Raw genomic sequence first — 1,153,433 nt, 5'->3', positions numbered from 1 at the left:
AAAATCTATATTTTGGTTTGAACACATGCTCCATCAGTCCCAGTCCAGCTTGCTTTGGTGAGCTCCCATTAGATCAGCCCCACTGTCTCAGTGGGTGGGTGCACCCCTGGCAGTCCTGACTTCCTTGCTCATGTCCTCCCTCCTTCTGCTCCTCATTTGGACCTTGGGAGCTCAGTCCAGTGCTCCAATGTGGGTCTCTGTCTCTAGCTTCATCCATCACCAGATGAAGGTTCTATGGTGATATGCAAGATATTCATTAGTATGGCTATAGGACAGGGCCATTTCAGGCTCCCTCTCCTCAGCTGCCCAAGAATCTAGCTGGGGCCATCTCCATGGACACCTGGGTACACCTCAAGAGTCAAGTCTCTTGCCAACCCTAAAATGGCTCCCTTAATTAAGATATATACTTCCCTGCTCCCATGTCCACCCTTCCTCCATCCCAACCGTCCCATTCCCCCAAGCTCTCCCCATCCCCCCATTTTCACTTTTCTCTCCCCATCACCCCTTACCCCCACCCCACCCCCACCTCCAAGTTTCCAAGTTTTGCCTGGCAATCTTGTCTCCTTCCAATATCCAGGAGGATAACTATATGTTTTTCTTTGGGTTTACCTTCTTATTTAGCTTCTCTAGGATCACAGATTATAGGCTCAATGTCCTTTGGACAAGGAGGGCTGACTGAGAAGCCAAGGACAATGGCACTGGGTTTTGATCCTACTGCATGAACTGGCTTTGTGGGAGCCTAGTCTGTTTGGATGCACACCTTCCTAGACCTAGATGGAAGGGGGAGGACCTTGGACTTCCCACAGGGCAGGGACCCTGACTGCTCTTTGAACTGGAAAGGGAGAGGGAGAGGGAGGGAGGAGGTGGAGAGGAGGGAAATGGGAGGAGGTGGAAATTTTTAAGTAAAAATAAATGAAAAATGTGAAAAAAAGAAAAAAAAGGAAAAAATCTATATTTGTGTTGCATAATTTAATTATGTATCACATAAATGTCAGTGACTTAAAAGTGGTATATAGATATATACATCAATTTAGAGATTAATAGTATATTTCCTAAATGCTATATAGAAATTGAGAAAAAATTAAATCTAACAATTTGAGTTTTTTAAAATATCCAAATATTCCTCATCTGATGTCTCCAATTGTTGTGAATTCTGAATCAATTCATAACATCTAATATAACCACAGATAGGAACATTAAACAAGGAAATGACCACTTGGCATTTGCTACTGTAAAATCTACTAGATTTTTAATAAATCTTTTTCATCTTCTTTTTAAATTAAAAAATGAAACAAACACATATACAATTGAATCAACAAAACACAGCTTTACATACTATTTAATAAACATAAATGTATTACTTGTATAACAACCAAGCAAAGTGTGATATAGACATTGATAGCAACTGATCAGCATGTAGTATGACTTTTCAAGCTTACAATTCCATTTTGATGTGCTGTAAAATATGAAATTAGAGAGTAGAAACATATATCCATTACATTTTTGTGTACTATTTATAGATTTAAGTTAATTCTAGTAATCATGAATGTATGATTTCAACAGTTACATCTCTTTTCATAGAAACTGGTAAACAGTTGAACATTTGATTTGATTAGGTTTATTGTTGTTACAAGTGTCTCATGAACAAAGAGAAAACCAAAGTCATTGAGAATGTATGCAAAGAAGAGACTTGAATATTTGACCCTGAAATCTGAACCGATGAAAGACAAAAAGACATGCAGGTTGAAGGTAGTAACAAGGATTGTAAAATAGGTGGGTTAGATGCCCACACCTTATTAAATAGAAAGAATCACTTTAACTGATGTAATAGAAGGAATTATCTGGATAACAGGACACAATGAGCAGAGAAGAAAAATTGAAGGTATGGTTATGGCCATGAGAAAGATAAGACTCTGTGAATGATCACTTTAGAAAGGATACTGGAATGTTGATGCATCACCTATGTCAGCTATAAAATTGCTAGGACAGAAGCAATAATGTAGAGTATTCCAAAGCTCCAAGGAAAATAATATTTTAAAAAATACAGTAAAATGACCTAGGAGCAATGTGCTATCTAGTTTTATATCAACTTGATACAAGCTAGAGTCATCAGAGTGGAGGGAGCCTCAATTGAGAAAATGCCGCCATAAGATCAAGCTATAGGCAAGCCTGTAAAGCATTTTCTTAATTGGTGATTGATGGAGGAGATCCCAGCCTTTTGAGGGTGGGGCAACTCCTGGACTGGTAATTCTGGGTTGCCTAAGAAAGTAGGCTGAGCAAGCCATGAGGAGCAAGTCAGTAAGCAGTATGGCATCTGTTTAAGCACATGCCTCCAGGCTACTGCCATGTTTTTAGTTCCAGTCCTAATTTCCTTCTGTAATGAACAATGTTGTAGAAGTGTAAATCAATAAGTCAAATGAACCCTTCCTCCCCAACTTGCTTTTTGGCCATGGTGCTTTATTACAGAGTAGTAAACTTAACTAGGAGAAAGCTATTTATAAATCACTACAGCATGTATGCATACATTCATGTGTGTGTGTGTTTAAAGAACCCATGAGTTTGGTAAGGAAACATGGGGGAATGGGAGAGATGGGGGGAATAATGTAAATACATGTATGAAATTATTTAAAAAGCTGAAGAAAAAATAAAAATAAATTTAAAAATACTTCAATAAAATAGAATAAGATCTAACCTGTTTAGTCTGTATGATATTATCTATATGTATGTTTTCAGGGCTGACTATTTAGTATTGAATAACCAGTTGGTGTGTTCTTTCCTGAAGATTATTTTTCTCACACTCAACATTTTTTAATTGCCTTTAGTCTTTGTGCAGTGTTGAAGTCTGTGGCCTTTTCCCTCTCTATCACTGTTGTCCTTGTTCAAATTATGTGTAGGCAGTCACGTTGGTGACAGGTTATGAATATAATTTCTCATATTACTAGAAGACACAATCACACAGCAAGCTCCCTAATCCTCTGGCTCTTACAATCTTTCTGTTCCCTCTTTCACGATGTTCCCTGAGACTTAGGTGTGTATTTTGTAGTTGTATAGCAGGGTATAAGAGATCTGATCAATGAAATGAGGAAGGGGGGGCTCTTGAGGGAGTGGGGATGAATGTAAATGCAAAATAAAGAAGAAAGAAGATAAAATAACAATAATGATAGCTGAAAAAGTCATAAGGAATCCTACTATTAAAGATTTAACAAGGCTATAATACATATAAATTTTATATAAATGTACATATATAGCCATTTTTTGTTTTCTTGTTTTTGAGACAGGGTACCTTTGTTGAACATCCCTGACTATCCTGGAACTCACTCTGTAGACCAGGCTAGCCTCAACCTAACAGAGATCTGCTTGTATCTGCCTCCTGAGTACTGAGATTAAAGGCATGTGTCACCACTGCCCAACTACATATATAGTTTTAATCAACTTTTAACATTTGGTCTGACAGGGCTCCTTCAAACAGACAAATACCACCTAACAGAAACCCAATACCAGACTAGAGAATCCTCTTTTGAGATATTGGTTAAGGTTGTCCAATGGACTCCTAAAACATACAGCCATTGCTATTGTTCTTGGGTGTCCCTCCAGAAGTGGAAGATGAGTCCCCATTGATGAAGACACCATGTACTTCAGAAACAAGACGTAAAGAACACTGAGCTAGAATGGAAGACAATGCCTCCTCCCTGAGACTAGCTTTCATGGTACCAGAAGGCACTTTGCAATCATCTGACAAATGGAGGTAACCAATGGTTTTATGGAACTATGGTGCCTATGAACTTCGACAACAACCAACATGGCATGATAACCCTAAGGGCACAATAGTGTTACAAAAAGTCCTGGAAGTAACAAAAATCTCTCTTTTAGGCTTAAGACCCACTCAACAAGAAGGAATCCAGCCTGATACTGGAAACCTAGCCAATTATTCAGAGCAAGTGAAGTCATGAATCTTGGAGAAGTTAAAACATGACTGTACTGAACCAGCAACAGTCTAAGCATTTGTCCTCATACCCACAGATAAGTATAGTCCTCATCTCTCATCAAAGAAACTTTTCTTTGCAACAGATAGAGACCATTATCCACTTTAATTCAGATCTCTAATATATTGTATTTCTTAGTACCAGCTACACAAGAAAGTTCATAGGTATACCTGGAATGATATTTTCAAATAAAGACAGGTATTTTTAACACTAGTAGAACAGCAAAACTGTAACTATTGTTACAAAAATGGAATCATGCATACCTAAGAAAGTTCATAGTACGTAAGTAAAGATAGTTATATCTCTTGTCACCGATGTGGGATTCCCCTCTGTATGCTATAAATATGTTTTATTACCATTAGTTAATAAAGAAGCTGCTTGGCCTATGGCAGGGCATAATAGAACTAGACAAGAAAACTAAACTGAATGCTGAGAGAAAGAAGGCAGAGTCAGGCAGACACCATATAGCTGCCCAAGGAGAAAGATGCCAGAAGCTTTCCAGTAAGCCACAGCATGGTGGTGATACATAGATTACTAGAAATGGGTTAATTTAAGATGTAAGAGCTAGATAGCAATAGGCCTGAGCCATTGGCCAAATAGTGTTGTAATTAATACAATTTCTATGAGATTATTTGGGTCTGGGCAGCTGGGAAATGAATGAGTAGTCTCTGTTTACAGCTATCCCCCCCCAAAGGACCAGATAATATTTCAGCGTGAAGGGAATGATGACATCTGCTGAGACTAAAGTTAAAATTTTCATAGTTGACAACAATTTACTTTCAGAATTTATAGGTCTTTGGGGACAGGAATCTTGGATATTTTAGTTTCAGTCTTTCTGGGAGAAGGTTGTCAGTGCTCACTGGTTTTGTCTTATATCCAGGGAGACAACATAAAGAGAAGGAAAAGCAGGCAAGAAGTTATCCTAATCTTCAAGAAAAATGGCAATGACAACATTAACAGTACACTGGGTAGGCAAAACCCATGAATTGCAAGAACCTCTGGGTCACAGATTTATCCACATGTTTGGCAGAGTACACTAAATATGCTCTGTTGGAAGGCTCTATATGCAATGGATACAAGAGTTGAGGAAGCAATTATAAGTAAGCATCAGCACATAAGAGTTTGCAAACAACTATTGAAGACTAGAAAACAGGTAATTATAACATGGTTCAATAAGAGCTCTGATAGAGTAATCATGTCTATTTGTGGAAATATTTTGGAGGAGCATTCAGCTAAAATTTATCTGGCTGTAACGGAGTATAGAGAAGAGTTCCCCATGTTTAAAGCCTCTAATTTGTATTCCAATATTCTGTATTTTCCTAGTGACAAGGGACATCAATTATTTAAATAATACTTTTAGTAAATATTAATTAGGTAGTGCTATCTCTGAGGTATTGTTGTAGGCAGTAGAATCATGACTAGAAAAGAAAAAAAACATGTAGAGTCATGACCAAGAGAGTCATATAAATTAAAATATAGGAGTTTAGAATGCTCAAAAGTATTACAGAAGAAAAAAATCAAGAAAGGGTAATAGGAAGTCTCAGACAGGCAGCATCATATGGAGCAGAGAAGGATGCTAATACTAAACACTTCTACTCTATGAGACATATAAATTCAAGGGTATATTTTAGTAAAAGAAAGAGAAAATTTGGCTTCTGTTTCAACCGTGACTGTGGGTAATGTGCCAAGAATAGGCCTGGAATTTCAATTTGGAAACAGGCATACTTTTAGCTTAATATACATGGTAGAAGAAGTTTCTGGGTCGGTTTTTTTAGAAAAGGGAGAAATAAGAAGTGTGTTCATTTTGCATATACACTAAGAATATTACTCAGAGAGTTGTTGGGTTTACTCAAAGGAAAAACAATAGAGAACATTAATAAGGTCCTTAAAAAATGAGGAATCTATGAAAATTAGGAGGATAAAGCAAAGATATGCAAAGGAAAAAGAAAAAAATTGTGAAAGCAAATTAAGAATTAATTTTAAAAAGGAGTTTTCTGGAAGAAAAAGCTAGAAGAAAAGGCAAATATGTAAGTAATAAAAATGCTTGGATGAAGTAAGAATTTAACTAGTAATAGAAAAGAATGCAGTGATTAGAATGATTTGTGGGAAAGACTGGCTTTAAAAATGAAACATTCTAGGTATACAAAATGTATAAAATAAACTGTATCACAGTTTTAACAAAAATTACATAGGAGAAATTATCTTCTGTGTACATGGAAGAATTTTTTTATTTAATATACACTTTATAACTTCATATTAGGAACTGAAATAAAACCCACAGACAAATGAGTAGCATTCATGTATAATTCCTCTGTCTTTGTAAGACTCAGATGAGTATAGTGGCAGCAATTTTAAATTATGGATCCAGATACATTTTTACCCATCTATGATGGCAACCCAACCCTACCACTTAGCACTTCTAAAATACCAATCCTTACCTAATACATGAATCACAGCACACTTAATTCATACATGAACTACCAATAATGTTATTCCAGCCATCAATGAATGACTTTTTGTTACCATACCATACAATATCCATAACCACAACCTTATATCTACTGTGTGCCTGTAAATTCTAGAGAGACTTGTCTTCTTTGCTATATTGACATTTCAAAATAGTGGTCAATTTCTTTTAGCAATCTTGTAATATTGATCCCTACTTTCCAGCATGTGAAGTCTCTACCAATTGATACTGGATGTCCTGTTCACCAGTGTCCTTGGACTGTATATTATTCCAACTGCACTGTAAATTCTTCTATGAAAATTACTAGATCTTTGACTTCTGTTTTCCATCTAATATTTAATGTTGTTTAGCAGAATTTTCTCCACACACCAAGAACTGCATATTTCCATGTTTACTGCCAAGCACATGTGCAAAATGGAACCATTTATTGTCAAGGAATAAAAGACTACAGACAGATTCATTCTAAAATGAGTTTCTCTTTTAGTACTGTAAATGCTAAATACAATGGGACTTTGGGCCTAATTAATTTTTGACTGTAACCAGAAAAGGTATATTTTCTGGATGAGATTTTCATTACAATTCCTATGTTATAGGAAACTGGAGTGTGAACTAAGCTCTAGAATGTGTGTAAATAAAGGAAAACTAACATCTTCATTATTTCTTAAAGCTACTGGCTTGCTTATTACTATCCAGGTATAGAGGATAAGGATATTAGGGATGACATCACCGCGGACATCTAAAATATTTCAAATCCTCATTTGAAACGCAGTGCCATTCTTAGTGTCATGAAAGTATTAGAGTTCTGAATAATTAATCAAGAAATTATAAAAACATAATGGAGAATAAAAGAAAACTGCATAAGCATCTATCACAACAAAACAATTGTCTTTCTTTTTTACTTGATTATGCTTATTTTTTGTGACTGAAGAATGAAATATCAATTACAGGCAGATGGCCATTAGCATAATCCATAATGCCAGAAGACAAAACAATGCTTTGTTTCTATCACCTTTGATTAGTAGCATAATGTTTTATTAGACTCTGTATAAATAACGCCAAGTAACAGGCTATGGGCTTTGTCAAAGCAACAGTTTGTTTTCAATAACAACATCTCTGTTAGGAAGTAAAGAAAGGAAAAAATATTGTGCTATGTTCTCAAACATATGTCAAAATGATAGATGTTTCTGATTTGTTCAAACCAAGGACACATAGCCACATATAGAAATCCATTTGTATGAGGAATTAACATTTCATGAAAATCTCTTAACGATTAAAGCAATTTTGGTTCATTATCATACAATCAAGTAACTTGAGAGATATATCCTTGTACAATGTGTTTGAAGGATAGTAATTTTAACCCTAAATTCTACTTAATGGACTTTTGATAAACCACCCAACTTTGTTTCCTTAACCTTCATTTATCCCATTCTATTCCAACCAGAATGGAAAGAAATCATCAGTCCCAGTTAACAAAACCTTAAGGAAAATCCATCTATGGAGTTAAGATGCTCCTGTGCCTTAGATTGACCAAGGCACAGAAAATAACAAATACGGGCAAACATTCTCTAAAGACAACCACTGCAGAAAGAATAGGCAAAAGCTATAAAACATGAGATGCAAAGTTCTTTAATTCCACCAGAGAACAAGAGTTGTAACCACCTTTATACCTGTATGAAACAGTAAGTTAAGCACCAGAAAACCTGCAAAGAAAGGTTCATAAGCTTTAGCTGCAACTACATCAGCAGCTGACTGATGGTTGGGAACTTGAACAATGATGTATAGGAGAAGGAAAAGGTTCTTAGGAAGCACTGCACACATTCTCCTTTCCCTACATATCTAACAAGGTAGCCAATTTGCAAATACAGTTTGTATCAAATGTATTCTGTGGGTAGCACTGGCAGGGTCAGTTTGCAGTGAAGACAGCTGCACTGCCAGCATTCCACAGATAAGCAAAGATAGCAAACAGAAACTTAGAACATAAGGACAGGATGCCAGACAGCTGCCATTATGTTAAAAAAAAAACACTACAGTTAACATTTTGCAAATTAGTAGCCAGGCCTTGGAAGCAAACTAAGGACCCTCCCTTCCTCTCAGTGTCTGAAAGCACTTTCCCTTAAATTCTCTGTCCTGGACTTAATGCCATTTATGCTCTTGCTCTTTTGGTCATGGAATTTATATGTATATATCACAGAAATTTTAAAACTACCGAAAGTACAAAGACACAAAAAATTTTATAGTCCATTGGTAACACAAATTCTCCACTAGCATGTAAAATCACCATCTCTCTCAGTCTTCTCTCTCTCTCTCTCTCTCTCTCTCTCTCTCTCTCTCTCTCTCTCTCTCTCTCTCTCTGTGTGTGTGTGTGTCTTTTTATTTGCATTTTAATAAATAAAGTTGCCTGAAAATTAGAAAAGTAAAACAGCTACATACCAGGCAGCAGTGACATACACCTTTAATCCCAATAGCCACACTAGCTTCACATAGATACCAGGAGGTAGTGGTGCATGCCCTTAATCCCAGAACTAGAGAAGACTACAAAATGGGAGGAAACAACTCTCAGTTTCAGTCTTGAAGTGGAATGTCTTTCTGTATATGTATTGCTTTTATTGGTTAATGAATAAAGCTTCCTCGGTATGTAGCAGGGCAAACTATAGCCAGGCTGGAATATATATATATAGTAGGTGGATTCAAGGAGACGCCATGCAGCTGCTGAAAGAGGACATGCTGGAACCTTACCTATAGGCCAAGGCCTTTTGGCAATACACAGATTAATAGAAATGGGTTACTTTAAGATGTAAGCACTAGCTAGAAATATGCCTGAGACATTGGTCAAACAGTGTTGTAATTAATATAGTTTCTGTGGGATTATTCAGGTCTGGGTTGCCAGGAAATGAACAAACAGTCTCTATTTACATTGTATCATTCTGGCATTTCTGGAGGCAAAATCACCATTTTTGGACTGAGATCAAGGTAACAGCCACTAGTTGGATGCCTTGGTTTTCTGGTGTTCAGGTTGAAACCCAGTATCTGTCTGAGTTTTTATTAATCATCTTTCGTATGTGTGTGTGTGTGTGAGAGAGAGAGAGAGAGAGAGAGAGAGAGAGAGAGAGTGTGTGTGTGTGTGTGTGTGTGTGTGTGTGTGTGTGTATGCGTGTGGGTGTTTTTCATGTTGTAACACTGATTGGTGTTTGAAGTCATGGCTTCTTTATGGATATTATCCCCAGCCAGTATTTTTCTTTTATTTTGAGGCAGTATCTCATAAAACTTCCTGGGATAGTACGGATTTCTTACTCTGTTGGGACATGTTTGAACTTGTCTGCCCATATACTTGCATAATATTACATTCACCAGGCCTGTCCATATACTTGTATGATGCTATATCCATTTGTCTGCCCATATTCTTGCATGATACTACATTCACAAGATCTGCCCATATACTTGTATGATACTACATACACAAATAGTTGTAGGTTCACCCCTATGACTTGTGACTGTCGTAGGAGGAAGGCATCTTTTTCATTCCCAGCTGATCAGCCTGGAAATAATCACACAGAAATTGTATTAATTAAATCACTGCTTGGCCCATTAGCTCTATCTTCTTATTGGCTAACTCTTACATATTAATTTAACCAATTTCTATTAATCTGTATATTACCACAAGATTGTGGCCTACCAGGAAAATTTCAGCATGTCTGTCTCCGGTGGTGGCAGCCCCATGGTGTCTTCTGACTCCACCCTTCTTTCTCCCAGCATTCAGTTCCATCTTCCCCACCTACCTAACTTCTGCCCTACCAATAGACCAAGGCAGTTTCTTTATTCATTAGCCAATAAAAGCAACACATAGACAGAAGGACCTCTCACATCATGTGAGCTCCCCAAATATGAGTTATTGGTTAGGTTTACAGTATTCTGTATGTATTTCCTCATAGTTCCTTCTGTGGAACAGGCCTTAAATCAAATCAAAAGGTGGTTTATTACCCCCATACCATTTGCACTGCAAAGCACCCGTGTGTATATTTTGCAACGTGATCATTATTACGGTCGACAGTGGTCAGAGCTGAGCAAACCTCCTGATGACTTTCTCCTCCAAAATCTTACACAATCCCTTCTGGTACAATACATGTCAACCATCAGGAAAGAAACTTTGGGTCGGTGCCAAGTTGATTTCTCCATATCCTTTGACCAAAGTACATGTAGCCTTCAACAAAAAGTTCTAACCATCAAGTTCTGGTGGGTGACTTATGACTTCTGGGGAAAAGCATCATCATTTGTATGGGGTAATTCCAATTAAAGTATTTTAAAACTTAAAAATATATTCCCATATGGTTTCTTCAAATAACTTTAGTGTTAGTTATTCCCCCATCCCCTCCTATGCCTTACCCACTCAACCCTCTTTCTACTTAAACCTGCTACTTCATTATTTTTGGTTATCTCTATGTGTGTGTGTATCAGTGTGTTTTAGAATGAGTACAGTGCCCATGGAAAAGAACATCAACACCCCTGAAACTGGAGTTGCAGTGGTGTGAGCAAACAAAACTGGGTGATGGGCACTGAACTGAGTCCTCTGCAAGAGTATTAAGAAGACCATTATTAAAGCCCTAAGGTGTAATGTATTTGTAAATAGAAACAGTATCCATTGTTTGGGTTCTGTTTTGAGAGATATTATGAACAATATGGGATTAGATAGGGTATAGGAAAAACATTTTGGAGTGCTCTGTGGCTACCTCCAGCAATAAAGCATAACCCTCCAGAAAATTTAACATTGAGGCACAATACATCCATATAGCTGTTCATTTCTAAAGACAGAGAGAGCTAAAGAAATCACATGTGCATAGATTAATAAAATTACACTAAAACTGCATAGTTTCATTTGTAATCAAGATACAAACTTATGCAACCACTTTGGAAATCAATATGGCAGTTTCTCAGAAAACTGGGCATCAATCTACCACACGACCTAGCTATACCACTCTTGGTAATATACGCAAAGGATGCTCAATCATACTACAACAATCTAATTGTCTATCTCTGTCACAATAGCTAACCTTTAAATTTCTACCCCAAAAGCAGGCATACAAATGATATCATTACATTTGAAAAAAAAAAAGAAAATTGCACTGTTGCAAGGAGAGCCAGGCTGCTTGTTCATCCCAGCCGCCTGGCTAGCTTAGCTTCAAAATAACCACGCAGAAAACTGTATTAATTAAATCACTGCTTGGCCCATTAACTCTAGTTTCTTATTGGATAATTCTGACATCTGTATTTAACCCATTTCTATTAATCTGTGTAACACCACGTGGCAGTGGCTTCCCAGGTAAAATTCTCAGCATCTGTTTCTGGTGGATCCATGGCATCTCTCTCTGACTCTGCCTTACTTCATCCCACCATTCAGTTCTGTCTTTCCCGCTTACCTAAGTTTTGCCCTATCAAAAGACCAAGGCAGTTTCTTTATTCATTAACCAATGAAAGCAACACATAAACAGAAGGACATCCTACACCATTACACATTTAACCAAGGCAGGTAATAGTTTTGTGAACTTCACATACACACTTCTTTAAGTCCCAGCAGTAGATCATGGAATTCAGAGTAGACAAAAATTGTTCAGTCTATGCCATTATTAGATCTTTTGTCCAATTCATTCTTTTATTTCTCTCCCTATGTATAAATCTTTAGATGTGGAGTAAAAAATCTATGACATGCCACATTGTAGTATGATTTTGATCTTCTACCAATTTTCTCACTGCCCAACTTACAAAGTATAAGATGAACTCAACTGCTAAACAAGTTGTATCCAAACAATATCTTCAATAAGTTATTTTGAGTCAGATATATCAGTTATATTACAATGCCACTGGTGTAAATTAAACATCAATAGATAGTGACTGAATGAACAAATATTCTATGTTAATAGAGAAAACCACAAGATGTAAAAAAATTCACCTAGGTGTCTGTGATACATCTTAGCATCTTAGTTTGTCTTCAAATAGTTTCAAGTAAGACTTTATATCACTCACTATTTATTTAGTCAACAAATCTAAGAATAAAAAACAGTGAATAATGTAAATAAGAGAACTTGCATTATGTGAATAATTTCCTACAATACCCTAAAAGATTTTTCCATCATATTTCAGAAAAAATATTCATGATTCCAGTTTTTTAGGTTTTATTCATATAATTCATATATTTACATAGTACCTTCTACTGTGAACCAGATGTTGATATAATCATTAGAGAAACATGAGTGAATAAGAAATAAAACTTTTTTGCATCAAAGTAGGTATGCTATAGGAGAAACAAACAAGATGATTTCAACTATTTAAAAGTAGCATGAATGAAATGAAGTGAGCTGTATAAACATAATAGAAGAGCAAAACGTCAAAGTGCTCAAGTAGGACTACTTGGGAACCGCAACAAATAAATCAACACTTGCATGACAAGACGTTATCCCCTTGAGTGTGGTTAATACATCAAGTGAGATTACATTGGGGAAAACTAACTTCTTCTTTGGAAGTGAATGTCAATTGGAGATGTTAGAAATGGGAGCTCATATCCACTTCTCCCTTTCAGTTCTTGCTTGAAACTGTGCATGCTGTCACAGTTTCCATGAGTTCATATTTGTATCAGTCCTGCTATGTCTGGAAGATATTGCTTCCTTGGTGTCATCCCTTCTCTCTATCTGAGCACTGAGAAGAGTTTGAGAAAAAGGAAATAAAACATATAGTTAAAGTTGGGTGAGAGGATGGGGGTACTGGAATAGAAGGACGAAATGGAAAGGAAAAAAAAAGAGGGTGAGAAAGGAGAGAATATGGGGAGAGATACCTAACCTAAGGGCCATTTGAGGAGTTTATGGAAACATAATACAGTAGAAGCTCATATATATATATATATATATATATATATATATATATATACACACACATACATATATACACACATACACACACACATATATATATGTGCATTTATTTCATGAACATATACATTCACAAAACTGTGAGAACATACACAGGGCCTGCACAGGTCTAAGTTAGATATTGTATATATCACAGTGTGTGTTTGTGTGTGTGTGTGTGTGTGTGTGTGTGTGTGTGTGTGTGTGAATGTGATCTAAATAAAAATTGCCAAATAACAGGGGAGAGAGATCGACTGAAAAATTTTGATCAACAAATTAAGACTCCTGTCCTAGGAATGGGTTATATTTTATACAATTATCGATCAAATGGGCCACACGGGATTCCCTAAATAACCCAGGCTATTGCTTTATCTCCATAAAATGATGCAAAGGCCCTATAGATGAAGAAACTACCTACACAACTCATGGAACATAGAGGCCCTTTAGATCCAACAGGACTGTCATACATATGAACTCACAGAGACTGTGGCAGCATGCACAAGGCCTACACAGGTTTATGTCAGATGGGGTTCCAGCACTTAGAGGAGACATGGACACAAGCCCTGTCCCCAGTTATCACCAATTGACAACTGTTCACAAAGGAAATTGAATTTTCTCCAACAGAGTCTCAGGGAGTATTTGAAATAGACTTAAGGTCAGGCACCGTGGCCAACTCATAACGAACTCTGGTATTTTGGGAGGTTATTTGTCTCAAAATGCTTTGTCTGGGCATTTTTTTCCCTTATTGGTCTTTTGCTAATGTATTATAGCTTCCAGTTTTGTGGTTTTATGGGATTTCTGTGTATGCAAATGTGTGTTCCTCTGCACCTGTGATTCTTCTTTGGTTCTTTTGTCCTGTTTGTTTGTTTTGTTCTACTCTGTTCTGTTTGCTTATTTGTTTATTTGTTTTTAAGTTACCAGCTTGTTTTCTAATGAGATAGAAGGGTGGTTTGGTGGGTGAGGAGGTGGGGAGGGTCTATAAAGTGTTGGGTGAGGGGAAACTGTGATCAGAATGTACTGCATGAAAAATATATTTTTAATAAGGTAAGGGAAAAATCAAGTTTTTTCTCACATTACTGAAGGCTAAAAGTCTATGATCAAGGTGCTGGTGAAGTAGAGGCTTCTGAGAGCCTATTTCTTGGCCCCTAAATGGTTTCTTTTCACTGTGTCCTTACACGTCAGAAGGCATAAACAAGTTTTTCTATTTTATAAGTACTTAAGCAGAACCCATTGGCGTTTCTTTCATACCTAGTTGTATACAAGGAGACAGTCTTGCTATTAGCAGTATTTTTTGTAAATAGCTAAATAACCTTGAAGATGTTTTTCTGCAACATCTGTTTTATCAGCAACTTAAGAGACTTCTATTCTATCAGTAACTTACACATACTCATTATGTATAATTAAAGACTATTTATATTAACTGTGGACAGCTGGAAAAGATATTCATCAAAATGTCAACAATGTTGAGTAACAGGTCTGTGGTCAATTTTACATTCCCAGAGCTTTTTTAATATTTTGAATCCAGCTTATGTTTTAACTGCCCTAAAATGAATGTTATTTTACCTACAAAGAAGCATGGAAAAAGGCATAAGATGAAGAGAAGAAAAAGGAGAGGAGGAAGAAGAAGCCACCTATAAAAAAATCTAGATGAAGAGATTTCTAGACTAGAAAAAAGCTCCTGCCAAAACGAGAGAATTTGAGATGTTCCATGAGCAAAATGATGGAAGTCATGATCGGTGGCAGAGATCAGAAAGTATTTGACCTCCTACATTAAGGATTGTGAAGGATTTTCGTCATATAAATTGAGAGTATTATTAGAGAGATATAATAGGGGTGATCTTTCATTTACAAATTTAAAAGTTCACATGCCTATTTATATTTGGCTAGTTTCATTGAGATGTAATTGGCAAAATTCATGTATGTATTTCTGAGAATGATTTTATAATCCTAGATACTCAAGAGCATGAAACAAGGGGATCACAAAGTCAAAACTAGCAAAAATAACTGAACAAAAGTTTGCTTAAAAATGAACTGAAAATGGAGTACTTGCAGACAGTTAGGTGGCTCAATGGTAGAGTCTTTGCCATATGCACTAGACCCTAGAATTAATTACCAGTATCATAGATATTTAGTATGCAATATATTTGGATATATATTCTACAGTCAACATCATGAATTCACTTCCTAACATAGTTATGTTTTTGATAGCTGTCAGTCCTCTAAAATTTATTAATACTTAGTAGTTGAAATGTTATACCTTTTGGTAAATATTTCCATATTTTCTTCTACATTCTACTTCCCGGGAACCACCACTATTCTCTCTCCTTTGAGTTAATTATTTTTAGGGATCTACCTACAAGAGAGATCAAGTGTTATTTATTTTGTGCTTAGAACATTTTGTACCATATATTGTCCTATCTTTCAAAGTAAAATAATATGTCGTTTTATGTATTGAACACAATGGTCTTGAACACAAATGTCATCTGCAGGCTTATGTGTTCAGTGTGTTGATGTCATTGATATGTTTTAAGATGATTGGATCTGGAAGCCTTTGGCCCTCAGGAAGTGTAGAAAATCCTTGATGGATTAAAAATATAAATCAATTACTGGTAATAGTGATTTGAAAGTCATCCCTTGAAAAGAAAGTTTGTTAGGGTCAGTTTGCACGAAAGGGTAACCTAGGAAAGCATTTTTCTGGGATATATTTTATTTTACCATGCTCAGATTTTCAGGCTATTTAGAGGCAACTACAGTCATGATCCAAGTGGGTCTTGTTACTGCTTGGACTGGCATTACACCCTGCAGATGCTCAATAATTTTCAAGAGTTGTTTCTTCTGTAATATCATCTACATACAACATTTACTATCCTTCATCTTCCTGATAATAGCCATTTTGGGTACCTATTTACAAATTGCATGATCTTACATAAAACAAACACCAAAGATATCATATATAAAAATTAAAACTAATAAATGAATTCAATGAAATTCCATAATAAACACACACAATACCAACTAAATGTATTTCTATACATAGTGAATGAACTACCCAGATACTTAAGAAATTTATCCCACTTTCAATACTATAATACATAAAATAAGTAGGAATAAATTTAGCCAAGAAAATAACTAATCCATATATTGAAAACTACAAAACATAGATGAAGGAAATTGAAAAAGACACTAATAAATGGAAATGCATGCATATCCTTGATAAGGAAAAAAGTAAATGAGATACAGAACCCAAGTGGGTTTTCAATTAGGAACTATGTGTTCAAACATGGGTGGATTTGATGGTGAAGTAATACAAAGTTTCATTTAATTCTTCCTCTTTCATTTCCAGTAAAGACAAGACATTATCTGTTGAGAGTGAGAGACAGAAATAATCTACATTAATTTAATAAGGTAAGAAAGAATATATAATCATGAAAGCTTATCTAATTGCTAGACAATATGGAAAATGTTAGGGAGTTCTCATGTGATTGCTGTAAACATGGTGCAGGCAATGCATAGGTAGATAGGAGGCTTAAATTGCAAGTGATGGCAGACAGTTTGTATATGCACATATTATTAATACTTAGTATTTCTGGGATGCATCTTTCTTACCCATGGTGACAGGGCTATTTTGAAGCATAGATGATATTAAGAAAAACTTTTTTTCTTGAATGCCAAGTACCTTATGAGAATTAAATAGAAGTTCATTCATTATTTTATTGTATAATAATTATTTATTGTGTGAATGGACTAATTGAATTCCTATTAAGGAGGAAATGTTCTTATAGTCAGAAGTTGGGTTTAGTGAAGCACAAGTGAGCATTTGATGAACTAACTAGAGTTTCTAAGATGCAAGCATATGAGATGTCCTAATATCCTAAGCCAGAACTGCTATGGAAGAAAAACTAAATCCAAGGAATACCTCTGAATTTTCTTGATTGACCCGCTGCATCTTCTTCAGATAGTAGTAGTTTTTCAGAAGTTTAAGCAACATTTCCTCATGTCATATCTACTAATAAATACACCAAGCAAAGCTAATATCAAAGATTATATTAAGGACAGATGCTTTGTGGAGTTAGTATGTTAGAACTGCAGCAAAAATGATAAATATTTCAAGCGTTGGACAGGGCCTCAAAGCCAGACATGATGAGAGAGGTCTTTCTTAGCAAACCTCTTAAGATAGGAGGATTGCACAAGTTCGCATCTAGTCTGGGCAATGTAGCAAGTGTCAAAACAACCAGAGTAGAGAGCAAGATACTGTCTCATAAAACCAAAAAGGAAAGAAAGGCCCCTCAGAGTTCATTTACGTTCTCTAATCCACACAGAGTTCAAATCAATCTGCCATTTAGGCTTCTATGGAAAAAGTCTTAAGTCTCATGTTCATGTGTTCTCATGTTCCACCAGCCACAAAAGTTTCCTGGTTGTACTCTTTCCTGTGTCAAAATACTGCCTTTGGGCATTTCAAAGCAACTTACAGACCACAGGTGTAATGGAATTTCATCTAAAGGTTAAATGCAACATATGCATTCCCACCTTCCAACACATTTATTCATAGCAAATTATTTCACATGCTTTCTAACATGAAACCTCTCATATCACATTCACACACACCACACACACACAGAGAGAGAGAGAGAGAGAGAGAGAGAGAGAGAGAGAGAGAGAGAGAGAGAGAGAGAAGGAGAAAGGGAAGGGAGGGTAAGTGGGAGGGAGGGAGGAAAGAAGGAAGTTTTTCATGCATTCTTACCTATACAATTTCAGACACATTCACTCACAGTTTCCCAAGGATGCTCTCGCACGTTCACAGAGATACACACTTACCAACACAAACGGCATTGATTATCACTACTGACATATACTATCCAGGCATGAACGATATTTACAGAAGAATAAAAGGAGTATTATGAGCTTATAGTCTACTAAGTAGCAAAAGATAACAAAACAAATGTTCTAAGTTAAGTAGTTATATATATTGTGAAGATAAAAATGTATAGGGCACAGGCATAAAATATGGGAGTAATAGTTTAGTAGAAAAAAATCTGAAAGGTTTTAAAACACTTGAATAGAGACAAAATTTATTAGTGATTTTAAAAGCATAATTAGTGGAAAATGGCAGAAAGTGATGCCATGGAGGGGGCATGGCAACAGATTTAATTCTGGGTCAAAAGCAACTAGAGCTCTAGAAATAAATCCTTCTTAGTAGATGGATGTTCACTATAGAGCCTGCAAAATATGGATCATTCTGGTACTGTTATTTTTGATACTGAAGAGAGGGATGACCTTCCCAAATTTCTCCTGAAGTGCTGCTTCTTTACGAACATGTCTCTAGTGCATTGATCACAGCAAGAGTTTCCAGGGAGCTTGCTCTCCATAGCATTTCTATGCTCTCCATAGAAATGGCAGTGGAATCCATTGGAACTGGTCATTGTAAGTAATTGAAGAAATATTCAATGCAAGATTGTCAGATCAGAGTCATGCTTAGTTGGACATTTGAAGTGACTGGTAGTTTAAGAGCCTGTAAAACAGGGCTGGAGAAATGGCTCAGAGGTTAAGAGCACTGACTGCTCTTCCAGAGGTCCTGAGTTCAAGTCCCAGCAACCACATGATGGCTCACAACCATCTATGAGATCTGGTTCCCCCTTCTGGCCTGCAGGTGTATATGCAGGCAGAACACTGTATACATAATAAATAATTTTTTTTAAAAACAATAAAAAGAGCCTGTAAAACAGGGAGTATACTTTTTTATATACTTTTTTTTTATTTTTGAAATCATAATATAATTGCATTATTGGTTAACATATATATTAAAATAACCTTCTCAGTCTATAAAAAGTGACCTGTATGTATTTGATCTCATATCTCAGGGATGGATACTTGGTATTGGATAGCCAACTAGGGGGCTCTTCTATGGAAAAGGCCATTTCTCCCTCTCTCGGCATTCTATTATTGCCTATAATTGTTTGTCTAGGGTTGAGGTCCACAAGCTTTCCCCTTCCGTGTTAACATGGTCATTGGTATAGAAGTCATTACAGAAAACCACAGCTCATCAAACTACAGATAACAGTTCCAGTCTCAATGAATGAATCTACAACATAACGCCTGTCCCTAAGGTTCGGGGATCATTGCAGACGAGGGGCCAGAGAGATTTGAAGAGGCCAAGAAATAAGAAGTTTTCTGTGAGATTGTATCTCCTAGAAATCTCAGAAAGGCTACATCCTTGAAATCTTATCAACATGGATACCTAAGAAGAACTGAACATATATTTTTATAACCTTGTGGTTTATCAGAGAGATATTTGTATATGATTGCAAAAGTCTTTGAATATGAATATCAAACTTAAAGGGGTTTTGAAAATTTCCCCTTTGTTGTTTTAATTCCCAAGAGGATATGATATTTTGATAACAATTTTCTATGGACTGGCTACATTTTGTTCTCAAGACAGAAAAGAAGGGTGAATTGGCATGGGAGCATGGGAGCAAAATAAAATGATCCACACCAGTACATATTCACTGAGATAAGCCTTGGATTCTCAGTCTGTACAGTCAAAGCTGAGTTCCTTAAAAAAATGACTCTTGAATGAAGATCCCAGAACTTAGTTAAACAGAGGTTGTAAAGTGAGGGAAAGAGTATATCTGAGACAAGGTTGAAAGTATAGACAAAGGCCTGGGGGTGGTAGGGAATGTGTGTGTTCCAAAGTTTGGACTCCCTTTCATGTTAATTCTCTCAACAATTCTCCCTACAGGTACCTAAAGCTCCCATTTTACAGATTTAACAAAAGTGAAAAAGAATCACCCATTGCAGAGCTTTTGGTAATTAACGAAATTTAAAGACAAAGATTAGTACCTCTGATTCCAATTTTCAAAGGTCATTCTTAACCCCATCTCCCCAAAGCACTTTTGGCAGTACCTGGAGGCATGTGCAGTTGTCTTTACCTCGAGGGTGCACTACTGCCATCTAGTGGGTTGAGTCCGAGGCTGCTGCTAAGCATCCTACAAAACAGAACAGCTACCCCTAAAAATTACCTGGTCCAAATTTTTAACAGTTCTAAGATGAAAAGTACTGTGCTAAACCCACGATCTTTGTCCTTGTACAAGTCCAGTTCCTTCCCTGGAAGCTTCTCAGTCATTGTGCATGTGGATTTCTAGCCTGGCAGGTCCAATTAGCTATATATGCCTCTTGTAGGGCATAGATTAGACTTACACAGGGACCTTGGCTATTTTGCAATCATCCCAAAAATCTTTAACAGTTTTATATTCTCACTTTAATCTCACAGATATAGAATCCAAGGCTAAATTACATGCCTCAGGTTGCAGAACCCAAAGTGACACAGCAGTTGAGTCGAGCTCTTTTTAAATTTGATCTTATGATATTTTCCTTTCCTACGATGGCTCTTCAAAGGATAAATGCCTCCTCACAGCTCACTTAAATAGAGACGGCTAAAGCGGGTGGTTCAGGTCTGCAACAGAGCTGCAGGGGTGCTAGGGAGGGTTTGTCAAGTTCAGTGCCCGCATTATCTTTTTTCAGAAGCTTGAAAATCAGCCCAGTGTTATTCAGCTTGAATTCTTCTCTTGCTAAGCTCAAAACACATCAGACACACAATCTGCTGTTTGCGTAGAAGATGTGTCAGGAGAGAAAAGGATAGCACCCACATGCGAGCATCTGCTCCCAAAATCCATTTCACTGTTAACCATACAATTGAGTGAGAGAAACATCTGTGCCTGCTATTGCAGATGTAATCATAAAACCCAAATGCAGCAAGGAAACAAAGTGGAAGAAGGGCAGAGGACGGGGAAGCTGAGAGATTCATTGCTTTCGTGACAGAAAGGGATGAATCTGGAGCTCTGTTCCTGCGCTGAATAGTCTCTGCTTCACCTTTCAAACATGACACCATCCAGGGAGAATAGCAACATTGTAAACAGGGAAATTATGCAGGAGGTATAGCATTTTAAACTTACAGCAGCAAGGCAGCTCTGAACAGGAAATAAACAAGGCAAAGGAGTTCCAGAGACTGCAAATCAACATTAAACACACACACACACACACACACACACACACACACACACACACACACAGAGAGAGAGAGAATCTATGTCAGCAGCATTTCAATGGTAAGGCAGAGTTAGAATGACAGAACTTGAGAATATAAAAAAATGTCAAATAAAAATAATAAACATGTCAAAGCTGAAGAACCCTCAGAGATCAGCTAGTTCATTCCCTGGTTTTTACTCTAGAGGAGACAGTCTTCCGGAGAAGGATGCTGACTGCCTAAGTCTGCACAGTCAGTTAGTGGCATGGGAATGATTCTGTACAGTGCCTAGGTGACTCTCTCAAGTCAAGCTAGCAAGAAGAGGAGCAGTATCCAGCTTTTTCGTTCCTGTGAGCATGAGCTATGTGACTGTGGAACTTGACTCTGGAGGCTGCAAGTCAGTGTTGATCACCCCATTTCCACAGGGTCTCTGCTGGCTCTCAAATAAAACAGCTCCCAATTGCCCCTTTCCTCCCAGCTGCTGCAGACACCCAATTCAAAATAGTTAATGTTTTCAGTAACCAACTGGCTCATACTCTACACATACCCCTCTCTATCTTTAAAGAAGATGAAAAGTTCACAACAAGCTACATACTATCACCACACAGTTAAGAGATACAGAAAGCCAGACTTGGATTGTTTAAGTAACTCTGGATCTCACAGCAGAACCAGGATCTAGAATTAGGTTTTCCTGAAAATCCTACCAGATCACAATGAAATCTTATGGATTTTCAAGCTTCTTGTCTCTCTACTGTTGTCAAGGCTAACATCAAGACACCAGTTACTAAGATGTTGTTACACTCCACAACATATTGACAAAAAGACAGCTAGCTTTGTTCTGTCACCATGTCTTCCCAGTTTTTCCCTGTGTGAATTTCTATGTCTTGTCACCTAAAGTCATAGGGTTCAAGGGTCTGAAAATTTCAGAGGTTTCCAGATGAGACTCAGCATTTCCACGGGACTGCTTATCTTCAGAAGACTAAAGCCTTCCACATTGTAAAGTGTATTCTACCTTGACCTTCAAAAATAGAAATGTACACAAAACCATTTATTTTATAAGATGCTATGTCATAACTCAATAACAAAGATGTTATTCTGAATTTTCCTAATAATTCACTTATTTTTTATCTTCACAATCTTTCAACAGTGCTTTCATTTGGTTTTTACAACCTTGCAAAGTAAAGGGATGCTATTATCCCACTTTAAAGATGACGAAATTGAGTACCACATACAGCTTAGTGACTTGTCCAAGTTTATAGAGCTAGTGTTCAATGGAGCTAAAACTGAATTTCAAGTTCCCTGGGAACTTATATCTAATTGGCAAATCAAATGCCATTAATATAATTTTTCTTTAATATTATGTCTCAAGATGTTCAGAAGGGAACTATAATGCTATCACCAAAGTCTCTAGGTATTTCATTCACTGCTTCTTTTTCTAAATTAGGAGCATTCGAACATAATTCCCTGGACCCCTGGAACAAAAGTAGCTGTGTCTGTGACCTTTCCAGGGATACCACTTTATCAGGCTTTTAAAACAGACTGGAGGTGGAAAAGAGATTCTTACAATGAAGAAAAGAACATGACATCTTGAAGAATAATCAATTATGCGAACAGTTTCACTGCCTGCTATACCATGGATTAGGCTTTCATTTTTCATATTAATGTTCTTTATGTTTTTCAATTAGTCACAGCAAATTACCTGTCCTTCGCCTTGGCAAGGACAGCTCAATGGGTCTCCATGGAGTATTTCCCAAAAATCTGTCTGGCAAATTCTTTCTTGAATTCTCCTTCAGGCATTAACAAGTAATTCTTTTGAATGAACAAATGTTTTCCATTTGACACCATCTTATTCATGTAGGAAATTACCTACTGAAAAAGAAGTGTGAAGAATTTGCCTTTTGTGGCAATGGTGCAAAGCAAACTATAATTTTAGATTAAACAGAAAGAACTGAACATTCAAAAAAATTTAAATGCCTTCAGTATGTCTTACTTATTCTAACACAGGCAGATTGTGTCATGGAGCATAGCAAAGAGCAACTATTTAGATTTCTATTTCTTTTTGTTTTGCTCTGCCTAGTCTTGGAGAATACCTAATTAGTCACCATAACCAGCAAGTCCCTACCCCATCTCCTAGGATGTGAGATTTTTCTAGGAGAGGAATGTTATCTTCATCATAACTGAATCTCTAGTTCTTAAGTAGCATTCTGCATGGCAAAAGTGGGTACTTATTGGTTAACGAATGAATGAAGTCATTGCCTCTGAAAAACAGATAAATCCTTGTTTTATATATACCCTAATCCTACAAATTATGCTTTGTTTGTGATCCAATAAAAACATTGTGCATTTTACTTTCTCAAAATTCTGTGTAAAGAAACCACACTAATACTCCACGCTGGAACCAAGCCATGCTAAGCATTATCTTTCCAAAGGCCTTCTAGGCACTTGCTTTGAGACTATTTTGCTAGGAGCTATCACTTCCATCTTCTTTGATGTGTACCAAGGACCATACCATAAATAAGCTCCCACAACTGAGATGGAATCTCAAGTAGTCATCTCTTGTGACCAAACAACACTTCCAGTGCTGGTACTGGGTTACATCCCATTGAGCTGTGGGCCAAAGGGGGTCCTATGGAAATTCCCAAATAACCAAGACTTTCGGTAGCTCTCCAGAGACTGAGAGCAAGGGCCCATTGCTGAACTCTATACCCACACAGCTCATTGGATATAGGGAGGTTGAGCTGGTGCTTATATAGACTCTTAACCCTTAGTTCTATGGTCTTTGGTGTAGGAAGGTACCCTGCAGGTTTCCAAAAGAGAATCATAAATACCAACTCAGCCACAAAATCTTTGACCAACAATTCTGCTCTGCCTGAAAATTATGCTAGGGTAATGGTGGCACAACGCTTGTGAGAGTAATTAACCATTGTCTGATTTGACTTAAGGCCCACTCCATGAGATGGAATGCGCACTTGACACTGTTTGGGTGGCCAAGAACCAGAGACTAGATGACTCAGAAACCTAAGATAAAATCAAATACTACCAGTCTTTAAGAAAGTATTGATAAAATGACTCCCAATGAGACTCTGCTCTGCTCATAGATCAGGGCTTTATTCAGCATCATCAGAGAAGCTTCCTCCTGCAGCAGATGGAAACAAATACAGAGAACCACAGCCAGACATTACACATAGAGAGAGAGACAATGTAACACACAACTCTAAATGACATGTCTCCATCAAATCCCTCCGCTAAGAGTTCAAGGGACACATAGAAAAAAGAGGCAGAAAAAGTGTAAGAACTAGAGGGGATAAAGGACACCAGCAAAACCAGGTTATCTAAGTCAACTGAGCAAAGGTCACATGAACTCACAGAGACTGAAGAGGCAAGCACAGGACCTGCAGAGGTCTGCACTGGGTCCTATGACTATGTATTATAATTTTCAAATTAGTCTTTTTACAGGGACTCCCGAGTGTGAGAACAAGTGGGTCTCTGATTCTTGGGCCTCACCTTGGGACTTCTTTCCTTCTCTTGGTTTGCCTTGCTTGTCCAACTTCGATGTGATCTTTTTATTGTTGTTTATTGTTTGTTATATTTTATTTTGTTCTATTTTGTTGACATCTCATTTAAGCCTGTTCTTTTCTAATGAGAGACAGAAAGGGAGTGGATCCAGTGGCTGGGGAGGTGTGACTGGGAGTAATCCCAGTATGTTATATGAGAAAAAAATTGATTTTCAATAAAAGGGGGAAACATCTCTCTCAAACACTATCAAAATAGTGTCTCGGAGTCCAAGTGAATTGTTTCCAGATGTTGATAAAATCTTTTAAAAGATTTAATTTCTTCCTCAATAATTTGGTCCTGATTTATTTTGCATTTGATTGATTGGTTGGTTGGTTTGGGTGAGTTGCAATAAAACTAAAACCCAAGTCTTGTATACAGTTATATTTCTGTTATCCAGCAAAGGGTAATGTGAATTTCATTACATTCAGACTTTCTTTTTTATAACTGTGGGGAGGTAGAGCGAGGGCTTTTGTGGACTCTTTGAGTTTCTTTGAATAACTCCAATTTATTATGAAATCAGTATCTCAATTTTGTAATTTCTCTTTGCTATTAATAATTATTGCCACCACTAACATAGAAACCTATAAAAATGTTTTGATTAGTTCAAACTTCAAAGTAGTAAAGCCGAACCAATGACATTAAAAACAGATTTGGAAAACACTCCTATTTTTATGGATTATACAAATAAAGGAATGTAAGCATTATTTATTGAATTTATAATCATTTGACTACAGATACATATAAGGTACAAAATGGAAAAATAGCCTAAAAGGTTTTGAATTCCAGAAAAGGCTTTTTTCTGGTACTTCTGATGGAGAGAGAGCACTATTGAATAGATAGAAATAGTTGGACAGGTCACCTGGTCCTCTGTTTGAATTCAGTGTACCATCAACCAAACATTCTTTTTTCTTTTCTTTTCCTGTAGCATTCCATAAGAATCCAAAGAGCTACTTATCTCTCAGTTCCTATTCTGGGTAATTATCACAAGAAGCAAAATGTTCTTTCATGACTAAACAATCTCTTTCTTATGTTTTTCCTTTTCTTGAAAATAGATTCTTTTCTAATACAATATATGCTGCTTAGTTTCCTCTCACTCCTGTTTTCATGTAAATGTGGTTCCTTATATTGTAATAAAAAGGACATATATTTTCCATGTTCCTTTTTGAAAAGTAATTCTTATGCCTATAAAACTAATAAATGGCTTCAATCTTTCACAATTTACAGATTAAACAAAATCTAATTCATATAATTCTAGGTTGCTTTAATTTTTCTTCCTTTTTTTCCTTTGCTTCTTTACTTTTTAAATTGGAATATGAAGTATTAGACTCATTTATGGCATTTCAAACAAAATTTATTTTTGTTGATTCTCCTCTCTCCCCATCTTCACTATCTCCTTCTACCCTGGTGCCTGAGCCAAGTCTCCTTTTAGATTTATGTCATCTCTTTTGTCCTTCACACTCTTCCTCCAACCACTTCCCCCTTTCTAGGTAGCCTTTCTAGTTTCATACCCTATATCCACACTCAAACTAATTTATATGAATACATGCATATATTAAAAGCTAAGATCTGTATATGTGGGTCACCTGGCAATACTTGCCATATCCATCAACATTTCTGTAAATGGCTTTTCTTTTTTTTCTAAAGATTTATTTATTATGTATACAATGCTCCTCCTGCATGTACACCTCTATGCCAGAAGAGGGCACCAGACCTCATTACAGATGGTTATGAGCCATTATGTGGTTGCTAGGAATTGAACTCAGGACCTCTGAAAGAACAGTCAGTGTTCTTAACCTCTGAGCCATCTCTCCATCCCATGGCTTTTCTTTACAGTTAAGGAAAATTCCATTGTGTGTGAACTACACTTTTATTCTCCATTCGTCTATCGATGGGCATTTAGGTTGGTTCTAAGTCATAGTTATTGTGAATAGAGCAATAAACACAGGTGTTCAAGTATCACTGGGTTCGGCTACAAAGTCCTTTTGACATTTGTTCAAAGGTGGCCTAGCCAGGTCAAATGGTAGCTTTTGTTTTATTTTTTTTTTTTGTGAAACTTCATACTCACTTCCATAATAGTGGTACTAGTTTATATTACTACCAGCATTAAATAAGGATTTCTTCTCACATACCCTAATCTGCATCTGTTATCATCAGTTTTCTTCACTATAGCCATTCTGAGTGGGATGAGATAATATATAAAAGTAGCTTTAATTTGAACTATTTTCAAAATACTGCCATTTGTGGTTATTCTTTTCAAAACTGCTAGAAGCAAACACAAAAAATATACTTTGAGAAATATGTGTAGATAAGAACTTCCTGAATAGAACTTTAATAGCACAGGAAATATCTCTAAGAATTTACAAATAGGACTCCATGAAATTAAAAGGTTTATGCACAGAAAAGCAAACTACAAACAGAATGGATATACAGCATACAGAATGGAAGAATACCTTTACCGGATATACTTCAAACATGGTGTAAGAGATCCTTCTGTTTATGTGTTGCTTTCATTGGTTAATGAATAAAGAAACTGCCTTCACATTTTGATAGGGCAGAACTTAGGTAGGTGGGGAAAACAGAACTGAATTCTGGGAGGAAGAAGGACAGAGTTAGAGAAGGATGCCGGTTAGAATCTCTGGTAAGCCACTGCCACATGGCGATACACAGATTAATGGAGATGGGTTAAATATGTAAGAGTTATCCAACAAGAAGTTAGAATTAATGGCCAAGCAGTATTTTAATAAATACAGTTATTATGTGGTTATTTTGGATGTAAGCTAGCTGGGCAGCTGGGATGAACTAGCAGGCCCTCCTTGCAACACAGACAAGGTACTAATTTATAGAATTTATAAAGAACTGCAAAAATTAAACACTCAAAAATGAAATCAAAATCAATAAATGGGCTGTTGAAAAGGTTTATCTTTCTTAATTTGCCTTAGCAATCAAAATATAACATCGTAGATAGACTTTACAATCTCTGTTATTGGTCCACAGATCTAGTGTAAATTTTTTAAAAAAGGTATTCCACCCACAGAATCATATAATATCCCCAGTTTTTCCAAAGTGATTGCTGAGAAAATTATCCAAACAAACAAATATACAATTGAAATGTGAAAAGAGAGTGATTGGGCTTATATATGTGCATTTCATCAAAGGTTACAGCTAGGTATCCACAAATTTTGTAGTATTAACACTGAAGAAGGCAACTAAAATGTGAATGGTAAGAACTTAAGGGCTGGTAATACAGAAATATCAATTTGGTGGCAAAAATACATTGAGTTTCTAAATCCCTAGACAATAAAAATGACTTTCTGACAAAATTCTTACCAGACAAAATTCTTATTTGACAGATTGAGACATAAGATGAAGTTATGAAGTAGAAAATAGACATTTTTTTAATTGTTAATATTTCCTGTTGGAGAAATCTTTCTTATTTATTCACTCATTCATTCATTGCAACTCCGTTTTGAGATTGTGTTTCATGAAGTTCAGGCCAGCCTTGAACTCCTTAGGTATCCAATGTTGGACTTTGACTCTTCATCCTTCTGCTTCTGCTTGCCAAGTGCTGACTGACTAGTCTCTTAACCACTTGTATTCCATAGTAAACACTTCTTGCTTAGAGTGGAACCCCAGTATAAAATTCTTCTTTCTCAGAGGATGGTCTCGGCATGTAGAAGTTATTAGGTTCCAGTGGTCATGTTCATATTGTGGGATCATAGTTCCTTAGTCATACATATTAACCTAGGGGTGAGCCCAGGAATCAAAAAGTGAACCATTTTTTATACCTGGAATTTAAAATATGGAATGGAAAGCAAAACATAGTGGTACATGCCTTTAATCCCAGCACTTGGAAGGCAGAGGCCAGTCTGATCTACACTGGGAGTTCCAGGGTAGCCAGAGGTACATAGTGAGACCCTATCTCTAAAATACCATAACAACAACAACAACAACAATAATAAAATATGGAAATGGAAAGGCTATGAGAATTGACTATGAATCCTGAGTTTTGTGTCAATCTGGAGTTGAGTGATAATAAAACTACATTCTATATTCCTTTGTTTCCATTTTTAATTTCCAAACTGAAAATGCATGTGCTAGCTGTACTGTCTTTACAATTAGGAAGACAAAACCTCACAACCTATGTTGTTGTGTTACAAAGAAGCTAGTTCAATGACTTTCCTTTCACTCCAAAGCACTTCTGGTTAGGCAAGTTATTAACATAAACTATGTTAATCATATGGGATTTAAAGGCCACATGCCATATTGGATTTAAGGGACACAAATATGTGTTAAGAGAAATCATTTTTCAAATCCGACAGAATATTTATACCCCTTCACTGTTGGTTGGTATACCATGAGAATCATCCAATATTAAAATAATAGAATTCTTTAAACCATTTGAACAAATACTGACAGGAAAAAAAACAATGTATTTTGAAATCAGGGTCATGTGCTGTTTCCAACCTTTATAGTATAAAAGAAACTAGTTTTTCTTTTGGTTTTGATGGAATAAATTTGCAAGAGTATTGCAAAACATATTGTGCTTGTACCTATATCCAAATATTAGCTCAAGAAACAACTGCTGAGTATCTACTATGTGACAGCAACTATTATAGGTAGAGACTGGAACATGTGTTGTTGGGTGAAATTACAAGTCCCTGGTTAATTACAATAGTACTCAGAGAATGGCCATCACAATAGATGTACAAAGAGAGAAACTGTTTAATATGTGACTTGAAAAATGATTCTTTCTGTGTAAATAAATTTTATGATGATAAAGAAGTATGCATGGGAATCAGGAAACAAGACAAGGAAGGATTGTTAGTAAATGAGCGCATAGAAGAATTTGGATTGAATTTAGAGAGTTTAACACGTTCAACTGAGTACTGATCAATGTTCATAAAGGACCTATTGGGTGTGGAACACTTTGAGTACAAAGATTGAGAACCATGATAGTGGTGAATATTTTTAAATCATGATTATTAAGAGTCATTGTTTCCCAAGAACTCATAAGCTAGTAGATGGGAAGTGACTGGAAAGACCCAAGTAACAGAAACATAGAACTTTAGATAAATGCAATAACGAAAATCAGATACAGAAAAAGGAGAGAGGAGAGAGAGAGAGAGAGAGAGAGAGAGAGAGAGAGAGAGAGAGAGAGAGAGAGAGAGATTAACTCTGGGGACTGTGTGAATGTGTATTGGTGAGGATGTACAGTAAGAAAGGCCCAATAGGCTTATCATGGGCCATTTGAGCAGCATTTGGATTGTAGGCATTCATCAAACTTGAATGTGCATAAGTATAAAGCTTTGTAGCAGTACAGTTGGTCCAGAAAACTTCCTGCAATTGAGCATTACTGGACCAAGAGGAAACAGTAATAAAAGAAAGCACACAAGCTGACAGGAGCCAGGTTCCAGAAAACCAAAGAAGCTGCCGTTAAGGAATTTGGATTTAAATGTAAGAGTAATTTAAAATTTTCAAGTAGAGGTAGATTCAGTGATGACAGTTGGAGTGTGTCTGGGTTAATTTTAGACTTGGGAAGACTGGATCATATGTGATTGTTGCTTGTAGAATTATCATATTTTAGATGGGACATTCAACACTATTGATTGAACAAGGATCTCTGAGAGTGTTAGAATATTTGATTCATGATTAATATATTGTTCTCATTACAAATAAACAAAGAGGTAATTATGAGAGTGGGCTGTGACACCAACTTAGATGTAGAATCATAATGATCTAGTTTGCCTAAGTATCCCAGTGCTATTTACCTTTCTCTGATTAAAGTCAGATTTGGTTTGAAATGGCTGAATCTACAGGTAGAGAAAATGGAGACTTCAGATGCTGGAAAACAAAGTTTAGAGAATTAGAGAGCCAGGCATGGGGCTCCTAGGATGGATGAAAGTATTCCACAGCCGGGACAGGGGCCCAGCTGTGGAGCTGTGATGGCACAGTATGAATTTTCAACTGTTTCCAGCTTTGAAAGATTCATTCTCCAGGAAAAAAAAAGCTATTAAGCACAAAATCCCCAGTTAATTCGCCATGTTTTTTTTTTAATATAATTCAATAGATCAGCACTAACAACTAGCTACATTAGTAATGACAACAAATATACCAGGTATAAAGCTGTTAAACTTATGCAAGGCAGGGGAGAAAGGAACATTTACTGAAATTTGTAGTTTTCTGTGACCAGATCTGTTTGTCATATGTATTTCAGTAATAAAACCCAAGACACAGATTTTTCTCTTTGATTTAGAGAGCTAGTTAAGTAATACTCATGCCCTCACTGAAATGGCATTTCAACACAGCTTACATTGATGATGGGTTTTCTATCAGCTAAGTTTTTAGCTGTCACAGGATTTCAGACAATAAAGGAACCAACCTTATCGCTTTAAAATACATTTTTCTTTTTGCTTTTACACATTGTCTGTTTTATCCCTGAGCCATGTTTGTGAATATGTTCGATGACTACATAATGCTCTTCCTACAACAGTGCTCTCACCACGTGAGCCATGTTTGTGAATATGTTCTATGACTACATAATGCTCTTCCTACAACAGTGCTCTCACCACCTGAACTTGGCCTTTAGTTGTTTGCTGGGGCTCCTATAACAAAAGAGCACATGTTAGACTGCTTAACGAGTGAAGCTGTATTTTCTCATGGCTCTGAAGGTTGCAATTCTGAGCTAAAGATGTTGGCAGTGATGGTTCCTTTCAATGTCACTTTTCTTGGTTTGTAAATGGCTGTGTCATTGCGGTTTCCCTTGGGTGCTGAAATGTTATTTCAGTGCAGAGCAACTCTTTTTCTTTTCCCTTCTTCACTGTTTCTTGAAGTATACGAGACATCCCCTACACTTTTATGGCCAACTGGTTTTGTAGAAACTGTGTTTTGATAGGAAGCCAATGGTTCTATTAGGTTGATGCACTAGAATGTACTTAACCTGTTCACAAGGGCTGGGTATTCTCCATTATTGTCAGCATAGCTGCTGTTATAGATAATGCTTCAGTGAACATCTTTGTGGATATGGCTTTCCTTTATCTTCAATTATTTCCTTAGGATAAATCCACAAGAGTGGGACTGCTGGTTCATTTTTATAACTCTTGGTACATTTTGCTATATTGCTTTCTAAATGGGCTATGCCAATTTGTACAACCACCAGCAGTATATGAGTATGTAGCCTTTTAAAAATACTTGTATTTGGTGTTATGGTTTAAATTTGTTAATTTAATAAGTGTAAAATGTTATCCCATTGTTTTTTTTTAAATTTGTATGGCTAATGAGGTTACAAAGTGTTGGGATTTTGCCACAATTTAGAGTAGTTCACATAAAATATCATCAAATCATTACTAGAGTTTTAATTTCACAGGTCACATTAATATAAACTAATGTATTCATCAAAAAATATTTTATTACATTTGGGGGACAGTCTGCTCTTTGCCAAGTTTTGTACCATGGAGGAAGACACAAAAACAGTTTTTACTCTTATGTCTAGAATAAGAGTTACTTGTTATTTTTATTGTCTCTTAGGAGTTTTAAGAAAAAGAGAGGTTAAAAAGACATCTAATACCAGCATAATTAGGTTAAAGCTGATCTTATTTCTGTATCAGGATCTGAGGAGGGTTTTGTCCAGTAATATTACAGGTATTATGGTCCAAATACAAAGAAAAAGATCTCAGTCATCTAGGTCACAGAAAGTGAACTTTATCCTTCTGACATCAGGGAAGAGTTTTCTTAAGAGTACAATCTGGAGGAGAGGAAAGAGATGGCATGGCAAATGACCATGGAGACCAAACGTAACAGAAAGATTGCAAAGCTCCATTAAAGTAGAAAGTAGCACAAGTGTTGTAGGAACTGAAAGACGATAAATGGCAGATGAAGTCAGATATTGAACTAGTGTTTGTATTCTTTAGTCTCTGCACTGTTAAATGTTCCTCAGGCAGCCGTGAGACCTTCCACTGAAGGGGATGAATATGCATGCCAACCACCAGTTCAGAGAGAACAGAGATAGTTGGTGATATGAACAGCAGAGAAGGCACATGCCACAATCTAGTTACGTAGGAAAACCACCCAACACTGCAAAGAATGGTTCTTTCATCTGAGTTATCAAAACCACGCTAGGTACTGGGTGCTCCAACCTTATATATGATGTGTGTGTTCAACCTTATACACAATGAGTTTCAGGACATCCAGGGCTATATAATGAAACATTTATTTAAAACAACAATAAAAAAATAAGTGAATCCATGCATACCACTCTCAAGTGAACATAAAGCATTCTTCCAAAATTTTCGGATGAGATCTGCCCAACTTCATTCCTTTCTTCTATTTCAGTAAATATATGCTTTTCTATACTCTATTTTAGTATTCCATCCTTATATGTATCTATTTTAATGAAATTCATTCAATTATTACTATGTCTATATGCAAGTACCAATCACTTAACTCAGCCTTAAAGAGCTATTGCATAGTTCCTAGGTGAATAAATTTCTCTGGAAGTTACACACTCAGTCATTAATTGAGTAAATCACTCTCTTAAAACCATATTTTTTTATTTAAAAATAGAACAATTTGAATGACTATGTTGCCTAATTATAGGGCAAGCAATGCAATGCAGGATCAATAGCATTACAATACAAATGGAAATTAATCAAATCCACGGACATCAAGAATAAATGCATTCTTTAAGTTAAAATTCTAAGTAAATGACCAGTAGTAAAATAAGCTATAAAGGCTTTGGGGCTAATTCTCAATTTTTCTTCTTTAAAAAAAAATACAGTAAAAATGGTAATTAAAAATGAAAAACCTAACATGAGTGATCATTTTTCTTAAAATACAAGATGAAAATTAATTCAAATATCCCCTTACTTGAAGTGCACAATTAGCAAAGTTTGGAATGGTCCCAAGTGACAGTTTCAATCTTGGCTCTTCAAATAAAAGCAGACATATTTTTAGACTGTAGAAGTGACTAAGATGTAAGCGGCTTGCAGTTAAAGTAATTGCATATCGGGTGGTGGTAAGTGAATTACAGGAGTGACAAATGCTGGTACTTAAATAATTTGAAGCAAACAACATCTCCCTTCTGCACGGAGCAGATCTGAAGTCAGTAAAACATCTGTTTCATTTATTCTGCTCTTGCCTTCATGGCTGAGGCCTGGCTCCCAGTTTGAGCTGATGCCATCCAATCACACACTGCAGGCAGCAGTGCCCTCTCAAACACCATCCAGCAAACAGAATGTCAAATTTAATTTTTGAAAGCAGACAGTTTAGTTTTATAAAAAGTACCAGAAAAGAAATAAAAGTGCCCCTCAATATACAATACTTAGCCTTGATAAAAGTTTATATTCTTATTTCAGTAGGTATGATAGTTTTTTTTTTTTCTAAAAATAGGAAGACACCTAACTGCAATGGTACACCCTATCCTGTCTACATAGAATGCTTTTTATCAACAGCTCTCCACTTCCAGCTTCCAAGGTTCACTCAAATTCTACATTTTTTCCATCCTTTTGAAGTGCATTTCCTTTCCCCTTCCCTTCCTATACTCATAGGGTACTGTATTGCTTATCTTTGCACATTATAACTGCTACTCAGTGAACTTTCAGCATTATTTAGTAAATAATAAAGCTATAGAAGACAGGGAGGATACTCAGTTCCAATAAATAAAATGGTTCATGACACATAAAAGTATTTACTAAATCTGTTGAATTATATATCAGAACTAAAAGGTAGGTTTCTTTAAGGCAATCAACTTCAGATATTTTAGGTAATACTATGAATATTCATTTAACCAACATATATAGTGAAAACAATATTTGGAAATCATCCAAATGACCCTATTGGTAAGAAATCAATGAACCATGGTCGGTCTATGCAACAGTATAAATCTAAAAGTCTATTTCCTTGACTCCTTGTCAATCATGTTCTTCTAGAAGGCCTCCAGATGCTATGCTTGTCAAATTCATGACTAGATAGATTTAGGGAATGTTCTACAGCCCATCTGGTAAATAAATTTTCAATTTTAAAATAAGAAAGTCTTTAATATTTGGAAACCATTCTAGTAGGGGGTTGGGGAAATAACAAAAACTGTAAAGCATTCTGATAATTATCTCTTTTAAAGTTCAAGAATATCTATTTTTCAAAACTTGCTGCTTAGATAGTACAAACCTGACCTTTAGAATAAATTGGGAACATAAATTTGATGAATTCGTTTAATATGTATCTTTAATTATCACAGTCATTGAGCCTGTTCTATTAAAATATGCAACCTGTTCATTGATTAAATACCTGTTTATGCATTCACCTAAGCTAATGAGTTATGTAGATTCACCACCAACTCTACAGCTAGATCTCTCAAATATGAAATTGGATAAGAATTGTGTATTTTTTATTAATAAGATCTATAGAAAATATGACACATGCACATTCTGAGTATTAAACTTGGAGATTCAGTCATCAAAAAAGGGTTACTATGTTAAGTACAGGGTAGAATCAGTAAAATATGAAACATGAGCTGCATTTGTCTGACACTTTAAAAATCATACCCCTTTCTCAGCAAAATCGTTTTGTACAAAATGGAATCAAATGTAGGGACGTGTCTGACATGATGTCAGATACATGTAGATTCGGTACTTTGGAGGCACAGGCAGAAAAAAGATAAGTCCAAGGCTAATAGCAGCTACAGAATTATCATTGAGCTCAAAAATGTAGAAACAGATACAGTCTATGTAGCATTTGTGGGTTCCATTATTCCTGAGATATTATTTGACAAAATATTGATATTTAGTGCATTTGAATATCTGTGTGTGCACAGCTTAGCTAGAATAATATCTCACTTAAAATGTTTTCTGAAACTAGAGAGATGGAACAACAGTTCAGAGCATATATTTCTTTTGTAGAGAACCTGCGTTTGGTTCCTAGAACCTAAGATGCTACCAACTCTAACTACAGCTCCAGGGGACTGATGCTCACTGTCTTCCATAGGCTTTTATGTTCATATGCATATATCCCCACATACACACACACACACACACAAGCACACATATACATACATTTACATTTAATCTTTTAAAACATAAAATATTTTCTAAAACATTTTAACTTTGTTTTTGATCCAAAGATATAGAAATTTTCCACCTTCTAACCTATATAATACATTTTCAAGTTACTTTCTGATAGCTATTCAAAAGCTTCTGCTCTAAAAAATACTAAGTACACAGTAATTAAGCAATTTTCCTTGAGTTTAAGTACAGAAGGACTGTATATTACTCTTGAAACAGTCTGGGAAACAAAGAAAACCGACTTCTTTGCATTTCCTATCATAGATATCACTTTGTCATTACCACTCTCTCTTTGAACTCCACCTTGGAAATGACAGGGATAAAGACAAAAAAAAAGAACTAAGCTTTATGACAGGCTGGGGAAATTTAAAAGTAAAATGAATTCTAAATAGCTAATGTTTTTTCCACAATGGACCACCAAATTAAAATGTCCCTGTGCTAGAATTCACAGCTTCTTTTACAAAGTAATTCTCAGATAGTGGATATATTACATTGGCAGAGTACCATTTCATCATGCACAATGTCCTGAGTTTAGTCATCAGTACTACAAAAATACAAAAGAAAAAAATCCTTTTTAAATTAAGATCACATACCATTCTAATACCAGTATATTTTCTTTTTATACTTCCTATGTGTAAATTGCTTTTCTCCCAAAACTGATAATAAGCATTATATATAGAAGTAGCTTCATTCCCAGCTAAAATGGAGTCCAAAATATAGACCACTACAACTGTTAAATTAATATCATTTGAAATGGTTTCATAAGGAATACATGAATGATCATGTGATTATAGCTCAATACAGACAAGAATATGGATTCATATTTTAATATTTCTGCAACATTATAGGGGCACATATAAATAAACTTTATATTGATTCTTTATCTCTGTTATGATACAGTTTGGATTTTTAGTTATTTTTATACTTTCTCTTCCATTGAGATCTAAGTACATGATTTCTGCTGATATTTGAAATGTAGCTTTCTGATAAAATGTTGTATAAAGTACATTTGAAAGACAGAAGTATAAATGAAGTTTGGGTTGTTTGGACATGCTCAGGAACATGGGAAGCATACAGAGCATTCCAAACATTAACCTATCAAAATTATTGTGATCTGATGTCAGTGTAAAAGAACAAAGGGTAATTATTTTCCCACTGCAAGTTCCCTGGGCATCTTTGAAAGTAGTAATGATAAGAATAGTACACAGACACTCTACAGGACAAGCAGCTCACAGAAATAGGTCTGGGAAGCAATAGTTCTAAATATGTCCTTAGTTCTCCAGTCAGGAATGCCCGAAAGGGGCTCTGGCTAGTTAATTCCTCTTAAAGAGCATGCTTGTCTGAAGATGGTATGTGACTGAAACTCCAGTTCAGACACCAGTCCCTTTAGTCTTCAGCTTTGGAACTGGATGTCTAGAGTTTCTCACTGGGAGTAAGTTATATCCATAGCCCAATTTTAGCCCATTTTCTAAATGATGTTAGTGTTACCTCTTTAGAAATGGGAATTTTGAGTAGCCCTGAAGATCCAGTAAGGGAGACTCACTTTTTCCTAGCCAAGAGAATGGATTCTACCTTTGAATGGAGAGATAATATTCTTTTGGGCCAGACATATATCTGGCCAAGAAATGTGGAGTCACTTTAAGGCATGTTAAAAAGATGTAAAGAATAATTCTCCCTTTAAGGACGTAAATGTACTTTTGTTTCCTGGGCTAGCTGTTTTCTGTGAGTCCCTTATGAAACTTTACTCATAAAGATGGGTTAAGCTTATCAGTTTTCCTGAGTTACTTAGAAAAGCTTATTTTTCCCCTTTCCTTACTTTTAATTTACCCCTCTTTCCTTTGGATACCTACAAACTCTCAGCATGCTTTCCACCACTATCCTGGATCTCTCAGTCCTTTTCTCTGACGTAATCCCCCTCCCATCTGGCCCACCATGTGGCTGCTCACAAGTAGCACAGCTTTCGTTCTTGCTCAGCTCCATCTCTTACCTCCAAGTAGCTGCCAAGGTTTACAGCTTGCTTGCTCTATGGTTTGTCTTTTAAACTCTAAAATGTATTATTCTCAAAATACCTTCTGAGTACATTATTGGACTGTTTTCCTGGAGAGACTGAGTAGCCCCAAGTTGAACTCCAATTTCTGGGTAACAATGCACACTCCAGATGGTCTCCCCAAAATTTTCAGTAACAATAATCCCAAAGTAGATCAGTGATAAATATGCATTTACAAATGCCTGATATTACATAAAACCAATTCCACAAATATGAGAACAGAAAAAGAATATCAATAACAACAAGCAACCAGTAAGTGTCTTGAAGCCTTCTCAGTAGTTTGGGCTAAATTTAACTCTCATGCCCTTCAAGACAGTATTTTCTTCTTTGTCCCATGTTCAAGTCTCCAACTCCTTTCCAGAAATTCCTTCAAGCAGAAATTCAGCAGAATACCTGTCACTCTAACCTCAATTAAGGTTTACACTAATTGCACATAGTTTTCTTGTTTTAGTTCTATGAAAACTTGTTTTAGTTCACAGAGAAACCGACTGAGAATGCGTGAGGGATAGTCAGGGGCTAACAAAGATCTTGAAGATCAGTTGTTCAAGATTTTCATTCTGTGTTGGGACATCACCACTTCTAATTAAATATCTCCTGTTTTTTTTTGTTAGCTAATTCAAATGACTTTCCTTTTCCTAGTCAAAAAATATTCTCTTAGCTAAATAAGGAGAACCCAAAGAAAAACATATAGGCATCCTCCTGAATATTAACCTTCAGCAAGCGATGAAAGGAGACAGAGACAGAGACCCAAATTGGAGCACAGGACTGAAATCTCAAGGTCCAAATCAGGAGCAGAAGGAGAGAGAGCACGAGCATGGAACTCAGGACCGCGAGGGGTGCACCCACACACTGAAACAATGGGGATGTTCTATTGGGAACTCACCAAGGCCAGCTGGCCTGGGTCTGGAAAAGTCTGGGATAAAACCGGACTCTCTGAACATAGCGGACAATGAGGACTACTGAGAACTCAAGAACAATGGCAATGGGTTTCTGATCCTACTGCACGCACTGGCTTTGTGGGAGCCTAGGCAGGTTGGATGCTCAACTTACTAGACCTGGATGGAGGTGGGGGTTCCCTGGACTTTCCACAGGACAGGGAACCCTGATTGCTTTTCGGGCTGGGGGAGACTTAATTGGGGGAGGGGGAGGGAAATGGGAGGCGGTGGCGGGGAAGAGACAGAAATCTTTAATAAATAAATAAATTTAAAAAAAAAGAAAAAAAATATTCTCTTTGTTCTAAATTTCCACTTAATAGTGAACTTTTGAATTGAATAAAGTATTACGTTTACCTTGTGCATTTATTTGAGATTTTTACTAAACACAGTTGCAAAATAACAAGACTGAACAGTTATGACTATATGAGATTTTTCAAAACAACACTTTTGGAAGGCAGAAAACATCAGAGACAGAAAGATAACGACTGATTCCTTTAAGGAGCAACACTCAGTATTCCTTGGAAACTATTAGAATGATAATGAATCACTTAAAAGCAACTGAAAAGATTAAAAAGCACACTTAAGGAGTCCTTTTGTTTTATCTGAAAATCGTTTTATAATATCTGTTAATTATTCTTAAATATATACACAAGAACAAAAGCAAAATCACTGAGTTCTAAAATAAGTAAAAGTAGAAATGTTATAAAACCATATTTGCAAATTCCATGAAATAAAGAGGGAGTAAATTTTTGAAAAATCAAATTTCTTTGAAGTAGTGAATGACATTTCTAAAAATGTTTGGGCAAAGGAAACCAAATTGTCAAATATAAACTACTGATAAAAAAAATGAAAAAATGGTGCCGGGCGGTGGTGGCGCATGCCTTTAATCCCAGCACTCGGGAGGCAGAGGCAGGCGGATCTCTGTGAGTTCGAGACCAGCCTGATCTACAAGAGCTAGTTCCAGGACAGGCTCCAAAGCCACAGAGAAACCCTGTCTCGGAAAAACTAAAAAAAAAGAAAAAAAAAGAAAAAGAAAAAATGGTAACTTTTCAAGTTGTAATCAAAAGCTATTCTTAGAGGAAAATTCAGAGTTTCAAATAACTTTATTATAGCATTTAAAACATAAACATGCTCAAGTAGGGCAGCTCAAAATGTTGTCCTATACTAATTTTGTATTTCTCTCTGCTTACTGCAGCCACACCCAAACATCCTTTCACTCGTGGTCCCAGTTTCATTCACCTGGGCCAACATAGTACAGGGTAATTTTAATGTACTTTAAAAGGTTCTAAAAGTCACATTTGTGAAATAAAATAGACATAATTCAGTTAAATAGTATAGTTTAAGTTAATGCCACCCAAATACCAACATCTTAACATATTACAAATGTAAAAACATTTTCAGTATTCAAAATGCACTGTATTTTATATCGATGACTCCTTCACTTTCCATATTACACATTTTAAATGTTCAATAGCAACATGTAGCTAGTAATTACCATAGTAGAAAATATGGTTCAAGTGCACTACACGGTACCTGTGCTTGAAGTGGACCACACTGATCATGGAAATTCTAAATCAGAGTATCATCTATCTTATACACATTTATCTATTCACTAAAAATTTCATAGAAGTATACAATAATCATTTTTCACTCTTACTAACTTCAACTTTCTAGAACAGTTAAATTTAGCATTTTATACCTCAGAATTCCCTGCTGTCAGATTCTGACCAATACTTCCCTTTCACTGCCCTTATTATTTCTTTTCTACTTCTTGGTGTCTTTTTAAAATCTTCTCTCAACATTTTTAACTTAGACTCCCTTGCAGTTCTCACTTTATTCAGAGTTTGACTACTTGATGGTATCAGGTTGAAACCTGGTGAGAACTTTTCAGTTCTACCTTTCTGTTTGCACTTGACAATTTCAGAAGGGTGCATCACAGAAGAGAGCATCATCATCACCTGGCACTTGCTTAAAGTCTATAATTCCAGGTCCAAAACCAAATCCACAAATGAAGAACCAGCTTTTTTGTTTGTTTGCTTGATTGCATTTGTTTTTCGAGACAGGATTTCTTTGTAGCTTTGAAGTCTGTTCTGAAACTCACTCTGTAGACCAGGCTGGCCTCAGACATACAGAGATCCCCTTGTCCCTGCAAGGGACTAAAGGTTTGCACCACCATCACCCAGTGTTTTTTTTTAAAGACTTTGGGTGATTCATATTCACATTGAAATTTGAGGAACATTGGAGTTTAGATGTAATTCAATAATAAGTTGCTTTCCTACATATGTGGAAGCCTGACTTTGATTACCAACAGCACCAAGTAATATTGGATAAACATCTTGAGCTTAGATCTCGGGGGATATTATATTTATAATGCCTTTCCCTAGTGTTTTTTTGTAAAGGTTACCTTGTTAAATCCCTAAAAAGATGTACATATATAATTTCTTCTATGGAAACTCAATTGTGTCCCTGTTTTTCCCCAAAATAATGATACATAATTGTTTCCAGTTCCTCTTTACTCTTTATGTGTTATGGCATGCTTATAGCAACCATTGTACCAAAAATCAGTAAATGAAAAAAATTAAAGTCAATGTAGATAAATATGTGAAAATGCTTACATATTAATTGGTTTTCTTAAGTCTATTGACACCCCAAACTCTTTTTGGGATAAATGGTTATTAAATCAAAATGCAACTCTTTTGAAATTCTCCTGTGTTCTTACTTCCACACACAGTACTATTCCGCCCAACCCTGAATTTCTTCACTTGAAAATCAGCATGTTTTGATTTATTAAATGCTTCCATTATGAAAGTATCTGGTGATAAAGAGCATAATCATGACTAACAATTTGGAGTGAGTCTGTTTCCTTAGCTACTCTGCTAAATCTGTCCCATACTTTAAAATGTCATCTTCAACATAACATTTTATAAGGATTTTAGAACAAGCTGTGACATATTTTTAATCATCAATTACTGCTGGAACATTAAAAGAAAGGGTAGCAGAGAGCTTTCCTCTGATTTTCTCGCATATTAACTGTACTCAGAAATGATCAGTTATCTCTCATAATCCTGTTTTGATCATGGTTTATTATCTATTTTCTCCTAAATTTAGATGCTAAAATTATTATTTGCAAAGTTATAACATTATTCCATTCATTTTAACATAATATTTTATTAATTATTTAATAATTTCACACAATATATTTTGATTGCATCACCATCCTTCCTATGTCCTTACTCCTCTTATGTCCACCCCCACTTCCATACCGACTCACAACTTCATGTCCTCTTAGTTTTGTTGTTAATTTCTTTTATTTTTTAAGATTATAATGCAATTATATCATTTCTCCTTCCCTTTTGCCCCTCCAAACCCTCTCATATCCCCATCCTCACTCTCTTTCAAATTTGAGGCCTATTTTTCATTGTTTCTGCATATATATCGATACACACATACAACATGCACACACACACATATGTGTATACAACCTGTTCATTATGTCATCTGAATGTATGAATGTATATTCTCAGGGCTGACCATTTAGTATTGGAAATTGGTGTGCTCTTCCTTGGGGAAGACTACTTCTGCTCTTGGCATTCATTATTTGCCTATAGTTCTTTGTGTAGGATTGAGACATCATTTTAATGGGGTAATGACAACTTCATTCACCTGTTTATTTGTCTTTGATTAGTATCAATAAGCTTTTTTGTCACAGTGACAAATACCCAATAAATAAAGGGAAAAGGATTTAGTTTGGCCTAGTTTCAGTCCAGGCAAACTTGTTTCATGTTCCCAGGCCTGTAATATATAGTAGTACATCATGGCAGAAGAATGTGATAGAGTAGAAATGATCAAGTCGTGGACAATGGAAACAGAGACACAGAAAGAGTATTTGTCTATAGGGATTTTCCCCTTCCATTCCATCGTGGCTTCTAAGCTATTGCATAGTGTCAACCATATTTGGTACAGGTGTTTCTGATTTTCTCTTTAGTTAACCCTCTCAAAAATCACCTTTGTAGACACACCCACGGGAATCCTTTATTATCCCCCAGGTGTTTCCCAATCTGTAGAGATAAAGATTAAGCATGCAAATGAGTTTTATATGCCTTGCTTGTTTTGTCTGTTGTGAGAGCAAAAGAAAACTATTGGTCAGACTGAAAAGCTACCTTCAGTAGAATGGGTTATATATGCTGGAAGAAAACATTGCTCCCTTAATTAGGATTTTATTGCTGCGAAGAGACACCATGATCAAGGCAACTCTTATAAAGGAAAACACTTGTGGCTGGCTTACCATTCAGAAATTTAGTCCATTATCATCATCATGGTAAAAGATATGGCAGTGAGCAAGCAGACAGCTTGCTTGAGAGACAGCTGAGAGTTCAACATCTGGATCCACAGGCAGCACTAACAGTGACACATTGGCCAGGTTTGAGTATTTGAGACTTCAAGGCCCAGGTCCAGTGACACATTTCCTCCAACAATACCACACCTACTCCAATAAGTCCACACTTCCTAGTAGTGCCACTCCCTTTGGGCCTATGGGAGTCATTTTTTTCAAAACACAACTATCGCCAAAACTGAATTCCCCCCACCTCATTCTTTTGATCCTGTATAGAAAAATTGAAGCCTTTTTTAATGAGACTATGGAAAAGAAAACTTCTTTCCTGAAATTTTAAATTTTGATTCAATAACATCAGCAGCTAAAATACAGCATTGTTCTCTAAATTCTGAGAGGAAAAATGAGCAGATGAAAGGCCGTGAACTTTAATTCTCTACTCAGCAGTGTCTCAGCCCATTTTTTGTTGCTCTAATTGCATATCAAAGATTAGGTAATTGATAAATAAAATAAATAGATTTGACCTCACAGTTACAGGCTTGGAAAGTTCAAGATTCAGAAGATTCATCTGCAAAAGTCCTAATTTCTGTTAGGTCCTCCTATGGCAAAACAGTACATCTTAAGGTGAGAGAGCAAGTAACGTAGAGAGCTTATTTTTATAACAAAGCCACTTTCTCAGTATTTGTGAACCCCCAATCTATGAATTCAATTTGCAACACATGAAATTTGTGGGATATACAATTTTAGGAGAAAAGTAAAGCTTATTTTACTTCACCACTAACAAAAAAGAAAGTATCCCCTGATAATGTTAAAATACAAATTTCTAACAATCTCTAACAATTCCATTTTAATAATTTTTGGTAAGTCTTCATGAAGATGGTCAATGGGACTGAGTTTCTGGGAACCTAACAGAAGCCCTTTGAGGAAACATTTTTGGTCAAACTACTAAATTAATAAAAAAATGAAAAGGGGAGTAAAAAAATAAAACAAAAATGCTAAGAGAGTATCAGGCATTGAAGACATGATAGAAGAGAGAAACATTACTAACAGGTTACAACTAAAAAGATTCTGCTACAAAACATCCAGGAATTCTGGGACATTGTGAGATGAACAAATCTATGTATAATTGGAATAGAGGAAGGAGAAGAAACTCGGGTCCAAGGCAGAGAAATTATTTTCAACAAAATCATAGAAAAAAATTTCCCTAACCTAAAAATGGATATACCTATCAGTGTGCAAGAAGTATAAGAAAACCAAATAGATTGAACAAGTAAAGAAATTCTCCTCAGTACACAGTAAACAAAACACTAAGTATACAGAACAAACAAAGAATGTTTAAAAAGCTGCAAGGGGAAATGACCAAGTAACATACAAAGGCAAGTAAAATAGAAGAATAATACTTGATTTTCAGTGGAGACTCTGAAAGCCAGAAGGACCTGAACAGACATACTAAAACTCTAAGAACATAGATGTCAGCCCAGATGAAAATACCTAATAAAACTTTCAATCACAAGAGATGGAGAAAATAAGATTTTCCATTATAAAATCAAATTTATACAATATCTGTCTACATATCCAGCCCTAAAAGATGCTAGAAAGAAAGCTCCAACCTAAAGAGAGTAAGCACACCCAAGAAAACACAGACTAAATATTCCCAGACCAGCAAATCAAAAGAGGTATACACACATACACCACCACCACAACAACCATACCACCACCAATAACAACAGCAACAACAACAACAAAATCGCAGGAGTCAACAAACACTGCTCATTGATGACTCAACATCAATGGTCTCAAAACTTCAATAAAAAGACACAGACTTACAGAAAGAATGTGAAACAGGGACAGATAAGCAATTTAAACAGTCCTATAGCCCCTAGTGAAATAGAAGCAGTCATTAGAAGTTTCCCAAACAAAATAAAGGGGAAAAACTTTTACCAACTACATAGCCTATAGAGGAATAAGGACCAAAATACATAAATGACACAAAATACACTGAGAAAACAAGATATCAAGAAAACAAATTGCCCAATTTAAAAACATGGCAATGATCTAAATAGAGAATTCTCGATAGAAGAAACTTGAATGGTTGAGAAACACTTAAATGTTTAATATCCTTAGCCATCACGGAAATGCACATCAAAACTACTTTGAAATTTTCATCTTAGACTGGCCAAGGTGGCTAAGATCAAGATGATAATCTGCTAGCAAGGATGTGCAGCATGGGAAATACCCACCCATTGCTGGTGGAAGGGCAATCTTCTACAGGCACTATGGAAATTAGTGTGACAGATCCTCAGGATGAGAGGACTCAATCTATCTGAAGACTCAGTTATACCGCTCTTGGTCAAATATCCAAAGGTCACTTCATACTACACAGAGACACTTGCTCAAACATTTTCCTCGATGCTCTATTTATAATAGCTTCAAATGGGAAACAATCTAGATGTCTCTCAATAGAAGAATGGATAAATAGACTTAGATATGTTTACAAAATAAAGTATTGCTCAGCCTTCTAAAAATGAAATCATGAAATTATCACATAAGTAGATGGAACAAGAAAAAATCATCCTGAGTGAGGTATTGCAGACCCAGAAAGACAATATGGTATATTTTTGTTTATATGTGAATATTGGCTATTAAATCAATCAACCTATAGTCCATAGAACCACAGAGATCATGCATAAAGTAAGGGACTAAAGTGGAAGAGATAGAACTCTCTAGGAAAGGGAACTAGAATAGATAGTTAAGAATGAATTTGTGGGGAGGGTGGAATGGAAGTATCAGGAGGGGAGGAGGAAGAAAGAAGGGGAGGAGGGAGAGATAGATAAAATTAAGGACCATTTGACAGGTCCTGTGGAAACCTGACACTGTAGAATCTAATTCAGAAGCTAGTTCTAAAGAGCATTCACTTGCAAATGAAAATTTAGTTTCCTCCATGGAGTCTCACTGAGGGAACATATTACACCTAAGGATAAGCTGCATACCCAATAGTATATGGCCAGCATCAAATGAGCTCAACAGCATCTTTGGCGGTACATTGTCTCATAATGTAGAGTCAGGGTTTATTAAATTTTTATTGCAGCTTTTACTTTTACTTTATATTTTCCTCTTTTACCCTTCAGATCATTTGGGTTTATATTATGGCTTTTAGTTTAGTGTTTTATTTGTTTTTAATGGGATTTCTAAGTGTATGAATGGATGGATCTCTGCATTTATGCTTCTTGTGTCTTTTCTTCTGCTCTTTTCCTTCTGTTTGTTTTCTTTGCCTGATCCCTATATTTTAGTTTTTGTTTTATGTTATACCATACTATATTATATTGTATTGTATTATTATCCCTTAAAAGCCTGTTTGTTTTCTAATGATAGACAGAAATGGAGTGGATTGAGATGAGAGGGAATGGGAGAAGAAACTTAGCTATGTAGAGAGAGCGGAAACTGTAATTAGGATATATTATATGAGAAAAATCCAATAAAATAAAAAAAGACAAATTTAAAAAAAGAGAAAGCACGGAACACTCAGGGAACATTCACACAATGCCTAACCTGTTGTAAGTACTATACCATACGTTTTCTCACTTTACTTTTTGAAATATGGTGAGGGTAAATATGGAAACAGGAACTTAAAAAGTGTCACTGAGTGAAGGAGATTTATGAAATGAGGTTAGAAAAATAAGTTAGAGGGACCTCTCAGTGTCACAAATACTAAACTCACGGCTTTTTCATTGTCCCGTCAAGCAACAAGAGCCATGCATGTGCCATAATACAACCTACCAGTAAGTAATGATAACAAAAGTAGTGATGGCTAAGTTGTTTGGTAGAGAATGAGAAGAAAAAAGAGTAAGCAATGACCTATGTAGGATGTTCTTACTCTACCACAGACTTGAATGAACCTGACATCCTTAAAAATTAAAAGAAACTCTAAGAGTAAGTGTGAGATAATATGTGATGATTGTTCAGACTAGCAAACACTCAGCACCAACGCCAAGAAGATCCAGGCATCACCTCTCCCTCAACATGTCCATATTACTCATCTTTTTATGTCTGGGTCCCTTATCTACCATTCAGCAGTAAGCAAATCGAATATTCTGGGAACATTTGGGCAAAAGAGCGAGAGACGATCCTAAATCTACATGGAGAAATATAATCTAGTTTTTAGTCATCCCACATAACCCTGTTCATGGGGTTGAAACTTGTCCAAATTGTAAGGAGTCTGTATTTGCAAAGCTCTAAAAGGAATCTACACACTCAGTATAGTCCTCAAATGGGTATCCTGACAGATGAAAGATTTTATCAGAAAGAGTCACACCTCAGCAGTCAACATGGCCCAGGATAACAGAATCCCTTAGACACAGTCCAATAGCAGAAACACAGCACTCCAACCAGCAAGATGATCAGCTGCCTCTTCACATTGTATCAAAAAAAAAAAAAACCCTAGCAGATAGCTGGTTGCCGTAAATAGACTAGCTCACCTGCTTTCATAAGCCATATATAAGAATGTGAGGAACTAAAATGCACAAGCTTACAAAAGCTTCAGAGTTCAGCAGCTGCTTACAATATACTAATGTAAACGGGAGTTTCTAAGGAAGAAATCTTGAATTCTATAAGTACTGACAAAGATTTCCCCTACTGTTTCTCCTTATCAGTACTGTACTCCCAGATCCTTACTCAAATATAAATACTGCTGTGGAAAGTTGAAAAGACTTAGAGCATAATATACCATTTGCTGGCCTGATACCTTTCCAGAAACTTCTTTGCTTTGTCCTTAGGAAAGCGGAATTGATTATGTCGTGTCGTGCCTTGTTTTTTTGTTTTTGTTTTTTTTTTCTATATGAAGATTGTGTGTATTTTTTGCCAAGGCTCTTCATGATGAGCCTTCAGACTTTTCTTTTTGGGAAGGTCCTTGTGTAGTATATATCATCACTTATATTTCCATAATTTGACAGAGAATTTCATCAATGTGCTTCCCCATTCAGTCACTCTAAGCATCAAGATATAGATGTAAGAACAGGGGAATATATTAAACTCACCTGTATGCCATCAGCCAGTGAAATTCACAGAGAAAGTCTAAGTTTGTCCATTTAAATCCAATGGCATGGGGTTTTGAGTCTACTTCATGTTCTGGCTTTGTGGGAGCCTAGCCAGTTTGGATGTTCACCTTCCTAGACATGGACGGAGGGGGGAGGACCTTGGACTTTCCACAGGGCAGGGAACCCTGACTGCTTTTTGGACTGGAGAGGGTGGGGAAGAGGAGTGGGGGGAGGGGAAGAAGGGTGGAAGGAGGGGGAGGGAAATGGGAGGCTGGGAGGAGGCGGAAACTTTTTTCCTTTTCTCAATAAAAAAAAATCTATATCAAAATAAATAAATAAATCCAAACCTCACAGAAGTAAAAGTTTTTGCTGACTTTCAGAATATAAAACCAGTGAGAAATTGAACCCAACAAAACAGAAGGATACAAATAATAGGGAGAATCATTCATAATGTTAGAATGGTAAATGTCTGTTTGAACAAGACCTAATAGCACAGAGATAGGAAAGCAAAATTCAAATATTGTATCTGATTTTAAAGTATCTGCACAGGAGAAGAAAGGACAAAGCAACAACCTAGAGTGGTAGCATTTGTAAATCACACATCTGACAAGGTCTTAGCTAGAATATATAAGGAATATTTAAAAAGAAAATAATTTATTTAAATATTGACAGTATATACCCTGGCTATTCTTTAGTGAAATGTTATTCAATGCAGTTAAATTTTACCTTTTATTAAAGATGGGAAAATCTAAATAAACACCTCTTTTTACCCAAAAGCCTAAATGTGGCACTAGGGACTCAGTTTTGTTCCCAACACACACGTGGCAGCTTACAACCATCTATAGCTCTACTTTCAGAGGATCGGACAGTCTCTTCTGGCCTCCACAAGCACCAGACATGCATGTAGTGCACTTGACTGCTGCAGGTATTTATAGACAAATAAAAAATAAAAATAAATAAGTTGTTTTTAAAATTGCAAAGATAACAAGTGCTGTTGAGGATACAAAGAACAGGAAAAACTTATATACTCTTGAAGGTAATGCACAGTCATTGTGGAACACAGTACAGGGATTCCTGAGAATTAAAAAGTACTATAACATGATCTAGCAATCTCACTCTTCGAAACATAGTGGAAGGAAATAAAGTCAGTATGTTGAAAAGGCAACCACTTCCAGGCTCTTAGTGTCACAATATTTACAACACGCAAAAATAAAATTAGCCTAAGCATCCATCAACTAGTGAAAGATATAGACAACATAGTATGCAGAACTAGTGGATTACTATTCAGTCTTAAAACTTGACATCTTGGTTGGAGATGTACCTCAATGGTAGATTGCTTACCAGCCAAGAAAGGCCCTGGGCTCAATGCGTATCACCACAAGAAAAATAAATACAGGAATAGGGAGAAGGAAAAAAGATGTCTATAAAATTCATAAGAAATCATATAATTATTTACCTAAATTTATATACATTTAAGTCTATGTTTATACACATACATACATAGTTTAAATGAAATTATTCAACTCGCACTGACAATGCTCCCCTCAAGAGCCACAGACTATCTGACAAAATCCCCAATACCAGGCATGAGAAATCCCCTTCAACTTGTTGGTCAAGAGTTGTTTAAGAGACTCCCAAAATAATAGAGGCATTGCTATTGTACTTCGTTGCCCCTCAGAGGCTGAAGGTAAGTCTGTGTTGTTGAAGACACCATGCCGATTAGAAAGAAAAGAATCACAGAACCCAACCTGGATCTGACCTAAAAGCCTCCTTCATTAAGACCATAAGGTTCTATGTAAGGGAAACAACTAATAATCCTACACAGATGTAATACCTATAGGCTAAACGGCTGACCAGCATGGCACTACAACCCTAAGGGTACAATGTTGGCAATAACCAACAGCATGGAAGTGACATCGAGGTCCACCCAACAAGAAACTAATGCCTGGTACTGGAAACCTGCTCAAGATCTCAGGGCTAGTGAAGCGTGTATCTGAGACTCTATCACCACCACTTTATTAAAACAGAATAAATCCTAACTGCATTCTAAAGATTTATACTTATATCCACAGATAATTATTGATTTTGAAATAATTTATTTCAATAAAATTCAAAATTATATATTTTGAAATAATGTATTTCAAAAAATATAACTGCTCAAGATGTAGGGAACAACTAATTGTGGGGTATACAGACTCAAGTGGTACATCTACAACACAAGTGCCCATCTAAAACTCAGGAACATTACAGAAGATACATCAAAACATTTTAAGAGCCAGAAGACAAGAAAATTGGCTATGAGAATATATAACCTAGAAATGACAAAGAAGCTTCACAAATGATACCTCAACCACTATAGCTACCTGAATAAGACCTAAACAAGAACAGCACAAATACACACACACACACACACACACACACACACACACACACACACACACACACATAAAACAAGGAAAAAGAGACCACAGTTTTGAGGAAATCAAGGAGGGTTACATGGAAAGGATTAGTGGGGGGAAAAACAAATGATATTGTTACATTTTAATTTTTAAAAAGTTTTGAAAATAGTATTAATATTTGTGACAACATGAGATCCTTAAGGGAAAGAAAGTAAGTCAAGCACAAAACAAAAAGTTTTTCACATGATCTACCTTATATGAGAAATTATCTAATGAATGTTGAGAGAAGAATAGTATTACCAAAGACTAGAGATTCAATCCTTCCTGTTTTCACTAATTGTTATTTCATGTTCTTAAATATAACCCGTTCAGTCTTGTATGTGTGTTTTCCAGGGTGGCCTTTGGCACTGGGCAAACAATTGGTGTGCTCTTCCCTGGGGAAGACCACTTCTACACTTCTGATTTTCCTAAGTTGCCTATAGTTCTTTTGATATTGGCATAAAAACAAATACATGGACCAATGGAATCAAATTAAAGACCCTGACATCATTAATACACACCTACGATAAATAATATGTATATATATATATATGCATGTGTGTGTGTAATTTTACTGGTTTTGTTCCTTTAGAGAACCCAGACTAATAAATTACCCAAACAATGATGGGCAAAGGAGACTTCTGATACTGAAGAGACAATCGTTAACTCTGGGCAATGCAGACCCACACTCTCCAGAATGTAAAAAAATGGAAGTTCAGACCTTATTGCAAAGCTAGCAACGCAAAACCTATGAAGACCAAAATAAACAACAAAACAAAGCCTGTCCTGGTCCTAGAAGATACCTCTCATGTGTTAGCACATGAGTCTGTGACAATCTGTAACAACAGAAAAATGGACTTAGAAAAGTACAATATACTTAAGACTAATGGAGCATCTACCACACATCTAGAAAAGTTGCATAAGTGTTAGTGGAGAAGTTTCTAAAGTATGTGCTTTAAGTATTCATCCATTGAATGAGAGGCTATGCTTTTGTGATGAGTGCACGCTGTGTCAGCCTTTAGCAAACATGTACCTTCCTTGCTCCATTTTCATCATACTTCTAGCTTTAGTTAATGCCACAAAAGCTAAAAATAAAACTTTCATGTAATGCAGATATATCACCTTTTGGCTTATATGCTTGAGAATCTACATGGTCCTGCAGAGATACCTGCACTTTCATGTTCACCGAGGTTCCAGTCTTAATAGTTTCCCATAATGATCCTTCTGAAAAATTTCCTTCTAATTACCACAGTTTATATCGGTATATTATTGCTGCACCTGATTTTCATCACAGAAGCATCTCACTGTAGTGGATAGTAGTTAATGGAAAAAACAATGCATAACTGGCCAAAGTGCTGAGTAAGAGTTGGTGGAGCCAATGGAATAGCTATATTAGCCCGCATAAGGCTTAGAGAATATCTTAGCAGTAGGGCCAGAAAGAATGTTAGAATCAGGGGATCTGGCGATCTGCAGTAAAAAGACATATCCTAGACATGGTATTGTTGGTGCACTCTTGAACTCACTGCAGCTGTGATTATCTGCACATGTGCTGCATATGCCTGGACCATTCAACATTTCATCCTGAAGCCCCACCCACTGTATTGGTAGTTAACAGTTGTCAGAAAAGTGCGTGTGTAATACTCTCAGTGGTATAGCCACTGATAATCTGCTACTGTTCCAATAATGTTCTTCCAGCTACACTTATATCAACAAATTTTAAGTAAGTTCAGTGGGTCACACTTGCATTTCTCATATTGATAACTGTCATTTCTGTAGACCATTTATGAATCAGATTTTTGTTTTCTTGATGCAATTTGAGTTGTTTTATTATTATCCTGTGTATGTCTATTTTGTCTACATGCACGTGTGTGTATGATTTGTGTTCTTTGTGTCTATGGAGATCCAAAGAGAGCATCAGAACCCATAGAACTGGAGTTACAGATGGCAGATGGTAATGAATCACCATGTGGTTGTTTGGATCCTCTGAAGGGCAACAAATGTGACAACAAACGTGATTCTACTGAGCCATCTCTCCCATTGATGTTTTTAAAGCTCTTTGTATATTGTAGAAACTGATCTGCCAGATCTGACAAAAGTTTTATCCCATTTTATAGACTGTCTCTCTACAGAATGGTCTCCTTTACAGTGCCCAAGTCTTTAGCTTCATGATATTCCACTTGTTGATGGTTGGCACTATTTCCTAAGCAACTAGAGTCCGTTGAATAGTTCCAAGGCAATGGCCATGGAGATGGCCTTGGCTGAACCAAATGGATAACAAAACCCTCTTAATTCGAACAGTGAAACTGATATAGTTAAGGAAGAGTTGTTGCAAGTGAAAGGGAAGTAGAAAAGGAGGAAGGGAAGAGAATTTGAAATTATTTAATAGCAACATCAATAAATAAAAATTTCAGGGGCTAGTGAGAAAGATAGCTCAGGGGCAGATAAGTGTTTTATAGAGGACCTGAGCTTGTTTCCTAGAACCCATGTCAGAGAGATCACAATTGATCTCTTCTGGACTCCCCAGTGCATACATATACAAAAAAATTAATAAAAATAAAACTAAAAATCAATCATCATTGCATAGCCAAAAATCCTTTTAACTACTTTGCATCTTGTTTTTTTTAAAAATCAGCATTAAATCACATGGAAACACACATATACACACACAAATGTAAATTTTCTCTTATGAATGGGTTATCTACCACTATGACTCCTAAAGAGACTTTTCCTCCAAGAAATCAGGAGAAAAAGTTAGATTAAGAGATATTAGATAATAGTAGAGGATAGCTAAAGGATAGATGACAGAAATCTAGAAGAAAGAGATAGGATAGCTAGCAGATAGATGATAGATGAGCTAAATACAGGACAACTGACAGAGAGATTCGATAGAGACACAGGATAGCGAGAGGATAGGTCATAGGAAAATATAAGATAGACATTGATATTGAGAACAGGTGATAGAGAGCTAAAGGAAAAATGATGCATGGATGGTTGGCAGAGAAAAACTAGAGGGTAGAAGACAGATAGATGGAAGACAGACAAAGGAAAGATGAAAAGAGATCACAGAAACAGGAAAGCTAGAACTTAGCTTAACCACAAATGGAAGATAAATAAACGGTAGCTAAAGGTAAATGCTACATGGATAGTAGACACAACAGCTAAAGGATAGGTGGGAGAGGGATATCAGACAGGCACAAGTTAGCTGGAGGATAAGGGACAGACAGAGGAAAAAGAGACACAGTATAACTAGTTATAGATAAGAGAGAGATAAAAGTTAGCTAGAGGATAATAATACATGGATAGTACAGGAACAGGATAGCTAAAGAAGAGATGATCTAGATGGAAGAAAGACAGCACAACTGTGGATAGATAATATATAAGTTGAGAACAGAAACAAAAATAGCTAAAGAATTAAAAACAGATAGATGGAAGATGACAAAGAAAAGATGTAAATAGATGAAAAATTGACATTCAGTAGTTAGAAGTTTGATGAGAGATAGAAGATAGGTAGTTAAAGGATAACAATACATAGATAGTTAACAGAATAACTAGAGGATAGAAGACAGAAGATAAATGTAGGATAGGTAAAGAAAATATGATAAGAATTAGATGTAATATAGACACAGGATTGCTAGGTGTTAGATGATAAATTGAAGAGAGATAAAGTGTAGCCAAATGATAAATAGTACATGGATGGTTGGCAGACATAGGAAAGATAGTTGACAGATGATAGAGACACACAAGATAGAGAGAGGATGGATGATAAATGGAAAACAGACATTAGATAGATAGAGGATTGATGATAGGCAAGTAACAGAGACATATAGGGTAGACAGAGGATAAATGATACATAAATGGTATAGGGATACAGGAAAGCTAATGGATAGGTGGTAGATGGATGGCAGACAGGTACAGGAGAGCTAGAAGATAGATGATAGACAAAAAACAGACATGGAATAGCTAGAGGATTAGTGATAGAGCAATAATTGAGAGATCCAGGAGAGTTGGAGGATGAGCAATACATGGATGATACAAAGAAACAAAAATAGCTAGAGTATAAATAATGATAGATGCAAGACCAGAGTAGGATAGCTGGAGGTCAGAAGACAGATAAGTGGAAGCTGATATATGATAACTACAAGATTGCTGGCAGATAACATACATCATCTACCCTCTAACTCTCTGGTGGTTACTGTCTATGTTTCATCTATCTTCTAGCAATGTTGTGTATCTTCCTTCCATCTATCATTCTTACACCTTCTAGCCATCCTGTCCAACATACATCTGTTTCTTGTGTATCATGTAGTTCTACTGTATTTGCCTTGCATCTAGATACCCTGTGTTTTTCATTGATCTATATCACTTATTTTTACCAGTCTATCTTTAATCTATACTGTAGTTATCATTACCTATCTACCACCTAAAATCTATTCTCCACTTCCAGTTTATTATCTTCAAACTATCCATCATATATCCTCTAAACATTTTATGTCTATCTTCCATCTATTATCTATCTTCTAGATACCTTGTGTCTATTCCCCATCTATATCTTTCTTCTACCTATCATGTGTCTAACTTCCAAGCACCAATTATCCCAAAGTTCTCCTATTATCTTCCACCTATCAGTCATTTCTTCTTTAGACAGTCCATGTCTGTCTTCAATATATCTGCTGTCTATCCTCTAGAAATATGGTGGCTGCCTTCTATTCAACTTCTAAAATGTTTAAGTATTTCAAAATTTCTGTTTCTTCAAATCATTTTAAAAATGCTGCTATAGAACTGTCTCCTCTAATTACAGAGTGATATATTGAGCACCTATATTGTGTATTCAAGGTCAATCCAGTACACCTTATAAGTATGTAAAATTATATCAGATGCTAAATGCCTGAAGCCTGAGGTTCTTTGGGTTCTTATTCCTAATTATTGTGCTGAATTTTATATTTGGGTCTGGATTTCTTATGAATAAATTATTTGGCAAATACATAATTAAAGAACATTAATATTCGGTCTTACTTTGACGTAGACTAGAATCTAAGCGAAATTTGTCTATGAACAAGAATGTTCAATGGAAATGCCAGCACTCCAAAAGCTGTAGTTGACCAATATGCAAGAAATTCTGCAATGGACAGATATTTGGAACTAATTTCCGTAAAAAATCAGTGGCTAGATTTTTTGACACCATGACTTTTGGCACTCAGTTGATTATTTCCTTAGGTTTACAAAAGGTGTTTAGTTTTATGAGGTCCTTCTTGTCAGTTGTTGTTCTTAATTCCTGGGCAAACAGAATCTTATTTACAAAGTCCTTTCCTATACCTATATCCTGTTTTGTAATGCCTAGTTTTCTTCCAGAAGTTTCATCATTTCAGGATTCACATTAAGGTATTTGATCAATTTGGAGTTGATTTTTGTGCAAGGTGCTAGATACAGGTCTACTTTCATTCTTCTACTTGTTGACAATCAGTCTTTGCTGCACCATTTGTTGAAAATGTTGTTTTGTCTACAGTATGATATTATTGTATCCCTGCAATATGTTTTGCAATCTGGGATGATAGTCCCTCTAGCATTGTTCATTTTGCTCAGGATTACTACCTGGGGGGCTTTTTTGATTCCAGGTGAATTTTACGGAATTTTAACTGAGGAGATGCAGAAGAAAATACAGAAAGAGAGAGACTGCCCAAAACAATGTAAGTATTGCTTTTGCCATTGCTTGTCTCCTAAACATAAAATTAAGACTTGTGTTGATGAAGACACAACATGCTTTGAACACAGGACCTGGAGGAATCAAGCTGAATCAGACCTAAATATCTTCTACCTTTCATAGTACCAGAAGAGTGTAATCTGCCAAGGAAAGAAAACAACCAACAGTCTTACTTAGTTACACAGTCTAAGAACCAGGACAAAATATCCACTATGGTTCAATAGTGGCACTTTTTTCATGATGATAGATAGTAGTTGAACTCAAGGCATGTATGATACCTGGTTCTGCAAACCTAGCCAACCACATATGACTAGTTTGGCCATGGATCCTAAAGAAGAACACATTAAATTAGTAGAATTTCTAACTGTATTCTAAATATTTATCATTATTCTCAAAGAGTAGTATAGTGCTTACCTTTCATCAAAGACTCTTCTTTTTGCCACACACTTTTGGAGACTATTACAGAAAGCTGTACTGAGAAAAATGCAGAGAAAAAGTGACCATGCAGTGTCTGTCCCATTTGATAAACTACAACATAACTCCAAATCTAGACCAAGAAATCTGCAGTAAAAACGTGTCTTATAGATATGGCAGGGAATGTACATCCATGATATCTCAACAATATGGCTACTTACCCCAAGATGTGAGCAATGACCCATCAACTGATATGCCAGGCTAGCATAATCCTTTTAGAAAGTGTTTCAGGAACAATTGAATATAAATTTGGAAAATAGAAATGTCATCATTTCTACTGTTTACACATAAAATTAACACAAAATCACGCATAGACCTAACTATAAAAGTTAAAAGTATAAATTCTTTAAAGAAAATGTTGCATTTTGTGATCTAGGGTTAAATAATTATTGTTTTAGAAACCATAGCAAAACACAATTATTGAAAAGAAAACTGATAGATTTGACTTCAAATTTAAGACTTCTATTCTTGAAAAGATAATAAAAAAATTAAAAGATAATTTATAAAGTAATATTGTATGACCCAGATTTTAAAATAAAATAGATTATCCTGGGATGTTATTAAGAATATCTGAAGGACTTTAACCATTCAATAACAAGGAAATACAATTTAATATGGAAAATGCTGGAACAAACACTTCCACAAAAAAAAGATGGCCAACAGAAATAACACTGAAAGATGCTTAATATTATTATTTTTAGGGAAAAGAAATATAAAACTATAAGATAACAGTGCATCCCTGCCAGAAAAATAAGAAAACGCTAAAGAGAATATGAAAATGTCAAGTGCCAACAAAGACGTGGAGTATCTCACAATCTCACACTGCTGTTGGAATGGAAAATGGTAGCAGACACGCTTTGAAAACAGCTTCTCAATTCCTTAAAACCTTAGGCACTTACCATATTACTTAGAACACCACTTCAAAGTAACTTAAGAATCCAACTTCAAAGTATTTACTAGCATAAAATGAAAACTATATTCACTAAAAGGCTCAATGCACTATTTTAACATGACTTGACTTCTAAACAACAAAAAATGGAAAGAAAGTCAATGTCTGTCCTTCATCTAGTAAAGGGACTATATATATTTGAGTAGAGAAGGGAAATTATGGGGAAATAAAATAATGACAATGATTTACAAATTATATAAAGTGGAAAGATCCAGAAAAATACTAAGATATTGTATATTTCTATTTTTAAAAATAGTTTTGCTAATCATTTGAATTTAGATAAGTTGATCATATTCACCACTGTCTCTTGCAAATCCTTCCAGACCCATGTCCCTTTCTTTACCCATTCATCTTTTCTTATTTTTCTTTTTTCTTTTTAACTTATCCTGTCTGATTTGCACTGTTCTTATACTTTTGAGTATATGGTCATTCCCTAGAATGTAGTGGATATACCATGGACCAAACCCTTAAACAAAAGTGACTCTCCCTTTAATAAAAGGTACCAATTAGCCATACATCCTTAATTAGGTGTGGGAATCCTGCCCACCTCTTCCCTCCATGGTGGAATTCTAATGGACTTGATTTTGTACAGGTGTTGTGCATGCAGTGACCATGGATTTCTATATGAAACAACCCTGTTGTGATGTGGGATTTCCCTCTATATGCTGTGATTACCATTGATAAATAAAGGAACTGCTTTGGGCCCAGAGCAGAATTATAGGGGAACAGAGCTAGGCAGGGAAATCTATGTTGAATGCTGGGAGAGAGAAGGCCGTGTTAGAAAGAAGCCATGTAGCCCTTGCTGGAGACAGACACCAAACTTTAGCCAGTAAGCCACAGCCATTTAATAGAAATGAGTTAAATTAAGATATAAAGTTAGCCAGAAGACATGGTTTCCTTGAACCCATCCACCTCCTCAAGCTCTATCACTCTTTCACTCTTTCTTTTGCAATGATCCCTGAGCCTTGGGAGGAGAGGTATGATACAGATGTTCTACTTGAGGCTCAGCATTCTGCAGTCTCTTAGTCTCTGCACCTTGATTGATGGTGGGTCTTGATGTGGGAGTGTCATATATCAATCTGTTGATTTGGTTGGTTAAGCAATAAAAAAGCTGCTTGGCACTGATAGATTAAAACATAGGTGGGAGGAGTAAACAGAACGGAATGCTGGGAGGAAGAGGAAGTGAGCTCAGAGACACCATGCTCCCCTCTCCCGGGTAGACATGATAGCTCTGCTCTCTGAGGCACATGTGATGAAGCTCTGACCCAGGATGGACGTAGGCTAGAATCTTCCTGGTAAGCGCAAGTAGCTGTGCTACACAGATGATTAGAAATGGGCTAAATTAATATGTGAGAATTAGACTAGAAGAGGCTAGATAGAAATGGGCCAAGCAGTGTTTAAAAGAATACATTGTCCGTGTAATTATTTTGGGGCATAAGCTAGCAGGTGGCCGGGGTGCTGGGGATGCAGCCCCCACCACTCATATTACTACAGGGTCTCTGTATTTGTCGCCATCCTTTTTAAAATAGAAGCTTCTCTGATGAGGTTAATAAGGGTTGAAACACACACAAATCTACTGGCATATTGATAAGGCATTAAGAGTGTGTTAATACTGTGAACATATAGCAGATTAATAGTAGTAGGTACTCCTCTGGGGACTTGAGCTATCTAACAAGAGGTTCTTCGCCCCAATAATGGTGATAGGTATAAGTTCTATCTTGTGGAACTGGCCTTAAATTAAAAGAAAGTTGTTGATTACATTCATAACAGCTATTCTACTAATGCACAACTAAATTAGATTACTGATGACTTTTCCATTCTGTTGGTATACATAGCACCTTCCCGAAATATGGAATCTGTAGAATAAGGTTGAAGCTTCCTTGTTGGTATCAGCTTGATTTCTTTATGTTCTATGGCTCGAGCAGGTAATGTCTTCAGCAATAAGCTCTTACTGTCAAATTCTGGAGGATAACTGGAGGCAATGACAATGACATTTAATATTTAGAGATCTATGAAGCTCCACTAGTCAATAGCTCCAAAGATGTAACCATTTCCTGACACTGGGCATACTGTTTGTTAGCCTGTGGTGTTGAATATGTGCATTATTGACCCGCTTAGAATAGAATTCCATATCACTTTAAAAAATATTTTTAGTTATCCTTCCCTGAATATGCTCCTCTCATATGCCTTCCCATCTGCCATCTGCATCAATCTTTTATGGCCCACTAATCCCCTTTCTACCTTTATATCACTGCATCATTTCATTGAACCTTTAAAGGCCTTTCATGCCCCACTACAGGCCATTAACTACTTTCCTTACCTCTGTGGGTATTTCAAAACACACACACACACACACACACACACACACACACACACACACACACAAACTTATTTGAAGATTCGAAGCCAGCATCTGCAAATGAATGAAAATCTGCAATGTTTGTATTTTGGGCGGGTCTGTGTTATATCATTCTGAATGACAGTTTTTAAATCTATGCATGTACTTGACAAATTCATATTTAAGTTTTTAATTGATAAACAATATTCCATACTATAAATATATTCCATTTTTATTATCCATTCATTGGTTGGTGAACATCTAAGCTGTTTTCATTCTCTGCCTATTGTAGAGCAACCCTGAACATGAAAGAAATATAATTATTTTGGCATATGCCCAAGAGTGGTATAGATAGATCAAACAGAAGATTAATTTCCAGTTTTTTTGAGGACCTCTATACTAACTCCCTCTGGCCACAGCCACATTAATTTGTATTCCAATCAATAGTGAAAGGTATTTTCTTTCCCCATATTCACACAAGTACTCGCCATCATTTGTTCTTTGTAAATTAGTCATTCTGCTTGGAGCAAGAAGAAACCTCAAAGTAGTTTGCTTTTTCCTTAAGCATATTTTTTAATTCATTTTACATTCCAACCACAGTTCTCTCTCCCACCCCTCCTTTGCCCTGCCTCCCCCCAGTCCACTCCCTATCCATTCCTCTAAAAGGGTAAGGCCTACCCTGGGGAGTCAACAAAGCCAGGCATATTAAGTTGAGGCAGGAAAAGGCCCCTTCTCCTGCATCAAGGCTTAGCAATGCATCCCACCATAGGAATTGGGATCTCAAAAGCTTTTTAATTTGTATTTACCTAATGGCAAATGATGTTGACCATTAAAAAATATTTCATATGCATTCACATTTCATCTTTTGAGAACTGTTTGTTTACTTTCATGTCCCACTTTTTAAAGCTTGGGTTGTTTGTTTTCTTGATGTGTAGTTTCTTATATAGTTCTTTGTATTGTCTATATATTAACCCTCTGTCAGATATACAAGTGACAAAGATTTCTTCCCCATTTTGTAGGCTGCGTCTTCATTTAAACAATAGTGTCCTTTGCTGTACAGAAGCTGTTTAGTTCATGAAGTCCTATGTATTAATGTCTGAATTATTGGGGAAATCACTTTCCTGTGTGAATAAGTTTGGCTATATTCCCTACGTTCTTCTTTATTAGATGCAGGGTGCAAGGTATCTTCTTTATTAGATGCAGGGTATAAGGTTTTATGTTGAGGTCCTTTATCCACTTGTAGCTGAGTTTTGTATAGGTTAAGACATAAGGATACAGTTTCATCTGTCTTCATGGATCAAGGAAAACTAGAAGGGATAGTCATCAGCTCAGTGACCTGCTATAACAAAGGATAATGCATGAAATTACAACCAAAGGGTACAATGATTCTTTAGAAGTGAGAGTGCTGAAAAGTTCAATTTTCCTTTTCATTGTACAATTTTGTAATTTGCTGGAAATGTTAATTATATGCTTACTCTGGTAAATTTTCTGATTTATATCACAATAAAACTGCTTTACTATCAAGCTATATAATTATATTATGTGTTCTTTTCTGTATTTGTGTGATTTTTTCAATTAACCAATTTCACTTTTAAAAGGATGTTCTTCATATGCATAACTGAGCCAAAATATATGTATACATGTAAATAAATATAAATGTTAGCACTGCATAACATGAAGAAAAGAGAACAAACAAAAGTTAAAACTTAAGAGATGAGGAAGGATTGAATACAGGTAAAAATGGATTCTATGGTGAAGTTTTAAATCTGATGTAAAGCCCAACAACTTCTATTCCAAATGTTTACTTTAGCTGTAAAGGGGTTCACTGAGTTGTATAATCTTTGGATCTTATTAATTTCAGCATATGATGTTTTTATTTTTAACATTTTTACAATGAAATACAAAATGTTTAAAAGAATAATAGTTCAACAACTAAAACATTGTTTGCACTATCTCCTCACCATCAAATATGCTTAATATATTTATAGTAATTGGCCATAAATATCCCAAGTATCTTTCCAGTGTTTAGGGAAGTAATTTATGGAGGCTTTGCAGCATCAAACTGCAAGATTACCACAAATTGTCCTATCCCTTTCCATTGTTAAATAGATTGGTCTTTCAATTTGAGAAGCATTATTTCAACAAAACAAACTTGAAAGTCATCAACAGTTTGTCTCTGACCCTTCCATTTGCTACAGTACAATAGCATCTCAAGTTCTGTGACTAATCATAGAGAAATTCTTAGAACTGGCAGCAGTAACACTTGGCCTGAAGTACCGTTTGTAATTTTGGAATGCTTTCTCAGATGTCCTCCAACTCGCTTGTCCTGTATTTGACAAGAAAAAGAAACAACAAAACAAAAAGACCAAACTACAGAGCACAGACCATATTGTGCTTTACTCTTAGATGAGAAAACTCTCCTAGATTTCCAGCTCATGCTCACCTGAGAATCCTTTTTATCTTTAAATGCCCTGTGCATGCTCAGCATCCTGGTTGCTCTGACAAGATTTTCCTTACCATATTCTCTTATTCACCTAAGAAGACAGATTCAGAAAGGCAGAGAACATGAGAACTCTTGAGGGATTTCTCTTTGTGCTTCATCTACCTCCAAAAGTATAAGTCATTCCTAATGAATATCAATTAAAATAGAATTATATCACTTCCTGTTGCAGGAGGTCCTCCCACTCCTCCAGCATATAGCCACTGAGATACCAGCCCATTGGAGCGTGGTCTCTCTCCCTTTAAAAAAAGCGGCCACTTCCCTCTCCTCTCTCTCTTTACTTCCTGCTCCACCGGTGACTAGACTCCCTTCCTGGTTGCATAGAGGGCTGTTGTCTGGGATGGTGATCTGTAAGTTTTTTCCCCTTTAAATAAATACCACCCTATTAATCATAATTCCAAACTGGTGTGGCATTGTTTGTGACTTACGCCTTCAACTTCCTGCTTCTCTTTCTTCCTTCCACCCTCCCTCCACAGCTGGCCTCTCTCAAATGTCTCCCATGCCCCCCCCAACTCTCAAAGGAGAAAGAGACGAGAGGGGGGGAGAGGGACAGAGAGGGGAGGAGAGAAGAGGAGAGGAGAGGAGAGAGAACAACTGTCTGTCTTAAAGGACATTTGTGTTGTCTTAAATCATTTGGGTTGACAATGCTCCCCACAAGAATGATACACTAACAAAAATTCCTACACCAGACACAGCCTTTCCAAGTTTGCTCAGGTCAGTTCACATGACTCCCAAAATAGTACAGATGATCAGTGCAGCCCTTGGTTGCCTCTCATGTACTGAATGTAGTTTACTTTTCCTGAAGGTATCACGTACTTGGTAGTCACAATTTGGATGACAGGAGCTGGGTATCACTTGAAGCTCTTTTTGTGTGGTCTAGCTTCCATGGTACTAGAAAATTCTGTGCAAGCTGCTGAAGGAGGGAAACAGACTGTGACACCTACTAAACATGACAATTGCTAGCATGGAGCACAAGAAGTGGCATTCACATGTAGGTAGCAACCAAGATCTATTTAACTGGACACTCAACAGTAATAAAATAGTGCCTAGTACTAGAGACCTGGCTGACTTCTGGGAATTAGTGAGGTCATGGATCTTAGAAGAGAATCTACTACTGCCACTTTGCTAGGCCAGCATAATTTCTTACTGTTCCTAATCTTATCCTTAGACCCACATATAAGTATAGCCATGACATCTCATCAAAGAAGGCTCTCTTTACAACAAATGGTGATAACCACAGAAAACCACAACTAGACACAATGCAGAGATCAATGGATCCCATCCCTAAGAGATACATTGTTTTGATTTTTAAATAATTGCTGAGTAATTATATGACCCCAACAGTAGCCAGTCAACAGTAGCACATAAAATATCTCAAAAACTTTCCTTGAACCTCAATAGCTGACAATTGGCAAATAAGTGACCTTTGGGATCAGAAGAGTTACGAGGTCAAAGTTGCAAAGACAGTTTGAATACATGACTGGCAAGTTAAAAAAATCTCAGCTGATTACTACTTTCTTCCATCTGTGATATTACATGATACTTCGTTGGCCAAGGGTTCACTTACCCTTCCTTGACCAAGGATTAAAATATAGTATCTGTATAATAGAATTATAGTAATCACTGGTATTGTCCTCATTTATTGCACAGTTGTTCATTGTCTTAGTCTTTTTTTTAAATCTTTTTTTTATTGAGAAAATGAGAAAAAAAACAAGTTTCCACCTCCTCCCAGCCTCCCATTTCCCTCCCCCTCCTCCCACCCTTCTCCCTCTCCTATTGAGAATTATATAGATCAATAGTCATCTAAGTTTGTCATTTATAATTAGACTAATCAGGTTCTTAGATACATAGAGATTATATTCAGTATAGATAGATAATCTTCAACCTCTTCAAAGAGCTGCAGAAAATGGGACACAATTGCTTCTGGCAACACTGATCTATTCCCGAGAGAATGTTGAGCACCAAAGACACTCCACCTGGAGCCTTTTTTTTTTTTGGCAGAACTGGATTTTCGGCAAAGAAATGCCCATACCTCAACCACTGACAGAGAAACAGAGTATCCATACATGGATAAAACAGGACTGTCATATCCTTCCAAGACAGGGTAAGATAGTTTTGAAAAGTTTCTTGCCTTTGAAAATGGTATGTCAGTTATGTTAGGCCTTAGCCAAAGTTGGTTGCTTCAACGCTGCAAACGTGACCTTGAGTGATTGCCCAGGTATCTAGTTGTCTCTGTGATTTGTTGAATAACATTATTTCCCTTCTCAGATCTTTGATGGGGTTGATGACTTGGCCAAGTTACTTATTATACAAGACTTAAGCTAGTTAGAATAGGATAATTTCATAGTAGGTTCAGAACTCTCTTACTTAAACAAAAGGGGGAGGTGTTGCGGGAGCTCCTTCTGCTCCTTCAGCCAATAGCTGCTGAGATACCAGCCCACTGGGACATGGTCTCTCTCCCTTTAAAATAGCGGCCACTTCCCTCTGCTCACTCTCTGGCTTCCAGCTCCTCTTCTGGCGACTAGGCTCCCTTTCTGATTGAGGAGAGGGCTGTTGTCTGGGACGGTGATCTGTAAGTTTTTTCCCCTTTAAATAAATAGCTTCTCTATTGGTCATAATTCCAAACTGGTGTGGGATTGTTTGTGACTTACGCCTTCAAGGTCCGAGATGTAGTCGACCCAAGTAATAGACAAAGCTGCATGCCACCACAAGTCACTGAGATGTTTAATTGTGACTAAAATTGGAAATCATGTGATATTATAATAATTTATTATATATTTTGAACTATTGGATAAAATCCCTTAAGTGTAATATATTAATAGTCACAATAAGGGAAATTTTGACCTACTTTTGGTTGATTGGCATCCCTCACTGACACATTTCATTACAAAATGTGTATTGTTCATCCTTCACACTGCAACTTCATTGATGTCTGAAAAACACTGAGCATATTCAGAGCAAAAATTTAGATGCAGCTACCAAACATGCATGCCCAAATCTTATCTTTTCAAATGAAACAGTACAAATGGAATTATAAAAGGCAAGTGTCCCATTTTCCTTTCTGTTGCTTTGATAAAATATCCTGACACAATGTAACTTAGGGGAGAATGTGTTTGTTTTGCTTCATAGTTTTAGATTACTGTTCATCATTAGAGGAAAATCTAATGAAGCAGCAACTCAAGACAGAAATGAATTGTGAATATATGCTGGGTACTCAGCTAGTTTTCTCTATGCTTATACAATCCAGGGCCCCAAACCAAGGAACGGTGCCACCCATTTTCATGCTATATCTTCCCACATCAATGAAGGCAATTAAGACATTTCCCACCAGACAGTTACAGGCAGACCTGATTTAGACAATCAACCCCTCATTCTCAAGTCATTATAGAGTACCTAAAGTTGACAACTATGACTAATCATTGCAGTAAAGGAGTCTCAAAGGAGCTACAGGAGAAAGACAAATGGGCACTGATGAAAGTTTTTGTAATGAAAATAAAATAGATTCTAGCTCAGTAGCTCTTCACATACAACCAGGCTTAAATCTGTCTATATTATGTATCTACAATTAACTGTTACTTCTGCATAATCACAGTCAAGTATTCCAAGCAAGAGATAAGAAAAAATTATACCACACAATGATAAATGCAACTGTGACAGAAGGGTCAGAAGGTGCGAAACATCTTAGTAGCCATAGTGATCACAGGCAACATTGTTATAAGAAATAGTTATACAGTAAAACAGTATGGTTATAATTATTATATTCAGTGGGTAATATGAGTGTATTTCTGTTTCTATATTTAAATTCATGAATGCTGATAAAAAGGAGCACTAATAAATTCATGGAACTAGGAAAATTATTATTTGTTTCAAAAAACATGAATAAGTAAGTATATAAGTTTCAGACTATGGTGGCAATCTGTTTGTACTTAAATGATTACTGCTCTTTCTCATTTTTCAGTCAAGTTCAGAGTCAAGAGGATGATTTTACCTATTCATTATTTTTCTCAAAGAAACCTAGAAGGGAAAAAAATGGCCAATGAAGAGACTCATCAGGGACTGCACTCCTGTACTTACTAAGAAGGTAACAGTTTTACAATTGCTGAAGTGATGAAATTATTCATTATCATAGGAGTCCTTTCATACTTAAGTGTCTTATTCAAATTAATGTTTGTATGACACTCCTGAATATTCTTCAAGATACAGAAAGTGTCTATACAATAACTTCTCAAACCTTTAAAGTGCACTTCATAGCTTCTTCATTATTATAGGGCTTTTGAAAACCCTTATAGCTCTCACACTGTCGTCTCCAGAGGCCCTATAATCTAAATTAGAGAAAACATCACTAACTTCACTGAAGAAAAATGCTGAATACTAGAATGTCCCCAAGTTCTAGTTACTTTGCTCACATTGTGTGTCTTAATGTCTCTGAGTAAAACTCGAGTTTAGATTTGAAGAGAGAGTAAGAGGAACAGCATTTGTTTCAAGAAAGAGGAAAAATGACAGTGGACTCAGTAGAATCCATTATCACAAGGACTCAACACACAGTGACAAGAACAAGTAGGCAGAATTCTACATAGTCTGTAGAAGAGACAAGATACAAAATGTGTGACACAGAGATTTAAGAGGTAAAGCAGGACTCTCACTCATACATTCAAAATGTCAAGATAGAAAATTGTCTAGCAACTGTGAGAACTTAAGATCAATACAGTGTAACAAATATACACATGCACACACATGCACACACACATACACACACATGCATGCACACACACGTACACACACACATACACACACATGCATGCACATGCAAAATTATAATAATGGGAACATTAACATATTAAAGCAAGTATCAAGCCTTTACAAGTTTAGTATTCCAAGAAACCACATAAGGTTAGATATGCACAGTTCTTTATCTTTTAAATATTTTCATTAATACTGTAAAATTTTATTTAAAGCGCTTTATCATATACACTCTGAACTCCATCCCTTAATACCCACCAGATGCAGTCCCACCTCCCCATACTTCATTCTTCCTGTCTTCTTCTTTATTTAAGTCCATTAACTCCAATCAAGTGACATTCTCCATGTCTACATATTTGAAAATATTGATATATATTCATTGACTAAAGTGATTAGTTTCATAGATAATTTTCATGCAAACACGTAGATTTTTACTATATTCATGCTTGATTATCTTCTGTCATTTGTTAACCCTTCCAATAAATTATTACATGTATGTGTGTATGTATGTATGTATGTATGTATGTATGTATGTATACACACATATATATGTATAAAGTTTAGGTTCTACAAATGAGAGAAAACATGTGGTATTTGCTTATCTAAGGGTTCTTTCATTTAATATGGTGATCTTCAGTTTTATCCATCTTACTGAAATAATTTTATTTGCTAATGTTGAATAAAATTCTATTCTTTGTATGTGTCATATTGTCTGTCTCTGCTAAAGAGAATCTATGTTGATTCTTTTATGAACTGTTCATAACATGCTTATATACCTTAGATGAAATTAGATTTTGCCTCAGAGCAAGTGTCTCCTCTTGCAAACCATCCTTCCATTTCCGCCTCCAATACTAATTTTCACCAATCCTGAAAAGAACACTTTATAAAAATCAAATGTACTTTCTTTTTTACCTATTAACATAAATGTGATTCTTATTAAGCTCAAATATTGAGAATCCAAATTATTAAATTATTGTTATCACACAATTTCTGATAATCTAGTTAATTATAATTCATGTTGACTTAGGCTTTCTGTTTTAACTGAAAGCTTTTTGTTAGCTATACTTCATGCAGAGACATTTTAAAATTAATTAATTGATTAATTAATTTTACATCTAGACAGCAGCATCCCCTCCTTCCTCTCCTCATACTCCCTCTCCCTACCTCTTCTCTGCCACCCCCTCAGCCCACCTTTCCTCTGTATTTGCTCAGCGGGGGGCAGGCCTCCCATGAGCGTCAGCAAAGCATGGCATATCAAGCTACCATAAGATCATGTACCTCCTCCTATAGTAAGGCTGGGCAAAGATATCCAGCAAGAGTAATAGGTTCCCAAGAGCCAGTCAAAGCACTAGAGACAGTCCCATTGCCTGGAATCCCACAAACAGACCAAGCTACACAACTGTCACATATACATAGAAGGCCTAAGTAGAGTCCATGATGGCTCTCTGGTTGTTTGTTCATTTGTTATCACATCACAGAATAACCTACAAATACCTCAGACACTACTGAGGGAAGTAAGTGAAAATTCACCTGTGCAGTCTTCATCAGCCCCACTTGAATCTTATCTGTTTCGGGGGTTTCTATGAAAGCATTCTTCTAGAATAAAATAAATAGTACCACTTTATAAGAATATTAACAGAACAAGACTTATTTACCTTGATTATACCATTAGCCAGGAAGCAGAGGTACAGGATAGAAGAGAGTCCCTTTCTGTGTCACAATTTTAATAGGCCTTATGTATTCAAAGTTCCACCACCTCTCAATAGTTACTACCACAGGGACCATTTCTTCAACATGCAGAACTTTTAAGGATGTTCAGCTTCAAAACTAAAGCAATAGACAAGGTGCTATTAAGATTCTATAGCATTTTAGACACAATTTTAGACACATTTTAGACATAAACCTCACATGTTATAGTGTTTAATTTTCACAAAAGACTCCTGAATAATATTTTCATTTCATACATTAAAACAAAAAGAGAGTACATAAGTACACAGGAAAGTCCATCCAAAAAGTAGCAGAACAGCAACTTGAACCCTTGCCAGTGTGTAATGACACATCATTTCTACCCATGTTAAACTATGTCTACAATGTTTTGCCCCATAATTCACTAGGTATTTAGGGCTGTATCCTTGACCACAAATTCATCTATTTGCCTTATGAGACAACAGAATTTTAGGGAATATGTGGACTAAAATAAGCAGAATCAGGGTTTACAATCACTCAGGCAAGAATTAAGCCATGCATGATCAGAGAGGCCTGAGTAATGAACCTGAAAACATTGGACCTCTTTATCCTGTGACAAGTGAATAGTTGTTGGTCTCACATTTGCAGAACTAAAATCACATCTGCAGTTTTCAGGATCAAAGGTTCTTCACATGTTTTAGACAGAAAAAGCTAAAATTAATTCCACATAATGGACTCCATCAGTTCCAGCTGATGTCTATGACGTGAATGAATCCCAAGGAGTCTCTTATCACGTATAACATTTTTGCATCTATAATGGTACCTAGCACTTCTATACTGGATGGAGAGTTTGTAACAAAAATACAAAGCTCTTTAGCACCTTCAGAAAACAGTATGCAAACAGAAAGGCACTGAGTTACAAATCAGATATTGCAATAAATGACTGTGGATTTATGTGATTAAAAGATAAATTTTGTGTGTTGACAAGAATGAAGCAAGAATAAAGAAACTGATTCCAACACCAACAGAGGCTGTGCTAAAGCTTGTGGATTTAAATTAAAAAAAATATGTCTAACCTCCCACTGGTAATATGCACATTTTCCCACAAATAATGGAAATAATCTGCTTTTCTAACAGGCTTTTAAATTAAATAGTCAAGATTAAATTCACAGTAATGTGGTCTTACCTCAAGTAGAAGAATAAGTATTTTCGACATATTCACATAGATCTGAGGCATTATGCCATAAAGCTGCTTCAAAGTCCAATAATCATAGTTCACATGACTTCTAATTCCATTAAAACAAAATGTATTGTACCTTTCCTAAACTCTCATCTTTTTATTTCCAAATGAAAAGACTGTCAATAAGACATAGCCTCTTTTTCAGTCACTTATGAAAATATTCAACATACTTACTATCAGAGAAATGTAAATGAAAACAACTCTGAGATTTCATCTTACACCTGTCAGAATGGTGAAGATCAAAAGCACTGATATGATAGCTTATGTTGAAGAAGATTTGGAGTAATGGGAATGGTCCTTCATTGCTGGTGGGAGTGCAAACTTGTACAGTCACTTTAAAAATCAGTACGGCAATTTTTCAGAAAATTAGGAAATAATCTACATCACAACCCAGTAATACTGCTGTTGGATATATACACAAAGGATGCTCAATCACACCATAAGAACCTGGAGGATGATGAGACACAATGTCTTTAAAAATGCATGTAGGATTGGGAGAGAGAGGAAAAAGTAGAGACAATTTTTAAAAGGAAGTAAAGTCTTAAAGAGACATTAAAAGTAATATGAAAGAGTACAAAGATAAAAGGAGTAAAGAAAAATAAGCCACATAAAGATGCAAAATCCACAGAAAGTCTGGGTTATGCATATCATGGTGTTTTCTTTGAGTTTTTCGACTGTAGAAAGATATTTGATTTCTGAAGACTGCTAAGCTAAACCAACACATATGTTTTAAAGGTTTCTTGACTTCAAAATTTGAGTCTAAGTATATGTTACGTTGGAAAAGAGACTCTGCTTTTGTTTCCACAGAAGATGAGAACCTGTGTATTCCTTCCAGGCTAATGTGGTTTGATGGAACAAGACCTCTTGAAAGTTTTCTGTGAACCTTAAAAGTACTTCACCCAAGAAAAAGTAGAAAGCAGTTTGGAGAAAACTATGCTCAAATTTCCAAAATGGTTGTTTATAAATGTTTATTTTCATTTTTAAAAGTTGTTTAAAAATGTTTAATGGTCACAGTGAATCTCTAAAAAATAAGGGGGATATGATATAGAAATAAATGTTTTACATTGGTATTTTCATTTATTGTTACAAATTTAAGGTCAATTGCATTATATGTATATTTCTACTCTTGTTTAAGGTATTAATATTTATGCAGCTCATTGAAAAATGTAATGTACAATTTAAAATTGCAGATTAATAGGTAGTTATTTATAACAGTCAAACTTGTAGTCATGTTAGTTAGGTTTTCTAGATATTTAGAAATATATTTCAATTATATGAATAATCTTCAATACTTCAAAGACCTACAGAATATGGTATTTAAAATGTTTTAAGAACTTAGACTTTTTTAAACAATGAGATATGTCTGCTTCTGGCAGCAATAATTACCTCAGAGAGGTTGACGGGCATTGAAGAAAGTTGTTATGAAATTTGCCTTCAATGTGACTAGGCTAGTCATTTGGGCAAGAAAATATTCTTGTCTGGACTGCTTGATGGTATGCTATATGAAATGGACATGCCGGACCCACAGAAAAGTGACTGCTGAACATTCCAAAAGACAGGATGGCCCTTCAGCATTCCTGCTTCACAGAAGAAATTGCCAGACTTTCTGCAGGATACAGAAAAAAAGTTAGGGACAAACTGCCAAGATAGGTGAAACAGTCTCTCAAATTTCCTGCTTCATGGAAAAATCGGCTGGATACTATGGGCCTGTAGGCTGAAGATGGATGCCCCAATGGTACAGAAGAACTGGATGACTGTCCAGGCAGCAAGATGTCTCTGTCAATTCTAGAGTTTTGGAAGTTGTTTACAACGCACTTCTTGCTTACTTAGGTAATATTATATCCTTCTGGAGTCTTTGATGGAGTTGAAGACAGATAATTATAGTTTTCTTTAGTTTTGATAAAGCTAAATTAGATATGAAACTTTCCAGATACAAATAAACTAAATATTGTAAGTATATTTTTTGCTTAGCAACGTTTTATATGTAATTTTACTATGTTAAAGTTAAAACTGTACTTTAATTTAGACAGAAATGGGGAGATGATGAGGGATGTCCTTCTGTATATGTGTTGCTGTTATTGGTTGATTAGTAAAGCTGTTTTGGCCAATGGCTTAGCGGAGTAAAGCCAGGTAGGAAATAAAGAACAGAGAAATATAGAGAGAGTAGGTAGATTCAAAGAGATACCATGTAGCTGCTGAAGGAGAAGGACCTGAAACCTTTATGGTGAGCCAAAGTTTTATGGCAATGCACAGATTAATAAAAATGGGTTAATTCAAGATGTAAAAGCTATCTAGAACTATTCCTGAGTTATTGGTCAAACAGTGCTGTAATTAACATAGTTTCTGTGTGATTATTCGGCTATGAGAGGCTGAGAAAATAAGAGCAGTCTCTGCTTACACCTAGAAACAACCTAGATGTCCCTCATCCAGAGTGGATGAAGAAAATGTGATACAATTACACAATGGAGTACTACACAGTGTTAAAAAATAATGACATCTTGAAATTTGCATACAAATGCATAGATCTAGGAAAAAAACATATTGAATGACATAACCCAGACAGAAAAAGAAAAATATAATATGTACTTACTCAAAAGTGGCTTTTAGACCTAAAATGAAGAAAAAGACCAACCTACAGTCCACAACCCCAGACAATCTAGACAACAAAAAGGACCCTAAGAGAGACATACATGGATCTACATAGGAAGGAAAAAAAGACAAGTTCTCCTGAGTAAATTGGGTATGTGGGACTCACGTGAGAGAGTAGAAGGGGAGAAAAAGAGGTAGGACTAGACAAAAATGTATAGCTCAGTAAAAACAACAATAGATAAATAAATAAAAATATGCAAGACCCCATAGCCTCATCTTTATTAAAGGCAACAACTGTTCTCTTTTCAAATTTTCCCCATAGTAATTCTGGTTATGTTAAGTGTTATTAAACCAGATATTGTTACTATAGGAAAAGCTATTTGTTTTTACGCAAAGCGTACTTTTTTTCTATAAAACAAGGGGTTTTATTGCCCCAAAGATATTCTTGATGGCAATATTTTTCATACTTCATCTAAAAACAGCAGAGTTCCACAAAGACCAAAGGATTACACACTACTTCAAATGAGCAAAACAAAATAGTACAAAATACATTTAACAGAACAGGGCAGAACTTTTTTTAAAAAAATATATACATTCTGTTGAAATACTGATATGCAAAGAAATAACTTTTGGCCCTTGTCCAAACTTTAAATTCCCAATTAATTATAATCTGAAGTACTGACTTTATTAACTCTTGATTTCAGGACTGCTTACATAAAGTATCAAAGATAAGCAGCAGTATAGCAAGAAAATAATTGTCAGAAAGAATTATTCAACCAGTACTAACAGTTAAACCCTCCAAAGACTGTCTATGACAACAAGAGAGGAAAGAGTACAAGAGTTTCACTTCTAAATGGTACTGTTATACTTATTTCTTTTTTTTATTGAGAAAAGGAAAAAAAAAGTTTCCCCCTGCTCCCATTCCGCTCCCCCTCCTCCCACCCTTCTCCGCCTCCCCCCACTCCTCTTCCCCTCCCTCTCCAGTCCAAAGAGCAGTCAGGGATCCCTGCCCTGTGGAAAGTCCAAGGTCCTCCCCCCTCCGTCTATGTCTAGGAAAATGAACATCCAAACTGGCTAGGCTCCCACAAAGCCAGAACATGAAGTAGGATCAAAACTCCGTGCCATTGTCCTTGGATTCTCATCAGCCCTCATTGTTCGCCATGTTCAGAGAGTCCGTTTTTATCCCATGCTTTTTCAGTCATAGTCCAGCTGGCCTTGGTGAGCTCCCAATAGATCAGCCCCACTGTCTCAGTGGGTGGGTGCACCCCTCGTGGTCCTGACTTCCTTGCTCATCTTCTCCCTCCTTCTGTTCCTCATTGGGACCTTGGGAGCTCAGTCCAGTGCTCCAGTGTGGGTCTCTGTCTCTATCTCCATCCATAACCAGATGAAGGTTCTATGATGATATGCAAGATATTCGTCCATATTGCTATAGGATAGGGTCGTTTCAGGTTCCCTATCCTCATCTGCCCAAGGAACTAACTGGGGACATCGCCTTGGGCTCCTGGGAGCCACTCTAGGTTCAAGTCTCTTGCCAGCCCTAAGGTGGCTCCCTTAACTAAGAATTGTGCTTCCCTGCTCCCCTATCCAGTCTTCCTTTATCCCAATCATCTTGTTTTCCCAAGTTCCCCCCATCCTCCCCTTCTCATTTTTCTCTCCCCATCTCCCCTTACCCCCAACCCACCCCACCCCCAAGATCCCAATTTTCTCCCCGGCAATTTTGTCTACTTCCCATAGGCAAGAGGAAAACTCTATGTTTTTCCTTGGGTTCACCTTCTTATTTAGCTTCTTTAGGTTCACCAATTGTAGACTCCGTGACCCTTATTTATGGCTAGAAACCAATTATGAGTGAGTACATCCCGTGTTCATCTTTTTGGGTCTGGGTTACCTCACTCAGAATAGTGTTTTCTATATCCATCCATTTGCATGCAAAATTCGAGAAGTCATTGTTTTTTACCGCAGCGTAGTACTCTACTGTGTATATATTCCACGCTTTCTTCATCCATTCTTCTATTGAAAAACATCTAGGTTGTTTCCAGGATCTGGCTATTACAAATAATACTGCTATGAACATAGTTGAACAAATGCTTTTGTCATATGATCGGGCATCTCTTGGGTATATTCCCAAGAGTGGTATGGCTGGGTCCAGGGGTAGGTTGATCCCGAATTTCCTGAGAAACCGAAACACTGATTTCCAAAGTGGTTGCACAAGATTGCATTCCCACCAGCAATGGATGAGGGTACCCCTTCCTCCACAGCCTCTCCAGCAAAGGCTATCATTGGAGTTTTTTAGTTTAGCCATTCTGACAGGTGTAAGATGATATCTCAAAGTTGTTTTGATTTGCATTTCCCTGATTGCTAAGGAGGTTGAGCATGACCTTAAGTGTCTTTTAGTCATTTGAACTTCTTCTGTTGAGAATTCTCTGTTCAGTTCAGTGCCCCATTTTTAATTGGGTTAATTAGCATTTTAAAGTCTAGTTTCTTGAGTTCTCTATATATTTTGGAGATCAGACCTTTGTCTGTTGCGGGTTTGGTAAAGATCTTCTCCCAGTCAGTAGGTTGCCTTTTTGTCTTAGTGACAGTGTCCTTTGCTTTACAGAAGCTTCTCAGTTTTAGTAGGTCCCATTTTTTCAATGTTGCCCTTAATGTCTGTGCTGCTGGGGTTACACATAGGAAGCAATCTCCTGTGCCCATCTGTTGTAGGGTACTTCCCACTTTCTCTTCTATCAGGTTCAATATGTTATGACTGATATTGAGGTCTTTAATCCATTTGGACTTGAGTTTTGTGCATGGTGATAGATATGGGTCTATTTTCATTCTTCTACAGGTTGACATCCAGTTGTGCCAGCACCATTTGTTAAAGATGCTTTCTTTCTTCCATTGTATACTTTTAGCTCCTTTATCGAAAATGAGGTGTTCATAGGTTTGTGGGTTAAAATTCGGGTCTTCTATACGATTCCATTGGTCGACTTCTCTGTTTTTATGCCAGTACCACATTGTTTTCATTACTGTAGCACTGTGATAGAGTTTGAAGTCAGGGATGGTAATGCCTCCAGAAGAACCTCTATTGTATAGGATTGTTTGGGCTATCCTGGGTTTTTTGTTTTTCCACATAAAGCTGACTATTGTCCTCTCCAGATCTGTGAAGAATTTTGATGGGACCTTGATGGGGATTGCATTGAATCTATAAATTGCCTTTGGTAGAATTGCCATTTTTACTATGTTGATCGTCCCAATCCAAGAGCAGGGGAGGTCCTTCCATTTTCTAGTATCCTCTTCAATTTCTTTCTTCAATGACTTAAAGTTCTTGTCAAATAGATCTTTTACTTCATTGGTTAGAGTTACCCCAAGATATTTTATGCTCTTTGTGGCTATCGTGAAAGGTGAAGCTTCTCTGATTTCCCTCTCTGCTTCCATATCCTTTGTGTATAAGAGGGCGACTGATTTTTTAGAGTTGATCTTGTATCCTGCCACATTACTAAAGCTGTTTATCAGCTGTAAAATTTCTTTGGTGGCAGGCTCCAAAACCACAGAGAAACCCTGTCTCAAAAAAAAGCAAAAAAAAAAAAAAGTTCTTTGGTGGAGTTTTGGGGGTCGCTTATGTACACTACCATATCATCTGCAAATAACGAAAGTTTAACTTCTTCCTTTCCAATTCGAATCGCCTTGAGATTGGCGTATAATTCTCTTTTTTGGTTGAGTCTTTGTGCGGTTTCGGTATCAGAGTGACTGTAGCTTCATAAAAGGAATTTGGCAATGACTCTTCTGTTTCTATATTGTGAAATACATTAAGGAGTATAGGTATTAGGTCTTCTTGGAAGTTCTGGTAGAATTCCGCATTGAAACCATCTGGTCCTGGGCTTTTTTTGGTAGGGAGGTTTTTGATAACCGCTTCTAATTCTTCACGACTAACAGGTCTATTTAGGTCGTTCACCTGGTCCTGGTTTAATTTTGGTATATGGTATTTATCTAAAAAAGCGTCCATTTCTTTTACATTTTCCAGTTTTGTGGCATATAGGCTTTTGTAGTAAGATCTAACGATTCTCTGAATTTCCTCTGCGTCTGTGGTTATGTCCCCCTTTTCATTTCTGATCCTATTAATTTGCATATTCTCTCTCTGCCGTTTGATTAGTTTGGATAGGGGTTTATCCATCTTGTTAATTTTCTCCAGGAACCAGCTTTTTGTTTCATTGATTCTTTGGATTGTTTTCTGTGTTTCTATTTTGTTGATTTCAGCCCTCAGTTTGATTATTTCCAGTCTTCTACTCCTCCTAGGTGAGTCTGCTTCTTTTTTTTCTAGAGCTTTCAGGTGGGCTGTTAAGTCTCCAATGTGTGCTTTTTCTGTTTTCTTTAAGTGGGCACTTAGTGCTATGAACTTTCCTCTCAGGACTGCTTTCATTGTGTCCCATAAGTTTGAGTAGGTTGTTTCTTTATTTTCATTGAATTCGAGGAAGACTTTAATTTCTTTCTTTCTTTCTTCCTTGATCCAGCTGTGGTTCAGTAGTTGACTATTCAGTTTCCATGAGTTTGTAGGCTTTCTGTGGGTAGCATTGTTGTTGAATTCTAACTTTAATCCATGGTGATCTGATAAGACACAGGAGGTTACGGATATTTTTTTGTAACTGTGGAAATTTGCTTTGTTACCCAGTATGTGGTCAATTTTCGAGAAGGTTCCATGAACTGCAGAGAAGAAGGTATATTCTTTCCTATTTGGGTGGAATGTTCTATAGATGTCTGTTAAGTCCATTTGATTCATTACCTCCATTACCTCTCTTATTTCTCTGTTAGGTTTCTGTCTGATTGACCTGTTCATTGGTGAGAGAGGAGTGTTGAAGTCTCCTACTATTAGTGTGTGCGGTTTGATGGCTGCCTTGAGTTTTAGTAATGTTTCTTTTACGTACGTGGCTTTTATATTAGGGACATAGATATTCAGGATTGAGACTTCATCCTGATGAATTGTTCCTGTTATGAGTATAAAATGTCCCTCTCCCATCTCTTCTGAGTGATTTGAGTTTGAAGTCAACTTTGTTAGAAATTAGTATGGCCACACCTGCTTGTTTCTTAGGTCCATTTGCTTGATAAGCCTTTTCCCAGCCCTTTACTCTGAGTAGGTGCCTGTCTTTGTGGTTGAGGTGTGTTTCTTGTAAACAGCAGGATGTTGGATCCTGTTTTCGTATCCAATCTCTTAGCCTGTGCCTTTTTATAGGTGAGTTGAGCCCATTGACATTAAGTGATATTAATGACCAGTGGTTGTTAATTCCGGTCACTTTTTTAGTAGTAGAGTTTGCGTGTTTCCTTTCTTTGAGTTGTGCTGGTGAAGGGTCTCTAGTTGTTTGAGTTATTGTTTTTATTGTTGGACTCCTTGGTTTGTGATTTTCTTTCTATTACTTTCTGTAAGGCTGGATTTGTGGCTACGTATTGTTTAAATTTGTTTTTATCCTGGAAAATTTTGTTTTCTCCATTTATGGTGAATGAAAGCTTGGCTGGGTATAGTAGTCTGGGCTTGCATCCATGGTCTCTTAGTTTCTGCAGTACATCTATCCAGGACCTTCTGGCTTTCATTGTTTCCATAGAGAAATCAGGTGTAAATCTAATAGGTTTACCTTTATAAGTGACTCGGCCTTTTTCCTTTGCAGCTCTTAATATTCTTTCTTTATTCTGTATGTTTTGTGTTTTGATTATTATATGGCAAGGAGATTTTTTTTGGTCCAGTCTATTAGGTGTTCTGTATGCTTCTTGAACCTTCAAAGGAATATCCTTCTTTACGTTGGGAAAGTTTTCTTCTATAATTTTATTAAATGTATTTTCTGGACCGTTGAGCTGTACTTCTTCTCCTTCTTCTATCCCAATTATTCTTAGGTTTGGTGTTTTTATTGTGTCCCAGATATCCTGAATGTTTTGTGATGAAAATTTGTTGGCTTTGCTGTTTTCTTTGATCAGTGTGTTTATTTTCTCTATGGTATCTTCAGTGTCTGAAATTCTTTCTTCTATCTCTTGTAATCTGTTGGTAGTACTTGTCTCTGTATTTCCTGTTCTTTTACCCAGATTTTCCATCTCCATCCTTCCCTCGGTTTGTGTTTTCTTCATTACTTCCATTTCATTCTTCATGTCTTGAACCACTTCCCTTACCTGTTTGATTGCTTTTTCTTGTTTCTCTTGGTTTTCTTGGGTATCTTTGAGCGCTTTATTTATTTCCTCTACCTTTTTGCTTGTGATCTCTAATTGTTTATGGCAGTTTTTCACCTCCTGTTTAAGGTCTTCTATTATTTTCATATAATTCACTTTTGAGTCGATTTCTTCTAATTCTTCTAGAGTAGGGTGTACAATTCTTATTTCGGGATCTTTGGATTCTGGTGATATCATGTTGCCTTTCAGGTTGTTGGAGCAATTCTTGCCTTGGCGCCTTCCCATCTCTTCCTTCAAATGGAGCCAGGAGAGGCCTGGTGTCTTGGTCCAGTCTTTGCTGTGACTGACTCTCTGAGTGTATCTCTTCAGTGTAGAAGCAGGAACCGTTCCCGTCCAGATGGAACTCCTCAGCACCAAAACATGGACGCCAGTCCAAAAGGAACTCCTCAGTACCTAAACAGGCCGCCTGGTAGCCCGATGATCCCGGGACGAAAAGCTATACTTCTTTCTTCTTCAGTATGAGCGGACCCACGTTATCGCCCGTCAATTCGCTATGCTTATTATAGGACCCATCGCAGGCAGGAAACGTCTTGGAACGCCAACACCTACAGTCCGCTGCTTTAGTAAGACTCAGATCATCAATGTTTATTTCATTCACTACTTTAGGATTTTCTTTTTGTATTTTAAGATTAATCAAGCTATCCTTCTGTTGTTTCTTCTTTGGGAAGAATGGACGCACGGCAAGGTAGCCAAGAAGTGCAAGTCCACCAAGGAAGGACAGCAGGCGGAGCCATTCTGAAACTGTGAGGCAGGGAAGCCAGTAATGCTGTCGGGGACAGGCAGCTGCTTGAGGTAGGCAGGCAGCTGCACCTTCATGATGAGGGCCATGCTGTCCAGGACCATTCTGCCGCCGGCGTCCGCTGCCCGGCTGCTGCCCCAAAAGTGTACTCTTTACATTGATTTTAATATAGTTGAGAAGAAGCAACAGTGAAGAGCTTAATACACTAAATGATCTTGTGTGAATCGTCACGGTTGGGCAAGAATTTAGTAATAGATACCTTTTCTTCATAGGGAAATGGCCATATTATGGACAATGTGAAAGTGAGAAGAGTCCATTCTTTGTTTAGATGAACGGTCTGTGGCAAGATATATGAGGACCAGAAGGTATAAAGGGTCATACTTTATATGACACGAAGAACTCTATTTTCTGTTTAATATTAGCAAAGCATCTATTGAAGTTTCTAAAATGTTTCCTTCTATCCAACTCTTTGGTACTTGAAGCTGAGGAGAAAGTGCTGTGTTAGAGGCCCTACCATCTTCTTTTCCAAACAATATATTTTTTTATCATCTTTTCCCCTGCCTCAACTCATGCCACCCCCATTCACCCAACTTTGTGTTCTTTCACTCGTTTGAAACAAAAATCCCACAAAAACCAAATAAGCAGAACACCAATAAGACAAAAAATGACAAAAGAAAAGACACACACATGAACACAAACACAGCAAACAAATTATAGATAGGTAGATGATAGATAGACAGATGATAGATAGATAGATAGATAGATAGATAGATAGATAGATAGATAGATAGATAGATAGATAGATAGAGACAGATATACAGTACTGAATTTTTTTGTGTTGGTCAACTATTCCTATGCATCGGGCCTGCCCTGTATTCCGGTTGATATACTCAGTAACACTCCCTTGGAGAAAGCTGATTTACCCTTTGCCAGTAAGCATAATTTGCAAGTATCTTATTGGATAGTGGTGGGCCCCATGTGCACTTACCTCTCTCACTACTGGGACCCCATCTGGCTGGAATCTAAGCAGGTCTTGTACATATTGACAGTCTGTTAGTTCATACATAAACCAGTTGTTTTGTATTTGGAAGACAGTGTCCTTGGGATCATCAATCACTTTGGCTGCTATTAACTTGCAGTCTCCTTTCCACATAGATCCCTAATCCCTGAGAGGAAGAGTTTGACATACCATTTATGACTTAGTGCTCCAAAGTCTCTCACTCTCTTTACATTGTCCCATGGTGATATTTTGTTTGTCATCCAACAAATAAGGTTTGCCTGAAGATCAGAATACAGAGCTAAACCACTAGCTAGTCATAGAGGCCAAGCAGTTGTGGCACAAACCTTTAATCCCAGTGCTCAGGAGGCAGAGGCAGACAGATTTCTGTGAGTTCAAGGCCACCCTGGACTATACAAGATTGATCCAGTCTAAAAGAGAAACAGAGCCAAGCAATGATGACTCACACCTTTAATCCCAGTACTTGGGAGTCACGTGCCTTTAATCCCAGCACTAAGAAGTTTGAGAAAGGAAGGGATATGACTGGCTGGAGAGAGGAATATAAGGTGGGAGGAGACAGGAGTTCAAGGCATTCAGTCTGAAGATTTATAGAGACAAGATCTTGCCTCATTGATTCTGATGATGATGTGGGATTCCCCTCTGTATGCTATGAATATGTTTTATTTATCATTGAATCCCACATCATGAAGATGTTGTAGAGGTAAGAACTAGTGGCTGGCTGTTCTACTTCTCTGATCTTTCAGCTTTCATCTCCTAATACCTGACTCTGGGATTTTATTATTAAGGCCAATTAGAATTCACACTACACTGCCCAGTTGTGGGTTTCTGTGTTAACTGCTGTCTACTGCAAAAAGAAGTTTCTCTGATGTGGACTGAGTGAAATACTTATCTATGAGTATAACAATATATCTTTAGGAGTCATTTGTTGCTATGTTCCTTTGGCAGAATAATAGTAGTAGGTTTTCCCCCTAAGCCCATGACTGTTTATTTAATCTCAGGTTCTTGAACACTTTGGCACTGTCTGGTATAGGTTCTATATCATGGAGTAACTTTTAAATCCACCTAAAAAGTAACTGGTTATTTCCTTAACATCCGTGCCATTATTTCACCAGTATATCTGGCAGGCAGAGCACTGTTGTAGGTTTCAGAGTTTGTAGCTTGATGTTATTGATGATTACTTTTCTCTTCTAGTAGCACGCAGAGAGGCCGCATCTTCTGACCACTCACTGAATAGTGTCCTACTGTTAGAGCAAGGGAGTTTATTAGTTTTCCTCACTGGTGGGGAATAGTTTCCCACTCTTTTCTCTTTAAAACTTTAGATAAGACTACAATGCAAAATTCTTAGCACTTTATACATAATAGCTGCTTTCATTATTATGTCTATTATTATCATCAGTGGCATTATTGTCACTATTGAAGGAGAGAGTATAAAGGTCACAGTACACTCAGCAACAGTGCTTGTCTCACAGACACTTCCATAAGAGCAAAAGAGAAAGCATATAAAGTCAGAACTACAAAGAAGACAGGAGATTAAAGACCAGTTCTCAGCATACTGATTGAGCAGCTGTAGGACTCTGACCTTCTGAAAGCAGCACCCTCTGGCACTACTCCCCTGTGACAGTACAGGCTCAGAAATGTTCCTCCATCACTTGAAAATCACCACATTAGAAGTGTAAGTTGATAGACATGTTCATATCAGCTTCTCTTTTATTTTTTACAGTATACATTAGCAGGTCTCTACCCAATTTCTCTTTCTTTAATGGGGGATTTCACCTTCTTTCATGACATTGTTGTTTTGCTACTTGACACATAAAGGCTTTTACTGAAAGCAAAGTACAATTTACAACATAGAACATTTCTAAATTACAGGTTGTGTGAAACTCCGGTCGCCGCTTTGGAAAGACAAATTTCCGAACCAAAGAGGGATAACAGCAAATAATAGTAGTTGGTGACACAGATGCCAAACAAACTGGAGGTAGCATCAGGATCTTTATTTTCATTTCCTTTTCCTGAATAAATGATCACTTCCAAGTCTCTGAAACTTAGTCGGTAGCCTTCATGCTGTGTATCTGCTTAGCATTCTTCAGCGTACACCTCTATATATTAAAGCGAAGACTGATCTGCCTCCCTGTAGAAAAGTATGCCATTATCCTGGAGGCATGTATCAAAGATGAAGGGCAGAATATTTTAACAAACACCTTTCCCAGTATTCTCCTCTGTTTATCCACATGGTGTTTCATGATTTTCAGCAGGGGCTAAAGAAGCATTGCACTTAGAAAAGAAACAAAAGGACTTGGTCACACAAAGAGCATTTTTTTCCCCTCTCTTCCTCAGCAGGCTGGATCCTGAAGAGAGACTGCCCTTACTGGGAAGGGGCTCCCAGGGGAGACAAGCTTTGTAAATGCTTAATTGAAGATTTTTCCCTAGCTTAGACTTGTCCAGATGATTCTCATGAATCAGGGCTAACTCCACACTCTTGCTGAGGACGGCTGCTGCCACATTATGACCTAGGTTGCTGCTGCCTTTTGGAAACTTATCTTCTTTCAATCTCCTCCTGAATTATTCTTTGGTTGTTGTTGTTTCTCAAACTCATGTGCATTATTCCAGTCAGGGCATTTTAATCACCTGGGCGCTCTCTCACGTGACTGCTCTCTCATCATTCAAGCCAGCTCTGGTGCACCACCTGAACAATGCCTTTCCTTACAAGAAATGAGTTACCCTAACAGACGACGCTATCATGCCCATGTTTTTTACTTACTCATAAGTCACTATTTTATGATTTTTACTTGTTTTCATGTTAGCTCCTGCCTTTAGAGGAGTGGTTCTCAACCTGTGGGTCACGAACTCTTTGAGGGTCTCATATCAGAGATCCTGCATATCAGATATTTCCATTATGAGTAGCAATGAAATAATTTTCTGATTGGGGGTTACCACAACATGAGGAACCTTATTAAAAGGCTGCAGCATAAGAAGGTTAAGAATGACTGCTTTAAAACATAAACTTTCTTTTGTCTTTTGTCCCACTGTAACTTCAATACCTAGAAGTATTTAGCAGTCCTAATGGGTACAGGAACTACATAGCTTTACGTATCATATACATCGAATACTTCTTACAAGTAGAATGCATTTGAGATACATAAGGATGAATTTGGATGTATAAATTGAATAGCAGGCAAAGTTGAAAAATCTTATGTTGAAAAATAACTGCTCAAAATAAAAAGGAAAGTAAAATAATTACTCCTTGTCATGGGACTTACTCGGGTCTTCTTGGATTGTTGTTTGTTTTGAAAGTTGTTGTGGGAAACAATTATGACCACCTCTGTACATATGTTAAATACATTTCCTTTAAAAATAAATTTTAAAGAGGAAGGGAATAAAGAAAATTGCTACAAAATGCAATATGTATAGACAATAGATAATGGAAAGATAATAAGTATGATTGAGAGAATATTTTTAAAACCCTGCTCTTTTCCCTCCTCACTGAAGTATATTTTTTTCCTTAAGTGGTCTGCTACTTGCCTGAAAGGAAATGAAGATTTGTGATACAGAGAGTGAACTAAGAGTGTGTCATATAGCCTCCCACACAGTGAGTCAGTATCTTTATGAGCCAAACTGTTATTTTAAATCACTATTTCTACATTGCTTACTCTGCTCTATTAACCTTCAGCACTTGGTTTATAGAAATTTTTGTAGTGTATTACATTTCATGGATCAGCTGGTGTCAAAGAGGTAGGCATGTTATGGAAAAAGTAATAGATAAGGCAGAAAGAAGAAGGAACAGGATAGAGCAATGTGTCCTGATGATCGACAGTATCACTGAGCTTTGAGATGTTTTCATAACCTCGCTTCCTGTGTGACAAGCTACAGTTAGCCATCCTCAGATCAATGTACACCAAAATATACTGGGTCACTCAAAGTACTGGTCTGAAAAGAGAGTTCTCATTTATGAGTCTCCCAACATTTCCTTGATTCATACATAACATGAGCCCCAGGGTTGAAGCAAAGAAGGCAGCGAGTGATATACAGAGGAAATAGTAGTGCTCTCAGGTTTCTGTACCTAAGGGGAACTTAACAATATCTAGTCAACTGAATAAGCCAAAGAGAATTCTCAGCCCTTCCACAAGCCAAGAAAGAACAGAATGAAGGCTGCAGACTTTGGCAAAGATGCCAGCTGAGCAAGCAGCTACAAGAGATATCACCAAGTGACAAGAACACCAAGGGATTGTAATGTTCTCTCTCCCACGTAAGTCACATGAAATCATAGCATATTCACACATCATAGTCATCATTATAATTATAATCCCTGGAGAGAAAATGAAGGTTGCACATTTTCTCTGCATGTGACATTTGTCACAAAAGATTCTTGAGATTCTTCTGTACAAATTGTTAACTGGAATTTAGGGAAAATGCTGGGATAGGGGTGGGTAAAAATCCAGCTGGCAGGCGAACATTATGGCTTACTGATACAGATCCTCAAACTCACCCAAAGACTATCTATAGTTCAGATAGAAGCTTTCTTTTACTGGAAGTACAATTCAGCAAAAGTCAGACTATCTGACAAAACTTGAACTTGTTATGCTGAGATCTGTTCACCTTTAAGACATACCTAGTTGCAGTTAAAATATTTTCTACGATTCTGTGTCTACTGTGAAATAAAATTCAGGACATAGTGAAGTTCATAAACTATAAGAGAAACCTCCAGCTTCTCCCAAAGTTCATTACAGGCAAGACAAAAACATCAATACTAAAATTTCATATACCCATCCAGCATTTTCCAAAGAAAGGCCTGTGAAATATAAGTCCTATGAGATTTTCTTTGGTAAAAAAACCACAGGGGCTATGGGCAAATGTTAAAGCAAAAGTATTTTATTAGTTTCTCCTGTTGAAGAGTTAAATGCATACCAGAGGCTCTAAGAATATTAATTTTATTTTGCATGACTTTCCTAACTTATTTGTCTCCAGAACATTCTTTAATGTACAACTAGTCATCAGCATGTAATATAATTAACATTTCACAAAATACACTTTGGAGATCTAAGCAAATTGCAGCATACCTCAAGTCCAAGCACCCAAGAGATAGAGGCAAGAAAGGGAGAAAGAAGGGATAAGGAACACTGATGATGCTTCAGAAAGCCATAGAAAACATTATTTTGTAAGCTTGCTCTCTCTCTCCTTCTCTCTCTCTCTCTCTCTCTCTCTCTCTCTCTCTCTCTCTCTCTCTCTCTGTCACTATCTCTCTCTCTCACACACACACAATGGGAAATAATGTATGTGTGTAGTGGAGTTAACCCTATGTATGATAATTCACCTCTATATCCATAAACTTTCTAACAAATACCTCTGTTAGGGCTATAGAAATGGTTTAGTATAAAGAGCAGTTATTACTGTTGAAAAGGGCCCTATTTGATTCCCAGAACCTGCATGGTAGCTCACAAGTGCCTGTAACTCCATTAATGGGGATCTGATGACATTTTCTGGCCTCCTCAGCCACTTGTGTGCACTTGGTGCACATAAACTCACACATGCTCATGTGCAAACAAATAAATTAAAGTAAATAAAGAAAACAAATCTTTAAAAAGAATAATTCAAAATCCAATCCCTAGGCAAAGGAAATTTCCTTTTGAGCTCTTGATCAGAGCAGGGGTGGGTACGGTATCCAAGAGATTTCCTAAACAATGCAGACTAATGCCATTGCCCTTGATTTCCTCCCACAACCTGAAGAGAAGACACTATTGCCAAAAACACTTGTGGTGGTTTGAATGCGAATGACTTCTTCATAGACCTATGCATAAATACTTGGTCTCCAGTTGAATGATTAAGAGGTATGGCCAGGTTAGATAAGGTGTGTCATTGGGGTGGGCTTTGAGGGTTTTTTATTTTGTTTTGGTTGGCCATTTGTACTGCTGTTCTTTCTTTTTTTTTCTTTTTAGAGAGAGAATTTTTTAATGCAATCTTTTCTCATTTTACATAGCTATCCCCATTCCCACTCCCCTTCTCGCTCTTCCTCCACCTTCTCCCCACCCCACCTCCCCATCCACACCTCAGAGAGGGTAAGGCTTCCCATGGGGAGTCAACCAAGTTTGGCACTTCACTTTGAGGCAAGACCAAGGCTTTCCCCCTGTATCTAGGCTGAACAAGGTATCCCTCCAAAAAGAATGTGCTCCTAGATGCCAGTTCAAGCACTAGGGATAAATCCTGGTCCCACTACCGGTGTCCCTCCACATCTACATGAGCAACATCAAGTAGAAAAAGATATCATAAATAAAGATGGAGTGGGTAGATACATGGGAGAAAATAGAACATAAAGAGGGAGGAGTAGAAAAGATCTAAATATAGTACTGACTCATGTAAATTTCAAAAAATAAAAAAATAAAAAGCAAATAAATAAAACCACGAAATAACTTGAATTCTAGATGTTTACAAGTTTGTTTGCTCTAAGAATGTAATGTAGTCATGTACCTATAAACAGACAGGGGACACCTTCATGGATGTACTTAGCCTTACACAAAACAGTTTTATATCTAATTTTAGAAATTTTCTTTTAAATATGTGAAACTTGCCAATAAAGAAATTATTCATGAGAAATTCTTTCTGAAAGAAATTACCTCACTGTACATATGGACACATTATACTCTCAATTATATTACTATATTGAGTAATAATTTCTCTTTATTAAAAAGAGTATAACAATAAAAAATATGGAAGTGATCATAACCTTGCAAGGGGAAGATGTGAGAGGTGCTGGAAAGATATAATGCAAATACAATGTGCACATGTATGAAAATTTCAAATAAAATTTTAACTAGATGTTCAAGTCCAATCTTGGTTACATTGTACATCTGAGACCAGGCTGGTTTGCAGAGATCCCACTGCACTAAAATAAGATTTAAAATATAGAACCTGGAAAATATCACACTGTTTCACATTCTATTTAACAAAGAAAACATGAGCATAATTTCATGATTTTAGAATCAAAGTGACTGAAGAGCTCAAGAAATAATGGGAACAATAAGAGCTAGCTGACGGATGAACTTTACCTTTCTGCCTTCCTCTGTCAGCCACATCCCAACCCACCCTAAACAAATCTACAATGCAAACAAAATCACTGATCTTGCTATATGCTTATGTAGTTGGAGACAAACCCACACAGACAAGTTTCCTCAGCTTAACACCCTGTGATAGAAATTCTACAGCTTCTGCTGAATATATAAATAGTGAAATCATAAGTAAACACATGAAGGAGAAAGCAGAGATATTGAAGGAGCCTGTGTAATTACCAAAGGATTTCTGAGATCATCCAAAGCCAGCCAAGAGTCTGCTTAGCAAACATGAGGGCAAGTATCTCCTAACACAATATATATATAGTAAACATTCTAGAAATATGGAGTAAATGGACTGGAGTGTAAGAACAAATGCATTTGTTATAATAATGACACTTGTTCTTCAAAGATCTAGGGCCCATTTAGTGCTATTAATAATTCCATGTGATATCATTTTCTACTCCTTCTTCCCCTTTCTTCACCAAGTGATAGCAGACAGATATAACTTACTAAATGACTAGGAAGATAGCATGGATGTCTCAGGCTTGAAGAAGAGAAAGATGAGCTGAAAAGGTATTGAGACTAGTTCCCAAGTCCCATGAAGCATCCTAATGATGGAAGTATCTTAAAATTAGAATAACTGAATTGATGCCCCAAGATATCAGATAACAAGTATCTTATCTTATTTTACTAGAGGAAGTGAAGCACATATAATTAGATAACAAACCTAGTCCCCACCAATTATAATGGAGTGTTGCGTGGAGGTATTCAATCTGTTACCCTGTTATTCAATACTGGTACAACCAATGGGGTAAACATCATCAGAATTTAATTGGACTGGTGTGCGTGTGTGTGTGTGTGTGTGTGTGTGTGTGTGTGTGTGTGTGTGTGTGTGTTATAGAGAGACTAAGCATCAAACTTGGGTCTTCACCATTTTAGGCAAGTTCTGCATCACTAAGCCACATTCCCAGCTCTCATTTTACTCTAAGAAATAAAAAAAGGTTACTTTACCTCAATTATTATGAGAAAATCAATCTTTTTCTTTAATATCTCTTCATAATGAATTCCAGAAATGCTACTTAGGTGTCATATGTATGTATGTATATATGTATGTATGTATACATATACCTAAGTATAGATATATACATACCTATATATGCATACCTTCAGTTATCACATTCTTCACTGGTAAATTTAAAAACTTCTTCCAAGGCCTTCTGAGGTATAGGTTCAGTTTATGTCATTTCCCCTGTTTAAAGAATAAATACTATCACCACCATCATTCAGTTTTTTATCTTTCACTGCAAAAATTATGTTAAATATGTTCTTGATCTCTAATTCTTACAATTAAATTCAACTGAGTATAATCTGACTTGTAAAATGTACATAAGGGGGGAAGTTAATTTCTGATTTGGCATCACGCAGCCAGGAGGGGGATGGGAAGCAGAATCAGTCTCCTTAGAGTCACCCTCACAGACATTTAGGGACAAAGAACTCACATAAATTATCTAGAAAGACTTGACAGTTTTTCTCTTTCATGAGGTCTAAGACATTGGCTGTGTGTGTGTGTGTGTGTGTGTGTGTCTATACATGTGTGTCTAAATACAAGGAACAGACAAGCATTTAAAAGACACTGAAAGAGTAAGACAGGTTGCCTATGACAACAGTGACCTATGACAATCTGTCTCTCATATCTTATTCTTAAAATGTCCACAGACAAGCACTTGCTTTAGAAAGCTTTCTTCATTTTTATATAAAGTGTTTATCGCAAGTAGACAGCTGGGTAGCTGATTGTGACTATCAGTAACACTAAATATCAGTGCTCTGATAGAGATATGAATTAAACAAGGATTAAATTATACTATAATTATATATGAATGATGAGACGAAAGGCAATTTTAATTTCTTCTGTCACCCTACCTGTACTTTTCTTTTATAAAAATATTTATTTGCTAAATCAGAAAAAAAAGAATACAGGAAATTAGAAAATTGCTCATACACTTAGCATTGGAGTACAGCTTTCAGCATGGCGAAGCAGCAGAAAAAATGCCTTGTCACTCTGCCATAAACAACTAAAAAATTAAAAAATATACATAAATGAACTATCAGAAAGCTGTTTTAGGCACATGACATTACAGAAGGAACTGTACATAGAAGCACTTTTTCAGGTGGTTACACAGCACGGAAGACAGCAATGCCAGCACAACATTTCAATGTTGAAAATAAACATATACAATTCTTGAGAAAGTGAGGCATGTGGAGTTTGCAGGCTATGAAGAAAACGAGCTTTAGATATCTTCACAGTCTTTCTTAAAAATGCATTAGAAAGAAAAATGTTTATGTGTAAGCTAAACCTCTATGGTGGATGCTGTAAACAAAAGTACAACAGGGCTGGAAGCACATCAGATTTTGATCATAGCAAGTATGGATATCATGTTGAAATATGAAGCACACAGTATTAACTTTTGCAAAATTTCATCATAATATAGGTGAAACTAATTTCAGGGTAAAGATTACTTTAGATTGCCCTTGACCAAATTGTCCTACAAGTTAACTGTCTCACACAATTAGGCTGATTTTCTAAAAGCTACCGCTGAGAGTTAGGTAGTTTATACTCCTCAGTCAAGCCTTACTTGACATAAAAAGCACTTGGAGAATATGAAACATAATCAGGAGAAAAATCATCCAATTGAAATAACAAAGAAAGGACAAAATTGTAGGAGGTAGAAATAAAGACTTTGTAACAGTTGTGTGTAACATGAAGAGACAAATGAATGGCTTAAATTGGAAGCAACAATGTGAAATTCAAAATAAAGTATTTACAAGATGAATTTAAAAGCAGAGAAATCACTGAAGAATGAAGATGAAATAGTAATTGACAAGTCTAAACAGTATTTGGGAAAGAAAAGAGACGTATGCAGAACTACAACAATCTGTTGAATAGTGTAATGTACCCTTACTATGCATATGGTGAACAGAACTGAAAAGAATAATTTTTAAAGAAATAAAGTGTAGGGGCTGGAGAGATGGCTCAGAGGTTAAGAACATTGCCTGCTCTTCCAAAGGTATTGAGTTCAATTCCCAGCAACCACGTGGTGGCTCACAACCATCTGTAATGGGGTCTGGTGCCCTCTTCTGGCCTATAGGCATACACACAGAAAGAATATTGTATACATAATAAATAAATATTTTTTAAAAAATAAAAAAGGAATAAAGTGTGATTTATTTTTAAAGTATTTTTTCTAAATTATAAACACATAGAATAATGAAATTTAATAAACCTGAAAGAATATAAAGAACAACAACAAATTACATCAAGACTCCTAGGAGTAAGGTAGTTAGAAACCAAAGATAGGAAGAGAATCCATGAGGTTTTACTATGGGAGAAGAGAGAGTTTACAAAGAGAATAAAGCTTAAAATGGGCATGATGTGGGAGTCTTCTGTTTTGTGTTGATTTCATTGGTTAAATAAAGAAACTGCCTTGGCCCTTTAATAGGCAGAAAATTAGGTAGCGGAGTAGACAGAACTGAATGCTGGGAGAAAGAAGCCGAGTCAGTCAGTCGCCATGATTCTCCCACACAGACGCAGGTTAAGAATCTCCCTGGTTAATCCCAGCACTCGGGAGGTAGAGGCAGGTGGATCTCTGGGAGTTCGAGGCCTGCCTTGTCTACAAGAGCTAGTTCCAGGACAGGCACCAAACCTACAGAGAAACCCTGTCTAGAAAAAAAAGAAAAAAAAAAGAATCTCCCTGGTAAGCCACCAGCTCGCGGTGCTACACAGATTATTAGAAATGGGCTAATCAAGATGTGAGAATTAGCCAATAAGAGGCTGGAATTAATGGGCCAGGCAGTGTTTAAAAGACTACAGTTTCCATGTAATTATTTCGGGTATAAAGCTAGCCGTGCGGGTGGCTGGGTGCCAGGAACGTAGCCCGTTGCAGCTCCTACTACATGGGCAGACTACATATCACTTCTACATAACCCAAATGATAGTATAGATTAACAACGGGAAAACAGCAACTTAGAGTTCTATACACAGGAAGAGTATTCCCCAAAAACAAACAAAATGGACATTTTCAGACAAACAGACTGAGATATTCTGTCCAGCAAAATTTTAATACTAGAAATATGAAAATACCCTCTTCAGATACCAGGGTCAGTGATCCCAGAGAAAACCTTACACTAAAATAGAAGAAGGAAAGCAACAGAAATGCTAAGTATTTATACAAATATCCACAGCTGTTTCTCACTTAAAAATTTTTTCAGTTAAATTTATTTGAAAATAATTGTACAAATATATCTTAGGTATTAACTAATATAAATACAAAATAAATACACCAAATATTTTTAAATGGAAAAGATAACCAGAGTAGAGGTTCTCAAGCATATACACACACACAAACACACCCAAACACACACATACACACACACAAACACACACACACATTTTGGGATAGATTGGCATAAATTTAAGGGACCATGTTTTAAATGCAAGTACAAATACTTGGGGGAAACAGAATGTATTGCTATAGATACATGGGGATGGTAAATGGCTTTTTTGAATAGGATCTCAGCCACTCAGGAAATAAGGCCAGCATTTGATAAATGAGACCTCATGCAATAGGTTAAAACGTTTCTCTTCAACAAAGGAAATAGTCAAGTGAAAAGACAGTCTACAGAATGAAACAAAAATCTTTGCCAGTTTTGTATCTAACCAAGGATTAATTTGTATAGTATACAAAGAACTAAAAAGAAAACTGAACAAGAAGTAAATGATACTCTAGTCGATAAATAGCCTAATGAATGAACTGATATTGTAAAAAGGAACAGATATCAATGCATAGTAAATATGATAAAATACCAGTCGGAATGCCAGATGGACGTGGATGTGTGTGACAGGGAACCTTTCTGAAGAACTACACTTCTAAAGGCAAAGTAAACTAGTCTAAGCTCTATGGAATCAGCATGAAGGTCGAGAAAAAAACGAAGGGTCTGATAGATAGATTTAATCTAATTGTCACAGTGATGACCAAATAAAACCAAAAGTCATTAATCTGGGCAAAAGATTGGTAGAAATGTGGGTGTTAACAGGTGTGGAAAGGAGAAAAGAAGAAAATAATCACAACATATTATATACCTGTATGAAATTACAAAACAAGAAAATAACACTAGAAATAGAGTTACCATATGGCCCAGCTATAGCATCCCTGACTGTTTACTTAAAGGACTGATTCAAACCTGGTTGGAGGTGGGTGGTCCTTGGACTTCCCACAGGGCAAGGAACCCTGATTGCTCTTTGGGCTGATGAGGGAGGGGGACTTGATCGGGGGAGGGGGAGGGAAATGGGAGGCGGTGGAGGGGAGGAGGCAGAAATCTTAAATAAATAAATAACAAAGTCCACAAATAACAGAGACACTTGCACAGCAATGTATACTAAAGAGCTTTTTTTCAGTAACTATGCGTGAAATTAACCTAGATAGGCATGAAAATTTATCTCTCAAATCTCTACAGCACACGTGATTGAAGAATACTCCTAGCTCCTGTCCTATGACATGTATCATATTTGTGCAATGCTTCCTAGAGGGTGCTCCAAGATTATGACTCAATGCAAGAACATTACAAAATTATCCTCCTTCTTGGCAGAAACATGAATCTTGGCTCAAGAACTGCCCATTGGCGGCATGAGAACTTTCTTAGAACTGCACTCCATTGTAAGCCTCTTCCATATAACACCTCTTATTTCTTTATTCTCAAGAGCCAAATTTCCATTATGCACTTAACATTTTCTCATTCTGATGCCCTGCCTAGTACATCTACTGAACATCTAGTCCTATCCTTGCATGTGCTTCTCCAAGGACATGTACTAATTCATAGACATTAAATCCAAAAATATGCATACACCAAACCTTCAAAGATAGAAAAATATGCCATACCAATACAAGTCATTAAACAAATATATGAGATAATGAATGGTAGCACAAAAAGGAGTATTTGTGTTTCAAGAAGTATGTAGGAGGGAGTGAGTCTCTTGTTCTTCCGGCTGCCCAGATAGCTCAGTAGGTAGAGCATGAGACTCTTAATCTCAGGGTTGTGGGTTTGAGCTCTACATTGGATGCCAGTTTGTTGGAGGAGGCCCTGCCTGTTTGTCCCAGCCACACAGATCCGAAATAATCACACAGAAATTGTATTAATTAAATCACTGCTTGGCCCATTAGCTCTAACTTCATATTGACTAACTTTTAGATCTTAATTTAACCCATTTCTATTAATCTGTGTATCACAACAAGGTTGTGGCCTACCAGCAAAGTAGCAGTATGCCTATCTCTGGTGGTGAATCCATGGCATCTCCCTGGCTCTGCCTGTCTTTCTCCCAGCATTCAGTTCTGTCTTCTCTGCCTACCTAAGTTCTGCCCTATCAACAGTTTCTTTATTCATTAATGGTAATTACAGCATATAAAGGGGACTCCCACAAAAGAAGTACATGTCTTGTTGAGCAGTAACCCAGTTCTTACACATATGAGGAAAATACACTAACACTGACCTACATTCCCAGTGCTTCTCAAACATTTTTAAAATTTATTCACTGAAAATTTCATACATGTATGCAATTAATCTTGATAATTTTCACCCCCACTCTCCACCTAGATCTGTCAAACATATCTCCTTTCCATTTCAATGTCTTCTTTCAATGTTTTTATTTAATAATTGAAATTTTCATGTATAAAACATAGTTTGATTATATCTACCTACCCTTACCTCCATCTACCTCCCACTAGTGTTCCCACCATGTCTTCCTATTAACTTTCTGTTTCCTGTTTTTCTTATCAATAATCCCCTGATTACAATAGTACTACCTAATTGTAAGTGGTTGCAATAACCTCTAGGAATCAACCTAGATGTCAATCAACAGAGGAGTAGATCAGAAAATTGTAACATGGATATTAATTAGCTTTAAAAAATAAAACCACAAAATTTTCAGATAAGTGCATAGATATTTTCAGCATATAATAATCTATTTAGCCTAATTAGTGCTTCACTATGTACATGGGTACAACAACTAGTTCATGGACGTGCAAATAGAACATACATTCTTAAGGGAAATGACTATCTACTCATTTCTAACCATCAACTCTAGTTAGAGATAGGTACTCAGAATCCTCTCCCCCATTCTTTTGATATTTCAACTGATATATAGTATATAAGTTCTATGTAGTTAAAAATATAAGTATAATGGTATATAGCATATAGGTAGAGTGTATAAGACTTGTGCAGTTAAAAATAGAGGCTATACATTGGTGTATGCAATAAACACACCATGCCCCAAAGATAGCAACTCACAGCACTTCTTTCCTCCAAATCCTCTGCCTCTCACATTCTTTCCAGCCCTCCTATCAACAGTAAAAAGAAAGAAAGAAAGAAAGAAAGAAAGAAAGAAAGAAAGAAAGAAAGAAAGAAAGAAAGACCTAGACTATGAATTCTAGGAAAACACCAAAAAATAATTCAAAGACACTTCCCTCACTAACTTCTGTCATGATGTAGTATAACATGGAAATACACCAAATAAACCTTTTCTTCCCCAAGTTGATTTTGGTCATGGTAATTTATTACAGAAACAGAAAAGCAAACCACAACATGGAATATCTGTGATTTCATGTATTTCTAATGAGAATACAAAATGCACAGCCACTTTAAAACAGTTTGGCATTTCTTCAATATCCTAAACAGTTATCAAATGAGTCAGAAATTCTACCTGGCAGTATCTACCAAAGATAAACGAAAGCTTAAGTCTACGAGAATCTGATGTGTTAACACTTATGGCAGCACCATGGGAAACAGGCAGAAGGTGGAAACTACATAATAATCATCAGTTGATGAGCAGACAAACTTAAGGATTCACAGTACTCTTCACTACTCAGTAATACAAACATGGGAGCCACTGCCACACAGAGCGACAGGATAAAAATCCCAGCTATATCCTTCATGAGTCTAATTAAAAGACATTCTGCAAAAAGCAAACAAGACTCATCTGTGGTTCTGGGACAAGTTTTCTCTACAAGATATTTTTAAGTGACACAAATGTCCCATATTTTAATTATAGTCATCTTTACTATTAATTTGTCAGCAATTCTTAGAAATGTATACTGGGCAAAGTAAATTGCACTGAATATGTACATACACACAAATGTATATCTGCATACACATAACTTATCTTTCCAAACTGAGCGATGCTTCACAGTTAAGCCCAATATTATATGAGTAAAGAAAAAATCCTAATATAAAGTTGTTAAAAATGTCAATAATTTAAAGAGAAAATGGGTTTTCTAAGAAGTCTTCCATTTAATGTAATTTAAATTCCTATTCCTGAAGTAGGCAGAATAACCAGGAGTTGGACAGCAGGTGGTCTCATCAAGAAGTCATCAAACTAACAAGCCCATCAGAATGACTGATGGCACTGCTGGGCCTTCAGATAGTAGGCCTGCTGGGAGCCAACTGCTTTTGTTACAAAAGCAGTACATTCCAAAGATGGGTTCTTTCTTGTAGAAATTTTTCAAGCTAGCAGTGGGCACACCATCTCTTTGAGGCCTGATAGTTAAAATCAGTCTTCTTTAAAAAATAAAATAAATATATTCAAAGTACTACTAATAATGCAGAAACATCAAAGAAAAGTATTAAAACATATTTCTTAGACCTACAATTGGCATGACAAATAAAAACACAAATCATGATTATCAGCATAGGTTCGTGTTCATTTCATTAAAACATTTGCAAAAAAGGGATAGGTTGGAGTGATAGTAAAAGTGGGTTGTTTATAGAAGGACTCGGGTGAGAGGGTATCAGTTATGATTGTACTATTCTGGATAAAGTGTGAGGGAAGAAAATAAATCCTTTTTCAACTACTGAAATTGGTACCCCATATTCATTTTCTCATTCACCCTGCACAGAACTTCTGGTCTTATCATTACTTTTCACTGATGAGAAAAGAGGAGTACTAAGAAGTTGAGAAAATTATCTGATATCACCAAAATAGAACTTGGCCCTAGATTTGGTTCTGATAGCACACTGCCACTTTAAGAATGCATCATAAATATAATAGGAAAGAGAACTCCAGAGAAAAAAGGCACTCTTACTGGTGTTACTCTAATGAAATTTTTGGATGCAATCAGTAGGCCTGGGGACTCAGAACGAACAATATATAACAAATAAAAGAAAATGGCAATACATTTAAAATATTTAATTACAATCATTCATTATTTTTTGGTGCTCATAGGCCCCTGCTTTTCTCCTATGTGATTTAATAAGATTTCAAACTTTTTCTTGCCCAAATAAACACATAACCTAGAAAAAATATAAACATAAAAATCATTGACATTGTAGATTTACTTATGCTCATAACATGTTTGAGTGTGATACTTCATGGCATAGTTTTCTTTAAGTTCGCGCTGTATTTGACTTTTTTCATTCCGTTTTTGTTCTTGCCACACTAGGTTCACTTAATAAGTGCTTCTCACAAGAGCTGTTTGCAGGGAATGGTGGGTAGCTTCCTGAGATTGTTTATCCCTTACAAATCAAGGTATGTTCCAGATTGTTTATTGGTCTTGGTCTTGTTTTTTTTTTCTGTTACTTGTTGTTTTTGTTATTTCAATAGTAAGGCAGACTAAACTATTGGGCATGACAAGATCCCGACAAGCTTATGCACTAATCCTGCTGATAATTATTAGAAAAAGTCTGTTCAGAAGATTTCAGGTTAAACTCAAAAGTCAGAAACAGGGTTCTAAAAGTTTATCTTTCTGAGCACATTTATCTTCCCATACACAGGAGTTTCAGGACGTCTGCTATAGATGTCTCCATGGGGGCTAGTCATCCCATGGTCAGCGATTGGTTTGTTGGTTTGGTGTAGTTTGTTTTATTTTTTTTTTCTAATGGTCTCTGTCTCTTGCAAAGAAAATCTTGGTGAAGACTGAGAAAACCACTTCTCTTGTATATAAAAGTGTTTAGAATGCAGGTTGGACATTATACTGGGTTACAAAGTGGTGCTTGTAGGTTCTCCTCTAAAATCCATGACCTCACCAGCCCTGGTAGTTGGCTAGGTTACCAGTCCTAGGCTTGATTTCCCTTCTATTCAAAGGGTTTTACTTCCAACTCCAGCACTTGAAGCTCAAGAAGTATTGTGGACGAGGGGAAAGAAAGGTTGCAAGACAAAGTACCCAGGAATCTGCTGTGAGAATGTGTCTCCTAGAAATGACAGGGAAGCTTCTCCCATTGTACTTTGCCAGGTTTTCTGGCAGAAAGTGCAGGGAGCAGAACTAGACCCACCTGACATGCCCTGGGGCTCAGATTTCCCCCCTAGCCACGGTAGGGGGGGGGACGACACACACAAACACACTGAGTTGGGAGTCTGTTGAAGCAGGATCTCATTTAATTGTATTAGGCAGGAACTTACATAGGCTAAGATAGTGGGTGGGAAGCCTGGGATAGGCCGAGATGGAGCAAGGAACAAGGTTAATAATATTCTGCCATGTTAGTGGTGGCTGGGCAGAGTAAGGCCTAGGCTGGGTTGTGCTGAGTCACTTTCTGTGGGAAAATTAGAGCCTGAGACTGGTCTAAAAACTCAAGCTAGGCTCAGGAAGTTACACTAGGCCTAACCAAACTCAAGTTAGGCTTAAGAAGGTACACTGGACCTCATGCCCAGGCCTCATAAGGCCCAAAATTACTTCAGCAATGTGTCTACCTGAACAAGGCCTGAACAAAGACAACAACAACAACAACAACAGATACGCTAATGTGGATGACAGTGTGGCAGGAGGGATATCACAAGGCCTCAACTCTACACAAAGAACTACAAGCAACTAAGGAATGCTGAAAGTGTAATGACCTTATGAGATAGTCTTTTCCCGTGAAGATCACACCATTTGGTTATCTAATACTAAATGGTTAATCCTGACACCATATAAATGTAAGTTACATGACACAGACTGAACATGTTATATTTGTATATTGATGCAAATATGTTTGTATAGATGTAGCAAATGCAATGAAAAAAGAGGAGACTAGGAATTTGTGAGGGATCATGGTAGAACAACATGGGAGGAGTTGGAGAAAGGAAAACGAATGGGGAAATGATGTAATTACATATTTATTTTATGAAAATTGAAACATTATTTAAGGTTTAATGTTCACACCATTGTATGTACAAAATGTGACTTTCAACAGTATATAAGATGCAAAATTGCTACCATAATGTATCTTGTGACTATAAGAGGAAAAGAGAAATGCCAAGAGATTGACCTGTATCTTTCAGTGGAAATGGTGCAAGGTCCCTGTGATTCATGTCCATTCTTATGGAATCATACAACAGTTTATTAAAATGATTTAAAAAGCAGTTTCATTTTATGGTAATTTTAATCATGGAGGGGTAACAAATGTTTTTTCTTATTATGTGAACTTAATTTTTAAAAACGAAGAGGTCTATAAATGCCCTGGAAAATTTCCCTCCCATGTAAAAATTATAGTATATTCCAAATAAATAAACTTACTTTACAAGTCTTGAGTTCTTTCTAAACAAAAATTAGATTATATGACCATATAATGTTTGAGTCAACCTTCATTCATAATTCTAAATATACTCCCTCATTGTTTCTCTGACAAAAGCATATTTTAAGATGTTTGACTTTTTGCATATTGTAGCAGCATAATGCTAAAGAATCTAATCTTTACTGATATTGTTGCTTTCTTAAAGAATATTTAAAATCATTTCAGTCTTAACGTATACTTTAAATCCAACTTTGGTTTTTAAATTCAGGCATTGTTCAAGGTAGAAGAATGACAAAAGGTCACTGGATGCATTGATTGTGGGAGTCCCAATTTAGTCAGCCAGACAGGCTCATTTCTTGGCTAATAGTGTCATCCCAAATGAACAGTGTGATTCAATCAATTCTGATAGCAAAACTAGGGCGGTATTCTTCATAAGAAGATTTGAAGCAATCAAATCAGGTTTCGCGTCCAGCAATTCCAATTTAAGTATGTTTTGGTTGAAATCTTTGTAAAGTGAAAATTTCTCCAAATTAAGGAAATATGAATTCCTTACTCTATTTTTGTTATCTAATGTATTATTTACACCTTAACTTGAGAAAAAGAAAGATAATACAAAAGTAGCAATTATATTACAGTATTAATACTGAATAAATACCCACTTGTCATAATAGCAAGGAAATTATTTTTATAAATATTGTGATATTTTACCATGTTTGAAGTACAGTACACAATTCTTTAAAATAATTATGTGGTAGATAACCAATAAGAACTTAAAATTCATGAAGCTTCTCCTAAATAAAAGACATTTTGGGGGTTATCCAACTGAATTTTCAGCTATTGCAAATTTTCCTTACATGTCTTAGTATGTATGTACTTCTTTTTTTAATTGGAGCTACAACATCTATAGTCTGATTTCATATACTCTTACAAGGTAACAAATATAGACCAGATAGATGGCTCAGCAGATAGTCACCAAGGCTGTCCCCAATACCCATATAGTGGCAGGAAAGAACCAACTCCTGAATGTTGGACTCTGTCCTTCATTTGTTTGTTGTGACATGCACATGCTCACACACATAGTGTATACAAATAATTTAAAATAAACAAGGGAATGAGACATCCAGAAGCCAGGAGAAATTAAAAGTGTTTTAAGAAGGATGGAGTGATGCTAAATGAGAATCAATGGGTCTGAGAAAGAAAACTGTTCTAAATATTATTACATTTTCGTGGAAAAGAAGCTGAAAATGTGACTATATCTACAAAACAACATAATGTATGGTTATTTTTCATTTGTGTTTCTAACAAAAAAATCAATATTTGAAGTGTAAAGTGTGTATGTGGGGTGAGTGGCTGTGTGGTGTGGTGTGGTGTGTGTGTGTGTGTGTGTGTGTGTGTGTGTGTGTGTGTGATATTCATTGTGTGCAGTGTGTGTGTGATATGTGTATCTCTGTACATGTATTTTGAATTTGTTGTCTGGTGGAAATGATGCAGTAGAAGAGGGAGAGTTACTTGCTATAGGAGAGAGAATGGAACATATTTTGTTGGACTCACTTCCTTGAGGGGATAGGGTATGATGAGGGCTGAACCCCAGCTGAGGAATTGACTATGATGGTGATAAAGATTCTGCTTCCACACTACCATAAAAAATGTAAAAGGATATTTATGCAGATGAGTCTTTTTGTTTGGGACGATGTCAAATGTTCTAACCAAAAGAATAAGAACTCAGAACATATAAAATATTATTGCAATCAGTTCTACAAACTCCCAAATGGAGCTTAGCCTGTTCTCACACTCCATAAGAGACCAATGTTGCACATACTACTACACAGGCTATTGTGCATGCCTCAAAATTATGGGTTAATCAAGCCAGCTATTAGGGAATTTGAGTCAATAAGATGGTTTATTTTAATTTTAAAAAAGCAATTCTAAATTCTCTGGACATTGTTCTTGTGGTGGTGGCTAAAGAACTGTTTGCTTTAGGGACAGAGTTCTCTTAATCCTCAGGGAAGTTGAAGGTATAATCAATGGTGTTTGGGTCTGACCAATCTAGTGCTTAGTGGACCATTTAGTGAAGCATCCTGAAAGCTTTATTCAGTTCATCACTCACCTTGTGTGAGAATTCTCCCTAGGGGCTTCCTCCAATCTTGTTTTATCCCTTTTCATCACATCCTAGGCAATCTGCCAGTGCTGCATTCTGGAAGCACATACAGTTTATTCAAAATTCATCAGTGAGCAGACACTATATTCAGGCACACCAGAAAGCTATTTCAGCAAGTAATGCATCAAGTCTGTATTTTCAGGCATTGATTAGAGACCTCAGGGATAAAACCATAATGCCATATTCCTAAAAAAAATTAAAATAAAATAAAAAGTCAAATAGCTAATATAGTTCAAGGGTTCAATCACCAGTTTCTCTCATACTATTCTGGTATTCCTCCCCCCCAAAATGATTGTTACTCATTTACATGACATTCTAGAATCTAACCCATTAAAACACCTAGATGTTATCCTAGATTAAAAACCAAGTCTGTTTGAGATTAAGGTTATCAAAGTTTACATGGAATCTCAGAGGTTGACTCAGAATTTACTGATTAAGTTATGTATCACTTTTTAATTTATATATCATGATTTTCAGTTCCTGTCTCAATGAATCACTGTACTGATTTCAAGATTCAAGAGAAACCAGAAAATAATAAAATAAAAGAAACATGAAGGTGACGTAAGATAAGAAGCAAAGAGACAGTAAGCCTTGAGCAAAGAGAAGGAAATAGCTAGATTAGGAAGGAACTATGAAGTAAATAGTGGGCATAATGAAAATGAAGAATTTTATACAAATCATTTGAAGAGAAAGGGCAGAGAGGAAGGTGAGTTCTCCAGCACTTCCGCAGGACTGATGGGAAGAACCCAGCCCAGGTGCCCCCGCTCTTCCAAAGGTCACTCTACTTCCTGCTGGTGATTCATCTTTTCCCTGACAGAGCTAGGCCTCCTACCTAGCTGCTCTTTTCTCTTTTCATTGCTTTTTGCTCTCTTTGGTATTGTAAAATGACATTACTATTGCTGTAATCTTTTTGTTTAAGAACTCATGGCCTTAGGACTAAAGATTTCATTACAAGTATAAAACATTTCAAAGTTTATAAATTTCTTACTTTGTACATTATCTACTCCAGACCTGACAATAAATCCATGAAACATATATTGTCTAGGCCTCTCCAGCAAGGGATATGAGTGTTCCAAGAGGCACTGGAGATCAAGGAGTGTCATTAAATCATATACCTACTAAAAGTCAATGTCAAAGAGGACATTACACATGAAGCTAAAGGAAAGTCAAGGCCACAGCCAACATTAACCCATGTGTCTAAATATCAAAGTGGCTGTAGGAGGAAAGAAGGGACACAGATCAAGTACACCAATATATTAAGTCAAAAGTGAAATGTGAAAAGTGCATGGAAATTATTGGTTCTGAAATATTGGCATCTCTAAACATTAATAATGCTAAAATTTGTTCCTTTATATAAATCTATTAGCCTGGACAGCTAATAGCAAATGCAAAATTGTTTAGAAAATGACAAAGGATAATAAGCAGCAGTAACTAGGTAGCAGGCAAAAAGACCCCAAGTATCTATATGTGGTCTCAGGTGATTACCTGAAAAGTTGTCACTTGTAATGTGCAATCCTCAAGCTCCAGAGTCCTTCAATATAATACCAAAGAAAGCACAATTACACATATACTCCCTAGGATACTGCTGTTTACTCTTTAGAATTCTAATACTGTCAATATTATTTATTACCTTTGTGTTGTACCAAAAACAACAATTTTTGCTCTCTTTGCTTGTTTCCATCTTTTTGAACATTTTAGGACATCTCTTGCCAATGGGAGGCATTGGGAATGCTAAAATAATGACACATGGACCAAGCCTAGAATTATTTTCTCATCCATTCCTTTCATGAATTTTCTTTATCACTTACCTCAGCCTCACTACTCCTTGTAATACCTACAGCAAACAAAATTCCCATGTTTTTTTAACACTAAATGTTTTATGCACTTTGATTGAAATGTTATCCTGCCTCACATGTCTTTTTACATGCCTTACTCCTTCCTATCATTAAGTACATGAAACAAATATTGACACATCTAGCCCATCTACTCTATCTTCTTACTCTTCTGTGCTTTATGCTTCCCCATGGCATCTCCAACCATCTGATCCAAATATATATTCTGAGGGTATCAATTCTCCTCACATGATCACATTTAGCAAATTAATTCAGAATTACTGTGGCTTTATTTTCTGAGGATTCTTTGCCCAGAGACTGTTTTATCTTTCTTTTTTTTCTCTTTCTTTTCTCACATCCCCCCCCTTTGCATCTCATGAGATGCTTGTTGATTACCTTACCTTACAAACTACTATAGTATGCAAAAATGCTATTTGGGTAGCACAATGTTTACCAAGTGAGATTCCTAATCTGGACTTCACAAGTAATTAATACCGTACCATATATATTCATTTGTCAAAAAGTCTACCCCAAGTGAAATGTCATGTAGAGAGAACATATTGCATTATGCTCAATCTCCTTGACTATAGAAACACTTTCTAGGCTGAAGAGAGCATGTAGAGAGAACATATTGCATTATGCTCAATCTCCTTGACTATAGAAACACTTTCTAGGCTGAAGAGAGCACTATAAATATTTGTTGAACAAAATATAATTACACTTCTGGGATGTCTGTGCAGATATACTGTGAATATCTCAAGAGACAATCATCTCTACTATCACCATCTCATTCCTGGTATTTTGCAAATGATCTAAGACACTATTGACTGTCAAGTGAAAATGACTGAGGGAAATGTGTATTCTTTCACATTCCTATGGAGAAATTTTACACTGTTCTTTGAACTCCTTGCCAAGCAACTGACTTGCTGTTCTGAGGGTATCAATTCTCCTCACATGATCACATTTAGCAAATTAATTCAGAATTACTGTGGCTTTATTTTCTGAGGATTCTTTGCCCAGAGACTATTTTATCTTTCTTTTTTTTTCTCTTTCTTTTCTCACATCCCCCCTCTCTCTTTGCATCTCATGAGATGCTTGTTGATTACCTTACCTTACAAACTACTACAGTATGCGAAAATGCTATTTGGGTAGCACAATGTTTACCAAGTGAGATTCCTAATCCGGACTTCACAAGTAATTTAAAGAACTGAGCACACTGTGAATTTTAGTTACCATGCTTCGTTTTTGGTGTATAAAATATAATGTCTAAAATTCTATCTAGATCATGTTTTCTGTGGTCTTTATGCACTTTAAAGTATTTTTGCCTTCCAATAAATAACAACCAAATTAAAACTATGTCAACTCTAACATTAAAAGTGAAACTTGTGGAACTGGACAGATGGCTCAGTGAATAAGAGCACTGTCTGCTTTACCAGAGGACTGTGGTTTAATTCCCAGCACCTACATGGCGGCTCACATAAAGGCAAAACATCAATGCACATGAACTAAAAGTAAATAAGTCATTAAAAAATTGTAGCCGAGCATCGGTGTGGCAGGCCTTTAATCCCAGCACTGAGAAGGAAGAGGCAGGCAGATGTTTGTGATTTTGAAGTCAGCCAGGACAACCCGGGCTACACAGAGAAATCCTGTGCCAAGGGGAAAACAACACAAAACTCAAACTTATGCTTTCTCCTCTGCAGCTAATTGCCTCCTGAAAGTTTTTCCTAAAAACAAAAATCACAATATAACTTCAATCACTAGTATTTTGTACTTTCCCTTCAAAAAAACTATTTAGAATTAAAAACTATAAGAGTGGATGGAAAGAAATACATAAAACAATATCAAATGGTGCTAGGGTTCAGCTCAAAATGACAAAACAATAAATAAGATTTATAATAAGCAACTGAACTTTCAATATCCTGGGGACCAAGATGCAGAGAAAATTCTGACTTGAGTAAAGACAGAGAAGGACAACAGCAAACGGCTCCTCGCTGTGAGGTCACCCTTCTTAACTGCTCCTGTCACAGTAGCTGTGTAATGGAAGAGTGATGTTTCCAGAGCCATGTACTATTCTTCTATAAATGTCCTCTGTTTCCTACTGTGTAGTGATTATTAGCAGACAAAGAAGGAGGGGTATTCTAGATATGACTTTCAGTTCTTCAGCTTGCCATACACCAAACTACAATTGTACACATACCCTAGCAACACAGATAAATTCGTTAATTTGTCATGTCACAGTCTATTTTAAAAGCACAGAGCAGAGCTATTGTAACGGGTTGAGAAAAATGATGCGCTTCTGTAATCATACGTTCCACAATTTGCTCAACAACAAGTACTAAAATTATTTTAGTCCTCACAATAATACTTTGAAGTAATAATTAAAATGAGTAAAATAACTTTTAGGAAGGGTAAATCACTGTACAGTATGATACAATCACCATTTGTTAGGATCATGACTGAAAACGAATCTGTCTCCAAGGTCTGTTCTTCCAAAAATAACATAGAGTTTTTAAGTAATATAGAAAATACTTGAACGGAAAATGTAGTAAAGGTTACAGTCATGATCTTGCTCTTCATTTGGGGCAAAAAAGAATATATCTGTTTATGTGGAAGACTCCATATACTCTCATATATGTCATTCCATATAACCCTCATGGTACCATTGTGTTATTGTTAGATAAGGGAATTATTAAAGACAAGAAAGAAAGAAACACATGACAAGGTGAAGGAACTTAGTCACACACCAAAAGACAGACTCAACTAACTGAATTTTGGGCTGCAAAGTGCAAACTCAGTGTTTTGCTGTTGCCTATCTTCCTTTACGTTATGGTTTAACTCCATATATGGAAATATCTCATTAGAAGTTTTAATATTTTTACTTTATGCATGACAGTCAAGATATATAATAGTACTCTGTGAAAATTATCCAATAGAAAATTCTAATAAGAGTTTTTCTCAAATCTTATATTTTGAGAATGATAATCCACTAAAAACTGCAGTGTAGCAAAAAATGGAAAATGCTTCATTACATTCTAGATGATATTTAAGAATATGAGCATTAGTCAAAGAAGACTGTGACAAAAAGAGATGTCCTTGACCTTTGTGATATGTATAAGGTTAACAGCATATCTGTAATTAAAAGTAAATCAACAAATAAAGCAGACACTATAAAGGCAATGGGGTAATATATAGCTGATTTAAAAGAGGTTTATGACCTTAAATCAAAAATAGTTTATATGAAATTGATAAAACACGAAGGCACAAACATTATACAGAAAATGAAAGCATTTATTTATAGCTCGATTCATCTGAAGCTCATTATGTGAGAAAGCAATAAGTAACCAAAGAAATGGCTAGGTGGGTAATATTAGTTTAATAGCTAGAAAAGATCAAAAATATGTGTGAGATGACCTTTTCAATATTGTGGCATTCTATACAAATATTCCATATTATTATAAAGAATAAAGCCTTCATGGAATCTACCAACAATTTATCATAATCTTTGAGTTTCTGAAATTTCATGCAAACTGCTTCAAAATAATGTGAAACTGGCTCTATGTTAGAGGTAAGGGCATGATTCTGAAATGAAATGCTCGAAGAATTAGGAAGAGGTATGTGGGGACAATGTTTGGATGAGAAAATATTAAGGCAGGGGTCCATAAAGAGCTGCATGATGATTCTCTTGACTCTTAAAAGGTAGGAGAAAAAGGCACTTTAATTTCCTTCTATGTACTTTTATTAGTCAACAAAACCAAACCAAACCCGGATAGCCTGATGTCCTTAGGAAGTTATCATGCTTACCATAGGCCAAATCATCAATATTTTAATATTCAGGTTGCTCTATTACAAGCATGAGCTTTCAGTGCCTAGAGAAACTCAGCAGGATAGGAAAGAACACTAATTTGATACCAAGTAGTGTTATAGTTGCCAGAGACAAGTTTTGTATCAGTACTCTTCACCATTGAGCTCATGACTATAGACAACACAAGACATTGAAATCTCAGCACTTTGTGTCTTCTGCCATTCAGACCCAGATATTCCAAGTTGCTCTCATTTAAACTAGCGGCACCATTACAGTCACACACATGTATTGTGTTTCATTATCTCCACTTCTTTGTACATATGTATGCTAACAAAATCTTTCTACTCAGATGTGTTCAAGTTCACACGAGGTAGAATGTAGTTACTTTGGTATACTATAAATTTTATGCATATATGTATTTATGCAACAAGATCATCAATTTTATATCAGAGTCATGCTGCTCACCTCCAAGTACCAGAAAACCACTGAAGTCAATTGCTCAGTTGTAACTCATCGTATGGTTATGCCAAAACTTATTCAAATACCCACTGAAACATATTAAGTTATTTCTTCTTTGAACTATTATGGATAAAACTTTAAGTTGTTTCCTCTTTGAACTCTCATGATAAAACTCTCATGACTTTCATAGTTAAGTGTCTATCTAAACATAAGTATAGCATACCCAAACAGCCACTGAAATATTATATTTTTATATAATGATATATATATATGTGTATATATATTCTACCTATAGTATTGTATTTTACCAATAAATCAAGATTTCCTGAAGATCTGAGAGTAAAACAGTCTTATGTTGGATACCAAATGATGCACAATTAATAAAATCTCAGGGTCAGACATTGTGCTTTAACCTGAAGATCCAAAAAGCAAAACAAGCAGACACTGGCAGTTACATCGACCTGCTGTAGGAAGATTTACAGCCTGTAATTACCCGCCTCCTGGGGCATGGCCTCTTATACTATATACGCCGACACCGAACCTGTGTTCACTCCTTTTTCTCCTTCCCCTTGCTCCTTTTCGCCGATTGCTTGTTTGGATTGTTTGGATTCGATCTCCATCCACTGTTCAAGCAGAAAATCCTGATTTGTGAGTTTACCCCTAAATAAATATCTATCTCTCCGTTCTGAGCTAGTGTGGGATTTCTTTTAAGTGCCCCTTGACCACTTCACCTGGCAGATTCACCGAGACATCGACCTCAGTCTGAAATGGCAATCCAATTTCCCAGAATGTCAAATGAGACTGTGTCTGAGAACTGTCTCCCCCGTCTTATATTCCTCTCTAGGGCTGGGATTAAAGGCATGCGCCACAGGGATTAAACACGCGCACCACTCAATTTCTATGGCAGCTAGTGTTGCTACTAGGATTAAAGGTGTGTATTATCATAACCTGGTCTGTAAGGCTGACCAGGGGAACTGTTTTACTCCCAGATCTGTGGGCAGTGTTTATTCATTAAAATACAATTGAAATGCCACTAAAACTACCTAGCAAAATACACTTAGCTGATGCAATTAAGTTGAAAATCTTCAGATTGATTATTTTGATTAATATAATGTATCATAAATATAATCAGAAGCTGGGCAGCTGTCCCAGCACTAGAGAGGAAGAAGCAGGCAGATCTCTGTGAATTCAATGCCAGCCTGGTGTAGAAGAGTGAGTTCCAGGACAGGCACAAAGCTACAGAAACCGTAAAGCCAAGAAAGAAAGAAAGAAAGAAAGAAAGAAAAAAAGAAAGAAAGAAAGAAAGGAAGGAAGGAAGGAAGGAAGGAAGGAAGGAAGGAAGGAAGGAAGGAAGGAAGGAAGGAAGGAAAAGTAAAATAATAATCACAAGTGTCCTTAAAGGAGGAAGTAGAAAGCAAGTTGCTCCAGAGAGAAGAAGAGAAGGCAAAGTAACCATGAAAGAGATGTAGGAATGGTGGGGCAACAAGCCTCAGAATGACAACAGCCACCAGGAGCTCTGCACTAGAGACGTGAGGGAACACAGCCCTGTTAACATCTTCATTCCTACCCAGGGATGCCGATTGCCCATTTTTCTCCAGAATTCTGTTATTCCAAGCTACTACCTGTGTGGCAATATGTTACAGTAGCTAAAAGAAATACTACAATGTGTCCCTTAGTGCTTCAGGTTAAACTGAGAATATAATTGATATGTTTGATGGGATGTATATATTTGAAAGAAAATGCAAAAGTTGGTAGCACAGTGCTATAACTGATGACTGAGAGCTCTAGTTGTGCTCCATCACTAAGCACTTCCGTGCACTGCTACATTTAATTCAGAAATGGTGAGTACTCATATTCTGTGATAGAGTGGATTCATAGGGACAAATTTACAAGGGAAAAATGCTTCTGATTTTCATGGGCTGATTTTTCCCTCCATGTCTTATTCCATGAAGCTTAAGTTCTAGTCTTCTGCTGTATTTAAATTGGTTTTCCTGTAACTACTGAGTTTGGAGAGTTGGTTATATACATCTCAACCCTTTGTTGGATTATAGTGCATGCCTTTCTTTTCATAGGTGTAAACAGGATATTTCACAGAAGCATTTTTTATTATGATGGTCAAATAATCGATTGTTTTTTTTATGTATTTCACTTTTATCATTTCTAAGTTCTTAATGAAACTTGGTTTTTTATTTCTTATGTTAAAGAGTTATTTTTAATTTATGTATATGAGTGTTTTGCCTGCATGTATAGCTATGCATCATGTGTATGTAGTGTGCTCCAGAGGCCAAAAGAGGGTGTCTGATCCATGGACCTGGAGTTACAGATGTGTATATATACATATAAATGAATATGACCCGCTCAGTCTGTATACTATTACCTATATGTATATCATGTATCATTATTTAAAGGTGAACCATTTCTTCAGGTTACCTGTATAAATTTTATTTGTATGTAAGCTGTGTATTCTGTTTCATTGGCCTGCATGCCTACCCCTCTAATTCTACAGACAAGACAATAATTACTGAAAGTATACTAAAAACTGAAACTCATTATTATTCCTCCAGTTTTATCCTTCCTTTTCAAAATTGTCTCAGCTAATCTAGTGTTCCCTTTTGTATTAAAAACAAATAATCCTTCTGGAATCTAGATAAGGAATCACATTAATATTATAAATCAATTTTTAAAAAATGACAGATGATCCGTGTTCAAAAATAATGAGTGCCTTTAGTTCTTTGATTTCTCTCCTCTACATTTAGTAGTTTAAAGTATACAGGGAACTAAGGACTACTAAGAGAGGGTGAAATCACTCTCTCTCATGTGTGACTCCCCATTGTTTATTCATTACAAACTGGACAGTCCTGAAATTATAGATATACAAGTCACACTAAACATATTCAGTAGGATCTATTTACATATTTATGTACATGTATAACAGCAATAATAAAAATGAAGCCATCGGTTTGAGAGGGGGTGAGGGGAGAAACATGGAGATGGTTGGAGGGAGGTGATATGGTGATAGAGGAAGGCCATTGGTTAATTAATAAAGAAACTGCTTGGCCTCATAGGTTAGAACATAGGTGGGTGGAGTAAACAGAACAGAATGCTGGGAGGAAGAGGAAGTAAGGCAGACGCACTCTTCTCTCCAAAGCAGATGTGATGAAGCAAGCCGCCAGGTCAGAAATGCTGAATCTTTCCCAGTAAGACTGATGCTACACAGTTTATTAGAGATGGGTTGATTGGGATATCAGAATTAGCCAGTAAGGGCTAGAGCTAATGGGCCAAGCAGTGTTTATATGAATACAGTTTGTGTGTCGTTATTTTGGGTAAAGCTAGCCAGGAGGCCAGGAGCTGGGCTGTGGGAAGAGGCCTGCAGCTCTTACTATAATATGGGAAATGCTGGAGGGAGGAAAACAAGGAAAGAAATGACTATATTTTAATTTAATTTTTTAAAATGAAGAGTGATTTTAAAAGAATACAGTTCACGTTTATGCCCTAATATCAAAGCAAAGTATACCACATGGAAAGAAATCCACACAGCAATCTCTCATGAACATATGTAAAAATATTTGGCAAAATACTAACAAATCAAATTCAACATTGTAATAAAAATGTATATATACTATGACCACATTGTTTGAGGTATGAAAGCTTACATCAAAACTCAAAAATAAATTAATGAAAATCCATCACATTGATGAGTTAAGAATAGTACTCAAGGCCAGGTGGTGGTGACGCATGCCTTTAATCCCAGTACTCAGAAGGCAGAGGCAGGCAGGTCTCTGTGAGTTATAGGCCAGCCTGGTCTACAAGAGCTAATTCCAGGACAGGTTCTAAAGCTACAGAGAAACCTGTCTTGAAAAACCAATAAACAAACAAAAACGAACAAACAAACAAATAAATAAAAGAGAGATAATAATCATATGATCATATGAATTAGTATATGGAAATGTTTGACAAAATTCAACAAACTTTCATGATAAAAGCAAACTCTGAGCAAACTAAGAATAAATAACAACTTCTTCAACCAGATAAAGATTTATCAAAAGTGTACATCCCATTTGTGAGGAAATGGATGCTTTCCTATAGAAGAAAAAGAACAAGGTCAGATCACTAGCAAGGAATATTCTTCCTCTAAAGGAATTAGCAAACATAAAATACATGAGTGTACCAATTTATTTGCAGTGAATATTTGGAATTTGGAATTCAGAACAATTCCATTTAATTACAATTCAAATTTAAGTACTTAAGTGTATACATAATGAAAAATGTATAATCTCCATATGAGGAACTACAGGCTCATTTTGTTAAGTGAATTCAAACTTCTAAACAAATGAGAAAGGGGTACATTTGCACATACAGAAAAGGTTGATAACATTAGGGCTTCAGATTTTCCAAAATTGACGTACAGATTCATTGCAATCACTGTTGAAATCTCAGAAAATCATAATGTGTATAGCTGAAACGCATTTTAAAATTAAATGAAGTGACACAATATCCATAATGATCCATAAAATAATGAAAGAGAACTAACTAGGAAAACTGAAACCACTATAGAAGCTATAAAAATAAAAATAATGTGAGATTAGCAGCAAAAGGGGTGGGGACTATGGGATGTAGAAAAATGCATTCAGATAAATGAGCTGATCTTTAACAAGGGAGCAAAGATAAGAAAATTTAATGAAATAATTACAAACTTTTAAGAACCTGCTGTGGAACAACATACTTGGATATCTCCACCAAATAGAAGAACATGGACACTGATTTTTCTCTATTCACAAAAATAAATATAAATGGAACCAGAACTGTCAATGTAAAACATGAAAGTGTAAAAGTGGATGAGAATAACAAGAAAATTTAGGTAACTTTGGATTTGGAAATTACATTTTTGTTTCATCATCAGAAGCACAATTATGAAAGGAAAATAATGTTAAATTGAACTTTATTAAAATAAAAATGGCTCTACAAAAGATACTAATAACAGTATGAAAACATAAACCACAGAAGAGAGTATTTGTAAAACATTTATCTTGTAAATACCATATTTGTAAATATATTTTTAAGACTTGACAATAATAACCTAAAAGACAAACAATCCAAATATCTGAACAGATAACTAACCAAACAGATACAAATAAAAGAAAAACATCAAAGATAGTCCACCTTATTATATAATTATTAATACAAATTAAAACAGCAGTGAAATATCACTACACACCTATGGTAAGAATCCAAATCACTGACAACAAGTACTGGAGAGATATGGCTAAGCAAAACTGGTAGTGGAAATGCAAAACTGTATAAAAATTTGGACAACTATCTGACAAAGGTAAACAAAGCATTAGCAAACAAGGTAGCAATTTAACAACTTTAGAAACATGAATGCAGAGGTTCACAGAATCTTTATTCATATTGGGAAAACATGAAAGCATCCAGCATGTGTTCTAATTACTACTAAATTGTATAAATAATGTAAATTAATAGGCTGCAGTGACTATGTACAACAAAGCAGTAGTATTCTGACATAAAAATGAATGAGTTACCAGGAAAGAAATGGAACTGAAATAGTCATTTTAAGCAAAATACTTTCATATACAGAATTAAAATTTAAAAATAAAAATCTTTGGCATACTCTGATAAGATGAAAACTTTATGTGGTCCAGTAAAGAAGATATTCCAAAAGATAGGACCCAAATGAACAGAATTAGAAATGAACAGGGAAATAAATAATTCCACACAAAATCTGAAGTCCTAAGGAAAAACTATTTAAATAATACAAGCATAGTACTGCTGGGATAAATTTAAATAATTTGCTATTTAACATTTAATATAATGCAAATAACAGAATATTTTTTAGTTTTTTAATTTATAAGGAAAATGCATGTATGTGTTATGTACAACCTGATTTTTAATATATACATTGTGGGATGTCCAAATGATTCTATTTAACATTGAGTTTTCTTTATGTTTTCCTTAATTTAAATTTAATTTACATTGTACCTCCATAAAACCATATTGATAGAGAAACATGAATATTTCAACACATACATGCATTATATATAGTTTAGATCAAGACAAACATACTTATCTTCTTAAACATTTGTCCTTTATGTTAAAACACAAAATAACTTCTATCAACAAAATCATATATAAAATATGCATAAACTTCTGTATGTGTATATTTTATATACACATACAGATATCAAATGGAAAGCCAATTACGAGACAGAAAATAACTAAGTAACCAATATGTTAATGAATTAATATTGTTTGGAAATAATATTACAAATGCATAATTTTATATGGCTTTATAGGTGAATTTGTCATGTGTGGTAAAATTTTCAGTCATTCCAATAAGTGAGTAATACAACATATTCACTGCCTTATATTAATACTCCCGTACATTTAATTACAATCTCTCTTACCCATCACTACCACCCCAGAAAACACTCAATCTACTTTCAATTTTAATATTTGGTTGTTTTGGGCATTTCCCGTAAGTGGAAGAAGAAAGCATATGGTCTCTTATGTATGTCCTTTTTTGGAGGACAGGCCAGGATTTGACTATGTAGCCTTTGTTGACCTGGAACTATATGAACTAGGCTGGCCTCAAACTCATAGAGATTCACCTGATTCTGGTTTCCAAATGCTGGGGATTAAAGGTGTTCACTATGCTTCCCAACTTAAAACTCTTCTTAGATAGAATATCTATTGATTATTATTTTTATATTTGTTAACAAGGCATAAGGGTTTTGAGCATTCTGGATGAAAGTCTATTATCAGATAAATGGTTTGCAACGTTTTTTCCTTTTTTATTTCTTATCACTTCAAACTATATTTTCTTATTGTGTAATGACTGTACATTTGCATGCCAATTGTGTGTGTGTTCATATGTGTGCAGTTGCACTGTGAGATGGCCAATGGTATTTGTATTTTGAAACTGATAGATATGTAAAGGAAAAGTAATATATCAAGAATAATTTACATTGTCCTTTTACAACCACAGCTATTTCCCTTCTATTGTTTCTACTTGACATCTTTTAAATAATAATTTGGAAATTTGTTAAATATTTCATATTTCTTATCTTGAATGCTCATAGAAAAATAGAAAGAGAAAGAAAAATAAAACATGTTTGCAAATTAATATTTCCAAGATGTCTATAGCAACAGAGTTCCCCTTTAGATATTAATTTTTAGATAAGGTTTTTTAATACCTTAAATTTATGCCAAAAATTATTGAATATACTTTGCCTTTTAATCTTTTTTTGTTTTTTGTTGGTTTTTTTTTGTCTTCAAAGTATAGATGCCACTATATGGTTTCTAGTTTGCTCCACTTCATTAACACAGACAAAATGAAATAGCTATTGGGTTTCCCTAGAGTACTTAGATCATAAAGAATAAAGCTTTTGGAGCCAAGAGACTCAGGCTTATGATAGACACTCCAAGGTTATTGAAAATGGTATTTTAAGACACTCAACTAAAATAAAAGTACATAAGATAAAGTGTGCACATGAGGGCAGCAATACCACCCAAAGACCTCCCCAAGTAGCAAACTGGTGGTGTCCAAAGCTGTTTGTAAAATTGCTACAGATGTGACTTTCCATTAGTCAAAGAAGTTTATTAATAATTATATTACATTTTTATGTATGAGAATTAGTGGTAAAATTGGCTGTGATACATAACCACAAATATCACTTGTGAAGATGCAGCCAATCACAGCCTGAAATTTGTTATATGTGGTTTTCTAGTCTTTCAAATACATTTTCTTAAGAAAATGAGAGTGACTATAATTCTCAGTATATTTCTCAATATTTCATATTTCAGTATGAAGTCACTTTTGTTGTAACAAATAGTCTCCAAAGTTTAGAAGCTTAATCACAAAGGTTCATACTCCACTCATACTAATAACACTTACAATAATAACAATTAATATTGTGTGTATTATGCAATAATATAATATGAAGTTATATTATATTATATATTCACATGTGTATTACTGCTGAAGAACAGTTGTTATAATAAATTTCTGTGGTGATAAGTTCATGTATTAAAAACATTTTAGAAATCAGATCATATTGGTGCAGTTCTGTGAAAATAACATTTAGGAGGATAAAACAGAGGAATTTCTCTGAGTTTCAGATCAGTTTGAATTACAATAGTGATTTCTAGGCCAACATGAGTGTCATCAAAAGATCAAGTCACTAAAACAAACAACAACAAATATACATTTTTAAAGGCAAACTTTTAGGTGGAGCAATGATAACTACGATTAGTTTATAGTCCTTAAGTAACAATAAGATGTCAACCATAGATGTCCCTATTATAATGGTTTTTGTAAATATAATGCTGTTGACACAATCATTTCTGATGACACAAAGTGGAGTGTTGGTAAACTTTCTGTATTTGATTCAAATTTACATTGACTATCAGCATTAATAAAATCAAATTACAATACTTACTACTGAAAAGTTTTCTTGCACAACTGGGGAAAAAACATGGTTGCTCCCTACTCCTAGGGAACGAGCTATTGGCAGTTAATAAGGGAGGGAAACTCATTTTTCTTCAGTGATAGAATCACTGCTAAGTTGCCCACTGTCCTATAAACAAAGCCCACACCCTTGCTCATGCATGTGCCCCCAATTAGACTCAGTAAATCATTAAACATACATTAAAGTAGAAGAGAAACTTGAGAAACAGAAAGGTTTGAGAGGGAGTTGGAGGGATGCAAGGGAGGGGATTGGGAGTGAATGTGGTTGAAATGCACTGACAACATGGCTGGAATTGTATAAGAATAAATATATAAATAACCAATACATAAATTATTGAAAATAATCTAAAGTAAATTATTTCTTAACTTGTAGATCAGCACAATGGTCTCTCTGGCCATTGTCCACTCTCATACTATGAGAATGTCTTACTTTGGCATTGTACCGTTGATCATGTTTATTCTTCACAGACACTCCACTTTACCTTGTCATAAGTTCTGTTAACACTCTACCCTAGAAAACAATGTTGTTGCTTTGATTCATGAATGTTACAGAACTGCTTGACCAAAGGAAATCATGAAGAATTCCAGAGACAAACATAAATTCTGCACTTCTTTTCATCCCCACACTAGTTTAACGTATATAAAAATTCATGATATACATCCAAGGCAATATCATTGTTCTATTGTATAAGTTTTCCAACTTAGCAATATCCTCTTGAAGGCCTACCTCCAAAAGAACAGAAATATTTTCTTGTACTATTTTAGACTTCCAACTTCATGAGGTCAAAGGCCTACATTCTTTTAACACAGGCTGACAAGGTGAAGTACACAATTCATTCTCTGCAAAGAATTTGGAAAAACAGTACATTGATGAAAGGTTACTTTGACTCAGATCTGGAGCAGTCCATGGCAGAACTTTGTGGAGGAACAAAAGCCCAACCTCCTGACAAAAAATGAAATAGAAAAAGAAGAGACAGGGATCTTGGAAAACACTTCATGTCCTCGAGGATGCAAGGATCTACAGGCTCATCATTTTTTAAAAATATCTAAAATGAACAACTAGTACTACACCAGGAACCAATCCTTCACTGTATCAGCCTTTAAGCAATATTTAAGCACCAAACTATAGAAATGTCTCAGAGTTATACATCAATGCAGATAAAAGTTATTTTAAAATTTATTTTCATGTATGTATTGAGTGTGTGCATACTACTGTGTGTATGTGTATTGTTGTGGCTACACACCCTGACCAAGGGCATGGTTACCTGGTCCTTTTGACATCAACATGAGGCATACAGGTAGATCCACTCCACCCTGCAGTCATCACCCAGGCACAGAGGAAGCAAAATGAGATTGCCTCGCTGGTAAAAGTTAACGAGCCACGTGACTAACACAGACAATAATTATGTGCTAATGTAAGTTAGAAGAATTAATAAGAATCCTGAGCTAATAGATCAACCAGTTTATAATTGATGTAAGCCTCTGTGTTTTCATTGGGATTGAACAGAAGCTGGACCTGGCGAGACAGAAACCTCCACCAACAAATGGCACCAGCGTGGACAACAAAATCCACCTGAGAGAGTTTGGAAAGGAATTCTAGACATGAAAAGAACAGAGTTAAGCACAGCTTCTTGGTAGCAGCATTTTCTCAGGTGGTCTCTGTTTGCTAGAGACAAGCATGTTTCATTTAAGAAAGGCTTCCTTTTTTTTTTTTAATTGAAAAATAAAAAAAAAATTCTGCCTCCTCCCAGCCTCCCATTTCCCTCCCCTTCCTCCCACACCACTCAAAAAAAAAAAAAAAAAAAAAGAAAGGCTTCCTTATTCAGCTTTAGTTGCAAATATCTTACAGCTCTTTTAAGAGGCTCTACCACAAAGCACTTAAATGGTGTTTATGAATAATGGATAGCATGCTTTTTGGTGGTGACAGGGACCCTGAAACTCCATAGAGTTTCATGTGGCAATAAACATGGCTCCTGCCAGTGCCTCCACCATGAGGCTAGACTCTCAGAAAGCTAAGAAATGGGGTGGAGCCAGACATCAAAGCCACGTCTTTAATCCTAGCCCTATCGCGTAGCAAATTAAAGACTCATGTGGTCAGAAAAAGAGAGAAATACAGTAAAGAGAGATTTAGATGAAGCAAACCTCTAACTGGTTTACAATGTAGGCTTGGGAGAGAAAAGAAAAAAGATAAAGTCCTTAAAATAAAAAAGAAAGAAAGAGAGAAGTTGGGCGTGGTGGCACACACCTTTTATCCCAACACTTGCAAGGCGAAGGCAGGTAGATCTCTATGAGTTCAAGGACAGCCTGGGCTACAGAGTGAGTGCCAGGACAGCCAAGCATACACAGAGAAACCTTGTCTCAAAAAATAAAAAATAAAAATAAAATAAATAGAGTTTAAAATAAAGCCACATAAAGATGGAAAATACACAGAAAGTCTGGATGCCGTATGTTATTATGTTGTTTTTGAATGGTTTGATGGCTGAGGAAGGAACAACAGCTGCTAAAAACATTTATTATAAATGTTGCTGGATTAATCAAACCGAGGCCCTCCCTACTATATCTAGGCTGAGCAAGGTATCCCTGCAAACAGAATGGGTTCCCAAAAAGCCAGTACAAGCAGTAGGGATAAATCCTGGTGGCACTGTCAGTGACCCCGCAGCCTGCCCTAGCCATACAACTGTCACCCACATTCGGAAGACCTAGTTTGGTCCTATGCTGGATTCTTCCCAATCGGGTTGGATTTGGCAAACTCCAATTAGTTTAGGTAAGCTATTTCAGTGGGTGAACCCATCATGGTCTTGACTTCTTTGCTCATATTCTCACTCCTCCCCACTCTTTGACTGAACTTTGGTCAGACTAGACTCTAATAACAAATATCACCTCATGCTATGAGGTGAGGCCTTTGGGGAAGTCATTTAACCGTGGATTCGTCAATTAGTGGGATTACTGTTCCTATAAAAAAAGTTGAAGACAGAACCTTGTTTTCTGGTTTTGCTCTTTCCTCCTTTCTACTACATAAGGTACAGAGCCTTCCACCTGCAGAAGATATACCAAAAAGCACTCCCTTAGAATGACTGACTCTCACTAGACACCAAATCATCTAGATCCTTCACTCACCACTCTTCAGAGCTGTAGGAGATAAGTTTGAATTATTTACAAATTAGACATTCTAAGGAATTTTGTTTTAGCAACAATACTGGAGTAAGATACCTTTAAAGGAAATTATTATGAACAATAGCAACACCAAAAAGTAGAGTGGAAAAAACCATAATAAAGTAGATAATAATATCTATTATTAATTATTAAAAGATAAAAAAATTATATGGCTCAGTGAATAAAGGTGCTTATTGTCAAACTAAAAATGTGCATTCTATTTTTGGGACACACATAGGGGAAGAAAGAATTGACTCCTATAATTTTCTCTTTGATTTCCACACATGATTCACAGCACCTGTACAAACACACTTATGGAGCACACATACACACAGGAACTAATAAATATAATATAAAAATGTTGCAATTCTTGTATTCTTCCAAAGCAGCATGTGTTGCTTCTCATTGAACTACTTTAATATATACTTACTTGTACCATCCTTGTGTTTCCCGTGGGGCACTAAAGTGCCCATAAATTAAGGTGGGGAGAGAGCAGGAGAGAAGCCACTAGTCAAAAGCACAAAGCTAGTAAATACCAGAACCAGGATTTCAAAGGTAATATTCTTTCTACTTTATCAAAATAAACTCAATAAAATGTAGGGATTACTAATACCAAATGTAGTTCCTGTACTTTCAGGACTGTGGTTCAGCCGAAGTTATCAGTAATTAAAATAATAATAATAATAAATATACATGAAAATAATCCATGTTGTGCCAAACCATTTAAAGATGTCATATTCATTTAATACTCAGAACAAGCTTACAAAATAAGAAATTTGAAAACTCTTGTTTAAGAGATTAAGAAAATAAGAAAGTATTGCCTAAAAGCAAACAATTTATAATGGATCAAAGACAAAGACTAGGTCATAAAAGAAACAAAAATGTGAATATTAACGTGAAGAGGTTATAGGTGTCATACCTCTAACAATTAATCCTTTAAAGCTTCCATTTTCTTTCCGATAGAAAGCAAAATACACTACAAGATGTTGCCTGGGTGAGTCCATTTCTGTTTGATCCCTTATTTATTTGCTCCACATCTAACACCTTTCCACCACTTCATCTTCGACTGTCTTACTTGAGTTATTCACAATATTTTCTAAGTACAGCACTCTGACATTTGTGCAGCAGCAACCTCAAAGAGCAAGAGACTACATCAGCATCTGCCTTCTCTCTCCTCTCCTCCTCTTCCTCCTCTTCTTCCCACTTCCTGAACCACATGTCAATGCTTTAAACCACTTTTTTCCTGTAGTTTAATTTATGCTTAATAAGAGTACAGTGCATAGAAAGTAAATAGAAAAATGGATTGATAGACAGACAAGCAGACAAAGACAGTTTAATTCATTTTGAACATGGAGATTAAGCAAACATGGAACTCGTTAATAGCTTAAGATGACTGATTTGCAGGGAAATGCGTGAGTCAAAAAACTCTTTTGATATAAGTAGTTAAATTACCAGGCACCATAATTGTGGTTCTCAGGAACTACACACTCTGTAGAAGTTGGTCCAGGGATGCAACCAAGTGGTAGAGTCCTTACCTACCACGTGTGAGGCCCTACATTTATTCTCTAACACTGGAAAAAATCCTCAAATTATTATACCAAAAGTACTTTTTCATCAGGATTATTCAAGTTAATAAATATGGCCATATCAGGAAAAAATGGGAACACTAAACTGTTTTTAATTACCACTCTATAAAAGCTATTTAGAACAATTCTAGACTCATTTTTTTGAAGAAGACCATAAAAACATTAAAAGCTAAAATGTGTGGGGCAAATAGAAAAAGACAAAAAGAACATCAAAAGGAATAATAAATTGTACTATTAGTCTTAAAATGGAATTTCTTGAAACTTAGTGGCAATCTTAAATATTTTTTTTTTCTGGTAAGATATATGTAGAAACACATTCGAAAGTTCTTCAAAATTCTTAAAAAGAATCATAGGTGAAAGTCACCCTCACCAATAATAAAGAGAGAGACTTGCTTTAGCTAATTAACAAATTTGGTCAGTGTTAGTTAAAATAGGAAAATAATTCCAAATAATACTTGGAACAGTATTAACAGTATTCTAAGCTTCTATGCTTTCCACTGCAAATTGGATATATCTACCTCTCTCTCTCTCTCTCTCTCTCTCTATATATATATATATATATATATATATATATATATGTGTGTGTGTGTGTGTGTGTGTGTGTGTGTGTGTGTGTGTGTGTGTATAATATATATGTGTGTGTGTGTGTGTGTGCGTTATTATGTATGTTTTTTCTATATATGTATATCTATTTCTTTGTAGTAGGAGCTGTGGGCCGCTTCCCGCCGCCCAGCTCCTGCACGGCTAGCTTTACCTGAAATAACTACACGGAAACTATATTCTTTTAAACACTGCTTGGCCCATTAGTTCTAGTCTCTTATTGGCTAATTCTCACATCTTGATTAACCCATTTCTAAATATCTGTGTAGCCCCACAAGCTGGTGGCTTACCAGGGAGATTCGTAACCTGCGTCTGTGTTGGAGAGGAGAATCATGACGACTGCCTGACTCGGCTTCTTTCTCCCAGCATCCTGTTCTGTTTACTCCACCTACCTAATTTTCTGTCCTATTAAAGGGCCAAGGAAGTCTCTTTATTTAACCAATAAAATTAACACAAAACAGAAGACTCTCCCCCATCATTTCTATATATGGATAGGCATGTAGATAGATGAATAGAGAGTGATTACCTAGAGTGATACATAGATTGATACATAGTGATACATAGAAAGATAATAATTGAATGATAAATATAGATTTAAAGGTATAGAACCTTAGAACTTAGAGAACATTGGCTCAAATCTCGACATTTTGCATAGGAAAGTGGAGCATCCTCATAGGAGTTCACTGACTATACTAAGTTTGAGGTTGAATGAACATAACTGAGACCTTAAACTCCAAGCCCAGTGATCTTCCTTATAGTGGCTTTATATTTCAGCTTACTTTGAATTCTATAGAATAAGATCAGAAAGGCATTTTCAAAGTAATATTCTGAAGAAGGCAGAGTTGGACATTGGTCTACCTATCCAATCCCTAACTCCCTTCCTCTGTGCACCTTCCATTCTCATTCAGCTCACAAACACACACTTCTGCACTCCATGCAGTCCAGTCCTTTGTGGCAATATTTTATAGACACAGACCTGTAACTCACTTGTCAGAGTTGCTGCAGTTTTGAATATGAAAAAGAGAGATAATATTTGCCTTCCTTTTATTCTGAAATCACAAAGAACCCCACTTACAAATTTCCCAATCCTGTGATATGTATATATCTTACTGCATTTTGTGTTTTGTTTCAAACGTATTTCTCAGAGACCCCATTAGAAGCTCTGAGTACAGAGCCCAAATGGGCTCAACAGTGAGTATTTGCAACAGGGTTATTTTAGGCAACTTAATGACCCAATGGCTCAGCAATCAAATCAATTGCTCAGCACCTGACCTTTAACTAGACAAAAATCTATATTCCTCACGAATCAGACCTCTTTATAGTTTTCCACACACAAAAAAACCTGAAAGATAAAAGGACTCTAGAGAATGAACCACTGCCAGAAAAAAAATAAAACTGCTTCATAATTTACTAAGATATACAACTTATTTTCCCCACAAATGCATCAGTACACCTACAGATTCAGTTCCAAAGATAACTATTTACATACATCTACAAGCACACAAAGAAGTCTAAGAAATCTCTTTTGTCATTAAGCACCCATTACTGAGGACTTGTTGCAGAACATGGATTTAACACGGTATGCTTCAGCAATAGTGTGTATCTGCATGATGACTTTCCTCAAAAGTCATTTTCTCCAACCCTAAAACTGGAAAGATATAAGTATTCTGTTATCAAAGCATCCTGCCATGAAGTATTTTATATGACTTAATTAAGTGATTACAATACTTCTTGGCCACTGAACATAGTTTTTTAATAGATCACAGTCACACAGATGTTGAGCATAAAGTACACACCTCAGAACTAACATACAGAAATTATCATAAACGTCTTTGATGGGATTAGTGAATCCTGGTCCTGAGACTACATAAACAGATACCTGAAATAGCAAACTATCCATATGGCCCTCAAATATAACCACTTTTCTCTTAGCAAGTCTAGAAACCATTTGTGGATTTCCCTATTGTAACATACAAATAAAATTTCCTTTCAGAATTCTTTATCTGGGGCAGGAAACGATAACTCAGCACTGAAGAGTGCTTGCTGCTCTTGTAGAAGACCCAGGTTCACTTCCTTGCATCCATATTAGGCAGTTTAAAAACTATATTTAACCACAGCTCTAGGATTTCCGATGGCCTCTTCTGGTTTCTGCAAGCACTCAGTCAAACATGACATACAAACAGATATAGACAGATAGGCAAAAGTTTTAAAATTTTTTCTTCAAGTGTCAATCCATTCATTAAGAGTTTCCTACTTGTAAACTGAAAGTACAACTGGCTTTCTAGGAGACTCCTATTTCCATTTAAGGTTTTAAATTGAGACAGAAAGAAAATCATTTTGTATCAGACTTGAATGAGTCATGAGTTCATTGTTCATTAATTAGCATTTAAGATGCTAACACATATATGAATGAAAAACTAACCCTCACAGTTTGTTGTCCTAGTGTTCTCCAGCTGCCAGACACAGCAGTCTCTGGAATATTAAACAAGCTAATGGAGGTGCCACAATGATGCACTGTTGCAGTTAGGAGCAGAACATTAAGCACAGAGTTCTTTAAGCATTTAGTTGTAGACAAATATCCTTAATCCTAATAAAGAAGGGATAAAATGCCTCAACATCTCATTCTAACACTTCATGGCATTAAATGCCCCAAACCAACATTTTAAAGGTGAAAGAATAGTGAATCACATAAAAAACACAAGAGAATGGCTAACATTTTATATTCATAGCCAAACTAATATTCTCCTTTTGTTGCAATTAAACTTCCTGACTTGAATGTGATTTTTGTCTTTTCCGAATAGTTTTTGTGTGCATATTAAAATACATGTATGCACAATTATTATCATATAGTACATATAATGTTCAGTCAATTAGATTATCTCTTAGTCCAAAACTTTGCTGCTATCTTTTTTAACTGTGAGAGAGACAGATACACATAGATAAAGAAACAGACAGACAGACAGAATATGAGAGTAAAAGCTGTTATTTAGGACTATAATTGAAAGCTAACAAGATGTTTCATTGCTATCCTGTTATGATCCAACTGCACTAATGATTTTATACTATGGGGAAAATGTTTTATGTTCTATTAATTCTGAATAATTTTTATTGTTTATAATATTTTTATAATATGCTCTGCAAGGCAAATAAATTGTGTCATTTTCCATTTGGTTTCTATAGTCTGTCTAATCAGCTTGTGAATAACGAGGAGCATTATGAAGTGGCAATGCAATCTTGAATACACATAGAAATAGACAGTACCACAAATCTGCCTGACTATTACTTTCAGTGAAGCTAATAATCAAAAGTGCCTCTTATAAAAAATACTGCATATTATAGCTCAGAGAATGCAGAGTGCATATCAGAGTATTGATATGCATAATTGTTCATGAAGGTCAAAATAACAAATATAGCATAGAATGTGTCTGCCCACAGGAAGGGAAATTTTTCAGATCTTACAGTGCCCATGACTTTATAATTCAGAATTATTGTAAGAGGACAGGACAAACCAAGAGAAATTCATTAAAGAAAGGAAAGGAATGATCCAAGCAAGCATAAGAAGTCTTTTCACATACATTTGTTTTCTACAATTTCCAACTATACTGGGATATTCTTTAGTTATTATAATAACATATATTATATATAATTATCCTGAAAATGTTTTACAGAATGTCACTGATACATACAAGCAAGTTACGGTTTTGAGTTGTTGAGTAATCAAGTCCCATAGACTCACCAACTTTATAGGCTGTTGCAATTTTTCTTAGTTATGCTCCAGAAATTGATGGTAACACCCTATTACTGAAGACACAACAAATATGAGTCACACAACATAGAAAAATCAAATTGTTAATGACCTGGAAGCTTCATCTCTACTGGATAACCTTCACGGCGCTTGCAAGTGCTACACATGCTACCCCAGGAGAAAGGCACTCTTATCCAACTATGAACCCTACGAGCTATAACAATAACCTCCCTGACATGACATGCCCATTGGTGCAAAGGTGACATCAATGCTATGGAAGTATCCAACCAGTTTTTGATTGAATTGAAGGTGTGCTCCATGACATGGAACCCATACTTGACATTGTCAATGAGGACAAGATTCTGTGGCTCTATCAGTCAGGCATCCTAGGACCAAACCTGCTACAATTTATTCCGCTAAATGGACATAGCAATGAAATGACTCTTAATGATTTATTGCTATACTCATTGATGAGTGCATTGCTCAACCCTAATTAGAGAAGCTTCTTCTTGCAGTACATGCCAATTAACACAGAGACCCACAACTAATCTGTGTATATAGAATAAGAGACTTGAGTGCATTCAGCCCTAAATGGTACAGCTATGTCACACCCTTCCCCTCAAGGCTCACGGATCATTTTGTTTGGGTGTGATTATTTTAAGAGCCAGAGGTGGAAGATAACTTCAAGGAAACAGTGTATTCTTGCTATATTTTATTTGTGGAGATCTGAGTATGGAACTAGCCACTAGTAAACCAGGCAGTGGTGGCACACACTTTTAATCCCAGCACCCGGGAGGCAAATGCCTTTAATGCCAGCACTAGGGAGTAGGAAACAGGAAGTGATATGGCTGGTGGAAAAAGGACTTAATAAGGCACGTGTAGACAAGAGCTCGGCCCTTTTGGTTCTGAAGATGTTGTAGAGTGAAGAACTCTGGCGATTGGCTGCTTTACTTCTCTGATCTTTCAGCTTTCACCCCCTAGTATCTGAGTCCAGATTTTTATTATTAAGATCAATTAGATTCATGCTACATATTCTGAACACAATAGGGCACATGCACACATGAATTCACGGTGACTGTGACATTATACACAAAACCTGCACAAGATCAAGCCAGAAAAAAATAATGGAGGATGGAAAGGGAGCAAAAAACAAAAAATCACACCAAGATAAGGAGCTATTAGTATTTGATTGACTCTGGGAGAGGGAAATTCAGTCTATTTTTTAATGGTTTGACACCTGGTATATTGCCACACTGCAGGGCAGTCCTCACACTCAGAAGTAGTCAGGAAACAGAAGCTGGACTTTATGGGTCAAAAGAGAGAAAAAAAAGAACATAAGATTGCTTGGTCAAGGTGGGTGGAGGAAGATTTGGAAAACATTTGGGAGCCAGATGAAACTAACTAAACTACATTGGATGAAATTCACGAATTAATAAAAATATTTTTTTAAAAAAGATTAAGATTCTTGTGCAGACATTCAATATGTTAAATGTACTGAGCAATCTGAAAGCTAAGTTTATTTTTTAAAACATGTGAAGAGAGATGATTGGGGGAGCAAAATAGGAATGCCATCAGTGATCCACTGAAATGTTATTTTGCTTCACCAATAGATGAAAACATTTTGAGAAGCACTATGAGCTACTGAAAACTATTCCCCATGAATTTATGACATAATTAGTATAAAGACAAGAAGAAACAAACAAAACCATCTTGTGGAGTATAAAAAATACTTTCCTTAATTGAGAGGAAATGTGGTTTCTTCTACTCCAAAGCGTATTTAAAGGAATAAATAGAATGACCTTGGCTTAACAATTGATTTCTTTCACTTAAAGAGCCATTTGTGTTGATTTCACTAGTATGAGTACACAGCAAGAGTTAGAGGTTAGAATATCTTATTTGATCTGTCTCAACATGACTTTCCAATTCAATAGCTCAAATAGTGGTGCCCGCTTCAGACAAATGTGCATTCCAGTCAACAGGAAAGGTCCAACGGCACTAAGAATTCTGTGAACTTTTCCAGACGCTCCACAGTTCAATTTCGTTACGTTCCATTGATCATAATTTAATAACACTGCCACTTATACTAGCTTGGGTTGCCACTGAACAAAATCATCAGGGAGCTCTTTGACCAGCATGTAAGCAGATGAGAAAAGAAGCTCAAAGCCAATCAGCAGTCCCTATAAGAGTATCAAGTGGTCAGCAAAGCTTAGCGGTGGCCACACTGTTACACCAAAGAGACCATAATAAACTCATGTGAATATCAAGAGTCTATACAGAACAACATATCTCTAAGACATATGCAAGCATTCATAAGCAAGATACATGTGTTGCATGTAACTAGGTGGCAAAACTGATTTTACATTAACCTTCAAAGTATAGTGCATTTTTAAAAGTCATACAGAATAGAAAAGCAGTGTGTTTTCTGCATCCATGAAGAAGAAAATTACCCTTCATCCTCTACCGTCTACTGCCTCATAACACAGGAATGACTCTTTGTAAAAGAAAGGATTCCCTCTTCATTTTGAAACCCTGGGCAATGAAAATGAGGTATATATAGTCATTAAAATGGGTTTTACATATTTAAAACTAAAGATTGCACTTGACTTATTCATATCTTTGTAGAAGAATTTCCATCAAAAGAATTGCATTCAAAATGGATGGAAATAGAAAACACTATCCTGAGTGAGGTAACCCAGACCCAGAAAGATGAACACGGGATGTACTCACTCGTAATTGGTTTCTAGCCATAATTAAATGACATTGAGCCTATAATTTTTGATCCTAGAGAAGCTAAATAAGAAGGTGAACCCAAAGAAAAACATATAGTCATCCTCCTGGATATGGGAAGTAGACAAGATTGCCGGGCAAAAACTGGGAACTTGGGGGTGGGGTGGGGTGGGATGGGAGTAAGGGGAAATGGGGAGAGAAAAGTGAGAAGGAGGGATGGGGGGAGCTTGGGGGAATGGGATGGTTGGGATAAAGGAAGGGTGGATATGGGAGCAGGGAAGTATATATCCTAATTAAGGGAGCCATCTTAGGGTTGGCAAGAGACTTGACTCTAGAGAGGCTTGCAGGTGTCCAGGGAGATGTCCCCAGTTAGTTCCTTGGACAGCTGAGGAGAGGGAACCTGAAATGGCCCTATCCTATAGCCATACTGATGAATATCTTGCATATCACCATAGAACCTTCATTTGGCGATGGATGGAGATAGAGACAGAGACCCACATTGGAGTACCGGACTGAGCTCCCAAGGTCCAAATGAGGAGCAGAAGGAGGGAGAACATGAGCAAGAAAGTCAGGACCACGAGGGGTGCAACCACCCACTGTGACAGAGGGGCTGATCTATTGGGAGCTCACCAAAGCACTGGATTTTGATCCTACTGCATGAACTGGCTTTGTGGGAGCCTAGCCTGTTTGGATGCTCACCTTCCTGGACCTGGATGGAGCGGGGAGGACTTTGGACTTCCCACAGGGCAGGGAATCCGGACTGCTCTTCAGACTGGAGAGGGAGGGGGAATGGAGTGAAGGGAGGGGCAGAGGAGTGGGAGGAGGGGGAGAGAAATGGGAGGCAGGGAGGAGGCGGGAATTTTTTCAATAAAAAAAAAGAATTGCATTCAAAACAGTTATATGGGAAAAGTAAGAGTTAGAAATTTTATTGTTCCATAAGTACACATAATATAGTGCAGGAATGATACAGAAAAACTTATTGCAAGGGTAGAAGAAGTTAACATGCAATTGAGAGTACATCTCCTAGATACATAATGAAACAGTAGAAAGTAATCATTATTTAAAAGTGCATGGCATAGGCGAAATGAATAAGGTCATTTTCATAATGTCTTTGTGGGTTATGAGCCAAATCTTTTCTGAGACTACAGGGGAAAAAAATGAAAATGAAAAAGCTCCTCAGTTTCTTAAAGCTTCTCTCATATGTAGCTTCACAATTAGCCAGAACAATAGCCAATTGTTTTTAAACTACCTGCATCTTTGCACGCTAAAATATGGCATTTCCCAGAAACATGTGCTGGCAGCATTACAAAGGCAATTCCTTCTGAGTACACCTATTCCCAAATCTATAGGTGAGAAAACTAGGAATTAAAAGCAGGAGGAAACCTGCACAAGGTCACAAGGAATAGAGATTAACCTCAAGTGGAGTGATACTGCTAGCCTCTCATGCAGTCAAACCCTTGTTGACTGTTATTAAATATCAAGTTTCTCAGACTTGATGCATGAAATCTGAAAGGTTAGATTCTGAAATGTGTTCTTCAACAAAAGCCAATCTGTAATTCTATCTAGTAGGCTGTCCACCTATACAGTAAGAAGAATGAGGAAAATTTACTCAATTGAAACAATCAAAAGTTTAAAACTTCAAGTAACCTCGCCAGTGGAGACAGCTGTTCCATCATTTAGTTCATTGTTCTTGGTATAATATAGGGTAATGAACAGAATGTTGCTGTGAGTAACCACAATTGCAGTGCACGAAAGTTAAGAGTTTAGAGACTGTGATGCTAAAAACCCCAATAGTACCTTATTTTTCATGCTCATTTCCCCTTTACAAAAATCTATATAAGTAAGTGTGGTGTTTAAAATTTATCTATGAAATATCTAAAAGAATCAAGATGTGGGAAAGGAGAAAAAAGTATTTTGTGTGGTTTTTGTCTTGTTTTGTTTTTCAAGATCAGATTTCTCTGTGTAGCTCTGGGTGTCCTGGAACTTGTTCTGCCGACCAGGCTGACCTTGAGCTCACAAAGATCCACCTGCCTCTGCCTCCCAAGTGATTGGATTAAAGGTGTGTGCCATCACCTCCTGACTCTAATTTGTGTTTCTAAAACTAGAGTTTAGGGCTAATTACATTGTCTGTTTTCAAAATATAGTATTTAAAATAAATATCATAATGAAATCTCCTCAGAACATGGTTCATGGTATATGCTTGAGGAAAGCAAACCTGTTTTAGTCATATCAGCATTAGTGCATTAGGAACGGTGGGCAGACTGAAAGCACATCAATCACTTGGTCTGGCAGTGCTCCATAATCACTCGGGCTGCTTTTAGCACACACATAAAAATGACCTACCACTTCCAAAGTAGGTAGGTATGACATTGGATATATCTCTTAAGAAAAAGAAAATCAACTCATTTGCTTGTTTTTCACATCCTGAAAGGTGAATGTTCTTCGATAACCTGTGCATTAAGGATGAGGAATTTATTTCCCAAAGAATTTAGAAGTATACACATGCTGAAATTACCATTAAAAATACAGTCCACAAGAGAATTTCAGCTACCTACAAGAAACAATGTGGAGTTAAAGGAATGAAAAAAGAAAAGAACGATAAAGATCTTTTTAAAAGGTCTGCTGAATATCCTAGCAGGAAGAGAGAAAGATGGGAAGTGAGTCCTAAAATTACTCCATGAAATATTTCTAATTTACTTTCTTATAGCACAAAGTGAGGCAGAAATCAACAATTTCCCTGAGTTAAAAATAAAGAACAAGAAATCTCTGACAAAAACCAGCAATTCAAGTTCATACAGCAAAGCTAAATAGGCTAAATTCCTGATGAGTACAGTTTAGAAGTCAGGGTTTCTTTTCTTCCAGTCCCTCTAGTTATGGGCCATAGGCCAAGATTATAAGGATCCCAATAGCTACTGTAGCATTTTGGCTCTATGTTGTGCTTTTAACACATAGAGATAGAAGCCAGGAATCCCAGAGATCACCAACCCACATGACACTAAGTGCAATAGCTCAGAGCATTTTCCATAGAGTGAAGTCATTTATAAAAAGAAAGCTCTGAAGTAACACTCCCCTTCCCCCACCCTCCAAAAAGAAAGAAACAGTTCTTTAAAACCTAAGGCTCTCAAAACCGAGAGAGTGACTCTTCTTAACTAATAATGACAGGTTAAAGCAAATACAAGCTAGTTTACAGGAAAGAATGAGGGAAAGACACATTCCACAGCCAATCCTATTGGGATGTAAACAAGCAGCCAAAAATTACTCCTGCTCCAGCTTCACTGGACCAAGTTGTAAAGCAATTGACGCCTCAGGATATTGTCAGAACAGCAAATGAAGCACTCAAGAGAAGTCAGTAATTAGCACCACATAATAGTAGGGCACAGTGAAAATGAAGCTATCAGGTTTTTAGAGGAACCAGAAAACGACACCATGAAAGAGAAATGGTCTAAAAGCAAGAGTTCATGTCTGGGCTAAGCCTTCTGAGAATCAACACAAAGTATTCCAAATAAAAATATATGGTCTTTATTTAAATTACCTCTCTAAATCACAAATCAAAGAAATAACAGACACCCCCTGGCATGGGAGTGACAAATCACTATCCAGAGTTGCTGCAACAATTTATTTCAAATGGTTCTTTTCCTTTTCTTTCTCTCTTTTTTGGTGATATTCTCCTTTTAAACTTTTAAATTTATATACATTAACCATACAAAGTAATGTGTTCCATTGTGGCTGTTTTTATTCATGGCTATTATATCTCAATAATAACTCTAGATATAATCAGCCCTTGTCTGAATTACTAATTAAAAGACATAGGCTGCCTGACTGGATTAACTGTAAGCCACAAGAAATGTGTTTCACTGGCAAAGATAAAGGCACGAACTAAAAGTGAAAGAACCGAAGAAGATAATATAAGTAAATGAAACATAAAATCTAGAAGATCCTACAATAGTGTCCAAAAAAGAAAATCTTAAACCAATATCAGCTTAGAAAAGAAAAAGAGTACCACATATTAATAAAGAGATCATCTAATATAGAAGATATAGCTATTATAAATACATATGCACAATATCTTGATACATACAATTCCCTAAAACAAATTCAACTTGATATGAAATGTCAGGCAATTCCCAATAAAACAATAGCCCATTCTCTCCAATAAATAGGCCATGTATATAAAACATCAGCAAAAAGATATTAATTTTAAACTAAATTGTAGACAACATAGACCCAACAGATGAAGCATGAAGAGTCTTCTCACAGTTCATGGAACTTTTTCCAAAATCACTTATGTTTTAGGAAATAATGCATGTGATAACAAATATATAACTTTAAATGTTTTCTTATATCTTATTATATCTTAATGGAATAAAACCAGAAATAAAACTCAAGCCAGGTAATGTTGAATGCCTTTATTTCAGCACTTGAGAAGAAATAGACAAATCTCTGAGAGTTCCAGAGCAGTCTGGTCTACATAGCAATTTCCAGGAAAGGTAGAGATACAAAGTTACACCCTACTGTGGGGCAATGGTCTTGTACCCTGAAAGATTTTTCACTTGTATTGGTTTAATAAAACACTAATTGGCCAGTAACCAGGCAAGAAGTATAGGCCGGGTGACCAGAGTAGGAGAATTCTGGGAAAAGGAAAGACTCAGTCTGCAGTAGTCACCCAGGCACAGAGGAAGCAAGATGAGAATGCCTCACTGATAAAAGGTACCAAGACAATGGTTAACACGGACAAGAAATATGGGTTAATTTAAGATGTAAGAGTTGCTTAATAAGAATCCTGAGCTAATAGGACAACCAGTTTATATTTAATGGAGGCCTCTGTGTGTTTCTAGTGATCAGGGAAATGCAAATCAAGACAACTTTAAGATACCATCTTACACCTGTCAGAATGGCTAAAATCAAAAACACCAATGATAGCCTTTGCTGGAGAGGTTGTGGAGAAAGGGGTACACTCACCCATTGCTGGTGGGAATGCAATCTTGTGCAACCACTGTGGAAGTCAGTGTTTCGGTTTCTCAGGAAATTCGGAATCAACCTACCCCTGGATCCAGCAATACCACTCTTGGGAATATACCCAAGAGAGGCCCTATCATACAACAAAAGTATATGCTCAACTATGTTCATGGCCGCATTGTTTGTAATAGCCAGAACCTGGAAACAACCTAGATGCCCTTCAATGGAAGAATGGATGAAGAAAGTATGGAATATATACATATTAGAGTATTACTCAGCAGTAAAAAACAAGGACTTCTTGAATTTTGCATACAAATGGATGGAAATAGAAAACACTATCCTGAGTGAGGTAAGCCAGACCCAAAAAGAGGAACATGGGATGTACTCACTCATATTTGGTTTCTAGCCATAAATAAAGGACATTGAGCTTATAATGCATGTTCCTAGAGAAGCTAAATAAGAAGGTGAACCCGAAGACAAACACATAGGCATCCTCATGAATATTAACCTTCATCAGGCGATGAAAGGAGACAGAGACAGAGGAGCACGGGACAGAAATCTCAAGGTCCAAATCAGGAACAGAAGGAGACGGAGCACGAGCAAGGAACTCAGGACCACGAGGGGTGCACCCACACACTGAGACAATGGGGATGTTCTATTGGGAACTCGCCAAGGCCAGCTGGCCTGGGTCTGAAAAAGCATGGGATAAATCCAGACTAGCTGAACATAGAGGACAATGAGGAATACTGAGAACTCAAGAACAATCGCAGTGGGTTTTTGATCCTACTGCACGTGCTGGCTTTGGGGGAGCCTGGGCAGTTTGGATGCTCACCTTAGGAGACCTGGATAGAGGTGGGCGGTCCTTGGCCTTCCCACAGGTCAGGGAACCCTGATTGCTCTTCGAGCAGATGAGGGAGGGTGACTTGATCGGGGGAGGGGGAGGGAAATGGGAGGCGGTTGCAGGGAGGAGGCAGAAATCCTTAATAAATAAATTTAAAAAAACAAAAAAAAAGAAAAAGAAAAAAAAATTTCCATGTCCAGCCAGCCCTCTGTTTGTGTTTTCTTCTTTGCCTCCATTTCAATTTTCAAGTCTTGAACTGTTTCCATTATCTGTTTGATTGTTTTTCTTTGGTTTTCTAGGGTATCATTCACTGATTTATTCAATTCTTCAAACTTTGTGGTATATTTCTCATCAATTTCTATAAGGGCACTTTTTACATGCTGTTTAAGGGTGTCAATCACTTTCATGAAGTCAATCTTTTCTACTTCTTGATTAAGGCGTTCATGTCCTCCTGTTGTGAGGTCGATGGTTTCTGGTGGCTTCATGTTGCTTTTTAGCTTGTTGGGCGAATTCTTGCATTGGCGTCTGCCCATCTCTTCTTCCAAATGCTCTCTTATGGATCTTCTTTTACAGGATCAGGTCTCCTTCCCTACTGATGTACTGTGCTTGCTCTCCCCAGTGATGGCTCTCCTGGTGCTGAGATCAGATCTCCGTGCCCAATGATGGCTCTCCCCAATGCTGGCTCTCCTGGCACCCAGATCAGGTCTCCATGCTGTTTGGGTAGCTCGCAAACAAAGCACCTACCTTCCTTGGTGCAGGCAGGCTATAGAAACAAAGGAACTCCTGCCCACTTGGGTGCCCCGAGGATTCTGACCCAGTGCTCAGACAGGCTGGGCTGAGTGATGTTATGTGTCGAAAGAGGGCAGTGGGGCCGAAGTGGGGAGGGCTCTGGATGCAAGCTGGGTGGGACAGGAAGAAAGAGGCAGTATGCAGGGAGCAGAGTCCCTGCAGAGAGCCCAAGAAGGACAGAGGGCCGAGGAACCTCTGAGTTCCCCGTCCCGGGCTGGCGCCGCAGGGTCAGAAACTCACCCCAATGTTGGCTCTCCTGGCGCCTAGAGATCAGGTCTCAGTGCTGGATGGGTAGCTTGTAAACAAAGCGCCTACCTTGCTTGGTGCAGGCAGGCTATAGAAACAAAGGAACTCCCGCCTGCTTGGGTGCCTTGAGGATTCTGACCCAGTGCCCAGCTGGGTGATGTTATGTATCGAAAGAGGACAGTCGGGCCGAAGTGGGGAGGGTTCTGGACGCAAGCTGGGTGGGATAGGAAGAAAGAGGCAGTATGCAGGGAGTAGAGGCCCTGCAGAGAGCCCAAGAAGGATAGGGGGCTGAGGAACTTCTGTGTTCCCTGTCCCGGGCTGGCGGCACAGGGTCAGAAACTCACCCCAATGTTGGCTCTCCTGGCGCTGAGAGATCAGGTCTCCCCTTCTTAATTTTTGATGGAGGATTTGTCACATTAAGACACATTCAAAAAGCCCCAACAACCAGTTGTTTCATTAGTATGTAAAAATACTTTCTACTTTGGAGATTATGGGGTTTTATGGATTGTGTATCAGAAGAGAGGGTAAAGAGCAACTGTATATAGTAGCCCCTCATTAATGCAGGTAATACATTTCAGAACCTCTGAATTTCAGAATCCATTTCAAGTGGATGCTTGAAAATACAGATAGTACCAAACCCTGCATATATTGTTTTTCTTGGACATATATGTTGATGACAAGTTATAACATATAAGGGCTAGGATTGTACAATAATGATAGAATGCTTGCTTAGCACACATGACTCTCTGGTTCGAATTCTTAGCACTTCAAAAATGAAAAGAAAATAGAAATCCCAGATGCAGTGACACAGACCTGTAATTCCAGCACATGCAAGTCTTTTTGACCAAGAAATGACAATAGGAAAAGCACATTGAATTATTAACTCAATAACTAATAACAAAATAGAAAATACAATGGTTCACTGCTATCTAAAACATTTGAATATTTTATCTTCTGAAATTATCTCATTGTATTATATATTTCCTTTCTGTAATGCAATAAAATCATGTCCACATAATGTTATGAGGTGAGGAGAATGCTATAGATATTATTATGCAGCATCAGGCTAGTATTAACCTTGAGATAGTACATTATAATAATGCCATTGAGACCTGATGGTATTGATTGGAGGATTATCAACATTTCATCTCTTTACAGGTATTTTGAAGAATAATGTAAGCCATTTTCACTTTCTTTTAAATTATTCAAGTGTTGGTGAAGAAGTAATTTTCTGGTGATTTTAAGGATTTAATGCTGCATTCCAACAGATGATAATCCATAATTTTATCCTTAAAAGTCTACACAATCAAAAACACTTAGACAAATTTTGGTAAAGTACACATTGCAAGTTCTGCTTCAGTTTCTTCTTCAGGTTCTTCTGAGTTTTCTTTACTCACACTTTTTGATGGTCTTTATCAGTATGTTCTTCCATTACTTCATCAAGCACATCAATAAATCCTTCTCCACCTATATGTCTTGTCATATGATTGATTTTCCTGGCCTCTGCACCAGTCTTAGAAAGCCTTTAAAATAATCCATGACTTCATTCTGTAAATTCCTCCAGGAAGAATTCACTCAGCTTCTGGTCTTAAATTCATTGGTTCCAGCTTTGACGAATGTGGCCATTTTAGCAATTAGAAATGATTTCTAGCACTACAGTGTATCCAGGTTGAGTTCTGCATCAATTGTTAATAAATGTGATAAAATACCAAGGGACTGCATGTGACTTTGACAAACTGAATCATGTCCTGGTCAAGGTCCTAAAACAATGAATTTGTGTTTGTAGCTAAAACTCAAACTGCAACATTTTCATTTTCATAGCAAATAGATTCAGGATATTCAATTACGTTTTTTATTAACGGGGTTTTACATTCCAACTGTTGCTTTCCAATTTTTTTTATTCTTGTAGTGAATATTTATCCAAAACTTCCAAAAACAGTAGAACTGTTGCCCACTATTTCTAAATATGTTGCTAAAATACAAACAGATAACTCTTGGTTTTAAGAGTGAATACATTTTTTATTTTTATTTATTTATTTATTAAAGATAAAAAATAAAAAAATAAAATAATAATAATAATGAGATTTAGTCACTAACAGAATCATGGCCACTCTGAGTTGAGTCAATGTCCTTTGGAACTCATGCCCTCCTGGGACCTGAGAATCTACTGATTTGAAAATAAGGTCTTTGAAGACAGACTCAAGATCAGAGCAGAAAGGGGGGTCCTACAGCTACACCGAGGGAACAGCATGAGAAGACAGAGGCAGAGGTGAACACGGGAGCACTAGGGAGGATGTCATGTGATGTGGGAAAGATGTATCACAGAGAGGTAGGACTTCAAGAAACTGCTGTAGCTGGGAGAGACAGGAAGTCTCCCTGGATGGCTGCGACAGGGTCCTGCGGCATGCTGGGCTGTGGTCCTTGCAGAATGGGTGTTTAGTAAAGCCCGGCTCTTCAAGCCAGCTGGTAGTTCTGGGTGCTAGCACGGCGCTAATATTGTCTTGTCATTTTTTAAATAAATGTTCTTGTTAAAAAAAACCTACAGATATGAACTCATAGCTGCATTCTTAAAAATAATAAGGATGAAAACTTGGATTTTAGCATTTAACTTTTAATAGTTGATAGAAATGCCTCTGATACGTTTTAAAAACATTAACTGCACACATAACCATTGGGTCACCTTCAACTATATTATGTAAAAAGAAATATGTGTATATCTGCCTTTTCCTTGAATCATTTTATTCGTGTTAAAATTAATAAATAGTAATAAAAAAGAGTGACTACATTCTTACATAATATTTTATGTTATGCCCTCTAACATTGTCACATAGTACAGAGTTAATCTGTGCTTCCATGTTTGATGCCTTAATGCCTCTGTTGCCCATAGGTCCCATATAGGACCCATATGTCCCATAGGTCACTTTTTTCCACTATCCCAGTGTTAATGCAATTGAAAACTTGCTTTGGATGTGATCTATCCCTCATCAACTTCTTTAACTTTGCCAGAAACATGAAAATGGCTTCTTCATTGGTAGACAAGCTCAGTCCAGTAAATTTTATAATTTTCCATTTTAATCATATGCTCAAACATGTGTAACCATTCTAGAGTTGTATCACACAATTCAGGGCATCCTTGACTGATGTTTCAGCTGTAACGTCTACGGTTTGCAGTATTACATCAAAATTCATACAAATGCTTCCTTTTCCACAATTTTACATGCAGGACATTCATCCCTTCAATGTATTTCATCAAATTCAGCAGAACTTTTTCACCATTTTAGTAAAAGGACACACTTTATAGCCATTGCTTTTAGTTGCTGTGATAAAACACCATGATTATGGAAGGAAGTGTTTATGTAACTAGTGGTTCCAGAGGGACAAGAGTCCTTAATGGCAGGGAGATATGACAGTAACTAGCAGATATGGAGACAGAAGCAGGAAAATGAGATATCATAGTTCAACAACAAGAAGGAAACAGAATGAACTAGAATGAAACAGAAAATGAACAAGGGTATTAACTCTCAAAGTCTGTTCCTGGTCATGTACTTCCTGAGGCAAGTCTCCTCCTGCTAATAGTTCTATAACCTTCCCAAACAGTGTCACTAATGAGAAATCAGGCATCCAAATGAGAGAGCCTATAGAGGACATTTCCCATTCGTACCATCGCATACTACAGAGCTTTTCTTTGGCACATCACAATTGTCATTATCATTCCTCTCACATGTCAGGCTATAATTGGATAAAGTAAGAATTACTTCAATACAAACACTATAGTGTAGGAAGAGCTCACTTGGTAACCAAGAGGTCTGTGGCTACAGAACAAGTAGTGTTACTATAAGGCAGGATTTGTTAAACAGAAGGCTGATTCACGTCCCAAGCAGAGTGTAAAAATACTAATTATGAGATAGGTCATCACACTAATCTGAACAGTATTTATTCTGGAATTCTCTGTTTATTATGTATTAGGACCAAAACCACAGAAAACAAACTCGTATGAAACTATACTTCTTATCTCACAAAGTATCACATTCATATAAATGATGTCAAAATAACATAATGTAAGTTAAAATAGTTTAACTTACATAAACAGCATTACGTTAAAATGAACCTGGGAATACTATTTCTTTGATAGAGGAACTTTCATAAAACAGACTACAAAACTTCAGTTTAAATAAGTTTACTTAAAAAAACTTGAAATTTTTCTAAGTTTGAAATTCCACAAATGGAATAAAGCAGGTATTTTAGTGCCTAAAACAGCCTCTTGGGCTTTCTGTGCCTAGTATGGGAAAATTTCCTCCAGGTCATATTTCAAGACTACTACAATAGGCAATTGCATACGGCCATATTGTAAGCAGTCAATTATTCTGTGTCATTATGAAGTGTCACTAAAACAAAGCTTTACATGATGAAGGCTCAATGCCCAGTTGCTGGATATAAGTATGATAAAAGAATCCCAGCTTAATCAATGTATTCATATCTGAATAGCTTACTGAGACATATGAGTGAATGGTATCTAACATGTCCCTTCTCTTTCCTTCCTAGCTATCATGAAGTAAGAAACCTTGATTCCAATCTTTACAAACTGAAATCTCTGAGACTATGAACCTAAATGTTTCCTCCTTCAAATTGTTTGCTTAGGTATATTTTACCAAATCAAAACATAAATAACACATCTTTTAACATAGGTGTTTTCATTTTAGCATATAGCCTAAAAAAATTATGAGAGACAAAAATAAAACATTTACACATGAAAATGTTACATGAGCCTCACTGATAACAGAAAAATAATTCAATGAACAAATTCATAAACAAAAAATGATTCATTAAATAAAATATTACTATTGAAAAAACAAAATCTAAATAAATGTTAATTTTAATGGGAACTTATGCTAATTCAAAATTAGGTTATAAAACATTTAATAGAATGGGAGAATGATGATGAAATAAAATATAAAGGTAATTATATTAAAGCACAATATTTTTGTATTACATATATTTACAAGAAAAATACTGGCAAATACAAAATTTTCTAAAATAATGTACGTATATTGCTTATTAATTTTCTTTTATTATATTTTGAAAGTTTATGTAGTCAATACTATTATATGTAAATAGCATTAGTGTTCATTTGTCAAAGAATTTTTCCATGTACTGTAGTTCACTGTACTGCTTATATGTACATACATATATATGTTTTAATAAGAATATATTTCAACTGTCTACTTATTGCTTACTTTGAATAACAAACAGGGTAGCATAAATTCATGTTTGAGCCTAGCTCAACTTTTGGCACATCATTAATAATGTCCTTTTTATATTCCTAATGTATCCCAGGTTGCACAATAAAGTATGTGGAAGATCATTTTATATTTATTAACACATCATCATCCACATTTGACATTTCCAGTTCAGTGTTGGTATCATTTTAAATGATACTGTTAGCTGAATAATGAGGTAGTTTACACAATACTGCATTATCACTCAAACTAAGATTTGTTACTTATAAAATATATGATGTACCAGTCCTGCAAGCAACTGTAAACTACTTGTAAAGCCCTACAGGGATATGAATTCCAACAGAAGTCTGTAATATTGTTCAAGAAGAGAACAAGGCAAGGGAGACATTATAAGTTTTCCCAACTATAGTGAAAGATAACTGAATCCAGGATAAAGCAAGAACTGACTTATATAAAAGTAAATGCAATCTCATGGCTATAAATGCTTTTGGAGATCCTGTGGGCTATGTTAACTTGCCTCATTGTCCTCTAAGGTGAACAGAAGTGATAAAGTAAAGATTTCTTTGCAAGGTGGTAATTGTTCTCATTCTCATTTTTTGTAACCACAAAGAAGTCTATTTTTTCAGTTGTATCCTGGTATGTTTTTCCCGTTTCACCTTCACACTAACCTCCTGTACCTGCTGCCTCTATTATATCTTAAATTCAGAAAACTACTATTTTCAGTGGCTCCATCTTTCACTGACACCTCAAAGGCTCGTATACTATTTCTATCCTTGTGAGTTTTCTAATAGAAGTGATGATTTGGGAGAATAGAAGCATTGTAATGAAATTACTCTTTTTCTCAAACCTCTTTTCTTTTCCATGCCTCTTTGCTACATGAGGCAATATTTCTTATCCTGGTGCTAATTTATAAACAGCAAACGCACTATTCAATAAAACTGAATTATAAGACATCTGTCAAAATCAGTACCTGTGATGACTAAGACAGCAGGTTAATAAAATTAATTTTTCCTAAGGGTTTCATACAATTGAGAGTTATTATCTTCTCCCATCATTTTCATTTATCTGGCTAGAAACAACTCAAATTGTTCAAGGTCGGCAGCTAGTGGAGAGCACTGGCTGAATGGCTATGATGTAATTATGAGAGCAGCCTAGAGTAGCCTATTATTTAGCAAACAAAAGTAGAACATGCAGCGCCCCACATAATTACTGCTCCTTCTTCACTAAAGGACCTTAGTCTGGTTCCCATTGCTTCCTGTCACTTCAGAATTACCTTCTGTGAAATTGAAAGTCAGTTGCTGAATTTCAATGCACTGGCTACCTGTTGTTCCCGCTTCATGGTTGATTGCCCTAGGAAAAGGGAAAGTGTACATTGTACTTCTCTGTATTTCTCATTTAAATGTCTTCTTAGAGTTCAGGTACAACCTCTTTCCAAATATCTCTTTTCACCAGTGACTTTTACGTACTACCCAAATTAAGTAAACATACAAACAGTGTTAAATGATGAAGCATCACATCTTCCATGGTGACTCCTCATTATATTCTAAACCGAGTCAGCATGAGCGTGATAGTTGGACTTGCATGGAAAAATTCCACCAACTGTTCCTAGCACGTCACCACTAGTGACTCAAACTTCACTCCATCAAAATAAAACTACCTAGAGAATTTTATCAGCTCCAATAATAGACTAAAGTCTTGAAACAGGTAAGTTCTTATTCAGGAAAGAACTTTAGGGCCTAGACCTAATATAGAAAAGCAACTGTCTGGAAATTTGCAAAGCATTACCTAATGATCCTAGGGATTTCAGTGTATTCTCTTCTAACACTCCCTTTTCATCTCTAATTGCCCTAATTGGGGATTTTTTTTTACCCTTCTTTTGGTGAGTTTCTCTGTAAAATTTGTCAACATTTATCTTTAGAGAAAAATGGTTGTACTGGTCTTTTACTTTCATCTAGTTAATTTATGCTGATATCGTTTTTTGTCTCCTGCCATATGCAAGTTTATATTTATTTTGTTCTAGTTTTTAAGATTCATACTTATTCCTTTTTAATTTTATGTGCATGTGTGTATAGGCATGTGCATGGGAGTGGAAGTGAAATAATAGTGGCCTGATTTGTTCTAAATATGTGTCATTATGAAAGAAGTATGTTCCTTTGAATTTTAGGAAGCTAATACAAACAGCTTATAAGCCTAATTTCAGAATGCCTTATGAATCAATTAAGAATTTTCAATTATTTTTTCATTTGAGGAAATGAAGATAACAATGTTATTTGCGACCACTTCAAATTTTAAATCAATATTCCAAATTAGCATCCCATCTGTTATGATAAATTTTATCCACTATTCATTACTAGAGGTTGATGTAAACCTACTTTTTGTAACATCTAATTCATTCAAATATCGAATTTCTATGATTATATCTTCACAATTTATGCTTCTATCCTGAAAAAATTACTTTCGTAAATTAATTCAAATTTAGATCCACAACAAACTGGTTTACATTCAAATTTAGATTCATCTACAGACTGGTTCAATTTAGTAAAAAATACTCACTCATTCAAAAAAGTTACTAGTTTCTTTTCTTTGTTTTTTTTTTCATTTTGTTGATCTATTCTTTCCCAGTTTCATTCATGAATATAATATATACTGGTCACACACATCCCCCACCCTCTCTTATCCCCTCCTGCCTTCATCACCACCATCTCAGCACCCTTCTTCCTCACAAGTCCCCCTCTCACTATCTGTCTGTTTACTTTTGGTATATGAGTCCCAATGAAGTTAACCAAAGCTGCCCACCTGGGCATATGAGTGGAATTATCCTCTAGAGAATGAAGGATTCACCACTGGTTTATCTTACTGAAGACAGTGACTCTTCTCAACAGCCTTCAACTGAGGAGGGGTGAGCCCATCTGAACTTTACACAATCTACAGGCAATGATGTCAAGAAGAACTTACTAAAATAGTAATTCGGTAGCCTCTGGAAGAAACTGAAATGTATGTAAACTAAATGGCAGAAGATACTTGACCTACTACTATATCTACATCTTATCCCAAACCAAAGAGGGATCTTAAACAACCACTGCTCACAGATGTTATAATGAGGGAAGGAGAAAACCTAAGGATTGGCAGATGGGAAAGATGGGAGGATGAGATGATGATGAGAGCAGGTCAGAGAAATGAAAGGGTGAGGGTCCCCAATCCCAACCAAAGATACATTTACATATGAATTGTATGGCCCTGACATTTGGCTATAAGAATTTCTCCTTTCATTTAAAGCTCTATGGCCTATTAAAAGTCAAATCCTGAAAGAAACCTAGCTTTCAGCTTAATCATCCCAGTGATGTTTATTATATCTTATTCTGAAACAGGACTAGATAAAGCGAAGCGGAATAATTCGAAACACATTGCCTTTGTTCCAAGCAAAGGATACAGATGCACAAAGTGAATATGAGAGCAGATGTGCCAGAAACAAACCTAATAATCGCGTTCCAAACAAGGAAACCCTTCTGGGAAGTAAGACTTTGTACATATCAGCGTGTTGCAGATAGGTCAGAGAAGAAGTTCCCAATGAAGATTGTAACTCACAGAGAAGTAAGACAAATCGAAGACAAGTAATATAGGAAAGTGTACAAAGACACCACCAATCCATACCTCAACATTTTCTGGGAGCTATCATTACTTTCCGGGTGCTAGACATACAGACATTCTTGACTGTTGTACTAGATGGTTTTGTGTGTCAACTTGACACAAACTAGAGTCATCAGGGAGGAAGGAGCTTCAGTTGAGGTAATGTCTTCATGAGATCCAGCTGTAAAGCATTTTCTCAATTAGTAATCAATGGGGGAGGGCCCAGACCATGGTGGGCTGGTCATCCTGGGTTCTATAAGAAGGTGGGTTGAGCAAGCCAAGAGGAAGCAAGCCAGTAAGCAGTACCCCTTCCATGGCCTCGGCATCAGATCCTGCCTCCAGGATCCTGACCTGCTTGGGTTCTTCTCCTAACTTTCTCTGGGGATGTACAACAATGTGGAAGTGTAATCCAAACAAACCCATTCTTCTCCAACTTGCTTTGGTTATGGTGTTTCATCACAGCAATTGAAACCCTAACTAAAACAGTTGCCTTTTAGAATAATCTCTCCTCTTTTAGACAAGGAACTTCTACCACAAGCCAGTTACATCACCACACAGATTTAATACTCTGTGTCTCTGCTTGCCTCGCAGCTGGTCTGATTAAATTCTACAATATAACATTCAAGGGAAAATTATGTAAAAATAAACTCGATGTTTCCTTGAAGACAGTTAATTTAGACAATAGGCTACAACAAAATAGAAATATTGTTATAGCATTTTGGATCATTAGATGACCTTGAGCATGAAAGCATAATGCAAGAGAGTCATAGGTTGTTAATAGAATCAACCTTTCGCCGGGCGGTGGTGGCACACGCCCTTAATCCCAGCACTTGGGAGGCAGAGGCAGGCGGATCTCTGTGAGTTCGAGACCAGCCTGGTCTACAAGAGCTAGTTCCAGGACAGGCTCCAAAGCTACAGAGAAACCCTGTCTCGAAAAACCAAAAAACAAACAAACAAAAAATCAACCTTTCTATTTTTAACCCACACACATATACACCATATATAAATAGGAAAAGCAGTTTTATGTGCCTGTAGTGGTGCAGGCTTATAATCTCAGATAATATGGAAGCTGAAGTAAAAGCACAAGTTTAAGGCCTGCCTCTGCTCTAAATGAGTTCACAGCCAGCTTATCAAGACCTTGTGTCAAAACAAAGACATTTTAATGGCTAATGATCTATATTAATGGCAGAACACTTAATTAGCATATGTGAAGCACTAGGTTCAATTACCAGCACTGTAAAAATTAAAGCTATTGAAAGACTACTTGCCGCAAACAACAAAACATAATAATAGAAGCAAGCACACTAAAAAGCAAAGGGTTTCTATTGTAGCAGTAATATAAAGGACAGATTTCAGTTTGATCTAACATGGCTGCTGGTTGAATATAGAGAGAAGAAAAGGAGGAAGCAAGGATGAGCATGAGGTTCAACTTAAAGAAGTAAGTGAAAGAAGTAACATTAATCCTACACAAACTTTCTAAAAGACATAGCTTGTGTTGTATAGAAGGGAATGAATTCAGCATAGGGCAGCCTAAGTTTCAGTTACTTGTGTGATACCTATGTAGGCAGGGTTTTCTGTCATGTCAGACAGCTCTCAAATAACCATACAGAGACATATTATTAATTATAAATGCTTAGCCGATAGCTTATTCTTGTTACTACCTAGTTCTTCCAACTTAAATTAACCAATATTTCTTATAGGCATAGGCTCTACCACATTGCTGTACCTTTTTTCAGTATGGCATGTTCATCTGCTATTTCCTTTGTGTCTGGCTGGTGACTCCATCTTTCTTCTTCCCAACATTCTTTCAGTTTGGCTCTCCCACCTAACCTCTTCCTGCCTAGCAATTGGCCACTTGGCTCTTTATTAAACCAATGAGAGTAATACTTACTCACAGTAAACAAAAAGAATTATGTCACAGAATATCTACTTGGAGATAGCTGGAGGTTACAAGAGATCTTAAAATGAGACAGATTTTTCAAAGTGTAAAGTAGTTATTGGCAAAGAAATTAGATAAGTTTTGGGAAATGTGGTACAATGAAGAAAAGGAGACAAAGAAGGGAATTTCATGTAAATAATTGAAGAGTATACAATGTTAGAGGAATGCTAGAAGAGAGTAAAGCCACAAAATCCAGAGAGTCTGCCATAAATGGAATGAAGAGCAGTGTTTGAACAAACAATCGAATAGAGAACTGGGGAGTAGTAACTGGAGGGAAGTATTGAAGAAGGACGTGAACTCTTTGGGCAAACTGCTCATGGGCAAGGAATGCACATGAACACCATTTTTTTATTGATTTTTATTGAGCTCTACATTTTTCTCTGCTGCCATTCTTTAAAGTGAGGTTTTGTCTACTGATTTAAATTAGCCTAGAGAGTAGGGTAGACTTAACAGAATTCCAGTTCTAGTCTTGCAGCGTAAGAGCACTCACTTACTTGAGCTTGCCACTTCATGCCACTGCAATGACCATACGTGAACACCCCCTGAAGTAGTTCTTCCACCTTCAACCTGTGCCTCACAAGGAGGCACACAAAGAAGTCTGCCCAGCTTTTAAACCAAGAAAACAGAGATCCTTAGTCAACTTAATCAATGAAGCCCGAGGGAATATTGCACTTCATTATTGTGGCAATGCTAAATTCAGACAAACTGACAAAATCTATAAAGATGTATGTATCTCATAAGTATTTCAGCTGATACTAAAATGATGGGAGATAGAAAGAGGATTGTGGGATAGGCCTTGAGGCTCAAAGACCTTATGGAACTGCCTGAAGTTATCAATAAAGGAATCAGAAAACAGAGACTGGAAATCAGAGTGGTCTGATTCCAAATCTATGTATATTGTTCCAGAAGGTTATGCATCTCAGAGGAACCAACCAATCACATTTATAGAGTTCTGAGAGGAGACAACCTTGTAACCAGTGGAAAGGAAGTCTTCCCACATCAGAAACCAAAATTTATATCGTAAAGAAGGTAGTATCTGCAGAAGTTCAATTTGTTTCATAAGCAGTCTTTCTAAAAGAGCCACAAATTGTTTTCTTAGACTCACAAATATATTTTTGACAGAACTTGAAAATTTAAGAGCTTTTAGGGGCTGGAGAGATGACGCAGCAGTTAAGCGCACCGAGTACTCTTCTAGAGGAACCCTGATTCCATTCACAGCAACCACATGACAGTTCATAATGGCCTGTAACTCCAGCTTCAGGGGATCTGATACCTTCACACACACACACACACACAAGCAGGCAAAATACAAATGCACATGAGATAAAATTTAAAAAATTTTAAATAGAGTTTTTAGAATTATACTGGTTGGAGTATAAAGCCCAGATTGCAATTTGGTTGCTATGGATACATCTGTAGTTGGCTTAAACCTTGAATCTCTAGTTAGACTCTATACTATCCATACTTTGAGTGTTATTTCTATCTATAGTGTTGCATCTATCTATACTTTGAGTGTTATTTCTTCTTGCTTTTCCAGAGCTTTCAAGTGTATAGTTAAGTTGTTAATATGAGATGTTGTGAAATAATATTTTTGTACAATATGAAGAATTGTACACTCTGATTGGTTTGATAAAAAGGATTTCCAGGCACAGAGGACACTGGAAAGAAGTATAGAGTCACCAGCAAGAGGCAGAGGAAGCAACATGGGCATTATAAATGTAACCGAGCCAAGTAAAAGAATGTAGATTAAAATATATATATATGTGTGTGTGTGTGTGTGTGTGTGTGTGTGTGTGTGTGTGTGTGTGTCTGTGTGTTAATTGAAGTTAAAAGAGCTAGTTAATAACAAGCCAATGCTATCAGCTGAGTATCAGTCTTAGTATTGTGATTTGGGAGTGAACTGTTGGGACAGGAAAATCCACCTACAATAAGATACTGCCAAGTTGTTTTGTTTTTGTTTTTTTAATGTAGGCCCTTTGTGCTATGAACCTAACTCTTAGAACTGCCTTCATTGTGTCGCATGGGTTTGAGTATGTTGTATTTTATGCAGCTTTTAAAATTTAATAATTTCCTTCTGTAGTAAGTTGTTTAGCACCAATGAATTTGCATACTGCCTGCTGTTTATTTTGTTGTTATTATCCAACTTAGCTGGTCAGATAAGATGCAGAGTGTTTCTTCAGTTGTCCTGTATCTAATGTTTCATTGATTTTGTAGAAAGTTTCATGACCTGAGAGATGAATGTATAAAACCTGCCTTGTTCTTTGTTTGGGGGATGAATGAACTTGGGTAACTTCTCCATAGTAGTTGCTCAATAAACGTTGCCTCCTCCCTTCTCCTTTGAGAAGAAAGCTGATGGGCTGTTATCTATATTTAACTAGGATTAAGGAACAACAGCAAAGAGCTGAGTCTTGAATTTTTTTGGAGTTTTTCATGTAACACAAATTGGCTTTCTCTCCAAGGAATGAAATGCTGCCTCCTAAACCTTCCTATAAACAAGTGTGCACTGTCTCCTTTATGTTTATTGCACCAAATGTATATTTTTTACTTTCCAAGTGCCTGATAAATTTCTGTGCCACCTTGTCCTTCTGCCATATTTCTACTGACATTAGACGAAGGGAAACCTGAGTGAGGGTGTGGGGAAGGATCCCATTTACTCTGTCCCTTGAGTCCTCAATATAAACAGTCTAAGAGATGAACTAAAACAAAAGGATAAAAATGTGAGGAGGAATAGTTTTCATTGATCTTTGCTCTCAGCAGTTCCCTCTTTCTTTTTAGTTCGTCATGGTGAGGGAAGCCGTGGCAAAATAGATGACCTTACTGTTTTATATAACATCACTATAATCATCTACCACCTTCTCTTCTTACTAGGTACTCGGAAGAAAAAACACAAAGGTAACAGATTAACATAGTTATTTATATGTCAAGCATAAAAATAATAATTGTTCTAGGGAGGCTATAATAATAACAATAGTGCAATAGTAACAACGAAGGCTGGCAGGCTTTGAGCTTTTCCAGAGTGTCAGGTAGTGTTCTAAGGCCATTACATGTGTTAACATAGTGAACCCTAAAGTTCATACTATTGAGTATTCATTAATATTATTCACATTTCACATACACACAAAGAAAAAACTCTTACTGCAACCGTATCCCCATGCAATAGTTCTAGACTAGCCACCAGTTTTTAGCTGCGTATATTTGAGTGCTCTGTTGCTAACCATGTGCAAATTGAAGATAGTGTCTTAGTCTTCTCAGGCTGCTATAACAAAATGCCAGAAACTGGGTTGCTTAGAAACAGCAATTTATTTCTCCAAGCTATGAAAAGAGACTGATAATTCCTGGGTTAGAAAAGAAATGGCAAATCTGTTTTCTCCTAAGTATCTTATATCCTCATTAGCTGACTTCTGTCTTTCAGCTATGTCCTCAAATGGTGGGAAGAGGAAGGCTGTCTATAGGATCTTGATTGTAAGGCCACAGATTCCTTTCATGTGGGTTCAATTCTCCTGATGGAGCCACCATTTTATAGAATCACACCCTTTATTATTATATAATATTCTTTTTATCTTTAAAATCTTCCTTTGCTAAGAACGTTTGTTCTATATAAAACTAAGAGTGACACTCCCACTACCTTGTAATGGGGGATGTCAGGAAGCCTTATTCGCAACATATAAGTCAAAAATTTTCAAGTCATGTCTCACATCTACTGCATCATGATTTACATTTTAATGAGATTTCCAGGTGATTAATTGGCACATTATGATTTGAAAAGCTCTAAAATAACACAAGTTTTAGGAGAAAGGATTTTTATTCAAATTCCTGTGTGTTGGAAGCAAAATTCTGTTAATTACAAATTCTGTGATCTTTGAGCAGATTCCTCAATTGACTGACACTCCTTCCTCAGATATAAATACAACAATAACAACACCTCTCCTAAAAGGCTCTTGAAAAGCCTGACTTTGGGTTGGGTTTTTGGTAAACAAATGATAACTGCTAAACTGTCACCATTCTCAGAGTTTCCTGCAAGGCTGAGCCAGAGAAAGTCAAAGATTCACCATCAAGTCAATATACAAGAATGAATCAAATCTGGATGCTCTCAGCTTAGTCAAGTTATTCAACTATACCTGGAAAGCAAACAAAAAAGGGCAGAATTGAGGAGCAGAGCAAAGGTAGTATGACAAGAACAAATTACAAAAATAAAAGCCAGAAAAAAAATTGAATTGAAATGGGAGTCTGATTTCCTGTGCAAGAGTCTTCAGTTCCAGCCCAGAATGGGGGTGAGGGGGAAGGGCATATGCTATAGGAGTATTCCTATAGTTCTCACAGGGCCAGCTCAGAGGCTGCTCCTTAAAGGCAGAACATGCCAGTCACCAACACCATAACCAAATGCTGTACACTTTCTAAAGAGATATTTCAAAGACATAGACCTATCTCATCTATTGTATACCTATTGTAATGTATATTTTCAATACCAGTGATTAACCAAAAAAAGTAGTGTGGGGGTGCAAAACGAAGAGTTTGTACTAATTTAGGCACATTTACTCTTTCATTTTTACTTAGAATTCATGAGGCTTGGGCATCATTAAACAGAAATCCTTTCCTGGATGTTCAGTCCAAGAAGATAGTGTCCCCCAACCTAGTGGAATCAAAAGGATTTATCCTTCCTAAAGGATAGGAGGGTCGCCTCATTGGTTTGCCTTTTTGCAATAACATTCCCTGTGGGTTAATATGTGCTATCAATGTGACAAAAAAGAAAGAAAAGCCTTTAAATAGCAGCCTGTGCTTCTTTTTGATTTGTCTCCTGCAGAAGCTGATTTACTGTGTGTTTCTTCCATCTGGCAGGAAGCTAATCTGAATATGAATCAACCCTTGCAAAAATAACCCCAGGAAATCTTAGACATTCATAACTTCCCAAAGTTTTTTTTTTTCTTCTTCTTCAACAATAGCATTTTTGTCATTCTTTCGGTTGTGCAAAGTTTTTTCAATTGAAATGAAGTTTGACTATTTAAGGGGTGATGCCACCTCATCCTGAATGCCTCATTTACAGTTAGGAATTTACAGTGCTCATCTTCTACACATTTGCACCTAAATGAGTAAATGCTTTTATCCCCATAAACGTTAATCAGATTAATGGGATTTTCACAACTTGATAAGCAAAGTGACAAGAAAAATCATTCTCAAAGATCTGATTCCTCTATCCTTGAGCATATTTGATGTTTTGCAATAATTCCATTTTTATCTTATTCTAGCTGTACTAACTAATATTTCTGGTGGTGTAGGAAAATGCAAAACCAAACAACTCTATGTTATAAATTGTGATTGGAATTTTCTTCAAGTAGCCCCTGGGTAGTTTCAAATGTACCCAATGTGTTTCTTGCAACAAAGCACACCTAACAAATGATGATGTTTGCTCAGCATATGAGGATAAGTAGACACAGTTTCTTAGATAGGAGGAGGTGGTAGTCTCAGGGACTCCAGCTGACCCAGACTCCATCAATTCACACAAAGACAGAAGGAATATATATGGTTATATCTATGACCTCTGTTCAGCATATACAAGATCTGGAAATTGGGAAATCATGCATGTACCATATAAAAATAAAAGCCATATCACTCAGACTGATACATGAGTACTTTTGGCAAAATTCATAGGTAAGAATATGTGACCAAGTCAATCCATTTTCAACTTTACCTAAGAAGTATGTCTGACTAAACCCATTCTTTCCATACTATATTCCACATAATGACAATATCACTAGCCATGATATTTTCATCCATTGAATTAATAATTTTTAAGCTCTAAGGATTAAATATATTAAATTATAACAGAAATCTCTGAAATCTAATACCTACTAATGTGACTTTAAATATCCAAAAGAGAGCAAGATATAATCAGTAAAATATCATTCTGCAGACTCTCCACTATACAAGTCTAGAAGTAACTATTCATATTCTAGCCAGCTACATAGCATTAACAATCATTAAAGCAGTTTAAAATGTATACATCATGAACTATTATATAATAGAGGATTTCACATATGTATTTGACCAATGTATCTTGTTTCTCCAACATATCTAGTGGAACCGTTGCATGACATTTTGATTTCATTCTGATGATCCTGAGACTGAAAATAAAGTCTTTTTTTGAATCAGAGGGTAGAGAGAACAGCTAGCTGACCAAAATTAACTGTAGAAGATTTGGATGACTGAAGACAGACACAGGAAGTAGTAGGGTAGGGTTGAGAGAGGGTCTCAGTACTTTTGGATGGATAAAAGACAGAGAGAAAATCACTGGTCTCTTCTCTACCACTTTTCTGATCGAGTTCTTACCCTGATATCTAACTCCTGAGTTTTTATTGGTAATGAATAATTAGATAAACACATTACCTGGTGCTCCACATTGGGTGAATTTTCTATCCCACCTGCAAGCTCCCAAATAGTCACACTGAGACTTATTAATCATGAAAGTTCAACCAATAGCTTAGGCTTGATTCTAACTACTTCTTAGAGCTTAAATAAACCCAAATCTTTTCATCTACATCCTTTTAAGTGGTTTGGTTACCTTTATTCTGTACTTCTCAGCCTGCGTCTTCTCCATCTGACTGGTAATTTTATCTTTCATCTTCATAGCATCTTCTGTGTCTGGACTTCATGCCTATATGTCTTGTCTAGCTAATGGCTGTTTAGCTTTTTATTAAATGAATCAGAAGAAGAAGAAGCAGAAAAGGAAGAAGAAAGAGGAGGAGGAGAAGGAGGAGGAAGAGGAGAAGGAGGAGGAGGAAGATAGCAGGTGAGACAGAAAAATTCACCTACATAGAACATGTTTGATTCTGTAAGATCTCCATTGGCCACTCATTTTTACTACATTTTGAAGATCATATATTCTATAAGTCTGCTTCTTATAAACAAACTGTGATTGCTCTTTCTTGACTATGTGAGGAAGAACACAGACTTTGCTGTCAGAATTAATTGGGTTAAGCACCAGCTCCTCTGAGCTTCATTGTGGTTAGAACATGAAAATAGTACCATGAGCATAATAATTTTGCTATGAAGAGTAAGTAAGCAAACAAATATAAAGACCCAATACAAAATATGAGATATATAATATTATACAACAAAACTTGATCTTCTTCCTAAATGTTTTGGCTCATATCAGCACTGATTTAAATATCCTCCTATACTTGGCCTCCCCTTGAGAGTATGCTATTTATAAAACCTTATTAGATAGAAAAGTTTGCCTTCTTCAAACTGAAAATTCCCTCAAGGTTCAGAGGACTTTATTTAGACTTCTATAAAGGGTATATTCTTATATATTATGTCTTAAATTTGAATAATTGCGATCAGTTATCCTCCTTGCTTGACTGTGGAATCTTGAAGGCAGGCAGCATTGTCATGCTTGTCTTTGAATTTTGGCAGAATGAGAATTGCTTTAGGTATGCAATAAATGTTTGTAGATTCTAATAAAATCAAAACAGCAAAGCAGCCAGCAGATACGCATTATGAACCCCTACTCCTCTAGACTAAAGCGCCTCAGAGTTGATTGGATGCATATGGCAATACATGCAATAACCTGTCTATAGGTCTTAGCAAGATCTATAGATATATTTTTCATAGCACAAAGAAAATATTGAAGTTTAGATTATACAAATTGGCTGATCAACGAATGTGTTTTATAAAATGAAGGCCTTTAAGCACTGATTCGGTGGTGGATAGGATAATTAATGGTAAATTGTAAAATAAATCAAGTATCATAGAACAGTCTTACACTCAAATATCAGTATGTGTAAAAACTCCAACTCTTAAGTTTCCGTTGATTTCAAAGCTATACTAAATGTTAAACTAAGGTACTGAAAACTGTCTATCATGAGAATGTATTTGCTAAGTATGTTTACTTATACTTGGATATCTTGACTTCTGTATTAATAAAATATGCATAATCCATACACATTGTTTTCAGATTCTCACACAGAAGTCTTATGAAATCAGATGTATATAAGTCAAATGAAATGATGACCTTTTCAACTGAAAACTTTATTTTTAAAATTCAAGACATATTTAAGCAGCCTTGTAAAATGGGGTGTTATCCATCAGTAGAAATGAGAAACTTGGAGACAATAATACATACACAAAAATAAGCTGTTCAAATAATGTTAAGACAAAAGAATTTTTTTAAAAAAAAGCACCACTTTTTAGTGGATGCTTTGGCCCTTAACATGCTATTCTAAAACTGATTTATAAGTATAAAAACAAAATTGTTATTGTTAAATGTCAATGGGGCCTCATTCCTACACAAAGAACTATAAGCAACAGAGGGAAGCTGGGAGTGGGGGTGGTGGTCTTTCCCAGGGAAGTATTTACCAATTGGTTGTCCTGTGCCAAACAGTCAACCCTGAAAGCATTCATACAGGTAGCATTGCACTAACCGAACAGATTATATTTAGGAATATACATATATGAACGCAGCAATGGTTAGTGAAAATAGAGGCTCCAAATTTGAAGGAAAGCAGAGAGGAATAAATGGGAAGAAATAAATTTAGAAGTAAGAAAATATTGTAATTGTATTATAATCTCAAAAAATTAAACATTCTAGAACATTTAACATGAGTTCATAACAACTGATTACCTTCTATTTACTGACAAATAGGAAAAAAAGGGGGGAGTGTGAAATGTTATTTTAGAACCAGATAATACTCAAGCTAGTTAGTGGGAGTTGGCATTATGGTGCCAATCAAGTGAATATGCTGTAACCCTAGGCTGAACATGCAACTTTGAAAGTCCAGAAACATTTCATAGTAAGCCAAATTCTAATCACAAGGCAATTATAATTACTTGTTAAACTAAGAAATCAAAAAAAAGCAAAACAAACATTTACAAAGCTGCTTCATTCAGGTCATAGAGAGGCACTGAAAAAAGAACAATTAAAATCTTCTATGACATGGTGAGTAGTGTTTACTTTAAGAATGAATAGACACTTCCCTCCACTCATTGAAATAAGCTGAAAACAGAGAGATTAAACAGGTGAAAGGGCACAGAAATGTATAAATACGCAAAAGAAGAAAAATCTTAGAAGAGGCTAAATAACAGTGTCCACTAGGCCAACATAATTCACAAGTTTATATTCCTCTTTCATTGCACAGTAGGAGGAGATTAGGGAATCTCTGGCAAAGCATAAATGAATTTTACAGGAACTCGATGGGCCCCACAGAACAGACAAGTGAGTGTAAATGATTCTCTATGGGAACAAAATGAAGGACAATGAAATGTGATGAAGGATGGTGTAGGTGATTTATCAGTCACAAAGTGTTTCATACTGCGGCATAGATGGGTGTAGATGTCTGCAGTTAGTAAAATTCAGAAAGACTGAAGGCATCTGTGCCTCTTTTTGGTGAAACAAATTATATTTAGCATAAGAGAAAAATTCAGAAGTTCTTGAATAGGAAGGAGGGAGAACTAAAAAAAAGACACAAGGATCTTGATCAAATTGGTCCACAAACCTCAAAAATGCTTTATTTGGAAGATAATGTTTACTGATCTCCATCTACAAAAAGGCAGAGATGTTTTGTTTTGTTTTGTTTTGAAGGGATTGTGGTTTTGAACAGTAAGGACCTGAGACTGGTTAGTGCCAGGGAACTTTAGGCCTCTATATAACCAGACCTATCCCTGCAGGATCAAAATACAAAATGCTCCATACCCAGTTAATGTTAATGAACAATTACTTTTTCTTTCTTCTTAAAGCAGGGGATTGAATCACCATGTTCTGCCAGAGGCTGTTTGGAGGACAGCAATAACGAATGTGAGGAAATTATTATATGTGTTTCAGGTAAAATGTCATACAGATATAAATAATACGATTCAGGATTAAGGCCCTTTTTAGAACACTGTCTTTCTGAGAAAATATGTCCTGAATTGAAAATAACGAATGTAACTAAGCATAATTAGTATTTTATATTCACTATTCAATACACTTAAAAGTTGACTCTTGCACATATTTTCAAACAAATGTAGGACAATTTTTATGACTGTATTAAACCATGTTTAATGCAAGTCAAAGTCAAGACAAAAACAAATTTTAAAATATAAATGACCAAAGTGATTTTATAAACTTTATTTGAAAGCACAGATCATAGTCACTTGATAAAAATGTAAAATGTCTTATGATTTAAAATAGCCAAGAACACCTACTAGACTCCCCCGCATAGTCTCTAATTATCTCACTTCAAGAAGCTCTTTAACTCCTATATTTTTAAAAATCAATTGAAAGGTCACTAATTTTCAATCATTTCCAGAAAATCAGTAAAAATAAATTCCCAATTTTACTTAAACTACTTGGCAGATAAATATAATTGAGTATGTATCATGTTAATCAAAATTTTAAAACCAACATTATCAAATACTTTCTAAAATAAAAATTAAAATGAATACTTTAAGATTTAACCTCAATATTTTGTCTAATGTTATGAACATAATTATTATAAGTATGAAATTAAGAATATAATAGGTGTAAACAACTTTAGATAATAGAAAGGAAATGTCTCTTTTTTGAGAGGCTTTTGCTTAAGATTCCCCCACATATAAAAGCAAAGCAAAAGTATACAAAATGGATTCTAAGCAAGTAAAAAACCTTAATCAAGCAAGACAACTATAGAGTGAAATACACTAACAAACAGATATGAACAGTTCCAAAACTCAATAGCTATAATGTAAATAACCCAATTAAAAGTATTCAATAGATTCCAGCACTAGAGAGAAAGGCAAACAGATCTCCATGAGTCCAAAGCCAACCTGGTATACATAGTAATTTTGAGACCAGCCAGATATATATATATACAGAGAACCCTATCACAACAGGTCTGGGTTTTAATAGACCTAGACATTCCCAAGAGAAAGCATAAAAAGTACTATGAAAAACTGCTCTACAAACTAATCGTCATGGAAATCAATGCTGAACCACAGCAAGAACAGTCATTGTTGTGGAATATTATTTTAAGTTATGTTACATTTGTTTATGCTGCAGAACATTTCTTTTAATGATGCAAAGATGTGTTGCATTATTTTATGTTGCATTTGTTTACTTTTGTGAAGCTGTTATTTTGCCTGTCTAAAAGACCTGATGGTCTAACAAAGAGATGAATTGTCAATAGCGAGGCAGGAGAAAAGATAGGTGGGGCTGGAAGGCAGAAAGAATGAATAGGAGAAAACTGGGGAGAGGAAGATCAAGGAGCAAGAACAAGGAAGAAGGACACTAGAACACAACCAACAATGGAGTAAGAATGAAGATAAGATATATAGAAATAGGCTTTGCAGACACCGCTGTCCCCTCTCACCGCTTGCTGCAGCCATGGTCAACCCCACCGTGTTCTTCGACATCGCGGCCGATGGCGAGCCCTTGCAGACAAAGCTGTTTGCAGACAAAGTTCCAAAGACAGCAGAAAACTTTCGTGCTCTGAGCACTGGAGAGAAAGGATTTGGATATAAGGGTTCTTCCTTTCACAGGATTATTCCAGGATTCATGTGCCAGGGTGGTGACTTCACACGCCATAATGGCACTGGCGGCAGATCCATCTACGGAGAAAAATTTGAGGATGAGAACTTCATCCTGAAGCATACAGGTCCTGGCATCTTGTCCATGGCAAATGCTGGACCAAACACAAACGGCTCCCAGTTTTTTATCTGCACCACCAAGACTGAGTGGCTGGATGGCAAACATGTGGTCTTTGAGAAGGTGAAAGAAGGCATGAACATTGTGGAAGCCATGGAGCGTTTTGGGTCCAGGAATGGCAAGACCAGCAAGAAGATCACCATTTCCGACTGTGGACAACTCTAATTCTTTTGACTTGCGGGCTTCTTACCCACCAGACCATTCCTTCTGTAGCTCAGGAGAGCACCCCAGCCCCATCTGCTCGCAGTACCCTGTAATCTCTGCTCTCACTGAAGTTCTTTGGGTTCCATATTTTCCTCATTCCCCTTCACGTCTAGCTGGATTGCAGAGTTAAGTTTATGATTATGAATAAAAACTAAGAAAAAAAGATATATAGAAATAAGAAAATCAAAAAGTTCAGAAGCAAAAGATAGATGGAATAATTTAAGTTTAGAAAAGCTCACAAGAAATAAGTCAAGCTAAGCCTGCATATTTATAAATAATAATAATAAACCTTCATGTGTGATTTATTTGGGAGCTGCATGGTGGGTCTCAAAAGACTCTAAAGAATAAGAAAGTAAAACAATCATCAACAGCCATTACCAAAAAGATTAAAGATATCATTTGTCGCCAGAGATGTTGAAAGGAGGGAACCTTTAATCATTCTTGGTGGCAATTTTCTATAATTACTCTTCACTGTGTGATTGCAGGTAGAATATCCAGAAATGGCATCTCAAATGTTTTTGTAAGAGCATTTCAAGACAATTAATTAGAAGGGAATATGCCTTCATGAATGCAGACAGCATTATTCCAGTGTCCAGTAGAGTATTCATTCTGTCTTGTTTGCGATCTGCCAGTGTATGAGCTCTTACATTCTATCTCCCTGCAATGGTGGACTGAAACCTCTGAAATTATGAGTAAAATATGTCTTCTCTTTAGATGTTTTTCCATGTATCTGCTCATAGAAATAAGAAAAATAACTAATGCACGATGTAAATTAGCACCATTATTATGAAAGAGTATAGAGATTCATCAAAAACTAAAAACATAACTACCATACAATTGATCAGTCTCAACCTTAGAAACATATCCAAAGGAAAGGGAGTAGGTGTATTGAAAAGACATATATCCTCATGTTTACTATTACATTCTTTACAATAACCAAGAAATTAAAACAACCTTAGTGCCTATTTCTGACAAATGAAGAAAGAAAGCATGGGATATGAATATTATAGTGTAATATCCAGCCAAAAAAAATTTGTCATTTGCAATAATGTGGGTAGAACTGGAGATCACTGGACTATACAAATATATATATGTGTGTGTGTGTGTGTGTGTGTGTGTGTGTGTGTGTGTATACACATATATATATAATGATAGCACTCATATGAAGAATTTAAAATATTGTTTTATATAAGTTGAGGCCAGACTGGTAGCTAATAGAGACTGGGGAGAGTAGAGAGAAGAAACAGAGAAAAATGATAAATGAATATTAAGTTACTGGCAGATAGAAACAACAACATTCTGATATGCTGTTTCATAGTGAGCTACTTATAGATAACAATAACAAATGATACTTCAAATATCTAGAAGAAATATTTTCAAATGCTCTCATCATAAAGAAATCATAAAAGTTTGATATTGGCAGCCTTGCCAATTCCTTGTGGTTTGGGAATGCACTGAAAGCAAGATAAAAGTTGTTCTTGCCAATTTGTTCATTAGCCATATGTGAACTAAATCCAACAAAACAATTGCTTGATCCAGGTCACTAATGGAAAATCTGTAATGTGTGCTTGTCATGCATAAGTGATCACAGAAGGCCAGTAAAGGACAGCTTTAGAACCAAAAATATATTGGTTTCACTTCCAAAGATTTACTAACTTCCAAAAGATTGAGACTTTTGGAAATATATATACATATACATATATGTATGTGTGTGTGTATATATATATATATATATATATATATATATATAACAGAAATTAGTTTAAAAATTTTCCCTACCATGCTGTTGTACATCCCTAGTTGAAAATGAGTAAATTGTAATGTCTACTCACTAGGATAAGACCAAGCTGCTTTTAGTCATTGTAGCATTAGAACCCAAACTAAGACAACACATATGGAAAGAATTTAAAAGGCATCATTATATAATCAGGATGACGATATCCCAGACTAGATATGCTACCAAGTAAAACCCCTAGTATCAGAAATGGGTTACATTTCATTCAATTTTTGGTTAAAAAAAGAGGTTCAATAGACACCCCCAAAGGCTATTGCCAATACGGTTGGTGGTTCCCCTCCACAACCTGACAGTAAAGCCCCATTACTAAAAGAAAAAAAAAACTTATATTATCAAACCTAGAGAAACTAGAGGCCCAACTAGAAGCTTCATTTCTACTATCGTTCATAGTGCTGTAAGGTCTGTGGAAGCTATCAGGAGAAAATCATCAATCTCATCCAACTACAAACTCTGTGACCCACAAGAGCCACTGCAAGATATACTGATGCAATAGTGACACTGTTTTTTTTTTTTGGCTATTCTAACTCTGTGGAGTTCCATTAAAAAAACTAACTTGTGATATAGATATGAATAATTTGCATTGGTATGAAATTTAGGGTCAATTTTGTTATATGTATATGTATTTCTGATCTTGATTAAGGTATTGTGATTGTGTAGTTCATTTAAAAATGTAATGTATAATTAAGAAATATAGGTTGTTAATGGATAATCAATAATAGTCAAGCTTGTAGTCATGTTAGATTCTCTAGATGTGCATAGATATATTTCAGATAGGCATTCTTCATATCTTTCAAAGACTACATAATATGGCATTTAATGTTTTAATAATTTAGGGTTTTTCATGACAATGAGACACGTCTGCTCCTGGCAGCACCAATCTACTTCAAGAGGAAGATGGGCATCAAAGAGGCTCCTTATGGAGTTTGATAGCCATTTGGGCAAGAAACTGCTCTTGCCTGGACTGTTACATAAACTGGACACAGAGAACCTGCAGAGAGAGGACTGCTTAAATTGCCTAAAGGTGAGATGGTCTTTTGGGGTTCCTGATTCATAAAAGAGTCTGCGAGACATTCTGCAGGACAGCAGAAAGTGACTGAACTGGCTTTGAAATTTCTTGCTTCATGGAAATGTCTGCTGGATACTATGAGCCTGTAGGCTGAAGATGGATGCCCCAATGGTACAAAAGAACTTTGGTTGGCTGTCCAGGCAGCGAGATGTCTCTGTCATTTCTAGAGTTTGGAAGTTGCTTATTTCTTGTTTGCTTAGGTAATATTATATTCTTCTGGAGTCTTTGATGGAGTTAAAGAATGGTTAGTTTTAGTTGTAGTTTTCCTTTGTTATTATAAAAGATAAAATAGATCTAAATATTGTAACTATAATTCTTGCTTTATAACTGTTTTTGCTATATGTAATTTTACTATGTTAAAGTTAAAGCCTTCCTTTTTTTAAACATAAAAAGGGGAAATGATGTAGGTGGGTCATCTGTCTATCTGTTGCTTTCTTTGGTTAATTAATAAAAAAAACTGCTTGGTCTTTGATAGGACAGAAAATTAGGTAGGTGGAGTAAACAGAACAGAATGCTGGGAGGAAAAAGGCAGTGAGACAGTCGCCATAGCTCTCCTCTCCAAGATGGATGTAGGTTAAGATCTGTCCCGGTTTTTAATGTTTTTCATATCTAATAAAAAATGCTGCCCTTACTTTCAAAAAAAAAAAAAAAAGATCTGTCCCGGTAACACACCACCTCGTGATGCTACACAGATTATTAGAAATGGGTTAATCAAGATGTGAGAATTAGCCAATAATAAGCTAGAACTAATGGGCCAAGCAATGTTTAAAAGAATACAGTTTCCGTGTAATTATTTCAGGTAAAGCTAGCTGGGAGCCAGGTGGCGGGAAGGGGCCCACTACCACTCCTACTACAAACTTGCAACGTTTTATATAGATATATAGATAGATAAATGGATGGATGGATGGATGGATGGATGGATGGATGGATGGATGGATGGGAGTGTGTATAGGTGGGTGGACAGACAGATGGATGGACAGAAGATGGACGGAAGCACAGGCAGGCAGACAGAAAGACAGATATTAGAGCATGAAGACTTGGAAGGGGAAGGATGTATTAATGGGAGAAAAGACATGAAGTAATTTTCTCAAGATACAGGATGTTTTCTGTTTATACAGCAGTACATTTTTTTTCAAAATTCAGTGAAATAGTAGATTTAGTTATAGACAAACACTATACAAGAATGAAAAAATATAATCGGAAATTCTTATCAATGTTATCTATGCATGTCATGGTATCTTAATTAGAGTTTATATTGTCAGGAAAAAGCATCATGAACATAACATCTTGTAGAGAAAAAGGTTTATTTCAGCTTACAGTTCCACTTTACAGCCTATCACTGAAGGAAAACAGGGCTAGGACTCAAACAGGGCACTACCTAGAGGCAGAAACTAATGCAAATGTCATGAAAGGGTGCTGCTACTGGCTTGCTCCTTATGCTTGCTGAGTCTGCTTTCAAAAAAAGACCATTTGAGCTGGGCGGTGGTGGTTCACGCCTTTAATCCCAGCACTCAGGAGGCAGAGGCAGGTGGATCTCTGTGAGTTCGAGATCAGCCTGGTCTACAGAGCTAGTTCCAGGACAGGCTCCAAAGCCACAGAGAAACCCTGTCTCGAAAAACCAAAAAAAAAAAAAAAAAAAAGACCATTTGAGTTTCCTCTGTTGAAAATTCTCTGTTTGGATCTGTACCCCATTTTTAAACTGGATTATAATGTCTAATTTGTTGAGTTCTTTATATAATTTGGTGACCAGTCCTCTGTCTGATGTGGGGTTAGTGAAGATCTTTTCCCATTCATTAGACTGCCTTTTTGTCTTATTGACTATGTCCTTTGCTTTACAGAAGCTTCTCAGTTTCAGGAGGTCCTATTTATTTATTATTGCTCTCAGTGTCTTTGCTACTGGGGTTTTATTTAGGAAGTGATCTCCTGTTCCCATGCATTGAAGGCCACTTCCCACTTCCTCCCCTATCAGTTTCAGTGTGGCCCGATTTATATTGAGGTCTTTGATCCATTTGGACTTGAGTTTTGTGCATGGGGATAGATGTGGATCTATTTTCATTCTTCTACAGGTTGACATCCAGCTATGCCAGCACCATTTGTTGAATGTGCTTTCTTTTTTCTACTGCATAATTTTAGCTTCTTTGTCAAAAATAAGTTGTTCATAGGTGTGTGGATTAATATCCAGGTCTTCATTTTGATTCTGTTGGTCAACCAGTCTTGTTTTTTTCTGCCAACACCAAGGTATTTTCTTGATGGAGATACCCACTGAAACAGCTTACGTGAGCTAATAGGAGCCCACCAACTCTGGCCTGACAGGGCAGAAACCAGCATAGAACCAAGCTAGGCCCTCTGAGTGTGAGTGATAGTTGGTATGACTGGGGAAGACTGTGGGGCCACAGGCAGTGAGACCAGGATTTATCCCTATTGCTTGTACTGTTATTTTTTTAACCCATTCTCTTTGGAGGGATACTTGCTCAGTCTAGATATAGGGAGAAGGGCCTTGGTACTGCCTCAAAGTGATGTGCTAGACTTTTTGACTTCTCAAGGGAAGCCTTAAACTCTCTGAGGATTAGATGGGGGTGGGATGGGGTGAAGGCAAAGAGAGCAAGCAGAAAGAGAGGATGGAGTGAAAACTTGAATTGGTATGTAAAAATGAGAAAAATATTTTAAATAATGATAATAATAAAGGATAAAATCATGCAAAAGTAAAGAAAAGATAGCAAGACCAACCGTCCAAAGGTGGCAACACCCACAATGAGGTGAACTCTCTTACATCAATCATAAACCCATAAAATACACGACAGGCTTGCCCACAGGTCACTCTTGTGAGGGCATTTGTCTTAGGAGAGGATCCCTCTTCTAAAACGACTCTGGCTTGTGTCAAGGAGACAGCACTTCCTGGGTACAAGAGGTGTTTAGGAGAAGGATGCAGTGCACTGGCCTTGATACTTGGATCAGATGGTGTCCCATCATAGATGTGTGACAATAAAAGTAGAAAAAGATGCTTATGGTACATTTAGAAAAAAGATGTGTTCCAGCAATGTACTGTATTTTTTCATAGCTCTAACCCTATTCACCTTGGACTGTTTTTTATTATGATGAATAAGATAATGGCAGATTATTATTATCCACTAGCAATATTCTTTCTCTGCATTTTGACACCCTGGCTTTTGGTCCTAGGGCATCTTCTTGACCCATAACATTTAATGTTGTCTTGTAATAGTAATCCTTCCTGCCTCTCACAATCACAACTCAAATTCAGTTCTAGTTCTTGATTCACTATTGCTTCAGTATTGAGTAGCAGTCTTATTCTATTAATTACTGCTCCTATAATACTTCAGGTATCATTTTACCCTTGTTAATTCATAAGATTTTACCTTCAGTAATTAATTAAGATATGCTACGATTTAGTCAAATAAAACCAGCTCATAAAACACGGTATAATTTCTGTAACTAAGTGAAATGTACATTTTGTCAGTATCTCTCCACTCAACAAATAACAGACACATTATAATTGGTAACAATGCCCATCACCTCTTTCACAAACCTCCAGTGATCAGTCACTTTTCATGCTACTTCTCATAAACAAATAATCACAGTGTACGAAATATAAAATTTGTGTTTTTCTTTCTCGTAGCCATTTGTAACAGGTAGTAAATTTTAATATGTTGATATAAACTTTAGATGATAGCAAAAAATAATAACTTCCTCCATTTATTAAGACTGTTTTGTTTGTTATTGTTCCAATCTATTAGCATTTTATGCACCTACACTAACATGAAAATGGTCCATGGCTAATAGTCTGTTATTTTATTAACAATCCTTTTGATAAATTTCCTTATTTAAGATTTCTGATGAGCTTTCCCTCTACTTACTAGATGCTTATAATCAAGAGGATAGTAAAATGTTTATTGTTAGGATAGAGAAAGAGTTCAGCTAGTACAGCATTTGCCTGGCATGCACAGGGTTCACATTTCACAAAAGGAAAATGTTCACTGGAAAATTCTTCCAACTTTGCTATACATTTTTTAAAAAAATTAAACAAATCATAGAAAATAGCCATTACTCTACTCAACTTCCAAAAAACTCAGAAGAATAAAAATTAGTTTCCACAATTAAATAATGCAAAAATTTAAAACAATAAAAGAGAGAAGGCTGAACTATTTTCTCTTTTTGAGACAAGATGGAGCTCTGTAACCCAAGCTGTCAGAATCAACTAGAACTCATTATACAGTCCAGGCTGCACCTACTTCATAGAAACACTCCCTCAGTCTCCCAAATACTAGGATTACAGGCATAAGCCCCTAAACCCAGCTAAGGCTGACAATTTCACCAAAAGTAAACTAAGAGATGGATATAACCCCATGCCAACCAGTTCCAAAAATGATGGCTAAAGGAACAAAAAAGGATTCTGATATTCTAGAGATGACTTAGAAAGGAATTTGACCCTCTACAACCTTACAGAAGTGGTACTAAAAGAAACTGCATTATTAGAAGCCTGAACATTCTTTTTACTTTCTGTCATCTGGTAAGAATCAGACAGAGACAATAAATAAATAGCCCAGGGAAAGTCAAGACAAAATTCTTGAGAGTGGATTTATTAACCACTGCTTTCAAGAATTTTTCAGTAATCCAGATAAACAGGAAGACAATTACAAAAGAATATATATAAAAACATAAATTCATATGTATATATGTATGTGTACAAAACTGACCTCAGATTCCTCCATAATATCTTACAACAAGAATTGATCCTTCTTAATAAAGAACATTTATGTAAACAACTTAATGAAATATAGCCAGACAAAAAATGGATAGGGAAGACATGGTAAAAGTAAATGTAACAACATAAGAAGACAGAGCTATGTGTGCAATCCCAGAGCATGAGAGGATAGAATCATGACATACAATTTCATAGAATTTACCCAAGTTGTTCATTACATGCAAAGGAAAACGTCTTCTTCACATACACATGCATTTAAGGGACTCTGTATGTCTCCCTGAGAAAATTACTTAGCAATATCACTAACTAGCTAGGAGAATAATCAAAATATTGAACTTGGAGACAAAGTTTCGGCCAAGTAAACTGGTGGCAAGCCTGGATGCTTTTAGAGAATTTAAACCAAGCAATTATGGGACCAGGACATGCAAAGTCAATTTAAATATTAATAGGTTTGACAAAATCAAAGTCATTAACGAGAACTATCTAAAGTTCCCTATGGTGCTGAAAACAAAGAAAATGATAATTTCCCAAGAGAGGTATAGCTGGATCATGTAGTGGATCTATTTATAGCTTTCTAAAGACCTTCCACACTGATTTCCATGTGGCTATACTAGCTTGCATTCCCAGTATCAGCAAATAAATGTTGACATTCCTCATATCAACAACAGCATTTGTTGCCATTTCTTTTTCATTGTAGCCAATTTGACTGGGTAAGATACTATGGAGGCACTTACTTCCTCATCCATGATAATTGTTGCCTAGTCACTATATTCAGGAAATGAAAATATCCTAGATGTCTATCAACAGATGAATCGATAAGAAGTGTGGTACATTAAGACAATGAAATATTATTCAACTGTCATGAAATTTGAAGATGCACAGGTAAATGGATGGATTTGGAAAGAGCTGAATGAGGTAACAGACCAATAAAAAAAGGCAAATGTCATGTTTTCTCTCGCTTATAGATGTTAACGTTGACTCTTTAGTTATGTATATTCCATTTAAAATACCCACAGAGGTCATGAAAAAAGTAGTAAAAGAACATGTGATGGGGTGCTTTCAAGGGAAGAAAGACTAGATTGGTATGCTAGAAAGAGAGGCTAATATAACAGCAGAAAGTGTGAAATCAAGTGGGTGATGGGAGGAGCTCTAGGGGAATACCAAACACTAAGGGCCTTCTGAAAAAATCCAAAGAGAAATAATTACTACAGAACATTTTAAACTATAAGAATATAATATATAAAAAGAGTTTAACTTGAGTTGTCATATAATGGAACAACCATTTCCCCAGTAGGTAACACAGGCAAACAAATAAGAAGCCCAGTCTCAAGAATTGATAACTTCTTTTGGAGTTCTTGGCCAATGAGGTCCCATAGACTCCCAAATTTTACAGGCCATTACCACTGTTCTTGGTTTAACCCCCCAGAACTTGATGAATAAACTTGATTGCTGAAGACACTGCATAAACCACATACAGAACACAGAAAATTCAAGGTAGTTCTGACTTGCAGTCTTCATCCTTAGTGGCTAGCTTTCATAATGCTTGAAGCAATGGAGCATAATAACAAAAGAGAAAAATCATTCATCAAACTGATTAAGCTATGAATCATGTAAGGTACAATAATTAACAGCCTGGCAAGACACACCCACTGCAGCAAGTAATAGTATAGTACAAATGTCATGGGAGTAACCAACAACTTTCTGATGGGATTTGTAGTTCACAACTCAAGATGGAAACATACCCAGAATTATTGCTAGGACCAAAAACATGTGCTAGATACATCAAAGTCCCTATAAGATAACCTAATTCTATTATTACGCTAAAAGAATACAGCACTGAGAAAAACTTTCAATGGCTTTTTATAATCTAAACTGATGTGTCAGTCAAGCTCCATCAGAGAAATTCTTTGTGCAGTAGATGGTGATTAACATAGAGGCCCTAAAACAATCACAGTGCAAAAAAATAAGAGACCCTGAAGTACTCAGCCCTTAAAGGAACATCAGTGTCACAACCTCTCCTCCCAAGATTCAGGGATCGTTGAGTGTAAGAGCCAGAGGTACAGAGGAGGGAGATAAACATAATGAAACAGATGAAGAATGTTGGTAATTGATATCTGTCAGGAAAAGGTGAATTATTTTTCCTAAAGGATGTGATATCTAGTGCGAGGGAGACTCTCCAGTGGAGCTTCACACACCGAAGAGGATCTAGCTAGCACTAATTGTACTAGAGAGGTTTAAAAAAATGAGGACACAAACTTGAAAGGATTGATATGGACTAGGAGGCTGATCTCAGAGAAGTTGGGGGAGCAAGGCATAAATATGATCAAAATAAAATGTATAAAATTCTCAAAGAATTAATAGAAATATGTATAAAAGTAAATAACTGCATAATTATTTTTGCTGATTTATGACATCTTCATTCTTACTAAATCCAAGTCAAATTGGGGTATCATTTTAAATTTATAATGGTGCAGTATAATCTTATTTTTGTCAAACTACTTAGAGCACCTACCCAGACATCCAGTTACTGGTATGCTTTCAGAAAGGCATACATGAAAAAATATTTGCCAATGTTATTTGTTGTTTCTGGGTAAAGGACATTGAAGTGACTTCCTTAATTTTGCTTCTGTATTGAAAACTACCACTTAGTGCAAAAACTAAAGATATCTCATATACAGGACCATACAGCAGAGGAACAATTTTGCTATAGAAATGACTTATCAGTTTATAAATGCAAAAACCAATGATTGAATTCAAGTGTTAATAAAAAATCATTCTCAATAATCCATAGGAGATGCTAGAGTCTAGAACTAAGGCATTAGGGTCTTTTTGGTCTTTGTGGCCACAATGCATGTGAGGAACAAAAGAAACTTGATTTAATACTCTTTTATAGAATGAACCAATAACAAATTTGAGACAACTTTCCCCCATCCATGTTGTGGGAAAATTGATTTGTTATTGTCATAAATGTTAAATTGAATAAAATAGTTGATCAGCATTTGAAATGTATATCTGTCTTCAGCTATCAGTCAAAATATCAAATGGATTTCAAAGTCCAAGACATCTTCTTTCCCTTTAAAATAGTGTTTTTTTGCATCCCAGCAAGCAAATGGGCTTCAGTCTCCACACTATATATTTCTAGCAACCAAGCAAAGAATTTTGACTATGTATTTTTTATTCATTCATCTGCTAAATAATTTCTGTGGAGTCATCTAACTATAGGCAAATCATGAGAATTCAGCTCAAGGCACAATTATGCCCAATTTCATTAAATTACTTCTGGCAAATGATGCTGGAGTTTTACAATAGTTTTCAAACATCTAATAAGTAATTGCGCGTAATTGTGCCATTGTCTGATAGTGAAATGAAAGAGCAGGCTCTATGGTGCAATGAACCCTCCATTTATGTTGTACTGCAAAGCTTTCTGGCCAAGCAATACCTCCCAACTGTCATGCTGAGGAAATTGCAGGGTTTACTGCAGTGTAGGCTTTTAACTTATGAAGATGGACCAAGAGGCAAAAAGAACAAAATTCTCCAAGTAAGTTCTGGCAGGCAAATTCTATGTCTCTTTTTATGTGACAGAATAATGCTTGGCCGACAGGGAAGGACCTACCATTTTCTTTAGAACCTTAATTACTTAGCAGTCTTAATTTGAATCTCCTAGATTGGTGCACTGCAAGAAGACTTGCTCAGTATTTGATTTGACTGACAGGTCTCGAGAGCACTTTGCCTTCTGAGGAAATGGAACAGAAAAAAACTGTAAGTCAAGCTGCTCCTTTATGTACAAGACCACTTTTTTGACTTCACTATTTATTGGGCACCTTGTTATGTGCCAGGCAATGGTCTCTAGGAAGATCACAACAGATACGGTAGACTGATGCTCCAACATGCGCTAGCTAAGTCCACATAAAACCTGAGAGGGCTTGGAAAGGAGTTTTACACAATACAAAACAAAGTTTAGTCTCACTGTTGCCAATCCCTTTGGCAACCATTTTCTTTCAAACAGTATTGTAAATAATACGGTTTCTGTGTGATTATTTCAGGGATGAACAGCTGGGAACAAACAAGCAGCTTCCTACAACAATATAACAAATAGATTCCTGGAATATAAGCTCTAAAACTCTTGGGATCTCTAAAATGATGAGTGTCTTCTGTATGGTAATGAGATGATTAGGGACCAGAGAGCTCTAGATAGATTCAGGGTTAAGAAAGGCTACAGTACAGTTGGAAGTGTGGGAGTCTCCAAGCAGTGAAGAGTGGCAGAAGGCCTAATTGATCATCAATTAGCCTCATAAATTTCCAAAATATGGTTTGGAGAGATTCTGAATTGTCACATCCATACAGATCCCTGAAGGTGGCAAACTGAGAGGAGGCATAGAGGCTAAATGCACTTCACCTAAATCTTGTCCTATGCATCTCTTCATGTGACTCTTGGTCTATATCCTTCATTAACACAATAAACTAGCAAGCATGTTTCCCTGAGTTCAATAACCCATCTTAACACATTAATCAAACACAGTGAGCAGGTAGTAGAAACTGCCACCTTACAGATTTTTGATCAGACATACAGATAAAAAAAATCTACTATCTGCAATTGGCACAGAGTTATGGGACTAAGCCATGCACAATAGAGATCTAATGCTATTTCATGGTAGACTATATCAAAATTGAATTACCTTATAGAAAACATAGCTTGTGTCCAATGGAGAACTGCTCGGTATATGAGGAAAATTCCTGTATATAAATCAAAGCTCAAAGGTCAAGTGCTTGGTGTTAAGTGCTAACTGGCTCTGTGACAGAGAAGGGAAAAATGCTTTGTCCACAGAAACCTACTTTCATAAAGGTTACACTTTATTACAGGTAAATAAAAAAATGAGTTTTGACATAATGACAAGTTCATTGTAGTAGTATGAAAAACATAGCAGGGTAGGGTGATCCCAGAAGGACTGTGGTTTGAACAAAAGTGCTCAGAGATATAATAGACACAAAAGGTAACTTAGTTCAATCTCCTTAAAAACAAGCAAGTTTACATTAAAATGTATCCTCTATGGTACATATCTGGAGCTTCCAATTATATGCCTTAACACTTCATATTAAAAAAGATCCTGTCTTCAAAATAACATTTTTTTTACTAAATACCTTTTCTGGTACTTCACAGACAAAATGATTTGTGACCAGCCAATCTCTCAAGAATTAGTTTGACAATTATGATTATGTCTTGTTCAACTTGGTATCTGCTATAAACTGAACTGTATATTTCTCAGAAATATAGGGAATTTCAAGTCCCTTACTTCAGAATATGACTTTATTGGGAAAAAGAGTCTTTATGGATGTAATAAAGTTAAAATGAGGTCATTAAAAAGACCCTGTACAATTATGACTTGTATGAACATAGGAAACAAAAATCAGCATACAAAGACCTTCAAATTGGGAGCAGAACCTTTGAAAATAAGATTGGAGTGATCTAGCCACAAGCCAAGTAGTAAGCCATGCAGTCTTTGATACTTCGTTATGGAACTCCTCACAAATTAATATGCCATCATTGTAATTGTTTAGTAAAAAACAGTGATTATTTTCAGAATGAATAAATGATATGCCTTATAAATAAAATTGTCTCTTTTAAAAATAAAAACTCCCTAATAAATATATTATCCTCCATATTTAGTAAGCATCTGGTTGGCCTTAAAAGCTTACATTGTACAATTTCTGTTATATATTTCAACAACCTCCCTTTAGTTGAGCCCATCAGAGGACATATATAAATCTTTTGCCCCATTGGAAAAGACATGAAAATTGAAGAGAAATTCCTAGGTGGCATCACAAGTCAGACAACAAAGGGAACAAAAGTCTCTGATGCTGTGGTGGTTTGAAAGAAAATGGATGCCAAAGGGATTGGCACTATTAGGAGGTTGAGATATGACCTTTTTGGAGTAGGTGTAGCTTTGTTGAAGGAAGTGTGACACTGTGGAGGTGGACTTTGAGGCTTCCTATGCTCAAAATGCTGCCTAGTGTTTCTGTTTATTTCCTGTTGCCTTTAGATCAAGACGTAGGACTCTCAGCTACCTTTCCAGAATCATGTCTGCCTGCACATCGCCATGTCTCACCATGATGACAATGGATTAAACCTCTGAAACTGTAAGCCATCAACTCAATTAAACCTTTATAAGAGGTGCCATGGTCATGATGTCTCTTCACAGCGATCAAAACCCTAAGTAAAACAGATGCTATTTAAAAAATGGAATAAAAATAAACTTATTTTGTAGTTAGGAATTGGTGGTTTTCCATCAGAACAAAATTCTTTGTCAGCCCAGCAACCTTACCAATATATATAAATGACTATAGACATATCTATGTATTGAGATATAGTGCTTCCTAATGGGTTGACTCTACCTTGAACATTAGTGAGTATCAAATGCCTTGGGAAAAGCTTTATTTTTCAGTTGTTCTTGTCAACCTCAAAAAAGGCAAATAATTCATTTTGTCATAGGACCAAGCAGATCTTTGTAAGAATCAAAATTGGTAATCAAACATAAATTGATCAGACTCTCAGGAACCAGTGGAATAAAATATAGAAATCATAGGCTTTTGAGGCAAATAGACCTGAATTTAAATTGAGCGTCTCTCTACAGATAATCAGTTGCATGACTTTAGGCAAGTGCCTAAACTTTCCTATGCCTCTGTTTTATCTTGAATAGTGAAAAAATGTTACAGAGAGTAGCAAAGACTGCAATAACAGTCAGCAGTTGTGAGAAATGCTACCTTAAGAAACTCTTTCTCTAGTACATTATTATAGGTTTTTGAGACAGGGTGTCTGTCACATAGCCCAGACCCTTTTTAAAATCTCTGTGTAGCCAAGAATGTTCTGGAACTCCTGACCCTCCTGCTTGTGACACCCAAGTGCTCAGACTGAAGGTATGTGCAACCATGCACGGCTTACAGTTTTTGGGGGTCACCTGAAGTACCTCTCTGGGAAAGGAAATCTTTATGTTTTGAGTATAAGTCTTAGCCTTCAAATGCTGAGCTATGTCTCCAGTCCTAAAGTACCTCCTCTCTGAAGCTTCTTTACAATCATCGAGGTGATAATTGTTAGCCCTTCTGAAAGCAAAACCTTGAGCTTTCATTAGCATAATGAAATCATTATTTCTTTTTCACTTCATGTTTGGATGTGGGTGAGAGGGTATCCAGAGCTGCTCTCCAACAAATGATGACTCTTAATTCCTTGTGGTGTTATTTTCAATATTGGTCTTTGAAGTCTCAGTGAAAGGAAAAGAAAATAATGCTTTATTACAAAAGAATTTTATTACCAATTCTAGAATTAGTGTGTTAGAATTTTGTACACATTCCATTAGCCAGATCTGGTCACATAATTCCAAAACAATTGTAACTGAGATTGGGACATGTAAGTCTCTTGAGTATAAAAGGAAAATGGAATGGATTGACATATAAATACTCTCTGCAAAAATATTCTTTCACATAAAGGCATAAGGGAATTTTGGAAGCTTAGATCCTATCCATGTCAGTTTTACTTATAATTTCACAAGTATATATGGTTTCAGGAAAATATTTTTAATGTGTGTGCACGCATACATGTGTGCCAATATAAGTGGATTTAAGCGTACATCTGTGCACAGTTTTGTAGAGCATGTGTTTATGTCATTAAGTGAGTATATAGGCATGCAGGTGCATGTTTGCACATGCACATTTGAGTAGAGAAAAAAATGCTCCCCACCTTGACTCTCCACCTTATCTTTTCAGACAGGGTCTGTCACCAAATCCAATACTTGTTGGCTGGCTAGAATGACTGATAAGAATGTTCTGTCACCCACATTCAGAGGACCTACATAATATGGCTAGATAGGGGAGATCTCTAGCAACTGAAAATAAAATATGACTCAAAACATGCCTCAGAGTATTTCCTAGGAAGTGCTAATATAGACAGACTTCTTCATTATCAGCATGTAGCCTAATTAAGAAGAATGCTGCTTTTGTTCAAATGATCTAAAAGTATTTCTCTCTTCATTTTAATATGCCTTAAAATCTAAAGATGGAGATTAGGATATGACAAAACTCAGGATACAGAATTTTCAGTTTTCAATGAGGAACATGAAGAGGTTTGAGCTAACACAAACACCAGAGAGGCCCTTCTTCAGCAAGGAGCATTTACATAAGAGTGTTATGAGGAGGCAAGAGAGTCTCCTTAACAATCAAGGGAAAGACACTCTACATATAAAGAAACCCTTAAGATTTCTTTGCATAATGTTCTGTGGATCCTGAGAGAAAAATTCATCCCAATATACACATATACAAAAATAACTTCAATAAATACGTTTTAATGAATAAATGACTAAAGAATAGGTAAGATGAATGAAGTGCCATCCATATAGAAGACAAAAAGAGCAAAAACAACAAGAGTGAGATAAGAAAGATAAGTAGCATTTATTTTTTAGGTGCTAAGAAATGATTTTTTAATTTACCCATACTGCTTGTGGAACTTGAAAACCTCTTAAAAATTGCTCAGTGATTCTATTATGCAGTTCATATAGTAATGACAATCCACACACCTTTTCCACCTGAGTTCTACAGGAGTATTAAAGTCATGCTTTATCCTCAAGGTCAATTTTATTAGGTTAGTTTAAAAGAAGTTTGAATAAACAAAGTCAGGGAGCAAATCTTCCACACAACATCAGTCAAACTCTACTGACTGTCAAGAAAGACCGATTAATCTGTTTTCCCTGATTTCACTAAGGCCAAGAGTGTAGCTGTTCATCTATTGTAAGAAAGCCTATTTTCAGGATATGGCCAGTTACATAAAAAATAGATCACAATTTACTAGATGGTCTCTTTTTAATATCGCATGTCCCAAATTGTGTGTTAATGTACTCTTAGACCAAGAGATCATCCTACTCGGAAAGCTACATTGGCAAAAGAGAAAAGGCTATGTTCAAGGCTATTCATGAGGCATTATTTATAACAGCAAAAGATTGATCAGACTGAAAGCATTCACAAACAAGCTACTGCTTGAATAAATTAAAACATTTATATAAAGTGAACAAACGTATATAGAATATTAATTTTATCTAAGAAAGGAAACTTTTTGTCATACAAGAAATCAAAGAAGATGTCAAAGATGACAGAAGTTATATCCAAACACTCAGGCACTAACTTAAAGAAGATCCTTTTGAGCAAAGATAGAAAAATTCGGAGACAAGTGAGAATAGGTTAAAATGCGAGAAATATGGTCAGACCCACGAATTCATAGTAAAAATTTAGAAATAGTCACTGTACATTATTGGAAAATTCTAGGAAAGTAACATGAGCTAATTTGTATATATGAAGTAAAACAAAAATTGAGATAAAATAAGGTCTAATCTATCTCAGGACTTTTCTATAACTTCAACAAAACATCACGGCCAAAGCAAATTGTATGTATTTTAATTTGGTGGCTCATGGTTCTAGTGGGTTAGAGTCCATAACTATCATGGCAGGAAGCATACCAACATGGTAAACAGGGATGGTGCTGGAGCAGTACCTGAGAGCTAATTTCTTGAGACAATAACAACTAGGCAGAGAGAGAGAGCTAACTGGGAATGGCATGAGACTTTGAAACCTCAAACCCCACCCTTAGTGATACACAGCCTAATCCTATCCAAACAAATGGTTCTACCAACTGAAAACCAAACATTCACATTATATGAGCCTATGAGAGGCCATTCCAATTCAAACCACAACAAGGGAAGAAAGTAATGAGAAGGATAAAACACAAACAAAAACTGTATGTTACTATACCTTGACTTACAGCTTTTATTTGCATAATGAATGTACATAATTTTAAAATGTTAAATCCAAATAAGCCAACCCCTTACATGTTAAAAGTTGAATGTAAAATGAAGCATTTACTTTGATTCTTATATTTAACATTTTTTTAAGTTTAGGTAAATTATACTTATAAATACAGTATATTGTGACAGTTTTACACATGGATAAAGTCACACTAATGAAATCAGAACAATTATCATTGACCTTTTTTATTCTTAGAACCTTCAGCTTCTTATTTTCATTATATATACAATGAGTTACTGCAGACTCTAGCCACCCTATATGCTGATATTATCATTGAAGTGGTATTCAAAACCCTTAGGCACCTACTTAAAATTTCAATTGCCCAACGATAAAAATACTGGGGTATCAATTAGAATGAATTGAATGACTTAAAATATATGAAATGTGTTAAAAAATGTCTCAATCATGGTGCAAGCTAGAAACATCCAAAAGTTAAGAGAAATGGAGAGTGTTGAAATGAATAAAATATATGTGGATTTATCATAGTCTTTTTACCATTTATTACCATAACATGAATTCAAATATAGCATAAAATTTGAACATTATTAAAATAAACTCACAGAAACAAACAATGGCATACATGATGCCATATATAATTGAAATAAATATAAAAATAAAGACATGCATTAAGTCATAAATTTGTAAATTAGCTATAGTATATAATTTGCTACTGCAATAATTTCATACCCACTTCCAATTCCTATTGAAGTGAATTGACATGTTCTGGTTATCTGCTTAAAATATTCTGTGTCATTCTTTCTTCTGTGTGAGCAGTTCATCTTTCTGAGTATCACAAGAAAAAAGAGAGCTTGCATTATCTTTATTTTTTACCATAAATAATATATATTATAGAAAGTAAAAAAATATGTAAATTGATTGTGCTATTGACAAGGTTTCTAGAAAACAGGAGGCTGCTTTTATGAAACTGAAAGTTGTATGTGGAGATCAATCAGAAGCAGAAAACAATGGACCCCAGAGAACTCTAAACAGTCTTACTGCTCATAACTGAACTACTTGCCATGAGCTCTCCCCAGACACCAGGCACAACCATGAGCATCAAGTAGGACACCTAGCTGCAACTTAGTTCCCTCAGTATTGAAGACACCAATTTAAGTGCCAGTATTGAAAATGCCAAGTTCGGGGCTTACCTTTGTAGTACCTGTTGAAAGGGGCACAATTAACAACAAGAAAGATACTAGGGAAAACAAATTGGTTCACTATGAGAAACAGACATACATTCATCAATACACATGGAACTAAGTAAGATTTATTTATATATTACATTTCCAGAAAAGAAGAATGGCCACAAGAAATACTTTGAAGTATGAGCCAGGACAGTGTAGAGATAAGTACAGAAAAAGATATGGAGGTAGTAAATGTTACAGATCCTGGTGGACTTTCAATTCAAGACTGTAAAATTGCAACAGATAACAACCATTATAAATTCTATCCACCTCTGAGTTGTCCTCCAGGCAATTATCGGCAGAATTACCAGAAGAGTGAGAGTGAAAAGGGGAATATGTACTACATAACATACCAAAGACCAGGCCCAAATTTTCTGCACCTCTCAGAGATTAAGATCCCCCACCTTGCAACATGCTAAGGCCATCTGGCTATCCACCACAGTATCCCAGTGCTTCTGTATAACAAAAAGTGATGAAGGATACTGATATCTGTCATACAAAATATGAAGTAGGTGAGTGAGACAGAATATGCATTGATATTAAAGATAACTGTTCTTCGGGGGCCCTTCTGGCTCATCACGGTCAGCTGAAAAGTGAAGAAATAAAAAATATGAGGAAAATAAGCATGAAAGCCAAGCTTTGCAGCCACCTTGAACACTGGTACTAATGAAATTTCAATTACAAATACAGATACATAGAAATTCTTAAACCATAAAATGATCAAGGGACAAATGCAGCCAAATCAACAGTCCAAAAATTACACACACACACACACACACACACACAGAGAGAGAGAGAGAGAGAGAGAGAGAGAGAGAGAGAGAGAGAGAGAGAGAAGAGAGAGAAGAGAGAGGAGAGAGAGATTGATTGACTGAACAGGGCAAAAGTAAGTAAGCATCATCCATCATCCAGCCCCAACAAGAAAAATATGTCCATAAAATGCATGCTTATAGACAGAAGATAGAAAGAAGGAATTATACAAAATATCTAAAAAATAATAGAAATATAGTAAAAAGTTGAATAAGCAACACATAATTAAATGACTATAAAGTTTCATAGAAAATAAATTTGTTCAATACTGAAGTATTCCAAGAATGAAGCATTAATAAAAAGCCTGTGAATCTTTTGTAACCGGTAATGTGCTGCATGATAGGAAGATAGAAAACACAATCCCCGATGTATGGCATCAGAATAAAACAATGGGCAGGTAAATAACCCGCAAAATGTGAAACTACTCACTGTACAAATTCATGTGTATATCAAACAACGGCCACTCAAGGGGCTCTTGTCTTTCACAGTCCCAGCAGGGATTGTTGTCATGAGCAGACTCACCATTATACAAAACAAGAATCTGAAACATATCTGTGTTGGCAACTAACCAACTCTTGAATAACTCATATGTGGTTCAAGGAGAAATGAAACCCAGGCTACGCGACAGCAGCTCCTATGATAGATTAGGAAGGAAAACACGAAAAATATCAGGGGAATAGTGGAGATTTCAGCATTTCTGCTACGAAAGGCATTTCTGAGCTCCTGACACGTATGCTTAGCAATATGGAGTTAGAGAGACCTAATTCTATTCATGTTTGTGAAAAATGACCTTCCAAAGAGTAGACAAGGTTAGAAAGCATGTAGACAAATAGAGAATAGTAAGGAGGAAGGTTATCTAAGCAATGGGACACATACCAAAAAGATGATTGAAATTCATTTCCAAAGTCAGTTCAGAAAATGCTCACTAATCAGTCTTTCGGGAGGACGGTGCCAATTGGCATGAATGTCAGAAAAGCCTGCCTATATCAATACAATCAGTGTTTGACAAGAGACATCAGATTTTGCCAATGCCTAAGCAAACAAGCTGCAGAATTAATAAACATCAGCTTAAGAAAATGCCAGCTGATTTTCTTAAATGATGATAATTTTTTGAAATCTGGCTTGAAATCACACAGAATTTGTAGAGAATCAATGATGATCTGTTATTATTCTCACAAGAAAATAGGAACTTAAAGTTACTTTGACCTTAGAGGAAAATGCCCTTTTACTTTAAAAATCTCATTCAGAAGTAATATCTTCAAGTGTTTTTGAAGTATGTTTTCCAAAGAATACAAATTCAACTGAAGCTTTCTTCCTGATAAGACTCTAGACACAACCTGAAGAACTAGAGAGATAAGAAAATATATTTGATTAACCTCCGAGCAAACCCTAAACTATCTCTGTAAATACAGAGCATAGAACTTTTAAAGAGAAACTCATAGACCTACAAAGGTAAAAATAAAAGCTGCCAAAGGAGGCTTAAATATGCATATTAATAAGAACTGAAGAAACAACATTCATCGCCAACTCCTCCAGGAAACTGCAACCTGAATTGAGAGCTAGGGTGTGTGGGAACATACATTGAAATATGTAAACATACTCTTTAAAATGCCTAGATTTTTTTCTGTGCCGCTGTTAAATGAATGGTTCCTAAAAATGGTGAAATATCTAAAATTAGCACTATCTATTTTACAACTAACTTTTGGCAAATATATATATTTAAAACGCAGCATAGGCTGGAATTTTGTGGAGGGTCTATTCTTGACCAGATGCTACCCATTGCTCACACCTGAAAAGGGCTTTAATAGCCTTTTCTTTTGCACTATTACTATTCTTAGCATAATTCCCCTGGCCTTGCTGGGAAAAGAATAAAAAGACTGGGTCCTAGAGGCCAGTGATTTCTCACCAGGAATAGACTGCAGGGCTGGAGAGAACAGGGTAATTATCTTTACCAATGAAATTGTTTTGATAAGGCCATGGGGGAAGGGGGCGATGTGACGGGATAAATAGGTCAATTCATTTATTTCAGTTTCCCTTACTCAGCAACCTTTTGGCTCTTCTAACCCAGGAGAATAGAAGCCCCGACAACGCATGGATCAGCAGAGCATATGCTGTTGAAATAGAATCTATCAATGCTTTGCAATATGGCTGGTCTTCGAAAAAAATGTGCCTTTCCTACAAAAGTATCAACAGTCCAGGCCCTGTCCTCAGTTGCTCTGCATCTCAGTGTCTGCCTTTCACCAGCTAACCACTTCAATTTTGGAGCTTCTCTACAGAACCTGTAATCCCTCATAAAATTGCACATTTCCCTGAGCTCCAAATATTTTTCCTAGCACCTGCTGAAGTTAGTGAATGAAGACTTTCAAAATTGCAAGTTTCCTGTCGAGCTACAGCAATTGTCTGCACTATTACAAAGTTTGATAAACTCAGGGAGAGTTGAGTACATCTCCCACAAACTAATTAATGTGTAGAGAAAGGCAGATTGGCAGCAGTTTCCTGCTCATTGAATTGCCTTTTTACCTGTAAACATTTTGATCTTTGTGAAAGTCTCAGCTCATCCATTTTTTGTTACCAATTCCTTGTCTTGTATCAAGGGGTAAGACTGGGTAGTCTGCAACCTGGAATATCAGGAAGACTGTCAGTTCTCAAATCCCCCCTTTGAGAATATACTCATAGCATCTAAACCCCCAAACCAGAAGTAATAAAAACCACCAGTTCTATTATGTTTATGAGCTATTTCAGGGAAAAGCTATGCCTGTAGTACTCATCTATTAAAGTACGGTGGATGAGGGTAAGGACTACTGGAATAAGATGGCAAGTGAGGAAGGAGATAGAATAAAAGTTAATGTTTTTGTAAAGCAGCTTTAGCTTTAGCAGGAGAACATGCTTAAATTGTGTATCAGTTCATTTGAGTTCCTATAACAAAAATACTTTAGACTGTAGTCTATATGCTGTGAAAATTCATTGCTAATAGTCTGAACAGCCAAGATCAAGGTCCCAACACATTTGATAATTGGATAGGGTCTGTTCCTCTTAGAGAACATCTGCTCTCTGTCCTCATTGCAAAGAGGATTAATGAGCTTTCTCATAAAGGCAGTAATCCCATTCACAAAGGTTCTTCCATTATGATCTAGTCATATCTCCAAGTCCATACCTGTGTTCCAGTTTGCTTTCTGTTGCTGTAACAAACACCATGATCAAAAGGAACTTGAAGAATAAAAGATGTTATCTGGTATACTTTCAGGTCATGTTCTATCATTGAAGAGTGTCAGGGCATGAGCTCGGGCAGGAACTGAGGCAGAAACCATGCAAGATGTTTACTGGCTTGTTCCTAGGTTCAAGTTCAGCTACATTTCTCATACAGTCCAGGACCACCAATCACAGTGGGCTGGGCTCTCCTCCATTAATTAACATCACAAAAATATTTCACAGAATTCCCAAGGACGATCTGATTTAGGCAACCCCTCAACTGAGACTCCCTCAAATAACCCTGGGTTGGGTCACCTTGACAGCTGAAGCTAAGTAGAACCCATTAGTACCATCACATTGAAGGCTAGTTTTCAACATAATGAATTTTGGAGGGACACAGTCATTAAGTCACAGTGTACTACCACTGCCTCTCCCACATCCACCTTTTTCTCTCTTCAAATATATGTTTATTCCATTTTGATACCATACAGAGTCTTAACTCATTTCAGCATAAATGTGAGGTAGGAATTCAAACTCTTCTAAATATCATCTAAAATATGATGGAGATTCAAGGTATTATTCATTCATAATGATGACTTACTGTCATATAAATTTTTCTCACTGCAACAAATTACTTGAGGGAAAACTTAAAAAGAAGAAAGATTTTACTTTCTCCAGCTTTTAGCTGTTTCATTCTAGACTGACCTATACGAGGCAGACTATTATAGTGGTAGGCAAACGTAAAGAGGAAGCTTCTCACTCAATAGTAGCTTGAAGGAGAGAAGTAGTGAGGGAGACAGAGAGGAGAGGGAGGATGTGGAGAGTAAGTAGAGACAAAATAAAACTATCATACCTAAGAACATGCCACAAGTGACCTTCTTTCATAAAGTAGACCTCATCTCTAAAATCTCCATGTTCTCCCAATGATGTTATCATATTATGAACCCACTACTGAATCAATCATCTACTCGTCAGGGCCCTAATGACCTCTTTTTCTTTGTTTTCAAAACAGGGTTTCTCAGTGTAGTTTTGGTGCCTGTCCTGGAACTAGCTCTTGTAGACCAGGCTGGTCTCAAACTCACAGAGATCCACCTGCCTCTGTCTCCTGAGTGCTAGGATTGAAGGTCTGCACCACCACCACCTGGCCCCTAATAACCTCTTAATGATTGTGCTCACTAACTGTACTCAAGCCTTTCAGCTCGTGAACCTTTTGTGCTAACTCTAGCAGCTCCCCAGATGGAACCTGTGAACTCAGATAAACTATGTGCTTCCAAAAATACATTAGTCGGATAAGCATAAGATGAACACCAGTTGTGTGAGATGTTCCCTGGGAGACAAGACACAACAGCTATTCAACCCAGATAGGGAATCAACAACAGATCGAAGCAATGTTTATATCAAAGTCTAGCTGGGAAAACCAATGCCTTGTATTGGAGTTACTTACAGGAATGTGGGTGAGGGGTTACTTACGGAATCAGAAATACCTCTACATCATCCAAAGTCCACCCCAGCATAGGCAACAACTCACCAAAGCTGCAAACTTGGAGTCCTGCATAACTTGCCAGCAATTTGACAAGTTGGAGAATCTCTTCTAGGAAGGCCAGATCATTGAAGTCTCCTTCCCGTACAGTGCTTTACTGCTTCTATAACTTTGCACATCATGTTAATTTCAGGAATTTCTTATGTCTTAAGAAACTTCCCTCCAAGATGAAATGTTTCAACTTGTACTTGCTGTATCTTACTCGACCTTTTCCACCAGCTCTTACATTCCTTCAGCCCTCTCTTCCACAAGTGTTCACTGAGTCTTGGAGGTTATTTAGATGTCCATCTATAGCTATAAATTAGGTCATTGCCCACATTAGTTGTCGCTTGTTCTCCAGAGTTTTACCAATGGTTTAAATCTCTTTGGTAAATCATTCATTACAAAATAAAGTTTCCTTCCATGATCATTTGTTGCTGGCAGCAACTGTGAGCTATGGCTGTACATGTAAATATTTAGAAAAAAAAATGTGAGAAAGACATCACATTTGCCTAACAAAACAATAGCAATGGTGCCCCCAATAGGGCCTATAATCTTCTCTGTCATAAATTTTTGTCCTGGCTTGCTTACAGTGCCAGACATGAACTCCCTCCTGTGAAGTAGGCCTTACATTCAATCAGAAAGCTATTGTCTGTATCCATAATAGTTGTGCCACCAGAAGGCACAACTATTAAGTATTTTGATACTGGAGTACAAAGGGTCCATAGCCAAGCAGGAATTGGTGACAATTTTCTTCAGAAAAATGCAGAGTACCATCTGGCACTATGAAAGCAAATCAAGGAATTAGCTGTCTTTGGCAAAGTCTTTTACTCTCTTGTTCTAGACTGCAACTGCCTGCTGTGGAAACCCTATGTTTTGTGGGACCTTAGGGTTTTCCCTGGTCAATACTTTACAATAGTCCACCCCTGGCATTAGGGTTTTCATTCAACTACCTCCTTGCTTCGAGAGTAACGTTTTTCACCCATGTTAGGTGCCTCCTCTACTTAAACCTTTTAGTTCCTGTTTGAATAACCTGTTCTTTCAATTAACCCAGTGGCATAAGGATTATAAGTAAAGCAGCAGTACCATTATACTTGGTTGTCTTCAGCTCAGTTCTACACATCAATGTTTGTGAAATGACTACCCATATCAAAATATAACTCTCTGTGGGTGTCCCTGTCATGGTCTTGATCACTATTCTCACTCCTCCCATTCTTCAACAGGACTTTGGGAGCTCAGTCCAATGCTCCACTGCAGGTCTCTGCCTCTGTTTCTATCTGTTGTTGGATGAAGGTTCTATGGTGATATTTAAGGTATTCATTAGTCTGACTCTAGGGCAAGGGCAGTTAGGGCACCCTGTCCTCTATTGCTTAGGGTCTTAGCTGGGGTCATCCTTGTGGATTCCTGGGAAATTTTCGAGAGTCAGGTTTCTTGCTAAGTCCATAATATAAATCTGACCACACTGAGCCTGATAGAAGAGAAAGTGGAAAGCAGTCTTCAATGCATAGGCGCACAGGAGACCACTTCTTAAATATAACCCCAGTAGCACAGACTCTAATTGCAACAATAAATAAATGGGACCTCCTGAAACTGAGAACCTTCTGTAAAGCAAAGGACACAGTCAATAAGACAAAAAGGTAGCCTACAGAATGGGAAAAGACCTTCACCAACCCCACATCAGTCAGAGGGCTGATCTCAAAAATATATAAAGAACTCAATAAATTAGACATTAAAGTTTAAATAACCCAATTAAAAATGGGGTACTGAACTAAACATTGAATTCTCAGCAGAAGAATTTCAAATGGCCAAAAGATACTTAAGAACGTGTTCAACTTCCTTAGTGATCAGGGAAATGCAAATCAAAACAACTCTGAGATACCATCTTACACTGGTGTGGGACAATGGTCTGTATTCTGTCAATTATATTTTAAATAAATGCTGTTTGGCCAGTAGCCAGGCAGGCAGTACAGGCAAGACAACCAGGCAGGCAGTAGAGGTGGGGCAATGAGAACAGGAGAATTCTGGGAAAAGGAAAGATAATTCAGCAGTACTGTTCCAGCCACAGAAGAAGCAAAATGTGACTGCCCTGCTGAATAAGTTACCGAGCCATGTGGCTGACACAGATAAGAATAATGAGATAATATAAGTTGTAAGAGTTAATAAGAAGCCTGAGATACTAGGCCAATCAGTTTATAACTAATGTAGACTTCTGTGTGATTTCTTTGGGACTTAACGACTGCGGAATCCAGGCAGGACAGAAAACTCAGTCAACATTACACTGGTCAGAATAACTAAAATAAGAAAACACTAATAATAGCTTATGCTGGAGAAGATGTTTCATAAGGGGAACACTCATCCATTGAAGTGTTCTTGGAAGGGGAACTAGTGGGCATACAAACTTGTACAACCACTTTGGAAATCAGTGTGATGGTTTCTCAGAAAATTGGGAATCAACCTACCTCAGGATCCAGCAATATCACTTATGAGAATATACCCAAAAGATACACAATCATACTACAAAAGCATTTGTTCAACTATGTTCATAATAGCATTATTTATAATAGCCAGAACCTGGAAATAACCTAGATGCCCCTCAACTGAAGAATGGATAAAGAAAGTGTGGCACATTTACACATTATAGTACTACTCAGCCATAAGACATAATGACATTTTGAATTTTGCATGCAAATGGATGGAATTAGAAAACATACTGAGTGAGGTAACCCAGACCCAAAAAAATGAATATGGTATCTACTCACACATAAGTGGATACTAGCTATAAATGAAGAACACTGAGCCTATAGTTCATGATCGTAGAGACGCTAAATAATAAGGTGAACCCAAAGAAAAACATGTGTAGACCCACCTGGAAACTGGAAACAGATAAGATTGTCTGACAAAATTGGGAGCATGGGGGCAATGTGTAGAAGGAAGGGGAGAAATGGAAGAGGAGGAGAAAAGGAGGGGGGTTCAGGAGAACTTGAGGGAATGGGATAGTTGAGATGGAGGAAGGACAGATATGAGAGCAAGGAAAGAGATATCTTGATTGAGGGAGCCATTTACTTTTTTTATAACTGTCTATATTCTTTTTCTTCTCACTCTTAAGCTTATGTATATTTATCCAACACTGTGACTCATTTAGAGGTCTTTTATGTCTGAATCTGTCCTATTGTGTATCTGTAATTCTTTACTGTTCAGGATCACTTCTTAAAATGCTAAGCTTTTCTTAAAACTTAAGTTGCATCATTTCACCACTTAAAACTCAAGTGCACCATGGCACTGCCTGCTTGCTCCACCCAGTCCAACATGGCAGAACTTTTGTTCCCTCTGAGAGCCATGCTCACAGCCTTATTTTTAGGCACACAGCCAGTCTATATTGCCATTAAGCAAGTTGTAGCACTCTGGTCACAAACCCCATTTAAAAGCTCCATAGTTGGACCTCCGAAAAGAGCCAGAGCCATTTGTCCGGGTGAACCAGGAAGCTACTGCTTTTTTTTAAGAGTCCACACAGTTTTTACTGCGCCCATGGCACCTTGCTCGCTGAAAACCCATCTAGAAAAAAATTGTGACTACCAAAAAACTGTGCTAAACTCTATTGTTCTGTATCTAGAATTTCTTTTCAAGATTTCTCAGGTTTTAAGTGGATTTTAGTTGGCCACATGGGTGCTAATTTGTAGGAGGAAGGCCGCTTATTTGTCCCTAGCCACTCAGCCCTGAAATAATCACACAGAAACTGTATTACTTAAATCACTACTTGGCCCATTAGCTTTATCTTCTTAGTGGCTAACTCTTACATATTAATTTAAACCATTTCTATTAATTTGCGTATCACCATGTGGCTGTGGCTTGTCAGCTAAAGTTCCATCTGTCTCCAGCAGAGCTACATGGCTTCTCTCTAACTCCTCCTCCTTTCTCTGAGCATTCTTAGTTTTCCCTGCCTAGCTATGTTCCCCTACATCTCTGCTATAGGCCCAAAGCAATTCCTTTATTAATCAATGATATTCATAGCATACTGAGGGGAATCCCATATCACCCACTCTTGTTTGATGATCCTAGCCATACCATCTGTCCATCAGGCATCTACAGGGATGGATTGTGTGCTGTGGGGTAATGTACTTGCACACTGTAAAGATTTGTCCCTCATATTTGTTTAATAAAACACTGATTGGCCAACAGCTAGACAGGAAGTATAGGCTGAGAAACCAGACTAAAAGAATTCTGGCAAGAAGAAAAGCAGAGACATCGTCACCATCCAGACACAGAGAAAACAAGATGTGAAGGTTTCACTGAGAAAAGGTACCAAGCCCAGTGGCTAAACAAGGATTTAAGTTATAATATCTAGTTAATAATAAGCCTAAGTTAATAGGCCAAACAGTTTATAGTTAATGAAATCTTCAGTGTGATTCTTTGGTACTTAATGGCTGAGGGACTGGACAGGAAAGAAACTTAGATCTACAAATGGCACCCAAATGTTTGGCAAGAATTTCCAGATAAAGTCTGAAAAAGCTTAAAAAGGATTCTAGACAGACAAGAACAGAGTCAAGTTCAGTTTCTTGGTAACTATCTTTTTTCTGGTATGGTCTGTTTGCTAGAGGTAAGAATAGGTACTTTTCCTTTAAGAGAGGCTTCCTGACTCAATGTTAGTGGCAAAAACTTGAAGCTCTTTTAAGAATCCATACCACAAAACACTTAAATGGTGTTGATGAGCATGTTTCTTGGTAGTGACAGAAACCTTAACACTCAACAGAGTTGTAGCAATAAGCATAGCTCCTGTCAGTACCTCCACTATGAAGCTAGACTCCCAGAAAGCTAAGAAATGAGATGGAGCCAGCTGCCAAAGCCACAGTTTTAATCTTAGCCATGCTGATTTAAGACTTGTGTGTTAAGAAAAAGATAGAGATGTACAGTAAACACAGATTCAGAACCCCCAAAAAACTCCTATAAACAGTTTACAGGGTATTTAAAAATGTACATTGCCTTGGGAGATAAAAGAAAGAGGATAGAGAAAGTACTTTAAAAAAAATAAATAGAGTAGCTGCGTGTGGTAGTGCATGCCTTTTACCCAAGTACTTGGGAAGCAGAGGCAGATAGATCTCTGTGAGTTCAAGGACAGCCTAGTCTACAGAGTGAGTTCCAGAACAACCAAAGATACACAGAGAAGCCCTGTCTCAAAAAAACAAAAATTAAAAAATAAAAATAAAAGAAATAGAGTAAGAAAAATGTCACATAAAGATGGAAAATACACAGCATATGGATACTGTATGTTATTCTCTTGTTTTTGAAGTGTTCAACTGCTGAGGAAGGAGCAACAGCTGATACAAAACATTTGATTATAAATTCTGCTGGATTAGTCCAATCTATATATTTTGAAAAGGCCTTTATTTCAAATTTAAATCAAAAGATATGTGGCTTTGGAGAAGAGGTTTTGCTTTTGTTTCTACAGCAAATGAGAGGCTGAGGATTCATTCTAGGTTAAGAAAAGTAAGGTATGATCAAGGAAGACCCACTGAAAAATCTCCAATGGAAACAGATAGCCCAGATGATGCAAGGTTTCAGAGTACCTCTGTCGCAACTTCTTCTGAGTTCTACATCGAGAACAGTTTCAAGACTGCTGGCTGAGATGATCCAGCCTCACAGAATATTCCAGTCAGGACTTGAGCATAATCCTAAATTTTCTTTGGGTCCCTATAAGATTACCAGCACACCAAATCAGCAGGAAGTAGTCTAGAAAGCTCTACCCACATTCCCAAAAAATGTATTATGGATATATGTCTTTGTTAATATGCTGGTTACAAGTTGTTATGGACAACAGTCAGGAACAAAAGCTAAACAAAGGAGATTAGATTCAGGATCTTGTTTTGAAAAGAAAAAGGGGGAAATGCTGTGGGAGATTGTACAATGTAAAGATTCTTGTACAATGTAAAGATTTGTCACTCATATTGATTTAATAATACTGATTGGCTAGTTAATAATAAACCTGATCTAATAGGCCAAACAGTTTATAATTAATATAAGTCTTGGTGTCTTTCTTTGGGACTGAATGGCTGCAGGATTTGACAGGACAGAAACTTCCATCAACAATGGTGTTCTTTGTAAAACTTTGTTTTAGTTGTTGGCACACTTATTGGAGTAATTTCAGTGATTTGAAAGAACACTGTCCACAGGACACCTTATACATTATTGACAGGATTTGCTGACACCATATACATTGCTGTAAATATACACGCCAACTTTTAAGGGTTTGATTCTGCACCACCCCAGAAAGAGGCCTTACTAAAAGGCCTTCAATTCAACTCTTAATTAGATAAACTTATTTTACTCTTACTGAGGTGGGGCAAATGACAGATTTAAATTGTTGTAATAATTTATAAACAACTAACAATTGCTATTCTTGGCCTATGTACTGACTTGTCTGGCCCTATCTATGATTGAAACCTAAACTATAGGAACCATTTACATGGGTTATTTTTTCCAGTCTCTAGCCTTCTAAACTTCTAGTGACTTCAGCTTTGCTTTTCCATTGTCTGGGTGAATAACATCATATATAGGCCAATCCACACTAATCTTACTATACACCCTTGGTGTTTTCTACAGGATGGGTTTTTTATATTTTTGTAATACTCTTAAGTTGAGAATTTTTTACATCTTTGAATTATAAATCCCTTTTACTCATAAATTCTACTTTCAATTTATTTCCTTCTTGTAGGCAAAAGAATCCATGTCAAAACTTCACATTTTTCCTAGAGATTTTTTGATCAAATATTCTATTTCATCATTTACAAGATCTAGGCAATATAATTTTCCCAAGTTCAGTATAGTTTTTATTCCTGATTTCAATACTATGGTCCTTACATAGAAGATATCATTACAATGGCCTTTTCCATCCATATTTCTACTGATATGATGATCATGAGCACTTCCGTATCCTCTACAATGACATAGGCTTCCTTTACAACTCTCATCAGAATCATCTTGTACAATCTGCTCATGACAGTATAGTTTTCTTGCCTGGTTTCCTAGTCTACTCTAGTCTGTCGCCTATATCATTTCAAAGCAACTTATCCATATTAGCTATTTATTACAATAGTATCCCATTTCTTGGCATCAGTGACTACCATTAATAGTTCAGATAGTAATAACAAGGTACCATAAGGTGGGTTATTTGTAAGTGACAGAAATTTGCTACACATTATTTTTGGAAGCTGGAAAAATCAGGATCAAAATGGCAGAAGATTTTGGTCATTTCAATGGCTACATGATATAAAAGATGAGAAAGAATCGATTTTCTATTACAAAGCATTTAAAGCTGTATCACAGCAGGGATATGACTGACACAACTCAATAGCTGAGTACTTTTCTATTATGTTCTGAGTCATAGGTTCAATCCCCACTAATGCCAGAAAACATCAGCATAGACCGTATAGAAATGTCACTTACAACGTAAGTTCTGGTAATTGCTAATTGAATTTCTAAAGTCAGAAATTCATTCTGCAGATTTGTGTAAGTTCATCCCAAGGATCCCATTTCAGAATCCCTCAATCCAAAATAATCTGCATGCCTCCAGATTAAGTGGTCTAATTGTAATGTAAATGGGTAGGTATATAGAGAGTCATGATATAAGTCTTAAATATTCCCCCACAGGCTTGTGTTTTGAATGCTTGGTCCCAAGATTATAGCAGTATTTTGAAGGTTGTGAAGCCATTACGAGGTATAAACTGACTAGGAGATCACTGAAGGCCAGCCATTGTTTCTGTCTAGTTCTTTTTCCTGATTGATGACATGTGAATAAGCCAATACGTGTTCCTCCACACAAAGAAGATTTCTGCCATGCCTTCCCCACTCCAATAGATTGGAATCCCTCCAAAATCAAGAGTCAAAATTCTTTTTTTTTCTTTTTATTATTCCCACTCCTCCTGTTTCCCCAAGTCCCCGCCTCCTTCCCTTCTAACTTTTCTCTCCCCATCGCCCCTTACCCCCATCCCACCCCACCCCCAAGATCCCATTTTCTCCCTGGCAATTTTGTCTACTTCCCATAGCCAAGAGGATAACTATATGTTTTTCCTTGGGTTCACCTTCTTATTTAGTTTCTGTAGGTTCACCAATTGTAGTCTCCGTGACCCTTATTTATGGCTAGAAACCAATTATGAGTGAGTACATCCCATGTTCATCTTTTTGGGTCTGGGATACCTCACTCAGGATAGTGTTTTCTATTTCCATCCATTTGCATGCAAAATTCGAGAAGTCATTGCTTTTTACCGCAGCGTAGTACTCTAATGTGTATATATTCCATACTTTCTTCATCCATTCTTCCATTGAAGGGCATCTAGGTTGTTTTCAGGTTCTGGCTATTACAAATAATACTGCTATGAACATAGTTGAACAAATGCTTTTGTCATATGATCGGGCATCTCTTGGGTATATTCCCAAGAGTGGAATGGCTGGGTCCAGGGGTAGGTTGATCCCGAATTTCCTGAGAAACCGAAACACTGATTTCCACAGTGGTTGCACAAGATTGCATTCCCACCAGCAATGGATGAGGGTATCCCTTCCTCCACAGCCTCTCCAGCAAAGGCTATCATTGGTGTTTTTGACTTTAGCCATTCTGACAGGTGTAAGATGATATCTCAAAGTTGTTTTGATTTGCATTTCCCTGATTGCTAAGGAAGTTGAGCATGATGGGACACTATGAAAGCAGTCCTAAGAGGAAAGAGTCAAAATTCTTGACTTACCTTAAGTTCCTTTCATTGGTCTTTCTGTCACAGCGCTGAGAAAAATAACAAACCTTTGTTAATTACAATGTTCTCCTCCAGGCTTTTCTGAAAGATACTGAACAATTTTGCAAGAACTGAAAGCTTTACACATGGTAAACAGCACCTAAATTTCTTGATAAAAAGTACTTCTGAATCCATATGCTATCTCTAAATGAGGAAGTCTGTCACCTGAGCCTATTAACATGATAATTATGCCTTCACAGTATTAAAAGTCTTTGTCTCATAGAAACCCATTCATGTAAAGTGCTTTGTCTAAGTGCACAGAGGATCTAAAGAGATGTAAGACCCACACAAACAAATAGATTGCACAGCTATGTTTCAGCCTGACTGCCAATAGATGTTAGTCCATGTGCCACAATGTGACCTTAAGACTTGCTTTCGCAACACATAGTCAGGGATGTACAGGGGAGACATAGTGCTCTCATGCACCTGTAATTTTCAGAAGCCTCTGATAACTACCCCAAACACCTGACAATTGCTTGACCAATCAATTCGTTCAGATCAGGTTCAAAGATACATTAATTTGTTCATCCAGATCATTTTATGCAAATTTATGTATACAATAGTGGGTACCAAAGACACAGAAGCTATGGAGTCATCCTCCAGGAAATTACAGTTTGCTATCATATGGGAAAAGAAAATATAATGACTGCATTTTAATATTTTCAAAGGCTTGCTATTTTCAAATTGACTCTGCAGTGGCTATTCACCTCTATTTATGAAGCAGCTATGAGCCACATTCATATACATGCATTTCATCAATCTCATTTTACAGCTGAAGAAACCAGAAAATGAAAAGTTATGAACACAGCTCAACAAAAATCTGATATTTCCCTAAAGCCTTCAGGTATTTATTGGGAAAAAAATGATTGAAAGGTAAGTGGGAGGGCACACAGAGTACTGCAAGCAGCCTGCAGTAGTTGAATGGCAGAATTGAGAAGTAATTCAAAGAGCAACATTCTTACCCAAATCAAACTTGAAATCCCTACTACATAACCAATCACAAACAACAGAAGCAACAACAAAAAACTTGTTCAAATGCATTGAGTCAATTCTCTGTCAAGGAAATCCACTCAAATACAGAGTGCAAGCTGTAAACAGTTGAGCTGCCACAATAAATCAGTCTCCCAAGATCTTTGCGTGAGCACGCACATCTGGCTTTCTTGTGGCTCATACTGAAACTCAAAATGGACTAGTGGGTAATTATATTTGTAATTTTGCTCATGAGACTGAATATTGTGATTCAAAGAGGTTTTATTTTTTAATATAGCCATACATTTTCATCTAATCTGTTTAATTCAAAAGGAATACAGTGGCCTTCAATGATGAAAGTCAAAGACATAAATACTGGCGTTTGTAAAATAAATAAGCAATTATATATGGCCTTTATATTTTTCTGTTATACTATCCATGATATAGAGCACATTATCACTAAGAAGTATTCGTGTACCCTTTCTGGTATCATTTAAAATAAGGCTAGGAAAGACAGTGGTATTCTTGATGCAGGGACAGTAATGTTGTAATTCTGCAGATCAATTGGAACTGTAAGGCAGGAGCAGTTGTCTGCCTCTGACATAGCCCTTCCTATCTTAATGAAAATCAGAACTACGCAGCTCTGTCATGGTGGCCTCAATACTCAGAAAAGTCTCAGATAATCTATTCAAACCCTTGCCATGTCTCACAAAAGAAAGTTAGTTCTGCAGCTTCACACACACACACATACACACACACACACACACACACATACACCCCACATCCCACACACACTTTCCAGCTTCTGAGTCATACCTTTTGGTAACAGAACTTCTGGTGCATGCAGTAAATAATTTTACAGAGTACTGACTGGAAGTCAGGGTTTGTGGCTTGAAGGATAGCAGCACATCTTAAAAGCTTCTTGCCTAATTCTCCAAGACAGTGGTTTTCATACTATCCTGATGATCAAAAATCCCTAGCAGTTAGAGAGCAACATTTGCCATATCCTTTCCCTTTACTCCACTCTGCAGAACTGAGAAGGAATACAGCTATATGTTGATAAAGAGTCAGATCCAAATGATAGCAGAGACATCCAGTTTTATTCTGCATTCAGACGTTCCTCTGCCATCTGTAGACGCAAGTAAAGAGCTGGTGATCTTCAGAAAACAGCCTTTAAGCCTCCATTATACACTGACATGTTCATTACATTGTAAAAGATAACTGCCTACTGAAAATCTTCAAGTAGCATAAAATTGAGGTTTTGACATATGACTTATATTAACAGTGAACAGTAAGGCTGGGGTCAAGGGTAAGACAATGGGACTGGCAAGTTATGAAAGCCACATTGACACCCTCTCACTTAAAGAATCAAATTGACTGAAGAAGTCTGAAATAAAACTATAAGACAAAGTCAGAAAAGGTGAGAATCAAAAGTAAAAAGCAGCATGTATTGAACTGGCAGTTTATTCAAGAAGCAGATGGGAAGATCCATTCTCAAATGATGAAATCAGAGATATATATCAGGAAGATAGCCTTCAACCTAATAGTTCTCTCAATTGGAGAAAAGCTTCCAAATGGGACTTCTGTACTCATTGACTGGTGAATTAAATTAATATTTTTCATTCTGAGATTTTGTTTTACAGATAATCAGCATGAAGTAGAATGAATATAGTCTCATAATGAAGGCCCGGTTCCCACAGAGCAGAAATTTTCAGCCTTATTGCACACTCTAGTCAACTAAGAGATTTTAAAGACAGATGTCTGAGCCACACCACTAGCTATTTTGGTTCACCGAGTGGTGGCTAGGCATTTAAGTACTTGCATAAAGTCTCTGAGGGAGGGTGAACATGTCTATAAGAAAGGAAGCAGGATTGTGACCTCCAGGCCAGCCTAGGCTATATGATGATTCCCCAAGAGATTCTAATGATCACTTATTTGAATATTTCCATCCTGGAGTGATTCTTAAAGTGTTGTCTCTGTTCCAATAGTATCAGTACCACCAGGAAATTGATTAAAATTGAAAATTATCCAACACCACTCCAGATTTCCTGATTAAGAAACTGGCAGCGAGCAAACTTTTTGACAGTTTTGATGCAAGCTAAAGCCAGGAAAACACTATGATATAATAATGATTCTCAGGCTTCAGGTTGTACAAAAATAACCTTGAGAGCTTATTAGCATGCAAATACGATCTAGTAATTCTGAGGTGAAACTAAGAGCAAATACAGGTAAATTCTCTAGACAACATACACTGGGAATCAACGGAAAACAAGGCTTGGGACACAGCTACTACAACGGCACAGTACAAGGCTTAGAGTACCCACTTCATTGAGAAACAGTCCTTAGAATGTTAAGTGCAAATCTTCCTTGAATTCCCTTCTGTGACAACTATGCTTAGAGTCCATCATCTCATTCAGAACAAACATCTCAGGAAGCTGGGTCAAATACAAGACTACTGTGGAAATGGAAACAACACAGCATAAAAAGGAAGAACTAGTTGTCTATTTCCCATTCAGTAACAAAGGGAGTATTTTCATGTTTCATATAATTTACATTTAATACTTTAGCAATATATATGTGTATGACTTTCCTTTAATCTATACCCTAAGAAAGAGTTAAAATACAATGTGAACAGGATTAACCAGGACATGTCCATGAGTAGAAAGGCAACAAACTTAGATCCCAATACAACAAACAAATTTGTCTAAAGTCACGAATACAATTACTAATGGAGCCAAGACAAAATGTTTTGTTTGCACACTTTCAGTGCTTTCTGTTGTATTACATAATGCCTGATGAAGTTTCATTTTACCAAATCACATAGGTACCTTGAAGCCTGAAAAAATAGGTAAACCATGTGGAAATGTCATGAGCAGTCAATTTTATCTTATGCTTTTGAACTTAGACACAAACTGGCCTTGGGAGTCAGCTTTCAGAAACTGGCAACACAACCTGTATGTAAGAAGAGCTGGGCTTAGGATTTGGCTCAGAGGTAGAGCATTTTACGATCATACACAAGGCCCAGGGCTCCAGCCACACTACTGTGGGAATAACAAATAAAGATGTTGCTATATATTCTGGGGTGACTACAGCATTTACTCCTGTGTATTGAGCTCCCGTTATCCATGAGTTTAATTAACTACCTGGCATATCAGTGCTACTGCCAAGTATTCATAGTGTAAATCTTGAAAATAATGTTAAAAGTAAGAAAATGGTTACTAAGCAAGTATAGATAATTCAAGAATTTCCTCAAGAACAATGGCAATGGGTTTCTGATCCTACTGCACGCACTGGCTTTGTGGGAGCCTAGGCAGTTTGGATGCTCAACTTACTAGACCTGGATGGAGGTGGGGGTTCCTTGGACTTTCCACAGGACAGGGAACCCTGATTGCTTTTCGGGCTGGGGGGAGACTTAATTGGGGGAGGGGGAGGGAAATGGGAGGCGGTGGCGGGGAAGAGACAGAAATCTTTAATAAATAAATAAAAAAAAGAAAGTTAAAAAAAAAAAAGAATTTCCTGTGTGAAACAGACTGGTTTCTATGCTGCTAATGCCAGAGAACTGGCCTGCAGATTCAGCCCAGCAGAATTCCGTGCTGCCCATTCAGTCTAGCTCTGCTGTTTCCCATTTGCTGTGGTACCTAAATTTACGCCATTTCCCCCGGTTTTAGTAAGGTATTTAATGTTTTTCTGGGGCTGAAGCAGCTTTTGCAAATAAGGTCAGCACATTTAATCATATACTTCCCTAAAAATGCAAATTGAAGTTTTGTCCTGTGCAGTAATCCTCCCTCAACTGCAAATTGTTTGTATTGCTGGCATTGCGGTGTTTTTCAGGGTGAACAGCCTTCATATGGGTCCAACGGGCTTCATTCTCACAAAAGTAACTCAAATTATATCTGAGTAGTTATTACTGGATAAGCAGAAAATGGCTCCCATTCCTCTGTCCACACCATTTCCTTTTTCTCCTTTGGTCTTTGAGTCCTGCCCTTTCTCCTGTAGGAGAACCTGAACCAGACTGGCAAGTAACAGTGGGAACACCTTGCATAGTATGGCAGAGACTGTTAACCCTGCAGACGTTCTAGTTTTAGAATGGTAAGCTATGTAACTGCAGCTAGCAAATCTAAGAATAATCGAGTACCTACAAGTCACCCCTGGATTTCTCCCCTCTAAACTGTTCTCTCGGGCACAAATAAATTAGGAAACTTTCAGTAAGTTGTACCCAAAGTGTTCATCTTTTTACTTTCCATACTTGAAATTGAACCCAGGGCCTTGCACAGTCTGGGGAAGTGCTCTATGACTTAGCTACATGTCTAACCTTTTTGTTTTGACTTTCCATTTTGAAATAAGACTCATTAAGTCACCAGGTCAGACTATCCTTGAAATGGAAACCCCCTGCCTCAACCTCCTGAGACACTATGACACAGGGCAAGGTTACCAGGCCCAGCTGAAATACCCAGTTTATTACTTATCATAAAGCTGTTTTTATTAGAAGTCAAAAGTAATTTCAGATCATGATCTATACACATACCCAGTTGAGGAATTGTGTCTCTGAGGAAATGTAATATATAATCAAAGAGAAAACATTTTCTTAGAAATGCTTGTGTGCAGTGCACAATGTTCTTTCCTCAAACACATGCCTACGCTCTTTTCCCAAGGACATATCTGCTTTGAAAGAAGAAGAAAATATCAACATGTACACTTAGCCAAAACATCCACACAAGCACTGCTGTTTCCAAAATATAAGACAGAATTATTTGGCAAGGTAATAAACTCTGCTTTCTATAACGCTTTAAACTTACATATTTTTCTATTTTTCCCAGAGGACATTACCAACAGATAAAATAATTATTCAGTTTGGTTGGGTCGAGGACACTGCCTACCTGTCTCTAATACACCAACGTCTACAGTGCTTGCATGACAGCACATAAGGAAAAGAGAGTACAAGGCTGAATGCAGGATAGTCAATTGGGGCCGAAGCCCATGAATAAAGAATTATATAATATGCAACTTCAGCCAGATTCCCTCTCATAAAATTTACTTCTTGATAAAATGAAGATTGGAACTCTTTGGGAGTAGAATTACTCAGAGGAGTTCTTCAGGACTGTCTTAACTGAGTGTTCTGAATAAGAGAACCTTTTGACATTGGCACCAGCCAGACATCTCTAAAGTCAGAAATTATCTGGTCCTTGCTGCTTCACTGTAAAATATCCAACTTTTTGGGTGCTATATTAGACATCAAGTATCAGAATCAGGGGGCAGCAGCAGTAAACTGGAGAATCTAAAGATTAGAAGGTACTTCTAAAGAAATAGTGATTCTAGCTCAGAGTCTCACTACTCTCTTGAAGCTTGACCTTCGCCATTTTCAACTGTCAAATTTGGCTTCTGATAGGCCGCAGGGCAACTATGAGCTCAAATGTGTAAAAAGATTCTTCATAAAGTTCTTTGTAAACTTTAAAGGGCCAGGAATACATATTATCATACTGGCTGTATTATACTTACTGCTTTCACTCTTTGTAAGTTGTCTGGAATTCCAATGTAAATGTTAACAATGTTTTACAAAAGCTGGATAACAAGCTTCCAAACGTTGGTCTTAATATATATAATGTATGTGTATATATACGTATATGTGTGTGCATATATATGTCATATAATTTTACACTGGTTATTTAATTTTAATTTAAAAGAGCTACTTTAATAACAGCTTTGACCCTCTGCTACACTTACGGAATGACCTTTTAGGTTGAGATAGAGCTCGGTTAAGAGAGAGTCAGTACTAAAGACATACTGCTTCACAAAAGGCCAAAAGATTCTCAAATGATGGGTCCCACATACAAAGCATATGTGAGCTTGAGGAGTTTGTATATTCAACTTCACATTTAAACCACCATTACGCCACTCAGCTAGAGTCTGTAAAACTTGTAGATGGCAAGAATTCACAATGTGTGCTTAGTAAATTTGAAGATTATCAGTCCCTTTCTTGGAGGTCCTTCTCCAAGAAATTCTGATTCATTCAATTCGAGGGACCGCTCAGGAACTTACACTTTTCACAGGTATCCGAAGTGATGGGAGTTGTAGACACACCCCTTTAGCTCACATTTTAAAAGGCACTGGGATAGGAGCAATTTTCTTTCCAAAAGGAGGGATAATTTAGGACCCTTTTCAATATTATCCCTTATAAAATTGAATTATTACACTGATTTATCATCATTATATATGCATGGTTTAAAAGGAAATCCTTTTCAGTAAAATGTTACCTGACAAAACCAGTCTAATTAGCAGAAGCTAAGAAGACTGCTATTGACTTCAAATACTGTCTTCCTTGGCACAAGTGCATTTGTTGCCGATTCCGGTTTATCTTTATCATGAACAGCTCAGAAAATCTGGCCTGATTAGCAACCATGAGAAAATTCACACTTTAACTCAAATAAGAAAAAAAAAACCAGTTTATTTGAACAGTTCAGATTTGAAAAGGGGTCAAGAGATGAGACTTTCTAAGTGTAGCAAGCTGGGTAATGGAACAATTTATAAAAGAGGTTCAATTGCTTCCTACAGAGGTGAAACTGTTCATGGTAGCTGTAACCCTGAGTCAGAGACTGGCTAAATATAATTTCTGTTCGAGGAAAAGGAAGTGTCTTTCTGAATGGTATGAAAAGACTGTTATTTTAAAAAGGAGTATATGTTGTAGGTGGATGGCGCCAACAGCTATCTGAAGCCAGAAGGGAATAAAAGCATTATAAGGAAGTCTTTAAAGAGCTGTGTTTTACAGATAATCTCTCAAAAGTCTACATCCACTTCCATGTTTATTGCTTTTACTAAACTCTCTCGTACCTGACAAGATCACTGAGCTATCCTTAGCCACACGATTAACGGAGGTTTTCTAAGATAGGTAGATTCTATATTGGGAACACAGCCAAATCAGATAGGAAAAGTCATGGGCCGCAGAAAAATTGTTATGTTTTAGCTAGCACTACAGTCTTATTCTAATCTCTAGAGATAGCACTGTTTTCCAAAGAATTGGAGGTTGTAAATGGGTCATCTGACAGATAATAGCTGATAGGCCAGTAACTGCAGAGCAGCAAATCATGGTACAACCTAACATTTTCACTTGCTGACAACTCCTTATGTCGTGTGTGTGTGTGTGTGTGTGTGCGCGCGCGCGTGTGTGTGTGTGTTACTGTTTTTCCATACTAAAAGTAACACGTTTTTGTAGGAGGCTTTGTGTTGTTTTCCGGCTGCCCAGCAGCTCAGACCCAAAATAATCACCCCGAAACTATATTATTTAAAACACTTCTCTAAGAAAGCTCAAAGTTTTGGCAAACTGGAAATAAATCAAATGTCCATCAGCCACAAAATGCATGAATTATTATACACAAAATAATTTTCTACCACAGTGAAAATGTATTGATACAGCTTAAACAATATAGATGCTTCCTTTGAATATAATATTGAAGGATGTAAAAATATAGTTGTGTAAAAATTGTACACACAGTATGATGCTATTTGAATGATCCTTACAAACAAAAATGGATATTATTTAAACATTATACAGAGATGTAGGATTACTATCAAAAATAAAAAAGGCTAATTAAAAGTCCAGAATTCTCCTATGGAGCAGGGAAATTGAGAGTGGACAAAAGCTGTTTTTGCAGACACTGAACGACTGATTAAAATGACAGTAGTGTGAAGATGTTACAATGATGGAGGTTCAAGGGTTAGTTACCGTCTTTGGACTGGTTCTAATCCTCCAGAACAGACATCACTTCTCTACTCCTGTGGTAGAGCTAACATCATGTGACTAATAGAAAAAAAAGGACGCTATTAACTGAACAGTCCAGTAGCTTTCCCCTATTCAAAAGCTAAGAATGTCATCAGATATCATCCTGGGTTTAGAGAAACCTGCTCCCACATAACTGTAGCTGTCTCTCTGATGTACCCACCAATGTTTTTTTAATTTACCTTGATTATGAGTGCTTTGTTCTGTAGGATTATAAAATTTCATAAAACTGCTTCCACGTTGAGACGTGAAATTTGGGGTAGCCTAAACATATATTTCCAGGTTATAGTCACTCAAAATGGTTCCAGAATAAACCTTTAAGATGAGTGCTGTGGTTTTTGCTTCAACAGGTTATTCTCTAGTTTCTAAATTAGAGACCTGATTCAGATATATTCATTATTTTTCAATTTCCTTTAATTAAAGTTTCACACAATTGTTCATCTAATACAGGAACTAAATTTAAATTGAAAGAAGTGTACTTATGTATCTATTTGGAACATGGCATTTCTCTACTTGAAAGTTTTTGCTCCATTCCTGCTTTTCTCTCTGATTCCTACATGCTCTCACTGTGTGCTGTCTTTTGTCCATGGTAGAATGAAGCCCAGAAGCTCTTTAAGACAGAAGAATGGTTCTGCTCTAATGCTGAATACCATCTGAAATGAGAGGGTACTCCAAGAAACGCTTTCCTCTTGGACAGCCAGCTCCGAGGAAACTTCAACTACAAATATTTTCCAATATTCTTCTTTCAATAAAGTACATAAAAACATAGCCTCAGGAGAAGCAAAAGTATAGAGAAATAGTAAAATGCACAAGTGTAGGGAATGAAAGAACAGCATGTCTTTCAAAGCAAAATCTTCCCAATTTGTGTGTGTGTGTGTCATTGTGTGTGTGCATATGTGTATGTATGTATGTATGTGCACATGTATGTATATATGTGTATTTGACTATGATAGGGTTATGCTATATAAGAAGCTTGTGATCTTCTCACCTCTGCCTCTCAGATTACAGATATGTGCTACCATTCCCAGCTAAGAAAAAGCAAATTTTAAAAGCATTTTTCCAATCTCTAAGGAAGACCACATTCTTCATTTAATGAAGGCAATGGTAAACTCTGTATGCTTGCGCCTGCTACACTGACACAAGAAGTCATTCCCCTCCACACGAAGCAAGCAAATAATCATTAAAGCAGCTTCAAAAAAGCTTAATGAGCTCAACTCCACCACCTATTTTGGGTCAAGGGTTGGTGTGCTACTCCCCAGGCATGGTCATCTTTCATAATTAGCATCCCTTCTGACTCATCTGTCAGGAGCATCACTGTTTACTCCCAAGGCAGCCCTGACCTCAGCAGAAGTTTGCAACTTTTCTATTTTACCTTCTGTTTTCTGTAATTAAGGATTATTATACTATTATGGTACATGACAAATATAACCCAGCAGGTATCATGGCACCACTTGAAGAGGAACATTTTTGAAGGACTTATGTCATAAGAAAATACACTAATAAGCATAGCTGAACAGATGGGTCCCGATCGCAGATTCAGAAAGGTTGAACATAACAAGTAGTGAAGATTGATACGTACATACAAAGCAACAATCTGGGCTCAGAGAACAGCAGGCCACCACAGAGAGCTGGCATATTTATTGAAGCATTAAAAGAGTTTTGCAGTCCTCATAATTATTACAACATCCTCTAGTTACACAGACTAGTCTACAGTGAGTTTTCCAATTCATTTAACTCTTAAATAGTACAAACTTTGAAGCAATACCTATGTTCATGTAGACGCAATAAATTTACTGCCATGCCATTAAACATTGTTTGCACTTTAGAAATGTCAGTGATATTTGCAGTTCTAAGCACAGTGCTTCATGCCATTTCGAAGGTGCACTTGGTAGAGCCAAAAATATTCATGTTTTAAAGCCTCTCTCATAGAAATGGCTCAGGGTCAAAAGGCAGGAACAAAATTTCTGTTTCATCTTTAGTATCGTCAAATGCATCATTTAAAGCAATGTCAGGAAGAAAATAAGTCCAGGAAAACTTGTCTGCCTTGCAAAACAAAGGGAAGCTTTAGATTCATTTCAATTCCCAATTATAGTTTATAAAAGTGTTTATTAACAAATTTGAACACACCAGTAAGAAATACCCTCCATTTGCTGTATTTTGCTAAACACCAAATGTAATATTGATGTATTGATTGATAGCAATAAGAAACTCATATTCCCACTTGGAAATTAAAATGTATGTAGGATGTATCTTTACTTACTTGTGCTTTTTGAATCCTTGTTTTCCTCTTAAATACCTTGAATGTTAAAAAGAAAGAAATCGAAAAAGAACTATGTGAAAACTAAAGTCATTCAACCTCCCAAAATCCTGTTTGGTTACCAAAGTTTATCCAGAGCTCATGGATTTATGATACAGCAACCCACTGGACCCTACCTTCTCATTAGTGCTTCTTGTGTTTCATTAACCAAGACAATTTGAAAACTACTATTCATACATCGAATTTTGAGCAGATAGTGTCAAATGTAGCATGAAGCCAAATTCCCAGCACCTTAAGAACTCAGTCTACCAGCATTATAATATAAGCTGAAATGGTAAATGGAATATTGGCCAAAAGAGAAATAGAGGTTACTTTAAAAGTATATAAAAAAGGAAATTTTGTCTAGCATGAGAAGATCAGGAAAGACTCTCTGTGAAGGAGCATTTCAACAGAGAGCACCATAAGGAAAACATTGCCCTTGGCGCCAATCACTCTGCAAGCTGGTCTCTGTCTACAGCAGTGTTTCTCAACATTCCTCATGCTGAGATCCTTTAATACAGCTCCTCATGTTGTGCTGACCCACAACCATAAAGTTATTCCATTGCGACTTCATAACTGTACTTTTGCTACTGTTATGAATCATAATGTAAATATCTGATACTCAGCATATCTGATATGCAACCCTTGTGAAAGGGTCATAACCCACAAGTGTAGAACCTCTGGTCTATAGTATAAGCTCCCTTTAGATCTGTTCTAGCAGTTAAATCAAGGCCTTTAACTTTAGAAGAGATGGTTCTAGAAATTCATCTTTCCTCAGGTAAGATACTATGATACATATATGGTATTCTTTTATTTCCCATATGCCTTCCTTCCTCCATTTCTTTTGTGAGAATCAAATCAAAAGTTAGTTCTCATATTGGTACAGGGAAAGAAGTCAAAATATCCTGCGTGAGCTGAGGAGATTGCTTAGTAGGCAGACTGCCTGCCTAACATAGAAAAGGCGGTGGGTTTGAAACCCAGGACTGCAGAAACTAAGCACAGTGAACCGTGCATGTAATCTCAGTGGTGAAGTGAGGACAAGAATATTGAGAGTTCAAGTTCATTGTTCCATATGTAAAAAGTTTGAAGACCGTCTTGATTACTTGAGACCCTGTCTCAAAACACATGCACACACACACACACACACACACACACACACACACACACACACACTTTGCAAATAAACTCAAAAGACAGAAGCTCAAGTATAAGAATGCAAGTTTAAGCAGCATACCGAATCAATCTTTTCTTCTTACTCCTCTACCATCAAAGACAAATTCTAAACTCACAAGAATTAAAGGATAGCACAGGGAAGAAAGGCAAAGATTTACCCCTCTTCCTTCTTCAGTGAGTGAGAATTAAGGACAGACGGTAGAGCACATTTTAGAGGGAAATGTCATGCCAGTTAACAGCATACAAATAATAGTCACAGGCAAAGAAAGGATTTTTTTTTCTGCAGTGTCAAGGTTTCCATGGATACCCAACATAACTTAAAAGTTAATAGGTCCTATGGATATTATAAAATGACACGCAATAAAAGACACAGTGACAAGTACAGCACTACCCACCCCACCACCCAAAATTCCCTCTCTGGAATAATGTAGTTTCATAGTGATCAGTTTCCAAAGTACAAATTGTAACTCGTGGTTGTGATCATAGGAAGAGCTTGAAAAGAGGCACATAGAACCCAATCACATGGTATTATTTTATGTTAAGAATGGTAGTTTAGATCAGGAAGCAAAGATTAACCTTCAATTCATTCAGATGATAGAAATCAGTCCAAGGAAGTTAGTTACAATGCTGATGGATGGGGTGGTTTGAAGACCTTCACCTAATTCAATTAGATATCAAAGATGGAAGAATGATATAAGAGTGTAACTTAGAAGAAACCAATCCCAGCTTAAGAATATGAGCCTATTGGTTCTTGTTGCCATAGTGATCCTAAACTCCCAGCTTCAACAGCTGCACAGACAGAATCTCCCTGGATTGCTTTTGCTTCTGTTTCTGCATATTCCCCTCAAATCTCTGGCTCAGAAGTGATTTTAGTTCACCTGTACAAACAGTCATGCCTGAACCAAGACGATACTCTAGTCCCTTTGAAACTAAGTAACTTTAGAACATAGATATAATTGAAATGAATAAGTCCCATGGTTTCGAAACCGATATATGGAGTTGAGAATATGTGTGTGCACTTGGAATTAAATATGCTTGTGAGGTTTAAGGCAGCAATACATATTTTAGAAAGACAGTTAAACACAAGTAACAGGAATTTTGATGTAAAATATTTCATTAATTTGTAATTTTTCATTAAAGATGCAACGTATTTTTGTTTCTGGTGCTGAGGGCTGGGGAGATCTCAAGAAAAAATAAAGAGGCAGATGGCAGTATCTTCCCTTTTCATATTTTAAATTTTATTTTATATTTATTTACCGTGTGTGTTTGTGTGTGTCACTGCATGTACAGAGGTCAGAGGACAACTTGGGGGCCTCCCTTCTCTCCTTCCACTCTGTGGGTTCTAGGGGTTAAATTCAGGCCATCAGGATTGGCCACAAGTACCTTTACCCACTGAGTCATCGCAGTTTCCAGATTTTAGTCCCCAGTAGAAAAAGAATTCAGACAAAGTAGAGATCTGAAAGGAAGCTTTTATCACAAAGCAAATGGGTGCATTCAAAGGTGCATGCCAGAGTCAGTTTGCGGGAATTTGGACAGCACATCTTAATGGCACCCTAATGGATGGAAGAAGGATTGGTGATTCATGTGATAGATCCAAGAATTCCTGGAAGGTGTGGAGTTCTTTCCCCAAATAAAGTATAGTCCTTTTCTATTCTTAGGTGTGATTTGAAAGTATGTCATGACATTGAATACCATAATGTATATAGCCAAAATGCAATGGTAATTATATGGAAATGCCATTACAAAGAAGCAAAGAACAATTAGCAATCCTCTGGTGGTAGTTTTAACCAAGAAAGTTTAGGCAATGGCATGTTTTTTTACTCTGAACTGTAAGGCACCTCTGCTGTAACACTGGTCTTTAGCTGCATATCACCTCTTTCGCTGCGCTGTGTGTCCTGCCTCATTTGACTACATTTCTTCTGGCATGTATCTTAGCTCCTTTTCTATTACTGTGAAGAGACAACACAATAAAGGCAAGAAAGTCATTCTTGGGGAATTGCTGACAGGTTCAGAGAGTGAGTCCACAGCCATCATGGAGGGGGGCGTGGAAGCAGGCAACCCGGGCACTGGAACAGTAGCTGAGGATTCACCAGCACAGGGCAGAGAGAAAAGACTCACTGGGAAAGGTATGGGCTTTCGAAAATTCCAAGTCCACACCAGCAACACCCTGCCTCCAACCAGGTCACATCTCCTAATCCTTCTAAAATGGTTCCGTCAATTGGGGACCAAGTATTCAAATACATGAGCCTAATGGTGGGCGTTCTCATTCATAGTACGACAGCAAGTGTACTGCCATACTTTAAACAACATGGCTTCTTTATATTTACATCTGTAAGTTGTTAAGCTTATAAAGTTGTTCAAGCAATTAATGAGGTTTTGCTAGCTGGTATCCAAGTTTGCCTGGTCAGGTACTTGGAATGCTTAAAGGGAAATCAAATAGATTTGAAAGTGTACTTTGAAAGGCTAAAGAGAATTGAAGAATCTAAGTTTACAAATGGGAATTCACTTAATTAGACAAAATTCAGTCTGTTCAGCTTGATTGATCTAAAATAAATCAAAGGTTACCTTACAAAGGATTGACACAGTATAGTAGATTTATATAATAGACTTAAATTTTTGAATTGAATTTAAACACCAGAAGAAAACTACTTTTAACTTGTAATTAAAGCCAGGTAAATATGAATAGCCTCTCCTACACACAAATGAAACTCTTTAGCCATTAAGTAAGTTTGTGTTCTGAGGGGCCATGCCAGTCTCAATCTCAGGGAATATGGTTCATGTCGTGTTTCCAAGAGCCAGACTGAAAGTGGCAGAAGCTGGAGACTTACTACTCACCATGCTATTCTCAATTCTGTGTCCGCTCCATTCCCCTTAACATTGAGAGTCAGAGATCTGGAACATCACTTCCTCTGCTTTACTGGCAGCTGGGGGCTGGGGGCTGGTGACTGTTCTCGCCAAGGAGACTTAAGCAGAGGTTGTTGAGATCCTACTGCTTTCTTTATTAAATAGCCATATACAAGAGAAGAGCTATAGAGATAGTAAGTCTGTCACCTTGTTTATACCTTAGAGTAGTAGGCATTTGTGATCATGAAGCATAAAATACAAAACCAGACTGGGGGCAGGAGTACAGCAGAAATCAAATGTTTGAGCCATTCAATACTAAGACCATTAAGGTTTAGGTATCCTAATTTTTTAAATTAATTTATATAATTGACATCCCAACCACAGCTTCCCCCTTCCTCCTCCCATTTCACTCCCTCTCCCATCCTCACATCCACCCCGCATCCACCCCTCTTCTGTATTCACCAAGAAAGGGGCAGGACTCCCATGTGCATCAGCAAACCATGCCATATTAAGCTGCCATAGACAAAGAACCTCACTCTGTATTCAGGCTGAGCAAGACCTATGAGGAATAGGTTCCCAAGAGTAAATGAAAGCACCTGGGACAGCCCTGTTCTCATTGCTGGAAGACCCACGAACAGACCAAGGTACACAGCTGTCACATATATGCAGAGGGCCTAGATCCCATGTAGGCTCCCTGGTTATCTGTTCAGTCTCTGGGAATTCCCATGAGTCAGACTAGTGATTTCTGTGAGTTTTCCTGTGATGTTCCTGACCCTCTGTTTCCTAAAACAGAATTCCTCCTTCCTCTCAACAGGACTCCCCAGTCCTGCCAAATTTTTGCCTATGGGTCTCTGTGTCTGCCTCCACTTGTCTGTGGAGAAAGCTCTCTGATGACAACTGGGAAAGTCACCGATCTGATCACAAGGGATGGCCAGTTCAGGCTATATATCCACTACTGTCCTAGAGTCTTAGCTGGGACCATCCATGTAGACTCCTTGGAGCTTCCCTTACATCAAGCTTCTACCCTACTTCATAAAGTCCCCCTTTCCAGTCATCTCTCTAAGCATTGTCCACTCTGGCCACCCACAAACCTGATCCCTCAAGTATGCATGTCCACCATCCCCCAGTCCAACAAGGAGATACACTCTATTCCCCTTTCCAAGGGAGATCCAAGCATTCCCCCTTGAGCCTTCCTTGTTACCTAGCCTCTCAGGGTCTGTGGATTGTAGCATGGTTATCCTTTACTTCACAGTAAATATTCGCTTATGAGTGAGTACATACCATGCTTATCTTTCTGGGCCTGAATTGACTCATTCGGGATGAGTTTTTTTTTTCTAGTTCCATCCATTTGCCTTCAAATTTCCTGGTGTCATTGTTTTTAACAACTGAATAACACTCCATTGTGAAAATGTATGCATTTTCTTTATCCATTCTTTGCTTGAGGTGCATCTAGGTTGTTTCCAGGTTCTGGCAATTACAAACAAAACAGCTATGAACATAATTGAGCAAATTTCCTTGTGTTATGACTGAGTATCTTTTGAGAATGCCCAAGAACAATACCACCGAGTCTTGGAGTAGATTGAGTGCCAGTTTTCTGAGAAACCACAATATTGATTTCCAAAGTGACTGTACAAGTTTGCACTCCCACCAACAGTGGAGGAGTGTTCCCCTTGCTCCGTACCCTCTCCAACATAAGCTGTCATTAGTGTTTTTTATCTTAACCATTCTGACCGATATAAGATGGAATCTCAGAGTTGTTTTGATTTGCATTTCCCTGATGGCTAAGGTTGATAAATATTTCTTTAAGTGTTTCTCTGCCATCTGAGATTCTTCAGTTGTGAACACTCTGTTTAAGTCAATATTCCATTTTTAAATTGGATTATTTGTTTTTTTTTTGGATGTCTAGTTTCTTGAGTTCTTTATATATCTTGAAGATCAGCCTTATTGATGTGGGAGTGTCATATATCAATCTGTTGATTTCATTGGTTAAGTAATAAATAAACTGCTTGGCCCTCATAGGTTAAAACATAGGTGGGAGGAGTAGACAGAACAGAATGCTGGGAGAAAGAAGCTGAGTCAGTGAGTCGCCATGATTCTCCCACTCCAGGCAGACGCAGGTTAAGATTATTCCGGGTAAACCAGCTCGTGGGCTACAGCAGATTATTAGAAATGGGCTAGTCCAGGTGCGAGAGCTAGCCTAGAATAGGCTAGATAGAAATGGGCCAAGTGGTGTTTAAAAGAATACAGTTTCCGTGTAATTATTTCCGGTAAAGCTAGCTGTGGGGGCGGCCGGGTGCGGGGATGCAGCCCGCTGCTCCTATTTCAACAGATGGCACCCAGATGTGATGGACTAAATCCACTTAAAAACCTGAGAAGGCTTAAAAATAAGGAAGAGAGAGTTTAACACAGATTTTTGCTGTTTGTTGGTGGCGTGTTATAGAGAGATTTCCTGATTTGGCAACAGCAGCATAAAAAATGCTGCGTCATTTTAAAGCGCGGCTTCCTGGGGCTGTGCTGCCAGCGTGAACTCTGGCTTTAAAGCATTTCAAAGGCTTTTTAGGGGACTGGATGTTTCTGTTCCCACTTGGGATCGGAAGGAGAGTGCTCTGAGACCCTGCGGATGGATGGCTCAGCGCTCCCCGCCTGCACCTGGGCAGCCGGCCGAATCAGGCTTAGTCAGGCGGAAGAGCATGGCAGATTCCGGCTCTGCATGTCAGATTTGGTTGTAACTTGGATGAAAAGAATTTCTGTGCTGCACGCTCAGTCTCAGAATTAAAGTGCTGAGTGCCGCTCCTACCTGGCGGCCCCAGAACTAGCACAAAATGGTACATCCTCCATTTTGAAATTTTCCTGACTCAGCAGCAGGAAAAAACTGGCTGTTTTAAAATGATGGCTTTCTGGGCTGTGCCACCATTGCAATCCCTATCTGGCTCCTGCGGGAGACAGGGCTTTTGAATGGAGCATTTGGAGTAAAGTGCTACGATTTGTTTGATGGCAACTAGACTGCTGTGTGCCTAAAAGGGGGACATGGCGTGCCGCAGCTCAGAGGCACAAGCAGCTCCGCCATGCTAGTGGTGCAATGTGCAAGGATCAGAGGCACGAGCAGCTCTGCCATGTTGGACTGGGCGGGGCCAGCAGGCAGTACCTGTTTTTGACCTAGGAATGTCACAGCTTAGATTCTTAAGCACCTAGTGATTTAAAGGCGCAAATCAAAAGTGCTCCTGGATAGAAAAAAATTGCAGAATCACAATAGGACAGATTCAGACCACTAAATGAGTCACACTGTTGGATGAATGTACATAGGCTTGGGAGAGAGAAGAAAAAGAATATAGAGAATAAAGTTAATGGTTTAAAAGAAAAGGGTAAAGTCTTTAAAGAGACAGAGTACAGATAGTTAAGAGATTAAAAGAAATAAAAAAAATAAGCCACTTAAAAATGGAAGATTCACAGAGAGTCTGGATTGTGTACATTGTGTTTTCTTTAAAATTTTTGACTGTAAAGGAGCTAAGTACAGACAGACATTTCATTATATGGGCTGCCAAGTGGAACCAAAACGGATATCATGAGGGTATGACTTCAGAATTTGGGTCTAAGGATATGATGCTTTGGAAAGGGTCTTCTTTTGTTTTCACAGAGGACCAGACCCTGTGGATTGCATCTATCCCGATATGGTATGATAGACCATGACCTCCCAAAAAGTTCCTGTGAACACCCTCAAAAAATTACTTCAACTGCCAACTGAGATAAACCTGGCACACAGATTACACCCTAAATTATCTGATTAACAGCGCCCCCATTCAGTAGGAAGCAGTTTGGAGAGAAAAAACTGCACCCATGTTCCCAAAATATTGTTTATAAATGTTCTTTTACATTTAAAGGGGGAAATGATATAGGTATGAATAATTTGCATTGGTGTGGATTTTAAAGTCAATTTTGTTATATGTATATGTATTTCTGATCTAGAATAAGGTGTTGTGATTGTGTAGTTCATTTTTAAAATGTAATGTATAATTAGGAAATATAGGTTGTTGATGGATAATCATAAATAATAGTCAAGTTTGTAGTCATGTTATGTAGATTTTCTAGATATATAGAGATATATTTCAGATAGGCATTCTTCATATCTCTCAAAGGCTACAGAATATGGCATTTAAAATATTTTAATAACTTAGGACTTTTCATGACAATGAGACATGTCTGCTCCTGGCAGCACCAATCTACTTCAAGAGGAAGATGGGCATCGAAGAGGATCCTTATGGAGTTTGATAGCCATTTGGGCAAGAAACTGCTCTTGCCTGAACTATTGCATAAACTGGACACAGAGAACCTGCAGAGAGAGGACTGCTGAACTTGCCTAAAGGTGAGATGATCTTTCGGGGTTCCTGATTCGTGAAGGAGTCTGCAAGACATTCTGCAGGACACAACAGATAGTGACTGAACTGTCTTTGGAATTTCCTCCTTCATGGAAATGTCTGCTGGAAACTATGGGCCTGTAGGCCAAAGATAGATGCCCCAACAGTGCAGAGAAACTTTGGGTGACTGTCCAGGCAGCAAGATGTCTCTGTCATTTCTAGAGTTTGGATTTCTTGTTTGCTTAGGTAATATTATATCCTTCTGGAGTCTTTGATGGACTTGAAGAATGGTTAGTTATAGTTATAGTTATATTTTCCATTGTTATGATAAAAGATAAGGTAGATATAAATATTGTAATTGTAATTTTTACTTGATAACAGTTTTGTTATATGTAATTTTGCTATGTTAAAGTTAAAGCCTTCCTTTTTTTGTTTAAACAGAAAAAGGGGAAGTGATGTGGGAGTGTCATATATCAATCTGTTGATTTCATTGGTTAAGTAATAAATAAACTGCTTGGCCCTCATAGGTTAAAACATAGGTGGGAGGAGTAGACAGAACAGAATGCTGGGAGAAAGAAGCTGAGTCAGTGAGTCACCATTATTCTCCCACTCCAGGCAGATGCAGGTTAAGATCATTCCTGGTAAGCCAGCTCGTGGGCTACAGCAGATTATTAGAAATGGGCTAGTCTAGGTGCGAGAGTTAGCCTAGAATAGGCTAGATAGAAATGGACCAAGCGGTGTTTAAAAGAATACAGTTTCCATGTAATTATTTCAGGTAAAGCTAGCCGTGGGGGCGGCCAGGTGCCGGGGCATCAGCCCGCCGCTCTTATTTCAACACCTTATGTCGAATGTGGGGTTGTTGAAGAAGATCTTTTCCCATTCTTTAGACTGCTGTTTTGTCCTCTTGACAGTGTCTTTTGCCTTATGGAAGATTTTTCAGTTTCAGGAGATCCCATTTATTAATTACAGATCTTAATGTCTGTGCTACTGATGTTCTATTCAAGAAGTTGCCAATGCATTCAATGCTGTTCCCCACTTTTTCTTCTGTCAGGTTCTGTGTATCCAGTTTTATGTTGAGGTCATTGATCCACTTGGACTTGAATTTTGTGCAGGATGATAGACAAGGACTATTTGTACTCTTCCTCATGCTGACATCCAGTTAGACCAGCACAATTTGCTGAAGATGCTTTATTTTCCCATTGTATAATTTTGGCTTTTTTGTTGAAAATCAAGTGTTTATCGGTGTATGAATTTACATCAGGGTCTTAAATTAAATACCAATGATCCACCAGTCTGTTTTTATGTCATTACCATGCTGTTTTTATTACTATAGCTCTGTAGTAGAGTTTGAGATCAGGGCTGGTGATAATCTCAGAGGAAGTTCTTTATTGTATAGAATAATTTTAGCTATCCTAGGGTTTTTGTTTTTTTCATATGAAGTCAAGTATTGTTCTTTTAAGAACTGTAAAATTGTTTTGGAATTTTGATTGGTTTTATTATTACTAAGCAATAAACATCCTTGCATTTTAAGGCACTGGTAATTTGTTTTTTGTTTCTTTCAGGCAAAAGTCCTCCCTACTGGACTTATCAGAGATCAACTGGAATATCAGAATCAAAAAAGATAAGAAACAAGGAAAAGAGTCCTCTAAAACTACAAAAAAAAAAAAAACACGCTCCAAAAGTAGCCCCACCAAAGTTAAAACCTCATTCAGAAGTTTTAAGCAAACTGCATGGAAATGGGTGAGAGTAGAAAAATATAAGTTGTTTTAAATCTGAATGTGGATGTACTGGTAATCTACACTGATGAAGCTATCACAATCATGATCTATGGTCTACCCTAATATGCTTCTTTTCTCTTTTCCTTAGGTTTTGGTGTTTGTTGCTGTTATTTTTCAAGACAGGGTTTTTCTCTGACTGTTCTGGAACTTGTTCTGTAGACCAGACTGGCCTCGAGCGCACAGAGATCTTCCTGCCTCTGCCTCCTGAGTACTGGGATTAAAGGTGTGCGCCACTGTCACCCTGATTCTTTCCCTCTTTATACCATCTGGTTCTGTAATTTATTTAGCATGATGCGGCCCAGGACCAAACCTTTAAGTAAGTCCTATCTGGAAATTGCTCCACAGACACTCCCAGAATTGTGTTTCACTGATGTCAACAGAGCTTCTCAGTTAAATCACACTGGCAGTCAAGATCAGTCATCTAGTGCCTTGAGAGAGGTAGACAAAGTTTTGCCTCCTCTGGCATAATGATATACAAATCATCCAATCAAAACAGGAATTTCAACTAGACAGAGGTCAGCTTTCCAAGACTATCAAAAATCTGAAAACTCCCCCAAAAAACTCAAGTCACGCTCTAAAATTGTAGATCAGGGAGATATTCTTTCCAATCTTTACAACACTCAAATTGTGAAGTCTTTACCTTCTATGTATCAATCTTTGCTTTGATTGTTAGATACCCAAAGAAAAGATTAAGCATGGCCTTTTCTCATGGCAAAACTGAACCCATTTAACTTCCTTGTATATAACTTGTGGTATATTCTTGAGGCAAGAATAAAAAAATAAGGAATGTATGGAAACCCAACCTAACTAAGTTCAGTTTAGCAATATAAAGAAGCTGGATGCCTGTGAATTGAGCCCAGTAAGCCTTTACTGTTTTTAAGTTTGGATAAAGGCAAAGCTCCTGGCTCAGTCATCCTCACTGATACCATCAAAAGAGAAAGTGTATTGATTTTGTTTTGGCTTTATAAGAAAATTGTACAGTCCTTTTATCTAAAACTACTGAGTAAGCATAATGGAATGGAAACTGTTTTACATTTAGATTCTCTTCAGTCATTAGGTTTGATGAGAACATACCCTGCATTTTGGATTCTGCTAGAAACCATTGAAAAATTCTTCAATAATAAAGCTGATGAAGTAATGAATGGATGCATATCATCAAAGGAATGCAGAAATGCTTATTTCCAATTGCTGTCAAGTACTCTGCATAATCTGAGAGGGATTATGTCACATTTTAATTATCATTTTAACACCGACTGAATGTGTGTCTCTATGCAGACATCACTTCTGTCCTCTGCTGCCCGTCCTTTGCAGGGTTTCAATCTAGTTCATCCAGTCCCATCTTGTCAATTAATTGATGATGTGCTTCCTCTTTAACAGGAAAGAGGAGTACTTTGTCTTCAACTACTCAGCCTCATAAGTATGCCATGCTAATTTTCAATTAGGTCAACAACCCTTTGAGGTGGCTGCCAGTATCTGTGTGCTCTCAGAAGGAACATGTGCCCTCTGGGAAAAGAGAAAGCTTTATCATAAACAGCCTCTTTGAACTGTCTTGTAATGATTTTCTTTATAATGTCTTTGTCGTCAAAATCAGTCCTTAACTTTTTAAGTATATATAAAAATACAGAGCAATTTTCTTTTACTTAGTTGATGATAGAAATATACTACTATATCTCATATATATTTTTAAACCCCACACAAAGATAATGAAATATCAACTAAGTTTATATTTATACTACTGGATGTCTTATATCTTTCTTATGCATAACTAATTCATTCATTTGCTCAAAATGTTTGTTAATAACCTACTAGGTTCTTGGAACAGTTGTTAATGAGACAAACAAGTTGCCAACCAAAAATCCAAAATTTCTTAGTTTGTGAAATCTAGCAAGGAAATTTTTAATTTAAAAAATTATCATAATGGTGTACCAGAAACCAGAGGCCTGAAACAAAACCAATGGCTCATTGCAATTAACATTTGCAATTAAAGCTGAGTGGACAAAAGGGTATACTGTGTGACACACCACAGCTCCCTGTGCCACTAAGTTAGAGAGGCCAGAAAGATAGAGGAATAAAGTGTTTTATTTTGTTTTGGATTGGTTTGGTTTCAGTTTTTAAAATTTTCTTATACGGAAGTACTGCAAGACTTAAGGGTGAATATGAAGGGACTGGAAGATCAGCAAAATTGGGGTACATGATATGAAATTCCCAAAGAATCAATAAAGAAATTATTTTGAAAATTATAAACGACTAAGCCCTTTTTGTCTGTATTACCCCGCATAATCTAAAATCACCCATTTCTACTTTGAAAACTGGCCTCGTTGATGGCCCCCCAATAAATAACTAAACCATGGCATGCTGAACAATGATGAGTACTGTGGGAGATAAAGGAAAAGACACACCCAAGTAAGGTGTTCCGAGATGTGGGGGAGCATGGGTCTTACACTAAAGGGAACAGTCCATCAAAAGCTTTACTGAAAAGGTAGCATATGGACAGACACTTGAAGGTAATGTTGGTGTTAGCCACACAGTTCTCTACGTGAAGACTTTTACTGATCGAGGCCAGAGCAAGCAAAAATACCTGAGGAAAGACCTTATCTAGTTTACCAAGGAAGCAGGTAAGGCTGATTCAGGAGAAGTAAGAGGGCTAACAAAGACAGGCATATCATAGGGAAACTTGCAGGCAACATGAAAGAAGACTTTGGAGCAGAGGAGTAAGTTTCACCATGATCTGACCCTTTTCTATCACTGTGGTTTCCCCATTCAGATTGGAGTTCTGGGGCTGCATAGCAAGCATGGGAAAGAGAAAATGGGTAGCAGGGAGGACAGGAAAAAAAAAACAGCTACAATACGGTTATGTTCTGTACAGAAAAAATTTTGATTGGATATTGACAGTGCTAAATACACAGGAAAAGAATTAAAAATTCCTACTTTATAAATTAAGAAACTAGAATTCAGAGAAGTCATGGCTTGCCTGAATTTATGCGACTAACTGAATATGAGAAATAAGATAGAGACTGGCATCCCATTAGCCTAGGACTTTCTGTTACACAATCCTTTGCAAATATACCAGACTACACAATAAGTGAGAGGTGTTCCCATATCATATTTTGAAGAGTCTTTTCTACAAAACAAAGGCCCAAAGGCCTTTAACTTAGCATTTTGGTTCAGGATATACACTCAGGGTTATGCCCCCTCTCAAATGTAACAGTTCTGAGGCCCAGTGAGATGGTACAGCAGGTAGAAGCTCTTTCTGCAGAACTGAAAGCTGCCCTTTGACACCCCTAAGTGCTTCTGGCACTCCCCTGTACCTGGCACAGTCTGGCTCCTACTCTGTCTGGTGAATGGCTACTTCTTTTCCACATCTGAGTCCAAATGATCACTTTCCTAAGAAGCCTTCTGTTCTCAGACTAGGTCAATACTTCCTTGTATAAGCTCTATGAGCAGTGTACTTTTCCATCACAGCTCTTACTGAAATTATTTATTTATTAGGGTTATTAATTATTTAAGCTCTGTCTCCTCTACTGGAATTCAAGCTTTCCGAGTTAACTGCTGTTTATGCATATAACACCAACATGGGGTAAGTACTTAATAAATATTTACTAAATGGATACAAGAAAAATATATGCAAGTTCAGGAGGCTCATAACATAAACAATCTACATGTTTATAAGAACCACAAAATGAGTTTGGACAAAAAGCATCCATTTTCTGGGGGAAAAATCAATGGTGAAAATATGAGTCAGGGATATGGTTCTCAATTCACAATCAGGAAAGACTTACTGACTATAAGGAAAAAGGATTCTAGCTACGTGAGTAAGTTATTTCAAAATATTATTCAATAGACACAAACTAATTTCCTCTGGAATTATTTTCCCATTGTTCTTTTATTCCCTCTGAAAGAATTCACCATGAGGGTTTGTAATCTCTGTGTAACTTCTGGTAAATAAGTATGAGGTTCATTGAGGACAACTCTAAAAACTGTTCCAACTTCATTATGAAGCTGCAGAGTGAATGTACCAACTGATTAGATAGCTCTGCCTGTGGCTGAAGGACAAACTCTCTTAAGAATCAGTCCTTGAGTCATGGACCTTCCGTATGATGCCTTCTATGCTTCAATACAAAAGGACATGAAGAACTACATAGTTCACTTGACATTTATACGTGCAATTGACATTTAAGTATACTTGACATTTGAGATTGGGTTTTAGACCTTGGTAGTAAATTGACTTAAAAATTAGAGAAAGGATGGAGAGAAGCATTTTTTTTCTAAATAAAGAAAGAAAATTGCCACCATTAAACTTGAAAATCTAATGTTTCCTTTCTTTAACAGCAAGAGAACAGAACCTGTTATTTGCTAGAGTCTCTCCTCTACTTCTAGCAGTGACGAAATCAACCCATCCATCTTTTCCTGTTAACATAATTTTGGTTTCTTTTTTAAAGACAAAAAAACATTGTTCAGCTCAATTTGTTCAAAATCATTCTATCTCAACCAAGTTCCCCAAGAGCCCTAATCTATGACAAAAATCAATTTTATTTCTGTCTCACATGGATTCCTATGACATAGAAGCACAATGAAGAACAGCATAGAGAAAAAGACCTTCAGAATATAAGGACTGTTCAAAACCCGGAGGAGAAGATGACTTCGGCAACTGAGTTCCCACTTTACCAGACTGGATGACTGATCTTCTTATTGCTCTAATTTTTACCAGTTGATATCAAAATGGAACAGGCCAAACGAAAATGTTTCTTGCCTGTTAGATGAGGAGTCAACATACTTGCCCACAGGCCAAATCCGGCCCTCTAGCTGCTTTTGTCAATTAAAGTTTTTAGAAAACTGCCAAATGTCTATAGCTCCTTTTGTGGTAAATAGCAAAGATGAATATTATAAAATGGAGACTATCCAACAGTCTAAAAATATTTACTGTATTGCCCTTTACAAAAAAAAATGGTTCATTCACTCTTCCCTTAGAATATGGATGCCTGGCAACTGAAAAAAACATGGACACATTAAAATAATAAACTGTATTCATAAATATGATATAGTAACTTTTCGTGTTAACAGTTCAGGGAAAATGCCTTTGAACTTTGAGAAAAAATATTTATTTTACAAAGAGGGTTTTGCTACTGTTTTTAATAGTTCTTTTAAAATCACATACGTGTATCCAATGTGCGTTATTCATATCCATCCATCACTACCTCCCTCCAACTCTCCCTCACAGCCGCCACATCTGCTTCCAAGACTCTGGTCCTCTTTTTAGTACAGTGTTTGATATTAATAACCTCCAAGTGCCATTAGTGTTGCCCAAGTGCATATGAGTATGTAGCCTCCCACTGGGGCATAAACAGCCTACCAGCAGCCACCACCTCCAAACAGAGTGACTGTCCCTCTGTCCACAGCCATCAGATGTTTATAGAGCCACTGTTAAGTGTGGGCCCTAGGAGCACTCCTAGGAGTCCCATTCTCATTGTGCGCTGAGACCTCAAACTGGTTATCCTCTTGCCTTAGAATCCCGAGGGCTAAGATTACAGGAGAAGCATCATACCAAAATTAAAAGTTGATTTTATTTTTATCTCAAATATTAATAAAAATTCACAAGATTACCCTCATTCCAACCTAAAATGCATTCAACAATAATCAGAAATCACTAAGCATAATTTAATGATGTGGTAAAAACAGAATAAGCCTAGGCTTTAGAGTCCAATCAGACTTAACATTTTTGTGAATTACATTAACAAATGACCCAGTGGGCATTTAAATAAGGAGTTATGAGCTCCAAACCCTGCCACCTATTTCTTTTTCCTATTTCGCTCTTTTGAGCAATTGTTGAGTGCCCACGAACTTCACAGCCCTAGGTCCTCCCTACTAACAGAAAAATTGAGGTCATATCCTCCATTTGGTGGCAATTTGTTCACCTAACCTGCTGACCTTTCTTGTTCTTCAAGCTTACCAGCTCTGTTTTAATCTAGATCAAACTTCCTAGATCCTAATAAAAGCCAATCAACATAGAAACAAGAAGTATTTCCCAAGCCCTGAGCTACAAGAAGCAAGAAACAGAAGTTACAGGAGACATTAAAAAGAACTAAACAGTCATTATACTCTGACAGCAGAATTTTTACCAATTTACTTAACCGTCACTGGTAATGACTCTCTTCACAACCACAAAACATCTAGAGTGCGGCTGCTCGCTGGAGGAATTGGAAGGGCCAAGCGATAGAGCTTTGCCTCATTGAGCTTTTGCAAACAATGATAAATGAGGTTTTTCACATCAGCCACAAAAGAGGGATCCTTTATTCCTACGTTTCCTGAAGTCGTTTGAATTAATAGCAGCCTTACAAAGACTTGGATTTTTCTCACATGCTTAACTTTCTCAGCTTAGTTTGGATGGAAGGGAGTAGAGCAAATTGTGTTACGGGTACATCTCTGCTTATTTCACTATTTAGAAGATGTTTGGGTTTTTGCTGTCTGTAAAATAAAATTTAGGCTATGCAAACAGTTTTCTGTCTTCCTCTTTTAAAAAAGGAAGAAATAAACATGCTTTTCTTCAGAAACTTATAGATTAACTGGTTACATAGCTAGAACAGAGCATTCCCTGCCCCAGCGACTGGACTAGGAACTGATTGTAAACCCCCCAGCATTGTTCCCCAAACCAGAAATGCCACTTTCCTGTTTACATCGATGGAACACCCAAAGATGTTATGTAGAGTAGGCAATGTGGTATGAATTTTGAAATCCTACAAGTAACTGTTTTGCCATGACTCTGAAACATGAAAATGGAAACCTAACAAAGTAACCAATCTGACAGGGATGAAGGTATTCTAAAATGATACCTGTGACCCTCTGTTTGGCTATTAGACTATTGACAAAGTGGAGCTTAAGTAATTGTAATGTTCCCAGAAATCTCATTCTGAGAGAAGAGAAAGTCCAAAGTCTGAGCCAGACTGTTCCAGGTCACTTTATATTGTTGTGATTAACACCATGACCGAAAGCAACTTGGGGAAGAAAGGGTTTCTTTTGCTTACAGAATAAACTGATCACAGTCCATTATGAAGGGAAGTCAGGCTAGAAATTCAAGACAGAGACCCAGAGGCAGAAACTCAAGCAGGAGCCATGGAGGAAGAAAGCTGCTACTGGCTTGTGTATGTGGCGCACTCTGTTTTTAATGGAAGCCAGGATAACCTGCTCAGGGATGGCACTGTCCACAATGGGCTGGGTCTGTCCACATCAATAATTAATCAAGAAAATAGCCCTCGACACTTGCTTACAAGCCAATTTGAGTCAGGCAGTTTCAAAATTGAGGTTCCTTCTTCCCAGATAATTTTAGTTTCTATTAAGTTGAGGAAAACAACAACAACCCCTAGCCAGCACAGGGGCAGATGAGAAACTTTCCTCCTTGAAATAGGTTTACAAGCTGTCAGATTTCTTTTCAGGAATCAATGATGGATCAATGAAGGGCGAGACCATTCCTTTACCTGGACTGTTTAGATATGCATAACTCTGACCCTCCACTTAAACCTTGAACTCACATCAGGACACTGTTGATAGCCTTGTAAGAGAAGGTCACTGAATCTCTTTGTTTGTCTTTCCTATGTGGCTTATGAAATGATCTCTTTTTTTTTCACTATAAATGTGACTGCTTTAACTTGCTTATTGAGAATGAACAAACAGCCTTGGCTTGTGATCCCAAATCTGGTAAGGACTGTGCCCCCAGATGCCAAACAGTGACTCCCACAGATGACTGGCTGCCGCTCACATCCTGGGCACTGATGATTTTTTTACACGGGAGCCATCATCATGATATTGTCCAGAAGATGAGACTGGAAAAGACTGACTATACAGTTTCTTTTATTGACCCCCTGTACAATGGCAGTCTTTAGACAAAAACTGGCTCCTAAAATACTGCGTCCAAATTGTATGACTTGAGGAGGTAATAGTCAAAGTGCCATCTCTATGGACACTGCCCCTTTGGAAGCTGGCTATGCACAGTTTGTACAGCCACACTCTGGCAAGCAAAATAATAACCTCCAAAATGTTCATATTCTCATCTTTGGAAATGAGAATGTGATATTGGCAGGTGCAAATCTGGCTGTTAATACACTGACCTTGAGATGGATAAATTAATTTCAATTAACCATTACGTTTAATTCTATAGATCTCAACCTTGACAATAATGTTCAGATATCAGGACAAGAAAATGTTCTTCATGTATCTGTAAGGGCATTTTTTTAAATGAGTAACATTTAAATTAATGACCTGAGTAAAGTAGTTTGCCTTCCATAATATGAGTGGGCCTCAACAAAACAGTTGAACTCCTCAATATGACAAAGCCTGACTTCTTCCAAGGAATAAGGAATTCTCTAGCAGATGGCTTGTGAACTTGAACCCCAAATCCTAACCTGCACGTGCACCCTTCCAATTCTTATTTTAACTGCTTCCATAAATCCATGTGAGTTAGTTCCATAAATCTCCCACTTTCTCCCCCATCTCTCATTCTCCCCTGTCTCAGCAGCATGGCAGGCACAACATGCACACATACACAGCACACATACACAGCACACACACACACACACACAGAGCACACATACACATATATCACTCACACACACACACCATAACACACACACCACAACACAGATGTACACACACACACTACACACACACATACACACACAGAGCACACATACACATATCACTCACACACACACACACACACAGAGCACACATACACATATATCACTCACACACACACACCATAACACACACACCACAACACAGATGTACACACACACACTACACACACACACACACACACAGAGCACACATACACATATCACTCACACACACACACACACAGAGCACACATACACATATATCACTCACACACACACACCATAACACACACACCACAACACAGATGTACACGCACACACTACACACACACACACAGAGCACACATACACATATCACTCACACACACACACACACACAGAGCACACATACACATATATCACTCACACACACACACCATAACACACACACCACAAAACAGATGTACACACACACTACACACACATATACTCACACCATACACACACACACACACATTTTCTTTCTAGAAACAACCTTAGGAAAATAATGCTACAGCTAGCAGTCCTCCTCTGGTTTGAAACACTTAGTTTTTGCTGGTCTCTACTAACCACCAAAAGGTCTGTGATAATTTGAATTCTAAATACAAAAAAAAAGGCTTTGAAACTTATTTGGCAGGAAAACCTGATTTGACCTGAACAAATATGAAGCTATTTATAGTATTTGTTTATCTCACTAAGTATGAATATTCATATGCTTCAGAGCATAAATATTAATAGATTTGCTTATAAGCTGTTACCACCAACCTTGTTCCCACTGATATTCTATAATATATGATATATTTAGGATATTTCCTTCCAAAAATCATTAATCTGAATTTTGAAATATTCCTCCAAAAAGCTTCTGATAAATTTTTGAGATGATTCCCTGAGTAATTTGCCTCGCTTCTGTAAGTGTGTTTCTTCATGTATATGTACTAGGTATTTGACAATTATAATAAAGGTTAGCTATCAACTGCCTTCCTTTTTCCAGCATTCCTTTTTTCTTTTGCCTATATTGCATCTTCATAGAAGCAATTTATTCTACAGATATTTGACTGAGCACTACACACTTAGGACATAACTCCCTTTCATCTCCGAGGCTTATACTGAAACAGGGCTCTCATATCAATAAAATCCCTGGCCCAGAGTGTCCGCAAAAGACATTCTCTAAAAGCTGAAGACAAACAGAATTGAGGAGTATCACTGGTAAAGGGATCAGATGGAGTAGCAGGGAATTACTCACTGAGAAAAGGCAAGTGATGAGTATATATCAGAAAGCCTGCATATACATAGTTTGGAGCTGAGAACTAATCATCACGAATGCATAGCCCTTGATTGGAGAAGAGTATAAGGTGACTGCTATAAGAAGGCAGAGAAATCACAACATCCTTAAAACATTACTAAGAAGAGAAACGCTTCAAAACAGCAGCAGTCTTGAATCATTCAACGACCATTTGCTAGCCACCGGGTACGTATCAGGACCTTCACAGAGATCATTTCACTTCATCCCCATATCAGTATGACATTGACATGACCTTGTGACTCTGAGATCCAGAAAGGAAACCTACTGGCAGAATAGAGATTTGAATCCTTGTATCCAGCACAGCTCCTGTGTTCTTTACATTGCCTGTAATGCGCCACTGCTTAGTGGTTTTTAAATAGTGCTTATTTGAGTTGGAATTCATCTAGAATGGAACAAAGAATTCACAGGAGAGACCAGGGAAAAATTCAAAACCCTTTCCTGTAGTTTATTTTGCAGAGAGTATTCAATATTGCTAAAGCTATAGATCCCATCTCTCAAACTTAAAAATAAAATGTTTGTCTTTCAATTTCTACAAAAAAACACTCTCCTTGGACCAAAATGTAGGTTTTATAAGTCCTTTTTTTTGTCTTTTTTTTTTTTTAACCTTGAGCACAAACGTAAAGCCTCACAAGCTCCTTTTCTTTGAGGAATTTTTCCCCCTCTTTACACATGCAGATCACACTCCTTTGAGATGCTGATCTTTTCCCATGGTGCACTCTGCTGACAGAAAGACAATCTTAGAGCACTGAAACACCAGTTCAGTTGACAAGCAAACTCCAGCCTTATGCAGTGTTTACACAGTACAGTTTAGAGGCAGCTGCTCACGCGGCTGCTGTCCTAGCTCAGAATTCTAATTAAGCTTTAGAGCTACTCAGTTCAGGTTAATTCTTCTACTGAGGTCCTAGACTCCTTGTTGTAGCAATCTGAAGCTTTGTTTGTCCGGAAAGAAAATAGACTATATTCTACTGCCAGTGAAGCTTGCACTGCCGCTTGTAAACATCCCGGTGCACTGTTTGCAGAGTGACGGTGATTCCATTTGGTACATTTAAAGTCTTCTCAGCACTGAATACTAGATTTAGTCATCACTAAAGAATGTTGAACTTATCCTTCAATGGACACACTAAGTATGTGAGTTTTCTGAACCAAAGCTGCCATTCGTAATTTCAACAAAAAATTAATAATAAGCACCGACTTGAGTACAGTTTGAAGTGCTGAGTAACCGTTGTTTACATTTACAGACCATAACACTTCTGGCGGACTTCCTGTACATGTGACATCATTCCTTCTTTTCCAGTCCTGCACATCAACTAATAGAGCATATATAAACTGCTTTAGGCTTTTATGAGAGTCGGGCTTCTATAAAGGAACAGAAGTGATAGAATGAACACATATTTAAAGGGGGTGTTTGATTTGTTTACAGGATGAAGACTGGGTAGTCCAACAATGGCTCTCACACTGGAGAGGCTGAGAATTCAGTATTGCTCAGTCCAGAAGCCTGGATGTTTCAGCAGTCCCAATGTGGCCCTGAAGGCCTAGAAGATTCCTGGAGAGCTGCTGCACTTAGTCTCCCTTGCAATGCTGAAGAGGTTGGCTGGAATACTGGGAAAGGGATGCCTCAACAACAGGGTTGATAAACTTGGAAGAGAAAGTCAGGAGAAGCAGGAAAAACAATGTTTCCTTCTCTCGGGTCGTTTTTGGAGCTGTCATCAGAAGGCGGCGCTGCTGGCCCTGGAGGTGGGTCTGCCAAGTACCGCAGTGACTTGAATTTCACTTTATCCCACCTGCAGTCAAGTTGACAACTACGACTAGCCATCACAGTTTGACTTGAGCAAAAGCAATGTTAGTGTAAAGAATTAGAAGTTACAATTAATTGCTGTGTTTTGGCCTGAAAAAAAAAATACATACATAAACTCTGGAATATGAAGGCCCAAGTAGGTATGCCATCTTGCTGCCCTATATTCTCTGTACTATTTTTCTCTCTATTAAAGCACTCTGGTGTCACTGAGTCCCCTAAAATGATGCTCTTTGTGTGAAAGAATACCAATTTCCCACATTTTCTCAGGGCGCTGGCGCTTGAATAAACCTGGTTTCCTTCACACCAAATTTTGTCTCCTGAAATGGCTTTTGAACAGTGAGCAGAATTATTTGGCTCTAGTACAGTGATTGCCATTGAGCACAAGTTATAACTATATAACAATCTCTATACCACATAGCAGAGAGAGGGAGAGAGAGAGAGAGAGAGAGAGAGAGAGAGAGAGAGAGAGAGAGAGAGAGAGAGAGAGGAACTTTTAGTAAGTTTAGAGTAAATAGTATTTGAATTCAAATATAGTTTCTCCCTATTAAAACGTCCAAAGAGACAGAATGAAAGCTAAGTGCCAATCCCATTACTTTGAGGTCTTTATCTCTTCAATCAATTTCACCGATTCTGTCACAAAGGCACAAATGAAGCTTATAAAGTACCAATTACTATAAAGTGGCCCCTTTAAAGTCAAAGTTTTCTTCTCCCTCAGTTCAAACTACATATAATCAGCATTATCACCTAGGGTGCTTTATCTCACATTTGAAAATGGTTGCTGAGATTTATTTATATAATTTTGTGCTAAAAGCAATTATTATCCCTTCATGGAAACCTTTCAACTTTCTTTGCATTTGCCCTCCTTCAGTCCTATGTTGGATACACATAGAAAAAGTTAGAATCTAATACCCACATATGGCAGAAAACATATGGCATTCCTGGTTTTGTTCTTGGGTTAACTCAGTATAATTTCTTCCAGTTCCATCAATTTACTTGCAAATTCCATAATTTTATTTTTCTTTACAGTTGAATAAAATTACCTTGTATGTTACAAATATATGTATATTATATATATATATATATATATGTATGTATGTATAAAACACATGTTTATTCTCTGTTAATCACTTGATGGACATCTAAGTTGATTTCATCTTCTGCCTAATGTTCATAGAGCAGCAATAACCATGGATAAGCAAGTAGCTCAGCAGTTGGATATAGAATGAGGAACATTCCCAGGAGTGGTATAGCTGGGTCATTTGGAAGCCTTATTTTTAGCTTATTGAAAAACCTCCACATATGATTTCTCCAGTGGCTACACTAGTTTATGCTCCCACAAGCAGTGAGTATTTCTTTCCCCTCATACTCTCCAATATTTATTGTCATTTGTTTTAAGGATAATAGCCATTCTGATAGAGGTGAGATAGAAACTCTGAGTACTTTACCATTTCCTGGTGTCCAAAAAGATGGAGAATGCTTTTTTGATGGGGGAGTGTCATATATCAATCTGTTGATTTCATTGGTTAAGCAATAAAGAAACTGCTAGGCCCATTTGATAGGCCCACCCTTAGGTGGGTGGAGTAAACAGAATGGAAGGCTGGGAGAAAGAAGCTGAGTCAGAGAGTCGCCATGATTTTCCCATTCCAGGCAGATGCAGGTTAAGATCATTCCTGGTAAGCCAGCTCGTGGGCTACAGCAGATTATTAGAAATGGGCTAGTTCAGGTGCAAGAGCTAGCCTAGAAAAGGCTAGATAGAAATGGGCCAAGCGGTGTTTAAAAGAATACAGTTTCTGTGTAATTATTTCGGATAAAGCTAGCCGTGTGGAGCTGGATGGGAACGCAGCCCACCACAGCTCCTTCAACACTTTTTAATATGTTTGATGATTATTTCCTTTTCTCTTTTGAGAATTTGGTATTCAGCTTTTCAGTTCTTTTATTTTAAAATATTTTTGAGATTATATCATTTACCCCTTCCCTTTCCTACCACCAAACCATCTCATTTCTCCTTCCAAACTGAACATGATAAAGGCCTGGTGGATCTGTGGCTAAGAGCACATGCTCTTGCAGAGGACCTGGGCTGAGTGGTTCACAACCATCATTAACTCCAATTCAAGGGGATCCAATAGATACGAACATGGTGTATGTACATGATTGCAGAAGAACACTCACACAGAGTAATAAAATTATCTAGTAGTTTTTAGTGTTGAGAACTTCTAGAAAACAATTTGAAAGCATTTCTTTCTAAAATAAACATATTTTTCCTCAGAAATTTCACCTTTATAAATAATATCATTTGTGGACAAAGAAGGTGACTGGTAGAATATCTTCTTTAGTAGAATTAAAATATTAGAACTGCAACAAGCAATCTAAATTTAGGCAATCTAAGTGTTAATCAGTAAAAACCACATGAAACAACAGGACATGTAATTGCTTTGTGAGTAATAAACATCAACTTATAAAAATGAAGAAAATTTATATTTGTTGGCATGAAATGATTTCCATAATATGCTAATAATAAGGGAAACAAGATAATAAAAATTTATAATTTTCACATCATTCATGTTAAAACACACACACACACACACCAAACTTGTACAGACAACGTTACGGACCTGAAACTACCACTCAGTGTGCATTGTTTACTAAGCTGTAACTATGTTCATAGCATATGATTGTATAAAACAGCATGCCATACTGAACTATGTATAGTAATGTCCACTGCATATGTTGGAAAGCCTGTGTGTATGTGTGTGTGTGTGTGTGTGTGTGTGTGTGTGTGTGTGTGTGTATGTGTGTGTGTTGTTCTACTTACAGTTAAGTTGAAAGCGGTCTGTGAGGTCGAGCATGGTGCAACAAACCTTTAATCTCAGCACTAGGGAGGTGCATCACTGAGTTCTAGACCAGCCTGGTCTACATAGTGAATTCCAGGACAACCAGAGCTATGTAGAAAGACCCAATCTCAAAAAAAATAGTGGTCTTTGGGGACCTAGCATGATCCTGAGCAGATGCTAGTGATTAGCTCTGCGCAAGATAGTCAATTGTGGGAAAGACAGGTTTCATGGGACTTGATGACAGGACCCCTTAAGAGATTATTTTTGCATTATGGTATTAATGAGTACATACAAATTTGTAAAATAACAAAAAAAAACTCTGCTTATTTTGAAAAACGTGTAGCAAAAAGAATGGTCTACATTTTGGCTTCTACCTGGGGATGCTACCCAGAAATTACAAATCTGTTCAGCTGACATCATTATGTAAAGGAGAAGTTGTTTCACACTCCTCGAGATAAAGTCCATCAAGGTAATCACAGTCTCCCATATATACACACTTCAAAAGAAGGTTCGCTTGGATCCACTGATATTTACATTTTTTCCCATACTTAAAAACATGTGTGCTGCAGTGATTTGCTCAGAGCTCTGGAAATTCCTGTGCAAAATCGCTATGGTATAAGGTGGCTTCCTTAGTCTCCGAATGATCTGGATGACTAGATAAACTGCAAATCGGTGTGTTCTCATTCAAGGACATCCCTAGGCAATGTCTCGCTACAGTTCACACTGTAGATCAAAATGGCCATGGCTTACACAGATAGCAAAGGCACAGAGCTGGGTTTCCTTCCAGCAACTGTTATTTACACCTGTTCTTCCTAAAGAAAGAACCTGCATGTTTCCTATAGGCACACAATTCTTTCAAACAGAGCAGACTTCTTTAGGAGCTGTTCATATTTGGGTCATGCAGTGTCTCCTAGGGATAACTGGAAGGCAGTGCTACGGTCTGTGTGAGGATGCTTTTAGCGGCATTGTTGATTCTGCTTGTTTTATGATATGGCACAGTTTTAAACAATACAATTCTAGGGAATTGCTATAAACAAAGTAAAAGCTACAATAGATAGAGTCTTTACTTTTTACAAAGGATACCTAAGTGGTTTCCATCAGAATTCTTCCTAGAATTTTGCTTTTGTTGTTTGCTTAAATTATCTTAAGTCATAAAATTAAGCTGCTTGTTCCCATTTGATCACACGGCATTTTACTCATTGAATCATTTACTGTATTCTTAATTCACTTAACTCTTATTTTCTGGGTGTCATTTATTTAATCTACTGCAGTCCTTGTAACTGTAGTGGATATAAAAATGCAGGATTTGCTGTGGCTTACATCTCTGATGGTAAATGCTGTGAGAGTGAATAAAACTCATGTGTCTTCGGTGCCACCAGAGATAATGGCATTTGCCTTAGCTTGATTAGCTTTTTATCTTCTCTGTCATACAAGTCTACAACAAAAACACTTGCTGAGATGCAAAAACTGGGTTAAGATTGCAGGATGGAATTGTAACCAAAAATCAAAGTCTTGTAGAGAAGACTATTATGGACTAGGAAATCCCCCAAGTGTCCCAACCTCCTAATTTTTAAATAGCTTAATCAAAGCAGCTGACATTTCAGTATCTTTTACATGTTAAACTTCCAAAGATTAGTTTTAGGGGTGTGGTGTTTTGAATGAATATGGTGCCCATAGGCCCATAGGGAGTGACACTATTAGGACTTGAGGCCTTGTTGGAGGAAATGTGTCATTGTGGAGGTGGCCTTTGAGGTTTCCTATGCTCAAGCCAATCCCAGTGTGTCATTCTCTTCTTACTTCCTGCTGATCCAGGTGCAGAACTCTCAGTTCCATCTCCAGCACCGTGTCTGTCCACATGCTGCGATTTTTCCTGCCATGAAAATAATAGACTAAACCTCAGAAAGTGTAAGCCAGCCTCAATTAAACGTTTTCCTGTATAAGAGGCGCCATGGTCATGGTGCCGTTTCGCAGAAATAAAAGCCTAATTAAGACAGAAGTGAATGGAATTTGACTTTTAAAAATTGAGGGCACTATCCACATAGCACTTTATTTTGTGTTATTACATTAGCTATGAATATTCTACTTAAGCTTTACAACTTATGTCTCAAATCTAAGAAGATGTGTTTTCTTAAAACTTATTTCCCCCAGATCTCAAATTCCCTTGTTTTATAACATAAGCATTTCCTCTGGGCTTTCATCTATCTTTGCATCACAAATGAATTCTCATCAGTTAAAAACATCACCAAGAAATAATTTATCTTGTTGGCTCTGTTTCCTACACAAAGAGACTATTTCTCATGTATTTCATTCCCAGTGATAGAGATAACCTGTTAAACTGATTTAATAGGAAACATGCCATGAACAGAATACCCCAGCTTGTACAAACTGGCTTGGTGTGTTGAATAGAAGTGTCCATCACTTCTACCTGGCAGGATTTTTAAGGATCTACTATTATACCTGTTCCTATCCCCTTTACAAGTATCAATTGTAATTCCTTACAGCAAAATATATAAGGAACTTTAAACACATCGGCCACCCAAACAACTCAGTAACTTCTATGTGGTGTTTGGCAATGGTACCAATCATATGGTCAAGTACATACACAGTGCTCTACTTTTATCTTTTCAGACACCTGGTTTCTAGTGGTATCACCCGTATTGATAAAGTTCTGAATTACTAGGAAACAAAAATAAATCCTTTTTTTTTTCTATTTTGTAAGGTTAAAACTGAGCTGTCACGTTGGGCAGTGGAGGGGCACGCCTTTAATCCCAGCACTCAGGGAGGCACAAACAGATAGATCTCTGTGAGTTCTAGGACAGCCTGATCTACATAGTGAATTCCAGATCAGCCAAGGCTACACAGAGAAACTCTTTCTCAAAAAAAAAGAAAGAAAGAAAGAAAAGAAAGAAAACATAGACAAAACAAGTCATCACATTGAAGTTTCCACTTAGTAGGTCATCAGGACATCAGATTAAGTCAGTTCCAGGCAAGACTTAAAAAGATGTAGTTTGACACTATATTAATTGATTAGTTAAACATTATATTTTGGCCAAACATGCTACAATAACTAGTGGTAGTGTATTTATGCTTTCATGATACACTAAGTTATTGAGATAATCCCAGGGGCTTTCAATTATTTTATTGTTTCTAAAAAGATTCCCAAATTCTACTAAAGAATGATTGGCAACTTTCTCCTTCCTCTAAATGTTTGTATTCATATTCAAATACCTGCTATTTGGAAAAAGGTGTAAGAGCCAAAGTTAACCTATAAGCCCCACCTGCCCAAGGACAGATGACATCCAGGAATGCTGGGTATTATGGTTCTCAGGAATTTACAAGACACTGGTTTTCAAACGAAACAAGTTTGTTTATACTGAAAGTGCTTGATTGGATGTAGGCTGGGGATCCACAGGCAGGATAATACATCAGGATATATACCTGGCCTTGATTAGACCTGATAGAAAAGATGGTGGCCCTGTGGTTTTGCCCTCTATAAGTCTCTGCAAAACGTGACTTATTGCAAGTTCCAGGGAAACCCAGAATGGTCCTGGCCAGGGCCCATCCCCCTGGTCGGTATTTAATTAAAGTTTGCTCCAAACATTGTGGTAGTGGTCTTATTCTCAACCGGTGAGATAAACAAAGGTATCTGAAGATATAATTAAATTCAAGAGGTTAACATGAGATAATACTATATGATTTAAATAGATCAAAACTGGCATCCTATAAGAACACAAAAGGAAAACACAGAAATAGCCAAGAAGGTGATGAGGTTGTAGAAAGCAGAGAAAAAAATGATGTTACCATAGTACCTTGAGCCACAAAGCACAAGTGAAGGCCAAGACCAAACTCTTCTCCGGAGATTACAGAACAAGGATGTCCCTTCGGAAACGGTCATTTCTTTACTGTACTACGCAGACTAGTGAGAGAATAGAATTCCTTTTGCCTGAAGCCAAATGGTTTGTGCTCATTTGTGACAGCAGTCACTGCAAACTAACATGGAAATTTTGTAAACAATTATGTGAGTGTTTGTGCTTATATGTGTGTGTGTGTGTCTGTTCTATAAGCATCCAGAAATGAATAGGTTCAAATATCATCTCATTAAATCTTGATGCAATATGATTTGTATGTGCTTCACGCATAATCTATTTACGCTGACTAGTTATTTAATGTTCTGCTTCAGTTAGCCAGTTAATATTTCATAAGTAGATATTCAGTGTGTGTGTGTGTATGGGTATGTATGTACACATGAGTGCAAATACCCAGTAAGGTTGGAGGCATTGAATCTCCTGGAACTGGAATTACTGGGAATCAGACTCAGACACTCTGGAAAAGCCCTAAGTGTTCTTAACCTCTGAGCCATCTCTCCTACCCTAAGAAACATTAGACTCTTCATCCAAGAACGTGGATATAAACTCATCTGCGCCATATAGCTCAAGTAGTCTCTAAGACTTCTGCATATAGTAATGCCATTCATTCCTTAGTGGAAAGGCAATCACATTTTCCTACGGCATGGTTCTCCTGAGGGCACACTGGAATCCCCTGAGAAACTAGGACCACCTACAGTGAAATGCTTGCTTTAGGTGGGGTGATCTGATGTAGAGTTATTATATCAGTATTATAGCACCACTGCAAAGGCTCCCAATCTACAGGAGCACACTTCACCCCTGCCTTGTTGACAGTCTGTATTTCTTGTTAATTGAGATAGAACTGACAAGAACAAAACTGGAAGCGTGATACTCCCTGATTGCAAGATATCATCCAAAGCTGCAGAATGCCAAATGATACTATAACTGGCATAACAACAAACACACAGAGCAATGTCACCGTACTTAGAACCCCCAAAATACATCTATGTACTGATGCTGAAATGATCCAAGAACACACAACAGGAAAAGGGTAGCATACTGTTCGATGATAGGGATATGGGAAATGAATGTCTGCACACAAAACTATGAATTTAGATCCATATCTCACACCTTACACAAAAAAGAATTCAAAATGCATTTAATAATGAAAGTAAAACCTGAAGTGTAATATTTGAGAGATGAGAGTGGAAAAATGGCAGGAAAGCTTCATAATGTGTTCTGTACCTCAGCTCAGCTCCTCCGCAGGAAATTGCCCAAACAACAGAAGTGCTGAATGGTTTATAGAACATATTGACTAGCCAATAGCTTTCTCTCTGAAAATGACAATGTAAATTATTCTTATCCCAAGCACTTTATACACAAATTCATATAATGCTAACAACAACACGGTTATAAGTCTCCTAACATTTATAAAAAAAAAAAAAACACCAAGGCACCGAAAGGCTAGGCAGACTGCCTACAGTCACACAGCAAAAATGTGGCTAAGTAATCCATTCAGGCCAACTCAGGCAACACCGCACTGCTGTAGAGTAACTGCCAACTTCTATCTCACAAAGTGAGTTATATGTTTATGGACAGTCGAGCCAAATTGCCTAGTTAAGCATTATTAGATAAACATCTTCTTCAATAAAAAAGATGAGTGCAAAAAGAATTGCTGCTTATGTGACAAGTGACATGAGGGCTTTGGAAGGGAACATACCATAAATGTAAGACAATTATTTGTGAAAAAAATCATTAAAATTTGGGATTATGTATCGTGAATTTTTGCAAATACATTAAATTAGTTATCTGTTTCAGCATAATGAAACTGACATGGCAAATGATAAGAAAACATTATGGATATGGTTAGATAAGCAAAAAGAGAGAAAGTCCATTCAACTGATACATTAAAAAGCAGGTCTTAGCCCTTTATTACAAGATAAACAAGAGGCTAGGAATGGTGATACACGCCTTTAATGTCAACACTTAGGAGACAGAGGCAGGAGCAGGCAGATCTCTGAGTTTGGGGGCAGCCTGGTATAGATAGTGAGAATCGTAAATTCCAGGCCCGCCAGGAATACATGGTAAGACCCTGACTCAAAGCAAAGCAAATAAACACTGACAACAGAATAAACAAACAACAGCAGCAACAAAACATGTAAAAGTGAATCAACTAGGTATTGATTTGAAATGAGCCCAAAGTTACAGTGCTAAGTGGAAAAAAGTAAACCTCCTGGGAAGATGGTTCAGTGAGTGAAGTTCTTGCTTCACAAGTCTGAGGACTTGTCTTAGATTCCTGGCACCAACTTAAAAGGTGAGCATAGTGATACACACCTGCAATCCTGAGGTTGAGTGGCTGGGGAAGGCTAGAAATAAGTACAATTTCTTGGGTTCAGTGGACAGCCAGTCTAGCCTATTCGGTGCATCTCAAGCCAGGGAGAGACACTGCCTCAATACAAAGGAGCATCTGAGGAATGGCACTAGAGGTTGATCTGTGGTCTCCACCTGTGCACGCATGTGCACCAGCACAGAGATGTGCACCCTCACACACACACACACACACACACACACAGAGAGAGAGAGAGAGAGAGAGAGAGAGAGAGAGAGAGAGAGAGAGAGAGAAGAGAGAGAGAGAAAGCTAGAAGTATAAATAAAATCTGATCTCACTCTTTTAAAAACTAAAACAAGCAAAAATATCAATATAAGGCTATGTAAGCAACAAAAATCCCCTTCTAAAAGAATCTCAAAGAAACTGCTAAAAAATGATTGTTTATGTAATGTCTGAGAGGGTAGTTAAAATTTAAAGAGATGGAGTTATGTACATAAAGTTTGCAGGCAAAATGTTTTGCAGCATTAAAAACGAACAAAACAAGAAAAGAAGAAAATCCATAGTAATCAGCTTGGGTCAGTGTGCTGCAAGAATTCTAAGGCTAGAAGCAAAACCAAACAAAGCTTTAGAACAGGAGTGTCAAACCTAGAGCAGGAAGACACTTCTTCTTGTCAAACATGTGAAACGGGGGATTTTTCACCACTGAGCTTAGGCAAGCCTTTAGATGCCCCCTCAAGTTCTTGCTCCAGGCAGCCACCAATGAGAGACAAGAATTGACCAACAAGACAGAAGCTGTTTGCCACTGGAATCACAAACTAGCCTGAGAAGAGTCTATAAGGAAAAGTCTGCTTGAACTGCCATCACTGAGTCTCAAGGGAGAATTGCCAGGGGTATGAATTAATGATGGACTCACACAAGAGATTCTTAAATAGAAGACAGTAGCTGCTCCAGACTGAAAGATTCGCCTCAGAGTATCTTTAGTCTGTTATTCTAAAGAAACTAATACAGTTTCAGCTTCAGTCTTTCCTATCTGAAATTAAAATCTCTGCAGGAAGAGCCATTATAATGAACATATTCACTTAGCAAACCTGGCATTTCTGCAACACTCTTATGAAGCACACACTTTCCCATCAATCATGACAGGTAGCTTGGTTTGGCTTTACCCTAACAACCCCAAGAGCAGGATCATGCAGATATTGTTAGACTCTATTATGTTATTAAACAGTTCTGGTTGCTAAGCAGTTGCTGGTCTTTCCTAGGATCAGATAACAGACCAGTGGTGAAATTGGACAGTGGTCCAGGGCTCCCAATAATCAACCTCGCTCTCTTTTCTTTAATGTTAATTCAAGTGCATGCACACTGACTGGTAAACTGAATCTGGTCAGACAGAGAATGCAAACATAGTTTATTAAAGTGCATGGCCTCTTTTGTGTGCTGGGACTGATGAGATGTGGGAATCATTAAGCAGTGTTAGTGTTTGGACACCAACTATGAGTCACACAATACTGAGCGCTTTGCCTTTAGAACAGTGGTTCTCAGCCTTCCTAATGCTGTGACCCCTTAATACAGCTCCTCATGTTGTGGCGACCCCCAACCATAAAATTATTTTCATTGCTACTTCATAACTGTAATTTTGTTACTGTTAGGAATCACAGTCATAATGCAAATTTCTGTGTTTTCTGATGGTCTTAGGCAACCCCTACACAAGGATCATTCAACTCCCAAAGAGGTCGGTACACACGTGTTGAGAACTGTTGCTTTGGAGTCCTTTAGTTTATCCTTCTCTCTCCCACAAGTCTAGCATGCACAAAATCCTGTGAGCTTTACCTTAAGAACACACCCAGGGTTAGGCTACTTTATATCTTTATATCTGCTTAATACAATTTCTCACTCATATAACTGCAATCACTCCCTCACCAGCCACCTTTCTTCCACTCCATTATAACCTCAGGGTATTTCTGGTACACAGACCAGAATAACCCATTGAAAAATCAAAATTCATGCTGGACAGTGGTGGCACACTCCTTTAATCTCAGCACTCAGGAGGCAGAGACAGGAGAGTCTCCATGAGTACAATGCCAATCTGGTCTACAAAGTAAGAAAGATCAAAATTCAACATGTCAATCACTATCTGAACCTCTCTTGCTGTTCTGCTCAAAGCAAAAGCCAAAGACTTTCTAGTAACCAACATGCAAGCCTTGGTGTGGTTGTCTCCCTCCTCCCAGTGGCTGCATCCTCTAGACTCTCTGGAATGTTCTTCAGCAAGGGGCTAAAAGCCCCTTCCTTTTCTCCAGGTCTCTGTGTTAGTAGTACCTCATCAGAGAAGGCTTTTCTCATCATCCTGTTTAAAATAGGATTCTATACTCTTTGCCATGGTTCCCTGAGCTTTCGTGCTGTGTTTTCTTAACACGGAGCACCCTAGGAGACACTTATTTTATAAACTGTATCTATTTTGTGTTAATCCTTACAAGGAGTGAAGAAACGGTTTTTAATATCCACAACACCAAGGACAGTGCCTGATCTAAAGCAGTTCTTTCCTCTTTTGCTTTTTGTTCTTTTGTAAAAATTGTGTGTGTGTGTGTGTGTGTGTGCGTGTGAGAGAGAGAGAGAGAGACAGAGAGAGACAGAGAGAGACAGAGAGAGAGAGAGACAGAGAGAGAGAGAGAGAGAGAGAGAGAGAGAGAGCGCCACAGCACACATATGTGTGGAAATCAAAGGACAACTGTGAGGACTCAATTCTTTCCATCTACCATGTGGGTCCTGGGTAAAATATTAGGCCATCAGGCTTGGCTGAAAGTGCTTTCACCAGATGCCATCACATCAACCCCTTTGTTCATTTTTATTTTGTTGTTGTAGTACTGAGAATGGAACCCAGCGCTTCACAAACACTAGGAACCTGCACTACCACCAAAATTTATCCCCAGCCCTCTAAGTAGGTTCTCTAATCAGGTGCAATGGTTAATACAAGAGTTTTCTAGCCGGGCGGTGGTGGCGCACGCCTTTAATCCCAGCACTCAGGAGGCAGAGGCAGGCGGATCTCTGGGAGTTCGAGACCAGCCTGGTCTACAAGAGCTAGTTCCAGGACAGGCTCCAAAGCCACAGAGAAACCCTGTCTCGAAAAAGCAAAAAAAAAAAAAAAAAACAGCTTTCTAGAATGAGTATCAGTGTTATTCCTATTTTACAGATAAAAACTGCAAACGTGAAGAGCCTTGCTTGAAGTTACATACTAGTGAGAAGGAAGTCGAGGTATGAAACCATGCCTACCTGCCTCAGTAGGTAGAGTTCTGTTTCCTTAATTCTGTCCACATCTTTCCTCCCTCCCCTCTCCCATTCCTTCCCACTTGCACCCAAATACATGTACACACTTACATACATAGTTTTTACTATTTCATTTTTCTCTGATTATCATATAGTCAACTTTCTCTAAAAGCTAGCAAAGGACAAAGTGGAATAAGCTCCATCAGAGAAAGAAACAAAAGGAGCTCAGGCAAAAGCAATGATGCTGGGGAGAAATTTTCTAATACAATGAAAAAGAACCAAAGAGATCGGATAGGGAGGAACAATCCGATTCATCTACTTGTGGCAGGCTGTATATTTGATATATTATCAGGAGTTTTGTTTCTATGCTACAAAGTAATCAGGAAGAATGAAGGGTAGTTTTTCTTTCTGCTCTCTTAAGCTTCTGTTCCCAGAAGGTCCCCACACTTCATTTAATGCTCTACTGCCATTGTCTTAAAAGTTCTTAATAATTTTATATTGGAACTTGTGATTACTAAGTAAGGTCTCCTGAGACCATGGGACATTTATGTGACAACAGGAGATAAACTAGGTAGTAGTGTACAGCTGAGGGATATCTCTGAGGACACTGGATGTCTGAAAGGACGGCCATGTCCAGGACATGGGCCAAGACTGCAGTGGTAGAAACAGAAAAAACAGGAGAAGGTAGTGGGGAAAGCAATGGCTGAAACCCAGAATGAGAAGAGGTACTTCACATGATGGCTGTGCTGGAACCAACAGTGGGGGCCCCTTTGCTTGATTTTCTCCCAAACCCATTCCTGTCTGAGACATCTACACAGAAAGTAACTCTCTCACTCAACTGGACAGATGCCATCCATGGTAAAAATGACAAGTTATGTCTGTGAATTCCTAGAAAATAAGTATAAAACATACAGCTTATTGCAATGAATATATTTTACATAATTAGCACTTTTTATGTCATTTATGTATTGTGTGTGTATACATGCATGTGTAATAAAATATTTGTGAAGAAGACAGCTTGGTAGAGTTCAATCTCTCTATCCACTTGTTTGTCCTAAAGTTCAAAGTCAAGCCCTCTGGCTTGGTAGGAAGGGCCTTTATATACTGAGCCAACTCTCTCTCTCTCTCTCTCTCTCTCTCTCTCTCTCTCTCTCTCTCTCTCTTTCTCTCTCTCTCTCTCATACACACACACACAACACACACACACATATATAGACTCAAAATAATTTTCTTGAATTGATATCTTCTTCAGCCTTTCAAATCAAATAAATATCTACCAGCTTGGAAACAGAATTTTTTTTTATTGAGAAAAGAAAAAAAAAAGTTTCCAGCCTCCCATTTCCCTCCCCCTCCTCCCACCCTTCTCCCTCTCCCCCCACTCCTCTCCCCCTCCCTCTCCAGTCCAAAGAGCAGTCAGGGTTCCCTGCCCTGTGGAAAGTCCAAGGTCCTCCCCCCTCCGTCCATATCTAGGAAGGTGAACATCCAAACTGGCTAAGCTCCCACAAAGCCAGAACATTAAGTAGGGTCAAAACCCCTTGCCATTGTCCTTGGCTTCTCATCAGCCCTCATGGTTCGCCATGTCCAGAGAGTCCGGTTTTATCCCATGCTTTTTCAGTCACAGTCCAGCTGGCCTTCGTGAGCTCCCAATAGATCAGTCCCACTGTCTCAGTGGGTGGGTGCACCCCTCGTGGATTTTTAAGATTAGCCCATTCACCATAAAATATTAATATTTTCAAATAAAACTTCAGGAGACCCAATGATTAAGTACAAAAATAAGGAACTGGAAAGATGGCTCAGTGTTTAAGAGCATTTTCTGATCATTTAGAGGACCCAGGTTTGATTCCCAGCATCCATGTGGCAGCTCACAACTAGATATAACTACAGTTCCAGAAGATTTGACACCTTCTTCTGGCGTCCCCAGGTGCCAGATCTACATGCAGGCAAAACATTTATCCACGGAAACACTGTTTTTATATTAAAAACCATCTGAAAGTAATATTTTATGATCTAAGGTACAGGAAAATCCATAGAGAGGTACTTCTAATTGTTAATGATAATGAAGGTAATTTGGGTTTATTGTACAAGTCCTGAAAGGTTTAAAATATCATTATTTCAATTTACATTTAAAATTCAATTCCAACCTACATGACACTCATTTGTTAAAACATTTTAGGGAATGCTTTAATAAGTATCATCAACTGTAGATATATACTAAAATGTATATTTTAAAATAATTTATTAAAATTTAATACCATCCTGATACAGCCTATAAAGTAAGGCTAACATCTGCAGTCAGAGTTTCCTCAGCATGAAAATTATGTTCAAGTGGGTTTTTCTTGTGTATGGAATCAAATCCAGAGCTTTGAGTATACTAAGTGAACAATCTACTACTGGCCCTGAATTATTAAAATGTCAAATTTATACATTTTTCAAATATGACTTGTGATCCTTTTATTTAAAAATAAGACCTCTAATTATATAAGTTTAATAATACAGCAAATACATTTGCAGAAAAGTGAGACAAAATAATCTTAAAATTAATCAAGCTACCATAGTCATATTACTGTTTATGGTATTTATAAAATTGTGACACCAAGCTACTATTCTTGCTTTTTAGGATTACAATTAGGATTATGCTTTAAGTCAAGAAGCACTATTATGAGAAAATGTTATAAGCAATTAAAACACTTTAATAAGATGGTAAGGTTGAATTTTGGAGGTCCAGTATCACTTTTTAAACTAGAAAAAGCACATCCTTTTGTCCTAGCCTCGGGGAAATTCTTTACTTAGTCCTGTTTCAGGGCCACTGCAGCTGCAGCTCTCACATAATCTTTCTGTCATAGAGAGGGACGGAAGGAGAGATGAAGGGATGGAAGGGAGAGGAAGAGAGAGGGATAAACAACTAACTGTTCACCTGATTCAGGCTTACATTCTATGGGCTGATAACAAACATATTCTACATCCCTACATGTGTTTTTAATGGAAATCTACAGTAATATCTCTCAAAGGAATTTTTTTCATTTTTGTCCATTACTGCATATTACATAGACTTTAATACATGTCAGCTAAAACTGCATAGTAGAAGACAGTTCCTTCTTCCTGGTTGCCAGTGGTGCTGGCCTTAATCAGTGAACCTCTGTGCACCTTTGGCAGTAACTCTCAAATGATGATGTATATGTCAAAGTGGAATTATTACTGTTTATGTGGGCACAGACTGAGCTTATTTCATTTCCCACATTGAGCATATAGAGCATATGAACATTCCTGTTCTACTCTGACCTCAAATTGGAAATCTAGCCTGGGCCTCCCTATAAAGATGTGAGCCTAGGCTACAACATGGCTTTGGCTCCTGGACTAAGAACAATTTAGTAACAAGAGAAGACCATCTTCCTTCTAACAAAACACAAAGACATCTCTGAGTTGTAGAGAGTCACAGAGTGTGTCACAGATGACAAGGTTGACCCTACATCAGCCCCTGACCTCTTTTTCCTTCTTGTTTTATCTTCCCAGAAAGGGTCTCTCATCATACCTCTTGCTATAACTGACATTCCAAACGTTGACAAAAACCAGCCAAAGCTTCCTCCAGAATCCATTTTGTAGAGCTAGGCGGGGTGACATTTACCCAAGACTTTTACTAAATGCCGTGAGAATATAAAATTTAAATTGACATAAAGTACACATTGAAAAACAAATAGGAAAATATAAGCTGTCTAAAGTACAGATTTCCAATTCTAGGAATGTCAATAAATGAATCAGTTGGCACAGTCTCAAATCAGATGATGAAAATGTATCACCTACAATGAACCTCTTTCTTTCCCGGCCCCACTGACCTTTCTGTTTTATACTTACATTCCTTAGCCCAAAACCTTCATCCCAACTTCCATCATCAAAAAAAAATCCAATAGCCAGTGAGGTCCTCAGTCCTGTATAGCAATATGGAGAAGTTTGATTATTTACTTGGATACAAAACACTTTGCAAGTCACTGATGGACTGAGTATAGGCCCTGATTTTAAAATTCATTTTGCAACATAGAAACAATTGATTTTGCTAAAGCCCACTAACTTTTTCAGAATTCCATAGCAGTATTTCAACATGAAACTGATGAAGTATAAATATTCAATTAGCACAAATATTACAGAGTAGGATAGGTATGGGTGGCCAAAGTGAAATTATTTGGATTGGGATACTTAGTGAGCACCAAAGTAATATGGTATACATCCCTGCAGTGAGTCACTTCTGATGCCTCTGGACATAGATTTGGGCTGTTGAATTCCATGCTTCAGGCTTTGGTGCATCTCTCATAGAGCCCAGCATTTAATAGGCTTTCTCTAACACTAGAGCACCCAACAATGACCTACCAAGTGGCTGACTGATTGGCCGTCCTTGAGCAGAAGCATCAGATTATTTTTCTGATGAGCATTATATTTTAAGATTGAAACCAGGCACATTTTTCTTCAAATATTTTAAAGAAATAATTCTAAGGATATTCCTGATGATTACTTTGTTAATAATCTTATTTTTAAAAATACCTTTTTGTGTACTTGTGTATCTTTTACTTACATTGTAAATAAATATTATATTATGAAGGAAGCATTTTTAGATTTACAAGTAAAGATTCAAAAGAAATATGGGAAAGAAAGAATAGCCCAATAATATATCTTCCCTTCAAGTTTGATAAATAGGTTTTTTAACAACAGCTTATAAAGTGAAATCATTGCATAAATAAGACATTTTATGTCACATTCCACCCTGTAGCTGACAACACTTTCAATGTGATGTTAATTATTTGAAAGATATTGGAATAAATTTACAAATTAATAATGTAGCCATGAAATACCCAACCCCATAACTGTTCTCCTCCAGAAGCCTCCTTTTCCATCTTATTTCCTGAGAACTTTATATGATATGCTGCTCCTATTAAGCAAACTACTTTATGGGGCAATAAATGGATTTATTAAGTAATTGGCAAGCAGACAGAAAAAAAAACTACCTTCCTTGCAGAAGACCTAAAATTGTTACTTGGAGCAGAGTAATGTTCATATTTTTAAACTGTATCAAAAATTGCAGATGCCAAGCACATTCACAATAGTGGTAAAATTCCATCATGGATTAGATATGGACATGGTTTTAGCATTTCAGTGTGAGAATAATTTTGGCACTATAAATGTGAAGTAACCTGTGAGGATTTAAAAAGGCCAGGTAAGGCATAAAATACATCCTTGCTGCAGCGGGGTAGCAAAATCATTTTAGGAAAAGGATATAGAGGGTAGATAATTCATGACCTAAGAGAAGACAGTGGAACACACCAAAGACACTTCCTAATAAAAATGAAGATGATGATACACACATTTATTAAATGCCCAAAGGGTAGCAAACATGATGGTAGATCCATAAAAAGGCCAAGCGCTTCTTTTTCATAACGAAAAAAGAAATATCAGAATGTCCCTAAAGATGGTTAAAACATAAAGCAGTGAGGTTTGTTTTAATAAAGGATATGGTTGAGAGACAGCAAAAATTAATAACAAAATAAGTTAGTGACCAAATTGCCTTTCACACTATTCCCATAGACAGATCTATCTCTGTCAGAGAAAATGGGCAAAACCTCAAGCAAGCAAACAAAGAGGAAATCATGGGGGTTGGGAATGACAACAAAATTAATTTCTGCTCATGGGTTCCTTCAGAAAGGCAAAGGAAGACACAGCAGTGAGCTGATTTTAGAGACTAAAAGAAGTGATCTTGAGCTGTAATTGACTCAGCACTACATGAAAGATAACTCTGACTGGAATACATCCTTGTGACTTGTGAGTTCCTGCTGCCCTTAGAGCTGCCTGTGCTCACGTAACTGTGCTCTTTCACCATTCACAATGTTGCTCATTCCCAGGGAAAACAGAGATTCCAAGAATTCAGGTGACTTTTATGTTCGGGCAACCCAGTAAGGGGTAGAACTGGGAGATAAACTCAGGTGGCCACAATCCTGGCCAGATTCTTAGATGTTAATTTTTTCTGCATATCTTGGTCAGTCTGTCTCTGTTTTCAGGTGGGAGATCCCCATTGCTCTGTGGAGAAATCACCTTGTATCACCACAGTGGCTTCAGGAGCCATTTCATCATCTTCTTCTTACTAAGAACTCTTCCTCATTTCATGAATTTTTTGGACCATATTCCGAATAGTCAACATCATTTTCATCCATTTTTTTAACAGCAAACAATTACCTTATAATATTGTTTAAACTTTTGACTTGAAAACTCAGCACTGTTCCAGCCAATGGAACAAACAGAAACTAGCTGATTTATCAGAAAATTTGTAACTTCCAGAGTTTCTTCTTTTGAAGATTTGGAGTTGCTCAAGATAGAAACTAATACAAATTTTGAAATGCTTCACAAAGAGCTAACACATGCCATGTTAAACAGGTCTGTGCATCTAAGAACTGCTAATCAGATCATTCCTTTGGTAATTCACATGCACCTAATTCTCCCACTTAAAATTTACAATGGTTTAATTTTCCAGTTTCCACATTCCCTCATCAAACTTAGTATGAAACTTTTACTATATGCAAATAGTAAAATAAGTAAATTATTATTTCAAGGCTATTTGGCATGCTATTAAAGTTTAGAAATCTGAGAATTAACACAAATAGATCCCCCTAGTAACTTCAGGAAGTATCAGTTATACAAAAATACCTTTTCTTGTCTTACTGAAGAATAACAACCAGCAAAATTTGAAGGTTTTCCATGGACTGGTGATGACAATCAAGAATAGCATGGACATGATCATGATAAGAAGACTGAGAGGAAGCTACTTTCTTCTCTTCTATTGAATAACCAAAAGCTTAACTTCTTCAAAAACTATAATTGTGTGTTACTAAACCAAATATTGATAATTCCATCACTGAATTTGGAATGCTCTTCTCTTTGTTGTTCATATGAAACAACCTCACAAAAGAGGACACAAAGTCAAGTATGGTAGCACACATGTTTAAACTCAGAAAACAGGAGACAGAGGCAAGTGGATCTCAGTGCATTTGGGGCCTGCCTGATCTACAAAGGGAGTCTATCCTATGGATAAGAAAATAACCTATTCATATAAAAGCAAAATTAGGCAACATGAGGTGCAGATTGAAACTTTAATATACTTCTGTGTATATATAAATGCATTGTCATAAAGAGACTACAAATTAGAGTTCATCTTTGGAGACAAAAAATAGCTCTACATTTGCATTTTGAATATCTAGTATGTATCAGGCCCTGTTCAGGCACATACAGTGGTGAACACAGCAGACGCCCACCCATGTACTTCTAGAATACATTCTGGAAGAGAAACACAGATAAGCAAAATAAAGTATATACTATGCTATTAATCAATTTCTATGGGAAATTAAAGTATAGAATGGAAACCAAAATACCTAGGATAAGAGGAAGATGAAAATATTGAGAAAATATACTTAAACATCTTAATGGAATAGAGCATGGGCCATTTTTCTATCTAGAGGAGTAGAGTCCCATTCAGAGGGAACAGTGTGAAGAAGCCAAAGATTTCAGTTGCCCAATGTATTTGAAAAGTAGAATGATCAAAAGGGAGAGCAGTGGGAGATGATAACAGATATAAGATGGTATTTTTATATATGAGGAGAAAATGAAAAGAAGGCATGCATCACAAATGGATGGGAGAAGGGCCAGGACTTTGAAAGTTACTGAAGCGTTGTTTTCTATAAACACAAAAGGAATAATTATTCTCACAAGCATAGTATGCATTTGTCCAACTTTTTGCCAGTGCCACATGGCATTTTCATCTACAAAGTTTATACTCAAGAACCATACAATAGAGTTACAAAAGCATCACAAAAATACTTCCCATAAAGTTTAAATAACTTTATGATTCTGACCTCATTCAAAATGATCTTCAGAAATATGCAGCTGCATGTGGGCCACACCACATGCTCAACACGACACATCTAGACCCTATTTGACAAGGAAAATAACCTGAAGCGAGCTAATATATCATTTTCTTGAGGTTGTAAGAACCTCCGTAATTCTTAAATGACCCCACACAAATACAAACTATCAAAGACCAGAATTTCTCCGTTATTATCACAACATCATAGGAGAATTTAATCTGAATTATATTATTTTCAAATTCATAAAGAATTTCAACTTGGGTTTGATATTGAAGTGACGCAAGTGTTCCAAATGTGAAGTCTTACTTTACGTAAAAAGATTCCTACTTAGGATGTATAATTTAACTTTATTGTGGCTGAGAGCACCGAGAATGAAACAAAGAGTGGTACAGTCAACACAAGGACTTCCTGACTCATCCACTTACTGAATGTCACCGGATTTCCTCCCCATCCTCTGATGTACTAGCAGACCTTTAATTTCCCATGAATTGATGGTTCCCGGAAGATAATGGGAACGGAGAAGAGCCTTTTCTAGCCCATATTAAACTAAGCTAAAATGTAAGCTCTAAAAACTGATTCATAGACTTATTTCTCCAAAAACTCCAACTCACACAGCAGATCCGCTACACCAACAGTCAAGCAAGATGAGGTCATTTTGCACAAGGCAAGGTCTTATTAAACAAAGATAGCCTTCTGACCAAAGTAAAGATACACTGCACTTTATATAACGGTAGACTTACTGGTGGCATAAAAAGACAGAAAATTAGGAGGATGGGCAGAGAAATGAAAAGAATAAGAGAAAGGAACTGGTGAGAAGATTTTTCAACCATTTTACAATCTTGAAGACTCTCAAATTTTCAAATCCCAACACTATTTTCATTTCCTTACTTTATCCAAATTTCACAAAATTACCCAACATTGTAGTTACTCATTTTTTTCATATTCAAGTTCTCCTTATTGTTCTCATCAAATTTGTTGAATAAACATATAGTTTTCTCACATGTAAATAAATCAAAATGTCTGAATATTGTTTCTCTAAATCTTAGATATGTATATCCTCATTATCTCCATATACTGAAGTTCAAAAGTCTTCAGGTCTAAGTGTCTGAACCTCTACTCTTGCTCATTTCTGAGCCATTCACAGCTCCATAAATGATACTATCATTCCCCCAGTTACTCAGTATGCTAAGTATACTCAGACACCCTTAATGCTTCCCATCCTTTAATGATTGTATACAATCTGTGAGCAATTTTTAAGCTACCATCAAAATTTATCCTCATATCCATAAAACATATGTTTTGTGCTTTCTGCCATGAGAAGAATCCAAGTTACCATCATCTCTCAGCACAACCTAGCTCGTATTTTGCTTTTCACTCAAACTTCAGACTCAAGAGGCTAATAACGATAATGCAATTAATTTTAAAATGTAAATAAGATCACACCATTCTTTTGCTTATACTCAGTCAATGGCTATTTACCATAATTGGGGTATAACATCAATGCTTTTATGAATCACATTGTCTTCTAGTATCTGGCACTTGCCAATTTCCCAATCCCATCTTAAATCTCTCCTTTTTTATCTCACCCACACTAGCCTCTTTTCTGTTCCTTGCTGATGTAAAGCGTTTTCTCTCACCTCAGTATCTTTGTGTTTACTACTTCCCGTGCCTAAAGCATTCTTTTTGCATTTAGTTGTTCTCATTTTTTAAATATGATCATACAAATCTCATGATGAATTTCGGGTCTTCATTTAGGTTCTCTCCAAAGCACCCCTCTTCTGCCTCATGAAACCTGTAACATATCACCTTGTTCACATATTTTATATTACAGCACCTGTAATTATGGGACTTTTTCTTATTTTGTTAATTTCTTGTTATTTGTATAGACTACAGGTTTTCTAAGTTTCTAAGAAACTCTGTCTTCTCTACTGTGGCAATAAAGCATACTTTGGATTATCTAGTGAGCTATGAGGAGTATGTCACCACAAAAGACAGCTCAACTCTAGAAACAAGAACAACTACTTTATACCTTCTTAGAAGGTTGCTCAAGTCGTAGCCAAGAGGTTTCCAGCATCCCACTCTCATTCTATCTTCTTCCTTTCTAATTGTAACATAAGTCTAGTAATGAAATGAGTTTTGTTACTATACATATAAAAATAAGCAAACAATAGCCTATTTAATTCTAGTAAACAAATATTTATTCAATGGCCATTTGGGTTGCAAGCTTTGTTCTGAACACTGATGATAGAATTATCAATTATGACATGGAGATATTGTCCTTTGGTTGTAAACAGCCTAATGGGGGTGAGCTCAGTAGAAGCCATAAAACACAAGTGCTGTAGTTATAAATCAGTAAGAAGTGCTATCATAACGGTACAAAAGGCATTCATAACACAAAAGAGGTATCATTTTTTAAAGCTTTTGTTAAAAAGAGACACTTGGACTATAATATGAAACCAGTATCACTGGAGCAAAGACATCAGTCACATACAAACTAACCCAGGGGGCATCTAGCGTTTTCCTGACTGGAACTGGAACACACTAACTGGGAAATTTTCTATGCCTGTTAGAAAGATCAAGTCCAACCCTGGGGTCTGTAGAATCTGTTTGAAAGCTTCATGCATCAGAAACATTTCTGTGCCCCTGAACTTTCTGTGCAGTCAGAACCATGGGGTGGCAGGGCACAGAAATAACTTAGTAGAAATCATTTATCTGTTCAGCTATCAAAGAACTGGGTATTCTCAGTGTCATGTTTAAAGGGGCAATATGTCAGTGAAGTACAAGTCCCAGGCATGCAGTTGATTACATAAAAGCAAGCCCACAGCTTGTCTGAAATTTATATTGCAACCATCGCATACCAATAAGACAATATATAAAACTACCACGTAAAATGGACTGGTCACAGCACTTCTGGAAGAGGCCTATCCATGCATTCTTGACTCATGAATCAGTGTCTCTAAATAAAATTCAAATAAGAACTCATTTGACCAGGTAAATTTTGGTAAAACATTCTGTTTTGTCAATTCCAATTTCCTATATATAAAAGAGATACTAACACCAACTTCTCTAGGTAATTCTTGGCAGTAGATGGGATAATGGATGGTCTGCAGTATCAACTATGAACTTAGTAATGCAGCATCACTTTCCAAGTACATGACTTGCTCAAAGCATTGTCAGTGTTCTCTCTTCAGCGTCTGCTTCCCTAGAGAGCATTTATGAATTTACTGTGATCCTATCCCCAGAAATACAAATTCCTTCAAGCAATATTGGAGTCTCTTTGAATAACTAATCCACCACTCACTAAGTAAATTCTTAAAACTTCATTAGTGACCCAGATAAAGGTCCAAATTTTTGCCTAAAGATCAAAGGAATAAATAGTGCAACAAGTTAAAAAAAATAGGCAAAAATATAAGCATTAGAAAATGAAGAAATAAAACTATCTTCACTTAGAGATGCCATGATTTTACATATGGGAAATCCAATAAACATAAAATTCTGAGAATTCACATGCAAATTTAGCAGAACTGCAGAATTTAAGCAGGCAGAGGGAGAACATGCAAAGTCAACTATATTCTAATAGTTAATTTGAACATTAATATTTGAAATTAGCAGAATATTAGTTGTGATGAGACCAGTATTGTAAAGCATCTGAGTACTGGGTATTGTATTATTTTTCTGTTGATGTGATAAAATACCCCAAGTAAAGAAATTAAAGAAGGAAGGGGTTCCAAAAGTGCCAAATCCATCACAGAGGGTAAGGCATGTCATCAGTCTTCAAAATAATGACAGCATAAGAAGGAAGTTGACTGATCACATCTTCATCCATATGCAAGAAGCAAAAGATGAGAACTATAAGCAGGTAAAGGTATAAACCTTCAGTGCACAGCCCAATTAAAATATCTCCTCCAGCAAGAATCTACCTTATATTGGTTGCATAACCTTCTTAAAAAGTGCCAATTGGTGACCAAATATTCAGAAGAGCCTATGAGGAACATTTCTCACTCAAACCACTACAGGTAGAAATCCTTAAAAACTATTTGCAAGAGCTTTATGCAGAAATCTATAAAAAACACTAAGGAAATAAATTTTAAAATAATTGTTGAAATATAAAGATATTCTGTGTTAATAGATCAAAATAGTCAATATTAGTAAGTGGTTATTTCATCCAAGATTCAAATATAGATCTGAGGCAAAGGCCTACTAAACATTTTGTAGCTAGGACAAGCTGACAATAAAGTTTATACAGAAATACAGAAGATTTGACTAACCAAAATCACTTTTAAAAGAATAAAGTTGTTGTAAGACACTATCAGATAAAAAGGTTTATAATAAACCGATATGAAACAATACAGAACGGTGTTGGCATATAGCTAACCAAATTAATCAGTCAAATAAAATAAATGGCTTAGAAATAAACTTATGCATATATGAACAGTTGATGATGTTTGACAAAGAAAAAAGGCAATGCTATTAGGATGATCTTTTTGACAATTGGTACAGTACCAACTACACACACATATGCAAAACACTAAGGGAATAAAGAAAAAAGAACCTCACACAATATTCACAAATTAACTCAAAATCAATTACAGATATAAAAGAAAACCTTAAAACCATTAAACAAAGTATGGAAGAGAATAATTGTGAGCTTAAATCAGGTAATTTCTTGGGTGGTGGTGCTAATCCAAATAATTTCTAAAAGTAACTGATGGATTCGACATTGGCAAAATCAATTAAATTTTTTTAAATAACTTTTCGAAGAGAAAAACATCAATGAGATGAAGCCTGAAAGAAAACATTTGAAAATCACATACTAAGTCAAGGGCTTACATGCATTATATCTGATTAATTTTCAAAACTCATCAAAAATAAAATAAAAGTACAACATGTGAGTTACCAATACTAACATAAAGAGATGCCCAACATAGTCATCAGGAAATGCATATCAAAGTTCCAGTGATGGCGTTCCACACTAAAAGACTAAAGGAAAAAATGTGTAACTACTCAAAGTACTAGTCAACAAATATAATTGTTAACTCTTTCATTGTGATTACTATTCTGGTTCAGATTCTTATGAACTCTGGTCTGTAGTGGTAATGCAGCTCTCTGGCAAGCGTCACCATTTTTACTCTGGACATCTTGTTGCTGTCACTATATTCAAAGCCTTTCTTATAAAATAGGGGCCAGATTTGTAGCACTCATGCTTTAAGTTTGTTCTTTACTCCCCATTGTTTTAATGACAAACATTCTTAGTGTGCTTTGTATAGCCCATATCTTGAGACGCCCTCTACTCATGTGCTCTATGTATCTTATGCTACTTGTTAAGAAAACAAAACTCATTTTTATTTTGGAACACATTAGTTCATTCCAAGCCTCTTTGCCTGTTGCAAAATTAACTTCCTCATCCTCTTTTCCCTGGCCAATATAAACCATATGACAACATTTGGCATAGTTCATAAAACACATCATTGCTTCTGTGACTTGCTCTTCTATCTCCTGTGTCCAGATAACATTTTGCATTTAATCAGAGTGCAATAATGCCTCTGGTTGTGTGTAACGAGCACCATTTTACATGCTTGCCTCCTCGACTGTCTCATGAACCCTTGAATTGTGACTCTCCGTTTAGTACCTACCGTAGTATCCTATTCCTTGTAGAAACTCAATAAATGCTTGACAAAAATAAAATATTCTTTAACACAATTTAATATACTCATGCCCTTAAGCATTCTTTATCATGTCTAGACTTTTTTCTGTAGTATAGAAATAACATATGGAGCATAAGCCTACAGTAAAGGCTTATTATTTGTATGTCTAAAGATAGGGAAGACAATCAAGTGTCATTAGAAGACTTGCATATTCTGGGCATCTCGACACTGAGCAAGACCACTCTTTCCAAAAATGGCTAATTGAATTTTTTTTTTAAAAAAAAAAAGGTGTCTCTCAAGTCTGGAGCAAATCACAACTTCAGATTCTTTTCTGCAAGAGCTAAATGTTCAGAAATTCTTTCAAGAGGAAGATATAAGTGAGCCTGGGGGCACATAGCTGTTATCCTAGTTACTCAGGAGGTAGAAGGATTACCAGTTTGTGGTCAGTCTAAGCTACAAGAGTTTGAGGACATCCTTCTAAATCTAGTGAGACCCTGTTTCAAGATAGAAAATAAACAGGTGGCTGGGGATATGGATATTATTCTATTGTAAAGCCCACTTCTAGCATGCAGGATGCTTTAGAATCAATCCTGGGTACCACATAAATGTGGTTATCATAGTTTTTGTTTTTTTTTTTCTGTGATGGTTAGTCTTAACTGCCAACTTGATGAGCTCTATAATAACATAAGAAAGAAATCTTCCCAGGAAGGTTGGACAGGGGAGCACGGAACCACAATTCTTAGTTAAGGGAGCCACTTTAGGGTTGGCAAGAGACTTGACCCTAGAGTGGCTCCCAGGAGCCCATGGTGATGTCCCCAGTTAGTCCCTTGGGCAGCTGAGGATAGGCAACCTGAAATGATCATATCCTATAGCAATACTGACGAATATCTTGCATACCACCATAGAACCTTCATCTAGTGATGAATGGAGATAGAGACAGAGACCCACACTGGAGCACTGGTCTGAGCTCCCAAGGTCCTAATGAGGAGCGGAAGGAGGGAGAAGATGAGCAAGAAAGTCAGGACCACGAGGGGTGCACCCACCCACTGAGACAAGGGGGCTGATCTAGTGGGAGCTCACCAAGGCCAGCTGGACTATGACTGAAAAAGCATGGGATAAAACCGGACTCTCTGAACATGGCAAACAATGAGGGCTGATGAGAAGCCAAGGACAATGGCACAGGGTTTTGACCCTACTTCATGTTCTGGCTTTGTGGGAACCTAGCCAGTTTGGATGTTCACCTTCCTAGACATGGACGGAGGGGGGCAGACCTTGGACTTTCCACAGGGCAGGGAACCCTGACTGCTCTATGGACTGGAGAGGGAGGTGGAGAGGAGTTTGGGGGAGGGGGAGAAGGGTGGGAGGAGGGGGAGGGAAATGGGAGGCTGGGAGGAGGCGGATACTTTTTTTTTTCTTTTCTCAATAAAAAAAGAGAGAGAGAGAGAAATCTTTGGAGGGAATGTGTGAGTTTCCATACTCAGTTAATTGAAGTAGAGAGGCCCACCCTGACTGTATGCACCACTCTGTGTTCTGGGGTTACCAGCTACCTAAAAATGAGAACGTGAGCTGAGCATCAGCATTCATCTATCTCTCTCTGCTTCCTGACTGCTGATGCAGTGTAATCAGCTGCTTCCAATTCCTGCTCCAATGACTTCCCCACAATGATGGACTAACTATAGCTTTAACAGGTGAGATGCCATAGTCCTTACTCTTTTGAGTTACTCTGTATCAGATATTTGTTCACAGCAATGAAAAAAGAAACTATTATACATCCATTTTCTTTAAATAAAAACCGCTTTCATTTTTCATGGTCATGTCAATAAATCACATGTGAATTTACACGGGTTTAAAAAATCAGAGATTGAAGCTATCTGTTTCAGGAGATTTCAGATAGTTCTAGTTTTTATGAAATGCCTCAACCATTTAGAAAATGTCTGAACACTTACGTTGAGGAAGTTACATAAGAAGGGAGGCTGGGTACTGGAAAGCCAAGTCATTTTTTTAGACACAGCACACTGTTATGAAATATTTATAGCTTCACTGTAGCCCTGAACTGATGATTGCTTTCTCCATGAGACTTCTGGGTTTTTGTCATAGTCATATATTACCTTCAAATAACTACTGTAATAGTCCTCCAAGGAGACCCACCTCACTCTCCCGAACATGTTTGCAGAGATGTTTACAGCTGGGTGATTTGTTTTGCTAACATAAATCTGGCACCTGAAGCATTGTGATTTAAATTTTCTTGCATGATGAATGGCGATCCCTGAAGTTCACATTATTAACTTAATTGCTCCAGATGCTCCTCCCAGCTCCACTGGGAGCTTCATAGGCAATAATTATGTGGCCAATGCCCACAGTTGCTGTTGTTTGCATGTCATTCTGGACCTCTTAAATTTTTTTTTTTGAAACAGACATAAGAGTTGAAGTTAAGATATGTCAAGAGCTCTAGGGGGAAAAAAAGGTGCGTTTTCTCCCAGCAGCCTTGATATGAGTAGAGAAACTGGTCGTGCAGGGCAGAATTAAAAGTGAAACTTTTGATTCAGTGCCAGTAGATGCTTTCTACTAGCCACACTGGACAGAGGTCTCGTATACTTACAAATAAGAAGAGCTCCATGATTTTCATTAGAGAGGTTTTAGGGGTGGCAATCCAATTTCAAGTGGATGACTGAGTAACTGGGCTGAAAATCTACATTTGTATATAGGTTGATATTCATTTCCTTTACATATATAATCCGACATGAAATTACTGGATTGTAACTGATTTTATACCAGAGAGAATTAAGGAAATCCTTACTGCTTTACATAATATCTGTATTTTTCTCAATTCCATCTTTAAATTGTCTTCCTTGCATATAGTAGTGTGCCCATGAGGGTAACATTCTATTGCTTTCACAGACATACACAGTGTTCATCACTACCTAGTAGACTCTCTCAGGAGATAGCTCTGAAGATTGCCCATACACTTGTTGGAAGACAAACCCAGGCACAATATCACTCAAGTAATATTTATATGTATATTTCTAAAATATAAAGAACACATTTTAAACATATTCTAAATCATCATATTTCAAAGTCATTCGTTACTATAAGACATAGTAAGTGTTCAATACTTCTCAATATTGTTATTTTAAGTAGCCTTGTGATTTTCTTAAATCTCTTTAAATCTATGGGCTTTTCTTTTTAGCTTTTTAAAAGAATGGGAACATAAAAAATATTCCAAGACTATCATTTTACCATTAAATTTTGACTTTAAGATAATTATATATTCCCAGAAAGTTACTAGAAATAATAATAACAGAGACATCATGTACTTTTGACCCTATTTTTTCCAATAGTAAGCAGCACATTGTAAAAAAGATTATTGCAAAATACAGACAAGACACAGAAAAATTTACTTCACCCAAGGAGTTCCTAGCCATTTTCCTCCTGCCACTAAAGCTCCTTAATCTTTATCAACTATTGAACTGTTCCCAATTCATCGTGGTATCATTTTAAGATTGCTACATGAATGGAATCATATAGTATTTAAGCAGTGAAGTTTCAATTCAGTAAAACTCTCTGACCCAAGTTGCTGTGAGTCTCAATAGCGCATTCATTTGTGCTGATAAATAATTCTCAGATTTATGGATATGCCAGAGTTGTTTTAGCCAACAGGAGTTGAATAGCACCTACAAGAGCACCTATAAGAAAGAGCACCTGTTTCTTATTTGGGGCTCTTAAGATAAAGATGTGATATATATATATACATATATATATACATATATATGTATATATACATAATGCAGGGTTAAATTAACACAAAGTTCCATTTTTCTGGGATAAATGCACAAGTATAAATTTCAAAATCATGTGATTAAAATTTCTTTTAAGAAACTAATGTTTACTAGACGTTTACTGGCACCTATTTGGCCAGTCACTGGTACTTCATAATCCTCTTCCCATTGGGTCTTCTGTTTTGTCTAGATACATTTTGATTTCCCACTTGCTGCCTTCTTGAGCTTGTGGAGCATAAAGTATACTGTGTCCTATGGGTTCCTATGCCAGTCAGTTTCATTCTACACTCTATCTTTCAGAGTCTTCCTAATTTTGTTTAAAATGATACCTAAGCATGTTAACTGTTCTTACTAAGACTAATAGAGGAAATAAACCTCTACTCCACATCCCCTGGGCTGTATTTTGATGATTATATCTGTAAAGTCCGTTTTCTCTCTGCTTTCCAGATCAGTAAACTTCATTGATTTCTTTTCGTTAACTGTTTTCTCTTTCTGTAATCCACACTCTTCCATCCAGCACAACCCACCAGATTTTTGTGTTTTCCATTTCCTTTTTTGTAAATGACCTTTTCCTCTTTCCTGAGATTTTTTAATTTTTGTTTATAAAGAATATGTACTGCTTTCTTAAACCAGTTTCATGAGGATTGCCTTAAAATTTTTATGAGAAAATTCTAGCATTTTCATTATCTTAATTTTAATATTTGCTGTTTGCCTTTTGTAAATTTCAGAACTTATTATCATTACTATACGTAATTTTATCATCATCACTATTATATCCTTATAATGAAAGAGATTTCTTGTATCCTGGATACAAGAACATTATGAACTCTCTATTTTATTTCACCTTCTTCTTAGTAAGAAATCCGTTTGTTGAAGTGTATGTAAACGGCCCCGTGGATGTCAAATATTAGCTACCTTGTGAGCCCCACCATTATCTGTCTCCCCAGAAAAACAAGATACTAACTCACACAACTTTATTACAGACAACTAGAAAGTTAAGCTTCTTCTTTCACTGAGTGACATCTTTCTGGTGGATGTGGAAAACTAACTCTCATCCTTTGATCATTTCCCTTTCTACTGAACACCATGACCACCAGAAGTGGTAGAATAGATGAATAACTCGCATTGCCTTATTGTCACACTGCAAATTGGGAGCTCATCTCATTACAGGAAAATGACACCAGGAAAAAGGAAAGAGAACTTACAGTGCTATGACTAGTTCTGCTTCAACGTCACTGCTCAGGATTATGACTCACAGATAGGTTGGTTGACATTACAGTACCAAGACAAGCAGAATATCTCCTATTCATATCAGCTGGAAGATGTAAGGCCACCTCTCTGTTCAATGCATTTACACTACCCTATGGAAGAAATAGTATTTATTACTACTGTCAGACAGAGAATAGAATCTATAGAAGCTACATGCATGAGAAATGCTGCCAAATTCTGTTTTTTTGTTGGTTTTTGTTGTTGTTGTTGTTGTTTTTTCGAGACAGGGTTTCTCTGTGGTTTTGGAGCCTGTCCTGGAACTAGCTCTTGTAGACCAGGCTGGTCTCGAACTCCCAGAGATCCGCCTGCCTCTGCCTCCCGAGTGCTGGGATTAAAGGCGTGCGCCACCACCGCCCGGCTGCTGCCAAATTCTGACATTACCCTAGCATCAGCAACTTCACCTTGGTTGCAAATGTACAACCACACTTTGCCAACATCAGTTAATAATATATGGATGCTATTCCTTTGTGAATATGATTAGCAATAGCTATATATTGGTTAATAAATATCCTCCACAACCCCTTTATTAAAGTCTTTTTTTTACTGTTACTTTGTTGCCTTGTATTGATATTTTTTGAGATACAGTTTCACTGTATAACTTTGGCTGACCTGGATTTCTTTATGTAGAGCAGCCTGGCCTTAAACTCAACTCTCTGCTTCCCAAGTGTTGGGGTTAAAGACATGAGCTGCCACACTTGGCTATTTAAAGGTGAAAAGTGATAGAACCTTTAAGAGGTACAGCCTAGGAGGTCTTCTAGCCATTGAGAGCGTGTCATTGAAGGAGATACTAAGACCGCCCCCCCCATTCTTTTTCCTTTTATATCCTACACATGAATTGAGCATCTGTATTCCCCAATATGGTTCCTACAATTATAAGCTGCTTTGCCACAAGCCTCAAAGAAATAGAGCAACAAACAATGGACGGAAACTTTCAAAACTGCAAACCCAAAATAAAACTTCCTACAAACTATCACAAGTATTCAGTTACAGGAGTGGGAAACTGACTAAGCACAAAATGTTGTGAACATTCCTGATTTGAATAGGTTCTTTGGTAGACATGAGTCTTGATTTATTTCTCTGTATAATGGGAGTGTGTAAAATTACCAAGGCAAATGTTGTTATACCAACCTTTTTGAAGAAGTGTCAAACTGTTTTCTACAATTGCTAAATCATTTTACATACCCAGAAGCAATATGTAAGACTTCACATTTTCCCACGCTTTTCAATGCTAAGCAAGACATTTTGATTACAGCAATCTTGGAAGGTATAAACTTACATCCACTTGTGCTTGTTTGGTTACATGCTTGCTTGCAATAAGCTCATAAAATATGAGCAAAGTTGGTCATGTACATGTGACTTATTAGGTCCCAGCCTCCCAAGTGCTGAGGTTGTAGGTATGAACCACCCCATCTTGTTCATTATGGTTTTAAACTGAAGTCCCTGATGTTAATGATGTTGGGCATCTTTCTTCTTCCTGTCCACTTGCATAGCCTCTTGGGAAAATGGTAGTTTAAATCTGCTCTCCTTTTGTCAGTTGGGTTTTTTAGTTATTTATGTTAAATTGTAAGTGTTCCTAATGTCTAATGGCTACATTCAAGTCCTTTATCAGATATATGATTACCAAACTTTTCTCCAGTCTGTGGGTTAGTTTCCTGCTGTACTGGTGTTGGTGTTTATAGTATATGTTTTTAAATATTGATGACATGCAAGCTTTAGGTTTAGCTTGTGCTTTTGAAATGAAACCGTTCTCAAGAAACCATTGTTTATTTGATTCTCTTAGACTTCCAAGGGTTTTTATGCTTCTGCTCTTAAAGTTGGTGTATAATTTCTGTTAATTTTTATACGTAGTATAAGTCAGAGATATTTCCCTTTTATTTTTATTTTTATTTGATTTTGCATGTGATTATGCATTTGTCTTAGTAGTTTTTTTTAAAGAAAACTATTCTTTCCTTGTTTTGTTTCTTATGGGGAAAGATTCAGTAGTTCATTATTAATTAAGATGTTATTTAAGAGTACTTCACTGAAGCCATTTATCATTTTGATGAATGTCCTGGTTATTAATAGTTTAAAGAAATGTAAGATGTTTTGTATATTCAGTTCTTACTATACAAACATATTTAACATTTTTATCAATTCAAACATAGAGGAACCCTGGTTTACACACAAAATTACATTATTTATGGGAAAAACTTTATTTTTTCCAATGGAGGCCTCTTTCGTTTCCTAATTTTTAATATTTCATATATGACAAAAAGGCTTACAACATTTTAAATTCTTTCTTTGACTATCTTTAGAGTTAAATTAAATTTTGACTTTAAGAATAAGTTGTAAGTTATTCCTTTGTCTTCTACGTTTTGGAACATATTTGTGAAGAATAAATAATAATTCATCATTAAATTTTAGATAAATACACCATTCAAGCAATCTGGACCTCGGTTCATCTTAGAATATTTTTAAATTACTAATTTGGTTGTATATACAAGTGATAATTCTATATGTAAGTTATTACTTAATATCATGTAAGTAATGTGTGTCATATAAAAATTCAAAATAATTGAGATTACTGATAATGTAATATTCTACATTTTTATCTTTATGGTAATTGAACGATTGTATCCACTTAGAAAATCACCAAATTAAACACTTCTAAAATATTCTTTTTTCAATATGCTTACTATACATAATTGCAGTGATATCGTATTTGTATTTTAATAAATAAAGCTTGCCTGAAGATCAGAGTGCAAAGCTAAGCCACAAGAGGCCAGGCAGTCATGTCCCACACCTTTAATCCCAGGACTTGGGAGACAGAGGCAGACGGATCTCTGTGAGTTCAAGGCTACCCTGAGCTACTCAAGATCGATTCAGAAACAGATCCAGGTGGTGGTGGCAGCTCACTCCTTTAATACAAGGGTTTGGGAGTCACACACCTTTAATTCCAGTACTACGGAGGAGGAGACAGAAACAATATGCCTGGGCGAAGAGAGAAATATAAAGGGGAAGAGACAAACTCATTGAAGTGTGGAGTCTGAGGTTTGATGGAGACACAGTACAGTCTAGGCAGTCTGATGATGGCCCCTTTGGTCTGAGCATTGGTAGAGGTAAAAAGTCTCTCTAGTGGCTTACTGTTCTGCTTTTCTGATCTTCAGCTTTAACCCTGTCTTTAATACCTGTCTCTGGTTTTTTATTATTCATGCCACACACAATTAGTGATTTATGTAAAATTTCATCAAATATTAACAGGTTTGTATCACAAGGAAGTAAAAACAAATTTTCCAGACCACTTTTAGAAGAGGGTTTAGGATTATCTACTAAAGGTGAAATGTATGTAACTATATATAAGCAACAATTTATCTCTTAGAAATATATATATATATATATATGTTTCAAGATTTGTTAAATATATGTATGTTAAAATATATGTATGTTAGCGTTATTTATTGTACCATTAAGTCAGAAATCAGTATATACAGTCATCAACAATAGAATAGATTGAGCTATAGTCACACAATAAAATAGTGTAGGTTAATCAAAACAATATAGCAACATTAACAATTAAGATGAATCTCACAAATGTAATACTAAATCAAAGCCGGCAGTCCCATTAAATGCATGCTTAAAAATTAGTAGATCTTTGGGAATTTCATGTCATGTGTTTTCATCATATCTACCCCTCTTAACTATCTACCCAACTATCTGTTCTAGTTTGTTTGTTGTTTATATACATTAAGTCAAACTTGCAATGAAAATATATTCTTGGGTGTATGCCTTTCCATGCCAATAGTTCTTCAAACAGAGATGGGACTTAACACCACCTCTCCTCTGTGTGGTGGAATTTAGTCTGACTTGAGCTTCCATGGGATTTGTGCATGCTGCCAAAACCACTCTGAGCTCCTAAGTGTAGCTGACCTGTTCTGTCCAGAAGACACTGAGTTTCCCTGTAGCTGTCTACCACTTTGGCCCATTCTAACTCCCTTTCCACAATAAACCTTGAAGGGAAGGGATATGATATAGTTGCTTCATTTAGGACTGAGCATTCTGAAGTCTTTTATTCTCTTCATCTTGTTTCTTTGTGTGTCTCTACATATTGTAGGACTTTTTGATGAGGACTGGGAGATGCATTAATCTATGGGTATAACAATTATTCGCCAAAGTTGACTTAAACTGTGTTCATTTAGCAGTATAGTAATTATAGGTTCTCCCCTAGGGCTTAGGACTTGTTTAGGCACAGGATGATGACCTGACAATGGTACAAGGTATGAGTTTCATCCTGTGAAACTGGCTCAAATTCAGAAAGTGCTTGGTTTTCCATTAGAGGTTTGTGCGTGTCTACCCAGGCCAGTCATTACCATATCCAGCAGGGTTCAGAACTAACATCCACAAATGAGAGAAAACATGACATTTGTCTTTCCAGATATGGGTAACCTCATTGAGAATGATTGTTTACAACTCCAGCCTTTTAACTATGAAATTCATAATTTTGATTTTATTAATGGTAGAATAATATCCCATTTTTAAACATATCACATTTTTATTATTCATTCCTCAGTTGATGTACATCTATGCTGTTTTTATTTCCTGGCTACTGTGATACAATGGGAATAAACATGGATGAGCAGAGACTCTATAGTAGGATGCAGAGTCCTTTAGATATATGGTGAAGGGTGGGATAGATGGGCCAAGTTCTATGTCCATTTCCAGCTTTTTGAGGAAGCTCCACACTGATTTCTATAGTGATTTCACCAGCCAAAAGAACATCCTTGAGGAAAAGACAATTCATTCAACAAATGGTACTAGTCAAATTCGATGTAGAAGAATGAAACTTGATTCTTATTTCATACCCTGTATTAAACCCAGTTCCAAATGAATTAAGGACATCAGCATGAGACCTAAAATTGTGATTCTGATAGAGGAGAAAGTAAGGAATATATTGGAACTCATTGTAACAAGAACGGACTTTGTGAACTGGACCCAAAAAGCACAGGCACTTAGACCAACAATTAATGAATAGGAACTCATGAAATTAGTTCCTGTACAGTGAGACATTATGTTTCAAGGAAAGAGGCAGTCTGCATAATGTAATACAATCTTCACCAGCTATACATCTTACAGAAGGCTAGTATCTAGAATATACAATGAGCTAAAAAAAAACCTCAAACATTCAAAAGAATGGAAGTAAACAGAGAGTTCTCAAAAGATGAAAACCAAAAGAGCTGAGAAAAAAAATTTTTTAAAATGTTCAACATGCCTATCCATAAGAAACTGCAAATTACAACTACTCTGAGATTTAATCTTACCCCAGCTGGAATGGTTAAGATGAGAAAAAAAATAAAACAAAGAAAAAAAAACCAAAATAACAACAGCAGAAAAAATGACCACAGATGCTAGCTTGGATGTTGGCAAGAGAATCACTTAGTGCCTGTGGGTGGGAGTGCAAACCAGTGTAGCCAATATAAAAATCAGTACAGAAATTCCTCAAAAATCTAAAAATAGACATGCTCTTTTTTAAGGTTTCATTTTTATTCTTGTGTATGTGCATGTCTAAGTGTGAGTTTGAATATGTGTGTCACTTGTGTGAGGAAACAAGCAGATGCCATAAGAGGGAGTCAGGTTCCCCTGTAGCTGAAATTACAGGCAGTTGTGAGCTGCCTAATGTGTAGGCACTGGGGACTGAACTCCTGTGCTCTTAAGTTCTTATCCACTGAATTGCTTCTTTGTCCCTCAAATGGATATTTTTATTGTATTATTTTATTTTTTGTAGAGGATATGCACTGAACATAACTGAGAATCAGAAAACAAACTGTGCAAGTCACCTTTCATCAGGTCAGCTCTGAGGGACTGAACTTGAATCATCAGCCTTGGGGGCAGCACCTTCACCCATTGAGCCATCCTGTCAGACCCATAACTTAAGGCATCATAGCCAACCTCTCAGTGAGAAAGCAGCTATTTTATAAAACCATAGAGTCGTTCTGAGAGTTAACATTGCAATAAGAGCAAAAAGCAAATCAATTAAATTCTAAGTATGCCATTCAAGAAAAGACAAGAAATATGAAGTTTTAACTTTAGGAGAACAGAGAAGTAATAGCCAATGCAGATAAGTGTTATGACACAATTAGCTAATTTATTAATGAATACTTGGAAAGCTAAATATCAGTGAAAGAGCAGCATGGGCAACAGTCTTCAAACTCCCACCCATCACTTTTCTCTGGAGGACCTCATTGAGTATAAATGAGGAAGAGTTAGTGGATTGTAGGACAATCGGAGTGTTTCCCTGTAAGCAGTGCATGCTATAAACTCCAAGGTCTTTGGGACAGGAGAAAAAGAAACACTTGTCAGCCACAAGAAAGAAAGAAGAAAAGCATTTTCCACCTTCAAGAACTGGGTGATGAACCAGACTTCTTGGAAAAGAGTAAAATCAAAGTTCATCTGTCCTTAGAACAGAAACAGAAAATTTTTCTGGGTCTGGTAGTCTGCTTTCATACAAAGTGAAAGTCTGCCATCTATAGGACAGACAGAAAACTTCTACCTACGGCCTTCCATAGAGAAAAGGCCGAGACTCGCTGCCTGGGCAGGAGGGACAGAAGAGCTGCAAAGTCCATCCGTCTCTAAGAAGCAGATACAGCCTCTGAATGTAAATAAAGTTAAAACAAAGAAACCAGCCTGCTGCCACAAGATAAGCACTGAACAGAGAACTGTAACAGTCCACCACTGCAAAGAGCACGCTCGCTGAGATCGGTGAAATCTGCAGGAAACTCTGGAACACTGAGAATGACTCTCTGGCAGCATGCTTTGTGAACAGGTGAAGCAATCTGTGAATGAAAGACTGAGTCTGACAGCAAAAACAAATCTCCAAACAATCTAGAGTACTGACTAAATTGACATCCCCCACATTAAGAACTCAGCCAAAGAACAAACATACCAATTTCAAAAGGCTTTTTAACTTAAGTCTTGACACTTCTGCAAGAGCTATCTCTCATTCAATCAAAAAACTTAGAAAATACAATAAGTGTATAGCCAGGAAGAAAAGCAAAGAAACAAAATTGACTTAGAGAATACCTAGATTCTATTATATTTCAAATTTTTTAAATTGTTTTTATTGAGCTATACTTTTTTCTCCACTGCCCTCCCTTCCTCTCCCCACCCTCCTACCCTCTCCCATGGTCCCCATGCTCTCAATTTATTCAGATCTTGTCTTTTTCTACTTCCCATGTAGATGAGATCCATGTATGTCTCTCTTAGGGTCCTCTTTGTTCTCTAAATTCTCTGGGATTGTGAATTATAGGCTGCATTTTTTTTTTTGCTTTATGTCTAAAAGCCACATATGAGTGAGTACATATATTTATTTGTCTTTCTGGGTCTGGGTTACCGCACTCAATATGATGTTTTCTAGATCCATCCATTTGCCTGCAAATTTCAAGATGTCATTGTTTTTTACTGTTGAGTTGTACTCTATTGTGTAAATGTACCACATTTTCCTTATCCATTCATCGGTTGAGGGGCATTTAGGTTGTTTCCAGGTTCTGGCTATGACAAACAATGCTGCTATGAACATAGTTGAGCACATGTCCTTGTGGCATGATTGAGCACCCTTTGGGTATATACCCAAAAGTGGTATTGTTGGGTCTTGAGGAAGGTTGTTTCCTAATTTTCTGAGAAATCACCACGCTGACATCCAAAGGGGCGGTACCAGTTTGCATTCCCACCAGCAATAAAGGAGTGTTCCCTTTACCCCACAACCTCTCCAGCATAAGTTGTCATCAGTGTTTTTGATCTTGGCTATTCTGGCAGGTGTAAGATGGAATCTCAGAGTTGTTTTGATTTGCATTTCTCTGATGACTAAGAATGTTGAGCATTTCCTTAAGTGTCTTTCAGCCATTTTAGATTCCTCTGTGGAGAATTCTCTGTTCAGGTCTGTGCCCCATTTTTATTGAATTATTTCTTCTTCTGATGACTAATTTCTTGAATTCTTTATATATTTTGGAGATCAGCCCTCTGTCTGATGTGGGGTTGGTGAAGATATTTTTCCCATTCTGTAGGCTGCCGAGGGAAACACTCCTCCACTGCTAGTAGGAATGCTAACCTGTATAGCCACTTTGGATTTCTGTGTAGCAGTTCCCCAGGAAGATGAGAATTGATTTATCTCAAAGCTATTCTTGGGAATATATCCAAAGTACACTTAATCCTGCTACAGAGACACTTTCTCAACCATTTTCACTGCTGCTATATTCATAATAGCCAGAAACAGGAAACAATCTAAATGTCCATCAATGGATGAATGGATAACAAAATTGAGATACATTTACACAATGGAATATTACTCAGTCATTAAAAATAAAATTCATAGGTAAATAGAACTACAAAAAATCATCCTTAGTAAGGTAACCCAGATAAAGAAAGACAAATGTAATATGTATTAACTTATGTGTGTACATCAGCTATTAAGTTGTTGATAAGCAGGCTGTCATCAAACTCCATAGGCTCTCCATAGGACTACAGAAGTTAGGTAGCGAATAAGAGCCTATAGGCGAGGAATGGCTCTTCCAAAGACGGGAATACATTGGTGTGTATGGATGTGGAGGGGGGCAGGGTGGTCAAATGGGAAGGGGAAGAGAAGAGGGGATGAGGGAGAGAATATGGGGAGAGACAACTAAGGGACATTTGAGGGGTAATATGGAAGTCTACTACTGGAGAAGCTTCCTACAATATATGCACATGTGAAGGCAGTCAAAATGAAATCATCAAACAGGGGAAAGAGAGCTTCAACTGTACATCTCTCATCACCAAATGAAGCTTCCAATACTGGTAATTGGTTACAGCTACTTGAGTTCTTGCCCCAAGGGGTGGATCATGGGAACACCCAAACAACCCAGGCTATTACCAAGGCTATGAATGGCTCTCTATAAGCAGATGGTAAGGCCCTACTCATGAAAAAAACACTGACACAAGTCAGTGAACACAGAGAAGTCAAGCTGTTGCCTACCTATAGCCTCCACCTGTTGGGACCAATTGAGTCCTGGCCTTCAGCTGCTCTTCCCTGTCTAGAGTCTTCTAATTGAAGTTACTAAAAGCTGTGCTTTACCTAGAGGATCAGAGGATGGGATTTTCACCTGTTGGCCATTGACTGCAGTGTATTTAAGCCTACATGGTGCTATTAAAGAGGGGCTTTTGGTACCAGTGATTGAAGGTCTGTGTGTCGGTCTGTCTCTGCGTGAGTTTCCTCAATCTCCAGCCCCTTGCCCGAAGCTAGTGCATAGAGCACGATGGGGGCCGCGATATGCTGACTAGTAGTCATAATACTAAAAGGTACTCTGCACACTGCCAAAGGAGAATGGGAAACGCCAAGCCAGCTACAAATCCTTGTCTATAAGAGTGACCTGTCTGCAAGACATGCTGGTGCAATGGTGCCACACAGCTTGTGGGATTAACCAGCCAATATCTGATTTGAGTTAACACTGAGTTCACGAGATCAGACTTAGTTGACCACCAACCTGAGACTAGATAGGCCAGGGACCAAAGGGAAAATGAAATTCTACTTCTCTGCTAAAGGAAAGTAGCAGGAAATGACTCCTAATGACATCCCACTATACTCATAGATCAGTGCCTTGCTCAGCCCTCATCAGAGAAGCTTCCTTCTGCAGCAGATGAGAACCTATAGCTAGACATTATGCAGAGAGTGAGAGACCTTGGAACATTCAGTTCTAAATGGGATGTCTCCATCAAATTCCTCCTCTTGGGGATCAGGGAACTCTGTGGAAGAGAAGACTGAAAGAGTATAAGAGTCAGATAGGATGGAGAACACCAAGGTATCAAGGTCTTCTAGATACAACAGGGCTAGCATACATATGAACTCACAGAGACTGTGGCAGCAGGCACAGGGCCTGAACAGGTCTCCACAGATGGGGTCATAAAAGACATGCCCCACCCATCCCAAACCCAGAAGCTATCTCCAACTGATAGTCACTTGCAAATGAAAAATTTGTTTTCTACAAGGGAGTCTCACTGGGGAAACAAACCACACACACACTTTTTTTTTATACATACTGGAACTAACTCTGTAGACCAGGCCAGCTTTGAACTCACAGAGGTCCGCCTGCTCTGCCTCCCAAGTGCTGGGATGAAAGGTGTGTGCCACCACTAACTAGTTCAAACAAACCACTCTTAAGGAAAGCCCTAATACCAGAAGTAGATCGCCAACACAAAATAAACTCAATGGAATCTTCAGAGGTTCTTTGTCTTATAATATTTAGTTGGGGCATTTTTTAAAAAATTTTACATGTCCTTTGTGCATATTTATGACTTCTGTTTCAGAGACTTACGAGATTCCTGTGCGAACATGTGTGTCTCTGAATCTACATGTGTTTCTTATGCTTTTTCTTTTGCTCTTTTTCTTTCTTTTTTTTAAAAATATTTATGTATTTATCATAGATAACAGTGTCCTGTTTGTATGTATGCCTGCACGCCAGAAGAGGGCATTACAGAGGGTGGTGAGTCACCATGTGGTTGCTGGAACTTGAACTCAGGACCTCTGGAAGAGCAGTCAGTGTTCTTAACCCCCGAGCCATGTCTCCAGCCCTGCTCTTTTTCTTATTTGGCTGTTTTGTCATAACCCAATTTGTTTTCATATTATATTTTTCATTATTATTATTCTTTTGATATCTGCTCATTTTCTAATGAGAGATAGAGTATGAATGCAGTTGGGAGGAGAGGTAGGTAGGAAATAAAAGGAGTAGGAGGCAGAGAAACTGTAATCAGTATATATTGTATGAAAAACAATCTAGCCAGGCGATGGTGGCGCACGCCTTTAATCCCAGCACTCGGGAGGCAGAGGCAGGTGGATCTCTGTGAGTTCGAGACCAGCCTGGTCTACAGAGCTAGTTCCAGGACAGGCTCCAAAGCCACAGAGAAACCCTGTCTCAAAAAACCAAAAAAAAATATCTATTTTCAATAAAATAAAAAAGAACAAACAAACATGAAGCGATCATATATACAGATAACATTATACAGACTGTGAAGATTGTATTTATACATTTAGAAGTGTGTGTGTATATGTGTGTGTGTGTGTGTGTGTGTGAGAGAGAGAGAGAGAGAGAGAGAGAGAGAGAGAGAGAGAGAGAGAAATTAAAGAAAATGAGCCATGAATTTGAGAGACAGCAGACAGGTACATGGGAGGAGTTAAAGGGTGAAAGATAAGAAATTATCATTAAAAGGAGGAAATGTTGATGACAAGAGTAAGAAAAAAATTACATCAAAGCCAAAGCAAGTGACACTCATCAAAACTATAAAAGTTGGAAAATAAGAGATACATCTTCAAAATGTTGATGAAAGGCAAAGAAGAAGAATTCACAGGCTGAGAAACTCTACTGCCTGCAGGCCTGTATTTGGACATTTGGCATGCAGATGGAATATGATAACAGGTGGAAATGTGGATCTACATAAAGAAATGAAAAGCAACAGAAATGGTAAAATGAGAGTAAATTGAAAAGGCATTTTATGTTTATAAAAAGACAAGTTAAAAAATGATAGAGTATCTAAAGCATGGATTGGCAAATTCCTGCCTGCAAGCAAAATCCAGCCTGGGACATGTTTATGTATGCTTGTGAGCTAGGATATTTTTAAAGAATTGGAAAAAATACAAGAGACACCATATGTACTGTAAAGCCTGAAATACTTACTCTGTGGTCTTTTATGGGAAGATCTTGAGTCTGCAGCAAAATTGAAAACAATGTACTCAGTAATTTATAGCATATGCATTAGTAAAATATGTGTGACACTAATAGTTCAGAAAAGGAGGAGGAAGTAGCTTATTACTCTTGTGACAGTCTCACACTATACCTAAAATGACATATTATTCAATATAGAATATGGTGCATAAGTGTTGATACCATAAAAATTAAACTGTCATTATAAATATATAAGGTATATAATTGATAGTGTGACTAAGACAAAACCATTATCACAGTTTAAAATAAATATGGCTGGAAAACACTTTAAAAGATGAGGTGAACAGAAAACAACTAGAGCATGGTGTGTTTGAAGCCAAGCATATTAATAATTTCATTTAACATGTGTAGTCCAGGGTTAAGAAGATGTTAGCCAAATCTACTTTGTCTCTCTCAACACCAACAGCAATGCTACACCCTAGGAAGGAAGCATGGAGCAGCTAAGGATTCTGGAAATTAAATGTGGTATCCCACATCTGTATATTCTGATAACTTATCTGAGAGGTTCTAGAAGAAATGACATCTCAGTCACACTGATCATACACAGTATGTCATTTTTCACTTAAAAGGAAACAAGGAACCTTTGGCAAATTCTAGAAATGGATCAAGAAATTCATGAGGGAGCCAGGACAACTTACCACAGAGACTACATTCTTAAAAATCAAGCAAGGGGCTTGCATGTTCATTTGGAAGCTGCCTCTGTTAACTGTGGTAGTGGCCAATCAATGTTTGTTTTAACTTGATGCCTATAGCACAAGAGGGTACCCATGCTCTACACTGCTTGGGTGGCCAGGAACTTGCAAACTGGAAAGCTAAGAAACCTAGGGTAGAACCAAATACAACTGGAAAAAAAATCAATGAAATGATTCCTAATGATATTAGGTTATACTCATAAATTTGTGTCTTGTCCAGTCATCATCAAAGAGGCTTCTTCTGGGCTCAGATGGGAGCAGGTAAAGAGACCCAAAGCCAGACATTATACAGAGATAGGGTCTAAATTGGAGGTCTCCATACCTTCCCTCAGAGATCAGGGAATTTCGCCCAGAAGATGGTGAATAAAGACCACTGTAGGAGTTAGAGGGGATGGAGGACATCAGGAGAACACAGCTCACGAAATCAACTAAGGAGGGCTCACATGGACTCAGAGAGACTGAAGCAGCAATCACACACAGGGCCTGCAATGGTCAACACCAGGTCTTTTATGTAGATGCTATGACTGTTAGTTTGGTTTTTATGTGGAACTTCTAACAGTGGGAGTGGGATATATATATATATCTGACTCTTTTGCCTGCTCTTGAGACTCTGTTTCTCCTATTGGGTTGAATTGTCTAGCCTTGATGAGGAATTTCACATTCTTATTGTATTTTGTTTTGTCCTGTTTGGCTGTTATCTCTCGGAGGCCTGCAATTTTCTGAAGAGGAAATAGAAGGAGTAAATCTCATGGAGTGGGATGGGGGTGTGAGTGCTAGAAAGAGGGGAAGGAGGAAAACCTGTAAAGCACAATTAATAAAAACTCAGAGACAGAAATTGGGGTTCAACCTGAAGATCTGAGGAGCAAAACAGCCAGCCACTGGTTCTTTCCTCGACCTCAGTTCAAAAATGGTGATCCAGAGTGGTTGCACAAGTTTGCATTCCCACCAGCAATGGATGAGGGTACCCTTTTCTCCACAACCTCTCCAGCAAAGGCTATCATTGGTGTTTTTTATTTTAGCCATTCTGACAGGTGTAAGATGGTCTTAAAGTTGTCTTGATTTGCATTTCCCTGATCGCTAAGGAGGTTGAGCATGACCTTAAGTTTCTTTTGGCCATTTGAACTTCTTCTGTTGAGCATTCTCTGTTCAGCTCAGTGCCCCATTTTATAATTGGGTTGATTAGCCTTTTACGGTCTAGTTTCTTGAGTTCTTTATATATTTTGGAGATCAGACCTTTGTCAGTTGCAGGGTTGGTGAAGATCTCCCAGTTAGTGGGTTGCCTTTTTGTCTTAGTGACAGTGTCCTTTGCTTTACAGAAGCTTCTCAGTCTCAGGAGGTCCCATTTATTCAATGAGGCCCTTGATGTCTGTGCTGCTGGGGTTATACGTAGGAAGTGGTTTCCTGTGCCCATGTGTTGTAGAGTACTTCCCCCTTTCTCTTCTATCAGGTTCAGTGTGTTCAGATTAATATTGAGGTCTTTAATCCATTTGGACTTGAGTTTTGTGCAAGGTGATAAATATGGATCTATTTTCATTCTTCTACAGATTGACATCCAGTTTTGCCAGCACAATTTGTTGAAGATGCTCTCTTTTTTCCATTGTATACTTTTAGCTCCTTTATCGAAAATCAGGTGTTCATAGGTTTGTGGGTTAAAGTCAGGGTCTTCTATATGATTCCATTGGTCGACTTCTCTGTTTTTATGCCAATACCAAGCTGTTTTAGCAGTGTGGTGGTTTCTCAGGAAATTCTGGATCAACCTACCCCTGGACCCAGCAATACCACTCTTGGGAATATACCCAAGAGAGGCCCTATCATACAACAAAAGTATATGCTTAACTATGTTCATATCAGCATTGTTTGTAATAGCCAGAACCTGGAAACAACCTAGATGCCCTTCAATGGAAGAATGGATGAAGAAAATATGGAATATATACATATTAGAGTTCTACTCAGCAGTAAAAAACAATGACTTCTTGAATTTTGCATGCAAATGGATGGAAATAGAAAACACTATCCTGAGTGAGGTAAGCCAGACCCAAAAAGAGGAACATGGGATGTACTCACTCATATTTGGTTTCTAGCCATAAATAAAGGACATTGAGCCTATAATTTGTGATCCTAGAGAAGGTAAGTAAGAAGGTGAACCCAAAGAAAAACATATAGACATCCTCCTGGATATTAACCTTCATCAGGCGATGAAAGGAGACAGAGACAGAATCCCACATTGGAGCACCAGACTAAAACCCCAAGGTCCAAATCAGGAGCAGAAGGAGAGAGAGCACAAGCAAGGAACTCAGGGCCATGAGGGGTGCACCCACACACTGAGACAATGGGGATGTTCTTTCGGGAACTCACCAAGGCCAGCAGGACTGGGTCTGAAAAAGCATGGGATAAAACCGGACTCACTGAACATAGCAGACAATGAGGACTACTGAGAACTCAAGAACAATGGCACTGGGTTTTGATCCTACTGTACATACTGGCTTTGTGGGAGCCTAGGCTGTTTGGATGTTCACCTTACTAGACCTGGAAGGAGGTGGGAGGTCCTTGGACTCCCCACAGGGCAGGGAATCTGGTCTGCTCTTAGGGCTGATGAGAGAGGGGGAGTTGATTGGGGGAGGGGGAGGGATATGGGAGGCGGTGGCAGAGAAGAGACAGAAATCTTTAATAAATAAATAAATAATAATAAAAATTAAATAAAATAAAACAGAAAAAAAGGCAAAGGAAAAAATATAATCTGGAAGACACAATATACCCCAACAAATGGACAAACTACAATAAAGAAACAAGCAAAAAAATGCCACTATTGTTACCCCTGGTCTCTGTCTGGATTAGATGTTTCCAGATGGTGGTACCTATCTGAAGAACTGAAGTGCAGACAAATAAAAAGAGCTTTTTATTCCAAAGCAAAGCAAAAGTACAGGGCATATATGCTGTGAGAGTGCAGAGACTACTCAAGCTACAGTGCTCAAAAGTAGGAGGTTACCTTGTGGAACCTCCTTTTATAGAATTCAGGGGGAGGAGTTACTTGCTAAGAGGCAAGGTGTGGGATTTCTCATTTTGATTCATAGGCTCAGGTTATACAAGCTTTTGTTCACTGTGTACATCTTTCCTATGACACATCTATTCTTAATCATATGCACATATAATCCTGTTCCCTAATAGTTCTTTCTGAGGGCACAAAATTGCATTATTGCTAGTACAGCTAAAACCAGTACAGGCTGTTTTGCCTTAATTTTAAGGATGACTCAGGATGTATTTGGTCACTGAAGGCAAGTTACTGAGGAGTTTCTAGGGAGGAGAGGCCTGATTAATTGTTTGAAGTGAAATATACATACAGCTCAACGCAGGCAAAGATCCAGCTTACTAAGTGCTTTTTTAAGGAAAGGGGTGTGTATGTCATGTCAAGCAGGGTTCCAGGCTGCTAAACAATACTGGCTACCTCACTCCATCACCTCTACAATCTCATAACATCTTTATCAGATACCAAAGATAATAAAGAAAGCTGAAGTCCCATGAGAAGTCAGAGTCCTACATTTAGAAAGAAGTGATCACATGAGGGATTCAAATAAACAGATCAATGAAATATGGAAGTCAATTAAGAGCTTAAACAATAAAGTTAACAAAGTGGACAAAAGTAAAAGATAAATTCAAACACATGTAGAAAAAAGTCAGCAGGGAAAGTGAGGATCAAAAAATAAAAATTCTAGACACAAGTATATCAAACAAATGAAAAAAACCACAGGGTGGGGGTGGGGGACTGGAGAGATGGGTCAGCAATTAAGAGCCCTGGCTTCCATAGGACCCAGGTTCAGTTCCCATCATCTGCACAGTATTTCACAGCCATCTGTAACCCCAGTTCCGGGAGTTCTAATACCCTCTTCTAATCTTTATGGGCACCAGACACACATACAGTACACATACATACATGCAGGTGACATTCATACATAAGTGAAATAAATCTTTAAAAAGACAGTAGCAGTCATCCATTAATAGACAAGACCAAGCAGAAAAACAGGGATGGAAAACAAGATTGAAAAAACACATTCAGACCTGCTTAACAAAATTAATACAGATGACCAAAACTTCCAAGATCACTGAGTTAGCAGAGTGTGTGATGGTCAAGTCCCGTCCAGAAAATAGCATTCCACATTCATGAACTCAGAGAAGCTGTGGTTACCTGCACAACATCTGAAGATCAGTTCAGTCAAAATTCTGGAATAGATGGAGCCAGTGATCTCCAGGTCACACTCCGTAGTGAAGGAGAAGCTATTAGCAGTGGATAGCTGATGCAGAAGAGCAAGCCATTCTTTCTGAATAGATACCACTGATAGGTTTCCCATGATCCAGTGGATGGCCACACACTCATGCACATATGACCAGCACTAACTGTTCTAACTGGACTTAATGGGTTATAAATGGACAGACAAACAAACTTGTAGTTGAGAGGGAGATATGAGAGGAATTTGTGGGAAGAAGTAGAAGTGAATATAATGATGTTTAATTGTATACCATACAAGATTCTCAACAATGAAGAACATTGTTTAAAAATAATGCACAAAGTGAAAAGAACTAATATAAAACATAAAGACATAGATATTTTATCCATGAAATTAGAGCAGTCTACACATGGAAGCATTTAGAACCACAAATAGAACAATTAGGGAAGAATCCTTTATAATTTATCACAGTCAACATACCAAAAATAGAAAGCAAAGCTTGGTAGTGGTGTACACCCTTAATTCCCGCACTCTGAAGGCAGAGGCAGTTGGACCTCTGTGAGTTTGAGGTCTGCCTAGTCTACAGAAAGAGTTCCAGGACAGCCAGAGATGTTACAAAGAGAAACCCTGTCTATCCAAACAAAACAAACAACAAAAAGCAAAAGTAAAAAGCAAGGAAACGATATTAAAAGCCAACTCAGAGACAAAAGCAAACATATCAGAATAAGTTCAGAGAGCATGAGATTATACATTTCGAGGTCTGAAGATAAATAATTGTCAGATTATACCCAGCAAAAAGGTTACCTCTAAAAACTAATGGAGACATGAGAATACTTCAAGACAAGCAAAAACAAAAGGAATGTGTGACAACTAAGACAGTGTGACAGAAAATATCTAATGTAGCCCTGCTGGAGACAGATTGAACTTTAGACGGTAAGCCACAGCCACCTGGCAATACACAGATTAATTGATGTGGGTTAAATTAAGATGTAAAAGCTAGCCAAAAAGAAGCTAGAGCTAATGGGCCGAGGGTTAAGTGGCAGGGAACCAACAAGCAGCCTCCTTACTACAAATTGACATTCCAACACGGTAGACTAAATTCACATAAAACCTGAGAAGGCTTGGAAAGGCATTCAAGACACCAAAAGACAAAGTTTAGCTGCATTTTTTTTCCAAATGGGCTTTGTCTGCTGGCAGCATGCTTCGACTCCTTTAAGAGAGTTTTTCCTGATTCAGTGGTAACAGGAAAAATGCTGTACTGTTTTGAAATGCCAGATTTCTGGGCCATGCTGCCAGCATGACCTCTGGCTCTTCCAGGAGGCCGAGCATTTAAATGGATTTTATAAGCAGCATGTCACAAGCAGCTTAATGGCTCGACATAGACTGGCTACATACTTGAAACTGGAGCAATGCGCAGGGCTTGAAGAGGCAGGGAATGGACTTCTACTATGTTGAACTGGGCAGAGCAAGCAAAAAGTACCATAATTACCCTAGCAATGCCACAGCTTAGATTCTTAAGCACTTAGCATTTTAAGAAGTGCTTCTGCTCAGAAAATAATTACAAATATTCAATAAAGATAAATCCAGATAAAAAGACCTCTAAATGGGTCACAGTGTTGGATAATTGTACATAAGCTTGGGAGAGAAAAGAAAAGGAGTATAGAGAGTTGGAAAAGAAGTCAGTGCTTAAAAAAGTCTTTAAAGAGAGAGTACAGTCATAGATTAAAAAGAATAAAGAAACATAAGCTATGTAAACATAGAAAATTTACAGAGAGTCTTGATTATGTATATTATTGTATTTCCTTTGAATTTTTTACTATGAAGGTGCTAAGTACAGAGAGACATTTCATTGTATATGCTGCTAAGTTAAACCAACATATATGTTATAAAGGTATCATGACTTCAGAATTTGGGTCTAAGGATATGTTACTTTGGCAAAGAGGTTCTTCTTTTGTTTCCACAGAGGATGAGAACCTGTGAAATCCTCCCAGACTAATGTAGTTCGATGGACCAAGAGCCCCTGAAAGGTTGCCTTTAACACCCCTCAAAAATTATTTTGCCCAATAAACAGAAGGAAGCAGTTTGGACAGAACTACTCCCATATTCCCAAATATTGTCTGTGAATGTTTGTTTACATTTAAAGGGGGATATGCTATAGAGATTTGCATTGGTATGGATCTCGGTTTATTGAAAAAACTTAAGGTCAATTTTGTTATGTGGATATTTCTGTTCTTGACTAAGGTATTGGGTTTATGCAGCTCATTTAAAAATATAATGCACAATTAAGAAATATAGGTTAATAAATAGTCATTCATAATAGTCAAACCTGTAGTCATGTTAGTTAGGTTTTCTAGATATATAGCGATATATTTCAGTTACATAGGTATTCTTCAAATCTTTCAGACACCTTCAGAATATGACATTTAAAATGTTTTAATAACTTAGGACTTTTCATGACATTGACACACTTCTGCTTCTGGCAACCCCCCTGTTTTTCTGCTTGGTCTTGTCTTATGGAGTTGGTTAGCCATTTAGGCAAGAAACTGCTCTTGCCTGAACTGTTTTATGAACTGGACATGAAGGACCCATAGAGAAATGACTGCTGAACTTGCCTAAAGGTGAGATGATGCTTCATGGTTCCTGCTTCATGAAAGAGTCTGCTAGACATTCTGCAGGACACAGAAGAAAGTAACTGACAAACTGCCAATATAAGTGGAACTGTCTTTGAAATGTCCTGCTTCATGAAACAGTCTGTTGGACACTATTGGCTTGTAGGCTGAAGAGGGATGCCCCAACAATACAGAAGAATTTTGAATGACTGTCCAGGCAGCAAGATGTCTCTGTCATTTCTAGAGTTTTGGTAGTTGCTTACAATGTGCTTCCTGTTTACTTAGGTAATATTATATCCTTCTGGAGTCTTTGATGGAGTTAAAGAATAGATAGAAAGTAGATAGAGTTTTTGTTAATTATGATAAAAGATAAAGTAGATATAAATATTGTAATTGCAACTCTTGCAATACAAGATACCTGTTTTGTTATATGCAATTTTACTATGTTATAATTAAAGCCTTCCTTTTTGTTTCAATATAAAAGAGGAGGTGATGTGGGATTTCCCTCTGTATGCTGTGATTACCATTAATGAATAAAGAAACTTCTTTGGCTTTTTAGCAGGTCAAAACTTAGTTATGTGAGAAAAACTAAAGTGAATGCTGGGAGAAAAAAGGGTATAGTCAGAGAGAAGTCATGTAGCCCTGCCAGAGCCAGATGGGACTTTAGTCAGTAAGCCACAGCCACATGGCAAAACACAGATTAATAGAAATGGGTTAAATTAATATGTAAGAGTCAGCCAATAAGAAGCTAGAGCTAATGGGTCAAACAGTGATTTAATTAATACAGTTTCTGTGTTGTTATTTCAGTTCTGGGTGGCTGGGATGAATAAGTGGCCTCCATCAAAAACTTAATACTATATATACATGAGGAAAGAGAAAGTCCGAATCATTCATGAAAGCAGAAGAAAGAACATTTTTCATGAGGGGAATAGTGCAACAAAGGATAACCAGAAAGTCTGCCAGCCTCTAGTAAGTGGTTCCACATCCACAGTCCTGTAACAGCCTCTGTTTACTTCAGGGGCTCACAAAATCAAACAAAGAAAGGGAACATGGAGATGAGATTTGCAGGGAGGAAAGAGTTTGATACAGGTGAGAAGGAGATAAGAATGTTTGGGTATCTGAAGTAGCATAGATGCAGTACATACATGTATGAAATTACCAAGAATATATTTTATTAATGAAAAATATGTCAGCATCCATTAAAAGAAGCACAAAATTTGACTTATATTAATTAAAATAATCAACTGATTAAAACTGGTCTAGAAATATTATCATTGATGGAATCAAGCAAAGACATTTTAAAGCAGCTATTTCAACTCTATTCGTTTTCTGTTTGTTTGTTTGTTTGTTTGTTGTTTTTCAAGATAGGGTTTCTCTGTAGCTTTAGATCCTGTCTGAAACTAGCTCTTATAAACCAGGCTGGCCTCGAACTCACAAAGGTCCACCTGCTTCTGCCTCCTGAGTGCTGGGATTAAAGGCATGTGCCACCACTGCCAGGATATTCTGACTCTATTCTCTATACACCAAACTGTGGCTGTAGTGCAGCGGTGGAACACTTGGTCGGAGATCTGGCTTATAGCAGCATAAAAGAGAACTAAACAGGGCAGTTTAAACATGCCAGGTCATGAAAGCTACTACACAGAAACCCAAGTGAACTCTCAGAGGACTATAATGTCTGAGTTTTAACAACCTACAGTTTTAATTAAAAATTAATGAGTTTGAATATACAGCAATAGAATCTTTCAGTAATAAATCCTAGAGAGAAAAAAATGAAGCTACTAAATAGACTATAATATGACTACAAGCATATATTTGGAGATCCCCAAAAGAGAAAAGTAAAAGGAGGAATGGAGAAAATTACTTAAAGAAATGGGTAAAGGTTGCCCTGGGCTAGTCGCACATCCATGTGATCTCAGCTAAGGCAGAAGGATTTGTCATGAGTTTAAGTCCAGATCAAAGTGGGCTAATGAATGTGATGCTATCTTAAAGGTAAAAGATGAAAGAAAAAAGACAGATGGGAAATTTGAGGATAAGTATACTCTCAGAGACTCAAGAAATTTGAAAACTCTTTAGGATTCTTTTTTTTTTTTTTTTGGTTTTTTGAGACAGGGTTTCTCTGTAGCTTTTGGAGCCTGTCCTGGAACTAGCTCTTGTAGACTAGGCTGGCCTCGAACTCACAGAGATCCGCCTGCCTCTGCCCCCTGAGTGCTGGGATTAAAGGCGTGTGCCACCACCGCCTGGCTACTCTTTAGGATTCTTGACCACAAAATTATACCAGGGTGCACAGGAATCATATCCTTTAAAATTACAGAAAAAAGACAATCCTAAAATTAGACAGAACTCCCTTTTGCATACTGAAGAAGGTATGAAGACAGCAAAGAAAGTCTGTCAAAATTAAGAACGCAGAAACCAAATATTATGTGATTCAACTTCCATGTAAACTGCAAAATAGGTCAATTTATCGAGGCAGAGATTTTAACTTGAAAAGGGAAGAACCACTGTTAAAGGGTGTGGTGCTGGTATTAGGAGTCATGAAGACATTCTGGAACAAGATACTGAATACTACCGAACAATTTGAATACACATCTTCACTTTATTGAAGAAGTATATTGGCTCCAAGGATTTCTATACTCAATGAAACTGTATTTCAAGACGAATGGTGAAATGAAGACTTGTGGGTCCTTTTGTTGGTGGTGGTTTTTACTTTTGCAAATACCAAGCCTTTTCATCACCAACTGATGACCACAAGAAATGGTAAAGCCTCCAGGCAAAGGAGAAAGTGATAAAAGGTAGAACTATAGATCTACAGAAAGAATGAAAAGCACCAGAAATTATACCTGCAATGGTAAATATAAAGGAAGCTCTCCTTGATGGAGAAATGTCATCAGAGATAATTAACAGGATGCAGTAAAAAGAGGCAAAAATGGATCCAAGGTAACAGCATATGCAGAAGTAAAACTGTCACTCTATATTAGACAGGGGCTGAGAAAAACAGAACTGAAAGGGAAACACCAGTTTTGTGTTTCTCACTATCCTGAGCAGAATCTGCTTGTTGTCTTCTAAGACACGGGGCTCTGTTATATTGATCAGATGATCACGCAGACACACAAGCCACTAAGTGAAAAAACACTCATTAGGTAAAGAGTTTATAAGAGAGACATTAGAGTCGCTGCCTAAAGCAGACTCACTAGATAATCAGAGCAATTATCTGAGTGTGAGCTTTATCTCGGACAACACTGATGCCATGACTAGAGTCTTAAAACAACCTGCATCACAGATGTGAGACTGAAAATGTGTGTGTGTGTGTGTGTGTGTGTGTGTGTGTGTACATACACTTGTGTGTGCGCACACACACATGTACCTGTATACAAAGTTAAGAATATCGAGTAAAGAAAGTAAAGGTAAATACCAATACACATACCTCAGGCAGGGGCGTCAGAAGAAAACATGGGGAGGAGACAGACACAGATAATTTTAGGGAAGTTTTATAATATCATGGAAGAGTGCATAAACATTCCAAATCCTGAATTAAAAGGGGGAATGAAGACAGTTAAAAGGGAGAAAGAAGGCAGTCAAAAGGAGGCCGGCACTTTCCTTTCCCTGCTTCTTGGTCCACTAAGGCAAATGTTGTATTGGGATCAGCGGGCTACGTTCCTGGTGCCTGGCCGCCCACACGGCTAGCTTTACCCGAAATAATTACAAGGAAACTGTATTCTTTTAAACACTGCCTGGCCCATTTGTTCCAGCCTCTTATTGGCTAGCTCTTACACATTGATCTAACCCATTTCTAATTTCTGTGTAGCACCACGAGCTGGCTTACCAGGAAAGATCTTAACCTGCATCCATCTGGAGCGGAAGAATCATGGCAACTCTCTGACTCGGCTTCTTTCTCCCAGCATCCTGTTCTGTTTACTCCACCTACCTAATTTTCTGTCCTATTAAAGGGCTAAGGCAGTCTCTTTATTTAACCAATGAAATTAACACAAAACAGAAGACTCTCCCACATCAGGCAAATTCCTGTCACCACAGCTGGAAACCTCACCTGCTACCCTGCCTTCCCTGCCCTGATGCCCTCCACCCCCTAAATCTTAAGCCACCATAAACTGTTTCTCTCTTACACTGCTCTCTGTACAGTATCTGGTCAAAGAAACAGAAAAAAAAAACCCAATACACTAAGAAGTTCCATTTTTAAAATTTATTCTCTCAGATATTACATCCCAACTGCAGTTTCCCCTCTTTCCTCTCCTTCCAGTCCCTTCCTCCAACACCCACTCCCCATCTACTCCTCCTGTTTCTTTTCAGAAAAGGGCGGGCTTCCCAGGGACATCAACTGAACATGGCATATCAAGGTGCAGCAAAACTAAGCACATCCTCTCATATTAAGGCTGGACAAGGTAACCCAGTATGAGGAGTGGGGTCCTCAAGGGAGGCAAAAGCTTCTGACACAGTTGGGCTCTGACTATCAGGAGTCCCACAAGAAGACCAAGCTCTACAATCGTTACATATGCAGAGGATCTATGTCAGAACCCTACAGGCTCCCTGGTTGGAGGTTCAGTCTCTGTAAGCCCCCAAGAGCCCAGGCTAGTTTATTCTGTGGGTTTTCTTGTGCATCCTTGACCCCTCTGGCTCCTCCAATCCTTCTTCCCCATCTTCAATAGATTTTCCCCAAGCTCTGTCTAGTGTTTGGCTGTGGGTCTCTGCATCTGTTTTCATCAGTTGCTGGATGGAGCCTCTCTGATGATTATGCTAGGCAGAATATATTATGCTAGGCAGAATATATTATGCTATAGCAGAATATCATAAGGAATCATTTCATTGACTTTTTTTTGCTGGGCGTGTTTGGTTCTATCTTGGGTTTCTGGGCTATTGGGATATCTAGCCACTGGTTCCTGGTCCTCCACACAGTGTCAGGCATAGGTTCCCAATCATGGCATGGGTCTCATACTGGACCAGCCATTGAATGGCCACTTACACAATTTCTGTGCCACTATTGCCCGAGCAAACAGGAAAAACTGTAGGTTGAAGGTTTTGTGGCTGGGTTTGTGTTCCAGTCCCATCACCAAAAGCCTTGCCAGGTTGTAAGAAATGGCCAGTTCAGCCTCTGTACCCCCTCCCATTTCAAGGAGTCAGGCTCATAGATTCCTGGGAGTTTCCATTGCACTGGGTTTCTATTTTGCCCATAAAGTACCCTCAATTCATCTCTCCCAGTCCTCTCTCCCTCCTCCCTTGATCTCCCCAATCAGCATCTCTGCCTCTCTCACATACACACATACTCACACACATATTAGAGTTCCCAATTTGACTTGAAAAGTACTAGTTTTTGTTTTGTTTTTTTCTAGACAGGGTTTATCTGTGTAGCCCTGGCTGTCCTTAACTCATTCTGTAGATCAGGCTGGCCTTGATCTCAGAGATTCATCTGTTGCCTCTGCCTCACGAGTGCTAGTATTTAAAATGTGCACCACCACCTCCCAGCCTAAAACTTTATTCTTAAGCCTGAAAAAAGAAAATGTCAACCAGCATGTGGCTAGTGTTATTAAAAAAAAAAAAGCTTGACTCAACGTGGTAAAGCACCTGTAACACCAGTGCTCAGGATGAGAAGCAGAATGATGTTACAGACAAGCTAGCGCTATGCTAGAAAACCCTAACTTTAAAAAGCCAAACCCAAACCCAATCAAACAAGTATATGCTAAGCCACTATTCAATTACAAGAAACATTTGGGGGAAAGACAAGAAAATAAAATATGACCCCCAATATGTGAATATGACCCACAAGTTGCTATACAGTATGTTTCCCCAAGCCCTTTACTGTTTTGACACAACCTCATTGCCATCTGGGGACATTTGGGAATGGAGACTAAGGGGCCAGTGATGTACCTCAGAGAGGAGACTGCTTTTCTAGTGTGCACTAGGCCCTGGCTTCAATCCCTAGCAATGCATAAGACAGCAAGGTGGCTCACATCTGCAATGCCAATGTTTGGGAGCTGAAAGCAGGGAGATCAGAAACTCAGTCATCCTCAGCTACATCTGAATTTTGAGGACAGCCTGTGCTACATAAGGCCTTATCTATAAAAAGAAGATAAATAGAATGCCAGCTGGGAAGCAAGAGGACAATGTGGACCCAAGATGAACTCCTGTCCAGTCTTGCCACTCACCAGCCATGTGATCACATGATCTTGAGGGTAACTCCCAAGCACTCCAAAGATGGCTCTTGATGGAGCTAACTTCAACACTAATATCATGTGGGACCATTGTAATATATAGGCTAATAAACAACTGGCAAATGTCTGCATATAATTGTGTATATAATGAATGCCATCTTTATTATTTTGACACAAATTAATATTCAAATTGAGCTTGAATATTAATTTGATCCCACCCATACTCATTCAGAGGGAAAATATGCTCAACAGGAAATTCAATAAATACCAGCCCAAAATACAGATTTGCAAATAAGTCACGATACTTTCCCTCTAAAAACTAAACTATCTTAGATGTGAGTCATTCTTCCCAGGCTGAAGAAATATGAAGAGCCTAGAATTTAAAAAAAAAACTGGTCCTCCCCTACCAGCTGCTCATCCTCTGCATATATTTTCTAAACTAATTTTATTGCCACATTGCCACCAGATCCTAGATCTTGGTTAGATTTGACCAAACAACAATCCCTTGTCTCAGGCTCTCCCAGGCAAAAAGAAAGAATGGCCGCCTGGTGGTCTCTAGGTAGCAATGGGAAGTATTCTTGCCCAGTTTACCAGGGGACCTCTATGGAAGTCTGGTATAGTGGTGTACACCTGTAATCCCAGCACTTCCGGAGTGAAGGCAGGAAGATCAGCTCAAGGTCAGCCTGGTCTAGAGATCCTGTCTCAAAATCCAAGACAAATAAACAAAAATTACTTAATACAGACAATGGAGCAAGGCAGAACCTCCAGGATGCCTTCCCACACAAGTATCAGCCAGGGATTTCTCTCTGCTTCAGCTGGAACCCCCAGAGAACCACTTAATTTGATCCTGTGATTTTTCTCTTTTCAAAGACTCACTAAGAGTTAAGTCTCTGGCATTGGCTCAGGGCATTTGCACTTGAGCTATTTACAAATAAAACCTCACAGCCCAATTTACTTCTTCTTGCTTATTATGTCTTTCCAATCATCTCCCCAGACTCCATCTCTAGAAGGGAATGTGGTTAATTTATCCCCATACTCCTCCTAATAACTGTGCATGCTCAAAAAAAATCTAACTTGGCACTATAAGATGTCTCAGGTATTAAGAGCATTTTTTCAAAGAACTAGGTTCGGTTATCAGCACCCACAAACTCCAGATTCAGGAAAGTTGAAGCTCTCTTCTGACCTCTGTGGGTAACCAGGGACACATGTGATAAACACGCATGCATTCAGGCAAAATATTCATACACATAAAAATAAAATAAATACCACTTTAAAAATATATCCAAGTGATGTTTGGCAAATAAATGAATCAATAAGCAGAGATCTTAAAATTTTATTACCATTTTTCCTGTTTGCTTAAACAAACCAACACATTACAGATCTGACTAAAAGTTTTTGTTTTGTTTTTGGTTTTTCAAGACAGGGTTTCTCTGTGGTTTTGGAGCCTGTCCTGGAACTAGCTCTTGTAGACCAGGCTGGTCTCGAACTCCCAGAGATCCGCCTGCCTCTGCCTCCTGAGTGCTGGGATTAAAGGCATGCGCCACCATCTCCCGGCCTGACTAAAAGTATTAAAGCAACTCAAAGATTGACCATTGAATAGTTTCCCTACATTTTCTCAAAATCTGGTACGACAAGAACATATGTAAGTAATCAAAAACTTGCATCGCAAAGAAAATGGACCACACTTTCAATTATGAAGACGAGCACTGAAAAAAACACCTAAAGAGAAAATAGATGAACCTATTATCATCATCTAAAACCAGAACACAAAGTTGCGCTATAGTGTATTCTCTGCATGGCCCAGACTAACACTGACATTCTCCCCCTTACTTAAAATTTTGACTGTCCCTTTTAAAATCAGTAATTGGGTTGCCCCATGTTGTTATCAAAATGGTACTAATCCTCCATGGGGCCACTTCTGGAGCCCTCATCTCTCAATGCCTGATTATATAAAGATGAGAAATACATTGGTTCCCTCCTTGTAAATTTGGTCAAAAATTCAAGAACTTTCATCTTGGTGGTTTCAGAGTAGGCTCTTGGACCCCACAGGAACACATAACGTGGAGGATAACTCTCGGGCACCTGCCTATATTTCAGATAATTTTGCTGCACTAAATCTCTAGTGAGGAACTCCCTGGGCTCCCCATAAATGAAATGCTCCTTCCCATCATATATTCCTAACATATTGAGGAATTCCCACATGCTTTCTTCAGAGGCACAGTCCCCCTCTATGAATATCACCCCCAGAATAACTATCAGGAAGGCATTTCTCGGCAACCTCTTGTTGTCATCGTATGTGAGGTTTAGTGCGTTGGTAAGCACGTAAGAGCTGCTTACAGGATCATCCTCCTTTATATCAACGCCAAAAATCATCTCTAAGCACTTAGCAGCTTCCTCAAAGATGGCAGGGAATTGTTTCTTGTGGTCTTCGGTGACAACCCTGAGCATTTCCATTTCCTGGATAGGTTCTTTCATTCTATATTTCAGGAGCAGGAGATTCACCAGTTCAGTGACCTTTTGCTTTTTGAGATTTTGCCATGCGGAAACTTCGTCTGTCAACTTCGAAGTGTTTAAACTCTCTTCTTCCGGGCTGCCATATTCTTCAACTAAGTTGATATATGAAGTAAAGGAGTAAGAGCTCTGGTAACTGTGTGAAATACTCAGCGTCCAGGTAACAGACTCTTCTGCCTCATCTGGATTGCTCCAAAACAGAGGATGTGATAAGGAAGCGGAAGGTGAGGAAGCACAGAAGGAGGGCAAAGTGAATCTTAAAGAGGCAGATGATGTAGACAAGATGCTGTCGCTATAAGTGGCTGCCCCTGCCTCCTCGGCCTCATCTTCGTCGTCCTCCTCTTCCTTTTCATCCTCTTCCTCCTCTTCTTCCTCTTCCTCCTCATCCTCTTCTTCCTCCTCCTCCTCTTCTATTTCTTCCTCTTCCTCCTCCTCCTCTTCCATTTCTTCCTCTTCTTCCTCCTCCTCCTTCTCTTCCATTTCTTCCTCCTCCTCCTCCTCCTCCTCCTCAGCTAATCTATATATTTCAAAAGCATCCTGGAAAACTTTCCAGAGGCTGAAGTGTGGATAGTATGACATGATGAATCTGGCTGGAGATGGTAGGCTGGAGTATAAAGCAGGACAGTGGGGGAATAGAGAGAGGGAAAAGTATTGTGAGTGGCTCAGCTAAAAAAATCTCACCCCCTCATGAATCTAACAAAAGTATACTTACAAAACTTCTTTGTAGGTGACTGTCTCAGAGCCCTGCTAGCCAGCTGCTTTCCTTGTTGTGTGTCCTACTGGAACCTGAAGAGGGATATGAGAAAGGTCCTCAGCATATAGGCAACTGGAAGATCCTAGGGCCCCACAGTGAGGTATGTGTCTGGGTACTTTGGGAACTCCCTTGGTTCTGGGCTTTGGGTAGTGACCTTGGTGCCCATTCAGGGTGTGCTTCTCACCTTGACTACTTGACTCCCTGGGACTTTTCTATGTTGTCATTTGAGGGGAGATGACTCTCATCAGAACCCTCAGCTCAATTTCTGATTGACAGCTCTTGAAGATGAGCTGAGAGGATCTCCCACACTGAAGACTGCATAAAACCTGAAGTACTCAATGAAGCTGGAAATCCCAAATTCCAGGAGGGCCCCCTTTGAGTTTACTTTTATTATAGAAGGTTTTAGATCCTACTCAGCTGTTGGACTGAGACAACCCCTAAGGATAACACCTCACATTCCCGAGACAAAGAAGAATAAATAAGGGAACCCCACCCTAAGTATTATCTGTCAAGGGCCTTTCCTACTTGCTAGCCAAGAGCACCAAACTCTTGTTTCCATCTCCTAAATAAGAGATGTACTCCTTTCTCAATCTGAACCCTCAGAGCCTGGGGTTATACCTCTGCTGGCTGTAACAACTGCTTCTGCGTTACTCTTGGTACAGTTTGCATGCCACTGTACCTACCATATGCGAGCTGGGCAAGGGCCTGGAGAATGAAAGAACACACAAGAGACCTGGGTTATTCAAAAGGAGATCAGCTGAATGCTATTTATTCAAATTTAGGGAAAACCTTAAATACCTACCTGCTGCACAATGGAATGCCCCCCAGGCAGGTGGGAAATTACCACACCCAAGGTGGAGTCAACAATGCCCTATAGCTAGTCAACAGGAGGGGCAGAAGGAGCACAGAAACGAACAGGATATTTTAGCTGGCTGACCAGAAACTGTCCTCAAAATGAAACCCAGGAGCAGGGGTAGACCCATGGGCCCTACAGGTCCCCATTTTATATAAATTATATGACTAGGCCTGTCTTAGGTGGCATTGGACGTCAGGCAATACTCCTTACCCATCATGGGAAAGCATCCAGGTCAAAACACACTTCCTGTCTTAGGTTTGGGCAGCCCCCCAAAAACCTTTCCCGTCATTGGCTCACTAGTCAACCGTCACTGGGTTCTGCTAGATTTGTGCTGAAAGATCCTCCAGAGGAATAGCTAAGAGGACTCACCAAGTGGCGACATTGACCTGAGCTTGCCTTTGGCTCTAGCTCCATGAAACCATGAAGATGATGCTCCAGCACATACAAGCACTCCTTAAGGAGGCTGAGCCTGCTCAATCATTAATAAGTCTGCCAGCAAATTGGAGCCCTTTAAGTAAGGTCTCAGCACTGGCGGAAAACCACACCATCGCCTCAGCACAATCCTCCTGCATTTCACCTCTCCACAACAATCTCCTCCCAAAAGGCAGGCTGCCTTCCTTCTTTTACTAACTTCTTTCTTATCAGTGCAATCTCCTTTTCTAAAGTTTCTTTTTTTCTCTTTTATATCCCTTTTATAACTCTTAACTTCCTGCTCCTCAAAACTCTTAATAGAACTCACAGATTCTACACCCTGAATCTCCTCAAAGGTTTTGGTCAAATACTCTAATTGCTCTTTTAATTTTACCTTCTCCCAATCAGAAATATTAAAGCCCCCTGCTTGTAGAAACCAGGGACTAAACTCTCTCAAAAAATTAGGCAATAAACTACCTTATACAAAAGAAAACTGTCTTAAAGAACTCTTGTGCTGTCTAGTTTTAATACCAGTGCCTTCCTTGCCTTGCTTCTTTAAAAGAACTAATAACTGGCCCATTAATCGGCCGTCAATACTGGAACAGAATTACTTGCACCCATTTTCAATTCACACTCACCAATCAATTTCTTACCTGCTGGCCAGCCTTCTGAGTGCGATCTCTCAAGGGTGCCCTACTTCCTGATCTCACTGATGGGTCTCCGACTGTAACACCTGCTTCTCTGTTACCCTTGGTACAGTTCACACACCACTGTACCTACTGTAAGTGAGCTGGAGAATGAAAGAATACACAAGAGACCTAGGTCATTCGAAAGGAGGTCAGCTGAATGCCATTTATTCAAATTTAGGGAAAACCTTAAATACCTACCTGCTGCACAATGGAATGCCCCCCAGGCAGGTGGGAAATTACCACACCCAAGGTGGAGTCAACAATGCCCTATAGCTAATTACCAGGCAGGGCAGAGGGAGCACGTGAACAAACAGGATGTTTTAGCTAACTGACCAGAAACTGTCCTCAAAATGAAGCCCGGGAGCAGGGGTAGACCCATGGGCCCTACATCTGGCAAGGGTTTGTTCCTCTGAGCAATGCTTTGAGATCACTAAGATAGAGAAGATGATGTACCACATCCCTCAGGGAATCTACAAGCTGACAGCATGGGAAAGGAAGCAGTCCTAGTAAGGGAGGGAGGGAGGTTGTACCCTCAGTTCTCACTCAGAATCATTATCTTAACTCCTGGTGGTCCCGGACTCCTTGCTATGCTGACCTGACCTATCTCCTCATCACACTATTGCCTCTGCAGACCAAGTTCCTCAATCCCCTGAGAATTCAAGGCAACACAGAAAAGGTACTAGACTCCCCTTCTCGGCTAAAGTCACAGACATACACAAAGGCTTTCCTTCGCGTCCCTGGAACACTGCATAGAAAACTAAAATGGTATCAAATTCAATGACACCTGTCCCGGGTCTGTTGAGAAAGGACAGTCACCTTTACTGTTTAGCAAGGCCTGCCTCAGTCTCCTTTGACCTGAAGTGTGTCTGTTTAACCAAGACCTCACCATCCTGAAACACTATAGTTCCTTGGCTCTTTGGAGAGCTTGTGGCAGAAGTCAGAGTCCATTCCATTAGAACACCACAAGCTATACCTTCCTTGGGCTGGAAAAAAAGTTGAGTTAGATCCCATTCCATTCAGAATGGGAGAAGGGAATAGTAAGGTAGAGAAAAATGAGACTTCTTCCATCCTCACCCGGGACCTTCAACTTGATGCCCAGCAGAGTCAGGGACCCATCTCTACACTGACTAGCCCTCACAGAATGTCACCCTGTCAGATCAAAGACCCTTGCACCTCATCCAGAAAGAAGATGAAGAGACACATCCGACAACCCTTGCCAGCAAGATCCTAAGGTTCAGAAACCTGTTTAGTACAGGGCCACCTCACTCAGAGCAATATTCATATATATTATCACCATGGTTCTTTCTCTTCCTATGTTGATAGCAAGAGAGGGTTTCTTTTTTCCCCCTGATGCAACTAAATTGGCCCTGATAAAATCTGGGAACTCCTTTGCAAAGGTTTCCAGGTGATCTTTGACAAATGTCGTCTTTGTTCCCTGAGAACCTGGTCTTTTGTGAAGCATGGCCAAGTCTTGTACTTTTGTCTAGGGTCTCCCAGGGTTGACAGCTGACAGACTCCATGGTTTTAATGAGAGGAGGAGCTGCACCCTCCGTTCTCCCTCAGGCTATGTATTTTGCTCCCTGATATCAAAGCCTCACTTCCAGGAGACAAATTTCTTCAATTTCCTGTAGAAATGACAAAGCAAATCTAGCCACTAGTGCCCATATCTTGAATGCACAATAGGGATTTGGAGGGCCTCTTATAGTTCTACAATAGTAAGAACTGTAAGCCATCCTCAAAGGATTTAGGATTTATATTTACTCCTGGCAAAGCCATTTACTGCCTCTATTCTGTTCATGTGAGGATGCCTTCCTTAGTCCAAAGTTCCCATCTCTTTCATATACCATTTTCAAAAAAAGAAGAGATAAGAACTCTGCTTGAGCCTGGACCGTCTCTGGACCAACATTACAAGTTGGTGTCTGCAAGGCTCTCACTATCCGCTATGTGTAGTCTCCTCATTCTTGTCCCCAAGTACTCTCAAGCTTGAAGCCTATCCAGCCTCCTGAAATGAGCCTAGCCTCCTCAGAAAAACCCACGGATTCCTTCCAAGATCAAAGTCTAAATACCAAACCCCAAAAGCCAGCATAGGCACCTTAAGGCTAACAGCAAAGGTCACAAGGCTTTCCATATTGATATTCTGAAACCCTGACACTCCTCCAGATTCTTCATTTTAATGCCTGGCGACACCAGCCCACTTCCCTTTGCCGAGTGAAGCTAAGGTCTCTGGGGTAAGAAGTCAAAGAGGCTCCTCCAAATCCAGTAAAACTCTACCCCCACCCACACTTCTCAGAACATGGGGCCTGTGGGGAGTTCTGTCCCTCCTCCTGACAATGCATGACCCAGCACTGAACCTTCCTCTAGCAGAGCCACTTCAGGAAAGCCACCCTTCCTTCAACCGTCCTTGGTGAAACCCAGGAAATGACAGGACCCACAAGCCCTGTCCCTCTCTAAAGCAACCTAGGGACAAAACACGGTACCAGTTATCAGTAGGGAGAGGAAAGGTCTCGCCCTTCTCTCAGCAGGGGTCGAGACCACTCACGGCAGGTCCACAAACCAACGTGGCTGGTCCCCAGCTATGTGGCGGCTGACAGGTCCTTGGCTAGCGGTGTGGGCGGGCGACGGGTGGAAGGTGGAGGCGCAGATGCTGCGAGTCTCCAGGACTGCTGGGGACCCGAAAGCAGCCAGTCTCAGAGACCTCTCTGCAGAGAAGGTGGCTGGTCCCCAGCGGCGACAAACAGTTAGGCAGCGGGCGGGCGAAAGAGTTGGAAAGGCACATCGTGTAGAGTAAGGCTGGACATTTATGAGGTGGGTTATGGCAGGGAGGGGGGAAAGGGGAGAAGGGGAAGGAGAGGGGGGGGGAGACAGAGAAGTGGTAGAAGCAGAGAAGTGGGGAGAGAGGCAGAAGCTGCCTCTTCAAGAGAGGGATCGGAAGAGAAAGCTCAGCCAGGAAGCTGAAGATCACCCTGCCTCAGCGAATGGGGGAGGGAGTGGGCGTGGCTTGTCTCTTAAAGAAACAGAACAATTATTACACTCCACACGGAATTTGGAAAAGATTAATTATAAGCCATGAACCTGCCTGGAGACCCTAACGATAGGCGGAGCTTCTGCATCTCCCACATCCAGGAAGAAGATGAAACCCTCAGAATGATACCACCTTACAGAGCCTGGAACATCATGTGGACATCTCAGCAATATTTCTGGGCAGATGTTTTTATATAAAACCAGGGTGCCTCCCCTGCTCACCTATGTACAGCCTCCATCCGAATGCCCCAGTTCACTTTGAACTTCCAGGCATGGAACTTGGGGACGATTATGACGTGACCCTGCCTGGAACCTATTGGTAGATTGGATGAGGAATCGTCACGTTCCCCGGGGGAGGGGAGAAAGGGAATTCCAGCTATCCCTCAAAGTTATCCTGATCAGCAACAACCAGCGATGTTTCTCAAGGCCGGAACCCTCCCTCCCTGAACCAAGTCGAAGCCCCTTTCAAACAGCAGGCCCTCTCCTGAGCAGCCCAACCCTTGTGGAAATCTGGAAACAAACGGTAGACACCCAACCAAGCTGGAGCCTCCCACCAACTGTCTATGCAAATAGAATTAATGACCCATTTCTCTCAGGAAGGGCAAATCTCCACCCTTCCCTCGGAGTCTTCTCAAGCAAGGTTGGAAACTCCTGGAGTAGGGATGGGTTGGTATATACGGGGTGGTAGTGGAATCAAAGTTAAGAGTTTCGACCCAGCAGGAAACCTCCTGGGGAAAAACTGCTGGGACCGATAATACAGCACTCCCAACATGTGTGGGGGAGGAAAGGGTTCCAAGTCCACCCGCAGAAGCCTCCCTTTAATATGTCCAAAGGTAGGACTCCTTGCCTGGAGACCAGAGTTCAGCCCTCACACCAAAATCTCACCTCCCTCCTCAACGAACAAATTAGTCAGGAGCCTTAGGTAGTATGCCCGTGAAGTGGAAAGGGGGTAGTCAGACTATGCCCCAGTGGGCGGGACTTCCAGGCCAATTTCCTGTCCTCCCTTAAACGATTGGCCAGGCCTAGGGCCCCGCCCTCTGTTGCTGTGAAACTATGGGCCGCAGAAAACGCAGAGAAAATTCTAGAAACAACTGGGCGTCAGGGACCCGGAACTAGGCACTTGTGGGAATTAGGACTGGGCAATCTGGAAGCCACGGCCTGGCAGGACTACTATTCTGTCTATCTGAAGGGAAAGGGCCCCATTAGTCTTTCGATTCCTCACCCGATAACCCAGGAAATTTCCAAGACCTACCGTAGTTAACCAATGCCTTATTCATTCAGACTTCCAACATGGAGGTCATAGTTCACCACACACCAGTTTGTTTACTGTGGGAGGGCGTGGCTGCAGGGTTCACAGCGAGTAGAGTGGAGAAAGCTCATTCTAGTTTGAATCCAGGCTTTTTGCTTTGCAGTTTCTCTCTCCAGGCCTAAATTCACTGGATTTTAAGCAACCGGTCCCTTTGTGAAAAGCCAGCAGGGGGCAAGTGAGGAATCAATAAACTGTTAAGCCCCAGGGCTTCCCGGAGTTTGCAAATAGATAGGGTGGGGCAGAGGCCAGTGTTCTGTCTGTGACAGTAGAAATGCCTCTAGCCTTCCCCAGGTTATTTATATTTAATCCGGTCAAGGCATAACTCCCATTCCTTTTGTTGACTGATCAGTTCTTCAGGCCAAAGCCCTCATTTCACTGAAGATTTTCAGATATGAAAATAAAAAAAACCTGAACTCAAGGGACTGTTTTGCCTAAACCTCCTCTGGACAACAGGCCCTGGGCCCTCTCACAGCTCAAATCCAGAAAAGAGCAGATGTCAGCTGATTGCTAGGCAGTGAAAAGTCTTATAAGACCCCTTAATTGTAAAATTTATCAACCATCAAAACCTGTACCTGCTTTCTCTGTTAAAGTAGGCTTGGTGTCTCTAAACCTTGGCCTTCAGCTCCTTGGATTGTCCTTCCCTGCAAACTGGAAATAAAGAGGCCCACTTATTCTGAGTGCGCCTCCCAAGTCGCCCAGAGCTGACCTCTGCACGCAGCAGACTGGCTGAGGTTCTGTGGGATGATTCTGTGGGTTGTTTTCTGCTCACTCGTGGAAGTCGTCATTGTGCATCTCTCCCTGTCTGCCATCTCTGAGCATTTTCCTTACCAAAACTTGCAGAGGATGGTTTTGAGTTCTGGGCCAGATCCTAGAAGTCGGAGAGGCTGCACAGGCGACAACAATTGACCCCCACCCTGCACACAGGGTATTTTCACCAGTGGTAGCCTCAAACTTTGGAAACATTCTCATTTAAAACGTTTTTATAAAAGTAATCGAGAAATTGAGAATAATTCAGTTTTTAGAGAGTCTTAGGTATTAATGATTAAATAATGAGAGGAAGGATTGAGAAAAATGGAAACAAAGGAAAAAAGTATAAATGAGAGGGAAAGAGCATAGGTTACCATGTGAGAAATAATAGAGAAAATAAAGTAGGCACAGAAAAAGAAAACAAAGTTATATGAGCCTATTCAGGTGAAACAAGAACTAAGACAAAACAATAAAGCAATTAAAGTGCAAGAGTGTAAACATACAAAATAAATAAATGAAATGAAATAGAAGACACAGCATTAGTCGGCATTTCCCTAGTTACTTAGAAAGTAGTTTTTCCTATCTCATTGCTTGTCTTTTGTCTAAGGCTAGGCAGGTGTGGGAAAGGTTGGAACACTTCATGATCAGTCCTTCAGGCTAAGGCCCTTTAATTCGAGTAAATTACATCCATCAGCCAAGAGGTGGTGGCACGCACATTTAATCCCAGCAGTCAGGAGGCAGAGGCAGGAAGATCTCTGTGAGTTCCAGGCCAGCTTGGTCTACAGAGTTCTAGGACAGCCAGAGATACACAGAGAAACTCTGTCTCGAAAAACCAAAAAAAAAAAGTTCCATCCATCATCCCACTAAGAATGTTTCCTGTGGTGTCCTGTACTTTCTGCAGGAATTCCCCAGTTTGAGACTCCACCCATCACACCCACCCCTGCTTGCCAATTGCAATCCAATGTCTTCTGTGGTGTGCTGCTGCAGAATCTTAGTTTTCACCTGGGATATTCTGTGACCCCACACTCTCGGAGGGTAGAAAAGGCCTGCTCACACTTGTGCTTATCTTTGATTCTGAGTGCTTTTATTTCTAGCCAAATTTTTCTTCTCCTCACTATTCCACAATTTGACCTGAGATTCTCACCACTCATTGGTATAAACCATACCCATTATAGCACACTTCTCATGTCCCTGTGTTGACATATGCCAGATCAGTGAGTGATAGGGGCAGGACCTTTCTCTCCAGCTTGCTATTTATGGCACCTACCACTGACCCAGACCTGGGACAAGGAGCACAGATAATTCAGAGAGAAATTTGTAGATTTCAGCTTGAATTGTTTCTTTTTCCTTCAACACTTTCTCTCCTAGGCGTAGAATCTTGCTTTGATTTTGTTTGGTTTCTTTGCTTTTCCTGTTCTTCTCATTCACTGTCATACAGGCAGCTTCTAACCCTCCCTCTGAACTAGAACTACTTTGGATATTTGGATATTTGATCAAACATATAAAAAACAAGTACTATCATTTCTCTTCATACTATGCAGCTTCTCTACACCGGTTTGGCAATGCCCTACTGTATACCACAGGCTAACAAACAGAAATCCAGTGTTGGGAATGGGTTATTTCTTTGGTAGTGGTTAGCCAATGAGGTCTTATAGACCCCTAAACATTATATGCTATTACTAATGCTATAGGTTACCCTCTAAAGCTTGATAGTAAGGACCTATTGCTGAAGACATCATATACTGGAATGATAGAAAATCTGGTGCTGATTTGGAAACTACTTTCCTACTGGCCAGCTTTCATAGTTTTAGAGATGCTGTGCATGCTAATGGAGATGGAAAGTAATCATCAATTGTGTCCAGCTGTGAACCATGTAAGCTACAATAATGGACCTAGAAAGACACGTCCACTGGTACAATAGTGGCACGATATAATGGGAGTAACCAAGCACTTTCTGTTTGGATATAAGTCCCATTGCACAAGATGAAACCCATAGCTGGTACCATCACTAGGCCAAGAAGCTGTAGCTAGAGAGACCACAAGCCCTGGAAAATTAACCTACTGCTATTGCTCTCCAAAAATGGCATGGCATTAACTACTAATGCTTTATTGTTGTGCCCACAAATTAGTGCATCAGTAAACATTCATCAAAACAGTTTCTTTTTGCAATAGATGGTAATTAACACAAAGATCAAATTAGTCAAGATTCAGAGAAAAGGAAATTAAGGGTTACTGAGCCCTAAATGGGGCATTTGTATAACTACCCCTTCTTCAAAGCCTCAGGGATCATTGTAGAAGAGGAGGTAGAAAGAGCATAAAAGTCGGATATAGTGGATGATGCTAATGAAATGGTGTTTTCTGGGCACCGCAAGGCTATACATCTGAACTCACAGCAGTTATGACAGCATGAACAAGAGCTGTAAAAGCTCAAGCCAGATCAATTCCCAGCATGCAAAGTAGAGCTGAACACCAAATCCCACACCTACACTAAGAGCTACTGGCCATTATTAGCTGTTAGAAAAAGCCCAAAGGGAGATTGCGCATTTCAGAGTGGAATGGAAGCACATTGGTTCCATAAAAAGAGAACACAAAGTTCGGTGAGTAAGGAAGATGGGTGGATTTTGGAGAAGTTGGCAACGGTGCTATGGTCAAAACACATTGTACAAAATTCTCAAAGGACCAATAAAAAAGAAGAAGATAAACAAGTTAAAATGTAAATCAAAAAAGTGCTGGGAATTTAAAGATTAAACCATGCACAAATATTTTTCATTCTACAAAGCCAATATTGCCCTGACACCAAAACTGGACAGAAGCACAACCACCACCAGAAACAAAACAGAAATAAAACTCTAAGTCAATATTTCCAGTGAACATACATGCAAAAATCCATAAAATTTGATTAGGTTTAATCTAAGTATATGCAAATAAGGACATTCACCGTGGTCAGGGATTCAGGAATTATCCATATATAGAAATCAATAAGTATAATCACATAGACAGAGTGAGGACAAATATATAATCATGTCAATACATGCAGAAAAACATTCAGTAGAACTGAACACCCTTTTACAATAAAAATTTTGAATATTTTAATTATTGAAAGGCTACACTACAACATAATGAAGCACATATATGACGAATTTACATCCAACATACTAAATGAGAAAAACCTGAAATCATTTTCTCTAGAATTTGCTGCTCAACTCATAATACTGTAAAGTACTAAAAGTTTGAGCCTTAGCAATTAGACTGGAGAGAGAAACAAAATGCATAGAATGGGAGGAAAGGATGTCAAAACATTTCTGCTTGTAGATGATATGACTCTACACACATAGAAACCTAGATTCCACCAAAGGCAATTAGAAATAACAAGCAAATTCAGTGATGCTGTAGGACACAAGAAATGCTCAAGAATATCTTTTGTGCAGGAATGGTGAGCTTGCCAAAAATAAATCATGAGTTTTATTCTATCCACAAAAGCTATAAAAGATAAAAGCCTAGAAATAAGGTAGCCAAGGAAGTGAAACAATAAATAAATTTGTATAACATTCATGAAAGAAGTTGAAAATATACACATAAAAATAATGGGACTATTTCTGAAATTTTGTATTTAACCATATTTAATATAAATTTTAATGAATATTTTCTTATAACATTAGTTTCAAATATTATTTTCCTGTTGTATCCCCATTAAATAAAAAGTATGCTGAACTATTAACCTCTTGTGTTTCAGAGTTTGACTCTAACTAGAGGCTAGGCCTTTAAATATCTATGCAAGATGAAATGAGCTCACATGAATGGGTCCTAATCTAATATGACTGCTAGAAGAAAGGACGAGGATACAGAAAAACATATAAGAGAGACTGTGTGAACATAAAGGGAGAAAGCAGCTGTGTAAAGTCAGGGAAAGAGACCTCAGGAAAAACTAAGTCCCCTACAACTACAGGGAAATAAATTTATATTGTTTAATTTACTCGGTCTGAAATATTTTTATGAAACTCTAGTAAGATGATAGTCTAGTAACATAGGTGATTATAGTGAAGTGTATTTTCTAAAGTTAAATCACTCCTCAGACATGGTCTACTCATTGTTTTGGTTTCATTTTGATTTTTAGCTAAAGTCTTCCTAGATAATGTGGGCTGCTTGAACATGCTTTGTAGCCAACTAGGTCTTAAGTGCATGTTTTCCTGCTTCAGCACCGAATCTCCTGCTTCCCTAAAAATGATTCACTTAGGGTTTGAAGTGGCATGGCACTTACAAGCTTTCTTTTATTATTTTGGAAATTCAGAAGCATATACTTTATTAGGAATAGAATAGTCAAAAACAATTGACACTCAATATTAATAATCATTAATATATGTGGCTAATCTGCCTCTTCACCAACCCATTCCCTGCTGCTGGAATAATATGAAGCAAATTGAAACACAATGTTACTTCATCTCTTAGTATTGCGATGTGCATTCTCAACAGCTAATCTCATAAACTATGAACTTAAAAACAATTTCCAATGCTAAAAGGATAGGTTTCATCACTGACTGAAAATGTCACATTTTCATAGTTACAAAATGGATTTATACTTTTAAAAATATTTTCTTTAAATTGTTATCAAATATATTCTATACACTGTAAGTTATAGAATAAATTTAAGCATATGTAACTGCTAGTAAAAAATATGATTATTTCCTGAACATGAGAGAATCTATCACCAGAAATGAGTCAATATGATTAACTACATGGAAAGTCAAATATTGTCTAAAACTACTTAAACCATGATAAATATCTGACATGGTGAAATTTAGTGAAGGAAATTAACCATGTAATGGCTAATGCAGAAACCAAATGCGGAGATTTGGGAGACTCAACACTTGTGAACATAAGGGACTCACTTCCACCTCTAAACTGAAAACATAAAGAAACTAAATTGTGTTATAGGAGCCTAGGTGTTCCATTGCGCAGGATGAGAAGCCAAACAATATGTCAGCAGTGTTTCTCCTGTAACAACAAAATACCTAACACCATCAACTTAAGATGATTTTGGCTTACAGGTCCATCAAGGCAGGAAACATGTGGCAGCAGCATCCCATAACATTTGGTCACACTGCATCCAAAGTCACAAAGGAAGGTAGTAAGTGCTTCTGCACTCTTCTCCATGCCTCCACACACCTCCTGTGTTCTCCCTCTGGACAAACTGTTCATTTCTGAGCTGGGATTTAGACTTTACCTGCTCATCTACTCCATTTTAACTCTGAGCTCTGTGGATGCAAAGACCATGCTGTGTCTCCCACAGTAGCCACAGTGTCTGCAAAGTACTTGTAGCATAGTGTGCAGCGTCAGTATGTGGTTGTTAAGTCACTTGAGTTTTCTTCCTTCTGAATTGTTAAATAAAGTACATGATTATTTTAATGATACTTTTCTGAAGTTGGAAATAACACAAAAGATATGGTTTCAGTGATGTAAACACGGATAATATTATAACAATTGCTACTATATAATCAGACCATATTTCTACTAGAAGTATGAGCATCAAACATTTATAACCTAGGAATCTCATTACTTATCATATTTACATTGCAGTATTTGGGGGGAAAGCGCCTTGGAATTCTCTTAAGATTACAAAGTGAAGGAATTATGGGAGGAATACATTGGTAGTCTGAGGAAAAGAATCTTGAAAAGTTAATTTCGGTATTTCCCATAAATTATTTTAGTACTAGAATTTTCTCCAAACTTGCGAGTAGAAAATAGAACTCTAAATCTCAAAGACTGACAGAATATATTTCTTCCAGGGTGCAATAGAAACATTGACATGACTACCTAGCCTAGGTGCCCACATGACTTCAGTATTGCACAGCTGTCTAGTTAGAAACAAATTCTCTTGGTAGTCTAGCATTTTCAGCATCAGATTATACAGCCATGGGTCTGCAATACAGGAAAGAACTCGAAGAAGCATATCTCTCTCTCTCTCTCTCTCTCTCTCTCTCTCTCTCTCTCTCTTTGGTTTTTCGAGACAGGGTTTCTCTGTAGCTTTGGAGCCTGTCCTGGAACTAGCTCTTTTAGACCAGGCTGCCTCAAACTCACAGAGATCCGCCTGCCTCTGCCTCCTGAGTGCTGGAATTAAAGGTGAGCACCACCACCATTCGGCGAAGAAGCATCTCTTGTCACCTGCCCCACCTTAGACATGTTGCATCTTAGAAAATTCTTCATACAGACTGAAATATTGCCCCATGTAACTATTTATTCATTAGTTCTATTTCTACTCGATGGAACCACAATGACTTTACTGAGACAACCATTTGACGGCCCTTGATGTCTGGAAATATTTGACATGTCATCCTCAACCCCTTTGTTTACCTCCATTAAAATTTACAACAAAGCTAACTCCAAATAGCATAACATTAAGCTACTAAAACCTATCAATTGAAAACCCTACACTTTGGGCTGGGTAGATGGTTCAGTGGGTAAGAGCCCTTGTTACACAAGCAAGAGAAACTAAGTTCAATAGTCCACACACATATAAAAAGTCCGACACAACCACACACATGTCTACAACTCCAGAACTGGGGGAGAAGGTGAGAGTCAATACAGAAGACTCTCTGTGGCTTGCCAGTAGCTGTACAGCTTAGCTCCAGTTTCATTGAGAGACTATCTCAAGTAATGACCCAGAGACTGATAGACCACGACACCAAATTTCTTTCACTGGCCACTATTTACCACACACACATACATGCACACATACACCATACACAAATATACAATTTTTTTTTCAATAAAAAACACTCAGAAAATCCACATATATTTTTTGTGAGGTATTTCACTAGATAATCAATGCTGGATTTGAAACAATGATTCCCCCATCTCCCACATGCTAGAATTGCAGACACATGTCAATATGCCCTACTTTCTAAGTACATTACATTATTTTCTGAACCTACAGAATCCAAGTAAATGAAAGTACATTTAAATATAATATATACTATATAATATATATATATATATATGGTTTTGATCTTGAAGGTATTCATGTATCTGAGAGTCTTCTCTTCTAGACTATATGCTCCAGAATTAAATGCATAGCTTGACAAAGTCAGTACTCAAGGGTAGAAATGAATTAAGATGGGGGTACCCAATGACTTTCAGTATCAGAGAACCACGTTTTTCTCCTTAGCACACAGATCACCACCGTGTGAGCAGACTGCATGGTAGTGACTGGTAGGCAGTGCTGGTTAGAATGAGAGGAGATGGAACAAAGCAACTGGATTCCAGCCACACTCTGGTTTTGCTAGGACACTAATTGATATTTTTTGAAACATGAGTATATTATTATAAGTTGCAAAATTGGTTGTTACATTTTTAAAGACTTCCTTTCCATCTATACAAAAATGTGACATTCCATATTTCCCTTGCAGCATGTTAGATTTTTTTCAAAAAATCTCTTTTCTCTCCCAAGTTCCACATCTGCAATTCATTTAAATAATTATACTCAATACATTTTACTTGAATGTTCTTCCTTCTCTTCTTATTTATTTCTGATATTTTTTGGAAAATTGCTTAAGTGATGAAACACTATTGCATAACATATCTGCAGGCAAAAGCGGAAAGGGTGGATTTACAGTGTGTAAACACAACGTTATGAATATCTCCCTAGAACTGATGTTTATAACAAGCAGGCAATTTTTGCCATACTCAAAAGGAGTCATAAAGTTCTCTATAATCTATAACATATCACATGGACAACAGAATGGAACTCCAGGCAGATATTTCCCCGTAGCAAAGGGACAAAACAACAAACCCAAATCATGCTGGGCTATGAAAGTATGACAGTGGGACGGGATACTAATTTCAGATATAGTCTCAATGTTCTAACTGTCAGAAGAATAGAAAAATTCTTGAGGTAAAGAATTGCCCTGTAGTCCAAACTACATTTCCTCTTTCATGTTATGTCAAATGTTGCTAAATAACCTTTTAAAATGTGTTTGCTATAGAAAAACATGAAAAAGTATGCAAAAAAACGGAAATAAAACCACTGACGGGAGATAAAGGAAAATACAGAGCTAAAGTGCATGTTTCCTACACTCAGATACGCATTCGGCACATTAATCTTTCTGTCAGAATGTGTGGCGCTTTCTCCCTACCAGTCCCACTTCTGCAATGGACATGAGCTAAGTGACCTCTCCTGCAATTCAGTCCTAAAGCTATTAAAGTAGAGAGAACCTCAGATCCCACAGCTTGAGGGCTCCACCTCCCGCAAGACGGCTGGACACTTGAGAAGCCAATCACCAGCCCCTACCTATGGCCTATGCTTCTAACAAAAAAGTTTTAAACTCGAGCTTAGTCAGATCTCATCTTGCTTTATTTTGATCTAGGTAGAGAATAGTACAAAGGATAAAGATAATGAAACCAAAGAGCAAAGTTCTCAGGAATGGGCGAGAACGAGTAAGGAAAAGATGGCCAATGCCTCTTGGGTGCTTCACCCTACAGGAACACCCAAGTATTCTGATATTCACACCTAGGCCTTTTGTGGTTAAGAAAATCATTATACAGGAGCAACTGATTATCTCTCCAGCCTCTTGGTGATTGCCTCAACCTTCAGCACCCTCTCTCCTAGGAGGCTGAAGAGTAAAGGTGAGAGCCCCAACCTTTTCATCATGTGTGGATATTTCTGATAATTGCTCCCATGTAAAGGTATCTAGAGCCCCATACACACCAGTAGTTATATTGGTACATGTAAGTTACAAGACCAACATAAAGTCAAGCCAATGAACATTCTAGCATGGAAGAGTGTAAGGTTAACAAGTCCCCAGCCCTAACTGAGGAGCTGTTCACAGACAATTGATAGCTTCTTGGGGAGGAAGTGCCAGTTTTCTTTAACAGTGTGGCCCATAATGGGTGGACCAAGCTCATTTGAATGACACTACACCAAATATGTGTTTTACATATTGCCACAGCACATGGATAAGATTCTTTAAAATATTGGTGCATTTCCTCTATTTTTCCTATTGTTGATGCAAAACCCCACAGCTCTCATCTTAAAGGGAATAAGAAACTGTTTATTCTGGAACCATTTTAAGTGACTATGGCACAGGAACACAGAATTAAGGTACTCTAAACTCCATATCTCAACATGGAAACAGTTTTATAAAGTTTTTATAGTTCTACAGAAGAGAAAAAAATCATAAATCAAGGCAAGTTTAAAATACTTTGTGAATATATCAGAGAGATACGCACAGTGGGATGGGGGGAGCTTGTCTATAGGCTTGAGATGCTATCTGATGACATTCTCAGCTTTTGGAATGGAAGTAACTAGTTGTCTACTGAATCGATAGATTCTAAAAGTTGTTTTAATCTATTGCACAATATGTTAATGAAATATGGGGGACAAGGAATAGTTACTCTGACGGCCATAATTTAGTCCAAGATAACTAGCCTCTGGCCTTACAATATTCCAATCTCTCCACAGTACTGAAATTCTAACCAGCAAATCTGTCTCTGCAGGCACAGCTTCCTTTCAGGAGTTTTTGTGCACAGCCAGATGCAGCTTCTTTTCAGAGATTCACATGATGCAAATATAGAATATTGCTTACTTATTAGTCAGTGAAAGCCATGCATGCTCAAATGCCTTTAATCTCAGCACTCAGAAGCAGAGGCAGGCAGCCCTCTATAAATTCAAGGTTAGTGTGGTCTACATGGTGAGTTCTAAGAAAGCTAGGCAGGCAGGGGTACATAGAGAGACTCCATTGAAAAAAAGTACAAAGTGGCAGTTAAAATGGGGATCAAAAATATATTGCATAATGTATTATTCCTAGAACAAGATGGGACATTTCTCCATACCAGCCACCAGGTACGCAATGGACACCATTTAGTGTCTTGCAATTTAATTTGGCTCTAATACTATCAGTGTGAATATGGCCATATACTGGTTCTTCCACACCTAACTGGCTGCACAGCCGAGGAGAACTACAAAACACAAAGCATCCAACCTAAAACAATGTGAGAACGTGTTCAAAATTCTGACTTAAAAACTGCTTTGAGAGGCTGGAGGGATGCTCAGCGGTTAAAACACTAGCTGCTCTTCCAGAGGACCTGGGTTCAATTCCCAGCACCCACAGGGCAGTTCACAGCTGTCTGTACTCCAGCTCCAAGGGATCTAACACCCTCACACATACATAAATGCAGACAAAACACCAATGCACCAGATTTTCTGGCTTGCAGTCATACACACAGATAGAATATTGTATACATAATAAATAAATAAATATAAAAAAACACCAATGCACATAAATAAGAATTTTGAAAAACTGCTTTAAGATTTCCTCTCACTCCAGTCAGAATAGCAAACATCAAGCAAACAAAGAACAGTAAATGCTGGCAAGAATATGAAGGAAAGAGAAACCTTTTCAGGCTGTGGTGGCTACAAAAACTTATCCTATCACTATGGAAGTCAGTGTGGAGGTTCATCAAAAAATAATATCCAAAGTAGAACTGTACTATAACCCATATATACCACTCCTGGGTATATTCTTCTCTGTGGAAGTCAAGTCAAATGGATACCACACACACACACACACACACACACACACACACAATATGTTTATTTTTTGTTTAAAGAGTCCTTTCTATACTTGGTATAAAAATGCATTAGGCATGTATTTTACAAGTATTTTCTCTTAACCTGTGGCTTTTCTTTTTGATTCTTTTGATGGTATCTCTCATACAGCAAAAGATCTTTCCATTTTCATGAGGTTTAGCTAGCTTCTCTAGTTTTTCAAGAATCAGCTTTTGGTTTCAGGCAAAAGAACAGTCATCTAGATTTTCTTATCTTCTTGGGCTCTTACAGTTTTGAATTTTGCACACAAATCTGTGGTCTCTTTCAAGTCATGCAGATGCCCTTCTGTCCCACACTAGCTTTTGAAACAGCAAACCATTTCCATCACATTGTCTTTGCAAACAGAAGTTTACTGTAGTTATGTGAGCCTTGTACTGAACTTTCTACTCTAGTCTCCTGGTTTCTACTTGTCTACAACACCTTACCGCCTTAATGACAGTGGTTTCATAGCATTATATTGGACAGCATTATTCCTTCAAATGTGGTTTCCTTCAATACTGTACTAGATTTATCCTTTGCCTTCTAATATAACCTATAGGAGAAATTGGACAGTACCCACAGAGTGACATATGAGGATTTTGATTAGGATTTCATTAAATCTAAAGATAATTTAGGAAGAGCTAAACTTTGACAGCATTGAGCCTATCTATCCTTCCATGCACATGGATATATCTATTCATTTAAGTCTACTTTGATGTTTCATCAGACTTTTGAAGTTCCTCTGTAGTTTTAACAAAATATATCAAAGGGTATATTCATTTACTCTTTGATATAAATCTATAATCTTCTCTTCCAGACATGTACAGTAATGAGAGTTCTGCTGATCTTTCATATAAAATACAGTAATAGAAAATGAATATAATTTCAAGTAACATCTTATCTGAATTAATAACAACATTAAAATTAAAAATCCTTTTAATTTTCATAATTTCTTTTCCATCTCTCAATTTTCTGGCTCACATATAATCAATACTACTTTTTAGAGGTCCACCTTTATTGTGCCTTTTCGATGTTTTTGATTTTTTATTAATTATTTTTACATTTAGTTCATTCATGGGAATAAGAAACTGTCACAGTACAGGGGTCAGAGTCCAATTTACAGGCTGAATTCTCCTCCTCCACTATGTGGGTCTGATGTGGGAGTGTCATATATCAATCTGTTGATTTCATTGGCTAAGTAATAAACAAACTGCTTGGGCTCATAGCTTACAACATAGGTGGGTGAAGTAAACAGAACAGAATGCTGGGAGGAAGAGGAAGTGAGCTCAGACTCGACAGCTCTCCTTTTGGGGGCAGACGCCTCAGAGAGACGCCATGCCCCGCTCCTGGGCAGACACACGTGATGAAGCTCCTACCCAGGATGGACATAGGCTAGAATCTTCCCGGTAAGCGCACCTAGCTGTGCTACATAGAATATTAGAAATGGGCTAGTCCAGGTGCGAGAGTTAGCCTAGAAGAGGCTAGATAGAAATGGGCCAAGCAGTGATTAAAAGAATACAGTGTCCGTGTAATTATTTCAGGGTGTAAGCTAGCCAGGTGGCCAGGGTGCTGGGAACGCAGCCCCGCGGCTCTTATTACAACATGGGTCTTGTGATTAAACTCAGGCCATCACGTCAATAGCAAGCACCTTTACATGTTAGGTATCTCAGGTGTTCAGATTGCTTCTTTTTATAGTTTTATTTCTCTGATTCCATATTTAATTAAATAAATTTGTTATCAAATTTTAAATTTAAGTGAATTTTTAAAGGGTATGTGTTGATACCAATGATTCTCTGCTAACATTCAACTCAACTAGAGAGGAAATTTGCATGGGCTCACAGAGATACCTAACTGCTTTAGTTTAATATAGGTGCCAAAGACCTGGTCCTTTGGTGCTACTCAGTCTTCTTAAAGGTCCATAACACCTTTATGAGTTGGATCTTTATGTGCTGTCCTGAGATCTTTGGTGACATGCCCTTGAAGTGACTTAGGGGACCTGGATCTCCTCGTACTTTGTGCTTGCTGGTTCATAGTGTAAGTGCTGTTGCTGTTATTTTTTCCCACTGCCATGACTTTCCACCATAATGCGCCTCCACACCATCTGCCCGTCAATTTCTGGACATGAGCTTCAAAAATTATGAATCAAAATTATCAGTTGCCTCAGGTATTTGGTTGAGATTATCAAAAGATGACTGATACACTGCTAGCTCTGAGCTTTTCATATCCTGCAAATATTGCATACTTCACACAAGATCAAAAGCCATTCCAATGTCAATTATCAGAATGGTTATTGAACATTGTAATTTTGAAATTGAATAATTCAGTTTGCTTTAGTAAGCAATGTCATTAAATGACATTCTAAATAGAAAGAGTAAAAACATACTCTTCTGTCAATTTGTTGCTGTGGTTGTGTCTCACTCTGTAGCTCAGGTGGGCTTAGAATTTATGGCAGTCTTCCTGCCTCAGCTTTTTCAGTGCTGAGATTATATGTGTGAATTAACACACCTGACTTGACTCCTACTAAATGTAGAACAATCACAATGCTAAAAGGAACAGAAATCAATTTTAACCACCATAAAACTGTCATTACAATAAGGTTTTTGTTTTGTTTTTTAAAAAAATCAATGTCATTTTAAAGGCTTTTGGGGAATGGGAAGCACAGTGTGGCTTTGCATTTAATCTCTACTTATAAAGTATATTATGTATGCATAGAGATCTTTAAAAATCGTTTTTGTGGCCAGAACCCAGCACATGAGCTAACTGTAAATGTAAATGATAGCTGCTCTTTATCATTATTCATTGACCTCCCAACCAAACAACCAACCAACCAAACAAAACCAGTGGTGTACTTAGGACAGAGGTGACATACTTAGCACTTGGCACAGGATCATTTCAGGAGAGTCTGTGAAAGGAAGGATTATTTGCAAAGATAACAATATCAAAAATTGCAACAGAAAATGCAGACACTGCTGACAAAGAACTAAGACGCTAACTGGTAGACAGACCCAAAAGCCTAGAAAAGAACTCCTCACAGGGTCTTTCCTTTCACATTATGGTTTCTGGTGGTGTGTTTGTACGGGATTCCTATGAGAGAGAATATGTGTGTGCGTGCATCTATATGTGTTTTGCATGCTTTTGCATTGGGTTTTTCTTTTTTGTTTCTTGCTCTGATTTGTTTGTTTTTATTTTCTTTCATTATTTTTAGATGCCTGTTTAAGCTTCAATGAAGGAACGAAAAGGTGTGAATTTGGGTGGCTGAGGAAATAGGAGAGATCTGCTATGAGTTGAAAGGATACAGTAATCAGAATATATTGCATGAAAAAAATCTAATTTCAATAAAAAAGAGGCACCTGAAATCCAAAGAACCACTGAGAGTTTGTTTCAGAAAACTCCATAAAAGGAGCCAGGTGAATACTCCTCGTTCTCTCACTCCTTCTTTCCATCTCTCTAACCCCATTCTTTCTCTACAGCATTCTGAGTGTGTCCCTGTTATCGGAGCCTTAACCTGTGCTGAAAAGCATGGGAAGCCATGGATAGAATATATTCAATGCCAGCCTTCCAAACCAGAGTACAGAGTAGGGCAAGGTAGGGAATAAACTGAAGCAGGAGAGGAAGCATCTCTTCAGCATCTCCATCTCGTTGACTGACTTCTATACTCACTGCACAGAGACATATTTAATACTTCCTATCTATATACTCTAATATATATGCCATATTAGAGCATGTATTTATATAAATATATATATGGCATATGTATTTGTCATATCAAGTATTTAGTTTGTAAATTTTATTGAGTTAAGTGTTACATATTTATGATGTACACTCTAATTACTCAGTAAAATTAAACTCTCCAGTCTTTTTTTTTTAATTCCTGTGTGTGGGTATTTTGCCTGCATGTATGTCTATGTACAATGTGTGTGAATTCCCAGGGAGGTCACATAGAATTATCTGAAATTGAGTTACAGATAGTTGCAAGCTGCCATTTAAGTACCAGAAACTGAAATGGCATGTCTGCAAGAACAGTGGGTGTTCATAACCCCTGAGTCATTTCTCCAGATGCTCCTTAGTCTCCTTCAGGTTTAGTGCGACTGTATGGCTTATTTTGGACAATTAAATTATGAGTTTATAAGGTAAAATGCAAGCCACTGTATTTGCTTCTCATTGGTGAAGGAGCCAATGAAACATAGAACAAGATGAAGAATTTTATCAGTTTGGGACACTGAGTAGCTGAAAGAAGCTTCCAGATAATCTGTACTGTACCTATAATAGCAAAAAGCCATTGAAATATAGAAGGTTTTGTTAAGCTATTATAATTTAGTTTATCTGAATTGATACATTGTGCATGGTTTAAAACTTCGAATAAATATTATCCTATTTGTCATTCAGCAACGCTTTGCTTGACAGAGATTTTTACAGTGCTTATCAATACATATAAAATTCATTTCATAAATAAAGATGCCTAATTTATTTATCTATTGTTTCATTGACAGAACACTTAGGATACTTTACAGCTTTTGCTATTTTTAATATGATGAAATGAACATTCTGGTACATGCCTTCTCTGGCAATGTACAAGAATTTCCCCAGGGAATACACTCAGGGGAGGAACAATGAATGAGATTCTTAGCTTTTTCAAAGAAAATAGCATATCAGGAGGAGGCTTTGATCATTGTGAACCATAGTTTCCACCAGAAAGGTTTTCAGAACTCTTTGTCCCTCAGGAGTGTTAATCACCCTTCTCTCAGAACACTAAAACATGATATTTAGGAAAAATGTATTCTGAAATTGGTCTGACCTTGAGAAGACTAAAAACATCCTTAAAAATTAAAGAAACCTACTATAGACAGGATTGATTATAGAAAAATAATATCAAATACCTCACTAAAATATCATTGACGGGGCCTTAGAGTTAGATCAGTGCTTAAAAGCACTTATTGCTCTTGCAGAAGACCTGGGTTCAATTCCCAACACACACACACACACACACACACACACACACACACACACACACAGTAGCATGCTACCATCCATAACTCCAGTTCCAAGGGATTCATTGCTCTCGTCTGAACTCCAAGGGAACAAGACAAGCATGTGGTGCTTATACATACACACATGCAGGCAAAATACTTATTGTGATGGCTGTTCTTGGTTGTTAACTAGACTTATCTGAAATGAACTACAATCTGGAAATGGAGGGAACACTTGTGATCCAGACCTTAAGGCAAGAAAACAACATGCCTTTGATCTGGTTCTTGAGGCTGGATGACTCATGCCTTTGATCCTGATCTTGAGGCTAGAAGGCACACCTTAAATCTGGGTCACACCTTCTGCTGGAAGGACAATGGAGGAAGGAAGGGGGTGTGTTTGTTCTTTACCTGCTTGCCCTTGCCTTGTCAGTGTACACATTCCTTCACTGGCATTAGAGCCCACTACTTCTTCAGGATTCCAGCTAAGACACCCAGCCTTGTGGGATTGAGAGAGCAGCTGGATTCTTGCTTGGACATTTTAGTCACAGCTAACCATTGCTGGACTACAGCCTATAAATCATATATATGAGAGAGAGATTCATTCCGTAAGTTCTCTAGAGAACCACTTATACATATAAATGTTTTTAAAAATATAAAATAACATGGTTTTTCCCTCAAAAATTCTCCCAGGAAAGAGAACAAATTGAAATAAATGAAGTAATTTAATCTGGAATAGATTCATGAACAGTTTCCTTTTTCATTATATAATGATAAGGCTACATAATCAGTCACTAACTCACTAACTGATTCAAGTATAGAAAGGCCAGCCTTGGGGCTGGAGAGATGGCTCAGTGATTAAGAGCATTGCCTGCTCTTCCAAACGTCCTGAGTTCAATTCCTGGCAACCACATGGTGGCTCACAACCATCTGTAATGAGGTCTGGTGCCATCTTCTGGCCTGCACACATACACACAGACAGAATATTGTATACATAATAAATAAATAAATATTTAAAAAAAAAGAAAGGCGAGCCTTGTCTACATAGTGAATTCTAGGACAGAGACGGCTGCACAGTGAGATCTTTTCACACATAAAAAGAAAGAAGGAAGGAAGGAAGGAAGGAAGGAAGGAAGGAAGGAAGGAAGGAAGGAAGGAAGGAAGGAAGGAAGATGCCTCAGGATATGGCACATACATTTCTTTGGGACCTACCATAGGAACATGTTGTCATAGGGGCAATAATTAATCGAGATTAAAATATAAGAATGTAGGTAAACTCATATCTTTAGAGCACTCAAGACACTAAAAAAATTGTAGTAGGAAACACTGGAATCAAAAGAGAAGAGGAAGGTGCAGATTATAAATTTTTGTAATAGCCTTGTAAAATACTTTTTTCTGTATAGAATTTGGAAGTTGTATGTTAAATCATTGAGTTTTCTTCTCTAAGCACTGTGATTGCAGGTGTGTGTAACTTCTGCACTTTACAAAATATATAATGTCCTTATATATTAAATATACATTTCAAGATACAATGAAATTATTTACAATGAAAATTTGTTAGAGGCACATGCCCAAGCCATCTCCATATTTTTTTGCCAGCTCCCTTTGCCTCTGCTGAATCCATCTGACCATTACCCACATTGCTATCGGTACACTGGGAAGACTTGCTCAGAACACAAAGATTGTGCATTGACTTTGCCTTGTGAGTTTCCCTGACTCTCACTTCCCACAGTGCTATATCCATACTCTCAGTGAGCAGCTCATGCACCAGCTGGAGTAGGGCAACTTTAACTGGGAAAGAGGGGAGGGAAATTCAGGGGGTGAGAGAGGAAGGAAGGATAAATAACGATATCAGGAAAATGCATAAGGAATCATGCTAGTCTATGTTTCCTTAAAATTACATATATCTAAATGGAAGTCTATATATTCACATACATTTTAAATAAATTTACACAACCTGGGATGGCAATGCCCATCCCCCTAAAGCCATAGATTTTCTGACAACAACCTCAGTGCTGGGCATGGGAAATTTTCTTATGAGTCATTGGTCTAGAGAGCGCAAAACAATATAAACTATTGTCATTGTCTTTGGTTGCCTTAGAAATTGGAGGTAAAACCATATTGTTGAAGATACTACATATTTGAACCCAGGACTTTCAGGAATCCAGCTGGAACTAATCTGGAAGCCTCCTCCATATGACTATCTCTCATAATACTAGAGGGGGCTATGCAAACTGCTGAAGGAGAAAAGCAATCAATAATGCTACCTAGCTATAATACCTACAAATCTCCACAATGACCAGAATGACAAGATAACCCAAAAAGTGAAATAATGGCACTTATATCTTGAGGAGAGTCAACAGTCATCTAATTGGACTTAAGAACCACTAAATATGCAGGAATCCATGCCTGGTACTGTAAAACTAGACAACCATTCATGACTGGAAAGGTTACAAATCCTAGAAATTATTATTATCACTTCCCTAAATCAATATAATTTTTAACTGTATTCTAAACATAGGTATGGGTAATTCTCTTCATTAAAGAAGTTTCTTTTTTCAACAGCTGTAGATCATTATAGAAATTTACAACTGATCAAAATACAGAGAACAGCTGACCGTGGGGGGGGGGTAGGTGCTCAGCCTCAGCTGATACAACTATGGCATAAGTCCTGTAATTAAGCCTCAGAAAACATGGCTGAAAATGGGCAGAAAGACTGTAAGAGCAAGAAATCCAGGGCATCTGCTGCCAGATCGTGTTTTCTAGATATGACAGGGCAGCTGCACCCGAGAAATCTCAACAATATGGTTGCCCAAATAAAATCTGAAAAATGATACCAGTTGACATGCCCACATGGATGCAGGACGTCTTGCAGGGTTCCATTCCTAGATGGGGGCAGGAACCTAACAACTACCGGGAGAGGAGTACTCTGTCTGCACTAGGGATGTACCACCTGATAGGCTTTCCAATCCCAAGTGGTCAGTCGTAAAAGCATATACACAATGAGCAACACTAAAAGGACAAGTCTGGTTTAATTACATGTAAAACAGTAATTAAAGAATATGAGGGCATGATTTGAGAGGGATTAGGAATGGGGACAAGACACAGAAGGAGTTAGTAGGAGGGGATAACCACTGAGCCACCTCTCCAGTCTCTTGGTTTTATTTTTATTTTGAGAAACTGTAACCTAAGCTGACCTGTAAATAGCTGCATAGGCCAGGCCAGGCTACGTTCAAACTCAGCAACTCTCCTGTCTTGGTCTAATGAATGCCAGAAATACAGGTGTGGGCCACCACACCGACTTCCCAATATGTCCTTCACAAGCAAGTGACCACAGTTTAAAGATGGAGACATTTCCAAAGATGCAAACTATGCTGTCCAAGGTTCCATGTCAGGGAATTTAAAAGCTGATTCTAGACCCATATAAGACAAGTGGTTAGAAAACCTAGCTCTGGAATCGAATAGAAACAGGTTCAAATCCTACCATGTCACTCAGCAAGCCTTTGTTTGGAGAGCAGTAAATGAAACAATCAGAAAACATTGAGCAGAAAGTAGATGAGCCAACACAAGTAAATATAGTAGTGCACAATGCTGGCCACATCTTATGCCCCAAACAAGAAAAGCTACCTTACATTATTAAGACTGGCGTGACATAATTACATTGCTTCTTTACACCAGATTCCTCCAGACTCTTATTTTAAGTAGCTCTTTTCTGAAATACGCTCACACCTTTTAAAGTTGTCTGGTCACTCTGAACATATGAAGGACCACTCATTAGCCCTAAGTGCCCTATGCAGGGCCTGTCGCTTTTCAGTTGACACCTCGACATTTGTTCTCCTATTAGCCGTGATGCCTCCATTGCGGTTCCACTTCTTCATTTCCAGCCACTTGAGTCAATTAGGACACCCTGTGATTTTTAACATCAAATAAATGATTGCTCAATTTCCTCTCAAGCTTTGAGAAAATGTCAAAATCATTATAGAAAATGATGAGAACTCTGCTAGGACCTTGTTAGTGGCCTGCTGCATCACCATTATCCTCATTCCTAAGCAAACCTTGGGCGATTGAAGGAGCATATTCTGACCACGATTCAGATTTTAATCATATTAGTTAAGCACATTGTTTTGTGCCACTTATTTACTTTTGTTTGGAGCTAATTTAGATGATCCTGTCAGTACTAATTAAAGCCACAGGAATATGGAAAGGAAAAATATCTATAATTAAGAAAAATCTGTTCTAAACAACTTCATCATTTTCTCCAGAACATTTTTGCAGGATAACTAAAAGTATTACATTTTGGGGTTAAAACCAGTCAACTTTTCTCACCTTTGGTTAAGATTCTAGCACATGAGCGGGGAGTGTAGGCCAGTGGTAGAATCCATGCTTGGTTTTTACAAGGCTATGGGTTCCATTCCTGGCACGTCAAAAAAGCAAACAAAACTGGGTTCCAGTTCCCAGTGACATATGTAAAAAGTGAGTGACAGCAAGAAAGAAATGAACAAGCCAAAAGAGACTTTGGAAAATCCACAGTCTGACAAATTAAAAATTGGCTGCATTGAAGTAATTCCCAAGCCATGCGTCAGTCTGGGCAAGTGCCATGTACTAACTACTCTTGCTGTTTCAATAAAAGAGAAAATACAGTTTTCAAAGGCACAGGTGCAAGCAGCTGTAAGACTCAATAATGCCACTTCCAGAGGAATTATGTGGTTTTATGTCAGATTGCTTCTGTAATGAAAATTGGATGAACTGCCTAAAACGTACGTATCTCTCATAGTGCTTAATTTTTTAAAAATTAAGCCATAGTGAAAAGAGCCTTGAGAGGAAGAAATCTGAAGAGTTCTGTGAGAAATCAATCCCACTGACCAAATCACCTTCAGAAAGTCATCAGGCCTTTCAAAATCTCAGTCCTCCAGCATGTAGAAAAGGACATAACATGAATGCAAATGTTCTTTTTGAAAACTATGAAACACAACACAAAAGTAAATGAGAATGCAAAATAGTAAATGTTTTAAATGTTATAAATACACCACTTTAGGAAGATGAAGAAAAATCCAAAGTTGATCTGTGTCTCTACAGTAGGGAGACAAGACCACGAGTGGTTTCAAACTTGAAAATTAAAACAAAACAATCCCAGAAGTCTTCATAGAGGAGACACTCCTGAAACCTCAGATTTCAGTAGGCTGAAATGCCATGAAAACAAATCCTTTCTAATTACTGAAGAGAGGGCTTTTCTTTAAGCACACATAGGAGACTCGCTAGACTTTAATGTGGTCCCATTCCCATTCTGATTCATTCCTACCCCACCTCAGAATCATTGTACTTATCAAGGTTCCTCTTTAAAAAGGGAGGCATTCCTTTCTTGGCTATATCAAGGCAGAAAAACATCAAAACACCTAATCATAGCCTAGCTCCATTTGTCTATCACCCTCACACATTTACCCTTACAAAGCAAATATGTTTGGCTCCTCTTTTCCTATAGGCCTGGACCTATGCATTTTATAGCAGTAAAATAGCATTATTTCAGTGACAAAAATATTAATATAAAAAGAAATAAGTACTTATGATAGAACTTTTCTGAGAAATTATTTATGCAATATTAAGTTAATGAAGCTAAATGACCTATTTCTTTCAAATAGCCTTCAATTCTGAAGATTTTGCAACATCTCTTTGCAGATTAATGATAAGTTGAATGGCAATTGAAGGAATGTTAGCAGCACTGCAAAATACCAATGATCTTGCATTCCTCAACTAAATCACACAGAGTAGTTCTCAGTGCAACACCAAAGGCTGTTGCTTTACTTCCAAGCGCTGTGCCAGAGATATTTAGCTGAAGAGATTATGTACGCATCTCTTGGATACTGCAGAGAAATTCTCACAATACATCATTCCTAGGCTTCAACAGACCACAATCACCAGCTTTACTACCATCCACCTAAATTTGAAGAGGTTTGTGATAAAGCACCATGCAATAGGATGCTGATTTCAGAGATCTGAAGAACCCTTGGTACCTTCTAAGGGCACAGTTGTTGGAGGTGTATTTAATTTTAGAAAGGCATTTTAAACTATATTAAACTATAGTAAAAAATATGCTCACTCAAATGTGTTATGTTTAAGTACAACAGACTCCAGAACACTGGTTTTTAATATCCCCACCCCCCACAGCCTATGGAAAACAGAACAGATTTGGGAGCAAACCTTTAAATAAAGCTGCTGATGCAGACCTGGCGTGGTTTTAGATTTTTGGAAATAGGTTCTTAATTGGAGAAATTACAATCTTTCATTTTCCTATTTATTTCAGATCTCTGTAGATCCGTCCATGTGATATTGTGTGAAAAGAAGACCACAGAACACATCACTAAGTGTACTAAAATACAATGCAAGACACAGCTGTATTACTGCATCTTCCTCTCAATTCTGCAAGGAGTCAGTTGTGCAAGCACAAAAAAAAACTGTGTGTGTAACACACTACACTGTGAGAACACCAACATAACAGAACATATTGTAGCAGACTCAGGAATTAACAGATGATATTAGATTCAAACTGAAAATAAATGTGTGCTCTCCTAATCTTCTCGGATGCTTCAGTGCCAGAAGTTAATAATCAGCAGATTGCAGGTAATCTATTTAAAACGAGGCACTGTTTGCAACTACCACACTCTTTAGAAGCCATTTGGCTATTTCTCAGAACTAGGCATTTAAAATAAAGAAAATTAATAAATTGGACAGTGAGGAGCTGGGGAGATGGCTCAGTAGTTAAGAGCCTTGACTGATCTTCCTAAATCTCAGGATCTTTATGGTGGCACACAAAGGTCTGCGACTCCAGTTCCAGGGGATCTGATGCCCTCTTCTGGCATCAGTGGGCACTGCGTCCATCTGGTACGTAGATAAACAGGCAGTAAAAGCACTCACACACATAAAATAAAAATAGAACTTAAAAAATAGTTTTAAAAATTGGATAGTGAGTATGTTGGATAACTTCCAGTTATATCCAGACAACTTATGGAGTTTCTGTTTCATTGCTCACACTGTTTGGCATTATACTAGATCCTTTGACACTACAAATACAATATTTATTAACCAAATTGTCCCAGCATAACACTTCAACAGTGACATGGAAAATAAATGGTATGACTTCTTTCGATTATATCATGAATATTCTGGGGGCTTTTGAACATTATATCTCTTTTTCCTCATCATCTTGAACATCTAGTCCATAAAACTCATGCTTTTAGCAAAAGTCCACTATATACTTTTAAACTGTTACTGCGCTTATGTTTTCCAGCTGCCAAGACCCAAATAATCACACAGAAACTTCTGAATTACAAGACTGTTTGGCCAATGGTTCAGGCATTTATGTCTTAAATTAACCCCTTTATATTATTTTCTATTTTACCACGAGGTTCTCGGTTTACTGGTAAGGTTCTGTCTTCTTTCTCCTTCGGCAGCTACATGGCATCTGCCTGACTCCATCTTTTTTCTCCTCGCATTCAGTTTAGTTTTCCTGCCTAACTCTATTCTGCCCTGCCATAGTCCAAGCAGCTTCCTTTATTAACCAACAGTAATAAAAACATATTCATAGCACACAGAAGGGAATCCCACATTATATACTACTCATCTGAACTCAGAGCTCAGTTGAAAGAGAAGGATATATGGGGGAGGGACAGAGACAGGAGGGGAGAGGAAGAGAGGAGAGAGAAGTGGGGAGAGATATTAATGACTATAATAATCAGGTTAAATTACTCTGTTACTAATCCCATCTCTCCCTCAAGACTACTGTGGGGGTAAAGGATAAAGTAAAGTGATGGTTACTAACTACACATGATCCTACTGTTAAAGTTAAGTCATTATCAGTCTTGTCTCCTCATTATGATTGGAAACTACAGACTTCCAAGTTTCCTTTCTGTTGTCATGATAAAATATTAGGACAAAAGCTACTTAGGAAAGAAAGGGCTTACTTTAGCTCACAGTTCTGGATTAGTCCATCATGGCAGGGAAGCCACAGTGGCAGGAGCTTTCAGTAGTTAGTCCATCACATCCACAATGAGGGGTAGAGAGAAAAAAACCATACTCCTTAGTGCATACATAGCTTTATCTATTCTAATATAGTCTGGAGCCCCAAACCAGGGAATGATGCTGCTAACTTTGAGCCTGGATCTTTCAACATAAATTAAGGCAATTTCCACCAACTTGATCTAGACAATCCCTCATTGAGATTCTTTTCCCAAGTGTTTTGTGGGTTGTAAAAATCTGGCAGAATTGACCAACCAGAGATCAACTTGATTAGTTCCCCAACTAAAACTTTTTCTTCAGCTCCATACAGTAGTGACATGAAATAAGCATTTAGAATATTCATTGCTTTACTATAAATTGACCCTTCCCATCATTCATATATTCTACAATTGTCCCCTTCTGCTCTTGGGTCTCTGGTCAAGGTGTTACCCAAATCTGGGTTTCTGTGTTTTTCTCTCACATGCCATCTTGCCTTCATGCTCCTTCTCAACCTTTACATTCCTTCATAAAAGTTACCTCCTAGGGAGAAGATGAGCAAGGAAGTCAGGACTGCCAGGGGTGTGTCCACCCACTGAGACAGTGTGCCTGTTCTAATGGGAGCTCACCAAATTCAGCTGGACCGGGACTGAATGAACATGTGATCAAACTGGACTCTCTGAATGTGGCTGACAATGAGGGCTGACTGAGAAGCCATTGATAAAGGCACTGGGACTTGTTTGCACTGTATGTACTGGCTTTTTGGGACCCTAGTCTATTTGGATGAAGGGGGGAGGACCTTGGATTTCCCACAGGACAGGGTTCCCTGCCCTCCTTAAGGATGCAGGGGGAGGGAGGAGGGGAGGGGGAAGCAGGAGGGGAATGGGAGGAGGAGAGGAAGTGTAAATTTTTGAATGGAAAAATAAAATAAAATAAAAGCGGCCACGGGGGCTTAACTTGAGTGGTGGGATACCCGAGGCTGGCATTATTTTCTTTTACCATGATGTAGTCATAACCTTTCTTATTGTAAATGTCTGACTAAAGTCTTCCATATGTGTTTATAGATTAATATCATGCTTATTATAATTTTATTTTGTGTTTTTGTAAGGTTTAAGACTTGATATTCTTTCAGTGCAAAAAAAAAATATTACCTCCTAAATAAGGGCTTCTCTCCCCTCCAATGTAAGCATTTTCTTTAACTCTGTACAAAGACTCTCTCCTGGGCTACAATTTTTAAGTTACATTTAATTTTCTTTCTTTCTTTCTTTGACCTTTAGCTAGATTGCCTTGAGTTTTCTCTGCATGTGTCTGACTGAGTCATCATCTAGAAATGCTGGGATTACCGCAGGCTGGGCACTCTCATTTTCTTTGGCTTTGAACCAGAAATTGAGTCACATTTCATGTGGCAGTCACCCTGGAGATTAAAACCTGGAAATGGGAATCTCAGTTTACGCCATCATTTCTTCTAAGTGTCAGCCGTACGCATCTTCTGCACTCTGGATTTTGTGACGAAGTATGGGATCTGGTAGGGACCACTGAGCCATACTAGAAGTAGAACTCTGGAGCAATTGCTCATGTAGCCCTTCATCCAAAAGCCTGGTAGCGTTCACCAAATGAGCCTTTAAGAAAAGTCAAGTAGCTCTGGCTCTCTGTATTATGCTTCTGCTTCATCTTCTATTGACACATATGTATTCATTCTCATTGATTTGATTGTTCCTTCATGGTGTCAGGCCTATTCTCTTGTGTGTTTTTCCCCACTGCACACAGCAGATGTCCCAGTATTCAGATATCATACTCTCTTCCTTCTTAAAATCTTGCCTCAAATGTCTCCTTTGTTTTTATGGATGCATGTTCGTGTATGCTCATATATGTGACCCTGTGTGCCTGTGCATGTGGAGGCCACAGGACAGCCTTGGGCATCTGTTTATCCATTCTCAGGCACTGGTTTGTTCTGTTGTTGCTGTTTCCGTTCTGTTTTGAGATCCTGCCTCTCAGTGGACTGGAACTTGCAGCCTATGCTAGCATGACTCACCAGAATGCCCCAGGGATCTCCTTGCCTTCATTTCCATAGCATTGAAAATACAAGCATGCACCACCATCACCACACGCACCTCCTTTTTGTTGTTGCTTAGAGAAAGCCTCATTATGTTGCTCTGGCTGTCCTAACTTTAGACTAGGCTGACCTTGAACTCTGTCTGCCTCCCAAGTGTGGGTTTAAAGGCATGTGCCAGTATGCCCAGATCGCCAGTATTTAAAAAAAACAACAACAACACAGAAATTGATCTCAGATTCTTGTAGTACAAGACAGATACGTTACTGAGTGAGCTATATTTCCCAAGTCTAAATGGCACCTTTTAATTCTAAATGTCCTATCAACCTCTCTATCTCTGAGCCCCCTTTCCTTTGCCTCGTTTACCCTTGTTACATTTGTACTACTTATCAACCTCCCACTTTCTATATATTACTTATTTAGTTTATTGCTCATTATCTCTCTACCCGTCTTCTCTGGGCTACATGGTTCATGGAAGCAGAAAGCTGTCTCTTTTTATTTTTTTTTCTGCCTCCCCATCATCCACATCATTTTCTGGAACATAGGAGGTGCACAGAATGTATTTGACAAGTAAATAAGTGGATGAAGAAAAAAATATTATTTCTCATTCCCGACATAAGAAAACATACTGTTCAAGGAAGTAGTCATTGCCTCATCTCAAGATATCCTCATTGGGCTGCTTTCAGATGGTGGGAAGAATACTTAACCCTCTGGCAATTCCAACTGTTTTCACTTTATAGATGAATTTGCCTTTTAGAAAATATCCAAAATTGTGTTCTTGTGCGACTCCTAACAGTGGGAGCAGGGGCTATCTCTGACTTTTTGTGTGTGTTTTGGGGACCCTGTTTCTCATACTAGGTTGTCTTGCCCAGCCTTAATATGGAGGGGATGTGCCTAGTCTTATTGAAACTTGGTATGCCATGTTTGGTTGCTGTCCCTGGGAAGCCTGCCCCTTTTGGAAAGGAAACAGAGAAGAAGTGAAATGGGAGGTGAGCAGGAGCGACAAGGAAGAGAGGAAGGAGGAGAAACTACAGTTAAGATGTAATATAGGAAAGAAGAAAAAATAAAAATAAAAAAGAAGTACCCAAAGTCTTCCAGAAGCAAACATAGACCAAAGGTAAGTTGTATGTTATAGTTTTAGATTATAAAGATGAAATGTAAAATGCTATCAAATTCTTTGTACATGAAGAAGTAACATCTAAAGAGTTCCAGAAACCTCGTATGTGTCTGCTCTGTGTTTTGAAAGGTGAGTGGTTTTCTAATGGAGCCACTTTCAAGTGAAAGGCTCTGCGCCATCATTTTATATTCATCCTCTGCAGCACTGCTCAAAGAGAAGTCTCCACTGAATTTCGATAAGCTTGGAAAATTCTACTCGTGATTCTTACCAGATGTGTGCAGTATAGATTTCTCCTCAGTGTGCCTTTAGAATGTAGAAAGCTATTGACTCTGGTGGCACTGGAAAAAGAAACTGGGGCCGAAGAACTTTGATCTAACTAATAATGCTGGTTAACGGGAGGTTTGCCACATAATTCAGTAACAGAAAACAAAGCTTATTTGGCTTCAAGGAATCATTAGGTTTGTCTGTTTGGGTGTCTATTACTCTAAATACTGTTCTTCTTTACTAAGTTTTTTGTTTCATTATGATAATGTCATTAAAGTACTTTTTAGTCATTGAGAAGTATGGATTGATTTTTGTCTATATTGTCTCTTGGTGATGATTTGTCATATAATTGCATTTCTTATTTCTTTATTGGTCATTCTTATCAAATAGAAAAGTAACATATTGATTTAACACTATAGGTGGCCAATAAGCAGTCAAGTGAGTTACAAAAGCACTATACTCATGTAATTAATGGTTTACTTTGCTTTCTGCCCTGCTGATACTTATTCATATTTTTTGTGTCCTGGCATTAGAATAAATAGATAAAAGTGTTTATCCTTCTGTAGTTGCTGGCAGTATATTAATAAACAGGCAATCAAGTAATAATACAGCTGACTGCAATTATTTTCCCTCATTACATAGAGTCATTACATCAGACAAGCTTTAAGTTCTAGCATAAGCAATCATGAATAGCTATGCGCAGCAGTGTGCCGAGAAGTATCTAGCCAGTCTAGGGCAATCGGGAAGCATGCTATAATTGGTTAGCATGTAATACATTAGAATACATGTTACCCTTGGATAGGGAATGGACATTAAGGAGGAAGGAAGCCTTTATTTCTTTAACTTGAGTGCTGTTTGTCATGAACTTTTGAAAAATTACATTTTTTTTTTCCTCAAAAGCACTACGTGATTCCCTGCACAGTGACGGAAGCTAGGGGATCAAAAGAAGACTGGGCCTGGAGTTTATAGTCACTGTAGATGGCTCTCTTTATCTATTTGGAATCCAATTTTTTTTATAGTTCTTGGGAAACAAAGAAACCACAAATCACACATAACCAAGGCAAAGGAGTTTAGGATGTTACTATTGAAATACATTATACTTAATAAGACTTACATTAACATGAATAAACACATTATTTATAAGAATTTATATAAACAACATCTTATTTTGTTATCTAAAAATATTAGTGGTATGCAGTAATACCTGAATGGCAATTTTCAATCCTGAAAGTTCTGAGCTCTTAATTGTCCTACCTGTTGCATATGATTCCATATCCAGCCATAAGCAACTATAGCTACTCTGTGTCTCATTCTGTCTGTTTTGCCAGTGAGTACTAGGTGTCACACCTCACTTCCAGTCACTGAAGACTTCACTCATTTGTATGACCAGAATAATAACTGTCTTGATTTCCTCATATGCTTATATCGTAAAGTGTGGTTTCCCTCAATTTTGGACTTATAACATCAGAAAATTCCTTATGACCAGCTGACTAAAGGGAACATTTTAAAAATAATGCAATATTTTAATGATTCTTAAAGGATTTCATAAAACCTATTTTGGTTATGTTTGTGCCCCACTTCTCCCCAAAATTCTCCCAGATCCACCCTTTCCTTTTTATTCCCCCCACCATTTTGTGTCCCTTTTATTTAGAAGAGACTATCTTGCAGCAAATGAGCCCTGGATCTGACAATCTTTCTGCCCCCTTTTTCTTGATCTCTAAGCCTTAGGTGTGAAAATTGGAAGCCTAGCTGTTGATCGTGATACCAAGTAGATGTGTCTGCTACAGTATCCCTAGATCACGTCGATCCTCCCCCTCTCTGTCACCATTCTGATGTTATATGCACGCCCCCTTGCCTCTTTTCAACTTTAGCTTATGGACTGTTCTTCTCAAGGGTTTTTTGATTCATTTTCTTCTGCTCTGCTTCTGCTTCTCATCCTTTCTGGCTGTATTCATTGCATACCATTAAAATCCTATTGCCCCTGGCCTGCATTAGTCTACTAACATCAGAAGAAAAAGACACCTTAGCTTGTGTTGGTTCCCCAAATCTGTACCAGGACTGATTAGATGAGCACTTCAGTAATACCATGGTTTACCTTTGACTTTTTGCTCATCACTGATCATTTCCGATGAGATTTCAGGTTACCAAACACAGAATACCTGTAGTGATCTATTGTCAGTGAGCAGTTTATCCTCAAAGTGAACTCTGGAAGCTCGACAGAACTTACATATTAAAACTCTAAATGTATTCTTGTCCTTCCTTTCAAATATAAAAGTAAACACTCTTGATATTATGGACATACATTCTAATTAATCAGTCAGAATTGTATCATATTGTATAGGAATAGCACTACTTTTTACCCCAGAAAAAGTAAGGATAGTAGTTTATAAATAATGATTATATTCTCATCTTCAGTAATTAGAAAAATAGTTTGAGTGGAACAGATGAATGGTTTTCCACAGCTGAATCGAAATGAAAATAATTAGCATAGTATAAAAAGTTTGCCTTAGAGACAAGCTATTTTTAGAACTCTATCCTTGCAAATACCCTACAGGATTCTAGACAAAATAAAAAAATAAATAAATAAAAGATGAAAGAAAGCTGCCACAAACAGCTCTAAGTGCTTATTCTGAATAACAATGACAGATGCTTAGACTTGGAAAAACAAAGTAAGAAATAAATCAAAATTTCACTCAAGCAACTGTCTACACACACACACACACACACACACACACAAACACACACTTAGAAAATCCCATAAACTGCCAAGGCCACATCTTGAAGATCAGGGACTCGCAAAGGTAGGAACGTGATTAGAAAGCCCTGGCAAATTGAAAACGATATGGGGATTTGTTTACAACTTGAGAAGAAAAAATAAAATCTCCCATCACAGGAAGGATAGAGTTCATTAATTTTCCATCTCCTGAAGGCAGAAGTCAATTGACCAAAAATAGGACACCTAAATTTGAAAATTATTATTTACCTATTGCTTCGAAATAGCCTAACATCATTAAACAAAATAACAAGGCACAAAATTCAGAACTAAATTAGTCATATAAACAGTATTTTATAGATATTGGCTCAAATAAATGTATATCACTCCCCAAAGAAGGGCACAACCCTAAAACATTCAATGAGGTGGATTTTTTTTAAATGTATCAGCTACCAATAAGAAATCAGAATGATTAATATGAAAACAATTCTAATGCTGAAAATTATTTTGAGCTCATTGCACACTCCAAATTTCTTTTGATAAATGCACCTATGGCAAAGAGCTTTGTAAATAAAAATTACAATACTGCTGTTGTGGGAAGTTCTGGATTATGTAGAATCTGAAATGAATGATCAAGACGTTCTGGCCAGGCGGTGCTGGTGCACGCCTTTAATCCCAGCACTCCGAAGGTAGAGGCAGGCAGATCTCTGTGAGTTCGAGGCCAGCCTGGTCTACAAGAGCTAGTTCCAGGACAGACTCTAAAGCAAAGCTAAAGCTACAGAGAAAATCTATCTAGAAAAAAGAGAAGTTCCTATCAAATATCTCTACATGTGTGCCTTCTTTACATTTTCATTTTGCCCAATTTTTCTTTTTTCTTTTCTTTCTTTCTTTGTTTTGATACTACAGGGTAAATAGCCCTGGCCAACCTTGAACTCATTTTGCAGATCATACTGCCCTCAAATTTATAGAGATCTAACTGCTTCTGCTTCCCGTGTGCTAGGATTAAAGGTGTGTGCCACCATTCTCAGCTCCTCTAAGCATTTTCAATTGAGTATGAACAAACTGGATTCATCCTCGTTCTCATCCCTTTCAAAATCCAAAAGTTTGTGCCACCATGGCTTCTCCTAAAAATATAGCATTCACTGGAATATGCTTGGCTTACCAGTAGCTACATTCTTAAGGAAACTGATTCTCCTGCTCCCAGTAGTAACAACTATCATCAGTTCCTCAGTTAGTTTCAAAATCAAGTTTGAACTATTGACCTTGTATTTTATTAGTAGATCTGGCAACTCCAAAAACCAGGAAAGAGTAGAAAATAGTACATAAACACCAAAGAAAAATACATTAAGAATAATAATTTGTTTGAAGGATACATTTGTGACTATGATCATTTGTGTATGTCTTTACAGTACAAGGTATTTGGAACACTTACTAAAATTAGAGATTCTGTAAGGCTGATCAGTGAATCTGTTTTACTTTCTGAGCTCTAGGCAAGTTTTATTTATTAAAATACAAATGAAATATCACTACAGGAGGGGTCAGAGACAGGTTGACTCAAGGCAAATGCCAGCTGGATAGCAGACCAGTCTAGATGACATGGTAAACTCCAGGTTCACTTACAAATCCTAGTTCATAAGAATTTTTTAAAGGTTGAAAGCAAGAGAGGAAGAGCATCAACATCAGTCTCTCGCCCCTGCACAGGCACAGGAAAAGATACTCACACACTTAAGTGTATACAGCACACATACACAGAGAGAGCACATTACCGGGTTGGGTTTAATTTGTAAATATGAATGTGAACGTAGAGCTGAAGCTATAGTTGAGTTGGTAGCATACTTGCCTAGCATGCCTGAAGCCCTGAGCTCCACTCTGCACTGCGTAAACTGTGGTGGTAATGAACACCTCTAATCTCATCAATCGGGGGGTAGAGCCAAGAGAATCAGAAGTTCAGGCTCATCGTCAGTTACACTGTGGGTTTGAGACCAGTCCAGATTACATTAGACACTGTCTGAAAAAATCTGATGTTAAAGACATAACGTCGGTATATATACATGACACACAGAAATCAAGCTAAAACTGAGCTAAAGGTTTGCTCCCTGCAGCCTACCTGTCATATTACTGGAAGATGCTCAGAGAGAAATGCTATCAAGGTCTTTCTTACTCAGCTGTGATCCCTGTGAGCTATAATACCAATCTGTCAGGCAAGATGTATCCACTGGTGCAGTAGCCACATGCCTGATTGGCGAGTAACCAACAGCTTTCTGATTGAACTTGAGTTCTGTTCCATGGGAAGAAACATATGCCTAAAATTGCAAACCAATTCAAAGAACTATAGCTGGGGCAGTCACAAGTCCAAGTGAGGAACTTACTACTGATGTTTTAAAATACTGCTGCTTCTTAAATATTTAGGTTCTACACATAAACTAGAGCTGTTTTGAGCCCTGGCCAAAGAAGCTTCAGTGTGCTCCTGACAGCAAATCCATTCAGAGTCTCATAACCAGTAGGTGACTGTTGTGTGCTCAACTCTAACTAGGATATCTGTATAAACCCCCGAATGCTAGAGCACATCTTGGACGAAGGGGTAGGAAGACTGAAAGAGACAGTGTATGAGGAGAGTGCTGTAGAATGCTGTCTTCGGAACATAGCATAGTCATCGTAGCCATGAACTCACAGCAGCTGTGGTCACCTACACAGGACCTGCTCTCACACACACACAAAAATACATGAAAATAATGGTGGCTCATTGGGAAGAAGAAAGTCAGCAGGAGTCTAACTGACAAAAGAAGAATAATAGTGATGAATATATTCACAACATATATTATAAAAATTATCTAAAATAAGACTGTATTATGACATCACTCACCTCATTCTCAATTGGCCTTTTTTGGGGCCTCTTATTAGATTGTTCCTGTCACCCAGGTATGTGTAGCAAGTTGTTCCTTTTTCACTTTGAGACCATATATGCTCCTCTATGTCCTGCGTTACCATTAAATTATTTTCTTCTTTTCAAAGTTACATCTTTTGAACTTCCTAGTTGGGTCAAAACTCTCAGTATATAGTACCACAATATAGGAACAACAGGTTACTGGTTAATGTTATGACTATTGTTCGTAGGCTGGAGAATCTTTAAATCTTGTTCTGCTTCCATTTTGATTAACAAATATTTGGTTAATTTTTTTCTTGCATTTGTTAGAAGCAGTTAGAGAGGCCAAACTGCACTTTCTGCACTTTTCCAGAACATAGTTTTACCCAACTATCCAATTTTATTGGCTGAAAGTTCAATTTTCCACAAAACACAAGAGCATAAATATGATCAGTCAAATCCTCTGTCATAAATTAGAATATCCTTTCACAAGTTTCCAGTATCATTTCTTACTTCCACTATCTCATTAGAATTAATTCACCCATATTTCCATAAAGATACTATTCTTCCCTGGTGGCTGGTTTCCACTGTACAAGAAAATTCCATGCAGACTACTCAGGAGAAAATCCAACAGTCCAACTCAGCTATAGAAACTGTGTACTACAATACCAACCTATGAACGAAGATGTGCCTACTGGTGCAATAGTGTCATAGCTATTTGGGGTAACCAATTATTTTCTGATTGGATTTGATACCATTCCTTGGGAGGTAATACATGTCTGGTGGTGTAAACCCAGAAAAGTATTGTGGCTGCAAAAATTAAAGATTATCTGGGATGGGGTAAACCCACTATTTTTTCTTACTAAATGAATAGGTGGCAAAACTGAATATTTATGTTTATACTTATATATGAGTGTTGCTCTCAGCCATGGTCAAAGAAACTTATTTTTTATTACCTTTATTTATTGTCAATAAGTGACTGCTAAATTCTTAACCCTCAACAAGACATCTATACCATGCTCTACAAGGTGTAAGGAACAAAACAAAAGAGGGTATAACAAGAATGACAGAGGAGAGGATAAGGGTCAGTGCTATTAAACACTGTATTCTGAATAAAACATGATCCACATGAGTCATGAACTCACAACAACAGTGGTTACCTGTACAAGACTGGACCCTTCAACACAAAGGTAGAGGCTCATGGTTCCCTAGCAAGTCATGAGGAGCTTTTGACAGATAATGGTTTCAGGAAGAGAGAATGTTTTTTTTTTCAGTGTTGTAGTCACTGGTTACATTTTCCAAGACCCATCGGAGGAGAAAAAGGAGGAGGGGAGGGGGAAAAGGGAGGGAAGGAAGTATGGAGAAGAAAATGAAAAAGGAGAAGGAAGAGGATGATGATGACAACGAGAAGAATAAGAATAATTAGATACAACAAAATAGGATTAAACTTAGTTTCTAAGAAAAGGAAGTGAAAACTGAAGAAGGCTAGTTGGGAAGGAGGTGAGCGAGAGTTTGAGGAGGGTAGGGCATGAATTTGATGAGAAAATATTGTATTCATGAATGAAATTTTCAAAAGAATAAAAGCATTTTAAGAAAGAATTTTGCTCATCTTTACCTGTGTATTTTCTAAGGACATCAAGACTTTTCTAGAGATCATTTATTTTCTTTCTGAATCCTCAACAGAATTGCTCTTGCATGGAAATGTCAGATTTCCCTACACTGCTCCTCTAAATTTGTCTAGCTTCTACCTATTTTAAAGCACTAAAGTCACCTTCATCTCATCAAATATACATGCAACAGTCTAATACATTCCCTATTGTTCACACCAAATAAGATTTCTTTATATTGACCTCTCTAGATTCTGAGAATCACGTTGTTCATTTAATACCTTCCCAGCCTTCCTATGTCCAGTTGGTTCTTGAACTCCACTCTAAATACAGTTCCTTACACATTACCTGCTACTCTCTCCTGATCAGTGTATCTCTGGAATAGCTATCAGATATTCTAGCAGTTCAGACACCACTAAGGAATTAGAAGTTCTGAGGATGAGTACTGAAAAATCTGAATTTTACATCTTTATAGCTGATTATTTGGTTTAATAACGTCCCCGAACATTTTCCCTAGACTAAAACAGCTTCCAAAAGACTGGCACTTCATCCTTCTGTGAATTGTTTTCCTTTCTCCATCCCTGTTGCTTTGGCTGCAATAAATACTCAATAAAAGTGTTAAATTTTAATTTAATGTGGCCACAGGGGGATTGTAGAACAGAAGATATAGCTGCAAATCCCAGGAATTTTATAACACTTTCTACAACTTAGTTTTCAGTGGGTTTTATTATAAAGGGAAGGAAATATACTCAGTGGCTTTAAATATATCAAAATCTGTCATTTTTTGTTCTCCCACACTTATGATCCACGACTGGGATTTCAAAATAAACATAATATAATGTACAGCTCCCATTGACATCTACTGCACTAGAAAAGGTCTCTAGCAATTCTTAATCACCATGAGAATAATGTTATTGCTCTTCATTCCTGCAGCTTTTAATATCTGTACACTGTATTTAATCATCTGGACCCCCTAATTTACTGACATTTAAATGATCTCAAATTATATTTCCTGGAGCACAGTTCCAAATAAGGAACTTTAAAAAGATAACACAGGGTCTTATTAGTTACAAATTATGCTGTTGGCTGCCATGTGCAGCTTCTATTCTTTCCTGAAAAAGAATTATCCTTTTTAAAGAATTTTATTTTAATTTTACAAGTGTCTGTATAATTACATAACCATCAGAATTTTTATATTGTATCAATAATATATATCATAAAAAATAAGAGGCTCCTTTCTCATTTCAATGCTGATCAGATTCAATAGTGGAAGCATGTATAATATTTTTTTTGTTTCCATTGTATTTCCATTACATGTGTCACTATGTTTTGTCTTTAACACATCCCAGTAAGACTAACAGAGCTACAGCTATTCAAAATATCCCTAGTGAGACTAACAGAGCTTCTATTGTACCATTTTATATATGACTCAAATAACTTGCATGTAAGCCTAAACGGTGTGATTTAGTGGTGTGCCTAAAGCATACTACTAAATACTGCCATATAGTGTTGTCATACAACTATATAAAATATTTGCCAAAGGCTTTAGCTAGCTACAGTTCTGGCACATGCTGCTATGATCTAACTTCCCACATGTCCCCCACCAACATATGGAGGTTATTGATCATGTACTTGCTAACTGGTATTTTCAGTGTAATTGGCCCCCACAAGCTCATGGAGAATGGCATTATTGGGAGGTGTGGCTTTGTTGGAGTAGATATGGCCTTGTTGGAGGAAGTATGTCACGGTGGGGGTGGCTTTTGAGGTCTCACATATGCTCAAGCCACTCCCAGTGTCTCAGACCACTTCCCATTGCCTGCAAGTATGATGTAGGACTCTCAGCTCCTCCTTCAACACCATGTCTGCCTGCATGCCACCATGCTGCACCATAATGATAATAGACTAAACCTCTGCAACCATCAGCCAACACAATTAAATGTTGTCCTTTGTAAGAGTTGCCATGGTCATGGTTTCTCTTCATAGCAACAGAACCCACTAACTAAGATACTAGCAATATGCTGGCAAACTGATCATTTCAATTTCTATAAGTATTTTTCTGAGACAGTGAGCTGCCATTGTTCATGTGGCACCTATTCTGCACACATGCAGTCGGGCCAGCCTATTCTTACTGGAAAAGGGTGGTAGAGTATAATTTTTTTCTGTCAACCAAATACAAAACCTACTGTTTATCCATATTTCTACAAAGACAGTGTGCACAAGCCCTGACCTACATAGAAGGGTGACACGAAGTGAATATTGCCTGGTTATTTTTTTATTTTTTATTTTAATTTTTTTATTGCCTGGTTATTTAAGATGTTCAATAAGAATATCTAGCTGGGGAAAGGACATAAAAGTAAAAGGGGACCCTTTGGGATGTGGAAATAAAGAGAAAAAGAAAGAGGGAAGCAAATATAACCAAAGTACAGCATATGCATATATAGAAATGCCATAATGAAAGTCATTACTTCACACAATTATAATAAGCTAATAAAAATGCACTTCAGATTACATGATCCCTCAAAATGTGGGGCTTTGAGAGTTCATTAAGATTCTGTATGTTGCTTATGAAAAATGCCCACTATTCTACTCTTTATTATTCTAAGTATTACTGATTCATGGAAGAGAGGTAGTATCAAAGCTCAGTCATGGAGTTTAATGGAAACTACCTGGAGTGTTTTTTTTTCAGTAACTTGGATTTTATGGAAGTTAAATAACAAAATCAAAAATAGTCAGCCAATGCAATGCTGTACCAGTAACATAAGGTACTACCTATGTCTCTCCATTCATTACACAGAAAGAATTCTAGCAACATCAGAAGTATCATTAATAGGTGGACGAGAAAGGACACCAAGAGCTGACAAGTATACAGAGAAGATAGAATCTGCTGCTTCAGTGGACTTCATGATTTTTTGCTCCATTTCTGTAGTGATGAGGCAAGCAGGCCTGCTTTTCGTCCCACCCAGCTCCCGCACGGTTAGCTTAGACCCAGAATAATTACATGGAAACTGTATTCATTTAAACACTGCCTGGCCCATTAGTTTCAACCTCTTATTGGCTAATCTTCACATCTTGATTAACCCATTTCTAATAATCTGTGTAGCACCACGAGGTGGTGGCTTACTGGGAAAGATTCTGGCCTACATCCATCTTGGGTCGAAGAATCATGGCGTCTGACTGACTCTTCTTTCTTTCTCCCAGCATTCTGTTCTGTCTACACCACCTATCTAATTTCTGCCCTATCAAAGGCCAGGGCAGTCTATTTGACCAATGAAAGTAAAACATAGACAGAAGATCCACCTACATCATATCCCCCTTTTCTGTTTAAACAAAACAGAAAGGCTTTAACTTTAACATAGTAAAATTACATACAACAAAACAGTTATAAAGCAAGAATTACAGTCACAATATTTATATCTATTTTATCTTTTATCATAACTAAGGAAAACCATAACTATCTATATATTCTTCAACTTCATCAAAGACTCCAGAAGGATATAATATCTAAAACTCTAGAAATGACAGAGACAACTCACTGCCTGGACAGTCACCCAAAGTTCTTCTGTACCATTGGGGTATCCATCTTTGGCCTACAGGCCCATAGTATGGAGCAGACATTTCCATGAAGCCGGAAAATTCAAAGACAGCTCAGTCACTTTTTGCTGTGTACTGAAGAATGTCTTCCAGACTCTTTCATGAGTCAGGAACCCTGAAGGACCATCTCACCTATAGGCAAGTTCAGCAGTCCTCTCTCTGTGGGTTCTTTGTGTCCAGCTTATGCATCAGTCCAGGCAAGAGCAGTTTCTTGCCCAAATGGCTAACCAACTCCATAAGACAAGACCAAGCAGAAAAACAGGGGTGTTGCCAGGAGCAGAAGTATGTCAATGTCATGAAAAGCCCTAAGTTATTAAAACATTTTAAATGCCATATTCTGCAGTGTTTGAAAGATATGAAGAATGCCTATTTAACTGAAATATATGTATAAACTCAAACTAACATGACTACAAACTTTACTATTATCTATGATTAGCCATTAACAACCTATATTTCCTAATTAAACATTACATTTTAAAATGAACTACACAATTACAATACCTTAATCAAGAGCAGAAATACATATACATATAACAGACTTGACCTTAAATTTATATTAACAAAGCAAAATTTATACCAATGTAAATTATTCATATCTATATCATATCCCCCTTTAAATGTAAAAGAACATTTATAAACAATATTTGGGAATATCGACGTAGTTATTTCTCTCCAAACTGCTTCCTGCTGGATGGGGGTGCTGTTAATCAGATTTTTCATGGCGTAACCTGTGTGCCAGGTTCATCTCAGTCGGCAGTTGAGTGAAATAATTTTTTGAGGGTGTTCACAGCAACCTTTCAGAAGAGCGTGGTCTATCATACCATATTGGGATAGAAGCAATCCACAGAGTCTCATCCTCTGTGAAAACAAAAGACCCTCTCCAAAGCATCATATCCTTAGACCCAAATTTGGAAATCATGATACAATTAGAACATACATGTTGGATCAGCTTCGCAGCCCATTTAATGAACTGATTTTTTTTTGTAGTTGGTTCCTTCACAGTCAAAAGTTTTAAAGAAAACACAATAAAATACATAATCCAGACCGTCTGTGAATTTTCTATTTTTACATGGCTTATTTTTACTCTTTCACTTTACTTTATTCTGTCTCTTTAAAGACTTTACCCTTTCTTAAAAAGACATTAACTTTATTTTCTATATTGTTTTTCTTCTCTCTCTCAAGCCTATGTATACTCATCCAACATTGTGACCCATTTAGAGGTCTTTTATGTCTGAATCTGTCCTATTGTGAATCTGTAATTTTTTACTATCCAGGAGCATTTTTGCTTTGCAGTTTTAAATCACTAAGCACTTAAGAATCTAAGCTGTGACATTCCTAGGTCAAAAACAGGTACTGCCTGCTTGTCCCACCCAGTCCAACAAGGAGGAGCCGCTTATGACTCTGAACCAGTTGCTCCTCGGAGCTGCAGATTGGAGGGCTGCTCTGGATGTTGGCTCCACCTCTCTCCAATTTCAAAATGGTGGAAGTACCATTTCTGCTAGGTCTGGGGCCACCAGGTAGGAGCTGCACTCAGCACTTTAACTCTGAGACTGAGTGTGCGGCACATAAACTCTTTCTTTTTGAGTTACAGCCAAATCTACCATGCAGAGCACTGTGCAGCCTGAAAATATTTCTCTGTATGGTGGCCAGAATCTGCCATGCTCTTCTGCCTGCCTAAGCCTGATCCCACAGTCTGTCCAGGCAGGGAGTGCTGAGCCATTAACATGGTCTCAGAGTACTTTCTTTCGGATCCCGTGGGGGAACACAAATATCCAGTCCCATAAAAGCCATTGAAATGCTTTAAAGCCAGAGTTTGTACTGGTGGCACAGCCCCATGAAGCCACGTTTTAAAATGAAGCCGCTTTTTTCCCGCCACTATTGCCGAAACAGAAAATCTCACTATGGCACGTCCTAGCAAACAGCAAAACGCTGTGGTAAACTCTCTCTCCATTTTTTAAAGCCCTCTCAGGTTTTTAAGTGGATTTAGTCCATCACGTTGGAGTGCCAATTTGTAATGAGGACCAGCAGGCTGCGTCCCGCCACAATCAGGAATGGAAAACTTACTGCCCAACCTTCAGCTCCCACCTACCGCCAGTCATTTCTCATTGCTACATTGAATTACCTATGCCAATTAGTCTATAAAAGGGGGTTTATTTTGGCTTCTGGTTTGCAGTTTAGAATTAAGTGGCCCCATTGCTGAGGACTTATAATGAAAGAGTACATCCTGGTAGGAATGTGAGGTGGAGCAAGACCACTAATATCTTAAGCTGAGGGCAAAAAATGGGAAGAGGTTATGTTCCCAGAATTACCTTCAAGATTATTATTTCACTCAATTCCCATAAGGCTCCTTATCCTACCCATTGCACAAGCTTCAAATAACCCAACCTTGGGGATCAAATCTTAAATACATGAACCTTCAAGAAACTAGCAAGATCCAAACTACAGGACAGTTCCTTATGGGACTACCTGATAGTCCCCACAGGGGAAAAAGCCACTTGGCCCAACATCGTATCTCCTTTCAAGCCTTTATCCAATGGTTCACAAATGTGAAATATGAAGAAATATGAAGTCCTGATTCCTGAATTCAACTGTGAATCTCTCCAAGGAGCCATCACCAATTTAGAGCTCTCCAAGTATTGGTCAAGACTTGTAACTGGCTTTTTCCGCATCAATTCTTCTTCTTTTCTTCCTATGCATATAAATCACATGTTTGCTAATCCTCATCACAAATTCTGATTCTTATAATTATAGTCTACAATATTTTCACCTTCTTGGCTATATACCTCTATCTATGTGTGTGTATGTGTGTGTTTGTGGACATTAGTCCCAAAGCTGAAAGGGGGAACAAAAGCTTTATATTAAAATAAACCTAAATTTTGATTGCTATATGACAGGAATTTTAATACACTAGTCACAGACAGTCCATTTAACATTGTAAACAACTGAGAAAACTAAGGAGTCTGTTTGATATTCTGTCCATGAGCAGAAAGGGAGCTCTTATGGAATGAGCTGGAAAGTCAGTATTATAAAAAATTAAAGTGTTTTCCTGATTTCACCTCACTGTGTCCAGCCTGGTCAATAAACTAGTTACACAGGTCACACTACAGTTTTCCTGGCATCTGAAGTTCATTCTTCTCTGACATTCAATTTTGAAGATGATTGCTGTTGCCTTCATTTCATCTTCGTAGGAAGTCATGCAGTGATTTCTGTGATGCTGCCAGAACTAAAGACATGTTTGTCAGTCATTTGGATGAACCTTCAGAAAGGCTCCTTCATTGGTTCATTCCGTTTCTCCTCAATGGTGGCAGCAATTTTTTCATTTCTGAAAAATTTAAAGTGACTCAACCATATCTGCTGAATTGCCTAATGAGTCTCAGTTGAATATGAATTTGAAAGTAAATAATAATGTGGTCTGCTCAACATGCATTTTAAAGTGAAGTGTAAGAAAAATATCCTCATTTGGTTAGATAACTGTCTGTACAAGCAAGAAGGATTTAGGACATATTTTGAGTGATGGGAAGGTACTTAGGATGAGATGGATATTCTCATTTGAATATCCAAGTTACATGCATTTGAAAGTAAATAATAATGTATGTTTTCTAAGCACTATCTATCCTGAATTATAAATTGCACTAGGAGTTGACAGATAACTCAAGAAAGCTATCAAGATGAAAGGTGATCCCCTGGTGCAGTATACTGACAGTCATCCGAGAGAAAACTGCAAAGACATTTTAGCAGAAAAACAGCCTCATGCTGGCTCCCTATCTGTCAGCCTCTGTTCATTATCAAGTTGGCAAAAATAGACATTTTTAAATTTGTCTATTTGTGTTATTGGAATCTACGAAGTATTACTCTTGTCTCCACATCCAGCATGTGTCCCTGTATCACAAAATACGGAGAAACCTTTGTAAGGTACGATGGATGTTTGTTTTAGAATGCCACAGATGGTTTTGGCTATAGACACATTTTTACATACGTAACCAAAAGCAGAACCCAGGCACTCCCATTACTCACACACACCAAACCAGAAGCCTTGGAAATTGTGAACCGGAAGGAGTTTGGAGAAAATTGACTTGAAACTGATTGCTTTCATTCTTATCTTCCATGGAGGACCTAGAATACCTAAACACCCTCCATCTGACTACTGCTCTTCAACTTCAGCTCAATACAGAAAAGTGAACAGATAAGAGTATATACAATCATGTCTCTATCCCTTGGGTACAGAGGGCGTTCAATAGGACAGTACTGACAGCTGAAGTCAAGGTTATATAGCCACTAGGAAAATATAAGCATGGGGAAATGTTCAGTTCTTTAATCTTAATGTGGATCATGGGATTTAGCAAATCTAACATATATCTCTGGAGGTTCTGTACGAGCTGTGAGGGAGAGAAGCAATCAATCATCCTAATCAGCTGTAAGGCCTCCAAACCACAGCAATGACCAGCACAGAAAGGTATCTCCTATGGTGCAATAGTGACATTTATATCTTGTGGGTAATGAACAGCCATCTAATTGGACTCAAGACCTGCTCAGTAGGAGGGAATTTATGCCTGGTACTATAAATCTGGTCAATTATCTGTGGCTAGTGAGGTCATAGACCCTAAAGGAGAACCTACTATGGCTACTGTCTTAAGCCAGTACAATTTCTTACCGCCTTCTAAATACTTCTCCTTATACCCACAGAGTAGTATAGCTTTCACTTCTCCTAAAAGAAGCTTCTTTTTTTGCAGCAGATGATGTGAATAATAGTAAAACATAACTGGTGAAAATGCTGAGAAAAAAACTGATCATTGTGTCCTTATCCCAGTTGATACAGTTATCGCCCAACCCATAGGTCTAAAGTTCAGGGGACACCGCAAAAGAGAGCAGAAAGATTGTAAGAGCCAGAGTGCCAGGATTCCTGTCAAAAGACTGTGTCTCTTATATAGAAGCTATTTGCACCCATGAAATCTCAACATGTCCATGTGGAGGGGGGAATCTCACAATGCTCTATCCCTAGATGAAGAGCTATAGGCAGTTAATGACTGTTTAAGAGGGAGAATCAAGACTTCCGAAGGGATGAGTCCTCTAGTTAGCTATCCAATACCACAATCAGCCCTAAATACATATACAGAAACAACATTAAACAGACTCAGTAGGAGAAAATTGTGGGATAGGTAAATTGGAGGAGTTAAAGAGGGGGAGATGGTTTAAATACAATATTCAAGCATGAAATACTCAAAAAATAAATTAAGAATTATTAATAAAATTTAATTTATCTTCACCTAGAAAACATTAAGACTTCTTAAAGCAACTACACTAGGCCCAGCACTGAGTTTAACATCACAGGAAATAGAGAAATGAATGAGATATGGAGTGTTTTAAGTTAGTGTTCTCTTGCTGTGAAGAGATACCATGATCATGGCAACTCATAAAGAAAAACATTTAATTGGGGCTGGTTTACAGTTTCAAAGGTTTAGTCCATTATCATCATAGTGAGGAGCATGGCTGTACACAGGCAGACATGGTACTAGAGAAGTAGCTGAGACTTCTACGTTTTTTATCTGCAGGCAGCATGGAGAGCCACTAGGCTCATCTTGGGTTTTTGAAACCTCAGATCCCACCTTTAGTGACATGCTTCCTCCAACAAGGCCACACCTACTTCAACAAGGCCACACCTTCTAATCCTTCTCAAGTATTGTCACTCTCTAATAGTATAGCATAGCATCCAAATATATAAGCCTATGGGGGCCAATCTTACTCAAACCATCACATGGATCATGCCTTCAAACATTTACATTTTACAGAGGAAAATAGACATGAGTACAAAACCCTGTGGCATATGCTTTAACAGCCCTGTAATAGTAATATTCACAAGCACACTTACTAAAGAATTGGTATGACAATGCCGAAGATACAGCATTGACGTCATCACTTAAGAGCCACAAATACTTTATCTTCTATCTCACAATTTTTATTCTACAACACTCCTATAGATGAACCATTTTTGGCATCCTTAAGTGTTTCTATTTCATCAGAATATTAGCTCACCAAGGCCAGCTGGACTGTGACTGAAAAAGCATGGGATAAAACCGGACTCTCTGACCATGGCAGACAATGAGGGCTGATGAGAAGCCAAGGACAATGCCATGGGGTTTTGATTCTACTTCATGTTCTGGCTTTGTGGGAGCCTAGCCAGTTTGGATGTTCACCTTCCTAGATGTGGACGGAGGGGGGAGGACCTTGGACTTTCCACAGGGCAGGGAACCCTGACTGCTCTTTGGACTGGAGAGGGAGGGGGAAAGAAGTGGGGGGAGGAGGAGAAGGGTGGGAGGAGGGGGAGGGAACTGGGAGGCTGGGAGGAGGCAGAAACTTTTTTTTTCTTTTTCTCAATAAAAAATTTAAAAAAATATATTATTTTTCAAAGTAAAGTATGATGTGTTTTAAATCTCCATTCTGTGTTTAAAAAGGCCTCAAAGATGATCTCATTTTAACTAGATATGGAAACACGAAACAGAAACCAAAATGAAAGCAAATAGTTTTCAACAAGGAAATAATGGGAGAGACACATTTGTTTCTAAAAAAAAAAAAAAATGTGACACTTTACTTCAACCCAGCAAGTCTCCTTGGGTTTCTAAAAAGCAGGCAAGGTGTCAGAATATACTATTACTTCTTATTATTTCTGTCTCAAATAAATGAATTCATTATTTAAATTATATCCTTCCCTGTAGGGAAGCATGATTGGTATATTATTTATTTATAAGGAATTAATTAAAATGTTATAAATTATCTTAATTTTGTCTTATTTTGTATCAATGAATTTATTTCAAATTTCAGAAAGTGAAGCACATATATGTCTCAACCACTTACCTCTTGCAGCATTAAGTTTTGAACAAGAGAACATCCATTTGTGAAAGCTAGAGTTTGGAAATAGGAGTTTCCGAAGTCTGATTGCCTATTGTAGATACTTACATGTTCAAATAGGAACTAATTTTATCTCCTATTAAGTTTATTACATAATATCAATCAGCTGATAAAGATTAGGATTGTATGGGTTCATCCTTGTTAGTTGTACAAAACATCTATCAATCTTTGTGCGCAGATGGTTATTCCAAGCAAGGTAAACTGGGGCTGGACCCTAACTTTTAAAAAAAAATCCACTCATTTCTTGGTTCCCTAAGAATGGTGTTGACTCCTATCTTTGACACAGTGGACCTAAAAGGTTTTGCTTAGCTGCAGGACACCGATAGCTTCTGCATAGGAGAACAAAGTCCACACTATTCTGCCACACTCAGGGAGCAACCTGCATTACACTAGGGTTACAGTAACCAGCTCAGCGCTTAAGAGCACTTACTGTTCTTCCAGAGGTCCTGAGTTCAATTCACATGGTAGCTCACATTCATCTGTAATGGTATCTTGCGCCCTCTTGTGGCCTTCAGGCATACATGCAGACAGAACACATAATAAAAAAAAATCATTAATTTTTTTTTTAGCAAGATGACTTTTAGGAATATGCTCAAAATAATAATTTTACTTCATTGCATCATTCTAGAAGAATTTTACACTTTTAATCACAGAGTCATTTCTGACATTCTGAATAGTCATTATGACTAGCTATTTCAACAGGAAAATGTGAGATGATATTCCAAATAATCCTATAGGTAGCATTACTCTGCCACACCAACTCCAGTGTCGTCTGTGTGACATGACATATGTCATTATGCTGGATTGGAGCTACATGTCCCATGGGACTAGGCTTCCTGGAGGTCAATGGCAGATGGCCTGGTATTAGCCACCGCTGAGGCATAGATGGGTTTCTCGAGTAGCTGGCTGTGCGGGATATGAGCTTTGCACAATTTATTTCATAATAATGATAGTCTTTATATATACAAGACAAGGATAATTCTCTTCAGGAACAGTTCTGGGATAAGAAAGCACAGTATGGGAATGTATAAGACTACAGCAGAACCTTTGTCATACACAGGGTGTATGATGAGCAAGGGTTAATGTTGATGGACAAAGACTGTTATATTATACTTTCAACTTTATGGATAGGCTTGCTAGATCCCAACCCCCATGGTGTCTGCTGTATAAGAAGGTACTAAAAAGTATATTTCAACAAGTGCAGAGAACTGATTGGGTATATTTGGTCACTAGATGAAATAAAGGGTTAGGAAGAGGAAGGGCCATGATAGCGATAATGAGACAGAAACTTTCTATTCATAAGATGAAACCACTTGTTTGAGGTTTACATTCCCAAGGGCAAGATTTCCTCTTCTAAGGATGCTTTATGTCTGACACCTGTTCCTGATAATATACTTTTCTTAAATATTGCTGATGTGACTAAAAGAAGCTTTCATACTGTGCCAACCAATGACACATGACCTTCTGATTTGTTCTTTGTTTGAATACTATATAATGAAAACATGAATTTAGTAAAATTGCAGCAGATTCCAACCACTTTATTGTGTGTTGTGTCTGTCATTCACCAAACTTGTGCCTTCCTGTTACCAGGACCCTGCTTCTCCCATGGTCTGAGTGGCTCCCCTGAGCCGGTCCATGGCATTACTCTAAACCCGAGTTAATGGATGTGTGTGTGTGTCTTTATTGTTTAATATGGCATAAGTAGTTGGGAACATTTTATCATATGCTGTGGGAGAAGAATGGCTGCTTGAATGTGTTATACTCCCATCCAGACACAACCTGTAGCTTTCCTGGGTGCTGGCCAATAGAGCTTGACTATCAAAGGGAAGAAAGAGTATGCTAACATGGAGACGAGGGTCCTTTTTGCTGCCAAGAGGGTCCACCTGTTGTTTGAAGCATGTGTCTGCACTTAACTCTTGTTTATGCCTTTAGGCAACAAGACAGAAGGTAAAGACAGTTAGATTGCTGTCTGCCCTGATACCACTGCTCAGCTTCATGGACAAGAAAAGACCTGCTATCTCGAACTCATTGTAAACTGGCTCCAGAAAGGTATGTCTTTAGTCCTGATTCCCACTGGGCCACCTTTTCTTCGTCTACACAAGTGGTCTTACCCTCCTTAGTGTCTGAATGGAGACATTGCTAAGAAAGAGCACTGTTCCATTCAGGAACAATGAAGAATCAGCTGATGTGGTGAGGACCTGGATTCCTTCCAGAATTTCATAGACCATCTGTTGAACATAGGTACTATTTAGCTGTGCACAGCTCCTTTATGAAATCATTTCACAGCACCATCAGACTATCCTCATCCTACTCATAATATCAGAACATACTAACATTAATTAACAGTCTCTGTATAGTCCTGTATTGACAATCTATCTTTTCATTCTAATCAGGTTGCAACATCACAACTTTGGCTGTTGTGACTTATTGTGATATTTACAACATCACCTCACATAAAGGTCAGTAGTATTTTGGGGATTATAATATAATTACATGTTCCTCCCTTCCTTTTCCTCCATTTGGTTTTCTTAATTATACTATTCCTAGACTTGAGAAGCTCAAAATAATGAATTCTATCTTCGTAGCAAACATTACATGTAGAGACTCTATAAGGAGGGACAAGAAAAACCATGCAATTTTACGCAACATGCAAACAAAACACTTGTGTGCCATTTATTTATCAATTTTGTGTTAAAAATATGGCTTTATGTAAAAAAGAAGCTTTTTGAGAAAGCATTTCTAAGCCATTGGTATACAAAGCCAAATTAGGCTGAACAAAAAGAAAGTATGGTTGATTTACTCTACTGAGCCCTACATTCTAATGGAAAAATAACTCAATAGTAATGTAATAAGCTTTATTGTGAGTGAAATAACTTATCTAGTTGATAAATAAAATGAAGAAGATCAGATCTGACCTCCTTCTCCTGGAATCCACTTCCTCTAACAATGTAGGGAAGCTATCCTGGCCTGGTGCTGATGGGACTGAGTGGGTAAGTCTGGCTTCCTTAGGGATTTTGTATTAGAAAACTCAGTTCATGAACCAGAACCAAGGCCACACACATCTTCCAAGGCAGCCTCCTGGGGTAATAAAGGTGATTTTTTTTACTTTATATCCCATATATTTGTTCTCTTCATTTTTCCTGAAATTAATAGAGAAGAAAGATGTCCCTTTAGCAATCTTAGGAAACAACTTTGCATGTGATCACAAAAGACCAAAGGTTTTCATGGGCTTCACGGTTTGATGTGTCCAGTTAATTAACAGATGCACTGGCCACTGAAATATGAGGGGAAGGCTACTGAGAAGCTTCTGGAAAAGAGTTCTTCATTCTTAATGACAGAATGCTCTCAAGTTTTGTGTGGTGCCTTGTGAAACTACTATGCTTACAGCCAAAATGAGGGAATAGCATTATCCTAAAGATGGTCAAATGGATAGATGAAAAGTAGTAGTGTAAAACACTATCATAATCAATTCCTTAGCCACTAATCTTCTGTACTTTCTGCAGTATGCAATAATAACTGTCTTTAAGCCAGTTTGAATTGGGCCTTCTATTTCATCAACTGTAAATTTCAAAAACCTGGTGAATACGCAGTTACTATTTATACTTTCATGAGGAGAAATGATAGTAAACACACATACACATAGATTACATAATTTTTGACATCGATGCACACACACTCTGAGGAGGGCAAAAAAAGGGATGGAAAGGTTGCTTTAGCTCCAGTAGTTGGGGAAGGACGGCTTGACTTGAAACCTATCTAATAAAGGAAGCATCATTGTGAAAAAACAAAGAAGAAATTATCCAAATAGAGATAACAACAACTAAAAAGACCCAATGGGAGAACTGTATCCACATGTTCAAAAAGAGAAACCAATGTGGCTAGAACAAAGTGAAGGTCAAGAAGAGCAGTACGTAATGTCAGCATAGTGGGTAATGACCAGATCACAGAAAGTCTTACCAGATATAAGGAAAAGAATGGATACTCTCCTTTCTAATAATGGGAACAGTTCCAAAGGCTTTAAGAATTAGAGTAGTCTCAAAGAAAAACATATAGGCATCCTCCTGAATATTAACCTTCATCAGGCGATGAAAGGAGACAGAGACAGAGACCCACATTGGAGCACCGGACAGAAATCTCAAGGTCCAAATTAGGAGCAGAAGGAGAGAGAGCACGAGCAAGGAACTCAGGACCACAAGGGGTGAACCCACACACTGAGACAATGGGGATGTTCTATTGGGAACTCACCAAGGCCAGCTGGCCCGGGTCTGAAAAAGCATGGGATAAAACCGGACTCGCTGAACATAGCAGACAATGAGGACTACTGAGAACTCAAGAACAATGGCAATGGGTTTTTGATTTTACTGCACGTACTGGCTTTGTGGGAGCCTAGGCAGTTTAGATGCTCACCTTACTAGACCTGGATGGAGGTGGGGGTTCCTTGGACTTCCCACAGGGCAGGGAACCCTGATTGCTCTTTAGGCTGACAAGGGAGGGGGACTTGGTTGGGGGAGGGGGAGGGAAATAGGAGGCGATGGCGGGGAAGAGACAGAAATATTTAATAAATAAATAAATTAAGAAAAAGAATTAGAGTAGTATATCTGATTGAAAATATTCTAAAGCATTGTGATGGCAAACTTTGTGATAGCAAACTATTCATGATCTAGCAAAGGACTGTTCAAATATCGCTGACATGTTATCTCTGGGTGTCTCTTTCAGGCTAGTTCCTAAAGAGAGTGGGGTATGAACTGAAGACTGAGTAAAAATTATAAAGCATCATCAGTAGTTCTTTGAGAGTCAGAATGGAACAAAAAGGTAGAAAAAGAGTGAATTTCCTTTTTTCTTGAATTGGAAGATTTGTCTTCCTTGGTCCTTGGACATTAGAACTATAGTTTCTCAAATCTGTGGACTCAAAGTTACTGTGAGCTCATCAGCTTGCTTTGTTCTTGGGCATTTTAGCAACTGGCTTTCCCAGTTCTCTAATTTGTAAAATGACAGCTTTGTGGGACCTGTTGGCCTCTATAATCATGTAAGCCAGTTTTCATAATAAATCTCTGGATTGACTGATTGATTGTGTGTGTCCTCTGGTTAGTTCTGTTTCTCTGGATAACCCCATGAATGAACGAACACTCTATTGTAGCTCTTGCCATAGCTCTAGTAAAGACTACAAACTCTTTAGTGTTGGGGGAGCTGCTTGTTCATTTTCCAGCCACACAGACTCCAGAAAATAATCACACAGAAACTATATTTTTAAAATCATTGCTTGGCCGGTCACTTAAGTGTATTGCTAGCTAGCTCTTACATCTTTGGTTAACCCATTTCTATTAATCTGTGTATCACCACATGGCTGTTGGTTACCGGGTAATGTTTCATCTGATATCTGGCATCTCTCACCATCAGGACTACATGACTTCTCTTTGACTCTGCCTACTCTCCGGCAGCCTGGCTATATTCTGTTAATCCATTGGCTGAAAGCAGCTTTTTTTATTCATTAACCAATAAAAGCAACACATTTACAGAAGGACTCCCCACACCATTTCCACTTTTCTGTTTAAATAAAAGGGATGGTTTTAACTTTAACACAGAAAAATTACATATAACAAAATAGGTACCAAGCAAGAATTACAGTTACAATATTTATATCTACTTTTTCTAAGGAAAATTATAATCTTAACTATTTATTCTTAAACTCCATCAAAGACTCCAGAAGGATATAATATTGCCTAAGTTAACAGGAAGTGCATTGTAAGCAATTTCCAAAACTTTAGAAATGAGTTCTAGAGTTCTCTCTCTTTGGACAGTCACCAAAAGTTCTTCTGTATCATTGGCACACCCATCTTCAGCCTGCAGGCCCATAGTATCTGGCAGACTTTTCCATGAAGCAGGAAATTTCAAAGACAGTTCTACCTATATTGGCAGTTTGTCAGTCACTTTCTTCTCTGTCCTGTAGAATGTCTGGCAGTCTCTTTCATGAAACAGGAATTCCCCAAAACTCTCTCACCTTCTTTAGACAGCTTCAGCAGTTATTTTTCTGTGGATGTTGCAAGTCCAGTTCATACAGCATAATATCAAGCAGTCTAGGCAAGAGCAGTTTCTTGCCCAAATGGCTAGCAAACTCCATAAGGAGCCTCTTCAATGCCCATCATCCTTTTGAAGTATATTGGTGCTGCCAGGAGCAGTTGTGTCTCGTTGTCATGAAAAGTCCTAAGTTCTTAAAACATTTTAAATGCCATATTCTGGAAGTCTTTGAAAGGTGTGAAGAATATCTGTCAATCTGAAATATATTTGTGTACATCTAGAAAACTTAACTAACATGACTAGAAGCTTGACTATTATATATGACTCAATTAACTTTTATTTCTTAATTATACAGTAGATTTTAAAATCAGCTGTACAAACACAATACATTAATTAAGAGCATAAATATATATAACAAAATTTATCTTAAATCTGTATCAATAAACCAAGATCAATACCAATGCAAAGTTTCCATCTCTGTAGCATATCCCCTTTTAACTGTAAATAAACATTTATAAACAATATTTGGAAATTTGGGCATAGTTCTCACCAAACTGCTTTGTGATTTTGGGGGGCAAAGTAATTTTGGGGGGTATTCATGGTGATCTTTTGGGATGTTTTGGTCCATCAAACCACATTAGTCTGGAATTAATTCACAGGTTTTCATCCTCTGTGGAAACAAAAGCAGAACCTCTTTTCCAAAGCAACAAATCCTTAGACCCAAATTTTAGAATCAAGATACCTTTAAAATATATAGGTTGGTTTATCTCAGCAGCCCATACAATGAAATGTCTCTCTGTACTTAACTCCTTCCGTCAAAAAATTCAAAGAAAACACAATAATATACATAATCCAGACTCTCTGTGTATATCCCATCTTTATGTGGCTTATTTTTCTTTGTCTGTCTCTTTAAAGACTTTGCTTTATTTTTTAAAAAATTACTTTTTTATAACTCTCTATGCTCTTTTTCTTCTCTCTCCCAAGCATATCTATCTACATCTTTAAAAACACATTGTGATCCATTTAGAGGTATTTTTAATATCTGAATCTGTTTTTATTGTGTATCTGTAATCATTTTCTGACCAGAAGTGCCTTTTTTATGTTAAGTGGGCATGGCTAGGGCCAGCATGGCCCTGCCTGCTTGCTCTGCCCAGTCCAACATGGCAGAAGCATGTTTGCTGCCTATGAGAGCCATACACATTGCCCCATTTTTAGGCACACAACGGGTCTATTTTGACATTAAACAAGTTATCAAGTTATAGTACTCTGCTCACAAACCCCATTTAAATGGTTGGTCTTTGGAAAGAGCCAGAGTTTGTCCTGGCAGTATGGCCCAGGATGTCACCATTTTGAAACCACATGTTTTTTTTCTCCTACCACTGAATCAGGAAGACCTCTCTTAAAGAAGCTACAGCATGCCTCCAGCAGCCAGCAAAATGCTGGCTACCAAGAAGCCATGCTTTATTCAATTCTTTTGTGTCTAGAATTACTTTCTAAGCTTTCTCAGGTTCTACATGGATATAATCAATGACATTCTGTTGACAGAGATTTCTGTCCACCCTGTCCCACAATAAACACACAGAAACTATATTATTTGCAATACTGTTAGGCTAATAGCTTAAGAATATTTCTGGCTAACTCTTATATTTTAAATTAACCCATTTCTATTAATCCATGTGTTGCTACATGGCTGTGGCTTACCAAGTAAAGTTCTGGCACATTTGTCACTGGTGGTAGCTACATAGCATCTTGCGACTCTGTCTTCTTTCTCACAGCAATCAGTTTACATTCCACCCATCCCCACCCCCAGCTGAGCTCTACTCTGCCCTATCACTGGCCAAGCCAGCTTCTTTATTCATTAACCAATAAAAGCAACACATATACAGAACTTTCCATACCAGTTTAGTTCACAGGTTATATCCTCACTGAAGCCATTCTCAAGTACCTCATCTCCAGCAACTACTCAGCCCTCTGAAGTCCTCTGCAAAGTCATATATCATTGTTTGGCCATGTAGTATTTATGTTTCCCAATTTATAAACATTTTCTATCTCCAAAAGGATAATATGTCCTTAATATTTAAATACCTATATTGCATGCCTCATATATACCTACCTCTAAGAAGAAAATAATCTGTATTTGTTTCTGATTATGTCAATGGACATACTATAAGAAAAATTATATATGTATATTTGTTAGTGATAAGACCAAGGACCTAATTTCTTTGCTGAAACTACTTCATAGTCAAGTAATAGACACATTTTTTCTATATTTAAAAATATCTTTGTGATACCAAAATTAACACATAAGCTATTTCACATACAAATGAATATACTTGAAGCAAAACAACAGAATGTGAATTCTGTGTATGAGCTGTGAAAATGTTTTATTAAAGAAAACTGTACAAGTTGCCATGGAAATTGTTCTAATTCAAGACTTTCTGGGTACACCATTATTTTATTTCTGAAATCTCCTAAAATTCAAGACATGAAGCCTCATAGCAACTACCAATTTTGTTACACAAGGTAATAGATTTGTTCTGGATCTTCCTAATGCTTTGAAAAGGTGAAAGAATAAACAGTACAATATCTCTATTTTATTACAGTTAGAATATAAATGTACAAATAGGTTCTATTGCGTCCAAGAAGTGGAAATGCAGTGTAGGGTAAAAACACTCTGTCTTCTGTGTACTTTTATTGTGCATGGCATTCTTTAAATAGTCTATAAGTAACTGGAGTAATATATTAAAGCTCATAAGCTGAACATGTAGTGAATAAAATGAAAATGTAGTGAATAAAATGGAAAATACTAAGTACCCAAAAGAAGAAATTAAGAGCCTTTATGATCTTTTCTAAGAGAGAGGTTATAATGAGCAATAGGCCTTTCTTACTGTTTGGGGAGTCTAAAATGTAATGATACAAAAGTCTGGAAAGAATAAAAGCACATCACTGTTGACATACCAAGACACATGAAAATGATTTAAAAATGGAAACACAAGAAATTAGCCATGCTGAACCATGATCTAATCCAAGCAACTCAGAAAATCGAATGCGGGTGAAAATCCCCTTACTGTAAACTATATGCAGATTGTATGTGGATATGGAATGTGGGAATCTTATAATCCTGAAGTTTAGTCTCTAGTAAACATAAGCCATGTACGAATTTTCTTTATGAGTGTCAAATTTCAGAGATCTTCAATCACCATATTGGTAAGTAAATAGCATAGAAAAATGGTTGAAGGAAGGACTCTGGAGCCAGATTCCTTCTTTTGAATCCAAATTCTTTCACTTATTAGTTATGTGTCCTTGGGAAAATTACCTGGTAACCCTGCACCTAAATGTTATACCTTTAAAATGAGGATGTTGGGAACTGAGGAGATGACTCAGTGGGTCATCTTACTTACCCCAAAATTGTGATGACTAGAATTAAATTCCTCAAACCCACATAAAAGTCAAAGTTGCATAGTAGCTGCCCATATTCCCATTATTCGAGAGGCAGAGATAGGGGAACTCTGGAGCTAGCTGGCTAGCCAAGCCAGAGTCATTGAGGAGGCTTTCCCTTCAATAAAAAAGTGGAGAATTATGGAGAAAGATATATGATGCCAATTTGGGACGCAGGCACACATACATACATACATATACATACATATATACACATACACATATATGTGTATATATATATATACTCGGATATAGCTCACAGGTAGAGTTCTTGCCTTGTAAGTCACTCACACACACACACACACACACACACACAACACACACAACACTGCACTGCACATACATGCTCCAAACTAGGAGCATTAAAAAATAACCTAATGGGTTAAAGTGTGGTTCAATGATACAGTGTTGGTGTTTACGTTTCAATACCTAACACTCTGAAAAACAAATTTAAATATCAGGCTATTGCTCATAAATAGTGTTCTTGCCTTGTAAATGACACACACATATTACAATGTATGCACATATATTGGTGTGTGTATATATAGAGAGATAGAGAGAGATACACATATATAATTAATGTCTTTATCATTGTGCATCAGTGTGTAGAAATATCTGAACTTTTAGGAGCACATTTTAGATTCAAATCACAGCAATCATTTGTATACAAGAACTTTTTTTCTGTGTGTTATGTGTGAGTGATTTATATTTTTTTTTTAGAATATTGCCCAGTATAAAGCATTCTACATGACTACAAAGAAAATGTGGACTTTCCTAGGTATATAAAAAATGGGAGTCTTTATAAATTTCTTTATAATCCATCAGGTAAAAAATGTTTGCTCATCAGTAGACCTGGGCCCATATATGAGAAACTCTTAAAGACCTGTGGTCTAATCTACAAAGTTACAAATGAGGAGTCTAAGGATCCGGGTAGATAAGGGATTCCTCCCTCCACCTCCGTTTCTCTCTCACTCTCTCCCATTCACTTGCTCGCTCTCATTAAATCACAAGACTAATATCCATTATACATTCCAATGTCCTGTTTTTAGTAGTCAAATAAGCTACAAGTATTAAAGGAACAACCCTAAGGCAATTTTATTTCTTGCACTAACACTTTAAAAGATATTGCTCTAATTACTGACTCAAATGAAAGTTTAATTGTAATTGTGATTTCCCATATCAGAAAGTCTGCCTCTTTTTAGCTTTATACTTTAAATGTTAAATTATTATTAATTTATCCATCACATGAATTAGCATTAAAACCTAGTTTTAAGGCAATGAAGTGTAAAACTAGAAATTGCTTCTTAATTTGTCAATTAAAGAAAAATAAAAATAAGTGAAGACCATGGCCTTGCCATTTTTCAAACATATTTCTGAAAATAAGGGTTGCAAAACAATGTGGTATTTTCCGTACCTTCAGGGAGTCTTTAGAGCATTCATCTACTGTAATGAAAGGCAGAAATTGTATTTCTTTTAAAATTACCAACTTTTCCAATTCACATTTAATTTTTACATTTATCATAAATAAGAAATGGGGAGTTAACATTTTTAAAGATGAAATATTCAAGAACTAATTCATCAGTTCAAGTGTATTTTGGAATTCCATCTAACAATATCTGGTTGCAATAAAGCAACTATCAGTGCTTCCCAGAAAAACCACAATTGAGCAAATAATACATTTACTCCTATAACTTTAGTTTATCTCAATATTTGACATGACAGTGATGAATAATTAATTGTAATTCACCAGATAGCAATGGGGCAGTATTAATAAGTATTAGCATTCTGAAGAACTAACCAGAAAAAAACAGTTAATGCATCGCAACACATTATGTAAATCTTAGGTTCAGTGTATCAGAACTTAAATACCCTCAGGCTATGGAATCAAAGACCCATAGCTCAAAAGCAAAGAAACAGCAGCTGAGAATCCTAAGTTAAGTCTTAGAAACAAGTCTACTTGGATCCCTGGCAGCTGCTTGTTTGCATTTGATCTTCATTAAAAATATTCCCACAAAAATTGGTTAATTCCAAAGATTTCTCTGTAGCAAATCATAATCTAGAGTGGGTTTCACTGAGAAAATGATCCATCCATGAATATTAACATTTGTGGTCATTAATTCGTACCAGCTCTTCAGGCTGAAATAAGTGTAATCTGGGAGAACTTCCATATTATGGAATTTTTCAACTACTTATACACACAGTTTTTTCTATATATTCTTAAATTTATCTTGAACTACAACTATGTAGTCATTCCCATGGTCTTTTAAAGGTAATTATACCAACTAATGTAGTCTTGGAAAACTAAGGTACTAGTTAGGCAAATCAAGAAAATATATCTTTAAAATTATGACTGCATAGCAGTGGAAAACACATTGACCTTCTCAGTGACTCCAGAGTTTACCACAATATATCCTTCTCAACTTTCCAGAACAGGTAAGACAATCATACAATGACCATTCAAACAGTAATTCTCCTGGATTTAGCACCAATTCTGGCACAGGGATTTCCTTGAAGGCCACCTCAGCTGTCTGTAATCCTTTGTGAACATGTTGCATGGTGCTCAGTAAATTGAGACCAAACACTTCACTTATATTATCAAGGCCTACCACGTAAATCTGCAACTTATTGCTATTTCTCTGCTTCCTTTGCCTGTTTACTTAACAAGCTACTCATTTGTCAGTTCAGTAGGTTGTATCTAGGAGCAATGGTGTACAGGACTGTTCTATGTCGGTTCCATTAAGGGGAAAGTGTAAAGCTGATTAGCCTTGATGTATAGCTGGCTTTTTCATAATAGAGGACCCACCACTCATATGGCCTATCATCCTTCCCTGATTGTTTGGGTATCCTGAGGGATAAGCAAACTGGAGAGTTCATACTATATTGATTTTCCTTTGGCTACTCATGCAATACAGTGCCACAGCAATGCGTTGTGAAAAAAATATGCCTCATATTCTAAGAGACTGGATCTTTTGATGGACCTCACTGCCAGCCAGAGTTAATAATACACTCTGAGGTTGCTTAAGTAAGACTGTTTTACTACTTGATACTCAGCCTGTTTGTTTAACCTGTCTTTAAGAGAACAATGTAGCAACCGAACTTACTTTCTTTGAATTTCCCATGTGATCGATTTTTACAACTAAGCTATTGTATAGTTGTAATCTTCTGTCACTCTCTACTTGAGAGGAATCTATATGCATTATTCCAATCATTTTCTGTGACTGCATGTGTGTTATGCCAATCATTTGCTAGAAACATGAAATAGTCTAAAAGCAGCCTTATAAAATGACTATCTACCATAAGCACTAAAAGCAACATTCAGAGGCTACTTGATAGCATGTGCTTGTTATCTGGGTCAGCTGAGGTCAAGTGCACTCAGTATCCTACACCTTATAAAATTCTGTTAAAGATTTCTATAAAGTACCTCCCATTCCTTCCCCCATATGATTTCTTTTTTTTTTTTTTTGCTTTTGTTCTTTTGCTGTTCAATAAAGGAGAGGGCAATGCCCCTTGTTTAGGACACACATGCACAAAGACACAGGTACTGACAGATTCAGAAGACAGCATTCAGGAAGGCACAAATTCAGACTCATGCAACAGACAGACGGGGACCATGGCAAACAAAGAGCAAAGTAGAGTATTAAATTCAAATCTGGGCTAGCACATGGTAAAGTGACACCAAGGGGGAATGCTTGGTTTCCTGTCCTTAATGTGATGCCAATGCATCATTGGTGACTCAGAATTTACCATTACTGTAATCGAGCTGATGAGAATTGCCTGAATCTCCCTAGGGCAATAGAGTTTTGGTTTTGTTGTTTTATTTTTTACCAGCCAAATCTGTCAGGCAACTTGTGATTTAAGAAAATAGTGGTAAACATGTCAGGCTCTGGTGTGAGAGGTCCTTCTGTCTATGTGTTGCTTTCCTTGGTTAATAAAAAATTGCTTTGAGCCTATGGCAGGGCAGAAATAAACAAGGCAGGGAAAGCTAGGCTGTATGCTGGGAGAAAGAAGGCTGGAGTCATAGAGAAACCATGGAGGTACTGGAGACAGCTGCTGGGAACTTTACACTGTAAGCCACAGCCACATGATCAATAGAAATGGGTTAAATTAATATAAGAGTTATCCAGTAAGATGAAAGACCCCAGCTTAGCTGCTGTAATGCCATTTTGCAAAGCCTTCACACAAACAAATGTAAGTTTAAGGTAAAGTCAGTACTCCTAGGTGGTCAAACAGGATATCAGACACCAGGCCTAGGAGGGGAACGGACAGTTCTGGGAAAAACTACATGTGCCCTAGATAGAGCCAAGTCAGATATTATCATATCTTCATGTCCCCGAGGAGCTTGTCCCCAAGTGAACCCATCGCCCCATCCGAACTGACCAATGGGATTCCTGTAACCATGGTTCTACTTCTGTATGCCTGCTCTGCCCGCCTGTTTCCATATAAAAGACCCCCTGCCCAGCCTAAGGGCGTGCAAGTCTTCCAAAGAGACTCTGACACCCGTAGGTACCTGTGCATCGCTCAATAAATAACCTCTTGCCCTTGCAGCAAGTGGTCTCGACAGTTCCTTGGGTTAGGGGGTCTCCTCCTGAGGGAAGGACCACTCTAAGGGTCTTTCAAAGAAGCTAGAGCAAATGGGCCAAGCCATGATTTAAATTAATACAGTTTTTGTGTGATTATTTCAGGTCTAAGCTAGCCAGGTGGCCAGAAACCAACAAGTGACGCCCTCCTCCAACAAGGCTCCAGAACCAAACAACCTGAGTTTATGCTCCATTTGCCATGCTTTAAAACTCTTTCCTCCAAAGCACATGTTCACAGTCAAATGTACTGGATCCACATTGAGGGCTGATGAAAACACAAGGGTTGTTATCAAAGGGAGAGATCTGCTTCCTGTCTTGCCCCTTTGCCCTTCTGTTACTAGTGAACTGTCTGAGATCCCATGTCTCTACCAAGACAGAAATCACAGGTAGATAAGGACCTTTTCAAATGGGCAGCTTTAGTAGTACAGCATTTGGCATAAGTGAGCAGAGTAAACAGGTAATCTGTGGCGGCAGCAGGTGGGACTCTGTAATGTTGCTGTATTGCAGCACTTAGGCCTCAAAGTGAGACCCGTAGATCTACACTTGTGTCAGCTCAGTTATCTAGGTATGTACCAGCTATTGTCATTTAGGCTGAGCCCTTGGCAATAATCAGTGTTAAGGATAATAGGCATAGGTCGTCTGAGATTTCTAGAGAATTAACAGCTCCCTGGAGCTATCCCAGAAACCAAGAACTGCTGTAATTTTTCTCTAGTTCTTTATATCTTCTATCCTTCTATGCTGATAGACCACCAGAGGTGGCCCCATTAGTTCAAGCTGGAAATGAACATAGAATTATCTACAGTTCACGGGGACTTGTGATAAGAAAACATCAATTAAAAACTGAACCACCTGTAGCTGTGGCTTCAACTTCAGAAGCTGAAGTAAGCAGCTGTATTCACTGTGTAGTTTGCTCAAGGAACCTGAGGAGTCTTCAAAATAGGCAGTGTTGTCATACAGGTAGTTTACTGGCCATCTGGCTGACAGCCTTTAACTGGGGTAGCAAAGGAGATCTAATAGCTTTCAATTATGAAGTCAAATTGCCTCATCCCCCAATGTTTTTGCTTATTTACAGGAAAATGAACATTAGAAGGAATAGTTAAAATGCGATCTTAAAGGACTTATCATTTACATTAGCATCAAATTTTAGCAAGTTTTTAGTAATGCTTAAATGCCTACCCAGTGCCACAGGTAGCAGTGGGATCCCTTCATCTATTTCACTTCCACCTTGCACTTTATGATGATTCTGCTTGATGCTGGAAACTTGATCTGGGACATCTTGGTTTCCAGAACTATGAGACCATAAGTTTCTATTGACTATCAACCACTTTTCATTGTGTCAAGATATTTCATTTTATCACACAAAACAGTTTAAGACACCAACTCTCTAACTTGCAAGTTGTGTGATTTGGGGCAAGGTACATATAAACTTTCTAAATATTGATTTCCTCATATTATCCAATATTGACTAAGCTTCCATGATCAACAGTACAGAAAGTTTGCTTGATAAAGAACAATCCGATTAATGTCATGAGATGAACTATACATATTTACTGATTATTTTATACTAGAAACTACAGATAATACAGAATGTTAAAATATAAATCTTTCCCCACCAAACTACCTAGATAGAAGTACTGAACTGAAGGACATGAGTTCAAAGAATCATATACTTTTCAATAACTAATTTAATTTGTAGTCAGAATGTGAACACATCTTGTGTGTCTTCTCTATTTAATCTGCAATATTACAACAGAATAATAGCTGTTCCCTGATGCATGGAGAGCGGGCCCTTGTTCCATCCCAGCCACCCGGCTAACTTACACCCGAAATAACCACACAGAAATGGTATTAATTAAATCACTGCCTGGCCTGTTATCTTTAGCCTCTTATTGGCTAACTCTCACATCACATCTTGATTTAACCCATTTCTATTAATCTGTATATCACCACAAGGTCGTGGCTTATCTGGAAAGATTCAGCATGTCTGACCTGGTGGCTCCATGGAAGTTCTCTTTCTCTGTTTTCTCTCTCCCAGAATTCAGTTCTGTCTTCTCTGCCTACCTAAGTTCTGCCCTATCAACTAGGCCAAGGCAGTTTCTTTATTCATTATCCAATGAAAGCAACACACAAACAGAAGGAACTCCTACACCAGTTCCCTGTCTCATAAACACACCCACCATCCCATATTTAGAGGGAAAAAATACTTTACTACTCAATATATTAAAATGGTATGCAATTCCGGAAATGAATTAACTCTCCCATATTAAAAGTGAAAAACTAACAATGTCAGATACCAATACTATCATGATAACCATAAATTACACAACATAGTTTGTAAGTTTTGTGTCTTCTGTTTAGAAAATATGTTCTCATTAAGAAATTAATAATATACAAAATATTTTCAAATACTAGTCTAGATTAGTTTACGTTGCTGTGATAAAATACCACGAACAAAAGCAACTTGGGGAACAAAGAGTTTATTTGGCTTATGTGTTCTAATCATAGTCAATCATTAGGGAAGCCAATGTAAGAACTGAAGGCTGGGACATGGAGGCAGACACTGAAGCAGAGGACATGGAGGGACATTGCTTTCTGTCTTGCTTCCCATCACTTACTCACCTTGCTTTTTAATACAACACAAGATCTTGTTCTCAGAGGTAGCACCGCAAACAGTGGCTGAGCCCTCTTATATCAATCATTAATCAAGGAAATGCCCCACACCCTTGCCTACAAACAATCTAATGGATACAATTGTTCAATTGAGTGTCTTCTTCCAAGATGACTCTAGCTTGTGTCAAGTTTTTTTTTAATAAAGCAAAATAAAAAAAAATAGTACAAAAAACTAACTATATAACCAAGACTACGATTAAAGATGTGGGACTTTATTCCAGCACTCATGAAACAGAGGCAGGCGGTATAATGTGTTCTATATCTTCTGTACTTTTCCAAAATAATTACAAATAGACTTTAAATCATTCCAAATCATAAATAATGGCGTGTCAATATTTATTAATATCAAATGAAAATAGTGAGATAAACTTTTAATCAAACTCGTGGAGCGTGTTTAAATAGCTGATCTCAAAATGTAGGTGCCATAAAGTACATGAGATTGGCTTCGTGGTTCAGAAAGGAAACACTTGGAAAACTACACTCCAAAGCAGCTGCAGCTGATATCAAACAGGACCTCACCACAGCTGCAAAGTGTCATCATAGCCATTAACAAGCCGTGAAGAAAAACAACAACAAACAACCAAGCAGTACTTACACAGGTCAGACTCTACAAATTGTAATGGTACTGCCTTTCTATTTAATTTATTTCTGTAACACATAGCTTGGTGTTGTGTAATAACAGTATGGATAATATTTATATTCAGGTCATTGGCAATTGACTTCAGCAAATCAAAATGAGTAACCTAAAAAATAATTGCCAATCGCCTGAAGGCAATGAGCAAGATGAAAAGTAGCACAAAACTGAACAGAGGAACCAAGCCCAGGGGAAAAAGGCAGAAAACAAAGCCACTTTTAAAAAATAAATCCTCAGAATGATTCAAGAGAATGCTGTTTCCACGAAAGAATAGAATGGGTTACCATGAGAAAAGATGAACTTGTAAAATAGTTTATAGATAGTATAATATATAATACAACTATAAATATAGTTGCCATGTTACAAAAATATTATCTAAGTAGCAAAAGAGACACAGCTGGAAATCAAAAAAGAAATTCAGAGGATCTCATTAAGGTATAACTTTAGAATGTTTTGCAAGAAATGAGAAGAAAATTCCTAGAGAAACATTAGTGAACTATAGTGAACTATGAGCAGTCAATATCTGTTTAATACAAACTCTACATGATGGACATAAAAAGTTGTAACCTCTGCTGTAATCAAGGCTTCACCTTCACAACTTTACATAATGGTTTATCGGGGCCTCTTGGCCTCTTAGATTTGTCATTCAGGAACTCCTCTGCCACATGCTACCTGTCCTCATCAGCTCTCTGAAACCAGAGGAAGAACCCACAGCACTTTCATTCTTGCATCCTTTGTTCCCCTAAAGTCAATGCCACAAGGATTGTACTGCTAGCCTGTAATAGACTCTCATCCTGTTGAACCACATTAGCAGGAGCTTCCTAAGTTAGAGCTTAGCTGTCATGTGAAGACATAGACCATCACCACAATAAATCAAAGTGTATAGATCAATACTGTACAGCTGTATTAGTTGTAAGGGCTTCCATAACAAAATGCTGCTGCTGATATATCTGAAGCAGTAACATTTTACTTACCCACAGTTTTAGAGAGTAGATGTCTGTGTCTCATGTTAAAGGGTTTGGTTTCTTTTAAGAATTTGTCCTTGGCTCGCCTGACATCTTTCTTCTTTTTCTTTTCTAAGACTGACCTAAAACTTTCTTTTTGCCTCCTCCCTCATCTTCCTAATGTTTCAGATTGCAGGTGTGTATCACTACACCTTAGTTAGGATGCCCCCTTTACCTGGCCCTTCAATGTACATTGTGCTCAAAATGTGTTCTTTTTGTGTGTTCATATGTTCAGTGTCTCCCTGTGCATACTTATTGTTTCTTTTAAGAATACTGGTCACATTGGATATAGGCCCATCTAATGGTCTCATTCTAACATAATTACATCTTTAAAGTCTTTATTTTCAAATAAAGCAACATTCAAAAGCACTATAGTTAAGGGCTTTAAAACGTGAATTGGTGAGACACAATTTATATCATAACAATATTCTCTCCTATTATCTTGTGGATAAAAGGAAGATAATTCAGAATACTTGAGCATCTCATGTCTTACACAATTCTCTCCAGTACAAACAATGCTAATGGCAACTAATCCTACAAGAAACCCTATAGCCAATAGATGAATGTGTGAGCCTGATTAGATTGAGTATCTTTTATCTATTAAGGGCCTGTCTTCTTATTTAAATTAATTATGGCCATAGCTAGTTATAACATAACTTGAATGTGTCCTACAAAAGTTCGCTTTTCTTGGAGCTTGGTTGGTTCCCAATGGAATGGTTTGGAACTGGTGTGGCCTTTATGCAGTACAGCGTAATGAAAGATAATTAAGACATTTGGGTCTCTCCTTCAGTGAAAGAATTGATGCTATGCTCCTGAGATGATATAAATCTTTCAGAAATGAGTTAGATTCTATGAGAATAGTTTATTATAAAAAAAAACAAGTCAGATTCCTGCTTGGTATCTTGATTCTTGTCCTATGTGACCTTTCATTTTGCTTGCACCCCCACTACAATGCTATGCATGTTGTTGAAAAAAAATTCCCAGAAAGCCTTCACCAGAGCCAAGCAAATACCATCAGCATGTCCTTGGACCTCTTTTCTGTATAGTGTCCAGTTTGCAGTTATTTGATATAGTGACAGAAAACAGACTAGTATATTTAATTCTACTGCATATGTGTACATGGGTGTTTTGTATGTTATCTCTTTCCACCATTCTAATTCTGAAATAGACATTCATTCTGGATCTGGACTACTGAAACATACAACTACCACTATCAGATTTGGGGGGAAGTTAGTAAAATTAAAGAACCATTGTTGATCTGAGATAGACTGTGTAGAAGTTCAATAATCCATGGCATGGGATTGTTAAATCATTCTGGAATTTTCTTTGGAGGAAGAGACTATATAATCATGGATTTAATCAACTGTTCCCTTAAATGGAATCAGTTGGTTCCAAATAGTAAACTGTGTATAAGATTTGGTAGAGAGAAATGATGAGAGTGTTGCAAAAATATTTTAATTGAAAGGGGAAGATCAAATTTGTGTTTTTAGAACTCTGGATATTATGCTTCGACACACAGAACAGTTGTTTTGGCAGCACTAATCTGAAAGAGACTTATAGACATTGAGTACAGTGCTGTGGGACAATGGTCTGTATTCTGTCAATTATATTTTAAATAAATGCTGATTGGCCAGTAGCCAGACAGGAAGTATAGGCAGGACAACCAGACAGGAAGTAGAGGCAGGTTAATGAGAACAGGAGAATGCTGGGAAAAAAGAACCCCATTCCTATGCAGTCCTGACCCAGCCACAGAAGAAGCAAGATGTGACTGCCTGGCTGGAAAAGGTACAGAGCCACGTGGCTAGCATAGAAAAGAATAATGGGCTAATATAAGTTATAAGAGCTAATACGAAGCCTGAGCTAATGGGCCAATCAGATTATAAGTAATGTAGACCTCTGTGTGATTTCTTTGGGACTTAACGATTATGGGAACCAGGCAGAACAGAAACCCCAACAACAGTACAGTGATTTGTACAAATATATTTTAAGTGATTATTATGTTTTGTATTTAAAGCATGAGGAATAATATGTTTTCTATATGCAAAAATAATTATCTTGAAACAATTTAGATAAAATATTAGTTTGTTAGCTACTGTGGCTCCGACATTTTTTTAAATAATTAAGCCACTATGATGGTTGACATTTGTTTCAAATAAGAAACAGCTGGAAAGATGCCCAGAATTTTTTTCAGACTTTCACTCCATGACTAGAAGTCTTTGGGGGGGGGGGGGGTTCCCTCTTCACTTTTGTATCATGTTAAGATGTTGGCCTTAAGTTTTGGCATCTGTGGCAACCTAGACAAGAACAAGCTACATAGGAGGCAGTACCATGCTGAAAAGCACTCTGCCCTTCTTTAAACAAAAATGTTTTTCAAGGGACCAGAAGTTAAAAGCAAAAGTGGTTTTCTGAGTTGAGGAAATTTCCCAACAGGTATTGTGAATTGGCTTTTACATAAAGGTATTTGTTGGAAAGGCAATCAAAAATAGACGAGAAGGTCAGCCAATAGCAGGAGACTTGCCCTCGAAGCTTCCTCTCTTACAGGTATAATAGTGCATATAGGGAACAGTAGGGAGGGGAAGATTTGGGCTAAAATGAAAAACTTTGCAGAGAATCAAGTCCTGGAAAGAGAGTTACCAAGTAAAGCCACACTGGAAGGCAGATTGAAATTGGGGCCACAATCTGACCTGCTCTTGGGGACTGGTAGCAGTGGAAGGGGGTTACTTTAAATGGAAAGTTAAGAGCAAATTGCTGACCTTTTCCTATGTCCTAGTACAAAGACCAGAATCTGACAAGCCTGTCTGGATGTTCAGTTAAATCATACACAGTAGTACTTTATGAATTTTCTTGACTGCCTTTCTGGCCCCTGTTAATTTGCATGCCTTAAAATGTGACTTTTTAGGTCCTCCCATCAGAAAGTGACATTTGATTCTTCAACCTTGAATAAGAATTGACCTTGTAAATTGTTTTAGTCACTCGAGTGTGGAGAAGTGATGGTGTTCCAGCTCCATCTGTAGGCATTATGAAAACTCGTTCATTTCTAAATCCTCTGGGAAGTCATGAGGATAAGCCTAAGCCAGCACAAAACATGTGGGAAAAAAAGCTCAGCTGTCCCAGATAAGAACAGCTAACGTCAACCTAGAGACAGATAACATTCTTTTACTCTCTCTCTCTCTTTTTTCTCTCTCTCCTTCCCTCCCCCGTGTGTGTGTGTGTGTGTGTGTGTGTGTGTGTGTGTGTGTGTGTGTTAGAGATATGTACAGTGAGAGTCTCCTGATTCACAGGGTAAAGGCAGCGGCCCAGGTCAGTTAAGATCACAAAATGTTCTCCTCAATCTCCATACCTGCTTGCAGCAATAAATGGTTACTTAATGACGGTAAGTTCTAAGGTAAATTCATAACAATTAATAAGTGATACCGAGTTTTTCAATTATGTGGGGTGCTGCCAAGAAAAAAATCTGAATTATGTGACAATCCACTGTCGCATAGTCTAGTTTAATTCTGAAGTTTCATTGTGAGAGTTCATGTGGATGATATATATAAAAGGGTATTAAGTTCCCACTGCGACTGTTCTAAATATGTGTTTCCCTTTATATCCAATATTTATTTTATAAAGTTGAATACTCTAGTAATAAGTGTACTTAGTACATTTTCAATTGCCATATCTTCCAGTTGAATTTGTTCATTGAAAATTATGTAACAACTATGTCTCTTTTTAGAGTTTTTTGTCTCTAAATCTGTCTGATATAAGAATAGCTATTTCTGCTCAGTTCTGATTTGTTTGCATAATATCGTTTTGTATCCATCCCTTTCTGTCCATGTGTATCTTTATTGCCACAGTTAAATTATTGCAGGCCATAAACAATTAACCACTTCATCCACAGTAAGAAGGTCTGAACTAAGTGGAGAACATTATGCGAAGTGAACTAATTCACACAAAATGTAGTTATCATGTTTCTCTCTTTTAGGTGGAAGTTAAGGGCTAACCAAGTCTTCCTCAGTGTAAAAAGTGATGACTTCAAAATCTGTAGGGAAATCAGTGAAGACTGGGTTTCATTGGTACACAGTGCATTCATGTATTGAAATGTCATGCTGAATTCTAATAACATGTACATTTAAGGCATGATAATAAAGGCTAAAATTACTATGAAACATTATCTGTAGGGCATGAAAGCAAGTAGTAACTAGAAAACTAATGGCAAAGTCTGAAATATTACGGGGCAATGGTTAGCATGGATGCAGCGACCTCTAGTGCACTGGACTGAAAGGGCTGCTGTTTGAGGACAGTTTAGAAAATGGAAAATTTATCTAATGAATCTGCCTCAGGAGATCTTCATGCGGCACTTTGCAAATTTCTCTTGGACACTCCCAGCTGTGTGAGATAAAGTACAAGTTAAATATGAGTTGAAGAAACAACTGGCCAGTTTACAAGCAAAATTTAGAGATGATAAAAAAGATCCAAAGCTTCATAAGTTGCAAAATAAGGGGATGACCCCAGCTAAGACTTCTAGCAATAATGGAGAGGGTGCCTGAACTGGCCTTTCCCTGTAATCAGGTTGGGGACTACCATAATTGTCACCATAGGCTCTTCATCCAGCAACTGATGGAAACAGATACAGAGATCCGCAGCCAAGCACTGGGCCGACCTCCGAGACTCCAGTTGAAGAGAGAAAGGAGAAATTATATGAGTGGGGGAGGGTGTAAAGATCATGATGGGGAAACCCACAGAAACAGCTGACCAGAGCTAGTGGGACCTCGTGGACACTGGACTGACAGCTAGGGAGCCTGCATGGGACCGAACTAGGCCTTTTTCATGTGGGTGACAGTTGTGTGGCTTAGTCTGTTTGTTTGGTCCCTGGCAGTGTAACCAGGATTTATCCCTAGTGCATGAGCTGGCTTTTTGGAGTCTATTCCCTATGCAGGGATATCTTGCTCAGCCCAGATACAATGGGGAGGGCATTGGTCCTGCTTCGACTTGATATGTCAGGCTTTATTGACTCCACATGGGAGGCCTTACCATTTCTGCGGAGTGTATGTGGGGTGAAGGGAAGGTGGGGAAAGCAGAAGATGGGAAGAGAGGATGAACTGTGATTAGTATGTAAAATGAATAAAAAAATTAATAAAGTATTTAAAAAGAAGATAGCTATAAATTAAAAGCATCAAATTAAAGTAAAATAACTCAAAATAAAAAAGGTGCTAGAGAGATGGTTTATCAGTTAAGAGCCGTGGCTGCTTCTGCAAAATGGTGGCTCACAACAGTCTGTAATTTGAGTTACAGAGGATCTGACACCATCTTCTGACATCCTTGGGCTCCTGACATACATACATATATATATATATATATAGTGCATAGGCATATGTGCAGACAAAAACTCTAATTATAAGACATTGTGATAATGTCTCAAAGTGAATTAAGGTAGTAGGTAGACAAAAGAATTTCCAATAAACTTACTGGTGCTGGACCTAAATCAACAGAAATGGCGGACATAAACATAATGGTAACTTCAAAACCTTAAAATGGTTGTGATTGAAGATTCTGTCCAGTGAAGACTCATATTCATAAAGCTCATGAAAATTTATTATATTGGTAAAAGTGTTTCCTAGACACTATACTTAGACCAAAGAGAAGAAAGGAATTCTAAAGCAAAAGCACATCTGGGTTCTCAACTTTGTATGAGCAGAATGCAGGCTGAGAAACATGCTTTAGAAATGGCCAAAGACAATGGGGAGAAATGTCTTTGATGTTCTCAGATGGCAAAGCCAAGGTTCAAGAATGAACAACAGTGCCCCTTACAGTGATTAGAACTATACTGCAATCATGGTCCATCTGTCCCTCACAATCTTCATTTTAAATTATTAATGACCACTGACTGTTATCTGACTTGCATTCTTCTTTTTGAATGTTTTTGTGGTTGTCTACTCCCATTCATTCTTGTTTGTCCACCATATGAAGAACCAATGAGGTTCTTGGGAATGAAACAAGGCATTCTGCATGTGGAACAACAGACAGGCAAGATCCACTCGAAAAGGGAGAGAGAACAGTGGCAGATTGTAATGATAGCACCCTTTATGAACTCCCTATATTTATACCTGTTGCTATGTGACCTTCCAGGCAGGCCAGTTCCATCCTATTGACCTTAAGACGTCTTAAAAATGCCTCCTGTCCATGTTAGAATTCTGTCAACCCTGGAGAACAAGTCTAAGCTAGCATCAATAAGGAATCCTGATTATCATTGAAGCAAGCTCCCAAAGTTTGGAGTTTTCCTGTCTCAGCAAAGCTTCTCTTGGTGCCCAAGATTCTGAGGAGTATGTAGTTATAATTCTTTAGGAGACTAGTGCTTGGAACTACACCTACAACTCCCATGTTGTAGGAAATGGTAGAGGGAGAAGTACAAGCCCAAATATGCTGTAAAATTTGTTCTATAGGAGTAAGAGCAAGATAAAACTAATTCATGGTATTTGTCAGAAAATGTTACTGTTTTTAAGGTCCTGAGTCCTTGGCTTCATTCCATGAGAAGACAGGTGACATGGACTGAAATCAAATCAGAGACTCTGGAGAGGCCTTGAGCTTAGAGTAGCTGACAGAAACTTTGGAAGGAACTTATGGTCCAGGACTAAGTGCTGGCATGACCCAGGCACCTCTAATGGAAGTGGCAGATGGAGATTCTTGTGCTATGAAGCCTTAGCAGAGTAGAGAAACTGAGAAATTGAGGAAAGGTGTCAACAGAAGTAAAGAAAGTCAGCACTGTTCCTCAGGGTGGAATGAAACCTTTGTTTTAAGGTGAACGGCTACTTTAAGATATGGTCAAAATGTCTCTTTTTTTGATATACACCAAATGTTTGACTGTTTCAGGGTAAAAAAAAATGATGCTTCTTCCAACCATTTTGTGATCAAAATATTCCAGCTTCCCTAAAAACTTAAACATCCACTTTCAGAAAACTAGTAAAAGAATAAAAAGAAAAATGCCCTAACTATTGCCAAATACACACACACAGGCACACAAATGCTCTCTCTCTTACACACACACACACACACCATACACGCACACACACACCATACACGCACACACATACATACACATACCAGCTTCAGAAAAAAAAGTAGAGAACAAATGAATGAAATAAAACAAGGAACAAATACTGATGTTTGAGATAGGAAACAAACCAAGGCACATAGATGATTCATAGGCAAGGCTAAAACAGATATGGGTATATTAAGAGGGTTACAGAGGACGTGGATGCTCATATTTCATTAGGAAACAGGTATTTGAAGGTGCTTAACATTACTTGTGGAGAGTAATCTGATAGTAGTAAAGAGAATGGACAGGAGCAGTGAGGGATAGACAAAGGCTGATGAGATGAGTTGGCCTCTGAGCTCCGCCCATGTTCTACTCTGTGTAATCAACAATTGTAAAAAACAAAACCTGGATGATCAGAACCCACAAAGGAATGAAAAAGAACCAACACTTGACACAATTAACAGAAGATACTTTCTCCATTTTTATTTTAAAAACTTCACCTCGAAAGTTACAATACAAATGTATATAAATAAATACATATATATCAATATAATTATATTAGAATAAAAGTGACACTTCAAACTTTTAAATAATTGTAGATAAAAGAAATCCATTGACATGTAGTCAGCCCTAAAAACTAACATACAAGTAGCATTATACAGAGTAAACAGGTTGTATTTAGGGATATCTATGTATATATGTATATATATGCAAATTATAGCAATTAATAAACAAAGAGGTCATGACTTTGAAGGAGAAGGACAATGGAATATGAAAGGGTTTGGAGGGAGGAAGGGAACAATTCAACAATTTATTATAATTGCAAAACAGAAAATTAAAAAGAAGTCATACACTCTGACAAATGCAGAAAGGAAAAACTGACAAAAATCCAAAATAAAAGAATAAATCAGTACCAAATGTAATTAATGTGAACTTTAAAACTATGAATCAAAAGGTAAACATTCTCAGAATAAATATGATTGCAAAATTTCCTTTTGTTTTCACAGTTGCATCACTCTGAGGAGAAGCGATGAAGATGTGGACTATCAAGAGACAGACCACATGGAAATCAGCTCAATGCTTCAATTATCTATTAGTACAAGCTGACTTTGTTAGAAAGTAAAAATACTGTATTAGGTGTTATTTCGGGGGGGGGGGCACTAGAAACAAAGTAGCAGAGAAGGTTGGAATTCTGGAAACAGGAAATAATTGTGCTACCAAAAACAAACAAACAAACACGCAAAACAGAAGAAAAAAAACATCAAGTAAGACTATCATGTATCAACAAGAACCTAATAATAATTAATGCAGCAAAATGACTTTCTAATGAGCAGGAAGTTTTACAATATTAATTCTATTTGTATGTTATGTAACTATATATAATAATTCTATTCTGTAAAATACTCAACAATAGATTGACATTAATAGATAAATCAGTAAGAAGAGTCAAATAATTGTAGCTATTTCTATGCAGTAGTGTTAGGAAAGGAATGCTTTCTGCTTTTACTCTATGTATTATTGCCCCTGCTTACCAATTATTATAAGCATCATGTGAGTATGTGCACATGTGCATGCAGCTATACATGCATTGTGAACACTTGCATTTCAAGCATCTTCTATGATCAGGCTTCATGTTACTTGTTAAGACAGGGTCTCTTAATGAATTTGGAACTTATCAAAGCTACTACCCTGACTGAAGAGCTCCAAGGATCTACCTACCTCTACCAATCTCCTTCAACAATTGGTTTTCAGATTTTTATGTGGGTGCCGGGCATCTAAACTCAAGATATCATGCTTGTGTGGTAGCCTCTTTACTGACTGAGCCATTGTTTCTTTAATAAAAATAAATATAAGCTGAACATGGACTCCTTTTGGAATTTTTTTTGCTAAAATTTTAGGAGGTATATTCTGGTTCCTTTTCTGAAGATACATATGCCATTTCCCGTCTACGAGCCATGAATATTATATATATATTGTATGTGACTGTTCATTTTACTGATACCACCTTGTGAACGTGGTAGCATTTCAGTAATTCTTCCAGGTGTAAACTGGAACTTCTGGAAAGTAACTACCATATAATATTTTCTTAACCATCTCTCAATTTTTGGCATCTGGATTGCTTGTAAGTTTTTCTGTGAAAAAACACATTAAAGTTAGCAATCTTTGAATCCGTGACTTCTCACTTTAATTCTTTATCTAAATAATATGTAAACAAGTTTTCCCATAGTACAAACTGAATTGTAATGTGATGGTAGTTTGGGGACCATACAACTTGTGCTGTCTGTGCACTTATCACAACATGCTTTAATAAACCTAAAATGTTGGAAGGAATATAATGTCTACTAAAAGGAAATGAAATAAATATACCTTATATTAAAAATTTAACATAAAATCACAGTTTACTCTTGTGGAAATTAACAATTTATTAAGTAAAATATTAGGTTACATAGTGGACTCAATCCATTTTTAAAAAGAAAAATATGCTGAAAATTCTGAAAGAACATAAAATCTTTATAATGATTTTCTGTAAGAACTGAGAAAATTTGAGAATAAGCTTTTTAATTTTATTTCTTTATATTTTGAAGGTTTGAAATAAAAAGTTACATATACATTTTAGAAAGGCAAATAAATAATAAACTGTATACAACTGATTAAATGTTTTTCTTCAACATAATTTTTGCATGGTTATACTATGGGAGAAAACAGAAGAAATATTTTTTAAAAAAAGATCCCACACATCCTTCTTACCCTATAATAACCAGTTCACATTGTCTGGTGGCCATTTGTCTCTGATCATATATTTGAAAAATAACTAAAGTCACACTTTATATCATTGAGCTAATTTTGAAACTAACATTACATAATGCACAAGCCATACATATTTTAATGACAAATATCATATATAAACAACACATTTACTTATTTATTGCCTTAAATCTAGAGCTAGTAACTGGGGATATAACCCGTATAGTAAAGCATATACTTCACAAACATGAGGAGTTATATTTTTTAAAAGCTAGATGTAGTGTTATGCCCTTCTAATTCCAGCACTAGGGAGCTAGAGACATGGGACCAGTTGGCCTAATTGAAAGCTCTAGACCAGTGAGAGACCTAGAGTCAAAACAAACAACAGCAAAAGACACAAATAGACACAAATAAACAAGGCAAACTACTTCTGAAGAATGACACTCATATATATATATATATATATATATATATATATATATATATATATATATATGCATGTATATATATATGTACATATGATTTCTCTACTCCTGCACATGTGCATATACACTCACAGACAATGATATAATTGGACATAAATCTGTGCACACACACACACACACACAATCTAGAATTTTTTTCCATTTTTGTTATAGCCAGTAACTATAGGGATTACCATTATGTATAAATTATCTATATATTTTTTCTGAGTCTAATGCTTTAGCTACCTGGCCATCACAGTCTTCTAAAACTTATCTACCTTTTCTTGAGACAAGCTCTCCTTATGCAGGCCAAGCTGGCCTTTAACTCTCACTCTGCCTGATTTAGTCCATAGCATGCTGAGATTGCAGGTACCACACCCAGCTTGCATTATTCACATTGAAAATAATTAGGAAAATGCTTTGGATAAAATGTTTAAAATTACAAATTATCAATGTTTCTGATTAAGGCAGAATGGAAGTAAAGGAAAAAAAGAAGCTCAGATAACACCTTAAACCCATACCCATTGCTCTAATTAGGTAAAACTGATATAAATTCACCTATATTATCTAAATTGCAAGCTTACTATAACACCCCAAAAAGAAAGATTCTTTAGCATCAGCATGAATTTGACTTCTTGACTTTCAAAATTCTCACAGCATCCTATACTTACTTTTTCTCCATGCCTTTATCAAAACTGAAAATTATCAGTATCCCCAAATAATTTTAAGGTCCATTAAAAATGCCTGGCACAAATTTGGCGCTCAATAAATATTTATTGAATGAATGAATGGATGAATAAATGAGGTGATAGCACTTTGTCAACTCTAATTCAAAATGTATTGATATTTCAATTGTTATTGTTTTACTTTTTGTTATCACACAGATGACTGCAAATCGTTAGATATTACTTGCCTATCTATAAGTTTATTATATGTCTTTTATGTTTTCATATCAACCAGAGGCATGAATAGCAACATTGCTAGCTGTGCCTGAGGAGATTTGAGACTTAGAGAATCAAAAAAAAAGCTCTCTAGCTCAGCATCTTGGGATTTAAGTTATAGTTACCATTATGTGGATACATGGCAGTGAATGGTCAGGAACCCAGGAAGTCAGTGATATCTGAAGAAGCATGAAGATCCTGGAGGTCAAAAACAAACTAATAGTAAGTGATCCAGATAGCATGGTTAAGACTGGAGAATGATAAGTGACAAGGTATTAAACTGGGAAGGAAAGTTAAATTTCCAAGCATTAAAATTCCAAGCATGAAGCTATGACTGTAATTCTAAGTAAGGTGTATTTGAATTCAGTACCTCACTGTATCCTTCTTTTAACATGGTATCAGGAAATATTTGCACCTACTTTCACGTGCATGAGCAAGGGGGTGGTATAGTAGCTGGTTTTAGGATGACTTGATTCAAATAAGGATCAGACAGTGCCAGGTTAAAATATGACACATGAGATTTTATAAAATTCTACATACAATATGGGAACCATAAAACTTTAGTTCCCCTCACTTTCATCCCAATTTTCATCAGCACTTACAATGAAAAAGAGTGGTAGAATCATGAATTTTAAAAGCAGGCTAGCTGGGTTCAATCCTAGCTCTTTTATTTACTAGTTCTGTCCTTTAGACAAGTTACTTCACCACTATATACCACTTTCCTCATCTGTAAAACAGAAATAATAATAACTCTTATCTCAATGAGTTGTGAAGATTAAATGAGTTGATGCATGTAAGGATCTTAGAACGGTGCCTGGACACAGCAAATGCTTTGCATTATTGTTATTATTATTATTATTATTATTATTATTGTTATTATTACCACATAGGGACAAATATTAAAAACAGACAAAATAAATCAATATATGCCACTATCTTTACATGGATTATAAAATTAGTCTTTAAGCATGAAATCTTCCCATAAAAAATTTTAATTTGTGTTTGAACATTGTTGACTATCAAAACCATAACCATTGCCTAAGTTGTAAAATTACTGCATCAGTTCTATAGAGCCTCTTTCTTAACACAACCTTTTAAAAGTTATAAAGAATATACATCTTCTAATTTCAAAAAAGTCACAAATAATACTACTGTTGTCCCCTAAAATTTAATCTGTAAGAGCTAATATGCTTTTAAATATTCTGAAGCTAGTTCTACTAGAAGCAGTAATAGTTAATTTGAGAAGTTAGTCTAAAAGTATCTGCACCTAGAAAGACTTAGATGGAAAGACTAGATTTGAAAAATCCCCAAACTAGGTAAATATTGGGAAAAATAAACTATAAAACAACTTTTAATACCTGGATATGGAAGACACTGGAAAACCTGAATATTGGAAACCGATACACAGGAGACACTGGAAGGTGCAGATACGGAGCCTGCTGATGGAAGACTGGGTAGTTACAGGAAGACCTGAAAGTATTGGAAGACACAGATGTTGGAAGATGTGGCGATGTTGGAGGACAGGCAGATGCTGGAAGCCCTGGAGATGCTGGAAGACATGGAGGTGTAGGAAGACATGTACTTTTTGGAAGATATGGATTTTTCCAGAAGAAGTGGATTTTGGGGAGGACGTGGATTTTTCAGGAAGACGTGGATTTTCAGGAAGATGTGGATTTCCAGGAAGACATGGATTTTCAGGAAGACGTGGATTTCCAGGAAGACGTGGATTTCAAGGAAGGCGTGGATTTTCAGGAAGACGTGGATTTTCAGGAAGACGTGGATTTCCAGGAAGGCGTGGATTTCCAGGAAGATGTGGATTTTTGGGAAGACTTGGATTTTCGGGAAGCTGTAGATTTTGGGGAAGCGGTGGATTTTTGGGAAGACGTGGATTTTCAGGAAGACATAGATTTTAAGGAAGACGTGAATTTCCGGGAAACTGTGGATTTTTGAGAAGTTGTGGATTTTTGGGAAGACGTAGATTTTTCAGGAAGGCGTGGATTTTCAGGAAGACATGGATTTTTTTGGGAAGACTTGGATTTCTGGGAAGACTTAGATTTCTGAGAAGACTTGGATTTTCAGGAAGATGTGGATTTTCAGGAAGACGTAGATTTTTGGGAAGACATGGATTTCCAGGGATACCTGGATTATTTGGGAAGACGTGGATTTCCAGGAAGACGTGGATTTCCAGGAAGGCGTGGATTTTTTTGAAAGACATGGATTTCCAGGAAGACGTGGATTTTCAGGAAGACGTGGATTTTCAGGAAGACGTGGATTTCCTGGGAAGATGTGGATTTTTTGGGAAGACTTAAATTTCCGGGAAGACATGGATTTCCAGGAAGACATGGATTTCTGGGAAGACCTTTATTTCCAGGAAGACATAGGTTTGCAGGAAGACATGGATTTCCAGGAAGACCTGGATTTTTTTGGAAGACTTGGATTTCTGGGAAGACATGGATTTCTGGGAACACGTGGATTTCCAGGAAGACGTAGATTTTCAGGAAGACGTGGATTTCCAGGAAGACGTGGATTTTCAGGAAGACATAGATTTTCAGGAAGATGTGGATTTCCAGGAAGAAGTGGATTTTCAGGAAGACGTGGATTTCTTGGGAAGATGTGGATTTTTTTTGGGAAGACGTGGATTTCCAGGAAGACATGGATTTTCAGTAAGACCTGGATTTTCAGGAAGACTGGGATTTTCGGGAAGACATGGATTTCCAGGAAGACTTGGATTTCCAGGAAGAGCTGGATTTTTTGGGAAGACTTGATATCCGGGAAGACATGGATTTCCAGGAAGACCTGGATTTCCAGGAAGACGTGGATTTTCAGGAAGACGTGGATTTCGAGGAAGACATGGACTTTTTGGGAAGACTTTGATTTCTGGGAAGACATGGATTTTCAGGAAGACATAGATTTTCAGGAAGACGTGGATTTCCAGGAAGACGTAGATTTTCAGGAAGACATAGATTTTCAGGAAGACGTGGATTTCCAGGAAGACGTAGATTTTCAGGAAGACGTGGATTTCTGGGAAGATCTGGATTTCCAGGAAGACTTGGATTTTTGGGAAGACTTCGATTTCCGGGAAGACATGGGTTTCCAGGAAGACATGGATTTTCAGGAACACGTAGATTTTTAGGAAGACGTGGATTTCCAGGAAGACGTGGATAATCAGGAAGATGTAGATTTTCAGGAAGACGTGGATTTCCAGGAAGACCTGGATTTTTGGGGAAGACTTGGATTTGCGGGAAGATTTGGATTTCTGGGAAGACATGGATTTCCAGGAAGACATGGATTTTCAGGAAGATGTGGATTTTTCAGGAAGACATAGATTTTTAGGAAGACGTGGATTTCCAGGAAGACGTGGATTTTTCTGGGAAGACTTGGATTTCCGGGAAGACGTGGATTTCCAGGAAGACATGGATTTTCAGGAAGACGTGGTTTTTCAGGAAGACGTGGATTTTCAGGAAGACTTTGATTTCCAGGAAGATCTGGATTTTCAGGAAGACATGGATTTCCAGGGAGACGTGGATTTTCAGGAAGACGTGGATTTTTCTGGGAAGACTTGAATTTCCAGGAAGACGTGGATTTCTGGGAAGACATTGACTTCTGGGAAGACACGGATTTCTGGGAAGACATGGATTTTCTGGAAGACATGGATTTCCAGGAAGACCTGGATTTTTTGGGCAGACTTGGATTTCTGGGAAGACATGGATTTCCAGGAAGACATTGGTTTTCAGGAAGATGTAGATTTTCAGGAAGACGTGGATTTTTTTGGGAAGACTTGAATTTCCAGGAAGACGTGTATTTCTGGGAAGACATTGATTTCTGGGAAGACATGGATTTCTGGGAAGACGTGGATTTTCAGGAAGACGTGGATTTTTGGGAAGACTTGGATTTCCAGGAAGATGTAGATTTTTCAGGAAGACATGGATTTTCAGGAAGACGTGGATTTCCAGGAATACGTGGATTTCCAGGAAGACCTGGATTATTTGGGAAGACTTGGATTTCTGGGAAGACATGGATTTCCAGGAAGACATCGGTTTTCAGGAAGACGTAGATTTTCAGGAAGACGTGGATTTTTTGGGGAAGACTTGAATTTCCAGGAAGACGTGTATTTCTGGGAAGACATTGATTTCTGGGAAGACACGGATTTCTGGGAAGACGTGGATTTTCAGGTAGACGTGGATTTCTGGGAAGACTTGGATTTCCAGGAAGACATGGATTTTTCAGGAATACGTGGATTTTCAGGAAGACATAGATTTTCAGGAAGACGTGGATTTCCAGGAAGACGTGGATTTCCAGGAAGACGTGCATTATTTGGGAAGACTTGGATTTCTGGGAAGACATGGATTTCCAGGAAGACATCGGTATTCAGGAAGACGTAGATTTTCAGGAAGACGTGGATTTTTTTGGGAAGACTTGAATTTCCAGGAAGACATGTTTTTCTGGGAAGACATTGATTTCTGGGAAGACATGGATTTTCAGGAAGACGTGGATTTCCAGGGAGACCTGGATTTTTTGGGAAGACTTGGATTTCTGGGAAGACATGGATTTCCAGGAAGACATGGGTTTTCAGGAAGACGTAGATTTTCAGGAAGACGTAGATTTTCAGGAAGACGTAGATTTTCAGGAAGACGTGGATTTCCAGGAAGACATGGATTTTCAGGAAGACACGGATTTCCTGGGAAGATGTGGATTTTTTGGGAAGACATGGATTTCCAGGGAGACATGGATTTTCAGGAAGACGTGGATTTTCAGGAAGACATAGATTTTGAGGAAGACGTGGATTTCCAGGAAGACGTGGATTTCTGGGAAGACCTGGATTTCCAGGAAGACCTGGATTTTTGGGAAGACTTCGATTTCCAGGAAGACTGGGATTTCCAGGAAGACATGGATTTTCAGGAAGACATAGATTTTTAGGAAGACTTGGATTTCCAGGAAGACTTGGATTTTCAGGAAGACATAGATTTTCAGGAAGACGTGGATTTCCAGGAAGATCTTGATTTTTTTGGGAAGACTTGGATATCCGGGAAGACTTGGATTTCTGGGAAGACTTGGATTTCCGGGAAGACGTGGATTTCCAGGAAGATGTGGATTTCCAGGAAGACGTGGATTTCTAGGAAGACCTGAATTTTTTGGGAAGACATAGATTTCCAGGATGACATGGATTTTCAGGAAGACGTGGATTTTCAGGAAGACGTAGATTTTCAGGAAGACGTAGATTTTTCAGGAAGACGTGGATTTCCAGGAAGACCTGGATTTTTGGAAGACTTGGATATCTGGGAAGACATGGATTTCCAGGAAGACATGGATTTCCAGGGAGACGTGGATTTTCAGGAAGACGTAGATTTTCAGGAAGACCTGGATTTGTCGGAAGACTTGGATATCTGGGAAGTCATGGATTTCCAGGAAGACATGGATTTTCAGGAAGACCTAGATATTCAGGAAGACGTGTATTTCCGGGAAGACCTGGATTTTCAGGAAGATCTGGATTTTTGAGAAGACTTGGATTTTCAGGAAGACATGGATTTTCAGGAAGACATAGATTTTTAGGAAGACGTGGATTTCCAGGAAGACGTGGATTTTCAGGAAGACGTAGATTTTCGGGAAGACATGGATTTCCAGGAAGACCTGGATTTTTTTTTTGGAAGACTTGGATTTCTGGGAAGACATGGATTTTCAGGAAGACATGGATTTTTTTGGAAGACATGGTTTTCCAGGAAGAGGTGGATTTTCAGGAAGACTTGGATTTTCGGGAAGACGTGGATTTCCAGGAAGACGTGGATTTCCAGGAAGACCTGGATTTTCAGGAAGACATGGATCTCCAGGAAGACCTGGATTTTCAGGAAGACGTGGATTTCCAGGAAGACATGGATTTTTTGGAAGACTTGGATTTCCAGGAAGACGTGGATTTCAGGGAAGACATGGATTTCCGGGAAGACATGGATTTCCAGGAAGACATAGATTTTCAGGAAGACGTGGATTTCCAGGAAGACATGGATTTCTAGGAAGACCTTGAATTTTGGGAAGACTTCGATTTCCAGGAAGACGTGGATTTCCAGGAAGACATGGATTTCCAGGAAGACATGGATTTTTCCAGAAGACATACATATTCAGGAAGACGTGGATTTCCAGGAAGACATAGATTTTCAGGAAGACGTGGATTTCCAGGAAGACATGGATTTCTAGGAAGACCTTGAATTTTGGGAAGACTTCGATTTCCAGGAAGACGTGGATTTCCAGGAAGACATGGATTTCCAGGAAGACATGGATTTTTCCAGAAGACATACATATTCAGGAAGACGTGGATTTCCAGGAAGACATAGATTTTCAGGAAGACGTGGATTTCCAGGAAGACATGGATTTCTAGGAAGACCTTGAATTTTGGGAAGACTTCGATTTCCAGGAAGACGTGGATTTCCAGGAAGACATGGATTTCCAGGAAGACATGGATTTTTCCAGAAGACATACATATTCAGGAAGACGTGGATTTCCAGGAAGACATGGATTTTTAGGAAGACCTTGATTTTTTGGGAAGACTTTGATTTCCAGGAAGACGTGGATTTCCAGGAAGACATGGATTTTCCAGAAGACATACATTTCCAGGAAGACATGGATTTCTTGGAAGACCTGGATTTTTTGGGAAGACTTGGATTTCCAGGAAGACATGGATTTCCAGGAAGACATGGATTTCCAGGAAGACATGGATTTCCAGGAAGACTTCGATTTTCCGGAAGACGTAGATATTCAGGAAGATGTGGATTTCCAGGAAGACCTGGATTTTTTGGGAAGACTTGGATTTTCCAGGAAGACGTGGATTTTCAGGAAGACATGGATTTCCAGGAAGACGTGGATTTCCAGGAAGACATGGATTTCTTGGAAGACCTGTATATTTTGGGAAGACTTGGATTTTCAGGAAGACATGGATTTCCAGGAAGACATGGATTTCCAGGAAGACTTCGATTTTCCGGAAGACGTAGATATTCAGGAAGATGTGGATTTCCAGGAAGACCTGGATTTTTTGGGAAGACTTGGATTTTCCAGGAAGACATGGATTTCCAGGAAGACATGGATTTCCAGGAAGACATACATATTCAGGAAGACATGGATTTCCAGGAAGACCTGAATTTTTTTTGGAAGACATGGATTTCCAGGAAGGCATGGATTTTTCAGGAAGACATAGATTTTTAGGAAGACGTGGATTTCCAGGAAGACCTGGATTGTTTTGGAAGACATAGATTTCCAGGAAGACCTGGATTTTTTGGGAAGACTTGTACTTCTGGGAAGACATGGATTTCCAGGAAGACATGTATTTCCAGGAAGACATGGATTTTCAGGAAGATGTAGATTTTTGGGAAGACATGGATTTTTGGGAAGACCTGGATTTTGGGAAGACTTGGATTTTGGGGAAGACCTGGATTTTGGGGGAAGACATAGAGATTTGTGAAGACATGGATTACCTGGAAGACATGGACTTCCTGGAAGCTATGGATTTGATGGAAGACATGGATTTTCTGGAAGATGTAGATTGATGGAAGACCAGAAGATTACTGGAAGACATAGATATTGGGAAGACATAAATTTTCTGGAAGACATGAATTTTCAGGAAGATCTGAATTATCTGGAAGACCAAGATTATTTGGAAGACATGAATATGTGGAAGACTGAGAAGTTTCTGGAAGACATCGATCTTCAGGAAGACGTAGATCTTCAGGAAGACCTACCTTGGCTGGAAGACCTGGAGGTTATTGGAAGACATGGATCTATTGGAAGACCTGGATTTAGTGGAAGACTTGAGTTTCTGGAAGACTTCAACTGGTGGAAGACATAGATTATCTGGAAAACCTGGATTTTTCTGGAAGACCTGGATTGACTGGAAGACACTGATTTTCCTGGAAGACATGGACTGGCTGGAAGACGTAGGATTTTTTTCTGGAAGACTTGGATTGATGGGAAGACTTGTATTTTGTGGAAGACATTTTTCTGGAAGACATAGATTGCACTGGAAGACGTGGATTCTTCTGGAAGACGTGGATTTTCCTGGAAGACATGGATTTTCCTGGAAGGTTTGGATTTTATGGAAGACTGGATTTGCTGGAAGACTTGGAGGTTGTTGGACGACATGGATTGTCTGGAAGACATGCATTTTCTGGAAGTTCAGGATTGTCTGGAAGACCTTGATATTGTTGGAAGACTTGCAGTTGCTGGAAGACCTGGAGATGTTGGAAGACCTTGATACTGGCACCACTGGAATCCCTAGATATTGGAAACATCATAAGCATAGGATTTTTGGAAATACTGAATTTTTGAAAACATTGGTTATGTTGGACATTAAAGATTTCAGAGGCCCTGAATATTTGCATATTTGATAGTTAAAGCCCTATATTAGAAGTCTTGGATAATCAAGTCATTACATATCTTGTATTTTTGAATTTAATCAGTAGTTTTATGGATAAAAAAAGACATGGACATTTACAAATCACAAATTCGAAAACCTTACCTATTGAGAGATAATAGAAAACCTCAACGTTATCATAGTCCTGTCAAAACACTGACATAATTTATAAAAATTAAGTTTAAATGATTTGGTAACTCTAGATTTTAAGAGCTCTAGATGCTAGAAGATCTTGTTATTTATGAGTTCAGAATAATGGAACCCTGAGAGTGAGAAAATGAGAGTTCCTGTCAGGGAAGAATTGGCAATAAAAAGACATTATCAGACTTGAAAGAATGCAAGAGCAAGATGACAGAGAAAAGGACAATGAAATGCTATATTCTGGGCATGACAAAGCCATTGCTATCAGGAACTCACAATAAATGCAGTTACCTTTCCTGAGCCTATCACAAGATGGGGTTTGTCAATCACAGATGAGAAAAAGACTAACGGGTTCCTGTTCTTCCTTAGGGAACTACTGGCTACTTACTTATACTAGGAAAAGAGGAGTCACTGTCTTCAGATGTGACTCTAATGAGCCTCCCATACTCCAAAGGATAGTTCCACACTCATGGTTATATGGATGGCCCTTGTTAAACTCAGTGGATCACAAAAGAGATATGAGTGTAGTAAACAGATTTATAGTGAAGATGACAATTGACTGGGAGATTAGAAAGGATAGAGATGAGTAATCTTAATGCATTATGTATACATGCATGAAATAGTCAACTAATAAATTTGATTTTTAAAAAGACTATTATATCAAGATTTAGAAGATATTAATACATAATAGTAATAATAATAATCTGATAACTGAAAAATACACTACTGGAAAAGCTACACTTGGGTGCTATGAAATAAATGGACTCCAGAAAGCCTGCAAATAGGAAATATTGAGTGATTGGGACCACAGAAGATCTGAAATGTATTTCTTTGGACTGTGAAAGACAGGGCTTAACTTTAAGTATTGATAAAAAATATTGGAAGATGGGAGGCTTTTAACAACTCTAATATACTGGATAGATTAGAAAACACAAGAACTGGAAATGCTTCAAGCCAGAGACTAGAAAATAAGGATGTTGTGATGTGAGGAAAATCAAGTTATCCAAGCTATTGTCCTTTGTGGAACTTAGAAGACCTGAGTTAGAGATACTGAAAGATATAAAGGCCTGATCTTAGAAATTAGAAGACCATGTTTGTATTATGATGTAGATATTAGATTAAAAGATAGTTAAATCATCGCACAGGCTTTTACGATCACAACATCTCTTCTACTAAAAAGAAAACAAGGGCAACAAGTAGATAACAAAGAGGAAGCAGGAAGTTAAAGGAAAAAAGTAATTTGAATGTGCTAGAACCTATCTCCACAATCTCAGTGAACTGACTTTTTAGCATTTATGGATTGACAGAATAAATGCCAGTAGAATGAATATTATCGAAGAATATATACCACCTTCAACTAGAAAAATTACTTGGTTCTAGATCAGGGTTTGGCAAATACTTTCTGTAAAAGATTGGTTTGTTAAAATTTAATAGTGTCTATTGAAACTACTCAATTATGCTATTAGTGTAAACACAGACAAGGAAAATTACAGCTAGAGCTATATTCCACTAAAACAAATTATTTTTTAAAATGTGTATGTGGGTGGATTTGGCCTAAAGGCTGTAGTTTGCCAAGCCAGCTCTAGATATCAAACCTAGAGTATAGTAAACTTAAGTACATCCAAGGCTAGCATTCACATGCAAGAGTACACATGCAACATTTTGGAGCCTAGTGGCACAAAAGATATTGTATAACATTCTGAAAATCAGGAGTTAAGGCTGGCAATTGTTTAGGAGCCCTTATATTCAGAGACAAAATTAGTAGATTAGTAGCTTGGGCCTAAGTCCCAGTCATGGAAGATGATGGTCAGAAGGTAGAGCTAGAAAATTACTTACTTGTACAGAGAGAGAGAGAGAGAGAGAGAGAGAGAGAGAGAGAGAGAGAGAGAGAGAGAGAGAGAGAGAGAATCAACCCCTGTAGACAGTGAAAATGAAGAAAATTATAATTTGGTAGGGTCATCTCATGGATAAAAATATATGTAAAGTTCTGATCTCACTCCCTAGAACTTATGTAACTGCCATATGAGATGAAAGCTGAAGTATAGCCTCAAGTCCCTCAGTATACTAGAAAATGCTTACAAGGACAGGAATTGCACACAAAGAACTCAATAAGTCAAAACTAGTAAGGTGCACTGGGAATGGCCTATGACTTAAAAATCAAACAACTATCAATGACACAGTGGGCATTCATGTGGGTCTTCTTACAAGGCAGTGTGTGGATCACTACCAAAGATGATGATAGTCATGGAGAGAGGTACCAAGTACCAACAAGTACTAGGCACATACAGTCACACATATAGTGCCTAGCATACCAAATATTCAAAGTTGAAAGAAAAGGTTTGTGATGGGAGTCCACTGCAATAATTCTAGTAGGCAGTAGTCTGAAATTGAATGAGGCAATGAAAGATGCATAGTTTTAAAATAACAGTATCAAAGTCTTGATGAATCCCCTATTTTCTAAATACCAATCCTTAAAAATTCCTATATTCCATGATAAATGTATGAAATATCAAAAAATTCAGAAGTCAGTTGTAAAGAATCTCCCTTGCCTATCAAGAATACTTTGCCTTGCACAATTATTTGTAAGGAAACTAAGCTAAAAATTTAGTGGTCAAGAAGGCATTCCATACAGATTTATTATCACTACCTATATCAGAGTGCCTTAATTATATTTAAAGTGGGACTAAGTAGATGGATTTTCAAGAGTACTAGAATACATTTATGTCAAAAAGTCATTACCTCTAATCACCAGGTAAATCAACATCATGCAATAGTAATCACATTATAAATACAGTATAAAAGAATTACTGAAAGAACAATGGAACTGTTTCAGGTGTCACTTATTAGCAAGCAAGGAAGAATACTAAAATTCCTATTCTTTTTTTAAAACCATCATGTATACCATATTTTGAAGGGAATCAATATTAAAATTTTGCCAAAAATAAATTGTCATGTTTGAAGATACAATACTTACAGTACTATAATAATAATAATAGCAATATTTTATTGAGCGCTTACTATGTGCCAGGCACTGTACTAAGCATCTTGTGTCATCTCAATTTGCCACTTTATAATACAGGCATAGTCCACCCCATTTTATAGATTAGAAAATGAAATCTACAATAGTTAACAAACATTCCCACTGTCACACAGCTAGTAATTGGCATGAGAAAATTTGAATACAGGTCTCTCTAATTCTAAGACCTATCTCTGTGCTGACTTCTCATACCCCAAAAAGCCAAAGGTTACCTTGCCAGGACTAAGTACCATTAACCCAAATACAGAACATCCCCAACTAAGAGAAGACAAAAATTCAATGTTCTAACCGTCAGTTGAAGTCACTTGTATTTCTCAAGAGTTGATCAAGCACCTACTCTGAATACTTGTGATGAGAGGCTAAGTAGCAATGCAAGGAAAAATCCATTGTCTCAAATACACTAAATTCATATTTAATTTTGCCTTATATGTAACTTATGCTAACGAAATTTTCTATTATCTCTTCACCTAACTTTATTTTCCATAAAATACATATTTTCTATTCACAACACAATTATTTTACAACACTGGCATCAAAAACCACTAAAAGATAAGGATCCTAAATGTAAGGATCAGTGATCAACATATTTCATGACAACGGCACTGTTCACAGATTGTTAAAAAGATGCCGCTGAAGTCCTTTATTAACTTTCGTGTGGTGGCAGACATATGATGTAAATGTGCAAATTAAATAGGTTTCTCCCAAGTCTTCGACTTAAGATCATAAAGAAAAAGGTCTTTTAAAATCAACTGCCAGCTTTTTAACTCATTCTATTTCAGCTGTTAAACTGTCCTTTCTCTCCACCTTCCTTTTTATTTTTCTCTGATTAAATATGCCTATCAAGAAGGAACTCTGTGTACTTCTTTATATTCAGCTCAAGAACTTGCCCAAACCGTTATATGACAGGAAACTGTATAAAACCAACTAAAAATACCGGACTCTCTGAACGTGGCTGACAATGAGGGCTGATGAGAAGCCAAGGACTGGGTTTTGATCCTACTGCATGTACTGACTTTGTGGGAGCCTAGCCTGTTTGGATCCTGGACCTGGATGGAGGAGGGAGAACCTTGGACTGCCCACAGGGCAGGGAACCCTGACTGCTCTTCAGACTAGAGAGGGAGGAGGAGGGAAGTGGGGTGTGGGAAGTGGGAGGGGGGGAAAGGGAAGCGGGGAGGAGACAGAAATTTTTAATAAAATAAAATAAACCAACTAAAATAAATGTGCCAAGCCTGGGGAGATGGCTCAGTGGAGAAGAGTGCTTGCTCTACAAGCATGGGAACCCAAATTTGAATCACAAGAACCCACATTTAACAAAGTAAGCTAGACTGTAACCTCAAAGTTGGATGATGAAGTAGAAATAGGAGGGTTGGTAGGTCTTTCTGGCTGCCAGCATAATTTCAGGTTAAGTTAGAGATTTCAGGTTAAAATTCAGGTTAGAGATTTCAGGTTAAGTTTCAAGGGAATAAGCTGGGGGTGATAGAGCAAGTTGTCCAATGTCCCACTGTGGCCTCCATGTCCACACACTGGTGCATAAACCTATACACATGTATAAGTGACACACATACACAGACACACACATCATACAGCAACATACATATTCATTTATATATCCCCCAAAGAGAAGTTTAATAGACATAAACCTTTTAATTTCTGCAGAATATTCATAGTTTAAAGAAGAATAAGGATACCTACTTACTTGACAGTGTTGCCGTTAAATTCTGCTTCTATCGCTTAGCCTATACCAAATTATTCTACCTTCCTATAAGTTTGGCTGACTTTTGAACTGAACCAGATTAAAGTGTTCTAGCATTAATCACACTAAAATACATCATTTATTCTCACCCATGATACTTCTGAGAATTTAACTGGACATTGTCTTAAACAAGAATTAGATTTATCTCAGCATTTTAATCAAATGATTAGAATCCTATATCATTGTTTTCTGTCATTTAAAGTCTGAATCAGTGGTTCTCAATCTGTGGGTCACAATGCCTTTGGCAAAACTCTATCTCCAAAAATATTCAAATAAATAGGATTCATAACAGTAGAAAAATTACAGTTATTAAGTAGCAATGAAAGTAATTTTATGGTTGGGGGTCAGCACAACAGGAGAAACTATAATAAATGATCACAGAATTAGGAAGGTTGAGAAATACCAGTCTAGATAGTCCTACACCATTAAAATAATGGTCAATATTTTACTTTATTACTTTGAGATTTTAGTTGATGTAATTTTATTTAAAAAATTAGTTTCTTTAAATCTGATCAAATTAAGGAGACTAATAGCCAAGGTAGTAATATCAATGCGTGGGAAAGTTATCAGATTCTAATACGCACACACACACACACACAAACACACACATTCTTCATGAAAGTTGTTTTTTTTGCATTAAGAAGTTGACTATCTTTACTTCTTATTATATATCACTTAAACCTAACTTTCTTTTCTGGGAGTCTAAAAAATATAAAGCTTGAATCACAAGCACATTTTTACAATGCTGGGGAGTGAACCCCGTACCTCTCACTTTCCAAGCAACGGCACTATTGCTGGACTGTATGCACAGTCCAAACAACCACAATTTTCAAATGATATGAACATAATTTAACACTACTATTTACTCTGGCTTCTTTATAAAGGCTAAGATACCCACAAAGTCAACCAGTAAGTTGGATGCAATTTCTCTCAATGTGACAGTGTCAGACTTAGAAGGACCTTAAAGACTAAGAGAGTATATTCACATTTGGAAGCTATGAAAAGCATGGAGTGACCCATTAGACTAGTGACAGAACAAATATTAAATTGTTTGCTTTGCTTCCTGGGCCCACTGTTATTTCTCTTCTATTTTTATAGCTTAATTTCATTTCACTTCGGAGCAGCAGTTTGCAGCTAGGGCTGCAGATAGAACCACGAGTTGTTTTCCAAATACATAAGTGCTGGCCCCACTGCCCTCAGAAACACATCCCAGAAATTCCCTTCCCTAACTCCAAAATACAGTCAATGCTAAGAATATCTGTGGATTAGAGCAATGCTCAGCACTGTGACAATACTAGGTAGGTCCACAATACCCAACAACGGGCTTTCAACTCATATTTGCTTCTTCTCAGCGTGTTGAGATCATGGACCATCTCATTCACAACTGGGTGAGCAAGGCCTTTAATACTGTGGCTCAAACGCAGCATTGAGTTCAATTACTGAACACATTTTGTGCATACCAAGTTATCTTTGTGCATCTTAGGCTATATTAAACTTCTTTTTTGGCAACTTCATGCCAAGATTTATTCTTCTTCCCTCCTCTATTCAGACACTTTCACATCATTATCATCTACAATCAGGGTGGGGTGCTCAAGCTATTTAGAGCAGAAGATTAAGCAATGCTAGTCAAACTTCCTGTCTGTTTCCAGAAAAACTGTCCAACTGACTTTAAAATAGACAGCAGGTGAGAATGTGTGTTAGTAGCTAAAAGACTAGGCAGGCTCATCATATGCCTGTGACAAATAATACCTGAGCATCTTACCTCTAGTTTTAGGATTTTTTTTCCCTCAGGTAAATCTGCATAGGAAATTTGAAATATTCAAAATTCACTTTAATACACTTTAGTTGAATAATGAGATTATGAAGGTGAATTAAACACTCAAACTAGAATTCTGTGGTATCTTCTGGGAAGAGGAACTATCAGCATCCCTTTTCTGGAGGATGTTCACTATCTCAGAACAGTAGGGGTAGGACAAACATGAGAACAGGAAGGAACTATGGAAATGAACTATACTATGAACTATACTGATTCTTCCTCCTTGATTAGGTACCAATACAAACTAAGAATTCATTATAAATGCACTACATCTCGAAATAAGCCAATACTTATCTTGCAAACTGCCACACAACAAATGAACTTATGCCAAATTTTTCCCTTTGGAAAGATATCAAGTTAGACATACTCACAATTTCAAGAATTTCAGGATGAAGAGGACACTGTACAGATAACAGGCCCCTCCCATTTTGCTAGGTTCTAGAATGTGTTCCAGAAACCCTCACACTATGCACATCAGAGGAATTTAAGACCTTTGTGGTCGAGGAAGAGACAGAAAGGAGCAGTGTAAAAGTCCACGGCAAACTGATTTGGTGACAGAAACAAAACACCAAAGAGCATCTCAGTGATATTTTACAAACGTGACATGAGCAATTGTGGTTACTTTGCAATTAACTTTCTATTCTTCTCTGTCCTCATGGTGAGGATAACAATGCACCTATGAAAATGCTGCTCATGACAACAGAGGTAAGGTATGAACAGAGAAAATCAGAGTCTGCTGTGGAGTATTTGTGGTCTTCTCCACTTTCTTCCTCCAGCACATGGATCACCAAGCTTATCATCAGGACCACCACAGAGGATACAAATCCCAGGTTTCAACTACTGGTGTGTGGCGTTGTTTAGAGGACTGAGTAGATTGTCCACACTCTTTCTCCCCTGTTAAAATAGAGAGAACAGTCTTACTGACCTTGGTTGATACAGATTCATAGGGCTGTGTGTTATCACATAAGCCTCTCTGAAGGGCAGTATGTATTCTACTAAAGGATCTCTTCCTGCCTGATGATTTGATATGCAGAATTCACACTTTCATATTCCTTTGAGTTTTTGGATGCTAGACTAATTTTAATCAACATTTGATTGTATAATATTTCTCAAGTGTATTCTCAGGATGAGAGTCAACAGATGAGCAGTATCACTTAACTCCATCTCTTCAAACCCTCCGTGACCTAAACATTTTATCCAGTGGTACATTCTCAATTTCTTCTATGACTAGAAGAAGACACTCAGAATCAGCAATAACCTCAGTCTGAAACTTCTGGCAGATTCCACTGGGGGTTGGAATTTTTAATTTCTCTTACTTATTCTCCTCCTGTTGTTGGGACAAGTGAAGAAAACCCTCTGAGCTACTTTCATGGAGCTGAGTAGAGCACATCATGAACAACCTGGGGACTGAAGGAAAAGAGCTGTTCTTGGGGAGATGGACATGATTTGCATCCAAGGACCAATATTCACTATCATACTTTTTTCCAGTGGTTACATTTTCCCAAATCAGCTATACTCAAGTCAGTATCATTTTCATGTCAGCATTGATTAACCTCAGTAGAAAACACACTGAAGGGCAGTTCACAAAGAGTTTCTCAGTTACCCTTCCTTGGTGCTTTTCATTCATGTAAACAGAAACTAGTGTCTGATAGTCTCTTTTAAAAGAGCAAGTATTTTGGAATTTGAAGTGGCCAGAGTTTAAGAAGGATATTATCAGAAACACTGGAACAAAGCGTAATTTTGACAATACCTTTTCTAGACTAGAGGACACTGATCGTTTTCTTCTCCTTAGCAATAAACACTCAAGTTGGCATTGGCTTATAGATGAAGAGCACCACTACATCTGTATTGTTCAGGCAAGCTGCCATCTCTTATATTCATGTTGTCACTTTCAGGGTACTTGGCAACAACTTCATGACCTGCTTTCTCTGTCTGCCACCTTTTCCCATGCAGTCCTAATGTTTCTTAGGCTCATCTCACCACCTATTCCTTGAAATGAATAGTCTAAAATTTTATCTAGATACGAAGGTAAATTTGAATTCAGGGATGTTCATCAACAGTTTATGCAAATGGAAAGAGGACCGTTCAACCTCTATTTTAGAAGAATAAATAAATTTCTATTTTCTCTGTTTCAGGATTTCATGTTATTTGTAATTTTTTTCAGAGATTCCAGTCTGTCCCTCATTGCACTTGCCCTGAGCTTACCCATTTTTCTTTACTTCATAAGCCTGAGATTCAAAAACAACAAATATTGCCATACAGAGGTTTTGCTTTTATCATTATCAAACATTTTAAAACATCCATTTAGTTTGCTCTCAACATCATCTTTCTTGCCCTAATTAATCTTCATGCTTGTCCATCATCCATCTTTTTGGGGTTTTTGCTTGGAAGTCACTCTCATCCTGATTTATACAAATTTACAAAGATACAAGAGTGAAACTGTGGTAACATAGGCTAATAGCCATTTCTTGGAAGAATACTGCAGAAATAATATATATGTCAATAGTTTATGAAAAAAATATAAAATTCATGCAGCTGGTAGGTGGTTATTCACTGCACTATTATGTTTCCTTGTACATTTGAAAATGTGTTTGTAAAATAATTTTATGTTTCTTGACTACATTTTTGGCAATAACACATATTAGGGGCTTATCATCTTAAATGAAAACATATAATCAGATAGATAATTATTGGAGAGAAATCACTATGAAATCTTCACACAGATGGCTAATGTTAGAGAAATCATTAGCCTGAACTGACAGTGTAGCTCAATAGTGAATACTCACTCATTTAGCCTGAATTCTACCTCCAACACTTCTCTCTTCTCTCTCTCTCTCTCTCTCTCTCTCTCTCTCTCTCTCTCTCTCCCTCCCTCCCTCCCTCCCTCCCTCCCTCCCTCACCCCCTTATCAAAGGTAAACAATTCAATACTCAAGCCTTAACCAGAAACTTGGTTATTTGAACATAAGAAGAGTTCAACTTCATGCTTTCTATGGCACATGACAGAGACTTATAAAAGAAGGTAAGCTGAGTGTGTAGAATGAAGGATTAGTGGATATTGGACTATATCACCGGGTAAGACTCCATTCAACCAGTTTTTAAATGATACAATATACTTTTATACATCAAAAGATTCACTTCCTATTGGAGTTTTATCTCTGTCCTGGCAAAGAAAATGTAAGTATTGTTAAGATGCTGAAGCTGTCAGCATGAAGACTAAGTGCTTTGAAATAAACTTCATGTTACCATATTTCTGTACTAAAAGCTCCACTACAAAGAGCCTCGAAGTTGTTAGGATGCTAAGAAATAAGGGTGTAATCAAGTACACTTGTTCTCAAGGCATTTTCCCCAAGCTCATTTAAATCCACAAGGCTAAAAGCTTAAAGCCATTCTTGTGAGAACAAGAACCCCTGGCACCCTCGGAAGGAGAAATCTTGACTGGCTGTTTTCTTCTGACAGGAGTTAGAGCTCAGACAGGCAAGAGAATAACAGGATTTTTTTTCTCTAGAGACTTGAAGAAAGAACAAGGACTACTTTTGAAATACCACACCCTGTGAGGATTTGCATGAACAAATAGGACCAAGTTAATTGCTGCTGCTGTAAAGAAAGAACATTGGCGTTTACGGAATTTGCTTTTCTATCACTACTCAGCTCTCAATTTCCCTTTCAAAAGTCTTAAAACCCGACAAACATTTAATTAGTGGATTTAAAAACCATAAGCCTTCGTGAATCATTTAACATTTTAAACTATAATACCCAGAAGTATAACTGCCAATGAGGCTTCCATAAGGGATCTTATTTTTCTCAGAATGAATGATGTATCCACAGTTAGTGCATTACTACTAATAAAGACACCATCCAGCTGAGTTTTGAAGCCAGAGCAGCCTTTTTAAAATGTGGTTTTAAACCCTTATTTCATTTTAAAATGCACCCCTATGTCCTACTGAGCCTTGTCCTATACTCCCTGTCTGATGGTTCCTGCCCATTTCCAAGACTCAACATTAACGAACTCTTGCTTTTTTCCTTTATCAACGTTTCTGCCAGGAAAAGAAGATTGCTACTACTCCACAGAAGCCTTGTCGCTACCACCTAGCAGACCTCATGCAAACAGGCAAAGGAGGAGGAGGGACAACTAGATGGTGACCATGAAGGTGAAAGAGAAGCAGCAGCCAAAGCAACCACAGCAGCAGCAGCAGCAGCAGCAGCCCCTGCCGCCACTGAAGCAGTGGGAGCAGCAGCCGCAGCAGGAGAAGCAGCAGGGATGCTGAGGAGAGCTAGAAACACTTTCCATAGCAAATGCTATTACTTGTTTATGCTCTCCTGTTCTTGTCCGTGCTTTCCGCTAGGTAAGCTAACACCACTTGAACAACACCTTCTCTGCAGCTGGCCAACAAAATGACAATCCCAAACTTAATGGGTATAAGTAAGCACCCTAAAACAACACTAGCTGTTCTGAACCAGTTAGTTGGGGAGAGGGTCCCAGAAGACCACTGTTGGTCAAATGATATCCATCCTGGGCAGAGGGAAAGCCTTTAAGAAAGAAAGATGAAGTGTGGAGTATATCAGAAGTACAGACCCACTACATTCTAAAGGAAGTCTACATTTACCTGTCAGGATGCCATAGCATGCCCACCTTTGTTCTATAAGGCCATTGCCTCAAAAAGTAGGTGAAGCCGGGCATTGGTGGCGCACGCCTTTAATTCCAGAAATTGGAAGGCAGAGGCAGGCGGATCTCTGTGAGTTCAAGGCCAGCCTGGTCTATAAGAGCTAGGTCCAGGACAGGCTCGAAAGCTACAGAGAAACCCTGTCTGGAAAAATGAAACAAAACAAACAAAAAAAGCTCACAAAATAATATCAAGAGCTCTGAAAAATGGACACCACGGCTGCCTCCTATAGCTGAGGGAGGGTGACTTGATCGGGGGAGGGGGAGGGAAATGGGAGGCGGTTGAGGGGAGGAGGCAGAAATCCTTAATAAATAAATAAATAAATTAATTAAAAAAACATTCTCTTCCCACACACACACACACAAAAAAAGCTCACAAAATAATATCAAGAGCTCTGAAAAATGGACACCACGGCTGCCTCCTATAGCTGTCAGCTGCCTAACAGTGAAACTGTGAGATGACATAGACACATTCTTAGGAGAGCCCCTTTAAGTCCTGGCATAATGCCACACATATGTAATTCCAGCACTCAGGAGGCAAAGACAGCAGGATAGTAGGCCTACATGAAGTCTGGATTGCATGGACTAAAAAGCAGCTCAGACTACGCAACGTACCCAGCAAGATCTTGTATTTCTCATCTGCTATAAAACCAGTCTAATGCATTAAGCTCTTGGTTAAATTTTAAAGAAATGTTTAAGTCTAGAGTTATAGCTCTGTGGTAAGAAGCACATACTGTTCTTGCAGAGGATCCAGGTTCAAACACCAGCACCCATGTCAGGTGGGTCACAATTGCCTGTAACTCTAGATCCAGGGTGGTCTGATACCTCTGGCTTCTGGGCATACCTGTACTCAATGCATATCACACACACACACACACACACACACACACACACACACACACACACACACGCCTTAAGAATAATAAAAACAAAATAAAAAAATACCTTGACTGTTCAAAAATATTTACATGATGGGTATGGTCACACACACCCGTAGTCTCAGCACAAGGCGGGGAAGAGTCAGGAGTTCAAAGTTCAAGGCCATCTTCACCTACACTGTAATTTTGAGACCAGCCTGGGATACATGATACCTGGTGTCAAACAAACAAACAAACAAACAAAAAACCCACCACGACCACCACCACCACCAACAAAACAAAAAAGAAAAGAAAAAATGTATACCACCAATGTTATAACAATTAATGAAGTTATGCCAAAATAGAACATGAAGAATAATGCCTGGTTCCAATACAGTCTATGGGTCTCTTCCATATGTTTTGTGAAAACGTAACAAGTCATTTAGCATTGGAATAACATTCTACTAAATTTTCCCATATTAACTAATTGTAATAAATAGATTTCAAGGAAACCCTGTTCAGAACGCCACATACCCTATGATTTTATTTACAGGACTGTACTGTAATTTTCAATTCTTAAGTCACAGTGCATTTAATATTATCCCTTCCTGGGGTGCCTGTGTGGTAATCCTCAGTCGTAAAGTATAAAAGTCACATGACTACTTATGGTCTAGTCTTCATTCTTCCAAATAAATTAATAGAAATCCACACATTAAAGTGTAAATGTCATTCTTATAGGCATAACTCCTATTTATATTCAAAATAAATTAGAGGTATAAATGATGACACTGATTCCCACACTGCTTGGTTGCTCCTGCTATTTCAAAATTTGATAATAAAGACAGTTAAGAAACATCTTCGCTTTCCTTTTATGGTTCAATGGATCATTAAGAAAACAGACATCTCTAAGTTGTTACTAATAATTTACTTTTTAAATTAAAATGTCATGCAACGCCATTCATATGTTCTTGTATCTCTGAAATGTCTCTTTAAAAAAGCAAGAGTCAGGGAGGGGAGCAGACAAAAATGTAGAGCTCAGTAAAAATCAATTTAAAAAAAGAATCCATGAAGCAACAGTGCCCTCTGCTGGCCACAGAGCGAAGAGCCGAACGGGCTGTAAAGCGGAAGCTGCGAACCCTAACAAATATTCACCAACTTACTTCCCCTTTAAGCCTAAGTAGACTATTGACTTAAAACCTCCTCCAGCAAAGGAAGACAAGGTCATTCTGCCATGCCAAAAATTGGGCAAGTGATCCAGAAAATTCCATTCTCTTCTTTTTAGAAAGCTGGCCACACCCAAAGTTTCTTCCAGAAATTTCTTTTTAAAAGATAAACTACACATTGATTTCTACATCTTTTCCATTTCTGCTTCCTAGTTTTACTACTTTTTGATGGCTACACAAGACAAAAGCCCACCTAAAATGCCATTATGTCATAGCCCAGTCATGGACTACTTAACAAACACGACTTTACAACAAATAAGACTTGCATAAAATGGCTTCCCTGCATTTTAAGAATTGAAAGCCTTCTTTTCATAAGACCTAGCTTAGTGCCACAGCATGTACTGGCAGAATTAAATGTAGTATGATGAGCGAGATGCAGTGTAAATTAATATACTATACATCAGAAGGTGCTTGGATTGCAAATTCAGATGGTGTTAGTAGCAGTAAATGCTTATTTTATTGTGGACTACACAGATGCCATGCTTCCTAACCAGAGGCATGCTATTTTTCTCAGAAACTCTAAAGGGATTCTTGGCTACTTGCGGCTCCTTTAAAGCAGTGGCTCTCACCTTTTCTAGGCTGCGACCCTTGAAATGCAGTTCCTCCTGCTGTGGTGACCCCAACCATGAAATTATTTTGTTGCTTCTTTATAACTAATTTTGTTACTGTTATGATATATAAATTATGAAATATAAATACCTAATATGTAACTCCCGTGAAAGAGTCAGTTGACTCCTTCCATACGATCTCAACCCACAGGTTGAGAACCACGGCTTTAAAGTTTCTGCATTCTCTACAAATTTAGAATGGTTCCCTAAACCCTGACTAAGGGAGCACAATTTCCCCCCTTGCAGCCATTTCTGTGAGATGTGGGAAGTGGCAAAGATAAACTTTGATTGCGCAAGCTCCCGCAATCTCCATATTGTCCCCTGCTCACTCCCAGAAAGCAAAGCCTTCCTGGAGGCACAAAACCAGGAAGCATCAGTCCCGGCTTCTTACCTTCTGCTGTTGAGGGAAAACATCACGAAAATCGGACTCCTAGCAAAGGAAGATAAATGACACGTCTGCCCTCTACCGACGACACGGAACATAAGGGTTAGGGCTCCCTTTGGATTTGGGTCACAAAACTCAGCATTACAGTAGGGCAAGTGACACCAGACACCAGATCATAAAATGCAGGATCAGACTCTGTCCATAATACTTCATGTAATTTTTGTCACTGATTTTGAATTTTAAAGAATTGGTATGGAGAAATCCTTATCTTGATTTTCTTGTGCCTTTCTGATTCTTTAAATTTTGTGCCTGAAGTTAAGTGCCTCACTATATTTGCCCCACGTCAGGCTCTCTGGAGATTTAAATGAAGCCATTAGGTTCAAGATTTTGCAACTAAAGAACCGGTAGACGTCTGCAGCAACTGAAGCCAGGTACGGAGACCAGCTCTGAATAGAAGATGAAGCTCACATGCCTGGGCTCATAATCTGTACCAAGCCTCCAAGGAAACCAACCACTAAAGAGGCCTGCCTAAGAAATGTCTGCTTCCCTAGTCAGGCTGTTATCATGGGGTCCTCCTTTAATCACCCCGGGAAAAATCTGCTCCCCTCGGGAAGGTACATGATGCTGACGCAGTACCGCAGTACCGTTCACTGCCTCCTTCATCAGCTCTCTGCTTCTGGAAACAATTACCCTCATTCTTGGCATCCATACCCCCCCTTGCCCCACCTCCACCAGCCTTCCTGCCTGTCTGCTGCAGCTCAGCAGCTCACCTCTCTCTGTTTTAGGCAGGTTGGACCACCAGCTCAATTCCTGCTAGGGTGAGGGGACCACTACGTGTTGTCACTTCCCACTTATGATCCAGTTTGGAGAATGCACAGACATTTTCACTACTACCTTCATCAGCACCATCTTCACCCCCAGGAAAGTAGCAGGCAATCATTCCGGATTAATTCTATCAGGGCTGATGAGATAGGCCATCCCCAGAGGGTTTGTGCGTTTGTCAATGATGATAACAGACTATAGGGGAATGGCAGGGAATATATCAGATTAAAATAGGATTAATCATACAATGCCTTTAGTAAAGTTACATGGTAGCTTAAATAGGGGTCAAGATTTGGCGTCCGTGAGGAACCCTAATGGGTGCACATATAAAGAAACACACTAACTCAGGTCCGGCCAGTCACTGCCATGCATTCATCAAGCAGTGTGATGAGAGTTTAGAGAAAGGCAGTTTTTTCAAGGCCAAGTGGCCTGAGCACACTGCCCTACATAACACTGGTTGGACAGGTCTGGATTTGCTGTCACCACCCAATCTCCTTGTAAGACCTCCGATTTCTCAGAAATTCTTTACAAGGAAAAAAGGACAAACGCCTGCCACAGGCATTTTTGAGTTTATTAAACAGTATTTAATAAGACTTGTCCAACCAAGCATAACAGCCCATAATACTCACTCCTAGAAAATAGACCTGAAAGACCTATGCTTATGTCATACATGTTAAAGTGCATGATCGTGTCTGGGGACAGAGTTCAACTGAGACTTGTGTATGCAAGTTTGAGGTGCTGTGTGCCATCTCCAACAGAAAAAAAAACCTGACCTGAAAGCAATCATGGCAGGAATGATGCATATTTCCTCTACATTCTCAAAACATATTTTGCTTGAGGAGTCTGCCTTCAGACCTTCTGATATTTGAAGGCTTTAATAACAGAGGATTAAGCAAAGCCCATAAGCACAAGAACAAATGTCAGACTTAGCAAAGAAAAATTCAGGTCACCCAGTTAAAATTGCATCTGAGGTAAACAGCCAATGCTTTAAAAAAATTGCAGTCGTGCTCCATAATCTGCAAGGTTTTAGTTACCCACAAGAACCATGGCTTGACATTTTTAAGCAGAAAATTTCCAGAAATAAGCAAATCAGAAATTTTTAAATTTTGTACTGTTCTTAATAACATGGCAAACCCTATGCCTTCCTGTTCCAACCCACCCAGAGCATGGAGGAGCCATCCCTCTGTTAATTCATTCCATTCCCAGACTGACTGTCCCAGTAGAGCAGTGCTGATAAAAACAAAACAAAACAAACAAACAAAAACAACTTCCAACATCAAAGCAAAGGCATGAAAAGGACCTTTCAAGGGAGAGTTAAAGTTGGGTGTGTTGAGGAGGTTGCTAATATTCCCTGTTAGGATAAGTTCATAAATGAAATTGTGAAGTCAAAAGCAATTTATTTCTGATTTTAGGGAAATGGATGGAATTGGGCTCAGTTACTTTAAGTGAAACAGGCCAGTTCCACAAAGACCAGCATCATCTGTTTCCTCTCACCTGTGGAATCTAGGGGAAATGGAGAGGACATGCATGCGAATCAAGGACATTAGGGTTGTGGACAGGGGCGAGATACTAGAGTAATAGAAGGGATGAACATGATCACAATTTACAAAATGCATATAGGAAATGTATAATGAAACTATACAACTCAAAAATTACTTACAAAACAGAATCTTTGCTAGTTCTGTTGACATACCATAAACTGTAAAAAGGACAGACACCATGTACGATAATTGCTTAAATAAGATACAGAGACACAATCATTTTGTGTAAGCAGGGGGAAAATCCTAGCACTCACAGGAGCCCCTCCTGTTTGTGGTTTCAAACATCCAATAGGGGAACTCTTAGAATGTATCCCCTACGGTGAGGAGGGACTAATGGGTCAGAATAGTCTAAGCAAGCTCTTAAACTATTTTTTCTCATTTAACAGAAATTCAAAATTAATTGGGTATAGTTTCTTCTATCAACTCAATGAACTACAAAAATTATTTGAAATTATTTTTTGTAGTCTTAAACTAGGCAATAATAGAGATAGACAAAAATGCGAAGTGGACATTTAGTAATTTATATGTGTAAAACATATCAACGCAGTAATATATTTATTATGAAAGCTGTAGATATATGTACTGAAATATTAATGAAAGGGACTACGAATCTGATAACTAAAATTTTTGAGTCTTTAACATTAATTTACAGGTCCGAAAAATGCTGTCCATTAGTCAAAAAGCCTTGGACACAGTTTGTGATCTTTTGTAAATAATAATTTTACACTTTAAAATGGACATTAAAAAACCAGTATTTTGTGACCAGTGAAAATTATGCAAAATTTCAACTTTGGTGTCAACAAATAAACAGTGGTAATTCAACCACACCCATTTTCTTATTGCTTCTGATTGGGGGTGGGATGGGCAGGGATATGGGGGTGGGATATGACAGTGGAGCTGAATTGCTTAACCAGCGACTGTGACCTGCACAGTCTGACCACCTGACCTTTATCAGCAGTGCTTTCTCACCCCCAGACACTGATAAAGTCATTTTCTGTGAAGTGGTGTTACAAATAGTCCTTAAACGTGTGTGTCAGCTTTAATTCTCTGTGGACTACAACCTTCCTTATTTGCAGTAAGTATTTGCTTAACTCTAAGTCATGATCTGATGAAAAAGATATGCTCTCATAGATACAGATTTTTTGCCAACTGCACACCAGCCGTGTTTGAACAAGATTTGTGTTCAACATTACCAGCTGTCTTTGCTTTCCCATGACTTCACTCTTTGTCCTTTGCTCCACTCACAAATTAGAATATTTCTGTGGTCTTTAGATGCCATACCCAGTCTGCATTTTACTAAGTGGCTCACCTGTCATCTAATGGAGAGAGATGAGAGTATGCTATTTTCTCTATTCTGACAAACCAGAGGAGCTAGCTAGAAACTGTAGGGCTTTCAACAATATTGCTACTAACAGTGGCATCTTATGCTTGAGAGCTGCACTTTGTCATGGAAAAAAAACATTTCCTAAAGCACAGTGTTTCCCTGACAACTACCTCAGCACAATGCTGTCAGCCAAACAGATCGTTCCCATATTTGCTAAGGAGGACACTGGGTCTGGACTAGTCGAGGTCATAAGGTCAAGCTCTAGCCCAAGTGCCAAGACTATACCCCCTCTGAGATTAGACTCTCTCCTTTCTTCTGTTTTGAATCTATGCTTCAGGATTCTGAAAGTATTTGTGACAAATGCATCTATTCCAGGGAATCTCCATGGACAGTCTTTCTTAAGTAAACATGAACCATCAAAGCATTCCCTCCTGAGGGGTACAAAATCTAAAGGGGCAAACATTATTTTTCCTATGTAAGGATTTAATTAGTACTTATCAAAAAAAGGTTAGTTTCAGTCAGTTTTCTGATAGAAGATGTATAACTTGGGCAATGGATCCTCAATGCTCAGCCCTTGGAGGGCTTTCTGGCGACAGGGAGAAGACCTGAAGTATGTTATTTTTAAAGCCTTTTTGATTAAGACCTAGAATAAGAATTTTTCAAAAACAATATGATTCTGTACTTTGATTTTGTAAATACGATTTACAAAAATGAAGTTTGTACAGAGCTTTGAGAGTATAAGACAAGGACGACAAAAAGAAATCCATTTTCATGACTTAGGGTCTCAGAAAATTCCAGGGGCTTGAAGCGAATCTGCAAGGGGATTCCAGAGCACGCTGTGCTAAAGGCTCATTTGGGAAAGAAGGCTTGAGGCTCCTGCCTCTCTTCCTATGGCGCCTCTGCACCAGAAGATCACCCATGTGGCTAGGGACTGACTGAGAAGCAGGTTCAATTAAACAAAGGGTGGGGAACATTCCAGAAAGATGTGCATTTGTGATGTCATCCATTTGCTGGCCCCACAGTCTGGAACAGAATGTGCACCAAAGTGGAGGCAGCTGCTACATGCAGTGCATCTGAGTGTGTTCAAAAATCCACAGAGGTCAAATCAACAAAAGACAGTCAGCAGGGCTCTGCAGATCAGTGCTCCCAGGTTGCTCCTATTTCTTGTAAACAAGTCCTCTTCATGAATACTTCAAAATACTTGCAAAAAATTCTATTTCATTTTCAGCTTGGAGGCTGGAGAGACGTCTCAGTAGGTAAAAGTGCTTATTATGCCAGCCTAACAACCTGAATTGGAGCCTCGAAATCACATTTAAAACTACTAAGTAGGTAAATAAATACAATGAATGCAGTGTCATGCATCTGAAGTGCTACCACTCCTATGACAAGATGGGAGAGGAAAATAGCATTTTCTAGAAGTTGATGGGCCAGCTGTCTTGGAGCATGTAAGTAGCCGAAGCAAGAGAGGCCCCGCCTAAAACACGAAGTTAACAGGACAGAAGTGAGTCCTGAAAAGTGATTCATGGAACACATACATGTGTATGTGCACACAAACAGGGTGGGGATACACATATACACAGGAACCCACACACAAACTAAAATACAAATAAAGCTTTTATATCAACTTCAGAGTCGGAGTAAGCGCCAGTATAAAATAATTTAATACTGGACTTTGCACACAACCTTAATTTAAACACAAATGAACCCTACTATTCATAAAGAGTGTTGACATAATTTGGAACTTTCTAGCTTGGACTTGATCCTGGGCCCACCCCCCTATGTCCCATGTCTTGACTGCAAACACTCTTGATGAGTCATTTCTTAATGTTAAAGCTTGCATATTTATGTGGCTGTTGTATGCTCAACTTTGGTACCACATCAATTATACAGAGAATAGTATTGCTCATTTTTATAGTCTCCCAAGGCTCATTCTTTATCAGGCATATCAGGCCATTGCAAGTATATCCCTATAGGTTCACAGCATGAGAATTTATTTAAATTTGTGGCATTTATATTAAGACTAGTTGTGTCATTAACAATAACTACATGTACTTACAGAATATTCTCGTTAGGCAGCATTCTAAGGTATTTGTATTTGTGGACTACACTATTATTGTCACACACACACACACACACACACACACACACACACACACACACACACAATTTGACACAAAGCCTAAGACTTTCTTAAGTTCTCACAGCTAGTATATGGTGAAGCAGCATATGAAGCCAGGTAATGCAGTACTGGAACAATGGCTTTTAGTTACTATTGCCTCAAACACACAGCACTGGCAGAAAAAGAAAAGATCCATCAGTCCACACAGTCTAGTCTATTCAGTGATACCCAGTGATCTGGTCATCCTGGTATTTGTACTTTCTGTATCACAGATTTCTCAGCCTGTGTCACTGCCAAGTTGGCTCCATTCTACCTTCTCTGTAGCACGCTTCAGTAACCTAGAAGGTGTCCATTTATGAGTTCCTTCTGTTTTACTCATCCCTGTTGAACTCAACTTATAAGGCCCATCTCTAGCTTGATCTTTTCTCTAGTAGGTCTGTACCCAAGACCACAGTTGGAAATCGATACACTTTCCTATACAGATCTCTGTATGAATTTCTCTTAAGGTACTTAGCATACTTTATCTGTTATGGTAAATACTTATGTATTCTTCAACAATGACTCCTTTCTGGGTTTCCCCCCAAAAAAACAGTAACCCAAACCCTCTCAACACTTATCTCAGTTACATGCAATACTTAAAGTTAGTAGCATGAAATGAATGCCCTTAAGGTGTTTTGTCTCTGACCCTCCAGTCTGGCATAGTCTTTTGCTTACATACTTAGAGAATGAGCAAGTGAATGAATGAATGAAAGAATGAATGAGTAATGTCATTCTTGAATGCCTCCAACTAGAAGTAATCCTTCTTTCTCTGAAAGCCAATAGCAATATACTCCTTGTGATCCTTGTTTTCAAACATGTCTTAATTATCTATAGACAAGTCTTAGACCTCTTGTCAAATAAGCACCATAGTACTGACACCTGCCAGTATTCAAGGCTCACAAGTGAGTTCCACAAATATTTATAAATAAGAGATTTGTCACAATGAATGTGGCTGCTTACTGGTTAAGGAGAGTGGTTAAGCTTCTCTGGCTAAGGAGAAGTGCTGTGTGGTAAAAGGGATGTGGGCTCCAGACTCTGCTGCTTTCTCCAACCCTGAGAAGCACACGTCATTTACCACTGTCACACTTGTGACATGACAGGGAGTTCAATATATTTTCTTTGCTATACCACAGTAGAAATTAGAAATTAGAAGAAACAGCAACTTCTAACAGATTAGAACAGTGATAATCTATAACAAAAATTATTTTCATGCAAAGTATTAGTCTCATAAAATAGCTGCATATATTCTAGAAAAATAAACTATATTAATTTGCTGGTATGGTTGTACCCCAGCCACACCATTCTTTTCACATCAGGTTTGAATTACTAAAGATAATTACTTAATCACCTTACCACCTGGTTTGATAACAAAAAGGAATAAATTACAAGGTGTGTGTTATAATGGAATGACAGAAAGGTTAAAAACATAAAAATTAGATGGGCCTACTAATTAATTGTGAATTAATTGGTATTACCAATTAAATGTGAATTAATTGGTAATACCAATTAATTATGAATTCTCCCCATATCATTAACTGATAAATTAAGATAAAATTTTCCAGGAAGAAGTAATCGTCAACACTGAGGATTTTACAGAACACAAACCAAAGGTTTTCAAGAAGCAACAAGATATCTCTATATCTACTACATATTAAATACTGTCCATCATCTGGTGTGTTCCTCCAATAAAAGCATGCAAACAGAAGTGTCATAGCTAAGAGCACCTTAGTTAGAATTTGAGCCTACCTCTTTTGTTCTCCGCTCTACCTTACCACAAAATAAAATTGTACATATACTACGTCCTGGAATTCCTCATCAGTACTATTTGACTTTATCCTTCTTCCCCACAAACAATACTGTGGATTCTGTCTGGGCCGTTTCTTCATATTCGCGAACGTTTGCTCAATACAGCACACATCCAGCTAGTGTATCTCTGCCATTTGACAACTATGCTGTTAATAATCACTGTGCATTTCACTTCACTTTACAGTTTAAACTTGTTGAGCTATACAAATTAGCCTTTGGATGGTGCTCATCTCCCAACAAATGCACAGCTTTAATAGCCTGGTGACAGAAAGGCAGTAGTGACAATCCAAATTGGAATACATTCCACTAGATCAATAACTCACTTGGTGGCCTGCTGCCAAGTCCTGAGTCACCATCAGAAAATATGGAGCTCAATTCTTCTCTTGTTCTCGGTGATTAATTGGCCTTGTCATCACATTGTCAGAAACACTATTCCTTGGCCGTGGTGATAATCCCTTCCAAAGAATCAGCTATGACAGTTAATGTGCAACCAGCGTGTGTGTGAGCAGAGAGTCGCTGCAAACATCTAAAGACATTTGCAAACTTGGGACAGATTGTTAAACTGCATGAAATAGTGAAGTAAAAGAGTATTCACTACCAGTTTTAAAAACACTAAGCACTTGTCAAAATGTCACAGTTAACATCTTTTAAATTAAACAAGAATGAAGGAACAAGAATTAGGCACGCAATTATCCTTTAAAATGTTTTTAAAATTTGTAATTAGAGTTAACTACTATAAAATACCACGTTGATTTGGAAAAGCTGTTAACTAAAATAGAAAATAAAGCAATGACATTATCAATGTGCATTTCCTATGATAGCCAGGCATGTGGGTTAGGAGAAAACCCCACTTGATTTAGTGACCCAGCTCACAGTAGCACCTGCTGGGACAGCTGTGCATCCAGCCACCCATATTCTTGTTGCACCTGTTTTTCTTTTGCACATTGTCCCTACACATGTGAGAGGTCCTATTATTCCCAGTGCCCTCCATTTCATAGAGATTCTATGATGGAGATGCCTAAAGAAAACTATTCATGGGATTAAAAATGAATGAAATGAAGCTGTGGAGGTGATCCGGCTCTCTAATTGGAATTCCATTGACACATGCCGGGGTGAATCACTCTACACTTGACCTAACTTCAAAGCATGTCACTTTTATTCACTATGGCCATAACTATGTCTAAATACAAGAGCTTTCCGATTTTATTGTCTCCAAAACTTCATTGAAATGTAGTGTAGGTTATGACTATTGCATAATAAATAAATTTCAGAATATCAGTCCTTCAATCCTGAGTATAAAGGGATATTATCTTTTGGAAGCTTCACATTACAGAAAGAGAAAAACAACTTCAGCCATAGGTCATGTAGTATCTCTTGTATTGATGTCATTACTCACTTTTAGCTTTACTTTGAAAGGAAAAGTTAGCTTCTCATTCATATTTATTTTATTTGGCAGGAGACGCCATATAACCCATTCAGAGAATACTTTTTTCATACTCAAATGTATATGCATCGTTCATATGTGATAAGTTGCCAACATAGCATATATTTGTTCATTTAGTGGACATTTCATTACTATAAATTGTATTTAATGTAATTATATATATATTTATCACTTTTCAGGTTTGAGTGAAATTTGATCCTCTCAAGCATCTCTAATATAATAAGACATAAAGTGTGAGCAATGTTACCACTCAATGACAGTTAGTATAAGATAAGTTTTCTTGCTCGATTTCTCCTCTTTTATGTGAAAATGCCAAGGAACTGGATAAACCATCTAATTATTTGATAGAAAATTGTGCAGTGGCAATAACCTACCAGACTAAAACCTGATACTTTTGGACAGATCTGAAATGAGGACGCCTCTGTAAACTTATACTTTCCTTGGCAGAATTAATGTATTTACTCATTTGTTCAATCCACAGACATTTCTTCAGCTGCAATTCTCAGAACTTCACTGCAAGTGTGAGAAATATGTGACTTGTGAATTCCTCACAATCATAATATGCAATACATACTATTTATGATTGCTATTTAACAGGAGACCTTTACAAAGTGATTTGCCTCGTGCGACATAGCAAGAAAATGGCAGAGTCCTTTCTCAAATAATTTAGACAGCAGATCTCCTCAGTTAATTTTTAGCTCAGAGAAGAGTTTTATCAGCATTCTTGGTCAAAGGTAAGTCTTGGGACACTGCAGACACACAAGCTTACTTCCTGGAAGTCAAATTTGACAAGTCATCACCACTGCTGAAGGTGACACTATCTGTAGACATTCATAGTCACATAGTCTTCAGTACCTTTTCTTCAAGGACATATAAAGACAGAAAGTTGTGGGATGACTGGAATTCCCAAGAAATCATTTTTAAAGACTTATTTTTTGACAGCCCAGAGGTTTTAGTTACTTTTATTATTATTTCTAAATTCATCACCAGGACTCCAACACTAGTTATCCACATGGGATGGGCAAACTCCACAGCTCAGAGAACTATCAGGAGACAGTAGCAGGTTGTGCCTTTACCTGAGGCCTAGGGTGAGACCTAACCTCAAGAAACTGAAATTTAGTGAGGACAAAGGGATGACCGATCTCAGAGAAGGGTGGCCTTGGGAATGTGAGGATAGAACTGATGGCTGCTTAACTTTTTACATCAGTCCAATTCTGAATAAACTGTACTTTCTGTCTTTACCGCCTTAATTCTCTTATGTATCCAAAAAGCCTTCAACTGAAACAAACAACAACAACAACAAAAAAAACCCAATCAGGAAAAATCTTATTTAAAAAAATTCCCCTTGAGCATGGAGATGGTAACAATCCTTGAGTCCTATTCTCCTTCCTGAAAACATATTACGAAACACAATTTATCTGCCAGCAATCCAGATGAAATACTGTAAACTGATCTTCAGTCACTCAAACAAGAAACAGCAACTAAAATGGAATTGATTCAAGTTTCTGTATACTGTCTGCTTGATTTTTAAAAAATCAGGAGCTAGAGAAAAGCCTCTTTTGCTCCTGAGACGTGGTTAAGGTCAGGGCTAGTTCAGTATTGTGTTTCCCATTCATTCAGCAACTCTGCAACTTGGGTTTAGACACACCTCTGGCATTCATGTAACAGAATATTATTTCTTTAATATGACCATCACCATCAGAATCTTATGAAAAATTCAGGGCCTTTAAATTTTAATAAAAGAATAGATAAAGAAAATATGATATGTGTGCACAATGGAGTTTCATTTAGCCATAAAGAAAAGTAATAAGCCAAGGATGGTGGTGCACACCTTTAATCCCAGCACTCGGGAGACAAAGGCAGGTGGATCTCTGAGACTGAGGCCAAACTGGTTTACAGAGTGAGTTTCAGGACACTCAAAGCTACACAGAAAAAAACTTGTCTTGAAAAATCGAAAGGAAAATAAAGAAAAGTAGCATTGTGTCATGTGCAGGAAAATGGGTGATTTTGAAATCACTGTGTTAGCCAGACTCAGACTCAGATGCATGTGTAATCTAGATCTAAATTTATAATATATACATGTAGGACATTTTTACAAACTCATCAAATCTTCTACACTGGAGCACAAGTCCTTGTTGATTACCCCTCTGAGATGACATTGCCTACAGCAATAAAGATAAAAATGTTTCAAAGTGTTGCAGATCCCAATAGCATTTAGCCAAACTCCTTTATCTCCCTTCAAGGTGGCAGAGGCCCTAGGGTGGCAGACTTGGCCCAGACCAGATTGATTATTAGTGACAGCACAAAGACTCCTGGAATCTCAAGCTGGTCTAAACATCCTGAAAGGGACTGGCTGTTGAAAAGGTGTTATCTCTCCTAACTTTCTCTTTTCCTTATTAGCAAAAGTTATTTTCTCCATGATGAATAAAGTAAAGAAATTGACCTTCTGTGTAGTAAAGAAAAAAATGTCAGCAGCAATTCACATTTCTACCATTTAGTCAAATTTATCAGAGCAGCTTTTCATTTTCTATTGAAGTAATTTCCACCTTGTTGGGATGGACAGATTTTTTGGCACCTCTTCAACCCTCAGTTTCAGCACACAAAGAATGAGATGGTTAAAGGACCAAATTAACTCATGGGGTTTCTAATTGAATAGAGTGAATGATTTCAGGAACAATCCACACATCTGGTAGGAACAATCAGATGCCTCATTAACAGTCTTATATTAAACAAAAGAGTATCTGGGGTGTTACAGCCCACTGGTTGGTTATACAACCTCTTTAGTCTAGCATCTGTTTTCAGATGGAAGAGTCAGTAAAGGTCATTTCAATACAAACAGCCACCTGCTTGATACTCAGGAATGCATGGGAACTAAAAAGTCTTTATTTCAAAGACTCTAGTAACTATCCACATGTGCTTCCCGAACATGCATTTGTCTATACTAGAGAGAGCTCTGGGTCATTGTGTTTAAGGCCCTTTTTTGTTTCTTTAATTATTTCCTCAGTAGTTTGCTAATGTTGACCTGAAGATAATTCTGTTCCACTCAATATTGGTTTATCTATTGCTTGCCATTGTCACATCACAGAACTGAGCAAAGAGCCAACACATAGATACCTAACACACACACACACACACAATTTTATTCATTTACCAAGTGACACACCACCCCCACACAAGTCACTGTGCTAAGACTGTCCAAGAAGGTACAACTTCTACCCTCGAAATATTTAGATGATTACAAAAAAGAATATATACGTCACTGAAAGAAAAATCAAACTTTTAGTGTTCAAAGGCATAATTGATCTAATAGTACAGGAAATCACATATCTTGTTATAGATTTCTGTCTGTATAATTAATTACTAGAACACTACAGTTTGAATTGTATCAGAAATGGACACAAAGGTTATAGAGAAAAACACACTGTTCTGATGTGCCTCAACATTTAGAATCGGGATTTAAGGCTCTTATCTGGTTTGTTTTGATTTTGAGAAAAGACCTCATTCTGTACCCTAGCTTCACTTGGAACCCACTGTGAACCTCCAACCCATTTTCAAACTCACAGCAATCCTCCTAACTCAATCTTCTGAGTGCTGAGATTATAGGCATGGACCACCATATCTAAGGGTTTAACTTCCATAAAAAGTTTTATTTATTTTACCTTAATTTCAGAGGAGTCATAAAACTCCCCAATTGCCCAGCATTTGGCGTATTATACACTATACACTACCAGTATGATTTAGTGTGAAGGTCTATAAAAGTGCAAAATATCCTTCTGAATCTATGATACACTTGAAAATTTGAAGTATTTGACACAGCAATAAAGGATCTTCACCAGGGAGACTGCACAGAGCACAGAAACCCTTGAACTATCCATACACCACATAAAGAAGATAACAAGCAAATGTCCGCATCCAGCAGTTGGACAAACAAGCCCCAGATTATTGATGTCAGAGACAGGGAAGTTAACAAACTCTGGGGGGCTTCATTCCCTCCCTATCTTCCTCTTGACCTTGGAACTGAGGACCTTTTGAGGCACAGCTGTTAATCACAATGAGCTGAAAACAGAAGAAATTGCTGACAATGTGCTTTCTTGCTTATGGTTGATGGCATGACAGGGAAGTCCTTGAGGTGAGTGCTCGATGGAAGGGGCAAGTTTTGAACAGCAGAAGCGAGGGGAAAGAGCACAGTGGACAAAAACAGCACCACATGAAGTGAAAGGGTGAGAAAAACCTAGGGAGCCGAGAGGAACCTGGGCAACAGACGCCCACACTTCCACACCAGGATCCCTGGCAGGCCCAGAAGAGGAGCTGGCTAAGTGTTCTCTGGCAGTTGCTTTAGTGCCCCTTTCTAAAGTCATCCTCAGGAAGGGACTCAGGAAGGGAGAGAAGAGGGAGATGGGCAAAGGTGAAGGAACACCAGCAAACATCTCTCCTCCTATTGACCAACGTTATTTCAACTCCGCTTTGTCTTAACAACCCAGTCACAACCCAGGCTCCCGATGTGGGCAGATATTCTGCATGCCCGCAGAGAAGCAGATCCTGGGCTTTTTCAAGCCAAAGCACTCTCCAAGTTCTTAATCACTACAAGTGTTTTCTAAGAGTCACAAACACAGGTTTCAGTAAAAAACCTGAAAATGTGAAAATATCAGCGACATTAATCAAAAGCATTAGCAGACTGCAATAAGTTTGGGGTTAATCTTCTTTTAGGACGCTCTTAATAGCCTGCAGTAAATACACAGCTAATCTTCTCGTTTCCTTGGAAATTCTACCACAGCGGATAGTTCATCCAGTCCTAGAAAGACACTGAAGCACTTTCCAAATGGATTCTCTACTGGCAAACCAGGAGAGGCTGGCAGGTCTCACAGGACAGAATAAATACTCTCCACTCAAGTCATTTTAAGACTATTTTTGAAATGACAAAATATTAAAAATATTTATTGTTTACAACATGACATTTTGTAAATTTATACCCTGTGGAATGACTATCATACTAATTTAACTGACATCCTTGTCAATGTGTAGTCTCTTAGCAATTTCAAATACACAATAGATTATTAACTGTAGTAGTGCAAGAGATCTCCAGTGCTTATAGTTCATAGCTAAAACCTTTTACCCTTTGACCTTCTGTTCTGGTCCCCAGTCTTTGGTAACCACCATCCTTTTCCATATGTCCATGAGTTCAATAATTTTAGCTTCCACTTGTGAGATTATGTAATTTTTATCTATTGCTTAATGCTAGATCTTCCATATTGTTACAAATGATAGGATTTGCCTCCTAAAAGACGTAATGTTCCATTGTGTATGTGATGGGGGATTTCCTTATCCAGTCAATCATTGGACAGTTAGGATAGTTTTTTTTTTATTTTTAGTACATCTTATTGATTCACTTATTTAGTGTGTATGTATGTGTGTGTGCATGCACGCGTGCGCGCGCATGCGCGCGCGTGTGTTTGTGTACATGCACAGGGATCAACTTGCAGGAATCAGTACTCTCCTACCACCATGCCATTTCCAGGGATTGAGTTTAGTTCATCCCCACTGAGCCATCTTGCCTGCCCTAGGACATTGCTTTTAAAGTAGCAAAACTTACAATATCTTCCCAATAGTTTCAGATCCTGTCTTTCATTTGCTTTCCACCACCACTCTCGCTTCACTTGCCTTAGTCTTCCTATAATTTCTTGAATTCCAATCTTCTGCACTAGCAGGGTATTGTGTGCTTTCCTCATCTTCAGTGACTGGGCCATTTACTGAGCCTCAAATTGCTCCTCTCTTCTGGCCGTTTCTTGAGGAATCAATACCAAAGTCACTAAACCAACACCTATGTACTCCCAGTCCATTCTATTTTGCACTGCAGGTAAGGCTGTGAGCCTCTTCCTGCGTTCTTCAGTATTTCACAGACTGGGACAATTGGCTTGGCTTACAGCCGGGGGAAAAGAAAATGTATCACGAAAACCTTCCCAGTTTCATGTTATCCAGGAAGATTAAAGGATGATTTTAGAACAGTTTTCTGTCCCTTTAACAGAGGCTAATAGGGATGTAATAGCTCAACAACTGCTTGTTTGAAGTGTGGGGTTATCATATAAACACTATTTCTGAACTGAAAAAGCACCATTTTATACTCATGAAAAGTGACTCCCCACCCCCCACCCCCTGAACACTAGACTGGACTTCAGCTCAAAGGAAGGAATTACTACTATTTTAGAGTGTAAACTGTATCATAGATTAGGGAAGCAGATGCAGAGATCCACAGCCAAGCACTGGGCATGCTCCTAGAGAAGGAGGAGGGATCATATGAGCAAAGGGGTCAAGATCATAATGGGAAAACCCCAGAGACATCTGACCTGAGCTAGTGGGAGCTCAGTGATTCTGGACTGGGGACTCCGTATAGGACTGAACTAGGCCCTCTGAATGTGGATGCCAGTTGTGTGGCTGAGGTAGTCTGTGGGGCCACTGGCAATGGGGCCAGGATTTATCTCTACTGCTTGAACTAGTTTTTTGGAGCCTATTCTCTTTGGAGGGATACCTTGCTCAGTCTAGATATAGGGGGGAAGGCCTCAGTTCTGCCTCAATGTGTTGTGCCAGACTTTGTTGACTCTCCATTGGAAGTCTTACCCTTTCTGAGGAATGGATAGAGGTGGGGTGGTGGGAGGTTGTGGAGGGGGGACAGGAGGAAGGGAGGGAGAGGGAACTCGGATTGCTATGTAAAATGAGAGAAGATTATTTTTAAAAGTTAAAAAAATCAACTTGTCACAGCTAAGTGGTATCCCCATTTTCTACCTTCCTGGTTGATGTATGCACTGACAGTGGGGCGCAGAGTGCAGGTCTATGAGTCAAAAGTCAGCTGTTCCATTGTCTGAATAGAAGTATAGCAGCTATGTTGAAGAACAGGTTGACTGAGTTAGGGGGGGAAAGAATTTGTGTATAAACAGAAAGAGTGCTCTTCTACTCTCAGATAAAGTAGTTATTGATGCCATTAAAGGAAAGCTAAATGATTTTTTTTAAGTTGGCTCTCACTTCACTTTATCTAAAAAAAGAAACACACTTTTTTCTGAATACAATAAAATTTGAATTCAAAATATCAATAACATTTCACTAAAACCAAAATAAATTGTTCCTTCTAAGGCAACAGTTAATACTTTACATTCTGTCCCAGTTTTTTATCCATGAAATTGCGCCAGCCCCTTTAACTATATAAGGCGAGGCTGTCCATAACATACTCTGACCCCTGTCTGATTGTCTGAGAGATCATTGTCCTAAGCAGAGACAGGAATTGGCCTATCAGGCTGGAGCATTAAGGGCTTAGCCTGAGGAATTTTGTTCATTAATTCTACTTCTTCAGCAAGAAGGAAGTTCTTAGTGACGCTGGCTGAGAATAGCCATCCTGTGCCACAACCAATCAAGGCAGAACAAACATCAGATCTATTTTCTTTTACTTTCCACGCTCACAAGGACTGTGCATGAAAAGAAAGGTCAGGGTTCAATGCATGCCAGCCTAATTACCAGTCCAAACGCTCCAGATTCTCAGAGTAGAAAGTTCTGCTCAAGAACTTTATCAAGACTGAAGTTTTTGTCACGTTTGTTATATTTCCTACCAGGAAACTCCTATGTATTTATTCTGGAAAATCTTAAAGATATGTTTTTCTTTCTTTATTAAGAAGAATTTGGCTTTATAGTATAAATTTATATGCTCTGTCTTTTTTCTTTAAGACTTATTTTTTATTTCTATTCATACATGTGTGTGTGCACACCCACAGGCATGCACAATCATACATGCACATGCTCCATGATATGCAGGTGCCATGTTGGCCAGAAGAGGGTACCGGTATCTGGAGTTACAGATAGTTGTGATATCACAGGTCCTTTCAAAGAATAGTATGTACTCCTAACTACTGAGCCTTCTCTCCAGCTCCTATATTCTCTGTCTTTACAGGACACCAAATAAAGCGCAAATGGAAAGAACTACATTGAAAACTGCCTGAAACTGGCTTTGGAGTAAGGAGAGATGTATGTGAGAACAAATGTATTTGCAATATAGATAGTATGGGGAATATCAGGTCTCAAAGAGAAGGAAACTTAGCAATTAGTGTATACTAGGAAGTGTCTGAGGCAAAAGAGTAGAATATTAGTCATGAATATGGCACAATGCAAGAGAAATATTGTTTGTAGCTCTCAGCAACTAAAGGATTCTTTTAGTAGAGCATCCTCAGTAGTAAATAGCCTCCACAGATACATTTCCATCATCATATTTACTTGGCAGCATTTCCATCATCATATTTAATTGAACCCTTGCATAGATGGCTGATTATACAAGTCTAAATAAATAGCCATTGTGACAAGTGCTGATTGTACAAATCCACCAGAAATGTGACCAGACTCAAAAAGTCATCTCACATGCTGAATCCTGCACTCGTCCAGCTGAATGCACCATGAGCATGCCAAATTACAGCTCTACATTGTACAATGGATGGAGTAGTATTTATTAGACACAGGATATATCACATTTTAGCTCATTATACTAAACAAATTTAATGTGATCTAGAAGGAATGGAAAAAGAAGATGTTGGTCAAAGGGAAGAAAGCTTCAAGGTAAACAGAAAAAGCTTTAAGGATGTGTTACACTACATGGAGACCACAATTAGTAACAGCCTGCTGTGTTATAAAACTGCTTCTGAAAGATTTCAAATGTTTTCACCTCAAAGTATAATTACGTGAGATAGGAGATTTGCTAACGAGTTTAATGTAATCATTTCACAATGTGAAGGTATACCAAAAATAATACTATATCCCATATGCGTGTGTGTGTGTATACATCCAATGGCAATTCTTCAAAAGATTAAAAATCTAGAAACCAGATTGGTAGAGGTAAAAAACTCTCTTTTGTGAGTTTCTGACCTGCAGCAGCAGCCCGGGACATGGAACTCAGACATTCCTCATCCACCTATAATTTCTGGTCTTCCTGAAGGGGCTATACTCCCAGATACTGCCTCTCTCATCCTATCCCACCCAGCTTGCCTCCAGAACACCCACCTGCCTCCCTCCCCTCTTCGGGCACATAGCATCACCCAGCTCAGCCTGTGAGGGCAACTGGGTAGGCAGTAGTTCCTTTGTCTCAATAGCCTGCCTACATCAAGCAAGGTAGGCCCTTTGTTTATGAGCTTCCCGACCAGCATGGAGATCTGCTCTCAGTACCAGGAGAGCCATCACTGGGGCACATAACATCACCCAGCTCAGCCTGTTTGGGTGCTGGGACCAAGTCGTGAGGGCAATCGGCCAGGTGGTAGTTCCATTGTCTCAATAGCCTGCCTGCCGCAAACAAGGAAGGCCCTTTGTTTACAAGCTACCTGACCAGCATGGAGATCTGATCTCGGTACCAGGAGAGCCATCATTGGGGAGAGCCATCACTGGGAAGGTACATCAGTGGGCAAGGAGACCTGATCCTATAAAAGAAGATTCATAGGGGAGCATTCAGAGGAAGAGATGGGCAGGCACCAATGCAAGAATTCACCCAACAATCTGAAAAACAGCATGAAACCACCAGAACCCAGCGACCTCACAACAGGAGGACATGAACACCTTAATCAAGAAGAAGTAGAAAAAATTGACTTTATCAAAGTGATAGAGGCCCTTAAACAGGAGGTGAAAAACTCCCTTAAAGAAAGGGATGAGAAGAATAACAGAAAGTTTGAAGAATTCAGTAAATCTGTGAATGATATCCTAGGAAATCAAGGAAAAACAGTCAAACAGATAATGAAAATAGTTCAAGACTTGAAAACTGAAATGGAGGCAACGGGGAAAACACAAACAGAGGGCGGCTGGACATGGAAAATCTAGGTAAACGAATAGAGACTACAAAAACAAGCATAATCAACAGAATACAAGAGATAGAAGAAAGAATCTCAGATTCTGAAGATACCATAGAGCAAATAAACGCACTGATGAAAGAAAACAGCAAATCCAGCAAACTCTTATCACAAAACATTCGGGAAATCTGGGACACAATAAAAAAGACCAAACCTAAGAATAATAGGAGTAGAAGAAGGAGAAGTGCATCTAAACGGTCCAGAATATATATTTAATAAAATTATAGAAGAAAACTTTCCCAACCTAAAGAGAGATATACCTTTGAAGGTTCAAGAAGCATACAGAACACTGAATAGACTGGATCAAAAAAAATCCCCTTGCCATATAATAATCAAAACACAAAACATACAGAATAAAGAAAGAATATTAAGAGCTGCAAAAAAAAGGTCAAGTTACTTATAAAGGTAAATTTATCACACTTACACCTGACTTCTCTATAGAAACCATGAAATCCAGAAGGCCCTGGATCAATGTACTGCAGAAACTAAGACACCGTGGATGCAAGCCCAGACTACTATACACAGCCAAGCTTTCATTCACTGCAAATGGAGAAAACAAAATTTTCCAGGATAAAAACAAATTTAAACAATGCGTAGCCACAAATCCAGCCTTACAGAAAGTAATAGAAGGAAAATCACAAACCAAGGAGTCCAACAATGTCCACAATAACTCAGACATGTAGAGAACCTTCACCAGCACAACTCAAAGAAGGGAAACACACAAACTCTACTACCAAAAAATGACTGGAGTTAACAACCCCTGGTCATTAATATCACATAATGTCAATGGACTCAACTCACCTATAAAAAGGCACAGGCTAAGAGATTGGATACGAAAACAGGATCCAATATTCTGCTGTTTACAAGAAACACACTTCAACCACAAAGACAGGCATCTACTCAGACTAAAGGGTTGGGAAAAGGCTTATCAAGCAAATGGACCTAAGAAACAAGCAGGTGTGGCCATACTAATTTCTAACAAAGCTGACTTCAAACTAAAATCAATCAGAAGAGATGGAGAAAGACATTTTATACTCATAACAAGAACAATTCATCAGGATGAAGTCTCAATCCTGAATATCTATGCCCCAAGTATAAAAGCACGCACTTACATAAAAAAAAATTACTAAAACTCAAGGCAGTCATCAAACCACACACACTAATAGTAGGAGACTTCAACACTTCTCTCTCACCAATGGACAGGTCAATCAGACAGAAACCTAACAGAGAAATAAGAGAATTAATGGAGGTAATGAATCAAATGGACTTAACAGACATCTATAGAACATTCCACCCAAATAGGAAAGAATATACCTTCTTCTCTGCAGCTCATGGAACCTTCTCGAAAATTGACCACATACTTGGTAACAAAGCAAACTTCCACAGTTACAAAAAATATTAGTAACCACCTGTGTCTTATCAGATCACCATGGATTAAAGTTAGAATTCAACAACAATGCTACCCCCAGAAAGCCTACAAAATCATGGAAACTGAACAGTCAACTACTGAACCATACCTGGATTAAGGAAGAAATAAAGAAAGAAATTAAAGTCTTCCTGGAATTCAATGAAAATAAAGAAACAACATACTCGAACTTATGGGACACTATGAAAGCAGTCCTAAGAGGAAAGTTCATAGCACTATGTGCCCACTTAAAGAAAACAGAGAAAGCACACATTGGAGAATTAACAGCCCACCTGAAAGCTCTAGAAAAAAAAAGAAGCAGACTCACCTAGGAGGAGTAGAAGACTTGAAATAATCAAACTGAGGGCTGAAATCAACAAAATAGAAACAAAGAAAACAATCCAAAGAATCAATGAAACAAATAGCTGGTTCCTGGAGAAAATCAACAAGATTGTCCAAACTAATCAAACGGCAGAGAGAGAATATGCAAATTAATAAGATCAGAAATGAAAAGGGGGACATAACCACAGACACAGAGGAAATTCAGAGAATCATTAGATCTTACTACAAAAGCCTATATGCCACAAAACTGGAAAATGTAAAAGAAATGGACACTGTTTTAGATAAATACCATATACCAAAGTTAAACCAGGACCAGGTGAACAATCTAAATAGACCTGTTAGTCGCGAAGAATTAAAAGCTGTTATCAAAAACCTCCCTACCAAAAAAGCCCAGGACCAGATGGTTTCAATGCGGAATTCTACCAGAACTTCCAAGAAGACCTAATACCTATACTGCTTAATGTATTTCACAATATAGAAACAGAAGAGTTATTGCCAAATTCCTTTTATGACGCTACAGTTACTCTGATACCAAAACCACACAAAGACTCAACCAAGAAATAGAATAACAGGCCAATCTCACTCATGAACATCGACGCAAAAATCATCAATAAAATACTGGCAATCCGAATCCAAGAACACATTAGAAAAATTATCCATTAAGATCAAGTAGGCTTCATCCCAGAGATGCAGGGCTGGTTCAACATATGAAAATCTATCAATGTAATCCATTATATAAATAAACTGAAAGAAAAAAACCATATGATCGTTTCCTTAGATGCTGAAAAAGCATTTGACAAAATTCAACATCCCTTTATGATAAAAGTCTTGGAGAGATTAGGGATACAAGGGTCATACCTAAATATAATAAAAGCTATATACAGCAAGCCGACAGCTAACATCAAATTAAATGGAGAGAAACTAAAAGCCATCCCACTAAAGTCAGAAACACAACAAAGCTGTCCACTCTCTCCATACCTCTTCAATATAGTGCTTGAAGTTCTAGCAATAGCAATAAGACAACTTAAGGGGATCAAGGGGATTCAAATTGGAAAGGAAAAAGTTAAACTTTCGTTATTTGCAGATGATATGATAGTGCACATAAGCAACCCCAAAAACTCTACCAAAGAACTCCTACAGCTAATAATCACCTTTAGTAATATTGCAGGATACAAGATCAAATCAAAAAAATCAGTTGCCCTCCTATACACAAAGGATAAGGAAGCAGAGAGGGAAATCAGAGAAGCATCACCTTTCATGATAGCCACAAACAGCAGAAAATATCTTGGGGTAACTCTAACCAAGGAAGTGAAAGATCTATTTGACAAGAACTTTAAGTCTTTGCAGAAAGAAATTGAAGAGAATACCAGAAAATGGAAGGATATCCCTTGCTCTTGGATTAGGAGGATCAGCATTGTAAAAATGGCAATTCTACCAAAGGCAATTTATAGATTCAGTGCAATCCCCATCAAGGTCCCATCAAAATTCTTCACAGATCTGGAGAGGACAATATTCAGCTTTATATGGAAAAACAAAAAATCCAAGATAGCCAAAACAATTCCATACAATAAAGGAACTTCTGGAGGCATTACCATCCCTGACTTCAAACTCTATTACAGAGCTACAGTAACGAAAACAGTGTGGTATTGGCATAAAAACAGAAAAGTTGACCAATGGAATCGAATAGAAGACCTGGATTTTAACCCAAAAACCTATTAAAACCACATTTTCGATAAAGGAGCTAAAAGTATACAATGGAAAAAGAAAGCATCTTCAACAAATGCTGCTGGCACAACCCCTTGTCAACCCGTAGAAGAATGAAAATAGATCTGTATCTATCACCATGCAAAAACCCAAGTCCAAATAAATTAAAGACCTCAATATCAGTCTGAACACACTGAACTTGATAGAAGAGAAAGTGGGAAGTACGCTACAACATATGGGTCCAGGAGATTGCTTCATATGTATAACCCCAGCAGCACAGACATTAAGGGCAACATTGAATAAATGGGACCTACTGAAACTGAGAAGCTTCTGTAAAGCAAAGGACACTGTCACTAAGACACAAAGGCAACCTACTGACTGGGAGAAGATCTTCACCAACCCCGCAACAGACAAAGGTCTGATCTCCAAAATATATAAAGAACTCAAGAAACTAGACTTTAAAATGCTCATTAACCCAATTAAAAAATGGGGTACTGAACTGAACAGAGAATTCCCAACAGAAGAAGTTCAAATGGCCAAAAGACACTTAAGGTCGTGCTCAATTTCCTTAGCAATCAGGGAAATGCAAATCAAAACAACTTTGAGATATCATCTTACACCTGTCAGAATGGCTAAAATCAAAAACACCAAGGATAGCCTTTGCTGGAGAGGTTCTGCAGGAAGGGGTACACTCATCCATTGCTGGTGGGAATGCAAACTTGTGCAACCACTGTGGAAGTCAGTGTTTCGGTTTCTCAGGAAATTCGGGATCAACCTACCCCTGGACCCAGCAATACCACTCTTGGGAATATACCCAAGAGATGCCCTATCATATTACAAAAGCATCTGTTCAACTATGTTCATAGCAGCATTATTTGTAATAGCCAGAACCTGGAAACAACCTAGATGACCTTCAACGGAAGAACGGATGAAGAAAGTGTGGAATATATACATATTAGAGTACTACTCAGGGGTAAAAATACAATGTCATCTTGAATTTTGCATGCAAATGGATGGAAATAGAAAACACTATCCTGAGTGAGGTAACCCAGACCCAAAAAGATGAACATGGGATGTACTCACTCATAATTGGTTTCTAGCCATAAATAAAGGACATTGAGTCTATAATTTGTGATCCTAAAGAAGCTAAATAAGAAGGTGAACCCAAAGAAAAACATATAGTTATCCTCCTGGATATGGGAAGTAGACAAGATTGCCAGGCAAAAAATTGGGATCTTGGGGGTGGGGTGGGATAGCGGTAAGGGGAGATGGGAAGAGAAAAGTGAGAAGGGGAGGATGGGGGGCACTTGGGGAAATGAGATGATTGTGATAAAGGAAGGGTGGATATGGGAGCAGGGAAGTATATATCTTAGTTAAGGGAGCCATCTTATGGTTGGCAAGAGACTTGAACCTAGAGTGGCTCCCAGGAGCCCAAGGCGATGTCCCCAGTTAGCTCCTTGGGCAACTGAGGATAGGGAACCTGAAATGACCCTATCCTATAGCCATACTGATGAATATCTTGCATATCACCATAGAACCTTCATCTGGCGATGGATGGAGATAGAGACAGAGACCCACACTGGAGCACCGGACTGAGCTCCCAATGTCCCAATGAAGGGCAGAAGGAGGGAGAACATGAGCAAAGAAGTCAGGACCACAAGGGGTGCACCCGCCCACGGAGACAGTGGGGCTGATCTATTGGGAGCTCACCAAGGCCAGCTGGACTGTGACTGAAAAAGCATGGGATAAAAACGGACTCTCTGAATATGGCAGACAATGAGGGCTGCTGAGAAGCCAAGGACAATGGCACTGGGTCTTGATCCTACTTCATGTTCTGGCTTTGTGGGAGCCTAGCCAGTTTGGATGTTCACCTTCCTAGACCTGAACGGAGGAGGGAGGACCTTGGACTTTCCACAGGGCAGGGAACCCTGACTGCTCTTCGGGTTGGAGAGGCAGGGGGACAGGATTGGGGGGAGGGGGAGAGGAGTGGGAGTAGGGGGAAGGAAATGGGAGGCTGGGAGGAGGCGGAAATTTTTCTTTTTTTCAATAAAAAACAGAAAAAAAATTAGAAACCAAACAAAATGCTATTAATTGTAATTAATCTGTTTGCCAGCTTGTGACTTTCGCTCTTAACAGTGTGGTGATGCGAGAAGCATGAAAAACGAAAGGAGGCTTCATGATCACTCCCACTAAGTGACGAATAAGGGGAATGTAGTAGAAAAACAGATTCTAAAGTTCTCAACACAACTACCACGGCAGATAATTCCTCTATATACCACTTGGCCCTTTCTAGGCCATCAGAATCAAATTTTCTATGTGTTTGGGTGCGGAGGAGGGAATAATCCATTTAATCATTTGCATTTGAAACAGGCTCATGTTTCAACAAATGAACAAGTGGTACAGAGAAAGAAAAACAAGCAGTCTGTATCTATTTGATCAGGTACAGGAAAGAGACTTTTTTCCCTTTGCTGTCTTTTGATACATTAGATTTAATATACAAATCTAAGAGCAAATCTCAAATGACTGAAATACTTATCCTTACTTAGGCAACAGGAAATTAACTTACCTTAATACTAAGACCATTGCCTCTCAAAGGAACCCCACAAGTATGCCTTACATTAATCAAGCTAAGTGCCCTACATACTAAAATAAATATGGTGTAATTTGTGGCTTTTAAGTATTCAACAAAGAACGTTTTCATAAGTCCTATTAAATAATTGAAATCATAGCACACACATTTTTTTCCAGCAGACTTTCATAGAGCGCAGTTCCACTGGGAAAGCCTTCTGAATGCAAGCTTACTCCCCACAGAAGCGTTCAAGAATTCCCTATTGACATAAAGTTTTAAAAAGATGAATTTTCCAAGCCCAACGGTGCTAAGGAGCAGAGAGGGAGCCATCAACCCTTTGGTCAGCAATGTAGAAGGTATAATGTGAGATAAAGTAAACAGTCACTATCTCCATCAGAAACATAAAGTACTGCCAAGATGACCTGGAAATCATCTTTCCGATAGCATATAGCAGCTTCAGTTGAGGTGCTATTTTACCTCTGTAGTGAATGCTACTGCAAAAGCCCTATTTGCCCTGATAATGATGTTATTTTTAATGTTTCTATACATATGAAATCAGAATATACCTATGAAATCAGAATATAACTCTGAAATCGGAATAGAACTGCAAACTAATGGTATTCTACACCGATGACACTGGGCCAAGTTATAGAACACTAGGAGTTATCACTTGGTGTGTGTGTGTATGTGTGTCTGTGTGTGTGTGTGTGTGTGTATGCAAAATCATGATGGCTGCAGTTACACTATGACTTATCCTAAAGATCGCCCCCCAAGTGAGTATTATAAAGCTCCTTCAGCAGGTTTAAAGTTCAAATCTGTGGATAAGGAAGCATTTCATGAGAATTTTCGACAAATGGATTTATCCCTAACATTACATCTTTATTACACTGGAAACATTCCATGTACAACGAGACACTCAAAGCTTCAGCATAACGTAACAGCCACTTCTAGGTGTTGGAAAGTTTGAGATACTTCATGTGCAACCTCTGAGAGGCCTTCTCAATTCCACACTAGGAAACTTTCTAGGCGCTAAAGATTACTCTTCAAATACTTGTTATCCTGTTGGGGTCTGATTTGTTTTGTTTTAATTTTCCCCAAGAAGGAATCACAAATACTAGAATAAGGTACTGATAACATCAGAATAGCAATATACAACATCTGGCTCTGACCCTAATTGTCCTTCCTTACGCTTTGAGAGGTTAGAAGGTCCAGAGCAACGTGTGTGCTATTACATAACACATATAATGTGAATCCCAGGTTTAAATTTAAACTTTCATGTCGCAACACTTGAAAAGGTTTAAAAATAAAATAAAGTTAATTTTCATTGTGTTTATTTAGCTGAACAGAGCAAAATATCACCGTGCAGAATGTCACATATTTTAAGTGTAAATACATGTTTTTATATCTCCTATACTGACTGAGGTCGGCTTAATCAGTACAAGTGTTTATAAAGCAAACAAAACTATTCCACTCCATAGATCAATCATAGAAGCATTTTCAGAAATTCAACCATGGTAACTACCTCGTCTTGTAAACGAATTATTTCAGTAACGACAATGCTCTAGACTAAGCCTGCTGGGAGACAGTCTTGATTCCTGATGCATGAATTCTTCATGAGTGGGGATGGTATCAGAGAACCCACTCTCAGATGTTAAACTTCATATCTATTATCTCCCCCAAATGGCCCACATTAGAACAATTTCACCCCAAAATGCTAAAATTAAGAATTATATTTCCAGCTATCAATAATATTAACCACTAATTTGCTTTCAATAAAAAAGAATAAACCAAATGAGCAGCAGTATCTATCACTAGTGAGTTCTTTTAACTGTAAGTGGATGCTCTCCAGCACTAAAAAAATGTTTATTCTGGCAAAATTTATGCTCAGAACATACACTACTTTTTTCAATTAAATTAGTCTAGAACTTTTCTGTGTATATTGTGTAATATCTTTTCCAATTAAAATCAACTTTTATTTCATCTTAAAATTGTCTCATAATATAAAAATTATCTATATTACATTATAAAAAGGTGCTACTTAGTTTTTAACAACATATAACCTTTTATATAATAACATATTGTTAAAACGTTTAATTCTCTAGTTCAATAAAGTTCACTATGTACAATCAACAATTCCCATGAACTCAGCATCAATGTTTTAAAAGCACACGCATATGTATTTGCCCGAGGAAGCTATCCATACGCATATGTATTTGCCCGAGGAAGCTATCCATACGCATATGTATTTGCCAGAGGAAGCTATCCATACGCATATGTATTTGCCAGAGGAAGCTATCCATACGAACAGATTTGTTGGCTCATATGACACAGTGTCAGCTATGTATTACATTAATTTAAAACAACACACCAGAACTAAAATAATTTATTAATTCAAGTGGATAAAGTTCATCACTATGTTTTAATCTAATATTTGCCTTATTATTATTATTCAGGAAGTAGTCCTTAATTAATTTCTCTGTGGTTTTGATAACCACTCAAAAATATAGATTAATGCTTTTTTCATTAAAAAAATTAAGGTTGATATTCTTAAAAGTAAATCTGATTAGGCTGATTATCTTGATGTCAACTGTGCTTTTCCCAATTAAATTATAATTGAATATTTTCTGTGAAATTATTGCTTCAAATCTGTAGTTTCAAATTTTTATATTTTAAGTATGCAGCAAATTGAAAGCAGTTTATTCAAAGTATTGGTTTGACGAACACGTTCTGATCTACATATTTCAATTCTCCCAATCTTTACTAAGAGTGGTAGGCTAAAATGAGTGCCCCCCACATCAAAGTATAATAAATCTAATAGTCATTTGATAAGTATTCATAAAGCTATTCTGATAAGCTTCCTAAAAACTGAAAACATTAATTGCTCCATCACATCCTTTCATAAATCATGGGGTCCTTTGTTTTCATGAAATTAAAAATAGTACTCAAGTTGTCTATTAAAATTTTACTTATTATTTTTTAAAAATCATAAAAAATATTTTTAGTTCATTTTTGGTTCTGTTTTCTGTTTTTCATTAGTATACATTATACACAATAGCTTTCGTGGACGCATAAATGTATAAATTGTGTTTTGATCATATTTACCCAGTATCCTCTCACCTCCCTCACTTCCATCGAATCCCTTACTCTTCTCAAATTGTTCTATTTCTACATTCACATCTTAAAATCCTTTTTTGAAAGAGGATCTTACTACATAGCTGGCATTGGCCTGAAGCCGATGTTGGCCTAAACCTTAAAATCCTCCTGCCTCTATCTTCTAAGTACTGCAACTAGCTACAAGTGCGCGCCACCACTTCAGACTAAAAAATAGGTTCCTATAACAGGTCATTGCGTGTGGTTTTACTTGTGACATGAATATGAATTCTATTCATTTTTAATTATTTGCACGAACAAAGCTACCTGCGTTCTCATTAGTAAAAATGAGAAATAAGAGCTAGGGATGTGGCTCAGTGTCAGGGCGGGTTCCTAGTCTATGCAAGACATTTGGCTCTTTCCCAGTGGAATAGAAGAAAAGCGGCGCATTAGAAATAATAGTCACCCTCGGAGCTGTGGCTTTTTCAAAGTGCTGTTAGGTGGCACATTATTAGCAGGTATGAAGACCACTGCTAGAGAATGGTCTTGGAAAACCCAGAAAGAAAGGAAATGGGGCTAGGCTTTTGTGAAAGGTGAAATTTTATTTGATTACTACTTGCATTTCAGGATACAGAAGAAGCCACTAAAATGTAGTGTGTGCTAACTCTTTTGTTTTCTTTTTTCTTTTTTTTCTTTTTTGTTTCCCTGACCGGGAAAGTGTGTGCTAACTCATGTGCACAGTTTTTCAGGGTGTTAAGTAGTTAGGAAAGTGTGGTTATGCGCAAATACTGTACTTACTCACTTTGGTCACTAGGTGGCAAATGCACGCCATCCATGAAGCCCTTTCTCCATTTTGCACCGTGAGCTGTCTCAATCTTCCCAGGTCCTGTAGAAAGGAAAATTATATTTACAGATGGGACAATGAAGATTCACTGGCATGGAACGATGCGGTTTAATTGTATATATATACCAATAGCAGCAATACCAGGAAACAAATCTGCAGTCTCTTTGCCAAGGACAGCAGCTAATTCTTACCATCTCTGAGAATTTCAGGAATGACCTTGTTCATGATTGTAGTCTATTTTTGTTAATAAACTAATCTTTATTGGCATATTTACAAATATAAAATGACAAAATGAAAATTCAATATAAAAATCTAAACCTATACAGCTAAACAGTTTGTATCTAACACAAAAAAATAATGGCAGTGCCAACTAAATGCATGATATTCTAAGCACAATGCAAAGTGTTCCATTATACAAATTCTCCAAGAATCCTGCAAGGTAAGTGCTATGGATACTCCTATGTTACAGGTTGGGAAGGCAGGAAAAAAGGCCACACATCACTCAGCAAGTATGTGTCAGAACTTAGATGAAGATGAAGAATTCATTTTGTATTATATTTCAATACCTAACATTTAAGTATTAAAGTATGACATTTTGATGATGGATAGGTATGTCTATCTATATATGTATTTTCTTTATTTGCCTACATATATTTATATTTGTATGCTTCTGTGTGAATTATATTTATGACTCTGTACTTATGAAAGTGTGTGTGCACAATCATGTGTCCTAAAGATATTTTTGGTAATTTTCCCACCTACATTTAATGGTATAGTCAACTTAGAGGGGTTGATAATTGTTGTTCTCTCAAAGAGACTAAAAACAATGGCAAAAAAACCACATTAAAACCAATGAGTTAGTTTTAAAAGTGTTTGTATGTCCATTTATAAGTGGTCAGAAATCTATGTTTTCAGCTGGGCGGTGGTGATGCACGCCTTTAATCCCAGCACTCAGGAGGCAGAGGCAGGAGGATCTCTGTGATTTCAAGGCCAGCCTGGTCTACAAGAGCTAGTTCCAGGACAGGCACCAAAGCTACAGAGAAACCTTGTCAAAAAAAATAAGAAAGGAAGAAAGAAAGAAAGAAAGAAAGAAAGAAAGAAAGAAAGAAAGAAAGAAAGAAAGAAAGAAAGAAAGAAGGAAGGAAGGAAATCTATGTTTTCACAATATAAATCCACATGTGTTTTGTGTATGCAGATCTGTTTCTATTTGTAGCATAAAGTCCTAAGGCATGCATTTATACACTCATTTTAGCATATGCTTATTTATGTGTGTATTTGTCTGTTTGATGAACGTCATTAAAAGCTTAGGAGACCATATGTAGACCACTTTAATGAGTATGTGCAACAACACATGGATTCATTAACATGTAAGGAACTATCTGTACATGTGTGCAACTGCAAGTCTGTACATGTTTGCGAATGTATTTTTATGTGTTTTGTTATTTTTAAGTATATATGTACATCTCTTTGTGTTTAAGATATGGTCTACCTAGCCATTTTGTGAGAATATATGACATCTAAGTGCCTATCTGCATTTGCAATTATGTCTATGTAAACAAGTGCATTTATAGAGTACTGTGTGCACAAATTTGAAAAATTCTCGATGCATCTCCATCCAAGTGGGCACAAAAGCCTGCAGAACTGTGTCTGCATTCCTTATATTTATTTCTGTATAGTCTATGCATTCAATGTAGTATTTGTGTCTGTGTGAACATTTTTTTCTGACTACCTATATAAGCTTCCATGTCTGCATTTGTGTAAACACAGGACATGTATGCATAAGTGTATTTTTACTTTCTTGCCATTAATTCCCTTGACTTATATCTAACAACTTGTTTCATATGCATGTTTCAGTGTTTATTTACATATGTATCTTCATTGTGTACTTATATGTCCATGTGAATATCTGAAAGTCTATGTAAGCATGTTGTGTGTCAGTACTAATGTGTCTACATGGAAATTTGTCAGCGTATTTGACCGGTGCGCTTAAATAAACAGACTAGCTCAAAACAACAGATATAATTTAATAATTGAAAATGGGGAAACTCACACGACCTGTGTCCGGAAAACACCGAGTGCACCTGGATTCCCAGGTTTTCTTCCCTGGCCCCAGGCGGCCACACCCTAGCCAAATGTGATTGGCTGAGCTTCCCCATCAGAAATTAATGAATCTGTGTAATGCTGACTAAATTAATGCATATACATGTCAATGTTTATGTCTCTAAGTAGGTACATGAAATATGAGAACAGAGTATGTATAGGAATTGTGGATGCTTATAAAAATGTATATCTTGGTCTGTGAATTTGTTTTGTGCATGCGTCTATGGTATAAATGTCCATCAATATCTGCATTATACATATAACTATGCACAAAAGTGCCCAAGTATGTATCTTTGAAGCCATGCTGTACAGTCTTGATGTGGTTGCACATATTTCTATGTCTGTGAACATAAGCTTCATAGATAAATCTGCTTCTGAGTGTATCTGTATATCTGTGTTTATATAAGTATATGCTTATGGAGCACTGTGATTGTAAACTGGTGCATTGCTTTCTGCAAGTTTATGAGATTGTCTATATACATCTCTGTACACCCTCTGTGCCATCTCCAAATATAGATATAGGATGTACAACTATGATTCTTTGTACATGTCTGGGTTTATGGGAATCCGTTTCTGGACATACATGAATCTTAGCACATTCCTATTAGTCTGAATAAGTTGCTATAAAATTTAAACATAAATATGGTTGTATGCATGCATTTTGAGAGCATTCCTTTGTCTGTATGTCTATCTGTGTAGTTCAATGTTTCTGTAGATGTGATTATCAATATGTAAATCCTTGATCAATATAACTGTATATACAACTCCATAAATATATGTATTACTATGCATGTAAAAATCTCTTCATGAATCCATTTTTGTTTTCTTTGTGTGTAGAAATCTGCTTATGCATCTCTGTCACAGATATGTGCTTATGCATTTCTGTATGTATACCCAAATGTCTTGATTTGTGCATATTTGTGTATACATGCATATTCATATCTTTTAATGATGAGCAGAACTTTTTGTATATGTAGGCATGAGCATGTTCCTGCAGTTTTTTATCACAATTATGCCTCTGTGCATGTGTGTCTCAAAGCATGTGAATACCATTATATAAAGATCTAGACACTGTTAGATTTTTCAGTGTGGTATGCTGAGTTTTGTCTAATTAAATGAATCTGAGTATGTCAAATGTGGGGCAAGTTGCTGTATGATGTCACATGAATGGTGTGGATCATGTCTTCCTATGCATAGCTTTTGTCCGCATCGTGCTATGTGTATATTGCACCCATCTAAGAAAACCGTGGAGCTAGGTTAATTTCTTGGCTGATCAGCGCATTTCTATGTGCTAATACAAGGCCGCTAGATATGATCGGGCAAGTTTGATAAGGTGAAGTGAGACTGGGTGCTGTAGAGATCTTCCTGTTGAAAAGGCAGTCTCTTTGTACTTTAGAGTAACAAATAGTCATGTTGTGTGCTGTCATTCTGATAAACATGTGGCTCTAGGTGTTATGAACAAGAACAGGGTGGTTTGAAGAGTTAATGAACTGAAGACCCTCTGAGGGAATTTCTTGTGTTACTGGTCTATGCCTAATGGGGTATGTGTGTGAACTGTGAAATTGTGTTCTGCATTAAAGGGGGAAAGGGAAGCCTTCTGAGGTAATGCCATAGACTGCAGGCTGGCTCTATCATTGTATTACGAGTATTGTGAATTCGGTGTGAGGTCTAAGTGTTTTGTATAGTGCCATGGCTTTCATGACTATAATTTTCTAGATGATCTCAAGTTCATTGAAAGTCATGGTCATTGGCTCTAAAATATATCCTCATGTTTCAGGGCAGATCCAGGTGTTGGAGTCTATCACTCTTAAGATACTATGTTGGAGGAAGCCAAGCTTTGCATTTTAGACATGTCTCCATGTAAAATCAATAGGGATGAAGTACCTCAAGTGTGGGGTTCTTCCTGCATATAACATGTCATTTCTAGTGGTTTTGGTCTGTTTCAGTTCTATGTATTATGGGGGCAAGTCTGCAATACATAGGTTAACTCAATGTGGTATGAGGTTTGCTAGGGTTCTAAATGAATAAATGTAAGGCTGGGGTGTGATGGAGTCTGTGCTATGTTTTGTAAATTCAGTCTAAAGTAAGACACAGTTCTGTCTATTATGAGGCATGTCATTATGTAATTGAATGTATCGTGAATCATGGGCCTTTTTGTTAGGTGTTCCATGATTGCGTTTTTATGGTATGATATTTTTGCCCATTATGATGTCTGTGCCTTATTTCTTGTATATTAGTATCCTTATGTACTGTTTCCATGCATATGTCGTACACTTCAGGTCATGTATCGATGTGGCATGATTTGAGACTGTGAGAAAATTCTGCATTTTCAGGTCTGAACTTGGTGAAATTCTACATTGTTCACACACTCTAATATGGTCTTAGTCTGTATGCACGATTGAGTCCTAGAAGCTTCCGAGTGAGTCTAGATATAGGAGAAGGCCTGAAAACTGGCAACTGTGGGGCTGTAAAGAATAACTATGGACTTTGATAGGGTAGTGTTGGGAGTGAGCATGTACACTAGAAATGCTGCCCAGAGGATGGGTCAAGAGTGTGTATGCATTCTGGTAGTCATCTAGATGTTATATTATTGATCCAAACATATTTTTAAAGTCAAAATATATTATGGAGATATGTGTCTTTGAGGCATATAAATGTGTAGTTGGTATGTCTACATACTGTAGGACAAGCACAGATCTTGCTGTGGGAGTTTCTGTAAATGTGGAGTACCGGTGTCTAGCTTCATACTGTAAGTTTGGTTTCAATACTTTCTGTTTAGTACGAGGCAAACTTTTGTGTTAAAGTGTCAAATTTCTCATTGCCTGATAAGTGTCTGAATTTGGAGTAAAGTTTGTTGTATGTAGACATCGTATCTTAGGGGGCTGGTTTGCATTCCTTGTAGGACATGAGCAATGAAAGTCTGGTTTGTGGGGCGGTATGAGTCTCACTGGGTTAGATTCAATGTGCAAGGTATCTCAGTTGGTAGTGGGTAAAGGGTGTCATGTGAAAATACAAGTATTACAGGGTAAATAAGCACTATTGCTGCAGATTTTTAAGTCTTATGGAGGGAATTGCAATATTACACAGTGTATGTATATAAAGATTATTGAAGTCTTTTTTGATATGTTGTCCAAGATTTTTTAAGCAAGACTTTCAAAGAGCTGAGGGGTATTAACAATAGCATATTGTGGAAAACACAACTGTATAATTGTGCTGTGAGAGCTGTCTGAACAGGCTATGCCTCAACAGTTCGGGGAGTCCAAGTCCTGTGTGGTAGGCCAAGGTATGCAATGAATTGAAGTGATATATATGTTAAGAGCTTCATCTCAATGTTTTTCAGCATTTCAGACTTCTGCTCTAAAGCCAGTCTGGATAATGTAGAGGGGGAAGGAGTATATTACAGAGCTAGTCTGATGCTGCAGAGTAGATCTGTGTCTTGTTGTTATTATTGCCATCATCATTGTTATCATCACTACTTACTTTGAGTGTATGGCTTTACTTAATAGCTGTCAGTATGTACATGTTCTGTGGGGCTCTTATTTTTATCAGTGAGACAATCTGTATATTGTGATATAAACCTGACAATCTGGGAGCACATCTGCTCATCTGAGGTATTATGAAGGGAGTCAAGACATTATGGGCATTATATAGCAGTGTACTGTAGATTCTTCTATGCTTTATCAAGTTTCTATGTACTGTGAAGCAGTTTGATATTTTAAAAGCAAATAACAATAACAACAATAATAATGGGTTTGTGGCCAGTTTGCAGGTTGTGAGAAGTGTTTTGGTTTTTGAGGAATTACCACATATTGTGGGTCAAGCCTAGGATTTTAAGCAAGTCTCGTTAGTTGGAGGTGCTTGAATAATCTGTGATGTTTTCAGCTGAGTATGGCAGGCGTGATGTTATAGGGCAGATCTGAATCTCATGTATTGATCTGGAAGTCTTGGAGTGGCACTTGGTCAGTACACTACAGTAAGATAGAGATGCGGAGGGCATGTCTATGCATCATAGTGTTTATGTGAACTTTCTCAAGTACTTCTTTCTTGTTATTGTTTTGGTTTATTGTTTAATTGGTTTGATTTTGTTTGTTTTCAGACATGCTCTCATGCATCCCAGGTTGGTTTTGAACTCGTTGTGTAGCTAGGGATGATCTTGAACTTCTGATCCTCCTGAGCACTAAGGTTACAGGTACAATCACCATAGCCAGTTTTATGCAGTGCTGGGAATGAAACCCAGTGCTCTCTTATATTCTACCTACTAAGCTACAGCCCCAACCATTGTCAGCTACATCATCACGAGACTACGTTTTAAGACTAGTGGATGTTGTCTGGAGATCATGTATATTATAGGACAAATTGAAGAAATTTAAGGAAAAGCCTGAGTTTCATGGAATTTGCATGGGAACATGTATAACCGTGTTACAGCAACTCTTAATATGGTGAAGCGCACCTGGAACTGTAGAAAGTGTCCATGAATTATCCAGACTTCTAATTGCTTGGAGATATTTGTATTGTTAAGAAGGTCTTTTCAGAGATAAGCTATTAGTTTTAGGAATAACTACAGGCTATGCTTGTATACTCCTGTTAGGGTTTTCTGGGGTGAACCTAGTGAGACAGGTGATAGTGGGCAATGCTGGGTATGACAGGATCAGCCTGTGTGCTTCGCATGAGTGTGGGTGTTACAAGTTTTGGTGTCATGTGTGTTGTCCGGTTTCTTTACGTGTTGTGAGGATATTTTCTGGTTGAAGTAGAGTATATCTTTGCCTTGTTGTCCCTTTGCATATTCTTCATTGTTTCTTCTGATGCTGACCTAGATTTTATAGAGGTAAGGGGGAATTGTGTGGATACAGCCTGTGTGTTGATAGTAAAAATCTGTGTGTACATATATTGCAAAGCATGTCTCTGTATTGTGAACTTTATTCATTGATTGGCAGGCTAATCTGGTATTTGGAGTGTGATTATGTACAATGTGAATATTTGGTCACTACATGACATGTCTTGAACTTCTTCATTACATCTATGTGCTACAGAGCATATCTGTGCATTATGTCTTGTGTAGAGTGTGCTTCTATGACAAAAATTACAGTAAAAAGAATGTATTCTATGCTGCCAATCTGTATGCTGTAGGGAGATATTATTGACTATGGGGCACTTCCTTCATGTTTTAGGATATGTTTGGCAGCTGAAAGTCAATTTACATGATATAAGGAATATCTGGGTGAGGTGAAATAGTTCTACGTATGGATTGTATATATATATGCATTATGAAATAGTTAATGTATGTTGGCCAATATACTGGTGTTCATGATGCACCATATTGTATAGATAAGCCAGTATTTCACTAGAACAGTATATCTGGATACTAGGTAGAATTTGTGTGTTGTAGGGAAGTCCCTAATTTCTGAGTTATGAAGTTAGTCTCTTCATTATGGTAAGGTTTGTATTGTGCCATGACTTCTGTATTTTGGAGAAATTTGTGTGCTGTGAATTATTTTAAACTGAGTTATCTGGGTTGGGAGTGTATAGAATACATAACACATGTGTGTGTGTGTGTGTGTGTGTGTCTGTCTGTCTGTCTGTTTTTATGTATGTATGTATAGGAGCATGTGTTAGAGCATTTGGTAAAAATTAGATGAGTCTTTATATGGATGAATTTCTGTATTTATGCACTGTATTGTGTGTACTGCACAGTGTATCTAAGCGTCATGTGGTGAGTATCCATGCCATGTAGACACCATGTATAGGTGAATCTAAATGTGAGCTAAATACAGTCAACACAGATGTAGTGGTCAAAGCATAGGTTGTGATTAGACTGTGTGCTTCATGGAGGACAGTGAATGTGTAGAAGGGTTGGTTTTAGTTGAATCTTACCATTTTATTGTCCAGTTTAGTGCATGTTAACAACAGCAGTATCAGCAGATCAGATACTGTTGTAAAGACTTTAGAAGCATTAACCCATTTGTTCCTCTTAACAGCTGTAGGTACAGGAATCATTATTATTCTAAATTTATAGGTCAGAAAAGGCATAGAGTGGTCCAAAAATTTTTCTTAGGTCATAAACTTACATTGATGCGTTAGGGATTTCAGTCTAGGCAGTTGGGGCTCTGAGTTCAAGCTTTGTAATAGGGAGCTGATCTAACTGCAGCGCACCAAACTTTTGTGCACTCTGTTTTGAGCTTATGTGTGCTGAGGTTCACCTTTGCTTTGTGCCACATTGGGAACAGTGGGTTGGGTTTTTGTACTGTAAGCATGGCTTTGCTTTTTATGAGTCTAGTTGTTTAAATGCAAGCCTGAAAGTTGAAAATGACTTCGTGTAGATGCTGCCTTGTCATACAGATGTAAGGTATTTAAGAACATAATTGCTTAGAGGGATAACTCTGTGTGACTGGGCTTAAATGGGCCTTAGAAAGCTACCCTTGGGGGAGGGGGCTGGGGAAAAGACTTAGTAGTTAAGAACACTTGCCACTCTTGTAGAGGACCCAGTGTCAATTCTCAGCACCAAAAGGGAAGCTCACAAATGTCTGTAGCTCAGGTTCCAGGGGACCTTAAAACCCTCATCTGTCCGCAGTGGGTAGCAGGTACATATATGGTGTGTGGACATACTTGCAGGCAGAACCCCCAGACACGTGTATTTTAAGCTTTTAAAAAAAGTTAATTTGTGAGGTATGGGATATGTGATCATATATGTGGGGGTGTTTTCATATAGATCAGATTTATGTGTAAGTAATGAGGTATGAAGCATATAGTTGTTTATGAGTCAAACAAAATAAAAGTAAATGTGTTATAGGAAGGAGCTATGCATTAAAATATGATCCTCTAAATTTAGGAGTGTGAATTTAAGAACACGTTTGTGAATAGCAAAGAAATCCACATGCTTCGGAATAAATATTTGCGTATAATGGGATAAATGCCAGACAGTACACACGTTTATGGTTATACCACATATATGCTATAATGTGGATCTTTGCTATATGGGGTAAATCTGTGTATTGTAGACCAAGTCTGTGTGTTGTGAGGGGAATGTGTACATATGAAGTGAGCATATGCATTATAGACCACATCTCTTAATTCCATTGTCAATGTTTACATTGTGAGTGGCATCTAGTTTAGTGTGCTGTCCGTACTCTGTAGGGTATAAGGTATTATGGGGTGTTGTCTGTATGTAGTAGGGTATTTCTGTATGTTCCAGGACTAATCTATGTACTGTGGAAAAATCTATATTGTTAGATGGTTTTAGATACTTTAAATAAGCACCTCTGCTTCATTAAAAATGGTGGGTTGGAAGGAGGTAGGTGATGGAGGTAGGTAATGGTAATGTAAATGAATAAATCTAACAATTTCTAGCAGGCACTTTATTATACTAAACATAGCTTAGGTTGTTTTTTTATTCATGATAATTCTTCAAAGTAGCTACTACTGTCACCTTTGTTTTGCAGATGAGTAAACCAAAGAACATAGAAATATACTTACCTGTAGTGATATAATTAGGAAAGGGTGGAATCTGGAGGCAAGGCCAGGAAGCCTGGGTCCAGAGGCCTTGCTCTTAAAGGATACCAAGCTGTATCTCTGCTGTAGGCCAGCATTGTAGCTCAATGATATGGTAAACCATGTCTGTCCTCTACAATGGAAATCTATGCAAAGTGAAGTTAATACATGTGCTATATATGTCCATAATGTATTATAGTACATATCTGTAACATGTTCTGTGTATATATGTCTACATGATAGGCAGCTTTTACTTGCATTATGAAGTGTTGTGATGTAACTGCACAATGTAGAACAAATCTATGCATTCATGGGTAAGCCTATAACTTAAAGACATACATATTATGATTGCGTGTATTACAGGGCAAGTCTGTGGCCTGAATGGCTTGTCTGTACATTTAGGGTGAGTGTCACTGTTTGAAAAAAATTATATGAGTTTTGAGGCAAGTATGTATACTAATAGTTGATTTTGTGCATTCTGGTAGAGTTCTGTGCATATGCTAGGTATATTTTGTTTTGTAGATAAGAGTGAATCAGTCTGTGTGCTTTGTAGTAAACCTGAGAGTCATTGAAACATGGGCTTCGTGTGTTTGGGGGCATGTGTCTAGACGATAGAAGCACTGTAAGAAGTGATTGTGTGAGAAGAAATAGAAAATACATTACTGTTACAGAATTTTCAGCATTGTGGCAATGGAGTGTAGTCCTCTAAGGTGTGTGTTCAGATCTTATAGTTTCACACCTGTATTGTGGGATAAGTGTGGATACTGTGAACCACCTTTGTGATGGACGTGGGGAGGGGTCTTGAGTACCTTAGAAGGTAATTCTGCAAACATGGAAGGAGATTTGGGTAATGTGTGGCAAATACGTGCTTCTGAGGCAGGTATGTGCACTGTAGCTTTGCATTGTATGTTTATCAAGAGATGAATTGGCACACTGTAGTGCAACTGTGTTATTAAATTAAAATCCTGTTTAACAAGGAATGATCTATGTGTTTCAGGGTATACTACTGTACTGATATGTGATGGAAGAGTGAGCATGGTCCAGGGCTATGGGGAATGTCTCTATACCATAAGTTTAACACGTTTCATGGGGTAAATGTGCACAGAATAAGGAGGGTGTGTAATGAGAGATAAGCCTGTGTCCTGTTAGATAAATACCATATAACAAAGATCATTCCATTTGTCAGAGGGAGAGTTTGTCCTTTGGGTGAGTTTTGGTATCATGGCAAGGGATTTTAGCTGTGTTGTACGTCTGTGTTCAAGGAGAAACGATGTACACTCTGGGATGCTGCTGTGGTGTGGACAGTCTGTGCTCTGTGGTGAAGGTTTCCATGATGTGACAAGAATCTGTGTGTTGTGGGCAAGGCTACATGGTCTTGCAAGTGTTAGTGTGACGTGAGGGAGGTCTGTTTCCCATGAACTTCACCAGCCAGGAGTTCAGTTGGTGGAGCACACATGGGGTAATTGTGCTATAGGGAGAGACTTGCTGTGCTGAGTACTTATGTGTTCTGGGGAGAATCTATGTGCTCTGGGAAGCAATCTGTGTGGGATAAATGAAGTCTGTATACATTATGCATTCTTGACAGGATCCGTGAGATGTAAAGGTGAGCTACAGTGTTGAGATACAGGCACTGTATCCATGGTGAGACAAGAATCATCTTGTGGAGCTGATAAAGGTCCTTTAGCTTGGTCTCTGTGTGGAAGAGAACCTGCTCTGATCTAAAAGAGCCCAGTAACATGGAAGGTATGTAATAAGGGGCAAATGTATTTACTGTAGTATGTATTAATGAGCTTCAGGGGGTAGTGCAACATTCTGTTGCAGGGCATCTGTGTGCTACATGAGAGGTGTCTGTATTCTGTTGGGTTAAATGTGTCTCTCATTTGGTTAGTAAAAGCATTAGGTACAAGTCTGGTTCCAACAGTTTTCCTTTAACATCTACAAATACCAATAAATAGTAGTTAATATGTACCACTTTTCTTAAATGTGTTGTTACTATTCCCATTTCACAGCTGAAGAACCTGGGGCCCAGGAAGTCTAAAACTGTCTGTGGTCATGCAACTGGCAAGAAAGAGATGGAGGTTCGAATCCAGGCCATCTCTTTCCTATAGCCACACAAGAATATCTGAGACCTTAATAATTGGAAAAATGTCATGGTCACTGGTGAAACTACTGGCTGCAGTTGTACTGGAAGAGAAAAGAGAGAATTTCAAAGTCTTCTGAGGATTTTTTTTTTTTAATGTAATGCTCTGTGTACCGTAACAGTCTCAGCTTGGTGAGAAAAAAACTGATGTCATGTCTGTGGAATACCTCTTCCAGCCTCTGTGGATCTCCAAGATTCCTCCCAAGGCCCCACAGCTGCATTCTGCCACTGCAGATGAGGCAATACGCATGCTCTGGTGAGGTCCTGTTGCCAGGGAAACCAGCCTCAGTCATAAACAAATCATAGCCTAATGTCGCAAGTCAGGAAATGACTGGAGCTGTGTCTATGAGTCAAAAGAGTACCTTGCAGTAACAGCGGGCAAAGAAAGCAGCTGCTACTTACCTCCCTTTCCTTCCAAAGTCAGAGAAGACGAGTGCTTTGAAGTCGCTGGGTGGGGGAAAACGCTGTGCTGGAGAGTAAGGGGTACAACAGAGAACAGCAGGTGATTTTTAACTGTCAAATACTTCTGTTACTATTTAACTTACCTCCTACTAAAAGCCTCCATGTTTTGTGTCTTGACCCTTCCACTTGCAGTAAAAAGAAATGGACCATAGCCATGTTTTCCTGTCTCAAGAGATAATGACAGTGGTAGCAAGTACCAAAACTCACCTCCATCCTTTAAATTCTGAGATCATTGTACTGCCAGCAACATAATTGAAAACGTTTTTTCATCTCATACATTTCTTACATTTCCCTCTTATTTCTCTCTAGAAAATTCCAGGAACTGAATCCACACAGCTTTACCTCTCTAAATACCTGAAGAACAGAAAAACCTTAGAACAAGCATTAATCCCTGAAGTACTTTTTAAACGCACAACTGGAATGTCAAGAGCATCCAAAAGGAATACCATCTGGAGCAGTATTCTATGTCATTGGACTCCTTAACTTCTAATTTGTAAAAAATAATTATTAAGATTTTTAACTATTTAACATATATATATATACACACACAAACACACATAACATATATACATTATATACATAACCTGTTTGAAAATACCTGTTCTAAACTACATAGAACTAGGATTCTTGAAAGGCAAAAATATAAACACAGTGCTTTAGCAGGCTGCTGGATGTAGCAAGAAGGTAAAAGTACTATAATGGAATGTAACCATCTTGAATAGAGAGAAAATGGCCGACCTTTGGAAAGCTACACCTTATCTAATGGGAGAACAGCTGTTGACACATCACATCAGTGGAAGAAGGTTGTGTTATTCAGTTCACAATGCTGAAACCATTGGCAACCTATCTGGAAAAGGCACAAAATTAGATTCTATTTTATACTACACATTTAAAATGAATACTATACAGATTGCAGAGTTAATTGCAAAAGAAATTAATTAATTAAATTTCCAGAGAAAATACAGGTGAATGTTAATGTGGAGGAATACCTCAAAAAAGAAAGAAAACGTAAAAATAAACTGACGGGAATAGATATTTTAAAAGATAAAGCAGTAATGTGTCCCCAAAATTGCCATCATAAGTGACAAAACTATATATGCAAATAATGACTTGAGAGTGTTTTAATCACATATGTTAAACAAACTAAGCAAGATGTTTTGACAAGAGAAGAAACCTGAAACTGATTCATACCCATTTGATCCACGAAATCCACGTCTGAATTTTTTCCTAGGGGGGAAAGAACAGAGGGTGCACAAAGATTTATGTAGAAATACATTCCTTAAATCATTATAGCAAAAAGCACATTTATACATTTATTATTTGGAATGTGTTCACTCCCATGAGATCAAAAATTATGTATTCCTGAAACACATTCCTGTGAGATACTTTAAAATATGAAAAATTATTTATAAAAATATGTTTAATGAATAAAGCAGAATAAAGACTTCACATCTGATCATTATTTTGTATTAAATATGCATTTCTATGCAAATATTTGTATATATGCAGAGAAAAGTGATTGACAGCAATATGCTAAGGTTATGGCATTGTGCATAATCTTTATAGTCATCTTTTAATTTTTCCAAGTTCTGTACAATACTGTCTTTTTATAATAAAGGAAGAGCCAACATTATAATGAGATACTTTAATAAACATAGGAAAGCTCTGAGATTGCGGAAAAGAAAGTCTAGGAACAATGACAATAAAAAGTAAGAATTAAATAAATAGCAATGGAACATTACACAAAATTAACTCATGATCCACCACAGCATGATTCCAGCATTATTTGCATGTTAGGATGTATAGAATTTCTTATACAAGATGGAGTCCTGAAAATTTTTCTTCACTACACCAGAGAATGGTCACATGTCCCTGGATGCGTCAGTCACCCTTTGCCGCAGTGCTCTCCTGATGCTCCCCCCCCCCCCCCCCGCACCTTCATCATGCAGGCTCTCTTTCCCTGAAAACTATGACCCCAGCAGACATGTTTAGTTTGGGGAATGGCTTATCTTCAGAGACTTTCAAATAAGCTTTTTCATTCTCATATTCCTCTCTGATCTTCGTTTTGTTATCTAACTCCAAAGCCCAGCTCCCCTTCCCTTTTCCTCTTCCCTTTGGGTCATGTGTCAAAACCAATCTGAATTTTAAAAAAAAAAATTGAAAATACACGACTTCACCTCTTTTTCTGTTTTCTTGCAGTAACCAACCTAAAAGAGTACACATAATTTCAGAGATATTGAGAAACAAACAAAATGTTGTATCCATAGGAATCTCTGCTACATTCTCACATTCCTTTTCAAAAAAAAAAGCACCGAGAACATTCTATCTTTACTGTACAGCATGACATGCAAAAAGCAAATGGATTTTACAAATGAAGGCACAGTCATAATATTTGTTATTTCTTTTTCATTATTTTCACCCTACATCCAAATTTTCCCCATTCAATACACATTCATCTCTCCTACAAAGCAACCGGTCGTAATATTATTACAGTCTGCCCTCTTCATTTCCTTTCCTACGCAGACATGTCACCGCACCATCTTCTTAATTAAAAACAAGTAGAGTACCCTATCCTATCCTCCAATGCAAAAGATTCTCCCCACAGAAAGAAAATAAACCATATCCAAAAAAGCCTGAATAACGAATCAAAACTATCATGTCATCATGCCTAATTCAAACATCATAAAGCTGAGAATACCTTCAAAAAATCTTATTTTGGGGAGCATCTTACGAAATTTGCTATTTTTATGTGTTCTTATTTTCTTCTATCGAGTCATTCATCATTTATAAAGCGAGCTTTAAACTAGGAAAGTGACCATGTAATCTTTAGAATATAACCTATTTTCTTGGTGCTACGGACTAGGCAAATTCCTCCACAGTTCTATGCTATCTTGTTTCATCAAAATGTGTCACTTGCTTTAGAAAGCGGAGCTTTAACAACTATTTTATGAGAGCTTTCTCGGCTACTTACCAGTTGCGTGCTGTCTCTCCATCAGCTCCGGGGCTGTCGCACTGAAGGAGTGGGAGGGGAAAACAGCAGCGCAACAGCCTCTTGAAAATAAACTGCGCTGTGAAGAAGGGATTAGACCAATGACAAGAAATGAAATGCCTTAAAGATTCTCCTCCCAAAACCTCGGAAAACATCGTCATGCTAAACACTGCATGCTAAAATTCATATGCTCAACAAAGGACAGATTTTAATGGCTCAACTTCGGACACAGAACACACTTTAATTACCTTGATTTTCAGTGGAACCCCCACAGTAGCCTGGGCTTTTGGCTCTCCCGTCTCCTAGCAACATTCTCGCATTAATACACTTTTCCCGCAGTAGTCCTATTAGACATTAGAGAACACTGACAAGGTCTAGCTTCTTCGGAGGCCCACTACTAGATTCTGTTACTCAATATACGTTCTCCTGTAGGGAAGTAACATGAAAAGTGAGTGAAGAACTCATCCACAGGAAAAAAAAATATAAATCGCATTTCAAAGTAGAAAGCAGATCAACTCATCCTGATTCAAGACTATTTGGGAACAGAAAGTTTAAAAAGGAATAGAATATAGTCTACTTTCCCTCTAAAACTTCTAATCTAAAAATCCACATACAGTATAGAATAGGTATTTTGTTCAACTTTTCTAGAATTAGCCTCGGGTAACGTTTATAAGTAAATCTGTCATTAGATTTCTTTCCAAATAATGAATTACCAATAGGTAGAGAAAGAGCAGGTATATTTAACCTTTTAACATAAAAATACAAAATTGTACATTCCGATAAAGCACTGCTTACCTCTATAATGTAGCTTTAATTTTTTGCTTTCAAAAATCTGTATGTTTAAGAATGATGATGTAATTCTGCTATACTCACAGACGGAAGTCTAGTATAATTGTCATCAGAGAGGCTTCATCCAGCAACTGCTGGGAGCAGATACAAGAGACCCACAACCAAACATTCAGGGAATCCTGAGGGAGAGAGAAAGGTCAAGAGGGAGAGAGTGGTCAAGAGAACTCACAGGATCAACTAACCTGGGCCATGTTTTGTTGATAATTATGGGAACCTTTCCTTTTCCGAAGAGAAATGGAGGAATGGTGGGTAGGGGAAGCAAAGGGGAAGTAGTGGGGAGGGACTGGGAGGAGAAGAGGGGGGGGGGGAAATAGGAGAGAAGAGTAAAAAAGGAGTATGAAATAGCACTATTAAAATTGAAGAGGCATTTTCCTCCTACCGGGCTGCCTCGTCCAGCCCTGCTGTGATGCTATGTACCTAGCCTTATTATAGCATATTATTGTGGATTGTTGTGCCACGTCCAGTTAATATCCCTGGGAGGCCTGCTCTTTTCTGAAGGGAGATGGGGGGTGTGAATCTGTGGGAGAAGGGAGGGAGGAGACACTGGAGGAAGAGGGAGGGGAAACTGGTTGGGATACAATGTCAGAGAAGAATTTATAAAAACTGAAACACAAAAAAATTGAAGAGGCATACCCTTTTCTGTACGAAAAATAGGAATGACTATAAAATATTACACAAACCACTTCTTGATTTATTTTTTCCAGGTAGGAAACACCTGACAAGCCAATTTAAAATTTTATACTAAAAGAAAAAAATCAGTTCCATTTCCTATTAACATCCACTAGGGAGTTTTTCAAGTACCATGCGATGAAGTACATGGCATATTACCATGGTACGAAGCATATACCATCACCACTGCATAAATGAAGAAAAATGAAGTAACAGAACAAGGACACTTACCTTCCTAACCTAAACTCCATGCTCTTAATTACAACAATGTTGTATCTAAAATAGAAGCAGTCTATAGATTCACCCGGAATGCTATTTTTCAAGATAGCAACCTACTCCAAAATAAACTCTCTAAGTAGGCTTGGAGAAAGACTAGACACCTGTTGTTTGTTGGGTTTTTTTTTTACTCCTTTACTCTTGGGGGCTCTTATAGGGAGCTCACCACCCAGCTATTCTTAGTTATGAATGTCTGGCCGTAGCTTGGCTTCTTTCTTGCCAACTTTTCTAAAATTATCCTATCTTTGGCCACGGGTCTTTCTTGTATACCTTTTCTTTTCTTCTTACTCCATGTCTGATTGTGTAGTTGGATGGCTGGGTGGATAGCCCCTGAAGTTCTCCTCCTTCCTCTCTCGTTCCCAGATCTTTTTCTTCCAGATTTCTTCTCATATTAATCTTCTCTGGTTGTTAGCCCCGCCTCTTTCTCTCTCCTGCCTTGCTATTTGCTATTCAGCTCTTTATTAGACCATCAGGTGTTTTAGACTGGTACAGTACCACAGCTTCACAGAATTAAATAAATAGAACACGAACTAAAGAAACACACTGTGAAATAATATTCCCCAACAGATACGTCCATTTTAAACAAATACCATCAAGTAGTTCTGCCCCAAAACACAGTATTTCATATTGGTAATGCTATTAAGACAAGTAAATTGTAAACCTGTAGTATAGGATATACACACATATATACATGTGGTATGTGCACTTTATAAGTGGAGCAAACAAATTAACTTTTTTGAAAGCTTAATTTTCACTTTTGTAGAAAGGATGCACAAATATAGAACCTGGAAAAGTGAAGAGAATTCTGACGGCATCTGTGAACACAGGTTAGGATTGAAATTGCCTGTATAATCTCCTGAAATTCTGAAACATCTCAGACCATCTGCACATAGACAGCAGGCAATGGCATTCTTTTTTTTTTAGTTTATTTATTTATTAAAGATTTCTGCCTCCTCCCCGCCACCGCTTCCCATTTCCCTCCCCCTCCCCCAATGAAGTCCCCCTCCCTCATCAGCCCAAAGAGCAATCAGGGTTCCCTGCCCTGTGGGATGTTCAAGGACCCCCAACCTCCATCCAGGTCTAGTAAGGTGAGCATCCAAACTGCCTAGGCTCCCACAAAGCCAGTACATGCAGTAGGATCAAAAACCCATTGCCATTGTTCTTGAGTTCTCAGTAGTCCTCATTGTCCGCTATGTTCAGCTAGTCCGGTTTTATCCCATGCTTTTTCAGACCCGGGACAGCTGGCCTTGGTGAGTTCCCAATAGAACATCCCCATTGTCTCAGTGTGTGGGTGCACCCCTCGCGGTCCTGAGTTCCTTGCTCGTGTTCTCTCTCCATCTGCTCTTCATTTGGAACTTGAGATTTCAGTCCGGTGCTCCAATGTGGGTCTCTGTCTCTGTCTCCTTTCATCACCTGATGAAGGTTAATATCCAGGAGGATGCCTATATGTTTTTCTTTGGGTTCACCTTCTTATTTAGCTTCTTTAGGATCACAAATTATAGACTCAATGTCCTTTATTTATGGCTAGAATCCAAATATGAGTGAGTACATCCCATGTTCCTCTTTTTGGGTCTGGCTTACTTCACTCAGGATAGTGTTTTCGATTTCCGTCCATTTGCATGCAAAATTCAAGAAGTCATTGTTTTTTACTGCTAAGTAGTACTCTAATATGTATATATTCCATACTTTCTTCATCCATTCTTCCATTGGAGGGCATCTAGGTTGTTTCCAGGTTCTGGCTATTACAAACATTGCTGCTATGAACATAGTTGAGCATATACTTTTGCTGTATGATAGGGCATCTCTTGGGTATATTCCCAAGAGTGGTATTGCTGGATCCAGGGGTAGGTTGATCCCGAATTTTCTGAGGAACCACCACACTGTTTTCCGAAGTGGTTGCACAAGTTTGCATTCCCACCAGCAATGGATGAGTGTGTACCCCTTTCTCCACAACCTCCTCAGAAAATGCTGTCATTGGTGTTTTTTATTTTAACCATTCCGACAGGTGTAAGATGGTATCTTAAGGTTGTCTTGATTTGCATTTCCCTGACTGCTAAGGAAGTTGAGCATGACTTTAAGTGTCTTTTGGCCATTTGAACTTCTTCTGTTGAAGATCTTCATCAACCCCGCAATTGACAAAGGTCTGATCTCCAAAATATATAAAGAACTCAAGAAACTAGACTGTAAAAGGCTAATCAACCCAATTATAAAATGGGGCACCGAGCTGAACAGTCTATGGCATTCTAATAGCTCTGAGTTTAACAGACATGTGAAAATGAGTACATCTACTTTTCAGACACTGGGTTCTAAATACCATTCTTCACCAAAACAAACCAGTTTGTTGGAAAAATAGTTGATTCTATATCTGGTACAGGAAAAGCACAAGGCATGTTTATGTGCAAAAAAAAGAATTATTCAAACTGTGGTAGACATAGCAAAAAGATACAAGACACCAGATTAAGAGGTTAAGGCACTTCACTGGCCAAATTCAGTTCCAGTGGGCCAGGAAGCATCACAAGGTCTCACTATGTAAACCAGACTGGAATCGAACCCACCACTCTCTTGGCTCCACCTCCTGAGTGCTAGGATAACAACTGCATGCTACCACTCTTGGCAATTCATTTCCGTTTTATCTTCAAACATAAGAATGATGGCAATAAATCATAAAACATCGAATAAAAGATTTCTTGAGTTCATAGTGATTTGCAAAACCTACAGAAGAACAGGTGAATCACTTCTTTATAGAATAATAATAACAAATGAACAAATGACAGAATTAGTATATAACCCCACTCAGAAAACACCACTGTATTGATTGGCTTAGACAAGCATCATTAGTACATAACACAGTGCTGGATGAAATGGTAGACAAAACTCACCAAATTGCAAAGTACCACAGATATCTGATTAAATGCAAATCAGGGAAATATTATCAATGGAGAGATACGGTATACATGAACAAATTTGTTATTTAAACTTCATGACACCAGTAATCAGACAAGATGAAGTGTGCCTCCTAATAAGGTAAAATTGGAAGCACACATCTCCTAGATGTGTCTTTGCCAAAATATTTCATCCAGATGTAAGTAAACAGGAAGGAGCAATCAGAAAAATGCACATTGTGGAACATTCTAGAAGACAACTAGTGTGAACCTTTCAAAGTATCATCATTGTTGTTAGAGAGGGCAGGTAGAAAAGCTGTTTAAGATTAAAGATTAAAGAGACATGATAAGTGAATATGATTTGTAATTTTAATTGAACAATAGCTAGAAAATCAAATGACTCTAACAGATGTTCTGTAGATAGTGAAAGACAGAGATTATATACAGATAATGTTGGATTAATGTAAAGATTCATTGATAGGATAACATATGATGGTAGACTTGTTCTTATAAGATATGTGATGAATACTGAGAGATAGGAAACTGATTTTTCCAGACTACTCTGTGTTTTAGAAAAAATCATGAAGGCGGTAAAGAGTTGTTACATTGAAGTCAAGTTGGCATATGAGGATATTCATTTGTTACCCTTTCAACTTTTCTGTGACCTTGAAGTATTTTAAAAGAAAACAATTATTAAAGGGTAAATCGTAGAAGCACAGAAGATTATTTAATAAAATAACTGAAATAATTATAAAGTTAGATTTCATACACTTAACGAAATGAGTTAGTAATCCGTAAGAGAAAGCTTTTCATATTCAGATGATGACTACTTATCATGCGCCATCTAGTGGTAAACTTCTGTTTCAACAACTGGAAGATTTGGAAAAAATGCTAAATTTGACAAATGGCCCATTAAATATTACTGCAATTTTTTCATTTAGCGTCTAAATGGGAAATTTATTTCCTCAGTATTCTATTAATGTGTTAATAAAGCAAATAAATTTCTTTCACGGTTGCATTTCCATAATACAGATTTAGTGCATTACTTACACCCACTTTCTCTCCTATCCTCAAATGCCCTTTTCTCTCTCCTTCAGTCCAGAGGCCCCTTTATTAATCTCTAATAGCCCCTCTTCTAATTTTAGAAGAGAAAACATGATATGCTCTTTCTACATCTGAGATGTCTTACTTAACATGATGTCCTTCAAGCCCTTTTATTCCTGTGAGAAAGATAGTATTTCATTCTTCTGTTTGGCTGACTAGTATTCCATGGTATATATTCTCAATATATTCCTCAATCATTTTTCTCCTAATTGGCAGCGAGGGTTATTCCATATCTTAACTGTTGACGATTACACCACAAGAAACATAGCTATGCTGACAAATCTTTTGTATTTTGGTGGTAGAGCATGCTTATACAGACCAAACCACTTGTAAGTAACACAGCTCTCTTTAAAGCGGTCCTCTGTTTGGGCTTCCATTTTGAACACCAGTGTGAAGTCTGTGTATCTCAAAAGGCAATCATTAAATACAGAAAAGAGAGCTTTGTTAGAGATGAGCTTCATACAAAACAATACAGATTCACAAATGGGAAACAGAAAGGGGATAGTACATAACTAAAATCCCAGAGTTGGGGAGGCAGAGCCAAGAGTTATCAGCATAATTTCGAAGCCAGTTTGGTCTACATAGTGAGTTCAGGTCAGCCTGGACTCTGAGGAAAGATGCTATCTCTAGAAAAGAAAATGGAAAATAAAAGGAATATAAACAAAGCATTTACTTTACTCTTGGATTCCTCTTTAATCCTGGATTTCTCATCATCTAATGAAAATTCAGGCTTTCTTTCAGGTTCTAAACCCAGAAAATAGATTTCCTATCTATATCAAACAAGAAAAGATAAAAAACAAAATACCATCAATTATAAACTATATTAATAATGAAAAATATGTCATGTAGGCCAGTGGCATAGTTCAGCAGGTAGAAGCACTTGCTATGTGACACTGACATCTTTGCTTGTACACACAGAAAATAAGAAATAAAACAAACTTTTATTTAAAAAATAAAACATTAGCATAAAAAACCCAATAATATAAAGGATTTAATGTAAATAATCTGCCATAATTTTCCAAGTACTACACAATTATTTTACTGAAGACTGGAATATAAAACATTAATTTTACTAACATTTAATATTTATGCTCTTTTAGACTCCATGTATAAGACCAAGCTTTTTCCTCGCATCCTTAAATCTATCTTTAATATGTCTCTACTCCTCCATTCTGTGGACTGGCATAGCCTTTTAACTGGGTTCTTTACATCTAACCATCCAAAATGTTCTTAGACAATTACAGGAAGTTAAAGATTTTAGGAGACAAGGTGGGTACCCACATCCATTGCCAGGAGCACTATGACACATGACTCCAGCAGGCATCAACATAGCCACCACTATCGTACCCAGAACCTTTGTGTCATTTATTGGAAAGGATACTTTCTGGGCACAAACTATCTCTTTGGTTCAACAAAACACTCCATGTTCTGGGACACATTCGAAATGAGAATTATGTGTGGCCTTAAAAGGACCTGTGGGTTCATGTTATAGAAAAGAGAATGCAGGCAGAATTCCAGGACCTACAGCCCATTCTTATGCATCAGGTCCCTTTGTTCTGCTTGCAAATTGAGTATGCACAGCATATTAAGATGGGCATGAGGGAACTCACATTATCACAGCATTCGCAAGGCAAAGTCAGGAGGGTAATCAATTTGATAGCAGCCTGGGATAGCAATAGCAACTTACAGGCCAGTCTGGGCTACATGGTCACTATCTTAAAACAATAATAAATAAATAAATAAATAAATAAATAAATAAATAAATAAATAAATAAATAAATAAATAAATAAATAAGTTAAGCCATTTATGGATGTTTTCTTCTGTCTTTTTTTGTCTCCTGGAATTCAATAGAACCACTGTTCTCAAGTTTTATAAGCTAGAAAAACATCAGGACTTCAGGCCTACCTGATCCTTAAGAAATTTTCTTCCCTCCCCTTTAATGTGCTCACTAGATATGTGCTCTGAAGTAGCCATTGCTTGTCACTCATCCTCATCCATCATAAAGCCATTGTCCTCTTCCTCTTTCTAATGCTTATATATGAATGTTGCATCACTTACTTGCATCAAAACCTTTGTTGTACTCAATATCTACGTACAGAGCTAGAGTTGCGGGAAGAATAGCTGTCTTGGGTTATGACACTCAAAATGTTAACTTGTTTTTGGAGTACCTATGTCAGATCTGAAACATGAAATTTCTTCTTGTATCTCCCATAAGCACGCCCACCTTCAATATGATTTCAGGTGCTGCTATACAGCATAGGCTTAGTCATTGAGAGAAAAATGCAATCGTTTGCCTCATCAGACTGATAGTTCCCCAGTTCCAATTTTCTTTTGTAGTCTTTGGCTCTTAATCGTAATAAAGTATGTTTATCAGAAAAGGAGTGGATCTGGAAGAAAGGAATGGGACTGGGAGAACTGGAAGGAAAGGAAACCATGGTCAGTATGTAATATATGACAATAGAATAAATAAAATTTAGAAAAAAGAAAACATGCTTATTTCATGTATAATAAGAAACATATAAACTAAAATTGCACTAAAATACTGGTTCTCAGCTATATTGGAAAAGACAAAAAAATTGAGGGTTCAGAAGAAGATTAAGTGCATAAACGTGCTTGCCACCCAGTCATGAGTTCAAATACTAGAATCCATACAAAAGCTAGATGTGTAGCATTAATGTCTGTAATCCAAGTGCCCCCAGAAAAGGATGAAAAACCTAGACAGGAGACATTCCAGAAGCCCATGGGCCAACTAGTCAAAAAATCAAAAGAGGTTCCTCAAGGTGGATGACAAGGAATAGCACCTAATATATTGACAGAGGTTTCTCTCCTACCCAGTCCTGCAGCTGTTCAGTCCCAAAGAAACACACAGAAGCCTACATTAATTATACACTTGTTGGCATATTAGCTCAAGTTTATTACTAACTAGCTTTTAAAACTTAAATTAACCCATAATTCTTGTCTGTGTTAGCCACTTGGCTTGGTATCTTTTATCAGTGAAGCATTTTCATCTTGCTTCCTTTGGGTCTGGGTGATGACTGTAGACTGAGCCTTTCTGATTCCCAGAATTCTCCTGTTCTGGTCATCCCACCTATACTTCCTGACTGCCTACTGGCCAATCAGCATTTTATTAAACCAATACAAGTGGCAAATCTTTACAGGGTACAAGACCATTGTCCCACAGCACTTCCCCCATTATCTTTCAAAACAAGAACTCTGAATCTAAGCTCCTTCATTTAGTTTTTTTCCTGACCATTATCCATAACAACTTGTAAGCAATATGCTAAACCAAGATAAATATCCATAATCCATTTTTTGGGAATGTGGATAGAGTTTTCTTGGCTACTTCCTGCTGATTGGGGGTGCTGATAATATTATGGGGACACAAAGAAAATTTATGATTATGGTCAAGTCCTTACTGGAGTATTCTGTGTGGCTGGATCATTTCAGCCAACAGTCTTGAAGCTGTTCTACGTAGAACTCAGAGGAAACTGTCAAATCTACTCTAAAATGTTGGATTATCTGGGTCATCTGTTCTCACTGGAGATTTTTCAATAAGTTTTCCTTGATCAAACCTTATTTTTCTTAACCCAGAATGAATCCACAGCCAATCAAACCTTCTTTTTCTTAATCAACAATGAATCCACAAACTTTCATTTCCTGTAGAAACAGAAGCAAAATCTCTTTTCCAAAGTGACATATCATTTGACTTAAAATTTGAAGCCAAGGCATTTTCAAAATACTTAGGTTGGATTAATCTAGCAGTATTTATAATCAAATGTCTTTTAGCAGCTGTTTCTCCCTCCTCAGAAGTCAAATAATTCAGAGACAACACAATAATACACAGTATCCAGATTCTCTGTGTATTTTCCATCTTTACATGGAAGCTAAGCCAGGGCAGATGGGAGCTGGGAGCACTAGTTTTTCTCCCGAACCAAGGTGGCTAGGTTTAGGTTACAATTCTAGAGCTGGAATTCCAATCTGAACTTTGACCTGGGCTGGTAGCTAAAAAGCCTCAGGAAAACAGCATTTTCATAAATTTGTGCCCCCAAAAGTATGGTGCCAAATGATTGTTTATAAATGTTTATTTACATTTAAAGGGGCATATGATATAGATATGAATACTTTGCATTGGTATGGATCTTGGTCTATAGATACAAATTTTAGGTCAATTTTGTTATATATACATTTCTGATCTTGATTAAGGTATTGTGTTTGTGCAGCTCATTTAAAAATGTAATGTATAAGCCGGGCGGTGGTGGCACACGCCTTTAATCCCAGCACTCGGGAGGCAGAGGCAGGCAGATCTCTGTGAGTTCGAGACCGGCCTGGTCTACAGGAGCTAGTTCCAGGACAGGCTCCAAAACCACAGAGAAACCCTGTCTCGAAAAAACCAAAAAAAAAAATGTAATGTATAATGAAGAAATGCAGGTTAATAGACAGTCATCTATAATAGTCAAGCTTGTAGTCATGTTAGTTGGGTTTTCTAGATATATAGAGATAAATTTCAGTTAGATAGTTATTTTTCAAATCTTTCAGAAACCTTCAGAATATGGCATTTAAAATGTGTAAGAACTTAGAACTTTTCATGACAATGAGACACATCTGCTCCTGGCAGCACCGATCTACTTCAAGAGGATGATGGGAATTGAAGAGACGTCTTATGAAGTTTGTTAGCCATTTGTGCAAGAAACTGTTCTTGCCTGGACTGCCTGATGTTATGCTACATGAACTGGACATATAGGGCCCACATAAAAATGACTGCTGAAGTTGCCTAAAGAAGATGAGACAGTCCTTCAGGGTTCCTGTTTCATAAAAGAGTCTGCCAGATATTCTGCAGGACACAGAAGAAAGTGACTGACAAACTGCCAATATAGGCAGAACTGTCTTTGAAATTTCCTGCATTGTTGGAAAAGTCTGCTGGATACTATGAGCCTGTAGGCTGAAGATGGGTGCCCCATGTTACAGAAGAACTTTGGGTGAATGTCCAGGCAGTGAGATGTCTCTGTCAATTCTAGAGTTTTGGAAATTGCTTACAATGCTCTTCTTGTTTACTTAGGTAGTATATACATCTGGAGTCTTTGATGGAGTTGAAGAGTAGATAGTTATAATTATAGTTTTCCTTAGTTATGATAAAAGATAAAGTAGATATAAATGTTGTAACTATAATTTTTGCTTGATACCTGTTTTGTTATATGTAATTTTGCTATGTTAAAGTTAAAACCTTCCTTTTTATTTAAACAGAAAAGGAGAAATGGTGTTGGAAGTCCTTCTGTATATGTGTTGCTTTTGTTGGTTAATGAATAAAGATGTTTTGGCCTGTGATAAGGTGGAATAGAGCTAGGTGGGGAAAACTAAACTGAATGCTTAGAGAAAGAAGGCAGAGTCAAGGAGAAGCCATGGAGCTGCCAGAGGAGAAAGACATGCGAGTTGTCAGTTGGAAACTTGCTGGTAGACCACAAGCCAGGTGGTAAAATATAAATTAATAGAAATGGGTTAACAAATGATATAAGAGCTAGTTATCAATATGCTTAAGTGATTGGCCAAGCACTGATTTAATCAATACAGATTCTGTATGATTATTTTGTGTCAGGGTGGTTGGGAAATGAACAAGCAGCCTCCCCCTACAAAAGTGTGCTTTGGTGTGTACACCCCTGCACACACACACGCGCGCGCCCACACACACACTTTTATAAACATGCACAAGCAAACACACAGTTTGATATATTGTTCCAGAACAGGAAAAGAAAAATATTAGCTGCTAAAACTTGCTGTCTACATTTCTTTCCTTACCTCTTCTCCTGAATATACTTACTAACAAGGTTTGTCTCCTCACAGCTCCACCAAAACTTCCCTCTGCAACATCTCCAATTACCTCCACATAGTCAATTCATGGTCAGTACTCATTCCTGGTCTTACTTGAACCACGTTTGATTGTGGTATTTTTTCACTATTATTTTATGTGTATGGGTATTTTGCCATCCTGTGCACCATGTGCATGCCTGGTGCCTACAGAGGCCAGAAGAGGGTGTCAGACTTCCTGGAACTGGAGTTAGAGATGGTTGTGAGCCACCATGTGGGTGTTAGAAATTGAATTCATGTCCTTTGAAAGAGCATCCAGTACTCTTAACTGCTTAGCCATCTCTCTAGTCCTAGGTTGGGGGGAGGGTGTAATATTATAAAAGAAATTGTCCATATATACTGAAAAACTGAGAGGATTGTACTATTGAACCCACTTATCACCTCAATAATAGAATAACTATTTCTGTACTCATTTTATAAGCCCGTGTTATTTTTGCTATGCCCTTCTCTCTCGATCAAGAGCATAAACCTTTTTTATTTCTAATAGCTAAGCCATCACCACTGGTATCGGTGAAGAGGCAGAAAGAAAGGAAGAGAAAGAAAGGTCAACCCAAACTGTGAGATGAAAGGAATGAAAGAGAAATATAGCTGAATAGACTCTTGTTTTTCTATTGAGTTCACACCACCTATAATGCATTTTAGTTTTTAATTCTGGGCACAACAATGAAAGGTTATTATCTCAGAGACATAAACTGAGACAGATGGTAATAGATCACATACTATATACTGAAAGACAGATTAAATGTGTGTTATTTTAGGAAAAAAAGGCAAAGTGGGGAGAGGGAGAGAAGTTGGAGATGGATCCAGGAGAGGTTAGAGAGAAAAGGTGTGGTGAATATGATCAAAATACATTGTATGGTTATATAAAATTCCCAAATAATTTATTAAATATTATATTTTATAAAGAATGTAGATGTCTAAAATTCAGTCCAGAATTATCCTTTGATTCCTCTTTTTTATAGAAATTGAGACAAATGCATCTTCACCCATGAAGCACAATTTTGTATGGTAACTAGACTGTCAGTATATTCATGCTGTGTTGAGAAGTCAAATTCCTTCCACTGTAGGAAAAAGGCGGTACTTTGACTTGAAGCAGAAGACAGACGATGTTAAGAAAAAAAGAGGCATCCTGTGGGAATTGAATTTGTGTTTGCTTATATAAGGCTGCAAAAAAACTATTCTCTGATCTTCTCTAATTAGTTAAAATTATTTTTCTAATTGCATTAGCTATGCCTGATTTCTTTTCTGTCTTCCTATGGGAACTGTCAAGTAATGAATGAATATGTTACAGATAGACAAATTTAAAATTATAATAACTTTGATTTTCATTTAAGCAGTGATTCTACATACATGATTTCTTCCTTAAAAAGAACTGTGTACGCAGCCAGCCACCTCATTTTCTGGACAGATAAAAGATAAAACTTTAACAGTGCGTACATGTATATTAAGGACCACACTCTAACAAGTAAGCAGCTACACATTAAGGTGTTATTTATTGACTTTAAAAAATTATCATGATGATACCAATTTTTATAGTTAAATATTTCTGCAGTATTATTTAAAATGTGGAACAGGCTATTGGTGTGGTTCTTGATATCTTTTTTAAAAAATGTATCAGAATCTTGGGAAATATAGCTCATTAAGTAGCATGCTTTCCACATAAGCGTGAAGACCTCAGTATAATTTCTAGTACATAAAAAAATAGGCCTAGGTTGTGCAGTGGTGGTGCACAACTTTAATCCCAGCACTTGGGAGGCAGAGGCAGGTGGAGCTTTGTGAGTTCAAGACCAGCCTGGTCTACAACAGGCTCCAAAGCTACAGAGAAACCCTGTCTCAAAAAAAAAAAATCCTAGGCCTGGAACCACACTTATAACCCCCCTTTCAGAATGTGGAAATAGGAAGATCCCTACTGCTCAATTGTCAGCCATCCTCCCTAAATCACTGATACCCAGACCAATGAGAAACTGTCTCAAAATCCAAGAACAAGAGCAGAGGTCTTTTAGCCTCTGTGGTGAAGAGGCGAGCAGGCCTACTTTTCATCCTGCCCAGCTCCCGCACGGCTAGCTTTACACCTGAAATAACAGACAAACTGTATTCTTTTAAACACTGCCTAGCTCATTATATCTAGCCTCTTCTTGGCTAACTCTCATATTTTGATTAACCCATTTCTATTAATGTGTGTATCATCACGAGGTGGTGGATTACCGGAAAAGATTCTAGCCTACATCTGTCTTGTGTCAAAGAATCATGGTGTCTGCCGCACTTCCCTTCTTCCCAGCATTCTGTTCTGTCTACTCCACCTATCTAAATCCTGCCCTATCAAAAAGCCAACGCAGTTTCTTTATTAACCAATGAAAGTAAAAAATGGACAGATTACCCTCCTCCATCAAGCCTCCGCACACATGTGAACATGTGTATGCATGCATATACATACAAACAATCCAAGTAAAATACAATTTATTACAATAGAAAACATAGTTCATCACATGTAATTAATGCTTTGTGAGACATTTTTACCATGTGCATACATATTTATGAACATAAATAAATAAGTACAAATACACCGATTTGATGGACATCACTATAAAACTTCTTTGGCTAAAAAATATTAAAAGTCACTATTAACATATATTGACCATTTCCCTACCACTCCACCTGAAATGTGGCACCATGAACACGCTGCTCTGATTGAAATCCTAGTTGAGAGAACCCAAACATGGTGCCTCTCTATCAGAAACAAATGTGGAAACATTACTTTGCGGACGGTAGCTGTATTTTTTTGTTTATCAAGCTTATAGTCACATTTGTTTCATGCAAAGCATATTATCAAGTTGAGCATGTTTGACAGAGTGAATCCTGATGTAGCAGCTTGCAAGGAGGAAGAAGAGAAAGAACAGAAGCTACAGATGATGAGCGCACTCCAGCATGCAGACATTTCTTTTTTTTTTTTTAAATATAATGCTGCCTGGCCAATGACTTAAGCGTATTGCTAGCTAGCTCTTATATCTTTTTTTTTAAGTCCATGAAGAGTTTAATTATAGTGTAAATTTCAAAACATACATTTCAAAACATACTCTGAGGGAGAAGATACAAATCCCAATTCCTAATGTTGTTAAATCTGAGACTTTACAATCACAACAAAGTTGTTATATAAACTAAGATAGTGTACAATCGCATTCATTTTAGACAGCAAAAACAATGCAATGGGAAGTAGGGGGTCACCTGTATGTAAGTGGAAACTATTATGCAGGTTCTTTTGTTATTACTCTTCAATCGTTACCATAGTATACTTCATACAAACCATGTTAAACCCAGGTGTGCACATGAGAAAGACCCAAGCCTCTGATAGTTTGGTATTAGCAATTAGATGGTCATGACAGATGAACTGAGAGTTCTCTCAGAGTTCTACTACACCTCTGGTGGAGTGTATTGGTCACTAAGACCAGCTACACTTAGCTCTTATATCTTAACCCATTTTATTATTTTATCATGAGGCTCATGGTTTACTGGCAACATTCTGGCTGGCGGCTTGCATCTTTCTCCTGTGGCACCTACATGGTGTCTCTCTGACTCTGCCTACTCTCTCTCTCTCTATCTTTTCCAGCCTGGCTATATCTTGTTAAGATATTGGCTCAAAGCAGCTTCTTTATTGACCAATGGCAATAAAACATATTTACAGCATACAGAGGAAAACCACACATCAATGGCCTTTTTTAAAAATCATTTGTTAGTGCATGCACAAACACACACATACACACAATATGGGTCTATAAAATATATACATGCATGCACACGCATATATATGCAATAACAAGTAATATAGCATAACAAATATATTCCTAAACATTATCTGTGGCATAACGTTACTCATATGTATGTTTTCATGGCTGAACATTTGTGCTCTTCCCCAGGAATAACAGCGTCTCCCACTCCCACTAACTCCTGTAGTACGTTGTGTGGGAATGAAGACTCGTAGGCTTTTCACCATGTGGTTTTGTCATGCCCATTGGTGGTGTCCTTGTTCAGCTTTTCTTTGGGCTGTCATGTTGGTGAGTCTTTACATGTTGATGTGCTTCATTACATAAAGGAACTTATGTTCCCTGTTACTGTCGTGATGGGGCACAGAAAACAGATTCCAGATGGCCCCCAATGCTGGGTCTCCTGGCGCCAAGAGATCAGGTCTCCGTGCTGGTTGGGCAGCTCGCAAACAAAGCGCCGGCCACAGAAACAAAGGAACTCCAGCCCGCTTGGGTGCCTCAAGGATTCAGACCCAGTGCCCAGACAGGCTGGGCTGGGTGATGTTATGTGCTGAAAGAGGGCAGTGGGGCCGAAGTGGGGAGGGTTCTGGATGGAAGCTGGGTGGGCTAGAAAGAAAGAGGCAGTATCCAGGGAGTAGAGGCCCTGCAGAGAGCCCAAGAAGGATAGGGGGCCAAGGAACCCCTGAGCTCCCCGTCGCAGGCTCATGCAGACATTTCTTAAAGAAGCACACTGATTTTTCTCCTAGAACTTTGTAAAGAAAAAAAAAGAACATATTGCCATGTTATTAGTCAGTGTGGCAAGTTGACCAACCAAAACACCATGTAAAGATACTGCTTGTGTAGGCGCTTCAGAATCACTTTCAAATAAACAAATTTAGACAAACTGAGATGAGAAAGAAACACAAGGAAGTTCACTACTGCAAAAATATTGCTATTTTTTATTTCTAGATTATCTATACATGTGGGTTACTTAGAATTACATTGATTTAATTTACTCAAAAACACACTTATGTGTTTAGTAATGAAACGTCAAAAACTAAGGCTAAAATTACAAAACAGTCTTAAATTTTCAATAAACTGGATCTGGAGAAATCAGGTGGCTCAGTGGTTAAAAGCATTTGTTCTAGCAGAGAGCCCGGGTATGGTTTCCAGCACCCATGTGGTGGTTCATAACCATCTGTAACTTCAGTTCCATGGAATCTGATATCCCCTTCTAACCTCCATAGGCACCAGGGACAGACATAAAATGAAATAAATCTAAAACAATTTTAGTTAAAAATTATAATAAATTTAAAAAATTAAGTACAGTATAGTCTGTTCATCCAATACTAAAATAGTTGAGATGATGTAACCTCTCAAGGTTTTCCTATTTGGCCTAGACAATTTCTTAAGTTTCTTTAACAATATTTGGTACAGGACAAATTCTTTCTACCAGCCAGCATGCTCCTAGAATGTACTCTTTTTTTCTCATCCCTGGCTCTTAGAACACAAGTAAGCTATATCAAAAATTACTTTTAATTACACAAGTCAAATAGAATTAAGGAATTCAGCACGTTAGGAAAACTTACAATGTTCCATTATCCATTTCTACATTTGAAAGAAATGGTTATTGGATCATTCCCTTTATAAGATTACTTATTGACACAGAAATTTGAGAACTGAGTATAATTTTTGCCTCCTTCTCCCAGGAGACTTAACTCATAGGATACTCACATAATTAATTCTTATCTGTTCAGTAAAATGGTGATATAATTAAAGCACAATGATTCACATTTAAAATTTATTCCTACATCTATCTTTATCCATATATAGATATATACTAATATATCTGATAGAATAGTCTGAGTGAAGTCCTCCACCTTATCCATATTATTAGCAGGGGGCATTATTAGCAGGAGGATAGGGTGTATTCACAGGGTATAGAAATATTCTTTCACATCAATTTTATAGTAGTTAAAAATATCAGAGATAAGGCTACATTAGCACTAAATGTAAATTAATAAATTTGAATGTAACGAGGATTATTATTAGAAGCAATGCCTATAGAAATAGGCTAAGTTTTCATCAAATTAAACAATAGGATAAACCGAGTCTTTAGCTGAATGCTTCACTTGGAACCTGTCTGATTAAAACACAGTTCTACAAATAAACTGCTTTTCAAACAAAATATTTCAAATAACCACACACATTGATGTGTACTTCCCACCAGGAAATTACAAATAGTACCTCTTCTACCTATGTTAACAGCCTCCACCTGATGGAGAAACATGAGCTACACCTACACAGGTATATTTATTCACCCAAATAACCTCAGGGAACATTAGATTTTTTTTTCAAAAAAAAAAACCTATGGTTTTGTCTATTTTAAACACATATCTCCTTATATAAAGAAAACAGATTTGGTCATATAAACCTACTTTTGTAAAAACATTCTTGATTTTTAGATATCTATTTCAGAAAATATAAAGTAAAATATTTATATAAAAGAGCACACTTCTGAGACACATTAAGACATGCACTGGTTACCTTTTAGTCAATTCAAGGTATATAGGGAAAAGCATACAAAAGGATGAAGAAAGAGCCCAAAAGACAGAAAATGGATGTTTTGTAATAGATAGTCCTTGTCATACCTGATGAAAAATACTTTAAACATTTCTATCATAAGTTAAAATCTTCTACGTTCTCACTAAATATGAAAGAAAGTGGTGATCTCACCTTAAAATTTAATCCAGGCTGGCCTTGAACTTCAGATCCACCTGCCTCTGCCTCCTTCAGCAAATCCTACCGGTCTGGTGGCAGGAAAGAGACAGAAATCTTTAATAAATAAGTAAGATAAAAAAGAATAAAAAATTTAATTTCTAACATCTTTTTTAGACAATTGGCAAATATTATTCTACCAAAACTCCACTTTGCACATTTCTACCTTTCTATACTTTTCTTGCCATTTCTCCTCAACAATTAGTACTAGATCAATAATATGTAATTTAATTTTTAGTTATGGATTAAAAAAGCAATACTAGTATTAAACGGGTTAAATAAAAATAAAAAGTTGGTAAATCTATTAAAGAGGATCAAAATATAAATTTTGGGGTAGCTACACTATATATACCTTTTCAAATCTGGAGTTCAATGAATGTATTTCACTGATAATATATTTTACTTTGAAACCTGAAACTGTATCTGCCTTGAAGCCATGCTTTTCATAAGCTGTTTCTTGGCAGTAACTGAACCAGATGGCTACTAATGCAAACCCTTTCTGAGATGATAGCCAGGGTTTTACTTCAAGAATCAATTCTTGAACTTCCTAGAACTGAATTGAATTTAAGCTTTTTATGTTTAATCCTTTTACTTTGTCTCTCTCACACAGAGACCAAAGTGCATTTTGACTTTTAATATCCTCTGGTGACCTGCACATTTTTGTTTATCTGTAGTCTCCCATAAAAATGCTATTGCTGGACCTGTCTGTTCACCTGCAAGCTCAGTGGAACCTTGGAACACAGATTGCTCCAATTCTAGGGGACCTTGGAAGTAAGTCAACAGCCACAGGGCCTGATAGCCAGATGCCTCACTCTTTGGGACCTCCCCAGTGGGACAAACCCAGAGACCCCTCCCCAACTCCCTCAGCTTTTCTAACCAGCCAGCAGGGAGTATCCCTGTGGCTGGGCTATATCCCAAACCAATCCACCCCCACCCCCATGTGTTTACCTGTGAGCTCAGTGGAACCCTGGAACACAGATTGCTCCAATACTGAGGGGATCTAAGAGGTGAGTCAGCGGCCACAGGGCCAGACAGCTGGATGCCCCACTCTCAGAAACTTCCCCAGTGGGAAAAAACCCAGGGCCCCTCCCCAACTCCCTTTTCTAGACAGCCACCAGGCTATATTCCTATGGCTAGCTATCCCCCAACCCAAACCACACCTACACCCTCCTGTTTGCCTGCTAGCTCAGTGGGACCCTGGAATACAGATTGCTCCAATACTGAGGGGACCGTGGAGCTTGCTCCAATACTGAAGGGACCTAAGAGACAGACACAGCAAGGATTGGACCAAGACACCAAGACACTGCCTGCCTCATTTGAAGGAAGAGATGGGTAAGTGCTAATGCAAGAATTCCTCCATCATCCTAAAGAACCCAGCAGACACACAAAAGGAAAACTTGATCATCCTAACCCAGAAGAAGACGAAAATGACTTTAAACGTAACTTTATTAAAATGAAGGACACTTTTAAAGAGGAAGTAAAAAAAAACTCCCTTAAAGAAATGGAAGAAAAGACTGATGTAGGAGGGTCTTCTGTCTATTTACTTTCATTGGTTAATAAAGAAGCTGCCTTGGCTTTTTGATAGGGCAGAAAATTAGATAGGTAGAGTAGACCAAACAGAATGCTGGGAGAAAGAAAGCAGAGTCAGGCAGACGCCATGAATCTCTGGCCTGAGACAGATGTAGGTTTGGATCTTTCCTGGTAAGCCACAGCCTCGTGGTGCTACACAGATTTAATGGAAATGGGTTAATCAAGATGTGAGCGTTAGCCAATAAGAGGCTAGAGCTAATGGGTCAGGCAGTGTTAAAAGAATACAGTTTCTGTGTTATTATTTCTGGGGCAAAGCTAGCCGCATAGGAGCCAGGCGGGATGAAAAGCAGGCCTGCTTACCATATCACTATAGAAGACAAACAAAAAGTTGGAAGAAATTATTAAATCCCTCAAAGAAACTCAAGAAAACCAACAAAAAACAACCAAACATGTGAAGGAGACAGTTCAAGTCTTGAAGACTAAAATAGAGGTAATAAAGAACATAAAAACCAAGGGAATTCTGGATGTAGAAGGTGTGGGTAAATGAACAGAAACTACAGAGACAAGTATAACAAAAAGAATACAAGAGATAGGAGAAATATCAGACACTGAAGATAATATCGAACAAATAGACTCACTGGTTAAAGAAAACATTAAATTCAACAAATTCTTAACATAAAACATTGAGGAAATCTGGGACATCATGAAAAGACCAAACCTAAGAATAATAGGAGTAGAAGAAGGAGAAGAACTCCAGCTCAAAGGCACAGAAAATGTATTCAACAAAATTATAAAAGAAAACTTTCGCAAACTAAAGAAGGATATTGCTATGAAGGTACAAGGAGCTTACAGAACACAAATAGACTAGATAAAAAAAATTACCTCACCATATAATAATCAAAACACAAAACATACAGAACAAAGAAAGACTATTAAGAGCTGCAAAAGAAAAAGGTCAAGTAACATATAAAGGTAAGCCTGTAAAAATTACACCTGATTTCTCAATGGATACCATGAAAGCCAGAAGGTCCTGGATAGATATACTGAAGACATTAAGAGATCAGGGATGCAAGCCCAGACTACTATACCCAGCAAAGCGTTCATTCACCATCAATGGAGAAAACAATATATTGCATGACAAAAACAGATTTAAACAATATGTATCCACAAACCCAGTTTTATAGAAAGTACTGAAAGGAAAACCTGGACCCAAGGACACTAACTACACCCACAATAACACAAACATCTGATAAGCCCCACTAGCAAAACCCAAAGAAAAAACTCACAAACACTACCACTGAAAAATAACTGGAGTTAACAGCTGCTGGTCATTACTATTGCTTAACATCAGTGGACTCAATTGACCTATAAAAAGACACAGGCTGAGAATGGATATGAAAACAGGATCCAACCTTCTGCTGTTTACAAGAAACACACTCAACATCAAAGTCAGACACTGCCTCAGAGTAAAGGGTTGGAATAAGGTTTTTCAATCAAATGGACCTAAGAAACAAGCGGGTGTGGCTATCCTAATAACTAACAAAATTGATTTCAAACTTAAATCAATCAGAAGAAATGGAGGACACTTTATACTCATGATAGGAACAATTCATCAAGATGAAGTCTTGGAGAGGTGAGTGAGTGGCCACCCAGCTGGACAGTCCCAGGAAATGGAGTCCAGGCCCCCTCCAATTCCTAAACTTCTCTGGCCATCCAGCAGAGTGTGTTCCCGGTTACTGGCTTTCTTTCTTTACTCCATCCCATCTTGTTCCCAAGCACTTCTTTCCATCTGCAGGGGTCCTTGGATCCCCCAACTCAGCCTGCTTTGGGTCTGAGGGTCTGGGGAGCCAGTGGTGAGTGGTCCTGCCACTGGGGCTTCTTTGTACCACATGACACTGCCCCCACCCAAGCTCCCCCTTTTGTCTGCGAGGTCCTTGGAGCCCAGCAAGAGGTCCCGCTCCTGTACTGAGGAGATCCGGAGTGGTGATTGAGTGGCTGCCTGGCAGGAGGGTCATGAGGAAATATGATCCATCAATTAGATACCTCAAAAGCTGTTATGAAAATAAAGCAGCAGTTCAATTTCTCTAGGATAGAGAAATACTAATTGGGTTAAAGAATGTCTTATCTTGAGGTTGATGATAATAATTTAGCATTAGATAATGATGATAGCTACACAAGTATTAAAATCCAACTGGCTAGCTGTACCCCTTAAATGGGTGAATTTATTTATGTGAATTAGATTTAACAAAGGCTTTTATAAACAAAGAGATAAAGTCAGATTCATTGTACTTGCTTATAAAAAAGATAAACAGAAAGATGCATTTTTAAATGTTATACCAACTACGTGACTTTGTAGCTTCTCTGTTACTCTCATCTCTTAGATACCCTTAATAACCAATTGAAATAAATCAATATGACACTTCAAATAATACCTAACATTAATAGGGAATCACTGGTTTGAAAGTCTACTCTTACATGAATATAAAATTAGGAAAATTTCAGCTCAAGATTTGATAAAATAATTTATTGGTTTTTATGTCTACTTATTTAATAAAATTCTATCATCCCCATAGGTGTATGTACAAGTAAGTGTATAAAAATGAATGGCACTTCAAATAACCCTTGACATTTAATAGGGAATCTGTTTAAAACATCTTTTAAATGCATATAAAACTAGAAAAAATAGTAATATTAATAATATGATTTATTTTTATTTCTACTTACCTCTTGAAGTTTTGTGGCCTTCACAGATATATTTGCAAATAAGTGTTTACACGTATATACACAATACACATGCACATACACCACTTGAACATAGAAACATATACAAGCAAACACTTGCACAAACACATCCACATATACATTCTAAGAAATAAAAATAAATAAGTAAAAGAAAGAGAAATTTATCCTGGTTCATGTCCCAGAAGTTCCACATACCAGTGAATTTAATGCTTTTATATCTATGGCCAGGCAGTGGGAGACACTCTAAATCAAAGCAGTTCACTTCATGGCAGGTAAGAAGCAACAGGAGGCACAGAAATGAAGAGGACAAGTAGAAGTATAATCTTCATGACACACCATGGTATTTTGTTTCTACCAATTTGGCCTCACCTCCTAACATTTCTATGACCTTTTAGTAATATAGTCAAATTATAAATCTATCATTGCTCTTATCCGTTGATGAAATCAGAGAACTCATGATCTCATACTCTTCCCAAAAGTCCCACATTGAAAACCAAGCTTTGTACACACAAGCCTTTAGAAGTGATCCTTCCTGACCAAACACAACAGTTTTCCAATTTTATTTAATAGATGTTACTTAATAAAATGTAATATGATTGTGACAAAATAATTAGTGTAATTAGTAGGCTAAGTGCCAAATGTTTTGCTTAGGTGTTAAGAAACCTTTCATTGGGTGCTAACCCTGAATATGAAGAGTGTTAGTTGTAAACTAATCTGAGCATTCTGTATATAGACAACTGTGTGGGACTTATTTGCTTACACTGCAGTTTTTACTGCCTAATGATCCTGATTTTACTTTCTTTTCATTGTTGTTGTTGAAAATAGACTCTTCTCTAATACAATATATTCTGACCATAGTTTCCTTTCCTCCACTCCTCCCAGCACATTTCCTCTCTCCCAGATCAACTTTCCCTCTGTTTCCCTTCAGAAAGGAGCAGGCATCCAGGAAACAACAACCAATATATTTAAAAAAGAAACAATGATACTTTAAAAATCCATATTCTTCTTTCAAATGTCTCTATCCTCAAGTCTACCCATATTAATGGCATAACAAGGATACATTAAATCTTTTCTGGATATCAATCAAAAGTATTCAAGATACTGAGGCACAAGGAACCTGAGATAAGACTGACTATTCAATTTTCTAGACTAATTAAACCCAAGGAAACAAAACAATCTCTTACTAAGGAGAAAGTTTGTGCTAAGAGATATGTACAGAATAATTATATTATTATGTGCCATCTGTAATTTATGTACCTATCATCTATCATTTACTCATTATTATTATTGTTATTATTATTATTATTGCTTTGCTTTTAGAAACAGGGTTTCTTTATATATCCCTGGATGTCAGCGAACTTACTTTGTAGACCAGGCTGTTTTTGAAACACATAAATCCATCTGCTTCTGCCTCCCAAGTGAGCACTGAAATTAAAAGCATGGGACACCACTCCCAAGAAAGCTCTAATTTATCTTAAAATGTTATGGTGTATTTCATTTATTTAAAATAGACTATAAAGAAAAGAATAGATTATAAAGGGAACTTAGTAGAGGGTCCACAGTTTTGCTTTCAGAGACTGTATATGTGCAAGTCATTCAAAGAGGGGGTGTAGGGCCCTGGTCTCCCTTATTCCTGTGGTGCATTCGCGGGGACAGTTTATGATCAACTAACTAAGCTTCCTGCGTGTTTCTGTGCTATGCCTGCCCCACGTGGTGGTTAGCTGCAGGGCATTTACTCCATTGTTAATATGGTAATTTCCCACCTGCCTGGGCAGAAATCCTTGTGCTGCAGTTAGGTAGATATGCTCTACTAGACCCCTCCCTTAAGGTCTTTCTGTTTGCTGCTTTTATTTAGACTTGAATATATACTTATACTGATTTAACTTTGAAAAGACATTCCACTTAATAGCCCTTTTTAAAAACTATTTTACAGGAACACCTAAACATAGATTCAAATTTACCAGATAATAAAACTTCTAGAAAAGAATGATTAGTGAAAGGAAACATTAAAGAACAGGAAACAAAATTTTAAGATAAAAATTCTAGAAAGTGGTTGTATGCTAGCATTCAGGGCTATACATGAGGGCATTAGCTGCTCACCCTTTTATTGGTGCATTTTGTCTCTATTAGAGTCTCTAACCTTGAGAGTAATCCAGAATATATATTTTCCTTTTTCAATATGTTTTGTCCCAAAATGGTTCTATAACTTTATTTGATCAGATGGAATCTGCTAACAAAATGTCATTCCCCCGAAAAAAGATAATGAAAGACATAAAAGTAATCAAACTCTCTATCATTTTGAGAAGAATGAAAATTTTAAATCACTTTTTGAGAAACTGTCACTTGTAGGATTATTCATTTACATCGTGAAAGTCATTAATCTTTTAGTGGTGATTATTTATAGGTTTACTACAAGGAATAGTCATTTTCAGTAATTCTACATTTATCATCTTGCTAAACATGATGAACAAATAAGGAGAGTCTTCCCTCATAACTGAATATGTTTCTAATGTTGAGTTTTGATAAGTGGTAAAAACACAGAGCTGTTCATGTTAATGTGTGATTTCTCTGTATAGTCATTAAGAATTATTCACTATAGTACTCTACTGAAAATGTAACTGATTGATAATAAATTCTATGACCATGGAAAAACACTTGAATTTAACAACCAAAGAATATCATTAAAATAAAAATAGCATTTAAAACACAGGTAAAACTCACATATGAAGTTACAAAACATAACAGATACCCATGTGCGATTTTCCTAAGCTTTCCAAAAAAATCTGAAAATATTCAGAAAATTTCAAGAAATTCTCATACCATACAGAGAAAATTGAATCTTATAACTCATGCTAAGGATTTCTATATTTCCAATGTATAAGAAAACTTTTGTCTTAAGTGAGTAACATCAGCAAGCAAACAAAAAGGAAGCCTCAGGCTCCTGACTACTCATAGAAATACTAATTAGAATCGACTAACAGTTTAGAATGTTTAGTGAAAATCTAAGAAACTGGAAGTTGTACTAAAGCACCTTTTTGGTATGACAATGGAAAAACAAACAAAAGAAAAACAAAACACCAACAAAACAAATCTATAAGCCATTTCTTTTTAAATAAAATTTATTTATTCCATGCATTTTTCAAGTCATGTGACTTGATCTCATTCCTTCATTGTACCTTCACATCTGCCCTGCACCCCCACCCCCAGAATAAAACAAAATTCCAGAGAAAAATTTAAGAAAACAAAATGAGGAAAATAAAAAAGAAAAGGAATTAAAAAATCTTGGCATGGAAGATGCAATGTGACCTAACAAGCCACATGTATACTCCTTGGTCCATAAATCTCCACTTGTAAGTTTTCATTGCAAAATGTCATTGGTCTTATTTAAGATATCTAGTCTCTAATACATGTTTGATGCTGGAGCCCACTAGGTCTTTTTCTGGACATCCTGCTACTATCATGTTGTAGAGATCCTGCAGCTTTGGGTCTGTGGGTCTGGCCCCCTTACGTGCTCTAGCAGATCATAGATGGGTTGGATGTTGGTGAGGACGCATCAACCAAGAACCTGTCAGGCACCTATGTGTGGGAAGTTTGGGCACTATAAAGATTTCTTTGTGGTGTATGAGGAACCATAGCTCAGTATCATAGAGACCCACCTGTGGGCCTGGGGCTGCCCATTACATGCTCCAAAGAGAAAGCACAGGCCCACCTGATATCCTGCAGCACCAGACAGAAGGCCACTATTAGAGTGAGCAAAGGTACAGTATTGGTATGGTGTCTTATGGGAGAGAGAGGTAGAGACTGAGACAGAGGCAAAATGGTTCAGGTAATGTAGGTAGAGGCACGTCTTTAGAGATGAGAGAAGTTTTGTAACAGACTGAGATGGTGACAGAACTGAACCCTTGGCCAGTGACAATGCACAGGAAAGTGAACCCTGCACTTAGTATTGCTCTTAGCCCAGCACAACGGAGATGACCCTACTGATGAAAGCACAGAATGTGAACAGAAGAAACCTAGACCCAACCCTCGTCTATCACATAGTGATATGGCCTGGGGAGTGATGCCCTTCCACCCTGCCACCCATCAATACCGGGGGCAGGTGGGAGAGTTGGCCCTGTGGTCATAAGAGAACTGGCTTTGACCCCCACCAATAATTTATATGGTAATTGTATCACTCTTACTTTGACTTTGGTCTTCCTCATATTAGACTCTACATTAGTCCCTGAGTCCACTAGCCATTAACAAATAACCTGGAACTCATTCCCAGATTCTCCAGCATTATCGGTTCAAGAGTGGCATTTCTATTTCACCTCACTCTAAATGTTAGAGTAATACACAAGGCAAAATATTTGTAATTAGTTACTACCATGAAAAGAAATCAGAATTCACAGAAAGCCACATGCATGTATTGGCAGTGGTGCTCTATCCCTGCTGGCAGCTTTGTCCAATAAGAGAGGCCAGCCAACGGCTCCAAATTCCTGCAGATCCAAGCTGGTGATCCTCTATGGCCAAGTACCATGCTCAGCAGTTCAGACTGGCTAGAAATCTTGGCTTTAGTTTGATCTGGCCACACACACAAGCAGGCAATTCACCAAACTATACATCATAGTTTGTAGCCATTTTGGATAAAGGAAATGCTTAGAACAGCAAAGTATGACCTGTCATCAGTTCTACTATGGGAACTGATCATGAGCCCCACCTAATGGCCAGAATTAGTCCATGGTTGACATGACAATAACATCTAGCTGGCAGTTCCAATACAGCACACCAAACAATTAAAATGGGAGAAGTGAGCCTTTCCAATCACAAGAAATATTATGTATAACCACGAAAAAATATGCTAAATTTGTAACTTCAATTTAACACAGATTCTGGGAATTTACACAGCCACCACAGGAACATTCTGTTATTCTAACATATACAACTTATAGACTTGTTGAGCCAAGCTTTTATTATCAGTTAATCTGATTCAAATAAGTTACATCGTCAATAGGGAGAACAAACTGCATTCTCATATAATAACAGATATCTTAGGTAACTTTCTCTTGACTGTTATATAAAAAAGACAAAATTTAAAAGAGGAGAAGATATCTTTTCTCATTAAAAAAGTAACGTGTGTGTGTTGGTGTGTATAGGACAGAAGAAAACAACATACATTTAGAGCTACATTTATAGGCACTTGAAAGTTGTCTCACATGGCTATCAGGAGTCAAACTCATGTCCTCTGGACAACCAGCAAGTGTTCTTAAGTACTCTTAGCTCATATTTTAAAGGCAAGTAGTCCACCATAGTGGGAAATAGATGTCAATAGGATTGGTTCATCTCTATACCAGAAACATGATGGCAGCTGAACCAAAAAAGATGAGAGAACAAGCCAGAAGAGGAGCTAGTCTATAACTCTGAATATCCATGTCCAATGTCAGCTAGTCACTATGTCTAAAATAATTTTTGCACTTTTGTTGTTATTTTTAAATAGTACCACAAGCTAGGGAACAACTGTTAACAACTGTTGAAAATCATGTTGGGGGAGGGCTTCACGTTCAAAACCAAGGAATAGGCTTTTTTTTTGTTTTTTTTGTTTTTTTTTTGAGAACAGGAAGAGCTCTTCCTAATAAGCACCGAGTGAGAGATTTATTTATTTACTTACTTATTATGCATCCCAACTGCAGCTTCTTCTTATTCCTGTCCTTCTACTCCCTTCCCCACCTCTCCTTTGCCTCCTCTATCCCAATATACTTCTCCTCTATTTCTATTCACAATAGAGCAGGCCTTCCATGAATATCAACAAAACACAACATATCACGTTGCAGTACGACTAATTTCCTCCCCTTGTATTAAGCCTGGGCAAGGCAAATTTGAAAAACACATTGCTGAAAACTAGTAAATGAATTAAAGAGCCCCTGTTCTCACTGTTAGGAGTCCCACAAGAAAAACAAGCTATACACCTGTTACATATATAGAGAGGACTTAGATTGGTCCCAAACAGACTCTCTGGTTGTCAGTTCAATCTCTGTGAGTTTCTCTGAGATCAGATTAGTTGAGCCTGTGTGTTTTCTTGTGAAGTCCTTGATCCTTCTTGCTCCCACAGTCCTTCCTTCCCCTTTTCTGCAGGATTCCGTGAGAGCTCTACCTCATGTTTGGCTGTAAGTTTGTATCTGTTTCCACCAGTTGCTGGATTAAGTCTCACTGATGACAATTGGGGTAGGCCCCAATCTATGAGTATAGCAGAATATCATTTGACAAAATTACTATGACATTTTTGACAGTTGTGTTTGATTCTGTCCTAACTCCCTGTGCCTATTAACCTCTGGACTCTGGCACTTCAGAGGTTAATAGTTTCACTCTTGTGACATGGGTCTGAGGCTAGAAGAGTCATTTGTTGGCCACACTCACAATCTCTGCTCTACTCTTACCCCAGTACATCCCATAGGCAGGACAGACTGGAGGTCAAAAGTTATGTGGCTAGGTTGATATCTCAATCACTCCCCTTGAAGGGTTGCCTGATTACAGGGGAAGACCAGTTCAGGCTATAAATCCACTATTATTTGGAGTCTTAGCTAGTGTCATCATTTCAGATTCATGGGAGTTTCCATTTTGCAAGATTTCTGACACAAAAATGTCCCCCTTTCCAGTATAGTCTTAATCTTTTTTATTCCTTCTTCCCAGGGTTATCTGACCTTCCACCCTTGAGCAAGACTATTTTCTGAATCATAAAAAAAAAAAACTTGGTTTACTCATTGGACTATAGGGCTCAACTTTTATCCCAACCATACTTAAATTATCAGCAATGTTCATACTCAAAGAAAGTTTTAAAACTTTTTTATTTTCTTCCTATATTAACAACTAGCCATAAAGACCCTGGTATAACTTACATTGTGAAGATACCACTCTGCCCAAGATGTTCTGTGAGTATTCAAAAAGGTGATGGGCAGGCAACATTGCAGGAATTAGTGTCAAAGGAACATGATTATAGCAGAAAAATAATAAAGCTGTTTTGACTGTGTATAAAATATGAATAATTGTGAACTGTTTAACAGAGAATTCATAACAACCCTCCTAATGTGTAGTTTTTTTTATAAACTACAGAAAAATCTATGTAAGCACATAAATGAATAAAATAATTCATGAGTAAAAATATGACAGTTTGGACAGGTAGATTAGAGAATACCTTTATTGCAGTACTTAGGAGGGGAGGCATAATGATCTCTTTGATTTCAAGACCAACTTACTGGGCAGTGGTGGCACATGCCTTTAATTCAAGCACTCAGGAGGCAGAGGCAGGCAGATCTCTGTGAGTTCGAGGCCAGCCTGGTCTACAAGAGCTAGTTCCAGTACAGACTCCAAAGCTACAGAGAAACCCTGTCTCAAAAACAAAACAAAACAAAGCAAAGCAAAGCAAAAGAACAACCTAATATACATATAGAATTCTGGGAGAGCTAAGTCCACAGAGTAACATCCTTTCTCAAAGGGAAATTTTATATAAATGATTAGAGAGAGATAGAGGGGGGAATGGGTGTCCAGAAAACCTACAAACCATCAAGAAAAGTGATGACTGTTTTCAGTCTTCACCTTGACATATTCTAGGATCACGTGGGAAGAGAATCTCAGTGAAAGGTTTTTATATCAAGTAGACTTGTGTAGAAGGAGCTGTGGGCAGCGCCACTCTGTAGTGATAGGAACTGCAGGCTGTGGCCCAGCTCCCAGCTAGCTTCATTTGAAATAATTACACGGAACCTGTATTCATTTAAACACTGTTTGGCCCATTAATTTCAGCCTCTTACTGGCTAATTCTCACATCTTGATTAACCCATTTCTAATAATCTGTGTAGCACCATGAGGTGGTGGCTTACAAGGAAAGATTCTAGCCTATATCCGTCTCGGGTCGAAGAATCATGGCATCTAACTCATTGCCTTCTTCCTCCCAGCATTCTGTTCTGCTTACTCAGCCTACCTAATTTTCTGTCCTATCAAAGGGCCAAGGCAGTTTCTTTATTAACCAATGAAAGTAACACATAGACAGATAACTCTCCTCCATCAGACTTGCAGTCTTGTCTAGGTTGGAATCATTGTCTTGATTGCCTTAATTGTTGTCAGAAGACTCGGCCTGAAAATGTTGTCAGCACCATTCCCTGGTTCCCAGACCTGTACTGGGGGAAAGGTGCTCTCAATATTAAGCATTATTGTATTAGTTTATGTCTACTCTTAATCATGGACCTGGTGTTATAATAGGTTCTAAGTTCCTACCATCTTGACTTCTCTAGTATGATGTACTATAATTAGAAATTTTGACTTAAAATAAACTTTTTCTCTCTTACAATGTTTTTGTCCACATATTTTATCACAAAAACAGAAATAAAGCTTTAACAGAATGAAAGCCTAAAGAATATAGTATATACAGAATGATTCGTCATAACACCTTATCTCTAGATGAGGAGCTATTAGTAATTTATGGTGACTTAGAGAGGAATAATCAGTTTTCTTTATGTATTATGCCACTAAGAGACTGTCATACTCAAAATAATTGCTCTACAACCAAGCACATATAGGCAGCATGAGGGACGTTCCCAGGGAAGCCATGGCAGGGACTTCCTGGATGAAGGCTGTTGGGGTGTGGTGGCCATGGGATGGGGACACTCACGTGCTTGAGGGGGCAGTGTTGCTGAGGCTGAAGGAAGAAGGTAAGCTCAGCAGGCCACAAGTTTCCTAGGCAGTTCTGGAGCTCACCTGGGGGCCAAGAAGAAAAGTAGTGAAGGGGATGTCTGTCATACTGGAGAGCCAGTCTGGGGGACCACAGTCTGCCATGCTATGGTTCAACCTGGGCCACAGGGAGATTAGACCATATCTGTTCTAGGTTACTCTATGTTGTCCCAACAGAGGCTTTCGGGTCCTGCCTTTTTCTATGGTGAATGCTTTTATAAAGCAGCAGCTGGCACTACTTTGAGTGGTGACTTTACATGTTGTTTGTGCATGTAGGTTTCACCACCTGCCCAGCTCCAACCATGACACATGAACCAGTAAATTCACAAAAGAAAAAGGTAACCCAAAAACTTACTGAAGTAGACTTGGAACAGGTGGGCCCATAGGTATATTAAAACTGTGTCAAGAATACAAAGACACAGCCTGCCAGGTTGCTCAGAGGGTAAGGGTGTTTGCTGCCCAACCTGAGAACCCAAGCTCAGTCCCTGTACCCCACATGGTGGAAGGAGAGAAGTGATTCCTGCAAGCTATCCTCTGGCCTCCACAGACTTGCATGCCATGGCACACGTGAACCAACACACATGCACAGAGAGACACACATAAAATAAATGTGGAAAAAGTGTTTTGTCAAATACACAAGCCCAGCAGATCATGTAACACCTTTCCTGAACCCTGTAAAAAGGATACCAACCCTGTAGTGGCAATGGTTTCACTGATGCGCCATCTGATAAGCTGGCATGTGACAAGGAACCACCAGTCAGTGGACTCCCAGCTGTCCCCAGGGCTTCAGCCAGTGGAATCCCTTGACCTGGCCCACTCCAACTGACTCCTACCCATCCACCCATCTATCCATCTTTCGACCTATCCCTTCACTTCTAATAAATGCCCACGTCTCTGCTATCTGGGGCTGGGTCTTGGAGCCTCTGGGACCAAGCCCTTAACATCCTTCCTGCCAATCCAAACTGATGCCTAATCATTGTCAACTCTCTGTCTCTTAATCTAATTGAGGTCTCATAAACTCTCTGAGTCTATAAGGTCATGGAGTCTATAAGAACTCTCCTGAAGTCTATAAGGTCATGCTGCAACCCACATATATACATATATGTACATTTACAGATGTGTGTGTGTGTGTGCATCGTGTGTGTGTGTGTGTCTATGAACTCTAAAGTGTGAAATGAGGGCTAGTACTAGTATAAAGACTGGAATAGAACCTGTGGTTGCCAATCAACAGGATGGAGCCAGGGTAAAGGCGCCAGCTGCCAGGCTGAGCACCTAACTCCATGAACCACGTGGTGAGAAGAGAGCACCAATTCCCACTAGCTGTCCTCTGACTTTAAGGGTTTGTAGGCTCCCTCTCCACAATAGCTACTGGAAAAATATCTCACCCCCAAGAGCGTAAGGTCACAATGGCAGAAAAAGGCCACTGAAGACAAATTCTGCCCTGCAGATAGCCCAGGCCCCCCTGCTGGGTCCCTTTTGGGAAGGCCCATGTGATGGGTGTCATAGCAGGAAAAAGTTGTCCAAACTGAAATCTGAAAACAGATTTCTGAGGGCCAGAGACAGGTGAGTCTCGGAGACAGCAGCTGGGCCGGCTGGAGGTCGGAAAGCAGAAGGACACATTTGTCCCTTTCAGATCATTGCCCTCAGTCAAGGCTTTCCAGGGAAAGCCCCATCCCCAGCTCCCCTGGGGTTCCTGTCAGCATTTATAATTATTTTCCGCAGCTGTGTACAGAGATGGCTCCCCTTAAACCTTAGTCTCCTCCATGTGGCCTCCTTCTGGCCAAGGCTTCAGCTAAAAATAAAATGTACTCATCAACAAATACTTCAAGATTGACTTGCTTCCTGGGCATGCTGGGGAGCAGCTTGCACAGCCACACACAGCGACATGCCATTGGTAATGAAGTATTAAATCCAATGACACTTGAGAACATGCGCTCCTCCGGGCTGCTCTTCGTGTATGAGACCTACCTACCGGCCTCTCATCATGAGCATCTGCTCCCTGACAGCGAACACAGACGCCCAGGCTGCTCAGGTCGTCCCTCCCGGCCTAACCTCTCCAGACCAGAGGTCTCACTTTGGAGTCTACTGCTATGATCAAACACCATGACTGATAAGAATTTGGGGAGGTCAGGGTTTCTTTGGCTTATGCATCCCAACCACAGTCCATTATGAAGTGAAGCCATGACAGGGACTCCAGGCGAGAACCTGAAAGCAGAGGCCATGGAGAGATGCGGCTTATTGGCTTCTTCCCCATGACTTTGCTCCTTTCTTATACAGTCCAGAACCACCCACCTATGGGTGGCACCACCCTTCCCAGACTGAACCCCCCCCCACACACACACCAATCATAATTTTTAAAATACCCCCACAGACTTTCCTACAGGTTGGTCTAATGGAGGCAATCTTTTTTCGGTTGAGGTTGAGGTTTCCTCTCCTAGATAATCCTACTGTATTTCAAATTAACAAAGCAACCCTACCCAGCACACCACAGTTCCCACACAACCTGCTTCCTGCAGGGCCAGCTGCATAGATTCCACCTGCCAAAGTCTGCGCCCCTTGACAGGTAATTCCATTTTCACAGAGCTTCCCTCTGATGTTAGGTGATGAGAAGTCCAGCCTCACCCACAGAATGGCGAAGCAACATCAAGGAGAGCAAGGCCACTGCTCTTTCCTCACCCCTGCACAAAAGCAAATGGCAGTTCCTCTTCTGTGAGTTTTCTAAAACAGTGATCCCCGTTGGCTTTCGTGGACCTTTGGACTCGGGCTCGTGGGCTCCAGTACAGCCTGGCTCTGGCCTCCCAGGTGCTCTAGCGACCAATGTCTTCAAAGCCAGTCTGCTCACACCTGTGCTGCACCAACGATGAGGCTGGCCTATGCTGAGGGTGGCTGAGGAGTCCCCAGCCTGCAAGTCTGGGCCTTTCCTTTACCTTTTCTTTTATTTGCAGATCGAGGATCCTTCTAGCTTTGTGGTATGGTTGTGTTCTCTCCTAGGTGGGGCAAGTCTTTCTTCCTCAGAGGTGACCCTTAGAGTTCCACTCTGCTCCAGTGGGGAAGTTCAGTCATGGAGGGTTTTAGACCAGAAAATGTAACTGACACGTTGAAGTGGGAGTTTAGAGATTTTACCAAAGTTCTCCCCTGAGAAATCGACTTGATTTGGTCCTGGCTTGCGGGACCCAAAGCAAACTCCTATGTTTATGATCAATTGAATCTCAACAAAATGCTGCAAAATCATTCTTAAAAACAATATTTTTAGCTGTGGTGGTGCACGCCTTTAATCCCAGCACTCAGAGCAGGCAGATCTCAGTGAGTTCGAGACTAGTCTGTTCTATAAGAGCTAGTTCCAGGACAATTTTTTTCCAACAAGAAATGATTCTGGGGCAATTGGGTACATCCACACATGAAAAAAACAAGTGCTGGTGACTATGAAACATCACCAATAAAATTCACTCAGAATGCAACATTAAATGTATGAAATGAGATGCGCAAATTCTAATACAAGGACATGGGCACACGTTGTCAAGAGCTGCATCAGGAAAAAATGTGTTAGGACATTAAAGCCTAACAGCTCCATCACCATGCCCCAGCGTGCTCTAGAGACACCACCAAGGAGGGCAAGGCAAGATGGCTAGAAGAATAAAATACTGGCCCGTTCACGTGCCTGATGAAAAACTCACATCCAAGACATACAAGGAACTACAAACACCAGCAAAAGGTTAATCCAATTTAAAGCCAGAGAAACTATCTAGACCTCCTGTATGAGGTACACTAATGGCCAATAGGAGCCCTGTGCTCCACATGTCACGGGAATGCAGATGTGACCCACGCAACACATCTAGGAAACCTGGTTTAGTTAAAAAGGTGGAAAAAGAGCTGTAAATATGGCTAGTGGTTAAGAGCATTGCCTGCTCTTTCAAACCTCCTGAGTTCAATTACCAGCAGCTGCAAATCGGCTCACAACCAGCTCTAACGAGGTCTGGGGCCCTCTTCTGGCAAGAGAAAGAAAAAGCTGGAGAGACAGCTCAGTGGTTAAGAGCACTGCCTGGTCTTCCAAAGGTCCTGAGTTCAATTCCTAGCAACCACGTAACCGCAAACAACCAACTGAAATAAGGTCTGCTGCTAGGGCCACAGGGCCATAGGGCCACAGGGGAAACTTCTCTGCTCCCACATAAATCTTTCTTATATGGAAGGGCATACTGACTTACCTCCTCTGAATTACTGAGATTTAGCAACCCCTCCTCATTATAACTGAAGAGATTACATATATATATATATATATATATATATATATATATATATGGAGGGGGAAAACCATATAATATCACTGTTAAAAAACTTGAGTGAAGGACATATATCTTATGCTTCATGTTCTTGTCTCTTTTACATGTATTTTTTTTATTTTTTCTATTTTTATTTGCAAATTTATACATTAATTATTAAGCTACCAAGTTTTATCTAATACTTAAATGTCTCTTTCTTGTACATACAAAAAAACTTTTTTACATTTCTATTTTCTCAGTTGCCTCTCTAGTTCCTCTGATAGTTACAACCTATGTTCTTTCTGGATTCTAATTATCCACTCTCTTCCCCCTTTCTCAATTTCTTGATCACTTCACAAAATATTGTTATACTTATCTCTAAAAATAATATGCAACCTACGTTTTCACCAACAAACATCCCAGTATTGCTAATATTTGTACTTTATTGGGTATGCAAGTTAAGTGTACTGGTATGTTTTTCTACATATCAATGCTCAAACTGCTGGTAAAACATTGTGGGGCAGTGATTCAGTTGCCTTCTCCTTAAAAAGAGGCAGAAATCATAGTTATTTACAAATACAATCTTCTGTGTATATGCTTACAAAAAAGAAAGGGTGGCAAATGAAGCACATACGTCCCAACAAATGTCATATAAAAACAAAGAAGCAACATAAACTACAGATAACAATGAACCGTGGCAAATCAGCAACTTCACAATTCTCAACTAACAGAATCTAAAGATGTTGTGATAGTCAAAATGCTACAAAAATATTCAGATGCCTTAAAAATATCAGCAGTCATATAGAGCAATTATATCGCAATTAACAAAGTAATGGAATTGAAAATATAAAAGGGAAAGTTACCAAAGTAAGTGAAATTGTCAGTAGCTGGGAGGAGAGATTTAAAAAATGATGAAAAATAACTGAACAAAACAGCTGCAAATAAAAAGGGACCAATAAAAATTCTGCAAAGGATAGAATTAATAGTAAGCATTTAAGTAAATTTATATGAAATAAGAAAATTATATTGTGCGAGTCTGTATGTGTGTAACATCAATGAAAATAAAAGACCCGAAGATAGTGCCTTGTCTCATTGATCACTTGAACAGGACTCTGGTGTTTAATGTTCTCATTTCTTTCAAGTGTGTATTAACTCAACAAATGGACTCCAAAAATTTCTGACAGAGAAGTAATTGGTGATTCTTCATTAATAAATATAGCAAGGAAGATTTTTCTGGCCAGCCAGCAGGGAGTGTTCCTGCTGCTGGATATTCCCCAGCCCACCCTGCCCCCAAGCCTGCCTTTTCCCCAGTGAGGTTCTTGGAACCCTGAAACACAGCCTGCTCCAGTATTGAGTGTACTGGAGTGGTGAGTCAGCAGCCATAGGGACAGACAGCTGGACATGCCACTCTCCGGGACCTTCCGAGTGGGACAGAACCTGCAGGAGTGTTCCTGCTGCTGGGCTTTCCCCCAAAACACCCTGCACCCCAAAGCCTGTCTTTTTACCTGCAATGTCCTTGGAACCCTGCAACAGAGCTTGTTGCAATACTGAGGGGTTCTAAGAGAGGGCAGAGCAAGAAAAACTCCCACGTACTCAGAGAGCCACAGCAAAGATGGAATAAAGATGCCAAGACACTGCTGGCCTCATTTGAAGGAAAAGATGGGCAGGCACCAATACAAGAATTCCTCCAACATCGTAAAAAGCAACATGGTAACATCAGAATCCAGTGGACCCACAACAGGAAGTCTTGATCATCCTAACCCAGAAGAAATAGAAGAAAACTACTTTAAATGTAACTTTATGAAATTGATGGATCCCTTTAAAGAGGAAATGAAAAACTCCCTTAAAGAAATGAAAGAGAAGACAAACAAAATATATATAGAGAGAGAGCTGGCTTTGGAGATGGACAATGGCTCTGTACTTCTCTAAATCCAAGCATGTTGTTAAAAGAAGCATTTAAAGTTTCTGTCTCATATCAGAAGCCATCTGGTATGGGACAGAAGGAAGACTTTAGGAAACATTTTACTTTCTCCATGTCTATTTTGTCTGTATCATATTCTTTATTGAATGTATGTCTATATGAATAATGTTTACGTTTTCCACAATGAACAACAGAGTTTTCTACAGATCCTTTTCCTGCAGTAATCATTGAGGTTTTCAGGAAGAAGATGGGGCCCCACAGCAACAACTCTACCTGGTTGAGATGACATCATGATGCTGATAACGCTACTATAAGACTGTTTTTTGGGGTACCAGCTGCTGAAATGGTTCACCTTTTCATTACGTTCTGGCCAGAACTCCAAATAAGAACTTTTGAAAAAAACCCATCAGCTGCTCGGAAATCATTTACAACTATACTAGACTGTAATCTTGAAACTTCACTATCACTTTACTATTGCATGATCCCATAAAGAAAACATTACCCCCATGACACCAGGAAGCAATTCTAGAGGATGACGTCCCCTCTCCCAAAACAGTTTTTCCTCAGGGTTTGGAACACCATTTAGGGGTTGTTGATTATTACTTGTATCAGGTAGAGGGATGGGCTGGAAACTATATAGGTTCAAAAAGAAGGTATCCTAATATAGGGTAATAGAATGAATACTTGTGAGCTATTATTTATGGATAATTTACATTGGTATAGTTTTTGCATATTGATACAAGTTCAAATTATATTTGTTATTTCTGTTTACATTATTTGTACACCTATGCAGAGTTATTCTACCAGATTGTATTTATACATATTTCTACCTCTATGTTAGGACATTCTGCATATTGATACAACTTTTAGGATATAGTTTTGTATTGCATTATATATTATTCTTACCTTTGATCAAAATATTTATAGGTTGTTTACACTTTGATGTCATTGTCCTAATTTGCTGCACATTTGTTTACAGATTATTTAATATTTTGACATGAATCTTAGTCCTTAAGTTGTACAGGTATTAAACATTGTAGATCAATATTTATTCATGTTTGCTATACATATAGTCAGATTAATTAAGTTCTTTAGATACATGGAGATTGCATTCTGACTAAATAGGTAATCTTCAACCACTTCAAGGATCTGTAGAACATGGCATTTAAATAATATAGGGTTCTGTTGATATGAAACATAATTGCTTTTGACAGCACCAATCTATTCCCAAGAGAATTTTGAGCATCAAAGACACTCCACTCAGAGTTTGTTTTCTTTTTGGCATAATTGGCCTTTGGGCAAGGAACTGCCCATGCCTTGACCATTGACAAAGTACACAGTATCTGGACTGGATAAGCAGGACACAAGGAAAAGGACTGCCAAACCTTGCCAAGACAGGGTAAGATGGTTCTGAAAATTTTTCTGCCTCTGAAAATGGTCTGTCAGTTATGCTAGGCCTTAGCCCAAATTGGTTGCTTCAACATTGCAAATGAGACTTTGGGTGATTGCTCAGGTAGCCAATTGTCTACATCATATACTGCTCACTTTGGAAGCTGCTTGACTGCACTTCCTGTCTACTCAACTAATATTATTTCCCTTCTCAGGCCTTTGATGGGCTTGAAGATTAGATAGTTGTAGTTACCTTCCTCTTATGATTTAGCCAAGCCTATTTCCAATGTAAGATTTAGACTCTTTGGAATAGAATGTTTATTAAAACATTTTTCATGTGTTCCTTGCTTAGTATTGCTTATGTTGTTTGTAATTTTATACTTGATATCTGTTCCTACTGTACATAGTTTTGTACTGGGTTTATATTGCTCTTGTTTAAACAAAAGGGGAAGGTGATGGAAAAGCCTTCTTAGCCAATTATCTTTAAGAGGTGGATCCAAGTTAAGGAACTTTTTGGGGGACTAGGAGTAAAATGGTGCATAGCCCAGGTGCGCTTGCGCTTTCTCTCTCTCTCTCTCTCTCTCTCTCTCTCTCTCTCTCTCTCTCTCTCTCTCTCTCTGTGTGTGTGTGTGTGTGTGTATGTGTGTGTTTGTGTGTGTTTGTGAGAGAGAGAGAGAGAAAGAGAGAGAGAGAGAGAGGGAGAGAGAGAGAGAGAGAGAGAGAGAGAGAGAGATTCCCATGAGGTACAGCTGAACTTGGACTTCTAATTTCTGTTTTGTGTGTTTTCCCCTTATAATAAATCCAAATATAATTGTTTTATCCTTTAGATAGCCTGGTTATTTTCCAAATTGAGCTAATTTCTACAGGTGACCAAGCCAGTTGGCCACCCAGGTCCAGAATCAGAACTACCAGGTAGTGCAACCCAACACCCACCTCATCTATGAATTGCTGGAGCATGTGAAAGGGCCAGACCTGCAGATTCAATGCTACTGGAGCCAGCAACACATTATCTTAAATTTGATGGGGAAACAAAATCACCATTGTAAGCCTGGATAAGCTATCAGATATCTTTGGTATTCCAGAAGAGTATGCAGATGTACAAGTCAGACTGTACTCAGAGAAACTGGAGATTATGGGGATTTACTGATAAGCCCAATTACATAAGGATCTGAAGCTCTCTTCTAGCTTTTGCATGCACACCAAAGGGCACTTGCATAAACAGATACACACACATACTTTTCTTAAATAATATTTTTATTCATTTTTGAGAATTTCATAAAATTATTTTCATCACATTCACCCATCTCCAACTCTCCCAGATCCACCTGGACACCTCCCTACCTCCCCCATCTTCACATTCTCTCCCCCTCTCTCTCTCCTCCCTTTCTTTCTTCTTCTTCTCTCCTTCTCTGATGCAAAGTCTGGTTTGTGTTTCACAACTACTCTTCATGTAAGGCCTGACCCAGAACATTTTCAACCTACCAGACATCATGCCTTTAAAGAAAACTGACTCTCCTCCTCGAAGCTGTTATCAAATGCTAATACCTCCTCAGCTAGAAGGGGGCATTAACCTAGAAAATAAAAGTAGGCCAGTAGTCCTGTCTAGAGGTAAAACCCACTTTCTGCAAGCCTTAAATCCAATTAGGGATTTAAATTTGCTCTTAATGTAACTAAAAGTTAAAAGAACCAAAGAAGGGGATTATAGGCATCCCTAACCATTCAGAGGCCAAACTCTCTCAGAAGGACACTAGTAGCTGCCATTATGTAGAACATTGGGCTCTGCCAGAACCTTGGCCCAATGACAGTATGGCTGAACAGAAGGCAGCCCCTCCAATATTTAGCAACTTCAGCAGCTGCTAGGTCAGGACCATGAGACCTGCCCTGGCTTGTCTACAGAACAGGGAGAAAGAGCTTCAAGGAAGATCTCCCTAACCCACAATTTCAGAACAAGAACTAGCAGTGTAAAATATAAGTCCATCCTGTGTATGAGGAGCTGAAAAAGTCCTGGACAGGACCCTCAGCTCCAAGGTGATCTGGTATAGAAGGTCCTTCTGTCTATGTGTTGCTTTCTTTAATTAATAAAGGAACTGCTTTGGGCCTATAGCAGAGCTGAAGGGGAACAGAACTAGGCGGAGAAAACTAAATGGCATGCTGGGAGAAAGGAGGCAGAGTCAGGGGGATGTCATGGATCTGCTGCCAGAGACAGATGTGCTGAAACTTTGCTGGTAGGCCACAACTTCATGGTGATATACAGATTACTAGAAATGGATTAAACTAAAATGTAAGAGTTAGCCAATAAGACGTTAGAGCTAATGGGCCAAGCAGTGATTTAATTAATACAGTTTCTGTGTGGTTATTTTGGGGCTAAGCTAGCTGGGCGTCCGGGAGAAACAAGCAGTCCTTCCTCCTACAGTGATGGAGGGGAGGTCTTCTCCCCAACTCCTCAGGGTGGTAAACATTATCTCAGGGTCACATTTTCACCTGTGCCATTGCATCAAGAATGAGAAGGGTGGCTATCCCATCTCCGGCACTCCAGGATAACAGCTGAGTCCCACAGCTCCAGAATGCAGTTGCAAAGCCTGGTGACACTCACACTCTCTCAGCATGACTGAAGGCAGATAACCTCCTGACTCTTCAGCCATCAACTATGAAAAAGAGCTTCAAGTTCCTCCGTGTCAACCATGGCTATGTATGAAAATTTGGGAAGGCTCTTATGTAAGCTCAGAAGAACTTCAGGGGTAGGAATTTGTAGCACTGGCTGGAAGAGTATAGGAAAGTGTCTAGCAACTGCAGATTCTGGTGAAAAATATCTCAGCATCATTCAATTATGCCTATGGATATGGGAAAAGGGCTCATGTTTTTTTTTTTTATTTCAGTACTCCACTTCCTAAAACCGAAAAAAAAGCACAGACGTCAAGTCAGGCATACAAGAAATACAACATCTACAAAGAACAGTAACTTTTCTGAAATAGAAGTTTGAAGGAAATCTAAAAACGTCAAAAAAGGATTTTAAAATGATGTTTCCAAGGAAACTCCGTGACATAAAGACAACACAGATAAAGAATACAAAGATGAGAAAAATAACTCAGAATATGAATGAGTAATTCACCAAAAGGTGAAAATTTATTGAAAAGAACCAATCAAGCATCTTGGAACCTTGAATGAAATGAAATAAAAAATACAATAGCTTCTTCAGCTAAATAGAACACTGAACAATGACAGCAAAGAATTTCAGAACTTGAGGACCACCTCAAATTAACCAAGTTAGATGATGAAAATGATGGAGGAGGATGAGAAAGAAAAAGAAAAAAAATAAGAATAAAGGAAGTCTTTTTACTTATGGAACAAAATCAGGTAACCAAATACATGGTTTGAGAGGACCACAGAAAGTAAGGAAAGGAGGAAGATATTGAAAACCTACTTTATTGTGGCTGAAAACTTCCCAAATCTTCAAAGAGATATGAACATCCAGTTTCAAGAAGCCTGAAGGACCCAAGCAAAATTCAATTTAAAAACTTCACCAAGGTGTGGCATGGTCAAAATACCAAAAATACAAGACATGAAAGGTCAAGCCTGTAGAATGCTTGCCTACTATGCATGTCTAGCACCATATAACCTTAGTATGGTGGCGTTCCCCTGTAGTCCCAGAACTCAAGAGGTAGAAGCAGAAGAACAGAAATTGAAGGTCATTGGACCAGTTGGATAGCTCAGCAGGTAAAGGAGCTTGCTGACAAGTAGAAAGACCAGAGTTCGACCCCAAGAACACACTTGGTAGAAGGAGATAACTAACTATGATAATTTGTTTCCTGACCACCACATGCATGCTGCCCACACATGTGCAACACACACAGTAATTAAATGTAAAGAAAAGTTCAAGGTTATTCTCAACTAGAGAAAAGCATTAAATCTCTCTCTCTCTCTCTCTCTCTCTCTCTCTCTCTCTCTCTCTCTCTCTCTCTCTCTCTCACACACACACACACACACACACACACACACACACACGAGAAATCTCAGGGGAAAACTACTTGCAGTGCAAGAGACAACAGAGAGATTATTCAAATTATTGAAAGAAAAATTTCCAACCAAGAATATAATATCCAGCCTAAGAATCCTTCAAAACTGAGGGAGAGGGTTCCTGGCAAGATGGCTCAATGGGTAAAAGTGCTTGCCACCAAGCCTGATGACCTCAGTTCCATCTCCAGGACCCATATGATAGAAGGAGAGAACCAACCCCTCCCACAGGTTGTTCTTTGTTCTCCACATGCATGCTGTGTGCACATGTGCACACACATACACACGCAATGTGATGTGGGAGTGTCATATATCAATCTGTTGATTTCATTGGCTAAGCAATAAAGAAACTGCTAGGCCCATTGGATAGGCCCACCCTTAGGTGGGTGGAGTAAACAGAACAGAATGCCGGGAGGAAGAGGAAGTGAGCTCAGACTCGACAGCTCTCTCTCCGGAGCAGACGCCTTCAGAGAGAGACGCCATGCTACCTGCTCCAGGGAAGACGCATGCTATGAAGCTCCGACCCAGGATGGACTTAGGCTAGAATCTTCCCGGTAAGCGCACCTAGGGGCGCTACACAGATGATTAGAAATGGGCCAAAGCAGTGTTTAAAAGAATACAGTATCTGTGTAATTATTTCAGGGCATAAGCTAGCCGGGCAGGCGGCTTGGGGTGTTGGGGATGCAGCCCTGCCGCTCCTATTACAACAGCAATGAATCAATACATAAATGGAATCTGAAAAATTAAAAATAAATTGGAAAAAAATAGTCTTTCCCAAAGAAGCAGAAAATTAAGACAACTTATCATGATCAAACTTCCCTGACTAAAAATACTTGAGGGGGATAATCACTACCACTCTTTGGTATTCCCAGTCCCTGGCTAGTTAGTCCTGGGTCATTCTTTAAGGCTAATCCAAAAATTCTGCCTCTTCTGGCCTCTGAAGGTACTGCACATATATATGATAACATGTTTGTAAAGAATAAATAAAAAATACAAATTGAAATATCTCCAGAAAAGAGGTCAAATTAATAATTTTAAATCTCACAAAAAGGTAATTCCCAGATTAGTTCATTTGTGAATTTTACCAAACATTTTTAGAATTAGTTCTGTGCAAACTCTTCCCAAAAACAGACAAGAAAATACATTCTAATATACTGATAGACTTCAGATCAGTCTCACTCAGACACCAAAGCCAAAACCATTTTAAGAATAAAATAGATCAAAATGATACAAAAGTCCTCCGAAACTATTAAACAGAAGCTATAGCAGTTGACAGGATCATATTCCACAGCCACCGGGATTTGTTTCAGAAAAGTAAAGTAGGTTCTAAATGAAAAACATTCAATCTGGTAATGAATGCCCTGTCTTGTGTGTGTAAGTAAATACCAGCAGAATCTCAGTAGACATAAGAAAATCTTGAGAACCCTTATATGCTTTCATTATTATAAAAGAGCACTCATGATACAAACATTTATATAAATTTAAGATATAAAAGTTTAAAACAAAAACAATACTGAGACAAATTATAGATTCAAGCCAGTGATCTATGTCCAGGAAGGCAGTATGTATTTCATAAAAATTATCCTCAGCGTGGCTGATATTTGTAATCCTATCTAGATTCTCAGCTAATTGATAAGCTGACTCTTAAAAGTTATGTAAAAATTTAGTAGATACACAAAATAATATTGAAAAAGAACAGCAAATTGGACAACATGCTTATATAATATGTAAGTGAGGAGGCACACTTAGCAAGTAGAGACACAACTTGGACCACTGATAATAGTTATCCATTGTCAATGACCAGAGCAAAACTGTCAAAATGGATTCATATCTAGGATGGCCACACTAGCAAAGACAGCTGTGGCCAATGTGCCAATGTGCATGAATTCACACCAACCAATGCCAAAAATCTTTCTTTTTTCTGTGTCCTTTTATCTGGTCTGTTATCAAAGATGCTGCCCACATTTAGTATAGGTCTTCCCAAATCTATTACGGCAATCAAGACATCTGCCATACACAGAGACATACATACCCACAGTCCAACCTGATGTAGACAACCATCCATTGATTGATACTGTCTTCTCAGAAGACTTTAGATTGTGTCAAGTTTACAGATGAGGTACCGCCATGATAAATACAGTGCATATAATAAAGATATCAATACAGTTTAGGACCTTCCACTTGGTCCATCCTGTACACCCTTGTCCCATTGTAACTGAATAAGGAAGTATAGCAACCGTTGATTGAGAAGGCCTCAGACCACTCAAGAATGAAGTTTAAGTAATTACAAGGCCCTGTGAAGGCCCTGTGAAGGAGATAAAGTGCAGTTTGAAAAGACAGTAGGGATCCTAGATGAAAGAGAATATGAGGATCAACTACAGAGTAAAGGTGTAGGACATCCTGCTTCTCTTTTTTGTCTGAGCTCTTTTCTGAAGGACAAATGCACATGAGGGCTGGCCAGACGGCTCAGCTGTGCAAGTCTGATGATTTGAGTTAGATCCCCAGGACCCATATAAAAGATAGGGCAGAAAAGACTCTCCAAAGAGTACATGCCATGGCATGTGCGTGCGTGCATACACACACACACACACACACACACACACACACACACACACATTAGGCAATCCAACAATAATAAATAATAATAACAATAAACAAAATGAATAATTTTTAAGTACCTTGACACTGTAAACAACAGCTGTCCCCTAAACCTGTGTGGAAAGTTGACTGTAAAAAGCCTGTGATAATCATAAGAATGCACCTCTCCTAAACTTACACATACATACACAAGCAAACACAACTTTGAGTGAAGTCTTTAAAGGGGGCTGAAGAGATGGCTCTGCAGTTGAGAACTCACTGTTCTGTAGAAGACTGGAGCTCAATTTCCAGCACCCACATTGGTCAGTTCACAACCATCTGTAACTCCAGGTCCAGGAGATCTGACACCCTCTTCTGGACTCCACCAGCACCCGTACTCACATGTGCACACATCCATATACACACACTCACAAATATATACAAGGATTTAAAAGATAAATAAAGAAACTATACCTGTCAGTTCCTTATCTGCAGAGCAAAATTGACTGCTGACCCACCCCAGGCTATCTTTTTTGAGTCTATCACTGCTTCGAGGAACACTTCCAATAACTGCAGCATGCATACTAAGGTATATCCATTCATGAATGGCTTCGATTTTCTTACACTATTAAGAAAATTCTGCAAAAACTTCAACAATATTCAAAGTCCTGAATATTCAGTGAATGAAATAGATTCCCTCACTAAAGCAGAATACCCAAATCTAATGGGTATCCTAAGCTGGCCAACACAGGAGCACCCAGAAAGCAGCCTGCTGATACCTCCCTCCCAATCCGCAAACACCACCTGTCTCACACACATATATGAATGATTTAAATGCTTTAGAAATTACATAAAATTATGTGCAGATGATCTAAAATTATAACAATTTTCTCTTAGTCCTTTTTTTCCCTAATTCCAAAATTATAGAAATGGGACACAACAAAAAGAAAAGATTGGAAGACCAGATTCCAGCTAGGTTGCTAAACATCTTTGTGAGCTTTGGCAAGGTTGGTTTTCTGTCTGAATCTCAGTCTCATCATATGTAAAACAAGGTGGCTGCCTTATATTACCCATGACATATCATTCATTTGAATCTGTGTACAATTCTACATTCTATTCAACCGATGAAATTATGTCGCACATACCCCGAAATGACCACAAGGTGTCAGAATATGTTCATCTAACTCATGGTTCCCAATTACTAAATTCTATTTATTTTGCATCAGATTGAAAGACTCATTTTAATATTTCACACATTTCAAGAACCATCATAACAGCCGTATCTAAACAGTAAGACTCATGTTATCAGAAAAAATATCAGAGATAAATATATAACTTCTCTGCCCAATAATTAACCCATAGATTCCCCCTCAGCAGTACAATTTTTGTCTTTAATAAGTCTTCTCTTGTGTCATATTCATTCCCTATAAACAAATTTTATCTTTCATTGAAGAACTAGCTCAACACTTTTACAATACCAATTACAATGACAGAACTATCACATGGTACCCCATTGTGCTAAGCAGTCTGCCCTTATTATAATAAATGCCAGAGACAGTGAATGTGTGCTGTCTGAAGGTTTCAGTCCATGCTCAATCAGCCTTGATGCTTATGCAATTGTGATAAAGCAGGACATCATGGAGCAGCATGTGGTGGAGCAGGCACTTACTCGGGGGGCCAGGACCTACAAACAGAGAAAGTTCAAGGGCCAGGTCCCACTCTCTCCTTCAAAGGCTTTCCTTCAGCAACCAAAAGACCTCCTACCAGGCTCCATCTTTTTTAAAGATTCTATGTCCTCCCAGTAGTTTGGAGTTGGGCACCGAGCTTTTAACACATGGGCCTTTGGAGATTACTCCAAATCCAAATATTAAATATACACAATCAATACATGTTAGTAAAACACAAGGTTTGCAAAATGATAATCTCTAGAGAGAAACTTATCCAGAAATACATAAGGCTTACTTGAATGTAACTATATTACAAGAAAGAAGTATATGAAAGATGATACAGATAAATGAAAGGCTAGACCATGCTTTGGAAGAGTTAGTTCTCTACAACTTCATCATAATCTAATGTCATTTCCCTCTGAAACTGAAAAACATCAATCTAATCGTTCACTGTGACAAGTGCATGGGCAAGACTAGCCTTTAGAAGAGTACTAAGGTAGGCACACATGTGCCCTAAAAACTTCAGTCACTGGGCCAGTGGAGCAACATGGAAGCAGCAGCAGAGCAGTCATAAAGATCAGTGGCCCCAAATACAGCCCCAAATCACATGCAGCTTACACTGAGATTCTGTATGTAATGAATATTTCAATTAAGATATGCAGTGAAAGAATTCAGTAAATAGTAATAGGATAACTACCTCTACATAGATCAAATTTTCTGACTTCAGATTCCTAACTGCAAGCCATAATAATTCTAGGTGAAGTAAAACTTGTATATGATTGTGTGTGTGTGTTATATAGCTTTCTGTGCATGAGTGGGTGCGTATGCATGCATATGTGTACAAAGGCCAGAGGTTGATGCTATTTCATTGTTTTCTTGATTACTTTCCATCTTATTTTTTGAGACAGGGTCTCTCACTTAAACCGGAGCTCTGGTCAGCAAGCCTATGTCTACCCTGACACGGGCACTAGGATCACAAACAAATAGCACCAGGACTAACTTTTTATGTGTGTCCTAGGATTCCAAACTCAGATACTCTTCCTTGCCCAGCATACACTTTAATGATCAAATTATCTTCACAGATCTTAAATAGTGTTTTTAAATGTAAAAATCCTATGAGAATAGTGGAAAATACTTTTCTTTTATGCTCCCTCTATGTACTGCAGTTTCCTTTTTTCTAATGAAAAAAATCATAACTGAATCCCTGGCTACTACAAATGTTTGTTGATGATTAGCTTAAGATCTGACACATTAAGCTATATTTACCATTATAATAGAATCTCAGTAAGTGTTTAGAAAAAAATTGTTAGACTAAGAAAATGTAAAACTAGAAAACAATTCACTTTTCTCCAAATCGTACAGTATATACTGGATCTAGATTAACTAAGCTGTCACTAGAACCTGAGACCCTGTCTCAAGAGAGGGGAGGTTAAATGAGTGATGTGATCACAGAAGAAGGCAAAAAAAAAAACCTACAGAGACATTGGCTGTAGGTTTCAGAGGCAGAGGCTGGAAGGCAGGCAGGGAGGATGGGAGACACCAAGAAAAGAGATGCTGGTACATGTGATTGGCACCTCAGAAAGACTTCTGACTTCAGATGCCTTCAAAGGCTAAATGATTTCTTGAAGCCTTTTAATCTGTGATTTCGGATATATTTGATTCTTCTCATGTGTCCAATGACATTTATGGTATCATTGTATCACACATACAAGACAAGCAAATAACTGTTGTCTCCAGGTCACAGTTTAGGGGACTTCTGTGCACCTAGACATCCACACATGCATAAAGCAATTCAAGGGATCTGTCCAGGCTGGGTTAGGCAGACAATGGGGAAAGATGTCAGTCCTCACTTGGTGATAGGATTGTTTTCAAGTAGCCAAGAAAAACAACAAAACTTTTTTTTCTTTTGTTTTTGCTTTTATTTTTTGAGACGGGGTTTCTCTAGGTAGCCCTGGTTGTCCTGGACCTCTCTCTGTAGACTAGCCTGACCTCAAACTCACAGAGATCTGCCTGCCTCTACCTCCCAAGTGCTGGGATTAAAAGCATATGCCATCACATCCAGCAAGATCAAAGTTTCCTTTCCTTATACTTTGGCAAGTAGAAATGCAAGGATGCCAAGATTGAGATGCTAAGATAATTTACCTAGGACTGGTCCTGACTTTACACTGTCTTGACTTAAGTTGTTTCTGAGGTTCACAGGCAGATAGACTATAGCCAGAGAAAACGGGATTTAGGAGATAAAGCAGGCTGTGCTTCCCTGGGTCTCTCAAATTCAAGTTTTCCATTCACCCAACTTTTCTGTCCCAGAAACAACTCCCACAATTTATTTGTTTTTTTTTTCTTTCTTTCTTTTTTTTTTTGGTTTTTCGAGACAGGGTTTCTCTGTGGTTTTGGAGCCTGTCCTGGAACTAGCTCTTGTAGACCAGGCTGGTCTCAACTCCCACAATTTAAAATTCCATTTCTACCTTTAGCTTTGCACCTCACACTTTTATTCCAATGATTTTTCTTATCATAAAATGCTAACAGTAGAAATATCACTATAAACCTCCAGAATTTTGTAAAATTTTGTAACAAAAGGTTTTTTTTTATTACAACAAAAGAATGATTTGAAAACCCCTGACACCCCACTGGGAACTGTGCCTTTGAAAGGTCCCCTGACATCCCACTGGGAATTGTGCTTTTGAAAGGTCCCGACACCCCACTGGGAATTGTGCCTTTGAAAGGTCTGGCTCTTGAGATCTCGGGCAAAACAGGCACAGACCATGTCCTCTTGGTACTACCTACATGTACTTGCTGTCCTAATTGGAACATCATCACTTCTGTTGCTCAAAAACCAGGGACATCGCTCAGCTGGCAGAGTGTTCACCTAGCAAACATGAGGTTCTGCATCCTATCCCCAACACCACAGAAAACTTAGCATGACACTGTACACATACAAATAATCCCAGCACCTGGGAAGTAGAGGCAGGATCAGAAATTCAAAGTCATCCTCGGCTGTGAGTACAAATCTATCCTGGGATATGATGTAGGAGGGTCTTCTGTTTTGTGTTAATTTCATTGGTTAAATAAAGAAACTGCCTTGGCCTTTTGATAGGACAGCAGCTTAGATAGGCAGAGTAGACTGAAAAGAATGCTGGGAGAAAAAAAAAAACAGAGTCAGGCAGACACAACGAAGCTCTGGCCCAAGATGGACATAGGTTAGAATCTTCCTGATAAGCCATGACCCCGTGGTGATACACAGATTACTAGATATGGGTTAAAGCAAGATGGCTTTGGGGGAGCCTAGGCAGTTTGGATGCTGGATAGAGGTGGGTGGTCCTTGGGCTTCCCACAGGTCAGGGAACCCTGATTGCTCTTCGAGCAGATGAGGGAGGGAGACTTGATAGGGGGAGGGGGAGGAGGCAGAAATCCTTAATAAATAAATAAATTAAAGAAAATAAAATTTAAAAAAATGTAAAAGTTAGCCAAGAAAAGGCTAGATATAATGGGACAGGCAGTGTTTCAATGAATACAGTTTGTGTGTTGTTATTTCGGGTATAAACTAGCCGGGTGGCAGGGAGCAGCCTACCGCTCTTTTTACTACAGGGATACGTGTAAACTTGCCTCAAAAAAAAAGGAATAAACTATTATGATCACATCTTCAGTAGAATGTGATATTCAAGGATTTTTCCAGACACCTGTGCCTCCAGTAAAACCACTACTTCCTTTTAAAGCAGACAGTAGGGGTCAGCAAAGTCCATTCCACTTTTTATCCCGGTGAGGCCTCACAGACTCTGACTCTCATACTGCCAATTTCAGGCCCTTGGCAGCCCAGCTTTCCTCTTAAGGCTCTACATGATAATTGAAAGATGGGTTCTCCTGAATATAGAGAATGAATTCTAATCAGTCAGTATTAGTAAGTGAGGAGAAACAAAGCCATGGCTTTGGGGATGCTGCAGTAAACATAAACAGCACAACAGGCATCGAGAGACATTATTTTGAAATGAATACACACCTCTCAGACTTGATCAGAAACAGGTGATATAATATACAAATAACACAAAGCATATATGCAATATGTATCACACTTGAATAAGAAGACTACAATTAACGGCAGTTATTTAAAACTATAATTGATTATTTTTAAGTAAATATACCCTTGGAACCAAATGCAGATGGCAAACCTACTATACAGCTGACCCCTGGGCATGAAGAAGAAATAAACAGGAGGTGCATTCCATGCTGTTAATTATTTTCACTGCTACAGTTGTTTGCTATATAATACAGGTCAAGGGGTTAGCCTGAAGCTTCTCCTAATATATTAGTAAATAAATTTGAACAGATTTTAATTTGCTAATGGAAAGGTCTGGGCCAGTTGCAAATAAGAGGCTACTTTGTCTCGCTCATTAACATGCAACCAGGCCTATCCTACCCATTCATACAAAATGTTACATTTCCATAAAGTGTAGTGTAATTTGTCAGAAAAAATTCTGGGAACTATATTAGAATAAAGATAAATTTGTATCATGTGGTCATCCTCCACATAGAGTCTTTATGATAATTGCATGCCTAACACCTGCCTCTAAATAATACTGCCTGCCAAATAATGCCACTCAGAATCTTCATAGTGTGTAAAAATGACAGGGAATAAAGCAGCTATTCCTCTGGCCGTGTTTCTCTGTTTCTATACTTAGAGCTATAGCCTTTATTGCTATTCACTAGCGTATAGCAGGTTTTGTTTAGCTGTGGGTTGTTTTTTTCTTTTTTTTTTCTTTTTTGCACAGATGACCATGAGTCACTCTCTTTGACAATTTTAAATACTTGGTTTACATTGAGGAATAAGAATGTTTCTGAAAGCTGGCATTCAAATTACAGAACAAATCACTGCAAGCTATGTAATAAAAGCCCCAGCTTGAGGTAAAATGGCTATTTGAAGTATTGTCCATCATTTAACCAAGGTGCAATTTGTATTTCTGGTGCCTCCCTCCACTTTGGTTTCCCAGAATCATTTACTTAATACACTAAAAATAATTACCAAAATTTGTAGGATTAGCCTCTCAAATTAAATCTGGTAAAGAGAAGATCCCAAATCCAAAACTTTGGAATTGATCTATTTTTTTTCTTTTTTTTTTTTGTCTTTTTTGTTATGGACCGTAGTCCTATGTAGCACAGGCTGGCCTTGAACTCACAGGGGAGGTTGACCCTGAGCTACTGATTTCTCTTCCTTCCACCTTCCCAATGCTGAAACGACAGGCTGTACCACCATATTGAGTTTCTGGGCTTCTGTGGTTTCTGGAGGATGAATTATAAGGGGCTGGGGATTGAAGACAGGGCTTCTTGCATGACAGGCAAGCATTCTCCCACCTGAGCTCATCCCCTGCCTTGGGCGTGATCTACAATCGCCCTTCCTCTCATCACTCTTCCTCTGCAAGTCATTCATCATTAACAGACACCTGTGAGAAGGGCTACTCCATCACTTTCTTATCGGCCAAGTACCCCTCAGGGCCAGACTAAAGAAAGTCAGCTAGAGTGCCTGGCTCCTCAAACTAACTTTTGGGGACTCAGGAAGAGATTTCTCATACAGGAACCTGACAGTGGGGCATGGTAGAGCAACAACAGTCTCTTTAAAGGAGACCCGTTTAACTGAAGTGAGGGAGAATGTCTCCCTCTGAGATGATGACTTTGCACGTCCGAAAGTTGCCATCAAGAGATGAGCCACCTCTCAAGGAGAAGCAACAGCAGGAAAAATAAAGTTGCTGCAAAAAGTTTTGGGATTATAGTATCCAATCATTTAAGCATTGACAGCAAAGCCTCTTAGACTTTTCTTAGGCTTCTACTCTCACATGGAGTTAATAACTTAAATCTACATTTCCTGACCTGAATTCTCAAAAACATACATCAACTAGCTTAATAGGCTATAGTTTTAGGAAACACTTTGCATTTCTTGCTGGATTAGATGTTTACCAAAGCCCTGGGCAATTGGGAGGATCAGAGAGGTGCAATGACTTGCTTGACTCATGCAGCAGGAACTTGGATACTAGACCAATGATTCAAAATTCCAAGCTCTTTGCTATCCTATTAGGACTCTGTCTCCAAAATGAAGTATCTGAGAGCTAGCCCTATCAAATTCCTTGAAGGTGGGTTGAAACCACTCACTTTTCTTCACACCTTCCTCCTCCTCATCCTTGGCTGTATATTATGCTTGGGTTGTCTAATCCTCCCAAATAAATCCCCCCCCCACTCCCAGCCTCTTCTCAGCAAGTGGAATGCATCCTATGCAGGGGATGCTAACAGGAGTTTTTAACTCTGCTTTTGATGAGCTGTTTGGAGGCTGGAGGGGAGCTGTAACTCTCCTATGGAGGGGATGCTAACAGGAGTTTTTAACTCTGCTGTTGATGAGCTGCTTGGAGTCTGGAGGGGAGCTGTAACTCTTCTATAGAGGGCAGAGCCTCCACAATCACTAGCTATGATGCTTAAGTGAATTCAACTGAATTCCCAGTGTGGCTGGCACAGCAGAACTCACAATGCCCTGCTGTTTACCAAAGTCTAACTCGACACCCCTACCCCATCAAAAAGAAAAGAAAAAAGAAATCAAAAGAAAAGTGCCTGTCTAGATTCTCCTAAAGACGACAAGGCATCTTGCCCCCATCACTCAGCGGTTTCAGTGTCCCACTAAAAGACAAAACTCACAACAGAGCAAATTTAAAAAGACAAGAAAGAGAATACGATAATGATTGTGCTACTTAATAACTGCAACAGAGACAGAATAATTAGAGAGCTCTAGGTAACAAAACGCTATTCTACTCCACAAGTACAGGGCCCATTCATCACTGAGTGCTCATCCATTCACCTGTTATTCTATGCAAAAAGAGGGAACCTTATTTTTAATACTCTCAATCAATACATTTCTGGAGCACTGTCATCTTGATATTGAAGAAGTGCAGTCCCTTTTCAAAGGAAATAATTGCAGGCCACAATAGCAGAAGATACCTCTGTTTGGAGTACTGGAATCTCCTTAGCAGTAGCCCCTCCAACCATCTCATAATAAAATGTCACGAGGAAATTAACTGCCGGGCTAATGTGCACTGAGAGCTGTCCTTCAAAACCTGCTGATCTATTAAGTAGCCTAGCTCTTGCCTGCTGAACAGACTCATTACTATATTAACTTGAGCATTCGTTTCTCTGCAGCGATCCCTTCCTTCAGCATTCACTACACAGCTTAGGTGACTAGGCAGAAGAAATGGACAGGAAAGAATACATTTGCTAATCCTTATGAATTTCCAAAACTTTAAACCCTCCTTGGAAAATAGAGGAATGGAGCAGCATGCGGAGGCAGGCCTCCTTGATTCCAACAGCCCCTCAAGGATTAGTTGAATATATACCCAAGTCAGGTATTTTTAACTCTAAGTATCTTTCATTCTTTTTATGGTAGGAAATAACTCCCAAAACTCCAACAGAAACCTTAGCAACTTCAAATCTTCATCCTCTGCCTCAGCTTTCCAAGTGCTTCACAATTATTTTCCATTGCCTTTTTTTATATATACATGCCAAGGGATTCTCTGTATGGGTTATTGAAAGGTCGCAAACAGACAATTTTCTTTAGGAAAATAGCCAGCTAGTATGTGTTATTGGTATTTCTTTATATTGAAAAAATAGTCGAAAGAAAGCAAGGGAAGATACTGAATTCATAGAGCATGGGTGACTACTTCACTTTACTGTTCTAAAAATACTAATTTGACCTTCAACAAGAAAATCTTGAAAAACTGACATTTAAAAAAGGAAGGAGGCAAGCTTGTAAACTCAATAATTGAAGTACACAACAGGACATTTCCCCTCTTAGTTACCTCAACCTTCTGCTTAAATGCAAAGATAAGACCTTAGTGTGTACTTTAAATGTAGGGCCCTTTAAAGTTGGCACACTCCTTTAATGTCAGCACTAAAGAGGCAGAGGCTTCTGAGTTTTAGACTAGCCTGGTTGACAGCAATTTCCAGGCTAGGAGAGCTATATGGAAAGACACTGTCTCCAAAAGCAAATGAATTAGAAGCTAGGTGTGATGGCATGCACACACGTGTAGCCCAGGACTGAAGAGTCACATTGCAGTATTATCAATACAACTCTGAGATCAGTCTAGTCTGCATTGAAAGTTCCAAGTCATCCCAGGGCTTTTTAATGAGCATTCTCTCCCTTCCCCCTCCCCTCCCTTTCTCTCTCTCTCTCTCTCTCTCTCTCTCTCTCTCTCTCTCTCTCTCTCTCTCTCTCACACACACACACACACACACACACACACACACATATATTCACTTACTCTCTACACACTTAATTAATTCTTTTGCAAATCCAAGCAAACTTACAGCCAGGAAAGAAAAGAAAAACAGAACACCAATATCATAAGATTATTGGACTTCATAGTTGGTAATTCTGTTTAAACGCCTGAAAGATTTATTTTCAAATTCCACAAGATCAAATACAGTTAAAACTTATCTGGTTTTTGCCAGTGTATTTGCTTAAACATACAAGGGAATGTTGTACAGAACATACAGAGGGCTGAAATTAAAGCTATCATCATGTGTAGCCATACTATATTCCAGCTACTTTGTTTGTTTGGTTTGTTTTGTCTTGTTTGAGACAAGGTCTCATTATGTAGCTCTGGCTGTCCCAGAAGTCACTATATAGATCAAGCTGGCCTTAAACTCAGAGATCCTCCTGCCTCTGCCTCCACAGTACTAGGATTAAAGGTATATGGCAGCTACTTTCTATAGGAGGACAATAAAAAGCTATTCCTGTTTAAATAGAAAGAGTCATTGCTGGGAAATGTGATAGAATAACCCTCCTTGAGTTATTTTATAAGTGAATCTGTGTGCTCACTTTCTATTTCAATGCTATCTGTCATTTCAAACTAGTAGGGGCTTATTTGGCAACTGCCTGTTTTCTAATCCAACCACTATTTTCCCCAAAAGGAAATTGATAGAAATGAATATAGATAACCTAGGAAAATTGAAGGCTGCTTCTTTTTTTATTTTTTGTTCCGTTTGTTTGTTTCTCGAGACAGGGGTTCTCTGTAGCTTTGGAACATATCCTGGAACTAGCTCTTGTAAACCAGGCTGGCCTTGAATTCCCAGAGATGCGCCTGCCTCTGCCTTCTGAGTGCTAGGACTAAAGGCACACGCCACCACTGTCTGGCTCCTCCTTATGTTTCCTACTTTGTCATTGGTGAAATTTGAGAGAATTTCACAAGGGAGCCTAGAACTCACTATATATCTCAGTAGTCTGACTTCAAAGTGGCAGTGACTCTCTGGCTTCTGCCTCCTAAGGGTTATTATGATTACAAGCTCATGTCATCATGTCCATCTATTGCCTCACTCCTTTCTTCCTCAAGGAAGAAATACTCCTGCTGCAAATTCCTCCATGTGATATTTACAACGTTTAGCCCTATCTCAGTTCTTGAAAGAAAAGCCTCAGAATAGGCCAATGTCTCCAGGGACATGGGTTGAAGTAGCATATCCATGTACCTCACAAAGTGGATAAAGGTCCTGAAAACTTCCACAGCATTGGTCACAATGGGCAGGATTTTCTCCTTAGAAATTAATGGAGTAATTAAAATAGTCATAATAATAATACATCATAGTCACAATAAAAACAATTACATCAACAATTTTATTATTTATTGAGAACAGCTAAAGCTTATTGGTTGCTAATCAACTACCAAGTGCTGTTCTAAGGACTACACACATGCAGTCTCATTTTAGTCTCTCGCTATGCACTAGGCATTAGTATTATTATTTATTATTATTTTACAGATAAAGAAACCATGACTTTAAGGAAGTCATATAACTTGTACAAGCTATATGTCCAAAATGGGAATCAATGCTGAATTTATCACCCCAGCCATTTGCCTAATATACCCAGAAACTTCTTTGATAAGAAACATACATACAGTATTTGATGACTTGTAAAACATTTCCTACATGTATCAACTATTTTCCGTCACCCTCTCAATGCCCATAGCACCTCTATAAATCTGCTAAGAGGTCACACAAACCATGTGATCATATGACTACACAGAAGTTACAGCGGTATAATGTAGAACCATTAGCATCTGGAGTCAGATATACTTGGACTCATATACTAGCTTTACCATCATCAATGACTGTTTGATCTTGGACAAAGTATTTAATTTCTCTGACCTTTATTTTCTTCACATGAAAAATTTGCAATCAGTTACATTCTTATGTAAGTATATAGCTATCTAGTTTTTGCTGTGTGGGCTATGAAATCCAGGGGCTGGCACATGCTAGGCAAGTATGCCACTAAAATAAACCCCCAGTCCATGGATGTTATCGTATGCTCACCACTATATGTTATGAATTTAATCTTTAATATGTGAAGCTGCAGAAAATTATTGGGCAAGCATATATTACATTCTTATTTCATAGATAATGAAGTGTTTGCACTTTAAAATGTGGGACATAATTCATAAATGATTAAGAGTATGCACTCTAAAATGTGGGACAGTGTTCCTAATTGAACATTGAACCTCAGACTATGGACCAGACTCAGTTCTTTTTGTATACTGACTTGGGTGGGCCCTGTCTGTCAGGCTTTTCAAATTGCCAAAGGATAGTTTCAGGGTTCTAATAACTATGCATTAGTATATCTTTTTTCAGCTAAACTGTCATCTCCAGGTACAACCAAAACTCACTCTGCTAGAGTTTTAATGCAGGCATTTAATGCATTGATGTAAAAATCACCAAAATCCTGATTGTGCTTCTTACATGGGTTACTTCTAAGCCAATCTCTCCTACCTTATACTTGTAAAACCATTTTCAAGTTTTTGTGGCAATGTCTCCAAAGCCTTCTCCAATTATCCCAGCTGGAAAGGACCTCTCTTGTGTCTGAATTCACTTTTGACATTTCCTGTGAGATTTCAGCAACAGTTCGCAAACTAGCAGAATCCTGTTTCGCTAGGAGTCTTTCAGTTGCTCTATGAACAACACATTGCAACAACATCCTTGAGATGAAAAGATTCACAACATCTCCAAGAAGGTAAGTGATAAAGATCTTACAACAACCACTATTTCTTTTTTTTTCATTCAAAAAATTTACACTTCCTCCCCTCCTCCCATTCCCCTCCCGCTCCCCCACTCACCCTCCTCCCTTCCCCTCCCTCCTCAAAAGAGGGCATGGAACCCTGCCCTGTGGGAAGTCCAAGCCCCCCCCCCCCATCCAGACCTAGGAAGCTTTGCATCCAAATAGACAAATAGACTAGGGTCCCAAAAAGCTAGTACATGCAGTAGAAACCACTATTTATTTACATTCAGAAACCCAGAGAAATTACTGCATACCCAATATGGCTCTGTAAGTTAACAATTTACTATTCCCCTAGCCCATGCTCTCTGAAATGCTCTCTAAGCAAAATACTTAAATATGCCACTGATAGCATGCCTTTTCTTGCTGCTCACCTAAAATGATGGTTTTTTTTCCTATTCTACTTATGGCCAGTGGTATGTAATTATTTTACCCTTAGTGGTGGTTTGAACAAGAATTGCCTCTGTAGGCTCATATATTTAAAACCTTAGTCATGAGCTCTTTGAAAGGATTAGAAGGACTACATGTGGAGTAGGCGTGGCTTTGCTGGAGGAAATGTGTCACTGGGGTGAGGCTTTGAGGCTTCAGAAGCCCATGTCAAGCCTAGGCTTGCTCTCTCTGCCTATGGAACAGGATGTAGTAGTTTTGAGCTACGACTCCAGTGCCTGCGTGCACACTGTCATGCTGCCTGCCATGGTGATAATGGACTAAACCTATGAACCTCTAAGAAAAACCCAATTAAATGCTTTCTTTAAAAGAATTTCCTTGGTCATGGCATCTCTTCACAGCAATAAAACAGTGACTAGGACAGCAATCCAGCTAATATTTACCTGGTATACCTTTCAGAGCAGGGTTGAGTTTGAATCACTGGTTAATTAAATGTCATATTAATGGCAACTGTGTGAAGTGATTACTATTTCAAAAATTATTGTCAGAATTACTTCAATATACATGTATCTAAATGCTGCATTGTATAGCTTAAATGTACACGATTCTGTCAATTATACCTTAATAATTTTTTTTTTTATTTTTCGAGACAGGGTTTCTCCGTAGCTTTTGGTTCCTGTCCTGGAACTTGCTCTGTAGACCAGGCTGGCCTTGAACTCCCAGAGATCCGCCCGCCTCTGCCTCCCGAGTGCTGGGATTAAAGGCATGCGCCACCACCGCCCGGCTAATAAAAATGTTTTAAGGTAAAGAAAAGAGGGCTAGCAAGATGGCTTACAGGTGAGCGAGTTTTCTGAGAATGTCTGATTACTGAATTGAATTTCTAGAGCCCATATAAAGGTGAAAGGAAAGATAACTGACTCCACAAAGTTATCTTCTTTTCTCTACGGTGGTGTGTATCCACATATATGTACCATACATGTACATACATGTAGGTAAAATAAGTTGCTTCTTTTTTAAGAAAAAGTCACACATTGATCCTATACTTTTAAACTGATGAGCTCACAGTACCATAGTATTGACCTCAATTGTTTGGAACATGGGCCCTAATCCTATGTTTGAATATACACCTCAAAGCTTCCAAGGTATATGCACATATACTAAAGTATCTCATAACTGAGCAGTCTTATCACTCTGAGATAAATCCGTGTTCTAGGTACTCATATGGTAAAATAAAAATTAAAATGCCACAGTACGAGAGAGCTGATCTAGTCTCTCTGACCCAGAATAGCAATGGTGGGCTCCTTCATCTGTAAAGTAGCACAAATTTAAATGGCCTCCCTACTTAGGGGAAGCCATGAGTCTACGGCAGAGGCTCAAGACATTCATTACTAGGTGAGATGATTAATAACATTATTAAAACTTGTTTTATGAGAATTTTACAAATGGAGGATTCATTCGAGACCAGTTTAGGCTAGCTAGTTAAGCTTTATGAAAGATTCACAGACTCAGACTCAGCTGATAGGTGAAGAAATCACCTCTTCACTAACAAGGAAATCAATGCTTTTCCATGGCTAGAAGGGAAAAGGAAGCCTGAAATAGATCAGCAGGAATCCTATTTACAGTGAACAGAGAACTGAGTTTGGGCAGGCTGCATTAAGAAAAATGAGCTAAAAATGATCAAAAGGTATCCGTGAAATCAGTAGCTATAAGCAGGAGTACAGATAGCAGAAAGAAGTCTCTAGAATATTGAAACACAAAGCCACCTGTCCATATCCTCAGACAAATGTCAAACATTAGCTGAAAAAAAAACTCAACATATAAAGGCCGAGGAGAGAGCTCAGTGGTAAGAGTGCATGTTGAGTTTGGATTTCCAACATCCACATTAGAAAAAGCTGGGCCTGGCTGCATGCACTTGTAATCCCAATGATGGCAGTGGATGAGGGCTGCGGAGACAGGCATATCTTGGGGGCTAGCTGGCCAGGCAGTCTAGCTGAAAATGTGTGAGTAACAGGTTCGCTGAAAGATCCTATGTCAGGGGATAAAATAGAAAGCAATAAAGATACCCAGTGTCCTCTAGGTCTCTACACCTCCTTACATGGACACAAGTAGTATGCACGCATGTGTACACACACACACATGCATATAAATTTAGGTTATAGTCATACTGGCATAAAACTAGAATGGAATCTTATGTGGTTTTGCTTGTTTGATTGATAGTTTTGTTTTGTTTATCGAGATAGGGTTTCTCTGTAACTTTGGAGCCAATCCTGGAACTAGCTCTTGTAGACCAGGCTGGCCTCCAACTCACAGAGATCCACCTGCCTCCCGAGTGCTCAGATTAAAGGCATACACTACCACTGCCTGGCTGGAATCTTATATTTTAATCCAAGAAAAAATAATACTGGTTTTGGAAAATAATGTAGAATGGCTGACCTTAGCTATTCATGTCTGAAAATAGTTCTGAACAGTAATCAAGGTGATTTCTGACTGAAAACCTACATGCTTGGGTAGAAGAAGAAAGTGCACTACAAAATGCCTAAGCCATAAATGGGGAAGGCATGGGTATTAGTGTTTCCTTTATTTTAAATTATAAACTGATTGGTCTATTATCTCAGGCTTCTTATTAATTGATTTTTGTTGAGCTCTACATTTTTCTCTGCTCCCCACCCTGTTTCTCCCCTCACCTTCAATCCTCCTACAAGGTCCCCATGCTCCCAATTTACTCAGGAGATCTTGCCTTTTTCTACTTTCTACTTCCCATGTAGATTAGATCTATGTAAGTCTCTCTTAGTGTCCTTATTGTTATGTAGGTTCTCTGGGATTGTGATTTGTGGGTTGGTTGTGGGCTAGTTTTCTTTGTTTTATGTTAAAAATCACTTATGAGTGAGTACATGTGATAATTGTCTTTCTGTATCTGGGTTACCCCACTCAAAATGATGTTTTCTAGCTCTATCCATTTGCCTGAAAAATTCAAGATGTCGGGTTTTTTTTTTTTTGTTTAAGTATTCCATTGTGTAAATGTACCACATTTTCCTTATCCATTTTTCAGTTGAGGAGCATTTAGGTTGTTTTCGGGTTCTGGATATGACAAACAAAGCTGCTATGAACATAGTTCAGTACATGTTTTTGTGGCATGATTGAGCATCCTTTGGATATGTACCCAAAAGTGGTATTACTGGGTCTTGAGGATGGTTGTTTCCTAATTTTCTGAGAAATCACCACACTGACATCCAAAGGGGTTGTACCAGCTTGCATTCCCACCAGCAATGCAGAAGTGTTCCCTTTTTCCCACAACCTCTCCAGCATAAGTTGTCATCAGTGTTTGTGATCTTGGCCATTCTTACAGGTGTAAGATGGAATCTCAGAGTTGTTTTAATTTGCCTTTCTCCGATGACTAAGGATGTTGAACATTTCCTTAAGTGTCTTTCAGTCATTTTAAATTCCTCTGTTGAGAGTTCTCTGTTTAATTTTGTACTCCATTTTTTATTGGATTATTTGTTCTTTTGATGACCAATTTCTTGAGTTCTTTGTATATTTTGAAGATCAGACCTCTGTCTGTTGTGGGGTTAGTGAAGATCTTTTCCCATTCTGTAAGTTGTTCTTTGTCTTGTTGACCATGTCCTTTGCTTTACAGAAGCTTTTCAGTTTCAGGAGGTTCCATTTACTAATTGTTTCTCTCAGTGTCTGATGGAGGAAGGTCATTGGCTAATAAAGGAACTGCCTTGGCTCATTTCATTGGTTAGGACATAGGTAGGTGGAGTAAACAGAACAGAATGCCGGGAGGAAAAGGAAGTGAGGTCAGACTCCGCAGCTCTCCTCTCCGGAGCAGACGCTACAGAGAGATGCCATGCCCCAGCTCTGACCCAGGATGGACTTAGGCTAGAATCTTCCCGGTAAGACCGGTGTTCATAGATTATTAGAGATGGGTTGATCGGGATGTGAGAATTAGCCTAGAAGAGGCTAGATATGAATGGGCCAAAGCAGTGTTTAAATGAACACAGTTTGTGTGTAATTATTTCGGGGCAAAAGTTAGCCGAGCAGGCAGCTGGGGTGTTGGGGACGCAGCCCCGCCGCAGCGCCCTTATTACTACAAATGGTGCCCAGACGTGTGGCTAACTGAGTCCACAGAAAGCCTGAGAAAGCTTGGAAAAGAATAGAGTAAAGCATGTTTCTTGTGGCAATCTCTTGGGTCTATTCTGCTTGCCAGAGGCAAGCAAGCGCCTCATCTAAGAGAGGCTTCCTGACTCAGCTTTAGCTGCAAAGCCTGCAGCTCATTAAGAGGTCCTGCCACGAAACACTTAAATGGTGTTGACGAAAAGGTGAACGCATGCTTTTCGGTTTTCAACCTTAGCAGGAAAAAAGCTGCACGTTTAAAAATGCCGGCTTTCTGGGCCATCCTGCCAGGGCAAACTCTGACCATTTGAGGCAGGAGGGCCGGCTACCGAGAGAGGATTTGGGTGTTGTCTGCTGTAGCTTGCTGGCTGGCAGGGACCTTGAAACACCATAGAGGTGTGGCTATAAACATGGCTGCAGCCTGTATATCCACCATGAGGCTGGAAAGCTAAGGAATGGACTGGATCTAGCTGGCAAAGCCACGGCTTTAGTCCTACTGAGATTGCTTGGTAAATTAAAGGCTCTTGTGGTCAGAAAAAGAGAGAGATACAGTAAAGAGAGATTCAATGACAGAGAAAATTTCTGAATGGTTTAAACTGTGTTAAAAATATATGCAGACTAAAAGTTAAAATTCTTAAAGTAAACCTCTGTGACTTCAAGGTGTGGTAGCACACGCCTTTAATCCCAGTGCCTAGAAGGCAGAGACAAACAGATCTCTGTGAGTTCAAGGTGTAGTAGCAAACACCTTTAATCCCAATGCCTGGGAGGCAGAGACAGGCGGATCTCCGAGAGTTCAAAGACAGCCTGGTCTACAGACGTCCGCTCAAAAAGCAAAAAGTTAACCTAGGAATGTCAGAGCTTACATTCTTAAGCGCCTAGTGATTTAAAGGTGCAAATCAAAAGTGCTCCTGGATAGTAAAAAATTGCAGATTCACAATAGGACAGATTCAGACCACTAAATGAGTCACACTGTTGGATGAATGTATGTAGGCTTGGGAGAGAGAAGAAAAAGAATATAGAAAATAAAGTTAATGTTAAAAAAAAGGTAAAGTCTTTAAAGAGACAGAGTACAGATAGTTAAGAGATTAAAAGAAATAAAGAAAAATAAGCCACGTAAAAATGGAAAATTCACAGAGAGTCTGGATTATGTACATTGTGTTTTCTTTAAAATTTTTGACTGTGAAGGAGCTAAGTACAGAGAGACATTTCATTACATGGGCTGCCAAGCTAAACCAGAATGGATATAAGGGTATTAGGATTTCAGAATTTGGGTCTAAGGATATGATGCTTTGGAGAGAGTCTTCTTTTGTTTTCACAGAAGATGAGACTCTATGGATTTCTTATATTCCGATTTGGTATGATGGACCACGTCCTCCTGAAGGGTTGCTGTGAACATCTTCAGAAAATTGCTTTGCTCAACTGCCAACTGAGATAAACCTGGCACACAGGTTACACCCTAAAATCATTAACGACACCCCCATTCAGCAGGAAGCAGTTTGGAGAGAAAAAAAACTGCGCCCATGTTCCCAAATATGGTTTATAAATGTTCTTTTACATTTAAAGTGGGATATGATATAGGTATGAATAATTTGCATTAGTATAGATTTTGCTTTATTTATAGAGATTTAAGGTCAATTTTGTTATATGTATAAGTGTTTCTGATTTTGATTAAGGTATTATGATTGTGTAGTTCATTTAAATATGTACTGTATAATTAAGAAATATAGGTTGTTAATGGATAATCATCGATAACAGTAAAGCTTGTAGTCATGTTAGTTAGATTTTCTAGATATATAGAGATATATTTTAGATAGACATTCTTCATGTATTTCAAAGATTAGAGAATAGGACATTTAATGTTTTAATAACTGAGGACTTTTCATGACAATGAGACACTCTGCTCCTGGCAGCACCAATCTACTTTAAGAGGAAGATGGGCATCGAAGAGGATCCTTATGGAGTTGGTTAGCCATTTGGGCAAGAAACTGCTCTTGCCTGGACTATTGCATAAACTGGACACAGAGAACCCGCAGAGAGAGGACTACTGAACTTGCCTAAGGTGAGATGATCTTTCGGGGTTCCTGATTCATGAAAGAGTCTACGAGACATTATGCAGGACACAACAGATAGTGACTGAACTGACTTTGAATTTTCCTGCTTTATGGAAATGTCTGCTGGATACCATGGGCCTGAAGGCTGAAGATGGATGCCCCAACGGTACAGAGGAACTTTGGGTGACTGTCCAGGCAGCGAGATGTCTCTGTCATTTCTGGAGTTTTAAAAGTTGCTTTTTTCTTGTTTGCTTAGGTAGTATTGTATCTTTCTGGAGTCTTTGATGGAGTTAAGAATAGTTAGTTATAGTTATAGTTTTCCTTAGTTATGATAAAAATTATTGTAACTTTTACTTGATAACTGTTTTGTTATATGTAATTTTGCTATGTTAAAGTTAAAGTCTTTTTTTTTTTTGTTTAAACCGAAAAAGGGGAAATGATGGAGGAAGGTCATTGGCTAATAAAGGAACTGCCTTGGCTCATTTCATTGGTTAGGACATAGGTAGGTGGAGTAAACAGAACAGAATGCCGGGAGGAAAAGGAAGTGAGGTCAGACTCCGCAGCTCTCCTCTCCGGAGCAGACGCTACAGAGAGATGCCATGCCCCAGCTCCGACCCAGGATGGACTTAGGCTAGAATCTTCCCGGTAAGACCAGTGTTCACAGATTATTAGAGATGGGTTGATCGGGATGTGAGAATTAGCCTAGAAGAGGCTAGATATGAATGGGCCAAAGCAGTGTTTAAATGAACACAGTTTGTGTGTAATTATTTCGGGGCAAAAGCTAGCCAAGCAGGCAGCTGGGGTGTTGGGGACGCAGCCCCGCCGCAGCGCCCTTATTACTACAAGTGTCTATGCTACTGGGGTTATTTTTAGGAAGTGGTCTAACGTGCCAATGTGTTCAAGTGTACTTCCCACTTTCTCTTCTGTAAGGTTCAGTGTGGCTGGCTTTATGTTGAGGTCTTTGATCCACTTGGACCTGAGTTTTGTGCATAGTGATAGATATGGGTCTATTTTCATTCTTCTACATGTTGATATCCAGTTATGCCAGCACCATTTGTTAAATATGCTTTCTTTTTTCCATTTGATTTTTTTTGCTTCTTTGTCAAAAATAAGGTGTTTGAAGGCGTGTGGATTAATATCCGGGTCCTCTATTTTGTTCCATTGGTCCTCCTGTCTGTTTTTATTCCAATACCAGACTGTTTTCAGTACTGTAGCTCTGTAGTAGAGTTTGAAGTCAGGAATTGTGATACCTCCAGAAGTTCTTGTATTGTACAAGATTGTTTTGGCTATCCTGTTTTTGTTTTTGTTTTTTTTTTTTGCTTTTCCATATGAAGTTTAATTAGTGTTTTCTTAAGTGCTGACCAATATCATTTAATGCTCAATCCATCCCTCCAATGTGGTGATATAAGTTTTACCAGGAGCTGGATGAAAATCAACCCTTCCTCTGAATTAGGAGGACTTTTATGAGACTAGGTCCTTATGAGAAAAGCATAAGCATTCTTCGAAAGGCACAGAAAATATTTTTAACAAAATTATACAAGAAAATTTCTTCAATCTAAAGAAAGCAATGCTTACTGATACATAATATACAAAGAAAATACCAATAGACAGAACCAGGAAAGAAGCTCTCGATGATACATAATAATGAAAACATTTAATACGCAAAAATTAAAGGATATTAAAAGCTACAAGGGAAGAAAGATCAAGTCACACATAAAGGCAGGCCTATTGGAATAATATCTGACCTTTCTTTTTAGTTTTATATATTTATTTATTTTTAATGTATGAATGTTTTTGCCTTCATGAATGTCTATTTGACATATGTGTGCATTGTGCCTGTGGAAGTCAGAAGAAGGCATCAGATCCTCTGGAACAGGAGTTACAGGTGGCTGTGAGCCACTGTGTAGGTGCTGGGAATTGAATGCAGGTCATCTGCAAGAGTGGCTACTACTCTTAACCACCAAGCCATCTCTCCAACCTCAACATCTGACTTTTTAATGGAGACTCAGAAAGTTAGAAAAGCCTGGACAGATACTCTACAAGCTCCGAGAGACCACAGATGCAAGGCCACACTACTTACCCAGTAAAACTATCAATCATAATAGATGGAAAAAGAAAAAAAAGTTTAAGGCAGGGCGTTGGTGGTACAGGCCTTTAATCCCAGCACTCAGGAGGAAGAGCTCAGAGAACTCAGTGAGTTCAAGTTCAGCCTGGTCTACAAGAGCTAGTTCCAGGACAGGCTACAAAGCTACAGAGAAACCCTGTCTCAGAAAAAAAAAAATTAAGCACTTTCTGTTGACTAATGCAGCCCTACAGAAGGCATTAGAAGAAAAGCTTCAGTTTCAAGAGAAGATTAACCAAACCTATGAGGAAACCATGAGTAAACAGTCCAAGAACAATCAAAAGAAGGGAAATAAACACACCACCACAACAGGAATAAACACTGCTCATTAATAACTCTCAATATTAATGGTCTCAATTCTCTAATAAAAAGGCACAGACAAACAAATTGGACTAAAAAGCAGGATCTATCCTTCGGTTGCATCCAAGAAACACATTTCATCACCATGGACAGGCATCATCTTAGGGAAAAAGGATGGTACAAATATTCCAAGAAAATGGATCCAAGAAGAAAGGAGGTGTAGCTATCTTAATATCTGACAAAATAGACTTTAAAGCAAAACTTATCAGAAAAGACAGGAAAGTAAACTAAATACTCATCAATGGAAAAAAATCCACCAAGAGGACATTGCAAACCTTAGACTCTACGCAATAGTCCTAGAAAACATCTATAGAACATTCCACCCAAATACTAAAGATTATTCCACCTTCTAACCATGGAACTTGCTTTAAAATTAACCACATATTAGGACAGAAGAAAGTCTTAATATAAGAAAATTGAAATAGCACCTTATATCCTATCTGATCACCATGGCTTAAAGCTCTATATCCACAACAACAAACAAATAAAGAATACAAACTCAAAGAAACTCAACAAGTCACTGCTGGATGAAAAATGGGTCAAGGAAGGAATCATGTAGGGAACTGAGCAAAACTTTTTAGAAATGAATGAAAATGTAAACAACATATCCAAACCAATAGGGCACGTTGAAGGCAGTTTTAAGAAGTAAGTTCATAGGATTAAGTAAATACTTCAGCAACAGACACAGAGAGCACACTCCTATTAATAACTTAATGATGGGAAGGAATAAACACACAGAGAGCTGAAATCAATGAATGAAAAGCAACACAAAAAATTAGCCAGGCGGTGGTGGTGCACGCCTTTAATCCCAGCACTCGGGAGGCAGAGGCAGGTGGATCTCTGAGTTGGAGGCCAGCCTGGTCTACAAGATCTAGTTCCAGGAGGAGCTCCAAAAGCTACAATGAAACCATGTCTCAAAAAACCAAAAATAAAAATACAAAAAAATTGATAAAACAGAGAATTGGTTATTTGGGAAAGTCATCAAGATTGAGAAACCTTTAGACAAATTAATCAAAAGATGGGGAAGGTCCTAATTTCTCAAATATGAGATGAAAATGGAGACCTTACAACAGCCATCAAAGAAAGCTAGATAATTGTAAGGACATAGTTTAAAATCTGTATTGCACCAAACTGGAAAACCTAAAATATATGTATTAGTTCCTTGATATATGCAATTTAACAAAGTTAAATCAAGATAATATAAACAATTGAAATAGACTGATAAGCCCTAGTGAAATGGAAGCAGTAATTAACAATCTCCCAACTGGAAAAGGCCCAGGCTCAGATGGATTCAGCACAGAATTCTACCAAACCTTCAAAGAAGAACTAAAAGTAATATAAAATTATTTCACAGTCTAGAAACCGAAGGAATATTTCCAAATTCTTTATATTAAGCCCCTGCCATGTAGTTACTTACAATCTAGCAAAGGAGTCAGTCAATTTACCTGGCTTCTCTCTGACATGAATTGTGTGAGCTAAGAAAATACAAGTAAACCCCAAAGTCCTGTACCTAGCTACTAAAATGTTTGAAAAACAAAATTATGTCACTTTTCATTATAAGTTATCTTTTAAGCATCAATAATGACATGGGTAAAGATAAGTTAAATGTCAAAAATAATAATTTCTCCAAATAACAACTGGGATACAATAATGCATGGGATGAATATATGTGGATATGTGTATAACACACACACACACACACACACACACACACACACACACACACACACACACACACATATATATATATATATATATATATATATATATATATATATACACTTTAACTTTAGGGAACTGTTGTCTCCAAATGGTCTGGTACATGAATGAGAAAACTGCACTTCAGAAAAGGGGGTAGTTGTTTATTGTCTGGAGCTTTTGATCATAAATTTAGGTAATTCATTTGAGATGTGGCTTTTATCTTTCCCATATCCCTGGCACCTATTCTCTTTCTCAAAAATATGACTGGGCAGTCACTAATTTATTTTAGGCAAATGAAGCATTCTGATTCCCATTTACCACCTCATCATAGAGATAATTTCTAAGTACTGGGAAATTTAGAGGATTTAAAAGAAAAAGTCCAAATAAGTCTCTACTCTGGCTTAAAAATAAACTCCAATATGATTTATGAAATGTTCTTATTTCTGCAAGGTATTGTGATTTCTGAAATAATGAAGTGTAGTACTTGAAAATCACATTTAATTTACTCAGAGGGAAGCAAGCTAATGCTGTGCAAGGTTGCTGGGGAGACAGAAAAGCTTCTTTAGGCCAGCGTTGCAGCAGAGAAGTAAGCTGATATTTCACAATTTATTCATGGCCACAGCTCCAAATTCTTCCTGATTTTTAGGAACATAGTCCTAATTTTGCATTAAATATTCACATAGCCCTTTAATCTAGCCTTATTTTGGGTAGCTGATTGAGATTTCTGAAGCAAAAAATAAAATAAAATAACAGAACATAAACTGCTCTTTATCACATTCCCTGTACATTCTAAACAATTCTCCTAAAGCCCAATCCAAAAAATCTTGTTTTGGCCCCCAGAAAAGCCCATTTTGGGCAAAGGAAGACCATTTGTCATTAAACTTTTAGATAAAATAAAATAAGGGTCCCATGCTTCCAATGACACTAATTATTCAGATAATTCACAAAAGCCCTGATTTATGCTAAATACTCAGCTTTAATTAGCCAGCAGCTACATAAAGGAAGGGGTGGTCTTAAGATGGGTGTTAGAAAAAAGACATATGTGGCAGGCATTATTAGTTGCTTTCCCAATGTCCATTCCCCTCCCCCTTCTCCCACTCAGGCAAAAGCACCTCTTACTATAGAGCTGGATATGCCAGCTACACACATTTTAATGTACTCCTGTAGCTATGACGGGACTATGTAAAATCTCCTACTTTGCCAACAGAAGTTGGCTGCAGAAGGTTTTCCTCAGTAACAATAAAAAAGAGGGGACAGAGAGAATGTCATCTCTTGCCTTCTATTTAACATTCTTTTTTTTCTCTCTCTCTCACATGACGTCTGGCGATGCTACAACCAAGAGGCAACATACTGTCAATGTTCTAAGGCTAACACTAGAGACTTTTTTTATATTTCTAATGGCACTATTGAGTCACTAAATTATGTAATCATCAAAGTACCCTATCTCTGGATGTGAATAATAAAGTGTCTTTATTTCCTTCAGTCACACCTACTTGAGTATGCTGGTACTTGCAGCCAAAACAATCACAATAGCAAAAAAAAAAATCTAGAATTTTTTTCTAAACTCCACAGGTTTTTTTTTTCATGAGCTATTCCTACCTATAAATCAGAATGTCAGACAGAACTCTTAAAGTCTTTTAGAAATCAAATATAATTCTCTAAAGTTGGTAGGAAAATGATCTACAGAATGTACTTGTTTAGTTCCACACAGCTACATAATCACTGCTGTGAGACATTTTGGGGATGAGATTATACCATCCATGGGTGTGTTTAGAGAGGGAAAGGGAAAGAAATATGAAAATGAGTATCTCGAGGAACCATTCTAGTGTCATGGCCTTATTTTTCAGATGAGGAAACCATAGGCCAAGTGGGCCTTTTTCCCCCCAAATTACTAAAAGCAGTCCATAATGGGGAACAAAGCACTAAGTGGGTTTTTCAAAAAGGAAAAAAAAATCATATAGTTAAAAAAGTATGTAGAAAACCAACCTACCTGGCAAGCATTGAATGTGACCTTATTATTTAATCCTCAGCTGACAACATCTATACACAGGAGGCAGGAAGTCCTAATGAATTCCTTACTATCTGCTTGTCAAATTGAAATCCCCCTGCCACCATTTAAGAATTTCACACCACAATCAGGCTCCAAAAGTTTCGCTGTATTTCTCCAAACAGCCCACTGTTTCCTTGCTTCTTATTGTTTCATACACGTTCTAGGTTTATCCAGCCAGCTTCCAGCCTCCTCCCAATGCAGAATGGTCTCCATTTTTTTATATTGGCCTTCTGAATACTGTCAACCATTCATGGCACCATGTAAACACTCGTGCAAAATTCACTCAATTGCAACAAGAGAAGATATTATTACATTTATCTTTGCCTCCCACGTGTACAGCATGGTCTTTCTTTAAATCTAAAAGTAATATTTTTAAACAAAAAATGAATGCCAAGTATGGTGATGTACACCTTTAATCCCAGCACTCCGAAAGCAGAGGGAGGCATATATCTGAATTCGAAGCCAGCCTGATCTACAAAGCAAATTCCAGGACAGCCAGAGCTACATAATAGAGACATGTTTTCTCAAAACAAACCAAAATAATTAAATAAAATATGGATACTTTATTATATGAAAAACAGTGACATTGTAATCACAATCTACCCACTTTTCTCTGAAATTGAGGACATCAAAAATATATCTGAGCAAACTGTATCTTCTTTGGTTATATTGCATTTAAGTCAAAAATTGAAGACAAATTCCAAGGGGAAATAATGGGAAATAACATGAAAGGGGGTTAAGAGTGAAATCTTGGCTGGAGTGAAAGGGTTCAGTGGGTAAAGGTGCTTGTTATAGAAGCCTGGCAACCTGAGTCCAATCCCCAGAACAAAATGGAATCAAGAACTAAATTCACAGAGTTGTCCTCGATCCTCCAGAAACACTCCATGGCACCTGTACATCTCCTGTCCCCATATTAACATGTGCAAGTGTACTCACATGTGTGCGCGCACACACAGACAAACACACACACACAAACACACACACATACCACCACCGTCAACAAGAACAACAACACCAACAACAACAAAGAACTGAAAATCTAGAGATGATTTCACTCACTGTTTCAACATATACATGAGGAAAATGAGGATTTCCTATCCTCTAAATTGGAATTTGATCAGTAATCATTACTATCTATGAATTTGACATCAAGTCAATAATATTAAAATCAAATTATTTCTAGATATCTACCAATCTGAGAAGTCGTTGTTGTTACAACTACCTAATCTTTTCCCTGCCATATTTCCTCAAGAAACTTCCATACTAATTCCTATTCCTGGTAAATGAATACTATAGTAGCAGCATAAAATAAAACAAGGTACAAAAAACAAAGTTGCAAATACAATGCTAGCTGATAGATAAAACTTCCCAGGTCCTAAGAGATATAAAACTTCAATTATTACAAGACAAAACATGAGATAGCATTATTCTATTTTCACTTTGGGTGGAATAAATATAAATTATACAAATCAAAAGCAGTGTGACTTTCTAGGAAATTTACTGAATTGAAGAATAAGAAACGTGCTCTGGACTTTCGTTCCTGTTCTACTTCTTCATTTTTAATAATTTGAACGCTTTTCCTTCTCCAAAATGAGACCATTGGTCTAAGTTGACATTTCTCAAACATAAGCCTGCAGATATGTTGAGGAAAGATAATTTTGCCTATTCCTATTAGAAATAGTCTTAATTTTATATTTTCATTTCTATGGTAACTTATTTAAAATTTCCCAGAGGTATATTCTTCTGATCAAATACTACTACTCTGTTTCTTTTTGTCTGGCTATGTTTGTGCTTGTTTTGATAGCTGAATGAAAAATAACATGAGTGTTATAAATATAAATTCTCAGAACAAAAAAGAAAAAGTAGAAAGCCCCTCAAAGACAGGAGTTCTAAGACAAAGGATATGTTCCTGCTAACCAAAGTCTCTGTATAAAAGGTTTAGGACAAGGAGAAGGGATTCATCACACATGTTCTAAGTATAAGGAGTTTATATACTAGCTTTATATGTATGTCTTTAAAATGCATACATTATATTTTACAATCCATATTTTCATATTACATTCTCTATTATAATATTTTACAGTCTTATTTTAATGGCTCCCTCATATAATTTGACACCATGGATCATTAAGATTTCTTCTGCCTCAAAAAATGGTATCTAGGCTACTCAATTAAGAAAAACTAGATGAGATGATCTCTTGGCCCCTTGTGGTAGTGACATTCCATAGCTATAATAGGAGAACTGTGAACTGCCTCAAAAGATGCTACAGTCAGAGCCCAAGTGAACTGATTGGGAGAATAAACAATATACAATAAACGATTCCCTCCTTTTTAGGATATAATCCAAATATGCATATCAGTTTTGTGAGTTTTCAGTGTAGAGACAATATTCCAAAGTACCAACAAAATTGGGAAAATAACCTCACATTATATATAATATATATCCAAGCTAGTTTCCTGACATTCATGAAATTTCTTTAGAAGTCATCTCTGTCATTTTTCATGAAGGGCAAATATGTGACACACTGAACCTGGCACAGCAGGCATCAGAGGGACAGGGAAGGAAGCAGAAGATTTTCCTTTCTCATTTCAAAAATATGCTGTCTCACAATGTTTTTTAAAAAAATCAATGAAAACCTGAATATCAGAAACCATAGAAGAAATATTTTTGTTTGTAAATTGTTTCGTCATTCACATTGATTAAATATGTCTAACCTTTTTCCTCCTCATTCGTCACACACAGACCCCCCATCTTGCTACATCCCTGACAAGGAATATTTTTTTATAATGTTCTTATAAGTGATTGCTTGCAGCATCTTATAGTCTTATCTCAGCTTGTGCAGCTTCTCATTAATATTCTGTACATATGGAAGAGTTTTCTATATCATTGTCTATTAACAAGGAGAATAATCACTCATTCAGTTATCAAGCAGTCAGCAAAGACCTGGCCTTGTGCCCTTAGTGCAAAGAATCATGGGATATCAAGAAGGTTAAATGTGGTTGACATTATGATAGTTACATTTTTTTATATAATTAGAGTCCTATAACTAACTTGATCAAAGATAAGCAAAGAAGTATTAAAGTCTTTTAGGGCTAAGAGAACATATTAGTAAGTCTTCACCTCTTAGTAAAATGATAAAAGCCCACATTCCAGCTGATACATACCAATGAATATTCTTCTATGGCAAACAGGAAAAGGTCATAAGTTTACATATTATTACAAAATAGCTTTTAAATGGAAGCAAGTCAAGTGATACCATGGAAATCCAAAACTGAAATGCAACTGGTTTTAAAGGGAGGAAAATATAATGCATGGCCGAATTAATATCTGGGGCCAAAAGTTCAGAATAACTTTTAAACGCATTCCATTTTGGAAGTTTTTCTGTCCCTAGTTTAGAATTTGTCTAGCAATAGTTCAGAATCTCTATATGGACATCTGGTGAAATGCACATTAAATATCAGCAATGCAAGTTAAGGGCCAGATAATGGTTTTCTACTCCTTTAAATGTATAATAGACTCCATCCCTGATATAGCAAAAAAACCTCCTATTTAAAGCAGGATGACCACAACTCAGTTGCCAAAGCTCTTCCTAAGAGGCCACCGAGACTGAGGTAAGCCAGGAACGGAATAGCAATGAGGCATGAATAGAAAGGAACAAAAAGATTTACAGCAAAAGAAGAAATGATGAATTGGCGATTAGTTGACCATGGGCATGAAGACACAGAGTATGTAACAGTGGAGGAGAGGGAGTGGAATCTCAGAGCTTACAGGTGAAAGATGTGAGTTCTCTTTCTACTAGTATTAACTTGTATTAATGAGTATTAGCAGCTCATTTTATGTGTCTGTCAGGAAAGTGTATGCTCGTACACAAAATTGAAATAAGGCTATCAATTTTGGGGGAGGACACAGATGAGAACACATAAATGAAAACACTTGTAGAAGTTCACAGTCATAAATGGTAATGGAGAATTACAGGTACCTCATAGGGAAGAGAATAAACTGTTAAGATAACAGATCTGGATCTGGATGCAGTGATGGTTACAAGGTGGTGACAGGGAGAAGCATTCTCTATCACCCATTCTTCTCTTCAGAAAGAAAGTCTGACACCTCACATAAGGGTTAGAAGCTAGAAAGGGGTCTTTAATGTAGAAACATTCTCATTTGCTGCCTCAAACTTGACACACTCATTCCTTAATGGAGAAAGGCAGGCAATGACTTGTAATAGTACCAGATATCCCTGAAACCATTCCATCTGCCTCATACTTGAACAAAGCTACAGATCTTGCTTCCCAATAGTCTTGCCTCCAGGTTCCTTCAATGCTAACAAAGTGGAGTTTAGTGTCCTATTTCAGTCTTCCCCACAAGTAAATTTGTGAACTGAGAAAGGAGGGCTTAGAAATTCTTGGGCTCCAAGTGTGAGGCTAATCGCCACGAAATGTGTTCTATGATAAGAGGACATAACAGAAACAGTCCATATCAATCGACTAAAGCAATTTATTTCAAGAGCCATTTATTTTCTATAAATGTAATTAACATTAGTTAGGCTTAATACACAAGTAACAGTCCCAATCCTGGGATAAAGACATATAACAGAAGATTCATAAATAATAATCCCTTAAAGTCAAGCTAGCCAATCACAAGATGCACCTAACCTCTGAAGAGAGTTACATACAAGCAGAAGAAACCAGAGAGTAGGTGTATTATTTACTTTTTGGTTATGATAAAAAACATCATGACTGAAAGTGGTTTATGAAAGAAAGAATTTATTTGGGCTTATGATTCCAGAGACCTAAAAATCCATCATGGTGCAGTAGACATGGAAAAAAAGAGGAGGAAGCTGAATAATAATATATTTAACATGCAGCAGAAAGAGCAGACTGCAAATAGAGGTAGGCATGAATGCTGAAAGGCTGCTATGCTTCCTAAAGGTTCCATAACCTTCCCAAGCAGCAACATCAACTGGAGAGGAAGTATACAAATTCACCTGTGAGATATTTTTCCATTCAAACCTCCACAGAAGGCTAGAAGGTAGAGAGAGACATGTAGAAAACACCTATGACATAATCATGCACTCGAACAGTAAGAAATGGTGCAGTTCAGATGCTCCTAAGAACTTCTAGCACATTCATGACATTAAGTACCAGCTGGAGTGAAGAAAAAATGCCACAGTGCCCAACTGTAAGTGGAGACGCAATGCCATTCATCTTCTTTCACAGGCGAATCTCTCAACCACTTATGTCTCTTACAGTCAGTTTACATATTCTGTGACATACATCAGAAAACCCTGAAAATATTAGATGCAGCTCAGTGGTAAAGGATTTCAATAGCATATTTAAGGGTTTGGACTCCATAAACAAAAACAGAAGCCCATGGTGTACACAAATAGACAAAAGCAAGAGCAGAGACAGACAGACCCACAGAAAGAGACACATAAAAGATTCAGAAACATGAGGCACTATGGAAATGCAGCTGTTATTCCTAGTTGAGAAATCGGTTTCCTCAGTAATCTCTGAAAACTATGCTCTCTTGACCTGAGTGTGTTTACAATGATGGGCAGGGGTGCGGGGGTGATGTGTGTAGTGATATTTCATTTGTATTTTAATAAATAAAGTTTGCCTGAAGATCAGAAGCAAACAGCTGCACTACTCAGCCATACAGGCCAGGCAGTGGCGGCACACGCCTTTAATCCCAGCAGCCACACTAGTTAGCCATAGAGGCCTGGTGGTGGTGGTGCGCGCCTTTAGTCACAGCACTAGAGAGGAATATAAGGCAGGATGAGACAGGAACTCGTTCTTTTCAGTCTGAAGATTTTATATAGGTAAGAGCTCTCTAGTGGCTTTACTGATTTGCTCTTCTGATCTTCAGCCTAAACCCCAATATATGTCTCTGGGTTTTTATTATGTTTAGGTCATTTGGATGATTGCTTTCCATTCCTGCAGTTCTTTTCCTCTATAAATACTAGGAGTTACTGAGCAAATTAACTCTTGTTAACTGCTTTTATTTAAAGATACATTATAGACCTGTCCTGATGGCTCAGCAAATTGACACTTGGCATGCAAGTCTGGTGGCTTGAATTTAATTTCCCAAACCCATGGAAGAGTGGAAGGAAAGAACTAACTCCATAAAGTAGTCCTGACTTCCACATGTGCACCATCTAAACACGACCCCCTCCACACACATCAGGTACACACATGCACAAAAGAAAGATATGTAATGTATTTTTAAAGTAAAAGTAAATATATAGATTTTTTTCAAGTGTGCATAATTCCAAATGGTATTGTTGATTGGAATAGACAGCTGGAAAGCAATTGTCTAACATACAGAACTTTCAGAATGTCACTACCAGAGGTTGGGAGCAGTAAGAGGGAAGGAGAAATGGGAGCAAGTTGCTGACCAGAGACTAAATACATGATTTTATGTGTCAATTTAGTGTTTTCAAGAAAAAACAAAGGGATAGTTAAAAGAAAAGCTACAGCTTTCTCCATGGAGTGTTCAGCAAAAGGCAAAAGAGTTTTATGAGAAACCAGAGTATGACAAGGCCCTCTTGTAAAAAATTTGAACTTAATTTTTACTATATTTCTGAATGTATATTTGTGTGTCTATGTGGGTGCTACAGTAAGCATGTGGCTATCAGAGGACAACCTGCAGGAATTAACTCCCTCCTTTCGTCAGGTGGGTCTCAGGCATCAAACTCAGGTCAATGGCTTGGTGTCTAGACCTTTGCCTACTGAGTCATTGCACTGGTCCCAATCTTATGTAGTGTATTATATGATGGGAGCATGTGGGTGCAGAAGCCAGAGCACATCGTGCAGGTTAAAGGGAAACTTCATGAGATCAGTCCTCTCCATCTACCTTTGCATGGGTCTGGTGATCCAACTCAGGTTGCCAGGTTTCCACAGAAAACACATTTTACTCACTGATCTATCTTACAAAGGCAAGAAAAAAAAGGTTTTTAAGTCACGCATTTGACAATAAACTTGAACTAAGAATGCATAGAAATGCAGCAAGGCCAGCTGGACTGGGACTGATGGAGCATGGGATCAGACCGGACTCTCTGAATGTGGCTGACAAGGAGGGCTGACTGAGAAGCCAAGGACAAGGGCACTGGGTTTTGATTCTACTGCATGTACTGGCTTTGTGGGAGCCTAGCCAGTTTGGATGTTCACCTTCCTAGACCTGAATGGAGAGGGGAGGGCCTTGTACTTCCCACAGGACAGGGAACCATGACTTCTCTTAGGATTGGAGAGGAGGGGAGGGAGAGGGGGAGTGGAAGAGAAATGGGAGGAGGGGAGGAGGTAGAAATTTTAATAAATAAATTAATTAATTAAAATAAATAAAAAAAAGAAATGCTTACATCTCAGTAATAAGGAAGATATACAAAAACTAGGAAGCATGGAAATGATTTGCACACAGATGGTCATCTCAGTTGATGCAAAACAATCATTTGACAAAATAAAACACTCTTAGTGATTTAATTTTTAAGTACATGTATTAATATCCCCCTCCCTTTCTGCGTGTGTGTGTGTGTGTGTGTGTGTGTTGTGGGTATGTTCATGCAACCATGAATATGTGGATGTGGGAGGACAACTTGCAGGAGTCAGTTCTCAGTTCTCTCCTTCTACTATGTGGGGTCTCAGAGAATTGAACTCAGGTCATCATGTTTGGTGGAAAGTACCTTTACCTGCTCAGCTATCTTAACAGTCCTGATTTTTTTAAGTTGGTAACTATGAATTAAAAGGAACTTTTTCAATAACATGCTCAATGTCAAGAAATTCCTTCATGCAATGTCAGATTTAATGGTGAAATATCAAACATTGATCTCTTATTACCAGCAGTAAGATAAGGATATGCTCCTCTCACTGTCATTCAATTCTTTTTAGATATCCTAGTCGCTGAAATAAAACAAGTAGAAGAAATAATAGATGGGCAAAAGCCACTTATATAGAATACAGACAAAATAACTTTAAAAGCAACATGTTTCTGGATTGGAGAAGTTAAGAAGTAAATAAAATAATTCTCTCCAAATAATATTTCTTTAATGAAATCTTATACTCACACACAGAAAGTAAGATAAACACGTTCATAGCAGCTTTATTTACACATCAAAAGTAAATTCAAACAAAACTTCCTTTATCAGGTCAATGTTCAAACAAACAATGGTAGATTCAGACCATGGAATCATCCTCAGCAATGAAAATAATAGAATATTAGTAAATACAAAACCTGGATAAATCTCTAGAGAATTACACTGAATGAAATAAAAAGCTAGTCCTAAAAAGTTACATTCTATAGGATTCTATTGCACAGCATTTTTGAAATGACAAAAAATACAGAAATGTAGACTGGATTACTGTTTACTGGTGGCTAAGGAAGCAGTAAGGAGAGAGTGAGCAGAAGAGGCTATCAAGGGCAATATGAAGGACCTTTTGAGTGACATAAATGTTATGTATTGTCTGCAGCAGCATTCACATCCGGTTTTTGTTATTTGTGTGTTTTACTACTGGGTAGAACTAGGTAAAGGGCTGTATTATTTCTTGCAACTGCATATGAAACCACACTGACCTAAATTAGTATCTCTTTTCAAAAATAGGTAAATTATTTGAGACGAGAATTCACTCATAAGTACAAACTGGGGGTTGGAGAGATGTCTCAATGTGTAAAGGCACTTGGTACCAAGCCTGGTAACCTGAGATCCATTCCCAGGACCCATATGTTAGAAGGGAACTATCCTCTGACAGTAGAGTATGCAATCACATGCATGTACACACACACTTGTATGAATGCACACATGTACACACAGAATAAATGTAATTTTTAAATTTAAATGAAATAAACATATTATTAACAAGAGAAAGATTAAGACCATGATGAGATACCAAGAAAGACCATGGTTAGTATGGACTTCACCTCACTGGTGGTGGAGGTGAATGTTTATAATCAGCTTGGAAAAAGTCTGGCCCTATACTTAAACAAATCAATACCATAAAACTTAATTCTATTCTCAATTATTGTATCAAATAAAATAAAAATACATAGCCAAAGACTTGTATAATAGTGTTCATAAAATCATGATTCATAACATCCAAAAGGTAGAGAATAATGCAAATGCCCATCAACACATAAATGCAGCAATTCCATTTTACAGCCATAGAGTTGAATGGCACTCAACAATAAGAGAGATGGACTATTGATATACAACAATACTATGCTGACAACTAAAATCTAGACACAGAAAAATACAAACTGTACAGTTCCTTTTATAAAAAATGTTTGCCAGTCCCTGGCACACTAAATCTAGCAATATATAAAAGATAAATATGATATATAGTATAAAAAAGAAGTCAGTGGTTCACTTGAGGCAACAAGTGAGGAGGCAGAGATAGAAGGAGATAAGGAAGCCTTTCCAGTGATAAGCATGTCTCGTTATTGTAGTGCTGGTTATAAGAACACATGTATTTGGTCATGATGTTTTTTTACAGCAATAGAAAAGTAACTAATACTGTTAGGCTACAGTAGAGCAGGGCAGTGCTTATCAAACTTTGGAGCACACTTTCAATGTTGATGTTCTGAATAGCAGCACAGGAATTAATTGTATCACAACCTCAATATACATCGAGAGAGTGATCCATCTAGACAGGGGGCTAGGCTCCAAGAAAATCTTTACAAATATTCCTACAAATTGATTTTGTACTGTACCCTGAAAATTTGACACTTCTAGAAGTCAAACATACTAGGACCCACAGATATCTTCAGCTTCCAAAGTTTGTCCTTATTTTATTTCCTTTCTGCAGAAATTACAAGTTCTCTCCTAGCAAAGCCGAAGACTGGGGCCAGAAATTACCAATAAAAACAGTTTTTAGAGACCCACAAACAAAACTTTTAAACAGTACAAAAACAAAATGAGTTGTACTTGTGAGTTTGGCACTATTAAGACTATATAAAGTTTGAAGCAATGCCTACAACAATATGAAATGTAACAATAAAAGGAGTTATATGAGGGTGGAGAGATGGCTCAGTACTTGAGAGTCCTTGTTGCAGGAGATCTGGGCTTGGTTCTCAGCACCATCTGGAACTGTGGATCCTTCTTCTGGCCTCCACAGGCACTGCATGCACATGGCATGCTGGCATGTAGGCAATAATATAAAATACGCAAAAAGAGAAAAATAAATAATAGATTTTTTTATCTTCCTGCTTCCACCTCCTTCAGTAAATCCGACTGGCATACATCATCACAACAGGCAAATAATAAATCTTTTAAGCTATCTTTTTTTAAAAAACAAAAGAGTTGTATTATTACTGGGGCTTACTAGCTTCAGTCTCAAATTTATACACTGAAGTCATTGCCTTATTATGTAATCGTAAATGAACATAAGGTAAAAGACACTGATGGCAAGTACTAACACAGTATGGCTGGTGTCTTAGTTAAGTGATAAAACATCAAAACACCATGACCAAAACAATTTGGGAAGTCAAGGGTTTATTTGGCTTACACTTCCATATCATTGTTCATAACTGAGGGAGGTGAGGGCAGGAACTTAAACAGGACAGGAACCTGGAGGCAGGAGCTGATACAGAGGCCATGGAGGGGTTCTTCTTACTGGCATGCTCATCATGGCATGCTCAGCCTGCTTTCTTACAGAACCCAGGATCACAAGCTTAGGAGTGGCACCATCCACAATTGGCTAGGCCCTTCCACACCAATGACCAGATAGAAAAATGCTCTACAGACATGCCTACAGCCTGATCTTGTGGAGACATTTTTCTCCATTGAGAATCCCTTTCCTCAAATGATTCTTGCTTGTGTCAAATTGATATAAAACTAGCCAGCAAAGCTGCTAACCAAAGGAGAAAATTTAGACACAGGCATATACTCCTATAGACCAGTGAATGACCATCCAAGGACAATAGGACCTCAAATCAACTATGTCCACATTTTTACCATAATTTGCAGTGTACCTTCACACACCAAAGAAACTGGAACATGGGGGTAAAGGTTCCAATGTAGGCACCAGCTTGACTTTTCCATGTTCAATGAGTTGTGTGGGTGTTGTACTTGGTAATGGGGCCCTGCTCTCAGTTTCTGGAGAGCAACCCTTTGTCTTAGCAGTAGCCTGGTTTGTTCGGAAATTTCCATGGAACCCCCTTGCTTAGCAATTCAATTGAATGCAATCCAGTCCCTCCATTGGAAGCCTCAACTGGCTAGAGTAAATTTTCAGCTGAGTCTCTGTATCCACCATTACTAGGCGTTCTCATTAGGATCACCTTCACAGATTGCAGGAAGTTTCCACTGCACTAAGTTTCCACACCATCCCCCAAAGGCCCCCAATTCTAACCATCTCTCCTTACACTTTCTCCCTCTACTCCATTCCCTCCATGATCTCCCCTCCAGTTCCTACCTATTCCCAGTCTGCCCATAAAATCTATTCTATTTCCCCCTCCCAGGCAGATCCATGCATTCCTTTCCCACTTCCCACCCTGGACTCCTCCTCTCTTCACCGAATCTCTCTGGGTATGTGGATTGTAGCTTGATTATCATTTACTTAATGGCTAATATCCACTTATAAGTGAATACATACCATATTTGTCTTTCCGGGTTTGTATTAACTCACTCAGGATGACTTTTTCTAGCTCCATCCATTTGCCTGCAAATTTCATAATGTCAGCTACAAAACCTTTGACCCACAATCTTTCCTGCCTACAAGATATGCCAGGGAAATGGTGGTACAGAAGCAGTGGGGGCAGCCAACCAATGTCTGATTTGACGTAAGGCACACTCCATGAGAAGCAATTCATGCTGGACACTGCTTGGGTAACCAAGAACCAGAGACTAGATAGACAAGAGTCCTAGACTAAAGTCAAACATTACTGGTTTAAAAAAAGTCAATAAACTGATTCCAAATGACATTCTGCTATTCTCATAAACCAATGCCTTATCCAGTTATCAGAGAGGCTTCCTATGTCAGCAGATGTGAACAGATGCAAAGACCCAAAGCCAGAGCCACCATCAGGCAGTATGCAGAAATAAAGTTTAAAGAGGAGGTCTCCATCAAATCTCCCCAACTTAGAGATCAAGGAATACTGGGGAAGCAGAGGTGAAAAGATTGTAAGAGCCAAAGGGGATGGAGGATACCAGGAAAGCAAGGCTCTCTGAATGAATTAAGCAAGGCACAGGTGAACTGACAGAGAAGAAGCGCAAGCACAGGGCCTACATGGGTCCATTGTGGGAACTCCTTCAGCCCATAGCCTTTAAGATATGGGCCCACTTTGAGCATGGTTTTATGTACTATAAATGCAGACATAAAAGTGTTCATGTGCCCCTTGGCTGCTGGATTCAGTTTCAGTTCTCCGTGCACACAGCGGACTGCAGATCTCTACTCTTTCTTTGAGTTTACTCCCTAATAAATAAACCTTTGTTATACTACATTCTGGGCTAGTGTGGTACCCTTTTGTATGGCAACAGTTTGGTGCCCACATGGCCAGAGTGTACACCATTGCTGGACCCTACTCAGAAGGTCTACAGCCTTCTCCCACCCCAAACAACTGAACTGGCCTTCTGATGCACAGCTGTGCACCATTCGGCTGACTGTTGCATGCATGACTGACAATTTCCTGCCAGCCCATGTGGCTTGGTCATGCCTACTAAGTGGTTATTTTTTTCTAAACCTCCTCAGTGGCTTCTCTGGCTCCTACCAGGCCTCCTCTAATCAGGTTTAGCTCTGTCTCTGGGGGCAAGGGCTGCTCTGTCTTGCATTGCTAGTTCGGATCCATGGATGCCTGGCCCAGATTCTAGCCAGGAACCTCATGGCTCATGACTGCCTGCAAGCTCTGGGTTGCTTGATTTTCTGCCCAACTGGAACCTTCTCCATATATGGATGCATTGCTTTTAAATAATTAACTAACTTTGTTAGTAATTAAGTCTCAAGTAATTCAGGTAGATGTAGGATCTGCATTACTGCTGCAGCTGTGACACTTGCTGACTAATCAAGATTATTACACCTACAACAATTTTCTAAAAATTATAAAGGAGGTAAGCTAATTTCATAAATAAATAAATTTGAAAATTGTAAACCAACTCCAAGATAATGTCAGACAATATCACCATCCAGGGATTTAATAGCTTTTTTGTTTCTACTATGGATGGAATTCTGCATGAGTTATATGAGGTACATATATTTTTGTGATCATGGTGCTTAGCTTTGTTATTTATATTATATCCTCAAAGAAATGGTTTAATAACAGAGTCAAGAATGAGAAACTTTTAGGAAAAATACAGTCTTTACCTGAAAGGATTCACACTATTGAAAATGATAACCTTAATTTGACAGGCAAAATTCAATCCATGTCAATAGATTATGAAACCTTACAAAAGGATACTGAGAAATTATCTGAAAGGATTCATATTGTTGAAATTCACAATCAAAATCTGTTAAAAAGTTGTGATAAGTTAGGAGATATAATTTCTCTCAAGGAAGGCAATCTACACACTATCCAAATAATATCCAAGGATGAGAAGATATCATTAATAGAAAAATTTAATGCCTTAGAATAACATGTGCAGAATGAGAACCAGAAATTATTTGATTTAATGAAATCATTAAAAATATTCATAAGTCAAGAGATTCAGGCTTTACAAAAGACAGTGATAAAAATATTTTAATCAATTGAGGAATTTGTCAGAACTGATAAGCAAGAAGAGGTACGGGCAAAGGATTTAGCATTACCAGTACCTCTCCAAGTCAGAGATGACTTACCGAGAGTTTTATCTACTTATTCTGTTATTTTCTCTGAAAAGCCAGAATAGCCAATACCCAAGTGGATACAAAGAATGTAAATGGAAACCTATAGGTATTAAAGATCTAAAAAAATTAAGCAAGCAGTAGCATCTTATGACATGCAATCACCATTTGTTAGGAAGATGATAAAGACATGGGTTTCAAGCAATAGGTTACTCCACATGATTGACTTTGATTAATTTCAGTGGTACTTGAATATGGGCTACCATTACAGTAGAAGTGTTATTGGAGAAAGGAGGCTAAAGCCTTAGAACAACAAGAAAGGGTCAAAGGATTTGAGGCTTCCCAAGATCAAATTCTTGGTGAGGGCTGTTATGCTGATCCACAGAGTCAAGTTATATAGAATGAACAGATCTTGTTTCTTTGCCATACAGCAGACTTAAATGCTTGAGACAGGATTTAAGAACCAAATAGAAGAATTAAATAATATACTAAGGTTAAACAAGACCCAAAAGAACCCATTAGTGACTTTTTACAAAGATTGACTAAAAATGTACAAATAGGGGCAACAAATCCAGAAGCTAGATGAGTACTTATTGAATCTCTGGCTTTGAAAATGCCAACTTAGAATGTAAAAAAGATGTGTGGGTGGGCCTTTATAGGTCAGATCAGCAACAGTGGATGAATGGATGCTGCACACAGTCAATGTTGAGTCATTAAACTATAATACTGAGGCTTGGGTAGTAGAACCAATTTCCAAAGTTATGAAGAGACATCAAAATATCAAATGTTTTAATTGTGGTAAAATAGGACATCTAAAAAGGGATTATAAACAATTCTTTCCTATACATGTTTTCTCTGGGAATGGCAAAAATAGAAGGCCTCAATATTCCGGATTATGTAGAAGATGCAGCAAAGACTGACATTGGACTAATGAAAGTAGATCAACAAGAGACAAATAAGGCAACCCACTACCATTGGGAAACTCTTTGGGGGGGGCCTCTCACAGGCCCTCAGGTCAAACATCTTTCCCTCATTCCCAGTCATTCTAGAGGACATGTTTCGCCAGAAAATTAAAAAATCCAGTGCCTCTTGAAAAAAAACCATACTGATCTGGGTGATAGAATAAAAATGGAGGAGAAATCAAAAATTCCAATAGGAAATGTATATTTTGGCAAATTTCTATAAATTATCAAAGACCAAAGCTGAAAGTATGAATAAATAACATTGTAATTGAAGGATTACAGGACGTGGAAATGGATGTGACTTATCACTTCAGAATATTGGCATCCGAACTGGCCTCTTTAGGAGGCAAATGTCCAATTCCTAGATCCTCTGAAAATATATTATAGATATTAGCTTAATATTTTTATGGGACTCCAGAAAGTAAAAGTGAGTGGGTCATTAACTCTTGTGCCTGCTCTTGGAACTCCTTTCCTTCTGTTGGGTTGCCGTGTCCAACTTTGATGTGATGGTTTTGCTTTATTTTATTGTATTTTATTTTGTTATATTTTGCTGTTATCTCACAGAATCCTGATTTTTTTTGCTAATGAGAGACAGAAAGGGAGTGATCTAGAGGTGTAGGGACCACTGGGAGGAATAGAGAGAGAGGAAACTGTAATCAGGCAATAGTAGTTCATGCCCTTAATCCTAGAACTAGAGAAGATTATATAACGGAGGAAACAGCTCTCTGTTTCAGTCTAATTCTGAGATTCCTAATGGCAGGTTCACCATTTCAGATTGAGGTACAGGTAAGAACCAGTGGCTAGCTGTTTTGCTTTTATAGCCTTCAGGTTGAACTCAAATTTCTGTCTCTGGGTTTTTATTAATTGTGATTCACATATATACATATAATATGAACTAGTCCCAGTCAGATTTCTTAGATTCAAGTAAACAAAGTGACTGTGACTGATCTAAGCAAAACTAATATCTACTGAAAAGATCTGAAAAATTAGGCAAAATTAGCCAATAGCTAGAATCCAAATCTACAGTGTTATCCCAGTAGTATTGCCGCCTAGGACATCTCTTGCTACCTAAGAGCAGCCCAATTGCAGGCACTCTTGCCTTTCCCAAGCATGTAATGTGCTCCTAGCTCAGATGGTATGAGCTTGGTCTGGCTGCCTGGGTGCTCCCCCCAGATGCTACGTCCTTCTCTCCTGCCTACTTCCCGCTTACAGGTACTGAGGTCTGAGACATTCTTCTCTCTCTCTCTCTCTCCAAACTTGGAACAAGACTTTTTAACCTGCACCTTTCAGCCTGGGATGGGGTGGAAACTATGTTTGTTTAAAAAAAGGGAAGATAAGCCGGGCAGTGGTGGCGTATGCCTTTAATCCCAGCACTCGGGAGGCAGAGGCAGGCGGATCTCTGTGAGTTCGAGGCCAGCCTGGTCTACAAGAGCTAGTTCCAAGACAGGCTCCAAAACCACAGAGAAACCCTGTCTCGAAAAACCACAAAAAAAGGGAAGATAATAATAGTGGGTACTAGAGTGAATACTTGTGAGCTATTATTTAAGGATAATTTGCATTGGTATAGTTTTTTTGTATATTGATACAAGTTCAAATTATATTTGTTATTTTTGTTTATAATATTTGTACACCTTTGCAAAGTTATTCTTTCGGATTGAATATATGCATGTTTCTGCCTCTGTTTAGGACATTTTGTATATTGATTCATCTTTTAGGACATAGTTTTGTATTACATTATATACTATTCTTACCTCTGAACAAGATATTTATACATTGTCTACATTTTGAGGTCATTATCTTTATTTGCTGCACATTTGTTTACAGATTATTTAATATTCTGACATGAAGTCTTAGTGCTTAAGTTATACAGGTATTAAATATTATAGGTCAATAGTTGTTCATGTTTGTTATACATATAGTCAGATTGGCTATGTTCTTTCGATACATAGAGATTGTATTCTGCCTAGATAAGTAATCTTCAACTGCTTCAAGGATCTGCAGAACATGGTATTTAAATAATTTAAATAACTTAGGGTTCTGTTGACATGAGACATGATTGCTTCTGGCAACACCAATCTATTCCCGAGAGAATGTTGAACACCGAAGACACTCCACTCGGGGTTTGTTTTATTCTTGGCATAATTGCCTTTGGGCAAAGAACTGCCTATGCCTCAATAACTGACAAAGTACACGGTATCCAGAATGGATGAACAGGACACAAGGAAAAAGATTGTCAAACCTTGCCAAGACAGGGTAAGGTGGTTCTGAAAATTTTCCTGCCTCTGAAAATGGTCTGTCAGTTATGCTAGGCCTTAGCAAAAGTTGGTTGCTTCAACATTGCAAATGAGACTTTGGGTGATTGTTCAGGTAGCCAGTTGTCTCCATCATATACTGCTCACTTTGGAAGTTGTTTGATTGCACTTCCTGTCTACTCAAATAGTATTATCTCTCATCTCAGGCCTTCAATAAAGTTGAAGTTTAAGTAATTGTAGTTACATTCTTCTTATGATTTAGCCAAGCTTATTTCCAATGCAAGATTTAGACTCCTTGGAATAGAATGTTTATTAAAACATTTGTCATGTGTTCCTTGCTTAATATTGATTATGTTGTTTGTAATTTTATACTTGATATCTGTTCCTGTTGTATATAGTTTTTACTGGGTTTGGATTGCTCTTGTTTAGACAAAAGGTGGAGATGATGGGGAAAATCTTGTTAGACAAGGCTTGGTTTTCTGGGACAAAGGGAAAAACTATGCATTCTCCAGGTGCTCTCTTTCTGGGTGATTCCCGTGGGACACAGCAGAACTTGGACTTCTTGTTTCCTATTATGTGAGTTTTTCCCTCATAATAAATAAAAATATAATTATTTTATCCTTTAGCTAGCCTGGTTATTTCTACATTGTGCTTCATATATACACGTATAATATGAACTAGTCCCAGTCAGATTTCTTAGATTCAAGTAAACAAAGGGACTGTGACTGATTTAAGCAAAACTAATACCTACTGAAAAGATCTGAAAAATTAGGCAAAATTAGACAATAGCTAGAATCCATACCTACAGTGTTATCCCAGTAGTATATAATTTTTTAGGTTTTAAAGAATCCATTTAAAACAATTTTAATTTAAAAAATAGTAGCACAAAGTCCATATGTATAGTCCAGACATTGCTATAGTCTAGACACTGCTGCTCCATGAAATTCTGACATGAGCAAAAGCCTGCTTACCCAGAGCCCTGCTGGAGCCTTCAGTGTCCCTGTAAGGAGTCCCGAGGAAACCAGTGCCTACCATTCGCTGTTCTTAGCCTTTGGCAGGATCTTAAATGTGTTAGTAAATGTACCTTAACTTACAAAGGGTGGGTAGTATCATGCTTTATTCATGCTTATCAGATCATACCATGGTCCTAAAGAAAATCCCTGGAGGAACTAGAGGTGGTGACACTAATGAGTCGGCTGAGGGAGGAGAAATTTCAGGCCTGCTTGGACTGCAGAGAGAGCCACTTTCTTGAAAAGAAAACAAAGAGACAAAGCAAAGGGAGAGAGAGACAGAGATGGGGGAAATCCCTGTATTAGAAGAACTACAAGAGGTATCTGAGGAGAAAGTAGTCTATTCCTTATGGCTACAGGGGGCAGAATCTGGAACCATGTCTAACTGAAATGGATTTCAACTTTAAATAATGAAAACCTTCTAATGGGCCATATGATGCTATCTTGCAATGGCCCTCTTTGAAGAGCTTTTGTAGAGGTCAGGCTTGTGAAATTCATGTTACAGGGTTCCTACTTTTGGGTAGTTATTGAGTCATATTATCTCAAACTCAAGTCTGAAGGATCTTTCAAAACAGAATTCACAAGAAACTACAAAAAACATTCAACACTAAAATTTTGGGAGTTCAAATTGTTAAGATGCAACAAAGAAGCTACAGAGCAATTAATATATTAGGAATTCTTTTACAGACTAATTAATCTCCAAGTCCAAAATAATTTTTTAGTATAAGCCAAAATAATTAATTTTTGCAATAGTACAATATTTTTCCATATGTTTAATTCTGAGGTAGAAATGCTAGCCAGTTTCACCCCCTCGCCTTGATGCACACATGCTTAACCTCATATTTAGTTTGTTGGCTAAACTGACCAACTCTCGAAATATCAGGTACTTTTTGAAGGCATGAATAATGTTGTTTTCAAAAGAAGGAAAGTGTATGAGGAGGGGACTATTTAGCAAATGATCCAAGAATGATCTCTTACCCTGTAGGCAAGAAATAATAAGATATTGATTGAAGCATTAAAAAGAAACACAAGATAGAATTTATATCTTCTTAGTTCTTACCACCTGAAACTCTCCCCCGAAATGCACAAGAAAGCACACACTCAAAGAAGAAAATGTCCTTCAGGCAGTGAGCCAGTGGCCAAGTATCCAACTTTGGAGACATTTCAGGGCTCTTGAGAGAGCCAAAGGCACAGAAGAATTTTGTGCCCATGCTAATGATGTTTTATGGCTTGAGTAGTTTCTTGAAAAAGAAATCCTGTGTTAGAAAGGGACCTGTGATTCTTTGGTCCCAAGATTAGCTGGTCATCTTGAAAAAGGAGAGAGAACAGTATTCTAAGAATATCTCTTTCTTTCAGAGTATTGTGAGGCCTAGAGCAACGCAACCACCATAAGAGAAAAAATAGGAGAAAAATGGAAAAGGAAGGAGGGAGAGAGGCATGGAGGAAGGGAGAGAGGCAGGGAGGGAGGGAGAGAGCCAGGGAGAGAGAGAGGCAGAGAGGCAGGGAGGGAGAAAGAAAGACAGGGAGGGAGGGAGGAATAAGAGGGATACCCCAGAGGCTCTGAAAACAGAACAGAACAGCAGTGTAATAGAAAAGTTGGGTAGCTTCACTGATGACTTAGCTATACTGGCCTGATGGAGTACTGAGACCACTTCAACTGCTGAAATCACTGCAGTCCAGGTCCAGGTAAGAAGACTTTAACACACAAAATGAAATTTTAGGACTCTTTCACAAACATACTAAAAACTCCTTGATACTTCCTGGAGCACAGTAGTGGGATTTCAGTGGGATCTATGATCACTTATAAAAATTGATGACACCTGAACCAAGTGAATCCCTTACTGTTTTAGAAAGTTTTTAGGCTCAGGCATCATGATCATGATCAGAGAGACATGAGGTACTTCAGCAAAAGCATATATATATATATATATATATATATATATATATGCCAGAAAGTATATTCCATATTTATAAGTCAGAAAGGTCACAAGTCTGTCCATCCCCAGGAAACAAATTATACCAAGTGCACAGTCAAAGACCTCAGGGGAAAAGAGAGGAAAGCAAAAAGTTGCCATCCATTTTAGCATCCTAGCAGCACACCGTTAAGTGATCTATCTCCCCAGTTCCTCTGAAGACAGAGCTCAGTAAGTGCAAGGCTTGTGGAGTGGCCAGAGAGAGTGTGGTGTCACCATGGTATCAGACCACAGGAGGCAGAGCTGACTGAATGGTGGTCCAGCATAGTTAATGATGTTGCTAGGAAACTCACATCTACTATAATCTACCCACTCTGCTTTCTGTGCATCATTTACTCACCACAAATAACATGGCAATATCACCTATAAAGTTGGAAGGATGCCCACCATAAAGCAGATGAGGAAAATTTCTGCAACCAAGGCAAGAGGCCTTGCACTTTACACACTGGTCATATAGCCAGGTGTACTACCTCAAGGGAGATTATCAATCCCACAGAGATACGCTTTCCGTTAAATCTGTTGTGCTTCACATGGGACAGATTACACACCACGCAGAGTAGCCACCTGCAAATATTTGCATTAAGAGCCTGGCTGCAAGCACAGGAAGAACAGCCGTGAGGAAAATCCCAGGAAGAAACCAGAAATTGTAGGTTGCAGCATGTGGAAGTAGCAGGCCCTAGGAATGCAGCTTGAGAGTCATTTGTATGGATCTGCAATACTCAGCAAGCACTCAGTGTTTGCTAGGTACTGAATGATTACTGGTAAGCAGAGACAAATTAGAAATAGTGTGGGCTACCTTGGCATTTACAGCAGAGTAGTGGAGGGAGAACTATAAATATTCTAACTAGAGACCAATGTGTACAATGCTAAAACACAGGGAAAACCAAAAATGATGAGGATAGCCAGGAAGAAAATCCACTAATGACATGAGCATGGCCATAGGACTACTTCATTGCCCGTAATATGCAAAAAATGGGGAGATCTGTGGAAGCAAGCACAACTTCCAGGTCTGCTGTCATAGCAGACTACAAAGGATGAATCACTCCACTCCTAATAAAGAGAAGGAACAAAGGAAGAGGTATCTGCAGTAGGAATAAGGAAAATCTCCATAGATCCTAAAGGGAGGAATATAGAGCAAAGGCTACTGTTAGGGCAATGTTGTCAATCAAACTCGATGTGAGTTAGAAATGTACATATGTATCTCAAAATCTTCCAGTTGTGGAACTGAAGCAATCAAACAAATGAAATTAAGGGGATTTTTTAGCTTAATATATTAAAATATCATTTCATGCTACAATCAATATAAAACTATCAGGACTTTGTGTGTATATGTATATATGTTTGTGTTCATGTGAGAATACTTGTGTACATCAATGTGGAAGCCAGAGGATAACCTCAAGTGTTGCCCCTCAGGTATTAGACACCTTTTTTTTTTTTTTTTTTTTTGGTTTTTCGAGACAGGGTTTCTCTGTGGTTTTGGAGCCTGTCCTGGAACTAGCTCTTGTAGACCAGGCTGGTCTCGAACTCACAGAGATCCGCTTGCCTCTGCCTCCCGAGTGCTGGGATTAAAGGCGTGCACCACCATATTAGACACCTTTTTAAAAAGGATTATTTTTTTAGATATTTTACATCTTTTTCATTGCTATATTATTCCCTCTATTAGACAACATTATTTCAGGGAGCTGTTCAACAACACAGTTCTGAAGAGAAGAGCAGAAAGGAAAGATCCAATGCTAAGAATAAATATAAAGAGCTGCACACAAATTCTACTACACCTGTGCCAGTTCAGAAGGATCAAATGTGATACAATGTCTTCTCCAGGTAATAGTAGCTACCATTTATCAGTGTCTTATTGTGTGTTCTTCTTTTATATGTGTTATGTCATTTAATCTGTTCTCATACTTTATTGACATATCACACATATTGACTGTGGGGCAATGGTTTTGTACCCTGTAAAGATTTGTCACTTGTATTGGTTTAATTAAATGCTGATTGGCCAATAGCCAGACAGGAAGTAGAGGTGGGGCAATGAGAACAGGAGAATTTTGGGAAGAAGAAAGCTCAGTCTCCAGTTATGACCCAGCCACAGGGGAAGCAAAATGCGACTGCCTCACTGAAAAAGGTACCAAACCATGTGGTTAATACAGACAAGAATTATGGGTAAACATGTAAGAGTTAGTTAATAAGAAGCCTGAACTAATAGGCCAGTCAGTTTGTAATTAATGTAGGCCTCTGTGTGTTTCTTTGGGACTGAATGGCTGCAGGACCAGGAGGGACAGAAACCTCTGTGAACATTATTATACACCGTAAGGGACTTCAAAAAGATGTTTCATTCAAGTACTTCATATACTTTGCTATATCCACTTAATTGTTAAAAAAATAACCCTCATAGAATAGATACTGCTATCATCTCTATTTTACAGTAGGAAAATTAAGGCTCAGAGATGAGAGAGAACATGTCCAAGGTAGTAACAAAAAAACTGTGGGATTAATTTGTCTGAGTCTTCCTCCTGTATATAGATTTTTCTCCCTCTTAATATACATCTAGATGCCACATTAGACCAGGGGATGCTTACTTCAGGACTGTGTCTTATTTGACTTTGAATCTTTCCCAACAGAGACAGTAACTATCCCTATTCCAGCACTTTTGAAAAAAATTAATGAACAAATGAATGGTCACACTGAATGGTTGGTCTTAATTTTGTTCACTTGTTCATCTAACTATACACTAACCAGCATGATCCTTATCTATATCTATTATCTATAGGGCTTGATGTTGAGTGACTTTAAAGCACCTTTGTGTGTAGCACTACCACCACGAGAATCTTGTGCATCCCAAAAGGAAGATAATAAATGCCACTTCTGTTGACATAATATACAGTGCCAATGCATTTGACTAGGAAACTTTCAAAGGCATATGTTCACTCTGGAAGCATGGAAGATTTCCAAAGGCAAGCCCAATAAACAGAAAATAAACTGAAGGCTTCTTTTTGAAGGGGAAGAAGTATGGCCAGAGAGCCTAAATGACACACCAACAAAAAATAAAATAGAGTATACAAAGACAGGTGAATGTGTTGCTGCAAACCTGCAATCCCAGCACTTGGGAGGTGGTGGCAGGAGAATCAGAACTTCAAGGTCATCATCCCCTGAATAGTGGGATACATAAAAATCTGTCTCAAAAAAAGTAAATAAAAAGAATACTGTATACAAATAATGGGTATAGTGCAGCCTAATGTATTGGAGCCAGAAACAGACATTAAAAAGGGCAGTTGGTGAGGGTGGAGTCAACTGGAAAAGTATGAAATGCTAATGGGTGTTCATTCTATAAAGGGTGTTCTAAAAACATAACAGAAAAAGGATCTAGTTGTATAAAAGCTGTTAATGATCCTGATCACATCATTTTAAGTAGAGTGTAGGGGTAAAAGCTTTCTTGGTAGGTGAGAAGGAAGGAAGGAAGGAAGGAAGGAAGGAAGGAAGGAAGGAAGGAAGGAAGGAAGGAAGGAAGGAAAGAAGGAAGGAAGGGAAAAAAGGAAAGAAAGGAGAGGATTTAGAGTTGTTAATTGCAGAAAGTATTACAAAGGACAATGGACATGATGCTCAAGCCCTAGAAGGGGAGGGACAGACACATTAATATGGATTCTGCTTTAAGATTAAGAATGGAAGCAAGTTTTACATGAATGTTCATTATTAAGGAAGCATATGAAATTTTTCACAAAAATGACAAAAATAGAAGATTGAAAATCTAATTTCTGTTTGTCATTTATACCACTTTAGGTCAAATATATTATAATTATTATATTATAATTATTTATATTATATTATATATTATAATGTATAATATATAATATATTTAGATCAAATATAATATATTATATTACATTACATTATGCTATATTTATTATCATGTTTGTGTTTACTACTATTCGCATGTATGTACATGATACATGTGGGTATGTATGCCATGGTGTTTATGTGGAGGTCAGAGAGTTCTCTGAATCAAACTCAGATCACCAGGCTTATGCAGCAAGTATCTTTACCTTCTGAACTATCTTACTCACTGGCTCTATAATTTTTACTTTAATGAGATGGTGAAGACAATGATTAATAACAATGACATTCATTATTTAGGATAGCACCCAGCATCAAGGAAACCACTATCTTACTCATCAAACTCTATGTTAAATATTACATTATCTCTTTGATTTTCACAGCTTCATGGGCTACATACTATTTCTGCTTTCATCTAGGAGATAAGTTAGAAGCACAGAAAGATTGAGTATGAACATGATCATCCTCCAGTCCTTCTGGTCCAGTCCTTCTGATTCCCTTCTGATTCCAGAGCTCTTGTGAGCATTAGCATAGAAAGGAAATAATGTTTGCCATCTGTAGAAGTTAACATTGTCAGCTTGGAAGGATTTAGAATCGCCTCTGTGCATGTCTATGAGGGAGTTACTAGACTGGATAAACTGAGAAGACCCATCCTAACTTCAGTTAACTCCATTCCATGGTCTGGGACCCCGAAGTGTCTAAAAAGGAAAAAGGGAGATGAACACCAATATTTATGACTCTCTTGCCTGACTGTGGATATAATGTGACCAGTACTTCAATCCCCTGTCACCATGGTGGATTATGCCTTCTAACTATACATTTCCCCTTCAGTTATTGTGATACAGCATGAGGCAATAAATAATATACCATTCTATATGTCTTTCAATGTGAGTTCTAACATTAAGTTGTGGGGTATTCATGATAGATAGCAGACAGATGAATAGATAGACAGACAGATAGATGATAGCTAGATAGATAGACAGATAGATGGTAGATAGATGATAGATGATAGATAGATAGATGATAGATAGATAGATAGATAGATAGATAGATAGATAGATAGACAGATAGATAGACAGATAGATGATAGCTAGATAGATAGACAGATAGATGGTAGATAGATGATAGATGATAGATAGATAGATAGATAGATAGATAGATAGATAGATAGATAGATAGATAGATAGATAGATAGGATGGAGGCATTCTTATCTTTCCTTATATTTACCTAAACTATAAGTACCAAAATGGAAGTGTCAGACTTTCAAACATCCCATGATTCCTCCTTTGAAGTCTAATTTAGATATTCTGAAATTGGTAGAAGACATTTTCTATTTCATGTATATATTTTCCATTTCATGGTTTGCTTTCTACTTAGCCTCCATAGTTCCCTTAGGTTTCATGTATTCAGTGAAACTGCTGATGAAATCAATTCACACAAAATTTTGAGAGGAAAAATATTGGTGTTTTAGTAGGAACAGGAACCAGTGAAAAACTTCTATTTCTTGGCTAAGTAACTGCTAATGCGAAATGAATTGACAGTTCCCTCTAATATAGCAGAGGAAACAAGAAAAGTAATCAGGCCTTCTCCTCTATCTTCAAACAACTCACACATTCAAGCTGTGAGGAGAAATGAAGGGCAATAGAAATGATAAAAATAAGAGGCACTCAAGTCCGTATTTTGGGCTCCAGATCTTACCACCTAAGAGCTACTGAAGAAAAGAAACATTTTAGTTTCTAAGAAGAATGGTCAGAAGCCTTTGGCTACCTGTGAGAGAAATTTAAAATGACCCCCACTGCGGGGCTATCTATAGACAACATCCTACAATGCAGTGACTTTCTTCATGTGCTAGAAGGGATGCGAAATTTTAAGAATGTAGTTCGGATCCTTGCTCTGCTACTTACTTGTTTTGTGACCTTGGAAAAGTACTAGACCCTTTGATCCTTACTTTGGAAATAAAAGAGTAATAGAGAATGATACCATCTAAAGAAGATTTAAAGATCAAAGGAGAGGGTAGATAAGATGATGGGGGCGGGGCTAGAAATGTAATATAGCTTAACTGGTACATTGGTTGCGTCTCATACAAGAGGCACTAAATTGTATCCATTGTAATGCATAATCCCAGCACTCCAGAGGAAACACAGAAGGATCAGAAGTTAATTCAAGCTCAACTTCAGCTACATAATGAACATGAGCCTATTTGGGTTGCAGAACATCCTATCTCAAAACGAAAAAGTCACAAATATGTGTGTATGTGCGCATGCACGCGCGCGCACACACACACACACAGACACACACAGTGTGACCTTTCCTTGGTAGACAAGGAAAAAAGTATTCACCCTGGATAGCTCGATGACTACAGAACAGTAACAGACAATTCCAGCTAACCAGTGAATTTGGGGGGGGGGGTCCATGCTGGGGTAGCAATGTTGGTGACTCAAAGGCAGCACCTGCATTACCAAAATCCCAGCCCCAGTTGGGGGATGACTCAGGAAAGTCGTTTCCCCGGAGCTAGCTAGATACTTTGCAAGTAGCTCAGCCTGTCAGAGAATCTCCTTTTCCTAGCAATTGCTGCTTCTATTGTTCTGGAAATAATATGCCTCCTCAGTGAGAAATCACTTCACACACTTAAAGATGAAGGAAAGCTCTTTGCTTAAGTGCCTGGCTGACTGGGGCTAATGCCCAAATAAGAGTTGACCCCCAACACGAGATTCTGTTAATTTACACACATATTGGCTTTATGGATTTTACATACACAGTCATCCTTAAATCTCTTTCCAGTTCTGGTCCTAGGCTACACTACAAAAAAAAAATTTAAAGAGAGATGGGAGACTACAAGTCTGGCTGCTTAAGCAGTTAGTAGATTTATACAGCAAATATATTACATATTGCCAGAATTATTTTTTTAAGTATGCCGGAGAACATCTTTTGAATAGTTGCTACCCAGGGTCACCTTGCCCGCCTGGCAGAACTATGTCTTCTGTGACAAGATCACTTGGAATCTCACTAAAGGACCTCCAGAAATACCAGGGTTGCAATTCCCATTCTACTACAAGGTCATTCAACAAGAGGTTTGTTTTCTCAAAGCAAAACTTCCTAAAGAAACATTTGATGCCCAAATAAGAAACTCAGTTTATAAAATGACAAGGGTATGCCTTGTGCCACAGAACAAGTACATTTTGACAAGGGCTAACATGCCACTCCTACAGGCCCAAAACTGTATTAATGTCAAAATGATTTATTTTAATTACTGAAAGAAATTTGTATTTTCAAACCTACAGTATATATTGTTTATTTATTATATTATTATTGGTCACTATCAAACATTGCTAAGACACTACAATGAATCTTAACCAAAAAATATCTAAGAATTAAATATTTATTTTGTTTCTCCTAAACAAACTGAACATAGCAAATAATTGAAGAGGCAAAGTTCTGTTTGAAAGAATGTCAACTGAGTAAGGCAAAAAAGATCTTTTAATTTGTTTTAGTTTTGAGATTATAATGTAATTCTATTATATCCCCTTTCCCTTTTCCTTCTTACAAATCCCTCCTTGCTCTCGTTCAAATCCACAGCCTCTTTTTCATTGCATGCATGTATGTGTATGGTTATTTACATACATACAAGCACATCCATGCCCCTAAATAAATAACACATATACAAACACCTAAATATATAAATTAACCTATTCACTCTATATGTTACTTTTATGTATGTATTTTCTGGGCTGGCCATTTGATAATGGATAGATAATTGGTGGGCTCTTCCCAGAAGTTGTTTTTAATACCCATTTCATAACTTTTGATTAAATAACACATCTGGGAGAGGTGAGTAATCAGTGGTGACTCTATTGTGAGAAAAGGTGGTAGTGAAACTTTTTAACAGCTAGGTCAGACTGAACCCATTAAGAAATGTGTGCATCACATTTTAGAGTAACCGTCCTGGCAGGAAAAAGGAGCTGTTCTAAAGAGATGCATGAGCCCCTCTCTTCTGTAGGCTACCAAGACTGCTAAAACAATGGAAACCAAAGACAAAAGTTTCCTGAGAAATCAAGAGGAGGACAGGGGAGGCTGAAGCCCTGGTGCCAGCCAGAGGAGGAGCTTACCTCCCAGGAAGAGATTTCATACAATTCTAACAGACAACTTATCCAGCCAAGGCAGAAATGTGTCAATAATGGATGAAAACATACCTTTCTTTATGGGAGACTAATGATGTTTATCTCTTGTCATCAATGTTTTCTTTTCTTTCTGGTACTATTGTTGCTATTGTTTGTCATTGTTTGGAGACAAGGTCTGATGTATTCCAGGCCAGCTTCTACACTTACCTCACTAGCAAAGGATGGCCTTGACTATCTGATCCTTTTTTTTCCACCTCCCTTCCTGAGTGCTGCAATTACAGGCATGTGCAACCATGCCCGCTTTATGAAGTACAAGGGATCAAGCACAGCACTTTGCACATGCTAGGCACATACTATGCAACTGAGCTACATTTTCTTGCCACTATCACCGTCTACTGAAACCTTGAAAATGAACTTGAAGGCAATGGGACTCTTTTATTTTTTTCATCTTCCCAATGTGGCCACATTGTGAAAATCTGATTTTCACTATGAATTGTATCTTTATTAGTGTGCTGGGGGCAGGAAGTTAATTAAGCCTGGCTTTTTGGAGATGCCTGAGATTTGATTTAACCCAAAAGCTCCAATACCATTGGGGATAATAACAAGCCATTATGTGCTTCTTGAAGTAAGGTAACAGGAAGCACACAACAGACCTAGAAATATTTCATTGATCTTCTAGAGTCGTAGTAGAAAAAGAGGGACTGAGGTTCACCAAAAAAAAAAAAAAAAAAAAAGGAATTGAAGCCACATTGACATTCACTATGAGCTAGTGTCTCTACTAATTAGTACGGGTAAAGAAAGTAAAGGGTGGAACTCATTATATCATTATGCTAAGTTAATTGTCAAATGTAATAAATGAACCTTGCTTAGATTCTGATTTAGACAGACCAGTGATCACAAGAAAAATGTAAGGCAATAAGAAAAATAACTAATTTAGACTGATTGCAACTGATATTATAGAATTATTTTGATTTGGTTACATATCATTGTCAAAGTCCTTATCCCCTGATAGACCTATTTGTAGATCTAATGATCTAATGAGGTGCTTCTTTAATACATTAAGGTGGACCTGGCCACCAGGTTCTCCCTGCAATCCCTCAGTCCCTACCTGTTACAGGGTATGGCTGGCTTACCCTGTCCCCTACCCTAAACTTCTCCCTTCTCTATATAATCTATCCATTTTGGTTAGCTGGTAGCTGGTTTCTTTCTTTCTTTCTTTCTTTCTTTCTTTCTTTCCAATATATTCTCTTTTCAGCCTCCTGGCTGCTGCAGCTGGTTCCCCTCTCCTTAAATGGCTCAGAGTCATGTCCACTCTGGGCTGTCCCAGAGGTCCCTGCCTCTAGCTGTGCTTTCCCACATATCGATAATAAACCTTCTATACCGTATCTATGAGCAGTCATATCCTTTTCTTTTTATTTCTGTCTTTCATTCAACAGCCACCACCAACAACGGAAATCAGAAAGTGAGCCACCCAAGGCTATCTACTGGAACCAGGACCTGACAGCACATTTAAGACCATCCCTGCTATAGCATCTCTACTCCGACTCCTCAAAGGTCCTTTTCGGCTGGCTAGTTTTCACTACGCAACACAAGCTGAGAGAGGAGTCTTTTAGAAAAGTTGGTAATTATTTATTTTTATTTTATATTTATAAGTGGTTTGCTTAAAGATGTGTATGTGTAAAATATATATGCCTGGTGCCTGAGGTGACCAGAAGAGGGCCTTATACCCCCAAGAAGTGAAGTAAGACAATTGTGAGCTAGCTTGTCAGTGCTAGGAACAGAACCTAAGGCCTCTGGAAGAGCAGTCAGTGCTCTTAACTGTGGAGCCATCGCTCCAGAGTCTTAATGAGGATCTTTTGTAGATCAGATTGACATGTGGGCACGTCTCGGGAAGTTGTCTTGATGGTTGATCAATGTAGGAAGAAGACCCAAACCACTATGAACTGCAAAATTCCCTATGAAGGGGATCCAGAGCAGTATTAAGAGTAAAGAAATTGAGCTGAGGAGAAACAAGCAAGGATCCATTCATTTATTCACTCTCTGCTTTTGATTGTAGATATGAGGCTTTAAGTTCCTGCCTTGACTTCCTTACACTGATGCACAGGCCCCTGGAATTTTAGGGCAAAGAAGTCCTTTCTTCATTAGTTTATTTTCCTCAGAGTTATTTGACCACATCTACAGAAATTAAATTACAACACTCAGAGCATAAAACCACCACCGTGAATGAGCGGTACTATGTTCCAAGGGAGCTGAATTTACAAAGGTAGTCAGAAGGCTTTGTTTGACCACTCCTTTGCCCTGTGATAGAACGGAAACAAAGGCTAAGTCTTCTGTCTCTAAAGCTGCATTATTCAATATTCTCAACTAAACCAAGCCAGATCATAGGAAAAATGAATTTGACAAGTATTGCTTTCATTGGCAAATTACAGAGCTAACTTTTGATTGAGTACTCATTTGTGTAAAGGCTAATAATCTGCAGATCATTTTTAAAATAGTATCATAGAAAATTACATGTCCTAAACCAACTTTCTCTGTCACAGTAGAGAGAGCTCTTATTCTCTTCTGGCACCCTCAATCATTTCAGTGTTACAGGAACCCTTGTTAATTTTTTTAAAATTATACTACTTTATTCAATAGGTACTCTCCAACTCGGCTTTCATAAAAGAAATAAATTAGTCACTCCCTGGAGGTGTCTTCCTTCTGTTGATGGAGGGCTCTCGGGTCAGAAACTGTCGGAGAGCTTCACAGAAATGGGGTTGGCATACCTAAAGCATGGCATTTCTCCTACTTCATTATCAGTGCTCCCAGCTCCCCAAACATACCATCACCAACTTCCCCAGCCCCTCTTACTTTTCAAACTCACTGCATGGAGGTGCTCCCAGTTTTCAGAATTTTATGAAAGCAAGACAATCTGATGGACTAGTCCTCAAATTTGACTTCTGAAATGCTAAAAGTTAAGAAATATAATTAAACTGCAAATGCATTAACATTTATATAAAATATAAACCAAATGCTTATCCTGATTCACCAAACAAATTACACTTTGAACATTATAAAAAACCAGCTACTTATCACCGGCACCATTTGAAATTATTGCTAGTACTACAACTCCAAATGCCTAAGATGCCTTAAATACAAACCCTGAACATTTACATACTGATTTCATGAGCAAAGCAAAAGGTATTTGCTGGTAACAGTACAGGACTCAGCAATTTTATTGTCTGAGTAATCCTGGTTCGTTCTGATATGAAAATTCAATTATTTTAGAACGGGCCCTCTCATTAAATTTTGACAAGCACTACGAGCCCAGTACCACTTATAGCTCGAAGAGACCGGGGGTGCCTGATAGCACCACACTGAATTTTAAAATGTAGTATTTTTGCAGGACAAGATTATCTGACAATTTTGTATTAAAAGAAGAAAAAATTAATCAAATACATTGTAATACTCAACATTGGTATATTTGCTCTTCTTTTTACAGATATTTTACTAAAATTTGCTGCAAAAAAAAATGTTTATTGCATGCTTTCTCCCAGATTTCACAATTGAGCAATGTACTAGAAAAAATGTGTGTACGTCGGTAGTGAGCAGGAAGGATTTGACGGCACATTTTTACCTACTGCTCCCTTTATCAATTGAAATGTGTTTGTGGTACTTACAAACATGATTTCCAGAAAACAGAAATGGCTTTATTTGCATATAGCCTGGATTTCATTAGGATGCTTATTGTCCAAGAACAAAACAGATCTCTTAAAGAAACTTCTGAGCAGAACTGTTGTCTTTCAAAGCACACCTTGCAGCTAATCACAAGGGGAAACAGTTTCATTTATTCTCCCACAGGACTAAAAGAACAACAAAGTTTCTAAGTCTGTTTTGGTTAGGTTCATTTTTGTTCTGTCTTCTATTTTTCCAGCGAGGGCACATTTAGGGGTTCTCAGCCCTCTGCCAAGGAAAGATGCATTGCCATGCTTCAGTCTTGCCTGTCCACACTTGGCTCTTCATGAAGACAGGCACACAAATGGCTCCTTTGAAATTCCTTAGTGCCTAAAACATTCAACTGTAGGTAAGGAAGCCACCAAGCCTGCAGCTCTATACCTGGAATCAGAAGAAGAAGGATAAATACTAAAGGGAACTAGAGAGCCTATGCACATGAAAGCCATCTGGTCCCCTGCAGGGACTGACTCTGAAACCAAGCAAGGGGACCAGAACCAGGACCTCAGACAGCTCAGGCTCTGTGCAGGTCTTGCCTCCACTTCTCTCTACCCCTCTCAGCTTTGCTCTTAGCTTTTTGGTAGCGGTGGTAGTGGTTGTATAATGGATTTTTATTTGGTTTGGTTTGGTCATGATGTTTTGAAACAGAGTCTCACAGGAGCTGAAGGTGACCTGGAACTCACAGTGTAATTTAAGGCTGGCCTCAAACTCATGGCAATCCTGCCTTACTCCTACTAAGTGCTAAGATTACTAATGTGAGTCACCCTGACCTGCTCAGCCCCTATCCTTAACTCTTCTGTTCACTAGTTTATCTCTCACTGCCTTTTGTAGACAGAGTTTCTGTCCTGCCTGGTCCCGCAGCTGTTCAGTACCAACAAAAAACACATAGAGGCTTATATTAACTATAAACTGGTTGGCCTAGTAGCTCAGACTTACTATTAACTAACTCTTACAACTTAAATTAACCCATAATTTTTATCTATGTTTAGCTACGTGGCTTGGTGCCTTTTCTGAGTGCAGTATTTTGATCTTCCGTCCTCTGCATCGGACTGGTAACTGCATTTCTGCCTTTCTGCTTCCCAGAATTCTCCTAGTCTGATTTCCCCACCTATACTCCCTGCCTGGCTGGTGACCTATCAGCGTTTTATTAAACTAATACAAGTGATAAACCTTTACATGGTATGAGAGCATTATCCCACAGCAATCTTTGGTGGCTAAGTTTGAAATTTTCATCTGGGTGCAGTTAGCTCCTTTCCAACTCTCTTCATTAAAACACAAACACAGACACATGCACACACACATACACAAAAATGCTATTACTTGTTTTATTAGATTTAGCTTGTTTTGAGGTGTTTTTTAGAACATTGGATTATGCCTCAACTTCCCAGTAAGTTTTCTAGACCTTGATGTTCTATTTAAAGTTTGACCTTTAATCCCAGCTCTCAGAAGGCAGATTCAAGTTCTCCGTGAGTTCAAGGCCAGCCTAGTCTACATAGTGAATTCCATGACAGCCAGGGATACATGGAGAGACCCTGTCTCCATGATGATAATAATAATAACCACATTTTGGAAGAAGCACTGAAGAAGGAAAAGCAGGCGACATGTCAGAAAGCAAAGTGTATCGTGCTTTTGCTATATTAACTTTTCATTTTTACTTTCTCCTTTCTCACCTTCAATTCTTACTTCAGTACCACTCAAATTATTTTGAAATTATGTTCTCTACTATAAAATACTCCAAGCTAGGTGTGGTGGTGCAGGTCTTTTATCCCAGTGCTCGGGAGGCAGAGGCCGAATGATGATTGCAAGCCAAGTCAGTGGTTCAAAGAAAGTCATCTTTAAGGAGCTATCACAAAATCGTAACCTACAGAAGCAGGCTTAGATGAAGAACTCAGCAGTAGAAGCAGTGGGATTGAGAAGCTGTGACTATTAATGCCACCCATTTAAAACAAACAGCAATATGCCACCCATTATGATCATACCAGCCTAGAATTTCTGATTGGACAAATTGAGAGTGGCTTGATTTACCTTGTGCCAGTAAAACATTTTCCCCATTTTGTGTGGACAGCTTTATAGCAAGTAGGCAAAGAGATGCTTCCAATAGAACAAAAAAATTAATCTAGACTTACTTTTTATTTTCTTAAATTAGTCAAGCAGCCTAGATACTCATCTACAGGTGAACAAATAAACGTATAGTCTTTTCTTGAACAATAACAGAGTTCAACTTGACAATTTTCAAAAAGAATGAGATTACATCTTTTGCAGAAAATAAATGGGAGTGGAGGTCACCACATTAAAAAGGACCAGTTGCCATTTTCTTTCCTATGCAAGAACAAGGCATGGAGGGGGCAAGAAACTAAAATGTGAACTATTATAGATATCAGCACTTCAAAATTGTAAAGGAATTCTTAATTCTCACGTTGCAAGGTAATCCAATACCACTGAATCTAACCTGACCTCCATTTATTGTATGTATATTCCATCCATCTCTGCAAATCCCTACAACATCTTCAGGGGCAATGCATGCTGTCTTCTGCAAGCTGGCTGTTATGACTTAAGTGGCAATAAACCCCCTTGCAACTTCAATCTGTTCAAGGCCATTCAAGGTCTGATCCAAATTCCTCTGTTCTTTTGTGATGGTTTAGAATACACTTTCCGGAACCTGCTGCTTGCTTCTTTCATCCTACCCTATCACTAAGCTAAGCTATTTTCTTCTCCAGCATGCTACCTCCTTAATGCACAAAGCTGTAGACTCTTCCCTTAAATCTCTATATCCTCAACAATTAATATGAAGTCCACAATTTTAATTCTTGTTGCAAGTAAATAAAGATACAAACACTAAGGAAACTAGTCTGTCCAAAGGCCCCTTCCAATCCTGGCTTTGTTTTCTTCCTAGTAGTCACAATGTTAGCAATTGTTCTAGTTTACAAGCTTATTCTAGTCAGAAGCCTGCACAGGAGGTTAGTTCCATGAGGGCAAACAATGCGTTTTGACATCAAATCTCTAGTGTCTCTTATCAAAGACCCTATTATAGAAGATACCCAGTGAGCTTTTCTGTGTGGGTGAAGGCACAATCTACCTTCTCTGATGTGGGACTCCCATCTGTATGATGTGAATGTCATTGGTGAATAAAGAAGCTGCTTTGGGCCTATTGCAATGGAGAATAAGGCAAGGCAGTAATTCCAAGCAGATAGAGAAGGAGAGAGTAGGCAGAGTCAAGGAGAAACCATGCAGTCACTGTAGGAGACAGACTTCATACGCTTAATGGAAACTTACCTGTAGTCCACAACCATGTGGCAATACACAGATTAATAGAAATAGGTTGATTTAATATGTAAGAGCTAGCTAGAAATATGCATAAGCTAATAGGCCAAGCAGTGCTTTAATTAGTACAGTTCCTGTTCGGTTATTTCTGGTCTGGGCAGCTGGGAACTGAACAAGCAAATTCCACCAACACTTCTCCCCTTAGTTACAATCAAGGCACAAATAGGTTTTCGTTTTCTAGGTAATGTGTCACTGTGTGGCTCAGGCTACACTAGAGTTCAGTGCTTAGCCTAGAATAGCTTCAAAGCCATGATTCTTCTGCTTTGACTTCCCAGGTGCTAGGATTAGAGATAGGTCACCATGTCTGGCTCTGTTGAATAACTTAAACATTGACAGTCTTGCAGTGAAATAGTTTTTAGAGATGACACCTCCATACAGAAGTCTTCAGCAGCCTAGAGAAGCAACTCTCTTGCGTCATACTTGCTCTCGTGATAAGAAAAAAGCCAATCCCACAGGCAACAAAACTGAATCCAGTTCCTGTTTATGGATGCAAGACCCTGTACTCAGTCCCCCACTTTTCTCCCATTCTAAGTACTACCAAGCAACCTAAAACACAAATACTTTCTGAGAAACTTACATGTGAACTGAAAAGTTTAATTCTACTGTTGGCGCCTATGTTTGAATCAAAGAAGTCTTCACAGAGAAGGGTCTGGGGCTGCATGATCCTTTTCTCAGAGACCTCACATAGCATCATGCGCAACTGGTGCTTAAGAGGTGCTTTTAGATGAGGACGGACAACTGTTTTTATATTATGTAAAGCCACTCTTTTCTCAGAGTGGCACTTAAAAAAAACAAGCAGTGAAAAGCAGCAAAATGGAAAATTCTAGGTTATGCCAACAGGGAGGGAATGTTCTGAAAATTCCTAATTGTCTTCCTTCAATTGCTTAATTGAGTCTGGGAGATAGTCAGCGCCACAGAAAACAACCTAGTCTGTGGTTAGTATCAAGCTCTCAGTTGTATTTCTTCACTCTGAAATTAGCTTCTGTGCTCAACATAACTATTAAGTCCATCCTTCAACCAGGCCTTATGCAGGGGAAAATACAGTGTGGTATGGCTATGATATCAAACCTTGCATCCTAGTGCATGAGAAGGATGGAAGAATCCTAGCAGGAGGCAGATGTTTTAAACAGATATACTTTTCCTATCAGATCACTGAATAATAGGCCACAAGGAATTAAAATTTCCCCAGAAAACCCATGCTTGGGAAAGAGAAAGGCGGAATGAAGTCTTGGTGCCAGGCTGAGGAGAAAGGAGCTTTCAGGGCGAGATTTCACACAATTCTGACAAGCTGCAGGACAGAGCAGAGCCAAGACATGGAGGGAGAACTGATAGGAAGGAGCAGACCTTGACTAGGACTGCTTAGTTACATATACATTTTGTCTTCTATTTAAACTAAAACTCTGGGAGCCACTGAGTCCCTTTATCCACTCCTCCCCTCTCTGTGTCTCATGTTTTATTGCCTCCTTAATTGGGACATTGAGATTGGTGACCAAGCCTAGCTTTCGGGGGGGGGGGGTATCCAAGGACCAAGCTCGCTTGTATCTCACTCAGAACACTTGGTAAGAAAGAAGGAATAAAAAGTGGCCAGCACCTTTACAGGGGACACAGGAAAATATCCAAGGGTTGAAAAACAGAGTGAGGATTTGCAGCTTCCAGAATTTGGTGGTCTTGGTTTGAAGCTAATACTTGAAAGAGCAATGAGCGTGTGGACGGTGGAAGGCAGTTTTATTGGGACCATCAATGTTAAAAAAAGAACAGCATGAATTCAGAACCACTGAAGTCAAAACCCAGTTTGAATCACCAACTCCAAAGGCACGCTGTCATCTACAATACATGTTGCAGGACACCTTCTAACCAGGTGGAACTTTTAACCCTCATATTTGAGAGGCTCGTGCATAGAACAAAGACCGAGAAAGAGGAAACAAAAAGGAAAATACCACTAGGGACATAACTTAACTTGATCCTTATACATTAAAATTAATCAGAATAAACTGATATGTTGACACACATGAGCAAAGAGGCAGTTTTCCCCAAAATACCATAGATAAATCCCATTCACTCACACCTCACCTCCATTTCTCTTATTTATGGAAACTTCCTCCCGTCCTAGACTCTACTTCTGTGGGATTTTGACTTCCAACTTGTCAACTGGATGAATTAAAGTCCAAATCACAGCCATCTGCTTTGTGCTCAATTCAGAAAATTACCCAATTTTTCAATGATGCCTAAAACTCTTAAATCTTCTAACCAATTTATAGTAAATACATGTACAAAAGACTTTGCAAAATTCCCTGTCACATTTTCTACATTTAATGCACGTACGTGACAGGAGTTGGAGGTTTAACTAAGTGCATTTTGGATAGCATAAAATACCATTTAAAAAAAAAGATGGAACAACAACCCCCAAAGGATAGAAGTGCTTAGTGATTTTAATTGGCCTGTGTGAAGAATTTAAGCAGCATTAGCCTGACTCCACCACATAAAATACTGACCAAACAAGAGCCGTTTTCCTCCACTTAACGCCTTTGAGCTGAAACAAGAATGAACAGTTTACATGGGTGGCGCTACTTGCTGATTCTTGCTATTAGCAATTTTTTTCTCTTTGGAATAAAAATGTCAATTAGTCCTTTTGCCAGAACACTGCGATGGAACATTTTAAGCCACTTATTTTCCAGACCTCTTTTGTGCAATCTTTCACACTGAGATTTGCTTCACATGGGAGGAAAACTGAAGCCTTGGGACAGAAACCATCAGAGTGGACAGGACCCGATAAATACATCACCTGAGGAGGAAAGAATGGGCCTTAAAAAAAAAGATTGGCTGGTGAGGATTACAGCCTGCTTGACTATATTATTGTGACTGTCCCAGCTGTGTGCATCAGCAAGCTTGCATTTCAAGAAGTGACTTTTATCATTTTTTTTTGTAAATGACCTGTGGTTTTGTCACATAGATATAACTTCTACCTCACTTCACCAAAACATACCTATAAAGACGTTAAGATTTTTCTTAAAGGACTGGATTGAAATAAAAAAAAATAAAAATAAAAAAACAGGCGGACAGGTGCTGAAAGTGGACCAACTGTGGCTAAATTCTCTCTATACTGCCTATTAGTCCATTTAGTTAGCCATATGTTCAGGAAAACTAAATGGACAAATACTAATGTGTGTATCTTGAACATTGGGAGTGATAACATACCCCAAATAGCCAGCACTATACAAACAATATCTCATTTAATTACTACAGTACCCTTAGCAGGTAACTAGTTAATATGAAGACTAGGGCAAGAGATACGGCACAATTGTCAGATACTTCATCAGACTGAATGAAGAGCTGGATTTGGTCTCCAGTTCTGGTGGCAACATGCCTATGATGTTAGCACTCCCAAGATAGAAGAGGATCAAAAATTCAAGGATCACTATATAACACTATAAACACTATATAACAGGTTCAAAGCCAGCCTAGGCTCATGAGATTGTGCCTCAAGAAAATCAAAAATCTTCATCTCAAAAATACTGACACCCATATACAGCTTTTTAGCGGTCAGAACCATAACCTAAGTAAGTGACTTCAAAACCTATGCTTCCAGTAACTGTACCCAGATTGGACACTTGTCCATTCTCTGAAGAGTAAACACGCAGTGTGAAGGTGGAAATAGGGGACTGTGATGTTTTGAATAAGAGTGGCCCTCATTCTTACAGGTGTAAGATGGAATCCCAGAGTTGTTTTGATTTGCATTTCTCTGATGGCTAAAAATGTTGAACATTTCCTTAAGTGTCTTTCAGCCATTTCAGATTCCTCTGTTGAGAGTTTTTTGTTAAGGTCTGTACTCCATTTTTTATTGGATTATTTGTTCTTTTGATGACTAATTTCTTGAGTTCTTTGTATATTTTGGAGATCAGACCTCTGTCTGATGTGGAGTTAGTGATCAAAAACACTGATGACATTTTTTTCTGGAGAGATTGTGGGGAAAAGGGAACACTTTTGCATTCCTGGTGGGAATGCAAGCTGGTACAACTGTTGTAGGAGCTGCGGGTTGCATTCTACCACCCAGCTCCTGCCACCAGCTAGCTTTACCCGAAATAACAACACACAAATTGTATTCTTTTAAACACTGCTTGGCCCATTATATCTAGCCTCTTCTAGGCTAATTCTCACATATTAATTTAGCCCATTTCTAATAATCTGTGTAGCACCCCTAGGTGCGCTTACCGGGAAGATTCTAGCCTACGTCCACCCTGGGTCGGAGCTTCACCGATCGCATCGGCCGGGGAGAGGGGAGCATGGCCTCTGCTCCAGAGAGCAGAGCTGTCGAGTCTGAGCTCACTTCCTCTTCCTCCCAGCATTCTGTTCTGTTTACTCCTCCCACCTATGTTTTAACCTATGAGGCCAAGCAGTTTCTTTATTACTTAACCAATGACCTTCCTCCATCATACAATCCCTTTGGATGGATGTCAGTGTGACAATTTCTCAGAAAATTAGGAAACAACCTTCCTCAAGACCCAGTAATACCACTTTTGGGGTATATATCCAAAGGATACTCAATCCTGCCACAAGGACATGTGTTCAACTATGTTCATAGCAGCATTGTTTATCATAGCCAGAACCTGAAAACAACCTAAATGCCCCTCAACTGAAGAATGGATAAGGAAAATGTGGTACATTTACACAGTGGAGTACTACACAGCAGAAAAAAATAGTGACATCGTGAATTTTGCAGGCAAATGGATGGAACTAAAAAACATTATTTTGAGTGTGGTAACCCAGACACAGAAAGACAATTATTGAATGTACTCACTCATAGGTGGTTTTTAAACATAAAGGAAAGAAAACCAGTCTACAAACCACAGTCCCAAAGAATTTAGACAACAATGTAGACACTAAGAGAGACTTACATTGATCTGATCTACATGGGAAATAGAAAAAGACAAGATCTCCTGAGTAAATTGGGAGCATGGGGACCTTGGGAGAGGGTTGAAGAGGGGAGGAGAGAGGTAAGAAGGAAAGCACAGAAAAATGTAGAGCTCAATAAAAATCAATTAAAAAAGAGTGGCCCTCATAGTTTCTATGTTTGAACACTTAGTCATTAGGGAGTGGCAGTACTTCGTCTCTAGGTGGTGTGGCCTTGTTGGAGTACTATGGTCTTTTTTAGAAGTATGTCACTGGGTGTGGGCTTTGAGGTTTCAAATGCTCATGCCAGGCCCAGTGTCTCTCTCTTCCTGCTGCTTGCTGACCCAGAGGCAGAATTCTCAGTTTCTGTAGATGGAGTTGTGGGCTGCGTTCGTGCCACCCAGCTCCAGGCCACCTGACTATGTTATGTCCCGAAATAACAACACACAAACTGTATTCATTTAAACACTGCCTGGCCCATTATATCTAGCCTCTTCTTGGCTAATTCTCATATCTTGCTTAACCCATATTTAGTAATCTGTGTAGCACCACGAGGTGGTGTCTTACTGGGAAGATTCTAGTGTACGTCCATCTTGGGCTGGAGCTTCATCGTGTCTGACCTGGAGAGGAGAGGCATAGCGTCTGAGCTCACTTCCCTTCTTCCCAGCATTCTGTTCTGTCTACTCTACCCACCTAAGGGCTAGCCTATCAAATGGGCCAAGGCAGTTTCTTTATTAACCAGTGAAATCAACAGATTGACATATGACCTTCCCACATCAAGTTTCTTCTCCAGCAGGATATGTTTTGCTACCATAATGATAATGGACTAAACCTCTATATCTGGAAACCAGCCCCAATTAAATGCTTTCTTTTACAAATGCTGCCATCGTGATAGCATCTCTTCACAACAGTAGAAACTTTAACTATGACAGGGACTATCTCAATTAAATGGACATCAAGATCCATATGTATTACCTACTTTAAGAAGACTTTACTTTTCTGTGGTGTGGCTCCTTGAACTGGTCATGTCACTTGCACAGGGAAGGATAACAATGACAAGAACTCTTCCTCAGACACAAATATTGATAGGTGTGATGCAGACTTATTCCAGATACCTGATAAGCAACTCTTCCTTGTCCTGACCTTGCAGCTACTCTACTTTATGTCTTGTTTTTTACTCTCTAGATTATCCAGGATCTTCAATTTGACACACATATTTATCTTCTAGGTATAACTCTGACACCTCGTGACATTTCCCATGACTTCTGCCATTTCTGTGCAACCTTAAATTAGGATGCAAATAGTTATAAACAAAGGTTTTGAAAAAATGCAGAACTTCTACATTGCTCCTCAATAAAATTATCTATGAAATCATAACTCTGATTAATGCATATATATGTGTGTATGTATGTATATGTGTATGTATGTATGTTTATACTTGGTTGGTAGATGGCAGGTTCAAGAACAAAGTTTGAAAAGCAGCCAACAGAGGGCAGGAGAAGTGGTTCAGTCAGTAAAGTCCTGCTGCACAAGCCTGAGGACTTGAGGTCAGATGTCAAGCATCCATGTAAAAGCTGGATGTGGTGCTGCAGAGCCTTCTGAGTATAGCTGAAGCCAGGATCAGTAAAGACTACCTCAAAAAAAGAAGGTAGGAAAAAATAGGAAAGAAACCCAGTGCCAATCACTGATCTCACACACACACACACACACACACACACACACACACACACACACACACATGCATGCACATGCAAGCACACGGACCTCTGAGACAGTGCAATATGGGTGGGAAGAATATTGATCCTCTGGGTGGAAAGGGCCACATAGAAGAATGCATTTATTAACTGGGTTAATGGTTTACATGTGGTTCTTCTCAAAATGAGGTTCTTTTACTTTATTTTTTCTCATGAAGTACCATTTTGCATTCTGATGAAGATAGTTTTTTTAAAAAAAGTTTGGGGCTTTTTTTGTTTTGTTTTTATAGACAGAGTTTCTCTTCCTGGCTGTCTGGCTGTCCTGGAACTTGATTTGTAAACCAGCCTGTCCTTGAACTCACTGAGTTACATCTGCCCTGCCTCCCAAGTGCTGGGATTAAAGATGTGCACCACCATTGCCCAGCCTTAAAATTTAACGTATGGTAAGAATCTCATCATTTTCAAGTTATACTTTGCACATTTGGGGAATTTTTTTATTTTGTCTTGTTATTTCTTTTCAGACTTGCTTCTACTCATGGATAAAGTACCTGACAACCTCATCTTTTCTCATTCTCAATTCAGATTCCTGTGAATTCTCCTAGATTTGTTTGTTAATTCCCAAATTATTTATAAATGCAATGGTTTTTCTTCTTTGTCTTGTTCTCCCTGTATGCTGTGTGTTCTCCCTCTACGTGTGCACATGTTTGCACAAGTGCACTCACTTGTACTTGCCATACAATCTGGAGGTCAGAAGCCAATGTTGAGCATTTCCCTCTATCAGTGTTCACCTTTTTTATTTTTTAATAGCATCTCTTACTGGACCTGAAGCTTGATCCTTTGGCAAGGTTTCCTGGCCAGCAAAGCCCCAGGATATGTGCAACTCCAGCCTGCAGCATTGGGGTTACAGGTGCATGCTGCCATGCCCAGCATTTACAAGGGTGTTATGGATCCAAATACAGATCCTCGTGTTTGCATATCAAGTACTGTCTCCCCTGAGTAATCTCCTCAGCTCCTGTGTTTGCTTGACTCTAAGGCATCATAGATTATAAAATGCCTCACTAGCGGGGAGAAGAGGCTCATGAGCAGCCCCCTCTAATGGAGTACCCGTCTTAATTACTGCTTCTATTGTTGTGAAGTGACAGCATGACCATGGCAACTCTTATAAAGAAAAACATTTAATTGGAGCTGGCTTACAGTTTCAGAGGTTTAATCTATTATCATCATGGTGGCATGAGGACATGGTGCTGGAGAGTTAGAGAGTTCTATACCTTTACCCACAGGCAGCAAAAGGAGACCATGTCCCACACTGGGCATAGCTTGAGCATATGAGACCTCAGAGCCGATTCCCACAGTGACACACTTCCTCCAACAAGGCCACACCTACTTCAAAAAGGCAACACATTCTAATAGTGCCACTCTCTATGGGCCTATGGGGGTCATTTTCTTTCAAAACAGCACAGTACCTATGAGCAGTTGATAGCTTTTGAGGTGGGGAAAAAGAGTCAGTTTCCTGTAAACTACCCCTGGTAGTTTAACCACATTCCAGTATATGGTCCTACACCCAGGAATAGACGGGTAGTACAAGCTGGACTAAGTGGTCTTTTAAAAATAAAAAGGACACAAAATGGAAGGGGTAGGGACGATGGTGATCTGTGAGAAGTGGGTATGAATACAATCAAAATGAATTTTGTGAAATTCTTAGAGAATTAATACAAATATCATATTAATATAATAAATAAATTTGAATAAATATAAATTTTAAATATACCAATATTTAATTAACTACTTAATTAAGAAACACTGGTAAAAGACAATAATGCTTTGTTATCAATTAGAATATTCTTAATTCTTTTCTTTTCTTTTGGGGGGATCTTTAAAGACAAGATTCCACTGGGTACCCCTGGCTGTCCTGGAACTCGCTCTATAGATCAGGCTGGTCTCAACTCACAGAGATCTCCCTACCTCTGTCTCCTGAGTGCTGGGATTAAAGTGTGAACTTTAAGCATTTTTAGGTTTATTTGAATGTACATATTTTCTTACATTTTCATAAAAAGGACAGCACAAATAAAAATAAGTTGGCTGTGGTACCTTTAACATTGTTATTTACTAAGAATCCAACATTTCAGAATCCCAGTTCCACTCATGAGAAACCTGCTTTGCCTCACAGCATCGTCTTTTGTGCTATGAACACATAGCAATGGGGGATTTCTTTTTAAAGGGGCACCCTTGCTATCTCTGCAATTTTCTTCTATGCTACGTATAACCCATTCTGAAACAGCTTTCTGCCATGTTTGAGAACTGCAAATTCCATCAGTTTCCATTTGGTCACACCAAGAGTTCAAGGATACTAAAGATTTCAGAAATCTTAAAATGAGAGCCTGGAGATGGGGCTCAGATGGTATACTGGTGGTCTGGATGCATGAAGCTCTGGGTTCAAACCCTAACTATGCACGGTGGTGTATTCCTATGATCCAGTAATACCAGTCCTAGGATTAGGTATTCAAGATCATCCTCAGCTACACACTAAGTACCAAGCCTATATAGGATATATGAGATCCTGTCTTTAAAAAAAGAAAAATAAATAAAACAAGAAGTTCTGAGTTGTGATCTCTGTCTTTTTATAATACAAATGTGATTATGTAGTACTACTCTACAATTACTTTGTCTATAAATATTTAGTTTAGATAGAATCCAAATATGCCTCAAAGCACATGGACCAAGTCTCTGTTTCTATCTACCATGGCTTAGGTCCCCACCTTGGATAGAGGGCAACAATAGAACGTGGGCCTCCTCCAGCACAACTTACTTGCTGCTCCCAGAAGGTAATAGCCATGGCTGCTAGCCAGGGTGAGGAGGAAAGGTATGAGAAGGGCCTGGAGGTACCATGGAATTAAAGTGACTAGATCAAGATCATCAAGAAGTTATTGCAGGGAGACGATGTGCAATAGGAAGCTGCATTTACAGGAGCTCAAGTCCTCTGCATGTACTGCACTCTCCCTCTGAACTTAATTTACAAAACACACATACAAAGATAAAATTAAGAGTTTCACGATGGTGATCACAAAGCACTCCACCCTAAGCATGGGCCCCCTCTGAGCCTATGGCCCTGAGAGAGTGCTTTATCCCATACTTATGGATAAACAGAGGAAACACCAACAATACCAAAACACCTCTTATCTAAACTACAAAAGACTGGAAGTTCACCATGTTTGGAAGCAATTTGGATTATATAACATTTAAAGAGAAACTCTATAAGAAGGTTGCCAAGTTGTACACCCACCCTACCCCATCAGGCACAGTATCCCTGTCAACATGGATAGACAGATATTCTTAGAGGTTCTGTGTAGCAAGCAAAAGGCATCTTTTTATGATCTGTGCTAGAAAATTAGTGTAAGAGATTTAAAAAATCTCACTCTAAATAAAATTTTCAATACCTAATTTAAATGACACTTTGTATTCTTTTCTTCCCCTATAAAGTGATCTCAAAGCTATATATGCTCACACCTTACGAAACTGTAGGAGTCCGCTATAGGTTTGCAAAGTTGACACTGGATTCACGATGTTATAGGGATACAGATATAGGATACAATGCAGGACTGAGAAGGAATTTGTGACAAAAATGTGAATTGCTCTTTAAGAGAAACAGAAATCTTTAACAGTGCAGAGTATTTATGATAGTTTACTTTTAAGTAATAATTTACTAGTAATAGAAAAATCTTCCTAACATAAAAGAATAATTATCAAAAATTACCATCAAGTGCTTGGGGGTGTAGCTCAGCAAGGAGAGCTCTTGCCTTCAGGCTTTGAGTTCAACCCTCAGAGCTGAAAAAAATTACTATCAAATGTATCTAGCAATGCAACACAAGAGCCCTTCTCTTTGTAATTGGGAATACAATAGGGATATCCAGTATCAATACTATTATAGGATATTATCATATCAATTCCTAGCCACTACACAAGATGAGAGGTATTCCTTTTAAAAGAAGAGACAAAATTATCTTGTATATAAATGATGTAACAGCCTAGAAAACTCAAGAAAAAACTACTAAAAACAACAAAACCAATTCAGTAGTCTATGTAGAGTCTCAATGAAAGCAACAAAAAATTAAATAATGGAATAGAACAGGTGTTAGTTAAAATAGTATGAAATAAGTCATATGGCATATATCAGAAATTAGAGTTCAAAAACAGACTCATTCACACACAATAATTCAGAATAAAATAAAAATTATGCAACAAATAAAGAGAATCACTTAGTTATGTCCCTGTGTTCCACTAAAGAATTTGAAATGTAGTTAAGATTCACATACTGTTAGAAATTAAAAGACAAACTGGAAAAAATAGAGGAGAGTTTTTCTATAATCCCAGAGCAAGGAAGACTGTTTCCAGTGCCACACACTGCGTCTTGAAACAGCATAGCAAGACTCATAGACTTAACGGCATACAAAACATTTAGATATTGAGAAAAACATAAGTATGGTTAATAAACAAATGAAAGCTGGAAATGATTCCAATATAAAGCAAACTGTGTGACCGAATAAAGTATTCTTGCAAATCAGCAAGACAAAAAGAAAATGACAATGAAAAAGATCCAAGCAGGCAATTAATAAAAGTGACTTACCCTGCATGGTCCTCAAACCCGTGAATAGAATAGGAATCAGCAAACTTGCCTATGGGTCAAAGCCAGCTGCTCCCTGGTTTTGTGCATATGGAGCACACTGGAGTTAATTTTTGATATTTGTCACCATATACTCTATGCATGCTATCCTTCTACAAGGGGACAAAATTAAGGAGCTGCAACCAAGACCAACTGCCCTGGAAAGCTGAAAATAGTCACAATGGGAACTATGAATAAAATGTTTCCTAGTCCTTTACTTAGACAGTTTCACCTATAAAACAACAAGTAAAATTAAAAGTGCTTTTTTCATTCATACTTATGAAGTACTCCATTTATACCAAATATTCATTCTGCTTATCATACCAATAAAAGATAAGAAAAGTATGTTTTCCAATGGTACCAAAAAAAAATCTTCTTTTACACAATCAGTGAAATGTAAGTTTGTAAGCTTCTATGGCCAGTTAAGAGGAAAGTGATATAAATAGTTTTATATGTGTGTATGTATATATGTATGTGTATATATGTATATATATATGTGTATATATATATATAAACACTGTATGTTAGACAATGTATCTGAACACAGACACATAAATCTATAAGTGAGCATATACTTTATCTGTCCTGTTTATGTCTGGTAATCAGTCCTAATCAAATAATCACCTCAACATAATGAAAAGCTACAAGTAAAAAGAGAACTACTACAAAATATTGATAAGAGTTAAATAAAGACAAGAACGCTAAAACTTACAGGTATCAGTCAGAATAGACAGAATAATGTAGATATGTGCCTATCAAAGAAGTACCTGTCTGCAGATATATGGAAACCATGTGAGGTACAGCCCAAATCCTTACCATTGGCTATCTCTAGCAGGTGGACACAATTCTTGCATTCAGTATTTGCTGTGGTATAGTGCTTGGCCACGCAATCATGAAGACTGAGTTTAGAGCCCCAATAATGATGTTAATTTTTTTAATTAAAAAAGCTGGGTGTGGCTATATGAGCTTGTAGTTCCGGCGCTAGGATAGATGGAGACAAGCAGATCATTGGGGTCCACCAGTCAACCATCTAGCCAATGAGCCATATCCAGCTTCAGTAAAAGATCAGTCTCAAAATGTAAAGAGCAAAGGGGCCATGATCATGATGAAGAAGCCCATAGAAACAGCTAACCAGAGCTAGTGGGAGCTCACTGATTCTGGACTGACAGCAGGGGAACCTACATGGGACTGCATGTGGGTGACAGTTGTGTGACAGGGGAAGTCTGTGTGGCCACTGGCAGTGGGATCAGGATTTATCCCTAGTTCATGAACTGGTTTGTGGGGGCATATTCCCTATGGAGGGATATTTTGTTTAGCCTCAATACAGGGGGACGGGGCTTGGTCTTGACTCAACTTGATATGCCAAACTTCTTGGTTGACTCCCCATTAGAGAGGCCTTACCTTTTCTGAGGAGTGGATGGGGGACTTGGTGGGGAGAAGGTGGGGGAATGCAATAAGGGGAGGGAGGAAAGGAAAGGAGGGAGGGGGAACTGTGGTTTGTATGTGACATGAAAAAAATACTTTTAAATAATTTTTTTAAAAAATAAACAAGGCAAGCTAAGACCAGGAATTAGTAAATTTTAAAAAAATTGCAAGAAGAAAAGTGAATGAGGACACCTGACATCAATCTGTGTCCTCCCCAGTTCTTGCACACATGTCTATGTACATCAGAACACACACGGACGTACACATACACACACAAACCCCACAAACCTATCCTTAAGAGAGTGTACTATTAGCATGGAGATATGTAATTTTAAGAAAATTAGAATAAAGCAATCATTAAAAACCCACATATAGAAGTACAGTCTTAGTATATGATAAAGACACCATGCCTCTGAACTAAGGTTGGTTAAACATAAAGTTATTATGAAATCCTGTACTTACATACTTAAGTATGTGATCAATATAATTTAAATATATATATATATATATATATATATATATATATATATATATATAAATGGAAACATATATAAAAATGTCATTTAAGCACTATTTTAACATTAAAAAGTGAGAAAAAACATGTCTATCAGTTAATGCATGAATAGATAAATTTCAATGTGTCCCTACAAGGCAATATTATTTGGCCATAAAAAGGATTACTGAAATGTAGATCAACCTTGAAACATAATGCTAAGTAAAAGGCCAAACACAAAAGATCAAACATTATAGAATTCTATTTGTCGCTTGTATAGGCAAATCAGAAAATAAACTAATGGCTTTCCAAGGCTATGAGGATGGGGTGATGAGATGTGACAGGACTTCCTTTGTCATTGATGAAAATGGTCAGAAACTAAACAGGGGTGATAGTTGCTCACCTCATGAAGCCATCAACATATACTGAATTATACATGTTTAAATGGTAGATTTCATGCTATATGATTTATCTATCAATAAAAAGTATTAATTTGAAAATGTTCACATATCTAAATCTGAAAAAATATATAATGAATTTTAGAGACATGTATATATATATTGACAACTTTGAACTAGGTAAAAACTGCTTAACAAGAATATTAAAGTCAGTAATGTAGCAAAATGAAAAGAATTACAATTAAATGTCATTGAAAAATTATGAACTTCTATTTTTCACAGTACAAAATTAAGAAAATAAACTCTGGGCTAGTGAGGGGGTTCAGCAGTTAAATGTGCTTGTGCCAACTCTGAAAATCTGAGTCCAATCTAGAACAGAGATTCTCAGTCTGTGGATTGCAACCCCTTTGGGGGTTGACCCTTTCACTGGGGTCACCTAAGACCATCGCAAATACCAGCAATTTATATTATGATTCATAACAGTAGTAAAATTACGGTTATGAAGTAACAACGAAAATAATTTTATGCTTGGGGTCACCACAACAGGAGGAATTGTATTAAAGGGTCACAGCATTAGGAAGGTTGAGAAGCACTGCACTAGAGCCATATGGTATAAGGAGAAAACCAACTCCCACAAGCTGTCCACTGACCCTCATACAAACATACACAATAATGTAATATTTTTCAGAAAAGAAAATCTAGAATTAAAGATGTTATCTATATATGTTATTGGCAAAGTACTGACAAAACACCAATAAAGCAATAATAAAATTACAACTGATTTATATATTTATTCATTTCCGTATATAAAATAACTATTACTTATATACTAGACAATAATAATAATATATATACAACTGTATAGTAACAATAATAATTAAAGAATAATATACTATGATGAAGATGGGAGATGGCAGACATGACAGGGAAGAAAGGGAAGAGGGAAAATGATGCACTATATTTTAATTTAAAAATTGGGCAGTGGTGGCACACACCTTTAATCCCAACACTTGGGGGGCAGAGGTTGGTGAATCTCTGTTGAGTTCAAGGTTAGCCTGGTCTACAGAGCAAGTTCCAGGTCACCCAGGACTACATAGTAAGATCCTGTCTCAAAAAAACCTCAAATCAAAACAAAATAAAATATTTTTTAAGAACACAAATGTTTCCATTTAAAAATTGACAAAGATTTTGAACAAACACTTCCCAAGGAAAATGTAGAAATAGCTAAAGTACATAAAATCTTCCTTCACAGCAATCGTCAGCAGGGACATAACAGCTCAAAACCACAGACATAGTTATTACTTCACACCCAAAATTGAAAAGATGGAGAGAAAGAAATATTGACCTGCATATGGGGCAAATGGAAGTGTCCATTGCTGGTGGGCATTTAAAATGGTTCAAAGCACACCTACTGGCATGTCTAGGGCGAATTAGTGATCGAGGAGAGATTAGATTTAAACTAATAAAAACACCCTGAAGAAAGTGGGAGTTTTGGTTTTGTTTTGTTTTTGAGAAATGGTCTCACTACATAGCTCTGGCTGTCCTGAAACTTGCTCTGTAGACCAGACTTGCCTCAGACTCAGAGATCTGTTCCTCAAGTGCTGGGATTAAAGTTGTGTGTCACCATGCCCAGCTGCAAGAAGGCAATTTTTAACATGCCGCTTTATTCATTTTGGTCAGAGACTAGGAATCGCTTAACAGGTGAATGAATACTTTGCATCCTCTTAAATACTTAGAAATTCTCCTCAGTAAAGAAAACAACCAAGTTACTTACATAAGCAGCCACGTGCATCAATATTACAAACATCAAGTTGAGAAAAAGAAATAAAATTGAAATAGAAAAAAATTTACTGGCAAAATCATGTATATTTAAAAGTAGATTTATGCCTGAGAACATGGCACAGAGGCTAAAGCCTGCAACCCACATAGTGGAAGAAAAACCGTCCCTACAAGTTGTCTGCTGGTCTATACACATACTGTGGCACATGAAAACACACACACACTCACGTACATACAAGGTAAATAGGATAAAAAATAAAAATTTAAAAGTAAATTTAATATGATAAAAAGAGGTACAAAATTACAAAAATATTAATTATTGTTATTATGAGGCATAAAAGTCTATTTCAAAGTACAGACACACATATTATTTTCATGGATATACAAGATATTCAAGCAATATAATAAATACGCAAATAATCTTAAAATACAATAGATGTCATGTCATACTTAATAAAACTCTAAAATGATTGTCTTTTGTTGTTGTTTATTGTTGTTTCTTTTATTTTTCTTTCTGATTTATTGAGACAGAGTCTCGTATAGTCCAGGCTTTTCTTGCAATTACTGGGTAGCTGAGTGTCTTAATTAGGGTTTCTATTGCTGTGAAGAGACACCATGGTGACTGCAACTCTCACATAGGAAAACATTTCATTGAGGTGGCTGGTGACTTACAGTTCAGAGGTTTAGTCCATTACCATCATTACAGGGAGCATGGTGGCATGCAGGCAGACATGGTGCTGGCCACATCTTGATCAGAAGTCAACAGGAAATAGTGTGTCACTGAGTGAAGTTTAAACAAAAAGACCTCAAAGCTTGCCCCCACAGTGACACACTTCCTTCAACAAGGCCACACCTCCCAATGGTGCCATTCCCTGTGACATTATAGGGGCCAATTATGTTCAAATTACCACACTGAGGATGGCCTTGAACTCCCAATCCTCCAGTTTCTGCCTCCTGAGTGCTGACTGCTGCCATGTGCCACCATGCCCACCTTGGTTTAGATTTATTTATTTCTATGTTTTTATTGGAACATGTGTACATGTGTGTATATGTTCATGTGTGGTGCACATTATCGTGGGAGTGTACATTCATATGTATCTGCACATGTATGTGAAGGCTGGGGGACAAATCTTTAGTGTCACTCCCAGAAATACCATCTACCTCCCTTGAGTCAGGGTTTCTCGCTGATTCGGAGCTGCCACACTTGTCTAGAATGACTGGCCAGAAAGCAGCAGGGCTCCTCCTGGCTGCTTCCCCAGTGCTCAGATTATGATACACCTGGCATTTTTTACCTAGGTTCTGGGGATCAAATTCAGGTCCCCACGTCTGCAGGACAAGCACTTTCCCAGCTGAACTGTCTCCTCAGCCCTCCTGCCTATGTTTAATTACACAAAATAATGCTAAAACCTCTATGTGATTTTGTATACCTGAGAATGCTTGCAAAACTTATAAGGAATGGTGAGATGAGTTTTGGTTCATTAAATATAAAAATATAGCCAAATAATATGATATTGACATAGAAATAGACAACTAGAATTAATCTGGTAGTTATGTTAATGATAAAGGTAATACTTCTATTCAAAGGAAAATATGTACACCCTGGCATGTATATGTACCCCCTTGAGGCATTTGAGAGAAAATGGAATGTGTTCTCTCCTTCACCCATTTTAAAAAAATGTTAAGTGGATTAAAGATTTAACTATTAAAACAAAGAAAAACAATCCAATAAAAAGAACGTTCGTGTCAATCTAGACATGCAGGAAACATTTTTACCCAACACAAGAAAAACAGAAAAGAAAATGAAAGGCCTGAGATATTTGAGTAATCTAAATTTAAAATGATTTTTTTTCTTTAAAGATGTAAAAGCTCTGGAGCTCGAGAGTGATCACGGGCTGAGCAGCACAAGCAGGGAACTTCTGCCACTGAGCCACACACCGGAGCCAGAAGCCTTTCTGTTCTAAAAACAGTACTATAATGAGTAAATAGGATTTTTATGGCAAAATATTCCTAAGATATTTCACAGACGATGGATCTGCTGGTGGAGTGTGCACATACACCTACATGAACATACATTGCAACACTTATCACAGTAAAAGACTTAATAGCTATAATTTTTTTAAGTGGGCAAAGACATTAAAAGATGTTAATAAGAGGAGACATAAATGGCCACTGAGCACACTAAAAGGTGCTCAGTGTCATTAACCATCAGAGAAATGCCAAGAAAACCCTCAATGAGATATCATTTCACATCTACTAGAATCACTAAAATTAAAATGATGATGTATTGGTCGGGAATGAAGATATTCTTTTTTTTTTTGAAACATAGTTGCTTTATTGATTCTTTTGGGAATTCCACATCATGCACCCATTTTGGCTCACCTCCTAGTTTACCATATCCCCCCTCACCCATACAGCACTACCCCAAAAGAAAATTTTAAAAAATAAAAACAAAACAAAGCAAGCAAACAAACAAACAAAAACAAGAACAAACCAAAGCAAATAAACAAAAAACAAAACATCTCTTCATTTCTCCTTCTTTCCCACCTCTCCAACACCTCTTTATTTGTCTTGATGGCATTGGGAGCTGAGGTGTGTCACATACTACACCATTTTGTCCCTTCAGCCAATGCTCATTGTAATGAGTTACAGGTCCAGTTCAAGGCCTCTGGTTTCCAGTACACCATCATCACTGGATCCTCACTGGAGCTCCTCTGGGATATCCCATGGCTGCCCCGAATATTAGAGATCCTGCTGGAAGATATTCTTTTTAATAGAATAAAAAGAACCAGTGACATAAAGAAAGGTTAAGAAAGCCTATAGCAAATCAAGCAATCAAATGGCTGTTAAACATTTGAAAAGATACTTACCAGTAAAGAAATCTAAATTAAACTCCCAGTGAGCTAGCACGACTAGTCTATAAAATCAGGATCCAAAAATTCAAGAGACTGATAACACATACAGATAATGCAAGGCAAAATGTAGTTCCATGCGTTGCAACTGCAAACGAGAACTGTTGCTTCGCTTTGAAAAGGGTATCCTTGATCAGAAACCTTACGGCTAGGAAGTTACCTCAGACATAAGGCTCCTGTATGTGAAAAGTGTGTGCCAAAAAAGTCAACCTGTATTTCTATATCCAGCAAATAACCAAGTGATGCAAAGTGGAAAATGTGCTGTATTGAATACTGAAGCGAATGTGATCTCACATGTATGATTAGGGGAACATAGGTAAAACAAAGGACAGCCACCATGTTAAAACTGCTCATCAAAAACGAGGACCTGGTAGTGTGAGAAGCTGTAAGTGCACCATTCATATAGAAAAGTGGTGTTTATTGTATAATTCAGTTATTGAAAAGCATCTGAATATGGATAAAAGACAAATGAAAAGAAAATAGATAGCCTATTCCTTTGGCCTTCCTTGAACTATAAAGCAAACATCTCATTATTCTCATTCTTTTCCTCTCTCTCTCTCTCTCTCTCTCTCTCTCTCTCTCTCTCTCTACTAAAAGTAGCACAAATCTTCCCAGATATAGCAGTACACGTCTGGCATTGCAGCACTTGTGAGTCTGAGGCACAAGGACTGAGTTCAAGACCAGACAGAGCTACGTAGTGGCACCTTATCTAAAAAAATCAATTAACAAAAATTTTTAAATGTATACAAGAAAAACACCACCACCAACAACAAAAACTGCAAGCCACATAAATATTCTGAACTTGTCCACATTAACAGAGTACAAAAATAAATTTTTAGTAAGATTTCATTTACCCCAAAATACCAAAACTATAGCTTCAATACCTAATTGATATAAACAACCTATTAGTGAAATATTTCACGAATTTTGGGCTGAGTCTCTGAAATTTGGGACCTATTTTACACTTCCAGAATTACAATTTGCTGAGACTAAGCGCATTTAAGGAGCTCATTAGCATGCACTGGCTTGTGGCCACCGTGCTGGACAATGCGGCTCCAGCACTCTGGCCGCATATTCACACACTTGTCACAATTTCTAAGTAGGCCAGAAAATTTCCGAGTTTCCATCCAAAGGTACACAGACTGAGTCTGTGACAACCAACTCCTAGCAGCCAGAGTAACTGGAGAAAAACACAAAAATGTACTATTTCACATATGTGCAGGGGCCACACAGAACATGAAATCCAAAGAAGGGCCAAGTGGTTGAGGTTTAATTACTCCCTTTGCAGGGAAGAGGATAGCAAGAGCGGGTAACAAATGCTTTTTAAAGATTTCTTTTTAATTTATGACTATTTTGCTTGCATGTATGTCTGTCTACCATGTACATGCCAGAAGAGGACATTGGACCCCCAGGAATTGAAGTAACAGATGGTTGTGAACTGCCATGAGGTGCTGGGCATTGAACCTGGGTCCTCTGTGCCATGGTTTCAAACCTCGGTTTTTGTTTTTGTTTTTTCATTAAAAAATGATCTGAAGGAAGACAATGAGCCTGGGACAAAGACAATGACTCTGGACTCTGGGTGAGGTGCTTCAGTCATTTCCTCTCTGCTAGGAGACAGAGTTTGATCATCAATGGGTAATGGAATTTTAGTACAAAACTTTGAAGGCATTTGTCTCCTCTTTAGTGGATTGGGTCTCTGGGCAGATAGAAGGTCAGACCACCTCTCCCCAATCTTCCAGAGGGAAACTGAACCAAAGTGGAGAGCCAGAGGTGGAAGAAGGGCAGAGAGGCCTAATTCTGCTACTCTTCCTTTACCTCTGATTGTCAAAGCGCACTGCTTTAGATCCTAGGAGCCCCATATGCTGAACGTGGGAACCCCAAACAAACCAACAATGTAAAATTTCTCAACACATGAGGAACAAAAATTAATCCAAACTCAAGGGTGTAATGAATCTGAGGTGTTTCGAGAACACATGCTGTGTCAAACCACATGCTTGGTTCTCACTTTGCACCACACAGCCATCATATTATGTCAGCTGGCACCGTATGAAATCCCGCAGCTCAGATTCAACAAGACTCTATGTTACAATAGCAGGGCTCTGGCTGAATATGCAAAGTTTGCTGCTCTTTCGAAACAGGATTAACAGAAAACGAAGACTTCTAATGGTTCCCTACTCTCTTCAGCATGTAAGCATCAAGCTAGTATATCTTTAGACTGCATTGCATTAAAATTTTTGATTTTAGAACAACTGTTTGGTGGGCTAGAGAGATGGCTCAGTGGTTAAGAGTTCTTGTGGTTCTTTCAGAGAACTGTTTTCTATTCCCAGCACCTATCTACTTGGTGACTCAGTAATACCAGGGCCAGGGAATGTGCCAACTACTTCCGACCTCTGAGGGCACCAGGCATACATGTGTCATACATATGTGAATGCAGGCAAAACATTCATATGGATAAGATTAAAATAAATCGTTTTTCAAAACTTTAGCTTGCTGTCTGAGTTACTGCCTTGGGGCCCTGCGCTGCTGCCCAGAGGGGTAACACATTCAGGAAGCTGGCTCTGGTCACAGTCAGACCCCATGGTGTGTCAATCAATGCGTATAAATCAGGAGCTCAGCACAGACCAGATGGTCACCTGCAGTATGTTTTCCCAGCTTCTAACAAGTGTGAGCGTGAGGAGAACAGAGTAGAACAAGTAACTCTTTCGACGCCCAAAGAAGTTGCTTCAACAGCTTTATGCCTCTGTGTGTTTTCATACCCTCATCTCACTAGATGATCATAGACCCCCGAGGCAGTAAGTAGAAGGATTATTGGGTCTAATTAATAATCCTTAAGGCAATCCACTGTGGTTGCAAAGTATATTTAATACTGTATGACAGATGAAGTCACAGAGGTTAAATGTCTTTTCTATCTACCTCTCTAAGTTGTCGGAAACATGATGTAAACAATGGCTGTGGAGAGAGCTTTATAAAAAAAAAAATAAGAGATTGTCATTATTCTTCTTGGGGGCAACAGATGATGAAGACCCAGGAAGTCAATCCTGGTTGACCCCTAATTCATCAAGATTACTGCCAATATATGGTTCAGCCGAAGTTATCAGACCAAGCAACACAAAATCACTGTACTCAGCCCAGCCTTCTTTGGCAATCTAGTCTATTCAAAAAGTAGTTTTCCCCCAAATAAACTTAGAAAACTACTTAAGGATATCCACAATAAAGAAGAAAATAAGTTTGAGGAACATAATAAAAATAGTATCATATATTCTTAAGGTAGTAATATTACTACAACTGGCTAGATTAACAGGAAAAATAAAATTATTAAAGCCTTAGAACTTGAGAGCACATAAAATATCACATGTTCTGGAATAATATTTATAATAACTGGGCAAAGATTGCTACATTTGTTTATTCTATATTTGTTTAATTATGAAAAGATGTGTTGTTATTTCACCTTGCCTGCCTAAGGCACCTGATTCATCTAATAAAGCTGAACAGCCAATGGTTAGGCGGTAAATGAATAGGCGGGGCTGGTGGACAGAGAGAATAAGTAGGAAGAGAAATCTAGGTGGGGAGGAGGAGGGAGAAAGAGAGGGACACACCCAGGGTCAGAAGGCAGGCAGTCGCCAGCTAGACATGAGAAGCAGGAAAGTAAAACATACAAAAAGAAAGGTAAAAGTCCCAAGGCAAAACATAGATAAAGAGAAACAGGTTAAGTTATAAGACATAGCAAGAAACGAGCCTAAGCTAAGGCCAAGCATTCATAACTAACAATAAGTCTCCATGTCACAATCTGGGAGCTGGTTGTGGGCCTAAAAGAAAAAGCATGCTACAATCACATGCCAAAAATTTCTGGGAAACAGAAATATAGTCTCAAATACATTCATGAGAAAACAAAATTTTGTAATTGTTTCTGTGTGGGAGTGGTGATGGTGTATGTGTATAGTATATGCATAGGATACATATGCACATTTGTGCAGGCTTGTACACTCATACACATTCAGAGGCTAAGGGAGGTTACTGGGTATTCTGTTTTATCATTCACTACCTTTTTTCCTGGAAATATGAGTTTCTGAAGCTACGCTGGTAGCCAGCAAACCCCAGCGATCATCCCATCTCTGACCTCTCCCCCAATATTAGGGTTACAGGCATGCATAACCACGCCCGGTTTCAAAGTATTTATAACGAGATGTTTGAAAAGAGCAACATAGTAGCTGGAAGCAAAACAGAAAGAAGACAATAATGCAGATAAAAAAAGAAATCAATGGAACGCATTTCTATAAAAGGAATTGAAACAGAACCAGGTGTGATGGCTAACTTGTCAATTTAACATACCTGGGAAGAAGAAACCTACGTGGAGCATTGCTTCCATAATGGCCTGTGGGAAAGTCTGTGGAACATTTTCTTGATTGTTAACTGACAGAGGAGGACATGGGCCACTGTGGGTGACACTATCCCTAGACAGGTGGGCCTGAGACTACAAAATGATAACATTACAAGACTACAAATGATAACATTAGCAACCTAGTAGAAGAGCACAGCACTATTTATAAAGGATCTTCTTTTAAAAAATGAAAGTCTAAAGACAACTCTACATGTTCTTTCGAAGATAGGTATAGAAATATAGAGGAGAGAGAGGTATATTCCATGTTATCACTAGTACACCTTCGGCAAAATTCAGGATGGGAAATTTTACAGGACAAAGAATCACGTTTATTCCTCAAATGAAATGTAAGACTAAAAAGATGGAAAGTGGTGGGGGGGGGGGGGGCAACAGATATGTGTGATAGGAATGTTAAAGGTGGGAGGGTTTAAGAAGGCAGGAACACGGGAAGAGAATAGTAGATGCCCGTCAATGAAAACCAAATATGAATGAAAATGCCACAAGGAAACATACTACCTTGCATGTAAATTTTTTTAAAAACTGAGAAAAGATGGATGAGGAAAATATCAAATTAAAATAATTTAAGAGACAGTGGGGGAGATAATCTAGTACTAGTTATGTTGAGGACAGGATCAGAATCAGCAAAAAAACAAAAAAAATAAACTAGGCACCTGTGGTGGCCCACGTGTAATCGCAGCTCAGTACATAGCCAGCAGAAACAGGCCATCCCTGTAGCAAGCTGGCTAGCTTACCCAAATTGGCAAACTCTGGGTTCACATAAGAGACTCTGTCTTGTGATATAAAGTGGAACAAGATCAACAGACACCCAGTGTCAACCTCTGGCCTCCTGAAGTATGCACACAGACCTGCATCCAAATACATATGCACATGTGCACACACCCAACACATGTGCATACAAAATTTAAGATATCCAGAAAATATAATGAGATCCAAGCTCTCACTAACAAAACACAAATAACCTGATTGTAAATAAGGAATAGCTCCAAATACACATTTCCCAAAAGAAAACAAATATTTTATCGACATCGGTACTAATCGGCTAAATCCAAATTAAAGGCACAGTGATGTATCACTCTACTACAGAAAGAGTGGCTCTCAGAAAACAAGTGACAGCCGCAATGTGGAGAGAACAGAACCCTCACACAGTATTGGTGTGAATGGGAATTAGATTTATTGTCTTGTCTTTTATAGAAAAAGACTTAATGGCCTCACAGTAAAGGGATAATCTAGTCCCAGGTATTCCACCATTGATAAAGAATATATTTTAATATCTAATCATGTTGCTATGTTTTATGCAAAGATGCAATTCACATAGAGTACAATGTGAATTCATGATAGCTTCCTCTGTGCAACATCTAATGTATTCTAACTGCTACCCAGCATTTAATAGTCTATATATGCCCTTTACCTCATTGATCTTTTCTTTCAGTGAAAGATTAGTTGCTATTAGTGGAATAAGTACAGCTGATTACTGTCAAAAAAAACTTTGGCAGCTTGCTCATTCAGGTTCACAAAGTCTCTTTGTTTAATTTTCAGAAATTTTATAAAGTTCAATGCTAAACACATTCATTATAAAGAAAATCTGTTAAAATTATAAGTAGAGAATCTACATAAAGATTAAGAGGAATAAAATGTGAAATCTGTCATTACTATTCCTAATCATCTCACTATATAACAGTCTATCATGGTGTATCATTACATATGTCTTCCTAACTTATTGGATTCAGCAACATCATTTTAAGTAGCGAATACCATCAAATCAATTCTTTATTTGTTGCCTAAGTCTGAAAGCCACTACCAGTGAATCAGGTAAATTTTTTTGCCCATTCATTTACAGAATATATACAATTTTGTGCAGAATCAGTCAAGCTGAATAATTATGATAGAAATTAAAGGACCCTTAATGCCTAAACAGATTTATTTTCTAGCCCTTTACAGAAAAAAAATTGATCACTTCAGGATTATTGTTTTGTTGACTTAAAGACTTAAGAAAGTGATGGAAAGAATATTAACAATTAAAAAAATCAAGCAACAGCTGGGCCACTGCCAGAGGCCACGTTGATGTCGGAGGGTCATGTTGCCACTGGGGCCGTACTGATGTGACTGGCCTCTGCTGCCATCTGAGGCCATGGTGTTGTCCATGCCTGTGCTGTAGCCAAGGGTCATATCTGGGTCCATGGCTACCACAGCCTGAGTCTATGTTGATGTCTGTGACCTGTACTACCATCAAAAGCCATGTTGATGCCTGTTATCTGTGCTATCACCTGAAGCCAAGTTGATGTGCCAAAGCTGAGCTGAGCTGGTCCTTTCCCTGGCTGGTAGTGGGAGAGTTGACTCTACCCCTCAACAACAGCCACATAGTACCACTGGTATTGCATGGACTTGGGAAAGCTGGCCCTGTTCCTCACTGGCTGCAACAAGGTAGTACCAGTGGTGGGATGGGTGTGGGGCCAGCTGGCCCAGGGGGCACATCAGAGTTGGCCATGATGGTATTGACAAGGGAGAGCTGACCTGGGTGGTATGGCCAGAGAGAGATAGTGAAACCATAAGTACAGGATCTCCATGACTTGGCAATAGCAGGATAGCAGAGAGGAGTCTCAGTGGGGGTCCGGTATTGGTGATGCAGCAGAAGCCAAAGGCCTTGAACCAGACCAATGATTCATTGCAATGAACATTTGCAAGCAAGCTATTTGGACAAAAGAGAATTACTGAGTGACACACTGCAGCTTCCAATACTACTATGCTGTACAAGCAGTGACTGAGAGGTGGGAAAGCCAAAGGAGAAGAGTGGCACACAGAGCAAACCTGGAGATGAAGCAGCTCTGGAGGGTATGAGAGAAGGCTGTGTTAACAGAGGAGTGAGGCATTGCCCGCAGGCATCGCCTGGAGATGAAGCAGCTCTGGAGGGTATGAGGGAAGGCTGTGTTAACAGAGGAGTGAGGCATTGCCCGCAGGCATCGCCCTGGAGATGAAGCAGCTCTGGAGGGTATGAGAGAAGGCTGTGTTAACAGAGGAGTGAGGCATTGCCCGCAGGCATCGCCCTGGAGATGAAGCAGCTCTGGAGGGTATGAGAGAAGGCTGTGTTAACAGAGGAGTGAGGCATTGCCCACAGGGGTTTGCCCAGATTGTTTTAAATTTTAATTTAATTTTTTATTTCCTCTTGGGGGAGAAGGTTACAAGGGTGGAGGGCAGACATGGATGGACTGGGTACAGGATGTAAAATTCCCAAAGAATCAATAAAAAAATTACATTGGAAACAACCAGCAGGATGGTTGTGGCACACACCTTTAATCCCAGCACTCTGGAGGCAGAGGCAGAAGGTTCTTTGTGAGTTCGAGGCCAGGCTGGTCTATAGAACAAGTTCCAGGTCAGCCAGGGTTACTCAGAGAAACTGTGTCTATAAAAACCAAAACCAAAACAAGCAAATAAACAAAAACTCAATCAACAGATAATATAACCACCTTGTTGCAAGGGAAGAAAGGTAGTAATGACATGAATATTGGCTGGTATTTTCACTCGTGTTGTGGAAAAATACAAAAAGTCATATAGTAAAGATACGTGTGTGTGTGTGTGTGTGTGTGTGTGTGTGTGTGTGTGTGTCAACAGCATGAACAATTTCTTTGCCTAGCCAGATAAGGACTTTCAAATACTGAAGGGATAATTCTTCAAAATTTTATGTTATTCACAGTGTGCCAGTTGTAAGTTCCACACCATTTTAAATTTAATTATCCTACTAACACCAAGAATAGAAAAACAATAAAATCAATGAAACAAAAAATTGGTTCTTTGTAGAATTTAACAGTATTGACAAATGGTCTCTGAGGGGGACAGAAAAAGACTTAAATTGCTTAAATCAATAATAAGTGGAGACATTATTACCAGGTCTAGAGAAATAAAAACGGTGGTACCAGTGTACAAATAAGAATTGCAAGGGAACGAGTTGAATATCCTAGTAGAAAAGCAAATCCTACAAAAATTAATGATGAACAACTAGAAAATCTGAGTGACTTGTAAGGAGCTTGGGTTAATAAATAAAAATCTCGCGCAAAGACTAGAGCCAGGAAGTAGGTAAGCTAACTGCAGAATTCCACCTCTCCCTCACTGCTCAAATCCAATCCCTCAGCCTGATCTCCAGCTCTGCCAACACACCAGCCGCTGTAGCTTCCCTTCCCCCCTTCCCATTGCCATGGATCCCACAAATCTTCCTCTCCAAACTTCCTTCCCAGCCCACTCATCGCTTTTTCCCAGCCCCCAACTCCAACAGGCATTCCCTGGGAACACACAGGCCTCACAGGCCACAGAGGCGGACAGCCACACAGTAAATTTTCACCTCCCCCTCCTCTAATACAAATCTAGTCTCCACATCTAACCAGTACCTCTGCAGCAGCCTCCACCTCTTCTCTGCCCTCCACAGACCACTGGAGTTCACAGGTCTTCTCCTCCAACCTCCCTCCTACTAGCCCTACTCCAGCAGGCTTTCCCTGGGAACCTGCCAGCCAAGCCTGCCAGTGAAGCTAATAGGTCAGCTAAGGAGGAGGGTGAGTTTCAGATCTCCACTCGCCCTCCATTTCTCCAAATCTAATGCTCCAGTCGCACTCCCAGCTCTGTGGCACACTACCTGCTGTTACCTCTCATTCCCCGCGGCCTAAGCAGGTCCTGGTGGAACACCCTGCTTTCCTCCCTATGGTAGACCTCCTCAATGCTCCCAAGCCCAACCCCATTACTAAGTGTCAACTCCCAATACCCAGGAACACACAGTGCCTGGAACCCCCCAGTGGTCACACGGGTCATGATCCCAGCCAGAAGAATCTCCTACCAGGCAGCACATAGCCACCACATACTTCTAAGAGCCAGAGGGCAACACTAACCAAGGGGAGATAAAACACCCAACCAACAAAGACAAAAACAGGTAACACCCAGAACTACTATCATTCGAAACCCTGATACCTAGATGCCAGTATAAAAACACAATCAGTAATAGCCAAGACCAGTGAGTCTCCACTAGAGCCCAGCAACCCCATCACACCAGGCCCTGAGAACAGCAACATAGCTGAAGCACAAGACAAATAGTCCTTACGAATACGATAGAGGTCCTTAAAGAGGAAATAAAGTCACCCCTTAAAGAAACCTATGAAAACACAAAGTGAAGGGAATCTGGAAATGGAAATTTTAGGAACTCAAACAGGAACCTCAGAGACAAGCCTCACCAATAGAATACAAGTGATTGAAGAGAGACTCTCAGATATTGAAGACACATTAGAAGAAATGGATACTTTGTTCAAATAAAATGTTAAATCTAAAAAAATCTTGGTGCAAAACATAAAGGAAATCTGGGACACTGGAAAGACCAAGTCTCAGAATAATAGGAATAGAAGGAGAAAAAAACACAACTCAAAGGCATAATAAATATTTTCAACAAAATCATAGAAGAAAATTTGTGTACTCACTCATAAGTGGATATTAGCTATAAAATAAAGAATAGCTATGCTACAATCCATAGACCCAGAGAGACTAGATAACAAAGAAGGCTCAAAGGGGGTTGCCAGGATCCCCTGGGAAGGGGAAATAAAGAGATTTCGTGAGTGGACTTCAAGTGGGAGGGGATGGGAACATGAGGGATCATGTTGGGGTCGAGGGGGGAGTACTGAAGGAGATGACTGAAAATGGGGGCATTTTGGGGTCAGGTAAAAGCCTGGCACAAAAGTGAAAGGATGACCCTAGCTAAGACTCCTAGCAATAACAGATGTGCAGCTTGAATCGGCAATCTTCCTCTGACCAGACCGGTGCCTAGGCCAATAGTCATCAGAAAGGCTTCATCCAGAAACTTATGGAAACAGATACAGATCCACAGCCAAACATTAGGAGAAGCTCGAGGAATCCTGTAGAGGGGGAGAAAGGATTGTAGGAGCCAGAGGGGTCAAGGACATCAAAAGAAAATTCACAGAATCAACTAACCTGGACTCATAGGGGCTCACAGAGACTGAACCCACAACCAGGGAGCCTGCATGGGACTGACTTAGGTCCTATGTATATATATATTACAGTTGTATAGCTTGGTCCTCTTGTGTGACTCCTAACAACGGGAACAGGGTCTATCTCCGATTCTTTTACAGACTGTTAGGACCCTATTTCCCATACTGAGTCACCTTGCCCAGCCTTAATACATGGGGTGGGGCTTAGTCTTACAGCAACTTGATATGCCATGTTTTATTGATATTCATGAGAGACCTGCCCTTTCCTAAACAGAAACAGAGAGGTGGGTACAGAGTGGTGTGTAAGTGACTGGGAAGGGAGGAGGGAGGGGAAACTGTGTCTTGGATGTAAAATAAATAAATTTATATTAAATTTTTTTTCTAAATTAAAGGAGATGGCTATCAAGATACAGTAAGCATAGAGAACACCAAATAGACTGGATCAAGAAAAGAAATCCTCTTCAGCAATAATTATCCAAGTATTAAACATACATAACAACAAACAATATTAAAAGCTGCAAAAGGAAAAGATCAAGTGACATATAAAGACAGACCTATTAGAATAACCCCTGACTTCTCAGTGGAAACTACAAAAACCAGAAGGGCCAGGATAGGTGGTCTGCAGACATTAACAGACCACAGACACCAGGCAACACTATACACAGCAAAACTTTCAATCACAGCAAATGCAGAAAATAATATATTCCATGACTTTAAAAAAATCCAGCCTGACAGAAATCCACTAGGAGAAAAACTACACCCAAGAAAACATAAGGAATAAATAATCCTGGACCAGCAAATCAAAAGAGATGAAACACACAACACTGACAACAAAATAGCAGGAATCTACACTACTCATTGCTATCTCTCAACATCAATTTATGTCAATTCTCAGATAAAAAGACACAGACTAACAGAATGAATACAAAAACAGCATCCATCCTTTTTGCTGTATCTGAGTAACACACCTTAACATCAAGGATAGACATGACCTCAGGGTGGAAGAATGGGAAAAGATATTCAAAGCAAATGGGCTTAAGAAACAAGCTAGCATATCTATTTTAATATATAAAAAATAGACTTCAAACCAAAACTAATCCAAAGAGACAGGGAAGGACACGGTACACTCATCAAAAGAAAATCCACCAAGATGACATTTCAATTCTCATTATCTAAATACTAAGCACAAGGGCACAGAGGTTCGCAAAAGCAATATTGCTACAGCTTCAACCACATATTGACCTTCACACAGTGACAATGGGAACCTTCAATATTTTCCTTTTATCAATAGGTCATTCAAATACTAAATAGAGAAATGCTGGAACTAAATGACGTCATACACCAAATGGACGCAGTAGAGATTTTATACAGAACATTCACCGAGAGAATACACCCTATATTCTTTTGATATAATATTCAAGATATAAACACTCAAGGACTAGATAGATAGAACACAAATAATTCAATTTAAAAATGAAGTACAGATCTAAACAAAGAATTCTCTAAGAGGAAACAAATTGCTGAGGAAAACTTAAAAAGAAATACTCAACATCCTTATTCATCAGGGAATTGCAAATAAAACTACCTTGAACCTTCGCTTTTCATCCATCTGAATGGCTAAGATGAATAAAAGAAATGACAGCTCATGCAGGGGACAATATGGATCAAGGGGAACATTCATCCACTGCTGGTGGGAGTACAAACTTGCACAGTCATTGCGAAAATCAGAGTGGCAATTTCTAAGAACAGGGAATTGATCCACTTCAAGATCCAGCTACAGCATCCTACCACAGAGACACTTGCTCAAACATGTTCATTGCTGCCCTATTCATGAGATCCAGAAATTGGAAACAACCCAGATGTCCTTCAACAGAAGAATGGATAAAGAAAATGGGGTGCATTTACATTTTTAAACAATGAAATTTGCAGGTAAATGGATAGGAACTAAAAAAAATCATCCTGAGCAAGGTAAATCAAATCCAGAAAGAGAAATATGGTATGTATTCATTTATTCTTGGATATTAGCTGTTAATTGTATGATAATGAAACTACAGTCCATAGAGCCACAGAGGTTAGGTATAAAATAAAGGACTGTGGGTGGCGGGGCAGACAGATCTCCCTAGAAAAGGGAACTAGAATAGATATTTATAGACGGATGGAGGAAAACTGGATCAGAAGGATCAAGCAGGAGGAGCGAAAGAAGAGGGAATGAGGGAGGGAATATGGGAAAAGACAGATAAAATTAAGGGCCATTTGAGGAGGAGTATGGAAACCTAATACAGTAGAAGCTTCCATATATATGTATGTATATATATAATTGTCCAATAATGGGAGAGACATAGCTCCAACTACTCATCTCTCATCACCAAATGAGGTTTCCAGGATTGGGTTACAACTGATTGAGTTGCTAGAAAAAGGGTCCCCAGGGAAGCACCAAACAACCCAGACTGTTGCCAAAACTATAGGCTATTCTCCACAAACTAAAGACAGCATTACTAAAGACAACAAATACCTCCACAACTCAACTGAACAAGAAGTCGAGCTGGTGCCTACATAGAGTCTTCACTCCCATACTGGCATCTTTGGTACAGCAAGGCACGCTCTCTGGGCACCACCAAAGGAGGAACATAAAAACACCAACCCAGCCACAAACCCTTTGGTCTACAATGGTGTCCTACCTGACAGATATACTAGTATAGTAGTGGTACAAAGTTTATGTGAGGGAACAACTAATATCTGATTTGGTTTAAGACCCACTCCACAAGATGAAACCAACACTGCTTAGGTGACCAAGAAACTGAGACTAAATAATCCAGAGACCTCAGGTAAAGGAAAATTCTACTGGTCTAAAAAAACAAACAAAAAATGATAAAAATATCGATACAACTATTCTTAATGCCATTCTCTATACACACAGATCAGTGCCTTGCTCAGCCTTCATCAGAGAAGCTTCCTCCTGAAACATATGGGAACAAATACAGATGCCCACAGCTGGACAATATGTACAGACTGAAGAGACTCAGCTCTAAACTGGAAGGGAACTTGGAACACTCAGCCCTAAAGTGGATGTTTCCATCAAATGCCCCCCCCCCCAGGAGCTCAGGGAACCCTATGGAAATAGAGGCAGAGAGAGTGTAAGAGCCAGAGGAGATGGAGGACACCAAGGAAACAAAACTCTCTGAATTGGCAGTTTGCAGCCTGTAGGTTGTGACCATTACTCAGTAGAAAATTACAGCTATGGAGCAGCAATGAAAATAAATTTATGGGTGGGGATCCCTAACAAGAATTGAAATAGGTGTTTTCTGGTGGCCGCAACCTGCAGATTGAGAACGCTGCTCTGCATTAACAGGATCCATGTACTTATGAATTCACAGAGACTGAAGCAGCATGCACGAGGTCTACACAGGTTCGAAACCAGATGGAGTCCTAGAGATGAAAGAATTGAACACATACTCCCTACCTAACACAGACGCAATCTCCAATTGATAACCCTAGCAAATAAAAATTTAATTTCCTCTACGGGAGTCTCACTGAGGAAACAAATTGCTCTTACTTTTTTATTAATTTATTTAAATTTTTTATTTTACATACCAATCCCAGTTCCCCCTCCCTCCTGTTCTCCCACCTCCCCACTTCCCCCATCCCACCCTCCATCCACTCCTCAGAGGGGGTAAATCCTCCCTTGGGAAGCCAACTAAGTCTGACATACCAAGTTGAGGCAAGCTGAGGCAAGCTGAGCAAGGTATCTCACCATAGGGAATGAGCTCCAAAACACCAACCAGTTCGTACACTCAGGATAAGGTACCCCCCTGACCCGAACAGATCAAGCCACGTAACTGTCACCCACATTCAGAGGGCTTAGTTCTGTCCCATGCTGGTTTCCCAGCTGTCAGTCCAGAGTTCATGAGCTCCCATTAGCTCAGGTCACTGTCTCTGTGGTTTCCCCATTATGATCTTGACCCTCCCCACTTTGTTCATATGATCCCTTCCCCTTCTGATCTGCAGAACTCCAGGAGCTCAGCCCAATGCTTGGCTGTGGATCACTGCATCTGCTTCCATCAGTTACTGGATGTAGGTTCTATGACGACAACTAGGGTAGTTGCCAATCTAATTACAGGGGAAGACCAGTTCAGACACCCTCTTCACTATTACTAGGAGTCTTAGCTGGGGTAATCCTTGTGGATTCCTGGGAATTTCCCTAGCACCAGGTTTCTCCCTAACTCCATAATGGCTCCCTCTATCATTTTTTTAAAAAGTACCGTCTGATGATAGCCCTTATAATCACTGGTGTTTCCTCAACAAAATCAAATTCAGGTGCATATAAACAGAACTATACACCATGACCAAGTGGAATTTACTTCAAGAAAATAAGGAAATCAAAAATACAGAAATCAGTCACTGTAATACAGCACACAAACAGGATGAAGAGAAAAAACACACACTATCATCTCAATTGATACTGAAAAATGGGAAAATTAGACAAATTTCACAATTGAAAGTACTTGTCAAACTAGGAAAAGGAAACGATTAAAATATAACAAAGATAATAAATCAAAAACTAACAATGACCAGTATACTTTGTGGCTTTCCTCTAAAATTGGGAACAAAGTAAGGATTTGACACTACTAGTTTTATCCAGAATAATCATGCAGTGAAATCTGATAAAGAAAATAGCAACTGCAGCTATGTTTGAAGATGGTATGATCTTACATATATAAAATTCTAGACTCCACACAGGAAAATAAACTATTAAACTAGTGAAGGAATTTAGCAAAGTAGTAGGAGACAAATTCAACACAAAAAACTTAGTTGCACTCCTGCACATTAGCGGTATATGATCGAATACAGAATTCTGAGAACAATTCCATTTACAGTGGGAGCAAAAGAATAAAATCTTTACAGATTAACTAAGGAGGTGAAATGTTTGTACAGTTAAAACTATAAAATATAGCTAAAGTAAATTAAAACTGGCAAATAAGCAAATGAGTATCCCATGTTCATGGATTAGAAGACTTAATAACATTAAGATGCTAGTGCTACACAAAATAATTTACTTTTACTAATCCATCCTTTTCAATACCTTAATAATTTTTACAGTAGTAAAAAAATCCACTGAAATTTTTTTTTATCATAACTAAGACTAGGAAGCACATATTTCTCTGATTCCAAGCTTACAGCATAGTTACAGTAACTGAACCAATGTGATACTGGCATAAAGATACTTATGTAAGCTAGTGACACAGGATAGAAAGCTTAGAAATAAATTCTCATATAGAAAATTAATATTTTTATGAGGGAATGAATTCAATGGGACAGTGAGTTCAACAAAACTAAACGGCCACATGCAAGAGAATGAACTTATCAAGAATTAACTGAAAACAGATTAAAGACCTAAATGTAAGACCTGAAAAATACAAAAACTCTTATTACAATGGTTCTCAACCTGTGGGTCCAACCCTCTGGGGGGCGGGGTGTGAAACGACCCTTTCACAGGGGTCACACATCAGATATTCTGCATACCAGATATTTACATTATGATTCGTAACAGTGGCAAAATTACAGTTATCAAGTAGCAATAAAAACAATTATATGGTTGAGGTTACCACAACATGAGGAATTGTATTAAAAGGTCACAGCACTGGGAAGGTTGAGAAGCACTGCCTTAGAAGAAAGCATAACAAAAGGCCCTAAACTAATCCTCAGCACTGCTTTGTTTGTTTTTTGTTTGTTTTTGAGACAGGGTTTCTCTGTGTAATAGCTCCAGCTGTCCTGGAACTCCCTCTGTAGACCACTCTGGCTTTCAACTCAGAGATCTGCCTGCCTCTGCCTCCTGAGTGCTGTGCACTGTCTTTCTTTTTTTAAAGAGATGCCAAAGCATCTTTCTAGCACTTATATCTTTACAACACTGCATTATAACATTGCCCCTGGTAGTGTCGTCTTGGATGTAGTATCAGACACATACGTAACAAAAAAAAATAGACTTTATGAAATTTCCAAAAATTTTTGCATGAAAACAATCTACAAATGGGTCACAACAATTGAAACAATGTATATGGTGAGGGTGTCATATTCACAATGCACAGAGAACTATATATTCAACAACAAACAACAAAAAACTCAATTCAAAAATAGGCAAAGGATTTTGACATTGCCCTTCTTCATAAGCAATCATTCATGTGAGAAATGCAAACCAAAACTACAAAACTCTGCCTTATGCTTATTAGGATAGCTATGATTTTTTTAAAAAAGAGAAATTTAGAAGTGTCAGAGAAAAAAATGGAGAAATTGCAACTATCATAAAATGTTAGTGAGAGTCTAAGATGGTACTTATTATGCTATATAAAATAATATTGTAGCTTGTAAAAATAGAATTACAGTACCATCTAACTATTTCATTTATGGAAATATGCCCAATGCTGTTTTGTTTCTGATTTTCTGTGTAGCAGCTCTGACTGTCTTGGAACTCACAAACCAGTCTTGGCCTCAAATGCACAGAGATCCGCCTGCTTTTGCCTCCCCAGTGTTGGGATTAAAGGCGTGTGCCAAGACCACTTGGCTATGTTCAATACTTTTAAGGCAGGGCTTCAAAGAAATGCTGTAAACAAACATTCATAGTCACATTACTAACAAGACCAAAAAAATGAAAGCAACCAAAGTGTCCACTGACTGACAGACACTAAGTAACACATGGAACGTACTGGAGATGGAATATTATTCAGTTTATAAAAGAAAAATATTCTCAATTGTGCTACAACATGGATGAACCTTCAAGATGTTGTACCAAATAAAACACTACATAATTTCATTCATAGGAAGTACTTGGTGAAAATTAAAAAGACAAAAATTAGCATATGAATATTAGAATTTAGAAATACAGAATATAGAAAATTAGGATATCATGGGTTGGAGGCAGAGATGACTGGGGAGTTTGATTAATGAGTACACTATTAAATTTTTTAAATTTATTTTGGCTTTTTTGAAACAGGATTTCTCTGTGTAGCTTTGGAGCCTGTCCTGGAACTCTATTATTTGACCAGACTAGCCTAGAACTCTCAGAAATCCTCCTGCTCTGCCTTCTGAGTGTTGTGATTAAAGGCGTGTGCCACCATAGCCCAGCTCTATTTTCTTTTATTAATTTTTGATGGTGGAGGCGATCGTGCATGTGTATTTCTGTGTATAAGTGTAGATCCCAGAGGTCAATTTTCAGTGTCATATCTTAAAGACCTTCTGCCTTATTTCTTGAGACAGGATCTCCCAGTGACTTCTGAGGTTATAGGAAGAGAAGAGTTAAGGCGATGTATGCTGATGGTGGCTGTACATTATGAATATATTTAACATGACTGAATCGTACATTTTAAATGCTGAGAATAAGTAAGCTTTCTGAGATGTGGCAGGGTTTGGAGAAAGAAGGGGGAGGGGCTTGGGGTGAAACATCCGCCAGAACATTCCAGACTCTTTGGGTATATGGATGCCAGGGCCTGGGAAGAAGCTTCCAGCAGGAAAAACAAAAACAAAACCCACAGCCAAATTTTCATTACCTTATATAAATGGTACAAAGCACAATAGCCAGAGTCAGAAGAGGTTCAAAGGTCTCCTGTCTACAAGGGCATGCAGCAAGCATAGAGAGAAGAGGGAATAAGGACAGACTACCTTCTCAATTACAGATAGGCAGCGTTATCTTATTTCAGCATGGTTGGTAAGTTTTGACTGGCTCCTCTGCTTGTGACTGACTGCGACCTGGCTGCCTGTTACCCAGAACAAGACTCTTGAAATTTCAGTTTATTAAAACATGAAGTTAGGCTGTGCTTTATTAAGTATACTCAGATATGGAGACAGCCTCAGGCCAAATATAACACTATGAATTAGGAAGGGAAAAAATACAAAATACAACAACAACAACAAAAAAACAGCACCAGTACCAGTCACAACAAAAGCTATTAGGAAAAAATGGTACTCTTTGTGTGTATGTGTGTGTGTGTGTATTTGTATGATGTGTATGTACATGTATAATACAGGGTGCTATGGTGCATTGTGGAGGTCGGAGGACAACTTTGTGGAGTCCAGTCTCTCCATCCAACTTTCCTTGGGTTCCAGGGATTGAAGATAGCACAGCAAATATCCTTATCTGATGAGTCATCTCAACTGGCCCAAGAGTAGTATTGGCATTCTTTATATAACAGTAGGATGATTGGAAATTTCTCCAAGTACTAAAACTCAATTGGACACTACATTTCATAACTCATAGAAGGGCTTTAACACATAGGTCTTGTTCTTCTAATTTAAAAATTCTATTCTATAGAATTATCTTACACTCCAAAATTTATTCAAATAGCTTTATATCTGCGATAATATATAAAAGCATAAACTAAGTCCCACAAATATGAGCTATAGAGAATCATACCAAATTTGTATGATGGAAATTAGGTAGCCATTAAAAATGGGAGACAGCAAGAGGGCTAAGCAGATAAAGTCACTTGCCACCAAGCCTGCTGACCTGAGTTTGATTCTCAGGAACCACATGGTGGAGGAGAGAACCAAGCCCAAAAGTTGTTCACACGCACATCCCCATATAAAGTACATAAACAAACAAGCTAATAAATAAACACAGTGCAATTAATTTTTAAAAGCTGTAAATGCCAAGTGTGGTGGTACACACACACAAACACACATACAGTTACATCCTACTTTTCTGGAAGCTGAGGTAGTATGATAACTTGAATACAGGAGTTTGAGAACAGCCTGGACAACATATCAAGACATTGGCATAAACGTTCGAACATGAAAATGATGCTACAAATAATTTTTTTTCTTTTTTTTTTTTTGTTTTGTTTTTCGAGACAGGGTTTCTCTGTAGCTTTGGAGCCTGTCCTGGAACTAGTTCTGGTAGAACAGGCTGGCCCTGAACTCACAGAGATCCTCCTGCCTCTGCCTCCCAGGTGCTGGGATTAAAGGCGTGCACTACCACTGCCTGGCTACAAATAATTTTTATGACATGAGAGAAATAATTATAGAAAATAGAATATGAACTCATTCACTGAATAGTGTTCCCTTCATGGTTGAAAATAAAGCACGGTAAACACCCAGAAACAAATAACCAAAAATATTAAAAGTAGTCTGTACCGGAGAGTAAACAAAATTTAATATGAATTCTAGAACTGAAAAGTACAGAAATGAAGCCCAATCACCTAACTCTACTATTAGCCCCATCCAGACTAGATGGAGATGACAGAAGTCAGTGACCCTGAAGATGGAATCACAGAAACTATCAAAATCTGTGTGTAGCAGTGCTCAATTCTAATACCAGCTCTTAGGAAATGAAGCAAATACAAAGTCAGCTTAGGCTATACAGCAAGACCTTGTCTCAGCACTGAGCGTGGTGGTGCCTGCCCCTAATTCCAGCACCGAGAGGCAGAGGCTAGGGGGATCTGTGTGTCTTCAAGGTCAGCCTGGATCAGGCGTAGCTCGTTCCAGGACAGCTAGGGCTACTTACAGAGACTGTCTCAAAAGTAAAACTGTTACAGTTCCAGTTCCCAGCGTGGGCAAAAGACTGCAGATCGCTACTCTTTTGTGAGTTTATCCCTAAATAAACAAACCTTTGTTATATTCCACTCCGGGCTATTGTGGACCTCTTTTGTACACAAACATAAAACTTCAGGGGCTGTTGTAGGACAAGACTTTTCTTGGGGAGATACAACACACATATCTACTCATCCCAAACAGGAAGCCCACCCCAGACCAAAGGGGATACCACCAGAGTTCAACTTGGTGAGCCATGAGTTTTATGGGAGTTACTTACAGGAATATGGGTGAAGGGTCACATGCAGGAACAGAAACATCTCAAAGACAGCAGCATCACTGAAATCCACCCAAGCATGGTGACAGTTCACAAAACTGGGAACCTGGAGCACACTACAACAGCCTGTATGCAGTTCAACAGGTTAAAGTGTGTCCTTCCCAAGTGACGCAGTTGATCTCAACCTCTCCTCCAGGCTGCTCTGTGGGTCTCAGTTTCTTTTACGGAGCTGGTCTGGTCTGGGAATTTTCTTTTCAGCCTGTCTTGTGACTGTCAGCAGCCTTTTTTGCTTACTCATGCAGGGGAAGGGCCTAATGAATCTGGTCAGTTTCCGGGACTTCTGAAGCTGTTTTGAGTTGTTTATTTTCTGTCTTAAGAATGTCTCTGGGGGATAAAATGTTTCAGTCTCAAGTAAACTGCTACACAACAGGGACTCTTCAAATAACCTGGACACTGAAAAACTCTTCTCACAAGTATAACTAGAGTTCCAGGAAAAGAAAGACAGATAACCAGGCAAAAGAAATATTTGAATAATGGCACCTCAGGTTCTCTCAAATTCATTAATTAACAGATTCAAGAAAACTGAAACTTAAATAAGATAAACATTAATAAAATGGTATCTCAAATAATATTGGTATTATCATTTTACAACATCTCTATATACAAATACACAGGTACATGCTTGAACTCATACAATCCCATAGATGAAATAACAGAGATACAAATACAAAATCGAAGGAATTCATTGAAAATAATGAAATTATCAGCTTGAATTTGAAATATCACTATAAACGCCTTAAGAAGGAAGAACAGAAGAACCCTTTCTAAAAGCCACACAGTTCCTAATTCTGTTTATGGCAATAGGCCTAGAAATAGCCACAGTAGGAATCCCCCACCCTCAGAGTGTGTGATCTCTGGCTAGCATTCCATACACCTGGCTGCCTCAACTTACTGTGTGACTGTGGATGACTTTGAACTCCTGATCCTCCTGTCTCCACCTCCCTGGTACTGGGATTACAGATACACACCACTATACCCAGCTTTGGAGTGAATTTTAATACCTTATTTTCCAAGTATGGAAGGGGCTACTAAACCTTAATGAGATCTGGCAAAAAGGACAATCAATTTCAGCAGACTCCTACTGGCTTCAAATGAGACAAAAATTAGAATGACTCTCATAGGATGAAAGACAGCAATTATTAACAATTTCATAGATTCATGACATTGGAATTATTGGAACATCTGTCCATTATTTTTTAATTGTCAAATAAAGGGACAATCAAACACCTATCCTGTCTTGTCAATATATGTTCCACTTCAAGCTAACTACCTAGGCAATGAACAACTCTCCCTGTAGAAAACTGTAGAAGGGGAATAGACTTTGAAATCCAGATGGCTTGTAAAATGGAAGAGATAGGAAGTGATTGTCATGAATTATGGAACCAGGTGCAATGTGAATAGGAAAACTAATAAATGATGGGTCAAGCTACCAACACCAAAAGTCACTGATTGATTAACTTTTATATCATTAAGGTTAAATGATCAGAGAATGTGTGTTTTCTAATAACTATAGTACAGTACTCCATACAAAGTCATTTTACCAGATAATAACTAATGATACAAATGTAGAATTTCAGAGGTACATAATATCTAGAAGGGCCATCTACACAATATCACTAAGATGTAGTCAAATAAATCCCAGTATAAGATCTGAAAGAACAAATAAACTGGTCTCTTTGACAAATAAATCATATAAAAATTGAATAAGGATACTCTGTTATGACATAGAAGGAGAATAAGAGTCATACCAAACAAATGCTGATGTGGGAGTGATTTTTTATTAATAAAGAAACTGCCTAGGCCCATTTGATAGGCCAACCCTTAGGTAGGCAGAGAAAACAGAACAGAATGCTGGGAGAAAGAAGCTGAATCAGTGAATCGCCATGGTTCGCCCACCCAACACAGCTGCAGGTTAAGATCTTCCCTGATAAGCCAACTCGTGGGCTACACAGATTATTAGAAATGGGTTAGATCAATATGTAAGAGCTAGCCAATAAGAGGCTGGAACTAATGGGCCAGACAGTGTTTAAAAGAATACAGTTTCCATGTAATTATTTCGGGTAAAGCTAGCTGGGTGGCAGACACAGCCCGCCGTTCGTATCACTACAAAATACAATATATGGATCAATATACAGATCAAATGAAATTTAGAAAATAAAAGTAGGGCAGGGACTCATTTCATAAAGTTCTTGGCTTGAATGCATGAGGTCCTGGTTTAAATTTCCAGCACTAAAGAATCAGACATGCTGACCCAAACCTGTAATTCCAGCACTTGGTAAAGGCAGGAAAATCATGAGTATCTTGACTATCTCAGGAATTTGAGCCTAGCCCAGATTGCAGGAGACGAGACACTCTATCTTGCTTTCTCTCTCTCTCTCTCTCTCTCTCTCTCTCTATATATATATATATATATATATATATATATATATATATATATATATATATGTAAATATATATACATATATATATACATAAAATGGCAACATGGAGTGTAAGATATTAACGAAGTATTAATACTCCATGGTTATGCCTTTCTTGCCTGTCTTACTGGTGTCTGGTTGTTACATATACCAAGACATCATTTTGCCCAGGCACACATTGACTTTTGAAGTAATGAGTAAACCTACTCCTCCATAAGAGAAAAGAATAGAGTTAGGCAGGGAAAACTAAACTCAATGCTGGGAGAAGGAAGGCAGAGTGAAGAGAAGCCATGTAGCCCCCCCGGAGACAGACACCAAAACTTTATCGGGTGAGCCCAAGCTTTGTGGCAATACACATATTAATAGAAATGGGTTAAATTAAGATGTAAGAGTTAGCCAATTAGAAGCTAGAACTAGTGCGCCAAGTAGGAATTTAATTAATACAGTATCTGTGTGGTTATTTCGGTTCTGGGCAGCCGGGACAAGCAAGCAGCCTCCTCACAACATATTACAAACTCTGATATGGCTCCTATAACCTGAAGTTACCTCTCTCTCCTTGCTCCATCTGAACAGACTTTTTTTCCTTCCCAGCATGATAGCTCTTTCTTATGAAGGTTGGCCCAGAAGTCCACATTGCCTCTCTATAGCTCTTCAGGTGGGCACCTACATAAACCAGGAAGGAAATGACACCCCAGAGATGGGCTAGAGTTGTCTGCCACCCTGTGCTTCCCCACAGGCTATGCCATCTCCTCTACAAACCAACTTCTTCTATCAAAATGGCCATATTCCATTCTCTCCTGTCTCATTACGGTTTCTGTCTTCCTGAGATAGTCCCTTTACCACCAATCTTCCATTGTACATGATGGGAGAAGAGGGAGGAGTTGATAATCTTAGTGCATCTTCATAAAAGGACCCTAGGGACTGCCACATCATAGGATCCTGGGGCTGTAAATGCAGATTGGTCCATCTAGGACTCCCACTGCCCGTACAGAAATGAAAAGCTATCTCCTTCTGGAACAAATATGAAACAAGGGGTGGCAGCAGCAAACACAGGTGGTGTTTAGAATGAAAGGAAAGAGCTAAGCAAGTGGATTAAGGCCTTTGCTGTGAAAAATAAAGCCGGGCACTGGTAGTACAAAGGCTGCTGACGCTGGAGCAGTGAGTCACACCGCAAATGGAACACAAACAAGGGCCCAGTACAGCAGCACAAAATCCTGCCTTTCCATAGAAAATTCACATAGAAGAAGGACAGAACAGACTCCTGAAGGCTGATCTCTTATCTACACACACATGCACATGTGCACACACGCACTAAATAGATAAAATAATTTTAAAATATTCAGGTGAGGGATGAAAGCAATTAGAATGTATTATATGCATGCAAAAAATTATCAAAGAACAACTTAATAAAAATCTTCAGGGGCAATAAAAGATTTTTACTTTTTCCTGAAAATTAATAATAGAATAGATACAACACTAAACAGCCACAGTGCAAGTATCTAATTAAATTGCTTGAACAGATACAAAGGATCAAAAGAAGGTAGATGAACTGAATGACTGCTAGACTACAGAAAACATCACTTTCCATTAAGTATTTACATGCTATTGAATATCAAGTTACATTCGTGCTATTATTATTGCTATTAGAATTGTTGTTGCAGGGTTGTGGCATGCTTAAATTATGTGTAAGGCTCCTTCTTCTTAGCTATGTGTGTGCCTGTGTGTTTATTCATACGCGCATGTGCACTTGTTATATGTGCCTGTGCATTTGTTCATACGTGCCTGTACATTTGTGCACATGCATCTGGAGGCCTGAGGTCTACACTGAATATTTTTTTCCACCCTTTTTCCAATTTACTTTTGACTACATGGTCTCTTACTAAACCAGGAGCTTGCTGATTGTCTAGAATAGCTAGGCAGCAAGCCCCAGGGGTCCTCCTGTCTCTGCCTCCACAACACTGGGGCTACAGGCATGAAGCACCAGATTTGGATTTTATCAGAATGCTGAGGATCGAAGACAAGTCCCCATGCTCGTGTGGCAAGTTCTTTATTGCTTGAATCACCTCCCCAGGCCTTCCTAGCTCTTACTTGGTAAAAATCCACCTCCCTTAATCAAAAACTATCACTCACTCTTGATTGCAGATAGCCAAAGTGTGTGCGTAGCCTACCAGCCAGTGAACACCAAAGTGATCCCTTCCATCTTGTCCTCTCGTAATAAGTAAACAGAATTAGAACATCTCCCCCAAGTAAGTTAGGATGAAAGCTCCCATTCCACCCACTCACAAACCAAGAAAGTATCTGTCAATAGTGATTTTTTTGGATGATTTAGAAACACCTTATAATACTCATTGCAAACTCTTTGTGCCCTCAGGCAGGAAACCTGCAGTTAGTGTTCCCCACTACATTGCACACTGGCCCCTTACACCAAGCCTGCAGACTTGTGCGTGTGTGTCTCAAGGAGGCTGGCTGGGGGCACGGTCATTGCCATTGAAGCAGACCCTCACTTATTTGTAATAAACACTTGTCAGACAGAAAGCAAAATTCTCAAAGGCTGTTTATTGCACTCCCAATATCCTTGGGGTGTTGTGTTGGGCAGTGTAATTACAGGAAATGTTTCGACCCTGCTTCTTTTTGGACTGCCTGGCTGCGAGGCCCATGGAGTGGGCCATGGTAACCACTCTTTATTTTTTTTTCTGGGCCATTGTAACCCTAATGAGATCCATTCTGATTGCAATTAGAATAGTGCGCAGCAGGTGAAGCCATATGGAGCATGGTCATCTTGAAGCGATAGCTGAAAGAGGGCTTTTGTCTATCCAGCTTTGTACATGCATTTTTGAAAATCAAGTCACACCTGGTCCTGCCATGGCCCCTGCAAAGAATAGGAATTTCTTAGTGCTGAAGCTTCAGGCCATGGCTGTGACACACACACACACACACACACACACACACACACACACGAGAGAGAGAGAGAGAGAGAGAGAGAGAGAGAGAGAGAGAGAGAGAGAGAGAGAGAGAACTGCCTAGTGCCTACCATGTGCTAGGTATGCCACTAGCCTTTTCCCCATGCCACCCCATTATGCCATTTCAACGAGCTGGCTTTCATAAACGTTTCACAAAAGTTCCGGTGCGGATCATCAGGCCCATCCTAAGTGGAAGGTTTGAAAATGACCGCAGCAGGATGACCCTGGAACTCAAGTTTCTGACTGCAGTGCCTAAGTGTTTCCCATGAAAAGGGGAGGTTGCAACTGAAATTTCAATTTTGTTTTGTTTAGATATGCTTCATTGTTTTGCTTGTATAAAATAATTACCACAAAAGGTTCCTTTATCCTCATTTAGAGGGTCCCTAAACTCTTTTTGTGTTGTGTTATGTGATAACTGAATGGGGACAGGTGCTGATTACATAAAGGCCCCCATAGCCCACCTGCATTTGTCATCTTCCATTCAGAAGTGGACTGGTTAAAAATCAGATCCCAGAATCACATGTAATTGTGTTTCATACTCCTTTCTAGGACTACTGTGCTGATTACAGTCTGGATAAACTGAGGTTTGAAAAACTCTTTCACTGCACATAATGACTTTTTTATTGGAACCACAGTGCCCTGTCTCTTCCCTTCTCCACACTCTTCCCCCTGCTTCCCTTCCACATCTGCCCCCGCTTCAGCTAACCCAGCCAATATACAATAGATAAAGGAGACTTAGAGTCCACAATTCAGGGTCATATTGGTCTATTAAAGCCTAACAAAGAGTGAAGCTTTCTGCTGAAGAAAACAGGTTTACCTTGAATTTGTGAATTGAGAGGCTTTTGAAGGAGCCAGAGAAAACCTTTAATATTAGGCAAAACCTATTATTCCATAGGCTGCAATAAAACAGTATTTAATTCTAAGAGCCACGTGGCCTAGCATACTAACCCCCAGAAGAATGTGCACTATGCAAAGAAAGGAGCTTAGCTTCTAATTACAGAATTTAATTATTGAGTATAATCAGAAGAAAATGACAGAATTGTGCATTTGTATGCAAATATATAAAATGACTGATAAAAAGATAAAATGTTTTCAAAAATGGGAAATTTACTCTTCCCAAGACCTCCATGAATCCCTATGGAGTTCAGCCCTAACCTTGTGCCTCCTCTAAGCAGGTAATGACCTGCCCAGGTTTCCCCTCTAACAGTCCTTTCTTCAAACCACTGTTCCCACAGGCAGACTCACTCCAAGTTCAGAACCAGTGCCATTAGCTCCTAGTCATGGTGATATTAAGTTACCATGTTTAGAGCAGTGGTTCTCAACCTTCCTAATACTGTGACCATTCAATAAAGTTCCTCATGCTGTGATGACCCACAACCATAAAATTATTTTCATTGCTACTTGAAAGCTGCAATTTTGCTACTCTTATGTATTGTAATAATAAATATCTATGTTTTCAGGTGGTCTTAGGCAACCCCTGTGAAAGGGTCCTTCAGTCCCCAAAGGGTTGCAAGCCAAAGGTTGAGAACCACTGTATTAGAGGGATTTGGCATTGTTCAGCCAATGCTGCCAGCCTTGTTTGACCTTATGCCCCAGTGCTAGGAGCTGCCTTCTGCTTTACTGTCAAAAGGCCAACTCCCTTACTTCAGTCTTGTAGCCATGCCTCTGCTCTGAGTCTGTGGACCTGTTTCTCACACTCAACTTGTTTAGTACTCCAGGAGAACAAGGCACAGTCCCTAAGGTCTCCTCTGTAAGTATAGACACCTCCTCCCAAAATCCCACAGTATGACTACAGCCTGTTTTCCTGGAGCTGTCCACACTGTCTTATGTCATGTTCTGCATAGTACCTCAGTCCACTGCCTCCCACACCAGTGAGAACACCAATGAATAACTTAGTGTCCTTGTCCAAATATCTGCCAAGTATCACGACATTATTGTCCTCCACAAGAGACAAGCAGCCTTGAGTGGGCTACATTTAACAGCTTTCCCTATGATAGATATCCCTACCCAACCTTAGATTCATCATCAACCGATTATTCACATATGAAACTCTTCCAAACAACAGTCATAAAATGAGAACATTTGTACACAATAATGTTCACTGACAAAAACAAGGTTTTAAAAATATAACACATATAATTCTAATGATTTTAAAAAGCAATATATAGATGAGAAAAGACCCAAAGGATATATATGAATGAGGTGAGAATGGAGAAGAACCAGCTACATAATTACTAGGTCCTAGTGCACAATGAAAATATGGACACTTGTGCAAAAATTACTGAGAATATGAAGGCAGCAATAGGTCACTAAACAAAATACGGGATTTAAAGCACTTGGCCTTGGGAGTTTCATAGGTTTCAAGGAGGCATCTCCATTTGCTCATATAAATATAACCATTTTCTTCTTTGTATTTTCTTTATAAATCCTATAAGCAAACACCCATTATTTTTATTACTAGAAAATATCGTGATTCAGCGGTAGCACTTGGGAAAGTGAATCCTACACCTCTCCTGGGCAGCACAGTAGAGCTGACCCTATTGATTGGGAAGCACATGAACTCCCTCCCCAGAACGTGAACATGGGAGACCTGGCCCCACTCCTCATCTGCATGGGTAGGGGAGAGAGACCTCCCACACCCATCAATTCTCTAGGCAGGTGGGAGAGCTGGCCCTACCCCTCATTAGCTGCAGCACTCCAGAGAGTAGCCCTTATGCCAAATCCAGGCAATGCAGTAGAGCGAGCCATGAAGGTGTAGGTGTGGAAGAACTAACCCTGAGGATGTGAAAGCCTGAGAACGGGAGAATTGGCTCCACCTCTTACTCGTCTCTGCACAGAGTGAACTAGCTTGGGCAAGGCAGGAGAGCTCACACTGGTGATGAGGACAAGGAGAGCTGGAAGGCTGACCTACTCTACAACTAACCAGGCCCAGAGTTAGGAGTTGACCCACCCCCAAACTCCACTTCATCTGGGATCTGCTGGAGCAAGTGAAGGAACCTGTAGTGCAGACACAAAGTTGTAGGAACTCTATATAAATGGAGACTGCTCATTCATTTCCTGGTCGCCCAGACCTGAATAATCACACAGAAACTATATTAATCACAACATTGCTTGGCCAATAGCTTAGGCATCTTATTAACTAACTCTTCTATTAATCTGTGTATCGGCACGAGGCTGTGGTTTACTGATAAGGATTTGGCGTTTGTCTCTTTAGACAGCTACATTATGTCCCCCTGACTCTGCCTATTTTCTCTCTATAGCTCTATTATAAGTTCCCACCTGGATTTATTCTGCTAAGTCATTGGCCAAAACAGCTTTATTTATCAACCAATAACAGCAACACATGTACATAAGGACATCCCACATCATCTCCATGACACAGAACAATGATAGGATAACTAGGAGGAATTCCAGTGAGAGTCCAGCATAGATAGTGCAGTAGAAACCAGAGGCCTTGAACTAGACCAATAACTCTTTGCAATGAACACTTGTAAGTAAAGATATATGAATAAAAAGGAAAAAAATCATAATTTTTATCTGCTCATGTATGTGCATATGTGCATATATACAAAAGGTCAACATTGTTTTTTGTCTGTCTTTTGTCTTTCACACTCTAACTGATTTAATTTAGATGGGATCTCTCACTGGACCTGGAGCGCATTGATTGGTCTACACTGACTAGCCAGCAAGCCCTGGAGCTGCTTTTGTTTCTACCTCCCCAGCGCTGGAATTACAAACATACTTTGGTGCTGTGCCCGGCTTTGCACATGGGTTCTGAGGATCTGAAGTTGGGTCTTCACACTTGTGCAGCACGCACTTGACTGACAGACATCTTCCCAGCCCCATGATGAGCAATTTTTAAAAAGAACCAAACAAAGTTAACAGGTATTTACCCGTAATTAAAAAAAAAACGAACATGTTCTAAAATACTGACCATGTCTATCACACTCTGTGAGTACAGAATCTAGTGCGCAGAGAAAAATGGAAATACGGTTTGCATCTAGAACAAAGCCAGACATTAGGAAAAGGAAAGAATGTCCCGCATCTCAGTAAATTATCAGGTTCTTGTACAGGCAAAAACGATAATTTTGTAGGAAGCAAGATTCACAGTAGTAGTGCAGTAATGCAGCCCTACGGAGGAGTAGATGACACCCTGGTCAAGCAATGTGTTCATCTATAGTCTGCCAAGAAGTGTAAGCTGTACAGAGATTAGAACTCCTAACAGTCTTATTTGTCATTGATTGCTCATTCTCTCAGAAAATGACTCACAAATGGTATTCACTCAGCAAATATTTCTTGAATATATGGTATACAAATGGTTGCAGGCTTGTCCTAATTCTTATTGCTTTGTATGTACAACAGAGAAAGGATTTATTAATAAATGAGACAGTCTGAGTAACAAGAATGGTCACAATAGTAAGACTTTGTATTTTTTAATTCAAAAGGAGCACAAAGCATTAATTCTTAATTATTCAGTATCTTAATTATCTAGTGTTCATCCCAGAGGAGATGGGAAAAAAATATCCAACAGGGTCTATTGTGAGCAACACACTTATCTACATCTCATTAAGATAAATCAATTCTTGGGAATTCCCCAGAAGACAGAAGGTCTTTCTACTCACTTCAAGAGGTGACCCCAAGTACTACACAATTTCAGGGTCATTCTGAAATTGTGCTAAAAATTCCTCTTACCACATTTTCTGTGAGCAAGTGGGAAAAGAAAAAAGGAGAGCAATTATTGCAACACCGTGAGTTGAGAAAGGCTTCTATATATGGATGCTGGGTTGAAAACAGCCTGCTGCCTTCTCTATCCCATATCCCGGCTCAGGCAACACATGTACCCTGTGGAGCATCACTATAGAGTGCTCCCTTTCTCTTACAAAGTCCCCCAGTGCCTAGGGATCCACCTTATCTATAGGTCTCACCTAATCCCAAACACTGTTCAGTTTACCTCTTCACAGGCAAAACAGACAAGAATGGTTTACAATGTCCCAACAAGATGAGTTTGCTAAATGAAAGTGAGAAACACATAGCCTCTGGTATATCTCAACTCAGGGCAAGAGCACTTACCAGCATGCTGAAGGCTGCAATCCCTACCTGAGACCCTAAAATTCAGTTTCCAGCATTGTAGGGAGCTGAAAAGAGGGAGAGGGAGCGAGGGAAGGAGCAAAGCAGCACAAAGATTACTCATCTCCAGTCAAAAGGAATAGCAACCTGGGACAACGTTTGGGAGCCTGTTCTTACTATTTTCCTATTGCTTTGTTAAACACTGTGACAAAAAGCAACTTAAGGTTTTTTTCTCAGGCTGCTGGGAAGATAGAGGACATTCAGACTAAGTGTACTTATGAAAAGCAACCCATAGTCTTTCAAAACAAGAAGCATGTTCTGCTGTGAGAACACGCCAGGAAAACCTCCCTCAGTGCTAAAAAAAAATCCTCTAGGCTTCAAGATGCCCAAGGAGAGCACCTACACAGACAAGAAATGCCCCTCACTGGTAATGTCACCACATAAGGTCAGATCCTGTCTGGTGTCATGACCAAGATGAAGATGCAGAGGACCATTGTCATTGACCAGGACTATTTCCATTACATCTGAAAGTTCAATCGCTTTGAGAAGCCACACAAGAACATGCATTTCACCTGTCGCTCTGTTTTAGGGATGTACAAATAGGCAACATTGTCATGGTAGGAGAATACAGACCTGTGTGCAAGAGTTCACTATGAGACCAGACTGGCCTTGAACCCAAAGAGATTCCCCCTGCTTCTGCCTCTAGAATGCTGATATTAAAGGCATGTACTGGTGTGGGAAATCCTTATGTGTATGTGTTGCTTTTATTGGTTAATGAATAAACCTGTTTTGTCTAGTGACTTAGCAGAAGAGAGCTAGGCAGGAAAACTAAACTGAATGCTGGGAGAAAGAAGGCAGAGTCAGTGAGACACCATGTAGCTGCCAGAGGAGAAAGACATGAGCTGCCAGCTGGAACTTTGCTGGTAGGCCATGAGCCTCATGGTAAAATAACAGAAATGGGTTAATTTAAGATATAAGAGCTAGTTAGCAATATGCATAAGTGTTTGGCCAAGCAGTATTTTAAATAATACAGTTTCTGTGTAATTAATTTGAGTCTGGGCAGATGGGAAACGAATAAGCAGCCTCAGCCAAGAATGCACCGCCATGCCTAGGCCCATTTAGTCTGTTAGTGACGGGAATAAACATCGTGAGATCTTGGTCCCTGACCATAATAACATCAAAGTCAGTCATATGTTCAAGATATATTTCCTCTCTTGATATCTCTATGCATGGGCTCCTGGATAGTGGTAATTCAAGACATAAGTTGAAATAATACTTATGGGACCCTAACAAAAGGCTATGCTTCATGCCTTCCCTCACTGTAACGAGCCTAGTTCTTTATAGCACTAAAGAGAAGTTAGCTGATTGCAACAGCTGTTGCTAGGAACCTTCCCCCACTGCCTCTGGTTATGAAGAGTGGGAGTTGGGGTCTTCTCTCTGATAACCTTGGGAAATAGTAGAGTTATCTGCTAATATTGAGATAGCCTCCAACAACCCTATGAGCTAATGAACACCAATGTTTAAATCATATCTGAGATGTAACCTGTAGAAAACTATTATGCGTGGTGCTTGTGGGGGTGACAGGATATACTGGAGATACAGAAGGTAAGGTTAATGAGGTGCAGAAGGTGAGAAATAATAAAGAATTTATAACTGCACTCTGTGGTATGTAAATGGAGTAACTATGCAACAGGTGCAAAATAAAAGGCTGTAAAATATAAAGTCTAAACTCTTTTTAACAGTCCCATGTGTATACATAAAGGTGTGTGCAGTTGCAACTGTGACTAGACTATTGGCTCTCCAAGGTCAGGAACAGATACCAACCATGTCTGCTTCCTTTCAGTATCCCAATCCACCAGGAACGATCCCTTTTGCATCTGCCAGCAGATGAAATGATGACTCGACCAGCTGTACCTCTCTATACAAGTCAGTCCCTTCTTCCAGCACAGCAGACCAGAGACCTCAGCTGATCCATGCACCAACAGTAAGACATCACACCAGCTTTGGGTTGGGTTCTACCCTGACTTAACAAAGCATAAAGCATCTATTTCCATTTCCAGATTTGATGGGACAACAACACTACATCTCTCATTTTTATTGCCGGCTGCAATGATGTCACAGTAATCACTACCATTCTGTTCTAAAGACTCAAAACAATAAAGATTTATTCAATCTTAAAAGAACCACTGAAGTAGTTATTTCCCTGTTTATTAATTAGATGATTCATTAAAACAACCTGCTCAGATCATCAGAGAAAGGCCGACTAGAATGCATGCCACTGCAGTTCACCCACCCGCCTTTCTTGGGAATCCTTAAAGGACTATCCTTCCTGAAGTAGACAGGCTGCCTAATCATTGTAGTCTTCTAAGGAATTGGAGAAAATAGTTTCAAAGACAAGCGACTTCCAGTGATAAATAAATAAATAAATAAATAAATAAATAAATAAATAAATAAATAAAGTTCATGTTGGGCAAACTAAGCTGCATGGAGACCCAAGTAGCAACGACACAGATTTTATTCACTACTGTATCCCCATAGAACAAAGCAGGTACTTGGGGCCCATCTGCTGAAGGAAGGGAGAAATGATTCTTTGATATCTTGAAGACAGCTTTTGGCACTACAATCTCTTTCTGAAAGGCTCTTAATGTCATCGTCTTCCTGCCTCATCTATCAGGCAGAGGCTCATGGACGTAACTCTATGCGAGCTTTTGGGGGTAAAAAAAAGGAATACTTGAGAGATACCTTAACAAACAACTAAAATTGAGTTCTGCTTGTCTTTGTTGCCATAGAGGGTGAAAATAAATGAGTGGTAAAGCTGATTCTTATTTTCAAATAAATTAAACGTTAAGAAATGTGTGTTTGTTGCCCACTTTTAACAGCAAGCTCCTTTCTTAAGCCAGAGTCCAAGCCAGTCTCCTGTCCAAGTTTTCTGTCATGCCTTTTTGTCTAGTCTGTTCAGCTATTTTTTTAAAATGTTGAATATCAACAAAGGCTCTCAGGCAGGCATTGTCAACTTTTATATGAAGCAATCTTGGTTGAATAAGAAGATCCTGGAGCTTATAGTCTCCTCTTCTGTGCTGCCCCAGGCTGGGCTTGAATGTGTGTGACTGATAACAGGACACATTTCTACCTTTGTTACTACATTCCTGTTCCATAATTCATTGGCCACTCTCATTGTAGGACACATCTTTATGGCAACATGGGCAGGACAGCAGGTAAATGCTTTTAGGGGAAAGTAAGTGCCTTGTAGGGCTCTTCAACCAGACACAGGATCATTAGGGGCTGTGTTCTCTCTACCTTGTCATTGTGATATGGGCTTTTGGCTGCTTCAGCCGAGTCCTCGGCCCCCACCTTCGCGTAACTTGCTCGGAGAGAATGTTTTTCAACAATGTGCAATGGTATTTCATCAAAATACTTGCCCCGAATTAAAGGTGAAAATGATGTAGGATGATTTAGAAATGTTTTTCTTGCCTCATGTGGGTATGTGCTCCCTTCAAGAGGACTCTGAGAGCTGCCAATATATAGATTCCTTCATGTGTAGAGGGCTCCCAGGCTCAGAATATGTCTTTTTACTATGGTCTTATACAAATGAGGGTCCTAACATGAGCTCAGGATGTTGGTTCCAGATAAGTTTCATTTCTGAGATTAGAAACTGAGTGCTGCAAGGATAAAAAGCAAGATTGCAAAATTGAACTCACTGTGATCATGTACCATAAAAATTTGAATTTGGGCAACTGTGTGCACTCAAAAGTACCCTCAGAAGAGCTAAGGAAACAAGTAAAAATGAGCATAATATAAGAAAAGACACACTGGAAAGCTGAGGAACATACTCAGGAGGACGCCAAAGAGGAAAATTGTGAGTTCTAGGTCAGTCTTGACTACACTGAGAGTTCCAGACAAGCAAAACCATATCTCAAAAAACGGAGATTGAGAGAAAAGAAAGAGAGCAAGGGAAGGGAACTCACTGAATTATATAGAAAGGATGATTTTTCTTTGTCCATGTCATCTCTCCTGCAATTGACAGCAGTGCACAATGAAATGGAAAAAAGAGACTTGTTCTTCAATTCCAGATCCTTGAACAAACAAGACATTGGACATGATCCCATAATACTGGTCCTGGCTCCAGGCCAGTAGTACCTGTCAAGTGATCCTAAACACACTGTAGAACTGAGCAGGCAAACTCTGTATAAACCCTGCATTCTGCCCACACCATTGTTAGCCAGTTGTAGTGAGCTTCAGTTTCTGATAAACCTTAATAGCAGGCAGTCCATGGGAACTGTGTGCTTTGTAGACTTCATCACTGTCTCACCTTCAACAACAGTGAGGTTCCAGGCTGGTGCTGATGCAGACTTGGAGGCTTGGATTGTATCTTAGATGCTTCCAGCCATGGTTGAGGGTGTCCCATAGAAGAAAAACAGCTTCTACAACCATGGGATTCTGGGTCATATTAGAAAGGCTTTCTGGAAGCCTTAGACAATCTTACGATTAGAGAGCATCCCAGAAAAATCTGGGGTACAAAGGCTGAAACAGCAACTACTGCAGTACACAGCAATGACACAGCCACAGAAACCCTGATATCAAATGGAAAGAATAAGTTTTAGGTGGCAGACATGATATACATGTATGGAGATGTATTAACTGCGTAACAAAAGAATTAAGATAGAAATTTTAAGGAAATGCTCCAAACAGTCCAGAACATTTCAACAATTTATCTAAGAAATATAACAGAGATTGAAATTGTATTTTTAATCATTCAAAAATTCTGCAGTTGAGAAATACAATTAATGAAATAAAAATTCAGCAAAGAACATTAAAAGCAGTCATGATCAAACAGGAAAAAGAACCTGTGAATTTGAAGAGATCTTATTTGAAAATTTACAGTCAGAGGAGAAAATGGAATGTAAATAAATGAAGAAAGCAAATTCATGGGACAATAAAACAGTAAATTTATAGAATATTGATAGTCCAAGAGTAATACAGAAATTTAAAAGAATAGAAAGCTTATTTAAAGGAATAATATGTTGGGTAATATAGTTCACCATATAAAGGCACCTCCCACCAAGTCTAATAATATGAGTTTAATTCGAGGGATAACATGAACGAAGAGAACTGACTTTTGCAAGTTGTCCTCTGACCTCTATATGTTTGTCATGATAGCCTGTACATACACACACACACACACATAATAAATGTAATAAAAACTTAAAAGAAATAATAACAAAATGATTTCCAAACACAGAGAAAGATGTAAATATCCAAGTATGGCACAGCCAAAGGTCACCATTTAGATTCAATCAAAATGAAAAACATACAATGCATGATAAAATTATCAAAGATAAAAGAAGATCCTCAAAGCAACAGAAAAATAAGGTTGTATTAGTCATCATTCTATTGCTGTGAAAAAAAAGCACCATAACTGAGGCAATGTATAAAAGAAAAGCATTTGATTGGGGGTTTACTTACAGTTTCAAAGGCTTAGCGCATGATCATTATGGTGGGACAATGGCAACAGGTAGGCATAGGCAGGCATAGTGCTGGAGCAGCAGCTGAGAGCATACACCCTGTGTGTGTGTGTGTGTGTGTGTGTGTGTGTGTGTGTGTGTGTGTATATATATATATATATCATACATGACAGATCATATTGAGTGAAGTAAGCCGGACCCAGAAAGACAAATGTCTCAGGTTCTCTCTTGTTGGAGGATCCTATCTCCAAATCTTTATATGTATATACACAGCCTGTGGTGAGTACAGAAACAGGAAAGGAAAGTGATGCCACTGCCAGGATATGGGAATTGAGGAGCAAAAGAGAGGGGAATAGCAGGGTACAAGTGATCCCATCATGGAAATGGGAAAGGGGATCTCCTTGTGGAAGGAGAGGGAGGTCAGTACAGAAGAAGGTTGGATAAGGGTAAAGCGAGCAACAGGATGCAAGTGATTTGATTGGGGGAAGTTGGAAAAGGAGTGCTCCTTAGGAATAAGGGAGGGAGATAAACAGAGAAGAAGGTTGGAGGGTGGTAAAATAACAATATAGATGGTTGAAAAAACTATTATTTATCTTTAAAAAAAACCTATAATGTACTTAATTCAGTCCCCTAGAGGTGAAAGGTAAGTCCTTATTGCTGCAGGTATCAGACACTTTAGAAACAGGATCCAGAGATCTCTGAGTTGGAAGTGATCTAAATGCCTCTTCCCTGAGGATCAACTTTCTTTGTACCAGAAGGAACCACGCAAGCTTCAAAAGAGGGAGACAACCTATAGTCCTACCCAGCTTATATGATGCTTATGAACTATATCAACAACTATGATGGCATGATCCCCTTATGGGTTACCTTGTTGCTAACCAACAGCTCTCTAATTAGATCTAAAACTCTCTCAATGAGATGATTTCAATACCTAGTACTGGGAACATAGCAAACTGCTCAGTGCTAGTGAAATCATGGTTGTTGGAGGAGAATCTACAACCACAAATTTACTAAACCAGTGTAGTCCCCAACAAAAATCTATAAATATCTGTCATGCCCACAGATAAGTGTAATCTTCACCACTCGTCAAGGAAACTTCTCTTTACAACAGACAGAGACAATTACAGGAAACCACAAGCAATCAATATGTGCAGAGTTGTGGAGCTCAGTCCTATTGGATACCTCTACAAAACACTCCCACAGATGAGCCTCAGGGAATACTGGCCGAGGGGACAGAAAGACTGTAAGAGCCAGAGGACCACAGAGTTTGCTGTGAAACTGTGTCTTCTGGTAACTTCAGAAGCTATCCCCATAAAGCCTCACCAACATGATCATCCAAATGCAAGCAATATATCATACTGCATGGGGAAAATTCCACAAAGGCTCAACCCTACACAAAGAACTACAGTTGAGTCAGTTGGCCCTCCTCAGGGAAGAGAGCACCAATTAGTTGTTCAGTACCATATGGTCAGCCTTGAAACCATATATACAAATAACATTATATATACTCAACAGGTTCATTTGGGAATATATATATATATATATACATACAAATATACATGTTCATATAATAAAAAAGGTGAAAAAAAAGGTTATGTGTTTGAAGGAGAGTGAGGAGGAGTATATGAGAGAGTTTGTATGGAGGAAAGGGAAAGAAGAAATGTATGAAAATACAATCTCAAAAACAATAGCAACAAATAGACAGCTAGGACTTTTACACAAATAAACCCTGTCTCAAAAAATCAAAAAAAGAAAACCCAAATATAAAAGATATGTGTATGCAAGTTTCCCTGGGAAATTTAGAAAATTGCTCTGAAGAAAGAAAATCACAATGCATAATAATCCAGACATATATCAAAAAAGGAAAAAATGAACAGTCTTCCCATCTGATTTATCAGTAAATTGCTCATTGTATTTATAGTGGATTTAAAAGAGTGCAGGCATTCACATTATTTGTCTTGTATGGCAAATGCTTTCTGAACTTAAAGTATTTTATCTGAGGCAACAAGATCACAAAAGGAAGAAGAGAAAATGAAGACCTTCACCAACATGTTGGGTGACCTTGAGCAAATGCTTCCCTTTGGGGTGCTTCAACTTCCGCCTTTTATGTGGAGACAGTTGTGGCAGACCAGTTTGTTCCACCTTTACTGTCCATGATCCACCTTCAATCAGTATGCAAACTGTCGAGGCAGGAGGGTCACAAGTTCAAAGCCTGACTGGGCTACAGAGGGGGACCGTGTTTCAAAATGAAAACAACACCGGGTATTACATGAACTGGAAATAGAAGACATAGTCCCCATGTTTAGCATGTAAATCCCATAAATCAGGCTGAAAGGGGGAAGAAGTAGAACTTATTCTGGAAGGAGATTGACTATCCTGTTTTAAAAGCAGAATCCTGGGTTCAGCTTTGAAATGAGAGAGCAATTTGAATGGAATAGGTCACCACCATGCCAAGGGATGAACCAGGGGAGATGAAGAAAGAGTCTACCAAAGAAGACAGATGAGAGCTAGAAAAGAAGGAACAGAGAAGTTGCCAAACCAGGAAGCTGGAGCTTAGAGGAAGGATCCAGGGTCCCCTGCAGACACAGTGAAGATTTGAAAAGCAGGGTCTCTGTGCTTATGGCAAAAATGCACTTTCAACTAAGAAAGCAAAAGAGGACTTGACCAGATTCAGCAGCTCGAGGACCAAGCTGCATGATTCTCTTCCTTGCCAGCACAACAATTCAGGACCTGGCATCAGCTGATGAGGGTATCAAGCAGAAACCATCATCATTTGTTAGTAGAAATTGGTAGAAAGTTGGAAAAGTTAAAGGCTGGCTGGGGTGGAGCAGCACACACCTTTAATCCCAGCACCTGAGAGGCAGAAGCAGGTGGATCACTGCGAGTTGTTCATGGCTGGCCTGATCCACATGCCCGTTTCAGACCAGCCAAAGCATCATAGTCAGAGTCTATCTGCAATGCCCCTTCCCCTAAAAGCTAATGGCTGGAGTTTTACTGCTATAAATGCTAGGAAGAAGTACAAACGTTCTGAGACTTTGGAGACACACAAATGAAAAGCAATTATTGGTTATCCTTCTATGAATTAGGGATGCAGAAGGGGTATGGAACACAACCCTTACTCGCTCTTCCTTTAATTCTATTCCCCCCTCCTTGTGTGTGTGTGCACATGTGTGTGTGCACATGTGTGTGTACAAGCAAACGAGTGTCACACTGCATGGGTGTAGTTCAGAAGATAGCATCCAGGAATCTTTCCTTCCACTTCGTTGAGGCACAGTCTCTCTTGTTTCTGCATCTAGGAGCTGCACACTGCAATCTGGATAACCCTGGGGTTTCAGGGAAATATTCCTGTCTCCAGTTCTCATCTAGCTGTAAGTGTACTAGATGGAATTACAGATGTCAGTCATTGCTCAGAGCATTCCACCTTTTTTACATTAAGTTCCAGAGATCCGAACTTAAGTTTTTCGTGAAAGTACTTTTACCCTGGTCCAATCCTTAATGATTCAAGTGTGGTCTACAGCCCAGCAACCTGGATATCATTTTGTTATAAGCTCATTATACATGTAGATCTCTTGACTCGGATCCACTGGATTGGAATCAATGTTTTTGTTTTTGTTATTTCGAGACAAGGTTTCTCTGTGTAGCTTTGGAGTTTGGCTTGGAACTTGCTCTGCAGACCAGGTTGTCCTCAAACTCACAGAGATGCTCGAACTCACAGAGATCCGCCTGCCTCTGCCCCTCAAGTGCTTAGCAGAATCTACATTTTAACCATACCCTAAGGAGATTGGAAAACACATTTATGTTTGAGAAGCACTGCACTAAACAGGGACAGCAGACTTGCCCAAAACTAAAAATGTTTTGCAGACAATACTCAGTCATTGTCATTACTCTTCCCTCCCTTCCTGCCTGAGTCTTTATAATCTATTAAAATCTAAAATCTGGCTGTAGGTGTAGTTCAGTTGGTACAGTGCTTGGTTTGGCTTGCATGCACAATGACCTGGATTTGATCCCAATACCACATTAGCCAGGTTTGGTGGCACACACCTATAATCCTAGCACTAGGAGGTGGAGACAGGAGGTCCTGAAATTCACAATCATCCTGTACAGTAAGTCCCAAGGGCAGCAAGGGATGTAGGAAATCCTGTCTCACACACAAACAAACAATAACCCTCTCCCTTGCCAGAAAAATGTAAAATCCATCCTTTGCTCACAATCACTAGTGGTATGGAGTCCACAGGCCTGCCTGCGTGGCTGCTCTGCTCTAAACCATAGCCCACCCAGGAGGTAAAAGCCTTGGGATCAAGGTCTCCTGGAAGAAATGTTCCTGGCACAAGAATTTCTCTATATGGACAATCTTTGCATCTGTAAAATGGGGCCAAGAGCTGTTGAGAAGAGAAAACAAGATGATGCGTGCAAAAGCACTTCAGACATAAAACTGTTACCCTAATTCATTCCATTAAAAGGAAAAGAATGTCCTAGAATGGAGTACAGTTGTCCTATTGACCTACACAAATCACCTACCCCAATGCTACAGCAGCCCAGAAACGAGGCAGTTTGGTTAGTTCAAACCTCGGAAAATAAAAATGAAAAGAACGGGGCTGGAAATCAGTCCATAAAGACTCCAGCCACGTTTTCCTTCTGTAACATCTTCCTCCCTTCTCTCGTACTCTATAGTTACTCTAAATTGGCTTTTTACTTGGATTCCCCTACTTATCTAATCTGTGCCCCAAATCCCCATGATCCGATTGACCACAGCATATTTGTATCAATTTTGTAGGCTCACCATGTATTTTTCGCTTGTGCTAAGTGCTTATATACATTAAAGCATTATCCTCATAACCGCCCTGTTAAGTGGCTATTATTACATCTAATATTTTACGGATGAAGAAACGAATTCAAAGAAGCAACTTGCCCAAGGTCTCACAGCTGTGGCAGAGCTGGGATTCCAAAGCCTGTGCTAGCAACAGCAAATGTAACCTGGCTGAAGATGAGGATGAAGGCTGAGATTTACAGATAAGCAGGGAGATGAAGGGGGTTAGGCCGGGCTTCTGAATGCCATGGTACCCTCTGACCAGGTGGAGGATGGCATTTCTGAAATACAATGTGCGGAGGTGACAAAAGGCAGGGAGTCTGACCATGAGGGGAGAGGTGGATAAATACATTCTCTCTTTTCTTCACATGCGTAGCTAAACTTTTCTAGTCTGAGGAGATAGATTTGCAGTATTATAGTCCCTTCTGCTGCAGGGCAGTCATGTTTTGGTATCGCAAAGCTGAACACAGACAACAGCATGCACAGCCTGATTGAGGGAATGGTGACACAGGCTATCATGGAGAAGCGAGCCAGTGCACAGAAGGCCCTGAGAGTCATATCGCCACTCCTTATGGTTGGTCAAGGTTACTATTTTGCCTTTCTGACATACTATCAATTATTCTGCCAACAGAGATACGGGACCTTTAGTTTTCCTATAATATAAGAAATTGACTTTAATTAAACCATCAGTAACTTGAACCTAATTATTTCAGACAGTATTTAATTAATGTTCCATGGGTACCTAACATAATTAAGGTTCCTTTAATAAGACCTTCTGTGACATTAAAATATATGACCTTTATCTTCCTTATCTACCACATTCTGACAACTCAGATTTGTCATTTTCACTAAAAGGTACAGTTTGATTAAATAGAACAGGCCATAAAATTAATCTGGCAAATTATACTTGTTTGTTTCTTTTTTCCCTCCCCCCTCAAGGCCTAATAAGTTAAGTCTTTTAATTAGCAGTACCAATCCAAGTGTTCATACCACCATTTTACTTTTAATTTGTCAAAGTGTTTCTTTTGTACATGAATTTTTGTGACCAAAGTAGATAAAAACTATCCTTTATTAATCATGGTGAAAGGCTCAATTCTTTAAAATTTGAAAAATAATGAGATGTTCTTTACTTTAACAATGACTAGTGATTGTCTTACAATGTCCCACATTTAATAAGAGGCATCAGTTTCTAATATTAACAAGGCAATCTAAATATTAATATCCTTATTGGCACTGGCAGCAAACACAGGGTTCCTCCTAAAGTGACTCACAAGGAGGTTTATGTCCTTGTCACCTCCAGTTCAGAAGCTCCCGGTGACCCAGCTTTATCAATGTCCTCACAACTTTCTACCCTCGAACTGTAAATGCGCAAAACCTGATTACAACAGAAAGGAAGCTATTGGTCTCATGGTAAGTTTGTAATCTGCTAAGAAACTAACTTGCTTTGGTGTTAGGGATTTTACTTTGGAAGTTGAGAGTTTGCCTAGTATGCACAGAGCCCTGGATTCAATCCCCAGCACCAAAAATAAAAAGAAAGGAAAGAATTATCTTGCTCAATAAATATGGAGAAAGGTGCATTAAAGAGAAACACAATTTAAGTGGGAATCCTTAAAGTCCCCATCTCCCTTTCAAGACTCCCCCAAATACCAGTAGAATTTTAGCAACAGAGGAAACAGACTACTGCTTTCTCTGAAAATTTTGAGGTGTTTCCACTATAGAAAACAAAAGTTGGGAAGGGAGAAAAGTAGTAGAAATGAAGGGAGAGGGCTGCATAGCCACCCTGAGGTTTGCAGAGAGCCTGCAGCACACCTCTCCTGACAGTAACTGAGAGAATTCCCAGTATAAAGGACAGTGGTGTCAAAGAGATCTCTCTGCTGCGAACGTAGCCTTCTAACTCCACAATAATCAATATGGTAGTCAGGTCATACTTGAGATGTGCCTAGTGGCTACTTTATTGAACCAAGGCAATGTTCAACAAGCTCATCTACATCTCTGCTCACACAAGGGGGAATGTACAGAATAGACAGCCAACTGGAAAGATGACTTCCTTTGCTGAGTAATGTCATACGTGGGGACTAACCTCTAAAACCTAAATTCAAGCCCAGACTCTATCAGTTCATTTGGACACCTTTCTCAATTTATACTACTTCCTTTCCATAAGCCTCTAAAGAACAATGTTCGCATATGTTGGCACTGTTATTTCTCACTGGTCCAAGAACTGATAAAACTGTCATGCCATGGAAAGTAGAAAGGGAAAAGTCAAGAAACGGGAACTCTTATAAGCCACTTTCCCAGAGGAGAAACAAACACACACACACACACACACACACACAGAGAGAGAGAGAGAGAGAGAGAGAGAGAGAGAGAGAGAGAGAGAGAGAGAGAGAGAGAGAGAGAGAATGAAACAAGGGAAACAGAAAGAGACAAAGACAGAGAGAAAGAAAGTGTGGGAGCTTGTAAACCCGAGTCAGGATTCCAGAGGTTTGGAGCTGTGTTAATTGGCTTTGAGATCAGGGCAATCTAAAGTCAAATTCCAGAGGAGTGTGCTGGCACAAACTTGTTATCCCGGCACTTGAGAGACTAAGGCAAAAGAATTGCAAGTTTGAGAACAGCCCGAGTTACACAGAGACCCTATCTCAAAATAAAATAAAATAACTAGTTCAATACCAGCCTGGGATATATAAGATACCGCTTCAAAATCAAGACAAAACAAAAATTGTTCTGTCTCTATACTTAAGATCTAGGAAGCTCACTGGATGTAGATTTCTATCTCAGTACTTTGCTTTTTAATTTTAATTAGTAAGATTGTTTTGCTGGGCTGGGGATCAAAGCCAGTGTTTCACTCACACTGGGTAAGCATTCCACACTGAACTGCATCCTCTGCTGTCAATTAGCAAATGCTTCAAGCCATGGCCCAGGACACAGCACTAGCATGAACACAGACATCTATGAAGTAACGGACTAAAAGGAGCTGAAGCCTAGATGCTTTCAACTGACGTGATTAGCCTCAGAACAGAGCCACAAGGTTGAAAATAAGAAGGATAGAAAACGAGGAGCCGGAGGGATAGCTCAGCAAATAAGAGCACTGGGAATTGAATCCAGAGGAAGTGGGTTCAATTCCCAGCACCCCCATGGCAGCTCACAACTGTCTGTAACTCTAGTTCCAGGGACTTGACAACCATGGCAAAACACCAATGCACATAAAATAAAAATAAGTAGATAAAAAATGAATAGGAGGTACAACAACACACCAGGATAAATCTGGTAACATTTGTTGTCACTCATGCAATTTCCATGAGAAACTGTGTTTGCTGAAAACAATTCGTTTGAATTAAAAAAAAATAGCTGCAGGATGAGTTTACATGTAATAACGAAGTTCTAGCCAGGTGCGGAGGCACACAACTATAATTCCTACACTAGAGGCTGAGGCAGGAGGATGGCAAGTTCAAGCTAAACTGACCGCATGGCAAGAGTCTCTATATTTTTTTAAGTTCTAATATCCTCTTATTAAGTATAGAGTAAATATTTCCCAATATTTATTATTCCCAGAAAATAATCCTATTTCAACAAATGAATATTTCAAATCTACTATCTTGGTCTATCGTTTTGTTAAACAAATAGGGTAGTTTTGGCATACATTTTCCTCTTGTAAAATCTACTTCCATTTCATAAATGTGGAAACGTGGCCATAATAGAAAACTTACCATCTTAACATAGAAATCAGATAGACATAGATATGGAAAAGCAGACTTGGCTGTGTGAATTCCAAAAGGAAAAAAAAAAGCTTGAATAATGGCAGCCAGTATGTCATGACAGATACAAATCAGGCATCATTTTAATCAAACTGAATTTCGATGATAGACTTTCATGGAAAACCTAATTTACTTTGAATTCCCCGGTCATGACTTGTGTGCGCTTTACAGGACAAGGTTAAAGAGATTACATCGGGGTTCACGTCAGCAGCAGCTGCTGGTTAGTCCTCCACAAGCTGATTTAATGAGAGGTCAAGCGCAGTCTGTCCAAAGGACTTCTGCTTCAGGCACGCGATGGGAAGAAGTCTTCACTTCCGTTGCAGCGGCTTCCGGAACTTTCAGAATTAGGAGATCGATGTGGCATGGTCCTGACATTTACAAACTCTCCTGATATTTGTCACCATGCTAAACCATGAAGCAGAAATCACAATCAAAGCTTTTTTTCTTTCTTTTTCTTTTCTTTTCTTTTTTTTTTTGCAGTTCAAAAAAAAGGAAGAAATATTCTTCTGAGGTGCGGCTTTTTCAAAAACAGACTTACACGTATTTTCTTAAAGGTACAGTCATTCTAAAGAAGTATATTTCTATGTGGCACAATATCATCTGCAATTGCATAAATTATGTGTAGAAGACAGAGAATTAATTAACAACTTAAGCTTAATAAGCAGGGAAACAGAATACAGAAATCATTCATTCTGAAAACTCTAATCCAAATTTTTAAATAATTTAAATTCATTAAAACATTTTCAATTTCAATTCACAAGTTGTTCAGAAAAGAGCTTAAAGATGTTCCTGTAATTATTGTAACAGGAAGGGGTTCAAGCCATTAAAATAATCTTTGGCAATTCAGTGTGATTCCCCTTATTTATGCAGCGCTCTTTTCTGAGTGTGCCTAAGTCCCGCTTTGCCTTCTCAGAAATGGTCACTTCTAAGCAGTATATCACAAAGAAGCTCAAATTCCAAAATCAATCAAGTCATTTTGCCAAAGATGGAGGACTTACAATTGAATAATCTGTAATCATATAGATGCCTTATGATAATTATCTTCCTTTTGAGCACACATTTGTGACCAGGAGCATTGCAGTGGGGAAAAAAAAAGACAAGGTAGATATGGTTTGTGTTATTTGATTAGAACGAGACTGAGAAATTCCAAGCATTTTATTTTTATATTAAAACCCACTTTTGCACAGGCCCTGCTCATATATCCTTGTGCAATACTGACAACTGGACATAGCTCTTGACAAATCACAGTTTAAATATTCATTTTGAGTATGCATAAAAATTATAATAAGAAGATGGGCAATTTTCTCAACAGGGCTATCATAATCATGAGAAGAACTGATTATTCGTGGTAGGGGATACAGGATGAACAGGTGTTTGGGCTCAAGAGAATACATTAATTTCTCCAATTTCAACAACTGAGATCTCTACTAAAGATGATACAAGTGTGTATCCCTTGCGTCTCTGGGGGAAGTGGGCATGAACACAGTGAACTAAACTGGGGTGTTCTGAATAACTTCATATGACGGTTTTTCTGCTTCAAGGTGTCTTTGCCTGTGCTTCTCTTTCATTTGGTCATTAGTGCGCATCAGCCTCTGTGCAGTCCTCATTTCTTTCTCAGAGAGAATTGTCACCAGACTGCAAGACCAACGTAAAGGTTCAATCTCTCTGGGGATCTGGCACAACCCTCTAATTGCTTGAGATAAATCCAAAGAAAAATGGGTTTTGCTGCGAGCAGGGCAAAGGATTGGAATACGATATGTAATAACCTAGAAGTTGAGCAATGATGACAATCCACCCAATTTTTAAACCAAACATTTAAGAAAAGTTGAAGAGCCAGACCAGAGAAGTTTAATTTCAGGACAATAAAAAAAAAAAAAGAAACCATCTTGCTGAGTTGAGTTCATTTCTGACAGAATGACAGTATGAAAAAAAAAAGGTTTGTTTCTCCTGCCCCGCCCCACATCTACAGCAGAGAGTGGATACAGTGGATACAGGATTCATCTTGACAAAGAGCCTGATGCTCGCTCAACTGTTCCAGGGCCTGAAGCATGTCTTGCCCAATTTTAAAAATATATGAAATGATAATAACAGAGATATCCTCCTATTTTTTGGTTCCAACATTCATGTTGTGTGGTCCTGTGTTGACTAGGAAGAGGAGAGGGGCTTATGTGTATTGAATAAATGCCTAAAATTATGTCCGTTGTGACTCCTCTTGTTCCTTTGTGGATATGCACAAGATTAATATAATCATTAAGACCCAACTGAACAAAATAGTATGAAAACTAGGCAGAATGGTGTTTCCCTTACTGCAGAAGTACTTCATTTGGCAGAAGCTGCCATGCTTTAGTATTTCCCACTTTCATTGCCTGTTAGAATTACTGTAGGGTGCTTAAAAATACTAGATACACAGCATGTATATATGTCAACCTATTAGAATTTAAAAAAAAACCTATAAGCTATTTTCTTGTCATGTGACTGCTCATAATTGAGATGTGTCTTTCTCCATAGAAGCCTGCACATCCAAACATGAGTCCTGACCCTCCTCCTAGAAGAGGAAGAATGTGGAGGGCAATAAATAAACTCCCATGTAGATGGATGATGGACGAAGCATTCAGTGGACTCTGAAATGCCCTTTTCCCCATGTGAATTTTCCCTAAAGTTTCTGCTGTAACCCTTTGGATCATGACAAACTCATTAGAAAGAGAAATATTATGACTCCTAACTAGCTTCTGGGTTTCTTTTCGAAATACAGGCTGCCCCTTCTTGGCTCAGGTCAAGAAATAGAAAAGGCTAAATTCCAGGAAGTGAAAACTGCTTCCTTGCCAAAGCCATCAACTCTTCAGGTCCAGGTGACCTCCTAGGCATTGTGCTGGGGTGCAGCTGGTCAAGATTTTCCGTACTAGCCTCCCTTCTTCCCTCTCCCACACCATCCCCTCTGTCCTCTAACCTGAAGAAGCAACTGCTTTCTGCAAGACCCACGCTAGGTGCTGAGGACACAGAGGCCCTGACATGAAGAAACTCACATTCCTTCCCCCAGGAAGCAGGTCATAGCATTACACAGCAACCAGGGTTGACAAAGAAGTTAGCACAGGAGTCTCTGACCATACAGAAGAGACAGCCAGTGGCCTACTCCCAAGAAGAGACACACTACACCATCTCTTCCTGTGCCTTGAAGTAGCTAAAAATATTGTTTCCGCCCAGGTTGAAGACCTAGGAAGTAGTAAGGAAAGGGGCATTGGCAGCATCAAAATGTGAGAGAGCAAGTAGGAGATGGTGAGAAACAAGCGGATGGAATGGCATATACCTACCTCCATCCCAACTCCCTGCACATAGAAACAGAGTGGCTGGGGCTTAGTAAGGAAACAGGCTTCGGCCAAACACAAGCCTCATGTCTCTTTTGTCTAGAATGTTTTCATAGAGCTTAACGCAGTGTGTCATACTTTGAAACAGTGCTAGCTAAACAATTGGGTTTCTGCAGTGGAATCCCTTTACCCCACCACCAAAACAAAAGCCTCTAGAAGAATCCTAAGAGTAAAAGAGACAATCAGAACTGCTCCTGGTAAAGATTGAAAGGTCTTTCTGAAGACTTTTCCTCCACAGACACCACAAGACTAACAAAACAGCAGCTACATCTTCTTCGTGTTCTTTGTTTCAGAAACTACTGCATTGACCAGTCGGTGGCTTGAACTAAAATGAACTAAATTGAAAAAGCAACATAAGGAAGGGGAAAATAAAATTAGGTATACTAGAAAGAGATTGGATGCGTCAATGGACACAAGAAGGGTAAGTTACCCCATGCAGTGACCGAAGAAATGGAATAGTTGGTATGGAAAATGAATAATGATGTTCTCAAGTAACTAGAAGCCTGGTGAGGAGATAGGGAGAAAGAAACAAGCAAATAATTAGGACCCTCTGTAATTAAATCAGCATTTCTAAAAGGCCAACATGGGCAAGAACACAAACCATGAAGGGTCATCGAGGAAAGCTGCTTGGCAGAGGTAACATTAGCGCTAAAATGTTTTCTTGCTTAACTAAGAGGAAAGAAAGGCAACATAAGTCACAGACAAATCATAAAGACACTTAAACACTACATCAAAAAGTTTATCTTTGCCTAAGGACACAGTTTAGTTTATAAAGTGCTTGTCTAGCATATTTGAAGCCCTGGATTTGATTCCCAACACTGAATAAGTGGGGCACAATAGCACATGCCTGTAATCCCAGCATTTGGGAGGTAGAGGCAGGAGGACCAGAAAGTCAAGGTCATACTTGGCTACATAGTAAGTTTGAGGGCAAGCCTGGTATACATAATACATAATACATACATACATGCATGCATAAATACAAGTGGAGAGCCAATGAATAATTCTAAATAGGTAAACAGGAAGGTTTGGATATTAGAAAACTTAGAATTTAAGAAGTTATTTCTATCAACCAACTATTTTCCTAAATCAGAGATGGTGAGACAATGCCTTTAGGGCTAGAAAACAAACCATGAACTGAAGAGCTATAAATAAGTGAGGACTTGATTGCTCACCTCTGGTTATCATTGATTTCTCCAACAGGAAGATTATCACCTCAGCCTGGGGCTCCATGTTGGCAATAGTCAGATATTTAGTAAGCTGCAGAACTTCGGGAAGAGAAAAAGGGAAGTGAGAGGAGGGAATGAGAATGAAAAGAAGAAAGAATCCAAAGGGAAGAAAGGAGTGAGGTAGAGGACATAGGAGAAAAAGGAAGAGAAGGGAAGACAGGCAAATTAGGTCCACCTGCTAATGGATCAGAGGCCAGCCTGGCCTGGAAGGTTGTCAAGGGCCTTTCATATGCCTTTCTTCTTGGCTAACAATGCTAATTTGTCCACGTTCCTTCCTTGTGGTTTTCTCTTAGCTACCAATGTGAAGGTTGGGGTCTTCCTTTCCTAAGGTTTCCAACCTACCTCTATATTGTACCTATTCTCTACTCTCTGGCTATATGGAAGAAGCTAATGGTTTCTCTGGAATGAGGGGACACTGAATGCCACATTACAAACTTGAGGAGTTTAATACAGGGTTCCTCGAGGATGAAACTTGCTTACCCAACCACACCAGTGTGCCAACCTCAGCAGCCAGTGAGAGAGCTTTGCTAAAGCCACTGAAGATGTCTCACAAAGCAATGGCAATGAGCACAGTGGAAATATGGTCATGGAAGAAACTTGCTGATCTGAACCTCAGCACTCTTCATCAGAGCCGCTTCTCCCAGTATTAGCTGTTCAGCATGAAGAAGGGTTTCCTTAATTACACTCATTGCCTCCACTCCAGAGTGTGGCTCACTTGGGGACATAAGTCTACATGGCTGGGTTGTTACAAAGATTAAATGAGATCACATATATAAATAATGCTTTAGTAGGCACTCCATTGTAATAGCCATCATTATTATCATCAGCATTTATTCATTCAACCAAGCAGGCACTCAATAAATATTGATTGACTGTATGAATGAAAGAGTAAAAAAAGCTCCTTCAAGCAGGCCAAGTTAGACAAAAGGATGCAGACAACTTTGCACTTTTCAAGCCTGTCTACACATAGTTACATCTAATATCTGTTTAAGGCTCTTCCCTTTCGCAAAAGTTTTTTATTTAAATTTTAAATTGTTCCCATGCCCAGCAGAGACACAGTACCCTTACCCTATTTTCCCCACAATATTTATCACATCTTCTAGTAAGGTATATTTTAATTTTGTTTTGTTTAGCTGTTTATTGCTGGTCCCACAGTCAAGCAACACGTACGTTCTAGGACAGTAACGGTATTTCCTGTTTCCAGTACATTCTAAGTGCATGTGAATGCTCACCACCTTACCAGTGACTGTGAAGGAATGAACGATGAAGAGCACAGTTAGTTTTGCAAGTTGTCAGCTCTGAGGAAAATCTTAAAGTTGGGTTTATTGGGAGGCAGACTACAAAATTTGAAAAGCTGAAACAACGGCTGGAGTTGGAAATGAAAGGAATCTCTTCACCACTGGCCTTGGTCTAAAAAGACCAGGATGCTTGTTGCAACCTCATTTCTGAAACAAAGCTTCATTTTTAGCCTTTTGTTCTCAGGAGAAGCCAAGTCCTTACCTTGATGGTATCTTAGATACAGAAAGTCTTCTCTCTATCAGCCTCTAAGACAGCATCTGTCCCAGTTTGCTGTCAGTTACTGTGATAAACTCTGACCAAGACTGACTTGCGAAGGCAGGGTTTATTCATTTTATCTAATAGCTTGCAGTCCATCATGAAAGGAAGTTGGATAGAAGGAACTCAGGTCAGGAATCTGGAGATGAGAGATGATGCAGAGGCTGTGGAAGAATGCTGCTTACTGGCTTGCTCCTCATGACTTGCTCAGCTTACGTTCAACTCACTGTGGGTTGGGCCTTTCTTTGGACCACTTTGAATTGATTTTTTGGGGGGAAGTGGGGTGTTCAAGACACGTCTCTCTGTGTAGCTTTGAAGCCTATCCTGGAACTTGTTCTGTAGACCATACTAGCCTCTAACTCACAGAGATCTGCCTGCCTCTGCCTCCCCAGTGTTGGGATTAAAGCCTGGTTTGAACTGACTTTTTTTATGAGGTGAAAGTGGTGTGGGAGGTCCTTCTGTCTATGTGTTGCTTTTATTAGTTAATGAATAAGTCTGTTTTGGCAACATGAACAATAGTGACTTTTCATGGTGTTTGGTGTCTCTATGAATTCCTGCATTTTTTTCTAAACCTGTGAAATGTGACATGACGATTTTGATAGGTATCGCATTATTCCTTTATATTAATTTTGGTAGTATAGAATATGGACTATGTCCTCTTTGGTCAAGGCCCCGTGCTCCTCAAAAATAAAGAGCAACTGAACAAAATAGAAGGGGTTGAAAACAAGGGATGGAGAGATGAATTAATACAACGCTTGCCACACAAGCATGAAGAATCCCAGCACCCATGTAAATGAAGGTATGCAACACATCTGTAATCCCAGTGCTCAGGAGGCAGAGATAAGGTATCCCCATCTGGACTACCTAGATAGAGAATTACTAAAAAAAGACACCCAATGTTGACTTCAAACCTTCATGCACATACATGTTTATATCCACATGTTCAGTCACACACATGCACATACAAAACACAAACAAAATCTAAAACAGGCTGGCAAAGTGGAGTCTCTCTTCTCATCACGCTCTTTCTGGAGATCACTCAGTATAATTACATGCTTTCAGAGAATATTACCATATATTTAAATTATGCATGGAAATGCACCTCCAGAATCAAATGGATATTGTGTCTGATGAAAAATAGTAAATCCCTGTGAAATCAACCAGCTATGGGCAAGATAAGAAAGAAGAAACAGCCATAAAGAAAATATGAATAAAGAAACTATTTAAATACAAAGTCATCTACATTCTATAGTTGAAGGACTATCTCAGAAATGAGAAATGGCTCCTCTGAGCTGGAAAAAGCCAACTAAGCTGATCAGGTATGGTGGCACACACATGTAACCTCAGAACTTAAGAAACAGGAGTATTTTTAGAAGTTTGAGGCCAGCCTGGTCTATAGAGTGATTTCAAGGCTGGTTAGAGCTACATATCATATTTCTGTTCTTTTTCTTTTAGAAAAGGGGGAGATGAAATAGTGTGCCTCTACATAGTCCTGGTTGTCATGGAACTCACTATGTACACCAGGCTAACCTCAAACTCTCAGAGAGATCCCCTGCCATTGCCTCCCTAGTGCTGAGATTAAAGGCATTTGACTTTATGCTGGTGTGATCATTTGAATAAGAATGGCCCACATAGGCTCATACATTTGAATGCTTAGTCATTAAGCAGTGGCATTATTTGAGAAGGATTAGAAGGTATGGTTGTTGAAAGAAGTCTGTCACTAGGAGTGAGCTTTGAGGTTTCAAAAGCCCATGCTCAGGTTTAGCTCTCTCCCCCACCCTCTCTCCCTCTCTTTCTCTCTCTCTCTCTCTCTCTCTCTCTCTCTCTCTCTCTCTCTCTCTCTCTCTCTCTCTCCTTCTCTCTCTGCCTAAATGCCTAAATCAAACAATGAAAATCTTTTGAGTAACAATCATTTGTCAAGAATTCTCACATACGTTACTGAATACTCAAACATCCCTCCTGGGAGATAGGCTCAACAGGCAAAACAAATATTCCAACCCCCAAATCTGACCATGTCTCCCACCCTATCTTAAAACCCTTCAAGGATATGCAGTGTCTATGGAGATGGCTTAGGGAAGTTTCCTTTAAAAAGCATTATAGCTAAGAATAATTAATTAAAAAAATGATTTAAAGACTCTGGGAATTGATCAGAAGGTGTAGGCCCATACTTCTGTACAACAAATTATAAAGTTCTTGCTCAACACAATCTGCAGAACCTCAGTGGTGTATGGATAATTCTCTACTGCGGAAGACTGGGTCATTCAAATTATTGGGACACCCCATTATCCCAACAGCTGCACTTTACAGATCATTGTACAGACTCATATAGGTGAAGATCTATTTCATTGAAACTCAGAACACAATTTTAACAACGCTTCCTCCAAATATCTAACATTAATATAAAATCAGGGGTGAAAATGTTTTTAGACTCTGGATATTATTATGGGAACTTTCTTATGTTTTAACCTTCAGTTGCAGCATCCCTTTTTTTACTAGCAAAGAATACAGGCTTGTCCTCCAGAATCACAAAGACTTCTCCACTTTGTTAAGCCATCAGATAGACAGTTGTTCAAAGAAGAAGGTGGCACACCTTTAGGAGAATATAGCCTCTTAGGTAGATGGCTTGGTAGCTGAAGATCTTTTTAATAAAAGAAATGAGCCCATTCCTCCACAGAAATAGAGCATTATATCAGGGCACACAGCCAGCAAAGAGAATATGGACTATGCACTCATTTTTGACCATGTGCCCTTCTCTTAACTACCACCACAGACAAAATCAGTATGATAGACAGGGTATCAGCAGAAGGGCAAAGGAGGAAATATTAGCAGGGTATCCGTGGCCAAACCAGTACCAGACCTTCATGACTCTGAGTATGTCTACTTGCTTGACATTTATTCTCCAAGTCTCCTAGGCAATGCCAGAACTACACCCTATAAAGACAAGTTTCTTTTTCCTGAGATAAAAACTCTTTGAGGCCAGGACGCAAATGTTATGTGGTTCAGTGATACCCATTTTAGTGCCTACAGTGCCACTGGGTAAGTGATCTAATAATACATGTATTCATTGGTAACATGTACGCTGACTATAGTTTGCTGAGAACATGGCTTGGCAAGGAGTGAAAAAGGATCCCTTTTCTCTGATTTCGCTAACAATAAGCTCCACTTGTTTAGACAAGTCACCTAATTCTTTCAAGCCTTTTTCTTTACTATTAAAATACAAAATGAGTTTGATCCCACCTATGCTACATGGGTCACACGGTTGCTGTAGTGATGATCATGCCAATAATCAAAAATGTATTGAGTACTAGGACTAACGTTCCTGTATTGTTTAATAGTTTACTTACATAATATTTATGGCCCACAGTCAAATTATGAGGTACCATTAATCTGCACCTTCTTTTTCTGTTTTGTGAATATTTTATTAATCCTTTGAGAATTTTGTACAATGTATTTTGCTCATATTCACTCCCTACTCCTCTTCATAACTCCTCCCACATCCACACATCCTCCTCACCCTTTACCTACTCCATGTCTTCTTTGCTTTTTATAACCACTTAGTCCAGTTTGTTGTGTTTTTTTTTATTTTGAAACAGAATCTCACTGGGTAGCCCATGCTGGCCCTCAAACTCAAGATGCTCTTGCTTCAGCTTCACTCTCAAGCAGCCATGATTACAGATGTGTATCGCCACACCCAGCTGTCAAGTCACTTCTCCACAGACATAGGCTAAGTTAAACAATACCTACTAAGGATTGGGGGCAGGTTTACAGGCCATATTTGGGCTGTTGAGCATTTCTCTGTGCTTAATCTTTATCCATTGAGTCCCACTTACATTTAACAGAGTCATCAATTTGTGCAAGATTTTGTTCTTCAAATACAACAGTACAGACACGCCAATGAACTACTTTTAATGTGAACTAAAGTCTTACTTATAAAAAATGATTTTTATAATAATCTAAGCCTTTTTATGCCTCTGTGAGAAATGATAAGACTTTAATCTCTTCTAGTGATTAATACTACTTTTTTCACTCCATTTGGTCAGTTGTGGAGGTTTTGGAGAAAGCATAAAGCTGTGAAATTTGAACAAGACTTCTTCCCTAATATAACAGGGCTCCTGATAAAATCTACAGAGTAAGGATATTTTGTACTAGGCTCTGAAAGAAAAAAGTAAATCTTACATTTTAAGCAAAAATAAAGGCTGTAAGATCTATATGTCATTAGCTGTATGTATTTAGTGGCAGGCATGCCTCTTTTGTAGAGCTATTTCAGGTCAGAATTAACCAGCAGAAGCCTGCTTGTCACAGATCCAAACCACATCGTTTCAGTGAGTGCTCTCCAGAGAGCCTTGACAGAAACAATCTCAAGCGACTGTGCCAAACTGTGAAAAAATGTCATACATAATCAGTTCAATTTTTTAAAATTCCTTTCAAAGACGACTTCCTCAAATACTACAATCAATTCCACAAACATCTGTGCAGAGCCCTGTAAAGGCTAAGGAAACTGAGACATGTCTCTTTTCTCCACATTAAAAACATGTTCAATCCTAGTTGGTGCTTAAGAAGTCCTATGTAGGAAACAAGACAGCTCTTGACTGAGATTGTTCTGTGTTAAGCAGATTTCAGGCACTTTCAGTTGTAGGGGAAATTGAACCCAGCAATGACAAAGTTGACTTTCAGTGAAATTAATAAAATGGCCAACTCATACTGATAGCAACTGTTTATTATTTTCAAGCACAAACCCAGGTCTAGTCGACCTCTAGATTTGCTTCTCCTATCATAACACAGAACCAAAAATAAACAACTCAAAAATAGCTGTAGGAAGCCCCTGAAACTCAACAGTCACAAGGCTCTGTCCTGCCAGAGTAAACAAAGCCGAACAGCAAAGAAGCCTCTCTCAGACCAGACCAGCTGCCTGCAAGAAGCAGAAACCAGCAGAGCTGCCTGCAACAAGGTTTAGGACAACTGAGGCACCTGGAAAGGACACTCTCCACCCTGTTGAGATGTCTACAGGCTTTGTGGGAGCCTAGGCAGTTTGGATGCTCACCTTACTAGACCAGGATGGAGGTGGGTGGTCCTTGGACTTCCCACAGGGCGGGAAACCCTGATTGCTCTTTGGGCTGACGAGGGAGGGGGACTTGATTGGGGGAGGGGGAGGGAAATGGGAGGCGGTGGCAGGGAAGAGACAGAAATCTTTAATAAATAAATTTAAAAAAGAACTGAGTAACAAAGAACTTAATACTTAAAAGGAAAAGGTAAACAAAACGATGTACTTGATATGAAAAAATAAGGTGGGAAGCCATCAAATGGAAGCATCCTCCTTCGAGGAGGGATGCATGCATGCTGAAACAGGAGCACAGGAGGCACCGAGGTAGAAATTTTGGGGCTTGTTCTTTAGAACCGTGCTGAATAGCGATTCGGACAGGCTCTAAATTGACCAGCAGTCTCTCTTTTAAGTTGTTCTGAAAGACAAAGAGAATGACCCCAGCCAATGACAAACCCACAGCCATTGTGTTATTTAAATGACTTTACAGTCATGTAAAAATATGTCCTTATTTTGTGAATAAATTGGTTATTTGTGGCTGTGTTTTAAAATGATCTGAAGTCATTTTCTAAGCACCAGTGTAAACAAGATCACAAACAAACCCCGGTTACCAGTGCCGCTGCAGTTTCAGTACATCAGGAGATTTACATAGTGATTTAGAAAGATCAAATCAATCGGCATTCATTTTCAAAAGAAGTAAAGCCTTGTGAGCCTACAACTCTATTATAATGCTTCTAGAACACACATTTACAGACTTTCAAAGACTCGTGAACACTACTTTTGAATATTTCCTTCATTATCACTTTTTATGTGTTGATGTATTTTTTATTTTACAGCACACCACACTAAATGAAAATTTTTCTTCTTTATTGCTAGATAATCTCACCAAATGGTGAAAGCAATATTTTAAAAATAAAATTCTATCTTAATGACATGTAACAAATAGAGCTAGAAAAATTTCAAAATTTCTATTCTTAAAACTCAGAGCTGTCTAAGGCAAATTGTGGTCTAGGGGCCACTGCAAAATTATGTGGAGCTGGAGTGAGCTCTGTGAACAATTAGAAATAATGCTGAAAGCTGCCCATTTATGTCCCTCCCCTGTTGTCAACCCGTCTGGGTCTTTCAATGACAGACTAAGAAATAAAGGGGGAGAGCAGGATTTTCAATATGTTTTTTTTCTTTGAGAAACAATAAAAACATTAAACTTTAAACACTGAAGTATCTCTGCTCCGAATGGTAGCCCTTTCATGGGAGTCCAGCTTGGGTTTTGTCTGTGTGGGGAAGGAGGGAGGGAGAATGTGAATGCCCCCCGAGTCATTTAAAATATATAGTATTAGCTAATTGATGAGACGACTAAAAACAATAGTAAGTAGGCAGCCTGGCTACGAGCCAGCAGCAAGGCTTTCTGGTGAGAGCGAGTTTACATTAGAGGCCTGTTTTTCCCCTTTCCTTATATGAAATGAACAGCTGTAATTGAAAAGCAAGGAGCTCTATGGTTTATAGAAATAGGTGTTGTGAAGAGCCTTGGCCGTCTAATTTTCTTCCTATTGCAGGGCAGGCTTCCATTGTCTGTTTTTTAGAGCTAATTTCTTTTCTGATCAAAAGGCCCACGTCGTTGAAAAGGTAGTAATGACTATTCATTTGGCTGAAGCCTCCTTTCTCCACACTGCAAGCTTTATTTAGAAATGGCTATTTCTTTCTAAAAGGAAAAGTTCATTTATGTCCTCTATAATGTCAATTAAAGTAGAATATATTTTAATTATTTATCCTCAGGAGGAACCTTTTAGGAACTTAATTTAGTATGCCTGTGCTGTGCAGACACTACAATATGCGAATGTGGAATGATATCTAGGCGCATGGGTTTTGTTTTATTTTATTTTACCACTAATGAAGAGTTTATTTGCAACTAATTAACAAGTTAAATCGGCACAATTAGTGTCGGATTTCTTTAATAATATAACTCATAAAAGGATAGTCATTGGAACTAGAAAGTAAGATTGGTTGTTGGCTTTGTAAAGAAACCATTTCACAAAATGAGTAGGGTCCCCCCCCATTAGAAAGGGTATATTGGGATGTTCTTCACGATGCATTTTCAAATGAAAGCTAGGTTGCGCAGGCGGAGGAAATATGTTCAGAAACAAGGGAAGATGGTGTTAATTACACAAACATCACATTAGCAAAGCTTCAAGGTCCTAACCCGTAGACGCTTTCCGGGGAAATGGAATTGGGATGTCAGCGGCCTAGAAGCCAAAACGACTATGAACAAAATCTCCCAAGAGAAAGGACTTTGTGCCAAGGTCTGGCCCCCAGTCTCCTGCGAAGCAAGTCTGCCTGCGGGTGGGCAGCACACTAGCTCTTCCCAGTCCACCCCCACAGCCGCTCCCTGGGAGCCCGGCAAGCCGGTCCCTGAGACAGTGGCGCTGGGGTGCGGTGCGCAAATGCTTGCTGGGCTAGCGTTCTCCCACAGAGGGAAAGCCGCCCCCGCCGTGAGAAAGCGCGAGCCCACACTGATAAGCATGGTCACTGCCGGCCCGGGGCACACCAGCTCCAATAGGGCCAGATCTTTGTGAAGGACCTTCCTCTACCCACGGAGTCTGTTTCTCTGTGGATCTGCTAGGAGTTTGGGGAAAGCGGTAAGTGAACTTTCATTTGCTCAGTCTCAAGTCCTCTCCCAGACCGTTTCCACTTTGCAATGCAAAGTAAAAGGGCAAGGCCTCGCTGTTCCCTGGTAGACACACAATTTAGCACATAGTAAACGTAGGACAGAAGTTTAAAGTATCTAAAGGAAATCCCGGGCCAAAAAGAAGAGAAAATAGAAATTCTGTGCATCGAATTTCATGGCTCTCCATTATAGAAAATACAAATTTTTGGTAAAAAGAAAGAAGGAAAGCATGAGAAGGGAGTAAAGGAACAGCTGGATGTTGCCTTGAGATTGATTTTCCCTCAGAAAGCTAACAGGCACCGCCCGAGGCGGGAACGGGTGAATCTGCATAGATGTTCAGGAGATGCCTGGTCAACATGGGCTTTTCCAGGCGAGGGTAGTCAGGTCTGGTGGACTTATGACTATCCCCACCCCGGAGAAATTGTAAATCTGTGCAGATAGAGATTTTAAGATCACTTCCCTGGTCCCATATTCTTACTGGCCAGCTCTCTTCTGCTTAAGTGAGGGCCATGCCTTCGCAGACCCAAAGGAAGCGGACCCCCTTCCTGGCACGCATACAGTGCAAGGGCAGACAGCCACCTGGAAGCCAGTTTTTGGAGGTTGCCCCTTAGAAATGTGTGTGAGTTTGGTGATCTGAACTGCGGAGCTGGTACAGTTGTGGGAATGGATGGGGGTGAGGCAGAGACAAACAGGGCAGCAATGGTGGCTCTGGCAGCCCTCTGGAATGGGACCCAGTTCCTGGGCAGTGCCTTCCTCCCTCTAGGGAGAAGGCAATAAGTAAGGGTTGTGAGGTCAACAAGAGGGCAGCTGAAGGCAAAATCTGTCAAACTCCTCAGAGTTGCTGCGCACATAGGGAAAAGAGAGTGGGTGATTAATAATGCCATAACACCCATGTTGGTAAGAGTCATGCTTACAACTGAGAGCCCCGAAGTACGTGGGGGCCAAAGGGACTCCAATAGCTATCAAGTGTCACTCAAGTAAATGAATTTAGAAACTTGCTCCAAAAGTGCCCCCCCCAAAAGCTATGGCCAAAATGCAGTAGAATGCAGATGTGCTTGCCACCCAACACAATTTGTCACCTCCAGAACAATGCCATCCTATGCTTCTAGGCTCCCAGAAATTTGTCTTTAGAGAGAGAGCACCAACTAGGTTGTTTAAAGTTTGTTCCCACCAACCTAGGATCTTCCGATCCTTCCCTGACCTAAATACAGGAAAGCTGCCCCCCCCCACTCCACACTGTGGTGTGTGGGAGAGGGAAGATTCCTCATAACGCTCCAGGAACTGGAAAGTGATGTGTCTTCCACCAGCTGGAGTGACCTTTCCGACCTTAAAACAAAACAAAACCAAAAAAAAAAAAAAGCAAAAAACAACCAAAAAAAAACCCTCAAAATTTAAAACAAAGGATGATTCTAAAGTAGACCCACGCTTCTTAATCAAGGCCCTCCCACTGTAGCCAGAATACAGTATTGGACATACCAGGGTAAATGATCCAGGGATGTTCTCAAGGACTGACTTTAGAAATGTAAGGCTTTTATCTGCAGGAAAAGGTGTCCAAGATAAATTGTTTTCATTTCCCCAAACCAGTATTTGACCCCGGGCACTTACACACTTGAAAATGTTAGACTACTATGGGTCAACTACCTCGGATGGCCTGAACTAGCCTGAAGAAACTTCTGCTTCTACACCCTCTGCACGTGCCAGCAGACTCCCACATAGATCTAGCAACCCTGGCTATCCAGAATGCACGAGACATCCCTGCCAAAAGGATGGCCAGCACCCCTAAAAAATGTCCGCCTTGAGTGGTTACTGAAGAGACAACACAGGACAGCTACTCTTCCCCTGTTCTCTCTAACAGTAGCTGAAGCACAATGCCAAAAGTTCTCTTTGCAGATATGAGGCCCTCACAGCATCTGATTTCTCCCGTAGTGATGGAAGGGAGACGGAGGATGAACCTGGAGTTCGTCGGGCTAGGCCGGCTCGAATCCAGACCATTGGCGTTTTACAATAGTTCGCCAAGGATGGGTCCTTCTCTGCCGCCCGGACCTCAAGTCTGCTTGTCTTTCCAGGGTTGGGGCGACCTGGAAGACCCTGAGGGCGAGAAGGGGCTCCTCTGGGTGAAGTTTCCAACGGAATCCAACAAACGGCGCTATTGTCCCACCATGGGTCCTCCGAGCCCCTGGCTCGACCCCAATCTGAAGGAGCCTTAACACTCCTGGGAGCGTTGGGGGTTGGGGAGGAGGCGCTTGGCCCAGTTCCTAGTCTGAGCTCTTCGCGTTGCCCGCGAATCCCGCAGGCCCCTAAGGCTAAGAGTGCTGCTGAGCTTGTTCTTTTCTCCTGGGTTTTGCTTGATGTTGTTAACAGATGCACAGTGCGTGTATAGTTTGAGGAGTCTGCAGTTCAACACCATGCCATCAGGAAAGCCTCTGCTGGAACTGGAGCCGCTCGGCTCGGACACTCCTGCCGACCCTCAATAAAATTTTTACTGGTGTCGTAGTCTTCATTGCTGGGAGGGCCCTAATAATGGTTTCCTTTTCACTATCCCACCCCCAGTCTCTCCGGGCCTACAATAGTAACTTTGCTTGCCTGTTGAAATAATAACTTGTAATAAGAACGGATTTTTTTTCTACGTGTTCTGAAGGGAATTTGGCGCAGCACTTATTTGATGCCGTCCCGACCAGCTCAGAGCCACCAGCGGGAGGTCAGTTTAATCCCAACCACCGCAGAGAAGCCAAGAGAGTGAGAGAAGGTGCCTTGATCCTACCAAAAGACCTCAGTAAAACTGGCAGGAGGATGTAATGTGAAAATGAGCTCACTTAAACCAGGACAAGGTGTGATCAAATGACAAACAGCTAATCTGCTTCTGGGAGGAGCAGGGGACCAGCCCCACATCCTCGATCTTGGAAAAACTGCAGCCCAGGCGCTGTCACCACAACGGCTTACTTGGGTCCTAAAACTTGGAAAGAATCCTGACATCTGTCAGGCTACTGGACGCCAGGCTGCGCGTCGGTTGGGTAGTTTCCTAAACCGCTCTTCACTTAGCAACAGCCTCCGGGGCCCAGAAAAACTGAGAGAGGACCTGAAGAGGGTGGTGGGAGGGCAGGGGCCAGTCACATCGGCTTTTTAGGGGCCCGTGGGTGTGCCTAAGAAAATCTGAGTCTGTCAGCCATTTCATCAAGAAAACAACTGCAGGTGGGGTTTGCTGAATCATTCTGTTTTCTGAGACATGTTTTCCAGCATAGCCGTGCGCGTGCGCGCACGCATTCACACTAACATTTACCCCCCCACACAGAATCTTTCCAGAGCCTGTAAACTCCGTACACCCACCCAGTTGCTATCCTCGGCGGAAAACTACTCTGACCAGGTAGAATGCAAATTTAAAAGGAAGGAATCAGGACCACAAACTTCCTGGAAGTGATACCAGAAAGAAAGCGAGATTCTGGTGCCAGCGGTCCTTCTGGCCACGAAAAGGGCTGAACTGGTCTGCGCCCTGCAAACGTCGGCGGCTTTTTAATTAGTGCAAGAGAGAAAGAGACAAGCCAGGCGTGCAGGCATCCCAAATCACCTCATTTTGCATTATCGCTGAAAAACTAGAAGCCTGGAACACCCCCCCGCGCGCGTACACACACACACACACACACACACACACACACACACACGTAAGTCTTATGCTTTCCTTTAGGTTCCCCACCTTTCCCTAAGCTAAAGAGAGAGGCGGGAATCCAATACTGTGCGGACACCTTATTTAGGTTTCTGCCACATCTGCCCAGATGGCTTCCCAGTCCCTCCCTCAGGCGGCTCCGAGAGTTTCAAACGCCATGCCACTTGCTTGAGCTGGCGGCAGAGCATGTCCAGGTTCCCGCTCCCAGCAGCTGGGGTTTCTCTAACCGCTAGTCCTTGGCAGATAACCCGACAAAGTGCCTGAAGGTCCCGCTCTGTTTCTCTGGGCTTCGGTCAGAAAGGCTGTAAAACAAGAAAGGAGAAGCGAAGTCTGTTAGCACAGCCTGGAGGGGGGGGGGGGCGCTGAGCGGGGGCGGTTGCGCGCCAGGAGCCGCTCACAGCGGTGGTGGCAGGTGCGCGGCCAGAGGAGGGGGCCCAGCGGTCCACCCAGAGTAAGGCCTCGGCTCAGCTCCGGCCACCACACCGCCCCCCCCCCCAAACTTTTCTTTTACTCTGAGAGGCTCCGTGTTGCCATGAAAACGGATTTTCCAAGGGGCCCGACCCTCCCCCTCAGGAGCATCGGACTGGAAAACCCGAAATGGCCAGACAGCAGAGACAAAAAGGGGCCTCTAAGCGGGGGCCTGGAGCGAGAAAGTGGAGGCCCATTCGCCCTTTCTGTCCCACACACGGTCTCCACGCCACCGCGTGTGAGCGCCTCCCCCAGAGCCCAGGCAGCGGGCCACTCACCACGGGCACTTGCGAAAACCCCGGGAGAGCCTCACTGCCAGGTGCGCTCGCAGTCCCCCGCCCCAGTCCCTGACCCTCGCTGGGTCGTGGACGCACTGGCCTAGGGGTGGAGGGTTCTGGCAGCCAGCAACCAATTAATTCCAAGGAGGGCTTCTTAGAGGCTCAGCCTAGCACACCTCCGTTATGCATTGAATGTCCCAAGCATGCCTGGGCTGCTGGCGGTCCCCAGTGTCTCCAGCGCTAGCAACCGCAATGGAGGTCCTCGGTGCAGAATAAGGGAAGCTTTACAGACTAGCCCTGGGATGAGGCGCTGCTCAGCCTCGTCAGGGTTACAAAGTTATTTTCTGAAGCCTGTGGGCGCTCCTCTGCCCCTCCCCCCAGTTCTGTTCGCGCGCCCTCTTCCCCCTCCTCCCTCACCTCCTCGGGTTTCGTTCTTTCAAACTTTTTGAGACCCTAATTGGTGGTCTCGGAGCGGGTCTCAGGGACTCCCGCCTCCTGAATAACTCTCATCACGTCATTCGACCCAAGAGGGGTCTGGAGGGTGAACTAAAGGGCTCCCCGAACTTTTTTTTTCTCCAAGCTGGGCCATAGGGGGCTCGGTGTTGATTGGCTAGGGCTCATCACGGCGAGTCTGTCAATCACGGGGCCGACGGGTGGTGAGAGGCGGACCGAGCCCCAACCCTCCCGGATCTGAGCAGGTATATAAAGCATCGGCGAGCTTCCCGGGCAGACAGCGAATGCGACCAGCTCGAGAGAACGCATCAGGTGAGAGAAGCCCGCGCGTTCCCGCCGACTTAGCGCGGAGCACTCCCGCAAGCCTGCCCTTCCCGCCCGACTCTCCGGCCCACCGGCCCCCAAACGCCACTCCAACGGAGTCTCCCGGCCTTTTCACCCTGGCCGCTCCAGCCCCTGGAGCGCCTTCTCCTCCCGCCACGCTGGCGCACCTTCTTCCCGCCCCGGCAATGTACAGCCTGCTGGAGACTGAACTCAAGAACCCCGTAGGGCCGCCCACCCCAACAGCGGCCACCGGGGGCCCCGCAGCCCCGGGTGGTGCAGGCAAGAGTAGCGCGAACCCAGCCAGCGGCGCGAACGCAGGCAACGGTGGCGCGAACGGCGGCGGCGGGGGCAGCGACCAGGATCGCGTAAAGCGGCCCATGAACGCTTTCATGGTCTGGTCCCGCGGGCAGCGGCGCAAGATGGCCCTGGAGAACCCCAAGATGCACAACTCTGAAATCAGCAAGCGCTTGGGCGCCGACTGGAAACTGCTGACCGACGCCGAGAAGCGACCATTCATCGACGAGGCCAAGCGACTGCGTGCGGTGCATATGAAGGAGTATCCGGACTACAAGTACCGGCCGCGCCGCAAGACCAAGACGCTGCTCAAGAAAGACAAGTACTCCCTGCCCGGCGGCCTCCTGCCCCCGGGCGCCGCCGCCGCCGCGGCGGCCGCAGCCGCTGCAGCCGCCGCCAGCAGCCCAGTGGGCGTGGGCCAGCGCCTGGACACATACTCGCACGTGAACGGCTGGGCCAACGGCGCGTACTCGCTGGTGCAGGAGCAACTGGGCTACCCGCAGCCCCCGAGCATGAGCAGCCCGCCGCCGCCGCCCGCGCTACCGCAGATGCACCGCTACGACATGGCTGGCCTGCAGTACAGCCCCATGATGCCACCCGGCGCCCAGAGCTACATGAACGCCGCGGCCGCCGCGGCCGCCGCCTCAGGCTATGGGGGCATGGCGCCTTCGGCCGCCGCCGCGGCCGCCGCCGCCTACGGGCAACAGCCCGCTACCGCCGCCGCCGCGGCCGCAGCTGCTGCCGCCATGAGCCTGGGCCCCATGGGCTCCGTGGTGAAGTCGGAGCCCAGCTCGCCGCCGCCCGCCATCGCTTCGCACTCGCAGCGCGCGTGCCTTGGCGACCTGCGCGACATGATCAGCATGTACCTGCCACCTGGCGGGGATGCGGCTGACGCCGCCTCTCCACTGCCTGGCGGCCGACTGCACGGCGTACACCAGCACTACCAGGGCGCCGGGACTGCGGTCAATGGAACGGTGCCGCTGACCCACATCTGAGCTCCCGCCTGCGCTTCTAGCTCTTCGCCCCCACCCTGCCCCACACCCCCAAGTTGGGACGCCTTGTTGTTTAGCTTTGCTTGCCTGGGACTGTTGCCTTGTACCGAAGATGAGGAGAACTGAAAGTTTTGCTGTAGCTGTCGGGTTTTGTACAAAAGCAAAAAGAAGTTAGGAACGGCGGAAATGGGACTTTCTAGAGCCTCAGGCTTCTGATCGCTGCCCCTCCCTCCCCCTTTGTAGGCTGGGAACCGCTGTGATGTTTGCGAAGTGCAGCCCCTTTCTCCTCTTCCCGGGTTCCTAGGTTCTTCTGTTGCATTTGAAAATGTTGTCTTGTTAGTTTGCTATTAATCGAGGAGTGAGTGAGATTGACCCACGAACTGCAATGCCTCCATCACCCCCCCCCCGGTCGTATTGCTTCTGCTTTCCTCTGATTTTCGGGGGGCTGACCGCGCCAACTGGCGCGACAGCTAAAGCCAATGTTAATTTATAGCCAGGTGTGCGTGTTTTTCCCGCCTCGCCGCCCCTGGCCGCGGGACAGCTTCTGTCCAGTGCGCATTTAGGCTGTTGAGTTTGTGATTTCTTGCAGTGATATGTTTGCTATTTCGTCATGCTAATGTGTTCTTTCGTTTGGGTAGTGGGGAGGGGGTTATTTTGTTCTGGGTTTTTTCAAGACTTTACTCTTAATTGCTAAATGAGAGATCAATAAATTTTATAACCTACATGCTGGAGTCCTGATGATTTTGCGGGCCCGAAATTTTAAGCGCGGGTTGAGAGGGAGACCAACACGTAGTTTTGGAACTCAGTTTGCAGACCTGGGACTGAGTAGGGCTCGAGCAGGGCGAGCATGACCTGAAATGATTTCTTTTAAACTACTAGAGGTCCAACCCACAGCAGCTCCCAGTACTCTCAAATGAGAAACAGTCTCAAATGGAGGGAAAGGTTTGTCTTCTGGAAGCGCCTACCCGGAGGTGGCCCACACTACCTGAGCTGCACACCCCCTGCGCGCAGCCATGCACTTGTTGATTGCGGTGGTGAGCATTCCGGGACTGATCGTCTGCTTCCGCAGCCATGCGGGTGGGAGGCAAACACCTGCAGCCGCGGAAACTTACCAAAAGCGGGGCACTTACTTCTGTGCACTGGGGCGGGAAGATACTTGAGCTGAGTTGAAATATTTACAAAACGAAAGCCCTTCAGAAATCTCAGTGATCGTATTTAAAATACATGGTTACAGGCGTCCCCGTTAGGATATAAATATTTCCACCGTGGTAGCTGAAGCAGAGGTGTGAACATTCAACAGTGGAAGATTTTGTTTTAAAAGTTACACTGCAGATGTGCAAAAGAGTTTTCGAGCACCTCCCAAGGCTCGCTTTTAACTTGTCAAAGCAGTTTGCTTATTTGTTTTCTAGAAAGGCTCTCTCTCTCATCTTGAGCCCAGAGCTTGTTTTCTATTCCCTTTCCTCCAGCCCAGAACCACTGACCATTCCATTGTACTCCCCCAAGGGTCCTTCCTTTCGCTTCGAGCCCCAGCGTATCTGTTTGGGGCCTAGGAAGAAAACAAATAGAATCCGTGTTTTTTTACCCCCTCCTCAGCTGTTTGAGGTGATTTCCTTAATCCCTTTAATCCTGTTACCTCGCTATCCCAGAATAACTAAACTCGGCTTTTCCAATAAGCTTGGCCTGGTGCACTGGTTTTATCCTCATCCACTCCTGACCACAGGTTTCTTTGCTTGCGGTCTGTTGGGACCCTAGGCGACAGAGTCCTCTGTAAATTGGTCCGAATTCCACGTTTCCAGCCGGCTTCCTTTGTGTGGACTAGCCATTCACCTGCGGGTCTGGGCGGGCCTCAGGGGGAGGAGCGGGGTTTCTGAGGCTTCGGGGGTCGTGCCCGCTTTTTACACATCACTGCAGCTCCAGGAGACTAAAGCCACCCCGCCTCTCCAAGAAAGGTCGGGTCTCCCTGGGAAGGCAGCACCAACCCTCCTCAGAAGACGTTTGCACAGTCCTCCCCACCCCCACACCCCATCCCCCACTGTCCAGCATGGGGTGGGATGGGACCAGCGTTGATTTACAGATGCAGTCCCATTGCCCTCCTTGCAGGGCTCTTCCTGGGCCTGCTGCGTTCAGGCTGGGCCTCTTACCTCCTCTCCTCAAGCTAAAGCCATAGACTTCAATCCCCTCTTGACCGATGCGAGCTTCCACCCCTTCCTGCAGTGATTGGAGCAAAGCCACAAGCTGCTTGGTGGGCGAGCTTCCCTCACCGCCAAAGTCCCACCACCCTATTCCAACCTTGTCAGACCCACCGCCCTATTCCAATCTTTCAGTCTTTGGCCTTAGAAAACATCTGCCTAAGGTTACTCTAGATTTTGGTCTGAAATGATTCCAGGAAAGGGTGGGGTACGAACAAGCAATGCCCCCCCACTGAGGGGGCGGTGGCAGAGGGGGAATAAACTCTGACGTCGTTGCTTTGGAAGAGCGCATTGTGCTGCTGCCTTCTTAGAAGTGCCAGGGTCACCCTTTCAGCGTGTCGCACGTACTGCTCACTCTCGCTCTGAGTATCCGTGGCTTTGTGCTCCACTTTGTCTGATTTCCAAATTGCCTTTAAGAAGAGAAAAGATTTCATTGATCAGCACATTTGGAGGATTTGAATACAGATGAAAGATAATGTTTTTAAACTTCAGCGATAGGGAAGAGAACTAGACTGAACTGGAATGAAGCTACCCTTCACTGCCCAGAATTTCACACCAGAAACTGCCCTCCCCACACTGCTCACCAGGGTGACTGCTCCTTCGTCTGTTTTTAGAGTTGAGGCTCTGATAAGGCTTAATTTAAAGGGAGGGCTCTGCCCCTAAAACAGCAACAAACTCAAAATATGCCTCCAATCCCTGCTGCCTTCTCTGGCTGGCTTTGTCACCAAAAGGGGAAATGACAGTGCTCAAGGTGGCCTCGCTGGTTCCAAATACAGCCCAGTGCAAGCAGATTCTCAGACCCTGGGGAAGGATTCTCCTTACTTTGCCTGTCTGCCACAAAAGGAAGTTAGAAGCCAAGGAACTCACAGCCCCGGCTGCCTCTACAGCCCATAATCTAGTAAGATGTCTGGAGAAAGGTATTTCCTGACATAGAGACACTTAGTAGGCACTGCTTGTCCGGTGGTAAGGAGAGAGACAGGTCCTTACAGAGCAAAACACAGGAGTCCAAAGTCTTCTAGTTTCCCTGCCAGGACCTGCTATATTTGGTGGAAATTACCCTGCTAGAGATTTGCTTTCCTGTCCGGTGACTATAGAATTTCCCTTACTAATTCCCTGCCTAGAAGTCCACAGGGATGGGGCTGGGTGTTCAAAGTGCAGGCAAAGATTGATAAACAACCTTGTCTGTCATAGCTGCTCTTATACTGCTTATATGTTATAACCCCCTTGAATGTTCAGGAAAGAGGAAATAAAATAAGTTTTTCTTTTAAAAAAATAATGGCCGCCGTGCAGTTATCAAAATCGTTTATGGAGTGAGTGACTTTAGTAACACAGAAAGCCATCCTAATACCAGGTGAAGAGAACAAGATGCCAGAACTCTTATTTAGCATGTGTGACCTTGACTATTCAAAAATAAGTATCTATGACAGAGAAACAAGCAAAAAAGTCCAGCGTGATAGTATGCATGCTGGCGAGTCTTCCTTCAGCTTTCCATTTTTCTCCAATACGATTGTATTTCTGTTATCACCAGAAAAGGCAGTTTCAAAATATATGCCTTCCCCACCATGAATACCAAAATGCGTCTCTTTGTGAAAGAACGTTCAAGCCTTTCCTTCAGCTGTTTTGGGGGATGGGGGGGCAGGGAGCCCCAGGAGGAGTAATCCTCTAGCTTTTCTCAACAGCTGAGGCTGCTGTTAACAGAGGCAGGAGGAGCACACCAGAGCAACCCCCTGCCTGGTCCCCTCGGAAGAAAGCTGGAGCAGATGCAGATTAGTGAGTGGCTCATCATTCTTCAAACTCACTCACTGGAGAAAAAGACCTCCTTTGGAGTCATGCCTAACAGCCTGGGATTTTAAGGAGCAGGGGCCACCGAGGTGCCCCAAGATCCATGATCACAGGTGCTCCAGCAGCTTTTGCTGCCCTCTTGGGAAGGGCAAGAGCAAGCCCAGGGATGGGATCCTGGTTAGGGGGATAAGAGACTAGGTGAGCAACAGGTAGCAACTGAATGGAATATGTTGAGTCTTTTTTTCCCACCGCCACCATCTTCATCCATCCCACCTCCTCACTGCATGACCTTTTCTCTGGGCTTCCACTCTGTGCCATAGCGTATGCACATAAATCCCATTATGGCATTTCCTTTCTCAAATAATTTTCTGGTGGCTTCCAGTGGAGAGCTTTTAGGGGAAAAATCCTAACTACTTTAAAATTTTGCTGTAGTCTCTATCCAGTTTCCAAGCTTCACTCCTTGTATTTCTGCTGGCCCCTTTCTCCAAGTAGGCAGGATTCCGTTGAGAAATGTTTGCCGAATAAACAAATTGTGATTCCTAAAAAACAATTCTGAAATACTTGTTAGATGCAGCACATAGTTTATGTTTCGCCTTGACATTAATTTCCTTTATTCCTTCACATCAAGGGCAGATTACCTTATAATTAATAAAACCTACTACCAAAAATTATGTTCTCCTTCCCACCTCAGGGCTTTTGAGCTTGCTGTTTTCCCCTTTGCTTGGAATATTCTTTCTCAAGCTCTTCCTTCCAAAAAAAAATAATCTCAGTTCAAGTATCACCTCTTCTGGGAAGCCTTTCATGATACCTACATCTTAAATGTGCATCAGTTTCTTGTTATGAGCTCTCCCAGTACTCACTGCCTCTCCTAAGCACTGTGTGTGTGATCATTGAACATTTGTGTGATTCAGTCTGATGACTCCCTCCTGTTGTGTAAGTTCCATGACTGCAAAGACTGTGTCTAGTTTGCATTGTGATGCACAGAATGATACCTCTCCTGTTGTAGGCTCTCAAGAATATATATGAAGTGTTTAGCGCATATTTAGGAAATGGCTGTCATGCAGGCTTGAAGACACAGTATCACTGTAAGGTGTTCAATGTGATGGGCATACTGGTGTACACCTGTAATCCCTGCACATAAGAGGTAGTGGCAGAAGATCAGGAGTTCAAGCCCCACCTGGTCTTTAGAACTACTTCCAAGACAGCCAGGGTTACATAGAAAAACCCTGTCTGGAAAAACCAAAACCAAAACATAAAAAAAGGAAGGATGAAGACAAGGACAAGAAGAGAAATTAGGCAGTTTCTTCATGGATCAAAACTTCAGGAGTTGAGCAGCACCAGGCATACAGCCATTATGTATTTTAAGTTGGCTGTTAATGCATTTCCCAGGAATGTGTGTGTGTGTGTGTGTGTATATATATATATATATATAACTTGTTTGTTTGAGACATATATATATGTCTCATATATATATATATATATATATATATATATATATATATATATATATATATATATTACTTGTTTGTTTGAGACAGGGTTTCTCTCTGTAGCCCTGGCTGACCTGGAACTTGCTATGCAGACCAGACTGGCCTCAAACTCACAGAGACCCCAAGTGCCGGATGAAAGGATGAAAGGCATGTGCCACTAGTGAGAGCCCATACGTTTAAGGTCTGTCATGAAGTTTCTCATGCAGAGGCCTGTGACTGGGATGGAAAGATGAAAAATAAAACTTCACATTAAATGAAAAGGAAAATCTCTACATGGCACCAAAAGCATAAATACAAAAGAAAAAAAGATAATTAGGGCTGGCAAGATGGCTCAGTGGGTAAAGGTGCTTGCCACCAAGCCTAATGACCTGAGTTTAATCCCAAAGAGTCATATGGTGTAAGGAGAAAATGGACTCTAAAAAGTCATCTGACTGCCACACATGCATGGTCGCATGCATGCACTCCGCCACATACATATGAAAAATAAATAAATATCTTAAAGCAGATTCATTAGACTTTATTTTTAACTAAAAAATAAGGTGTTTTGTTTGTTTTGTTTGATTGTTGCAGAGGAAACCATCAGAAAAGTGCAAAAGAGGCCAACCCACAGAATGAAAGACAGTAAGTATGTGCAGGCGATGCACCTGTTTAGGGATTTATACTCAGAACATGTAAAGACGCCTAAAACTCAACAATAATAAGATAACTACTTTTAAACAGGCAAAGAATTTGAATAGGCTCAGTTTTTTCTTTTTTTAAAAAGAGTGTACAAATGGACAGGAACAGATACCATTAGTCAGTAGGAAATGCAAAATGAGGAGATACCACTTCCCATGCAATGGTTATAGAAATAGACAGCACAAGTGTTACTAAGGGTGTGGAGAAATCCTAACCCTTATATAGTACTGATGAAAGTGAAAATAAAAACACCCTGGCAGTTCCTCCAGCAGTTGACCAAAGGTCACATAGCAGTCAGTAATTCCACACCTAGGAAAAGTCAGGAAAAGGAAATGCATATGTCCATATAAGATGTATATACTGTATTCTATCAGTATTATTAACATTGCCCCAGTGGGATAAACAAAATACATACTTATTTGTTGATTAGGAGATAAATCCAGCTTAGTTTTGAGAAAGAGATGTTGTGGGATATTTGTACACTGTGTTAAGATGTATTGTTGTTGGTGTAATAAAAAGTTGAACAGCCAATAGCTAGGTAGGACTTATAGGCAAGATTTCCAGGAAGAGAAAGAGGAGGAGGAATCTAGTTGTGCAAGGAAATGCCAAGCAAGACGTGGAGGGAGTCAGACATACAGAATGATAGAAAGGTAAAAAGCCACATGGCAAAATGTAGATGAATAGAAATGGGATAATTTAAGTTTTAAGATCTAAACTAAACTAAAAGCCAAACATTCATAATTAATAAGTCTCTGAGTCATTATTTGGGGGCTGGTGATCCAAAGTTAGTCTGACCAGAAAGCTTGCTGTGAGGGGTGAGTGAGGGTGGGGATGAAATGGGGGGAGGGAAAGGGACAAAGAATTGAAAACAATAAATGGAGTGCCAGTGTCAGAGGAAAAGAGAAACCAATTAAAGTAGCTCCTAATCATTAAAGATGGAACCATTGGAAAAATAATACATAATTAAAGTAATACTGAACTATAACCCAAAGTATAAAACTTTCTAGGTGCCTATACTGATAGACATTGAAATAACTTAATAAACAGGTAAGGAGAAGAGAACAGTCGGGGCAGAACAATTCCAAATAATGTATATCACTGGTCTGGCCTCAGGGAGGTGAAGCATAAATCCCTACTTCTGAAGTTCAACTTCCTGCTGACTACTTTTCAAAGAATAAAGTAAAGGGAAGGGAGAACATATAACAGAGTAGTAAAATGTCTAACAAACATGACTTCCACCACACTATCAAAGTCAATATCAATTATTGATAGATAATATATGCCCTTTATACAATCTACTGAACGTTGAGAACTGCACTTCTGTTGTCTTCCTCCCCAAAATTCATAATTCCGGGCTAATCCTGGGTAAAACATCAATTTTTTCCCTAAGCAGGGTGACACTATGTAGCTCTAGCTGTCCTGAAACTCACTATGTAAGTCTTGAACGCACAGAGATTGTCTGCATCCCAAGTGCTGGGATTAAAGGTATAAACTAGGTGGCAACTCTGCTCAAAACACATTTAAAAGTGAATTCACTGTATTAAAGGACATTCTCATAAAAGAAAAGGGTGCTGCTGAAGGAAAAATAATGAAACAGTGCGCATAGCTCAGTGGTAAAGTGTTTGCAACTTACTTTTTTATATGTGGACTTTGCAAGCCCCAGTGAGCAAAAAAAAATATGCATAGTGCTTATTAAACAGTATTCAAAACATTTAATATTTACTTAAGTATAAAATTATCAACTTTTTTTGTGGTCTCCCAAGTTTTAAACTTGGACTTCATAATGCAAAGCAAGTGCTCTACCACTGAGCCATAAGCTCAGTCAAGGATTTTGGGAGTATGTAGAACTCAAGAAATTAGACATCAAAATATCAAATAATCCAATTAAAAACTGGAGGACAGATCTAAACAGAGAATTCCCAACAAAAAAAATTTCAAATGGCTGAAAACACTTAAGAAAATGTTCAACATCCTTAGTCATCAGGGAAATGCAAATCAAAATGACTCTGAGATACCATCTTATGCCTGTCAGAATGACTAAGATCAAAAACACCAATGATAGCCTATGCTGCAGAGGATGTGGAGTAAGGGGAACACTCCTTCATTGCTGGCGAGAATGTAAACTTGTCCAACCACTCTGGAAATCAGTATGGGGGTTTCTCAGAAAATTGGGAATCATCCTACCCCAAGACCCAGCAATATCACTCTTGGGCATATATCCAAAGGATGCTCAACCATACCAAAAGGACATTTGTTCAACTATGTTTATAGCAGCATTATTAATAATAGCTAGAACTTGGAAGCAACCTAGATGTCCCTCAACCAAAAAATGGATAAGGAAAATGTGGTACATTTATACAATGGAATAGTACACAGTGGTATAAAAAATGACATCTTGATTTTTGCATGTAAATGGATGGAGCTAGAAGAAACCGTCCTGAGTAAGGTAACCCAGAACCAGAAGATGAGTGTAGTATGTACCCACTTGTAGGTGAATACTAGCTATAAAGCAAAGGATTAGGAGCCTATAGTCCATGACCTCAGAGAAGCTAAGTAACAAAGAGAACCCTAAGAGAAACATACATAGATTCCCCCAGAAAAGGGGAAATAGACAAGATCTCCTGAGAAAATTGGAAACATAAGGATGGGGGGAGAAGGGAAGGCAGAAGGGGAGGAGAAGGGGAAAAGGGGAGGGAGTAGGAGAAATAGAGGAACTGGATGGTAGAGATGAAGGAAGGACAGAGACTAAGAACAAGGAAAGAGATGCCATTATGAGGCTAGCAAGAAATCTGGCACTGGAGAGTTTTCCAGGAATCCACAGCTAAGACCCTAAGCAATGGTAGAGAGGGTGGTGTTGCCCTGTAGTCAGATTGATGGATATTTTAAATGTCACCATAGAACCTTCATCCAACAACTGGAATGATAGAAACAGAGGCAGAGACCAGCAGTGGAGCACTGGGCTAAGTTCCCGAGGTCCAATTGAAAAGTGGGAGGAATGGGAATATAAGCAAAGAGGTCAATATCATGATGGGGACACCCACTAAAATGGTTTGCCTGAGCTAATGGGAGATCACCAACTCCAGCCAGACAGGAAAAGAGGCAGTGTGGGACTAAGCTGGACACTCTAAAGTGAGTGACAGTTGTGTGGCTGGGGCAGACTGTGGGGCCACTTGCAGTGGCACCAGGATTTGTCTCTGCTGCTTAAATTGGTTTTTGGGGAACCTATTCTCTTTGGATGGATGCCTTGCTTAGCCTGGAAATGGTGGGAGAGTCCTTGCCCTTTCTGAGGAGTGGATGGTGGTTGGGTGGAAGAATGGAGGGAGTGGGAGGAGGGAAGAGAGTGGAAACAGGGATTGGTGTGTGAAGTGAAAGGGAATGGTTTGTTTTCTTTTAAAAATTTTTTTAAAAGATTCATACAAAAAAAGATTTTGAAGTTTTAATCTAATAGGAACAACTGTCTTCCCTGACTTGCATTAAATATAACACTAATGTATCTGTTTAAAAAAAATTAAAGGGCCGGGAGGTGGTGGCGCACGCCTTTAATCCCAGCACTTGGGAGGCAGAGGCAGGCAGATCTCTGTGAGTTCGAGGCCAGCCTGGTCTACAAGAGCTAGTTCCGGGACAGGCTCCAAAGCAAAAAAAAAAAAGTTAAAGGGCAATCTACAGTCTATAACTTATTTATTTCATAAAGTTTTTTATTTATTTATTTTAGAATTAGAAATATCAAGAAAGGGAAAGCACTCCTGGGAAAAACAGTGGGGCTAATGAGCTGCCCCATAGCGAGGATACATCCTCGGCAGCAAGAAATGTGCAAGGCTCCAGGGACACTAGGAAGCTGTGGGACTCATAATTTGACTTTAGAGAAATAAGGTCAACAGGTGATTTAGTCTTGAGGAAGAATGAATTGCAAATACTTCATAATACTTCCATTCCTGGTGAATGAGTCTAACAAGGGCCATCCTGAAGAGGAGGTCATTTTGATGGAGCCTTGTACTTTATGCAGACTTCTTATATAGAAGAGTAGGTGGAAGACATGCTCAGAAGATGGATAATTACTTGAAAGACAGCTATACATCTTGAAGCTGAGAAACTTCTTATGGTCAAGAACCATAGCTGCAGAAGAAAAGAGAGTGATTATGGGAACTGAAGCTAGAGGGGGGCGGGAAGAACACACTCATTAGCTTTGGACAAACACTATGCCAAGGGGTTATGGTTCAATCCTGTTTTCTGTGGGAAGCATGAAAAGATTTTGGTCAGTGCTTTGTAAAGATCAAGCTGACTGTAGTGTGAAGAACAAATTGGAGCAGGAAGAGACTGGAGTCTGAGAGATTAGCCAAGAGGCTGTTTGATTTGATACCAGGCATAACAGAAAGCCTTGATTGAGGACAGTAGCAGTAAGAATAGGAGGTGGTAACAACAAGAGGTGTGAATCTTGCTTCTCCCTGGTCAGAGGTGTGGAGTCTGGACAAGGCACAAGGGACAAGCAGGGAGCGTATAGGGATGGAGGGGTGAAGGGATGGAGGTGGCATTCAAGGAGATAACACAAGAAAAGCAGTCTAACAGCTTAAGCTTTTAAAGTGAAAGGAGTATAACTTTAACTTGGAAGTGTATTTCTACACACAATCACATTCATACACAGGTTATTTTTGCTTAATGTAACTTGATAAGTTCCTATAAACTAAATCCATCTACGATAGTGCTCAATCAAAACTAATTCCACCTTTTTCCCCTAATTACTCTATTGAAATACCATTTGCTATTTACAAATACATAGGTTGTAACATTGACTCTTCACTCTATTCTGAAAAGACCCTGAACTTAAGATTCCTCTATAAGTCTCTATGTGTAGAAACAGGATATCTGTAATGTCAAAAGCTCCAAGCAGCTCAGCCAAATTGGAATAGTAACAAGCATCTGTGCTCACACCCTGGGTAGGATAATAGTGTCAACACCTCCAGCAGAACTGATAGAGCTGTCTTTCAGTCTGTCTACAGGCTCTGTTTTACATTCTGCAGGTTAGCTAGGAACACACTCACCACCAACAAACCATGACAAATAGCCCTGGGTCAACTTAGCATCTTCTGAACTCTCTGTGTCCTGCATTTCTTCTGCTCACAAACTCTCTTGCTATGTCATGTAATATGATTTCTTTGCAAGGGCTAAATTAGGTTGAGTGTGTAAACCCATGAGCTCTAGTGATGTTGTTAGTAATTACAAGCAGTGTGGCAGATTTACTCGGGGTCCTATCAATAAAAACTTATCTCCTATTTGAAGAGGGCTCAGCTAAATCTATTGCAGACGCTAAGGATTCAGTAATTGGAGTCGTCAGTGAGTTGAAAATGGAACCTAATTAGAGACTCAATGCCAAAGAAAAAGTATTTACAACAAGAGATAACTGCTTAGGAGTATATGCTTACACATAATACATATTAATACCCCGTACATCACCCTTGATAAGGACCATCTTAGCTGTTGAGATCTTCAGCATTTCAGCTTCAGTTCCCACATTTTCTGAGCAACCTCTACTTTAGTATTACCAAATGTCTTCTCCATATAGTTCTTCTGAGCCTCAGAACTGTGGCCCCATCTGCCTTCTGAGTATATTTACTTGAATTTTCCTTCAGCCTTTAGAATTTGACCAAATAACGACCCTTATTCTATTTTACACCTTAAATAGGACCATCAACCTAGTCTTCTCCTTTTCTTTCTTATCTCAACCAAATGTCTTGACATTTCCCAAATCCTTTAGTTCTTCATTCCCATTTCATCACTTGAATTAACTATTGTGAAAAATTATCAGAAATTTAGCAGTATAAAACAGCAAGTAATAGCCCGAGTTTCTCTAGGCTTAACTGGCTGCAGTCAAGGTGTGAGTTATAGCTATCTCAAGGCTTCACTTGGATAGTTTCTACTTCCACACTGATATGGCTGTGGGCCTGTCTCAGAAGATCCAGTTGCCAGCAGATGCAAGTGGCTGGTGCAAAGGTGTCTGGTTATAAGCTGGCTCTTGTCCAAAGGCATCAGTAGCTCACTATCTGGAACTCTTCAAACAGCTGCTCACAATATGGCAGCTTCAAATGTCATTGTTTTTCTGTAAATTCAGATGGGACAACCTAGAACCTTTACTGTGTTCTGTTCTTCAAAGTGAGACAATTGGCCTAGTGCACACTTAAGCAGAGAGGAATAAACTAAAGCATAAATATCCGGACTAAGATGACTGGAAGCCACTTTAGAGTCTACCCACTGGGGGAACCTTTATTTTTATTGAAACAGGGTGCATGTATTAGCATTCTAGTCTCCAGGCCTCTAGAGGCTTCTGGTTGTAGGCCTTTGTCTGTATTTAGACCTGAATGATGGTCCTACAAAAGTAACATAATTAACAGGCTCCATTGCCAAAAGACCTTTGTTGGCGAGAAGTGTTGCCCATAAATGCAAAGTATAAATTCCTTGATGTGTTATTCAATGCACTCCATGAGCTAGTCCTGGCTTTTTAGCTCTCTAGCCTCCTTTTCAACCACCAAACACTCATCTCTGACAGCATAATCAATTCCTCCATGGTCTTCAGACTCCTTGAAATAAGACAAGTTCTAGACCCTTCCACAAGTTCAAAGGAAGTGAAGTGTGCATGCCCCTTCTGGTTCCTCTCTATACAGCTCTATGAAGAGTGCTTCTGAAATGCCAACTCTGATTCTTCTTCCTCACTCCTGAAGTGCTGCAGACATCGTTATATTTGAGCACAGGAGAGTCTTGGGTTTCTTTTAGGTTGTTCGTTTCCAGGAAAAAAGAGTGTCAAAAGGGAATCTGCCTTTGTGTTCTCTTCAGATAAAGGTCCTGGAAGATTAGATTGTGACCAAATAAGGCCAAAATAAACTGGACTCCTCTGTGTCTGTGATTCTTATTGAATTAATTGTAATAAGTCATGAATAGAGACGCATAATGAAGTGATCTATGTTGTTTTTAAATGCTGTGTTGCCAAGACTGTGTCTTGTGAGTTAGAATGTAAGTTTAGAGGCTAAGGGTAATATTGTAAGGTGAGGTAAATCATGTAGAAGTCCATCTGTCGTACAGAAGCACCTGGGTGGGTAAAAATCAGTGAGGCAGCTCTAGAAACCAGGGCACCCTACTATCTTTTCTGGCATCTACAAATACTATTTGTGCAGTGGATATCGGCCGAAGCCTGATACTTTTAGGAAATAACATAGCATGTTCTGATGCAAAATCAATACGTTTACTGAAAGGAAAATGATTATCAATTTGAAAAGAATATACAGCAAAAGTCAGTGTCAAGCCATCTGAAGTATGACTTAGTGAAATTTGTACTTGGTATATACCATCTACGAGGTACTTGATACGGGTTTACCATTTTCTTTTCTTTTTCCTTCTTGTTTTTTTTTCCTTTGGAGGACAGGGTTTACAAGATCTCTCTTTGTAGTTAAAGCCTGCCTGGAGTTCAGTATATAATTCAGGCTGCTCTCAAACCATAGGAGTCCTCCTGCCTCAGGCTCTTGAGTATTGAAGTTACTGGCATATGCCATCATGCCAGACTAAATCTGCCATTTGATTAATTAAAATAAAAAGAAAGAAAAATACAGATCACTTAAGTTTAAATGAAGGAGAACCTGAAAGACCTTGGAATAGAAAGGAGAACGTGTGTCAAAGTTTTCCAATCAGCAGCAGAGTAGAAAAGAAAACTAGCTAGCTTAGCAGATCTTCTTGCACAGACTCAAGGGCTCTTCAGGTTACTACCAGTGTTCCCTCACTGTTTACACCCTAGGTCCTGCTACCTTCAAAATTCTAGAATTCTCTGAAAGTAGGAAATACAGAAGTTCCAAGAGAAGCCTGCCAGTCATGGTTGACTCTTCCTCTTTGTCTCCATATGAATCCCTGTCACGTCTGCAGTTGAGATGAAAATGAGAACGACACTCTCCAGGTTTTTTGTCTCTGTTTCTTTGTGTCTCTGTCTCACTCATTTGTGTGTGTGTGTATGCATGTTTATGTGTATAGATACACATGGTCATGTTCAAGGATGCATGCTCATGTGAGCAGCTGCAAGTGGAAGCCACAGGAAAACATTGGATATTGGTCCTAGGATCTGTTCCCCTTGTATTTCTGAAACAGCTTTTCCCATGGGCCTGAAACTTGAGTAGTAAGATAGGCTGTCTGGCCAAAGAGTTCCAGTGATCAGCTTTTCCTCACTTCCCAGTACTGGAAATCAAAGTGTGCACCACAATTTCCAGCTTTTTTTTCTTTTGACATGGGTTCTGGAGACTAACTTGGCCCTCGTGTTGTGCTGCAAACACTTTACCAATTGAGTTATCTCTCCAACTCCACTTTCTCCTTGTGAGTAGCAAAACCAAAGGAGGTACATACAGTTTTTAGTTTTTGTGTTGGGCTGAGTTTCTTAGAAGAAACTGATGGTCCCAGACACCACTCTTAGGCCTTTACTTGTGCAACTTTATGCTTGTATTTGTGTGTGTGTGTGTGTGTGTGTGTGTGTGTGTGTGTGTGTGTGTGTGTGTGTGTTCCCTGAGCCCTCTTCTTCCTGATCATGCTTGTGGATTCCCATTTTCAAAGCGCTTTGATCCCCAGGGAATGCTCATGGGGGAAATACAAGGGCAGTGGGAGGTTCTCCTTTCCTGTGTCTTTCTCTTCTAGAGAATAAATCCTTAACATACCAAAACAAGCTTGCCGGGAGATAACAAGGGCTTGCAGCATGTGCTGCCTGAGTAGCTGCAGCAGCAATGGCAACTCCAGTGACAGCCGAGTCTCTGGGATCAGCAAGAAGGAGGAATCTGACAGGAGGTGCTGAGGAGGCCTCTGCTGCAAGAGCTCAGGAGGTGCTGATGGGGGGAGGTCTGTGCCAGGGCAGCTGCCTGGGCTTTAAACCCTAAAGATATGGCCAGACCTTTGCCACATGCTGTGTGCTTTCAGTGGGGGAGAGGGGAGGATTAGGGCTCAAACTACATCTTTCCCATAGCTGGACATATTCAAAGGGTGTTTGAGTCAAACAGACTTCAAATTCCAGCTCCTCCCAAAGCCTACACATAAATTGACTGTCCTTGATCGTGTTTTGCTAATATCTCTGAGACTCCAGTTTCTGGAACTACTTTTAGAGCATTGCTCTGACTTTAAATAGGATGATTCATCTAAATAACTTAACATTTAACATACAACAGCTACTGCCCTTGCAAAGTGGGTAGTGGTGGAGGAGGCTTGTAATCCCAGCACTCAGCTACATAGTAAGTCTAAGTTCAGCCTGGGCAAACAAAACAAAACAAAACCTGTAAATATCATCTTTATTAATATAGGCTTAGGAGAATGCAAAACAACTGGATTCCACGTGAATAGTAAACTTTTCCCTCTAACACACCAATCCATAGAGTTTCTCATGGCAGCTCCTTTGATTGCTAGCTGTATGATCTTGGACATATTTCCTAACATCTTCTCTGTCCATTGTTAGTTTCCTAACCTAAAAGATGGGAATAATAATGCTTTACAGAGTTGTAATAAAGATTAAATAAAGGCTGGCATATAGTATTCTTATTCTATACATAGCCTTAGTACAGACCTATACAACCCAAGTTTACTTTCTTCTGTAGAAGAAAAGGGACAGGCCTTGCAATCAGATCTAATTGTGTGATGTTCAGAGTGCAGCCCCAGAGTCCCCATTCCATCGTGTCAATCTTAGCTTCATTGTTGTTTGATCAGCTATGTAATCTTGGGAAAGGATTTCAACTTCAAATAGAGATTAACCTTAGATCCTTTGTTTACATTTCTGTAGTACTCACCAGCCACACAATATTTTTTAAGTCTAAATTGAAATCTTAGCACTATATTTAATTTCTTACATGGTTTCTATAATTTTAAATGCTCTGTAAAGTCCCTGGAAGTAGTCCGACTTCTTTATCACTTTGTTTCCTCACTTGTAACATGTTTATACTACAACAGCACATACCAGATGGCGAAGAGTCCTGGCTGTCTACTGAAAATTTGGTTTTAGGGAGCTATAGAATTGGTTCAGTAATTAAGGGTGCTTGTTGCTCTACCAGAGAGGCCCTGGGTTTGATTCCTAGCACCCACACAGTCACTCACAAAATCCTTAACTCCAGTTCCAGGAGATCCAATGCCCTCTTCAGACTGATTCAGGCACCAGGCACATTACACATAATGCACATACACACATGCAGGCAAAATATATAAATAAAATCAATCTAATTTTTTAAAAATTGATTTTAATGTCATGAATGATAGTGACACACACACATACACACCAAAATGGTGCAATTTTCAAAATTATTATTAAATAGTGGATCTTTTCTGACAAGAAGAAAAACATTTATCTTCCCAAATGTATCAAAACCAGCTGTGAAATAACAAAAGGAGAGTGGATGGGGCTTTCATTTTGATTTGGAGAGATGAGGATGCTAGCTCCCACATGTGTTCAGGAGGTTATGTGGTTCAAATCCTAATAGCTCAAAGGAAGGCAATCCTGGATTATTCTGATCAGCTTGGCCAGATGTGGAAAACAAGAAAGGGGAGGGTGGAGGCCTTAAAATATTATCATTCAAAAATTTAGAACAGGAATCAGACCACTTTTTACATGCTAGGACCCAATAAGTGAGATAACATGCAAAAAACACTTGATGATTATTATTTAAACCATTTCTTGATAGATATATTGACCTGCTCTGTTGCAAACCTGCAGTTTCCTTCTATCACTGGGATTTGTTATATAATGGAAAGAGTAGTTAATGGGCTGTTGGGCAACCTCAGGTCTGCCCTTCATTAGCCCTGCTGAACTTAGCTTAGCTCTCCTGTGGGCTTCCAGTGTAAGATGGCAATGATGGAGAGATGTTTTGTGAGACTCCCTGCAGTTCCAACAGTATTAGAAAGCCACAGTGGTTGGCTAATTAAGTGGTACTGCTACTGAATGAAGGAACACTGGCTTTCTTTTTCATCCCATTTCCTACCATGTACCAGATGTGATTATTTCCCATGCCACCTGTCTCTTAAAGTGAGATTTAAATGCTCTATAAGCAGAGCAAAGTGAACAGAAATAGGAATGGTAAAGATGACTTCTAGACCAAGTTCCAATAGGTTAGCTGTCCTATTAATTGCCCACAGTCAGACATGAATCTCTCAGTCTGGAAGATCTTCAGTTTTTCCACTCCTGTAAAATATTTTTTGTGTCTTTATCATATAGATACATATTCAAAATATTCTTCGGGGATAAGAAAAGGTAGGAGAAGGGAAAGAAATGTCATGTAGTCAGGACAATAATTGTTTAAAGAGTTTCTCACCATAGGGGCTAGAGAGGTGGCTCAGTAAGTTAAGAGCATGTACTGCTATTGCAGAGAACCTGAATTGGGTTCCCAGAACTGACATCAGGTAGCTCACAACTGCCTGTAAATCCAGTTCCAGGGGAATTAACACCTCTGATTTCTGTGGGTAACTGCACACAAATACACATATTCATACACACATATTATATAGTTTAAAATAAGATAAATATTACAAAATAAGTCCCCAGAAATTAAAATGTCATATGTTACCTGCATAGAACACCACTTTCATCTAAGGAATCTTCAACTGGTGGACAAGATAGTGTTACTCTGTCTGGAGGGGGTATTGGCTTGTAGGATAAGACACAGAAGGACATTCTCCGTGACAATTAAGGTTGAAAGACAGTGTCCCAAGGGATTGCAACTTGGATGTGCAGAACAATTCCTGATGTCTAAACTCTCAGATGTCCCTTAACTCAGCCATGCATATGAATGTTCTTGTAGACAACAAATTTCAATCTACTTTTGATCACTTTCTTCAAGCTTGTCAGCACCTCAATTTCAGTTCGCTTGGGGAGGGTGGAAAGGGCCCAGCATAGGAAAGAAAATGGCAGACTGGGAGGTAAGTTGTTCCCAAGAGGGTGTCACAAAGGACCATGCCTGCTTTTAAAAAATTATGGTTATGCGTAATCTTAATAAGGACCACACAGCTTTCTTCTTGCCTTGTTTCATTCTGGGAAAGTCATCATATGTCTCTGTGTTGTTTCTGGTAAAAGATGAATAAACAAAGTCTTCAACTCTTCTACTTAATCAAGAGGAGTCTGTTTCAGTATTTCCACATGTTGAGAAGTTGTGTTATGGGCTACAGATCACAGCCATGCAAAATCTGAATGTCCCTTTCAGTGTTCTAGCCAAGTTGGTGGATGGTTGGCCTGGGTGTCTATGGGGATAGACAAATCACTACTAAGTGGGGAAATCTACCGCTTATTTGGAAAGCCCATGTTATCTCATATTATTCTTCATGGAATCTTCTACCCATTCTGCCTTGTTGGAATTTACAGTACTCCTTATTTGTCCTGGAACAATATAGCCTTCCCTCTTTCTTTCTTTCTTTCTTTCTTTCTTTCTTTCTTTCTTTCTTTCTTTCTTTCTTTCTTTCTTTCTTTCTTTCTTTCTCTTTTTTGTCATTGCTGTTGTTTTCTTTTGTGGGACAGGGTTTTTCTTTGTAGGCCTAAGTGTCCTAGAACTCACTTTGTAGATCAGGCTGGTCTCGAACTCAGAGATTTGCCTGACTCTGCCTCCTTAGTGCTGGGATTAAAGGCATGTGCCACCATGTCCTGTCATGCCCCTTATTTGGATAGTTCCAAGTGCTGGTTATGACTTCTCTGTCTCCCCTCAGAAAAATTTTCAATATCTTTCCAGCCCTCAGTCCCACATACCAGCAAAAAAGAATACAGCTGGTGCAGGGCTTGAGTAGCACCAACTGGGACAGGACTCACTTCTCACTGGGAAGCAAGCTTCATCACCACGGAAGTCCATGTGTTAGCATATTACATTGCTGACACATTAAATTGCATACTGTTTAATTGAGCTCGGCAGCACCACTTCAGGTTTTCCTTCTGCCATCTAACATGCCCTATCCAGATATCATTTTATGCAAGTAACTTATAGCAATCTTTTGTGTAAGTGTGTGTGTGTAACACAGATTATAAATAACTATTGTACTCAGAGGTCATTTGGCCTAACTGTGGAATATAGAATACCACTTAGAACTTTAAAATGCTAGTTCAAGTTTGAGTAAGTACATACTTATATCTCGTATGTCCTTCATAGGGACAACGGGAGTGAAGGAGACCCTGACTGCCAGTCAGATTCACTTTCTCATCCTGTGCATTTATAGAAATTACCTCCAGATGTTGTATACTCAGATGATTTTTGGCTTTTTGGGTTCTTATTCTTCTCATATTTATACTGAACACTTCTCACATACAACGGAAGTTAACAGCATTATGTTGAAGTCCTAGGCACACTGGGCTTTTTCAACTTAGACATGAATTTCGAGGATTTACATGAGGTCTACAGAGAACTGAATGGACAGTGTGTGCTGTTCAGTACTAGATCACGTGTCTCAGAAGGGCTGGATTAGTTCTCTTTCCAGGACTGTGAGGGACTTTTGGAAGTACTTTTCAGACAAGGATCCACCCATCTCTGTCTCTGTTTCTCCTCCCGCACCCCCCAACCCCGAGTGTGTGTTCTATGCACACAGGTATGTACAGATACACATAATCATACATTCATTGAGAGGCCAGAGGAAGACTTCAAATATTCTTCTCTATTATCTCCTGCCTTATTCTTTTGAGACAGGATCTCTCATTGAATTTGGAGTTAGGTTGCTGGAAAATTAGCCATTTTATATGGGTTCTATGGATTTGAATCCAGGTCCTCAGGCTTGTACAACAACCACTCTTACACATGAAACCATCTCAATGATTGAGAGTCTTGGAACCTGTGACCTAAATAAACCCTTTTCTCCCCAAGGTGTTTTTGGCAACAGAAAGCAAAGTAGGTATTTACTCTTGATTTTTCCATAGTATATGTTTTTCATTCTTTTGCTTTAAGAATGTCTTTGTTATCATCTTTTAAGTGAACTCCTTCTAGATTTTATGTATCTGATTCTTAACCCCTCTGCCAGTTTTTGTTTTATAATTGCTGTTTTTAGATCATGCATATTTAAAGTGCTAGCTTAGTGTTTCAGCTACGATATTGTTTTATCTTGGTGTGTTCCTTTTTCTGTTGTCTCTGCTGGCCTTCTTGTAGTTTCAAGGATTCAATCCTGATTTTCTGTTTTGTTTTATAACATTTGTTTTTTTTTTTGTTGTTGTTTTCTTATATATCTATATAGTTTTTCTATGGTTCCTATGGTGTTGCCACATAAATATATGACATCAAAACCTACTTGTTTAGATATTCCTAATTTAAGTACTACTTCCTTTTAAGACTCTAACACCTCAGCTTTTAAAATGTATTTATTTTCTCTGCCTACTTTGAACACTACCCTGGATGTTAGTGTTATACTTTTTGTTTCAGTCAACAAGCATAAATTTTAAGGGTTCAACTTTGTCCCAGAAAAAAAGATATGATGAATTCCTAACCTTCAGCACCAGTGAATGCGACCTTATTTGAAAACAGGATTGTTGCAGATTACAAGTGAAGATGACATTATACTGCTGTTGGGTTAGCTTTTACCTAATTCAATACAGCTTATGTCTTTCTTATTGTTTGTTCGCTGGTTGGTTCGATGGTTTGAGCAGAAGTGGAGCTTCCTATGTACTGACCTTCCTTCCTCTGCCTCCGAATTGCTAGGCCTGGGTTATGCAGTGACTGCAGTAGAACTCAGGACTTTGTGTAAGCTCTCTATTGACCCAGCCACAGCTCAGCTCCTGGCTAGTCTCTTTTTCCACTAAAAATACATTTTTCTCTGTATATCTGAAGTTTGGTGATGTGATTTGAGGATCTACACAGAAACAGCAAAATGGTTAACATAGTAAGGGTGCTTGAACATGTCTCATCTCACATGATTGAATCTAGTGTCTTTAGAAGCACAGAAGGCCTTGGAGAAACAGCCACACAAGGGAGAACATCTTGATTTGAAGACAGAGAGTAAAGTGTTGCAGATGCAAATTTATTTCCCCTCTTGACCCCATTAATTAACACATTCCAGGAGAAAACCAAGCACAGCCCTACTTCACCTCATTCCTGCATTGGAACCCAGCTCCCCGCAGGAGGGAGAGACTGCAAGCTGAGAGCCTAGCCCAGCGACAAGACTCCCTGCAAGAAGCACTTTCTTCACCTCACCGCTACGGGGGGGGGGGGGGGGGGATGGAAATTCAGGTTCTCACTGGCAGCTTCCAAGGCCAGTTGGAAAATGGGTGACTGAGGGATCTTACAACCTCACTTTCCACTGCTTCAATCCACCTCCTTGGCACTGGGTTCTGCTCCCTTGTTAGTTCCTGTTTGGGTGGGGAGATAGTATAAGTCAGCCTTTCTTTGTGCCATCTCTTCTTACCTGATACTATTGATTGGAAACTTCATTCATATCAGATTTAAGGAGAAACATTCAGTCATATTTCATTACCAAGTTAGCTTTAGGTTTTCTTTTCCTGTTTTAGATTTATTTATTTTTATGTTCATAAATATTTTGCCTGCATGTATGTATGTATATGTATCGCGTGCATGCCTGATACCTGGAGAGGTCAAAAGAGGGTATCAGATACCCTGAAACTGGTGCTACCAATGCTTATGAGCTATCATGCAGGTGCTAGTACAGAATCCAGGTCTTTTGCAAGGGCAACAAGTGCTTTTAACCCTGAGCCAACTCTCTAGCTCCTAATTACATGTTCTCTATATCTGTTCTTTCTCAGATTGAGGAGGTTCTTTTCTTAGTTTCTCAATAGTTTTTACAACTAAGAAGAATAGATGCCAGTTTCTGTTATTTATTGTGTATCCACCGAAATAATCATATATTACACAGTTATTTATATATGAATATGTTTTATATACATAGTTATTGATATGGTAAAATATGCTAAGTAACTGTTGAATGTTAAGCCAACCTAACATTTCAGGAGTAAACTTCGACAGGTTCTGGTATATTATTATTGAATGTAATATTTGTTCCAAAACTTTGTATTCAAGTTCATGGTTTGTTAAGCTATAATTTTATTTCATTCTTGTCTTCAATTTTAGTAGCAAGGTGTTACAGGTTAAATTGTGTTCCCATAGAAATGCATGTCATGAAGGCCTATTCTCCAGTACCTTTGGATGTGTCCTTATTTGCAAATAAGCCCCCTGTGGAGAAAATTAGTTAGGACAAGGTCACACTTGAGAATACTGCATCTGTAATTCAACATAAATTCTTTAGGAGGATAGGATTTAGACTTGCACCTGCAGGTGCGTACACACACACACACACACACACACACACACACACACTGGGGGGAGTGTTTGAGGGGAAGAATCATATTAAGAAAAAGGCAAGGAATTCAAGGAATACCAGTGATTGTGAGGAAACTATAAGTTAGGGTACAGAGTTGCCACAGATTCTTCCTTTGTTCCATCAATAGGAGCTAACCTTGAGCATACCTTGATTTCAAACTTCCAGTCTGCAGAACTGGAAGGCAATATATTTTTGTTGTTGAAGCCACCCTGCATCTAATACTCATGTCTACACTAGCAAACAAACAGGATAATTCTGGCCTCATAGATTGAAAGTCTTCTTTCCTCATTAATTTTCTAAAAGGTTGTTTATTTCTTAATGGACCTGGGATTGTCTATATGGGAAGGGTTTTATTATTATTATTAATTAAACTTGTTCTTCAACTTTTTTTTTATTTTTCGAGATAAGGTTTCTTTGTGAAGTCCTGGTTGTCTTGGAACTAGGCCAGGCTGGCTTTGAACTTCTGATCCTCCTGCCTCTGCTTTTTATGTTCAGGGATTAAAGGTATACACCAGTATGCTACCACCACCCAACTGTTCTCTGACAATTTTAATATTTGTATAAAAGTTATCCGAGTTATCTTCACTTCCCACTCCTGACAACCTCCCCTCCTACGTATAAATCTCTTTCCCACATTCATAGCTTTTTGTATTGTTTTGTGACCCACTGATTTTACCAAAGCCATCTATGGGAGCACAGGTTTGGGACTTACCCAATAGAGTCTGTTGTGGTCATCAGTGCAACTAAAGACAATGATTCTGGCTTTCCCAGAATATTTCGATAGTCAATAATTCAGCACAGAGGGGTAAGACTCAATCAGTTATCCCACCCCCACACATCTTAAACTGATTATGGCCAGGGCCAGTCTCTTAGAGGTCCAGTGCAGATAACCACAGCTGATGTGAGTTTAAGGTTATAATAACCGTGAATTACGTCTACCACATGACCCAGCTATACCAACTTGGCCATATTCCCAAAGGATACCATACCTTACTTTAGAAATATTTGCTCATCCATGTTCATTGCTTCTTTATTCAAAATAACCAGGAGATAGCAATAGCCTAGATGCCCATTGGCTGATAACCAGATGATTAAAAATGAGGTATATTTACACAATGGAATATTGTTGATCTGTTAAGGAAAATGAAAATGTGAAATTGCAGGTAAATTGATGTAGCTGGAAACAGTCATTCTGAGTGAGATAACCTAGATCCAGAATGACAAATGTCATTTTTTCCCTCCCATTTGTGGATGTTAACCCCAAATCTTCAGATATATGTGTTCCATTTGAAGTACCCATAGATGTCAGGAAATTAATAAGAAGCTGGGGTAAACGTCAGGGGAAAGGAGATAAAATGCAATGGTATAAAGAATTAAAGGGGGATGGTGGTACAGGAAGAGCTTAATGGAAAGGGGAATGGAAGGACAGGATCAATGAGGAAAGACAGGGACACTAAAACATTTCAGAACAGTCATATGGAAACCTACTATTGTAGAAGCTTCCTAAATCATATACACACGTTGAAATGGAGTTGCCCTACAATGGGGAAACAATGTTTCTATTAGACACTACAAGCTAACAAATAGAAAACCCAGCGCCAGAAATAGATTTTTCTTTTGGAATTATTGGCAAGTGAGGTCCCCAAACACTACAGGCCATATATCACCAAATGCTTTTGGTTACCTTTCAGAACTTGATGGTAAGAGCCTATTGCTGAAGATGCTACACCCTTGAGTCATTGAACATGAAGAATTCAAGCTACCACTCAACCAGAGGCCTCATTCCTAGTAGCTAGCTTTCTACGTGCAGGAAGGTGCTGCACATGCTACAAGGGGAGAAATGGAATCACCAATTTTACCTTGCTGTGAACTCTGAGAGCTATGGTAATGAGCAACCTTCTGAGACATACCTACTGGAACAACAGGAGCCTGAATGTTATGGAAATAATCAATTCCTTTCTGATTGGGTTTGAGGCCAACTTTCCAAGTTAAAATCCATACCTTGCACTCTTATCTGTGCAGTTAGACAGGTCACAGGTACTAGGCGAGAACCTACTACAATTACTCTGCTAAAAGGACATAGTGTCAACCAACACCTAATGACTTCTCCTTATAGCCATAGATTATTGCATCTCACAGCACACATCAGAGAAGCGTATTTTTTTTGGTAGTAGATGGTGATTAACATACAGGCTATAACTGCTCAAGGATCCAAGAATAGCAGATTTCAGAGAATGCTCAGCCTTAACGGCAACATCTATACCATATCTGTTTTTCCAAGTCTCAAAGACCTCTGCAGAAAGCAGGGTGGAAAGAATGCAAAAGCCCTAGGCAGTGGAAGACTACCAGGAGACTTTTCTGGACACAGCAGGGCAGTTGTATGCATGAATTCACAGGAGGTGATACAGCATGCAAAGAACCTTGAACTTTGGATCTCCCCAACACACATTTTTGTGAGTGTATAGATGCATGCATGTGCACATACATGGTAGTGTGTATTTGAGGGGTGGTGTCTGTGTGGTATATGTACTTACTAGTGTGGGTGTGTGCCCACATGCCCACTGCACATGTGTGTGGGTGCCTATGGCTGCCAGATGCTAGTATTGAGTGCCTTTTCCATATTTGCTTGCTTTTGGGGGCGAGGGGGATGAAGTCCTACAGTCCTTCACTGAACTTGATGCTCACCAATTCTACTGGGCTGGCTGGTCAATGAACTACAGGGACCTATCTGTGCCCTGTCCCCAGCATTGAGGTTATTCACAAATGCTGCGAAATGTGGCTTTGTGCAATGGGTTCTGGGCATCTAAACTTAGGTCATCATGCTTGCATGGCAGGGACCTTACTGACTGAGTCATCTCCCCAAATATATCAGGTTTTTCATTGATTTTATAATCAGTAACACCCAGATAAAGTTTATTCAACATTTTAACTTCAAATTGCAAAATCTTCTGGGTCTGAAGTCATAGCCTGGCATCCCATTATCTTTAGTCAACCTGTCATCTCACCAAAGTCATCATAGCAGCACAAAAGCTCCTGATGAAGCACCAGGCCCTACACTCAGCAGATGACTCTACGTTCCCCCTTGCAGAAAAGCCTTCATGTACTTGGGTGGCTTCTGTTCCCTGGTTTCCACACTCAGCTTTCCCTTGTCATCGCCTTCTCAGAACACAATTTCCTTTTTGAAAGACTAAATGTTGGCTTTCATCCTTCCTGACACCAATGAGACTGACTCATCCATCGCCTTCAACATCTCTGTGTTTCAATTCTACAATTCTCATTATCACATTCAAATCATCTTGGAAACATGATCAGATTTCTCTTACCACCACATTGCCAAACAAATCCTGTTCCTGACTCAATATTTATTCAACTTATCACTCTAGCTATCTTTCCTTTCGCAGATGTCCTTTCTAAAAGAATTCTCTACATGTTCTGCTCCCCCACAGTAGGAAAGTCATCACAATCTCTACTTCCTGACTTCTTTCTTCCTCAATTTGCTGTCACATTGTTATGCCCACACCCTTCTGCAGAATCTAATCTCATTCATGTAACTAAAGGCTTGTTCTTACTGTATGCAGTATTAGTTTGGAGATGGGCTCTGTGGCTACAACAGAAATGTCAGATAAGAGTTGTTTTAAAGGGTACAAGTTGAATTATTTCCACTGAACTAACTGGACATAGGCAGTCCAAGGCTAGTATAGGAAATCATGTAGGAACCCAGCTTCTTTCTATGATTCCCTCTGTCGTCTCTCAGATGTTATCATGGCTATATGAGCGAAGATAAGTTGCAATGATGTGTGGCCAGTAGAGAATTGGAAAAAAGAAGGATAAGTGTTGTCTTGTTACTATGGCCACAGCTGGCACACCATAACACACTATACACATCTGCTAACTTCCCACCGGACTGAAGTTAGTTTAGGGCCAAGCCTGACTTTGTAATGGAGGCCAGAAATACAGCCCTCACTTTGGGTGTGTATGTACTCATCTCAATATTCTGTTATAGAAAGGATAAAGAACTGCTGGGTAACAACCACAAGTCTCTATCAGGCCAAGCGCATCACCTTATAAATGGTTTCAGTACACGTGAGAGGCGAGGCTGCTTTCTAGTCACACCTCTATACTTTTTTCACCCTCAATTTCACTCTCCTGGGAATCAGAGCTGACTTGTACTTCCGAAATTCTGTTGGGGACACTGAGTCCTATCTCAGGCTTGCATAGGAATAATAGATCGCACACAATAGCCAGCCAGGAATGGGAAAGGGTCCCGGAAACTTGCATAGAAAAATGTCTGACATAATAAGTAAGTGTAGCTGGTTTTTTACTCTTTGCTCTTTGGGGGTTTGCCACCCAGCTCCCAAATAAATACATGGAGATTTATTCTTAATTATGAATGCCCAGCCTTAGCCTGGATTATTTCTAGCCAGCTTTTCTTGACTTAAATTATCCTGTCTACTGTTTGCCTCTGAGCTTTTCCCTTTTTCTATTCTATATTCCTTTATTTCCTTCTTACTCCGTTGTTGGCTCTGTGACTAATTGGCTGCCCTTGGTGTTCTCTCCTCGTTTTCTTGTTCCCTCCTTCCTCTCTTTTTTCTCTTTTTCTCCTTCTTCTTATTCTTTCTGTCTGGCAGTCCTCCCTATACCTCTCCTGCCTACCTATTGGCCATTCAACTCTTTATTAGACCAATCAAGTGTTTAATCAGGCATAGTAACACAGCTTCACAGAGTTAGACAAATGCAACAGACATTTGCAACATTAAACAAATAGTCCACAGCATAAACAAATGTAACACATCAATTACTAATATTCCAGAATAAAGAAGCATTCCATTATTACATTCCAGATGGATATATTTACATATACACATTTAGTGAATAAAGAAGAACAGCATTATCATCTTACATAACTTGAGAATACCCAAGAAGAAGCTCAAGCATGGGATAGTAGAAGTATTACACTTATTCTCAAGTGTGGGATAATTAGATGAATCTGATGATACAACATTCCTCTTAAAGATCAGTTTCGCCCCTCATTCTGCCCTGAAGCGGAACTCAACCTCATCCTAACTTACTCTAGAAATCAGTTTTCTATCTACATTACTTGTTTGAATTAATGAATTAATGGCTTGATGGGTGAAAAAAATGGATATAAGTTGAAGTATTATGCCTGCTTACTTTTCTGATGATGGCTCCTCTGTTAGATTTATCTCGTGCTGCAAAATGTCTTCAAGATTTCCTGAATGACATCTAGCTGCCAAGTTTCTTTCTAAAGCTAAATCCCCAACCCCAAAAGGATCCAATTTTGCTTCTACTTCTTCAGCATTGCTAGGGGCATGAGCCACCAAAACTGGCCTGTGCGACATCTAGAATACTAGGTTCCAAACTCAGCTGCATCTGAGAATAACCCAGAGTATCTATACATTCTTAGGTTCTTGTCATGACTCCTTATATGAGATGTCATGCTCTGAATAGTCACCCAAGACCTCCAGCTTGTCATGAAATTAGATTATGCAAAGGAAGAGTGAATCTGGATGCTGTAAGGAATACAAACCACACAAGAAGTCTAAATTCCCATTGATACATTGATGGGATAGGTGTATGAATAGGCTTCTCCTCTATAAAATTCCCACAGCTAAAAAGGTTTTGTTTGTATTATTTTAAGTTTGTGTGTGTGTGTGTGTGTAACCCTTTTATCAATACAAATAAACAGTATACGGGTATGAAAAACATCTAGGATTTTGGATACCTTGTCTCAGTGTCCAAATTCTAATTTAACTAGTCCCGGGTCCAACCGATTATTCAGCTTCTTGTTTTCTAAGGATTAGATGGTGATGCGGCTGTCCTTCTTTGCTCTTAGAGGACTGGGTGAAAAATAAACTGATATATAATTCAGTTATTCACATAGGTCAAGTCATGTGTTAGTTTTTCTGATTGACCTCAACAATATCTTAAGAGGTACCAACATATGCTCTGAAAAGCTCAGATTTGTGGATAACTGGAAACCTCTCAGTTCTCTCTATTGGGAGAAGGGAGCAGAGGAAAAGTGAAAAAAGGTAGGTATCTCTTACTAGCTCAGTATTGTGTCTAGGTGATTATTGCCTGGCCCCTAGTTGCTGTTTTCTTCCGCATTCTTTCTCTTCTCCTTAGTCAGTTAGATTGCATTTGTTTAAATACTTGCAATTCAGTAGGGGAGCACCTGCACACTGAATAATGAGTGCTCTATACTTTATTTTTTCCTAGGGCAAGGATGCACACTGAACTCAGCTGATTTCTCCACTGGTTGTTGGTAGTGACATTTCCTGGTAATGGGTTATTTGATTGATGAATGATGTGGAAGGGTTCAGCTCACTCTGGGTGGTGCCAGCTCTGGACTGGTGCTTCTGGGTGTTACAAGAAAGCAGACTCAATAAACCAGTAGGCAGTATTCCTCCATGGCTTCTGCATTAGTACCTGCTTCTAATTCCTGCCATGATATCCTTTCCTGACTTCTTTAGATGATGGACTAAAAGTTATAAGATAAAATAAACCCTTTCCTCCCCAAGTTGCTTTTAGGCATGGTGTTTTATCACAACAATAGAAACCCTAACTAAGACAAATAGAGTCTTGCCATGTTGTTCAGATTAGTCTTAAACTCCATGATTCAGGGATTTTCCTGCTTCAGTCCCAAAGTGGCTATAACTGCACGTATGTGTACTGGGCTCAGTTTATACGATGTTTATGGCTATAATTTGTCAGGATGTCTGCACTCACATGTAACTGAAAAGTTCAAAATCATAGAAGTTGTAGCCAGTAATGTAGATCACTGTTTGCCTAGGAAGTGCAAGGTTCTGTGTTTGATTCTTAACACACACAACAAGGACAACAACCAACCAACCAAAATCAAAACAACAAACAAGTAGAAAGCAGGAATTGGAAGTAAGAGGCAAAGGAAAGAACATGTGAAACAAAATTTAACACATTCAGATCCCAGACTTAACTCTCTGCTTGACCATATACTTCTTGTGGCTTTGAACAATATATTTTATCTACCAGTTTCACATTCTCATTTGGTTTTTCTTTTTTTTGGTTTTTCAAGACAGGGTTTCTCTGTAGCTTTGGTTCCTGTCCTGGAACTAGCTCTTGTAGACCAGGCTGGCCTTGAACTCACAGAGATCCGCCTGCCTCTGCCTCCCAAGTGCTGGGATTAAAGGCGTGCGCCACCACCGCCCGTCAGATTCTCATTTGTGAAAGGGGGTTCATTTGCCTGTTTTTCATTTATCCCTTCAGATATATTTGTTGAGCACTGATGTAAATGCACAGCATTGGTAAGCACTAGGAATCCTATGATAGGGATACAGTTCCTGGTATCTATGGAGTTACAGTTTTGCGAGGCAGCTGGACATTAATAAAACAGCCACATGAATCAATGTAAAATTACAACTATGAAATGGTGATAAGAAAGAAAATTGTGGGTTCATGACAACTACAGCAGGAGAATCTGACCTAGTGAAGAAGGAAGGGGAGGTTAATACCTACAAAGATGAGTCCATGAGAGAAATCACCTGCGCTAGACCAGAAACGGCATTCTAGATAGAGACAACCTGCAAAAACAAAACAAAACACTATATTGTAGCATTATAAGATAAGATAAACCAAGTTTCAGGGGATTGTTATTTGTCAGAATACCTATATATAGATCATGACACAGTAGGAGTAATGTGATACCATTTTAAGTTTAAAGCAAAATTGTATAACATTGTCAGATATCAACTTGAGGACATTAATTCTGGATTCTGTGAGAAACAATGGCAGACTACACCATAGTGGTTATAATGTAGATGGGGGAAACATGTCACTTTCAGAAACGCATTCATGAGGCAGAGTCAACAGAACTTGGCGATGGATTAGCTCTCGTGGGGGTGGGGGAAGAATGGAGGAACTATGATCCTTTGTTTCCAGTTTGATGGAGTCCAGTAGATGGGAAGTCATGTTATGAGACTGAGATCACTAGAAGATGATTAGGTTTTGAGGGAAAAAAAAACACAAGTTGCTGTTTGGACCCACTGAGTCTGAGGTGCTTTAGTGGTCTCTGTCAGCTCTTCATCTCTATATTTAAGTATTAGTTCAGTGAAGCTTTTGTGCTCCGACTTATATCATATTTTAGTCTTAAACCATTCCATGTTTTCTTCTTAACTCCTCAACTCCTCTGATTATTTAGATAGTCCCCACAGTTTTTCTTTGCTTATTCTATTACCCACACCAAAATGTTGTCACAATGAGACAGAGATTTTTATCCATCTTGTGTTGCTACATCTTCAGCACCTAAAAACCATGATTTAGCAAGTGTTGTCCTAGCTAATCTCTACTGGCAACATGACTGGGGGGAGAGATTGCTCAACCGCACCTCTGGGTATCTGTGAGTCCGTCTTTAGAACCACTAGATCTTTAGAGCCCTGGCCCAATCCATGAATTCAGCCCTGGGTGGCTTTAAAATGTGAACAGTTCATTGAGTGGGGGCAGAACTGAAAGATATGGCTCCTTTGAGGGAGATGGGCAACTGGACATGTCTTTGAAGAATAGATTCCCAGTCTTTCTACTGTGCCTCCTGGCTGTAATATGATGAACAGCTTTCTTTGCCACATAACACCCCCTTTGATACTCTGACTAGCTTCAAACTCAAACCAATGGATAAAGCCAGTCTTCGAGTAAATCCTCTAAAATTGTGAACTCAAATAAATCTTTCTTTCTTTAACTCACTTCTTTCTGGGGCCTCAGTGGTTTAGAGCACTGATTGCTCTTCCAGAGGACCCAGGTTCAATTCCCAGCACCCACATGGCAGCTCATAACTGTCTGTAACTCCAGTGCCAGGGGATCTAACACCCTCACATAGACACATATGCATGCAAAACACCAATGCATATTAAATAAAAATAAATCATTAATTAAAAATAGTTTCTCTTAAGTATTTGCCACAGTGATTAAAAATTCAGTATAGAAAATTGGTATCAGAGAAGGTGGGTCATGCCCAAGAACACTTAACGGATTATTCTGTTGGGACTGGCAAGACCTGAATGTGGATACAAGACCCAGCCATGAGCTTAGATGGGAACAAGGATTCCTCGAGAATGGACTACAGATAATTTGTGTTATTTTATGGCAATGACATTGTATAAGAGAAGAGGTTGAGCAAGCCATGACAAGCAAACCAGAAAGCACCACCCCTTCATGGCCTCTGCATCAGCTCCCGCCTCCAGGCTCCTGCCCTGTTTGAGTTCCTGTCCTGACTTCCCACAATGGTGAACAGCAATATGGACATGTGAGCCAAATAAACCTTTTCCTCCCCAATTTGCCTTTTCATCATGGCGTTTCATTGTAGAAAGAGAAACCCTAGAGAAGACAGTGGATGATTGTGGCCATGGGGGTTCTGGGTGACAGGCCTGCACTGGAAAAATCACAGAGGCAGACATGTACAGGATATGTCTTACGGCATGGATCAAGATAAGGCAGGGACTGACCGTGGCAAAGAAGTTGGCAAGTGAAACTGAGACAAGGTGTGGCCAAAGACCAGCAGTAAGAGTTGGGATGCCCAAGTTATGAGGAGTCCTGACTGTCCTTGGTCTCAGTGGCCATGCTCAATTGGCTAGCTCCTGTGTATTGATTATTTGACCACTCCCTTCAAGACACCTGGGCACCTTCATGTTACCGCGACCATGTTGTCCTGTGTTGATCACCTATTTAAAGGCCTATGACCATAGGGTACTTGAATAGCTTAGCTGCTAGGCCCTAGCACAGCAGTTCTCAACCTGTGGGTCGCAACCCCTCTGCCAAACCTTTCTCTCCCAAAAAACTTACGTTACGATTCATAACAGTAGCAAAATCACAGCTATGAAGTAGCGATGGAAATAATTTTATGGTTGGGAGTCACTACAACATGAGGGACTATGTTAAAGGGACACAGCATTAGGAAGGGTAAGAACCAGTGCCCTAGCACATGCCTGGCTCCACCATTCAACTCATTCTCCAGGGAAGGCCAGGTAGTGTGTTACTGCTGTGTCCCCAGAACCCAGTATACTGCAGGGCTCAATCTTCTGTTCATGAAGGAAGGTAAAGGGATGCAGATCCCCACCATAACCCTGGTAACTATTTCATCATGACAAAAAAGCACTGAATACTACAAAAAAAGGAACACAGTCCCTTTCCACAGCTTTTAATGTTAATAATAACCGTAATAATAAAATCTACGTAGTCTGGATGAACAGTTTGAGGAGGGATGGGATTTGGTGGGCTACATCATTTGCTCTAGTTGATGTTGGATATCAGATACACACAAGATTATATAAAAACCTTAGGGTTCTCTATTGTTGCTTTCTTGCCACCCCTGCCCAGCCAGCTCATTCCGGACATCTTGGCCTTGCCATTTTCTTTATTTTCCACTTTTTGCCAGGCAGCCAATTGCTTCATACTGCACAGTGGCTATTCGAGTGGCAGTGGGCAGATGGGGACATGGCTTCCCTCCCACACTTGTTCTAGCAGCACAAAGAGAATCAGTGATGATTCATCTCTACCTTCCTTGACCCTCTTTCCTGCCTCTCCACGGCTTAGAAACAAGGACCAGGAAAAATGTGCCTAGAGTTAAAAGAGGCTGTTTCCCTCCCGTCCCTTTATTCTCCACCCTAGGGGATGAGGCCCAGGAGCTCAATGCAAAGCAGGATGCAAGGTGAATAAAGACAAATCAGTGCCCCTGGAATTCAGCAAACCATTTGTTCCCTGAGTCTTTATAATACATTTTTCAAGGCAAAATTCTTCTTATTCTAAAGATGAGCAAACAGGAGTCTGCAAAGCAGAGGGCTATTTGTTAGCAAAAATTATGTAGGATCTGAACTCAGGCTACCTTCTCAAGAGCTGTGTTCTTATCCACAGTAATCCCACACTGCCCTTGGGCAGGGGTTTTTATCTGATTTTCTCCAGGCGACTCTGTGGGATGAAAACTGACAAGGAAACAGAAACTCTCCCGAGCCCCTCTTACCAACCTGTCTTAAGTAAGGACAATAGTGTAGAGAAGACAATGAGCTTAGTCCTATTCCTATTCTAGCCTCTGCCCCCCTCTCCTTCCTGCTGGGCCCTGCGAACCCACTCCTCTAGATTTTCTCCTCAACAGGATAACAACATATATGTGTTACAAAGAATACACTCTCATGGGCATTTTATTTTTCATAATAAAGTGATTTTTCTCCTTATGATAATTTAAGCAATGAGAATGATATAAAACCAAAATAACAACCATAACAAAAGCTGTGAAGAAGAAAATGCAAATAATTTCTAAGTCTACCATTTAGGATCTCTGTCAACATTTCAACATTTTGGAATATATCCTTGTAATCATCCTCCCTCTCCCTTCCTCTCTTCCCTCCTCTCTCCCTCTCCCTCCTCTTCTCTCACTCTCTCTCTGCCTTTGTGTGTGTGTGCACTGCTATTTCTTTTGAAAGATTTTTAGAGCTATATTAATTATGCATAATAGTAGCTTCATTATGATATTTTCATAAAATGTATATAATATATTTTGAGCCTATTCATCCCTAGTCCCTTTTTTGTCACCCTCCCAATCCTACTGCTCCCTTTCCTCTCCCCAACTTTTCTGCTTTTCTGCTTGTTTCTGATAGCCCAGTGAGTTTAATTAGAGTTGCTTGCAGGATTATGGTAAAGAGTTACTTACAAGAGCATGGGCAACTTATTAGTGGCTACACCACTGAAGAAAATTTGGGCAGTATTTTTAATGATATTTTTTCAAATGTGGATTTTTAATTGATGAATTTTATACATGTGTATGGTAGGTTGCAATCAGGTCTACCCCCACCCTCTAGAAATGAGATTGTGTGACTCAATGTTTTGCAAAGTGCCCTTAAAAATTTATCATACATGCGTTATCTCATTTGTCCTTCATAACAACCCCATCTTATGTGTTAACTATTCCTTCACAGGCTCAGTGGAAATTATGACCTGGCGAAACTAAGCAGCTTGACCATGGTCATGGAACTAGGAGAGGCAGAATTTGAAGCAAGATCTGTCTACCCCTAAAATCCATGCCTTCCCTATGAAACATTCAGTCATTACAAACTAATATTTCCTCCTATCATGGCACTGAAATGAGGAAAACTGCAGGGCTGATGTCATCATTTATGTTTGTCAAATAATGCCAACTATGGGCTGCCTACTTTTGGAAACAGTCACCTATGTTTTCAGGAAAAAGTTATGTGGCCCTTTAAATCACTGTGAGTTTGCCTCCAAAGTTGCTTTTTGTTTCAGACAAGGCCAAGCAGGAAAACTTCTAAGGTGACCTAAAAGTGACCTATGCATCAGCCAAACTTGAGAGTCATTCTGCCCCACCCTTTTAGGTGACCTAGAAGTGAACTTTGCTCATTAAAATACTAAATTCTCTTCTGAGGGCCATTCCTATCTCTTATTCTTTGAACAAGTGATGATGTTCAAAATGAGGCAGCATGACTCTGAATTGAGCATGCTCAAGAATGTGCCTCTGTCTCTGTGTGATAACAAGTCTGTCCTGAGTGAATATGTGACTTTCTCCTATAAAAGTCCCTTGCTTTGTTTGATCAGAGGGACACTGCTTTGGGAACTGTCCCCAGTGCTTTTGTCATATGCTGCATGAAATAAACTTGACTTGTTTATCTCCTGGCCGTGCTTATCATCACCTTTGCTGTCATCAGGAGCAGGGCTCTGTGCATTGGGCTTTGACAGTAATTAAGCATCTTCGAGGTGCCTATTTCAAACAGCAGAGAAGAACACGGTGTTCTGACCTTCAACAAGTTTTATACCCTAATGAGTAAGTCAGGGAAAAGCTTGTCAGGAACGAATGTGTCATTTATATGGCTTAATATGACATAAAATGATAAAGGGAAGGGGGGTTCTATTTCATTCTTTCAGAAAAAGAAGGCAGGGCTAGGGGTATAGCTCAATGGGCTGAGTGCTTGCATGGAGCCCTAGATTTGATCTCCAGCACTGAACAAACCAGGAGTTGTGGCATACAACTCCAATCTCAATACTGGGGCCATGGTGGCAGGAGGATGAGAAGCTCAAGATCACCCTCAGCAACATAGGAAGTTCTACTTCTGAAGAATAGGTACAGCAGTGAGCTAAATGGCTTGGGGCAGCAAGCTATGTAGCTATCTGCAGGGTAAGCATTACAAGAGGCTAGAGCAGATAGTGCAAGGACCCCGAAGCAGGAGCACTCTACACACAAGCATAGCAAGGAGGCCAGTGTCCCTCGAATGCAGCTTGTACAAGGAAGAGGTAGATAGGGATGGAGAGGCAGCCTGGGAAATAGGTCAGGCAGGGCCCTGCAGGCTATTGTAGGCCTTTTGATTTTATTCCAAGTATAACTTAGGGTTTTGAACAGAGGAGTGACTTGACCTGATTTTTCCTATGAGAAATTTCATCTTGCTGCAAACTGGACAGCATAATAGTAGAAGCCAGGAGACCAGGGATGAGCTATGCAGTGTGGGGGAAAGGTGGTAATCACACAGGGAACAAGGCAGGCTGACTTACCAAATGACTGGAACTCCTAGAGAATCCGGAAAGCATCACATTGTCCTGGCTGTACTCACTTGCAGTGAGGCAGCTGTAGTACACATATTGACCGTGAACTCCAGAAACGGAAGAGAGAAAGTTCCCCTTTGCCTGCAGCAGGTGTGAGCTCAGGCTTTCCAAAGACAGCTTGATTTGGGGAGAGGCCTGCATTCAGAATAGGAGGCAGGAGGGAAAGAAAAGGAATGAAGAGGGGTGGACATTCTTTGCAGGATGCACAGACACTTGATGAGGCACTTGCAGCCTGCTGTTGAGAAATGCCTGCTCGTTACTTTGGGCCAGATCTGCTTGGAGGTCCCTATGAGCAAACAGTTCAAGACAGAAAATTCAGGGTAAAAATTAGAAAAAAAATTAGAACATTTAGGTGCAGTCTGTTTATTTACCTTTCAACTTTTTGTTTTTGTTTTTTTTTAATTTTTTTTATTTTTTATTGAAAAAAAAATTTTTCCGCCTCCTCCCAGCCTCCCATTTCCCTCCCCCTCCTCCCTCCCCTCTCCTCCTCCCCCCCCCACTCCTCTTCCCTTCCTTCTCTAGTCCGAAGAGCAGTCAGGGTTCCCTGCCCTGTGGAAAGTCCAAGGTCCTCCCCGTCCATCCAGGTCTAGGAAGGTGAACATCCAAACTGGCTAGGCTCCAACAAAGCCAGAACATGAAGTAGGATCAAAACCCCGTGCCCTTGTCCTTGGCTTCTCATCAGCCCTCATTGTCCGCCATGTTCAGAGAGTCCAGTTTTATCCCATGCTTTTTCAGTCACAGTCCAGCTGGCCTTGGTGAGCTCCCAATAGATCAGCCCCACTGTCTCAGTGGGTGGGTGCACCCCTCGTGGTCCTGACTTCTTTGCTCATGTTCTCCCTCCTTCTGCTCCTCATTGGGGCCTTGGGAGCTCAGTCCGGTGCTCTTAAATTTAGCTAGGGGAGGGCGTGTGCCTACGGAAGTCAGAGCACAACTTTTGAGAGTCAGATCTCTTCCTCTATCACGTGGGTGGCAGGAAGTGAACTCAGGTGGTCAGGCAAGCACCTTCACTGCTGAGACATCTCACTGGCCTGATGTGTTTAGTTTTGAGACAGGGTCTATGCAACCCAGGCCACCCAAACTCACAATCCGTGCTTACATACGTGGGATTACAAATGTGTTCCGCCATGTCTGGAAGTAGTTTTACTTTAGCTCCCAGTAAAAAGCTTTAAATCACAAACTAGCATATAGAACAGGGACCAGAAACTCTAAAACTTTTATTTTTAATTATGTGTGTGTCTACGTAAGTACATTTACCCGTAGAAGCCACAGGCATTGGATTCCCAGGAGATGGAGTTTTAGGTGGTTGTAAGCTGCCTAATGTGGTTGCTTAGAACTGAACGTGGGTCCTCTACAAGAACAGTATTGTTCCCTCTTCTACCAGGCCAACTTTTCTCATAAAAGACTAAATATAAAATATCTGAGACCTTGTGGACCATGAACAACTCTTTTTGCAACTGCTTACCATTGCCATGATAGTGTAAAATTAATAGTGGGAAATACGTAATTTTGCATGTTTTCAATAAATGTAACATTACCTACATAAGGACATGAAATGTGGTAACACAGTCATGTTCATTTAAGGAGCCTGTGGGTATGCTCACAGTAGATATAGTAGCCAAGACAGCTACTAAGGGACAGGTAGCATGTACAGCATGGATACACTAGACAAAGAGGCAGTCCACTTCCGGGCAGGATGCAGCATGAGAGTTTATCACACTATTCAGAACACTGTATAATTTAAAATTTATAAGTTACTTGTTTGGGGAAATTTCCATATCCTGTTTCTGGACTTTCTAATATTTTCCCACCATTATAAGAACATGGGCATAATACAGCAAGCTGTCTTGAGACTACATCCATACAAAGCTATTAGAGTGCATTGTTGAAACTGCTGCATTTTATCATTCATTATTGCTAACTTCTTTTTAAAAATTTATTCATTTTTCTGTGCATAAGTGTTTTGCCCCTGTATGCCACATGTGTGTCCAGTGCTCACAGAGGCCAGAGGAAGGCATCAAAATTCCCTGGAACTTAGTGACAGATGGTTGTGAGCTACCAACAGGGTGCTAAAAACCAAAGCTGGTCCTCTGCAAGAGCAGCAGGGCACTTAACCACTGACATCATTAGCCACGTCTCTAGTGCCTATTGTTAATTTCTCACTTGTAGTAAGGAGGCCACTTGTTCGTTTCCTGGCTGCCCAGACTCCTGAAATAACCACAAAGAAACTGTATTAATTGAGTCACTGTTTAGCCTATTAGCTCTAACTTCTTATTGGCTAGCTTTTACATTTTAATTTAACCCATTTCCATTATTTTGGTTTACCATGAGGCTTGTGGCCTACCGGCAAGGTTCCAATATATCTGTCTCCTGCGGAGGCTACATGGCTTCTCCTTAACTCTGCCTTCTTTCTCCCAGCATTGAGTCTAGCTTTCCCCACCTAGTTCTGTTTTGCCCTGCCATAGGCTCAATCAATTTTTTTATTGATTAATGGTAGTCACGGCATACAGAGGGGAATCCCATATTGCTCACTGATATAATTTATAAATCAAGCTTACTCACAGGTATTCAAGTATGGAGAGCATATATAGGGTTCGTTACTGTATGCAGCTTCTGGCATTCACTGGAATGCCGATGGCATGAAGCACCACTTCCAGGATAGTATCTGGAACCTTTCTAAAGAACTACTGGACTCAATCACAAATTGATTTCTGAAAGCAGGATGCTTTCATCTTAAGATTTCCATCATATACTCAATAACAATTTTTAGCTTTATACATATTTATATTATCAGGACAATCCAACATTTTGTTGAGATTGAAAATAATGCTACTCTTGTATAATACTTTGAAGACTTACTGTAGAATAGAAATTTATATTATGATTTAGTACCAATTTAAAAAAATACAAAGTGATCTAGTCAATGGTTTGGCCATCCCTGAAGTCCTGCAATGCGCTGATTCTTTCCTTACATAATGCCTGTTGCAAGGACTGACCGCCTGACCTGCATGTCATCCACTCTGCCTAGGATGTAGGTCTCAAACATTTCTGAAGATGATTGATGATAACACAAAGTCAGTTTTAAGGTGAGAGATGGAATGTGGCACCTTTATGTCAAGACAGGATTGTTAGTATTTGGAAAAGGAGCCCTGGCTGAGGTGCTAGAACGTCTGACCTAAAGTAACAATCATCATAAGTTACAGAAATCAGAAGAAAGTAGACTTTTCACTTTTGTGTTTAATCCAGCACCCCCACCTAGTCCCTGAAAGCTAATTTCTCTCTCTTTATCCTCACTTTATAGTTTCAGTGTCGTTTCAAATGAATTTCACTACACTATATTATTGGAGTAAGATCACTCCAATAATGGCTATATATAAATTACATGCAAATAGATATATAACTTTCTACCTGTTAAGGTACACAAATGAAAACAAATACTCACTGTGCATTGTTGATGATTTCAAGGCACTAATTTCTGTAGGTCTCAAGCCGATTACAATGAAACTCGGTTGTGACCACAGAAAGGCGGGCTCTGCAAAGGCCAGCTCCTGCAATAGACTGTTAGCTGCAGCCTGGGCTAGGTATTGATTAGTTGCCATAGTTTATTTGTCATTTTCCTCTTAATTTCATCCTAGAGCATCACCCTTGGCTAAATGTCTTGACTGTCATCACTTGATCAGACACGCTGTCAGTTCCAACATTTCCAGGGACTTGATGCCCACAAATAATGGATTTGCCTTTTCTCACATTGGTCATCTACTTGACCAATGGTTTTGTAGTGGAGATATTGTCTCTATTGCCTTGCTGTAATTTTTCACTGAGCAAAGGAAGGGTAGCTTTAGGAAATTTGAAAGAATTCATTTAGGATAGGATGAGAACTTTCAACAAGGACAAATCTCTAAGCATGGTTGTCACTTACACATACAGTGTCTGAGGCACCTTTGTAGCTGGCATTTTTTCATTCATTAAAGTCTCACAAGAGCTCATCAAATATCAGCTTCATTTTTCTGGAGTGTAAAGAGACTATGTGACTTGACCAAGCTCTTAGAGCTACAAAGACCTAAACAAAGACATCCATGTTTAAGTCTGTAAACTTCTTTCCTGAACCAGGCAACACAATCCCTCTTGGTTGAATTTTAGAGTGTCTTAGTTTTTGTTTAACAACTATCATTTTGTTATTTTAGTTAACTTGGAGACAGTATCTCATGTATCCCACGCTGACCTAAAACTCATTTAGGAAGCTGAGGATGACCTTGAATGCCCTATCCTCCAGATTCCACATGCTGAGTGCTGGAATGTGAGTGGAACAAGTGCTTATGCAGGTCTGGGAATCAAACCAGGGCTTAGTGCATGTCCAGAAAGTAGTCTACCAGCTGAGCTATGTCTCCAGCTGCCTGAACTTCTGTTTTATAGTACTATTGTTATGTTCCATATAGTTTCTTTAAAGTTTTCATACAGTTAAGCTGTATTGAACAAAAGGCTTTTTTACTTTTGAGAACGAAATATTTCATCTTCATAAAACAATGAAAATGCAAAAGCTACCTCAGGTTTCAGTCTTATTTCTCATGTACCACTCCTAAGCATTTTCATCTAATCTCTCTCAATTGACGTAGACAATATATGGGTGAAATAATGGACATCCCAAAGTTATGAAACAACAGTTCTGATCATGAGTAATGCTACATATAAGTAGTAAGGCCACTTTCTTCTTGTTAGCTGACTGTCTCCCCTCAGGGCATAAGTTGATTCAGACTGCTTGATGGACTCGACTTTACTACAGTTGTGAAAATTATAGTTTTAAATGTGCAAAATTGTTCTAAATTGCTTTGGAATACATTTAGTCTCTACACTTCTGAACATAAAAGGGATCGTGTAGGTTGGAGTCTGGTCATCCATGAGACCACACTTTGTGTTTGCCAGCAACCATAAAAAGCTACACAAATGCCTGCTGTCTCCATTGTTCTTTCCTTTCCTTTTCTGATTGAAGAACAAGAAGATATTCTTACGTTCCTACCTCCCAAGCCATCCTCCGTGTATACTTCAGAAGTCAGTAGTTCATGTGAACACAGTAAAGTGTGTTAAAAAGTAGCACTGAGTTCTCCTTCTGAACTGGCAGCATTAAGAGCTCTACGGACATATCCCTTAAATAATGGAATTGGTGAAAACTCTTTAAAAATGTAGCCATTTAAAATTTCAGAAATTTGTCCTAAGCATGTACAGCAACTAGAGAAAATTTTATTCAAAATAAAAATCTTCTCAAACTCATCTCTAACAAGAAGAGACGAAGAATTTTCTGGTCCTTCTTATTCAGTGACTGTGACCAAGCTCAGCATGTTGTACTATGCTGGACTCTGGGAGGCTGTGGCTAGTGGATGTGGCTCAGAAGATGGAGGTCTTCTTTCTCTCAACTCCCAAGAGACATGGTATCTCACAAATAGCAAGTAATCTTGATAGTTCTCATTTTCTCTAAACCCCAAATTATAGAAGCTAAAGTACTGGGTAGGTATGGCTAAGAAGTAAAGAGTGACATGTACCTAGCCCTTGTGTGTATGGAACAGTCTTGGCTCAGTTGCAAAAAGCTGAGAATTACTCGAGTTCTGATTTTTTCATCCCAGTTAGCTTGTGACATAGAGGTTACACACTGGAGGAAACAATTCAGAAGGCCAGATGCGCTCATCCTATTAAAGTAGAGGTTCAAAAATGTTCCTTCAGAGGGAAAGTCATCACAACAGCAAGCTCTCCCCAAAATGTACAAAATTTGCTATCTCTAGAGTGACATCAGTAACAGAGGCTTCAATTGTATGGCACGTGAATTATATAGCAATATCTTGTTACTCTAAAAATATAATGCAAGGAAGATCAAGGCTTCCATCTGTCTCCGTTCAAAAGCCACTTGGAAACACAACTGCCATTCTTTTATGTAGTTTAAGTTTAAAGTTCCTCTAGAAAAGTATGGAGATTTGAATGCTGACCGGTATAGAGTGGTGGTTATTCTATGAGAGAAGTAGTCATATGCACAGAGCAACATGCTTATCAGAGACCACAGGGAAGACCCAGGTAGGAAGAGCCTTTCTGGGGTTAGGATAAATCTCAAAGAATTAGCTCCTAAAGCTACCCTAGCTTAAATGTAATTGAGTCAAACTGTGCAAAGTATTGAAAAACAATAAGCTATCAGAAAGCAACTGGTATAGCTTAATGGAAAGAGGAAGATAAGTTAACAGGGATATGAGGAAAAGAAATGGTTGATGTTTCTGGAATGTCAGGATGACTGTGTTCATGATCAATGGCTGTGCTGTTTGTGGGACGACATTAGTGGCAGAGGCCCCAACTGTATGACAGGTGAATTATATATCATACAATTGTTATTATAAATTAAGTGATACAAAAAAGATCAGAGCCTCTATTTGTCTCCACTCAAAAGTCCTTTGAGAACACCTGTAATCTTCTACGTCCCTATTATTTTCCCCCCTCTTTATCATAGAAGTTACAATGTGTGTCAAAAGAATGGTAAATCTTGTGCATATTTTTTTGGCAATTTAATCTCTCTAACAGTGTACTCTGTATCACAAATATTTGGAGATCTTCAACTGGAATGGTGGGATTATCAACTAGGGAGACAAAGGGCAAACTGGTGTAAAGATGTGAGGGTTTGAAGAAGTTCATTTGTTTTAAACAAATCAATTACAATTTTCCCAACTATTTCCATGCCTAAAAGTCCCTCATTATCTGACTCTTGCTTCCTAAACAAGCCTCACCTTCCAACTCATCAGATCCATGCTGTTCCCCGTATGAGTGATCTTTGCTCATAATCTCCAAAAATTCTTTTCACCTCTTCAGAATGATTGTAAAGTTACAATCTCTCAGTATCCTTCTCTTACCTTCTTCACACTATATTAAAGGTGCTTCTCTTCTTCTGTGCATGATCCCATCTGTGCACTGTATTGTATTGTATTCCTTAATAATAGAAACTCGTTCTTTTTCTTCTACTTTCAGTTCCAGCACAGGTCTTGATCTAAAAAGGATGCTCATTATACAGGTTGTCTTTGTTATCCACAGGGGGCTGGTTCTAGGACACTCCTCAGCTTGGATACCATAATCCAAGTATGTTCAAGTTCACTATAAATATGATATAGCATTTCTATAGAGTCTATACATATCTTCTTATATACTGTAAATCATTTGTAAGTTACTTATAATACCTAATATAATGTAAATGCTAAGGAAATGATTGGTATGCTATGTTCTTTATTGAAAACTGACAAGAAAACAAGCTTGAGCATGCTCCATACATATATAATTATTTCAAGTATTTTAATTTGTGTCTAATTGAATCTACGAATTTACTGTCAGGGCAACTGTCAAATTGACGTTTAGTTAATGTTTACTGAACTTAAACATTCTAATTTGACACTTGATTTATTTTATAATTGATTTGCTATTTCTCCTACATGTTCCCCATTCTTCTACTACTGAGATTATCATGCTCTATTTTTAATTTCCACTTTAGTTTTTCTCCAAGCCTAATTGTTCTTCAGTTCTGAGGACTTTGGTCCTTCCAGAGGCTTTGGTAGAGTTCATGGGGCAGTATCAGAAGGTCTAAGTCAGGGTGGAGGTGCTAAGTTCTTCAAAGTTTCATAAAATCATATCCTCCACATCTTGCTGTGACTGGCACCTAACACACTAACTCACCTTCACTCAGAGTTTAGGGAGAACATAAATGTCAAAGATGTTCTCTTGGTAACTATCCCTGTTTGAAGATACCTCTATTGGATTGCTTTGTTTGTTTTTCAGACAGATTTTGCTATATATGTATGTGTATATATATATATATATATATATATATATATATATATATATATATATATATATATTCCTGGATGACCTAGAACAAGGTAATCTTCTTGCCTCTCAAGGTCTAGGATTATAGGTATATGCTACTACACTCAGCTTTTATGATGAACTTTGTGTGTGTGTCTGCCACAGGACATACGTGAAAGTCAAAGGACAGCCTTGGGTGTTGGTTTATCTTCTGCAACCTTGTTTAAGACAGGTTTCTTTGCTGTTCACAACTGTATACAGTAGGCTAGCTGGTCTAAGAGATCCTGGAGATTCTCCTGTCTCTGCTTTCATATTGCCATAGGATCACTGGTATTAGAGATTCCTATTATTGTGCCCAGCGTCTTAGTCACTGCTCTGTTGCTGTAAGGAGACACCATGACCAAAGAAGTTTATAAAATAAAGTATTTGGGGCTAGAGAGATGACTCAGCAGTTCAAAGCACTGGCTGCCCTCTCCGAAGACCTGGGTTCAATTCTTAGCACCCACCTGGCAGCTCATAACCATCTGTATCTTCAGCTCTAGGGAATCCAACACCTTAACACAGACATAATCCAGGCAAAACACCAATGCACGTACAACAAAAATAAAGAAGTCTTTTTAAATAGTTCAAAAATACCTCTTTTAAAAAGAAAGCATTTTATTAGGGGCTTGCTTATAGTTTCACAGGGTTAGTCTGTGGTCATCACGTAGGGAATTATGGCAGCAGGCAGGCAAGCAGGCAGGCATGTGGTGGGGCAGTAGCCGAGAGTTCATATCTGATTCATAAATTGTAGTCACAGAAAGTCAGACTGGGCCTGGTGTGGGATTTTTTAACCTCAAAGTGCACCCCTGGTGACACATCTCCTACAAGGCCTTACCTCCTAATCCTTCCTAAATAGTCTACCAACTGGGAACTAAACATTCAAATATATGAGCCTATGGGGGCCATTCTTATTCAAACTAAGATGCCTAGGTTTACATAGGTTCTGAGGATTTGGATTCAGATTCTCACGCTTGCAAGACAAGGTCTTTTGCTCACTAAGCTATCTTTCCAGCCTGAATGATGAACTTCTTAAATGCCTGTGGCCCTTTCTGGCATGATCACTTCTAGTTTTTGTCACACTGGAAAAGAAGACCTAGAAAAGTCTCATTATGTATTTTTTTTATGTAGTTGTCATCTTCATTTACTCATCTGACTCTTCACTAACTAGTGTCAGCTCCCAGAATAGTACAGAACTCCTTTTGGTTGATGGTGAGTCATTGATGAAGAACTTGCCCAATTCGCAGGGCGGAAAGCACTCTCTATGAAGGTGAATAGTTGTGAAAGGAGGGGCTGTGCTAGGCTATTCCCAGCCTCATCCCAACAACCCTTGGGGGATGGAGGGAGACACCAGCACTGCTGCCCTAGCAGAAGTCTTCCTCCCTGCCCAGTGGAATATACTACAGTCCAAGAAAGCAGACAGCAGCAGTGCCTGGGTCACCCAGGCTAAAACAAGGATAGTCAACTTAAAGTGGAGTCCAGTCATTTTCATAGAAAGCTTTGAGAAGACATTATATATGTTAGTGATTGCCAGGGAGCTAGGAATATAGAGACAATCCAGAGAAAGAAAGTGAGGCCTATGATGAGATGAGATGAATTTAAATGCAGCATTTAGAGCAGTATGTCTGTGATCTTCTAGAGATAGACCCACAGCTATAGGACTGGTGCTTAGATTCTGACAACAAACTCTCTCCTCTCCTGTGGTTACTCTGTCATGTACCTCTCTTTCCTTTTCTGTTAAGGTCACAGTTTTCAGCACATGAACATCAGTAGAATTACAAGTTTCCTTCTAAAAACAAGAAAAATAAATAGGCTGTTTTTTTTTATTTTCTATTTTATTGTGTTTCTAGGGGAAAGTATCAAGACATTGACTTTTATTAAGTTCCAAAATTATATTGGTCAACTCTGACAAAAACAAATTGTCTCTTTCTCCTGCAATGAGTCAGTGGTGAAGAGGAGCATTATTTATTTGTGCAGACCCTGGTCTGTAACCATGGACAAAAAGGTAAAATAAAAAAAAAATAATGCTCTGACGTCACAGTGCAGTTACTGAGAAAGTTTTGAGTAATTTAAAATCATGAATGTCAGAGGTTGTTAGGTGTTGGGAATAATGAGACCTGGGCTTCAGCTTCTCTTCCCTCCTAGAACCTTCTAATTAAAGTTACTAGAAGCTGTGCCTAGCTTAGAGGATCAGAGGATGGGATTTTCACCTGTTGGCCATTGACTGCAGTGTATTTAATCCTACATGGCGCTAATAAAGAGGGGCTTGGGTATCAGTGTTTGAAGGTCTGTGTGTCAGTCTGTCTCTGCGTCTGCATTCTGAACCTCCAGCCCCTTGCCCAAAGCTTATGAACTGGGGTATAGCGCATAGAGAGCAGACGGGGGCCGTGGTATGTGGCAGTTAGGTACCAGTCCTGTCATCCGTAATTCATTAACTATATCCAACTTTCTAATATTGCAATATGATGGTATCATCTACAAAGTTCTTGCTCAAACTACAAAATCACATTGCAGGGGAAAATAATCTCATACTGTTTTAAGTAAGTTTATGACAGACATTATCAGCCACAGTAGGCCCATAAGTGGACATGCTGGATAGAAGTTTTAAATCTTTCAGTTTCTAAAATGAAGGTTGAATGAAACTACTTTCTTTTGGAAATTTTCATGAGACTTGCTGTGATGATCAGAGATTTTATGCCAATGGTTCTCAATGTTCCTAATACTGCGACACTTTAATACAGTTCCTTGTGTTGTGGTGACCCCCAACCATAAAATAATTTCTTTGCTACTTCATAATTATAATTTTGCTACTGTTATGAATCATAACATAAATATATGGTGATGTGCTCCCACAAAGGGTGGCAACCACAGGTTGAGAAACACTGTTCTATAAGGCAGAGTTAACGCTAAAGCTGGACTTTGCAACCCTCAAATAAAAGTGCATTAAACAGCCACCTATGGTGCTATACCCCTGGGATACCAGAACTTGGGAGATGAAGGCAGAAAACTAAGAGTTCAAGTCCAGTCTCATCTACAGAGCAGGTTGGAGGCTAGTGATGTGGGATGTCCCTCTGTATGCTTTGAATATGCTTTATTACCTTTGGTTAATAGAGAAGTTGATTTGAACAATAGCCAGGCAGAATAGAGTCAGCGGGTTACAGAGTCAGAGATACAGAGAGAAAAGGGTGGAGTCAGGGAGATGCCAGCAGCTGCAGGAGAAATAAGATGTGAAGCCATGTCTCTCATGATATAGAATAATAGAAATGGATTAATTTAAGGTGTAAGAGCTAGGTAATACTAAGCCTGAGCCATTGGCCAAACAGTTTGCAATTAATAGTAAGCCTCAGAGTGGTTATTCGGGAAACTGGCAGGCAGGAGTGAAACCTCCAGTTACAGACTAGTCTGGGTTACATGAGCCCCTGACTCAGAAAACAAACAAATGTATACTAACAGTTATTTAATTTTCCCTGTGAATGAGGTACTATACTAGGTACTTAAAAAAACATTTTTAGCTTAATACTTGATATGACTCAATGAATCCCTATTTTCAAAATAATGTGCTCAAGGCCACTAGAGAGCTAAAGCCTTACACTGGGTCAGAGGTCAACACCTGATCCATGAGTATGCATCCTTCCCTCTGGCTCACTTCAGATCACATGTCCTTACTGAACACTTTACCATGTTCCCACCTAGCTACTGGATGCTTGAGAGAAACCCATCTAGCCACGTGAGTCTGCAGCTTCTACACTCAGTAGCCTCGGTATTCTAGAAGACTGTGGATCTATGAGCAATTTTTTTAGGGTGTCTTTGACCTTTGCAATGCAGTTCTAACTGGATTTCCTGCTAACACCTGAAGAGGGGAAGTTCTACTGCCTTAATCACTATAGTGCTTAAAATATATGTAATATTAATTTCAACACATCTCCCTATATATCTAAAGATTGAGACAGAGATGCATTCACAGAGTCTATTACATTGGATTTGCATTTAGGTATTTACCAAATCCACTGAATTATAAGTCAAACACCAAATGGAGGAACTGATTAGGTAAGCATAGATAAATGCATAGCTTTCCTGAAAGCCTGCTGCTGGTGAATCTCTTCCATAAAGACATGGACAGGTGTCGCTAATTCTCAGTTTGTGGAATTTGTACCTCCAAACATTGTTTGGGGAGTCTATAGTTGGGCAGTGTTCCAGGATGAGCTTTGGGAGCGAGAAGGATGTTCCAAACCCATACCTGTTCAGATAAATGGAGATATCATTAGCAACAAGAGGTAAGTGATCATGGCTTCTCTCGTTTTTCATAAATTACACTAAATAACCATAATGCTGCAATTTAGTGGTCCAAAGTTCATTCTATTCAGCAGGCCATCCATAGTCAACAGTTTAAAGAAAAGGGACCTGCTGAGAAAATAGTGGTCTAATCAGATGCCATAAAATCGAGCTGATGAGATGAGTCCCATTTCTTTTTTTGTAAGGGGATTCTAATGAAGCAATGTTCGGAGAGGATTCATAACTTTGGGCCCCCCATTTCATTATTCAGGTCAGCTGCACCCAGTTCTAAATGAAGCGGGGGAGCCTAATCCCACAAGCCATTCATTTGTAGACACATTGGATTGTGAAGGAAACTTATTAAATCCCAATTTCCTAGCTGCCAAATTGTATACCTTGTCTTGGTTCCTGTATGGATCAGAAGAAAGCTTTGGCAGGGAGGCAAATCAAAGGGAACATTCATCAAATGAGAAGTACTGAAGCATGGTGTCTCAAAAGCTAAATCATCAGATGCGGCAAGTGGAAGACAAGAGGGTTACATTTGTGTATCACACAACAGCTCTCGCAATACAGTAAACACTACTGAAGCTCGGGTGGGCAAACACAGGCAGAAATCAAGTGGGAAGTTTCTTCTCCGGAAAGAGCCAGAGGTAGGAGGGGAAGGGAGGGTGACCATCTACCAGCACCTGCCCTTCAGGCCCCTGGGCATCGAGAAATCATCTGCTTTCCCAGGGAGGCGAAAGCAGCCCAACTCGTGGTTCCTGATTTTGTTCCATTAATATTTTCCTATCAGAATATAATTTCTCGCAGAAATTATGTTTCAAGCAACTTCACTGTGGTAAGTGGAAAATGGACATATTTGCTTTTGGCAGCGCTGAATAGATCGCAGATGTATTTTTAATGTCCTACCTTCGGTGCTGCAAGCCAGACAAAGGAGTTAGTGAACAGTTCCTGGGGTTCAGAGAGCCTTACAGCGGCAGCTCCAGACTGCTGGCTCCTCAGCTCCCTGACCTTCTACTAGACCAGGTTCCATTTACTTGCAGGAGAAACTGAGGTCCTAGGGAGAAAAGGGATCATGCTGAGATTAAATAGGTTTCTGCATATACAGCTCTTCTGAGCAAGGTTCTTGGTATTTAAAAAGCACACTGTAATGACAGTTAATGTTAGTACTGCTGCCATCATTATCAGAGGAGGAGCTGTGGCGCTTTTAATATGCTAAAATTCTATCCTCCCTCCCTCTCTTTCTCTCTGTCTCTCTCTCTCTGTTTCTGTGGTGATGTTTTGTCTGTGATCCAACAAATAAAGCTTGCGTGAAAATCAGAGTTCAGAGCTAAACCACTAGTTAGCCATAGAGGCCAGGCAGTAGTGGCACACACCTTTAATCCCAGCACTCGGGGGACAGAGGCAGATGGATCTCTGTGAGTTCAAGGCCACCCTGGGCTACACCAGATTGAATCTGTATAAAAGAGAAGCAGAGCTCACTCAAAGGTGATCCCAGTACATGGAATCACATGTCTTTAATCCCAGCACTAGGGAGCTGGAGACAGGAGCAATATGACTGGGCAGAGGGGTATATGAGATGGGAGGAGACAGGAGCTCAATTTCAGTCTGGGGTTTAGCAGAGAGAGATCCAGTCTGAGAATTCATAGAGACAGGATTACCCTTTTTGGTCTGAGCATTGGTAGAGGTAAGAACTCTCTAGTGACTGGCTGTTCTGCTTCTCTGATTTTCCAGCATTAACCCCTACATCTGACTCTGGGTTTTTATTAATACCGATTAGAATTCATTGCTACTCTCTCTCTCTCTCTCTCTCTCTGTGTGTGTGTGTGTGTGTGTGTGTGTGTGTGTGTGTGTGTGTGTGTGTGTGTTAGGGGTAAGTATTTGAGACAGCATCCTGCTTCAGCCTCCTAAGTGTTAGGATTACAAGTGTGAGCCACCATTCCTGGCTTAGGCTTCTTGTTTCTAAGATCCGAGTTAAGACTTTGTATGACCATTATGAACCACCAAAGTGAACTCAGCTTAGCTTGCTTGGTGAAATCCTTTTAGTACATATTGCACTACCAGAACAAGAAGGCTGGTGGCCAGCAACCCATGTTTCAAATAAAGAATATTTCTCTTTGGTGTTGTTTGTTATATATCTTAGAAAGCAGAAATTAGACAAGCCCATCTCTGGCCCTATTCTTTGTTTCAACAAGCATCCACTGAACAAGCATTGACACGATATCAGACTCATTACTGGATGCTCGCAATAGAGTGGTAAATAAAATGAGACACAACTGGACTCGGGATATGGCTTAGTGGTACAGTGCTTGCCTGGCGTATATGAAACCCTGGCTTCCACTCCCAGATCTAGGAGGAAGAACACACAACCCTCCATTTACATAGTTCACAATCTGGTCAGTTGGGACAGGGGTGGTTAGAGGGAGGTGAAAGAAGTGACAATCCCTGGAATCAACCTACTGAAAATTTTTGTGCTTGGAGCCATGTGCATGAACTCCAGAACCATTATATCAAAGAAAAATTTCGTCTAAGAAACAGTAGATGTTTTCAGTGCGTTACGTGAAGAGCCTGGGCACCTGGGCTCATGTTGGTCTAATAGACATAGTGAAAAGAAACCACTGAACCTGCCCTCATGTCCAGCATTACCCAGGTAAGGAGTGAAAAGCATGGAAAGAAACTATGGAACCACTTCTAGGCTCAAACTACCACACCAGCAGAGAAGTAAACTGCAGACGACAACAGTAAGACGCAGAGTGAGGAAACAATAGGCATGTCATACTGCCTTCATGACTTGTTATGGCCATTCATCTAGGCAACATGTGCTTACTGAGTCCCCACTGTTTTTTGTTTGGTTGGTTGCTTGGTTTTTCAAGACAGCATTTCTCTCTGAGGCCTGGGCTATCCTGGAACTCCCACTGTAGACCAACCTGGCCTCCAACTCACAAAGATGCTCTTGCCTCTGCTTCCCCAGTGCTCGGATTAAAGGCATGTGCCATCACGCCCAGTGTCCTTACTGTATTCTAAGGAATACTCAATGACCCTTGATCTTATGGAACTTACATTCTGGCAATTGACCCTGTATTAGGAGTCAATAGTGGTGGCTCCATGAGTGCTCATGCTGAGTGTTGATGCAGTAGCATGTGATTACTTTGGGCCAATGGATCACGAGAAAAATTGATGTGAGAAAATTCTAGTCCACGGCATTTAGTGACTGGCAGATGGCCTTTTTGTACTTGGTAACCTATGAAAGGCATGCAGAATGAGCAAAACAATAACACATTATTGTTAACACATATATAAATATATAAAATTTCTGGATAGCTACAAGGAAAGTCTACCCTGACTGAAAGGGTGCTTGTTTGCTAGCCTCTAAGTACATCAGATCCTCCCGTGTCCTGTGCCTCAGCTGAAGAGGTCAGATTGGCTCTGAATAATGCACCTATTGCAGATATCTGGCTAGCCTTGTCCTCCCACTCACGTTCTCAGCAGGCTAATATTTATTCTCATCTCACTGTGCCTTCACTCCTTAATCGCTCAACCCAGCGTTTGATAACTGTTCCATATTTTCGTCCCTCTCTCGCAGATTGACTTTTGATTCTATTTACTGCTATCCAACCCCGCCCCCGCCCCTGTCCCATCTCACTACCATCCCCACTATGGAATGGTTATCAAGCCATATTTTCACAGGGTAAATAGATTCTGACAGCAGTAAAAGGGGGGGGGATGTTTTTATCTGAGGAAGTGATGCCGATAATAAGGTTTCTGGACAAAGATGGGAGTGACAGTGAAATAAATGGGACCAAAATCGAGGAGGACTACAGATGAGTACAGAGTGTTAAATAGCTCAGGACCAAAGATCTGGAAACTGCCTGCTTGAGATGAAACCCCTAGCTCACGTTCTTAAGTGGCTCCAGCTGTATGGTGCAGAGGTAGGCCCAACAGCTTCAAACAAAAAACAGATAGGATCTGCCATCTATCAAATTCACAATTACAAATAACATGTAGCCTAGGCTGGCCTCTAACTTTCTATATATCAAAGGAGGACATTAAGCTTCGGATCCCTAGATCTCCATTTATTATTAATCATGTCACTATTGGCATACACCACCATACCCAGATTGTGAGGGTTAGGGTATTCCCCAGCTGTTTAGATTGCTTAGCATTAGGTGGATGATGGTGGTGCACACCTTTAATCCCAGCACTTGGGAGGCAGAGGCAGGTGGATCTCTGTAAATTCAAGGACAACTTGGTCTACAGAGTTCCAGGACAGCCAAAGCTACATTGAGAAACCCCATCTCACCACCCCCCAAGAATGCTTACCATTATTGATTCTAAGCTGTCATCTTTCTTTCCATAAGAGCCACTTTCTTTGCCATAGATGCATAACCTCAACTTTTATCAGGAGCAAAATGTTGATGGCTAACTTTTCTTCTACCCTAACTTGACATAGCTCCTTGCTCAGAAATTGTTACTCTAAGGTGTTTCTACCCAGAGAGCAACTGTCCCACTACCCTTCCATTTCTATCTTCACGAATCCCAAGCCATCTCACAGTTTTCCTTTCTCCCACCACTTCTAGAAATGCCAGAAATTTATCTGTACTGTAGAAATACTAGGATTTCCATATCAATAGAGGCCTACCTCTCTTCTTTCTTGGAGACTCATCAGGACCTCAGTGAAGAGTCGATCAATAAACAGTAATCAAGTATATACTGAACACCTAAGGTGTGTCAAGCAGGTAACTGTTATAGCATAGTTACAGCTTTTTACAGACAACTTCCAATACAAGGCACTCTTGTCACTAACGGCTTTTCTGTCATTTGCTTATATCACATGTTAAAGTACTGCTGATTCTAATCACTCAGGGAATCACCACCATCAATGGATTTCTATGTATCTTCATACACAGGACAGTTAGAAACATTATACCAAGAATTTTGGGACAATCAGTCCATTTTGATTTTCTGACATTTGTAGAAGTGTGCCAGGTATTTCCTAAGTTATGATAGGCTGAACTGTTTTAAGATGACTATGACATTCCTCTGGCCAAGCATAGTGGAGCATACCTTTCATTGCAGAACTTAGGAGGCAGAGGCAGGTGGATCTTGGTGTGTTCAAGGCCAACCTGGTCTATGTGGTGATTTCCAGAACAGCCAGGACTATATAATGAGACCCTGTCTACAGACAAACTGACAAAAAAGATGAATATGGAGCTCAGTCCAGTGCTCCAATGTGTGTCTTTGTCTCTGTTCCCATCTGTCTTTGGATGAAGGTTCTATGGTGATATTTAAGATAATTATGAGTCTGACTACAGGGCAAGACCAGTTCAAACAGTTCTCCTCTATTGCTTAGAGTCTTAGCTGGTCTCATCCTTGTGGATTCCTGAGCATTATTCTAGAGCCAGGTTTCTTGCTAACCCCATAATGGCTCTCTCAATCAGGATATCTCTTTCCTTGCTCTCATATCTGTCCTTCCTCCATCTCGACTACCCATTCCCTCAAGTTCTCCACAACCTCCCCTTCTCCCCTTCCTTTTACCCCCTTCCCTCATGCTCCCAAAATTTGACTGACAATCTTGTCTGTTTCCAATTTCCAGGTGGGTCTGTATGTTTTTCTTTAGGTTTACCTTATTATTTAGCTTCTCTAGGATCATGAACTATAGGCTCAATGTCCTTTGTTTATGGTTAGTATCTACTTAAATCAGTGAGTACATACCGTATTTGGTTTTTTTTTTTTTTGTTTGTTTTTTGTTTTTTGATCTGGGTTACCTCACTCAGAATACTGTTTTCTAATTCCATCTATCTGCATGCAAAATTCAAGATGTCATTGTTTTTTACCCCTGAGTAGTACTCTAATGTGTAGATATGCCACACTTTCTTTATGAATAAAGTAAGTGTGGCACATCTGAGCTTCCAAGATCTGAGCTCCCAAGGTCCAGCTGAAGAGTGGAAGGAGTGAGAGTATGAGACCATGAGGGGGTCATCCACTGAGACAGTTTGCCTGAGCTAATGGGAGCTCACCAACTCCAACTGGGCTGGGAGTGAACGAGCATGGGAACAAACTAGTCCCTCTTAATGTGGTTGACAGTTGGGGCAGACTGAGGGCCGGTGACACTGGGATTTGTCTCTACTACATGTACTGGCTTTTTGGGATCCTATTCTCTTTGGATGTAAACCTTTCTCAACCTAGATGTAGTAGGGAGGGCCTTGGACTTTCCACAGGGTAAGGTGCATTGCCCTCTCTGAGGATTGGAGGGAGAAGGTTGGAAGGGTTTGTGGACGGAGTGGGAATTTGGATTGGCATTTTTTTAAGTATTAAAAAGTTTTAAAAAGATGAATATGATATTCCAAAAAAAAAACCCCAGTGTTTTAATGCAGGGCTTGACAAACTATGGCTCACAGGCCAAGTTGAGCCCAGAGTTGCTTACCTTTGTCAATAAAGTTTTATTAAAACCAAGCCATGCCCTGCCTCCTTTAGCATATTATGGTCTATGAATATTTTCATGCATGAAAGTTGTGCCTGAGCACAAACAACTGAAACAGCTCCAGTATGTCAAGTGTCTGATGTGAGCCATGGCTGTCACATTCATTACTTCACAGAATTCATATGACCTCTCTGATATGTCAATTATTGGTATTTATAGTGATAGCCAGTGTTTATTTATTTATTTGGTTTTTCAAGACAGGTTTTCTCTGTGTAGCCCCGGCTGTCCTGAGACTTGCTTTGTAGAGCAGACTGGCCTTGAGCTCAGAGATCCACCTGCCTCTGCCTCCGGAGTGCTGGAATTTAAGGCATGCACCACCACTCACTGACCAGTGATGGTCAGGGTTTAAATTCTTATGTGGTATTCACAAATTTGGATGGGAAAAACGACAACTTAATTTCCAGTACCTTCTAAGAGATAACAAGCCTTTCCTCCCATTATGAGCATAAATGACAAGCCATAGACATATTTGCAGTATCAGAGACTTTATCATCATTGGATACAAGGCAGACAGTTAGTTATACTGTACATTGCCCTTGCTGCAGTTATCTTCCAATACCATTTATGTTCATTATTACTTTGAAATATCAGCACAGGGAAGACAGCCTACTAAATCTTATCTATTTACTACACTACTGAAGAAGCATGTATAGCACAAACTCATTTTTAAAATACATCAATAAATTAATTTCATTACAACTAATTTCTGCTTTAGAATTCAAAGTATTATAATTTTGCCTTTAAAACTGTGACTCTGGGAAGGTACTGGGGATTTCTGTACAACAGTCTTGTACAGAAAGGTCAAAAAGCTTTGCTGAGCACACTTGAGTTTCACGAGTATTCTCAACTACCTTAGGCAATTGATTGTATAACCAGCCCTAACCAAGTCCTCTTTACATAGGAGGGCAATGAGTTAGTGGTATTGTTGAGATTTGAACCCAGGAAGGCTTTGTCCAAAAATCATGCCAACATTCTACACTTTACTAGTACCATTGTGTGTGCCATTATCCCCATTTTATAGGCAAGGGAACTGACCTTAATATAGAAGACGAACTTGAAGAGCATTGTGAGAAAAAAAAGGAATGAACATTTCTTGAGCATTTATTGTGGCAAGTTCTTTGTAGACATATCTTATTTTATCCCCATAATAAAACCTAGGGGTTTTGACTGATGAGTGAATGGAGACCCAGGGAGGACAAAGCTGACCCTGGATCACACTGCTGGGAAGCCCTGGAAGCTTCCAAAGCCCCTCTTTTACTCAGGTCTACTCTGCCTCCTAATTAGTATGTAAATTATCCTATGTGGTCCTGTGGTCTTATTCCATTCATGGGTTTTTAAGTAAGGGAAAATATTGTAAGGAAATATTCATGTCCTCATTCCTACCAAGCTAAGAAATTTTTCATCAAAACAGATGGGCCAAATCAGTATGGATTTGCACGGTGCCTTTTGGGGGAAAACATTGCATGTGAGGTTTAAGTATTTCACAAACCCACATGTAAGAACCAAATTTAAAAATAAAATGGTAGGTTGATATTCATTACTACGATGACTATTTCAGCTGAAAATATAATACTGGTAAAGAATACTTTCAAGAAAGAAAACTGACATCAATATAAAGACTTTTTTTATAAAAAAAGAATTACAATAAATTGTGGTGCAAAACTGTTTCAAGGGTTTCATATAAATTGTTTAAACAATAGTAACAACATCAAAAAAGTAAACCCTTGCTCAGTTACTTGGCTTGATTCCCTCAGTCAAATGTCAAATCAAGGCAGAGTTTAAAGTGTTTTGCATCAGTTCCGACTTACAAGTCAAGGATAGCATTCCCTTATGGATGAGAAATCTTTTGGGGTAATAACAGCTTTGTTGCCATCTAAAAAGTTTATACACACAAATCCCAGCATCCTTTGGATGTGGCCTAGGCTTTTCCTCGGTAGTAATGCTAAAGTCTGCTATAAGAGAATGCAGAAACTTGGTCCTCAGAAATCCGTTTTCTTAGCAGCTTGTCTCCTCCTGCTAGGAGAGCTTCATTTTCCAAGGCCTCTCAGTGGCCACAAACTACATTTCTAATGCAACTAAGAGATTCCTTTTACAAGACACTTAATGATGCCAAGCGTGTCATTACGAGAAAAACAAACAAAGCCTTGTCTTCAGAAAGGAAATCTGGGGCCCCATCATCCAGAAATGAACAAATGAAATAGGATGCAACTGAAGAAGCCCTTCAGTATTCTTTGGGGGTTTTGGGGGCAGGAGCCCTGGATTAGCATTTGGCCGATTCCACAACACAGCTAGCTTCTCTGAACACAGCTACTTCGTTTGTTCAGCGATGCTGTATTTCACCAGCCTGCCACCATACCAGAGCAAATCCAGCCATTTATTGATTCAGTACCCTGTGCCAGGTCCTGTGGCAAATATGGGTGACTGTAATAAGCAATGGCTGTGACTGGGACAAATGAAAAGAGTTGGCACCTGATAATGTGTGAAATGCCGTGTTTATTACACCGTCATGCTCTCTGATGCTCTTTTCCATCTGTTTTATTCCTATTTTGAACAATGTCAACATTTTTTCCTGATTAAATAAGTAATCTGTGACCATGTTCAATGAACTAGGAAAGACAAAAATATCCAAAAAAGAAAAAAATAAAGATCCTTAGTCAAGCTCAAATGAGGTGATGTCACTTCAGCCAGAATATTTGTTAGATGAGAACTAAGGGGCAAAACCTATCTGGCTGAACTACACAGGGGTAGATTCTGCACAGCATCCATTTGTCCCTACATTCAACTACTAAGTAGCAGTAAATATCGCGAAAGTGCTGGGTATATGAGAAGCAAAGTAATCAATCAATCAATCAGTCATCTATGTATCCCCAGATCCACTGAATGTGGGGACGAGGGTAGGGACAGAGGGCAGGGCCAGCCTTGGAGAAGGAGAGGTCCTCAGCATCTTTTCCACTAGGCTATAGTGACTAGATGAAGAGAGAACATCTTTGTTGCCGCTTGACCCCCGCAGCGGACTCATTCCCCACAGAAACGGGACAAATTCCTACCCTGGCCCTTTGGGTTCGAGGGCACGCTCCAGATGGAGCGCCCTTGCTCAGGCTGGAGATTCCTTCATTTCTAAGAAAAGTGCCTAATCTAGGGCGGGCGGTCCCTGCAAACCCCTGAGTGGCCCCCTCGGGTCCTTGCTCCCTCCCCTCACTCTCTTGCATGCTCACTCGGGATTGGATCAATGCAGCCGAGTGCTCTTTGCTGGGCCTTCATGCCCTGTGATCGCCCAGCCCGGGGCTTTAGGGGCTGAGCATATCAATTCAGGCCCACTGAACTGTATTTCCCCAGCCCGAGACCGCCCCCGGCCTTTGTGCAGCGCCGGCCCGCCCCCTTTGCTCACTCTCCCTTCATGCTTTGTTTGGCAAACACAAAACGCCCGGCCCAGCGGCGGGCCCTTTTCAAGCTTCACAGTCAGCACTTGAAAACGCTGTGAGGTTCAGATACCTGGGAACACCTCCAGGGCCAGGCCGAGTGGACTTCATGCTGCCTGTGCCCCTGCGGGGCTCACCGGTGGGCCGGGCTCCGTCTTGGTGACCTGCTGGCCAGAGTTGGGTTAGGGTGGTGCAAGCTTCCCCATTGCATCACTTCAGATCCTCTGGGCATCAGAACTTTTTGCAGTCACCGGCGTTCCCTTTGAAAATCCAGGGCACTTCAGGGGCCCCCTTGCTTGGCCTTTGTGTTTTAAATGGCCCAGAAGTTCACTTGACTTCAAATTTAGAAGCCTAAGAACTGGTTTGGATGATGCACCCAGGGGCTCTAACCACTGCAGCCCGCAGGGGCCACTAAGGGTTGCAAAAGCTCTGGAATAATAATGACGGTGATGGTGATAATAATAATAATAGCAGCAAGACCAGTGATAACAACATTCACCGACTTCCAGAGGCTGTACTAAAACGCTTTAGAAGCAGGATGTCATTTCAACAATTCACTACAACCTTCGTGATTTGGTGATAGGGACCTCTTCTATTGAAGGTTCAGGAGCCAAGGGGCTAAGAAGCATGCTTGTATCCCCTGCTCTGTATTCCTCGGTTTTGTGTGCTATATACTCAAACCCCTTGATATCTTTTGTCATCTAGCATAGGTGGGGGAGGAGTGGTTCCTAAAACGTCATTCTCTGTCATGTTTTGGCCCCTTGTTATCATATTGAGAAAACTTTTTTTAGATGTCCTATACCATAATTCTGATTAGTGTAGGCACACTTTGTTAGTGGTTTATGGAGTGTTAGCACTTAGTTAACTGACTGAATACATCCTCCTTTTGGATTCTCACAGCCGTTCTCTGGGGTAGGTTCTGCTCCCATCTTCATTTTATAGTGGGGAAAACTAAGCTAATTGAAATATCTTGTTCAAAGGCACTACCAAGCCAGGACTTGGCAGAACCAGTGCTTGTCTTGTCTGAGGCCAATGCCTGTTCTCTAAATCACTGGATGATGTTGCTTTCTATTGTTATCAAGTATGCTTTAATTCTTCCAGTTTTTCAAAGGATGGATTTTTATGTTATCCAAAAATTGCCTTTCAAGTTAACTTAATTAGTCACTTTTTTGTTGTTATTTTATATTCCCTTGGGGTTAGTTTTTCCTTTAAAAGACTAAGTAGCTCTGAATGGAAACAAGGGGTAATAGGGATTTTCTTTAAGTAGCTTATTAAATTGAGGGATGTGTATTCCTGTTTACTATTGCTGTGAAGAGACATCATGAGCATGGCAACTCTTAGAAAGAAAAATATTTAATTGAAAGTGGCTTGCTTACAGTTTAGAGGTTCAGTCTATCATGGCAGGGAGTATGGTGGCACGCAGGCAGACATGGTGCTGGAGAAATTGCTGAGTGTCCTACATCTTGCAGGCAACAGGAAGTCAACTGACATACTGGGCAGTATCCTGAGTATATGCAATCTCAAAGCCCACCCCTGTAGTAACACACTTCCTCCGACAAGACCATACCCACTCCAACAAAGCCACACCTCCTAATAGTGCCGCTCCCTATGAGATTATGGGACTATGGGAGCCAATTATATTCAAACTACCATAGAGTGACATGGAACTCTCAAAAATCACTCTAGATGCAATGTGGAAAATCCATTAGAGAGCAGGGTGCATTCAGGAAAACAACCAGTAAGCTACTGTAGCTCTCCAAGCCATCCATGATGGTAATGTCCAATGGTGTATTAGACTCGGGTGACTGACTAATGATAACATTTTTCTTCGGGATATTTAGCCCAAGGCTAACCATAGAATTCTCGGATCTTCAACTCTCTCATGGGCAAATTGTTTCCACCACTATCGGTCTATCTCACATGAGAATCAATCAAGTAACAGGCAAACAAATTCAAGCCATTGATTTTGGAATTAACAATAATTCAGGTCTACTGGTTTTTCAGTCCTAATTAAATGATATCTACCACTTTCTATTATCATGTAATGGATAGGTAGAACTGTGTTGCTTTTCTGATTAAGTAATTAAATATAGAATAAATGCCTACTATTATCATGAGATAGGTAGAACTGTGTTGTTTTCCTGATTAAGTAATTAAACATATAATAAATAAATACCAGATTGTTCTCTTTATACTTAGACCACTATAAATGAGGCTAAACCATGCCTTGATTGCTATCCCCAAATCGTAGTTCTTTCTGTCTCTCTTTAAAAACATTGTTTAAAGTGTTTAAGATTTGGACTTCAGAAAGTAGAAGGATAATTTTGATCACCCATTCTTACCTGAATGTATGTAGAAACCTAATATTTGGACACATGGAAATATTTAAAAGACCAGTTGATTGTCCTATTGGTGCCCTCACTTTGTACTGGATACTTGTGCTCATGGCTCACCGTATCTCATTGGAGCAAAGGTCAGTTGGATGCCTGAAGCACCAAATGTACCCAGATTGATCCTTTTACTAAGAGATTCTTTTCTACATGTATGTTACACATACACCCTCCCTAACTTAAAATCCTTTATTGGCGATCTCTTTTTCTGAGACTGAAATGTAAATGTTATAGGATGAGATTCAAATAATTCTTCAAAATATGCAAGGTTGAAAAGCCCTGTATCTGGATCGTTGTTAACAGCAAATTTTTGTCTTGCATTTATACAGTTCTTTCTTGAATCTTTGAGCCTCATTGGTTTTTGTGTAAGCTGATGCTGCTCCCTTGTCACTACTCCCTAGACACTCCAAGAGAGTTTCATGACTTCATGACCTTGTAAGTGCCTTTCCTATGATTTAGGATACTTCCTTCTTTAAATAAAAAAAAAAGCTCCGTTTCTTGAGGATCTTGGATTTCTGTATTAGCCTTTTCATGGTTGTGACAAAATGCCTAGCATAAATGACTTAAGAGAGAAAGGATTTATTTGGTTCATGATTCAGAAGTGCAAATGACTATGTTTTGGCTCCACCATTCTGTGTCATCATAAGGCAGAACATTATGGTGGGGGGAACATGTGGCAATGGTTACTCCTACTTATGAAGCAGGCAGGGGAAGGGATCAGGATCAGCTATAACCATCATATGTCCTACTTCCTCTGCCTGTCTCGTATCTCCTAAAGTTTCCACAACCTTCCAAACCAGCACATCATTTAGGAAGCGAACTTTCAACACATAAGCCTGAGGAGGCCATTTCACATTCTAACCATAGCATGCGCCAATCTCCTATACGTAGATGTAATTTTACTTTGTTCTAATTTAACAAATATACATTTAATATCTGCCAGCCATTGTTCTAAGCACTTTATAAATATTGTCATTTATCCTCAAAACAATCCCCAGGAGATTGGCACCCATTCTTAAAATCCCCCATTATGTGAGAAAACTGAGGTAGAGGGAGTTTAAAAATGTCTTTCCTACCTCTTGATAAGAGGTGATAGATACAGAATACAGATGGATGCTGAGCTTAGATCTAAATTCAGTGCTGTGTGATATTTTCTAAAGAGACATAAATGCATAGGGCACTAATCATAGACCAAATAAACTATTTGATTCAAATCTAGCTTAGTAAACTTTGAGTTTATTGTGGTCACTTACAGGAGCACTGCACAACCAAAAAGCCCACCCAATTCTTAATGACTCATAAAAGCTGCATCCTTGGGAGCTTCTCAGTAGGCTAGGAAACCTCTTCACCTCAGCAATACTTACCTTTTGTATAAAACTGAAGAGGGGCCTGCGTTTCATATACATTTCAAGAGTTTCCTGAGACTTGTAATTTTGTGTACTTCCTGAGCCTTGTAGGTTTTATTTACTTTCTGAGTAGTAATGAGCTACATTCTAGGATGGAACGTTTCCATTCCGAAAAATAGTTACACAACATTTAGGCACTCCTCATCTGTTCTATCCCCTATTCCTTCCCACCAGTCCAGCACTCTCCTACTCTGCAACTCCGCTGGACTCCAGAAGGGCACTGTTGACTGCTGGGATGGATCAGATGACTGATATGCCAGTCTTCCCCACTAAACTGTATCCTCCATCATATGCAAATTACTATCTCTATTTTCCTGAAGTCCAGAGACCTGGGAAGCTCGATAAATACATTTTGGTTCTGAGGGAAGTGGTTCAGAAGATTCTGAGAATTGCTAGGTGTGAGAGGCAAACAGGTTTCCAAAGCAATTAACCTTAAGAACGTGTTCAACCAGGTAAAAGGGTAATAAAAGCTTAAATAAATACAACTGTGGGTGTAAAGTGATTAGTCTGGCACATGGCAAGTGTGCAGTAAATGTTATTTTACACTGCACTAATAATAACAACAACTCACATTTAACAAGCAATTACCATGTGCCAAACATTGGCTATGAGTGGTTTATTTAACTAATTTAATGCTCATCACACTATAAAGTAAGTACTATTGTCCTTACCGCATTGAACAGAGTTTAAGTAGTCAAAGAGAAACTACTTTCAAGAGTGAAAAACTGAGGATTCAATACCTTAAAGTAGTGAGACAGAAAGACCTGAGAAACTGCAGAAGATAAGGAGACAATTTAAGCCAGAGGCAGTAGGAAGCTGCTACCACCCGCAGGCTTGAAGAACAAAGAAAAGGGACAGAATTACCAAGCCAAGGGACTGGGATTGTCCAGTAGAAGTTGGTACCAAGGAAGCAATCTCTGGGACAGTAGCATAAACTGAAGCCACAGCAGAGAGCCTGCACAAAAGGAGATAGCTGAGGAGAAGACAGATTCCCTGAAAAGGACTGGGCCAGAAAATAACTGGGCAAAATGAGACATGTTCATCCTTTAGGTGACAGAGAGACCCAAGGAAGACATTCTCTGGCTTCTCCTCTCTTTCCTCTCTCTCTTGTCTATAGCAAGTGCCGCCCAGTAGCAAAACCTCAAAGGAATACACACCTTGAGAAATAGCCTTCAGGGGTAGGGCTCCAACTCTAGAGAGTAGCATTTCTCAACCTATGGGTTACATTATGATTCATAACAGTAGCAAAAATCACAGTATTAAGTAGCAATGATATAATTTTATGGTTGGGGGTCACCACAACATGAGGGACTATATTAAAGCATCACAGCATTAAGAAGGCTGAGAACCAGTGCTCTGGAGCAAAGCAGGTATAACTCTAGGAGTGAATGTGAATGCCTACAGGCTTTTCTTGGCTGGACACTACATTTCAGGCAAAGAATTTTGGATGTACACAAAAGGCAAGAAACCATTTGCAGCTTGGCTCTTTGAGTGGCTCATATCTATATGATTGAGTGCTGGCAACCAGGATCTAGCTTTGGTTGTCTGGGGCCGTTTTTCCCCCAAGGGGCTGTGGTCCCTCCATAACTATGGGATGATGGGGGATTTCCCTTTGTATGCTTGAACACCATTAATGAATAAAGAAACTGCCTTGGCCTGTTGATAGGGCAGAGCTTAGGTAGGTGGGGAAGATGGAACTGAATGTTGGGAGAACAAAGGGCAGAGTTAAGAGACCCCATGGATCTGCTGCTGGAGACAGATGTGCTGAAACTTTGCCAGTAAGACACTGTCACGTGGCAATACACAGATTAATAGAAATCAGTTAAATTAAGATGTAAGAGTTGGCCAAATAAGAAGCTAGAGCTAATGGGCCAAGCAGTGCATTTAATTAATACAGTTTCTGTGTGATTATTTCAGTTCTGGGTGGCTGGGACGAGCAAGTGGTTCCTTGCAACAATGGAACCTATGACTGCAGCTTCTCTCACAACTTAGTGCTCTTTCATAGTTTGGAGATAGGTCCTGCTTCACTTTCTTGGAGAGAGGTCTGTACCTGAGGTTGCTGGGCCTGAGGATGGCTTTGTGTTTGAGTGTGCTAAGGCAAATCAGTCACATCATTGACCTTGCTGATAAACGTTAGATTGTCACAAGATTGTTTCCGTGAAGCTAATAGTACATCAATTTACATGTTGGAGGAAGCTCTTATCCTATACCAACAACAAACAGCTGTGGGGCCCAGCACCAAACTGTATGCCACACTTCCATTGGCTTCACTTTGGAGAACCAGTGTAATGTAAAGCAGAGATGACAACGCACTGGATCCCAGCCCAACCAATCTGTTCTGTCACTGACTGTGTGGGCACATTACTTAACTCCTCTCTCTTGTCAGCTTACTGCTCAGTCAACATTGACCCAAGCAGTTCTGCCAATTACAGTGTCAGGCACTTGCTCCTACTCCTGAAGGCTGTTTCTGTCACTGTAGGACACCGAGAAGCAAAAATCATGCCCAGAGTGGTGGACACAGACCCACAGGCACTGGTCCTGTAACAGAATGTGAGTGTGGACCCGGGAACGGGCGGAAGGTAGAGTGCAGGAGGGGAGTAGGGATATGTGGCTAGGAAGAGCTGCTCCTTGGAGAGGTCAAGCAGATAGCAAGCGGCGTGAATGTAAGGGCACAAGTCTGGAGATACTTTAGAACAGTCCAGGTGGGCAAGCATGTACAAGTGTGATGCCAGCAGTGGATGTCCCTTGCAAGCTGCATTGAAGACTCCTTTTAAGTGCTGGGAAGGCTGTACCTGCTGGATTCCAAACATGACACAGGATCAGGGGACAAATGGCATACACCCTCTGAAAAAGTGGGCAGCGCTACCTTGGTCTGGCCCATAGCCCTCACCTCCATCGGGGAGGAGGAGTATGGGTGAGGGTTGATGCCACTCATGTGCACCTGTGTGTTCATTCACAACAGCTGGGCCACCTCTTTAAGGGCAGCCTTGTGTTCTTCTGGTCAGAGGCCAATTCTTGCCCCCACTCCCTCCTGAACACCCAGCTGCTGCCCTGGGAAGGGACTCAGGCCATTAGTGAGGACAGAGAGAGACAAAGGGGACCCTTTTGTGTCTCTAGATCCTGCAGCCCCCTTAGCCGTTCCTATGGGCACACAGATGTCTGCAGGCTCTGCGAATGTTGTCTGATAGCCAAGGAGGGCAGTGGGCCAGGTCAGGGAACTGGGACTCCAGCCAGCACTGTCTGCCCTGGATTAATGCCCAGTCTGGGTCTTTCCTGCCAAAATCTATGCCAAGGGAATGTCCAGTGGCAGATCCCAGCATCCCAAGCTCTTTGGGGGCACGATGTCTTCATGAGAAAGTTAAAAAAAAAGAAAAAAATCCAACTTTCTCTGCTTGTTGTGAAAGGGCCCGCGTGTCTCACACTAAGGCCAGGTGTTAGAAGCTGGCACCTGGAAGCTACAGCTTGAGATGTGTGCATTTGGGGACCCCACAGACCATCTGGGAGTGAAGAAAACACTTGGAGCATTAAGGAGTTCTTGTGACCCTGGTGGTGCTGCTACTCTGATAGGTTTTCCTCATTTGGTGAGATTGAATGAGAGACAAACTTTCAGCAAAACCTGCAAGCCTTTTCTCATTTCTCGTTTAGTCCTTCTGGTCTTCTGGTAGCCCCATCATCTCACCTTTCTTTTCCCCACCTCCTTCTAACTGATGACTAGTGTTCTCCAACTCTGTATAGTCAGTCTCCTCTCTTTCCTCACACCTACATTAGTCCCTCACACGTGTGCCTTTCCTACTGGCATTTTTCTTGTTTCAGAATGCTGTCCCACAAACAAACAAATGAAAACCCATCTTATTGACTAGGATTTGATAGTAGGTAGCTCTCTGGTGTAGCAGAAGTGGCTCTTTGGGGGGACATGCGATAGTTACTAAGCCCCAGCTTTCTAGGTTTCCTCCATCTGGCAGAGGTACCCAGAGAAAACAGCAAGGGCAGCAGCTACAGCTGTACCCACTTGACTGGTTCATATTCAAGACACTGAGTCTGTTATGTCATATACTGGGATATGGCTAGCACAGACTGGTTCATAGCAGTGGAATGAGACAGGAATATGGAACTGCTTCTGTTCTCTAGGGAGGGGGAAATGCTAAGAGAAGAGGTTCGATGTTACACAATGGGTAGAGTATGGGAATCAAATGGGCCAACAGTGAGCAGTTGGATCCAACTTCTGAGATGGAACCCAAGGGTAAATTATTGGAAACACACACCCAGTTCACAATCCAGGAGTCCTAGGCCTCTTTTACAGGAATTTCAAGGTCCGAGGTTCTGTGGTGAAGGAAATACTGGCTTTGCTTAGTGCATGACCAGCTGAAGTTCAGATCACAGAAATGCGATTTCAGATATGTGCAAAATCAGACCAATAATTCAACCACTTTGAGTCTTGGTTTTTTTTCATCTGGCAAATGGAGAAATTTCCGTATCATCTCTAGGTATTGATTTATGGGAACTAAATGGGCAATATCTGTGAATGTGCTTCAGACATTGATGGACAGGATTACTAAAAGTCGAGTATAATGGAAAAATTAAATTGTGAAAACCCAGAAGCCTGGTCATTAACTACACTGGGCATGAATGGATTTTCCACAAGGGAAAATTTGCAAGGCAATTCCAAAGCCCTTGCTTTAGTGTGCAAACAATGACTTTTAACAGAGATTAAACTTATTAAAGGGTTTAACAAAGGTTTTAGAGAAAGGTTAACTTAGGCTTAACTCCTTGACAGTAATGCACCGTAACTGAATGACCTGGAACCTCTGGCAGCTGTAAAGAAAGGAATAATCTTTCAATTTTTATAGGCTGGTTTATGCCATTCCCCCCAATTTAGACGTTGAAACCTTAATCTTTATTACCTATGTATGTGACCTTATCTAGAATTAGGATCCCTGTTGGTTTAAAATGATGTCATTAGAATAGATACTAATCTAATATGGCTGATGTAATGGTTTAGGGGTTCACTTGCCTGGAGCAAAGTAAGTTAGATGACTACTAAACACATTTCTGGGTATATCTGTGAAAGTGTCCACAGAAGAGATAGGTACTGAATCAGTGGGACAAATATGGACCTTCATCCAGTGTGGCGGCACCATCTAACTTGCTGATTCCCATATAAAACAAGCAACAAAAGAAAGGGAATTTGCACACTATCTTCTACAGCTAAGATATACCTATTATGTCGTAAGACAGCAGAACTCTGTGTTCTTTGGTCTTCTGGGCTTGAGGTTTGCATCAGCAAACTCACAGGTTCTCAAGCCTTCAGTCTTAGACTAAGAACTGTTTCATTGTGTCCCCTGGTTCTCTTGCCTTTGGACTTGGACTGAGCCAGGCTATCAGCTTCCTGGGTCTCCAGCATGTAAATGATATCATGGGACTTTTAGATATCTATAATTATGTAAAGCCCTTTCTTCTAATATTCTCTCATACATCTCTATCTCATATTGGTTCTGGTAGTTTATTTCTGAATAATCTCAGCTAAAACAAATGGTATCGTTAAAAAAATGGGAAACAGACACACACAGGAAGAATGCCACCTACAGTCGAAGACACTGTGCTGTGTATATAAGCTGAGGAATGCAAAGATCACAGCAAACTATGAGAAGCTGAGGAGAGGTCTTTCATATAGCCCACAGAAGAAACAGATCCTATGGACACCTTCACTCTGGACCTCCGAAATCAAGAAGTACAATACAGTACATTTCTATCATCTAAGCTGCACAGTTTATGATACTTCATTATAGTGGCCCTAGAAAACTAATGCATCTATATTAATGAGATCATTTAAGCAGTCAGTCAGTGATTTATTTTTCAATTGTTGCTCTTTGTCACAGCTGTTTACACAGGTTCACAAGAAGTAGTAGAGTATGAGAAATACAGTCTATAGCATCCAACAAATGTCTGGCTGTGCCACCTACTAGTTTTGTTGCCTTGAGAAGGTCACTAAAACTAGTTGAACTTCAGGTCTTCAGTTGTGATACAGACATAAGAGTAGTCCCCACCTTGGAGAGTAAAGTGTGGTAAGAAGGGGTATAAATGACTAGCATAGGCCTGGAATATTAAAATCTTTGACAAGTAAAAGGAGGAAGTGCAGGGGAGGGTAGCCATTGGGTAAAATGTTATAGTTAGATAAAAATAACAACTCCAGTGTTCCATAGCCAAATAGGGCACCTGGAGTTAACATGTTTATGTCATAAAATGTTTATGAGATTTTGATTATATTCATTATAAAGAAATAATAGAAGTTAAGGTGATGGTTATGCAAATTACTTTGAGTTGAATAATCAGTACATGAATCAAAATATCATATTGTACATCACAAATATATACATTATGTATCAATCAAAAATAAGATTAATTGGGGATTGGAGCAATAGTTCAGTGGCTAAGATTCTTTCCTGTTCTAGAAGACACTTAAGTTCCACTCTGAGCATCCATATCTTATACCTCAGAATTACCTGTAACTTCTACTTCAAAGGATAAAATGGCATTTTCTGTCCTCTGTAGGAGGAGGCCGCTAGTTCATCCAGGTCACCAAGAAGCAAAATAACCACACAGAAATTGTATTATTTAAATCACTGCTTGGCCCATTAGCTCTAGCCCCTTATTAGCTAACTCTTACCTATTAACTTAATCCATCACCATTAATATGTGTATCTCCACATGGCAGTGGCTTACTGGCAAAGTTTGAGCATGTCTGACTCTGGCCATGGCTTCATGATGTCTCCTGACTCTGCCTTCTTCCTCCCAGCATTCTGTTTAGTTTTCTCCACCTAGCTCTGTTCCCCTATGGCTCTGCTATAGGCCCAAAGCAGTTCCTTTATTTATTAGCCAATAAAAGCAACACATAGACACAAGGACCCCCCCCCACCAGTCCTCCATAGGTACTTGCACACATATAACATACATTCACATAAGCATACACATGCACAAATAAGTTTTTAAAAATAAGATTAATTTCATAAAAAGTATTGTATGAGTGTTATGGTAGTGGTATTAATTGTTGTATTTAGTGCAGTTCTATCACTGTAGGTAAATGTTTGCCTTCCTGAAGGTCTTTTTCTGTCTACCTTAATCTAGTGATTCTTCTCCTCTCTCTTCTTCCTTCTTTTTCTTTTCTTTCTTTTTTTTGAGATAAGCTCTTCTAGGTAATCCTGGCTATCCTGGAACACTCTATGGTTAGTCTCTAACTCACAGCAATTTATCTACCTCTGCCTCTCTAGTGCTAGGATTGAATCCACGTACAATTCCATCCAGTTAATTTAGCAATCATTCTTATTTCATAACACATGCATCCTAAAGTTTGACAGGTCATTACATATTGTTTTCTGGGTTGTTTCAGGTGTGAGTCTTTCCTCCCAAAGAGACTAAAACCTCTATGGAACAAGGATTTTGTTTCATTACGCTTCTGTACCCCTCACAGAGTCTAAGCACAGAGCAGTAGCTTTAATGGGTGCCCAAGGATTGATTACTAATTGAGTGGTTAATGGACTGGAGCTGAGTAATCACAACATCAGCATGGCTTCATCTATGAATACAACCAACTTTTGAGTTACCACAGCATATGGGAAAGAGTATTAGATATCTATATATTTGGTTTTGTGTCACCTTTCAAAAAATAGTAATTTCCATGGAGCGTTATACAGTCACTTAGGCATTATCCCATGTATTTATGCTAAAGTAAATACATTCCTAGCTCAGGTCTTTACTGGATGTTTAAATGATAAATTCTGATTCTGTCAATTAAAAATTGTCCTGAGGTATCCACGAAGCTGGTGGAAGAAATGGAGTGAAAAAGTGGGTTTAGGATGAAACTGTGAAAGGAACTGTGTTTGGTTCAGTCTAAGGAGATGGGACTTCAAAGGCCAGAGAGCTTACAATGGAAGCCCCAAGGGTTCTGTTTCCTTTGCAGCCTGGCAGCAGGCTCACTCTCCTAGTCTTTTGTACATAAGGTCTGGTGATAGGATCTTTTCTCTAGATGCTAATTACTGTTTTCAAACCATTACTCTTCCCCTCTGTCATTTTAATTTCATCAGGAAACCTCTTGGCCACTCCCCAACATTCGCTGTAGAATGAGATCCCTGACTCTTGTTTTCTTTCTACCTCACATTTAGGCTGATAAGCAACATTAAATTGAAAATAGTTGCTGACACCTGTAATTCCAATACTCATGCTATGGCAGGATGCTTATACGTTCCAGGCCAGCCTGAGTTATGTAGTGAGTTAGAGACCAGATCTGTTTTTTTTTTTTAAAAAAAAAGAATGAATGAAATGAAGGAAAGAAGGAAGGGAGGGGGGAAAGAAAAAGAGGTAGATAGATAGATAAGTATTTTAAAAATAAGATGGTGAATGTAATGCTGAAGGTGAAAGTCCACACAATATCTTTACTTATTCCCCCTGACTTCATCTGGAGTGGCCTCTCCTAGCCTCCTCCTTAAGCCACACACTCATCCTCCTGTACTAGATCTTATCATATTGCAGAAATAATCGACTCCACAAATCCAAAATTATAGGACATGCTCCGTGACCACAATTTCTTTTCCTTTCAATGCTCTCATCCCATCAGTGACTCATGAAAAGCCAATCTCTTTTACTCTTCTTTTCTCGCCGTCAGTTCCATGTCTTCTATAGCAATTCAGTGTTTGACCAATATCTTAAACCTCTCAATGATCTTCTTGGTACAACATAACTTTGTATTAATCTAAACTTTTGTCTTCTATAACTGTATTCTAAAAGAAAACAACTATACACAGCTCTGGGCTGCTATAGAGTCACATGATTCAAGCCTCATCATTGCTCTACAATCCTGTGTATCACTTAAAACCCATTCTCACTTCCCACAAAAGGCAATTCAAGTTGCAATTCACATTTTGGAGAACCCTGCAACCCTAACGTACAACTTCCTCAATTCTCTGTCCTCTCATCCCCTATCACATGCAATATTTATGACCAGTCACACCATGTCTTATTGTCTCTAGAGAACCATGAAAGTTCCCTTATTCCCTTGGACCCAGCATTCCTTCTCTGTTCTATGACTGTATTTATTTCCCTTCTTGAATCTTCAACCCTTTCCTCTATAACATAAGTATTGTAAATATTTCCTATATCAAAAAGCATCTTATATTCCTATCTAGAATATAAGCCTCTCTGTTTCTCCCCTTTATCTCCTTCCCTAATAATATTTTTCCCTCAGTTTTTGAAACAGGGTTTCATATAGTCCAGGCTAGCCTCAAACTCACTAAGAAGTTAAGGATGAAAAAAAAAAGAAAAAAGAAAAAAACAAAAAGAAAAAAAAACAAAAAAAAGAAGTTAAGGATGATCTTGAGCTCATGGTTTTCCCACGTCTACCACCCAAGTGATGGGACTGTAACTATGCACCACCAAGGCCTCTCTCCTTAATAATGGATTTGTAGTCAATTTCATGTGTTTTAGAATGTATGCACTGACTGGTTTGGTTACTTTGGAAAGTCTACAAATATGTGTGATGGTTAGTTATAATTGTCAACTTGCCACAACCTAGAATAATCTTGGAAAATAAAATTAATGAGGGACTGTCCAGATCAATTTGACCAACAGGCATTTCTTGATTATAGGTTAATTGATGTGGGAAGGCTCAGCCCATTCTGGGCATCACCATTCCCAAGAAATAGGATCCTGGACTGTATTAGTATAGAGAGGGGGCTTAACACAAGAAACATGTGTGCATTAATTTCTGTCTGCCCTTGACTGTGGATGTGATGTGACTAGCTGCTTTGAGTTCCTGCCAATATGTTTCCAAAATCACAGACTATATCCCAGAACTTTAAACTGAATAAACCATCTATCCCCTAATTTGTTTTTGGTCAAAATATTTTTTTCATAGCACCAGAAATAAAACTAGAACAAAAATTGATAAAAGGAATGGAGTTGTTGATCTGATACACCTGATGATGTGGCTTTTATGCCTTGGACTGTTAATGTATGAAGAACATGGAATCATTTGGTATGGTGCTACGTGAAGAGGGTCTTTGTTAGGGTTTGCATTGCTTTGATAAAGTACCATGAGCCAAAGCAACCAGGTGAGGGTTTATTTCAGTTTGCTTGTCCTGATCACAGTCCTTCATGGAGGGAAATCAGGACAAGCACCTGGAGGCAGAAACTCAAGCAGAGACAATGGAGGAATGCTGCTTACTGGTTTGCTTAGCCTGCCTTCTTAATAGCACCCAGCACTACTAACCTAGAGGTGTTTCCACCCACAGTGAGATGGGTCCTTGCATGCTAATCATCAATCTAGAAAATATATGACAGGTTTACCCACAGGCCAGTCTGGTGGGAACATTTTCTCAATTGATGCTCCTGCTTTCAAAATGACTCTAGCTTATGTAAAGTTGACACAAAACTAGCCAGCCAACAGGCTGTTTTGGTGGGAGATTAGAAGATAAAAATGCTGAGAGAAGTGTGGACAGTTTATACCCAACTCATAGGGCTTAGAGGGAAACAAAGAGTCTATTTGGAACAGGGAGAAGTGAGAAGGCTGGGATTGAAGAAGCAGCTATGATTGTTAAAGAGCTCAGCAAAGTTGAAGTAAAATTTGTGCCTCAGTGGGACAATGTAAAGCTTTTTCTCAGGGTAAGCACACAGAAGCTAATACAGCTGTGCTCCAAGGGGCCATGTTGCATACATTTCAATCTAACATCAGAATTACATTGACAATATGACCTTAATACTGCTGGGGAATAATTCTTCTGTACACTGTAAATATATATTACTCTCATTGGTTAGTAAAGAACTGACTGGCTGGTAACCAGGCAGGAAGTATAGGTGAGACAGCCAAAAGGAGAATGCTAGGAAGAAGAAGAGTGAAGTCAGTGGATCACCAGGAGGCACAGAGGGAGAAAGCAATGCTGGAGGTCAAGTAAAGCCATGAGCCACGTGGCAATACATAGATTAATAGAAATGGGTTAATTTAAGTTGTAAGAGCTAGTTAGTAATAAGCTTGAGCTATTGGCTGAGCACTTACAATTAATATTAAGTCTCTGAGTGGTTATTTGAGAGTGGCTGTGGGACAGAAACTTCAGCCTGTAAAATATCATCCACATGGTATTAGTTCTGAAGGCATGAAAAATATAAGATTGAGGGAGTCATGGAGAAATTGCTTGGCAGGGTAGGAGTCCATGGTTCCCGCACAGAGGCCCCAAGGAGTCATTGAATGAAACTGTAAAAGTGAAACCTCAGTTGCATTGGACACCTTAGGGTACTGGAGATGCCAGCACCATGGGACATCCTTCAAAGAGAGCTGAAGATGTAGAGTGGTACCAGCACAAGCATACAAGAGAAACTTTGTGTGCGACCCTGGGCAAAGCTATTCAAGCACTTTGGAGCCCAGATGGTTATATTACAAAGCCCAGATGCTGAACATGGATGATTTGATGTCTTCTCTGATGGATTTTGATTTTGTTTTGGCATGATTGTTAATTTGCCCTATTTTTCATCCTGGAATCAGGATGTCTACTCTGGCTGATATGTTGAAAGTTTATAACTTTTTATTTTATAGAAGCTCATAGTTATGAAACTTTGAAATTTTAAAGAGTTGGAATTTTTAAAAACTGAGGACTTTGGAGGCTGGAGACCAGGATCACCATTTAAAATCACTTGCTGCTCTTACAATTTGAGTTTAGGCTCACAGCTGCCTATAATTCCAACTCCAGAAAATCCAGTAATACCTACGTACCTACACACACACACACATATAAAAATAAAGTAAAAAATTTAAAACACGCTGGGGACTTTTAAAGTTGAATTATACATTATTGGAGAAACATGAGACTTTGAGACAAGAAGTAGAAAGTGGTGGCTTAAAAGTGATGTGTGTATGTGTCAAGTTGACAAGAGGTAGATTTCTAATTGCTAGTTCTAATTGACAACTTGATACAACTTAGAATCACCTAAGAATCTTGGTGAGGAACTGTCTATATTGGGTTGGCCTATAGACCTATAAGAAGAGGGCCCAGCATAGTTCTCCGATTGTGAAAGCAGAATCAGTCTGGTGTAACCAGACTCTGAGGAGACTATATTGTTGTCTCATACTGTTTCTCTGAGAGGTAAGGGATAAGCATTGTTTAGTCAATTCTGAAAAAGTGAAAATCAAGATTAAGTGCTGCCTCTGAACAGACCAGCAACTGCTGGAATGAAGATGGGCTGTGATTTGATTTTTGTAGAAACAATAAAGATACAGTAGAAACAAGTCTCTTCTCTAGCTTTGCATTCTTTCTTTGGTTACTGATTGGCAGTCTCAGAGACTAATATGGAGTCAACTGGTAGAAAATAAATGAGGCCTGTGCAGTACCCGTTCTAAAACAGAAGTATAGGATGGGTTTTAAGGTGAAAGACAATCAATAATTGTCACCATGATTTCCATAACAATTCTTTCTGATGACTGTAGTTATCAAAGCTATTTAGATAGATTATAGAGTTTAGAGGTGTTTTTTTTATTTGTTGTTGTGATGTGTAGTATGAAGAGTGGGCTGTGTCCTGCTGCCCGGCTAGATTAACCCCCCAAAATAACCACATGGAAATTGTATTAATTAAGACACTGCCTGGCCCATTAGCTCTAGCCTCTTATTGGCTAACTCTCACATCTTTTATATATTTTAAAATAACAACGCTATATCTCCTCCACTTCTGTTTTGTTCGTATTAGTGCCTAGTCTCTACAATTTGGGGTCAGAGAAAATGAGGTACTTATCTGAACATCCCTCAATATCTCAAATGGCTTGGATGATACTTGTATCTGTTCTATTTAGGAATATGACAGATAAGTGCTGTCTCAAGAGACTTATGCATTACTCAAGAAAAATGTACTCTGACATTCATTTTTAGTAGACAGAAGACAGAGTTATGATTATGACTCGCTGCTTGCAACATTTGTGAAGAGGGAAAACTTAGGTAGATTCCAATTTTTGCCCCTATAAAACCAGATGATTTTCCTCTTTGGGCCAAGCTTCTCTGTAAAAATTAGTTTGTTTTATGTTGACAATAACTTTATCTAGATCCAATTTTGTACTGGTGTTTTCTTTATAATCTAATAAATAAAGCTTGCCTGAAGACCAGAGTGCAGAGTTAAGCCACTATTTAGCCATAGAGGCCAGGCAGTGGTGGCACACACCTGTAATCCCAACACTCAGGAGACAGAGGGCTCTCTATGAATGCAAGGCCACCCCGGGCTACATAAAATTGATCAAGTCTAAAAGAGAAACAAAGTTTAAACAAAGGTGATCCCAGTACTTGGGATTCCATGCCTTTAATCCCAGCACTAGGGAGGTGGAGACAGGAGTGATATGGCTGGGCAGAGAGAGGAATATAAGGCGGGAGGAGACAGGAGCTCAGAGGCAGTCTGGGAATTCAGTCTGAGATGCAGTCTGAGGTTTCATAGAAAGAGAGATTCAGTCTTCAGTCTGAGGATTCGTAGAGACAGGATTGCCATTTAGGTTTGAGCCTTTACTCCTCTGATCCTTCAGCTTTCACCCCTGATAGCTGACTCGAGTTTTTACTAAGGCCAATTAGAATTCCTGCTACACAATTTCCTTTCCTCATCCTTCCTAGTTATTATGCTAGGTCAGAAGCACCAAGATCAAGTTTGAAGGGTAGGTGTGAGGTCACCAGAAGGCCACTAATACCTCTCAGCGAGTTGGGGAGTTTTGAGACAAGTGATTGTCCAATTGTAAAGCCAACACCTGATAGCCTTCATGCTCCAGGGTAGAGACCTCTGCAAGGAAGACTGGAGCTGGAATCTTTCTCAGGGCTTGCCCTTCAACAGGAAGTCTGGTTTCACTCACCACAGCAATGCTGACTATGGGTCTGGCAATTCACATGTGATCACATTTTAGAAACAACAGCTGTTGCTGTCTAAGGTTGTGATATTTCAAGTCATAGGAGTTCCTTCCTTTTTTTCTTTTCCTAAAAGTTTAGAAACCCTCAAATTGTCAAAGTACTCAGGGACAAATTTCTACCATGCTAATTCAATCACACTTGAGTTTGGTATAAGACAGGCTTTAATCTGAGCATCTGCCTTGTAAGGAGTGAGCCTGCACATCATAATTAAGGCCATTCAGAAACAGTGATATGTGACAGACATTCTGAGTTCCAAACTGGGGTAGATTTAATGACATTGAGAATGAGGAGAATATAGCTTCCTATCATAGAAATCAGTACCATGGACCACCCAGACTTCTTCGACCGATGTCCATTAGTTCCTCATAGGTATGTCGTGATAAGGCCTCCTGCATTTAGCATCCATTATTAGTGGCACGTGCGTGAAAGCTGACACTTGAAGGGAAATGAGAAGTCGCAGCTGTCAGTCATTCTAGGAGAATATCATGTTCCAGAGCCATCGATTATTCTATTCCTTCTCAATATTCCAAATTCTACATCAGTAGACTATATAAGTGTGGGGGGGGGGTATGTGCATGTGAAGGCCTGACCGAGGAGGCCAGAAACTTTAGATCCCTCTGAAGCTGAAGTTACAGCTGCTATAAGCTACCTGACATGGGAGCTGGGGACTGAACTCTGTATTTAACTGTTTTAGATCCTTGCCTATAGTAGAAGCCACCAGATAGAAGCTTTCTATAGCACCGCACAGTTCCTGATATATCAGTAGGTCCTATAAACATCACAGGAGTTAAACAGCTGCAGTTTGGCTCACACTGCTATCCCTTCTTATCTACTACAATGAATCTGGTGGTCATGACAGCTAGGAACAGGAAATGACTATAGATCTTGCTGGCTAGAGAACATGAAGATTCAATGCTTTGAAAGTACAGTGTCAATGGCAAGCCTGGGGTAGCAATAAGAAGAACCCAGAGCTAGCGAGAACATAGAAGATAAGTAGGAAATAAAGTTGGTAAAAATCAGTGGATGGATCTGAAATGTTTGCACATATGTGCTGTGTCTGGACTTAGTGTGGATGGGGTGGCTTAAAGGTACAGAGTCAGTCAGAGAAACAGAAATGATACTGTAGGACTAAGGAGCTTCCACCAATGATGCCCACTGAAGTTTTCTTAGGTACCCAAACCACTCACTTTTAAGTTGCAGTTTGAAAATAAAACACCAGCCAGTTAGTGCTATGAATGAAGGTAGTGGAGATGTTGACATCTCCTGTGAAACAGGGACCTTCTTTCCATTCATTTTTAAAGGCTAATTTTACACTATTTTAAATCATGCACACAAACACACACACACAGAGGGAGGGAGAGGGATGAGGGACACACACACACACACACACAGAGAGAGAGAGAGAGAGAGAGAGAGAGAGAGAGAGAGAGAGAGAGAGAGAGAACTACCAGTGCAGTGACTGAGGAGGTCAAAGGCTTTGGTTACTCTAGCTCTGGAGTTGGAGTGACAGTTGTAGGCTGCCTGACTGACCTGGGTGCTGAGATTGGACTCAGGTCCTCTGCAAGAGCAATATGCACTCTTAACCACAGAGTCATCTAACCAAATTTACTGAATTACTAAAGGGGCAACACATGGAACTGGTGTTATTTAGTAGCTTCAGCTCCACCAGGGTATGTAGTACACTGCAAATGCCAAATGCAGAAATTCAGGACAACTTTCCTCAACATTTTGCCTCATCTCTAACCACATCAGCCTAGAAAAAGCTCAAGTTCCTTTAGTTGCTTTAGGGTTTATTTTTTCCTTTAGTGATTTTAGCATTGCTAAAAATTAATACCTCATCATTTTAAATGCCCAATTCAGTACTTCAGAAGTTAACCTTTGTTAGATCAAGCCTTTATTATAAAAATAATAAGTTAATCTTCAATTTTTTGCTTAATTGCCACAGAATTTTTGAAATAGTACGTTACTCTTAGAAAGAAATACAGGTATTCCCAGCTGAAAATGATGATCTTGCACAAGTGGTATATATGAAGAAAGACGGCAGTCTTTGAGTGCAATGGCAAAGAGGTAAGCCAGAGGAGCAAAAGTGAGATCTTAACTTTACATCTTTGAATACAGTGGCTGGAATTAGCATACTTTTCAGAGTTATGCCAGTACCAAAGAATAGCAAGTCATTAATAGATACAATGGCCCGTTTCTAACACAAAAGCCCAGCAATTCCATTCTCTCCTTTCATCTACAGATATTTGATTCGACTTGCTGTAGTTGGAGGAGTATCCTACCTCTAACTTATCTTTGTGTCATTTTTAAAATCTTATGTGGGTAGAAGAGAGTGCTGGAGATCAGACCCTGCACATGCTCTCTAAGTCATTTGTTCACATTTACTTTTGTTTATTTTTGAGATTGTATTTTAATTACAACATTTTCCCTTCCCTTTCCTCCCTTCAAACCCTCCCATACATCCTGTGTCACTCTCCTTCAAAATCATGGCCTCTTTTTTCCTCAGTTATTGGATGCATATATGTGTTTGTATATACATACATATTTCCAAATAGATCCTATTTAGTTTATATAATATCACTTGTATGTATGTTTTCAGGACTGACCACTTGGCAGTAGATAACAATATGGTGTTAAAGTCACTTGGTAGACACTGATTTGAGCAGGCATGTGATATGGTAGTTTGAATACAAATGATTCCCTTAGACTCATATTTGAAAGCTTGGTCCCCACTTGGTGGAACTATTTGGGAATGGTTAGCAGGTGTGGCCTTATTGGAGGGAGTGTATCATTGGGGATGGATTTTGAAGTTTCAAAAACCCATGCCATTCCCAGTTAGCTCTCTTTGCTTCATGCTTGTGGATAAGTTACTGCTCCAGCACCATGCTTAACTTGCCTGCTGTGACACTCCACTCCTCATCATGATAGTCATGACTCACCCACTAAAAGTATAAGCAATAAACTCTTTTTGTCTATCAGTTTCCTTGGTCATGATGTCTCTTCATAGCAATAGAAAGGTAACTAAGACCTGAGCTGTTTCTTAGAAATAAAAATAAATTTAAAATACACACAAAGCAGCCAGGCATGGCGGCACACACCTTTAATCTCAGCACTGGGGAGGGAGAGGTAGGCAAATCCCTGAGTTCTAGGCCAGCCTTGTCTACAGAGTGGCTTACAGGACAGCCAGGGCTACACAGAGAAACCGTTTCTCTAAAAAACAAATAAACAAACAAAAACAAAAGCTCCATAGAAACCATTAATTGAAAGCCCCCAAGTGGCTTTTATGGTTTGCAACGCTTTTAATGTTTTCCCTACAAAACTCATACTTTAAAATTTTGAGGCCCGAGGATGTAATTCAGTTGGTAGAGTGCTGGCTGGCAGCATCATTTTCTAGGTTTGATAAAATAAGGATGGTGGTGAACACTTGTAATTCAAGCACTCAGGAAGTAAAGGAAGAAAGATCAAGAGTCCAACTTCATTTTCGGCTACATAATGAGTTTGAGGCAAGCCTAGACTACAAGAGACCTTGTCTCAAATAACAGGAGTCTGGGTCAGCAGTAAGACTGCTCAGATAATGGCACTTGACACCAAACCTAGCAGCCTGAATTCAAATCCTGGGATCCACATGGTGGAAAGAGAGAACAGGCTCCTACAAGTTGTCCTCTGACCTCCATATGTGCACCCTGGCACATGTGCTCCATCACACAATAAATATTACAAAGTATTACATGAAGTAGTGTGTGTGTCATGTTTTTGTAGTATACCATTTTCATTTCAGAATGTGAAGATGGCTAGCCAGCTAGCACACAATTGCTCAGGCAAAATTTCAAAGGTACCACTGGGATTCATAATGGTAAGTACTTTCCATGAGTTGTTTGGAGACATTATAAGTCAGGCCTTAAATTCACAAAGAGGCTAAATAATGAAAGCAAGGTCATACATTTAATGACTGGCACAACTGAGCTTTAAGCTTAACTTTTTAAGAAAGCTCAGGATTTTAACCATTATACACTTTTTATAGAACTGTAATTTATATAGTGATCTAGACTAATGTCACCTCACATTTTGAACTTTCATTTGCTTTGTAAGTTTTAAATAATTTAGATGTCACCCAGAATCAGGGCTATGAGTTAGTCCACCCCAACACCTACCACATCTATGAACCACTAGAGTATGTAAAGGGGCTGGACCTGCAGATCCAAAGCTACAGGGTCTCTATGACACAGGACAACAAGAACATATCCAGGAGGAGTTCCAGCGAGGGCCCAACATCCATAGGACAGCGGAAGTCAGAGGTCTTGACTGTGTCACTCACTGGGCCACACTACAGCTTTCTTGCTGAGGTTTGCTTGTTTGGTTTTGCTTTTTGATTTTACTTTTAAATGTTTTGTTTTGGGGAAGTAGCAAGGGCAGAGGGTGGAAGCTAGGGGATGGGGAGGTGTGTGGGATCAGGATGCATGATGTGAAACCCACAAAGGGATCAACAAAACATTTGTAAAACTTAGATATCACTACTTTGTATCACTAGCTCATGAAACAAACTATCAAGAGCACCTCTATTCACTCAACGCTTGTGATGAACTTGCTCTTAGTCTTTTATGTTCCAAAGTCAGAGGTCACAGTCACACCCTGAGACATAAGCTCATCTAACATGTGAAGTAAGGTAGAACACTCTTAGATAATAGATCCGGTTGAAACGGCGACTGGACTATCTTAAACACATACATTTTCAGATGTAATTTCATAAATAAAACATTTTATTTCTTAATACTATTTATGTGTCTGTACTTGGTGTGCGCACTCACACGCACCCTCGCTCTGCACCATAATGTACATGCAGAAGTCAGATACTAACTTGACTAAGTTAGTTCACTCTTTCACTATGGGCTCTGAGGATCTGAATCAGACTGTGAGACTTGAGAAGCAAGCACTTTCGCTCACTGAGGCATCTTCTGGGCCCTAATTTCACAAACTTTGACAATTGAAACTTACTAACTAACCTGGACGGTATTGGTGCATGCCTCTAATCTCAGAGGCAGAGGCAGGAGGGTCGCTATGAGTTCAAGACCAGCTTGGTCTACCTAGTAAGTTCCAGGACAGCCAAGGCTACACAGAAAAACCCTGTCTTGAAAAACCAAATTAAAAGGAAGCAGGGGGAGGAGGAAAAGGAGGAGGAAGAAACTCACTAACTATTACTGGATAAAATTTAATTTTATATCATCAAATTTTTATACAATTATCCCCACAAATTACACAGTAGATATTCTGAAATAGTCTCCATATCTTGTCTAGTGCACATGGCTAGCACAATGATGCTAAACTGGAAGCACTCGTGATGCTAATAAGCATCAGCGGTGTTTAGTGACTTTATAGATGATAGGCAGGATTGAATATCTAATTAGACCAGTGGGTCTCAACTTTTTTCATGCTGTGACCCTTTAATACAGTTCCTCATGTTGTTGTGACCTTTAATCATAAAATTATTTTCGTTGCTACTTCATAACTGTAATTTTGCTACTGTTGTGAATCATAATGTAAATATGTGTGTTTTCTGATGGTCTTTGGTAACTCCCATGGAAGCGTATGTTGACCCCAAGGGGTCACAACTCACACTTTGAGAACCACTGATTTAGATATTGCCTTGTGGAAGAAAACGTTGAGATGGATCTTTTTTTTCCTGGTTTTTCAAGACAAAATTTCTCTATATAGCGCTGACTATCCTGGAACTTGCTCTGTAGACCAGGCTAGCCTTGAATTCACAGAGATCTGCCTGCCTCTGCCTCCTCAGTGCTGGAATTAAAGGTGTGCACCACCACCATCCGGCTTTGAGACGCATCTTGAAGGCTGAATATTATTCAAGTAAGATAGAGAAGAAATAATAATAATCTGAAAGCAAACAGTAAAAGGCCTAAAGAGAACCCCAAGGAATATTTACATGTAGTAAAAAGAAGTTGAAATCCATGAAAGATACCAAAAGGGAACAACTACAGAGGAAGCAGGAAGAGCTGGTATGGTAGTGCACGCCTGTAATAGTTGTGAAGACTAAGGCAGGAGACCTGGGAATTTGGGGCTTTGCGGAGTTATCTAAGGAGACCCTATCCCAAAGCAAATAAACAACCAGGAAGTAAGTGCAGAAATGGAAATCAATAGAGAGAGCTTCACGGAGTGGGCGATGATCCTTTTCAAATGCTTTATGGATGTGGAGGGGTTTAGAGCCAGAACAGGCCACAGACTGGTTAAGTCTTGATGCTTCTGAAAGGTGCAGCATAAAGTGGAGCAGGTAGTAGCCAGATTCGAGAAGGTTAACAAGGTCAGGCAAAGGAGGCAACTAGGTAAAACAGTGCAAATGGACAGTGGAGGACAAAAAAGACATGGAAGAAGACCCAAGTGTTGGTGGCGCACGCCTTTAATCCCAGCCAGCAGGAGGCAGAGGCAGGCGGATCTCTGTAGTTTGAGACCAGCCTGGTCTACAAGAGCTAGTTAAAGGACAGGCTCCAAAACTACAGAGAAACCCTGTCTCGAAAAACCAAAAAAGAGGGAGGGAGAGAGAGAGATGAAAAGAAAATGAGCACATAAAATGGTTCTGCTTTGGGCTCCTAGAGATGTAGCTCCACAGTAGAGCATTTACTTACCATGCCCAAGGCCTACAGTTCCATCTACAGCACCAAAAAGTCTGCTCCTTAAGATAAGACGTTCAAGGGTAGGCTGACTGACTGGCTGGCCTTAGTAGATAAAATTATTTGTTGCCAAACCTGATGATTAGAGTTTGTTCTCTGGCCTCCACAATCACTGGGGTACATGCACACCTACACACACAATCATAAAACACACAGAAAGATAATGGGCTCAAGACTTCATGTGTGTGTGTGTTCATGTGTTGGGGGCATATATATCTCTCTCTTTGGTGTGTGTGTGTGTGTGTGTGTGTGTGTGTGTGTCTGTGTGTGTCTGTGTGTATAGCAGACTTGTTCTTTTTGGCCCCCAACCAACTGTCAAATCATGACACGGAGACTTATTAGTTATGAGTGTTCAGCCTTATCTTAACACTTATTTTAATCTGCTTCTGTTTATCTACATTTTGTTTTGTTTTCTTAACCTTTCCTTCATTCTGTATATCTTTTACTGCTTCTTGTGTCTGGTTAGGAGCAGCTTGGCTTCTGGCCCTGGGTTTGTCCCTCTCCTTTTCCCTCATTCTCTTCTGTTCTCTTATTCTTCTTGAGCCTAAATTTCTCCTATTTATTCTCTCTGCCTACCAGCAGAGAGAATCCTGCTTCTGTCTAGATACTGGCCATTCAGCTTTTTACTAGACTAATCAGGTACCTTAGGCAGGCAAGGTGAAACAGCAACCCATCTTTTCATAAATAAACAAATGCATCATAAACAAATGTAAGACACCTTTACATGGTTAAAGCAATTTCCACAATGTGTGTGTGCTGGCACACTCATTCCATAGCACACGTGAAAATCAGAGGACAGCCACAAGTATTGGTCTGTCTTCACCTTCTACCTTATTTGAGGTAAAATGTCTTGCTATTTATCCCTGCATATGCCAGGCCAGCTAGCCTGGGAGCTCTTGGGATTGTCCTGTCTTTGACTCCCATGCACTGTAAACATGTTGAGATTACAGTGGAATGCTGACCCATTCAATTTATGGGAGTTCTGAGAATCCAAACTCTAGTCCTCATATTTGTGTAGCAAATGTTTTATTCACTGAGACATCTCCAAAACCCCTTTAGACTAGCTTTGAGTTAGAAAAAAAAAGTAAGCCTGTTGCCAATGAAAGAATATGAATACCACGGAAGTGAAGTCTTTTAGAGGGATTAGGGGCCAAGAAAGGAGAAGGATGTGGCTCACAGCACTGGTATACATTATGTTCAGAGAATAGCAAGTTCTTTACCCAACAGATATTTCTGAGGTTCTGTATGAGGTAGGAAAGACACAGGAGAGAAAAATAAAATCAATTTATACAACAAACTAGAAACTCTCCCCACACAGAACTTCACAGTTCAATGGGAAAAAATTTGCGATTGCAGCAGTGATCGGAGTCACAAAGAATGAAGTAGCTTCATGAAAGAGACTCATGAGAGAAGTTTCACAAAGTAAAGTCTTCCCATGGAAATGATAGTTTCCCCTAAAACTAAGAAGAGGGCCAGGAGCCAGGCAATAATGCAAAGGCTTGAGGTTTGAATGTCAGAATTTCCCTGATAAAGGAGACCACAAGGGCAAAGGGTCTAGGGTTTAAAAGTAAATAATGGTATGTCCCAGAAACCAGAAAAATGCCAAGATGTGGCAATAATAATTTAGCAGCTTTCATGACCCTCTTAAACACAAAAAGACCAGTCCACGTCCCGATTTATCTCTGAGCCAGGAGAGAGTATGCAATAACAGACCCTACTCCCACCCTCTCTGCTTGCATGCACCGAGAAGCAGGGGCCATTTCTATGAAAGGGACATGCCCTAGAAACAAGGAAAGAATCTTTGAGAGGCAGGCAGACCAGTGTTGGCCTGAGACAGCTGAGGAACAGATGGTTATGAGAATGGCAGCTGTGGTTTATATGGAGGCATGTATCCTGCTTGACCCTGAGCCCTAGAGAAATCTTCTAAGGGTCATGGAACAAGAAGTTCTATGCTTACCAACTGGTTGAATGATTTACAAATTGATTGATTTTTTTGCCAGCAATTAAAAGTCATCTGGAACAATCTGTAGTAAGTAAGGTCAAACTATACCATACTATTCAAAATAATTCAACTGGGCTAGGTGCTGGTGCATGCCTATACCTCAGTACTAGGAGACAGGAGGATCAAGACAAGTTTGGGGCTATCCACTGTCTCAAACTTGAAAATAATTTTCATTGATGAATAATTTTAAAACTATATTAAAATACTACATTCAAGTCTAATGAGACTTGAAAACTGTATGTAGCCTTCTTACTACCACCCCAGCCAAGATACAGGACGTTTTTAACATCTTTTTCTCTCACTATAGAATACATTTAATGTTTTTAAGAGTCATAAAATGAGAGGCTGGAGAGATAGTTCAGAGGTTAAGATCACTGGACCAGGGTTCAATTGCCAGCAACCATATGGCAGTTCAAAACTGTCTGTAACTTTGGTTCTAGGGGATCCAGCACTCTCACACAGATATTTATGCAGCAAAACACAACTGCACATAAAATAAAGATAAATAAATCATTTTTTAAAGAGTCACAAAATGAGACTTGGTGCATGCCTTTAATCCCAACACTTGGGAGGCAGAAGAAGCAGATCTCTGTGAGTTCAAGGACAACATAGTCTACATATCAAGTTTGGGAAAGCCAGGGATTTGTAGAAAAACCCTGTCTCAAACAAAACAAAACTAAAATCATAATATGAGCCAGGCGATGGTGGCACATGCTTTTAATCCCAGCACTTGGGAGGCAGAAGCAGGCGAATCTCTGTGAGTTCAAGGCCTGCCTGGTCTAAAAGAGCTAGTTCCAGGACAGGTTCCAAAGCTACAGAAAACCCCTGTTGGTATGGGAAGTCCTTATGTATATGAGTTGCTTTTATTGGTTCATTAATAAAGCCGTTTTGGCCAGTGGCTTACCAGAATAGAGCTAGGCAGGAAAACTAAACTGAATCATGAGAGAAAGAAGGCAGAGTCAGTAAGAAGCCATGGAGCCTCCACTGGAGACAGACAAGCTGGAACCTTGTCAGTAAGACATAGCCACATGGCGATACACAGATTAATGGAGATGGGTTAGTTCAGGATAGCAATACTCTGTCTCGAAAAATAAAAGACATAATATGGAATAACACTGAACACTTTTGTACTAGATTTCTTTCACTTACTGAACATTTTTGAGATTTATTCACTTAATTCAATATATAAGTAGAAAAATTCTTTTTTGCTTATTTATTTATTTATTTACTTATTTTTTTATTGAAAATTTCCATCTCCTCACCTCCTCCCACTACCCTCCCCTCCCTCAACTCCCTCTCCCCCTCCCTCTCCAGTCCAAGGAGCAGTCAGGGTTTCCTACCCTATGGGAAGTCCAAGGTCCTCCCTGCTCCCCCCAGGTCCAGGAAGGTGAGCATCCAATCAGACTAGGCTCCGACAAAGCCCATCCATGCAGTAGAATCAAAACCCATCGCCATTGTTTTTGACTTCTCCATCAGCCTCCACAGTCAGCCACATTCAGAGAGTCTGGTTTGATCACATGGTCCATCAGTTCCAGTCCAACTGGCCTTGGTGATCTCTCTATTACTTTATAGCATCACAGCATATAAGTATACAACTTTCTTCTTTATCTTCTTGTTCTTGAGTCCTATATTTCCTGTTGCCATGACAAAACATCTTTACAAAAATAACTGAAAAGAACTTATTTTGACTCACAGTTCAAGGTTATAGGACAGGAAAGCCATGGCTGCAAGAGCTTCCAAAATCAAGAGTAAGAGTGATATGTATTTGTGCCAAGATTACTGTCTGTTTTTTAAAACACATTTTAGGACTCCATCCTGAGAAATGATACTACCTGCAATGGGAAGGTCTTCCAAAGAATATTGACTTCCTCAAAATCGTCTCTTACAGGCATACCCGTATGTCCAAATCCTAGGTGATTCTAGAGTTCAGAAAGTCAACAATTGAGCTTAACCCTAATGACTGACCCCTCAGCAACTTGATACCAAATGTAGTATGTTAAATTATAACTTTCTACGTCTTGTCCCCAAAGCCTTATGTTCATCCCATAATAAGAAACACTATCCGACTTCAAATTTCCTCATGATCTTTAACAATCCCAACAGTTTAAAAGCCCAACATCCACATCTTATTTGAAACTCAAGGAAATCTTTTAACTGTGAGCTCTTATAAATTAAAATTGGAAAAAATATTAAATTCATCAATGTGAAGCTGGTAGACTCTAGAGATGTAGAAGCTGTAGCTGAATAAATTAGCACAACAATTTTGGTCAGAATAATTCATGATGAAAGATAATCCAAACTCACTCTTACTTTATAGAAGAGCAGTGTAAAGTTCAGAGGGAAAATGACTTGTCCAGAGTCTCATAGTTGCTGAACAGCAGAGATGAGCATGAAATAAGTTTTCTACTCGTTTATTTATTTGTTTGTTAGACAGAGTCTCATGTAAGCCAGGATGGCTTCCAACTCACTATGTAGTTGAGGACAAACTTGAATAGCTTGTTTTTCTGCCTTCACCTCCCAAAGACTGGGATTAAAGGCATATGCCTCTACTCCTGTGTCAAGATCTTACAGTTTTAAATGTTGTTTCATGAAAGCTGATTTTTGCAATAATTCAACTATACCCGAAGGCATTTCTCAGAAGAGTTTTCAAAACTGATAGCCAGTGTAGTTGAGAACTATATTACCACATAGATGATTACTTAGGAAGGAGAATATCTATTTACTGAGAAAACATCACCTTTGTTTAAAACTAGCTTTTCTACATTATATTCATATTATACTCTATAGTACATCTTTTTGGGTGGGGCTGTGGGTTTGTATGTCTAGGCATTTGCATTTCTAGGCACTCTGCTACAGAATATTTGTACACTGTGTGAAGATATATTGCTCTGATTGGTGTAATAAGAAGCTGAATGGTCAATAGCTAGGCAGGAGAGATAGACAGGCCTTCTGAGAGAGAGAGAGAGAGAGAGAGAGAGAGAGAGAGAGAGAGAGAGAGAGAGAGAGAGAGGTGGGGGGGAGGAAGGAGGAGAGAAGTTGAGAGGCACAGGGTTGGGGGTGAGAAGCCAAAGGACACAGAGAGGAAATAGGAGTTAAAAGATATAAAATGGGTAAAAAGTCAAAAAGCAAAACATAGATTAATATAAATGGGCTTATTTAAGCTATAACTGCTAGTAGGACAAGCCTAAGCTAAGGTTGAACTTTCATAATTAATAAGTCTCTGTGTCATTATTTGGGAGCTGGCAGTACAGAGAAAGAATTGTTATATATAGCATCCAATGTAGGGGCATGTATTTCCACATAAAACCTGAGAAAACATTTTTTAAAAGTTCCAAACACAGAAATACAGAGCCTGATTCAGCTCCCTAGTCTCAAAGTCTCTCAGGCAGGTCGAGGCATACAGAAATGTGGCTCCCTGCCATTGCCAAGGGCTTGAGCCAGCTAGCACCATGTGTGGAGCCACAGCAGGTTTAAGGTTTAGTTTATATAATCCAAAAACACTACAGGTGCTTAGTAGTAAAGTAATATAAAAAATGAGTCACACGAGGATGTGAAATATTATAACACAGGGAGTTTGGATCTTATATGGTGTTTCATTAATTTAAAATTTTTTGAATGCTAATAAACAGAGAATGACAACTGTTAAGAGACGTTGGATTATAAAAGGGACTGTCAAATTAAACCAGCCTATATACTTGAGAGATATCTTGACTTCAGAATGGAAGTTCAGAATGGAAAATGTATTGTGTTGGTGGAGAGGTTGTACTTTTGTTTCCACTGAAACGAAAAGCTGTGGATTCCTTCAAAATTAATGAAGACCAGACTTAATGCGGGGAGATCTCCTGAAAATCTTGGCTACAGACATGAAGGAAGAAACCAAGAAAAGCTATGAGACAGGTGACATATAAGCTGATCCTTCTATATGGGAGCAGCTCTGAGACTGAATGAGACATGAGAAATCTTGTTGCCCAGAGTCCTCATGACTTATTATTGAATGCCATCTTTCATATGGCATGGATAAAGGTTTGGTTATAGAGTTCAAACCTCTTTCAGAGATGCCTTTTTATCTGCTGACACATAGAACAAAAAAAAAATCTTTAGTTGATCTGTGCAAATCACATATTCTATATTTGTGTTAATTCAGATACATATGTTACCTTTTATAGTTTGTGTTCTCAGAAAAAAAGGACCAGACACCAATAGAGACAAGTAGTCCAGATGATCTATCTTCTCAGAATGCCTCTTTTACAGTCTCCTCAAAACTTCAAAGCTGCTAGCTGAGATGGTTCAGCCTCACAGACTGCTCCAGTCAAAACTTCAGATAAGCTCTACACTTTCCCACCACACAGAGACTAAACAAAAAATAATACAGCTAGCTCTCCCAGGACTTGACCATTATCCTAGTTTTCTCAGGGTCCTCCAAACAAACTGTTGCACCTAAACAACAGGAAGTAATCTAGAGAACATGACACCCACAATCCCAAGAGATGTGGGATGCCCTTCTGTATGCTCTGAATCTGTTTGGCCAATAGCCAGGCAGAAGAGAGCCAGGTGGGAAATCCAAACAGAGATATAAGGAGAAAAAAGGTGGAATCACAGAGACGCCAGCAGCTCCTGGAGAAGTAAGATGTCAGAGTATTACTAGTAAGCCATGGGGTACATGTCTATATACAGATTATTAGAAATGGGTTAATTTTATGTAGAGTTAGTTAGTAAGAAGCTTGAACCATCAGTCCAACAATTTCTATTTAATATTGAGCCTCAGAATGTTTCTTCAGGAGCTAGCAGGCAGGAGAGGAACTTTCAGTTACAAAACTATGGTATACCAACGTGAGGCTCTTGAATTTTCATAGGGCCTGAGAGAGTTTGAAAAGGTTCTGAACATTCAGAAATGGAGCCACTATGGGTTTCCTAGTCGCAGAGTCTCATGCCAGCAGCAGCAGCACGGAGCCATGTCTCCAAAAAGCTACCTGCAAGATAGAGTCAGCCACCAGTTGCCATGAGCTAAACATTGTAGCTGGTTTCCATAGTCTCATATAAGCATCAGTATAGAGAGGCTAATCAACCACACACTGTGTGATGGATTTAACTTTCACTCACACAGACAAAAAAAGTTGTGGGCTGGCTGCACACTATCTGATGGCAGCATTCAGGGAGGCAGGGTAGGCGTGATGCTTGTTGCTACCCCTGCTATGTTGAAAAGTCAAGTGGGGAGAAACCAGCAGCTAATGTAGACATTTTGGTCCTAGCCACGCCCACTTACCAGTTTAGAATAGTGATCAAATAATGATTACAGATACACAATAAAGGCAGACTGAGACAAAAATAAAGCTTTAAATGGGTCGCAGTGTGTTTTAAAAATATGTGTAGGCTTAAGAAGAAAAGAAAATGGGTATAGGCTGTCATAGAAAGAAATAGTTTTTAAAAATAAATCTTTTAAAGAGACAGTAAAAGTAACATAAAAATGCCATACCATGTAAAGATGGGAAATACTCAGACAGTCTGGGTTATGTATACTATTGCATTTTCTTTGAATTTTTTGACTTTTAATGAGCTAACAACAGAGAGATATTTGATTGTGGGGGCTGCTAAGCTAAACCAACATAAAGGTATCTTGACTTCAAATTTTGGGTCTAAAGTTATGTTGCTTTGAGAAGAGGCTCTGCTTTTGTTTCCACAGAAGATGAAAAACTGTAGATTTCTTCCAGGCTAATACAGTTGAATCAAGTAACACCGCTGAGAGGTTTTCATGAGAGTACTGGCCCAGGTGATTCAACATCCAAAACAGCTTCAAGGCAACTGGCCAAGAATATGCAGCCTCACAGACTACTACAGCCAAGATTTAACCATAATTCTGAATTTTCTCAGGTTCCTCATAAGATTAACAGTGCTCCCAATTATCAAGAAGTAGTATAGAAAACTACACCCAAATTCCCAAAATACTGTTTATAAATGTTTGTTTTCATTTAAAGGGGGTTAGTTATAAATGATTAATGGTCATAGTCAATCTCTTTTGTTCATTTTTTCAAATACTTCAAAGACCTGCAGAATATAGCATTTTAAATGTTGTAAGAACTTAGACTTTTCTCAACAGTAAAATATGTCTGCTCCAAGCAGCACCAATTACTTCAAGAAGGATGATGGACAATAAAGAAGCTCTTTATGGGGTTTTCTTTCAAAGTGGCAAGGCTAGCCATTTGGGCAAAAAAACTTCTCTTGCCTGGACTGCTTGACAACATGCTATATAAACAAGACATGCAAAACCCACAGGAAAATGATTACTGAACTTGCCAAAACAAAGTGAGACAGTCCTTTGTCTTTCCTGCTTCACTGAGCAATCTGTCAGACACTCTAGGCCTATAGGCAAAAGATAAATGCCCCAACATTACAGAAGAACTTTGGGTGACTGTCTAGGCATTTATATATCTCTGTCATTTCTAGAGTTTTGGAAGTTGCTTACAATGCACTTCCTGGTTATTAGGTAATATCTTTCTGGTGTCTTTGAGGGATACTAGATAGTTATAATTATAGTTTTCCTTAGTTATGATAAACAACCAATTAAGTATAAAACTTAAGACTCACAAAAGATAGGACAGATGATAATTTCTTTAAGTTTGCCAAATACAAATAGACTAAATGACATAACTGTAATTCTTGCTTGATACCTGTCTTGTTATATATAATTTTACAGTGTTAAAGTTAAAACATTTCTTTTTAATTAGACAGAAAAGGGGAGATGATGGATGCCCCTATGTATGCTGTGAATATTACCATTGGCTAATGAAGAAGCTGATTTGACCAAGAGCCAGGCAGAATAGAGCCAGGCAGGAAATCCAAACAGAGACACAGGGTGAAAAAGAGCAGAATTATGGAGATGCCAGCAGCTGCTGGAGAAGTAAGATGCCAGAGCATTGCCAGTAAGCCACGGGGCACATGGCGATACACAGATTATTAGATATAAGTTAATTTATATAGAGAGCTAGTCAGTAAGAAGCCTGAGCCATCTGCCAAACAATTTGTAATTAATATTAAGCCTCAGAGTGGTTATTTGGGAACTGGCAGGTGGGAGAGAAAACTCCAGTTACACCCAGGAGGTGAGGTGGGTGGATTTTGGTTGTTCAATGGATTATGAATGTTTATCATTATTATGGGTGTTGGTTACATTGGTCATAGCTGCAGTCTAGCTACAGCATAGGTTCAGGTCTTGGAATGGGGAAGGGATATCATGGGATGAAATGAAGTGTCCAACCATCAGATGAGTTTCACATAAGTGATTGGCCCCCAAATAGCTCCAGCCATCTTTATTTATACATCAAAACAAGCATGTTTTTCCATGCTAATAATCAGGATTTTTCAGCAAACCAAATATGTCAAATATATTTTCCCAACTTTTACACCAAAACATCTTTAAATGAAAAACAACATTTATCATTTTGCTACCTTGGCCAAATATTGAGCCAGATAATCCTGTCTTTACAAGACTAAAAGGTGATTGACATAGTCATGCATTTTCAAGAATAACAATCCTGTTCAAAACATATTTACAGAAATAGGGGTGATCTGCCTCTGATCCTGTCAGCACTAAATTAGAACAGCTCCTGGGGACTGAAGTGACAGCTGGTATCCCAGGAAATCTAAGAAACCTCAGCTCCCAAAGAATTTTAGGATGAAGTAGTCAAGAAAAACTGTGGTTTCCAAGAATGATCGTGGCTGTCCAATGCATGAGTGATAAAATTGCACTAAAACCAACAAGAGAATCATCAGTATTACCAGAAAGAAGAGAAGATGGAGGCTGTGTGGTCCTAGTAGTAATCTGTGCTATCCAGAAGTCCACTGGTCCTTACAGAATGATATTTTCTCTGTGGGCTTTTGCTTCATTTGGAGACCTATTGGATGAGCACTCATATACTGGTCCAAAACTAGGCTGAACAGTTCCCAACAAGTCATGGTCAGGAAAAAAATCTGAACAAAGGAGATTAGATTCAGGGATCTACTTCTGAAGGGGGAGAAAAGGGAGGGATATAGTATGGAAATGATGGGATAAAAGGGTTGATTGTAGATTTTGAACAATCTCTTGTCTCAAATATTTAACATTGGTATGGATTTTTATATATTTATACTAATTTAAGGTTATTTTGTTATACTGTATATATACTTCTTTTGTTTAAGATATTGTACCTATACATCTCATTTTAAAACTGTAATGTAAAATTTTAGCCCTTAAAAGATATTTAGGATAATAAAGGAAGACAGGCTAGTCATGTATAACAATCAAACTTATAGTCATGTTAGGTATGTTTTCAAGGTCAAACAGATTTAAATAACTAGATGGTCTTGAAACACTTCAAAGTTTTAATAACATAAGGCTTTTTAGAATAGTGAGACATGTCTGTTCCTGGCAGCTCCAATTTACTTCAAAACAGGATGTTGGGCATTGAATAACCTCCAAATAGAGGTTACTTTTATTGTGGCAAAATTAGTCACTGGGCAAGGAACTGCCCTTGCCTTGACTGCTGACAATATGCTGTCCAAACTGGACAAGGAGGACACAAAAGAAAGTGACTACTGAAGTGGTTTTCTCTGTACTTCCTGTTTATTCAGGTAATATTTTATCCTTCTTGAGTATGATGGGAATTGAAGACTGAATAGTTATAGTTTTACAGTTTTCTTTGTCGCCAAATTCAAAAGAGGAACTTACATAAGAGATTTAAAGCTTATAATGTTGTGAAATATAAAAGCTTAAGGTGTTTATTTAAGAAGAATTTTTAAGGTCTAAAAAATTTTAGGATGGTAATACAAATCATGATAGAAAATGGTTTAAGTATAAAAGTTTGGATAAAGATAGGATAGATAATACAGTACATTCTCTTAGTTTGGCAAATAGAAATGGATTGGATATTGTAAATGTAATCTTTACTTGATAATTGTTTTTGTTAGAATTAAAAACCTTTCCTTTTTATTTAGACAAAAAGGGGAAAATGTTGTAGAATATTTGTACACTGTGAGATGATGTGTTGCTGTGATTAGTGTAATGGACAGCTGACCGGCTAAAAGATAGGCAGGAGAGATAGGCAGGACTTCCTAGGAGAGAGAAGAAGGATTACAGAAGTTTAGAGGCACAGGCGAGATGCCCGAGGAAACAGGAGGTACAAGATGGAAGAGAAGTAAAAAGCCATGAGGTGAAACAGATGAATATAAATGGGTTAATTTAAGTTATAAGAGCTAGTGGGACAAGCCTAAACTAAGGCTGGTCTTTTGTAACTAATAAGTCTCTGTATTGTTATTTGGGAGCTGGCAGTACAGAGAAAGATTCATTACAACAGTCCTTCCAGAATTGTCCTTTTCTCCATTATTCTGTGAATCAACAGCAACAACAGACATGTCACCTACTTCATGAAGGCTTTGATCACTAACACTTATCATCAAAGATGATTTTGTTAATATATCCAGGGCCCCTTTCTATAGTTTCTGTATTTAGGCACACAAATAATCAAGGATTGAAAGTACTTATAAAAATATGGTATCTTTGCTGCACATGAACAGATATTATTATTTCTTAAACAATGGCATATAGGAAGTATTTCATACACTTGCACTGCACTATGTATAGTAAGTCATCTAACAATAATTTCAAGTAAATTAAAGGCTATCTGTAGATTACATGTAGACACTACATAATTTGTTATAAAGGGTTTTAGCATCTGGAGATTTTAAGGAAATTATGCATAATTTACTTTAGAGCTTCATAATGATAATTAATAGTAATCAGTTGTACAAATTAATGATATAGTTTTATATTTGCATGTATCTGTATCTTGTATATCACATTCTCTTCACTCCTTAAATCCTTTTTATCCCTACCATCTCCCAATCCTTTTGTCTATACTTTAGATTTCCCCTTTTTCCTTCCTTATTATTTATTTATTTTTAATGTTCTTAAGAAATCCGTGACTGAACTGGGGAGATGGCTCATCAAATAAAGCATTTGTTGCAGAAGACTGACAGCCTACGTTGGATCTCAGAACCAATGTGAAAAGTTGGAAGTGGTGGAACACACCTGTAATCTCAGCACTCCTACGGCTAGATGAGAAGAGGAAATAGGACAATCAGCCAGAAGCAGGATAAGAAACAAGAGAGATACATTGCCAAAAGTTGTCCTCTAACCTTGACAAGCATGATGTTCACACACACACACACACACACACACACACACACACACACACACACACACAATGCTCTCTGCTTCTTTATTTTTCTTTTTTGGTTTCTCAAGACAGGGTTTCTCTGTGTAGTCTTGGCTGTCCTGGAACTCACTCTGTAGACCAGGCTGACCTTGAGCTCACAGAGATCCCCACCTGCCTCTGCCTCCCAAGTGCTGTAATTAAAGGCATGCACTACCACTGACTGGCTTCTGCTTTTTTTATTTTTATTAAAAGAGTGATTTATGACTGCAAACCAGATTCACACAAAGATCATTCGATTTAGCTAAAATGCACTAAAGAATCCCATGGAAGACCCTTTTAAGTAACAACACTTTTGTGTTTTTATGGACTACTTAGGCAACTGCTTAAGTTTAGGATGGCTTATTGATTCAAACATAGGTATTGTCCTTCATCACCTCCTTCACATATATGAGCTATCTTGAACACAACATACAACTTATGTCACAGAGAGGCAGGCAGTCAGGAGTCTTTTTCAAATGCAATGCTTATTGTTCACACATCAGAAAATGGAGACAACTCACAGCAAACAAATCCAACAAGCTAACAATCTAGTTCTAAGTAATGTTACAAATGTCTGGAGGCAAGATTCATTTACAGACAGTGGGGAAAGCTGAAACAAGTGGCTTGCAAGTCTAACTGTTCAATGTCATCCACTGGTGGGGAAAGACACTAGCTGCTCTGCCGCAGATGCTCCGCGGGAGTGATGTCAATTGAGAACAATGGAAGCTAGCTGGCCTCAGTTGTGCTCGGCTAGGTCAATCGGTGCCAGACTTGCAACTGCCACTCAGATCAGAACCAGACCGTAGGCCGGAGAGTCTGATAGATACAGTCACAGGAAGGGTCTTTTGTTGCTAGAGTATATGGCTCATATGCATGGAGGCAAATTGGAGGCCAGTATCTGCTGGGCTGGCTGGAGTCAGGTTTTTTTATTTATCTTGTCCTTGCAGACTTGGTCGTACCTGCTCCTGATTGGTGTGGGGTGTTTACTCTTAGGGCATTTCTGGTTGTACCCAGGTGCTTGTTTCTGTGTCATATTCTGATATCCAGACACTGATCTAGAACACTTCTATCTTCTTTCCTTTCTTTTCTCCTTTCCTTCTTTCTTTTTTCTTGCTATAAGTGTTCACTACACAGGTACAACCAAATCTTAACTGCATCCTAGTCTGAACAACCCTGAAGAATTGGTCAAGAGAAGAGAATTTAGCTCTTGAATTAGACCTTGAATTTCCCAGGGTTAAGAGGCAAGAATTAGACCTCCAGGTCCTCAGGGTTAAGCCTCCAGTCACCTCATGCATCCACCAATTCCTAAAAACTTTCCTTTGGGTTTTAAAAATAGAATTTACCCAAAGCAGCAAAGATCTAAGGGTTGTGTGTGTTAGCTATTGTTGCCAGTCATAAGACTCTGGGTAGTATCCACTTAAATATCCTGATGCCACTTTTTGTCATTTTGTCCAAAAGTCCTCAACAGAAGGTTCTGTCAACTCAGAGAGCCACAAAACCCTTTAGGAGCTAATCAATGGCTACAGACACTGGCAAGAAAGGAAACCACCTTCACAATGGCAAACAGCTGAGGTGGGGAAAGCCCTGCAAAGCTGAGGAGTAGGGACACAGAAGTGACAGCTGATTACCAGGGACAACAAGAAGCTGAGCTAGTGGCAGAATAATGTAATAATGTCTCTGCTATCACAAGAAGGAGACAAACTAGATATCTTGTGACCCAATGTCTCTCATATTATGAGGGTTAGAGTCCCACCCCACTCCAATGGATCTCTAAGGAGCAGCAGTGGCAGCAGGTGCCCTGCAGGAAGAATTTCACTGCATTGTGTGGAAGGGTTAGCATAGGACGAGCATGAAAAGCAGATTGGCATTCAGTTTTATTCTTGTTTTTGTTTTTTTTTAATTCTCCACAGGCAGTGTCTCCTTCTTCTCTTATTGTCTGTACCCAGGGTGGACCTCTCCTACCACCCCTCCCTACTTGACACACGATTGCCCTATCCTTGGGGCCCAGAAATAATGAGGATGAAATTAGCCTCTTACTCTTGACAAAGCACAGAAAGCCACCACTCTTCCGGAGGCAAGGCCTATCCATTTGTTGTTCCACCCACGTAGGTCTTTGGAGGCAAGTAAGCAAAACAGAAAATGCTAGGTCAAGCCCTGGCTGGAGAGATGGCAGCCAGCAGTGACAGACAGAACTCCTTTCTTGTAGTTCACTTCAGATACAAAGGGCATTGACGCATGAAGCTGCAGAAAACGGTTACCTAAGGGTACAATATCAGATGCTCATGTCTTAAGTGCTTCAACTGAATAGAAACACACAAAGTAGACCTTCCAAAATGTGCCACTCCAGTTTTTTTTTCTTTCGGATCCAACATTGAACCTCTTCTCATTCCAGTAAATAATTCCACCTAGAAGTTTCTTCTACCCAATTGGAGAAAGTTACTTACTCTCTTTGCATTTTTCTCCAAGGGTACATTCTCCTGTCTTTTGCTGCAGCGCTGCTCCAGGCTCTGATTGGAAATGGATGCTTGCACTGTGTTCATGTGGGTGTTGTGCCTCTTAAACTCATATGCTAGAAACTTCTAAATCCAGTTCCTTCAGTATAGAAGGATATTTAGGGAGGAGGACTCTTATTAACTTGCCAATCAGATGTGTATTTGCAAACACTTGATTCACATCAAACAATACAGACTTGGATGGAAAACAAAAATACCATGCTCACTGAGTTATTTTTCATAAAAAGAAACGGCAAAGAAAAGAAATGCATTCATGTGTGTTAACGCTAGTTTAAATTTTATGATATGATTTATTCTTTTCTTTTTTAAAGTCAATTTTCTTCAAGCTTGTAAAAATAATAAATTTTTCTTTCTATGTCCAAGTTGATTCCCTAGTGTTTGATTACCGTTTCATCAAAAGGAAAATAAATACAATGTGTGCCATTAAAGTAATTCAGTGCAAATTGGGCATAACACAAAATTACATTATTAACAGCTGTTAAATGACTATAAAATGTAATTAGACACACTCAATTCACTACTCATGAACTGGACCTGATTTCTAAAATGTCAATTTAGAACTTTGATTATTCATGACAAAAAGAACATATTTAGATTCTAAGTTGAAATTCCTGGTAATGGCTGGGTCCCCTAAGACCCAAACTGGGATTCCAAATAGGAGGAAGACACAGTTGTTCCAGCGTGGAGGGAGGGAGGAACTGTGGCTTACCCTGTGGGTGCCCGCGGTTCCCACTGAATCTCTGCCAGCTGCAGTGAGGCATGAGGACCTTGGTTAAATTTTAACTCTGCTTACAAAGGGGCGGCAAAGCCCAGCACAGCTCCTATTGCTGTAGACCTTTATGGCTGCTGCCCTTCTCGACTACCTACAGCCTTTCCACATAGCCTGCTGATATCCTTAATAAAAATAGCATCATAAAAGAAAACAAATGTGGCCCACAATATAGACGTCCACATCTGCATCTTCCTTCCCCAAAGCGAAATGGAGGCAGAAACACGTGATGTCCGGTATATGCTCTGGGGAAACATCACTGTTCCTCTTCCAACCTCCTTCCCCTGGTGCTTCCAGCCTTTGTGCTCTGGCCCATGCCCATTTTCCGCATCTGACTTCTCATTTCTCCCCTCCCTGAACACGAAGATGCACTATTTACCTCTCCGGACTTTGGCTAGATTACTGTCTCCTTCCATAATCCACTCTTGGCTTCCAGTTACAGTTTGCACACTGTCTCCCTTCTAAGAGCTCTGACTCAATCCCCACGGAAGGCCCCCTAGCCTCCTCAGGACCCCTGGACCTCTTGACATGCATTTCTTTTATGTAGTTGTCCCCTGTTTTTAACAAAAGGCTGACATAGTACAGCGATGATCAGCTTGGAGCCCAAGGGCAAATCCAACTGGGTTTTAATCCTGATGCTTGCAGGTCCCGATAGATTATTTCAGTCTCAGTCTCCTCGTCTTTTATAAAAGGGACACAGTAGGCCAGGTGAATGGCTCATGCCTGTAATCCCAGCATACAGGAGTCTGAGGCAGGAAGACTGCTGTGAATTTGGGGTCACTTTTGACCTCAAAATGAGTTTGAGGATAGTCTGGGATACAGAATAAGACTCCCATCTCAACTCCTCCGTTGCAAAAAGAAAATAACGTTGACACACTAAGTTCAGAGTTTCCTTACTTCTAAATCTTGAGACCATGAGAATCTTCAAATTCAGAAACAGTTAGATCTTACAGGACAGTGTAGGGTTCCTGGTAGCTGGCAAGAAGGCATAGTGAATAAGAATGATTCTGTGCAAGTGTGATGATCCAAGTCCAATTCTGGGATTCCACAAGGCATGGCACATGTGCACACACACACACACACACACACGCACGCACGCACGCACAAACATGATGATGATAAATTTCAAAAAGAAGGTAGACTATACATTTTGTATAGTAGAAAGACCTAGCGCGTCCCAGGCACTGTCCTGAGAGGGACATCTTAGCATATGTGTAGTGAAACAAATGATTAATTATACAAAGTGGAATAAAATGACAAATAGTCTCATATCAATTCAGATCAGTTTTGTTGCCAAAATAATTCTGGAAATATCATGTTGGATTTTTAAAGTTTTTCATTTTGGAATTCTAGATAAAGGATTGTGAGCCCATAAGGCTAGAAAGCAGATAGGCTTTCATCTAGGCCCGGGACTCACGGTGATGTCTTAGGTTTTTCCCACCTAAGAATATTGATGGATTATATTAAAGCATGCTGGGAAACAGCAGCTTTGAGAACCAGCACCTTAAATTGAACAATAGGAGCCTACTGTCATGCACTAGGTTCGTGTCTTGCCTCACTTGCATTATGTTCAAGTTAAAATAGGGAAGCAGACGGAGACATCCGTGCTTATTTCTTACAGATCAATATCATGCCTTTGAATAGAAGAAATACATATTGGAAATGAAAAGGAGAAGCAGGTAGAGCACTAAATTGGCACATAATAAATGTTGAATGAAAGTAAGCTATTATTATGATCTGCTGTGTGCTTAACTTTCACTCCTTTTTGGCAATGAGCTCTGGGTAAGGAAGATGTATCTTAAATAACCAGACCCTCAAGGCTCACTGCATTTTGTAAGTGCACAATAAATGTTTTTAATTGAAAGACATGGCCACAGGACTTAAATCCATTTCTAGTCACAGAACTGTAATCTAAAGATTAGGCATGAATTTCTCCAAATGAACCACTGAGAAGCAAAATACATCAAAATGACATCATGTGGATTTCTGACAAGGGAAGTTGGATTATTTCTTCTCTTTTTGGCCTTTAGAGGCAAAGTCTCACTGTATAGTCCAGGCTGGCCTCCAACTCATACTTCTTGCCTCTGCCTGCCCAGTGGGTTTTTTTTTTGAGACATAAGCTGCCAGGCTGTGCCAGGCTGATCTATAGATGGCCTGTTCACAATAATGGCAGCTTTTGTCATGGTGGGCAAAGGATAGACCGGGGCTGAAGCATATACCTAAGAGGAGTGAATACAAGCAGGACAAGGAGTGGGGAGGGAGATGCATAGAGAGAGGAGAGGGAGAGGCAGGCGAGGGAGGGGAAGAGAGTGAAAAAGGAGGGGGAGAGGGAGAAAGAGAGAGAGAGAGAGAGAGAGAGAGAGAGAGAGAGAGAGAGAGAGAGAGAGAGAGAGAAAGAGAGAGAGAGAGAGAGAGAGAGCTGACCCAGAGGTCATGGGAAATCAGACCAGGAACCCAGGAACCGAGGAACAGGAGCTGACTCATGGGTGGAATAAGCCCTTTGGTGGCACAAGCTGGTGGTCTGAGGACAGTCACCGTCCCAATGCATCCAGTATAATCAAGACTAATTGGTCTTTGTTGCAGCTGCAATGCAGTTCTAGATGTGAATAGGTCTCCTTCTCTCTGGCTGATACCCTTAAGAGGAAGCAGCACTTGGGAGTAATTTAGGCAAGCCTAACACAGAGCAATAAACCTTTTAGAGCCCTCCTAAGACCTTTCTCCAGGGAAGATCCTTTAAGCACATTGGAAGAGCTAGTCTTTCCTCAGCACGGGTAAAGGCCTCGAGGAACCTTACTTGAGATGTTCATATGAACACAGGGAAAATAGACCTCTAAGGAGAAAAATGGGCTGCCTTCTACATGGGCTGAGATACTGCTTACTGAATGGCAGGTCGCTTCGCTTGGATGATCAACCATTTGTCACATATGATTGAAGGACCCTGGGAATCAGAGAATGGGAATGCAAATGGAATCCATGGGAGTTCGGGCCCCAGGAAAAGAGTTTCTGGCATGAATTCATTCTTTACCTCCTCAAAGGTCTGCTTTTAGCTTTTCACCCCAAGGACACTTCTGGGCTCAAGATGGTCCCAATGTGGGAACTATTACTGTAATTTGTATTTTATTTTATTGTTTTTAAGGTTATTTTTGAAACCAGGTCTTATCTAGCTTAGGCTTGCCTGGAACTCATTATGTAGCCGACTATGACCCCGAATTTCTGATGATCTTGCCTCTACCTCCCCAAGAGCTAGAATTGCAGGTGGGTACAATCACAGCCAGTTTATTTGGTTCTGCGGACTGAATCCCAAATTTGGTGCATGCCAGACAAGCACCCGAACAACTCAAGACTGTTTTTTTGTTAATTTTGTTCTTTGTTTTGCTGTTATTGTTGTTGTTTTGGGGACTGTTTTGTTTTGTTGTTTTAGACAAGGTCTCATGTAATCCAAGTTGTCCTCAAACCTTCTGAGTAGCCAAGGCTGGTCTTGGCCTTCTAACTCTCAGAACTATTTTCAATGTTCTGTTGTGCATCAATCACTCAGTTTTAAAATTTCTTAAGCTGAATAAGATGCAACTGACAAATCTCTTCCTGGAAGATTACAAGTTGCTCCTGTGAGGTAGTCACAGAGTATTGTCCAGGTCAAGAATCCTCTATGGCGGCCAGCTAGATGGCTCAGCGGGGAAAGGTGACAGCCATCAGGCCTTCTGACCTGAGTTTCATGCCAGGAGCACACATGGTGGGAGTAGAAAACCCATTTCCTCAAGTGGTCTTCAATCCACACACACACGCTGTGGTACATGCATCTCCATATATCTGTATATTTAAATCCTCCTTTGCTTTCTCTGTGGCACTTGCCGGATACATATGTGCAATCACCATTCTTACTCTCTGAGTCACTTAGGAAACCTAAAGTATCACTTGATCAAAGGTACAAAAGACAGTGGTGGCAAGAAGCCATCAAATGGTCTGTATGGAGAATTTAGAAAGCAGTATCTTGGGATTCTAAGCATGGGCCATGCAGTCAGACAAAACCAAGTTCCAACTCTGACTTGATTCTACTATGAGTTGGGTAATGTGGCCTCTGGGTGCTTTCATATTCAATGGGATAATAATATATACCCCCAGTGCTGTTAGCAGAGTGAGTTAATGCATGCTCAACACTCAACACGATTCTGCCACATAGTCAACACTGCTAAAAATTCTAGCTAATACTATTATAAAAGTAGCCATAAGCACAGTGCATAGGAGCCAGTCAGCTAGGCTGCAATTATGTCTCTGCTTCATATTCATTATGTGATCTTGGGAAAGTCATTCAACCCTACTTGATCCTCTATTTCTTCACCTGTAGAAAAGAAACTCATGCAAAGGGATAGGAGATGGGTGGGATTGGGATGCATGATGTGAATAAATAAAAAATTTTGAAAAAGATAATAAATAATACCCCCTCAAAAGTGATGTCAGAAAATGAAACAAAAATATGACATATAGAATTTAATGGGTGTGGTAGAGTTGAGGGAAACTGAAGGATAACAGAGCCTGGGTAGACAGCTCAGCTGGTAGGGCGCCTGTCGCACAAGCATGACAACCTACGTTCAGATTCCCAGTTCCCATGTCAAAAGCAGGTATACGCCAGTACACTCCAGACAGCCCAGAGTTGGGGAGAGGGAGACTGGGGAATACCTGAGGCTTTGGCCAGTTAGTCCAGTCAGTAAGTGAGCTCCAGGTTCATACAGACCCTCTCTAAAACTGAGGTGGAAAATTGTTAAGGAAGACACCGAGCATTGACCTCTGGCACAAGTGGGCACATGCAGACACACAAAAAAATGAGAAAAGAGCAGCCAGCACAATTCGCGGAGCATGGAAAGAAAATAACTTTGGCTTGATTGTATATATACTCTGTCATTTTTCCTCTCTCCTTTTTCTCCTTCTACCTGTCCCTCTCTCTCCCTCCTAAATCTCCATCTATTCCTCCCTCTTTCCCCCCTCTCTCCTTTTCTCTCTTTCCCTTTATGTCTCATCTCCCTGTCTGCTGATCTCCATGGGTGATCATTTTCCTCTCTCTCTCTCTCTCTCTCTCTCTCTCTCTCTCTCTCTCTCTCTCTCTCTTTCTTTCTTAAAACCAAAGGTAATGGAGCCAGGCTATCTCTCATTTATCTGTCGCAAGTATTTTGTCACAGCCAAGGGAAGCTAACTACCACAGTGTGTGGAAATACTCGTTCCATCACCTTGTACCACACAGACCCAAACTTTGCATAGTCATCTCACAACCTCATCATTTCCAGCAGGAAAGGTAGTCCATACAGCAAAGCGGATGCTGATAAAGAAGGAAAACTGTGGCCTGGAGCTGGACACTCTGGTTTTGATGCTGGCATATATATTTACCATATTGCAGTGTATACTACTACCTCTGATCAAGATACTTATACATTGCTTACATTTGAAGGTCATTGTACTCATTTATTGCAAGTTGTTTTATTGTCTTAGTCTTTAATTTAGATAGATATTGAGAATTATAGATCAATAGTCATCTATGTTTGTCATATTTATAATTAGACTAATCAGGTTCTTTAAATACATAGATATTATATTAAGTATAGACAGATAATCTTCAGCCTCTTCAAAGAGCTGTAGAAAATGGCCTTTAATCTAACCTAGAGTTCCATGGTAGTGAGACACAATCGCTCCTGGCAATACCGATCTATTCCTGAGAGAATGTTGAGCACCAAAGACATTCCACCTGGAGCCTTTATTCTTGGCAGAACTGGCTTTTGGGCAAAGAAATGCCCATACTTCAACCACTGACAGAGATACAGAGTATCCGTACATGGATAAAACAGGACTGTCATATCCTGCCAAGACAGGGTAAGATAGTTTTGAAAAGTTTCTTGCCGTTGAAAATGGTCTGTCAGTTATGCTAGGCCTTAGCCAAAGTTGGTTGCTTCAACATAGCAAATGAGACTTTGGGTGATTGCCCAGGTAGTCAGTTGTCTCTGTCATTTGTTACACATTTTGGAAGTTTCTCGACTGCGCTTCCTGTTCACTCAGGTAATAATGTTTCCCCTCTCAGATCTTCGATGGAGTTAAAGATTAGATAATTGTAGCTACCCTCCCCATGATTTAGCCAAGCTTAATTTCAATACAATATTTAGACTCCTTGAAATATAATGCTTAATAAAACTTTTGTTATGCGTTCCTTGCTTAATATTGTTTATTGTTTGTAATTTTATATTTGGTATCTGCTCCTATTGTATATAGTTGTATTAGGTTTGGATGGATCTTGTTTAGACAAAAAGGGGAGATGATGGGGAAACTATCAATTAGGGTATGGCTACCTGGGGCCCAAGTAGAAATACGGGGAGATCCAGGTGCGCCCCTCTCTCTGCATGGTGCCCACCGGACATATGGGACATCGGACCTCCCACTCTTGTAGCATGAGTGTCCCTCTTTCAACTATTAAAATATAACAGTTATTCTTGAGCTGGTCTGGTTATTTATCACACCGCCCTAATTCGCCAACACATAACCAACCACATGACTTAATTATAAGGTTTTGCTGTTGAAAGTTTATCATAATTTGATTTATCTCTGTTTCAAGAGGATGTAGAGCAGACGAGTCTTTGATTGTGCTTTTGAAATTAAATTAGAAGTTAGAGTATGCATCTCAGAAGACTGCTACTTTGACATTGTTTATATAGCAAGTGTGAGTCCTCTTAGAGCACACAGGGCATAAATTCGGGTCCTAGGCACTGTTCAAAACTGGCTAGTCTGTTCAATAGAAAATCTAACGTGGTCTGCTTGTTTTACAAATGTTTAGTAAAATGTTAGCAATTAGATTTTTCCCTAATGCGATGGCAAAATAGGCTGCACGTGTATATGTGTGTGCTCACAGATTGTGCTATTACTAGGAAATACGAGTTGGGTGTTTCCCAGGGTCCAGGAGGCCCTCCCAGAAGAATAGTGCAATAGGAAAATTGAAAAAAGAATCCTAAAAGCAGCCTGGGTGCCTTTGGATGAACAGAGCCTTTAAAAAACTCATCCTGGACAAAACAGCAGCAGGCGACTCCACTACCCCAAATTTAAGGCATTTGCAAGGGAAATTGATGCCAACAGGTGGTCTGGGGACTAAACAGAAGGCTAAATGCAAAGACCCAATTTGACCGCTCCTTTTCCTTTCCACAACATCAGAAGAACTTAATATTTTTGTTGCCTTTAACAGGCCCCATCTCAAGAATCACATGTTGGGGCCTTACCAATTTGAGAAAACAGAATATGAAATCTCTTTGGTGGTTTTTGGGGATCAAATGCTTTTGCGATTATTTTGATAGAATTTACCTATTAAGGAAATTTCTTAGGAGTAAATAATGAACTATATAAACACATTTGCATGACTTTACAGTAAACTTTTTATAACCACCTAAAGTTTTTAAATGTCTCCTTAATATTTCCTAGGCATCTTTCAAAAAGTTGCTAATCATCTCTTTGGCATAACAATTTTTCCTTAGTTACAGTGGCACTTGTCAAAACGGGGTGGGGGAAACTTCTGCTTTAAACAGACAATTGCTCTGCTGAGACAACACTATACTAACTCAGAAAACAAAACAAAAATCAAAACCTTTGTATCCCCAAAATGGGCAAAAAGGAAAAGAAAAATATCTGACCACAATCTGCACTGTTTCTTTTATTGTATGTTTGTATGATTGAGACAAGTCTCAGAGTATTGCCCAGGCTGGCCTTGAACCCTTGGTTCCCTTATCTCAGTCTCAGGACTGTTAGGATTCCAGGTGTAAGCCACCATACCTAGCTAATGTATTTTTAGTGACCTCCCAAAGTTGTTTGGGGATTGCTGTTTTAGTATGGGGATTGTCTTAGTCTGCTTAGGCTAATATTAACGACAAAAAGCAAACTAGTCAGCTCATCAACAATAAAACTCTATGACTCCCAGTTCTGGACTCTGGAAAGTCCAAGATGAAGACCACGGTATACTGACTATGTTAAGAGCGGCTTTCTCCGTCACAGAGGACAGGCTTTCACTGTGTGCTCCCATGGCTGAAGTGACAAACAAGCTCCCTTGAGTCTTTCCTAGCAGTGCTAATCTGTCACAAAGGCTCCACCCTTATGACCTAATCACTTCCAAATGTCACATCTCTTAAACCACCATGTTGAGGATTATGTTCTCAACATAAAGAATTTGGGAGGGACACTCACACAGACCATAAACGGATATTTCTTGCTTCTTTTAAAGTAAACAAAATTCACAAAGCTGATTCCTGTACATTCTATGAATCTGGCCAGCCTTGCAGTCTTCTCCTCATGCCCACTTCCTCCTCCCGGGAGCTCCTCCAGATCCATGGCTGCATATACCAGACCTACCCTCACCCTCTGACTTAAAGCTCCATCTCTCCCCTCATCTTCAGACTACAGGTTAGTGGACTTAACTGTTCCCAAACGGTACCTCTAAGAGCCACTGTTCTAACCTGAGTTTCCAATGCTTTTCTTTTTCAATTTCCAGTAAAGATATAGTCATATCATTTTATTCTGCTTAATCTCTGCAGGCAGTCACAACTATGCTCATGTCTGCATTGCAGCAATATCCTCACTTTGGGGGCAAACCTTTGCAATCAATTCCATGCAAAGTGTAATTAAAATAAAAAATGCAATCATTCCACTTTTGTTAAAACCTATCATCTGGGCCACCAAGATGGATCGGTACATAAGGGTACTTGTTATCAAGTCTGGTGACCCGAGGTCTACCTCTGAAACCCACATATGGAAGGGAGGGAACTAAATCCTATTAGATGTCCTCTGACCATCACACACACACTGAAGCAGGAATGCACAGCCTCCACATATGCATACAATAAGAAACAAGTAAAAGAAATGTAAAGTGTATATATCCCCAACTCTGGGGGCAGGGCACACATGTACTTGCTGCTTTGATGGGTCTATGTGTACAAGGTGGGCATTCACGGAGTGAGTTCTAGGTTTCTGTGTACAGATTAGCCTGCAGTGACAGTGGGTCCAGTGTCTGAAGTAGAGACTCCAAGTATCTGTGATTCCCAAATATTGGGACAGGTGTCAGGTGGGGTGAAGTGGCAACTCTGACCCTACACAGTCAATAGTCGCTTTTGGTTGTGTCAGCCTTTCCTTCCTTTCATTTTTTTTTCTTTCTAGTTTATTGCTGTTGTTGTTTATTTCTTTTTGAGGCAGGGCTCATATAGTCCAGACTGGACTTAACCTCAACTCAGTTACTATTCAGAAGGTAGAAGCTCCACTCCAAGCCCCCTCCTGCATCCTCTTCAAACCCTGCTCCATCTCAGAAAGCCCTCAAAATGATGAACCCTCCCCCAGAGATGCTCAAGACCACTTCTCTCCCTAGAGCAGCATAGATTGTTTTTCCACATAGAGAAGCCTTTTTCCTTGGTGTTAGTGTTTTTTGTTTGCTGTTTTTCTGGTTTTGAGACAAAGTTACAGGTAGCTCAGGCTGGTCTTAAACTGGCCACACACACAGATGTAGATGACCTTGAACTCCTGATGCTTCTGCCTCCACATCTCACATGCTGGGATCATAGAGGCCTATAATTCCTAACTCACCTTGAGACATCTTATTCAAATATTCAGGCTATTCCCAGATGTCACCTCTTCTGTGATACTTCTTTACTCATTTTCTTCTCCAAGCCTGCTTATCCTAGTATCTAATTTGAACAATGAAGTTATAGTGAATTATTATCTTTCTTGTTCTAGTAGCCTATAGTAATCCTAAGGGCTAGTACCATGCTTTCTTGGGAAAGTTTTGTGTGGACAGATGAGCAACACAGTCAACACAGAAACCCAGAGTAGCACATTGCTAATTAGGGCAGCAGTAATTCACAACTTTGTTAGATGAATTCTAGAGAAAGGAAAATGAGTTGACCTGTGGTGATGACAGAGGTGAAGGAGTGAGGGGAACGTCCAAGAGGACATTCTATTTGTCCTGGAAGACTTCAACAAGTATAGAGGAAGAAATGGTGATGATACGTGATGACAGAAGCAAAGGCTGAATTTCTGTGATTGCATAATCCACTCCTGGAGGAGAAGGCCACATACACATGGGTGAACTCTAAAAAACTAAATAGTAAAGCTTCAGATTTTAAGACACATGCCGATTCCATGACTGGTAGTTTCTTCAAGTGCCATGTCAATGAATGTTTTCTTCTTTTTTAAACTTGATATATACAGAGAAGCTTGTTCCTACAACAGATGGGAACAAATACAGAGATCTATAGCCCGACACCACACAGGAAGTGAGAGATCTTGGCGCACTCAGCACTAAATGAGGGATGTCTCTATCAAATCCCTCCTCTCAGGTTTTAGGGAACCCCGTGCAAGGAGAGACAGAAAGAGTATGAGACCCAGAAGGGAAGAAGGACACCAGGAGAATAAGGCCCTCTAAATCAACTGAGCAAAGCTCCTATGAACTCACAGAGACTGAAGTAGCAACCACAGGGCCTGCGGTAGTCTGGACCAGGTCCTCTGTCATTACATCATGCATTCTGGTTTGATGTTTTTATGTGATTCCTGAGTGTGCCAATGAATGGTTCGCTGCATCTCGTGCTTTCTATTGGACTCTGTTCCTGCTGTCAGTTTGTCTTGTCCAACTTCAATGTTTTGTCTTATCTTACTATAGTTTAAAGAAAGGAATGAATGAAAACCTAGCCAATAGGGTAAAGATTAACAACTGAACTGTTACTTATACCTTATAGGAGTGGGAAAATCAGTTTTCTCCAATAGAGTATATCTGAGTATATTAACCACTTTGGGGCAGGCCTCATAATCAGGAATAGTTAGACAACATATAGTGAACTCCACAGTTTTGTGTGTGTGTGTGTGTATGTACTTGTATTTGTTTATAGTTTGTTGTTTTGGGGTGTGTGTATGGTTTTATTTTGTTTTCTTGGGTTTGGGGCTTTAGCTGTATTGGGTTTTTGTTTAAAGAAAGAACTTAAAGTTGGGTGGGCTGCTAAGGAGAAATAATCTGGAAGTACTTAGAGGAGAAGAATAGGAAAAAAATAAATTTAAATTTAAAAAAATTTAAAATAAAAATAATAAAATTACAAGTTTAAAAAATAAAACTGAGATACAATTCATGTTATGGTTTTCGTCCCTTTAAGGGACAAGCCACGCCCACTCCCTCCCCCATCCGCTGAGGCAGGCTGATCTTCAGCTTCCAGCCGGAGCTCATTCTCTTTCTCATCTTCCTCTCGGAGAGGCAGCTTCGCTTCTGGCTCTCTCTCCCCACTTCTCTGCTTCCCCCTTCTCTCTCTCTCTCTCTCTCTCTCTCTCTCTCTCTCTCTCTCTCCCTCTCTCTCTGTCCCCCCCTTCACCCTTCCTCCTCCATAACCCCCTGAATAAACATTCAACCTCACCCTGCATGTCGTGTCTATCCATGTTTCTGTCTTCTGCCCGCCATGTGTCTCCCTGCCTGGGACCAGCCATTGCTCAGGGACCAGCAGCCGTCTCTGCCTGGGGCCCACTGCCTGCTGCCACATGGCCCACCACCACTGCTCAGGCCACCGCTCTGGGACTGGCAGCCGTTTCTGCCTGGGACTGGCTGCTCCCAGAGCCTGCTGCCTGCCACCACATGACCCACTACCACCATTTGGGACCTACAGCATTTCTGCTGCCTACTGCTGCGGGGATCTTGCAGCATTTTTTTTTTAAAAAAAAACAACAATTCACATACCATAAAATTCATCCCTTTAAAAAGTATTCAAGTTAGCTGGGCACTGGCACACTCCTTTAATCCCAGCACTTGGGAGGCAAAGGCAGGCGGATCTGAGTTGAAGGACATCCTGGTCTACAGAGCAAGTTCCAGGATAGCCAGGGCTACACAGAGAAACACTGTCTTGGGAAGGGGGATACCAAAGAGAAAAAGAGAAGCAAACTCTACAACATAGTGGTTTTAGTTTAGTCACGGAACAATGCATAGCACCACAATTTAATTGAAGACATTTTTGTCACCCTTCTAAATAGACCACCAACCTTTAATGTTACTTCCCATCAAATCTCCTTCTTAACCTATGATTGGTCACCTTTCTGTCTCTATATATGAACTGTTCTTGGGACTAAGGAAAATAGCTTAGCTGTCAAGCCTTGGTTTCCACACCCTAGCACAAGGGTAATAAAAATATTTTCACCTATTCTGGCCATTTCATACAGATGAAAATCATACACTATCTGACTTTGAAGTAACTATCTTCTTTCGTTAGCACAATGTTTTCAGAGTTGATTTACAACACAGTATATCTCTGGATCTCATACTTTTTAATTCTGAATAGTGTTCTATTGTGGGGGTAGGCAACATTTGTTTATTCAATCATTAGAGAAGAATTTTGAGGCCAACTCTGAGAACAGCAAGGGAGAATTGTGGCCATGGATGTCTGCCAGGGTGCTAGAGAGAGACTCAAGATGCAGTTCTTCCCATGGGCCACAACATTTCCAATCCTGCTAACTGAGTAAGGGGTCGCCCACAAATACTGATCAGTGAGACTCCTGATATGAGACATGCCAATAAAATTATACCCTTGACGAAAACTAGCACCTAATTATTAGAGTGTTTTCTAAGAGTGATTTGAAACTTTGAAGGATCCTAAGAGTCAGAGCTGGAGGAATAAAGGAAGACCCTCTTTGCTTTCTTACAAGAAGACAGTGTAAGCCACCAGTAGCTTTTCTAAAATGACATTTTTTTCTTTTTCATATTTTCAATAGACCAAGCGGAGATGCTGAGGATGCAGAGGTGAGAAAACAGAGAGAAAAAGACAGAGAACGGTGCCTTCCTTTTCAGTGTCTTCTCACTTCCTGCCCTTCAGTTTAGTGAGACTCCTCCAGTCCTTATACTGCCAGTTGAAGTGGGATTCTATTCTTTGAAGCAACATTCCGGAAACTCGTGGGAAAGTTTTTCAAGCTCGAATTTGCTTGGGTGCAGGGAAAGCCTCTCTTCTTAGACTCAAGCCTGTGTTTATCCAAATGCCCCCCGGGGGGCAGGGATTCAGATGCATATTCAGAGATGCCCGTTTATCAGTGGTATGTTGGGAATGTTGTTCCCCTCTTACTGAGACCCAGAAATCCTGCTGAATACCCTTGGACTCATCACTGACCTTCTTTAACCTCCCTTGGAGGGCTTCTGATAAGTGGAAACTTTATAGTTAGATGAAGGAAAGTGAATGGAATGTAAATTTGCTGCTTGCACAGCTAAACTACAAGTTAGCTCAGAAGTAAAAATTATATTGTAATTCAGAAGTGTAAACAATGGGGAATATATTCAGAAATATTATCTCTAACAACAACAACAAAAAAATAGTTCATAGGCCTTAACGTAAAGCTTCATAAAATAATCTTGGGTTGTGTGCCTATGATAAAAAAATAAAATAAGTTATAAAGAAAAAGAGATACTTGCAGTGATCTTTTTAAAAAGCAGACTAAAATTGGTTGGAGGAAAAAATAAAACCACATAAAAGAGAAATAATCTTTACTTTAGGACGAACAAACTTTTTTTGTCCTCATTTGAAAATGAGGGTGGGAGAGGGGTAAAATCTAAGCAAACTTTCTCAAAAACAAAACATGCATAGACCTTCCTCCTTTTGAAAAAAGAATCAGGGCTGACTCTATACAGACACCTGCTACATGGCACTCAGCCAACTTGCTAACCAACCCTGGGTTTCAGCCCAATTAGCTAAGCACGTGTTATCCAGAATGAGTTAATTATTCCCAGTGATTTCCCAAAGTATCTGCTGTGATTAAACAAGTAAAGGTGGACGTAAACCTCTCTTACAAGGACTTTTCCTAAGGAAACACCATTTTTCAAAATCGTGGAAATTCCTGGGACATCCTTTTAAATGTACCATGTCAGAGATGACACATACCTTCAATGCAGAGCCTCATTATCAAAACCCCTAATCAAAGAGGGAAACTAGGGTTCCTCGTCAAAGCGTCCAACAGTCTGAGAACAGAGAAGATGAATGTAAAAAATGAAAGACACTTAGATAAAGTCAGCTGTTCCAGATGCACTGCAGGAACAGAAAATGTTTGCCACAGAATTTTTGTGAATTCAGTGATAAGACTTAACTTTTTATGTGTATTCATTGGGAACAAAAAGAATTAGAAGGCATAGAAATTGACGGTTTCCTGCCGTTGCTTTTCGGCAGCATTCCTCTGTCTCCACTTGTAAACTGGTAAGCAGGGGGCTTTTTAAGTCACGCAGAACATCTTGAAGTCTGTCTCTTCTCTGGATATACAGCATATTTGGCAGAAAGACTTGGCTGTTCCACATTTTGTCCTAGACATTATGCTTGATAACATGCTAGCATTTTTACCTAACATAAAAGGGATTCAGTATTAGATAATGCTAGAAAAAATAGTATTTTAGTCTGATTTTCTTCTATAAATACCAGCTCTCATTTATTGGATACCTGTTAATTGGGAAACACTGGCTGAAGCCTAGACTTTAGTTCATTTCATAGAATCCTCCCATCTACCCTGTGATGGCTAATCTTGCCTGTTAAATTGACTGGGTTGAGAAGTGCCTAAGAGAGCAATAAATCACACCTGAGCTTCTGTTTATGAGGGTACTCCCAGGGATGACGGCGTCATGATTAGACTCTGACATATTGAGTGGTTTGATCCCACTGACTGATTCAGATCTTAGACTACTGGGAATTGCTGGAACTATGAAACAGGGCTGACCCAAGGAAGTAGGACAAGGGAGACATGCCTTTTAAGGACAATTTTTCAGTTTTGACCCCTTCCATCTATTCTGTTTCTGCTTCCTGGCTGCTATGAAATAAACAGCAGTGTCCCAGCATGTCTTCCTCTGGTGCTCAGCCTTAGCACTGGCCCAGAAACAATGTAGCCAAGCATAGACTGAAACCCAGAGAACTATGCGCCAAAATCAACCTCCTCTCCTTTAAACCACTTATCCCATGGAAACAAAAGACACTTACAAATTATTCCCGTCTTAAGCCAGGATTGGTGGCACATATTCTTGGAATGTGGAGACAGGAGGATCAGGAGTTCAAGGTTGTTCTCAAATACATAGTGAGTTCAAGACTTTCCTAGAATACATGAAATCCTGTCTCAAAAAATAAATAAATAAATAAACTTGGGGCTAAAAAGATTCAGAGTGTAAGAATATTTGCTGCTCTTGCAGAAGATCAGAGTTTGTTTTCCAACACCCAGTCAGAGATCCAAAATCTTTTTCTAGCCTCCTTAGGTACTACCATACAAGTGTCGCATGTGGGCACGTGCGTGTACACACACACACACACACACACACACACACACACACACACACACACATATGAATAAAAACAAAATCTTAAAAAGAAAAAAAAGGATTTTTAAGCCTCTTATTATGTTTTTATTTTGTGTGTTCAGCTGCCACAGGACACAAGTGGTGGTCAGAGGACAACTCCGTGAATTTGGTTTCCTCCTTCCACCATATGGGGCCTGGTAATCGAAGTCAGCTCATCAGACTTGATAGCAAGCACCTTTACCCACTGAGCCACCTCTCCAGTTCAAGATCTTTAAAATATAATTGCTAAATAATGGTTTGAATCAAGAATATTGTTTCATGATTAATAAAAGCCCAGAGACAGATACTGAGGTTCAACCTGAAGACCAGAAAAGCAAAGCAGCCAGCCACTAGCTCTTAATCTCTACCTCAGTCTGAAATGGTGATCCTGCTTCCATGAATCTCAGAATGAGACTGGAATGTAGGATTTACCTCGGTATGCTGTGAATACCATTGGTTAATAAAGAAAACTGGCTTGGCCTGATAGGGTAGTATGGAAGGACACTTAAAAGAAATCCCACACTAGCTCATAACTGAGAAATAGGCAGTTATTTATTTAGGGATAGACTCACAAATCAGAATTCTCTGCTGTAAAGGAGATCAGAAACTGAATTCTGCAGCTGGAAAAGAGGCCGGACGCGTGTTCTACATAGAGGCCATGCCCCAGTGAGCTGGTCACTATTGTGCGGGCCTCTTCCCACAGCCCAGCTTCTGGCCGCCTGGCTAGCTTATGCCCCGAAATAACAACACACAAATTGTATTCATATAAACACTGCTTGGCCCATTAGCTCTAGTTTCTTACTGGCTAATTCTTACATCTTGATTACCCATTTCTATTAATGTGTGTAGCACCCCAAGGTGTGTTTACCGAGAAGATTCTAGCCTATGTCCATCCTGGGTCAGAGCTTCTTTGCATCTGCCCCAGAGAGGAGAGCTATCGAGTCTGAGCTCACTTCCTTTTCCTCCCAGCATTCTGTTCTGTTTACTCCACCCGCCTATGAGGGCCAAGCAGTTTCTTTATTTTTTTAACCAATGACCTTCCTCCATCAGGTAACCACTGGCTGTAAGACTTCCTACAGCAGAGTAGAACTTAGCTAGGTGGAGAAAACTAAACTGAATGCTGGGAGTCAGAAGGTGGAGTCAGAGAGAAGCCATGTAGCCCCGCTGGAGATAGACAGAGGAAACTTTAACTGGTAAGCCACAGCCACGTGGTGATATACAGATTACTAGAAATGGGTTAAATTAATATAAGAGTTATCCGATAAGAAGCTAGAGTGAATGGGCTAAGCAGAGATTTAATTAATAGAGTTTCTTTGTGATTATTTCAGGTCTGAACTGCCAAGCAGCCAGGAACTAACTAGTGGCCTCTTTCCAACAAGACTGTGTCTGAGAGCTGTTTCCTCCTGTTTTATATACCTCTCTAGGGCTGGGATTAAAGGCATGCACTACTACTGTTCAGTTTCTATGGCAACTAGTGTGACTATGGGGATTAAAGTTGTGTCAGCTCTGCCTGGTCCGGAAGGCTGACAAGGGTGGTTATTTTACTCTCTGATCTTCAGGCAACCTTTATTTATTAAAATATAAATGAAATATTCGAAGCATTTATTTATAAAGGATGTTAGTCATTCTGCACAGTAGACTGAAGTTCAGTTGACGTTCTCATTGAAAGAAGAGCCCCTTACATATTAAGCCCAATAGATCATGGTATTCTCCTGTGATTATCTATTATGATGACCATCAGGGCCATGTAAGTTGTTATCATTCCCATGCTGCAAATAACGAAACAACATTAGAATGGTCAGGCAACCTACTTGAGGTCACACAGCATGTAAGATGCAAAGTAGTGATTTGAACCTAGAGTCTATCAAACACATTTTAGTGCCTCTCATGTATGTGTAAGTCAGAAATAAAGACCATGTCACATTCAATTGAGTGGATGCATAAAAAATGCAAATCCCTGTAACACAGGCAGTAATTTTCAACCATTTATAATTTCCAAAGTCCTTCTAGTTCCTAGGGACCTTAGTGAAATTAGTTCAATTACCCAGATATTACAAATGAAGAAATGGCACATGCAGTGGCCAAGCTTGCCCAGGTTATTCTACCAAGTTAAGAGTTCGGCCTCTTAACTTTTCCATTTTGTATAAGTAGAAACGAAGTCTTTTCATTTGTCACCCTCCTGATAGTCAAAAGGAAGTCAAGAAAGAAAGGACAGCTTAAAAACATGGTGCTCTTCTGCTCTTAAGGGAATCTGAAAATTACTGGTACAGACGGGGAATGCTGAACCTAGAATGTGGTGAATCAAGCCCGTGGTCTCCCCAAAGCACATCAGAGGTAGATTAGAGGCTGTGGAATTCTTCCCCGATAATGCTCATGGTCAACAGACTCCTGTTTTTCACTTCTGACTTACTGCAAAGAAAATTTAGAGGTCAGAGATTGTAGTTCTTCAAGTCAATATGGATTATTACATCAAAAGGCACCAGGGAAATCCTTCGCAATGGAGCAGGATGCAGAAAGTTCAGACACCCACTCACTGGCAGGTCTCCCTCGGTGGTCCTATTGTTTTAAAAGGCAATAGCATTTTCATTGTTTCTGATTTCTGTGGACAATTAAGTATGAAAGTAAGCCTTAGGCAAACCTCCAGTTGTACTTGAGGCCATTGCCTAGGATCAGCCCAGCCAGTGAAGTGGGACTTTGTTAAAGACTTTGGAGGCAGAGGCAAACATTATCTTTACTAAATTGACAGATTTAATTATACAAATATAATAACTTACTGGTCTTTCATGGTACTTTCCTCAGGGACTGTTGGGTGAGAAAGCCAATTCTTTTTTTTTTTTTTTTGCTTGCTTGCTTTAGAGAATTATAAACTATTCCCTTGAGAAGAGCAGGAAATCAGTCACCATCTCTTGTCTCTCATCCAAGATACAAGCAAAGCACTGTTTCTGTGAATAAGCTAGAGTTTCCTTCCTGATTTCCTTCTCAATTTCCCAAGTAGATGGCTAGCACCATGCAAACTGTTAAGGCATAACAGATGGAAGTTGCCCTCAGAAGATGCCAAGGGACCATGAAGGCTAATAAATGATGGCATCGTTCTCCTAACATCTGAATGGGCAGTTATTGCCTAAATTGTATCATGGTCCTTGTTTTCTTTATTCTCTGGTCAGGAACCAATGTTAGAGTATGTCTTCTGGATACCAGTGTTCACCTGGCTCTAATAACTCTGTCCCACTGGCTGGCCAGAGACACTTGTTGGACCATCTGCAAAAGTGACAGCTCTCTAATGGGTAACACATTGTGTGCCCCGTTAACAGTTCTACAGGTCTGTCCCATTTGTGCTCACTCTCTGCACAAAGCCAAAAATACCAAAGGAACCAACCGATTTCCCCCATTCCTCTTCATTCACAAAACTGAGTGGGTATGAGATACACAGAGATCTTTAGGTAGTTTAGTTTGCATAATTAGAAAAGGCTTTCCCTGTTTGACACATTTCATGTTCCTTCCAAAGAGCAAAAGTCCCATTTCCTTTTAAATTTTTTAACTTTTAATTAATTTTAAAATATGTATTTCAAGGGTTTTACATAAACGTAGACAAATGCCATTGATTGTTGACATGATAGGATCTAGATGATAGGCCCCTAGGTATGCATGTCAGCAATCATATGGATTAGGTTCATTGAGTGGGGAAACCCACCTTAACATTGTAAGCAGCTCCACTCTGTGGACTGGGATCCCAGAGTAAATAAAAATAGGAGATGGGACTAGAGAGATGGTTCAGCAGTTAAGAGCACTGGTTGCTCTTCCAGAGGACCTGGGCTCAATTCCCAGCGTTCAAATGGCAGCTGAAAATTACCTGACACTCTTAACATATGTGCAGATAAAACACCAATGCACATAAAATAAAAATAAATTCAAAAATGAGAGGAGAGCTGAGCACTAATCTTCATCCACTTCTGCTTCTAAACTGTGAATGTGATGTGAGCAGCTACTTCAAACAGCTAATACTGGGACTTCTCTGCATTGATGGATTGCTGTACCCTCAAATTATGAATCAAAAAACAAACCCTCAGGCTGAGAAGGAAATCAGAGAAACAACACCCTTTACAATAGCCACAATTAACATAAAATATCCTGAGGTAACTCTAACCAAACAAGTGAAAGACCTGTATGACAAGGATTTTAAATCTTTGAAGAAAGTAATTGGGAAAGAAATCAGAAGATGGAAAGATCTCCCATGTTTATGGATCAGTAGGATTAACATAGTAAAAAATGGCAATCTCACCAAAAGTAATCTGCAGATTCAATGCAATGCCCATCAAAATTCCAACACAATTTTTCACAGACCTCAAAAGAACAATACTCAACTTCATATGGGAAAACAAAAAACCCAGAATAGCTAAAACAATACTGTCTAATAAAGGAAATTCTGGAGGTATCACCAACTATAGAACTATAGTAATAAAAAACAGTTTGGTATTGTCATAAAAGCAGATACATGTACCAATGGAATCAAATCGAAGACCCTGACATTAATCCTCACACCTGTGAACACCTGATTTTGACAAAGAAGCCAAAAATATAAAATGGACAAAAAAGAATCTTTAACAAATGGTGCTAGCATAACTGGATATCAACATGTAGAAGAATGCCAATAGATCCATATTTATCACCATGCACAAAGCTCAAGTCGAAGTGGGTCAAAGACCTCGACATAAACCCCATTTACACTGAAGCTGATAGAAGAGAAAATGGGAAGTAGCCTTTAACGCATGGGCACAGGAGAACACTTCCTGAATATACCACCAGCACCACAGACACTGAGATCGAAAATTAACAAATGGGACCTTCTGAAACCAAAAAGCTCTGTAAGGCAAAGGACACTGTCAAGAAGACAAAGTGGCAGCCTACAGAATAGGAAAAGATCATCACCAACCCCACGTCTAACAGAGGGCTGATCTCCAAAATATAAAAAGAACTCAAGAATATAGACAACAAAATACAAAATAATCCAATTAAAAATGAGGTATATATCTAAACAAAGAATTCTCAACAGAAGAATCTCAAATGGCAGAAAGACATTGAGGCAGTTACTCAACATCCTTAGCAATGAGGAAAATGCAAATCAAAGTGATTTTTACACCTCTCAGAATGGCTAAGATAAAAAAAAACCCAGTGATAGCTTATGCTCAACTGCTGGTGGGAGTGCAAATTTGTACAGCCACGTTGGAAATAAGTATGGTGGGTTCTCAGAAAAGTGGGAATCAATATACCTCAATATCCAGCAATACAACTCTTGGGCATATACCTAAAGGATGCTCAATAATACCACAAGGACACTTGCCTAACTATGTTCATATAGTTATTTGTAATAGCCAGAAACAACCTAGATGCTCCTTAACCGAAGAATAAAGAAAATGTGTTACATTTACAAAATGGAGTATTACTCAGAAGTGAAAAAAATGACATCTTGAAATTTGTAGGCAAATGGATAACACTAGAAAAAAACCATCCTGAGTGAGGTAACCAGATAAAGAAAGAGAAAAATGGTATGTACTCACTCAAAAGTGGATATTAGACCTAATGCAAAAGATAACCAGGTTACAATCCACAACCCCAGAAAAGCTAGGTAAAAAGGAGAACTCTTAGAGGGATATGAATGGAGGGCCCCAGGAAGGGGAAATAGTTAAGATCTCTGGGGTAAACTGGGACTGGGATAGAAGGGAGGGGATGGGGGATGGGAACATGAGAGCTCAAGATAGCCAAGTGGGAGAAGGAGAGCAAAGGAAGAGATGTCTTGACAGAGGGAGCTATTATGGGGTTAGGGAGAAACCTGGTGCTAGGGAAATTCCCAGGAATCCACAAAGATGAGACCAGCTGATACTGCTAGCAATAGTAGAGAGGGTGCCTGAACTGGCCTTGTCCTGTGATCAGATTAGTGACTACCCTAATTGCCATCATAGAACCTACATATAGTAACTGATGGAAGCAGATGCAGTGATCCACAGCCAAGCACTGGGCTGAGCTCCTGGAGTTCAGTTAAAGAGAGGAAGCAGGAGTCATATGAGCAAATGGGTCAAGATCATGATGGGGATAGAAAGAGCTGACCTGAGCGAATGGGAGCTCACATACTCTGGAGTAACAGCTGGGGATCCTGCATAGGACCTCACTAAGCCCTCTGAATTTGGCTTGGTCTGTTGGGGGAGGGGACCTGGCAGTGGGACCAGGACTTATCCTGGGTGCATGAGCTGGTTTTTTAGAGCCTATTCCCTATGGTGGGACACCTTGCTCAACCTTGATATAGCGGGGAGGGGCTTGGTCCTGCCTCACCTTGGTATACCAGACTTTGTTACTCTCCAAGGGAGGCCTTACCCCCTCTCAAAAATGGATAGGGGAGTGTAATGGGGGAGGTGGGGGAGGGAAGAAGGGGAGGGAGGAGCAACTGGGGCTGGTATGTAATAAAAACAAAATTTTAAATAAAATTCAATAAAAAACAAACCCTCTACCCTCAAAGAGACAAGTTAACTAATATAGCAGAATTCTATAAACATTGCCACAATTTGATTTTTTAATTGAATTTATCTACCCCCCAAACATTTTTGTGCTCATTTCTGTCATTCTCCATTCCCACTACCAAGCAATCACTAATCAATCTACTCTGGCATTTTGGGGTTTTATTTTGGATAAATGTCATAATTTTTAAGTTTATGATTTTGTGTTGGGCCACATTCATAGCTATTCTGTGGTTCATGTACCTTCTAAGGCATTCCCCCAAAGGAGTGGACTACTGTGGTAGAGATTTTACTTTTCATGCACAAGACCTTGGCATTTATTCCCAGCTCCAAAACCAAACAAAATGTATTCCTCCAGCAAAACCTTCTTGACCCTTAAGGATGTTTCTGCTTTTTCTCTTAGAAGCACCATCAGCACTCTTACTGCGTATGGCCTGAGTAAACCATTTATTCAGTCCTTCTCCACCCCTTCCTTATCCTCCCAGAACCCCAAGTTCCACAAAGAAGCTTTAGAGGTCTAAGTTCCATACTCTGGCTATTTTGGTACCACTAGCCCAGACCTAGACCCAGGACACATGGTTATAACTGGCATGTTGCCACCCTGCTTGACACCTTGCCTTTGGCACTGCAGGTACCGTGGTTTGTCAGTCCATGCTCAATTCTCTCAGTTCAGTGTGTGCATGTGTGTGTTGGGGATGTATGTGTGTATTGGGGGTGTATGTGTGTGTTGGGGGTGTATGTGTGTGTTGGGGGTAGGGGTGGGGGAATGTCACTGTATGGCATGGATTCCTAACTGTGCCTGTCCATAAAGATGTGTTGTTTTCCATTGATAGCGTTAGATTGTTGAAGATCAATGCGCCCTGACAGCTAGAAGGTAGTCACTACAAAGTGCCCATGAGGCCAGCTACCTCTCATGTGGTTGTGGAGGTGTGGAATGGAGGGAATGCAGCTGTGTGATGAGAACTCCAGTGCACTTCTCAGCTTTTCAAGTAGCTCCCGGGGAAGACCCGGGGGCAACCTTGTTCACCGAGATGCTCACTAACACTTTCATGTAATGCCAATTCCAGCGTACTGAGTGGCACTTTTGACTGGCTGTTTGACTCTGCTTTCAGCACCTCTCTTGAAAATATGACATATGTCAGAATGAATCCAAGTGGTGTTCAAGCCAGCTTTTATGGGCACACAAAGCTCTCTACCCATTGGTCACACTGAACAACACTTGATGGCGTTTGAGAACAGTCCTCTTAATCTGCTGATAACCTTTTCTGGCTGGCTGGCAAGACCTTAGAAAGCATCTCTGTTTGTTGGTCTATTTTCAATAAAAACAAGTTCCTAACCATCAACTGTGAAAATTCAATCTCTTTGTACTTATGCATCTTTACTTTTGAGCCCTGGCAGGAGACTCTTAAGAGGCAAATGGACTACATGAATGAATGCCAATCACAACAACAGTGATGTTGAGTAATAATTTAATTTAGCAAGCAGTTATTGAGTGCTTATGATGTGTGGGGCCTTGTGCACAGTCTATGGGGGATAGAGTTGAATAAACCATAGTTTCAGCCCTCCAGGAGCTCATGATCTGGATGAAGAGACAGACGTGCACATAAATAACACTAATAAGGATGACGCTAGGAAACCCTAGAAGAGAAGCTCAAGTAAAGGGCTATGGGAGTATGGGGAGGAGGAAATTCATTACAAATGAAAAGATTGGGAGAGCTTTCTTGGCAGAAGGAAGGAGATATATATATATATATATATATATATATATATATATATATATATATAGAGAGAGAGAGAGAGAGAGAGAGAGAGAGAGAGATTGTTTCATTAGAACAACCAACTTGTAACAGAAGGACTTATACTACCATCATCTCTGGCTCTAACTAGATGGGGCTATGGGGCTGCTGGATTGTGTTAGAAGCTCAAATTCTATTTTCAAGTTATTAATTGGCTTTATTTTAAGGTCAGAAGGAAACTGCTTGAGTCCAACTGACCCCAGAATGAACAGTTCTGTTTTTCCCATTGGGATGAAGATCCTACTCTCTTTCATGCTTACCACCAGTCAAACTGGAATGCAAGCTTTAAGTGGCATTGTGCCCCTGAAGCAAAACTGAAGACACTAGCTTCTTCTACACTCTCAGACCCATCTGAAGGAGCCCTAAGCCCAAATGAAGTAAAGCGTTCTTCTGGGAGGAGACAGACCACTTCCTGCTGTAAACAGGACTTCATCCCTGTCCACACCTGACCTTGGAAAAGGTCAGTTCCTCCCAGACCCTAGGCTGCTGAGACCTGACCCCAGTGTTACCTCTCCTGGGGCCATTTGCATCTAAACAGGGATCCAAATCTTTACCACAGAGAGAATGCTGGGCCAGATGAGGCTTGGGCTTTGCCTAAATCTGAGTTGACTGCTTACAGTTGGTAGATTGGTGGGAAAGGGCTGTTGCTCCATTTAGCAAAAAGTCTTTAAAGGTTTTAGGATGAAAGCACTGGGTAGGCTGAAACCAGCACCTGATTAGCATTTCAAAGAGGTTAGTTACAATACTGTGAGTCCCCAGAGCCTGGGTTATGGCTTCTTCTGATTAACACTCTCAACTCCAACACCTTTACCTTGCCTTGTTCTCCTTTCTGCCTCCTTAGCAGGGCAGCATGCAGGTGCAGCAAGCACTTGGTTTGGAGTTGGGGGGTGGGGAGTAGGGGGATGGGGTGGAAGGGCATTCAAGATTCACCTTTTTTGTTGGCAAACTGGATCTAATGATTGCTACTTCATAGAACAGGGTGTGGATTAATACATGTGTGTGTGGCGTGGGGGTAGCATAATCAGCTTCCCACAGCTTTTCTTCTGCCCTAAGTATGACAAGATGCTCCAGTCTTTCTTCCCATTGCTTCCCCTACAGAGAACCAGAGTGTGAGAGTGAAGCATAACTTTCACTACTTTCTGTAGTTAACCCCTGAAGTTCCCTCAGTTTCAAAAGGTGATGGCTGACTGGAAGCATTTTCTCAAAAGTGCCTTTTATGTAGAGTGGCCTACAAAGTTTTTCCTCTAGAGGTCATATATTCACAATGACAACAAGAAAGTCCTCTCTTCCAGCTTAACTAAATGAATGGTTGAAGACTCTTCCAGCAACTAAAGGAGTTTTGTGGGTTAGTGGCAGTCTATATCTATATCTAACTATATATTCATAGCTCTCTCTCTCTCTATATATATATATACATATATACATATATGTTTATATATATGTTTATATATATGTATATATGTATATATATGTGTATATATATATGCATGCTGTGAATACCATTGGTTAACAAAGGACTGTTTTGGACCTATAACAGGGCAGAACTTAGCTAGGTGGGGAAAAGTAAACTGAATGCTGGGAAAAGGAAGGCAGAGAGAAGAGAAGCCATGGAGCCACTGCCAGAGACAGACATGCAGAAACTTTGCTGGTAAGCCACTGCCATATGGCAATACACAGATTAATAGAGATGGGTTAGTTTAGGATATGAATTAGCCAGAAATATGCTTAAGCTATTGGCCAAACAGTATTGCAAATAATATGGTTTCTGTGTGATTATTTTGGGGCTGAACAGTTGGGAAACAAACAAGTGACCTCCTTACACACACACACACACACACACACACACACACACACACATATATTCTTTTCTTTCAGGAATTCATCCTCTGAAAATGGGAAAGTTCTTCTGCCTCATGTTCAATACCTGCTCTCCATGCCTACCACCCCCGTTTTTTGTCATACAAAAGGCAAAAGAATACAGATATTCTACTTTCTGGATGAGCAGTTGTTTAGCAGAACACATTGGAGAGGTATATGAAATATGTCCCAAATGCTAAATTATCTCTAAGGTCTAGAAATAGTGGAAGCGATAGAAAGAAAAGCCCAGTGATTGGATCTGTCCACCTATTTCTCTAATTCTTACTATAAGTATTATATATGGGCCAAGAACTCTGACATTTATATCTCATGCCAAATCAATGCTCCTAAATTCTGTGCTCATGTTTACTGCTCTAATTCAATATCTCCACTTGAAAAACTAAGAAAATCTTATACTCAGCACATTATAAATTCAATATATCTCTCTAGCACCCCTACCTACCAAGACATGCTCTGCCTTTAATTGTTTAAACCTTAAGAAATGGACTTACCAATCATCTAATTCCTCAAGCCAAACATTTTAGTTAGTCATCATTTTCTCTTTCTAGTACCTTACATCTCTTCTATCAGATCTGATACTGACTCTGACTTTGAGATAGATTCAGAATCTACCTTCGCCATAAGCTTTGCACTGATACTTTAGTGTAAGCCACCGGTATATGTCACTGGCACACCTTCTGATAGGCCTCTCTATGCTCACATCCTTATCCCCCACACTTTCTATCCAATACAGTAGCCAGAAAGGTCTTCATAATCTGTAGGTCAAAGCATTCCATTGCTCTGTTCAACCACCCAATGATGACCCATGTCAGAATGAAATCCAAAGTCTTTGTCAGAGCTGTGAAGGTTGACCTTATTACTCTGCTCTCCCTCCCTCCCTCACTGCTCCAGCAACCACACTTACAGAACTCTGAGATACACTCTCTCTGCTTTGCTATTCCGTTCTGATGCCACATCAGGGCCTTCACATTCTCGGAAACTTTGTGCCCATAACATCCCTTACCAGGGCATCTGTAAGGCCTATATCCTCTCACTCCATTCAGGTTTCTTTCCAATCCTCCTCACCAAAGATACCCTACTCGTCTAGGTGTGTTGTGCTAGGCCACTTGCAGTTGTGACATTTCACAGTGCTTCACTGCTCTGGAGTTTTCTTCCCTGACGAGTCCCATGCCACAGCCATGGACATAGAATTTTCCTCAGCCAGCATCACTCTTCTTGCTGGCAGTCTTTGTGGGTCTTCACTCGTCCTCATATTACATCTTTATCATGCCTACTTCCTTAACTATTCCTCATTAGTTAGAAGTAAGTATAAAGTGACAATCTAGGTAGTAGTTTTCTCTAGGTGTGGGAAATTATCACCATGATTTTAATATCTTTTTAGTTGTTCCATAGTCCGGTGACCTATAATGTTGTCCCACATATAATATCTACTATCAGGTTCACAGATTTCCAAGCACATGTACCTAAAGAATATGTACCTATTCTGCAAAATAAATCTGAGTTAAAGCAGAGTACAGATTCTAGGTACTCTCCAGAGGTAAACACTTTTTGCAATTCCTTGTTAAGACTTAAACAAAAACCCTCCATTATAAGAAGGAAAATGATCCACAGCTTGTTAAAACACTACCACCAACAATAACAGTAAAACAAAAGCAAGCAATTCAGAATCAAAAGTGCTTTTTTTCTCAACAATCTAAAATAGGAGCAGGCATAATGACATACTTGTGATTCAAGCAGTCAGGTAGGCTGATTTTGCATATCATTTAGCCAGTCTACAGAAATGGAATTCTAGGACACATTTCTTGGCACTTCCAACTGATATTCTTGCAGTAAAAGTATATATTGCTAGGACCTTCAAAGTCATGTTAAGAGTGGGGAAATTAGCCATGCAGTGGTGGTGTACACCTTATTCCCAGCACTCGGGAGGCAGAGGCAGGCGGTTCTCTATGAGTTCGAGGCCAGCCTGGTCTACAAGAGCTAGTTCCAGGACAGGCACCAAAACTACAGAGAAACCTTGTCTCAAAAAAACCAAAAAGAAAAAAAAAAGAGTGGGGAAATATATGATTGTGTGTGTGTGTATAATGGAACAATGCTCTGATTATAAAAAATACCTAGACATAAGTAATTTTTAGTACGTAGATGTTGAGCATTAAACAGACACTGTATTAGCAATAAGCAAAACAGAAGTTGTTAGCTGGATGCAGGGGCACAAACCTCTAATTCAAGTACTTCAGCAAGTACTGACACTTGTATGATGTTAAGGCTAAAGAACTCTTGTGGTGGTGTGCCATAAGAGGCTGTCCCCAACTTTGTCCTGGTGAATTGTTTGTGTAGAGGTGTAGAGGTATTCTATGTGTGTGTATGTGCGTGTGCACATACATTTGTGAATACATCTGTGTATATGTCATAGTGTGTGTAGGGAGCCAGGAAACAACCTTGGTTGTCAGTCCTCACCATCAACCTTCTTTGATTATTTGATGTAGGCTTGTAAAATTTTAGTGAGAGTTTGACTTCTTCCTTTCCAATTTGAATCCCCTTGATCTCCTTTTGTTGACTTATTGCTATAGTTAGAACTTCAAGAACAATGTTGAATAGAAATAGAGAGAGTGGCCAGCTGTGTCTTGTTCCTGATTTCAGTGAGATCACTTTGAGTTTCTTTCCATTTAATTTGATGTTGACTGTTGTCTTGCTATACATTGCTTTTATTATATTTAGATATGTTCCTTGTATCCATGATCTCTCCAAGACCTTTATCATGAAGGGGTGTTGGATTTTGCCAAATGCTTTTTCAGCATCTAATCTGATGATTATATAGTTTTTTCTTTCATTTTATTAATATGGTGGATTACATTGATAGATTTTGTATGTTGAACCATTCCTGCATCTCTGGGATGATGCTGACTTGATCATGGTTTATGATTTTTTTTGGATGTGTTCTTGGATTCAGTTTACCAGTATTTTATTGAGTATTTTTGCATCTATGTTCACGAGTGAGATTGGTCTGTAATTCTCTTTGTTAGTTGAGTCTTTGGGTGGTTTCAGGATCGGGATAACTGTAGCCTCATAAAAAAAGAGTTTGGCAATGTCTTTTCTGTTTCTATTATGTGGAACATTTTGAGGAGTATAGATATTAGCTCTTCTTTGAAGTTCTGGTAGAATTCTGCACTGAAACCATCTGGCCCTGGTCTTTTTTTTGGTTCGGAGGCTTCTGATAACTACTTCTATTTCCTTGCAGGTTATAGGTCTATTTAAATTGTCCACCTGGTCTTGATTTAATTTAATTCTGATATGTGATACCTATCCAGAAAATTGTCCATTTCTATTACATTTTCCAATTTTGTGGAGTACAGGTTTTTGTAGTAGGACCTAATGATTCTCTGGATCTCCTTGTCCATTGTTTTGTCCTCCTTTTCATTTCTGATTCTGTTATTTTGGAAATTCTCTCTCTGCCTTTTGATTAGTTTGGATAAGACTTTGTCTATCTTGTTGATTTTCTCAAAGAACCAGCTCTTTGTTTCATTGATTCTTTGTATTGTTTTCTGTGCTTCTACTTTGTTGATTTCAGCCCTCAATTTGATTATTTCCTGTCTTCTACTCCTCCTGGATGAGTCTGCTTCTTTTTGTTCTAGGGCTTTCAGGTGTGCTGTTAAGTCACTAATGTGAGCTTTATTTGAATTTTCTAAATGCTAATGAGAAAGAAGCAACAGCTGCAGAGAGACATTGGCTAATAGAAAAAAAAACTACAGAATTGCAACAGCCAGTATACTTTAAAGATGTACTGACTTCAGAATGGAAACCAGGACATGTGTTACATTGGGAAAGGGGTTTTGCTTTTATTTCCACAGGAGAAGAAAAGCTATGGATACCATCAAAATTGATAAAGATTCAATTTGAACAAGAGACACCTCTTAATTAGAAGAGATGATAGTTCATCAAACAACATGACCATTTACTCTAAACTAACCTATAAAACTAACAAATGCTTTTTTCATTTGATCAGATATAATTGCCAAATGAGAATCTCCCCAAAATTAGCATTGGGGAAGGGTTTTGTTTCCGTCTTTTCAGGAGAATAAAGGTATTCAGCTAAGGAATCTGAAGACCACTGGCAAATGAGATATCCAAAGAAAAAGGACAGAACATCCAAGAAAAAGTGTCTCAATAAAAAGAGACATGGCCTATTGCTATATTACATTCCAACAGGATAAAATTTCATGAATCTTCCCAAATGTTTGTATCTGCTATTCTCTATAGACATAACGTAAATGGTCTTTTGTAGTCCCAATCTAGCTAAAAATTAAGGCTAGTTTTGGAGTTGGAGTGTGGCTCTCTTCTTCTCTAAACCTAAGCATGCTTGTTAAAATAAAATCAAAAATCTCTGTCTCATGTCAGAAGAGTCACCTGATACCGTATAGAAGAAAAACAAATATTTAAGGACTATTTTATTGGCACTAATCTCACAATGCTTTGGTTTTATATTGAGTCTTTAAAAGCTTTTCAGAAGGTATAAAATTTATAAGATTAATATATATTCTAAACTTTTTGTTATAATATTAATGGCTACATAGTGCAATAACTAATTCTAGAAAAGGGTTTCATTTACCTTCCTGTACATGGTTTCTCATTTGTGGCTCTATCAGTTTTCTGCAGTGAACCATGAGCATGTCTAACAGCGACCTTTGACGTCTCGAAAAGGAGGATGAGTCCCTACAAAGACAATTCTTCCAGGACCATGATAACACCACTAAGCTGAAAAACACCATCTAAAGATTGACTTTGGAGTACAAACTGCTCAGAATATTCTAGGTGGCTAGTTGAGATGATCCAGCCAAACAGACTCCTCTAGCCAGGACTTGAGACAAGCCTCAGCTGCACTTTCCCATCATGCAGAAATTGCCAATAAATGATACAGCTACCTCTCCCAGGAATTGACAATTAACCCAAATTTTTGTTTTCAGGATCTCCTAAAGATGCTGTTGCTCCCAGACAGTAGGAAGTAAATTTAAGAACATGACGCCTACATTCCCAAGAGGTGGGGTAGGTGGTTTTTGGTCTTTCATTGGGTTACAGATATTTGTCTTTGCTTAGAGGGATTGGTTACAAGCTGTTAATTGGCAATGGTCAGGAAAAATGTTAAACAAAGGAAATTAGATTTAAGGTTCTTGTTTTGAAAAGAAAAAGGGGGGATATAGATATGATAGGGTAGAAGGATAGATTATTGAATCTACTCTGAAAAGAAAAAAAAGAGGATATAGATTTGATAAGATGAAAAGATTATTGAGTCTAATTTTAAAAAGCAACTCTTAATTTTGAATGTTTTTTACTGAATTGTACTGCCGTATATTGTATACAATTTTGTATAGTCATAAAAATTTGAGATTAATTTTGATAGGATGTACTATATATATATTCCTACTTTTGTTAAAGGTATTGCACCTATATAACTCATTTAACAATGCTATGAAAATTTCTAGCCCTTGAAAATTATTGTTACCAACTGTTTAGGATGATAAGGAAATACAGGTTAGTAATTAGTCACTTTATCACATTAGGTATGGTTTCAAGGTCAAACAAAGATATATTTTAGATAGACCTATCATCTTTAAACACTTCAGAGATCTACAGAATATGCCATTAAGATGTTTTAATAATATAGGTTCTTTTTTTTTAAATGACAATGAGACATGTCTGCTCCTGGCAGCACCAATCTACTTCAGAGAAGATAGTAAGCATCAAAGAAACTCCACATGGCATTTACATTCTTTGTGGCAAAAGTAAACCACTGGGCAAGTAAATACTCTTGCTTCGACTACTGATAGTATGCTGTCCTAATTGGAATAGCAGGACACAAAAGAGAGAGACTGCCAAACATTGTCAAGACAAAGAGGAACAGTTCTTCAGAATATCCTGCTTCACAGAAAAGTCTGTTGGATATGCTATGCCTGTAGGCCAAAGATGAATGCCCTAATATTACAGAGGAACTTTGGGCAAGTGTCCAAGCAGCCAGCTATTTCTGTTATTTCTCACATTTTTTGGAAGTCACTTGTTTGTACTTCCTGCTCACTCAGTTAATAGACACTTCTTGTGTCTCTGAAGTAGTTGAAGACTAGATAGATTTAGTTATAATTTTCCTTGTTTACCAGATGCAGAAAGCAAGTTATAATAGTAAATTAGGTACAAGACTTTGAACTCACCTAGATAGGATAGATAATGGAGTATTTTCTTTGAGTTTGTCAAATGTAAATGGATTAGACATTGTTGAGTATTTATTGCCTGTATATACTGTATATAGTTATTGTACTCATTGTATATAATTTTTCTTACATAGTTATAGCCTTCCATTTTTATTTTAGACAAAAAGGGGAAACATAGTAGTATATTATTATTATTTGTGTTTTAATAAATAAAGCTTTCCTGAAGATCTGAGGGCAAAGTAGCCATACTAGTCAGCCATACAGGCAGTGGAATAGTGGCACACACCTTTAATCCCAGGACTTGGGAGAGAGAGGCAGATGGATCTCTGTGAGTTCAAGGCCACCCTGAACTACACAAGACTGAATCTGCCTAAAAGAGAATCAGAGCTCACACAAAGGTGATCCCAGCACTTGGGATCCCATGCCTTCAACCCCAGTACTAGGGGAGGAGACAGGAGGAATATGGCTGGGCGGAGAGAGCAATATAAAGGGGAAGAGACAGAAACTCAGTGGAATGTGAAGTCTGAGGTTGGTGGAGAGCATTGCAGGATTGCCTCTTTGTTTGTCTGTGCCTTGGTAGAAGTAAGATCTCTCAAGTGGCTTGGCTGCTTAGATTTTCTGATCTTGAACCCCAATATCTCTCTCTGGGCTTTTATTATTTGTGCTACACTGTACTTCCATTTTTGCTGGCCAATTCCACCCTCCTTTTTGTTATTTGTTTCTGTGAATTGTCACAGGAGTCTGTCACTGTGACATAAGGAGATGACAAGTATATGCTTTGTTGTCTGTGCATGACCTGAATAAAATGAACAGTGGCCAGTTACCAACAGATGAAATGACTTTGAAAGAAGTGATGTGATTGGTCAGTGATTATGTTGTCATTTACAGAGTGAAAGGAGCAATCAGCAAAAGTGTACGTGATGCAATTAGTTATGGTTTGATGGGAATGAGATGTGAAGTGTGTTGTTGAAGCCAGTATGAATTAAGTTGTGATGATTGAATTCACGGACAACAAAACCCATGTTATGCTACTTGTTTTTTAGTCAGTTCTCTGCACAGCAGTACAGTAATCTTTGTAAAACAGAAATCAGGTCCGGCACTCCAGTGCTGGAAAGATACCAATAAGGCTTATTTCCCTCAGAGTAAAAATTTGAGTTTATTCTTCTCCAACTATTTAGCTTACGCTCCTCTCCCCAAACCGTCTGTCCTCCTCAATGTTCTTTGAACACACTAGGCATTCTCTTGTCTGAAGTTCTTTGTACTGACTGTATGCAGTCAGTATATATCCCCAGTATATATCCACCTGGATCATTTCTTCCCTTCTTGTAGGTCTTTCTTGAGAACGCCGTTTCCTATACAGGATCACTCTATGCACTGTGTGTATCTTGGAGCTTGTTTACTGTCACACTTGTGGATACCTCATTCATCTTGAAACTATTCATTTTCTCTCCAACAATCCTCATTAACTTTCTAACACTCTACTTAAATCCTTTACTTTTAATATATCCACTACAAAGGTCAATAGATGGATGAATGTATAAAGAAATGTGGTATGTTGTAGAAACACAGAGACACAGGGGAACATTATTCAGATTTTTTAAAAAGTGAAGTTCTGTCATTTGTGGCAAGACAAATAGAACTGGAGAACATCACTGAGTGGAAAAAGTCAGAGACAATTAATGTATACCATGTTTTCTCTTACAAGTGAAACTGAAAAAAAGGCCATCTCACTGTAGAAATGATTACAGGAGGAAAAGCATGGGGAGAAAAACAAAAGAATGTTGGATAACAGGCATTGTCCTGGCTAGTTTTACATCAACTTGACATATGCTATAGTCATCTGAGAGGAGGGAACCACAATTGAGAACCGCCTTTAGACAAACAGACTGCAAGCAGACAAGCCTGTAAGGCATTTTCTTAATTGGTGTTTGATGGGGAAGGCCCAAGCCCATTTTGGGTGGGGCCATCTCTAGGATGGTGATCCTGGGATCTATAAGAAAGCAGAATGAGCAAGCCATGAGGAGCAAGCCAGAAAACTGCACCCATTCTACTGTCTCTGCATCAGTGCCTGTCTCCAGGTTCCTGTACTGCTTGAGTTCCTGTCCTGACTTCCTTCAGTGATAGGCTACTGTGAGAAAGGGGAAGCCAAATTAACCCTTTCCTGCTCATCTTGCTTTTGGTCACTGTCATGGTTTCATCACGATGATAATAACCATAAGACAGGTACCAAAACACAAATAAGCAGACAGAAGGCTGACTATGATACATAGAAACATACCATATATTTTATACAGATGTATATATATATCTTATGAAAATCTAGAAGAGAGAAATTTGAAGGCAATGAACATAAAGAAGTGACAGAGATAAAAGGCTAATAATCTGATTTGGTCAGCATATTCTGTGTACATGTGTTAAAATAACATACTATACCTCCATGAGTGCATATAATTATTTCATAATAATCAAAAATTATAAATGAAATATACATTAACAGGCTGACATCAGACTCATAGATATCTCCCTGTTTCTACCTCCAGAGTGCTAAGATTAATGGAGTATACCATCATACCAAGAGGAAGATATAAGATTTTGAAAATATGAAAATATATTATCTATATATGAAAATATATACATCCTTTATTTGCAAATATATCTTAATTTTATTTAAAAAACTTTAATTTTAATATGTATGGATGTTTTGCCTGGATATATGTTTGTACACCATATTATGTCTAGTATTCTTAGGGGCCAAGGATCTCTTGAAAGTGGAGTTACATGCAGTTGTGAGACACCATATGGGTGCCAAGAAACAAACCCAGGTCCTCTGGAAGAGCAGCCAGTGTTCTTAACTGCTGGGCCATCTCTCCAACCCCCTAAATTTTTGTTTTAAAAAGAACTAAAAATCCCATTGGATTTATGATGATATAAAAATAAATGACTTTGGAATTAACTTAACCAAGAAAGTATAGAATTGAATACTAAAATCTATAAAACACCAAGTAATATTGATGAATGCTAATACAAATTGAAAGACATTTAAATTTAATGTTTGGAAGATCAAATACTGTTAGGATGGCAAAACTTACTAATTTAAACTCACTAAGATAAACACAATTTCTTTGAAAATCTCAACTATTTGCTGTTAATGTAGAAAGTAAGTCATCCCTAAAATCAATATGGTAAAACAAGGATCCTAGAGAGGCAAAAAAGAAAAGATAGGTTGTGTGTGTGTGTGTGTGTGTGTGTGTGTGTGTGTGTGGTGTTTTACTGGGAATTGAATCCAAGGCCTGTGTTTGCCAAGCAACTGTGCTACTTCTGAGCCATATCTCCAGCTTCTTGTTGAGAAAGGTTCTTGTTAAGTTGCCCAGGATGGCCTTGAACTCACTCTGTGACCCAGATAGGCTTTGAACTTTCCATCTCCGGGCCTCCCAAGTAGCTGGCATTAAGTCCTATATAACCAGGTCCAGCTTTGAACAAAATGGCATTGAAAAAGAAAACAAAGTTACTAGACCCATACTTCTCAAACTCAGCACTACATTAACCAAAATAACATAATTAAAACAGACACACACCAAAAAAGAGAAATAGTAATGATCAACAAATACATGCAAACTGCGTGATATTTTTAGCCATCAGAGAAATGCAAATCAAAATTGCAATGAGATACCACCTCAAGGCTATTATAAAACAAATGCTGGCAAGAATGTAGGGAAAGAGAAATTGTTACATGATGCTGATAGGAATGCAGACACTATGGAAAACAGTATGGTATTGTCTTGGAAAACTAAGAATTGAATTACCATATGATGATCTATCTGTATTATTCCTCAAAATGAAAGTAACATACCATGTCCATATTTATTGCTGCATTATTCACAATGTCTAAGATTTGGAATCAGCCTAAGTGCTCATATTTCATAAATGAACAGAGAAAATTTCATATATATATACACATACATACATATATACATATATATGTATACACACACACAATGGAACATTATTCAGACATAGAAAACATACAGAAGAATGAAGTCCTGTCATTTGTAGCAGCATGGATGGAAGTGGGGATATTACTGGGAAGTGGGGAAAAGAGCCAGTCACAAAAATACAAGTACAAGTTCTCTTTTATATACATGGGAGATTAAAAAAAAATGGTTGACCTGTAAGTAGAATACTAACTGCTAAAGACTATAAAAGGACACACACACTCTCTCCCCCCCCCTCTCTCTCTCTGTGTGTGTGTGTGTAGGCTGAAAAACATGCTTGGATTGATCAGTATATATACTATATGTATGTAAGGAAATATTACACTTTCGTTGTTGGATTTGGTCAATATACACTATCTGTAGATTAGGAAATACCACACTTTTGTTGCTGGATTTGATCCATATACACCATGTGTAGATAAGGAAATATCACACTTTCATTAGCCAGTTTCTCACTACTGTAACAAAATACCTGACAAAACACCTAATGAAAGAAATAGTAATTGGGCTCACAGTTTCAGAAGTTTTCATTTATAATGGGAAATCATGTGGGAGTGATTTCTTTCTAATCTGTTGCTTTCATTGGTTAATTAATAAAGAAACTGCCTAGGTCCATTTGATAGGCCAACCCTTAGGTGGGTGGAGTAAATGCTGGGAGAAAGAAGCAGATTCAAGGCAGTCGCCATGATTTTTCCACTCCAGACAGACGCAGGTTAAGATCTTTCTTGGTAAGCCAGCTCGTGGTGCTACACAGAATATTAGAAATGGGTTAGATCAATATGTAAGAGCTAGCCAATAAGAGGCTGGAACTAATGGGCCAGGCAGTGTTTAAAAGAATACAGTTTCTCTTTAATTATTTCAGGTAAAGCTAACCATGTGGGCGGCTGGGCGCTGGGAACACAGCCCCGCTGCTTCTATTTCAACAGGGAAAAGGGTAGTGGAGATGAGAAGCTCACCTCACAGTGGCCAGTAAGCAGAAAGAATGTCTGACAGCTAGATTTCTGCCCACCCTCCTTTATTTTTTCTGAGGCTCCAAGACTATAGGATGGTGTCATCTACATACAGGAACGGGCATTCCTCTCAGCTAATCCTCGCTGGAAATGTCCTCACAGGCACACCTATAGGTGTGCTTCAGTAATCTAGGCATTTCTCAATGCAACCAGACTGTCATGAGATTAATCATCACAGAAACTCTGTTAACACCTATAATGTATACCTGTTACTCCTAGATAGAAAGAAGCCGACTTCATCAGGAACTAGAGGAAGAAAGGAATGGGGAGTGTGATGGTGATTCTTCATAGTTGACTTGATGAGATCTGCAATCAATTAGAGACACGCTTTTGGGGGGTGGGTTTCTGTGAGGATATTTGCAGGAGTGATCCACTGAGTAGACCCTTTCCCAGAGTGGCTAGCACTTCCTGGCAGCTCTCAGATGTAAAAGGTCAGAGGGAAAAGCTGAGCTGCTTGTCTGCTCACTTTCACTGACATCAAGATCCAGCTTCTTTGGTCTTCCAACACAGACTGAAAACCTGTGGCCTTCAGAATTCCTCCAGACTACCTGGCCCATATCCCCTAAGTCAATGTAATAAATGGTGTTTTGAAATATATGTCTACTCTCTTGTTTCTGTTTCTCTATAGACTAATACTGTTTTCCTTGACTAATACAGTAAGTTATTTTTTAATGGTTATAGATTTTCATTCTGAATGATGAAAGCTCCTGATAATGTTTTGACGACAATGCTAATTTACTGCCAAAATTAAGATAATATAGATGACAAATTTTATGTTATTTAACACAATGAAAAAGGAATAGAGTAACATGTGTTACAACATGCATTAATCTGTTCTCATGTGCTTTCTTTTGGGAAAGGGGCCTCAATGTGAAGTTTTGGCTGGTCTTGTACTGGTTATATATCCCAGGGTAGTCTCAAACTCACAGCAATTCTCCTGCTTCAGCTTGTACTGGTTATATATCCCAGGGTAGTCTCAAACTCACAGCAATTCTCCTGCTTCAGCTTCCTGGCTACTGATCTTACAAGTACATGCTACCATGCTGGACTCAGGATGTGTTAGGCTTGAAAACACTGTAAGTGAAAATATATTACTCTCAAAGCTATATCTCATTTCATACATACCACATCCAGAACAGGCATGTCTATAGTGACAGAAAGGAGATTAGTGGTTGCCCAGAGCTGAGAGAGAATGAGAGGATAGGGATTTACTGCTAATGAGTACAAGATTTCTTTGGGGGATCAGGATAATATTCATAATCAGATTATTTTTGCATTTCTACCAGCAACGAATGAGCAGTCCTCGTGCACGACCACATTAGATGTCAGCACTTTGGATTGGAGCCATTCTAATGTGTGTATTGTGCTGTCTCTTTGTTGTTTTAATTTGCAATTCACTAACGTCAAATCTCATTGAGCATTTTTCATAATGCTTTGCTCATTTTTCACCTGGGTTGTTGTTTTGTTGGTTTTTTTTCAGTTTTAAGAGGTCTCTGTATATTTTGCACACTGTTTGCTATCAGATAAGCATTTTATAAATATTTTTCATTAAACCGTGCCTTGTTCTTTCATCTTCTTTCTTTCACAGAGAAAAACTTTAATTTAAATGTGATCTAGCTTATCAGTTTGTTCTTTTATGAATCATGCTTACAGTGTTGTAGGTAAAAAGTCATCTTCATACTGCAGATTAACTATTCATCCATTAAAGATTATTTAGGTGATTTTCAATTTGAAGGAATTCTAAATAAAGCTTCTATAACCTTTTATGTTCAGGATTTTGTTTGGACATATGTTTTTACTTCTCTGAAATAGTGTTATTGGCGTGTGATTATAAGTTACATGGTATATTTTTATAACAAAACAAAACACCATGCCTTTGTTAGGTTTCTTGCTGATGTGACAAAATAGCATGACCAAAACCAACTTGTGAGGATGGGAGTTATTTTAGCTTACAATTCAATATCACAGTCTATCACTAAAGGAAGTAAGGGCAGGAACCTAGAGGCAAGAATTGAAGCAGAGAACATAGAGAACTGCTGCTTATTGGCTTGCTCCCTATATCTTGCTCAACTTGCTTGTTTATAGCATCCAAGTCCACCAGCCCAGGGATGGCAAGGCCTACAGTAATATGGGCCCTCACACATCAATAATCAAGCAAGAAAATGTGTTGCAAGGAGCCACTTGTTTGTCCCAGCCACCCAGAACAGAAATAATTACCCAAAAACTGTATTAATTAAATCACTGCTTGGCCCATTAGCTCTAACTTCTTATCAGCTAACTCTTACAACTTAATTTAATCCATTTCTAGTAATCTGTGTATCGTCACATGACAGTGGCTTACCAGGTAAAGTTTCGGCATGTCTGTCTCCGGTGGATCCATGGCATCTATCTGACTGTCTTCTTCCTCCCAGCATTCAGTCCAGTTTTTCCCTGCCTACCTAAGTTCTGCCCTATCAACAGGCCAAGGCAGTTTCTTTATTCATTAATAAAGAATTCACAGCACATGGAGGGGACTCCCACATCAAAAATGCCCTACATGTTTGCCTAGAGGTCAATCTTGTGGAGACATTTTCACAATCAAGTTTCCCTCTTCCCAGATATATCTCTAGCTTATGTCAAGTAGACAGTAAAAGCCAATACACTGTCAAGTGGTATGAAAAAAAAAGCTACAGCTTATAGTTGTATTTAAATATGTCTCTGCTAATGATGCCTGATGCTACCACCATCCCAGGCACTCACATGAGTGATTTTGGAGTGATTCTTAGGTTCTGGCTCTTCTCTGATTCTGCCTGAGTTCTACCACACATACTTGTCACTAAAGTAGCTTTCTGATCTGTAGTACCTCTTCAACCCCTGTATCTATCTTTTTGTGAAGCTAGTTATGTCTATCTCTAGCTTATGTTCTTCCATCTATAAATGAAATAATTGGATTATAAAAGTTGTTCTTGACTTTTTCATCACTCGGAGTTCCCTCTGTCGTGCTGTTAAAGTGTCTTCTACCATGAAGACCTCCATTCGTTGGGAAACAATTAGCTTGTTTTACTACTAAAGACTTGCATCACTCTCACAATTTCCAGTCAATTCTACCAATCAGTGCATCTGTGTGATTAGCTGTAGCCTAAAGCAAATAATATTGACATTGTAGTTGATCTGTTCAGCCTTAATATGGAGGAAAACATGGCTCCCTGTAGGCTTTCTTAAGTCTTGACAATCCCCCTGGAGTCTCCATGTGACTGCCAGTGCCGACTGGCTGGTGACTACTGTGTGAGTAATCTCTAAAGAATCTTCCAGTTCTGCCAATCTTTGATTCCTAAAGTACAGCACTGATCATGTAACTCCCCTGATGATTATTCTGGAAGCGTTCCCCATTGTCTCCTAAATTAACCATAAACTGCTTAGCCTGGAATTCAACGCCTGCCATGCTCCAGTCCTAACATAATGTGGATTTTTTTCAAATTATGAACCGACAGTCCTGCTTGCATGAACAACAAACTATTAAATCCCAGCATACATGCAGAGTTTACTGTTCTAATCACAAATAAAACTGACAACAAAGTTAATCTGGCACATATTTAATGATATACCTAATGGTTATTGTGTTGGGTGGTAATTAGTCATAAATGGTAAGCACTTCGCATAAATGATTGTAATTAGTATTACTTTTCCACACCCAGACCAATTTTTCTAGTTTCTTTTCTGGCTATTAGTTCCTCAGCATTCCTAATCAGCATCAGTGCTGATAATTTTCGCTGATATCATGTACCATTTAATCATCAGCATCACATACATACACACACTCTTCCATACATTATGAGACAAAAGGTCCTGGCTGGCCCTCTTTAGCAGCTGAGGTTTTGCTGTTTCCTACCCCCACTGCCTCTTGCTCTCTGGAGCTGAAGTCCCCCCAATAGGTCCTGTGCTTTGTCTCCTTCCTCTTACCCTGCCCCCTCTTCTACTCCTCCATATACCTGAGGGTGCTCTGAATTGTTCATGCCTCATCCAACACCCAAACCCTTGAGGCTATAGAAATCTGTGACTAGATTGCTTCAGAGAAAGAACCATTGCATATTCACCAGGCTGTGTTGTGGGGTCATCAGGGTTGTCAGTACTTGATAGACAGTATTATGTAAGAATGTAAGGAGGGGAAGAAGTTTCAGGGAAGAAAACAGCCATATAGGTTTATAATTATAGCTAAAACTTTTACATTTTAAACATAAATATGAAAATTTGTGAGAATAAATGGCCAATTATGCAGGTATTTAGAAGTGCTTCCGTGAATTTAAGTCAGTACTCACATTTCCTGTGTTACATGCAAATTCTTCTTCTAGTACTAGGCATTATGAGAGTACAAAACTGGTCACATTTTCTTACAGGCTCATTTTGTGACAGTGGATAAGCCAGATCCTCTCTAGTACATCATTTGTAAATGATATTTCCATTTACCTAGTCTTAAAATTTAGCATCCATTACCAATATGTGTGACCAAGTGCTTATCTTCCCAGCCCTATACAGTGTTTTCTAAGTAACACAATCATCTGTTTTTCAGCAACCCCATTGCCATCATCTTAATTCAGATCACCACTGCCTCTCATTTAGGCTACTGTGAGAGCCTCCTAATTAATTTCATTTCCATTCATCTATTTCTTTGAATGACTGGCAGAAGAATCATTAATTGCTATTAAATTCACACAATATAAGATTAAACACTGTCATAAAGTATTCATTGTCCAGGGAGATAGCTCATTGAGTAAAAGTACTCACCACCACTTAAATTTATTCAGTACTTGAAATCTACATGATGGAAGCAGTGAACTGACTCCTGTAAGTTGTTCTATGATATCCACGTATATTTTACACACATGACATACATGCACACACACGCACATACACACACGCACATACACACACACACTATAAAATACAGTGTGTGTTAAGAGACAAGTAACTTTCTTCTGGTTTCTTTCACTTAGTATACTTTTGAGATACATTCACATTTTAAAAGATACCAATACAATTAATTCCTTTTCATGTCTCACTGTTCAGTTGTGTGGTTCAACCAAATTTCATTTCTCTATTCATCAATCAGTGGTCAATTGAAGGGGAAACTAACAATGTGTTTTCCCAGAGGAGCTATACAATTTTAAACTCCTTTCAATAGTTTAGGAGGGTTTTTTTTTTTTGTGTGTGTGTGTGGCTATCCCTTGGAGTACTGTTGAGTTAACTTCTTTGCCCATTCTTTGATGAATTGTTCAATTCTTTGTTGTTAATTTTTAGGTTTTCTTTCTTTACCCACTCCTTAATTGGATAGTTTGACTTTATGTTTTTAATTTTTTAGGTGTTTGTTACATGATGTGGTTATTAAACCCGTACTGAATACGTGATTTACAAATACTTTCTTTTGTAGCTTGCCTTTCTACAAACTTGATAGTGTCTGTGAAACATAAGTTATGAATTTTCACAAATTATATTTTTTTATTATTTTACTGTTTGTGTTCTGTAACATAATTAAGAATCATCAAATATTGTGGGAAGTGAGAGGGAGATGGAAAGGGAGAAGGGAGGAAGGAAGGGGAGAGCAAAAAAATATATATCAATAAAAACAAGAAAAATGAATCACCAGATATAAGGACATAAAGATTTATTCCTAGTTTTCCTTGTATGTGTTTATATTAATTATTGGTATGGGAGAATTGTCTGTATTCTATCAATCATGTTATAAATAAACGCTGATTGGCCAGGCAGAAAATATAGGCGGGAAGTAGAAATGATGTAATGAGAACAGGAGAATTCTGGGAAGGAGGAAGTTGATTCCTCCCACTTCTACTCAGACCACCAAGTAGCAGGATGTGAGCTGCCGCACTGAAAAAAGGCACTGAGGCACATGGCTAACAGATCAGAAAAATGGATTAATCAAGATGTGAGAGTTAGCCAGTGAGAGGCTAGAGCTAATGGGCCAATCTGCTTATAATTTATGAAGACCTATGTGTGATTTTCTTTGGGGCTAAACAGTTGTGGGGTGAAGGGAGGGACAAAAACCCCAACAACAAACAAGCAGGCCCCGGCCCGTTCATGTTACAAATTATTACACTTACATTTTGGCCTATTTTTCCACTTAACTTTTAGGGATCCAACTTCTATCTTTTGTCTCTGGATTAGCTTGTCATTCAGGCATCATTTATTACAAGTGTGATTCTTTCTTAATTAAATGATATTAGTGTTTATGTTGAAAACCAAATGACAATATAGCCCAGATTTCCACTCAATTTGGTCAGAAGCAGAAATTTTGGTTGCTCTGCCTTTGCTGCTGCTGTTTCTGTAGTTGCCCAAGAAATTCAGAGAATTGTCTGTGCTCTTTTAGATAGATGTCTCTTTATCTGTGATCACTACTTACAGAAGCCCATGGCCTTCAGACAAGACTTCCATCCTTCTTGATCCAAGTCTCTACAATAGCAGGATAGCTTCATGTAGATAGTCTGTGTCATAGTCCCCCAAACCTTGTTTATAACAGTGGACAAGTGACTTAACCCCTCTAAGCTTTGGTTTATTCACTGTCCAAGAAGGAGTAGTGAAACATCTTACTTCATACACTTGTTATTAGGAAGGGAAGAAATAGTAAGCATCAAACCTTGAGCCGGAATCTGTCAGAGAATATTTGCTTAAATAATTTTGCCTGCTCTCAGTATTCTACTTCTCTTCTCACTTGCAACAAAATCAGAAGGTTTGTGGATAGTCATAGTAGCAGCGGTGGCAGCAGCAGCCTTGCCTACTGATTTACTTACAAAAGGATTTTTAAAGTCGATCACACAACTTTTGATACCTGATAGTATAATTATGGTTTGTTCAACATTAAAATTAATGGGTTTATAAACAACAGACCTCATTTAGCTTAATAAAAGCAAAAAACCGATTTGGGGTGAGGTCTTAAATTCCCTTAATATCTTTTCACAACTGCTGAAAAGTTACGTCTTTGAAAATACAGATTCTATTGGATTACATGGCCATGCCACTCAACAGTCAAAAATGAGATTCAATTTTTATACAGAAGACTTATGTTGGAATGTTAGTTCTGGATTGCATGGATAATTTATCCTCTTCAAGTTAAACCATTCCCATGTTTGCCATCTATACTCTCTGTCCAAAAGAAAACTGCCATACATACCAATTGCTTGGTAAACTGTTATTCACAGTGAGAGGAAAGAGACCCATCCCAGCCAAATGATCCTATGGTCCATATTAGCATGATCAGTTGACTGAGTGTTGCTTAGTTAGAAAGAGACAAGTAGGTTGTGGCAGATGATCTAGGTGGTAATGGTAAAGAGAAGATGCCACTGTGTAGTGCTCTCCAAAGAAGCCCTGGCAAGTGGTGTTTGACATGGTGAAGTCGAAGGGCACAAAACCAGGATGACAGTTCCTACAATGAGATGAATGAAGACACCCACGAGGGAGAGAAGAACAATGGCTCCTGCCCAGGGTGGCTCTTGCCTGCCCATCGGATAGGAGGAGTGCCTGACTAATTGCATTGTGTCTGTCTCTATATAGTACCGTTTGTTTATTGAAGGTCCTCGTCTTTGTCCTGAACAAATTGATCTATTTGCTTCACTTTGTGCATTTAATTTTCATCTGTACATTTTCAAAATACTCCATTGGTGGTTCATTATGGTAAATTAATATTAGTGTTTCTGGAAGACAACCATCAACCCTCATTTTCACTAACTCTTTCCCACCTCTCCCCCCGTCCCTTGACTAATAGATATCATTTCAACAGTTTGACTAACTGCCGTGTTATAGAAAAGGCAGTAATTTATACTGATGTAATGGCCGTGATAAAAATCATTTGTGTGCTGATTTTATAAATTAGGGGAGAAATGTGAGTGCCTCTGAAAAATGAAGTGCTACCACATGGATTCCACTGTTGCTAATGCTTCATACCTTTCTGCTTCATTAAACCAATTTCACGGGGAGATGAGTTAGAGGAAGAAGCTGTGCTGCTTATGAGATGCAACAATGGTTTATTGAAAGAAATGGGGCTAAGATTAAATTAAGTGCTACCCAAGAAATATGGAAATACAAAAATATTCAGGCTTCTAGATGAGTAATTCAAAATTATGATAAGTTTGCTCTTTCATACTTCAAAAACTGGCTCATAATTGCACAGAACCAAATTCACAGCCTACTAATTAATATTGAAGAGTTTCTTGAAACTACTCTTACGAGTGGGGGAACCCAAGAACGAATTTATCTCATTTCCTAATTGAAATTCTGGCAACTCAAACATTTTCATGGGATCTTCTCTGATAGTGTTCGGTCTTTCAAATGCCCCTTCCTGGTTTGCTCACTCTTGAGAAGTACACAGTAATGTTAGATAAAAGGGGAAGGAGCAAGAGAGAGGCACATGGCAGGAAGGCTTCAGGCTGTTCATTGGCAATTGCCAATTAGCAAACCTCACTAGTTGCTCCTTTCCTTTGTTTTTAGGCTTCAGGTGAGCATATCGGCTGAATACAGATTTATACTGTTTGACATTTTGTTGGTCTTTTGTGGATGATGACCTAAATTGGAGGTGGAGACACTGCAAAAGAAAGGACTGATTGGCATGCCCTTGGGAGCAGGTACCAAGGAATTGGGTTGGAGCCACTGCCACTGTTCATCTAAATTGCCTCCTATTTCCCCCATTCTGATGAGCTTGAAGTTTTCACTTTCTAGCAACTAAACCCTATTTGTTCCCTGAATTGTGAAGGATGTAAATACAAAGGGATTCATTCATTAAATAAGAGGCTTATGAATACTTGCTGGTTTTTTTCTTAATGCAGAATTTCAAAGTGCAGCTGAGAAGCTGCCATTTTCCTCCCACTCACAATGAGATCTCTGTGTGGAAGTGACCCAAGTCCTGGGGTTGAATCCAGCTCTCAGATTAGCACAGAAAACACGTACAGATGCAACATTCAACCCACCCCCTTCAACCAATGTTATAAAGGGATTCCAAAAAGTGTCCCTCCAGGATGGGAGAAAGGATTTTTCAGATTACAACCCTCAGATTTATTGGCCAAAAGTCAGAGAATATAGCCCAACACTCAAATGGGAAATTCATTGGTGTGTGGTCTGTTGCTACAGTTCTGAGATCTGGAGTTCAGCAGACTGAGTTCAGCCAGTTAACATAGCATGTTTACAGTCATGACAGGAGCTTTTCATCACATTATCATAGCGAAGCTTGCATCAATTACCTTCTTAGCTTCCTCACTGCTATTAGCTGATAGGCGTGTCCACTGTCATCGAGGAAGGGAAAGAGTGCTACCCAAATGGCTGTCAGTCTATTGATGGCTTCAAAGTCACTACCCATGTTTAGAACATTACAAAAACATATGCTTCACTCAAAAATTAAAAAGCAAATTTAAAGAAAATTAACTTTTGGAGAAATGTTATTATTCAATTTTGACATATCGGGAATAGGTTCTAGTTAAGAACTTGCCTTCCACTAACTGGTATACTTAGACCTCAACTTAGTTCATAAAATGTGATCTCTAAATTTTATTCTAGTAAGAAGTTCCTCTAGTCTGCATTGCCTTAGAAGATGTCTATAGCAAGTCAGGTGTTAATACTTAATTAACAAGTATTAATTATTAATAATAGTGTTATTATAAAAATAGTATTAGAGTTAGTAGATACTGAGAAGTTACTATCAGTGTAACATAAATAATACATGAAAGTTACATCTTGTGATAATGTCACAAAGCATGTTCCACTGTTAAGAGTCACAAAGTTTTAAGGATAGAGACATGTGTTCTACTGGGGTAGAAGGGGAAGAGTGTCCCCTAAAACAAAAATGATCCTTCCATTCATGTCTAATTCCTTAACTCTTCTCTCCTCTGCTAAAACATTGAGATCGCATTAATCCAAATTCAAGTTCTGCTGACTTCAGCAACACTTGGCCCTGCAGAAATCCACTCCCTAATCCAGCAGTCTGTCTCCTACTCCAGAGTGGTGGAGAGATGCTGGACAGCTCTGGGAGAGACACCTCCCAGAGGAGGCTCGAGGACTGCAAGAGATTCACATCTTTCACTATTTAGAGAAATCGCAAGCACTTAAAGAGATTTAACAATAATTAAACTCTGAATTGAAGATGGTTGTGAAATAAAGTTCACGATTTGTTAGTTTCATGCATGCCAAAGTCTTGCACCAAAAGGTCACAAGAATGAAATGGCTTAGACTTACCAGTTTATAGAAACTGACTAGCCTCAGGGACAAAGGTGACAACTCACTGGAAATTGTAATTATGTATATTCCCAGTGTCTTAATCTCCTACTATGCACTCGGTCACATAGTAGGAATGCTCTTAATATTTCATCCCAAACTTCGTACTGGATCTCTACTCCAACTGTTCCTTTTGTCCCTTCACTCTCCATGGCACCCTTACCCACTACATGATATTTTCTATGCCTGTAAAAATGAAAGCATATTTCCAAAGAACTGTATGCATTTTGTAAGCATTTTCCCGCACTGCTTTCATGTAAAATGGCACATATAAACCAATCAACACTGGGTACACTCATATAATTTCCATCTCCCGGGAACAGAAATTGTTTAGGAAAGTTAAAGGCAAATTTACAGACACACACTTATTCAACCAATCACAAACCGGTTCTTTTCAAACTTGAACATGCACCAGAATAATTTGGTGGGTTTGTTAGAAAGCAAAATGCTATCCCCCAGATTTCTGGGGCATTAGATCTGGGTTGAGGCCTGAGATTTTCCATTTCTAGAAAATTCCCAGATGATGTTACTAGTCAGGAGAATACAAGGTAAACATGCACTACTGCTAAATCACTTGTAAGCCACTGAGTGCTAGTTTCTTCTGTCTGTGTGTACGCTTTGTGCACTTTCAACCCTTCCTTACTTGCTTTGGGCAAAAGATCTAGAAGAGGCAACATAATAATATTGATGAAGAGCAAAATTCAAAGATTGATTCTTCCTGCTTCAAGAGTCAAAACCACATTTATCAATAAAATATAGCATTGGTCACTAACAGAGAAATATAGATAAGAGGTAAGAAATAGCCTAGAAATAGACCCACACCTATAGAATCAATTGATCTTTGTTTAAGGAGCAAGGGTAAAATGACGAAGATTTCTTTTCTACAAATGTTACTGAGCCAAGTAGATATCTTTATGCAAAATATTATTAATAATATAGACAGAGAGGCCTTATACCTGTCATAGAAATTAACTCAAAATTTACCACAGAACTAAAAGTAAAATGCAAAACTGAAAGACTAGAAAAAAATAAAAAGTAAAATCTAGATTTTCTTTGTGTATTGTGGTGATAAGAGAGTATTACAAGTTGGATTCATTAAAAAATTTAAAATTTTATTTTCTACAATATACTATGACTAGAATGAAAATATTGGACATAGACTCAGAGAACATCAAAGACATCTCAGATAAAAGATACTTACCCACTATTTAAAAGAACTCTTAAAACTCAACAATAACAAAATAATCTGATTTAAAAGTGCCCCCAAAATCTCAACAGAGATTTCTTCAAAGAAGATATGTAGATGGTAAACATGCACACAGAAGATACTCCATGTCATATGTCACTGGGAATGTAAAAAAATCATCATAATAATGAAAGTCTGTAACACTTTTTAGAATGCCCAAAATCCAAAATATTGACAATTCCAAGTGCTGATAAGAATATGGAGCGCTATGCATTAATAATTACTGCTGGTAGCACCCACCACCTTACTAACATGAAAATCTATCCAAAGATATTGATATTAGCTTATAGACATAGAAAAGCATGCATATCTTTGTTGCTATGGTTTGAATATAACTTGAGTGTCCCTCAAAGGTTCATATGTAAAGCTGTAACCCCTCAGGTGATGGTATTGAAATCCCAGTGGGCATTTAAATGGTATGGCACAGAAGAAGTTCCTCAGGCCATTAAGTTCATATCCTTGAAGAAGATTGTGGGAGCCTATCTCATCTGCTCCCTCAGTTACAGTTCAAGATATAATCATTTGCTTCTAGATACACTCTTCTCTTATGCCCTGACCTTAATAGAGGGTAAACCCCTATGGATGCCTGGTCTTAGATGAGAACGTCCAAAACTGTCAGCAAAATAAATCATTTCTTTTTATAAAGTTACCTACATTGGTAGTACAACTCTGACTGAACATATGTTTATAGTAACTTTATTCATAATTGCCAAAAGATGGAAGCAAACAAGATGTCTTTTGCTATGTGAGTAGATAAAACTGTGCTACATTCAGACCGTGGGATATTCTTACTCAGTGCTGAAACAAATTAGCTAAGAAGCTGTGAAAATGTTGAAAAAGCTTAATTACCTAATAAGTGAAAAGGAACCAATCTTAATTTTATAAAAAAGCAACATACTGTATGATTCTAACATCTAAGAAAAGACAAAACTATGGAGACATTTTGAAATATTCGTGGTTTGCAGAGACAGAGGAGAGAAGGGTAAGCAAGCATAGGAAAGAACGTTTTAGGGAACTGAAATTATTGTGTGTAGATACACAATGGCAGGTACATGTCACTTTAAATTTGTCCAAACACAGAGAATATGTAATACCAGGAGTGAGTGATAATATCCACCCTGGATTCAGGTGATAATGGTGTGTTGATGAGGTCTTCTCAGTTATAGCAAATGGTACCACTCTAATATAGAAAGTTATGCGTCTGCTATGGTAGTGGTATATGGAAATCTTTGTACCTTCTGCTTAATTGTGCTATGAGCTCAATACTGCCCTAAAATAGGGTCTGGTAACACTTTTAAAGTGGACAAAATAGAGAACATATTAAAATATGTGGAATGCAGAACAGAAAGGAAAAGTTTATAACATTTATTGTAAGACCGTTTCAAAAATCAATACTGTTAATCTCTGCAAGAAAAAAGAACAAAAGAGAAAAACTTAACCAAGTGGAAGGAAGCTAACACAAAGGTACAAGCAAAACTTAAAACAGAAAAATAGTATAGAAAGTCAATGGAACAGAACACCCATTCTTTGGACAAAAGTCAGTAATACAGGTGAAGCTTTAGAAAGAATGACAAACATAAAAAGAGAGATGGTACATGGGTAAATCCTGAGGAGCTTACTATAGAACCACATCCATTAAAGGAAAAATAAGAGGATACTACAAAAACCATAGGCCTAGAAATCCAACAACATAAGAGCAACAGATGAATTTCTGAAACCTTGTAATATACCAAGCACAACCAAGATGATGCAGACTTCCGGGATGGCATGGTGTCTTAGCTAGGGTTTCTATTGCTTTGAAGAGACACCATGACCATGGCAACTCTTATCTAGGACAACATTTATTTGGGTGGCTTATAGTTTAGAGGTTCAGTACCTTATCATCATGGTGGGACATGGCAGTATGCAGGCAGACATGGTGCTGGAGTTAAGTGTCCTACACCTTTAATAACAGGCAACAGGAAGTGATCTGAGACACTGAGAGGTGACTTGAGCATATATGAAACTTCAAGGGCAGCCTCTACAGTGACACACTTCCTCCAACAAGACCACACCTACAACAACAAAGCCACACCTCATAAAAGTGCCATTCCCTTTGGGAATCATTTTTTCAAACCACCACATATTGTAAATATTAGAGCAACTTAATTTTCAAGTAAAATGATCCAAATATCTATGCTCATATTTTTTTAATTTTTTTAAAGATTTATTTATTTATTATGTATACAACATTCTGCCTCCATGTATGCCTGCACGCCAGAAGACAGTACCAGATCTCATTACATATGGTTGTGAGCCACCATGTGGTTGCTGGGAATTGAACTCAGGACCTCTGGAAGAGCAGCCAGTGCTCTTAACCTCACTCCATCTCTCTGAGCCATCTCTCCAACCTGCTCGTATGTTTTCAATGGAAAATTCTACCAAACACTTACAAAGAGAACAGAAATCTTATATAGATTCTTGAAGAAACATAGAAGGACTACTTCCTACCAACTCCTATTGAGAATAATTTGTATTATAAACTTTTATTGAAAATAATATAAAAATATTAGTCACTCAAATATCACAATATAATGGCAGTACTGAAGCCATGCTGCCTCAAAATGAGACACCTTGGCATACTGAATATTTTAAGCTGAAGGAATTTATGATAACTATGGAAACAGGAATTGCTCTCTGAGCTTGCTTTTCTCACCCGAAGAAAGTCATAAAACACAGAAAGAAGGAACCTTGCAGATGATGTGGGATAAGGTTGTATGAGCTAGAGGGGTTGAGGACACCATGAGAACAGTGCCAACACAATCAACTAAGCAGGGCTCAGAGGGACTTACAGAAACTGAGGCAGCAACCAGGAAGCCTGCATGGCTCTGTACTAGGCTCTCTGCATATGTGCTGTGGTTCTTTAGCTTGTGGGAGTGGGTATATCTCTGACTCCTTTGCCTGCTCTTAGGACTCTTTTGCTTCTACTGGGTTGCCTCATCCATCCTTGCCTAGTAACTTGATATGCTATATTCAGTTGAGATCCCCGGGAGGCCTCCACTTTTCTGAAGGGACATAGAAGAGGAGTGGATATGGGGGAGAGAATAGGTGTGGGGGGAGGGTGGGGGGGAGGAGTGAAGAGTGCGGAAACTGTGGTCAGGATGTATTGAATGAAAGAAGGATAAAAAAAACTAGAAAGAAATAGATCATAAGAACCTCATTCTTATTAGAAGACATGAAGATATACAAAAGACTAAAACTAGGCTGGGTTCTCCCTAGTTCATTATTTGCAGAACATACTCCCGTCTCCCATTCATATTTTTTATGACTGTGCACTCTAAAATCAAATATAATCATAATATATAATAATATATATTTCCCTGTTTTTTAGGCTTTCATTTTTGAAGGCTCCCATGTTACTTAAAACTCATTGATGTCAATTTTTATACTCATCACTTCTAATTTGTTTTTTGTCAGTTTTATTTCCTGCCAGGAAACATAGAGGGTTCAGGACAACCTTCTTTCATGACAAGATAAAAAGAGTTTGATACTATAAACAAATCTGCTTCATCATTCAAAACTTAATAAAAAATAAGTGAATATATTATACTATTTGTCAACTACATGATAAAGACAAAGTACATATTTACATAAAAGGGTTTTAAAACAGTTTATAAGTTTAAGCAACACTCAGAATTGAAACAAGAGTTCTCAGGATACTATGAATGAAAGAGAACTGAAATTGATAAAAGCAACAGGCAGTAGAATGTCTTAGGAGATAGCGAAACTTAGCACTAAGGCCAACAACCTGAATTCAACCCCCAGAACCTTCTCGGTAGAAGAACACCAACTCCCATAAGTTGTCATCTTATATCTGTAATCAACACTTGACTTGTAGATAGTAAATAAATAAGCAAATGCTTTAAAATAAGATTAGGAAGCCTTTAATAGTTCAGCTGGTAGAGCAGAGGACTAAGAACTAAGAAACCTATAGATAAGATCATAAATAATGATAAAAGGTTCAATGTTTGTTCCCTTAATGTTCAATAATGTTAGATTTCACTATAAGTACTGTAAGTTCCATTCCTTCAGTAAGGCAGAAAAAGATATACACATTGATGAAGGAATGAAACTATCCTAATATGGAGATAACTATATTCATAGAAAATAAGACAAATCCTAGAAATTAAAAATGAACTAATAACAGTAAAAAAACAAAAGGCCAACATGTAAGTAGCAAGTGCATTCCTTATGTTAACAATAATACAATAATACAGAGAAACCAAAATGAAAACCAAAGTGCTACTTATAAATATACAAACTGAGACAGACAGAGAGAGAGAGAGAGAGAGAGAGAGAGAGAGAGAGAGAGAGAGAGAGAGAGAGAGAGAGAGAGAGACCAGTCATTACTGGAAAAATTGGTAGCACAATCCTCTACAAATACTCCAATCCACAGATGCTAAAGTCCATTAGATAGCATGCTATACTTGCATATATGCATGTATGTCCTCATATTTACTTTAAGCAATTTCAACATTATCTGTAGTAACTAAGACAATATAGACATACTAGTCATACTACATTGCTTAGAGAATAATAAGAAGCAAGTCTGTACAAGTATAATAATGCAATTTTTGTTGTTATTGTTTGATTTTTTTTGAAACAGTCTCATGTAGTCTAGACCGGCATTGAACTTGCTATGTATCTGATCCTTGTCTTGAAATTCTGATTATTCTGTCTCCACCTTCTAGTTGCTGAGATTATGGGTGTGCAGCACCCATAATCATATCAGTTTAGATATAATTTTGTGGCTAAGTTTAAGTGTGCAGTTAAATGTTCTTTCTAGTATGTAAGTCATGGATAAAGAGGGCCAAATGTAGGTCTAAATATAAAACATGAGCAGAACTTACATGCTTACAGGTATAAATCCTGGGATGGTAAGATAGCTCAGCTGGTAAATGAAGTTGCTGCTAAGCTGGGTAAAGCTGAGTTCACTTTCTGCGATCCACATGGTAGGAAGGTCAAACCAGTTTCCACAAGTTGTCTACTGACCTGCACATGTGCACCACGGCACATAGGCCCACACACAAATTAGTAGAATAAATATTTTTGAAGAGATGTACAAAATGCTGACAAAAGAGTATCTAAATAAATGGAGTCATGTGTTTCTATCAATTGAGAAAAGAGATGTCAATTCTTCTCATATTGACACATGGACTTAATTTTATTTATACTAGTTACAATTTTGTTGTACATCAATGAGCTTATTCTAAAATTTATATGGAAAGATACAAGTTTTGAAAAACTGAAAAATCTTGGAAAAGAAGCATAAAGAAATAATCTAAACTGGGTGTGGTGGTGCATGCCTTTCATCTAGCTCTTTGCGGGCAGAGACAGGCAGATCTCTGTGAATTCAGGGTCAGTCTGGTCTACAAAGTGATTTCTGGAACAGCCAGGGTTACACAGAGAAACCCTGTCTTGGGGAATAAAAAAGAAATAATCTTGAGTGGTTTACATCTTTAATTCTAGCATTTGGTGGGCAGAGGCAGGCAGATTCATGTGAACTAAAGCCAGTCTGGTCTACACAGTGAATTTCAAGCCAGCCAAGGTTATGTAGTAAGACAGATACCATCTTTTAAAAAATAATGAAGAAAACAATCTTAAAGAAACAGTCTATTTTATATAAATAATCTCTATATAGATAAGCTGATCAACACAGTGTGGTAGTTGCAGAGAAAAATAAAACTTGAAAATCAATAACAGATCAATGAAACAGCATTGGCCACCCAGGAACAGACCCATGCTGCTGTGCTCAACTGGTATTTGATGAAAGTGGGAAAGTAATTCAATGGAGGAAATATTGATTTTTAAGAAGCGATGCTTGAGTAGTTGAACAGTGTCAAAAGAATGAATCTTAGCCTAAATCTTACATCTTTAACAAAAACTCAAAATGAATCATGGACTTAAACATAAAATGTAAGCCTTTTAGAAAAAATTATGATAAAATCTTTAGGACTACAATGGATTTTACATTTGACAATGAAAGCAGAAACTATAAAAGAAGAAAAGCGTCACTTAAGTAAGAACTTGTCAATTGTTTTGCTTGGAAAATGTTATTAGATATGTTAAAATGTTGTTCTTTTTTTTTTTTAAAAAAAAAGATGTTACCGAGATCAGAAGTTTCTGATTTAGTACAATTAGTTTAGGTGGAATGGCTAGTCCACTGGTCAACTTTCGTTGGCGGCCTGGCTATGTATGCAGGATATGTGCTATTGTAAAGCCTGAGTCACTTCCAGGGCATGCATTTCCTGTGGCTACAACTTTCTAAAGGGTAAGTCAACTGGAAACAACATATAATGAATGTGCATACAGAATGCTGGGCTTTGGGAAAAGAAATACATTGGGCACAAGTAAGGGAAGAAGTTTGCAGGAGCCTTATCTTTTGCAATTCTTACTTTAGAATTGTTTGAAATTTCAAAACCACGGGTAAGAATGCCCCTGGACTCTTAACTCCCCATTGTTCCACAGAAAGACCTAGCGCTGATTTAAGCTTAAACTCCAACTGCACTGAAAAGAGGGGACCAACTTTCAGTCACAGAATTTGAAACCCAAGGCTGGCCTGCCTCTTTATGACAGACTGGAGTTTACTGCAATGAGCTTTCTTGGTACCAACTCAAAAAAGTTTGGAGTCTCTAGGTGCCGAATGAAAAGGTCTCCTGGTGCCTTTCGGTCCACTGATGGGGTTGAGGTGCAAGAGCGTGGAGAAGCCGCTGCCTGACCCATGGAGAGCTGACGAAAACTGGCCATTATACTGGCTATAGTAGGTTTAATAAATATTACTCTTGACCAATTTCCTTTACTCTCTACGATCTTAGAAAAAGTTAACTTAAGGAAATAATTAAAAAACTCAGGGAATTCATATTTAGCGAATGTAATTGTACTTATTAGGCACTCTACTATGTGCTTAGATTCTGAGAACAATGTTTTAATGTTAACACCACCATCATTCCCATTTTACATATGGAGCAAACAAGGCTCAGGAAGAAATAGGGGCTAATTATAACATGAATTCTAATTGGTCAGCTATCAGGGGTTGAAAGCTGAAGGATCAGAGAGGTAGAGCGGCCAGCCACTAGAGTTCTTACCTTTACCAATGCTCAGACTGAAGATGCATCTCCAGACTGCATCTGTCTCCACCAAACCTCAGACTGCAATGAGCTCCTATCTTTTCCTGCTTATATTCATCTCTCCACCCAGCCATATCACTCCTGTTTCTACCTCCCTAGTGCTGGGATTAAAGGCATGTGATTCCAAGTGCTGGGATCATCTTTGTGTGAGTTCCGTTTTATTTAGACTGGATTAATTTCCTGTAGCCCAGGGTGGCCTTGAACTAAAAGAGATCCATCTATCCCTGGGATTAAAGGTGTGTCCCACTACTGCCTCATCTGTAGTGGCTTAGCTCTGCCCTCTGATCTTCAGGCAGGCTTTATTTGTTAAAACACAAACACAATATCACTACAGCTCATCACCTCCTCTGTCATCCCTATGCAGCTCAACCCAGAACTCTCCCTCTTTCTCCTTATCTTTGTGGCATACAACACAAATATCCCACAATCGAAACATAGGATGATGGGAGTCCCAGGAAACCTTGCTGCAGAATCAGTTGAAGCTCTGAAGCAGGCATGATGTGTACAGATTGAAGCAAACAGGAACTGACTGAAGCCCCACTATTTCCCAACATTTATTTAGGTCAGCATACAAAGTAATAGATTTCATTACAGCATTTCCTTTTTTTTTTTCTTGATAGGTGACCCAGGTTGGTTCCAAGCTCACTATGTAGCCGAGGATAGCCATGAACTCTGATTCTCCTATCTCTCCTTCACTCCTGCTGGGATGAGAGGCATGTGTCACCATGCTCAGTTTGTGTGGTACTAACCCAGGGTTTTAGGCACACAAAGCAAGTACTGTGCCAACTGAACTATGTCCCCAGACTCATGATGGCATTTATAAACATGCATTGTTTTCATTTGCTGCCCTTCCCCATGCTCTCTTCTCCCCTCTGGCTGCATTCCTCTCTTCCTCCAGTTAGTCCTCCCTTCTGCTTTCCTATTGAAGGTATTCCAATACCCTCTGTATTGCTGTCTTTCATTAAGATCTCTTCCTCCCCTGTAGGAAGTCAAGGCCTACCAGGCCAAAAGGAGCCAATCTGGAGTCTGCCTGGAACTGTCAAAGGTCCTGTCTGTGCCTAGCCAATAAGGAGCGACCAAGTGGTGTTTTCTGAGTGCCTAGCAACAGGCGCTGTCAGAGGTCCTGATCATGCCTAGCCAATGAGAAATGAGCATGAGATGTCACCTGTCAACAGATCAAAATGCCTGGGTGCTGGAAGAGTATATGAGGTTTTTTTTTTTTGATAATTAAATGATCTCTTTATTATCTCAGAAAGGAAAAAAGATTGCAATTCTGGCGATTTCAAAGACCCTGAATTGGAGATTAAAAAAAAATACACCATAAAACACTTGTATGAGCACAGATTCTTTCATTTTTCAAATGTAGATTGTTTTTCTCTTGAATAATGAGTATCTTGTAGGACAAGAGGCTCTTGACTGAAGGTTGGCATTAAGCTGCTTGCTACCTCACAGCAGTAGAAGCAGATTGTACAATGGAGACCTTTGTTTAATCACTGAAGTTCAAAACCAAGGTTCTTCTCTGTGAGGGGTGTTTGGAGCCTCTAAACATTGCAACAGATGGGTATCTCAAATTTAAATTCTTTTGATAATGATTAAGGACCTTTTTTCTTTCTTTTTTTTCTTTTACTTTTTTTTCTGCTTAAAAAATGATGAAAATAAAACTTCCCTGAGAGTCTTTGAAGATGACAGGAGAAGATCTGTCAGGAAATTATCAATTTTTGGTGAGATTCATTTTAAAGCAAGTATTTCTTCTTCTCTTCCACAGTCTCCGACTTTTCTGCATGTTCATAAAATTCTTCTCTACTGTTCATCTAACACTAGAAAGAAACCACAGCTGTCAGTTAGGAACATGTTTCATTTCTTGTAGTTCAATGAAACTGAAAGCCTCAAATATTTTTTTAAACTATCCATTGGGGGAAATATTTGATTCTAATAAAGTTGTTTTGTCTTTCTCTATTCGGTGGTGGCATGGGATATGACCACCTCAAAGAGATAAAACTAGCAAAGCCCCTGCGGAGCGTGGAAACCTGCCTGCAGAGTATATGAGTTTTATACGTGCTTTTCCCCGTAGTTAAATAAATGAGTCTGCTGTAAGCCTTCCCCCTGACTCCTGGCATCTGTGGTCTTTGATGTCACGCCTTTCCATCCCTTCCCCTGAGGAAGACATTAGGACCCAGCAACACCCCCTTTCTAGCTTTGTGAACTACATACTACACACACACAGACACACACACACACACACACTTTTTAATCTAGCTTCCATATAGAGAACACACAATATTTTTCTGACTTATTTCACTTAATGCTATAATCTCCTGATGTATCCTTTTTTTTTGCAAAGTTGTGATTTCAAATGAAGTTAATAAAACTCCATTGTATGTATATATCCTGCACCCTACTACGGAGACACTTGTTCAACCATGTTTGTTGCTGCTCTATTTATAAAAGGAAGGAATGGGAAATGACAGCCTAGATATCTGTCCATAGATGAGATAAAAAATGTGGTATAGGTACACAACAGAGTATTATTTGGCTGCTAAAAAATGAAATTATGAAATTCACAGGCAAATGGATGGAACTTAAAAAAAATCATCCTGAGTGCGGTAACCCAGACACAGAAAGGTAAATACGGTATGCATTTGCTTATATGTGGATGCTAGTTATTAAGTCTTTGATAAGCAGGCTAAAATTCATATAACCACAGAGGTTAGATAGAGAGTAAGGGACTATGGGAGACGGATAGATCTCCCTAGGAAGGGGAAATAGGATAATTATGCGTGGATCAGAAGGGCAAGAGTGGAACAGGAGAATCAAATGGTGAAGGGGTCCCACAGTGGTGGCACATACTAGAACTCAGGAGAAAAAGGCAGACAGATCTCTGAATTCTTTGAGGCCAACCTAGACTTCAAAGCTAGTTCGAGGACAGACAGAGCTGTTACACAGAGAAACCTGTCTCAAAAATGAAAGCTAAACAAATAAACAAACAAAACAAAAACTGGTGATGGAGAGGAAAGGGAAGATGAGGGAGGGAATAAAAGAAGGGATGGCTAAAACTAAGAGCCATTTGGGGAATTCTTAGAAACCTAATACAGTAGCAATTTCCTATAATAAATAAATATATGAAGGCAGTCTGGAGAAATAACGACATAATGGGAGAAGACAGAGCCCCAACTGGACACTTCTCACCACCAAAAGAAACTTCAGTACCAGGAATGGCACTTAATTGAGTTGTTGAACAAAGGGATGTCCTGAACAACTCAGGCTGTTGCCAAGACTATAGGTTTTTCTCCATGAACTGATGGAATGGCCCTATTGCTGAAGATAATACCTACACAATTCATTAACATGTGTAAGCTGAGCTGGTGCATACATAGAGCCTTTACTCCTACATGCTAGCATATTTGGTACAGGAAGGTGCACTTAAATACCAACCTAGCTACAGACGCTTTCATTTACAATGGTGTCCTGACTGCTCGATATGCTAGTGCAATGGGAGCACAAAGCTTGTGGATGTAACCGATCAATATCTGATTTGAGGTAAGGCCCACTCCATGAGAACCGTATCTGATACTACTTGGGGAACCAAGAACCTGAGACTAGATAGCCCGGGGACCAAGGGTAAAACAAAAATCTACTGTTCTGAAAAACTGTATGAACAAAATGACTCCTATGAATTGTAGCAATAAAATCACTCTCCTATCCTCATAGACCAGTGCATTGCTCAGTCATCATCAGAGAAGCTTTTTCCTACAGCAGATGGGATCACATACAGTGACCCATAGCCAGACAATATGCAGAGCATGAGAGAACTCGGAACACTCAGCTCTACATAGGATGTAATCATCAAATCCATCCTCTTAGGGCTCAGGAAACCCTGCAGAAGAGGAGGCAGAAGGAGTGTAAAAGAGCAGGAAAGGAAGGCACCAAGGAAACAGGGCCTTCTAAAGAAAGCAGGACTAACATACGTATGTACAGAGATTGGAGCCTCATGTAGAGGTCTGAGCAATTACGCACCAGATGGGGCCCTAGAGCTGAAAGAGGTGAAAACAGGAAGCCATCACCAACTGATAACCATTTGTGAAGAAAATTTAGTTTTCTTCCAGGGAGTTTCACCGAAGAAACAAACTATTATTATAGGTAGGCTGCATGCCCAGCAATAGATGGCCAACAGAAAATGAACTCAAAGGCATCTTTGGAGGACCTTGTCTCATAATGTTGCATCAGGACTTTATATTTTCAACATTTATTTACTTATATACTCACTATTTTTATCCTACCCATTTTATGTATATATTATGACTTTTGGTTTTGTGCTTTTCTAAGATTCCTGACTGTGCCAATGAGTGGGTCTCTGTGTCTCCATCTTTCCTGTGCCTTTTCTTGGGATCTTTTCTCTCTGCTTGTTTTGTCCTATTCCAATTTGTTTGTTTTTGTTCTATCTTATTATATTTTATTATTATTATCCCTTAGATACTTGTTTGTTTTCTCACAAGAGACAGAAAGGGGTGGATCTGGATGGGAGAGGAGGTTGGGAGGGACTGGAAGGATTAGAGGGAGGAGAAACTGTAATCAGAATATAGTGTATAAAAACTATTTTAAATAAAAGTGTCTTATTATTATTAATAATTATTATAGCATGTATGTATGATGTGTGTATTGGAGTACAATGTGTGGGTAGTACATGTGTAGAAATGAATAGACAACTTTCAAGAGTTGTTTCTCAGAATGTGTGTAGTGGTGTACACCTTTAATACCAATACTCAGAAAACAGAGGCAGGTAGAATCTTTGAGTTCAAGTCCAGCCTGATCTACATAGTGAGTTCCAGAACATTCATAGCTACATAGTGAGAGCCTGTCTCAAACAAACAAATGAAAAGAGCTTGTTCTCCCCTTCCAGTGTGGGTTCTAGGGATGGAACTCATATGATCAGGCTCATGTTGAGCCATGTCACCAGCCCATAATCATTTTTCTTCAATTCATTCATCTGTTGATGGACATTGAGATAGTTTCATTTCCTAGAAAATGTGAAAAGTGTAGTAATCAACATAAATGTTTATCTCTGTGTCACTGACTTAGTTTCCCCTGGGCATATACTCATATAGTTGGGTCACATGGTAGTTCTACTTTTAACGTTCTGAGGAACCTTCATACTGATTTCTATGGTGGCTTTACAAGTTTACATTCCCAGTAGCAGTGGATAAAGTTCTCCTTTTCCTACAGCTTTCCTAGCATTTGCTATGATATACTTTCTTGATGGTAACCATTCTCAACTGAGAGCAGTTTCCAAATTGCATTGCATTAATGGCTAAGGTTATTGAATATTTTAAAACTATATTTATTGACAATTTGCATTTCTTTTTGTCAGAACTGTCTAGTCAATTAATTACCTTATTTATTGCTCATATGATTTGGGCTTTGGTTGTTGAAGTTATATGTATATTCTGAATATTCAAATGCATAGTTGGCAATGACCTTCTCTGTTCTGTAGGTTGTCACTTCACTCTGGTGATTCCTTCATTCACCATGCAGCCTTTTAATTTCCTGCAGTACCATTTCTCAGTTCTTGAGATCATGTCCTTTGTTATTCAATTCCCTTTCAGAAAGTCATTGCCTTCATCTATATATTCTAGTATTTTCCTTCAGAATTTTCAAAATTTTAAGTCTTATATTTAGGTCTTTGATTCATTTTGGTTTTTTTTTTTTTTGTACAGTATGGGAGATACGGATCCAGCTTCAAACATGCTAAAATCTAGTTTTCCCAGTACCACTTATTGAAGAGGTGGTCTTTTTCTCAATGTATGCTTTAGATACATTTGTCAAAATGAGTTGGTTGTTAGTTGTGTGCTTTATTTCTGGGTCCACTTTTCTACTGCATTGGTCTACATTTTTGGCACCCAGTGTTACAGCTAGAAACTTGCCTTCTCCTAAATGGAAGCCTCTTTTGGTGGGGGGAGGGGTGGCCCTATGTACAAAAGGTCCCCTGGCTGGTGTACTCCCAGCCCTTGACCTCAGGCCTCTAGCTTCATCCATCTCTGTGTCTGCCAAAGAGGCTGGCCTGGGGCCAGGGTGAGACTTCCAACTGAGCCCAAAGAAGTGGTGGGAGAAAAATGTGGTGCCCTCTAAATTTCTGTGTCCCAGTGACCCCAGCCTAGCCAAGGTTCTGAAAAGAACAGAACAGAGTGTTGGGCTGGGAAGGGAGATGAGAGGAGTCAGAGGGGCACTGATGGAAGAATGGAGAGATGTCAGGAGACCATCAGTCACAGCAATGGAGTTGAACAAGTCACCGAAAATGGTAAGTTTGGTAACTGGAGCATTTCAGAGTTCAAAATCAGTGGTGTGAAGTCAGCAATTGCAAAGTGATGGCAAGTGGTCACTAAAGTAAGCAGGAGGTCCAAACCAGTGACTCAAAGGAACCAAGGAGTTAGGAGGATTTACTGAATCTACAGGCTTCTATTTGGTCTACTACATGTCAGGCTCTATGCCAAAAGTTTGGGACAGAGCAAGAACAAAGGAGGTACTTCTTCTATTCCAGTGCTAGCAGGGCAGTTAGGAGACCAAAAGTAGGTAAATATTTTCCATGAGATGACATGAACATGCTTAAGATACAGTTCTTGTTCTTGATAAACAGGTAACGGATTTAGCATGCTAGTGAACTCCGTGGAGGAAAACACAGAAAAGCAACTACATAAGTGTTGTGTGGCTTTGGGGGAACAAATACAGAAAAAAAATCACTTCTGATAGGTTAACAGCAACAAACCAAAAACAAAACAAAACAAAACAAAAAAACAAACCACAAACAACTGCATTTATGCATTTAAATCCTCCAGTCTGGCTGAGTGAGTCAGTGCTTATCCAGGCCACGCACCAGAATATTGGTGAAGAGTCATTTACAGCACAGGGGTGACTTGAGAACAGCTGCACTGCTAAGGAAGCTGACCTGAGCATGGTGTGTTTTTCTGGGGCTCCCTGCACGACTTGTTGCTCTGGATGGTAGGAGACGCCCTTCTCCCTAGCAGAGTAATCTCAGGAGGGGCCTTAAGAACCTGGTAAATTCCGGGAACTTCTTGAGACTTGGCTTACTTCCTGACCCTTGTAAGTTTCAGTTAATGAGCCTCCCTTATTTTTCTGTGCTGTTTTTTGTGCTCTAGGGGAGGTATTGTACATCTCATTTAATCTTTGTAATAGCCCCGTGTAGGAGCTGTTGGTATTTCCATTCCCCAATGAAAAAGAAGGCTTAGGATAGTTACATTCACAAAAGATTATGTCGCACAGCTAACACAACACTAATTGGAGATTTTAGCTGAGGACAATTTGTCGCACCACCAAGACTGATTTTGAAACAAGCACACTCGTCAAAGACAAGAGTCTATTCCTAAGCAAAAGAAAGTAAGCAAGGAAGCCTCTCTTTGAGGCAGTTGGATTTTTCTTCACACAAGTATTCTTTGTAAAATTTATTTATTTTCACTTTTTGTTTTTTGAAACAGGATTTCTCTGTGTTAACAGCCCTGGCTGTTTGGAACTGGCTTTATAGACCAGGCTGGCCTCAAACTCAGAGATCCACCTACCTCTATCTCCCAAATTTGGGATTCAAAGTATGTGCCACCTGACTTCTATGTAAAATATCCCAGTGGACAGAGATCAAATTTAAAAGGGGCCTATTAGAAATAAGAGCCTAACAAGCTAAGTAAATACATCAAAAGCAAAAAGGTTCTTACATATTAATGGTATCCTGTTAGAAATACCATTCCTATCAACACAATAGATGTGAAACTCTAAGAACAAAGCAACTTAGGAAATGTTATGGAACTTTGGCCAGGTAACACAGCACGGGCCTGTTACATGCAGGAGGATGAAACAGAACAGTAAGAAATTCAAGGTCAGCCTGAGTAACTTAGTGAGACTATTTTAAAATAAAAATGAACGTGAAAAAATAAAAGAGATTATAGAGCATAAAGCTTTAAAGGGGACATCTATATTGATGTGGGAGGTCCTTCTGTACATGTATTGCTCTTATTGGTTAATGAATAAATCTGTTTTGGCAGGGCAGAATATAGCCAGACTGAAAAAAATATAGAGAGAGAATAGGTGGGGAGATGCCATGTAGTTGGCAAAGGAGAAGACCCAGAAATCTTTCCAGTTAGCTACAGCCTCGTGGCAATACACAGATTAATAGAAATGGGTTAATTTAAGATATAAGAGCTAGCTAAGCAAACACCTGAACTATTGGCCAAACAGTGTTGTAATTAATATAGTTTCTGTGTGATTATTCGGATCTGGGCTGCTGGGAAATGAAGCCACAGTTTCTGGCTACACTATATCATTCACCTTCCCCACCAAGGCTAAGGGATCATTGTGAAAGGGCTGAAAGACTGTCAGAGCCAGAGGCAGTGGACACCTGTAGCAAAACTCTATTTACTGGACACATGAACTCACAGAGGCTCTGACTATATGCTCAAGACATATGCACGTTTAAGTTAGATAAAATCTCAAGCATGAATTTCAGAGGGGTCTATCAAACCCCACTCTTAGTTGAGGTGCTATGGACAATGGTGGCTGCTGGGAAAATGAGGAAAAGTCAGTTTTCTTTGTATGCAGCTCCCGATGCTACCTGCATTTCAGTGGAGGGCCCTACACGTGTGTATACACTGGCGGCACTAAGTAAGCTCAATGGATTTTTAAAAAGAATACATGAAACTGGGAGAAAAGGGTGTTTGGGGATAATGAGTTTAGGGGGAGGTAATAGAGGGTGGGATATTATTAAGGTATATTATATTCATATATGAAATTCTCAAATAATAAAATTTTAAGTGAAAAAAATCTAGGCTTCAGCTCAGTGGTAGAACTTTTATGTGAGGGCCAGAGTTCAGTCACTAGAGTAGAAAATTATGAAGAAAGGAAGGAAACAAGAGAGGAGAAAAGAAGGAAGGAGAGAAAAAAGGGAAAGAAAAAAAAGAAAGATGTGTAATGGAGCTTTGAGTGGTGGCATGCACCTATAATCTCAGCACTTGGGGGCTGATTCAGTACTGTCAGGAACTCAAGACCATCCTTTGTTGTATAAAGATACCCTATCATAAGAAGAGGAGAAGGCAGAAGAACAGGAACTGGGAATGAAGAGGAAGGCAGAATAAAGCTGTTATGGCATAGCCTAAATGTGGAAAACAATGCAAGCAAGATATTACTTCTGTAATTAAAAGACAATGCAATCTGAAGTTGTTTAGTGAACCTTAAAAATCATTGCAAAACACTCATCTCTCAGTGTTTATTTCAATATTAAAAAATGGGATGTTCAAAGTAGCAAAATTATTACTTATTTCATACACTATAATTTGAAGATTAAACTGTTTCATTCCTTTGTAAAAGCAATAAGAGAACATGGCAAACACAACATGAAAAGTGCTGACTTTTTGCTTGTGTTTCATACATGTGAGCATATTTTCTTTGCCTTGACAGATTCTCATACCACTCTCAAGTTGTGAATTTACTTCTAAATTTTAGCTTTTATGTTTTCAGTGACAAGAAACAAGATGATTTTTGCCATATTAGATCAATAATTTTACATATCCACACCCACTGAGGTTCCTCATTTTATATTTCCAGAGTTTCTTGAATAGCTGTTTACCACCTTTCCCCACAGTTTCCTGTTTCTCCTGGTGTTTGATTCTACTCTCACTTCTATCTTTCTGTTTCTTTGACACGCACTCATCTATCTTAGCTTCAACTTCATTGCTTAGAGGATCCAGACTGAAGTCACACTTTCATCTGTTCGTTTTCATAAAATGACAAGAGGGCTTATCATTGAGTGACAGCTTTGTCCAGAAACTAGTCTTGATGAGACTGAATTACCTGAAATAAAACCAGTGACTCACTGATGCCATGAGTCACTAGTTATGATGCATGTATGCTATTTACATGCTAATTTTTGCACTGAAGAGATAGTGCCCAAGTTTGTAACTTATACAATTATAGTTACTATATTTGTGGTCATGGCCACTAAAACTCAAGCTCTATCATAGGGAAGCTAGTGCTATTTAATTAATCTGTAATAGAAGACAATTGTTAACATTGGTACTACTCTAGGAAAAGATTGCCTCACGTAACCTAAGGGCTTCGACACCCTTAGAGAAATAGAGAGACACGCTATACTGAGTGCTCCCTATGTGCCTCATCCTGGCCTAAGTGTATCATTTTATGAGTTCATTACCTATTTATATCAAATTGTATGAAGTAGTTCCTATCAATATCCCCATTTTATAGATGGAGAAACTGAGGGACAGACAGATTAAGTATTTTCCAAAGGTCACACAATTAGGAAATGGTGAAACAAGATTATTATTTTTTGAGACAAGACCATAACACATAGCCAAGAGTGCTCTTGAACACCTGATTCTCCTGTCTTTGTCTTCTGAGCATGGAGATTACAAATGTTTGCCAACATGTTCATGCAAATCAAGAATTTGAAGCCAAAACAGTCTGCTCCCAAGCTGAGCACTTTCCCTATACTGTGTGTTGCCTCTTAGTAAATTCTAGAAGGATTTTTCTAACTAGAACCCATATGGAAGAAGGAGAGAATCAATTGTACATGAATAGCTGTTATATCTTTTAATGTTTCTCAGAGAAAACAAAATGTATTGGACAAATAATGTTTGGTAAATTTGAAAACAATGGTTCAATGAAGTAGGATCACTTTTTCTTCATATTAAAATAAATATTAGCTTATTTACAGAGTTACTAGAAAAATGAGGCCATTTGCAGATATATTAATAAAATAAAATAATACTTAGTATATCTGAGGCCTACAGAAGAAATTTGTAAAGATAAAATAGGAAAAACTGAAAAGAAAAAATGAGCCTCATCTCATAAGCATTAAATAAAGATATTAACAAAAGCAGTAAAATCTACAGTTGGATGAAATAAGTAGTAAAGGCTATAAATAGATACCATAGAAGAAGTTGGGAGATGACTCAGCGGTCAAGCACCTGCCATACTATTACAAAGCAAAAGAGCTTTGTCTTTCAGATGAATATTTTTCTTTTCTTTTTGAGACAAGGTGTGTCTCTCTGGCTGGCTTGAAATGTGCTATGTAGACCATAGCCTCAAACTCACAGAGATCTGCCTCTCCCTCCCAAGTGCAGGCATGTGTCAACATACCCAGAATTGGTTTTCTATACCTTGTCACATGGGCATGGGCATACTGATCCTATACATCTCAGTGAACCTGGATGTCATTCTTACTGGCTCCAATTTTCACCAAGAACATCTCTTTTTGGGTTTTTTCGAGACAGGGTTTCTCTGTAGCTTTTTGGTTCCTATCCTGGAACTAGCTCCTGTAGACCAGGTTGGCCTTGAACTCACAGAGATCCTCCTGTCTCTGCCTCCTGAGTGCTGGGATTAAAGGCGTGAGCCACCACCACCCGGTTTACCAAGAACATCTTTTAAGGAGAGTATTCACTTCATTGTCTTATATGACTTAAAGTTATATAATCTGACTTTGAAATCTGTTTGCTGATATATTAGCACTTCTGTCTAGTCTAAGAGCCCTCCCTACCTTCCAGAAAGCATTCACTAGGGCTTATCAAATTCTCTCAGGGGCTTTGCTGATAGATTCTGGTTTCTTCCTTGCTTTTTTGCTCTCTCTACTCTTCCAGTACTTCAGATTGCCATTTTCACCTCTCACAGAACTTATCTTACTCTTCTCAATTCAAGGCTTACATCTTCAAGTTTCTACTCAATCTTTCTAACTCTGATGCCTGGCATGTATATGAAACTCTTCTTAGGGACAGTCTCTCACCTCACCAAATCTGCTTTTTCCTGACGGTCTATTTCTATAAACAGTACCCCTTTAATTTTCTTTAAAGTACTCACAAGGCTTCAAAACCTTGACAAAGAAGAGGCCTGAGGAACTGGAATTTTAGATGCCAGAGACAAACAGGAGGTCAACTGTCAAAGAGATCTCACAATCACAGATATGAATCAAAGATGAATTTTTACCATAATGTGTGCCATTAAGGAGCTTCCTATTTGGTTAGTATTCCTTGTTAACTAGAAATTAAGCTACAAGAAGCATTACTTAAAATAATGCACTGCTGAATCATCATCATTGCCATGGGTAAACCCATGGTCTTTATATTTCAATGAAAATTCTACTTTACAGCAAATGGAAGTTTTGCCTCAGTAATATGAACTTGCCTTGCAAGTGTACAAGACGTTACAGTCAACAGTAACATATGTAACAATGATGACTTCTTTTTGGCTAAATACACACACATAAAAAAAACAAAAAAACCAATTAAACAACAAACAAACAAAAATCCCACAAGTTTCAAGAAAAAGTTCTATGGTTGTTTTAGTTGCTTCAGACAGGGTCTTATGCATTCCAGGCTGGTCTTAAAATGGCTAGTGTTTTTATCCTAGTTTTGTTTTGTTTGTTAACAGAGGTTTCTGTCCCAGCTGGGCCTGCATCCGTTCAGTCCCAAAGAAATACACAGAGGTTTATATTAATTATAAACTTGTTGGCCTACTAGCTCAGGCTTATTATTAATTAATTCTTACATCTTACATTAACCCATCATTCTTATCTGTGTTAGCCACAAAGCTTGGTACCTTTTACCAGTGAGGCATTCTCATCTTGTGTCCTCTGCGTCTGAGTGACAACTTCAGACTGAGAGCCTTTCCTCTTCCCAGTATTCTCCTGTTCTCATTGCCCACCTCTATTTCCTGCCTTGTTACTAGCCAATCAGCATTTTATTAAATCAATACAAGTAAAAAATCTTTACAGGGTACAAGACCATTGTCCCACTGCATTTGTTTGTTGTTGTTTGTTTCTGTTACTGTGATAAAATGCCTTGATAAAAAGATAACACAGAAAGGTGTTAGCTTACAATCCTGGGATATAGTCTATCATTTCAAGGAAGTCAAGGCAGGAAGTTGAGACAGTTGGTCACATCATATCCATGATCACAAACAGAGAAGTGAATGCATGCATGCCTAATACTTGGCTAGCTTTTTCAACTCTTATCAACTCTAGCTCCTCAAACCAGGAAAAGGCTACCACTCACTTCTGACTGAACCGTCCCACATCAATTAAGGCAACCAAGAAAGTGCCCCATAGATAAAGCCACCGGCCAACTTAATCTAGACAATTCCTCATTGAGATTCTTCCCAAGTGATCCTAGGTTGCGTCAAATTGACAGAACTAACCACTGTCACCTTGAACTTTGAGTCCCCCTGGCTATACTACTCCAGTGCTGGGATTACAGGTATATACCAAGATCCTTAGTTTTAATGCTGGCAATTGACTTCAGGACATTGAGCATGGTAGGCATATGCCCTACCAGTTGTGCTACATTCTCAACCTTCCTAAAATCTACATAGCATGGTGCTTTTCTTTAATGAAATCCTTGTGTCTTCCCCTCACAACATATTCCTCTCTCCCTACTCCTCATATCCCTCTTCAGTCTTTCATTCCGGCATACATAAACAATTCAGTATAAATTATTTCACATTTTATCTCTCTCCAAATAATTATGTACACACAATGATCCATTTTATTTAGAATAAAAGTAAATATATACATAGATAAAATGTACTTTCATAGATGACAGTACCCCTAAATATTATGTCCTACTGATGAGACTACAAATAAATTTCAATTTGTTTAGCTTACACACATAATTTAAAACACACATATTACAGACTAAAAAGATGGTTTGGTAGTTAAGATCCTTTGTTGTTCTTTCTTACATAGGATCCAGGTTTGTTTCCCACATAATGGCTCACATCATCCCTGTCTCCAGTTGCAGGGGATCCAACAACCCTTATTCAAAAACATTCTTTGTTTTTATTTGTATGTGGGAAACTACAGGTAATGCTGTAACAATCGTATTTGTACATGGAATCTTGTGAACTATTGCTTTTCTTTTCAAGGGTTATGTTTTTAGAAGCAGAATTGCAGAGGTAAGGCATATTCTCAGTATCTCTTCAAGAAGAGGCAGTAACTTTAAAAAATTCTTTTGCTTGAACTGCGGTTATATAGCTCAGTGGTAGAGTTTTTGCCTTAGTTTCAATCTTCAGGGCCACAAAAAAAGAAGAAAATTTGTGTCATTTTGTTGTCACATTATTAATTTGTATCCCATTGGTCATTAGTGGATTTTAGCATCTTACTTGTAAGTTTGCTTGGCATATTGGACTATTTTTCCGTGGATAGGTCCCTTCACATCCTTGTCCTTTTTGTTTTGTTTTTGAGTCAGGGTTTCATGTAGTCCGGGCTGGCTTTCAATTCTCTGTGTAGCCAAGGATGATCTTTTTTGTAAACAATCTTTTCTCATTTTATATACCAATTCTAGTTCCCACTCCCTCCTTTTCTCCCACTCCTGCCCCTCCCCCGCCATCCCCCACCCAACTCCCACCCACTCCTCAGAGAGGATAAGGCTTCTCATGGGGAATCAACAAAATCTGGCACATCACTTTGAGGCGGGACCAAGACCTTCCCCCCTATATCTAGGCTGAGCAAGGTATCCCTCCAAAGAGAATGGGCTTCAAAGACCCAGTTCAAGCCCTATAGACAAATTCTAGATCCACTGTCAGGGGCCCCACAGACTGCTCCAGCCACACAACTGTCACCCACATTCAGAGGGCCTCGTTTGGTCCTATGCAGGTTTCCCCCACTATCAGTCCAAAGTCAGTGAGCTCCTACTAGCTCAGGTCAGATGTTTCTGGTCTTGGCCCCTTTGCTAGTATTATTGCTTCTCCCTCTCTTTGACTGAACTCTGAGTGCTCAGCCCAATGTTTGTGCTATGTATTTCTGCATCTTCTTCCATCAGTTGTTGGATGAAGGTTTTGTGTATGATGACAATTAAGGCAGTCATCTATCTGATTAGAGGGGAAGGCCAGTTCAGATACCCTTTCCATTATTGCTTAGGGTCTTAGCTGGGGTCATTACCAAGGATGGTCTTGAACTGTTCATTGTCCTGCTTCCACCCCCAGAAGCTGTGATTACAAGTATACCGTCACACTCAACTTTTTTATGTAGTGCTGAACCCAGGGTTTGGTGAATGCAAGGCCATCATTCTACCAACTGAGCTATATTCCTTAGCCCCTTTACATCTTTTCTTGTTTGTCCTTTTAAATTGTCCCTTTCTAGCTAATTTAAAAGAGCCTTTTGGTATAGTATAGATATACCTTCTATCTTTACAAACATTTTGAAAATCTATTATTTGTCTGTAGATTTAGTTTATTATTTCTTTTTACACACACACACACACACACAAACTCATATAATGTCTAATAATTCCACACACACCTCCCCCAGTAGCTTTTGAGTATCTGGTTTTGTTCAGTCTTATGTATACTTAAAGATTTCCTGGTAAGGTTTTTATTTTGTTTATATGAGTCTTCCTCAGAGTTTATTTTATTTGAAAAGACAGTGTTGATGGAGAGTAATTTCCCTCTCAAATGGATTCATTGATTAAATCACCTATTTTTTTCCTCGATAAATTAAAATACAAATTTATAAAGCAAGATAATTCAACTACATTATAAAGACAGTGTAATCTAATCAAATCAATATACTACATGTATTGAACTAAACAAATCAGTTGGGTACAGAGCTACACTTAGATTTATATGCTTTGTGGAAAGACAAAATCTTTGGAGCTGTTTATCTTCTTCTACCTTTAATCCCTCTAAAAAGAACATGGTAGCTTAGTACCCAGGGCCCTACCACTTAGTCTTGTGGGAAAAGTCAAATGACCTTTCTTAAACTCATTTTCTTCATCTGAGAAATGGGTATCTTCAAAGGGATACTGTGAGGATAAGGGGAAGGATGGTACTTAGCCTAGTGCCTGGCACATAATAAGCCCATAATAAAGGTAGAGATTATTGTATGGGTTCTATTGACTCCCTTCTTTCTTGCAAGTACTGTGGCTGTTTGTAATCCCACTGTGAGCTAATGAGGGGACAATTACTGTAAGTATGTACCTTTAGCTCCCAGGTAGTCTCAATAAAGGTCTAATCCCACTGACCCTTCTAGATAGTTCTATTTACAAATTACATAGGATCTATGTTGATTGAGTACTCCACCCTTGCACTGGGCTCTGCCACTGGTTACAGAGGGCAGCTCTTGTGTGTCTGACCACGGCAAGAATGTACTCAGAGTCGGCAGTCACTGTTATTCATAAGGTAACCTTCTATGGGGCACTTTCATGGGCACACTGGGCTTAGCTTTATCTCCTGATTGCCTAGCAATTGCCAAGCAATTCATAGAGAAAGTAGAGTGAATAATTGTGGGACTTTCCCCTCCATTTTAAATCAATCAATCAATCAACTAGTGGGCCGGGAATGTTTTTTTATGGGTTATGTTAAGAATTATTTTTAAATAGCTTATTACATTTCATGATTTATCACAAACATTTAAAAATTATTTCATGCCATATGTAAAAAATGAAGAAAGATAGCCTCTCTATAAATTAGTTATGAAAGGCTTCTGCTAATTTAGGAAATTAAAATTTCTACTAATGCTTCAATGAATCCAATTCTTTCTGTTCTTTGGCAGTAGTAGAGAAGTAATAGACAACAATATCAAAATCTTTAAGATCACACCAATAATTGCCTTTAAAAAAGGGAGATTCGTTCCAGATGTAATACAGAACTCCCCGTTATCTTTGATTTTCATATGAACAATGAAAAATTTTAAAGTGTGTCCAAAATATTGTAAGGGAAAATTATACCAAATAGTTACTTATTTCTCGAAAGTCTAAATTTATGTAAGTGTTATATATTTTCCTTTGCTAAATTTGGTAAATATATATATATATATGTATATTTATATATGCATTGGCTACTTGGAGGATCATAACTGATTCATTGGGTTGTCCCAAGCTAAAACCCTGGAGACTTCCTATGTACACACTTGGTATTCAATAAATGTTTGCTGAATTGATTACCAAAGAATGATTATCAATAATTATCTTTTAGACACTGATTGTCTAAAGGTATGAACATGGACTAAAGTAGGCTTAGAAAGAATTTTGACAATAAGACAGCCACCAAAAAGGAGTCTCTGATGAACCTGTTATGAAGCAAACAGGAAAAGTATATTTAGTCTGCAGAGCACCTCAGGGTACTGCTGAAAGCCACCTGAGACTTAACCTTATTTATACATGGACAGTTTCTAAAATATTTCGTTCAAAACTTAAATATCACTGCCTCTGAGTATGCATGCATATGCGGGGTGTCTGTCTGTGTGCATGTGGGGGAATGGTGAGAAGCAGGGGGCAGGAGAGGCAAGGCAAGAAATGTAATGCCAATGAATAGGAAACAAAACACTTGAAAACTTTTCTTCCTGCTACATTTCATGGAGAGTTAATGGCTTTTTTAAAGTACTTTCAAAATCTCAATTGGTCAGTGCCGAGTAACAGGCACAAATATGGCCTCTAGTGTTCGGTTAATGGTAGGATCAAACGAAGAAGCTCTTCTACATGCTATTTATGAAAGGGCAGAGGAGCCAACGTGATGTTTAGTTTCTTGGAGGAAACTGAAAAAAAATAATCCCATATTACTACAATACAGCATGAGTTCAATGCAAATGGAAAAGACTGGTGGCTTATTAATAGGCTCTCCCTGTAGCAAGCTGGCCTTCCCGGCTTCAGTTTGAAATTGATTATTTTAATACAGAATTCCTGAATGAAAGAGGTTCTTGGCCTTTTCCTGGGCTGTTGAATAATGTATGTGGGAGAAAGCAAATAGCAGCAGAGGGTCTCAGCTGCGGGAACAATGGCGCACACCCAGAGCTGAGGGGGCACGTTAGTTTATCATCGCCTTGTCAATCCTCCTAGCCTGGGAATCCTGGGGCAGCCTGGAAAGCAGCAGCTGCCCGACGTGTGGTGAACTGACCGGGGCACTTTAAAGAGACGACTCCATTTACCCATCTGAAAACAAGATATTGATTTTCCTCCAGCGCTGGAGAGAAAAGAGCCGTCCTGAAAATATATGGAGACCACCATTTATCTAGGCTCCTCCCCCACCAATCACACCACTCCAACTGTTTTCTTGGCTTCCTCTCCACAAAGTTCCATTTTTCCCTTCTTCACCTGGAGTGGGAAGAAAGTAGCCCCCCCCCCCCACCTTCTGTCTTCTGTGAATACATCGCAGAGAGTACTTTCAGGCAGAAACTGGAAAAGTATGTAATGACTGGCAGGGGGGGGATATATTTTATGAATTAGAAATCAATTTTTTCCATCCACATGGAAATAACATATTACAGTAAACTTCAGGCTGGCACTTTATAGCTCTCTCACCTCAAGCTGTGTGCATCTTAAGTCGTTAAGGCAAAGCTCCTGGCACCCTAGAACAATAGCAAGCCTTTCCCCCCTCTGATGACTTTCTCATAAAAGCCTAGAAGATCCAAGGACCCAGATCAAATGGGGCAAATGTAGCTTGTTTTGCCATCATAAGTATCTGTAAGTACCCCGTTAGAACGGCAGGAGCTAAAACTGCGTGCTAAGAGCATAGCGAGAAGCGGGCTTGTGAATTGAGGCAGCCGGAAGGCTAGGCACCCAGGAGGCGACTTGAACTACTCTGCAGGCTTCAGGAGATTGCAAGTGTGCTATTTGAGGTCAATTCCAATTTCTTTAATTGCTTGTATCTTCACTGCTCAAAACGCCTACCGAACACAGGAGCCTGGCTGCTCCGTGTGACACATCTTTCTCCAGAGTGAACAACGGGATGGATGGCTGAATGAAAACTGTTCCGCTTCTCATGGAGATGGCTCGCCCCAAACAGAGACAGTTAATCCCAGATCGAACTAAGTAAGGTCTTTTTGCTTGTTTGCTTTTTAGAGGCAAGGTTCCTCTGTGCAACAGCCCTGACTATCCTGGAACTTGTTCTGTAGCCTAGGCTGGACTTGAACTCACTAAGATCCCCTAGTGCCTGCCTCCCAAATGCTGGGATCAAAGGTGCATACAACCATGCCTGGCTACCCAGCTAATCCTGATTCTAAATATCACTTTTTTACAATTTCTTTTTTTTCTGGAATATTCTTTATCCTGATCACCACCACGGGAAGTTTCATTGAAACCTAGGGAAGCAAAAGAGCGGGGGAAGGTAAAATAAGGAGGAAACTGGAAAAACAACTCTCCCAAAGCAAATAGGGAAGCTTATCCTTAGCTGGTAAGAAAGGTAAGTCAGAGACAGCAAGTGCAGGCTGTCACCCTGAGTGTTTACCCACAGGATCCAGAAAATCAAGCTGAAGCTAGTGATTGAGCAGGCCCCAGTTGCTGAGCTCTCTGTTATGCTAAACAAGCACCGGAGGTGGACTGGCCCAACCATCTGCTGGAGACATGCATAAATCCAGGGAAGGTAGAGAGGTCCAGCATGAATATAATGTGGAATACATGGGAAAAGGCCAAAGTGCCTCATTAAAGAGCAGCAGAAGCCACTGGAGAACGGACCGGACCATGGTGGGCTCCAGTTATTATTAGTGTTAATAACTGCATGCGGGAGAACTCCGGGTTTTCTTGTTATTCATCAGACGCAAAACCTCCAGCCGTGCAGCAACTGGGAGGGCTAGCCCAGCCACTAGGATGTCTGGCATTTGTTTGATTCTATGTCATCTTCCCCACCTAGGTAAGCCCGGATGCTTTAGCACTCGCATCTCAAGTGAGTACTCGAGTCCAGCAAAGCATTAATATTTGTTTTGAAATCCAGGAAAGGTAAAATTGAGAGGGAAACAATGGAGCCCAGAACCTACCATCCCTTGGGAAGGTTTGAGTTTCTCTTGGTTTTGCTGATTTACTTAAAACCCTCACTGTTAATAGAAGTTAGAACCCTTGGTTCTCTGTTGACATTTAGGGCATTTAAAATTGCCACGTAGTCTTTGACGTCTGTTCCTTTGAATAAAAGGTATATCTTTGAAAAATTTAGGGGGAATTTAAAATTAACTTTATGTTTATTACCGGTAACATGAAAATCTTGACTATTTAGAGACATGTTCATTCTGAAAGCAGAGTGGGAGGGAGTGGAAAGAGCAGCAATCCGGTGGGCCAATCACAGTCCCAAAGCCAGGCAGCAGATCCCTGGATGCAATCATCCTGAGCAACAGGCTCCGACTGGAGCTCGTGAGTTCGAGACCAGCCTGGTCTACAAGAGCTAGTCCCAGGGCAGGCTCCAAAACCACAGAGAAACCCTGTCTCGAAAAACCAAAAAAAAAAAAAAAAAAAAAAAAACCAAAGTAAGTGGCAGCCCGTTTCCACCCTTGGATTTGGTTTGTCCAAATCAAAGAACATCTCTCTAATGCCGATTTTGGCTACTTTTACAGCGTGTATTCCTCACCTCCATTTGCCTCAAGTCTCATGATTCCTTTCTACATTACACTGGGCTTCCTGCCTCCTAAAGACATTTCCACTTTCAACAGCTGCAGTGAAGGGAAGATACTCTGGAAGGTCCTACTTCCTCTGCAGAATTCTCCAAGTACTGGTTCTTAACTGGGGGCTGGTTTTTATTTTCTCTCCAGGGGATATTTGGTAACATTTGGGGACATTCTTAACTGGAGAGGTAATTGCTACACTACCGGCATCGAGTGAGAGTAGAGATATTGCTATCTATTCTACCAAGACAAGAAAGTGTCCCAAAATGACTCCACCCTAAAATATCAAGAGGTTTTAGAGAGAAACTGTGTCCGACCTCAGGGCTGGGATTTGCACCATTCTGGGTTTTTGTTTGTTTATTTCTACTTTAGGTTGTGATGCCTTGGAAAATGCAAACCTCGGTGATCAGAGTATTTTACACTATGAGTTACATATGTTGGAGTATAAAGGAAGAGTCTGTTAACGGAATTCCACAAATGGGAGAGGGCTGAAAGGGAGGAGAAATAGAACACAATACAACACACAGATTTTGACGATAAACTCCATCATTTTACAAATAGGTTCATTTAGGCTAGGGGAAGGAACTAACATTGACTTTCTTAGTATCGCCAGCATTGACAATAATGTCATACTACCAAAAGTCCACTGCTTATTCCACATGGAGTGAAACACTGTGCTTTACCTGGCTTATCTCACTGCATTTTCGTAACTGCTCTGGCAGCCAGATAAGGAATCTGGGGCTCCAAGGAAATAGTTAACCATGTCAAAGTTACTCATCTAGAGAGCATTGGGACTTAGAACTTTGCCCGGCCTACTCTAGATACTGAGTTCTTAGACAAAAGTAAAGGCTCATATTTACTGAAATTTATACAAAGGTCTGCAAATCTAGCTAGGTGGTAGAACAATTATTAGCATGTGCAAGACCTTTGGTTCACATCTCTGGTGTTGAAAAAAGATTACACCAAGACAAATGATATGCTATGTGCTTTATCACATCAGTTCCCTTTGCCTGTACAAAACCCCCGGAGACGGGAGTAAATACTATTATTTCTATCAGATGAGTAAGAAAACTGAGGGTTATAGAGGGTTATATTGTCAAGATTAAACCTTTAATATTGGGTCTGCTTGGCTTCCTAAGACTACAGTTATCTATCTATCTTGCCTCATTGCCACTGGAAGTCATGACATGGAGTAGACAGGGTACTGCTTTTGGACCATATAACCTGACACTGAAGTCCTGGCTTTGTCACAGTCTTAAAGGATAACCTTGATTCTGTAGCTTTCAGTATACAACACATTTCTAGTATCCCTGTTTTGTCTTAAAGTTTTCAATTTTCTACACAGCCCCAAAATACTTTGGGTCCTAACTTGAGAATCACAGGTATATGGTAAAAATTATGCTTACACATATAGATCCATTAGACCTATCTTTATTCCCATTCCCTACAGTACACAGTATTTCTTAGGCAATTTCAGAAATTTTCTATGCATAATTAAATTCAAGAACATCATGCATGCTGTTTTGAGCATCACTATTTCAGTTTAATATATTCTGCATATCATTTCATAATAGCAATACATATCTTTGATGTTTTTATAGGTGCATGGTATTGTGATTTATGCAATGAGATCTCAAGATCATTGATTATATACTCCTTTGTTAGCACTAACAACTCTGTGATCACTATCTTTCTGCATATATCTTTGTACACATGCAATATAATTTCTTAAGAATATAAGTTCTAAACCAAGGAATATATAGGTACATTTTAAAATTTAAGACATTAATTATCTTAATTACTTTCAATTAATTACTATATGGGCCACCCTTATCCAAAAAACCCCTAGGTAAATAGAGGTAATTTCTAGCACATTAGGAAAAGCTGTATTTCAGGCTTTAACTCTCTCTCTCTCTCTCTCTCTCTCTCTCTCTCTCTCTCTCTCTCTCCCTTCTCCCCTCTCTTTCTCTGTGTGTGTCTCTGTACGTATGCATAAAAAATGGAATTTAAGGTTCTGTATATGAGCATCTACTACTGAGCAACATGTCCACCCAGTTCCAACTATGTGAGTTTTGTGGACAGAATGCAGGGTCCTGCATGATTTAATAGAGGGAAAAACTAAATTTGAATTTCCAGTAATATCTAAAAGAATTGACATTTCTTTAACATAGGAACGCTGCCAACAAACCACAGCAGTGACTTCCCTAGATCTCTTTGTGTCTTGAATCTCTGACCCATGACCTTCATTCAACATTTACCCACTCACAGACCAAGGTCCCAAACTGTAGTTCAAGTGAATGCCAGGTAAATGGATGGCACTCTAAAATATTATATTGAGGTGATGTAAGTCAGACCCCTGGAAAGAAGATTGCTACATGTTCTCTTACTTGCAAATTCTAGCTCTAAACTTTTAGACATATGTATATAACCTGCATAATGGCAGAAACAAGGAAAGTATAAAGGGACAATGAGAAGAACAAGAAGGAGCTCTAGAAAGAATAACAGGACACATGTACTTTAAAGGGAGAAATGGCAAAAAAAAAATATAGGGGTTGGGTAGAGACTTACCTGGTGAGGAGAGAGGAAAGGAACATAAAAGAGAAAGGGAGAGAGAGGGGAGAAAAACTTAAGGATATTTGAAAAAGTCATAGAGAATAACATCTATGTTTACTTACAAACATACACACACTCACTAAATAAAGTTATACCCTTTGGTTGTTTACCAGAAATTGAAGATAAGACCCTATTGATGAAGGCACCAAACACTTCAGATACAGAATTTGGAAAATTGATCTGAATCTGACAGTAGAAGCTTCCTTACTGAGAACTAGCTCTCATATTTTCAGAAGAAACTATGTATGTGGCTAGGAGAAAAACAATCAACATTCCTTCTCAGTAACACCCCCAGACAATAGCAATGACCAAAACAGCCAGATAATCTAAAAGATGTATTAGTGGTACTTAGATCTTGGTGATAACCAATACCCACCTAATTGGAATTAAGGCCTGCTCAATAGGAGGAAATACATGCCTGATATAGTAATCCTAGACGATTATCCATGGATGGTAAGGCTAGGGACCATAAAGGACAAGCTTCTACTGTCACTTCCCTAAATCAGTGCGATTTCTAATCATATTTAAATTGCTTATTCTTATATCCAATTATATTTTTGGAGCAGACAGAGATCATTACAGAAAGACACTGGTCAAAAAGCAAAGAACAACTGATGATGGGGTAACCAGAGTAACTGATTCATGTAGTGATGAGGTGAGCAGGCCTGCTTTTTGTCCCGCCCAGATTCTGCACGGCTAGCTTAGCCCCGGAAATAACAACACACAAAACTGTATTCATTTAAACACTGCTTGGCCCATTAGCTCTAGCCTCTTACTGACTAATTCTCACATCTTGATTAACCCATTTCTAATAATCTGTGTAGCACCACGAGGTGGTGTCTTACCAGGAAAGATTCAGCATGTCTGACCTGGCGGCTGGCTCCATGGCGTCTGCCTCACTGCCTTCTACCCAGCATCCTGTTCTGTTTACTGTACCTACCTAATTTTCTGTCCTATCAAAGGGCCAAGGCAGTTTATTAACCAATAAAAGTAACACATAGACAGATGTCCCTCCTCCATCAGATTCATCTATACCTAAGGCTCAGGGAACATCACGAAAGGAGGAGCTGAAAGACTGTAAGCACCAGAAGACCAGGATGTCTACTGTGAAATAGTGTCTTCTATATATGACAGGGGAGCTGTACCCATCAATATGGTCAGTAAGATCTGAGCAATGACAACACCAATTTATATGCCAATGAGGATGGAAGAAATCTCATAGGACCCCACCCCAAGGTAAAGAACTACAGACACTGGTGAGAAAGGGAGAATCACTCTATTCCAAAGATGAACCCCTAATAGAAGATCCATTCCCACCCAGATAGCCCTAAATATATATACACATGAACAACAGCAAACTGCCTCATCAGGTTGTATTTATAAATTTTATGTATATATTAACAATAATAATTAAGGAATATGAGTCTATGTATTTCAGGAGTGGAGAGGCATGAGAGGAGTTAGAAGAAGGAGGGTTTTATTATCAGGTACTTGCAACCTCGTCAACAAAAGCAGTTACAAATATTTTCATTTCAGATTACTATTACTACAAATGCCTTAAAATATGTCTATGTGTTAATATATTTAAATATGTTTGTATTTATGATACTTAAATAATAGTAAAGAGCATATACATTCTTAGATGCTATCAAATACATTAATTTAAAAGTACATATTACTATAACACAAACTTGCTTGTTCAATGTTATAATTGTGACAGTGCAAGACAATACAGAGAGGCTCCTCCATCTCTTTTTGTCAAGGCCATTTTAGGTTTGACTAGAATCTGACCTCCTTGATGGACAATCCTGTGGAAAATTATCCAAGTCTATTCTAGAAACCTAAGTTCAAGATGCTCCAGTGAACTTATCTTGGCTTCTGTTAAACTACCTATTTGTGCAAACCTCCACTTCCAGCAAACTACTTGTCTTAGCTTCTGTTAAACTGCCTGCTAGCACAAAACTTCCCCCTACAAATGCCAAGCAAAGAAAACATGATGTAGTTTTTGCCTTTAAAAGCCCCCCCCCCTCCTTTTTTAAATGCTCTGGGCTCCTTTGGTCCTGAATACCTGACTATAATCCTAGTCAGCTGAAATAAACATTCACTTGGCTATAGACTGTGCCCAAATGGTCTTCCCTAGTGGGCTTCCTGTAACAATGATAACTATATTTAAATATGATTTATTATCATGTGTATTTTATTTTGTGCACTTATATATTAATTATTTATGCTATATAGAAAAATAGCATAAATGTAGTGCTTTGAAAAAATACAGATTTGCATCTCATAAAATGTGTGGATCAGATGACTAGGTACAGCTTTCCTTCATCCTCTACTACAGGATCACAAAAGACTATCGGCTGATTTTGTAATTTCATTTTAAGACTGAAAAGGAAGATTCATTTCCATGGTTTGGGCAGAATTCAGTTCATGACTACCTGTTAGACTGATAATGTCCATTTTTGTCCCTCTGCCTCTATAACTCAGAAATACCCTCAATTCTTTGATCCACAGGCCACCTCTACAGGACAAGTGACAATATAGCTTCTTTGATTCATCAAAATCAGCAAAGGGAGAAATCTGCTAACAAGATGAGTTTGCAATATCACCCCGGATCTCTAGAGTTGTTGAAGACAGCAGAGGACTCATTCCCTAACAAACAACTATTTATTAGCAGAAGCTATAAGAGTAATAATTTAAAGTCTCTCAAGTCTAGGGTTGTTTTTTTTTTCCCTAGGAGGCATAAGACTTAAACATGTATCATAAGCACAATAATAGGAAAGCATGACTGAGGGTCTTAGGGCCCTCTCAGCCTATACTTGGCCAGAAGCTTTATCCCTTGTACCCAGCCTATAGTTGGCCAGAAGCTCTGTCCCAGACCCATAATGCTAAGAATACCAGGTTCTGATCTTCCATCATTCTAGCTCACTGGCAGTGTATAGTTTCCATGAAGAAAAAGGCAAGAGGGCTATGGGGCTGCCCACCAAAGAGAATAAATAGTTCACCAGTTAATCTGTTAATCCAGTACTCGTTACATAGAAGAACAATAAAATAAAGGAAAGAAAGAGAATCGGCAAAGATATGATGAAAAAACAAACAATATTACAAGTATATATGCCACTATCACCAAGACACTAGCAAATTAACTTTAGCTACTTACAAAAATAATTATACAGCATACCAAGTGCAATCTATCTGAAGAACACAAGATTAACATGAAAATTAATCAGCGGAATATGTCTTATTAATAGAACACGTGAAAAAAAGCTAACATGATCATATCAATGGACATAGAAAATTTTCTAAAATATAATACCATTACAGGTGTCTTGAGTGAGGAGTAAATGTCTAGGGACACTGTTAAATCCATCCTGCCAGACAAAAAATTGTATTTACTGAAGGAAGACCCGTGGAAAGAAGTGAAAACAACAGGAAAATGGAGTGACAGCTGAAGAGAGAGGACCCACTGACAGAGTGACAGTTGGATATTTCAGACCCTCAGATACAAAGAACATGGAAGGGCTACCACCAGAGAGTGAAAGTAACAGTTATAGGTCACAGGGGCCCAAACAGAAAAGCGCCAGCCACACAGAGAGAAAGATAACAAAAATGACAATTTTTTTTTTAGGACAAACAGCTCCCATCAAGTAGGCGGGAGGAGCCCTAAAGGTGAAAGTCCACGATGGGGCTTTGTATCAGACTTTTCATATGTTCCTGGGGCCCTCTCCCCTCTAGACTTCCTCTCCTCTGTGATTAGACTTGATTGGTCTGTCCTTTCTTGCATAGGCTACCGTGCTACCCCTTACTCATTTTAGCAGTTTGTAATACAGGAGGAGAAACCCCAGGAGCAAGAGGCAGCCCCCCTCTTAAAGGCAGTTTTCTAGATGAGCCAAAGTTTCCCCAATCCTCTTTTAATACCACTTCATAATAAAAAGTATTCAACATTTGAGGATTAAAAGATAATTTATTCAATCTAATAAATGCTATGTACAAAAAGCACACAGCACAATTAACCCTCATTATTTACCCTGGCAAGTCTAAGGTCCAAAACCTGAATTTCAGTTAGACAGGAGGAATAACAGCAAGACATCTATTGTATAACATGAATGACTATAATAGTTTCAGCCATTAACAATGTATTGTGCTCTTTTTAAAAAGAAAAATTTCAGACACGTTCTTATGTCACCTAGGCTGGCCTTGAACTCCCTATGGAGCTTAAAATGACCTTGAATTCCTGATCCTTCTTGCTTTATATGCCAAATGCTTGGATTAGAGATAAATACCACCAAAACAGTTGGACGCTGCAATCTTAAAAATTGTTAAGAGGGCAGGACTTAAGCATTCTCATCACAAGATATATCTGAGGTAATGTATATATTAATCGCCTTTATTTAGCCATTCCACTATGTGTATGAATTTTAAAACAATAGGTACACAAAATAATTATGCACAATTTTGTTCAATTTAAAATAAATCATGCATTTATAAACAAATAAATCCCATGACACCAGGAAAGGAAGATATGTACACAGGCAGAGGCTGCTTGTTCATTTCCCAGCTGCCCAGATCCCAAATAATTACTCAGAAACTATATTAATTACAGTACTGCTTGGCCTGTTAGCTTATGTATATTTCTAGCTAACTCTTACATCTTAAATGAACCCAGCTCTATTAATCTGTACATCACCACGAGGTTATAGCCTAACGGCAAGTTTCCAGTGTCTGTCTCCTGTGGTGGCTCCATGGAGTCTCTCTGACTCTGCCTTCTTTCTCCTAGCATTCAGTTTAGTTTCTTCTGCCTAGCTCTATTCTACCCTGTCTCAGGCCAAAGCAGCTTCTTTATTCATTAACCAATAAAAGCAATTAAAGTACATATACAGAAGGACTTCCCACACCATATGTATGTAATACATATGACCTGACATACAAGTGTTCTTTTTATGGACCCCACATCTTATAGGTGATATGAAGGAAGAGAAAAGAAACATGAATGAAGAAGCAGATCAAACTCTTCAGAAGCACATAGCCTTTGAAGAAACATAAGTTTTTTTAATGTAATTTACACCAAACAAATAGCTAAAATATATTATTGTCTGGTACCAATATGCAAATGGCAGAGTGAGAAAAACATAGTTGAAATCATAATTTGAAACAGGTTAAGTCCTGAAATATGAACTAAGCACATAGTCTTGGAAGCAGAAAGCCATTCTAGTTAGTCAACAGTTATGTGGTAAGAATGTATTATATGCCAGATACTATTTGTTGAAATAGGGAAACAGTACCTACATGGGAAAATATACTTAACCTCTCTAAATTTCATGCTTTCATCCTTAAAACTAAAGAAACATGCATTATTCCTATGTCATAGGATTGCTGTGAGGATTGAAAAGAGAAATGCAGAGAAGGTGTTTTGCATTGTCTGCTGCAGAGTAGAGACATAATAAATGAAATAATTAGCCTGCTGGGGGATAAGTGGGTCATCAGCTCAGCTGTGAAAAATGTATAGCGTTTTGATAGACATAGACAAAAGGAAGATGCTCAAGTAGAGAGAACACCATTAATTAATTAAGTCATTCATGCAAAGAAACTTTTTGATTGTCTATGACATTGGCATTCATAGGCATAGTTCACTTACATGAATTCAGCTATACACACTAGGAGAAAATTGTTTAAATAGTATGGGCAAATCCCCCCACCATTATGCTCAGTTAATATGTACATGATTGAGTGTGAGATGAGAGGCGTGAATTTGTTCTGTCTCCTGGTGTGAACATCTCACTTTGCTGTGCCGTTCTTTTGTTTAAAGAGAGGGAGAGAAGGAGACGGGGGAATTTTTCATATAGGGTGACAAACTATAAGTGGAAGCCAATAAATCTGGGGATCAAATAAAAAGAATACTAGAGAAAATGCCAGCAATACTAAATTGTCTGAGAAAAGAACCCAATTCTCCACTACAGTACCATCCTAAAGCATTACTCAAAATAATTTTGATAAATGATTTATAGTTTATTTCCTGACATTAGAGCCCAACCCATGTATAAGATGCACCAGGGATTGTACTAGATGTTGGAGGTAAAGCGGTAAAAGAGAACAGCTTATAATTACAAAGCAGAATTGGTTGGCATCTGAGCCTAGAGGTGGGGATGAACACTGAGAAAGTTTTTTCTCTGGCCTGGATAGCTAGGAAATGTATAGAAGATACATCTGAATAAAGAGGTTTGATATCAGATGGCTGAGGGTATCAAATGCAAAGCTAAGGGTTCAGGGGTTATTGGTGCTGCTTGAGTAGTGATTAAGGGTTAGGAGTATAGCTCATTGCTCTTGCACTTGCCTTGCATGTACTCAGACCTAAGTTATGCCCTCAAGATGGTACAAGGCAGAGTAGTGACTGAATAGGAGACAAAGTGCAGAACAATTCTCAAAAGATTTTTCTTTATACACATTACATATATATATATATATATATATATATATATATATATATATATATATATATAATTTGTCTTTATGTGTATGAATGGTCTGCCTACACTTATGTTGGTTTGCCACATGTATGCCTGACACGTGAGGAGTCCATAAGAAAGCTCTGAATTCCCTGGGACTAGAGTTACATCTGACTGTGAGTCACCATGTAAGCTTTCAGAACTGAACCAGGGTCCTTTGGAAGAACAGTCAGTGCTCTTAACCACTGAGATATCTTTCCAGCCTCTCAGATTCAGTTTGAAAAAATAATTAAATGCTAAAAGCCCACATTGTGTCATATGCGAAAACCAATCTAAAGAGGATTAGTAACCTAAACACTAATGTAATAAGGACTAAAACCTTAAATATCTTTCAAGAAGACACACAGGATTTGCAATTCACTTTTTTTCTCACAAGACATCAAACATATGAGCAACAATGAAATAACTTTATCTAAGCAACCGAAAATCAGACTTAATCAAAATTATAAATTTCATTAAGGAAGACACTATCAAGACACTACCCTGATTCATACGTAGACTTCTGATGCCCTCCTCAACAGTCTAACCTGGTGAGTGTTGCCCAGCCCTCCCCTCACCCCCACACACACTCAAACTTTTTTTCCTGCATCATGCTGGATTTAGCCTGGATTCCTCAGCCAGCGATGCTGCCTAGTCTGGTCAACTACACTTTGCAGTACTGGACCTCTAGGCTTCTGTAGGGTCCCAAATCTTTTGCCCTGGTCTAGTCTCACCACCTCCTCCTGTGCCACAACCAATATCTTCTGCCAGGACCTAGGCTACATGTATTTACCCAAAGACTATTTGTGCAGCCTCCACCACCCCACTCCATACCTAGAATTCCCACGTCCCCCACTAGTATCTAGGAGTCTGAGAACCCCTGACATCTTCATCCGTGCCCATTCCATAAGACACCAGATTTAGCCTGTGCTCCCACAAGTAAATCAGTCTTGTTTAGTCTTCATTTGAAGCATTGTTTGGGGGCTGAAGAAAGGAATGAGCACAGCAGAGTGACTATGGAAAGAAATATGAAGCTTTAATTTCTAAAACACAAAATACCACTGAGAACACAAATAAAACCACCAAAAATCAATAACATGATGACTACAATTAACACACACATTTCAATAATAATTTTAAATATCAACGGTCTCCATTCTCAAATCAAAAGATACAGGTAGACAGAATGGATTGAGAAGCAAAATCCCTTTATTTGTTGTCTACAAGAAACATACCCTAGCTTTCAATTAAAAAAAAAAATTCAGGTTAAAACAAAATGAGTTCAATGCCAGATGGATTCACAGAAGAATTCTACTGGGCATTCAAAGAAGATCTGTAGTCAATCCTTAAACTATCTTTAAAAAAAAAAGAAAGAAAGAAACAGAAGAAACACACTCAAACTGTTTCTACAAAAAATATTATCACTATAATACGAAACCAGGCAAAGAAACAACAACAAAAAGAAAACAATAGGCAAAAATCCATGATGAATATAGACTCAAAAATTTGTAAGCAGAATATAGAAATGCATAAAAAAGGTTATATACCATGATCAAGGTGGTTTCATCCCTAAAATTCAAGGATGGTTCAAGATACACAAGTCAGTAAATGTAATAAATCACATAAATGGAGTTAAAGACAAAAATCATATCATTACCTTAATAGAGGCTAGAAAAGCCTTTGACAAAATTCAACATGCCTTCATAATAAAAGTCCCAGATAATGAAGAACCAGAGGGAATCACACCTCAACATAATATTAGCTACATACAAGAAACCTACAGCCAACATCATTTTAAGTGAAGAAAAGTTTGAAGCTAAAATAAGAAATGAGACAGAGATGTCCACTATACCTATTAATTTTCAATATTGTATTCCAAATACTACATAGAACAATAAGGCAAGAGAAGGAAATTAAAGTAATAGAAATAGGGAAAGAAGTGAAACTCACCCTATTTAGGAATAATATGATCCTATACATTAGAGACTCCCAAAATTCTACCAGAAAACTTCTAGAAAAGATGAGAAAATTCAGCAATGCAACAATATACAGAATAATCTAGCACAAAGCAATAACTTTTTATACACCAACAGAAAATATACACAGGAGACCATGGATACACACCCATTCACAATAGCCTCAAATAAAATAAAATATCTAGGAATAAACCAAACCAAGGAAGTGAAGAGCTTCTACAATAAAAACTTTAAACCTCTGAAGAAAGAGATAGAGAAAAACACTAGAAAAGGGAAAGACATTCAATGTTCATGGATCAATAGAATTAATATTGTGAAGAGAACCATTCTATCAAAAGCTCTGTATAGATTCAACTCAATACCAATCAGAATCCTCACTTCATTCTTCACAGAAAGAAAAAAAAACTATCTTAAAGTTCATGTGGGACCACAAAAGATCCCATATAGCTAAAACAATCATGAGCCAAAATAATAATGATAATGATGATGATGATGATGACAGAGGGATTACCATTATCTTAAAATATATTGCAGGATCATAGTAATAAAAACAATATGGTATCTGCAACAAAGTAGACACACAGACTAATGGAACAAAATTGAAGACCCAAAAATGAGCACATGTAACTCCAGTCATATACTATTTGACAAAGATGCAGAAAGCATATACTGGAAAAAAGAAAGCATCTTCAACAAATGGTGCTGTAAAGCTGGATGTCCACATGGAATGGTTAGTTAGATATTATACCTATCGCTTTGCACAAAAACTAAATCCATATGGATCAAAGACCTAAACATGAAATCCGATACTACTAGAAAAACACATACAGTGCCCTACATGATATAGGTGTGGGAAAGGACTTTCTGAGTAGGATTCCATTTGCCCAAGAATTAAGGCCAACAATTGACAAGTGGGACCTCGTGAAACTAAATTTTCTGCACACTAAAAGGAGTCAATCAGATTATAAGAAGCCCACAGAAAATGAGAGAATGCTTGCTAGCTATACATCTGACAAAGGTTTAAAATCCAGAAAATACAAAAAAGTAAAACAAAACAACAAACAAACAGAAAAACAGCCTGGCGGTGATGGCACATGCTTTTAATTCCAGCACTCAAAAGGCAAAGGCAGATGGATCTCTGTGACTTCAAGGGCAGCCTGCACTACAAATAGTGTTCCAGGACAGCCAGGACAGTTACACAGAGAAAACCTGTCTCAAAAAACAAAACAAAACAAAAAATAGACTCAAAAATCAAATGACAAATTTAAAAAAGGGCCTGAATAGAGAATTCTCAAAAGAAGATAAAAGAATAGCTGAACAATATCTCCAAATATGTTTCTTAGAAATTAGGGCAACAAAAATCAAAATAACTTTGAGAATTCATCACATTCCAGTCAGAATGGCAAAGATCAATGGAACACACAACACTAAATTCTACAGAGTGTGTGGGAAAGAAGAATCCCCAATCACTGTTGGTGGGATTACAAATTGGTACAGCCACTGTTGAAATCAGTATAAAGAATTCTCATAAAACTAAAAATAAATCTCCCATATGACCCAGCTATACCACTCCTTGGCATATGCCCAAAGGACTTGACATCCTACTTTACAGATACTGGCTTACCCGTCCATGTTTAATGCTGCTCTATTCACAATAGCTAGGAAATGAAAACAACCTAAATATCCTAAAACCAACAAATGGATAATGAAAAAAAAAAAACGGGCCCCATATGTTCATAGGGATTGGCACTTTTAGGAGATTTGACCTTGTTGGAGTAGGTGTGGCTTTGTTGGAGGAAGTGTGTCACTGGGGGTATGCTTTGAGGTATCAAATATTCAAGCCAGGTCCAGTGTCTGTCTCTTTTTCTCCTGTCTGCTGATCCAGATGTAGAATTCTCAGCTACCTCCCCAGCACGTCTGTCTGTCTGCATGCTTTCATGCTTCCCACCATGATGATAATGGACTAAACCTCTGAAACAATAAGCCAGTCCTAATTAAATGTTTTCCTTATCAAGAGTTGCTGTGTTCATGGTGTCTCTTCACAGAAATAAAACCCTAAGACATCTTTTGAGAACTTTAGCAAAATTAAGTGCTTTTGACTACAAGTTGCTTTGGGTCATGTTATATCACAGTAACAAAAAACTAATGCAGAAGTTGGTACCAGACTGTACATTGTTGCTCTGCAGAACCTGACCATATGTGGTTTGGGGAGGGATACAGATTATTTCATAACTTTGAACAAGAAATGTAGATGAATGCTGTAAACTGAGCTTTATAAGGCATTCAAGGAGAAGATTGGTAGACAGCAATGCAGAGAGCAATGTTGTTGGCGGAGACCCAGATCATTGGGTTTCAGAGAGAAGAAATATTAGCAATTTAGCTAGAGGACATTCCTGTGGGATTTTGACAAATAAGCTGTGGGCCTTCTACCTGTGTCCTAAAAACGTTCCTGAAACAAAATTCAAAATAATAGACTAATTTCTTTTGTGCAGCAAATTTCAAGATCGCTTAATGTTGAGTCTGTGGGATAGTTATTACTGATAATTCTTATGGAGGTCTACAGGCAAAAAAGAACAAATGTAGCAACAAGAAATCTAAGATGTACAGCTTGGAGAGAAAAAAGAACACTAGGAAGCTTAATATTGCAGCAGTGCTTCTGCTAGCAAAAAGGCTATAATTACTAAGGAGATAAGCATCATTAAGTAGAGGCTTCTTTCTCTGCAATGAAACAATAGGAAGACCGCAAGGAAAGACCACACCCTGCTAAGTTTCCTATTTGTAAAAGGAAAAGGCCTAAAGAATTTTCTGGCCCTAGAAAACAAGAGCATGCAACAGCTTTTACAAATGTGATTCAAGGGAACAAAGATCCATGCCAAACTGGTAGCCAGACTTGGAAGTATTAGCCATGTGGTAATGGCTTTGGAGGAATGAATGATGCAAAAGAATACAATGGGCAGTCATTGTGTTAAGCTGTGAAACTGAAGCCTAGATTGTATGGAGACCCCGAGACTAAGATATTGGAGAGGCTAAGGAGAGCTACATACAGGGAGTAGAAGCAGCCTAAGAAGTAGAGGTCCATTGCAGGCAGCAACCATTGAGGACAGAACCCTTTGAAACTAAAGTCCCAGACATTGGACATATAGTTAACAAAATTTTGTGTTTGTTCTGCTGCGTTTCAGTCTTGCTTTAATCCAATATTTCCTCACTATTCTCTGATTCCTCGCTTTTGTGATGAGAATATATAATCTGTATCATTACTTTAGAAGTATAAAATTGTACTTTCTTATTTTACAGGGAAGTAGGGGTCACAGTTAAGTGATGACCTGAGTCTTAAAAGAGACTTTGGCCTTTTAACGGTATTGCAACTGTTAAAGACTAGAGGGCTTTTGATTTTTGAACTATAAATGAATTTTATTGCATGATATGGTCACAAATAGGAGCCAAGGAATAGCATGTGGTGGTCTGAATGTGATGTTCACCATAGTGTTAGACATCACAACACCTGGTCCCCAGCTGGTGACACTGTTTGGAGAAGTTATGAGATCTCTAGGAAGTAGAACCTTGCTGGAAAGAAAATGCATTACTGGGTACAGGCTTTGAAAGTTGACAAACTCAACTCATTCCACTTCAAATCATTCTGTCTGCTTGGTGTTTTTAGATAAAAATCTGATATCTCCGCTTCCTGCCCTTGCCAGCACTTCCACAGTCATTATGAACTCTCCCTCTGGACCATAAGCTAAAATAAACTTTTCCTTTTGTAAGTACCTTTGGGTGATGGAGTTTTAACATATAATAATGACAGAAAAGTAGCTGAAAAACTGATGGAGGAAGGTCATTGGTTAATAAAGGAACTGCCTTGGCCCATTTTATTGGTTAGAACATAGGTAGGTGGAGTAAACAGAACAGAATGCTGGGAGGAAGAGGAAGTGAGCTCAGACTCCACAGCTCTCCTCTTGGGAGCAGACGCCTCAGAGAGACACCATGCTCCCAGCTCCCAGGCAGATGCAAGTGATGAAGCTCCAACCCAGGATGGACATAGGCTAGAATCTTCCCGGTAAGCGCACCTAGGGGCGCTACACAGATGATTAGAAATGGGCTAAATTAATATGTGAGAATTAGCCTAGAAGAGGCTAGATAGAAATGGGCCAAGCAGTGATTAAATGAATACAGTTTGTGTGTTGTAATTTCGGGCATAAGCTAGCCAGGCAGCCGGGGTGCTGGGGACGCAGCCCCGCCGCTCCTAATTACTACAAAAAAACACTATAACATTTACATTCTCAGACCACAAAGCAAATCTAAGTTTTAGGTTAAACTGAAAAAGAAGTAGGCTATCATAACACTTAAATTTTTGAATACTATAAATACCAAAATTAATTTAAACAGTGAGACTTACATAGACAGTTCCAGGATGGCATGGATTTACTGAGGAATAATAATGAATGCTTAATGGAAAAATAATTCCAGTCCTTAACAAAATTACAACTCACTCAGAGACAAATAAGACTTAAGAAAATAGAGAGATATAATATATTCATAGATTGAAAATATCAATATTGTTAGGATTTAATTCTTCCTATATTGATTCATAAATTAAACACTATTACAATTAAATTATAGTAGGCTTTAACAATAACAGAATTCTTTTAACTTTTGAAGGGATGTGTAAAGGGCCTAAAATATTAAAACGTTCTTGTAAAAGTACAGTTGGATGACATGTACTGCTTTATTTTATGTGCTATAAGAGAGTGGGATATTGATATAATGGTAGACAAAAAGATTAAGTTTCAAAACGGCTATGTAGATGACTCGTTGGTTAAGAGCACACACTGTTCTTGCAGGGGATCTGATTTTAGTTCCCCAGTTAGATAGCTTACAATTATTTGTGCCTGTAGCTGCAGAGGGATCCAATGCCTCTGGGCTATTCAGATAGCTGCACTCATGAGTACATACGCCCTCAAACCCTCACATAATTAAAAATAAATCTTTAAAAACTTAACCTCTAACCTCTAAGAGAATTGAATTTAATGTTGAAATTTCAATTTCCCATAACTTTTACCTCATGAAATATTGTCCTAGGTTTTTTTTAAATCTTGTAAAAATGCAAAACACAAAGAAATAGTGCTTTCTTAGTTTATGAAATATTCTCATAAATAAGCATAAAATAGGATTCTCTTTGCAGAGAAAAGATAGATTAATATTTTCTATGAATTATTCATGACTAGTAGTGAGATAGGTAAAGTTACATTATTTTAGGAGGGTTTTTGGTATATCCAATAGAGTAAATCAGGGTAATCTACTGGTCTAGAAAAAATAGTATTAATAAAATAACTCCTAATGACATTCTGTAATAGTCATAGTCAGTGCCTTATTCAGTCACCATTAGAGAAGCTTCCTAGGACAACAGATGTAGAGATCCACAGTCAGACATTACGTGGAGAAGAGAGTCTAAATGGGAGGTCTCTATCAAATCCTTCCCCTCATAGCTCAGGAAATCTCGTGGAATAGGATGCAGAAAGAATGTAAGAACCAGAGGTGATGGAAAAAACCAGGAGAACAAGGCCCTTTGAATCAAATAAGCAAGGTGAATATGAACTCACAGAGATCGAAGCAGCAAGCACATGGCCTACATGGGTTTGCATCAGGTCATATATAATATGTGTATATTATATGTGAAGGCATATATAAAATGAAAGCATATAGCTTTTAGTTTAACATTTTATGGGATTCCTGAGTATGAGAATGAGTTGGTCTCTGCCTCTTGTGCTTGCTCTTGCTACTTTTTTCCTGATTTTCAGTTGCCTTCTCCAAATTTGATGTGATATCCTTTGCTTTATATCATTATATTTTATTGTTTCATGTTTGGCTGCTATTTCTTAAAAACTTGTCCTTTTCTAATGAAACAGAAATGGAGAGGTGGAGAAGAACTGGGAGGAATAGGAGAAGAGGAAACGATAATCAGGATATATTGTACGAGAAAAGAATCTATTTTCAGGAAACAGGAAAAAATAAATCTCTTTTCCCAGTAAGGGAAAAAAAAGGAGAGTGGTCCTATGAGAGTGTCTTGACCTCTTTTTCCAGTAAGAAAAAAAGATGGAGACTGGACCAATGAAAGGGGGAGGGTTGTGAGAGTGTCTTAAAAGAATCACTTTCTTTCTGCCATCTGCCCAGACAGAATTAACCACAGGGAAATGAAGGAGAAGCAAATCGTTTTGGAGTGGATATACATGGAGTGTTTAGGAAACAACACCCTTGTCCAACCCCTCTTTATTCCTTGCCTCCTCAACACTCTCACCTCAACTTCTGCAGAGATGTCAGGAACAGAGGAGCTTTGTGATGTAGAAACCATTCTAGTGATATCACTAGATGCAGGTTGTGGGGGGTTCTGGTCAACCACGCAAAGTTAAATGGTGGTATCCTACATAAATCATGGGGGGCAATTTGCAGAGGACAGGTGACTGGAAGAGCCCTCTGGCAGGGTTAAAACTATGGAAAGAATCCTGTACCCCAGAGAACGGCAGTAAAGAACAGTCAGCCACAACAACTGAACAACCAGGTGCAAGTATCATGAAGAAAAGAGAAATGTACTACTCCAGTCGCCTAAAGATCAGGAACAACAGCAAGGTCAGTTGTCCTTACCCATGATCCTAGGCTACCCTTTGATAGCATGAAACCTACACTTATTGAGAAGTACCCCTTTCCTACAGAATTCTTTTCTCTTTCCCAAACTAGTGTCCTTCCTACTCACCCCATTCCTCTTATACTTACAGGAAAACCTTCTGAAAGTTCAAAGCCACTTTAGAAGGTCAAGAAGATCTCCTCAAATACCCCCTGCATGTGCAAGAAACTATAAGAGAGCAATAAGACCAACAATATTCGTATGTTACCATAAGACAAATATTGCAAAGAATAAAACCAACCATATCCAGAGCAGAAGCCATTGGAATATCAACCCATTCCACGTAACATCTTGTGGATCCCCAAAATGTGAAACCTGGGTTAGAAAATTAAAACTAGGGACAGCGGTTTTAGATGTAAATGTGGAAGAAAGAGAAGATACTTAAGATCACATCTAAGACAACAAGAACTGTTCCAGTTGGCAACTGAAATAAAGCATCCAAGATGTTAAAATGAGATATGTTTGCATTTCTATGGGGGGAGAAAATACTATGTAAAGGGAAGAAAATAGGTCCTTTCATTGAGGGGGTATAGACCAACAGTTGGCCATTGGGAGGGAAATAAAGTCTGAAAAAGGATGGAGAAATTAAGATGAATTGCTTCAATGCTTTGTCTTAGTATAAGAAATGGGGCTAGTCCACAGGAATGGGACTGAACCAGCTACCTAAGCCAGAGAGGGCTTGAGGAAGCAAGCTCCATGGGAACAGAAGAGGATCCACTTCAGGGACATTGGCAGACCAGGAAAGCCAGTAACCTCGGCCAGATCGGACCTGAGACAGGGAACACCACAGGAACAGGTACAGGGAGCAACTGCTGAGTAAGTGAGCCAGAGACAGAGACTGCTGAGGGTCCAGATGTGAATCTGGGACCTTCAAGGGAGTAGACCTAAGTCAGGACCCCTGTGGTTCTGGGCATGAGTCTAGGACCTCCCAGGTACTAGGCTTGAGCCAGGACCTCTGTGGGTCTGTGTGTGAATCTGGGACCTCTGAGGGAGTAGGCAGGAACCAGAGATCTCTGCAGGTCCAGGCATGAGTCTGGGACCTCAGAGGGAGTAAGCCTGAGCCAGATCATCTGTGGGCCTGGGTGCATCCAAGCCTGGGTGTAACGGCACAAACGAATGCAGACAGATTGTAAAAATATATAGCTTTAATGGTGAAATAGACTTACAGAACCACCGTTCCTGCGGAGACCAGGAAAGCAGAAAAGGGATGGCTGGGAGCACACTTGCCAAATTTATAGGCAAACATTAGCCCGAGGTGAACACGCCCCCTAAGGGGCGGGACTTATCCCGACACCTGGGAACTCAGAGGGAGTAGGATGGATCCAGAGACCCTTGCAGAACCAAGTCCAAGCCAGGGACCTTTACAGGAGTGGATCCAGATCTGGATTTACAGAAACAGGTCAAAGCTGACAACCTAGGCTAGAGCATAACAAACTCCAAGGAAATGGAGCAAAGACCGGGAGCACCGAGTGACTTTCAGGAACACAGAGTGGCCAAAGGGGTAACTAGAACTGTGGCACTAACTGTACCATGAGGAACAACCATCTGAGCCTTGGGCTCACTGGAACCTAGAATATTAATCAGTAGAATTACTGACAGCCCCAAACACACCTATTAGCGGAAAAGATGAGTAAAAAAGATAAGAACACATGCAACACCACAAAGAGCAACACAATAAGAATGGCCAATATAAAAAACACTGATGACAACTTATGCTGGAGAGGTTGTGGGGTAAAGGGAACATTCCTGCATTGCTGGTGGGAATGCAAGCTGATACCGACCCTTTGGATGTTAGTGTGGTGATATCTCAGAAAATTAGGAAACAACCTTCCTCAAAATCCAGTAATAATATCACTTTTGGGTATATAGCCAAAGGATGCTCAATCGTGCCACAAAGACATGTGCTCAGCTATGTTCATAGCAGCATTGTTTGTCAAAGCCAGAACCTGAAAATATCCTAAATGCCCCTCGACCAAAGAATGGATAAGCAAAATGTGGTATATTTACACAATGAATTCTATACAGCAGACAAAAATAACGACATCTATTTATTTCCTTTTTCTTCCCAAATGTTACCTGTTTCATGTATATTTCTGAATCTAACTTTTGCATGTAAGAAAAGACATGAAGCACTTAACTAAATCTTCAGATCTATTCATTTTCCTATAAATGACACAATTTTGATGTGCTAGGTGTAGGGATAAGTCCCGCCCCTAAGGGTGCGTGTTCGCCTCGGGCTAATGTTTGCCTATAAATTTGGCGAGCATGCTCCCAGCCCCGCTGCTTCTGCTTTCCTGGTCTCCGCGGGAACGGTGGTTCTGTAAGTCTATTTCTACATTAAAGATATATATATTTACAATCTGTCTGCATTCGTTTACGCCGTTACATTTTGGCCTCCAACGTCGGGCTATTTTGCCCCTGACTCAAGCGGGTTGCCCGCTAGCTAACACAGCACCCTCCCGGGTGCTGTTTTTTAGTTCGTGACTCGGGCCCCAGTGCCAAGTCCGAGACACACTCGGCCACACAGGCCCAATCTGCCTGCCTTGGCTAAGTTTGCAGTGGAACCCCACTGCCTGAATTAGCGGACGCGTAAGTACCTGTGGTTTTGCAACAAAAGCCACCACAGTGGCAGATTTGGTCTGATACAAAGTGACTTGGCCGGGCGGTGGTGGCGCACGCCTTTGATACAAGCACTTGGGAAGCAGAGGCAGGCGGATCTCTGTGAGTTTGAGGCCTGCCAGGCTGTGGTAGCGCACGCCTTTAATCCCAGCACTTGGGAGGCAGAGACAGGCGGATCTCTGTGAGTTCGAGGCCAGCCTGGTCTACAGGAGCTAGTTCTAGGACAGGCTCCAAAAACACAGAGACCACCACTGGCAGGAACCGATCATTGCAGGTAAAAAAAATTTCTTTTATAAATAAAATTTCTGAACACATTAGTATTCAAGAATTTAACAGTTTTTTTAATTGTATCATGAGGGAGATTTTACAAGAGGTGTCTATCACCCCACATCTATGGATCCTTCTGGGATTCGTAGTTTTCATTGTCACTAAATGGTTTGATAATAGAAATATGATAAAGTCTTTACGAGACGAATCCAGGACTCTTAAGGCAGAGATTGAATGCTTAAAAACAATTGAGAATGACAACAATCTTCTCAAGAATCAGTTTGAAGTTCTCCAGGTTGATGTTAAGGAGAAATTCATTACTATGGAAGAGGGAACAGCTGATTTGGATCGTAAGCTTCAGGCCCTTTCAGTAGGAACTGAAACATTAGTGGCTGATATTAAGGAGAAATTCATTGCTATGGAAGAGGGAACAGCTGATTTGGATCATAAGCTTCAGTCGCTTTCTGTAGGAAATGAAACATTAACTGAGAGAATCAAAACTGCTGAATGTGAAAATCGGATTTTGTCTAAAGCTTATGACAGATTGACAGAAAGATTGTCAATACAAGAAGGCACGGTTTATGCCATAAAAATTATGTCCAAAGATGAGATGTTATCTCTAACGGACAAACTTCATACTTTAGAATCCTCAATGAAGGCTTTGGAACATAATTCTGGACAGGAGATTCAGACATTGCAGAAGGCAATGGTGAATAGAATTGAAAAGATTGAGGAATTTCTAAATTCTGATGAAGAAGAGCAAAGGGTAGAAAGGCAAATTTTAACTACATCTGTGGGTCAATCTCTCCGGGACAATTTCCACAAAGCTCTACCTACAGCTCTACCTGCCTTTCCAGTAATAACAACAGAGACGGTGATTGGTTCCAGAAACCCTAGGGTCATCAAGGAGGACACATGGGAGCCTGTCCGTATGAATGATCTCAAGGAAATAAAACAGGCTGTCATGACTTTTGGGATGCAAGCCTCTTTTGTTAAAGAGATGCTCAGAACTTGGGCCACGACAAGCAGAGCAACCCCCTCTGACTGGCTCCAGCTGAGCTCTGCGGTACTTGAGAGTGGACTGCAATTGAAATGGAAATGCTTATTCAGGCAAGAAGCTAGACTCTTAGAACAGCAGGAAAAAGCAAAGGGAATTGACATTTCCCTAGATAAAATTCTAGGTGAAGGGCTCTTTTCCGACCCTCAGGAACAAGCTAATTTGGATGAAAACACACTCTCCATGTGTACTACAGTAGCCTTAAGGGCTTGGGACAGGGTACAAGACCCAGGACAGAGAATGGGTCATTTGTCAGAGTTAAACAGGGTCAGAGAGAACCCTTTAGTGACTTTTTACAAAGATTAACTAAGGCTGTACAAATAGGGATACCTGACCCAGAAGCAAGACGTATAATGATTGAGTTTTTGGCTTATGAAAATGCAAATGTGGAATGCAAAAGGATTTTGGGGCCTTTAAAGCTCAGATCAGCGCCCTTGGAAGAATGGGTCTTGCATACACTCAATGTTGATACATTTGATTATGGCACTGAAGCATGGGTAGAAGAAGCAATTTCCAATGGTAAGAGGAGACACCAGAATACCAAATGTTTTAATTGTGGCAAAATGGGTCATATGAAAAGGAATTGTAGACAACAGATTTTCAGAAATAATAATAATAATAATGCATCTTTCAGAAATAATAATAATAATAATGCATCTTCTAGAAATAACAGAAATAGGAGGACTCAGCCTTCAGGTTTATGTAGAAGATGTGGAAAAGGCAGACATTGGACGAATGAATGCAGGTCTACAAGAGATAGACAAGGCAACCTGATACAGTCGGGAAACGTGAGGGGGGGCCTCACAGGCCCCCATGGCAAACATGGTTCAGTCATTTCCAGTTTCTGCAGAGAACGTGCCTCATCAGGACAATTAGGAAGCCCCATGCCTACTGTAACAAGCAATAATGATCAGAAAGATAAGTTACGTGTGTTTTGGCAAACTTCTATAAATGATCAAAGACCTAAACTAAGAGTGTGTGTAAATGGCATTTTTATTACTGGCCTGCTGGACACAGGTGCTGATGTATCATTACCCCAGAATCTTGGCATCCATATTGGCCTCTTCAGAATGTAAATATTCAGCTCCTGGGAATTGGAACCCTATCTCGAGTAAGGCAGAGCACGAGATGGGTTGAATGTATAGGGCCAGAGGGACAAATAGGAAAATTAAAGCCATATGTAGCCAATATCGCAATAAATTTATGGGGTCGTGACCTATTACAACAATGGAATACCGAAATTAACATCCCTGCTACTTCTAGAGCCTGTATTTCTGAGAATAATATTAAAAGATATTACAAACGGAGAAAACCCGCCATCCGGGTTGTACAAGAACAAGCAATTGATGTCCCTTCAAATACCAACAGCCTTGCCTCTAAAATGGTTGACTGAAAAACCAATATGGACAAAGCAATGGCCTTTAGCTGAGGAAAAGTTAGAGGCTTTAGAACAGCTGGTACAAGAACAATTAGATGCTGGACATATAGAAGAATCTACCAGCCCTTGGAATTCTCCTGTATTTGTGGTTAAGAAAAAATCAGGTAAATGGAGAATGGTGACAGATCTCAGGGCCATCAACAAGGTTATTCAACCTATGGGCCCTCTGCAATCTGGAATTCCTTTGCCCTCTTTATTACCAAAACGATGGCCTCTCATGGTTATTGATTTAAAGGATTGTTTTTTCACTATACCTTTGCAAAAAGAAGATAGAGAAAAATTTGCCTTCACAGTGCCTACTTATAACAATTCTCAACCTTCGAGGAGGTACCACTGGACTGTGCTCCCCCAGGGTATGTTAAATAGCCCCTCCCTGTGCCAATATTTTGTGAACCAACCATTGCAAATAATACACAAGAAATTTCCCAAATCTATAGTATAACATTACATGGACGGCATCTTGTTATCCGATTGAAACATGGATACCTTGAACAGACTGTTTGAAGAAATAAAGATACTTTTACCTAAATGGGGATTGCAAATCGCTCCTGAAAAGATTCAGAAGGGAGATTCTGTTAATTATTTAGGTTATAAAATAGGTTTGCAAAATATTAAGACACAAAAAGCACAAATTAGGAGAGATCACCTATGGACTCTTAATGACTTTCAAAGACTGTTAGAAGACATTTCCAGTCTACTACCAGCTATTGGAATAACACCTGATCTAATAATTCATTTGAACAAAACCTTGGATGGTGATAAAGATTTAAACAGTCCCAGAGAATTAACAGCTGAAACAGAAAAGGAACTGACAATCATTGAGGAAAAATTACAACAGGCACATGTGGACAGGGTGAATCCAGAGCTCGATTGTATTCTCGTTATACTATCATCAAAAATTTCTCCTACAGGAATTTTAATGCAGAGAGATGATATTATTTTGGAATGGATCTTTTTACCACATAAACCAAGTAAGAAACTGAAAACTTATGTGGAGAAAGTCTCTGAGTTAATTATAAAAGGCAAGCTGAGACTTTGTCAACTAGCAGGCATAGACCCAGCAGAAATTATAGTGCCTTTCACTGCTGATGAACTAAAGAAATTATGGGAAGATAATGAACCATGGCAAAGTTCTTGTGCTAATTTTTTGGGAGACATTAATAACAACTATCCAAAAAGCAAGAGGCTTAACTTCATAAAGCGAACTTCTTGGATTCTTCCTCGAATCGTCCGTGATGCTCCAATAACTGGAGCCCGTACATTCTATACTGATGCCAATAAATCAGGGAAGGCAGGATACAAATCAGAAGACTTGGGTAAGGTGGAACAAAGTCCGTATAATTCTGTCCAGAAGGCGGAATTATATGCCATTCTTATGGTGCTAAGGGATTTTAAAGAACCTATTAATATAGTCACTGATTCACAATACGCAGAAAGAGTTATTTTACATATTGAAACTGCTGAATTTATACCTGATGATACAGAACTAACCTCATTGTTTCTCCAGGTTCAAGATCTGATCAGGAACAGGCTTTGCCCTATGTACATAACACACATCCGATCCCATACGGGTCTGCCAGGTCCTCTAGCACAAGGTAATGCAGAAATTGATCAATTTTTGATTGGCAGTGTGCTACAAGCCTCTGAATTTCATAAAAAACATCATGTTAATAGCAAAGGTTTGAAGAAAGAATTTTCAATTACATGGCAACAAGCTAAGGAGATTGTAAAGAAATGCCCTACTTGCTCTTTCTATAACCAAACACCACTGCCTGCAGGGGCTAATCCAAAGGGCACCCAAAGGAATGAAATCTGGCAGATGGATGTGTTCCACTTTGCAGAATTTGGCAAATTAAAATATGTTCATCACACCATTGACACTTATTCAGGCTTTCAGTGGGCAACTGCTTTAAGTTCAGAAAAAGCTGATTTAGTAATCACTCATTTATTAGAAGTCATGGCTATCATGGGTATACCTACACAAATAAAGATGGATAATAGTCCTGCTTATGTTTCTAGGAAAATGAAACAGTTTTTTGATTATTACAATATCAAGCATGTTACAGGTATACCATACAATCCTACAGGTCAAGCAGTCATAGAAAGATCAAACCGAACTATAAAGGATATGTTGAACAAACAGAAAGGGGTTGAAAACACCCCCAGAAATAGGTTACATAATGCTTTGTTAACCTTGAATTTTCTCAACGCTAATGAGAAGGGAACAGCAGCTGCAGAAAGACATTGGATAATGGAAAAGTCTACTGAACTAAATCAACCAGTTTATTTCAAGGATGTGCTGACCTCACAATGGAAGCCAGGAGATGTGCTACGTTGGGGAAGGGGTTTTGCTCTTATCTCCACAGGTGAGGAAAAATTATGGATACCGTCAAAATTAATAAAGGTTCGGTTTGAAGAAGAGAAGCCACTTGGAAAAGATAAATAACAATTCTTTCATAAGGATGGCGAGCATACTGATGGTAAGAAATACAGATAGGTTGGAGGCAGGGTTCTTTTCTTATCTCCACAGGAAAATACTCATCTTCAAAGAAATTAAGGGACCCTGAATATTTAATTACTGATGGATGGACACATTTTGTAAGTATTAATTAATATATATATATGTCTTATTAAACATTTCTTTATAAATATGTAGAGCTGGTTTTGAAGTTGGACTCTGGCTCAGTCCCTCTCCAATTCCAAGCCTGTTAGTAAGAGAAAAACCCAGAGTTTCTGGAGTTTCTGTTTCATGTCAAGAGCCATGATATGGGACAGAAAGAAATATGAGTTTAGAAAACATCTTTGCTTTTCTTCGTATCTATCATACTTTTCATTGAATATATCTATCATGCCTTTCATTGAATATATATATGTATGTATATATGTATATATATATATATATGTCTATATGATTAATGTTTAAGTTTTTCACAATGAACAATGAGTTTTTCCTGAAGTGACATTTGAAGTTTCCAGGAAGAAGATGCGGCCCCATAACAACAACTCCACCTGGTTGATATGACGTCATGATACTGATAGCGCTACTACAAGACCTGCTTTGGGTACCAGCTGCACAAGACAGTTCCAACTTGGTTAGCTGAAATGGTGCACATCTTGTACAACATTCTGGCCAGACCTCCACAAAACACTCAGAGACTATTTGCAATTTTAAAAGACATTGATCTTGAAATTTAACCATCATTTTACTTTCACAAGATCCCCCAGAAAGAACGTTGCCCCCATGACAGCTGGAAGTAATTCTAGAGGACGACGTCCCCTCTCCCAGTAAAGTTTACCCCTGGGTTTAGGGACATCTTTTAGGGGTTGGGAGGTTGGCGGAGGAATTTTATAAGCTCAGGGATCATTTTGAAAAAAAAAAAGAGGGAATGATGGGATAATAGATTTATAATTGTGAGTTACTGCTTTTAGACAAATATATTGGTATCCATTCTTATATATTGATACAAAGTTAAGTTATATTGACTATTGTATGCATGCATGTTTCTATCTCTGTTTAAAACATTTTTTATGTATTGACATATATTGTATTGATATATATTGTATATATTTACCATATTGCAGTGTACATTTCTACCTCTGATTAAGATACTTATATAATGTTTGTGTATTGATATATATTTACCATATTGCAATGTATATTTGTACAGTGTTTATATTTGGAGGTCATTATCCTCATTTGTTACACAGTTGTTTATTGTCTTAGTCTTTAAGTTAGATAGATATTGAGAATTATATAGATAAATAGTCATCTAAGTTTGTCATTTATAATTAGACTAATCAGGTTCTTTAGATATATAGAGATTATACTCAGTATAGATAGATAATCTTCAACCTCTTCAAAGAGCTGTAGAAAATGGCCTTTAATCTAACTCAGAGTTTCGTGATAGTGAGACACAATTGCTCCTGGCAACACCGCTCTATTCCCGAGAGAATGTTGAGCACCAAAGACACTCCATCTGGAGCCTTTCTATTTGGCAGAACTGGCCTTTGGGCAAAGAAATGCCCATACCTCAACCACTGACAGAGATACAGAGCGTGCATCAATGGATAAAACAGGACTGTCATATCCTGCCAAGACAGGGTAAGATAGTTTTGAAAAGTTCCTTGCCTTTAATAATGGTATGTCAGTTATGTTAGGCCTTAGCCAAAATTGGTTGACTTAACATTGCAAACGAGACTTTGGGTGATTGCCCAGGTAGTCAGTTGTCTCTGTCAATTGTTGCACATTTTGGATATATCCCGTTTGTTGAGTAGTGTTTATTCCCTTCTCAGATCTTTGATGGAGTTGAAGATTATATAATTGTAGTTACTCTCTACATTATTTAGACATCTTGAGATAGAATGTTTAGCAAAACTTTTGTTCTCAATATTGTTTGTTATATTTATTATTTGTTATTATTGTATATAGTTGTATTTGGTTTAGTTCTTTCTTATTTAGACAAAAAGGGGAGATGTAGGGATAAGTCCTGCCCCTAAGGGGGCATGTTCACCTCGGGCTAATGTTTGCCTATAAATTTGGCAAGCATGCTCCCAGCTGCTGCTTCTGCTTTCCTGGTCTCTGCAGGAACGGTGGTTCTGTAAGTCTATTTCTACATTAAAGATATATATATTTTACAATCTGTCTGCATTCGTTTACGCCGTTACAGCTAGGGTCTTTCCCACTGTGGGTGTCACCATCCTAGGCAAACCCAACTGGGCTGTATAAAAAAGGTAGTTGAGCAAGCAAAGAAGCAGCATACTGACATGGTTCTTATCTCCAAGTTCTTTCCTTTTCTTAGAGACTAATTTAATTTCACTCTTGCCTCTGTTCATATTGACAGAACTGTCCAATTAAGTACTAGTTAAGCAATGCTAAAAGAACTCTTGAGGTCAATTATTTAAGTTCATTAAGGACTGGATTAAATTCAATTCTTTAAAGACCTAGTTCCTAACCTTTATAAAAGATGGTGAAAAATCAAAACTTGAGCCATGTACTTATAAAAATCCAGATCCTTTCTACAAGGAACCCATACTCTGCTTATAACACAGTATCCATCAAATATTGCACCAGTGCAGAGGTAAAAGAATATACATGCCACGGAATCAGATGAAGAGCACATCTGAGTGCAGGTGATAGGGAAAGCTTCTTGGAGGAGGCAAAGCAGGTCACAGCATAAACAAGGACCAAGAGGTTACAACAGGGTAATTATAAGAGTGATATTCAAGAAATTTGATGTTTCAAGACTGAAAACTCAAAGCATATATTTTCTTGCTTTAATCAGCTGAGAGAACCTAGACACAATGACACCCTAGTAGTAAAGAAAGCTTTCATGCAGACCTTAGATTTTATTACCATTTCCCAATAAAAAAAGCCAATGTTCCTTAAAGAAATACTTCATTCTAGAACTGAAGACAGAAATATTCAGCATAGAACATTTCATAATGCTTCAAGGTAAGAACAAAACTAGAGAAGAATGGAGGAAAGAGAAAGGGGTTTTGAAAGAGGGAGAAAAGAAAGGGGGTGGCAGAGAAGGAAGGAAGAAGAAGCAAGAAGTGAGGAAAAGGGGGAAAGGCTAGTAAAAGGAGGGGGAGGAGGAGTGAAGGAGGGCAGAAGGCAGGAGGGAAAGTTAGAGAGGGAAGTAGGACTAGGAAGAGGTGGGGGAAGAAAGAAAGGATAGGAGGGGAGTAGAGAGAGGCAATGAGGATAGAGGAAAAGGAAAAGAGTGCAAAAGCGATGGGAAAGAGGAGTAATGAAGGGAGGAGAGTTTAGGGAGGGGAAAGGAAGGAGAAAGGAGGTGGGGATGGTGGAATGAGGAAGGAAGTGAAGAATATTTTAGAGAGAGGAATGAGAGGAAGTGGAAGGGAAGAGATAAGGAGAGATGTGGCGTGAGAAAGAAGGGAGAGAGGAAGTGGAAAAGGAGAGATGGGGAAGAAATGATAGACAGTAATATAGCACAATGTGTTAAATCCATCTAGGAGGCAGCTGACTGAACTCTCTACACTTCTAGCTGAAATGCTTTGAGTAGCTTAAGTTCTTACCAGAAACCTGTAGCTATAGCCTAATTAAAAATATCAGCTATTGCAGATCTGAGAGAAAGGACTGGACAGTGTTCCTCAAACCAACCAAGGCTAATAAAAACAACAATGTGAAAAATTCTGACTGTCAAGAAGAGCCTAAGGAGAAATAGTAACAATATAAAATGGAACCTGTGATTTTAGATAACATTTAGAGAGAAATCTGAATTAACTATGAGCATCAATGAATTAGAATGCTGTGGGACATTAATTATAACAAATGCACAGCCGGGCAGTGGTGGCACACGCCTTTAATCCCTGCACTAGGGAGGCAGAGGCAGGCGGATCTCTGGGAGTTCGAGGCCAGCCTGGTCTACAAGAGCTAGTTCCGGGACAAGCACCAAAAGCTACAGAAAAACCCTGTCTCGAAAAACCAAAACAAAAAAAACCAAAACCAAAAACAAACAAACAAACAAACAAAAAAACCCAAATGCACTGTGCTAAGCTAAGGTATTATTAAGGACAACTGGTTGTTCATTATATGGGAACTCAGTAAAACATTTAATTTGGTGTGCAGCTGAAACACTGAAACATTTAATTTTATTAGTATTTTAATACTCATTAATAAAAATTGATACCATTAATACATCTGCCCCCAAACCCTTCTTTCCCCCGTGGCTGCAGAGGAACTCTGAAGCACAGGTTGCAACTGCACAGAGAGGACAGACTGAGACTTACAAAGTGGACCAAGAGAGCAGGCCAAGAGAGACCTCAGTGGCTTCCTGAGACACAGACAGGGACAGTACAGAGATGACCAAGAACAGCTCCCAAAGACACAGACAGCCACTGCAAGGATTGGACCAAGAGGCAAAGACTCGGCCAACACCAATTGGGGGAAGAGATGGCTAGGCACCAATGCAAGAATTCATTCAACAACCTAAAAAGCAGCATGGTAACACCGAAGCCCAGTGGTCATACAGCAGGAAGACTTAATCAGTCTAACCCAGAAGAAGCAGAAGAAAACAATTTTAAAGGTAACTATATGAGGATAATGAAGACTTTAGAAGACAAAATGAAAAATTCCCTTACTTCGGGCTGAGAGGGGGGGACTTAATTGGGGGAGGGGGAGTGAAATGGGAGGCAGTGGCGGGGAAGAGACAGAAATCTTTAATAAATAAATAAATTAAAAAAAGAAATGGAAGAAAAGACAAAAAATTAGAAGAAAAAAATAAATCTCTTAAAAAAATCCAAGTAAACAACAACAACAAAAAAAGAATCAAACACATGAAGCAAAGAGTTCAAGACTTGAAAACTGAAATAGAGACAATAAAGAAAATATAAACCAAGGGCATTCTGGAAATGGAAAATCTGGGTAAACAAACAGGAACTTTAGACGCAAGCATAACTAACAGAATACAGGAGATAGAAGAAAGAATCTCAGGAGTAAAAGATACTATAGAGAAAATAGATTCATCAGTCAAAGAAAACATAAAATCCAACAAATTTTTAACACAAAACATCCAGGAAATCTGGGACACTATGAAAAGACCAAACCTAAGAATAATAGGGATAGAAGAAGGAGATGATCTCCATCTCAAAGGCACAGAAAATATATTCAACAAATATCATATAAAAAAATCCTTTCCCATCCTAAAGACAGATATCCCAATGAAGGTATAAGAAGCTTACAGAACACCAAACAAACTGGACCAAGAAAACCAATCCTCCACCATATAATAATCAAAACGTGAAACATACAGAGTAAAGAAAGAATATTAAGAGACCAAGTAAAGGAAAATGGTCAAGTAAAATATAAAGGTAGACCTATCAAAAGTATACCCAACTTCTCAATGGAAACTATGAAAGCCAGAAGGTCCTAGACAGATGTGTTGCAGACACTAAGAGACCACAGATGTAAGCCCAGACTACTATACCCAGCAAAGTTTTCAATTACCATCAATAGAGAAAACAAGATATTCCATGAAAAAACCAGATTTAAACAACACCTATTCAGCTCTACAGAAAGTATTAGAAGGAAAACTCCAACCCAAGGAAGCTAACTGCATCCACAAAACACAGGCAACAGATAACCTGACACCAGGAAACCCCAAATAAGGCAAACAACAAATACTACCACCAAGAAATAACAGGAATTAACAATCACTGGTCATTAATATTTCTTAATATCAATGGATTTAATTCACCAATAAAAAGATACAGGCTAAGAAAATGGATACAAATGCAGGATCCATCCTTCTGCCACATACAAAAAAATAACCTCAACCTCAAAGACAGACATTACCTCAGAGTAAGGGTTGGGAAAAGATTTTTCCAACCAAATGGACCTAAGAAACAAGCAGGTATAGCTATCTTAATATCTAACAAAATAGACTTCAAACTAAAATCAATCAGAAGAGATGGAGAAGGACACTTTATACTTACCACAGGAAAAAATCCATCAAGGTGAAGTCTCAATCCTGAACATCTATGCACCAAATACAAGAACACCCACATATGTAAAAGAAACATTATTAAAGCTTAAACTACACATCAAACCCCACATACTAATAGCAGGAGACTGCAACACTTCATTTTTCACAATGGACAGGTCAATCAGGCAGAAACTCAACAGAAAAATAAGAGAAATAATGAATGTTATGACTCAAATGGACTTAACAGACGTGTATAGAATATTCCACCCAAACACAAAAAATATACCGTCTTCTCAACACTTCAGAGATGTTTCTCTAAAATTGACCACATACTTAGTAACAAAGTAAACCTTAACAGATACAAAAAAAATTGGATAACCCCCCTGTACCTTATCAGATCACCATGGTTTAAAGTTAGAACTCAACAACAACACTAATGGCAGAAAACCTTCAAACTCAGGGAAATTAAACAGTGTTCAATTGAATCACCTCTGGGTCATGGAAGAAATAAGGAAAGGAATTAAAGACTTCTTATAATTCAACGAAAATGAAGGCACAATGTACCCAAACTTATGGGACACTATAACACTGAAAACAGTGCTAAGAGAAACGTTCATCGCACTAAGCACCTACATAAAGAAAGTGGAGAAATCTCACAAGAGTGACTTAACAGCATACCTGAAAGCTCTAGAACAAAAAGAAGCAGACTCACCCAAGAGGAGTAGATGATAGGAAATAATCAAATTGAGGGCTGAAATTAATAAAACAGAAACAAAGAAAACAATACAAAGAATCAATGAAACAAATTGGTTCTTTGAGAAAATCAACAAGATAGACAAACGTTTATCCAAACTAATCAAATGGCAGAGAGAGAATATCCAAATTAACAAAATCAGAAATGAAAAGGGAAACATAGCAACAGAAAAGAAGGAAATCTAGAGAATCATTAGGTCATACTACAAAATCATGTATTCCACAAAATTTGGAAATATAAAACAAATGGACAATTTTCTGGATAGGTACCACATACCAAAATTAAATCAATACCAGGCAAACAATTGAAATAGACCTATAACCTGCAAGAAAATAGAAGCAGTCATCCAAAGTCTCCTAACCAAAAAACCCAGGATCAGATGGTTTCAGTGCAGAAGTCTACCAGAACTTCAAAGAAGAGTTAGAATTTATATTTTTCAAATTGTTCCACAAAATAGAAACAGAAGGAACATTGCCAAATTCTTCTTGAGGTTACAGTTACCCTGATACCAAAACTACACAAAGACTCAACCAAGAAAGTGAATTGCAGAACTTTGATGCAAAAATACTCAATAAAATACTCACTAATTGAATCCATGAACACATCATGATCAAATTGGCTTCATCCCAGAGATGCAAAGATGGTTCAACATACAAAAATCTATCAGTGCAATCAATCTACCATAGAAATAAAAAGAAAAAAACTCATACAATCATCTCATTAGATTCTGAAAAAGTGTTTGACAAAATTCAACACCCCTTTATGATAAAGGTCTTGGAGAGATCACGGATACAAGGAACATGTCTAAACATAATAAAAACAATATACAACAAGCAAACAGCTAACATAAAATTAAATGGAGAGAAACTCAAAGTGATCCTACTAAAATCAGGAACAAGGCAAGGCTGTCCACTCTCTCCGTATCTATTCAATATAGTTCTTGAAGTTCTAGCTAGAACAATAAGACAACAAAAGAAGATCAACGGGTTATAAATTGCAAAGAAATGATACTCTCATTATTTGAAGATAATATGATAGTATATATAAATGACCCCAAAAACTCTACCAGAGAACTTCTACTGCTGATAAATACCTTCAGTAATGATGCAGGATGTAGGATCAACTAAAAAAATCAGTAGCCCTCCTATATACAAATGATAAAGAAGCTGAGAAAGAAATCAGAAAAACATAACCCTTCACAATAGCCACAAATAACATAATATATCTTGGGGTAATACTAACCAAAGAAGTGAAAGACCTGTTTGACAAGAACTTTAAGTCTTTGAAGAAAGAAATTGAAGAAGATACCAGAAAATGAAAAGATCTCCCATGCTCTTGGATAGGTAAGATCAACATAATAAAAATGGCAATTCTACGAAAAGCGATCTACAGATTCAATGCAATCCCCATCAAACCCAACACAATTCTTCATAGTCCTTGAAAGAACAATCATCAACTTCATATGGAAAAAAAAACCAGGATAGCCAAAACAATCCTGTACAATAAAGGAACTTCCAGAGGCATCACCATCCCTGACACCAAGCTCTTTTATAGAGCTATGGTAATGAAAACAGCTTGGTACTGGCATAAAAACAGAGACGTTGACCATTGGAATTGAATTGAAGACACAGATATTAATCCACACACCTATGAACACCTGATTTTTGACAAAGAAACTAAAATTATATAATAGAAAAAAGAAACCATATTCAAGAAATGGTACTGACAAAACTAACTGTGGACATGTACAAGAATGCAAAGAAATCCACATCTATCCCCATGCACAAAACTCAAGTCCAAATGGATTAAAGACCTCAATATAAATCTGACCACACTGAAGCTGATAGAAGAGAAAGTGGAAAGTAGTCTTCAATGCATGGGCACAGAAGACCACTTCTTAAATATAACCCCAGTAGCACAGACACTGAGGACAACAATAAGTAAGTGGGACCTCCTGAAACTGAGAAGCTTCTGTAAAGCAAAGGACACAGTCAATAAGATAAAAAGACAGCCTACTGAATGGGAAAAGATCTTCACCAACTCCACAGAGGACTGGTCTCCAAACTATATAAAGAACTCAAGAAACTAGACACCAAAATTCCAAATAATCCAGTTAAAAAAATGGGGTATGGAACTAAACAGGGAATTCTCAACAGAAGAACTTCAAATGGCTGAAAGACACTTAAGGAGCTGGAGAGATGGCTCAGCAGTTAAGAGTACCGATTGTTCTTCCAGAGGTCCTGGGTTCAATTCCCAGGACCCACATTGCAGATTCCACTTGCCTGTAACTCCAGTTCCAGGGGATCCAACACCCTCACACAAGTACACATAAGATAAATTTAAATAAATTATTATAAAAAGACAAGGAAATGTTCAGCTTTTTTAGCCATCAGGGAAATGCAAATTAAAAATGACTCAATACAATCTTACATCTGTCATAATGATGAAGATCTAAACACCAATGATAGCTTATGCTAGAGAGGATGCAGGTTAAGGGGAATACTCCTCCATTGCTGTTGGGAATGCAAACTTGTACAAGAACTCTGGAAATCAGCATGGCAGTTTCTCAGAAAATTGTGAATCAACCTACCTCAAGACCCAGCAATACCATTTTTGGACATATACTCAAAGGATGCTCAACCATACTACAAGAACATTTTCAAACTATGTTCATAGCAGCATTATTTGTAATAGCCAGGACCTGGAAACAACCTAGATGCCCCTCAACCGATGAATGTATAAAGGAAATGTGGTCCATTTACACAATGGAATATAACTCAGCAGTAAAAAACAAGGGCATCTTGAAATTTGCATGCAAATAGATGGAACTAGAAGAAAACCATCTTGAGTAAGGTAACCCAGACCCAGAAAGATGAGCATGGTATGTACCCACTCATATGTGGATACTAGCTGTAAAGCAACAGATAACGAGCCTGTAGTCCATGACCCTAGAGAAGTTAAGCAACTAGAGAATCCTAATAGAAAAATATATAGATTCCCTGAGAAGGGGAAATAGTCAAGATCTTCTGAGAAAATTGGGAGCCATAAGGTGGGCAGAGAATGGAGAAAAGGTGAGGAGGAAGGGAGAATTGTAAGGGAGAGGAGAACTTGATGGAAAGCAATACTGGAGATGGGGGAAGGACAGAGAGGGAGAACAAGGAAAGATATATCTTGATTGAAGGAGCCAAAGTCCAGTTGAAGAGTAGGAGAAGTGAGAATATCAGCAAAGAGGTCAAGACCATGATGGGGATACCTACTGAAACAGCTTACCTGAGCTAATGGGAGCTCACCAGCTCCGGTGACATGGAAGGACTCAGCAGAGGACCAAACAAGTCCCTCTGAATGTGGGTGACAGTTGTATGGCTAAGGCAGACTACAGGACCACTGGCAGTGGACCAGGATTTATCCCTACTGCTTGTACTGGCGTTTTGAGAACCCATTCTCTTTGGATGGATACCTTGCTCAGCCTAGATATAGTAGGGAGGGCCTCAGTCCTTCCTCAAAGCAATGTCCTTTACCCTTTCTGAGGAGAGGATGAGGTGTGGGGAGGGGAAAGTGAAGGGAATGGGAGGAGGGGAGGGAGTGGGAACTGGGATTGGTATGTAAAATAAATAAAAGATAGTTTGTTTTTTTAAATAAATTAAAAAAGTAAAAGTGCAATTAAAGCTAAAAATATCATTAATGGTAATACTTCATTATTATTTGAAAATTAGTTTTCCTATGCTTGTATGGGTTCTCTATTCTCCTCCATTGATTTTTAATCTTATTCTTATAAATATACGTCTTGACAACCATCCCTATATAATGTCTTAAAATAAGAAAAGTAAAACAAGAATGCCTAAAACTGTTTATTTCAGGAAATGAAAGATATGGATTTTGGGAATCAAACTTAGGTCATCAGCATAAAAGGCAAGTGCCTTTACAAGTTGATCAATAAAGATTTAAAAAATGAATAAAAGATGAAAAAGATTTACTAATGAGAAAACTTGAAAGTATTTAAATACAAGAAGCAGAATTAAAATTTAAAGTGAGTTATTTTAAAAACAAAGAAATAAGACAAATAAAACCTCATACAAAACAACTTTAAAAATCAGAGTGGAAAAAGGGGGTTGGGTGGTCGTGGTTCATGCCTTTAATCCCAGCACTTGGGGGCAGAGGCAGGCAGATCCTTGTGAGTTTGATACCAGCCTGGTCCACAAGAGCTAGTTCCAGGACAAGCTCCAAATGTACAGAGAAGTCCTGTCTCAACAAACAAACTAACAAACAAAAACAAAAAAGTGAAAGAAAAGGGAAACAAAGCCAAGAAAAATTAATAAAGGAAAGAAAAGGGAATGAAAGAATGCCCTCTAATTAAAAAAATATGTAGGTAAAATTGGAAGAATTTATAAAGGGAAATAAGCCGGGCGATGGTGGTGCACGCCTTTAATCCCAGCACTCGGGAGGCAGAGGCAGGCGGATCTCTGTGAGTTCAAGACCAGCCTGGTCTACAGAGCTAGTTCCAGGACAGGCTCCAAAACCACAGAGAAACCCTGTCTCGAAAAACCAAAAAAAAATAAATAAATAAATAAAAAATAAAGGAAAATAAAAATAAAACCTATTTCTAAAATACAATGAAGGGGAAATGCTAGAAGCGTAATGAAAATAAGGCATGGGAAATACACAAATTTTAGTTAGAAGTATCCCCAATGTGTTTTAGGAGTGTGGGGGGCAACTACAGTAGTGGAATCTGTACAGTAGGTAATTTCAAGACATGCTTCAGTATTAGTCACCTTATCTAGGGTGTGCTTAGCAGGTGGAATGCTTAAGATGCCCTCAGTTCTTGCGAGTTATACAGCAGTTGAGTGGCAGGTAGGTGGCTCCAGAGGTGTAACCACATGAGGCTCAATGCTATTGAAAGCCAGTTAGTCCTAGTTAATGAGAGTTGCTTCCAACCACTGGGGGTGGGCTTTACCTTTACCTGTGTACTCTGATCAGAGCTTGTATGTTTCAACTTGTCAACACCTCCCTCCTGCCCAACTTTTTACAACTTCCTCATAGGGCTGTCCCTCACAATAAGGCTGTAGTAGATTACACTCAAGCTCCTCGGCTCCAGGTTGTCTCCCATTTTTAGAACCCAGAACAGCTGAATTTCAAATAACAATTATCCCAAGATTTGTTCAAACCCTCCTTTCTGGATCACAGAAAGTAAAAAAATAAATAAAAAAGAAAGAATTTCTATTTAGACTGACACATAGATCCTACACACACCTACACACACGGCATACACTCACACATACACACACACACACTAAAATAATAGAAACCAAAAGTAAAAAGGCTGGGCATGGTGGCACACACCTAAAACCGCATATTATACATATGACTAAATATATAAATACAACCTGCTGACTCCATTTAGTGTTGCCTGTATGTATATGATTTCAGGACTGAACACTTGGCACTGGGTAACCAATCAGAAGACTCATCCCTGTGAAGGACTAATGCTCACTTGCATCACTCTTTTAAGAGGACTGTTTGTTATGGGTATTGGCCTCCTCTAGGACGGCAAATACCAGTGTTTTTTGTACCTCCACACTACATTTTGCCATGAGAATAATGTTCTCACTCAGGTAGTTCTGGTAGACTCTATCTAGAGTAGCAAAGCTCATGACTCGTGGCGTTTATGTTCTCTTCTCTATGTCAGTAACACAGTAACTGAAGATGCAGGTCAGTTTGCCCATGTTATGTTCTGACGTGCAGGTCATACCGAACCTGTTCATTAGTGCTACAAACCCTGTCACACAGATGCCTGAGAAACTGGCCTAGGCTGTAGAAAGTGTGGCTCTTGCTACCATAAAAAGTATGGGTCTTGTTACCCAGGGCTTTCTGAAGATCAAGTAGGCAGAGAAGCGGTACCACCAACTGGGCATCATGGGTCAAAGAGATGCTGTTGCTACCTACTGTCTAGTTGTCATGGCGATCCCCCTATCTTAAAGCCAAGTAAAGATGAAATTCTAAACTCACTTAATCTCCGTTGAAACAACAAATTATAAAGCATTCCTAGTACTGCTATGTAGGAATAGGGATTCAGACTTTTGAAAAAGTCAAGTGTAGACTAAACCGCCAGAGGCCCAGGTACATACAGGTCAGCCAAAGTTCTGTTACCATTTCCTGGGTGTGGTGTTTGGAAATTTTCTCAGCTGCACCATATTCATTTGTAAAATGCAAGAAGATTATCTCTTCACAGCTGTTAGGGTTGAAATAAGACAATGCTGAGCAAATGCTGCAGAAACTCTCAGTATGTGCTAGCTTTCATACTGATTATTAAACCAAACTCTTTTGAAGGTCAGAGAGATAGATAGATCAGTGGTTCTCAACCTGTGGGTCATGACCCCAACAGGGGACGCATACCAGATATTCTGTGTATAGGATATCTACATTACGATTCATAAAAGTACTTTCATAATACAGTTATGAAGTAGCAATGAAAATAATTGTGTGTGATTAGGGTAAGCACAACGTGAAACTATATTAAAGGGTCACTGCACTAGGCAGGTTGAGAGCCACCAAGATAGATAAAAACAACTAATCAGGACTATGGCTTTGAATGTGAATTTATTCAAGTGTTTTTGGTGATCAAAATATTTCAGAATTTGAGTCAACAAATAGATGATTAAAGTGGAAGAAAGAGCTATCTTAAATTTGTTTTATATAGAAGCAAATGCTGAAATGTTGGAGAAAGCAAGCTTTCATACTTTGCTATATTTTTAGTGTAGATTTATGCGGCTATGATTAGCTCATTTCAAGTATTGGTGATTTAGAATAGTTTTTACTTCTTTATGGTTTTCACAGTGATTGTATTCTAATAGCACAACCGCTATTCATGTTGCACTTGCCAGTGTGAGATAGGAAGAGATAAGATGAACGCCAAAACTAACAAAACAGAAAAACGAGGTCTCCATTCATGTTTGTACTTGGACAGAAACTGTGGGCTTTCTAAGTGGCTATTGGATTGTTATGCCATTGTCCCCAAATGAATTAGAAAGGGATTTTTGATGTGACTTTTGTTTGTCTGTTGTTTATCAAGACAGGGTTTCTCTATGTAGCCCTGGCTGTCCTGGCACTTGTTCTGTAGACCAGTCTGGCCTCAAATTCAGAACTCAAAGATCCACCCATCTCTGTCTTGTTGATGTGTTTTGGAAAAATTCCTTTATCAAAAAAAACCCTCAAAATTAGCTATATATTTGCTCAGTTTAAGGAAAAAAAGATTTTAAAAATTAATTCAGCAGCAGTAGTAATAGAAATAGTAGTGTAGTAGCTCTCTCTCTCTCTCTCTCTCTCTCTCTCTCTCTCTCTGTGTGTGTGTGTGTGTGTGTGTGTGTGTGTGTGTGTGTGCGTGCGTGTGTGTTTTACAGCACAGATGTGGAGGGCAGGTTAATTTCTGGACTGTATCCATAGATTCTGGGAATTGAACTCAAGTCTTCAGGTTTGTGAGGCAGGAGTTTTACCAGTTTGAGGCACCCACCTTGCCTGTCCCCAAAGCTTTTTGTTTTAAAGAGAAGATTCACAGCAGAAAAATTGAACTGCTTACCTAGTAAAGTGTGAAAGCCATCATTCATTCTTTCCCTGCCTCTGTGTCTATCTCCATCACTCTCTTCTTCCACCTCTCTCTTTCACACATGCATGCACACACTCACAGGGCACCAGACAATTGTCAGTAAGTAGTAACATGCTTACTTATGGGACAGGATTGCAAACACACTGTCCCTGTCCTCAACTCTCATTTTCCAAGGACAGCCAGGGGCAAGCCCAAGTAATCACTCCAATGGCTGTTCCCTGACCCTGGCTGAATACTGGCCTACCAGCAGATCCATTTTGAGGAGAAGACCTGCTGTATGCTGCTGATGTTGCTGTCCCCACATTTTAACCTGACAAATGGGACTCTAGAGCAACAGCTTTGTGTTTGGCCCCACAAAGGAATGGAACATTCAGTCTGAATCCCCAGAGGGCACAACACAGTTCAGAATCAAGATATGCTTGTAGAAAAAAAAAATCAGTCATACAGTGTGTGATTTAACTGGACTTGCAACAGAATCAGAACTTCTATCTAAATTCATTATCCAATCAAATCATATTTTTTGTCAAGTGTCCAAACTCTGTTTATTAGGGTTATTTTTACTGATAAGCCTGCTAAATGTGTTACAAATTTGTCTTATTCAATAGAACATTCTGGGCATAATTTAACCTTTTCCTGATGGCTCCGGGTCATCAATATGAATCTCCTTTATTGTACCTCATCTGCTTTCGCATTATTCGGAATTCTCTTTCTTTCCACATCTGGCTGTCAGCTGTCACTGCTTACCCACAGTTAATGAGCTTGCCTCTCCCAACCCTCTCAACTCTCAGCTAATCACTGATAATAACAGCAAAAACTGCATTGATCCCTTGCAACATGCCAGACCCTGTGCTAAGTGATTTGCATGGATTAATTAATTAAATCTGCAGAACAACTCTTAAAGCAGGTACAATTATTATCCCCAAATTACAGATAGGGTAACCAAGGCTCAGGAGGGTCAAGTAATTTGCCTGAGGTTACACAGCAACCATGGACTATAATTAGGATTTGGCCCCTGATCTGACAGTCTCAATATTTTAAGTCCTTTTACCACTACAGTAAGGTCTTTCAAACCTTTTTGACAGCAGACAGAATCAGAAATGTTTTCTTTTTATAATCACAATCCAGTAACTAAATGTTACTAAAGCGGTTAACAGCAGCATGTCTATTATCTGGAACAGACTCTGATGTTTTGTCCTAGGCGCCATGCCATTGTCATACATTTTCCCTGTTGTCATCTCTACTAATGCTGGCCATGATTAAATGATTTTCTGTCCCATCGGTAGGTCACAACCTCTGTTCTGGAAAATATTCTGACATTCATCTGCAATGAATATGGGGTTCCTACTATGCATTACAGTGGGATGAAGTAGAAAAAAAATTGTTCCTTTCTTGTGATGCTTAATTGTCGCTGTCAAAAAAGTCTGCTAGGGTGCTGACTTGGTTATATAGTAAGGCGTGGCTACCATTTGCCATACAATGGTTTCAAATAAGCAAATCTCAATGCTAAAATTATGTACCCTGCCCAGATGCAAAATGTTGATTAGTACCTTCTATGTAACTCTACATGTTGGCCCTGTTGGACAGAGACCCCAGGAACTAAAGTACGTAGGAGGTGCTTGTTAATCAGGTATCTGCCTGCCCAGAATTTATGACAGGTCTTTTGCCTCGTTAGAGTCTCTGTGCTTGATTCCCAAATTGGAGTGCCACGCAAAATACAAGGCATGGGAATTCCAATAAACAATAACAAAATGCAGTATGAGTATGGCCCATATGACATTTGGCATTTAGTCACACTATAAATTTCATTATTGCTCACAAATAACTAAAACTATGCTATATGTTCTCACTATAAAGAAAAGGTTAAGTATTTGAGTGTGTATGAATGTCCATTAGCTTGATTCTTTCCTTTTATAATGATATATAGATTACAACATCATGCTGTACTTCATAAATCCATATAGGAGTTATTTTATAATTAACAATATAATTTAAAACTAAGGAACACATGTAGAAATCTTACTGTTCATTTGTGAACTCTGATTTCCAATGCAGAGCTGAGATGACCCACCTTAGGGATCTCACTCGGTGATCCAATGACATGGGAGCTGCATGGGAATTCTGCTGCTACAGCTCTGGACCTGTCCAAAAGCCGGGAACTGCTCAAGGCTAAGAGTGTAATGGGAGAAGAAAGAAAGCTACACAAGGGTATCTACTATGGGAGCTTTGAAGGCTGGAGCAGCCAAGGAAGGCTCCCCAGCCAAAATAGGGTTAGAAGGACTGCGAGTTCGAAGAACAAATTCAAGAGCTCTTTGTTTCAAGAGACAAAGCTGAAGTGTGATAGAAATTGTGTATCATGTCAGGAAGAGACAAATATAATGAGAACAGCGGCTTGCCATTATAAAGATGATTCTCAGAAGGCTGTGAGTGGACAATCAGCCCTTTGGGTAGCATGTCTATAAAATGCACACACAGTACTCCACCATGGTAAAAATCATGATGGTGTGAACTCACACTAAGTGCAAAACACTGCACCAACCCTCTTATGCCTGCCACTTTGCTGGAATTTCACAACAAACACCACTATCATCCTCATTTCTGGGTAAAAACCCGAGGACAGTGGACAGTCAGCAATATGGCTGGGGTCATATAGCTTGTAAGTGACCCAGCTGGGATTTGAACCCAGATCTCTCAGGTTCTCCACCAGCACATTATATGGCTAAAAGTGTCATGCAAACAAACATGGAATGCTGGAGAACAAACACACTTTCCAAAGTAGTCAATATAGGGTCAAGGAACCATGAACAAAAGTACACTATAATCTTTATATTTAGTCATGTATCATGCTGCTGGGGAGAAGAGAGGCTTTTGATGAGACAAGTTCTGTCATTGCCCTGGAGCTCCCCCCAAAGAGGCTAGGCTGGCTGGTCAGTAAGCTACGAGTATTCACCTGTCTCTGCCTCCTCAGTGCTGGAATTATAGTGAATGCTACTACACTCGAACTGTTTCACGTGTGTTTTGGGTGTTGAGCTCAGGTCCTCATGCTTGTAAGGCCAGCAATTTACTGACTCGGCTATCTCCCAGGCTCCAGCAAGGTATCCTTCAGCCCTATCATCACAACCTTGTCGAGGCAAAAAGCAAGGTGCTAAAGTGCCCCGTGCAAGCCTCCCCCAAAGTAGGTACCAGACTCCCTTGGCACTGTTTGCTATGGTTTTTGAACTTTATAGGGAAAGGAAACTCTTAGCATAAACAAACAAACAGAAACTTCATCTCTAATCCATGGTGTCGCTCCACAGATTAAAGTCCAGCAGTAAATACGGCAAACATTTGGAGATCACAGGGACCATTCTCCTGGTCAGCATTCCTTCTGTGACAGGAACAACAGAAAGCTAAGCCACAGCTTGTGTTCTTTTAGACTTTCCTTACTGCTGGCTTTATCACCCATTTGTAATCTGTTCAATCTTAAACTTGTTGCTAGGTCAACAGATAACACTGATTTATTTACTAAAACACTTGGCTTCCAAAACCACATTATTACTTATAGACACATGTTTGTTAAGTTACAATGTCTGTACTCAGCCACAGGAGCATTATCCACGGATGGTTTTAATGTTATCAAGATCTGAGTATTGTGATTATTTGTGGTCAGATTATTTTCTCCCACCCCTGTCCCCACCTGCACCAAACCAGTTGAGCTAGTCAAGATCAAGTCAGTGGGTGAAGCTAAAAGGCGGTAGTCGACATAATATGCAATGTATCAGTTTTCTGGGATAGCAAGGAAGGAAGGGAGGGAAGGAAGAAAGGAGGGAGAAACAGCATCTGTTGATTTCCGCGGTGTAAATACAGCCATTGTGGCTGACCCTAAGATACCCATGTGTCCTTCTCACTGAATGGAAGTGATATATACAGCAATTCTCCAGAACCTATACAAGCCAAGTTAACTGTCCATACAGTGCATTAAATTGATTAGTGGTTAACTAAATACCAGTCTAGTCATATGATAGGGTACTAAGCATTTGCTACAAATGCAGATATGAATCTTTTTACTTGTATATGCTTTTTAAAAAATATAAACAAACATTCACTAATCTTGAAATTACCTTCAGTATACTATTATAACTTTCTTAAAGTCACCAACCAATATTTTTTTGCATTTTTTCCGTTTATTTATTTATTAAAGATTTCTGTCTCTTTCCCGCCACCACGTCCCATTTCCCTCCCCCTCCCCCAATCAAGTTCCCCTCCCTTGTCAGCCCATAGAGCTATCAGGGTTCCCTGCCCTGTGGGAAGTCCAAGGACCACCCACCTCCATCCAGGTCTAGTTAGGTGAGCTTCCAAACTGCCTAGGCTCCCACAAAGCCAGTGCGTGCAGTAGGATCAAAAACCCACTGCCATTGTTCTTGAGTTCTCAGTAGTCCTCACTGTCTGCTATGTTCATCTAGTCCGGTTTTATCCCAGGCTTTTTCAGACCCAGGCCAGCTGGCCTTGGTGAGTTCCCGATAGAACATCCCCATTGTCTCAGTGTGTGGGTGCACCCCTCAATTGCCAACCAATATTTTTTAAAGTATCATGTCTCGCATAGCCCAGACTAGCTCTGAACTTCCTATCCTCTTGCTTCTACCTTCCAAATGCTGGGATTACAGGCATGAGCCACCACACCTGGCCTATGCTGTGTTGGAGGTAAATCCCAGGGCGTTGTGCAAGCATTCTACACACCACTGTGATACACCCCAACCCCATTTTCATTCTATGGGTTTTGTTGTTGTTGTTCGTTTGGTTTTCAAAAGAGGGTTTTTCCGTGTAGCTTTTTGAAACCTGTCCTAGAACTCGCTCTGTAGACCAGGCTGACTTCAAACTTCATTCTATGTTTTTAAAGTTGTGTGTAAACATACAAACATAGAACTAAAGTAGTCATATGTGCCAAAATATTAGTTATTAGTAAATAGCAGAATTATATGCAAATTTTACCTTTTCCCTTCTTAATATTTCTAGACCACATTCTTTATAGTTGTCTCATAGTCTACATTCATGTGCATGTATCTCTATGCATATGCAGCTAGCCTTCTCTATCCATAGGCTCTGTACCTGTGACTCCAAATCAGCTGCTTTAGAAGCTATGGTTAGTGATTCATGGTCTTAATCCTAGCGCTAGGAAAACAGAGGCAGATCTCTGTGAGTTCAAGTCCAGCCTGGTCTAAATAGTACATTTCAGACTATCCAGAGATACAAAGTGAGACCCTCCTTCAAACAAAACAAAAAACAAAAACAATAAAACATTTTAGAAAATAGCAGCATTATATACTAAACATGTAGAGACTTATTTTGTAATTACTGTCTAAACAGTTCAGTATGACTGCTATTTGTGTAGCATTTATTTTGCATTAGGTATTGTAAATAACATAGTTTAAGGCATGCAGGAAGATGCACATATATTTTAGCAAATAATGTCCCATATTTTTACCTTATATTTGTGTGTATTTTTGTGCATGTGCACAAGTTCATGTCTATGGAGGAGTGTGGATATGCATATGTGTGTGCAGATGTTCTGTGGAGGTCAGAGAATAACATTGGGTATTATTCCTCAAGTACTGTCTACCCTTTTCCTTTTTCCTTTTTCTTTTCTTTAATATAGTGTCTCTTCACTAGCTGACAGGCCAACACGTCCTAGGATCTACCTGTTTCTGCATCTTCAGTGCTGGGACCACAGGCACACACCAGCATAGTCACAAATGTTTTAACATGGATGCCGGGGATCAAACTCAGGACCTCCCAGCCTTTCCATATCATCTTAAACAAAAGATTGGAGCATCTAAGGATAATGGTATCTGTGTGTGTGTGGTTATGAAACCAAACCTCATGGATACTGAGTGACTTATGTGTGTACGCATACACCACGTATCATTAAAACAAGGGTATGATTCCTTATTATTTCACGAGTCCTCTTCCATTTCTTTAGCCTGTTATATAGGTAAATGCCATGGGGCTAGTACCCAAAGAAACCAGAATCCCAATCTTCTTTTCATGACTCTTACCCCACTTTTCTGGGTGCTACAAAAGCAGAGGAGGTCAATTTCCCATATTCAGAGTCACGACAAACAGTGCCTTAACCAAAGACAAGCCATAACTCTTCAAGAAACTGGTTTACAGCAGCTGTCCAGTTATCAGCGCCTCATCCAGGTCTTGTAAGGCAGCCCTTCCCAAGTGAGGAATGCCTGGGGCAAAGTGAATTTGAGAGATCTGTTACTAGGTAGACTTGAGCTCTCCAGTCTAAATTAGAGCACCTGTATTATTACTACTAGTCTAGTATCTTGTGAAAAATATGTGTCTCGTCCTCTACGTTGCCTATTATGCTAGCTAGCAGAATTACTGTCCCTCACTTACAGTATGATTTAAATACACTTGTAAGAAAACTCATGGTATAGTTAAAAGGCAAGCATATGTGTTTGGCAGTTATCCTAAGAAACCACCCATCATGAAAAATGTCACTACTATGGGAAAAAGCGCTCCAGATTTCCAACTGACTTACATACTAATGTCTGCAACATGACATGATTCATTTGTAAATTGGGGGCTGTCAATTGGGGACCAGGTGGTCTGATCTAAATAGATCAGAGCCTTATGCTTCTCATATGGAAATGTCTTTACAGATGTGCTATTGTGGTCAATGAATACTTTTAAAGCATTTGGGAAATGTTAATTATTGATCCCTGCTTGCCTGACCAAAGGGTCTACAGAATGTCACACAAATTCAGTTTGCTGTATGCATTACCAAATAACTATGCTGCTTGTCTTCTGCCTCTCCACCCCCAGCTATTTTCAAGTGATTTACTTAAAAGTTTCAGATTTTTTTTTAAAGGAAAACAAAACCAAACTCAGGGATCAGTTGTTATCACTCAGATCATTAGTTAAAGAATGCACATTTGAAAAACCAAGGGAGGTGGATTGGTCCAAATTTGAGGCCAGTATGCAGTCATACCTTGTCTCAAAAGTTTATTTTTTAAAATGAAGTTGCCTTTTAAAAAATGCAATTTCCTCTTCTCAAGCAACAGAATGACTGGAGGATGGTTTCCAGTAGTGGTCTTCCCCTTGGAAACCCTGTTCCTCCTCCTGGATATTACTATAACACCTTTCCTCAGCTTTCTAGCTTCTTCTTGCAGAATACTCCCAAAATTTCTTTATGAATAATAAGGGATACTCAACTGCTTTGTTTTGGTAGAAGAGGATTGTTGTTCTAATCTAATCTTCAAATGTGTGCTCTTTGATATAAACTCACTAACCCAGAAGGTTATAGCATCGATCGCAGGCCCTCTTTGGTACATGATGGTCACAGTCTTACCGAAGACATTAAAAAGGGGGACTGAGTGCCCAGATCAAGCCTGAGGACATTTATGAAGCTGTTCAGTAGTGTGAAGCATGATGGCACACATCTGCAGTCACAATTATGCAGACAAAAGGATTGCTGGAGTCCAAGAGTTCAAGACCAGCCTGGGCAACAAAGCAACACTGTCTCAGCAGAGAAAAGGCTGCAGAAAATGAAGTCAGTGTTAAGCCAGGAATCAGAAGGCAAAGCATCTAATTTTGCCTCTGGAACTAAACAGTGACTCCCTTCCCTCTCAGAGCCTCAGTCAATCTAGAAGGTTGAGCAGGACACTAGCCTGAAGTCCCAGGAAGAAAGCATGGGAAACACACCTTGGAAATACTGTAGGCAGAAACCACACCTCTAACTGAAATCAGCCGGCCACCTAAAGATTATTTTCTCACCTGAGGGCAGGCCTTCAGGTTCCCTTTTGCCAGACTTAGACTCAGCACCAGAAGTTCCCAATTCCTTTTTATCCTAGATCAGGTGATAAAGGGAACAGTTGAGAAAAGGCAGCCAGCTCTTTGAAGGGAGGAAAGCCCAGAGGGTACTAACACTCCAAGCTCAGCAGTAAAGGGGAAAACAAGAGACCCCTGTCCTCATTTTGTAAAAGATCAAACTCTTCCTCATTTCCATCATTTTTAAATAAGGGTGGGTGGGAACGGCATCTGTATGTGTGTGTGTTTCAGGTTGTGCTGTGTACAATGAATCTCTGGATTATTTTAAAGTTTCAGGGATAATGATTTTGTGATAATTCTGTTTCTCCTGTCTTTTTCCTTAGCCAGGTGATATATCTTGGGGTCAAAAACAGAAATTATCTAAGAGTTTTCTAATCAAATGTCTGAACAACATTGTGTCAACAAAATATTTAAAACCCCAAATTAATATAAAGCGGTACAAAAGCTAACGGGTTGTCTTAATTTAGTAAAGAAAAAAAGTGGTGAAATCTTTGTGACAAATTTCCTTCTATTTCTTGCCTCTTAAAGTGCAATGCCTCTAAACCGATACTGCTTGGTTAGTGAGTTCTGCAAACAAAACTAATCTCTTTCCCCCGAGAATCTATACTACTAGTGTGTAATGAGTTTGTGAAGATGTGGGCTGAATTTTGAGACGAGACATTTTTCTATGAAGTTCCTCATTCATGGAAGGATGTCGGCAGACTGGCTAAGAATGCAGGCTTGAGTGAGAGACTGGGATTAACCAGAGTCCAATAGGAAGCCAAGAGCCAAGCACCGGGCTTGGCCCATATTGGACCTTCAACAAATACTGAGTGCTGCTGCTGCTCTCGTTATTAATTACTCCTTTCATCGAATAATCCCCCCAATCCTCTTTACATTAAAAGCAGTTCAAGGAACACTATAAATGTTTCTGATCCTGGCTGAAGCTGTGGAGTATTGTGGACTAATCACCTTTACAGATCCATGGTCTTTCCTAATAGCAGCAAAAGAAATCCAAACATATGCCTGATAAGCTCTTGAGATTCTTCCTAATTGCAGCCTGGCTCTCTGTCACAGCTGGAGGACACACTGTTCCAAGATTCCTTCTGCCGCTCTCCCGTTAATCACAATATGGAATCCTCCAACTCAGATGATGCATAGCAGCATATACAGCTTTATACACAGTTCTGACATTATTTGGAAAATAGACCGTCTAATAGAGATCCCACCAAAATGCACTCCTTTCCAGTCGGTTGCTCATCATTAACAGGCTTATTTCAATTAGGCCGTGTGGTAAGAATGAATGCTATTGGAATTGATGGCTTCGTGTCATGGGGAAATGGCAGTGCTTTTTACTAGTCTTGCCAGATTTAGCAAGCAAAAGTCCAGGATGCCAGTTTAATCAGAATCACAGATGAACTACAAAGGCTTTTTTTTTAAAAAAAAAAATATATAAGTGGATCACAAACACTGCTTGGAATAAATTTAGGCTAAAAATTACTTGTTATCTAAAATTCAAATTCAAGAGAACATCCTGTATTTTACCTGGAAACCAGGTTTGTGTACAACAACTATATTCATCTTCCCATATACCATTCTAAGTATATGAATTTGATGACAGAAAGAATATAAATTAAGCAAATAGTACTAGTATTTTCTACCACAAATATATTTTTTAAAATGTTATGGGATTTCAGTCTTTATCTTAATAAAATTTGACCATGATTTTGCAAATCTATATAATATGGATTTCTTAGTTTGAGACATAAACGCAATAACAAATCACCAGAAATTACCAACAGATTAAGGTTAGGTATATACTTACATTAGGTTACTTTGAAATAAATCTCATGTTGCAAACTAGAGCTTCAAGCCATCCCATTGAGAAAGGCTTCTACTAGTTCACAGAGGTCATATTTACCTGTAGTTAGTGGCATTTCCTCGTTCCCAGATAAGATACAACAAAGGGAAGTGTTCGGTTCCAGGTGAGTGGGAAGGGGTGCAAGACATAAGAAGATAACAGTGTTTGGTTCGGGTAGGAATGTATCAAGCAAACTGTTCTCCCTGCCACACATTTAAAAGACCACTAAGTAAGCGTAATGCTCCGACTATTGCCCATTAAAATCTTAGCCATCTTTCATTCAGATTCATGTGAAGAAAATTCTGACTGCACAGTGCCACCACTTTCCTTGTCCAGAGGTAGAGGGATGCCACGAGGTTGTCATTTAATTAATAAAGATGAAATTAGGGAGCATCAGCGGTACGTCCTGGCTGTGTCCTCTGTGAAGTATCTACTTCCGAATCTGAAAGGAAAGGATCTAAGTAGGAGGGAGCCTCTGGTATACTCTGAACAGCAGTAAAAATCAGACAAGCAACATCTTCACTGCAGCATTGACGAGGCAGAGGAGAGCTACGGAAGTAAAACACAAACTTGTAAGAGAACCCCACACTGCAGCTGCACGCTTGTCCCCTTTCCCACTGGCACTGTGCTCCTAGAGACACTGCCAGCTTGCTGTTAATTGGATCATGGAATGGAGCTTAGTGTTTAAAGGTGGTGCTGAGGAGCTCCTCCAACCTACGGCCTAGATCTGTTGTGGAGATACAGCTGCATTTTAGAAAGTTTTTAACATTTGGTGTATTTCCCACTTCACAGTGAGACAGGGAAGACAGGTATATGCAAGGGAAACAAATACTAAGAAAGGTCTTTGAACATCACATTTGGGTGGGCTCGGTATAGCAGGTCTTCAAATTCCAAAGCGTGTGTGTGTGTGTGTGTGTGTGTGTGTGTGTGTGTGTGTGTGTGTGATTATAAAGCATCTGAACATCACCCACTGTGGTCACTCATTCCGCAAACAAAACTCAAGGCTGTGACACCATATCCCTGCCTTGCAGCACTATCTTTAAATCTTCTGTCACTCAAAGCAGGAAGCCATGCTATCCTTTGGCTTGGAGAGTTTCCAACAGTGTAGCCCTGTGGAGTAGCTATGTGGTATGCTCAGGATGTGACAGGATTTGGAGCCAAAATCTTAGCTTTGAATTCTGGATTTGTGAGTTACTGGCTGTGTAACCATGGCAGTTGCTGCTCTACCTTAGACCAATAGCCTTATCTGTAAAATGAATTGATTGGGTCTAATAAGAAAATGCATATGGAAGTGATTTGTAAATAGAAAAGCATTATAAAAATAGTATTGAAGAGCTAGAGGGATGGCTCAGCAATTAAGAGCACAGAGAACTGGCTGCCCTTCCAGAGGATCCAGGTTCAATTCCCAGAACCCACCTGGAAGCTTCCAACTGTCTGTAACTCCAGTTCTAGGGAATCTAACCTCCTCACACAGACATGTGCAAGCAAAACATCAATGCACATAAAGTAAAGATATAAATAATTAAAAACCAGTATTGATCACTCTTACTATAGGTCTCAAAATGGAATTTCTACCTTGTAACAGCAGGTTGGGAACAGGGCAAAGGTGGCCTTTGAAGAGGGTCCTGGTGCTTTGCAGAAGGTCGTGGTCTGGAATGTTAAGAATCATTCTGGCTTAAAGCCTAAAGGACTGACCTTGCAACCCTTATTTACATGCATCCTCTCAATGACTTTTCATGAGTCTAAGTAGAAAATCAGCTCCTTTTTTGCACGACTCCTTCCTGAAGAGTTGAACCTCCCCCTCTTCTCACAAAAGATGTCTTTCTCAAGAGGGGATTGGGAAACACACACAAATGGTTCAATTTATGTAGCCTGCATCTTCTTAACTGCCACCAGATCCTGTTGTATTAAGAGCGGCGGGGCTGCGTCCCCAGCACCCCGGCCGCCCACATGGCTAGTTTATGCCCCGAAATAATTACACAGACACTGTATTCTTTTAAACACCGCTTGGCCCATTCTGCTTGGCCCATTAGCTCTAGCCCTTACTGGCTAATTCTGATATCCCGATTAACCCATCTCTAATAAACTGTGTAGCTCCGGTCTTACCGGGAAAGATTCAGCATGTCTGACCTGGCGGCTTGCTTCATCGTGCGCGTCTGCCCGGGAGAGCGGAGCATGGCCTCTCTGAGCTCACTTCCTCTTCCTCCCAGCATTCTGTTCTGTTTACTCCTCCCACCTATGTTTTAACCTATGGGGCCAAGCAGTTTCTTTATTGCTTAACCAATGAAATCAACAGATTGACATATGACACTCCCACATCAAGATCCAACTCACTCATTTGAGTATATTAATGGCCTATGCCAATTCCAACAACATACTGTTATAAGGCATATATATATATATATATATATATATATATATATATATAGAGAGAGAGAGAGAGAGAGAGAGAGAATACAAAATGGGAAAGATGTACCACAAAATTTTAAATTTTAGTGTGTTTGGATTGTGTTTGAAAATGATTTGAAGGCAAAATTTTGCTATTTTTTGATAGGACTAATGCATGTATCATTCATTGTATTTTCTTAAATGTATAAAGCAAAACGTTGATTTCTTTTTTTGTTTTGTTTTGCTTTGTTTCATTTTGTTTTACAGTGCTGGGGGTAGAAACCAGAGCCTCACACGCACGAGGCAGTACTCTGCTGCTGAAATACACACTGAAGACTCAGCTAATAAGACCTTTTGTAGTCTCAAGAACCTTATGAAAAATAAGATTTAAAAAGTTACAGTTATTCAGTCCTACTAATTATACAAATCAGCGAGTTTTTTTTTAATATTTACATGTACGCCACAGGCCAGACTTTAATTGTAATTGCCTTCCTCAGCTCCTTTTCCTGGACCCCTTCCCCTTTCCTAATATTTTACCTTATTTTCAGCTCAAAGGTGGTAGTGTTTTGTTTTCACTTATCAGAGAAACTATATGATACTGGTCTTTCTGGACTCGTTAATTTGCTTTATTGGTTAATAGATTTGGCCAGTCTGGCCAGTTTGGCAAAATCTAGGTAATTTAGCCAGTTCCATACGTTTTCCTACATAATTTTATTTTTCTAAAAATGACCTGATTATTATTTTTCTTCAGCTGAGTAAAACTGTATTGCATATATGCGCCTCACCTTTTTTTTTTCTATTAGTCTGCAAATGGGCATCTACACTGATTCTCTGTCTTAATTATTGTGAATAGTAGCACAAACCAGAATAAAATTTAAGTTGTTGACTCTTGTATTCAGAGACTTGCAGACACTTGAAATACAGGGGAAAGAAGGTTAGTTTCATGAAAGTACACAGTGAGGTTTCTTTTTTATTGTTTTAGATTTTAGAATCCAATTGATAGTAACTGAAGATAATGCATTTGAAATTATTGCCAGAGTCATATCTATGCGAAAATGACAGATCTTTGAGCACTATTTGATTTGGCTTCTTTTCCAACAGAAGTTAAGGAGAAGCTTGAATGCCTGTAATTTAACACTCTTCTGTAGTATTTATTAGTAGTGATGTCAGTGAATGCCTTTCAGATTGTCTTCCTGGCCTCCCTTCCCCTTCCCTTTCTGGGCATTGTCCCCCCACTCCTAAATCTTCATCCTTATAAGAATGGCTATTTGTATCTATGTTTGTACAACACAACACCCTCTTTGGCCACAGCTGACTGATTCAGGGGTGGTCAGCTGTCTGTGAATTTAGAATTGAGCAGCTTGGTGCTATCATCTGATTGTAGGTTCTAGGAGTAGCCATCTGATTTCGTTCAGCCTGTGTCAGAGAGAGAGGTGGGGGAGAGAGAGAGAAAGAGAGGGGGGAGGGAGGGAGAGAGGGAGAAAGAGGGAGGAAGAAAGAGAATGAATCAAGCTGATAATTAGATAAGGCAGAAGTGTTACAAGTGGAAAGTCTCAATCATCTACTCATCTACTGAGTATCTGGTCCCAGCGTATTCCTAAAATCTGGCTACATTCTCATCTCTGGGTTCATTGAGAATCCAAGCCTCGATAGAGGAAAGTTTTGATTATCTTAAGCCAACTACACTACACCTCTGTTATTTATAATCAAAACAGTCTAAATTATTGCAGAATCAGGTTTTAACAGCATTTGTTTTTAAGAGTCAATCTTACCCTAAAACAAAAAGTGTGCACTAAAGGGTCTTCACAGATAGAAAAGATCCTGGAATATTCTGGTATCTAACCTATATATGGACAGTGCTGAATGAATAAAAAGGGGCATATGTTTCAAAAAACTTGACTTGAGTTTTAATTAAGATTTAGGGGAAACTCAGTGCCTGTGAGTTTATGACTACCTATTTTCTAAATCGTATATACTGTTAGCCCACTTCTTTTGAAGTTGGCTGAAAGGCAAGATTGAATCGTACCTAAAAATTTACATTGCTGTCAAACTGATTGATTGCCCTACAAATTTTTGGCCTCTCTACTGTAAAAAGCCTGACGAATGGCCCGAGTTTGTGTTGTGCTCTGATAATGCGTATGTATGTGAACACACATGTCTTCACACACACACACAATAAATAAATGTTTAAAAACAATAGAATTGTCTTGATGTCTTTATGCTATAGCAATCTATTGTGTTAATTATGAAGGAAATGAGATAGGGTGGGTTTGCTTCAAAATAGTTGGGAAGAGTTGAGGTAGAGATGAAAAAGAAACGGTCATGAAACTGAATGCAGTTTATATTATATTAATCTACATTTTACTAAAATGTGTCACAAATTCTTCATAATAAAAACCTATGCCTAAATATCTTCAAGTTTTAGCTTGAGCTGTATGATTTCATTAAACACACTAAACATATTCTTTATATCTGCTACTTCAAGAGATACCTTAAAAGGGTTAAAAAGGTTTTTTTCCTTTTCTTGGGGAAGGTTTAATTTTGTTGAAAATTTCAGAGAGTAGTTGAAGGGGCTGAGTCTATGAGAGCAGGAGGTTGAAGAATGGCCTGCTTATGTCTTGGCAGATCAATACATAGAGTTCTGCTGGAACCAGAAGCAGATAGCATCTTTAAGGCTTTCCTCTAAAGTTGCATTTCTCATAGCTAGACTACACTCACAAAGATTCTACAACCTACCCCAAACACACAAACAAACAAACCCATAAGGTACATTTGACATTCAAACCCTAACAGCTGGGAAGCAAACAGAATTATCTCCCATTGTTTAAAATTGAGAAAAACACATCTCCAAAAGTATCAGCCTGCCTTTTACATAGCAACAAGACTTACTAGGAAAACAAAAGCTTGCTTTCACAGTGGATTTGATTTTCTAGTGGAATAAATGATCAGGAAGACACCCTACTCCATATATACCCATACAGATGACTCCCTGTTACTCCCATCTCCTCACCATCCCATCCTACACACACGCACGCACGCACGCACACACACACACGCACACATGCACACACGCACACAAGCAAAATCTCATCATTTGTTTCTGATTAAGTAGTCAAGAGGACCTGGTTCAAATCAGCTAAGCATTCAGGCAGGAAGTCAAAGCACAAGTGTAATGGCTTTCCCGAGCCTCTGGTTCTCAGAAGGAATGCCTGCCTTGAGAGCTTCAACTGACTCCAAAACCATCAGGAGACGTTGTTCTGACAGTTGAGAGCAATTTAGGCAGTATGTTTAGAAATAACTAGTTCAAGCCAGGTAGTAGTGGTGCACGTCTTTAATCCCAGCACTATGGAGGGAGAAGCCATCCTGGTCTACAAGAGCTAGTTCCAGGACAGGTACCAAAGCTACAGAAAAACCCTGTCTTGAAAAACAAAGCAAAACAACAAAAAAGAAATAATTAGCTCAGTGTCATTCTTGTTTTTATACTAATAAATGAAATAGGTAAGAAGTCCTAAGAAAAACTGCCTCTGTATTGAAGACTTCTGCTGATGCTATTCTGTTCATAACCAAACAGTAAAATTTATACCACCCTGGAAGAGAGGTGTACGCTTTCAAAAATACACACAATGGAAACTAAATCAATAGCTCTCTGAAAAGCTGACTCTACCTTCTATAACAGAGGATTTTGTTGTTCAGACCTTGCAGTCAATGTACCAGATGTATCATAACAACAATAAGGGGATGCTACCAGTCAACATTTAGCCTTGACTACAAGTTGTACAGAAGCTTTGTGCTGCTTCTGACAATGGCAGAGTTTAGTTTATATGGTCTTAAATACCCAAGGAACATGATAGATCATCACGAAATGACTGACCCTCTCTGATGGGACCATGCAGAAACCAGTAGGATGCAGAAAAGTGAAAATGATGATAATCTATACTGTGAGCACGGCCTTTATATGACCATCAGTGCTGATCATCTGTTTTGAAAGCCCAGTAAAATGGGGATTGGTATGTGCATGTTTGCCTTCTAGTACAGATTCAGACTTCAACTGTGTTGGTGTTAGGGCAAGTCCACAGTCACACTCCCTGTTTCTCACACCCCTTGTAGGGGAAAGCCCAGAGAAAGCCAGCTGGTAAAGTTAGAAAAGCAGGGGAGGCCCAAAGAAGAAATAAAAGTAACTATTCACCCATGGGGAGGCAGCTCTGACTTTGGCTTTATTAGCTCTTTTTTCTGACAGCTAAAGCAGCCCAGCTGGCTTTAGGAACCAGGGCGAAGACTCATGTAAGAAAAAAAAACTGGAGAAACAAATTCATAGCTTTCTACCTTTAAAATAAGGAGGTATAGGTGGGAAAATGGTCTATTGGAGTCTCATAGTGAAGCAAAGCATTTTCTAAGTTTCAAATGTGTATGCCTACTATCACTAATATTATTACTTTCAGCTAAACATGATGAAATTTTTATTGTTTCCAAGTAAAATCAAATTTTAAGCTTAGGATATAAGTCGCTTGCTTGGTAGAACATTCTACTAGCATGCACAAAGCCCTGGATTGCATCCCTGACATCACATATACTTGGAATAGTAGAACAAGTCTGTAATGCCAGCACATGGAAAAGTAGAGGCAGGAAGATCAGAAGTTCAAGATTGTTCTCCACTACATAGAGAGTTCAAAGGTAGCCTGAGATGCTAAAACTCATTTGACACTTGTAGTTGGAGGAATATGGTGTACCATTCCTGTGACCCTACACAAGTACAGACCAGTAGCTGTGATGGTTAGTTTTAAATGTCAATGTGCCACAAACAAGAATCGCCTGAGATGAGGGTCTCAATTGAGGAACTACCTAAATCACATTGGCCAGTGGATTTGGCTGGGGTGGGAGTGTCTTGATTGTTGATTTATGTAGGAGGGCTTGGCTCACTGTCGAAAGCATCATTCATAGGCAGGTGGTACTGAACTGTATGAGAAAGTTAGTTGAGTATTAGATGGCCTGTGTACCACTTGGGAAGCAGCATTCTCCATGAGTCCTGCTGTACATTTTTGGCTTGGAACTGAGTTCCTTGGTTGGAGCAAGCAGGCCTGCTTTCAAGTTCCTGTGTTAAGCTCCTGCCTTGACGGTCTTTAGTGATGCATTGTCACCTGGAATTGTTGGTTTTGGTCACACTATTTTATCGCAGCATACATAAAACTAGAATTAATTCACGGTTGGGAGTGAGTCTGATGGTGGAGTATAGTACACAGTCTGGTGGCTTCCAAGATGGCTTTAGCAAAGGATAGATCAACATGCATGTAACATAGAAACTGTGCAGCCATAGTAATTCAGTGAAGAGAGACTGCTCTTATGATGTGGATGATTGTGCTTACTCTTACCTCTCTACTCCCTCCCATGAATGTACGCCATCTAGTACTTCAGAGCAATGCTTCATATCCTCAGCACTACTTACACATTGAGTGCATAAATCTTGGTTTCAGGTGAGTTGAGAAAGGCACTTGCTTTGGGTATAGAATGTTTGGAAATACCATAAAGCATAGTAAACAACATTAGATAATATTTCAATGTATTCTGAAAAATCATAATTAATGACCCCAAATCCATGAGAAACAAAATACTATAATTAAAAATACAGACAGGGCTGATATTGTGGCTATTCCTCTTTTCCTTAGTGTCTGAAATGACACAGCAAGCTCTTATTGATTCTCTTACTACCCTGTTTATCTACTTCTCTCATCTCTTAAAACAAGATAACAGAAGCATTCCCCACCTCAACTGTGATCACCAAAAATACAGTGAGACATTTCTATATATGTGTTGGAGGGCAAAACCATTCCCTGTTAAGAAAAGGAGAAAAGGTGAAGGCAAAGGGGGGAGAAGAACATGAAGGAATGGCATGGTTGAGCTAGGGGAGGGACAGAGGGAGAACAAGGAAAAAGATCTTGATAGAAGGAGCCACTATAGGATTAGGGAGAAATCTGGTGCTAAGAAGACTCCCAGGAATCCACAAGGATAACCCCAGGTAAGACTCCTAGCAATAGTGGAGAGGGTATCTGAACTGACCTTCCCCTGTAATCAGATTGGTGACTACCCTAATTGTCATCATAGAGCCTTCATCCAGTAACTGATAGAAGCAGATGCAGAGATCCACAAACAAACACTGGGCTGAGCTCTGGGGATCCAGGTGAAGGGAGGGAGGAGGAATCATATGAGTAAGGAAGGTCAAGATCAAGATGGGGAAAGCTGCAGAGACAACTGACCCAAGCTAGTGAGAGCTTACGACTCTGGACTAATAGCTGGGGATCCTGCATAGGACCGAACTAGGCCCTCTGAATATGGGTGAGAGTTGTGTGGCTGGTGCAGTCTCTGGGCCATGGACAGTGGGACCAGGATTTATCTGTAGTGCATAAACTGGCTTTTTGGAGCCCATTCTCTATGGAGGGACACTTTGTTCAGCTATGATACAGGAGGAAGAGCTTGGTCCTGCTTCAACTTGATATGCCAGACTTTGTTGACTCCCCATGGGAGGCCTTACCCCTTCTGAGGAGTGGATGGGGGGGTTTGGTAGGGGAAAGGTGGGGGAAATGTGGTTGGAATGGAAAATTAAAAAAACTTTTAAGTAATTTTTTTTTAGAAAAAAAGAACTACTGCTATTATGAAAAAATCATGGCATTTCAAAATAAATCTGACAAAGGACCAATTGTATGGCCATTCCTAGGCATATAACCAAAGGCATCTCAATCAGTACACTATGGAGATAATTGCGCATCCATCTTTACTACAGCACTGTTCACAAAAGCCAGGAAATGGAACTAGCCTCTATGCCCATCAATAGACAGATAAAACAGAGAATATATACACAATGGAGTTTTATTCAGCTGTAAAGGAGGAAATTGTGTCATTTCTCAGTATAATGAATGGATTTGGAGAAGGAGTTAAACACAAGAAGCTTGATTTGAAATATAAAGGTTGCATCTGTCTTTCATTGTGGGTTCTAGATTTAATGTGTGTACATTTGGCACATATGCGTGTATGTGATATTAAAGTATAGTAGATTCTGTGGGTAAAGTAAAAAGTAGATTCTGTGGGTCTAGCAGGAGAAAACAAGAGAGGATAATGGAAAATTAATACATAAAAATTGACAGTTTTCCTATACACAAAAGACAAGCACACTGAAAAAGAAATCAGGGAGAAGATTCCATTCACACCAGACTCAAAAAAGAATAAAATTTCATGCAATAAATACAATCAAGAGAGTGAAAGACAATGAAACTTCATTACAGTGAAAATGGTACTAAAGAAGACAACCAGAAGGTTAAAAGACATCCAAAGCTCATGGACTGGTAGGATTAACACTGTAGAAATGAGCAACCTACAAAAAGCAATTATGGATTCAATATAATCCCCATCAAAATTTCAATTCTTCACAAAAATTTTTAAAAATAATCTTAAGTTTCATATGAAACACAGAAGACCCAGACACCAAAACAGTCCTGAACTATTGCAGATTTCAAGTTAAACTACAAAGTTATACTAATAAAAAACAGTACAAAAATGGATGCATTGATGAGGAAAATTGAGTTGATGACCTACATATAAGCCCACAATCCTACATTATCTTGACTTTTGACTAAGAGGTGAACGATACACATAAAAAAGACAGCATCTTCAAAAAATGATGCTGGTCAAATTGGATAGCTGTATGTAGAAGAATGCAAATAGATTCTTCTCATTCACCCTGCACAAACTCAACTCCAAGCAGATGAAGAACATCAGGCATTAAGAACAATTAATAAATAGGATCTAATGAAAGTAAAAAAATCATCATTCTAGTGAAGAGGCAGCCTTCTAAAAGAAAAATTTACCAGCCATATATCTGACAGAGTTTTAGTATCTAAATACATGAAGAACACACAAAAAACTTAACATTCAGAAAATAAACACCCTAATTAAAAGTGGAGCATGACCACATGAAGAATGAAATTAGAATAACATCTATTACTGTAGTAATATGGAGCGGCGGCGGGGCTATCCCCAAAACCCCAGCCGCCTGCCCTGCCCGGCTAGCTTATGCCCCAAATAATTACACGGACACTGTATTCTTTTAAACACTGCTCTGGCCCATTTCTAATAATCTATGTAGCGCCCCTAGGTGCGCTTACCGGGAAGATTCTAGCCTAAGTCCATCCTGGGTCGGAGCTGGGGCATGGTGTGCGTCTTCCCTGGAGCAGGTAGCATGGCGTCTCTCCTGCGTCTGCTCCGGAGAGCGGAGCTGTGGTGTCTGACCTCACTTCCTCTTCCTCCCAGCCTTCCCTTCTGTTTACTCCACCCACCTAAGGGTGGGCCTATCAAATGGGCCTAGCAGTTTCTTTATTGCTTAAACAATGAAATCAACAGATTGATATATGACACTCCCACATCACTTCCCCTTTTTCTGTTTAAAAAAAAAAGGCTTTAACTTTAACATAGCAAAATTACATATAACAAAACAGTTATCAAGTAAAAATTACAATAATCTTTATCATAACTAAGGGAAACTATAACTATAACTAACTATTCTTAACTCCATCAAAGACTCCAGAAAGATACAATACTACATAAGCAAACAAGAAAAAAGCAACTTTTAAAACTCTAGAAATGACAGAAACATCTCGCTGCCTGGACAGTCACCCAAAGTTCCTCTGTACCGTTGGGGCATCCATCTTCAGCCTTTAGGCCCATGGTATCCAGCAGACATTTCCATAAAGCAGGAAAATTCAAAGTCAGTTCAGTCACTATCTGTTGTGTCCTGCAGAATGTCTCACAGACTCTTTCATGAATCAGGAACCCCGAAAGATCATCTCACCTTAGGCAAGTTCAGTAGTCCTCTCTCTGCGGGTTCTCTGTGTCCAGTTTATGCAATAGTCCAGGCAAGAGCAGTTTCTTGCCCAAATGGCTATCAAACTCCATAAGGATCCTCTTCGATGCCCATCTTCCTCTTGAAGTAGATTGGTGCTGCCAGGAGCAGAGTGTCTCATTGTCATGAAAAGTCCTAAGTTATTAAAACATTAAATGCCATATTCTGCAGTCTTTGAAAGATATGAAGAATGTCTATCTAACTGAAATGTATCTCTATATATCTAGAAAATCTAACTAACATGACTACAAGCTTTACTATTATCGATGATTATCCATTAACAACCTATATTTCTTAATTATACATTACATTTTTTAATGAACTGCACAATCACAATATCTTAATCAAAATCAGAAACACTTATACATATAACAAAATTGACCTTAAAATCCATACCAATGCAAATTATTCATACCTATATCATTTCCCCCTTTAAATGTAAAAGAACATTTATAAACAATATTTTGGGAACATGGGCGCAGTTTTTTTTCTCCAAACTGCTTCCTGCTGAATGGGGGCGTCGTTAATTAGGTCTTTCATGGTATAACCTGTGTGTCAGGGTCAGGTTGGCAGTTGAGTGAAGTAGTTTTCTGAAGATGTTCACAGCAACCCTTCAGGAGGACGTGGTCCATCATACCAAATCGGAATTGAAGAAATGAACAGGGTCTCATCCTCTGTGAAAACAAAAGAAGACTCTCTCCAAAGCATCATATCCTTAGACCCAAATTCTGAAATCGTAATACCCTTATATCCATTCTGGTTTAGCTTGGCAGCCCATGTAATGAAATGTCTCTCTGTACTTAGCTCCTTCACAGTCAAAAATTTTAAAGAAAACACAATGTACATAATCCAGACTCTCTGTGAATTTTCCATCTTTTACGTGGCTTATATTTCTTTATTTCTTTTAATCTCTTAACTATCTGTACTCTGTCTCTTTAAAGACTTTACTTTTACTTTTTTTCTTTTTAAACCATTAACTTTATTCTCTGTATTCTTTTTCTTCTCTCTCCCAAGCCAACGTACTCCAACAGTGTGACTCATTTAGTGGTCTGAATCTGTCCTATTGTGAATCTGCAATTTTTTACTATCCAGGAGCACTTTTGATTTGCACCTTTAAATCACTAGGCGCTTACGAATCTAAGCTGTGACATTCCTAGGTTAACTTTTTGCTTTTTGAGCGCATATCTTTGACCTGGAATAACCCTAGACCAGGCTCTCTTTGAACTCTCAGAGATCCGCCTGTCTCTGCCTCCCAGGCATTGGGATTAAAGGTGTTTGCTACTACACCTTGAACTCACAGAGATCTATCTCCCTCTGCCTCCCAAGTGTTGGGATTAAAGGTGTGTACTACGACACACAACAACTCTCTTCCTCTTTTTGTTTTTGCTTTAAGAACTTCAACTTTCAGCTTGCATATATTTTTAACACACTTTAAACCATTCAGAAATTTTCTCTGTCTTTGAATCTCTCTTTACTGTATATCTCTCTTTTTCTGACCACAAGAGCCTTTAAATTACTGAGCAATATCAGTAGGACTAAAGGCGTGGCTTTGCCGGCTGGATCCAGCCCATTCCTTAGCTTTCCAGCCTCATGGCTGACGCACAGGCTGCAGCCATGTTTATAGCATTTCAAGGTACCTGCCAGCCAGAGAGCTACAACAGACGACACTCAAGTCCTCTCTCGGTAGCCGGCCCTCCTGCCTCAAACAGTCAGAGTTTTCCCTGGCAGGATGGCCCAGAAAGCTGGCATTTTTAAACAGCGCAGCTTTTTTCCTGCTACGGCTGAAAACCGAAAAGCATGCGTTCGGCTTTTCGTCAACACCGTTTAAGTGTTTCGTGGCAGGACCTCTTAATGAGCTGCAGGGTTTTGCAGCTGAAGCTGAGTCAGGAAGCCTCTTGGGGCTACGAGGTAGGAGCGGCACTCAGCACTTTAATTCTGAGACTGAGCGCGCAGCACAGAAATTCTTTTCATCCAAGTTACATCCAAATCTGACACGCAGAGCACTGTGCAGTCTGAAAACACGTCTCTGTAGGGCGGCAGGAATCCGCCATGCTCTTCCGCCTGCCTAAGCCTGATTCTGCCTTCTTTCCAGGAGCAGGCGGGGAGCTCTGAGTCATTGTCAAGGTCTCAGAGCACTCTCCTTCCTATCCCAAGCGGGAACACAAACATAAAGCCAGAGTTTGCACTGGCGGCACAGCCCCAGGAAGCCACGTTTTGAAATGACACAGCGTTTTTTCTGCTGCTGTTGCCGAATCAGGAAATCTCTCTACAGCACGCCACCAACAAACAGCAAAAATCTGTGTTAAACTCTCTCTCCCTTATTTTTAAGCCTTCTCAGGTTTTTTAAGTGGGTTTAGTTAGCCCCACGTTGGGCGCCATTTGTAGTAATATGGAGCGGCGGCGGGGCTATCCCCAAAACCCCAGCCGCCTGCCCTGCCCGGCTAGCTTATGCCCCAAATAATTACACGGACACTGTATTCTTTTAAACACTGCTCTGGCCCATTTCTAATAATCTATGTAGCGCCCCTAGGTGCGCTTACCGGGAAGATTCTAGCCTAAGTCCATCCTGGGTCGGAGCTGGGGCATGGTGTGTGTCTTCCCTGGAGCAGGTAGCATGGCGTCTCTCCTGCGTCTGCTCCGGAGAGCGGAGCTGTGGTGTCTGACCTCACTTCCTCTTCCTCCCAGCCTTCCCTTCTGTTTACTCCACCCACCTAAGGGTGGGCCTATCAAATGGGCCTAGCAGTTTCTTTATTGCTTAAACAATGAAATCAACAGATTGATATATGACACTCCCACATCATATTACCCTAACAAAAATTAGTTCAAGTAGCCCTCAATTTGAGACCTGAAGTGCTAAAACTATTAAAAGAAAATATATGCTGTACCCTGCAAAATACAAGTGCCAGAAAGAATTTTCTAAATAGAACCTCATGTCCTTAGGAATTAAGACTAACAAATAACATGCAGGACCAAAATTAAAAAGGTTCTGTAGATCTGAGTAAAGGAGAATCTACAGAATGGGAGAGGATCTTTTTCAGCTATACATTAGACAGAGGAATAAGATTCACAATATATAAATAACCCAAAAAGCAAGAAGAGTAAGGGAAACAAATGGAACATTTTAAAAATGGACTAGACAGTCCCAATGAACAAGAAGAGTACCAACAAACATGCCAAACTGCAAGTAGAAAGTCCATGATATATATCTCAACCCTACACAAAGAACTGTAGGCAAATGAATAAAGCTGGGGCAGGAGAGGTGACCCTCCCCAAAAGAAGAGCATACCAATTGCTTTTCCAATACCAAATGGACATCCATGAAAACATACATACAAAGTTATTGTCTGAGATTTCTGTCACTCCCAGTCCCACAGCCATTTAGTCCCAAAGAAAAACACAGAGGCCTACATTAGTTATAAAATGGTTGGCCTATTAGCTCAGGCTTCTTATTAACTCTTACATCCTACATTAACCCATAATTCTTGTCTGTGTTAGCCATGTGGCTTGGTATCTTTTATCAGTGAGGCATTCTCATCTTGCTTCCTCTGTGTCTGGGTAATGACTGCAGAGCCAGCCTTTCTGATTCCCAGAATTCTCCTGTTCCAGTTGCCCCACCTATATTTCCTGCCTGATCACTCCACCTATTCTTCCTGCCAGACTACTGGCCAATCAGTGTTTTATTAAAGCAATACAAGTTACAAATCTTTACAGGGTAGAAGACCATTTGTCCCACAGTACAAAGTAATGTTGCATTGAATCAACAAATTATATTGTGGAATATATGTATATATTTATTATATTCAAAATATGTATTATATTCAAATACATATATGCATGAAATAGCAATTGATGAAAGGGGGCATGAATCTGAAGGAGAATGGGGAATTATATATGGGAGGGTTTTAAGGAATAAAGGATAAGAGAGGAACAGTGTTGTAAAATTCAATCTCAACAGTAAACAGAAAATGGGCTAGGGATCTAAACAGAAAGTTCTAAATAGAAGAAATAAAAATAACTAAGAAATACCATAAAAAGTGTTCATCATTTTTATTCACTAGGGAAATGCAATCTAAAACCACTTTGGGACTTTATCTCATCCCAGTCAAAATAGTTAAGATAAACAAAACAAGTGACAACAAATGCTGGTGAGGTTGTGCGAACAAGAGAACCCTAATTCACTGTTGGTGGGAATGCAAACTAAATAATGTTATAAACAAATATACCACATGAGCCAGTTATGCCACTCCTAGGCATATGTCCAAAGGACTTGACATCATATTATACAGCTATTTGCTCAGCTCTGTTCATTGTAATCCTATTCATAATGCCCAGGAAATGGCAACAACTTAAACATCCTCCAACAGATGAATTGATAATGAAAATGTGGTCCATATACCCAATGAAATACTATTCAGCTGTAAAGAAAAATGAAATAATGAACTTTTCATATGAATGGATGGGCCTAGGTAAGATTATATTGAGTGGGGTAACCCAGATGAAGCAAGACAAATGTTATACATCCTATTTCATCTGTGGTTCCAAATTCTAAATCTTCAGATGTAAGTGTAGCTATCACCACTCATCAAAGAAACTTCTCTTAACAGTAAGTGGAAACCATTTAAAATATTACAACTGGACACAGTGCACACAGATCAATGGTTCAGGAGAAACCCAACCCTAATGGATACATTTGCAGCACAGTTCCTGTACCAACGAACATCATGAAAGAGGGGGCAGAAATATTTCAAGAGACAAAATCCCAGGAAGTCTGTTGTGAAACTGTCTTTCATATAAACGGTTGCATAAATAAGATGCAAACAATAACAATAGTAATAGACATGCAAATGAGGAATGGGTCCCACCCCGAGACAAAGAACTATAGGCAACTAATGACTGCTGAGAGGAAGAATTAACCTTTCCGGGGATGAACCCCCTCACTGGCTGACCAACACAAAGTGGTCAGCCTTGAAACAAACAACAAGAATGGAATTCACAGGTTGTATTAATATATATATATTTGTGCATAAATATATTGTATGTATATGTACATGCATACATACAACACACATATATAACAATAATAATTAAAGAAAAGCCATCAGTTTTAGAGTGAGGGGAGCATAGAAAGGACTAGAGGGAAGAAATGGGTAAATTATATAATTATGTTCCAATTAAAATTTATTTGAATAAAATGGGCGTAGAAATAAAGAAAATAATAAAAAGATGAAATACAAATGGCAGAGAAACATTTTTAAAATGTTCAATATTTTCCCTCGCCATCCTGTCTTGCATTACAATCTCTCCAGTCTCATTTCAAGCCCTATAGTAAGTGGATTGTTTACTAGGGCCTCTCATACCATCCTCCATATCCCCATTCTTGGGGGACTCCACCAAACTTTGGTATAGACTCATTTTTCCTCCTTCCTGTGGACACTCTCAGCACCATCTTCCAGTTCATCTCTATTCCTTTGTGTCATCTCCTGAAATCTAGAAACACCTCTTGCCCAGAACCCTGAGTGGCCACACCTGGCAGGGACTCAAGTAGGAATTTTATACGGTCCTTCCTATGCTCCATAATGATAACTCTATTATTACCCTCACCCCTCAACAGCCTGAACAGTATGCTTCTTGTCACCACAATCCCATTCACTTGAGACTCTTAACTCTTGGTTCAGACACAGAATCGTCTACCCCTTCCATCCTCGTCTCTCCAGATTATTATTTGCCTTACTGCAGCCTACATGCAGAAACCCCTCCTACCACTACACTTCCAACCTCTAAGGGACCCCACCCTGTGGGGCATTGCTCTGGTGGCTTGGGGGTGAATGCAGCAAAGTCATGACAAATTACCCAGGAAGCAGACTTTGGGGGGCAGCACTGGGTGCAGATCTAGTTTAATATGAAAGTTCACTGGCATATATACATTATATCATCTAATCACCTAAGGATACATTATGCATATCCAACAAATCCAAATAGTGCAAAACCTGCATTATGTGAGGGAGTACAAGGGACACATGTCTTGGCAGTGTGTCCATGGACAATGGGCAGGAAGCAGACAACACCCTGGATTTGGTGCCATTCTGTGGGTCTCTGGTATGCCAGGACTCAATTGTGTGCTGATTACTATACTAGAGATTCAGGTCTGCTTGAGCGCTGCAGGAGCTAGTTGTATTTCTCACACTCCATATCTTTTAAAGATACTATCTGGATAGAGGCTGCTCACCACTGATATGGGATTTCTCTCTGTATGCTGTGAATGTTTTATTACCATTGGTTAATAAAGAATCTGCTTTGGGCCTATGGCAGTGCAGAATAGAGCAAGGTGGGAATTCCAAGCAGGGCTAGAGGAGAAAAGAAGGCAGAGTCAGGGAGAAGCATGTAGCCACTGAAGGAGAAAGATGCCTACCCTGAAAATTTTTCAGTAAACCACAAGCCTTGTGATAAGGTGTACAATAATAGAAATGAGTTAATTTTAGAAGTAAGAGCTAGTTAGAAATGTGTTTAAGCTATTGGCCAAACACTATTGCAATTAATACAATTTCTGTGTGATTATTTCGGGTCTGGGCAGGAACAAGCAGGTCTCCATCTACAGATTGGCACTCCACCGTGGGTTGACTATATCCATATAAAACCTGAGAGGGCTTGGAAAGAAATTCTAGACACATAGACACACACACACAAAAAGAATTTAGTGCAGCTTTTTGGTAGCTACATTTTTTTTCAGATGGCCTCTGTTTGCTGGCGATGGGCAGGGGCTCCATGGCTCCTTTAAGAGAGGTTTTCTTGACTCAACAATGGCAGCAAAGGCTGTGTACCTTCTTTAGGGGAGGGCTTCCTGGTTCATGCTAGTTGTACAAACACTCTGACTCTTTCAGGAGGCTGAGTATTTAAATAGAGTCTGTGAGCAGCATGTTACAAATTGCTTAATGGTGACACAGACCTGTGACCCTGTAGCTGGGGCAATGTGTGTGGCTCTCAGAGGCAGTGAACATACCTCTGCCATGTTGGGCTGGGCAGAGTTGTTGCTAATCATGTCTGCATATCATTTTAGAAAAAGCACTCCTGGCCAAAAAATACTTACTGATAAACATGCAATGAAGACAAATTCAGATAGAAAAGACTTCTAAGTAGGTCACAGTGTTGAATAAATGTACATAGGTGTGGAAGAGAGAGAAAAAAAGAGTATAGACACTTATAATATAAAAGAGTAAAGCCAGTCATAGATTAAAGGAGTAGAGAAAATAAAATAAATATCAAACTTGTATAAAAAGTAATAAAGAAAAATAAGCTACATGAAGATAGACTATACACAGAGAGTCTGGATTATGTATATCATTGTGTTTTCTTTGAACTTTTTGACTGTGAATGAGCTAAGTACAGAGAGACATTTCATTGTACAGGCTGCTAAACTAAACCAACATATATAATTTAGTGGTATCTTGACTTCAAAATTTGGGTCTAAGGATATGTTGCTTTGGAAAAGAGATTCTGCTTTTTTTTTTTTTGCGCCGAGATGAAAACCTTCTAGATTAATGTGGTTTGATGGACCAAGACATTCTGAAAGGTCTCTGTGAACCCCCCTCCTCCAAAATACTTTGCCCAAATAAAATCAGGAAGCAGTTTGGAGAGAATTATGCCAAAATTCCCAAATATTGTCTATAAATGTTTATTTCCATTTAAAGGGGGTATGATATAAAGATGAATATACTTTGCATTGATATGGATCTTGGCTTATTGATAAAAATTTAAGGTTAATTTTGTTATATGCATTTTTCTGCTCTTGATTAAGGTATTGAGTTTGTGCAACTTATTTAAAAATTTAATGTATAGGGTCGTTTCAGGTTCCCTATCCTCATCTGCCCAAGGAACTACTGGGGACATTGCCTTGGTCTCCTGGGGGCCACTCTAGGTTCAAGTCTCTTCCAGCCCTAAGGTGGCTCCCTTAACTAAAAATTGTGCTTCCGTGCTCCCCTATCCAGCCTTTCTTTATCCCAATCATCCTGTTTCTCCAAGTTCCCCCATCCTCCCCTTCTCACTTTTCTCTCCCCATCTCCCCTTACCTCCAACCCACCCCACCCCCAAGATCCCACTTTTCTCCCTGGCAATTTTGTCTACTTCCCATATCCAAGAGGATAACTATATGTTTTTCCTTGGGTTCACCTTCTTATTTAGCTTCTTTAGGTTCACCAATTGTAGACTCCATGACCCTTATTTATGGCTAGAAAACAATTATGAGTGAGTACATCCCATGTTCATCTTTTTGGGTCTGGGTAACCTCACTCAGGATAGTGTTTTCTATTTCCATCCATTTGCATGCAAAATTTGAGAAGTCATTGTTTTTTACCGCAGCGTAGTACTCTAATGTGTATATATTCCACACTTTCTTCATCCATTCTTCCATTGAAGGACATCTAGGTTGTTTGCAGGTTCTGGCTATTATAAATAATACTGCTATGAACATAGTTGAACAAATGCCTTTGTCATATGATCGGGCATCTCTTGGGTATATTCCCAAGAGTGGTATTGCTGGGTCCAGGGGTAGGTTGATCCCGAATTTCCTGAGAAACCGAAACATTGATTTCCAAAGTGGTTGCACAAGATTGCATTCCCACCAGCAATGGATGAGTGTACCCCTTCCTCCACAGACTCTCCAGCAAAGGCTATCATTGGTGTTTTTGATTTTAGCCATTCTGACAGGTGTAAGATGATATCTCAAAGTTGTTTTGATTTGCATTTCCCTGATTGCTAAGGAGGTTGAGCATGACCTTGAGTGTCTTTTGGCCATTTGAACTTCTTCTGTTGAGAATTCTCTGTTCAGTTCAGTGCCCCATTTAATTGGGTTAATTAACATTTTAAAGTCAAGTTTCTTGAGTTCTCTCTATATTTTGGAGATCAGACCTTTGTCTGTTGTGGGGTTGGTGAAGATCTTCTCCCAGTCAGTAGGTTGCCTTTGTGTCTTAGTGACAGTGTCCTTTGCGTTACAGAAGCTTCTCAGTTTTAGTAGGTCCCATTTATTCAATATTGCCCTTAATGTCTGTGCTGCTGGGGTTATACCTAGGAAGCGATCTCCTGTGCCCATCTGTTGTAGGGTATTTCCCACTTTCTCTTCTATCAGGTTCAGTGTGTTCAGACTGATATTGAGGTCTTAAATCCATTTGGACTTGAGTTTTGTGCATGGTGATAGATATGGGTCTATTTTCATTCTTCTACAGGTTGACATCCAGTTGTGCCAGCACCATTTGTTGAAGATGCTTTCTTTCTTCCATTGTATACTTTCAGCTCCTTTATCGAAAATGAGGTGTTCATAGGTTTGTGGGTTAAAATTCGGGTCTTCTATACGATTCCATTGTCGACACCTCTGTTTTTATGCCAGTACCACACTGTTTTCATTACTGTAGCTCTGTAATAGAGTTTGAAGTCAGGGATGGTGATGCCTCCAGAAGATCCTTTATTGTATAGGATTGTTTTGGATATCCTGGGTTTTTTGTTTTTCCATATAAAGTTGATTGTTGTCTTTTCAAGATCTGTGAAGAATTTTGATGGGACCTTGATGGGGATTGCATTGAATCTATAAATTGCCTTTGGTAGAATTGCCATTTTTACTATGTTGATCCTCCCAATCCAAGAGCAGGGGAGGTCCTTCCATTTTCTGGCATTCTCTTCAATTTCTTTCTTCAGTGCCTTAGAGTTCTTGGACCTGAAACGACCCTATCCTATAGCAATACTGACGAATATCTTGCATATCACCATAGAACCTTCATCTGGTGATGGATGGAGATAGAGATAGAGACCCACACTGGAGCACTGGACTGAGCTCCTAAGTTCCCATTGAGGAGCAGAAGAAGGGAGAAGATAAGCAAGGAAGTCAGTACCCCGAGGGGTGCACCCACCCACTGAGACAGTGGGGCTGATCTAATGGGAGCTCACCAAGGCCAGCTGGACTATGACTGAAAAAGCATGGGATAAAACCGGACTCTCTGAACATGGAGAACAATGAGGGCTGATGAGAAGCCAAGGACAATGGCACGGGGTTTTGATCCTACTTCATGTTCTGGCTTTGTGGGAGCCTAGTCTGTTTGGATGTTCACCTTCCTAGACATGGACGGAGGGGGGAGGACCTTGGACTTTCCACAGGGCAGGGAACCCTGACTGCTCTTTGGACTGGAGAGGAAGGGGGAGAGGAGTTGGGGGAGGGAGAGAAGGGTGGGAGGAGGGGAGGGAAATGGGAGGCTAGGAGGAGGGGGAAGCTTTTTTTTCCTTTTCTCAATAAAAAAAATAAAATAAATAAAAAAGACTGAAAAAATTTAATGTATAATTAAGAAATACATTTTAAGAGATAGTCATCTATAATAGTAGTCATCTATAATAGTCAAGCTTGTAGTCATGTTAGTTAGGTTTTCCAAATGTACACAGATATATTTTCAACTGGATAGTTATTCTTCAAACCTTTCAAAGATCTATGGAATATGGCATTTAAAATGTTTAAGAACTTAGGACTTTCCATGATAATGAGACACATTTGCTCTTGGCAGCACCAATCTACTTCAAGGGGATGATAGGCATTGAAGAGGCTTATGGAGTTGGTAAGCCATTTAGGCAAGAAACTGCTCTTGCCTGGACTGCTTGATGGTATGCTATATGAACTGGACATCCAGAACCCACAGAAAAATGACTGCTAAATTTGCCTAAAGAAGGTGAGTATTGTAAGAGGCTCCTTGTTCACTTCCTGGCTCCCCAGATTCCAGAAATAACCATATAGAAACTGTATAATTGCTGGGAGGAAGAAGGCAGTGAAGTCAGTCGCCATGATTCTCCCACTCGGGACAGACACAGGTTAAGATCTTTCCTGGTAAGCCACCTCGTGGTGCTACACACATTACTAAATATGGGTTAATCACGATGTGGGAGTTAGCCAGTAAGAGGATAGAACTAATGGGCCAAGCAGTGTTTAAAAGAATACAATTTGTGTGTAATTATTTCGGGGCATAAGCTAGCCAGACGACCAGGAGCTGGAGCAGCAGGAACGCAGCCCACCGCTCCTACTACATATAATTAAATCACTGATTGTCCAATTGTTTAAGTGCTCTTATATCTAGAATTAGCCTATCTCCATCATTTTATATTTTACCATAGGGCTCATGGCCTACTGGCAAGGTTCTGGCATATCTGTCTCCGATGGTGGCTCATGGCTTCTCTTTGACTCTGCCTCCTTTCTCCCAGCATTCAATTTAGTTTTCCCCACCTAGCTAAATTCTGCTCTGCTATAGATCCAAAGCAGTTTCTTTATTCATTAACGGTAATCACAGCATACAGAGGGGAATCCCACATCAGCTGATACAATCCTTCATGGTTTCTACTTCATGAGAGAACTGCTAGACATTTTTTTCAAGACACAAAAGAAAGCAACTAATGAACTTTGCCAGTACAAGACATAAGAGCTCTTCAAATTTTCTGCTTTATGGAAAAGTCTGCCAGATACTATGGGCCTGGAGGCTGAAGATGGATGCTGCAATGGTACAGATGACCTTTGGGTGACTGTCCAGGCAGCAAGATGTCTCTGTCAATTCTAGAGTTTTGGAAGTTGCTTACAATGCACTTCCTGTTTACTTAGATAATATTATATCCTCTGGGTTCTTTAATGGAGTTGAAGAGTATATAGTTACAATTATAGTTTTCCTTAGTTATAATAAACGATAAAGTAGATATAAATATTGTAACTATAATTCTTGCTTGATAACTGTTTTGTTATATGTAATTTTACTATGTTAAAGTTAAAACCTTCCTTTTTATTTAGACAGAAAGGGGGAAGTGATGTAGGATTCCCCTATGCATGCTGTGAATATGTTTTACTACCATTGGTTAATAAAGAACCTGATTTGGACCTATGGCAGCACAGAATAGGGCAAGGTGGGAATTCTAAGCAGGGATAGAGGAAAAAAGAAGGTGAGTCAAAGAGATGCCATGTAGCCACTGAAGGAGAACACTGCCTGCCCTGGAACCTTACTGGTAAACCATAAGCCTTATAGTAAAATATAAAATAATAGAAATGGGTTAATTTAAGATATAAGAGCTAGCTAGAAATATGCTTAAGCTATTGGCCAAACTGTATTGCAATTAATATAATTTCTATGTAATTATTTTATGTCTTGGTAGCCAAGAAGCAAACAAGCAGACCTCTGTCTACATACCACCTCTTGGTTTGGACAGGATCCTCTTAGATCTCTCCTGAAGTTCCTCTCAGCCTTTTCTCCTAACTGAACTCCTCTCTGCCACTCACTGATCTCCAAAGGTATTTCCTGTCAGGCAACCTACAGCCACCACACTTCTCTAAGATCGTCATATCTTTAGAGGGCAACAGACACCAAGGAATGGAACACCAACCCAACAAAAACAAGACCAGATATCAAAACCTAGAATCACCTCAATCATCCCAAACCCAGATGCCTAGATACCAGTTCAAATCCACAAACTTTAAGATCCAGGACAATATGCATCCACCAAAAAACAGTAACCTTACTATAGTAGGCCCAGAGAAATACAATATAGCTGAAAAACAAGATAAGGACTTCAACATAACAATTAGGAAGATATTCAAGATCTTGAAAGAAGATATGGATAAATCCTCTAATGAAACCTATGAAAACACAGATGAATGAAATCAGTTCAAGACATGAAAGTAGAAATAGAATCACTAAATAAAACCCAACTTACATAAAACTAGTGTGAAGGCCCGGACATGTGAGCCTGTTTCCGTGTTGACCATGTTTCTACATCATGGCCAAGACTCCCTATTTCTAGTTTTTTGTGGTGCTAGGACTTGAACCTTGGATCTTACAAATGGTAGAAAGGTGCTCCATTCCTAACCAGAATTTTAAAAAAAGGTTATCCTAGTAGGTAAACAGTAATCTCTCATTGTGACTTTGGCATACACTTTTCACATGACTAGTAACGTCAATTTTATTCATAAATCTTCTTTGGAGAAGTCATTATTTTATTATGATATTGCAATAAGTATGGCGCATGACATCATATTGCTGAACTAATTATCTTGACCTACAGAGAAAAAGAAAAGATTCTTCTAAAGGAACAAATACTATTCTTGGTGCGTGGCCTTTCCTGAAATGCAATAGAAACTATCTAACCAAAAAGGTTAGCATGAAGAACAGTTTATATGCTTCTAAGCTTCAGAATTCAAGGCCACACTATTGCAATCCAAATTCTGCCAAAACATATCAGACCATTCAAACATCTCCTCTGTACCTCTGAAGGACAGGAACTTGAGTGCATCTTTTATTTCTCAACTTAATTGAATTGAGCTTTCAGTTGAGCTCATGGACTTTTTTTTCTTCCATGGTTAGAAAAAAAGTTATATTTCTCTTCCCTGAAAATAAATTCTCATCATAAGGATCACATGAATGTTCATTTCACTGATACTGGATTACCACAGTGGGCTGTAGCACTAGACTCATCTGGAAGAATTTGTAGCATCACAGTTAAAGTTCTAGGGTTGAGATGGATTGGTTGATACATCGAGACATTTGGAAATACTTGTTCAGTATTCTGCAACAAATAGAAAAGGCAAACGAAAACAGGGCTCCAAGAGTCATTAATCTAAATTAATTTACCCAGTGACTTAGTCATAGAATTTTAGCTTCACTGCAGAATCCAAGTGAATACAATGCTTCAGGTAGGTAAGCATTTTTTGTTGTGGGATGTTTATTTACAATGAACTGCAGAAGAGGGTTAATCTAATGGGATGCAGGACTGCATTGGATGGTGAAATGTATTGTAACCAACATCCATTTGAGGTATCAATTAACTTTTAATTCTTAGAGGGAAACAAAAGCTGCCTCACACAAAGACCAAATTGGGGGTGGTATAAGGGGCACATTGCTCATGGAACCTTAGGCTTGCTACCTTTTTGTACCAGGGAAAGGCCTCCTTATCTAACACAAAGGAACTGAAGAGTAGGGAGGGAGAAGGGTGAATTAGTGTGTGGCCTGTTAACTCAATGATGTTTCTAAAGCCTGAATGGAAGAGTCAAAGCCACCCAAGTCACAACAGCGCTAAGTCAACAGCTTGGCCGAGACAGCATGACCTGAATGGAAATGCAAATGGTCCAGTCTAATAACTGGGGTTGTCCCTTGGTCTACCAGCTCTTGCCTCCCTGAAACCTATTTAACTGAACACTCAACAGCAAATCACCTTCCTAGAGCCTGTATCTAAGCTCCAAAGTACTCTAGAGAAAACTCTGAATACACCATCCAAAATGAAGAACATAACAATAACAAAAAATCATGGGGTAGCTACATCAAATATAAAAAAAAAATATTTATATTGTTCTAAGTTTCCCTAAAAGATCCTTTTGGGCTAGCAGCCATGTGACTTTGCAAAAACACCAGCTGTTGTCCTACAGAAGAGTCCCACGTTCATCAGGGAAGAAAATTCTTTCCATGAAGTGCTGTTGTGGACATGTCTGGCTTCCAACCATCAGACAACACAGGAGTACATAATTAATTTGTTTTCCAAAGGGGGAGCTACCTCATGCTTTTCTTCAAATTCAATCAAAACATACACGTTCTAAATAGAAACACGTTCATTTGAAACCCCTTTGCATGAGCAGCTGTCTGGGCCTGGCCTGGACGAAGAGGCAAATTGTATTCATCTCTGCACTCCAGTCACTCAATGCTTGGCTTTGTTCATCCTCACGAGTGGAGGCAGTCACACTATGGCAATTGGGCAAGAAGCCTTAATGATCCAAGGCAGGTGTCCTCAGAAGCTGCCCAGGTGAGGAGGTCAGCCTGTGCACTGTGAATTGTTCACTTGTCCTCAATTTATAAAGGCTTTTCCCAGCCTGTCAATTGTCAATTACTGTCCTTAGTGCCTTTGCCCACACGAGTGAAAGGAATCGGCTCACGCCTGCATGAGGCCTTTGCTTCTCACTGTGTGTCACAGCTCTGACAACAACCAAGAGCTACTGTCCTCAAAGGAAAGGGGGCAAAGACTCTCCAGAAAGTAGACAAAATGAAATTATAATAATATGAAAGAAATAAGCAGCTGCTAAGAACTAATAAAGAAGCTGCCAGAAACACAAAGATGGCCCTTCTCCCTTTCTGCAAAAAGCTCATTGGAGCCAAAAGATTCATATTCTTAAGTTCCCAAAAGGTAAGGAATAGACTTTATTCGTTCTATGAATGGGTTTAGAAATGTCACTGTAGGCAATAAAGCAAAAGGACAGAGAATAATAACTACCTTTTATATTTACTTCATTTTTTCTTTCCCAAATCCCTATCCTTCATATTGCCATATTTTGTTGTTTCTATCCATTGAGATAGGCAAGGTGAGCACTGATAACTCTACATGATAGATGACCAAAGTAAGTTTTTTAGAGGTTAAGGGGCTTGCCTAAAAGCCACACAACAAATCAGTGTCAGAGTCGGAGCTAGACCCCAGATGCATGTGTAAGTGAAGTTGAAAACCTGGGATTCAACCAGAGTCAGGGGAACTGTCCTCCCAAATTCTAGTGAAGTACAACTATGTGTACTCATTAAGTGGAGCAAGGTATATCAGGGATGAATTTGGCTCTTGATGGGCGAGAAGGAAGAATGAGCTGATGAAGAGATGCCCTACTATACTAGTATTCGAATCTGATTTGTGGTTCCCTGTGTACTTTGGCAAAAAAGGAATTACGAATTCATTGTAGAAACTTCCTAAAACACACACACACACACAGAGAGACATACAGAGAGAGGCAGAGAGAGATAGAGATGAGAGAGAGAGAGAGAGAGAGAGAGAGAGAGAGAGAGAGAGAGAGAGAGGAGAGTTAAAATGGAGTTACAATGAATACAGAGCTTCTACCTCACAACCTTTTCTAAAAATTTTTTTTTCTTGCACAGTGAGAGCCAGTTTCTGCGTCTTTGCCAACTTCATGGTCTTTTTGGCATGCATCCATTTGTTACAACCCAACACATTCCAACTAACTTCTAGAACTGAATTAGAATCTAGCTTATTTTGCCTAATAGGAGATCGTTTTTTACCATGATGTAGTCTGCCCAAGAGGCACTGAAATGAAACTGCTGCCTTCTGATTAAAGAAAGAAACAGTTTCTAGGTTCAGAGTCTACCTCTAACTTTATCTCCTAGGACCAATTACATAAATCTTTCAGAACTTCACTCGCTAGGTTTGAAACTAGACAATAATAGATATTATGCAAAATCATACAATCTATTGTATAAAATTTATTCTATTAAATTTTAGCCAGCAAAACGACTTTCTTTGTCCTACGTTATCAGCTATGAGTGCCCAGCCCATGGTAAGTGTTATGTTTTTATTACCTGCTATTGTCAACTTCATCTCATTGTGCTTCCCTCCTGTTGTTTCTTTCAAAATTTAGGCCATGGAGCATTTATTCCAGGAAGCTTTTAGAAAACTCTCAACAAAGAGAATTGCATGCAACCTCTGTCAATCATGACCTATGTACTTCATATGTAATTACACTTACAACACTGTCGTGTATTCTCTAGTCTCCTATGAGTCATTATATATTCTTCCAAAGCAAGACTTTCTTTCTTTCAATTACTTACCACTAATACTTAGCAAAGAATAGAGTGAAGAAATGATCCATGAGAGCATTCATGATTATAATCGTGATAACCAATATAGCAAAGAAAGCTGTCTTTTTGTCTGCAGAGGCCTACCCAAAGATCTCTCTAGGCAAAGTTGTCCTAGGTTAGGCTCTGGAAGGGAACAGGGAGTGCAAGTTTGCTTCTGCATCTTGAGTATGAGCTCTACATGTCCATCACCACACAGCAGATGAAGTATCACACTGGTGAAACTGGATCTGTTACATTGTATTGTAGGCCACATGAATGCAATCAAATATGTCCATATTATCACAGAGAAATATACTGTCATGTTTTCTGTAGACTGTTTTACACTAGAGTTGTAAAAGAATGACTGAGAGGCTTTGAACTGAAATACAATTGAAGCACTGCCAGCAACAGCGAGCCAGAGTAGTGTCTCCTGTGGCTTCAAGACTCTTCTTCCTGCCTTATGGGACTAATCCCAATAAGCATTTCCTAGGCCTGCTCATCTAAATCTTAGCTGCTGTGATTTTCCAAGCACCAAACATTGTACTATGCTCTCATACTTCCAATTGGGTGAAGGGCTACTAGCTCTGCCTGTCTCTCACAGGAAGTCACTTAGGCTCATGTTAAGAAACTTTCTGTTACTTTTTTTCATTTCTGTGACAAAGAGTCCAAGTAAAGCAACTTAGGGAAGGACAATTTTATTTGTGCTCACAATTTAAGAGTATAGTCTGTCATTGCAGGGAAGACCTGGCCATAATAGTGTGAGGTACTTGGTCACATTGCATCTAATCAGGAAGCAAAAAGATATGAATTCCCAGTTAACATTATTCAGTTCAGGTACCTAGCTCATAGAATGGCAATGCCCTCATTCACAGGAGGGTCTCATCTCAGGAAGGCCTGTAGAATTGTTACCTAAGTGATCCTAGAGTCTAGTATGTTGACAAGAAATAGTAAGCACCATGCTTTCCCAAGGTCGCTGGAATTTCCAGTCTTGGGTTCTGAAGCCAAGATTCAACCTTATTAATAACCTTATGGCCCATATTAATGGGTATGTCACAGTATCACTACCTAAGTGAACCAAATCTTAGATACCAGAAAATACTACACAAATAAAGGAAGTCATTTTTTTTCTACAGGAGCTACTTTTATAGAGGGACACAGGGTTATATCCACAAATAACCACTTGGTGAGACAGTTATTAGTGACAGAACAGAACACTATAAAATGAAACAGGACCCCAGAGAAGGAAATGGTTAAATATAACTGGAAGATATCTAGTAATATAAATGTCTTTTTTGTACAAGGAAATATCAAAAGCAAGTCTTTTCTTTAGGCATTGCAAACCCTATTTATTATGCTCTCCCTCAAGCCCCAACATACTTCCATTAGTGTCTGTCCTTCCTTAAACAGGCTTAAACATCCTTATGCCATTTATCTCCCATGGTTCTTTTTAGCATTTTCTTTGCCACAAATATTCATTACTGGAGAGTAGATTTGAAAAAGGAGTGGAAGCTTAGATTATATGACTTCGAAGATTCCTTTGAATTCTGAGAGTAGAATACTCTGTGACCAAAGTACTCAGATGTACAGAGAGTCTCCAGAGGAGGTCTAGAAATTTCATTATTTTATAGGCATACTGGTCTCAGGGAAGTGTTACCAACCCCTTTCTCTTGGGGCTTAAATAGTATTCCAATTTAAACCACTCCAGCAATTTCCAGATGTTGGCTAGACTATTGATAACAGAAGTCTGTTTTATTTTCAAAGAGATAATTTGATTCAAATCAAGGTCAAAGGTTCAAACAGTGAGTTAGAAATCAGCCTTCCAGTTCAGTGCTGATTTTATGTACAACAAAATGTCCTTGCCCTTCTTCAGCCATCAGGTTTCTGCTATAGTCCTGTAATCTTAAGGCATTAAGAACTAGGCCACTATCTATACTATGTAAACAGCAGAACTGTGGGCAACTAGATAATGATTATCTTATTCTAAAACATTGTCTAAATCCAGCAATTGGATTAAAAATAATTTAGTCTTTCCAGCTATTAATGTCTATCAAACCCCAAAGGCCAGTGGCTATTTCCATGAGTTATTCTTTCATTTGAAATGGCACTGTTACCACATGGAATCAAGGAAAAGTAGCTAAATTCAACCTTTAAATATTGTAATTGTAATTCTTGCTTGATAACTGTTTTGTTATATGTATTTTTACTATGTTAAAATGAAAGCCTTTCTTTTTGTTTAAACGTAAAAGGGGAAATGGTGTAGGAGGTCCTTTTGCAATTGTGTTGATTTCATTGGTTGAATAAAGAAGCTGCCTTGGCCTTTTGATAGGGCAGCCATTAGGTGGGTGGAGTAGACAGAACAGAATTCTGGGAGGAAGAAGGCAGGCAGGGAGCTGCCTGCTATGAAGCTGCCAGGTCAGATATGCTGAATCTTTCCTGGTAAGCCACAGCCTCATGGTGACATATAGATTATTATAAATGGGTTGAATCAAGATGTGAGAGTTAGCCAATAAGAGGCTAGAGCTAATGGGCCAGGCAGTAATTTAATTAATACAGATTTCCATGTGATTATTTTGGGCATAAGCTAGCTGGATGACTGGGATGACAAGCAGCCCGCCGGCCCGGGTGTAAGCCAGTCAGGCGGCAGGACGTAACCCACACCTCCCAAAATACTACACACCTTGTTATAATTAAACACTTTAATGATTCAAAGGACACCATAGAGAAAGTGGAAGGACAACATATAGAATCAGAAACTACTGATAAATCATGTATCTGATAAGGAGTTCCTATAAAGAAACTATAAAGAAGTTTTATAACTTAATTCAACCATAAAGACAAAGGATGCAAATAAAAAGTAGGCAAAAAATCTGATTAGACATTTGTGCTGACTTGTTTTTATGTCAGCTTCATCTTAGAAGAAGGTATATTAACTGAAAAAATTGCATCGATAGTATTGATTTATCAGCAAGGTTATAGGGCATTTTCTTGATTGGTGATTGATGTGGGAGGGCACAGATTGCTGTGAGAAGTGCCACCTTTGGGTTGTTGGTTCTGGGAGCTATAAGGAAGCAAACTGAGAAAGCCATGAAGAACAAAACAGTAACCAGTGTTCTGTGGCCTCTGTCCCAGTATCTGCCTCCATGCTCCTCCCTTGAGCCCCTGCCCTGACTTCCCTTAGAAAAGAAGTGGGACCTGAGGGTTCTCAGCTGAGCTAAAACCTTTCCTCTCCATATTGCTTTTGGTTATGACATTTTATTGTACCAATAGAAACCTTAAGGTAGACAACATTAAAAAAAAGATATATAAGAAGCCAACAAACACACGAAAAAGTTTAACAGTATTAATTATTAGGAAAATGTTAGCCAAAAGCACTATGAGACGAGCCAAAACTTGGTGGTGTACTCCTACAATCCTAGAACTAAGAATGTAGAAGCAAGAAGATTTTGAGTTCAAGGTCAGCTTGGGCTACTTAGAGAGCCTAGTCTGGTTCAAAATGGGCAGAGGGTCAGTAATATAGCTCAGTGGTATAACACTTGCTTAGCATGTACAAGGCCCTGGGTTCAATATGCAAGATAATGAACAAACATAAAAAACAATAAAGTACCATTTTACACTTAATAGGAAGGCTATTATTTTAAAAAGATAACGTGCTGTGAAGATGTGAAGAAATAGAACTGTTTTATATTTCTAGTAGGATTATACGATGCTGCTACCCATTTGGAAACAATTTGAAAGATTCAAAAGATTAAACATGGAGTTATCACATGAATATATATCTTCCAGTATACATCCAAGAGAATTAAAATATACATCTATGCAAAAATTATACATGGTTGCCCATAACAGCATAATTTTTATGATGACCAAAATATAAAAGCAATTTCAGTGTTCATGAACTGATGAATGAAACTAATTTGTACACAATGGATTAAAATTGAGCAACAGAAAGTAGTATTGTTACATGCAGCAATGCTTTGCACCTTGAGAACACTTTGCTAAGAGAAAGAAGTTGTACACAAAAGTTCCTTATCACATGATGCCCTTTACATGCAATATTCAGAACAGATATATCTGTAGAAAGTTAGGAAAGGAGAAATGAAGCATACCACTAATGAGTAGAGGCCATTTTGTGGACTGACAGAAATGGATATGGTGAAATATACCCAAATTGAGTAGTCAACTAAAATCACTAGGTTCTTACACTTCAATTATTTTTACATTTATCTTTTTATCTACTTAATGTGTGTGTATGTCCATGCATACAGGTGTCTCAGTGCACATGTAGATACCAGAGGGCAACCATGGGGAGTGGGTTCTTTCTTTCATCATGTGTGTTCTAGGGATCTAACTCAGATTTTTAAGCATGGCAGAAACAGCCTTTCCTGCTGAGCTGTCTTGCCAATGCTAAATCTTGTAATTTACATGAGTAAGTTTTGAGTAGGAATTAGATCTCAAGTATTTTTTTGATGTGAGAGATGGAGGTCTGTGGTAAAAAAAAATTATAAAGAGACCGTTGCATGCTTTTCCATACTATAGAAATTCATATTCAGATGCTTTCAGTTGAATTTTTTGAGTACATACTATGATAGATTAATGCTGATTAAAAGCAGAAACAAAAATAAGTACTTCTAAGGCCAGCTAGATGGCTCAGCAGTTAAAGTACTGTCTCAAAAGTCTAATGACCTAAGTCCAATTCCCAGAATCCACTTACTTAAAATTGAAAGGAGACAACTAACTCCATAAAGTTGTTCTAAGACCTCCCCACATATATCCCCCAACAATAACAATAAAGGTATTTCTGAGTTATAATTATTGTAACTATAACTGCATATACCAAGACCTATTTAAAATCCTCTGGCTCTCAGACACTGGATTTTTTTTCTTCTATAAAAACTTGTTTTTGCACCTATCTTTGCTCATGCGGTGACCTCCACTGAACCGAAGATACAACTTCAAAATGTAGTATGTACAAGTACTCTTTAATGGGAAGTAGTGCTTTCAAATGCTTAAAATGGACCCAATAAGTGTTCCCTGAATAACTGAACAACTGAATAGCTATAACAATTCAGCACTCTAAGAGAAAAAAACTTCCCATCCTGGAAGTGGGTTCTTACTCGCATTTGAAGTTCTCATGGAAACAATGGAAGACATGATCATCCTCTAGCATTAGCTAATGCATACGACAGATGATGCTCACATAATGGACCAGCTCTCAAAAGTTGCACAAGTGTGCCTCTCATTCTCTCCCAAACAGACAAGGGTTTTGGGATACAAGTGGATGAGAGCAACATTGTCCTAAAATGAACTTGAATCAGGGATAATTTACTAAAACAGGTAATCATTAACAAATTTCAGATCCCTAGTAGTGGTAACAAATTACTTACAACCAAACTCCAAACTAATGCAATACAGCAAAGTGAAGCCACTGCCAATGAGAACCTTGGTGCTCCAAGGAGGCCATATTTCTAGAAAAGAACCAGAATGGCAAATTTGTTACAAAACTAGCCATAAATCATAAATGTTATCTTAGTCTAAAGAAATTATTTTAACATATATATATATATATATATATATATATATATATATATATATATATAATTACAATTGATCTTGATTGTCAACCTGATGGGATTTAGAATCAAAGTGGACACACATCTCTGGTATTTCAATGAGGAAGTTTCCAGAGAGGTTTAAATGGGCAGGAAGCTGGGCATGGTGAGCCTTTGATGTAATAGCTTTTGAGGAGGTAGAGGGAGGTGGATCTCTGTGAGTTTAAGGCCACTCTAGTCAATATACTCAGTTCTAGACACCTAGGACTACATAGTGAGACACTGTCTCAAAAAAAAAAAGATTATGTAATAACCATTCACCCATCCTGAATGTGGGCAGCACTACAACCGATGAGCTGGGGGTCAGACTGAATAAAAAGAGACAATAAAACTACACATTAGCATTCCTATCTCTCTGCTTCCCAACTGTGGGTGCTGTATAACCAGCTACTCCTTACTCTTGCCACCGTGATGAACTGTACCCTCATACTTATGTGCCAAAATAAGCCCTTTCTGCAGTCGCTTTTGTCACAAGGAGGAAAGTAACTGATAGATGTAAGATAAAGGTCTAGTAGATCATTGGTTCACATGGAACCCAACCCAATAAAACTGTATTTCATTAAAAAAAATAACACAGCCCCTTCTTATCCAGCTTTATAATTTCTTTTCACATTTGTTGCCATAAATCTAGAGGGGATGGAATACTCCTGAAACATAGACCTCCGTGGGGAAATTCACCTAGGAATCCTTGAGACGATCTTGTGGAAAATGATCGGTTAATATTTTACAAGTTTTATCCAAGTTAAATGTTGTGCCACCTTCCCCCACTTAATCATCACAAATGTTCCAGAAATAAGCATTAATATATGTGCTATGATTCTCATTGCTGTCTTCAAAATAGTTTTCTGCCTCTGTAACATCAGCATTAGAAGCTCTGCTCTGTGTGGAACTGTTACAAACAAGTCCCTCTCTTCAAATGAGAGAGTCAAGCCTCGTTCACTCAGACCGTCTCATTCTGTGAATCCTTGAGACTTGTTCTTTCATAGGGCTGAAAGGCCTCAAAGCCTTGCTTGGTCAAGGTGAAGTGTGCACAAGCCTTAGTTTACCCAGATCCACATGGTTTCTAGCCATAAATAAAGGACATTGAGCTTATAATTCGCGATCCTAGAGAAGCTAAATAAGAAGGTGAATCCAAAGACAAACATATAGGCATCCTCCTGAATATTAACCTTCATCAGGCGATGAAAGGAGACAGAGACAGAGACCCACATTGGAGCACCAGACAGAAATCTCAAGGTCCAAATCAGAAGCAGAAGGAAAGAGAGCACGAGCAAGGAACTCAGGACCGCGAGGGGGTGCACCCACACACTGAGACAATGGGGATGTTCTATCGGGAACTCACCAAGGCCAGCTGGCCTGGGTCTGAAAAAGCATGGGATAAAACCGGACTTGCTGAACATAGCGGACAATGAGGACTACTGAGAACTCAAGAACAATGGCAATGGGTTTTTGATCCTACTGCACGTACTGGCTTTGGGGGAGCCTAGGCAGTTTGGATGCTCACCTTACTAGACCTGGATGGAGGTGGGTGGTCCTTGGACTTCCCACAGGTCAGGGAACCCTGATTGCTCTTCGAGCTGATGAGGGAGGGGGACTTGATCGGGGGAGGGGGAGGGAAATGGGAGGTGGTGGCGGGGAGGAGGCAGAAATCTGAAAGAAAGAAAGAAAGAAAGAAAGAAAGAAAGAAAGAAAGAAAGAAAGAAAGAAAGAAAGAAAGAAAGAAAGAATAGGACAATAAGCCTGGCAAGGTGGCGCATGCCTTTAATCCCAGCACTTGGGAGGCAGAGTCAGGCAGATCTCTGTGAGTTCAAGGCCAACCTGGTCTATTAGTTCCTGGACAACCAGGGCTATATAGTGAAACCTTGTGCTCCAAAACAAACAAAAATACATAAATAAAAGTGAAATGATAAACTTAAAAAAAGATTTGTCACTCATATTAGTTTAATAAAATGCTGATTGGTCAGTATCCAGGCAGGAAGTATAGGCCGGGCAACCAGACTAGAAGAATTCAGGGAAGAGAAAAAGCATTGATGCAGTCACCAGCCAGTTGCAGAGGAGGCAAGATGAGAATACCTTACTGAGAAAAGGAACCAAACCACATGGCTAAACACAGATAAAAATTATGGGTTAATTTAAGTTGTAATAGGCAGTAATAAGCTTAAGCAACAGGTCAAGCAGTTTATAATTAATATAAGTCTCCTCTTGTGTTTCTTTGGGACTGAACAGCTGTGGAACCAGATGGGACAGAAACTTCTGTCTACATGCTGGCCTTGAACACAGAGACCTGCTCCCAAGTTCTGGGATTAAAGGCGTTTGCCACTACCCCTGGCCTTCAAGTTTCTTCTCAAGGAGAGCAGTTTGAAAACACAAAGAATACATGCAATTAAAAATCTTTTCCTTAGTTCACCAACCTTACTGTAATTTAGATTCATTTAACAATCCCATAAGTAGTAACTAGGAGCTTTCAGAGGATGAATCAAAGTGTCCAATACTGACCTTGTTAACACATGGAATACATAACTCTAAAGTGAAGGAAAATTTGCTTAAAGCTATAGTAGACAAATACATTGCCAATAGAGAATTGGAAAAGCAGAGATGACTATAGGTTGACTCTTTCTGTCTCACATTGTGGGCATCTTAACATTTATTTAAGGGTTAACTAAAGTTTGGCTAGGACACCCTTTGCTACTAGTGCTAGGAAAGTAAAGAGGTAAGATTCAGTGATAGTAATACAATTCAGCCTCGGGGGTAAAGGAAGTCCTAAAATGATGGAGCTTCATACCCACCTTTCATCCACAACTAACTATAATACCTCTCCACCTGAGTGATTGAAGTTCGAGAGGTTTTTTATGTTTTCTGTTAAACTATAAGTTCTGTTAAGAAGTTTGATAGCCACTGAATAAAATTATTTTGAAGTGCCCTTTCAATGCAAACCTATGAATTACAGAAGAGATAACTCGTGACTACAAAAATAAAAGTTTTAATTTACCAAATATCAAACAGGAGGGGTAAGCAAAGGAAATTAACATTTACTGAGCAGTAGTTTCAGACTTAGGGTGCTGAACATATATATTACTATTTAATTCATGTAGCAACCCTTTGAGGGTAGATGGTATTAACCTCATTTTATGGAAAGAAAACAAAAATTAGAGAGGTAAATAAATTTCTCAAAGGCAAACTGTTCATAAAGTAGTAGAGCCAGGATTTAGGTACAGGATGTGTGGTACCAAGTTGCTAACATTCCCTGCCGTGATCCTTACTGCAGAACTTAGCAGTCCACTGAAGGGAAGGCGCCTGTAAGACGGTCGGTTTGAAAATGTGTGCACCCATGCCAATCATGCTGCCACATTTGTTTTAGGGAAAAAAGAGTTCTTTTCATAGGACACTGTTTCTTTGGAGCTTGATGATTTGTTTTTTACAATCTCCGAGTCAGGTCATATGAAAGGGTATTTGACTGAGGTAGGCAAGTCGAAGATGGTCAACAATATATGGAGTGACACGGATGTTGCCATGTAATCTAGGACTCAGGTCAGAAGTAGCATCCCAGAGACAATGACAGCCACCTCTAGAAGGCACATCATTGCTCCCGAGATTATTTCATTGAAGGACAAAAACTCTTGACTATATAAATTGCAATGTGCATATTCAAAAATTAAAGTCTCAGTACCATGAGAGAGCAAACAGAAAGACCAGTTTTTATTTACTTCTTTTACCTGTCAGCAACTGAACAGACAGGGCTAAGTCCTTTGAGTCTCTGAACACCTGTTTTTCCCATGAATTAAACAGGTAACAAACCACAACGTGAAAGACTACATTTAGACAAAGAGGAAAGAAAATGTATAAAGTAACCAGTAACATGCTTAAACCTAAATGGGTATTTCTAAAAGGGAAGCGGTTGTTATTTTGAATAATTACTTGTTCTTTGCAGATCTGGGCATTTGTGATGGATGCTATTTCAGTATATAACATAATGCATTTTAGGTATAACTAACTGAAAAAGAGGGTGCTTCAAAAACAAAATGAGCTCCTCAAAAACATTTCTTCAAAAACCCAGTCTACCACCATAGTATTTAACTCATTCAGGCTGTTAGCAAATGCTCTTCTCAGAAAGCATCGTTAAGAGAAAAAAAAATTCTGACTATAATAATTGCATGTCTTTCAAGACTATTGTCTTTCAAAAAACTAGCAAGTTTCTGTGCTGGTGAGAAAGCAGGTGAGGTGGGAAAGAGCCGTAAAGCTTTGTGCTTTCAGCTTGTTTTCTATGACAGGGGAGGTCTGCTTTTGAAAGCAAGCAAAGTGTTAGTTTATTAAGAAAAAATAGTTCTTTGGGCTCCTGCTAAGTGTTTTGGGGCTCAGCAATTACCCCAAACTCAGATTATAGATTTAAACCTCCTTCCCTCCCTCCTTCCCACTCATCCCCCCCCCACCTCCCTGAAAAAAACAGGAAATCTTACTGTGCCTGCATGACGCCTTCCTCCCTGCAATCTTGCTGCGAGTTGGTCCGAATATTATGTGGAGCAAGTCACAAAAGAGAAAAGCTGAAGGCAGGTGCAGGAACAAGACGCTGCACTCCTCAGAGAGGGCCTTAGGTAAGTAGCTATAAGAGTTGTACATGCCAATCAAAGACAGGCAAGGGTCAAGCTCCCTTTTGTGTACAAACAAAGACTAATTGCATGTTCATAGCTGTAGAGTCTGTGGGCACTAATTCGAAAGAAGAACTAAAAAACCCTAAGACTCCTGCCTCCCAACAGCAGCTAAGGCAAAGAGGAGGGCTCAAGGAGCCCAGTGGCTATCAACCAGCTGGGCTTCTCCCTGTCTTTTCTACAGCAACCAGGGGCTCCCACGTGGCTGCCATTTCAAAACTGAAAAGAAGCCATTTTGTTAAAAGTGAAAGGATAGCTGTGTGTACATAGCGCCAAGCCAGTGAGCTGCAATGTAAAAAGGCTCTGAGCCACTTAGCTTCCTTTGATGCACAATGCCTGATATTGTTGCCTTTGCTTTTTCAATGAATCGACCAAATTAGCTGCCGCTTTTGATATCTTGTAGACATGACTGGTCACTGAAAGTTGTCCTTTTTCTTACATTTGAAAACAAAGGTCTATCAAGGTGGTTTGGTCCTTTCTGTAAGGAACCAGTATGAATCAAGTTACTATTAAGGACAAGCGACAGGAGGAGCAGGCTTTTGAATTTATTATTATTCATAGCTTACATTCATAGAATACTTTCTCATGTCCAAAACACTTCCATTTATTCATTCCCTAAGAATGATTGGTGCTTGTACTACAGGGAAGGCACTGTGCTCGGTTTGAAGAGAACAAATACGTTATCTAAATAGGAACCTTGCCAATTAAGCAGCACAGGCCTAATTATGTCCATTTTATGACTGAAGAAAGGCAGAACCAAGGCGATGAAGTGACTTGCCTTCATCATAAGCCTCGTTAGTGACAAAGGCAGGAGGGACTCCAGGCCTCTTGCTCAGTATTAAATCCACCGGGCAAAACCGCCTTTCCAGGGGCCTATAGAAAGGGTCCTCTAAGCTGTTAAAACCAAACCTGGGGCTGAGGATACAGCTCAGTCAATTGTTCCATCTTAGTATGTCAGCAGCTCTGGGTTCAATTCCTAGAATTTTATAAACCTAGGTGGTAACACACAGGACTGAAATCTCAGCATTCCAGAAGTAGAAAGCAAGAGGCTCAGGAGTTCAAGGATATCCTTGGCCTGACCCACTTCCTCAGTCACCTGGGTCAAATGATACCTTGTCTTAAAACAACAAGAACAGCCAAGCCCAATCCCCCAAACACCTGGTAAATGGGAACATTAAGGCAACCTGGATAAAAACAGCAGACCAGCAGCTCCAGCTACAGCAGAAACCCACTGTTCCCACAAACCTGAAATCCAGTGGATGGATTTGGTATGGCACTGACTCCTCCTGCTTGGCAGGCCAGCACTGGAGAAGAAATCCATTTATTCCTATAGGGACTAGCCATCTTGAGAAAGGGCCTATCATTTCAGATGAAACTATTTTTGAGGCCCTAGAAACAAGGAACCGAATCACAAATCAGAGATCTTGGGGGTACCATGATGAAACAACTGAGTGGGTAAAAGTCACGAGACATAAAGAGGGAGAGGAGGCTGGACAAGGACACACTAGAAGTTTAGGCAGAGGAGAGAATGAGTAGGGACAGGCACATGGTCAGGAGCAATGACTCAATGATTAAGGTGTGGAAGCAGTCATTAAGTGTGCTTTATCGCCATGCAGAGTCTGAGAGCACTAAGACCCAAGGCTAACAATTTGCTAGATCGCCATACCCTATTTTCTTCCTTTGTTCTCTGAGAGTCATTTAGGGGTACATGTAGCTTGGGCGTCTGCTCTTTGGTGCGCAGATAGAGAGCCTCTGCAGTAAATAAACACCTGCCTAGCCCACATGCCCCTGGATATCCTGTGCCTAACTACAGTTTCAATTCAGGTGTATACCTGTGTTTACAGTGTGAGGACCATTGGAGCAAGTGTGGCTAGCACACACACTACCCTTCATAGACATGGTGGGAAGCTAGCTGAGAATTGCAACAAGCCTCACCTGCAACCTTCTGAGGCCCCCATATGTGACAGAGTCCAATAAAAGAGAAACCAAGCAGATGTTTCTCTGACCCAAATAAACTGACTAGGGTGACATATTTTTCCTTCTTTGTCTAACTTTAATTATTTTTCGTTCTTGAAACATTTTAATCTCTTTTGTTACTCATGGTTTCCCCTTTTCTTTGTTGCCTTCCATGTTTATTACTAATAATTTTACCTTTACTCATTTTTTAAAGTTTATTCCACATTGTATTAGCCCCTTTCTTTGCTGTTATTACTGGTGTTCTAGTTATTTTCAATTGAATGATGCTGTATTTCTTTTTCTTGTTTTCTTTCTGTGGTCACGCTGTTACTATGGTTTGCTTTTCCTCACCAGGAGGTATTTTGAGGATGTAGGGTGCGTGTCTTGCTGCTGAGCTACACTCCCAGCCTAAGGGAGAGAAATCGCACCTTACTTTAGATGTGACCTACTTCCACGCAAATCATGGGAGATAATTCAACCTAAAGAATAGAGGAAACAACAACCCAGCATAAAGCCAGCTGATGGCCAACATAGGTAGGACAAGCCTAAAGTCCACTCTTAGATAGTTTATTATCAATAATATGTAGAAATAACATAACTACTGCAGGCACAGCCCCTACCAGCAATCTCAGCGCAGGTTGCTTTCAGCGTGCACGTTACTCATGTCCTAGTTAGGTTTCTATTGTTGTGACAGACTATAACCAAAAGTAACTTGGGGACTAAATAGTATATCTGGCTTACAAGTTATAGTCCATCACTCGGGGAAGTCAAGGCAGGAACTCAGAGCAGAAACCTGGAGGCAGGACCTGATGTAGAGTCCATTGAAAAATAGTACTTACTTGCTTGCTCCCCATAGCTTTCTTTGCTTGCTTTTTTATACAACTCTGAAGCACCTTTCCAGGGGTTGGCACTGTCCCCAGTCATATGGGTCACCCACATCAATCATTAATCAAGACAGTGTCCCCATGGACTTGCCTATATGCAATCAGAAGGACGCATTTTCTTATTTTAGGTTCCCTCTTTGCAGGTGGCCATAGCTTGGGTCAAGTTGACAAGAACCAACCAACCAAACAAACAAACATAAAACAAAACTAATGACCAAAGCTGACGAGATGCTAAACTCTTTCAAGATGTACATTGCTGATAAGATCAGTGGACTAACCACAGAGGGCACCTCATATATTCTCTTTGCAATGCACCTGCCTGGCTTACCAAATATATACTATTGGAAGACCTACAAAGAAAAGTGGGCCACTCAGAATCTGGAATGTCACATGCTATGTCAAAATTACTGATCACAGCCTCATAAGCCAAAGCCACAGCAGAATTGGACTATAAAGCCCATTTGAAGTCAAACTCAAAACTACATAAAGCCAATCTCCATACCTGTTCATCCATGCTCCCTGATGCTGTATTCATAATAGCCAGAACTAGAAATGGCCTAGATGTCCATCAACTGATGACTTCATAATGAAAATGTGGCATATTCATATAATGGAATATTATTTACATGTTAAGAAATTATAAAACTTACAGATAGATAAATGGACCGAACTAGAAAAAAAATAATCCTAAGTGAGGTATTCCTGACCCCACAAAAGACAAATATTTTTGTATGTTTCTCTTATATGTGAATGTTAGCTTTTAAACTCTACATATGTGTGTGTTTTGTTCAGAATATGCACAGAGGGTAGGTGCTCTAGGATAATAGTTTTGAACACTGTAAAGATTTGTCACTCTGCTGGTTTAACAAAATGCTGATTTGCCAGTAGCCAGGCAGGAAGTATAGGCAGGACAAACATACTAAAAGAAATCTGGGAAGAAGAAAGGAAGAGATGCAGTCACCAGCCAGACACAGAGGAAGCAAGATGAAAATGCCTCACTAAGAAAATGTACCAAGCCATGTGGCTAAACATAGACAAGAATTAATAGTGAATTTAAGTCATTAGAGCTAGTTAGTAATAAGCCTGAGCAATAGGTCAAACAATTTATAATTAATATAATCCTCTGTGTGTTTCTTTGGGACTGAATGGCTGCAGGACTGGGTAGGACAGGAACTTCTGTCTACAGATACGTAGCAGGAAAGGCACTAGGGGAGGGGGGAATGTCTATGGAAGGTGACATAGAATATAGGGGAAATAAGAATAGGAGGATTGGATGGGACTGGAGATGAAAGAGCAGAGTAGAATACAGGGAGGAATAACTGTTTGGGTGGAAGTTCCATCCCAAGCGCCCTCGCCTGGCAGTTGCCTCAATTCAGATTCTACTCTCGAGAAAGCCCATCAAATGATGACTCCTTCCAAGAGAAGCTCAATACCACTCCCATGGGGTGTTTAAACTGCCCCCCCCGAGAACAAACACATGGTTTTCCAGTCTTCCTTCCCAGGCTTCTCTCTGGGGAGCTGGAAAACCATCTGGGAGCGTTGGTATCCATCAAACCTGGACTTTTTCTAATTAGGTTTGATTTGGTCTGATTTGGATTATTGTGTTGGTGGAGAGGCTTATTAGGGTGCAGAAACTTTTCAATAACTAACAGTAAATATCCTTTGAAAAGCCATATGGGAGTCTACAAAGCTTCCTAAATTACATAATATATAAATCGGATTTAAATGGAGTTATCATGCATGGAGAGAAAACCAGCCCAACCTTATAGGCTACCAAATAAAACTCTCAGCACCAGGAATGGGTTTCACCTTTTTGAGTCATTAGCCAAAGGGATCCCAGAGACATGATATTAGTTACCCACCACAATCTGATGACGAGATCTTATTGCTGAAGACACTACATGCTTACATCATTGAAGATGGAGAAATTAAGCTGGTGCTCAATTAGAAGTTTCATTCATACTATTATTCATAGTGCTGGAAGTACTACACATGCTACCAGAGGAGAAAAGCAATCATTAACCTCACCCAAATACAAACCTCGTGAACTATAATAGTGTCCTTCATGCAAGAAATAACCACTGGTGCAATAGTGACACAAAGGTTATGAATGTAAGAAACCATATTTTTTATTGAATTTAAGGCCTACTCCATGAGACTGAAACTATACATGACTCTGTGAATGAATAAATCCCAGAACCTGAGACTAGATAGGTCATAGACCCTAAGAGAAAATCTACTACAATTATTCTGTTAAATGAGAATAGTAATAGAATAACTCCTGGTGACATATTGATAAAGCCATAGATGAGTACATCACTAAATTCTCATCAGAGAAACTTTCTTGTAGTAGATGGTAATTAACAAAGAGACACACAACTGTACAATGTGCAGATCATGAGAGACTTTTGAGTACTTAGCCTTAAATGGAAAGATTTTATCACATGCTTCCCCTCAAGGCACAGAGATGTATGTGGTAGAAGAGGTAGAATGAGGTGGTAGATGAGTTCAAGGAAACAGAATTCTCCAGTCATATCCAGGCTGATGCACATTATGAAGTCACAAAGACTGTGACAATAGGCACAAGATCTGCAGATTCTAACCAGCCAAAATTCTAGCACAGAGAAGGGGAAGTAGACCCAAAGTCCCACCCCCTAACCAAGTACCTTTTTGTAATTAATAGCTTCTGGAAGAGGAAACATCAGTTTTCTTCAATGAAGTGTCATGTGGAGGAGGAGGAGGCCACTTGTTTGTCCTGGCTGCCCAGAACCAAAATAATCAAACAGAAACTGTATTCATTAAATCACTGCTTAGCCCATTAGCTCTAGCTTCTTCTTAGCTAACTCTTACATCTTAATTTAACCCATTTCTATTAATCTGTATATCATCATGAGATGAGGCCTATCAGCAAAGTTTCAGCACGTCTACCTCTGGTGGTGGATCCATGGCATTTCATGACTCTGCCCTCTCCTGACTCTGCCCTTCTTTCTCCCAATATTCTGTTTAGTTCCCCCCCCCGCCTACCTAGGTTCTGCCCTATCAACAGGCCCAAAGGAGTTTCTTTATTCATTAATTGTTATCACTTCACACAGAGGGGACTCCCACATCAGTCATGGGATATAGCAAACACATAAGGCAGGTCACATACTCAGGAATAGCTGGCCAACACAGACTCCCCTTTGTTTTTTTTTCTTTGTTCTCTCTCTCTCTCTCTCTCTCTCTCTCTCTCTCTCTCTCTCTCTCTCTCTCTCTCTCTCTCTGTGTGTGTGTGTGTGTGTGTGTGTGTGAAGACAGACATAACAGGGCCCTGGACCCACTGGAGCTCTGTATGGAAATAAAAAAGAGAGAGAGAGAGAGAGAATAATCTAGAATGTTTGTGGACTGTAATAATTAGTAAATAACTAGCAGCTCCTTCAGGTTCCTTTTGATTTAAATTCTTTTTGTTGTTTTGTTTTGAATTTGAAGTTAGCTGGTCTATACAATGAATTTAAGGCAAGCCTGGGCTACATAATAAGTTTGAGGCCAGTCTGGGTTTACAAATCTGAGACGTTATCCCAAACAAAACAAAAACAAAATGAATTTAACCACATATGATGCCAGAAATATAGACATGACTAGTATAGTAACTGTCCTTAAGAATCTTACAATCTGAAACATACCTGGAATCCTTCAGTTGGAAGGCTGTGGTAGGAGGTAGGAGTCCAAGGAGAGCCTGGCCTGATACACCAAGTTTAGACTAGTCAGGGAACCTAGGGAGGGTTTGTTTCATTTTTTTAAAAAATCTAATCTATTTGGACAGCCAGGTGTGCAAAGAGATTAATGCATTGTTGTACTATGACTGCTCACAACTGCTTATACCTCTAGCATCAGGGTATCAGAGCTCCAATGGCCACAGTGCCCTCCTCTAGCCTCATGAGCACACACACACACATACATACACACACCCTGTGAAACAATCTTTGTACACTATAAATATGTATTGCTTTCATTGCTAATAAAAAGCTGATTGGCCAATAGCTAGGCAAGATTTGGGGAGCAGAGAGAATGCTGAGAAGAAAGACAGAGTCAGGGGAGGCATGAGAGATGCAGAAAGAAGCAAGATGAATGTCCTGTGTTGAAAGAAGGTACGGCCACGTGGCAGAGGGTAGATAAGAAATATGAGTTAATTTAAGTTGTAAGAGTTAGCTAGTAACAAGTCTAAGCTATCAACTGAGCATTTATAATTAATATTACGTCTGTGTGTCAGTAATTTGGGGACTGGTGAGTGTGAAAGAAAACTCCACCTACACACACACACACACACACACCACATAGAGACACATTTCTTTCTCTCTCACACACTATATAAATAAAAAATAAAAGTAAACATTTAAAGAAGAATAGTATAGTGAACATAGTAGGTATTTTAACAGGGACAGGAAAACCACTATGGGAATACAAAGTGAAAGATATTCTAAAACCACTCAGTTCAACCAGGGCATCTAGGCTAAATGAAGAAGTACCAGGGAAGAAAATGCTGTCACCTCAGGACAAACCATGCAAACGGGCAGGGCTTTGTTCCATAAGCACTGGGAAAGCACTGAAGAGTTCTAGTTAAGAGAACAATGTGACTTGATAGATCAGCAAAGAGTCCTTCCTTGCTTGCATAGATGGACAATGAGATATAAAGCACACACACACACACACACACACAGAGAGAGAGAGAGAGAGAGAGAGAGAGAGAGAGACAGAGAGACAGAGAGAGAGAGACAGAGAGAGAGACAGAGAGGGGGGGGAGAGAAGGAGAGAAGGGGGATGGAGAGAGAAATCAGTAAAGAGAAAAAAGCCACCAAAGAACAAGAAAGACAACTAAAGGCTGAACTAATGCACCTCTGGATTGGCACTATACTTTCTAGAACAACGTGTAGAACCCAGAATGAAATGAATAGGCCATACAATGCTAAGCATCTTACATATTTAATAGTTTTACTCAGCAAATGGTATGATGGTATGGTTGTATATGCCTATAATGCCAGTACTTCCAGAGGTATAGGCAATTAGGTCAAGAGTCAAAGGTCATCCTGGCTACACAATGAGTTTGAGAACAGCTTTTGTTACATTAGATCCTGGTTCAGAAAAAAAAATAAAATAAACTGAGAGAAATAGTTTTATACTTTAGGCAACAATAGCAGGAAACCACAATCAATCAAAATGCAGAGATTGTGGGATGCTCCCAGCCACAACAGATACATCTACACTACAACTCCTGCGCTTAAGACTCAGGGAACATCATAGAAAAGGAGACCAAAAGATTTTATTAGTCAGGGAACCAGAAAATCTTCTGTGAGATGTGTCTCCTAGAATTGACAAAGACTCTTCTTCCATGACGTATCAAAAATATGGCTGTTGAAGCAAAAGCTGAACAAGAACACCACCAATAGGTCTCGTGTGAACCTACCCTGAAACAAAGAACTATGGGCAACAAAGGAATGCTGAGAACGGGAGAAGTAAACTTCCCCAGATATGAACTCCCTAATTGGTTATCCAGTACCAAGGGATGGGCTCTGAAATCAAACACATACGAACAACACTAAACAGACTCAGCAAGTTGTACTTATATATTTATGTGTATGTATATGCAACAGTAATGATTAATGGAAAAGAAACCATAAATTTGAGACGGAACAAGAGGAGGAACACAGAAGGTGTTGAAGCGAAAAATTGTATAATTATATTTTTAAAAATTTAAATAAATAAGCTTTTCAAAACAGAGCATGCTAAGGCCCAGGCACACAATTATTCAAGAGCTTTGGAGTAGAGCCTGAAAATTGATGTTGTTAACTTGTTCTAGGTAGTGCTGGTGGTGGTGACAGTGACGGTGGTCTGGGTAACCCTCTGGGAAACACTGGACTCAGGTATCAATCCTTAAAAGTTTAAGTCTCTGGATTTATTAACACTCATGATTATTGATTATTTTAGTATAGGAAACACTTCTGTGTACTATATAAAAGTTAAAGCCAGGAAATTTGAAATATATTGAATTTTCCCCAAATATTAACCCTATTGAATGTTCGCGTGTCATATTTTTTTCTGAAAATCAGTAATTTTCCTTTTAAGAAAGTTAAGAAAACAAGCCTGATGTGCTATACATTCCTATAATTCTTACACACAGAAGGCTGAAACAGGATACTTGCAAGTTCAAGGCAAGCCTGGAATATAGAGGAAAATACTGTCTTATTAAAAAAATAAAAATAAAATGAGAATATATATATATATATATATATATTGTGTGTGTCTTTTTTGTAAAGTGTTTTTTAATGGAAAGCTATTGGCATATCCTACTACATTCTTTACATTGTTTGTATATTTTTTCTAATACCTCCTACAAAGTAAACGATATATGAATACTTATACTGTATTGTTTATGGAATAATTGTAAGAAAAACATGTACATAGTCCATATAATAAATCATCACAGGCCTAATAACACATGTACAATGTCAGGTTAGTTAGATGAAAAACCTTGGTATACAAAGTACCAGCCATAATCTGTCACTAGTTGGAAAGATAATACGAAATCAGGAATACTAATATAATGAAATACAATTTCGCTATGAAAGCAATGAAGTATTGGTACATGCTATATAGCATGGATGGCCTTTAAGAAACTGATAGTGCTTGAAATCTGTTAGGAATAGCACATGTGGCAGAAGCCCTTTCATTCACATAAATTCTGTGATAGGGTGATCTATAGATACATAGCCAGACTACAGTTAACAAGGGCTGTGGACTGGGAGAGCAGGATGCAAAGGCAAGGGAAGGCGCACCAGGATTTCTTTTTTACTCTGATGATTACTGCATGTATATATGAATATACTTTAAAATTTAAGATTCATACTTCAAATCAATGTGGTGTATGCTATGGACAGCTCAATAAGGTAATTTAAAAAATATATTCATTCTGGGTTGTAAAATCCTTCCAAAGATTTACCCTTTTAGCTATAGTTTTTATGTATCATATTTGTTAACGCTATTTGTGTCTGGATGCATCAGGAAAATCCGCAAGTGTTAGGAGACTGTCACATGGGTAGACCCACATTTTCTAAACCCCCAATTTACCTCGAAAATTCAAATTCCATAATGGGCACCAAATACTTGTCAGCTGTTTTCCTTGGAGTGACAGGCTCAACGTTTACTCAAACTGGAGAAAACGTTTGTCAAGTGCCCACATCTAAATTACCATAGTCTGTCAGTTGTCCTTTTAGTTAGTAAGAGGGGATGGGAGTGGGGGGAGAGCTTTTCCATGAAAAGAAGTGGCTAGTTCAGCATACAATTCAAATAATGGCAAAATTACTTTTTCTCAAGGCAACCCTCACACTTCAGTGTGCGGAGGTGATTTATGCGCAAGTACTTAAGGGTTGAGATTCAATAAAATTAATATTTTTACTACCTAATCAAAGACATTCTTATAAGAACCACCCCCTTTTGTCTGTGAGCGCTGGCAGTAAAGAACATGATGACTGCTAGATCAGATTGGCGCTACTGTCTCTTTTATGCTGACAAGGCAGCAGCACTGTCCACGATTGCTTTTGTACCTTCCGCGGAGATATCAGCACGGTGAAAGGGAAATATCATAGTACTGTTAGTGTAAAATGCAACCTCCCTGGAAGATTTTTGGGACCCCCATGTTTTACGTACCATACAAGCAAAACTACTGAGCAGAAGCATCCTGCTTTACCCCAGTTTTATCTTATTCACCTACTCATTAAATTCCTGTTATGTTTGAGACCCCTAGAGATTTTCCACCATTATAATCTCCTACCCCGATATGTTTGAGGGACCAGAATTGGAACTCTTTGTCCAAATCAGTAAAGTGGTGCATTTAAGGGATACAAAGGGTGGGATTTCACAGTGTGCTCTGCTTCATTCAGACTACAAATAGCACTGACTCAAAAGTACCATACCATTTACCTAGATATACTATATAAGCGTTAGAAAGCCAGCTCATAGAGGTGCCCATTCCTTGAGCTGCCCACATTATTACACACGTAAGCAATTCTAGGGAAGAGACTAAGTCACAACACTGATGTTCAACTTAGCCTCACTTCCGTTAGTTAATCTAGAGACATTTTATTACTGTATAAATAATTTAGGTATCTGCATAGTTACACATACTTTATATATGCCATGTTATATAGTTCATATGCCCTGAACCATCAAAAAGAGGAAAATTTGTATTGTGATTTCAGGTGTCAGTCACTATATAGTATGCATTTTTCTTTTAAAATACGACATAGTGAGTACTACATAAGTGTGATGGAGGAAGGTCATTGGTTAAATTAAAAGAAACTGCTTTGGCCCATCTCATTGGTTAGGAGATAGGTGGGAGGAGTAAACAGAGCAAAACACTGGGAGGAAGAGGAAGTGAGGTCAGACTCCACAGCTCTCCTCTCGGGAGCAGACGTCCGCCATGTTCCCGGTAAGACCGGTGCTACACAGATGATAAGAAATGGGCTAGTCCAGGTGGGAGAGTTAGCCTAGAAGATGCTAGGTAGGAAAGAGCCAAAGCAGTGTTTAAAAGAATACAGTGTCTGTGTAGTTATTTCGGGGCATAAGCTAGCCGAGCCAGGCGGCTGGGGTGTTTGGGGACGCAGCCACGCCGCCCCTATTACTACAAATGACGCCCAGACGTGTGGCTAACTGAGTCCACAGAAAGCCTGAGAAAGCTTGGAAAAGAATAGAGTAAAGCGTGTTTCTTGTGGCAATTTCTCGGGTCTACTCTGCTTGCTAGAGGCAAGCAAGCGCCTCATCTAAGAGAGGCTTCCTGACTCAGCTTCAGCTGCAAAACCCTGCAGCTCATTAAGAGGTCCTGCCACGAAACACTTAAACGGTGTTGACGAAAAGCTGAACACATGCTTTTCAGTTTTCAGCCGTAGCAGGAAAAAAGCTGCGCTGTTTAAAAATGCCGGCTTTCTGGGCCATCCTGCCAGGGCAAACTCTGACTGTTTGAGGCAGGAGGGCCAGCTACCGAGAGAGGACTTGAGTGTCGTCTGTTGTAGCTTGCTGGCTGGCACGGACCTTGAAATGCTATAAACATGGCTGCAGCCTGTATATCCGCCATGAGGCTGGAAAGCTAAGGAATGGACTGGATCTAGCTGGCAAAGCCATGCCTTTAGTCCTACTGATATTGCTTGGTAAATTAAAGACTCATGTGGTCAGAAAAAGAGTGATGATACAGTAAAGAGAGATTCAAAGACAGAGAAAATTTCTGAATGGTTTAAAGTGTGTTAAAAATATGCAGACTAAAAGTTAAAATTCTTAAAGTAAACCTCTGTGACTTCAAGGTGTGGTAGCACACGCCTTTAATCCCAGTGCCTAGAAGGCAGAGACAGATCTCTGTGAGTTCAAGGTGTAGTGGCAAACACCTTTAATCCCAATGCCTGGAAGGCAGAGACAGGCGGATCTCTGAGAGTTCAAAGACAGCCTGGTCTACAGGGTTATTCCAGGTCAAAGATATGCGCTCAAAAAAAAAAAAAACCAAAAACTTAATCTAGGAATGTCTCAGATTAGATTCTTAAGCACCTAGTGATTTAAAGGCGCAAATCAAAAGTGCTCCTGGACAGTAAAAAATTGCAGATTCACAATAGGACAGATTCAGACCGCTAAACGAGTCACACTGTTGGATGAATGTACGTAGGCTTGGGAGAGAGAAGAAAAAGAATATAGAGAATAAAGTTAATGGTTTAAAAAGAAAAAAGTAAAAGTAAAGTCTTTAAAGAGACAGAGTACAGATAGTTATAGATATAAATAAAAATAAGCCGCGTAAAGATGGAAAATTCACAGAGAGTCTGGATTATGTACATTGTGTTTTCTTTAAAATTTTTGACTGTGAAGGAGCTAAGTACAGAGAGACATTTCATTACATGGGCTGCCAAGCTAAACCAGAATGGATATAAGGGTATTACGATTTCAAAATTTGGGTCTAAGGATATGATGCTTTGGAAAAGAGATTCTTCTTTTGTTTTCACAGAGGATGAGACTCTATGGATTTCTTCTATTCCGATTTGGTATGATGGACCACGTCCTCCTGAAGGGTTGCTGTGAACATCTTCAGAAAATTGCTTCGCTCAACTGCCAACTGAGATGAAACTAGCACACAGGTTATACCATGAAAGACCTAATTAACGACGCCCCCATTCAGCAGGAAGCAGTTTGGAGAGAAAAAACTGCGCCCATGTTCCCAAATATTGTTTATAAATGTTCTTTTACATTTAAAGGGGGAAATGATGTAGGTATGAATAATTTGCATTGATAGAGATTTAAGGTCAATTTTGTTATATGTATAAATGTTTCTGATGTAACTTTTACTTGATAACTGTTTTGTTATATGTAATTTTGCTATGTTAAAGTTAAAGCCTTTTTTTGTTTAAACCGAAAAAGGGGAAATGATGGAGGAAGGTCATTGGTTAAATTAAAAGAAACTGCTTTGGCCCATCTCATTGGTTAGGAGATAGGTGGGAGGAGTAAACAGAGCAAAACACTGGGAGGAAGAGGAAGTGAGGTCAGACTCCACAGCTCTCCTCTCGGGAGCAGACGTCCGCCATGCTCCCGGCTCCTGGGCAGACACACGCTATGAAGCTCTGAAGCTCCCAGGATGGACTTAGGCTAGAATCTTCCCAGTAAGACCGGTGCTACACAGATGATAAGAAATGGGCTAGTCCAGGTGGGAGAGTTAGCCTAGAAGATGCTAGGTAGGAAAGAGCCAAAGCAGTGTTTAAAAGAATACAGTGTCTGTGTAATTATTTCGGGGCATAAGCTAGCCGAGCCAGGCGGCTGGGGTGTTTGGGGACGCAGCCCCGCTGCTCCATATTACTACATAAGTGTTGTAAATTAAAATGTTCATGATCAAGATATTGATCTAAGAACAAAGATCATTTTAGCCTAAATCATATAAGGCCAATATGGAATAAAATTCTCATGTATATTAAGGATGAGTTCCTTTAATTCAAAATATAGCAGGAAGACTAGAGAGGTGGCTCGGCTGTTCAGGGCACTTGCTGCTCTTGCAGGAGACCAGGGTTCATTTTCCAGCATCCACATGGCAGCTTACAACTCCAGTATTAGGGGATCTGGCACCCTCTTCTGGGCTCCACAGGCACCGGGCACACACACAGTACATACACACATATGCAGGTAAACATTCATACACATAAAATAAAAATAAATGCCACTGCCTTTTGTCCGCGGGTCATTGGACTACCAGGCGTCCATGTTTAGGTGCTGAGGACTTCAATCTGGACGGGCTACCCACCCAGAGCGGTGAGTGCCTGCCTACCAGGCAGGCCTCAAGGACCCCCGAAAGGGAGCATGCGCAACTTCAGCTTTTGCAGCAGGGTGTCATATGTTCTACTCGTCCCTGCCCTGTCCCCCAAGTTCTCCCTTTTGTCCGTGGGTCATTGGACTACCAGGCATCCATGTTTAGGTGCTGAGGACTTCCATCTGGACAGGTGAGTGTGTGCTATCCAGGGGCGGACTGTCCTGGAAGAGAGCACAAACCCCCTTCCCCCAGCTCCTTCTGCAGGGCTGTCTTTCTTCTGCACAACCCAGCCCCCCAGCACCCCCTCCCCAACCCTGCCCTGCTGTATGCTAGGACCAGTGCTCAAAAACAGTTTTAAGCTCCTACACTAAGGCTACCTACCCAGAGCGGTGAGTGCCTGCCTACCGGGCAGGCCTCAAGGACCCCTGTAAGGGAGCCTGGGCACCTTCAGCTTGTGCTCCAGGGGTGCCTGTGCTCTCCTGGATCTCCCCCTGACTGCCCCGTTTTTCCTTTTGTCCCCGGATCATTGGGCTACCCAGCGGCCCTGCTTAGGTGCTGTGGAGTTCCATCTGGACGGGTGAGTGTGAGCTATCCAGGGGCGGATTGTCCCGGAAGAGAGCACAGTCTCCCCTCCCCCAGCTTCTGCAGGGCTGTCTTTCTTGCACATGACCCGCCCCCACCAAGCCTGCATTTTCTGCTGGGTCCTTTGCTTGGGAACAGTTTTCTGCTCCTACACTGGGGCTGCCCACCCAGAGCTGTGAGTGCCTGCCTACTGGGCAGGCCTCAGGGACACCCCCCCCCAAAGGGAGCACGCGCACCTCCAGCTTTGGCGGCAGGGTGTCCTGTGTTCTACTCGTCCCCGCCCTGCCCCCCAAGTTCTCCCTTTTGTCCGTGGGTCATTGGACTACCAGGCATTCATGTTTAGGTGCTGAGGACTTCCATCTGGACAGGTGAGTGTGTGCTATCCAGGGGCGGACTGTCCTGGAAGAGAGCACAAACCCCCTTCCCCCAGCTCCTTCTGCAGGGCTGTCTTTCTTCTGAACAACCCAGCCCCCCAGCACCCCCCCAACCCTGCCCTGCTGTATGCTAGGACCAGTGCTCAAAAACAGTTTTAAGCTCCTACACTAAGGCTACCCACCCAGAGTGGTGAGTGCCTGCCTACCAGGCAGGCCTCAAGGACCCCCCCCGAAAGGGAGCACGAGCACCTTCAGCTTTTGCAGCAGGGTGTCTTATGTTCTACTCGTCACCGCCCTGCCCCCCAAGTTCTCCCTTTTGTCCGCGGGTCATTGCACTATCAGGCGTCTATGTTTAGGTGCTGAGGAGTTCCATCTGGACAGGATGGTTCCTGCTTCTACACTGAAGAGATACACCCAGAGAGTCAGTAACAGCAAAGACTGGACCAAGACACCAGGCCTCTCCTGGCTCCATTTGAAGGAAGAGATGGGAAGGCGCCAATGCAAGAATTCCTCCAACAACCTGAAAGGCAACATTACATCACCAGATTCCAGGGATCCCAAAACAAGAAGAATTGTACACCTACTCCAGAAGAAATAGAAGAAATTGACTCAAAAGTGAATTATATGAAAATAATAGAAGACCTTAAACAGGAGGTGAAAAACTGCCATAAACAATTAGAGATCACAAACAAAAAGGTAGAGGAAATGAATAAATTGCTCAAAGATACCAAGAGAAACAAGAAAAAGCAATCAAACAGGTAAGGGAAAGCGGTTCAAGACTTGAAGAATGAAATGGAAGTAATGAAGAAAACACAAACTGGGAGAAGGATGGAGATGGAAAATCTGGGTAAACGAACAGGAACTACAGAGACAAGTACTACCAACAAATTACAAGAGATAGAAGAAAGAATTTCAGACACTAAAGATACCATAGAGAAAATAAACACACTGATCAAAGAAAACAGCAAAACCAAAAAATTCTCATCACAAAACATTCAGGAAATCTGGGACACAATAAAAAGACCAAACCTAAGAATAATTGGGATAGAAGAAAGAGAAGAAGTAAAGCTCAACGGTCCAGAAAATATATTTAATATAATTATAGGAGAGAACTTTCCCAACCTAAAGAAAGATATTCCTTTGAAGGTTCAAGAAGCATACAGAACACCAAATAGACTGGACCAAAAAAAAAATATCTCCTCGCCATATAATAATCAAAACACAAAACATACAGAATAAAGAAAGAATATTAAGAGCTGCAAAGGAAAAAGGCCAAGTAACTTATAAAGGTAAGCCTATCAGACTTACACCTGATTTCTCTATGGAAACAATGAAAGCCAGAAGGTCCTGGATAGATGTACTGCAGAAACTAAGAGACCATGGATGCAAGCCCAGACTACTATACCCAGCCAAGCTTTCGTTCACTACAAATGGAGAAAACAAAATTTTCCAGGATAAAAACAAATTTAAACAATACGTAGCCACAAATCCAGCCTTACAGAAAGTAATATAAAAAAAATCACAAACCAAGGAGTCCAACAATGACCACAATAACTCAAACATCTAGAGACCCTTCACCAGTGCAAATCAAAGAAGGGAAACACACAAACTCTAATTCTAAAAAAGTGACCGGAGTTAACAACCACTGGTCATTAATATCACTTAATGTCAATGGACTCAACTCATCTATAAAAAGGCACAGGCTAAGAGATTGGATACGAAAACAGGATCCAACATTCTGCTGTTTACAAGAAACACACCTCAACCACAAAGACAGGCACCTACTCAGAGTAAAGGGATGGGAAAAGGTTTATCAAGCAAATGGACCTAAGAAACAAGCAGGTGTGGGCATACTAATTTCTAACAAAGTTGACTTCAAACTTAAATCAATCAGAAGAGATGGAGAGGCACATTTTATACTCATAACAAGCACAATTCATCAGGATGAAGTCTCAATCCTGAATATCTATGCCCCTAATATATAAAAGAACCCACGTACGTAAAAGAAACATTACTAAAACTCAAGGCAGCCATCAAACCGCACACACTAATAGTAGGAGCCTTCAAAACTCTTCTCTCACCAATGGACAGGTCAATCAGACAGAAATCTAACAGAGAAATAAGAGATTTAATGGAGGTAATGAATCAAATCGACTTAACAGACATCTATAGAAAATTCCACCCAAATAGGAAAGAATATACCTTCTTCTCTACAGCTCATGGAACCTTCTCGAAAATTGACCACATACTTGGTAACAAAGCAAACTTCCACAGTTACAAAAAAATATGCGTAACCTCCTGTGTCTTATCAGATTACCATGGATTAAAGTTAGTATTCAACAACAATGCTACCCCCAGAAAGCCTACAAACTCATGGAAATTGAACAGTCAACTACTGAACCACATCTGGATCAAGGAAGAAATAAATAAAGAAATTAAATTCTTCCTTGAATTCAATGAAAATAAAGAAACAACCTACTCAAACTTATGGGACACTATGAAGGCAGTCCTAAGAGGAAAGTTCATAGCACTAAGTGCCCACTTAAAGAAAACAGAAAAAGCACACACTGGAGACTTAACAGCCCACCTGAAAGCTCTAGAAAAAAAAAAGAATCAGACTTACCTAGGAGGAGCAGAAGACTGGAAATAATCAAACTGAGGGCTGAAATCAACAAAATAGAAACACAGAAACAATCCAAATAATCAATAAAACAAAAAGCTGGTTCCTGGAGAAAATCAACAAGATTGACAAACCCCTATCCAAACTAATCAAACGGCAGAGAGAGAATTTGCAAATTAATACGATCAGAAATAAAAAGGGGGACATAACCACAGACACAGAGGAAATTCAGAGAATCGTTAGATCTTACTACAAAAGCCTGTATGCCACAAAACTGGAAAATGTAAAAGAAATGGACACTTTTTTAGATAAATACCATATACCAAAGTTAAACCAGGACCAGGTGAACGACCTAAATAGACCTGTTAGTCGAGAAGAATTAGAAGCTGTTATCAAAAACCTCCCTACAAAAAAAAAGCCCAGGACCAGATGGTTTCAATGCGGAATTCTACCAGAACTTCCAAGAAGACCTAGTACCTATACTCCTTAATGTATTTCACAATATAGAAACAGAAGAGTCATTACCAAATTCCTTTTATGAAGCTACAGTTACTCTGATACCAAAACCGCACAAAGACTTAACCAAGAAAGAGAATTACAGGCCAATCTCACTCATGAATATCGGACGCAAAAATCCTCAACAAAATACTGGCAAACCGTATCCAAGAACACATTAGAAAAATTATCCATTATAATCAAGTAGGCTTCATCCCAGGGATGCAGGGCTGGTTCAACATACGAAAATCTATCAATGTAATCCATCATATAAATAAACTGAAAGAAAAAAACCATATGATCATTTCATTAGATGCTGAAAAAGCATTTGACAAAATTCAACATCCCTTTATGATAAAAGTCTTGGAGAGATTAGGGATACAAGGGTCATACCTAAATATAATAAAAGCTATATACAGCAAGCAGACAGCTAACATCAAATTAAATGGAGAGAAACTCAAAGCCATCCCACTAAACTCAGGAACACGACAAGGCTGTCCACTCTCGCCATACCTCTTCAATATAGTGCTTGAAGTTCTAGCAATAGCAATAAGACAACATAATTGGATCAAGGGGATTCGAATTGGAAAGGAAGAAGTTAAACTTTCGTTATTCGCAGATGATATGATAGTGTATATAAGCGACCCCCAAAATTCCACCAAAGAACTTTTACAGCTGATAAACAGCTTTAGTAATGTGGCAGGATACAAGATCAATTCCAAAAAATCAGTCGCCCTCTTATACACAAAGGATATGGAAGCAGAGAGGGAAATCAGAGAAGCTTCACCTTTCACGATAGCCACAAACAGCATAAAATATCTTGGGGTAAATCTAACCAAGGATGTGAAAGATCTATTTGACAAGAACTTTAAGGCATTGAAGAAAGAAATTGAAGAGGATACCAAAAAATGGATGGACATCCCTTGCTCTTGGATTGGGAGGATCAACATAGTAAAAATGGCAATTCTACCAAAGGCAATTTATAAATTCAACGCAATCCCCATCAAGGTCCCATCAAAATTCTTCACAGATCTTGAAAAGACAATAATCAACTTTATATGGAAAAACAAAAAACCCAGGATAGCCAAAACAATCCTATACAGTAAAGGATCTGCTGGAGGCATTACCATCCCTGACTTCAAACTCTATTACAGAGTTACAGTAATGAAAACAGTGTGGTACTGGCATAAAAACAGAGAAGTCGACCAATGGAATCGTATAGAAGACCCGGATTTTAACCCACAAACCTATGAACACCTCATTTTCGATAAAGGAGCTGAAAGTATACAACGGAAGGAAGAAAGCATCTTCAACAAATGGTGCTGGCACAACTGGATGTCAACCTGTAGAAGAATGAAAATAGACCCATATCTATCACCATACACAAAACTCAAGTCCAAATGGATTAAAGACCTCAATATCAGTTTGAACAAACTGAACCTGATAGAAGAGAAAGTGGGAAGTACCCTACAACAGATGGGCACAGGAGATCGCTTCCTAGGTATAACCCCAGCAGCACAGACATTAAGGGCAACATTGAATAAATGGGACCTACTAAAACTGAGAAGCTTCTGTAAAGGAAAGGACACTGTCACTAAGACAAAAAGGCAACCTACTGACTGGGAGAAGATCTTCACCAAACCCGCAACTGACAAAGGTCTGATCTCCAAAATATATAGAGAACACAAGAAACTTGACTTTAAAATGCTAATTAACCCAATTAAAAAATGGGGCACTGAACTGAACAGAGAATTCTCAACAGAAGAAGTTCAAATGGCCAAAAGACACTCAAGGTCATGCTCAACCTCCTTAGCAATCAGGGAAATGCAAATCAAAACAACTTTGAGATATCATCTTACACCTGTCAGAATGGCTAAAATCAAAAACACCAATGATAGCCTTTGCTGGAGAGGCTGTGGAGGAAGGGGAACCCTCATCCATTGCTGGTGGGAATGCAATCTTGTGCAACCACTTTGGAAATCAGTGTTTCGGTTTCTCAGGAAATTCGGGATCAACCTACCCCTGGACCCAGCAATACCACTCTTGGGAATATACCCAAGAGATGCCCGATCATATGACAAAAGCATTTGTTCAACTATGTTCATAGCAGTATTATTTGTAATAGCCAGAACCTGGAAACAACCTAGATGCCCTTCAATGGAAGAATGGATGAAGAAAGTGTGGAATATATACACATTAGAGTACTACGCTGCAGTAAAAAACAATGACTTCTCGAATTTTGCATGCAAATGGATGGAAATAGAAAACACTATCCTGAGTGAGGTAACCCAGACCCAAAAAGATCAACAGGGGATGTACTCACTTATAATTGGTTTCTAGCCATAAATAAGGGTCACGGAGTCTACAATTGGTGAACCTAAAGAAGCTAAATAAGAAGGTGAACCCAAGGAAAAACATATAGTTATCCTCTTGGATATGGGAAGTAGACAAAATTGCCGAGGAGAAAATTGGGATCTTGGGGGTGGGGTGCGATGGGCATAAGGGGAGATGGGGAGAGAAAAGTGAGAAGGGGAGGATGGGGGGAACTTGGGGAAACAGGATGATTGGGATAAAGGAAGGTTGGATAGGGGAGCACGGAAGCACAATTCTTAGTTAAGGGAGCCACCTTAGGGCTGGCAAGAGACTTGAACCTAGAGTGGTCCCCAGGAGCCCAAGCTGAGGTCCCCAGTTAGTTCCTTGGGCAGCTGAGGATAGGGAACCTGAAATGACCCTATCCTATAGCAATACTGACGAATATCTTGCATATCACCATAGAACCTTCATCTGGTGATGGATGGAGATAGAGACAGAGGCTCACACTGGAGCACTGGACTGAGCTCCCAAGGTCCCAATGAGGAGCGGAAGGAGGGAGAAGATGAGCAAGCAAGTCAGGACCACAAGGGGTTGCACCCACCCACTGAGACAGTGGGGCTGATCTATTGGGAGCTCACCAAGGCCAGCTGGACTATGACTGAAAAAGCATGGGATAAAACCGGACTCTCTGAACATGGCGAGCAATGAGGGCTGATGAGAAGCCAAGGCCAGTGGCATGGGGTTTTGATCCTACTTCATGTTCTGGTTTTCTGGGAGCCTAGCCAGTTTGGATGTTCACCTTCCTAGACATTGACGGAGTGGGGAGGACCTGGGACTTTCCACAGGGCAGGGAACCCTGACTGCTCTTTGGACTGGAGAGGTAGGGGGAGAGGAGTGGGGGGAGGGAAAGAAGGGTGGGAGGAGGGGGAGGGAAATGGGAGGCTGGGAGGAGGCTGAAACTTTTTTTTCCTTTTCTCAATAAAATAAAAAAAAAAAAAGAAAAAAAAATAAATGTCACTAAAAGCGAATAAAGAATGTGCCAGGGCCTAAAGAGATGACTCGGTGATGTAGTTGCCAATTAAGCATTAGGAACTGAGTAGAGAAAAGCAGAATAAGACAGCTGAAATCAACCTTTGACTTGCACACACATATACACATATGTGCACACATACATATAATACATAGAGAAAATATACCAGAGAATACTTGTAATCCTGCCATTTTGGAGGCTGAGGCATGAAGATCATGTATTTGAAGGTCAGCCTGGGTGACGTAGTGAGTTCTAGCCTAGCTTGTGCAATGAAATCTTATTGCAAAAAGAATGCACTAAAATGTAAAAGGGTAAAGCTGGATTTCAAATAATGTAATTTAACATAAAGCTTAAGGTACGTAATAACATAAGTTTCTGCCAGTCTTTATTATAAGAAATATAACTGGGCTTGCAAAGTCTTTTCATGAGATTGTAATGACAGGGATGCTATGCTTAGATTTGTAGCAGAACTTTCATTAGATTTTTCCTTTCTCATTCTCACTCCCTCTCTCTTCATCTGATACAGCTTCACACAGTTCATCCAATTAGATATTAATTCATTTATCATGATTTATAGGACTTGCAACCAAACGTTGGTTTTATTCTATTAGTGTAGATGTGACCTGCATCTTAATACTGTTGCTACTTTTCCTTATCCCGTCTGTCTTTTTAAAAGAAGGGGAAAACATTTATTTAGGCATGAATGTGGAAAATGCCACATCCATGTTCTGTTTATTCTGGAGGGGAATACATGCTGAAAGTTGCGAAGTATCAGCAAAAGTGTATTTGAATTTACCATCTGCCTATTTCTCACACAGACATATTCTATATTTAAAAATGTATAAATCTGAGCCAGGATTTTCATGCAGTTTTTTTTGCTGTAAACTACAGCTTACCATGTCTCTCTGAGGAACCTCTGACAAATAGGCTCTTGTTGTCCACCTTGCACTCCACCGAGGGGAAATGATTCAGTAGTTCAGAAGGTTAATTCCTCAAGATAGCATTGTCTTTGGCTTCAACAGATGTTGGTAGTGTGTTAATTTGTTATCAAACTAGGCTGCCCTTCATTCTTTGCTCTTGGGAGCTCGGAGCATTGCCACACAAGACATTCTAGCTCCCGTCTATGGAGATCTAGCTGAACATACCACAGCATTACTTCTGTGAGCACAGGCTCCTGTAGGGTCACAATGGATAGTGAAAATAAACAGCAGAGAAGCTGATAATGACAGACTCTCTCTTTTAAAGATCTATAAATATTTACAAATGCATAAATATTCAGAATACTTTTTGATTCTCGGTTTCAATAATTTATAAAACTTCTCACTCACTACATGTTTAAATCTCCCAACAGCTCTATGGACTGGCCTCTTGATGGGTTACTACATATTCTAATATCTTCCTGGTCATATTGAACCCCACAATGTTGGGAATAATTGCTTGTATAATCAAGATGTTAATGCCCACAAAGTAGAATCAACATTGGGCAAAAGTCCAAATATCCAGCAAGTCCAATTTTGCTGGTGTTCATGAATCCATTGCAAGCAGCTGAGGAGAAGAGAGAATCCCCTAGCCTAGCAGAGATCATTTCCACCACAGCTTGGTTTCCTATTTTTTCCTGACAAATTGATGTCAAGACAAAGGCATTGAAATGATGGCATCCCAATAGCACAGTGCCATTTCACAATCAAACTGTGGTGGTTGAAAACTTATTATAGGTCCAAGCATCCCACAGAATAAGAAATAGATCCAAGAACGTCCTGTTTTTATGCAACCTAATCATTTGGGGGATCCCATAGTTACAAGTATGAAACAATTTGAGAGTCATCAGCACCAGGAGGAATATGGATTAGTGCCAAAATTGTGATACAATGTGTGGTTTGGACTATGAATATCACAAATGTCAAAAAGGAGAGAAAGTGATTATCAACATGATTGATAATGATGCTTAGCACATTTCTATTGAGGTCTGAGTCATCTCTGAGCCAGGCATTGATAATACAAATATTAAAAATATCAGGCTTTTGCTCAGAGTTCAGAGTCTAGTGGGAAAGACAGACCTGTGACAACAAACTGGATAAAAGTTAAATAGAGATTGGTACAAAATTCTGGCACTGTGGAGTAAGATGGACTCACCTGAAGCAAAGGTCAGAAGAAATGTTATAGAGTACTCCTCTATATCACTATGTAGGGCTTTGAACTTGTAGGAGTTATTCCAAAATGCAGGAGAAGAGAATGACTCACAGAGTAGCTCATAAGTATGAAGCATCTTGACCCACACAGGAAAGCAAGAGAATTTTCACATATGGGATAAATGAGGTTCACAGAGAATCAAGGTTTCACAGGTGGGAAGTGATGAAGTTAGAAGCCCAGTCCACATCAGCCTCCTTACTCTGTGGTACTATCAGGACACTGTCTTCACACAGTCTTGAACATAGCAGAATAAGGGTGTCCATAACATCCTTGTATAGTATGAACAGATAATAAATTTATTTTAATATAAACACAAATAACATGCAAAGGCATCAACAAGGAACTCTACTAAAGATTTGACTGTGGGAATGGCAACTGCCATTTGTTCCATCATTTTGGATACATTTGGACAAAAATTCCTCACTACTCGTTAAGGAGAAAGAAACTAGAACAACTCAATAGTTAACAGTTTAACTTAAACCTTAAGGAATCAAGACCTGAGTGGAGATAGGGACTCTGAAAAAGAAGCCATTTGGCAATCCTCATCCTTTCTTGTGAATAGAGCTATAATAGACATGACATTTCTTTGGTATTTCATCCCCTTTGGACATATATCCAGTGATAGCATTGCCAGTTCATTTTCAAATTTTTGAGTATTATAGCTGTATATGGAATGTCTCCCAAAGGCTCATGTGTTTGAATGCTTGATCCTGGCCAGTGGCAGTGTTCTGGGAGGCTGTGGAACCTTTGGGAGTTTTGAGCTAACTGGAAAAAGTGAATTATTGTGAGTTGTTGGGAGGACAAAATTTGAAGGTTGTGTAGCCTGGCCCTTTTATCTGTGTCTTCTGATCCACCTGGATATAAATAAGCCAAACCACAAGTTCCCAGTGCCTTGAAGGGTGCCCTCTGCCATGAGGCCTCGCCATGATATATCAGATCTCCTAAACCATAAGCTCAAATACACCACTCTTCCTTAAGTCACTTCTTGGCAGGTATGTTGTCACAGCAATGAGAAAATCACCACATTACAACTCTCCAAACTCATTTCCATAATAACAGCACTAGTTTATAATTCCACCATCAGTGGTGCAAGTTTTCTCTTTTCTCCACATTCATCAACACTTTATATCTTTTTACTTTTTGATAATAGCTATACAAACAGGTGTGAAGTAATAACTCAATGTGGTTTTCACATGCATTTCCCTGATAATTAGTAACATTGAACATCTTTTCATTTGCCTGTTGGCAACTTTTATAGCGATGGAAAATTACCTGTTCAGGTCTTTTCCCTACTGTGATGGTTAGTGTTAATTATCAACTTCACAGAATCTAGAATCACTTGGGATAACAAGCCTTTGAGAATGCCTATGGGGGATTATCTTGATTACTTTAATTGATGTATGACGACCCTTCCACTGTGGGTGGCATTGTTCCCTGACTAGGATCCTGGACTGTATAAGTGAAGAAAGGGGGCTGAGAGGCAGGGGGGATGCATTCATTATTCTCTGTTCTGGTTATGGGTGTGATTTGACCACCTGCTTCAAGGCACCGAAGCCTTCATTTTCCAAGAATAATGGAGTGTACCTTGAACTGTGTGCAGAAATAAAACTTTTCTCCCTTAAATTGTTCTTAAAAGGTATTTTATCAAGCAACAAGGAAAGAAAATAATGCATTCATTTTCTAATCAAATTATTTGTGGCTTTTATTTTTGTAGCACTACAGCTGGCTTCTTTTGTTTTCTTTGCAATACATAAAGAGGCAAGGTAGTTCCTCTTTTATTTGTTTATTTGCTTATTTTTCTACTTCAATGATTTTTGTCAATTTATATTAATTATATTTAACAATGGGTTTCATAATGTTACCTCTTTTTAAAAAATTCATTTTACTTTTAATCATACGTAGTGACATGAGTATGGGTACCTACAAAGACCAGAGGGGTCAGTCTCCTGGAACTGGAGTGACAGGCAGTTGTGAGCTGCCTAGTGTGGATGCTAGAAATTGAACTCATGTCCTTTTGGAAGATTAATGCATACTTTTAACTGATAAGCCATCTCTCCAGTTAAGGTTATCTTTTTTTATATGAGGCTATGTTATTTATTTTGAGCCATAATTTTAAAGATTTCAGTCCATGATTACATGGCTCCATTGTTTTGGTCCTAAGATAATATTGGATATCATACCAGAAGGGTGTCTGTTGTGGGAGACCTTCTCACTCCATAGAAACTTAGAAAAAAGAGTAGATGAAGAGAAGAGAGACAGACAGACTAGGGACAGGCATCATATCTCCAGTGTCCTACTTCCTCCAACTAGGTCCCATTTCTTAACATTTGTATCAGTCCCTATAACAATATTTGATAGGGGTCAAACCTTTTAAAATGTAAGCTTTAGGCGAACATTGAAGATCAAAACTAGATTATAACTAGATTATAAATAACAAGATTATTTTCAAATGAGCACATCATTTTCAAATGACCCTACTTCCTTATAACACAGCAATGTGCTAGAACACACATAGGATATATTCCTAGTAGCCCCAAACTGGCACTTACTCAAATGGATAAAGTATGAAAAATTCACACAACCAGAATACTGTACAACAATCAAAATAACAAGCTATTGGCATATGCAGCCAAAAAGAAGGTCCTCACATCTTGGAGTAAAAAAGCCAGGCATAGAAAATATGCTTTATTTTTCCACTGGTGTTTACCAGTTAGTAAACCCAATCTATCCTGTTAGAAACCAGATGATACCTTTAGGATACTAACTCAAGGAAGCAACTGGGAAAATTACTTGGCACTGATCATTTCATATATTTCAATATAAGATTTTTGTTAATTCTTTGATTACTTCATACATGCATGCATTTTGAGCATGTTTACATCCCAGTCCTCTCCCCAATTCCTCCAGATCCACCCCCCACTCCCCATCTGCTTAGAAATTCATTTACTCTTTATTTTTATCACCCACTTAGTCCAATTTGTGCTGCCCATCCACTAACGTGTGGTCAACCCACAAGACACCATACACTTAAAGAAAATTGCCTCTCCCTCTTTCATTTTGTTTTTTTTTATCTAAATGCTAATTATGCAGATGCATCATTTTGTGTAAATAAACTGAACTGTTCCCTTATGACATACTTTCTTCATTTTTCAATGTTTCTTTAAATAGAATCCCTCAGAACTCTGGGCAAGAACGCTAAGACAGTGACAATGGTCCCCTTCCAGGTTTACCTTGCATAACATTCTTAGGAAGAGAATCCATTGCAAGCTAACTAGCTAGCCTTTGGGACAGGGCTTTGGTAGGGGATTTTTTGTTTAAGGGCTTCTGTTTCCTGATGACACATCACACATATATGTGCCTTTTCCTAAAAGCACTCCCCTCATCTTGAATGTTCTGAGCCCTGCTCTATATACTGTCCCTTAATCCCCTAAATCTAAAGTCTCCCTGACTTATATCACATTGCCATCTCTTCAACTGAGACTGTAACAGGTGGAGCTAATGGTGAAAATCCAGGGCTCTCTGGCTGAGGGAGTCTTTAACTAAAACATTACCAGAGACAACATCTAATATTGATAGCTCATTATATGTCATATACCATTGTGTTTCATGAGTATTCATTCCATCAATACTTAAACTAACCCTTTGATGTATTTGCTATGACTATCAGTATTCCAAATGAGGAAATTGAGACTCAGAGAGATGAAGTGACTTACATAAGGTGACAAAGGTAATAAGCAGAACTGGGATTTGAAGTAGATTGTATCAGACATCCTAAAACCCGGTAGGTATGCTACTACAAGCACAGAAAACAGTGCTTGTCTATCCCCATTTCTCACTATAATTTTATAAATTTAGTCACCTGTTTGCATTGCAACTCTAGCTTGTTCCACCCTCTGTGAAGCAGGAGCCCAGTGGCTGCTATGGAAGTCTCCAATCCCACCAGGCTGATAAACACAAGCAGAACACAAATCTAAACTAACTTTAAAATATAACCAAAGCACAGGAATATGGCTCAGTGGTAGACTGTGTCTCTTGCAGCTATAAGATCCTAGCTAGATTCCATCCGCAGTGCAGCTATGATTTCTATTGCTGTGAGCTATTAATTATGTATTCAGTGTTCTGCCTGCATGTATGCCTACATGCCAGAAGAGGTCACCAGATCTTATTATAGATGGTTGTGAGCCACCATGTGGTTGCTGGGAATTGAACTCAGGACCTCTGGAAGAGCAACCAGTGCCCTTAATCTCTGAGTCATCTCTCCAGCCTGATCATGGCAAAAGGAAAAACATTTAATTGGGGTAGGTTACGTTTTCAGAGGTTTAACCCATTATCATCTTGGTGCAACAGAATAATGTGCAGCCAGACAAGGTGCTAGAGAGGAAGTTAAGAGTGCTGCATCTTGCTCAGGCAACACAAAATGGTCTGAGACACTGGGTGTGGCTTGAGCATATATGAGACCTCGAAGCCTGACTCCACAGTGACACACTTCTTCCACAAGGCCACACCCACTTCAACAAAGCCACACTTCCTAATAGTGTCACTCCACCACACAGGAGGAAAAGAAAAAAAGACAAGGAAAGGAAAGGAAAAGAAAGGAAAGGAAAGGAATGGAAAAGGAAGGAAAATACATATGCCAAAGGCATCTCAATTGCCTTAGTACTACAAGACTTATATATACTTGGGATTAGATATACGTGTTTCCTTTCAAATGTGTGAAGGTCCATGTGTCCATGCTCAAATGTATTTATACGTGACCAGAAATGTTTTGGTGCCCATATTTATGTACATTTCCTATTCTGCTGAATGTGTGGAAAAAACTGTAATGTATTCTGTGTTTAGGAACATATGTAAAACATTCTATTATCATGTACAGGTGAAGCTAAGTGTACTGTGTGTTGAGGTACATGTGCATATTTTAATTAGTCCAAGTCTCTGAACATCAGTGTGGGTCGGAGTGTATGTAAGTATATTATCTCTATGTCTCTATGTGAAGCTGTATACCTGTGTAGTCAGTATTCATCTATGTGGTTATGCGTTTGTGCATTTACATACATGTATGTATGTGCTTTTGAACATTTCTGTGTCACATATGTGTATGTGAATGTTGATACATTTGTAATTTGAGTTCAATAGTACTTATATATTACTGTGCAAGTATGTATATTAAAGTGTATTTTTACACATTTTATGCGACTCTGCTTGCTTCATATCTGTGTAGAACTATAGTACATATCTATGTGTAATAACAATATACATATCTGTTTGGAGGAATCAAATTTATATGGAGTTTATACATTTTTGTATATGCTTATAAATAGATACCTGCTCTCTAGCTGGGCATTGGTGGCACATGCCTTTAATCCCAGCACTCGGGAGGCAGAGGCAGGTGGATCTCTGTGAGTTCGAGGCCAGCTTGATCAACAAGAGCTAGTCCCAGGACAGGCTCCAAAGCTACAGCAAAACCCTGTCTCAAAAAAACCAAAACCGAAACCAAACCAAACCAAAAAAACCTGTTCTCTCCTGCAGCCAAACAACATGCCCAAAGGAAAGAAGACCAAGAGAAAGAAGGTGGCCCCAGCCTCCACTGTCATGAAGAAACAGGAGGCCAAACGGTGGTGAATCCTCTTTTTAAGAAAAGGCCTAAGAACTTTGCATTGGATGGGACATCCCATCCAAAATAAATCAAATGCTTTGTCAAATGGCCCTGCTACATTAGGCTGCAGCGGTAAAGGGCAAAGCAGCTCAAATTACCTCCTGGGATTAATCACTTCACCAAGGCCCTGAACCAGAAACAGCTACTCAGATGCTGAAGCTTGCCCGCCACTGCAGGCCAGAGACAAATCAGAAGAAGCAAAGCTGTTGGCCTGTGCTAAGAAGAAAGCTGTTGTGCTGCAAAGGGGACATCCCAACTAAGAGACCAATGGTCCTTTGAACAGGGGTCAATACAGCCACCACATTGGTGGAGAACTAGAAGGCTCAGCTGGTGGTGACTGCCCATGATGTAGACCCGCACTAAGCTGGTGGTCTTCCTGCCTGCCCTGTGTCGAAAGATGGGTGGCCCCTACTGCATCATCAAGGGGCGGCTGGTCCACAGGAAGACGTGCACCACTGCTGTTTTCACACAGGTTAACTCAGAAGACAAGGGTGCTCTGGATGAGCCGGTGGGAGTTATTAGGACCAACTACAATGGCTGACAGATATGATGAGGTCCTCTGCCACTGGGGCAGCAATATCCTGGGTCCTAATGTGTGACTCGCACTGCCAAGCTGGAAAAGGCCAAGGCCAAAGAACTCACCACTAAACTGGGTTAAATGTACATTGCTAAGTTTTCTGTGCATAAATATAACTTAAAAATACCCAACTAGGGATGAAAGAGGTATCTTGGTGGTCAAGAACACTTGCTGATCCTACAGAAGATCTCAGTTTAGGCTGAGTGACTCACAACTTTCTATAACTCCAGCTCAGGGGATCCAATACCCTTTTCTGGTCTTAATTGACACCCACACATACCTGTTATATACACTCACATAAACACACACATACACATAAATTAAAACAACAATACCCAGCTACATTACGATCTCTTGGTTAGAATCTCACTTTGTTAGACCATACTGGTACTCCCATTCACGTTTTGAAGATTTCAATCCTGCACTTTATCATACCCTCCTATGGTCTCAGTCACTGGTGAGTGTTTCTACATAACAAACTACCCCGAAACTCAACAGCTTCAAACAAGGAAGCAATGTGTTATTCCTGCATCCCTGACCAGCTCAGCAGCTCCTCTGCTTGCATACCCCCAGTATAGCCATGCCTCTTGTGGTGGACAAGCTGGGACTGTGATTCCATTTCGCTTTCAATAGGGGTTGTTTGGTTTTGTTTCTGGTTTGCCTCTAATGTGACATAAATGACAGAATATCATAAAAAGCAAACCAGAAAATACCAGGCCTCCAGATCAGAGCCCATTTATTCTGACACTCCTTGAAGAACATTTCACACTTTCTTCTCCTTCCAATCTCCAGCAACTACTCCTATACTCGGCAGATGACTTTGTCTCTTTAAGAACGTTTTAGCTTTTTTCCCGTTGATGCTCTTTTCTTGGATTAGAGATGGAAAGCTGAGATCAAACTTTTCCTGTGTGTAAAATCGCATTCCTTCCACCTATTCCAAGATAGCTATGAGAAGTTCTTACATCTGTCTTCAGCACTATCAGTCAGCTCTGGTCTAGGGGATCCAGCAGACCATTTCAACCATCAAGTACACCAGGATTTATCTCCATTTTAAAAGTAAATTATCAGGCAGGAGAGAGGGCTCAGTGATTAAGAGCACTGGCTGCTCTTCCAAGGGTCCTGAGTTCAATTCTCAGCAACCATATGGTGGCTCACAACCATCTGTAGTAAGATCTGGTGCCCTCTTCAGGCCTGCATGCATGTAGGTAGGTAGAACACTGTATACATAATAAATAAATAAATCTTTAAAAGCAAATCATCACAAGTGAGGGCATAGGCCAGTGCAGAGAACTTGCCTATTATGCACAAGGTTCTAGAATCCTCTCTCTCTCTCTCTCTCTCTCTCTCTCTCTCTCTCTCTCTCTCTCTCTCTCTCTCTCTCTCTCTGCCCTTCAGCTTTTGCTCTATTTGATGCCCTCCTTCACAGCAAAACCCAGGAGGTTTTAAGTTTTGCTATTTATTTTTGTTTTTATTACTTCATTTTTCTTTGATTTTTGAAACAAGGTCTGATTCTGTACCTAACACTTGCCTGTAACTCACTATGTAGCCCAGATTGGCCTTGAATTTGTGGTGATTCTTCTGCCTCAGCTTCCCCAAATGCTAAGATTATAGGCATGTACCAGCACATCTATTTTTGCTGTTTCTAACTCCTTCATAAACCCATTTTAATCAAGCTTTCTGGTTCACAATTCTGTTATAAATTGTTCTTCTCACAGTTGTGGATACAGTCATTCTCAGATATCACGTGGACTATCAGGGACATGTGGCATAGCTGGTCATTCTTTTTTTTATTGAAAAAAAATTTCCGCCTCCTCCCAGCCTCCCATTTCCCTCCCCCTCCCTCCACTTCTCTCCCCCTCCCTCTCCAGTCCGAAGAGCAGTCAGGGTTCCTGGCCCTGTGGAAAGTCCAAGGTCTTCCCCACTCCATCCAGGTCTAGGAAGGTGAGCATCATAATGACATTGGTTTCCACCTCACCATCCTGGTTTCCTAAGTGGCTGACCATTCCTTTTCATCTCTCTTGTCTGTTGCTTCTCATCTTTTGATAACTTACTGTGTCACAAGGCTTAGCCCTTGAAGCTGTTCTTCTTATTTATACTTCCTCGGTAATCTTACCACGTTTTATGCCTCTAAACATATTTTAGTTTCCAATAATTTGCAATGATTTTTTTAATCTTCAGGTAAGATCTCTTCTGTAAACTACAGGCATGCAGGTGCACCTATATATTTGTGTCTCCATGTGGACATCTATTTGGCATCTTATACTTAACATATTCAAAACCCAATCCCCTATTATCTCCAATCACAAACCAACTCCTCTATAATGAGAGATCTTGTCTCAAGAAGCAATACATCTGATAAAGAAATACCATACTTACCATTGCTTAATTTGACTCTCCTAGAATTACTAGAGCTCTTTCTCTCAAAATTCTAGTCCAGCAAATCCTATTAGCTCTACTATCAAACTATATCCAGAATCTCCCTTTCTTTACCTTTAATTTGTCCTTGTCTTCAAAATTGGTGTGGGAGAATTGTCTATATTCTGTCAATCATGTTATAAATAAGCGCTAATTGGCCAGGCAGGAAATATAGGCGGGAAAACCAGACAGGAAGTAGTAATGATGTAATGAGAACAGGAGAATTCTGGGAAGGAGGAAGTTGATTCCTCCCACTCCTGCCTAGACCACCTAAGCAGCAGGATGTGATCTGCCCCACTGAAAAAAGGTACTGAGCCACATGGCTAACATAGATCAGAAAAATGGGTTAATCAAGATGTGAGAGTTAGCCAGTGAGAGGCTAGAGCTAATGAGCCAATCAGCTTATAATTCATGGAGACCTATGTGTGATTTTCTTTGGGGCTAAACAGCTGGGGGACTTGGTGGGAAGACAGAAAACACAAACAAGCAGGCCTCTTCATGTTACAAAATTCTTGCAGAATAACCGTGTGTGTGTGTGTACATGTGTATATCAGCACGTATATATGTGAGAGGGTATATGTGTTTATGAATGCATATATGGAGGATGGTGCATGCGGAAGCCATAGGACAAACCTAGGCAATTTCTTAGGGTGCCATGCACATTTTTTTTCCTGAGATGAGAGCTCTCACTAATCTGGAACTTACCAACTGTTTTGGGTTTACTGCCAGTGAGCCCCAGGGATCTACCTGTTTCTGCCTCCCCAGTGCTTACACCCCCATGTCCAGCTTGTTAAATGTATTCCAGGGTTGAACTCAAGTCCTTATGCTTACTTGACATGCACTTTACCAACAGAGCTAGCTCCCCAGCTCTAATGCAATACTTTTATAACATAGATTAGGCCATTCTTCTGCTCATTATCCTACCATGATTCTTTGCCTTGGAGCAAAAGTGCAAGTCTTTAATAGCAACTAAAAAGGCCTATACATTGCTGGCCATCACTACTCTCTCTGTTCAGATAGCTGCCTTCCAGACACGCTGGCTTCCTTACTGTTGCTTCAATATGCAAAGCATCGTTCTGCCCCAGGGCAGCTGACCTCATTGTCTTCTCAGCCCAGAAATATCTTGACATAAGCAACTGTATGCCTCACATTTCTACCCCTTTAATAATAATATTTTAAAAGATCCACTTAATTGGAACTTCCTTGGTCACTCTTACTCAAAATGTCAACTATTTATCTAGAATTTCATCCTTAAATTTCCTGTCTGTACCTTGTCATGAACATATTGGTATCAAACCAATTACATGTGTGTTTTTAAACATATCATCCTCTCACTTACTATAAAGTGAGATCCACAAAACTAGAAAATTTCAACTCTATACTGCCTAGAAAAACCCCAGTAACATAATATGATATGCACTCAATAAATGGTACTGAATGGAATTGGTAGGATAATTCCATATATATGAGGATGTAGGTATGTATATTTGGTATCAAACTAGATCTTCATATATGTACCCATAGATAGGTATATAATACATGCATGTATGTAGCAAGTGACATGGTGGAAATTTGAGTAGGTTCTTGTTGTGTGTTTATGGTATGAATACTATTATACTAAATATTTTGCAAGAAACATGTCATTTAATCCAATCCATATGGCAGAAGTAGTGCACCGTTTAAAATCACCCTATAACCAGACTGTGTTTCCAAGTTCCTCCAATTCCTAGTTGTGTGACCATGGATAAGTACCATACCCCTCCCTTCAGAGACTTATTTTACTCACCTGCAAAATAATAGGTCCTACTTTATAGAGGTCTGAGGATTAGATGAGGAAATATGTAGGAAGCCTAAAGAATAGTTGCTAGAATAGTGTAAACAGCAAGTAACATTTGCTAATACTCCCCAATCATATGTAAGTAAGCTAGAACTCTGAATTTGGTAGAGCAACAATGATAATAGGAGTATAATGGCTTCCATTTGCTGTGTGCCTAATATGTATTAATTAGACCCTTTTCATACATTATGATAATATAGACATCCATATACACATATGTCTATGTCCTTATAAACATACATTTCAAAATAGTAAACATTCAAATTATATAAAATAGTAAACATTCCAGGTGGTACATGGCTTTAAGAAAAGACAGAGGCAGGAGGATCTCTTTGAGATTCAGAAAGGCCAGCCTGGGTTATATAGTCAGTTCCAGGACAGCCAGGGCTGCACAGTGAGACCCTGTCTCAAAAAAATTAAAATGAGAATAAAATAAAATAATATTTAAAAACAAAAATTAATCTGTATAGGATTATAAAACACTAAATGCAATACACATAACTGGTCTGTACAAGGCCTGGGCAGGCACTCTCAACTACCTTGTGCTAATGTAGACATAATTTATGGTTAGCGTGTGCCTGTGCATGTCTTAGTGTATGTTCTATGTGCAATAGCATGTGAAGACATGTGGCTATCTGAGCTCATTGCCCCTAGGAGCATATGCATATTTTCAAGAGTACATTCTCATCTGCTTCCAATTTCCAGGAGGATCTATATATGTTTTCTTGGGTTCACCTTATTACTTAGCTTCTCTAGGATCACAAACTACAGGCTCATTGTCCTTTGTTTATAGCTAGAATCCACTAATGAGTGAGTACATACCATATTCATATTTTTGGGTCTGGGTTATCTCACTCAAGATAGTGTTTTCTACTTCCATCCATTTGCATGCAAAATTCAAGATGTCATTGTTTTTTAGTGCTGAGTAGTACTCTAATGTGTAGATTGCCACATTTTCTTTATCCATTCTTTCATTGAGGGGCATCTAGGTTGTTTCCAGGTTCTGGCTATTACAAATAATGCTGCTATGAACATAGTTAAACAAATGCTTTTGTAGTATGATTGGGCATCTCTTGGATATATTCCCAAGAGTGGTATTGCTGGATCCTGAGGTAGGTTGACTCCCAATTTTCTGAGAAACCGCCACACTGATTTCCAAAGTGGTTGCGTAAGTTTGCATTCCCACCAGCAATGGATGAGAGCATGGGGGTGGGGGGAAGGGGAGAGGGGGAGAGAGAGGGGAGAGTTTGGGGGAATGGGATGGTTGAGATGGAGGAAGGACAGATGTGGGAGCAAGGAAGAAATCTTAATTGAGGGGGCCATTTTGGTGATGGAGGAAGGTCATTGGCTAATAAAGGAACTGCCTTGGCCCATTTTATTGGTTAGAACATAGGTAGGTGGAGTAAACAGAACAGAATGCTGGGAGGAAGAGGAAGTGAGCTCAGACTTGATAGCTCTCCTCTCGGGGGCAGACGCCTCAGAGAGAGACCATGCTTCACGCTCCCAGGAAGATGCACGCGATGAAGCTCCGACCCGATGGGCGTAGGCTAGAATCTTCCCGGTAAAACCGGTGCTACATAGATGATTAGAAATGAGCTAGTCCAGGTGCGAGAGTTAGCCGAGAAGAGGCTAGATAGAAATGGGCCAAGCAGTGTTTAAAAGAATACAGTGTCGGGTGGTGGTGGCGCACGCCTTTAATCCCAGCATTCAGGAGGCAGAGGCAGGCGGATCTCTGTGAGTTCGAGACCAGCCTGGTCTACAGAGCTAGTTCCAGGACAGGCTCCATAGTTACAGAGAAACCCTGTCTCGAAAAAGCAAAAAAAAAAAAAAAGAAAGAAAGAAAAAAAGAAAAAGAAAAAAAAAGAATACAGTGTCCGTGTAATTATTTCCGGTAAAGCTAGCTGTGCGGGCGGCTGGGGTGCTGGGGACGCAGCCCCGCCGCTCCTATTACTACAGAATGGCACCCAGACGAGATGGACTAAATCCACTTAAAAACCTGAGAAGGCTTAAAAATAAGGGAGAGAGAGTTTAACACAGATTTTTGCTGTTTGTTGGTGGCGTGCTGTAGAGAGATTTCCTGATTCGGCAACAGTAGCAGAAAAAACGCTGTGTCATTTTAAAGCGCGACTTCCTGGGGCTGTGCCGCCATTGCGATCTCTGTCTGGCTCCTGTGGGAGACAGAGCTTTTGAATAGAGCATTTGGAGTAAAGTGCTACGATTTGTTTGATGGCAACTAGATTGTGTTCTCGGGTCTGCTCTGCTTGCCAGAGGCAAGCAAGCCTCTCATCTAAGAGAGGCTTCCTGACTCAGCTTTAGCTGCAAAGCTTGCAGCTCTTTTAAGAGGTCCTGCCACGAAACACTTAAACAGTGTTGACAAAAAGCTGAATGCATGCTTTTCGGTTTTCAGCTGTAGCAGGAAAAAAGCTGCGCCGTTTAAAAATGCCAGCTTTCTGGGCTGTCCTGCCAGGGCAAACTCTGACTCTTTTATGCAGGCAGTTCGTGCGGTTGGCAAGAGGCTTGGCTGTGGAGGGGTTCCCAGGAGTCCACGGGGATGACCCCAGCTAGGACCCTGGACAGTGGAGGAGAGGGTGCCTGAATTGACCTTGTCCCATAGTCAAACTGATGACTATCTTGAATATCACCATAGAACCTTTGTCCGACGACAGATGGAGATAGAGACAGAGACCCACATCGGAGCACTGGACTGAGCTCCCAAGGTCCAGTTGAAGAGTGGAAAGAGGGAGAATATGAGCAAGGAAGTCAGGACCACAAGAGGTTTGTCCATGCACTGAGACAGTGTGCCTGATCTAATGGGAGCTGGACTGGGACTGAATGAGCATGGGATCAAACTGGACTCTCTGAATGTGGCTGACAATTGGGGCAGACTGAGGGGCAGATAATGGCACTGGGATTTGTCTCTACTGCATGTACTGGCTTTTTGGGATCCTATTCTCTTTGGATGCACACCTTCCTAAGCCTGAATGTAGTGGGGGAGGGCCTTGGACTTCCCACAGGGCAGGGTGCCTTGCCCTCTCTTAGGACTGGAGGGGTGGGAGGGAGGGTTGGGTTGGGTTGTGGGGGAGCGGGAAGGAAGTGGGAGGAGGGGAGGAAGTGGGAATTTGGATTGGTATTATTTATAAAGTAATAAAAAAGAAATTTTAAAAAATATTTCTCACAAAGAAAAGAGTACATTCTCGTCATTTCCTTACCTGTTATTCTCCGGTATGGCCAGCAGAGGGGGCTGAGGAATTTTTTTCTCATCTTGAAGAAACCTTCACTGCTTCCTTTGAAAAATTCATTCCTGAAAGGACAGCGATGGTTTATTATTAGCTTTTCATACTCTGTAATGAGAAAGCAGGCGTACAGTCATACCTAGAATCTTTTTACCATCAAGGCCATATCTGTCTGAAAGCAGACAATTCTCAAAGGATGCTCATCCACTGAGCTGCCCAGCACCCCCTCCACCTCTCCTACAGTACCACACATGGCTCATGCCCTGACTCTCCCTCCTCTCAGAAACTAGACATTGCCTGAAAGATAAAGAGGTTTTGTCCAGATTTTTGTTGTTGCAGCTTTTTGTGTATTTAGTTTTCTGAGATGAACTCATAGCCCAGAGTGACCAAACATGACCTCTCAATTGTTTTGCCTTCCTTCACCTCCCAAGAGCTGACATCACAAGCAAGAGTCACCATGCCAACCAAGTTCAGGTTCATTTTCTTGTAGAGATCCAATAGTTTCAGCACCATTGTTAAAAAAAATTATTCTTTCTCCATTAAATTGGCTTTGCTCTTTGCCAAAGACTAGCTGCCTAAATTTGTTTATGTTCATTTCTGAGAATTTTCTGTTCTACTGGTTTGTCTGCTCTTTTGTTTTAGTGTGTAGCCAAGGCTGGCTTCAAACTCAAGATCTTCCTGTATCCTCCTCCTTCAGCAAATCCTACCTACGTGTGCCACCACAATGGGCAGTTTGTCTAGTCTTGTGCCAATTTCACAATATCCTGCTTTCCATCACTTTATAGCAAGTCTTGAAGTCACAGGCACAGTCTAAGTGTTCCAGTTTTGTGCTTCTTCAGGACTTTGCCATTTCAGGTCTTTGCTTTTCTATGATAATTTGAGAATCAGTCAGTCAATACACAGAGTAGTTGGGATTCCAGCAGGAACTGCACTGGGGCTACCAGGGAAGATGGCGAGAAGCAAGCTCTCACCAATCCTGTGTCTTTCGGTCCATGAACCCAGGCATCTCTCCATGCATATGGATCATCTCTTCATATCCCTCACATTTTGTTAGATTTGTAGCTAAGCCTTTTAACTGTGCCTCTGATAGAAAAGATATTCATTTTAATTTAAAAATAGTTTATTTTACTTATGAGGGCCGCAAGTGGGAGCAGGTACCAGTAGAGGCCAGAAGAGGATGTCAGATCCCCTAGAACTTGAGTAACAGGGAGTTGTTAGCCACATTATGTGGGTTCTGGGAACTGCAGTAGGTCCTCTGCAAGAGTAGCCAACACTTTTAACCACTGAGCCATCTCTCTAAAACCTCACTTGCTCATTTTGCATTGTAATTAGCCATTGCTAGTATACAACAAAGTAATTGATTGCTGTGTATTAATAATTTGTCCTGTTAGTTCCATAAGGATTTTTTGTTTTGTTAGTGTGCTATACTATTCTTCATAGATGACTATGTCATTTGCAAAAAACCTCTGCATGTGTGTGCGCATGTGTATGTTTGTGTGTGCAAGCACATGCATGAGCACTCACCATTTAATCCCTGGGTTTATTCTACAAGTCAGGTGCTGCTGATACCCCAATTTTGCAGGAGGAGAGGAAATTGAAGCTTAACTACCCGAAGTCAAATGTCTAAGCTAAAATAATGCTGGGAATGTAGAAGCTGAGATGTAGCCCATGTGTGACCCCTGCAGCCAACACAGAGAAACGTTTCCAGAACATTAATAGAACAAAGGGAGCAAAAACTCCTATGAATGAGGGAAATAAATCTCTGCCCCTGGTTCACTGTGTGTCACTAGGCAAGTTACAGAATTCAAAAGAGTTAGGATATCTACACCACTGGTCTTCGTAATATTGGTCCAGCTTGAAGATGCATCATATTACTGGAAGTAAAGCGAAGGCTCAGATACACTATAATTTTGCAACATAAGAGATTCATGTTAACATAGATGGACTAATAATTAGGTAAAAGTATGGGAAAGCTATGCGAAAAAGCAAAGAGACTTTCTCATCAATGTTCTAGACATAGACACACTAGATCAGAGGTTCTCAATCTGTGGGTTGAGATTTGTGAGTCTTAACCCCTTTGCTTAAGACTATCAGAAGACACAGATATTTACAGATACTATGATTCATAACAGTAACTTTCAGTTATGAAGTAGCAATGGAATAATTTCATGGTTGGGTGTCACCACAACATGAGGAACTCTATTAAAGGGTCACAGCACTAGGAAGGTTGAGAACCACTGCTCTAAGACATGCTCCAACTAAGAGAAAGGGATACAAGATGAAAACAATAGGCAATCACCACAAAGTTCCAAAGTTGCGCTGGTCTTCACAGAAGCATACCATTTTCTAAAAGAGGAGATAGCAGCTATTTTTGGTATATAGTCTAATGCTGGGTACAACACAGCAGGTATTCAGAAGTGTGAGCAACTCTTTCCTTGCCAAGCCAGGTCATACCTTCACAACAATAGCAAAGTTGTGACCTCATTTCAGAACACATACCCTAAGACCTAAGAGGACTAGCCCAGGACAAACTTTTTGAAGTCCTCACTTCTTCAGCCCTCCCACATTTATGGACTCCTTATCTAATGTCTGGCTAATACTTTGAATTTAGCCCAGCAAAATTCTTCAAAGACCTCGAAAGAATGGTACTCAATTTTATTTGGAAAAGCAAAAAACCCAGGATAGACAAAACAATCCTGTGCAATAAAAGAACTTCTAGAGGCATCACAATCCCTGACTTAAAACTCTACTTCAGAGCTACAGTACTGAAAACAGCCTGCTACTGGCATAAGAACAGACAGGAGGACCAATGGAACAGAATAGAAGACCCAGATATCAATCCACACATCTTCGAACACCTGATCTTTGATAAAGAAGTAAAAACTACAAAATGGACAAAAGAAAGCATATTTAACAAGTGGTGCTGGCATAACTGGATATAAACACGTAGAAAAATGAAAATAGACCCATATCTATCACCATGTACAAAACTCAAGTCCAAATGGATCAAAGACCTCAACATAAAGCCAGCCACACTGAACCTTATAGAAGAAAAACTGGGAAGTACACTTGAATGCATTGGCACAGGGAACCACTTCCTAAATATAACCCAAGCAGCACAGACGCTGAGAGAAACAATTAATAAATGGGACCTCCTGAAACTGAAAAGCTTCTGTAAAGCAAAGGACACAGTCAACAAGACAAAACAACAGCCTACAGAACTTCACTAACCCCACATCAGACAGAGGTCTGATCTCCAGAATATACAAAGAACTCAAGAAATTGGACACCAAAAGATCACATAATCCAATAAAAAAAATGAAGTACAGACCTAAACAGAGAACTCTCAACAGAGGATTCTAAAATGGCTAAAAGGCATTTAAGAAAATGTTCAACATCCTTACTCAACAGAGAAATGCAAATCAAAACAATTCTGAGATTCCATCTTACACCTGTAAAAATGGTCAAGATCAAAAACACTGATGACAACTTATGCTGGAGAGGTTGTGAAGAAAAGGGAACACTTCTGCATTGCTGGTGGGAATGCAAGCTGGTACAGCCCCTTTGGATGTCAGTGTGGTGATTTCTCAGAAAATTAGGAAACAACCTTCCTCAAGACACAATAATATCACTTTTGGGCATATATTCAAAGGATGCTCAATCGTGTCACAAGGACATGTGTTCAGCTATGTTCACAGCAGCTTTGTCATAGCCAGAACCCAGAAACAACCTAAATGCCCCTTGATCGAATAATGGATAAGAAAAATGTGGTACATTTACACAATAAAGTACTACACAGCAGAAAAAAATAGTGATATCTTGAATTTTGCAGGAAAATTGATAGTGCTAGAAAACATTATTTGAGTGAGGTAACCCAGACACAGAAAGACAATTATCACATGTATTCACTCATAGGTGGTTTTTAAACATAAAGCAAAGAAAGCCACCCTACAAACCACAATCCCAGAGAACTTAGACAACAATGTGGACACTAAGAGAGACTTACATAGATATAATCTACATGGGAAGTAGAAAGTAGAAAAAGATAAGATCTCCTGAGTAAATTGGGAGCATGGGGACTTTGGGGGAGGATTAAAGGGGGGAGAGGCATGGAGGGGAGCAGAGAAAAATATAGAGCTCAATAAATATCAATAAAAAATAAATTTTTAAAAAAGATTGAAACAGAAGCTGATACGAACCCATTCCAAAGGATATTTCTCTGCTGTAAGAAGGCTCACCATAAATCAAGGCCCTGGGGCACACCCTTGACTTGGCCAACAGGGAACCAAAAAGCCTAATGGAAACAAAGGGAAGGCTACAGTCAGGACTAAGTAAAGACACTTGAGAAAAGCCCCACCCCTGGCACTGGTATTCATTATGTCAACAAATGGCATTATATATGTTTCGAGGCCCTTGAGGATCCTGCTAGTGAATCCCACTTAGAACCATAGGAAATGGCCTACAGGATAGGATATGTGGAACAGTCAGCAGGCCCTACTAACTCAAAAGTATGTCCCCACCCTGGAAATTACAATGTCATGTAGATATCGTCAGACATGTGTTCTATAGAAAACGAGTAGCAAATACACAGCAATAGTTCTGAGGAGCTTTCTTCTTGTATGAATGATGTGGCAGTCCATCCCACTGAGACCAGAGAAAACTTCTGATCTGTCTCTGATGTAGTGTTCTGGGAGGAAATTGCCAAAAGGACAGAAGGTGGTCTGGGAGCCTTGCCTAGAAGAAAGATTTGTCTGTTATTCCTTAAAGATATTTTCACATTTCTTTTCAGTTAGTGACTGTATCTGTCACCGTTTCTATTTGTATTGAAATCTTTATTGACATGAGGGTAAAATCACATGCAGATATAAGAAACTGCTCAGAGATCTTATGAACTTTAGATCAGTGGTTCTCAACCTGCCGATGGTGACCCCTTTGGGGGTCGAATGACCCTTTCACAGGGGCTACCTAAGATGATCAGAAAAACACAGATATTTATATTACAACTCATAACAGTAGAAAAATCACAGTTATGAAATAGCAACAAAACCAATTTTATAATTGGGGATCACCACAACATGAGAACTGTACATGGGTCACAGCATTAGGAAGACTGGGAATCTCTGCAATAGAGGGTCACATTTCTTGATGTGCCAAAATATAAGATATATGTCATGCCCATAAGGAGTATATCTGCCATGAAGCTCCCCAAACAAAAGAAAGGTACCAAGAACCCCACAAAACAGCCCCACCAGTTAGGAACCAAGCATTCAAACACAGGAGCCTGGGGGAAACACCCACATTTCAACTCTAACATCGTGCCTCTGGTCCCCCGTGAAGCTGAAGCATTGCTGTGGCATGATCCTGGTGATTAGTGTGAGGAATGCCCCTCCATAGGTTCATGGATTCTTAAACACTTGGTCTTCAGCTGATACCACTATTCGGGAAGGCCACGGAACCTTTAGAAGGTGGAGCCCTGCTGGAGGAAGTTTCTTGCTGCGGCTTTGAGGGTTTATAGTCTGGTCACATTTTCTGTTCAACTCTGCTTTCTGTGTGCAGGTGAAAATGTCATCAATCAGTTTTTTTCCTGCTGCCATGGTATTCTTGCTCATTGTCATGTCTTCTTTTCCATGATGATAGAATCTGTCTCCTTGAAACCATAAGCCAAAATAAACCCTTTCTCCTCCAAATTGCTTTTTGTATTACTCTTCTATTATAGCAATAGTAAAGTAATTAATAAACTACCATTGATTCATATCTGCCTTATAATACAAAACATTTTTAAAATCCCCATGCTCTTTTTTTTTCTTTTTTGGTTTTTCGAGACAGGGTTTCTCTGTGGCTTTGGAGCCTGTCCTGGAGCCAGTCCTGTAGACCAGGCTGGTCTCGAACTCACAGAGATCCACCTGCCTCTGCCTCCCGAGTGCTGGGATTAGAGGCGTGCACCACCATTGCCCGGCCCCCATGCTCTTATATGTGCAATACTAGTCAAAACTCCAGAGTCTAAAGTCTGTTCTGAGACTACACACATTCTCTTAATGTTTGCAAGACAGGGTTTCTCTGTGTAGTCTGGCTGTCCTGGAACTCACTCTGTAAACCAGGCTGACCTCAAACTCACAGACATCCACCTGCTTCTGCCTCCTCCCTGCTAGGAATAAAGGCATGTGCCACTACTGCCTTACTAATAATTTTTTTAAAGTGGAATATTCTCAGAGGCAATGACACAAAGTAATTATTCCCCTTCTTAAAGAAAAAAATGGGAAGATAGTAATGAATGAAATATATCAGAGCATATTTGCCAAACCTATAGTCCCACGTCCAATATTAAAAGCTTACTGTATCATCATGTGAACTTCAATAGCCTTAGGTACTCCTGTCCTGGTCCTGCAATCTGTATTCCCTTGAGAAGGCTCTATTTGATGCATGTAGTCTTCCTTAAGATATACCCCATGATTCAGGCATCTTCACCATCCTATGGTTTCCACTACAACTTAAATTTCACCTTTACAGTTTTATACATAGTGCAGAAGTTCTCGATGAGGAATCTGGCCCTTCTGCACATAGCCTGCCTTTAGAAACTTTATGAAACCTTGGTGCAAACCTCCATGACCCAATAACTCTTGCATTCTACATGCCAATAAAACCTGCGACACATGGATGATGACAAATTCTGCTGCAGCTAAAGATGTATTATGATCCCCTTGAACAATGGCTATAGTGGTTTCTGGGAACCTGCTATCTGAACCAAGAAAAACATTCCCCATTTCACACTTGGTGTAGAACACCACTGGGCTCTGTCTTCTCAGTCACTTTCTTTGTTTTAATTTTATTTTTTAAAAAATGAAAACAAACTATCTTTTATCATTTTACATACAAATCCCAATTCCCACTCTCATTCCCTTCACCTTCACCCCGACTCCATCCCACACCCACTCCTCAGAGAAGGTAAGGCATATTGCTTTGGGAAGGTCCAAGGCAATCCCTACTATATCTAGGCTGAGCAATGAATACATACAAAGAGAATATGTTCCCAAAAAGCCAGTACAAGCAGTAGGGATAAATCCTGGTGCCACTGCCAGTGGCCCTGCAGTCTGCCCCAGCCATGCAACTGTCAACCACCCTTAGTGGGTCCAGTTTGGTCCTATGCTGGTTCTTTCCTTGTCCAGCTGGAGTTGGTAAGCTCCCATTAGCTCAGTGGGTGAACTGTTTCAGTGGGTGAACCCATCATGGTCTTGACCTCTTTGTTCATATTCTCACTCCTCCCACTCTTCAGCAGGACTTTGGGAGCTCAGTCCAGTGCTCCAATGTGGGTCTCTGCTTCTGTTTCCATCGGTTGCTGGATGAAGGTTATATAGTGACATTTAAGATATTTATCAGTCTGACTACAGGACAAGGCCAGTTCGGGCACCTTCTCCTCTATTGCTTAGGGTCTTAGCTGGGATCATCCTTGTGGATTCTTGGAAATATCTCTGGTGCTAAGATTTTTGTTAGCAGCATAATGGCTCATTAAATCAAAATATCTCTTTCCTTTCTCTCATCTCTGTCCTTCCTCCATCTCAACTATCCTGTTTCATCAAGTTCTCCTCCCTCCTCCCCATCTCTCCTCCTCTTCCCCTTCTGCCCTTCCTTCTCTCCCAATTTTGTCAGGCAATATTATTTATTTCCCCTTTCCAGGTAAATCTTTTTTATATGTTTATTCTTAGGGTTCACCTTGTTACTTAGCTCCTCTAGGGTCATGGACTGTAGTCTCATTATCCTTTGCTTTACAGTTAGTATCCACTTAGGAGTAAGTTCAACCTTCACACCGTGTTCATCTTTCTGGGTCAACGTTACCTCAATCAAGATGGTTTCTTCTAGTTCTATCTATTTGCATGCAAATTTCAAGATATCATTGTTTTTTACCGCTGAGTAGTACTCCATTGTGTAAACATGCCACACTTTCTTTATCCATTCTTTGGCTGAGGGGCATCTAGGTTGTTTCCAGGTTCTGGCTATTACAAATAATGCTGCTATAAACATAGCTGAGCAAGTGTCATTGTAGTATGATTGAGCATCCTTTGGGTATATATGCCCAAGAGTAGTATTGCTGGGTTGATTCCCAATTATCTGAGAATGGTGATGCCTCCAGAAGTTCCTCTATTGTACAGGACTGTTTTGGCTATTCTTGATTTTATTTTCCCTATGAAGTTGATTATTGTTCTTTCACAAGGTCTGTGAAGAATTGTGTTGGGATTTTGATGGGGATTGCATTGAATCTATAGATTGCTTTTGATGGGATTGACATTTTTATTATGTTGATCCTACCTATCCAAGAATATGGGAGATCTTTCCATTTTCTGGTATCTTCTTCAGTTTCTTTCTTCAAAGACTTAATGTTCTTGTCAAAACAGGTATTTCACTTCTTTGGTTAGTGTTACCCCAAGATATTTTATGCTATTTGTGGCTGTTCTGATGTTTTTCTGATTTCTTTCTTAACTTTTTTCCCATTCATATATAGGAAGGTTACTAATTTTTTTTAGTTGATCTTGAATCCTGCCACATTACAGAAGGTATTTATCAGCTGTAGGAGTTCCGTGGTAGTTTTTGGAGTCACTTATGTATACTATCATATCATCAGCAAACAACAAAAGTTTAACTTCTTCGTTTCCAATTTGAATCCCCTTGATCTCCTTCTGTTGTCTTATTACTATAGCCAGAACTTCAAGAACAATGTCGAATATAAATGGAGAGAGTGGCTAGCCTTGTCTTGTTCCTGATTTCAGTGGGATCACTTTGAGTTTCTCTCAATTTAATTTGATGTTGACTGTCTTCTTGCTGTATATTGCTTTTATTATACTTAGATATGTTTCTTGTATCCATGATCTCTCCAAGACCTTTATCATGAAGGAGTGTTAGATTTTGTCAAATGCGTTTTAACCATCTAATGAGATGATTGTATGATTTTTCTTTCAATTTATTCATATGATGGATTACATTGATAGATTTTTGTATGTTGAACCATCCCTGAATCTTTGGAATGAAGCTGATTTCATCACGTTGGATGATTTTTATGTGTTCTTGAATTCAGTTTGCAGGTATTTTATTGAGTATTTTTTGCATCAAAGTTCATGAGGGAGATTGGTCTGTAATTCTCTTTGTTAGTTGAGTCTTTGTGTGGTTTTGGCATCAGGGTAACTGTAGCCTCACAAAAAGAGTGTGACAATGTTCCTTCTGTTTCTATTATGTGCTACACTTTGAAGAATATAGGTATTAGCTCTTCTTTAAAGTTCTGGTAGAATTCTGCACTGAAACCATCCAGCCCTGGGCTTTTTTTGGTTAGGAGACTTTTGATGACTGCTTCTATTTCCTTGCAGTTTATAGCTCTATTTCAATTGTTCACCTGGTCTTGATTTAATTTTGGTATTTGGTACCTATCCAGAAAATTGTTCATTTCTTTTACATTTTCTGATTTTGTGGAATACAGGTTTTTATAGGGATATAGGTTTTTATAGTATGACCTAATGATTCTCTGGATTTCCTTCTTGTCTGTTGTTATGCTACCCTTTTCATTTCTGATTTTGTTAATTTGGATGTCTTTTCTGCATTTTGATTAGTTTGGATAAGGGTTTGTCTATCTTGTTGGTTTCTCAAAGAACCAGCTTTTTGTTTCATTGATTTTTGTATTGTTTCTATTTTATTGATTTCGGCCCTCAATTTGATTATTTTTTTCTTCTACTCTTCCTGGGTGAGTCTGCTTCTTTTCTACAGCTTTCGAGTGTACTGTTAAGTCACTAGTGTGAGATTTCTCCACTTTCTTTATATAAGCCTTTAGTGCTATGAATTTTCTCTTAGTACTGCTTTAAAAGTGTCCCATGGGTTTGGGTACATTGTGCCTTCATTTTCATTGAATCGTAAGAAGCCTTTAATTTCTTTCTTTATTTCTTCCTTGACCCAGAGTTGGTTCACTTGAGTACTATTCAATTTCCATGAGATTTTAAGCTTTCTGCAATTAGTGTTGTTGTTAAATTCTAACTTTGATCCATGGTGATGTAGTAAGATACAGGGGGTTATTCCATTTTTTTTATCTGTTCAGGTTTGCTTTGCTACTGAGTATGTGGTCAATGGGGTGTTGAGAAGAAAGTATATTTTTTTGTGTTTGGGTGGAATGTTCTCTAGATGTCTTTTAAGTTCCTTTAAGTCATGACATCTATTAGTTCTCTTATTTCTCTGTTAAGTTTCTGTCTGGTTGATCTGTCCATTGGGGAAAGTGGGGTGTTGAAGTCTCCTATTATTAGTATGTGGTGTTTGATGTGCAAATTAAGCTTTAGAAATATTTCTTTTATATATGTGGGTGTGTTTGTATTTGGGGCATAGATGTTCAGTATTGATTGAGATTTCGTCTTGATGGATTGTTCCAGAATTCCCTCGGGTTCTGTTTCTTTGGTGCCTATATTTCAGTATTCAAGTCTTGAACTGTTTGAACTGTTCGTTTCACCTGTTCGATTGTTTTTCTTGATTTTCTTGGATTTCATTGAGAGATTTATTGATTTCTTCCAATTTTTGTTTGTCTTTTCCTCCATTTCTTTAAGAGAACTTTTCATTTCCTTTTTAAAGCTCTCCATCATCCTCATAAAGTTACATTTAAAATCATTTTCTTCTGCTTCTTCTGGGTTATGATTATCAAGTCTTTCTGTTGTATGACTGCTGGGCTTTGGTGTTACCATGTTGCTTTTTAGGTTGTTGAATGAATTCTTGCATTGGTGCCTACCCATCTCTTCCCCCCAATTGGTGCCAGCAGTGTCTTTGCCTCTTGGTCCAATCCTTGCAGTGGCTGTCCGTATCTTTGCGAGCTGTTCTTGATCTGCTCTGTACTTTCGCTCTCTGTGTCTCAGGGAGCCTCTGAGGTCTCTTCTGCTCTGCTCTCTTGACCTGTTCTCTTGTTTCACACTCTTGGTCCTCTCTGTAGTCACAGCCTGTACTTGAGGGTTCCTCTCTTGGTCCTATCTCTTGGTCCTCTCTATGTAGTTACAGCTTGTGTTTCAGAGTTGCTCTGAGGTTGTGGGGGCATAGGAGGGTTTGGGTACTGAGTGGGACCAATAACTTGCAGGGTTTAATCGATGGGCTTGGGGTGTTGGAGCAGCTTACCTGCACACAGCTTGCCTGTTGACTGGCTAGAGAATATAAGGTAAGCCCAGAGTTTTGCGCTGGTATGAAAGGCCTGGAAATTGAAGTGTCCTGCTGGGTGACTGGTCACTCACCTCTTGGTCCTCTCTGTGTATTTGCTGCTTGTGTTTCAGAGTTCCTCTAAGGTCATGGGAAGATAAGAGAGTTTTGGGGGCAGAGTGGGACTTGTAGCTTACAGGATCCCATCTATGGGATGGAGGTGTTGGAACAGCCTACCTGCAGGAAGCTTGCCTGCTGGCTGGCTAGAGAAGCTGAGGCAGGTGGGGGAGAGGCCTGGGGTTTTGATCTGGTATGGAGGGCCTAGAGAGTGGGGTGTCCTGCCAGATGAGTGGTCACTCACCACTTGGTCCTCTCTGTGTAGTAGCTGGCTGTGTTTCCCTCAGGTGCTTTCTTTTAAATAAATTTGCATTTCTAAAAGCTATGCCTTAGATGGGTGACCTTTCTTATCATCCAAAGCAAACTGTATAGTTTCTTTTTAATAGTGCTATTTTCTTTAACAATTATATCTACAGTAGTTTTGTCCTCAGTAGCCTTGAGTATAAATTTAATTAAGTTTATTCACTCTTCCTCATGTAACTCCGTTTTTTTCAAATCTTTCTTTCACATCTTTCTTTATACTTCCTGTATATATTTCATCAGATATCTATGTATACCTTTCTTTGTTCATTGCATACCTTTCATTGTATATCTTATATATATTTTGTTAGATAAAAACAGCAAGCAACAACATACCATAACATGAATGTTACAGTATCTTGCTGAACAAATTAATACACTACATTTAAATCCAGCCTCACTCAAAATGTCAGGACTACGTTGGTTTGAATAAGAAATGTCTCCCATGGTCTTGGACAACTGGTGGCACTTTCGGGGAAACATTGAAAGTATGTCACTAGAGGTAGGCTTTGAAGTCTCAAAGCTGCACACCATTCCCAGTGTGTTCTCTCCTTCCTGATTGTAGGGTAGGATCTGAGCTCTTGGGGTGTTGTCCAAGATTCAATGCCTGCCTCCTCCATAATGATGGTGAGCTCTTATTCCTCTGGAAGTGCAAGCCCAAACAAGCTCTTCTTTCTATAATTGCCTTGGTCATAGAGTTGTATCACAGCAATAAAAAAAAAACAATACAAGGATATAGACAGGTGTGTTTGTCAAAAGAACATGAATAGTTTAGTCCAATAAAAATCTTCCCCTACCAATATCTCTTAGGCACAACCTTTACTGCTTTTCTATAGAAAGTCTAGCCTTCCACACTGAACAGGATAGCTTCTTAAGCTTTGCTTACAGTCTCCTAAAGCTTTTTTGGCCCACAGCTCTAAACTTTTCTAGATTCTTCCTACAAAACAGTTCCACAAGCTGATGAACCACAAGGTTTATCAGAAGAATAATCTCACTTCTTTTTTTTTTTGTTGGTTTTTTTGAGACAGGGTTTCTCTGTAGCTTTGGTGCCTGTCCCGGAACTAGCTCTTGTAGACCAGGCTGGCTTCAAACTCCCAGAGATCCGCCTGCCTCTGCCTCCCGAGTGCTGGGATTAAAGGCATGCGCCACCACCGCCGGGCTGAATAATCTCACTTCTGAGTACTAAGTTTATGTACCGGTTACTGTTTATGTTGCTGTGGCAAGAAACACTACAATAGTGGAAAAATTTATTTTGCATTATGGTTTGAAAAGATATAGTCTGTGATGGGGTGAAAGGCAGGGCAGCAGGTGGCTCTGGCAACCAGACAGCAGATGCCTGCTATATGACAGTAACAACAAGGAAGCAGAGAACTCAGTCAGACTATGATGCATAATATAGTGCATTATAGTTCTTCAACCACCAGCTAGGCTCCATGTCACAATACTACAAGCTGGCAACCAAGTGTTCAAATACCTAAAACTGAGGGTGGGGTATTTCAAATTCAAACCATAATACTGGCAGACTACTTTTCTGAAGTGTCTATGCCATTTTCCATTACCACATTAACATGGGTGAAAGTTGTCGATGTCCTCAACAGCATACGGCATCGTCATTAAGTTTTTGATCTTTTGATTAATATATGTGGAGTAACATGTCATTGTGGTTTAAATAGCAATTCTGTCTATTTTGATGTAATGATGCAGCACATCGTTTTATGTACTCAACACATGTACATCCTTTGTGAAATGACTATCGAAATCTTTAGTCCAATTTCTGATTAAACTGTTTTCACTCTGAAGCTATATAAGTTACTTATATAATCCTAGATCCTAGTCCTTTGTTCTAGATTCCAGTGTTTTGTCAGATATACAGTTTAACAAATATTTTCTCTCAGTCTATAGAGTGCCTCTCTTTGAATGGGCTTTTGCAAAGCAAAAGATCCATTAATTTCTTTTCTTACTATATTATTCAGTTAGCATACAAAACTATGGGTTTCATTATTATACTTTCTTAATACATTTTATATCATTATCCTTTGTTCATATTAAACTCCCATTATCTTCCCCTTCTTCCCCACAAATAGTCTTTTAGTGTTTATATCATATGCCCCTCCCTCTCTCTGTGTGTATGTGTGAGTGTGCATGTGTGTAGACTTGGATTCCTTCCATTATACTCCCAAGAGTACCATAGTTCCTAATGCACGTTTTGTATATGAACACCACTGTCCCAATGGCTTGGAGCCTAGATTGAATAAATGGGATGAAAGGAGAATGACTTGGAGTAGGCAAAGGCTCCCTTTGCTCCACGTCTGCCATGAAGTAATTAGCCTCTGTCACATGTTCCTACTGCCATAATGTTCTGCTGCAACACCGGCTCCATTCTACACAAGGACTATGAGCCAATATAAATAATTCTTCCCCTTACCTTGTTTATCTCAGGCATCCAGACAAAGCAATGAAAGTTTGACTAACACTAAAGTTCAAGGTACAGTGTGATAGTTATCTTGTCACCTTGCTTAGATTGATAATTGCCCAGGAAATTAATAGAGCACACGTCTGGTTATGGCTGCAGATGTGTTTCTAAAATGAGTAAGCTAAAAGAGAACTACACATCCTAAAATGTGCAGGACCAGCTTGCAGGCTAGGAGTTTGGATTGAATGAAAAGTGGAAATGAGGACTTCTACAATAGCACTAAAAGAAGCATATTCATTCATTCACTCATTCATTCATTCATTCATTCATATTCTCTCTCCTCTCCTTTCTTTCCTTGCTCTCTCACTCTCTTCCTTGCTCTACTCCTCCTTTTCTTCTCTTTTTTTCTTTCTTTCTTTTTTTTTTTTTTTGATTTTTCGAGACAGGGTTTCTCTGTGGTTTTGGAGCCTGTCCTGGAACTAGTTCTTGTAGACCAGGCTGGTCTCGAACTCACAGAGATCTGCCTGTGATGGGATAATAGATTTATAATTGTGAGTTACTGCTTTTAGACAAATATATTGGTATCGATTCTTGTATATTGATACAAAGTTAAATTATATTGACTATTGTATGCATGCATGTTTCTATGTCTGTTTAAAACATTTTTATGTATTGACATATATTGTATTGATATATATATTGTATATATTTACCATATTGCAGTGTACATTTCTACCTCTGATTAAGATACTTATATAATGTTTGTGTATTGATATATATTTACCATATTGCAATGTATATTTGTACAGTGTTTATATTTGGAGGTCATTATCCTCATTTGTTACACAGTTGTTTATTGTCTTAGTCTTTAAGTTAGATAGATGTTGAGAATTATATAGATAAATAGTCATCTAAGTTTGTCATTTATAATTAGACTATAGTCTTTAAGTTAGATAGATATTGAGAATTATATAGATAAATAGTCATCTATGTTTGTCATTTATAATTAGACTAATCAGGTTCTCTAGATATATAGAGATTATACTCAGTGTAGATAGATAATCTTCGACCTCTTCAAAGAGCTGTAGAAAATGGCCTTTAATCTAACTCAGAGTTTCGTGATAGTGAGGCACAATTGCTCCTGGCAACACCGCTCTATTCCCGAGAGAATGTTGAGCACCAAAGACACTCCACCTGGAGCCTTTCTATTTGGCAGAACTAGCCTTTGGGCAAAGAAATGCCCAAACCTCAACCACTGACACAGATACAGAGCATGCATCACTGGATAAAACAGGACTGTCATATCCTGCCAAGACAGGGTAAAATAGTTTTGAAAAGTTCCTTGCCTTTAATAATGGTATGTCAGTTATGTTAGGCCTTAGCCAAAATTGGTTGACTCAGTGTTGCAAACGAGACTTTGGGTGATTGCCCAGGTAGTCAGTTGTCTCTGTCAATTGTTGTACATTTTGGATATATCTCGTTTGTTGAGTAGTGTTTATTCCCTTCTCAGATCTTTGACGGAGTTGAAGATTATATAATTGTAGTTACTCTCTACATTATTTGGACTCCTTGAGATAGAATGTTTAGCAAAGCTTTTGTTCTCAATATTGTTTGTTATATTTATTATTTGTTGTTATTGTATATAGTTGTATTTGGTTTAGTTCTGTCTTATTTAGACAAAAAGGGGAGATGTAGGGATAAGTCCCGCCCCTTAGGGGGCGTGTTCGCCTCGGGCTAATGTTTGCCTATAAATTTGGCGAGCATGCTCCCAGCCGTCCCTTTTTCTGCTTTCCTGGTCTCCGCAGGAACGGTGGTTCTGTAAGTCTATTTCGCCATTAAAGCTATATTATATTGTTACAATCTGTCTGCATTCGTTCACGACGTTACACGCCTGCCTCTGCCTCCCGAGTGCTGGTATTAAAGGCATGAGCCACCATCGCCCGGCTTCTTCTCTTTTTTTCATGTCTACTATGAGGTGAATAAGTCTCTGCCACATGTTTCTACCATCACGATGTTCTTGCCTTACCATGGATCCAGTATCAATGCAGCCACAGGTTATATCCTGGCTAATTTTATGTCAGCTTTACATGAGCTAAAAATCATTTGGGAAGAGCAATCTCAATTAAGAAAATGGTTCTACAGTGGGCCCAGGCCATGCCAGGAACTAGCATCAGGGAAAGGAGGCGGGTCCAGGCTGCAAGTGCAGATAGCGTCAGTGATGCGGTGGGCCATGGAAACAGCAGTGACCTCCAGAAACTATCGGACCACTGGAGCCTCAGACTTAGCCCTGCCTGTACCTAGAAGAGTGATCACCAGAGTCGCAATACTGCATATACCTGGAAGAGTGACCACTAGAGCTGTGGCCCAACCTGCATAGAGAGAAGCAAGCATCGGACCTTTGAGCCCATATACACATGGAGGAGTGATTGATTACCAGAAGCAAAACCCTGCCTGCACTTGAAGGTGCATTCAACGAAGCCAGAGCCCTGAGCTACACCAATTGGTGGAAGAGGGACCTCCCTGAGGCACAAGCTCTATCTGTCCCAATAGGAGGAAGAGATGGATAGACACCAGGGTAAGAATACACTCAACAACATAAAGAGCAATATAGCACCACCAGAAACTAGTGATTCTAAGGTAACAAGACTTGAACATTCCAACACAAATGAAGCAGAAGAAAATGTCATTAAAAATAACATTATGAAGATGATTGAGGCCCTTAAGGAAGAAATGAAAAATTCCCTTAAATAAATAGAAGAAAAAAACAAAGAATTGGAAGAGATCAATGAATCCCTTAAAGAAAACCAAGAAAAAAACAATCAAACATATGAAGGAAACAGTTCAAGACTTAAAAACTGAAACAAAGGCTGTAAAGAAAACATAAACTGAGGGAACTCTGGAAATGGAAAATCTGGGTAAATGATCAGGAACTACAGTTGCAGACATAAACAACATAATATAAGAGATGGAAAAAGGAATTGCAGGCATTGAAGATAAAGGAAATAGAATCACTTGTCAAAGAAAATGTTAAATTCAACAAATTATTAGCACAAAATATTCAGGAAATCTGGGACAGGATTAAAAGACCAAACCTAAGAATAACAGAAAAAGAAGAAGAAGGAGAAGGAGAAGGAGAGGAGGAGGAGGAGGAAGAGGAAGAAGGAGGAGGAGGAGGAGGAGGAGGAGGAGAAGAAGAAGAAGAAGAAGAAGAAGAAGAAGAAGAAGAAGAAGAAGAAGAAGAAGAAGAAGAAGAAGAAGAAGAAGAAGAAGAAGAAGAAGAAGAAGAAGAAGAAGAAGTCTGGCTCAAAGGCACAGAAAATTTATTTTTTGAAAAAATTGTAGAATAAAACTTTCCCAACCTAAAAAAGGACATGCCTATGAAAATACAAGAAGCTTACAGAACACCAAATACTCTGGACCAAAATAAAGTCCTCTTGCCACATAATAATCAAAACACTAAACATACAAAATGAAGAAAGAATATTAAGAGCTGCAAAGGAAAAAGGTCAAGTAACATATAAAGGTAGACCTATCAGAATTACAGCTGATTTCCCCATGGAAACAACGAAAGCTAGAAGGACCTGGTCAGTGTTATACAGACACTAAGAGACCATAGATGGCAGCTCAGACTACTGTATTCAGCAATAAATCAACATAGAGAGAGAAAACAAGATATTCCATGACAAAACCAGATTTAATAAATACCTACCCAAAAATCCAACCGTGCAGAAAGTACCAGAAGAAAAACTCCGAACAAAGGAAGTTAGCTCCACCCACAAAAACACAAGCAAATCCCAAAGAAGAAAAACAAAGCAAAATACTACCAATAACAACAAAAACCAAAAATAACAGAAACTAGCAATCACTGGTCATTAATATTCCTTAATATCAATGGACTCATTTTGTCTATGAAAAGACACAGGCTAACAGACAATATGGAAATAGAATCCATTTTTCTGTTGCATACAGAAAACATACCTCAACTTATAAAGACAGACATTATGTCAGAGTAAAGGGTTGTGAAAAGATTGTCCAAAGTAAATGGTTAGGAAAAGAATTTCCCAACAAATGAACCTAAGAAAAAAGCTTGTGTAGCTATTCTAATATCTAACAAAATAGACTTCAAACTAAAATTAGTCAAAAGAGATGAAGAAGGTCATTTTATATTCATCAAAGGAAAAAATCAATCAAGACAATGTCTCAATTCTGAACATATATGTCCCAAATACAAGGGCACTCTCATTTGTAAAAGAAACATTACTAAAGCTTAAATCACACATCAAGCCCAACACAACAATAGTTGCAGTCTTCAATACCCCACTCTCCACAATGGGCAGGGCTTCCATACAGAAACTTAAGAGAGAAATAAGGGAACTAACAGATGTTATGATTCAAATGGACTTAACAGACATCTATAGAACATTTGACCCAAACGCAAAAAAATATGCCGTCTTCTCAGCACCTCATGGAACCTTCTCTAAAATTGACCACATACTTGGTAACAAAGCAAACCTGAACAGATACAAAAAATGGAATAGCTCCATGTATTTTATTAGATCACCATAGCTTAAACTTAGAATTCTACAACAATACTAATTGCAGACAGCCCATAAACTCATGGAAATTGAACAATGCTCAAATGAATCACAACTTGATCAAGGAAGAAATTTTAAAAAAAGAAATTAAAAAATCCCTAATATTCAGTGAAAATGACCACACAATATACCCAAACTTATGGTACAAAATGAAAGCAGTGATAAGAGAAAAGTTCATAGCACTAAATGTCTACATGAAGAAGCTAAAGAAATCCAACAACAGTGAATTAATAGAACTGAAAGCTCTTTGTTAATTTTGATAGTCTCTCTGTATCTTTTGGTTAGACTATCCAAATTAACAAAATCAGAAATGAAAAGCGGATATAAAAACAGACACTGAGGAAATCCACAAAATCATTAGGTCATACTTCAAAACCTCTACTCCACAAAATTAGAAAATTTAAAGAAAATAGACAATTTTCTGGATAGATACCACATACCAAATTAAATCAAGACCAGATAAACTATTTAAATAGACTTATAACCCCTCTGGAAATAGAAACAGTCATCAACAGTCTCCCAAACAAACAAAGCCCAGGACCAGATGTTTTCAGTGCAGAATTCTATAAAAATTTTAAAAAAGAGATAATATCAATACTCCTCAAATTGTTTCCCACAGTAGAAACAGAAGGAACATTGCCAAACTCTTTTTACTAGGTTATAGTCACCTTGATATCCAAACCACACAAAGACATGACCAAGATAGAAAATTACAAACCAATCTCCCTCATGAACATCGATGCCAAGATACTCAATAAAATACTAGCAAACTGAATCCAAGAACACATTAGAAAAATCATCCACCATGATCAAGTTGTCTTCATCTCAAAGACTCAGGGATGGTTCAAAATACAAAAATTTCTCAATGTAATCCACCATATAAACAAACTTAAAAAAACACATGATCACATCAATAGATGCTGAAATAGCATTTGACAAAATTCAACACCCCTTCAATTATAAAGGTCTTGGAGAGATCATGGATATAAGGAACATATCTAAACGTAATAAAAGCAATATACAGCAAGCCGACAGTCAACATCAAATTAAATGGAGAGAAACTCAAAGTGATTCCACTAAAATCAGGAACAAGACAAGGCTGTCTGTCTACTCTCTCCATATCTATTCAATATAGTACTCAATGTTCTAGCTAGAGCGATAAAACAACAAAAGGAAATCAAGGGGATCCAAATTGGAAAATAAGTCAAGCTTTCCCTATTTGGTAATGATATGATAGTATACATAAGTGACCTCAAAAATTCTACCAGGGAACTATTGCAACTGATAAACACCTACAGTAATGTAGCAGGCTACAAAATTAATTCAAAAAAACCTGTAGCCTTCCTATATACAGATGATAAACAGTATGAGAAAGAAATAAGAGAAACATCATCCTTTACAATAGCCACAAATAGCATAGAATATCTTGGAGTAACTCTATCCTAACAAGTGGAAGACCTGTATAACAAGAACTTTAAATATTTGAAGAAAGGAATTGAAGAAGACATTAGAAAATGGAAAGATCTTCCATGCTCTTGGATAGGTAGGATTAACATAGTAAAATGGCAATCTTGCTAAAAAGCAATCTCCAGATTCAATGCAATCTCCATCAAAATCCCAACACAATTTTTCACAGACCTTGAAAGAATAATACTCAACTTCATATGAAAAATCAAAAAACTCAATATAGCCAAAATAATCCTGTACAATGAACTTCCAGAGACATCACCATACCTGACTTCAAGCTCTCCTATAGAGCTATAGTACTGAAAACATCTTGGTATTGGCATAAAAACAGACAGGCAGAACAATGGAATTGAATCAAAAACTCTGATATCAATCACACACCTATGAACACCTGATTTTTGACAAAGAATCTAAAACTATAAAATGGAAAAAAAGAAAGCATGTTCAACATACAGTGCTGGCATAACTGGATATAAACATGTAGAAGAATGCAAATAGACCCATATCTATCCCATGCAAACAAACTCCAAGTCCAAATGGATCAAAGACTTCAACATAAAACCAGCCACCTGATCCTCATAAATGAAATGTGGGAAGTAACCTGGAACGCATTGGCACAGGAGACCACTTCCTAAATATAACCCCAGTAACATATACGCTGAGAGCAACAATTAATAAATGGGACCTCCTGAAAATGAGAAGCTCCTGTAAAGCAAAGGACATGGTCAATCAAACAAAACAGCAGCATACAGAATGGGAAAACTATATTTACCAACTATACATTTGACAGAGGACTGATCTCCAAATTAAAGAACTCATGAAACTAGACATCAAAACACCAACTAATCCAATAAAAATGGATTATAGATCTAAACAGAGAATTCTCAACAGAGGACTCTCAAATGGCCAAAAGACACTTAAGGAAATTCTCAACATCCTTAGCCATCAGAAAAATGCAAATCAAAACAACTCTGAGAGTCCATTTTAAACCTGTCAGAATGGCCAAGATCAAAAACCCCATTAACAGCTTAGGCTGGAGAGGATGTAGAGTAAGGGGAACATTCCTCCATTGCTGGTGGGAGTACAAACTTGTACAGCAACTCTGAATATTCAGTATGGTGATTTCTCAGAAAAATGGGAATCAGTCTACCTCAGGATCCAGCAATATCACTTTTGGGCATATACCCAAAGGATGTTCAACCATTCCATCAAAGCACAAGGTCATTTCTCAACTATGTGCAAAGCAACATAGCTAGAACGTGAAAACAGCATAGATGCCCCCTCAAGCGAAGGATAAGGAAAATGTAGTACATTTACACACTCAGTTATAAAAAACAAACAAAAACAAAACAAAAAAAACAGTGACATCTTGAAATTTGCATGCAAATGGATGGAACTAGAAAAAAAAGAACATCCTGAGTGAGGTAACCCAGGCCCAGAAAGACACACATAATATGTGCTCACTCATAAGCAGATATCAGACATGAAGCAAAGAACAAATAGCCTATAGTCGATAACTCCAGAGAACCTAAACAACATAGACCCTAAAAGAGAAATACATGGATCCGACTAAGAAGGAGAAAAAGACAAGATCTCCTGAGTAAGTTGGGAATATGAGGCAGCAGTAGGGAGGGTAGAATGGGAGAGGGCAGTGAGGAAGGGAAAGGGAAGAAATGTTTGGCACATCCCAATCCAAACAATTGAAACGAGAAGGAATAAAAGATGAGGCTATAGTTAGGTCTATAGGACACTTTCTTAATCAGTGATTGATGCAGGAGGGCTTAGCCCAGTGTACGTGGTTCCATCTCTGGGCTAGTGGTCCTGGGTCTTTAAGAAAGCAGGATAAACAAGTCACGAGGAGCAAGTCAGTAAGCAGCACACTTACATGGCCTCTGCATCAGCTCTTGTCTCCAGGTTCCTGCTCTGTTATAATTTCTGCCTTTACTTCCCTCAACTGTAATTTGAAAGTCAAATAAAGCTTTTTCTGAGAGAGAGAGAGAGAGAGAGAGAGAGAGAGAGAGAGAGAGAGAGAGAGAGAGAGAGAGAGAGAGAGAGAGAATGCCTCTATAAGATTTACCTGTAAGCAATACTATAGTACATTTTCTTAGTGATTGATAAAGGCCCATTCCATTCCTGGACAAGTTGTCCTGGGTTCTATAAGAGAGCAGGCTGGACAAGCCATGAGGAGCAGGCCAGTAAGCAGCACTTCTTCATGGCCTCTGCATCAGTTCTTTCCCTGCCTTGAATTCCTGTCATGACTTTCCTAGATGATAGACTTCAAGCTGTAAGATGAAACAAACCCTTTCCTCCCAAAGCTGGTCTTGGCTGTAGTGTTTTATCACAAAAATAGAAACCCAAAGACAGAAAATAGACTTAACAGTCTAACCACAAGTCAAAATAAATAATCTGTGCCTTTAAGTTGTTTACTTCAAGCATTTTGTCGAAGCAATCATATCTGACTAAACAAACACAGAAGGCTTAGGGCATGTTTATCCCAGCTTAGCAGAGTGGACCTGCCCGCTCTGTCCTGTAGCCAGGTTACCTTACAGGCTCTGCAGCCTGGAGTCAGCACGTACTCCCTATGCACCAGGTAAACCTCAAACACTGCCTAGGCCAATCCTACCAACCACACTGACCTGTGGGTTTTCTCCAAGTCCCACAACCGGAGGTGGAAAAACTGAGACAACGGGGCTGTTCTCTTTCTGCTACAGTCTGTCTATGAGGTCATTTCCTGCAGCACCTCCAGACCTATGCACATCTATTTCTAAGAAGACCCCCTGGAGACTGGCCTCAACTGTTAGTGAGGTTTTATGGATTCCTGGGATTGAATTATAGCTGCCCAATATAAAAAGATGAGGCCCACGCCCACCAAGAGCTCTGAGGCCTGTGTCACTGGCCTGTCATCTGCCCCACTCCACCGCCACCAAGTACTGCATGGGGAGGCCCTCAGCAGGTCAGCCCATCTGACAGACAGCTGCTTTTTTTTTTTTGGCCTCCTCCAATTGACCTTCCTACTGACTTTGGATTTTGGTTAAGAAGTTTAATTATGGGCCAGGCCCTGGAACTAGATCTTCATGTTTCTCTGTTTTTTGATGCGTATATTCTCAACGAGTGAGCAAAACTTGACCAACCTCTATAACACTACATATTGTACGTTTTTCCTTCAAATCCTTCCTCTAAATTTCATTCATCTGAAACGTTCTTTTCAGATATTTTTCTTAAAACCAATTTGTTTCATTCAGTTATTCATTTCTTCAGTATATTCTTTCTGATGCCTTGCAATTTGCTAAGTACTAAATTAGGAGGTGCTGGTATAACAAAGAACAAGATAGACATAGCCCTGATGCCTTAATGCTTTTCGTGTATCTGAGAGAAATTATCATGAAGCAACTCACTACAGAAATTACTACTGATTCTAGTTTGTACATCTAGAATTTTCTGTAGCTTCCATACTCAAACCTTAAACTTCATTAAATTTGATTAGCCATCTATTACTAAACGCACATTGAACGTTCCAACTCTCCATAGTGTTCTAAGTCTTTCTACATTTTAGTAAAAAGATATGAATAGACATATCCCCTGTAGAAATAGAAAAATATACAATGAATACATGTAAAGGAGTTTAATATCATGAGTTATTATATAAAAATTATAATACGCTACTTCACGTACAATAAAAAGGTGGACAATAGAAGGTTTGATAAAGTATGTGAAGATATTTGGAACTCTTAGACACTGCTAGTAAAAGTAAAATAGTACTGTACTATGGAAAACAGCTTGGCAGGCATCTAAACAGTTACCATATAATTCAGCAATCCATTTCTAAGCATATAACATGGGATAAATGAAAACATATGTTCATCACTCACAATGGCCAAAGGTAGAAACAATCCAAACATCCATCTTCTCTCGAATGCAAACAGAAAAGATAATCTATACGTTCACAATACCCATAGAATATTATTCAGCAATAAAAAGAATTAGGTACTAATATGTGCTACAGTATGCAAGCATCATGAAAAAAAACCAAGCGAAGTGGAAAAAAGCATTTGCATAATACATTGTATTACATTATTCTTTTTATATGAAATAAAACATCCACTCGGTGTGGAGAAGTTGGAGATGGAAGAGTTTGAGTGGTAACAGATGTGGATTTCTCTTCTGGTTGAGGGAACTCTGCAGGAATAAGATAATGGTGAGATGACCTGGCATTGTGAACATATTGTTAAAGCCTCTGGAATGAACATTTTTAAATGTCAATTATCGTGCACATGAATTATAGAGCAAAACATTTCATCTGAAAAAAAAGTTGAACTATGGACACAGTATTGCCAGTTCATGGCACAGATTCAAGGACACTAAAAGCAGGTTCTCAAAGAGATGCTTCCACACGACTGCTCACAACACCACTACTCACAGTAGGCTAGAAAAGGAAGCAATCCAAAGAATCATTGCTTGGTTGATGGATAAGCAAAATGTGGGGGCTGGGGATGCAGTTGAATAGTATAGCAGCTTTCTACAATATAAGGGGTACCATAAACACAACAACATATAGTATAATAATGCAATAGAAATCTTTGTAACCCTAAAAGAAAGGAATGCTGTTATATATAGAATAACAGTAAACAATACAACAATGAATTTAAGAAAATATTTCCAATTACAACAGCACCAAAAAGAGAGAAAATCAACAGTAATTTAACAAACAAGTGTATGGTATTTGAATAAGAATGGTCCCCATAGGCTATTATGTTTGAATGCTTGGTCCACTGTTGGTTGAGCTGTACAGGAAGGATTAGAATGTGTGGCGTTGTAGGAGGAGGTGTGTCACTGTGGGGGTTGGCTTTGAGGTCTCTTTTGTACAAGCTTTCCTCAATGTAACCCTCAGGCCATTTCCTGTTGCCTGCAAGATATAGGACTCTCAGCTACTTCTCCAACACCATGTCTTCCTGAATGCTACCATGTACCACTGATTAAATCTCTGAAAATGTAAGACACTCCAATTTAATTTTTTCCTTTATAAGAGTTTCTGTAGTCATGGTGTCTTTCACGTCAATAAAAACCTTAACTAAGACAAGTACGTCATCAAGAATCATTTATTGCTATATCCTTCAGCAGGATTATAGTAGTAGGTTTTCTCCTAGGCCCATGACCTATCTAGTCCCAGGTTCTTGCACACTCTATCAGTGTAAGGTATGGATTCTACCTCATGGAATGTGCCTTAATACAACTCTTGGGTCAATTTTTATATATGGTATGTGTTAGTGATTCAAATTCATTCTTCACATTTGCATATTGTTATCTAATCACTTTTGGAGGAAGGCACAATTTTCCTCATTGATGAACTTACTACTTTTATTAAAATCAATTGACCATAAGGTTTATTTCTGAACTCTTAAGTTTCATTCCACTGACTCTCATGTTCATCCTTATACTATTACCACACAATATTCATTATTATAACTTTGTAATAGAATTTAAAATCAGGAAATAATATAAGTATTTCAACATTTCTGAAGTTTTTTTTAGCTATTTGGTGCTCCCTGAATTACTATAATACTATTGTAGTCAGCTTGTTCGTTTTTTCAAAAGAGGCATCCAGGATGTGTCAGTGGCTTCGTTGCTTTGTAGATAATTTGGAGGAATAGTTCTACCTTAGTAATAAAGGTTTTTAATCTGTGAACACAGAATGTGCTTTGTTTTATTTAGGTCTTCTTTAATTTCTTTTAAGAAGGCTTTATAGTTTCTGTGTCTTACACTTTGTCTTACTTTCTATTGATATGATGAGACTTCATGACCAAGGAAGTTTGTAAAAGACACCATTTAATTAGAAGCATTTCAAACACCTACTCTAAAAATGCCACACTTCCTAATAATGTCACTTCTTTTGGGGGCCATTTTCTTTCTAACTACCACAATACTGCTATAGCCATAAATCAGTGCCTCACTAAACCCCTATCAGAGAAGTTTCTACTTGCAGTAGATGATAATTAACACAGAGATCTATAAGTGGACAATGCAAAGAGAGTAAGACACTCTGGAGTGTCCCATCCTAAATGGGATGCATCTAGCCGCTCCCCCTCAAGGTTTAGGGATCTGTGCAGAAGAGGAGGTAATGAGGTAAGAGCCAGAAGTAATGGATGACTCCAAGAACGGTGCCTTCCAGACACAGCTGGATTGATGCACACATGAGCTCCCAGAGGCCATGGCAGCACACACTGCATTCACCAAATGAGGACCCAGCAAAGAGAAGGAGAAGTGGACACAAATTTACACCCCTGACAAGGAGGCTTTATGTATTTGGTATCTGCTGGGAAAGGGAAAATCAGTTTTCCACAATGAAGGGTCATTGGGTATATCAGCCACACTCCAGAGCAGGTCCTTGACTTGGGATAAGTTAGGAAACAAAAAATGGTGGTCATATGTTCATGTTCTGTGGGGGAGGGCATGGTTTTTTACATTGGCATTTTATCTTACTAGTTTAAGTTTATTTGTTTTGATTTTCACCTTTCTTTGTTTTGAGAAAGAGAAAGAACATTAAATTGGGTGGGTAAGGAGGTGGGGAGAATCTGGAAGAAAGTAGGGGAGAGGGGCACATCATAAAATATATTGTATGAAAAATTTTAACAAAATATTTAAAAATGAGGTCATAAATTTCAAAGAGAAAGAAAAGAGGTATATGAGAAGGCTTGGAGGAAAGAAAGGGAAGGGGGAAATAGTATAATTATATAATCTCAAAAAAATAAAATAAAAAATGAACCCAATTAGATCAAAAACCTAAATGTTAAGAACCTGTTTTATAAAACATAGGTATAAGTCTTCATGATCTTATATATTTGATATATATGTATATATACACATATATATGACAGAGAAAGAACTCACCAAGGCCAATAAAGCCAGAAATGATTACACAACTCTACAAGTAAAAGCAGGCAGATTTTAATTGTAGGGCCAGCCTGTGCTACATAGTGAATTCCAGGACATATTGGATTGCATAAGGATACTGTTTCAATAACGAACAAAATTTAAAAGAGACTATATGCATTAGACTTTATCAAAATTAAAATTTCTATACATACAGGGATATCGTCAAAAAATAAAAAGACAAATCTAAAAATTGCAGAAAATATTTTTTACCTTAGAAAACTATTACATGGACTATATAAACAACATACTTCAACAATAATAAATATATGGTGAAAAGATTTGAATGAATCTTTTTCCAAAAAAAAAACCCAATAAATGCATGACAACGTGTTAATCATCATTAGCTAATACAGAATGTCACTCAAAATGTAAGTGAAGTGCAAATTTATATCCATGAAGAATCTTAGAATTAAAATATAGGGGTGTGGGAAGTCAGTGGGAGAGAAGATGAATAAAAAATAAATTATATATGAAAACACAATAACTAAATCCATTACTTTGTATGCTAATTTATAATAGTACTCTTTGGGAAAAAACCTGTAGTCAGGCTGAGGATATAGCTCAGTGGTAGAATACTTGCTTAGCATTTACAGGCCCTGAGTTTCTCAATAACACAAACAAAGAAACAGAGGAGGCTGAGAAGGTAAGAGCAAGAAAGGGCAGAAGATAAGTGTGTGTGTAAAGATGCAAGCAGCTGGGGCAGTGGGAACAGGCTGAAACCAAAGATCACTTGTGCCTGTTATTTCAAGCCTAGCTTGGATAATGGTATTAAAAAATAACGGTGTAAAAAGTAAGGTTTTAAAACAATTGAAAGCTGAAAACAAGTATGGTTAAGGATGTGAAAAACTTGGACTCCTTCTCCATTGCTAATGGAATGTAATATATATGGTATGGCTGCTTTGGATAAAGGCTGGCAATTCTAAGTTAAACATAATGTTGCCATGGGACCCATCAAGTCTATTCCTAGGTATATATCCGAGAAAACTGAAAGCATGTGTTCATAGGAACACATAGATGTACACAAAGGCTTGTATGTCCACTATTTATAACATCCCAAAGTGGAAGGTATCCAATATCCATCAACTGATGAGTAAACAAAACGTGATCTACCTGGAAAACATCTTTTCAGATATGAATATAATAACATAATGATACATGCTACACGATGTGTGAGCCTTGAAACAAGGATGCTAAGTGACAAAAGCTCAATACATGAGGTCATATATGCTGTGATTTCACTTACATGAAAAGCTCATAATAGGAAGTCCATAGGAAGTTGAGTGTGAAGGACTAAATACAAAAAAATAATGAGTATGGGAATGGAGTTCCTTGGGGTGTGTGAAAACATTAAGTTTATGTACTTTTGATAGTTGTGTAACACTATGAATAGGTTAAAAAGTTTAGAATCATTTATTTGTGAACAGTTAAAATTGTGAAATTTATGTGTTCTAAACTCTAGCTCCAAACAATAAAATAAAATAATCTGCACTTCATTAGGAATAATAGTGTCTCTTTAAGAATGTATGTGAGGGACCAGAGAAATGGCTCAGTAATTAAGAGGACTTGCTGGTCTTGCAGAAGACCTGAGTTTGGTTCCCAGCATCCATACTGTGGCTCTCAGATGTCTATAACTTCAGTTCCACGGGATCCTTACTATGTCTTCTTCTGAGTTCTGCAGGATCATACCTGCATTTGGTACAAATACATACACCCAGGCACACACATATACGCATACACATAAAAAATAATTTCAAAAAATGCTTATGAGATGAAGAACATTGTACCCCACTCCTATATAACCATAGAGGATGAGGGGTGATTCAAATCCATACTTCACCCTATAGAATTGGGTGACAGCTCACTGAAATAGAACATTTACCCCACGTAAGAGCCAACAACAACGTTAACTACCACAATCATTGCCCTGTAAAAAGGTCAATTTCTAGTGCTTTTAAAATTATACTCAAATCGAAGAATAGTTATAAGGCATTTAATTTAGATAGCAAATAAATGATTATTTTAATTAAAATGAATTCCTAAGTAGCTATCATTTTATAAGGTGTCATTGAAGTTCTTTGCAAGGAAAATAGGTATTTGAATTATAGACAAGATTTTTTCTATCAATGAATATTATTTTAAAAATAAATAAAAGTTCTATGATAAAATTTTATAAGAAAAAAGAATAAAAACAATATACTATGATAAAAAAATTATATACTCTTTCATTTCAATTCTAAAATATACATACATACATGTGTGTGTGAGAGGTTAAACCACATGAAATTGCTAATTTGGATGCTCAAATAGAAACAATCATCAAAAGTCTTCCAATCATATAGTAAAATCTAACATAATTATCATTATTCTCACATCACAGATGAGAAAAGAGAGGCACATTGAGGTCATACAACATTGGCATAAGAGACAGCTTTCAAATCAAAGGAACTAAGAGACAGTTTACTCTTGATCCAAATATGATTGTCCAAAGCCTAGGAATATATATTTAGGTAGCCCAAAATATTAAGAAAATGGTTTTGTTAGATTTCTATAGTATCAGAACAAAAAAAATCCTCATAAACAAAAACATTTTTCAAATACTCTTATGGTCAATTAGGCAGGCTAAGGCAAAACAGGGAAATGTTTGCTATCTGTTTCAGATGCTATCTGATTGATAACATTCTTAGCTTTGGGGCTGGTGGAAACTGGCAATCTTTTAGTATATTCTAAAAGGTTTGAATTGATAGTTGAAAGGATGTTAAGTCAGACATAGAGGTGAGCAACTAAATGGCTACTAAAGTGCCTAAACATATCTCAAGGTAATTCACTTCTGGATTTGCAATATTCCAGCACTCCACAAATCACGAAGTTCGAAACTGCAAATTAGTCTGTACGATAATAACAAAAGTATGCTTTTTTTTCTGGAAACTTCCATTCATACTTTTTCCAAGTCAGAGTCTGGATTAGAAAACTGTCCTTTCATATACAGTGGTTCCTAATTTCTCTGTCTTCGTGCATTTACCATTCACTCGATAAACATGAATTATGCGTTTAATTCATGCTAAGCACCAGAGGGAGGAACATATACCATAGTGCACCTTCTAAGAATCCATAGTATATATGAAGATGGAATTTATAGATGAGAGAGGAAACAAACAGCATGGCCACTAAAGACTGGAAACTGAGATATCGGAGAGCAAAATCTTTGAACTGGTAACTCGGAAAGAAGAATGTTGGCTTACTTCAGGCTTTCTGGAAAGGCAATGTCAAGACACAATTAAAGAAATAGAGATTTTACGAGAGGAAATGTCGCTCTGAGAGGAAATAATAGATTCAGACAAAAGCTAGGAGAGTCATTACTTCAAATTACAAGATGAATGTCTGTGAAGAAGAGGAGCAAGCAGGTCAAGTAACACCTTATTTTGCCATGAAGCCTAAGAGAACATTGAGGAAGATACTGGGGACTTTTCAAACCAGTCACCAGCAAAGAGCCATGTCTCCCAGGAACAAGGCTACTTCTGATGGGAAGTACCCAGTGGGATGCAAGGCTTTGAAAGTGAATTTCACGGAGGTGAACTTCACAGCCAGCACCTGGGACTCTCTTATGTTTTCCAGAGTTGTTGAGACTTCAAGGCACACCACAAGAGAGGTAAGTGACAAGGACGCTTTCTAGCATAGTTGATCTTTGACCTGAATTCTAAGATTATAATCTCCGAGTAAATAGAGTCAGTATAATAAAGGAAATTTATGTCATGTGGGAAAGGAGGATGGATGAGTGACTGCGGTATCTATAAGGACTTAAAACCTTTGTCACCTCCAGCAAAATACTTCCTGAGTTACCTGTGTTTCAATTATTACTCTTCTGCCCTAGTACTTATTAGAAACATTGTAAGAGAAATTACAATTAGGTTATCATTGAATGTTGTGTTGGTCTCATGCACTCACTAATGCATGGAATTTTTTATGTTAATATTCAGTCATTCCAGACAGTTTTTCTATAAGATTTGTGAGATCATTTACATGTTTATCTGCTTTTTTTTTCCTCGGGACTGTTCTTCTGCCAGATGATTAGAATAAATTGGATATTTTAAACTCATCCAATCAAATTTGGAAATTATCTCTTAATTGATGAGGATGTTTAACAGTTAATTGAACACTTGTTTTCAGAAATGTGTGTAAGGGGGTGGGTGTTGTAGGGATTGAACGTAGGACCTCAGGCAAGTGCTGTAATTACTCCCAATCCAGAGGCAGGTCATTTTTGAAAGGCGATCTATGAAAACTTGGGGGGTGCGAGGATAGAGAAATTATCTTTCTTTTTTTTTCTCCAAATTTTGAAGTTCGCTCATTAGTGTAATGGTCATAAAAGCTAAAAATGTCTTTAAAGCTTAGATTGGTGGAGGAAAGGAGACCTTTATTTCTTTAAAAATTAAATTCTCAGAATACCTAATTTCTGGTTTGTTCTCTTTATATATTTGAGTGACAGGAGGGGAATCCTTTCAGGGGTGCTTAAAATCTCCTGAGTATTATGCTTGATCCTTGTTCCACTGCTTTATTTTCATCATGGTGAAGTCATATAGTAAAAGTGTTTCCCATTCCCTGTGGTCTACACTTGCAGAGGTAAGGAAAAAGGAAGATTCCTATGCTTAACTATGACAGACTTTTAAATGAAAAACAAAATATTAAAATCCATCAAAAAAAACTCCTACAACCAATGAGTGAGTTTAGAAATCCTATAAGAAACAGATCAATAAATAAAAATCAGTTGGGGTTGGTGATGTAGCTCAGTGGTTGATTGCTTGCCTAGTATGTACTCCATCCCAGGTAACACCAAACCCCCAATAAGAATTTCATGCAAGTTCAGTAAACAATCTAACAATAAAATTAAGTTCTATTTACAACAATTATACCAAAAGAGTAAAACAATTAAAAATGCATTCAACCAAAGCTATATGAGAGTATTTGGTTAAAATTTATAAAACAGAGCTAAACAGAGAACTCTCAACAGAAGAAGTTCAAATGGCCAAAAGAAACTTAAGGTCATGCTCAACTTCCTTAGCGATCAGGGAAATGCAAATCAAGACACCTTTAAGATACCATCTTACACCTGTCAGAATGGCTAAAGTCAAAAACACCAATGATAGCCTTTGCTGGAGAGGTTGTGGAGAAGGGGGTACACTCATCCATTGCTGGTGGGAATGCAAACTTGTGCAACCACTTTGGAAAGCAGTGTGGCAGTTTCTCAGGAAATTCGGGATCAACCTACCCCTAGACCCAGCAATACCACTCTTGGGAATATACCCAAGAGAGGCCCTATCATACAACAAAAGTATATGCACTACTATGTTCATAGCAGCATTGTTTGTGATAGCCAGAACCTGAAAACAACCTAGATGTCCTTCAATGGAAGAATGGATGAAGAAAGTATGGAATATATACACACTAGAGTACTACTCAGCAGTAAAAAACAAGGACTTCTTGAATTTTGCATGCAAATGGATGGAAATAGAAAACACTATCCTGAGTGAGGTAAGCCAGACCCAAAAAGAGGAACATGGGTTGTACTCACTCATATTTGGTTTCTAGCCATAAATAAAGGACATTGAGCCTATAATTTGTGATCCTAGAGAAGCTAAAAAAGGAGAACCCAAAGAAAAACATATAGGTTTCCTCCTGAATATTAACCTTCATCAGGCGATGAAAGGAGACAGAGACCCACATTGGAGCACCAGACAGAAATCTCAAGGTCCAAATCAAAAGCAGAAGGAGAGAGAGCATGAGCAAGGAACTCAGGACCGCGAGGGGTGCACCCACACAATGAGACAATGGGGATGTTCTATTGGGAACTCACCAAGGCCAGCTGGCCTGGGTCTGAAAAAGCCTGGGATAAAACCGGACTCGCTGAACATAGTGGACAATGAGGACTACAGAGAACTCAAGAACAATGGCAATGGGTTTTTGATCCTACTGCACGTACTGGCTTTGGGGGAGCCTAGGCAGTTTGGATGCTCACCTTACTAGACCTGGATGGAGGTGGGTGGTCCTTGGACTTCCCACAGGGCAGGGAACCCTGATTGCTCCTTGAGAGAGGGGGACTTGATTGGGGGAGGGGGAGGGAAATGGGACAGAAATCTTTAATAAATAAATAAATTTAAAATAAAACAGGAAGGAAGAGCTGGGCCCTGGTGGGTGTGCCTTTAATCCCAGCACTGGGGGTTGGGGGGAGGGCAGGGGCAGGCGGATCTCTGAATTCAACAAAGTGAGTTCCAGGACAGCCAAAAAAAAAAAAACACCTCAAGGTGGATGACACCTGAGGAATGACTATTGGGGGACATTCGATTACACTGTGAACCCCGAGTTTGCATTTGCGTTAATTAAATAAAGTTAACCTTGGATCAGGAAAAAAAATTATAAAACATTGTTAATTTTTAATATATTTTAATAAAAGAGACTTAAGTTAATAAAAAGATCCAATTTTTCAGACAGGGTCTCCCTATGCAGCCCTGGCTATTCTAGAACTCTTTTTAGGCCAGACTATAAAGAGTTTCACTTGCCTCTGACTCTCCAGAGCTGGAATCAAAGGCATGCACCATTACACTTAACTAAGATCTAATATTCTTAAAATGTCCATACTCCCCGATATTTATCTAAGATTCAATACAATCTCCATCAAGTTTCAGATGACTTTTTCCCAAAAATTGCAAACTGGCCCTAAAATTAATGCAAGGAATCCAGTATAACCACAGCAATCTTGAAGAGGAAAGCAGTTGACGGAGCCACACTTCCTAACTTCAGAAACCAAAAGCAGCACATGATGCATGCTGGCATAGAATAAACATAGAGGTAAATGGAACTGGATTGAGTCCAAAATTCAACCATTCCATCTATGTCAAATGACATTTTGTGAAGGAATATTGGAGATGAAACAGGACCTTATGTGCATGAGACAAATGTTCTATGGTGAGTGACATCTCTAGGTCTAGTCAACTGGCTTTATTTTTATTTTTTTATTCATCATTTTTTATTTTACATACCAACCACAGTTCCCTCTCCCTCCTTTCTCCCCATTCCCTCTGCCCCCGCCTCCCCTCTACCCATCCCCATCCACTCCTTCTCTGTCTCCAGTCAGATAGGAAAGCAAAATCTCTTCAATAAATTGTGCTTTAAGATCTGAACAACCTTTTTCTCTCCCCCCTCCCGTCCCTGGTGGCAGAGAGCCTCCCTGCTCTGCCTGCTTGGGCGCTGGGTCCTAACCCCAAGCGTACGGTAAAGGGGAGCTCGGGGGCTTCTTTGTCCCCATAGCCCGCCTGCAGCAAGCAGGGTGGGCCCTTTGTCTGCGAGCGAACCAAGCAGCACGGAGTTTCGATCAGAGCACCTAGTGAGACATCATTGTGGTGAGTGAGTGCTGCGGCACCCGGGAACAGCCTGCCTACACTTCCTGATCAACCTACAGGGCTACACTGCCCGGTACCTCCTCTCTCTTCCTATCCCATCCAGCTTACATCCAGATCCCCCTACCCCCTGTCTCTCTCCATCCCTCCCTTCTTGGAGCAGAGTGCCTCCCTGTTCAGCCTGCCTGGGCGCTGGGACTGAACCCGAAGGTGAGTGCAAAGGGGAAGGTGGTAGCTCCTTTGTCTCCATAACCTGCCTGCAGCAAGCAGGGTGGGCCTTTGTTTGCAAGCTAACCAAGCAGCAAGGAGATCGGAACTGGACTCCAGGAGAAACATCACGGGGGAGTGACATCACTTGGAAGGTACATCAGTTGGCAAGAAGACCTGATCCTGTAAAAGAAGATCCATAGGAGAATATTGGAAGGAAGAGATGGGGAGACGCCAATGCAAGAATTCACCCAACAATCTGAAGAACAACACGAAACCACCAGAAGCCAGCGACCTCACAACAGGAGGACATGAACACCTTAATCATGAAGAAGGAGAAAAAACTGACTTCATGACAGTGATTGACACCCTTAAACAGCATATAAAAAACGCCCTTATAGAAATGGATGAGAAGTATAACAGAAAGTTCGAGGAATTGAGTAAATCAGTGAATGATACCCTAGGAAAGCAAGGAAAAACAATCAAGCAGATAATGGAAACAGTTCATGATTTGAAAAATGAAATGGAGGCAAAGAAGAAAACACAAACAGAGGGCCGGCTGGACATGGAAAATCTAGGTAAACGAATAGAGACTACAGAAACAAGCATAACCAGCAGAATACAAGAGATAGAAGAAAGAATCTCAGAGTCTGAGGATAACATAGAGAAAATAAACGCACTGATCAAAGAAAACAGCAAGTCCAACAAACTCTCATCACAAAACATTCAGGAAATATGGGACACAATAAAAAGACCAAACCTAAGAATAATTGGAGTAGAAGAAGGAGAAGAAGTGCAGCTCAACGGTCCAGAAAATATACTTAACAAAATTATAGAAGAAAACTTTCCCAACCTGAAGAAGGATGTACCTATGAAGGTTCAAGAGGCATACAGAACCCCAAATAGGCTGGATCAAAAAAAAAACATCCCCTCGCCATATAATAATCAAAACACAAAATATACAGAATAAAGAAAGAATATTAAGAGCCGCAAAGGAAAAAGGCCAACTTACTTATAAAGGTAAACCTATCAGACTTACACCTGACTTCTCTATGGAAACCATGAAAGCCAGAAGGTCCTGGATAGATGTACTGCAAAAACTAAGAGACCATGGATGCAAGCCCAGACTACTATATCCAGCCAAGCTTTCGTTCACCATAAATGGAGAAAACAAAATTTTCCAGGATAAAAACAAATTTAAGCAATACGTAGCCACAAATCCAGCCTTACAGAAAATAATAGAAGGAAAATCACTAACCAAGGAGTCCAACAAAGACCTCAATAACTCAGACATCTAGAGACCCTTCACCAGCGCAACTCAAAGAAGGGAAACACACAAACCCTACTACTTAAAAAGTGACCGGAGTTAACAACCACTGGTCATTAATATCACTTAATGTCAATGGACTCAACTCACCTATAAAAAGGCACAGGCTAAGAGACTGGATACGAAAACAGGATCCAACATTCTGCTGTCTACAAGAAACACACCTCAACCACAAAGACAGGCACCTACTTAGAGTAAAGGGCTGGGAAAAGGCTTATCAAGCAAATGGACCTAAGAAACAAGCAGGTGTGGCCATACTAATTTCTAACAAAGTTGACTTCAAACTTAAATCAATCAAAAGAGATGGAGAGGGACATTTTATACTCATAACAGGAAAAATTCATCAGGAAGAAATCTCAATCCTGAATATCTATGCCCCTAATATAAAAGCACCCACGTATGTAAAAGAAACATTGCTAAAATTCAAGGCAGCCATCAAACCGCACACACTAATAGTAGGAGACTTCAACACTCCTCTTTCACCAATGGACAGGTCAATCAGACAGAAACCTAACAGAGAAATTAGAGAATTAATGGAGGTAATGAAGCAAATGGACTTAACAGACATCTATAGAATATTTCACCCAAATAGGAAAGAATATACCTTTTTCTCTGCAGCTCATGGAACCTTCTCGAAAATTGACCACATACTTGGTAACAAAGCTAACTTACACAGCTACAAAAAAATATTACTAACCAACTGTCTCTTATCAGACCACCATGGATTAAAGTTAGAATTCAACAACAATGCTACCCCCAGAAAGCCTACAAACTCATGGAAACTGAACAGTCAACTACTGAACCATACCTGGATTAAGGAGGAAATAAAGAAAGAAATTAAAGTCTTCCTTGAATTCAATGAAAATATAGAAACAACATACTCGAACTTATGGGACACTATGAAAGCAGTCCTGAGAGGAAAGTTCATAGCACTAAGTGCCCACTTAAAGAAAACAGAGAAAGCACATATTGGAGACTTATCAGCCCACCTGAAAGCTCTAGAAAAAAAAGAAGCAGACTCACCTAGGAGGAGTAGAAGACTGGAAATAATCAAACTGAGGGCTGAAATCAACAAAATAGAAACACAAAAAACAATCCAAAGAATCAATGAATCAAGAAGCTGGTTCCTGGAAAAAATCAACAAGATTGACAAACCCCTTTCCAAACTAATCAAACGGCAGAGAGAAAATTTGCAAATTAATAAGATCAGAAATGAAAAGGGGGACATAACCACAAACACAGAGGAAATTCAGAGAGTCATTAGATCTTACTACAAAAGCTTGTATGCCACTAAACTGGAAAATGTAAAAGAAATGGACACTTTCTTAGATAAATACGATTTACCAAAATTAAATCAGGACCAGGTGAACAAGCTAAACAGACCTGTCAGTCGCGAAGAACTAGAAGCTGTTATCAAAAACCTCCCTACCAAAAAAAGCCCAGGGCCAGATGGTTTCAATGCGGAATTCTACCAGAACTTCCAAGAAGACCTAATACCTATACTCCTCAATGTATTCCACAATATAGAAACAGAAGGGTCATTACCAAATTCCTTTTATGAAGCTACAGTTACTCTGATACCAAAACCACACAAAGACTCATCCAGGAAAGAGAATTACAGGCCGATCTCACTCATGAATATCGACGCAAAAATCCTCAACAAAATACTGGCAAACCGAATCCAAGAACACATCCGAAAAATTATCCATTACGATCAAGTAGGCTTCATTCCTGAGATGCAGGGCTGGTTCAACATACGAAAATCTATCAATGTAATCCATCATATAAATAAACTGAAAGAAAAAAACCATATGATCATTTCATTAGATGCTGAAAAAGCATTTGACAAAATTCAACATCCATTTATGTTAAAAGTCTTGGAGAGATTAGGGATACAAGGGTCATACCTAAATATAATAAAAGCTATATACAGCAAGCCGACAGCCAACATCAAATTAAATGGAGAGAAACTCAAAGCCATCCCGCTTAACTCAGGAACACGACAAGGCTGCCCACTTTCGCCATACCTCTTCAATATAGTGCTGGAAGTTCTAGCAATAGCAATAAGACAGCATAATGGGATCAAGGGGATTCGAATTGGAAATGAAGAAGTTAAACTTTCGTTATTCGCAGATGATATGATAGTGTACATAAGCGACCCCCAAAATTCCACCAAAGAACTTTTACAGCTGATAAACAGCTTTAGTAATGTGGCAGGATACAAGATCAACTCCAAAAAATCAGTCGCCCTCCTATACTCAAAGGATATGGAAGCAGAGAGGGAAATCAGAGAAGCTTCTCCATTCACGATAGCCACAAACAGCATAAAATATCTTGGGGTAAATCTAACCGAGGAAGTGAAAGATCTATTTGACAAGAACTTTAAGGCATTGAAGAAAGAAATTGAAGAGGATACCAAAAAATGGATGGACATCCCTTGCTCTTGGATTGGGAGGATCAACATAGTAAAAATGGCAATTCTACCAAAGGCAATTTATAGATTCAATGCAATCCCCATCAAGATCCCATCAAAATTCTTCACAGATCTGGAGAGGACAATAATCAACTTTATATGGAAAAACAAAAAACCCAGGATAGCCAAAACAATCCTATACAATAAAGGATTGTCTGGAGGCATTACCATCCCTGACTTCAAACTCTATTACAGAGCTACAGTAATGAAAACAGGGTGGTACTGGCATAAAAACAGAGAAGTCGACCAATGGAATCGTATAGAAGACCCGGACTTTATCCCACAAACCTATGAACACCTCATTTTCGATAAAGGAGCTAAAAGTTTACATTGGAAGAAAGAAAGCATCTTCAACAAATGGTGCTGGCACAACTGGATGTCAACCTGTAGAAGAATGAAAATAGACCCATATCTATCACCGTGCACAAAACTCAAGTCCAAATGGATTAAAGACCTCAATATCAGCCCGAAAACACTGAATCTGATAGAAGAGAAAGTGGGCAATACCCTACAACAGATGGGCACAGGCGATCGCTTCTTAGGTATAACCCCAGAAGCACAGACATTAAGGGCAACATTGAATAAATGGGACCTACTAAAACTGAGAAGCTTCTGTAAAGCAAAGGACACTGTCACTAAGACACAAAGGCAACCTACTGACTGGGAGAAGATCTTCAACAACCCCGCAACAGACAAAGGTCTGATCTCCAAAATATATAGAGAACTCAAGAAACTAGACTTTAAAATGCTAATTAACCCAATTAAAAAATGGGGCGCTGAACTGAACAGAGAATTCTCAACAGAAGAAGTTCAAATGACCAAAAGACACTTAAGGTCATGCTCAACCTCCTTAGCGATCAGGGAAATGCAAATCAAAACAACTTTGAGATATCATCTTACACCTGTAAGATTGGCTAAAGTCAAAAACACCAAGGATAGCCTTTGCTGGAGAGGCTGTGGAGGAAGGGGTACCCTCATCCATTGCTGGTGGGAATGCAATCTTGTGCAACCACTGTGGAAGTCAGTGTTTCGGTTTCTCCGGAAATTCGGGATCAACCTACCCCTGGACCCAGCAATACCACTCTTGGGAATTTACCCAAGAGATGCTCTATCACATGTCAAAAGCATTTGTTCAACTATGTTCATAGCAGTATTATTTGTAATAGCCAGAACCTGGAAACAACCTAGATGCCCTTCAATGGAAGAATGGATGAAGAAAGTATGGAATATATACACACTAGAGTACTACGCTGCGGTAAAAAACAATGACTTCTCGAATTTTGCATGCAAATGGATGGAAATAGAAAACACTATCCTGAGTAAGGTATCCCAGGCCCAAAAAGACGAACATGGGATGTACTCACTCATAATTGGATTCTAGCCATAAATAGGGTTCACGGAGTCTACAATAGGCGAATCTAAAGAAGCTAAGTAAGAAGGTGAACCCAAGGAAAAACATATAGTTATCCTCTTGGATAAGGGAAGTAGACAAAATTGCCGGGGGGAAAAGTGGGATCTTGGGGGTGGGGTGGGATGGGGATTAGGGGAGATGGGGAGAGAAAAGGTAGAAGGGAAGGAGGGTGGACTTGGGGAAACAGGAGGATCGGGACAAAGGAAGGTTGGATAGGGGAGCACGGAACCACAATTCTTAGTTAAGGGACCCACTTTAGGGTGGGCAGGAGACTTGACCCTAGAGGGGCTCCCAGGTGCCCAAGCTGAGGTCCCCAGTTAGTTCCCTGGGCAGCTGAGGATAGGGAACCTGAAATGACCCTACCCTAGAGCAATACTGACGAATATATTGCATATCATCCTAGAACTTGCATCTGGCGATGGATGGAGATAGAGACAGAGACCCACACTGGAGCACTGGACTGAGCTCCCAAGGTCCCAATGAGGAGCAGAAGGAGTGAGAACATGAGCAAAGATGTCGGGACCACGAGGAGTGCACCCACCCACTGAGACAGTGGAGATGATCTACTGGGAGCTCACCAAGGCCAGCTGGACTGTTATCAGAAAAAGCATGGGATAAAACTGGACTCTCGGAACATGGCGAACAATGAGGGCTGATGAGACGCCAAGGACAATGGCACGCGGTTTTGATCCTATGCAATGTGCTGGCTTGGTGGGAGTCTAGCCAGTCTGGATGTTCACCTTCCTAGATATGGATGGAGGGGGGAGGACCTAGGACGTGCCACAGGGCAGGGAACCCTGACAGCTCTTTGGACTGGAAAGGGAGGGGGAGAGGAGTGGGGGGAAGGGGAGAAGGGTGGGAGGAGGGGGAGAAGAGTGGGAGGAGGGGGAGAAGAGTGGGAGGAGGGGGAGGGAAATGGGAGGCTGGTGGGAGGAGGTGGAAATTTGTTTTTTTTTTCTTTTCTTTATCCTCCTTTTATCAATAAAAAAATTAAAAAAAAAAAAGATCTGAACAACCACATGCAAACAAATGAAGTCCCTTCCAGATAGCATATGCAGAAATTAACAAAAAGTTGGTCAAAGTTCTAAGTATAAAAGCCCAAACTGTAAAACTCTTAGAAGAAAATACTAAGTAAAAGTCTTCATGGTCTTAGATTAGGCAATTACTTGTTAAACAGAACACCAATATGATAAATGACAAAAGAAAAACATAAGTTGTCTGCACATATATCTACATTCCAGAAGAGGACATCAGACAGTTGTGAGCCACCATGTGGTTGCTAGGAATTGAACTCAGGACCTTTGGAAGAGCAGTGAGTGCTCTTAACCACTGAACCATCTCTCCTACCCTGAGAAACATAAGTTGTACTTAACCAAAATTAAAACCATCTATTCTTTAAAGGATAGGATCAAAAAATAAAATAATAATAATAAAACTAAAGAGAACCCCAGAGAGTGTGAAAAACATTTGCAAACCAAGTGTCTTTTCTAAGGTGACTTGGAAAAGAATGATTCCAACTGAGGAACAAATAGACATACAATTTTTAAATGATAAAGAATCTAAATAAGCATTTCTCCAGAAAAAAAATACTGGAATGAGCAACAGACTCATTTAAAATGTTCAAGATATGCCCATGGTCACAGACCTGAAATTCTAGCATTTGAAAGGTACAATCAGGAAGAACATGAGTTCAGGGCCAGCCTCAGATACACTGTGAATCCCAAGTCAGACCCTTTCGCAAAAATAAAATAGAACAAAACAAAACAAATGAAAAGATGCTAAACACCATTAGTAATCATCAAAAATACAAATCAAAACCACAATGATATACTTCACAGCCACTGGAATTAATCTAATTTTTTTAAAAAGCAATAACTACAAGTGTGGCCCAGAATGTTAAGAAATTGAAACACTCACTCACTGCTGGTGGGACTGGGAAATAGAGCGGCTAACTTTGGCAAGCAGTCTGGAAAGATGCCAAAGTGTTTAACACAGAATTCCTAGATGACCAAAATGCCATTCCTAGGTATATAGCCAGGAGAACTGAAAGCACATGCTCACACCAAAAAGTTGAATGGGAAAGTTCATGATGGTATTCACTCTGAACAGCTAAAATTCAGATGGTATTTTTGTCATAATTTACAAAAAAAAATTCCATTTGGCTGACAATGCTTGTAAAATTAAATATCATTATATATTTAATTTATTTTTAAATATCAAAAGAGATAAAGCAAAATTGACGAACTTACTACCCAACTGTCTGACAATACAATCTGATATTAAATCTGAATAAACATGTAAAAGTAAATATAAAGCAAAAATAATGATAAGCAATTAAACCAATAAACTTTTAGATCATCACAGAACACTTGTTCTGAGGTATAAAGAAAATTTGTCTCAATAGAGAATTTTTTCTTTTATGTTTTTATTTATTGTCGGGGGCCAGTGCATGTGTGCCTTAGTGTGCATATGGAGGTCAGACGACAACTTACGAGTCAGTTCTCTCTTTCCCTTTCAGGAAATCAAACTCTGTACTTGACAGCAAGTGCCTTTATCCTTAGGGCTTTGTCACTGGCCTCAAGAAATATTTCTTGAAATAAGAAAAATCCATAATAAGAAAGTAGGTGGCTGGAGAGATGATTCAGAGGTTAAGAGTATTTGTTGTTCTTGCAGAGAATCTGAGTTCGGTTCACAGCACCTACATAATAATTCACAGCCATCTGCAATGCCCAGCTTCAGGAGCTATGACCTCCTAAGATACCATCTCCTTTTCTAGCCTCCATGGGCGCCAGGCACACACATGATACACATACATACATATAAATATTCATATACATAAAATAAAAATGTCTTTTTAAAAAGAAAATGTAGTAAAAACCTAATTAATTTATCAATAACAGAGAGATGAAGCAATAAATAAACTAAAAATAAATAAATAACAAGAGATCTGGAGATAGAGGTCAGTTGGTAGAATACTTGCCGAGCATGTGTGAGCCCTGGGTTCAATCATCAGTACCACATTCACTAAGCATAATAACAAATACCTGTGATCCCAGAATTTAGAAGGTGGAGGCAGGAGGATCAGAATAACAAGCTTAGCTATACAGGGAGTTTGAGACCAGCCTGGACACAGACTTTGTCTCATAGATAAATAAGTGAAGAAATACATAAGGTTTGGAATGTAATTCGGTGGCAGAGGACTGAGGGCATTCTAGCATGCCTACCAGCTAGCACCACAAATGTGGATTCGAGGCCAGCTTGGTCTACAGAGCTATTTCCAGAACAACCAAGGCTACACAAAGAAACCCTGACTCAAAAGAAAAAAAAATAACAATGGAAATGGGAGGAATAAACAGCAGATAAAATGATAATAATTGCAAATGGCTGATTATCTTTGTTAAACAAAAACTCTCAAACTAAACTAATTAAAAATAAAATTTTAGATGTTTTACTTGTAGTCATTACCCAAAGAACACTCAAAGTGAGTGAACATTTAGTTTAAAATGCTAAATCAGAAAACAAACTGTGAAGCTGAAATAATATATGGCGTAGAAATTAATTTAAATAAAAAAGAGAAATATATTAAATTTGTACCACAAAGTAAGATATTAGTAAAGCCTTGTTCTAGTTTGCTTATCCTTGCTCGATAAAACACCGATTAAAAAGCAACATGGGGAAGAAGGGATTTATCTGACTTAAGGGTTATTTATAGTCTATTATCAATGGACGCCAAAGCAGGAACTCAAGGAACTAGAGGCAAGAACTGAGGTAAAGACGGTGGAAGAATGGTGCTTTCTGGCTTTCTTAAATACCTTTCTTATACAGTCAAGGCCCACCTATATAGTGAGGGAGCCATTCATAGTGGTCTGGGCCCTAGTACATCAATTGGCAATCAAGAAAATTCCCCACAGACATGCTCACAAGTCAATCTGACGAAGGCAATCCCTCAATTAAGATTCCTTCTTCCCAGGCATGTCTAGGCTTGTGTCAAGTTGACGAAAACTAACCATGTCAAGCCTCTCCTCCCTGCTATTACAGATGCAGGCCACTGTGTCCAGTTCATACAGTACTGGCATCACATAGGAATTCCGTGAATGCTAGATAAACACTTAGCGACCAAGCTACAGCCCCAACTCACTCTTCTATACCCTTTCTGATAGTTGTATGGTTTTCATTTTGTACTTGTATTTGCAAAGTACATAGATTAATAGCATAGATGCTGGAGAAGAAAGGGGAAGTTTGAGCTCTTGTTCCACCAGTCTTGTGTATTTAGGAAGTCACTTTTTCTGTGTCTTGATCTCACCATTTATAAAAATAGCACTGGCTTTTATTTTTAATGAGACTTTAAAGCCAAAAATAAATAAATAAAGTCGTGTACTGTTCTTGTCTACTACAAAAGACCTGGATTTGCTCCCCATTTGCACCCTACCCTAAGGGGGAAAAAAAGAGAGAAAAGAAAGGGTCTTAAATGCAAGCAACATTCTGACCAAAGACAAAAGGGCCCAAACTCAATCTGTATTAATGACCAGACAACTACTGCATTGGTCCAACTGGGTGTGTTTGCCTTATTCAGACATGAGTTGGTATTGCCATATAAGATTGGCTGAGAGTTTGGTTGCTATAATTGGCTGAGGCTCGGTTGCTTTTAGTTATGTACCAGTTTCCTAGAACAGCAAGGTAGATTGTAGTCCACTGTATACACAGGTGTCTTTGGACCAAATTTCGTTGCCTGATTACAGATGGCAGAGATGAATTTTCCTAGAATAATAATTGCACCACTTTAAAAGTTAGTCAGTGTGGTTACCCATAGTGCACTCATCAGGCCAGAGTTACAGGGCAAAATTGCATAACAGAGTAAGACCCGTGTCAAATACAAATACTCAAGAATTAAGGGAGTCGAAGGTTTCAATTGTATAGTCCCTACCCAGTGCTCAGCACATAGTCCATAGGAAGAAACAACTGTTTCTAAGTGTTTATTTAAGTGTTTGCTAAATTTCTATCTACAAGATGGAAAAATAGAATTTGAGTAGTCCTCCAGTAAATTTATAGGTGATTTTAAATTAGAACTAACGTATTTACTAAATTGAGAAACCTATGCCAGACTTATTTCCTCTTTCTTGTTCTTCACTAGAATTTTATACATTTCATAGTAGAACTCATGCTTTTTCCAATTTACTTATTCCTGAGTAATTTGTAACTGTTATTGTTGTTTAAACTTGGGTTGCCCTGTCTTTGTTACAGGCCATCAAATAACAATAAAAACCTAACAATTCTATTTATATACAAATATTTTAAAAGTTTACATAGGACTAAAAGATGTTTTCAAAAGTGAAGGAAAAGTGACAAGAAATATTTGTAATATTCATGAGAAATATTTACAGCTATATAATACAAAAAGTTTATGTGTGTTTGATTTTAAAATAATTTTATAAACAGAAAATGGTAAGCAGTCCCCAGAGGAGGGCTATTAAATATGAAGACACAAAAGATATTCACCTTTATCAAAATCAGTGCAATCAATTTATCTTTAATCAATACTTCAATATGATAAGGTAAATTTATTTAAAATCACAGTAAAATATAATCAATAGATGTTACTGAGTTAGAAAAATACCATAAAAAGTAGTATCCAACCTACAATAAATGTTAAATGTGTGTTGCCCATGCTTAAAGTTTGGAATACAATCAACTGTTCATGGTGAGAATTTAGAAGAGTGAGATTATAATACAGAAACTGGAGAATTCACTTACCATTGCATGTGCTCTTTGTCGGGTTTCTTATTTCTTTTATGTGATGTACATGTACTTTCATAATTCATACGCAATAATTTACAAATTTTAAATTAAAATTAGTGGTCATACCCTTCAGAAAATTTTCATTGTCCTTTCAACCTGGATGGAAGAAAATAACATGTATCATATCATATATCACATACATATATATGTAACATATATGTATAACTATACATATACATATAAAATAAATATAAAATGTGAATTAACAGAGGTTGAAAATGGCTATGATCAAGATTATACATGGGGTCTGTAAACAGTTATCTCTGACATTTGAAGGTGCAGGGCCCTTCCTATTTAGCATGATCCATTTTAGGATTGTTTTACATAAAGTGGGGAAGAACGACACCTGTTGACCGTATGAAGCAGTGGGAAGTTCGGTGGCCTAGAAATCAGAAAAAACATTGAGTTCCAATGGCGAGTCCGAACAGCCATTTTCCTCTCTCTGCTGCCAATCTTCTCATTTGTAAGGCTGGATATATTTATCCAATATCTAAACATTCTCTCAGCTCCAAATTCCTCACTTTATGATTGGACATAATTCAAATTTCATTCTTTCAAAAATAATATTGCCAGAATTTGCAAAATGTCTCTAAATGATAACATCTCATACAAAAGAAAATGAAAACCTTGAGGACACAATTGTCACCCTCTGCTGTGTTGCATGCCTGTTTGAATTGTTTCAGCAGATATTAGTCCATATTTTCATAGTTGGATACAAGCAGCCAGGAAATAGAGATGGGGGCAATAAACAAAAGGAATGGCCTCTAGTGGGTTCAGGGTCTAAAAATAGCACTGGTCAAACTGGTATGTTGTTTTTGTTATCTTGTTTGCTTGTACTTTTGTAAATACCCATAAATTAGCTATTCACTCCATGCCTTGACATAGCGCTCTGGTTTACCCATTCACAGCCCTCCACATTCCCTTCTCCCACCCCTATTTCACCCTCTTGCTTCATAGCTCCGTTGTTAGCAGCATTCACCAAAATACAATTCTGCTCCCCATTAATCCTTGTCTTTCCCTGCCCTCCACAGTACAATCGTGTCTCTATTTCATTCTTTGCCCCCACCATCTTCAACCTGCACATATCTGCAGTCTCTCAGAGAAGCAGCTAGTTTTGTGCAAGCCAACTTTGCTTTCCACTACACAAAATTATGGAGGAAACATCCTGTGCCTCTTCGTAGGGGAAGGAGCTAGAAAAGCTCTCACCTTGGGAGATATCTGCTGCTCCTTTAACAGAATTCCAGATTGTTTTTTAAAAGAAGGACCAGGAATTCCTTAAAGCAATTTAAATTATGTCATAATAGTTTGGGGAATACTTATTCTCAACAAACCTTACGTAAAAATGTATCTAAGAAATCTAAAAAAATATATTCTATATTTGTAATAGTTTTGCCCCAAAGATTTTGTTTGTCAAAAATTAAGTAAAGGCTTGCACTTGGGTAATAATGACAGAAATATAGTCAAATGAGTTATATTAAACTGTAGGATGATTGCAATGAGGCAAGCGAGCATTTAAAATACCTATGTTGACAGAAGTCAAACACTGCAAAAAAAAGTGTAAATATCAATCAATTTTCTTACAAAAATTGCAGTAAAATAAAGCTTCCAACATTATGTTAGTCTTTCCAATAATAAACATTTACCAAAATTCACTATCCTGGCAAATAAAAAATAATCGTCCTAAAATAAACTGTATGAGGATGTTTTGTCTTGGAGAATGGCCCTCCCTTTATTGTTCCAAGTCATGTTATTCTCTTAATGACTCGGTTTTTATTTCAAGTTTGGTGTGTGTGTGTGTGTGTGTGTGTGTGTGTGTGTGTGTGTGTGAGTGTGTGCGCGCACTCACGCGTACTTGTGTACAATAGATCCCACTGAGACAAATGCTCGCATACCTGATACAAACATGGAGCTGGTGCTTGAGCAGCTTGTCTTCCTTCTCTTATTAATACAAGGAGTAATTCCACAATAGAACCTATAATCTTGAACTCTGAAAAACAAAATACATTCATCAATGTTTGAAAAGTAACCTCCAAGAAATGCATTCCTAAATCCTTTAAAATAAACAAATTAAGAGTCCAAGAATAGGAATTCAAGGAGATTTAAATTTGAATTAGCTTAACTACTTTTGACAAGTTTACACATGAAAGACACCAAGATTGTATGTACTACTTGCTGCTTTAAGAAGTTTCATTCTGTCTGTCTATATAAAAAAGTTTCAGCCAAAGTTAAATCAATCTCCTCTGCTGATTTTCAACATTAGACAAATACCCACCCACCCCCCCTTTTTGAACTCTTCTTTCAGCTTGACTTTTTCCCCAATTGAAATTCAGGCCCTCAATGGTTGGTTTTTCTTGGTTCTAAATGTTGATAAAAAAGGGTTTTCTCCACTCCCTCAATTTGATGTGACAGGCTTCTGACATGAATAATGGAAGCATTTCTTTCACAGGCAAATCAACTTAATTTAGTCAGCCTTTATACTCTCAGTGGGCAAGCCACAATCCCTGAGATTCCATGAGAGCCTTGAAGTTAGATGAAATCTTTAGAATTTGCACAAAATGTATAAAGTAAACAACACTTATTTTGTCACAATACTTGAATAACTTTTATGCAGGAGTTACAGATGAATATATTACTTCCTAATCAGATCCTGATTTACAAGTAATTTGTGATGAACCCTCTGCATTCAAGAAAAAACAGTCCCTAGTAAGAAAACTAACAATTTTCTACACACATAAGTTTTAAAGCATGTGCATTGAAAACAAAACAAAGCAAAAAGGAGAGCAAAAGGAAATATCTAATCCTTCCAAAAGAAACCCATAAAAACCAAGGTGCACATACTGGCTATGGCTCAGGTGTTTATAACAGCAATAGATCTATTTTGAAACAATTATTTGAAGCAGAATCTTGGAGAACTAAAAGAGCAGCCATCAGATTAAAAGCAATAGATCCACAGTCATTTCCATTTCCAAATTCAGGACACCATTATTCCCTTGAGAACTTTTCAGATCAGAAAAAAAGACATGTTAATAATACATTCATGAAAGATGGGGTTCATAAAAATAAAACTAAGACATATGCCTTCTGGGCTGGTCATTGAAGAATGATTTAAAAATGAATGCAACCAGGTTTGGAGTGCACAGATTTCGCATTCCAACAGTCTCTAACAGAATATGGTACTTGGCATTTGTCTTCTGGTCTTTGATGTCATTTATATAGAGCAAAGACTGGAAGGACTAAAGGAACACAAAACTGGGAATCCAGAGACCTGCTCCAAGCTCAGCCAGAAAATTTCCTATTTGACCCCTGGACAAGCCTCTTTTCCCAGGCAAGCTTCTGGTTCTTCTTTTCATCAGAAGAGGAGCAGTAGGTGACCTTTAGGGCTCATTCCAGCTCTAAAATGCTGTAATTCCATAGACTCATGACAAAAGTCCAAATGGGGAGTAATAGAAGAGTATAGGAGCATTACATAATTCATAGTATCTAAAGAAAACTTATAACTCTGAGATTCGTGTTGCTAAAATAAATCAATCCTGAACTTCTCTGACATCAGTGTTTGTGTGTGTGTGTGTGTGTGTGTGTGTGTGTGTGTGTGTGTATGTGCACGTGCAAGTGCATGCACACTTACATTTGTAAAAGAAAATCCCAGCAACTGAGAACTTTGGAGCACAGACAATTTTGGACAATTACTTTATTCTACCCTCACCCCATTCTCTGGTGGGATATGGAGAGAAGTGAATCTAGGCCTCCAACATGCTAGGCAACTGGTCTACCACTAAGGTCCGACTCCAGCCCAAATTCTAAGCTTTTAAAATATTTCAATTATTTTAAAATAATCAACTTCTCATACTATTTAAAAATGGTAAATAATAACTGAGAGAATTTTATCTATATGCATACTTTTAAGTACTCTGAGTATATTATAACTACTATCAAGCAAATAAAAATCTAATTCTGTCAAAAATATGCTTTCAATAAAGACAGCTTCTTTTTTTACTACTTTTTGTTTTACTACTATTAAGATTTTTCATGAAAACATGTTCTAGTGAAAATTAGCATCCTTAATATCAGACTTTTCATATTATAATTTAACTTGTTTGCTAATGCTGTGGGCTTCATAAACTAGGAAACTAAGATAAAAATGTGCTTTCGTGTCATATAAACTCTTAGCTAAAGAGAACTATTTCTACATATATGTCATTTTAGAAAGTAAATAACCAGGTTTCTTTAAATCTTTAACCCTCTTTCTCTCCCTGTCTCTCTCCCTCCCCCTACTCTCCCTCCTCTTCTGTCTCCTCCTTTTCCATCTTCTTTTCTTTCTTGAAATTTGCTAATCAGCCAATTAGGGATGCCAACAATTATAAATGTCAGGGAAGGGAGAAAGGAAAGACAAATGGGAAAGTAGTCAAGGTAGAGGAAAATCACTTCGCTGTAAAGAGTGTCTACTGTGAACCCCTTAGAGAATTTCCACTGCACCTTGATGGACTTGTTGTTCCCAGTCTCCACCCCTCCCATCTTCCCTCCCTATTATAATTGTTAGGTCAGTTAATTGGCTGATTAAGGATACCCTGGCATTTTTATTAACTGGCAATTAGAATCAGTCCCTGAGGCACAGAAGATCCTCCTGATTGGGGGTGTCACTTAGGTTATAAAGATTAATAAAGTCAAATGAGCTTTAGGGTCTGGTTTAGTTAATTTAATCTTCTATATGGATATTTTAGGAACATCCATCATTCTAATATTATCTCAGTTGCTTTCAAGATAAACTGTATTAATTCCAGAACAGCAATCATTTATCTTTAAAAACAATATTCCATATAGGAATATTGTAAAGATATCAAATAGTCAAAAGCTGTAAAGGTATCTTCACCTGCTAAACTGATGTGTCGTATACTTTAGCCACAATCTTCCATTTCTTTTCTTCCAGGACCATTCCAATAGAAGACCCAAGCTTCTCATTAAACAAATCCACAAGACTATGATATGTACTATGCCCTAATCCCTTTAGCCTATGTAAATCCTCTCACACCCTCTTTCTATAACTTCTCTAAGAAAAGTTGGCACTTACGAAATGCTGTTCGTTGTACAGGGTGTCCAGTTACAGGCAAAACAATTGTTCTCTTACATTGCAAACATTTTGCGTGATTATAAGAGAAGAGTGCATCATATTAAAATGACTTGAATACACAACTTTAGAAGAAGAATATTCTGCAGAATCAGTACTATCTGTGCATTTAGTCCTGAGAGGGACAAATCCCAGGGAAATGGTTAAGGCGATCTAAAGCAGAGTCTCCACCCTAGACTTTGGATCAGGTATGGTCCAGAGGAAAAGTCCTGCCTCTTCCACATACTTAAAAGTCTAACTTTGGCTTGGCCCAAGCTTATATGAGCCCTCAGTTTTTTATTTTCCCTTTTTCCTAGAAACATTTTAATTATAATTTAGAAAAGTATGCCCAATAAGTGGCGTCTCACAGCTTCTTAACAGTGAAGAATGCTACTTGTGCAAGACAAAAATCTGATATAGCTTTGCCAATAAACAAGAACATGGTCTTCAACAGCTAGGAAAACAGACGACCACAGCCAGCAGGTACCAAAGGCACAAAACAGCACTCACTTTGTACGCTGAAGGAAAAGATAAAGAGACAATATCAAAGCACCTTTTTCTCAGACTTGACACATAGTAAATAATCAATAACCAGCCATGACTACTGGCATACATATCTTTCCTCATTTGGTTTCCTAGATGGTTGAGTAAACTAATAGGCCATGATTGGTATCATACATGGTCTAAGAACTTGGAAAAACACAGAGGACAGATGTCAGAAAACATAATTTCAGCTTAGAAAGGAAAGAATAAATTTGATCAAGGTAAACCCATGGTTAGGGAAATGTTTCATTTTAGAATCTGGGACTAGGTCAAGTTATCAGGACTCAGAAGGATTTGATGTCCTGGTCAAAAACAAGCAGATATTCACAAAAGCTGCTGCAGTCTGGGATATTAGAGATACTAGTTAATTTTCACTAGCACATGTCTTCACAAAAAATCTTAATAATAGTAAAACAGAAGAATTATGTGAGACAACTTGGTATCTCCTGAACACAGAGGTGAAAAGAATGGACTCAAGAGTGAGATCTTGGATTTTAATCTCTGCTGCTACTAACTGTTTGATATTAAGCAGCATAGTTAGCCTTTTGTATTAGTTAATTATATTCCTATGATCAAATACCTGGCAACAAGTAAGTCCCGGGAGGAAGGATTTGTTCGGCCCCAGGCTTTGAGGCTATAGTCCCCTATGGCCAGGAAGGCGTGGCAGCAGGAGTTGCTTCTGACCGTGGCTGCAAGGAATCTGAGGCTGAGTTCTTACTTCCTAGCAGATGAGAGAGAAGTATAAGGCCCAGGATTTCATCTGAAGCTCTCATTTCCCTACCCTTCCTCAGCCCAGGACCCCTCTCCATGAGATGGTATCTCCCACATACAGATCATGTCTTCCCTTCTCAGTTAACCTGTTCCAAAAGAAATCCCTTACAAACACACCCAAGAATATACCTCATCAGTGCCCTACATTTTTCTTAACCCAGTCCAGCTGACAATCAAAATTAACCATCACTCCTCTCTACTCCTCCATTTTTCTTCCTGTAAGACAAGAGGGTAATAAGTTCTAACTTATCATCCATGTAATCAACACTACATGAGTCACTACTTGCAAAAACATTTACAAGAGTCCCCTACAAAATGAGTTAAGCACAAAATCTGTTAAATAAGCAAAACTCACAAGGTCCTTAGTAATGTTCACTTTGTCCTTCTGTCAACTGATCCTCTTTTCCTCCAAATAATGAACTTTATATGAGCTGTGCAAGGTGGCAATTGGTCCTAAAAGACAAAAGGGAAACAGTGAAGGAACCAGAACTAGAAAAGTTGCCTTTACCCCTTGAGAGAGCAGGCCCTGCACCTCACCTGGGCAGTACACTAGAGCCAACCCTATGGGCAGAAGTGTGGGTGAGCCAGCTCTTAAGTTGTGAGCAGGGGAGACCTGTCCCCATTACCCATCTGTCTGGAAGCAGCATGGCCAGTGGAGACATGCCCTCGTCCCTCCTGCCTATCAATGCCTGAGGCAGATGGGAGAGCTGTCCCTGATGTTAAAAGAGCTGCAGAACTGTCCCTGCCCCCTGCCAGCTGCAACCCTTGGGAGAGCAGGCCTTGTACCTGCAGGGCAGAGCACAATAGTCAACCCTGTTGGCAGAGGTGTGGGTGGGCAGCCTCTGAAGTTGTGAGCATGGGAGAGCTAGCTGTCCCCATTACTTACCTGTCAAGTGGTGGCACGGGTTGGGGAAAGATGCCCTCTTCTTCCACCTCAGTCCATAAGTGCCTGAGGTAGGTGGGATAGCTGGCCCTGACCCTTATCAGCTATAGGAGAGTGGCCCCTATACCTCTACACGGTAAAGCTGGCCCTGAAGGTGTAGATGTGGGAGAACGGACCCTAAAGATGTGAAAGCAGAATTGGCCCTGCCCCTTGCTCAGGGTGAACTATCCAGGACAATGCCGGAGAGCTCACCCTGGAGGTGAAGACAGGGGAGAGCTGGTGGGCTGACCAACCCTGCAACTACCCAGGCCCAGAACCAGGGCTATGTGTTAGCCCACCCCAACATCCACCCCATCTGTGATCTGCTGGAGCATGAAGGTAGGGAGTGGTCAGTTCTGTGGACCCACAACACGGGGCAGTAACAGACTGTCCAGGGAGTATCAGTGATGGCCCAGCATCGATAGTGTAAGCAGAGATCGGGGCCTCAAACCAGACCAGAGATTCTTTGCAATGAACACCTGGATTTAAAAATGGAGCAGCAAAGGGGTTTCCTGCTTGACTCACTGTGTCACACTGAAGCTTCCATGACGAGATTTGTCCTTTCTCCCTTTTCTCTTCTTTTTTTCTATCAAATCTTACTTTGTTTTATCCTGGGGGGGGGGGTAGAGAGATGGGTAAGATTGGGAGGCATGGTGTAAAAGACAAAAAGAATCAATAAAAACAAATTTTAAAAAGGAAAAAACTTGCACTTACCTTACTTTTTTGGTTTCCTAATCCACTATGCCACAGACACATGGTGACAGACAGACATGAGTATTTATCACCATCATTAACTTTTGAACCTGTGAGGAAATGGGGAAGGATCACTCTACCATGGGACCAACTGGAAAGGCTGTGTAGTCCGTCTTTAAACACTGATTCTTTCAGAGCCCTCTTCAACTCTCCTTTTCCTATGAGACACAAAACACAAACTCCCTCCTTGAAAATAACCCAGGGGCTAGAGATAGAGCCCAGGGGTTAAGAGTCCTGGCTGCTCTTCCAGAAAACCCAGGTTCAATTCCCAGCACTCACATGGGGACTCAAAGCCATCTCTAACTCCAGATCCAGGGGATAAAATACCCTATTCTAATATTTGTGGGCACTGAGCATTCTTGTGGTACACAGACATAAATGCAGACAAAACACCCATACACATGAAATAAAAAAATAAAAACTAAAACAAAATAATTCAGATGAAAACAGAATTGTGAGTTGGAAGGTCTATCATTGAGTTTTATCTTCTGACTATTGTGAGGTGACATACCCACAGATGGGGGAAGCGACTTTAGTAAAAGGATTAAAGTTATGTTTTCCCAATATCTTTAGATTCAATATAAAGCTGCAATTTGAAAAGAATGGTGGGTTGTTCTCATCCCAACATTTGCCATTTGTATTCCTTGCAGACTGACATGCCTTCCAGTGTGCATGACACTTCATGATTTCTGTTTGCATGGAACATTCCAAGACAAATTGAGTGTCCTGATCAGTATATCTTGGCCTTCCCCCTCTCCCGTGCCCAGATTTGTTTAATTAATACATACAAGAACTAGAGTTTAAGGGCATCTGAGGGGTAAAACTAAGTAGTAAATGCTGCCCTTTCATGGTTGGATTTTCTCATTTCTTCCCATAATTTTATCAGCTATCTATTAGTCTTCCTTAGTCTTTTTATGGCAATTCAGTTACTGCAGCAAGATTTCTCAAAGGTGAATTTTTACCCCGACTATGAACTTAACAATCACACAACCAGCATTCCTCCAAAAATTAACATAGCAAGAGGTGGGGACTGGAGAGATCACCCAGGGTTTTAAAATAATCATTGTTTTTGCAGAGACTCAGATTCAGTTCTCAGTACCTGCAAAGGGGTTTATGACCATCAGTAAATCCAGTTCCAGGGGGATCTGGTGCCCTCTTCTGGCTTCAGTGGGCATCAGGCGTGCATGTGGTGCACATACATATGTGAAAGCAAAACACTCATATATGTAAGGCAGCTAACTGTGTTTTTCAAAAAAGAAGAATATTTTAAAAGTATCACAGGGCACCAGTAGAATGGAAGAAAAGATATATAATTTAGAGATAAATGGGGGATTTCTGCTGTCAAAATTAGCTCTCATTTTACATGTAAAGAAATACAAGTTCGGGGTAGACACAGAATTATTGAGAAAAGAAGTATATGCAGAAGCAGGTAAATCTTGTGTACTCAAGGTCAGTGTAGTCTGCAAAGCAAATTCACTATGTAGCCAGAGCTACAGAGTGAGACCGTGTCTCTAAATTTAAAAGACTTAGAGATAATTATAGCTAAATCACACTGGATTTAAAGAAATTCAAAAACATGTAATAACACATTTTTTACCATAATTTTATTAGCTATCAGTTTTCATTTGTTAATGAAAAGTCATACCTTAACACAGCATTCTGGATGAACATGAATGATATTTCTTGCTATGTTATATATCAGTAGTCCATGCAACTGAACATCCATTTCTCTCCCATTAAAATTGCTTATTTGCCTCATCTGGGTGTATATTCAAATGATAATAAGATACATAATATATAAGTTTGACCCTGATAGTAGGTTTTGCTGTTTCTAGGGGATTTTTTTTGTTAATTGGTTGCATCATGTGTTAGATCTGATTCTTCCACACCATTGTTAATACTGATGATTCCTCAAAACACTACTGAAAGGAAAACAACTAGAAGGTGTCTCACCGAAACAAGGAAACAGAAGCACAATGTCCTAAAGAAAGAGAGATGGTTTTCATTTTATGGTTCTGACTATAAAATGCATTCCATTCTATAAAATGTGAGTATGAGAAGTGTTTTATCAGCAAAAGAAAGAAAAGGCAAGGCAAGGCAAGGCAAGGCAAGGCAAGGCAAGGCAAGGCAAGGCAAGGCAAGGCAAGGCAAGGCAAGGCAAGGCAAGGCAAGGCAAGGCAAGGCAAGGCAAGGCAAGGCAAGGCAAGGCAAGGCAAGGCAAGGCAAGGCAAGGCAAGGCAAGGCAAGGCAAGGCAAGGCAAGGCAAGGCAAGGCAAGGCAAGGCAAGGCAAGGCAAGGCAAGGCAAGGCAAGGCAAGGCAAGGCAAGGCAAGGCAAGGCAAGGCAAGGCAAGGCAAGGCAAGGCAAGGCAAGGCAAGGCAAGGCAAGGCAAGGCAAGGCAAGGCAAGGCAAGGCAAGGCAAGGCAAGGCAAGGCAAGGCAAGGCAAGGCAAGGCAAGGCAAGGCAAGGCAAGGCAAGGCAAGGCAAGGCAAGGCAAGGCAAGGCAAGGCAAGGCAAGGCAAGGCAAGGCAAGGCAAGGCAAGGCAAGGCAAGGCAAGGCAAGGCAAGGCAAGGCAAGGCAAGGCAAGGCAAGGCAAGGCAAGGCAAGGCAAGGCAAGGCAAGGCAAGGCAAGGCAAGGCAAGGCAAGGCAAGGCAAGGCAAGGCAAGGCAAGGCAAGGCAAGGCAAGGCAAGGCAAGGCAAGGCAAGGCAAGGCAAGGCAAGGCAAGGCAAGGCAAGGCAAGGCAAGGCAAGGCAAGGCAAGGCAAGGCAAGGCAAGGCAAGGCAAGGCAAGGCAAGGCAAGGCAAGGCAAGGCAAGGCAAGGCAAGGCAAGGCAAGGCAAGGCAAGGCAAGGCAAGGCAAGGCAAGGCAAGGCAAGGCAAGGCAAGGCAAGGCAAGGCAAGGCAAGGCAAGGCAAGGCAAGGCAAGGCAAGGCAAGGCAAGGCAAGGCAAGGCAAGGCAAGGCAAGGCAAGGCAAGGCAAGGCAAGGCAAGGCAAGGCAAGGCAAGGCAAGGCAAGGCAAGGCAAGGCAAGGCAAGGCAAGGCAAGGCAAGGCAAGGCAAGGCAAGGCAAGGCAAGGCAAGGCAAGGCAAGGCAAGGCAAGGCAAGGCAAGGCAAGGCAAGGCAAGGCAAGGCAAGGCAAGGCAAGGCAAGGCAAGGCAAGGCAAGGCAAGGCAAGGCAAGGCAAGGCAAGGCAAGGCAAGGCAAGGCAAGGCAAGGCAAGGCAAGGCAAGGCAAGGCAAGGCAAGGCAAGGCAAGGCAAGGCAAGGCAAGGCAAGGCAAGGCAAGGCAAGGCAAGGCAAGGCAAGGCAAGGCAAGGCAAGGCAAGGCAAGGCAAGGCAAGGCAAGGCAAGGCAAGGCAAGGCAAGGCAAGGCAAGGCAAGGCAAGGCAAGGCAAGGCAAGGCAAGGCAAGGCAAGGCAAGGCAAGGCAAGGCAAGGCAAGGCAAGGCAAGGCAAGGCAAGGCAAGGCAAGGCAAGGCAAGGCAAGGCAAGGCAAGGCAAGGCAAGGCAAGGCAAGGCAAGGCAAGGCAAGGCAAGGCAAGGCAAGGCAAGGCAAGGCAAGGCAAGGCAAGGCAAGGCAAGGAAAGGAAAGAAGAGCTACTGGATTTGCAATCCTGTACTGATTTCAGGGTCTTTGAATTAGAACACATTTCTAGAAATAGAAAACTGAGTAATGTAAAGAAATTACTCTTCTCAAATCCAAATAATAACCTGCTTTGTGGAGTTATGATACTTTATTTCACATCAGAACTGTTATCTTTCTGTTGAGTAAAAAAATTCATCAATGAGATTATATGCTAATCTCTCCGGAGAGCACAGTTTTTTAACCAACAGGAGAATTATTTTACAATGCTAATAATTCCTCCCTACAGTTAGTGCTTTGATTTTTATTAAATTTCTTAACATATTGGGAAGCTTTTGTAAAACAAAGGACATGGTCAACAAGACAAAACAGCAGCCTACAAAATGGGAAAAGATCTTCACCATCCCCACATCGAACAGAGGATTGATTTCCAAAATATACAAAGAACTCAAGAAATGGGTCATCAAAAGAACAAATAATCCAATAAAAAATGGGACACAGACATAAACAGAAAACTCTCAACAGATTAATCAAAAATGACTGAAAGACACTTAAGGAAATACTCAACATCCTTAGTCATCAAAGAAATGCAAATCAAAACAACTCTGAAATTCCATCTTAAACCTGTCAGAATGGCCATGATCAAAAACACTGATGATCCTTTATGCTGGAAAGTATGTGAGGTAAGGGAACACTTCTGCATTGCTGGTGCGAGTGCAAACTTGGACAACCACTTTGGAAATCAGTATGGCAGTTTCTCAGAATATTGGGAATCAATCTACCTCAAGACCCAGTAATAACAGTCTTGAGCATATACCTAAAGGATGCTCAATCATACCACAAGGACATGTGTTCATATGTGTTAATAGCAGCATTATTTCTCATAACCAGAATCTGGAAACAACCCAGATGCCCGTCAACTGAAGAATGGATAAAGAAAATGTGGTACAGTTACACAATGGAGTATTACGAAGCTGTAAAAAAAAAATGACATCTTGAAATTTGCATGCAAATGGATGGATCTAGAAAAAAACATATTGAGTGAGGTAACCCAGACCCAGAAAGACAAATAAAATATGTACTCACTGATAAGTGGCTTTAGACATAAAGCAAAAAAATCCAGTCTACAGTCTACAAGCCCAGAGAACCTAGAAAACAAGGAGAACCATAAGAGAGATATACATGGATGTCTATGCATAGGAAGGAGAGAAAGACAAGATCCCCTAAGTAAATTGGAAGTGTGTGGGTCACAGGAGAGGTAGAATGGGAGAGGGGAGGAAGGGAGGAGAGTGGAGAAAAAAATGTATAGTGCAATAAAAAAGAACTAGCCTAAGTATCTTTGTTTCTCAGCACTTGATAGGCTTGGAAAAAGCAGAAAAGGCAAAGGCAAGATAAAGAAACAGACCAAGAAATGATAGAACTGGGTTAACCCAGTTCTACCATTTTCTGGCCAAATGGCCATAGCAAAGCAGTATAATAGTCATCCCTTATCTATTGCTTTCCATGGTCTCAACCTCAATAGTTAACTTCTGGCAGAAAATATTAAGTGGAAAATCCACTCTTTATGTTTTAGGTTGTATACTTTCCTGACATGAATCAATCCTACTTTCTTAGTATCCACGGTATATATGATAGGCATTAAGTTACTAAGTAACCATCACAGGTATCATAATGACAATGGCAATTGTAATATAAAACTGATAAAAGTAAAAGGTAAATTATCCTAGTTATTACATATAGGAGTGATATAAAGAGCTAAGTGCTGCCTCTAGTCTCAGATATCTAATAGGAGTGTTGGGATTGTTTCCATCTAAATTAGGCACAACTACTAAATATTTTTCTGGACCTACGTTTCTTTACCTGTAATATTGTCAGAGAACGAATCTATGAGAGTCAAAGGGCTGGGAATGTCACTCAGTGGTACAGTTCTTACCTCCCATGCCCAAGGCCCTGGGTTCCATCCTTAGAACTGAAAAAAAAATATTTTAGAAAAGGGGAGATGGAAAGGAGGAAGGAAAGAAGGAAAGAAGACAAAAGTCAGTAAAATCACACCAAACATAATCACCCCTGTGAAAGCACCTGAGAAACTGTAGCACTAATTGTTTAAAAGAATTAAATTTGAAATAGGTTAAATAAAATAGAATGGTTGAATTTTATTTCTTTTTAAACTAGAATCAGAGTAACCAATGTGTGTTTATACACAACTCAAACTTGTGGTCTTATGCTGTTTGTCCTTTTAAATTTAATTTTTATTCTTTTTACATGTATTCATGGAGGGTTGGCACATGCATGCCACACTGTGCATGTGGAGGTCAGAGGACATCTTACATGAGTCGGTTCTCTCCTTCTACCACGTGGGTCCTGAATATTGAACACACATGGTCAGGCCTGGTGGCAAGTGCCTTTAGCAATTTACCCATCTCACCTGCCCACATTTGTCCTTTATATCACAACCCTTCCATCATTACTAACAAAGTAGTTACTGCTTGGTAGAATTAACTATGCAGTAGAGAATTACTGCGGCAAAAAAAAAAAAAATACCTTCTTGCATGCTTTCTCCTGCAGCTGAAGCATTGTTGTAGCATGTTCCTGGGATAGCGGCACAAAAGAGCCTCAGATCCCACACTCACCTACAGTATGTAGTGTTATCATCCAGGAAGATGTTGGGTTCCATGCAGAAGGCACAGCTGTCATCCAAAATTGGTGTGATAAAAATTGGCCTCACTGGAGACAGTGATATGCAGATGTAGTTTCAGCTGGCGAGGCAGAGGCAGAAGGGTTCCTGGCTCTCTGGCCAGTCAGTCTGGTGGAATTGGTGAGCTTTGAGTTCAATTAGAAACATTGACTCAAAAAAATTGGGTTGGGTTTCATGCAGTAAATACAGCCTGTGTGAAAAAGAAAAACAGCTCCCAATGTACAAATGCAGTCGGTGAGTATTGTGCACATGATCTAGAGATGTCATGAGCACTTTTGAGCCTGTTCTCCTAGCTCTTTAGCCCACTTCAACCCTTCTAAGTGTCTTAATAAACTGTATCTAATTTTATTACTAAATAATAATGAATTAGGAAGTAATTAAGAAAGACACATGACATTAAACTACAAATGGGAAAACATCACTTTAATATAAGGCCTGAAACTCTGAAAGAGAGGAAAAGGTAGCCAGAACACTTAAAGATATCACAATGGGAAAAAAGTTCTAAATAAAACATCAGATACTCGGGGAATAAAAACAACAATTAACAAGACTAATGAAATTAAAAAGCCTTTGTACAACAAAGGAAGCAGTTAATCACATGAACATAAAGCCTACAAAGAGGGAGAAGGTCTTTGCTAGACATACAACTGGCAAAGGATTAATATTTAAATTATACCAAGAAGTCAAAAACTAAACAATAAGAAATCAACCCAATCAATACATGGGTTAATCAAGTAAATATATACTTCTCAAAAGAAGTGCAAATGTCCAATAAGCATGAAAAATTTTAAAATCAGGAGTTGGAGAGATAGTCAGTGGTTATGAGCATATACTACTCTTGCAGAGGGCACAGCTTCAGTGCCCAGAACCCATAGCAGGTACCCCACAATTACCTGTAACTCCAGCTCCAAGGGAATTTACTGCCCCTGACCTCTGAAAGCACTTTCTTTAACATGTGCACTTGTAAACACACACACATACACACACACACACACACACACTTAAAATCAATAAATCTTTAAAAATGTTCAACCTCACTAGTCATCTGAGAAAAACAAAATAAAACTACATTGAGATCCCATCATAGCACAATCAGAATGAAAGTAATTAAGAAAATATATAATAATAAAACCTGAAGAGAATGTGGACAGAAGGGAATCCTTATACACTGCTCGTGGTAATGTATATTAGTCCAACCATCGTGGAAATAAATATAGATGCTAAAAATATAGTATCGTACGTCCCAGCTAGACCACACTTAGGTAGTTATACAAAGGGCTTCAAGTCAACTGTCACAGAGATACTTACACATCAATGCGTACTGCAGCACTATTCACCATAGCTAACTGATTGAAAGTACGGTAGTGGATAGAAAAAGTGTGATATATACACAACAAAATTTTTTTCAGCCATAAAAAGACAAGTTATGTTACTTAAAGGAAAATAGAGGCAACCGAACATGATCATACTAAATAAAGTCTCAGAAAGATAAATGTGTGTTTTGCATCATTTGCAGTTCCTAGGTTTTATATAGATACATAAAATAATCTGCACACATTACATGAAAGTAGAAGCAAAGCTGTCTAGGGGAACAAAGGGGACAAATGTGAGGGGAGGAATGAGAAAAGGGAGGTTGGGGAGTGAGGGAATGTGCCCATTGTTCAAAATATGTTTGTATGAAAGTTTCCATATTTAAAATGGTACCATGTTATGCCTAATGCAAACAATGAAGCAAAAACTTAAAAACAAAATAACTTGGAGAAACAGAAAGAACAGAGTGAATTGTAAGCAAATGGAACGTAAATACTGAAAGAATAGCATTTCATTCCTCCTAAAGCCTGAAAAATAAAAGTAGTGTCATGAAGTCTGTTTAGTTAATTTGGTAAATATAAAAAGAAAAACATTCAGCCCAGGTTTTTGGCATTGCAAAAAAACAGACTAAAAAGTTGACTAATTGATCTATTTTCAATAAGTTATGTGGACATCCTGTAGTCACTGACTTGGTCGATGGAGTTTTGCCTTAAAAGAGGCAAAAATTCTTATCACACAAAGCAAACTAGAGATAGCTACACTGTCTCAGGAGCTTCTGCTAAAACTTTACCCATGCTGGAAATCTCTACACTGGATTGTTTTGGATATAGATCCAAACCTATTCATGTCTTTTCTGAGTCTTCTTTCTCACCTCCTTGTGTAGCACTGAACAATTTCTGATGACAGAAACCACGATTTCTTGTCATTTTCTAGTTCAAATCCTTGTTCATGCTGCCTGCTAAGCACTTGTTCCCTGGGACAGCTTTCAGGCCGACAGAATGCACTGAATGCCGCATTCCAAAGCACTCCGTCCTGCTGGGCGCCGAGGAAAACAATCTCTTCAAACTCCATAATGTGAAATCTTCACAAGGAACAATCTCCCTCAGACAATTCCATTCACACATCTTATCCGTGAAACTGGGTCTCGGGAAGAGGTGACATCACAGACTTTCCCCTCTGGCCAGGGTCATGACCACCAAAGTTGTATTTAGAAGACTCCCACGTGGTTTGACACATGATTTTCTTAACAATGTAACATTTCCCCCAATGTTCCCATAAGCTTCCAATTTAAGATAGTCGCACTTAAATACAAAATTGGGTTCTGGTGTCAAGAAAGCCAGGGATTTCAAGAAGAATGAGAAAATTGTAGCCCATGTAGGAGGGAAAATATAAGGCACAACACACATAACACATGCCATATGTGGGGGTTTGTAGCAGAGTATTAGAAAGCATAAATACAGAAAGTATGACATCAACCAAGAGGCTGGATTTTTAAGGAGGAGCTAGGAATGCACTTGCCTATCATAGGAAAGGCCCTGGGTCCTAGCCCCAGTGCCATGAAAAAACACTATACAATGTTCAAAAGCAATTTTTATTTTAAAAAAATAAGATCTTTTAAAAATATCTGCAGCCAGCACTTGGAGGTGAGGGCTTTGAAAGCAGCAGGAAGATTAGTCCTCTGAGCTGGACAGCCAATTTGCCTCTAATTGGGCTGTAACAGGAGCAGAGCAGCAAACCCATGCATTCTGAGGACTCTGCAGCTGTCTTCAGAATGCTCTGCCTAGGAGCTACTAAAGAAGACTCGGGGTTCATCTCAAAGCTCTTTATGTGAAAAAAAAAAGCAGCTTATATATCAGGGTGGTTTCCATTCCAGTTCTTCTCAGAGTTAGAGCCTGCGAAACTGCCAACCCCCTAAGTCTCCCTGTAGTGCACTGAATAGTGAAATCTAGGTGGCTAAGAAATATACTCTGACATAGCATTTTTGGAAAAGAAAGTGCCCAAATCATAGGCTATTTGGCTACACTATGCTTAGCAGCTATATCTAATCTGCAGCCTGAGGGCAGCATGCTCCCCAAGGTTGATATGAATGTGGCCCAGCAGAAAAGCATAAGCTTTCTTAAAACATTATGAGATTATTTTTAGCAAGTAGATTGTGCAGTGGTTTGTAGCTAGCAATGTTGTGTCACAGTGTCTACAAGTTGGGCATGCTTGGGAGTCTAAGGCCTGCAGTTTTTTTCCTTATTCTTGAACTACTGTGGAAAATGGAGCCAAAACAAAGAGGGTCGCACTACATACACATGTTCCCATCCTACAAGGAGACATACCACAGCCGGCTACCTAGGCGATTTCCTCGCTTTGAATAATTTCGCCTTGGCAATCCTTACTGCAAGGAGCTTGTAGAGTTCAGCTGGTTATATACTTCTGCCTACCTAAATGACATCATAGGTTAGAGTGCAGAGCTCAGGGAGACCTACAACATCATCTAGCACAACAAGTGACTATTTAATATACCAAACAGAAAAGGGCTTACTCAAGGTCACTAGTTACTGGGAAAGTCGAGGCTTTAATGTAGGTACCCTGTTCTTGTATCAGTGCCCAAGGCATGGTAATGTTACATCAAATTAGAAAGAAAGCCCATAACTTATTTGTTGTAGTTCTTTGGAGAAGCATACTTAGTGTTCCACAGAATAAAATTGTTCCTCTGACGGTATGTTTTGAACCTTTTGTCTCTAATAAAATGTTATGACAAATCTTCTTTGTCATTAAAAACAGAAAAGTATAGCATAATACTGCATTTGTTTCTCAGCCTACATATGAAATCACAGAGGTTCTCACATACCTCTCTAGGGAACCAAGCACCTTGGAATGAGAAAGAATGATTTGCAGTCCAATGCAGCACACAAAACTGCAAACTGACAATTGTAAAGATTACCCCCTAAGTGAGGACTTTGGGGAGAGAGAACATTTTATCCTGACATGGAAGGGCCTGAAAGGTATCCGAGAAAAAGTTAAAGCTTGGAGGGGGCTGACCCTCTAGGCCAAGGATCAGTTAGGTATACAGAGAGGGGAGCAGCTGAAAGGGCCCCGATGCAGCGATGATCAAAAAGAAAGTAGAGAAGAAACTTCAAGTGGTCCATCTTGGCTGGTAGCGAGATTGTCATAGTGGTGACAAGGTGGTGACATGCTCCATGAACAACAAATATCAAACGGTGTCCCCTACATAAATACAACATAGTACCAAGCTAGAGTGACTTCACAATGCAAGCTCCTCATCTGCATCCCACCATCAACACATGAATTTAAAAGACCATACGCAATAAAACTAAGGGAGGTACAGGGAAAGGAAGAACAGAATTTACCAGTAAGTGACTGATTGTGAGCCTCTAGATGAAATCAACTACCACGCTGGTGAAATGAATAGTTGATTCTGACATGGATGGGGCCTTATAACTTGTGAAGATTCCACCACACATTGTTACTAAAAGATCAAATACATATGTTTAGACTTCCAAACAAGGGTTCAGGCTCCTGAGTAAACTATCCTTAACTACTGTACCTGCTCCGCCATTTCATAAGAGCCAGAGCAATCTAATTGCAATATTTTCAGTTCATTTGTCAGTTTTACTAGAAAGCAGTGGTTTTGTGGATAAAATATTCAGCTAGAGGTTAAGAAAGAAGCCTTCTCTCAAGCTCCTATACAGAGGAAAACTGGGAAATTTCATGTTACGGGTTGTTTTTGTCGTTTTGTGAGACAGGGTCTTACCATGTACTCCTAGGTAGCCTGGAATGTAGATCAGCTGGCCCCAAACTTACACTCAGAGAGATCCACATGCCTTCACCTCCTGAGTGCTAGGATTAAAGGCATTCACATGGTTCACACATTTAATTTTCACTTGAACCTAAGAAGGAAAATGTACAAAATATGCAAGATCATGAGAAAGATGTTTTCTATAAATAGGTAGGTTCTCTTTAGACCCACACAAAAAAATTCTCCAATGATCAACTTCAAATGAGTTCCTTGAATCATTCACATACCTCAGAATCAGGGCCACGTTCAGACTTCATGTCTCATACTTACAGACCTCCTGAAAATAGGTAGTTTGGGGGAACGCCTTATTGTAAGAGAGGCCACTTGTTCGTTTCCCGGCTGCCCAGACTCCTGAAATAACCACACAGAAACTGTATTAATTAAATTACTGGTTGGTCAATTACTTAAGCATATTGCTAACTAGCTCTTACATCTAGAATTAACCCATCTCCATTATTTTATATTTTACTATGAGGCTCGTGGCCTACTGGCAAGGTTTCATCACATCTGTCTCTGGCGGCTCCATAGCTTCTCCCTCACTCCACTTCCTTTCTCCCAGCATTCAGCTTAGTTTTCCCCACCGAACTAAGTTCTACCTTGCTATAGGACAAGCCAGTTTCTTTATTCATTAACCAATAAAAGCAACACATAGACAGAAGGACCTCCCACACCATCCCCTCACTGAGATTTTTTATGTGAGCTGAAAGGTAGCTCTGAAACTGCTGAATTCACAGGATACCTGAGAGCCTTTTACTCTCTTTCTCATGGGAAATGAAGGTAAAGGCATGCAGGGGTGACATCTAGGAATAAGGGCATGAACATTTCTGGGGTCATAAGTCTACAGAATGGAGGGAGGCCCATGGCCATACGTGAATCTAGCTGACGGCTCTATTCATCTGCCCTCTTAAAATAGAAGCATTATGTGTCCATAATGAATTGGGCACTGTACCAGTCATTTGGGATTACCAGAGGAAACAAGAGAAAAAAATGCCTGCTCTCATAATGGCATACCCTATTCCAACTGTCCCCTAGGTGCCTGTTAATTATAGTTGTTTCTCAGTTAAGTTTGTGTCCAGAATGCCCCCAATGATTCTACCAGAAGAGTGCCTGCAAGTAGTAGAAACAGAAAGAAAAAAAACAAATATTCAGAGAGGGACAGACTGCAGCTCAACTGAACGCTTTTTCAGGCTTGAAGAAGCACCACAGAACTCACTTGATGTGCTTTGTATCTTGTACGGGTTTGTGGCTTGGAAGGGTGGTATGAACACAGGCTTCCTAAAGAAAGTCTTATCAGAGTGTCCATTGCCCCAGGCTGGGTTAGCCAAAAGACAAGGGCCCCAGAGAAGAACACCCTGTGAGATGCTGAACTGCCCCCGCTCCAGTGTCTTTCTTCTGGACAGTGGGACTCCTGCCAAAGCGAATCTTCCCAAAGTACCGCTTGGATGAAGGTATCATCCTTGGACCCAGATAAAATCTGTGGGAAGTTATTGAAGAGCTTCTAAACTTTGTCCCTATCCCTCCTACCCATTATACTCTTTCCTACTCAAAAGATACTAGATAATCTTCCAAAGATGGTTCCCCTGCTACTCGTTTTTCCGGAGCCAGTTTAAAGGACAACTTTACCAGAAGCTGTGACGCTATCAGCAAGAAATTCTTTTGAGTTCTCCACAGCTCTGGAGCGCTTTGCCCACAGCTAGAAGGCCCTGCTTGGCTACATAGTTTATCTTCCATGGCAGAGCGAAGTCTTTGAGGATAAGGACTGTTTTATGGCTGCTATCTCTTCTCAGTCCTTAGACCAGAGCCTTGGTGTTTACTGAATGCAACACCAAGTTGTTTCTTTTCTTTTCTATCTGGGAATTCACTTTATAGTCAAGTTTTCTTTTAACATATTGCTCAGCTATGCATTTTTCTCCAGTCATGTTAATGAAGCAGGATCAACTCTGACGTCAACTTAGAGGCAGGGTGCCTTTAATAAATCTGTGATGTTTTATGCATGGCCTTTGGAGAACTCAAGAGATGCGGGCTTTTTTGTGTCCTTCCACTCCTTTCATAATCTCACTTCCACCGCCCCCACCCACCAGCTGTACTTCTTCAACCCCCACTCTTATTAAAAACCACTTTAGCCTTTGAGATATCCTAGGACCTTTCCTTCCATATGCTTCCTGTACTTAGCCCCCTCTCCACATTCCTTTAGGCCATTATTCCTGGTCGCAAAGTGTGTTCCCCAGGCAATTTCAGGAACTCTAAGGATGCCCTAGTATTTATTGAGAGTGGTGTTCCTAAGTCATGAGCTTATCATATTTACAATTAATACACAGACTATATTTAGGGGAGTTTCAACTATATGAAAACAATTTTTAGCTCAAGCAGAATACCAGGATTTTATTTGCTGATTCCTAGATTGATTTATTTTGCTGTCTTTGCTAAAATATTAGAACTTCAATGTTTGACTGACTTACATTTACAGAGGGAAAATATTTAGTGAGCTAAGCATTGCTGTCGACACTAGAAATATGAACTTCATGTGTTATTTGGAATGACTCTAGCAGACATATAGCTCCATTTACAGAAGAAAACCCGAGGTCTTGTCCAAAATCATCCAGTTATTTTGTGGAGCTAGGGTTCTACCATTGTTCCGTTCAGTATGGAGCATATATATTCTGTTAGTTATGCCATCGTATCCCCGTAAAAAAATCCAGTACTTTCTAGTTGGTCTGCTGCTCTAAAACAGAATCCACTAAGATGCAAGCTCAGAGGCTTAACCCATCACTAACCCAATTATTATACCATCTACTTATACCACCATCACCAAAATCAACTGTGTTTCAAAGAAAAGAAGAGCCTAAAATATATTATTTCCATGATTTCTTTCTAGAAATTGGGTGCATGGTACAATGCGGGTAAAACCAGATGACGCCAGATTCCACAGTATGTTAATCTTACATTTTGGTACAATGATCCAGGCGGTAGTGTCGCACACCTTCAATCCCAGCACTCTGGTGGCAGAAGCAGGCAGATTTCTGTGAGTTCAAGGCCATCCTGATTTACAGCGATAGTTCTAGGACAGCCAGAAAGCCTGTCTCGGAAAACCAAACCAAACAAACAAACATTTTGGTACAAAGTTACAATGTAAATGAATTAGCAATGACTATCAAAGCAAACAACCTACACACGAAAGGATAAAATTATTCCACAATCAAATAAACTATTCCACAATCAAATATACATCTATGTATTTCCCCTATAAGAATTTAAGGTAAGGTCACATTTATTCATTCAACAAACATTTATTGAGCCCCAGTAACTGTACTAGGTGCTAAGAAATACAACTTGAATAAGATAAATCAGGCTCCAGCCCTCACTGGATAAGGTTTGCTTTAAAGTTTAAATGATTTTGCTAACTATGCAATAGCTGATGGTCTGTAATAGAATTATATTTTGGGGAAAGTCAGAGTCATAGGAGGCCTCTTCTGGAATACTTTTACATTTTCTTTATGGTAAACGATATAAATCTTTAACTTAAGAGTCTCTAGGATGGTTTCAACAAGCACGTTGATGGTCAAGTTGACTGTCAAGCAATACGGTGGTGGATGGTGGTCAACCAAGGGGGTAGCTTAGACCATTCGGTTGCGCTTGTGGGATGGAGAGTCTATGGTGGCATCACCAAACTGGGCCGAGGTACGCTTACGGATTCCTCCACTGTCCAGACGAAGAGCCAGTTCTTCTGAGCCCAAGGGGTTCGGATCATCTTCCAGAAAGCCACTTTTCCGACGCCCACTGCTGGCAATACCTCCATCTTGAGATGGGGAACCAGGAGTGCCAGATCGCATGCTGATGCTTGCCATGGCGCCATTGAGGCCATGGAGGGCGATGGCCTCGTGGAAGGGCTGCAGGTCGACGTCCACAGGTGCGGTGGACTCAGTGGCAGCAGCCTGACTGGAAGCAGCTGCGGGCGGCCTAGGGGACATCCTGGAGGTGCGTGGCGGGGGAGCGGTGGGGGGGACTTTGCCACAGAGGAAGCTAATGAGGTCTTCCCTGCGAATGATGCTCCTACCCTTCTTCACCCACTCCAACACATCTCTAACGCGACGCTGGTAGCCAACCTGGACGCCCAGCTCAAAACTTCGCTGGTAGGCATCCCCGCTCTCTTTGTAGAGGCTGGTCACGGCCATGGCAGCATTCTGGAAGGGGTCCCACATAGACAGTCCTGGCTGCTGGCACCCGGAATCTTTGTAGAGCTGGGCCACCGCAGTGGCTGAGATCTGGAAGAGGTGCCAGAGCCTCTGCCGCTCGATCTTGAGCCCAGCCGCATCAGCAGCCGCCTCCTCCTGCAGCTCGGGGGACAGCTGCTCTTCCTGCTCTGCCTCAGCAAGGCACTGGCGCTCCCACTTAGAAAGCCAGGGCTCGGCGACCTCGGCCTCACGGTCCTTCTGCTGCTCCTCCATCCTTCTCTTCCTCCAGGCCGCGCGCCTTCCTTCCTCCACTACAGTCTCCGCAGCTGACTGTGGCTGCAGCTCCTTCACCTCCACCTCCGCCTCCTCCTCCTCCTCCTCCTCCACCACCACCACCTCCACCGCAGCTCACCTCAGGCTCGGGGGGCCGCCCTCCGCCTTCCGCGGCCGCCGCCGCCGCCTTCGCGGGCGCCGCTGGGCGGGCGGGCGGGCGCGCGGGCGGCGGGGGCCCAGAGGCCAAGCGCTCCAGCAAGCAGCGAGCAAGCGAGCGAGCTAGCGAGCACCGCCCGGGGCCCTGGTCCACGCCCCGCCCCGCCCCGCCGGCCCGGCCCCCGCGACGCGGCGCCCGCAGCCTCCGCAGCCGGGGAGATAACCCCAACGCCGCCGGCGCCGCTGCGCTGCCCGCTTCCGGGCTCGCCGCTCGCCCGCCCGCCCGCGCGCTCACCCGCCCGCCCGGGCTGCCCAGCCGCTCCAGCGCCACGGCCTCCCCGCCTCCCCGGTACAGGCCTGGGCTGGCCGCTCCGCCCCAGCACTCGCTAGCGCCGCGCCTGCCGCACTGAAGGCTCAGAGGTGGCCCCGCTGCAGCGCTGCCTCCACGCCGCACTCGCCTGGCGCGGGGGCTCCCTTTGCACACTTTTTTTTTGTGGGGGGGGACTTGTCTGCTCTATCCAAATGACCTGATGACATTTTACATCCCCTGTTGCCGCAGATGATTATGGGGGCAACTTGATGGTGTCTGCTACATCCAGGGAGGCTGAGGTAAAGTGGAAAGACCTGACCCTTCTGTGAACTAGGCAGGCGAAACGAACTCTTTGGCAATGTCTTCCACGCTTGGGAAGAAATCTGTGGCATGAATCGGACAGTATTTTTAAAGGGAGAGAAAGGTCACGCTAGAAAAATGCTCCCTCCTCGGCCTGTTTCCTCAAGTGTCCAGTAAGGTGGTTGGACTAGGTGTCTGTAGAGCACCTCAAGGTCTCTGCTAAGCACTGATGGTGGTGATGGAGAATCCCCCTGCTGCCCTTGCACAATGCTCCTTCGGTGCTATTGCACACTTAACCAGATTCTCAGAGTGATGATCAACCATGGCACTGATTTCCTTAGTCTTCTAATACAGGTTTATAACATTTTAAAAGTTGGAGTAGAGGAGGGGTTCTGTGTGGTCCACTTTCAACTACTCAGTACCCCAACATTAAGAAAAAAAATAGAAAGCTCAAGCAGAATTTTCTACTGTAGTGCAAAATTCCGATTTTTTTAAGAAAATAAGAATTGCCTAATTTCCAACACCCTAAAATTCCAGCTAGTTAAAATGCAATAGCGAACTAAACTACAAAAGCATGGGAAACTATTCTCTTTGCTCTGCATTCAATATCAGTTTCCATATAATGTTGCAATCCGTTTTCATTGCAGACAATTTCCGAACAAACAAAAGAAGAAATTAAAACTGAGTCAAGAATAACATCAAAAAAGGGAGGAACTGACTTGTAGTCATTTTTTTTTCAAATTTAGGGAAGGAAAGTCATAATTTTGTAGTTTCTGATGTGAACATTTGTTAAGTATCCAGAAAGCCTTATAAATATAAATTTCAATCTTCTAAAAAAATTGATAATTCTGAAGTATTAAAATTAGTATGTAAAATAATCAGAATGATCATAAAATGGTAATAATAATGATCAAATCACTAAGCTTTATCATCATTCTTAAAAGAAATACATGTTTCTAAGTTAAATGTTAAAGACAAGGGGGGGCAAGGGAGGGGGAGGAGGAGGGAAAAAAGGAGGAGAGATTGTGCCCTTTCTCTGCAAACCAGGCTTTTCACGATTCATTAAACCTTTTTTCCATATGTGTAATTGGACTCTTCTCATTTACATAAACGAAGGATGAGGCAAAAGACCTAAGATCAGCTCCCCAAAAGAGACATGTTTCTCATTCTCCTATTTTTAAAAAAAAAATAAAATAAAATCGACGTATTATAGAAGTAAACCCCAGGAAGACAGAGTTCTCTTTAGCTCCAGCCCCAACAAAACCTAAATCACTTCTTGGTTGAAGAGTTGGCCACAGCCCTACTCGGGGTACCTTACAGCTATTATCAGAGACACATGCTTTTATTTATTTTTTCTAAGTGCAAAGCTTTCACCATAACACACACACTCTCTCTCTCTCTCTCTCTCTCTCTCTCTCTCTCTCTCTCTCTCTCTCTCTCTCTCTCTCTCTCCTTCCCTTCTTCTCTCGCTCCCTCCTTCCATCTCTCCCTTGCAGTTCTGATTGGGTTAAACACCAGGAAGAAAGAGTGCAGTGTCTTTAGAGCCTGTGCGCCCCTCCGCTTGGGCTGGAGTTGTCTGGCTGCTGTCCTCCGCTCACTTGGTTCCAGCACCTGATCAATTAGTTAATTAGTACTTAGAGCTGACTAGCCCCCACTCGGCAATTTTCATGCCCTGCATGGTGAAATGTTGAATCCAGCACTGAAATTTCTGTCACACACCCTAATTATTATCACCCCAGTACTTTTTAAAGCCAGCCATTGCACCAAATTGTTATTATAGACAGAGTTAGGTAACTCTGTGGAAATATATTATCTCTGGGAATTAAGGATACACCTAATCAATATTTTTTACTGTTGACACTGACACATTTAAATAAAACAATTAAATGAAAAAAATCTAATTCAATTAGCTTTCAACTCACTCCTTTGGGGGGGGGATGATTTTATACAGGAGAGGTGTTAGAAGAATCACATCAACAATGTTAATGTTATTGTTTTATCAGTTCCCCAGACACCAAAGAGCATGCTCATAGGGCATATATAGCTGAGATAGAATTTCATCTTAGATAACCTGAAATGTCAGAGAATAAAAAATTGATACAAAATAAAGAGATCGTTTTAACTAACTGTTAGAAAATAATGGTATCTACATGTGTGTGACATTGATATTTAAAAATTTCACATAACTAAGGAATGAGTTTTCTGTGGGTATTCCTTGGCCACTTCCCCATCTTTTCAAGTAAGGTTAAATAGCAACTAGAGAAAACTAGCTTTTGAAAACATTAGGATACAAACCAACAGACTTTAATTTTTGGCACTTCTCACTGTACCATTACTGAAAGGGTACTGGTATATCAATGATTTCCAATATTATATGTGGCTATTTTACCTGGTAATAATCCTTATATATCAGTACAGTGAGTTGCCTGCAATTGTAAGAGCTAAATGGTACACAAAACTGGATACACAACCTCACAGACCAGTAAATGGGTTGGACTGAAAGCAAAAGTAAACACCAACCTTAGGAAATGAAAGAAGTTAAAAGATAAGTGTTAAGGACCTTATTCTTTTTGGAGAATAAAACAAGATTTAGTAGCTTTCCACTTAATTTAAATGAAAAGAATCACTACCTTACATATTGCAGTGATAATGTAATGGGGAAAGAAAACAAAAAAGTCTTTGTACAAATGACACCTCCTATAGTTGTTGTGAAGAAACTTTTCCCCTTGGTATCTGCTAACAAATTCTAATTAATGCTGCACATTCCTTTACTGAAATCATTTAATGCGGAACAAGGGGGGTAAAAAGAAATGCTGAATGCTCGTGATTGCCCTGTTAGAATTATGGGAGTGAAAGCCTGGGGCCCCAAACTTACTGTCTATTAAAGCCAAGCTTTGAAAAAGAAATGCAACCTACAAAAGCTGTCAATCTCCCTTGCCCCTAAAGCCTGGGTTCACATGGATTCAAGTGACAGCCCTCCTCCCCCATGCACAATACATCAATCTGTCTCTCCCACAAGCACCCACAGCCCATTGTGCTGGCCGCAGGTGCCTATTATGGCACCCATGGCTGCCTCCCACAGCTCCGCCCCTGAGAAACAGGAACTGCAGACAATGGAGCCCTGTGGGAAGACAGAGGTGGGTGTTGGGAGGGATACCAGACAGATGGTAAAGGGTATAGGGTAGTAAGGTAGTTTCAAAACAAATGTCAAACATTCAAAATTATTGCTTTCGTGTGCCCCCACCCCCATGTTGAATTGCTTTTGCTTTAGTCCCCATCCGCCTTAATTATGAAGATATGTACCTGTGAAGATGAATATTTGATACCCTTTTGGGATCGTGGTAGAGAAGATGACCTTCCATTCTGCACTGCTTCTATTTACTTTCTGGGTTTCTCAAGGTCACAGACTGAAAGTTTTAGTTCAGGGACGACACTACTAGAGACCATACAGAGAAACAAGAATAGTTCTAAGTTTTACAAGGCTTGTCATTTGCATTCAATCTTAGTTTGGGGGTCTATAAATTGGTAAGGGATATAACAAGTAGCTACTTTGGGTAATAAATTTTCAAAATACTATGAAAAGTCTTTCACATTCTGTGAAAAGCAAACATAAAATATTTAGATCACTTCTTTTCTGGTAAGGAGATAGGAAAAGGGAAATGAGGTAGATTTACTAATGCAAGTACTGAGCACTTTACTCAGCCTCATTTCCTGTTTCTCGACGTGTTAGAAAGTGAACAAAATTTCAAGAAGCACTAAATTTAATTTGTATCAAGTACCATTATTTTTAAAGTACACTTTTGACATTTCATTTTGTAAAATATTATTTTCCTATGTTACCTTTAGCTTTTAAATGGTGATCTAATTAACAAGAAATACACAAAAAATTAAAACATATACCAAAACACATACACATATTCATCTAGACATTTTGATTCATTTGCTGTTGCCCTTATATGATCATTTCACTATACAACCTTTTCCTATTCTCAAGATTATTTGTCAGAAACTAAAGCCAAATTAAGAAAAAAAAATTATCACTGGTATTACTGTCTCAAGCAAAAGTGACCAAAAAAAAATCTGGCACAACTGTAAGTCATGGTAAAAACAATTGGTGACTTGTTGGAATGAGGATACCCACAGAATAATGCCAGGGATGAAAACCAGCCAGTTTTCCTGAAGCAGACAAGAGGGTCTTGGTTTGCTGTCAAAAACCACAAACTGGGCTTTAACTAGGAACTGTCAGAGATCCAAGTGAGCTCCTGGCCAGGGAGAGCTTAATTAGCAGAATTGGTTTGAGGTTTTTTTTTTAAGTACATAGGAAAAACAATCAATATGCTATGAAAGCACACAGTGGTCTAATGTAGCACAAACCTCACTATTTTTATGTATATGTAGCTATTTTCACATTTCATTAAAAATTTAGATTTTAAACATCATCACTATTATTGTGGCATATTTTTCTTTGTATCATTTTAGAGAGATTTATGCATTTATCACTGACTAGATATATGAATCCCTCCTCTTCTTTGTATAAAGGGCAGTATACATTATTTTTTTAACCTGGTAGGAGATTAGTTCATATCAGAATTTTAAAAATTTGTAGGGCATAATTTTTAAATATTATTCATTTGAGTCGGAGTTAGTACTTATAAAAATTAGAACTCAAGTTCAAGTATGGGAAAAATAGACAGTGGTTGTTTCGCTGTCAAAACGATCAAGACACTTGGAAGCTACTCTACTTTCTATTAATAATTGTTGCTTTGGGAATATTAATTCAGATACTCAGAAATTAGTAGCTCTAACTTTAATGATCCATTTAAATGGGCATCAGAGAGAATATGAAGGAGAATTTCACAGATAACCCACAGATATGCCCTTTGTTACAAGTGCTTTCTTGAAAATTTGAAAACAGCTTGACATTTACTTATTGGTACAGTTTGTAAACTCTTTCTATAGCACCACAAATATCTAAAGTTCAAAAGAAATTGCTAAGAATTTTCAATTTAGCCATGGTCTAATATTCATATTTCTGAGTTCTTATATAAATGGCCTTGTTTAACTCACTTAACTGGCCAAAAGACCCCAAGTCTTAGCTGTAAAATTAGGTAAGAGTACACAATCCTTTTGCCTATGATCTTTGACTTTTGAAAATTATCTGTGATACTAAGTCTATCATTTTTTTTGGTTAGCATTCAAACTAATGGGCTTTGATATGACATATTATACAATATATTGTTATCCATTGTTTTCATTTACTCCTCTGATGTCATACAACTCCCCTCTCTTGCTGGTCTCTTTTCCACCTCCCCAAATCCCTCCTGCTGTCATGCCACATATATTGAGACTTTTTTGTCCCATCTCTCTCTTTCCTTTAGACCTTTTCCTCCTCTGCAATATTCCCATTTTGATGGGGAAGCTTTGTTAATCAATTATGTTCAAGAGGTGGGACCAAGTTAGGGTGTGGCTTTCTGTGACCCAGAAAAAAACAGGCTAACAGCCCAGGTGCTCTCTCTCTGAGGTTCCCTCACAGTACAGCTGAGCTTGGACTTCTTTTTCCTTTTTTGTGAGTTTTCCCTTTATAATAAATAAAGATATAATTGTTTTATCTTTTAGCTAGCCTGGTTATTTCCCGAATCAAGCTAACTTCTACCATTGGCACCCGAATTGTGGGGCTCGGATCTCCAGCAGCTCTAGCCAGCCGCCATCAGGCTCCACGCAGTTCATTTGGGTATAGAATTCCCGCGCAGCTGCCCTGAGTAGCCATTAGCCGTGGTCCTTCATATTTTCTCCTTAAACATCGCAGAGAGCCTTGGCCACCCTCGAATGCATGGCTGGCTTCTGGGTCCAATATGGGTCACTGGCATCCCTTTTTGCTCTACTTGTGCTAGTGCAGCTATGGACCAGTCAGGGACTTCCGCGGAGCACACAGTCTGTGATTCACAATAAATAACTGTTTTTAATCTGAGCATATCTTTCAGTTTAATGCTAAAATCAGATTCAAACCAGCTACACGGCTGGCTACAAATGTACCGGGACACCTACTGGCAGGTATCAGGTATTGCACCTACTCCAGCTCAAACTCAAGCAAGGTAAGATTTATAATTTAAAATAAAATTATAAACTTATAATTTAAAACAGCAAGATGGTGGACAATTTAACAATTCAGGAGTTCAATAGCCTTTTTACTTATACTGTTTATGATGTTATGCAAGGTTTATATGATTTCCCTCCTGCACCCCTCTATTTGATTCTGGGGATTAGCTTTGTCCTTAATATTTTCTCCTTAAAAACATGGTTTTATAATAGGGCCAAGAATGAGGCACTTTTAGAAATAATATAGTCTTTACAGACTGATAATGATCAACTAAAAAGGGAAATTCAGAACTCTAGAGAATGATATGACCAATTTGACAAACAAAGCCCAGACAATGACAGAGGGTGCTGAGACATTGTCTGAGAGAATTTGTACTGTTGAATGTATTAATCAGACTCTGATGAAGGGTTATGATAGATTGACTGATAGAATGTCTCTCCAAGAAGGTAATATTCATGCTATAAAAATTATGCCCAAGGAAGAGACATTATTTTTACTAGACAAACTTCACACCTTGGAATCCTCAATGAGGGCATTAGACCAGAACACTGGACAGGAGATCCAGACTCTACAAAAGGCAGTGGTTACTAAAAAGATTTGAAAAGATTGAGGAATTTATTGATTTGACAACCAGGGACAAAAAGTACAAAGACAAAAATGTAGCCTCATCAGAACATACCAAACTCTGGGATAGCTTACCCAGAGTAATACCTGCTTTTCTGGTGATATTATAAGAAAAAGCATCTGGCACCAAATACCCTAAGGTAATCAAAAAATATAACATGGGAGCCCATACGTATGACTGATCTAAAGGAAATTAAACAAGCAATTGTATCTTATGGAATACATTCATCCTTCATTAGGGAAATGGTCAAAATTTGAACTTCAAACAACAAAGGAATGTTAAAAGATAGTATTCAGTTAATCTCAGTGATCCTACAAAATAGACCTCAGCTGCTTTAGAAGTGTTACAAGAGAGAAGAAGTGAAAATACTATAGCAACAGGGAAAAGCAAAAGGATTGAGATTTCACAAGATCAAATTCTGGGTGAGGGACTTTAATCGTCAGGATCGGGCAATTTATGATGAACACACCTTGTCCCTATGTAGCACAGCATGCTTGGGACAGGATTCAGGAACTAAGAAAGAAAATTGAATCATATGTTAGGGTTAACCAGGGTCAGAGAGAACACTTTAGTGACTTTTTACAAAGATTAACTAAGGTTGTACTGATATGGGTAACAGACCTAGAAGCTAGACATGTACTAACTGAATCTTTGGCTTTTGAGGATGCTAACTTAGAATGTAAAAAGATCCTTGGGCCTTTAAAGGTCAGATCAGCACCAATGAATGAATGGATCCTGCATACAATGAATGCTGAGACACTTGACTTTAGTACTGAAGCTTGGGTAGGAGAAGCAATTTCCAATAGTATGAGGAGACATCAAAATACCAAATGTTTTAATTGTTGTAGACTAGGACCTCTGAGAAGGGATTGTAGACAAGGAATTCCTAGGAATAATCTCTCCTCTGGGAATGGCAAGAACAGGAGGACTCAGCCTTCAGGTATATGTAGGAGGCGTGGCAAAAGCTGACATTGGACCAATGAATGTAGGTCAACAAAAGACAGACAAGGCAACCTGATACCATCAGGAAACTTCTTGGGGGGCCTCTTGCAGGCCCCCATGATGAACGTGATCCAATCATTCTCAATTATGGTGGAGAATGTGTCTCACCAGGAAAATTTTAAAATCCAGTGCCTATTATAAAAAAAAATCATACTGGTCTGGATGATGGAATAGATGTGGAGGATGAGTCAAACACTCCAGTAGGACAAATGAAATATATATTCTGAAAACATATCAGCTTCTATAAATGATCAAAGACCAAAGCTAAGAGTGTGTATAAATAGCATTTTTATTGAAGGCTTTCTAAACATGGGTGCAAATGTTACAAGGAGGAGACCCACTTATTGGTCCTGGCCACCCAGCTAGCTTAGCCCCAAAATAACCACACAGAAATTGTATTAATTAAATCACTGCTTGGCCCATTAGCTCTAACTTCTTATTGGCTAACTCTTACATATTAATTTAAGTCATCTTCATTAATCTGTGTATCACCACAAAGTCGTAGCCTACCATTCAAGTTCCAGCATGTCTATCTCTGGTGGTTGCTCCATGGCATTCTCTGACTCTGCTTTCTTCTTCCCAGAATTCAGTTCTGTCCTCTCCGCATATCTAAATTCTGCCCTATCAGGCCAAGGAAGTTTCTTTATTCATTAACCAACACAAGCAACAAACAAAGGGAGCTCCCACATCATTCAGATGTAAATACCATTACCCAAGAATCATGGTATCTGAATTGCCCTCTTCAAAAGGTAGATGTTCAGTTCCTAGGAGTCAGAAACTAAAAAAAAAAGCATGAGATGGGTCGAATGCATAGGGCAAGAAGGAAAGAGAGGAATTCTGAGGCCATGTGTAGCTAATATTTCAGTGAATTTGTGGGGTTTTGATCTATTGCAGCAATGGAATACCCAGATCAACATTCCTGCAGCCCCCAAAACTTAAGTTTCTGGTGAAGATATTAGAAGATATTATAGACAAAGGTCACCAGCAGTTCAGGCTTTACAAGAACACAAAGTAATTGACAAACCTTCAGAGATACTAATGTTCCTGCCTTTAAAATGGTTAACTGAGAAACCAATATAGGTTAAACAGTGGCCTCTAAGAGAAAAGCTACAGGCTTCAGAAAAGCTGGTATAAGAGCAACTAGATGCTTTCCATATAGAAGAATCTACCAGCCCTTGGAATTCTCCTGTATTTGTTGTAAGAAAGAAATCTGGAAGATGGAGAATGGTGACAGATCTTAGAGCTATCAAAAAGGTTATTCAATCTATGGACCCTCTACAATCTGAAATTCCTCTGCCTTCTCTGTTACCAAACTATGGCCTCTCATAGTTATTGATTTAAAGGATTGTTTCTTCACTATACCTTTACAAGAAAAGGATAGAGAAAAATTGGCCTTCACAGTGCCTACTTATAATAATTCTTAGCATACTAGGAGATATCAATGGACCATTATTCCACAGGAAATACTCAATAGCCCCACTCTGTGCCAATACCTTGTCAGCCATTGGAAATAATATGCAAGCAATTTATTAAGTCTATAATCTACTATTACATGGATGACATTTTGTTATCTGATTCAAATGCAGATACTTTAGAAAGAATGTTTGACAAAGTAAAGAAAGTTTTGCCTAAATTGGGATTACAAATTTCTCCTGAAAAGATTCAAAGAGGAGATTTCACATATTAGTACATAAATCCAGTCTCAATGTATATATGAAAACTGAAATGATAGCCTACATCCAATCTAACCACCATGGATTAAAGCTGGATATCAACAACAGAAACAGCAGAAAGTATACAAACCCATGGAAACTGAACAACTAACTACTAAATGAAAACGAATCAAACAGAAATCAAGAAGGAAATTAAAATCTTTTGAAAATTCAACATACCCAATAAAAAATGAAAATACAACATACCCAAAGCTATGGAACACAATGAAGCCAGTTATAAAAAGCAAGTTCATGGCACAAAGTCCTTTCTGAAAAAAAAAAAGGAAAGATCTCATGTTAGTAATTTAATGACCACCTGAAAGCACTAGAAAAACAAGGAGAAACAATACCTATAAAGAGTAGCCAGGAAGAAGTAATCAAACTGAGGGCTGAAACCAACAAAACAAAAACAATTCAAAGAATCAATGAAAAAAGTGTTGGTTCTTTGAGAAAATCAAATTCATAAACCTTAGTCAAATCAACTATAAAACACAGAAGAGTGATCCAATTAATAAAGTTAGAGATGAAAAGGGGGCATAATAACAGACACTGAGGAAATTCAGAGAATCACAAAGATATACTTTAAAAAACCTGTACCCCATCAAACTGGAAAATCTAAAAGAAATGGATAAATATCTTGATAATACAATCTATCAAACTTAAATCAAGATCAGATAAGCAGTTTAAATAGATCTACAACTGCTAGTCAAAGAGAAGCATTTACGGAAAAAGTATCCTAACCAAAAAAAGCTCAGAGCTAGATGAATTCAACTCAGAATTCTACCAAGGCTTCAAAGAAAAATTAATGCTAATACTACTCATATTGTTTGCAAAACGGAAACAGAAGGAACACTTCCTTGTTTTTATGAAGCCACTGTTACCCTGATATCTAGAATGAAAGGCCCAACAAAAAAAAGATAATTACATATCAATTTCCCTTATGAACATATATGCAAAATTTTCTCAATACAATACTTGCAAACTGAATACAAGAGCACAGCAAAAATACCATCTAACATGATCAAGTATGCTTCATCCTTGAGATGCAACAATAGTTCAGCTTATGAAAATTGATAAACATAATCCACTATATAAACAGACTGAAAGACAAAAGCTTATGATTATCTCATTAAATGCAGAAAAGCTCTTTGAACAAACTCTTCACCTCTTCATGATAAAAGTTTTGGAGAGACTAGGATATCCATAAGGAACACACCTCAACATAGTAAAGTCAACTTACAGCAAGTCCACAGCTAACATAAATGGACAGAAACTAAAAGTAATCCAACTAAAATCAGCAACAAGACAAGGTTATCCACTTTCTCCATACCTATTTAACATAGTACTTGTCTTAGTCACTGTTATTGCTGTGAAGAGACTCCAGGACCACAACAATTCTTATAAAAGGAAGCATTTAATTGGACTTGCTAGACATTCATGGTGCTGGAGAAGGAGCTGGAAATCCTAATCCAGATCTGTAGGCAGCAGGAAGAGAACAAGAGAGACTCTGAACTTGGCAAGGGCTTTTGAAATCCAAAGCCCACACCCAGTGACACACTTCTTCCAACAAGGCCATAGCTCCTAAAACTTTCAAATAGTGCCAGTCCCTGGTGACCAAGCATTCAAATCTAAATCTATGAGCCTATGGGAGTCATTCTTATTTAAACCACCACATTCCACGTCCTGGTCCCATAGACTTGTAGCCATGTCATAATACAAAAATGCATTCGGTCCAACTTCAAAAGTCCCTATAGTCTATAACAGTCTCAACACTATTTAAAAGTTCAAAGTTTAAGGTCTCTTTTGAGACTCAAGGCAATGTCGTACCTGCACAACCCTATAAAGTCAAAATCCAAAAGCAGATCACATACTTTGAACATACAATGGCACAGGATGTACCATACCAGTTCAAAATGGAAGAAAGGGAACATAGTGAGAAAATACTGGACCAAAGCGAGACCAAAAACCTTCTGGGAAAACCCCAAATTCTACGTCTCCATGTCTAATAGCAAGGCTCTCTTCATATCCTCAATTCCTTTCAGCTTTATTGACTGCAACATTATTTTTCTTGGGCTGATCCCACACCCGATCTCTAGCTATCTTTGGCAGGTATCCCATGTCTCTGCTATTTCCAACATAGTTGGGTATTAATAAAAATCCAGCATTTACCTTTACAGCTTCACAAAAATCACCTTTCTTGGCTTCCACACAGGGACACTCCTGACACAGGCCTAGCCTCATCAACTCCTTAGTGATGTAGGGAGATTTCATAAACCCTTTCTTGTATTCTTAACACTAAATTCAGGACTGTATGGCCAAAGCTTCCAAATTCTGTTGCTTGCTGGGGCTGGAACTTGGCCCCCTTGTATGTTTTCACCAGCTTTATGTTTTTCATAGTTTCCTTCACTGCTTAAGCTTTTCCTTGAAGGTTATCTGGGTGGGGTCTTGGCCTGATGTCACCACTCCCTTTTTCTTAGTTAGCATCAGGCTTTTCCTTAAAGATTTTTATCTCCTTGGGCACTGGACTTAGCTCCATTATACTTCCTAGTGCTCCTTTTATTCTTCAAACCATACCCTTTATATTTCTCTTTGCTCACCTTGCTCCTTTTTATTATAGATCTGCATAAGAGTAACCACTAATAACCACATGACACAGTCAATACTAGGCTGTCTCAAAATTTCCTCTCATAATATCATTAGTTCAAAACTCTTCAATTTAGACTCAGGCAGATTTTTGGATAAGTACAGAAAGCAGCCTCATTCTTTGCCAAAATATCACAAGAGCTATATATAGGCTGCTTATTAATATTCTCCTCTGAAACTATTTGAGCTGGACCATCATAATCTATATTGCTCTCAGCACCATTGTCTTCACTGTTCCCACTAATATGACCCATTAATACCTAATTAAAGCAATCATATGTTTTCCTAATCCAACTCCCCAAAGTCCACATTCCACCAGAAAGCAGCAAGGTCAGGTCACAGCAATACCCCATCCCTGCTACCAATTTCTTAGTCTATTTTCTTTGATGTGAAGAGGCACATGGATCATGGCAACTCTCATAAAAGAAAGCATTATTTGGGGCTTGTTTACAGTTTCAGAAATTTAGTCCATTATTATCATGGTGGGGAGCATGGCAGAATGAAGATAGACATGGTGCTGGAGAAGAAACTGAAAGTTCGGCATCTGTATCCATAGGCAACAGGAAGGAGATTCTGGGCTTGGCATGGGCTTTTGAAAGCTCAAAGCCCACCCCCAGTGCCACACTTTCTTTAACAAGGCCACACCTCCCAATCCTTGTCAAGTAGTGCCACTCCCAGGTAACCAAGCATTCAAATATATGAGCCTAGGGGGGCCATTCTTACTCAAACCGCCACAGTACTTGAAATCTTATCTAGAGCAATAAGAGAACTAAATGAGATCAAGGGGATACAAATAAGAAGAAAAGAAGTCTAAGTATCTTTATTTGGAGACAATATGATTTTATGCATAAAAGGCCATGAAATTCTACCAAGAAACTTTTTCAGCTAATGAACATTTTCAGCAAAGTAGCAGGATTACAAAATTAACACACAAAAATCAGTAGTCTTCCTTTATACAAATTTCAAATGAAATAAGAAAGAAAACAGGGAAACAGCACCTTTCATAATAGCTTACAATATAGCTTAGAATAACTCTGGTCAAGCAAGTAAAAGACTTGTATAATAAGAACTTTAAGATATTAGAGGAAGACATAGAAGAAGACACCAGAAAATTGAAACATCTCTCATGCTCAGGAACCAGTAGGATTAATAAAGTGAAAATTATCATTCTTCTAAAAACAATTCATAGATTCAAAGCAATCTCTATCAAAATTCAAAAACAATTATTCACAGAATTGGAAAAAAACAATCTTCAACTACATATGGAAACATACACACATAAAAAATACAGGATAGTTAAAAAAATACAGGATAGTTAAAAAATTCTAAATAAAATAACTACTGGTGGTACCACCATCCATGATTTCAAGTTGTACTACAAAACAACAACAACAACAATAATAATAATAATAATAAACCTCATGGTATTGGCATAAAACAGGCATGTTTATCAATGGAACTGAATACCCAGACATACATCCACACACTACTTATGGACACCTGATTTTTTTATGAAGAAGCCAGAAATACACACTTGAAAAAAGACAGAGTCTTCAACAAATGATGCTGGTCAAATTGAACACCTGCATGCAACAGAATCCAAATAAATCCATCATTATCACCCTGCTCACAATTCAATACAAATGAATCAAAAACTTCAACATAAAACCAGATACATTAAATCTGATAGATGAGAAAGTGGAGCATTGTCTTAAACTCATTGGTAGAGGGAAAAAATTCTCTGAGAACAATGATACTGAGACCAACAATTAATAAATGGAACCTCATAAAGCTGAAAACCTGTATGGCAAAGGACACAGTCATTTGAACAAAGCAGCAGCCTACAGAATGGGAAAATCTTTAGCAATCACACATATGTAAAGATTTTAAAAAACCCTTAACATCAAGAAAATAAATAACACAATTAAAAATGGGGTAAAAATAAGCATAGATAGCTCAAACATTAAAATACAAATGGCTGAAATACAATCAACATCCTTAGCCACAGGGAAATATGCAATAAACACCCTTTGAGATTTCATCTTCTACCAGTCAGAATAGCCAAATTCAATAAAACAAATGACAGCTCATACTGGTAAGGATGTGGGGAAAGGGGAAACAATTATTCATTGCTGATAATAGTACAAACTTGTACAGACACTATGGAAATCATGTGGCAGTTGAAATATATGCTAAGTCTTTCAATTTTCTTCACGGAGTATTAGTAAATACTATAAAAATTGCAAACACAAGACATAGAAGAATAACATTGGAATATCAATAATATTTGTTAGAATAAGGCGTAAATAGTTGTTTATGCGTTAGGCTTTCTATTACTTTTACAAAATACCCCACAGAAACTTACCAGTGTAAATATGTATTTTAATCACAGTTTCAGCATTATTGGTCTATGGTTAACCAGCACTGTGTGCTTTATAACAGTAGAAGTGCATGGGTAAAACCAGAAAATGATTCTCCACCTGATATAGTTTGGAAAAAGAGACAGAATGGCTGCATTACCGGGCTTTCTTCTTTTTCCCTTTATTTTATTAGAGCCCCATAGCCTATGAGATGGTGTCACTATCCACTTTCAGAGCAGGCCTTCCCCTTCCTTCAATTAGTCTTTGACAATTCTCCCATCCCCACAAGTGACGTGTGCTTTACTGGTATTGTAAGTATTTTTGAATCCAGTCAAACCGACAATTAAGAGTAGCTATGGGAAGTCTCCTTCTTGTAAAATTTATGACCAATGCAAACAAATCTTTTGTTAAAAATCAGATTTTTTCCCTCAAGTTTATTTGTAAAACCAGCATGGCTTCTATCTGCCAATATGAAGACGAAACAAGTCTTAAGTCATGACATTCCAGGAACCAGACAGCTCAGTAGTTATGAGCATACACTGTTCTTCCAGAGGACTCAGTACCCATATAAGGCAGCTCACCTGCACCTTCAAATCTAACTGATCTGATGTCCTTCCTCTTCTGGCCTCCATGAGCCCTGCACACACACACACACACACACACACACACACACACACACACACACCCCACAAAATGATAAGAAAAAGAAATCTCTTTAAAAACCCATGACATTCCACCGTTAGTCTCCAAAAGTCTCATGTTTATCTCATGATAAAAATGTATGAAATCCATTTCTAAGAGTTCCTATAGTTTTAATCATTCCAACATTGTTGAAAACTTCAAAACAAAGTGTCCTCTGAGACTCAAAGTATGATTTTTTTTTTAGTGCCTGGAAAATACTAGAAGAGCAAGCTGCATATTTCCAAGATATAATGCTACAAAGTAAACATTCTCACTACAATAGAAAGGAATGAAATCATAAAACAAGCGGGAGGAAAGATAGTACAGCAAACATTGTAGCTCCATGCCCAGCGTCTAGGACACCGTATCATATGACACAGATCCCAGAGGTTGAAGGCAGCTCCGCCACTACTGTCTTACCCTTTGCAGTTCCAGTGGCCCCACTGCCACCCTGCTCTCACTGGCTGCTTCCACTTGTGATTCAGCAGCTGCTCTACATTCCTAGCATCCCCAACGCTTAAGACTCTATGCATAGCTAAGCAGGAATACCCCCACTGAAGTAAGTGGGATCATTGAATAGGCTAGAGGAGCCGATGGAATAAAACGAGAAAATGAAGAATCAGAAAGACATCCTCCTTTGTCGCTGTTTGGTCTTTTCTTGCCTACTTTGAATCCTTATGATTAGTAAAGCAGCTAAGCAAAGGGCGGAAGTAGCAATGTATTGATAGCAAGTGAATTCAGCAGCAGCAGCAGCAGCCACCTTGTTGTGGTGGTAACGATGGCAACAGTAGCTGCAAGAGAGTGGCCGAGCAGCTAAATGAAGAAATAACAGGGCGATAAAGTGCAGCATAACAAGACTGAATAAAAACAGAAGGCTGTGAGGAAGCAGAGATGGCAAACTCTGGGACCAAACAAAAATAAAATATGGGAGAAGAGAGAGACCCCAACAACAGGAATTCTTTCCCCATGCTTCCTGGCAAACATGATGTGAGCTTATCCCCTCTTTGTTATGATGGAGTGACCTTCTGAAAGCATGAATCAATAACGTTTTCTCTCTTGAGCTGTTCCTGTCAGATATTTTGGTCATAGTGATGACAGGGATAAATGCTCTAAAATTTGATGCCAGAGAATGAGACTATTGTTGACTGTTTGGTATCTAAGACTTTGGAACTGGCTTGTGGGAAGAAAAGATTAGAGAAAGTAAGGGGTTAGAGACAGCCTAGGGTTTTGTAGGATCTTGATGGACAGTGCAGATGGGGATTCAGAAGATCAGAACACTGATAGGGATGTGAACAGTAAGCACGGTCCTCATGAGGTTTTAGATAAAAACAATGACTCTATTGGGATTTTGAATAAAGACTGTGTATGTTACATTGTTGTGAAGAACATTTCTCCATTTTATCCTTCTCTTGAATCTTTCTGGAAAGCTGCACTTAAAACGAATGTGAGGGGGTAGATGCAGAGAGAGAGCATGACTGGAATGGGGGTGTGTGGAAACCTCATGCAGTGGAAACTCGCTGCAATCCATGGGGTTGACACTAGTGAAGACTCACAGTAGTGGGGAATATGGAGCCTGAACAGGCCATCTTCTTTAACTAGGCAAGGCTTTTGGCAGTGGCACTGGGACATCAACCCAGCCACAAAACCTTCAACCTACAATTTGCCCTGACTGGGAGGGTACAATTCCAATGGACATGACTGGAATAAAATGGCAGAAATTAGGGGCTGGAAAGATTCTGCAGTTAAGAGCATATATTGTTCTTGCAGAGGACCTGACGTCAGTTTTCAGTACCCACTTCAGGTAGCTAGCTCACAACTACCTGTCAATCCAGCTCCAGAAGGATTTGATGCCTCTTTTTAGCTGCTGTGGGCACATGTACATGAATGCAGGAACCTACTCACAAACACACATCTGCAGATAACTAAAAACAATAAAAACAAGTATCTTTGAAAAGGAGGAGAAATTAGAAACTCCACTAAGGTAGGCATATTCATACTCTGTGTATGTGTGTGTACATGTGTGTCTGTGTCTGTGTGGGTTTCTTGTCCCACGAGAGATGAGATGTTCTGTTTCACCATGATCCCTGACCCATAATGGATTAACACTCTGGACAATATATATTTACCTCCCTTGTGTATTTTGTCTCAGCAATGACTAACACATCATTCATTGATCATAAAGCTAATAAACACATTGCTGGCACCTATGGTATTCTTAACTGGTATGTCACTTGGCGTGTTATTGCTCACTCACTTTTTAAGATTTATTTTAATTTTAACTGTATGAGGGTTTTATTTGCATTTGTGAATGCGAACCACTTGTGTGCCTGGTGCCTAAAGGAGGGTACCCGATGAGGCCAGAAGGGGGCGTCAGATGCCCTGAAGCAGGAGTTACAGATTGTTCTAAGCTGCTGCATAGGTGCAAGAAATGGAATCCGAGCTCTCTGAAAGAATAAAGTGCTCTTAGCCTCTAAGTCATCTCTCCAGTGCCACACCCTCATTTTTATGCACTTTGCTGCTTTCTGCTTCCCAAACTAGCCTTCTTCAAAGTGACCTTCAGAAGACTGGTGAAGACATTTCAAGTGTAAAGACACAGAATTAATATCCACCCTCCAAATCCCAAAAATAGTTCTTTGTTTATAGCTAATAAATGCTCAAAAAGGAACATTTATTGAAAGTGTACATGGACATATGATTATAAAGTCCACATAGTAAAGGGTATACAGTGCAAAGTGAATCTCTCTGAACTTCAGACCCCACGCTCTCCTTTCTGAGAGCGTTCATACTTGTCCCTTGTTATCATATTTTTAACTAAATCCTTTAAAATAATGTGTATATGCAGGTTCACACACAAATGAAAGCATAACATTCATGTTATCCTCTTCTTCATGTCCTTTAGCACATAATATATTTTGAAGCTTATACTAAATTTTTTCATGTATATATACTTCATTCTTCTTTCATTTTGCTTTGGCTTGGTTTTTACTTTCTTTTGACTTTTTGTTTTAAGGGGATGTTTTTTTGTTTCAGATAGAATCTCACTATGTAGTCCTGGATGGCCTGGAACTTGGTATATAGATTTGGCTGGCTTCTAAGTCACAAAGAGCCACATGCCTCTGCATCCCAAGTGCTCAAATTAAACCATGACTGGATATACTTTATTATTTTGACAAAAGCATTGAATCTTCTTTAATAGGCATACCATGTTTAACTAATGTTCTATTTGTGGACTTTTTATTATATTTATGATTGCAAGTTACACCATAATGAATATTTTGGGGGGAAGAGGTAACTGGACTCACTGAGTTAAAAAAGACAGACAGACAGGTTGGGGAAGAGATAAAATGGTAGAAATCTTGGGATGAGTCAGAAGTCTAACAGGTAGATATAATCAAGATATAATAAATATTTTTATAAAAAGCTTTATACCTGCTATGCTTCAATAAAATAGATTTAGAGATACAGATAAGCATTTAATGTATGTATGTGTATCTTTGTTTTTTAGATATTTTATTCATGGAAATTAATACAAAGTAATGAATCTCATTATAAGATTTTAAGACATATGTATAATTCACTTTGATCATATTTACCCCACTGTTAATCTCTTATCTCCCCTCCCTGCCTCCCACTGATTGCATCCTTCTTCCCAGTTTCCCTTCTACATTCTTATCCTTTTTGTTTGTGTGTGTGTATATGTGTGAGCGTGTGTGTGTGTGTGTGTGTGTTTGTGTGTGTGGTGAAGAGGACAGAACATGGTGTCAGGTTCCTGTGAAGCTGGAGTTGCAGGTAGCTGTGAGAACCACCATGTGGGTTCTGGTTCCTAAAGTTAGGTCCTGTACCAGAGCATCAGGCACTCTTAACTACTTAGCTATCTCTGCAGCCCCTCATGTCTTTTCTTAATGTAGATTCTGCATGTATATATGTATCTCTCGACATGAAGTATAAGAAAATTACTTATTATATTACTATTTCTTATGATATCAGAGATGACCTTATAAGCATAATCCATGAGATGTCTGTATAATATCTTATCATAAAACCAATTAATTCGCTGTTACTGAAGTAATCACCTATGCTCAGATAATAAGTTTAGTTGTGGAAATTGCAGAAGTGAAGATGAGTTTAACTGTATCTCTGAGTGAGTAAATATATACGTGTGTGTGTAAAAAAGAGAGAGAGAGTTAATGCTTTCCAGACATGCCAGAACCAATCACATGTGTATAGATGCAGAAAGAGAGACAGAAACAGGAAGAGACATACAGACAAACGAGATTTATTTTTAAATTGGCTAACATAGTTATGGAAGCCAATTAGTGGCTAGCAATCAAGAGTCTCAGAAAAGAGCCAATGAAGTAGTTTGAGTTAAGAAGTAGTCAAGGTGGAGGCTCAAGGGAAGTCACGTTTTAGTTCTGAAGGCCAGTAAGAGGTTTGAAACCAAAGAAGATCTGAGTGTTACTCAAACCTAAAGGCAAGGGGTGCCTGATGGCAGAATTCCTTCCTGCTTAGTTTTTGTTCTATGAAGACCTTCATAACTGGATAAGTACCATCACATTATGGAAAGCAAACAATCTACTTAAGATTTACCAATTTAAATGTTAATCTCATCCCAGAAAATCCCTCATAGTAACCTACAGAACACTGTTTGACCGGCTATCTTTGCACCAAGACCCAACCAACTGAATTTGCACCTGCACTATACAAAGCCTTACCTATGCTGTTCTTTATTTGGCCTAACTCATGTGCATGACTGGCATCTAGAACATCAACCAACTAGAATTAATATAAAATCCCCAGAATCCCCCCAAATGCTAGTATCTCAACCTCAAATTTTTTTCCCCATTTTTCCAGAGTTCCCAGGTTCTTGCAAATCACAAAAAATACAATAGCTGTTTTACATTTTTCTGAAACACCATAGTCAACTACAATAGCAGATATCCTTTAATAATCTAAGCACACTTTCTGGAGCAATGGTAGGATTCCTACATACAATCTAGATCCATATGTTTACGTGGATCCACATTATTACTTGATGAAAACAAACCCTTAGTTCAAGAAAATCAAGGTGCATTTTTTAACAAGAAAAAAAGAAAGGGCCAGAGAGATGGCTCAGCAGTTAAGAGCACTGACTGCCCTTGCAGAGGACCTGGATTCAGTTCCCAGCACCCGTATGGTAGCTCACAACCATCTGTAACACTACTCACAGGGAATCTGACACCTTTTTTTTTTTTTGCTAGATGTGTACAGACATATATACAGACAAGATACCCATACAATTTAAATAAATATATAAAATTTGAAAATAATGAAACAAAACAAAAATAAGAAAAATACGAACTGATATTTGAAATAAATAGTGCTGGGTCAATTTGTTGCACATTAGTGAAGAAAACTAACCACAACCCCCATTTTTAACATCAGCCACCCCAAAAGCCTGCTCCAAGGGATTTGACAGCCTCTTCTGGCCTTTGTGTGCCTAACCATGAGCACCTGCACACATTTATGAGCATTCTCTGTCTGTCTGTCTGTCTGTCTGTCTGTCTGCCTGTCTGTCTGTCATACAAGTAAAAACATCTAAACATAACAAAAGATATTATTTGGAAAATAAGGGACTAGGATATAGTTCAGTTGCTACAGTACTTCCTTATCATGCGCAAAGTTTTAGGTTGGATCCCCAGCACGGTATAAACCAGCAGTGATAGGAATGACTGCAATCCTTATAATTGGGATGTAGAAATAGAAAGAAGTTCAAGGTCCTCCTGGGTCATTGGCTAAACAGTGATGAAGTTAATTTTAAAAAAAGAAATTCAAGGTCATCTTTAGCTATACAGTAAGTTTAAGTCCAGCCTGACCTACTTGAGACTCCGTCTCAAAAAACTGGGGGTGGAAGAAGGAAAGGAAAAATCTGGGTACAATGGCCCAGCCAAAAATAAATCACGTCTGTGTGTGTGTGTGTGTGTGTGTGTGTGTGTGTGTGTGTGTACGCATGTGCAAGTGCACATGTGTGCACATATGTGCCCATATGCATGTACTCATATAAGTATATTTAAAATCAGGAGTCCCTGAATGATTTAGAAACCAGATCAATAGTAACTGTATTCTTGGCAATATGGTGGTAGTCTTTGAAAATGTACCAAATTTACCATCTTTTATTGCATTGGGGGAAATGTACAAAATACATTGTTTTCTTATCAGATATATATCCAGAATATAGAAATATTCCTATCAGTAATATAAAGGTAAATAACTCAATCAAAGCAGGCCACAATGTTTTTAATAGATTTTCCCCACAATACAAAGCATCTATAGCAGCAATGCATACAACCTGAAGTGACCAAAACCAGACCAAATCCCAGCATGGAGACAGGCCTTGGGAATGAGGTTCAGCCCCTAGCCAAAGAGTAAGGGCAATTGTTAGCTGTTGTCAGTTTTGTGTGAATGTAATCTCTGATAAATCAAGAATGCTCCATTGGAAGGCTATCCATTCAAGAATATTTAGGTTTCCCAAACTGTCCTTGGAAGGAAAAAAAATACAAACTTGGGTGCAAATGGGGGTGGATCTGGGAGGACATGGGAGAGGGAGGGTAAATATGACCAAAACACATATGCAATTCTCAAAGAAGTAATAAAGCATTTTTAAAGGTACAAGTGAAACATAAATTAGAAGCATGATATTCTACCATATATACATTCAATATCTAAAACTGAAAATACTGACAATATGAAGTTGTAGTGAGAATAGGAGCCACAATTAATCTCTGAAAAGTTGCTGGTGGGAAACCAAAGTGAGTACAACCCATTTGTAAGACAATCTCACAGAATGGCATAGATCTTGTGAAATTAAACATGTGCTTAATCTAGTAATTCCACTTTTAGACATTCATCCCAAACAAATTAATGTATAATGAAAATATCTATGCTCAAAAGTTTATAGCCACGGCTGGAGAGATGACTCAACAGTTAAGAGCACTGGCTGATCTCCCAGAGGCCCTGAGTTCAATTCCCAGCAACCATGGTGGCGCATAACCATCTGTAATGGGATCAGATGCCCGCTTCTGGCATGGAAGCATACATGCAGATAGAGCACTCATACAAAAAACAAAGAAGAGAAAAAATCTATAGCCATACAATTCATAACAGCTCCAAATGGGCATCTAAATAGTCATAATCCTACATGTGCACCAACAAACTATACAATTAAAATAATATGCACAAGATGAATGGTTCTCAAAAACATACTAAGTATAAGAAATCGAACACAAAACAATACAGCAACAGTAAAAGTTAAATTATTAAAGGCAGGATTCCTTTTTAAATTTTTATTCATTTTACATAACAATCACAGTTCCCCCTCCTTTTCCTCCTCCCAATCCAATCCCTCTCCCTGCCCTAACCAAGCCCCATCCATGCCTCAGAAATGGTAAGGCCTCCAATGGGAGTCAACAAAGCAAGCATGGCATATCAAGATGAGGCAGGACTAAGCCCCTCCCCCTGCATCAAGGCTGAGCAAGGCATCCCACCATAGGGAACAAGCTACAAAAAGCCAGCTCATGCACCTGGTATAGAAACTGGTCCCACTCTCAGGTGCCCCACAAACAGACAAAACCACATAACAGTCACCCACATGCAGAGGTCCCAGTTCAGTCCCTTGCAGGCTCCCCAGCTGTCAGTCTAGAGTCCATGAGCTCCCACTATCTCGGGTCAGTTGTCTCTGTGGCTTTCTCCATCATGATGTTGACCTCTCCACCCCTGCTCATAATTCCTTTTGCCTCTCTTCAACTGGACTCTCGGAGCTCTGCCCCGCGCGTGGCTGTGGATCTTTACATCTGCTTCCATCACTTACTGGATGACGATTATATGGTGACAGGGTGGTCACCAATCTGATCAGACACCCTCTTCACTATTGCTAGAAGTCTTAGCTGGGGTCATTCTTGTGGATTCCTAGGAATTTCCCTAGCACCATATTTCTCCTAAACCCCAAATGGCTCCCTTTATCAAGATGTCTTTCATTGCTCTCCCTCTCCGTAGCTCCTCCAACTCGATTATCTCATTCCCTCATTTTTATCCCTCATGCCCTCCCCTCTAGACCGCCCCACCCCCAGCTTACTCAGGAGAGCTTATTTATTTCACCTTCCCAGAGCAATCTATGCATCTCTCCTAGGGTCTTCCTAATTCCCTAGCGTCTCTGGAGCTCTGAATTGTAGTAAAGACAGGATGCTTAAAGAAATATTAAGGAAACTTTTCAGGTTATGGAACTGAACCTCAACTTGATTTTGGTAGTGGTCATTCAAATATATACAGTCATTGATATTCACCAAACTACATATTTTAAATGAGTGGATCCTGTACAAATTACAGTTCAGCAAAGCTGAGAGATTTTAAAAACAAGGGAGCATGAATTGTGTTTTGTTGACATGCCAACCGATGCTAGGTGTCTAAAGCCTATCTGTTATGAACATCAAAGCCACTTGTTTGGTTGGTTTTGTTTTTCAAGACAGGGTTCCTCAGTGCAATAGCCCTGGCTGTTCTTGCACTAGCTCTGCGGACCTCAAGCTCGCAGAGATAATGCCTATTTCTACCTCCTGAGTGCTGGAATTAAAGGTGTATGTCACCATGTCTGGCTTCTAGTGGTTTCAAGTGGACAATCATATCAGAAAGCTACCTTCACTGAAGCACACCAGAATTCACAGTATATTCATACTGCCTTACTGGAGAATGCCTTGTGAAGCACTCCTTTATTATAAACATTAGACACCTCTGATGTTGTTTCCTCTAATATTTAGATCTTTTTTGAGGTCTCCTTCCTCCCTTGAGAGTTTGAGACATACACAGACACACACACAAGTGCACGCACACACACACATACATTACTTTTTAAAATATAAACTTACATTTAACTTTATTTAATATTTAAACTACTTAATTTCATTTTCCTTGAATTTTTCTATTGACATCTCAGTAACAAGCTACCTATGAACTCTCCACAGGAATAAGATTCTCTATTACATCTAGCATGGTCCTTTATATTTGTCTCTTTGAATGTCGAACTTTTCAATGCCAGAGCCTTTTCCTGTTGCTTTGACAGTGTCATGGTCTCACCATTTTACCTCCTCTTTAAGAAGGCAGAGGGATAGTGATAAATTCCGTTAATGAATAGTGTGTGTCATAACACCTTTAGTGTTAATCTCGCAGAGAATCTAATAGGTTAAATGGCCTGGCCTCTTTCACAGAGAAGCGTCTAGGAGGAGGATGCCATTGGAAGCTTACAAAGATTCAGTAAGCTTCTTTGCATAGTGGCCTCTCCATGTCTATGTTTATTCTCCTAAGATTTTCGCTTTATTTATCTTCTAACTGTGCCTATGTATTGCATTATGACTAGGCATCAATGAATTTCACACTAAGCCAAGAGACTCATGCCCTATTCTATTTCCTGTTTCAAATTACACTTAGCTTTGCTGTCCAAGTCTGTGTACTATACAAAGGCCAAAAGATGTCCAGAGAATAACATTTGGGTCTATCAGGTTGACAAAAATTAAATAGGCTCATGCAAAGCCTCATTTGGAGTATATATGGAGTCAAACATATTTGATACACAATTAATAAAAACTCAGAGAAAGAAATTGGGGTTCAGACTGAAGATCTGAAAAGCAAAGCAGCCATCCACTGGCTCTTACCTTGACCTCAGTCCAAAATGGCGATCCTGCCTCCAGAAATTTCAGAATGAGACTGTGTTTAAGAATTGTTTCCTCCCGTTTTATAATCCTCTCTAGGGCTTGGAATAAAGGCATATATCACTGTTATTAAAGGCATGCACCACCTGGTTTCTATGGTAAACTAATGTGGTTACTGGGATTAAAGGTGCTTGTTACCATTACCTGGTCTGTAAGGCTGACCAGTGGGGCTGTTTTACTCTCAGATCCTTAGGCAAGTTTTATTTATTAAAATATAGTTGAAATTAATAAATGGGACCTCCTGAAACTGAAAAGCTTCTGTAAAGCAAAAAACATGGTCAACAGGACAAAACGGCAGCCTACAGAATGGAAAAAGATCAGACAGAGGTCTGATCTCCAAAATATATAAAAATCTCAAATTATTCATGAAAAGAACAAATAATCCAATAAAAAGTGGACTACAGAACGAAACAGAGAACTCTCAACAGAGGAATCTAAAATGACTGAAAGACACTTAAGGAAATGCTCAACATCCTTAGCCATCAGAGAAATGCAAATCAAAACAACTCTGAGATTCCATCTTACACCTATCAGAATGGCCAAGATCAAAAACACTGATGACAACTTATGCTGGAGAGGTTATGGTGTAAAGGGGACACTCCTGCATTGCTGGTGGGAGTGCAAGCTGGTACAACCCCTTTGGATATCAGTATGGCGATTTCTCAGAAAAATAGGAAACAACCTTCCTCAAGATCCAGCAATACCACTTTGGGGTATATATCTACAAAAACATGTGCTCAACTATGTTCAAAGTAGCGTTGTTTGTCATAGCCAGAACCTAGAAACAACCTAAATGCCCCTTGACTGAAGAATGGATAAGGAAAATAATGGTACATTTACACAATGGAGTACTACATAGCAGAAAAAAATAATGACTTCTTGAAATTTTCAGGCAAGTGGATGGAGCTAGAAAACATCATATTGAGTGAGGTAACCTGACCCAGAAAGACAATTATCATAATTGTCTTTATCACAATTATCACTCATAAGTGGTTTTTAAACATAAAGCAAAGAAAACCAGCCTACAAATCCCAGAGAAACTAGACAACAATGAGGACCCTAAGATCTAATCTACATGGGAAGTAGAAAAAGACAAGATCTCCTGAGTAAATTAGGAGTATGGGGAACATGGGAGAGGTTTGAAGGGGAGGGGAGGGGAGAGGAAGAAAGGGTAGCAAAGAAAAATGTATAGTTCAATAAAATTAATAAAAAAGAAAATATAGTTGAAATGCCACTACATATATTTTGTATATTCTTATCATATATGAAACATACACACACACACAAGCACACACACACAAGTTCATAAAATTTGTGTTGCTATACCTATAAAGTAAGAGAAAATATATTGTGCCTATTGGACGACAACAGTGAATTTTCATATGTATATATATTTTTGCAAAGCAATTCTATAACTAGAAATTTATTAAGAACTAGAGTTGAATGTGTTAACACTAACTGAATGTGTTAGCAAGCACTTATAATCCCAGTACTTGGGAGGTTGAGGTAAAGTGACTGCTTGAGACAAGCCTGGGTAAGTTCAAGACCAGCCTATGTTAAACAGAAAGAACTCATTTCCAGAAAACAAACAAAAATTCTGGCACATTCACACCTGTCGCAACTATGACCTCCTTGTGTGAGTTTACTTATCTATAAATTTAAAGTAAATAATGGCACCCTAACAACAATATAATGAATAAGTTCTTATAGTACACTGTCATTTACCATTAAGATGACCAAATATTTGGGACTGAGTTATCAAAATGTGGGACTTTCAGTACTAAACCCAGGAAAATCCTGGGCAAACAAGAATATACAAGGCCTTCCGACTTCCTTAAAGAATCAGATATTACTACAAAACATCAAATTTATTCCAAGTAAGTCATTTGATCATTTATGAAACACCAGCCCCATGCTGTTTCATATAAACCAGTGGTTCTCTAATTTGAACTGATATTGCTTTGACATACTTTGTTGTTGTCCCATTCGCATTTTGAAATGGGAATATGTACTCTATGCTATTGCATGATGGAAGCACAGAATTTGTTTTCCTCTTATTATTTTAAGTTAAGAGAATGCCTTGAGTCTTACCAAACAGTTTGGACTCTGGAATTTTACAATCTTTGAACTATGTAAGGCTATGGGAGCTTTTATATAATGAGTTATCTATAAATCCATGGGGGCTGCTGTGGAATAATCCTTTTATACATTGTGAGGATGTATTGCCCTCATTGTTAATAGAGAGCCGACTGGCCAATAGCTAGACAGGAAGAGGTTAGGCAGGATAGTCAAACTGAGAGAATGTTGGGAAGAAGGAGGGCAGAATTGCCAGCCAGATACAGAGGAAGCATGAGATGAACATGCTGTGCTGAAAAAAATGTACCATCACATGGTAGAACATAGATAAGAAATACGGGATAATTTAAGTTGTAAGAGCTAGTTAGTAACAAGCCTAAACTATCGGCTGAACATTTATAATTAATAATAAGTAATTAAGTCTCTGTGTGGTTATTTGAAGAGCCATCAGTCCAGAATAAAAGCTCCACCTACAGAAGGCCAAAGGATGAATATCACGATTTGAATATAAAATGTCTCCTAAGCTTTTAAACACTTGATCCACCGAAATTATAGAGCATTCAAGGGATGGGGCCTAGAGGAAGTGGGTTGCTATGGGGAAGGCCTTCAGTTTTATTGCCTCGTCTTCTTTTCTATTCATATGCTCTCTCTCTCTCTCTCTCTCTCTCTCTCTCTCTCTCTCTCTCCTCTCCTTTCCACTGAGATATGAGCAAGTAGCTGCCACACACTCCTGCTGTCACAGAGCTACTCACTATCACAGCTTTCCTACCATGATAGACTATATCATTACACTGTGAGCCAAAATAAACCTTTTTTCCCTGAATAAAAAAGAAAGAAGCAATGGAGTCTAACTTCTCAAAAAACAATATGTTTTCATTTCACACATGCATGGCTAAACATGGGCATGCACACACACAGAGGGGGGGTGAGGGAGGTGTCAGGCCACCATGTGACATGGGTCAGCCACCTAATTACAAAACAATCAGGGATCTATACCTGAAACTCATCCTGTAAATAACTGCCTCCTGAACACAACCTGAGTGGTACTCAAAAGGCAGAAGGCAAGGAGGGAGAAGACTTACGAGATGGAAATAACGGACAAAAACCAAGAAGTTCACAAATGGCATTTGTCTCCTTGGTAACACTATAAAACAGGAGATACCATCTCATTTATCCTTCTCATGCAGCCCAGTGCTGGATCCACAATAGGTGCTTAGCAAGAATATACAATTCTTGCCTTGGTATCATCTGAAAGGAGCATTATCTCTTTACACAGCTAGTGTGTTACTTCTATGATAGTTTGGTACCTTAGTTCAGAACACAGTTTCTAACACATACTAGTACTGGCAACAGGAAAGCCTTATGGAATGAACACCTTTTTCATCCCTCCCGCATTTATTGAATCTTTATCTAGTCTGATCAAAGTCTTGAACTTAATCATGGGCTTATTTTTTCTACTGGTCAGTTAGATGCCTCCAGGCAACTTCACTATGGAATGTTTCATCCCCTAGCAAGTAATAAAGGAATAGAAATCCTACCATCTTCATGAGATTTGGGGAAGACTAAATGAGAGAACAAAGGTGAAACTCTGAGCAGAGGGTAAGGCACCCAATATTTCTACAGAAGTGGCAACTATTTCCCATAGTATTTTCAAGAGTCCTGACTATCTGCCCATAGGGTACTATAGATGGGAAAAGCATATAATCCCACAGCAGGAAGAAATGAAGAGATCGAGTACCACTGATTTTTAGGGAAGTCAAGGTACTGTATATGATTCTTCCTGACTTTCTACATTGTCTAAATGCATAGAAAGTACAGCACTAAGAGTGGCCTGATGGAAGCCATGGATGGTCTGTACATTTTCCCATGATAACAAAGACACTGCTCTGTGTGGAAATTGTTATGGGATTTTGTGCAGGGGTAGAAAGAAGGAATCTTTATACCTTCTGCTCAATTTTGCCATGACGCTAAAACTGCTCTAAAAATAAAGTTTATGCAAAGGGAAGTTTTATATGAAAAGAAAATCTTCATGTTCTGAGACAAATGCTCAAGAGAACATTTACTAGGGGGACTGAGGGTTGGGTATTTAGTTTTCTTTATTTTTTGCTTTCTTTCATTTTTGAGACAACATCTCATGGGGCCAAGGCTGACCTTGTAGTTCCCTTGTAAATGAAGCAGGACTTGAATTCTTAATCCTCCTACCTCTATCTTCTGAGTGCTACACTTTATTTTATTTATTTATTTATTTATTTATTTATTTATTTATTTATTTATTTGGTTTTTCGAGACAAGGTTTCTCTGTGGTTTTGGAGCCTGTCCTGGAACTAGCTCTTGTAGACCAGGCTGGTCTCGAAGTCACAGAGATCCCCCTGCCTCTGCTCCCGAGTGCTGGGATTAAAGGTGTGCGCCACCACTGCCCGGCCCTGAGTGCTACACTTTTAAAATAAACTGCATTTTGTGGTCTGGCTCTGCCACTTCCCAGTCCCATAACAGTATGTGAACAATACAATTTCTCCATGTCCTCACCAGCATTTGGTGGATCAACTGACATTGTGATTGATAAGTGCATAGGAATATCTTACTGTCGTTTTGATTCACACCTCACGTTAAGATAATTATGTGGAATATCATTTTATGTGTATAATTGCCACATACACATTTTCTTTAGTGAAATGACTTTGGAGATCTTATATCCAATTTTTGATTAAATTGTTTCTACAGCAAAGATCTGTGATATCTTCATATATTCTAGAGCCCAGTCTTTTGTCATATGCTAATGTCTGTAAATATTTTCACCTAAGCTATAGATCATTGCTTTTTTGAATAAACACCTGCCAAGCAACAGTTCCATGTTGATGAGTTTCAATTCAGCAAGTTTTCCTTTAATGGATATTACCTTTGCCCATGGCATTTCAGATGATAAGTCACATTTGTTAAAGAAAAGCAAGTGAGATTAATTAAATCTGACAAAGTTTTAGAGCAAGACACAGGATCTAGAACTGGGCAACACTACAGACTGAAGATGGTTCAGAATACTCCCGTTTCAAATGTGGATCTTTATTTATCACTAAAAGAATAGCAAACAGTCACCTGGTGGTGGTGGCGCATGCCTTTAATGCCAGCACATGGGAGGCAGAGGCAGGCGGATCTCTGTGAGTTCGAGGCCAGCCTGGTCTACAAGAGCTAGTTCCAGGACAGGCTCCAAAGCTACAGAGAAACTCTGTCTCGAAAAACCAAAAACAAAACAAAAAAAAAAAAAGAAAAGAAAAACAAAGCAACATGTAAATGTTAGCCAATTAGTGCAGGTGGGCATTTGCCTTGCTTATAAACATTTGGCAGCCTTATAAACACAGATTAGATGATAATTTGGCTATCATGTTTGGCTGAGGCTGATCTGCTTATTGTGGGGGATGTTTCAGTTATGGTTTGTTTTCATACATCAAACTTAGGGTGCATTTCATTATACATGAAGGCTACTTTGGGTCAAATCTTATTACCTAAATATAAAGGCAGGTATGACAGTTAATCTTGTCAACTTGGATTAAAAATTACCCCGGAAGTTAATAAAGCATATTTCCGAATGTGTCTGTGAGGTGCTTCTAAAGAGGATTGCCTATGGGAGTAAGGCTCATCCTGCATGCGGGCAGCACTGCTCCATAGACTGGATGGCTGGATGGAATAAAAAGCGGGGAAAACAAGGACCTTCAAAATAGCTCTAGAACAATCTCTAATTCTCTCTCTCTGTTTCTCTCTACCTCCCTCTTTCCTTCTCTTCTTAACTGCTATCAGGAGAGAAGCCCTGCCACATATTCCCACCATCACAGTGTTCTGACCTACTATGGACCCAGAATCAACATAGCCAAGGACAATGAGTTAACACTTAACCATTAACCAAAGTAAACAATCCGTGCCTTTAAGTTGTTTACCTCAAGCATTTTGTCGAAGCAATCAAAATCTGACTAAACAAACACAGAAGGCTTAGGACATGTTTATCCCAGCTTAGCAGAGTGGACCTGCCCACTCTGTCCTGTAGCCCAGTTACCTTACAGGCTCTGCAGCCTGGAGTCAGCACGTACTCCCTGTGCACCAGGTAAACCTCAAACACTGCCTTGGCCAATCCTACCAACCACACTGACCTGTGGGTTTTCTCCAGGTCCCACAGCCGGAGGTGGAAAAACTGAGACAACAGGGCTGTTCTCTTTCTGCTACAGTCTGTCTATGAGGTCATTTCCTGCAGCACCACCAGACCTATGCACATCTATTTCTAAGAAGACCCCCTGGAGACTGGCCTCAACTGTTAGTGAGGTTTTATGGATTCCTGGGATTGAATTATAGCTGCCCAATATAAAAAGATATGCCCCACGCCCACCAAGAGCTCTGAGGCCTATGTCACTGGCCTGTTATCTGTCCCCACTACCAGTACTGCGATGGGGACATCAGACAGCTGCCTTTTTTTTTTTTTTTTTGGCCTTCTCCAACTGACCTTCCTTCTGACTTGTGGATTTTGGTTAAGAAGTTCATTTGGGAGCGAGCTTCCTGGAACTGGATCTTCATGTTTCTCCATTCTTTAATGCATATATTTTTATTATTTTCAAAGACTGGCCCAACCTCTATGACATATTAATTATAACTTTTTCACTTTCAAAAACTTCCCTCTTGGGACTTGTTTAGAAAGAAATGTATCAAAAAGAGTAGGAGGAGCATAAGAGAGGGTAATTTGGGGTGAATGTGATGAAAATGTATTTATTATATAGATGTATAATGTTTTCAAAGAATAAATACAAATATTATTGTGTAAATAGTTTAAAAGCTTTCTTCTAGGGCTGAAGAGATGGCTCAGTGGTTAAGAATGCTTGCTGTTCTTGCAGAGGATTTGAGTTTGGCTCTCAGCAATCACATAGGGTATCTTATATAATTCCCTGTAATTCCAACTCCAAGGGACTTAATGTCATATTCTGGCTTCTACAAATACCTGAAAACATGTGGCGTTCATTCACACAAATACATACATGTACATGAAACAGAAGTGCTTTATAAAAATATTTCCTCTAACAACCATAATCCAAATCTTGTTTTAAATTTTTTCCTTTTGGTAAAGGAATCAATTGGGGAGAGAGGGGAACAAGAGAGAGTTATAAAGGGGTGAATATTGCAAAAAATACATTACATACACCAATGAAAATATCGTAATGAAATGTATTATCATGCATAATTAGTATGTCCTGACAAAGAGATAACAAAAAGCAAAACAGAAAAAAACTATTTAATAGGCTCTCAAGATGACATATCACAGAAAAAATTAAGAGATGTTTAAGATATAAATAATTATAAAACTTTTAAAAATACGGTCTTTGTATCATGGTATCCTTCAACATACCTGAGTGGCAATAGATATATACAACCTAACGGATCAGCTTCTTCATCTATTAGAAGGCTTCTCTGCCTATTTTATAGGGTTTTCCCAAGGATAAAGCAAAGTGGATGCTGGAAAAGGACTGTGAGAAGGTCTAAAGCACTATAAAATCGGATTGAAAAGGTTTTGAGTTCTGTATCATCTAGCCTCTACTCACATTTTTAGATGCAAACTCTAACCAGTGTGTTTCCAACAAAGTCCAGCAAGCTCACTGTGGTATTTCATGTGGTAGCTGGTTGAGGGAGGCAATTGGTTCCAAGATCAAAAAGAGTACAAATGAAAATAGGAGTAGTATCTTGGTTTTATTTTTGTTGTTATGATAAAACACACTGACAAAAGCAATTGACAGAAGGACAAGGTTTCTTTTTATCTTAAAATTCTAGGTCACAGGCCAACATTGCAGAATAGTCACAGAGGTGGAGCTTGAGAAATCTGGCCACATTATTTCCACAGTTAGGGGTAGAGAGCAAAATATGCAAACATGCATGTTTCTTCTGTTCAGCTGGTTTTCTTCACTCTCATACTGGTGTAGGAGGTCCATATGTTTGTGTGTTGCTTTTATTGGTTAATTAATAAAAAAATTTGATTGACCTGATAGGGCAGAACTTAGGCAGGGAAGGCAGAACTGAATGCTGGGAGGAAGAAAGCAGGTGAGAGAACCGCCATGGAGCTGCCAGATCAGAAATGCTGAATCTTTCCTGGTAAGCTACGACCTTGTGGTGACATACAGATTAATAGAAATGGGTTAAATCAAGATGTGAGAGTTAGCCAATAAGAAGCTAGAGATAATGGCTAAGCAGTGTTTTAATTAATACAGTTTCTGTTTGATTATTTCGGGTGTAAGCTAGCTGGGCAGCTGAAACAAAGGAATCCTCTCTCCATCAACACTCATACAGTTCAGAACCTCTTGCTTAGTGAATGGTGCCTCTCACAGTTGGAGGTTCTTCTCACCTCAATTAACATTATCACAGTAATCCCCCATAGATATGCCAGCAATACAACCTGATCTAGATAATCCCTCTCTAAGAGCCTCTTCCCAAGTCATTCGAGATGATATCAAGCTGACTTTTAAAACTAACCATTACAAGTTAGAAAAGTTGATTGATCCCTATGACTTAGCCAGAGTGTTCACTACACCTCAATAATCTTCCTTCTACATCAGCAGGCTTTAACTTTGAACAAGTAAACAGATAGCCTGATATAATGCCACCAGTTTGTGATGCATACAAGGTACTCAACAGATTGAGAAATCATTCCTGCATCCTGACTATTTTTTGTACTGAGCACATCTCACTCCTTAGGAAAACCTCCTCTGGCTCTATTCCTTGCTGAAATCTCTTCACCTTTGAGGGTCCAACTCCAGTTCCCTATTTCTCAAGAACCTCCCTAAATATTCCTCTCCCTTCAATCTCCTCTCTTTGACTACCTACAAAACCTAGAATCTACATCCAAATAATTCAGCATTTGCTGATGATGTTTTGCTGTGTGTTTCTCCTTAATTGCTTTTAATTGGCTTTACTCATATCCTTGACCTCTGTATCTTCTTGTGTTTTGTAGCTTCTTGTTGTCTGAGTTTTCTGTTCCACCCAGTCCTTCTGTTGCTTGAGGTATCTATCCTGCCTGGTCCCCACAGTTGTTAAGTCCCAAAGAAATCACACAGAAGTTTATATTAGTTATAAATTGATTGGGCTCATAGTAGCTCAGACTTCTTATTAACTCTTATAACTTATATTAGCCCATTATACTTGTCCATGTTAGCCACGTGGCTCAGCACCTTATTCAGCAAGGCAGTCAGGTCACGACTGCAGACCAAGCTTTCCTCTTCCCAGAATTCTCCTCTTCTTGTTGCCCTGCCTCTACTTCCTGTGTGATTGCCCCACCTCTACTTCCTGCCTGGTTACTGGCCAATCAGCATTTATTTAAAATATAATTGACAGGGTACAAACCACTGTCCCACAGCAATTTCTTGTAAAATACTAGGTATATTATAAGTGTTCAAAAAATTTTGTTTATGGATAGGCATATTTGAAGGCTACAGAAAGGGGAACTTATTGATACTGAGAAATGCCTTCAACCATGTGATGGTTAATCCTGATTATCATCTTGAGTGGCTTTGGAATCACCTAGGAGGCATGCCACTAGGTGTGTGAGAGAGTGTTTCCATAGAGATTTAACTGATTGAGGATAGAAGACCCATACTGAATGTAGTTAGCATCATTCCATAGACTGGGTCACTGGGCTGAATAAAAAGGGAAAGGGAGGATGTGAATACACTACCAGCATTTCTCCCTTTCTGCTTTCTGACTGCAGATGCAATGGGACTAGCTGGCTCACACTACTGCTCCAATGCCTTCCTTCCCTGTCATGATGGACTATATCTCCTCAATTCTCCCTTAAATTGTTTTTGTATGTTTGTTTGTTTGGTTGGTTTGTTTTTATGAGATAGGGTTTCTCTGTGTAGCTCTGGCTGCCCTGGAACTCTTTCTATAGAGTTGGCATTGAGCTCACAGAGATCCACCTGCCTCTGCCTCCTGAGTGCTAGGATTAAAACGTGTGTGTCACCACCACCTGGATCCTTAAATTGCTTTCATCAGGATTTTGTCACAGCAAAAAGAAAATTAACACAAACTACCTCACATTTTTATCTCCAGCTGTCCTTAATACAGAGTTGATGTCTAGTTTGTACTTGAGACTTGTTTATTTATAATAAAAATTTGTCTACCTCCTAATGAACAAAATAAATAATTGTTCTTTTAGATGGGTAATTAATTTTTCCCTGGAGAACTAGGAGCATCTCATATTATTATTTCATGTATGTTTCGTTTAACATCCTGCAGGAGTCTGCTTCCTACCAGTCTGGACTGTTAGGATAAGAAGTTGAAAGAAATCCCACTTCTTATAGAGTCTCCAAGGGTCTCAGTCAATTAAATACAATAGAAGAATGTTTTGAGATTCCTGGACAGGGTATCATAGTTTCACTAAGGAAGAAACAAAAGACTTATTGAAGATCCTACAAGCTCTTAACCTAAAAGGAACCCATCTCTCTACAGTAGAGCTAGTTTTAGGTGCAAGAAAAATGTAGATATTTTTAAGTATTTAACAGGTTTTCTGATTCCTACTACAAATGTTCAACAAAAATAAATAGATTCTTTATTAACATTAACTAAGTCAATACAATGTCCTAATTGTTGGCCCTATACCTAGCATACTTCAAAAAATAAACTGCAATTGGGTTGTTTACCTTCTTGAAAGAAAGTACTAGAAATATCTAGTGGGTCAAACTTATATTGTTTCTACAGAGGCCTAATCCTCTAAAAATGTCCTAGAATTTTTCATCTGTATATTTGCAAGAAAAATATTCCTAATGGTTCTTCAATCATAGTCTCCCTAAGATGATTGTGCTCAGGAGTTCCCATTCAAATCTCTCATCTGGTCTTTTCTAGAGCATTTCCTCAAGGCTGTTCTGATTCTAGAGACATTTATTCTTCTATCAATGTTCTCTTTTAATAAAGCATTGAAGCATGAGTAACTGCTCTTAACATTTCTTAACTCAGAAAGTTGGAAGGAGAGTTGCTGAATATGAATGTGGAGCTCTGGATTCGAGCCAGGCCAAGGAAAGCTCTTCAGTGAGCCAGGTTCACTTCAGTGACCCAGCTTCCCTCTTTCAGCTTCCCTTCTTGCTCTATGTAAACCCCTCTTTCTCCACTGTGCCCAGTGTGTTCTTACCCCTGTGAGGATGCTTGTGATTTCATTATGCATTTCAGAAATGTTTGCACTCTGAAATAAGCTCTGGACTGCAGCACCTAAAGGAAACTCAAGGATGCATTTGCTGTGATCTTATCTGAGAGATAACCTATTTTCCCATCCGTTTCCCACAAAGCCCATCACAGAATCATCACTCTCCTCAGTGACTGAGTTTATTTCCTCCAGCATGAGTTCTGGTACAAGGTTCAGAGGAAAGTTCTTGTGTTAATTCTGGCTCCAAACAACAGTCTGGCCAACGGTATTTGCACATAGATACATACAACTATAAAATCACCTTTGCAGTTGGGGAGGGATGATAAGGTGATTTATCTTCAGACTTTAAAATGATCTGAAAACACGAGAGGAACGGAGGCAAATCAGGAGGGCAAGTCCCTTGCTGTAATGTATGAGGTTGCAAAGTGGGGTGAGAGCAGAGCCCTCAGCCTTCTTCATCACAAAGTCTAGCTGGTGCTGCCTCGAAAGCTCATCTTATCAAATTCATCCCTTTTCATTTTCATTTCTGAGGCATAGTCTTACTCTGTAGCTCAGGATAGCTTCTAACTCATAACCCTCTGGCTTAGTCTCTCAGAGGTGCAGGCTGTCACCACACGAGGCTTAAGTTTATGTCTTTTAGACAGTAAGCAGTTGCTGGAGTTTGCTCTCTGTTGTTTTGATAGACACCATGACCAGAAATAATTTGGAGAAAAGGGTTCATTTCACCTTACATTTTGTGGTCTATCACTGAGGGAAGTCAGGGCAGGAACCCGGAAGCAGGAACTATAGTACAGACCATGGAGGAACAGCGCTGACAGACTTGCTCAGCTTGCTTTCTTATACAGCCCAGGCTCATCTGCCCAGGAGTAGCACTGCCCACGGTAAGCCGAGCCCTTCGATATCAGTCAAGAGCAGGTTCCACGGAGCTGCCCACAGATCAATCTCATGGAAGCAGTTCCATGATATTACCTCTTCCCAAGTGACTCTAGTTTGTGTCAAGTTGACAAAACAATTAACCAACAGTCTAGTTATTTTTAACTAGTTTCACTTGTTCAGCATATGCCAGAAATACTCTATAACAAATATCGAAGGTAAGTTCATTATTGCCCCCTTCTTTGTACAGAGGATAGTAAGACTGACAGGCATCTCAACCTGCCCAAGCCAGAGACTGGTTTCATGCCAAGGTTTGTTTGACTCCAAAGCTAGCTCAGTAGTTTCTTCATTAAACTGGATGACCTGACTGCAGTCGCTGGTAAATTTGCCTCCACAAAAGTACCTCCTGTCTGTTTATCTGCTCCTCACATGGCAGCCCTCATGTCAGGGCTTCTCTTTTCTTTTCTTTTTTTTTTTACATTTTTTTTAATTTGAAAACCGCAGGGGACTTTTATCATCAAGTCTCAATTATGTGATGAAATGTAATAAAAAGAAACCAAATATACAGTGACTTAAACCTATAGCGCAAGCTGACAGCTGTTTGAGGTAGGAGAGCTAAGGAGGTTTTTTTTTCTTTTTTTTGTTTTTGTTTTTGTTTTTTTTTAATTTATTTAATTTATTTATTTATTAAGGATTTCTGCCTCCTCCCCGCAACCGCCTCCCATTTCCCTACCCCTGCCACGATCAAGTCCCCCTCCCTCATCTGCTCGAAGAGCAATCAGGGTTCCTTGACCTGTGGAAAGCCCAAGGACCGCCCACCTCCATCCAGGTTTAGTAAGGTGAGCATCCAAACTGCCTAGGCTCCCCCAAAGCCAGTACGTGCAGTAGGATCAAAAACCCACTGCCATTGTTCTTGAGTTCCCATTCTTCCTCATTGCCCGCTATGTTCAGCTAGTCCGGATTTATCCCATGCTTTTTCAGACCCAGGCCAGCTGGCCTTGGTGAGTTCCCGATAGAACATCCCCATTGTCTCAGTGTGTGGGTGCACCCCTCGCGGTCCTGAGTTCCTTGCTCGTGCTCTGCCTCCTTCTGCTCCTGATTTGGACCTTGAGATTTCTGTCCGGTGCTCCAATGTGGGTCTCTGTCTCTGTCTCCTTTCATCGCCTGATGAAGGTTAATATTCAGGAGGATGCCTATGTGTTTGTCTTTGGATTCACCTTCTTATTTAGCTTCTCTAGGAACATGAATTATAAGCTCAATGTCCCTTATTTATGGCTAGAAACCAAATATGAGTGAGTACATCCCATGTTCCTCTTTTTGGGTCTGGCTTACCTCACTCAGGATAGTGTTTTCTATTTCCATCCATTTGTATGCAAAATTCAAGAAGTCCTTGTTTTTTACTGCTGAGTAATACTCTAATATGTATATATTCCATACTTTCTTCATCCATTCTTCCGTTGAAGGGCATCTAGGTTGTTTCCAGGTTCTGGCTATTACGAACAATGCTGCCATGAACATAGTTGAGCATATACTTTTGTTGTATGATAGGGCCTCTCTTGGGTATATTCCCAAGAGTGGTATTGCTGGATCCAGGGGTAGGTTGATCCCGAATTTCCTGAGAAACCTAAACACTGCTTTCCAGAGTGGTTGCACAAGTTTGCATTCCCACCAGCAATGGGTGAGTGTACCCCTTTCTCCACAACCTCTCCAGCAAAGGCTATCCTTGGTGTTTTTTATTTTAGCCATTCTGACAGGTGTAAGAGATAAACACCTTTAGTAATGTGGCAGGATACAAGATCAACTCCAAAAAATCAGTTGCCTTCCTATACACTAAGGATAAGGAAGCAGAGAGGGAAATCAGAGAAGCATCACCTTTCACGATAGCCACAAATAGCATAAAATATCTTGGGGTAACTCTGACCAAGGAAGTGAAAGATCTATTTGACAAGAACTATAAGTCTTTGAAGAAAGAAATTGAAGAAGACACCAGAAAATGAAAGGACCTCCCTTGCTCTTGGATTGGGAGGATCAACATAGTAAAAATGGCAATTCTACCAAAAGCAATCTATAGATTCAATGCAATCCCCATCAAAATCCCATCAAAATTCTTCACAGATCTGGAGAAGTCAATAATCAACTTTATATGGAAAAACAAAAAACCCAGGATAGCCAAAACAATCTTATACAATAAAGGATTGTCTGGAGGCATTTCCATCCCTGACTTCAAACTCTATTACAGAGCTACAGTATTGAAAACAGCTTGGTATTGGCATAAAAACAGAGAAGTCGACCAATGGAATCGAATAGAAGACCCTGACTTTAACCCACAAACCTATGAACACCTGATTTTCGATAAAGGAGCTAAAAGTATACAATGGAAAAAAGACAGCATCTTTAACAAATTGTGCTGGCAAAACTGGGTGTCAATCTGTAGAAGAATGAAAATAGATCCATATCTATCACCATGCACAAAACTCAAGTCCAAATGGATTAAAGACCTCAATATCAGTCCGAACACACTGAACCTGATAGAAGAGAAAGTGGGAAGTACTCTACAGCACATGGGCACAGGAGACCACTTCCTACGTATAACCCCAGCAGCACAGACACTAAGGGCATCATTGAATAAATGGGACCTCCTGAGACTGAGAAGCTTCTGTAAAGCAAAGGACACTGTCACTAAGACAAAAAGGCAACCCACTGACTAGAAGATTTTCACCAACCCCGCAACTGACAAAGGTCTGATCTCCAAAATATATAAAGAACTCAAGAAACTAGACCGTAAAAGGCTAATCAACCCAATTATAAAATGGGGCACTGAGCTGAACAGAGAATTCTCAACAGAAGAACTTCAAATGGCCAAAAGACACTTAAGGTCATGCTCAACTTCCTTAGCGATCAGGGAAATGCAAATCAAGACAACTTTAAGGGCTTCTCTTTTCGACTTCCTTCAAGAGTCTCCAATGTCCTCCCCGTCATCCAGTTCACAAGACTCATCAGAAGGCTAGCTCTCTGCCGCCCCCTACTGGTGTAACATAAGACATGTCCCAGAGTCAGTGGCACTAAAAGGTGGTGGCACTGACCAACAGGACTTACCTCAAATGTGGACCTTCACATATGTTGCCCAGACACTGAGTGAGGGTGACACCTATTTATGACATTGCACATTTAAACATGTTATCTTAAGATCAGATATTCTCTGCCCCCCCCCATGGAAAATTAAATGGCAAGGTGAGAAAGCAGATAGGGCAATCTGGACAATGCCAATTACTTTGCTGCAAAACTTAAGACTGTACAAAAAGCTGACCAGAATAAAAGGACACTTGTTTGGGGTCTGGATTCCATGCTGAGACTCCTTGGGGAAAGCATGTTGGACAAGTACACCTATTGAACTGAGAATGGCTTTCAACAAATTCTTCTCCTTAGCACCACAGGAAATGCTAGGGTTGCAGGAGTCTGGTAGGATGTACTGTTATCCAGTTTTTCTCAACTTGACACAAACAAGAATCACTTGGGAAGAGCAAACTTCAATTAAGTACTTACCCCTGGCAGATTGCCCAATAGGCAAATCTGTAAGATGCTGTCTTAACTGAAGTGGGAGGATCCAGCCTGCTGTGGGTAGTGCCACCTGGGCGGTGGGTATGGGCTATATATTAAAAACAGAGAAAGAAAGAAAAGAAGGAAAGAATGAAAGAAAGAAGGAAGGAAGGAAGGAAGGAAGGAAAGAAGAAAGAGAAAGAAAGAAAGAAAGAAAGAAAGAAAGAAAGAAAGACAGACAGACAGACAGAAAGGAAGAAAGAAAGAAAGAAAGAAAGAAAGAAAGAAAGAAAGAAAGAAAGAAAGAAAGAAAGAAAGAAAGAAAGAAAGAAAGAAAGATCCTCCATGATCAGTTCCTACCTCCTGATTGAGTTCCTACCCCTGACTTCCCTGGATGACGGAGTATGCCTGGAAAATGTAAGCCAAATTCACCCTTTCTTTCCCAAATTGGTTTTTGTCACTGCTTTATGACAGCACTGGAAATCAAACTAAAGCAGGCAGACCAGGTATTGCTCAGTTAGTTAGTTGGCTTTTCATAGCTATGAGAAAATTACCTGAGAGAATAATGGTAAACAAGTACAATTATTTATTAACACATACTAACTATGCGTCATAATGGGTTTCATTAGAGTGTTTCATACATTTCTATGCATTTTGATCATATTGACCCCCCATTACCTTCTCTTATCCCCCTCCCAGTTCTGCTAATCTGTTTCATCTTCACAACTAGTCCCCTTCCTCTGCTTTCATGTCAGTGGGTACATGTGTACAGTGAGATTAATTAGGGTTGCTTACAGGGGCATGGGCAAGTGACCACTGCCCTGGTTAGTTTTTAGTATCACCTTGACACAACCTAGGAAGGATTCCCAGTCAAGGAACAGCACAGATCAGATTGATCTGTGGTCATGTCTGTGGGGGAATTACCGTACTTATGAATCGATAGATTCAGAAAGGTCCTACCCACTGGTGGGGGGATACCATCCCTGGGCAGGTACTCTTGGATTGTATAAGAAAGCTAACTGAACATGATCCAGAGCCAGAGAGCCAGTAAGCAACATTCCTCCATGATCCCTGCCACTGGTTCCTTCCCTTCCTTTTCTCAACTGTAGACTGGGGTCTGGATGTGTAAGCTGAAATAAATCATTTCCTTTCCAAGTACCTTTTGTTCAGTTTTTTTTTTTCAATCACAACAACAAAAAGTAGACTAGAGAAACTTTCTCTCACTCACCTTTCCTTCCCAACAGTCCATTAACTGCTACTAAATACTCAGGGAGGGGTGGGCCTCACGATCCCCTTCTCCCCTCCATGATGCAATGTTGAGGGGTCCTATGCAGGTCTTGTGCAGGTCACCACAATGACTGAAACTTTAGAAGGACAATGGCCTCCTCTGACGCTTACATTTTATTATGATTGTTATTACTTTATATCACTTGGCCATGGTTTCTGTTTATAGGCCTGGGATAACTTGCTAATTCTGCCCGCCCCCTCCCCCACAGGAGGAAGCATCATAGCAACAGGACCTTGTTGTAGAGGCTATTTACGCTATAGCAGTCAGGAAGTAGAGAGCACTTATGCTTGATGGCTTTCTCTTCTGCCCCCATGTGTTCCATCTAGGACTGCATGGGATGGCGCTCTCCTTACTCAGAATGAGCCTTCCTTAGTTCATTCTCTCTGGAAACATCAACAAAGACAAATTCAGAGCTGTGTTTTTACTGATCCATCTCTTGGGTGCTTTTCCAGCCAATCAAGTTGACAACCAAGACTGATCATCACATCTAGAAAGTGCTCTTGCAATTTTTGTCCTCAAAATGAAGTTGTTAGCATGGTCAGTCCATTGGACAAGGTCAGGGAGTTCAACAGAATCTAAGAGAGCCACCTTGTCTAGAAGAAAATGTTATTAGTAGAGAACCTCTAAACATCTGTGTTCTCATTTCAGCACTGTTACTAATTAAAAATGAAGTTTGGGGAAGCAAGAAGAGAAAAGGTGGGAGGACAATGAGGCCTACCTAACTGCAAACCACACCAATGCTGTTTTTGGATTCAATGTAAAAAATATGCCCATTAGAGTTGTTAGACAAAGGGAAGGTACCATTAAGAAAGCAATGAGGTCTTGGACGGTTAAAACTAGGTCACTTGTGAACTAAATGCTATATACTTTTCAAAGTTTTGTGAGAATAAAAATAAAAAAAAGATAATTTCTAAGGTTTTGTAATAACTCAGTCCTGGACACCTGGAAGAATGCTTGATCATTAGTTGAGAGCCAGAACACTTTGTGTTAGGAAAAACAAAAGAGGAAAAGAAGGAATTCATTTGACCTTTTGTCAGGACTTTTCGTTTTGTGTGTGTGTGTGTGTGTGTAATTGTTGTGCTGGTGGTGGTTTTTTGTTATTGCTGATGTTGTTCTGTGGTGCTGGGTAGAGAAGGTGTTCATGAAGTCCTGGCTTCTCTCCCCAGCACCACAGAATTCAAGCTCGTGAGACTGTTTCGAAACGGTTACAGCCTCTTGAGCAGGAATGCTGGGGGGAAGGAGGTCAAAAACCCATTATGCTAATCTCTAATATTGTCTTACATAGTTACAAGTTAATGTTTATAAGGAAAGTACGTTTTAAGGCACATTCTCTGTCTCTCTCCCACTCCCCTCACTCCCACTGAGTGTGTGTGTGTGTGTGTGTGTGTGTGTGTGTGTGTGTGTGTGTGTGTGAGATGGAACCCAGGGCCTTACTACACATGTTGGTCAAGCACTCTGTCTTTGAGTAATATCCAAAAGTCAAGTTTTCACTTTGTAGCCCAAGATGTACTTGAACTTTCAGCCTCCCAAGTGCCATGATTTGCATGTACATGCTACCATACCTGGCTCCCGCGTGCCATGATTACGCTCATGTACATGCTCATGTATATGATTACGCTCATGTACATGCTACCATACCTGGCTTATTGTACACAGTGCAAAAGGAAACATAGTGAGAAGCAAACAAAAAAGTGCTGGTCTCTCTTCCTCTCCACTCCTGTCCCTCAGTCACCAACACTTTGCCCAAGGATAACCATGGCTAACAACTGAACATTTTTATTAAAAACATTTATCAAATTATGGTTTGATATGATAGTATTTCATGATCCACATATATCTTACCTATGTTATGGGCTTCTCCTTCAATCTTTAAAAAATTTCTTATGTAAAACATTCTTCAAAATTGATTTTGTAGAAACCATGACTTGAAAAAAGCATATAGTTCATTGTAAATACTGGTTCTTTTTTAGATATTAGTTGTTCAGATTTGCTAATCAAGTTTAGTGATATTGTATATTTTAATTCTTTTATGTTTTATATTTCAATGTTGTAACTTATTTATACAATAAGAGGGAACATCTGTCTGGTAAAAAAATAGGACATTATTATTTATCTTAAGCTATGATTCATTGTTCAACTGTTCTGAACTAATGGCCATTACATCAAGTATGTTTTATTTTAATCATTATTTCTAATACATATGAAGTTAATACGCAGTGTTTGTCATTACTGAGCACTAGCAGCAGAAAATTCCAGAAGAAGCAATTAATGTCTATCAGAAGTTTTCTGAAATATGATTATCAAATACTTGACTAATGAATCATGTGCATATCAGAAATTATAACTAAACATTAAGCACTCTTGTAATGGATGCATTAGGTTTAAGAATGGCAAGAGAGAAATTTCAGATATTAAGCTGTCCACTTCCCTGCCATTTCAGAATGTCTTCAGAGAGGAATTCATTCTCAAAAGAACAGTTAAATGGCTTCAGGAGAGGTACAGCTTGTACTTTCCAGGAATTGAAATTTTCTGTTCTCTTATTTTATCCAGTTACAAAAAAGAAAAGAAAATAGTTTAGAAGACCTAAGCCTCTCATACTTAATTATCAAATGCAATTTTTGTACTAAAAAAGAAAATGTCATCCATTTTGAAATATTTGTTGTAAACTCTCAACAAAGGGGTAAAACAGAAGCCACTGTATTTCTCTTGCAGTTTTACTGCATGTGCACCTTAAGGAACATATGCTGCTCTTCTGAAATATGCAGGACCCCCACCTCATTGTGTAGGGCCTCTGTGAAAAGACTGAGGGTCCTACAAAATTAGCATATGAATATGCTACCATACCTCCCAAGAAGCCACTGCATGGGGGGGGGGTCACAAAAGGAGGTGATCCTTTCATTTTGCAGTTAATGAAGAGTAAGAGGACATTTTCTGACCAATTTTCTTGTGGGTTCATCATTTGAACTTAAAATTTGAGTGAAGAAAATACCCTTTTAAACCTGGATTCTTTTTCATAACCAACCTAGCCTACTAAGGAAGGAAAATGTCTAATATCTAAAAAGAGCAATTGGTGGTATCAATACTAGTAACTAAAAGTCAATAAAGTTGGTAATCACCATTCTTACTAACTGGCTAATCTATCCAGATCAATTCAGGAACAATGTTTTACCTGGAAAAGGTAGATCTTTGAGATTAAGTTATAATGAGTGTTCTACATATGGGAACATGGCTAGGGTGTGTTCAGGTGATGTTTCTAGGGACCTAGGCTTAGGAGTGGAAACAGCTCCAAGAGGAAAAGTTGAGCCTGAGGTAGGGGCTAAGCAGAGCCCAAGGATTATTTACTAAGTAAGGGTTCCTTCTCGAATCAGCTCCAGTATAGGGTTTGATTATTGTTTTCTTGCCAGAAGCAAGACCTAAGTGTCACTTCTGAGAATCACTTTTCCTGATGTCTACAGCTAGATTAAGCGCTTTCTTCTGTGTTACAATATTACAAGAAATTTCAGCATTTTCACACAAGAATCTATCCATATTTTCTCTTTCACCGTAGTATGAAAATTCTGCATTTAAGAACAATGGCAAACTTATAACTGGTACTCAATAAATTTTTGCTGAATAATTAAAAGTTCAGTGGTTATGAAGTTGCTGCTGTTGCCTTAGTGAAGGAGCTGGGCTGAAAGCTGAATAGTAGGTTCATGGGATAGACATGTTGTCCACAGAGCAGTACATCTCTCAGACAAGGCCGCCAAGCATCATTTTGATTTAGATGAAGCCTTGTACTAGATCTGCACTGTACACCATAGGATCACTTGATGGGAAACAGAGAATGTACAAAATCAGTTGACAAAAAGTAGATGGAGATTAGAAAGGACCTGGGCTTTGTGTGAGGACTGGCATGAACAAGGGACAGTCCATGAAAACAAACCACTGAACAGGAGGCTGAAAATGTGATTTAACATGAAGGTCAACGAATTGGACCACAGACCAAAACTAATCCTAAGTCTGTATTTTGCACAACCTGAGATCTAAGAATGTGTTTACATCATTGTCACCGACCTGAGAAAACTATGCTATAGAAGGTATATATTCCAAAAAACTTAAAATGTTTTCTTTCTGTTCTTTTTCAGAAAAAAAAAATCACTGACCAAGAATTAAATAAATAAAATAGAATGAAAGCAACTGCAATCATGGGTATAATTACACTTTATGTACTTATGCATACACCACACATACACACACACACACACACACACTAATACACTAATAATGAAAAGCATTTTATAATTGGAAAACAGCAAAAAAATGTTGATATCCAATTAAAATTGTAAAGAAATAAAATCATACAATCAAACTAACCAGATTAAACTAAAAGATCATTTTAAAGGCAGTATTTCAATATATATTTTTAAAAACTGATTTTTCTCTTCCCCAGTCTCACAAAGATGGATGTCTTATCCAGTCTACGCTGTAATCATTCTGTTTGCACTTGGACCTTTACCTAATTATGAGAATTTCATACCTCCCAAGAAGAGACTGCATAATGTGAATATATTTGAAAGATAATAACTTTGATTTGATTTCATTCAGTGGTGTTCTTTGAAATACAGTCGTAGAACGCTTCTGAGATGGGTGTTTTAAAGATTATCTCATCCAAGTCTCTTGTTTACTCAGAGGAAAATGAAGACTAAAATTTTGTCTGACATGCTAAAATAATTCAGAGCCATGCTATGTATGGTGGCAACATACCCATAATCCCAGCGTTTCAGAGGCTGTGACAGAAGAATCATGAATTTAGAGTCAGCCTGGGCTACATACTGTCTCAAAACATAACCAACCAATTAATGAAAGCCAGAGAGATACCCAGAAATTCTAGTCCCAAGCTTTCTGATGCTGATGTGTTTATAAATAGTGTTGTTCCTCCCCCACATGATAACGTGGCAGGAATTTGCTTTCCAGACAGTACATTAGTACAGACTGCACTCCCTGATGTTTTTAGTAAAAACATGTGTTTAATAAATAAATAAAGGATAACCGTGACAAGCACTTCTTGTTTAATACATACCAGTCAGACATGGTGGCACATGTCTTTAATCCCAGCACTAGGGAAGCAGGCAGATCTCTGAGTTCAAGGGTAGCCTGGTCTACAGAGTGAGTTCCAGGACAGCCAGGGCTATCCAGAGAAACCCTGTGTTGAAAAACCAAACCAAAACAAAATAAACAAAAAAGCAACAAAAACATATTAGTCACTGTGCCAAACACTTTTATAAGTATTATTATCTAACTGGACTCTCACAACAACTCTATGAATATGTTTTTCACAATTTTTATTTTACAAATGAGAAAATCAAAAGAGAGGTCAACTGACTAGCCTAAAGCAATGTGGCTAGGGAGTTGTGTGATTAGGCTTTGAATAACTCCACAAATAACTTCAAAATCAGTGTTTATAACCATTATCCTAATTCTATAGTAAGGACCAACAAAACCATTAATTCTGAAATCATGCTGAAATACTAAACTTGTGCATTTATGTATCAAAATACAATTTCCTATTCTCCCCTTCCTCAACAAATGAAGCCCAGTGAACTGGCCCGCATCTTGTTTTTCCTGGCTCTGCCCTGACTCTCTGTGTGGCCTAACACAATCAATCTCTGGAATTCCTTAGCTTCCCAACCTCACAGCATAGTCCTGCTTTTTGAAACACCCCAGATATCTCCAGTCATCTCAGAAGAATTTCAAAAAATTCTCGACAAATTTTAAATATCCTCCTTTTAAAGAAATTTTGCTTTAGACAACTTTTAAGGGGACAGAAAGGGTTTCCTTCCAATGAAATAAAGAAAAAAATGAAAATTTGTTCATAGTTTTTAAATTTCCAAAGTCCAAGCCAAATGTTAAGGGAGGGAGCTCCCTCTGCTGGGCATTAAACACACTAATAATAATTGTGATTAATGATAACTGGGCATATGTTTAGTCTGTAACGGTTTTCATGGTCCATTCTAAGTGTCCACTTTTTTAAAAGTAAGAAAAATATATAGTCATTGCCAAACATTTGCAAAACAAAGAAAAATGATGATAGATACATGCAATTTGTCTCCTTCAGATATTCTTTTTACCCAGTAACATATCATATTTATATTCCTAAACACTGTATAAAAAGATTTTTTTTCTAAGTCATTTTATAAATTTATTCGCTAACTTCCCTATTTTTGAGCATTTATGTTATTTAACAATTTGGTTATCATAAATGAGCATCATCTTTGCATAAATGTTTTCTAGCAGTCGACATATTTCCCAAAGAATGAATCTTAGTAAAAGTAGAATACTCTGAGTCAGAGGATAATATCATATTTTAGCTAGTAAAGCAAATTGCTGAACTGTTTTCCCAGAAGACCGCATTGGTTTGCTCTCCTATTATCAGTACATAAATGGCCTTCTTGTGGCACCCTGGCTAAGCGAGTATTGTCCTTTTTCATCTTTGCTAATTAATAGGTGAAAATTAGGCTCTTGTCTCCATTACCGTTTTTGATTACTAGTGCAGGTGAACACTTATTCATATGTTTATTAGCCATTCATAGTTCCTCTTTTGTGATTTATTCTCCTTCTCTCATTTTCCCATTTAGAGTCTTTGTGTTTTCTCATTATTTTGTGTCTTTTAGCTATTAAAGGCACTATTATCTCTCATATTTAAGAAAGTATTTTCCAAGTTTATTCTTTATCATGCATTATATTTAACATATAAAAGCATTTTGTTTTATATAGTCAGGCATTTAAGTTTCTTTTATTACTATTTTCCTTCTATTATCCTTTCTCAGTACTGTGGCTAAACTCGTGACCTGACACAAGCTAGGCATGAACTCTGCCACTGAATCAAATCCCCTTCCCCTCTTTTACTGTTTTTAACTGCCCAGAGGTGCAGCAAATACTTGTATGTTTATGTTTTTAATTGAATTCAATTTTTATACATTTTTCTCCAGTTGGGATTATTTTATGGAAATATAGCAAATCAGGATATGCTTTTAAATATTTCTAGCTATTAACTTGCTCTTCCCTATCTAACTGAACTGTTCATTTGTGGTCAGCCTCTCTTTCACATAGCAATGGCATTTATATTCTTCAGGAAGTTAAAGAACTTTCAACTTTGCCAGAAAGAACCCCTCTTCTGGCCTCCAAGGGTAACTGTGACCAACATGGCACACACACGCACACACAAATTGACATCGTCTTTTTAAGTAATCAATAGAAGAAGAATAAAAGAAACAATCTACAAAATGGAATGCCCTGTTTTAACTTTTCATTATCTCAAAATTTAAATTTGCACCAAATAAAGAATAGTAACCACCGTAACTGATTACCTAGATTCAGCTATTATCAGTTCTACCATTTATTTAGTCTTCAATACCCTCCAATATTGCATAGCTCTATTTGAAAAAACAAGATACTATATGAATAAGGTCTTTTCATCTGCTAAGAAAAACAATATAGGAATTTTATTTGACGCTGTCAAATTCTGAGAAAAGAGTGAACTTTAAAACCTAGAAATAGCTGTGCAATAGTAGCACATGCCTTTAATCCCAACCCCAACACTTGGGAGGCAGAGGAAGGCAGATCTCTGAGTTCAAGCCCAGCCTGGTTTACAGAGTGAGTTCCAGGACAGCCGGGCCTACACAAAGAAACCCTTTCTTGAAAAATAAATAAAACGTGGAAATATTTAAACACATGCTGATACTTTGCAAGGTATTTCTTTGTTATAATATCTCAGGAAATTATTTCTTCAGTCTAAATATAACAGAAGTTTCTCAGTCCAGACCAAAGGCTGTGGATTTTAATTGTCTGGTGGATTCCAGCTACACATACCAGAGGGCAATTTTTTCATTTGTACAATGATAGCATGTATGACATCAAATGCTGAAGTGGTTTGGTACACTAAACCAATTTGCCTTAGGCTTAGGGATAGTCCTAAACATAGATGAAATTATTTCCTACAAGGCAACAAGGAATGAAAAATAAATAAAAAATAAGAACAGTCTGTCCTGTACTAGCCATTAATAAAATAGGAACCATTATCTCTATAAACCTAGATCTTGTCATTTTCTCCTTTTTCTAGTTTACAAAGCTCATTGCTGCTTGTGATCCACAGCCTAATGATATAGAGTCATCTGTACAAATGAAGAAAGGTGTTGGCTACCCTGAGAGTGACAGAAACTAGTTCTGCTGTTGTCTATACTAGAACAGGCTCCCTATGTAAACAAATTTTCTAGAAAATAATGAAACCTTATTTCTTCTATTTCTTGTTTTCCTCATACTTTGCCACACTTTCCTGACCTTTGTAAACAGCACCCTAATTTTTCTGCCTGTCTGACCACTTCCAAAACAATGGGAGAAAAGAACAACTGCAGGTAGGGAAAAAGGAGACATTAGAGAAACCATGACAGAAAGAGGCAATGGCGTTAAGAATCCATGCAAATAAGCTTGTATAAACTATGAAAATGGCTGGGGGTGTTTATGAAAAAAAAGCAGGAAGTCACATGAATCATAAAATAATTTGCAAAAAATTGAGGGCAATGTGCCAAAAAGCTGGTGGTGGAGCATCACTGTGACTAGAGCTACTTGCGTTCTGCTAGGCTTAGTGGTAAAACTTATTAACCCTCTTGGGTGGGGAAGCAAGATTATTATCCTTATTTAATAGCTATTGAAACTGGGTCTCAAAGAGGTGATGTAATTTGTCCAAGGCTATAGAGCTCAAGAGAGAACTAGGATTCCCACCTAGACAATCTAAGTGAATTTTCATATTCTTTTCTAAATACTCTCTGTACCTTATAAATTTCCTACAATGCGCACATTTTACCTTAATTTTTAATCCTGTACCATTCATCGTCTATAGAAATAATTTCGTCATTACATCATTAACTATAGTTAATTACTATTTCTCTTCATCATTTGTATGTCACCTCAATTAGACTGTTAAGAGCCCGTGTCTCAGGAAGTGTCATGTTTTAATGCATATTATAGCAGCTCTGTGAATACTTCTTAAATGAATGGACAATACAGAGGAAAATGTGGGAGTGCAAAGCAAAACAATCACAAAAAACGTTTAGGGGCGTGATGAAAGACGTACACGAGGGGCAGAGAGAGAGGCAGAGAAACACAATAATCAACAACAGGAGATATACTTGGATTCTAGGTGTCGCCAGATAAACACATACCTACACCACGGCTAAAACGACAGGAAGCAAGCTAGCTATGTAGTACCTATTTTGGTAAGCTGGAAAAGGAGAATTGGAGCTAAACTGTGTTAACAAAGAAAAGCTAGTCACAGTGAGAATGGAGATGTTGAAAGATATGGTACTTTAAAAATTAAAGAGAAAAATTGTTTCAACGTACCTTGTGAGAGAAGGAAGTACTGAAATTGCGATTCTGGCAAAGCCTGTCCCTTTATCCAACAATTATCCTGAGATACTTGAGATCTCATCTCCATAAATTCAATAGGCAATTGGGGCCACTTTCTCTTTTGAGGCCAGATGCAGAAACAGAAATTACAGTCATTTCCTATATTGCAGAAATTAGCTGGCCAGTTGAAAGCCACCTGCACACATTAATTTCCATTGTCAGAGGTTGGCATCTAGAAGGATCACTGTCACATACTTCACCCACAATAGAGGCCAAGTTCAGATAACCAAAGAGGACATCTACGTCTGAAGTTGCACCATGCTATGAGTTGATGGTCTTTTGGGGGCTCCTGTTCCCTTGGCAGTTAGAGAATGACAAATATTTTACTCATGCTATCACTCATACAAACAAAATAATACCCAGACTACCAGCAAATAACAATAGTCTCTGTCACACCACTACCCATTCCCTAAGAGTAATTGTTTTTCTATGACTCTAGCTGTTTCTTCTGATTTCTACATTATATTTATGCACAAAGATATATTTATTGGGGTGGTGGTGGTGCATGTGTTTAGTCCCAGCACTTGGGAGGCAGAGGCAGGTGGATATCTGTGAGTTCAAGGCCAGCCTGGTCTGCGGAGCGAGTTCCAGGACAGCTAGGGCTACACAGAGAACAAAAAAAAAAAAAAAGCAAGCGAACAAACAAAAGAATAAATGTACCTGGCATGATGGTAACATCTTGAATCCCAGAACTCTGGAGGTAGAGGCAGGAGGATCTCTGTGAGTTCCACGACAGCAAGTGCTCGATGAAGAGATCTTGTTTGTTTGTTTGTTTTTTAAAAAAAAGATATATTTATTTAAAAATTTTAGGAATTGCTTCATGGCTACTGACTTAACCAAGAATTGTGACAGACAGAGAGATGAAGGGTCTGGTAATGCAGTGGAAAGAGGCATAAGAAAGTGAAATTCTCGGCTACTATAAAAATCCCTATATCATAATCCTTGGTCGGCTCAGTAGCCAGGTTTGTCTTATTAGGGCCAGGATTCCAATACAGGTGTGTCTTAGCACGCTAGTGTAGTAGCATGCAGAGTTCAGTGCTGGGTAAGACCACTGGTGTCTCTTCTCTGTAGCAATCTACATAGGACCTTGTAGCACTTGACAGCCACCCAGCAGATAGAGAGCATCCTAGTCGGTTAAAAACAAATGTATTTATGTGCTACATCTAAAAAAATGGTGTCTTTAGTTACAGAATATTACCATGTACTTAGGGTGGGTAACCAAGGGCAATGGCAGTAGTGTGGGTTGTTTTGTAGGCCTTTGGGGCCTCCCTGATCAATAACTCACAGGAAGAAACCCCATGCTTTGCACCATGATTTTCATTTAATAACTCATATCTTCTAGGAAAAGCATTGTCTACCAATATAGGACAGTTCCTCTTTTTAAGTTATATTTTGATATTACCTTACTAATAGCACGTTTCCATAAGGCTTTTCAATACATCCTTTGATTTTTTTTATAATTTATTCATTTTTATTTTATGTACATTGGTGTTTTGCCTGCATGTATATCTGTGTAAGGGTGTTGAATGCCCTGGAACTGGAGCTACAGACAGTTGTATGCTGCCATGTGGGTGCTGGGACTTGAACCCAGGTCCTCTGGAAGAACAGCCAGTGCTCTTAACCACTGAGCCATCTCTCCAGCCCCCATCCTTTGTTTTCATTAACACATTGGACTAGAGAATCACTATTATCCTTCATAGAATCTTCCTCAGAGGAGGACATTATAGTTTCCTCTTGTGCTGCAAGGTTAATTTCTCCAGGCTGGAGTAGAGAAGTCATGGGAACCAATAATGCTTGGGGTAGGGAAGTGACTTCATCTGGTCAAAAATAGAAAAAAAAAGAAGGTAAAAAAGGCTTATGAAAATTTCAAGACTCAGTGTCCTTGTCTAATCTCATTTGATCCCTCTGGTCAGTACTTGGATGGCAGACTCAGTGTCCTAAACTTCATTGGGCTATGCACACATGTTCCTGTTCCAAATTAAAAGATCTGATTTTCTCCAGTCAGTGCAGACATTTTAACAGTAGATACTTTATGAGGACAGGAGTCTAATTTATGCTGGAATTTCTCTAGTTAAAAGATGAGATTCTGCATTGAACTGTCAGCATTCTCATCCTTGTGGGTATAGGAAATAAGGCCCTTCTTCAGGGCTCACAGAAGCCTTTAAGTTATTATTGGCACTCCAGCTGAGACTCCAAACCCCTGAAGTTTTGTTACCTTTTACCAATCCGTGGGTGAACATTAAGAACAATTTATTAGCCTCTATATAACCACCAAATTTCCAAAAATGTTCAAAAATGTCTTCATATCTAATTAACTAACTTATTTCTTTTCTTTGGATTTTTGGCTTTTTCTCTATGTAGACCTGTACAGCCAGGAACTTACTCTGTAGGTAGTCCATGCTGGCCTTTAGCCAAACTCTATCCTTCCTATCTCAGTTTCCTGAGTAGTAGGATTACAGGTGTGCAGCACCATGCAAAGCTAGCTTCGTTTTTTATAAATGGATTTTTGGTGTTTTGTTTGGTTTTGATGTTTGTTTTTTAGTGATGGTGTTACAAGACAGAATGAAGAGTCTCATATCTACTAAGATGGCATTTTATCACCAAGTTCTTCCTCCGGTCCCAGCATCTTTAAATCTAATAAGGGTAGAGAGCCAATTCCAGAAAACAAACAATTTTTTAAAAAATTCATCCTTAAAATGGTGTCACTCTAAGTATGGGTGTGAGACCTGGAAGTAAAGGCCAGCATCAGCGCTTCTGTGGCAGGAAAGAGAGAGGGCCAGTGGCTGAGTATCCTCCACCTATGTTAGTCTCCAGGCAGTCTTGGACTGGAAAGAGTTCAAGATGACTAATGAAGACCTTCTTCCCAAAAAGGTCCATCTAATTGAAAAAGCTCAAAGTCATGGCATGAGATGAGTTAATCCTAAAATGAAAACATCATAAAATGATGTCCACTCAAATGGTGTGACTGGCTTAAAGGAATCCAAAGAAAAACCAAAATAGCAACAGCAGGAGTCTGTACACAAGGGAAACATTCTTGTTGTGTGGCTAGCAACCAAGGAGGAGGAGGCCTAAGAGTGTACCTCACAAATCTAGTACCTCAAGCAATCCAGCTACCGAATGTGGCCCAACTGAGATCAACATTGGCATGTCCAGTGATCAACTTGTTTTTCCTAAAAATGAAAGGTGGAACTGGAACAGACTAAAGACAAACTGGGAGCCCAAAATGACCTGAGTGCCTGGAAGCTTGTTTACACCTGATAGGTAAGCAAACCATACACCCCAGTCCAGATCCCCCTGAAAATCCCTCACTGAGAAAGCTGTGGGGGGACAGCCAAGTTGTTGTTTCTACACCAAGACTCAGACTTTTTGAGCCCCAAAAGCCACATTCTTATACTGTCCAGCTTCCAATGGCTAATGTAAAACTTACCCGATGAAGCTTGTGTTTCAGCTCTTCTCTCTTCCCCTTGTTTCAGATGAATGAGAGTACACCTCTGGAAAAAAAATCCCTTCTAGGACAGGCAGACACTTGAGAAATGTTTATGAAGAAAATAGAGGGGGAAATAGAAGACTTAAGTGCATGGCACACTGTGTCTTCAGAGAGTTTGGAGGACTGAAAACCTAGAGATTTTAAATTATGAATTGAGTATGTAAAATTCCAGTAAAATGTAAAAATGGAATATTTGCTGCTCTTACTCTTGAGTATAAGCGACTTTGAAAAACTACATGTAAGTTACACCAATAAGACTGTGGACTTCTTGATTGTTGAACGACTGGGTCAAAACTCAAATGAGGTGAATTTTGCTTTTAAGGAGTCTACATGCTAAGAACCAACTTCTAATAGCTATGAGACAATCAGTTTATAGCTACCAGTAGTACAAGTAGTGGGTGTTGAAATTGGAGTGGCGGGGCTGTGTCCCCAGCACCCAGCCGCCCACATGGCTAGCTTTAGCTTATGCCCCGAAATAATTACACCGAAACTGTATTCTTTTAAACACCGCTTGGCCCATTTCTATCTAGCCTCTTCTAGGCTAACTCTCGCACCTGGATTAGCCCATTTCTTATAATCTGCTGTAGCCCACGAGCTGGCTTACCAGGAATGATCTTAACCTGCATCTGCCTGGAGTGGGAGAATCATGGTGACTCTCTGACTCAGCTTCTTTCTCCCAGCATTCTGTTCTGTTTACTCCACCCACCTATGTTTTAACCTATGAGGGCCAAGCAGTTTCTTTATTTCTTAACCAATGAAATCAACAGATTGATATATGACACTCCCACATCAAGTGGGTATATTTTTCTAGTTAGCTCTGAGCTCTATATTACATAATGGAGCATTAAATCCATGTGGTTTATATCAGTGCTTTTGTTGTTTGAATGGTCGTGGAAACTGCAGATACCTTAACTGAGGAATGTGACAATGGGAAGGTGTGGTCTCAAACTTCAGGTTTTAACAGTTTGGATCATTAGAAGCATCCATCTTACAACTAGATCATATAAGGAATTGGGGGTGATGAGACTCACTCCATTGTTCAGCAAACCATCATATTTAGTAGGTACACGTTAAACAGCATTGTCTTCAGGGTTATATGGTGAAATGTGTTCCTTCATTGTTTGGGGGGCCTTTTATGTTGGTTTATTGAAATTAAATTAAAGTACCTTGAAATAGTTGGCTTGTTTTAACTTTATTTTTAATTGAAAATAAATTTTTGTTCATACAATGTATTCTGATTATGGTTGCCCATCTCCAAACCCTACCCAATTCTTCCCCCACCTCTCCAAATCTACTTTCTTTCTTGTTCTCTCTCATTAGAAAACAAATAGGTATCTGGAAGAAAGAGAAAAAAAGAAGGAAAGAAAGAAAGAGAGAAAGGGGGAGGGAGGGAGGAATGAAGGAAGGAAGGAAGAAAAGAAAGGAGAGAGAGGGAAGGAGGGAGGGAGGGAGGGAGGGAGGGAGGGAGAGAGAGAGGAATGGAGGAAAGAAGGAAGAAGGAAAATAAAATGAGATTAAATAAAAACAAATAAACCTGAACAGAACAATACAAACAAATGAACATAAAAACAAGGAACCGCTGGGCGGTGGTGGCCCATGACTTTAATCTCAACACTCAGGAGGCAGAGACAGGTGGATCTCCGAAAGTTCAAGGCCAGCCTGGTCTAAAAGAGCTAGTTCTAGGACAGGCTCCAAAGCTACAGAGAAACCCTAACAAAAAAAAGAGCCAGAGAAAAAGCACAAATAAACACTGATAGACATGAAGACACACACATTGACAGATACAGAAATTCCCTAAAAAATATAAAATCAGAAACAATAATATATAAGCAAAAGAACTGCTAGGGTAAGAAAAAATACTCCAAAAATACAATTAAGCTTGTTTTGCGATGGTCATCTATTGTTAGACATGGGACCTCCCCTTAAGAGTAGCTTGTTTCCCCAGTGAGACTCCCTTGGAGAAAAGTAAATTTTCATTTGTGAGCAATTATTGGTTAAAGACAGCTTCTGGGTTGGAAACAGGAGCATGTGTCCATTTCCCCTCTCAGAGCTGTGACCCATCAGGTGAAGACTGTGCAGATCCCATGTCTTCTGCCACGGTCTCTGAGTTCACAGTGCACTAATCCTGCTGTGTTTAGAAGGCCTTGCTTCCTTGGTGCCCTCCATCCCCTCTGGCTCTTCCAATCTTTCTGCCTCCTCTTCCATAGGTTCCCTGAGCCCTGTGGGGAGGAAATTGATAGAGATATCCCATTTAGAGCCAATTATTCCAAAGTCTGAACTTTGTCCAGCTGTGGGTCTCTGTATTCATTCCCATCTACTGTAGGAGGAAGCTTCTCCAGTGATGGCTGAGCAGGGCACTGAGTTACAGGTATAGCAGAATACCATTAGGAATCATTCTGTCGCTATGTTCCTTTCTGTTAAAGGACAGTATTTGATTTTCTGATTGATCAAAACCATTGATTTGAGTTCTTTCCTCTTTTCTATTTTAAGTATCTGGTGCTACAGCAGCTTCCTCTCAGCAATAATTCTGTATGAGTCTGATAGTCATTTATGTTGCTCATTTTACGATAATGCTGTTCTTCAAGATTCCTACTTTAAGAGCGCCCTCTTCTGACAGTCCAGCCAAATCCAGATACCTTTTTTAGCCAGAAACATTTTCAACAAAATAACTATTTTGTTTCATTTTTATCCATTGTTTTATTATTTTTAATTTTATTTCTGCTCTTAATTACTTCCTTTCTTCTGTTTGCCTTGCACTGATTTTGGTCTTCTTAAGTTTGTGTGTTCTCTTGTATTGTGTTCCTCTTTCCTTTCCTCTTTCTGCAAAGCACTGAGGACTTAGTCCAGATTCACACATGCTAGGCAACTGCTCTGCCGCTGAACCAGCTCCCAAAACCATATGGTTCTCTTTTCTCTATTTGGACACAAATTTTGGCTGACCACCACCAACATTCATTTGCCAAAAGTTTTTCTCCATTGATTTTACTTTGTCTTTCTCATAAACGATCTATTTCAAACATTGCACCTTCAAATTACGTGTGCTTTTTTTTTCTTTCTTTCTTTCTTTCTTTTATTGAACTATATGTTTTTTACACTCCCCTCCCTCACTACCTTCTCCCATGACCTGCATACTCCCAATTTACTCAGGAGATCGTGTCTTTTTCTCCTTCTTATGTAGATCCACTTATGTCTCCTTTAGGGTTCTCCTTGTTGTCTAAGTTCTCTGGGGTTGTGGGTTCTAGGCTGGGTTTTCTTTGCTTTATGTCTAAAAAAAACACTTATGAGTGAGTACATATGATATTTGTCTTCCTGGGTCTGAGTTACTTCACTCATTATGGTTTTTTCTACAACCATCCATTTGCCTGCAAATTTCAAGATGTCACTATTTTTTACTGCTGTTGGGGTGGCATATGCCAGTAGGATTTGCTGAAGAAAAATGAGGCAAGAGGATCATGAGTGCATGTGCTTTTACCTCTCTCTCTCTCTCTCTCTCTCTCTCTCTCTCTCTCTCTCTCTCTCTCTCACACACACACACACACACACACACACACACGTATGGGATATCAGTACACTATGTGAAGATGTATTTGCTGTGATTGGTGTAATAAAAAGTCAAACAGCCAATAGCTAGGCAGGCAGTGGGGGGGGGCGGAATTTCCAGTGAGAGAGGAAGGAAAAGGAGGAGAATCTAGGCACATAGGAGATGCCAGGAGACACAGAGAAGAAATAGGAGGTGCAAGATAGAAGAGAGGTAACACCACATGATAGAACTTAGATTAACTGAAATTGGTTAATTTAAGTTATAAGAACTAGTTAGGAACAAACCTAAGCTATAAGCTAAGCTTTCATAATTAATAAGAAATCTCAGTGTCATTATTTGGGGCTGGCAGAAGAAAAGAAAAACCATCTACACACACACAAACACATTGACTCATCTCCATGTTTTTAATTAGGATGATCTTTGACTTTCTGGTAATGGGCTCATTAGATATTTAATTTCTCTTCTGATTTCCCCTCCCTACATTGTCTTGCAAAAAGGCAAGTGAGAGGAATGGAGGAACGTGAGCAATAACACACTAAATTTTGGTATTTATTTCTCCACTTGCTCAGATTTATTTTGAAGTTGGGATATTCTCTCTCTTCAAATTATTGTAAGGACATAACTTTCTGTAGTTTTATTTTTCTCTTCTTCTTGTTCTGCATTAGTTTTGGAGGGAATATTGGGAGATTTTTGTAGACCCACGTGACTGCCATTGTTATTTGCTACCTAGGAGTTTACAATCATTTGGAATTCTAAAATTAAAAACATGTTCACCCAGGGTGAACCCTTGATGTTCACCCTTTATCACAGCATTTGGGGTAGAAATATGCAGATTTCTGTGAGTTCTGGAACAGTCTGATCTGCATAGCAAGTTATCATGCTTGTCAGAGTTACACAGTGAAACCCCCTGCCAAGAAAGGAAGGAAGGAAGGAAGGAAGGAAGGAAGGAAGGAAGGAAGGAAGGAAGGAAGGAAGGAAGGAGTTTCTTCTGTTGACTGATTATTTCTTGTTCTAAGTATGTTTTAACTTACAGTAAAAACGCGTAGCATACTAATATGGAAACAATGTACAACTCTCCAGGTCTAAGCTGATTTTTCTTTCTTTTGATTTTGTTTTTATGAGACAGGGTCTTAGTGTGTAGCCCTGGCAGAACTGAATTCTCTATGTTGTAGATCATGGTGACCTCAAACTCACAGAGATCTGCCTGCCTCTGCCTCCCAAAAGCTGAGATTAAAGGTGTGTGCCACCATGTCTAATCATGTTTCTTTATTTGATTCTGCTTTCAACCTCAGTGGTTAAGATCTCACACTGCTTTTGCAGAGGAACAGAGAACCTAAACTGTGTTCACAGCAGCTATATCAGGCAGCTTAAAACTGCTTGTATTTCAAGTCTAGGGGTTCTCATGCTCTCTACTGTCCTCCTCAGGTACCTTTACACACACACATACTCTCTCTCTCTCTCTCTCTCTCTCTCTCTCTCTCTCTCTCTCTCTCTCTCTCTCTCTCTCACACACACACACACACACACACACACACACACTTTAAAATAATAAAATAAATATTTTTTCAAGGATAGACCATAATGTACTTTGTCTTTCTAATTCAGAGCATTTGGCTAAATCAAACAGACTATATAAAAGTTCACTTACATGTTTATCCATTTCTATACCAATGCATCATCATTCATCGTCACCTTCTCAGACTCTCTCTCTCCCTCTCTCTCTCTCCCTCTCTCTCTCTCCCTCTCTCTCTCTCCCTCTCTCTCTCTCCCTCTCTCCCTTTCTCTCTCTCTCCCTTTCTCTCTCTCTCCCTCTCTCTCTCTCCCTCTCTCTCTCTCCCTCTCTCCCTTTCTCTCTCTCCCTTTCTCTCTCTCTCCCTCTCTCTCTCTCCCTCTTTCTCTCTCCCTCTCTCTCTCCCTCTCTCTCTCCCTCTCTCTCTCCCTCTCTCTCTCTCTCCCTCCCTCTCTCTTTCTCTCTCTCTCTCTCTCTCTCTCTCTCTCTCTCTCTCTCTCTCTCTCTCTCCCTCCCCCCTCTCTCTCCCTCTCTCTCTCTCTCTCCCTCTCTCCCTCTCTCTCTCTCATTATTTTTGTTGTTTTGAGACAGGGTTTTTCTGTGTGACTCTGGCTGTCCTGGAACTTGCTCTATAGACCAGGCTGACCTCGAAATCACGTAAGATCCTCCTGTCTCTGCCTCCCGGGTGCTGGTAATTAAAGGTGTGTGCCACCACTGCCTGGCTTTTCAGACCTTTCTTTCTAGAGCTATAATAGGCAAAAACATATTTTTCTTATATAGTCTACATTAGCTGTCACTGTTTTAAACAGTATGTTTTCAAAATAAACGTTCACTCCTAAAATCTTATATTAATTTTGCAGCCATGTTCTGTAATGTATTTTTTCAGAAGTATGACATTGGAGTCAATATATGAAAGTGGTGAGTAAATAGAATTCTCAGAGCCAGAATATCTGGATGAAAATTCAAGTTCTGCCAACATATACATGTGTGGCCAGGTTGCTTGAACACCTCTGTATGAGAAAAGAAAATAGGGGTAAGAAAAATATTTATACCTTGTGGGAGCACTGTGAGTTAATACACAGAAAGCACTTAGTATGTGACAGAGTAAACATTCGTGTTTGTACTAGTTACAGTATAGTTTATTTTGTTTTGTATACCTTTCAGAATAGTATTTTTTTATTTTTGGAAATCAAGTATAATTATATCATTTCTCTTTTCCCTTTCCTCCCTCCAGTCCCTCCCATGTACAATCATGTTGGTCTCTCTCAAATTCATCGTCTCTCACTTCTTTGTCTTTAATTCTTGTTACATGTGTGTGTATGAGCAAGAGTGTGTGTATGTATTCATTATATAAATATAATCTGTTTCATTTGTATAATGTTAGTTGTTGGACACCAACAGACATGGCTACATGAAAGGGAAAAATCTTATGGAACTCCAACTCTGAGCAAAGAACTACTGGAAACTATGGAATATTTTGTTTTGTTTTGTTTTGTTTTGTTTTAAAAGGGGGGCTTGAAAATACTCTAGACTGGCCTTGACCTTGTTATCCTCTTCCCTCTGACTCCCAAGTACTTCAATTAGAAGTGTGGGCCACCATGCCTGGGATTTGTATAACATACTTTGAGCAGCATCTTTAACACCTACAGTAGTTACCTATTCCTGCATAAAACTGCCACAATTTCACAGTATAAAAAAACACCATAGTTCTTATGTCACTATTCCTGTAGGTCAAGGATCTGAGTGCTGCAGAATTTGTGTCCTCCTATTCAGAATCTCTCAAAGTGTTTATGAGAGCTTGGTTCTGTATTTTTGAAGACTGGCTGGGGAAAAGTTGATATAGAGACTTACATGATTGTTGGTAACATTCAGTTCCTAGTTCTCTGTGAAAGGAAGGGCCTTGGTTTCTATATAGTTGACTATATGCCTCAGTAAGATCCTTGCCCAAGATTCTTCAACATGGTATCTTAAGCCAATAAGGTAGATGTTGGGCTAAACAGAGGTTGCCATATCTTATAACCTAACCAAAGAAGTTACAGCCCATCATCTGAACCATAATATATTAGTTATAAATAAATCACTAAACTACCCCATGTGGCCTCTGGGGGAGTAGCCACCTGGATTCAACAATCACTAGACACCATCTTAACCTCTGTTCATCACATTTGAATGAAAGAAATGAAATAGATACTTTAAAATGCTTGTTTTCTACATAACTTACTGGGTTTAATAGTAAGTGAGCTTGAGAGGGTAATTCAATCTTCTGAGTCCCAGTTTCTTCATGTATAACACAGAGTAATAATAGTAATTGTACTACATTTTGGGAAGGATTAAATATAAATATCTATCTTGTTTATGACACTGGTGAGGATTGAATAAATACTAGTTTCTTACTCAAACACTAAAACAACAAATGTTTAATTTGGCCAGCTAAGGTGTTCCATATATTACTACTAAATAGGTAACCAGATGGGTTGGAGAAAGAGGAACATAAACAAAATGCCATCATAAAAATGATACTGTCTCATGTTAATTATGACCTTTCCCATCTGGAGATACTCTCAGCTAGGTCTTGGTGTCTTTTAGATCTTTGTAAGTTAATAATCCAATTAATAATGGTAATTACAATTCACCTGCACACACCAACTGCATTTCGGTTCGAATTCAGTCTGGACATCTGCTACATTCATATAAAGTAAGACATTTAATCACAGAATTGGTACATTTTCTTGCCTTTCGTGTAATTATTATGATTCTTCTATGCTCCAATCTCTTTTCTTAACAAGAGGATAAAGTCCTTGCCCTCAAGCAGCTTACTAGCTCTACAGAGAAATTTAAACATGGGGTGATAGTAATACAATGTTATACATTTTTGCAGAAGCTGACACAGGGAACTATACAATAACAAAGAAGGGACTCAATTCAAATTAGGAAAGACTTTCTGGACCTAAGGTTTAAAGGGGGTGAGAAAAGAAGGGTTGATGGGGCAAAAATATTGTCAAGTTGGGAGCCTAGGCCCCAGTCCCTTGCATCTATCCCAGCGCCAAGGCCTGGTCTGGACTCCAAATCCCAGCAGGCCAGGTCCTGACCCCTCCCTGGGGATGGGGTAAGGACCACTTCCCAGGGTACTTAAATGATCTCCCAAAAAAGGAACATGTGGTCTCCCTTTCTTCCTCCTGTGGGTCACGTTTCCACGGCTTCCTGATTCCGGGGCCACCTGAGAGTGCAGATCTCCCATTAAACCTGGATATTTCTTAATTCGGCTTGTTTTGATTTGGCTTGATTGGGAATTTTGTGTCGGCAGGGAGCTTGCGTTAGGAAATATTCCTAACATTTTGGAGGTTTCCCCGAGCTAGGGCAGGCCCTTTCCCCTTGGCAGACCACGTGTTGAAAGGCCCCTAGTCTACAATTCAGCTCTCTACGGCACGCTTAAAACTGGCTTCTAGGCTACAATGGCTTCATCTTGGTGAGTCCCTTTTCTTGTCTATGCTATAGGGTTTGGGGGGACCCATTCGTACTTATTTTTGTCGTTTTCAGATTCCTGCTGAAGTAGTGAGCTCACGCAGGGAATTCGAGTCAGGTTGCGGTCAATCCCGCGGGATGAGGCTTGGCTGAGGCAGAGATCTGTGTGTACCGGGATGCCAGGCATTCAATCTCCACGGCCCCTTTTGGACCTAAGAGCCATTTTGGAGGATGCTCTGAAATGGACATAGGCCACGTGGTTGGACATAGACTCTAAAATGGGCACTTACAGTTCAAAGCCAGGTCTGTTGTTGCCCCTATAAGCCTCTTATAAAAATCTTTTAAAATTGAGCCTGTCTGATACAAATTACACACACACACACACACACACACACACATAAATGTGGTTTTTGCCCTCTGCGCTCTCGCCCCTCTCCCCTTAGTAGCCAGTGTCTCACAACACCAAAGGCACTGACCCCCACTCCCTCAAGCCCACACTTCTCAATCCCCCTCCCTTTCCCAATTTAGAGGTTCAAGGTCAACTTCCACCTTCCTTTCCCCCTCCTACCTCACCGCTCCACTCCTGGCCCCCTCTGCACACTGGGCTAGTCCCTCCCCTGCTCCCTTTTCTCTTCTAAATCTCTCTCAGGTAGAAAAGTGGCTAGGTTCCTTTTCTACTAATCATTCTGCTTCCCCAGTCAGTACCAGATATTAGGAAAGATTAAAAAAAAGGTTGAGGAGGGTCCCCAAACTCCTATACAGGAATTGGTGAAAATGGCCTTAAAGTTTTTAATGCCCGAGAAAAATCAGCTGAGTCTTCCCGACAGACAAAGCTACAACAATCTACAGGCCCAGGTCTTAGCAGCTGCCCTAAGGTCACAGGAAGGAGGACAAGGGAAGCCAAACACAAGGCTCTATGATGGTGGAGCCCAGGATAAGCCAACCTCACAGACAAATTGCTTCAAATGTGGCCTAAATGGTCACATGGCACAATATTGCACTACACCTACTCCGAGGTTGTGCCCTATCTGCCAACAACCTGGACACTGGAAATCACAATGCCCCCGTGAGGGCTTGTCCTCTTTGCCATGCCACAGAGGTCCGGCCTCATCACCACCGGCAAGTAAAACTGTGCCAGCCTTCAAATGTCTCAGCCTTGCAGAGGGTTGACACTGCCCAAACTTGGTTTATCCCATAACCCTCTCCGAGCCTAGGGTCATGCTGCAAGTGGCAGGTAAATCCATTACTTTTATTCTCACTTGGGCCTTAAGTTCCCCTCACCAATTTCAGCTATGGGGATATACGGGACCTATTCCTCCCAACTTAAAACTTTGCCACTGCCCTACCATCTTGCAGGACATTTTTTTCTCATTCTTTCTTAGGTATACAGGCTTGCCCAGCACATTTACTGGGTGGAGAAATCCTTAGCTGCTTTCCCAAAGCTTTGTTCCGCTTCTTGGAGCCCCTCTTTAACCCCACACATCTCTAAGATTCTATTTTACAGGTTCACTTCTGCCAGACGTGTGCCCAGGCCAACCCACAAGGAGCTCTCCACATACACCAGCTTCATGGACACCAACCAGGCAAAGATTGACAGGTTAATTTTACCCATATGCCTACTCATAAAAAAAAACTCTGTTATCTCTTAACACTTGTGAACACTTTTACAGGATGGATAGAAGCATTTCCAGTCTCCAGGGAAACAGCCGGTGTTTGGAGCTCATGTCAGAAGCTCTCAACATCTGGACAATGGGACTCATCAAGCAACAGCTAATGAAGCTCTCCATTGAACTCAGGTTATCTTGGCTCTCCCTTCTCCCCGTTGCCCTGACTCATCTCAGGGCCACCCCATGTTCCCCCATGGGCCTGAGCCCTTTTGAGTTGCTTTATGGCAGGCCCTTTCTCCTTAAACATCACCTCCCAGTTCAAACTCCTCCACTGGCAGAGTACCTACTATACCTCTCCCTCTTAAGGTCTCTTCTCCGTTTACACGCTGACAGTTGTCTTCCTGCCACCACAACAGTGGACCCTAATGCCCCTAAACCTGCCCCGCTCGCCCCAGGGGACAGAGTACTCCTCAAACAGTTAATTCTTAGGTCTCTTGAACCTCAATGGACAGGACCTCACACAGTAATCCTCACCACCCCCTCGGCTGCCAAGCTCTTGGGACACCCATGCTGCTGGTACCATCAGTCCAGACTCAAGCCAGCACCTACTCAAGACACTTGGTCTGTCCAGCAGACAAGGCCTTCCACCCTCCAGTTTTCTAGGATGCTACAATGAAGGGCCTACATGCTCCTCATCCTGGCACACTCATCTTTAGCAATAACATTTTTTTTCCAGCCTTCTCATCTCCCCCAAGGAACAATGCCTGCCTTCTCCAGGATGACAGTTCATGGGATGCCTTTCCAGCCACACCTCTCACTAAACGTGGACACCTGGCTCTCCCCTTCACCACACCGCCCCATGCCTGCAGGAGGTAGCCAGATTTGAGTCTACCCCCTTTGTTCCCAAAGAGAGCCCAACTGTTTGTCATAATTACCATTCCAGTTTTATGTCACCCCTATTTCCAAAGAGTCTGGAATGTCAAGTTGGGAGCATAGGCCCCAGTCCCTCATATCTATCCCAGCCCCCAGGCCTGGTCTGTACTCCAAATCCCAGCAGGCCAGGTCCTGACCCCTCTCTGGGGATGGGGTCAGGACCACTCCCCAGGGTACTTAAGTGATCCCCCAAAAGAGGAACACATGGTCTCCCTTTCTTCCTCTCGGGGGTCACGTTTCCGCGGCTTCCCAGTTCCTTCTTGGGGCCACCTGAGAGTGCAGATCTCCCATTAAACGTGGATATTTCTTAATTCGGCTTGTTTTGATTTGGCTTGATTGGGAATTTTGTATCATCAGGAAGCTCACATTAGGAAATATTCCTAACAGATATGACTGAGCAGTTAAGAGTATTGGCTGCTCTTTCAGAGGCCCAAAATCCAATTCCCAGCACCCACATGGTGGCTTACAACCATCCCATTTCCATTGCCCTCTTCTGGCTTCTGTGGGCATCAGACACACATGGGTACAGAGACATACATGCAGGCAAAACACCCACATAATAAAATAATTTAAGAAGAAAGAAGGGTTCCTCTAACCCACTGGATGCTGTGCTGAAAAGATCCACTCTACTCCCAACCCCACACACCTGAACTTCCTCCCCATGGACAGCCCTCCCCTGTAACCCCAACAGACTACATAGGCACGGGATCAAATCATACCAGTTGGAAAATCAGGTGAGTGACTGGCCTCACAGCTAGACTGCCCCTAAGTCCAGACTCTAACTGAACCCTGTGTCCCCTTCCCACCACAGCTTCAGAAAGGCAGCTGAACCCCTCCCCCATATCTCTGGTGGAATTCCACTGCTCTGGTGCAGTCCCCACCAAACTGCAAGTGAGAGACCTGCCTCCAAGCTGTGCCCCAACCCCTGCTACACACAAGACACTGTCCCGGCAAGACCCACTCTGCCCACCGAACCACACACACCTGAAAATCCTCTCCATGGCCAGTCCCCCCCCCACAACTCCAGCAGAGACTACATAGGCACAAGCAGAAAGCACACAAAGAAAAGATGAGTATATGCCATTGTAAGAATATATTCAACAACCAAAAGAGCAATATGGTGCCACCAGAACCAGTGATCCTACAACAGCAAAACCTGAACACGCCAATGCAGCAGAAACACAAGAGAATGAACTTAAAAACTACTTTATGAAGATGGTAAAGGCTTGTAATGAGAAAATGAAAAATTCCATTAAAGAATTCGAGGAAGAGACAAACAAAAAATTGGAAGAAATCATTAAATCCCTTAAAGAAAGAAAGCCAAGAAAAATCAAACAGGTGAAGGAAATGGTTAAGATTTGAAGACTGAAATAGAAAAACAATAAAGAAAACACAAACCAAGGGAATTCTAGAAATGGAAAATCTGGATAAATGAAGAGGAACTACAGATGCAAACATCACCAACCGAATACAAGAGTTGGAAGAGAGAATCTCAGGCATTGAAGATATGATAGAGGATTAGATTCACCAGTCAAAGAAAATGTTATATCCAATAAATTCCTAAGACAAAACATCCAGGAAATCTGGGACACCATAAAAAGGTCAAATCCAAGAAGAATAGGGATAGAAGAAGGAAAAGAATAACAGCTCAAATGCACAGAAAACATTTTCAACAAAATCATAGAAGAAAACTTCCCCAACATAAAGAAGGACATGCCAATAAAGGTACAAGAAGCTTACAGGAGGAGACCCAGCGTTGGGGTGAGTTTCTGGCCCCGCAGCGCCAGCCTGGGACAGGGAGCTCAGAGGTTCCTTGGCCCCCTATCCTTCTTGGGCTCTCTGCAGGGCCTCTACTCCCGGCATACCGCCTCTTTCTTCCTAGCCCACCCAGCTTCCATCCAGAACCCTCCCCACTTCAGCCCCACTGCCCTCTTTCGGCACATAACATCACCCAGCCCAGCCTGTCTGGGCACTGGGTCCAAATCCTCGGGGCACCCAAGCGGGTGGGAGTTCCTTTGCTTCTATGGCCTGCTGACACCAAGCAGGGTAGGTGCTTTGTTTGCGAGCTGCCCCATCAACATGGAGGCCTGATCTCTCGGCGCCAGGAGACCCAGCGTTGGGGTGAGTTTCTGGCCCCGCAGCGCCAGCCTGGGACAGGGAGCTCAGAGGTTCCTTGGCCCCCTATCCTTCTTGGGCTCTCTGCAGGGCCTCTACTCCCGGCATACCGCCTCTTTCTTCCTAGCCCACCCAGCTTCCATCCAGAACCCACCCCACTTCAGCCCCACCGCCCTCTTTCGGCACATAACATCACCCAGCCCAGCCTGTCTGGGCACTGGGTCCGAATCCTCGGGGCACCCAAGCGGGTGGGAGTTCCTTTGCTTCTATGGCCTGCCTACACCAAGCAGGGTAGGTGCTTTGTTTGAGAGCTGCCCCATCAGCACGGAGGCCTGATCTCTCGGAGCCAGGAGAGCCAGCGTTGGGTAGGCAAGGAGACCTGATCCAGTAAAAGAAGATCCTTAAGGGAACATTTGGAAGAAGAGATGGGCAGACGCCAAGGCAAGAATTCGCCCAACAAACTGAAAAGCAACATGAAGCCACCAGAATCCAGCAACCTCACAACGGGAGGACATGAACACCTTAATCAGGAAGAAGTAGAAAAGATTGACTTCATGAAAGTGATTGACACCCTTAAACAGCATGTAAAAAACGCCCTTATAGAAATGGATGAGAAATATAACAGAAAGTTTGAAGAATTGAATAAATCAGTGAATGATACCCTAGAAAACCAAGGAAAAACAATCAAACAGATAATGGAAACAGTTCAAGACTTGAAAACTGAAATGGAGGCAAAGAAGAAAACACAAACAGAGAACCGGCTGGACATGGAAAATTTAAGTAAACAAACAGAGTCTACAGAAACAAGCGTAACCAACAGAATACAAGAGTTAGAAGAAAGAATCTCAGATTCTGAAGATACCATAGAGAAAATAAACACACTGATCAAAGAAAACAGCAAGTCCAACAAACTCTCATCACAAAACATTCAGGAAATATGGGACACAATAAAAAGACCAAACCTAAGAATAATAGGAGTAGAAGAAGGAGAAGAAGTGCAGCTCAATGGGCCAGAAAATATATTTAATAAAATTATAGAAGAAAGCTTTCCCAACCTAAAGAAAGATATACCTATGAAGGTTCAAGAAGCATACAGAACACCGAATAGGCTGGATCAAAAAATAACATCCCCTCGCCATATAATTATCAAAACACAAAGCATACAGAATAAGGAGAGAATATTAAGAGCTGCAAAGGAAAAAGGCCAAATTACTTATAAAGGTAAACCTATCAGACTTACACCTGACTTCTCCATGGAAACCATGAAAGCCAGAAGGTCCGGGATAGATGTACTGCAGAAACTGAGAGACCATGGATGCAAGCCCAGATTACTATACCCAGCCAAGCTTTTGTTCACTATAAATGGAGAAAATAAAATTTTCCAGGATAAAAACAAATTTAAACAATACACAGCCACAAATCCAGCTTTACAGAAAGTAATAGAAGGAAAATCACTAACCAAGGAGTCCAACAATGACCACAATAACTCAGACATCTAGAGACCCTTCACCAACACAAATCAAAGAAGGGAAACACACAAACTCTACTTCTAAAAAAGTGACTGGAGTTAACAACCACTGGTCATTAATATCACTTAATGTCAATGGACTCAACTCACCTATAAAAAGACACAGGCTAAGAGATTGGATAAAAAAACAGGATCCAACATTCTGCTGTTTACAAGAAACACACCTCAACCACAAAGACAGGCACCTACTCAGAGTAAAGGGCTGGGAAAAGGCTTATCAAGCAAATGGACCTAAGAAACAAGCAAGTGTGGCCATACTAATCTCTAACAAAGTTGACTTCAAACTTAAATCAATCAGAAGAGATGTAGAGGGGCATTTTATACTCATAACAGGAACAGTTCATCAGGATGAAGTCTCAATCCTGAACATCTATGCCCCTAATATAAAAGCACCCATGTACATAAAAGAAACATTGCTAAAACTGAAGGCAGCCATCAAACCACACACACTAATAGTAGGAGACTTCAACACTCCTCTCTCACCAATGGACAGGTCAATCAGACAGAAACCTAACAGAGAAATAAGAGAATTAATGGAGGTAATGAATCAAATCGACTTAACAGACACATCTATAGAACATTCCACCCAAATAGGAAAGAATATACCTTCTTCTCTGCAGCTCATGGAACTTTCTCAAAAATCAACCACATAGTAACAAAGCAAACATCCACAGTTACAAAAAAATATTAGTAACCACCTGTGTCTTATCAGATCACCATGGATTAAAGTTAGAATTCAACAACAATGTTACCCCCAGAAAGCCTACAAATTCATGGAAACTGAACAGGCAACTACTGAACCATACCTGGATTAAGGAAGAAATAAAGAAAGAAATTAAAATCTTCCTGGAATTCAATGAAAATAAAGAAACAACATACTCAAACTTATGGGACACTATGAAACCAGTCCTAAGAGGAAAGTTCATAGCACTAAGTGCCCACTTAAAGAAAACAGAGAAAGCTCACATTGGAGACTTAACAGCCCACCTGAAAGCTCTAGAAAAAAAAAGAAACAGACTCACCTAGGAGGAGTAGAAGACTGGAAATAATCAAACTGAGGGCTGAAATCAACAAAATAGAAACACAGAAAACAATACAAAGGATTAACGAAACAAAAAGCTGGTTCCAGGAGAAAATCAACAAGATTGACAAACCCGTATCCAAACTAATCAAACGGCAGAGAGCGAATTTGCAAATTAATGACATCAGAAATGAAAAGGGGGACATAACCACAGACACAGAGGAAATTCAGAGAGTCATTAGATCTTACTACAAAAGCCTGTATGCCACAAAACTGGAAAATGTAAAGGAAATGGACACTTTTTTAGATAAATACCATATACCAAAGATAAACCAGGACCAGGTGAACAATCTAAAGAGACCTGTTAGTCGCGAAGAATTAGAAGAGGTTATCAAAAACCTCCCTACCAAAAAAAGCCCAGGACCAGATGGTTTCAATGCGGAATTCTACCAGAACTTCCAAGAAGACCTAATACATATACTCCTTAATGTATTTCACAATATAGAAACAGAAGAGGCATTGCCAAATTCTTTTTATGAAGCTACAGTTACTCTGATACCAAAACTGCACAAAGACTCAACCAAGAAAGAGAATTATAGACCAATCTCACTCATGAACATCGATGCAAAAATCCTCAACAAAATACTGGCAAACCGAATCCAAGAACACATCAGAAAAATTATCCATTATGATCAAGTAGGCTTCATCCCAGGGATGCAGGGCTGGTTCAACATACGAAAATCTATCAATGTAATCCATCATATAAACAAACTGAAAGAAAAAAACCATATGATCATTTCATTAGATGCTGAAAAAGCATTTGACAAAATTCAACATCCCTTTATGATAAAAGTCTTGGAGAGATTAGGGATACAGGGGTCATACCTAAATATAATAAAAGCTATATACAGCAAGCCAACAGCTAACATCAAATTAAATGGAGAGAAACTCAAAGCCATCCCACTAAACTCAGGAACACGACAAGGATGTCCACTGTCTCCATACCTCTTCAATATAGTGCTTGAAATTTTAGCAATAGCAATAAGACAACATAATGGGATCAAGGGGATTCAAATTGGAAAGGAAGAAGTTAAACTTTCGTTATTTGCAGATGATATGATAGTGTACATAAGCGACCCCCAAAACTCCACCAAAGAACTTTTACAGCTGATAAACACCTTTAGTAATGCGGCAGGATACAAGATCAACTCCAAAAAATCAGTCGCCCTCTTATACACAAAGGATATGGAAGCAGAGAGGGAAATCAGAGAAGCTTCACCTTTCACGATAGCCACAAACAGCATAAAATATCTTGGGGTAACTCTAACCAAGGAAGTGAAAGATCTATTTGACAAGAACTTTAAGGCATTGAAGAAAGAAATTGAGGAGTATACCAGAAAATGGAAAGACCTCCCTTGCTCTTGGATTGGGAGGATCAACATAGTAAAAATGGCAATTCTACCAAAGGCAATTTATAGATTCAATGCAATCCCCATTAAGATCCCATCAAAATTCTTCACAGATCTTGAGAGGACAATAATCAACTTTATATGGAAAAATAAAAAACCCAGGATAGCCAAAACAATCCTATACAATAAAGGATTGTCTGGAGGCATTACCATCCCTGACTTCAAACTCTATTACAGAGCTACAGTGATGAAAACAGTGTGGTACTGGCATAAAAACAGAGAAGTAGACCAATGGAATCGTATAGAAGACCCGAATTTTAACCCACAAACCTATGAACACCTCATTTTTGATAAAGGAGCCAAAAGTATTCTTGTTCTTTTGGTCCCTGCCCTAGCCATGCCCACTCCTTTTAACTCCTGACCTCCGCCCCGCCATCGCTCTCTTCCTGCTTTTCCTCTCACACGGGGCTTTGCCTCTCTCCTCCTCTCTCTCTCTCTCCTTCTCTCTCTCTCTCTCTCTCTCTCTCTCTCTCTCTCTCTCTCTCTCTCTCTCTCCCTCTCTCTCTCTTTCCCTTTATTTCTTTCTCTCCTTGTTAATAAATTCTTATATGGCTATTTCCTGTGTTTATATGTCTGACTGGCCGCCACCGCCGCCGACTGTAAACTGCTGGGACCCGCCGGAGTTTGCTGCCAGGCGGGGGGACCCCAGGGATACTTTTTAAGAATAAGATGGTGCCGTGACTCGGATTGATTCTTATATGGCTATTTCCTGTGTTTATATGTCTGACCCGCCGCCACCACCACCGACTGTAGCCGCTTGCTCGGGTGCACCTGCGCCCGGCACTGCTGAGACCCGCCGGAGCTTGCTGCGGGGCGGGGAGACCCCAGGGATATTTTTTAAGAATAAGATTGGTGCCCCGTGACTCGGATTGATTTTCACCTGGGGCTGGAGTTCCAGCTTTCGGTGCAATCCGGGACTCAGCTCCCTCTGGGGCAGAATCAGGACCTGAGTACGACCACATGTTCCATCTGCCTGGATGCAACTACTCCAAACAACAAATCAACTAATCATGAGTGTCCCCATCTCGGCCAGCTTAACCATCTCTTTTAACCCAAGGGATTGACCGTTGAGCTCCCGGCAACCCTTCATGGTTTTTAGGGATGGGGGGACCTCCAACCGCGGGCTTTCAGGGCCTCGATTGTTCCCTTCGCTGGCATTCAATGTGGCTTGTCTCCTGTGCTAAGCCTGTGCCTGAGACAGCTGGCCTCAGGCAGCCCCTCAGCTCATCCGTTTCTGGAGGCCCGGGGCCTCCAGTCTTTCTCTTTTTCTTTTTTCATTCCTTTTCTTCCTTCTTTTCGGTATAACTGCTGCTACAGTGCAGCACGCTGCTACGGTGCAGCACGCTGCTACGGTGCGGCCTGACCTAGGCTGGATCCCTCTTGCCTGCGAGTCAATTCAGCTAGGTTATAGCCCCCCCCCCCATGAAATCGGACGCCTTTTCATAGGGCCCGGAGGTTCGTGCCATCTGCATCTCGCCTTAACGGGGAGCCGTTCTCATTGTAGGCTTGAGGTGCCACGGGTGCCACAGCCTTCACCATGGGAGCCAAGCTATCCAGACCTATCACTCCGGCCTCATGCTTTAATGCCTTACACTTACACAGCCATTTTTCGGTTCCAGCCTTTTGCCCCTTCCCTGTGCGGCTTTTATTGTGGCATGGCGGGCTCTCTAAAAGAGCAGACTACACGTGGCGGTCGCCATCTTGGCTGAAGGCCAGATGGGTCAGGTGACTTTTCCCGCCCTCTTGGCTGAGGGCCAGACCACGTGACCACACTCTCCCGGTTTTACTCCCAGTTTTACCCTGCCTTCTCACCCGGTTTTCACTAAAATCCTCCTGTTAACTCTGTTACATGTGTTTTGAGCAATGGCATGTCTCTGATAGGGCCCATCAGAGTTGTCCACTTGCCCAATTCCTGTACACTCTTTCTATACATAATAATACATATATTTTAAACTGGCATGTACCTTTAAGTCTCTTAAGCTGTTCTCTACCATTGTCAGTTCTGCCACTAACCTTATATTACAAGCAGTTTTTTTCCTCTATCTGCCTTTTTACAAATGTAAATCTTACCTGTTGAGAGCCAGTGTGGTCAAGCTCAGACCCAACTTTCCAAACGAATTCTATACTGTAGTTATACCTGATAAACAGCCCTCAACTGCTCAGAGATCTGGGGAATGTGATATTTAACTATTTAATTTTTAAAAACTTTTCACAACAATAAAAAAGAGACAGGTTGGCTCCTAGAAGCAGCTCTCTGCTCCCTCCAAAGAAGACAGAAGACAGACATGCGCAGAACAACGTCCTTCTGCATTTCGCTTTGACTGCAGAGCGCTGACCATTGGGCAAACCTGCCTTTCATCTGAAGTAAAGACCTCTAGACGTGGACGGAATCACTGGAATCGACAACCTAGCTGCTCAGGTCAAGGTAGGCCTGTCTTCCTACAGATTTCTTAGCCCACAGGATATTCTGGAGCCTGGCAGGCCCTGCGCTAAACAGCAAAGTTCAAGTGCAACCTTCAGCGACCATGGAGGACCCAAAAAGAGTAGCTCTGGGTGCCAACCAAGTAAGTTCTCTGTTATTTTTTAATCAGTAACTCAAGTAAAATCTTATCCTTATCAAAGATCTCTGACAGTTTGACAGCTGAGAGGTTTTGCAAGGTGACCTCACCAAACAAATTTCAAACCAAATTTATCTCTTATGCTACAGTCATTATGTGTCTAAAACTTCTGTTTTCACAAATCCAAGGAGTTCTCGTGAGTTCCAGGGAGCCGAATTAAAGAATCCATCTTAAACAGGTCAGATACCCCCTCAATCCCCTGGTCCTAAAAATTTTTTCCCTTAATTTAACGTTGTTCTTTGTTCTGCCAATACCTTAAACAGGGTAAGAGATACCAGACATTTCCATGCCACAGACATCGGTCAAAAGCAAAGAGACTAGATATGCCAGGATGTTCCCAGCACCCAGCCTTCTCTCGCGCCCCCCCCCAAAGACGACGCCCACAATCAGCCAGAAGCAGTCTTGAGAATTCGCTGCCCCAATTGTTCAAACTGGAGTGTCTAATTTGCTTTTTATTAAAAACAAGATGTGGGAATGTTGTTCTTTTGGTCCATGCCCTAGCCACGCCCTCTCTTTTTTAACTCCTGACCTCCGCCCTGACATCGCTCTCTTCCTGCTTTTCCTCTCACACGGGGCTTTGCCTCTCTCCTCCTCTCTCTCTCTCTCTCTCTCTCTCTCTCTCTCTCTCTCTCTCTCTCTCTCTCCTCTCTCCCTCTCTCTCTCTTTCCCTTTATTTCTTTCTCTCCTTGTTAATAAATTCTTATATGGCTATTTCCTGTGTTTATGTGTCTGACCGGCCGCCACAGCTGCCGACTGTAGACTGCTGGGACCCGCCGGAGTTTGCTGCCAGGCGGGGGGACCCCAGGGATATTTTTTAAGAATAAGAAGTATACAATGGAAGAAAGAAAGCATCTTCAACAAATGGTGCTGGCAGAACTGGATGTCAACCTGTAGAAGAATGGAAATAGACCCATATCTATCACCATGCACAAAACTCAAGTCCAAATGGATTAAAGACCTCACTATCAGTCAGAACACATTGAACCTAATAGAAGAGAAAGTGGGAAGTACCCTACAACAGATGGGCACAGAAGATCGCTTCCTATGTGTAACCCCAACAGCACAGACATTAAGGGCAACATTGAATAAATGGGACCTACTAAAACTGAGACGCTTCTGTAAAGCAAAGGACACTGTCACCAAGACAAAAAGGCAACCTACTGACTGGGAGAAGATCTTAAACCAACCCCGCAACAGACAAAGGTCTGATCTCCAAAATATATAGAGAACTCAGGAAACTAGACTTTAAAATGCTAATTAACCCAATTAAAAACTGGGGCACTGAACTGAACAGAGAATTCTCAGCAGAGGAAGTTCAAATGGCCAAAAGACACTTAAGGTCATGCTCAACCTCCTTAGCGATCAGGGAAATGCAAATCAAAACAACTTTGAGATATCATCTTACACCTGTCAGAATGGCTAAAATAAAAAACTCCAATGATAGCCTTTGCTTGAGAGGCTGTGGAGGAAGGTGTACCCTCATCCATTGCTGGTGGAATGCAATCTTGTGCAAGCACTTTGGAAATCAGTGTTTCGGTTTCTCAGGAAATTCGGGATCAACCTACCCCTGGACCCAGCAATACCACTCCTGGGAATATACCCAAGAGATGCCCTATCATATGACAAGAGCATTTGTTCAACCATGTTCATAGCAGTATTATTTGTAATAGCCAGAACCTGGAAACAACCTAGATGCCCCTCAATGGAAGAATGGATGAAGAAAGTGTGGAATATCTACATATTAGAGCACTACGCTGCGGTAAAAAACAATGACTTCTCGAATTTTGCATACAAATGGATGGAAATAGAAAACACTATTCTGAGTGAGGTAACCCAGACCCAAAAAGATGAATATGGGATGTACTCACTCATAATTGGTTTCTAGCCATAAATAAGGGTCACGGAGTCTACAATTGGTGATCCTAAAGAAGCTAAGTAAGAAGGTGAACCAAAGGAAAAACATATAGTTATCCTCTTGGCTATAGGAAGTAGACAAAATTGCCAGGGAGAAAATTGGGATCTTGGGGGTGGGGTGGGATGGGGGTAAGGGGAGACGGGGAGAGAAAAGGGAGAAGGGGAGGATGGGGGGAACTAGGGGAAAAAGGAGGATTGGGATAAAGGAAGGTTGGATAGGGGAGCACAGAAGCACAATTCTTAGTTAAGGGAGCCACTTTAGGGGTGGCAAGAGACTTGAACCTAGAGTGGCTCCCAGGAGCCCAAGCCGAGGTCCCCAGTTAGTTCCTTGGGCAGCTGAGGATAGGGAACCTGAAATGACCCTAGCCTATAGCAATACTGACGAATATCTTACATATCATCAGAGAACCTTCATCTGGTGATGGATGGAGATAGAGACAGAGACCCACACTGGAGCACTGGACTGAGCTCCCAAGGTCCCAATGAGGAGCAGAAGGAGGGAGAACATGAGCAAAGAAGTCGGGACCACGAGGGGTGCACCCACCCACTGAGACAGTGGAGCTGATCTACTGGGAGCTCACCAAGGCCAGCTGGACTGTGACTAAAAAACCATGGGTTAAAACTGGACTCTCTGAACATGGCGAACAATGAGGGCTGATGAGAAGCCAAGAACAATGGCACGGGGTTTTGATCCTACGCAATGTGCTGGCTTTGTGGGAGCCTAGCCAGTTTGGATGTTCACCTTCCTAGATATGGACAGAGGGGGAAGGATCTAGGACTTACCACAGGGCAGGGAACCCTGACTGCTCTTTGGACTGGAGAGGGAGGGGGAGAACAGTGGGAGGAGGGGGAGAAGGGTGGGAGGAGGGGGAGAAGGGTGGGAGGAGGGGGAGGGAAATGGGAGGCTGGGAGGAAATGGAAACTTGTTTTTTTTCTTCCTTTTCTCAATAAAAAAAATAAATTAAAAAAAAAAGAAGAAGCTTACAGAACACCAAATAGGCTGGACTAAAAAACGTACCCTCACCACATAATAATCAAACCACTAAACATATGGAATAAAAAAAAGTATTTAAAGAGCTGCAAAGAAAAAATATCAAGTAACATATATAGGCAGATTTATCAGAATTACACCTGGCTTCTCCATGGAGACTCTAAAAGACAGAAAGTCCTGGACAGACATTTTACCTACACTAAGGGATCATGGATGCCAGCCCACACTACTAAACCCAGCAAAACTTTTAATCACTATAGATGGACAAAACAAGGTATTTCATTACAAAACCTTATTTAAACAATACCTATCTACAAATTTAGGGCTATAGAAAATACTAAAAAGAAAACGACAACCCAAGGGATTCAGACACATCCAAAAAAAATAGGCAAAAGATAATCTCACACCAACAAAATCCAAAGAAGGGAAACAAACACACTACCATCACAACCACCAAAACCAAAATAACAGGAATTAACAATCACTGATCAATAACATCTCTTAATAGCAATTGACTCAATTCATCAATAAAAATACACAGGCTAACAGAATGGATATGAAAACAGGATGCATCCTTTTGCTGCATACAAAAAGCACACCTCAACTTCAAAGACAGACATTACCTCAGAGTAAAGGGTTGAGAAAAGATTTTCCAATCAAATGGATATAAGAAGCAAGCTGTCCTAATAGCTAACAAAATAGATTTCAAACGAAAATTATTCAAAAGAGATGGATAAGTATATCAAGAATTCATATTGATTACAGGAGAAATCCATCAAGATAAAGCCTCAATTCTGAAAATCAAAGCTCCAAATACAAGGGCACCTACATTTATAAAAGAAACGTTACTCAACCTTAAATCACACATCAAACCCCACAGAAGTGGGAGACTTTAACACCCACTCTCACCAGTGGACAGACCTTCCAGACAGAAACTTAACAGAGAAACAAGGCAACTAACATGTTATGACTCAAATGAACTTAATAGACATCTATAGAACATTTCACCCAAACACAGAAGAATACACCTTCTCAACACCTTATGGAAACTTCTCTAAAACTGATCACACACTCAGTCATAAAGCAAATCTCAACAGATATTTAAGAAAATTGAATAAAGCCTTGGATCTTATTAGACCACCATGGGCTACAGTTAAGAGTTCAACAACAAACAAACTACAGAATGCTTACAAATGCATGAAAACAGAACAATTCTCAACTGAACCACCTCTGGGTTAAGGAAGAAATAAAGAAATGAAAGACTTCCAAAAATTCAATAAAAATGAATCCACAACATACTCAAACTTATGGGACACAATGAAAACAGTGCTAATAGTACTAAGTGCCTACATAAAGAACATGAAGAAATGGTAAAACCTCACACAAGTAACTTGACAGCACACCTGAAAGATCTAGAATAAAAAGAAGCAAGCTCACCCAAGAGGAGTAGATGGCAGGAAATAATCAAACTCAGGACTGAAATCAATAAAATAGAAACAGAATGATACAAAATATCAATGAAACAAAGAGTTGGTTCTTTGGGAAAATAAAAATGATAGACAAACCTATATCCAAACTAATGAAAAGGAAGAGAGAGAATATCTAAATTAAGAAAATCTGAAACAAAGGGGGGGCATAACAACAGACTCTGAGGAAATACATAGAATCATTATGTCATACTTCAAAAATCTGTACTCCACAAAATCAGAAAATCTAAAAGAGATGGACAACTTTCTTGATAGATACCCCATACCAAAATTAAACCAAGACCAGATAAACAATTTAAACAGATATATAACTGCTAATGAAGTAGAAACAGTTATTAAAAATCTCGCAACCAAAACCAGCCCAGGGCCAAATGATTTCACGATAGAATTCTATAAGAATTTCAAAGAAGAGCTAATACCAATACTCTTAAAATTGTTCCGCACGATAAAAACAGAAGAAATACTGACAAATTCTTTGTATGAGGCCACAGTTACCCTGATACCCAAACCAAACAAAGATGCAACAAAGATAATTACAGACCAATATTCTTAATGAACATTGATACAAAATACTCAACAAAATACTGACAACCAAAACCAAGAGCACATTAAAAAAAAAATCATCCACCGTGATCAAGTAGGCTTCATCCCAGAGATGTAGGAATGGCTCAACATACAAAAATCTGTCAATGTAATCCACATATAGACAAACTGAAAGAAAAAAAACATGACCATCTTATCAGGTGTTGAAAAAACCTTTGGCAAAATCCAACACCCCTTTCTGATAAAGATCTTGGAGAGATCAGGGATACAAGGAAAACACCTAAACATAATAAAGGCAATTTACAGCAAGCCAATAGCCAACATCAAATTAAAGGGAGAGAAACTAAAAGCAATCTCACTAAAATCAGGGACAAGGGTGTCCACTCTCTCTTAATCTATTCAATATAGTACTTGTAAAAGTGGCAATCTTACCAAAAGCAATCTACAGATACAATACAATCCCCATCAAAATCCCAATACAATTCTTCACAGAGCTCAAAAGAAAAATACTCAACTTCATATGAAAAAATAAAAAAAAACAGCATAGCTAAAACAATCCTGTACATTAAAGAAACTTCTGGAGATATCACCATCCCTGACTTCAAGTTCTACTATAGAGCTATGGTAATAAAAACAATTTGGTATTGACATAAAAATGGGCATGTGGATCAATGGAATTGAATTGAAGATCCTGACATAAACCCACACACCCCTGAATACCTGATTTTTGACAAAGAAACCAATAGCATACAATGGAAAAAAGAAAGTTTCTTCAACAAATGATGCTGACATAACTGGATATCAACATGTAAAAGAACGCATATAGATCCATATCTATTCCCATGCACAAAACTCAAGTCGAAGTGATCAAAGACTTCAACATAAACCCCATTTACACTAAAGCTGATAGAAGAGTGGTGTGGGACAATTCTGTATTCTGTCAATTATGTTTTAAATAAATACTGATTGGCCAGAAGCCATGCAGGAAGTATAGGCAGGACAACCAGGCAGGAAATAGAGGCGGGTCAAAGAGAACAGAAGAATTCTGGGAAGGAAGAAGCCCATTCCTCCCCAGTCCTGTCCAGACACCGAAGAAGTAGGATGTGACCTATCCCACTGAAAAAGGTACTGAGCCATGTGGTTAGCATAGAAAAGAATAATGGGTTAATATAAGTTATAAGAGTTAATAAGAAGCCTGAGATAATGGGCCAATCAGTTTTCATTAATATAGACCTCTGCATAATTTCTTTGGGGCTTACCAGCAGTGGGAACTGGGCAGGATTGAAACCCCAACAAGCAGGCCCTCGTGTTACAGAAGAGAAAGTGTGAAGTACCCTTGAACACATTGGCACAAGAGAACACTTCCTAAATATAACACCAGTAGCACAGACTCTGAGACCAACAATCAATAAATGGGACCTCCTGAAACTGAGAAGCTTCTGTAAAACAAAGGATATGATCAATAATACAAAATGGCACCCTACAGAATGGGAAAAGGTCTTCATCAACCCTACATCTGACAGAGGGCTGATCTCCAATATATATAAAGAATTCAAGAAACTAAACACCGAAATACCAAATAATCCAATTAAAAAATGGTTGCGCATCTAAACAGAATTCTCAACAGAAGTAAATCAAATGGCCAAAAGACATTTAAGGAATTGCTCAGCATCCTTAGCTATCAGAGAAATGTAATCTAAAATGACTCTGAGATTATACCTGTCAGAATGGCTAAGATCAAAAACACTGGTGACAACTTAATGCTGGAGAGGATGTGGAGTAACAAGAACAGTCCTCCATTGCTGGTGGGAATGCAAACTTACACAGCCACTTAGGAAATCACTATGGTGGTTTCTCAGAAAATTGGGAATCAATCTATCTCAAGACCCAGTAATACCAGTCATGGACATATACCCAAAGGATACACAATCATACCACAAGGACATTTGCTCAACTAAGTGCATAGCAGCATTATTTGTAGTAGCCAGAACCTGAAAACAACTTAGATGCCCCTCAACTGAAGAATAAATGAAGAAAATGTAGTATAGTTACACAATGGAGTACTACTCAGTGGCAAAAAGCAATGACAGTTTAAATTTGCATGCAAATGAATAGAACTAGAAAAGACCATCCTGAGTGAGGTAACCAAGACCCGGAAAGACAAACATGTTATGTATTCACTCATAACTGAATATTAGATATAAAGCAAAGGATAACGAAGCTACAATCCACAAAACCAGATAAACTATATAATAAGTTTCTATAGGAAATCCTACAGCCAGTAGTCTTTAAGTTACCTGCCCGTTTGGGCATGGCCTCATACTATAAATGCTGAAGAAAAATCACTCTCTTCCAGCTGCGGGATTTGGTTGTTGTTCCCTTTTCAAGCAGAGGACTGTGATCTGTGAGTCTATCCCTAAATAAATAACCCTTTGTTATACTCAGTTTTGAGGTAGTGTGGGATTTCTTTTTAGAGTCCGTCTTCAACAAGGAGTACCCTAAGAGGGACGCACCCATCTCCTTGGGAAGATGAAGTAGATGGGATGTCCTGGGTAAACTGGGAGTGGGAGAGTAGAGGGAAGGGGACAGGAGAATAGGAGCAGGGGTCAGGACGGTCAAGTTGTGGGCAGGATGGAGCAGGAGAGTGATGGGGGAGATATCTTGGTAGAAGGGGTCATTGTGCGGTTAGTGAAAAACCTGATGCCAGGGAAATTCCCAGGAGAGTGATGGGGGAGATCTTGGTAGAAGGGGTCATTGTGCAGTTAGTGAAAAACCTGATGCCAGGGAAATTCCCAGGAACCCACACGGATGACCCCAACTAAGACTCCTAGCAATAGTTGAGAGGGTACCTGAACTGGCCTTGCCCTGTATTCAGATTGGTGACTGCCATAGTTGTCATCACAGAGCCTTCATCCAGTACCTGCTGTAAGCAGAGGCAGAAATCCATAGCCAAGCACCAGGCCAAGCTCCAGGAGTCCAGTTGAAGGAGTGGAGGGATTGTATGTGCAAGGGGGGTCAAGACTATGAAGGGGAAATCCACAGAGACAGGTGACCTGAGCTGGTGGGAGTTCACAGACTCTGTACGGACAGCTAGGGAGTTAGCATGGGACCATCCTAGGCTCTGTGCATCTTGATGACAACTGTGTATTTTGGTCTTTTGTGGGGCCCCTAGTAGTGGCACCAGAACCTGTTCCTGATGCATGAGCTGACTCTTTGGAACCTATTCCCTATGGTGGGATGCCTTGCTCAGCCTTGATGCGGGGTGGAGGTGGGGCTTGGTCCTGCCTCAGCTTGATGAGCCATGCTTTGTTGATTCCCATGGGAGGCCTTACCCCATCTAAGTGGAGAAGGAGGGAGAGTGGGTAGGTGGTAAAGGGGAGACAGAGGGAGGGAGCGGGAGGAGTGGAAGGTTGGGAAAACTGTGGTTGGTATGTAAAATAAATAAAAAATAATGGAAAAAAAGAAAGGAAGGTTGGTGATTCACTCGGTGATAGTATCTACATAGCATGCACAAAGCCCTGACTTTGATCCCTCAGAACAGTATGAAGAAAAAAATAATAACAAAGTTTAAGCATGAGCTATTGTCAACATGGGATGTGGCAGGTAAAATAGAGAATCCTCCCCCTTGCTTCATAGTCCAGCAGTAAGAAAAAAATGTAAGTAACCTCTATATTACTATGGAATGTAGTAAATTTAGTAACGGAGAAACTTGAAGGCCAAACATCAAAACAACTTCCCATCCTCAAAGACTGGATGAACTGTCTCTGCTGTGAACCCTTCTTTGATCTATCCCCTTCCATCCCACCTACTCTCCTGTGCTCCTGTAAAATTTAATCATACATGGTGTTCTCATATTTTCTTTCTGATTTCTTCTTTCCCATTTTTAGAGACTGGGACCATTTTAACCAATCCCCTCCCTTATTCATGTGTAAATAAAAAAAAATCTAACTGAAATTTAGAATGTTAGAACTAACTACTAGAATTACATCTTGGCTATTTCCCAAATTAAGTGTTATCTTCTCAACACATGCCCACATGCTGCCTTTATAATGGCAGTATTAATATAAATAATGATAACAGCCTAACATTTATAGAATGTTTTCTAGTTCAGAAAGCACATTCTATGGGTGTTAGATATAGATTTTAATTACTTTTCAGACACACAGAAAATGACTAAAAATAACTACACACAGTTAACTGTTTTAACTAATATTTTTTGTTTATTTGCTTCAACTTTCTTTTTTTTTTTTAGTCATATGTTAAAGGGTATAGCTGAGGGAGGAACTTAGTGAAGAACTCTTATCTAACATGCACAAAGTTCTGGTTTCACTTCCACAAGAGAAAGAGAGAGAGATAAAGACAGAGACAGAGACAAAAAGATAATCAACAAAATAAACAAAAATGCAATAATGAAGCCCATCATTTTGCAGGCTAATCAAAAGAAACAAAAGGGGCTAAGGAGTTGGCTCAGTCAGTAAAGTGTTTGCTACAGAATCATGAGGACTTGAGTTCTGATCCCTAGCACCAAGTAAAAAGCCCAGCATAGTGGCATATGTCTGTAATCCTAGCACTGGGGAGGAGGAAACAGTAGAATTCCTGGATTATCCTGGTCTTTTTTTTTTTTATTGAGAAAAAAAAATTTCCGCCTCCTCCCAGCCTCCCACTCCTCCCCCCCTCCTCCCACTCCTCTCCCCGTCCCCCCACTCCTCTCCCCCTCCCCCCACTCCTCTCCCCCTCCCTCTCAAGTCTGAAGAGCAGTCAGGGTTCCCTGCCCTGTGGGAAGTCCAAAGTCCTCCCCTCTCCATCCTGGTCTAGGAAAGTGAACGTCCAAACTGGCTAGGCTCCCACAAAGCCAGAACATGAAGTAGGATCAAAACCCAGTGCCATTGTCCTTGCCTTCTCAGCAGCCCTCATTGTCCGCCATATTCAGAGAGTCCGGTTTTATTCCCTGCTTTTTCAGTCACAGTCCAGCTGGCCTTGGTGAGCTCCCAATAGATCAGCCCCCTTGTCTCAGTGTGTGGGTGCACCCCTCTTGGTCCTGACTTCCTTGCTCATCTTCTCCCTCCTTCTGTTCCTCATTGGGACTTTGGGAGCTCAGTCCAGTGCTCCAGTGTGGATCTCTGTCTCTATCTCCATCCATCGCCAGATGAAGGTTCTATGGTGATATGCAAAATATTCATCAGTATGGCTATAGGATAGGATCATTTCAGGTTCCCTATCCTCAGCTGGTCTTGAAAAATTAGTGAGCATCACATTCAGTACAAGACTCTGTCTCCAAAAAATAATGTGGAATATAATAAAGGAAAACACTCAACAGCAACCCCTGGTCTCCAATACACATTTGCAAACCTGTATGTGCACACACACATGAACAAGCTCACCACAATTTTTTTTTATTTTTTATTTTTTTCACAAAAATGTCTTTAAAAAGAACATATAAACAACACTGTATAGTTTAAAGTTAGGAATTAATGAGGACTAGAAGGATGACTCATTTGTGTATATTATGTATGCTATACAACATTAATTATGTATCACTTATGCCAAGTTGTATATATATATATAATATAGATGCATAGATCTTAAGCACGATCTTCTTGATACATGCCCACAAGCTGCTTTTATAATGGAAGTATTGATGTAAATAATAATACACACACAAACACACACACAAGCCTGTATCCCTCCCAGTATGGGATCTCAATGTGGACAAGAAGGAGTCCATTCCTAAAATTTCCAGGAACACTTCTGCTATCGTTCAAAGGCCATAAGAATCAGGGTCACTTGGTGGTTGGAGCCTGTGGCCATCAGGCAGCACAGTCCTCTACCTCCCCATGCCCTGGCCAGGCCTCCAGGTCCAGGATGAATGGCATCCATACCCAGGTCAGGGTCTACGGAATGTTGTGGAGAACAGAGTCTGCTTTACCTGCTCATGGTGATGCTGCTTGAAGGCATTTGTAAGCATTAACTCTGATACCTTCCCCAAACCTCTAACACCACTTTTTCAAGGGACTTTGCAGACCTATAGTCTGTACCTGCATTAAAGATGCATAGCCTAAAAATAAGCAGCCAATCAAGCCCACAGACAGAACCAACCACCAAGCCTCTCACTTTTGTAATTATTCACTAAGCAGGACAGATGCTAAGAGACACTGTTGAACTCACTAGGAAAAAGCATGGGATAAAACTGGACTCTCTGAACATGGCGAACAATGAGAGCTGATGAGACGCCAAGGACAATGGCAAGGGGTTTAGATCCTACGTAATGTGCTGGCTTGGTGGGAGCCTACCCAGTTTGGATGTTCACCTTCCTAGATATGGACGGAGGGGGGAGGACCTAGGACTTACCACAGGGCAGGGAACCCTGACTGCTCTTTGGACTGGAGAGGGAGGGGGAAAGGAGTGGGGGGAGGGGGAGAAGGGTGGGAGGAGGGGGAGGGAAATGGGAGGCTGAGAGGAGGTGGAAACTTTTTTTTCTCATTTTCTCAATAAAAAAAAGAAATAAAAAAAAAGAGCAGAAGCAGGGTCTGTAAAGAGGTGACCAGAAAGGGAAACAAGTGAGAAAAGGAACCAGAGGTCCGGAATGAGTGTTGGGGTGAAAATGGAGGGAGGAAGGGGAGCTTAGAGGGCAACAGGGAGTGAGGCCCTGTGTGGTGACAAGGAAAATGGGGTGTAGCTTTGAATCTTAATGCTGTAAGTGCATGCTATTGGAGTATAGTGCTGCTTTAAGGCTGGAGGCTTGGTGTGGGCATGTCTGGAAAAAGTCCTGGGCAGATCTGCAAGTCTTGAAATGAAGCATTGATGGAACTGGACTGAGGAAGGGCCTAGTTAGGCTGTGCGTACATAATTAGAGTTGGGGATGTAAATGGGGGCATACAAAGTCTATAGGGCAGCAGGGCAGGGCTGAGTACTCATTCCACTGGAATACCAGGGTGAGCGTGGGCAGTGAGGAAGAGTTCGGGCCAAGACTACGGATCCCGACCAGGTGGGTGCGAACACAGGTTCTAGAGTGCAACTGAGTTATGACGTTTGCAATGTGGGCGGAACTTCAAAGCCTTCCCCTGTGAGAAGTCGGACAGTTGGAGGAACAAGGCAGAATTGTCCGGTGCTGTCGTGGTGAGGTGGGAATTGCAAGCAGGGTTGGGTGTGGGAACTCTGGAATGGGTTACGGGAAAAGTCAGAAGGATACAAGTAGTTACCTAAGTGGGCAGGGCTACTAGAATATCAGGGCGTGGCTATGAGTGGTGTGGTATAAACTGCAGAAGGAGCTTTGAATTCTGCAGGTTTTGCGCATAGACAAAGGATATGAATATTCTCCAATGAAATACATAAATGGCCCATAAACACGTGAAACAATGTTCAACATCACTAGCCATTAGGTAAATGTAGATTCAAACCACAAACATTTTATATTCATGCAAAATCAGACATGCCACACAGATCACAGAACATGTCCTCTTTCTTGACTAGCTTTCATAATACTGGATGGTAACCCACAGGCTGCTGGCAGAAAAAGTTATCAACAGTCTTACCAAGTTGTACAATACAATACAGAAATACAATAATGGCTAGTGTGGCAAAATATGCCAAGGGGATTGTAAGCCTGTGTTCTATGTGTGCCTGGCAGCAGTACTCTAGGTGTGTTCTTTTCTTTTCTTTTTGGTTTTTCGAGACAGGGTTTCTCTGTAGCTTTGGAGCCTGTCCTGGAACTAACCCTGTAGACCAGGCTGGCCTCGAATTCACAGAGATCCGTCTGCCTCCCAAGTGCTGGGATTAAAGGCGTGGGCCACCACTGCCCGGCCAGGTTTGTTCTTTTCTTTAAAGTGGTTCCTTCTGCCTATCTTCATGTCTACTTTAGATACATACTAGCATGAATTTGTAACATATCTATACTGTAACTCAATATATTTCTAATGAGTCATTTAAATCCATGTCTTAACATTCTCAGAAACTATTAAGGCCGGATGAAAAAATAAGGACGTTTACAAGAATGTCTGGGGGGAAAAAGAAGTAAACGAGGAAACAGATAGAGGGAAGAGTACCAAAAGGGAGGGGGAGAGGGAGAGTAGGTGAGGAGAAGAAGGAAAGAAGGGGACAGGGAGAGAAATGACGCCAGCTTTTCCAAACCACTTCCAACATAACTTCCTCTGGCTAGCATAGAGCTGCCCACGTTCCCCCTCCTTACTAGTCCATCTCATATCCAAATCTTCCAAATGCTTGGGGTTTCTACTTGCAGAATATACCCAGAGTCAGATCCTCATCCTCTCCATAGCTGATTCTTCATTGCCAGCCCCTGTCTTCTCTTGCTTTGATGATGGCTTTAGCATTTAAAGGACACCTCGCTTCTTCTCTTGCTGTACTGTGGTCTTCTCCAAACACAACAGGAGATAGATATATGGATAGATATATGCTAATATATCTGCTCATCACTTTACAAAGGCTCACTGCTTTCCTCTGAGTTCAAAGTGATAACTGTAGCCTACAGTGCCCAATTTGACTAGCTGCTTGCTCCTTTTCAGGCCCTTCTTTCCTACTCTTCTTCCTCTCCATCACACAGCTTCAGTCAATCCAGCTGTTCTGCAAATTTTCAAACCCATTAAACAGGCTCGCCTTAATACCTTAATGCTGCCTTGTACACACTTTCCCTCAATATCGCAGGCCAATCAATCTCTTGATTTCCTTGAGTCTTTGTTCATACTTCATTTTATCCAAAAAGCCATCATGATCATGACCATGATTTTTAACTGCATTTCGCATTACCCCACTCCTAGTCATTGCTTTACAGTACGCTTGCTTGTTTTACATGTATTTCCTTAGAATGCATAATTTACAGTATTTAGTGTGTATATATATATATATATATATATATATATATATATATATATATATAGTCCCTTCCTATAACTAGACTGTGAACCTCTCCTGGGCAATCCTGGAGATAATACAAACAGAAAGCAACCCCTCTACTTGTAGAACATAAATGACATATGGAGTAGACATGTAGACTTGATGGTGAGAAACTGGCCAGATTACTACCACCTTAAAACTGGCCAGATTACTACCACCTTAAAAATTTTAGACTTTTATATTAGCTGTTTTGAATAAGAAACATTTTAATTGTAACTTTAAAAATGGAACAGTATTTATATATTGATCATACTTCAATAGCCCAGTTAAAACCAGCTTTAGCGTTCCATTGGTAAGCTGTTTTTTTCTCCTCACCGTATTATACAGAACAATCCAGAACAATTTCAGATGAATAAAACACTGACTCTTGAGTTCCAAAAAAAAAAGAAAGAAAGAAAGAAAAAAGAAGGGTGTTCTATAAAATGCTCTAGAACAGACCACAGGTCAAATCATAATCCTCTAGACAATGACCTTTGTCTACTTCATTCCTCATACAATTTGTTCAGATAATTCAAGGATTGAGGAGGATAAATTAAGCCTTTCAATATAATCACTGGGATAGGAACAGAATACTTTTATTAAAATTCATTTGCTTTGAAATAATTAAATAATCCCTATTTCAAGTAAACAAATAAAAGTTAAACTGACAGAATGGTATATTTGGCCAATTTTGAGTTGCAAAAGACAAAAGTTTTACATACTCATGAGAACCACAGGTTAAACAAACCATACTTCTACTAAAAAAAAATGATAACTTACTTTAGAAGTAACTACAGTTAAAGAAAATAAGCTTTAGACAAAAGTGTCCATACCTTTGTCTCTAAAGAGATGGGAAAGACACGACTGACCACATGGTAAAACCACCTGCCTTTCACAGCAATTGTTCCCTTCCTGGTCCCCTCCACTCGGTTTCCTAAACGGATCTCCACTATAATCTCAGTTGTATGACTCCGATTTATAATGAAATGATTTCACACACGTGATCTGATGGAAAAAGAGGATGTTGGACAAGATCCTTAAATCACACCATTCCACTCTGTCTACTTTCTGTGCTATTGCATCAATTTTTGAACCTGATCCTTTGCACCTGTTGACTATGGGCAGCATTTAGAGATGTGCTTCGAGATGTCGGTCATAATCTACAAGCTATCTAAAACTGTTTACAGATCACTTCAAATTGTTTCAAAACAGCTCTTTCAGTAAAACTTGTATAGAATTTAAAGGGTATCTCAAATTCCATTAGAATATGCTTAAGACATCAGGCAGCAATTACCTTGCAGGTTTTATGTTGCCCAACAATCAACTTTGTTTACTGAATTGCATGTGTAATAATAACTGGCTTTGTGGAACATTAAATTAAAAACATGTTAAAAAGCATTTGGGCCTATGGTAACTATGTCTGATTTGCAAATCCAATTTTCTAAATAAATAAATAAAGTAAAAGAAATTAAGAGTTTAGCCTGATAACATATCTAGCCAGGTTCTCACAAGTTGTTTTTTTGAATGAATTAATAACAGCATGATTTGACTTTAAAGTGTGTTAGCCATGTTTCTGTGTCCCCCGGTATTCTAGCCAATTTTTCTTAAGTAGGAAAAGTTAGTTTAAACGAAAGGAGAGTTTATTCAACCCAAAACTAGAATATTTTCAAGATGGACATCACAGGTGCAGGGAAAACTAAGATATTTAATTATACAGCTGTCTTCAATCCTTGATTCTGCCCTGTACCCATCAAATCACTTCTAGTTTTTGGGTCTCAGTATGTACCTACAACTCCCTTTCAACATAAAAAGCTTATGTGTTCACCAATGTCAGAGAAAAAGCTATTTGTTAAGTTTTAAGCTTTGAGCTGGGCATGGTGGTGTGTGCCTGAAATCCCAGCACTCAGGAGGCTGAAGCAGAAGTTTTGTGAGTTTATGGCTTGCTTGGGATACACAGTACAAAGCAGATCAGCCTAGGCTACATGGCAAGATCTTACCTTGGAAAAAACAGAGGTTTAAACTTCTACACATCACTTGTTTTCAAGGCTGTGTGTACTAAAAAACAAAGGATGAATGAACGTGTCCTAAATGTTAATTTGGCTCTATGTGGCTTATTTCTGAATTTTTTCACTTCAGATGTTTAAAGTGACATTTTTTATTTTTAAAAAATAAGCATTTCATAAACTTTAAATCTAATCATGATAAATCAGAAACTTGGCATTTTCTTAGGTTACTGAATTGAGTGTTTCTTCTAAGGACTTAACAGACATTTTCTTGATAAGCCCTGAAGCATCCCTGTGAGGTGGGTGGATGATATCATATTTCTGTGTATAAGCAACATTTTCCACTTGAGTTCTCCATAGGAATTAAGCCCTGATGCCTACAGGCATCTACCCTATCTTCGTGTTCTATAGCTGTGAAGAGACGCCATAACCATGGCAACTCTTAATAAGGAAAACACTTAACTGGGGCTGGATTATAGTTCAGTTTAGTCCGTTACCGGCATGGCAGGAAGCATAGCGGCATGCAGCCAGACACAGTGCTGAAGAAGCTGAGAGTTCTACATCGGGATCCACAGGCAGCAGGAAGAGAGAGAAAGACACTGGGTCTGGTGTGGGCTCTTGAAACCACAAAGCATATCCCCAGTGACACACTTCTGCCAACAAGGTCACACCTACTCCAACAAGGCCACACCTCCTAATCCTTCTCAAGTAGTGTCACTCCCTCATAACTAAAAATCCAAATATATGAGCCTTTGGGGGCCATTCTTATTGAAAGCACCACATACAATGTGAAGTGAATTAGCTTTTCCTTTATGAATCTAGATTACTACTAATTACTTCTCCTCTGAGAAGTTGTGGGAAACAGCCACTCAATTTTTGTATACAGCAATGCAGCTAAGAAATTCCAGTTTTCATCAATTTTCCTCCTTATTTTGGAGTATCCATTTATGATGCAATTTTATTTCCTTTTCTAACTTACTCACCATATCTGTATCTTAGCAATTAGTTGAGTTTACTGGACACATCTTCATATTATAAGACTATGCTTCCAGTTGTTGGCCATTGCACATATAAGATCTATGTAATAACGACCTTTTGCCTCATCTCTCCTGTCCTTGCTCTTACCACCATAAATCATTCTTCTACATGGATTATAAACCCACAGAAACTCTGCCTGTCTTTCTATGGGTTACTCCTTCACATGCTGTGACATAAGAACTCTCCCTTGATGGTAACGATACACACTGTAGTATTCACTTGCTTATTTTTTCTCTCCAAGGATCACCGCCCCTGAATTCCTGATGTCTTGGACCTTGAAATTGCTATTTCCAATATTTTGTCTATTATTTTTCACATTATTTAACATAAAATAGTAAATGTATATGATTTCACTTCATCTTACTTAGACTCCAAAGACCAGAAGAAGGCATGTGTGTGTGTTTGTACATAGGCACGTTGGGGATGGATCCTGCCCTCAAGCTAAGCATTCACTCCTCAATGAACCACCCTCTCACTCCCTACTGTGACCCTTGTGCTGTGTATGAATTTTTTGTACTTAGGATAGGCTGTTAGAGTTTATTCAGGGAGCTGGCTTGGTTTCAGAATGAAGTTACAATTGGAGAGTTCCTTGATGTTTGTCAAATATCTGGGGTGGGGGTGGATAAACTGATGATCAATTCATCAGCCAAGATCGTGTGACAGAATTTCAAAGCAATGCGTTGGAACTGCTCACGAAGCAAGTACCCAAGCAGCATATAGTATCTGAGATACCGTAACCAAGGACTGAAGGAGAATAGACTTAGAATAGTAACCCAAGTGAGGAGTGAGTTTTCAGACGATAACCTACTTATTGTAGACTAGACAATGGTCAGCCAGCATTTCTGTAGGTGTAAAACTGGGATTCGGTGGAAGAGAGCATTTTGACTAACTTGCAGATTTCAGTGGGCTAGTAGAGTTAATTCCTGGTTATCTGATTAAAATAACAACAACAACAACAAAGCAATTGTATCACTGTTGCAAAGAATTATTTCCTTGAGAAGACATTAAAAAATGTCTACCAGCTCCTTAGAAGGTCACAACAACAATCCAAGGTATGATTCCTCCAAAGTTCAAGCTAGGGACCAAAGAGTTTGCTGCGCATTCTTACAGAGCACGGATAAACAGTTGTTTATATTAGTGTGGGTGACCCCAAAGCAGCCACACTGCAAAGTCTTCATCAGCTTGCTGGTGTGTTCCCTGCAACTACACAGATGGAGTCTTCTTCTGTTCACCTTCCCCAGTACCTTCTAAGACCCCATAGGCCACAATTAGGTCAGAATTGCACACTAATGGCTAGGAAGAATGGCTGGAAAGTCAGGCGAGGGTTCAATGACAGTCCCTATGCCCTCCTTTGAGGAAATGTCAGCAGTTCATTGACCTTATCATGTTGGGCTCTTGGAAGCAGGCACAGCTGATTTTACAAAGATAATGGCTGTTCTACTCAGAAGTCTGTGTTCTACAACAGGATCTGTAGCTTTGAAGTATTGAATGTTTATTCCCATAACAAGTGTTGGAAGGAGGTAAGTACCATTTGCCCTATTTGACAGATTAAAGCTCCAAATGCTTAAACTGCCTACCAAAAGTTTATACTGCTAACAAACAAGAGGAATTTGACCTAAGAGCCATGTGGTTACAAACTCAAGGCTTCAATGGCCATCTGTGCCACAGGAAAGTGAAAGTCTATTTTCATGAGATTCTATACCCCACATTTTTGAATCTAAACAGGGTAGCAGGTGGCCATTTTGGGTCCAGTGATTATGAATAACGAAGGACTGAGGTAGAAAAGGTGTTTAGCTGCTCTGGATAACAAACTCTAGCCTAATCTTAACAGCTTGAAGAGCGGGTATTTTACCACATCATATGTTCTCTGGCTGCCCTTGTCTCAGAAAGCTCCAAAGCTCACCTTACCTTGGATAACTTAGGAAGCTGTCATTAGAGTCTAAGATAGCAACGGGGTTGACTCATCTGGAGGCCTAAGTGGGGTGCTGAGAAGGCTGAGCCTTTCTCTTCATTGTAGTTCAAGGCCACTCCATAGCAGGAAGCCTTGCACGGTAGAAAAGAGTCGCCAAAAGTGAATATGCCCTTCTTCTTCTTCTTCTTCTTCTTCTTCTTCTTCTTCTTCTTCTTCTTCTTCTTCTTCTTCTTCTTCTTCTTCTTCTTCTTCTTCTTCTTCTTCTTCTTCTTCTCTCTCTCTCTCTCTCTCTCTCTCTCTCTCTCTCTCTCTCTCTCTCCCCCCCCTCTCTCTCTTGCCCTTCCTTCCTTCCTTTTTTTCTTTTTCTCTTCGTTGTTTTTCCAGTTGTTTTACCTTTTTAGTCAGGATCTCTCTATGTAAGCCTGTTTGTCCTGAAACTCACTATGTAGCCCAGACTATTCTTGAACCCAGAGAAATTCCCCTGGCCTCTGCTGTGACTAAAAGCATGTGCCATTATGCCAGTCCCTTCCAGCCTTTTCTAATAGTTTCTACAAAGCCATTCCAGCTTTACCCAATACCATGTCTATCTTAGTTAGAGTTGCTGTAATGAAAAACCATGGCCAAAAGCAACTTGGGGAAGAAATGGTTTATTTCACTCACACTTCCACATTCATTATTAAAAGCAGCAAGAGTAGAACCTGGAGGCAGGAGCTGATGCAGAAGCCATGGAGGGGTACTACTTACTGACTTGCTCATCATGGATTTCTCAGCCTGCTTCCTTGCATAACACAGAACCACCAGCCTAGAGATGGCCCCACACACAATGGTTTGGCCTGCCCCTATTAATCACTAATCAAGAAAATGTCTTACAGGCTCATCTGATTGCAGACGGTTTGCCTAAAGGCATTTCTCAACTGTGATTCCCTCCTCTCACATGACTATAGCTTGTGTCAAGTTGATAGAAAATCAGCCAGCACAGTATCTTGCAAATTTTTTCTTATTGCAGCACTGCCTTTTACCTACCCATTTATCTGTCTGTCTATCTATCTATCTATCTATCTATCTATCTATCTATCTATCTATCTATCTATCCCCTCTCCTCTCTCTCTCTCTCTCTCTCTCTCTCTCTCTCTCTCTCTCTCTCTCTCTCTCTCTCTCTCTTTCTCTCTCATATAGTTTCATCAGGTATCCCAGACTGCCTCTGGGTAATGGGATTGAAATTCTGAGCCACCATACCTCGAATATATTTTATTTCATTTATTTTGCTTTATTACAGTGTGTTGTTATGTAGCCCAGTTAACCCTGAATTCATGATCTTTCTGCTTTAATCTCCCAAGTACTGAAAGTAGAATTGTATGCCACTTACGTTTAGCTGTTATTTCTTTATTATTTTTAGATGTTGGTTCTCTATCATTGCATAACAATCCTAAAACTTACTACTCTGTTTATCCCACCTGGAGTTCTCTCCCTCAGCCCCATCACAGGAAATGACAAAGCCACTAAATTTGAAAACATACTTTTGACAAACTCCTGAAAAACCGCAGTGGCTGTAATACCATTTTTCAGCCACTGATTTGAATAAAATGTAAAGGTTTAGCAACTTCAAAAGACCACAAGCCTGGGAGCCAGTGGGAGTTCATATTCTCTGTAGGAATATAAGCTGGGACAACCTCTTTGGGGAAGGATACTAGTTTTTCTTATAAAACCGAGATATTTGTTACTCCTTGTAATATATCCATTCTCTGGGGAGGGAGAAACTCCCCAGAGAAACTCTTATACACAGCTACCACAAGTCATGTACATTAAGAGCAGCATTGTATGTAATAGTGTCCATTCATGGAAGAAAGGGTAGGCACGTTCATGTAATAGCATTCTGTGTGTCAGTAAGAAGAATTGCATTATACATAACAAGGATAAAGCAAGTGTTAGGAGAGACATAAAAGCATCTCCCCTTGTTCTTTTCCCTTTTTCTAAGCAAGGAATGGGACCCAAGTCCTCACACATGGCAAACCTTAGAACTCTGTTACATGCTACACTTACAGCTCTCCATTCTTACTTTTTCAGAGTCAAGAAAAACTAGGGACACCTGCTTCAAGAGAAACCTTAAGGGAATCAAGAGAATGGGTCAGGTATGGTGGCACACACTCATATTTATTTTATTTATGTACGTGTGCAAGGCAGAAGAAGGTATTGGCTCCCCTGCAGCTAGAGTTAGAAGCATTTGTGAGCTGCCTAACATGGGTGCTGGAAACCACCCTCAGGACCTCTGAAAGAGCAGTAAGTGCTCCTAATCACTGAACCATCTCTCTAGCCCCAGACACTGCATTTTAAAAATGCCTTTTTAAATGTCTGTTGATGTGTTAATTTTTTTCAGTGTATCATTGCATGAACTGCAATGACAAATTACAGTGTTTCTAAATGTTAAACCAACAACATATTCTTAGAGAAAATGTATTCATGATTATTATTCTTATTTATTTTTGGATTTGATTTGTTGAAATTAACTTTATAAGCCTAGGCAGTTTGGATGCTCACCTTAATAGACCTGGATGGAGGTGGGTGGTCCTTGGACTTCCCACAGGTCAGGGAACCCTGATTGCTCTTCCAGCTGATGAGGGAGGGGGACTTGGTCGGGGGAGGGGGAGGGAAATGGGAGGCTGTGGCGGGGAGGAGGCAGAAATCTTTAATAAATAAATAAATTTTTAAAAAGTAAAAAATAAATAAAAAAATAAAAAAAACAAAAAGAAAGCACAGGTTCAACTCATTTCATACTCTCTCATAGATAACATCAATGTAATGAGGCATTAAAAAAACAAGTTAAATTTCCCTCACCACCAGACTTTAAATTCAGAAGTGCTAGGTCTTTTACAAGTGTTTCATAATATGCTTTGCAAATAATATCATTATGTATTTTAAGTTTAATAACAATAATTAAACTTGCTTATTGCTATATTTGTAGTTGCAAATGGTCAATATTTGTCTATGAATCTTCCAAAGGTTCTTGGAAAGTAAAATTTTTCTACAGAGAAAACGTGAATAAACTAAGCGTTTTCTTTATATAAAACATAAAAAAAGAAATTAACTTTATAATTTTTCATTCTATAATTTTTATTAAAAATGTACTTTTCATTTTACATGCCAACTCCAGTTCCCCCTAACCTCACCTTGTACCACCCCCTCTTCCCATCCCCCATCCACTCCTCAGAGGGGTTAAGACCTTCCTTGGGGAGTCAACAAGGTCTGGCATATCAACTTGAGGCAGGACAAAGCTCCTCTCCCTCAAACAAGACTGAGCAAAGTATCCCACCATAGAGAATGGGTTTCAAAAAGCCAGTTCACGCACCTGGAATAGGTCCTGCTGCCACTGCCAGGGGACCCACCAACAAATAAAGCACATAACTGTCGCCCATATTCAGAGGGTCTAGTTCAGTCCCATGCAGGTTCCCCAGCTGTTCATTCATAGTCTGTGAGCTTCCACTAGCTTGGGTCAGCTGTCTCTGTGGTTTCCCCCATCACGATATTGACCCCTTTGTTCATATGATCCCTCCTTCCTCTCTTCAGCTGAACTCCAGGATCTCAGCCCAGTGCTTGGCTGTGGATCACTGCATCTGCTTCCATCAGTTACTTGATGTAGGTTCTGTGATGCCAATTGGGGTAGTCACTAATCTGATTAAAGGGGGAGGCCCTTTGAGACATCCTCTCCACTATTGCTAGGAGTCTTAGCTGGGCTCATCCTTGTGGATTCCAGAGAATTTCTCTAACATCAGGTTTTTCCCTAACCCCATAATGGTTCCCTCTATCAGGATATCTCTTTCATTGCTCCCTCCCTCTGTCCCTCCCCCATAATGGTTCCCTCTATCAGGATATCTCTTTCATTGCTCCCTCCCTCTGTCCCGCCCCCAATCAGTCTCCTTGATCCCACCGCATGTCCCCATCCCCCATCACCTTCCTTCTACCCGCTCCCAGTTTACCCAGATCTGAACTATTTTCCCCCCTTGGACCCTCCGTATCTGTCCCTCTTAGGGTTCCCCTTTTTAACCTAGCTTCTCTGGGTTTGTGCATTGTAGATTGGTTATCCTTTGCTTTACATCTAATGTCCACTTATGAGTGAATACATACTGTGTTTGTCTTTCTGGGTCTGGATTACCTCACTCAGGATTTTTTTTTCTAGTTCCATCCATTTGCCTGTGGATTTAAAATGTTGTTGGTTGAGGGACATCTAAGTTGTTTTCAGGTTCTGGCTATTACAAATAATGCTGCTATGCACATAACTGAGCAAATGTCCTTGTTGTATGATTGTGCATCCTTTGAGTATATGCTCACAACTAGTATTGCTGGGTCTTGAGGTAAATTGATTCCCAATTTTCTGAGAAACCACCATACTAGGGAGCCGTGCTCTCCAGCTGGAATATCAAACACTTACCTATCCCTCTAGGTACTGGTGGAGTCCGTGATCACTGGTGCAGCGCTCAACCCTAATTTTTCTTTATCCTTCTTGCTCTACCTCCTGATTGCTAGGATTGGATTGCAGGTCTGTACTATCAAGCCCACTTTATAGGGTGCTGAGTCACTGAACCCGGAGTTTTGTGCATACTAGGCCAACATGCTACCAATTGAGCTATAGCCCCAGCCCTACCCTGTCATTCTTGATTTCAGACTCATGTTTTCTATGTCCTTTCCTTTCTCCTCTACCTCTGCAAGGAAAAAAAATTCCACTTATTTTTAAAGCCCACACCTCCAACACAGGATCTCTCTATGTGAGCCTGACTGTCCTGGAGCTCACTAAGTATAGAAGGTTTTGAACTCACAGAGATTCTCCTGCCTTTGCTGGGATTAAAGGAATGTGCCACTACTCAAGGCTCTTAAAGCCCTTTTAAAATGAAACCTTATGTGATTATTTTCTTGATGTTTACGCTTTTTGTCCACATGATGGCAGAACAGGCAAAGAGTTGTGAAATGGAAACTGGCCTGTCAACAACTCCGTTTTACGAGTCAAGAAAACCTTATAGAAATCAATCTGTTACCATTTCATTAATGTCAGCCACTGAATAAATTGAGATTGAACCAAAAATTCAGATTAAACTTGATTTTCACACTTCATATAATAACTAGAACACATTAGCAGGCGCATAATAAAACATAATTTCTAGCACTATAGATATTCCCTATAGGTTCTCACCCGAGAGAGAGAGAGAGAAAGAGAGAGAGTCTCATGGTCAGGTACAGGAAATAATTGTTAGCTAGCCTGAGCCACCTGCCCACCCATATACTGTAATTGTTAGTTCTTTACATAACTACTTGATTTTGATTTTTTTTTAAAAAAAGGTCATTTTTCAATAGTAGATTTCCTGTTCTAATCAGATAAAAATAACATGTCCGTAAAAGGGGGTGGCATAAGGTTCCCTATATAAATATCTATACTTTTAAGTTATCAAGTCATTGATTGTGTTGTTATAGTCTCTGTAATCTTAATAATTTGTGTCTATTCTTCTATTTGTATTTCACTGAAAGTTATATGAAGCTATGTGACTTGTTTTGAATGGCACCAGGGACCAACCTAACTGGGATGGTAAAGGAAGGCACACAGACAAAGGAACGCAGGGAGCAGATGGACTAAAGTCTTCGATGAAGAAGCTGCAATACCTTGGGAGCTTAGTGCATTTATTACATGGAGTTAAAAAGGGAAGCAAGGCTATTCCATGCAGCTAAATAAGAGGTGGGGTTATTACAAACATATAAAGAAAAGGATAGAGTTATTATATACAGATGAACAGGGCTAAGACATTGGTCCTTGACATGGCCATGCCCATGTCAACAACATACATTCACTCAGGGCTTCACTCGTTCCCTACAGCTGTGCATCTATAGGTTCCTAAATCTCAACTGTTTGTTTCATAAAGGTTAATATTAGAATTGATTGGCCACCACTGACTTTATTTCTTGGGTTCTTTTGTCATTCTTTTCTGGATCCCATCCACAAATTCCTTTCAGTCCCTGATTCCTGCCTTTATTGTCATATGTGGTGGCTAGATTTCCTTATATAAAAATCAGAAATAGCATCTCATTATCCTTTTATCCTTTCTAGGTGACGATTCTAAGATGGCTGAGTATGTCACTACACCCAACAACAACAGCTATTTCTGTGACATACATGGTCTGTGCATACTAGACAAATACCCTATCTCTGACCCACATCCCCAGTCCCAAATTTAACATTTCTATGGAATTTCTTGTGTGATAGGTACCATGCTAAGTACCATACATAAATTGTTTAAATTAGTCTTATGTTTTCATTTGGAAGCTTTTATTATTTTTCTACTTTTAAAAGATGACAGCATAAAATACAGAAACATTAAGTTCCTCAAAAGTCACCTAGCTCATAAATGTTCTCATACAACCATCACAATATCCGTCTTCAGAAAATTTCTTGATCTCAAAATGAAATGCTTTCATCACTCAAAAATAATTTCCTATTTTCCACACTGCCAACAGCTACTAGGATTCTGCTTCTGTCTCTGTGAATTTGATCACTGTGAGAAGATGATATAAGTGGAATCACAGTATAGTACTTTTCTGTTAGCATAATGCCTTTAAGGTTCATTAACATTATATTGAAATTTCATTCCTCTTTATGGTTGGATAATGTTCTAATGAGTAAATGAATGTACCCTATTCATTTATCCATCTAACCACTGGTAAACATTTATTGGAGCTTCAGTATCTTTCGGCTATTACGAGAAAAGCTACCATGAACATCAGAGTATGAATAGTTGTGAGTAAAAAAAACTATACTGAAAAATAATACTACACAAAGACCCCAATTATATGTATCATGTATGTTTGTATTCATTATGTGCATAGAATGCAAGTTAGAATGTCAAAAGTGACTTGAGGGGCTGGAGATATGGCGCAGTAGTTCAGAGTACATGTTTCTGTTGTAGAGAGCTCCCGAGTTTGGTCCCCAGCAGCTCCACTGGGTGGCTCACAAACCACCTGTATCTCCAGCTCCAGGGGATCTGATACTTCTTGACCTCCTTGAGGGGCACTTGCATTCACATGCACATACCCCATACACTCATACACATAACATAAACATCTTTAAAAAGTGAGGCAACAGATGTACATCAAATATTTGAGTCATTGTCTCTGGAATGAGAATAGAGTGGGGGTGGAAGTGAGTCTGTAAATTTTATTATTACTATGCTTTAGTATTGTTCCTGAAAAATATTTTAAGGAATTTTAAAATGCAATGAAAAATAATAATGAAAATTTCTAGCATCCTGAGAGTAAAACATATATAAAGAATTTTTCAAGAGATCAGAAGAACACAAGAGGCACAAGAAACTGGAAATCAGTATGTGAGTTGAAAAGAATCTGTGGGAAGAGGACTGAAAGTAAGAGATCACCCTGGGCTGCATAGTGTGTTCAAAATCAACCTGTACTATATAATGAGACCCTTTTTCAAACAAACACAGTCAGCATGGAGTGGTAGTCAATAGAAAGTTCCAGAAAACCCAGATTACATTAGCAAAACCTTGTCTCAAACAAACACAAATCTAGTAAGAAAAGCTTTAAAAGGGCTATGTAACATTGCAATGTCAATTGCCTACCAGATGGGGGCAGTAGAGAGCCGTAAATCTGCATAGACAGACAAGCGATTAAGGCAGAACTTCAAATTTTCAGGGTAGAGGTACTGTTATTTTCAGGCTAAAGGTGCTGGCAAGACACTGGAAACAAGACAATCAGATATAACAGAGGAAATTAGAACATCAGCAAGTGCTCAGCTCTGGAGAGCTAGGGGAGAGAAATCTGCAGCCAGCACTCTTTGCTGAGAATAATTCCACAGTGACCCAAGAGCAGCACACTGGGTCAGATGACCTTGAAAGATTCTTAGGTGTCTGGGGGCTGTGGGCCTACTTAGAAACACCCAGCTGAGCCATCGAATCCTGCACCTTTACTTGTTATAGTGAAAATACCCTACAGACTGAAGATGTGTGGCTAGGCTTAGGGGAAGTGCAGGTTTGAGTCTATCTTTAAATGTGTGATACGGTGCTGGGTGGATGGCTCAGCAGTTAACAGTGCTTGCTGCTCTTCCAGAGAACCAGAGTTTGATTCCCAGCACATACATGGTGGCTCACAACTGCCTATAACTCAAGCCCCCGGGGATCCTAGGCCCTATTCTGGCCTCGTGCACACGCACACACGCACACACACACACACACACACACACACATACACACACAATTTATTTTTAATTTTTGATATTCCTGGAATTTTTGCACCAATTTTTATTTTAGAATACTATATAAAAATATCATTTATCTTGATAAACCAGTTTGTAAGCCTTTCCTTAAATTAGATGTAATAAATAGTTAAGCATCTCACTGGGCCTAAACCTAATCCTGGTAACAGTAAAATAAAAACAGAAAATATAAAGCAAGACCTGGAGATATAAAATGTATCTGTTAGCAGATGTGGTGATTCATGCAAGTAATCCTTGCATTCAAGAGGTTGAGACAGGAGGATCAGCAGGAATTTGAGGCCAGCCCCGACTACAAAGTGAGTTCCAGGTCAGTTTATGCTACAGAATCACATCATCTCTCAAAAAAAGAATAGAAAGAAAAAAAATCCCAAAACGTAGATAAAAATACATCTCATGCATGTAAAAAATAACTTATGCACAAGTTTAATCAAAAATTTTAACTTTATCCCAGGTTTTCTGAAGTTGAAATGAATGATTTTAAAAAATTAGTTATGTGAACCTGCAGATGAAATAAAATTATATAAATCTATGTTAAAGCAAAAACGTAAATGGTTTCTGTACCCCTTGTGAACATGGGATATTTGGGGTCCAGTTAATTTGGAAGTTATTTGTGAAAGGCTGTCTTTAATAGTAAAAAAAAAAAAAGAGCTGGGCATGGTGGTACCCAACTCTAAACCAAGCACTCAGAAAGCAGAAGCCAGCAGATCTATGCTTTCAAGATCAGTCTGGTCTGCATAGTGAGTTCCAGATATGTGAGGGCTACATAGTGAGACTCTGTCTCAATGGATGTATGAATGAATGAATGAATGAATGAATGAATGAATGAATGAATGAACAGTTGATAGGTGCATTCTTGCATTCTACAGGCACCAGAAAATTTGAAGAAGTAGATTAGGAAGCCAACAAGATGGTTCAAGAAAGTACTAACTGCCAAGCCTGAGAATTTAATCCCTAGACTCTACATGAAAGAAGGTAAGAACCACCTTCTGGAAGCTCTCCTCTCCTCCTTGACACACACAAGCAATAAAATAAGTATAAAAAATAAAATAAATATTCAAAATCACACAACTACTTTCACTTAAAAGTTATTTGTGGAACAGGATTATTAAAAGTTTCAAGATAAAGAAAACATCATATTGAGTGAGGTAACCCAGACCCAGAAAGATAAATATCAAATGTACTCATTCATAAGTGGCTTTTAGACACAAAGCAAAGAAAAACCAGCCTACAATTCACAATCTCAGAGAACCTAGACAACAAAGAGGACCCTAGGAGAGACATACATGGATCTATTCTACATAGGAAGGAGAAAAAGACATCTCCTGAGTAAATTGGGAGCGTGGGGATCATGAGAGAGGGTAGGAGGAAAAGGGGGAAGGAAGGGAGGGGAGAGGATAAAAATATATAGCTCAATAAAAACAATTTTTAAAAAAGAAAAAGAAAGATCCAGTTAACTAAAACTTCTTTACAGGTGTGCCTGCTCAGTGACTTGGGTTTTCAGTTAATTCCAGATGTAGTCAGATTGACACCAATAATAGGCATCGCAGGTGTTTTAACCGCATGTATGTGTGTGTATGTGCATGCCTGGTGTCCATAGAGGTGAGAAGAGAGCGTCAGGTCTGCTGAACTGCTGTTTGTGAGCCACTATGTAGGTCCTGGGACCCGAATTTGGGTCCTCTGTCAGAGCAGTGAAGGCTTTTAAAGGCTGAGACCCTCTCCAGCCCAGCATTGTTTTCTTAACTGGGAGAAGATGTATAAAGACATCTGATGGAAACTCAGTACTTTGTAATATTATTTTGTAAATGTTGCAAATTGATTTTGTAAATAACAAATATTTCTTAAATGCTTCAAAAAAGGTAGGTTCTATTTTCCACTGAATATTTAGTTTTGTTCTGTTCTAATGGCCTTAAGTGCATAATTTCAACGACTTGTATTCTATATTAACTTGACATGTTCTTTCGTCATTTCTCAATTCTTTAAAAAATTTCTAGTAATCATTTGAAAATTTCACACACATGTATCTTGATCATATCCATATCTTAATACCCTCTCCAATTGCCCCATGACCTCCGAACCATCCCTTTCTCAACTCCTTGCCCTTCATTACTTGTTTAATTTGTTCATTTATTTTAACCCACTGAATCCAATTAGTACTACCAATATACATGGGTGTGGGCTCATCCACTGGGGCATAGACAAGCTTCCAGTGGCCAGACCCTCAAAGAAATTTGCATCTCCCTCCCTAGCAGTCACATTCAGCTAGGGGTGGACTTTCAGAGTGTCTTCGCAACATGGTGGAACTTTTAACTAGCTAGTTCTTCCATTGATAACCACTGCTGCTCTGACTTATGTGCACAACAGCCGTTTAATGTTCAGATGTCAGCATTTCACAGCACTCTGCGCAGCGTGCAGCTCTTATGTTTTTCCATCTCCTCTTCTGCAGTGCTCCCTAAGTCTTGAAGGGAATTCGTGTTATCTATGACTGCGCACCCATAGTCCCTTCTTCGTAGCACTGTAAATGAAAATGTCTCTGCATTCACTAGTACACACCTGTGTGACAAGGCATTTCCTGTGGAGACACAACATGCATGTGTACTCGTTCCAGATGGGGAGCACACAAAGCCCAAAGTACAGGTACCACTGAAGCCCAGTTTGGTGAGCCAGTGAATTTTACTTGGGTTACTGACAGGGATATGGATGAGGAGCTGCTTACAAGAGCAGAAATGACTCAAAGACAGCTGCATCACCAAAGCCCACCCCAGCACGGGTGACAGCTCACAAAGCTGGGGACCTGGAGCACACTGCACAGCCTGCAGGCATCTCAACAGGCTGCAGAGTGTCCTTTCCAGGTGACTCAGTTGGTCTAAACCTCTTCCAGGCAGTTAGCTGGTCTAGTCTTGGGTTCTTCTTTGTAGCTTGGCTTGTCTAAAAGTAACTCTTAGCACTCTTTATTGTTCATACTTGAAAGGGCAGGGCCTAGTAAATTTGGTCAGTTTTAGGGATTTCCTGAGCTATTTTGAGTTGATTCCCTCTTAGATTAAGGAGCTTTCCTGAAGGATGGACTGTTTTAATCTCTGAGGAAACTGCTACACACCACCACTGTAATAGGAATCTCTTGTGACTAAAGTTGGGAGCAGCCTAATGTATGGATATAAGCGAAAATATTTAGAAGGCAGTTTGACAATATGACAATTTAGAAAACCATCAACAGGACCTCCCCTAGGGCCTATGACCTCATTAGCCAAGTATTTTGACCATGTTCATACTACCAGGCATGAATTCCTCTTATAGAACAGACCTGAAACCAAATTAAGAGAGCTGTAGGTTACTTCAATAAACTATTATTGCACCAGTAGGCACATCATGGCTAGAAGGTCAGTAGTGTAGCATGCAGGGTCAAGCTCTGAATACAACTACTGATGTTGCCCCCCCCAACAGCCTGCCTGCAAAGTATATTCATACACAATAAAAGATAGTCACCAGGGTGTTTCCTGCTCAATTTAAGACTTTTTTTTATTGAGCTCTACATTTTTCTCTGCTCACCTCCCTGCCTTTCCCCTCCCCTTCAACCCTCTAAGATTTATTTTTTGTGTTCTTCAACCAAAATATGTAGTGTCTTCAGCAGTGGGGTCTTACCATCTAGTTATGATGGACAATCAAGAGCAATACCAAAAACCTGTATTGTATTGGGATGCCTCTAGGGTCTCTCTGGCCAATAACTTACAGGAGAATCTCTGTGAGTTCAAAGCCAGCCTGGTCTACATATCTAATTCCAGTTCAGCCAAAGCTGGCCTAGAAGTCGTAAATCCCTTTAATCTGCTTTTATCATGGAAAGTTTTTATTTCTCCTTCAATCTTTTTTCCTTTTATTGAAAACAGATATTTTTCTCACATAATATATCCTAGTTATGCTTCTCCCTCCTTGTACTCCTCCCTTTTTCTCCCCACCTCCTCACCCATCCGAATCCACCTCCTTTCTGTTTCACATTAGAAAACATACTGGCATCTTAGGGAAAATAAAAAAATGAAACAAAATTAGCATGTTGGAATATGACAAAACAAACAATCAGAAGGAAAAGTATAGCAGGACTCTAATCCTACTTAACAATAAAAACTTGGAGTGGGCTATCAGGGAGTGAAAGCTGAAAGATCAGAGAAGTAGTGTGACCAATCATTAGAGTTCTCACCTCTACCCATGTTTAGACGGAATGTGTAATCCTGTCCTCAGAACTCCTCTTCAGACTGTGTGCTCAGACTGACTGCTGCTCAGACTGCTTGCCCAGAGAGCTCCTCAGACTGACTGTTTCAGACTGCTGCTGCAGACTGCAGGCAGGGGCAATCATCAGACTGCAATGAGCTCCTGTTTCATCCCACCTTATATTCCTCTCTCCACCCAGCCATATCACTCCTGTCTCCACCTCCCCTAGTGTAGTAATAAGGAGCGGCGGGGCTGCGTCCCTGGCACCCGGCCGCCCCCACGGCTAGCTTTACCCGAAATAATTACACGGACACTGTATTCTTTTAATCACTGCTTGGCCCTTTAGCTCTAGCCCTTACTGGCTAATTCTGATATCCCGATCAACCCATCTCTAATAATCTGTGAGCACCAGTCTTACCGGGAAGATTCTAGCCTAAGTCCGTCCTGGGTCGGGGCTGGGGCATGGTGTCTCTCTGAGACGTCTGCTCCAGAGAGGAGAGCTGTGGAGTCTGAGCTCACTTCCTCTTCCTCCCAGCATTCTGTTCTGTTTACTCCACCTACCTATGTCCTAACCAATAAAATGGGCCAAGGCAGTTCCTTTATTATCCAATGACCTTCCTCCATCACCCTAGTGTTGGGACTAAAGCTGTGAGATTCCAAGGGCTAGGATCACCTTTGTGTGAGTTCTGTTATTCTTTTAGTGAGATTTAATCTCATGTAGCCCAGGGTGGCCTTGGACTCACAGAGATCCATGGGCCTCTGTCTCCCAAATCCTGGGATTAAAGGTGTGTGTCACCACTGCCTGGCCTCTAGTGCTTTAGCTCTGCACCCTGATCTTCAGGCAAACTTTACTTATTAAAACACAAACACAACTACAGAAAAGAGTCCAGGAAAAGGCACAAAAAACCAGATACAACTTTTACTGAGTGATGAGCTCATCTACCTTGCCTTTTATCTTTTCAATCCTCCACATCACAGTAGGACAACCAAGTATGGAGAACCACACCAGGACTCATCTTAGGAGAGGAACAGCAAGAGGTACGCTGATTTTGGACAGTGTCTGTTCTCATGAACCATAGCAGACTTGTAAAGACAAGGGATATAACTCGAAACTCCTATTACCAGTTCCACAGAGGAAAGTAATGTATCAACCATCTCACAATGGAATCTCTCATGAACATTGTATATAATAACTACACTTAAGAAAAGTGTTTTAAATCCAGGTGTGGAGTCTCATTCCTTTAATCCCAATAAGAATTACCTAGTCAGGTGGTGCTGGCACACACCTTTAATCCAAGTACTCAGAAGGCAGAGGCAGGAGGATCTCTGTGAGCTCAAGGCCAGCCTGGTCTACATAGTGAGTTCCAGGATAGGGACCAAAGCTACAGAGAAACCCTGTCTCAAAAAGCCAAAAAAAAATTAACCAGAAGATTTTTCTAGACAACAAATTCAAGAGAACAATTATACCTATATGATATGGGATTCCCTACTGTATGCTGTGAATACCATTGGTTAATAAAGAAATTATCTTAAGCCTGCACAAGGCAGAACTTAGGTAGGCATGGGAAAACTAAACTAAATGCTGGGAGAAAGAAGGCAGAGTCAGAGAGAAGCCGTGTAGCCCAGCCAGAGACAGATGCCAGAACTTTAACCCATAAGCCACAGCCACCTGACAATACACTGTTTAATAGAAATGGGTTAAATGAAGATGCATGAGTTAGCCAGAAATATGCTTAGGCTATTCAAACAGTATTACAAATAGTATAGTTTCTGTGTGGTTATTTTGGGTCTGAGCAGCCAGGAATAAAGAAGTAGTCTCCTACAACACCTATATTCAAACAATTTGGGAAGATATATACAAAAACAAAGAGGTGAATAGAATGGGGACATAAATGCAAAATAGAATATAATTTAACAAAGAATTCATGAAGAAAATTCAAATTGAAAAAGATGCTGGAAATTAAAACCTTAATGAACCAGATTTTAAAAAGCAATGGAAATTATCTCCACAAAAAAGGATCATGTAGAAGACATGCGGAACTGGTAATAGAAGTTTCGAGTTATATCCCTTGTCTTTACAAGTCTGCTATAGTTCTTGAGAACAGACACTGTCCAAAATCAGTATACCTCTTGCTGTTCCTCTCCTAACATGAGTTCTGGTGTGGTTCTCCACACTTGGTTGTCCTACTGTGATGTGGAGAATGGCTCTCTTATGTTCAAACACTTGGTCATCAGTTGATGGAACTGTTTGGAAAAAGTTAGAAGGTATGGCCTGTTGGAGGATGTATGTCATAGGGGTGGTCTTTAAGGCTTCAAATGCCTCTTGCCATCCCCAGTAAACTCTCTGCTTTCTGTTTGTGGATCAGAATGTGAGCTCTCCGATTCTGCTCCAATGCTCTACCTGCGTGCTGCCATGCTCCCAACCATTATAGTGATAGACTCCTATGCTCTGGAAATATAAATGCCAACTAAACTTTTCCTTCTATATGTTACCTTGGCCCATGGTGTCTTATCACAACAATAGAAAAGCAATAATGTACTTAATAAGTTCCCATCTATTGGTGATTGGGGATGTCTTGGTATGATAGGTGTGTAATAGGGAGGCCTAATGTGTTGAGACAGGGCCTACCTGGGAGCCCTGGGAAGCAAGAACCCAGAGGAGTAAGCCTTGTATAAAGTATGTAAGGTTGGAACAAGTGGGCCTAGCCTAAGGTATGAAAGATCCCAGAGGAGTCTAGTAGCCTGGCAGCACATAGAAGCAAAATCCCAGAGAAACTGAGAGGCCTACAGGGTGAGACAGAGGAATGCCCACCCAGCATTTCAGGGAAATGAAATCATAGAATAAAAACAAACAAACAACCAGATGGCATATGGTGCGGAAAGTAAAGGAGCATAGGTAACCTGCTGGGTAGGGAAGGGAGGTCAAAGAGGATTCCAGCTACCTGTGAGGTAGGGTGACCTATTTGACAGCATAGAGAAGGGAAGAGCCAGGCCTGTGAAGTGGGAAGAAGCTCACACTCTTTCTTTTAACCATGTATATTTTTATTTGAGTCTTCCAATTTGCCACAGTGCTTTTGCAAGTGTGCTTGCCTCCTTTACTAAGATGTCCTTCTCTTTCATTTTCTCATATAGTCTTATTTGTTTCCCATGATTCAGCTCCTGTACTGTTTCTCCAATGTCACTGGCCCTAGACTTCCTTAATGAAATCAAATCTGTTATTCTCAGTTCTACTAGCACACAAGTAATTTTCTTTAATGTTTCCCCCACACACAATTCTCTCTACCACTGAAGCCTCCCGAACACAGAAGAAGCCCCACTTGGGAGTTGAATACTGCCAATTCATGGTGAAACAACACAAAATTTCAAGAGCAAATCCATTTGTTGGAACGCAGTCTGTTTTGCCCCTGCCACCTATCTGTGATTCATACACACTTCTCTAAGAGAAATGTCTTCCGTAGAGACCCTCCTTGTCTGTATGCTGAAACAGAAACCAGGGCAGGCAAAAATAGGCTAAACAAAGAGACCAGGACATGTGCTTAAGCGATGCATCTCCTGGTGTGTCTGTTTTAGGAGCCTAGGCTCGGAGCCCTGAGATGAGTCAGCTCTTTGAATAGTATATGCTGGTCCATTAGTCAGATACTGACAGAATGTGGTTGTCAGGGAAAACTCCTCAGCAAATTGAATGCTCTCTTATACAGCAGTTCTGATTAACATCTATTTCCCACGTAAGATTAATTATGGTGATTAATTTATTAACTTAATGAACCTATCACCTACCATAGAAATAGCTTTGTTATTTAAAGAAAATAATTTTCCCATTATGCAGAGAAAGGCACAATTGCCAACCGTTAGCACATCTGATAGTTTCTTTTGTCTCTCCATTCCCTGCAGCATCTGAGCAGCCTTCCTCACTGTCCTCAGATCTTTGCCCTACCTCCTTTAAAAATAGTTCGTACTTTTCCATCGCACAATTCCACTGTGCACATATATGACATTTTCTCTATCCATTTCTCTGTTGTTGGATCCCAAGGTTGGTTCCATTACACAGCTATTGTGGAAAAAGTGTGGCAATCAAGACTGTTGTGAAGATATCTCTGCAATACGGTGATCTTGGGATTTTTCAAGTAAATCCCTAGCAGTAGTATAGCTAGGGGGTGGGAGGGTTATATTTCCTAAGTACATCATATGCTTACATGATAATGAACTTTCTTGAGCTTATGGTCTTAGGTCATATGAAAGAGCAAGCCCATAAGTCATGGGGAACAAACAAGTAAGCAACGTTCCTCCATGGTCTTTGCTCCAGTTCCTGCCTCTAGGTTCGCACCTTGAGTTCCTGCCTTGGCTTTGTTGGAGTGTACCTTGTGAGTTCAAATAAACCCTTTCCTCCCCCAAATTTCTTTTGACCAATATTTTATTACAGCAGTAGAGAAGCAAAGTAAAAAACCAATCTCTATAACTGAGTACTTAACATCTGTTATTTAGGAAGCCCTACTGTGCTTTCCCTTTGGCATGGCATTTCAAACCAACGAAGACAGCCCCTGTCCGAACCAGCAATTTGATCTTGCCACTGTTTACAGTCAAACTGGAAAGCAATTATATATACCAGCTGTGGTGGTTTAAATGAGAAATGTCTCCCAAAGGCTAAGGTAGTCATGCATTTGGTCCCTAGTAGATGGTGCTTTTTGGGGGATATTATGGAACCCTTAAGAGGTGGAGTTTTTCTGGAGGAAGTGTATCAGTAGAGGTGGGTGTTGAGAGTTAATATCCATGTCCTACTTCCAGTTTGTTCTCTTTGCTTCATATTTGCAGTTGAAGATGTGGTCTCTCAGATTCCAGCTCCAGCTGCCTACTTACATGCACTATAGCCTCTCCTTCTGGAATCATATGGGAAAATTCATCTCTTAAGTTGCTTTTGGTATTTTATCACAGCAATAACTAATAAACAAGCGAATACCTCTTTCTCAACTCTTGATTACTCTGCAACCCATTGAGACCTGATTTCTGCCTCCACTGTTCCACTGAGTATATCTGGCACTCCATTTGCTTTGCTGGATCAGCCTCTTTTACCCAAATTCTAAACAAAGGAATGCTAAACAAACAAATCCCTCATAATTTGATTTGAACATTCTCCTCTACCTTCTCTCCCTAGGTTCTTCATATCCATTTCTACAAGCTAGACTTAGCATCTAGATTGGGTTTGTGACACAGAACCAAGAATAGAACTTGGATGTAAACAAAAGTAGATAAAAACATAAATTTTGATTAGGCAGCTGGGATTAGGTGCACGCCTCTAATCCCAGCACTCAAGAGGAAGAGGCGGGTGGAACTCTTAGTTCAAGGCCAGCCTGGTCTATAGGTCAAGTTCCAGGATGGTCGTGGCAACACAGAGAAACCCTATCTCAAAAAAAAAATAATAAAACCACAAAACAAACAAACAGAACCCATAATTTTGTGAGTGTTTTTGTAAGTGTATAGGTACATGCTTGTGAATACACATTACAAGCATGTATGTGAAGGCCAGAGGGAACAGTTGATTTTCTTCAAGTGCTATCCAGCTGGTTTATTGAAGCAGGGTCTCTCAGTGGCCTGGAGCTCACCAATTAGACTAGGCTGGCTAGACTCTGAGATCTACTGGTCCCTACCTCTTCAACACTGGGATTATAAATCCACCATTCTCAGGTTTTGTTTACAGGGTGCTAGGGATCTAAGGTAGGTCTTCATGCTTATGCTTCAAGGCACTTATTGCGACTTCTCTCCTCAGGCTGAAAAGGTTAACATTTTATATTTAATAATCTCTAGTGAACATTTAATATTTCTTCTAATTATTAATATAGATAACAAGCCAATATGCATGATTTTTATCATTGATAGAAATCACAAATATTTTCATAAATCATGGTTGTTACTGATACATCAGAATATTATTGATACTTAGCATTATTTAAGCGTATAGGCATTGTTACATTCACCATCTGATCGTTTAACAGATTAATAATTACATGTGTTCTTACATAATAATATCTTTATTTGTTAATTGTATCTCAGTGTAACTTCTTTTTTTGTAATCTGATTCATTTTCCTTGATCCATTTAAAAATATTATGCTGAGAAAAGGTCATAGGCTTCCCAGGCTTCCAATAGCATAAAGAGTGTTAGAAAAATCCTTTTCCAGATGCTGATGACTTAAGTGGCTCATGGACATCTGTATTTGAATACCTCATGGGACTCTGAAACAAAACTCCAGATTGATCTTAGCACTTCTTCCAATCTAATTTTCCTAAAATCTCATTCTCCTGTGTCCCCTATTTCATGAGAGGGATAAATAATCATCTAGTTACCAGCATCCCAATCCCGAGCTCTTCTGACTACTCCTTTACATCACTCCTTCAGTAATTCAGAGGGAAAACATGAGGCTTCAACTTTTTTTTTTTTTGGTTTTTCGAGACATGGTTTCTCTGTGGCTTTGGAAACTGTCCTGGAATTAGCTCTTGTAGACCAGGCTGGCCTCAAACTCACAGAGATCACCCTGCCTCTGCCTCCAAAGTACTCGAATTAAAGATGTGTGCCACCACTGCTCAGCTTCAGCATTTCTTAAACTCGCCCATTTTTCTTCATTGTCAACACCTCAATTTTCATAACCATGTTCTCTTTTCTTCCTAAATAATCTCCCCACAGAGTGAGTTCCTTCCTAGACCATTTTTCCCATCACTATTAGAATAATAATTTTCCCCATGAATAACTACCCATGAATAACTATAACTATAACTATATATATATATATCACTTTACATTATCATCCTGGTATGCCTTACTTGGTATAAGTTCCTTGAGTATAAGGACTTGTACTTTGGTAATTTGTCCTGGTATGCCTTACTTGGTATAAGTTCCTTGAGTATAAGGACTTGTATTTTGGTAATTTGTGCACCTATAGCATTAATCTTGGTGTCAGATATACAAAAATACTCTATAAATGGTGTTCATGTGAGCTCAAGTTCTCTAGAAATGCTAAATCTATATTAAAAATCCTGTAGATTGTTTGACCTTGGCTAAATAGTCTTATGACTGTATATACATAGAATGTTATAAGTGAAGAGCCAAATTTAGTCATCTTTAACCTGTTTTTAATTTTTTCGTTAATTACATTTATTTTTCGACAATTTCGTACATGATTAAAATGCATTCTGATTACTCTTATCCCCTGTGCTGGCTAGTTATTTGTTTGTATTTTTGTTAACTTGACACAAGCTAGAGCCATCTGAAAGGAGGGAGCCTCAATTGAGAAAATGCCTCTATAAAATCAGGCTATATGGAGTTTTCTTAATTAGTGATTATGGGGGAGGGCCAAGCCCATTGTGGGTGGTGCCACCCCTGGGCAGGTGATCCCTGGATTCTATAAAGAAGCAAAACAAGCAAGACATAGAGAGCAAGCAAGTAAGCAACACCACCTCCATGGCTGCTTCAGTTCCTGCCTTCAGGTTTTTGGGTTTTTTTGTTTTGTTTTGTTCGCAGAGACTCACTATGAAACAGTCTTTATACACTGCAATTATGTCTTGCTCTCATTATTTCATTACTAATAAAAAGGTGACTGACCAATAGCTGGGGACGAAGAGATTGGGCGAGACAACCTAACATAGAGGGAATGCTGGGAGGAAGAAGGGTGGAGTAAGGAATTGCCAGACAGACAGGAAGTAAGCAAGGCATGCCTACTTGAGCCTTGGGACATCACATAGATTAATGGAAATGGATTAATTTAAGTTGTACGAGCTAGTTAGTAACAAACTGGAGCTATTTGCTGAGCATTTATAATTAATATTAAGACTCTGACTGGTTATTCGAGATTCACTACTAGCACAGGAAAACTCTGCCTACAGAGACTCAAGGTTCATCCTTCATGACTTTGTTTATTGATTTGAGACTCATCTCAGCAATAACTTTGTGGATCTGATTCTTTCTTGGGAGGTACTTTAACATATTTATTATTTAAAGTTCTATTTACACTTCTGCATAAACCTACAGTTACTTGTGTGTTGAATTCTTGTCTCCTAAGTTTAGCACATTTCTTTACAGTTTTTTCATGTAATAGAATTTTAGGTGTTGTACATGTCTAGTGAAAACAATCTCTGGATGTATTTTTCTCCGACAAAATAACAAATGGTAAACTAAGTATTAGTTGGTGAACATTTTGAAAACTTCATTAGCTAACTTGATTTCCACTTTGGGTGGCACTGACCCATTAGTAAGGAAAGCGAGTTTCTATATTAGTTAAAGAAAGATAAGCTAATCATAATTGCAAAGGAAATACCATTTCAAATAAATTAGTTTTCATTTTTTACAATATTTCTTTTGCTCCAAGACTGCTAATTACATTCAGGATAGTTACAAACCTTGCAACATAAAACATGCAAATTTAAATTATAATTTCCCCTTGCAATGTGAGAGAATATTCTAACATAGTAAAGAAATTGAGATATGTAAAAATCATAAATTCTTGGTTGCACTAAGATTCAATAAGTAACAATAAGTCCCTATGCAAAGGCAGAAGGAATTCTAGCTTGGAACAAAGCCAGTTCTTGAAACATTCAACATGTTCTACCAAAGAAACACTGCTTTGCTGTTGCTGTTGTTTTCAAATATACATAAGCACATGGGATCATTCTTTTGACACTACTGTGAAATCAGACCTCCACTTAGTATTTCAGGTGCTTTATCCTGCCTTCAGGTTCTTGCCATGAATTTCTTCCCTAACTTTCCTTCATGATAGACTGTGATGTGGAACTGTAAGCTTCAATAAACCCTTTCTTTCATAAGCTACTTTTGGACATGGTATTTTAATATCGCAAAAGAGACCCTAACTAAGAAACCCCTTCCCTTATCTCTCTCCCCCAGACTGAAATGGATGTGTTGTTGTTGGAGAATGTTAGGAGTTGTTTGTGATTGGGCCTTACTGTGTAGTTTAGTTTGGCCTCAAATGTATTAGCTTCCTGCCTTGCCTTCCAAATGCTGTGATTATAGTAATGTACCACTAAGCCTGACTCTTTAGTCCTTTTTTCTGCTTTTCCACAGCAAGATTATGCTGTCAGTGTCTGATGCAAAACTGACAGTGATGTCACAAACCCCAAGACCAGCCTGAGGAGATACAGGGGTAACCTCAGCCAAAGAAGCATTTGGCCACACTCTGGCCATGAAGGTTCATATTTGCTTCTTATTCTTATTCATTTGGACAATCAGTTGCTTAAATATAAACCACATCCATGAATCATCTACTGCCAGAACCACAGGTACGTGCCTAAGCTTAATGTTCAAAATGTATTATCATATTATTAATGTATTATGTTATTAAGAATGCTGAATTAAGAAATATGCTCTTATAATGGTGTTACTGTTAGGAGGGCTTTAAGAATTTGCAGTACAATAGTTAGTATTTTAAGTTCTATGTGGAAATTCAAAATCTAAAGAATATAGAGTTACAGTCCCCTCTGACTTTCCTTTAACACCCTGTCTGCCAACCAAACTAGACAGCCTTATGGGAATAAGAATAGGACTTAAGAAGCAGGGGTTTGTTTTGATTTGGGTTTAGTTGTTGGAGTTAGGTTCTTTCTGTGTTGTTCAGACTCTTTTCAAGTACCTGAGCTGAATGACCCTTCATTCTTTGCCTCTGAAGTGGCTGTTACTAATATACCATTGACTATGAGCATGGTCTGCTGTTATCTTGTCCTATTTCCTGCCACATACATAGTAACACTCAACTGTTCTCACCTATGCACAGCATATGCTCAAATCTTAGTTACTGCAATAACCACCCATGATTCAGAGGTAATGCAGATAATGATATAAATTAGCCACAGATACTACTCACATTTGACATTTATAGCCATGATGTGGGCTGTCCTTCTGTATATGTGTTGCTTTTATTGGATAATGAATAAAGCTGTTTGGGCCAATGCTTAGCAGAGTAAAGCCAGGTGGGACATCAGAACAGAGACAGAGAGAGTAGGCGGAGTCAAGGAGTCACCATGTAGCTGCTGAAGGAGACAGACGCTGATCCTTACCAGTAAACCACAGCCTTGTGCCAATACATAGATAAAGAAAAATGGGTTAATTCAAGATGCAAGAGCTAAGCAGGGAATACGACTAAGCTATTGACCAAATAGTATAGTTTCTGTGTGATTATTTGGGTCTGAGCAGTCAGGAAATGAAAAAGCAGTCTCTGACTACAAAGCCAGGATGTGCTCAAGGAAAGAAAATTACACTGGAAGGCCAAGTGGGTAAGGCAATTGCTGCACAAGTGTGATGACAAATTCAGAGCCCCAGAACACACATAAAACTGAGCACAATGACAAGTTATCTATAATCCCAGTGTTCCTACAGTGGGATATGAGCTAGACAGGAGAATCTTCACAAACTCACAAATCAGCTAACCTGGTTTTCAGTGCAGCAATAAACAACCAAAGAGACCAGTAACACGAATTCTAATCAGTATTAATAATAAAACTTGGAATCAGCTATTGTTGGACCCTGGAGTCCAATTACCAAGGAGGAGTCGCCCCAAGAAAACACTCTCACACCTCAGTTGATGAAAAAGCATGTGTATTTTAATTAATTCTGTCACAACAGGGTTTATCAGCATTCAAGAAGCCAGAAAGACCCCGAATAGCAGATACAGGCTGCTTTTCAAGCAAAAAGCCACAGAAACAAGGGGGGAGTCTAGGGGATTGTTCTTCAACTATTGGGACTGGCTTATTCAAAGGGCTATTAACAATGATTGATCTGAGCCAGGACTGGAGGGCAGTTGCCAGATCAGGTGAGGTAAGAGGAAACATTTGAGGGTTACTTTGACCCCTTCCCAGGGACTGAGTCAAAACATCAGGAACTGAGTCAACATCTTAAGGGTTATCTTGCCCCAATTTTAACAACTGAGTTTTATCTGGGGAACATTCACAAAGACTCAGGGAAATGGAAAGTTTCCAACATTTCAGTACGTGTGTGGGTAATTGTTAGATTCCTGGTTCCAAGGGAGGGGGGAGCACTAAGGCTGAGAGGCCTCAGAGTTGTCATAAAATTTTACATTTCCTCCTCTTATTTGGCCGAAAATCTCAATCCTGTGATTTAGAGGGTACTAGGTACTAGTTTCCTGTCATCCTGGGACTAGGGAGAGTTAGGTTACACAGGTGTTGATATTGAAGCGGTTGGAGTCCCCAAACACAGGCCTTTTTCTGACACTTTTGTCAAGGTTAACTTTTTCTGTTGACCCCAACTACAGGACGTATGAGAGGTGATATTGTTGAAACTGCCAGATGAGACTATTTCCTCGTAATGCGGGGGGGGGGGGGGGGGGGGGTTGAACCATGAAGGATCAGAGAAGCAGGGAAGCCGGTCACTAGAGAGTTCTTACCTCTACCAATGCTCAGACCAAAAGGGCGATCCTGTCCACAGACTGTCTCCTCAGATTGCACCCTTAGCCTGCAACCTCAGACTGCTGCCTCAGACTGCTGCCTCAGACTGATTGCTTCGGACTGCTCCTCAGACTTACTGAGCTCCTATATCCTTCTGCCTTATATTCCTTTCTACACCCAGCCATATCACTCCTTTTGTCTGTAGTGATATTTTGTTTGTAATCTAACAAATAAATCTTGCCTGAAGATCAGAATTTAGTGCTAAACCACAAGAGGCCAGACAGTGGTGGGACACACCTTTAATCTCAGAACTCTGATCTCTGTTAGTTCAAGGCCACCCTGGGTGACACAAAATTGAGCCAGTCTAAAAGAGAAACAGAGCTCACATAAAGGTGATCCTAGCACTTGGGATCCCATGCCTTTAATCCCAGAACTAGAGAGGTGGAGACAGGAGTGATATGAATGGGCAGAGAGAGGAATATAAAAAAAAAGAGACAGGAGGTCAGTGCAGTCTGAGGAGCAGTCGGAGGTAGAAGTCTGAGCAGGAGTCAATCTGAGGATGCAGTCTGAGGATGCAGTCTGAAGACTTTTGGTCTTAGCATTGGTAGAGGTAAGAACTCTAGTGGCTGGCTACTCCACTTCTCTGATCTTTCAGCTTTCACCCCCTGAGAGCTGAGTCCTGAGTTTTTATTATTAAGACCCATTAGAATTCATGCTACAGAGACCCTGTCTCAAACAAAGTAGAAGACAGGGAATGACACCCAAGGTGTCCTCTGACCTCCACATGTACATTGAAACATGCACTTGTCCACACACAGACAAATCCATATGCACACAAATAGATAGATAGATAGATAGATAGATAGATAGATAGATAGATAGATAGATAGATATTTCAAAAAATAAGATAGTGATTGCCCACATGTATGCACACACACACACACACACACACACACAAGCAAATTATTAAGGAAAGTTTCTTTTTTTTTCAGAGATTTTTTTTATTGAGAAAATGAGAAAAAAAAAACAAGTTTCCACCTCCTCCCAGCCTTCCTCCCCCTCCTCCCACCCTTCTCCCCCTCCCCCCACTCCTTTCCCCCTCCCTCTCCAGGAAAGTTTCTTAAACTTAAAAAGGAATCACTGAAGGACTGGAGAGATAACTCAGTAGTTAAGAGTACTTGTTTCTCTTACAGAGGGCTGAGTTCAGTTCCTGGTACATTCATATGGTAGTTCACAAGCATTTGTAACAACAGTTTCAGAGTATCTGACACTCTCTTCTAACCTCTGCCAGATTCCAGGCATACATGCATATGGTATACATAAATACATCCAAGCGAACACTCCAACACATAGGCAAACACTCATAGACTTAAACATATTTTTCAAGAAATCAATGAGAAAGAGATTTGACTTCCATGTACAGTGGCAAACCACTCTCAAAGTGGGGGGGGGGGGGAGGAACTGGGTTACCTAGCACATTTGCTGATGATACAATCTATTTGCAGTTGTAAAAACTACGGTCACTACAGGAGCAAAGATGGACGATTTTAGGAAACGCTTGCTGGGCTTCATAATTGGAATAATGATCATAACCTTTACCTTTACCTGCTTTTGTTTACTGTATTATAACTGCATGATTGAGGAGGTCAAACCACCAAGAGGGTAAGTTTTACACATTTAAGAATGAAAAGTGTGTGTATGTTGTGTGTGTGTATGTGGGTGGGTGAAGTATTTGTGCACAGGTGTGTGTACACATGCAAAAATCAGAAGATGATGTCAGATGTGTCCTGCTCTATCGTTTTATGCCTTATTGTACTGATACAGTGTGTGTCACTAAACCTAAATGTTGGCTTACAGGCAGGAAGCCCCAGCAATCTTCCCCAGCAACCTCTTCCTTACATGTGGAGTACAAACATATGCTACCATACACAACTTTTTACTTGAGTTTTAAGTGAAATATCTATGAGAAAGAAAGACAGGTATTTACTTCTATATGTATGAGTATTAATTAGTCTGCATATACAAATGTGCATGCAGTACCCATAGCAGCCAAAAGAGGGCATCAAATCCCTTGGAAATGGAGTTAAAGCTGCTTGGAGGCCACAGTAGGTCCTGTTAACTAAACCCAGTTCCTATGCAAGAACTGCAAGTACTCTTAACCACTAAGCCATGTCTCCAGACCAATAATACAGGCTTTTATTTGGGGGGAAAGGAAGTTCTTCAGAAGAAATCTCTGTTGTAAAGAGAGATAGCTCAGCAGTTAAGAGCACTGGCTATTCTATGAGAAGTCCTGGCTTTGATTCTCAGCACCTACCCAGCAGCTCAAAACCATCTGTAACTCCAGATTTAGAGGATCATTGTCATCGTCTAGCCCCTACAGGCATCAAGCACAAACATGATGTAAATACATACATGCAAGCAACATACCCATATACATAAAATTAAATTACCTTTTTTTAATTAAAAGAGTAAGAGCTCACTATCTGATTACAATCTGGGGTAGCCACGGGACAGAAAATTGGGAAAAGGATGATTGAAATTTTTCCTTTAGCAAGGTATGGTGGCACACATGTTTTATCCCACCACTTGGGAGTCAGAGGTAAGTGGAGATCTATAAGTTTGAGGCCAGCCTGATCTACATAGTAAGTTCCAGGCCAGCCAAAGGATGTTAGGTGATTAATAAACATCTTTCATGGCTAGTCCCTTACTGGAGATTGATAGAAAAGGGAAGGCAGGAATCTAACAAAACAAGTTGCTTTTATTCTAGAAATTTGGCAACGTTAGCTTCCAAAATTGTCACTGTTTAATCAAAATGTAGGAGTTTTACAAAATGTCATGACTATGAATAACATTTCCTGACTTTTGTTTCAATTATACCAGTGAAAAACAGAATAGTTTTTCTTTTTGTATCTCTCGCTTGACAGGGTCTGTATCCTCCTCAGAGAGGGCATGGAGAAGTCTTCAGTATAGTAAACATTAGAAGAGGAAGATGATAGAAGGGAGGGGTCCCTTTTCAATAGCCTCCAAAACTATTATCTGTTTACTTACCTAACATTGTGTCTTTAAGAGTTGAGCCCTAAACTCATTTACAAGATGAACATCAAGTTACTCTCTGCATTTATGGATGAAATTAAGGGTGTATAAGGGTTGAGGGTCCCTACTCTTACTGACTTTAATGTATTGGATATCAATCAAGGGGACCCAGGTAGATGGAGACAGATTGTTGCAGGATTGATACCTGAGTGTGAATGGACAAGGAGACTATGATGTTTGGTGTGGTCTTAGTGCAGGTAACAACAGTTGATGTGAGTTAATGATTACAGTAGCTGCATCATCAAGTGAAGGGAATGGCCTTTCACCTTAGTCTTTCACCTTAGCTTCCGGCTCTTAAAGACTTCTGGACACCTCTTCCACAGTATTCCCTGATTCTAAGAAGTGGTGGTATACGTGACTTGCCTGGGGCTAAATCCACATAGGTGACACGTTTTCTAAATTCTCCACTGTTCATTGTAAGGAGAGGCTTCCTTGATTAAGGCTGAAGCTGCTTTTGCCTGTGGGTATACACAGAGGTGTTTAGAAAGCAGTTTGCTGCTATATCAGTTTAGTTAACCATCAGAAGTCCATTCCTCCTGTGGGTATACCCCTCCTATACTTGAGTTGTTAGTCAAGCTTACTGGTCCCCTTTCCATCACCCAGACTGAGACTCTAGAATCCATTCAGAGAGCAGTTAGTTAGCACCACTACTAAAACAGTCAAGCTGTTATTGCATAGGTAGGTATATCTAGCTTTCCAAATGGTTTTTTTATACTCCTTTTATTCCAATTAATCCTCCTCCATCCCACACCATCATCTCCCCAATTCCCTCTCTCTCTGCCTCCCTCTCTGTCTAAACATTTCCTCTCAGAATCCCTCTTCCTTTTATCTATGTTCTACTACCCTCCCCCTCAAGGTATACACACATGCTGCACACACACACACACATACACACACACACACACACACTTGCTTTGCTTTTTTGTTTCCTAGTTTGCATAGGTACTCCACTAGATATAATGTACTAAAACTAGGATCCTCGTATGATGAAAGAGAACTAGTGAAATTTGTCCTTTTTATCCTAGGTTACTCATGTACAAATCCACTCATTTCCCCTGCAAATTTTAATTTTATACCCAAGTTATAGTCTACTATACATACGTACCACATCTTTATTATTATTGACAATTTTGTGTCCCCCCATACTTGGACTAAAAAGTTATCTAATGCCTTTGAATTCCAATTACTGCTCCTCCATCCCACACCTTCATCTCCTGTAAGAAAAATTAGTTATGAATTCATATGTATAACATGTTACAGCTGTCAGCACACTCTAATTGTTACTGTGTTTAACTTTTACTCTGGAAAAATCCATACCCTAAGCTAGCATTCTATTTCCTGATGATAGCAATAGTACTTTCGTTTTAAATTATGACACCCAAAGTTTTCCGTGTTTTAGGCTCAACAAAGAAAATATGGAAGCTATATCATCCTGGGTATCCAAGGTATCAGCTTGTCAACCTGATATAATAACTGAGGACATTCTGGAAACTCAACCTCTGCTGTTAAATTCATACCAAAAAGCTGAGCCCCCATGTCAAGAAAACCTATATATGCCAAACAATACAATAAAAGCAGATGAGCCTTCAAGTCTAGAAAAGCCATGCATACCATCCAACCCACAAAATTCAATGAAATATACAAATACTGATAAGTCGTCCATGCAATGCAGTGAAAAAACATCAAACAGACAATTTGATACAAAAAGGTCAACCAAGTCGTCAAATCCCCAAAGATTACGTCAGTCATCTAGCCTGAATAAGTCCTATGAGAAACACAGCCTTAAAAAATCAAAGAAGCTCGCCCATACCCGTAAATTATCCTGCTCAGAGATGCAAGCCACACCACTCTGGCTAACTATTGTGAAAATGTCAGCTGCTCTGGCCACACAGCCTTGCCAATCAGTCTCCAATAATCAACTTGTGTCCACCAAACCACCTAGAAGGAGACCAAATCAGGCACATAGAAGCCATGATCAAAAAAAGTCAATGAGTACAGGAAAGGCTGTGTTATGCGGAAAGCATTCATCATTCACATTTTGCAAATATTATAAGGAAAAATGTCTTACTTGTAATCCTGAATTTTTTCTCAACGATTATGCGGAGCCAAAGAGGAAGCATGCTGGAAATCCTTATGTTTCAAAGACAGTGAAGCCATTTCCCAAGTTCTTTTATGAAGCACAGTATAAGTACACTGAAAGAGGGTACAAGCGCAAATGTTATAAAGGTAATGAGAGTAATGAGACTGTGAAAACCTGTGAGAGTGAAGACAGCAGTACAGAGGTAGTCATTATTTGTGGCAGAAGTCATGAAGATGACATGGCTAAAAGCATCTTAATTTACTAAGGACTTAAAACAATTTAATCTACATGCGGAATACCAACATGTAATCACTATCAATAATAGACATATATGTTCTGAAGGCAATTAAATGCATGGCACAACAAATTATTGGTCGTTGTATTTATCACTGCATCTCATTGGCACAAGATTCATTTGGTGCATTTTTTTATATGTGATCACTTAAATGGGAACCATACGTGTACATGTACATACAAATCTAGAAAGAAATTTTAAGATGGATATCCTTAACTGCTCTTTCCCCCGAGATAGAGCTCAATGAAAGGCCCAATTTGACATTATTTATAAAGGTTTTTTTCAGCGCTGAGGAGTAAACTGAGAGTATCATTTCTGCTAGTCAAGTAGTGTACCAGTGAGCTTTGTGACCACTTGGAAATGTTTTTTTCAATTAATTTTTTATTATTATTTTATGTGTGTGAGTGTTTTGCCTCCATATATTCCTGTGCACCACTTGTGAGCCTGGTGCCCAAGGAGGCCAGAAGAGAGATTCCCTGGAAGTGGAGTTCCAGACAGGAGCTGCCGTGTGGATGTTGAGAATATTAACTGGGTACCCTGGAAGAGCTCTTAATCCACTGAGTCATCTCTTCTGCCCCTGGAAATTATTTGTAAATTTTTTTTCAGAGTTGGGATCAAGCCCAGGACTGTGAATACTAGACAAATGTTTCACCACAGAACTATCCTCCCAGTCCCTGAAGTAACTTTTAGTTGGGGGTGGGATGTGTGGTGCTGATTATGGAATCCAGAACCATGTACATGTTAGACAAGCTCTCTGCCACTGAGCCACATCCCCAGCTCTACTGTCAATACTTATGTGGAAAACTCATGATTTAAGACTGTGTCTTTTTCTATAGGACATAGTGCTTGTTGGAAATATAGGTCTATAGCTCTGTGCTATGGAATGAATGCTTGTATTTGCCCCAAATTCACATGGTTGAAACCTAATGCTATATAGGATAAGTATGGAGTCCTCAGGTGGTAGTGGGGTCGTGAAAATAGAGCACATCATGAACGGGATTTGTACCTCTATAAGGGGCTAAAGTGCTTGCATCTGCACTAAGAGACCCAGCAAAAATTCCCATACATGAATTCTAGAGCTGGCCCTCCCTAGACATCTGCTGCTGCCTTAAGTTTGAACTTTCCAGACTTCCGAACTGTGAGAAAGAAATTTTCAGGCTTACAAGCCATTCCGTTTATGGTATTTTGTTGTGGACTCCAGACTATAAGATTCTCAATACAGTTTGCTGCTGGATAATTTAGAAAAATTCCTAACAACCAGTTCTAAGAACACCTCCTCCTCTAGAGATTACCACCTAAATGGAGGCCTCCAACCTATATAGCACACACTCCTGGAATTCTATGATATCAGACTAAGTGTTGTAATTGACTCAGCAATTAACTTACTGTAGATAGCAAGGGGCCCATGGTGAAATTTATACACATTGATTATATAATGAAATTAAATGTTGGGGTCAAAGAAAGACTGGAGCTAAAACAGTAAAGTTGGGGGCTGGAGAAAGGGCTTTGCAGTTAAAAGCACTTAAACTACTTTAGCATAAGACCTAGATTTAATTCCCAACACCCACATGGATACTAATCATGACATTTAACTCAAATTCCAGGGCATATAACTCCCTCTTCTGGCCTTTATCGGCTTCTGCACATATGTGATATATATATAAATGCAGGCAAACACATATACGTATAATTCACATACATATAAATACATCTTTTTTAAAAAAAAAAGAACAGTAAAATTGGGAGCACTGAAGAAGACAAGAGGTCTCACAGCTGCGTATGAGAACACAAAACTGATGGGAGGAAAGAGGTTTCTGAACCAGTGTTAGTGGCCTGCTGGTTCCCCTGATTCCTCAAGGAATGCATGCTAGACACTATTCCCCTTTCACATACTATTGAACCTGATGCAGGTACTCATAACAGAGTAAATCATGAGTGGAAAGTGTCCATGTATTTCAGGAAAGAGACTCTCAGATTGCTCTGTGATATAAAATATTAAATAACCAAGAACAGCCACAGCTACAACTTGGTTTCTGTGATAAGGGTTATTTCGATGCTGAAGCGATAAGCTGGCCACAAAAGTGTGAAAACAACAAAAGCATAGCGTAGTATCAAGATTCCCGCACGAATGATGAGTGTTGGGCCAATGACTAGTAGACAAGGCTGGCGGCCAATGCAGCAGGAACCAGAGATGAACACAGGAGGGCTCTAACTACTCCTTAACTGGGTGGGCAGCATGTGAATAGAACATGGTCATCTCCCTGCTTGAACCAGGAGAACAAACAGCTACTTCACCTACTTCTACAAATTTCTTGTATCTTTAATATTCACTGTAATGAGACAATCAACTCATGAGCCACTGTCTCTGGTGGACTTTTAGTGGTTGTTGAATTTCTGGCACCTTAATCCCTAGGTCAAGTACAAATGGGCCAAGAAAAGGATGGAAGTAAGGAAGGGAAGGAAGGAGGAAGAGAACGGGGAAAAGGGTGGAGTGGGAGCACTACTAAAACCTTGTCCATGTCAATAACTTTGAAAAATTAAACCTTGTCATTGCAAGTGCTTTGAACATCTTGGAAATGTCCTGATTTAATAAAAATGGTCTCAAATGACTACTTCCTGGCTAACTTGCCTCTCTGTCTTAACTTTATGCTACTTTACTCCCTTTGTTCCCACTCTTCCGTTTAAAGCACGTTCAGAAAGAATCGGGGTCCTGGGTCCATCACTTCCTTACATTTTATACTGACAAGGAACACTGTAAAACCATTTCAAGGATGCCTCTTCCCTTTCAGACCACCCCTATTCTCTTTCTTTTGAATTACCTCTCCATATTCATCTATAAAACTCATACTCCCCTCGTGGCTATAGGACTGAAATGGATTATATTTTGCTTTTTGATCAATTTGGTTTAATGGAAGGAACTGAGATGATAAAGCAGGCAGATTGTGAGTTTGAGGCCAGTTTGGTTTACAGAGTGCACATGTACAACATTTGCTAAAATTGTGATATTTGTATAAAAAGGTGATAAATGGTAAGATTTAAAATGTTTCTCTAATATACCTTCTATTTATACACAAGCATGAATCTAAAGGATTCTTAGAGATCTTCAAATTCACCCTTCTGTGGGAAAGGCATCTGTAGAGTGAAAAGTATGCTCAGGCAGCAAGATCACTTTTTTCCAAAGGTGAACTTGCAGTAGCATTGTACAGGTAATAACATTTTTTTTAATTTAATTTATTGCTTTTAATTGAACTTTACGTTTTCCCCACTCCCCTTACTCCCCCCTCCTGCTACCCTCCCCTAACTCCCACACTCCCAATTTATTCGGGAGATTTGTCTTTTTCTCCTTCCTAGAAGAATCCATCCGTGTATGTCTTTCTCTCTTAGGGTCTTCTTTGTTGTCTAGCTTCTCTGGGGTTGTGGACTATAGGTTTTTCTTTGCTTTATGTCTAAAATCCACTTACGAGTGAGTACATATATGTTTGTCTTTCTGGATCTGGGAAGACACTTATGAGTGAGTACAAATTTGTCTTTCCGGATCTGGGTTACCTCACCCAGGATGTTTTTTTTCTAGTTCCATCCATTTGCATGCAAATTTCAAGATGTCATTATTTTTTTACTCCATTGTATAAATGTACCACATTTTCTTTATCCATTCTTCAGTTGAGGGGCATCTAGTCTGTTTTCAGGTTCTGGCCATTAAAAATAATGCTGCTATGAACAAAAGTCCTTGTAGCACAACTGAGCATCCTTTGGGTATATGCTATTGCTGGGTCCTGAGGTAGGTTGATTCTCAATTTTCTGAGAAATCGCCATACTGATTTCCAAAGCAGCTGTACAAGTTTGCACTCCCACCATCAATAGGGGAGTGTTCTCCTTACTCCATATCCTCTCCAGCATACGTTGTCATCAGTGTTTTTGATCTTGGCTATTCTTACAGGTGTAAGATGATATCTCAGAGTTGTTTTGATTTGCATTTCTCTGATGGCTAAGGATGTTGAACACTTCCTTAAGTGTCTTTTGGCCATTTGAGATTCTTCTGTTTAGAATTCTCTGTTTAGGACTGTACCCTATTTTTATTGGGTTATTTGTTCTTTTGATGTCTAGTTTCTTGAGTTCTTCGTGTATATTGGAGATCAGTCCTCTGTCAGATGTGGGGTTGAAGAAGATCTTTTTCCATTCGGTAGGCTGCTATTTCGTCTTCTTGACCATATCCTTTGCCTTACAGAAGCTTCTCACTGTATTAATTGTTGCTTTCCGTGTCTGTACTTCTGGAGTTATATTTTGGAAGTTGTCTCCTGTGCCAATGAATTCAAGGCTACTTCCCACTTTCTCTTCTATGAAATTCAGTGTGGTTGGTTTTATGTTGAGGTCTTTGATTCATTTGTATTTGTATTTTGTGCATGGGGATAGATATGGATTTATTTGCATTCTTCTACATGTTGATATCCTGCTATGCCAGCACCATTTACTGAAGATGCTTTCTTTTTTCCATTTTATAATTTTATCTTCTTTGTCAAAAATCAAGTGTTCATGGATATGCGGGTTGATATCTGGGCCTTTGATTCAGTTCCATTGGTCTTTCTGTTTGTTTTTATGCCAATATCAAGTTGTTTTCATTACTGCAGCTCTACAGTATAGTTTGAAGTCAGGGATGGTGATGCCTCCAGAATTCCCTTATTATACAGGATTGTTTTGGCTATCCTGGGTTTTTTCTTTTTCCTTATGAAGATAAGTATTTTTCTTTCAAGGTCTGTGCAGAATTTTTCTGGGATTTTGATGGAAATTGCATTGAATCTGTAGAAAGCTTTTTTAGCAAGACTGCCATTTTTGCTGTGTTGGTCCTACCTATCCAAGAGCATGGGAGATCTTTCCATTTTCTGATGTCTTCAATTTATATTATTTGTGGCTATTGTAAAGGGTGAGGTTTCTCTGTTTACTTTTTCAGACCGTTTATCATTTATATAGAGGAGGGATACTGATTTTTTTAGTTAATCTTATATCCTGCTATTCTACTAAAGGTGATTATTAGTTGTAAGAGTTTACAGGTGGAATTTTTGGGGTCACTTATGTATATTATCATGTCATCAGCAAATAGTGAAAGTTTGACTTCTTCTTTTCCAGTTTGTAGCCCCTTGATCTCCTTTTTTTTGTCTTATTGCTATAGCTAGAACTTTGAGTACTATATTGATAGATATGGAGATAGTGGACAACCTTGATTGTTCCTGATTTCAGTGGGATTGCTGGGAGTTTCTCTCCATTTAGTTTGAATCTGGCTGTTGGCTTGCTGTATATTGCCTTTATTATGTTTAGGTATGTTCCTTGTATCTTTGCTCTCTCCAAGACCTTATTATGAAGGGGTATTGAATTTTGTCAAAGGCTTTTTTCAGCATCTAATGAGATGATCATGTGGGTTTTTTTTTCTTTCAGTTTGCTTTTGGTTTTGTGACTTTAAGCTGAACTTCTTCTCCTTCCTATTATTTTTAGGTTTGGTCTTTTCATGATGTCCCATACTTCCTTGATATTTTGTGCTAAGAATTTGTTGGAGTTAATATTTTCTTTGACCAATGAATCTATTTCTTCTATCATATCTTCATTGCCTGAGATTCTCTCTTCCATCTCTTGTATCTGTTGTTTATGCTTGCATCTGTAGTTCCTGATCATTTACCCAGATTTTCCATTTCCAGAGTTCCCTCAGTTTGTTTTCTTTGTAGCCTCTATTTCAGTTTCCAAGTCTTGAACCATTTCTTTCTCCTGTTTGATTGCTTTTCCTTGGATTTCTTTAAGGACTTTGTTGATTTCTTCCAAGTTTTTGTTTGTCCTTTCCTTCATTTCTTTAAGGGAATTTTTCATTTCTTCTTTAAGGGCTTCAATCATCTTCATTAAGTTATTTTTAAGGTCATTTTTTCCTGCCTCATCTGCAGTGGGATGCTCAGGTCTTGCTGTTGTATAACTACTAGCTTCTGGTTGTGCTGTATTGCTCTTTATGTTGTTGTCTACCCAATTCTTCCTCCGATGGGAACAGATGGAGCCTGTGTTTCCGGGAGATCTCTTTTCCTCCAATTGGTGTACTTGGGGGCTGATTCATTGATTGCTCCTTCAGATGTAGGCAGAGGAGACTTCAGTGATCATTCCTCCAGATGCCTACGGGTTCAAGGTTCAGATGGTCATTCTTCTTGGTGTTGACGGGACTTAGGGTGAGGCTCTGGTGGTTAGATAATATTTGGAGCCTACTGCTGTTGCTGCTGCTATGCTTCTCCTCCTGCAATCTGGTTTGGCCGACCACGCAGATGCTCACACTTCCCAACAAAATTTTTAAAAAGCTTTATCTATTTATTTTATCTTTATGTGTATGTCTTCAGTGTATGTGTATCATATGCATGTAGGTACCTTTGGAAGCCAGAAGATGGCATCAGATCCCTTGAAACTGGAATTACTGGTGGTTACGAACCACCATGTAGGTGTTAGACATCAAACCAGTGTCCTCTGAAAGAGCACCAAGTTCTCTTAAGTACTCTCCAGCCGTTGGTAACAGATTTTCAAATGATCACAAAGAAGTGAACCAGCAAGTGTGCTATGCTTATAGAAGCATGAAAGGCTTCAGTTTTATCAGTTCCTGCAGTCCAATAGCCCCTCCCACAATGTGGGTACTCCCTAAGAATTAAGATATAAGAAAGAAAAGAAAATCCAAAGAAACCAAGCTCTATAAAAGTATCAGTCTTCCTAATAAATACCTTCCTAATTGTTATCTATGTACAATTCACAATTACTCTTGTACTGTTTTGATTTTTGAAATAAGAATTTAAAATAATATTCTCTTCACCAGGCATGTGACACATGCCACGAATCCCGGCACTAGAGAAGAAGAAGCAAGCATTTCCTTGTGAGTGTCAGGTCAGTTTGGTCTATATAGCAAGTTACATGCCAGCCAGAGCTACACACTGAGATCTTTTCTCAAACAAACAAATAAGAAATAAACAATAATCTTAGTTTTGAATACATACCTGAGAACTTTCAGAGCTTTATTTGCATAGAACTATCTACTTATCGAAGTCCAAACATATTGAAAAGACTCCTGAAGGTGAGGAAGTAAACTGTCATTATTCTGCTGTACATAATTTTCTTTTAAAATACAACATAATAATTTGGCCATTTTCCCCAGACATTAAAACTTCTTTAATAAAAATACACTGATGTGGGAGTGATTTCTTTCTAATCTGTTGCTTTCATTGGTTAATTAATAAAGAAACTGCCTAGGCCCATTTGATAGGCCAACCCTTAGGTGGGTGGAGAAAACAGAACAGAATGCTGGGAGAAAGAAGTTGAGTCAAGGAGTCGCCATGATTCTCCCACTCCAGGCAGACACAGGTTAAGATCATTCCTGGTAAACCAGCTCGTGGGCTACACAGATTATTAGAAATGGGTTAGGTCAATATGGAAGAGCTAGCTAATAAGAAACTGAAACTAATGGGCCAGGCAGTGTTTAAAAGAATACAGTTTCCGTGTAATTATTTCGGGTAAAGCTAGCCTTGCGGGCGGCCGGGTGCTGGGGACGCAGCCCACTGCTCCTAATACAACAATACACAATCATTAATCACTTCCCGTATGCATATCTTTTCATGGCAAAAGTGGGCTATTTTTTAAGACACATTCTCACTCTACCTGGGACTTCCTATGTAGCCCCAGATGATCTCAAACTTTTGATAATCCTGCCTCAGCTTCTTGTATGCTAGGATTACAAAGGTGTACATTTGGGTTGGCTAGTTTTAAAATATTGCATTGAAGCCAGGCAGTGGTGGCACATGCCTTTAATCCCAGCAATTTGCGGGCAGAGGCAGGTAGATCTCAGTGAGTGTGAGGCCAGTCTGGTTTACAGAGTGAGTTCTAAGACAGTCAGGAGTACACAGAGAAACCTGTCATGAAAAATTGCATTGAAATGACCAAAAATCGATAACTAGAAATACATAAAGAATGCATGAGGTTATATGATAATGTGTAATTATATAAATTTTAGGTCTAGAAATCCTGAGAACTGATCATATTTATCATCAGAAGACTTTCTTTGCTCTCTCTGGCATTTTTCTTTTTTAAAAAAATTTTATTAGATTTTTTTTTAAAAAAAAAAATACCAATCCATGTTCCTACTCCCTCCTTCTGGGTTAGGATAATCAAGTCTTCCTATTGTGTGACCACTGAGTTCTAGTGTTAAAATGTTGCTTTTTAGGTTGTTGAAGGAATTATTGCATTGGCGCCTCCCCATCTCTTCCTTCAAATTAGGCTGACAGGGTCTTTGGGAGTTTTTCTTAGCCTGCTCTGTACTGTCCATGTCTGCTTCAGAAAGCCTCCAAGGCTTTCTTGGTCTTCTCTTCTGGTTTGCTCTCTTGGTGCTCTCTCTTAATCCCCTCAGCGTTTGTAACAAGCTCTTGGTCCTTCTTAAATCCCCTCAGTATTGGAGCAAGCTGTGTTTCAGAGTTCCACCGAGGTTGCAGAGGATAGGCGGGCTTGGGGGCAGGGATGTGGCTAGTAGTATGGATGGCAGCTGGATGAATTTGGGTTTTGGGGGAGCCTAGCCACAGGAAACTCCCTGCTGACTGGCTAGAAAAGCCAAAGGAGTTGGAGGAGGGGCCCGGGGTTTTGTCCCACTGGGGAGGTCATAGAGAGTGGGGCATCCCACCATGAGGCTCACCTCTTAAATCCCCTCAGTATTGGAGCAAGCTGTATTTAAGAGTATCTCTGGCATTTTTCAAAGTAAGAAAAAAAATCAATGACAAATTGTGTGGTTACGTAGTAGGACAAAATAATTGTCATTAAGGTTCTTATTCTTTTACTTCTGAATGTTCATCTACATGAAGCTGCTGAAGGAAAATTCTTGAGTGCTACAAGAGCAAGGGTATATCTTATAGATGATTACAATAAAGATAATCAACTTCTGAGAGTGATACTGGTTTGAAAAAGGAATATATTGGTTTTGTGTGAATAAGTCTCTTATAAAATTTGGTTTAATAGAAGGAGCAGAGATTATAAAGTAGAATTGTCAAATATAAAGCTTTCTAGGATGGTGAGATGGTCCAGCAGGCAAAAGAACTTGCCATGCAAGCCTAATAATCTGAGTTCAAACCCTGAAAATCACAGTGGAAAGAGAGAACTGACTCATATATGTTACCCTCTGGCCTACAGAGCGAGAGCGAGCGAGCGAGCGAGAGAGAGAGAGAGAGAGAGAGAGAGATGAAGAGAGAGATGTGGAGAGAGAGATACACATATGTGTACACAAATAATAATCTTTTTAAAAATAAGGTTTCTTAAAAATAAGGTTTTCTGACTGGTGTAAGATGGTATCTCAGAGTCATTTTGATTTACATTTCTCTGATGAGTAAGGATGTTGAACATTTCTTTAATTTCTTTAAGTGTCTTTCAGCCATTTGAGATTCTGTGTAGAGAGAATCTCAAATGTACCCCATTTTTAATTGGATTATTTGGAATTTTAATGTCTAGTTTCTTGAGTTCTTTGTATAATTTGGTGATCAGCCCTCTGTTCAATGTGGGGTTGGTGAAGATCTTTTCCCATTCTTTAGGCAACTGTTTTGTCTTATTGACCATGTCCCTTGCCATACAGAAGTTTTACAGTTTCAGGAGGTCCAATTTATTTTTTGTTGCTCTCAGTGTCTGTGCTACTGGTGTTATATTTAGGAAGTGGTCTCCTGTGCTCATGCATTGAAAGCTACTTCCCACTTTCTCTTCTATCATGTTCAGTGTGGTCGGATTTACATTTAGGTCTTTAACCCATTTGGACTTGAGTTTTGTGCACGGGTATAGATAAGGATCTATTTGTATTCTTCTACATGTTGACGTCCAGTTATGACAGCACCATTTGTTGAAGATGCTTTCTTTTTTCCATTTTATAGTTTTATCTTCTTTGTGAAAAAAAGGATAATTCAGGAATTTGTAAGAGTTGCCCTCTTTCAAATAATTGATATAATGGACCCTGGGTATTTCTTGCAAGAGATTGTTATTAAAAAGAGTTAGCCTTTGTGTTGGAGACATGGTTCATTTGTTCTTGCAGAGGACACAGATTTGGTTCCCAGCACCCACATAGTAACTGCCTGTGTCAGGGAATCGGATGCTCTCTTCTGGCTTCCACAGGTACCAGGTAAGAATGTGGTACACAGATGTACATGCAGACGATCCAGTCATAAAATATAAATAATCATTTAAAAACTTTAAAGAGCCCGGCCCCTGAATCTCTCTCTGGATTCCTGATCTGCCCCTCGTTCCCACACTCCCACTGTAGTATTGCTGCCATGAGGCCTTTATGAAAGCTGTTTCTGTTCTTGGACATTTGGCCTCTAAAACAATGAGCAAAATAAAGTTCTTTTTATAAGTTCCCCAGTGATCTAAATGAAAGAGCATTCAGGAACTGACAAGACTAACTTGAGAACATGATTGTTTTGGCTCACTTTTTTTGGATAAAGCTCATCATTGTGGGAAATTCCCGGAAAGAGGAGTTTGAAGCAGCTTTTCAAGTTGCATCCGCAGCCACAAAGAAAAGAAAGATAATGTCTGTATTCAGCAACCTTTCACTCAGAACCGCAGCCCAGGCCAGGAAATGGTGCTTCCCACATTTAGGTTTTGTCTTCTCACATCAATTAACTTAAGACAATCAATCAGGTATGCCCAGAGACTAGTAATCTAGATAAACCCCTACAGGTATGCCCAGAGACTAGTAATCTAGATAAACCCCTTATAGGTATGCCCAGAGACTAGTAATCTAGATAAACCCCTACAAGTATGCTCAGAGACTAGTAAACTACATAAACCCCTACAGGTATGCCCAGAGACTAGTAATCTAGATAAACCCCTACAGGTATGCCCAGAGACTAGTAATCTAGATAAACCCCTACGGGTATGCCCAGAGGCTTGTTTCCTACTGCTGGCTTGTTGAAACTCAATGTTAACATCACAGAGCCAGATGGGATCCCAGCACTGAGAGGGGGAAGTGGACACAGAGTCTCACCCCTAACAGAGAAGCTGTTTGCAATTGATACTCACCAGCAAAGGGCAAATCTGTCTTCTTTGGTGGAGTGTCATTGGGTATCAGTCACACTCCAGGACAAGCTCCATGGCCAGGAATAGCTGGCCAACACACACACAAAAATGCTATGGGTTTTGTTGTTGTTGCTGCTGCTGCTGAAATAAAAATACATAAAAAATAAAAGCAGGTGTTAATAGGTATGTTTATTAATATCTGGATCTTTGATTTGATTCCAATAGTCAACCAGTCTGTTTTTATGCCAGTCCCAAGCTGTTTTCACTACTGTAGCTCTATAATAAAGCTTAATGTCAGGGATGATGATGCCTCCAGAAATTTCTTTATTGTGCATGATTGATTTGGCCATTCTGGGTTTTTTTTTCCATATGAAGTTGAGTATTGTTCCTTCAAGGTCTGTGAAGAATTGTGTTGGGGTTTTGATAGGAATTGCATTGAATCTATAAATTGCTTTTGGTAGTATTGCCATTTTTATTATGTTGATCCTATCTATCCAAGAGCATGGGAGATCTTTCCATTTTCTGGTATCTTCTACAGGAGAACTCTAAGAAAAACATATATAGATCCCCATGGGAAGAAGAAATAGAGATCTTCTGAAAAAAATGGGAGCACGGGTGTGGGGGATAAAGGAAGGTGGGAGGAGAGGAGGGGGAAAGTGGAGGAGAACTTGAGGGAATGGGGTAGTCGAAATGGAGGAAGAACAGAGATGAGAGCAAGAAAAGAGATATTTTGATTGAGGGAGCCATTATGGGGCTAGCAAGAAACCTAGCACTAGAGAAATTCCCCGGACTCCACAAGGATGACCTCAGCTAAGACCCTAAGCAATAGAGGAGGGCGTGCCGGAACTGGCCTTGCCCTGTAGTCAGACTGATGAGTATCTTAAATGTCACCATAGAACCAAGGCAGAGAGCTGCAGCAGAGCACTGGACTGGGCTCCCATGGTCCAGCTGAGGAGTGGGAGGAGTGAGAATATGAGCAAAGAGGTCAAGACCATGATGGGTTCACCCACTGAAACAGTTTACCTGAACTAATGGGAGCTCACGAACTCCAGCTGGACAAGGAAGGACCAAACTGGACCCTCTGAGTGTGGGTGACAGTTTTATGACTGGGGCAGACTGCGGGGCCACTGGCAGTGGCACCAGGATTTATCCCAACTGCCTGTACTGGCTTTTTGGAACCAATTCTCTTTGGAGAGATACCTTGCTTAGCCTTGATATAGTAGGGAGGGTCTTGGTCTTCCTCAAAGCAATGTGCTTTAACCTCTCTGAGGAGTGGATGGGGGCATGGTGGGAGGGTGTGTGGAGAAAATGAGAGGAGGAGAGGGAATGAAAACTGGGATTGGTATGTAAAATGAAAAAAAGATAGTTTGTTTTCCTTTTTAAAAAGACAAGATCTCCTGAGTAAATTGGGAGCATGGGGACCTTGAGGAAGGGTTGAAGGGGAGGGAAGAGGCAGGGAGGGGAACAGAGAAAAATGTAGAGCTCAATAAAAATCAATAAGAAATTAAAATTAAAAAAATAAAACAAATTAGGTTTTCACTACAGGTCTCGATAGTATAAAAAATATTAAGGGAATATTAAAGAAACTTAGAGGTAAATGGGAAGAACTCTGTAATAGGATTCATGCACTAGTACTGAGCTACTGTGTTACCAGCAAACCAGTCTGGAGCACTACATTTGGGCTCAAACTATTTTTATTTTCATCATGGTTATCAGGAACCAAAATAATAAATTCTTAAATCAGAGATGTATGGTTCTCTGAAAGCTTAAAACACTTACATTTTATAACCAGTTCTCCAAAGAATACCTTTCTTGTTCAATAACTAGGCACTGGCTGTTGGACCAAAGGAAGAAGAAAAGTATTTTCTGAGACCATTACATCCCGTGGATCCTTAGAGTGATATTTTATTTGTGTTTTAGTAAATAAAGCTTGCCTGAAGATTACTGTGCAAAGCTAGCCACATTGGTTAGCAAGGCAGTGGCTGCACACACCGATAATCCCAGCAGCCACACTAGTTAGCCATAGAGACTGGGCAATGGTTGTGCACACCTTTAATCCCGGCACTAGAGAGGACTGTAAGGTGGGATGAGACAGGAACTCGCTCTCTTTCAGTCGGAAGATTTCATAGAGGTAAGAGCTCTCTAGTAGTTGGTTGTTTTGCTTCTCTGATTTTTCATCTTGAACCCAAATATCTGTCTCTGGGTTTTTATTATTCGTGTTATAGGTCCTAGATATATGCCAGATTTTGTTGCTTTGGGTTTTTTTCTGTTTTTTAAATTAATTATTATTATTTTATGCATGTGGGTGTTTTGTCTTCTTGTTTATTTGTGTACCACATGCATGTTTGGGGCCCAGAGAGGCCAGAAATAGATGTCATATTCCTTGAGATTGGGGTAACAGGTTGTTGTCTGACCCAACATAGGTGCTAAGAATCCAATCCAGGTTCTCTAGATGAGTAGCCAGTGCTATTAACCACTGAACCATCTCTCTAGCACCTATCTTTTTTCTAAAGCTTCCATTTTGTTATATACCTTTGTTGTACAGGGGTAGCATGATCCAACTTTTATTTTATTATACATAGTCTCAGAGGTCTGACATCTATACTGAAAGCAGCTGTAGACTGTACTCAAAAAGAGCTAGTAGAGAGTGATTAGCATGCACAAAGCCCCTTGTTTGATTTCCAGCACTGCATAGACAGCCTGCCATGACAGTATATGCTCAGAATCCCAGTACTCATGAGATGGAAGAATGAGGATTAAAAGATCATCTTCAGCTACAAAGTAAGTGGCCAGCCTATGTTAGAGATTCTGTCTTTTAAAAAGAGGTATCTGAAGACCTATACCAAGCTTCTCAAGCATTAAACAAGTATCCCTCCCCTTCCTCTGAGAGCCTAAGATTCCTGTCTTAGTTAGGGTTAATATTGCTGTAATGAAACACCAAGACCAAAAGCAACTTAAGAAGGAAAGCATTTATTTGCTTAAATAGCATAAGTCACAGTCCACTGAGGGAAGTCAAGGCAGGAACTCAAACTGGGTGGGAACCTGGAGACAGGAGTTAAGGCAGAGGGCACAGAGGAGTGCTACTTTCTGGCTTGATCTTCCTTGGTGTGGGAGGTCCTTCTGTCTATGTATTGTTTTTATTGGTTAATGAATAAAGAATTGCTTTGAGCCTATGGCAGGGAAAAACAGAACTAGGCAGAGAAAGCTAGGCTGTATGCTGGGAGAAAGAAGGGAGGAGTCAGAGAGAAGAGATGGAGCTACCAGATTCAGACACTGGGAACTTTAGCCAGTAAACCACTGTCACATGACGATACGCAGATTAATAGAAATGGGTTAAATTAATATAAGAGTTAGCCAATAAGAAACTAGAGCTAATGGGTCAAACAGTGATTTAATTAATAAAGTTTCTATGTAATTATTTCAGGGCTGGGCAGCCAGGAACAAACAAGTGGTCCCTTCTCCAACACCTCCTGACTTGCTCAGACTGTTTTTCTTACAGAACACAGAACCACTGAGTGGAAGAGTGTTCCCACCCACAGTGATCTGGGCCATCCCCCATCAATAACTAATTAAGAAGATGCCCTACAAGCTTGTCTGCTTACAGTCTGATCTTATGGAAACATTGTTTCAGCTGAGATTCCCTCCTCTCAGACGACTTGATCTTCTGTCAAGTTGACATAAAATTAATCAGAATAGCACTCTGGCCAGGAAAACAGAAAGGGTAACTTCAGATATTCATCTCTTCCTCCACTCCTCCAAATCCAATCCCTGAATCTCGCTCCTAGCTCTTTAGCAGAGCCTTTACTACAGCCCATCTCCCTGTGGCCACTCCCAGGGGAAATAACACAGATTTTTTCCTTCCATCCTTCATTCCCTCTACTTATCATTTTATGCCAGTGCACAATTCCATCATGCAGTCCCTGGGAATCTATTGTAGAATGATATTTTAAAGTGTGTTACATTTACTTATGCTCTGGAACATTTGTTTAATGGCGTAAAGATGTGTTGCTTTTGGTTATAAGATTTCTCTGTGTAGCTTTGGAGCCTGTCCTGGAACTCACACTGTATACCTGGCTAGCTTTGAACTCATAGAGACCCACCTGTCTCTGCCTTCCAAGTGCTGGGATTAAAAGCATACACCACCACCACCCAGCAAAGACAAGGAAAATGTTAAATCTAAAAAGGTCCTGACACAAAACATCCAAAAAATCTGGGACACTCTGTAAAAATCAACTCAATGAATAATAGCAATAATAAATAAATAGTGGTGGCGCACGCCTTTAATCCCACCACTCGGGAGACAGAGGCAGGCAAATCTCTGTGAGTTCAAGTCTAGTCTGGTCTACAGAGTGAGTTCCAGGTCAGCCAGGGCTACACGAGAAACCTTGTCTCACAAAAGTGAGAGAGAGAGGGAGAGAGAGAGAGGGAGAGGGAGAGAGAGAGAAAGAGAGAGAGAGAGAGAGAGAGAGAGAGAGAGAGAGAGAGAGAGAGAGAGAGAACAATAAAAGAGAAGAAACCCAGGTCAAAGGCACAGAAAATATTTTCAACAAAATCATAGAGGAAATTTTCCCTAACCTAAAGAAAGAGATACCTATTAAGGTACAGAAAGTATACAAAAAAATACATTGGGTTAGAAAAGAAATTCCCCTCAGCACATAATAATTAAAACACTAATGTACAAAAGAAAGAATGTTAAAGGCTGCAAGGGGAAAAGACCAAGTAACAGGTAAAGGCAGATGACCTATTAGAATAACCCCTGACTTCCCAGTAGAGACTTTAAGAGCTGGAAGGGCCTAAGCAAAATTTCTACAAACTCTAAGGGACCACAGATGCCAGCCACTGTATCCAGAAAAAAACTTTCATGCACAATAGATGGAGAAATAAGAGATTCCATGACAAAAACAAAATTTGAGCAAGATCTACAAATCTAGCACTTAACCTGTAAGTCAGGACCCCTTTAGCAAACCACGATCTGCAAAATATTTACATTTTTATTTATAGTAGTAACAAAATTATAGTTATGAAGTAACAAAAATTAATTTTATGGTTGTGAATTACCACAATATGAACTGTATTAAAGGATCACAGAGTTAGGAATGCTGAGACCACTGCTCTAGAAGGAAAACTCCATCTAAGAAGGTTAACAACATCCAAGAAAATGCAAGGAATAAATAATTCCAGACTAGATAATCAAAAGAGGGGAAACAAATACACACAGCCCACTACCACCACCACCACAACCACAATAACAACAACAAAACAGCAATCAACAAATGCTGCTCATTGATATCTCTCAACATCAATGGATTCCCCCAATAAAAAGATGCAGACAAAAAGAACTGACCCAAAAATAGGACCCATCTTTCTGCTGTATCCAAGAAACACACCTCTACATCAAGAATAGGTATCACTTCAAAGTAAAATGATGGAATTAGACATAAGAAGTAAGTAGGTACCATTTTAATATCTGATAAAAATATACTTCAAACCAAAACCAATCAGAAGAGATAAGGCAGGACACTACATACTTACCTTATTTAAGATTTCTATTGCTGCAATGAACCACCATAACCAAAAATCAAGTTTGGGATGAAAGGGTTATTTGGCTTATACTTCCATATTGCAGTTAATCAAAGAAAATCAGAACAGGAGCTCAATATGGCAGGAACCTGGAGGCAGGAGCTGATGCAGAGGCCATGAAGGGATACTACTTACTGGCTTGCTTTCTTTGCCTTGGGCAGTCTGCTTTCCTATAGAACCCAGGACCACCAGCTAAGGGATGGAACCACCAACAGTGGACCGAGCCCATAAATCACTAATTAAGAAAATTCCATACAGTGCTCTCTTATTGAGCCAAGTCATCTTTCTCAATTGAGGCTCCTTCTTTTCAGATGATTCTAGTTTGTGTGTCAAAAGAAAAATCCACTAGGACTATGTAACACCTAGGGACAAATACATGGGCACCCAAGTTTGTAAAAGAAATACCACTACCTCTTAAATTACTTGTTGACCCCCCTCACACACTGATAGTGGAAGATTTGAATGCCCCACTCTAGACAAAAATAGCTCATCCAAAGAAAAACTAAACAAAGAAATGCTAGAACTGATCTTTGAAACCAAACAGATCTAAAAGATACATACAGAACATTTCCCCAAAATGCAAAAGAATGTACCTTCTTGGAAAAAGAACACAGGGCCCCTCCAGCTCCTGCTGCAGGGGCTTCTTTGTTCCACACGACCCTGCCTCCTCCCCCAAGCCTGCCCGCTGGGCTGGAAGGTCCATGGAAGGGAGTGCAGGGTACCTCCAGCTCCTGCTGCAGGAGCTTCTTTGTTCCACATGACACTGCCCCCACCACCACCAAGTTTGCCCTTTTGTCTGCAGGGTCCTTGGACTTCCAGGAGTCCCTGCTCTTGTGCTGAAGTGTTCCATCCAGACTGGTGTGTGCCATCCAGGGCAGATGGTCCAGGAAAGGAGCACAGGGCCCCTCCAGCTCCTGCTACAGGGGCTTCTTTGTTCCACATGACCCTGCCTCCCCCAAGCCTACCCTATTATCTGGGAAATCTTTGGCCCAGGAACAGTTCCTGCTCCTGCACTGAGTCTATCTACCCAGAGGGGTGAGGTCCCTGGAAGGGAGTGCAGGGCACCTCCTGCTCCTGATGCAGGGGCTTCTTTGTTCCACACAACCCTGCCCTCCCCCAAGTTCACACCTTTGTCTGCAGGGTTCTTGGACTACCAGGAGTCCCTGTTCCTGTGCAGAGGAGATCCATTCAGATGGGTTTTTGGCCCAGAAACAATTCCTGCTCCTGCACTGAGGACATCCACCCAGAGAGTCAGTCACAGCATGGATTGGACCAAGACACCAAGACTCTCCTGGCTGCATTTGAAGGAAGAGATGGGCAGGTGCCAATGCAAAAATTCCTCCAACAACCTGAAAGGCAACATGACAACACCAGAATCCAGGGATCACGAAACAAGAACACTTGAACACCCTATTCCAGAAGAAGTAGAAGAAATTGACTTTAAATGTAACATTATGAAAATAATAGAGGACCTGAAACATGATGTGAAAACCAGCTTTAAAAAAATGGAGAAGACAAACAAAAAGGTAGAAGAAATGATAACCAAAGATATCCAAGAAAAACAAGAAAAAACAATCAAACGGGTAATGGAAACAGTTCAAGACTTGAAAACTGAAATGGAGGTAATGAAGAAAACACAAACCAAGAAAAGGCTGTATATGGAAAATCTGGGTAAACGAACAGGAACTACAGAGACAAGTATAACCAACAGAATACAAGAGAGAAGAAAGAATCGCAGACACTGAAGATACTATAGAGGAAATAAACTCATTGATTAAAGAAAATAACAAATCCAACAAATTCTTAACACAAAACATCCAGGAAATCTGGGACACCATGAAAAGACCAAACCTAAGAATAATAGGGGTAGAAGAAAGAGAAGAATTACAGCTCAAAGGCCCAAAAAATATATTCAACAAAATTATAGAAGAAAACGTTTCCAACCTAAAGAAGGATATTCCTATAAAGGTACAAGAATAATACAGAACACCAAATAGACTAGATAAAAAATCTCCTCACCATATAATAATCAAAACACAAAACATATAGAATGAGGGATGAATATTAAGAGCTACAAGGGGAAAAGGTCAAGTAACATATATAGGGAAACTTAATCAGAATTAGACCTGACTTCTCAATGGAAACAATGAAAGCCAGAAAGTCTTGGATAGATGTGCTGCAGACACTAAGAGACCATGGATGCAAGCCCAGACTACTATACCGAGCAAAGCTTGCATTTACCATTGATGGAGAAAGCTAGATATTCCAGGACAAAAACAGATTTAAACAATACATAGCCACAAACCCAGTCTTACAGAAAATACTAGAAGGAAAACCACAAACCAAGAAAGCTAACAACACCCATAATAACACAAGCATCTGACAACCTTCCACTAGCACAACTCAAAGAAGGGAAACACACAAACATTACCACCAGAAAAAATAACTGGAGTTAACAACCACTGGTTATTAATATCACTTAATATCAATGGACTCAATTTACCTATAAAAAGGCACAGGTTAAGAGAATGGATAAGAAAACAGGATCCAACATTCTGCTGTTTACAAGAAACACACACCTCAACCTCAAAGACAGACAATACCTCAGAGTAAAGGGTTGGGAAAAGGTTTTCCAATCAAATGGACCAAAGAAACAAGCAGGTGTGGCTATACTAATATCTAACAAAACTGATTTCAAACTAAATCAATCAGAAGAGATGAAGAAGGACACTTTGTACTCATAACAGGAACAATTCACAGGAGGAAGTCTCAATCCTGAATATCTACGCCCCTAATATAAAAGCACCTACATATGTAAAAGAAACATTACTAGAACTCAAAGCATACATCAAACCCCACACTCTAATAGTAAAAGATTTCTTTTTTTTTCTCGGATTTTTTGAGACAGGGTTTCTCTATAGCTTTTTGGTTCCTGTCCTGGAACTAGCTCTTGTAGACCAGGCTGGCCTCAAACTCACAGAGATCCACCTGCCTCTGCCTCCCGAGTGCTGGGATTAAAGGCATGCTCCACCATCGCCCAGCTCTAGTAGGAGATTTCAACACTCCTCTCTCACCAATGGACAGGTCAACCAGACAGAAACTTAACAGAGAAATAAGAGAACTAACAGATGTAATGAAACAAATGGACTTAACAGACATCTATAGAACATTCCACCTAAACAGAAAAGAATATGCTTTCTTCTCAGCATCTCATGGAACCTTCTCAAAAATTGATTACATAATCGGTAACAGAGCAAACATACATAGATACAAAGAAATTGTAGTAACCACCTGTGTACTATTGGATCACCATAAAATAAAGTTAGAATTCAACAACAATTCTACCCCAGAAAGCCTACAAACTCATGGAAACTGAACAGTCAACTACTGAAACACCCCTGGTCAAGGAAGAAATAAAGAAATTAAAGTCTTCCTTGAATTCAATAAAAATAAACACACAACATACCCAAACCTATGGGTAGTGCTAAGAGGAAAGCTCATAGCACTAAGTGCCCACACAAAGAAAATGGAGAAAGCACACATTAGAGATTTGACAGCACACCTGAAAACTCTAGAAAAAAAGAAGCAGACTCACCCAGGAAGAGAAGACTGGAAATAGTCAAACTGAGGGCGGAAATCAACAAAGTAGAAACACAGAAAACAATACAAAGGATCAACGAAACAAAAAGCTGGTTCTTGGAAAAAATCAACAAGATTGACAAACCCCTATCCAAACTAGTCAAACAGCAGAGTAAGAACACGCAATTTAACCAGCTCAGAAATGAAAAGGGTGACATAACCACAGACACAGAGGAAATTTGGAGAATGATTAGATTTTACTACAAAGGCCTGTATGCCACAGAATTGGAAAATATGAAAGAAATGGACATTTTTTTAGATAAGTACCACATACGAAAATTAAATCAAGACCAGGTGAACAATTTAAATAGATGGATAAGTCATAAGGAATTAGAAGCTGTCATCAAAAACTTCCCTACCAAAAAAAGCCCAGGACCAGATGGCTTCAATGCAAAATTCTACCAGAACTTCCAAGAAGAGTTAATACCTATTTCACAAAATAGAAACAGAAGAGTCATTGCCAAACTCCTTTTATGAAGCTATAGTTACCATGATACCAAAACCACACAAAGACTCAACCAAGAAAGAGAATTACAGACCAATCTCACTCATGAACATAGATGAAAAAATTCTCAATGAAATACTGGCAAACCGAATCCACAAACAAATCCAAAAAATTATACATTAGGATCAAGTAGGCTTCATCCCAGAGATGCAGGGGTAGTTCAACAAACAAAAATCTATCAATGTAATCCATCATATAAAGAAATGGAAAGAAAAAACCATATGATCATTTCATTAGATGCTGAAAAAGCATTTGACAAAATTCAACACCCCTTTATGATAAAGGTCTTGGAGATATTAGGGATACAGCATTCATACCTAAATATAATAAAAGCAATATACAGCAAGCCGACAGCTAACATCAAATTATATGGAGAGAAACTCAAAACCATTCCACTAAAATCAGGAACAAGACAAGGCTGTCCACTCTCTCCATACCTCTTCAATATAGTGCTTGGAAGTTCTAGCAATAGCAATAAGACAACATAAGGAGATCAAGGGGATTCGAATTGGAAAGGAAGAAGTCAAACTTCTTTATTTGCAGATGATATAATAGTGCACATAAGCGACCCCAAAAACTCTACTTAACTCCTACAGCTGATAACCATTTTAGTAATGTGGCATGATACAAGATCAACTCCAAAAAGTCAGTTGTTCTCCTATACACAACGAACAAAGAAACAGAGAGAGAAATCAGATAAACATCACTTTTCACAATAGCTACAAATAGCATAAAGTATCTTGGGTAACTCTAACCAAGAAGGTGAAAGATCTATTTGACAAGAACTTTAAGTCTTTGAAGAAAGAAATTGGAGAGGATACCAAAAAATGGAAGGATCTCCCATGCTCTTGGATTGGGAGGATCAACATAGTAAAAATGGCAATTCTAAGCCTGGAGGTGGTGGCGCATGCCTTTAATCCCAGCACTCGGGAGGCAGAGGCAGGCAGATCTCTGGGACTTCAAGGCCTGCCTGGTCTAAAATAGCTAGTTCCAGAATGGGCACCAAAGCTACAGAGAAACCATGTCTGGAAAAACCAAAAAAAAAAAATTGGCAATTCTACCAAAAGCAATCTATAGATTCAATGCAATCCCCATCAAAATTCCAACAAAATTCTTCACAGACCTTGAGAGAACAATAATCAACTTTATATAGAAAAAAAAACAAGGATAGCCAAAAAAATCCTATACAATAAAAGTACTTCTGGAGGCATTACCATCCCTGACTTCAAACTCTATTACAGAGCTACAGTAATGAAAACAGCTTGGTATTGGCATAAAAACTGAGATGTTGACCAATGGAATCGAATCAAAGACCTGGATATTAATCGACAAACCGATGAACACCTGATTTTCAACAAAGGAGCTAAAATTATACAGTGGAAGAAAGAAAGCATCTTAAACAAATGCTGCTGGCATAACTGGATGTCAACCTGTAGAAGAATGAAAATAGATCCATATCTGTCACCATGCACAAAACTCAAGTCCATATGGATTAAAGACCTCAATATAAATCTGACCACACTGAACCTGATAGAAGAGAAAGTGGGAAGTAGTCTGCAACATATGGGCACAGGAGACCACTTCCTACGTATTACCCCAGTAGCACAGACAATAAGAGAAACAATGAATAAATGGGACCTCCTAAAACTGAGAAGCTTCTGTAATGCAAAGGACACTGTCATTAAGACAAAAAGGCAACCTACTGAACGGAAGAAGATCTTCACCAACCCTGTATCAGACAAAGATCTGATATCCAAAATATATAAAGAACTCAAGAAACTAGACATTAAAACTCTAATTAACCCAATTAAAAAATGGGGTACTGAACTGAACAGAGAATTCTCAACAGAAGAAGTTAAAATGGCCAAAAGACACTTAACGTCATGCTCAACCTCCTTAGGTATCAGGGAAATGCAAATCAAAATAACTTTGAGATACCATCTTACACCTATCAGAATGGCTAAAATCAAAAACACCAATGATAGCCTACGCTGGAGAGGATGTGGAGTAAGGGGAACACTCATCCATCGTTGGTGGGGATGCAAACTTGTGCAACCACTTTGGAAGTCAGTGTGGCTGTTTCTCAGGAAACTGGGAGTCAACCTACCTTGGGATCCCGCAATTCCACTCTTGGGAATATACCCAAGAGATGCCCAATCATACTACAAAAGCATTTGTTCAACTATGTTCATAGCAGCACTATTTGTAATAGCCAGAACCTGAAAACAACCTAGGTGCGCCTCAATGGAAGGATGGATAAAGAAGGTGTGGCACATATACACTTTAGAGTTCTACACAGAAATTAAAAAATAATGACATCTTAAATTTTGCATGCAAATGTATGGGAATAGAAAAAAACTTTACTGAGTGAGACAACTCAGACCCAAAAAGATGAATATGGTATGTACTCACTCATACGTGGATTCTACCATAAACAAAGGACATTGAGCCTATAATACATGATCCTAGAGAAGCTAAATAAGAAGGTGAACCCAAATAAAAACATATATTTATCCTACTGGATATTAGAAGATGTTGTGGGAGGTCCATCCGCTCCTCCAGTCAATAGCCGCTGAGATACCAGCCCATTGGGGCATGGTCTCTCTCCCTTTAAAAAAGCGGCCACTTCCCTTCTCGCTCTCTCTTACTTCCTGCTCCACTTCTGGAGACTAGACTCCCTTCCTGATTGTGCAGAGGGCTGTTGTCTGGGACAGTGATCTGTAAGTTTTTTCCCCTTTAAATAAATAACCATTCTATTAATCATAATTCTAAACTGGTGTGGGATTGTTTTTGACTTACGCCTTCACCTTCAGGAAGAATAAAGGATTGCCAGGCAAAAGTTGGGAGCACAGGGGTGGGGCTGGGGTGGGGGAAAGGGGAGATGGGGAGAGAAGGGAGACGGGGAAGATTGGGGAGAGCTTGGGGGAATATGATGGGTGAGATGGAAGAAGGGTGGATATGGGAGCAAGGAAGAAGATATCTTAACTAAGGGAGCCAACTTGGGGTTGGCAAGAGACTTGGCTCTAGAGGGGTTCCCAGGTGTCCAAGGGATTTCCCCAGCTAGGTCTTTGGGCAGCAGAGGAGATGGTGCCTGAACTGGCCTTCTCCCATAGCCACACTGATGAATATCTTGCATGTCACCATAGAACCTTCATCTGGCGATGAATGGAGCTAGAGACAGAGGCCCACATTGGAGCACTGGACTGAGCTCCCAAAGCCCAGATGAAGAGCAGAAAAAGTGAGAACATGAGAAAGGAAGTCAGGACTGTGAGGGGTGCACCCACCCATGGAGACCGTGGGATTGATCTAGTGGGAGCTCACCAAGGCCAACTGGACTGGGACTGAATGAGCATGTTGATCAAACCAAATTCTCTGAATATGGCTGGCAATGAGGGAGGACTGAGAAGCCCATGATAATGACACCAGGTTTTGATTCTACTGCATGTACTGGCTTTTTGGGAGCCTAGTCTGTTTGGATGCATACCTTCCTAGACCTGGATGGAGGGGGGAGGGACTTGGACTTCCTACAGTGCAGGGTACCCTAAATTCTCTTAGGACTGGGGAGGGAGGGGGGAGTGAGAGGAGGGGGATGGGAATGGGAGGATTGGAGAAGGTGGAAATTTTTAATAAATAAAAAAAAGAATGTACCTTCTTCTCAGCACCTCATGGAACTTTCTCCAAAATTGAGCACATACTCAACACAGAGAAAGTCTCGACATACACAAGAAAATTGAAATAATACCTTGCATCCTATCTGGCCACCTTATATTAAAGTTGAATATCAACAACGACCAAAATCTTTCAAATTCATGGAAACTGAACCACTCACTACTGAATCAAAAAGGAGTCAATAAGAAATTAAGAAACTAGAGTGTAGTAATATGAGCGGCGGTTTGGATTACATCTAATTGAATTGTTGGCCAAAGAGGTCCTATGGGAATCCCCAAGCAATCCAGGCTATTGCCAAGACTATACAGGTTGCTCTCTACTGTCTGATGGTAAAGCCCTACTGCTGATGGCCACACATACACAACTCACTGAACTTGAAGAATTCCAGATGGTGACTACATAGAGCCTTCACTCATACATGATAGTGTCTTTGGTACAGGAAGGTACTCTGCTCACCACCAAAAGAGAAATATCAACACCAACCCAGCCACAAACCCTTTGCACTACAAAGGTGTCCTGCCTCCAAGATATGTTAGTACAATGGTGGCACAAATCTTGTGGAAAGAACCAAACAATTTCTGATTTGACTTAAGGTCCACTCCATTGGTGTGGGAAGTTCTTCTGTCTATATGTTGCTTTTATGGATTAATGAATAAAGCTGTTTCAGCCAGTGGCTTAACAGAATAGAGCTAGGAGAGGAAAACTAAACTGAATGCTGGGAGAAAGAAGGCGGAGTCAGTAAGAAGTCATGCTGGATGGAACTTTGCCAGGTAAGCCATAGCCACGTGGCAATACACAGATAAATAGAAATGGGTTAACCAAAGATATAAAAACTAGCTAGCAAAAAAAAAATTAAAAAAAAACTAGCTAGCAATGCACTTAAGTGATTGGCCAAGCAGTGATTTAAATAATATAGTTTTGAGTGGTTATTTCAAGTCTGGGCAGCCGGGAATAAACAAGCGGCCTCCTACAACACTTCATGAGACAGAACTCACATCTGGTTGTTTGATCAAGAACCTGAGATTAGATAGCCCAGAGACCTAGGGGAAAAGCAAATACTACTGGTCTACTGAAAGAACATATCAGTAAAATGACTCCTAATGATATTCTGCTATACTTATAGATCAGTGTCTTGCTCGGCCCTCATCAGAGAAGCTTTCTCTTGCAGCAGATGAGAAAAGCAAGACAATATGCAGAGAGTGAAGAAACCTTGGGACACTCAGCCCTAAATGGGCTGTCTCTATCAAATCCTTCCCATTGGGCCAGGGAGCCCTATGGAAGAGGAGGCAGAAAGATTCTAAGAGTCAGAAGGGATGGAGGACACCAAGAAAATAAGATTCTCAACATGAGCAATGCACATATAAACTCAGAGAAACTGAGGCAGCATGCACGAGCCTCCATGGGTCTGCACCAGATGGGGTCCTAGCTCAGAAAGAGGTGAACACATTCCTCCATCCCTAACCCAGAACTATCTCCAATTGATAACTACTTGAAAATGAAAATTTAGTTTTCTCCAAGGGAGTCTCACTGGGGAAACAAACTATTCTTAAGTGTAGACCTGCATGCCCAGCAATAGATGGCTAGTAGTAAATGAACCTAACAGCATCATTAGAAGTTCTTTCAGATCTCCTGAGTAAATTGGGAGTATGGGGACCTTGAGAGAGGGTTGAAGGGGAGGGGAGAGGCAGAGAGGGGAGCAGAGAAAAATGTACAGCTCAATAAAAATCAATAAAATTTTTAAAAAGAAGTTCTTGTTTCATAATGTCATGCCAGGACATTTTTTAAAAGTCTCATTTTAATATTAATTTAAATATACATTTAAATTAATATTATATTATATATTTAAATTAATATTATATGTTATCATATATAATATATTATATATATTCCTCTCTTTTCATCCTACAAGTCCTTTGGATATATATTATGTCCTCCAGTTTAGTGGTTTTATGAGAGTCCTGAGTGTGACAACAAGTGGATCTCTGTTTCTTGTGCCTTCTCTTGGGCTCTTTTCCTTTTGTTTGTTATTTCCTATAATGATGTGTTAGTATTTGTTTTATATCATTACACCTTATTATTATCACTTAGAAGCTGTTTGCTTTTTAATCCAGAAAGGGGGTGTATCTGCATGAGAAGAGACATGGCAAGGAACTAGAAGGAGTAGAGGGAGGGGAAACTATAATCAGGATAGAGTATGTGAGAAAAGTAATCTATTTCAATAAAAGGAAAAATAAATAATGAAAACAACATTGAGCTTTATTTATCATGGGACAGTTTTACAACCATCTTCAATCTATACATAATATATAGATGCATATACCTGTGTGTACTTCATACCATATTGCCTGACACTTGTGATGCTACACATTCTCCGTTCTTTAGTTTTGCCTGAACCCATGCAGTGTATAATTTTTGAAAGACTACTGTAAGCTAGGCGGTGGTGGCACACACCTTTAATCCCAGCACTCAGGAGGTACAAGCAGGCTGATCTCTGTGAGTTTGAGGCCAGCCTGGTCTACAAGAGCTAGTTCCAGGACAGGCTCCAAAGCTACAGAGAAACTCTGTCTTGAAAAAAACAAAACAATAAAAGAAATGAAACTAGAAGAGTTACTCATGAGAAGTTGGTGGTAAGACCCTGTTGCTGAAGACACCATACTGATTTGATTATACCATATGCTTGGATCACAGAACATACAGAAATCAAGTTAGTGCAATCTGGAATCTTCCTTTTTTCTTGCTAGCTTTCTAAGTACAGGAAGGTCTGATGTGGGCCGCCAGGGGAAAAGAAATCATAACAGTTCTAGTGAGCTATTAATTCGGGAGTTACAATAATGACTAGATGGGTGCATGTTGCACATTAGCACAGTAGTGGCATGAATACTATTGGGGGTAATTGACCACACGTTTTTGTTAGAATCAAGGCCTGTTCCACAAGGCAGACTCATACCTGGTACTGTTCATAGGGCCCAAATCCTAGGGCTTGGTAAGGCATAGGCCATACCTACTACTTTTACTCTGTTGAAAGGACACAGTATTAAACTACTCCCTAAATAAGTGTTTTATACGTGTAGATTAAAACATCTGTCAATCCTAATGAAAGAAAAACTTTCCCCCCAGTATATGGTAGTTAATTCAAAAACTTGAAATGGATCAAAAGCAGAGAATAAGAGACTATGTGGTACTCAACTGCAAGATCTCATCTGTGTCCCATTGTCTCCTACAGAGTTCAGGGACCATCACAGAGCAGAGAGCATAAAGATGGTAAGAGCCAGAGATAGTAAAAGGCTTCTGCAAAACAGTGTTTTCCAGATTTGAAAGGGATGCTATATATACGAACTCACAGTAGCTATGATCGTATGCATAAGACCTTGTGCTACTTTTTTATTGCTGTGATAAAACACAATGACCAAGGCAACTCCTAGAAGAAAGTTTATTTGAGCTTATGATTCCAGAGAGAGAAGAATCCATCATGCAGGGAATCATGGCAGCCAGCAACAAGCATAGTGGAAGACACAACTGAGAGCTCAAATCGCAAGCCACAGGCAAGAAACAAAGAGAGGAAAACTGGCCTTTTGAAATCTCACTGGCAGTGGCATACTCCCTCCAGCAAGACCACAACTCCTAAACATACCTGTGGTGGTTTGTATGAAAATAGCCCCCATACGCTCATTAGGAGGTATGGCCTTGAAGAAAGTGACTGAGGATGGGCTTTGAGATTTCAAATGTTCAACAACAAAAAAAGATTTCAAATGTTCAAACCAGGGCCAGTGTCACTCTCTATAAAATTCTTGGTTCCTTCTCCAGCACCATGTCTGCCTGCAGGCTACTATGCTTCCTGCCACCAGGATAGTGAATAATGGATAAAACCTCTGAAACTGTAAGCCAGCCTCCAAATAAATGTTTTTCTTATTAAGAATTGTTATGGTCATGGTGTCCCTTCACAGAAATAGAAACCCTAACATATAGGGATTGCCTTTCTATATTAGCATAATCTCCTCCAAGAAGTTGATCTTGGGAGATTTTGATTCCTCTAGCTCTACTCTGTTGTTCAGTGGTCCACTAGGTCCTCCATTGTACTTGTGGGCCAGGCTCCCAGATTGTTGTAACTAAGTCTTTCCAGTCTTAAGGAATAATTCTATTACAAGTTGATCATGAGTTTAACATCTGCTTCACAAATGGTGAATGCATGCCATATAAGACTACCACTTCCTTGAATCCCCTTAAATCTAACATTGTCACAGGAGTCCATTCAGCTCTTACAGAGTCTTGGGGATATCTAACATTTGGCAACTTCTGTAAGGTTACTGGCTATATTAAGATTGCTTGTTTAAAAAACTTAGGCAGTTCCTCTCAAACTTTGTAAAGCAATGCTGAAATTGGTTCTCCATTTAATTCCTCTGTCTAGACCTGAATATCTCCATTATCTGTTTTACTAAGTTTTTCTGAGGCCTGTATCTTGATATTCATATCAAACAACTTTTTAGAGATAAACCAAGAAATATCAAGATCATAATTAACACTGTATCAATCTCAATTATCTTGTCATTTAATTGTTTTATTTTAAGTCATGCATTATGTAATAATACAGAGACCTAACCATTTTTTAACATGGAAAAGAACGCTATTAACTAATTTTTTAACTAATTCCTCCCTTTAAGAATTCCCAATTTTCTCACCAAATTTGCTGCCAATGACAATGAAGATGTGAGATTGACTACTGCTGCATAGAACAGTACAAGCCTGACCGCATTTCAAGGCAGCTACCTAGTTTGGCAGCAGCCTCAGAAGGGGGTTCATGAAAAGCCCACCAGAAGAGAAGAAAGGAAAACCTAGCCAGGAGGGCATTGCTTCCTGCCATGTGTAGCTGCAGCCTATGCCAGTGGCTGTAAAGCCATAGACAAGTAGCGCTTTTTTCCATGAATTTTTACACCAAATCTAAGCACCAGATGTAGCATGAATCTAATTGGTCTTAAAAAACCCAAAGTTAGATCTAAGAGGATGAAAGCTGAGAGATCAGAGAAGCAATACAACCAGCCACTAGAGTGACCTTTTACTTCTACCAATGCTCTGACCAAAGGTGTGAACCTGTCTCTAATAATCCTCAGACAGCATCTGCTCCTGTCTCCTCCCTAGTCCTCTCTCCACCCAGCCTTTTCACTGCTGTCTCTACATACCTAGTGCTGGGATTAAAGGTGTGTGCCACCACTGCATGCTCTCTATGGCTTACTAGTGGCTTAGCTCTGCACTCTGCTTTAAGCAAGCTTTATTTGTTAGATTACAAACAAAATGTCACTACAATGCCTGAAGGTAATTCCTAGGTGATTTTAAATCCAGTCATGTTGACAATAACAAATAACTATTATATTTTAAAGCCAAGAAGATACTGACAAATATGTTTCATTTCAAGTGACTCTCATACAGAAACATATTATATACAGGATTAGATTAAAAAAAACCATAGCATTATTTCCTAATTGAATGACAAAGATTTCTATGATTGAATTTAGGAATAGGAAGTAGTTATATATGCATCACAATATATACTTACCATCTCTGTAATAAAAGCAGAAATTTAAAATATGTATATATGTGAGTACATTATATATTACATATGTATTATATATAATATGTGTGACTGCATTATAGAAATATATGATAACTCAAAGACCTAAAATACTCACTGCCTCATGACCTATAATCACAGCAGTTTGCTCAGCAGCTTTCCTTGATCCTATCTATTCTTTAAATATGCTATCCTTAGGCATAAATATAAATGAACATGAATCAATTATTTTCCTGGAAGGCTTTTTATTTAGACTATGTTGGTATATAACAGTTCTTGGAAAATATGCCAGAGCTATAAATAGGTTCTCTGTGCATTTGAGTTCATGAATATTGTTTAAAACCAGTGCCTCAAAGCCAACTGAGGAAAATATTACATGTTCTTGAAATAAACAGTAGTTTAAATCAAATAAGAGATGGACTTTTCTCACTAAATTATAATAAGGAGCAAAAATCGATTTCTATTTGCACATGATAGTGTACAACTGTAATCCAAGCATTTGGGAGAAAGTAGGTAGTGTTAGATCACAGATGCAATCCCTGTAGAGATTAGTCATGTCTTATAGCCCATTTGATATCTTCCCTAAACTACTAAGATCCTGTAAGAACCAGTGTAGAGTGAGGTGAAATGATTAGCTTCCTGAATTTTGATCTTATATCCTATCAAGTATATTCATTAAACTGCTTAACTCAGAGATGTATTCCCTTTTTAAAATATTTTAAAATAATGAATTTTCTTTATCTGTGGGCTGCTGTTGGATGTCTTATCCTAGCTTCCCCCATTGAGAATGGCCAGCCTCACTAAAAGATCTTTAATCAGAAATTGCCTCAGAGCATCTCTTTATGGAATCTGGAAAGAATCTTTATAATCAAAAACTTATTGCTGGATGTAGTGGTACATGCCTTTAATCCAAGCACTCGGGAGGCAGAGGAAGGTGAATCTCTGAGTTCAAGTCCATCCTGGTCTACACAGTGAGTTCCAGGACAGCCAGTGTTACATAGTCAGATCCTGTCTCAGAAAAAAAGGAAAGGAAACTTATTGCTTCTAGACTACCAGCTAAATCTTGTTCCAGAAATCATAAACATCTAATACAGAAAAAAAAGGGAAAAAAACACAAGAAATAAAAGAAGCCAGATATGGAATACAGGCCTGTATTTCCATAAATTTGGAGGCTGAAGCAAAATGATTGCCATGAGTTCAAAGCTAATCTGGACTACAAGGTAAGACCTAGACTCAAAATAACAATAACAACAAACCCCAATATCAATATGGTACTTTATAAACTATCAAAAAGTGAAGCAGAGGAATTAGAAATATCCCAGAAGTTAAGAGTATTTGTTGTTCATGCTGAGAACCTAATTTCAGTTCCTGGCACCCACATGGTGGTTCCCAACCACTTGTAACTCTATTTCCAGAGGATCTGATACCCTCTTCTGAACCCCATGGGCTCCTGCATATACGGGATGCACATGCAGCATACTCAGGCAACACACACATACAAAAGAAATAACAGATAAATATAAGTTTTAAATTTTGACTTTATAAAGAAGTGTAACAGGGCTGGGGGCATAGTCAGGTTGGTGGGTGACTTGCCTAGCATACACAAGTGTAGTAATTGGAGCGACAGGGCTGCGTCCCCGGCACCCGGCCGCCCGCATGGCTAGCTTATGCCCTGAAATAATTACACAGAAACTGTATTTTTTTAAACACTGCCTGGCCCATTAGTTCCAGCCTCTTATTGGCTATCTCTTACATATTGATCTAACCCATTTCTAATAATCTGTGTAACACCACAAGGTGGCTTACCAGGAAAGATCTTAACCTGCGTCTGTCTGGAGTGGGAGAATCATGGCGACTGCCTGACTCGGCTTCTTTCTCCTAGCATTCTGTTCTGTCTACTCCACCTACCTAATTTTCTGTCTTATCAAAGGGCCAAGGCAGTCTCTTTATTTAACCAATGAAATTAACACAAAACAGAAGACTCTCCCCCATCACACAAGGCTCTAGGCTATTTCCCAGGCACCTCATAAACCGGACACAGTAGCACATGTGTGCAATCCCACCGCTCAGGAGGTGAAGGCAGAAGACCAGGAATTTAAAGTCATTTTCAACTATATAGTGAATCTGAGGCCAGCCTGGGATACATGAGACACTGCCAAGCAAACAAACAAACAACAGAACAAATAAATAAACACATAAATAAATAAATAAATGGCAAAAATAAACATAAAATTAAAAATTAAACACAAAATGCCATCCAGAAGCACCATTGCTATCTAGAGTGAATAAATCCGAGTCTTTATCAAGAATTCTGTACTTTAGAGAGCACCCAATTGTTTATGGACTAAGAAATAAATAGGGTAGGCACTCCTGAAAGAGATACAAGACATAACAATCCAGTGTTTAAAGAGATAAGAGAAAAGCTAAACTTCTGCCTAATAACACATTCACAAATTGTCCACAGAATCCATTCCATGCTTTTGTGACTGATCCATTCCTTTTAGCAAATTGTATTTGGCTAGCAATTTTGATATAGCAATGGGCTAGGTAGGCTAGAGATTCACAGTGATTAGAGTGGATTAAACTTCTTGTGGATGCCTGGGGTTATTTGGAAATAAGTTTGCATCATGGTAAAGTACACCAGGTATTAATGATAGGAGATTTCTCAGCAGTCAAGGAATGACAGTTACTAGAGAAATTGCATAATTATTAATTATGACTTATAACTGAGCAAAAATTGAGACATTACCAATTACAGTCTTAGTAGTTTTCTGTAAGAGATGAGCTAATTAGGTTTTTGTGAGGAATGACAAGACCACTGTGCCTTTGAATCCAATATTCTAACTGGTTGCCTGGGTGATTCCGGGCAATCTATAATGGATACACACAGCGAAGAAAACAGCTTCTCTCTGAATTTTAATGAAAAACACAGTGTAAGTACATATTTGATGGGTTTAAGCTTTCTTTTGTCACTGAATTGCTAGGCTCAAGCCAGAATAGATTGAAAGATTTTCATAAAACACTGATTGAAGTAGCATAGTATAGGGAAAATGGAGTAAGGAGGACATACTGGCAGGTGAAAGTACGCCAACCAAGGAAGAAGAAACTAAAGTTACCACTTCCTAGATGAATCTGCTTTGTATCAAGCTGACAGTATACTATACTTCGTGAAACTGTTAACACGTTGGAACATGTTAATTGGGGTAACTTGAATCTCTGTTCTCAGGCTATGATTACTAATATTTGGCACCAAAATGAACCTTTTTTCCCTTTGAGCTGAGAGCTGTGTTTTCCATCAACAACTAAATACGTCTAAAATCCTCAGATTCTTTTGTTGTCGTTTTATTTTGTTTTACTTTCAAGACAGGGTTTCTCTGTGTAACAGCTCTGGTTGTCCTGGAACTAGCTCCGTAGACCAGGCTGGCCTTTGGTGCGGGAGAACAATTCTATATCTGTCAATTATGTTTTAAATAAATGCTGATTAGCTGATAGCCAGGCAGGAAGTGTAGGCGGGAAAACCAGACAGGAAGTAGAGGTGAAGAATAAGAACAGGAGTATTCTGGGAAGAAGGAAGCTCTTTCCGCAGTTATTTCCAGACCAGCGAAGAAGCAAGATGTGATCTGCCTCACTGAGAAAGGTACTGAGCCATGTGGCTAACATAGATAAGAATAATGGGTTAATATACATTAGAAGAGCTAACTTGAAGCCTGAGCTAATAGGCCAATCAGTTTATAATCTTATGGAGTCCTCTGTGCGATTTTCTTTGGGACTTGCTGGCTGTGGGAAATGGGCAGGATGGAAACCCCAACAAGCAGGCCCTTATGTTACAGGCCTTGAACTCTGAGATCTGTCTACCTCTGCCTCCTGAGCTCTGGGATTAAAGGCGTGTGCTACCACCCCCCAGAAAAATTCTCAAATTCTTGGATGAAGAGATCAGATCTCATTTTCTTATTCATAAGGAGAGGAATGTAGAAGAGCCATAATATTCCAGGAAGGTTTTTTTTCTTTATTTATTGATTTTATTGAGCTCTACATTTTTCTCTCTGCTCGCCTCCCTTTCTCTCCCCTCCCCTTCAACCCTCTCCCATGGTCTCAATGCTCCCAATTTATTCAGGAGATCTTGTCTTTTTCTACTTCACATGTAGATTAGATCCATATATGTCTCTGTTAGGGTCCTCATTGTTGTCTAAATTCTCTGGGATTGTGAATTGTAGGCTGACTTTCTTTATTTTATGACAAAAAAACACTTATGAGTGAGTACATGCGATATTTGTCTTTCTGGGTCTGGGTTACCTCACTCAGTATGTTTTCTAGCTCCATTCATTTGCCTGCAAATTTCAAGATGTCATTATTTTTTTCTGCTATATAATACTCTGGTACTGCCCCTTTGGATATCAGTATGACGATTTCTCAGAAAATTAGGAAACAATCTTCCTCAAGACCCAGTAATACTACTTTTGGGTATATACCCAAAGGATGCTCAATCCTACCACAAGGGCATGTGCTCAACTATTTTCATAGCAGCATTGTTTGTCATAGCCAGAACCTGGAAACAACCTAAATGCCCCTCGACCAAAGAATGGATAAGGAAAATGTGGTACATTTACACAGTGGAGTACTACACAGCAGGAAGGGTTTTGTAAAAGATGTGCTTAAATGAAGGCAGGTAAAATTCAAAAAAATTTCTAGTAGACACCTGCTGAGATAGCTGCCTGTTCACTTGGATTTTCCCTCCCACCCCACCCCACCCCCGTCTTTTAAAACAGAAATTCCTGGTTTACTGAAGGGTACTATTAGAGACTAAATGCTTATCAGGTAAGGATAAGACAGGCCTGCCCATAACAAAAATAAATGTTATTTCATCTATTTGAATATAAAATCTGGTGTGGCCAGCAGTATTCTATCAGAGGTATACTGCCATTTGTCATGTGATTTGGGTCCCAGAACCCTGGCTATGGGCAGTAGGGAAATGAAGACACACAGACATACGTACAATGATGCTGAGATCAAATGCAGAATACGGAAGCAACCCAGAACCTCGATGTGTTTATTAGTACAGTGCAGGGGGCAGGGGGTTGACTAGTCTCAGCAGAAGGTCTCTGTAGGTGACAGCAGTCTCAGGCTACCAACATTCCAGAGGAGGAAGCTGCCGTTGCTAGTTTTTGCATACACTGAACAGTCCCTCATAACCGCTCAGACTCCTGAGGAAAGTTGTCGTCCCTCTCAAGCCTGACTCGTATGAGTAATGACTTTACCAATTTACCACTCGCCAATTGGTCTTGGAGTCCTCAACAGGCCTTGCTCATGTCTAAACACACATTCACTCTGGACTTCATTCACTCAAAGATTCCTTTGGTCCCTATTGTGTGCATGTGTGAAAGGGTCCTGTTGGGATCTGAGGGCATGCTAGTTTGATGAGCAAAAGGCTCATGGTATGCTGTCCTTCCCTCACTCATTACCTGTGGCCTCTATAACCTCAAAAGAAAAGAGAAATGCATATCTGAATAGCATATTTAGATTTCTAGCAAGTCTAGGAAAGATAGCCTGAGGGGCAGGCTTACTCATTCTTCACTCACTGAGTTGGCCAGGAATTTAGTACAAGTTTCTATAATTATAGTTAAATATTTTTTTCAATTATGCAGTTAGAAGCTGAGCCTTGTGCATGCATGCTAAGCAAACAGTCTATTGCTGAGTTATTAACCAGCCCCAGTAAAAGCTTCTCATCACAATCAAAATAGTACTACTGGAAAACAAAAATTATATTTGCTTTAAAATATCATGTCAAAATAATAAAAATTCAAGCCTGGTGTGATAGCATATGCTTGTAATCCAGTGCTAGGCAGGCAAAATCGGGGATATAACAAGTTAAAGAGCAGTTAGTGTTACACTGGTTTCAGTCAAAAGGCAGAGAAGCAATCGGGTTGGTCTACAAAGGATGTTTGAACCAAAATTGTATTATTTTCAGCTGGAGCAATTTAATAAGTCATCATCTTTACATGGGACAAATAAGGCCCAGAATGTGTAAGTGGTTTGCATAAGAAGCAACTACTTCACATCCAGAATTGACATCTCTTAGTTCAGGGTCTTTTCTTAGCAGCACATGGATATCTTTTAATTCCTTAGTCAACATTTTCTGAGCTTTATCAGTGTGCCTTGCTCTTCCCCAAAACACAAAGACTAAGATAGGTAAGACATATATGATCCTGATTTACATATAACTTTCACAGCCCATACCCTCAAAGGGCTCATATTTTGTTCTATTTTGTTCATAGTTTTTGTGAATGTTGGTATATTCAGTTATATCCTGTGACAAGAAATTAAAATAGATTCAAAATGGCAAATACATTAGCAAGTAGGGCAGACTAGATACTTGCTGAAGAGTGCCAAATGAAATTACAAATGCTAGAAATTGAGCTAGTAAGAACCATACAACTTAAAATAAAGCAGACACCAACAGAGATATTAATTAATTCAAGGTTGGATTTGATTGTTAAGGGGAGTTTGCATCTCTATCACTGCTGGGAAGAGAGCCATTTTAAATGGATTTTGATGGCATCCTGCCTGAATCTTAGCACTTTAGTGATGGCTTGGATAAGATAGAATTTGAATTAATTGATCAGAACACTGGATGTGCAATTTGCTATTATTTTAAAACAATGAAATGTGGTGGAAATAGAATTGTAGAGTACCCACAGAGTTTGTTCAGTTTTAGGTGTGCACCTCAGGTTCTATTCTATTACTTATGAAGTCCCATCATCTTTCCTAATTGCCTGTTCTCAAACAAATTAAGCATTTCTCAGTAGCTCAAGATCACTCATTCTCATGTATCCTTTTCACCTGAAAACATAAGATCCATTCTTTTCTTAGACAGTGTTCTTTCTTGTCTCCAGAGAGAATGCTCACTCCTTTCTTCTCAAATCTGTGTCCTGTATTCTCCACTTCCTAAAATGGCTTCTCTTTATAAAATATTTAGCCTTTTTTTGATTTTTGAGACAGGGTTTCTCTGTAGCTTTTTGGTTCCTATCCTGAACTAGCTCTTGTAGACCAGGCTGGCCTCGAACTCACAGAGATCCGCCTGCCTCTGCCTCCCGAGTGCTGGGATTAAAGGTGTGCGCCACCACCGCCTGGCTAGCCTTTTCTAAAAACAGAATTCTTATCTCTTTGTTTTATTGGGTACTTTGCTTACTAGCCGTGAACTCACCATGGTATCCAGGATGGTCTCTTTCCTCATCCTCTCCAGTACTGGTATTATAAATGTGTGCCAGAATGCCTGGCTTCTCTTTCTACTTTTAAATATTTATACGTTCCTTTAGCTTAGAATATAGCTTAATCCTAATGGATCTCATAACTACTGCAAAACATTTTATTTCCTTCTTTCAATATTAAACTTTACAAATGAACAGTTTACACATATAAACTTCTGATATCTGGCTTCGAGTACAAACACGGTTGAAACTGTACTATTATAGCTCATAGATGATTTCTGAAGCATCAAAATGAAATAACTTTTCTCAATTCCTATTTTCTGTGGCTAGGAATAATTCACACCAAGCTCTAATGCCACGTATTTCCATGCACAGTAGGCATTTTTATTTGAGCATTTGTTGCTGTTTCAGCATAGTTAAGATGGATTCATAACTTTCCCCACTGGTGTTTCCTTTGAATGACTTTCCTATGCTTGGCAGATGTAAGCTCTGCAAAATCGGGGATCATATCTCTCACATTCATAGCTATTTCCATCACATGACTTTGGTATAATCAATATTCAATAACTATTTGCTGAAATACTTAACAAATGAACAGCATTCTTCCACTAAGGAAGCTTTAATTTCCTAGAATTATTTTGAATTCACTCCTTTTATTTGATATGTATATTATATTAGTTTTCAAAACTCATAAATTATGCCTCCAAAATGTTAGTATCATGGACTTGGAATCAATTTAACTCCTTTGACTCTTTGCTATTTTCTAACTATGACTTTGTAACTAACTTTTGTACTAACTTTTTAAGGTTCATAACCCATCAGTTTCATCTACAAAATGGAGGGTAATAGATGTACTTATCTTTATCAGATTATTAAGTACATAGTATATAATGCATGCAACAGCATGGCATATAACAAATGTTCAAGAAATGACAGCTATTTAAAGTGGTTGTATTACTCCCTAGTGTAGGCTCACATTCCCCAAACGGGAGATTTACTTACTAAATATTGTCTTTTCTTGAAATGTTTTCTATTTTCTTCTTTTTCTTTTGGCTTTTGAGATAGGGTTTCTTTGTGTAGCCTTGGCTGTCCTAGAAACTAGCTCTGTAGATCAGGCTGGCCTCGAACTCAAAGATATCTGCCTGCCTCTGCCTCCTGAGTACTGGGAAAGGCATGCTCCCTCACCAGCCAGCTCTTTCTTTCTGTCCACTCAAAATGCTACACAGTCTTTTTTAAATTAAGTTTTATATTTGAAAGTGATATTTATATCCAAAAGATGAACTGAATTCAAAGACTTACAAATAAAAGATCAGACTCCTGCTCCACTTGTACCAACTTCTGATCTGCATGTCTAGAGTGATAAAGTAATTTTAGCAGCTTTAGTTATATATTTCCACAGAAAGTCCCTGTACTGATGCCCTAGCTTTATGTTGCTATGAACAACAACAACAACAAAAAGCACTGATAAAAAGGAAAGGTTCATTGTGACTCATGGTTTCAGAGGCTTCTGCTCTGGTTATGGGCATGAAGACATTATGACCAGAGGACCACTGAGGGAGGATGTGGTGTTGAGGATACAGTAGTTTACTTCATGCTGTATGGAAGAGGAAGAGCAGGGAAATCATACTCTTCAAAGGAACTCCTAATCCCAGTAACTAACATCTTCTAGAGACTAACTTCTTCCAAGCAGACGCTACCACTCACTACCTCCTAACAATGCCATCAACATAGGAGTTCATCAGTAGATTAACCCATTGACACATACATCTTTGGGGAGATACCTTATATCTAAACAAAAAGCATCAATGTTTCTTGAATACTCAATTATTAGGTAGTATGACTTACCTTTTCTAGCAGGTAGACAAAGACTTGGGTTTCACACAATACAGTTCTCACCAAATCGTGCTGCCATCATTCTATCTATGCCAGTAACCTCACAGGCAAGCATGTTAACACTGCTCCATCCATCCTCACTCTTGATGTCCTATTTAGTTTTGCTTATGTAAATTTCTATCACTGTGGAGCCACATCAAATTTTATTATGACTCATTTGCTTTTTTTTTTTGAGCAACTTTCTTTTTTTTTTCCTTTACACTTAAAAAATAGTTCTTTAAAAAAAATTTGCTTGCTTTACTTCTGGGGTATCTATCACTAGTTTCTTACTAATTTTCCCATAGGGCTGTAAATCCTTCATTTTTAATACTGTTCTCTATAGAGTCAAACACATAAGGCAATCAGGTTTGTTTTTCCTTTAGAGAAAGAAGATCCTCCTGGATCTTCTTTTACTTTCTTTAGTTTCATCAGGCGTGCCACATAACTGCTTGACTTGAGTTTCCATTCATTATTATTTAGAGAATTCTCTTTTTCTTTTATGCTAATACCTGTTTTCTATGCCCTATTTCTTCTTTCTTGCTTTATATTCTTATTTAATGGAATGTACATTCCAGTATCTTCCTAAAAGTGGAGGTTCGAATTTTGTTTCATTAGGATATAACTGGGATAGAGGGCTAATTTAGTGGCATAGCACTGTGTAGCCTGCATGATGTCCTGGATTTGATCACCAGCAAAACACACACAGACAGATAGACAGACAGACAGACACACACACACACACACACACACACACACACACACACACACACCATTTATTACCACTCTTTAGTGTACAGTCATTGTTCCTCCATTGTTCTATTTATATTACCTAGTGAAATATTTTTTCTCCCGAATCTTTACTCTTTCTCTGGGTTGGAATGCTTTCTTGCTTCCTGGCCCCATCTTTCTAATGAGCATTCTAGAACCTTGCTTCCTTTTCATATCATGAGTGATTACTAGAATACATCTGCTTCTCCTTTTTGAAAGCAAAACCATATTAGATCATCCTCAATCTCCTTGGACTTGTGCCATTCTCTATGATTATGAACCTCATCTGTCAGTACCGAAAGACGCAATTAATATGGGCTATTTGGAGCACAATAATAGGGAGTACTGATCTCATCTGAAGAAGTGACATTTAAACTAAGATCTGAAGTATGAATAGCTAACAGAAGTAAAAGCATTTCAGCAGAGGTGGTTGCCTGTGCAAATGCTATTAGAAAGGAAGAAGCTCCGAAACTCAAATAATGAGCTGAGTCCAGTTAGGTAAGTCAGAGGGATAATTGCCTACCTGAGCCTAGAGAGGAGGGCAGGGGTCCGAGAATTCAAGTTCTTGTAGGTGATATTTGGGAGGATTTTGGCTTTTGTTAAAAGCAAAGGGAAGTGTAGTAGGCTTTGTTTTGGGCCACCAATCAACTCCCAAATCCCGACACGGAGACTTAATATCAGTTATGAATGTTTGGCCTTAGCTTATGCTTGTTTCACTAGCTCTTATAACTTATTTTAACCTGTTTCTCTTCATCTACACTTTGCCTTGGGGCTTTTTACCTTTCTTTCCTTCTGTATTCCCTATTTTCACTGTTGTGTCTGTCTGTCTGGCAGCTGCTTGGTTGACTGGCCCTATGCATCTTGTTCTCTTCTCTCTTCTCTTACCTATTCTCTCTGCCTGCCAACCCCACCTACCCCTCTACTGCCTAGTTATTGGCCATTTAGGTTTTTATTAGGCCAATCATGTGCCTTAGGGAGGCAAGGTAAAACAAATGTAACTCATCTTTACATTGTTAAAATATGCAACAAGAAATGTATCACACCTTTACATAGCTGATGTACTATACAACAGGGAAGCCCCCTGAAAAGCAATAAGAAAGACAGGGATTTTTCTAGTATTTTGAGATAGGGTCTCTATAGTCCAGGCTGGCCTTGAACCTGAGGCAATTCTTCTGTCTCATCCTCCCAAGAATTAGGATTACAGGCAGGAACCACCATGCTCCCATGAGGGGAGTAATTTTATCTATTTTTTAAAAAGATTTTGTGGCTGTTGCACGAACAGCAATTTGGAAAGGATCAACAGGAAGAATAATATGGACAAAATTGGTCTTAAACATCAAGGCTAGCCTTGAAACGGAGAAGGACATTTTGTATATGCAAAAATAATTGTAGGAGACATGTCTTAAAAGTCAGCATATCCAGAAGGATTTCTTCAACTTGCTGATAATAGGCAATTTAAATTCACAAGTCATAGTTTCATTTTTTTTTCCTTTAAAAACTTTAGGACTAAGTGGAAGATGTAATTCTACCTCACATCACTTCCTGCTGATTTACTGTATTCCAGGCTTGTGCTCCTTCACAAGATGGTGGGACAGCTGTCCCCTAGGGTTTGTTCTGCATTCCTTCTGGTAATCTTTCAAAGTAGGAGGTGGGAAGGTATAAATGGCATGGGAATAAAAACCGAGGACTCCTGAGTGCTTTGCATAGAGACGGGCAAAAGGATCACTCTTTTTCCATCCCCTGGCTTCAAGTTCTATCCCTAGTCAAGTTGAGGAGAGTCCAGACTCCATCCTGAATTCCCTGGAAACTGTGGCTTCTGCTGCAGTCAGATGACACTCTGGAAAAGTTGGCATTATGTGTCATTACCGGCTGTGACAGTGTCAGCAGGAGGAAGGAAGTTTCTGCAGCTCTGTTTATGGAGTTGGCTGAATAGAAATGTTAGCTGCTGGTTTGCTTTTCATAGTCATCCACAACACCTAGGTTTTCTTAGGAAACTGTGAAGAGGCACTGAAAAGAACAAAATTAATTTCTTTTTGTCT

The 1,153,433-nt window shown here is 39.0% G+C and overlaps 4 protein-coding genes and 4 pseudogenes across 5 annotated transcripts; 4 read left to right on the top strand and 4 right to left on the bottom strand.

Annotated features, from left to right (window-relative positions):
• Positions 1–79,585: 79,585 nt before the first annotated feature.
• On the bottom strand, positions 79,586–79,992 carry LOC142841249 (CDGSH iron-sulfur domain-containing protein 2 pseudogene; annotated as a pseudogene).
• Positions 79,993–156,967: 76,975 nt separating this feature from the next.
• LOC142841374 (peptidyl-prolyl cis-trans isomerase A pseudogene) lies at positions 156,968–157,669 on the top strand (annotated as a pseudogene).
• A 123,212-nt stretch (positions 157,670–280,881) lies between these two features.
• Positions 280,882–818,236, bottom strand: LOC142841536 (melanoma-associated antigen 1-like). 2 transcript variants are annotated; one of them, XM_075958488.1, is made up of 11 exons: positions 431,209–431,298; positions 430,943–431,039; positions 429,163–429,198; positions 428,710–428,814; positions 427,912–427,978; positions 415,743–415,826; positions 334,929–335,007; positions 284,749–284,885; positions 283,447–283,533; positions 282,787–282,860; positions 280,882–282,678 (listed from the first exon to the last, which is right to left on the bottom strand). In XM_075958488.1, exon 11 carries the CDS (start codon positions 282,651–282,653, stop codon positions 281,460–281,462), a length of 1,194 nt encoding a protein of 397 aa, XP_075814603.1. In that variant the 5' UTR covers positions 282,654–282,678; positions 282,787–282,860; positions 283,447–283,533; positions 284,749–284,885; positions 334,929–335,007; positions 415,743–415,826; positions 427,912–427,978; positions 428,710–428,814; positions 429,163–429,198; positions 430,943–431,039; positions 431,209–431,298; the 3' UTR covers positions 280,882–281,459. The 2 variants fall into 2 exon arrangements, with proteins under 2 accessions (XP_075814603.1, XP_075814604.1); XM_075958489.1 differs by lacking the exons at positions 334,929–335,007; positions 415,743–415,826; positions 427,912–427,978; ... (2 more) ...; positions 430,943–431,039; positions 431,209–431,298 and adding an exon at positions 818,161–818,236 and having other exon boundaries at positions 281,061–282,678.
• On the top strand, positions 618,585–620,618 carry Sox3 (SRY-box transcription factor 3). Its single transcript, XM_075957295.1, has one exon. It carries the CDS (start codon positions 618,585–618,587, stop codon positions 619,911–619,913), a length of 1,329 nt encoding a protein of 442 aa, XP_075813410.1. The 3' UTR covers positions 619,914–620,618.
• Positions 818,237–969,739: 151,503 nt separating the features above from the next.
• Positions 969,740–969,854, bottom strand: LOC142841889 (small nucleolar RNA SNORA24; annotated as a pseudogene).
• A 16,709-nt stretch (positions 969,855–986,563) lies between these two features.
• Positions 986,564–988,676, bottom strand: Hapstr2 (HUWE1 associated protein modifying stress responses 2). The gene has a single exon (XM_075958124.1). The coding sequence runs from the start codon at positions 988,183–988,185 to the stop codon at positions 987,355–987,357; it is 831 nt and encodes a 276-aa protein (XP_075814239.1). The 5' UTR covers positions 988,186–988,676; the 3' UTR covers positions 986,564–987,354.
• A 54,333-nt stretch (positions 988,677–1,043,009) lies between these two features.
• On the top strand, positions 1,043,010–1,043,433 carry LOC142841486 (pre-mRNA-splicing regulator WTAP pseudogene; annotated as a pseudogene).
• Positions 1,043,434–1,103,873: 60,440 nt separating this feature from the next.
• CXHXorf66 (chromosome X CXorf66 homolog) lies at positions 1,103,874–1,111,523 on the top strand. Its single transcript, XM_075958560.1, has 3 exons — positions 1,103,874–1,103,970; positions 1,107,615–1,107,747; positions 1,110,578–1,111,523. Exons 1-3 carry the CDS (start codon positions 1,103,874–1,103,876, stop codon positions 1,111,521–1,111,523), a joined length of 1,176 nt encoding a protein of 391 aa, XP_075814675.1.
• The last annotated feature ends 41,910 nt before the right edge of the window (positions 1,111,524–1,153,433 follow it).

Source organism: Microtus pennsylvanicus, chromosome X (assembly GCF_037038515.1).
Source record: "Microtus pennsylvanicus isolate mMicPen1 chromosome X, mMicPen1.hap1, whole genome shotgun sequence".
Classification (NCBI taxonomy): domain Eukaryota; kingdom Metazoa; phylum Chordata; class Mammalia; order Rodentia; family Cricetidae; genus Microtus; species Microtus pennsylvanicus.
This window is presented reverse-complemented; position numbering and strand designations above follow the sequence as displayed.

Coding starts and splice junctions, on each gene's coding strand:
- CXHXorf66 (XM_075958560.1), top strand. CDS start 1,103,874: ATGAAGGTTCATATTTGCTTCTTATTCTTATTCATTTGGACAATCAGT. Junction 1,103,971..1,107,614: donor ATCTACTGCCAGAACCACAG/GTACGTGCCTAA, acceptor CGGTCACTACAG/GAGCAAAGATGGACGATTTT. Junction 1,107,748..1,110,577: donor GAGGTCAAACCACCAAGAGG/GTAAGTTTTACA, acceptor TCCGTGTTTTAG/GCTCAACAAAGAAAATATGG.
- LOC142841536 (XM_075958489.1), bottom strand. CDS start 282,653: ATGTCATACTATCCACACTTCAGCCTCTGGAAAGTTTTCCAGGATGCT.
- Hapstr2 (XM_075958124.1), bottom strand. CDS start 988,185: ATGGAGGAGCAGCAGAAGGACCGTGAGGCCGAGGTCGCCGAGCCCTGG.
- Sox3 (XM_075957295.1), top strand. CDS start 618,585: ATGCGACCAGCTCGAGAGAACGCATCAGGTGAGAGAAGCCCGCGCGTT.